The 1153433-nt window shown below is 41.5% G+C and overlaps 2 protein-coding genes, 1 long non-coding RNA gene and 1 other non-coding gene across 7 annotated transcripts; 1 reads left to right on the plus strand and 3 right to left on the minus strand.

The window, feature by feature from the left end:
- The first annotated feature begins 11230 nt into the window (after positions 1–11230).
- Cacna2d3 (calcium voltage-gated channel auxiliary subunit alpha2delta 3) lies at positions 11231–888867 on the plus strand. 2 transcript variants are annotated; one of them, XM_058582154.1, is made up of 38 exons: positions 11231–11476; positions 12160–12241; positions 207737–207853; positions 277604–277663; positions 357326–357488; positions 410610–410741; positions 415734–415794; positions 415882–416032; positions 428555–428629; positions 468728–468817; positions 474820–474933; positions 577858–577936; positions 589690–589823; positions 641123–641140; positions 661460–661531; positions 663026–663106; positions 669035–669109; positions 694794–694877; positions 702110–702181; positions 702463–702524; positions 703991–704058; positions 708818–708863; positions 709002–709099; positions 712108–712201; positions 715471–715566; positions 721697–721818; positions 724361–724441; positions 789172–789233; positions 790822–790866; positions 799915–799977; positions 803146–803216; positions 817003–817078; positions 819669–819721; positions 821367–821422; positions 830366–830477; positions 886258–886370; positions 886881–886963; positions 888458–888867. In XM_058582154.1, the coding sequence occupies exons 1-38, from the start codon at positions 11355–11357 to the stop codon at positions 888545–888547; spliced, it is 3273 nt and encodes a 1090-aa protein (XP_058438137.1). In that variant the 5' UTR covers positions 11231–11354; the 3' UTR covers positions 888548–888867. The 2 variants fall into 2 exon arrangements, with proteins under 2 accessions (XP_058438137.1, XP_046308926.1); XM_046452970.2 differs by lacking the exon at positions 641123–641140.
- Positions 674555–674661, minus strand: LOC124098252 (U6 spliceosomal RNA). Its single transcript, XR_006853523.1, has one exon. It is a non-coding gene; the product is annotated as a U6 spliceosomal RNA (small nuclear RNA).
- Lrtm1 (leucine rich repeats and transmembrane domains 1) lies at positions 743414–752625 on the minus strand. The gene is made up of 3 exons (XM_046452744.1): positions 752619–752625; positions 749457–750080; positions 743414–743847 (listed from the first exon to the last, which is right to left on the minus strand). Exons 1-3 carry the CDS (start codon positions 752623–752625, stop codon positions 743414–743416), a joined length of 1065 nt encoding a protein of 354 aa, XP_046308700.1.
- Positions 871215–943147, minus strand: LOC124098214 (uncharacterized). Of its 3 annotated transcripts, none has more exons than XR_006853503.2 (4): positions 942978–943147; positions 886235–886467; positions 875779–876037; positions 871215–871315 (listed from the first exon to the last, which is right to left on the minus strand). It is a non-coding gene; the product is annotated as an uncharacterized LOC124098214 (long non-coding RNA). The 3 variants fall into 3 exon arrangements; XR_006853501.2 differs by lacking the exon at positions 871215–871315 and adding an exon at positions 872599–875287; XR_006853500.2 differs by lacking the exon at positions 871215–871315 and having other exon boundaries at positions 872599–876037.
- Between the last annotated feature and the right edge of the window lie 210286 nt (positions 943148–1153433).

Raw genomic sequence — 1153433 nt, forward strand, 5'->3', positions numbered from 1 at the left:
ATATATTTTGCCAAATGTTAATATTTGAAATAGAGAAAGTGTAGAAGGGAGGGTAAATACACAATTTGAATGTCTTCTTTCACTTAAGTCCAAGAATACTTGCTAGCACAGCATAGAATGAAGCTGATAAATCCACTGGCCTGTGATCTCCAGGAGGGTAGGAATTTTACTTCACAAGCCTTCACACTCTCATGTGCACGGGGGGAGGGCATTATAAGGATGTCTAAGTTGGCCAGGCATGGTGGTGCAAGCCTGTAATCCAGGCAATTTGGGAGACTGAGGCAGGAAGATCATAAGCTCCAGACCAACCTGAGCAATTTAGCAAGACCCGGTCTCAAAATTAAAAATAAAAAGGGCTGGGGATGCAAGTCAGAGGTAGAGAGCCCCTGGGTTCAGTCCCCAGTACTGGAACAAAGGAAGTTCTAAGTTGACGACTAAATAATAAAAAAGCAGAAATTTAAATGTATTATTTAAAGTTACAGTGATAACACACACACACTGTCGCGACCCCTTGCCCGCAAGGAAGACGCAACTCAGGAATCTTCTTTCAGCAGTTTATTCAGGCCCTTGATATTTCTTCTTCTCTCTCTCGGATGCCCCTCCCAGCCTTAATAAATCATCTCAAGCCCCAATGCGAAGCTGCCACGTGGAGCTTTCTCATAGGGTGGTGAAAAACCACGCGCCAACTCTCCCAAATAAGGAGTTGTTTGTCACAGACCACAGCGGAGCCAGCGCCATCTTGTAATGGCGACCATAGTCTGCAGAAACGGCAGAAGCGGCTCACCACAACACACACACACACACACACACACAATACACTAAAACCAGAAATTGTTAACAGTCATTTCTTTTTGGGGAAAAAGGAGACATCTCATCTCTTCTTTTATTTTTCTGTGCTGAATGAACTCTTTTAACAATTATGTTCACATATTACTTCTACAAAAGAAATGGTTGCATGACACAGAAAGTGCTGCAATAATTGAGATGTTTGAGTGATTTTGTGGTTTCTGTGTATTCATTGGTAATAACTATTTTAAAGCATTGGATTGTTATACAAATCTGTATTATATATTAATGAGTTTTTTTTTTGTAATTGTGTTTTTTTTTGTAGTTAAGGTAGCATCAGTATACTTTTTAATAGCATAATATTACCTGAATCAATCAAAATTCACTTAACCAATAACCCATTTTTCAGGTAGGCAATTGTTTTATTATTCTATTATAGATAATATTATGATAAATGTACTTATAGTGAGGCATTTTAGACTCATGATTATTTCCCTGAGATAAAGTTTTAAAATTAACATTTGCAAAGGGTTTGCATAATTTTTATTAACTTATATTGCTGTTTTAATTCATGTAAAAAAGAACAAGTTTGTCAAATTAATTTTAATTGTCCAGGTGAGTCTGGATTAGGCTCCATATTCTTATGATCAAACATATCTCTTAAATATATGCTTGTTAGTACTCTAGAATGTAGAAAAATGGCCACTGTTTATTTTGGCCACTTAGAATATTTGAATAATTTGGCCATGAGGCTCCTCTCCTCACCAACTCATGTAACAGGAAATATACATATATATGTATGTTTATATATGCATATAAGTATTCATGATATATATATATGCAAAATTATTAAAAAGATGCAAAATCATTACAATATGAAATGGTCACACAATGGGGGAACCCCTGTGTTCTCTAAATTAACCAAGGGTTTACATTCCTTTTTTCACCACAGAAAATTGTATATGTTTTTTCCTGTCAATTTATTCTATGCAAAAGAGAGACAGAGAACTATTAATGAGGAGCATTTAAAAACAGAGGCTTGGCACAGACCTATAATCCCCTAGACTTGGAAGGCTGGGGTAGGAAGAACATCACAAGTTCCAGTCCAGCCTGGGCAAATTAGCAAAATCAAAAATAAAATAATAAAAATAAAAATAAAAATAAAAGTAGTGGTACAAGCCTGTAATCCCAGTGGTTCTGGAGGCTGAGACAGGAGGATTGAGAGTTCAAAGCCAGCAAAAGTGAGGCATTAAGCAACTCAGTGAGATCCTAAATAAACTACAAAATAGGGTTGGGTATGTGGCTCAGTGGTCAAGTGCCCCTGAGTTCAATCCCTGGTACCCTGCCCCCAAAAAAGAAAGGACTAGGGATGTAGTGCAGTGGTAAAGCACTCCTGGATTCAATTCCCAGTAAAACACACACACACACACACATGCACACACACATGCACACACACACAATATAAATACATTAAAAAAATGCAACATACGTATACACATCAAAAAAAAAAGAAGGAGAACAAAAAAAGAAACAGTGAGTAGTATCATCTAAACTTATTTTGCTTTTGGAATGTGCATGTGTTTAAATAGATCATTTTCAATCTCAGTTTTTCCAAATGTAGCCTACTGAATGTGTGAAGGGTTGCTGAGTGGCATTGGGGAAAGTGACCTGAAGTAAGCTGAGAATGAAGTTGAGAGTGAATGATTCAAAAATTGACTCCAGAGGAAATATACAATATATATATATATATATATATATATATATATATATATATATATATATATATATATAAATAATTTATATAACAACCATTTCATACATTTTAAATGTATTTATCTTTATACAAAAATAATATAGCAGAAAAATAATGTACTTTTTTGAATATTAATATTCCTGGAGTTAAGATACCCTATGCTACCCCACCAAACACAGCCATTAAAAAGATTTTACTGTGTAATAGATACTTGTAGTATTGAAATTCAGTATTTAAAATATAGTAGTGAAAACCACACAATGAGGGGGAATTCCACAAATGCACCCTTCATAGGGACCCCGGAGCGGGGGGGGGGGGGCTCTCAGGCCACAGTGCCCCATCTAAGCAAGCTAACATGGTCATGCTTCTGAACTGATGTCACATACTGCTTCCTCCTAACAGGACTTCATTCCAGCCCCAAGGAGCAACCTCCTCTTCTCCTGCTCACTTATGACCACTGATGGGTTTCCTTTCCTACCATACCATGTTTTTTTGGTTTGTTTGGTTTTCTTTCTTTCTTTCTTTCTTTTTTGATACTGGGAATTGAACCTGGGGGCACTTAGTCACTGAACCACATTCCCAGCCTTTTTGTATTTTATTTAGAGACAGGGTCTCACTGAGTTTCTTAGGGCCTTGCTAAGTTGCTGAGGCTGGCTTTTGACTCACCATCCTTCTGCTTCAGCCTCACGAGCTGCTGGGATTATAGATGTGCACCACAGAGTCCAGCCCATACCATGGTTTTAGAAAGAGGCAATTACATACAAATCATCCCTTTGGGACATCTCTTTGAATGCTTTGTTTATTAACACCCCCAGATATGCCATCTTCTATTCTACATGCTTTTTGTAAAGATTTAAACAATCCCAGGGTGTTGAAAGTAAAAAGTGAAAGTTTCATTTTGATTTCTCAAACATTTTAGCATGTGACTTTCCAGTTTGCTGCATTTTATCAATTCAGAAGATATTCAGTAGATATTTATACCTATACTTAGCCTATACACATACCCATGATTTTAATATAACCCCAAGTGGGTTTACATTACACATACTGTTTTACAACCCATGGTTTTTCTTTTTAACACTTTCACTTACAGACAGTTTGCCATATGGGCATGTCAATACATAGAAGTTGCTTTTTCTTTTGAACGGCTATATGAAAATTCCATTATATGATAAAGTGGGATTTGTTTAACCAGTTCCCATTTGATGGACATTTGGGAAACTTGACATTTCTTAAAATATTTCCAAAGGAATAGATGTCATCCCAGAAAGATGTTCCCTTTAGTCACTCACCCCCAGAAGGCAGTCTGCTCTCTGAGAAAATAGGCAACTTGGGAGTCAGACAATTAGAAGGTGCACGGTGTGTTAACATGTCCTTCTCTTTCTCCATTTGGCTTGATGTGTTGAATGTGAAACAAAACCAGAATAGTGACATCAGCATACGCTGCTACTGTTCATTTAAGGGCTTCTCATTTCCCAGGAGCTTTCTTCTCTTGAGCAGGGAGGATGGGTGCAGAGCAGTTTCCTCCTTGTGTAGGTGAGCATGGCTATGTGAGGGTGTGGTCACTGTTCAGAGAAGGAGGTGGCAAGCTGAAGTTAGGTTCATGAATTCTCCTCAGTTGAACTCTAGGCCCTGGGACAGACTGCTTTGTGCAGACAGGAAACATCACAACATCCAGTTATCAAACACACATGCACTTATACACAATTACACACTTGAACATAGACATACATACAGATATACTCCCCCATAGTCACGTGCACTTACAGGTACTCACACACAGTCACATATGTGGACTCACATACAGAATCACTTTATTGAAATAAAGGTCAGTGTGCTGATCTGGTGCTGGGGCAGGGGAAGATTGGAGGAGCACATGGCCTGGCAAACTCAGTCCTGCCCTGCATTGGGAGGCAGACCAGCTGGCTCTAACCTCTGGTCAACATCCATGGGCTTGGGTGAGCTGCTCCAGGGCCAGCTTATGCTTCCAAGTCCTTCTTCTGGGGTGGGTATGTGCCTCTGCACCTGGTCAGCTTTTTCAGAGTTGGGACGGTTCCTAAATAGAGGGGTCACTTCTGGTACAAAGTACCTGCGTGTCTATTCATGGCCTTTTCCTGTGTTGTTGATTTGAGGGCTCTCTTCTTTCAATTCAGGGAAGACCCAGCAAATTTGAAAGGATCATCATGTTTGGCTGAATCCAATTGAAGTTGCCTTAATACCTATTCCGTGCAGGGAGCTTTGACACAGTAAACCTGATGCTGTCCTCAGGTCCATATTTTCCTAGAACTGCATTTCAAATGTGGCCACACTGCTCCTCACTGCAGAACCCTCTTCTGCCACCATAGCAGTCACCTTGGCACCTATCTGCACATGTGCTAGCAGCGCCCCTGCTGTGTGGTAAGTAGAATTTTTTTTTTTTTTTTTTTGTATCAGAGGTTGAACTCAGGGGCACTTGACATTCCCAGCCCTATTTTATATTTTATTTAGACAGGGAGGGTCTCACTGAGTTTCTCAGGGTCTTGCAAAGTTGCTGAGGCTGGCTTTGAAATTGCCATCCTCCTGCCTCAGCCACCCAAGCTGCTGGGATTACAAGGGTGCACCAACTCAACCAGCCACAGTGGGAACTTTTGAGAAGAGACTGGACATCAGTGAAAAATAGCTGTGGGGCAATCTGGAGGAAGAGTGATCTGCCAGGAAGCAGGCACAGTGCATGCAAAGGCCCAAGGTGGGAACAAGCTTGGCTTTTTTGTGGGAACTCCAAGGAGATTGGCTAAAGCACAGTGATCTGGGAGAAGGATAGAGAGGGAGACTGGAGTGGGAGCCAGGAACCCGAATGCCTTGGTGAGAAGTGCATTTTATTTTAACATAGAAGCCAGTGAAGGATATGGAACAGGGGAATGCTTATGGTCTGATTTTTGTTTTTAAGGAGATGGCTCTGGCTACTATGGGGAGAAAAGACGTGTTTAAAGTGGCAAAGGTGAAGGGATGACCTAGAAGTAGTGAGTCATATGAGTTTAGGGATGAAACATATGTCTGATCTAGGCAGGGGAGATGGGGATGGAAGGAAAGATTCTAAATGTGCAAAGGTGTGTGTATGTGTTCATGTGTGTGGTGATGGTGAAGCAAGAAGCTGGGCTTCAGTCCAGGGTCCAGTGGCTTTGGTAGGTGAGGTAAAGTGAGAACCAGAGAAGTACCCAGGTGTGGAAGGACTTGCTGGGTTTTCAGGATGAAAGTAGTAACATTATTTGAATATTTAGGTTTATTATCCCATTTCATCCTCCCTGAGTCCTTGCAAAGTTATCTCTGTCATTATCCATCTTTGGGGGTCAAGAAAAGAGCAGTTCAGAGAGGTCAGATGACTTGCCCAAAGTCTCACAGCGAGTAAAGGAGCAAGCCACAGCTTGAACCTAGGTTTGTTTGAACCTGAAGTCCATAATGCCATCAAGCTCAGCACTACCTACCTGTTATGGTTTGGATGAGAGGTGTCCCCCAAAAGCTCACGTGTGAGACAATGCAAGAAGGTTCAGAGGAGAAATGACTGGGTTCTGAGAGTCTTAACCCAATCAATGAATTAATACCCTAGAGGGATACTAGGTATTAATACCAGAATGGTAACTGAAGGTGGGTAAAGTGTGCCTGGAGGAGGTGGGTCATTAGGGGCATGCCTTTGGATGTGCCTTTGTATCTGGCAAGTGGAGTTTCTCTCTGCTTTCTGATCATCCTGTGAGCTGCTTCCCTTTGCAGCTCTTCCACCCTGATGTTCTGCCTTACCTCAAAGCCGGAGGAATGAAGCCTGCTGTCTATAGACTGAGAACTCTGAAACCATGAGCTCCCAAATAAACTTTACCTCCTCTACAATTGTGCTGGTCAGGTCTTTCAGTCACAGCAGCACAAACGCTGACTAAAACACTACCCTTCATGTACGAGAAGCCTAGTGCTCACAAAAAGGGTTACATGGCAACTGGCATCAGAATCCTCTGAGGAGCTTGTTAGAAATACATTTCCCCCTCCACCTCAGGCCCCAGTGTGGGCTTCCTGGATCAGAACTTTAGGGGGGGGGGCGGTTTAAAAGCCACTTTGGGAGGACCATCAAAGATTTTAGTTTTTCTTACATTTCACTCTAACATCTGCATCCTCGGCATCAGCCTAGGCCCCACTATCTGAGCTGCTATAGAAACTACGTGAACCTCGATTCTTGTTGTTTTTAATAAGTAATATGTTCATTTGGCCCCAAACTAAAACGATGCAGACATGATACATATATTGTGAAATGTCACTTTCACTTCTCTTTTCCCGTTAATCTCTGAACAGCTAATAACCAATAGTTGTATCTTATGTATCTTTCATTATTTCTACAAGCAAATACAAATGTATATTCTTGTTTTTCCCATTTCTAACAAAGGTAGCATACCATACACATGACTATATACCTTGCTTTAAAGTAACTTAATATGTTCTAGAGATCTTTTCACACCCATGTGAAAAGCACCCTCTTAAAAAAAAAATAGCTGCATAGTATCCTTTGTATGGCTATACTATTTTCTTAAACCAATCATACTCTGATAGCCAGGTGGGTTGCTTCTTTTGGTGATAATGTGACCATGAATAATTGCATATCTGCATCATTTAGTAAATTGGAAGGTAAATTCCCAGAAAAGGAATTGCTGTGTTAAAGGTTCAAGTGATTGCCATTTTGGTAGTTCAGGGTGAAACAGTTTGCATCACAGGCTTTAAACTGGTGTCCCTTTCTAATCTAGAGCAGTAGATGTTTACTGGTTCATTTTGTCTCTATACCCATTTAAGTATCCTGACAAGGAAATCACAATATACCCTACTCTAAATCAGAATTTTTAAACAAGATCAATATGATGCCTTATCTGGCAATATCAAAGATAAATAAAATAAGAGTAATTTATAATAAAATACTTGGTATTTGACTATGTAAAAATGTTTGTGCAAGATATAACAAAGTCTTATTTGCAGAGTGTGAAGAGCAAACCACAGAGAAAAACCCCAAATGGTGACTCTGGAGCTGTATAACCTTGTACTGTTGGGGGAGGTGACTTTCTCAAATGGAAAAAACAAAAACAATTAAAAAACAAACAAACAAACAAACAAACTAAAAACCCCTCACCACCCAACCAACCAACCAACCAAACAAACAAAACCTCTTGGTAAGGATCTGAGAAAACAACAACAACAACAACAACAACAAAAACTTCTTTATTTACATAGTGTTTTAATTCCTGGAAAATTCAGTGTTTATTTAAACCATGCAAAAACTTCTTTGTATTTATATATAAAATGGATTTAAGTTCTGGATTCAGATAGTTGCAAATGTGTTTTTCTCCTACCTGAATGTGCAATGGGACATTTATAAGTCTTGTGGGGCACATGACAATTCTTCCTTCTTTTGACCGTCCTGCCCCTAACCACTAAATGCCAGTACAATCCCTAGTTGTTATGGCAAACGGAAGCCCCAACTGCTCAATATGCCCCTGGGGCAGGGGCAGTGCTCTTCTTCCCTGAGAATTGCTGGGGGTGGAAGGGGCTCTTCCTGGGGAATCCGTTTCATACCTTGGGACCAGGTGAACATTTTTAAAACATTCACCTGTTTCATCTTTCATTTCTGTTCAAACCCCACCAGCCAGTGTATCATCATTGGCTGGATTGGGAATAGGGTGTACTGGTCAGCCAAAGTTTCATTTGGCTGGATTCAGGTTCTACTGAGAGCTGGGTGTGGGAATATATGCTTCTGGGTGAAGATGGCAAATAGGATCTGATGCATGATGCTGCATTTGGTATACTGGAGGGTGCTCTTGGCTGTGGCTATATGAACCCCCTGACCTGAAATCAGGTGGTCACCTTCTTTAAGCAGCTGTGTGTTTTTGGACTAGCGACTAAATTCCAGCTTCACTGTCCTCTGTTAAATAAGAGTCTAGGACCAGGTAGCTTAGAGATCCCTTTCTACACTGATTTTTGTGATTCTGAAAGAAATGACAGATTATATACAAGTGGTAGGACCCCAAATCTCCGCAACACTTCGAGTTCTGAAAATTTTAGATATCAGATAAATTTTAAAAAATTTGATATAGTAGGAGACATTTTGTGCGATCCATATTAAATGTTATGCAAATCATGTTCTGCCTAAGATGGACTGTGTGTAACCGTTATAAATGCTCAAAATACTAGACTCCTGGAGCTGCAACTCCTGTGCCCAGGCTCCTTTCTCTTACACTTTAGTTGCTCTGAAACAACTTCAGAGTTCCCCTGTTCAGGCTGGCAGAGCATAATGACTTCATTATCAAATGTCATGACCTTGGTGTCCACTGGCCTTCGGTGTACTCCAGCAGTCAGGTGGTTGTTTAAGCATGACTAAGCTGTATCATTTCTCTGTGCCTACATTTTTTTTCATCAGTTAATAGGTATAACAATAGTAAGAGTGTCACTGGCACTTTTTCTTCATGTACACTATTGCTGGTGGCTGGTCAAAGTGTATTATTATGCAGTCATCATTATGCCTTTTGGGGTACAGCCCGTTGCCCTCCTAGTTTGCAACCACCACATCGCCTGATTTGTTCACCTCTAGTTTCCCAGCATGTCCAACCGTGCCTGTCATGTAAAAGATGCTAGGTCATTATTGAGCGGATGAACAACGGGTGAGTGCATGAAGGGCTGTTTATGTAGACACCACAGAGAAACGGATGAAGTCTTACAAATAAGGGCTAGCACGAGTACCCGTTCATTCACTCACACATTCATTTAGAAAGAAGGTTCTTGCATTCTGACAGGAAAATTCATTTTCTTGCAGCCCCCAATTTGAGTGTTAAAGCCTTCCGGACCGCTTGCCCTGGGGTCAGGCCGTGCTTGGCTCGGCTTGGGAAGGACTGGCACGTTTTCCGAGGCGGGAGGTGTGCACAGAAGCGGAGAATTCATTATAACCGGTTAGTCATCCGAAGAGATTGTAGACATTGCCGTGGGCGGAGCGCACCTGGCGTTTCCCCCCGTGCAGCCTGTTCCCTGCGCTGCTCCTCTAGGTGCGAGCGCGACTTGCCAAAGCCCACCAGAGCCCAGGGTCTGCTGACACTTGGAAAAAGCTCCTATGGCCCTCGGTGGTCCTTTGCCCCTTGCAGCCAACTCTGATATCAATCCTAATATCCGCTGGGTTAACTTTTTTCAGGGACTGCTGGGCAGGCAAGCCGGCCTGGATCGTAGCCCAACACCACTCGGAGGAGGCTGGAGCCCACCCTTACTTCCCTGCAACCTGAGGGTGCAGAGGCCAAGGGCAGGTGACAGGGTGGAACGAAAGGGCCCTGCTGCAGAAAAGCAGGCAAATAAGGAGAACCTAGGCAGCTGGAGCGCTGGAAGACTCGGCAACGTCAGGAGCGCGCGGCTTGCCAGGGTCACCCGAGTTGCGCTCGGTCGGGAGAGGATGACTCAGCCTCAATCGGGTCGGTCTTTACCGCCAGCCCGCGCGAGGGCTCCACAAAGTTCCTAGTCACATCCCAGACCTCGAATGGGGACAAGGGGCTCCGAGAGATGGGTCCCGGGGTGGGGGAGGTGATGGGAAGAGCCGCCGGGAAACCTGGTTCGGAGCGCCCAGGGGTTTCCCCCGACTTCCTTTTGCCTCGCCCCCTTCTTCTGCGGGCGGCCACACTGCACCTCAGCCGGCGCTCCGCGGCTCCTGTCCAGAGGGCTGGGGCTGGCGTGAGAAGCCGGTGGGGAATCTTTTTCCCCCCGGAATCAAGGGTGTCCGCGGGTCAGGATGGACTCGGCGCCGCATTTGCTTCCTCTCAGCCCTGACATCCGGCTGCGGGCACTTGCCACAACGGCGCTGACCCCCGGCCTCAGCCGGCGGGTGCGAGGGCAGCTCCGAAACCCCCGGGCCCACGGTAGGGAGCGCCAGGGGCGGCTGCGCTGCGGGCCAACGCCAGAGCCCTGCGCTCGTGCGCCCGCGCCACGGCCGCAGCGCCTCCCTCCGCTCCTTCTCCAGTCGGGCGCCGCGGCCCAGGAGCAGCTGTGGGCGGCCACGCAGCGGTGCCCTAGACAGAGCCCCCAGTCCCATCCCCACCCTGCTCCGCCCCGCGTGCGACCCCCTCCGCCGCCTCGAGGCGGCCCCTTTCTCACACTTCTGCTTCTTTACCCGGAAAATTGAGCGACCTGGGTGGGGGTCGCGTCACCTCTAGGCTCCTCGTACTTCGACCCCGCCGGCCCTAACCTGGCCTGGCCCGGAGGCGGTCGGAGCACGCGGCGCACAGTCCGAGCAGTCACTGGCAAAGTGTGGGGCGCCGGGCCCTGGGCCTCCCTTCTGCGCCCCCACTCCCACCCCTGCTCGGGTCGCCAGGGCCTGAGGCCAGCCCCGGGGCAGTCCGAGAGTCGCGCCCGCGGCGGCGGGCTGCAGAGTTGTAAAGAACTCGCGGCCGCAGTGGGCCGGGCGGGGCAGGGCGCGATCGGCCGCGGCCAAGGACACTGGAGTTTGCGAGTCCCCGCCCGCGAGGCGCCTCACGCCCTCCCGCCGCTGCCCGCCGGACTCCCCGGGGCCGCGGAGGCGGGGCCGGGCGGCAGCCGCTGCGAGAGGCGCGTCTCCCTGCCTCCTCCCGCGCCCGCCTCCCTACCTCTCTCCCTCCCTCCGCCTCTCCGCCCTCCCCCCAACCCCGCTCCTTTTTCTGCTCCCCAAGTGAGCCTGGCGCGCGAGAGGCAGGCGGGGCGGCGCAGAGCAGAGCAGGCAGCCTAGCGCGCTCGCCCACCGCCCGCCCGGCGCAGCTCCCCGAGGCCACTCTAGTCGCCGCCGCCGGCGCGTCGGAGAGAGCCCAGCATGGCCGGGCCGGGCTCACAGCGCCGAGCGTCCCGGGGGGCCTCGGCGCTCCTGGCCGCCGCGCTTCTCTACGCCGCGCTGGGGGATGTGGTGCGCTCGGAGCAGCAGATCCCGCTCTCCGTGTAAGTGCCGGGTGCTGCGCCGCCCGGGGAGGGGACCCCGCCGCCCGCAACCCACTGTGCCCAAGTTTGGGCACCTGCAGGTGCGGCTGGACAGGACCTGCCGGGGGCGCCGGCCTTGCCGGCCTCGCCTCTCGCACCTGCCTTTCAGGATCAGCGTGAGGCGGCGAAGCTGGGGTGGGATCCTCTCAGCCCTTCCTTCGGGTTGGCGAGTGAGACCTGGAGAGGCTCACCTCAAGTGACAGCACCAAGTTTGGAGCCTGTTTACCGACTCCAACTTCCATGGGCCATTTAATTACCTCCTTCTTTGCTACCTTGTCATCTCACTTATTTTGTGGGAAGGGGGATGGGTGGTGGATTTTTTTTCGGACTAGTATGTATGTCCAGCGATGCCCATTTTGGGTGATCAAGTCTTCAGGTAATTGTTCAAATAAAACCCACTGGGCTTTTTGGAGAGCCCGGGAGACTTTGCGCATTCTGAACTATGTGACCCCCCTAGTATCCCCTCCCGCGCTGTGCTCTGCAGTTTGGCACCGGTAGTTTCTGCCAGGGCGCTTTTTCTAGCTTTTCTCCCCTTTTCTTTAATGTTACATTGCTCGGGTTCTTTCAGCCATAGCCCCGTGTGTGCGTGCGTGTCGACTGTGGCACGAGTGTTACATTTCATCCTGTGCCCTTTCTCCCTGTAGGGTGAAGCTGTGGGCCTCCGCTTTTGGTGGAGAGATAAAATCCATCGCTGCTAAGTACTCCGGTTCCCAGCTTCTGCAAAAGGTAAGGTTTCCGTGGTGGCAGGAAGCGATGATTTTTTTTTTTCCAGCACAGAAAATGGAGGCAGATTTAGTTTTCCAAACAAACGTGAGCCCCGAGCTGCATCAGTTATCAGAGGAGTCTCTGATCCCGGTTTCTTGGCATTGTACTGTGCAGTGACTTCTCCCTACCAACCGGTTATTTTTAGATGACACTTGATTCTAAACACAAAGAAAAGCAGGATACTCACTTGCACTGTCCTGGCTGGGGCTTGGAAATTGAGTGTTTTTGCATGGCTTTCCTCTCAGTGTCGGTATTGCTGTTTCAGTGTGAGAGCAGATGCTCCTCGGGCCAAAAAAATGCTAACTTCATCCAAGAGGCAGAACCAGTGCGTTTTATGATGTCTTTCACCTTGCATTGGAGGCTCAGTGGGGTTCAGTGTATCAGAGAAAGATGCTGCACTATTGTTTGTCATCCCTGCAGTTGTACAATCCCATTATTCCCCAATCATCTAGACCCAGGGCTGGGATGCATTACATCATTACAGATAAGGAGAATGAATGTGGTTATCTTTCCACTCAGCTGCACTGCCGAGTAATAACCTATGAGAGTGGTCCACAAACTTAAGAAATTGGTCTGTGTCCATATAATTCTGGAGAGTAATGAGAACGGAGAATTGATTATTAGGCTTTTATCAGAAGCTGCATCAATTTTAATTCAAGCAGGCAGCATTATGCTTAAAATTACATTGTGAGATACATGGTCCTTCGTTCTCCCCTCCAAGAAATACAGAAAAAGAATGGGCCAGGGAAGACAGAATAGAGAGCTTTAAGAGAATTTCAAGTTAGCAAATCAACAAGGATTAATCCACATATTCTCCTGGCAAATAGAAAATAAAATTGGCCTAGAGGGGGATAGTTCTCTGAAAATGGGTACAAACAGCTTAAATTGTTAAGTTAACTTTTAAGCATTTTTAAATGTGTTTTTTGGGCCAACGTACCATATGTGTTGTGCATGCTGCCTGGTAACCAAGTACGTATTTTATTTATGGCATTCCATTTCAGAGAGTAGCATTTTTGGGGACATTATATGAAACAGTTTCTCCCATGAAATCCAAATATCATAATAAAGCATCACCCCACAGTGAGATGACAAGGTATGTGGACTTAAACATTTCCAGTAGCCCATATTCCTTGAAACCGTTGGAAAAAATTGTTTGCTCACCTCTGTAATTTGGGAAGTTCAATAGTCAGCTGATATAAACTTGATTCTATGATATGCCTTTACAGAAGGTGATATTTTATATACCTGTGGTCTTCCTTTCAGGAATTTCCTTTTCCCCTTATATTATTGTCCTTTGGACCAGACCCAGTCTGTACTCTGCTTTGGCTTTTTATCTACTTGTCGGATGTTGTATGTGAAGAGCTCTGAACTGCGACATTGCCTGTGTGTTTTCCTTATGCTTTTAAAGAACAGAACATTTTGTATAACTTTAAAGAAATATTTTTTCACCTGCATGTTTTAGTTGTAGCAACTCTGAAAGAATCCCTTCAGAGCCTCCTCCCCCCCCCCATATTTTCTATCTCACATTTGGTGGTAGCCTATGAAATATGATTTTTTTCCTTTCTGAAGTTAAAAAAAACACAGGCACACACAGATTGCACAAAACCCCATCAACCCTATTATTGGTTATTCTATAATAGCAGATTGGAAACAGCTAAAATGCTTCTCTTACCTTCTCATCAGCATCCTTTCTGATATTGAATTCACTAGCCTTGCTTTGCTTTTGTCATGTTTGCAGCTTGACAATTGTGAAATTATTTCCAGCTGTTTATGGCTTTGTTGTCATTTCTTGCTGCTGCTTGGTATTTTGTGATCTGATGCGAGGGGCAGGTGAGGTGTTGTTCAGCATGAGGTTCCAGAATGGGTATCTGCTTTAGCACTTGATTGGCAATCATCTGCCCTGGGGGGTCCTGAAATGCCCATGGCTTCAGATTGCTTTGCAAGGACTTTCATGAGTGTTAGGAAAGATATGCTAGACAAGTTGGGAAACATTTTTGCAGGTATCTTTTGGCCATCTCAGTCTATCACTTCCCAAATATGATTGTGTTCTTAAAATTAGCAAAGAACGTTGGTATAGAGAGTTCAGGGTATGAAAGGGAAAAGATCTGAGATGCTTGGAGTGTGGGAGGTCTAACATCATTTGAAAAAGCAAGAAAATAGTTGCCTCTCTTGCTTTTTTTTTTTTCCCCAAGTTTTTTGGCCACTCATGCAAGGAATTACTCCTCTAAACCAAAGCTCTATGCATCTATCCATCACTTCACTGAATCCTTACCAATTAAGAGGCTTTCAAAATAAGTTAGCAAACTGGATTAGAAAATGCAACATTGTATTAAGGGAACTCAAAGGTGGCAATAACATGTTCCATAATAGACTGTAATTGCACTTTTAAGGAATGGACATTTAAACTTGATTTTCAGTTAAGAAAGTTGTAATGTACACCCGCTATGTAATTTTATGTATTGTAATTTTACGTATTTTATGTAATTTCTTTAATCGACACTTCATGTTGTGATTCAGGGGAGTATATTCAATTTTAAAATGGGAGTTTAGTAATTTTTGCAGTATGGCCTAAACTTTACAAAGTAACTATTGTAAATAGAAGTTAAATAAGAATTGGCCATCTATTTTAAGGTGTTTGAAGACTTGGAAAACTGCCATGGGTAACATGTTTTCATCAGGTACTATAATTTAAGATGGTAGCATTATTGCTAATTTCATCAGAGTAAACACAAACATTTAGCAATATACTTCATTATCACATTAGAAAGGAGAATTATTTTCTCCTTTGTTTCTGTTTGATACTGTGGGTTTTTTTTTTACTTTATATTACAACAATATATTAGGGTTTCAATGCCAGACTTTCTCATATATTTTTTTTGTCTTAGTTGAGCACAGAAATAGCAACCAATTAATACTATATGAAGGGAGTATTTTTGGTTTTATAAAATGCAGCAAGGCATATTTGTGCAAAGTTGTATATTTTCTGAACACAGTAGAAGATAGTGGGACTCGAATGTTGGTGTGAATCTCAAGAGGTTTCGAGATTGTTAGAGCACAGTAAGCCCAGGAAGGGTAAAAAGTACTGGTGTGCTGCTCTGTGCCTGGCTGGCAGATCCTGCAGGGGTTTCCATTCACTTCAACTTGTAATTAACTTTCTTTTTTTCACACATTCACTCCAGCATTAGGCAACCCCATTCCTTCTCTCCCCATTTCCCCCAATGAATGCTGTTTGTTGGGTTCTTTGGGGGAGGCCTGGTTTCATCACCTCACTATTTTGGGATTCAGTGAGAAACATTCCAGTAGGTCTGTGAACCTGGGTTGTTAAACTTATAGGCTCTGCACCTTTAGCATTCATACTAAAAGACATCTAGCCTGCATGATTCTCATTTCATCCTCCTTAGGGGGATTTTGGTAGGAACTGAGTTTTTCATTCTGTTGAGGCTTACATTTGCAGGAGTGAAAGTTCATGGGGACCAAGAGTTCCCATTACATTTTCCAGAATCGTGATGATAAATACACGACAGAAATATAGGTAATATGCGTCTCTGCCATTAAAGTCAGAGCAGAATTGACATTTGCCTTGGATGCCTCCTGCAGCACTTACCAGGCACACTCTTCTTGGAATGCATAACCAAGATTTTGTGTTATCAACTATTTATTGAGAGATTGGCTTTAATACATAAACTTGATGTCTCTTTCCACAGGACAGAGTCAGCAAAGTAAAAGGTTGATTCCTTAAGCCATTTTTATAATTATGACTTTTCATCAATGTGGAAATCGATGGACTTTTAAATAATTAAAAAGGAATAATTCACGCACTAGGACCTGAGTAGCGGTGCTGTAGCTGCCTGTAGGAAGCCTGACATTACAGATTATGAAGGAGGCTCTATTTTGTGGAACATTTGTGTTGTTGAATAAACACAGTTAGCTCCCATCCCAAAAGAGAAATGCATTTGGCCTATGCTGCCGGTGGCTTAATTCACAGCACCACTTCAAGTGACTCGACTTTTCCCGTGCAGATTATTTTTTAAAGCCTTGAAATTTCTGAAATGACAGTTTTCAATCTTTCTGGACAGTTGATTGGTTTTAGTAGCCCAATCACTAGGATGTGCATTTTAGGCAAATATCCAATTACACTTGCAAACTCACACATGGTTGGTCACTTGGTAAGTTTTTTCATAAACCTCTTTCATTCATTCTTTTTCTTTCTTTCTTTCTTTTTTTTAATCTTTCTTAAAATTCCTTTCCCATCAGATACATTCTACTTCATCTTGCTCAGGTGATTTTACAGATGCTAGTCACAATAAAGGGAAATGAAAATAAAGGCATGATTTTCTTGTTGGAGGCAGACTTCAGATATTTATTCCAATGTGGTTATTTAGATTTGATGTTTTTATATGGTGTTTGAATGCTGTTTTAATTAATTAATTAATTAGTTTGTTCTAATACCAGTTTGATTTTAGGCAAACATGTGAATACCAAACCACCTAACAATTATGAGAACTGTCAGGCATGGGCAAGCACAATTAGAACTTCCAGTTTTTGATGAAGACATAGCTATGTATTAGAATGAACAGAAGTGAAATAACTGTGAAGTGATTACCCCCAATACCTGCAGCTCTTTCAGGTGTTTCGTTTCCTTGCAATTTGAAGTACATACTCACAGGAGGGCTAGGTTGGGATTTTAAGCCTTTTTCAGGTTTTGATTGATCCTCAGTCTGTGTTTAGTGTTCCCATTTAGGATGATCAATGAATGACTTGGTGTGCTGGACTTACCTTTGAGAAGTGCACCTTCTCACATAAGCAGGATCCTTTGTTTCAGGGTTGTCATTAATCCAGATTTGCTATCATAGAAGCCAACAAATAGACTTTTACTTTATCCAAACACACATTGTCTATCAATTGTCTATCAAGCAGTGAGCAGCATTTAGATCTGGATCCCCCCCTCATACCTTTCATAGTCACAGTGCTGGTTGAAAGAGCCTCGGAGCTGAGCCCTCCAGTGTCTTCTAGATGGAAAATGTTAGCAGGTCGTGAGTTCCCCAAGCCATGGTGGTTTGACTTAGGGGTTTTGCAGTGGCCGAGACTGAGAAAGAAATTAAATAGATGTTATAAAATGCCAGTCTATAAATTAGCAGATGAGACCCCCCATTTTAATGTCATTTTTACACAAAGAGACATAATGGCCTGTGTTTCACCTCGAGTGGCTGAAGGGAAGCTTTTGAGTATCATTCAGTGAGAGGAAGAGTTCCTAATGTCAGGCTTTGGTGATCTTCGGCTGTCCTTCTCAGTCCATTAAACAAGACTTAGCCTGTCCTTCAAGACAGGAAGATAAAATGGTGAGGAAGAGGAGGGTGGGATTTCCCTGAATACTTAGTGATGGGCAGATTCCCTTAAGGCAGTTGCTCCTGAATATGAGGCACTGCCAGGACCCTCTCCAGAGGAATCCAACCTGTGTCCCAACCCTGGGTATGTTGGGCATCTGTGAGGCTAACATGTTGTAGGGGGTGTCTGTGTACCTAGCCAGCCCAGCTGCTTTCTAGAATCAAGTTATTTTTTTTTACAACGAAACTCTGTAAAGGGTCTGATATATTTCTACCAAGTGGTAAGCATTTCAATTTTCATCTGCTTTGAACAAGTTCAAATAAAGTGCTACATTTATAAGGAGTATGAAATGTATGTGTTTCATCGCTCCTCAGTTACCCCAAATCAAGATTATGAAAATAAACAACCCACAAGCCAAACGGTTAGTGTGCATTCGAAGGCTGTATTGGGAAAGAGAGCATTATCTCTTGACAAGGAATAGATGGTGGTTGCTTCACTCTGTGCACTTCAGAGTATTTATCTTGGCACCCGTTATTGGAAAACAGTACCCTCCCAAGGTTAAAAGAGCTGTTATCCATGTAAGCAATCTGAACAGGCAAGTTGGGCAGGGCTGTAATGCTGTGGGTTCACCCAAAGGACCTCTGGTTATCCATTTTAGGGCAAGCAACTTCCCATCGATTCTGGGGGTTGAACATGCCATTACCATTATCCTTATTAAGTTTTTTTTCGAGTGCGTGCGCCTGTGCCAATAAAAGTGGAGGCTGCTCATAACAGAATGTGCCAGATGCTGCCTGTTGTTGGAGAAGCCTGTTCTTGTCCTCTTGGTTGTTCTGAGAGAGTGAGCCAGGGTGCTGTGACAGAACCCAGTGACCCAGTCCCCCAGGCTTAGATTTGTCCAGTGTGAGGGATTTCATATGCAGCTGGAATGTGAGAACCTGCTGAGATCAGGACCAGCTGTATAATTCGCACGGCCCATTGCAAAGTGCAGAATTCCATGTTAAAAAATTATTTAGCATCTCAAGATGATGACAGTGGAGCATTAAACCAAGTGTGGGGTCCACCGGGCCCTGGCTAAGCCCCCTGTGGGTTAGGCTGCCTTCAGTTTGGTGCTCTGTTTTTTCCTTCTTTGTAGCTCATCCATTCAGCCCCGTTCAGTCTGTGGAATTCTATGTGGTAATAGATGGAGAGCTTGGGGTATTTCCAGAGATGCCCGTCCTTGGAGATTCAATGTTGTCAGTGAAGGAAAGGCCACTGGCTTAGCAGCTCTGTCTGCTTATCTTTTCCATCTGCATTTCCTAAGTAGCCTTGGGTAAATGGTTGCAGCTAATAGTAAAAGCAGATAGCATTCACTGTGCAGTCTCTCTATTCCAGGTCCTGTGATAAGCCCTTTTCATCTGTTATCTCACTAAATTCTCTCAACAACCTAATGAGGCCGAGAGTGTCATTCATCCCACTTTACAGATTTAGAAGCTGAGGCTTGCAGAAGTGAAGCAGCCTCCCTAAGGTGACTGAGATTCATCTTGAATCTGCATACCTGGCCATGGAGTTGCACTCTCTCATTTTTTGTGTTATCTTTTCCCACCTCAGTTCCTGTTTGGAAAAAAAAAAAAGAAGAAGAATACTCGAGTTTCTCTTTCTCAGGAGTGTTTGGAAGGATTAAGGGAGATAACTTCTGGGAAATTACATCAGAAATAATTAAAGCCTGGGTTAACAGCTGAGAAGACAGTCTTGAAGTTAGATTGACGTGGATTTGAGACTCTGATTTGCCATTTCCTAGTTGGGTCACTTCTAAAAGTGACACTTCTGAATTTGCACATTGAAATGGGAAAGGAGGCCAAAATTGTCTGTCTTTCAGGCTGTGGTGAAGATTGAATGAAATAAAATATGCAAAGCCCTTAGCACAGTACCTGGCACATCAAAGGCTCCGCGGTCAGTGAGTCATGGTCATTATTAGCTGCAGTATAAATACAAGGTCTTCAGGTCATCTTTGCTGAGCAACTGCGGGGCCTGCATATCTGTTGGCTCAATGAGTGAACAAGTGGGTAGATGAGTGAGTGAGGGCTAGGGGTTGGCGTTGTAGCAAGGTGATCACTACCTGGTGCCTGGAAGAGAACCAAGGACCTTAGATTGGAATGGCTGCAGCAGTCACAGCCTCTATCAGGGTGTGTTCTCTGCACTGTGAGGTCAGCACTCTCCTACCTGAGGGAAGGGGGAGATACCCAGAGAAAACTGTCCCTTGCCACCAGGAATTGGATTACTTACCCTCCTGCGTTGCTCCTCCTGCCACGTGGGCAGTGGGTCAGGCTGAGGAAGTGTCCTTTGTCTGCTCCACAGCCCAGAGAGAGGCCCATAAGCCACAGGAGAGTCCAGCACTTCTGGCCATAGACTCTGCCGCACAGATTTTTGCAGAAGCCACTGCAGACATTCCTTAATCCAAGTGTCCTCGTGGCCAGCATGCCAGGCATTTTCTCCTGTGAGAATGGGCTCTGTAAGGCTTTGGAGAACTCAAGTTCCCCAGGAACTTTATGGGGAGTGATGCTGGAGACCATCAGGAGTTTGAGGCATGGCCATCTTCCCTCAGTTCAAGGGGCAGTGAGGTGAAGCCATATGTGGGGACGGCCATCTGTCACCACCCACAGGAGCCACCGAAGGGCATCCTGTGTTCCTTGGCTCTTCCCACTGGTTCTGCCCTTCTCTCTAGAGCTTTCTTGGCAGCTCTGTTGTTGTGTTTTGGCCTTGAGCGTCTGCAGCCCTGTGCTGATCTCCTGAAAGAGATGGAGTGAGTGAAACTGGCCACCCCTCAATGTATAAACTAAGCAACACTTTGAAATCATGGGAGTGGGTTTTTGCTATAGTGGCTGTATAGCTTTTAAAAATTGCTTGTACGTAATGCTATTGTAATTAGCACTGGACATTAGTAAAGTTTCAGTAATGAAAGTAAATCTGCCCAAGCTTTGGTGATTCCACTTAGGCCAGTAGTCAGAAAAGTGCCCCAAGAGCCATTTGTTTCTACAGATTGTCAGATTGACTTACCTGGGGGCTTCCCACAATCTACCAAGTGTGTGCATGGTCATAACCTTCTCAGGTAAGAGAGTGGGTTGGAGCTGGACTTTTTTTTTTTTTTTTTTTTTTTTTTGAGTTTTTCCAATGAGCAAAGCATTCTTTGAATGGAAGTAGCTGATGTACAGAATTTGATCTGGCTCCCTCCCTGGGAGAAGACCTGTGTTAGCTGCCTCCCAGATGGGTCTTGAGTCTTAGGGAGGTGGGACAGCTTGCTCCATGGTGGGGCTGGGACTGAAACCTATTATTATTATTTTTTTTTATAACCCTCAAGCCTCTGAGTTTTCTCTACAGTATGTGCTGCTGGCTTGGCCCATCCCACTGGCACATGACTGGATTCATCTTCAGGACTCACAAAAGATGGGAAGGGCTGGGTGGTTTGGGATGCGGGCACCCTTGCTGTTTTTCCCCCAGATGCTCTGCTCTTAGGTAAGAACCTCCAGACGCGCTCTTCTGGCAGTGAAGACCAGCTTTGTGGGTGGCCGAGCCCTTATGAGGTTGGGTACAATTTCCACTCTGGGCTTGTGCCTGCTATGGGATGTGCGTGATTTCTGATAGAGAATGGAAAGGCTGATTGCTAGGTCCCTAGTTCATAGGGAAAAACGGGGTGTCAGGTAGCCTCCACCACTGTCCTCAGCTTGGAAAGTGGAGCTGCCAGAGAAGAGAATAACCTTGTGGAGCTCCTGACCAGCAGCCAATCTCAGCTGTAACTTGAAGACTCAACTTTTCTGCAAAAACCAGAGAGCATTTTCCCTCATGTTCTCCCTGAAAAGTAGAACCTCCTGTACGTCTGTTTGCTCAGGTTGCTAAGTACATGGTATACTTGGTGACTTATTTTCCTGAAACTTCAATGTCCCTTCAAATGGAATGAAAGGAATAATTGGCAAGTGGAGTTCCCAAATCTATATGACCCCCTTGCTTTAAACTGGACCCTGCAATCCCTTTTTCATTTTTCTGACAACTGCTAACTCTCAGCTGCCAGGAGGGAACAGAGTATCCGGTTTTAGAATGGTCTAGATTTCTATTACAGAGAACCATGCACAGGAGAAGGGAGATTTTTACAAAAGAGCACTTGCTGTGGGGTTGAATTCTGTCCTGCGAATCACTAACAATACTGCCCTGGGCCTTGATTTGCTCATCCTAAAGTGAAACAAATAATAAAACCACCTGTGTCATGGGGCTTTGGAACGGATTAAATAATAGCTTTTTAGAACAGTGTGTGGCACATGAAAAGCCTTAGTTCTCTGGTTACTTTATCACTGATATCATCCTGATTTATTGTTAGTGAAGAACAAGAGAGAATCCTGGAATTTTGTCACTTTGATTGCATGATGAATTCATAAAATGAAGGCAACATATGTCATGCACATTTAATGTGAGCAGGGCACAGTAACAGAGAAAAGTATGTATTATGTCCCCAGGGTGGGAGTTGATTTTTTTTTGCTTGCTTTCCCAAATCCTCCTAATCTCGTTCCTTGCACAGTGAAGGTGGACAGTTGTGGGTTTAAAGTTTGTTCTTGCTGTAACATTGTACAGTAATTTGTAAAGCAAGGTGAAAATCAGAAATATGGGGCAGACATTTGGCTCTTTGTACCTCTTCCACCCGAAATGCTTTTTCCATGGTACTTTGTTAAGGCAGAGGTGGAAAAATATTGTAAAAAGAACAATAGATGTGGGAGGCAGTAAATCCATTGGATGTATGTAGTTTTCAGCCTGGAGTCATAACATACAGCTTTACTCTCCACCTCCTACCGGTTTCCATTATTAGTGAAATGTCTATTAGCACAACACGATCACATCATGTACAAACAGCTCAATGGGCATAGACGCTTGCCCCATGGACATAAATGATAGTCATTTGGCTTCTGGGATGGTAAAACTGAAGTTTGATTCTTTCTTCTGGGCTTTGGCCTGGGCCTCTGTTGGAATGCTATTGTCATTTGCTTTCATGATACAGAATTTGTACACTGACTCCAGTGGCACACTTGAAGCAAATCTCTAACAGGCTACCAATAAAGGGCTTTTGTGTGTTTGTGTGTGTGTGTGTGTGTTTTATGAACATGTGCTGTTTTTCTTTCTTCAAAAACACTCGTAACTAATTTAAAAATCCCAAGGTCTGTGCCCAAGTTCAAGTATTTCAGAATATCTGGAGTCACCTGGTCATACTAAAATAAGATCAATCCTCTCAGGAGAGGGTCATAGCTCACTAATCTTTTGAAAAAAACCAATGATACACATTTCCCAGAACAGGAATTTCAGAATTATCGAGACATAGCTGGATTTTCTACTTGAATAGCAAGATTTTTCCCTTTTTTGTTTTTTTGCTAGAAACAAATGCCTTAATATGGATAGGAAATACACAGAGACTTTGAAAGAAATCAGAGGATTGACTTTTAAAAATCTACTTTTAAGAGAGATGGTTGGTCTTGGGAAGAGAGACCTGTATAGAGTTGAGGGTCTGAATCTGAGCTTAGCCAGTTGGGTCTAACCCCATCTTTGGCACATAGCTGTCTCTTGGGCTTCAGGGTTTTCTTGTGGCATCACCTTCCTGAATCTAGATGCTTCTGCTTATGAGTGACTGAACCTCCGTGGTGTTCTTATCTATCAAATGGACACAGTGGCATTAACTTCTAAGTTGAAAGGCACAAATGAGAAGATGCATACAGGATACTTAGCAATAAGTAGCTTATGGAAAGTGTTTGGAAAAGATGGGCTACTGTCAGAGTGTTTTTCCAGTTGCTTCCACATACTGGGAAGTGTTGGGAGCTAAAGACAGCAGTTTGTCTGCTTGAGGGGGCAGTTAACATATGGCCATTGGAGGCCTCATTTGGAGACCTTCACAAAGCTGCCACGGTGGGGCCCTCTCAGGTCTTCTTTGAAAGCAAGGATACTGATGATGCAGGTGCTTTATTTCTATTTTGTGTCTTGTGCTTATTTATTTCAATATAACCACCCCCAAGGTCTGTTAGCATCTCCATTTCAGAGATGCAGAAACTAAGACAGAGAATGTAATTTTACCCAAGGCTCTAGAGACAAAAGGCAGTTTTTGAGGCTGGGCCATATGAATCCTATCTCAGGGGCCTAGGGTGGTATGGGGTCAGAGGAGAGGCATTTGGGCATCGCCTAAGATCAGCCTCTTGTACCCTGCTTTGGTCTTTGCATGTTATTGACTCATAGGGGCATTTAATGGACACTGCTTCCCTGCCCTTAGTCTTTTCCCCATGGAATTATTTGTCTCCTTGCTTGGGTGCATTGTCATTTGCTTGCATAATGCAGAATGTAAAAGGGGTAAGAGCTGGAAGGAGGGGAGGGCCAGTAAGTCAGTCCTCTAGCTTTCTTTAGTTCTTTCTTTTATTATAATAAAATGATGTTGCTTGACTTTTGGTTTCCTCTGAGGGTCAGCTCTCCCCTCATTAGGTCTGATTCCTGAGAAGTCTTTCCGAGAATCTAATTGGATTTGGTAAAGTTTCCCTTTGTGTATAAGGTAATGGATGGAGAATCAGCTTGGTCTCCGAGGCCCTGGAACCAGACAAGTCTGGCTTTGAGAGCCAGCTTGACACTCAGCCTCATGTCAATGTCTCAGGTTCCTTACCTGTAAAATGAGGTCATGGGAGGACGAGGTACTGAGGCTTATGATGGCCTTAGCCCAGAGTTGGACACTGGGGAAGTGTCCAATTTTATCTCCTCTGTTAGTTTTGTTCCTGTTCTTTGTCTCTCTTTCCTGGATGTTTGTTGGTGCTTATTTTTTTTTCCCCTCTCAGTGAAGCCCCAGTTCTGTTTTTCTGTACAATTGACAGCTAGCTTGAAGGCTTCAGCCCTTTAACCCCTAGGATCAGTTTCATTTTGCATGGAATGAGTCCGGCAGCTCCGTCCATGCCCTTGGCAGGTCTGGGGATGTGTGATATCCTGAGGACCCCTTATCTCCTGCATGGTGGTAGTGGGGGGAAGGGGAGGTAGGAGGGTGGTAAGCTAGACATTAAATTCACCCAGGGCAGGCTTGCTGTTTCTGACTGAGAGAGGACCCTGCTTTGGCACATAGCCGTCTCTGGGGTGGGCTTCAGGGTTTCCTTGTGGCATGCATGAATGTACAGATAAACAAAGAAAAGAATTGCCTGCCCAGCCTTTTCCTTGTCCTCACAAACCGGTGATGCAAATAAGAACACCATGGAGCCCAGGCGAAGAATGAAGTCCTTCCATTCTTTTCTCCATTTATTCTCCCATGTCGGGATTTTACAATCCCCAGCGTTGGTCATGGATGCCGCAAAAACTGGGGATTGCCTTCCAGCTACAGCAATCCAGCTCTGAAGCCCTGCAGGCAGGTCCCTCACCCACAGCCCTGTCAGTGCCAGCAGGGACTGCCAGACAGCAGAGCCAGAGGGTCCTCACTTCTCCCAGCCTGGCGACCCCCTCCTTGCCCCTGGGAGCATCCCTGTCCATCTGGGTCAGCACCCTGCAAACACACTGAGTCTCCTTCAGCAGCATCCAGTCAGGCTGAGGGGTCCCAGAGCCTCTGCAGTGCCAGGCCGAGCAGCTGCCGCGGGAGCACCGCAGTGCCGGGCGGGTGCACCAGGAGCACCAAGCGAGACTGATGGGGCCGCCCGCCGCAGCCGCCACCATCAACCTGGGGGAGGCGACTCGGCAAAGGCAATCAGGAAGCTGCTGCAGCTAATTCCATAAAGCGCTCGAATGCCACATTTCCAGTGACATTAGGGAGAAGTGTGAATTTTAATTTCTGTCCCTTTCACCTTCACAGGGTTGCAGACTTCACCTGGCCTTCTCCGAGGCCCTGCCAGCTTCGAGTTGTGTGCCTGGTGTGTGCTGAGCGTGAATCTCGCCTTCTCAATGAGGGGGGCTTCCTTTCCTCCCTTTGTTGTTTACATCGCTGGGACTAGATTTCTGAGTTTGTGCTTTGCAGGCTGTCCGGAGCTGTATCTGCTCTGCTACCGCGCATACCTGCCACTAGCGTGGAATGCCCCTGGGGTGACCTCACAGCAGTGCCCGCCACACGTGGACTGGGTTTCCCGTTTCTTCAAGCAGGGGAGGAGTCTCATGAGAGGCCCTGAAGCAAGTTTGGGCTATTTTTATTGGCATTTGCTTCCTGCAGGTGCAATTGTCTGTATTCTTCCATAGCCTAGCCTGAGCCGTTCTGAGAGCCCGCACCAAGCGCAGACCCTCTGAGATGGAGGGTGAGCAGCTGGTTGGGACGTGGGAATTAAATTATGTGGATTTAGTGGGGGGCGATTTTGCCAAAAGATGTTTCATTCCAGCCTCTACTTCCCCCAGATATTGGGACTCAATCGACTATTGTGTTTTGAGGCTTTTGGAGGAGTTTTGCATCCATATCCTCTCAGACACAAACACTTCTTTCTGGTGACTGTGATTTCTGCACAGCAGCATGCCCATGTGGCCCTGTAGTCACCAGAATCTGGTGCTCAGCTTCAATCAGTGAGTTGGTCCTGAGCCTGACCAACTCACTGAGAAGGGAATGAGAAGATTTTGGAGTGGGAAACTGGCCACTTGGGAACTGGCCCCTACAGCTATGATTGTACAAGGGTTTGTGACAGGCCCCGGATCTTGCAGGAAATCAGGAATAGTCCAGACCCAGATTGCTGGGTCCTGACACTCCTAGCCCTGGGCACTTGTCTAGTGTCAGAGCAGTCACAGATGGAAGGAAGGGGTCCATGTCACATAGTGGGCTTCTTGGATGACAAAGAGAGGTAGCCCCAAGCCAATGACCTCTATGCTCCTGGCTCTATGGACCCTTCTGAAGCTCCCTGCCTGGCCTTGCCTGGAATTATGCTTTATTTGACTTTGCAAAAGGATATGATTACAACCTGTCCTCAGTTAAATCACATTTAAGTTTGAATTTCACCTGGAGAGAATGTTCTCCCAAGGTACCTCATAACAGCCAAAATATTTGGTCTCCATAGATCATCAGGGAGCAGTCCCCTTGTTAACACTATCTGTATAAGTGAAGCAGCTAGGAGTTAGCACAATGAGTCAAATGTTTATTCAATACTGGTAATCCATCTGGTAACCAGAGGCCTCCAACCTTCTCATTTCCCACAACTGAAGTTCAAATGATCCAGCACTTCTTTTGGGGTAGAATATCATGGTTTATAAAAATCTGTAACTGTCTTAACAGACTCATGAGAATGCATTTGCTTTTTTGGCTAAATGTTGGGAATGTTTTCTTCTTTCCTTCCTGCTTCAGAAAACATCCATTGAATACTCAATGAGGCATGCAGAGCTGTGTTGGGTGCCAGAGTCCCTTTGCTGCTGTGGCCACCTTTCAGTCCTCACCCTGAATGCTTCAGTGACAGTGCCCTGCTCAGATTCCCCAAATGCGTCATGCCTCTGTGTCTTTGACCATACCATCCCCCACCTCCTGCTGACCCTGCTGCCCTTGTCTGACTGCTGAGCCTGATTCTACAGGATGTCTGAGTTTAGCATGCAGCAATATCACTTGGGGATCTTATTAAAGTGCATTATTTCAAGGTCTTACCCAAGAAATTCTGACTCAGTAAGCTTGGTGCAGGGCTGAGCATTCCACATGCTGACAAACATCTCAGCTGATTCTGATATAGTGGTCCATGGATCAGGCTTTGAGGAGCACTGAGTACATTTCACCTAGGGGAAGACTTCTGGGTTCCCCTAAGGGACTCCATTATTCCTCCTTTCTTTTTTGGCCTATGCAAATCTTCCTGCTGAGGTTTGCTTACGTGTGTGTGTGTGTGTGTGTGTGTGTGTGAGAGAGAGAGAGAGAGAGAGAGAGAGAGAGAGAGAGAGAATATGTGTGTGTGTGTGTGTGAGAGAGAGAGAGAATATGTGTGTGTGTGTGTGTGTGTGTGTGTAGTGTGTGTGAGAATGTGTGTGTGTAGTCTGTGTTTCCCTGGGCCAGAGGCTGTGGTGGTGGCTACTCTGTCCTGGAACCAAGGCCAAAGCCAAGGCTGGTGCTGGATCCAGCCATCCTCAGTGTGGATAACACAAATGAAATTTTTCTTTGTAGTAGAAATGAGAGCTTTGGAACAAGTCAGACATCTTTTAAGTCAAAAGGTACCCAGGTGCACGTCTGATTGTTGAAGCAGTTTATTTAGAAATCACCGAGCACAGTTGAAGTAGTCACTCTCCAATTTGTGAGATAGAGAGAAATTTGTTGACCTATCACTGATGGCTTTTCTTCTTACCAAATAGATTATGGGGACCTACAGTTTCCAGCCCTTTAACAGAAAATTGTTTGGTGCACATCAGTGTGAAAGGTGCCATCTGCTTCCCATAAAAGGCTTTTCCTAATCACCCTTGTATATGAATTGCTCCCCTACAGTCCTGTTGGGCCCAAACTGCATTTTTTTTTTTTTTTGAGTCAGTGCCTTTCAGACGTTTTTGACAGTAAGATCTACATGTTTCGCTGGGCGTGGTGGTGCATGCCTGTAATCCCAGCAGCTCAGGAGGCTGAGGCAGGAGAATTGTGAATTCAAAGCCAGCCTCAGCAACTGAGTGGGAGGCCCTAAGCACTCAGCAAGACCTTGTCTCTAAATAAAATATAAAAAGGGCTGGGGAAGAAGGTCAGTGGTTAAGCACACCTGGGTTCAATCCCTTGTAAAAAAAAAAAAAGAAAAAGATACATGTTTCATTGCAACTCATAACACTTAGCCTCAAAAAATGCGTATTTTCTGAAACATCACCGCCTCTGCAGTGCAATCTTGTATTTTATGCTCTATCCTATTTTAATCTGTTCGACTTGATTCTGTTCTGCTTTATTCCACGCTATTCTATTCAATTCTTATTCTGTTTGGACTCATTTTGGAAGGGTGGCTCTGACCATTAAACTGACTTCATAGTTTAATAAATGTGTTAAAAAACAGTGTTTTAAACGTTACCAGGATAAATTATAGGCTAGTTCAATTTTGTTCTGGGAAATGCAGCATTGATCTTTGGGACGAAAGCTGTGTTTTCTCCAATAATAATGATGGGTGGTGACAGCTAACACTCTCAGCCAGGCACAACACTAAGCTCTCCATATAAATTTCATTTCACATTCCCTATAATCCCATGAGATAGGTACTCTGATAGCTAGCAAGGTTTTCTAGAGGAGGAGACTTAAGTTCTGGGAGGTGACGTGACTTACCCAAGATCGTGTGACCGATAGATGGCGTCTTTGATTCTTGAACTGTCTGAATGGTGAGGTCTCTGTGGAAGGTTCCTGACTCACACGTTTTCGACTTCATGATGGTGGGAAAGCATTATCCGTTTCATAGTAACTGTAAGCCCAAGTTTCGAATTTTGGTCTTTTCCTGAGCTAGTGATAGTCCGACTTATCAGGTGTCACCCCATCATGAGCCAATCAGTACTCTCAACATTTGCCTCTTCCTATTTCCAGCAGTTACCTTCATTGACTTAGAACGTCACTACGGGGCTCTGCAATGTGGGAGGCCCAGTTAGAGGTAGTACTGGAGTGAAATGACAAGGGAGGATAGGGGAGAGAAAGAGGGAAAAAGGGAGGAGGGATGGTTGGGAGCACAGCAGGCTGAGCAGTGGTCTTGAGCGCATCTGGTATTTTGCTTCACACCTTATAGGAGTTACCAATCTGTGTTATATTGGCTGCCGCCTCCTCCTCAGACCACCCACTGCATCTGGTATCGTTATTATGCCTGCTGGGCAATTATTTGCACGTATCCTTCTCTGAGCAGAAGTCATCTTTCTGAGGCCAGGAATGATGAACGATGATGCCTGGTCCTTCTGGGCATACCAAGACCTGGTCCCTCAGAGGTGAGTGGCGTCAGCCCAGCTTCAGAGCATGGCAAATCCAGCCTCATTTGCAATCTACTGGCTGTGAGACAGGTGGCACTTGGTTCTGGCTTTTTGTGTGTGTGTGTGTGTGTGGTACCAGGGATTAAACCTAGGGGCACTTAGCCACTAAGCCACATCCCCAGCCCTTTTTTTGTATTTTATTTAGAGATAGGGTCTTGCTGTGTTCCTTAGGGCCTTGCTAAGTTGCTGAGGCTGGTCTTGAACTTGCAATCCTCCTGCCTCAGCCTCCACAGCTGCTGGGATTACAGGCATGTGTCCTATCTGGCTCTTTGCACTTTTTGTTTTGTCCCCGTGTCCGTCGTGCAACATCTGTTGCCCTGCCCTTGACTGTGTGGGCATCTGCTGGGGTGGAGGGAGGCACAGAGATGCTGCGGGCTGTCCCTCCATTTGCATTTTAGCAGGGGCAGCAGACTCACACCAGGACTCAGCTGAAGGGCCAAGAAAAGATGAAAGCGGCATTAATGTCAGAGAAGGCAGAAATGACTTCCCACTTCGGTAAATTCTTCTCTACATTTTTGCTAACATTCTCTCCCAAGAGACCTTGCAGTACAGACTCGTTCTTTGAGTGGTGCATGGAGATGGAATCATCTTTGAATGTAAAAGGCAAAAATAAAAGGGACTAAAATATTTGACATATGATGAAGTTCTGTGATATTTTAGACAGTGAGTAAATTGGTATTTATATAACCTAGTATATTCATTTCCCCTGATCCACCCTCCCTTGAATGTTGACTTAATAACACCCTTGACTAAATGACGTTAATTGCTTTAAACTGCCAAATAAAAAAAAAAAAAGGAAAGAAAGCCAACATTTATTCAACAAGTGAGCTGTGTTCACAACCCAGGCTGGAGCCAGGGAAGGAGAGCTGAGGTCTCTCTGGGGAGGGAAGTCTAAGATGTAAGCTGATTGGTTCAGAGGATGGGGACATATGTACCCCAGGAGCATTCGCTGCCTGGGCCCGTCATGAGTGGTGATATTCCTGGGACTGGAATCTGTGGAATCAAACCTTGGGTCCACCTGCGAGTAGTGTATGGACCTGAGCAGTCTCTCAGTTCTCAATTTTCTATTTTCCTCTTCATGATCCCAGTCTCATCAAATTGTTCTGAAGTTGAAACTAGATCATAAGTATAAAATTTAGCTCAGCGTCTGGCAGTTGTAGGAATTCAATCAATGGCAGCAACCATTATTTTAATTTTTACTATTTTTGAGTCCTGTACCCACCCTCTGAGGTCAGTGGTATTGTCTCAGCCCAAGAATGTGTGCTACCCAGAGCAAGATTTTTATCTGGCTTGTCATCACTATTTTTGGCTTCTGTAATGGTCTCTGTCGGGAAATACTTGTGGAGTAAATGAATGAGTGTGGAGAATGAATGAACTCCACAGACTGAGAAAACCGAGGCTGAGAGAGGCCAGTGAGATTAAAAAGGAGAGGACAGAGGTTCACCCCTGTCTTCAGCTCTGAACTTCAGCTATTTGTGGCTCGTTACCTAAATTCCCACAGAAACATTTTGTCCCTTCTGATCTTCAGGTGAACTGTTTACGTGAGGGCACATGTGACTGCAAATGCATGCTCTGAAGATGTCCCGGATTAGATGTAGCATCCTGATGGTTTAGAAACAAAGGATTTGGTCAGCTCTCATTCTTGGGAGACATGAGACACTGGTAACCCTTTGCTCCTCGAGGGAGAAGCTCCCTAAAAACTCTTAGGTTCTGACCTCACTACCAAGCATCTCTGGGAAATCCAAACCACCTGTACTCATCAAAGCCACTCTTGAGGGGCTTTTTCTGGGACTTGGTAAGGGAAACCTTTCCCTACAGAGTCGCCTATGTATGTATCATCATTCTCTAGGGTTTACAATGGCAATATAAGCCTCCCCACTGGCCCCTCCCAGACCCTCACACTCCCCTTGCAGTGGGCTGTGACACTGCCCTGTTTAGCCTCTTTTGGGTCCTGCCTAGTGGACAACACTTACAATAAGGAGGAGAAGGAGGGGTGGGGGCTGATGTGAAGAGGAGCATTTCCTTTTATTTCTATATTTTTTTTCTGGTGCAAAGGATTGAATCTAGGGCTACTTTACCACTGCGCTACATCCCCGGCCCTTTTTATTTTTGAGACAGGGTCTTGCTAAGTTGCTGAGTCTAGCCTCAAAACATGAGATCCCCCTGCCGCACACAGCCTCTCAAGTCTCTGGGATTAAAGGCGTGCACCACTGTGCCCGGCTTGTTTTGTTCTTTTTAAAAAGTCCTTGAAATCGGCTCTCGAATAGCCCGGTATCATTTTGAGAGATGATGACTATTAGTTCTTTGCTTCTTGTGTAGCAGCTTTTAGTCCAAGATGTCAAAATACATCAATAACACATTCTTTCTTCATTTCTCCTTTTCAGGTATAGGGAGAAGGTGGAGGGTATCCCCAGAGAGAACTTTGCTGCCTTGGACCATGGTTGGTCCCTGGCAGGAGCACGAGAAGAGAGTCTGAACTTGATGGTTTCCTTCGTTCCTTCATTCATGCATGTATTCATCACCAGACAAACATTTTTTGCTTCTTGCTACTCTGTCCCAGGCATCCTGCTGGCTCTGGGATTCTAAGGACAAGCAAAATAAGATGTAGCCTGAACCCTCATGGAGATGACACTCTAGTTCAGGAATCAGGCACTTCTCCAATAATTAGACTGGTGCATAAGAGTCTCCTGCTGGAGCCATGAAGGAATGCTGGCAGCAGGTGACCTGAGGACCTGTTCAATGAGGTCCAATAAGGCTTTGCCAGTGAGGTGGACTTTCACTTAGACCTGAAGGACGGTAGGAATTAATACGGCAGTGAAGTGGACGAGGAGACCCTGGACCATTTCTGTTGCCTCCTTATGCATCTGGCCCAGCTTCATCCTGGGCACTCCACTTTGGCCTGTGCTTCAGCTCCTGGCGTGAGTTTGGGGTCCCAGGAACTTACCCTGCACTTTTTTTTTGTTTTTTTTTTGCTTCTCTTCTTCTTATTGCCTCAAACTCTCACCCTGATCCCTTTAGCAGCTTGTTGAGTTTGAAATCTTCTAGGCTAATTCTTCTTCTTCTTTTTTTTTTGTACCAGGGATTAAACCCAGGGGTGCTTAACCACAGCCCTTTAAAAAAATATTTAGAGACAGGGTCTCATTGAATTGCTTAGGGCCTCACTAAGTTCCTGAGGCTGGCTTTGAACTCACTATCCTCCTGCCTCAGTCTCTTGAGCTGCTGGGATTACAAGTGTGCAACATGGTGCTCAGTTTAGCCTGACTCTTGAGGTTCAGCTTTGAGTTCCTAGGGTGGCTGGGGCTCTGGGTTAGATCCTCAGGTGCTGCTGCCTTGTCTAATCTCCTCCTCTTTGCCTTCTACACCTCACTTGTGGTTACTATAGTTTCCTGTGATTTCTAATTACTGAGAGACTATGCTTAGGTCCTTCCCTCAGCTCCATAAGCTTTTTGAGGTTCTTTTCTCCTTCTCATCTTTGTCTTCCTTGTCGTTGCCTAGGGCAAAATCTGAGTATAACATACTACTCCTTTGAACATTTACTAGGAGCCAAGCAGCATTCAAAAGATCTAATACCTAATTACTCATTTAACCCTCACCTATACTCTGAGCAAGCCACTTCTCCTTATAGGTGCAGGATGGTTAATATGGGGCTTGACACCAGCCTCTGGAACCAGGAATACCTGGGTTCAAGTACTGGCTTTTCTGCTTATTAGCTGTGTGGATTTAAGCAAGTGACTCAGCTTCTCTGAGGTTTACTTTGCTAATGGAAAAGTGATATCCACTTATAGGAGTAATTATGAGGATTAAATGAAATAATACATGTCAAATACTTAGCATAGAACTGAAGAGTCAGTGCTTAGTAATGGCAAATGATATTTTAATTATTTTTATGGCTTAGTCCAAACTTTAGTCTTTAAGACTATAGGAATTTGGATCTTTTTTTTTTTTTTTTAAAAAAAAACCCTAATATTTTTCATACAAATAGAACTTTAGAATATTCTAGAGATCAGTTATATGTTTGTTTTAGCTACTCTCTGTGTGTTTAGAGAGAGGTCTTAAGGTTTCAGACTTTACCTTATATATTCACTTATAAACATCCTATAGTTTGATTTTAGATTGGCTCCTACCCTAAAAGATTGGCTTTAAAAAGATCTCAGAGTTGGGTGGGGGAGAGCAAACTGCCTCCTTTAGCTCCCAAATGCAGTCATTTTAGCCGGCAAATAAATTAAGGGTAACAGTAATAATAGGAATTAACAACAGCTAATTAAAATGAGGTAAGTTGCCAATTATGCAATGGTGTCTGAACTCCAGAGTCAATGGGAGATATTTGCAGATGTGAATTTGAGCTGCACACAGTGTCTGGGGCCCAAGCCATTGCATTTTGGTAATGAAAATACCCTGGCTGCCTCTGTGTGGACTTTTGGAACGTGGCAGATGCCAAACTAGAAAATGTTTACTGATAGCTTGAAAATAGGGGCCTCTAGACCTGTAAATAGTTGCATTTTTTTCTTTTAGAGAAGTGTCCCCTTTATTCATTAAATATTGCTAAGATAAAAGAGAAAGAAACTTAACAGGGAGATTGTTCTCCTTTCTTCCACTGAAGACAAATCGAGGATGCCATCGTTCCCTGGATGGGAACCCTTTTGGAGTACACAGGGAGCTGGAGTCCCTGTTCTCTGCAGAGGAATTTTGAGGAGGAGTGGTGAGAAGACCTGGCCTGACACACTCCTCTGACCAGTTGAAGGGGTGTGGGAGCTTGTGTCCCTCTGCTCTGGCCTCTGTAGACCCTATATTCCAGAGGCATCAGTTTTCAGTTTTCTCTGGGCAGGGTAGTGTGATTTTTTTTTATTAAAGCCTCACTACATCCTTCCGAGATTGTGTGCTCTTATTACACCTGCCTTACAGATGGGGAAATTGAGGCACAAGCTGTTGAATAACTTGCTCCAGGTCCCATAGTCAGTAAAGGGCTCTTGAAGAGAAGGAGGAGACAAGATGAGCTTAATTAGCTTTAACCTGAGATGTGAGCAAGACACGGTAATCGTAATTACAGCGCATGATATCAGAGCCCATTGTGTGGACAGATGCTTCTGAGGACTACAGAAGTAGAGGGAACAGGTACGATAATTCCCAGGTCATTCCCATCATGCAGACCAAAAGCAGTGCTCAGGGAGGCTCCTGGCTGCAGAGCGTGAGGTGTGTACTTGGATCTGCTCAACCCCAAAGGGACCCCTCTCTCTGCTGCTCTGGGTCAATACCAAGACCTTTCCTAGTCCTTGAGGGCTCTGTGCTCTGTGCTCTGAATGCATATAATCAGATTCATCTCATATCCCTGATCCTCTTTAGGCAAGGATGTGGCTTCACTGGAGGGCAACTCCGTGCCACACCTCTGCTTCTAGGTATACTCTTCACTCTTCACTGGGATTGGCAAGGATGTGACAGGGACCATCAATGTCACTGAGGGCTCCATGGCAGGATCTGCACCCAGAAGCCTGCTCGGGAGCCTCGGGGCTGTCCTCACTAAGTGCATGAGGAGCTTGAGTGCCCCAGTGAAGCAGCCAGGCATTTGTGGGGTCATTGTGGTGCATTATTCCTATCTGTCACCCTTTCCTCTTTGGTCCCAACACCCAGCTGGCCATGTGGCTTTCCTATGCGTGGCCAGGATCTGCTTCTCTTGGGGGCAGGGATATGCCCCATCCATGTGGCCTTTCTGAGCTGCCTGTGCTCAGAAAGTGTCAAGGGGAGACTCTGAAGGATTCCTTGGAGTATCAGGGTTGGGGTCTCTCTGTCCCCGCCTTGCTCTTCAGCCTGGTGTTTCCCCACTTGCGATTGCTGCAGTTCGTCACAGGGTGGCAGCAAGAGTCAGATGCGGAGGCTGCGGCTCAGCTCTGTCAGAGCTGTGGACAGAGCCCGGTTGGACGCTCTGGGCCTCTTGTGAAGCTGGGGATGGACATCCCAACCAAGGCCATGGTGGAAGCTCAGTATCATGCTTGGCCTTTTCTTGCCTGTACTGCCGGTTCAGGGAAGAGGGAATTTTTAGTGAACAATGCTAATAATTCTCATAGATTTCTAACTAGCCTTTTCTCCATCAAAACCCAAAGGAAGAGTGCATGGAAACCAAAAAAGTGGAAAATAAATGTCAGAGGAAGAACTGGGGGACAGCATACAGTTGTGACTCACCCAATGCATTATCTCCTAGCTCTGTGACTTGGGCATGTGGCCTTGCCCTTCAGGGTGTAAGTGTCCCCATCTGTACAACAGGGATTTCAGCATCATCCATGCCATGAGGCTGCTATGAGAGGTAAGGAACGTGTGATTTAAGACCATCTCTTGACATAGCTCATCTGCTTCTTTAGAAACCTGTATTTGGTGAACATGGGGTGAGCAGAGAAAAGAAGGCCGAGGAACCCTTGCTTGGAGAGTTCCCTAGTCATTGTTGGTAAAAGGAATGAAAAGAGATGGCCTTCCTTCTTTATCTTTTCCCGCTATTGTCAGTGCTGTCCCATAGTTAGAAAAGATAACAGGCTTTGGACAGGAACCAGCAAATGATGGGGGGGGGGCATGGTTTCTAAACGAACCCGGGTTCAGGTCCTGACTGTTGCATACTCTATGTGCTCCTGGGCAAGTTATATAATCTCTCTGAGCTTCCATTTTCTCACCTGTAAGATGGGGATAATTGTAAGATTTTTCTGTGAGGATTACAGAGTTAATACAGGCTGGGTATCTCTTATCCAAAATCTGTTTCAGATTTTGGAGTTTTTTTGGATTTTGGAAAATTTGCATAGACTTTATAGGATGAGCATCCTTTATCTGCAGATCCCAAATCTGAAATACTCTAAAATCCAAAATTTTTTGAGCATCATGCCCATGCTTAAAACATTTCAGGTTTCAGATTGTTTGGATCAACAGGTTAGGCGTCCTGTCCAGGTACAGTCTGGAACATGGTGATTGCTGTTTCTATGTTCACTTTTATTGTCCTGCTGGACTTTCCGTTTGACAGTCAAGGTGGGCCTTTCTAGAGTTATGATCAGGTGCCTGGGATTGAACCTAGGGGTGCCTAACCCTGAGAAACATCGCCAACCTTTTAAATATTTTATTTACAGACACAGTCTCAACTGAGTTACTTAGGGCCTTGTTAAGCTGCTGAGGCTGGCTTTGAACTCACGATCTTTCTGTGTCAGCCTCACGAGCCACCAGGATTACAGGCCTGCACCACTGCTCTTGCCAATCAGAAGGCTCTTTTCTTGTTGGTTTCTATGACAGTCCAAAGATACTTCTTGGGTGCCCAGTGACTGTCATCTTCAGATGTCCGCTTCTTACTTGCTGTCCCTCTGTGCTGCACATGGTACTGGGACAATGAGGCAAAACTGCAGTCCCTTCCCTGAAAGGCTCATGGTGCAGAGGGACAGTAGACCTAGAATGACAAGATAGAACAGACTGAAACACTTTTCAGTGTGCACTCTGGGTTCAGAGTGAGCAGCCACCTGCTTAAACCTTCCTGGGAGGCTCTGGGCTGCAGGAGACCTCAAAAAGGAGACTGTTGAATTAGAACTTGGTAGCTGGGAATCAACTTGTTAAGTAGAGGGAAGCCTGGACATGTTGATGGGAGCAGTGGGGAAGAGGACGGAGTCTGATGTGGCCTGCTCTTACATATAGGTGCATAGAAAAGGGAAATGGAGCTGTTGGTGTTGGCAGGAACCAGAAGATTATTGGGGTGTGGGGTGGGGGGATGGTTTCAATATTAGGTAAGATGCTTTTATTGTAGGCTGGGTGGAGAAGGAGGGCAGGATCCCACCAGTTCTGTGTTTTAAGATGGCAACTCAAAGCCTGTAATCCCAGCGGCTTCAGAGGCTGAGGCAAGGAGGATTATGAATTCAAAGCCAGCCTCAGCAAAAAGTGAGGCCCCTAAGCAACTCAGTGAGACCTTGTCTCTAAATAAAATACAAAACAGGGCTGGGGATGGGGCTTAGTGATCAAGTGCCCCTGAGTTCAATCCCTGGTACCCCCCCCCCCAAAAAAAAAAAAAAGACAACTCAGGCACCAACCAGTGTAGGTCACAGGAAAAGGTGGGGGTCCAGAGGGAGACAGGACATCTTGTGATGAAGGTTTATACCAGGGCAACGAGAACTGGAGAAGGGCACTCAGGATATGTTTTGGGGGCAGAATCCAGACCTCCCCTTGATGTTTGTGGGCTTGAGGTAGGAACAAAAATTGATTGCCCCTGCCTGATTCCTTTTTCTGCTCATCCTCTTGACTATTATCTGCATGGCGAGGGGTCTTGTGCACATCTGTGGATGGAAACCCTAACCTGAGTGTCTCTGTTTACCTCCATGATGAGCCACCTGTTGGCTGCCTTGGGTCTGGGGTTACCCACATTGTGGTGATGTCACTCTGGAGGACCACGTGGAGAGGCAAGCACAGGCCCTGGAAGGGGTTCAGGGTATCTGGGCTGGGAATTTAAGGATTCCAGGTACCCAATGTGAAATAATAGGAGAGGGACAAGAGTGCGGCCTGGTTGGGCACATCTTCTGGGGCCCACAGACGCCTCTTCCTTCTGGGAGGGCAGGACTGGATGAAGGCTAGGGGGAATGCTCAGGTTAGGACCCAGGGTAGGGTGTTCAGTGGCTGACTGGCCTCAGAGTCAAACAAGGATCACAGGAAGAGTAATAATTTATAGGGTAAGTGTGACCAACTTGATCCTGGACTTACTGAGTTTTTGGCATCTGCAGGACATACTGGTATGTCTCGTGGTGCTCTGGGGTTTACCAGAAGTCCAGTGAAGGGGAAGGTAAATGGCGTCTGGCTCTTGAATGAGTGCTGGACTTCATATTATTTGAATGGCAGAGAGGGTTCTCCCGAAGGAACCAGTCAGAGTCTGTATCTCTGTTTCTCATATAAACATACGTAGAATCAGATTTGGCCTTTTTTGGGGGAAGCTCAGTTTTGGGTGTCTACTTCTCTCCCTAAAGAGTGCGGGGAGGAACTTCTAGTCCCTAGGGATATGAAAACAAGAATAAAAATATGAAAAGCCCCTAGAATTTCAGTGAGGTAAGATGCAGTTTGCCTGCTGGGAACCAAATTTGCCGTTTTCTGCTTTCTCCTTTTCAGTTTCTACTTTAGGTGGTAAAGGTCTAAGCTTTAGGGAAATGCTGTGAAGGTTTTGAAGAACTATAATGACAATGAAAGGCAGGTGAGGGCCATCTTATTCCAGGGACAGGAAGAGAACAGGGATGAATGAGATTCAGATGCTCCTCAGCCCCTGTCCCTTTCCCGAGAACAGAGGGAGGAACTTGGTGGGCCTGGGCACCCCATTCTGGCCCTGCTTCTTCAGCCCAGTGTACCCTTGTAGTTTCAGCTTGGGAAGGTTGCTGGGAGCCATTATGAGGACTCATCCAATAACCTGGGGCATGGTAAATTCTCAATAATGGTAATGTCATGATTGCTTCTGTCATTATAATTACTGTAATTTAATTCCCTTTTATGTTGGAGCCCTGATCAAAGTACCCTTGGAAAGGCATAATTCATATACTAAAATGAAAAATTTAATAAACAAAGTAATTATAATTCAGCCAGGTAGAATGGGAAGTATTCTAAGAGGAGATAAATATTAGAGTAGCTGCAGAATCAATGCTCCATACATGATGGGTAGATGGATGGATGGACGTATGAGTAAATGGATGGTTGAATAGATAGATAGTTGGGTGAATGAATGGATAGATGGGTGAGTGGAGAGATGAACAGGTGAATGGGTGGATGGAAGGGTGAATAGTTAGATAGCTGGGTGAATGGATAGATAAACGAGGAGATGGAGGAGCAAGGGAGGGATGGAATTTCTGAATGTAAATAGATGTTTCCAACAACTTTGTGTTCTCCTATTCTTGGGGTCCTTGGAATTCTTGGCCATTTTCCTGAGCAGTTTTTCTACACTCTCACCCAAGTCCATATGTCTTCTTCCTTTGCCAGTGCTGGGGCAGTGAGTAGGGTCACCCGGGACAGTGGGACCCCTGTTAAGAAGAATGCTTTCTTTCTTGGAAAGGACTTTGTTCTAAGGTGTAACCAGATAGGTGACATTAGCGATGCAGGCAGGAATCTAGGGTCTTTTCTTGAGAGTTCATTGGGTTGTATAAATAGGACACAGGTCCACTTAGACACCAGTCGTTTTTTGTAGGAGAATGGACATGGGTTCCTTTGCATTAAGGACCTACAGAAATTGAAGGGCAGGGGCAGGGGTCATAGACACACTTAGCTCTGTGACTTTTGGCAACTCAAGTCACTGTCCTGGGACTGAGTGTCTACAATCTGTAAAAAGAGGACAGTGTTCTTTCTCCTGGATTGTCTGGAAAGTCCATCACAGCACTTGATGGATCAACAAATCAATGTCTAATGGCCTCCCCTAATCCCTCAGTGGAAGACAGTTAAAGAAAACCATTAGGAAAGAAAAAAATGCTCATGTATTTATTTTGTAGTAAAAGTAAATGTTAACTCATCAATAAAGTTAGTTTCTTTTGACAAGTGGCTCCTGATTGTGCCCAGCCAGACTGCGGCATTTGGTGGCCCGTACGGGGATCGAACCCGCGACCTTGGCGTTATCAGCATTCAAACAGCTACCAGAGTTTTTGGGAATACAGAACAAGCAATGCCATTACTAAAACACCTGGCTTATGAGCAAGCGAATCGTTGGTGCAGAGATATCATTAGACCATGGAAACATGAAGATTTAAACACATATATTAAATTATGTAGAGACATTAATGAACAAGAGCAAGTCGTGGCAGCTGCAGTAAAACAGGCTTTAGATGCCAGAGACATTAATGAACAAGGGCAAATTGTGGCAGCTGCAGTAAAACAGGCTTTCGATGCCAGGCCAAGAACATGCTACAATTGTGAACAAACAGGACATTTTAAAAGGAATTGCCCCATTGGAGGAGGGTTTAACAAAACTAGGTATCAAAGGAGTAGAATACCAGGTATTTGCCCATGATGCCGTAGAGGGAGACATTGGGCTAATGAATGCCGTTCTCAAACCACCATAGAGGGTACTCCATTATCAAAAAACGAACAAGGACCAGGTGTTTATCCACGATATCGTGGAGAAAGGCATCGGGCTCCATTGCCAAAAAATGGACAGGGGGGCCCAATGCTCCAGGGCCCAAAACCACAAATATACGGAGCACTGGAGGAACCCAGCAACCCCATCAGGGTAGTGCCCAGGACACATTGTCCATCAGATCCCTCATCAGACAAACCAGAGGGAGCGCAGGGTTGGACATCTGCGCCTCCGCCAGAGCAGTACTAACTCCAGAGATGGGAGTTCAAATCATTCCCACAGGGGTGAAAGGACCTCTTCCCAAAGGAACAGTAGGCTTATTATTGGGACGCAGCTCTTCTACTCTAAAAGGACTTATGATAAGTCCTGGGGTAATTGATCCCGATTATGAAGGTGAAATAAAAATTATAGCCAGTTCTCCAAAGGGTATATCAGTAATTTCACCAGGAGATAGAATAGCACAGTTACTAATAATACCCAGCCTACATGATAAATTTTCCAGTCGTACTGTAGAAAGAGGTTCCAAGGGATTAGGCTCCACAGGTGTAGATTGGGCTATGCTTTCTTTAAATTTAGATTCTCGCTCCATGCTAAAACTAAATATTCAAGGACATGAATTTAATGGGCTACTGGATACAGGTGCAGACCTTAGCATCATCTCTCGTCAAGAATGGCCAAAACATTGGCCATTACAACAAGCCACTCAAACGCTTTGAGGCCTAGGAGTGGCAACTAATCCTCATAGAAGTGCAATGGTATTAGATTGGAAGGATCCTGAAGGATGTGAAGGAACTATACAGCCATATGTATTGGATCATCTTCCTGTAAATTTATGGGGACGAGATGTCCTAGATCAATTAGGTTTGACATTAACAAATAACATCAACCAAAATGCACCCACTATTATGACTAGACAAGGTTTTAGGAAAGGAAAAAGATTAGAAAATCAAGAACAAGGTATAGCAGCACCAATACAAATAGATCAAGGAACAGACAGACATGGGTTGGATTTTCAGAAAGGGCCACTGAGACAATAAAAATTACTTGGAAATCAGAAAGACCAGTATGGGTTCCTCAGTGGCCCCTGACTAAAGAAAAGATACAAGCAGCCCATGACCTGGTCAAACAACAATTAGCAGAAGGACATATACAACCTTCTGTATCTCCCCATAATACTCCCATTTTTGTCATCAAAAAGAAATCTGGTAAATGGAGATTATTGCAAGATTTAAGAGCCATTAATAATGAGATGGTTATTATGGGACCTGCTCAATCAGGGATTCCTCAGTTGTCTGCTTTGCCAAAAACCTGGTATGTTTTAGTTATAGATATTAAAGATTGTTTTTTTTTCAATTCCAATTCATCCTGAGGATAGTCCACGTTTTGCATTTACTATTCCTGCACTGAATCATGAAGGTCCTGATCAGAGATATGAATGGAAAGTACTCCCTCAAGGGATGGCTAACAGCCCAACTATGTGTCAAATTTATGTTAACAAAGTAATCCAGCCACTTAGAAATCAAAATCCTGAACTACAAATATTTCACTATATGGATGATGTATTATTAGCACACAAAGATAAAAACACATTGCTAGAATGTTATGCCACACTTACAAACTTATTAAAAAATTATAATCTAGAGATAGCAATAGATAAAGTACAATTAAATTTTCCAATTAATTATTTAGGAGTTCTATTATCCTCAACCATGGTCCGTCCACCAAAAATTCAAATACGAGTAGATCAACTCAAATCACTTAATGACTTTCAAAAGTTATTAGGAGACATAAATTGGATAAGGCCTTATTTAGGTATACCAACAGGAGAGTTGGGACCTTTATTTGATATCCTAAAAGGTCCATCAGATCCAAATTCACCCCGAATGTTAACGCCTGAAGCAAGAAAGGCATTAAAAATCATTGAAACATATATGGAAAATATGCATTTGGATAGAATTGATATAAGTTTGCCTTTATTATTTATTGTACTACCAACAAAAAATATTCCTACAGGAGTATTTTGGCAAGAAGGTCCATTATTATGGATACATTTATCTTATTCTCCTAACACTATTCTTACATCTGCAACAGAACCAGGATGCTTTTTTCAATATCTATTTTATTATTGCCCTTTGCCATATCATGAAGTTCTATTTTGTTTTTTGAGCTCATACAGACCTAGGTTAATGTTTTGCTGATCAGTTCTATTTTTTGACTATAGAGTTTTTAAACATTGCAATGGAGATTTCACCTGTAAAAAGTTATAAGGCCTTTACTATAATGTTATGTGTTGTATGTATTATATTATGTGTGCACACTTGTGTTTTGTGTTATATGTTTGAATGTATGTATGTCCATATATCATATATGATGAGCACTCATGATAAAATGGATCCAAATATTTTGTTTTTTCACGTGATTTATATGGTTTAATTTAAATTGGGTAAACAACTGTTGAGGATTGTTTTAATATGTAAACAAAAAACGAAGGTTAACAGATCTGTTTGTTTACTTTCACCTTTCCTTTTCATTATATTTAATAATTCTCTTAAAGATAATGTAAATTGTTAAGAAAATTGTTTTCTTTTAGTGCCTTCTGTAATGTTACATAATTTTTTCTTTAGCCATTATTGCCAGAATTCCTATCTTCATCCCAGTGCCGGTGAAGACAATGTAAAATTGTTTTCTTTTAGTGCCTTCTGTAATGTTACATAATTTTTTCTTTAGCCATTATTGCCAGAATTCCTATCTTCATCCCAGTGCTGGTGAAGTCAAAGATAAAACCAATCTACAGCTTCTACAATAGCCATCACTGAACTGCTTGCAGAACTTGCCTGGACACATTGTGAGCTCACCTGTATGCATTGTGAACTATCTGTTGGTGCAGCGACTTGTGGTAGTGTTGGGGTATTTTTGCTGATGATGTCATCGGTGGTACAATTTTTCCAAAAGGAGCCGTCAATTGGCTTGGTGTATCTTCCTCCCTTCTGCTTGTCATGATCGTCCAGCTAAAATTTGGGGGCCAACAGAGGTGAGGCAAAGAACCTCACCCCCCCGCTGGTACAAAGACCTCTCCACAGGTGTGGCTGTATACTGGACCGGTAGTCAGTGACGGGTAAGATCCAATTGCAATGGTACCAACCTAAGGACCATATGTACTATTGGACAACCTAAGGCAGGCACGGTCCCTAAGCCACATGCTTGTTGTTTAAACAGAGAGGGGGAGATGTTGAGAGCCACAGCCAAAGGGGCCCCAGCAAACTTCCAGCTGCCAGCAAACTTCTAGCTGCCGGCTGATGATTGGCTCACAGCGGCCCCAGCAACATCTAGCTGATTGGCTCCTCTGCGGTGATGCTCATTGGGCTATTTCCCTGCCCTTTCAGACCACGGAGCTGCTCATTGGGGGACTTTTTTGGCTCCGCCCACGTGACCCAGCCAATCGGCCTCAAGAGCAGGAGGATTGTGGGAGGTGGAGAGAAGCTTGTGGGGGAGAGAGAGGCTTGTGGAAAGCCGGTGGTGGCAGTTGAGGCTCTGAGGGTTTTTCCTGAGAGGCTGTTTTGTTTGGCGTGTGTGGTTCTAAAAATAAAGTTAGTTTCTTTTGACAAGTGGCTCCTGATTGTGCCCAGCCAGACTGCGGCATTAACTGAGAAATAGAGGGCCCCCTGATTTGTGGGGCTTGTGGAATAAATCGTATCTCATTTATTTGATCATCATGTATTGAGTATCTACCAGGTGTCGGGCACTGTGCTCATGCTGTTGTTTATGAATGACAAACAAGACGAGTGTAGCTTCAAGGAATTCAACTTGGGAGAGGGGCTGGGTGCACAGGTGCCCAGGAAACAAATACATAGAGATTGAAGAATGAAGAGAAACCTAAAAGGGTTTTTTAGTCCATATTTTGAACTTTTTAACATGACCCACAATAAGAAATGTATTTGCATAGCAAGCCAGTGTGTGTGTGTGTGTGTGTGTGTGTGTGTGTGTGTGTGAATTGTTTTTCCTAATATGTGCATTGCACTGATAATTTTTAATCTATTTTTTTAAAAAATGGGAATTCCAACCCACTAAATTAATTTTTATTGTCTAATACTGGGTTGCCACTTGCAGTCTAAAAAACCTCTGCAGAACAATGGAATAATACTTAACCTTTTCTTCTGGGATTTAGCTGCTGCACTTCTCCCAATAAAGTGAAATGCAATATAAAAATCTTTCAGAGCTTCCCTCTTGGGCAGCATGGGCACTCAGCCAGTGAAGAATTAGAGGCTAAGTAATGTGGTAGACTGCAATCAAATACTGAATTCTAGATTTAGTCCTGGCTTTTTAGCTGCAAAATATGGGTGTTTGCCTTCGAATGTGATTGCTGGGGTGAGGATGTGTGTTTTTAGCACCGTAGAGTACATGAACAAAATGAACAATGAAATTCCTAGTTTCTTTCATGCAAATTCAGACAACTTTTGCTAAACTCCTGCTACCCATTACAAAAAGGGAAACCAAAATGTCTAGCATTTGCTTTGTGGTGGACCCTAATCTAAGCAATTAAATGCAACAACTCATTTAATACAGCAATATGATTACTCCTGTCTTACAAATGAGAACCAAGGTTTGTAGAGGTTAACTGATGTACCCAAGATTAAATGGTGGAGTCACATTTGAACCCAGAGCCCTTGGGCTTAGGAACCTATTTTTAAATTGCATGATTTGCTAGCAGTATGTTAAATGGTGTATTTTATGCCCCCAATGCCCCCTGTTCTTTTTTCCCCCCTGAATGATTATTGTTTCCCTTACAACAGGAGCAACATGCCGGTTTCATTTATGTTCCAGGAAGCCTGTCCCCAGACAGCCATCACTGTCTAAGCACCTCTTCTTTGATCCACCCTCTGGGCTTGTTTTACCAGACTTCCCTGTAGAGTCTGGCCAAGTGAGGTTTTGTCCAACCTGACTTTGCGATAACGTGGCCTTATTTCTGCAGCCACATCTTAAAATCCACATTCTCATAGACATACAGTTCAGCCCAGTCAAACAAAAGAGCCTGCCAGCCTGATTGCTTCTCTCTCGGTGAGGTCGATGCTGTTTTCTGCATTTCAGTCATTTGGTTTTACTTTCCTGACATTGCTTGGTCTTTACTGTTTTTCTATAAATTGACTTACTTTTTTTTTAAAAAAAAAATACAGTTATTTAAATGGAAACCTTGTATTGGTATTACAAATAAATAACAAAGCATTATCGCTTGCCATTGTGGAGGTAAACGGCCATGAAAACACTGGTGTTAGATTGTAGCTGGTAATCTTTGCTTAGTGAAGGCTCTTTGCTTGAGGACTATTCTCTTTTTTAGGGACCTTGATTTTCTTGGTCAGGCCAATCTAGGCTGGGCTTCCTGGAATCTCATGACTTAACCTAACAAAGCTTAACCTGTGGCTCATAGAAATTTTGGACAGGTCTCCACCCAGGGCTGTAAGCCACCTCCATTTGGGCTTTCTGCCATGTCACATGGCCCGTCAGATGGCTGCGGAAAAGGAGAGGTTGAGAATGTTCCCTGGCCTCACCTGCCTCAGCTTAGAAGGGACACACATAACTTCCCACATCCATTGGCCAGAACCAGTTATGTGGCATCAGGCTAACATCAGGGAAGGTTAGGAAATAAATAGGAACATAAGGGTATTTATTTGATTAAAGGTAATCTTAAATACAAATTGAGGTTTTATTTTTTTCTTCCTTAATGAACGTGAGCAAAACAAAACTCCCTCGGGGTATGGATGTATGCTATTTGATGTTGGGTCTGTGAACCCTTAGTCATCATCTCTTGTGTCCAGTTTGCTGGAACCCCCCTGCTTTGGCAGATTTGGGCACCCCAAGCAAATGACTGTGGGACAATTGAGGAAGGTCATTTAGGAGATAGCAACTTCCTGGAGCACATATTCAACCTAAATAAGTATTTTTTTGAAACATATAGCTTCCAGAACTTTTATTTACTGTAGTTAAAAAAATACATAGAATGTTTCTTTTATTGTGACCCCACCAATCTTCTATTTGTTCACAAGACCTTGCCAACTGAGGTCTTGCCAAATATAGTATTCTCTTCAGGAACATACTAGTATTGCTGTATGTTTGGCTTTTTGAGGCTATGCAGACTGGTTTCTGTATGTGCATATGTTATGTCTTCCTGGCTAGAAGAAAGTTCTATGAAGACAAGAAATTTCTCAGTCTCCAAATCACTCTGGCTTGGGCGCGCAGCACAGCAGCAAATGCTGAGTTGGTTGAGTTCCAGTAGTTTATTTACAGGGTAAAATCTCACGGTACAAGAGCAGGGAAGTATGGAAGTGATCCAGGGACAAGGAGACAAGCAGCAAAGGGTGTCACCAAGCCAGTTGCCTTTGTGGGCAACCAGAGTAAACTTTTTTGAAGAACTCTGGGAGCCAGTGTATTATACACACCTTGGAATTATCCTCCTCAAGGGGCAAAGGAGCTGGAGCACTTTTACACCAATGCCTATCAGTGGACCTTTGAGGGCTTCTGGAAAGAAGTTCTTCGGAACTTCCTGTTCAGTTGGAAGTTGAGTTGGTATCAATTGCATCTGACACACCCATAGTTCCTAATGGTCAGTCTCTGACTCCCTGGGAGTTAGATTCCAAGATGGCTCCCATCACCTCCAGGTCTTCTTTCTCTTATATTGGCCTCCCCCACTCTGAATCAGGGTTGGCCCTTTCTGGTAGAAGTGATGGTGCATGACTTTACTGGCTTCCCCCTAAGTCTCTCAGGAAGGCAGATACCACTCTATGCAGTTTTAGTCAGAATTTCAACTGCTGTGACTAAAAGACCCAACCAGCACAATTGTCGAGGAGGAAAAGTTTATTTGGGGGCTCACAGTTTCAGAGATCTCAGTCCATGAACAGCAGGCTTCATTCCATGGGGCTTGAGGTGAGGCCGAACATCATGGCGGAAGAGTATGGCAGAGGGAAGCAGCTCACATGAAGATCAAAGCAGAGAGAGAGGTCTCTACTTGCCAGATACAAATATATACCCCAAAGTCATGACCCCCAATACCCACCTCCTCCAGCCACACACTTCCACTAGTTACCACTCAGTTAATCCCTATGAGGGTATTAATTCACTGATTGGGTTAAGGCTGTCATAACCCAATGATTTCTTCTCTGAATCCTCTTGCATTATTTCACATGTGAGCTTCTGGGGACACCTCACATCCAAACCATAACAGAGGCCGTTAGTGGTGAAAAGTTGAAGACTCTGGCCAACACCCAGCACTAATTTGCCAGCCGTGTGAATGAGCCACTTTGGAAGTGGATCCTCCAAACTAGTTTAATCTTCAGAAGATGGCGCACCCTGCTGAGATTTGGTGGCAGCCACACGAGAAGCCATGCCTTCTTGTGGCTCAGCTAAGCCCTTCCTCAGTTCCTGATCCAGAGAAACACTATGTGAGATAACTGTCTTAAGCAACAAAGTTTTGGGGTGACCTGTTATACAGCGAGAGGTAACTAATACATTCTCTGTATCAGTCTGTTTGAACAGCCACAATTGCTGTAGACTGACTGGCTTAAACAACTAGAAATTTTATTTTCCCACAGTTTGGGAAGCCAGAAGTCCAAGTTCAAGGTGCCCTCGTGGTTTGTTTCTGATGCAGACTCTCTCTAGTTGGTAGACAGCTATCTTCTTACGCTATCCTTACATGGCCTTTCCTCTCTGCTTGTAGAAAGAGAGATTTCTCTCTGGTGTCTCTTCCTCTTCTTCTAGGGACATCAGGACTATTGTGTTAAGGCCCCACCCTTATGATTTTATTTAACTGTAACTACTTCCCCAAAGGCCCCATCTCCAGCACTATCACATGGGGGTTAGGGCATCAACATATGAATTTAGGGATAAGGGAAGACACAATTCACTCCATGCATTCCCTGCAGTCTTTCAATGTCCTGCAGACCCCTGCGCTTGGGCGATTTCCTCTTCAAGCAAGGAATAATAATGCCCCCGAACAAAGATGTGACTTTGGTGGGGACAGGAAAAAGAAAGGGGGAGAATTTCTCAGGGCGGCAGACTCTTCTTTGTAGTGAGTGGCTTTCTTGTCATCATTACATTCAGAAGTTCTTAGGGAGGGAGAGAAGCAACATATAATTTTAAAAGGAGCAGCACTGTTTCAGAAGGAAATTGCCACCCAAGGTGGGAGGCACAGCAGCTTCCTGGGGCTAGAAGCACAGAAGATTGCCCATCTCCTGCGTCGTCTGTCATCTCTGGCCTCGGTTCCTGCCGTCTGGCTACTTAGAGCTTTGTGATTCTTTGGCAGGGGCTGGGGAGGTATTAGGAGCCCCTCAGCTAGGTATTTCTGTGGCCTTTTATTTGGCCTCTGTAGGGGGTATATTTTCCAGCAGTAGCTATGAGGTCACCCTGGGTGCAGCCGGATCCCCATACCTGTTAATTTAGCTTCTTTTGTCAGCTATTTTATTTCAGATGCCGTCTGTGGACATTTTGTCCCAGACTGACTGGAAAATGTTTTCAATATCGATTCTCTTTGAACAATATACCCGAGTTCACTGCCTGTCAGAGAAAAGGTGGGATGAAAGGGCCGACCGTGAGCTGTCAGAGTGGCCTGTGGTAGGCTTCCCACATCCAGCCCACCCCTACCAGGTTCACACCAGGTGATAAACCAACTTTTCCTTTTTTACATAAAACCCTCATCTCTTCTATACCAAGAGCAGTGCAGATAGATGCTGGTCTGGCTTCTTGGAAGCAGATGGCTGGCTACCCTCAGTTTTCCAGAATCGGTATTGTTGCTTTGGTGGCTAAGTTCCCACCTGACACCGCTCCCTAAGGTAGTACTGAGAGGGCGCTTCCTCTTGGGGGAATGGTGTTCCTTTGTTCCACCCAAACAAACCTTGACCCTGTGTGGCTTAGAGCTGTCTGTCCGACCCTCCCATTTGCGTACATGCAAGAGAAACAGGCTGCCCTGTGATTTTTTCACTAGTAATGTTCACAAAGATTCTATCTGTCCTATCACTGGGCACATTAAATCACACTTCCTGTCCTGTTGAAATTGAGTGTGGCTGTATGTCGTGCCCTGGCCAGTATAGTACAGTGGAGCCGATGTGGGTCACTTCTGGGAAGAAGCTCCTGCAGTCCCGGGTCTGAACAGGCAGGATTGCAGTTGCTTTTCAGATGATCCAAGCTCTGTCCCCACCTCCGGTTTAAAATCATCACTTTGAACCAATTGTCTCCAAATTGACCTTCTTTGCCTGTGTCATTTATTTCCTGTTGGGATCCTGATTGATCCGGCCATCAAAAAAGCAGTACATAGTCATTCAAGATAATTTGGAAAATAAGGAAATGTAGAAAGAAGAGAAAAAAAATATATATAATCCTTAGTTTTAGACCCAAAAAAGCACTACTGTTGATACGCTGTTGGATTTTTTTTCTCTAGATTTTTTTTTTCTTTGCTCAGTGCAGGTTTTGTTTTAATTTTGTTGCGGTCACTCATTATATACAATTTTAGGTCCTGTCTCTTGAATGTGATGGTGTTCATGGTGTTATTGTAGTCCTCATTCTTTTAGTGACTGTGTAATAAGGAGCTGTGGAATAAGTTTAATATCTTAGAACATATATTCTGCATCATTGGAATATATCCAGTAGTAGAGGAGGGGTAAATGAAGAAAAACACATTGCATAAATCCCTGACCAGTGCATCCTATGTGCCAGGCTAGTGCTGGGTGCCAGATATGGAAGCAAATATAACAGAATTATCAAATTCCCATGGGCTTGATGCTGATAAATGTAGATTCTATGTCTCGTCCTCTAGGGACTAGTATGAGTTTCTTACCCACAAAATTTTTTCCACATCTTATTTGACTAATGACTGTACCTGTAACAACATACACAAATTGCTCTTTTCCCTGGAGAGGACGCAAGCTTATACAATTTGGAGGAGATATACTTTATGAAAAAGAACACAAAATCACGAATAAAAAGAAATCACAACACGTTATTCGATCTAAACATTAAAAGTGCCATTTACATAACAAACATAACCACAGACATTACAAAATCTAGAAAATAACATGGAATTATTATTCTTTTTAAATTTTGTTTTAATTAACTGCCTGACATGCTCTATAATATTATTTCCTCCTTTTTCTTTCTTACAATTCTTGGCTGAATGCTTGTTGATCTGCTCTTCATATAAGGATGATTTTGTAATACTGTTTTCTATGGAGAGAATGGAAAGATGAGTCATCCATTGCTGGCAGGCATTTCCCACATGGCCTGTGTAGTAGAATATTTGGGAACTTTTAGGAATTCTGATGCTAAGGATGCTCCCTGGGCCCACTAAGTCAGAGTCTCTGGGATCCTGGCAGTAGTTTAGAAAGTCATTGGTGAAAACCACAGCTCCAGAATGGATGCTGGAAATTTGATTTTTATTACTGGTAGCTTAGAGAAGTTCCTTTTAGTTGATTGTCTGTTACTGGTTTGTCATACACAGTGTTAAGCTTGTTGTCAAATCTGAAAAACTCATCACATTTCTTTCCTACATGAACCATGAGATTTTAGGGTTATTTCTTCTGTGCAGTAGTTAATCTTAATTTTTTTTTGAAGATGGTCATGAACCAGTTTGCAATTAGTATCCTCCTTTTCCAGGCATTTTGTGAGTTTTATGTTATTTTTAAAAATTGAGGTCAGTGTTTTGTGTCAAAGGACTTCAAAATTATATGGCTTGAAGACATGGGATTAAGTGAGGATATTTTGCACAGAGAGGAGCATGAGCAAAGGTGAAATCTGGCAGGTGAGTCCAGTGTAGTTAAACAGCAATGTGTAGCTGCAGGAGGTGCTGCTAGACAAGTGGGCCTGAGTGCAGGTGGGAGAGTGCCACCTACTGACAAGTGCTGGAGGATGGACACACTGCCACTACCTTAAGGGATTAGTGAGCACATGATAGACACATCATGCAGCATTTAGGTTATTCCCTTCAGACGCCTGCCAAAGCTTTGTGAATCCCAGCTCTGCCAATATTTATTTTATTTTTATTTTTTAGTTGTTGATGTACCTTTATTTTATTTTATTTTATCTATATGTGGTGCTGAGGATCGAACCCAGTGCCTCACACGTGCTAGGCAAGTGCTGTACCACTGAGCCACAAACCCAGCCCCATCTGCCAATATTTCTAACCAGCACTGCCTATACCCAGAAGCAAGGCATACATGTAATCCTAAGGCCCAACCCAACTCTTCCTTCACCAGTTCTCTGCACAGCCAATGGCCACAGGAGTGCCATCTACTACAAAGAGGAGGGTGACAGAGGGCAAGTTGGGAAAAGGGAGATAGGACTGTGAACTAATTGAGGTTAAAATATCTTGCTTTTGTTAATCTTACTAAAATATATGCCATATGAACATGTCCCCATTGGGAGGAATTCATACAAATGAGGGACCCTGAAGCTTGAGTATTTGGGGGGGGGAGTCACAGCTAACCTGCCTTTGCTTTTTTTTGAAGGGGTCCTGGGATTGAACTCAGGGCCACTCAGCACATCCCCAGCCCTCTTTGTATTTATTTAGAGACAGGATCTCACTGAGTTGATTAGTGCCTTGCTTTTGCTGAGGCTGGCTTTGAACTTGAGATCTTCCTGCCTCAGCCTCCCAAGCTGCTAGAATTACAGGTGTGTGCCATCATGCCTGCCCTGTCTTCTGCTTTTTATACACAAATTAGTAACTGACTATGTGTGTGTTGGCAAAATTGAGGCTTAAGGGGGAATGAAAGTTGCTGACGACAACTTCAGCCCAGAGACCTTAGAAAATGGTGCAGACTTTGGTGCCTTTGCTTACATTTTTATGGTATTAGAAATGGTTGTAATCGCCTCACGATCTACACAATATCATGATATGGAAAAACATCCACCTTGGGGCACCATACTGTTTCCATTGCATACTTGACAAGAGTCCTTTAGGAAATACAACAAAGGCTAAGCCTAGTTAGGATTTCTGAATCTTCTCATTACCTGATATTAAGATGATTGCCCCTGGAGAGTGGCCACTGTGTGTTTGTTTGCACGTCTTCCCAGCCATGCTGCAGAGGTTCACAAGCTCATCATCAGGTTCACATTCATAGTCATGGGGATTTCAGGGTTGAATAGAGCTCCAGGAATCCTGGAAGGGATCACTCAGATCATGGGCAGTGCTTCTCTTTAAGACTTGGTAAGAGATGTTTCAGATATATGGACTTACAACAACATACCTCAAAAATTCCTGCCAAAACCCAACCATTTAGTCATGTTCAGGGATTCTGGGGTCAGGAATTTGGACTTGGCAGTGGTGGGCATGTGTTTACTGGAACATCATCTGGGAAGGAAATACTGGGCATAACTGGATAAATAGTGGTTAGAATTACCTGGAGAAAGCTCATTCACATGTGTGGATTGGGACCTTAGTGGAGCTATCTGCTGGAACCTCACATGTAACCTCTCTATACAGTCTCTCTGTCTAGGATGGTTTGAACTTCCTCTTAACCTGACAGTTGGGTTCCAAGAGCAATCATCTTAAGAGAACAAGGGCACTTGAGGATCTGGCTTCACTTGGTATCACTTCCACCATATTGGTTGAGCCATCCAATGAGACAGACTAGTTTGAGAAGTAGTCTGTCTTAAAGGGTCCCATAATCTGCCCCCACAGAGCTTACAACCTAGTGGGGAAGATGGCCATGATTTGAATTAATCAACAAATATCTATTGGAGAGTGGCCACTGTAGTGTGTCAGGTTGTGTCTAAAGGTTCAAAGGAAAAGTAGAACAGATGTACTGTCCAACATGAAGATTTCTGAAGGCAGAAACTGTAAAGAAATAGTTATATGAGCATATCATGTAATGTTAATAGTAAGTAATATGAAGAAAAATATATGGGGTAAAGAGACAGAGAATGATAGGAAGTGCTGTTTCATATGGGGCTGTTAGAGAAGACTTCACTCACTGGATACGTTCTAGGCCTAGGGGAGAACAAGCATGAGGTCCAGAGGCAGAAATATCCTTGTCAGTCAGTAAAACTTGAGGACAATAAATGAAAAGTGATTGAAAATGAGATTGGGGGAGCAGTCAGGTGTCAGAGGAGGTAGAGCCATGTAGGTTGTGGTGATGACTTTGGATTTGATACTGAGTACAATGGAGATTTTAATAGTTAGCTTTTGCTAGGTTATGCTGCAATAACAACCAAATCTCACTAACTAATTGTACAATAACTAATTGCAATAAGAAAAATATCATGGTAGACTTTAAAGAAATGGTTACAGTCCACCTTTCAAACATTTTAATCAAATCATAGATGATGACCTGACCTTTGTGAATAAGTTATGGTTCTGTTCCACCTCCTTTTTATCCCAGGATAAAGAGATTGCTGTCCTGGTGGCAGAAAGAAGAAGCAATGGTGGAATCCATCAAGATGGGGTTATAAAGCACATGTCACTTCTGCTCACATTTCATTGACCAAAATAAGTTATAGGGTTGAAATGGGGATAGAAAACATTTATGAACAAGCAACACACTCTACTTGTGAGCTACAGCTGTTTCTTGAGGAGGTAATAACATGACCTAATTTACTTTTTTAGAAGATCCCCTGAAGTAACAAATGTAACACTGCAATTGAAAGAACAGCTTGAAAGGACAGGGCCGTGGTGCTGGGGTCCCTTGAGTAATGGGAAAATTGCAGGATGAGGTTTCCATACCTCTGGCACATAAGGACATCATCAGGTGCAACATGGGTTGCTTGGACCCTTCCCACACATGGTCTTCTTGGGGACCAGCCAGTTTCAGTACATTGTGGCTGGTTTCTGGGTGGGTTTTCGCTCAGGGGCTGTCAGCTCATGGAAAGGAGACACCTAACCCAATCTGTAAGGTCAGGGAAAGAGATGGCCTCTTGTTCAAGACTGACCATCAAGTAGCAGTTAGCCAGGTAAAGAAGAGATGCTGGAGAGAGAGAGATAGGATGTTCCCTCTGGGCCTGTAATTGCAAAGGTCCTCAGTGAGAAGGATGCCTTCATGTCACCTTTTCTGTGGATTAGTAAAATCAGGGCTGAGGCCCAGGTGTCCCCTGCCTTAATGACTGGACCTGCTTGCACACTCCCCTGCTCTTCTTGCCTCTAGGACCTCTGAGTCTCTGCTTGCATCCCCATTCTACATTCCTTGAATCTGATCTGTGCATCTCAACCTTAAGAATCTTGCCTACCCTGTGGAAGTTGGGACCACCAGTTCCTGGGGTGGCCAGGGCTTCCCCCACAATAACAGCCATGCTCACCCCAAGTCTTGGGCTTTCTACCACACTCTCTCCATCATGGGGATTCAGTTGGAATTGCCTTTGTCATTTGGCTTCCTCAATTCCTGTGTTGTTTGTATTTTATATCTGGCCTTCATCCAGATAGCTGCCAAGCCTTGGGAGAAACTTTTTCTTCTGGGACCAAATTTTAGGTCATGATACAGCTTAGGAGGGGAGGGCAGGATAATTCACTTTGCCAAACCCCGGGAGGAGGGTTATCAATCAATCTATTTATTTATTGTGCATCTATTATTTATTGGGCATCATCATGTTGTCCAGGCTGGCCCTGAACTCCTGGGCTCAAGCCATCCTCCTGTTCAACCTTCTGGGTAGCTGGGAGTACAGGTGACTGCCACATGCCTGGCTAGTATTTTGTGACAAAAGGCGGAGGGAGAGATGGATTGGTGTGTTCTTAACTGTCCCTTTCTCACTGCCCACCATTCCTTGGTGAGGTGTATGCTCAGTGCTGCCCTCTCCTGGGCAGGACCCTCCTCAGTGAGAATTCCTGCCCCTCCCAGACTGTGTGGCCTCTCTCAAAGAGTTTCCTTTACTGTGACTTAGATTCCTCTCAGGGTCCTTGCACAGTTTTAATGAGATACAGTACCCAGAGCACTTAACCTATTGCCTGAGGCACAGGAAGGACTCAAGAAGCAATATTCACCCCTGTTATTGCTACTTCTACCTTTTCTTTTAGTAGAATAGAGAGAAGCAGCCATAAAAACCTGGCTTCCAGCTCTGCCTCCTCATCAGTGGGGTAAACTTGGGCAAGAGGTCACTTTCTCTGAATCTCATTTTTTCTTTTCTATCAAACAAGATAAGTGAATAAGACCAGTCTTTTAGATCAGGAACTTTGATGGAGTTGAGACTGGATAATTTGTGGTGTGGGGCTGTCTACACTAACAGGCAATTCTCCCACCCTGTTATGGTTTAGATATGTTGTCTCTCAAAAGCTCACCTGTGAGACAACGAAAGAAGGTTAGGAGGACAAATGATTGGGTCATTGTCTTAACCTAATCAGTGAGTTGGTCCCTGATGGGATTAATTGCTGGCTGGGGGCAGGTGGGGTGTGGCTGGAGGAAGTGGTTCATTGAGGGCTTGGCTATGAGGTATATAGTTTTTATCTGGAAAGTGGAGCTTCTCTGTCTGCTTCCTGATCATGATGTGAGCTGCTTCCCTCTGCTATACTCTTCCCCTATGATGGAGCTGGCTGTATATGGATTGAGACCTTTGAGACTATGAGCTCTTAAATAAATTCTTCCTCCTCTAAAGTTGTTCTGGTTGGATCTTTTCGTCACAGCAGCAAAAAAGATGCACCCCTAGCTGTTACAACCCCCAAACAGCACCCCCCACACACCACCAATTTTTTCCAAGTGACTCTGTGAGGTGTTGATGGTACTACTCCTGGCTGAGAACCATTGAAAAGCTCTACCTGACCTTCGCTCATGCCTGGCATCATCCTGTGTTGGTGAAAGAGTAGAGGAAGGACCCAGAAGGGCAGCTGGAGGAGGAGCAGTTTATCAGGGCCCCCGAGTGGTTCTGAGATAGCTGCTTTTCCTCTGGCTTAGATGCTTCTTGGCCTCCATGTCCTGAAGAAGGAAAGGGCTTCTAGCCTATGAGCATGAGGAAGCAAAACTGGTTTTGTGCCCAGCATCCCTCTTTCTCTCCTGGTCCCATTCTTGACAGGTGATGTATGATACCCTCCTGGGACAGTGGACAGGTGACCATATAGTCACCAAAAATACATTTGACCTCCAGTAGCGTGACTTGGAATGTGTGCCCCAGAAAAAATGGAGTCCCAGAAGGAGGGGTCTGGAACACTCTGAAAATAGGAGCCAGGCATAGAAAAACTGCAGCTGAGCTACTGAGATCCTTGTGGTCCTGTTTGCCAAGAACCTGGGAGATGGGCAGAGACTTTGTTCAAGCCCTTGAAATGTGCCATGTGGATTGGTATAGAGCTGGCTGCATTTACTTTCAGACTGTCTCAGCATTTCAGAGGAGATCCAAGGTTGGGAGTTTGTATGTGGACCTTTCTTCCCCAGCTGGTGCTTTGTGGTCCTGAGGACCACTGTAGCCCAAGTCCATCATGTCCCTCCACTCATTTATTTGCCCAAGGTCAATAGTTCTAAATTATAATGCTCCTTGCTGCATCCCATTAATCTTAAGCAAGCCATGTACTGCAGGTTATTAGCTGCTCACCTTGAAATCTCGTGAATAGAGAAGAAAATTACCCTACTGTCCAGAGCCCCTTATTAATTGAATACAAGGTAGAAGAATACAGCAGGTGTTATTAATTTCAAGGCATTGGAGTCTGTTGCTCCTTTTGTTTTTATTTTATCCCTGGATATTCATCTAATTAAATTCTTTAAATCTAGGAATTTGGGGGAAGGTTTTTCTTTCCCCCAAAGCATCTTAGTTAAAAAGTTTTTAGTAAAACCGATAACTCTATGATCCTTGATTTAAAGAAGATGAATTTAGAAGAGTTTGTTGTATTTATCAGATAATTTGATGAACATTTTGGAACTTTTTAAGTGAGTTTTTATTAGACTTTCCATGGCAATATTCTGTGTGTCTCTTTAGTGTGGAGAGATGAAGACTGTTGACTTACTGGTCTGAAAAATTATGACATCTTTATTTACATTCTACTGATGATAAATTTTTAGGTCATTTCTCCTATCAAAGATATCCTGATGAAATTTAATATTTTGAGGGAATTTTATGAGCTATAATATTACCTGGATTAAAGTTTTTTTGAATTAAAAAAAAAAAGAAGTCCAATAAAATTGTTTTTGAGGAAAGGATTCTGATTCAGCCCTTGTCTTTGGGGGAGGACGTTCCTCCCATTCCCTATGCAGAATGAGAGTTTCTGCTTACGTGGTGACTGATGGTTCCTCAATTCCCTCTGAATTCGGACTGAGTTTTTCTGTTAAGTTACTGAGTAAGCTCACCATTAAGTTGTAAGCTCTTCCAGGATGTTTAGATGTCCCCAAACCAGGCACAGAGTTGACCCACAGTAGATGGTTCTCAGCAAATGCTTTTTTTTTTTTTAAGTATTTTATTTACATTTTAGTTTTTAGCAGACACAACATCTTTGTTTGTATGTGGTGCTGAGGATCGAACCCGGGTCGCACACATGCCAGGGGAGCGCGCTACTGCTTGAGCCACATCCCCAGCCCCAGCAAATGCTTTTTAAATGGAAAAAACCACACACTTTCCCTGGCCTTGGTAGGGCTCTGATTGGATCTGGTATCCTCCAATTCTGACAATGCATCCCCAGCCTTCCGCCTTCTTCTTATCAAGACATGGCATCTTCCAGTGGGCTCTTTACACTGCTGTGCCATTTGTCGTTGTCATATATAGTGGAGTCCATGGAGACTGTGCAATGACTGAGCTCAGGATTGGGGAGATAATGTATTCAAGTAGGCGGACCCCAGTGGAGTCCTGCTGAGGTCAGAGAGGACCACATTGGGATGAATGGGTCTCTGATTTGGTGTGGAGGTAACTTTTAGAGTTGGAGTGCAGGGGGAATGGAATGGAACCTAGAGCTCATCCTGCTTACCACCTTAATTCCCTTGGGGCATGGAGGAAGCTCATTTGTTGTGACTGTTCTAAGAGACTTGTGTCAAGGCAGTCTGGGGGGATTGGTGCAGAGGACCTCAAAGGGCCCCGTCTAGCTCGTGAATGACTAAGTATGGGGATGGGTTTTGTGTTTATGGATCCTATTCATCTTTGCTTTTGTTTTCGCCACTGTAAAAGGCCGTCCCTTCTCTTTACCAGGTTCCTCTTTTCCTTCTTAATTTTTTCCTTTTTAAAACCAGGGATTGAACCCAGGGGTACTTAACCACTGAGCCACATCCCAGCTGTTTTTATGTTTTTATTTTGAGATGGGGTCTTGCTAAGTTGCTTAGGGGCTTGCTAAATTGCTGAGGCTGGCTTTAAACTTGGGATCCTCCTGCTTCAGCCTCCTGAGTCACTGGGATTTGGGGCGTGTACCATGGCACCCGGCATTCTTCATTTTTTATCTAAACCCCTTCCCATGCTCTGTTCTGCTCTGGTTTTTTATTTATATTTCTCTTCCTAGATTTTGCTTGTTAGTGAGTCCTTCAGTAGAGCAAACACAGGACTGTCATGTATGACTCCTTGGGACTGAAGGAAGAGATCTTGAGGAGAGGAAGAGTAAATTGGTAACAATGAGGTCAGTGGGAGCCACCTGCACAGAGTCTGGGAAGCTGTAGGTTCTCCATAGACACTTGTGGAGTGAATAAACTTGTAACTTCCATTGATTTGAGCTAACATGATTTCGTATTCATGTGATGGTAGGTGGTGGGTTGTGTTTTGTTGATTCATGCAAAATTATCCTTGGAATTTTCTCCCTGATTGGGGCTTATATTTTAAAGTGCGAAGATGAGTGAACAATCTAGCAGTGATGTTGAATAAGCTAGGGTGATTTTGGGGGGAGGGGTTTGTTTGCAGATCTATTTATTTATTTGTTTGGTACTGGGGGTTGAACCTAGGGGCGCTTTACCACTGAGCCACATCCTCAGCCCTTTACATTTTTTTTTTTTTTAATTTTTGAGACAGAATCTCACTAAGTTGCTTGGTACCTTGCTAAATTACTGAAGTTGGGGCTGGGGATGTGGCTCAAGCGGTAGCGTGCTCGCCTGGCATGCGTGCGGCCCGGGTTCGATCCTCAGCACCACATACAAAGATGTGTCCGCTGAAAACTAAAAAATAAATAATAAAATTCTCTCTCCCTCTCTTAAAAAAAAATTGCTGAGGCTGACCTCAAACTTTTGACCCTCCTACCTAGCCTCCAAAATGGCTGGGATTATAGGCACGCATCATCATGCCTGGATGTTTGCAGTTTTAAATGGGTAGCCCAGCTTTGGAGTGCAAGGCTGATTACTTCCTATGGTGCTGCAATGCCAAAAAGTCTCCATATGAAGCTCGGCTTAATTCTGTTTACAATCCCAATGAGATTCCAGGCCTATTTGCCAAGGCCCATAGCCTTTTCAGCTCTCATGCCTGTGTTACTGTGGCTGGCCCAGGAGCCTGTGGTCAGGCAGGCTGTACTTTTAGAGCAGGATCCCTGACTCTCTGGAGTTTGCTTATGCAGATGAATTCACAGATTGACGCAAATGAGAGATGACTGAAGGCTTCTCCAGGTGGTCTCGGCCAGTGCTCCCTCCTTTGTGGAGTGCAAAGCTCATCATGGCAGACAGCAAGGCCTCTCTTACCTTGAGGTTCAGTTCCAGGGAAGTTGATGTTGTGAGTGCTACATCACAAGGGTTTGGCCCTGAGCTCTCACTGTCCCACAAGGGAGTTCTAAACATTGACCTGAGGTTCCCTATGTGGCCCTTTTTAATCTCCCCCCATAAGTTTCATATGTATTGAGTGGTGCCCAAAATGGTGAGATTGAAATGGATGTTTCAGGACAGTCAGGAATATGAAATGTGTCATCAAAACTGACAGAAGGGAAATTGCTAATCATAGGAGATTAGTGATGGGCTGATAATGCATTGTGACAAGAGAGCCCACAGGGGTCACTGATCTTACAAACACAAAACTGCAAAATGAGCTGGGTGTAGTGGCGCATGCCAGTAATCACAGCAGCTGGGGAGGCTGAGGCAGGAAGATCTAGAGTTCAAAGCCAACCTCTGAAACTTAGTGAGGCCCTAAGCAACTCAGCTAGACCCTATCTCTAAATAAAATATAAAAAAGGGCTGGGATGTGGCTCAGTGGTTAAGCAACCCTGGGTTCAATTCCCAGTACACCCTCCCTTTCTCCCAAGAAAACAAAACTGGAAAACCATCATCATCATCATCATCATCATCATCATCATCATCATCATCATAATACAGCAACAGCAAAAAAAAAAAAAAATCAAGCAGTTTTCCAGATTTCAGCAAAATTATCAAGGCTGAAGTAGATTTAGTGGCTGCACGAGGACCTGTAAGGAAATCACAGGCTTTGAGAGCAGGAATTGGGCCCAGCTTAGGGCTGTTCTCAGGCACCTGGAGGCAGGACCACAGGTCTACATAGCCCCAGAAAAGGGACTGTGTGTTTGAGGATGCAGAGCTTTTGCCTGGGCTCCAGATAATAATATATTATCTCATGGTCATGGAAAGGTCTTGGGAACCAAAATAGATTTTGCTCAGTGGGCCACGGACACTCATTTCTGGGTCCATTTCATGCGTTTATTTTATAGTTGATTATTGCAGTTCTATTCTCTGTGCCAAAAGCAGAAAATAAATCAATAATTAAATAATTTGGTGACAAATGCAATTAAAAAAGGGGACTAATGACAGCAGTGTTGGGGGGGGGGCAGTGGTGATGGTGGGTTGAGGGAACATATCTCATATTCTTTTTTTTGGTACATTAACATGCTATTTATTAAAAAAAAAATGCCTGTGAATTTTTAAGCTTCAAAACTTGTGGTCAGGAAAAGATGCAATAATAACTGATCATGAGTTTATTATTTTTTATTCTAATTTGTTACATATGATAACAGAATGTATTATAATTCATATTACACATATAGAGCACAATATTTCATATCTTTGGTTGTACACAAAGTATATTCACACCATTCGTGTCTTCATACGTACTTAGGGTATTGATGTCCATCTCATTCCACCATCGTTTCTACCTCCCTTTCCCTTTCCACTCCTCTGCCCTATCTAGAGTTTGCCTGATCCTCCCATGATCCCCCTCTCAACCCCACTACGAATCAGCCTCCTTATGTCAGAGAAAACATTAAGCATTTGGTTTTTTGGGATTGGCTAACTTCACTTAGCATTATATTCTCCAGCTCCATCCATTTACCTGCAAATGCCATGATCTTATTCTCTTTTATTGATGAGTAATATTCCATGTGTATATATACTACATTTTTTTTTCATTGATTCATCTACTGAAGGGCATCTAGATTGCTTCCACAGTTTAGCTATTGTGAATTGTGCTGTAATAAACATTGATGTGGCTGTGTCCCTGTAGTATGCTGTTTTTAAGTCCTTTGGGTATAAGACTGAGGAGTGGGATAGCTGGGTCAAATGGTGGTTCCATTCCCAGATTTCCAGGGAATCTCCATACTGCTTTCCATATTGGTTGCACCAATTTGCAGTCCCAGCAACAATGTATGAGTGTGCCTTTTCCCCCACATTCTCGTCAACACTTATTGTTGTTTGTCTTCATAATTGCTGCCATTCTGACTGGAGTGAGATGAAGTCTAAGAGTAGTTTTGATTTGCATTTCTGTAATTGCTAGAGATGTTGAACATTTTTTCATATATTTTTTGATTGATTGTATATCATCTTCTGAGAAGTGTCTGTTCAGTTCCTTGGCCCATTTATTGATGGGTTATTTGATTTTTCAGTGTTTAGCTTTTTGAGTTCTTTATATACCCTAGAGATTAGTGCTCCATCTTATGTGCAAGTGGTAAAAATTTTCTCTCAAGCTGTAGGCTTTCTGTTCACCTGATTGTTTCTTTTGTGGAGAAGAAGCTTTTTAGTTTGAATGCATCCCATTTATTAATTCTTGATTTTAATTCTTGTGTTATAGGAGTCTTATTAAGGAAGTAGGGGCCTAATCCAACATGATGAAGATTTGGGCCTGCTTTTTCTTCTATTAGATGCAGGGTCTCTGGTTTAATTCCTAGGTTCTTGATCCACTTTGAGTTGAATTTTGTGCATGGTGAAAGATAGGGGTTTAATTTCATTTTGTTGTCTATGGATTTCCAGTTTTCCCAGCACCATTTGTTGAAAAGGCTATCTTTTCTCCAATGTATGTTTTTGGTGCCTTTGTCTAATATAAGATAACTGCAATTATGTGGGTTAGTCTCTGTGTCCTTAATTCTGTACTGTTGGTCTGCCAGTCTATTTTGGTGCCAATACCATGCTGTTTTTGTTACTGTTGCTCTGTAGTAGAGTTTAAGGTCTGGTATAGTGATGCCACCTGCTTCACTCTTCTTGCTAAGGATTTCTTTAGCCATTCTGGATGAATTTTATTTTTCCAGATGAATTTCATGACTGCTTTTTCTATTTCTATAATGAATGTCATTGAGATTTTGATTAGAATTGCATTAAATCTGTATTATGCTTTTGGTAGTATGATCATTTTGACAATATTAATTCTGCCTGTCCAAGAACAAGGGAGATCTTTCCATCTTCTAAGGTCTTCTTTAATTTTTTTCTTTAGCATTCTGTAGTTTTCATTATAGAGGTCTTTCACCTCTGTTGTTAGGTTTATTCCCAGGTATTTTATTTTATTTTTTGAGGAAGTGTAAATAGGGTTGTTTTTATCATTTCCCTTTCAGAGGATTTGTCACTGATATACAGAAATGCCTTTGATTTATGGGTGTTGATTTTGTATCTTGCTACTTTGCTGAATTCATTTACTAGTTCTAGAAGTTTTCTGCTGGAATTTTTTGGATCTTCTAGGTATAGAATCATATCATCAGCAAATAGTGCTAATTTAATTTCTTCTTTTCCTAGCTATATCCCTTTAGTTTCTTTTATTTGTCTATTGCTCTGGCCAGTGTTTTAAGAACAATGTTAAAAATAGAAGTGGTGAAAGAGAGCATCCCTGTCTTGTTCCAGTTTTCAGAGGGAATGCTTTCAATTTTTCTCCATTTAGAATGATGTTGGCCTGGGGCTAGCATAGATACTCTTTACAATGTTGAGATATGTTCCTGTTATCCCTAGTTTCTCTAGTGTTTTTGACATGAAGAGGTGCTGTATTTTGTCAAATGCTTTTTCTGCATCTATTGAGAAGATCATATGGTTCTTATCATTAAGTCTATTAATGTGATGAATTACACGTATTAATTTCTTTATATTGAACCAACCTTGCATTCCTGGGATGAACCCCATTTGATTGTGGTACACTCTTATTGATATGTTTTTGTATTTAATTTGCCAAATTTTATTGAGAATTTTTGCATCTATGTTCATTAGAGATATTGGTCTAAAGTTTTCTTTTTTGTTGTTTGCTTTTTTAAAAAAATTTAAATTTGTTTTAATTAGTTATACATGATAGTAGGATGCATTTATGCACTTCAATATATTATACATAGATGGGGTATAATTTCTCATTTTTATGAGTGTACATGTTACAGAGTCATATTGGTCATGTAGTCACATATATACATACAGTAATAGTGTCTGTTTCATTCTACTATCTTTTTTCTTTGTTTGATGTGTCTTTTCCTGGTTTTGGAATCAGGGTGATATTGGCCTCATAGAATGGGTTTGGATGTGCTCCCTCTTTTTCTATTTTCTGAAATAAATTGAAGAGTATTGGTATTAGTTCTTCTTTAGACGTCTTGTAGAACTTGGCTGTGTATCTGTCCGGTCCTGAGCTTTTCTTGGTTGGTAGGTTTCTGATGGTGTCTTCTGTTTCATTGCTTGAAATTGATCTGTTTAAATTGTGTATATATCATCCTGATTCAATTTGAGCAAATCATATGACTCTAAAAATTTGTCTATGCCTTTGATACTTTCTATTTTATTGGAGTACAAGTTTTCAAAATAATTTCTAATTATATTCTGTATTTCTGTAGTATCTGTTGTGATATTTCCTTTTTCATCACATATGTTAGTAATTTGGTATTTCTCTCTCCTTCTCTTTGTTACCATGGCTAAGGGTTTGTCAATTTTATTTATTTTTTTCAAAGAACCAACTTTTTGTTTTGTCAATTTTTTTCAATTGTTTCTTTTGTTTCAATTTTATTGATTTAAGCTCTGATTTTAATTACTTCCTGTCTTCTACTGTTTTTGGTGTTGATTTGTTCTTTTTCTAGGGCTTTGAGTTGTAATGTTAAATCATTTATTTGTTGACTTTTTCTTCTTTTAAGGAATGAACTCCATGCAATGAACTTTCCTCTTAGTACTGCCTTCATAATGTCCCAGAGATTTCAATATGTTGTTATCGGTGTTCTCATTCACGTCTAAGAATTTTTTTAATCTCCTTCTTGATGTCTTTTGCAACCCATTGTTCATTTAGTAGCATATTATTTAGACTCCAGGTGTTGGAGTTGCTTTTATTTTTATTTTATCATTGATTTCTAATTTCATTCCATTATGATCTGATAGAATGTAGGGTAGTATCTCTGCTTTTTTGCTAAGAGTTGCTTTGTGGCATAATATATGGTCTATTTTAGAGGAGGATCCATGTGCTGCTGAGAAGAAAGTATATTCATTCATTCAAGGATGAAATATTCTATATATGTCAGTTAAAATCTAAGTTATTGATTGTATTATTGAGTTCTGTAGTTTCTTTGTTTAGCTTTTGTTTGGAAGATCTATTCAGTGGTGAAAGAGGTATGTTAAAGTCACCTAGAATTATTGTGTTGTGGTCTATTTGTCTCTTGAACTTGAGAAGAGTTTGTTTGATGAACGTACATGCTCCATTGTTTGGGGCATATAAATTTATTATTGTTATGTTTTATTGATGAATGTTTCCCTTAAGCAGTATGAAATATCCTTCTTTATCCCTTTTGATTAACTTTGGCTTGAAGTCTACTTTATTTGATATGAGGATGGAAATCCCTGCTTGCTTCCACAATCCATGTGATTGGTATGATTTTTTCCCAACCTTTCATCTTCAGACTGTGGATGTCTTTTCCTATGAGATGAGTCTCTTGAAGGCAGCATATTGTTGGGTCTTTTTTTAAAATCCAATCTGCCAGTCTATGTCTTTTGATTGATAAGTTTAGGCCATTAACATTCAGGGTTATTATTGAAACATGATTTATATTTCTAGCCATTTTTGTTTATTTTTGGTATTTAACTTGACCTAGTTTCTCTTTTGATTAGTTTTTCCTTTGGTGTAATACCTTTATTTGCTGATTTTCATTGTTTTTTAAAATTCCTCTTCATGGAAAAATTTGCCAAGGATATTCTGTAGTGCAGGCTTTTGAGTTGTAAATTCTTGTAATTTTTGTTTATCATGTAAGGTTTTTATTTTATCATCAAATCAGAAGATTCTTGGTTGGCAACCATTTTCTTTCAGGGCTTGATATATGTTGTTCCAAGATCTTCTAGCTTTTGGGGTCTGGATTGGAAAATCTGCGCATAATTTAATTGGTTTCTCCCTATATATAATCTGGTTCCCTTCTCTCTTGGCTTTTAATATTCTCTCCTTATTCTGTATGTTAGGCATTTTCATTATAATATGTCTTTGTATGGATCTGTTGTGATTTTGTACATTTGGTATCCTGTAAGCCTCTTGAATTAGGTTTTCAAAATTATCCTTCATGTTTGGAAAATTTTCTGCTGTTATTTCATTGAATAGATTGCTCATTCCTTTGGTTTAGAATTCTATGCCTTTCTCTATCCCAATAACTCTTAAATTTGGTCTTTTTATGCTACCCTATATTTCTTGAATGTTCTGCTCATGGTTTCTTACCATTTTCAGTGTGTGGTCTACATGCTTTTCAAAATTATATATTTTGTCTTCATTGTCTGAGTTCCTGTCTTTTAAGTGGTCTGATCTGTTGGTGATGTTTTCAACTGAGCTTTTAATTTGGCTTATTGTTTCTTTCATTTCAAGATTTTTTTTAGAACCTCCTTCTCCTTATTGAAGTAATCTTTTCCTTCCTGTATTTGTTTAGGTAGGTCTTTGTCAAAATTATCTTTTGCTGTCTGTATTTGCTCTCATATATCATCATTTAATTCACAGAACATTTTAATTATGTACATGCTGAACTCCTTCTCTGTAATTTCTTTTGCTGTGCTAGCCATGGATTCTAATAATGTAGTATCTTGAATTGTTTGGGGCACTTTCTTCCCTTGTCTTTTCATATTGCTTATGTGTCTTCCCTTCTAGCACTGTGAATCCAAGGCATTACCATTTTTACCCTGTAGGCTTATAGTGCCCCTGTAGGGATCCAACACCTCTCCTTTGAGGTGAAGGACAATGTTATCAGATCCCAATATAAACAATATACCACCTAAAAACAAATGTTTGCTATTAAGATGTTTACAGTTTGGTCACAATGTACAGAAATGGTGAATTCCAATTATTATCTACAATATACTCAGTAGGTTTGTAAAAGGCTTTACAGTTTCTGATGGTGGACAAAGAGCTGGGGTGAGGAATAGGATAATATGCTGAGGAGGTAGGAGGTGAGGATAGAGTTACTATATCTTAAGAAGTGTGAAAGAGAAATCTAAAGAGGAAGATTAGTAGCAGTAGAAGAGAGAGGAAGTAATTTTGAGTAGACAAGTAAGCGGGAAGACAGTAGAATACATAAAACAAACACACATATATATTAAGAAAAATAAAAAAAATATTAAAATAGTAAAAATTGGTGAAAAAAAGAATATGTATACAGTACAACTACAATATACTATTCAGACATCCCAATCTTCAAAATCCTAATTCATGCATAGTACTTGGTTTCACATATGTTGGGGATGTGAGGGCGAGAGAATAGAGAGGGAGAAGTAAAAAAGAATCTTGCAGGAAGAAACAGGGATTATTGGAGATTTGGTTGGAGATCTGTATCTTTTCTGCTTTCCTTGTCATCCAATAAGTGGGGTCATCTATTGTTAGCTGGTATCTCTGCCCTCAGGATGGTGAAGGTAACCAGGGTGGGAGGGTTGGTTCTGGATGGAGGGCACCTGGAAGTGGGGTGTGGGACCCGCCGATCCCTGGAGGGAGACTGCACCTCAAGGATTTCCTTTTGGGCCCACTTGTGTGATGTGAGCACCTGGTCTTTGTCCTTGTCTCACCTGAAGACCTCCTAGTTCCTGGTCTCTTTGTTAGTCTCTAAACTGTATCACACTCACCCTCTCCCTTCACTCCTTCCTAATGAGGGACCTTTCTCTCTGGGGCTCTTGAGCATGGTGCTTTGGGTGTGCTGCACACCTGCCCTGCTGAAGGCTATTTTGTTTTGGACACTCACTGTGCCTGGTTAGCGGCTGCTGGAGAGAGGGGGAGTTCCAAACTGGGAGTTGCCCCCACTGAAGATGGTGTTGAAGGTGACCAAAGATGGAGGTGGTTGCTTTCAGCGATGGGATGTCTGGTCGGGTAGGGGGAGCCAGGTGATGGCATTGGACAATGAGTTCAGAGACAACTCTGTGGTGTACAGTGTGTGGCTGTTGTCTGACTTCAGAGACTGTGTGAAGTTCTTGGGTGCAGGCAGGCTACTGCGTGTAGGGGACTTTCTCCACTGCTGCAAAGTGCCAAGATGGAGGCGACCCGGGAAGCCCCACATTGGTAGATGAGGGTTCACACAGGAGTGGTGGCCGGGATTCCTGTGCATGAGAAATGCCAGGTGTCCTGTGTGGGAGCGGTGTCTGTGATTTATGCTTGGGTGGGTGGCTGAAAGTTCTGTGCTGGTGCCGATGCTGATAGTCTGGGTATCTGGTAGTCCTGCGTGGGCCAGTAGTTGGGAGACCTACTCTGATGCTGAGGCCTGGAGCCCTGGACGGGCACCGTGGCTGTGATTCCTGCGCGGGAGCAGGAAAATCACTCACAGAGAAGCGGTATTCTCACTACTTGAGTCCCAGGTCACAGAGCGACACAGAATGCTGCTTCCCTCTGGTCTGCCATTGTGGATGCCCCCATATCTTAGATTCTTATTGAAGGCAGAAAGGGAAGACCTCGCTCTGACATTTCAGATGAGATCAGAATGATAAGAAGGAATTCTCCAGGTCAAGAGCAAGGGGAACAGGTGCCTTGGAAACAGACAGGTCCAGTGACAAGTACTCAGGTGGCTTTGCTAAAGACCCAGTGAGGATGGGACCAGAATCATTTGCCCCCTGGATCCAATCACCTCTGAGGTTGAGGTTTCCATATCAGATTAAATAGGAACAGAAATTTGCCCATTCCTAGTACAAAGCAGAATTGAATAAAATCCAGAGCACAATTTAAAATATAAGAATGTATATGGTTAAAATACTCCTTATTCAGACAAGTCTTAATGGACAAATTTTGAGCCACTCTGAATGAGTTGGGAATTGTAAGATATTGCTGCTGTGGACCTCATCTGCGTGGACAATTTGCCTTAGGAAAGCCAGAAAATATCTCTCTTCTCTTTCTCCATCCCCTCCTTCCCTCTTCCTTCCTTTCTTCTTCTTTTCCATTCAGAAATATCAACCAGAGACAGATCTTCTGTTGGAATCAATTTTGTTCAGTAAAAGCTTTTTCAATGAAGTCCAATAAGTGTATATTTTAAAGCTTCTGTTTAACAAAACAAATGTTCATCAAACTTGAACTTGGCTGGAAAGATGAACAGATTTTACTATTTTGCCATGTCAGCAGATTTCAGTCTTTCTTTAGGCCTTTTCAAGCGTGTTTAAGCTTAACAAAATATTATAGACCGAGTAATTTTTATGAGAAATGGGAGACTGAATAGCCAGAGTCCTCCTTCTGTGTTAATCAGAGATCAGTCTGGCTGGGGGAGTGGAGGGCCTGGGGATCTTATAAATCTGGAACTTTGAGGATTCCCTATTTTAGGGAATTTTTCATGAGGCATCAATTAATTTTCTTCGCCACCATAATCTCAATCAGTTACTGTGAGAGGAACCCAAGCAACAGCATCGATAATTCTATACTAGAGGTTCTTAATGCTCTGGGGTGAATCCTGGGCCTTGTGCTTTGTGGTCACAATTTCCTGGGTGACAGGGCTCACCCTGGGTTGCAGCTGGAGCTGTCTGAGGTCATCCTGATGTGTAAGTGAATCACTGTTATGGAGAAAGGGCAGGTTGTTTGCAAAACCCCAATTCCAGATATGAAATGTTTTGCGTTTGAGACTATTGAAGAAGTGATGACCAAAATGAATGAATGAATAAATGAATAAATAAATAATAAGATTGATTAAAGAAACTCAGAGAAACTTGTAAGTTTTCTGAGACTTAAAAGCAAAAATGACTAGGTCAAGTCAATCATAGGCTGAAAACATTGGAGCTGCCAGCCAGAATGTGAGGAGGAGCAGAGTTCTCTCTCCTCATTTCCAAATGTTGAGCCAGCCTGGCTGAGGACTGTCATCTGTTCAAAGAATGGCATCTAGGTCCATGGGGTGTTTTTCCATTGATCTTTGGATTGTTTGAGGCTGAAATCCTCCATCTCTTTCTATATCTGTCTGTCTGCTCCTCTCTTTCTGTCTACTTGCTTCTCTCTGTGGTCCTCCTTCCTGTCTGTCTGCTCTCTGACCTTCATTTCTGCCTTTGGCTGTCCTTCCTTCCTTGTCAAAGTCCTAAGATGATCGTTCTCTGTTCTTTCCAATTTCAAGACCTCTAGATATCTCCTTTAAAGCTCAAGGAGAAAGCTCTCTCTCGTTTCCACCAGTGGCCTCTGTTGAGAGCAAGTCCCACTGGCCCATCAAACATTCTCACTGCCAAGTTCATTTACACAGCTGAGGTCTAAAGCAATGTTTGCCCATAGTCTGCCTTTCCAGTGCCTCTCTTCAGGCATCCTCTGCCTCTCCTCTTCCCTTCCAAACCCAGGGATGCTCTTTACTCTCCCTGGGCTGCCAATGTAAATCCCCATTCAAAGGTGTTCATTTGATTTGGCAGGAACCACATTACCCATATTGGACCCGTGTGCTTGTATTTTGCTGAGCCTTTGACATGTCATCTTTGGCAATCCCTGGTCACTATGCACAAGCTGCTTGAGTGTGTCAGAATTGTTGGATGGTGGTGGAGGGGAGATTTCCCTTTGTAACTGTAAAGGCTCACTCTCTGTCCTTTGTGCATTTAAGTTGGTCCACTTTATGAATGACCCACTAAATGTGGGTGGGGGGTGATCTAAAGTGAGTTGGGCAAGGTTTATGGCACCTACCATGGGTTTAGTTACTGATGTAAAATACATGGAGAAGGTGGCTACTCATTCTACTTAACATATTTTGTGCAGTAAAACCTCAGTTTTAGAATAAAAGTATGTGAATTAGGTTGAAGCTTAGAATTTTCAATATTTGGTCATTTCAACCTATACAAAAGGGAATTTCATAAAGTTCATCCTATTATATTGAATGAGCAGAAGGAAGAAGGGACTTTATTTAAAAGGACTCTCTACTTTCTATGTCATTAATTCCAGGTATATCTATTGAGCATGTTTCCTGTGCTCAGCATTTTCATAGATGTTGGGGTTACAAAGAAAGACTAAGTCTGTTTCCTGTTTTCTTACCAGGAAAACCAACACTTGACCAACTCCTATATAAATGTCAGGTGCTCCATGAGAAGCCTCTCAGAAAGTGCTGAGGGCAAGGCAGGGTGACCAACTACCTGAGCTGGCCCAGGATTGTTCTAATTTTTGCACCTGAAGTCCTAGGCATAATGAGACCAGTTCAACCTAGGGAATGGTATGTGGGTGGATAGTTAAGGTTCTCTACCAAGGACTGGAGATGAAGCTCACTCCTCTAACTCAGGAAGAGACAAGAAACACATTAGGCAAGTAAAAGCTCTGTGGAGTCTCAGAGTGGAGAAAGCTGTTTAATTTGTTTAACTATAATTTCTCTAACTTAGTTGACCTTGGAACACATTTTTATGCTTAACATCCTGAGAACATCTTTGGGTTCTCCCCCTCTTTGTCCTTTGGTGAAAAATTGCATCCTTTGCTGTCCTAAAGTGCATATTATTACCTTATATTATTAGTCTTACCCATAATTTGAGCAACAATTAGTATCAAAATAGCCCATCACAAGAAGATTTAATAATAATGTAATTTGGGGATTAAAAGGTTTTCCGGAAAGGTTGCTAATGTGCTATGGAGGGTCGTGAGTTACCGTGAGGCTTTTTTTTTCCCCCTGGTTGACACACAGAGCTGGGTTGGCTGCTCACCTCTTTCTGCAAGTGCAGGATTTTTTTTTTTTTTTTGCATCGAAGGCTGAACCAAGTTGTTATGGAAACAGAAATGGTCTCCTTCTTCTGAGAACTGTGCCTTGCTCATAATTAGAGAGCATGGTTGAGCAAACTTTAGTGGAAATGATTAATCTTTGCAAAGCACAGGTAAGCCTAAAAGATTGAACAGGTGTTGTTTGGCCTTTGCACGTTTTCCAGCTCCTGAAAATCGCCATTTGGAAAGAGTCTAGGAAGCTCAGGTTTTGAATCTTTCCTTAGGGGGGAAAAAAAAAGAAAGAAAGGAAGGAAGGAAGGAAGGAAGGAAGGAAGGAAATCATTTTTCAATACTATAACAAATGGTCTCAAATTAAAAAATTAAAGATATGTCTGAAACCTACAAAGTCTCAGTATGGTTTGTAAACCTCTATGAACATGTTACAATGCAGATTCCTGGTCCTCCCTCCAGAGCCTCTGAGTCAGGCTACAATGTACTGACCCTTCCTCTGGGTTAATGGTGCTGCCCAATTAATGAGACTTCTGCTTTCAAAGGTATTTGTGCAAAAGTCAACCAGCCAGCCAAACACTGCCTTTAGTCCCTCCTGAAGATAGGGGGAAAGGGAAGATGCCTTTGTTGGGGGAAGGAATGATTGAATGGCAAACCGTTCTCCTGGTCACCACACTTGTGAGATGAGTTTCAAATTGGGTTGGGAATCTCCTTGCCACTTGTCTTCATTGTGGAAGAAGTGATTTCCTGGTTTGGGGGCTATCACAATAGTGAGATGATGAGCTTGAATCTTTTTCAAAGAAAAACCTCAGGTTTTCCATGAAGGTTGAGTCGGAGGTTTGATATTGGTGGTGGTGGAGGAGGTATTATTGATTTGCTAGCTACTGTTTCTCTCCCTCTCGCCCCTCTCTCTTTTCCCCTCCATGCACAGCTTTGGGCCTCTTTTTGCTGAATTCTAACCATGTCTCCTGGGCCTGGCCTCAGGAGTCAGGCAATCTTGTCCCCATTTTTGCCCTTGCATTTGTACTTATCGCCCTGACTTCACCAGATGTAGATACTCTTCTTCAAGAGTCCAAATAAGGAGTTTTTCTTGTCTTTTTCAAATGCCATGATAGCACAGCCTCTGTTACTTTCCTCATAGATAATTAATTCATTGCTTTAAAGGTTCTTTTGACCTGGAAGGGGCCCTGTTGTGGGAGCGCTCATGGTAAGTTTCAGAGAATGTGTTACATAGCATGTGTGACAACAAGCCCAGCTTCCTTGGCCCTAACTGTATACATCCCAGTAGATTATTCCAATATTCTGTTTCTCGAAATGGTTTGCTTAGTTTGTTATGTGTTTAGGGGAGACACGCTTCCCCTGGACCACAGCCATGCATGCCCTCACCAATACCGCCTCCAGAATGTGTTTCTGTTCAGGTCCCTGAAGCTTTTTTTCTCTTCCTGTCACAGCAGTCCCTTGCTATTATCTTATTTTCTGATTTCTTGTGAAGGGATAATGATGGTGGCCAATTTGTGCATTTGATAATGTTTTAATTCAGTTGTGCTCTCACGGAAGCATTATCAGAAACCTGATGTCACACGCATCTGAGTCGTTCTCTTTGATTCAGCCTTAAAATCCATTTCCCACATGGTTGGAGTCTGTATTGGGCTGCAGCTTGTATAGCTTTGTGGGGTTATTGTCATTTCACTGTTATTCAATACAAGAATATTTTCATTTCAACATATTTATATCCACTTTCAAAATATTCATTCATTACAAGGTGATGTCAAACCTCCCCTTGTTGATTGTTGCTCATTTTTTAAAAACCTTGCCTTTTGCTGGGTGTAGTGCTGTACTCCTATAATCTTAGCAGCTGAGGAGGCTGAGGTAGTAGGTTTGCATAGTCAAAGGCAGCCTCAGAAACTTAGCAAGGCCCTGAGCAACTTAGTGAGACCTTGTCTCAAAATAAATAAATAAATAAATAAATAAATAAACAAATAAAACAGGCTAGGGATGTGGCTCAGTGATTAAGCACCCCTGAGTTCAATCCCCAATACTAAACAGAACAAAACTAAACCAAACCCAAAACTCACCTTTTGTATGGATTTAAATATGGGCATTTTTGCTTTGCTATTTTTTGGTGTCAGTTTCTTATTTTTTAAAAATATTTTTTTAATTGTTGATAAACCTTTATTTTACTTATTTATATATGGTGCTGAGAATTGAACCCAGTGCCTCACACATACTAGGTAAGTGCACTACCATTGAGCCCCAACCCCAGCCCCCCCCTTTTTTGTTTTTTATAAAATTGTTTCTTTCCAAATTCTTTTTACCATTTATCCAGAAAACACTTGTCTAGTACTTTCAATGGGCGATGCACATCCTCCATTCATTTCCATGGGCTGTTGCTTAGCATGGCCCTGAGAGGTTTTGCTTTCTCCTTCAGTTGGGGTAGAGTGCTCTGGAGGTGTCTATAGTGACTGTTACAGGCACTGTTCCCAGTGATGTGTGGAAGTGGGTCAGAAGGGCCTGAATTTCTAAGTGTAGACCTCAACCCCCAGCTGAGTGACTTGGAGCCTGAAGCCCTAAGCCCTTTCTCTGCAACTCAGGAATGGAATACCTCACTGGGAGGGGGTTTTATGAAAAGCATGTACCTCCCAGAGATTGTAAATAGACCTCCTCTCCTATCTACTTAAGTACAATACCATCTATCTGAATATGCCAGCTCTCACGAGCCTGGTCTATTTTTGACCTGAAATGCTGTGACTTGTTACAATTTCAGCCTGCAAATTCAGGTTCTTAATCCATGTGGCTCACTATTTTCGGTTTTGGACCAATGTTATTTCACAAGGCAGATCTGGCAGGTCATCTTTAGTTTGCTCAATTTCACTTGCAATAACAGAAACAGTAGGTGTGACAGTCACATTCCGTGACCAGACTGTTGCCCGTGGGGGTGGGAGTCTTCTCAATCCTGTTGTACCATGGACTAGCTAGTTTGGGAGAATTCTGTCCCCATGCTTGATCCTTACATGGTGAAGCTTCCATATGAGTTGAGATTTTTTTTTTAATATCTTGATTTTTTTTTGCAGTTAAAAACCATTCGATATGAAGGTTGATGATATTACAAAAGTTGGTCAAGGGCCTGAGACAAATGCTGTGTGATCATTGTGGAATGTTCTACTTTAGGCTCTTGCAATTGCCACCCAGAGGATGTTTCCTTAATTTCACTGTTTTGCTGTGTGGTTGGATTCTTACTTCTTTGTCCTATATATTTATCTTTAACCTCAAGGGAATGTGGCTCCTTTTGTAGCTTATGAGCAATATACACTTTCAAATTCTATCTCTGTGAAAAATTGGTGGAAAATTAGGTAAGGAGAAATTTTTTAAAGGATTACCTCATTTAAAAATATTACCTTATTTCCACGGATCTGTCATCTGTTTCCATGGAAATAGAATTAGGAGATGGTTTCTGACGATCATTTTCAAGGCTCTCTCCTGGTTCCCTCTCCAGTTTCCATAGAGATGGGAGCAAAGCTAGTGGAAGAAGAGGTAAAAGGAGTCCATGTAGTAGTGAGCAGGAGATCTGCCCTGTGGACCAAGTCCATTCCCTTGTCTGGGACTAACCGTGGGGTCTGTTTGGTCATGGACCCTTGGTGATGCTAAGACTTGCTGGGAACTCAGGAGTAAATACTCAGAAAATGGTCCTTGTCCTAAGATGAGAGGATTTGCTGTTTTTCATACATCTTTGTTTTCTAGAATTGGCTTTAGATAACAGCTCGAGTGCTCCTGGATACCTCACTCTGCCTTTTTGTAGAATTGTCTCCAGAGCTGTTGAGACAATCCAGTACTGATTGCCTGGCAGTTTGGGTGTCTCTGGTCTCCAAGGAGGGGAGGAAAAGAGAAGGTGGCCTTTATCTGCCGGTCCAGCCTTCCTGAGTCCATATGCTGGCAGAAACTTTCAGATTTTCTACCTGCTTTGATATCCAGACACATAAACAAAAAGGCCAGGTCGAGTGGCATGGTCACCAATTGAACTGTGATTTGCTATTTCTGAGGACTGTCTTGGTTGTGTGCCTGGAAATTATGAAATTGGCTTTATGCTTTTACTTAAATCCCATCAGTCTGCATCTTTAACAGAACAGTTGGTCAGAAGCTGACTAATTGATACCATTAACAGAAATAATCTGTCAAAATAAAAAACAATGTCCTCTGAAGAAAATAGTTTCAAAATAAACAAGGATGAAATGGGGTGTTTGGGATTTTCCTCCTTACCATCCAGGTCTTTTGGTTCTGTGCTAGCAAAGGACAGAATCTTGGATCCTTATAATTGAAGCTGTGTGTTGAGTGTGTAGTTTATGGAATGTCTAGGTAGCCTCTGTTTGGAAGGTACTTTAGGTGAACTTCAGGTGAAGGTCTTGAAGCTTCATTCACATGGCATACATATGAATTTAGCTCATTAAAATTTAGCTCATTTATAGATTGTAGATGATGGCTGATGAGACTTGGCACGGCCTCTGCCCACCCCGTTGTCCTGTTTGGGAGGGGAGAGGTAGCCGTGCTTGAAGCTGCACCTCTAGATACTGCCCTTGGCTCATCCTGAGATGGTCCTTAGACCATTTGTAAAATTTCATCGCTTCTTTGATCTTGAAAGAGGAAAAAAAGAGAAAAGGGAACAAGAATTAACCAAAAAGCCGTCAAGGGTTAACTCATTTGAGTTACATAAGCTGTTTGAGGGTTAATGCAGCCATTTGCATTTTCTGTCAGCATCTCTGTAGTTGCCTGAGAATTACCTTGCAGATTTTCAGGCAATCTTGCTGTCTTCTGGCTCTCCACCGAAGTCCCTTCTATGGGAATCTGGCTGCTACTGTTGGGCACTTGTCCATCATGTTTCTGCTCTGACCCAGACTGATTCTTGAGTCTCTAGGATATTTCACTGTGACATTCTGAGGCAGCTGTCTACACCTCCACCCCTCTTACCTGATGTAAGAAACCCACACTGACAGGATTTTTTGGGATTCCCTGATATAGACTAAATGCTCACCCCACCCTCCACATACACACCCACCCTGCAATTTGTATGTTGAAGTCTAATCTTTAATGTGATGGTGTTTAGAGGTGAGGCCTTTGGGAGGTGACTATGTCATGAGGGCAGAGCCTTCAAGATGAGATTGGTGTCCTAATAAGAAGAGAGATCTGTGAGGACATAGCAAGGAGGTGGCTGTTTGTAAGCCAGGGGGCAAGCCCTTAGAGGGGACATAATCAGTTGGTACCTTAATCTTGACCTTGGACTTCCAGCCTCCAGAATGTGAGAAACAAATTTCTATTGTTTAAGCCACCCAGTCCATTTTGTTTTGTTTTGTTATAGCAGCAAATTAAGACATCTCCCAGTGTTGTTCAGTTGGCTCTTTGGGTTAAACCTCTCTGTGGCCACGCTGTCTGTATGGAATTTCTTGTCTTAACTAAGGTCCATTTCCCTCAACCCCCACCTTTGGTAGTTTTTACTCTTTATTGTTTTTTAAAAATTTTATTTATTCTAATTTGCTATATATGATGGCAGAATACATTTCAATTCATATTACACATATAGAGCACAATTTTTCGTGTCTCTGGTTGTACACAAAGTAGAGTCACGCCATTCGTGTCTTCATACATGTACTTAGGTTAATGATGTCCATCTCCTTTTCCTTTTCTACCTCTGTGCCTCCTTCCTTGCCCTCCTTCCCTTTTGCCTTATCTAAAGTTCATCTGTTCCGCCCATGCTCCCTCACTACCCATTATCAATCAGCATCCTTATATCAGAGAAACATTTGTTTTTTTGGGATTGGCTTACTTAACTTGGGAGAAGAAAAGGAAAATCTTTCAGATGTGATGAATGGCCTTAGCTTGACGTAATTACCTCATTTCTGAGACCCTTGAACAACAGTGCTAGAGTGAGTAGAGCACCTGAGGCTCTCAGTTTATTAGGTGAGGACCACGCACAGGCCCATTGGCTGTTCACTTGCTTTGTGCCAGGTGTGACAACAAGTGCCTGACCTCTCTTCTTCCTCATGGCAGGCCAAGGAGACAGACCCAGAGTGGGCACACAACAGAGAACTGCTGGCCAAGCAAATGAGCATCACAACCTGCATTTCCCAGAAAGAAAAATGAGACTTGTGACTGACATCTGCCCAACTCTGTGACCCTCAAAACCCAGTCACTGAGACATATAAACTGACTATGGAAGCCAGAGTCCCAGCCAGGATTCCCTTGATTGAATCAGGCCCTGGCCACAGAGCCAGGATCAGGACTCAGGCTTCCGGCCTCTGACTGCCAACTGCTGCTGCTCCAAGCCTCAACCATTGTTAGTAGCTAGATGGGTAGTGACTGCCTGGTCTTTCTTGAGGTCAGGTCACATGTGGCTTTCTTCTTGGAGTCTTTCAAGAACTGAGCCTGCCTCTTGACAGACAGGTCATCCTGGTTGCTCCCTTGCTGATGTCCTAGGATCTCCTTGGTCAGCGACCCTATGACTGGGTATACTGCATGCACTAAGACTTACTTCTCTGCTTAACCAGCCTGCCTTGGAGGTCTTTGAAAGCAAGACCTACAGCTTTCACTGTGCATTCAGTAGGTGCTCAGTAAGCATCAATGGAAGGAGGGCACCAGTAGATACTAACTTTGATACACGTCTCTGAACTGCCCCACTCTGTGGGTGCCCCTGTGGTGAGGAATAACCAAAGCTCCTAGGGCCAGCCCCTCACCACAGATGGCAGGATTCTCCCCTCTTCTCTATGCCAGGTGGATGGTTCTAGCCTAAGTGGAAACAGCAGAACAGCTGACACTTACAATATTCACCCTTCACTTACTGTGAAAAAGGATTTGGTTGTAGCATTGTTAATCAAGCTGTCAGGTAGAACATGAAGGTCCTATTTGTTATATAAGGAGGTACTTTATAAAGAAATTGAGCCATGGTGATGAATAGATTTGGACACCAATTATGTTGCTCCTATTAATCAAGATATTCATATTTAGTGATAACAGAGACCATAAGGGATTGAAAAAATAAATAAACTTCCCCAAAGATGAATTGTAGCATTCAGTGATGAACTTCCCATTAAGAGCACTGAATGTTTACAAAATTAGACTTTTTAAAAAGTTAGCAGTTAACCCTCCTTTTAAACAATAATCCGGCACACCAGCATAAGGAGACATTGCTAATTATTTTCAGTTAATGCCAAATAACTTCTGGGTTTTAAAATGTACGTGCCTACTAAAATATTTTCTAATCTAAACCTCCATTAAATAACTTAAGAACTCTGTGATCCCTGCTGTTAGGGGGAAGAGTCAGGATTTTAAGTCATTACCTATATTTCAAAAAAGTGATTTGGTATTCACTACTTCATTTATTCTTTTTAAAAAATCACTCCTTAGGCTCTCTCTGGAAGAGAATTAATCATTTGCTTTGGGTTATATTGAAATTTTTTAAATTATTGTTGTTATTATTATGTGCAAGCCTGGGGATTGAACCCAGAGCCTCACACATGCTTCATTTGAACCCTGGCCTGAGTCACACTGGCATCTTATTAAATAATTAACATGTCACCTGTTGACATAGGCTTTGGAGTTTGTTCCCTGTTGCCACCCCAGTTTTTTGGTGGTAGGAGCCCCCCATGGTACCACTGTAAGGGAGAAATGAAACCCTGGCACATGTTAGCCTGTCAGAACATATGGACTACTTTTAAAATCATATTTTTAATGGTTTAAAGCAAAATACCTAAATTTGGAAACTGGTTTTAATAATCCGCTGGGCTTGAAATGTCGATATATACGCTCTCCTGGGAATGTGTTTACAGGCAACAATATTTATCAAAGTTAGTCTTTAGATTGCCCCAAAGCTGAAGTTATAAAGTAATTTTAATGCAAATACTTGTGTTTTCTGTGCCAAGACTGATGAAAAATGAGGGTGTTTTGGGTAAGCCACTTAGCAGTTCAACCTTGTCCAGCCTTCACTGAGAGGAACTCATCAGCATGCACAGACCCTGTCAGATGGAAATGTCTATTTGCTTTAAATGAGATTTTGCTTGATTGCTATTTTTATTTTGAAAAATCCAATTTTGTCTCACCTAATAATGAGTTTTTTGATAAATATTGTCACCCTTTATTTTAAGTGGTAAAAAAGAGGTAACAAATGGTTTTCTGCAATGAGATAGTATAATAAATAAAATCTATGCTAGGAGTCACTCATTGGAATAAATAAATGTATTCCTTCCTACTGGGCAGAGGGGAAGAGGCTGTTGATTGTAAGTTTGAAAAAATTTCTTGCTGCCTTTGAAGTTTCATAGAATGACTTTATTTTCATGTCTAACATTTCTTCTGTGGACAGAAACTAAAATCTAAAACCAATGTTGCTACCTTATTTGATGTAAAGCAACTATATCAGTTTGCACTTGTTTGTGGCTCCTGGTGCAATGTGATTTTTTTTGGGGGGGTGTATTCCAGGGATTGAACTCAGGGGGACTCTGAGCCACATCCCCAGCCCTATTTTGTATTATATTTAGAGTCAGGGTCTCACTGAGTTGTGTACTGCCTTGTTGCTGAGGCTGGCTTTGAACTCGCGATCCTCCTGCCTCAGCCTCCGCAGCCTCTGGGATTTCAGGCATGCCTATTTGATAATTGTAACAATTAATCCTGGTTGGGTTTTACTTTTTGGTGGCTGAGATCTACACATGCTGTGATGGGTATTGGCAATGTGGGCACGTGGTAGTCAATTTCTAGATGGGGATTTCCATTAGGATGACAGTAACTGCTTTTTGTGGCATTGTGCAGAGAATAAATCTTGGAAACATAGCTCAAGTGACAACTCAAAAATAGCAATCAGAGTGGTAAATAGAAGTTGAGGTCCAAATTCAGTTAACAAGCAGAGGAACTAATCTGTCGAGCACTGGATGGAAACCTATTTCTGAGTTTATTTCATAGCACATTATGACAACATTTCTTTAAATCACAATTCATCTCCATTTAAAAGATATAATCTACATAGTGTCATGGGAAATAATCAGAGACAAACTTTATTTTTCCCTCTGAAATTGACCTTGTCCCTCACTCAAGAACATTTTTGTATACTGTGAAATGTAAATTACTTGACCTCGACCAAATGGGAATGAGAACCATCACAGTTACTGGTGGGTAAGGAAGTAGAATGGAGTTTGGGAGAATCAGGGCTTTAAAAAAATAAATCATTATTTTGCTGTTCAGAAGATACATTGAAAAAGGTGAAGGGAGATCCCATGATTCCATAGCAGTTTGCACTCGTTTGTGGCTCCTGGTGCGATGTGATTGTTAAGAGTGGCGGGAAGTTGTGGAGTTGATGGTGGCCTGTCTCCTTGCTGGCTGAGAGGAGACTGGAGCCTGTGGAGAAAGAGGGCACCTGTTTAGATGAGGTCACCTGTCGAGGGTCGCATGGCTGGTCGGTGGCAAGATTAAATCTGCCTCCAGACCCACACAGTGGGAGACTGCTTGCCAAGGTGACTTCCCCCCCTTTAAAACTTGATTTTCAGGAATCCCATATATTTGTTTAATTATTTTTAATCTCTCAGTCTATTGTGTCCTCTCGATTTCCAGATTCACATTTGCCTGCGCCTAAGAGGAGCCATGAAATAAATGACTGTTCAGCAGGCAGTGACTGATGGGAGCTGCTTTCTTGCCTTGGACTTATTTCCTTTTGATTTAAAGAAACATAGAATTGCCTCCATGGTGGGAATCGCCTGCTTTTTTTTTTTTTTTTTTTTTTTTTCAGGGCATCTGTTCCTGTGCACTTGCAAAGGTCTGTTTAGATGAAACCCAAACATAAGAGGTCAAGCTTCAAGGCAGGGTAGTTGTCTCTTTCTCTGAGTGCAGCAAACAAGTGCTCTTATAGAGCTGGGGAAACAGAGTGCTATAGGCTCAGGCTGCTTGGGGAAAGCCAGAGCACGAAGGATTCTACCTGAACATTTGCTGCACATCTGGCCAACCTTCTAGGGCAGGCTCCTTTTCACTGCTGCGTCCTCTGGCTGTAGTAGGCATTCTTTATATGATTAACTGAACACCAACTACTTCCTGTGATTGTTCTGTGTGTGCCAAGCTCTGTACTAAGGCCTATCAACTGCTCACCCACCCCTAATTTTAGAGGTGTAATAAGTTATAGAGACTCTGGGTCACTTGCCCAAGATCACAAGCCCGGGGTCCCAAAGTCTAGGTTAGAACCCAGGCTGTGCCTAACACCAGCTATAGAAGAACAGGACATTTGTGTCCTGCCCAGGAGCACCTGTAGGTTTTTTTTTTTAATATTTATTTTTAGTTTTCGGTGGACACAACATCTTTATTTTATTTTTATGTGGTGCTGAGGATTGAACCCAGGACCCCGCACATGCCAGGCGAGCGCGTTACCACTTGAGCCACATCCCCAGCCCACCTGTAGGTTTTAGTATAACCCGGGCCTTGTCTTTGCTTTCCCTTACTGTCAGGGCAGATGCTTGCATGAAATGAGCACTTCATGGTTTACCCAGGTTGTTATTGTACCGGATGAAATTGAGTCTGTTTTGGGAGATGAACTTCTCAAGGTCTCTTCCCTTTACAGCCCACAATTCTGTTTTTCTTTTGATTTAGAATAGTCAATGTGGGCAAAGAAGGAGGGAGGTTTTTTCCTCTGGAGCTGGGGTTCCAGAGTTTTCTGGAGCTCATAGCAGAACATTGCAGTTTGTTAGGAACATTCTGAGATGAGAGCTCCAATGGCTTCCAGTTCTGGTGAGGAGGGTGACTTCTGAATCACTGGTAACTTTGGTTAGCTGGAGAAGCCCTAAATGGACAGAATTCATGTGACCTTGTGTCATGGCTCAAGGGCCCCAGGTACAGGCCTGCTGCATTGAAGCAGGAGGGGTTTGTGTATGTTTCCTGTAAGTTTTATTCACAAATACTGGGATGCTTCTGTTGACAAGACAGTAATGAACCCATTGGTTTGAAAGTGAAATGATGGAAAAACCCATTGTGGCACCATGAAGTTGTGATTGTTGTACTTTTCAACTTGTGATTCTTCTAGCTGACTCACAGAATTTGCAGGTTTCCAAGCTCTACTTTCCCCTGAGATATAAACTCTTCAGGATACAAAAAGAAATACTGAAGTAGTTAGAATTGTTTGGTTTTATTGCACAAGAGCAGTTTTTCATGTGAAAGGGGATTTTGGAACAAATAAATTTGGAAAATTCCACTTAATTTTGTCTTCCTGTCAACTGTGTATTTGCACATTTAAGATTCTGAGAAGTCTTTGAGAAATAAACTTGCTTGATTTTACTCTGGAATTTTCCCAAACTTATTTAGCATCCAAAATTTTAATTTGCCCATGGTGTACTTCTAGAAATGGTGCATTAGGTCTGTAGGGGTCAATTACATGAAATCTAAAGATTAGATACCCATTTATGAGCATATTTTTCCATAGATCCAATACCAAATCTTTATAGACCAAGGATCGACAAACTTTTTTTTTTTTAAGGCCAGAAAGCAAATATTTTAGCCTTTGGGGGCTCTGAGGTCTCAAATGAACCACTTAATTCTTTCACCATAGAGTGAAAGCAGCTGTAGACAATATGTACATGATGGACATGGTTGTGTTCTAATAAAACTTTATTTACAAAGCAAGGTGGCAGTTTGGATTTGGTCTATGGGTCATAGTTTGCCAACCCTATGTTAGATTCCCTGCTCTGATGATCACTTTGCTGCATATTTCTTGCTAATTCTTCTGAGTGTAATACATGCCTCCTCCTTTCATTCAGTAACTCCTACTTATCCAAAATTTTGCTTCAGTGTTCCCTCCACCAGAGGCCTTCTTGGACTCCCAGGACCACCTGGGATCCTGCTCTCTAATCTTCCCATCCTCTATCATTGCTCTAAGCAACTGGGCTTCTAGCACTCATTTCCTTCCTTGTTCTTGCCTGAACTGTGAGCTGTCAGAGGCAGAGACGTTATTCCTAGTCTGGATCTCCAGCCCCAAGGATAAGAATAGTGTACCTGGAGCTCACAGGGACCTCTTTGAATGACTCCGACATCATCATTACCTGACACTGTGTTGTGTTATGCTTTGTTGGGGTAAACTCTTAGAGTTAACAGCAAGTATAGTAGGAGGAAATGCATGCTTCAAATAACAATTTCAAATATTTCAAAGACAGGGTTGATTTGGATGATTCTGGAAATGAATTCTACAATCCTCCCAAGATACATTATTCTCCGGTGAAGAAAGGAAGAAATGAGACTACTGTGCACTGTGGTAAATTATGCACGTGGAACAGAAAAGTCAAGTAAAATGATAATTTAGGGGGCAATGGGGAAGTATTTGAAAGATCCAAAGGCATATTTCCCCCCTTCTTTCTCTATGTATTAGAGATTAAATGGTGTAGACCTTTTTCCTCTTTTCACCCAGGCCCTTAAATTTTTTTTTCTGGCAATTTTTCTTCATATTACATGACTACTATAATTACATCTCCAGTTTTAAGATAATAGAACTGCATTTTTAATGTGCCCTCTCCTGTATCTGGATTTATGATATCTCTCCTTCCTTATGCCTTCTGAAAAAAAATTTAACTGAGTTAATATTAAAATAAAGTAGGGGAATTAAAAGAGAATGAACCTTTAAAATCGCCGATCCAACCCATATGCTCATTTACAGCTGCCCTCTCCATCTCTGTAGCCAGGATGTACCTGTTCCTAGGGGCCTGTATCCCTGATGATCCTGACCTCCAGGTATGGCCATGATCCTGTGTTGGCCTAGTAAGGAGAGACAGGAAGGCTGGCCTGTTGTTCCTGAAAGTCTAAACTGTGTTTCTCTAGAAGGGACCCTGAGATGACCTTTTCTGAATCACTGCTTGGAATCTTATAGCCTCTCAGCAATTTGACCCTCTTCTCTTGCTGTCCCTCAGAGCAATGCAGGGCATAGTGACTTTCAAAGCCCTGGCAGGGAGAGCAGGTACTATCTATATGCCACTGCTGATGGATGGGGTGACCTTGAGAGAGTCACTTGATATCTTGGCCTTCAGCCTCCTGATGACTCTCTCCATGTCTGGAGTGATTGATTCGCCCCCTGGGTTGTCTTAGATGTTGGCAAATAAAGTGTCACTTATTAGTTGAATATTAAATACCACCAGGCCTGCCTTTTTTTTTTCTTTTTGCTTTTGTAGGAAGTAGATAGACAGGAACTATAGAGATTTTAAAGTCGTGACAATTACAATAATCGAACACCACATATGTTCTTAATTTTGTTAAAACACATACCCTTCCTTCAGGGAGCACATATCTGGAGAAAGAAAGTGGAAATACAAACACTGAGGTGCAAGGATGGGGGACATAGTGAAGGGGGGCCTACTTGTCTGTCTGTAATGGAGACTTCGGCAGTCAGGAAGGGCTTCCCAGGTGAGGTTGCAATTGACTTGGGCTCTAAAGGATGACCTGGATCTCACCATATAAGAAGGCGGGGTTACAGGCATTCCAAACAAAGAGAATTGAACTCCCAAATAACTGTCAGGGTTAACAGGGTATTTGCTCCCCCAACTAGCTGCTCAGAAGAAAACTTTAGCTGGTGAACATATATGTAAGGAACTCATCAGTGTAGATTTTTAAACATAGGTCATGGTTGTGCTTGTTCCATTTACTCTATTGCCACATTTATTTTATCAAGTTAGAAAAGATGAACTAAGAAAAACTCAAATAGCCAGAGAAGTTGTACAAGAATTACCCTGTAGACACAATGCAGCCAAGAAGAGGTGTTATTGTTCAGCACCACGGACAGCGACCTGCAGGCCTGACCCGCTCCAGGACCTGGTAAATCCTCTATTTCTGCACTGAGGGCTGAATGTGCAAGGAAAGAAGTTCTCTGCAGAGGATGTGTTCACCAAGCTCTCGGGGGCTACACCCAAGCTGAGCTTGGCTGGCTGTCCTGGGTGAGGCCACAGTGACCCTTGCCTGGGAACCACGTGCATGTTCCCTTGTGATAGCCACTTGGGGTTGTGCTCACATTGAAGGATTTCTACTGCTGCTGAATCAAAAGGAGCTGACATTGTTGGGCATCTTGCTGGACAGTTGGTCCAAGGTTCTGGTTTTACTCCTGATTCCTTTGCATATGAGATTTTTTTTTTTCATTTTCCAGGTCACTGGTGATGACCACAAGGACCCCTTCTGTAATAGACCCAAAGACCCCAGAGTTTCAAAATGGCTAGGATTTTTTTCTTTCTTTTATCTTTTCTTTCTTTCTTTTCTTTTTCTTTTTTTTTTTTTTTTGCTGTTGTGGTTTATCATTAGAGTGACATTGGCTGTGATATTAGCTGCCAAATTCAGTAGAATGAGAAGTGTCACTCACTTGATCCTTGGCAAGCCACTCTGATATCATTTGCAGTGTTTGTCCCCCAGCAACTCAGGATGATAGATTTGGCCTTTGACTGGGACAAGTTGATAGAATTTTCCAGCACCCCTTCCACAATATGTTCAGTCTCAGTCTGAAAGGAGGCCATGGTATATATGAGCCACACATGAGACTCTGTGTATTTTATTGCAAACATTAGCTAAAGTAACTGCTGTTCTATGATAATGAAGGCTTAAATTTGTTGAAGGAATTCTTGGATTTGGGGATCATAAATCCTGACCTTTCCATTCTGATTTAGACCAGGGACTGACTGGGAAGGTTTTGTATGTGGACTTTGTTCCCCAAGGGGACCCAGTGGAGATTCATATTTGTTTGTATATTCACAGCCAGAGGATTAAGCAGAGGCTTTCCATGAAGCCAGATCACAGATGCAGTGTGTGGTGTCTCAGGTTCTGAAAGGGCTTAGGCAAAAACAAAACAAAACGAATACAAATATTTGCAAACAAACTCACTAGAGTCACTTGGGCTCATGGACCTTTCTGGGTTGCTACTGGGTTTGGCATAATTACGGTCAGCTTCATAGGTATGTCACTTGCACAATCACATAGGGCTTCATGCTTTGGAGGACCTGCATTTGGATTAATGCTCTTGTTATCTTCATCTTGAAATGCATCTTGAAATTTTTAATAATTTTTGAATTGGCCCCAGATATCTACTCAATGGCACTCAGTTCTGATATTTATGTAGCCATTCTTGGAAATAATTTATTGTGCAAAGAGAATACAAAACAGAGGATAGGAACTTTGTAGAGATTTAAGGCATTCTGCCTGAGTCCATAGAAGGTATGATGACTTTTAGTAGATGTCCTATCCATTAATTAAGGTTGTATAACTTTCCTCTGAACTTGATACTTATCAGAAGGCCAGTTAGGGACAGAACCGAGGTCAAAACCAAAATCAAACACAAAAGCAGAAGGTGGTCTTTTATCTCTCCAAGAAGTCTTATTCCATGCTCTTCCCTGCCCTGCCCCCCACATTGAGACCCCAGGAAGTGACAAGGAGAGTGTCATAGCCCTCATATGTGATGCTAAATGAATGTCTTGAGTGAGGTGGAGCAGGTTGACAGGCCCATTTTTGGCATAAGATCAGCAGGTCACTGGGACCAGGGATGCTTTTTGCTTAGCTTCAGAAGGAGTTTTCTGGAGCTCTGATAGTTTGGAGAGACCTGCTGGAAGCCCTTTTACACCTGGCTGGGAAAAGGGCTGAATCAGGTTGGCCTGAGGCCTGGAGCTAACAGACAGACCCTGCAGGCAGCCCTGCCTTCCCCATTAGCTACAACTCAGCCTTTTGTGTCTTTGCTGTAGATTGTTTACAAAGAGAATGTTTTATTCTCATATAAGTTGATGCATACACACGCTGTTCTTAATCTTCATATGTAACAGCCCACCCTCAGAAATGTTATTTACTCATTTCTCTTAGTCCATTTGGACTGCTCTAACAAAACACCCTAAACTGAGTATGAAAAATCAAAATTTATTTCTCACAGGTCTGGAGGCTGAGAATTCCGAGATCCAGGCACTGGCACATTTGGTGTCTGGTGAAGACCCATTTCCTGGTTCATAGATGGAGCCTTCTAGCCACAGTAGAAGGGGCAAACTAGCTCTCTGGGGTCTCTCTTTTAAGGGTACTAATTCCGGTGCCTCACCTGTCATGGTCCCCACCTCCTAATATCATTACATTGGGGGTGAGGATTTCAATATATGAATTTTGTAGGGAACAAACAGGCAGAGTGTTATGGTTTGGATGTGAGGTGTTCCCCCAAAGTTCACATGTGCAACAATGCTAGTGGGTTCAGAGGGGAAATGCTTAGGTTGGGAGAGCCTTCAACTAATCAGTGAATTAATCCCTGATGTGATTAACTGAGTGGTAGCTAGAGACAGGTGGGGTGTAGCTGGAGGAAGTGGGGCATTGGGGGTGTGGCTTTGGGGTTTATGTATTTGGTGATTAGAGGCTTTCTGATCATCATATGAGCTGTTTCCCTCCATTACACTGTTCTGCCTCACCTTGAGCCCCAGGAATGGAGCCTTCTGTGTGTAGATTGAGAGCTCTGAAACCATGAGCCCCTAAAATCTTTTCCTTCTCTACAGTTGTTTTGGTTGGGTCCTTCAGTCACAGCAGCAAAAAAATCTGACTCAAATACAGACTGTAGCCCCAGTATTACTCATTGGAGGGGGAGTTACTGTAAAGTATCAACCTCAGGCGAGGGGATAAACAGTGGGTGATTCTTAAATCCTCTATCCTGTGTAGGAGGTAGAGAGATAGTGGGAGAATATAAGTTTTAGGACTCACTGATGTTGGCTAACAAACTTTTGTTCCAGGTGTGTGACACCCCACCCCTGTTATCAGCACACATATCACTTCACCTCTTCCCTGAATCTAGAGATTTGGAACCTCACATCATTGTAAACTTTGACTTCTAGCTCCGGCTTAAATCTTTGAGCATGTCACCATCACAGTTTCTATCTGCAGAGACCTTTGAATATGAGCCTTAAAATGCACCTCACAGCGTGCTTTCTTATCTTCTCCTCTTTTCTAGGGACACCATTGCAATAAGCCATGCTGCTTCCAAGGAAAGGAAATCTCTTTCTTTAAACTCCTCTTATGAGATTTTTAAGTAATATTCCAGATACATTGTACCAGCCCCAGTTGTACCTGCAGGAATGTTGAAGTCCTCTGGGCAGAACAGGAGGCTGGAGTCTATGGAGCTGGATTCTTCTCCCAGCTCTGCCATGGTGACCATAGGCTCTTGGACCAAAGACTCCACCTCTTTGGGTATCCATTTTTTTCAACTGTAAAATGGAAAACTCTGTTTAGAAACAAAAAAGAAAAAAAAAAGAAAGGGAAAGAAAGCAAACCCTCCAACAACTGTAGCAAGGATCGAGTGGGATGATTTCACAACCTGGCATTGCATCTAGTGTTGAGATGCTGCTGCTGGTGGAAGTTGAGAAAACGTTGCCTTCATTGAGTTGCATTTGCTTTACTCAGTCATGGCAAACCCACTCATAGAAAGTTTTGAAGGACTTCTATGGGTTTGACACACATTCCTGCTTTGGGGAGTGAAGGAAATTTTCATGCTGCAGGCTTTTCCATCTGCTAAGAGCAGTGAGGATTAAGCAGCCTTCACAAGCAAGGTCAGAGATCTGGGATGCACATGGGCCCTTCAGTGTCTTTTTGTGATGGGAGATCACATCAAATTAATAATAATAATCTTAAAATGGGTATTTTCTGCCTTCTGGCCACAGTGTTCCCATGCCTTTTATTTCCCCCTAAAACAACATCATCATCATCATCATCATCATCATCATCATCATCATCATCCTGAGTTTGGTGTCTGCAGTTTTATAGCCATACTGAGCTGTCCAAATAATTAAATGAACCTTGTAGTCGGGTACATCTCCTTGGAAGGAGATGTTCTCTGTGTTTTCATATAGAACTGACCCAATCAGTATATGAAGCTTGACCTAGTCAGATGACAAAAATCTGAGAATATATGCTCTCTGCTCCTGTGTGTGCCTGGTATCAGGAGTGGGGGTGGGGGTGGCATATATGGTTCCCATGAACAGTCTGGCTGTGAGAAACTTAGCTTAGTAATGGGGGCAGAGTTGGGTTTGGATGTCAGGGACATGCAGTTGGGGCATGTTATGTCAGTTCTCCAGGCCTCTGTTTTCTGATATTTGGAGATAATGATAGATAATAATCTATCTCCATAGAGCTATTGTGAAGAATAAGACAGGGCATAGGTGGAGTCCAGACCAAACGGGCAACCAGAGGATCCATGGACACTTGCTGTTGTTGCTGATAATAATGTATACTAACACCTAACTATTGTGTGTACCCTGAACTTGGATACATTCACATTGAAGGGGTTTGCTTGTAGGAGATTTGAATCCATTTGGGGAATCTGGAAACCTCCTAGCTTGTTTGTGCCCTCCTTAAAGGTTTTCTTTAGAATGTCTTATGCCATCTTTAATGATGTGCCAGGGGCACAGTGTTTTTTTTTTTGTTTTAATTCTGTCAGTTAGCAGTGCAAAGTGATTTAAGAGTAGGTGGCCCTTCTTCCTCCCACTTCCAGAAAGTTCTTTTTTAACACGAATGATATGTTTTGACAATAATGTGTCTCCATGGTGAGTTGATGCTAAAGGGGAAATGCTCGCTGTTACAAACAGTGCTCATTTTGCCTTTTGCAAACATGGCATTGACACCTGAGTTTTGCCTTGCAACCTGTGAACAACAGCTTGTGATTGAGGCAGGGATAGTGAGATACAGAAATTATTCTTTGGTGAAAACATGGAAATCACAGCAGTACCCAAAGAGACTCGTGGAGTGCTTAAAAACCAGAGAACTCAAGGAGCAGGCAGGAGTCCACAAGTGAGCACATGCTTTTGGGTACCGGACCTTCAGGTCCTAGTGCTGCCCCAGTCTTGGACAAATGACTCTTACCAGGTGCATTTCTTTTCTTGTAAAATAGGAAGTGAGCAGGAGAGACATGTGTCATCTTTAGCCCTCACTTGCTCCTCCACCCCCCATCATGCTGGCTGTTCTCTGGGGAATTGATGCTGTCACTGGGTAGCTCAGCCCAACAAAGGGATGAGGGACGAGTGGTGTGCCAACAGCACCCTGTGGTGCTGCAGCTGGTGCAGGGGAAAGCAGCTGCTGCAGAACTGGCATTGCTGCTCAGCCTTCAGAGAACCAGGCTATTGTAAGAGACTACTGTGGTTTAGATATAAGGTTTCCCCCCCGAAGTTCCTGTTAATGCAGAAATATTGAGATAAAATGATTAAATTATGAGAGTTGGAACGTAATCAGTCTATCCTACTTTGAATGGACTAACTGGGTGGTAACTGTAGGCAGATGGGGCATGGCTGGAAGAAGGGGGTTACTGAGGAGATTCCCTGGAAGGGTGCATCTTTCCCATGTCCCCTTCTCTGCACCCCCTCTCTGCTTCCTTGCCATAAATAGGGTAGTACTCCTCCACCACACCCTTCCGCCATGATGCTCTGCCTTACTTTGGGCTTAGAGCATTGGAGTTGGCCTACCATCGACTAAATCTCTGAAACCGTGGACCTCAAATAAACTTTTCCTCTGGTAAGTTGTTCTTGTCAGGTATTTTCCACAATGGAGGAGAGGAATCTAAGAATGACAAGCAATGAAACAATGTCAATTATAGCCCCACTGGACTACATAACTGTCCTTCAACTGTCTGTTCCACTGTGACTGGGATGAGGATGCTGTTTATGATCATAGTTAACATTTATTCAGCATGTGATGTTTGCAAGGTACTCTGCTAAATGGTTCATTTTTTTTTTTTTTTTTTTTTTGTGGTACCGGGGATTGAACTCAGAGGCACTTGACTACTGAGCCACATCCCCAGCCTTATTTTGAATTTTTTTTTTAGAGACAGAGTCTCATTGAGTTGCTTAGGGCCTTGCTTTTGCTGAGGCTGGCTTTGAACTTGCGATCCTCCTGCCTCAGCCTCTCAAGTGGCTGGGATTGCAGGCATGTGCCACCATGCCCAGCTGATTCACATTTAATTCTCACAACCCCCACTTTGAGGAAGAGGCTTCTACTTTTGAACCCCTTTAGAGGTGAAGGCATGAGCTTTGTACAGTGAAGAAACAACTCCCCAAGTAAGTGGCAACTCAGAGCATCGTTTTGTCCCTAGTAGGGGAACTTTGCATCCTTTGTCCTTAGCCTCCATGGTCATGGCTTTGACTATGGGATGCTTTAGGATGCTCTGGGTGACCAGAAACAGAGTCATGCTGAGCCCAGTTACTCAGTGAGAGAAAGCAGGCAGAAGGGCTTTTTGCTCACTTTCTTGCAAATTATATATTGTAGCCAGGGTCTTTTTTTTTTTTTAATTTTTGCCTGGAATTAACCAGGGTTTCTCCCGTGCTCCTGAGTAGCATTAGATCACATAATGATAGTAGATATTTCAACCCTGCTTGCTAGGCACATGTCAAAAGTATTTTCAGATACTATCTCATGTAATTTCACAACAGCCCTAATTAAGCAGGCAGTATTCCCATGTTCGGATGAGGAAACTGAATCACTTGACTGAAGTCTTGGGACCAGTGGTCGGCCATCTAACCTGGACAGCTTGTCTCTAGAACTCCCACTGATAGCCACTTGGCTGTGCCCCTCTTAGGAGGAATTCCCAACCTGGACAAACTTGTCACAAGAAGAATGTTCTCCTTCAAGGCTGAATTAAAGTGGGTTGTCCACATTGGTACCTGGCCTGGGTTCTGATTCCTCCACTTGTGGACCATGTAGCAATGGAAGTAATTGTTTCTCTGTGCCTCAATTTACTCATCTGTAAAATGGAGAGAATACTTTCTACCTCCTTGGGATGTTGAGGCCTCACAGTTGACTCCCTGTTCCATGGAAGCTGTCAATAAATTTACAGTGGAGGAGCAGGGAAGTGATAGAGGAAATGTTTCCTAAAGCCCAAATCAGAAATCCACACCAATTCTCTCTCCTTTCTCCCCATCTTTCCAACATTTTCTCTGGAATATTCTTCTTGATCATCCCTTTCTCTTCACTTAGTCACTATGCAGATGGACATAAGTTAATCCATTTGTGTTGCTATTGCAAAATACTTGAGACTGGGTAACTAATAGAGAGAAATTTATTTCTCACAGCTCTAGGGACTAGGAAGTCTAAGCCAAGATGCTGGCAGGTTCAGTGTCTGGTAAAGGCCAGTTCCTCATAATGGTGCAGGCTGGGTATATTCAAATGGTTAGGAAAAGCTGAAGCCCATTTATTGACAAGGTCCTCATCTCATCTGCCTATGGCTTCATTATCTTTTTAGCACATGAATTTTGGGGGACACATTCTGACACAGCAATGCCATTCGTACTCAAGTCTTCTACAAAAGGGTAGCTGGATTGGCCTCCTGCCTGGCCTTGCTTTCCATACGTTTTCCGCATGGCCACTGGCTTGATTGCCAGCAAAGCCCCTCTGAATGGATCATCCCCATGTTAAAATGGTGACTCCCAGTCACTTATTTCCAGATGCTCTGTAACCTCAGCATCAGAATCATTCATGAGAAGTTGCCTACTATGCACATTCTGGGGCCCCACCCAACAGAAGTCAGAATTGTTGGGTCTGGGTTAGGCCCAGGAATCAGCTGTCTGGCCATCATCCCAGGCCATTCTGATGCATGTGATCTGGGGCAAGACACTGACCCATGAGGATAAAGTCCAAGTTTCTGAGCATGCCTCCCCTCCCTGGTTTATTTCTGCTTCTGTGTTTCCTAGGACACCCATTCTGGCTCAAGGTCATCACTGCCATCTCTGATTCCCTTTCACCTGGCTTCTATGTGTTATGATTTAACTCAAAGAGAGATTGACAATGCAGACTCCATGGTAGACACCCGTGTCATGCTGTCTGGTATTCACTGAAGGCTTATGTGCACTCGTCAGAGCTTTCATGAGTATTATAACCTTGGCTCCCATAACTCTGTGAAGTCAATACATTTGTGGTCCCCACTTTTACAGTTGTGGAAAGTGGGGTGCAAAGAGGTTGAGTACCTTGTCCAAGGTACCGGGACTAGCGAGCCAAAGGGGTTGTTTGAGTGGTCTGGTCCAGGTCTTGGTGTCTGGGTGAAGGCTGGTAGTGGTGGTGCCTTCCCTTGGACTTCTGTGGTGCTGGCTTGGATTATCACATGATTGGTGGGCATTGTTGGCATTCAGTGTGCAGGGCTCAGGCATGACAGGCATCCTTCAGTGTGTTCTTCAGTCCTACTTGTGGAGGAATTGTTCTACCCTCTCAAGACCAGGAGATATCCTACTGAACATTCATGCAGGCTACTTCTTAATCATTTGAACCTAGAATCTAACCTAACTACACATTTTTAAATTTCATGGTTATAATAAATGCCAAGTTTTCCAAAAGCAGGTCTGCTCCTTCAGTTATTCAGTGTATGGAGGAGTCACATCACTGAGGACACTATTAATAACCTTCTGTATGCATTTGTAGCTCTTTGAGATTCTATGTACAGGTATAAGCCTCGGTCTCATTATGCCTTTAGTGCATTAGTCCTAAGCATTTACCTACTGAAATGTTAATTAATTATAAGCTATCTGCTTTTGATTCTGTTTTGTGTTATATGTCAGGCATACTAATATATATAGATATAAAAATATTATAATATTTTATATCATATAAAATGATATTTATTTATATTATATTACTGAGTTTCATTTCAGGATAGTGAAGAAGACATCACAAAATGATGGTTTAGAGAGGTGGTTGCAAGTCTGTCTCATTAGATCAAGAACAACAAACACTGCACAAAATTCCTAAGGGGCAGGAGGGCAGTGAGTTCTCAGAGGGACATCCAATGGGCAGATCTTCCCAGGGAAGTTGTTAAATTAAAACGTGAGTCTGGAACGCCTTGCTAGACCTCAGTTTGCCTCCTGCCCACATGCCATAGCCCTCCCAGTTCTCTTTGAGATGTTAATTTGTTGCTGTGAAAATTATCTTGTCACTGACAAACGGAATCTGGGAGAATCAGCTCTTCTTATAAAGTGGTTCCTATGGTATCTGCAGGGCTTTGTCAGTTTGCAAGTTATGAATATTTATGTCTCAGAGAAATTCCTCATTTAAATTGCATTTTCTGTAATTTCCCACTTAATTTCACATAGAAAATAATGACATTTCCATCCTCTGCCTAGGTGAACGTCTTTGGAGATGGCAGATTTTGCACATGGGCTCAAGGGGCATCAGAATTTACTGAATTCTGAACACAGATGTGATCCTGCTGCCCTGCAATCACTTTTATATAAAATAATGCATGTGCCCGATACATTATCGACGGAGATAAATGCCAGGTGTGATTATGGTAAATTAGACCTTTTGCATTATTTATGAGATCCAACGTAAAACGTGTTTCACTTTTCCCCACTCATGTTTATATAAAAAAAACGTAATAGACCTGTTAGTAAACAATTTTAAAATTTATTTAAGGGCTTGGTTTTAAATAGCATCTCTAGTCTAGATTTTTCTAATCTCCATTCATGAGCTCTGCAGGTAGCTGAGTGGGTCTTTTAAAAATGTTAGGAGGCATATGCCAGTGGGCCTGCAGGTGCCCTGGAGAAGTTGAGGCACGGAATGTCTCCCAGTATTATGGTTTGGATGTGAGGTGTCCCCCCAAACCTCCTGTGAGACAATGCAAGAAGGTTTGGAGGAGTAATGATTGGGCTATAGCCTTAACCTAATCAATGCATTAATCCCTGATGAGATTAACTGAGTGGTAACTGGAGGCAGGTGGGGTGTGGCTGGAGGAAGTGGTTCATTGGCATACCTTTGGGGTATATATTTTGAATCTGGAGAGTGGAGTCTGTCTCTGCTTCCTCCTGATCATCATATGAGCTGCTTCCCTCCACCACACTCTTTCTCCATGATGTTCAGCCTCACCTCAAACCCTGAGGAATGGAGCCAGCTGTCTATGGACTAAGACCCTTGAAATCATGATCATCAAACAAACTTTCCTCCTGTACGATTGTTCTGGTCAGATCTTTTAGTCAAAGTGGTGAAAAGACTGACTCAAACACCTGATGCCAGCCATGGTTAATTAAGTGTCTGCAGGAAGATGTTGCCTTGGACAGCACATCCTTGTCACCTCTCAGATCCCAGGAAAATATGTAAGTCCTGACTCCAATGCAGGTCATTTTTTTTTCCTATATCAAAACATATGAGAAGTGTGTTTTTATGTTTATTTTTATTTTTTCCAGTGTTGTGTTCTTTCTCTGGTTTTGAATTGATTTTTTTTTTTTTTTGAGGGAAGCCAGGAGGCTTTGCATGCAGATAAAATGCCTTTTCTGAGCTGTGTGTGTGTGTGTCGACTTTGCCTGACTGCTCATCAGGGCAGTATTTTATGCCCATTTAGGATCTTCCAGCTTCAGAACTGGAGCAACTCTGAGCCTCTGTTCTAGGAGCTGTTTATAGGCCACGAGGGGCACCAGGTAAAATGGTAGCGGGTCACTAAGTGGATCCTTTGCACCTCTGCTCCTCCTTTTCTTGGTTTTCCGAGCTTTCTTCGGGGGGCTCTGTCTGACAGTCTTCCTTCCCTGTATCCTATCTCCAATCTGAAGTTATAGGTTTCCAGCCTTTGGCTGTTTGCAACTCATCATTGGGAGCTCTCTTCCTGGTAAGGCAGCAGCAGCCTGTGGCCTGGGCTTTGATTTAGGGTAGTGGTATTATTTATTTATTTATTTATTTATTTATTTATTTTTTTATTGTTGGTTGTTCAAAACATTACAAATTTCTTTTTTTTTTTAATTTTTTATTGTTGGCTGTTCAAAACATTACATATTTCTTGATATATCATCTTTCACACTTTGCTTCAAGTGGGTTATGAACTCCCATTTTTAGCCCATATACAGATTGCAGAATGTCTCATTGGACACAGGCAGGATGGAAGCCAGAACAGCAGGGGTAAAGTTACAGGGAAAGAGAGTCACAGGCCAAACTGCTATTTCTTTCTTATCAGATTTTTCTTTTTTTAACCTAAAAGATCTAAAAGATTGGCTCTGTTCTTTACCCGTGCATAACACGGAAGGGATCAGACCCCTGTCTTTGTGTTTCTTGTCTTTGTAATATCTAAAAGTGTTCCTGTCCCAACAGGCTCCTTGCAATCTGAGGACCAGAGACCTGACACAGTGAACCCACCAGGCCCAGAAGGTCTGACTGGTTTGCCAGCTTTGCCTTTCCAAAAGCATTTTAATGTGTCTTGAACCCTCTGCACAGGAGCCAACTAGGGACAACAGGCAGAGCCTCTGGCCCTGGGTATTTCTGCATGCCAGTTGGAGTCTATCGGCCAGGCTACTTCAACAGAAGACTGACGGGCCAGCCGCACAGTGGGGCTCTGTTTGTTAATTTATGCCATTTGTCCACTTTTTATGCTTCAGTTCAGTACGTTTGGACAATGAACTCAGACTGGCCCATTTCTAGCACATTAAGCGGCTTTGTTCTCCTTTTGGCACTGAGCCTCTTGTGGAATTGTTTAAAAGGAAGATGCTCACCTTGGGGGCACAGTGGAATTCAAGGTTTCCTATCTGTCAGTTCAAGGCTGAGGCTGCTGCCCTCAGGCCACAGGCAGTGACTGGCTCCAGGGTGTGCCTCCTGGTGTCAGGTGCAGCCCTAGGTCTTGGCCAGGCCTCCCTGCAGCTAGGCTCCCAGGATAGGTCTGTCACAGGGGCCTCTTGCCAGAGACTTCATTCTGTGGCTGGTTTTTCTGTACTGAGGGCTGCCAGGAGCTTCGAGTGTCTTCTTCCTTGTATTAACTGTGGAACAGAATGCTGTTGGTGTGGTGGAAACATATTCCATTTCTCTTATTCCTACCTCTTTATGTTTTGTTTTTCCTGTCTTCTTCCTTTCTTTCTGGCTGACACTTCTGATTTTCCATCTTCTCTTTCTCCTTGACTTTCCTCCTCCTAAGACTATTGCCTGTATGCTTTATTTTGGTATAATCTTTTTATTTTATTTTATTTTTGCTGCTGTTGACTTTTAAATTATGGATATCTTTAAACATATACAAAACATACAAAGCCTATGCACAGAACACATATCTTGGCACATAAACGGCTGAAGCTTGCAAGATTCCAATCAGATCCAACTTCTTGCTTTGCACCTGATATTGCTAAGAGTCAGGGAAGGGAGGTTATCCCTGGTCATGCAGAGGGTGGGTAGGGTGGGGTGGGAAGTTCATCCTGCAGCCTAGTTCTCCCAGCTCCCATCCCTGGACTTTCTACCCTCTATCCACCACATAACGTCATGCCCCAGACTTTATGCTAACATCTTTAAGTCTTTCTCATAGCTTTAGATCTCACACTGGTAGTTATTCGAGAGCAGAAATAATTTGTAGTTTTAAATAATTTCACACAAAATGCTCCCTGTTAAGTTCCTGTGGCTGATCCCCTTAAATTGTGATGTTGACTAATAGGAAAGTAATTTAACAGAAGAAAGATATTTATAAAGTTGAATTTTTACCACCAAATAGAATAGATACCGAGTCTCCTAACACAGACTGATTTTACTCTGTGATACCAATTCCATCTCGAGCTTTAGTGGTGAGTTTCCAGCTGGGAGGAAAGCATCAAAGTAAAATAAAATGCAAACCATCTCTAGCATATACTTGTGATTTTCTCATTTCAAGATCTATTCCTGCCAGAATAAGAGCAATGCTGCACAGAGAACTATGATATGGTGTTCTCTTTCATGCCATTTGATTGCTTAGAATTGAATAGCCTCAACATTCTATTGACCCATAGACTTTTCTCATGTTTCCCCATTTCCATCACATTTTAGGCAAATACTTGGGGAAATAGGAAGTTTTTGTTTTTTAATTGGTTGAGATTTTAAGATTATACCCCAAATAATCTTCCCATCTATTAAGAAAATAAATGTAAAATAGGAAACGCTTGCAAAGAAGTGTAACCATCCTCTAATGAAATGTGTTTTTGATGTCTGGAATAAATTGTAAAGAAAAAAAAAACAACGGGTTGACAGCAGAAAAATCAAGTTCCATTCCTTAAGAAGAAATCTAATAAAGTTAAAAGTTGAACAAGTCAGGTATTAAAAAAAAACAAAACAGGGAACCCACCTCTGCAATTCCTGACACCTTGAAGAAATAAAGTTCTGGGGGGGAAAAAAGATATTTAATGCATTTCAGAACATTGTGAATTCAAATGGGCTTATTCCTGGCAGTCTTCTGTTCCTTAATAGGGTTGACAGATTTAACAAATTAAACAATAGTGCACCCAGTTAAATTTGAATTTCATATAAACAACAAATAATTTTTAGTAAAAACATATTCCATGTAATACTTTACTAAAAAAATGTTGTTTATCTGAAATGCAAAATTAATTCAGCATCCTGTGTTTTTTCCTTGGCAACTGTAGGCCTAGGAATCCCAGGGAATACGCAGGAGGAAGAATTGGGAGTTATGCAGTCCTGTGACAGCACCTGGTGGAGAAGGAACATGGGGTCCAAGTGCCCTGCAAGCAGGCATTCAGCCAGTTGGCCCCCTTTGAGCCATGCACCTTACTGCAGGCTCCTTGAACACAGGGCACCTCTGTGCCATAAGCCTGTCTAGGATTTTGCAAGATCAGCTGGCTGACATGCTGCAGGCAGGGGACAGACCAGAAGAATCAGCCTTAAGTCCCAGTTACCTTGTCTTCTCATGCCAGCTTCTAACATGCAGTAATCTTCTTGTTGTGGTCCCCTCCCCATCTTCTTGCACTGTGAGTTTATTAACCCACGTTATTCCTTTATTGTCTTTTGAAGCCATTTCAAGGAAAGTAGAAAAATGTGTGCCGTCTGTTTACTGTGATTAATAAGAAGGCAAGCTTCATCAGGACACATATTTTAATTATCCGGTTAACACACAGACACATGTTTGTTGAAAGAAAAAACAGTATGTACAAAGTGAGAGTTCTGCTGATTTCCAGTTCCTGGCAGAAAACCAGGAAATTGGAGATAACAGATAGAGGTAAGAGACTATGTCTCAGGACAGTCCCCAATTTATGCCTGATGTCCTGGCTATTAATAATTATTAATCATAGCTATTATGGTGTCTTTCCTTTACCTGAGACTTTACTCTCCAAAGAGTCTCTGTTTGAAAAGGGAATTATGTGGTCTATCTAGGTTCAGGGGAGGGTGGATGTTAAGTGCAGAGAGGGAGCTCACAGGGTAGAAGGTGAGATGGTTGTTCTTTGAGGACAACAAGCGGCTCCTGGGAAGCTGGCAGGTGACACCTGGGAAAAGCTTCTAGTCACATGTGGTGCTGGGATGGTTCTGTGTGTTGGTTTAACCTGCCACAGGGTACCCATATTAAGAATGATTTCTGAATGTGTCTAGGGAGTTTCTGGATGAGCTTAGCATTGGATCAGGGGATACAGTAGATTGCCCTCCCCAATGAGGGGCATCATCTCATCCTTTGAAGGCTTGAGTAAGACAACAGCAGAGTAAGGATGAATTCACTTCCTTTTGCTGCCTCTTTCCTTAAGCTGGGGCATCTTACAGCATCGTCTCCAGTCGTTGGACCAGCCTGGGTACTATTGGCTCCCCCTGGTTCTCAGGTCTTTAGACTCAGACTGAATTACATCAGTTTTCCCGAGTCTCCAGCTAGCAGATGGCACCCTGTGGAACTTCTCAATCTCTGTAATCACATGAGTCAATCCTTCACTAATGGGGTCTTTCTCTTTTTCTCTTGACACACACACATGTACATGTTAACATGGGTGTGTAAATGTGTGTGTATATGCCTTTGGAGATTTTCTTTGTGTGTGTGTATATGTGTGTGTGCAGTGGGGGACATTCTGATTCATTTCTCTGGAGAACCCTGACTAGTGCAATCCTCTATGAACAGGCATCAAGGTAAGCAGACTTTGAGAAAGACACCAGTGTGAAAGAGCAAAGTCAGAACAACCAGAAAAAGAGGAATTCCAAAGAAAGGGAGACACAGAAGACAAGAAAGCATTTTAAAAACCTGCAGAACTCTCAAAGATAAAAGAATACATTGCAGGGCTGGGGCTGTAGCTCAGTGGCAAAGTGCTTGCCTAGCACGCGTGAGGCACTGGGTTTGATCCTTAGCACCGCATAAAAATGAACAAATACAATAAAGGCATTCTGTCCATCTACAACTACAAAAAATATTTTTTTTAAAAAAGAATACATTGCAGATAAAAAAGAGTATGGATAGATAAAACATGGAAAATAAGAAAAAAAATCCCTAAAAATGAAAAGTGAGACCTAAAATAAGGAATTGAGTAGATGGTTTGGATGATAAAGTTAAGGACATTCCCTATATGTAAAGTAAAATAGTGAAAACATAGAATTGGGTCCAGGAATAAGAAGCCAAGAGTCTGATCTGGGTGGCTGACACCTCTACAATAAAAATGGGTATGGAAATATTTTTTTTTATTTTTTCAAATATTTTTTAGTTGTCAATGGACATTTATTTTATTTTATTTTATTTATATGCAGTGCAGAGAATTGAGCCAAGAGCCTCACCTATGCTAGGCAAGCTCTCTACCACTGCCACAACCGCAGCTACTGTGGAAATTATTGCTGATCTGAAAGGTCAAGATGGATAGGGCTTACCTGGCATAATGGGTGGAGGCATGTGGGGATACCACATACGAAGGCAGGTAGTACTAAGATTCAAAACACTAGGGATAGAAAGATTGTCCTAAGGCTTTCAGGGAAAGGATTAGGAATTGAATCAGCTTTAAAGTTTTCAAGAGTACTGTAGCAGCTAAGAGAAGATCTAGGAGGTATTTCCCAGTCAATATTCTGCCTGACAGAATTAAGTCACTGAAACAGCAGAGCATGAGTGTCTTCTCCTTTTTCTTCTTCTTTAAGAGGGGGACATTGGATCTAGGACACAGGTCGTGCAGCGTGGGCTCCAGGGAGTCCCCAGGATAATAGCTGGGCAGCAGGCTCCATTCCAGCTAGAATGGGAGGGAAGGCAGAAGCAGATGGGGTCTCCAGGAGAAAGGAAATAGAATTGGTTGATTATCTGCTGTATTTGAGCAACGATACTTGCAGGGTTTTGATAGATTTGTTACAGAAGAATCCATGATAGAATATGTACAGTTAGAAAATGAAAATACAAGCCAGGCGTGGTGGCCCATGCCTGTAATTACAGTGGCTTGGGAGGCTAAGGCAGGACAATCACAAGTTTAAAGCCAGCCTCTGCAACTTAGCATGGTCCAGAGCAACTTAGGAAGACCCTGTCTCAAAATTTAAAAAGGCTGAATACATGGCAGAGTCTAACACTAGGGAAAACAAGGGTATACAAGAAAGGAAATACAATGATGGTATGCTCCTTGGCTCAGCAGTGAACATTGAGTTCATGGTCAGTGTTTACATTACTGAATGTTTTAAAGGTTATAGATAGAGGGGAGTTAGAGGGTTGTGATAATAGCTCAGTCTTCATTTACCACAACAAGCAATCAATTGATAATGTCGGCAATGAATTATATGCTATATTTCCATTGTTCATATATAGTGATATGGAGACAAATGCCATAGCTAAGGGCTAAAAGTTGAAAGTGTTTACTTTGGGGGCTTAAATGGGGTTGGCAGGGGCTGTGGGGGCACAGAAATGGAATTAAAAAAGGACAATGGTGGAAGATCTTTTTTTGGTTAAACAGTCAAAATGGTTAGGATGCTTAGTTACATTAGAATTTCAGATAAACATTTTAAAAGTTTGAGTGTGCTCATGCAATATTTGAGATGTACTTACATTAATAATATATTTATTGTTTATCTGAAATTCATAATCTTTTTTTCAAGATGTGGTGGGGGGTCAGGCTAGTCTTAAACTCTTGAACTCTCAGACTCAATCAATTCTTCTGCCTCATTCTCCTATATGCTAGTAACTATAGGTGTGCACCACTGTGACAGAATCCTCTATTCTTCGTTGCTTTATCTGTGTTATGTGTATGTATTTCCTTGAGAGAAATAAATAGAATCTGTAATAATTTAGACATAAAAAGATTTGAAGATGATGCACCTAACTAACACACCTCAGAGGTGTGTCATGGGGAAAGGGAGGTGGTCTCAATTTCTCCTTTTGCATTTGTATATTTGAATGTTTTACAGCAAGCACAAATTAACTGGGGCAGTTAAGAAAGAGTTATGAAAATTCTGGGCCATGGCAGTGCTGACTGGGGCTCAGTGCAGTGACCAGGCCAGTTCTTAGTACAATCAGGAATTTAGAAGGGGCAGTTTTCCCTGGGTGTTTGGAAGGAAGGTCTGAGAGATTAAACTCAAGGAAAGTTTTGAGCTGAACTCAAGAAGGAAGGTCTCATTACTGCTGGCATTTCTCTATTTAGATGGTCATTCTCTCTTATGTGCTCATTTCCCGGAGGCATACTGATTGGCTTTGAAAACCCAAACAGTGAAACTTTGCTATTACCCAGCATCAAAAGGGCAGAACTACTACTAAGCTATAAAGTCACCATGTTGTTCTGGACTATACAGGTTCTGTTTTGGGGTTGGGCTGTTTCTAATAAATGAAGATCCATATGATAGATGAATTAGTAAGGGCAGTTAATGTTCACTGCTAAAAGAAGTAACCCCTACATTTCAGGTGCTTACCATAATACAACTTTCATTCTTACAATCATCTGATGCAGTTCTATTCCAAGGAATGACTGACTTGGGGACTTGTGTTACTCTCATTTGGAAGCTGCACTGCTCCCTAGGGACTTCCTAGAGCTTCTGGCAGGTCTCTCTGTCCCAGTCTGTCATGAAAAACTGATTAGAGTAAGGATGGAAGATCATGTTGGAGGAGCCAGGCATGAACATGGCGGACATTGCCTATGTTTCCATTCACTGGCCATTCACTAGTGCTGTGGAGCCAACTTCACTCCAAGGGATGCTGGGAAATGTAATCTTTTGGGGAACCTGGAAAGAAGAAAAAGTTTCTGGAAGAAGATTGAGCCTCTAGGCAGCATCTATCAGAAGAGTTCATGTGTGCTAAGTGCTCACATTCACCTGTCAACAGACTAAGCCATTTATATGCATAGTATCACTAATCCTGGGAGACTTGTGTTAGGGTTCTCATCTTCCTATCCAGGGAAGTGAAGCTCAGAGAGTACCATTGATCAAAGTTACACAGATAGCTAGTGATAGAGCTGACACCCTGTGTCTTAAGTGGTCCTCTACTTGCATTTTAATAATTTATTTAAGAAAAAGAGCATCATAGCAAATTTAAGGCCAAGTTGAAAAATCTCTCTTGGGCTCATTCTTACAGTGTTCTTTCCATATCACATCTGAAGCTTGGAGCGATGCATTTCTCTGTCTTGCACAAACATGCCCTTAACCTTCCTGGATGAATGGAAGTTGGTCTAAGATTCCTGACAGCAATCTTCCAGGCCATCAGAGAGGGGAAACTTATATTTGTTCGAATTACATTAGGATCGTCAGAGACCACAGCCTGTGCACATTCTACGTTGTGGAAAATGGGCCATGGAGCATGGTCACTAGAGAGTGCTGATGGCATGAGGGGAAGTGACAGATCTCTTCTCTCTGTAGCTTCATCACTGGGACCCTGAGTCTGCCCTGCTTGACAGAAAGCATTTCCACTAGATTACTTTGGATTAGCTTTCCTGGGTACATCTGTTCTCATGACACTTATCCATTATCTAGAAGAGTGATCTACAGCCCAGCTGGCTATGACTGCCTTGGTGTGAACCCTTCCTTTCAAATCCCTGCCACTCTTTCTTTCATTTTGCACAGGCATATCAAGTGCTGATCTAGACAATTTTCCCTTTCTTCTTTTAGAGAATTGCTGTGTAGGTGGCAATTTAAAAACTGAAATTTCTCCCCAATATATTTGGCATGAAGAATGAGGTGGGAAGGGAAATTTTGGTGAATGTTCGGTATACCACCTTGCATCAAGGATTCATGATTTTTAGAGTATTTCAAGATATGCACTAAAAATAATTGGAGACCCCTAAGGATATAACGAGACAAGACTGGGAGGTAATTTGGGCCTTCAAAAGAGTCTTTTAGTAAGGTCAGTTGTTCATCCCGTCCTGCTGTCCTTTTGCTTGCACCTGGTGACCTTGCTGTAGATGGAAGTTCCTACTGGGGTTGGGACCCAAGAGAACTTTCCACAGAACTGTTAACTAATGGAAATAGAGGTCAAAAGTAATTATTCGTGTATCTATTCTGTACTGAGCGAGACGGAAAGGAATTCACCCATTAAATTACATTTTCAGAGTTCTGTTCCAACGTATGCTCTTTTACAACTTTATTTAAAGAAAGCATAATGTGCAAGCCTTTTAACTCTGATGGAAGAAAGACAGGCGCTCTAGTCAGTAATGGTAGAATCTCTCATCTTACCGTCTGCTCCAAGAACAAAGATTTTTTTAAAACCTGGATTCAAGCAGTTCTCTTGGATCATATTAATGGAACATAATCTTAATAGACTCCTCTAGAGGGTGTTCTAAAGTATGCTAACTCTCTCTAAACATCTTTGATCTTAAACTTTTATCATTTTGCCATGCAAATTTTCTGAGCTCTTTTTACCTTTATCACATTATCAAATATCTAGGCAGTTTGTTTTAAAAAAAAATCAAAATCCTTTTAGAGATGAATGTTGCATATGTATCTCTTTTTTTTATAAGGCTTTTTGATAATTGGATTTGGAGAGATGGGTTTAGCAAGTATTGGTTGAGCATCTACTGTATACTAGGCAGATCCCTGGGATCCCTAAGTGAACAGAAGTGGAGATCCATGCACAGATGAGCTTATACTATAGTGGGAGGAAACAGAAAATAAAGCATAAATAATAAAAAAAATTGTTTGAAGGCAGAAAAAAAGTAGAGAGGTAAAAAGTATGTTTGGGTGTTGGGGAAAGAAACTTACTACTCCAGAGGTGGCACCTAGGCCTGACTTGCCCACCTTCAGCATTTCATCATATAAAATCAGGATATTGAGAAATGGACTTTTCAGGATTTTTTTTTTTTTGTTGTTTGTTTGTTTGTCTTTGGTGGTGCTGGGGATCAAACCTAGGAAATCATACATGCTAGGTAAGTGCTTTACCACTGAGGTATACCTCCTGCTCAATGTTTCAGGTTTTAGAAATAGGGCGGATTTTTAGATTTTAATTGTCCTATAAGCTTGACTACACTAGACTATTTAATAATATGCTTATTTGAGGAAAATTAATAAAGCTATTTAAAAATGTAGAAATCCTGCAAAAATATGTACGCCATGGTGTAAGACAGTTCATATTGGCCTAAGGGGGGAGATAGGAAATGTGTGTGTGTGTGTGTGTGTGTGTGTGTAAATCTGGAGTTATATGTGAATTTTGGTTAGTCACTTCTGCAAACTGAGTTTCCTCATCTGTTAGATATGGACTGGGTATTAAAAGAGTAAAAGAGGTAGTGGATATGAAAATCACCTTGTGAAATATAGTTCATGGCATCCTGGAGGGAGGCACTGGGATTTGTGGTGATCCATGCAAGCCCCAGGGAGGATTTAGTAAGCCTCTTGGCATTCAGTAGTGTGGGGCCTTCTGGTGTCCATTGTTCCTGGTACATGCCCATCCCCATGCCCATCCAGGTTTCCTCTCATGCCTCCCAGCCTCTGCTGAGACTGAGTCAGGCTGAGGAGCAAGCTAGTGGGTTCTGGTGGTGCTTCTTGGCAGTGTGTAAGTGACCAGTGTGCTGCATCTTGAGAAAGGGACCTTGGTGCTAATGTTTCAATGGAGGGGTATAGTAACTGAACTGGTTATATAATGACAGAACACATTGAATATTATTTAACTTTTAGCATGAGTATACAGATATGACTCAGACATCAAAAAAGAATCCAAAAGAATAAACTTTATTTCTTACCTCTCTTTTCTATTTTTTTTCAGTTCCTACTCCCCACCCAAATAGGTAATAACTAATATTAGTATTTTTATCCCTCTAGATATATATTCATGCATGCACAAACCACTACTGATATATATTCTTATTTTCCCTCTTTTTCTTCTATGTAAGAGAGCATTGTATATGTTTCTAAAAGTCCTGTTTTTTTTTTCACTTTAGAACACTGTTAGTCAACTTTCCATCTCTGTGACAAAATATCTGAGATAAACAACTTTAAAGGGGGATCTATATATATTGGTTCATGGTTTCAGAGGTTTCAGTCCATGGTCACTTAGCTGTGTTGCTTTGTACATCACAGGAGGAGCATGTGGTAGTGGAAGCTGCTTACTTCATGGTGGCTGGGAAGAAAAAAAAGAGAGAGAGAGAGAGAGAGAGAGAGAGAGAGAGAGAGAGACAAGAAGGGACAGGTGTCCCAATATCCCCTTGAAGGACATACCAGGTGACCTAACTTCTTTCCTCTGTGTCTCACCTTCTAAATGTTCTACCACCTCCCAATAGAACCAAAGACTGGAGACCCATTCTTCAATGCATGGGTCTTTGAGGGTACTTCTAAACAATAGCAAATGCTTTTGGGAAGTCTTTCCTTATCAGAACACAAACACTTGCTTGGTCCCTTCCATAGTTGCACAGTTGGGCATTGTATGAATGATCATAAGAATCCTAACCAAGTACATTGAGGGACCTGTGTTTTGCTATTATCCATAGTGCCACCATCTTGCATACATCATTTCACATGAGGGCATCTTTATTTCAGAACAAATTCCTAGAAGTGGAAATGTGGGCATAAAGGCTGTATGTGTTGGTAATGTGGATGGATCCTACAAAACTGACCCATATAGGGCTTGGACTGATTTCCATTTTACTAGCCATGAATGATGTCACCTGGTTCTCCACAGTCTTGCCAGTATAGCATGCTGGTGAACTTCTCAGTCCACTTGTGCCTGTGGGCCTGCCAGTTTCTCTGCATCCTACCAGAAAAGCAGCCTCCTAGCCCAGGGAAATTTACCCCTGCACAACCCCACAGCCTGCCCTGTGTTCCTTGTATTCCTTACGTTTATCTACAGAACTCAGACTCATGTTATTTTTTTAAAAAAATAATTTTGAATTGTAAAGGGACCCAATAACTTTATTGTATTTATTCATTTTTATGTGATGCTGAGGATTGAACCCAGTGCCTCATGCATTCGAGGCAAGCGCTTTACCACTGAGCCACACCTTCAGCCCCCGCATTATTTTTAATCAATGAAATACTTTCCTCCTACTGTCTAGGTGTTCTTAATTGCTGTCTTAGTTGACAATGACTCAATAGTTTTAATTTTCTCTGTCATTAGCTTCTTTACCAAAGTGGAAAGTCATCTATGAATTAATGCCTAATTAGCACAAGAGAAACTGTTATTTAAAGACACTTAGGAATTGTTTTATAATAAATGTATTTGTAAAACACAGTTTATTTCATTCTTTCCCAAGACTTTTTTTTTAAATATACTTTAGGTTTTTAGGAATTGTGTTTGTTAGAAAATGGAGGGCAAGATGCATAATGAAGCAAAAACAAGATCTCAAGCAGATGTGGTTATTTAGCAGGTGAGATTGCAGGGAAGGCTACAGAATGATAACTTCACCTCCCTCCTTCTCCTCAAGGAATTCCCAGGTACCTGGAGGAAACTTACTTTAAAAACTCAAAGGATGGAAAAAGTTCTCACCAATCGTCAAAAGAAGAAGCTGGTTGTGGAGGAAAGGGAGGCTGGAATATCAGCTTCTAGGCTTCTCTTTTGTCACTTGTGCAGTGAGGATGCTGACATGGGCCTCCAGGTGGTTCTGTGAGGGACGAAGTTAGCACAGCACCAGGGCTCTAGAGACCCTCTAGGGATCCTGATCACCTGTCCTAACATGTTAGCTTGTATGTGTTCATGGTTCTTCCACAATAGCCACTCTCTGTGCACATGATGTGGGCTCCTGAGTTGATAACCCAAGGTCAGAATATCCACCGTGAAGCCTCCAGATGACCCACTTCAGTGGCTAGGAACAGTGCCCAGAACTAGCAAATGCTTCCACACATGGCTCTTGGTCACTGAAACTGGGTCAAATTTGCTTCCTTTAGGAAAATTTCCAGGTTTTGGGCTTCCTAAAAACTTTATTTTTCACCCTTTTGAAAGGCTGTTAGTGGGATAATTTAAATAGGAACAATAAGTTCTCTTTACTTCAGGTCCTCTGGGCTTATATTAATTTGTATATTTCTATAATGTTAAGGCAGCTATTTACCAGCATGGGTTTTAGCTATTAAAGACCCCTCCTCCTGCCCCAGTGCCCAGGAACATCAATACTCTGTGATAGAGTAAAATAGCATGCAATTGTCAGGGTTTCCTCTAGTAATAGAATAGATAGATTTTGGAGGCTCTTGTTAATTATATATGGGCAGTAGGACAGAAGTAAAACTGGAATTAAACAGGGGAGATTTATTTCTCTTGGTGTCCACTTGAATTTCAGGAAGAAAAGGAAAGCTTAAGTTATTGATATCTCTGGCTTTGATTCCCTCTCCAGCACCTGTTGCTACTATAACCCCTTCAATAGGGAAATGCCTGGAGAAGGGGGCCATAGAAGTCAGCTGGATCCTGCCCACTGGGGCCAACCCTGCATTTGTGAGATGGTCTGTGTCTTGGCATTTGTATTATTCAGGTTTTCGTAGTTATAACAAAATACCCAAGGCAGGATGACTTGTGAAGGAAGAAGTTCATTTTGCTCATGGTTTTGAAGACTGAAAGTTCAAGCAGCCTGGTGTGGGCTCTGGTGAGCCCCACCCTGACTTTGGCTGCAACACCTCATGGAAGATTGTGTTGGCAGGAGCATGTGCAGAGGAGCACTCACTGAACAGGAAGTCAGAGAGCAAGGTGAGGCTCAGGCCTTTGTAACAATGCTCTCTTGAGAACTACCAAGGGGGTGCCAGGAGGATGACCTTAATTCAATGACCCGAGATCCTACTACTAGGCTCTACCTCTTAGAAGTTCTATGACCTCTCACATCTCCACACTGAGGACTGAGTTTATAACACAGGAGGCTTGCAGGACAAGTTTCATGCAGACTCTAGCAGCGTTTTAGATAGAAAAACTGGGATGAAAGCATTTGCTGAGCTCCTTCTTGGCCACTGGAGGTCAAGCATAGGTAAAGTGGGGCCCTTGGAGCAACTCATAGTGACTCCTAAAAATTTAAGACACCTGCTAATGTTTGTGTTTAAATGAAGCTGCCTTTTAAACATTCTCATGGGAAAATCTTCATATTTCAGACAACTCTGGCTGAAGTAATCAATTTGTTTGACCCGTCTCTTACCATGCCTCAGACTTCCAGCATTTACATTTTGTCAATTGCAAGTGTTTACATATGCCAATTTATTAATATTCTCTGGATCTGTCTCTTGATTAGTAAACACACAAAGGAGCTCTAAAATTGACCTTTGCATCAGAGAGAGAGAGAGAGAGAGAGAGAGAGAGAGAGAGAAGCAGAGACTCCCTCCTCCCTGGTATTTAAGGGGCAAAATCTGGAGACAAAGGGTAAGAGGACCTGGTTAGTGCACCAAAGTGACAAGGTATATAGGAGAAGTGAATGGATTTGATCTGCTGTGGCCCTCCTCAAGGTTGAACCAGTGCTTTCTGCTGCAGGTTATGTGTGGAGCTCCACATAGCATCTATGTGAGAGCTGAGGGGGGTGCAGCTGATGCTCCTGTTGATTTAAACAGTGCACAGTTAAGTGCTGATGCAGCCTGCCAGAGACTGAAAGGATGCCCTGCCACGGTGAGCAAGGAGCAGCTATGATGTATCCATGTTCCACGTCAGTGTCTAGAGGGGACAACACCACATCAAAATGGCAACACTGGTGTTTTATGTCCTGAAAATCTGAAACTCCAAGGAAAGTGTGAAAAGTGGCCACCCTGGTTCTCATCACTCAATGCTTAGAGGCTGATACCAGCAAGGGCTGAGGCTTAGCACATTGGCCCTTTGTCCTTTGGCTGGAGTCTTTCCAAAAAGCCTGATGAAGCAAGGAAGTTCTGAATCAAACGCAAAATCAAATACAATACAGGTTGAGAGTCTCTTAGCTGAAAGCCCAAATTCTGAAATGGTCCAAAATCTTGAGTGGCACTTTCTGAGTGCTAACATGGTACCACAAGGAGAAAAAAATCCCACATCATGGAACTTTTTCCATACAAAATATGATTGAAAATGTTGTATAAAATTACCTTCAATCTATGTGCACAGGATGTATGTGAAACATAGATAAATTTTGTGTTTAAAGTTGTGTTCTGTCACCAATATTTCTAATTATGTATATGCAGATATTCCCAAATCTCAAAAAAATCCAACATCCAAAACACTTCTCACTCCAAGTGTTTGGATAAGGGATATATGTTAGTCAGCTTTTAATTTCTGTGACCAAAATACCTGGTAAGAACAACTTAGAGAGGAAAAGATTATTTGGGGCTCGCTGTTTCAGAGGTTCAGTCCATGGTTGGCCAACTCCATTGCTCTGGACACGAGGTGAGGCAGAACATCCTGGTGGAAGAGTGTGGTAAAGGAAAATTGTCAGCTCATGACATCCAGGAAGGAGAAAGAGAAAGACAAAGGGAGGGGGCTTACAAGGAGCCAGGGACAAAGTATAACCCCCAAGGGCATGCTCCCAATGACCTACTTCCTCTAGCTATTCCCCACCTGCCTGAAGTTACCATCCAGTAGTCCATTCAGATTACTAATCCATCAATTGGATTAATCCTCCAATGAGGTTATAGCTCTCATAATCTAATCATTTAACCTCTGACATTCCCATATTGACTAACACATGAGCTTTTTACGGGACATTAGTAATCTGAATGGACTAACCCATAACAGTATACTCAACCTGTACCCAGAGGAGGGAGGCTCAGGTATGTCCTTTTCCAAGCAAGAGACAGCAGAGATGTGGATATGACCTCACCATGTCCCCTTGTGGCCCCACTGCCCATGCTGCATCTTCTATCCTCCCTGTCCTCACTTGTAGATGCTGCAAGTTTCTCATGAGAACAGCTATGGGAGCCCAGAGTCACTTTATCTACATTCCAATGCTCTTAGCCCACAGATTTATTAAAGTATAATTGACAAAAATTTATATATATATTTTAATTATTGAGTCGGGATATTAACCTGTTCATCACCTCATACACCTAATGTTTTCAAGGTTGTAAGAACATTTAAGATCTACTCAGCAATTTTCAGTACATAAAAAGCACATAATACAGTTGCTATTTTATACAAAAGATCCCTAGAACTTATTCAACCTAACTGAAGCTTTTTTTGGGGTGATGGTACTGGGGATTGAACTCAGGGACACTTGACCACTGAGCCATCTCCCCAGCCCTATTTTGTATTTTATTTAGAGACAGGGTCTCACTGAATTGCTTAGCGCCTTGCTTTTGCTGAGGCTGGCTTTGAACTCATTGTGGTCCTCCTGTCCCAGCTTCCCAAGCAGCTGGGATTATAGGTGTGCACCACCATGCCTGGCCTAACTGAAGCTTTTTACCTTTTGAGCAATATCTACCAATCTACACTACCTCATGAAAATATTCCTGTGCACTTGCGGGCTTGGTCTTTTGATTTCAGAAGCCAAGGTGTATCTAGTCTCTGTTGTCTGGGTTTGCTAGACATTGCCTGGAGGATGCAGGGGAGCAGTGCATCCTTTTTTTCCCCTCTATCACTCAGCCTTACTACTTAGACCAAGGCTTTCACATGTAATTTCCAAACCCACCAGCTCGCAAACTCACCCTGGTGCCTGTGGGTATGAAATTTATTTCCTCTGGTCTCAGTTGACTGAAGAGAAATAAAACTAATGCAGGGAAGCATTCATACATGTAAATGTATCCCATTCAACAGTTAAGCTTTTGATTCTGAGCTCCCTCTTCTTTTTTTGACTTAAAATATCCTTTCTTTTATCATGATAATAGTGTGTGTGTGTGTGCGTGACTATGTTACAGAGACGTATTCCCTCTTTAATATCCTTGCTTTGTTAAATAAAAATCCAACAGTCTGTGGCTCTTGCCTTTCTCAGTTGCCAACCCTTTGAGAGATGTGGACTATACTCCTATGTGCCACCTGCACTCACTTGTCTGTGAGAGTGTGAGGTGGGGGACAAGGCAGAGGCACAGTTTAAGAAGCCTGACCCTCACTTTTTGCAGAGGATATTTTGCAAACTGAGGGAGCAGAGGCTTTGAGAGCTGGGAGCCTTTGTATTCTGAACTACTAGGCTTTTGAATATCAATCTGCTTGCAATGATATACTTCTTCACATTTCAATGGTTATTAAAAATTCATGTTTTGGTGAATATTCCAAATATATGTGTTCTTTATATAACACTAAACAAAAGCCAATATTTGTATAGTTGTTGAAATAGCCTGCTTTCCTTTAAAATTCGAAAGCATAGGTAGTCAGCCAGCTGTTCCCCCAAGAGTGTTGGGGTGGGCTGTAAGCACTAAAGTGCTAAGCCTACAATCGAACTTCTGGATTAATATCAACATTTTAAACTAATTAGGTAAGGAAAAAGCATTTCAAAGAAAGCATAATGGCTTCTTGCACTTCCAGCTGGAAGGCAGCACAACATAATTGTCTGGTTAGAAAAGCTTTTTAACATCAGTGATTTAACTGAACACGTTTGAAAGGAACCCAGGAATATTGCATTAACTATTTTGTGTTTTTTTTTTCTTTTTTTCAAAAATAAGGCCAGGTGGAAGACAATAGTACCCAGCCAGGATTTAAAATCATCAGAGTAGTGAGAAATCAGTAAACTAGAATTCAGTTGTTACTTCTTTTGTTTTGTTGTAGCAGGTATTTAAACCAGGAATGCGTAACCACTGAACCACGGAGCCACTGAGCCACATCCCCAGCCCATTTTTATTTTTAATTTAGAGACAGGGTCTCATGAAGTTGCTTAGGGCCTCGTGAAGTTGCTGAGGCTAGCTTTGTACTGGCGATCCTCCTGCCTCAGCCTCCCAAGCTGCTGGGATTACAGGTACATGCCACCACACCTGGCTAATTGTTACTTTTTTGAGCATCCACTTGTGTGTGTGCTTTAAGGATGCTGTGAAGACAAGGCTGGTGAAAGTCCTTGTTTTTCTGGAGCCTGCATTTGGTGGAGGGAGACAAGAAAGAACTAAATCGAACAGGAGGAGAAATTCCAAGTTGTGACCAGGGCCACCAGGAAAATGAAAATGAGGAAGGGAGGTCCATTGGATGCAGGAGGGATCCTCTGAGCTCCAGGAAGGAGGAGCCAGCCCCTTGGAGTAAGAGAGGCTGGGGAAGAGGGCTGGAGATGGGGACTGTGTGATGTGAAAGTAACCAGAGACTTCTCAAGAGTGTAGTGACTAATGGGATGGGCAGGGTTTTAGGGTGCAGTGGCCTCCTTGTCCCTGCAGCCTTAGCCCATGGTGGTGTCCCCTCTCATGCTCACACCTTGTCCTGGGCTAGGGATCAAATGGACACTGTAGAAGGTTGAATACTGATTAGTAGTAAACAACAAGTCCTAATCCCTGGAATTTGTCAATGTTACCTTATTTAGAAAAAAATAAAAGGGTCTTTGCAGATGTCATTAAGCATTTTGAGATGAACTTGCCCTGAACTTTCACATCAGGATATTCAATGCCACCACAATTCTCTTAAGAGAGAGACAAAGGCAGATACAGAAGCATGAGGAGAAGGGTATGTGAAGACAGAGGTAGAGACCGGAATGATGTGACCATCAGCCAAGGAGCACAAAGGGATGCCAACAGCCGGCAGATGCCAGAAGAGGCAAGGGATGGAGTCTCCTTTGGAGGGAGCCTTTGGAAGGAGTCTGGCCCTATTGACATCTCAATTTTAGACTTCTGTCCCCTAGAACTATGAGATAGTCAGTTTCTATTATTTTAAGCTACCAGTTTATGGTAATTTGTTACAGTAGCTACAGAAAACTAATATAGGTCCTAGGGAGAAAGGGAGGGATGGAGAGGTGTGCTACCTCCTCTCTTCTGACCTCCCCAATCTCTGCCCTGAGGTGTGGTGGTGGAAGGGGAGGGATGGTTGATGGTGGTGGCAGACACCCTACACTTTGTGAGACTGTCTGCTCAGATCAAATGTGGCTCTCCCACTTGATTGATTGGCCATCCCTGTGGATGAGAGCCATGGGCAGGGAGAAATTATCAACCTAGACTAGCATGTGGCTTGGGCAACTACACCTCCTCTTGGCCGCTGTTGCCTAATGGGATATGGGATATGGGATCAGTGTGGTCAGATGTCTTAATATTCCCATCCAAGACTGAAAAATGCTGATTAGCTTTAAAATATGAGACTTCCTAGTATTAAAAGTTGGTTCAAGTTTTTAAATCCCTGGGTCTGATTTAATCTCAGGGTGAGGTGAACAGTTTTATTCTATAATTTCTGTTTGCAGCTTGTATTATCCCAGATGTTTCCTGAAGAACTTCCATGGTTCATTTTTATGAGAGTCTTGATCAGGGTTTTTTAGTCAGTGTATGTTTCTTATTGCTGCTATAATGAATCCCACAAACATAATGGCTTAAAATAATACAAATATATTATTTTATAGTTCTAGGTGTGAGAAGTCCAAAAAAGATTTTAGATAAAAACTAAAATACAGGTGTTGGTGTTACCAGCTGTCAAGCAGGAAAGCCTGCCTGGATCCAGACTGGTGGAATTGGCTGCCTGGTTGGCTGGAATTGGCTGCCTGCCTGCATAATAAGCAAAGGAAAAAAAAAAGGAAAATGAATTTAATGCATTTTGATCAAACTGGGGAGACCTATCTCAGTTTCAGCTTCCTTGCAGCTCAGACAGCTGGACCAGTGGGTAGTTTCCATTCTCAGCATGAGGAAGTTGGGGATGCAGAAGTGCAGTTATCAGGAAGTTCCTTTTAATTTTAAAGGGGCTCTGCTGCATTGACAGAGCTGGGTTTCTTCTGAGGGCTTTTGGGAGGATCTATTTCTTGCTTTTAAATATATATATATATATATTTAGTTGTTGATAGACCTTTGTTTTATTTATTTATATGCAGTGCTGAGAATCAAACCCATGCCTTACACATGCCAGGCAAGTGTGCTAACTCTGAGCCACAGCCCCGGCCCCCTGTTCCTTGCCTTTTTCTAGCTTCTGGAGCCCCTTTCCAACAGTGGCATTCCTTCATCTCTGCTGCTGTTGTCACGTCTGCTCTCACTGTCCTCCCTTGCTCCCTTAGAAGTACCCCTGTGACTACACTAGCCCACCCAGATAATCCAGGGCAATCTCTCCTCTCACAGTGATCTTTAATCACATCTGCAAAGTCTCCTTTTGCCTGTGGGAAGCTGGGGGATATTTTCTCATTTCTTGCTGGCATCACGATCATCTTTTTTTTTTTTTTTTTTTTGCAAAAAGACCTGACAAGAACAATAAAGAAGAGGAAAAATTTATTTTGGACTCATGGTTTCAAAGGTTTAATCCATGGTTCATTGATTTCATAGCTCTGGTCCCCAGGTGGGCAGGAAGTCATGGTGGAAGGGCACAGCAAAAGAAAGCAGCTCGGGACATGATAGCCAGGAAGGAGAGAGAGAGAGAGAGAGAGAGAGAGAGAGAGCGAGAGCGAGCTCTGCTCACCCATAGACAAAATGTAAACGCCAGAGCCACGCTCCCAGTGACCTACTTTCTGCAGCCATACCCTACCGGCCTAGAGTTACCACCCAGTTAATCCACATAAGTGGATTAATCCACTGATTAGGTTACAATTCTCATCATCTAAACAGTTCACCTCTAAACATTCTTAACATTCTTGCACTGTCTCACCCATGAGCTTTTGGGGATATGAATGTCGACATCTTGTGGAGGGGCACTATAATGCTTTCCACAGTTAGTGACAAATATTTACTTGTAGATCTCTATTCCTTACATATGCAAAGCCCTTGTCTTCTTCCCACTCCTGGCTTGTGCTGAAGCTGGCTCTTAACAGCTCTCAAGAGCTGATTGTGCCTATCTTTTTCCACTGCTGCCTTCAGTGATTTGACTTTGGGAGCTTGAAATTGGCTAGAGTGAGGGTATTTACACATGTAAATCAGCAAATGCTACAGGTCAGTAATTCTTCCCTCTCCCCTACTTTCTGTCCCACAGACCTGTATGTTCAACATTTACCAGGTGCACCACTGACTTCAAGGGGGATTCCTATATTTTGGGACATCCTATCCATTTTTTCCTAGGGACTATCATCCCACATTTGGGGAAGATGGATATTCATCTCAGAAGCATTATGGACATAGTGGTATGGAGACTGTTACTAACATCCATCTGAACTGTATTTGGGTTTGGATAATGAACCATGTACCCTTTAGGTGTTTCCCTTCCTTCAAAGGAAGCTGGGAGAAATTTTCTCATTTCTTGCTGGCATCGCGATCATCCTTTTTACGCATAAGCAACATTAAATATTTGCTGGCTTTAAACAAATGACCTCTGACCTCCATAAATATTTGGGCTTATTTCCTGTGTGTTTCAATGTTGAAGGACCCTCCGTATCCTTCTCCGTATTGGGCCACTGATAGACGTGTGTTGTAGACTTATCTGGCAGCTGCAGTCCTGTTGAAAGCTTGGTGATTATGCTCATTAATAATCCCCAGAGCCTGGTAGAATAAGGCACATTTTGAAGCATGCTAACAAGGTGGTAGCAATTAATTAAGAATTCTTTTTAATAAAAAGAACTATCTTTTCTTACTAGCTGAAAGAGTCTTCTGTATAAAAAATATTCTGTTAAAACTTCAAGCATGTTTTTGCACTTGGCATTTATTGTGCTAACTGTGCCTTTTGAATCTCGAAAATTGTGTTTGCTCTTCCCTTTTTCTAATGGAATTTCAAGCAACGTTTTGATCGAGAACTTCCACACAATGGGCTATCTAAAATATGAAAAAATTGCAGATTTCCCCTTTTATGTCATTAACTGGTTAATTGTTTCTCCGTGGCTGCTCTGAATGTGTCTTCCAACTTTGTTTCAGAGTCTGCTCTGAGAGGACCCGTATTTTCCTCTAACAGATTGTAAGTGCATTTGACACATAATTGCTCTTATCAGTTAGGTTTTCAGAAAAACCATGTTAATTAGGTCACAATGTTTATCTAATATTCCCTGTATAGCGAATGTTTTTTAAATACTTTTTTTTAAAAAATGAAGATTGGCCAAAATATGGATGAATTTACAGAAGATAAAATACTCATATAGAACTTAAAAGAATGACAAAACTGGGAAATGGAAGTGCCCATGGACATGATATTAGGGTCCAAAAGGGCTGCCTTATTGGAGGACAAGGTACAGACAGGGTCCGGGGGCCGCCAATGGCCCTGTTTCAGGGAGCTTTCCTAACCACCATGCCAGTTGTCCTCTCTACCTCTGGTTAAAACCATAATACATTTGGGCTACTTCCTTTTCTGCATCTTGTCCCCAAGATGCAAGGGCTCTCAGTAATGCTGTTGAACCCAGCATAAAGGTTGGCCCCCAGCAGGTTCTCGGGGAACACTGATCGGGGGAGTGGTGGAGTAATTGTCTTTCTCCTTGCTGACCTCGAGGGCTTGGGTGGGAATGGAGGGAATGAAAAAATGGGTGACTGGCTGGAGATGAGGAAGAGTTTCCTATTGGGTCACAGCCACATTCCTCCCACCTGTTCTGGGCCAGGCATTAGTGAGGCACTTGAAGTGCATTTTCTCATTTCATTTTCATAACAACTTGAGAGCTACTTTAACTTATGCTGTAAATATTGCACCTACCACATGGCAGGCATTTTTTCTGGAGATACAGACATCAAAATCAATGACTCCTGGACTTCAAGCAGCACAGACTCTAAAATATTCAAATGGGCTGAGTGTGGTGCCACCCCAGGCCTGTAATCCAAGGGGCTTGGGAGGCTGAGACGGGAGGATTGCCAATTCAAATCCAGCCTCAGCAAAAGCGAGACGCAAAGGAATTCAGTGAGACCTTTTCTCTAAATAATATACAAAATAGGGCTGGGGATGTGGCTCAGTGGTCGAGTGCCCCCGAGTCCAATCCCTGGTACCCCCCCCCCAAATAAAACAATAAATAAAATATTCAAATGGTAGGGGTGAGAGTGTGAGATCTTGAGAATGGTACAGCCATGCCTAAAAATTCCATCAGGCGTGTAGTTTCTATTTCAGATGACCAAGACATCTTATGATTGTAGTTTATTCTCTAGATATTTAAAGTTGCTTAAGTTAGACTCTTTCTCAATTGGATTTTTTTCACTAGGTACTGTCTTAATATTGAATTTCTAATCATGGTTTAATGAGAAATATTAGAGGTTACTTGAAATGTAAAAATTTATATCTACATCTGGATGAGAGTTAATTTAAATTGCAGTTCACTTAAGTATCTTAATTATGGGATTAACATATTATAAATTAGCTGTGTCAGTCAGTTTTCCATCACTATGACAAAATACTTGAGAATATCACCTGAAGGAAGGAAAGACCTGTTTTGGCTCATGGTTTCAGATGTCTCAGTCTGTGGTCACTGGGTTCTGGTGATTCTGGGTCTGTGGTGTTGTGAGACAGAATACTGTGGCAGGAAAAAGGCTGTTCACTTAAGGGCAGCTGGGAAGGGAAGAGGGAGAGGGTGAGGGAGAAAGAGTTGGCAGGGAAGAGAGAAGGAGGGGGGGGAGGGTCCAGGGACCAAATGGACCCATTCAAGTCATGCCTTCAGTGGCCTACCTCTTCCAAATAGGCCCCACCTCCTAAATTTTCTACAACTTCCTAATAACACTACTGGCTGGAGATAAGCCTTGAACACCTGAACATTTGGGTAACATTCCAGGTCCAAACTATACCACTAAGATCTTCTTATATTTGTGAATTTTTCACTAGCAAGGTTTTTGTAAAGCTATGCTATTGACATATTTAACAATTTATAATTCTGGAAGAAAGCATTTTCTCTTATGAATTGGTTCACTTATTCACTCATGCATTTTTTTTTAAATTCCTAGAACAGCCACTTAACCTTTCACAGTCAGCTTAGAGTGAATATTGTACCACTTCCTTTAAAATGTAGAAACCTTGTAACCATATAAATCCTGTTACTTCTTGACCTTTATGTTACAGTTGTCCTGGGTATTGAATTTATGTGCATCAAAACCCCCAGCAGATGATGTTCTCATTTTTACTTTAAATAGTCACACATACTTTAGAATGCTTGGGAGTAGGAAAGGTCGTCTGTTATATTTAACCAACTATTTACCATATCTGTTGTCCTTCCTTCCCGCTTGAAGATTCAAGTTTCCCTCTGTTAGCATTTGCTTTTGGCTTGAAGGACTTTCTTCAGCATTTCTTATACAGTAGGTCTACTGGTGACAAATTCTTTTAGTTTCCTTTCAGCTGTGAATGTCTTAATTTTGCCTTTATCACTGAAGGATAGTTCACTGGACATGCAATTTTGGGAGAGATGTCGTTAAAGATATGCCACTATCTTTTAGTCTCCATAGTTTCTTAAGAGAAATTTGTGATTCTTCAAATTATTGTTTCCCTATATATAAAATTGTTCTTTAGTCTCCACATTTTCTCTAGCATTTATTATTATGTTCTTGATGAATGCCATTCTGAGTGGTGTGAAATGAAATATCAGTGTAGGTTTTTTTGTTTTTGTTTTTGTTTTTGGCGGTGCTGGGGATTGAACTCAGGGCTTTGCGCATGAGGCAAGCACTCTACCAACTGAGCTAGATCCCCAGCCCCATCAGTGTAGTTTTGTTTTGTATTTCCCTGATTGTTAATGATGTCGAACATTTTTTCATGTATTTGTTGTCTGTTTGTATTTCTTCTTTTAAGAAGGAAGAGCAGGAAGAAAAGATTAACATTAAACAGATACATGAGGTGGGATGGAAAGGGAGAGAAAAGGGAAATTGCATGGTAATGGAGGGAGACCCTCATTGTTATACAAAATTACATATAAGAGGTTGTGAGGGGAATGGGAAAATAAACAAGGAGAGATATGAATTACAGTGGATGGGGTAGAGAGAGAAGATGGGAGGGGAGGGAGGGGGATGGAGAGGATAGGAAAGGTAGCAGAATACAACAGTTACTAATAGGGCATTATGTAAAAATGTGGATGTGTAACCGATGTGATTCTGCAATCTGTATTTGGGGTAAAATTGGGAGTTCATAACCAACTTGAATCTAATGTATGAAATATGATATGTCAAGAGCTTTATAATGTTTTGAACAACCAATAAAAAAAATTAAAAAAAAAAAAAAGAAGTGTCTGTTTAATTCATTTGACCATTTATTAATTGGGTTATTTGTTTTTTTTTGGTGTTCTTTATATATTTACTTATATTTATATATATATGTTTGAGTTCTTTATGTATTCTAGATATTAATCCTTTGTCAGAAGTGTAGCTAGCAAAGATTTTCTCCTATTCTGTAGGTTCTCTCTTCACATTCCTAATTGTTTCCTTTGCTGTGCAGAAGCTTTTTAATTTGATGCCCTCCCATTTATTAACTCTTCACATTATTTCCTGAGCTTTAGGGGTCCTATTGAGGAAGTCGTTGCCTGTGCCTGTATACTGGAGTGTTGACCCTATGTTTTCTTCTAGGAGTTGCATAGTGTCTGGTCTAATTCCTAAGTCTCTGGTCCATTTTGAGTTGACTTTTGTGCAGGGTGAGAGGTAAGGATCTAATTTCATTCTTCTACATAAGGATAACTAGTATACCCAGCACCATTTATTGAAAATGGCTGTCTTTTCTCCAACACCTATTATTGGAGTCTTTGTCAAGGATCAGATGACTGCAGATGTGGGTTTGTCTCTGTGTCTTTTATTCTGTACCATTGGTCTGTGTGTCTGTTTTTATTCCAGTACCATGCAGTCTATTTCTGGTGTGCTTTATTCCAAGGGTGTCATTCTTTTTTGGTCCATATTTAAAGCCCGGAGCGTTTACCAGGATTTATTTCTCCAGCACTGGGAGACTGATAATAATTTTAGTAAGCTTTTCTGCCTCCCCTCCCCCACTTGTTTTCTTCCAGTATCAGGGATTGAACCTAGGGCTTCTTGCATGCTAGGCAGGTGCTCTACCCTCAGCTACACCCTCAGCCTTTTCTGCCTTCTGATAGCTGTTTTCTCTTGAGCTTTCCTGCCTCTCTACCCAGGATACTTACCCAGGTTAAGTTTCAAACCCCAGGAAAGGAGAAGTGGCTCAGACTCTCAAGTTATCCTCTCTGCAGTTCTTTTTTTAAGAGGATCTTGGACCCTGGCTTCCTGTTTGTATGGGTAGTTCTGAACTATGATTTCCACCTCCCCAGTCTCTGTAGCCCTACAACCATGCTGAAAGCTGTGTTCATCTTTCGAGTTATCTAATTCCTCAAGAGGGAGAGCAATGCAGAATGTCGGGCTCACCTCAGGGTGTTTCCATTCTTTGTAGAGATTTGGCCTCTCCACTCCTGGCTGCCTTGGTAGGTGTGTAATTCCTCTAAACAAATACTATTTGTACATGATCTCGCTTTTAAAATTGTTCTCCTCTGTAGTGTTTCTGTGCTATAACCCACTTTGTCATTGCAGGGATAAAATTCAGGGATAGATTTAATTTTTGTAGGAGGCAGCTAAATCTGAGAGCTCTGAAGCCAAGTGAAATGTGGAGCTTATTTCCTTTGCTCTGGAGGACCTCCAGGATTCTGTGTGAAGACTAGGGGGCATGATGATATGTAAAATCTGACAGTAAAGTGAGTAGAGCTGTACAAATGTTTTGGAACACACCAAGGTTTTGGAGCATCAATATGTTGCTGTGTAGTGGTGGCTTTGGTCTCTTCTCTAGGGTTCAGGTGTTTGGTACTGGGTACTTGCTGGGTTAGGTTCCTTTATGCATGCTTCTTGGGATAAACTCTTCCTGGGAATGAACTGTTGCATTTACCAACTTCAGACATTATTCATTTTTTCACTTTGCAGTTGCTTCATTTGACCCTGGAGTTGTTGACTTGGGGACACACACAAAGAAAAAGAAAATAACGAAGAAAAGACACATTTTTAGTCTTTTTGACAGATTAAAATTGTGGGTTTTTAGTGATCCTCAGGAGACTGGAGGAGTTTTGTAAGGGGACAAAACAAAGCCAAATCAGGAGGTGAAATCTGCCCTAGGACCTTTTGTTATCTCCCCATTCCTTCTCAGCCAGCTCAACAGGGTTGTTTTTCTGAGTCACCTAAGCTCAGATGAAATGAAATTATTTTGCATCCTCTTGGTCTGAATTTGTTCCAGTAAGTCTTTGGAGGATCTTTTTTTATTTCAATTTAAAATTTAAATGGTGGGGGGGGGGGAGGGGTTGTGCAGGGGTGCAGCTCAGTGGTATGGCACGCGTTTAGCGTGTGTGAGGCCCTGGGTTTAATCCCTGGCATCAACTGAGTAAACGAACAAAATTTATGTGATCAGGTGATACTGTGTGATTTTTTTTTTCCAGTTTTCTGCCTTGTAGTTCTGATACCAGTAGAATCATGGACTTTCAGATCAGGATACAAAGAAATTTTATTCATTCTCTGGTTTTATAAATGAGAAGACTGAGGCCATTTATTCAAAGATCTACACCTCAAGTCTGAATATATCTCTAGTTTAGTTTCCTTAGCAGGATAGTGTAGGAGAGACCTGGGTTCAAACCCTGGCTCTTCCGCTTAATTGACTGGGTTTGATCTTTTTTTGGGAAGGGAATAATCTAAGCTCTCAAATTTTAATTTTATTGCCTGTATGATTGAAATATTACCTGCCTTGCAATGAGAATTAGAGAAAATGTATTTAAATCACCTAGCCTAGGACATCATGGAAGGGTGCTAAATGATTGAACAACTACTTACTGACCCTGGCCAGATGCTCTGTGGGAAGTGTGGGTCCTATCTTTGAGGAGGTGGCCTCAGTCTGGCAATGATCTCTTTAGCAAATTCCCAAGGATTCTAGGCTTTATTTCAAGTCCTTTTATTTCACATTTGAAATTCAGACCTTAAAACCAGAACCCAGAGATCCCCTCCTGGCCTGTTTCTACTGCAACTGCATCTGTCTCTTTGTTGCTGTCAGCACCTCCACCATCTTCCCAAGGTGCTCCTGTGGTAGCATCCCTGCTGTGTGAACTGGGTAGTGCAGACTCACTTTCACCAAAGAGGGATGGAGACGAGTCTGGGTTTTCCTATCTGGATGCAGACACACCAGAGCCAAGTTGATACCCCAACATAGCACCCATTAGGAGCTCACATTTGTTCTCACAGAAGAATCAGTTCTTTCTGGAGGCCAGTTGCACCTGCAGATTTGTGTGGCATGGACACTTCCAAGGCCTTGTCTTTCAGGGCCTTTGTGCTGGGCTGAAAGAGCCAGGAATTAAACTGGCTCCAACCCTGGCATCCGGTACGGGGATATTGGTTTCTCTTTCTTTTGGGGGGTCTTTTGCTCTGAGATAATTGATTTTCCTTTCTTGGTAAAGCCTGAGGGCTAGTGATTTTTCTGCAGAATCTGAAAGATTTTGTTAAGGAAATTTGAAACCTTTATGCATTCCCACTCTTTTTCTTCTTATACTGCTTTGCTCAGAAGGCAGTTACCCAGTTATAAAAATGCTAGTTTTCCCCCTGTGTATCAGTTGCCTTGGCAAGCTTTTTATATAATGCACAAATTTACTGTTCTGGGACCCATTTTATTATATCTTATTCAGAGCAGAAAGGAAAATTTTAATCATCTGGATACTTGCAGATTATAGAGGGCTCTTTCCCTTTCTTATCTCATAATTTCTTTTCCTCCTTTTTAACATATGATACTTCTAAATAACCCAAGATCAGTCATGGTAAAATATGCAAGTGGGAAACTTTGAAAAAGGTAAGTTTAATTTTAAGTGAAAAGAAAAGAAAGAATGAAAATATCCAACCTATTCACAATGCTGACTGTAAGTCGGCTTAATTGTGTGGGTTATTATTTTTTTCTTTTTTACTTTTCTCCCTGTGGCTTAACTATTTTAAGGCTATTAGTGTTTCCAGTTTCTGGTTCTAAAAACAGACACGAATTTTAAAAATCCTATAGTTTCATTATAGGGAAATTTTTCTGGATTTCATTTCCCCCTCCTTCTATCTTGTGGGTGAAGTATTTCCTGGCATCCTCTTTGGCCTTCCCAAAAGATAAAGATCTGAGGGTGTGAAATTCTCTTTCCTGATCTACCTTCCTTAAAATCCAAGAGAATATTTCCCAAATCTTGTAAGAATTCTTTAAGGCAATATATATTTAAACTGGTAAATTGTTATATATTTAAATTGATAAATCGTGAGGGTCATTGATTTCTGAAAAGGTGTGATAATTTTTGTAGATAATTTTGAAGGGTGTAGATTATGGCCTCTGAACCAGAGGCTCATGTTGGCATGTGAATAGTTTCTAAGGCAGAGTTGGGCACAGGGGATTCTGAAGGCAAACTCTGTCCGACTCTGTGGGGAACAGGTTGCAAATGTTGAGCTTCATTAGGCAATGTTATACTTACAGCTCGAGAAACGCGATAAATTTGTATGAGAGATTATTCAGGCCACATGTCACCCCTACAGTCTTATAAAATTCTTCCTATCTTGCCAAGGAATCTAGATTTGACATTTTTATTTCAAGAGTATATTATATAGGTAGATGTAGATACATCTCTTTGCCAAAGGAAAAAAATTATAAATGCTAATTTATTCAACTGAGCTGTAAACGTTTTTCTCTGCTGCTTAATAGGACAAAATACGTAAAGATTAATTAAATGATCCAAAATTTCCAAGCTTCCTTTTAATCACGTAAGTAGAATCTGTTGCCAAAAGATATCTGGCTCTGGTAAACATGATTGATGGTGATGGGCACACATGGTGACTTGGATGGACTCCATTCTGGGTTCTGCTTGAGTGTGCTGGTCACCGGCTGTGGTTTACAAAAAATATCTACTCTGCCAATGTTTAAGCCAGGGCTCAGCAGTCAGCAGTTTCATGTGATGCCTTCAGGGTGCCTGTACATGGAGAGGATCAAGGGCAATGCAGATTATAGAGGGCTCAGTGGCTGGGGCTAGGGTCTCCAGTAAATAGGTGGCTCTGATGTGATAGCTACCCAATATCTGGGTGTTGAGAAGGGTTTCTGTCTGCTGAAATCCAGTGCTATACCTTGCTTGGGTAAAGGAAAGTCTTAATCATGCATTAGGAAGCCTACCCTTCTGGTCTTTATTCTGCCAGCTAACTGCATGTTACCATAGAACCACCATGGGTAAAATGGGAGCAGTGATACTTGTTTTTATCTTATGAGGTAAAAGAAAGAGCTCTTTCAACTTATAAGTTTCTGACTTTTGGATGGTGTGAAAGCCATATGCATTCAGTAGAAACTGTACTTCAGATTTTACATTTTGATCTTTTTCTGGGCTAGCAAGAAGTGTGATGTTAGGCTGCCGCAGTGAGCACAGCTCCCAGTCAGCCCTGGAATCATGAGGAGAAACAGTGGGTGCTGTACCAAGAACCTGTGAGCTGGGATTCTTGGAAGGTGTAGTAACTGCATCTTCAATTTATAGTATTTTCAACTTATAATGGGTTCATTTGGACATAGTCTCATTGTAAGTTGAGTAGCCTTTTATATATAACTAATGTTATCCTTGTAGGGATGTCATCTTCTCAGGATGCTTGCAGATATTGCTAGAAGGTTTTCTTGTAGCTAAAAGGGATTTTTTCCCCTAGTTTGTTCACCCATGCATTTTCAGTGTGTCATAAAGTCCCTGGCATGTACTAGGTGGCTTTAGAAAAATTTGTTGAATGAGTAAATGGTTTCCTCAGACATTATAATTAGCAATAAAGTGACCTTACCCCCATACCCACTTTGAACATATTCCCTAATCCCACCATGCTTCTAATATCTGATTCTTTTTTATCAGCTTAGATATTTCCCTCTGTGTCTCTTCATAAGCCATTTCCTAATATTGGACAGCTTACCTTGGACTGCAGATGTGGAACACAGGCATATTGATTTATGATAGCATAAGGGGCTATAACAAATTTATAGACTTACGTCAATCAATTGTCTTAGAGTTTGATTGATCCTCACTAGGTGGTTTTTTTGGGGGGGGTGAGGAGGTACTGAGGGTTGAACTCAGGGGTGCTCAACCACTGAACTATATCCTCAGCCCTATTTTGTATTTTATTTAGAGACAGGGTCTTACTGAATTGCTTAGTGCCTCACTTTTGCTGAGGCTGGCTTTGAACTTGCGACCCTCCTGCCTCAGCCTCCTGAGCCACTGGGATTACAGGCATGGCCACCATGCCTGGCTTAGGTAGTGGTTTATAGTAAAATGCAATACCGACAAGATAAATCTAACTCATTCCTATTCCCAAGGAATTGCATCTACTCAGGGAGACAGACAGACAGATGGTGAATTATACTCATCACAGTGAATAGGACTAGAAAGATTCATACAGTGGGCTAAGGAGAGGGAGGGTGGTGGGATGTGCTCAGGACAGCTCCTCTGATAAGGAAACACCCACTAGGGGGTCCCCTTTCTCATTCAATCTTCCTCTTAACACCACCATCTGATATTTTTCTGTTCCACCTCCAACCCCATTTCAACTCTGAGAGGACAGGAGCTTAATCTGTTAGCATTCAATCTTGTATGCCCAGGGCCTAGATCAGCCTGGTGCAGTGTGGAACAAATGAATGATGGATGGAGCCATTAACTGGGAGCCAATCTTCCATAGACCATGGACTGCAGATGAGGTTACTGGCTAGACAGGGGTGAGCACCACACAAAGGGTACAGAAGGGCAGTGCATGCCACAGTACAGCTTATCCAAGGCACAAAGCCTTGAGACACCATTGATGGATATGTCCTGAGTATATATTTTTAACTGCTGCCTTGCATTTTCACTCCTCGGGCCTTCTACACCTTTGAAAACATATCCAATAACATAGAAATGAGAAAGACTCACATTGAGTCTTCCCCATTTTCTAAAGAAACTTAGGAACATTCATTCTTAGGGACAGAATTCTTTTTGGGATGGGGGATGGAGTCTCAATATATTGCCTAAGCTGACCTTGAACTCCTGGTCTCAAGTGGTTCCCTTGCTTCAGCCTCCCAAGTAGCTGGGACTACTGGTGCATGCCACCATGCCTGGCATTGGGACAAAATTCTTACAGCATTGGGAAAGTGAGCAATCTGGACATAACAGAATTCTTGACATTGTAATTCAAGAAGGAACTGTCTATAAGTATCAGATCTGAATCCCTTCTCTGCACAAAGAGAAGTTGGGAATCATTGAGCATGGAAAATTTAAGGTCTCTGTTTGATTATTATACAGGTTTTTTGGTCAGTGGTTTTGTAGGCCTGCAGTAGACAAGAATTGATTCTATCTAGAAGACAAATGATGGGCTACTGAGAAAATAAAACCAAGCAGCTTTTCATGAACATTTAAAACGTACTTACTTTACCAGATCTGGATTTCTAATACCATTTTCTGAGAACATAGATCAGGGCTATTTGGAAAAGTGGCTGATTCTAGGACTGGAGTAAGGAATTTATAAGAATAGCCTGGAGCCAGGCAAGGTGAGGCATGCCTATAATCCCAAAGGCTTGGGAGGCTGAAGCAGGAGGATTGTGAGTTCAAAGCCAGCCTCAGCCATTTAGCAAGGCCCCAAGCAATTCAGTGAGACCCTGTCTGTAAATGAAATATAAAAAAGGGTTGGGGATGTGGCTCAGTGGTTAAGCACCCCGTATGAAAAACAAAACAAAACAAAAACCAAAAGATGAGCCTGGAGGTTTTGTGGTGCCACAAAGCAAAGAAGTGCTTAACAAACAATAAAAAACACAATGATAAATGTATGCTAGAGAGACACTGCAGTCAATCTAAACAGCTCCTAATGGTCCAAGCTAGAGCAGTTGGAATGAGAAAAAAAAAATTTTAAAAAGTGGTATTAGATTATAACCTGAAGTATAAAATAAACATTCATGATATATATGAATGGGGGCAAGTAGGCAAATCTCTCACACAGAATTTCAAACAATTTATGTAGCTATTCTGTCCTCAAGGAGGGGGAGCCTACCTCCTACTCAAGTGTTTCCAAAAAGCATGGTGTGGAAGTAGGGGAAGAGAAACTCTATAGTGAAGAAACCTTAACAACTACCATCTCAGCCAGGTGGCCAAAATTCCTATAGCAAGTCACGCTCATATATGCAACCTTGGTAAGTTACCATGAGAAAGGGACTTGGCCTCTGTGGTCCTCTTCCCCCGGACACATAGCCCTAAGCTAATTATGAAAAAAATGGCATTTGAGGAACAATTTATAAAACTACTTGAGTAGTCATCCTCAAAACTGTATTCATCAAAATAAGGGAAATGTAATAGAAGCTGTCACAGGCAAGAGGAGCCTAAGGGGACATGATGATGGAAAACATGTGGTCACCTAGTTGAGATTCTGGAGCAGAGGAAAAAAAAAAAAGACATGAGGTCAAAGCTAAGGAAATCTGAATAAAGTATTGACTTTGGTTAATAATAACTCATGGATATTCGTTCCTGTGTTGTGACAAAGGTATCAGGCTCCTGCAAGTGGATAACAATAGGGGGAAGTGGGCCATGGAATACACTGGAACTCTGTATCATTCTTAGCAATGGTTCTAAAACCAAATTTAAAACTATTCTCAGAGAAGAAATGTATTCAAAAGTGCCTGCTGAACCAAACTCTGAACAGTTGTTGCTTTTGAGAGGATGGAGGGATGCTGAGTCAACATGCCAATATGTGTTCTATGGATGAAGATTGAGGGGTGGCTGAAAGAACTTAGCTCAGCAAATAAAAACTCTGTGCATGATGCTGTCAGGGATGTGGAACATTTTTTTTTTCCCAAGGTCAACTGATGACTCTTTAAATAATGCAGAACTCATTCGAAATACCATTCCATTGTTGTATGTGGGCCAAACAAAAAGGACCATAGGACTTAGTGGCTAAGCCCATTTTCCAAAGTTCAAGTCCAGCCCTGTGGCAGACTCGCCATGAGAGTTTTGTACAAGGGGTTCACATTCTGAGCTTTAGTTTCCTCATCAATGAAATGAGTATCATGGCTTATTTGCACTATTGGCAGTTTCGAGGGTAAGATGACGGTGGTTGTGTTTGGAAAGCATGAACACAGTACTTGGTACGGTTGGCTGTTCCCAAATGGCAGCTGTTCTTGCTGATGAGAACTTCTTTTTTCAGCATGTGAAAGGCCCTTCATGAACACAGGTTTCTGATTCTGCCTCCTGGCAGTGGATGATGCCAATGGCGACTTTGGATTGATTTCAAGGGTAGCAGGACATTCTTTCACTACAAAATGTGTGTTATTGATACCTTGTTATGGTTTTGACATGAGGTCTCCCCCAAAAGCTCATGTATGATGCAAGAATGTTCAAAGGTGAAATGATCAGATCAGGACAATTATAACCTAATCAAGGGGCTGATCCATTTTAATGGATTTACTGGGTGGTAACTTTAGGCAGGTAGGGCGTGGCTGAAGGAGGTAGGTCACTGAGGGCAAGGACATGCCTTTGGGGTTTATATTTTGTCCCTGGGTCTTGGAGCTCTCTATGCTTCCTGGCTGCTATGTCCTGAGCTGCTGTCGTGATCTTCTGCTTCATCTTGGGCCCAGAGCTTTGGAACCAGCCAACCATGGACTGAATGTCTGAAACCCTGAGCCAAAATATAACTTTTCCTCCTCTCCTCTAAGTTGTTCTTGTCAGGTATGTTGGTCAGAATGGCGTAAAGCTAACAAACACATACTTTCAGATCCCCCTAGAAGAATTATGTTAAATAAGTTGTGTTAAATAGTGTCCTATCTTTCTCAATTTGCTCATGTCCCTAGGAGAAATCACAGATCTGGCTTGGAAGGGCTTATGAGGTTTGCCATGGAGCAGTGGGGCACAGAGAGAGAGGGAGAAAGGAGTTCCGAGGGGAGAATGGAAGTGACCTGTTTGCTTCCCCAATCCACCTGATTCTGCCTACAGATGGCCCAGTTGCTGTTTATCTAAGAAGAGTTAGTATTTTATATTCCCTGCTTATCTAAGGCTCCACACAGTGTGCATTTACTTGAACAAACTAAATACAGGTCACAAGCATTTTTTACAGATTTGTATGGTAAAGATTAATCTTTACCAAAGCAGCTGGATCTCTGGAACTTGACTTTTATGAAGAAGAACACCAGCTGACCCACCAAGACTTCATTTAATGTGCTCAACTTCTTCATTGCCCTTTTTTCTGCCTCTAGGAATTATTATATCAACATCACTTACCCGGATTGAAAATCCAAGCATTTCTGGTGGTAATCTGTGCTATATAGCTAAGCATGCTCAGTTGGGCTCAGTTTCCTACTTTGCTGTGTTTTTCCTCTTTCTCCCTATCTTTCACAGGATTTCCCTGCAAAATGGAAAGCTACATGAATGTACCAAATTTGAATAGATGTTAATTAGGTTTAAAAAATGATTCCAAGGGTAAATAAATCTAGGAAATACAAAGCGAAACCAAGTTAAGCAGCCTTCTTTGCTGCAGGACTTTTCAGAGCCTTGATTTGGCTGATGTGTATTGAGTCTCTGAGAATGGGTGTGGTATGGCTCATCTCTGAATTCCCACAAAACCTGTTTTCTCATAGTGGCTCTGGAGCCTGGTGCTGAGGGATTAGTATTCTGAGATGTACATTTGAAACACCCTGTTCTATATTATTTTCCAATTTCTTTGCACACATCAGAGTTGCCTTTCTTGTGTCCACCGATTATCTGCTGCATAATTGACATGTTATTAAATTTTCCCTCCATTATCGTTTCTCCTCACCTCGGCAATATATGTTTGTAATATTTTTAACAGTCGAAACTCTGTAGAACTTTGGGTTTTATTTTAGTCACATAATCTCCTGTATGGGCATTGAGTTATTAGTAGGTTGTCAATCACCTGTGCATATTAAGGAAGCACAAGCAAATTGCTGCTGAACCCAGAGGTAGAGTAAATCACCTCAAATGATTATGCAAAAAAAAATCCAATTTGGGTTCTGTAATTGCTTTCTTATGGCAGTCCCACTGTGTGGGCTAATTTTAATAGAAAAAAACTTGAAAGAATAATTCGCTTGCTGAGATATTTTCCTTCTGTTATCATAGAGCTTCTAAATATTGAGGATACAATAGTTAATCCCAAGTCATCCAGTTTTTATGGTTCAGTTTTTATATAGGATGGTACCCAGTGGAAAAGTGGGCATAATTAAGTAAATACATTCTGTTTTCCCCAAGAAAAGGAAAAATGACACAAAAGGTCATCCCCAATTTCAGTCTAAATAATGGAAAAGAGAGAGAGAGAGAGAGAGAGAGAGAGAGAGAGAGAGAGTGAGTCTTGCAAGAGTTGTTAAGAAGATCCCTAAACTTAAGGGAATACTCTCTCTGGTGCAGTCTAAGTTGCCTATCACAAGGGCCAACTGGACATGGCATAGGATTTAAATCAACCCTCTTTCTGACTGTGGTTCAAGGAAATTAATTTGTACATGCTTCCGAAAGTGATATTTACCGAAAACAGAAACCATAGCACTAATGAACTCATTTGAGGTCTTTAGATCATTTCACATATTTTATTTATTAACAACACACAAACCATCAGATGTGTTTATTGTTGTAAAATGTAAACATACTGTGGATGTGATGTTCATAAATTAGTTATCAGTCATTTTTCCTAATGCTTGTCAAAATATTAATATTTGATATGTAAAAAGGTATGGGTGTCCGGCGCTGTGGCTAAAATACAAGACATCAGATGGCATTGGACAGTAATGATTGCATTAGCTAAATCACCCCTCCAGGTGGCCCTTGGCTTGGAGTGTGGTCAGACTTTTCACAGGCTCTTGAATAATGGGAAAAATCAAGGATTGAATTTTTTAGATTCTTGGCTTTCAATCTTAGGAGGAAGCAAGAATGTAGTTATTGTATTGGTTAAATGCAGAAATTCATCAGATAGTATTTATAGGGTAACTGCTATCATAAGGAAGGGTGTAGAGCCCTGAACCTAAATCTTTGAGCTGTTAGAGATTTTATAATTCAGATGGGGAGGTGAAATAAAAAGTGATGGGCAAAGTCCAGTGCCAATTCAAGAATCAAAGAATGCAAAAGTAGCTTCGGGTAATTGCATCTGAAAAAGACTAGATGTCTATTTGTGATTTCTTTTGCCAAAAGAGGGGTCCAGGCTAAAAGTGTTGGGTCAGAGAAAGGCGGGTCACTGTGTGCTGAAAATATTTGGGAAGGACAAATGTGGCTGGATTGGCTACCATGGTTGAAATCACAACTTTACTTCTGAAAAGCAATCAGTGTAAGTCTTTCTCAAAATATCAACAAAGGAGGTGATAGAATATGGCGGATAAACATCATGGCTTTTGATCAAACATAGATGGACTTTGGGAAAAAATTATCTGAGTCTCATATCCTCACTTCACTAATCATTATAATAGGTCTAGTTAAAATATAATTATAATAATTACCAATCTAGTTTCTCTGAGAATAAAATCAGGTGATATTTTTTACATTAGGCCACTGCACACTAGACTCTTGGTCAAGTCTCACTAAATATCACCTGCCATAATAATTATGGTAAACAACACTCATTGGTGGAATCTTATCTGGGGCCAGGAATAAAGTTTTTGGAGTAGGGAATAGAATCAGATAAAGAACTTTATTTCTCATTCTAAAACATAAAATATACTTTTTTTTGTTATTTATGTCAACATTCCCTAGGGTGGTCCTAGTTGTTAAAGGGACCCTCTAGGTAAGACAGAATTTAGAATATTCAGCCTATTAATAAACTTATCAGAAAAGAACTGGCTGGTGATGGTCACATGAGATGGACATTCTATTCCCTTTTAAGTGAAAACAAACCCAGACGGAGGCTGCGAAAGGGCTGGCAGATGTTGTCGGTAGCTTGTTGGAGGTCAAACACCCAGTGGTTTGGGGTTGAAAGATCAGTGATGATAAGCCACTGAGTTTTGTTCCAACCTGCCCAAGAGAATAGTAATTACCAGATATAATAACGCTTGTCAAAGATGGTTACTAAAAACCCTCTGCTGCTTCAGCATAATCAGAACGGCTGAAGTTTCAGGATGATTTTCCTCGTGAGAGGCACCCACTCGGAATGCTAACTGGGTGAAGTAAAGACAGAAGGGATCTGCAGCCCCACCGAGCGTTTCCTTCTAGTAAGCGCTGAGGAGAAAGAGAAGAGTAGGAGGAAGCATCTGACACCTGCTTCAGGGTCATGATGTGGTTCTCGGTATTGACTCCAGGCTCTTAATTCTTCTCAACTGCTAGATTTGTGAAGATGTGCTTAGAGGGATCACAGGGGAGGGAAGCCTGGCTTTTCCCTTAGAATTTTGGGGCATGGTGTCATTATACTGGGAAATATCATAGCACAAGGAAGCAAATACCCTAAGACCCACTGCCAGTGGGTAAAAATAAAATATGTTCTCATGCAACTCCCTGGGGGGAAAACCACTAAAAATAGATTGGAGTCTTTCTTCTTTTATCCACTTTTGTTTTCTTTTGGTTGACCTCAAAATGGAACTTGAATCCAATGGCAAATGGGCCCGAGACCTAAGAGCTGGCCCCAATGGGGTCACAATGTGTCTTTATTTTTATTTCTGCCAAACATGCCATTGCTAAAAGAAATCCAAACATTTATATGGAACATCTCCATGTCTGTTGTCTGGGTGACCATGACTGAGGGCTTCTGCCTGTTAGGCGCTCTTGAAAGCTCTTTTAGGGCAGAACTGCATAGAGTCCTCATGGTGCACTGAGGGGCGGGTTCTGTCACTAACATGATTACCTATGTGAGAGGTGAGAAAAGCGAGCTCAGGGAGGTGAGTGTATTTCCTGGGCCCATCCAGCTTGTAAGTAGCCCCTGCTCCAGAGTCTGTGGTTTAGGAGTCTTAGGGGCAAAGGGGATTTGGGGTAACTTTGAAATGAAGACATGGCCTACTGAGCAGGGTCTGAGCAAAATGGGCTTTTTGGAGGCCAAGGGAGACATGTCCAACTCAGATGCCATGAAAGTCACTGTTGGCTGGTGTAGGATTTGCATCCTGGCCTCCTTTCTGTTGTCATATGGAGGCGGTGGGGGTGGTGGGAACAAATATGGGGCTGGCAATATCTCAGTAGCTCCTATATCAACAGGTGCCACAGAGGGGGGCAGTGATTAAGAGCTTGGATTCTGGAGCTACATGCACCTGGCTCCAAATGCTGATTTTATTGGCAGTGGTCACTGGTGAATAGTTCCAACACCTGATTCCTATGTGAACTTGGGTAAGTTACTTCAACTTCCAAAGCCTCAGTTTTCCCCTGTAAAATATGATGATGATAAGAATACCCACGATATAAGGTTGCTGTGAAGATTAACTTAAGAGAAAAAAAAATAAAATCTTTAGCTCTTGGCCTAGAACACAGCAAGTTTAATGATGGAGGTGGTTTCTCTTTTTTTGGAGTGGGGGGTGGTACCAGGGATTGAACTCAGGGGCACTCAACCACTGAACCCCATTCCCAGCCCTATTTTGTATTTTATTTAGAGACAGGGTCTCACTGAGTTGCTCAATGCCTCGCTTTTACTGAGGCTGGCTTTGAACTCCCGATTCTTCTGTCTCATCCTCTGGAGCCACTGGGATTTCAAGTGTGAGCCACCGTGCCCACCTGAAGTGCTTTCTTTTGTTTTGTTGTTGATACTCAGACAAGGAGGGAATTTTGAAGATGATAAATAGTGAAGCACTTTTACTAACTGTCAAAATAACAGAAGTGCTGTAGAACATACTCTTTTCCATAGCAGAGCTGTCTAGGGGATTGAGATCTAGGTGCATCGTATAGTTCCCTTGTATCATCAGCCTGAATTCCTGTTTCAGATCAGAGACCGGAAGCTGAATATCTGTTCTCCTCCAAGATTATGTCCTTTGTCCCCAGCTCCCCAGTGATTTCCCTTTATCCCATGTTCTTTCAGAGCCCTGGAAACCTAACTGCTCAGCACTTCTGGAGCAGGATTGCATGTAGCTCCATACCTTACTGAGACAAGGGTTCACTACCCAGAAAGATAGGGGTGCTATGGGAGGTTTGAGATGGAGGGGACTGTCCAATGTTTGGCAAGGCCAGCTGATACGGGAGAGAGTTGGCCAAACAAGGAATGGGTGCTCTTGGTGATATTCAGTATTTAATTTTTTGTAAGATCCTGTCCTTACGTATTCAGCACTCTTTTTGGTCCTTAGCTAGTCATGACTTTCCTGATCTGAAAGGCCAAGTTGTTGACACATCTCCACAGCTTGGAAACCATGTGGGACTAGGACAAAACACGGAAGGCTTGGCTATCATTCCTATGTCTTTGATGATGCAGCACAAACGATAGTGTTTTCTTCAGGATGCTCAGTGTTAAGGCCAGTGAAGCACTGGAGTTATTTCTGAAAAAAGATCAGTTAATAGGGAAACTGAAAGGGGAAAAATCAATTAATCAAATAAAACAAAACAAACATCCCCCAAACAAAGCACCTCCACTTCCCCTCACATAAAGCCCTCAGGAAGGTCAAGGCATGGAATTTGGCCACCCGGTTACCTGATTCCAAGCTCTAGACTTACAGTAGCTGAGCAGGAAGAACTGACTGTCAACCTCAGCTTGGGCACTTGGGAACAGTGTGACTTTGGGTGAGTCACCAATGCCTCTAGGTTTCATTTTTCTTAGCTCTGAATGTGACATGATCCCTGCCTTGCTTTTCCTGCTGGATTAATAAGGTGATGGAAACTAGGATATATCTGAAGGTTCTTCCCAAGCGGTACCATACTAGTTTGAAGCTTCTGCCCCCGCTCTTTAGGGGATATGGCCATTTCCTGGAAGACATAGGTGACCTAACAAATTGTAGCACCTTCTTCTCCCCAGAGCCCATAATGTCCCTCACTCCTTGTCAACCTGCAGTGCTGTTGGGAGCAATCAGAAGCCCTGTACTCTAAGCATACCTCACTGCCTGCCCGTGCAACAAACTCTAGCTGCTGCATCTCTGCCCGTTGTCTTTGCTTGTTACTGGGGATTGAACCCAGAGGAGTTCTACCTCTGAGTTACATCCTCAGATGTCTTTTAAAAATTTCATTTTGAGACAGAGTCTAGCTAAGTTGCCCAGGCTGGCCTTGAACTTGTGATCTTCCTGCCGCAGCCTCTAGAGTAGCTGGGATTACAGGTGTGTGCTGCTGTGCCCAACCTATCTGTTGCCTTTTGAGAGAAGTGCCTCCCTACAGATGGGCAAAACTGTGGCCTGGAAGAGCAGGTGAGGAATTGCATGCAGCTGGCATTGGAGGTGATCTTGTAAAAAGAACATTTCCCTTTAGACTTCAAAGCACTAGTTGAGTAAGCCTGGATGTGTGAAAACTGTCAACTGTGAAAACAGTATATAATTGTTGTTATTAAACCAAACTGTCAAATGCTTTATTAACTTTTTAAAAAAAATCACACCATCCATGCTGAAGATGCACTGGCTAGTGAGGGGCCAGGGTCCCCAGACGCCTTAGGTCTAGGTCAATGTCTGGCTCATAGTAAGGTTTATTGGTGATTGGCTGAAGGAAAAACAATAACAACAACAAAAAGAAGAAACATTTATTGACTATACCAGCAATTATCAAAAGTTGATGACCAAAATCAACCTCCAGTCTTGAGCAGGATTGCCTGCTCAAGGAGTGGCTAACCAAACATTTTAAAATTTAAATTAATAACAATAGGAAGAACTTTAATTTTGCTGTAAGCAATAATATATTTAAACTTGTGTTCAAAGTGCTACCTATATGTGCATTAAATCCACATTTAAATGTTTAGCTGATAAAATTTTTAAAAGTGCATATTTGTCCACGTAGCTCCTAATATCTTGGTCTCCTTAGAGATCCATTCAAGGATCTGAGAATTATATACCTCTATCTTTTATGTGAAGACCTGAAAAGAATTCTGGGAAGACTTAGATGATATATGAATGGTTTAAGGTGTTTTGGACTGGTCAGATTTAGGGTCATCTTTTGTCCTGAATCACCTTGTCTAGCACAATTATTAATGCCTCTCCTTTTCACTCTCACAGTGTCTTTGGGGGAAAAACATTTTCCCCCCTAAACATTGTGTGAGAGTCAATGTGTGAGAGAAGGATCATTCCCTAGAGATTCCCTGGCTGGACCTCCAGCCTGGCCTGCCCTCCTACCTCCATCCCTAGTCCTGGATATCGGATGGCCTTCCACTCCATTAAGAGGATGTTGGATTAGTGCATGGATTCCACCATTCAACTTTTTAAAAATTTGATTTAACTTAATTTATTTTTTTTCACACAAATGGAGCACACTTTTTCATTTCTCTGGTTGTACATGATGTAGAATTATACCATTCGTGCAATCACACCCATGCATGGGGTAATAATGTCCATATCATTCTACCATTTCCTTCTGTATTCCCCTCCCTCCCCCCTCCTCCCCTCTGTTCAATCTCTACTGTTCGACTTTTGACCTTCCAGAGAATGCAATTGTTGCTTGGTGTGATGGAGGGTTTGAGAAACAGAGAATCTACCCAGAAGGTCACTCAGTCTCCTTGGCCCCTGACTGTGCTGAATGCTGAATATGGAAAACAGCCTCATCTAAACATAAGAAATTGTCACCTCTTATAGAAATGTAGCACAGAAAATGGATACTTTTATCCACTTGGAAAGCTTGGGACTTGTTTTTCTGTTGTCATTATAGCCTGATAATTCCTGACAGGGAATCTTTATCAATAAACCTGATTGCTTTAGGAGTTTAAGTGTTTTTCTTTTTTAAATTTTATTTGTATCCTCCTATAGAACATAAGCTCCATGTAGGCAGAGATATCTCTCTAATTTAATTGCTTCTTGCATTTCTTTGTGATTTGACCACTCAAGTGTGCTTCCCCAAATGCTATAGTTCTTTTCATATAATATGACTTAAGTCTTTCTGAAGTCTGCAGGTTCTTCACCATCCTTCTATACTCCCTTCCCCTTATTATTTATCTGTTAAAAATTCAGGCAAATTAATTTGTAGAGCCCCCTGCAGCCTGCAATTTGCTCATTCGTGGTGCACCCCCCCCCCCCCCGCCCATTCCTCTGTGCTTGGAATGTTCTGCACTCTGGAAGCTGCAACCTGGAGATGAATGGACTCTGATTTGGTTCCTTGGCTGGATGCTGGCAATGCCCCTGTGTTCTTTCACTGGAATCCACCTGGGACCTCCAGCTCCCTGCCTGTCGGTGTGCTTGGCTGCTGTTGATGCTTACCAGTGCCTAAGTCTATTAATTCACTGCAGTGACAAAAGCGGTGAGCTTCTGATTCTTTCATTTGTTGGTTACTTCTGAAAAAGGAAGTTGACTTTGTTTCTTCTCTGGTTTCTTGTTCAGTATGGTCCATAAAAGAGGGACAGGATAAATCTTTGATTTTTTTTGCCTTTGTTCACCAAGTTCAAGGTGGATCTTTTTCCAATCACCCTTTGAAAGTCACTAACAAGTTTTTTTTTCTTCTATACTGTGATGAACAAATGGATTTGCACATATTTTATGTAGTTTCATCAGTTGCCATTATCATCTTTATTAAAGTTCACCCCTTTTTCCTGGGAGAGCCTCTTCATGTGGCTCCATTTCACATGGCCCTATGAGTCTTTGATAGCTTCCCTACTAGATGGTATGGCAAGATTTCCCAGGCTGATGGTGCACATTGCCTACCCCAGAGCTGGAATCTGCCATTTATCAAAGATATTCTAATTTTTTAGTGAGATGTAGTATGCCAAGCCTCACAGTCTGGGTGCTAGGGGTGATCCATGTTCTTGGTTAGTCCACTGGTCCTAGACCTTTATAGGGGACCAAGCTGGAAGCTGGCTGGTATGTGGCCATTAAATGTATCTCTGTGTGTATAAATAAATAATTAAAATGCGTTATGATCTCATATTATGCTAACAGTCTTAATCTCTGCCCTTTAGATATTTTAATTATCTGGAGCTTATTCTCTATTGCTCAGAAATGGCTCAATGGAATAATAGTCTCTGAGTTCTTTCATGTTGCCTGTGTCCTGTGTGCTTGAAAATGATTCAGATTCCTTGGCCTGTGTTTTCTTTCCTTGAGACTCTTAACTAGGTGACTCTATTTTGTTCTACTTCAATTGTAATATATATTTTTTTAAATTTTAATATTACAAAGTAATATTTTTACTTTGCAAGTCACTTCTTCTTTTTGCCCAGATGCTCAAAGAATTTCTTCTCTCTTTTTAAGGTTTAGTAATCTAACTGGACATGGGAGTAGAAAACGAGCCAAGAGATATCTGGGAAAGCAACACTTGTATTTCTTTAGCACTACATGAAAACAACAGGAGAGGGAGCTCTGAAGTTAGAAACGTTGCTGTGAACCACGCTTCCTCCTAAAAATTGAGGAAAATTAATTTCCCCCAAAAAACAAGTGACAAAAAGGAATGGAAGTAAAATCCTACATAAAGACAAAATACATTTAAAATAACAAGAAGCTGAGTAATGTGTCTACAGATAGCACACCAAAACAAAAGCAAGCTCACAAAACACATTATAAATATAGTGTACTATTGTCAAAACAAACTAAAAATTCATTAGGAAAGTGATACAAGATCTGAGAATACAACATCAATCAAAATAGAAAAAGAAAATCTCAGAAAAGAACTTGGCAGAAGCAAGAAAAGCATTGCAAGTAAAAGAAAAAAGTATTTTAGAAATACACATTGGACTTGAAGGAACACAAGAACAAATACACATAGCAGATAATGCCTTGAGAGAAATAGGAGGTGAAACTTAGGAACCTTTTCAATGTAAAAGGTAGAAAAAGGAATTAGACAAGATACTAAAGATGGGCAAAAGAGATCTAACACATGACTAAGAAGAGCCCCTGGAAAAGAAAACTAAAGCAAGGAACAGAACTAACGCTGAATCTCTAATTCAAGAAAAATTGCCTGTAATGAAAAGGATTTGGAATTTTGTATATTGGGACTTCATATCTGAGAATAGTTTCCCACAACAAGCAGTTCCCAAGGTATGCTTTGGTGTTGTCTCAACGCTTCTCATTTTCTGGTCTGCTTTGACAAGTGTAGTACTTGGTCATGAAAGGTATTTCAGCTATTGGCCAAATGTATTAATGTTTGGTGACTAAATAAAGGATGCTCAAAAATGTCTAGACAACACAATAACCTTCTTTTCCTTAACTGTCATTTGCTATATATTACCCTGGAATGCAATAATTCAATATGTCCCTCCCTGGAATTCATAGGTTGAAGCCCTAACGACCACTGTGACTGTATTGAGGGATAGGCCCTTTAAGGAGGTGATTAATATGAAATGCACTTGTAAGAGTGGGGCCCTAATCCACTAGGACTTGTGTCTTGATGATACGATGAACAGACACCAGGGATATTGCATAGAGACACAGAGAAAAGATTATGTAGGGACAACATTGAGATGGTGGCTCTTTGAAAGCCAAGGGGAAAGGCCTCACCCGAAATCAATCCTGCTACAACCTTGATCTCAAACTTCCAACTTCCAGAATTGAGAAAATCAATTTCTGCTATTTAAGCCATCCAGTCTGTGGTATTTTGTTATGGTAGCCCTAGCTGAATAATATAGATCTGAAGGTCTGGGTCATCGTGACCAGCTATGTGTATCAGGCAAAGGGGACACAGAATGCTAGTGGAAGAGGGTGGTTATGGATACCAGACCTGATCAAATGACCAGTTATAGAAAGGAGGACTGTATTTGTTACAAGTAGTTCTTCCTTTCTTTGTGTCACTGTGATCAATATACTAACAAGAACAATGTAGAGGAAAAAAACATCTATTTTGGGTCATGATTTTAGAGGTTCAGTTCAGTCCACAGATGACTGATTCCAAAGCTCTGGGCCTGAGGTGAGGTGGAAAATCATGGTGGAAGGGTGTGGTGGAGGAAAGTAGCTCAGGACCTGATAGTCAGGAAGCAGAGAGAGCTCTGCTCATCAGGGACAAAATATAGACCCAAAGTCATACCCTCAGTGACCTACTTCCTGCAGCCCGACCACACCTGCCTATAATTATTGCCTAATTAATCCATATAAATGGATTAATCCACGGATTAGGTTGAAGTTCTCACAGTGTAATCATTTCACCTTTGAAAATTCTCGAATTTTCTCATGCATCAGCTTTTGGGAGACACCTTATATCTAAGTCATAACATAAAGGTATGTGTGTTTCTGTCGCAAATATCTTATTTTTTTCTCCTCTATTACTCCTTATCTTCTAACACAAGATGTGTTGACTTTACAGCATTGTATTTATGGATCATTGACATACATAATGTTACATAATGGCATTGAAGTCATGGTATATCACGGAGAAAAGTAAACCTCATCTCAAGATTTTGCACCTTCTTTTAGGGAAAGGATTTGTGTGTTTTAATTATGATCTTGTTATTATATTTTTGTGGAGAATAAGCATGGCTTATGGAGATTCGTATGGGCGCCATGTTGGCCAGGACTTATGATGGTTAATTTTGTGTCAGTTTGTAAGGTGTTTTTGGATGAGATTGACATTTGAATTGGTGAACTTTTGAATAAACAGGTTGCCCTCCATAATGTGGGTGGGCCTCACCCAGTTCATAAAAGGCCTGAATAAAACAAAAAGACTGGCTTCCCAGGGCAGGAGGGAGCTCCCCAGCATACTGCCTTCAGACTTTATCAGCACCACCAGCTCTCCTGGGTCTCCAGGTGGCAGCCCACATTTGAACTTGAACTTGTCAAATGTTCATGTTTAGGAGAGCCAATTCCTTAAAATCTCCCTTGGTGTCTGACTCTCTTTCTTTTTTTTTCTCTTTCTTTTCTGCTGTTCTTTTTCTCTGGAGAACACTGATTAATACACAGTCAACATTCCATACCAAAACTCTCTGGATTTTTTTTTTTTTTGTGGGGGGGAATCAGTAGTGGGACTGTTTCTCCTTTTGTCTCAATAATATAAAAGTGATTCACAGGGACTATAAACAAGTAGATGATTCTTTCTGCTTCTTTGTTGTTTGACAAAGAAGCTTTGAAGCTTTTGTTTATCATGGAACCCACTGAGCTCTCAGATGGTGGCGGAACAGTTGGAACATCTCTGGAAATGTTGTGGGCAAATGCATCTGGTAGGGTTTCTCAGAGAAGAGTGTTTCTTGGAATCATTATGTGCTCTTGGGATACAGTGTGTGCGTGAATGTGAAGCAGGAGAGAAGGCAGCTATGGTCAATGAGCTCTCTGAGTGTTATGGTTTGAATATGAGGTGACTTCCCAAAGCTTCTCTTAATGCAGGGTTATTCAGGGGTAAATTATTGGATTATGCAAGCTGTAGCCTAAATAGCACATCCTAGTTTGAGTGGACAGATTAGATGGTGACTCTAGGCAGGTGACGCAAGGCTGAAGGAGGTAGGATAGAATTCCGTTTGCTGTCATCAATGGTTTATAGGTGAGGAATGGAATTATAAATCCAATAATATATTGTGTATTTCAAAATTGCTGAGAGTAGTATTCTTGCCACAGAAGATGAGTGTGTGAGGTAATTGTCTGCTAGATAGCTTGATTCAGCCATTCCTCAGGGTATACATATATCTGAACCTCATGTTGCACACCATACATGCATAAAATTTTTTACTCATCAATTAAAATAAATTTTTAGACAGAACTCTAAATCCATTTTATTTACAAAGGATAAGCATACTATTCCTGGGGGACCTATAGTCTAGTAGCAGTAAGAGAGATAAAAAAATGGAGAAAAGATCAGACAGAGGTAATCGCTCAGCAGAGAAATGGGATATCTGCTGAATAGCAACCAGGTATGATTGGGCTTGAGTGGCCAGGGAAGGCATCTCATCCATGATGAAGATACCATTTAATTTGAAATATAATGACAGAAAATAGTGAAGAGCCTTCTAGGAGGAGACAGCTACTGTGAGTACAGATCATCTTAGCCATAGACTTTAGAGAACAATCACCAGGGGTTGTGCAGGTGACTTAGGGAGGGTCAGATCAGGTAGGGAAGATCAAGTAGGGTTGATCAAGAACATCCCTCTTTAGGAGGAAGTCCAGAGGACTTTGGCCACTGCATGACCAGTATTTAGGGAAGAGGGTGAAGTGGTCTTAGGGGGCAGAAGCAAAGTAAAAGAGTAGTGAAGAAAGAGGTTTCTGCAAGAGCTGAAGGGGAGTCAGCCTCGGGCCACTTTGCCAGGTGGGAGGGGCAGAGCTGGCCTCTCACACAGGAGCAGGGCATTTCTGTCCCTTTCATAAAGTTAGTGGATTTGCATTTCGAAGTTCAGTGGTAGAAAATATATCTGCATAACCATCCTCACTTGAAGGTGATTTAGGATAGCATAAGATGACAAATTCAGGATTCTCTGTGGAAGCATTTTTACTGTCTTCTGGCCCTGTTGGTTGAGAATCTGCAGACTGTGGCGTTGCAGTCAATGAGAGGGAGTGGGAATCTCAAACGTCAACCTCTTGATCCAAAAGGGCTCTCAGAGAGCATTCCCTCTGCACCCACCCCATCTCTTTTAGCTCTTATGTTAATTTCAGAAATGGAATAACTTGACTGCACACCTTCCTCCCCCGCTGGGCTGCCAAACAGTGTTTGTCTTACATCTGCTGTGGCCTTGGAAATCTGTATCTTCTCTCTTGAATCTAAATATGATTCCCAAAGAACATGAACATAGAACTGACAAGGAGCAGGCTCAGTATCAAGTCACCTGGTTCCACCGAGATAGTTAGATAAACCCTCCAAATGATATTGTCATAAAACGATTTCATTTACAAGACAGAACGGTAATGTGAAACTTGAAGGCCTGCTGGGTTAGAGCGAGACCCTGGTGTTTTATTGTTCCAGCCCTCCTGTTGAAATCTGCTGGGTTCTAGTGTTTATGTATTTATGTATTTCTTTTATTCATACAGGAATCTCTTTAGAAATCTTCCTTAATTGGGCTCATGAGATAACCACTATGTTAAATACCTGGATCTAGGTGGTTTGATTTACCTTTTTACAGAGCTGCCTGTTGGCTATAGTACTCTCTCTCTTTCTTAAATTCCCTTTTTCATGTTCTCTAGAGGACAGGGAAAACCCCTGTTTTCTTGCAGGATGATCTGGTGATGAGATTGTCAGAAGATTAGATTTAGATCTAGGTTGGACTTCTTGTATTGCATTTTACACCACAAATTATTTGAGAATAACTTAATTCTACTGCGGATATACATTGACTTACTAGTTGGTGATGTCAGCCCTCCTTATTACATTGCTGTGATAGAGGATCAGTTGTGTCTCATTTCTGTGGTCAAGGACATTCGACTGACTATATATGTCTTTGTACTACCATATCCTCTAGGTTTTCTTTTTACTCTTTTTTTTCTTTGTTTTAGTGTTTTTTTTTTTTTTAAAGACTTGAATTGGCTAGTGACTGTCCAATTCCTTAAAATGAGACTTGGCACATTCTGCACGAAGAGTTTTACTGCCTGTGTTCTGTCTCTGGCCTCTCTTTGTAGGCTGCCCACCATGGCACAGAAAACTGCTTTTGTTCTCTGCTCTCTGGGCTGTCCTCACCAGGGACCAGAGCTTCCCTGTGGCCCACTGTGACCCCCAGCTCATTTGTCCTGGGACATCTGAGTGAATGCATAGGGGTGATACCTTTTGGAAGACTCTAAGGGTGACAAGAAGAAATTAGATGAGGCTTTATGGTGGGCTCAGAAATAATGACTTTCCAATCTCCCTCGATCACATGAGAATCTTTGCTCTAAGGAAGGATGCCTTTTCATCAAATGAGAGGTTTGGGTTTGACTAGGGCTTGTGTGATCCCTGGAGGGTCATTTTCCATATCCAAGGAGGGCACTGGGAGAAAAGAGGCTTGTTATCTCACAATCCATTGCTTCTTCCCCACCCTTCCATTTCTCCTTTTGGGAGACAGAGAGTAGCTCAGGGACCAGTGGGAACTCAGTCAATTAGTTTCTTATAAACTCTTGTTGTATTTTGGAAAAAATGACATTTTTACTCTATAGGTGGGCCATGAGGTATCCCCCAAATGCAAACTTCTGGTAGCTTCTTTTTTTTATTATAACATTGTTATTTTAATTTTTATTCTAATTAGTTATACATGACAGTAGAATGCATTTGGACACATTGTACACAAATGGAGCACTTCTCATTCCTGTGGCTGTATATGGTGCAGAGTCACACTGGTAGTGTAATCATACATGTATATAGGGTAATAATGTCTCATTCCACCATCCTTCCCACCTCCAAACTCCCTCCCCTCCCCTCCTCTCACACCCCTCTGCCCAATCCAAAGTTCCTTCTTTCTTCCTTCCACTCCCTCACCCCCCATTATGGATCAGCATCTGCTTATCAGAGAAAACTTTAGGCCTTTGTTTTGGGGGATTTTTTTCTTAAATACTGTTTTTAAAAGACCTTCTTTTTGGTCAATATTTACTGAATATAAGTTTAGGTAATTTGAGACTTTACAGAGAAACTTCACCAGAGTATACTAAAGTTCACTGAATTCTACAGGAATATCAGTGAATCAAGGGAGATAAAATGAAGTAGTGGGCAGACTAAAAACTTTAAAGACAACAGATTTGTATTTTCATTTTAGCTTTGCACATTCTAACTGTGTGCCCTTGGAAAAATTTCCACATCTCTCAACTTCAGTTGTCTCATCCACAAAATGTGAAACTCTCTGCCAAGTGGCCTGACATATCGGAAGCACTCAGTAAATGGTGGTCCTAGTATTACATTCAGCATAGTACAGGATACTGTCTGAGGAGGATACAGAGGGACCCAAACTTGGTTGAGGGAAGTCTTCCTTGAGGAGGTTATGTTTACATGAAAAACCAAAGAATAAGTGGAAAATTTCATGAAAACTCAGAAAATGGAATGTTCCAGGCAGAGGGAGCAACATGTCCAAAGCTCTGAAGGTAAAGAAAAAATTAAAAAAATAAGTTATGTTTGAGGTACTGAAAAAATCGCAGTGTGGCTAGAGTGGGGAGAGTGGTTAAAAAATGACATTGAAGAGGTGGGCAGGCAAAGTAGGGAAGGGGCAAGGTGTATGCAAGGAGGTAAATTAGGGTGGTATGTAGCAGCTCAGGAGAGAGATGACAGTAAGGCCAGTGGAAAGATCAAAGATATTTAGGAAATAGTGTAAATAAGGCTTATCTATATTATGTGATTTTTTTTTTTGTAGAATGTAAGCTAGGGAGGGAAATTTCTAGTTTGTTCATCAGCGACTGTTTTTTTTTTTTTGTTGTTGTTGTTGTTGTTTTGCTGCTACTCTCCAAGGAATTCTTCTGTATTTCACTTTAGCATATTCCTAGAACCAGTGACAGGCTGCGTAATTGCTAGACCGGCTTCTTTGGGGTTACACATACACGTCTGTGTGTCTTGATGGACGAAGATGAGACTTAGTTGCTATTAGCACTGTTACTATTGCCACTAACTTGGCTGAATTAAACTTGTCAGAAATTCATAGGAGTGAACAAGGGAGGAAGATAGGAGAAAACACTATACATAGCAGCTTGCATGCTTGAAGGGAGCCGGGTCCATTTCTGGTGCGAAGGCAGTCCTTATCTGCCCAGCAGAGGCTTTATCAACGGAATCTCCTGTGAAGAACATTTATAGGACATCTCCAGGCTCAGCTCAGAGGTACAGCCAAAGGCAGATAAAAGCACTGGAGTAATCTTAGTTTACTACGGTCTGACTTCTTAATCTCACCATCAGTGAAATTAATATTTGGTTGCAGAGGAAAGACAAGCATCTATAACTTTTCCCACGTGGAATGGCTGTTTGGTTTCTAGAGCCCACATTTTTTCTCTGGTTAAAAACTGTTTAAACCCTATTTCCCCCCCTTTAAAAATGGAATCGTGTTTGATTTAATGGTAGTGTTTATAGAGCTGAGGAGAGTTAAGAGCCACTCTGGCGTTAAAACTTGCTAAGCCTTTTAAATAAATATATTGTTGTTATCGTGAAACTTTCCAAACTGAACTTGGAATTCACTCAGGTGTCCTGTGGAGCTTTGATATATCAGAGGAGGGACAAGTAACGATCCTGTAAATTCCTAATAACGCTGCGGCCACTCTTGCAGCTTGCAAATGACGAACGAAATGCTGCACTAGGATTTGCTTTGGCAAATGTCTGCATGGGTATTAATTAACCTGCTGTTTGAAATAATGTCCCAGTTACTGGAGATTCATTTTTGAAAGAATTCGGCATTTTAGCATCCTCTCTCCTCTGAATGATTAACCTCATAACTGTGTCCAAATTACCCACAATTCATGGGCAGCATTTTTGTTTTTGTTTTGGCTATCAGGAATTGATTCCAGGGGTGCTTAACCACTCAGCCAAACCCCCAGTCCTTTTTTATATTTCATCTTGAGGCAGAGTCTCACTTAGTTGCTTAGGGCCTCACCAAGTTGCTGAGGCTGGCTTTGAACTTGTGATCCTCCTGCCTGGCTAGGCTGCATTTTTAAAACAGCATTCTGATCAGCTTCCTCTTTTACTTAGCACAACTCTCTTGCTGCCTGTAATGGAAGCACAGCCTTTGAAGCTTTGTATTTCAGTCCTTTCCTTGTCTGCTTCCCGCCTTGCTGTGGCAACCGGTGTTCCTCAGCCCTTTCAGTCAAGGCTGACTTCAGATTCTTGCCTCTGGGCCTTCACTTATGCTGTTCGCTCTGCCAGAGAGCTCCCTCCTCACCTCCACAGCCAAGTTTACTCCAGGGATCTCTTTTGGGATGTCATCTGAGTCATCCCCAGTGGCTGTGGAGGCTGAGGCAGGAGGATCTCATGCATTGAAGTGGAAATGGATACACGAAGGTACACAGAAGGTGACACTCATGAACTGTCGCAGTCGGGGTGGGTGATGAAACAACAGAATTCACTAGAATGCAACGGGAGTGTCATTGTGAAGTTCTGGGACAAAACATAGGCTTTTCGAGCATTCACCATTGGATTGTATCCTGAAAGAAGTTTGTATACATGGAGTCTTGGGAAAGGAAGACTCTTGGGTGTCATGAGGGAGGTGTGAAGTCAAAATTTTCGTGCCAGCCAGGTATTGTCACTATTGGAAGATAGACAGCCACCCTTTCTCTGACTGTGCTGAGCAAGGGACTGATGGGCAACTTCTAGGTCTTCTTGTGTCTCTTGGAGGCTCCTCAGATATGATAGAGACTGCTTATAATTCAAGAGGCCTTTGAGTGAGGAAAGAGGAAAGTAGGTTTATTGGGCTTGCATATTTTGTGGATCTACCCACGTTTACGCTACTCCCCAGACAATCTGGATTTTTCTGTATGAGCTAGAATGAGGTGAATGACACACATGTGAGAATTTCTCATTAAGGGCATTGTGCTCTCTTGCTGATGTCATTAACACTGAAATAAGTGATATTTTTTTCTCTTTTGTTAGTGACTACTGTTAAGAACAGCCTCCACAAAACATGCAGTCTTCTTCTTAGCCCCTGCTTCTCTCTGTAGGAAAAAAATAATGAGCTTCTCAGATTAACAGCACACAATAAAATTATTGTAGATAGTTTTCAGTATTATTTGTTCCACTAGTTTTTTTTTTTTCTTCTTTTTAGCCAATGCCCGGCACTTTATAAATTTTGTGTCTGACCCCTCCCTTCCTCCACTTGGACTGACTTTCAGGCTACAGTAAGCAGGGTCTAGTTATGACCACTGAAGCAGAAATGCAGATTCAATGAGTAATTATTAAGAACTTTCCAGAATATTAGCTGTTTCAGTTGCTGCAGTGGCTAGTGATGGAATAGTCCATTAGACATTTCTGTTCCCAGCAACTCTGGAGAATTGATTCCAATCTGAAGCAGCCAACCGCTTTGATCAATACCATAATTACTCTTATTGATGGATTGTTTTACAATGGTAGCCATCAAGGCAGTCTGTCAGCTCAGGAGGCACCAGAACTGTCCCCTGCAAGCTGTAATGTACCGCAAATATCTGATTCAAATCAACTTACTATTGAGGCCAGGATGACAAGCGTGAAATTAATTGTTCCACTTCATGTAAGACCTGCATTGTTCTTTTGAGAGAGTAATTGGTTGCCGCATGTAGCGTGAGTGCTGGGGGAGCTTTGCCTCTCTGCAATGTTTATGGACTTATTTTCCCCCCCACCAGCTATTTTTTTCCCCTACTCTTTTAGGTGTCAGCAGTGTTGTACAGATGCTGTTTTTGCTGTTGTTTCTTTTTTTTTTTTTTCAGTGGGTCTTGTCATGTCAGAGAGAATGGTTTCCTTCTAGCAAGGTTGATTGCAGCTGGAGTACACTTCTCATCTGAAAAGCTTATTCATAAAAGGAGGTTTGTGGGCCAACATTAAAGCAAAAAGACCTCAATAATGTTTGAATGAATGGAAAAGAGAGAGAGAGAGAAGAAAAAAAAAATCAGGCAAATGGTGTTGGGCCTGTGGTTCTTCCATCGTTGCCATAGGCTGCTTCAAAAAGTACAATCCTCTTGTTCTTGCACACAGTGGGCTTCAGAGGCACATTGATGGAGAAACACTCAGGGCAACCCAGGTAGGATATCAAGAAGAACAGCTGAAGAAGCTAGAAAGTGGGCATTCAGTTCTCATCAACAACCTAATCGTTAGGTTGGAGGAAAAAAAAAATCAAGACCTCAGTCAAACTTGAAAGAGGTGTTGTGAAATATTTTTATAAGAAAGGCAGGTGCACAGGTTCACATCTGGTGCAGGAAGGGTAAAAGGCTATGGAGACAGAGGGACATCAAAGCACAGTGACCTTCATGGCTGTAAGGGTTTTTTAAAATTCTTGGCTGGATGGCTATCACATCAGAGTTGGGAATTTGTAGATTCTAGGAATAAGCCAGAAGTCAGTGCTCTAGTGCTTCTAGGCATGCCAGTACTTTTTAATTTAAAAGTTGTTTATGATAACACTTCCCAGTTGGCTCTTATGAGCATTGACTTTGGAGAAAAGAAGTGATTCTATGGACGGTTAATCCTATAGCCAACCAGGATTGATTGAGCACCTGCTATGTGTAAGCACAGGGGAGACCCAGGTAAATGAGACCTTGGACTTCTGAAGTTTACTTTCTTGCGGGAAGCTTAGGAAGACAGACAACAGCTTTATGCCCAAATATGTAAGACAGGGTCCGAAAGCATTAGGGATGACAGATTGCAGAAGATGGCAATGTTGGCTAGTGTTGGAAAATGAAGACCAGGAAAGAGTGGGGAAGGTAGGCCTGACTCCAATCCCGTTTATGGGCCTGAAGCCACCTTCTGCATCCAGCTTGGTTTGCCTTTGAGATGTTCTAGTAGCACAGCTCTTGCGTTATGCTTTGAAAGGATGAGATAATGATGCCATCAGCCTTCAGGGCAGAGAAAAAGCCCGCATAAAATATCCAACTGAGAATATTGGGGATGGTTTTAGAGGTAAGCGATTCTGATTCTGCTCAGTCATGTAAGTGTTTGAAAGTATTGATTGAATTCTTGTGTAACACCTGAAGGGATCAGAAGTGATTAATAATTAATGACCTATGGTAGCAAAACTGGAGAGAGTTTGGAAGCCCCAGGTGATACTGGCTAGGGAGGAAGAGCTACATTACTCAGTCACATGATTAGATGCAGCTTGTAACCACATTAACTCATATCTCCACAAGAGTAGACTGAGATAGCTAATGTATTAACCTGACCATCAGGCTTTCCTACCTCCCATTTTCTGGGTTCTTTGGGGATTTCCCCCTTCTTCGGCTTGATGCTGGGGTCCTTTGAGCTCCTGTCCACACTGGGTCCACTGCCTTGACCTACCAAGGTCTCAGATCCTCTGGGCATAGAATTGGCTCAGAAATGAGCTTATGGGGCTGTGGTTGTAGCTCAGTGGTAGAGCACTTGTCTAGTGCATATGAGGCACTGGATTTGATCTTAGTACCATAGAAAAATAAATAAGTAAACTAAAGGTATTGTGTCCATGTACAACTAATATATGTATATGCATATGTATATGTATATGTATATGTACATACATGAAATGGGCTTGTGACTCAGGCCAAGTCAACCAGAATCTTTCCTGAATTTCCATCCTGAAGCTAAGATATTCTTAGCAGGGTGCCAGAGTGACATCCACCTAACTGGTCCCTGGAATGGCCTGGCTTGTGACCTGAAGTCAGGGAGATCTGAGAATTGTGGTGAGGTAGAAGAGAATTCTTCTGGGGAAAAGGGTGGAGTGGGGACCCAGGTCACGAGGGGTCATGCCATCACCTCTGGAAGCACTCATCCCGACTGGAGGAGTCCCCTTCAGTACGTTTTATGATGGCAGTATCATAAATATATATCCTGAAGCCTTTATGTGAAGGAAACATACAAAATGAAAAGCGCGTTCAGTTGAAACAGAAGCCTGCGAATACATTTATGTAGCTGCAAAACAGAGACTTCTGCGAAGAGGGACAAAAGTCTGCAGCTGCGGTAGCAGAGCCCTGCATTCTAGCTGCTCAGCTTTTGCAGTCCTCAGGAATTTTCACTTGTGTTTATGGACCAGCTGCTCGGCTAAGATTGGGTAATATATGGGTAGAGGAGTCTTGAATAAACATGCTTCCTCCTCCTGCTCCTTGGGAATCCAGGATCTTCAGCTTTCTAGTTTTTTCTAACAACCGAACCCAGTAACGTTGGGTGTTGGTAAATGTGGAGTCAGCAATTTATTTAGCTACTTGGGCCATTTATTATATGGAATAGGATATGACACATTTTTTCTGCTTTCTGAACAGATATTGTATTTATTGTACTGTGTGGAGATGTCACTCTTTGCAACCTCCCTTATTGATCTCTTTTTTCCTCTGGGGACCAGACCTCTAGATTGAGTGCCTCAGATTCCTTCCTTGGCTTACAAGTTTCCTGTTTTTCTCTGTGGTGTTCAACAAGGCTGAACCCTACTGGTCCTCTTTGTCTTTCTTGAACTTGACTCTTTCTACTCAGGACCTTGACTTTTATGCTCCCTCTGCCTTGAATGCCCTCCACCCCTGGCTTCTTGGGACTCCAGGCTTATCTCTAAGCCTCAGTTCATATCATGTCCTTAGAGGAGCTGGCACCAACCAGGCAATCTAAACCCTCTGCCCAATAACTCCATATTATGCAACCCAGCCTCATTTTCTCCCTAATAACTTTGTCTGAAATCTGAATTCATTGTCCGCTACTTTTTAATTTTTTCTTCCCTCTGGAATATAAGTGTCAGAAAAGTAAGGGCATTATCTGTCTTAGTCCCTGTTGTATTTTTGGCATCTGTGTCCAGATACATAGTAGATGCCCTGTTATAATTTCTAGTAAGAATAAACAGCTAAGTAGCCTACCCATTGTTCTGAGAATGACTGCATTCAAATGAGTTAAGCAGTTTATCTTAGTATCACTCTTAAGCTTCTCCAAAATGGAAAGGGAAGTGGAATGGGATAGTCACGTTAAACTGGATGCTTTGGTTCTCATTTGATCCTTGTGAAAACTTTAGCTATCAATGGTACTTTAAGTTTTAGGCATCCTGATTTCTCTTGACACTTGCACCAAGGAGATGAACTGAATTCATGATGGCGGCTTTATTAATTACCTTATTCCTCTGCCAGACCTTTAAACTTGGTCTTAGGGCTGCTTTAATCATTGCCAAATGCTCCTGGCTGATTGAGTGTTTGGTTGATTGTGGATGCCAGTCATAAGGATTGAGAGGCTCCCAGCGGCACCACTCACTCTGTCTGGTCTGGACACAGGGTTTTGCAAACTCACAGTGTCCCTATCTGAGGGAATAGGTGCTACATCATGACTGGAAGAACCTTACAATTCCTTGTTTTTTGGTGAGGATCAAGAGAGACGAAAAATCTGTCTCCTCTTCTGCAAAGGCAGCCCGAGTACAAGAAGATCTAGAGTCGTCTGTGTTTGGTGATGCTGTCTTAGATTCTACCCCACCCTACTCAGATTTGAGGAGAGGGAAAGTATTTGGTCCAGCATATAGAAATGTGCTTTGAGGGCTGACATGGAAAACAGTGAATGCATGGTTCCCATACTCCCTCCATGAACAAATCCCTCCATGGTGCTTGATAAGCCGTTAAGGCAGCAGCTCTTTGCAGCCCACATGGTTCTCCTGCATAAGGAGTCCGTGAACCCATTTGGGAAGTGGTGTGCTGAAAGGAGGGAGCTTTTGTTTCGATTTTTTTTTCCGCTGCTACTCTCCAAGGAATTCTTCTGTATTTCACTTTAGCATATTCCTAGAACCCGTGACAGGCTGTGTAATTGCTGGACCGACATAAATCTATAGCAGCGATGGGTAGAATTTGCTGACGTGTTTGCATCGGCTGCAGGACTCCGTAGAGCATGTCTGCATATCATATCACAGGCTGCGGTGGGACCTGGGAAGGAAAGCTCTTGTGTCTCCAAGGTCATGATGTGAGAAGGGGGAGTCATAATAAAAGAAGCACCCTGTAAGCAGAGAGAATTACCCAAAGTGAAGAAAGAGGGAGATGAAAGGGCATTTCCTCCCGTGGTGGACCTATAATGAGTCGGCTTATGTCCTCACTCCCCAGCACCACAAATGTCTACAATGTAAACATAGTGGCTAAAACTCATCAGGACTCTTTTTCATAGTCTGAAAGTTAAATTATTCAATGTATGTAGACTTTCAAGGAATATTGAAAAATGAGTGTCCTTACCAAATTCCTTAAAGAATTTTAGATCTTTTTTTCTTTTTTGATACAGGGGGGTTGAACTCAAGTGCACTTAACCACTGAGTTATATCCCCAGCCTTTAAAAAATTTTTTTAAAAATTTTCTTCTATTGAGATAGGGCTTCTCTAAGTTGCTGAGGCTGGCTTTGAACTAGTGATCCTTCTGCCTCAGCCTCCTGAGCACCTGTGGTTACAGGTGTGCTCCACCATGCCCGGCTAGATTTCTTTTTTATTTTTTTTTCAATCCACTTATTTAGTTAAAGATATTTGCTAAGCACACACTGTGTGTCACATCCTGTGAGAAGCATTGTGATGGAGGTGGGGATGCAGGAGTAGTGCAAAGGCAGGCAGTTTCCTTGCCAGAAGGACCTGTGGTCCAGATAGAAGGAAGCTTATCATCTATTTATGTGCAGGTGGTCCTGACTTACGATGGGACCACGTCCTGATAAACACATCCTTATATGTTGAAAATGTTGTGAATTGAAGATTCACTTGCTGCACCTGATCTCCCAGACATGAGCTTAGCAACACAATACTCTGGAGTGTAAATTTCTTCCCCTCTTGATCTAGTGGCTGGCGGGAAGTGGGGACTCGCTGCTACTACCCAGCCTGGGGAAAGAAGGTTATATCACATGTGATGTCTCCAGGAAAAAGATCAAGCTTCACAATTTGAAGTGTAGATTCTACTTAATGAATGTTGTTTTTTATACTATTGTAAAAAGGGAACTAAATCTTAAGTTGAGGACCATCTATCCTTACAGTTTCCTCTTTTAGTAGCTGCATGGTTGAAATCCCATCCAGTCCTGGGAGCAAAGAAAATGTTCCTTTTTTGTTTCCTTTTCCTTTTTGCTATATCTTTTTAATGTTGGTTTAAATTTTTTCAACTATAATTTAGGGTAAATACTTCTGGAATCCACTTACTTTATAATTAGAACATTACAGTCAAAGCTTAAGCTCTGCCCTCCTCCTTGTCCCACAGCCACCATCCCAGGTCAATACTCTGACAGGTTTACAGTGTGACTTTTGCAAAGAATTTTTAAAATTATACTTCCGCATGGCTGTGGTGTGTGCACACAGCTATAGAAAACTCCTACTATGTATGGTTCTAACACAAATGCAATACATGCTATGCATGTATCATTGTGCAACTTGCTTATTTTATTCTCTAGTGTATTTTCACATCAATTCATACCCATACCTATTAAGGTAGTTGGTTAATTGTAATTATTAAAAGTTATGCTTACTGTTAATTCTCCTTGGAAGCTTGTAACTTGGTGACTGTCTACTGACCCAGAATAGTAAAGGTAGTAGGTAGGAATAGTTGGCTATAATAGTTGTATCCAGTGCTCACAGCCTGCCATATGCCATTTTTAGTCTCTCACATGAATCGTCCTATTAAGTCAGGAGAACATCTCAGTGGGGTTAGTGTTGCCTCAATCATCACTTCACAGATAAGGGAATCTGAGGCACTGAGAGATAAGATAATTTGCACAAAGTCACAGAGAAAGGAAGTGATGCAAGATTTGAAGCCAGATGGCAGTACAATGCCAGTGCCCAAAGTTTGTTGGTTCTTTGGAGCCTCTCTGATATAGAAGGTGTGTGTGGGGGGGCTTCATATGCTAAATACAATCAATGAGGCAGCATGAGACAGAAAAGTACCTGATTCTCTAAGGAGCTCATTTGTGCATCTGTCAATTCATTGATTCAGCAAACACCTATTGAGCACCTTTGGTGTTCCAGGTTCTCTGTTGGTCCCCAGTGGCACAGCAATGATGTGGAATAGAACTCACGGTGAGAGAGGGAGGGTGGTGCTGAGTGACCACCTCTGTAACACATGCATGAGGTTTGTAACCTGGGAGAGCAGGAATTGTGTGTTTTCCTTCATTTTCTTGCATGCGGGATGGCATTGGCTAAACTGCATTATAAACATGAGTCCATCAGCACAGTCAGAGGATAAACTGTTCTGTATGACAGTGTTGCCATCTATGTTATGTCTGTACAGGCGGAAGGAAGCCACCCAGCAGCATGTACTCAATGCCGGTGTTTTATCCCCACTTGCTGCCCAGTCACAATATGACAGATTTGCTATTCATCCAGCTCAATCATCATTAGCATAATCGTCTCTGGTGCCCACCCAGATGTGGTGGGTGGTGTCCTTGGCTGATTACAAAGATTGCAGCCCAGCATTTCAGGAAACTGCTCTTACTTCCTGTCCTCATCTCACTTCTGTGGGCTGATTTTGCTGCTCTTGTATTAAGAAATGAAGTCATGGAAAGGTTCTCTTGTATTTAATGTATCTTGTATAGTGATGAAAGATAATCACAGTGTCTGTGATTTTTTTTTTCTTTGAAAATCAGGAGAATGGTTAAGGACAGAAGGAAATGTTAGTCACTTGGCTTTGAACTCTTAAGATTTGTTAGTTGTCCTGAAGGCTCAGATGAAAGGGGTGTGCTCAGCCATTCTCCTCATTTGGGCTCACAATCATCTTTTATCTTAGGACTGCAAAATGTTTGATGTCTCTTTTTTTTTTCCTTAAATTTTTTTTTCTAGATATCATCTATGAAGAGGGAACCCATGGGGGGTGATATTGACCAGAATTCTTATCCAGTATTTTAGTTTCTGATGGTCTCAATGTGGCTACTGGCTTTATATAAGCTGCTGTAGCGGTACGTGGTTATGTGTTTATTTATTCATGACCCAACACTTGAGTAAATTAAATTATGACTTTACTTTTTAGTTAGTTGAACCGAAAACTACTGAGCTTTTTTCCACTGCTTAAAGACCACATTTCAACAGAGATATCATCCTTTTAAATAGCATCTTTCTCCTTTTGGTATGCATAAGAAGAAATAATTTTAAAAAAAAGTTTAAAAGAGGAAAACATTTTTTTTTTTCTCTTAGGTTAGAATCTACTTGTACTTTGAGGAGAGTTAAATTTCAGACTGACCTAACATCTTTTGAGGTTCGAGTTTAGTGTGCTCTTAGCAAAAAAATGCAGCTTCCTAGTTCAAAGAGGGAGGGAAAATTTAAAGACTTATAAAATGCTCAAAAGCCTTCTTGGATATCAAATAGCTCTCAGAGAAAGCATTTGATGAATGAAGGACACAGGAATTAGAAAAATATGGGCCAATTTTTCCTTACATATAATCATACTTAAAAGCAGTGGAAAAGTTCTTAGGCCTAGGAAATCAGTAACTTGGAAGTTTTTGGTTGTTGCCAAACAGAAAATGGCCCCTTTTGGCCCAAGCCTTGTAGAAGTAAAAAAGTCCTTTTGTGATGTCTATTATTTATGAAACAACCCAAGAGATTTTACAGCATGGATCTTGGTGATGCTTCTGATAACTGGAATAGGGTAGTGTGCTCACTGCTGTCAATAATAAGTTTACTACTATTTTTCTGGCTATTATTCCAGATAACTGAAATGGAAAAAAAAAAAAAGGTTAAGAGAAATGAGATGGTTTATCAGAGCTCTCTAAACTCTGCAAGAGGGCCAATTTCCTGCATCATTCCCATGTTTTGCATTTTGGAGTTTAATGTTCCCTGAAATTACCTCTGCCCTTCAGAAGAGAATGAGGTTGACTGAAGTTTATAGAGAAGAGAGGGATCCCTGTACATTGCCCACTCTTCAGGAACACACTCCTTACTCTTGTGGCTCATAGGGCCTTGCAACCAGGTAGCTGGCATTGGGAATCTCCATTTTCACACAGAAATCTTTCATCTACTCATGAAATTTGCTGATGAGCAAATGAAGGATCACAGTAACTGTCTAGTCCATGCTTGAAGAGCAGAGTTCAAGGTGAGACATGGAGCCATGTTGGCAGTCAGTGCATGGCCCTCCTTACCTTAGATTCCAACTGGGAAGGGATGCCACTGGCCAAAAGATGAGGTGATGATAGCTTGCTTCTCCCACCTTTCTGTTACTGTGGGTCTATGATTGGCATACTCCACAGTTACTTAGGTGACTGCTGGCATCTAGTAACCCAATATGCAGAAACTTGGGCACATAAAGGATGGTAGCAAGCCTCATAATGTAGTGCATAGAGGCAGCAGCTTCTTCCTTAGCAAAGTTTCTCAGTTCCTTTACATACTTTAATTTTGCCCTGAACCCCTAGGGACCACAGACACTTCAGTTCCAATAGTTTGTACATATGATTAGGTATAGTATAGGGCATTCAGCTGCACAACTGTGGTGTGAGAGTTGTTGGGGCTTAAGGAGGAGGCTCAGAAGAAAATGTGAGTTTATTAAAAAACAAATATTGCAGGTGACGTTCAACTCAGTGCCACTCAAAAATAGAAGCTTGGGAATCCCTCCCTCAGCACACAGCTCAGTGAATTCTCACTTGTTACAGTTTCCAGCTTGGGTCTTGCAAAGTGCTATATTAGGTACGGATGTATACCTAGCTCCTTAAATAACCCATCATAACTGCTCTATGGTGACAATGGCTTGCTGAAGTCACAAAGAAGGCAATGACCAACCAGAACTTCCTCTTGTGTGTTATGCCTTCCAATTTAAATACCTGGTTTTAAAGCCTTTCTTTAGTTCTCCATTGGAGATACAGGGTAGATTCTATCTTTCAGTCACTGGGATGAGAGCTCAGCAAGTTTTAGATTCATGGTTAGCATGCAGTAAATACCAATACTTCATCATTTTCTTTTTCTTTTTTTTTTTTTTAAGAATGAATGGAAAGGCAAAGTGGATTATGGGTGCGGATCCATAATGGGAGGGGTGCATGGGAACAATGAAGGAACTCTGATTAGGCAAAGGGAAGGGAAAAGTGGGGAGGGGGCATGGGGGCAGGAAAGATGGTGGAATGAGATAGACATCATTACCTTAGGATCATGTATGACTGCATATGTGGTGCAACGGTACATCGAGTACAACCACACAAATGAAGTTTCATTGTAATTGTGTACAATGAATCAAAATGCATTCTGCTGTAATATATACCTAATTAAAATTAATTAATTAATTAAATAAAAGAATGAATGGAATCCTATGAAGTGGTGCATGCCTGTCTCCCAGTGGCTCGGGAGACTGAGGCAGGAGGATCACGATTTCAAAGCTAGCCTCACCAATTTAGCAAGGTCTTAAGCAACTTAGCAAGACCCTATCTCTGAATAAAGTATTTTTTTAAAAAGGGCGGGGGATATAGCTCAGTGGTTAAGTAACTAACAAACAAACAAAAAAGTATTCTTTTTTAATCAGACAGAACTTAGCTGCTATTTTTCACATCCAAGGTTGGATGTGAGTCCAAAACCATTTGATGCTTTTTGATGAAGATTGATGCTATAGGGAAAAGGGCACCCAATCCCTCCTAGTTTTAAGCTTTTCTTGTGCTCTATATGACTGAAAAGTGAATATAAAATATACTGTAAGTGAAATATAGAAAATTAGGTACCTGTAATGTTTTGGTGGCAATGAGACAGGATGTGGTGAATGATTTTTTTTTTCAGAGTCCACTGCTCTGAGTTATTTTTTCCATCCTGAACACATAATTTTCAGGGGTTTGCAATTCATCCATGTAACGATTTCTGGGCTTATGCTAATGGCACACAAAGATTTCAGCCCAGAAGCAAGGGATGTTTGGGGGATGTTTTTATGGTATTTAAAAATATAAATCCCTTTGATTGCTCCAAGTTAGAAATGATAAAAAGAAGAAATAGGAAAGAAGTTAATGGTCTGAAACCTAGGATTGATATTTGTTTATATTCAGAATCAGAGCTGTATTCTGGCTTTGGCAATGAGGAAATATTAATATTCTGAGCTGTGGCATGGAAATTTGACAAAGAAAGGAAAAACTTCATGTGAAAAATTTTTAATGGGAAATCAACTGTAGCTGAGTGTAAGGACGACTGCTTCTGTGTTCTGGGCAGTATGGTCTTCAAGCAGTGGCCATCAGGGGGTCATCCCAGCTCTGGAGACATCATGGCCAGCAGCTTTCATAGCTGAGGTGTTATCACCTTCTGACCTCCACGCTGATGGGTCTGCTCAATCTCCCTTTGCCATCCCCATGTCCCTATGAATTAGAGATAATAATGGTCACCATTTCAGTGATGAAAAAACTGAGGTCTGGGGAGGAACAGGATCTGCTCAAGGTCACCCAGCTAGTGAATGGCCATGTTGGGACTTGAACCAATGTAGTGAGACGTAGGAAGCAAAGCACTTGGGAGCAGTCACCTAGGAGGCAGTGGTTCTGCAAACTTAATACGCAGAGAATCTTCCAGAAGTACGTAGCCTCGGAAAGAAAATCAGTGGATGGAGAAACCTATGGAGTGAGTTTAGATCTCTCCTTATTTTCAGACCAGGCTAGAGTTACTGTGGCTTGGTTGGGTTCCTCACCTCTGATAGATTCCACATTGGGCTCCTTCAGAAACGGAGTGGTGATTTGAGCAGCCAGACCTGAATGTGAGGGATCCTGATAGGTGCAGATGAAAGAGGCCTCACCTGGATTGGAACACCATGAGGGGAGCCTTCTGTATTTCAGGGCCACTGTTCCATCTTGCTTTTCTGCATTTGTCAGAGGAGGAGATACTGTGGGATCTCTGAGCTCTTTGTATGGGGGTCCCTCTTGGATATTAGGATTTGCTATCTCTCCATCTCTTACAGCCTTTTCCATCCTTTCCTCTTATTTTCTCCACTTTCCACTTCTTTACTGCTTCCCTGTGTTCTGTGTTATGGAGAAGAGTAAGATTAGAAAAACATAAAAAGGTTACCTTTTATGTCTTACCTCCAGGAGCTGGAGATATAAAGGCTCATTACTGCCCTCCCACCCCTTGAGAGGACACATTCCAGGAAAGAAGACAGAGGTGTCCACACTTGACTGATGTAGGTGGTATGCTAGGGCCAGCCACCAATGCTTTGCAAAGCCCAGAAAGAAAGTCCAGGAAGGAGTGGGGGCGGGGAGTGCAGACAGTGACCAGGCAAGATGTAGGGCAATTGCTGTCTGTGCTACACTCAGAGATGAACAAAGTTGCTCTGGCAGGAAAGGATCTGTGGGTGTTAGTTTAGGCAGACACTTTAGGGATAGACTATAACAGCCTTTAACTTTATATTTTACTTTTTTCGTGAATATTGGTGAGAGACCCTTAAAACTACATATAGTACTTTAGAAAGTCATGGACCCCTGAGGAAACTTCAGTACATCGTCTCTGTTGTGTTGTCATCATTTAATAATAATAATAATAATAATAATAATAACGATGATGATGATGATCACCATCATCATCAGATTTTTGGGCCTAAAGAACTGACAAATAAAAGCTTCCCTTGGCTCATTGTATCAGAACCTGAAGCTTCAAGTCTGAGTTTGAGGATGGACATAGCCATGAGTGGACACCATTTAATTCAGATCTTGGGATGTTTGAGCTTGAAAGCATTTTTTTTTAAATTGCTTTATTCTCTCTGCATTTAGCTCACTCGATTGTTAAATTGTTAAAGCAGGCAAACTTATCTATGTGCTGAGTTTGCAAATGCGAGTGAAAGTTTCTTTTTTTCTGTTTTGTTTAACAGACAAAACTGTTGAATAATCTCCATTCTGGAGATTATTTAGCTTTTGTTGTTCTAAGCAGGCAAACCTTGCTTGATTTAAATACAGGACAAAAATACTGTAGAGTGAGAATTGAAAGAAATTATGGACCTGGCCCACCCATTCACTTGCCACTTTCCTTCAGTTGGCCACATCAGTAAGTGACATCTTGGTGACAGTTCTAAACATGTCTTTGTCAACCATCCACAGGAGACACATTGCTCAACCATCCACAGGAGACACATTTCAGCTGCCATTGGCTATGCTGGCTTTCTAACCTAACCAGAAATCTAGTGGCTTAAAACAGTACTCACTTTTTTTTTTTTTTTTTGTACCACGGATTGAATCTAAGGATGTTTAACCACTGAGCCACATCCCCAGCCTCTTCTTTTTAACATATTTTATTTAGAGACAGGGTCTAGCTGAGTTGCTTATGGCCTCACTAAGTTGCTGAGGCTGGGTTTGAACTTGCGATCCTCCTTGCCTCAGCCTCCTGAGCCGCTGGAATTACAAGTGTGCGCCACAGTGCCGACAGCACTCACTGATTATCTCCCAGTTCTGTAGCTCAGAAATCCAAGAGATCTCTGTTGGCTTTATGCTCATGGTATCGTAAGGATGAACTCAAGGTATCACTAGGTTAGCTCTTATCTGGAGTCTGGAGAATGCTCTTCCATGCTCTTTCAGGTTGCTGGTTGAGCTCTGCTTCTTACAGCTGTAGAATCAAAGTCTCTTTCTTCCCCGTTTATGGAGAGAATCTCAGCCCCCTTTCTTCTCCCATAGCCTCCTCCTCTTCAAAACCAGCAATAGGGCATCGAGTCCCTCTCAAGGTTCAAATGTCTCTGCCTTACCCTTTTGTTACCAGAGAAAAATTCTCTGCTTTTAAGAGATTATTTAGTTGTATGTATTGCTTCTCTATAAAATCAGGAACTGCAAGCTACTGAGAGACAGAGAGGCAGGAAGGCTGCAGCTCATTTGCATTTGTAGAAGTAATTATTTCTCAGTGACAGCTGGTAGTCACAGATCCACAGCGAACTAGAATGGAGAGACGAGGGTTCAAGTCCTGATTCTGGGGACCAAGCATCTGGGGAGCTTTAGGCATGTTTTCTGGGCCTTGATTTCGCTACCTATAAAACGAGACAGCTGGGCTCTTGGGTCAGCTTCTTTTTCTTTCCTCTTCCCCCCCCCCCTATGTGCTCTCATTCTGCCTTCCCCTGGCAGACCTCGCTAATCAGCCACCCACTCTTCCCCACTGTGCCTGGACGCGGTCCTAGAATCCTTTTGACACGGCCCTCCAGGAAGTCGCCACCAAGCCACTGGAGTTGGCACTGGAGATGAAACTTGTGTGTTATCCCAGCACTTGGAGGTCTCATTTCATCCTGAAATGCAACGACTCTCTCAAATGAGAAATTATCACCTCCCTTGGCCAAATTGCCCATAGCCAGAGCAGAGCCAGTTGGCCTTTGCTTTGCTTTGCTTCCCCAGACATCTGGGGAACAGGCTCAGTTTTCAAGCCACAAATTGAGGTGTGCAGGAAAAGTCAACTTTCTTTCTCTTTAATTGCACTTAATTTCTAGGTTGAGCCCCTGGCTCTCAGATCATTAAAATGGAATCCCAGTTAGCTTGTGGTGCTCCCTTCGGCTCTCCCTGGGGTGGATCCAAGTTCAAGATCACACGCAGAGTCAAGGCATGGTGGTGAGGTCCTCTTGTACTCTACTGTCACCTGTCTGTGGTGACATCCTTGTTTCTAGTTGTCTTTGGCTTATTAAGGAGGATCTAGACTGTCCTCCATAAAAGCTCAAACAGTATATAGTTCCTTTCTTGCTTAGGCCTGGGGTTGGTAATTCTCCAGGGATTCTCTCATCTCTACAGTGATCAGGAAGCCAGTGTTTCTATCTTTTTTTTTTTTTTTTAGCAGAAAGTTTCTAGTCATGAAGGAAGGTAAGAGAGAGCTGGAAGGTCATTTGGTGGCTCTTAAGTGCATGGGTCTTGGTGGGCTACAGGCCTTCCCATATCTATGGGCCAGAGCTGGATGCATGGCTCCATCCAGCCGTAAGTATGTTGGTCAGCTTGTGCATCACCTTGACCAAAATATCCAACAAGAACAACTTAGGGGAGGAAAAGTTTATTTTGGCTCACATTTTCAGAGATTCGGTCCACTGATTTGCTGCATCCATTGCTGTGGGCCTGAGTTAAGGCAGAACACCATGGCAGAAGGGCATCATGGATGGAAGCAGCCCAGATCCTAGTGACCAGGAGGCAGAGACAGATAAAGACCTCCTTCACAAGGGACAAAAAGTATAAACCCCACAGAACGCCCTCAGTGACCTACTCCAGCCCCACCCTACCTGCCCACAGTTACCACCCAGTTAATCCATATCACTGAATTAATCTGTATCCATTAAAGGGTTAAAGCTCTCATGATCTAATCATTTCACCTCTGAAAATTCTTGCATTGTCTCACACATGAGCTTTTGGCGGACACCTCATATCTAAACCACAATAACAAGGAAGCTGGAAAATGTGTAGGAAGTGAAACTGGATGTTAGCTGAGCATTACCAGTCACTGCCACAGTTGTTGATTCATTTTGAGTTGCTCCTGCATTTTCTTATCCTGCCTGTAAGGCTTGAGCAGGTGTGCCAGCTCTCTGTGCTTGGCTCAGGCTGCTCCTAGCCAGTGAGGGAAACTTCTGTTCTATTTTTAGCTCTCTGAGATTGGGGAGGGCATGAGGCTGTCTATGGGTCTTCAACCCACCTCTACCTGACATGTGTTTAGCTGTTCTCTTAGACTGTTTGTGCTGCTATAACAAAATACCCGAGACTGGTAATGTATAAGGAACAGAAATTAATTTCTTACAGTTCTGGAAGCTGGGAACTCCCAGATCAAGATATTGACATCGGTGTCTGGTGAGGGGTGTTTTCTGCTTCCAAGATGGCACTGTGTTGCTGAGTCATCACCTGGCAGAAGGTAGAAGGAAAAGAGAACATTCCCTACAACCTTGAGATCTTCTTCAGGGGTGCCAATTTCATTCATGAAAGCAGAGCCCTCATGACTCGATCATTTCTCAAAGACCACACCTCTTAATATGATTGCATTGGAGATTATGTTTCATCATGAATTTTGGAGGACACACATTCAAACTGTAGCAGCATCTAGTGGACTGGTGGTGGAGCAATGTGGGTCCCCACTGGTTTTCTGCTCTGCTTTGGAAACAGAAGGTATAGGTGCTGGTTCCTTAAAAACCTATTTTTGTTGTTGTTGTTGCTCCTGTTTCCATCTCTGGACTTAGAAGGGAGAGGTGGTGAGGACTAAGGGTTCCTTCCCATAGGCCCTTCTTAAGGTCACATGTGGGTCTGGCTCCTTGGTTCCTCTGAGCACTCTCTAGCATTTCTCAGGAGACTGGCTCCGACCAAATGCCCCTGGTGAGGAGGGTGAGCGAGAGGGCGTGGCTTTCAGACCTCTGACCCTCCTCATCTTCCCAGGCCTGGTTTATCCCTTGAGCCCCATACTTGAGAAATTTAAGAGCCAAGCCTTGGACCCTTCTGTTCCAGGTCCATGAGAACAGCCAACTGCTCTTCTTGGTGAATAGATTAAAATGTTACTTGGCTTCCTCTGTATTTTCAGTTCTTATCCTCTCTCACTCATGGTAAACATGTCGCTTGAAAAGAGAGAGCAGATTTTTGTGGTTCCACATGCCCAACACAGGGATATCATTTGGGAAGGAAACTTGTTGTGGAGTTTTGTGAAGGCCCCAGACTTGTTCTTTCCTCTCCTCCAGCTGTGCTTATTGGCTGGGAAGAAGGGTTTTGGATTCATCTCATTACTCTTGGCTGCCGGGCCCTTCTTATTTTTTTTTTTTGTCAGTTGGAAAGGAAAACTGTTCTCCCTCTGCCTCTCTCTCTCTGTGTCTGTCTGTCTCTCCCTGTTTCTCCCATGCCTCTCTACCCCTTGGTCTCACGAGTGTCCCTGATTTATATCCCAGTGTTTTCTTTAACTCTCAGCTATCCAGCTATGTTAGGCCATCCTCTGCTCCTTCTCTGTTCTCCTGCAGAGTGTCCATGAGGACTCCTGGGTGGTCCTAGTGGACCATTCCCCAGGGGGCAACACTTACCCTTCAGTCCAATTCACATTAAAAGTGAATCCTAGGTGCTGTTCCATGTTCAGACTGTTTATTTGGGCAGTGCTCTTACAAGATGTACAGCAAGAGGAGGCTGGTAGCATGGGCCAGAAACAGTCAGGGGTTAGAAGACTGACTGCTGGAGACAGTCTCTGTCTAGAGACCTCTCTTATTTGGGGGATTTCTTCTACCTGTATTCAGTCTGGGCCAGTTTACCAGGTATTTCTTTCATCAAGGGAGTTTAAGCTAGTACCAGGGATTGAACCCAGGGGCGCTTAATCACTGAGCCACATTCCCAGCCCATTTTTGTATTTTATTTAGGGACAGGGTCTCACTGAGTTACTAAGGCTCTCACTAAGTTGCTGAGGCTGGTTTTGAACTTGTGATCCTCCTGTCTAAGCATTCCGAGCTGTTAGGATTACAGGTGTGCACCACCACTCTTGGCTAAGCTATTCTTGAAAGGATAAGCTTTGTTTTCAGGTTCATGAAAGTTGTATCTGGGCTGAGGTGGCCCTGTCTCTAGGGCCATGTTTTTTAGGTCCTGTGGTCTTAGAGACCCAGTAATCCTTGAACTAGGGTTGGAATTACCCAGGCCAGGTAGCATCATATTGCTGAATGTATTAGTCAACTTTCTATTACTATAACATATACCTGAGGTAATCAACCTTATAGAGAGGAAAGGGTTATTTTGGCTCACAGTTTTATAGGTGATCAAGCATGGATGGGTGGTCCCATTGCTTTTGGGTCACATGATATGAGGCAGCATATCATGGAGGGAGTGTATGGTGGAACAAAGCTGCTCACTCATGGATGCGGAGCAAAAGGAGACCCAGGAAAAGGAATCCCATAATTCCCTTCAAGGACACACCCCCAAAGTCCTAAGGACTTCCCACTAGGCCCCGCTTCCTAAAGTTTCATCACTTCTCCATAGTGGTAGGCCAGGGACCAAATCCTTACCAGGTGGACCTTTGCGGGGACACCTAACATACACACTGTAGCATTCCACCCCTAACCCTCAAAGGCTCATGTACCTCTCACAATGTGAAATGCATTCATTCCATCCTCAGGGCTTCAAAGTCTTAGCTGTTTCAGCATTGCTCAAAAGCCCGAGTCCAGGTCTTTTCTGAGATTCAAGGCATACTTAGCTATAAAAACATTAAAAAAAAAGTTATATAATTTCCAGATACACTGGTGGGGCAGACCCAGGGTAAAGACTCCTATTCCAAAAGAAAGGAGTAGAGTGATAATGAGGCATTAACCAAAGCAACACTGAAACCCAGCAGGGAAAACATTAAATCTTATAGCTCCATGTCTAGCATCTGGGGCACACTGCGACAAGATTGGGCTCCCAAGGGCTTGGCCAGCCCCACTCCTATGGCCTCTGGCCTCTCTCAGGCAGGTTTTGCACACTGCCTGCAGCTTCCCTTGGCAATCATCCCAGGTTCCTGGCATCTCTTCCTTCCTGGGGTCTCCACTGCAGCTTTGGCTTCATTGTCACTGCTCCGTGCATTGCTCTTCATGGGCTGTTTGCCGAGACTCTAGCCACTCAGTGCCCTGCCTGGCTTCCTGGACTTTCCTCTGAAGTCTCCATGAAGCCTCCATGACCACATAACTCTTGCATTCTGAATGTCCCCAGCATCACAGGGATGAGGCCAAGGTCTTCTACCAATCCTAGCTGTACCTGGGTCCACTAGTACCAGCAGCCTCTGAATGCCTTTCAGGCAAGGTTCCCTAGACATTCTTGGACAGCACGGTGCCCTGGAGAGACTCTCTTCTCCAAAGGCTCTGCCCTGGAAAGTCTTTGAAACAAATTTGCATTTTTATACCTTTGAATCTGGGGTAAGTGAATTGGCCTTGTAGTTTCCTAAGGTGCCCTTGAGACATCAACCTTCCTATTGTCCTGGTACAAAGCATTTGGATTCAATTTATGCGGGCTAATGATAGCACTCTCCAAGGCTGTGCCCTCCTTGGCAGCACCTTTAAACATGCTCCTTTTTCTGGCCCAACTGCAAGTTTTTCAAATCTTCCCATTATGCACCCTTTTTGCCTCTGATTCTCATTATAAATTTGACTCTAAGCAGCCAGTCTTAGTGCTTTGCTACCATGAAATTTCCTCCACCAGGTAAACTAATCCATCACTCTTAAGCTCCCATGTGGAGTCTCAGAATGTGGAGAAAATGCATCCAAATTCTTTGCCATGGTAAAATGTTGGTGGCCTCTAGTTTAGATCCGAATTCAGTCCTTATTTTCAACTGAAACTCATGAGCATAACCTTTACTGTATTCCTATTGCCTTCTGAGTTTCTACCATTATTTTATATTAAGCAGGCTTTCTCTGGCCGGTTTCTCCAAACCTTCCCATGATTTTCTATAAACTAATTCCCAAGGCCTCTCCATATCATCTCAGTTATAACAACAATTGCCCCACTTCTTGGAACCAATTTTCTGTGAGTCAGTTTTCCATGGTATAACAAATACCTGAGTCAATCATCTCATGAAGGGAAAGGGTTTATTTTGGCTCACAGTTTTGGAGGTTTCCTACTATGGCTGGTTGGCTGTGTTGCTTTTGGGCCTCTGACAAGGCAGCATGTCATGGCAGGAATGTGTGGCCAGGTGGAACTGCTGGCCCCATGGCTGGGATATAAAAGAGAAAGAGAAAGGAACTGAGGTCCCACAATACCCTCAAGGGCACACCCTCAGTGACCAGAGACTTCCCGGTAGGCGCTATATCTTAAGGTTTTTACCACTCCCAAATAGTGCCACACCAAATAGATCAAACCTTTATCTATGGACCTTTGGGAGACACTTAGGATCCAAACAGCAGCACTGAGTGACACATCGTGTCAGCTCTGTGCAATGTCTGAGAGTGGGCCTCATGGCCACCACCAATCGTGCAGCCACCGGATGTTTCTGTAGAACACTGTCCTCTCTTCCTTTGTGTTATTCAGTCTGCTGGAAATGACCATCTTGTATGACCCCCAAGTCTAAAATCTACTCCATTCCTTTTCTTAAAAAAAAAAAAACAAAAAAAACTTTTATAAAGCAGTGTCTATAAACAGTAGAAAATATACTGTTTTAGTCAGTTTTTTTGTTTGTTTGTTTGTTTTCTGCTAAAAGACCCAACCAGAACAACTGTAGAGGAGGAAAAGTTTATTTAGAGGGCTCACAGTTTCAGAGGTCTCAGTCCATAGACAGCAGGCTCCATTCTTCGGGGTTCAAGGTGAGGCTGAATATCATGGTGGAAGAGTGTGGCAGAGGGAAGCAGCTCACATGATGATCAGGAAGCAGAGAGAGAGACTAAGCTCAGCTCACCAAATATATACCCCAAAGGCACACCCCAATGACCTACCTTTTTCAGCCACACCCCACCTGCCTTCAGCTATCACCCAGTTAATCCTATCAGGGTATTAATTCACCAACTGGGTTAAGACTCTCATAACCCAATCATTTCACCTTCTTGCATTGTCTCACACATGAGCTTTTGGGGGACACCTCACATTCAAACCATAACATATACAAACACATATTTCAATAGAAACACACAGGAAATCCAGGAATGTATGAGGCAGAAAACACAAACATGTAAGTTTATCATCTGCCTATCACCATTTTTATGATTCTTTATATTCTTCCTCTCCATCCTCTCCTCCTCTTCCTCTTCTCTTGTCCCGCTCCACCTCCTCCTTTTGCAACTCTCCAATGACTCTGTTGTGTGATACTTATTTCTTGAGGCCCACCTTAAGTTCAAGCCTCCTCAGACACTTCCAGAGAAGGTGTTCTCCTTTGCTCTCCCAGAACACTGGTGCTTTTGCTCACCATCCTGTGCTCCTGGTCATTGTATCAGTTATCTATTCTTGTTTCACAAAATACTCCAAAATGCAGTATCTGAGCACAGCAGACATTGATTATTCCTACTTTGGGGGATCCAGGAGCAGGAGCACCACTTATCAAGGTCCTCTGACTAGATTTCCTTAAGGATGCAGTCAAGGCATTGGCTGGGCTGTGGGCTCATCTGAGGGCTCATCTGAGGGCTTCTCTGTGGAAGGACCTGCTTCTGTGCTCATTCATGTGCTGTTGGACTGAGGGCTTTAGTTCCTTGCTGGCTCCCTGAGATCCCTGCCATATGAGCCTCACCATGGAGCATCTCTCAGAGAGGTAGGAGGAGCCAGTGAGAGAGTAAGATACAAGTCAGGGTCCTTTTCTAACTTAATCTTGGAAGGCACATTGCTTCATTTCTGTCATAGTCTATTCACAAGAAATAAGTCACCCGGCCTAATCCATACCCAAGGGAAGAGGTTACACAAAGGCATGACTATCAGGGGGCAGGGGCCAGTGCAGGGGCTTCCTAGGACGTGTTACCACAGAAAGCTTGCTGAGGAGCCTGTTAGCACTCTGTATGGAACTGTGTGGTATCTTGGGAAGAGCCCTGCCTGGTTCAATGTTACACTCTCCCCTCTGAAGCTGAGTTGGATGCGTTGTCATGCCTCTGCAAGTGTTCAGAAACCTTGTACCCACTTTGGGCTTTCATAGCATGTGCCCACTTAGCAGCCTCTACCCTCACCCACCTCTGTACCTTTGCTGGATAATGCTTCTGAGCCCTTCAGGACTTGTGTATGGACCCTTCTTCCAAGCAGAGGGTTCTTAACTTCTTTTATACCATCATCTACTTCTCGGACTCCTTAGGCGAAAAACATTTTCAAATACATAAAAACCGCATAGAATGATAAATGCATTTAATTATAATTGGGTTTCCTTGTCAATATATAAAAAAACCCTCAAATTTATGATCTAGTAATATACATATGCTTCTTCACTTACACCTTAAATAGCTAAACCAGCAGAAGGCTTCTTTTCAAAATAGCCTTGAAAGTAACTGCTATTTCGAGGTACTAGCAGCAACTACATGTGATAGGAAAATATCTGATTTCAATTGGTGATAGACTTGCAGGTTCTTCTAATACGTTTTGTATTTGTTTACTTTTAAAATTCAAGGGAATACTAAAATTTACTAAGAGGTTAGTGAAAGTCAAGGTCTAATCTTTTTTTTTTTTTTGGCACCGTGAACCCCTGATTAAGGACCCCTATTGCTGGGCATGGTAGCTCATGCCTGTAATCTCAGAGGCTCAGGAGGCTGAGGCAGGAGGCTCTCCAGTCCTAAGTCAGCCTCAGCAACTTAGCAAGGCCCTAAACAACTCAGTGAGACCCCATCTCTAAATGAAATACAAAAAAGGAATGGGGATGTGGCTTAGTGGTAAAGTGCCTCTGGGTTCAATTCCTAGTACAAAAGAAGAAGAAAAAGAAGAAAAGAATCCCTGTTCAAGGGCCAGCTACCCTGTGTGCCCATCAGCCCCCTCTTCTTCCCCAGGGCGTCTCACCATTCCCAGGTGAGTGAGTTTTTGTCTGATCTCTTGTGGCACTAGAATGACCAGTACAGCTCACACTGGACAGATGTGGTTGACGTAACAGAAAATCAAGAACAGTTTGATAAGCAAATAAAAAAAGGACAAGCCATAGGGAATCCATGTTGATTGTGTAGTGAGCCTTTGGTGTTTTGAGGTAGGGCTTCTATGTGAGAGAGAGATGGGGACACACAATATTAAAGAAGTTTTCCTCTGGGAGATTGAGGTAAAAATTCAGATTTGTTTATTTTATAGCTACCCAACTATTGCGTCTTTACATCGGAGTCTAGGTCAGAACCAGACCATGAAGTGGCTTTCCTTGATGGACTTGCTCACTGACAACCCTGTACTGTCATTAGTTATGTGGATGGAGACCCAGTCCAGCCTGCCGCCTGGTGGTGGACAGCTCATTTACACATTTGGGGTCTGATTCTTTTATCAAGATTGTGTTACCTGGGCTCTGCTCCATGGCATGGAGGTGGTACATAAAGACCCAGTATGCCATCCCTGTCCACATGCCATGCCCTGAAAGCCCTGGTCCAGGAGAAGCACCCTGCCCTGCAGGACTATACTCCTGCCATTAAAAAAAAAAAAAAAAAAACTTCTGCCCTTTTTTTACCTTTTAAAAACCCACTGGCATCGACAGCCCAGCTACCAAGCCGACAAGAATCAAATTAGCATTCTTTAATGTACACGGATCCTGCAAAGATATCCAATTCACAGCTATAAATGGACTTGTTTCCTCGTTCCCCAAAGCCCTGCCCCTCCTTTCCTAGATTCCCTGGATGAAGAGATTGGCTGTGTCACTTTGATGACTCATTTAATTCCCAGTTACACGAGTGGAATGCACAAGCCCAAGCCAGGGTAGGTGCTGATTCAAATGTGTTGGAACACTCAGGGCTGTGTCAGGGACACCACTTTGACACCCACGACCACAGGCAGCTGGGTGGGGATGACCTTCGCTATGTGTGCAGGAGTGTGGACCGAAAGGGATGGGCTGTTATGCATACACACGGGCGGCTGAGTAATTTCCCCAGGGACGGAGGATTCAGTAAATATTGGAATCCTGACAAGCTTTCTCCCTGCTGCTCTCTCTCCAGTGTGATGCCCTGTCCAGGGATGACCTTGGCTATGCTGAGACGGCACTTAGCTTGTACTTTGCAAATGGGGCTTTCACACATTTCAAACATAGGCTTTGTCTTCACGTGGTATGAGGAGGCTGGATTTTCAAGAACTTTCCTTCTCTGCACCCCCTGACTTTACCACAGGAGAGTAGAGGGTAGTGTCCGTCGCTCTCTCCTACAGGCCTGAGTATCTGAGTTGAACCTTGGTTCTTTCCTAACAATTAAAACTCTTTTAGGTGCTAGCATCTTGTGCACAGAATGAGGACTTAGGATTCTGGTGAGGGGGACCCACACTTTGAGTAGCTGACACTTCCTTGTCTGGCCAGTAGGCTCTGCTGGGGTGTGGCTGAGGGGCTGTTGGTGGGTGGCTCTGGTCCATGTAGCATCCATGTTTCTGTTCCCTAAACTACATTTTATACCTGGACTTTTCAGTCACAGAAGCAAGCCAAAGCCAGCTCTGTCTGTAAAGAATTTCAAGCATGGTTTCTTTAATGCAGCAGCTCAGCCTAAGTGAGACCAACCAAGATGATGGTTTCTTGTGTGACTTGTGTGTCTGGGACCAGATTCACTGCTTGTTGGTGTTCAATGGAGGGAAAAACTCAAAAAATTCTTGTGTTCCATGGAAGTTCTAATCTAGTGGAAGGGGGTCAGGTGTAAATGGTTAGTTATAGAGGATGAGATGCTACGAATACTGCACTAAGAGAGAGTTGGGGGAGGGAGTCCAGAGAGGCCTCAGCAAGGAAATAGCCTGGATTCCCACCACAGACTGAATTGTGCCTGCCTCACAGGACAGCTTCCCCAGGAGATCAGCAGTGACAGGCTCCCAGACTCCCTTCTCTCTTGTGCTCTTCCATGTCTGGCCTTTTACCATTTGTGCTCTGCCTCTTGTCCACCATCCCCTCATTCCCTTGCACCCTCTGCTTTCTTAGCTGATGGCTTCTCAGCTTTCTTTCTTTCTTTTGGTACCCAGGATTGAACTCAGGGCCACTCAACCCCTGAGCCCCATCACCAGCCCTATCTTGTATTTTATTTGGAGACCAGAGTCTCACTGAGTTGCTTAGGGCCTCACCGTTGCTGAGGCTGGCTTGGAACTCATGATCCTCCCATCTCACCCTCCTGAGCCCCCAGGATTATAGGCATGCACCACCGCGCCCGGCAGCTTCTCCGCCTTCTAGACTCAACTGAGGCATTTTTCTCCAGAAAGCACTTTGGGAACCTCAGATCTGGGATGGGTGCCACTCCCAGAAATTGCCCATGCATCCCTTGCTTCTCTTATCAAGATACTGAGCTCACTCTTTTCTTCCTTTATGAGAATGTGAACTCCCAGAAGCCAAGGGTTGTGGATCTCCCATTCATTTCTCTATCTTCAGCATCTACCCTAGAGACTGCCTCGCTTTCCAGTGTTTATTAAATGTACACTCTGCACGAATGAGCGCTGGCTGGGGCTGGCTCCTGAATAACAGAGCAGAGAGGAGGAAGGTGCCACCTTGGGGGCTACAGGAAGTCTGACGATGTGTGCAGATAATCCACTACTCTCAGTGAGGAATAAAGTTCCATAGAGGAAAAACTGCATCAAAAAATCTGCTCCTCGCCCTGGTGGGGTTTTAAGCCACGATTTAGGAAACAAGAAGGGCATCACTGTGTTTTGATGTAAACTAACACACATTTTGTGATTCATGATCTTTCCTGTTGTGCATCTAGGTAGCCAGAATATACAGGGTTCCCAAGCTGTGTTGGAGCAGGAGGCTGCTGGGTGTGGGAAGGCCTGGTACTCCTGCCCCTCTACCTCCCAGGGTCACAGTGGGCCACCAGGGGAGGAGAGACCAGCCTCCTGGGGGAAGGCAGACCCTGGAGCGCACTCAAACGTGGCAGCTCTGTAATGAGGTGATTCTTCATTCCTCAAACTGCTGAGCAAGAACAGCACGCACAGATGTGTGCCCGTGGTGGTCACATGGGGGCCTTGCAGACCGCAGAGGACGCATGAAAAGTCCTGTCAGCACACTTATGTTTTATTGATGGCTGCCTCTCATGCAGATTCTTGGTGGGAATTAATGAATGACATTTCGTTGAGTGGAATTAAAGCTGCAAGTGAGGAGCATGAGTTCTGTTTGCAGCCTGTTAGGAGGGAAGCCAGGTGGAATCAATAACATCTCCTGGCAGTTAGGAATGGGTTCCAGTCCTAGAGGGGTTCATGTGACCCTTTCCAGGGTGCTTTGTACCATGTTATCCTGAAGTGAGTTGATTCTGCTTAGCCAACACCATGGAGTGGAGGCCTCCTTACAGGTTTTAAGTAAATTAGTCATGGCTGTCTCTCTTGACTTTTATAATATTAAAAGGATAGTGTTAGCTGGGCACGTTGGAGCATGCAATCCCAGCACCTTGGGAGGCTAAGGCAGGAGGATTGTGAGTTCAAAGCCAGCCTCAGCAAATTAGAGAGGCCCTAAGCAACTCAGCAAGACCTTGTCTCTAAATGAAATATAAAAGAGGGGCCAGGGATGTGGCTCTGTGGTTAAGTGCCCCTGGGTTCAATCCCTGGTACCAAAGAAAGAAGAAAAAAAGGTAGAGTTTATTACCAGAGTGGCCTCAGAGAATCAAAATAACATAAAGCAATGGTGACAGCAGATATTTATTGACATAGAAAGCTTCTCATCACATAATATGTAAAAAGTACTTTGTAAAGTGGCATAATATATGGTATAATTCCAGTTTGTTCAAATGGATGTTTACCTAGAGAAAAAAATGCAGGCTACACACCCAAATGTTAGGTTGTATTTATTGTTATTGCTGTTATTGGGAATGGTGGATTGGTGGAATTATTCCTGAATTTTCTGCTTTGAATATGTGTTATTTTCTTTTCAATGAACATTTACTAGTTTCATAATGAACTAGCATAGGTGTAGAGAGTTAGGCTTTGTAGTTGAGTAAATATGAGCTCTTGAAGCCATTTAATAAGACAAAGTTGACATGCTAATAGCCCCTCTGGATAGTAGCCATGAGTTAAATAACAAACCATTTGGTGTGCAGAACAGTTGTGTCAACATGGAAATGCAAGAGTCCTCAGTGGATCATTCTGGGGCTCAGATGCCCTCACAATAAGTGGTCATACCTGTCCCAGAGTTGAGGAAGCCAAGGTGTCTTTATGTTCATGTCATGTACATTTTTTTCTTTATATCTTTTTTTAAAAATTAGGTATTGAACTGAGGGGTGCTCTATCGCTAAGCTACATCCCAGCTCTTTTTCTTTTTGAGACAGAGTTTTGCTAAGCTTCCCAGGCTGGCCTCAAATTTATAATCCTCCTGCCTCAGCCTCCTGAGTCTCTGGAGTAATAGACATGCACCATTGCACCTGGAAATCTCATGTGCATTTCTAGACATCTAGAGTGATCTAGGAGAAGAGGTCCCTGTACTGAGAGCTGTTACTGTCCACATGATTCTCAAGTTGCCAGTCCGGGTGCTGCATCCTGGGTGTGCAGTGGTCATTTATATCCCTGGGCACTTACAGTGTAATGGGATGGAAGACATTAAACAAATATGTGACTATATTACAAATTGTGCTAAGTGTTATGGGGGGAAAAAGAGTAACACCAGGGTTGCAATGTGAGAGAATAAAAGGTATCACTTTTTCTATAAATTAGTCCTCTAAGATGAGCTCAAACTTTCAGTTTGGGATTTTTTTTTTTTTTTTTTGGTCATTAAATACTGTCATTATTATTTCGATTGCAAACTTTATTGTGGTAGTTAACATTGTTGGTGCTGTGGATTAAAACCTTTTATCAAACAGTGGAAAGCAATATAAAGGAGAAATATGTCTTTATTTCTGAGGGTAAATTTACCTTGTGATGAAGCAGTTTTGCAGTGAAGAATGTGGCTTTACATGATGCTAAAGTCATTTTTATCTAAAAAAAAAGGAGATTGATTTGGGTTTTGATCTAGCAGGACTTTGAAGTGTGATTATAATTACAGGATACAAATTGTAAAATCTGAGAAGTCATCTTGCCCACAGAGAATCGGTGGGGCTGGTGGAGAGGTGTTCTAGAAAAGATGCCTGTCCAGGTGTTCTGCATCTGGGTTCCAGTCCTGGGAGGGACACCAGCTGTTGTTGGCTGCCCAGAGTAAAACCCTTCTCTTCTCTAGGGTCAGAATACTCTGTCTACACTGGAGAGGTAGACATTAAGGGTCTTCCCTGAGCTGGTAGGTAGCCCATGATACTGGTTAGTGTTTTTAGTCACAGAATATAAGATGAAAGTTGGGATTCTGGGCTCTTGTATCCACATACTAATGGATCAGTATTTTGAGTTAGATGCATAAACAATAAGAGTAGATTAAGTTCTTCAGGAAGTGTCCTTAGCACAGGGTGGGGGCTGCTTAGGTGCCTGCTTATGTAGCTGCTTTGGGTTGGGGACGGTACCTTGCATCAGTACTCCCAAAAGGCAAGTGTAGCATAGCTAGTGATTCCACTAGCAGGACTGTGTCTCTGGTAAGTCTCACTCCCTTTGTACACTGCAAAAAACTGGTAATGAGTGTTGTTCTTGATCTTCTGACACCAGAGGGATTTCTATATGTAGCTACATTCCTAGAGGAAGAGGCTGCCCATATTTTTGTGATGTTTATGAAACTATTCTGAAGTATGTATCTATATACATGTCTGCTACAGGAAAACACTTTCCTTTTTTCTTCTTAAGTTGTTAAAACTTAAATGTTGTACCCATGTTAATTTTTTAGTACACAGCAGCTTATGCGATTAACTTTAGGGGAAGTTGGCTCTATGGAAATGCTATTCCCTTGAAACTTTTCTGTAAATGTAAAATTATTTCAGAAGAGAACAAAAAGGGAAAATTTTATAAATCTTTTTTTTCTTTTTTTGGTACTGGGGATTGAACCCAGGAGCACTTAACCACTGACCAAATCTCCAGCCTTCCCTCTACTACTTTTTGTATTTTATTTAGGGACAGGATTCAGTGAGTTGCTTAGGACCTCGTTAAGTTGCTGAGGCATGCTTTTAACTTGTACTCCTCCTGCTTCAGCCTCCCAAGCCGCTGGGATTACAGGCATGCACCACCATGCCCAGCAAAATGTCTTAATTCTAAAGTCGATATCTAATGTGCCCTAAGCAGTAAACATCTCTGTCTTGGTGCACAACTTCAGGTGAGAATGAATTGTGAAAGGCACTTCTTAATAGAAATGGTCATCAGGTTGCCTCTGCATTAGTTTTCCTGATTTCAGAATCAGAGGAGGATGTTCTTTGCAGCGTTATTTATAGGAATAAAGGATGTTCTGAAAGAAGGGATTGGTTAAATAAATAACAGCCCTTCAATCTCCTGGAATGCTATACATTAACAACAATGATGGTGCCCAATATATTTGACATTAATAGAGTTCTTGATATGGGGAAAAAATAAGTCACAAACACGTACCTACATAAATAGGAAGATAGAAAACATCGTAAATACAAATTGAACTAGTTTGTGGCTTATGAATGATTTGTTTTTTTTTTTTGTACCACAGATTGCATCCAGGGTCACTTAGCCACTGAACCATATCCCCAGCTCTTTATGTATTTTATTTAGAGACAGGGTCTCACCGAGTTGCTAGGGGCCTCACTAAGTTACTGAGGCTGGCTTTGAACTTGTCATCCTCAGCCTCCTGAGCTGCTGGGGTTACAGGCATGCACAACTCCCAGCTTATGAAAATGATTCTTATTTTTGTTTTGCTTATGTCAATGTCCTACTTTACCTGCCATGAATGTGTAATTCTTGTTTCATAAAGAAAAAATAGTGTCCCTACCATCACCATGCAAATTTAAAGAACAGTTACAGAAATGATTCATATTCCTTTTATCAGTCAGGTTAAAATAGCCTGTCCATACATTGACATTGTTTGAATATTTTCCCTTAAAAATAATCCTCCAGATTCCATTTTCTTGAAACATATCATTTGTTTGTCTGTTCCTTTGACTTTCATTCTAAAAGTTCAAATCACAGTTGATAGAGCCTCCTGTCATTTTTGCCACTGGTGTTTTGTGTTACTAAGTTATCTGAGTCTGTAATCTTTTAAAATAAATGGTTAACAGTAATGACTGTGGACTATGCCCATCTCCCCATTGGCACTGAGCAGAACCTGACCAGAGCAGTTGGTTTCTTAAAAATTCTTACTCTTAATATATTCTGTCTCCTTGATAAGGTGTAGTGGTAGGTTTCTGACCTTTCTAAAACTGATATTGTGAACTGTCCCTAGAACATGGGGTGTTTGGTGTAGATGGCTAAAGGGAATGAGAAGGTTGGACAGATTCATAATGATGTCTAGGGAAGGCACACTTGCCTTCATTCATTCAGACATGTATTTATTCAGCCATTGAGTAAGTTCCTGATATGTGCAGGACATTGTACTAAAAACTGTGCTTATAGTCATTTGACTTCAGGAAAATATAAATCAAAACCACAATGAGAAGCCACTTCACATAAACTAGGGTAACAATAACCGATCCAACAGATAATAAGTGTTTGCAAGGATATGGAGAAATCAGAACCCTCATGTACTGCTGGTAGGAAACAGTTTGGTAATTCCCCCCAAAAGTAAAACATAGAATTATGAAGTGACCCAGCAGTTTTCCTCCTAGGTATGTACCCAAAAGAATTCAAAGAAGGGATCCAAACAGATACTGGCACAACAGTGTTATGAGCAACATTATTCACAACAGCCCAAAGGTGGAAACAACCCAAATATCCATCAACAGATGGAGGGATAAACAAAATATGGTGTATAAATATACAATGGAATATTATTGTCTTGAAAAAGAGGTGACATTTTGATTCATGCTACAATGTGGACGAACCTTGAAGCATTATGCTGTACGAAATAAACCAGATAGAGAAGGACAATTACCAAATATTACACTTACATGAAGTACCTAAAATAGATGAGTTTATAGAGACACAAGTTAGACCAGGTGCCAGGCAGAGGGGAGATGAGATGCTATTATCAAATGATATGGAGTTTCAATGTGAGTTGATGGAAATTTTCTGGAAATCCAGGTGATGGTTATACAATATTGTGCAATACTCAGTGCCACCAATAGTATGCTAAAGGTGGCTAAAAAAGAAAATTCTAGGGGCTGGGTTGTGGCTCAGTGGTAAATTGCTTGCCTAGCATGCGTGAGGCACTGGGTTCAATCCTCAGCACCACATAAAAATAAAATAAAGATATTGTGTCCACCTAAAAAACTAAAAAATAAATATTAAAAAAATAAAATTCTATGTTATGCATATTTGACCACAGTGAAAGAATAATATATAAATAACTCTCTTAAGATGAGGAAGGCTTATGTTTCCCAAGACAAAATTTTGATCCAATTTCTTTCATTTTGCTTAATATGTTTAATCTATTGGCAATGATTTTTTCATTATTTTTAATTTCTAACAAAACACAAAGGCACTGTTGATATTATTGTGCTAACACTAAAAAAAATTTAAAGCTCCCCCCATCCCCAGATGCATTCAAATGGGGATGAAAAAATGATACTGAAATGTAAAGTAAAGGAAACTCAAACTTCACACCTTATATAAAAACCAAATTGAAATGTTCATCCACTAAACATAAAAGGTAAAACTGTCAAACTTCTAAGACAAAATATCATAAGACGAAATCTTTGTGATCACAGATTAGATACCAAGGTTTTAAGACATAACATCAGAAACCAGGTGTGATGGTGCACACCTGTAATCCCAGTGACATAGGAGGCTGAGGCAGAAGGTTTGCAAAGTTCAAAGCCAGTCTCAGCACCTTAGCGAGGCCCTAAGCAACTTGGTGAGACCCTGTCTCTAAATAAAATATAAAAGAGGAGTTGGGAATGTGCCTCGGTAGTTAAGCACCCCTGGGTTCAATCACTAGTACCAATTTATATGTGTTTTTTTTTTTGTGTGTGTGTATACATGTGTGTACATGTGTATATATACATATATATGACATAACAAAAAACATGATCTATTTAAAAAGTCTGAGTTTATAACTCATCAAAAATGTAAAAGTTGGCTTTGTGAAAGACAGTTAAAAAATTGAAAAAACGTTATTACCTTATGTGCATATATGATTACACAGCCAGTATGATTCTATATCATGTACAACCAGGAGAATAAGAAATTATACTTCATTTATGTAGGATGTATCAGAATGCATTCCACTGATATGTATAACTAATTAGAACAAATTTTTAAAAAATGATTAAGTGAAGACCAACCACAAACTAGAACAAATACTTGCTATGCCTGTGTCAGAGGCCACAGATCTAGAATATATAAAGAACTTTCAAAACCCAAGAAGAGGAAAATGAAGAACCCAATAAAGTTGAGCAAGATTCGAACAGACATTTTACCAGATAAAATATGTACGTGGCATGCAAGCCTTTGAAGAGGTGCCTAACATCACTATTAAAAAAACACAGGCTAATAAACACAGTGAGACCCTACTACAGACCTAAGTAAATGTCTAACATCCTTCCTCTCTCTGCCACAAACAAACCCCCAAACTCTGAAAATACCACTGAGCAATGTTAGTGAGGATGCAAAGTGGATGGGACTATCACATATTGTTGGTGGGACTGTGAAATGGTGCAACCACTTTGAAAAATAGTTTCTTATGAGTTAAATGTACACCTGTCATAGGATCTAGTCATTTCACTCTTGGATATTTACTCAAGAGAAATGAGAACTTAGGTTCACACGAAGACCTATACCCAGCTGGCATCATAGCTATATAATAGGCTGAAACTGGGAACAATTCAAATGCCCTTCAACAGACAAACTAGTACCTTCAAGCAATGGAATACTATTTACTAATAAAAAAAAAGAATAGGCCATTGGCTTTTATTAGCAACGTGATTGACTCTCAGATGCAGGATACTTGGGGCCAGATCCAAAAGTCCACATATTTTATTTTATATATGGCGTTCTGGAATGGGCATAGCTTTAGGGACAGAAAATAAACCTATGGTTGCCAGAAGTTTGGATGGGGGGAGAGTTAACAGCCAAGTATTTTTGAGTGACAGAATTTTCTGCATCTGGATGACGGCTGTGGTTATGCAACTCTGTACATCTATCAAAACTCATAAAACATTGGACACTCTGAAGAGCATATGGCTAAAATAAATTTAAATGCATGCTTGAGGTAGGGGGAAGACCAGAAAAACATTGCCCCACAAAAAGCCGGGGTAGGAGGACTAATGCCTATTTTTAAAATTAGATGTTATAAAAATCTGTTTACATCATGATGAAGCGGATGCCACAATTCCAACCCACCATGAAAGAAGGGAGTGAGGAAGTTGAGCTTTATTTTTTAACTTAGTAACAAGGGAAACCAAGGAAGTCTTCATGGCTTTGGGAATTGATGAGTTAAAGGGAAAGAGCAACAATGAACAACTAAACAACCATCTGCCCCACACGGATAACCTCTGCCACTTGTGCTTTTATTTTGGATGCCATTTGTTGGGACAGACTTGGGACAGACTTACACTTAGTCCCACTCAGGAACTGATGAAAATATTCTGCAGACTTCCAAAGCAGCCTTGTGCAATCGTGGCTGTGCAAGAAGACGATCCATTAGCATAGATTCTATGTAGGCCCTGCCGTGACAACCAGGAGACTTCTGTGCCCTTGCCTGCCCACCAGCCTGTCCCTCTTCTTTGGGTCATTGCTCATCCTTTGGTTTCCATTCTCTGCTGCAGCCACTGTGGGAGGGGAGAGAACCAAAAAGGCAAAGAAAAAGTGTCAGGAGAGGGAAACCTTGCTTTGTGCATGAAGACAGTGGGATGGGGACGTGTGAACTTGTCCCCCATGTTTTCTCCAGGTCCTGGGATCAGTTTAAAAAAAACATCACCAATAGGATGATCCAGGGTTGGGCCACTTCACATGCTTTCTGCTCCCGAGTTCCTTTTCTGCAAGTCAAGCTCCTTGGATTTCCAGGGCAGGGAGGTCCTAGTTTAGGGAAACACCAAATCCAGCCAGTGGGTAGAGCTGGATGGCAGCAGGTCTGCCAAGGATCGTGGAGTCCTGGTGGCCTTTGCATTCTTGTTTTGAAGAGAGAAGTCGGGGGTTTTAAATTTGGGGGAGCCTGCGGCTTCTTCTTCCACCTTGACTGAGAGCAAGGTCATTGCCTGGCTTCCAGTGTTTGTTTTTCCCCTGTTGAATTCATTCTTATCCATGTGGAGCATCTTTAAAAGAAATCAATCTATTGTGCCTGATTGAGTGTTGGGTGGGTGATGAAGGCGAATGAGATGCTACAGAGAAGAGGTGCACTTTGGAGGAAGACAATTATCAATCCCTGGCAGGGGGCAAGGACCATGATGGGAGAAGTTGTTGGGGTCCCCTAGTTGCCCAGGAGGCTTTTGGGAAGGAAGAGGGTAGACCTGGCCCGTAGGAGACAGGTAGATGATGTGGACTGTGCAGCATGGGGAGTTTTCCAGCTGCAGTGGACCCTGCCACACCTCCATCCTTGACTTCAAGAAGTGACCAGGCCTTGGTGGGGAGGTGGGTAGAGGAGTTCAGTGGGGCTGGAACTATGTGAGGCTATGATGGGCAACATCATAAAGGCGGAAGAGGGTGCCTCTTCCTCTGTCCAGCCTTGGAAGGTCACTCAATTTCCAGTGCACATTAAAATGGTTACGTGGAGCAAGGATTGGTTATGGCAGTGCTAGTAATTCATTGCCTAGGGCATTAGGATGAGGGTGTGAATTGAACCTCGCAGTCAGAATGGATAGAAGTCAATAGATTTCAGAAATCCAGGGAGTAGAACCAGACAGAACTTTCCCAGAGGATTTCTCTTGCTTTCTTCCTCTCCCTCCTCTTCCTTTTCTCTCTTCCCAGATACCCTGATGCCTAGGTAGGTACGCTTGGGCTTGCCACCTCCTCCTGTCTGCCCTTGGCCCAGTCACATAGACCCAGGTCTGCTAGGGAGGGAACCTTACCCACATAAGATGAATGGTTTGGCCACAGGGAGTTCTGCATTTCCCAGGACAACATTTGTCTTTATTTTAAATCATCAAAACAGCATTTAAGCGAGAGCAGGGATCCATGCAGGCTTTTATTCACCGTGTTTTCCAATTGCTCACATTATCCTCTAATAACGGGATGTGTACCCGATATGATATAGAGGCCACTGGGCTGCAGAGCAGTCATTAGCTTTCCCTCAAAAATAAAAAGAGAGGCTGCCGTTTGAATAATGATCCCTGACTGTTTTCTTTGTACACGGGCCATTTCCTTAATTAGGTTTCAAGCTTCATCTCTCTTGTTTTTAACTAAAAAGCCAACTGAGAGAAGAGAGACAAATTGTATTGTGGGGAAGAAAAGGAGAGAAATGTGTTCCATGCAAACTAAAGGGGCGAAGAAGTAAAACGGGTGATTAGTGGACGCCCCGATGCTCCAGCCGACTTCGCTAGGGCTGGGCTGGTGTCCGCGATGAATTCTGCATCTTTGGAGGTCAGGGAGACCTTTTTGCAGACTCTGGGGAGTATCCTTTCCCAGATAGAGATTTTGACCCAGGTCGAAGAATTTGTTCCTCGGTACACCTTCCCATTCACTCTACCTTGAAATGACCTTAGTAGCCTATCCGTTGGAGTCAAGACAGCCTGAGTTCAAATCCTGTCCTGCCATGAGCCAGCTGTGTGATCTGGGCTAACCAGAGCATGCCTTGTCAACCCGGGTTTGTTCTTTGGTAAAACAGAGGTGATGGTAGTGGCTACTCCATGGGGCTGTTGCGGGATTATGCGTGGGGCAGGCAGGGTGAGCTCAGGTTGCTGCAGGACCTCTGGTTTTTATTGTTCCTATCATTAGCCCCTGAGGGAGAGTCCTGGTGGAGTGTTTAGGGACAGATGCAGTATTGTGATTTCATAACCGAGTCCACAGTGAAGGGAAGCAAGTCGTGGTGTTGGAGCCATAAATTACAGAGAACACTGACAACCTCATTTATTTTCCCCAGGAATGTTGTGTTTTCTCACCTGTTGTTGTGAACTTCTGAGCTCCTTGACATGCTGAAGATGGTTTCCTAGTTCAAGTGTGCTGAGTGCCCTGGGACATAGCTTTGAATTTAGACAGAGGCTTTGGTTTATGACTGGGGACACTTTTTCAAAACAGGGGCTTTGTGTTTTAATGTTGGATATTTTTAAAAGTGTGTGTGTGTGTGTGTGTATAAATAGAAGTACCACTCAGCAGCTTTCCTAACCAACCTAGGCAGGAATTAATCTTCTTTGTTCCCTAACCCTAACCCTACCCCTCCTTTCTAATTGCCCTGTGTATGGGAAATATGGAGATGAAACTATAGTTGGTCTCTCTCTCTCTCTCTCTCTCTCTCTCTCTCTCTCTCTCCTCCTCCTCCTCCCTCTGTCTCTCTCTCTGTTTTTTTCCCCACATTTTTTACAGGAGCATTATAGTTGTACATAATGGTGGGATTTATTAGTTATTCATACATGCACACAATATAACAATTTGACTAAAACCATTCCACAGTATTTGCCTTTTCTCTGCTCCCCTCCCTGGTCTCTTTCTTCTGTTCTTCTGATCTCCTTTTGATTTTCATGAGATATCCCCCCACCACCCATTTTTTTTTCTCTGTAGCTTCCACATATGAGAGAAAACATCTGATCCCTTGATCTTCTGAGTTTGGCTTATTTGGCTTCACTTAATGGTCTCAAGTTCCATCCATCTTCCAGCAAATGACATCATTTAGTTTTTCTTTATGACTGAATAAAGACCACATTTTCTTTATCCATTCTTCTGTTGGTGGACACCTAGGCTGGTTCCATAGTTTGGCTATTGTGATTTATGCTCCTGTACACATAGGTATGCATGTATGACTATAGTATGCTGATTTTAACTCCTTTGGATATATACCCAGGAGTGGGATAGCTGGGTCATGTGGTGATCCCATATCTAGTCTTTGAAGACTCTGCATACTGATTTCCATAGTGGATGTACTAATTTATAATCCCACCAACAGTGTAAAAGTGTTCCTTTTTCTCCACATCCTCCCCAACATTTATCATTGTTCATATTCTCTCTTTTTAAACTCAAATTGTGGTCCACGGGAGTGTGTTAGAAATTTCCAATCTCCAGCCCTCAGAATCTGCATTTTATTTATTTGTTTATTTTCAAGGGTATAGACCAAGGTTTATTGAGGAAAGTGACTACATATTTAAAGGGAGCAATCACCAGAGAGACCCATTTGGGGTAGTAAGGAAAACACATTTAAGGGAAAATGTAGGCTATCTCCAGAGGGAGAGGCAGCCCCCAATCTGCATTTTAACAAAACCCCTCATTGATATGCACATTAAAATATGTCAAGCTATGTGATATTTCATTCTCAGTGGGATGATGGAATAATTCATAGAGTAAATACCAGTGAGAGAGCCCAAATTCTCACTCTAGGGAATAATAGGACTTCCTGTAGACATTGACTCTTGACCTAGGTATTGACACAGGAGTAGGAATTGTCTGGGAAGGGGTGGAGTGAAGCAAGTAGAGAGAAGGACGTCTAAAAGAAAAAAAAAAAGATGGACGAACAAAGCTAATCATGGCAAATTAATTTGACTTGCTTTTATTTTTCTTAGTGTTTATGATTTCCAGGGACCAATAGCATCAGTATTACCTAAGAACTTGTTAGAAATGCTGAATCTCCAGCTACATCTCAGATCTGAAGCAGAATCTTCATTTTTAACAAAACTCCTCATTTATATGCAGATTAAAATATGTCAAGCCCTGTGATGTTTCATGTGCTGGATCATGTGAAATAATTTTTGAATAACTCAGACGGATTTTGTTTCAAACAAGTCTGGTATGTGAAACATGGATTCATAAGATCGATAAGAGGCATTACTATTGTGCAATGAGTTCACAGAACTTTGAGATTAATTCCTTGGGAATAAGAAGGAAAGATTACGGATGGACTTTTGAAGTTCTTCCTCTGGGCCTGAACCTATTCTCTGCCATTTGCAAGAAGAACATGGGTTTGTTAGCAGCCTCTGGGATTTCCTGTGGCTTTATTGGTGACATGTAACTTTTGATACTTCACTGGCTTGTTGGGAAATCTTGGTTGGTTTGTAATGAGACCTGTGAAATTCATGCCTCTTTATCTCATGGTGGCGGGTTCCATACTTTTCAAAATCAGTGCTTTATGGCCGAATTGAAACATAACAGGGTTTGGGAGAAGGGCACAGGCCTCCACAGCACCTTCCTGGGGCAGAACTGTGGACAGTAGTATCACAGCTTCTGGGGTACTCCAGCCCTATTCCCAGGTAGAGTGATACCCTCTCTGTTTGCAAGGAGAGTATGTACCCAAGCTCCTTACCTCACCGTGTTGCATACATCACATTTTTTAAAGTTAATTTTCACATTCTGTTTTTGGTTGATGTTTCCATTTTATTTCCCTTTTGACTTCTTCTTTTTCTTCTTTTTTTAACCTTTTATAGTCCACTGCTGTGTTTAATGAAAGATGAATGGATTAAAGGAAGCATGCTGATAACAAGGGAAAAGTTAAAAAAAAAAAGCATCCAATTAATGAAAGAGCCCATGGAACACAGAACAAATGCAGAGAAAGGCAGATAAATCTGATGCCTGTTTATTAAGTACAATTCACCTTGAATTCAGAAAAGGGAACTTTTTCAGTCAAGGATTAGTGACAAGATTTGAAAAGAGTCGCCCAGGGAAAGAGGATTAACAAAAGGAGATATTATAGAATGAAATAGAAGTGAATTAACAAATCGATTTTCTGTAAGGGTTAGAAGACACAAGATTTATTTGGAAGATAAATATTTGGTAATTGAAACCGTAAGTGTTTTGTTGCTGGTTTTCTCACAGCAAAGCTCAGCTGGTGTGGTGAGAATCTCAGAGCTGAGACCACAGGATGGTGCAGACCCTACTCAAAGGCTATGGGCCTTTTACTCTCTCAACATTGAATGCTCAGTTTCCATGACTTCCCACTTTAGTAATTCAAAGGATTTTTTTACTCTAAGTAAAGAGGTTACTTTAAACTTAATGAGAATAATTTGGAGCCAGAAGCTAAAATCACTTCTTTTATATGGGGGACTTTTTTTATTTTTTAAATAGGAGCACCCTATTAGATTTTTGCTCATTTCACATTCTACATTTCTGTGCTTCACCTGCATTTTGGAAGACATGTCCTAGGACTCATCTTGTCTGTGGACAGCATAATGGGGCATTTTACCTGGCGGAAGCTTTATAGGCTGTGATGTCCTGTCACCAGGTGACGCTCTTGATGTTGAAGTGCCACAGGCGATCTCTGCCACTGGTCTGTTCTCTGAAATGACCCTGTGCCTGGCTTCCCCTATCGGACCCTTCCAAGGATGTTGGGTTGGGTTTGACTCATTAATTCACAAAGGTTTATTGATTTTCTGATGATCTATTGGTTTCTTTGGCTCCAGGTAATGGTCTGTGCCCCAAAGAATGGAGAGAGGAAAGAAATTATTCACCCCTCACATAACTAATCCCTCCCTTATTCTTTTTTTCTTTTTTTGTATTGGGCATTGAATCCAGAAGTGTGTAACCACTGAGCCACATCCCCAGTCCTTTTTATATTTTATTTAGAGACAGGGCCTCGCTAAGTTGCTGAGGCTGGGTTCGAACTTGGGATCCTCCTGCCTCAGCCTCCTGAGCCACTAGGATTACAGGCCTGTGCCACCATTCCCACGTTATTTTTCTATTCAATTTTCTTTCACCCTCTTTCCATCCATTCTTAAGATAAGTGGGTTTTATAAAACGGATGTTTGTACATTTGGCTTTTGACTATGTTGCTTTCTGGGAATAATATGACCAATATAATATGTCATTGTCCACCTTATATTTATTTATTGGGTGGTGCTAGGCAAGCTCTCTACCAATTGAAGTGTATCCCTAACCCACAGACCTATTCTTATTTTTGATGGTCCATTGGATGACTGGGTCTCTTTAAAATAAGTCATACTTATTTTCAAAGATAGGATAAAAGGGAAAGGCAAATATGTTTAACAAACAGATAATAACTTTATTAGGAAATAATTCATTACCATTAAAATTTTAAAGGTACTGCCATTATTAATTAGGGATTTCCAAATAAAATTTGATCATTTAAACCATTGAATTAGTCCTTAATGTCCTGTGCTTGTTGTAGTTTTCCTTGTTCCCAGGATTCATCTCTTTCTACCCCATGACACAAAGCATGCTCACATGAATGGACACACACACACACACACTTTCCGCATTTCTTTGCAGGGGGTAGGAATAATGAGAAGAGATAATTCCCTTGGAGCTATGTGGCTTTTGGATCAACCCATGTTTGGAAAAGATGAATCATATGACTTAGGCAGACATATGTCTCCCACCTGACTATTGTTTAAGATTCCTTATGTAGATTTGAGATACATTCCAGAATATGTAATTTAAGAGAAGAAAATAAAATAAAATGCTTCTCTGTAATCGAACCACAAAAACCTATAGATCAAATACGCAGGCAACTCTACACAGTTCTTGCCTGTCCTTGTCACTTCTTTGCTTCCCCATCTAGCATCTACAAGTTAGCCTGGGCCTCTTCCAGCCCCAAGACCAGATTTATTAAAAGCTCTTAGTATTGTCTTTGATTTTATACCAAAGCCAGGTACTTGAACAACATATTCTTCTCTTCCTAGTAAAACCTTTCAGTCAAGGCTTCTATCCTTCTTATTTCTCCTCTGAGGGTGATTCTACCAACTCTCAAGTGCAATAACACTGTGTGTGGCCTCTGGGGTGCTTTGTATCTGCCAGAGGTAAGGGTGGGAGGTTTGGAAGTGGCTTCCGTCTTCCCCTCTTCTTTTTACAGACTCAGGAGTCTGCTTTAAAAACCCCTTCTGGGGCTGGGGTTGTGGCTCAGTGGTGGAGCACTTGCCTAGCAGGAGTGAGGCACTGGGTTTGATCCTCAGCACCACATATACAAATACATAAAATAAAGTTATTATTTAAAAAAAATAAAACACCTCCTGTTTGTGGAGAGGACTTTCCACCTTGTTTTCCAGGCATTTGAAGGCAGGGTTTGCAGCTGAATGCATCTTTCTGCACATTACCAAATTCCCATGGAAGAATTTGGAAGGACCCCAAGGATAAAAGAGAAAGAGTATTTGGTGGGCCTTCTTCTCATTCTTGATCTTGTGTTTGTTTTGTCCGGGCTGTTTGCCAGAAGCATCCCTGCAGCTCAGCATGCCTCTTCCCCTCACTCGCCCGTCTTCTCATTGTCTCTGAATAATTTAAAATTCTCAGAAGGAGACTACTTGGTGCAAAGTCTAATTAGATACGTGGAATGTATGACCATGGCCCAGTGAATGAATGAAGGGTGGGTTGACTTTGGAAGCTCATCTGTCTGACTTCATCTCCTCCTGTCCATTCCTCTTTCATTGGTTTCTTTCCTTTTTCTTCTCCACCGAGTTTAATCCTGGGTTGCCTTTTCTCTCCTTCTGCTGTTCTCATCTTCTTCTTTTGCCTCCTTCCCTCTGTTATCATGGGTGATCTCACTCATTCCCATGTTGCTTTTTCTCCCTGATCATCCTAAGTCTTGCATTGTCTTCCCTTCTGTATTCCCCTCTTCTCTTTACTCATGTTTTGAGTCTCTGATGTCACAGCAGTTCTTCAGAGAGGGCTCTGGGTCTCCATTGAGGAGTCACAGCATTTGGTGCTATTTGTCACATTGTATACTGATGCAAATGTCTGTTCTTTTATTTGTTTAATGTTTCCCCAGAAGAACCTCAACTCTTATGCATGAAGATGTATATTATCTGTGCTTTCTGGAGGAGTCCTGTCACTCAGTACAGGATCTGGTACACAGTAGGTATTTAATAAGTAAATTCTTGAGTGAGACCCTCAGGGGTTGACTTGATTCTCTAGGCTTGTTGGCACTGTCAGGCCCTGGTTAAAAGAGAAGATTTTGTTTTCATTGTCAGTGAAGGTTGTTTTTGTTGGTTCATGTACTGAGGAGAAATCAATTCTGGAGAATTTACTGTTCTGCTGAATGAATCAGGTATGCAATCTCTCATCGGGGCCATCTTTGGAAGCCTAATTTTCATGGCGGAGTGTATTCACGTATAGGCAATGTGCTATGAAATATCCTGCTGGAGTCTCTGCTGTTTGGTGGTGGTTTTTAAAATCCCAAAGCATGATACTCAAACCAGGGATCTTAGCTCTGTGAGGTTCAGGTCTTCTCTCCTGTCAAGATAGTGTCAATCTCTAGCTCCATCGTGAGAAGGCAGTGATGCAAGAAAGCACTTAGCAGGAGACCTGTCTCAGAGGACATGCTCCATTGTTATTAGCTGTTATCATGATTGATTAGGTGATTGATTGGGCACTCATCTGCTGTGACTTCACATTCTCTGCTCCAGGGATCCTTTGGTCCCACCATTCATCGGTCTCTTTGAAGGGAAGTTTCCTGTAAGAAGCCTTGAACTAATAACTTACTTGTCACTGGAGGTATCTTGAATCCTTGTTCTCAGCAGTTCACCTATTTCCTATATTCCCTCTCTTTGCTATCATGGAGTCATAAAGGGAAGGAGGCCAACTCTTTGGTGGGACCAACAGTGGCTCCAGACCTGCACCAGGGGTTGCTGAAAGGTTTTCATTGAGGAGCACCAAGACACAGCAGCTGCATCGGGCCTCATGGTAATCAAACCAAATCAGAGAAATGTGATTGGAAGATGCAGCAACAGGGACAAACAGGGTGTTCCTGTTTGAGTTTATATCATATGAAGGTCCAGAGGGAAGAATTGGGAATTTTTTAACCGGAAAAAAATGATGACCAGTGTAATAGATGGCACCAGGTACCTCATTAAGCACTTTAGACAGAGAAAATCATACAATCTGTAGAGCAATCCCATAAGGTAATTGTAATTATTACCCTCATTTTTTTCAGGTGAGAAAACGTAAGCAGAGGATGTCTGGGACAGTTTCTCCAAAGAGTCAAGGAGAGCCAGTTTTAGGGTTGGGATCACATTTAGCCTATGTGCACCATGACCTGCCCCACCCCCCCATCTCTCTCTTAAAATATGTAAGGTAGAGTGAGATTGGGTGACATAGCTGCATTCTAAGGGCAGATGTTACAGCAAAGCAGAGAGTTCAGATGAGAATGTTTTCCATGCTCAGTGTTACCCAGCGATGGGATGGGCTCCCTCATGAGGCTGCAATAGCCTCTCCATAGAAAAGCCCAGGGGTTGTTTGTGGAGATGCCTTAGGCAGTTTTGAAGGAGCACTGGGCTCAAGGACCAGAAACATCTGTGTTATATGTATTCAGTATTGAAAATGATTCTCTATCCCAGGTTTTCTCAATCCCTGCACTATTGGCATATTTGGTCAGGTGATTTTGTATTGTGGGAGGCTGCCCTGCCCTTTGTAGGATCTTTGGCGCTTCCCTTGACCTTTACCCACTAGATTCAGCTCCCGCCAAGAGAGAAGACCCCTAATGTCTCTACACACTGCCAGGTGTCCCTGCTGGACCAAATAGTTCCTAGCTAAGTATGGCTGACTGCTGTGAATGTACCCTGCTTCTTGACCATGTCCACTCCAGGGTCCCAGTGTATTTATGTGAGGACCCTGGGTTGTCCACCCTTTTAGATTCATTTTCTTCATTTTGGTGGTCTGAAGGACAAAACACTTTGTTCTTGAGCTTCCTGAAGAAATATTTTGAAAATACTTCATATTGGCATGTATAAGGCAGTCTCACCTTGATTGTGCAGAAATAATTACATTTACAACCTTACATTTAAAAAAAAATCTGTAAGAAAATAAACCAAGAAGTAAAATGTGATACTGGGCATATAATTAAGGTCCCCCCGCTTCTATTTGTTTATCTATACCTTTTGATTATTCTCCTTATAATGAGCCAATTTTGCTTTGCTTTTATTTTTTTAATTTGCAAAATTTGCTTTTCTAGTAAGGAAAAAAAAAAATCTCATCTTATCACCAAGTACTGTAGGAGGTTTATTAGCAGAGGTCAGGACATGAGCTCTGGAGCCAACCTGCCTGGATTTAAGTCTTGCCCTTACTTATTTATCTAAACTTAGACTTTACTTTTCCCATTTGAAAAACAATATCCCATGACAAATTTAGAAAACAGAAAATTCATCTAAAAATCTGCTGCCATGCCCATCCAGCCCGATGAATGGAATTTTGTTGTGGTGTTTCTCAGCATCTGAGGCTTTCTCTTTTTATGTGGATTTATTTTAAACATGTTGTACTATATAACATGCATCTTGGCATTATTTCAAGAGCAATATCTCTAATTGTACACAGTTGCGTAGACATTGGACGAGATGCTTTCTGACATAGTAATGTAGTAGCTGTGGACGAAGGCCAGGCTTGTTCAGTGGGGTATTTAATTCATGTCTGGAGCAGACACCTGAACCAGTCACGCTCTTCTTCGTACATCCTGAGACGTTTATCATAGTTTTCTATCAGTGATTACTAAATTTCTTTGAATGTGACACTTCATACATTTTTAATCACACAAATAATGCATGAACACGTGCTCTTTGTGAACAATTCCAATAACCCAGTGGTATATACTGAAAGAAGAATTGTATTTCTTTTAATTCTGCTCTATGACCCTGACCTGAGATAACATTCTTTCTGGTTTAGTGTTCACCCTTCCCTGATCAATTAGAAAAACCATCATTTATTGACAGAACACTCAGAAAACTTCACATTACAATTTACCCACACATAGACAGCAGAGCCATCTGGGAGAAGAATTAATTGTTTTAGGAAATGCCCCAAGCTTGATGTATATGCTTAATAGGATACAGAGACCTTAAATCATATCATAAATAGATGCTAATGATCAGACGTTATGCATGACGTATTGACACAGGCCAGCCATCAACAGTGGATTGATGCCCTGTCACTATTCAAAAGGGGACCTTTTCTGGGTCTCTTGGTATTCTTGGGTAGCTTAACATATAGTTTAACTTGTGTCCATAAGCCTTGGAAGGAATTCAGGGGACTGTGAACTTAGACTGGGAAAATAATGACATCTTTTATTTTCACTAACCGCAAGCCAAAACTTATTACTTTCTTATCTTACAAATGTAGGTGACAGGCCATAATAGTGCCTATGACTTTGTCATCAACAGGAATCACAGATATTTCTGTGTCAAGGCCTAGCTGATGCAGAAGTCTCCTTGCTATTGCTCATCCTGTAACCTGCTGATGATGGTGACCGTAGACGCCACTAGATCTTGTCATTGAATGCATGAAGACACACCCATATTTCCACATCACAAATTTATATTTTAACTATTTTGAAAATGGAATTTTAGTATAATCGATACCTCACATTTTGGGGGTTGTCAGTCATGAAAATGAGACCCTGAAGTTCAGGAATCACGGCAAGTTAAGTGAGGTCCATACTTTACTCTTGAAGTAGGGTGGTTTGGAGAATTCTAGACTACTGGGAAATTTAACTATGTTTCTCTTCCTCTTACACACACGCGTGCGCGCGCACACACACACACACACATAAAATCACTATGCTACCAATATTTTTTCCTCTTATGTGTTCTTTTTTATTTTCATTTTTTTAAATGATTGTAGAAGGACATAATGCTATTTATTTATTTATTAATTTATGTGGTATTGAGGAGCAAATCCAGTGCCTCATACATGCTAGGAAAGCACTCTACCACTGAGTTACAACCCCAGAATCTTTTTATGGGTTCTTATTGTTTTGAGAAGGGGCCCATAGACTGCATGTATACGGGAGAAGCCTGTGGCATGCCATCCCCTTAAAATTCCTATCTTAAAGGCATAGTAAGAATGATGGGATGAATTGGTTCATTTCCTTCTGTTTTCCTAAATGCCCCTTAGGAGGAAAAAATATTGGTAGCATAGTGATTGTGTGTGTGTGTGTGTGTGTAAGAGGAAAAGAGACATAGTTAAATTTCCCAGTAGTCTAGAATTCTCCAAACCACCCTACTTCAAGAGTAAAGTATGGACCTCACTTAACTTGCCCTGATTCCTAAACTTCAGGGTCTCATTTTCATAACTGACAACCCCCAAAATGTGAGGTATCCAGTGCTTTGGTAAAAGGGTCTGTAGAGGCAGGTGGCCTCCCATTCTGAGTCCCTGTATGGCTGAGGAGCTATGCATAGTGAGAAAGAAGGACCCTGGTTCTGTCCTCCTGGGCTGGGATCTTGGTAATCCTGTACCTGTTCTTCACGGGCCTGGGTTGCCTGCTGCCCCCTGGGTACAGTCATCCTCCTAGTGTGCCTGAAAGCAGTCAGCACACTGCCTAAGACATTGACTACTATACCAGCTTCTGAGACACACATGAATGTGTTATTCTGTGTCTTGTGTCTTGATTTCTTCACATGAAGATGATTGAGGAAGATGTTCAGAGACATTTTTGCATCTGAGCCCCAGTATGTTAAAATAAAAAAAAAAGCTCAGTGGAAGGTTTAACTAAAAAACACAGATTTCAGGCTCATCTTAACAAATTAAGTAACCATGGTGTGCTTCCCTCGCCCCCAAACACAAAGATCAGAAGAAGCCATGTACGACCGATGTCTTAGGATGGGACAGAAGCTCTGCTATTTGCTGCATATTTCAATGTAGCTCAATTCCCTTCCCTCATATGGCCAGTCTGGCCTCTGGAGGTTTTGCATTAATGGCTCTGAAATGGATTCCTTTACATTCTAACACCATGATTGTAAAGATACTAGGAAAAGGTCCTTTGTGTTGGGCTTGGTGAAGTCTGTCAGAAAAAATCATTTGATTCTGAAGTTGGTGACACCTAAATTTTTAGAGGATTTAGATGATGATTTTGCATCTCAGCATAAGGGAGACTCTGATGTAGTACCCTCTTTTGGGGGGTCTGTGAGTAAAATTGAAGGGTTTCCTGCTGCAAACTCCCAGAGGACCTGAGGATTCTGTGGACAATATGAAGCAAGGAGATGTTTTAATGATGGATGCTGATGCCATGGACCATTTTCTTGGCTTATGATATCGCAGTAGGGGATTCTATATCAGAATCTCCCAGCGTTTTCACAGGATTGGCTTCCCAGTATGAGCAGACAGTTTCAGTTATCACCTCTTCTTTTCAATAGGAGGGAGCATGGATTGATAATCGTTTATGAAGCATACCTCTCCATGACTCCGTATAATCACAGTGGGAAGCTAGGGTCCAGCCCTGACATCCATTGGAGTCTCTGGATTCATTCTGGAGTTGATGGAGTTAAAGATTCATTCAGATGCAGGGTCCTAACACTCATTCTGGCTTTTGGCTCTGTAACTACAGAAACCACTTGAGCAGCTGCAAATAGTATTAGCTCTAAGCTTGTTATGGACCTTGTGGACTCATTCATTGATTGCCTTCGATTTCCAGGACATCTTGGATATAGAATTAAAAAGACTTTAGTTAAGCCAATTAACTTTCGTGGCGCCTGGGCAACTAATATCGTGTGCTCGAGAAGGTCATTGATGTTATTCAAATAGCAGTTTTATTTGTGCTGGGATTAAGGAAATCAGAACAAAAGGTCTAAGATTTTGTTTATACCGTGTTCCTTTCCGTGTTGCAGTATCTTGGCCTTTCACATCTGAGTCTGACCATAATTACACATACAAGTGATTGGGTCACGTTATTCCTTCTGTAGATTGTGACTTGATTGCACCCGCTCTCAAGTATCCATCACACAAATTGGTTCCAGGAAAGTTTTAACTCAAGGTTTTATCTAGCTATGGTTTATCAAGCTTTCAAGCTGAAGTGTGCCGGTTAAGAGCCTGGGCTTTGGGACCATGCTGCTTGGGTTCAAATTCCAGCTCCTGCATGGATTATACGCCCATTTCCAGGGTATTGACTGAGGGCTAACGACGGTTCCCAGCCATGACTCAGGCCCAGTTATGTGCTCTTGGGTCATGTGTCTACTTACAGTTTCTCCTCTAAACCTTGCGTTGTCTCACACATGAGCTTTTGGGGGACACCTCACATCCAAACCACAACAGTATCACTTCCAAGCTAAGGAATTCAAGAAGCAGGTCGAGCAGAGCTGAATGATGGGAGGATCACGTGCCCCTGAATCACTGTGTGGAAGAAGTCTAATGACCAGGAACTCCTTTACCAGGAACTCCCTTACGGGATGGGTTCGTGAATAAGAAATATATTTCTGACTGTGCACGGTGTCACATGCCTATCATCTCAGAGGCTTGAGAGGCTAAGGTAGGAAAGAAGGATCATGAGTTCAAAGCCAGCCTCAGCAACTTAGCAAAGACAGTGAGACCCTGTCTCTAAATAAAATACAAAAGAGGGCTGGGGATATGGCTCAGTGGTTATGTGCCCCTGATTTTAATCCCCAGTACAAAAAAAAAGGAAGAAAAAAATGAAAAAGGTAAAAAGAAAATAAAAAAGAGAAAAAAGAAATATATTGCTGTTGTTCTAAGCCACTGAGATATTGTAATATTTTTATTATAGCAGCTAATGTTCCTTTAAATAACAGCTAGTGGTGTCACCCATTGGGGAATTTACTTGATCTCTCTGTGCCTCAGTTCCCTCACCTGTAAAAATAGGGAAAATAATATCAACCTGATCCAGGATAAGTGCTCAGTAGATGCTGGTTGCTCTTATTAATAATAAGTCATTGTTGTTGTTATTCCCTCTGGTCCTCAGGGAACAGAAAAGATGAATTGTTTTCAATTGGAATATCAGAAAATGTGTTTGGAAGAAGTAGGCTGCAGAAAGCAATCCGTATCAAGCAGTGCAGGCTGTGCAAAGTGATATTTTACCATTTGCTCTTTGGCTATAGTTAAATTTGTTGGTGGACATAAAAGCCACTCATAAATATTAAGAGGAGGTGAAATTTCTGTTCTCTGACACACACAGGCCTGTAATCATTGCTCTGACTTGTGGGGTTGTGAGGTGTTTGTTCAGCATAAATATTCTCATTTCGAAGCCTTGGATCCCCATGCAGTAATCCTGAAAACACCCAGGAAATGGAGTTTTTAAATAACCATTTGAAGCCATTTGATCTTATTCAGGAGATAGATGAAGTCCCCAATTGTAAAGCACCATGGTATACCTTCACACCAGGACAAGGCTGGTTCTGTCAACGGCTCAGTGGGTGGTGGCCTCTGACTTAATTTCCCTTATATAAAACAGGAGAGAATTCAACATTCACACTCCGTTTTAATCCCAGAACCACCATTTATCAGTGGCATTTGTCTGGTTGATTGTGTTGAGCAGTAAAAGCTTTATGAGACTTATCAAGATGAAAAAAAAAGGGGGGGGGAACATAGACATTAAAACAGGGAGAAAAGGAGAGAGATAGCCATCTTTTAATTCAGGAGCTGACAGTCTGGAGGTGGCAGACATCTATCAGAGATCACTCACTGCACAGCCAGTGCTCTGAGGGCCAGTCTCCCCAGAACTCTGTGACTATTAAGTACTCCAGGCAACCAGCTGGGAGCATGAGGTCCTGGGCTCTAGAGCAGAGGACCCTGGTGATTTTTGTGACAGTGCTTTCTTGAGATGCGCACCAGAAAGCACCTTGAGAAGTCATTGAGATCATACAGCAATTTCTTCCTAGCTGGGAGCTCTTAAACGCCTGCCAAGGAGGACTTAGGATGTGGCTCAGGATAGAGCACTTGCCTGGCATGTGTGAGGCTCTGGGTTCCATCCCTAGTACCAGAATTAATAAAACAGAACAAAACAAAAAACCAACATGCCAAGGAGACCCTACTGCCCTCACCGCTGATCCAGTTCCATGCTGTTCTTCTGGCACAGGTATTGTTCACAGGTGATGGTCCATCTGTCCAGCCCTGCAGAACTGGGAGCCAAGCTCCTTCTTGACTTCCCTCTGCTTGCTCTTTGGATTGCAAGTCAGTGCCTTGTCTCCCTCTCTCCTCTTCATTCCACACAGGCTCTTTTGTTCTGATGCATTGCCTCTTGTTCTAGTAGCTTTGACAGAGAAAAATTGCATTCCTCAAGGATTTTCCTCAAACTTCACTGGATCTGAAAGAGGGCAAGGTTAATAGCGGCTGCTTTTTTTTTTTTTTTTTTAAACCTTGGTGACACTTGATTGGTGTACCTGTAGGAAACAGAATTATTCATCTAAATATGGCATTTTCCACGTTTAACAGAAAGATGTTCTTCGGTGACTGAGAGTCCCACGAAGTCAGTCATTTCTGTTGTTGTTACAGTTAAGAGGCAGTGTTCCTAACATCAGTTTAAAAGATTTGGAAGTGTGTTTACTTGGAAACATAATTGCTTAGAAGTGTTGTGTGTTGAAGTGGCACTTCTGTATGCAATAATTGAGTTTGAGAGGAATACTACGTACATTTATGTCATAATAAGAAAATGATGCTGCCTATAAGCAGAGACTCAAAAATTGTGGATGAGTTTTTATGGCAACATCTTCAGTAACATATCTGAAAACTGTCATTCCCTATACAAATATAGACTTTGAGCAACCAATTTCTGCCAGAAGAGAGCCATCCCCCAAAGAGTTACTTTTGTAGACCCATGAGAGCCTCGTGAATACATCCAGAGGATGCCCACTGTCCAGAGTAGCATTTGGAGCTGGTTGGTCTGGTAGGTTCTGAATGTTGCTTGGCAGATTATTCTTGTTGAAGAAAGAGAATGGCCATTTTTAGAAGTTTCAGAGCAAGTGTTGGGATTTATTTCCCCCTCTGTTATTGCTCCCATCATATTTTTGGTATTTTACGCTCTGTCCAGCTTTCTGCTGGGTATTGCACATGCCTCCTCTCACCTGATTATTCCAAGAACAGTATGGTATGTGTATCCACTTGACTGTGAAGAAAGGGAGTCTTGTGGAAGCCAGGAAATGTGTCACAGAGAAAGTAAGTTGTGCCACAAGTACTTGAACTTGGTACATCTGGCTGTGTTAGCATCAAACCAGGTGGTCCAGCAAGCATACAGTGATGGTCTTCCTCTGATTGGAACTCTGGACAATGATTCTAAGCAAGTGGGATCCTGCTTTTAGGCCCCAGATCATTATCACTGCAGCAAAATTGGCACATATCCTTTACTAACCAACCTCACAATCAACTGTCTTCCCTGGGAATAATGGAAAAGACAGAGCAGGAGCTGCATTCCTCTGTCCCACTGTAAGGACATAAGCTTACAGCTTTGCATGCAGCCTAAAGGGACCATCTCCTTCCTCTGTTTTTACCTCCTGCATCTCACCTTGTTTCCCTGCCAATCAAGTCATGGCTCTGCTTACCAGCTGTCTTGTGATGGCTCCTGACTGTCTCATTACATTTATAGGGTCCTTTATGGACTACCTCTCCCAGGAATTAGATATGCTGTACAACCAATCCCTTTTCTGCAAGCTTTGGCTAATTCATCATTTTACAATCCTCCCTGGGACCCCTTTTCTACCTGGGGGCTGTGATAACCAGTTTTTCCTGATCAGAATATCCTCCCACATCCAACGGTAGTGACAAACTGCACTGCAAACAGGTGAGACCCAAGTTTTGAGATGAAACTTGATTTCCACTTCTGCTGCTGGCATGTGGGGTCTGCATAATGTTGCAGGCCTTTGCAACAGAGAAGTGTTCAGCATTTAGTGGAGGCCCTACCCTCCAGTGTTGCAGGAGACCCCAATAGCTCACCATCAATTTCTTCTTCGTTCTGGGTTCTTATCTTGTGAATTGGAAGAATGAAATCCATAGACCAGGGTGAGTGAGTGTAAGAGAAGGATTTATTGAAGAACAGAAAAAGGAACAACTCTTGCTGGAAAGACGGGACCCTGTAGCAGGTTTTCTCCTTCTGAGAATGCTAGTCTAGGGGATTATATAGCACAAGGGCCAGTGCTGTTGGTCCAAACTTATGCTATTAAGGTTTGGAAGAAGTACCAATGCTATTGGTTCAAACTTATGCTAATTAGGGTTTGGAAACATACTAACACTATTGGTCAATTCTTGAGTCCCAATTTCCCGACTTCAGGTCTGCCCCATTTCCATTTTCTTGCTACAAGTCAGGAAGGAGGTTGAAGTTGCCAGATGGGGCTACAGCTCTCCATGGAGTGGGCTTCTGCAGCAGCCATCCACACCATGCCCAGGTGTGGCCACCAAAGGATAATAGGTTGGAGTACCTTAGCTTACTTGCTGGTTCACCAGTCTTGGACCTGCTGCACCTGTATGGTGGGCTCCATGTGGCCATGGGGCCACAGGCCATGTTGCCACCACGCTCCAACCTACCTAGACTGCCGTTCCGCCACGCCATTCCACCAGTTTTCTGCAGCTTCTCTGTCAGGCCCAGTAGGCTGGCTGCCTGGCTTGACATCTGAGGAGCCATGTCAGGTATGTGACTGGAGGAGACATATAGAGACGGCTATGTGGGATGTGAAGGTGTAGGTTCAGGTGGAAATTGTTACTGTCTAGGGGTGCCAGATTCATTGTCTCCCTTCAGCAAAGAACTGAAGAACAGGACATAGAGATAGCAAGCAAGAAGTAGCAAAAGAGAGAAAGACTTCACCAAAGAGAAGGGGCACCAGAGCTTGGAATCTGGAATTTTCTACTTTCCTTATCTCCTCCCCTGTCCATGTGCTTCTCACCATTATTGATTGGCATCCCCTCTGTCCACACATCTGTTTTAGCTTTTTTTTTTTTTAAATCATATTCCCTCTTATGAGCAAGTATCTGTCTGATTGGGTCCCTGCTTTGTCCATGAGCACTTTTGTCAAGCCAGAAGTTGACCTTAGTTCTGGCCCTGCCTGGGACCTCCTCACTCGCTTCCTGTCCTGGCAGTGTAAGCCTTTTTACATCTCCCTCAAAATGACCCATGCTCTGTTCCAACTTATATTTTGCTTATTTTTAAACAAAATGCACCAAAAATAATCCATGTCATAACTAGAGGGACTCACATGTATTTGCCAAGGTAACCCATCTGTCCCCACACCCTGCAGACTGACACGTGGTAGACTATTTGTAAATATTTGTTTAATGAATGAAAATAATAATTTCATTAAGCTCCTTCTCCTTTTTTTTTATTTGGTGGGGTAATCCTTACTTAAGTGATTGGCTTAATGAATTTCTGTCTTATATTGTGGCTTTTTTAGAGCTTGAAGGAATGAGAGTAAGACAAAAGATTGAGCCTCAACATGGGAACACAAGGCTCTTTCACTTTTACATAGCAAACCACTTTTAAGGATTCTGGACTTGGGTTGTCTCTAGGTTGCTGTCCCAGTGACAGGATTTCCAAGGGCATTTGGGTTTGGGGGATTTCAAGGGAAGTGCCAAGACTTGGGTGAGGGCTATTGAAGCAGACCTATTGCTGTCAAGTCATGGGCTTGAGGGCACACTCCCCAGATTCTCAGTTGCGGGTAGGAAGGTCCTTGCAATATCCTCTACTCCCCTGGACCTTCTGTCAATCATCATGCCATGACTTTAATGATGGCCACTCCAAAGATGTAATTTTAGTTTTGATGAGAAAATTTAGCCAAGAGAACATGTTAAAATGCACCCGTGGCTTTGGCTCATGATACTCTCTGTGTCTGTTCTCTGTGTTTTTTCCTGGTACTGAGCACATCCAAAACCCCTCTTCTGTGTTCAGCTTTTATCCCAATTACTTGTGATTGGTCAGAAGTCTCCTGACTTGAGCTCCCTCTCTGGGGGCAGTTCCAGGTGACTCACTCTTAGATATGCAGTTATCATGTAGGGAAAAAAAAAATGACCCAAATGTATGAGCAACATTAAGTGTCCTGACAGTGAAGTAGTGCTTTTCTCTTCCTGGTGTTTGTGTGAAATGATCTGGCAAAATAGATGCTGCAGAAATAATGCGTTTCTGTGTCTCCCTTCTCAAGTGATAAATGTTCTTGGCTCATCATGGGATTTCTTGCCAAATGCTGATTCTGCTAACAGAAGAAACAAAAGCCTTTGGGTGTTCTTGTGCGACAGGGGAATGCAAAGTTTCTCAGGCTTGCCTTCCTTCTGTGTCATGAATGCTAAGAGGTAATTTGCCAAGGGCTGTGTCCTGCCTAGACCCTTGGCTAAAGTCACAGGCTCCCTTGCTCAGGCATCTGTAGCTCCTGCAGGGAGCCAGGGGAGGGCGGAACTAGGAGCACAAGCACCATCAGCCACCTTGTTGCCATTTGTTTCTCAAAGAGCTTCATTTCAAGAAGGCAGAATGTGACAACCCCTCACAGCACCTACTAGAACCTTCTGCAGCAGAAGTGCCAAGAGGGAAGAGCAAGGGAGCAGTAGGATTTGGGGTGGAGTAGGCATTGTGCTGGGGCACTTTCACAGATGTCCTCCTGGTGAGATTACTGTCCCTGGCATTCTGACTGAGGCCTAGAAGGTCAAACAACATTCTTAAAGTGACACAGCCAGCCAGTCCATAATGCTGCTGTGTCTGACCACCAGCCCTTTTTCTGACTCCCAGAGAACTTTGCCTGTACTTTCTCTGCATCTTTAGTCTCTCCCCATGGCCTGAATCCTGGCCACTCCCCTCAGATGTGCCTCCCTCCTCTCTATTCTGTACATTGAGGTTTTTCAAAACATAAATGACTTAACCCTTTCAATGGCTTCAGTCGTCACAGCTCTCCATACCCCCTACCAATCTGCCCAAGAATGGGTAAGGTCCAAACTCTTAATCATAGCACTTTTTTTTTGTTGTTTCTGTCATACCAGGGATTGAACCCAAGGGCACTTAACCACTGAGCCACATCCCCAGCCCATTTTTATGTTTCATTTAGAGATAGGGTCTCACTGAGTTGCTTAGGAGCCTCCTGTCTCTGGACCTTTCTACTTGCTGTTCATCCTTTACTGAGTCTCCCACATTTCCAGCCTTGTCATCTCTAAAGGGTCTAGCAAGATGGGAGTCCCTTCCTTGACTGCCCCCATGTGTCTTTGCCCCTTTGCCCCTCAGGATGTGTTGACCAGGACTTCCTCCAACGTTGCTGTACTACTCCTTCTGTGTGTGATGTCTAGCACCCCGCCTGGCACTCCAGAGACACAAAATACAGTCTGTGGAACAAATAGAAAGAATGCTGGAGACAGGATCCCAAGGCCGAATGACTCTAGTCTTTATTCTGGGGGCATGGCCGGCTCTTCCATTGGTGACCCCTTCTTGTGTCTTCTTTTTGTGTGAACACACCGACCTGTTCATACTTTCCTAACTCCTTTTTCCAATTGAAGGAAGACTGATTTACATGAAACAAGCAATTTATAGTGCAGTCCTTGAAGCTAGAGCAAATAAAAAGCTCTTCTCCTGTGCAGCTGTGGGGGAGGTCTGCTGGAGTGGAGGAGTGCCAGACTTTCCTCCAGATTGTGGCGGCTTGGAGGACGGAAGCCATGTTGTGGCCCATATAGGACCTTGGAGTGGACTTCTCACAGAGGCTCCAGGGCCACCTTCCAGACACGTTTTCTCTGCTCCCTGCAGGTATTGGTACTGTCCAGAGCTGTATGTACGCCTTTGTGGCCCTGCTCCAAGCTCTCCTTCAGTGGCCCTGTGGGGGAGCAGAGGCGACGGCTAGACCTCAGCTGTGCCCTGGCTTCGAGGCTTTTGCTTTCTCCAAGCAGCTGCAGCCCTTGTCAACTGGCCATGTCTCCACTTCTCGGGATTTGACTCTCTTGGAGAGTCTGAGCCACTATTGGCTACAAATTCAAAGAAACAGTTTTTTTTTTTTTTTTTTTAATGGTAGCAAGAAGTGCCTTAGGAAAAAAAGTTTGCAAATATTTGGGCTGTCAGTCTTCTATCCCTCTACCCTCAACGTTCAAAACCCTGAGCAGTGGGAATTCTGGCCTCTCCAGGGTTTAAACTTGTCTCTGAACATTTGACTCTCTCCAGCTGACTGTAGCTCTCTATGCCTCAGCTCCCCACCTGCAGGGCAGGGATCATACCACCCCTCAGGAGAGTTGTGGGGATTGGACAAAATTAATGTACGAGAAGTTTCTAGCACTGTGCTGTGTAGGACTAATTTTACTGACTTCCTTAGACTCTGCCAGTGAGGACACGTTGACTAATTGTATAGATTCTGATGGGGACTACATTCCCCAAAGGAATCTGTTTAGTAGGGGGCCATATTCTATTCTAAATATAACCACAACTTTCATATTTCCCGTCTTCTAAAATAGCATATTTGTGGTAAACGTTAGAAAAAACAGGTGAGCAAAAAGATGAAAGAAAAAAAATCATTTGTAATTGCATAGCTAACTGTGAACACTTGGCCTACATCCTCTAAGTCGTGCATGTGTATGCAAATGAGTGATTTAAAAGAAAAAAGCCATCAATTACTATCTAGTGTATATTGTAACATACTGTGCATGTTTCCTGCATTGATTGACAGTTTGGGATGGCTGCATGGAATTCTGTTATATCATTGTAACTCACTCTGTCAAGTTGGCGGTCAAATGGCTTGGTTTCCTGCTATAGGTACCTTTTTAATGGCTCTGATCTGTATTACCATTCTGAGCCACCAAGAATTTGTGATTGATTAATGAGTTTCATTGGGTTACTTTCTGCGTTCTTCAAAATCTTTTGATTCCAGCAAAGTGAAACATTTCTTGGAAAGACTAAGGCATCATGTTGTTCTGACCTGATTTCAGCCTATGATAGCATATCTTGAAAAGGCAGAGTATTATCTAGGTATGGGATAACTTCCCCAGGAGGTAGGACAGTAATGGATACTTGGCCTGTTAGCAGAGAAGACCTGTTGGCACCTCCTGAAGGAAAGGACTGAGGCTTAGAAGAGGAATGGAACCAGGAAACTGCTGAGTTTGCCCCCGATCTGGAATCCTCTGTTTGGCAGACAGTTTCATATTGAGATTTGTCACTAAGACATAGGCATAAGTAGTCCTGGGAGACTAACCCACTCTGTGAGGTCAGCGGCTCCTTTTCACAAAGCAGACTCAGAGGACAGATGTGGGAAGATTGCATTGAAAAGTTGGCGGAAAGTTAGAGTTAAATTGATTCCTTCCAGAAATGTACTGGAAGAGAATCACATGCAAATACCATATACAATCAGAATACGGGGGCCCAATATAAAAGCCAAAAAAGTCAAGTATGGGTTCACTGTGAAAACCATTTTATGTATCTTTCTTTTAAGCCTCCATCTAGATCACCTGAAGTCACAGAGTCACTGAAGACAGATATTTTATTTCACTGATTGTAAATATGAGGCTGACATTAGTTTTGTTTTTGTATTTTGGGGTAGTGAATCAGCCCTGGGTATAAGCTGGCCCCTGCTGTGGGCTTTTGGAGCACATCTGGCAGTCAGCAGGGAACCCCCGGGATTTTTGGCACCAAATAGATTGGCTTATGTTCGAACTTAGGGAAAGTTTCCAGTGACTGTCATTGAAGTTTTATCCAGACACCAGAGGACGCTGTTAGCTTGAGCCAGGACTGGGCTGGCCAGTATTCCACATCCCAGGACAATCCAGTCACTGCCTGGGGGCTTGGAGAGGCCGCCCTATAGAGCCCCAGGACAATGCACCTGCCTCACCTGCCTCTTCTTTATATATCACCGTATTAACAAACTTCATCCAGAGAAATCTTGCAAGTGTCTTCTGTGGGTGGGGTGATGATTACGAAGGTCTGTCCTTGCCTTCTGGGCCACACCAACTATAATACCAGGGGAGATGAGCACAGAGTTCTTTGGGCCCTGGAATAGAATGTGCTGCCTCCTTGTTTTGGGGAACCAGGACAGCATTGGTGGGGAAGGAGAAAAAGGTTAGAAGAAAGAATAATGATTTGCAGGTGAGATGAAAGAGAGAGGCTTTCCAGAAAAACCCATATGATTTTTATGAATGTTCTCAGATAGAAGTAGGAAACTATACAGCTCCTGGGACATTATGGGACCACGCAGAACAGTTCAGAATCCACTAAATAATAGCAGATGTTTATCTTGGTTTAGACTCAGGTGGTGCAGTAACAGCACTTAGTTTATTTCTACAGGATCAACTTAATTCTGAAAAACTCCCAGCCCTTGGGCCTGGTATTCAGGTCAGAAACTCCAATGTCCAGTCCAAGGGTCCCTTCCACCCTTCCTTCTCTGCCAGTGTCTGGTGATGGGGGATGAGAACTCCATGTCTAGGGTCCCACCTGCTTGTACCAGTGTGAAGGGGATCTTGTGGCTCCTAGAACCCAAAGCCCTATCTCCCAGCTTCCCAGCTGAGCTCTAAAAGATTTTCCTTTTAGTCTTAGGGATCTGAGGAATTCTCCCTTCACTTTTCTTCCCTTCCTTAAGTCTGTCCTTCTGTCCACAAACTCTAATCTTCTCCTTTTGGAATACCCAGTATTATTGCTTCAAATGATTTGGAAATATGAACTGGGAAGGGATGTATATATCCCTTTCCAAGCTGAGTCTTGGGTGTAAAATGGCCTCTGCTGACCAGGAAAACAGAGAGCCTTTCCAGTTTACATTTTTGAAGTTAAAGGTAGGGAGAATAAGGAGAAAATATAAATGTATATGTCAAAAATTATTCAGCTGTTAAAGAATTGTTAATATTCTCCACTTTTAAAAAATACTCTAGACATCCTAGAGCCAAGATGAGATGTGAACCCCTATTTTTTCTATGCAGGAGTTTGGGGTGAGAGGCAAGTAACTAATTCACAATTTCACCACAAATTAAATATATAACCCCAGAATATTTTTAGTTCTACAGTCTTTTAAAAACTTCATAAATATAATGGATTTATATTGATGGGAAAAGCATTTTGAGCTCCATTTGGAAGATTCCTATTAAGAAACATTCTTTTTTCCCAGTGGGAACAAAATCTAAAATCTAACTAAAATCTTTAACAAGAGTTAAACCAACTCTTTGGTCTCAGGACCACTTTCCATTCTTACAAAATAGTCAAAACCCCCCATGAGCTGCTGTTTATGTGGGTGGTTAGATTTTCTTCCATTCTATAGGCTCTCTGTTGATGTGCTTGATTATTTCCTTTTCTATGAAGAAGCTTTTTAGTTTGATGCCATCCCATTTATTGATTCTTGATTTTACTTCTTGTGCTTTAGGGGTCTTATTGAGGAAGTCTGTTTCTGAGCTGATATGATGAAGTGTTGAGCGTACTTTTTCTTCTAGTACGCACAGGGTTTCTGGTCTAATGCCTAGGAACTTGACCCACTTACAGTTGAGTTTTGTGCAGGGTGAGAGATAGCAACACAATTTCAATCTACTTACTACATATGAATTTCCAGTTTTCTCAGCACCATTTGTTGAAGAGCTGGTTTAAATAGATAAATTGCTGGAGTGTATGATAGGTTTTAAATGAAAAAATTTGCCTTTAATTGGGAAAGTGTGGGGACTATGGGTCAAACCTTGTTATAAACAGACAGATTATATTTGGTTTAAGGGCTATGTAACATTTCAGTTTATTCCTATCCTAGGTACCAGTTGAGTTTCCAAGAGGAACCAGAGTTCATTTTCTTGTTTTCCCATAGTTTGTTTAATAATAAAAAATCATAGTTCAATATCCCCAAATCCAACAGAAACAGTGATATTAAGGTTTTAGATATTTTAAAATTCTCATTGTTAGAGGCACAGAGTTTTAGTATCATGTGCTTTTAATGTTGCCCTTCCTCCTTACAGAAATACAAAGAGTACGAGAAAGATGTGGCCATAGAAGAAATCGACGGCCTCCAATTGGTGAAAAAGTTGGCGAAGAACATGGAGGAGATGTTTCACAAAAAGTCCGAAGCAGTGCGGGTAAGTCTCCTAATTTCTGCTCTGTGTTGCTGTGTCTCTCAGCTTGAGGGCCTTCTGATGAGCCCAACTCGCAAAGATAAAAGTTGTCTCTTCCATGAGCACTTTTATTTCTTCATTCTGGTTAACCAGGAAAAGCAGTAACTAGGGACTTTACAGGTTGGGTTTCTGGACCAGTTTTCTTCTTAGGATTTTATGCCTCAGCGGAGATGCCACTAACTATACAGCTGTAGAGGATGGGCCTCCACCTGTGTGACACACCCACTAATTATCTAGAATTATTCAAGGGTACATGGTGCTTCAATTAAGCAAGTATAAAAATGTAAGCCATGCTTGTCTAAATGTGGAATTGAAAAATCTCAATGGGGTAAATGAGGATTAGAAGAAGTTGGAGGTTTTCCTGATCTTTGTTAGAACATTACTATAATCAAAGTGTTTGGTTGACCAAGTAACAGCTCCATAAGTTTCATACTATCAGCTGAATGAATGGAAATGCAGTCCACAGGTGTATTATTTTGGGTTTCCAAGATGGCTTCAGACTTCATTGCTTGTTATCAAACAAGGTCTCATACATTTTTGGTGTAGGACAGGTGAATGCACAGTCCTATACTAATGTTATAATGGCCCACGACTATAGGAGAAATTATAATCTGAAGAGTTCTTTATTTCTAATGTACAGTTTGCTTACCCTCTGGTCTTAATAATTTTCTCCAGAATCTTTTTGTTATAAAAGACCACTTTCTGCTTTAGCTCTTCTTACCTGGTTTGCCAAACCAAATTTCCTCAAGTTATTTCTGCCTTAGACCTGGTAAGCCCACACCTTTGCTTGTCTTTAAAACATTTTTTGTACTATTCTGATTCAGGGCAGGAGAGCATTGTCAATTAAGCTTTTATCTCCAGTGAAACAGTCTTTATGAATCCCAGCTTGTTTATCTGTAAAATGGGAAAAAGTCAGGCCAGGGGTGTAGAGATCAGACACCTTGTTATGATTTTTGAGCCAATAGAGCAGATGCTGCACATGACCAGTGCTAATGAATTGGAGCTGCTGCACAACTATGATTATTGTTTAAATAAGATGAGACTTCTTTGAGGGAACCATGGAAGAAAAAATGCACCTTTATCTTCTGCAAAAATAGTGTGCTGATTGCTGGCGTGGAAGGTGCAAGGTGGCTTCTGCCACATCCTTGTTTCACTTCCTTGAAGCAGATTGTCTCCCTCACAAACATGGAAGCCCAGTGGATGTTCAAATCTCAAGAACAGAGCCCTGAAGTTAAAAAAAAAAATTATAAATTTTAAAAAGCCCCTTGTCGTTGCCATTTTGTGCTTATAAAATGGACACTTCTTTCATGGAACTTTTAGAATATATCAAAAAATATCAAGTGTGGGGGAGCATCTCTTAAAATTCTCACTACCTGGCTGAAAACTATAGCTTGTGCTCTTCTGTGTTTCTTTCCTTCCAGCCTTTTCTGTTTGCATTGCTATATGTGTACTTGTGTGCATTTTCCTTATTTCATATTTGCAATTATGGTACCTATTTACTTTTTTATAACATTTTTATTTTTTAGTAGTAGGTGGACACAACACCTTTATTTTTTATTTTTATTTTTTTATGTAGTGCTGAGAATCAAACTCAGTGCCTCATACATGCTAGGAGAGTGCTCTTCCTCTGAGCCACAACCCCAGCCTCCCATTTACTTTTATACCCAACTTCTTTTTTTTTTTTTAAGAGAGAGAGAGAGAATTTTTAATATTTATTTTTTAGTTTTTTGGCGGACACAACATATTTATTTTGTATGTGGTGCTGAGGATCCAATCCAGGCCACACGCACGCCAGGCGAGCGCGCTACCTCTTGAGCCACATCCCCAGTCCCTATACTCAACTTTTTATTGCATCTTTCTAGCCTTCAAGTGTATTTTCCTGGGCCACTGTATTTTGTGATTTTCTTCAATGGCTGTGTAACATTTCAGTCTATGAGTGTGTCATCATTAATCCTGCTGCTCCTAGATATTTGGGTGTTTAGGTTATTTGCAAGTTTTGAAGTAGATATTGCTACATTGAATCTTCTGGTACATCAATAAATCAAATAACAGAGCACCTACTACATGTCGGGTGTTCTTTTGAGGATTTTGTATGTCCCCGCTTCTTTTGTCCTTGTATCAGTCCCATGATGGAGGTTTGCCACAGTCTGGCTGGGCACAATTCAGGAGCCACTTGTCAAAAGAAACGAACTTTATTTTTAGAACAAACACACCACACCACACAGCTCCTCAGGAAAAACCCTCAGAGCCCAACTGCCACCACCGGCTTCCCACAAGCCTCTCAACCTCCCCCACTCCTCCTGCTCTTGAGGCTGATTGGCTGGGTCACGTGGGCGGAGCCAAAAAAGTCCCCCAATGAGCAGCTCTGTGGTCTGAAAGGGCGGGGAAACAGCCCAATGAGCATCACCGCAGAGGAGCCAATCAGTTGGCAGCTAGAAGTTTGCTGGGGCCGCTGTGAGCCAATCATCAGCTGGCAGCTGGAAGTTTGCTGGGGCCCCTTTGGCTGTGGCTCTCAACATCTCCCCCTCTCTGTTTAAACAACAAGCATGTGGCTTAGGGACCGTGCCTGCCTTAGGTTGTCCAATAGTACATATGGTCCTTACCCGTTATCGGATGAACTGACCTCAAGGCATCAGCCTCCTGTCTTAGGTTGGTACCATTGCAATTGGATCTTACCCATCACTGACTACCGGTCCAGCATACAGCCACACCTGTGGATAGGTCTTCGTACCAGCAGGGGGGGGGTGAGGTTCTTTGCCTCACCTCTGTTGGCCCCCAAATTTTAGCTGAACGACCATGACAAGCAAAAGGGAGGAAGATACACCAAGCCAATTGACGGGACTGATGATACCATCAGCAAAAATACCCCAACACTACCACAAGTCGCTGTACCAACAGATAGTTCACAATGCATACAAGTGAGTTCACAATGCATACAAGTGATACATAGTCCAGGCAAGTTCTGCAAGCAGTTCAGTGATGGCTATTGCAGAAGCTGTAGATTGGTTTTATCTTTGTCTTCACCGGTACTGGGATGAAGACAGGAATTCTGGCAATAATGGCTAAAGAAAAAATTATGTAACATTCCAGAAGGCACTAAAAGAAAACAATTTTCTTAACAATTTACATTATCTTAAACAGAATTATTAAATATAATGAAAAGGAAAGGTGAAAGTAAACAAACAGATCTGTTAACCTCCTTTTTTGTTCACATATTAAAACAATCCTCAACAGCTGTTTACCCAATTTAAATTAAACCATTTAAATCACGTGAATAAAAAAAAAATATTTGGATCCATTTTTTCATGAGCGCTCATCATATATGATGTATGGACATACGTACATACAAACATACAACACAAAACACAAGTGTGCACACATAATATAATACATACAACACATAATAGTAAAGGCCTTATAACTTTTTACAGGTGAAATCTCCATTGCAATGTTTAAAAACTCCACAGTCAAAAAATAGAACTGATCAACAAAACATTAACCTAGGTCTGTATGAGCTCAAAAAAAACAAAAAAAAATAGAACTTTATGATGTGGGAAATGGCAATAATAAAATAGATATTGAAAAAAGCGTCCTGGTTCTGTCCAAGATGTAAGGGTAGCCAAACTGGAGCTCTGGATATCAGCTGTTATGGATTTGAGCCAAATCATCTTCTTTTTGGTCTGTACAAATCGCTTTATTTAATCTCTCTGGAATCCAAATCGGCTGCTGTTCTCCCTGTGGAAACATACAAACAGACCCCCGACTCCAGACAATCACTGGGTCAGGACCTTAGTTAATCTCTCTGGAATCCAAATCAGCTGCTGTTCTCCCTGTGGAAACATACAAACAGACCCCCGACTCCAGACAATCACTGGGTCAGGACCTTAGTTAATCTCTCTGGAATCCAAATCGGCTGCTGTTCTCCCTGTGGAAACACACAAACAGAACCCCGACTCCAGACAATCACTGGGTCAGGACCTTTCCATTGTCCTGTTAGAATATCCTTCCAAAGTACCTTAGGCTTATGTACATTTTTTGGACACATATGCCTTTCCACAGCACTAAGCCCTGATGAATCCAAATTTTAAAAGTTTAGAGTAAAAAGGGTTATTTTAAGTTTATCTTTGGGGGATATATACCCCTTTCCAATTTCCTCTTTTTGCTTTAATAAGTACATTTTAATAGTTTGATGAGCTCTTTCAACTATGCCTTGTCCCTGTGGATTGTATGGAATTCCTGTTATGTGAGTAATGCCAAATGATGAGCAAAATTGTTTAAAAGAGGTAGAAGTATAACCAGGGGCATTATCTGTTTTTAACTGTTTTGGAACGCCCACAGTGGCAAAATTTTGTAAGCAATGAGCTATAACATCTTTAATTTTTTTCTCCAGCATGAAGGGAGCCCATCAAAAATCCGGAAGAAGTATCAACTGTAACATGCAAATATTTTAATTTTCCAAATTCTGGCAAGTGTGTGACGTCCATCTGCCAAATATGGTTAGGTATCAGTCCTCTAGGATTGACTCCAAGATTAACTTGTGGTAAAAAGGTCACACAATTTTGACATTGTCTTATTATTTGTCTAGCTTGTTCCTTAGTTATTTAAAAACGCTTTTGCAAAGTATTTTCTGCTCTAAACTTTCTTCCTCTGTCTGACTAGCTCGAGAGACCTTCTCTTTTACTTGAATCAATATGTCTTCTCCTTCCTCTACCATTGTCTGAACTGAAGGCTTTGGACTAAGCAAACAAGATACCAACGTCCACAATGGCAATGTGCCAACTGGCAGAGTTGCTGGGCTTTTCTTTTCCTTTTCCCTTAAATCTTCACCATGATGGTTCCATTGTGATATATTTAACAACTCCTCCTTAAAAAGCCATGGGCTACATTTTTGTATTGTATCAACGTATGCCCTGACTGCTCTTGATTTTACTGGGATGCCTCCTTCCTCTAACAATTTACTTAACATTTTTTCGGTTTGTTTTTTACTAATTTTTAATTCCATATTTCCATGACAAAGATACCCCTCACTAAGATAATGCAAAACAAAACCGAGACAAAATGAAACAAAAATGGAACAACAAAGAATCATTATATCAGCCTTTCTATCCTCCTGAAATGTCCATCCGTCCTTTCTCCCTATCTGTTCCTCAGATGTGAGCGGTTTTTCTTTCATCTTACACATCTCCAGGGACAGGCAACTTAAAACAAAAGTGAAGCAAAACAAAAGAATAATCTTAAAATGGCTACCCATCCTCTTGCCCTGCCCTCAGGGGTGAGCAGTTTATTTACCTTATCACTTACCCTCAGTCGTTCCCGTGTGGCCCACCAAATGCTGCAGTCTGGCTGGGCACAATTCAGGAGCCACTTGTCAAAAGAAATGAACTTTATTTTTAGAACACACACACCACACCACACAGCTCCTCAGGAAAAACCCTCAGAGCCCAACTGCCTCCACCGGCTTCCCACAAGCCACTCAACCTCCCCCACTCCTCCTGCTCGTGAGGCTGATTGGCTGGGTCGTGTGGGTGGAGCCCAAAAAAGTCCCCCAATGAGCAGCTCCGTGGTCTGAAAGGGCGGGGAAACAGCCCAATGAGCATCACCGCAGAGGAGCCAATCAGCTGACAGCTGGAAGTTTGCTGGCAGCTGGAAGTTTGGTGGGGCCCCTTCGGCTGTGGCTCTCAACAGAGGTTACTCTCATCATTCCTGTTCTACAAAGAGGAGATGGAAAGACTGTGGTTAGGTAGCTTCTTTGAGGAGGTCACGTGAGAAGCAAGAAATAGGTTCCTTGGAGTCCACGTTCTTCACTGCTCTGACAGCCCAGCATCCTGAGAACACTTTAGACTCCTTAATATGAATTTCAATACCTGGAGAACAGCTCAGAGTCTCTAACCAATTTTGAAGCTTCCTCATGCTTATGAAAACATTTCTGCCTGATAAGCTTGTGCCAGTTCATAACCCTGTTAGCAGGAATGGGATGTGGATGCTCGTTGCCCTCATACAAAACCAAAACAAATATATTTATGTTAATAATAAAAAGCCCACTGTAATTGCTACTTTCTATTTATAAAAATGAGCACTTCTTTGATTAAACGCTCACAATATTTTGAAAAATATCAAGCAGGAAGAAGAAAAAAAAATCCCCTAAAATCCCCACCATCTGGCAGAAAACTATGGCTTGTGTTCCTGTGTTTCTTATCTTCCAGTCTTTAATCTTCATCTTAATTTGTGACAACATAGTCAATTTGAGAGGGTTAAATATTGTTTTAACTTGCATGTCTTTGTGAATGACACAGTGAGAAGAGCAAATAAATATCCTTTGATTCTACTTTTGCAACAGATAGGCAAGAAGCCTTGATGCTATAACTTGGGAGTGCCTAGAGGGACATGGGTGCAGCATGTCACTGTGACACAAAGGCCCAGCCAGCACCAGATCTTAGATCTTGTGCCTTTGAGGCAGTAGTGCCTCAGGATGACTGGCATGGGCTCTAGAAGTACTGTTCCAGATCTCAGTTTTACCCAAAGGTAGGAGGACAGGGAGGACAGCTGAGTGACCTCTGCGGATCTATTTTTCCTCATTTATCTCCCTGATGTATTAGGAAGAGTCAGTGGCTTCATATGTGCTTATGATTTGTTGAGTTAGTGATGTGCTGGTAGATCATCTCATCTAATTCTAACATCACTCCTAGGAGTTGTCAGGCTTGGTAGAATGAAGTCACTTGCCTAGACAGGGGCAGGGCTGAGTGGAGTATGTCTGTGCACCCTGAGGGTAAGAATGCAGTGCCTCTGTGTGTATCTATCTGTGCAAAGTGCTCAATACCGAGCCTGGCAAACCAAAGACGTTCAGTGAACATTGGCTGTTACTTCCAGTTAAGAGTCCTTCCATCTTTTATGCATTCCATAGTGAAGGAAGGAGTCTTGCAGATTCAGCAAGCACCTGGATAATGATAAAAGGAACACGAACTAGGTTCTACCTCTTCTTATTGCCTAATTTTGAAACCCCTTTGCTTTGAATTGGTGAGGTTAAAAAAAAAAGACTATTTGATATGGTTAGTGTGGTTCCTTTGAGAAAGAAAAAATGCAATTGCTCTTTTTAAATTGAAATGCTCCCAGAATCAAGGCAGCCAGGGTCCTTCAAAGTGTATTTTAAAATAGAGGTGCAGGGCCTGTGTGAGCACACTGGGTACTCGGACATCCAGGGAGTACATCCAGTGTTATGTGTCTTGGTAACAAGTTGGAGTTTTGTTGGAGACAGTTGAGATGGTCCTGGCCCCATGGTGAGCCAGGCAGCTCCATTGAAAGCAGTCAGGAGCCATGTGGCATTTGGAATGAAATGTTGGTTTATACCCAAGCCAGGGGAGTGGTGACTGTGACTCTTTTCATATTATAATGACACCTCACTTCTCCAGCAGGAAAGGTTGCTGTTTGCCTGTGGGATTTGTGAGCCTTGGAAGAGCAAAGACCTCTAGTCCAAGTTGGCCCGTGGCCTGCGGCGGAGTCATTAGTTGTGGCATTGCACTAGAATGCACTGCTATGAAATGGGCAGGTCCCTTTCCTGTGCCATCCACCCAGCAGCCCATGACCCAGGAACAGCACAGGTTTTAGGTTTGGTTCTGCTGACCTGATGTACCACTCTACTCCAAGCCTCCATCCGTGTCCCCTGCAATCGAGTCAGGTCAGAGGTTGGGGGCCCTTGACTCCTGCCTTCCCAGTGCCCAGTGCCCACCAATCTTGTGTGGCTTATGAGTGTGCCTCAAGAACACATGCTCTCAGGGGCTCTGGAGGCTGAGGCAGCGGGATCACGAATTTAAAGCCAGCCTCAGCAACAGCGAGGCCCTAAGCAACTCCATGAGACCCTATCTCTAAATAAAATACTAAATAGGGCTGGGGATGTGGCTCAGTGGTCGAGCACCACTGAGTTCAATACTGGATACCCCCCTACACACACGCGCACACACACAAAAGAACATATGCATGAGAAACCTGGCTCACAAACAATGCTGATGATTTAAATCTCCATTGATACGTATAAAATATCCATGAGACCGGCAATAGCAATTTAGAAAACCACAATAACAACATCTTTTATCTGTGAAGGTGGATTCAGCTCATGCTGGGGAGAAGAAAATGTAAGTACTGTGGTAACCCAGCTCTTTAATGCAGCCTGTCATCTCTTGGCTGTTAAACAATGTTGATCTTTTTCTCTGTCTCTTCTGGCTTGATTTCATCATTTTCCTCCATCACTTTTCCCAGTGATTAGTTGAATCAGAGTGATTTTATCATGCTCATCCCTATTTGAATTACTCTCCACTATGCAATTATCCTATCAGAGAAAGTCCTCTTTTCTCCCCGTCAGATGTCTGAGGTAAATGTGAAACCTAAAGTGGCCTGCCCATTACATAACCTCTGTCATCGGGTTGGTAATGGACTACATGTAACTCTTTTTTTTTTTTTCAGAATAGCAAATTATAAATAACCTCAGCTTCCATAATTGCTATTAACATAATGGTGCCATCATATGGCAGAATTTCTTAACTGTATTTTCTAGCACTTTTTAATGCCATGGATGGTTTAATTTTTTTCAGATCTACTCAGAGGCTGGGTCTAGGTTGTTTGATAAAGCAATGCTGCCACTTGCTTTCATGCATAGTAATTGTGCCCAAGGCACCATCTCCCAACTTCTTTATTCAAACACAGTCATACTACCAAGCCCTCAATTAGTATTGTTGAGCCGTTATCGAGTTTTAAGTTCCTTTGAAGGGAACAAGGCATGGAGTCCATTTGCTTTTAGTTCATTGACATTTTCAGGGAGGTATTTCACAAGGCTAGATGTGAAGAAGATATGGACCCGTTTTCTGCCAATGGCGGACTCCCCTTGGGCCATTCCTGAGTGATATCTGGAGACACTTATCTGTGATGTGAGTCAAAGCCCATCTGCGATAGTGACAGAAGGCAAATTTGGCACAGTTCCCCTTTATCCCGAGTTGCTGATGTTGAAAAATGTGCCCTGATTTGAGGGGAGGAAACAGCAATGGATGTTCATTACATGGTCTTGGATATGTGGACAGCCTGCCCTCATATTGTCTTCAAACACTAAGCCTTCATTAGGAATAGTATAGACTCAATCACCTGAAAGCATCAATTGCAATTCGAGGGAACCCCTAGCAGGCGCAGCCAAATACACAGGTGGAGTAGAGTCTGTAGGAAGTAACTCCGAATAACCATGGACATCTCTGGTTAAGGGGGATCTATTTTTTTTAGGACAGACTCAAGCACAGACAGGGGGATGTCATGATCCTGTGATCTAGAGATGGTCCCTTTAACTGACCAGGAACTGCACCATCTGAGAAAAATAGATAAATTGAAAAATGACAAAAAGAAGGACAGTATTTTTCCAGGCTGATTTCCTATGGTTTCTGCCCTTGGTTTTGTGGATCTAGTCTGGGCGAAGGGGTAACACCTTTGCCACAAGGTTTGGGCAGACTTGTAGACTCCCCCTATCTTCCCAGGGGTTTCTGATTTCAGCAGTAGGCACTGATGCATGTGTGTTTAAATGCTGAGCTGTGCAGAGCTCAGACCTCCACAAATTGAACCATATCTGGGGAGAGATGGGAATGGGGGAAGCTCTTAACGTAGTATCTGTTTTGGTAGCATAGCAAACAAAGAATTAAGTGTTTATTTTATTTGCTATTCAAAATTTCCCCCAAAGCAATTAATTTGAAGTGTCTAGAAATTTCAGTGGAGACTAGGAAGAGACATGAACAACAAGTTGTAGCTAAACTTCACGAAGAGTTTGCTGTTTTCAACCTTAGATAAGATATTTAATAAAATTTCAAAAACACTCTGAAGCTTTTACCTGTAAATAAACTTAATCCCATTTCACTTCTTTTTTGATTTATACTGATAAAAATGATAAATCAGGCACTTGGAAAAGTGTTTTGCTTAAAAATAAGTACTCTTACTTCTTGGGAAGAGCTAAGAGAGACTAGATTTTGCATTAAGTTTTTCCCTTTCCTATAGCTACCTGCTGTTCATTGCGGAACTGATTCCCATTATAGCTGTACCATGGAAAGTAATTGCTGTTGTACAGTAATTCAATTTCAGTGCATTCACGCGTCAGTTCACCGATAGGGGCTTATCTGGAGAAACCTGGGACTTGAAAGCTTTTTATCGAGAAATTCCACATGCAGCGAGACATTTTTCCTAGGTAACAAATATCAGTATTTGCATTTAATAAACATTTACCTTCTCAGAAAAAATGTTTTTTTTTTCCCTGTGCAGAGATTTATGCCAATCTTCCAAAAAGCTAGAGGGTACTATTAAAGCAACTTTCTTTTGCTGTTTTTTTGACTGTTGCATGTCTACATGTGTATGACTACAAAACACATCTGTGTTCCTATGTAAATATATACACTGAGGCACACAGAGCAGGATGCACCAAGGTTAAACAGACTATGCCGAAAAGAGAAGCTAGATGAGGAATTATTGGCTATGGGACCAGATGAATACTTCTGGTTTAAAAAAATGAACTGATCAGGGATGGGGATAGGAAAGACAGTAGAATGAATCAGACATAACGTTCCTATGTTCAAATAAGAATATATGACCAGTGTAACTCCACATCTCAGACAACCACAAGAAAGGGAAGTTATACTCCATGTTTGCATGATATGTCAAAATTACATTCTATTGTCATGCATAACTAAAAAGAACAAATTTTTTTTAAAAAAGAGTTCTACTGGAAAAAAAAACTGAACTAATCTCTGTAGACATTGTGAGGATTATTGGTAAATCCTTACTCCTCAATGGCTATCCATTAAAGTGGAAATGAAATTAACAATTTTGCTTAGAAATTTCCAAATTAAGAAAAGGGATTTGTGGTGGTGGTTGTTTGATTGATTTTGTAGTACAGGATTGAGTGCGGAGCCTTGTATGAGCCAGGCAAGTGTTCTACCACAGAGCTACGCCAGCAGTTCCCAGGAGACGTTCTTAGGTGATTCCCTTCTTTAGCCATTAAGTCCAAAATGAGCTACAGTGATTCTCAGGAGCTGAATGTAATCAAACATTACTAAAATCACCTGTAGTCCTCATGCAATAGATGCAGTTGAGTGGATCTAACAGATTTTTGTTTTCTTCCCCTTTTTGGGGGGGGCAGTGGGAGGTAGGGCGCTAAGGATTGATCCTGGGCCCTGTGTATATACTAAGCACACAGTTTACCACCAAGCAATACCCCTTTCATTTCTGATGTCATGTCAAAAATTTAAAACTTGTTTCTTGAAAGAGGAGTTAATTTATTTCAGAAAAAATAATTTTCTTTTGGCTTGGGTCACAGGATGATTTTTTTTTATGTTGATGAATCTTATTTTTTTTTCTCAAACTGGGTTCTGCATCCATAGATTCAACCAACTGTGGATAGAAAACACTGGAAAAGAAAATTTTGTCAATGCTGTTTTGTGGGTGTGCAGGATTTTTTTCTTATCATGATTCCCTAAATAGTACCATATTGACATTACATTTCCATTGTCTTAGGTATTATAAGTAATCTGGAGAGCTTTAAAGTATATGGGAGGATGTGGGTAGGTTACATGCAGATAGCTACACCATTCTTATGAGACTTGAATATCTGCCGATTTTGGAAACTGAGGGCAGTCCTGGAGCCAATCACCTCTGGATACCAAGGAATGATTGCTTCCAAACTCTAAGAGTTCATAAGAAAATTTGGACAAGAAACCTCATACCACAAGAAATTTAAAAACTAGCATCAATTTGCATTGCATTTGCCAATTTTGATGAGGCCAACAAACCATCCTTGGTTAGTAGTTCAGGGCAAAAAAAAAACCCAAAACTACTAGAATCCCAGTGCCATGAAGGTGGGACCCTGACAGTTATATCCCCTTTATCTCCCCAGGACCAAGGTAGGTGCTTAGTGTATGTGAATGAATGAACTTGCCACCCAAGTCATGCCATGGGTGTGAGCACTCCATGCTGGGGAAGATTGTCTGGTCTCCCGACAGAAGACTGGGTACTATCCTCAGCATTTCCTATGTGTTTATGCCCACTCTGTCCCCTCCTCCCCACCCAAGTGGATTTTGGATTTGGTTTCTGTTATGAAACAACAACAGAAGTTCCCTTTGCATTCAAAGTGAAATGTCATATAAAATCGTATTTTTTCCACTTTGATTGCTTATTTTTTTTCTCTCCATTTATAAAATTCTGCTTTCAAAGATTCCTGGTGGCTTTGATCAAGACCCAGGTGGACCAAGCAGCCTGGGAAACAGAGGCTTTTGACCATGGAGGCCCCATGTGAAATTATACCACTAGTTCCCATCATTAGCCAGAGTAGTCACTGCTCTACAGGAAGGCCCTGTGGCTGCCTGGCTGATGTCACCAGGAGAGTCAGGGTCTGGTCTGCAGGTAGAGTGTCTGCATGGTGCCTCATCTGAGCAGAGGGATGGGGTGGGTGGGCTGGGGCTGACATGACAATACTGTACCAAGGGGCTTGTCCCAGTTCTGGTTTTTCAGATTATTATGTGGTTGTTTCAACACATTGGGCCAGGTAGAAAATAATGCCACTTAATTTATACTCAGCCGAGGTGAAAGAAATTTTAAAAGGTTTGTGAGTGGGAGGAAATTATGGTGCATCACTGAGGTGTCACCATCAACAGAGCCAAATGACAGAATAAAGCCATAATCACAATAATAATAATAATGATAATAAAAGACCACTGGCTGTAATTGTATAAATTACTAGCAAGAAATTAACAGTTTCGGATATATTTCAAATGCATACTTAATATGTGTAACAAGGGATGTTTGGTGACGTCAGTTTTAGCTTTCTGGTCTTTACTCGGTTTCCATTTGGAGGTGAGGAGCAACTGGGCCTGCAAACATAGTGAAATTATTTATGTTTTCTAAATTAGGTTATGAGGGGAAAATGAAAAGGTAGTTAGGAATTCATTGGTGTTTTATTTACTCTGCATTCAGCAGTGAGAGATGACATCCCTTGTGAGTAATCAGAGTCTTTGTTAATAATCAGCTGGGATATCATTTCTTGCACATCTCAGGCTCGATTGCTATTTGACTAGACAACACATAATGCTTTGTACTATCAGGGGTGAATGTGGATTTTTTTCTCTTATGCTTTTTAATTGATTTGTGTGTGTGCGTGTGTATGTGTGTGTGTGTGTGTGTGTGTGTGTGTGTGTGTCTATTGGGGAGGCAAATCAGATCCTGGGAAATATACTTACACAGATTCTCCCCTGGCACCCAGTGACTCTGGAGCATTCCATTTGGTTGTCTGTTGGGTTCCTTTGAGAGAAACCTCTCCTGGACTTCCTAGAAGTCCCAGATGAATGTCAGAAAGCAGAACTCCTCATCTAGGTCACAATGGCAATTGCTTGTGAACAATTGTCACACCAGCCAATGAAGAGGAATCTATTACCTCAAGCAGGTGTCTGTAGAAGCTTCAGGCTGAGCAAAGATACTTTTACCAAAAGAAAATTGGCTGAGTACCAGCTGCAGAGTCAGACTTCTAGGGGAGCAGAGCATGCAGGCAGCTCTTGGCCAGCTGGATGGTGGCCTCTACTGGGTACTCCTTCCCGTGCTCTGAGGGCAGTTTTTCATTGTAATCATGGTAGACATGGTCTTGGGACAGTGCACAAAGCTTGTGGTCCACAAGGAACATCAGAGTTGGCTTCTGGCCAGATATGGTAGAGATTATTTAATTCTAGGGAAGAATGTTCAACCATCATTTGGAGAAAATGAACATAGAATGGAGTCCATGGTCATTGTCTTAAAGCCGTGTGTGTGGGAGAGGGTGCATGCATGCACATGTGTGTAATCCTCAGGGCAGGGGTTCACTCTCACAGGGACTGCTTTAGTAGAGGGGGGATGCACAAAAAAAAGTAAATGCCAGAATTGTACACCTGTAGCCCCCCACCCTGGTCCTGTGCAGCATCATGTTTTACTTGGTCTGCATGGGCTTTAAGGGAAAAAAAGGAGCCATATATAAAAATATGAAGTGATATAAAAATATCATATTTAAAACTTGAGAAATGGAGAAGTGTATCCATCTGGGACCACCATTCCCACATAGCAACATTTAGCATGAACTACCCAGTTTGTTAATGTCCATGCAACTTCCTGGGGATTTATGTTGCTATTCCAGCCTCAGAGAATATTGAGTTTGCATTGAGACCTTATATTGCAGGACACTTAGGGATTTCATATTTCCTCCTGTGGAAAGTAAGCTGGAGGCATCATCATTATTGTGATCTTTATAGTTGTCATAGACATCGACATCATGACCCTCATGTTACTGAGCGCTTCTCATTTGCCAAAATGCTGGGCTATGCTTTACAACATGTTTTATCTCATCTAAACGATACAACCCTAGCCAGGTGCAGTGATACACACCTGTGATCTCAGAGACTCAGGAGACTGAGGCAGGAGGATTTCAGGTTCAAAGCTAGTCTCAGAAACTTAGTGAGACACTCAGCAACTTAATGAGATCCTGATTCAAAATAAAATATAAAAAGGGCTGGGAAGGTAGCTCAGAGGTAAAGCACCCCTGGATTCAATCCCTAGTACCAAAAAAAAAAAAAAGAAAAGCTATATCCCTGTGAAATTAGATTTAAGGGCTTCTTAGGTGGGGGTGGGGAACAAGGTCATATAATGGATTAGGATAAGAAAGCATGATAAAGGGATATGGGGTATTTCTTTAAGTTTGTGAACTACTGGTATTGTTCAGCTATTGTGCTGGTGGGATCAAACAGCCTTACAAGAACAATTCCAGAGGAGGAAAAATTTATTTGGTTCTCAGGGTTTCAGAGGTCTCAGTCCATGGCCAGCCAACTTCATTGCTTAGCTCCCAAGATGAGGCAGAACATCAGGGTGAAAGGAGATGGAGGAGAAAAGCAGTTCAGCACATGGCAATCAGGAAGCCGAGAGAGCTCCACTCACCAGGGACAAAATATAAACCCCAAAGGCAGACCCCCAGTGACCCACCTCTTCCAGCCACACCCTACCTGCCTACCATTATCCCCAGTTAATCCCTGTCAGTGGATCCATGCACTGATTAGGTTAAGGCTCTCATAACCCAATCATTTCACTGCTGGACTTTCTTGCATTGAATCACATATGAGCTTTTGGGGGACACCCCATATCTAAACCATAACAACTGGATTGTATTTTTTTTTCCTTGAGATTTTCTTCACCTTTCACATTCTAGAATTTTAGTCTTTACTTTTGGCTCTTAGCCCCCGCCCCCTTTTAGATTCCTCTTTGTTTTGTTGTCTCTTTTCTCTAGATCTCAAAGAGGTCCTGATTCATGTAACTAATTCCAAGTCTGGGGTCATTCACAGACTCGGGAAACAAAAGCCAGAGAGAGATACCCCGTCTCCCTCCCCAGCCACACTTTTCCTCTAGAATGATGACTGAGGCCATATCTCTCACGTGGAGAAGGAAATGAAAAATGCACCAAGTGGCTACATTTGAATATGTGGCACTTATCTCTCTGTGCAGGCACCTTATAGAAAAAAATAATTCATCAAACTTGGTTGTAGAAAAGAAGAGCATTAAGCCTTCATCAACAACAACATAAAGAGCTCACCATGGCAGGAATGTGGCAATAAAGGAGTTATTTTAGCTGAATTAAACAGGAAGAAATTAGCCCCATGTATCCTTCCTTTTTATCACAGTGTGGTGCATTTACATATTTTGAAATTTCACATTTGCATAGTCAATGACTTTAAATTGGATTCTCACATCTCCTCTCTGATGTTTGTCATGTGTGTAACTTGTCTTAATAACTGAGTTGTTAGCATTTAAAAAACAGTTATCTAATCATTGGCCCAACCCCGAAAACACTCTTGCAATTTTTTCAGCAGCTTTACTAAAAGATAATTCACGCACGTAGAAGACACATGGGTGTGCACGTGGATCTACTTATGCTGCTGCTTTACAACACAGCCTGACGTGTACGTCAAGTTCAGGTTCTCTGATTTATCTGGTAACCACAGCTGGGAATTGGATGGTCCAGGAATGCTTTGAACCAAGGCCTATTGGGAGTGAGGTGAAGTGCATGGTCCTTTGAGACTTCCTGTCATTTCAAGAGGAGAGAAGTAAAACCTGAAGAGAAAAGGAGCAATTCATCTTTCTTCCTGACCTAAGCTACCTCTGTCCATGGAGTGCCTGCGTGTGTTCAGGGTGGGGAGGGGCGGATGCTCATGTTACCTGCCTGCCCTGCCTTTCCTTGACCAAGTCACCTAAGCAGTGGCCTGTTAGCTCTCTTAGTCTGGGACTACTGCTATGTGATAGTCAGAAGGAAGAAGTGCTGGCTCCTCCCCATATGGAGCTTACAGGCCACTGGGGAGACAGATCCTGAGTCTGGATTAGAGGGGCGGGGAAGGCTATGATACAGGGAATGGTGTTCCCTGTGAGGTGCCTACCCGGGGGACCTGGAGGAAGGGTGAGCATGCACCAGGGCCTGGCAGATGGCAAAGCAAAGGGAGTGCCTCCTGTTAGATGCTGGAACGGGGCAGAGTGGGGCAAGTGGAGGGAGTAGAAAGGAAGATGGAGTGGGGTGGGGGGGCTTGGTTTAGTCAGCTTTTTCACTGCCCCGACTAAAAGACTCAACCAGAATAACTGTTAGAGGAGGAAAAGTTTATTTGAGGGCTCACGGTTTCAGAGGTTTCAGTCCATGGACAGATGGCTCCATTTATCAGGGCTCAAGGTGAGTCAGGACTAAATGGTGGACAAATGTGGTGGAGGGAAGCAGCTCACATGATGATCAGAAAGCAGAGACTCCACTGGCCATATACAAATCTATACCCATAGCCACGCCCCCAATCTAATCATTTCTCCTCTAAACCTCCTTGCATTGGCTCACACATGAGCTTTGGGGGGACACCTCATATCTAAACCGTAACAGGGGTCTTGTAAACTAGATGGGGACTCACAGGGAAGAGAAGTGGAGCATTTGTGTGTGCACTGTTTCCCTCAGTCCCCCAGGACAGCATTTTACTCCTCACATTAGCTTCTGTACCTCACACCCACTGCCTGGCTTGTCAGACAGTGGGTACTCACAGGCGTTTGGGGGTATCAGCTAGAGGAGGCAGGAAGCAGCCAGAGGAGGGTCTCATTGGTTGCCTCTTTTCCCCCTGGTGTCCAGGATAACACTGCCATGTTCCCTGCCTTTCTCTGGGTATTTGATTCATATTCCACCTGTCACTCTCCTCAGAAAAGCCTGTTGCCCTCTCAGTAATCAGAGGCAGCAGCTATGAGATGGCTGCTCCAAATCTCAGTGGGGGTCCTGGCGGGTTTTTGTGTGTGTGTGTGTGTGGCCCATCCCTGGCTCCCTGCTGACTGACTGGAGAGAACAAATCCTTAGTGGATCCTTAGTGGATCTGTTCTGTGGAGCCCCAGGCCACACTCAGAAGGAAGGTCACAGCAGCCTCCATTGTGCTGGGAGACACCCCCAGAAGTCTGTTTTCAGTGGACACAAAAGGGTCTTATTTTATTTTCAGTTACATTTAGCAGATGGACCAGTTCAGGATTGTCCTACTTGGGAGGAGTCTCCTATTTTAAGTGGGTGGAGGTAACCTACTAAGGGCCAACCTAAGAGGGGCAGTCACCCGTTAATTCCAGAGCTTGCGTCCCTTTTGGGTCTCGCCTCTCTGAAGACAGTTACAAGGAGACAGCATGTAATTTGCTGGCTTTTAGCAATGGCTCCTTTACGCATTATCCCTTAGTCTGTCTCAGTGTTCCTGGCGATTTAAGGAGGCCAACCTTTCACACAAGGCCTTTGCCCACACCATTTGTTTTGCTTGTAGAGATTTTTTTTCCTTTCTTTTTTTTTTTTGAAAATTACTGGATGGGGTTGGGGATGTGGCTCAAGTGGTAGCTTGCTTGCCTGGCATGCATGAAGCACTGGGTTTGATCCTCAGCACCACATAAAAATAAAATAAAGATATTAAAAAAAACATTACTGGAGATTGGTCTCAGGGACTCACACATGCTGCTTGTGGAGTTTTGATGCACTTTAATATCCAATAAGCTCTTGGGAAAATGGTTCATCTCTTTTTTGTGAGAAAGTATATATGACTGGAGACCACGGAGACCTGAGGTTAGCCATCCTGACTGTTAGACCTTAGCCACATTCTCAGTTTTCTGCTTTATAAAATGGACATAATAACATGGTGGGCATTATGACCCTCAGGACCAGAGTTGGACAGGTTTGGGGGCTGGATCACTTAGACCCTGGACCCTGAGCCAGGCCACCGCTTCTTCCTTTAGACAGAATGAGTCATACAGCCAACTCTCATTGCCCTTGCTTATTTAAGGGAAGGCAGAGCTGCAAATCAAGGAATATTTAGATAAGGAAACTAGATTGAAAACCTGGGCTCATGGGCCTAGCCCTTCAGTTAGCACAGCATGCTTTCCAATGTGGATAAGCATCAGGCCATCCTCTAATGGGGTGAAGTACATGGGGAGCCCAGGGACTATACAGCTGTAACTGCCAGGCAATTTTAATAGTTATATATGCATTTTAATCCACATTAGAAGAAATTTAGCTACTCTTTAAAACAAATTTAAGTTATGTGAGTTGTTTTGAAGAAAAAAGAAATATGGTAAATACAGAAGATGTGAGGAGACCAGCTGCTATATAATGCTATATGATGTGCCTGGAGACTCCCTAGAACACCTTCATTAGGGAAAAGCAGATCAAATGTGCTAGATGAGGCCACAAGAAGCAATGAACTAGAAGCACATGTAATAACCATGTTGATTCTGAGTGAAATAATGCATGAAAAATAGGGTTTATAGCCCAGCTTCTATATAAATTAAAAAGCAAATCAAACAACGATGCATTTTGTAACAGCACATGCATAGTTAAGAAAGTCCATCAAATCCATTAGAGAAAATGCCAGCGAGGAAGGGGGATCGTGACGAAGGTCAGTCTGAAAGTGTGTTAGCTAGCTTTTCATCACTGTGACAAAAAGACCTGAAAAGGACAATGTAGAGGAGCAAATGTTTATTTTGGCTCCACAGTTTCAGAGCTCCAGGCCCTTGTTGGCTGACTCCAATTGCTCTGGACCCAAGGTGATGGCAGAAGGGTACGGTGAGGGAGTGACGCTTCACTCATGGTAGCCAGGAAGCAGAGACGGAAAGGGGAAGGGGCCACAGGGAAGATGCACCCAGTGACCCACCCTCTCCAGGACACCCCACCTGTCTCTAGTTACCACCCAGTCAGTCCATTCTAACTAGAATGGACTGATTAGGTTACAGATCTCATGATCCAGTCATTTCACCTCTGAATATTCCTTTTAACCCAGGAGCTTGGAGGAGACACATCAGATCCAAACCATAATAGAAGGGGAAAATATCCATCAACTGGGGCCTTGCATGGACCGGGGATGATAATGTACTAATTCGCTAAGAGTTGGAATTATTTAACCTTCTGTATATACACTGAGTGAGAGATAGATAGACCCCTGCCGGTGGCAGGCTGACACAGTGAATGGTAATGTTGGTATCCAAGCGTCTGAAGTTTTAGCCAGAATGCGAAGGTAGAACAATAACGTTTATAATGAACTTCTCTTAAGTACATTCCTCATACCTGGCCTCTGGCTTTGAGCTATACACATATTATGAGATCCCATTTTTTCAACCACCCTTAGGAAGGTGGCAGTTTTCCTGGTGTCTGTTTTGTGCTGCTTTAACATAATTCCTGAGGCTGGGTAATTTGCAAAGGACATGAATGTAGTCTCTCATAGTTCTTGAACTCAAGGTCAAGGCACTGGCATCTGGTGAGGGCCTTCAAACTGCATCCTCTCATGCAGCAGGTGGAAGAGCAAGAGAATCAACTCCCTCTGTGAAGCCCCTGGATAAGGGAGAAGGTCTGTGATCCCATGCACAAGGGAGGAGCCCTCCTGGCCTAATCCCTTCCTAAGGTCCCTGTTCATAGTATCACATTGGAGAGACCCCTGACTTGCAGAGGGGGTACATTCACACCATAGCAGTGATATCATCACCCCTTTGACAGAGGAGGACTCCAGGGTCAAGGCAAGACAAAGCAGATACAGACCCATCTGATTCCAAAGACCATGTCCATCCTACATTGCTGTAAACTTCCTTTAGCTTAAGGATTCCTTTAAAATGGATGCACTTTTTTTAAAAAAATGAATCTTTTTTATATACATTTTATTTTATTTATTTCTTTTTCATGCAGTGCTGAAGAGTAAATGCAATGCTTCACACAGGCTAACCAAGCTGTCTACCCTGAGTTACAACCCCAGCCCTGGGTGCACTTTTAGCACACTGGCTCACCCTGGCTAATCCCTACATCACTTAAGTTTTGCTGTCTTTACCTTAGCTGAAAACTGAGTCTTCCCATCATAGCTGAAGGTCCTGTTGGGAAGAATAGATGGTACCTTTTTGGGTGGATGCAGCCCTTTTTCCCTTCTTGATGCTTGATTTCATGTCTCTCAAGTCCCACGTCTTCTCTTTTTTCCTTCCTTTGTTATTTTGCAGTATTGCCTCAGTGCCACTTCCTCCCCTCCTCCTTTCAGGAGCCAGTCAATCAAATAGCTTTCTTATGAAAAATGGGCTTCCGCGTGTGTCTTCAAAATGACTTATCAAGAAGATGCACAGCTCTGTGATGGACAGCTGGGTCACTGGAGTGCTTTATGGTTTATTTCACGGTCCACGCTGGATCAAGCCCTGGACCCTAACTGATCATTAAAATGTCCCTTGGCATCCAAAACTTTTGGGTGACTTAAGTAAATGCCTTGTCTGGCTATGGGAAGGGCTGTGCAGGTGCTTCCCCAGGGCAGACAACACCAGTAAATCGTAATCACAATGGAGCTTGATAGAAGAAGCAAACAGTTCTGAAACTGTGCTATGAATTGTCATCCAGTGATGATTCTCTTTTATTATGGAGGTTAAATTACAGCAATCACTGGTGGTGCACAAAGGCTGTGCAGTCAGAAAACATTCAGGAACGATTTTTTTTTTCCCCTAAGGCTTGGGTGATGGGTACTCAGGAATAAAACATTGCAAGGTGTTTACCTTGGGCCAAAAAAGAAAATAGGTGCTACAGTCCACTCTGACATGTGTTCTCAGTTTTAAGAGCCGTTTGTGAGCATGTTGCTATTGTCACAGGAAAACTTCCAGCTATGTTCTTCCTCTTCCTGTATCTTCTCTCCATCTCCCCTCCTCCCATCTTTTTGTTTATATCTACTTGGGCCAGAAAGAGCTAGAGAAGGTGAAGCAGAGAATATCTGTACCCAGTGATGACCAGCTTTCAGATATCATCTCCCTGAAGTTTCCCATTGTGCTATTTGAAGGGCTTGTCCAGTGATGGGCTGCTTGGTTCAGTGGTGAAGAAGATGGGCTTTGGAATCCTCTGGGTCCAGGTTCAAGTCCTGACTCTTCCTCTTGTGAGCTGTGTGGCTAAGAGAAAGTCATTTCTTTCTCTGAGCCTCAGGATAGTCAACTGTCAAACGAGGGCCATGACTTAGCTGACTCACAGGGCCAGAGGACTAAATGGCCCCTCACACAGGTGTGTACATTCTGCACATACACTAAGTGCTCATTAATTGACCTTTCTAGTTACCATTGTGTGAGCTGTTAGTGCATCCCCACAGATACCCCAGCATCATCCCCCAGCTATGTGACTTTCACTGACCTTGTAGTTATTGGTCAAAGTTTTTAGATTTTATACTTAAAAATGAGACGTTCTATTCCAGAAGCTTAGTCTGTTATTGTAGGAAGCTTATTGCCCTCCATCATTTCTCATTTCATTTACAGTGTAACCAAAACTCATTGGCAAGTCAATTGCATGACTCTGCACCCCCTCTCCGCCTCTCCCAGCCCCTCCACTGCTGCTGAGCTCCATGTGAACTTCTCTCTAGCTCCTTAAATGTACAGACCTTTCTTTGATGCCCTTGCATGGGGTACTCTCTGAGTACAATTGTTGTCTCTAAAATTTGGTCCCTCTGATATTCAGGATTCTTTTTTGGGGGGACAGCCTTCCTTGGTCAATTTGCCTAAGATAGAGCTCCTCCTACTCTTCCCTCAAACATGACCACCACTCCTCCATATTTCTCACCACACCCTTGCCCATCATTTTTCTCTCATGTTACCTTATTTATGCCTTATATATTTTTTTTATCATAGAACTCATCACTATCTAAAATTATCTTTTGTGTTAGTCAACTTTCTGCTACTATAACAAATGCCTGAGATAAATAAACCTATAAAGAGAAAAGGTTTCTTTTGGCTCACGGTTTTGAAAGTTCATTCCATGTTCAGTTGGTCCCAATGCTTTTGGGACTGTGGAGAGGCAGAACTACTTCTTTCATAGCCAGGATATGAAAGAAAGAGAGAGAGAGAGAGAGAGAGAGAGAGAGAGAGAGAGAGAAACAGTGATAGCCTCACACAATCCTCTTTAGTGGCAAACTCCCAGTGATCTACAGACCTCCCACAAAGCTCCACCTCCTAAAGTGTCTACCATCCCCCAATAATGCCATGCTGGGGATCAAGCCTTTAATTCACACATGGGTGTTTGAGGGACATTCCCAGTTCCAGCTGTGGCACCTTTTAATGTATTTGGTTTAGTTTCCTCTCCCACTAGAATTTGAACCTCATAAGGAGAAAGACTGTGTCTCTGGGTCACTCAGCCCTAAAATTATTCAAAATAATAGCCCCAAAATGTGTAAATGATCAAACGTTCTTCTGGTGTGTTAGGGATTTGATCAGAATATCTTATCTACAAAAAAAATATGGGAAGGCTGGTCACGGTTGCACATGCATGTAATCCCAGCGGCTCAGGAGGCTGAGGCAGGAGGATCGAGAGTTCAAAGCCAGCCTCAGCAAAAGCAAGGTGCTAAGCAACTCAGTGAGACCCCATCTCTAAATAAAATACAAAATAGGGCTTGGGATGGGGCTCAGTGGTTGAGTGCCCCTGTGTTCAATCCCCAGTACTACCCCGTCCCCATTGGAAACTCAATTGATAAAGATAAATTCTCATAAATTTTCAGTGTAACAAGTTTGTTCTTTGCAGGAGAGTCGTAAGATGTACTCTAGTAGTTGGAATGACAGCTCCTAATCTGGACCCCATCAGCACCTGTTCTTTGAACAGGATGGAAGGTGACACTGAATGTGATTCTCTTAAACCCTAATTTCCTTGTGCTGCTGAAGAGTATAATGACTGATAACCTGTAAATGTTTATGGAATAATTAATTATGATTTTTACATGTGTTTATTTAATTATGCTGGAGGGATGTTCTTTGGAGGAAAAAAATTCTCCAAAGGTTCTGAGTCACAGTGATCTCACTTTCAAGAGTAACAAAGGGCAAGGAAAAGTGACAGTATTAAGAGAGAAATGATTTTAGAAAACTCAGGTTGTAGGCATGTTAATCCTATTAGTTATTTAAAAAAAACTTTAAAAATATCATTTCCACTGATATTAACTTATTTAGGCTTCAGATGATAATGTTCTATCCTCCTATCACTTTATCATGAAAATGTTCAAACAGGTAAATTGAAACAGTCTTACTACAGATATCATTACTCATTTGTACGAATGATATTAAATATACTCTTTCATCACATCTCTGCTCATCTATCCCTCTAGCCATCCATTAATACATCTTATTTTTGGTGCATTTCAAATAAATTGCAGATTTGTTGGTATTTTTCTTTTCTTTTCTTAGGGTTTGCTATGTTGCCCAGCCCTGAATTCCTGGGCTCCAGCAATCCTCCTGCCTCAGCCTCCCAAGGAGCAGGACTAAGCCTGGAGAGACCACAGTAACAATTCATTAGTAATAAAATTGTTAATAACGATTTTGATAGTATCAATTCCTTTGTCATTGAAAAAAAAACAGATGCTTTGTAAAAGTCAGGCTAATCTATATGTCTAATGTATTTGAAAAGAAATCAGTATAAAATAACCTGAAAAGCATATTTCTTAATAGATTTCATAAGAATTGCAAGAGGGAAAGTGCATGGATGTTTTAGTGCTGGATGGTATCCTGATGCATGGATGCAGCATCCTTTATCCATTCGTCAGCTGATGGACATCCAATTCTAATATGTTGAGGAACTGCAGCTTTTCAATGGAGAAATTCTGCAATAGAAATAAGCTTTCAGATTTCTGTTTTTCTGGTGATAGGTGCTGTGGCATTTCCCCTCTGTACAGAGAATCCATTACTCTACTTTCTGACTTTCCATGAGGTGCTGTCCCTGGTCCACTGGGTGTGGATGAAGCAGGCACCAGGTGTGAGCATATCTGGTCTTTGGTCTCCAGCTGCTTACCATGGGGTACAAGGTCCGAGCTGCTCTGGCCCTATCACCAATCAGAACTTGCCTCTTGCCCTCTTCTCCTTTACTGATTCTTCTCCCTGTCCCTACTTCTGAACCTAGGTACATGCTCTTCCTTTATCTGGAACGCTTGTCCCCCAGATAGCCATGCAGTTTGCCTTATACTTGATTCTGATCTCTATACAAGTGTAATTTTTCAAAGAGACTTTCCCTGGCCGTCCTAAGATAGCATCCCAGGTGGGTTCTGCCCTGTGAGCTAGCACAGTCCCTGTTTCATGAGTACCTTTGAGTTACATTGCTGTTCCTAACTGCTAAAGAAGTTCAGATGAAATGCGGCACTTGCTCAAGCTGCTGTCTTAGTTTGTTCTGGCTGTCCTCCAAGTTTCCCAGGACTCATACTCCACCAGTGGCTAATTGGCTGTCCAGGCAGTAGAGCCTCCCAGGATAGATTCCTTGACCTAGTCCCTGAGTTCTGAGCTGTAGTGCCCATATTTACTCCCAGATGGGTAACTTGATGGTAATGTAGTGGGAGATTATGTGCAGACATGTTGGGACCTGGAGGCACTGAAAAATTCAGAGTAGCAGCACCCCTGCCTTCTCACCAAGGCCAGGAAATTTGGTTTACCTGTCATCTGGCACAATGAGTGGTGTTATAGTCAGATTTTTCATCACTGTGAAAAAGTGATGAAATGCCTCTTCCTACTTAGAGGAAGAGAAGTTTAAAAGGTTCAGCCCATGGCTGTCCGACTTCACAGTTCTGGGCCTAAGGTGAGGGAGAATATCATGGTGGAAGGGTGTGGTGGAGCAAAGCAGCTCAGGACTTGTCTAGAGGAAACAGAGAGCTCTGCTCCCAAAGGCAGCCCCCCAGTGACCTACATCCTCCAGTCACACCCTACTTGCCTAAGATGCCACTCAGTTAATCTAAATCAGTGGATTAATCTTTTAATTAGGTTACAAGTCTAATAATTTAATCATTTCACCTCTGAAATTCTTGCATTGTCTCACATATAAGCTTTTGGGGGATACCTCATATTTAAACCATAACAGATAGGTTGGTATTACACAGGGAATTTAAAGCCTGGGAATGAAAGTTAGGCGTTACTACCACTAGCCTCCTGTTCTGTAGGAGCCCCAATTCCTGAGAGGCTGGCAAGAGTTAGTAGCATCTGCAGCAATGGATATCTCCTAGGTATTGAGAATTTTCTCCATCCAGCCACTGGCTGACCCTTTTGGTTCATTTCAGTACTATGGTACTTGCCTAGTGTATGCAGTTAACTCTACTCCTTCTAACTCCTGAGCTAAAATGAGGCTTTTTCATTTTATTTATTCATTCATTCATTTATATTCTAGGTACCTAACATAATGCCTGGGTCAATTATGATAGTCAATCATTGTCAAATTAATAGCATAACAGATAACATTTATTAAGTATTTCCATTGGCCTGGCATGGTTCTAATCCTATTACATGTATACGTTTATTTAATCTTCACAGTGATATTAAGGGGCAGATGTTTCTATTTTCCTTTCTTGTAGAAGAGGAAACTGACTCATAGAGCTAAGTTTCTTGCCAAAGATCACCCAGCTGGCAAGTGGGTGAACTTGGACTTGAGCCCATCGATATCTATATAATATTTATTTTCATAATGTGTAAGAATAATACAGGAGTGGTTTCATGTTCCTGTGTCACCTACAGGTATATTAGGATGTTAACACTAGAATGCCCTAATATTCACGAACCCTTCATTGAACCCTGTTTGTATAAGGCATGGTAGGCATTAGAGGAATTTAAGATGGAGAAAGAGCACTTCAAGATCAGGGAAATGTATAGTCTAGAGTTAGTGCTGAAATCCACACACAGCTCTGAATCCACAGAACTGTGTGTGGATTTCACCTCGAGGTGATGGGAATGAGTACTATTAGAAAGACATAATATTCTGTTGAAATATATAGGAGAGGGGCTGGGGATGTGGCTTAAGCGGTAGCATGCTCGCTTGGCATGCGTGCGGCCCGGGTTCGATCCTCAGCACCACATACAAAAACAAAGATGTTGTATCCGCCGATAACTAAAAAAAATAAATAAATATTAAAATTCTCTCTCTATATATATCTCTCTCTCTCTCCTCTCTCACTCTCTCTTTGAAAAAAAAAAGAAATATATAGGAGATGGGGATTGATACTGGTCTGTGTGCAGGCGGGTTTCTGAGATGAGCTAACTGTATAGGGGTGTTACCAAAAGCTCAGTCCTTGTCCCTGATGCCAATCCAATAACGAGGACATGGTTTTGAGAGAGGAAAAAAAAAAAAAGAGAGAAGCTGTTTTATTGCTTTGCTAGCAAAGGAGAAACACAGGGGACTCCTGTCCCAGAACTTTGATTCTGCCCATCAGCAGGAATAGGGGACTTTTAAGAGATGATTCAAAGCTACATTCCATGTGTTCTCTTTTGGTGTTGTAATTCACTTATTAATTTGGGAGATAGTCTTTTCTGAGATCTTCTGATGCCATTCCCAAAGTCTGGATTACTTTGTTCCTGTGGTGGGTGTATACTCAAGGACATATAAATCTGCCTAAAATGCAGAAGAAAGGTAATTCTGTGTCCCCTGCAATTAGAGAGAGGGAGAGATTAGGGAGGAACAGGGAGAGAGGAAGAGAAAGAATCATGTCCAATTTAAAAATCAGTTGCAGTAGCAAAGTAGCAAGGGCTACATTCAACGCATAAAGTGGACCACTGTTATAGAGGTAGCCTGGCTAGAGTGTCCCAGAAGGTGGAAATTGTGGAGTGGGAAAGGGGGAACATGGCTTCAGGAACAGTACAACCCAGATTTAGAAGCCAGACATGTCACTGATGCTTCATTACCTGAAGCCTGCGTTTTCTCCAGACCAATAGATTCAAAGATAAAGCACTGAGAAGAACGGTGCTGAAAGAATTATTGACCAGCTTAAGCTCTGAAAACATCACCTGGGGCCCAAGAGACAAACCTAACGTCAACAAAGAGAAATGTGTAAGGTGGTGGACCTGGATTAGTTTGAAGTTGAAGTTTGCATGTGGGCAAACTACTGCCAGCAGAGGTGTGGAGGTGCTGTGTTAAGTCTGATCTGGGAGGGGATCTACCCTTGGGTAGCTCTCTGGCTGTCTGAGTTTGAGAGGTGGCCTTCTCTTTGCAGAACCTGCTGCCTCCGTCTGTCTCCCTGTGTAGCCACAAAGAGTTTGCATGTTTTTGTGAGTGGAAAGACATCCCCACACAGCACCTCATTCTTGCTGCTCAGGAGGTCTCTTGGATAGTGAGCAGTTGAAGCCAATTTATGGCAGAAAGGAAGTTCTTAAACTTTTTTTTTTTTTCTTCCTGGGAAAATTTAATCCAGAAAAGAGCTTTTAGACCTTCAGTGAGCTTAAAGCTCCCCTGAGGAGACTGTTAAATGCAAATTTGCAGGTCCAACCCTGGAGAGTTGATTCAGTAAACTTGGAGGACTTTAGAGCTGTTTTAAGCCCCACCCCCAGGGCCCCTGCAGATTCCAGTCCCCATCTTATGTTGAGAAGACTTGAGCTACACTACTAATTTCTAAAGAAAGGTATGTATATAGGATGCTCCTAAGCAGTTCAGAGAGGAAATATTGGGATGCCTCTTTTAAGGTATCAATTTTTGTTTCTGTTTGATGATGTATATACTAGTAGAGCAATGCTACATTATGATAATGTCCATAACAGTGGGATACAAGTATAAATGTACCTGTTTATAGGCACATGCATCCTTTTATTTTGTTGATGGGAATATACATTTTAAAAAATTTAAAGGAAGTTTTTAGGATTTATCTTGCCAAAATAGTGTGGGCTTACAAATAATTAGAGGACTTAGCAATAGACTATTACACTTTATTTTTGCATGGTTTATTTATTTATTTATTTATTTATTTATTTATTTATTTATTTTTGGTGCCAGGGATGGACGTGAGGGAACACTTTACCACTGAACTGACATCTCCAGCCCCTTTGCATTTTTTTTTTTTTTTTTTACTTTAAGACAAGGTCTTGCTAAGTTGCTGAGGCTGGTTTTGAACTTGAGATACTCCTCCCTTGACCTCTCAGATCCCTGGGATTGTAGGCATGTGCCACCACCCCCAGCACACTTTACTTATTATTGGTGACTGACAGGCGTTATTTTTAAGAGGGCTGCTGAATTATGTCATAATCTCTCTCTTTCTCTCTTGCGCTCTCTCTCTCTCTCTCTCTCTTTCCCTGCCCTCCCGTGCTCCCTTCTCTGACTCCAGGGCTGCTGGCTTGTCTCCCTGGAGTTGCAGCAACTAGTGAGTACTTCCTTACCCAGTGTCTGCAAGTCTGATTGGATCACAGATTCCTGAGGGTGGGCCAGCTCCTCTTTAGGCAGCCTTGCATCTTGTCCTGCCCCACAGTGCCTATCTCCCCAAATGCTTGGTGACTAAATGAGGGAATCTGGGAGGAAAGCGAACTCTATTCATTGCTTTCCGTCATTGTTCTTGGCATGCTGGGACCCATAAAGGAAAACAAATTATGTTTTGGCAATGATAAATCATTTACAGTTATTTTCTGTTTAATGTATCCTTCGGCCAGAAGGCTTATATTCCTCAGGGAACTTCTCTTTGGAAGGAGTCAGACTCACAGGGTCTCGTTGGGGGTCAACTCAGGTGCTTATTCTCACTCTGACCAAAATTTGCTTCCCCTCTGGTGGCAGAGGGGGAGGGTATGTCTCAGTTTCCCCAAGAGTAAAATAAGTGAGTTGGAGTGACCCAAATTCCAGCCATTTTAGTTTTTTCTTCATAATTGTTGCCTTATTATCTGAGTACCTATAGAAAGGGCTATCTGTATTGATACGTGGTGATGGAGTGCTGCTTTCATCAGTTGGCTCTGTGGCTGAAAGAGCTGTGATCCAGGATTCGTTGTGACATTTTAACCAGGAGATAAAATAATTTTTAGTTGACAGACCCTCCCTGCTCAAGTCAAAATGGGTAATTTTCTGGTAATTTTATTGCTGATGCTCTGATATCTACAATATTATGTTTTAGTTAGAGAACGCTTGATTCTATAAACTCAGAGAGACATTTATTTCTTTTTAAATGGAAATTTCAAGGCACATTATCAGACATCTCTTGTTCTCAGAAGAAATACTGCTATTTCTTTGCCAATAACTCAAGTTTTTTCTCATTCTGGGGATTATTGCAAATGGCACTAAAATTATTTGCTCATCTTTCTCTTCTGTCAGGAAGAGACTCTTGTGTTAGAAACACACCTAATTGCAATGGTTGCTTTTCCGATCATCAGATCAGCATCCTGCAGTCAGGAAGTGAGAGGCCCCTGGCTCTATCCTAGGGAGGGAGGGAGAGAGGGGGATCCTGGTGAGGGTGAGATTGGTAGAGAACCCCCCAGTGAAAGACATTTGGGGAATAGGGGTGCTGAGTTTCTGAGCTGGTCTTGCAGATGCAGCTCCTAGCTCCACAATCACACTGCAGGACTCCAGAAGAGGGACTTAGGAGGATGCAGGAAGCAAAGCAAGAGGCGCCCACACACCCCACGCATGCTGAGACTGTGGATTGAATCTTCCCAGGGCCCAGCCTCCCATGACCATTCGTTCTTTCTCGTTGGCTTTCTCATTAGGAATCTCTCATTAGGAGACGCTCCTAAGAGGCAGCTCCTTTTAGGAATTGGGAAGTGAAGACTTCACAGAGCCCATCCACAGCACCAGCCCCATCTGTCACTCCTCCTCCCCTGGGCCCCTAATGTCTCCCCTGACTCCACGCCAAGCTGTTTGCTCCTTGTCTTCTTGGAGCATGGCTATGTTTATCTTCATTTCGTTCTGCTCCTTTGATTTTTGTCTGTCTAACTTTTCATTATTTGCTTCCTTATCTATAAAATCACCAATGAGCTGCTTTTTTTTTCTTTTTAATTAGATTTAAGCTGGCTTTGTCCAAGGAGCTTTCTGAACAATCACACCCTTCAGGTACCCGTCACATCTCCCGTGACCCAACCCATTGGGCCTTGGCTTTTTTAGGGATGTCCTGCTTTGTCCGACTCTGACTTCTTGAGAGTCTAACCTCAATGTCCAACCTCTGTGCTACCCTATATCTAAGCATCACCGAGGTCTGTCATTTAACTGGTTGTCCAGAGCAGTTCCTTTCCTTCTGCAAAGTGTCTGTAAATGCAAGTTCTCTTTAACACACTCCTTGGACAAAGAATCCTTGGGTTTAGATGTTGTCTAGGCACCTCTCTTGTGTTTTAGCTATCGCTGCCTCTTTTAACATTTAATGACCAAAGTAGCTCTTGGCTGCTCATTAAGACTGATTGAGCTGATCTACATGATAGATGGTATCCCTTCCCCTTCCCAGTCCAGTTTCTGTCCCTTCTGAACTTGTTTTGGGAGGGCATAAAGAGAAAGACTTCTCACCAGGGAGTGCACGTCTTTCCCTGCTTTTATATTAATGGCTGTTCAAATGTCTGTACTCTCTTCCTAGAAACCTCGACTGGGTTCCCTTTTGCACAGTGTGACTTCAGTTCTTATTGTTGTTTCAGTGGAGGGTCGTGTTTTCCTAATTAAGGCTTATTACATTTTAATTCTTTTTTTAATCAGACCTTTATTAAGCATCCATTATATTTTTGGTTCTGTGCCAGGACCCAAGACAGAGAAGTGAGCAGGACAGGCATGGTCTTTCTGTTGCTGATTTTAAGGTGTGGGTGCCAGGACAAGGTGCGGGGGACCATTGGCTGCATCAGGATTAACATTCAAAGGTTCTACTGCAGAGGTGTGTCCTATTTTACATTCTTCTAAGCTAATTGCAAAATAGTTCGCACCACCACATTTTGTGCATGCTTTATTGGAGCGAAGTCAGAAACATCTAGAGGTTCCTGGATGATTAGCCCAACCGTTCCATTATTAATGCTAGCATATTTTATTCTCTCATTCCACGAAAGAGTGCTTTCCAGATACTTAAAGTATCAACCTTGTAAAATGTTGTGAATTTGGTGGGGCATGTGTCTTCCCTGTATTCTCTACCTGTCTGCCAACACAAATGGTATTATAATTTAACATTTCCTTTGTGGCCTTTCTTATCACATTTAACAACCATTTGTGATACAGTTATTTAATAAATAGAATACAGGAGCTGTTTGCCGCTGGGTCAGATGTTTCCAGACTACTATAGATTTTGAATCCCTGAGTCTGAGCTTTAAACATTTTCTCTCTTCATTTTTTCTTGTCAGGTGGCTATGAGTGGCTTTTGGCTCCTGTTGACTCATTTTTTTCCCCCACCCCTCGCAGTTTTCTTGCTTCTAAATTCATTGTGACTTGAAGTTCTATAAACAAGACTATTAGAATGGTGTTCTAACTAAGAGTCAAAGGTCTTTGCAGCCCGGTGTGGTCATTCCAGTGGCTCTGGAGGCTGAGGCAAGAGGATCATGGGTTCAAAGCCAGCCTCAGCAAAAGCGAGGTGCTAAGCAACTCAGTGAGACCCTGTATCTTAGAAAACAAAATACAAAAAATAGGGCTGGGGATGTGGCTCAGTGGTTGAGTGCCCCTGAGTTCGATCCCTGGTACCTGTCCCCCCCGAAAAAAAAAAGGTCTTTGCATACCTGTGTTCCCTGCTCAAAGGCCAGTGTCTCACTCTGTCATTCTCAGGTGTGTCTCCAGGTTTGGAGGTTTTAGGTAATTGAGCCTGGCTGTAGTATCATCATTTTAAAGAGGGATTAATCTCAACAGTTTGTATGGTTCTACCTCCTCTTATAAGGTGAGAAACTCTCTTAACAGGCCAGTTGGTAGCCTCCTTGTTGGTGACCAGCTGCCGTCACCACGCACATTACTATCCTTTGTCAAGATGGTTCTCAGAACCTCTGCGCTGGCCCCTCTGTCTACCACTCCATGGTCAAGGCTGTGCCCTGTTGCCAGGTGACTTTCCTAAAGCACATTCAAGTCATATCATCCCTTGCTCAGCTCTCAGCTTCTTAGTGCCATATGAGTAAATGCAGATGCCTCATTTTACTATTCAAAGATCTCTACACAGTGGCCCCAAGCTACTCCTCTGATTCATCTTAACTCATCTTGAACAAGTTCTCTTCAAAGTCTGCTTCCCTAGTATCTGTACTTCTGCCTGAGCCTGCAGTTGAGTGTCCCTCCTTGTCTCGATCACACTTGGTGCTTTGCATTTGGTGACCTGTTTTACATGGATAGATGGACACATGTGCTTGTCTTATTTCCCCAGTTGGTGACAGGTGCTTCATGAGTCTGGGAATAACCCACAAATGTTTTTTTTTAGTTGTACATGGACACAATACCTTTGTTTTATTTACTTATTTTTATGTGGTGCTGAGGATTGAACCCAGTGCCTCACATGTGCTAAGCAAGCGTTCTACCACTGAGCTACAACCCCAGCCCAGGGCATTCTTATTTGTTCTTATAATCCTCTAGCACTTGGCACAGTGAAAAGTCAGAAAGCAAAAGGGTCAGAGCATAGCAGGTGTACCTGAATTCCAGTTCTGGCTCTGCCCCTCTGCCCTTTGCTGTGCAAACTACTTTATCTCTATGAGCCTCTAATGAGTCATTTACAAAATAATAGTGTAGTAGCATCTACTTCATAGGACTGTGGTAAAGATAGTGTTCTAGGGTCCAGTACAATTAAAGACAATGGCATGGTATCACCATATATAGTAATAATAATAACATTACTATATTATAAGATATTCAACAAATACTTGTTAAAGTAATTTGAACAAATTGGTCATAGATACATATCTGGAGAAAGTTGATGATAACGCGCGAGTCACCAATGAATAGGCCAGAACATGGGAAAGCCTCAAACAGAAAAGCAGCAACTTCTAAGGTTTGCAAAGGCTCCTCCCACCTGGATTCCTTGTCTCTGGGGCAACAGTGATATCCATGCTTGATGGCACACAGCTCCAGCAATTTGGGGTTCTTCCAGAAGTTACAGCATGACCTCCAAATATGCCACCTTCAAGTGTGAGTGAGCAGGCAGTTGTATTTATTTTACTCTAGGGAATAATCCCAAATGTTAGAAATAGTCACTTAGAGAAGTTTTGAGATACAGCTGTGGTAGTAAATCCTGATATGTTCTGGCCAATAAATTTGGTGGGTTTTTTTTTTTTTTTTGGTTGCCTGATTTAAGTCATGCAGTCAACTTACGGATATAACCACTTCCTCAAAGTCAGAAACAGCAAAATGATTAGCAGGGGCCGACTTTTTGTGCAGCTCTACAAGAAACAGAGATGAAAGCTTGGAATTCTTGGGAAAAGTCAGTAATCTTTCATTGTCCCCAGACCAGTGCAAAGTCCCTGGGCCAGACCAAGTCCGGTTTGGATCTCACCTCTGCCCCCTACCTGCAGTGTGGTCCTGGTTAAGCAGATGTAGTCATAGGAAGATTCTGGAATTGTGTTTTTATAAAGCCACCACTCCCCCTCCTCCCCATGTCCCAGGTGGTTTGACTGTCATAGAACTTGGGGAACCCCAGCTCTGAATTAAGGTAGCATGAAGTCCAGGGCATTTTGATGATCCATTTAGCAACCTCTCTCCTCTGCTCCCTCCCTGTCCTGTCCTGTATGAGCACGCCAGACTTAACTCCAACTCCAGGTCCTGAAGTGACCTCGTAAGAAACATTTCCTTCTCCCCTGGCAGGCCTCAGCGAGGGCAGTGGAGTGGGGAGACGAGATGCCAGGGTAGTTGGCCAAACCACCTCCCTGCAGACTTGGGCTTCTTGCCATCCTGTCCTGGTGTGCAAGTCAGGTCATTCGGCCTTGCTCTAGGCGAGGTGGGGGAACATTAGGAAGGACCCCCGGGGTGGTAGTTGGTCCTGGACTAAAGGAGAACTATTCTTCCATCCACAAGGTCTTTTTGCCAGGACTGTTTTTTTTAACGTGTTTGCCCAAGATTCCCATTACCCCTAATTGCCTTCTTCTTATAGCTTTGGCTGTTATTTTCTTTCCCCTTTGGTGTTTACTCTGTCAAATATTTAAGGGCAGTTATCATGTCTCCCTAGCCAAGCTATACACATTCAAGGTCTTTTCATCTTTGCACATAAATCTCAGCCTTCCAGCCCCTCAACACCTACCCATACATGCTGTGCAGTGTTTGCTTTGGATCAGATCTTCGAAGCAGAGGAATTTTTCTCCTTAGAATTATTGGCATCAGTGTGCACTTTATAAGTCGGCCACAGACACACTTACACAGGGAATTAAGGGGACATGATTCAGTTTACTATTGTTTTAAGCACAGCCCAGGGCCTTTTAGCCCCCCTGATGATATCTCTTTAAAATTGAATTTGAGGCATGGGCAAAAGTCAACAATGACTAGCATTTCCATTACTTTAAAGCTTATAAAGTCTGAAGGGTTTTTTTTTTTTTTAAAGGCTAAAACCAAAAAAAGACACACACACACACACACAAATGCAAGTATAATAAAAAATGACAAACAGTGCTGTGGTAAATGCAAGTTAAATGGGGTTGCAGTGGTTTCCATCGGAGGCCCCCCAGAGTGTCTTTGAGTCTCGTTATTGTACCTTCAGGGTTTTCTGCCAATGCTTTTACTTCTCAGCAAAGCCCATTTAACTAATGCAAAATCAGTCAAAAGAAAAAAAAAGTAGGCAAAACTATTTAAATATTAAATTTAATTCTAGTAGATGGAGCTTGCATCTAAGAACTGGGTTCTTGGGCTGCTTGGCTCTAGTGTGTATCTCTCAAAGCTTGAGTAGGATTCCGGTATTTACTGATAAATATCTTTTATACAACATGGTCCTTATAAAAGTAAGCCAACAAAGGCATCTTTTCATCAATCATAACAAAGACCCAAAATCATTTGCAATACCAGATGGGAAAATGACTGCTGGACTTACTGAGTGATGGCTAATTTGTTTTCTTTCCTTTCACCAAATATTTAGGAAGGCCCTTCTCTGTCCTGCGTATATTTCTGGATGCTGGAGATACCACTGTAAACAAAGTTTGTAGTTGTGTGTGTGTGTTTGTGTGTGTGTGCGTGTGTATGCACGGTGGTATAAAAATGTGTTGATACATGTACTTAAGAGAATAAAAGTAAGAAGTTATGAGGGAGGGATTGGCTGGTGGCCTCTTCCGAGTGGGGACCACTAGCCTCTTTTGAGGCTACAGCTGGGAACATAGATCTTACAGTATAACTAAAGACCTTTAAAGTGTTTCAAGCAGCAAGAGATATAATCCAGTTTTGCTTTGGTCACTGTGTCTGCTGCTTGGAGACTGGCCTGCAGGGGTGAGGGTGGGAATGGAGGCCAGTGAAGGGTCTCTTGCATTTACCTTGAAGACATCTGTGGAGATGGAGAAAAGTATGATCTGGGTGGTTTTTTGTTTTGTTTTGTTTTTATTTCTTTACTTTTGTTATTGGGGATTGAGCCCTTTTTTTCATATTTTATTTAGAGACAGGATCTCACTGAGTTGCCTAGGCCCTCCCTAAGTTGCTGAGGCTGGCTTTGAACTCGTGATCCTCCTGCCTCAACCTCCTGAGCTGCTGGGATTACAGATGGTGCACTACCAAGCCCCTCAGTCTGGGTATGTTGGAAGTCAGAGTTATCAGGAATTGCTCCTAGATAGGCCATGAGTATGTGCGGGGGAGGGTTCAGGGAAAAACCTTGGTCTGTAGTCTCCAGCTCTCTGGGCGTGTTAAGAGGAGGTGTCTAGTGCACATTAAGTGGAGATGTAAAAGACACCATTGGCTCCATGATGCTTAAACCTGGGGCAAGAGACAAGGTAGGAGATGGAGAGTTGGGAGGATTGACATAAGGGTCTTAAATCATGAAGTCATATTCCTGGGAAGAGTTTACAGACAGGGAAGAGACAAAAAGAGCCTAGGTGAACTACTTAACTGTTTTCACCTAAGCCAATCCTGTTCATCAGGAAATCGTTGTACAAATGATTAAACAGACTGCTTTGAAGACTAAGGCCAGTGACTGTAGAATTGGTAAATTCTTGGTTGATGGGGTATTTGGAGGTCCACAAGTACTGCCTGCATCAACTACATCCTAGTTTTATTTCCTTACAAGTTGCTGGGTCATCTACCAACATGCTCTGTAATGAGATCCCCAGTGTCCAGATCTGGGGGGCAGCTCCCCCGTTGGAATCTGGACAACATTTTTTTTTTATTTGCAAGGCTAGGGTCAGCAGTGTAGGTCAGTTATCATTCCCCAGAGAGAACTTGGGAAGGAATGAGCTAAGATAGAAGGTTGTGATAGTCCTTAAAGTCGTTTTAGTTTCCCTGTTTGATAACCACTGTGTGTGAGGATTGCTATTCTCTGTCTTTACCATGTTGTATGTGAGTTGGAAGCTGTCTTTTCACCTCGCTTTTCCCCTCCGCTGAGAACTTCCAGAGCTCTGTGCCAACGGGAGGGCTCAGGTCACTGCAAAGACACTGCTGATTCAGGTTTTTGTACCTAATGAATCTTTATTGGCATGGAGGTCTAACCTTGACACAGCGGGGTGAGTTATACCTTGGCAAACACTCACAGGCACTACATTCCTGTTCCTGTGAAACCCTTAGTAAATAATGTGGGCTGGCTCAGAGGTGCTGCTGGCGCACCCCAGCCTACAAGTAGTTTGGAGGAGGAATGAGGGGTAGATGGGATGATGACCTTAAAAATATAAGGAGTGTCTAGTGTTAAACATTGATGAATAGTTCCTCACAAATGTTGAGCAATTTTTATTAGTGTACTTTATTGGAAATGGGCCATATGAACTGATAAAGTCTGTAACAGTGGTATTCATTTTAAAAAATCTGCATTCCTGCATCATTAGTGGTTGTCTGAAGCATGATGAGGGTTGAGAAATAGGCTTAATTCAGAAACTTTACCATTATTGTAGCTTCTGTGTCATTTCGTTCTCCCAGAGATTTCTGAAGGACCAGCTCTTCCTGGTAGTCTGGCAAAAGCAGAGTTGCAGAAAGTATAGGGCCTTTGTTTTGCCATCGTAGGTATATATGTAGGACCCTTTGCGCACATTTGGCCCCTCCCTTAACTTAGTTTCTCCCTGATATGACATGACCATGAATTTCCACATGGTGATCTATGCCACACTGGGAACTCTGTGGGTGCCAGGACCATGAGTCTTGCTCACAACTCTGTCTTGGATGCCAACATGTTGTCCAGTGCAGAGGAGGGGCTCAATGAATGAGGCATGATCTGTGAGAACAGTTAACCCTGTAGAAACTTTTAATAGGCAAATTACTATTGCATGGATTTGAGTATATTGAATGTTGGATCTTTCCCCTTGGTATGCAACAGATGGAATTCATAAAAACTGTCATGAATTGAGGTGGCAATTAATTGCTGTAGTTGTCACCTCAATTGAAGGAAGAATAGAAGTACTTTGGATTAGACAAAGGAGAATGAAGGGAAGGGAGGGGGGATGGGAATAGGAAAGACAGTAGAATTAATTGGTCATAAATTTCCTAGTTGCTGTTGTGGATGCAAAATGGCACAGCCAATTTGGAGGTCATCCTGGCAGTCTCTTACAAAACAATATATATTCTTATCATATGATGCAGCAATTTAACTCCTTGGTATTTACCCAAATAAATGTAAGGCTTATGTCCAGAACCTGCACACAGATGTTTATAGCAGCCTTGTCCCCAGCTGCTAAAACTAAGAAGTAACCAAGACAATGGGATAGACAAACTGTGGTATATCCATATAATGGAATATGATTCAGTGGTAAAAAAGACACAAGCTGTCAAACTATGGAAAAACAGGAAGGACATTAAATGCCTGTTACCAAGTCAAAGTGGCAAATCTGAAAAGCCTACAGGTTGTGTGACTCCAGCTCTGTGCTGTTCTGGAGGAAGCCAAACTGTGAAGGCAGCAAAAAGATCAGTGTTGCAGGAGGCTTAGGGGTAGGAGGACTGAATGAGTCAAAGGATATTTAGGGCCGTGAACTATTTTGTATGCTGCTGTGATGATGGATGCATGTCCTTATATATTTGCCCAAACTCAGAGACTGTACAACATCAAGAATTAGCTCTAACGTAAACTAGGAAGTTTAGTTAATAATGACATCTGGCTCAGCAACTCAAGCATGTGTATCATATAATGCCAGGTGTTAAATAGTGGAAATTGTGAGTTAGTATCTGTATATCAGAGACAACATTCAGCCTTTGGCTTTTTGGCATTGACTTATTTCACTTAGCATGATTACAATAACCGGGGAGGGGAAGGAAGAATATAAGTACTTTGGATTAGACAAAGGGGAATGAAGGGAAGGGAGGGGAAATGGGAATAGGAAAGACAGTAGAATTAATTGGTCATAAACTTCCTAGCCTGTATTTGTATATACAACCAGGGTAACTCCACATCATGTACAACCAGAAGAATGGGAAGTTGTTCTCCATATATGTATAATATGTCAAAATACATTCTATTGTCATGTGTAACTAATAAAAACAAATTTTAAAAAGTGGAAATTGTGTGCAAGGAGGCTCAGATGGGAGTATGCCATAGCATATGAGAGTTCTGTGTATTTCATCTCAGTTTTCTGTTATAATTACCCTAAAAAATAAATGTCAATTAAAAAAGAAGGCAAGAGCTCTGCTGTGGAAATATATGGAATTGATGGCAAAGAAGGAATTAATCTTGTCTTTTTGCTGTTGCATTTATATAAAAAAAGAATTCATTATATTGTCATCCAGAATTCATAAAGTTGTGTGTTGGTAAAGATGAATATGTGGTGGTTTAATTTAAGGAAAAGAAGGATTATCTCTCTGACTGCGAAGAGGATGGGTTGTGACATCTCGGCATTAGCATTCAGAGTTGGAGTGAGCCTCTTGGGCAGGCCACTCAATTTCTGCATGCCCTGGTTTCATCATCTGTAAAATTAGGATGATAATGCCTGGGAATACTTACAATCAGAGGCCTGTGGAAGGACAAGAGGGGCGTCTCACAGCCCTTAAGCTGCTGGCCCATGGTGCTTTATCTGAAAAATTATCATGTTGTTCCCTTCAGCTTGGGGGTTCTGTAATTCCTATTCTGGTGCTTAGTGTGTAAAATTGCCTATGAATCAACAACAAAGCAAATTGGGTATCAACCAGAAGCAAGCTAAAAGACCAGTATTCAGCTATTAAAAGTCAAAATATAAAGGGAAAGTGTATGGGAAGCAAATACAATAATCAATTTTAATAGTTGATGCTTGGTGTTTGTTGGACATGGTCTGGGATCCTTTCCTTCTCTCCCACCCTTCTTTATTTCCTTCCATAAACACTTCCCAAATCCTTCCACTCATCAATCCTTTCACGTGGGCTCAGGAGTCCCCAAGAAATAATATGGGGCAAGGGGAGAGATGAGGCCATATATTTAGGATATTCATAACATAGGCATTACGTGAGACATCGCCTCTTAGGAAACCGAATATATTGCACTGTCTTAGAGGAGTGGGAAGCAGGTTCAGATTCAGGGTCTGTTTTCAAATTAGGTCCATCCAAGGTCATAAATTCCAAAGTGAAGTAGCACCTCTCGCAGGAATTCTTTATATGGTAATCCAGAATTCATAAAGTTGTGTGTTGTTTGCCATCATGTTAGAAATAAATCAAATTGTATGAGATCATTGAGATGCCCTTTCAAATATTTTCTGAACACAAAGGCTTGTAGAAGAACGTTTGGGAGAGACTGCTTAAACGTTGATCTGACCCCGGTGGCATGACTTTGTCAAACAGGGTGGAGGCCTCAGCAGGTGCTGGTACCGAGGGAGAAGAGTTGTCTATGCACAACTCAAATGGGTGAGGCAGTGAGCATGACACTGAGAACTAGGAGGAGTTTACGGGCAATTTATGTGTGGTAAGGAATGTATCATATTGGGGAATTCCCCAAGATAGTTCTCTTCGGACATCATTTCTAAATGATTTTTTTTTGGGGGGGGGCAGAAATCAAGAGTCCATGGTCATCCATGTTTGAGAAATGATTCTTGTTCCTTCTCTATAGCTACCTGATGCCATTAGCCTATAGTCCTCAGATTCCCTGAAGTAAAGAAATTTGCCAGACTGGGGTTGTGGCTCAGTGGTGGAGCACTTGCCTAGCATGTGTGAGGCACTGGGTTCAATCCTCAGCACCACATAAAAATAAATAAATAAAATAAAATTATATTTAAAAATCCTTTAAAAAGAAAAGGGGAATTTGCTTAATTTTATGCCAAAATGGAAGCTGACATTTCCCAAACACATGGAATTTGAAGGTGGTGTAACATTGTCAAACAGGGTGGAGGCCTCAGCAGGTGTATCATGTAAATCGCTCATGATCATCTGAGTTAATGAGTCTCTCTGAAGTAGATTTAGGGAAACTACTCTTGGTCACTGTGGACTCATCTAAGATTCAACAGGAAAGGAATGTGCTCAGACCACTGTCATAGATCTGGTGCCAGATGGAGGATGGAGTGGGGAAGGACATGTATTGGAATGCAGTTAGAAGAATCAAGGAGCTGGGAGCCGTGGTACACACCTATAATCCCAGCAGCTCTGGAGGCTGAGGCAGAAGGATGGTGAGTTCAAAGCCAGCATCAGCAATATTGAGGTGCTAAGCAACTCAGTGAGACCCTGTCTCTAAATAAAGTATAAGATAGGGCTGGGGATGTGGCTCAGTGGTCAAGTGCCCCTGGGCTCGATCCCCAGTACCAAAAACAATAAATAAATAAAAAGAAAATCAAAGGTTGTGGAAACTAATGATCAGGTCCTGGGCTTGTTTCCAGAGGCAAAGGTCAGCAGACAGCAAACTATGATGGCCTTGAGCCATCCGTTACCTCTTTTTGCAATAGAGTTTATTGGAACTCAGCTATACTCATTCCTTTATGTATTATCTTTATTTTCAAACAGCAGAGTTGAGTAGTCTCAACAGAGCATATGGCCAGCGAAGCCAAAAATATTTACCATCTGGCCTTTTATAGAAACATTGCCCGACCCCTGATGTAGCTGGTTGGTTGGATAGATTTCCAACCCAGCAGCTAAGGTAAGAGAATCATCTGTGTTTTCAACTCCAGTTTCTTCAAACAGATGAATGAAAAAATAAATACACAAGCAAAATCCCAAATGCCACATTCTAGGAATCAGCCTTGACTTGAACTTTTTTTTAATTTTTATTTTTTTAGTTGTAGATGGGCAGATTATCTCTCTCTCTCTCTCTATCTATCTATCTATCTATCTATCTATTTCTATGTAATGCTGAGAATCGAACCCAGTGCCTCACATGTGCTAGGCAAGTACTTTACTACTGAGCCACAACTCCAGTCCCCCCGACTTGAATTTTTAATAAAAGTGACAGAAACTGGTATTGTCACCTGGTTTTTCAGCTCTGGATGCTAGAGGAAACTGAAAACCTCTTTCATTTCTTGTTTCTCCCAGTGGTGGGACCCTGGCTGTGAGGGCATTGAGAGGCCACTCGGGTCCTGAATCAATCATTATCTTTGGCAGGGCCTTGGGCTATGTCACAGCCTCCTGGGGATCTGACTGTGGTTCCTGGTTCCTCTGAACTCAGTTTCCTCTACACACTGTTGATACTGGAAGATATTTTCTGTTCTCTCCATTGGAGAGTAACTTTCTGCCCGTATGTCCTAGGTCACATATATTTATATACCAGTTATACTACAAAATCTTACGGGGATAAAGTATGCGGTTGCCCCACAAGGTAGAGTGGAACCATTTAACTCCATTACTCCCAGAAGATGAATTTATGTGGTCCATTCAGGACCTGGGCTACCCTGTATCAGAATGTGTTTTACTTTTATTTTTATTTTTGTCATCCATATGGGTTTTCAAACATTTAAAAAAATGTATTATTCTATGGTATTAATGTGTTTGAAAGTCTAGGAAATTTAGTTTTTAAAAAAAGTGGACCTATACAAATTGCTAATATTTATCACTTTATTTTTGGTAGCAATTAAAAAATGTTTCAGATAGCTGTGCACAAAACATAAAAATGTAATGTTTCTTAGCTGTGAAACCCGCCAATGGAAATGTTCACCAGCCAATCATGATTTGAATTTCTATTCATGCAAAGTCCAGTACCAACAACAACAACAAAAATCCCATGGCTTATAAAATAGATAGTCCAAAGTGAAATCTAAAAGTTACTTTGGAGACTGAGAAGAAAACATGACATATCTGACCAAAAGTTCTGAAAATTGCGTCCAGGTCTAGATATGTCCAGAGCAGATCTGGACAGCACATATCCTCAGCACTCATGGCCTGGTTTTAAATTCTTATTGCAAAAGGCAGTGTCTAAGAATGATGGATTTTATGCCCAGTTGTTTCCAAGATTTTTGCCTGTAGGAATATTCACTTTCTTTATTTTTTTTTCATTTGAGAGTTAGAAAATACTGTTGATTTCAGGATAGGAAGAGACCTGCATTGCAATCAATGACATCCATGATGTTCACCGTAAAATTTATTTTTTTAAAACTGCATGAGGTAGTTTATTGCAGCTAAAGAAAGCTTTATATTTAAAAAAATGAGGGTACTGTGGATTTATTTTTAAAAGACAAAGCTTGTCATGGGCTGGTTCTGCCATGAGCAAACTGGCTTATGTGACCTTGACTGGGGTCTGAGCCTCAGATTTTTCTTTGGTATGATGGGAATGGTAGTAATTCTTTTTTAATCCACTTCCTAGACTGTTTTATCAAAAGACAAATATGAGAGGGATCTAAGAAATTTAAGCCAGTTTTTGAAAATGATAGATTGCTCTCCATAGGAGGGCCCATGAACCTGGTGGAATTTTATGTGTGTATGAACACATGTGTTTGTACATGCACACACTTTACTTAACATGCAAATAGGCCTGTGTGGGTTATGAAAACTACTTATCAACAAGGACATAAAAGCTACTGTGAACTGAGTGATTCTGGAGGATATGCACAGCACTTCCCATTAATAATTTCAAATCCTTGCAACAACCTCACTGTTAGTAGGTATGGCACCCCATGCCACTTTTCGGTTGTTGCATAACAAATTACCACAAATTTAGCAGCATAAAACAACACCCATTTATGATTAGTATCTATAGATCAGAGATCCAACACAGCATAGCTAGGTTCCCTGCTCAATGTCTGACAAGGGGAGAACCACCCTGTTGGCCAGGGACATAATCTTGTCTGATGTCCAGGGTCCTCTTCCCAGAACTAAATCCCTTCAGCTTACAGGTCTAGGGTTCCTGTTTTCTTAAAGGCTGTCAGCTGGGGATTTATCTCTGTTCCTGGAAGCTGTTTTCAGGTCCTAGCCATGTGGTTGTCTTACTGTACAGAAGCTTCTTAAAAGTCTGCTGGGTCTGCACATAGTGGTACACATCTATAATCCCAGTGGAAGGCTGAAGCAGGAGAATCGTGAGTTCAAAGCCAGCCTCAGCAACTTAGTGAGGCCCTAAACAACTCGGGGAGACCCTGTCTTTAAATAAAATACAAAAAAGGGGTGGGAATGTGGCTCAGTGATTAAGTGCCCCTGGGTTCAATCCCTGGTACAAAAAAAAAAAAAAAAAAAAAAGTCAGCAGGGAGTCAGTGGCTGTCATTTTTGCTTATATAGTATATTGTGTGTCCTAATCAGGGGACTAGTTATCTCAAATTCACAGGCCCTAGCCACTTTCTAGAGGAGGAAGATTATACAGAGTGTATTGACTAGGCATGGAGAACTTATGGAACCATCTTAGAATTCTGTCTACTGTGACCCCTTCTGTAGATGGGATAGGGTCCTCAGGGAGATACTTTCCTAAGCCACAGGCAGGGATTTGATTACTATCCGCTGTCTAGACATTGTACACCTTCATTTTATACTGGTGGTGTATTTCAGATAGTTCTGGGTGAAAAGCCATGCACATTAAGCCTTGAGATGATTGCAGTGTAGACCTGAGCTCCCCCATGTTGGCCACGGACAGGTGTCAGCTAGGAACTGTTTGTTAGGCAATGGCATAAGAACAGGAAGGGAGATTGTGTATTTAGAAATAACAATAACACTGTGACATTGCTGTGACAATCAAGCACATTATACTTTCTGGGCTTTACAAAAGAATTAGACTCCAGGGGACTGGGAAATACACACACAACAGAACAAACAAAGAAAAAAACAAAACCCACAAGCTGGCTTTTCACCATTTATTTTGCGTAGAGCACAGTTGGTTAGCATTGAGGTCATAAATAGGGTTCCGTGCCACATAGTGTAGAGCTGGACGTGGACTCCCCCTGGGCAGTATCGCCGCATTGGCCTCCTGAGTTAAAATAGTAGCTGAGGCCTTTGACAACTTTGTCTGCTGAGTTGATCTTGCACACTTTTTTTTTGGCTAGTCCAAGCTTGAAAATACTTTCACAAAATTTCCTAAGGCTTTTGGACGCTTTCTCAATCAGAATATTCATACATTCCCAAGAGACATTCTTGTGTCATTGTTTTTAGAGCTTATAGAGAAGCTGTCTGCCTGGCTTGCCAAGAGGTCGAGGTTGGTTGACAAAGTTGTCTCGAGGTTCTTTTGGTGGCGAGTCACCCAGACTCATAGCATTAGTGGCGATTTAGAGGATTTGGTGGTGAAGCAGCATGTGTGTGTTTGATGGAGCCTGTTGGAGTGAGCTTGGGCCTCGGCAGCTCCACGCTATGAGGAAGGTGCCCTCTGTTCAGTACCCCTTCTGTTCTCCACCTGGCTTCCTTCTCTCAGCACCCTGGCTTTCTCTGGGTCTCCTGCACCATTGCCAGTGATGGCTGCCACCCCTCTCTCAGGTTCAAAGGCCCTCACTTAAAATATCCCCACAGAGACGGATGAACAGCTCCAACTTCCAATTCTAAATCCTTAAGCAACAGTATTTCAGGATCTCAGCTTGGTCAGCTCTTGAGAACAGGATGGATGAGGACAATTTGGTGTCTGGGTCTCTTCCAGTGGGTTTTCAGCTCGTTCTCAGAGAGAGGGCCCAGTGAGCTGGGCAGGTGCTCCAGGATGTCTATTCAACTATCCTGTGTGTTGCTCTCAAGAGCACACATTAGCATTCTTGTCATGTAAGGCATGTTGATTAGCTTCCTAAAAAAAGAATAATAATAATTAGTGCAGACCTTTCTGACACTGTCTAGCTCAATCATTGCCTGAAACATAGTTCTGTTTTCATTAAGACCAGATATCGAAACAACAGGGACACACAATTTTATCTTCCTGAAAAATCTATCCCTTCAGAATAGAAGGACCTCAAGCAACATCTGATTATTCCCGTGCCTCTTAATTTGATAGCTTGAAAAATGTTTTGTAGTCTTTAAGAATGTCTGTGGAAATTTCCTGTCCCTGCCACAGATCAAATTGTTTAAATGATGGACGGTGATTTTATATTGAACTGTGATAATAGTGTCTCATTTGCTGCTACTTAAGTGATTTTTTTTTCCCTCTTAACACATGTAGGTCAAGTTACTCCTTTAGTCTAAAAAATCATGAATAAAAAACGATGGCAAATGGAGGAAAGCCAATTAGACAGCAATTGTAGACTTTTGAAGTAAGACCTTTGCATTTCCCAATATTGATTACTTTTTGCTGGATTATAGTGGCTCTCTTCTGCTGTTTATTACAATATAGATCATAACTAATAAACAGCGCTTGTTCTAAACTAAAAATAAGTGCAAGCAAGCGGAATGAGAAAAGAGGTAAATGAACAATGGAATCTTTGACATCCATGAAGAACATCAAGTAAACAATCATATTTACTCTTTTCTAAGCATTGGTTTGACTAATTACATATTGAACTGCTCCTGTAGGAGAAACTTAGATTTCTTCATATGTGCTGCAACATGCATTCTCCCCTTATTTTTCATAATAGGTTAAAGATAAATTTTGTGTTATTTCTATCTGATAGGAGAGAAATGGGGAAATGAAATGGCTGGCAGAAACTGCTGAGTTCTGTGATCTGGAATTGGATAGTAAAACTGGTGTTCCTCAACCCTGGGTCGATTTAACCTTTGATGTAACTCACAAATTATACCTTCCTCTTTGAACGAGTGGGGGCACCTCTGACACCCTACAATTCTAATATTGAGTCAACAGACATGTCAGTGATTTCGGGGCTGATGCTGCTCTGCTATGTGCCCTGGACAATCAAGGAGGTTCTGGGAGCTGGGAGTATAGCTCAGTGGTAGAGTGCTTGCCTAGCATGTGTGAGGCACTGAGTTCAATCCTCAGCACCACATAAAAATAAATAAAATAAAGGTATTGTGTCATCTACAACTAAAAAAAATATTAAAAAACAGTTCAGTACCCCAGAAGGTTTCTATTCCTGCAGCAGTGTCTATACATCTCTGGAATCCAAGACAGAAAATGTGGAGTGATGTGAGAGAGAAGCAGATAACGAAGTGAACCATTAATTCATCCATGCGTTCAATGCCTGATGGAGACTAGGAACTGTCTATTTTTCTTTCTTGTTTTGTTCTATCATTTACTCACACAGTCAGCCTATTCTCACCAAGTAATTACTCTGAATCAGAGGTTGGAAAAATCCAAGCTGGATAAGGCAGACTGCCACCACAGATTTTAGCCTTACAGAAGAGGGAGGGACCAGAAAAAGATAGAAAGGGACCTTGATTGTCAAAGAGACACAGAGCACCACTAGGAGGGGATTCTCACTTGAATCCACAATTTCCAAGGACAGAAGCAGTGAAGGATTTGTTCTGCAGTCATTTACAATGAATACAGATGAACTACCTCTCTCAGCTCAACACAGATTTGTCAAATGTTACAGTTTCTAAGAGGGGTCGCCAATCTAAGGAGGCATTCATTGTGCTTTGTGACGTTAAGCAAAAGTTTCATAGAACAGGGGATATTTGTTTCGGGTGTTGAAGGAGGAGTAAGAGCTTGCTGGACAGGGATGGAATGAGTTCTGGATAGAAGGGCCACATGTGCAAAAGAGACTTCTGCCTGTTGTTGGTTTGGATGACTAACACGCCGTGTTCGATGATGAGGGCATGGGGCTTAATTTTCTCATTATGCTTCATGTAGAAAAGCTCTCAAAATGAAAGAGATGTGAAGCTTTCCTTTGGAGAATTAACAACCCTAGGGCTGGAAAATAGTTTGCTCTGAGACTTGGAAAGCAAATGGAAAATACATTTTACCCCTGGTTAGAAAATGTTTAAACCCATTAGGATGCAAAGATTAGGGGCTCAAATTGGAATCACAGGAGATGTGCCAGCTCCACATATGTACTAGATTATTGTCTAGAAATGATGTAGGCACGGTGCCCATGAAGTAGAGTAAGATTTCTTTATAATGAAAAATCAGTAGAGAAATCTTTGAGAAGGGCCTAAGCATTTCCCTTTGCAAACCACTAGCTTTCGTATTCAGTCAACATGATTCCTGGGTTTGGGAATCAGTTTGTCTTAGTTTTCCTTCTTTTTCCTCCTTTTCCCCAATGCCTCTTGATAAGAAAAGGATAACTGTGTGCTTAACTCTGTGCTGTTTTGCATTTTTCATTTTTTTTTAAACTGGGGATTGAACCCAGGAGGGGAAACTCCACCACAGAGCTACATCTTCAGCGCTTTTAAAAAAGAATTATTTCAAATTTTGAGATAGGGCCTTGCTATGTTGCTGAGGTTGGCCTTGAACTTGCAATCCTCCTGCTTCAGCCTCTGGGGTCACTGTGGTTACAGGTGTGCACTGCTGTGCCTGGCTTTCTATTCATATTCACATGATCCCAGTGATTTTACACTGGTGGTTAAGATTTTTAGGAGAGGGTACACTGCTTCTAAAAAGGAAAATCACCCCAAAAGAAAAGGGTGCTATGAATTCAAAGCAGAGAGCCTCTCCAAAATAGGAGAGACCATGCAAACATATTTTGCAAGTAAACGTTGTGGCGGGAATCCAGGCACCTGCCAGGTGGAGGTTGTTAGGAGTGATAAAATGCGTATTGACTTAGAATGCATCCATCCTCACCTGCTCACGTTTGATGAACTGCCAAGTCTAATTCTCTTAGTACCAACTTACCTTTTCTAATAGCTTTCTATTCCCACATCTGTCCTGTCACGTTGTTTAAAGTTGTTTTTTTTTTTTGTATTTTGTTCTAACTATAGGATTAACCAGTGTTTCAGTGCAAAATCCGTTCGATGGATTTACTTACTTGATCCTCCACTAAGGACGATCTTTCTCAAAACTGATTAAATCACAAAATGCAGAACACTCCGGTGAATGCTCCCAACTCCTTGAGGGCATTGGGGATGCCCTGACCAGGTCTCAAATGCCCTCTCCTTTGAGGTGCTTCCCAACTTATTGTCTCCAGGGAGCTTGTTCCCAGCCTCCTTCTGAGCCACCAGTTAGAGAGGGAAGCAGAAGAGCATTCAGACCACCTGTCATTTAATCTCAAGAAACAGTTGTAAAATGTTCTGAGTTCAGGGTGAACACAGTTCAGGGGTCTGGGGAATGCAGTCATGAGAGCATGGTGAGAATAGCCAGGGAGGAGCACAGGTGGACGGAGCATGGAAGAGGCCTAGCTATTGCCTCTGTCCCTTAACTTGGTGCTCTGCAGAGCTCAACCCAGGCTTTTGGTAGTTCTTCTCCAAGATTCTTTAACTTGTGTTCCCGCATGACTGTGTGTTAATGGGGCTAGGACCTTGCCTGAGCATCCCAAGGTTTCCTAGGCTCTGTTCCCACCAGCCCTTTGAATTTTAGTTTATTTTTTAATTGGTACTGGGATTGAATGCAGGGGCACTTACCATGGAGCCACATCTCCAGCCTTTTTAATTTATTTTTCTTTTTTGAAGGGGTGCTAGGGATTGAACTCAGGAACACTCAACCTCTGAGCCACATCCCCAGCCCTATTTTATATTTTATTTAGAGACAGGGTCTCACTGAGTTGCTTAGAGCCTCACCATTGCTGAGGCTGGCTTCGAACTTATGATTCTCCTGCCTCAGCCTCCCCCGTCACTGGGATTACAAGTATGCACTATCATGCCTGGCCCCCTTGGACTTTTTGATATTCCTTTGCTCTTTCCTGGTCTCTCTGACCTTATAAAACATTACCTACCATTTGCATGGCTTAGATGCTTTCCCACCTTGACTTCTAGTATTGGTCTGTCCTGGGATTCACCACCCATTCTCTGTCTGTTGCTTATAATGCTAGTCATCAGCAAATTGAAGCAAAGCAGAGTGCACTGATGGTTTTGAGTACCTGTATGTTGAAAACCGTAACTGTTAAAGAATATAATGAAGTGATTTGTTCTGGTGACATATTGGTAACTGTGGATTATTATATAAGGAGTAAGATTTTATTAGACAGAATGCCTGGGCAGATGTTAATGTTCTTGTTTTGGCTATTTTATTGACAGTTGTTATCTGAATACTTATGATTCTCACATCTGAGTTACCTATAACATGCATCAGATCAACTACTACTTATTTGATTACATATTTACTCCATTCCTATTTTGTGCAATCCTTGAAGGGAGGACTATGTCCCATTAGTCTTTGCTTAGCAAATTAACAGTTGAACTTAATTTCTTTTGAGAGAGAGAAAGAGACACAGAGAGACACAGAGACAGAGAAGGAGAAGAAAATCCCAGGTAAGTCACTGATCCCATCTGGTTCATATAAACTTTGATTTATGGCATACAACCAGCATAGGTGGTAAAATCATCTTAATAATCAGCATATGTGTCTTAGATGAGCTAATATTTGGGGGTGGGGTTCCCTTATACTTTTTACCATGTTCATCACCTTATTTATAATCCCCACAAATAGAGAAACAATTAGCATTATAGAAATAATCACAGGTATGTACACGTATAACAGATCACTAACTCAGTGTTATGGTGGGTCTGTGAAAGGGTGGTTGTGTGTGTGTGTGTGTGTGTAGTTATGTGTGTGTGTGTGTGTGTGTTTCAGGCTTGAGACTTTACAAAGGATCCCTGTTCTTAAAAAAAAAAAAAAAAAAACTAGTAAAATGAGCTGAGTGCTGTGGCTCATGTCTGTAATGCCAATAATTCAGGAGGCTGAGGTAGGAGGATCACAAGTTCAAGGCCAGCCTCAACAATTTGGTGAGACCCTAAACAATTTAGCGAAACTCTGTCTCAAAATAAAAAGGAGGTTAGCTGGGGATGTGGCTCAGTGGTTAAGCATTCCTGAGTTCAATACCCAGTACTGGAAAAACAAAAAGAATAAAATGACAAAATAACACAATTTTTTTTGATAGTGGTGAATAATAGGACTAAGTTCATTTTCTAGGTGGGTGTGATGAGCCTTCACAGACAGGCAGCCATGGAGGTACTTGGGAACACTTGTGCTCAGTAACCTATGAACCACAATGAATGTCTGGTAGTGGAATTGAGGAAATGACCAAGTCAAGGCCAGTACCTTCTCCTTCTCTCTTTCCCACCATGCAGCCTCCATGCCCAGTGGACTCCGCCTCTCACAACTGTCTAGAGTGGCACCCCTCCCTGCCTATTTTTACTGAATTTATTGTCTTTGGGGTCAGACAACTTTGCCTTAGCATAATGCTTTCAAGATTTATCTATATTCTGGTATGTATCAGCCCTTCAATCTTTTTTTAACTACTGAATAATATTCAACTACGTGGCTATACCACATTTTGTTTATTCATTTATTAGTCGGTGGATATTTGGGTTGCTTCCACTTTTTGGCTCTAATTATTTATGCTGCTATGAACATTTGTGTTTAAGTTTTTGTTTGAACAAAGCCATTCATTTTTCTCAGGAACATACTCAGGAGCAGGACTTTTGGGTCATACAGTTACTGTGTTCAGTGACCTTTTGAGAAACCTTCCAATGTGGCTGCACCCTTTCACATCCCTTAGACACTTTTACTATAAGAAGATAGGATCACACCATAGAGAAGTGCATTTCTAATTTGAAAATATTACATTAAATCACATTTCTCCCAGTAATGTTTTTCTAACTTTATTGAGATATAATTTATGTATAATACAATTCCTCCATTTCAAGTGTACAATTCAATTATTTTGGTAGACATATCAAGTTGTGCACACATCACCATAATGTGGCAGTAGGTAAACTTTATGTTGTGTGTGTTTTTTCCTCTCTCTCGCAAGATCTCGCAAGATCCTCCTCTTCCCACCATTTATTTAATCTGTCCTTATTCATTGAATGTGGTGATTCATTAGCTCAAGCAGCAGTGGAGTCAAAGGGCTGAGAAAACTTTGTGGTCAGCAAGCACAAGATTGAGAAACTTCATCACTTTAATTTTTTTTTTTCATGTCTCAAGAGATTCAGAGTCCCATTCCTTGGATTCTGAAATAGGGAATAATAAAAAAAAATTGAGTTTTTTCTTAACTCATTTGGTAGAAAAACCTGATTGAAATAACTGTGGATATGACTAATATTTATTTGTTCTACTGAACGTGAATGATCATACATCTACTATAGAAATATTAATATTTGTTTATGGAGATTATTGAGTGCTGCCTCCAGCCTCATGAGGGATGGTAACATGTGTCATTTTACCTTTCTCAAATTCAAACAGTCCTGAGCTAAGGTAGCACACCTGGCCTCAAGGGATCTAGACCAGTGTCTGGTTTTAGAAGCCAGCATCTCAGAGCCTTTGCACCTGCTGTTCTTCTTTCTAGAAAGCTCTTCCTAGGTGTCCTCTGGGCTCCTTGTTCTTTCTCAGGAATTGGCTTTTTAGAGATCCCCTATCTTTTTTTTTTTTTGTATTGGGTATTGAATCCAGGGGCACTTTGCCACTGAGCCACATCCCCAGCTCTTTTCTTTTCTTTTTTCTTTGAGACAAGTGTTTCACTAAGTTGCTTAGGGTCTTGCTAAGTTGCTGAGGCTGGCTTTGAACTTGAGATCCTCCTGCCTCAGCCTCTCTGAGTTGCTGAGATTACAGGCATGTGCCAGGAATCCCTTTTGTGACCACCTAAAACATTCATGTCCCTGTCACTCCCTACTATGTCCCCTTGTTTTATGATCCTCATGGCACTTATATTCATCAGCTGTGATCTAAACAATTTGCTCCTTTGCTTGTTGTCTCTGTCTTGTCCACGTGAGCTCTAAGACGCTGGGAATCCTGGCTGATGGGGTGGCTGAGGAGCTGTTCCCCAGACAGTGGGCAGCGTGAAGACCTTACCTCCTAGAGGCGGCAACCTGCCCCTGCTCTCTCTCCCTGGCTTCTGAGTTGACTGTTCTTGGCTCTCATATGGCATCCAGCTGGCCTTGACCTCCAGAATGCTGCCAGGACGAGTTTCTATCAGACCCCTCCAGTGCACCAAAAACTAGAGGTTTGCCCTTGACCCTGTGTCCACCTCTCATCACTGTGGATATAGAGACAGAAAGTTCTCTAAGTTGTCACCAGACCCAAGAGGGAGGATTGCTTGGCAGTGAAAGATATTAGACAATCAAGACTTGGGATCATTCTCTCTTTTTTTTTTCTCACAGATTAATTTTCATGCATGTTCTTCAGATGGGAAGTAAGTGGTGACCAGAAAATCCATTTCTTTTCTCCCTTCAGGTGACAAGTGGGCAGCCAGTTTTTCTTACCTCCTGCAAAAGATAACAGAGTTCTCTTGTCCCTCTGCCTACACTTGGTTTCACACATGTAATATTCATGACAGAAGGGCTCCAATCAAGATATCTTGGCCTAGTTGATTGGCTTGTGAGATTTTGCAGGTCTTGACTGACTAGTCAGATGAGGCAGCTGCTGGTAGCCAGACTCCACAGTCCTGTGTCACCCCAGAGGGTGTTCACATTGACATGGCCCTAGTCTTCATAACGGTCTAACCAAGGGAGAGTATACTCAATTCCATTCTTAACACCACCATTCACTTGCTGTATTGGTTTGTGTTGTAGTCAAAGTTTTCTCTGTGACCAGAAAATCTGACAAAAGCAACGTAGAGGAGGAAAAGTTTATTGGGGACTCATGGTTTCAAAGTTTTCATCTATGGAAGACAGACTCCATGGCTCAGGTCCTGAGATACGATGGAAAATCGTGGTGGAAGGGCATGGCAGAGGAGACCTACTCAGTACATGACGACCAGGATTCAGAGAGAGCATGCTCTGCTCCACAGTGACCTACTTTGTCTATCCACAGCCTACCACCCAGTTCATCCATATTGATAGATTAATCCACTGATAAGGCTACAATTCTCATAATCTCATCATTTCACCTCTGAACATTCTTATATTGTCTCATACATGAGCTTTTGGGGGACACTTCATATCCAAACCATAACATCTTGGAAAGACCCTTTACCACTGAGGCTGTTTCTCATTTGTGTATTAAGCATGTGGTAGCTCCCCAAAGGCCCATTGGGATGGATGTCTGTATAGTGCTAGGCGTGAAGAAGGGCCTTGACCATGGTCATTCCCATCCTCTACATTTTCCTAGGACTCTTAATGTGCTCATATCTCTTCATATCCTTGGGGATGTAAAAGGGACATTTGAAAACCAGTGAAGTCTAAATACATTTCATGAATTAACTCAAATATGTGGAGTTGCTAATATTTAACAGCTTTGAAATTGCAAAGTGGGAGTTTTGTGTGGTTGGACTTACTATGTCTCCATGTGTCTATTTCACAGTAAAGGAGGAGGGTGGGCAACAGAAAGATGAACATGGAATGTCGTGCTGAAACGAGGCTCCATTCTGATCAGTCACATAAAAGCCCTGGAGAGTTGTAAGAGTCCAAGTCATGGAGTGGGTAGGGGGAGGTGGGAAGGAGAATGTGGGGGAAAAACAGGATGAATTTCAGGAGCAGGCATGGGGTACAGATGAGGAATTTAAGTTTTTGATCACAGTTAACTTTTGCATAAAATGGACTTAGTCTATCCTTCATGAACTCTTGTCTTTTCCTCATTAAAAGAAAAATCTTCAAATCTTTGATCACTAGCATTTATTCAAATATCTGCTTATTTCTTTGTCATTTTGATATAAAGTAATAATTAAGAGTTGACAAAGGAAAAAGGAGTCGAGGCTCGGAGGGTCGAGTGCATGAATAACTCTCCATAAAAATTCAAGCCTTGCATGTCATTTCAGTTCATTACCTGGGCATTAAAAGAGGGAGAGCCGGCTTATCCTTTAAGCTACCTTCTTATCCTTGGAAATTTAAAAATGCTAAATCTGGTTCCAGAGGGTGAAAATGTCATTTCTTGAAAGCAAGAAGCACATTTGAGAATTACAAGGGAAAAAATAACAAAGAGTGAGTTTAGACACACACACACACACACACACACACACACACATACACACACATCCAATTCATGCAGAGACCAGGCCCTTGGTTTCCCCAGTTCCCACCAGACCCCAAAACTCATGCATGTCTCCTTGTGCCACAGCCCTGCTCCCCTCATTTCCTCCAGTTTCAATTTGGAGCACTCATCTTCCTGACAGTGTTAGACAAGGTTCAGAGTGTTGGCCTCAGGGTTTGTACTTTGGGGAACAAAGGTAATTTCTGAAGATCCTGAAGTCACCAGTTGTGGTATTAAGCAAGGGAATTGTGTAAACTATTTGGGGACCAAGGTAATGAAAATAGTCTTTTATTTTTCACTATGCATTCTTGATTTCATTTAAAATAAGCTCACATTTAAGTATATATGGTAGACTTACCTTAGAGAGTAAAAGCCAGTTTGGCTCTATAACCAAGGGCCCTTCAAAACTCAAGAGTGACTTTTACAGTGACACACGCTTGTAATCCCAGGGAGGCTTGGGAGGCTGAGGCAGGAGGATCATGAGTTCAAAGCTAGCCTTAGAAACTTAGTGAGGTTCTGAGCAACTCAGTGAGACCCTGTCTCTAAATAAAATATTTTTTTTTAAAAAAAGGTTTGGGATTGGCTCAGTTGTTAAGTGCCACTGAGTTCAATCCTCAGTACCAAAAAAAAAAAAAAAAAAGTTGAGAGTGAAACAGGCTATTATTTTTTTCAAGCCAATGAAGAAATGATAAAGCTTAGTTGAAAATTGTGATCAATGTTAAATATTTTCATTTAACAAATTAGTGCTTTTTAATAAAGAATGCCTATACAAAAAAGTTGGACACTTCCCAAGAACATAAAAGGATATAGTAAAAAGGAATTATAGTATTGCATAGGCAGTGAGGCCCAGGAAAGAGATTCAGCTTTCAACCATATCACCTCTAATATTGCCGTGGAATTTCTGTGACTTACCTGTAATCTCTTTAGGAGACAATGTGGAAACTCTTCCAAGGTTAAGACTTTATGAATTGGAGAGCTGGACTCAATGGCTGTCTGACCCCTGGAAAGGATCATAGAGTTACCCTGAGCTGGGTCTTCAAGGAGCTTCCCAGAACAGTTATTATTGCTTTTAAGGTCAAGGGCATGTTTTCATTTTAAAACATTCCCTCCCCCTGCATTTTCTTCCTCCTAGGAGCCCCAATTTTTCTCTCCCTTTCCCTCCTATAATTTTTCCTTTCATTTCTTCCTTTCTTGCTCTCTCTTTCTCTCTCTCTCTCTCTCTTGCTCTCTCACCTGTTCCGTCTTCTCCCCTTTCTTTCTCCCTCTCCCCATTCTCCCTCCTTTCTTCCCTTCCTGTTACCGGGGTCTGGATCTCTTGTCCCAAATTTCCACCCCTCCTCCCACTTTAACAGCTCTCTACATGCTGACCCCTCCCCCTACCTCTGCCACCGAATGGTTCTTATAATTATCCCCTGGCCCTCTCAGTCAAGTTTGATCAGAAAACCAACAACTCTTTATGAATTCCAAGTAAGCAGGGATTTAATGTAGTGGATGAAGACTCCTTTGATGGTTGGAAGAGCTAAGAGAATGAGGGCCAAGGCAAGTGTTGTCTGAGTTCACAGAGTCAGAGTGCTGGAATCATGGGGCCACCACGAAGGGCCCCAGATGTCAGCAGCACAAATATCTCAGTTGATCCTCAGGAGGGTACCTGGATGGATGACATTGGCAGAGCATACCTGCCATCTGCAGGTGCCCACAACTTCATCTGGAGAATGTTGACTTCTTGCCTTTTTAGCTTGCAAATCTCTTAAGAATCTCACCTGGAACCAGGACGTATAGTTGGTAGACTTCTAGCCCTGCCACGGAAGAGCTAGCTTAGATGGTGCTGAGAACCAGCAGGCACTATCTATTCCACACACCATTAATCACCAAATAGAATGCACTTAACGTTCTACTTTTTTTTTTTCTATCCTTGTCTCAGTTGGTCTTACTGTGAAATTTTGCCACATCTGCCAGCCCTTCTGCAAGATGTTCCTCCTGAGTCCTGGCTTCCTTCTGACCATTCCTGGATACCTCCTTGGGGGCAATAATGGATAGTGGTTAAGGGTCCCAAGCTAGTTGACATTACTCGGTTCCTTACCTTATTCTCTATGTCCTGTTGGCCTCTTATGTTCTATAGATTCTCTTCCTAAATAGCTCCCAAATGCCTTCTCTTTAATCTTTCTCTTTATTGCTTTGAGTAATTTTTGATCATTTAAAAAATGTATATGCTTTCCATAATCAGTAATATTCCATAACCAATAATATTTGCTGCTTGAAACTCTCTAACCTCCCTCCCCCTCCACATGCCGCAATGTAATTGCCTGAATAGACCATGCCCCATTTTTCTTAGGAAATACATTTTGCTTAAGGAAATGTCATGTGCATTTCCTTCCTCTGTTTCCTGTTCCAGCTCTTCTCTTTCAGATTCCAATATAGAAGACAAGGCTTTTGTATCACAGATGAGAAGCTTCCTTGAGCCTCTCCACCCAGTCTCATTGATCCTACCTTCTGGAGAATCCCTTGCTTCCTCCTGCTGGAGTCTTCATCTTGTCTGTGTACCTCTCTCTCTCCCAAGACTGTAATGTCCTCCAGGGCAGGAACTGTGTCTTATAAACTTTACATTCTCAGAAGAATACTGCACCTGGCACCCAGTAGAGTGAATTATAGATATTACTTAATTTGTCCAACCACTGTATTCTGAGCATCGGCCACATGCTCAATGCTGGTTGGAGTACAGTGGGCTGGGGATCATACCTTTGAGAAGTCATTTGAGCTACAGATGATGGAGGAAGAGAAGGCAAACACAGAAAGGAAGATCCTCAGCAGGGAGAAGAGCTAGGATGATGGAGACAAGTTTGTGATTGTCTGGGGTCAGAAGTATGATTGGGAATATGAGCAGCTGAGGGTGCTGGACCTGATCATGAAGGACTCATGGTGATGGGCATGATCAACTCAGGGGTGTTGGACAGGAGCAATGCCCTTGTAATTATTCTTACAAGCCTCCATCTGGTAACTGTGTAGAGAATGGACTGTAGAGTACCGAGTAGAAGCTGGAGACTTGTTAGGACACCAGGGCTCTCCAGGGAAGAGAGGGTTGTGGCTTTTATGGTTTGGATATAAAGTGTCCCCAAAAGCTCATGTGTAAGACAATGCAAGAAGATTCCGAGAAACAAATAATTGAGTTATGATAGTCTTAACCCAATCAGTGAATTAACCCCCTGACAGGATTAACTGAGTGGTAACTTTGAAGTGTAGTAGGATGTGGCTGGAGGAGGTGGGTCACCAGGGGCGTGACTTTGGGGTATATATTTGTCTCTGGAGAGTGGAGTCTCTCTCTGCTTCCTGATCACCATGTGAGCTGCTTCCCTCCACCACATTCTTCCTCCATGATGTCCTGCCTCCCCTCAAGCCCTGTTGAATGGAGCCTGCTGTCTGTGGACTGAGACCTCTGCAAATGTGAGCCTTCAAATAAACTTTTCCTCCTCTAAATTTGTTCTGGTTAGTCTTTTAATCACAGCAGGAAAAGTTGACTAAAACAGTGGCTCTCATGAGGGATTATAGAGGGGAGATAAAGACAGTAGCAGAGCAACAGGAGGCGTATTTAGGAGGAAGAGCCCACGGGAATAATCACTAATGGACCGAGATATCTGTGGAATAAAAGGCATTAAAGGAAGTGGACTCTCTACTTCATTATCTTTCTTTCAGGACTGATACCAGATTCACTTCAAAGATGAACGGAAGTTCAGGTTTGATCACCATGCTCTTATACCCAGTGGGCCCTCTGGTTGGGCACAGGCCGTGTGCTCTCTAGCTTGGCTCACCCTCACCTGAACCCCCTTCCCTGCCTTTCCTGCACCCTTCTCCACCTGCTCTTCCTCCCATCCAACCCTGCTGCTCTGCAGACACAGTGGGCTCCTACCTTGGAGCCTTTGCCACCGAATCCCCATCTTGGCTCCCTGGTTGACTTCACTCATCCTTAACTCTAGCTCCATACCACATTATTTACAAAGCCCTCCCACACTGGCATGCTGATTTAGTCAGCTTTTTCACTGCTGTGACAGAAAGACCCAACCAGAACAATTGTAGAGGAAGAAAAGTTTATTTGAGGACTCACAGTTTCAGTGGTCTCAACCCATAAACAGCTAGCTCCATTCCTCAGGGCTCGAGGTGAGGCGGGACATCATGGCAGGAGGGTGTGGCAGAGGGAGGCAGCTCACATGGTGATCAGGATGGAGGGAGGGAGAGGGAGAGGGAGAGGGAGAGGGAGAGGGAGAGGGAGAGGGAGAGGGAGAGGGAGAGGGAGAGGGAGAGGGAGAGGGAGAGGGAGAGGGAGAGGGAGAGGGAGAGGGAGAGGGAGGGAGAGGGAGAGAGAGAGAGAGAGAGAGGGAGAGAGAGAGAGAGAGAGAGAGAGAGTGTCCACGCTCCAGATACAAAATATATACCCCCAAAGCCACACCCCTAATGCCTACCTTTTCCAGTTACACCCCACGTGCCTCCAGTTACCACTCAGTTAATTCCTACCCAGGGATTAATTCACTGATTGGATTAAGACTCTCATAACCCAATCATTTCTCATCTCAATCTTCTTGCATTGTTTCCCCGAGTGAGCTTTTGGGGGACACCTCCCACCCAAACCATAACATGTGCCACCCCGTTGAGCTCTCTGCTTCCTGCTTTGAGTTTTAACATTACTTAAACCTCTCTGCACTTGGTTTTCCTCTGTGTAAAATTGGGATGGTAAAGCAGTTTGGTGCATGGATAGGGTGTTCTCACCTTATGTGGCCCTCCTGTCATCAGCCATGCCACCGTGTCTGCTTGCTTCTCCTCCCAACTGAAGTATGATCATGCCAACGTCCTCAGAGCCTAAGCCCTCCGCACGATTCTCCCCACATAATTCATCATCGTCATCATTGTCAGCAGCAGTGGCCTCAATAACAGCTGACATAAATGAGCATTAACTCTGTGCCAGAAATTTTGGCTCAGAATACTATCATCAAGTTGCTAGAGCCAGGATTCAAACTCAGGTTGCCTTGACCCCAAGAGCCTGCACTCTGGGCCAACACATGTTCAATCCCAAACTGAAGTTGTCCCGGTAAACATTTGGATGGATGGATAGGAGGAAAGAACTAAAAGGAACAGGTTTTTCGCCCACATCACATGCATCTCAAAATCCATCTGTGTCAAGGTAAAGTCTGAGTGGACATGGATGTTGTTCTGCATTATTCCATTTTCAAGGAGAGAGGAAATTTCCCTTCCCTGGCCATGCTTGGAGCCCAGGGGCTAGGAGCTGCTCGTCCATTGTCTCACAGGTGCCATCCGTCAAAGGAGCTTGCTTTGGCAAACAGCTTAATTTCTGTGTTTGTGCCATTCCGAGGACACCAGTCAAAGCTTTCAATAAAGGCCTTTGCCTCATTCCATTTTCAGCTTCACTGATCCCAGATTTCACCAGTGAAGCTGAAAAAGGGAGCGGTGGGTTCTGAAAAGCAGTTCTTAAGGAGCAGGTGCACAGCCTTGTGTTTTTCTGAACGTGAGGTTTGCAGTCCTTTCCCTGGCAGCAGAATTAACTTTCACATAACCTCCACGTGACTGTGAACTTGGGGAGCTGCTCCAGGTTCTCCATATGTGAGAGCCAAGTGTGGGAGGCACAGACTCTGTGAAGGTTCCCAGTTCCAGTCAAGCTGTTTTATGCTGGAAAGTCTTGTCTCTTGCTCTGCCTCATCTTCATGGCATCTTAGGCTTGAGTGGACTATGTGGAGAGCAGGCTGTGTCTTTCAGGTCTCAGACTGGGCTTAGCCCTGAGTTACTCCATTTCATAAAGCAGCAACTGGACAAGAGTTACTCCACTTTGAGTAAGACAGTGGCATGCAGCACACACCAGCCGGTGATCAGACCATCCAGTGAATGTGCTATGAAGTCCAGAGGCTAGGAAGCTCCTGCCTCTGTCTCTGGGGCTGCAACTCAGCTCAATCTCCCTCTTTTATGTGGCCCACTTTGAAACTGCCTGAGTGGGGAACTTGGCCTGTAAGCTTTGCACCCTGAACGAGTTCTTCACCTGGTTGGAAAACTTGTTTGACCACCAGCAGTGACTATATTTCTATCTGTTCTCTACTTTTTTGCTCTGGAAGCCTCTTGAAACCCTAAGGCCACCTTAAACCTCCCTTAGCCTGTGTATCATTGTGTAAAGTGTGAAGTGTGACTTTAGCATTATAGATACTAATCATTAAGGTGGGAATGGAATGTGCGATTGCCTCAGTCATGACACCAAGTGAACCATGAGTGTTTTGGGTGAATGAAAGCCAATGAAAGTGATGTAGCTTATGGAATTTATTATCATTCAATAAGTTATTGTTATTCTGACATTGTGGAGAGACACAGACATGTCCAGTCTATGTTAATGGCATAGCTTGCCTACAACAGCATCCTTTAGGAAATGTTCTAAATGTACATTCTAATGTACATTATCAGGTTCTCATGCTGAGGGACAGACCAAAGATAGGATTTAGTTCATCAGAGAAGAAAGACAAGGCTCAGAAACAATGAAAATTTGCCTAGTGCCAAGCAGCCAGTGGGTAGGAAGACTTGGAATTCTAACTTTTATATATCAGTCAGCTTTTCATTGCTGTGACCAAAATATCTGACCAGAACAACTCACAGGAGGAAAAGTTTATCTGGACACACAGTTTAGAGGTTCAATTCATGCTGTGGGCCTGAGGCGATGCAGAACATCATGGTGGAAAGATGTGGTGGAGGAAAGCTGCTCAGCTCACGACAGACAGATGGGAAACAGAGAGAGAAAGAGAGAGATGAGGGGCCAGGGACAAAAGAGAAACCCCAGAGACACACCCCCAGAGACACGCCCCCAGTGACCTACTTCCTCCATACCCTACCTACCTGCATTTACTATCCAGTACAGTTAGTCCTTTCAATTTATAAATCTATCAAACGGATCAATCCACTGATGAGTTTACAGTTCTCATCATCTAATCATTTCGTCTCTCCTCATTGCTACATTGACTCCTGAGGTTTAGGGGGACATCTCATCTTCGAACCGTAATACTTTGTCCTTTTGGGTTCTGAGTCCTGTGAACAAAATCTTTGAAATTGGAAACTAAATCACCTATTTCTTGGGGTCCCTAATAGGTCCTGATGACCTAGTAGGTTCTCAACGAATACTTGCTAAACTAAATCGAACAGAAGTGATGGAAAAAAGAAGGTCACTACCAGGAAAGAACACTGTCCAACAGGGCTCTTACCAACTCTAATACCCGGGCCAGGACTTACCTCATCTGGGACTGACGTTCCTGTCTTGCTTGGCTTGTTGGGCAGTATCTTCAATGCTCTGCCATCCTGGGTTCCATTCTGCCTTCTGAGTAAACCCAGGAAAGGTTGTAATGAAGGGCTGGAATAGAATTTTGTTTACCATTGTCAGAACAATTAGGGAAGGGCGGTTTCCATCCCTTGTGCAAAACAAATGTTCGTCCTGAAAGTCATGTAATGTTATAGTCCCTGTTCATTCTCTCAGGAAGTTAAAGACAGTTCTATTATCCACAAAGGAAATAGGTCAGTTACCCCCTGAACTGAAATGTACTGAGGGGACCTTTCAAGTTTTGTCGATAAATAGCCTTGATTTTGATAATCAACCCTAAAAACCTTCCCAGGGCGGGTATAAGTAGAGGGCATTCTTTAAAAGTGCTGTATTATTTTGAAAATTGCTTAGGCTGAAATATAAAGCAGACTGGCTCTCCTCTTCCTAAGCCTGCTCCCCTCGCTGCCTGGGCCCTTGAGCAGCCCTTTTAAGCAAAGTTTGGCTGGTTCCATTTTCAACACCTTTGCAAAAAGCTCCATTTTGGCACAGGGAGCCTTCGATTATAGAATGAGATGACTTTAGTTTGGAAATTGGCCATCCACGTTGATAACAGGTATTAATTTAATCAGCCTCAAATTGATAACAGGCATCTCCTGTGGAAACAAAGATAATTTATTATTGATTGTGATTGTGTCTCCTGATGTAAACCACAGGCTTATTTTGTCTTGTAAAAGGCCGGTGTAGCTTTCTAGGATCTGAAGGAGACAGGAAGCGGGAGGAGGAGGAGGGAAGGAAGGAAAGAGACTGCTCCATACACATGAGGTGTGTTTGTTCTTTTGTTCGGTTACCTGCTTTCTCTGGAAACCTTATAGATTAGCTTTTATAATCCACTTTGAAAATGTTTTTGCCGTTTTTAAAGCAGAAGCAATCTTTGCAGCTTTCAGGCAGAAGGTCATTTTACACAAAATGTTCATTCGTGTGCAACAAAGCTCATTTCTTTTACAGGAACAAAGAAATAATGAGGCCTCTTTAAAAGCTGTTTTTCTCTAAAGAAATGATCATCTTGATAGTAGGTGATTTACATGTGCCACTTCTATGGGAATTGAAAAGTAAAAACATTTGTATCAATAAGGATCACGGAATATAATCAAGCTCTCAGATATGATTCTGACTGAGTGGCAGCCTTGCAGAGTGGGAGGGGCCAATTGCTCCTTGTCTGACTGCATCCATCTCTCCAGGTTCTTCCTTTTGTCCTGCTTTATGGCCTGATGTCCTTGACATGGCCTTTGTGTAGGTCTCTGAGTGCTAGCTGTTTCCAGAACATTTCTCTAATTGCTGCTTGCAGAACATTTTCTTACCTCCAAAAGTAAGTGTGAAATGTTCTCATATTGGTTGGAACATTCTTTCAGCACCTGGATGTCTTTCTCCTAGGTGTTTTCTTTTCTCCTTCAGAGCTCAGCTAAATGTCACTCGTTCCTGGAAGCTTCCTTGGTCTCCTGGCAGTATTCTTTTTTCATTTACCCCTTTATATTAAAATAGCTATTTTTCCTTGTGTAGGTCCCTCCCTCTCCTATAAACCACCTCACAATGCTTCTGGGTCTCTAGTGAAACAGTCCCACATTTTGGGAAATAATCTTCTAATGATTCTAGCTACAAAAACAGCAAAATCTGGGGGGGTGGGGGCACAAGCCTGTAATCCCAGCGACTCTGGAGGCTGAGGCAGGAGGATCGAGAGTTTAAAGTCAGCTTCAGCAAATTAGTGAGGCCCTAAGCAACTCAGTGAGACCCTAATAAAATATAACAACTCAGTGAGTCTCTAATAAAATATAAAAGTCTCTGGGGATATGGCGTGGTGGTTAAGCACCCCTGTGTGCAATCCCAGGAACAAAAAAAAATAAAAGTAGCAAAGATTCATCTACACCGTTCCAGGGTAATGAAAACTGTATGCCAAGAAAAGCAACACAAGTAGGAATGAAAATGTAAATGTGAACATCTTACTTTATGTCTCCAGTGTAATGGTTCTGGAAGGGGATAGCTTCTGACCCTGGACACACGATAGAAGTGTTTGGAATTATAGGAACAAAGCAATCTCATTTTGTTTGGGTTCCTAGAGACATCTTTTGATGACCCTTACTGAGCATAGAGATGTTTCATTTAGTTTCTGGTATCTATTGATTTTGAAGTTGGTGAGGAGAGGACCTGGGTCTCCTCTGTCCTCACTCATGGACTATAGGCATGTCCTTGTCCAGCCCTGCCATGTCATGTGAGAGTGGGTAGCATTCGTCCTAGGTACACATTCTAATTGATGGACAAAAGCTATGATTCTTTTTCCATCAAACTCATGTCCTTAATACAAAAGCCACATGCACTGTGGCGCATGCTTGTAATCCCACCAGTTTAAGAGGCTGAGTCAGGAGGATGGTGAGTTCAAAGCCAGCCTCAGCAACTTAATGAAGCCCTAAGCAAGACCCTGTGTCTAAATAAAATATAAAAAGGGCTGGGGATGTGGCTCAGTGGTTAAGCACCCTTCAGTTCTATCCCTAGTACCAAAAGAAAAAGAAAAGAGAGAGAGAGAGAGAGAGAGAGAGAGAGAGAGAGAGAAAGAAAGAAAGAAAAATTCAAAACGCCACCAAATCTAGGGTAAGGAAAATATGAACCATGCCACACTGAGTACTGTTGCACACAGTAATCAAAGCATAGCATCAACTACTGTGTTTGCTTGTTTTAGTCCTTGTTGACATGAAGGCAGGGTCATGTAATACCTAGCTCTGATATTAATGACAATTCATTAACTAGCTCCAAATTCATCATCGATGCAGCCCAAATCTAATGACTATAGATTTTCTTTAAAGTTTCCCCACTTGAACTTAATTCTTATTTGGGAAAGAATAATGTATTCATTCCAGAAAAAAAAATGGCAATAAAAACCCTGGTATGAGTATTATATGTGTTGTTGCAGAATGCTGAATGAAAACCACTAAACATATTAAGTGCTTTGAAATCTTTGTTATATTCAGACAGTTCATTGAAACAGCTTTTACAAGCCAAAGCTTTTGAGCTTTAACAGGAGAAATAAAAATAACTTTTTACTTTGCTTTTCCATATGGTTTTTATAGTATTGTTTTGCTTTAAGGATTTTCATCTGTAATTATCCCTCCCACTGTTTTAGGATTTTTTTTTTATTAACTTTTTATTTTCATTGGGCCCCAATTTGTTCATTCTGATGGAATCGGTAGGAGTTCAGTAGTAAGTTCCTTCGGGTGGATATCATATTTTCCATTTTCTTTCCCACATCTCAATGCATGTTTCTTTCTTTTCTCCCATTGTTAAGTCAAAAATGACCAGGAAAAGAAAATGCAAGCAGAACACACACACACACACACACACACACACACACGAAGAAGGAGAAGGAGAAGGAGAGAAGGAGAGAAGGAAGGAAGGAAGGAAGGAAGGAAGGAAGGAAAGAAAGAAAGAAAGAAAGAAAGAAAGAAAGAAAGAAAGATCATTTTCTTTTTTTGATGCAATCTTGGTCTGATTTTTCCTTCTTCTAGACCATGACCAAGTTTGACCTCTCCAGTGGCTTTAACCCTACTGTTGATTTAAGTGTTTGGGGAGGAAGTGGGAGGCTGTGCATTCCAAGTGTTCTTCAGATATACATGGGGTCATTGTCACAAGAAGTAAGATGTGATTTTCAATGAAATGCTTTAATATCCCCTCTGTTCCCCTTAGCAGCTTCGCCTTCACCACAGCTGTAAATACTTTCCGTGGTCCATGGAGTCTTGTGTTTCTTATTTATAAAGATAGCTCTTGTTTGTATTTATTTCCCAAAAAGGGAAGAGTTATGTAGAAATAGAAAAAGTCAGTGAAATGTGCATCAACTCTTGAATTACAACCTTTTAGCTGGTGGGTACTCTGTACAAAGGATTTATATTTTACTATATTGTTATCCTTTTTACTGAGTAAGGAAATGCTTTGGCATTAAAGAAGGAAAAAAAAAAAATCCGTGAACAAAACTGCTGTTTTCTAGTACCTCAGAGCTCAGTCTGAAGACTGGAGACTTCAAAGCAATTTTTATTTCCAGTGTTCAATTTTAATTAAAAACCACATTCACAATTCTGTAATCCCATCTGCAGATTCAAAAAGGGAATTCATATAAGAGAAAATTAACTTATTATTATTAAAATACATTGCCTTTCTAATAGATATAATAGAATAATCATTTTCCCCAGGCTCTGTGGTGATTCCTCACATAATCACTAAAATATTAGAAATTTTAATGGATTTTTCTTGCCTGGCAATGATAATCAAACTTATTTTTTAAAACATTCTTTTGACGAAGTTGATAAGGATATTTGCTCAGGGAAGAGAAGTTATGGGCTGTTATTTTCTACTGGCCAGTGTCAGAATTTGAAGCTGAATGGCCTTGATTTTGTTAGATGAGGATTCAGTTTATTTTTTATTTGATAATGGTAGGAACTTTGGTCCCCAGGAGTCTATTTTAGGTAAATTTATGGCACATGGTTTTCTTCTCAAAGAACATTTCTTTTAAGAAAGGTCAACTATCCTTTATTGCTCCTACAGGGTGTGGAGTTCTTCATGTGCCCCTTGTGCACAGTAAGAGTGCATCCTGGGAGATTTCCCCTGTATCCTTCCAGAAAGTGTAGGCCCGTCTCCCATCGGCCTCTGCCAGTGGTTGGCCATGTCTAGCAATATCCTAGCAGAGAGCCCTGTTCCAAAGTACTTAGTTGCTTCATACGAGGTAACTATTACATGTAGCTGCCAGTCAACTATCTTCTCTTGAATCATATTTCCTAAAGCTCTGGAGTGAACATGATGGGAAAATAACCTTCATGGAAATAAGATTTGTGAGTGAAATTAAGTTTAAGACAGGTGTGCAGCAAATTTAACTTGAACATGTGGTGGTGCATGCCTGTAATCCAGTGACTTGGGAGGTAAGGAGGATCACAAGTTCAAGGCCAGCCTCAGCAACTTAGTGAGGCCCTGCCTCAAAATTAAAAAAAATAGATAAAAGAAATTGGGCATTTAGCTCATTGGCAAAGCATCCCTGGGTTCAATCGCCAACACCAAAAAACAAAACAAAACAAAAATCCAACAAAACTGGTCAGCAGTATCAGAAGTCAGAGTCTGGTGTCCTCTGTGCTCAGCACGGAAGGCAGTGTCTTGGCTGCTCTGAGCAGAGAAGGCAGTATTACTGAATTATTTCCAGTGTATTCCTTCTGTGTCCTGTCCCTTGTGTTGTGGTGTTTGTGGTTGAAATACATTTTGTATGGTGTTATCCAGGAATATGTTAAAGAGTATGTATGATTATATGATGTGCATAGACATATAAACATATACATACACATGTGTAAAGGAAATGTTATATATGAAACACAGTCCCTTGTAATCTTTGCATAACTTCAACTCACCTATTATTTTCATTTTGTTAGTAAGAAACAAGATTGTCGTTCCCTCTCTCTCTCTCTCTCTCTCTCTCTCTCTCTCTCTCTCTCTCTCTCTCTCTCCCCCCAATATTATCTGTCTTGGACCTTGTGAAGTTTTATTTTGCTCTTATCTTTTGATCAATTGGCTGTTTCATTGATGTTTTTATTTCTCCCCCTGGACTCTCAGAATCCATTGAAAAACTTTTTAAGGTGTTTAAGTAAACAAATACTCAAAATGCATGAAATTGTTTTGATAATGTAAGTGTTCAGACATGCATAATATTTATACACACTCTATAAAGCTCAATATGTAACGATTTCATAATCCATGCAGAGAAATTCTAAATCTGTTACAAAGATTAAGAGAATAAGCTCTCAGGAACATAGATTTCTTCTATTGCTGCCTGTCACTCATCTGTCAGGATTCATATCAATACCTTTGCAGATTGCACCATGTGATCCTGGAAGCCTGCCAAACTTCATTGACTAGGATGATTCCAAGATAAGCCAGTGAAAGCGTGGGGCCAACAGTCTCCACACACAGTATCTGCTCCTATTTTTCTCTTTTTTCTGCTTCTCACCATCATGTCTCTTTTCTGTAAATAATTCAATGTCTTAAAATTAAAGTATATATGCAAACAGGTTTTAAAAAGACAAATAAGAATTAAAAAACCTTGAAGGGTTGGTGAGACCCATTCATCAAAGCATCTGGGTGAGGAAGGGCATGGGGTGAATGCCATCTTCAGTGGCCCTCAAACTTTAGCAACATCTGAACCACATGGAGGACGGGCTTAACCTGGGGCCACCCCCAGACCTGTTGCTTTGGCAGGTCAAGGATGCAGTCTGAGAGTTTGCATTTCTAGCCAGTTTCCAGGTGAAACCCATACTGCAGAAGGGGACTATTCTTTGAGAACCCCTACTCTACAGTCACCTCTTCATGTGGTTCAGATGAAGAAAATGAGGCCCAGAAAGGGAAAGGGGTTGCCCCAGGATCTTACAACTGGGCTTGTCCCAAGATTCCTCGCAAGAGGGTTGGCATCTGGGCTAGAGTAAAGAATGGGTCTTCTGGATCTGGCTCTGGAATATCTTCTGGGGTCTGTTCTCTGTCTGATCAGGGAAAAAGAGGCCCTTCCTGACCTGTCTGTGGAATCACTATCTCTGCTGGCCCTTCTCTTTGTAAGTCCCATGGAGAAAGAGGGCTTTGGTGCTCTTTACTGCTGTCTGAAGTTACCCTTTTCAAACACCCAGGTACTCCTGGGACATTTATCTGTTTATTCATGACCCTTTAGAGCTTAAAACTACTGTCACCATCTTTCAAACATGGCCTATTAAACTCAGGTCTGTGTTATGACAAGAAAAAGTAAAGTCAAGACAGCGTAGGCAGCCGGGAGCAGTTACGCATGCCTGTAATCTCAGCGGCTTGGGAGGCTGAAGCAGAAGGATCACGAGTTCAAAGCCAGCCTCAGCAACTTAGTGAGGCCCTAAACAATTCATCAAGACCCTGTCTCTAAATAAAATATAAAAAAAGGGCTGGGGATGTGACTCCAAGGACTCCTGGTTTCAATCCCTGATACCAAAAATAAAAATAATAAAATAAAAAATAAAGACAGCATAAGCTACAAGAGTAACCATGGAAAAAATAAAAGTGGCTGAATTTTTACTTAGTTCTAAAGGTTTCATTTTTCAAGTCTTTGAAATTTTAGTGAAATATTATTTCACTAAATGAGTTTTCTGCAATATCCTCCAGTCTGTATTTTCATGATGGGAAATATCTTTTGGTTGGTGAATTCAAATTAAAGTAAAACTGACTTTGGTAGTTGACAGATTTTCTTTAAATAAGGACAAGTCATGAAATTGTTTTGGTAAGAATATGAATTTGTTGAATTTACTTGGATAAGACAAATACTAAGTACGGTGTTCTCATGGGTCCTGTGTATTGATTTAGTTTCAGTGATTATATTATTGGGATGCAGATTGCTAAAATGGCATTTGTGTACCATAAAATGCAAATAACTATCACCTGATAATTGTATAGTAGAACTGGGTGCCAAAAGAATTGACCTTGAATGGGGAAATTAAAAGAAGTGCTGTTTTCCAAACCAGAAGGGAAGAACGTTAGCTCACATAGAGTTGGACTCAGTTCAACTCAATAAATCTTGACTAAGGGCCTTCTATACCTACAGAATGTACTGTTCTAGGTAGGTGTTGGATCCGAATTGGGTCTTAAGAGCCAGTATCTTTGAATTTTTATGAAAATGAATGCAGAACACATGTGTATTTGTAGGTATAAATAATGATAAGTGTTTAGTGGAGAAGTTATAGTTGAATGATGGAAGCAGAGGTTAAATTTGGCCAATGGCATAATTATCTCCAGTTTCCCAGGAGCAAAGCCTCCAGATCTCCATGCATATCCTGAAACTCAGACTTTCCATGTTGTACAAATGGAGTCTAGGCTGCAATTCTAATCTTGAATGTCACTTTCTGTCTTCACAGCGTCTCGTGGAGGCTGCGGAAGAGGCACACCTGAAACATGAATTTGACGCAGACTTACAGGTAACTGACTATAGTTGGAGTTATGTGGCTTTGTGGGTTTCAACAATTGGAAGAGGCTTTGGGGAGGATGGTGTGGAGTCAGAATGAATGTGCCTCTGTCTTGGCAGGATAAGATAGCAATCCTCAACCACCTTCCACCAATGACAGTTACAGTGGGTGACGCCACACACTCACATGTATGTAAACAGATTGCCATGTGTAGGGAGTTAGGTCCATCAACTGACCGGAGTTCTCAATGATAAATTGATAAAATAGGGCAATATATCTAAATCCCACTTCCAGGTCTGCATTTTGGAATATAAGTGACTGAAAATGTTGTAATGGATCTGACTTAGTATTGGTTGTTAAAACTGAACATCACGTGTCAAAAGTTAAAGACTTTGTATACTTGGGACTTAAACATCTATTTAATAAATTTCTTGCAGGAGATCTTGTATATGATCATGGAACACCTGTGTTTGGTTGAGAAGGATTTAGATGTTGATGTGTGTAGAAAACATGGTAAAAGGCAGCAAGTGATTGGATTGAAACTTAGAATTTTGTGGGGGTCCCTTCTGGAGGAACATTTTATCTGAATTGTCATTTTGAGTTTTATAGTCTTTTCTCTCTTCTTGAAAAACAGAAGGAACAAATCATAATCTTCTACTCTGCTATTTGCTAGGATATATCGTTTTTGTGGCATGTGGTCACAATTAGGAAATAGTATTTATTTTGCTATGTTTTCATTAATATGGAAAATATAAAGCCAGACATAAAATTTTAAGCACAACAAGATGGCAATCCAAGGCTGGCTCTTTCCCATGGATGCATCTCTTGTGTTATCACTTCCATCCATATTTTTTTCCTTATGGGTAAAAGAGTGCACACTCAAATGGGGGTAGTTGAGGAAAGTTTAATAGGAGGAATATTTACAGATGTGTGGTCAGGTTGAGAGAAACAAGCAAATGATGGTATTGAGAGAAAGGAACAGGGATGGTGCCATACTCCAAAGCTCACCATACTTCTATGGAAGTAAAGGGAGAAAGTAAGTGGTTTCCAGAACCCAGAGAATGTAGCTATAAGGCAAGGGTATTTGATAGAGGAGTATAGCTATTCATGGTGATCAGGCAGGGGTAGAATTTGTAGAGAAGAGACCCCAATAACCCTCTCCTGCTTTCTTATCTTTTGCCCAACATGGCAGAATCCAACTGATGTTGGAGTTGAGTCATTAAACTGGGTGGAGAAGTTGAAGAATAGGGCCCAACATTTTTCAACCTCACAATCTGGGGTCATTTTCAGTCACAACATCCAACACAGGAAAGAAATACAGCCAGAAGTGCAGACAGGCATACAAGGTTGTAGGGGGATATGAAGAAGCCCCAAGGACTGTTGGCAACATTGAGAGAAAAGTAAGAAGCAAGTGCAGCTCTTTGAGCAAAGATATAAGAGAAGGGGCAGAGGACAGAACGGAGAACGTAACAAGAACCTGGTCTTCCTCCCTCTATCCTCACATAGTGTCCCCATGAAGACCTGGTGGCTGTTTGCTGGCCACCTCTTGACATTACTGAGTTGGGGACCAAGACATCACTATATGAGTGGGACATTCTTGATGGAAACCATAATGGAGACAAAGCGACTCTGAATATCTCCAGATGTGATGATCTGGAAATACACAATGTCACGTATATGGAATTCTTGCCCCAAATATGTAGCCTGAATATCATCACGATAAAACATCAGATAACTCCAGATGGAGGAACACTCTGCTAAGTAACTGGCTCCACTCATCTTTAAAAATGTCAAGGTTGAGAGAGTCATCATTGAGGTTTCGTTCCAAATGAAGGGATGTACAGTGCGTGACCACTGAGTGCAGCATGGGATCCCGGGCTGGATCTTGAGCCAAAAAGGAAGATTTGAATATGTTCCGGCCTTAGATAATAATTTTGTGTTCATGTTGAATTGCCTGATTTTGGACCTTGTACTGAGATTAATGTGTTAGAGTATATCATGGTCCTTTTTTTTTTTTTTTTTTTGACCAAGTGTTTGAATCCATTGATCCAATAGGAAGAAAAGAATTTACAGGAGCAAGAAATATTGCTGAAATCAAGACTGTTTTTTTAAAATCTGATATTTATGGCTCTGGTCTTTATAGTCAGTTTTACTCTGAAATCAATTTTCTACTAAGTATAGCAGAGTTTGGCCTAGGCGGGTCGTGTGACTGGCTTGATTGACTTTAGGGGATTATTTATCCTTTAGCAGAAGAAAAATGTCCAAGGGTTTAGTTCAGCTACTATAAAGATATCATTTTTTGTCCATCTGAAGCTATTATTATTATCATTATTATTTATTTTTGGTATTGGGGATTGAATGCAGGGATGCTTGACCACTGAGCCACATCCCCAGCTCTTTTTTATTTTTTTATTTTGAGGCAGGGCCTCACCAAGTTGCTTAGGGCCTTATTAAGTTGCTGAGTCTGGCCTCAGACTTGTGATCCTCTGGCCTCAGCCTCCCAAGTTGCTGGGATTTCAGGCATGTGCCACCACTCCTTGCTTGAAGCTATCACTATTTATAGGAATGTTCTGGTTTCCTACTATGGAAACTTTACAATAAAATTCTGGCATTACATAGCTGATTCCCCTTATCAAGTGTGGTACTATAACACAAATGCAGCTTTGGGGTCTTTCTCTCAAGGAAAAAAAAAATGATACCAAGAACACAATTCTTTAGTTTTTGTTCTCCTGTGAACAGGAAGGGGTAGTCTGATATGTCCTCCTCAGTCACCCTTTCTGTACTTGAGCAGAAGAATATTGGAGGGTACCACTGTGATCTGAACACAAGAGTAGATGTTGAAATAACCCATCATATTACAGAGCATCGCTCATTATCTAGACCTCAGACCTAGGTGACATCTCTGGGTTGGAGTCCACACTGTGCACTTTGCAGGAAACCTATAAAAGAGAGGCCCTTCTTTGATAAGACAGATGTGCATGGAAGATCCCATCCCTGCTTAGATGAAGGCTCCGAAGCTGCTGAAGCTTCTATGCTATTAAGTGCAAGTCTGTTAACAGCCAGGGTGTGAGGCCGGCTGCCATTACTGAGGTAGCAGGCTTGAGCTCCGGCTCTGCCTTTATTGCTATGATGGTCCATTAGAGCTGATCAATTGTTAATCTGGGCTCTGCTGACCTCTCAGCAACCTCTGCCAGAGGACTGTTTTTATCAAAAAATTTCAGACTACCATCTGCTCACCGTGAAATATTGCTGAGGAGGACCCTGCTCTGTGAGCTGGGGAAGAATAGAGGGAGCTGGAGGTCTGTTTTCCTACAGGGAGAGAAAAAAAAAAAAAAAAAAAGAAGGGTTTTTGTGAAATGTCCTAAACCAAATAGCTAAAAGTTCCAGAGGTCTTAGTTTCCTTGTGCTCCAAACAGATAAGACATGATGTATCTGTACCTTCTCTTGCTGTAGATCAAAATCTTCACATAATTCCAATGTTCATGTGCTTTAAAAATGAAGAATTTGTTTTCTATCTGTATAATCATCAAAAGCTATCCAACCCTCAAAGTTATGCCTCCTTTATTCTGAGGATTTTATTTTACATTTAAATGCCTCTCACAGTCTTTTCAGAGATTTCTCTTTTCACCATGGGCTTTTGGCCTTGACATCTGCAGTCCCTCTCTAAGGCCCTTAATTATGGCATTTGATTGTTCTTTTTAAAAACTATATTGGGACAAGGGGCAAAGTGCAGTCTCTGATAGGTAATATATAAAGAAACCAAAATGTTAGTCCTCTATAGAAACCAGGTCTGCCTTGTCTTCAATGGCTGGGTAACTTCCTTGTGGACATCAGTGTCCGTTTGGCCCTTTGGCTTGTCCCTATTTGTGGTGGCCTATGAGTTCTAAATTGGCCTTCTCTTACTTTCGATTTTATTCCCTGCTTTAGTTTTTATTTAAGGGGACAATTTTCAGTCATGACTGACTGATGTTCAGAGGCCTTGTTAAAACAACGCTTCCCTTTTTCAAATTTTTATCCTGTGAATTAATATAGGTTTTTATTAAAAGACTGATAATTATAATGAAAATAGTTTTTAAAAAACGATCTTGTTACCATATGTGATTATTTTAGTGTTTTTACCTTCATTATTTAGATAGAAAAATCCCTTTCAGGAGAGGAGTGAGGGGGGGCCTTGCCTTGAATACCTCACCTATTGATAATTCTCTGAAAACTAGATTTATACATCTAGAAAATTCAGAAAGCATGTCTTCCTCCACTTACAGTTTCTTTCTGAGTTTTTCTACTGGCAAGCGAAGGAGAAGAAAAAAAAGTCCTTTTGACAGTTTACTAAAAACCTGCTTATCTTTGAACCACAAACATATTTTTTTTGAAAGCTGTCTCAAATAAGTGCCAATTGCACAGAGCTGGTGCACAGAGGGAAAAAAATGTGGTTTAGAATTGTGTATCTTGCAGAAGCTTTTTCCATTACCAAGTTTTCTATAATAATTTTTCTTTGTTGTTTTGTAAGTAATAGGAAAAAAATAATAAAAAAGCCTGGTGATATTCAGAGGGATGACAAGCATGAGAGTCACAAAGACCCGAGGTGGGGACACAATACAGTGTCCTGCAGTCCCCTCCTGTCCTTACCACGCTGCAGGGGCCTGTCTTATAGACTCAGTGGTCTGATTTCAAACTGGGGGTGAGGGGTTTGGAGTGGAAGGGATGCAGAGACCCTGAGATAGCACAACAACTAATCACTGCCTGTGGCCCTGGGAACTCTGGGTGAAGGAGACCCAGGCAAGGAGAAAAGGGGTGGCTTAGGAGTCCAGCATCCACTTTAGAACTTCCAACATCATCCACTGGGTGTGTGTGGGAGGGTGGGGGTAGAGATTGGAGGAAAGGATTAGAAAGGACAGTGGAACAGCAAACAGAAGAGCAGGGTCCATCCCTCATCCTGACAGGACAGCGGTTTCCCTGCTGCAAAGTGAAGTTCTTGCCCTGGGGAAAAACTGTATGTCATAAACAAGAGGGAAGGAAGGCTTCAGCAGAAGTGCTTCCTGAGCAGAGGAAATAACTGCCCTCTAGGGGGTTTCCCTGTGTGCTGGCCAAGCCTGGATTCATCATTCCTTTCCACTTCGACTGAGCAAGGATTGAGCTCTTTGCTGGGGTGCAGGGTGGGAAAAGGGCCAAGGAAGACCCAGGCCCAGAATAGAAATGGTGTTTTTCATCCAGGTAGCTAATTGGCTTCTGTGCAGTCATCTAGAAAGATAGAGAGGTCCTGTGCCCTGGTTTAAAAAAAAAAAAAGAAATGGGAACTTCACAATCCAAATTAAAATCAGCCCAGTTCGCCCACCCTGATCTGATGAAAGCATGTCCATTGTTTTGTTTTTTGTTTTTTCTTTTTTTCTTTTTATCAGCTTAGCAGGGAGTCACAGTTAATCTTCAGCACTTTGAGATCTTCCATTAGGTGTTTCTTAGTCAGGACTTGCCCCACGTCTTCAATTCACAAGTCTGATATGTAAGCAGTTCCCAAGAAATCTTTAAGTGTGAGCATTTTAAAATCAGTCATTTCTCAGTTGTTACCCACACACACACACCCTAGGGAAATATGCACACGCACGCACACACACACACACACACTGTTGGTTTTGTGTATTTGACGTGGACTGTCACCTGGAACAAGGCCAGTGTTGTGAGTTTAAGCCTTGTGTTCATCAGTTCTTTGGTGTTCCCATGTTGTGTTCCTGACCCTCAGTGCTCATCATAGGCAAGTAGGAGAAAGGGCACTGGGTGGAACCTCAGCTTGATTGAACAGAGACGGCTTTGGTCTGGAAATCTGGAAATTTAGGCTCTAGTAGTTCCAATCCCAGCTGCAACATTTATGTGTTCGAGGATCTTCTGCTGGGGCTTCTTTGCTCATCCATAAAAGGATATGCTTCTAATATCTAGATGATACCTAATTCCTCATCTATATCACAGATGCTGAGATTCATTTGATCAACAGTTATCAGCTGCCTCCTGCTCATCAGGCTCTGTGCCATGGTCAAGGCCATGAGCTAGACACTGCCTTTGCTCTCATGGAACTTATCATCTAATGAGAATGCCAGATGCTGAAGACATGATGACATATTGTTAAATTTCAATCATGATAAGTGACATGAAAGAGAAATAAGGGGATTATCATAGTGCAGGACGAGGAGACCTCACCTGGTCTGGGAGTTCAGAACACCTTGGAGCAAATCTCCAAAGTGGAGATTTGAGTGGAAAGTCTAGGTTTACCTCCAAAATAGCTAGAAGAAATCTCTCCAAACATAAAGAACCCATAATGTCTTTCTTTTCCACAAATAAAAACCTAATATTTTTAAAAATCTGTTTTCCACAAAATGATATTTCTTATTTCTGAACTCTTTTTTAAAAAATTATGTGAGGTCATGGTTTGGGGAGCTCCTGTACTAGGTCTGAACAGACCAGACCAAACCAAAATGGAGTCACTCATGCTATATGCTATATGCTCAAACTGTAGCATTAAGGAAGCAGAGAGATCCAAAAGCAGACCACTTTTTCAAAACAAACAAACAAAAAACCCCATGAGATTCCAGCCTGCTTGAGTTCTTGAGTTCTTATTATCAGGAAACTCTTTTGCTTTAATCCTTACAAAAATATGTCTGTAGGAACCTGATGTTAACCAATCAGATTTCCCTTCCTATTGTTCTGTTTCCTGTTTCTCGTCATACAAACCCCCAGTTACCCTTTCCCCATAGAAGCTTTCATTTTGTTTTGTAGAACAGAGGCTGCTTCAATTCATGAATTGCAAATAAAAACCAATTAGCTTGATAACTAAATTTATTGTAATTTTGTCTTTTGACAACTCTAATGACACTTTCTTTTTGCCTCTTTAACGATGCTTATCACTTCCTATCCTGTTAATTTTATTCATATAAGTGTGCATTTGTTGCTTAATTTAACATTTATGCAGAACTCAGGGTATGGTAAGTCCTGTTCTAAGTTATGAGACTCTCACGAACTAAGAGGCAGGTTGACAGACAGCTACCATAAAATAAGGAGAGGAGCCAGCCAGTTAAAATACAGTGTGAAGGCCAGGTGCAGTGGCACATGCCTGTAATCCCAGTGGCCCAGCAGGCAAGGAAGGAGGATTGTAAATTCAAAGCCAGCCTCAGCAATTTAGCAAGATCCTAAGCAACATAGCAAGGCCCTGTTTCTAAATAAAATGTAAAAAAGGGCTGCGGGGACGTGGCTCAGTGGTAAAGTGCCTGTAGGTTCAATCCCCAGTACCAGAAGAAAAAAAGAAAGAAAGAAAGAAACAAACAAACAAACAAAATCCCACAAAAAACATACTGAGTTTAGCTAGTGTAGGACTGAGTGTTCAATACTTATTCATTCATTTATTTTCCCAACAAATGTTCATGGAACACTTTCTATTCCAGCTATTGTGTTAATTATGGGATAGAAGAATCCAAATGCAACAGAAAACAAAAAGAGCCAGGAATTTAGCCCTTATTGACATATAATTACCCAGACTATTGCCTGGTGACAATTGTGATGAGCCCTATTTTTAATTTTATTATGCAAAATTTGCATGTGGTGCAATGCATACATCTTAAAACTTCCTAATTTTGACTTTATGTGGCAAGTTTCTTTCTTCCCCCTTTACAGTGGTTTCAGTCAGTTTTCTTTTACTGCTGTGACCAAAAGACCTGACAAGAACGATTTTGAGCAGGTAAAGTTTATTTGGGGCTCATAGTTTTAGAGGTCTCAGTCTATAGATGGTCAACTTCACTCCTTGTGGCGGAACATCACGGTGGAAGGTGTAATGGGAGAAAGCAGCTCAGGACATTGAACCAGGAAGCAGAGAGTATGAGAGAACTCCCCTCAATGCAGACAAAATACAAACCCTAGAGGCTCACCCTCAGTGACCCACCTCCTCCAGCCACATCCTACCTGCCTACAGTTACCAACCAGTTAGTCCACTAATCCCCTATCAGGAAATTAATGCACTGATAAAGTTAAGACTCTCCTATCCCAATCATTTCACCTATAAACCTTCTTGCATTGTCTCACACATGAGCTTTTGGGGGACACTTCCTATCTAGACCATAACAGCATTTAACTGCCATCTGCCTCTACAGGAGATAACCGTTCTAATTTTTTTTACGTTAGATCACTTATATATATATTCTTGAACTTTATTTAAAAAGATAGCAATATAGGACATATTCTTTTGGGTTTGGTTTCTTTCCTTGAACACAATGTCTGACATTTGTCCACAACATTGCATGTATTTCTTCTTCTTTTTTAATACAAACTTTGCATATTGTTTGTCTCCCTTTGAATAGTATTTTCCCTTCATTCCTCTTACCTCCAATTTTAATATATTCTGCCTTCATTGTCTTTCACTTCAGAGGATTTTCTAATGGAAGCCTCTTTAACAGGTGATGTTAAAATCTCCAAATTGTGAATTAGCTTCTTTCTTTCTTTAGTTCTGATGGATTTTTGTTCACATGCTTTGAAGCTCTCTATTGTAATACATTTAGGATTGTTTTGTCTTCTTGGTGAAAGGAACATCTTTAAAAATATTCTTATTTATGTTATTATTCTTTGTTATATAGCACATCTGCTTTTTTAATTTTGTTACTTTATTTTTTATTTATTTTCTTTATATGGTACTAAGGATCAAACCCAGTGGCTCACACATACGAGGCAAGTGCTCTACCACCTGCACACCAGCTTTTTACATAGTTTATTTTTTTTTCTTGTACATTTAATATCTTTGTCTTTAAGTCACAGTGGTGTAGAATATATTTGGCTTTTGCTTTTTTTGTTTTATTATCAGTCCAACAACCTCTGCCTGAGATTTGTCCACAACATTGCATGGATTTCTTTTTCATTTTTAATGCAAACTTTGCATATTGTTTGTCTCCCTTTGAATAATATTTTCCCTGCATTCCTCTCCCCTCCAATTTTGAATGGTTTAGTTGGTTTATATTTGATATAATATTTGATGTAATTGTGTTTGTCTTATTATTTTTTTCTCTCTGCCTTTTGTTCCTTTTCTTCCCTATCTTCTTTTGGGTTAATTGAATATATTTTTGTGTATCATTTAGTTTCTCTGTTGGCTTTTTTTAAAAAATATTCTTTTTCTTAATACATTTTATTTTTCTATTTATTTTTATGTGGTGCTGAGGATCGAACCCAGGGCCTCACACATACGAGGCGAGCACTATACCACTGAGCCACAACCCCAGCCCCTCTCTGTTGGCTTTTAATCTACATTAATTTTTTTTTTTTTTTTTTACTGCTTGCTTTGCTTTAGAGGTTACATTCAGCATTCTTAAGTGTAGAGTGTTTCTAGAGTTAATTAAGTAGGTGAGCTAGCACTTTTCTAAAATGTGAGACCTTTACAACAGTGTAATTCCACCTACTACCATCCTTTGTGGCATTATCAGTGGATTTTACTGATACAGTAAAATACATTATCAGTGTATTTTTATATGTGTTATATATCTCAGAAGAAAATAGCATTGTTGGGTTTTTTTGTGTGTGTATGTGTATATGTGTGTTTTGTTTTAAACAGCTGTCTTCTAATGAAATTAATGTCAGAAGAAAAGATGGTAATGTGCTCACTTTCTTGCTCTTTCTGGTACTTTTCATTCCTTTCTATGAATTTGAATTTCCATCTGTTATCATTCTCTTTAGCCTGAAGAACCTCTTAGTGTTTTCTGTTTGTCTTGTCTTATTTTACATTGCAGGTCTGATTGCATAATCTTATTTCAGCTTTTGTTTATCTAAAGTATCTTTATTTTTATTCTGTGTTTGAAGGATAATCTTACTGGACATGGAATTTTGAGTTGACAGCTTAAATTTTCTTACAACACTTTAAAGAGATAGTTCCATTCTCTTCTGATCTTCAATGCTTCTGATGAAATTTTGGCAAGCATTAGTATCTTTGTTCCTTTGCATACAGTGAGTCATTTTTCTCTGCTGCTTTTAAGATTTGATTTTCAGTATACTACACTGCGTGGTGCATCAAGGACATTCCTAGATGTATTGGTCTTTGTATTTATTCTGCTTAGAGTTTGCAGAATAATCTGACTATATTATTTATTTAGAATTTTACCTCCCTTGTTTCCTTTACTTTTTCAACTTAAATACCATCTTTGTTAGACTGCTTAACATGATCATCATAACTTTTTGTTGTTATTTCCAACCTATAATTTATATATAAACTTATTTTCTCTTTTGTAGTCTCTACCTTGCCAATAAACGTTCCCAGTGAATATTTTATTTCATATATGAGATGTTTAGCTTCAGGATTTTTGTTGTTGTTGTTGTTGTTATTGTTAAATTCTTTTTTTTAAAGTTTCCATTTCTCTGCTAAAATTCCCATCGATTTACTAATTATTTTCTATGTTTTTTTTTTTTCTGGTACTGTGAATTGAACCAAAATGCACTTAACCACTGAACCACATCCTCAGCCCTTTTTATTTTTATTTTTTTGATTTTGAGACAGGGTTTCACTTTTCCATGGTTTAAGTTTTTGAAAATATCTACAATAGCTATTTTGAATTCTTTCTCTGATAATTCCATATGGGCCATTTATATTTCTTTTGGCTCTTTTTTTTCTTTTTAAGTTAACTTTTTTTTTTTTGCCTCTTCACACATCTAGTAATTTCTTATTATCTGCTGGGCATTGTGATGATGTGTTTCTCTGGTTTTTACAAACATCCTTCTTGCAGCTTAATATCATTCCATCCATATAGGAGGTGTTCTAAATATATTGAACCTGGAGGAAGGATAGCATCTTCAACAAATGGTGCTGGGAAAACTGGAAATCCATATGCAACAAAATGAAACTGAATCCCTTTCTCTCGCCATGCACAAAAGTGAATTCAAAATGGATCAAGGAACTTGATATCAAATCAGAGACGCGCCGTCTGATAGAAGAAAAAGTTGGCTACGATCTACATACTGTGGGGTCGGGCTCCAAATTCCTCAATAGGACACCCATAGCACAAAAGTTAATAACTAGAATCAACAAATGGGACTTACTCAAACTAAGAAGTTTTTTCTCAGCAAAAGAAACAATAAGAGAGGTAAATAGGGAGCCTACATCCTGGGAACAAATCTTTACTCCTCACACTTCAGATAGAGCCCTAATATCCAGAGTATACAAAGAACTCAAAAAATTAGACAATAAGAGAACAAACAACCCAATCAACAAATGGGCCAAGGACCTGAACAGACACTTCACAGAGGAGGACATACAGTCAATCAACAAGTACATGAAAAAATGCTCAACATCTCTAGCTGTCAGAGAAATGCAAATCAAAACCACCCTAAGATACCATCTCACTCCAGTAAGATTGGCAGCCATTAGGAAGTCAAACAACAACAAGTGCTGGCGAGGATGTGGGGAAAAGGGTACACTTGTACATTGCTGGTGGGACTGCAGATTGGTGCAGCCAATTTGGAAAGCAGTATGGAGATTTCTTGGAAAGCTGGGAATGGAGCCACCATTTGACCCTGCTATTCCCCTTCTTGGTCTATTCCCTAAAGACCTAAAAAGAGCATGCTACAGGGACACTGCTACATCGATGTTCATAGCAGCACAGTTCACAATAGCAAGACTGTGGAACCAACCTAGATGCCCTTCAATAGACGAATGGATAAAAAAAATGTGGCATTTATACACAATGGAGTATTACTCTGCATTAAAAAATGACAAAATCATAGAATTTACAGGGAAATGGATGGCATTAGAGCAGATTATGCTAAGTGAAGCTAGCCAATCCCTAAAAAACAAATGCCAAATGTCTTCTTTGATATAAGGAAAGTAACTAAGAACAGAGTAGGGACGAAGAACAGGAGAAGAAGATTAACATTTAACAGGGATGAGAGGTGGGAGGGAAAGGGAGAGAGAAGGTAAATTGCACGGTAATGGAAGGAGACCCTCAGGGTTATACAGTGGAGGGGGTAGAGAGAGAGGAGGGGAGGGGAGGGGAGAGGTGGGGAGGGGGGAGGGTGGATGATGGGAAAGGCAGCGGAGCACAACAGACACTAGTATGGCAATTTGTAAATCAATGGATGTGTAACTGATGTGAATCTGCAATCTGTGTATGGGGTGAAGGTGGGAGTTCATAACCCACTAGAATCAAAGTGTGGAATATGATATGTCAAGAAATTTGTAATGTTTTGAACAACCCACAATAAAAAATTAAAAAAAAAAAAAATTATATATATGAACTTGAAATTAATTCCAGATATTCTTCCTATCAAGTGCTAAACAGAAGCTAATAAAGCTAGTGAAAAGCTGGTCAAAGGCTTTCTTTCTTTTTTTTTTTTTTAATTTTTTTTTATTGGTTGTTCAAAACATTATAAAGCTCTTGACATATCATATTTCATACATTAGATTCAAGTTGGTTATGAACTCCCAATTTTACCCCAAATACAAGCTTTCTATCTAGAAACTCCAAGAAAGTCTGCAAGCAGATAAGGAGACATGAGGTTTCTTTACAGGATTGATGACCACTGGGTCAGTAACAGAATCAATGAAGAAGTTCAATAATGAGAAAATCATGGACTTTGGCATTAGGCATACGTGGTGTTTAATTTCCTGCTTTACAATTTATATCCTGAGGAAAATTAGGAAAGTGCATTAATTTTTTGTGGTGCCTCATTTTTTCTCATCTGTAAAATGGATATAAAAAGTCTACTACATATTAAGTAAATAGTTAAATAAAAACTCAGTGATTATGCTATAATGCTTAAAAACTCAAAAAAAAAAAAAAATAAATAAATATATTGAACCAATTTAATTTGTATGAGGAAATGGTTATTAAAGAGTTGAAAAGCAGAGAGTGATATGCCGTACCAGCAGAGCAGCCTCCCATGATTTGATGTTTTACATTCTAACATTATATAACCAGTGAGAAACAACCTTGTCTGCTTTGTTCTTAAGAACTACAGAAGGCCAGCTTCCATTAAAAAAAAAAAAAAAGGAAAAGGAAAAGTGAATTTTAGAATGTGATAGACTCTTGCTTATCAAAAACCTACAATTTGTACCATTTAATTATGTTAGTACCTCTTCCTATTCTAAATTTAGATAAAGATGTTATATTGACAAGTTTAAAGACAGAAAGTGAAACTTTGAAGCTGTGACACTTGATCTGGTTTTGTTCAAACAATCATTTTATCATTCAGAGGGAAATTTGCTCCTTTCAAACTTACCTTTAATTTGCTTGTGCAATGTTTCCGCATCAGTGAACCTCTTTTTATTTTGCTACTCATGTGTTTAGAAATCATGGGTCTTTTTATTATTATTTAAATCTCTAACTGCATCAATAATGAACCATCTGAGCTGGGCATGGTGGCACACACCTGTAATCTCAGCAATTCAAGAGGCTGAGGTAGGAGGATAGTGAGTTCAAAGCCAGCTTCAGCAACTTATTGAGGCCCTAAGTAACTCAGTGAGACCCTGTCTGTAAATAAAATATATTTTTTCAAAAAAGGGCTAGGGTGTGACTCAGTGGTTAAGCACCCCTGAGTTCAATCCCCAGTACCAAAAAGAAAAAAAAAAAAAAAAGAATGAACAACCTGGTAAAACTCCATTGTCCTGATCTTATGCAAACATTCTTTTTTCTATCATGACTGTGCATGCCTTAATTTGTGGGTTACAGTGATAATGGCCTGAGAAAGCATCTTTCCTTCCAGAGTATTTGGTTCTTTTGTAATTCCTTTTTGCTCTTAGGCTTTCTCAGTTGGACCTTCTCAATCCTGGGGATGTTTATTTTTTAAACAAATATTTGTTTAAAGCTCATTTGTTTGAAATCATGTATTTTAAACACAAGAATACATCACCAGTTCAAACTTTATTAAACATTCAAATTCTTTTAAAGTTCAGTTTTATTGCTTCCACATTCACAGTGTGATTGTGATGTTTCAGATATCAGGCAGCATGTAAGGGGGACATTTGGGGATACCAGGGCCTTCTTGGCATATCTCTCACCAGTGAGAGAAATACTTTGTAGTTCTGCTCATCATAATTCAGAGTCTCTTAGAACATTTCCAGAAACTTTAGTGTCTCTCATTAAGATGGCTGACAGCAGAGGTCCTTGGCAGACCTCCCCAAATTACCTCACAATCTTTCTCCAGCAAATTCTTTGGCATTAACAGGAATGCCCTTAGGTTGCTGATTTTTCACCCAGGATCTTGTGGTCCTAGGACTTGCCAACTGCTTTTGAATTTTTAAAGTAAATCTTGAATCTGGTGGCAGTCCAGAAGGTAGAAAACTTAGAAGAAATTTTTCCAGTCCCAGTAAAGTCTGTGATTAAAACAGTCACCTATACACAGATAAATTCATTCTCATCTTTTATACTTTCAGATTACTTTGTGATGGAGGGTTTCATAATTTACATAGCTCCAAGCATAGGCATTTGTTATGGTAATCCTAATTTATTCATATTAAAAATCTTCTATGACTAATGACTTAAGATTATTTCTCTTTGTTGGTTCATACTAATGGAATACAGTAACCATGATAAGAGTAATAGACACCCTTATCAGAAATATCTCAAGTACAGGCAGTGGCATAATAATAAGAGATTATTTCATTAATCATATTCCCTGTAAGCCTTATGAGATAGGAATTCTCTATTTTACTTATGGAGAAACTGAAGATTGAGAAGCCAACTGATGGACTGCGGTTATATAACAATAGGTAGAAAAGGCAAAATTCACACCCAAGCCTGTTTGGCTCCAAAGACTGATATGATACATTGCTTCATAGGAGCACAGGTTGTAACATTTTGTCCTTAACTTGCACTAGACAACATTTTACAAGGAAATAAATTTAAGACAAATTTTATCATGGATTATTTGAACGATCTATTGAATGGTACTATCTCATTCCCTTCTCTTCATGGAACCTCCGATAAGATTTTTTTTTTTTCCATTTGTTTTCTGTCTCCTCCAGCAAAATTCAAGTTCCATGAGAACGGGCACCTGGAGTCTATAGGATGTCCACAAATATTTGTTAGAATTAGTTGCCATCCATCATGGTGATACAATTACTAAAGGTCACAGCTGATTGGTCATCACCAGAGATGTGAATTGTTGTTACTTCATGAACTTGTCATCTGTTTATTTCAATTAGAAAAAAGGCAATTATTCAAAGTCAGCCTCAGCAAATTAGCCGAGGCCCCATGAAATTTGGCAAAAAAAAAAAAAAAGACCCTGTCTCAAGATAAAAAATAAAAAGGGCTGGGGATGTGGCTCAGTGGTTAAGTGCCCCTGGGTTCAATCTGCAGTCACTCCCCCACCCCGTCCCCCGCCAAAGAAAGAAAGAATGAAAAGGATAATTCTTTCTTAAAATTACTACTCATGGCTTAACCAGAGGTGATTGATTCAATTATTGCTGAAAGATTCAAATACATTTTCATATACTAATGGCAGCCTTTTAATGAAACAAGTTTTTTGTTACTTTAATAAATTCATGTGTTGGTTAATATTTCTCATCCAAATGATACTTATCTGTCACTTGATATGCAGTTACAAACATTGACTATACTAATTAATTGTAAGCAAGATAATTAATATTTAATGAATATTATATTAACTGCATATTTATCAGGTTATTTTACTAAACAGTTCTGTGCTTATAGAGAAAACATTTTTAAAAATTGAAGGGAAAACTTGGTGTTACAACTCAGGGCTCCTCTGCTGGGCAGGTTCCCACCCACCATCCAGAGCTACAGACATAGTATGTTTGGGGCAGATACTCGGGGGAGACACAATCAACTTTGCAGGACAGATGTTTCACAGGGAAAATATGTGATTTGAGATCATGCCGGAATTTTTCTGTCTACAAGAAAGTGACCATTTAACATTATCATCTTCTTACTATACCTTTAAATACCTTTAAATAAATAAATACCATGAGCCGCCTATCATGGAAACTCCCAGAGCTGAAATTTCACTTGTCCATTGCAAAATAAAACAACAACAAAACTTGGGAGTAGGGATAATAGAATAAAATAGCCTTCCTCATGCTGGTAGTCATTAATGAAGGGGAAAAAATTAATTTTCTCCCTAAAGGTATTCGTACTGGGGGGCCCTGAAGTTCTGTCAATCTACTATGTGAACTTGGGCAAGTCATATGTCCTTTCTGTTGAGAAAAGTATAAACGGCAGCCATACCCCAGAGAAAAAACCCCAACATGGCGCCTAAGCACCTCTTCTTCCTACCTTCTTCTTTTCTGCAGTGGCGCGAAAAGTTCCCGCCCGTGTGAACTCTCCCGCCGGCACCAATTTCAAACCTCGCTGGCGGGGAACCTTAGCCCCAATGAGAACTAATTCCTGGGCTCCAGAGCTGATAGCTGAAAGAACTTGCCAATAAACGGGTTGCCTGCCATTTATCTAAACCCTACCATCTCCTCCTTAGTTCTATATAAGCACACTGCTTTTTGCAATAAAATTGGAATTCTCCCGGCGAAGTGTCTTTGCGTGGGGAATTCTTTCACTTTCAAACTCACTTTATCCTAGGTAAAGAGGGGTTTGGGACTCATTTGATTTTCCTTCTTGATCTAAAATTAAATTTGTAAAGTTGTGATTTTTTTTTTTTAATATGAAAAGAAGAGCAACTGTTTTTCTCTAGGGTGTGAGTTTATTCTTTCAGGAAATTCAGCAACTTCTAGAGATGTAGAGTTATCCTAAAGGATAATCTCTGAGAAAAGATTCCTCTCTCTAGTCTCCCACCCACACAAATAGATACAGATTTCCTATTTTAAAACAGAAACAGGAATTTCAAGGAATGTTTACTTGATTAGGCCATACGCAGCCGCCTTATAAATAATTTTATTTTATATTTAAAAGGGTTCTTCTAAGTGATTTTAAAAAACACTTTTGGGGGTATTTATCAGAACTTAACTGGAACTGAAATGACTTGTTCTATTCTATACCTTAGTTTGCTGTACAGCTGGATATTCAAAACCAAATTAACCTTTGCTTTGACTTGTTTGGAAATGATTATGCTGTGTATATGAATGTCTTCATAATTTATACTTCCTCCTCAAAGGCATCAGTGGCTGAGAACTTACACAATCCGCATGAAAAAAAAAGATTTTTTTTTCCCTAGAATTTAAAGCCTTTCGTCATCTCATTTATGCTTGGGATTGGTGGAAATGTAACGGTCACTCTGATTGAGAGGAGGAAGACTAGGGAGGGGGAGAGATGACAGCTTCATAGCAATATTTTCTGAAATCCGGGCCAAGAGCAACCATGAGCCACAAACAGCTTTTGTCTGGTTAAAATGTTTCTTTGATCATAAGAAAATAAAAGAGGATACATTGTGTGTGCTTATGTTCGCTGGTTAACATTCTGGATGAAGCAGTTATTACTGTTGGTAGAAGGTCTTCTGAAGACAAAAAAACATAGATTTGAATCCTGTTTTTTCTTTTCTTCTCTTCCCAGCAGGGAGCCCCATGGCATGTTTTGTAGCTTCATGGCATCTTAAATTTCTCCATTAGTATAATTAGGGTGATGCTTTTCTCCCGATAGGGTGTTAGGCTTCTTGGGGCTCGTTGATATGCATAATGTCTGGTGCAGAAGATGATCCCAGTTTGGGGGAACTGTTCTAATTATTCTGATGATTATTCTGACCAAGATCCTTGAAATGCAAAGAAGTTGATTGCATTTATAATGGTGTGTGTCTTCTCTCCCTCCTTTGTGTTCTGTGATCTCTGTAAGACAGGGACCACATCTGTTCTCCAGCCCTGCCATCCTAGCGTAGGCATAGAGCTGGCACTCAATGAAAACTTAAAGAAGGGCACAGTTGACTGAAGGAAATGAAGGGTCTTCTCAAGAGTCAGATACCTATTAGGAAGAGGGTTAAAAACACTCTTTGCTGAAGATAAAACATTGATGATGCTCGTAGCAGAAATTGGCAGTGACTTCTGCAGCAAGAGGGCTGCCCAGGCTCAGAGGCAGAGCCACTTGAAGCCCTTCTGGGACAATGGTGGATCACAGGATCAGGTGTCTTTTATCTACAGAAGTACTGTGTTCAAATTATTGTTGGCCATACCTGTACCCTCCTGGGCGTGTGTGACAGGTGGCAAAAGGCCCCAAGAGATGAAGGCAGATATAGCAAAGACCTGGAACCATTTCCATCAGCCAGTTTGGAAGCATCAGGGTAGCTAGTCCTTTTGTTACAGAGCTGAGGCCTTCTGAGAAACTGAGGCACCACAAAGACCCCCCTCTTCAAATCCTGATTCTTGTCACCAAGTCAGAAAGATTTCAGACATGTCACTTAGAGTAATAGGAATGAGTTTATTGAAGGGTTAGGAAAAAGGGAAAGGGATGCTGTCAAGGAAGAGAGTGGGTGTGCTCAGAGAGGAGAGGGACAATGTGACTCTCCTGCACTCCAGTTTGATTGGGGATCCCAGAGAAGTTTCCGGAGAGTCCTGCCCAGGTCTACCTCTTGACTTTTGACTGACAGCAGCATGACATCAGATTTTCAAGTCTCCACTGTCATGGCAACTTTAAGTCACCTTGGCCCATGCTGACTGGTTCTAATTGGAATCTTAACTGTACATTCATACAGATTTTATGGTTAGGAGAAATTATTCTTATCTCCCAGAGTTTCAAGATCTGGCCATAAAAGTCTCCTCCTTCAGGCTAATGTTGGTTCCTCCTATCAATATTATTTTGGGCCTGCATCTCTCCTTCAGTGAACAAGTAAGTGGTTTGCTGAGGAATGTGACATATCCTGTTTGCTGAGGCCAGGCAGGGCTGCAGGTAAATTGCTTCTTGGAAAAGAAAGCACGTGGGGGTCAGCACCATGGGCCCATTTGATAGAACTACTCTCTTAACCTCATGTTCCCACCATTTAGATTTGTCTATTCCCAAGCACTTCTACTTTGTTTGCTTCATGTTATAAACAGGCTTCTTTATATATCAGAAGAGAAACATGAACGAGAGAATGTTTCTAGTACATATTTTATATTCCCTTTCCAAAGTCACTAGTGCCTTTAAGGGAAATCTCTCCTGTAATTGCTTAAGTATTCTGTCTTCAGTATTAAATATTAGCCATTTATTATATTCTAGACTTCTTTTTGGCTCTGCATGCCAAAGTTTTCTGGGAATTTCTGAATTAAAAGTGACACTTAGCTGTAGGGCAGGTGGTCTGGGAACCTGCTTTCTTGTTTAAATTTCTGGAAGCACCTCCGTTCTCTTAGAAATATCTGAGCAGATACAGATGTCCAGAGCCTAGGACTTTATTCATTCAGTTTTCAAAGATGACCTTAACTATCAAATTCCAATCAGAAAACTTCTCCTTAGATTGGAGGCATATTGGGCTTTAGAGGTCTCATGTGCTCCAACCCCAACTTTGGGTTTTGACCTCGAATGTCAGTCACATCCTTAGCAGCAGGTGCACATGTTTGGTTCTTCCTCAGAGAAGAGTTAGAGGACCTTTGAGTAAGAATCATGAGGTGTGCCTTATGCCTTATCTTCAGACTATCCAGTGAGGTGGCATTTGAAGACTATGATCATTGAATTTAATCCTCATGCCAACCTGGAAGGATAGGTACTCTTATTACCCTTACTTTATGAATGATGAAACTGACGTGATCCAGAGTCACTTGGGAAGAAGTGGCAGAACTTTCTTAGTTTTCATTCTAGGAATGGGGATTGACTAGGGCTTTCCAGGAAGCAACTTCTGATTGTGAATAAATATTAACTTATCAGGTGATTCTTTGATCTGGTGTTGATTAGTGATTGGAAGTTGTATTGAATTCAGAAAACAAAGATAGAAAAGATTGACATTGAATTCAATTGAGTCTTATGGGTGGGGTTTCTATATTTTTGCTCTGCTGGGTTACAGCATATCTCCCATAGTAGTTTGATGCTGTTGTTCCCATTTCCTGAAGCCACCCTTTGCAATATGCTAATTGACGAGGTGCAGTAACTTCTTTGTGGATTGTGGGAACAAACATATCTATAATTGGCTGCTTTTCTAACCCAAGAGTTCTGGGTGCTTCCTATTACAGAAGACCAATTTTTCTGTAGGCAAACTGGTCTCTGTTTACTTGGATCTACCTGCAAAGGAAAGGTTCTAGAATATCTCCACTGACACTTTAGAAGCAGCTAGGGAGCCTACAACAACTGGAGATTTCAGGTGCAGTGAATCAGACACATGGTGCTCTCTCTCTCTCTCTCTCTCTCTCTCTCTCTCTCTCCTTTATTTTTCCTTCATCTATTATCTTTAAATATAATTGACTAAAAAGAAGAGGCAGGGCAGGGGGACACCTGCACCTGAGCAGAAAAGTTCTGAAGGGTCACTTAAGAGTTATCTGCTGATGGGACCAGTTGTTGGTGTATACCCTTCCAATGTGACAGCCCTGGATTTGAAAGGTTCACCAAGACTCCTTGGGGTGATGTTGCTGAACAGCTGTGGGCCTATTTGCAGTGAAGTAACCGGTGCCTGCCGCCTGGTTATCTTGTTGAGGGTTGGGAACCAAAGTGCACTGGTGATAAGGATTTAATGAATACATATGAGAAGTGGAGATGCAAGCCACTGAGCAGCATAGCGCCCTGGGCCACTTCCCTTTTCAGGATGGAGAGATATTTAAGAGAGTAAATTTCAGACCATCATGGATGAAAAGACTGCAAGGGGCTTTGGGAGGAGAGCTGTGTCCTTACTGGGTTTCCAACAGCAGGAGGGCGTTCCGCCCCACTGAGAGCCTTAGGAATTGCCTCTCGGGTTTTGTCCATTGTCTTTGTTTCTGTAATTCACTTATCGCCTTAAAAAATATGATTAGGCCTGCCCTGTGCTCATGATTGCACGCGGTAGATAGGACGTGCTTCTAATTTATTCTTTCCTTCTAATTGTAGTGTGTGCATGTCAGGGTTCACTGGCTAGACAGAGAACCGAGCCCTGCTTTTGTAAAGCAGTTAATTGAACCTGGTAACGATTATTGTCAGCAATCCCCTGGGGCTGTGCTGATCCCTGTGCATCATCCCTTGTGGTCCTTTCCAGCATTTAGTGTGCTGAGACAATGACAGTTTTTCAAAAGGCAATGGCAACAGCAAATTGGAGTTCCCGGTACTGCAGACCCCAATTGCAGTAATGTCAGTAATCTTTTCTGCATTCCTACCCATCTCTGGCACTAGGGACTTTTGAAAAGAATGTTTCTAGTTTGAAAATATTGAAGAATTTTATTTAATTCATTATTTGTTTATTTCTTTATTTATTTTGCAGTATGGGCATCAGACAAGGACTAGTACTTATAATACAGAAAGAACCCTTCCATATTCAAAACTAATATATTGAAATAAAAACTCCTCAGGATAAATCTACTGCAAAATCAATAGAAAAATAGATAAAAGATACGAAACAAACAGTCACTGGGCAGATGTAGAATTATGTGGATAAATAAAAAAATGCTTAATCACACTAGAAATCAGGGAAAAGTAAATTAAAGCTGCAAGATACCATTTTTACCAATCAGCTGGAAATATAATAATGATGATGAGGATGACAATAATAGTAAATGGAAGTAAGGATCAGGGGGAATGGGAGTCTTACTGGAACAGCCACACTGCAGGTCAGTTTTGTAGAAGCTTGTAAAGCTGAAAAGTGCACAGCTGTCACGAATCAGCAGCTCCACATCTTGAAGTCTGCTTACAGAAACCCTAGCCCATGTACCTCAGAATGCAGCACTGTTTGATTTAGCAAAAATCAAACACTAGGCGCCTACTTGAGTGGGAAAGATCAAAGAGTTTATGGCATATCCATGAAAGGAGATTCTAATCAGGAGCCCAAAGGAATGAAGCAGATTCACAGGTAATAGCAAGGACAGTGCCCAGCACATATAATTTTCAAAAGGAGCATTTATAATTAGTTGTACTATATGATATAATTCAAGTTTAAAAATGAAAATGAAGCTGGGTGTGGTGGCATATGCTTGTAATCTCACTGGCTTGGGAGGCTGAGGCAGGAGGATCTCAAGTTCAAAGCCAGCCTCAGCAACTTAGCGAGGCCCTAAGCAACTCAGCAAGACCCTGTCACTAAATAAAACATAAGAAGGGCTGGGGATGTGGCTCAGTGGTTGACTGTCCTTTGGTTCAACCACTAGTACCAAAATAATTTTTTAAAAATGAAACAATTCTACTATTTTTTGTGAGTATATTTTTCTATTATTACAAAGGAAAAAAATAAGCTGTGGTGACATCTGGGGAGGGCTGGGGTTAGCAGCGGTGTCTAAAGGATATGAACCTTACCTGACATGCTTAGATTTCTAGAAGGAAATTAGTTGGAGGAATTAAATTAAATTATAAAAAAATAAAAAGTAATGAATTAGAAGGTAATTAATTATTCATTAGTGTCTGCAACTTGCTTGCTTCAGAGGGAAGGCAGAGATCAGAGCGCCTGGCAGAGGGGCTGGTGAACACTCCTTTCCATTCTCTTATTCAGTCTCAGGGTCCTACCTGCTCCAGGACTTCTGGGGGAAGATCGAGTGAGATCCTGTGTGCCCTCAGCCCAAGCACAGTGCCTGGCATAGAGCTGGTACCTGTAAAAATGTACGCTGAATTGGCACTGAACTTGGAGGTCACATGGCTAGTTTGTGACATTGGCTGTGGCTGTGTAAGTGGTGTACAATCATCATCTGCCTGTGATCAGAGGTGCCCTCTGGCTTTTGCTTCTGGAGAATGGACTCTCTTCATAGCCCAGGATTTTAAATAAACCTCGGTTTGTCTTTCTACATGGAAAGTTGCTCAGCCTGTATGGAGCGGGGGCTTCCCATGCCCCAGCCTGTGGCTTTTCTCTGGAAAAACCTGGAGCATTAGGACCAGAATGTATCACCAATATATGCAGATGCCTGGGCCCCACAGGCAGAAGGTCCCATGCTTGGTTTAAGACTGTGCTGTTACCATATTCAAATTCTTAATAATGTTTGAAAACGAGGCTCTAGTAAATTTCCATTTGCTAGACCCTATTGATTATGTAACTGGTCTTGGTTAGAGTGATTGGTGGGGCCTGCCCTGGGCCAGGCTGTGAGAGAGAGCCAAAGGCCCCTGGATCCTGGCTAGAGGAGGCGCCTCTGGCTCTACAAGAAGCAGAGGGATCTGAAGTGGACGTAATCCAAGGAGCTCTCTAGGACACCCAGGGCTTTCGTGTTTCTCAGAGGAGCCTGGGCAATCTGTTTGTGTTTTTGCCCTGAGGGCAGCAACCACTTCTTCCTGTTCATGGCTGTACATTAGCCGCATCTCCTGATGGGCTGTCTCTGTGAAGGAAGGCTTTACAACCTGGTTGCATGACTCTGGGAGATGAGGAGCCTTTCCTTCTATGGCTGGATGATCCTGGGCTGCATTTCTGTAAGAAATACAGAAGGATCCAGGACCTGGGGTGCTCCACACCCTGAGGGTAGAGAGAGTGGCTGGGAGGCAGTGTCTACCACATCCCCGCAGCTTCTGGTCCACCACGCTCCATACTACTTGGATTTCTTCATGTTGCCTCTGCAGACCAATCCATCCTCTGCTCACATCCCTGAATCTCTGCATCTTCGTGACCCTGCATCCCCTTTTGTGCATTCCCCCATCCCTCACATCTCCATGTCCCTGCATCCCCTGTATCCCTTGCAGCACCTGTATCCCGTATCCTGGTATCTCTGCATCCCTGCATCTCCATCTCTGCATCCCATCTGTCTTGCTCACAGAGATGGCCTTAAGGGTACAGGAAGAGGAAGAGAGGAACAACCCACAGCTGCTTCTTCTCCTCCTTCAAGTAGCCCCAGCCAACAACGAAACCTGGATTTAGAAGTTAGAAGGATCTAATTTCAAAGCCCAGGTGGTCATTTAACAGCTGGACAAATTCTTAGGCAAGTTCCTTAACTCCTCTGATCCATAGGTTAAGGACTGAATGAGAAAGACATTCAAAGCACCCATCTCCAAATTGTTTATGCACCTTTTCACTCTGCTGTTCCTCCCTCTGAATTTTCCACAGTATTGTGGTCATCCGCTTGCCCCCCACAGAACAGCCCTCATGAAAAAGCTCTGAGTGTATCCAAAGTGACTCAGGCAGAGGGGGTTGGGGTTTTTCCTCCGAAATGTAGGTAAATGAATGTACTTACCTCTCCTTTGACTTCACTTCTGTGGGGTGGGGCAGGATCCCCAGATATTTCACTGAACTAACCTGGAGCTCTGAGCACCCTGAAGCACAGGTCCTTGGGACAGGGGGCAGTGGGAGGTGCCAGTCCCCTGTCCTTGATAAGCTCCTGTGTGTTAACCAACAGGAAGGGTCCCCTCAGTCAAGTTTTTGGGAGACCTCTTCAATGGGGGGAATCTTGTTGCTTTTCTGCAGACCTAGATGTGATGGGACAGCTGGGGTCTTTAGCAGTTCAGATTTTATCAGCACAATTAGAATTAGCATATTCTGCTGGGTAGGGTGGTATAAGTCTGTAATCCCAGTGATTTGGGAGGCTGAGGCAGGAGGAGCACAAGTTCAAAGCCAGCCTCAGCCACTTAGCAAGGCCCTAAGAAATTTAGGGAGACCCTGTCTTTAAATAAAATATAAATAAGGGCTACGGATGTGGCTTAGTGGAATAAATAAATTTGTCAACTGTCAAATTGGAATTCTTAAGCACCCCTGGGTTCAATACCTGATTTAAAAAAAAAATAGCCTATCCCTAGCCTAGAAGACAGAAATTAGTCACATGCAAGATACTTTAGAAATTGGGTGGTTTAATGAGTTGAGTGATTACTTCTGGTTGGATCTCTACACGTAAATCCTGCATGCTTTTTCAGAAAGATGTTGATCTCTGATTTATTGTAGGTAGGAGAAGAGGTGAGGGGCAACAGGAGATTGCTGGTAGATACATTTTTGTTTGTATTCTAAAGTTACAGGATGTTTGCAAAGTTTACTTCATATGCCAAACTCTTAATTAAAAGTGTGTTTATTTTTTAAGGCTGCCATAAGATATCAATAGTTCTAAAAGTTTCAAATTATTTTGGCGTTCTTCATCTTCACATCTTTGTTATAAACTGCACTTTACGGATCTGTCACAATATTTGCCTTTCACTCCTTTTAATGGGTTGAGATGTTTTGGAATCAATTACACAGTGCTTTTGTTTCTCACATTAAATGTTCCATGGTTTCTTCCCTTAAATATTTTGAATATTGAAAATAATTTCTTAGGTGACGTTAATTACGAGGCACCTCCCCGCTGAGCCATTCTTCCCTGGTGATATTAATGATAGTGTTTCAGCATTCCTGACTGGCTCTGTCATTAACCCATCATAAATACCAGCCCCAATTAGTGTGCAGAGTGAAATCGGTTGAGGAATGAAATCTATGTGCCGCCAGTGGAGAATGGGTGCTGTGTCTTTTCTTGAAGAATAAATAAATTTGTCAACTGTCAAATCAGAATTCTTAATAGTTTTCTGTATGTGAAAGTGCATGCTTTGATTTTTCTTTTCCATTTTACAAAATAATCTGTAACCACCTTTGATGGTGATGTCAGTTTGCAAAATCTTATTCTCTGATTTCTTTCCATTCTGGTACATCAGAAAATCCTTTCTAGAATCAAAGATATTATGTTGCATGGCTTCCTGTTAATGGGTCTCCTTGGATCGTGTCTACATTTATTCTTTCTTTACTGTGTTTTCTCTTCTTCTCCTTCTTTCCTGCCCTCTCTCTTCCTCACCATTTCTTCCTTTCATTTTAATCTGCGTCCCCTCTCCATGGGTGACACAGATTAAAAATCAGATGGAACTTGTTTATTTGGGTCTATGTTGTACCTAGCCCAGGATGAACTGGAAATACTTTCTGTGTGGTCATGTGGCATTTTGGAGTGCAAGAAAACCCTACAGATGCAGATGGTCAGTACATAGTTGTTGACTAATAAAATTATTCATAAAATAGGATTTTCAAAGTAGGTTAATAGAAAACAGTTTTTAAATTAGCAGACATCTTAGACACATGTACTTCCCCTTGAGCCTACCATCCAGAAAATAGCTATTCATTTGGATGTATATTGAAGGTTTCTTACATGCTGGGCATCATACATGTCGTGGGCTCCAAAATCATCATGGGACTCATGATTATTTATCTTCAAATCAAGATATGTTTAAAAGCAAAAGAGAAGCTCTTGATAATTTTTCTTGGACGGGAGCAGTTAGCCAGGACTACCCTAGTCAAATAGTAGAAATGCCAGATAAAATAGAAGACATCCAGTCAAATTAGAAATTTAAATCTGCCTCTGCATCCTGTGTCTTTATTTGCTGAATCTGGCAACCCTGTTTGTAGTCCTAAACACAGGAGGCCAAGCTCCCTGCTAGCCAGGAGCTTAAGATCTAGGGACTTGTCTCCAGGTTACTGCTCAAGGCTAATTATTTAACACATCACACCGATCAGGGAAGTAGGTGGTGCTTTTGCAAGTCACAATGGAAGATTAAAAGGTTAATAACCTCTCCCAGGCTAGACAGCTGGGACATGGGTGGGGGCAGAGAGAGTCAGAACCAGGATCCTAAACCCTTCTGCTTGCAAAGCCCTGGCTGTCACCCTCCACCCAACTGGCATTGTGGCAGCCAGGAGCTTCTTCTGCAGGTTTTTAAAAGATCCTTAACATTACTTCTCCACTGCTGGATTTTCCAGGCAGCAGGAGGCAACCAGCTGTTTTCACTGTATCAAACCCAAAACATGTCATGCAGAAAAAAAAAATGTCAAGTCATTTTGAAAAATGAAGCACAATGTGCTTGACAGGAGTGAAATAGCGTTGGCCATAGTCACGTAATTACTACCTGGGTGTTTGTTTACCGAGCAGCCCTTTCTTCTTCCACTAGAATTAAATCAATCTGAGCAACAACGCGACTTCATACAGCCTGGGTCTCAGCCCCTGCACCGCTTAAACTTTTCTCTGGCCCTCTTTTAAGCGCCAACGTTGTCAGGTTGGCTAAGCGACTTCACGGTTTCTTCCATGATCATATCTTCAGACGAAAGTCAGCCGACTTGCTGAATTAATGTCAATGAAGGTCACCTCGTTTTTTTTCTGCCAACTATTAAGATTAAGATTGGGTGAGACCCGGAGGTCCCAGATCAGATTTGAATTGAAGCCATAATCTCTCCTTCCACTAGATGTCGCTGGTGATTCACACCAGTGCAGCCGGGAGCCCCTTTGTGGAAGTTTGAAAACGTCCTTAAAAATGTCAGGCAACTTAAAAATCTGGGACTTCCACGTACTTCTTCTTTTTTATACCTTTTACATTTTAATATCTTCTTTGTGTTCATCCAGAGAGGCCTTGTTTCTCCTCTTGCTGGTATCTTTCTAAATTAACAAAGAACAGGGACGGAACGTAACAAAGTCTTATTCAAACCATCTTACTCTTTGTGCGACTGTTTTCCCCAATATTTTGTGAAATTCCTCAGACTTCATTTCCTTGAAGAATTTTGTTAGTCTAGTTAATATTACTTATCTAGTTGGTGTAGATTTTATATATCCAGTAAAGTTTGATTTTCCTTTTTACAGATTTAAGGTTGGCTTACTTTGAGAAAGGGGAAAAAAAAATCTGTTTTTACCCTTTTACCTTTAACAATAGGAGGGATCAGATGCCTGTTGTGGTCCAAGCCACATTGGCTTAAAGACTCAACCTGGTGGGATGCTCTTGCAGGAAGATTGGATGGTGCAGTGTGGGGTTTCGAAGCCAGTCCTCTGCTGTGTACAGAATAAATTCTCACCAGGCTACGGCAACCAAATCAGAAAGACTGGCAGCTGCTATAGATTTCCACTTCTAATGAGCTACATTTTTTCCCCCAGAGCATGGCTAATATGGGATGGGATCCTCAAATTTAAAAAGGAATGTTAAAAGGGAGTAAGGTTAGCTTTAATCAACTAAAAAAAAAACATAAAACTAATTTTCAGACAAGCTTGAGACCCACAGAAAGTAACGGCAAGCGATTTTTCCCTTCTTTCCTTCCTTCTTTTCTCCACCCCTTCCCTTCTTTCTTTTTTCCTTGTGAAAAAGAAGTCTTTTAGTTTTCAAAGAACAAGCCACCTGATTGGCACAGGGGTTTGGAAGAGCGTGGACAAGGGTCTCTGTATCAGGGGAGCCCTGAACAGCAGTGCTTCTGTAAGCGTGGTCTGTTCCACTGCAGTTGAGATTTCAGTAAGGGATGAGAGAATCATGGTTTTCCTTGGAGCTCCCATCACGTAGTCACCTGTATGGTGAGTGGCACTTTGCCAGACTCCACTCAGCTCCCATGCCTACCCTTGTCACCTTGCAATACAGAGCCCCTAAAATATAAAGTAACTGTCCTCACCATGGATTTTTTTTTTCCTTGGGTATGGATAGCACATTGGCTTGAGATAATTTTTAAGTAGTCTTCTATGGATTTCATGATATTGTAGAAAATTTAACTTCCCATGAAATAAGGATAATGTAATCACAAGAGGGTTGGCTTTCTTTCCCAGTCTTTGGGGGGTGGGGGGGGGGTGGGGAGGCCCACATTCCTGATTGTAATCTGTGTCAGGGGATAAATACCTTCTAAATATCTGTTTCACAGTACTATGGATGGAGATAGGAGAAAAAGAAGCTGCAATGCAGCATGAAAACACAAAACACTTCCTGAGTTTCCCCACAGTGTGCATTCATCATATTTAATACTAATTATGTTCTTGCTACACCACGAATTCCTGTATAAATTGTGGGAAAATGTGAAAACATTTCCAAGCCCGAAGCACATTGCACAATGAGCATGTGTATGTGAATCTGTGATGATTTGCTAGGTATCTCTTTTAATTTGAATTATTCTTTGTAGATGTACCAAAATGTAGTTTTTTTTTTTCTTTTAGAAAAAGTACTGATATTTTCCCTCTTCTTCAATCAAAATGTTGAAAATATTTGGGTTGGGTCAATAGTATGACTTCCATAGGGTTGTTGGGTTCTTCAGAATTTTTTGTACAGATATTATTAAGAATCTCAAACTGGGCACAGGCAGGAGGATTGCGAGTTCAAAGCCAGCCTCAGCAACTTAGTGAGTCCCTAAGCAACTCAGTGAGATCCTCTCTCTAAATAAAATAGTTTTAAAAAGGTCTGGGGATGTGGCTCAGTGGTTAAGTACCCTTGCCAGGAGGTACACCCTCCAAAAAAAAAAAAAAAAGAAAAGAAAAAGAAAAAAGAATATCTCAGTGTATTATCTGTGATTTATAATTCTCTCCAGAGCTGACATTTGGAATTTACACAATCAAGAAATCATGTTTCATATCTTTGATTAAAGCTTCATCTCAACATATGAAGAAGTTGGCTCAGTCCTAGATGTAGTTTGGTTTCTTGATGGATGTTGAGTATTCTGGGTCCCTCTAATACACCCAGGGCGCACCCTGCAATAAGTTCCCAAATCAGTTTCACCCTAGGCTTGTGATGAATTTGGCAAGATCAGCATTTTCAGTCTTATATCTATGGAGACCCTGTCCATGGAGGGTTTCTCTACATTTATTTGATTATTGTTATGGAAATTTGCTTGACAACTAATTCTTTAGTGTAATAACTAACATATTTTTTAAAGTTTATTGTTCTGAAAATACAGCTTAATTTGTATAGTTATTTCAAACTATGAGCTCGTAGTTTTGTCAAAGTATGAACTCATAAAATATATTGATTAAAGTACATTGTTTAAACCTAATCCATCCACGGGGGCCCCGTAGATAAATTCCAGCTACAAAAACTGAGTTTACCTGTGTTCATTAATGTGGAAAAAAGGCTATGCTACATTCTCAGGCAAACCAAAATAAAATAAAAACTGCAAAATGCTTTCTATTCTTGTGATCTCAGCTTTATAAAGTGTATACTCATAGACATGCATCTAAAGACTGCGGATCACTAGAATGATAGAAATATTGCTATTTTAAAAATTTTATCCTTCTGTGCCTTCTAATTTTTATGAATAAATTATATTATTTTTATTAACTGAAAATAAATAAGGATGCCCTTTTCTGTTTGGAACTGATTTTTTTTTTTCATTTCAGCTCTGTCAACCCAGAAAACCCTGTTCTCGGGTGTTATCAAAATATAACTAGATCAAAAAAATGCAGATGAATTTCTTTTTAAAAATTTTTTTATTTGTTCTCATTAGTTATACATGACAATAGAATGCCTTTTGACATGTCATACATAAACGGAGTATAAATTCTCCTTTTTCTGGTTGTACATGATGTAGATTCACACTGGTTGTGTAGTTACATATGCACATGGGGTGGTAATGTCTGATTCATTCTACTGTCCTTCCTACCTCCACACTGAATTTCTATAGGGAAGTGAACTTTGGACTACTATGTCATTCTCCAAAATACTGTAATTCATTTGAAAGAGGAGGATGGTAGAAGCACACTCTCTCCCTATTTGTGAGTTTTACTCTAAAAGCAAAAGCACTAAAATCACATTCTATGGGTGTTCAGTGCCAGCAGACCCATTTGATGTGTTTTTTTCCCACTTGGCCTTGGTTAAGATTCTGTTAAGTTTTTATGGAAACACTCCAAATGTGTAAGGAATGTGGGGCTTCATTTGCATATCACTACTGCTATTTATAGGTGCTTTTTTTCTTTTTTCTTTTTCTAAATCGCTTTAGGCATTAATTTTAAGAAAAGTTGCTTGGATTCAATTTATTTTAATTAAAATATAAAATGAGAATGGAGTGAAGGTTGACATGTTGGGGAAGTTTCCCTCACGTGCTGTCTGTATCCTATCTTCTGAGTTTTGGTTTTCATGAAGGATTTAAATAAAGTCCAAGGGTTATGGGTCTTGCTTGATGTCATGACCTTTTTTTTTTTTTGAGGTGGGGTGGGGGGTACCAGGCATTGAATTCAGGGATACTCAGCCATTGAGCCACATCCCCAGACCCTGAGGTCTCACTGAGTTGCTTAGCACCTTGCTTGCTGAGGCTGGCTTTGAACTTGTGATCCTCCTGCCTCTGTCTCCCAAGGGGCTGGGATGACAGGTGTGCACCACTGCGCTCAGCTAATGTCACGGACTTTTACACCATGGGTCAAAATAACTTAAGTGGTGGAGTCTTTTAAAAGATAACCAAAGCTTTCAATTTCGATAGGTTAACACATTTTAATCAGAACATTATGGAAATGATTATTTTAATTGAAACCAAAAGAATGAACATAAATCCATTTGTGAAATGAAGATTGAAATGACTCTCCTTAAGTGTAATTTGACCTTGGAGACAGGAAGGAGGAGGAACAAATACAGCTCATAGGGACTTGCTTATTGCCATTGTAACTAGCTGGGTATTTATGTAATTGTTCATTGTCTATCTCTTTTTCTCTGAGGATAGAGACAGCATCAGTTGTTTCTTTGTGGTTTTAACTTTAGGGTCTTGCCCCGTGCCTGCAGCTAAGTAGACAATCAGTACATAAATATCAAATGAATGAGAATATTCTGGAAAAGGTTAAAAAAAATGTGGTCACCTTCAGATATTTCTGTTAGGTGGTAGTTTTTTCTTTACCAAATATTCTTTCGGCTTTAGTAAAATTAAAATTGATATTGTACAACATAATACCTGAGTTTACTTTCCTAGAGAAACATTGCAACATTATGGATATTTCCATTTCAAGCAAAGATAGAGTTACACCAAAGTCCTTCCTGTTACCACTAAAAAGCTCTAGATATCACATAACTAATGAGTATAGGAAGACTTTGAATGGTGGAAAGATGAAGACAGATGGCCTGAGGACCTTTGGACATGAGGAACAACATGGCTGTAGGTCCCCTGAGTTTCCTCATTACTTCTCATACATCATTAACAGAGTGTTCCAGAAGCCTCCCACCTGGTTCTCCAACAGGCACACATTGCAGGAAAAGCCTGTCTGCTTTAGACAAAGGACTGGGGAAAAGGCAGCCTAATAGCAGAAAACCTTTTTGGTCAATATTCACCCTACACCAGCCAAATGCCAATGGAAAAACAACTCCTCACCCCTGCGTGTCTTCAGCAGAGCTAAAGCAGAGAGCTGATTTTCCACCCCTTACCCACGGCCAGCAGAAGGAGGCAGCTGTGCTTTGGAATCCCCACTGATGGTGTCCACAGAACTGAGCTAGGAGCTAACCTTGCAATCCCTGCCTGTTTGAAGCAGGTACTCTCAGATTCTCCCACCAAGCAGGGACCTGGTCTTCCATCTCCCACTTGGTGGGAGCAAGACAGTGCTCCTTTTCCCTTGTCAGGGTACTACTGTCAGCGAGGTCCACTAGTGAGGTGAACCTCCACCCTTGCCCAACCAGAAGGGACAAGGCAATGAAAGTTGGGAATTGTCAACACTCATTTTCTCCTGGCCAGTGGTGAGCTGAGCTCTCACTCCTACTCAGTAACAAGATTAAACAGAGCAGTGCAGCTGGGGACTCTCAGCATCCTACTTTCTCCCACCACGGTGGAGACCTCCATATACCCAGCAGCAATGAGACTAAATGGATGTTATAAGGAGAGCTTTGCTGTGCTGGCTTCAGCCCACATCCCCATCAGAGCCAGTGGGGTCCCATCTGGTGTCAGTGAGACTGATCAGTATTGTGGGTTGGGGCTCTTGGATGGTCTCAGTTGAGCACTTTCCCCAGGGGTGACTTTTCCCCTTTGGTTCAGTTTGCATTCATGGCAAGTCCCGGGCACTATCTGATGTTCATGCAGTTTATTCTCACAGACAGCATCACAAGATAGGCAGCAGGGGCAGGTGGTGGCATGGGGCAGATCTGGGTAGGAGTCAGATGACTGATGGACTGGGAGGGATTCTGCCTGGAGACCATCTCAGAGTCTGGGGGGTTCTGTCCCTCTCATATCTGGATTCAGTTTGAGTCAATTACCAAGCATTTCTTTCTTAAGGGAGTTTAAGCTAGTCTTATAAGGGTTTCTGTTCTCTCTCTCTCTCTCTCTCTCCCTCCCTCCCTCCCTCCCTCCTCTCTCCCTTCTTCTCAGCGTCTCATACATGCTAGGGAATCTTTGTAATAATGAGCTTATTATTACAAAGATTATGTTTGTTTTTTGGTAATTATGTTTCTCAGTCCTTAACCCCCAGACCTTAATCTTTATTTTAAGGTTCATGAAAGTTGCATCTGTGCTGAGGTGGCCTTATCTCTAGAGCAACCAGAGGTTTTAGGTCCTATGGTCTTAGAGACCCAGTAATCCCCAGAGTAGGATTGGAAATCCCAGCTCACATTTCATCATATTTTAAGTAATACATAGTGCCAGACTTGTGAAATGTTTGAGTGGTCCCTGTGACCTTCATTCTTCTTATAGACATGCTATGTCCCCTGCAGTATACCACAAAGGTGGTGTGAGGTGGGCTAGTCTGAATCTAGTCTCTCTAGCCCCAGCATGAGTGGGGCTGAACCTTCACATCTTTCTACATTATCAGTGCAGGGCAAGGTGGTGGGAACTTCCAAGGTGCTGCCCTCTCCCTTGGGTCAGTAGGAGTCAGCTGGGTTGTACTTCTGTAGGAAAAGGAAGAGTTCCATATTTATTCTGCAGCAAAAGACGAATGTGTCATTTCTCCAGCCCCACACCACTAGTGACATGGGATGCAGTGAAGAGCTAGCCTTACACTTCCATTCCCAGGCACAAGTTGATATGTTAAAGTCCCTTTTCACTGGGAAGATGTCAGCAAGGCCAAGGAGAACTGAACTTCCTCTGTAAGTGAATGCAGCAGGGCAGTGTGACCCAGTCCTTCACTGTGCTGAGATAGTGTTGAGAGCCCAGTGGGAAGCTAACGGACACACCCACTTGACTTCCCTGCCACACCTTAGCAGGGGGAATGCCTTATAAATCAGTCTATTTGTCCAGGAACAAATAGAAATTCTTTTCAAAGAACCAAGTGCAAATTATGGAACTGAGAAACATAATTACCAAAAAAAAACACCAAACATGGACTATGGTAAATTATGCACATATAATTTATTACCAAACATACAAAGAAACAAACAAAAATTACTGGATGTACTCAATAATAAGAGTGGAGATATTAGAATGTAGAATCAGTGAACTTGAGGACTCGAAATTATCTGAAAAAGTTACCCAGTCTGAGAAACTGATTCAAAGAGAAAAACAAAAATACAAAAGCAAAAAAACGAACAAATGGATACCTATGAGGGTTTGTGGGGGCAATAACAAAAACAAAACACAAAATGAAATAAGACCAAAAAAAAAATTCCAAAATACTAACATTCATATCATCAGAGATCAGAGATAGTGAGACTGACAAAGCATTCAAAGAAATAATGGTTGACAGCTTGTAAAATTTGGTGAAATATGTAAACCTCCAGATTCAAAACAGTAAATCAACTTCAGATAGGATTCACCCAAAGTAATTGATGTGGAGGCATGTCAAAATTCAACTTTTGAAAATTAGAGGCAAAGAAAAATACCTTAAAAACAGCCAGAGAGACACACTGTCTTATTAATTACGGGTAACACCTATTCTGCAGCAAAAGACGAATGTGTCATTTCTCCAGCCCTCTTGTCCTCTGAAACTATGGTGGGTAGAGAAAGTGGTACATCTTTTTGTTGTTGTTATTGTGATTGTTTTCTTTTTTTGAATTTTTTTTAGTTGTCAATGGGCCTTTATTTTTATTTGTTTATATGAGGTGCTAAGAATTGAACCCAGTGCCTCACACATGCTAGGCAAGCGCTCTATCACGGAGCCACAACCCCAGCCCAAGTACTGAAAAAAAAGTATGGTCAATTGCAATGAGAAGATCCTCCAGGAACAAGTGGAGGGAACATGAAGATATTCTCAGACTATGGGATACTAAGATAATTTGTTATTATCTGGTCTAGCTTTGTAGATTTGCTCCTTGAACAGAAAGGGAATGATAGCAGGAGAAGGCTTGGAAGTTCAGAAAGGAGAGACCGTCAGGATGGGTAGAAATAAGGGGTGTATATAATGGATTACCTTCATGAGTTTCTTAAATCATGATTGATGGTTGTGATAAAAATTATAAAACCTACTAAAGTGGTATTCAAAGTATGTAGAAGAAATATGACAATTATACATAAAAAGTGAAGAGGATAAAAGGTCCCAAATGTAGGTAAGGTTTATATGCTTTACTAGAAATAGTAGATGTTATCTGTGGACTATGGTAAATTATGCACATATAATTTATTACCTACAGCAACCACTATTTCCAATTGCCATTTCTCCTTCCTGGCACTTTTCAAAGCATGATGGTGATACACCTAAGTACAGATGAATATATGCATATGCATTGCAAAGTGCAGAGTGTTGGCTAGTGAGGACTTCCCATAAATGGTTATACACCGTACATGGCATTCTGAACTTTGCTTTTTTATCCAGTGTGTTTTGACAATGATTCCTCTTAATTACGGTTAGAAGTGAATGCACCTCTTTCTTGTTCCTTTATTGAGAGATGTTTTTTCCAAGACATTTTCCCACACTTTAGCCATTGCGAGCAATGCATAATGTATATGCTTTTTAGAGGGTCCTTGAGAGGGAGAGAGATAGTGTGGGTGTGTGGGTGTGTGTGGGTGTGTGTGGGTGTGTGTGGGTGTGTGTGGGTGTGTGTGGGTGTGTGCACGCACATGCACGTTTGTTTAAATTTTTCTAATTAAAATAAACTCCCTTGGGTATTTTCCCCCATATTGTTTCCTTGGTTCATTCTAACCCATCTGTTAAGTCAGATTTTTGCAGACCCCATTTAGCAGGGGATAGCTTTCTTGGAAATGAAGACCCTAATAGAGGCAGAAGATGTCTGCACCACAGTAGGCCTTCAACCAAGGGATCCAGATGGTGCCAAGTCATTTCTCATAGACCACAAGGATGTTCAAGAAATGTTTTTCATGATGTCAGGATCCCTGATTACCTTCTGATCTTTTTCTTCTAGGCCACTAGAAAAACAGACTTTTACCATCCTTCCTTTATTCCTTTCTTGATTCTTTCCAGTACGTCTGGATATGAACACTTGGCATGAATTCTGGTCAGCCAAGATGGTTCACCATATCTAGTCAGGAAATCAAATGAATGGTGGCCAGAAGTGGCACCACTGGGTTCAGTTAGCAAGGCAGAGAGGTGCTTCTTGGTGGAGAGGGTGGTCCACCTTCACTCTTGACTGGGAGAGGACAGACCTTATGGATGCTCTGCAGGTCCTTGGTGGGATGAGGGATGGCACAATCATTATGTGTGATTCTTGCACACACTGTCTACATGAGTTCTGCAGAGGACTGTTTTAAGGAAAATACTAGAGACAAAAAGAGAGTTATAAAAATTAATGATGATTGAATGACTAACATTTCTCTGCAAAATAATGGTTTTGTTAACTACATGGGAAGGGTTATAGAAGGGGAGAGTCACCCCTGAATTCCTATGATTCTCTTTGCTTGAGAAAAATTTGTTGGTTTCTAAGTGAAACTTTTCTTAAACTTCCTTGTGGATTACTTCCTAAATATGAAATAATTTATTTAAAAATAACGTCTAAAGTTTTATATACATATACAGACATACATAATATATAATTAGAGAGTAAGATAATTTGAAAGCGGTTGTGTATAGGGTTTTAGTTGCTCATTTGTGTTTCATGGCTATCTTTAAGGTGCGTGATTTACATTTATCAGTTTCCAAATAAGGACCATGAAGACTTTTACAAATAATTATCAGTTTGAAAACTTTCCTGAGAAAACCATTGCTTTGGGAAATGAGGATGACCTCTCTTTGTATTTTTAGAGCAACTCCCTGAGAGATGGAAAAGCTCTTCGAGAAATCAAAATAGAATTAATGCACATTTCTTTGTTTCAAAGAAAGACTGAGTTGAATTATTATTAAAAGCATGGAAGGTGACCTGTCTTTTGTAGCAAGGGCATTTAGATGGCTAAATTATGATAAAGAGAGTATTGTGTTTGTCAGCTATTATCATTCTACATTTGCATAAAAGTAATCATAATAGTTAGAGACATTAAGTGCATTAATTATCCATTAAAGGGGTAATTTAACAATCATTAAGGGAGGCCCTAATAGATTGGTGATCATCTGTACAAATGATGTACTTGATCTAAGCTTTACATAACACCAAAGAGATTAATCTGTCATTTTTACTTTGGTGGACTATACATTTTGTTTTATTGGTAGCTTCTGTTAAGAATTGAATATTGGAATGAATGAACCAGCCTACATTTGGTGCTTGTCCTCTGACTTTGCACAAGATTCATGGGCATGCCTGTGTCAGTCTGATGAGCAGGTGGAATGGTGTGGCATGGTCACCTTGGCTTGGCCATTGACTTAGGATCAGCAGCTATGACAATGGATCCTGCAGCACTTGGGGTGCCCCACCTCCCATCTTCTGGATACCACGCTATTCTCCTAGGGTCACCTCATGCTTTATTTTGCAGTGTCCTGTTTCCCTTGTGGTTTCTGTGTTTGCAGATGAAAGAAACCACCCAGACTTGCCTGCGGAATGGAAATCAGGCTGATTAACTCATGGACCCAAGGATATCAGAATAACTATCCTTTTCCTGAGGGCCAGGGGGCAGGAAGGCAGAGGGTTCACAGCAACCAAGGTCCCCATCTCCTGCACTAGCACTTCATGCTTTCCTCTCTCCCTCTGGCATTGCAAACCTGGTGTCTCTGATTTTCCAGGAAGACGGTCCCTTTCTGGGGTCAGTGCTGGCCGTTAATGGCCTGAAGGGTTGAGTGCCAATCCCAGATTCGTAATGGGGAGAAACAGTGGCTGTGTTTTCACTGTGCACTTGGTAAAACAAGCCTTGGCCTGGTTTGTGCCGTAAGCCATGTCAAAGGGGAGGCAGTGGCAGAGGAGCCTGGTGTCCAGCTAATTCCCTGAGGTCCATGTGCCCTTTACCTCCAGGATGGACCCTTGGCTCACCGTGGGAGACCCATGGAAAGGCAGAACCAGCTCTCATCATTTTCTTCCCATCTCATCTACCCCTCCCCCATTCCAGGTCACATGACTGAAATGTTTCTCCAATGCCACAATTTACTCAGCTGGGGTCTCTCTGACACCCTGAGACCTGCACACCCAGCCTCCTCCTTGCCTTCCTAGGTCTCTCTGACTGTCTGCTAGTTTCATTTGCACTCTCCTGGGGACCAGCAGGGTGGCTGGTGTCCTGACCTTTTGCTTACCAGCTCTTGTCCTCTCCCCATCTGGAGCACCCACCCCTCCTCTCTGCTCTCTAGGAACAGATTTTCACTCAGTTGGGAGGAACTGGGCTTCACCCTTTGAAGGGGAAAGAGTCACACGTTCCTGGAGGCATTCCTAGGGAAACCAGCCAGCTCTGACCTTCCCAGCTGGGCTGACAGGTGGGGAGGGTTGCCAGCATCACATCAGCAGGTGTCCATTCATATGGACCCAGTGGAGCCTCTGCCCCTGCCCCCAGGAAGCTCAGCTTCACCAGGCAGCTCTTTCCTACCTTCCCCCTGCCTTTGTCTCAGTGCCCCTGTTCAGCAGCACTGCTCTGTCAGAAGCACTGGCTTTCCTGAGCTCCCTCCCTGGATTGCAGACTCCTGCAGGGCAGGAATGGTACCTTCTATTCCTTTTACATCCATGGCTCTCAACGCTCAGGAAACACATTTCTCTTTCATTATTAGACAAATGGGATCCTGCTCAATAAGCATTTCTAAGTTCGTTTTGTGTGCCAGATATCATTCATTGGAAAGATTATCCTTGACCCCACAAGGGCCTGGGGGTGAATAAATGATGAAGAATGATGTATTTGATTGGCATAGTAAAGGCACAGAAACCTTTACTTTCAAATCTCTAATTATGCATGGTTTTGTACTGGCTCTTGAACAAAGAAAACCACAAAGATCTGTTCCCTTTGCTCAAATATGCTTAAGCTATTGACATGGTCTAAAATAATGAACCCAGGATGTTGCCTCTCTAGGATAGTTCAAATGCCTCTTCCACACCCCATCTTGCTTCCCTTGATTTCTCAGCCTCCCTTGCATCTCTGAATGCCCAGGTGACCTTGTTCTGACCAATAGGGCATTGGCAGATGCTCCTAGAGAAGTCTCTCATCACCTTCTTCTTGCCTGGAACACAAATGCTATGAATGAAAATGCAGCAGTCATTCTGCCACCATGAAGACAAAAGCCCCAGACTAAGAATGAATGATGCCTACTTTTGGACATTATTATTCATTAGAAAAGTCAAAGACTTATTTATTTAAATTGTTATTGGGCAGCTTTTCTGTTTCTTGTAGCTGAAGGCAATATCAATGGACTGGCACCAAATCTTAACTGAAGACTGGCCATTCATGCTGTTTGGTTCACATAGCTTAATTTGGTTGCTCCCAAAGTCAGCATTTAATCATCCATTCATCCATCCATAAATCCCTTCAACCATCTATGTGTGTCCATTCAGCATTGTTAATAGGGCAAGAACTCACTGAATGTACAGCTTTGGATCAGGTCCTCTGAGACACATGGTCCTGTCCTCCCTGTAGCCAGTCAGTTTCTGAGCTGCAGTTGAGAAGACAACTGAAAAGAGCTCCGGCCTTTTGGTTGTGAAACCTGTCTTCCCATTTGGTAGCTTCTTGGGAATGTGAATGTGACCCACCTCTCTCTGAGTTGGCCTTGTCTGAAGAAAGGTTGATTAGTATCTACCTGCAGGAAAGGCCTGGATGGAGCATTGAGAGAAGTAATATATATCACACTCCTTGTACATAGTAGGTGCTAAATAAAAGTATGGAAGGTGACCAAGGGAAACTATTGCTGAAGGACAACGCTATGAATAAAACTCTCATTTCATTGGTGAAAGAGACTACATTTGGACCAAATGATAGGGGCCATAGGTCGCCTCTGGGGAGTTCAGACTAGACCAGGAGTTCTTCCATAAGACCAGCCACCTGCTTTCCCCTATAATTGTTTGGGTTTGTCCCATAAAGCATGTGCATCTGTGTGTGGCGGGGAGGTAGGGAAAGGCTGTGGGCACATAGTGATACACACTTCACTTTGGGCAGCATGTTGTTAGATTGAGACAAATCTGTTGCAAAATTGGCAGGTTCTAGTTTCTGTATCTTGGATCCCCATGTAAGGTGACCTTTGTCTGTGGCTGTTCATTCTTTGAGGATTCTTTCCCAGGAGGATCAGGAAGTTGGGGAGTGGGCAGCAGAAGATCTCCTGGGTGAGGATGGATGCTTGTCCACTCACCAGACATGTCTGCCCTGGAGGACCAGTGACAGATTCACACTGGTGCAGACCTGCTGCTGGCGAGGACTTGGCCTTCTCCAACGCCCCCGCCAGCACCTCCACAGGGTCAACCACACTGTGTTCAGCCTTTCCATTTGTCTTTTGCCCCATCTTGTCTTTAATTCAGACAGGTAGGAAAGGCAGGGAAGGGGAATGACTTTCACAGTTTCTTTCTTTGATCTGAGTCATGGGTCGCAGATCAAAGTGCCCACAAAGTCATCTTTGCAAAATATGTTGTATTGCAAAACATGCCACTGTTTTGTGTCAAAAACAGCAGGATAAAGATTTGGTTTGATTTCTTCTGATCCTCTTTACTTCTGGAATTCCTCACCATGATGCCCAGGGGATCCCAGCAAGACGAGGAAACTGTGGTCCCAAGCCACATGACATCACAAAGGTAATGCGTAGGGCACTCCCTTTTTCTATTCCCATCTTCTTTTGAATACTTGCCCATAAATTTCTTTGACTGGAAACACTAATCAAGGTGCTCAGCTTCCTCTTAGCTTAATCCAAACCTGAGTTGTCGCTTTTCCCTAGGACTTTATTTGAAGCAGAATATCCCAGACATTATTTATCAACCCTTAGAAATCTAGTTTCTTCTTTCTCCAGTCTCCTCCTCCTCCTCCTCCTCCTCCTCCTCCTCCTCCTCCTCCTTCTTTTGATTCTGGGAGATCCCCTGTATGCTTTCAAAAAAAAAAAAAAATCCAGAGAGAGTATCTTTTGCATGTGACCATAGAATTCTGCCAGACTCAGTGGCCTTTTTCATAAACAAGACAATTTTTTCTCTCACATTTTTCTGTCTCATTTTGTCCATGGGCAACTATCTCCTGATCTGGTTCCAAATCAAGGAGACCAAGCAATGTGAGTCGGGGGCCTGCCGTGCTCTCTCTTTCTCTCCAAGACATGCCAGCAGCTTGGCACTCTTGTTCCTGTTGGGTTTGGTCAATGGCTGGCCTGCCTGGATTTTGAAGTCCCCAGAGCTATCTGCTTCTGAATAACGTGTCCATAGAGTGAATGAGTCCCTACTCAGAGCTCGGCTTATCACTCAGTGCTACTCCTATGATTTTCTTATTAGAAATTAGCAAATCCCTTTTACCACTGCTTTAGAGATATTTTTCTTGGGGAAGAGGCTACCTCTCCTAGTGCAACTCACATTCTGTATTCTCCATGAAACCATGGTCTCCTCATTCCTTCCTCTCCCTATACCTCCTTCAGCAGAATGCTCTGCCTACCATGAAGGAGACTCTCTCAGAACTAAAGGTACCAGAAAATGTTGGCTCCAGAATCCACCACCTGAGCCAGGCAGATAGCAGATGCCAGTCAAGTTGAGCTGGTGTCAGGTGGTAATGACAGTGATTCCGAGACATAGGTCAAGGTATAATGGCAACCCCACTCTAAAAGGGCCACCACTGCTCTGAGGGGGCTGCCATTCCTCTAAGGGGGTCGCCATTCCTGCGGTGCAAAAGGTAGTCTCACCATGGTCACAGATGGAAAATCATTTTTTGATGTGAGCCATCCAATTAAACAAATGCTGGCAACTAATTAAAATTCAAAACACTGTGCCTTCAGCTCACAACTCAGGCCAAACAAAACATGCCTGTACACTGAATTTAGCCCAGGATTTTAAGAATATTTGACCTCTGATTCTCTTAGAATATTAGGACTGAGTGGGGCATGGTGGTGCATGTCTATAATCCCAGTGGCTCAGGAGGATGAGGCAGAAGAATCTTGAGTTCAAAGCCTGTCTCAGCGAGACCCTGTTTCTAAATAAAATATTTTAAAAAGGTGCTGAGGATGTGGCTCAGTGTTTAAAAAAAAAAACCTAAAAAGAAAACCAAGTCTGAGCTATGTTAATTCACAGGGGGAAAAAATTCACAGAGAGCATTTGTAGAACAAATGTATGTATGTATGCATATATCTGTATGTGTATATATTTATTTTATGCATATTCCTTATTTCTAAGTGTGTGTATATATATATGTGTGTGTATATTTATAAATACCCACATATTTTATGAATGGGGAGAAAATAAAACACAGAATCCACATCATTATTGCCAGTAATTATATCTAGCAATGGAGGAAGTGGAGAGTGTTGAGGGACTTTCAATTTTTTGCATTTTATTTCTGTAATGTATAAGTCTTTAGTTACAAACATGTGTTATTTTGGCAGTCAGGAAAAAACAAAAATGATACAACTGAAATGGGTGGAGAAGGGCCCAGTAGTGCCGTGTCTGCCAGTCACCCCCTGGTTTGATGGAGGTATGTTTAGGAGCCCCCTCACCTGTGCGTCTCAGAGCTCTCTAAGAGCAGAGCCACCTTATCTTTGTTGTATCCCCTGTACTTACCACAGAAGCTGTCTCAGGCATGGAGGTGACCATCCTGACCACTGTGTGGACTGAACAAATGAGTGAGGTAGGTGGACAGAGTAGCTATGGCAACAGGAGCAGGTAGGAACTGCTTGTGTTCATTGTAGTCGTCTGGACTAGGCATTTCATCTGCCCACGTTCACAGAGGAGGAGACAACCCCATGTCTTGCTAGAAGATATCTTTGCCCACCTGCAGTTTCACAGAGACTTTAAGTTCGACACTCTCCAACGTCTCCCAGTGGCTCTGCTGCCTGCCTTCTTTAACATCCTCCCATGAATTCAATATTTATTTAACATCCTCCAATATCAATATCCTCACCTGTTCAGGGTCTTGGTTCCCCAGCTTTGGCCAATTTGATCCAGAACTTTCATGGGGGAAAAAAGGATTCACAGAGCATAGAGAAGAAACAACTTTTTTCTGCACAGATGAGACCACTGGGCCCTTGAGAGAGACTTGCTTAGACAAGACTCTGTGGGTGGAAAGGGGCAGAGAGAAGGCAAAGAGCCATGTGTATGGACCTAAGATCCAGATCAGACTCCTTCCCATACCATGCTGTTGCCCTTTTTTTTGAGGGGGGGCATGTGCCGGGGGGTTTGAACTCAGGGGCACTTGATTACTGAGCCACCCCCAGCCCTATTTTGTATTTTATTTAGAGACAGGGGTCTCACTGAGTTGCTTCGTGCCTGCTTTTGCTGAGGCTGGCTTTGAACTCATGATTCTCCTGCCTCAGCCTCCCAAGCCCCTGGGATTACAGGCGTGAGCCACCAAGCCCAGCTTCTGCTATTACCTTTTCTTTTAAAGTGTTCAGAAAGGGACAATGAGTACTCTAACAAACACCAAGATTGCCTCCCAGAATTGATTGAAGTTTGCCACTTGTCACTTCTGTGTTTTTGTATGTCCCTGTGTGTCCTGTCCTTCAGGAGTCCTGCCTCTTCTTTGATCAGATCATTTTGTGGTGAGGTTCTAATGATGGGATTTCTAAATGGTGATATTTGAAGCACTGAGACAGTGGAGTCTTAGCCTTCTCAGAATCCAGCCTGAGGATGACATTTTCCATCCTGCCCGCAGTGCCAGGGGAGCTTGCAGGGCATGGGATCTGACATATCTGCCCTCGGGTGCCCTCCCCAGCACCTACCTGGTCTGAGAGTTCTGTGTGTCTATGGCCCTCCTGGAATCCACAAGGCAGTTGGCATATGGGGCACTCTGAGCTCTTGGACCCATGAGGCCTCTTCCAGTTGAGATCAAGGTGGAAGGGACCCCAGGAAGAATGTGTTCTATTAAGCCGAGCATTGGCATCTTCATTAATGACACAACAGGCACCCTTTTTATTTGACCTCGTTTCCAACAAGACTGTCCTTGTTTTAAAATGTGAACCACGCATTTCCGAGCTTTGATCCCTGTTACATGACCTTTCTGGGCACTAATTGGTTCCAATTCAAAATAGATGAAAACCACCACACGAATGGCAGCTGCAGGTTTTCCTTAAAACTTATTTAAAGGAAAGAAAATCTGATAAATTGCATTGTGATGGGTGAATGTATGAACAATAAAATTGGGAAAATACGAAAAGAAAAAGGAGAGAGAGAGAGAGAGACATCTTGGAAAAGTGAGTTGTCTGAAGAGAAACATCAATCATTTCAAGGCTATTTCAGGACTGGTTCAATTCTAAGAACCTCAAATGGCTGTGAGAGGAAGTTTCCAGAAAAAAGGAACTATTTCCAGTGTTTTGTTTTTGTGTCAAATGTCACATACGCAGGGATTGTAGGCCAGACCACAGACATGGCCTCTCATGTGGTGTGGAGGGGCCTCTGTGGCCTGGGAGCTGTACAGAGCTTTGGCTTATTTAGTTTCTGGTTGGCCTTGAATGATGACAGGAGGACATTGTCTGTCGCTCTTGCTCGACACTCAAGCAACAGACACGCTGCTTGGTTCGTACTAAGCCACACTGGTCCGTCAGAGCAAATAGAAGCCAGAGAGCCTGACTTCCCAGTGCTTTTGCAAGTGAATGGTTTGGTGGTAGGGAAAGAATGCTCTGAGGATTTATCTTTCTTATAATGGCACATAGTACTGGGAACCAACCTTTGGCTCTTTTAGATGATATTTCTGGTTGTTCCAGGATGGTTCATTCTAATCTTGGCCCTGGAGTTTTGGTCATGGATCCAAGTCATTCAGTGTTCCATCTGCAAGAGGGTTTTCAGAAAGAATTAGCTCAGGCCTTGTTTGATATTAATATCAGTTTTGGTTCCGAATGACAGAAAATGCCACACCAAGCTGCATAACCACAAGGATTTTTCTTTTCTTTTCTTTTGTAGATGGACAGCATGCCTTATTTTATCCATTTATTTTTATGTGGTGCTGAGGATCAAACCCAGTGCCTCACACATGCTCTACCGCCGAGCCCCAGCCCACCATAGGGGATTTTGAAGAGGCTCAAGGAGAGATCTGTCTTCAACCAAGGTTGAATCCAGGGCTCACATGAGGTCATAAGAACACAGAACCCTGATTCCCCATGCCGTAGTTCAATGCTTGGCTGTCCATTCTCAAGCAGGCTGAGGTGCCAGAGCACCTGCCTCACATCCTCCCAGGTCAAGCCCAGCAGAAAAGAAGACCACTTCTTTGGCCGCTCAACAGAAGGGTCTCAGAACGGAGGCTCGTTTGCCTTTGGACAGCCTGACAAATTTTGCTTCCATTGTGGGCCCAGTTCTGAGCTAATCACTGAGTGTTGCTGGCCAAGACGTGGATCAGGAGCCCTCTCCTGGAGCAGGGAGAGGAGACATCTCCTATAGATTCATGTCTTACACCCATTTGGTCCAGCAATTTGAGCAGTATCCTTAGGATCTGTCCACTCTCTCTTTCTCCTCTCTCAATTTTTTCTTCCCCTGTGTGGTCTTCACTTTCAGATAAACTATGCCCTTCTCCAGGTCCCCAAATGAAAGTAGGAGAGGCCTGCTTCCACCCAAACCAATGGAAAATGAAACAAGTAGGGCCAAGAATACAGAAAGGCTCAAATGTACAAATGTCCCTCCCAGAAAAGTGCCAGTGAATGAACAAGTAGAAAATGGGCAGGCAGTCCTCATGTTCTCCTTAGTGTGATCCACTTTTACTCTTTATGTTTTTGCAGGGGTGGGGGTCCCAGGGATTGAACTCAGGGGCACTCAGCCACTGAGCCACATCCCCAGCCCTATTTTGTATTTTATTTAGAGATAGGTTCTTACTGATTTGCTTAGTGCCTTGCTTTTGCTGAGGCTGGCTTTGAATTCATGATCCCCCTGCCTCAACCTCCCTAGCCATTGGGATTATAGGCATGTGCCACTGCACCCTGCTGACTTTACTTTTTTAATTACCAATGAACCATGGATCAAACCACTTGAAACCCCTGTGGTGTGTGAGAACCAGCAGGTGCTTCTAAGGTCCAGAACTTGGTTCTCATGATAGGTTCTTCACTTCTACATCGTTTCTTCATTACTGCATCTTATTCTTTTCAACCATGAGGCAAGTTGCAGAGGCACATTTGGTAGAGGAGTATAATTCATTTATGCAGAGTTTGGTTCATTTTGTGTAATTTCGTGTCTCTGCACATCTCAGCCTGACTCAGGATGAATTCAGTGATGAGTACTCTGGAACCCTATGAGACATTGTTTTGAATTTATTTATTTTAGGGTGGTCAATAGTATTCCATCAACCTCTTGGTGGAAGACAAGAAATAACAAACTACTTTTTAATGTCACAGTTAAACTGCAGTTTTGAATCTTTGAGTTGCGCATGTCAGTCTGGAATAACAGGACCGGGAAGCGGGATGTATGATTCAGTGTGGGTTCTCTTATTAATCACACTTGGTTAATACCTCTTATATTAAGTGCAAAACACAGGAGACTGAGTGCTGGCTTCTTTTGATAGAAACAGTATCAAAGAAGAGAATTGCTCTTGATGACAAATATTGAGGAATTGGCTAAGTGCAGGAATTCATCTCCATGTGTTGCTGAACATTTAGGGCAAGGCAAATTTTGTTCTACTTAAGGAATATAGTGTGTTTGCTTTGTTTTCAATGAAAAGGATTTGCTAATTTGGTATTTCAAGTTTTCTTTCAAATTCATTTTTCTTTATGTGAAGGACCGTAAGAACCTCGGTGCCAATTTTATGTCATTCTGTATCTAAATAAGTATATATGTACAACTCTATGATTTTTCTTCTCTCTTGGGCATTTTATCTATCATTGCAATAATTGGAACCACTCATTGTTTGTGAAAGAAATAGTTATTATAATATTTACCTATGTGATTTCTTTCTCCCTTTTTATGGGATGAATCATACAAATCAGATTTTCAGTTCACAGAATGCCACCAATTGGCTTTGCAGAGCTGTGTAAGGCTTTTCCTATATTAGTTTTTTAGGGCTTTCATAACAGAGAACCATGATAGAACAAAAATGTTTTATCTCATAGTTCTAGAGAATCAAAGTCATATTCAGAGGTCCCCAGGGTTAGTATGCTAATATCAGTCCATTCAATCAGCCCATACCAGTCTGCCCCTTCTCTCCTGAAGTCATCTTTTTCTCATGTGCAAAATACATTCAACCCCTTCTTGACCTTCCCCCCAAACCCTAACCCATTCTGGTATCCAGTGTAAGTACAGAATCTCATCTGAATATAGTCAAATTTGAAAGATCCCAATTTCATTTTCTAAATCATTTAAGCAGACTGGGTGAGACTTGGGATATGTAGTATATCCTGCAAAAAGAATTATTCTTCATTCAAGGAGCTGAGAATCAAGTTCTCTGTTTCCAAAGTACAATAGTGATACAGACATGGGTTAGACATTCTTATTCCAAACGGGAGAAACTGGAAGGAATAAATGGGTCCTGGTTACCCCTAGTACGGCAAATCCCATTAAGTGTCAAGGGCTGAGCTGGGTGCAGTGGCTCATGCCTTTAATCCTGGTGATTTGGGAGGCTGAGCCAGGATTGCAAGTTCAAAGCCAGCTTCAGCAATTTAGTGAGACCCTAAGCAACTTAACAAGATCCTGTCTCAAAATAAAAAAGCGGGGATGTGGCTCAGAGAATAAGCACCTCTCGGTTCAATCCCTGGTACCACAAAGAAAAAAAAATCAAGGCTGAGAATAATTATCACTCCAGATTCCACCTTTTTGGTATCAGGAGGCAATTCTACTTTCCTGCTCTCATTGCCTTGTCTTCCTTCTGATTCTGTAACTCTGTCCTTAGGGTCATTTTTCCTTCATTTCATTCTGTCTCTGACCCTTCTATTCCAGGCCAACGGTGTTTCTGGTAATATAGTCATTTTTAAAACCTTGCCAGCATTCAAGGGGATCCAAGCCATTAGACAGAAAGGTTCTTCATGGATTCTTCCTTAGTGATCCTATCTTTATCCCTGGTTTCTGCTGAGATGATTGAATGGATTCATGAATCACATGCTAATATCCTCACCTGAAGTTTTTATTGGCACATGCTTCATGTTTTCCCAGGGTGCATGCTTTCTCTCTCTCTCTCTCTTTTTGTATTTTTGTACCCTAAAAATATCTACGTCACCAAATGCTGCTTCCTTTTTGTTTAGCAATCCTATTCTTGATCTATGTCTTTCCTCTTAAATGTTATTATAACAGCAAGGAGAAACTAGGTTGCACCTTGTGTACTTGGCTTTGAGATCTCCTCAGCCAAATATCCAAGTTCATCACATACCGGTTGCATTCTCCACCAAATGGTAGAACATAACTGAGCCAAGGATCTGCCTTTGGAAAACAAGGCGCATAATAACCTCCCTGCCAACTTTATGTCACTCTATATCTAAATAAGTATCTACCTCTGAGCTGTACTATTTCTTCCAGTGTCCTTTTCTCCTGTGCCTTCCAATGTTTAATAACCTTTTCTCCAGTATCAAATACCATGTGACCCTTCCTCCAGAATCCAGAAACATATTCATAATTTCCTTTTAAGGCTTCACCAGAAGTACCTTTAACATTCTATTTCTTACACCATTTTGTAGATGATGATATCTGTATGTATTCTGTAGGATGATAGAGGCTGTTTTTTGTTTTGTTTTGTTTTTGTTGTTGTTGTTCGATTTACAGTTTTCTTTCTGAGCCCTCATTGAAATTTCCTCTAATGTCTATATATCTACTTCTTTAATTCATCTAAGGCTATATGTGTCTTTTTATCATATCTAAAAATTCTTCCTTTCTCTACCAATTACCCAATTCCAAAGCCACGGCCACATTTTGAGGTACATGCTACAGATTCCTGGTATAAAACCTATATTAATTTCCTAGGGCTGCTACAACAAAGTTCCGTTCCACAGGCTGGTGGCTTTAAGCAACAGAATTTATTATCTGGAGGCTAGAAAGCTGAATTGAGACATCCATCTGCAGGGTGAGGCTCTCTCTGAAACCTGTAGAGGAGAATCCTCCTTTGCCTCTTCTAGCTTCTGGTGGCTGCTGACAGTCCGTGGTGTGCCTTTGCTGACAGCAGCCTCATTCCCAACTTCTGCCTCCTTCTGTGTGGGTCTCTGTCTTCTCCTTTCCTTATAAGGACATCAACCATGTTGGATATAGAACCCACCACCATCCAGCATGACCTTATACTAGTTTACCTTATTTTATCTGAAAAGACCCAATTTCCAATAAAAGTCCCAATCACAGGATTAGGGCTGCAGCATATTTTGCTGGGGAAGTGAGCATAATGCAACCCCATGGCACTACCCTTTTTAGATTTTTCAGTTTCCACATGTATACTAACAGGTCACCTAATTGAGTCAGGTCCAACTCAATCGACTAGAGACAAATTCCGTCTGCTAAGTACTTACATCACCACTGGTGTAATCAGGGACAGGAACCTTAGCGGGGCCATTTTAGAATTCTGAGTACCTCAGTAGTTATTGTAAATTTTTTTTAATTGAATCAAGGAGAGAATTGAAAGAAAACATGAGAAATAAGTCTCAAATTGATTGATTATTATATTTTGATACCATTCATTTCAGGATTCTTTCTATATGATGTCATTGCAATGCTATCTATCCAGCTCATTGTTGTAAAGAAAACCATAAGCTAACAGAGGAAAGAAAAAAAAAAACAGTAATTATGCTGATGTTGTTGCCTTTTTTATTTTTGGAAGAAAGGGAAACTCATCAATTGGAGCCAAGTTTTCTCTTCAATGGCTGGTGCTGCTCAGTAACATTACAAATGTTATTCATATATAGTGTTTATTTCTTTGGGGGGGGGGCTAAGCAACAAAGTTATTTATTTCTTTTTAAAGAAAAATAAAAACCTGATTGAAGCATGTGGAAAAATTTAAAAGAAGAAGATTAGTATGGCTGATATAAAATAGTTGTAAAAAAGCAACCCACCTTATTATGATATTGTGATTTCTGGGCTGTGTTGAATACTGCCTAATTATAAGTATAGCTAGAAAAATGGGTGTCCTTAAAAAGTTCGGGATAGTTGGTTGGGATTTTGTAGGCAATCCAGTGTTGAAAGGTTTGCTTCATCATTTTGTGGTGTTATCTTTGGGTTGAGAAACAAGAATCATTTAAAAACAGAAGTTCAGAGTCACGGTGGGTTCCACTATACTGTATGGCTTGTCGCCATTTTGCTGGAAGCATCATAAAGTTCTCAATAGTACAAAAAAAAAGTCAACTTAATTCACTTTTAAGTTTAAAAGCAAATATTTTTTATGTGTCATCTTCGATTGAGAGGACCAGGGCAAGATTCTCTCCATATTAAATAAACAATAGGGGCCTTGGCTTGGAAAACGACATAGACCATTGTTGATCTGTCTCCAGGAAAATGAGTTCAAAGAAAGGCACCAAATGGTGTCTGAATGGGGGTCTAACCCATGGAGACTGGCAAGAGGCACCAATCCTGTGGGCAGTTCTCGACAGCCCACATAGGTTCCTCTGTGCTGTGGACTGTAAAGTGGGACCAGGGAACCAGGGAGAGTCTTGGAAATACATCAGTGCTGCCTTGACCCACTTAGGCTTGTGGAAGGGGAAAAGGAAGAGGCAGAAGAGAGGATGAAGCTCTGTGGTTGATGAGTAATAATTATGGAGTCAGCCCTACTGGGTTTCCAGCCTTCATTTGAATGAGACTGGGGCAAGTTGTAAGACTTTGAGCAAGACACTAGCTCCCTGAGCCTAGTGTTCTCATCTGCAAAATGGAGATGAGGATAATAATAAAAGTACCACTTATTTTGATAGCTTATATAAAGTGGTACATGAAAAGCATTTGGCAGGACATGTGGCAAGCAAGTCCTTGGCAAATGTTAGTTACAGTTGATGAAAAATGCTCATAAAAAAGGGAAGAAGGAAAGAGTAAGAGAGAGAAATGAGAGATGGAAGAAAGTGTTTGTGTGTGTGTGTGTGTCTCTGTGTGTGTGCGGGGGGGGGGGGAGAATATGAGGCTAGAAATAAGACAAAAGGCAGGTAGTCTAGGTCACTAGGAGTCCATGCACTTAGAAGAATAATTTAAGCCCTGAAGTGAATGATGAAGACTGTCTTGCCTACATTCCTTTGAGATGCTGATTTTCTCTGTTCTTTGATTGAGACTCTAAGAGCCCAGCCAAGGTAGCTTCAAGAATCAAGCACATTCCTATACATCAGCCATGAATCCACTGAAAGAGAAATTAGGAAAACTACTCCATTCACAATGCCCTCAAAAAAACCAAAACCAAAAACAAAACCCTGGGAATCAATCTAACAAAAGAGGTGGAAGACCTCTACAATGAAACTACAGAACACTAAAGAAAGAAATTGAAGAAAACCTCAGAAGATGGAAAGATCTCCCATGTTCTTGGATAGACAGAATTAATATTGTCAAATGGCCATACTACCAAAAGACTTATACAGATTTAATGCAATTCCTATTAAAATCCCAATGACATTCTTCATAGAATTAGAAAAAGCAATCATGAAATTTATTTGGAAAAATAAGAGACCCAGAATAGCTAAAGGAATCCTTAGCAAGAAAAGTGAAGCAGGAGGCATCACAATACCCGACCTTAAACTATACTACAGAGCTATAGTAGCAAAAACAGCATGGTATTGGCACCAAAATAGACTTGTAGACCAATGGTACAGAATAGAGGACACAGAGAAAAAACCCACATAAATACGGTTATCTCATATTAGACAGGGGTGCCAAAAACATTCACTGGAGAAATGATAGCCTATTCAACAAATGGTGCTGGCAAAACTGGAAATCCATATGTAGGAAAATGAAATTAAACCTCGATCTCTCACCCTGCACAAAAATCAACTCAAAGTGGCTCAAAGACTTAGGCACTAGAACAGAGATCCTGTGTCTAATAGAAGAAAAAATAGGCCCAAATCTGTACCACCTCAGCCTGGGATCTGACTTCCTTAACAAGACTCCTAAAGCATAAGAAGTAAAATCAAGAATCAATAAATGGGATGGATTCAAACTAAAAAGCTTCTTCTCAGCAAAGGAAACAATCAATAACATGAGGAGAGAGCCTAGATATTGGGAGAAAATCTTTACCACATGCACCTCCAATAAAGCATTAATCTCTAGTATATATAAGGAACTCAATAAACTTAACGTCAAAAAAACAAATAACCCAATCGATAAATGGGCTAAGGAACTGAACAGACACTTCAAAGAAGAAGAAATACAATTGATCAACAAATATATGAAAAAGTGTTCAACATCTCTAGGAATAAGAGAAATGCAAATCAAAACCACTCTAAGAATTCATCTCACTTCTGTCAGAATGGCAATCATCAAGAATATAGGCAACAATAAATGTTGGTGAGAATGTGGTGAAAAAGGGACACTCATAAATTGTTGGTGGCACTGCAAATTAGTGCAACCAGTATGGAAAGCAGTATGGAGATTCCTCAGAAAACTGGGAATGGAACGACCATTTGACCCAGCTATTCCATTCCTTGGTTTTTACACAAAGGACTTAAAATCAGCATACTATAGTGACACAGCCACATCAATGTTTATAGCAGTTCAATTCACAATAGGTAGCCTATGGAAACAATCTAGGTGTCTCTCAAAAGACAAATGGATAAAGAAAATGTGGTATGGAGGGTGGCTGGGGTTGTGGCTCAGCAGTGGAGCGCTCGCCCAGCATGTGCAAGGCCCTGGGTTCCATCCTCAGCACCACATTAAAAAAATAAAGGTATTGTGTTCAACTACAACTAAAAAATAAATATTTTAAAAAGAAAGAAAATGTGGTATATATACACAATGGAATATTATTCAGCTTTAAAGCAGAGTGAAATTATGGCATTTGCCAATACATGGTTGGAGTTGGAGAATATCATGCTAAGCAAAATAAGCCAATCCCACAAAAGCCGAATGTTTTCTCTAATATGTGGATGCTAATTCACAATAAGGCGGAGGGGGGCACTAGGGAAGAATAGCATTATCTTAGATTAGGTAGAGGGAAGTGAAGGGAGGGCAGGGGAGAGAATGTGGGGATAGGAAAGATAGTAGAATGAAACAGACATTACTTTATGTATATATGTGACTACATGACCAATATGATTCTGCAACATGTAAACTCAGAAAAATGAGTAATTATATCCCATCTATGTATGATATATCAACGTGAATAAATGTATTCTACTGTCATGTATAACTAATTAAAACAAACAAACAAACAAAGAATGCCTCTGTAATGCAGTGGAGCAGGAGAAGTCATTGTACAGCCGCTGGCCTTTCTATTTACAAATTTAATCTAAAGATGTTGGCACAAACATTTCTTCCAGACTGAACATAGGCTTTTGGTAAACAAAATATTAGCTTAAACAGTGAAGCAACTCAAGGATGAATGAAGCAACTCAGGACATGGAGATTATCCTGGCAGAACCTGAGACCAAGACTTAGAATGTGCTTCTCTCCCAGCACCGAGTTTCTCTCATGAACTCTATACCACGGCAGCCATTCCCCATTCCACCTTTTTTTTTTTTTAGTTGCAAAGGAAAGAACATTCTCTCTGTGCAGCAGAAAGTCCTGATTTAATCTGGGGCAGAAAAATCTCCAAGGTTTGCTAGTGATCTACTTTTTTGGAGAAGAAAGTAATTGAATTACCTCCCTGGGCAAAATTGCAAATGGCGTGGAAAGTCTCAGTTGCAGCAAGGGGGAAAAACAAGAATAAAGGGCTATTTTGCTTTGAGTTTTGGGTACTGAATTCCATTCATTCAGAACAAATGAAGAAATCTCCTTTTAAGAAAGAAAGATGCCAACATCCTTGTGAGGCCCCATCAGTTTCCTGGGATCTTCTTGGGGTCATGGGAGGGTTTGAGATCCCTTTATCAAATATTAATCTCTATACCTATAACTCAGTCTCCAGGTGAACTTTGCTTTAAGAATCAAACCAAATGAAAAGAGGGATTCTTAGTTTATAAATACACTCTTTGCTTACATTTTTTCCCCCACACCTAGATTTACTTAGGTGTGACTGACAAACCAAAGCTGGTCTATGCTGTGATGTTTTGACATTCATATGCATTGTGAAATGATTACTACAATTAAGCTCACTTACATACCCATCATCTCACATAGTCACCATGTTTTGTGTGTGTGTGTGTGTGTGTGTGTGTGTGGTGAGAACACTTGAAATCAACAGTTTTTGAGTATGTCAGGGTCATACACTATTAAGTACAATCTCTGTGCTGTAATAGTAGTTCTCCAGAAATTATGCAGCTTATAATGGAAGTTTGTAGCCTCTGCTATATCTTCAGGGCATGAAAATGTGTCCCTAAGATACTGATTTCACTTTGTTTGTATATAAACCCAGTAGCAGGATTGCTGGATCGTTTTATAGTTCTGTTGTTAATTATTTGAGGAACCTCATATTGTTTTCCATGATGGCTATCATAATCCTTATCCCACCAACATTATATAAGGGTTCCCTTTTCCCCACGTTTGACTACATTATTTATATTTTGTGGGACAATATCTCACAAGTGGTTTTAATTTGAATTTCCCTTATAATTAGTGATGTTGAGTAGCTTTTCATATATCTGTGGGCTATTTTATATATTCTTGGGGAAAATTTCTATACAGTCACTTTATCCATTTTAATATCAGGTTATGTTTTCTTCTTATGGAGTTGTATGAGTTCCTTATACATTTTGGATGTTAATCCTTTATTGGTTATATGGCCTAGATTTGAAGGCACTTTCACATTTTTATTTTTTTAAGCATTAGTTACTTTTTGTCTCTCTTAAAGATCTGAGGCGGGTGGTTAGAGAGGAACCTGGACCCTCCAAGTCTGGTTGTTCAGAAGTAGTAGACACCATGGCAGTTTAGTGGTTGGATACCCTCATCAGGGAGTAACAAGGGGAGGCTGGGGTCTGTTGGGGAAGGTCAGCAGAGACCAGTCTAGAGCCTTGCTTATCTCAGTCATCATGGGGATATCTGCTGACCAGCATATATTCTCAAGGGATTTGGGCTTCTAGGAATGATACCAGTAGCTAATACCCCTGGCTTATTAGCTCCCCTGTACAGTGACTAGATAGGTAGCTGGCATAGAGTACTTATATACTAGGAGAAAAGAACTATTCTTAATTTTTAAGATGGGGAAACTGAGACCTAGAATGGATTAGTGGCTCCACCATGGACATCACAATAATAAACAATACCCAGGAGGTGACCAAGCAGGGCTTTGAAGCCTGACTCTAGAGCATCTGAGTTTACCTACCATGCCAGACCGCTTCCCATCATGCCTTGATTAAACCCAATAGTTTTCCCTTCCTCTTTCCCAGCCTGTTTCTCATCTTGTACTTTCCCTCTCTGAGAACACCCCCACCATCATTTGTTTATACAAGCTAGAGACGGGGGCTCCTCCCTGTCTTTGTTTCCCCTGTGGTTTACCCTCTCATGCACTTATGGGTGGTACAGAGGCCTTTCCCTCCACACACTCCAGAATCTGAATTGGGTGGAACGTTCACAGGGACATTGAACCAGCAGAGAGAGAGCTGCTCCCTTTCAATCAGTCCCTTTGACAACCTCCAAAAAAAGTCTCAGTTCAGTATTTGAATGTCTCCAGCATCTTTCTAATTTGGGCTTGTCTCCATTTTTAACCCAGACAGTGAAAACAGCTGTGGTTAGCTAGAATTTAATACCATTGTTTATTTTTTATTGCATTTTAATGATTTCTTTCTACTTTGTGGCTCACAATACCAGTCTTCCCCTTTCTGGTTGTGATACAGAGTTCTCCTTTAAAAAGCTTATCTTTAAATTTTAAAACAACAGCATTCTACAATTATTAATTAATGAACAAAGCAGGTACTCTAAAAGCTCATGGCACAAGGAAAAGTAGAATTTGGGAAATGCTATGAGAGTTCATCCTGGAACTTGTAGTTCCTTCATTGTAAATTGCTTGAGGTCCTGAAGAGTGCTGTCACCGTCACCCTTGTCTCCCTGGCTTTTCAGAGACATCAGAACCTGATAGAAAAGAAGATGCCCATGAGACCTGCTACCACAGTGCTGTCATTGACAAACACTGTATTTTACTAAACATTTTCATTGAAAGAAGAAATTGTTTGAGCACTGTTATTAAACATGTGGTCAAACATTTGAATGCAAATGATGGCATGATATACTTAAAGATTTTATAGTCATGCAGGCTCAGTAGGCAGCTGTTAGGCAAGATTTTTACAGTTATTTGTTCCATCAAACATTGTACCATCTTCAGAAACTGGGAAATCCAACTCTGCTTAGCATAGCAGGTGTTTTAGTCAGCTTTTCCCTGCTGTGACTTAAAGACCCAACCAGAACAATCGTAGAGGAGAAAAACAAATGCCAAATGTCATCTTTGATATAAGGAGAGCAACTAAGAACAGAATAGGGAGGAAGAACATGAGAAGAAGATCACCATTAAACAGGGTCGAGAGGGGGGAGGGAAAGAGAGAGAGAAGGGAAATTGCATGGTAAAGGAAGGAGACCCTCATTGTTATACAAAATTACATATAAGAGGGAGTGAGGGGAAAGGGGAAAAAAAACAAGAGAGAGAAATGAATTACAGTAGATGGGGTAGAGAGAGAAGATGGGAGGGGAGGGGAGGGGAGGGGGGATAGTAGAGGATAGAAAGGGCAGCAGAATACAACAGACACTGGTATGGCAGTATGTAAAAAAGTGGATGTGGAACCAATGTGAATCTGCAATCTGTATACGGGGTAAAAATGGGAGTTCATAATCTGCTTGAATCAAATGTATGAAATATGATATGTCAAGAGCTTTGTAATGTTTTGAACAACTAATAATCAAAAAAAATTTAAAAAGAGTGTATTTGGGAGCTCATGGTTTCCGAGGTTTCAGTCCACAGAGAGCAGGCTCCACTGTGGCCGAAAGTGAGGCAGAGCATCATGGTGGAAGGGCGTGGCAGAGGGAAGAAGCTCATATGGTGATAAGAGAGGAGAGAGACTCCACTTGCCAGATACAAAATATATACCCCGTAGCCACACCCTCAATAAACCACTTCTTCCATCCATACCCCACCTGCCTTCAGTTACCACCCAGTTAATCCCATCAGGAATTAATCCATTCATTAAGTTAAGGCTATAACCTAGTCATTTTTCCTTCAAACCTTCTTGCATTCTCTCACACATGAGCTTTTGGGAAATACCTCACATCCAAACCACAACAGCAGGAAATCCAGGAGAATTGCTTCTTCCTTTAATCGTTAGCCAGAATATGAGGACAGCAGAGTGCTCATTCCTGAATATCATATACCTGCACAAACCCACACAAGGGATTGACACTGCCTCCTAATCCTAAAGTCCCAGTACTCCTTCTAAAACAATTACACTGAGATTGCTGACCCTCAGAATGTATTTATTTGATTTTCCTTCATGCCTCTTCTCTGGGTTTTGCAAAGTACATGCCTTAGCTGAGATTGTTGCTTGGTACCAGAGCAGTGCCTGCGTCTGCACCCCACAATCAAAAGCATCTTGGCTTCTTAGATTACCTCATCATGCTTTCTTATCACATTTCAATGCCTTAGCCCTCCACTGGTGTTATCTCCAGTTCCTAGGTGGTATTAAACATGTTTCAGTTGCTGAAATGAGACTCTTACAGTAAGAAAACCCATAAAAGCAGGAATCACACACACACACACACACACACATAAAAAAAGAATGCAAAACGTGCATGAAATTTTTAATCTGAAACATGAACTTTTTGGTAATTTAATGATTGTGGCTGGCCAACTTGAGCTGCCTCCTGATTTGGAAGGATACTTCACTTTCTTCTTCATTTCTGCTTTGGTAGAAAACGTGAATGTGTACTGGGATATACCAGAGTGATGAATGATGTTCATTGTCAGAAAAGCCTGGGAACACATCCCAGAATCTGAAACACGGAGGCTGAGAAGGAACCTTGAGGGTCATCTGGTGGAGATCCCTTGCTGACAATTGGGAAAACCGAGGCCAAGAAAGTGGCAGAGGGCTGGGGTTGTGGCTCAGTGGTAGAGCACTTGCCTAGCATGTGTGAGGCACTGGGTTCAATTCTCAACACCACATAAAAATAAATAAATAAAAACAAAGGTATTGTGTCCATCTACAACTAAAAACAAACAAACAAACAAATACATAAATAAGAAAGTTGCAGATTTGTTCTGGGAAAGAAACAATCCTTGCAAGAATGTCCAAGTCTTCTGTCTTGTGGGCCCGACATTCTTCTTCTCTGTGATGAGCACAAGGTTCCTGGGTAGGATTACTTTCTCATTCTGTGTTCCCTGGTTGTCTTTTCTGGGGAGAATGAGCAATATTCTAGAGATGCTCACTTCCGGATGGCCTCCTGGACTGTGCCCTGGGGACAGACAGCACTTTGGCTTTTGTTTCCAGGAAGGAAAGCTAGAGGTCAAACATGAAAGAGTGGCCTTTGTCTGGGCTGCCTTTGGGTTAATGAAACAGAAAGGACATGAGACAAAAAGCCACACATGCATTTGACTTCCAGAGCAAAACTTCACTTCCTTCTGATGGTTTATTTGCACATCCAAAGCAGAGTTGTGTTTCCTGTGTGTTCCTAGGATGCCTTCAGCATGTCTTGGGTGAGTTGTGGGGTCTCTATTCCTACCCTCAGGAAAGCCTGTGGCTCATACTCCACCATGGCCCAGGAATCTAGGGTGGTTCTCACTGACCTGGCTTCCAAGACTTTTTAGGGACAGATCAAAACTTGAGACCATCAGTACTGTGCTCAGTGCTTCCACAGCTATTTGTTCTTGCAAGTCCAGGTTTTACATCTTTTTCAAAAAAAAAAAAAATATGTACATGGCATTTATTCTCCAGAGTGGTTGGAAAGCGAATAGGTATTCTCATTTCATTCCACCCCCGACTACAGGCAACTCTATTGCTAGATGGGTTTTCTGAATTCGATTTGCTTAGACCTTATGAAGTGAATAAATTTGAATTAATGTGCAGCTTTCGGAGGAAGAGGAAGTTATGCTTTGGGGAGTTAAGTGATGTCTGTGTTAGTTTCTATAAGTGGATCTTTATGAGTGCAAATGTACTCACACCACATTGCCGCAGAGGTTCTATTAGTTTATACAAAATTGTCATTAAATGGTGCTACAAAACGCATATGGGGATCTATAAAGCAAGTTTTTTTTTTCCCTCTTGAACACTGAGATATTTATGTTCCTTTGGATTGCATTGGCAGATCAACATATTTTCCCTTTTTAGGGTAACACTTGGAAGAAATATGTATTGATAAGTATGTACCTAACAATTCAAATTCCCAATAAATTCTATTCGATAACTCTGTAAGAGTGCTCCTTCCTGTAATAATTAGACCAGAACTGAGATGTCAGAAATGAAACTGATACTCCAGACTCACCTGTGGAGGGAAGAGGGTGTGAGCAGCATTTGGAGTCTCTCTAAGCTGAAATTTTTATTATTGTATTTTTAATCTCTAAATGATTATAAATGGAGCTGCAGTAAGTAAACTGGTGACTGTTAATGTGGCTACAGCTTTTCTCTCACATAACACTTAGTTATTCTGTTCTTTATCACACTTTTATAGATGTTGATGGTTCAACAACTGGAGCTTTTAAACTAATGGAAGGCTTTTAACCAAGTAGAATGCCTTCATTACTAGCAAGCAGGGAGATGTGAATTGAGGTAGTTTCAACCAATCTAAGAAAACAGTTTTATAAAAAAGACTAATACCCATAATTTATGTTTATTTTCAGTTTTCTTTGATGTGAATAAATTAGGGCAGAGATTTATACTGTTTGTCTTCTTTTCACACATCTAGCCCAGTTTGCAACTGCATGAACAGGGTAGCTCTGAAACCTCAGAGAATTATCAAGTAGAAGCTTATTCTTTGCTTGTGGAAGTACCACTCTGGATTTGGTAACTCTCCAGGGCAGTTCCCTTCCAGTGGGTGACTCAGGGATCTATGAACCTTCTATTATACAGCCATGGCAACTGGGAAATATAGCCCCTGGAATTGCTTCAAGAGAAAGAGCCAGTGTGGGAACTCATAGCCACACATCACTTCTACTCATAACTTATTGGTCAAACCATTCACATGCCCCACACCAGTTACAAAGGATGCTGGGAAATGTAGGAGACTGCATGATATCTGTAGTGAGTGCTACCACTTCTGCCACTCAACACAGGTGCCCAGTAAATGCTAAATGAGAGAGTGAATGAATGAATGGTGACTCCTTTAAAAGAGCCTGGTATTCAGTACTATTTTTAAATTGATAAAAAAGAAGTTAAAAGTAGCTAGTAGAATATTAACCTTAAAGGTTTTTTTGTGTGTATATGCACCGTCATCAGATCTGTAAGGTCCTGTTGCTGGCTTAAGGTAGATGCTACAAAAGTGATTATCTTTTTCCTCCAAGATTCTGACACATAGAGCCTGAAAAGAAATTCGTTCTCTGATCCTAAAGGCTCCTAGAGCAAATAGCATTTCACAGTGTCTTAGGTGGAAGTGCTTCTGAGCCTTTGAAAGAAAGGTTGCATAGTGGGAGTGGAACTTGTTGAGGCTACACAGAACGTAACCTCCATTGACAAGACAAAATTGCTATCATTTTCTCTCACCACAGAGCAGTTCTCTTTTGTCAGCACAGAAAGAGTCATCCATTTTCTCCAGAGCATTTTCTCAAATGAGGTGTCAAGGCACTAAATGGATTTGCGTTCTCTTATTATTTTTTATTTTGTTGTTTAGTTTTTTCTATCCTGCTTATTTATTATCATTTGAAGTTAAAATAACAACCCCCAAAATAAATAGGGAGGGCCAAGCCTGGAAAATATAGTTTCATGATAGTCTTCTACCTGAATAGTTGTTGCTAAATCCATAACTTATGTCATTGTATGATAATTTCTTGTTTTTGTTTTCTTGAATCCTGACATCTCATTTCTATATTATATATTACAGATAATATCATTATTATGATTCAGAAAATAGGGCAATTCATTCAAACATATTCAGTGAACCCACTAAATACGACAATATATGATGTCAGTATGTTTTAATAGATGACCACCTTTCTAAAAAATATTGTTAAGTTGCAATCCTGGAAAGCAGCCCAGAGCAATCAAGATGGAGTGAGCACTAGAGTTGTTCATATTAGATTCAAGTGTAAATTCTGTCACCTCCTAGCTATAGGACATTCAGTTACTCATTCATGCTGAGCTGCAATTTCTTCATAGGCTGAGATGTGTAGGAGGGTTTCAGTTAGGTCCTCAGCAATGAAACATAATACTCCAGCATATCACCCTCATGATAACTTCGGCATTAGCATTTTTTAAAAATGACACAAAACTTACTGTGTGTTGAAAATTAGATAATATTTTTCTAGATTTTGCAAAAAAAATAAATATTTTGGTGTGTTATTCTGTTTTCTGTTATTGTAACAAAATACCTGACTGAATCAATTGAAAAGGAGGAAAGATTTAGTTTTTCAGGTTTCAGTCTGTGGCCAGTTGGCCCTATTTCTTTTGGGCCTATGATGTAGCAGCACCTCATGGCAGGAACATGTGGTAGAGGTAGCTGCTCACCTCATGGCAGCCAGGAAGCAAAGAGAGGGAGAGAGAGAGAGAGGAAGGGGCACCAATATGCCCTTCAATGACACGTTCCCAGTGACCTAACTTATTCTCACTAGGTACCCCCTCTCAGAACTTCTGCCATCTCCCAGTAGCACCATAGGGTGGAGACCAAGTCTTTAACACTTGACTCTTGGGGGATACTTATCAAACCTCAGTGTCTTGGCATTTCTAAACAAGCTCATATTTTCAATTCTTCTCCCACCCCATCTCAAACTATATTCATTATAGCCTTTTGGAAATCCAGCACTCCTTAGGTATACCAGTGGTAATTACGTTTGTTGAGTTATCACTTTTTTTGTTTTGTTTTAATTAGAGAGGCAGTTCTGTGTTTAAGATGCTGGGGAGTGATAGAAAAGACATTAGTATAATTTGTTACCTTGGTAACCGGAGATGGACGTCATGTTCTTTTGCTATATGCATGCTGTGGCCTTGGTTGTCTCTTTCCCTAATTAGCATCCTGTGAGAAATGCTGGAATAAATCACCAGAGCAACTGGACCACTACGATATTAAGTGCTAGAACTTTCTAAATTGCAATAATAATCATGATAATGAGGCCACATATTCTGTGTCTATCTTTTAATTGCTTCTTAACTCTTCTAAGTGAGAATGGCAAAGTTATTATGATGTGGAAACTAGGGGTTGATTTATTCTTACTTAAATTGCACTTTGTGAAGAAACCCTTTTTTAATCGATTGGAAATTGTGAGAGTTCCTTTGAAGAAAAACAATTTAGGTAGATAATTTTAAATAGAGTTATTACTGCTAATGTGCAGCACCCCAAATATGGATTTGCCTTATGGTTAGAGTGTTATTGTCATGCATGAAGCATTATGCTCTAACTAGACAAAGGGAAGGGAGAGGGAATGGGAAATACAGTAGAATATATGGGAAAGACAGTAGAATGAATCGGACATAACTTTCTTATTTTCATATATGAATACGCAACTAGTGTAGCTCCACACTGTGTATAACCACACAAATGGGAAGTTATACTCCATGTACGTATGCTATGTCAAAATACATTCTACAGTCATGTATATCTAAGAAGGAAAAAAATAAAAACAAACAAGCAAATAAGAACACACCAGGGCTCTTTCAAGTATATTTAACTCATAAACTTACCAAAACAAAACCCCCCAAACAGGTATACTAGTCAAGTCCTATTCATCTTGCTATTCAGTTATTGGAATAAAATTCACAGAATTTTTTTTTGACTTGCAGTCAGGAACCTAAAGGTGCTCATTATAGAATAGTTACTTTTGTAGCCTGGTTTTGTGACTTGTACATTGAAGCCACATGTTTAGATTCAGCTTGTGGTTCTTGAGTATAAGTCATGTTGCAATCAGTTTATTCTTACTGATGATTTCTTATATGTTGTGTTTGCTCAGAAAGTCCTTATCAGAACCCAATATAAGCTGGGCACAGTGCTGTATGTTTGTAATCACAGTGGCTCAGGAGGCTGAGACAGGAGGATTGCTAGTTCAAAGCCAGCCTCAGCAACTTAGTGAGGCTCTAAGGAACTCAGTGAGCCCCTGTCTCTAAATAAAATATAAAAAGGGCTGGGGATGTGGCTCAGTGATCCAGTGCCCCTGAGTTCAATCCCTGGTACCAAAACAAACAAACAAACAAACACCCCCCCCCAAAAAAAAAAACACACCTATACATATGGCATAGTAGATACTTTTTGCGGTCTCTGATGACTAACAGTGATAACCCCCAGTAGCCCCTTCATTTATTAGGCTCCCGAGAACCACATTTGTGCAGCTTGACCCCATTGCTTCCCATCTGTTTCTACCCATAATCCTCACCCTCTCCCAGGATTTAAGAATTGGTTAATAAAACTTAATCAGACTGCACTGGTCTCTGAACAGAAAGATGTAAATATGGGGAAGCTGCATTTCTTTTTTGCTCTGTGAACTCATGGGCCAAGAAAGGCAGTCTGCAGAGAGGAAACCAGGGCAAACTCCTAGAGCAAGGAAGAGTGGGAAAATGTTCCCCAGGATCCTGATGGTTTTCTTGATTCAGCTTCCAGAACCTTTCTGAGGTCAGCTTCATTCAGCCCTTTAAAATTCCATCCATCACTCCCACCTTTTAGGATGAATTCCATCAAAGAAACAACTAACACAAGTATGTGTTGATGTCCTGCTTTCATGGGTGAAGAAAATTGAGGTTCAGGGAGCTAAACCTTATTGCATGTGTTTCAGGATGCTCCCTCAGGACTCCAGAAACTCACATCAAATTAGAGTTAGAAACCAAAAGGGAATTGTTGCCTACTGTTATGATCTGGATGTGAGGTGTCCCCCAAAAGCTCATGTGTGAGACAGTACAAGGAGGTTCTGAGGAGAAAGGATTGGGTTGTAAGGGTCTTAACCCAATCAGTGAATTAATCTCCCCTGGTAGGGATAAACTGAGTGGTAACTGAAGTGGTAGAGTGTGGATGGAAGAGGTGGGTACTGGGGTGTTGGTTTGGGGTATATATTTGTATCTGGCAAGTGGAGACCTCTCTTTCTGCTTTCTGATCACCATGTGAGCTGCTGTCACACTCTTCCTCCATGATGTCCTGCCTCACCTTGAGCCCCGAGGAATAGAGTCTGATATTTATGGATTGAGACCTCTGAAACCCTCTAATAAACATTTCCTCCTCTACAGTTTTTCTTGTCAGGTCTTAAAGTCACAACAGTGAAAAAGCTGCCTAAAATACCTACTTACCTGGGCCTTCCCAGGTGTGGCTCCATCTTTTAACACGACCAGTTAAGGATCTGGCCAGAGCCATGCTATCGCATTTTACTTTTTTTTTTTTTTTTTTTTTACTAGCTCTTAGCTCTGTTTGCTTCTGCTTGACTTTGTTAGTGGAAGCATGATCTTCATGTGAGGAGCAAGAGGGCCATAGCCAGCCCAAGCAACAACACCACATCTTGGGTCCCTTGATATAGAGTGTAGGCACCTCTGTCTCCCAGCATTCCCTGAACAAGGCCTCTGATTGGCCAGCTTGGGTCACGTGCGGCTCATGGGAGCCCTTGATTGAAAGTAGTGGAGAATCTGGGTGTTGGTACTGAAACAAGCAAGAAGATGCAAAAGCCACCTATCCACAGCATCTGCTGAAAGTGACAGATGATGCTTACATATGTGACATACTCCCGTATGCATTGGTGTCCTCAGGTACTTGCCACCCCCTTTTCCTTTCTCTTGAGAAAATAAAATGATACAATCAAGCACAAGCTTATTATTCAGGTAACCTTAAACCCACCTGATTTAGAAAAGAGAGTCCCTTGCAAATGTGAGTATTTGTACCAGTAGAAGTGACATGTATGGGCTGGGGCTGTAGCTCAGTGGCAGAGGGCTTGCCTAGCACACATGAGACATGGGATTCAATCCTTAGCACTGCATAAAAATAAATAAATTAATAAAACAAAGCCATGCTGTCCACCTATGCATACCAAAATAAAAAATAAAAAGAGGTGACATGTATGGTACATGTCACAATTGCTTGGGCGCACAAGTCCTCTGCCCATGGATGGATGTAATGAAGATAATTGTGTCAACACGGTTTTTGACAGAAGCCTACTTATTGAAATCACATTCAACTGCTTCCCGACAGCCACATGTTGGAGTCCCAGCTATGAACAAGACAGCAAATTTCTCTGTATTCACATGGAGCTCAAGTTTCTGATGGGGAGATATACAGGCAACTTTTGAATCAATTAATTAAAAAATCAATTAAAATAAACAAAATAAAACTGGGTAGTGGGTCTGTCATCGCCCAATATTATACCCATGAATCATTTGTGGATATTTAAAGCTAAATTGAAATGAATCAAAATGAAATATAATTTAAAAATTAGTTCTTCAGTCGCACAAGTGACATTTCATGTGCTCAATAGCCATACTATTGAACACATGAAATGTCACTATTGTGGCTGGTGGCTACATTTGTATGGACACAGAACATGCCCATCATCACATGAAATCCTGTTGGATGGTACTGGGCATAGCATCAGCTGGACACATATCCTAGGGGGTTTTAGAGAAGGTCTTATTGTGAATCTGGCATTTTTGTTAAGATACAAAGCCACCCATGTGAAGATTTGGTGGGGAACAGCATCCCTGGGCAGAACAAATAGCAAATGCAAAGATCCTGGGGTGGAAATGAGCTGTACCTGTTTGAAGATCCAAAGATGGCCAGTGTGTCTGATTGACTTGGAGAGGCAGCAAAGAGCTAGATTAAGTATGACCTTGAGTTTTGTTCCACGTTAGTGGAAAATTGTTGTTTAAGCAAAGCAGCAACAGCTTTGATTTTAAAAGGCTCATTCTGGCTGCTGGGGCACAAGGACTGAAGCCACATATTGAAGGCCTTTAGAAACCACTTGATAAACAAAAGAATGAATGGAAAGCCCAGCCAGGCTGGTGTATCCATTAGTCTTGAGTCTCCTTGCGAGGGATTTTAGGGCCCTGACTGGAGCACCTGGAGGGTTTTCTAGCTGCTTTGTGAAGTTACCCATCATGGCATTAGACTGAACAGCAGCCTTAAGGGCCCAGACTCTCGAACTCTGTTCAGTTCCTATCTCTTTAAGTCAGAGATTGGCTCATCATTGACTGCCCTTAGTCACTCTGAGCTCCTGCTATGCTCTGGGGACCAATGTGGGGCAGCGATGCTAGAGGACCTTCACTCCCCTCTTCCTCCAAACTCCTTCTGTAATTTTGACTGAATTCTTGCTCAGCACCACATAGTGTCTGAACTACTCCAGTTGCAGTGTCAGAGGAAGGAACTGTGCTGTGGTTCCTGCACACTTATACCTCACCCTTTAGAGAAGAGGCCCTGTCAGCTCAAATAATAGCTCACATGAGTGGACAGTGACCCCTAGGATAAGTACTATGTAGGGCAGGCTTGTGAAGCTGTAAGAGTATCCAACAGTGATTCCCAGTCAGGGAGGGCAGAGGTGGCTGTCCCAAGGACATGGGTCTGAGGAGAAATGAGGACTGTGTAAATAGAAGCTGGAGAATATATTCTGGACAGGGGCAGCAGCCTGGACAAAGGATCATAAGCACTGATGACCAGCAGAGACCAGGGTGGCTGGATGGAGGGTGGAGAGGGAGGTAGTGCTAGGTGTGGCTGCCAGGAGGGCAGGGCCTCCTCAGCATGAGCTAGTAAGGCTCTTGTGTCCTAGGAGCAGTGGGAAGTCCCTGAAGGACTGCATGCAGGTGGTGGCCTACTCACTCAGGAAGCTTAGTCTCCTGTTAGAGAGGACCCGGGTGTGGAAGATGATACCATCCTCATCTTACCTGTTCAGACATTTCCCTCCACCTTCTGCCTGCCTGTCAGCACCACCGCAATAGAAACTGCTCTCATTTATTGAAACCCTAGTAGGTGGAACCATATGAAATTACCAATATACAACCTTTCTGACACATAAGAAAGTCAATTTTAGTCAGATGTGTTAGTGTGCACTTGTAATCCTAGCTATTTGGGAGGCCAAAGAGGATCACAAGTTCAAGGCCAGCCTGGGAACTTTAGTGAGACCCTGTCCCAAAATGAAGTAAAAAGGACTGGGGTGTAGCTCAGTGGTAGAGTACTTGCCTGGCATGCTTGAAGTCCTTGGATCAACCCTCAGCACCACACACACACATATACAAAAAGGCAGTGTTTTGTACTATTGAACCTGGTACTATGTGTTAAGTACCTGACCAAGTGTGTTTTAACCTATAACCATCTTTTTTTTTTTTTTTTTTTGGTACCAGGGATTGAACTCAGGGGCACTTAGCCCCTGAGACACATCCCCAGCCTTTTTTTTATATTTTATTTTGAGACAGGGTTTCACTGAGTTGCTTATGGCCTTGCTAAGTTGCTAAGGCTGGCTTTGAACTTGGGATCCTCCTGCCTCAGCTTCCAGAGCAACTGTGATTGTGGGTGAATGCCACCACGCCTGGCAACCATCTATTCTCCAAGACAACTTCACAATAATATGGGCAGTTGTGAACCCATTTTAGGGATGAGATAGCAGCTTCTGGCTCAGCAGAGGAGCTGGGATTTGAACCCAGCATGCTGAAGTTAAACACTCCACTCTGAGGCTCTTAAAATGAAATGCCAAGTGGCCAGCTCGCCTGCAGAAGGCAGCCGTCCAAGGCCTGCCTAAGTGGCTTGTTAAGGAGGCTGTTAGTACTTGGACTTGAGGACTCTCAGAGGCTAGAGATTCCAGATGGCTGGGAAAGGGATATTCATTATCTGCTTTTTTTAAAAGGAACTGTGACACTTGGGGAATTATAAGTGAGTTAATGTAATGTTAATACCTAGAAATATTCTGGAACAGATAATTTAAAAATCAATTTTCACATATAAAGAGAAAATGAGATTATTGAGCAGTAACCAGACGGCACTAGACCTTGGGAGAGGGGCTTGTGTGAGTAGCTAGTACATGTCACTTCCGTGCAGGATACACATGCATGGGGAGTTGGATATTTGCTTGGCTCATTTGGAACTAATATTCCTGTTAATTTTTATTTTCTAATCTAAGTTGTAAAAAGCTGGCCATCATCCCAGAGCAGGAGTGGCGGGGGGAGCACTAAAGAAGAGAGAACCAAAATCCATTAAGAGCCTGCTGTGGGCACTTTGCCCACTACATTTGTGCATTTTCTGCCATTCCATCCTCAGAAAGCCCTGAAGAGGTAGGTGTTACCACTCCCACTTCGGGTCAGAAGGATGCTAGGTGTTTTAGGATGCAAACATGGTGCCGTCCCTGAAGTCCCTGAAATCATGGCCAGACCAGGGTGGTGTCTGACTTCATGACGGACTATGGAGTGAAATCCAGGCAGAGAGAGAGGCTCTGGATGAGAAGGAGGTTTCTCAGATTCCTCTCTTGACTGGGAACTAATTTGCAGAGAGGGACATGTCTTCCTGGCTGACAGTGAAACATAAAAATGTTTCCTAAGTGGTACAGAAAAATAGTGTCCCTCTAGTTATTCATCCCATTGCCTTTGACTGACAGCCTCTAGGCCCTGGGCTCCGTGACAGAGACCAGTGTTTCTGGGAAGGACAGATGCTCCAGGAGACCAGGAACCCAAGGTTTCTGCCTGCTCTTAGAGGTTCACCATACAAAACACACCCTCTGAGGATTTCCAGTGGGGTGAATAGGAAAGGGCCAAAGAATCCATTGAGAAGGGGAAGGGCTTCTGGGGGAGTGGGCAAGTCCAAGCCTTGTAGGCCAATGGAGCTACTCAGCATGGATGCCTGAGTTCTTACCTATATCATGTTGGATGCTGATTACAGTGGTGGAGTTCCCAGTTACTGCATTTTACAGATGAGAAGACTGAGGTACTCTAAGGAAAATACAAATATCTGATTATCCTAGATATGAATATCTTATTATCTGTCTCTCAATCATCTCTCCTGTTTCTCTGGAGGACCCTGGCTAATGCAACCACTTACTGAGTGGTCACATGATTTGCTGCTGACTGTGGATCCTGGATCCAGTTCCAGGCTGGATTCTGTGATGTTGTCAGGTACAGTAGTGAGTGAGCCTGAGGAGAAGCACAGATCCTCCTCTCAGGGAGTTCACGGTAGGTTGTCTCTGCAGCAAGCGCACACAGGAAGTAATTAGAGAACTTTCAATGCAGAATTCAATTTCCAAGCCAAAACATGCGGAACAGATACTTTTTCTCCATGAAGCAGGTTCTTTGCAACCATGTCTTGGAGCTCTGTGATGTGGCTTACCCAGCAGGAAGGGGAAACAGTGGCCACCCTTGGAATCACTGTCCCAGCCTAGGCCACACACTGATATCAATTGGGGAGACCAAAAGAATCCTGATGCTGGGTCCCACCCAGAGATTCAGATTTAACTGTACTGATGTTTGGCCAGAGTTGAGAAGCATTGCCTTAGGACATATTGATGTACGAGATTAGGTGCATGTCACATGGAAAGAGTGAAGAGGGAACCGGGGCAAGGTTCAGGAACAACTAGGCTCTCTTCTGCCAGCTGCCTTGTTTGTGTAAATAAAGTTTTATTGGAACACAGCCACACCCATTTGTTTATGTATTGCAATGGGGTTGCTTTCGGTAAAACAGCCAAATTGAATGTTGCAACGGAGACTGTCTGGCCTGCAAAACCTAAAATATTTATTATCTGGCTCTTTATAGAAAAAGTTTGCCAACCCCCAAACTGGGGAGTGATGAGTTTTCAAGGATGTGGGTGGTGTGGGAAAAACTGGGCCACCAGTCAGAGGATGGCATGCTTTCCTGGGGCTGAGATACTGCCTCAGAAGCCTTCTTAACACATACAGGCTGTCACCGCCAGCCCAGCAGAGAAGGCACACAAACGGAACCTTCTCACCATCTAGTGAATCTACTGAGTCTGAAGCTGGACCTACTGGCACCCCTGTCAGAAGTGAAAGTTGGGGCTGGGGATATAGCTCAGTTGGTAGAATGCTTGCCTTGCACGCACAAGGCCCTGGGTTCAATCCTCAGCACCACAGGGGGGAAAAAAAGTGAAAATTGCTACCTTCTGTGACAATTCATTGAAAGGGTGGCCAGTAGGATGCCCAGGTGGCCCTTGGGGAAGCCACAGGTTTGGCCTTGTTCTCTTTATCTTATGAGGTCAGCACAGCCCAGCAGTTCTGGTCCCTTCTCAATTCACCTTTGCCCCACTTCTTTGGACCCACCCCTCTTTCCATATTTGTGACAGAGGCCGTGCATCTGTGTGAGTTCGTCCCCTACAACTTTCACTTTCCTGAGTCCATGGGAATCACTGCCTACAGTGTGGCTCTTCCTAACCTGCCCGGTCACTTTTCTGGGCATCACAGAGCCAGGAGTTGACTGTGAAGATGGGTCCATGGAATGCAGATCCTGTGATAGACCTGGACCAAATGGATTTGGACATGGTCATTTGGTCAGTCAACCAACATATGATTATCAGATGTCTCCATGCCAGGGCCTGGGGATACAAAAGTGAGTGAACATGGGCACAACTGTGGTTGTACAACTGGTCTCTTATGGGGGGAACTGTGTGTGACTAAAACTGTCAAACAAGTATATGTAAATGAGCCCCATGTTACTTCATGGACAGCTACATGTCAGTTAAATCTGGGGAATTCTGCCTACAATATTCCCCACCAAACTTAAAGTGTACAGTGTTTATTCTCAGAATGAGTTGAAGGCTCTGAGAAGTTCTGCAGTGAAGGAACTCTCTGTGTTTTCCCTTAAACTCAGCTCTCCCTGTGTTTCCCAAACTTTGCTGCTTTCAAAAATGTTTCCTTGTCAGCGTTCTGTGGAGCAGCTCAGAGTTTCACAGATCATAATTTGTAGTCATCGCTCTGGGACACCAGCAGAGAAGTGCCACTCCTCATGCTGCGCAGAGGGAGCCACTGGAATCCCGAAAGAGAGGGTGCCACTCTAATTTGCTCTTTACTCTGATATCTTCTCTGAGGTCCTCCTGCCTGTCCCCTCCCTGCCTGACTGCTCCCAGACCTTTATTTCTGCTCTCTCTCCTGATCTTATTGGCACCCCATCTGCCAAGGCTTGGTCCTGGTGCATCTTTGCTGAAGATCCTTTTACCCAGAGAAATTGTTATTGTTGTTTTAAATTTCTGCTTCTCACATATCCCATAGCACTCTGCAGGGAAATGGCCAGCTCTATCCCAAAGGCCTAATATTTTGTAAATTTCTGATACTTGAAGCTTTGCTGCAACAGCCAGAGTTGTTCTTTGGGTGCCGTCTATGGCTGCTCTCAAGCTGTGATGGCAGAATTGAATCATTGCCATGAATACCCTATAATCCACTCCATAGCCTGAAATATTTACTGTCTGACCCTTGCCAGAAAAGTTTCGCCCAGCCCTGCCCTGTTGAATGACTCCAGCCATTTCTTCACGGAACCAGCTTATTCTGAGCATGATATGGGTCAGGTTCTGTGAACGGCACACTGGCCACGTTGCCCCTGGTATTTTATGTGCCATATTTTATCCTCTGGATTAGTTTCCTTTGTGTCCTCTTCCCATTTAGTAGGTCATCAGATATACTCACAAAAGGATTAATGTATTCTGATCCCATATCAGGCAAGGATTCAGAAATACCAAGGTGACTTGGCTAAACACACCCTTTCCTCCACCTGATCCTAGGGACAAAGCCACTTTGACCCTCTTCGGGACACCAGTGCATTCCAAAGCCTGCCAAAGATTCTTCTAGTTTTTAATGGAATCAGCCTTTTCAAAATCAATACAGACAAACAAATGGATTTGGGGAGGAGAAATAGAACACAAAGTTCCAGCAGAATATAACAGCTGTCCCCAGTAAAGGATGACAGCCAGTAAACCAAATCCTGCTCCCCTACCTTTCTGTTCTCACTTCATTTGCATTCTGGTCTGTGGGGATTATTCAATTAAAAGACAATTTAGAAGCTGCCTCCAGAGAGCCCTGGGTGAACCATGGTTTCATTGTCCTTTTCCCAGCAGGCCAAAGCTTTGTTTTGTTAATGCAACTCCCAGTTCTAAGAGAGGAGGGAGGTGACGATTTGGGAAAGTGCTGATAATCTGTGCAGAGCTTCTATGGAAAATGAAGACTTCACTTAACACAGTGCTTGGGGGAGAAGCCTGCTGCAGTGATTCCTAGAAAGCAGATTTCTGGAAGGCGCAGCCCTCACTACTGTCTCCTTGGCCTTGGGCGCTTCTGGAGTTGGTCAGGGTATTGCTGCATTTCAAGGTGCTCCCTTGGGTTGGTGTTTCAGTAGGAAGACCACTAGGCTTTCTCTTGTTTCTGGATGCTATAATATGGTTAATTCTGCTTTACAGAATGGTTAAAGTTGGAATTCATTCACTTGATTTCCATCTCTATAAAGTTCTTTTATATTTTTAAGTTATAGATGGACACAATACCTTTACTTTATCTATTTTTACGTGGTGCTGAAGATTGAATCCAGCGCCTCACGTGTGCCAGGCAAGCGCTCTACCACTGAGCCACAACCCCAGCCCTCTGTAAAGTTCTTAATAATTCAGAAAGAATTGAAAGGTTGTTTTGTGACTTCCATTTTTTTTAATTGAGGCATTAATTTGTAAAGTAAAATAGAATATTTTCTAGCATAAAATCCACTGAGTACTGGTAAATGGATATACCCAATAACAAGGCTTCATAAAGACACAATATTTACTACGCTCCAGAGCTCTCTTGTAACTCCCAGGAGACCCTCACCTGCCACCCAGAAGCTACCAGATGACCATCACAATTGCCTGCTCTGGAACTTGGTACACATGGTCTCACATATGCATACTCTATTGTCTCTGGTTTCTTTCACTTACAATATTTGTGAGATTCATTCCTATTTTGAGTGTGTCAGTAATTTGTCTCTGAATAATAGTCCATTGTTTGGATATCATAGATTCCTTTATCCCTTCACCTGTTTATGGATATTGGGGTTATTTCATATTTTGGCTATCATGAATGGGCCTTTCATGAATATTCACATAAATATTTTTGTGGACATATGTTTTCATTTCTCTTGGGTAAATACCTAGGAGTGCAATTGCTGGGTCAAGGGGTACTAAACGCTTTATAAGAAGCTGCAAAATGTTCTTCCAGAGTGTTCATAGACATTTTATATTTTCATAAGCAGTATATGAGATTTCTGGTTACTCTACATCATAGGCAACATTTAACATCGTAAGGATTTTTAATTTTAGCTATTTTGTGGGTATGACATGGCATCTGATTGGGGTTTTGGGGGGCGTTATTTTGCATTTCCCTGTTGATTAATGATGTGGAACACAGTTCAGTCTGCATATTGGCTGTTAATATACCTTCCTTTGTAACATGTGCCCATATTATGGTTTACATTTTAAGATACATTGTGAGAGTTCAGTACACATTCTGAGGGCAAGGCATTTGTCAGACTATTGTATTATAAATACTTTTTCCTTAGCAGTGGCTTTTCTTTTTGTTTTATTAATGGTAAATGTAATGATCAGAAGTTCTGAATTTTCCTAAAGTCCAAATTATAAATTTTAAAAATTGTGAGTGCTTTTGTATCCTAAGAAATCAATGTCTACCTAAAGGTCACATGGGTATTTTTCACTTTTTTTCTAGAAAATGAGTCGTATCATCCACCTTGAATTAATATGCATATGATGTGACTTAGGAGTTGAGGATGTTGTTCTCATATGTTTAGTCATTTGTTTCAGTACAATTTGCTGAAAATAATTCCCCCACTGCTGGGAGTTGTGACGCCTACCTGTCTATAATCCCAGGAGCTCTGAAGGCCAAGGCAGGAGGATCCTGAGTCAAAGCCAGTCTCAGCAATTTAGCAAGGCCCTAAGAAACTTAGCAAGATCGTGTCTCAAATAAAAATAAAGTATGAAAAGGGGTGGGGATGTGGCTCAGTGGTTATGCACCCTTGAGTTCCATCCCTGGTACAAAAAAAAAAACAAAAAACAAACCCAAAATACAAAATACCCAAAACTTTCCCCATTCAATTATCTAAGCACCTTTATTGAAAATCAATTGACTAAATATGTGTTGCTTTATTTGTGGACTTTCTTTCATTCCAATGATTAGTCTATTTTAATGCCAATACTACATTGTTTTGATTAATTAGACTAAGAATTAGTCAGGGATGTGAGGCCTAGCGTTTTTTATTCTTTTTAAAAGTTTTTTTTTTTTTTTTTTATTTAGCTACCTTTTGTTTTCATATAAAATTTAAAATCAGTTTGGCAATTTTCTATAAAGAGTTTTTTGCTATTTTGATTGGGATTTTATTGAATTTATAGGTCCCTTTGGGAATAATTGTCATCTTCATAAAGCATTTTCCGATTCTTCAGCAAAGTCTCTCTCTCAATTTATTTCAATTTTCTTTAATTTCTCACAGACATATTCTATATTTTTCAGGCATTTCACAGATTTAAAAAATTTATTCCTAAGTATTTTATGTTTCCATGCTATTGTAAATGCTATTGTTTTCAATTTCAGTTTCCAATTGTTCTTTTTTTAAAAAAATATATATATTTTTAGGTGTTGATGGACCTTTATTTTATTCCTTTATTTATATGTGGTGCTGAGAATCGAACCCAGTGCCTCACACATGCTAGGGAAGTGCTCTACCACTGAGTTACAACCCCAGCCCCTCCAATTGTTCTTTATTAAAATATTGACATAATATATGTGCTTTGCCCAGTTGTTAGGTGTGGAGTTGAATAAATATCAACTAGGTGAAGTTGGCAAATAGTGTTGTTACCTGATCAACCCCCAATGAAATATCCCGAGCACTGAGTCTCTGATGAGCATCCCTGGTAGAGACCATTGTGAAGGGGTTGTTGAAGTCCTTAATGGAAGAATTGAGTGCTAATTATGGGACTGCACTGGGGCCAGGCTTTTGGAAACTTGGAGCAGTTTTCCTCTGGACTTTATCTAATGTACTCTTTCCTTTGCTGATTTTTGCTTTGTTTCTTTTTTAGTGCAATAAACCTTTTAACAGAATCAACATTTGGTTTCATTGATGTTCTCTATTGCTTTCCTATACTCAATTTTATTGATTTCAGTTCTGAGAATTAAAAAACAAACAAACAAACAAAAACCCCCACACATTATTTCTTTATTTCCGGCTTACTTTGGATTTAGTACAATCTTTTTTAGTTTCCTAAACCAGAAACTTAGATGATGGATTGCAGGGTTTTTTTCCTAATACATATATACTCAGTGCTACAAATTTCCCTTTAAGCATTGATTTTGCTTCATCCCATAAATTTTGATCAGTTGTATTTTCATTTCCGAATTTCTCATGAGACTTCTTTTTTGATCCATGTGTTATTTAGAAGTCTGTGGTTCAATCTCTAGTATTTGGGGGCTTTTTGTTATTGATTTCTAGTAGAGAGCAGACTTTGTATCACTTCCATTTTTTTTAAACTCCTGAAGTTATGTTTTATGGCCTCAAATGTGGCCAGTCTTGGTGAGTGTTCCAAGCAGGATCTTCACGTGCTTGAGAAGAAAGTGTATTCTATACTTGTTAGGTGAATATTCTATAAATGTCAATTAGATCCAATTGATAGTACTGTTCATTTTGACTATATTCTTGCCATTTTTTGCCTACTAAATCTGTCACTAACTGATAAGGGGGTGTTGAAAACTTCAGAGTAATAGTGAATTTATTCATTTATCCTTGCAGTTCTATTGATCTTTGCTTCATGTATTTTAATGGTCTGTTGTTGCCTGCACACATTTTTAAGGGTAGTTGTATCTTCTTGGGGGATTTACCTCTTTATGATTAGTTGTGCCCATCTTTCCCCCTGATAATTCTCGTTGGTTTAAAATCTTCTCTGTCTGGAATTAATGTAGCATCTCCAGCTTTTTGATTAGTGTTTGCATAGTGTATCTTTTTGTATCCCTTTGATTTTAATCCAACTGTTTTTATGTGCAAATTTCTTTAAGATAAAATATAGTGGGGTCTTGTTTTGGGTGTTTTTTTTTTAAAATCTATTATGACAATCACTTTCTTTTAAATTGTGTTGTTAGGCCTGGTTCAGTGGCTCATACTTGTAACTCCAGAGACTTAGGAGACAGAGGCAGGAGGGTCATAAGTTTGCAACTCAGTGAGACCCTGTCTCAAAATAATAATAATAATAATAATAATAATAATAATAATAATAATAATGGACTGGGAAAGTCACTTGGTAGTGAACAAGCCTTGAGTTTAATCCCCAGTGCCAATAAATAAGTGAATAAATATACAGACTATTAACATTTAAAGTACTTATTGGTATAGTAGGGTTAATATGAACCACATTTGTAACTTTTCCATTCGCTGCCTTTATTCTTTTTGTTTTGTTTTGTTTTGTTTGTCTTTTATTATTTTTCTGCCTTCTCTAGTTTTAACTGAGCATCCCTATGTAATTTAATTTGCTCTCCTCTTTTGGCACATAAATTATACTTCATTTAAAAATTATTTTGGTAGTTTCTCTGGAGTTTTTAATATACATTTACAGTTTTCAGTTTTAATTTTAAGACTTTATTGTAATTTAATTTCCTTTTTAAATATATTTTATGGTACATTATAACTATATATAATAGTGGGATTCATTGTGACATATTTGTACATGCACGTAATATAATTTGCTATATTTCATTTTCCACTACCTCCCCTTTCATTCTCTTCTCCCTCCCCTGGTTTCCTTCCTCTACTCCACTGATCCATTTTCTAATTTCATGAGATTTTTCCCTTCCCCACATTTTTATTTTCCATTTTCCTCTCTAGCTTTCACATCTGAGAGAAAACATATGACCCTTAATTTTCTGAGCTCTGGCGTATTTTGCTTAACATAGTGCTCTCAAGTTCCATTCATTTTCCAGCAAATGACATATTTCATTCTGTGGCTGAATAAAATTCCATTGTGTATGGATGCCACATTTTCTTTATCCGTTTATCTATTGATGAACATCTAGGCTGGTTCCATAGTTTGGCTATTGTAAATTGTGTTTCTATAAACACGGGTATGCATGTATCACTATATTTATGCTGACTTTAATTCTTGAGGAGAAATACTGAGAAGTGGTATAGCTGGGTCATATGGTGGTTCCAATCCTATTCTTTGGAAGAACCTCTGTACTGATTTCCATAGTAGTTGTACTAACTTACCATCTTGTTGTTGAGTTCACTTTCAAGTAATCCTCTACCACTTCATGAATAGTACCTTTAAACTCATGAAGTTATGTTTTATGGCCCCAAATGTGACTAGTCTTGGTGAGTGTTCCAAACTGGATCTTCATGTGCTTGAAGAAAATGTATTCTACTCTTGTTAGGTGAATATTCTATAAATGTCAATTAGATCCAATTGATAGTACTTTTCATTTTGACTATACTCTTGCCATTTTTTTTTTTTTTTGCCTACTAATTCTGTCACTAACTGATAAGGGGGTGTTGAAAACTTCAGTGTAATATCGAATTTATTCCTTTATCCTTGCAGTTCTATTGATTTTTGTTTTAACTCATTTGTACTGCTTCAGCAGAATTCAGATATTGAGGGTAACAGATATTGAGTAATTTATAAAGAACAGAAATTCATGTTCTCATAGTTCTGGAAGCTAGGAAGTCCAAGTTCAAGATGCTAGCAGGTTCAGTATCTGGAGAGGACTACTGTTTTCCCAAGATGACACCTTGATGTTGCATCCTCCAGAGGGGAGAAACACTGTATCTTTATATGATTAGAAAGCAAAAGAGCAAAAGGAGATGAACTGTCTTTATCAAACCCTTTTAGAAGGACATATGATTCTATTCACAAGGAAGGGACCTTCATGATCAAATCACTTCTTAGTAGCCCCATTGCTTAATACTATCACTTTGCCAACACCTAAATTTTGGAAGGGACACATTTAAACCATGGCACAGAATATTCCCCTTTTCTCCTTCTGGTCTTTTATTCATTTAACTTACCATAAACTCTATAATAATCACTCTACTCTCTTTTTGTTTGCACAGTTTCTGAAGTGAAGTCTGATGTGATGTTTATCCTTATTTTTCTCTAGGTAATATTTTTCTCCCCTCTAGCTTCTTTCAAAAATTTATCTTTGAGCTGGGCAAGGTGTCTTATAGCTGTAATCCCAATAACTCTGGAGGATGAGGCAGGAGGATTGAAAAATCAAAGCCAACCTCAGGACCTAAGCAACTTAGTGAGATCCTGTCTCAGAATAAAAAATAAAAAGGGCTGAGGATGTGACTCAGTGGTTAAGTGCCCATGGATCCAATTTCATGAACCCTCCTCAAAAAAAATTGATTTTTGCAACTTGACTGTGATATGCATAGGTGTAGATTTTTGAATTATTCATTGTGCTTGGTGTTCTCTGAGCTTCCTGGAACGTGGTTTAGTGTTTGTCATTAATTTTGGAAAACTCTCAGCCGTTATTACTTCAAATATTTTTTTGATTTCCTTTCTTTTTTCTCCTTTTGGTATTCTAATTACTTATTTTACTCCTTTTATAATTGTTACAATTCTTTGATATTTGATTCCTTGTTTTCCCTTTTGTTCTTCTATTTGAGATGCTTCTATTGACATGTTTTTGATCTCACTGGTTCCTCAGCTGTGTCCAATCTCCTGATGAGCCATCCAGGGCAGTTTTGATTTCTGTTACGGTATTTTTTATTTTTTAGCATTTGATATTGCTTTGTTGAATATCCATCTCTCTGCTTATATTATCTATGTGTTTTTGCATATTGTCCACTTTTTCCATCAATGGCCTCATCATATTAATCATATAATCATAGCCTGATCTGTTAATTCCAGCTGTGCCTGTAGTTGACTCTCTTTCAATAATGCCATAGAACATAAGAACACGAATTCTGGATACAGCTCTTCTGTGTTTGAATTCTGGCTCTGCTTATCAGTTGTGTAATCTTTGGCAAGGTGCATCAATTCTCTGTACCTCAGTGGCCTCATTTGTGAACTGAGGAATCTCATAAAAAAATCTTTGAGCTGGGCAAGAAGAACCAAAGCTTAGAATAACTTTCAGCACCAAGTGGACATTTTATGTAGGTTAGATCATGATGACACAGCCATTTGTAAAAGGTACCCTAACACTCCCATGTGAGGGCCTTTTTCTTCTTGCTCTCTTTGGGATGCTTCTTCTAGGTGCCCAGCCAACTGGCTTCCTCCCTGTGCAGATGTCACCATGGTAGCATGCCACACGTAAAAGCACAGTCTTTCCACAGTCCTTCTGCTCTTCCCCTTACTGCTTTGTTATTTTTCCATAGCAAACAGGGATGATCTAATGTAGATATACCTATTATTTTTTTAATTGATTTTTTTAAGACTCTTTCAACTTAGATGTAGGCTGCATTAGGGCAGGATTTATCTCGCAAATTAAAGAATTAAAATATTTTAGGGTAATTTTCTCTATTTTCACATAAGAAAGTACCATGCAGCCCCTTAAATTCATGTTCTTTCAAGAATATCTAATGATTTTGGCAAATATTTATATAGTGCTATCACACCTGTGCCTACAAAGCCACAGACGGTCTCTAAGACTTGAAGAGATTACAGGAGTAGAGTAGGGCACATGACCCATGCCCTGGCTTGTCTGAGTTCACAGTCTTCCTCCCTGAGCTGCGTGTAACATTTTCTGACTTTTTCTTTCAGTATGAATACTTCAATGCCGTACTGATCAATGAAAGGGACAAAGACGGAAATTTTTTGGAACTGGGGAAGGAATTCATCTTAGCCCCCAATGACCATTTTAATAATTTGCCTGTGAACATCAGTCTGAGTGACGTTCAAGTGCCAACCAACATGTACAACAAAGGTAAGAGCCCCTGCTACTGTTCCTTTTAGAGGTGGAGTCGGGGGCTTGAGAGGCAAGGATTTGGGATATAATGTTGTTGTTGTTCTTCTTCTTTCTTTTTTGAAAAATATAATTATAAGCCAAGTATGTCAAGCAGCAACTGGGTAGGTAAAGCCCTGTGCCTGTTCTTCTTGGAGAAGCAGGACTGCTGTTTCCAACAAACCCCTCACATAAAGTCTAGAGATTGGTAGACTTTTTCTACTGAAGGCTCTGCAGGTCATATATTGTCTGTTGCAACTGCTCAACTCTGCTGTTCCTGCACAAAAGCAACCCTAGACAATAGGTAAGTCAGCTGGCATGGCTGTGTTCCAGGACAACTTTTTATCTGCAAGTAGGCATGACTGGATTTCACCTGCAGGCTCTGATTGACTGAGCCCTGCGTTAACCTTGCTCTGATCCCTGAAATGGTACGTCAGGGCAGGGCCCCAGAGCTTCAGGGGTTGCGATTGGATCAGCTGCAGTATTTCCTTAGACCACAATACGGCACAGACTGTAGCAGAGGTCCTTGTCTCCAGGGTTGTGACTCCTTGCCTCAAGTCTTCACACAGACCCCTCGAGTTCTTTTCCAGAAATTCTCATCTACCCACTCAATTTGGGATTTTAGTGGCTGAGGACTGGACTGTGGCATCTTACGGCCTCTGGCGGGGGTTGGGGGGACCTTGCCTTCTACCTGTTTCTGGCTGTGACCTAGGGGTCACAGTTTCCTCTCTATGATGTGAGTGATAATAGTGTCTGCCTCCTGAGGCGTTTGGGAAGCCCAAGTGAGATGACATTTACCCAGGGCTCAAATTATTCTCAACATTTCCACCCTCACCATTCTTCGTTTGAATTTTGCTCTACTTTGTCATATCTGGAGTCTCCTAAACAAATGTTTGTCCTGAGATAAGCAAGTCAGAAAGTCATGATGTCTTTAGAGGAAAAATCTACCCAGTTGTCTGCCATCAAGTTTTCAAAGATATCAGCAGCAGTTTTTATCACAGCATCCCATTTCAGAATTCTAAGTGTGCAGTAGTTGAGAGCAAGGGCTATTGATTTGGACCCTGTTCTTCCTTGTATGGGCTCTGTGATCCTGTGTGCTTTGTCTCCCTGAGCCTAAGGATTCCAGCTCCCTCAGAGGGTTGTTGAGAGGCGTGTATAGCCCTTAGCGCAGCAGTAGCTCACAGAAAGTACTCAGTGCATTTTACCTATCATTGTTATTATTGGGAAATAACATGACTATTAATCAAGCTTCTGACTTGTTCTAGGTCACTGTTTAAGGGTCTCAATCAATAATGAAAGGGCTTCCAACTCACTGTTTCTGAAGCATTTCTTTTGTGCCTGCTCTTTATGGCTGGATCTCTGGATCCTTACTGTCTCCCTTTCCTGCTTTACCTGTTACCCATCCTTAAGATTCAGGGAAATAAGTCCCTCCTCTCATTTATTGTTCCAACAGTTATTGTCATATAGTGTCAGTGGTAAGCTAGACACAGCTCTTCCCTCAAGGGGTTCACAGTTGAATTGGGAACAAACAGGTAATGAGATCATTAGAACACCAGGTGTCATATCCTGGCTACAGTAAAGGAAAGCCAGGGGACAGTGGAAAAATTAAGGAGGGGACCTGCCACTTGCTCATGAGAGTGGGGCCACGATAGACCTTTTTTTCCCCCTCTCCCTTTGGAGAATTGATATTAGTCTGAATAGCCATCAGAGGACTCTGGATAGGGCAATGTCCTCTGCCCTAATCTTTACTTTGGTCTCTTCCTTAAGGCACAAAGGGAAGTGAATCTCAGAAGGCTGAGCTCAGCTTTGTTCAGTGAGGCTTAGTCCTTCAAGGCAATCTTGTCAGCTGATGAAGACCTAAATGAAACTGTCCCTTTCTGTGCACTGTGGCTGGAAGCAAGCCATCTTCTTAGCATTAAATACATTCTCATCAGAAGATGAAAAATTAACAAGATTTTACAGAGCAATTTTACGCATAAAACCATTCACAATGATCTTTTAAAAAACGACAGCTGCTTCAAGGTTGCTTGAGCCATTAGCACCATTATAGAGATTTAATTGCACCCTGAGATTTAAAGGCATAATTGTACCTGTCAATGTTAGCAATACGCAAGGGACCTGAGCCAGCATTGATCACACAGGCTGTTGAGTTGTGTTTGTGAGGATCACGAGGCAGAGTCCTAAAGTTCCAGTCTCTTGAGCAATGGGAGGTAGGGAATGACATTTAATGTCCTCCTTTGTAGCCTGCATGGGACCTGTCCATCATCTTCTACCCAGATTCCATCACCACCCATTCAGGCTGTAAGGCAAGGACCAGGGTCAGCCAGGTACTCTATCTTCTCTCAGCTGCCCAAGGGAGAGGGAAGGGAACTTCAGAAAATTCTTGTCTTCACTCTATCTAATTCAAACCAGCCCCGCAGCCTTTTCTCTTTTCAAACTGAAGAAATGCATTTCATGTTTAGAAAGCCCTCCAGCACAGATCTAGTTATTGATGACGTGTACTCAAAACACATGCTCCAAGCTTGGTTCCTGGAGATCCTGACCATTAACGAAGGAAACCAATACAAGGTCATTCTTTCCTAGCAGCCGGGACCCTGTGGGCACAGAGTTATGTTCTTGGGCATAATTTCAGTTCTAGATGGAACTGGCTGGTAAACTCCTGTTTTCTCCCATGTTCTGCTTCCTTGGCTGCTAGGTCACTGCCTGCCTCTGTGGTTGCTTTTGTCTTAGACACTGAAAAGACTTACGGCTTCAAAGGTGGTGGCTCCTGGGCAAGCCCTGCTGTTGCCCTGGACATTCAAAGAACTACAGTCCTAGGGTCTTTAGAAATGCATTTTAAAGGGTTCTCAAGTGCCCAGTTGATAGATGCAGCAACTTATTTACAACAGATGCTCTTTGTGGGAGACTTTTCTTTCTTTCTTTTTTTGGTGCCAGAGATTGGACCCAGGGGCACATAACAACTGAGCCACATCCCCAGCCCTTTTTTATGTTTGATTTAGAGACAATGTCTTGCTAAGTTGCTTAGGACCTCACCAAGATGCTGAGGTTGGCTTTGAACTTGTGATTCTCCTGCCTCAGCCTTCTAAGCCACTGGTGATACAGGCATGTGCCACTGTGCCTGGCTCCCAGGGGATACTTTGAAGACTGAGGGCTGATACCTTCAAAGCTGTGTGTGACTCCATATCTTCCACGAGGAGACACAGGAGGCTTCTGTGAGAACTGCTAAGATCTGGCAGAGGATGCACATAAAGCCAACCCCCCCCCTCCCTTTTTAAAGTCCTTTCTGGGCTGAAGTTGTGTAAAATTCACACACACACACACACACACTTACATGCATATTATATGTTATCTGTATCTGTGTGTGCTCATGTTTGTATGTGTGTGTGTGTGTGTGTGTGTGAGAGAGAGAGAGAGAGAGAAATAGATGGGCTCTACTCTCAGTCAAACCTCTTCTCACTTTCCACCTGTGTTCACTCAGGTGAAATCCCTTCTGTTCATGGAACGTTCATTCCTATTGTCCCTTCTTATCCAAATGTCCATTCTTAAGACGCAGATCAACTGGGCGAGGTGGCGCATGCCTGTAATCTCAGGGGCTCAGGAGGCTGGGGCAGGAGGACCGCCAATTCAAAGCCAGCCTCAGCAACTTAGCAAGGCCCTGAGCAACTCCGGAAGACCCTGTCAATAAATCAAATATAAAAAAGGCCTGGGGATGTGGCTCGGTGGTTAAGTGCCCCCTGATTCAATCTTTGGTTAAAAAAAAAAGAAAGAAGCAGCTCAGAAGCCTTCATTCCTTCAGCCTGTGGTTACTGAGTGGCTTTTCTCTGTGCCTTTGTTCTGGCACTGCTTTCTTCTCCACTTGGAGTTCTCTGAGGGTGGGGAGCCTACTGATTCAGCCCTGCGCCTCCTTTTTCCCTGGGCTTTCTGTTCTTTAGGTAGTGTGTTTTCCACCATGATGTCTGTGCCTCCCAGGCTGGGAAGGGTCAGCCAGAGCCCTTGCCTTCCCATTGATGTTTGCAAATGACAAAATCATACCCTGGCTAATTGAAGTGAAAAGACATTGGGTGGTTCACAGACTCTTCAAGAAAGAAGAAGAAGACGACTTGGAAGATGGCTGGGAGGGAGGATACTTGGGGCCCAGAGTCTCCCTCATATCCAGCCTAGTGAGGACCAGCCTGGAGAGGACCCCCAAGCCTTGCCCTACCAATATATCTGTGACTGCATAAAATGTTTGTGCCTCATTGTCTTCACTCATAAATTGGAGCTGCCAATCATGGTGGCCTGTCTGGGGTGGCGTTGAGAATTAAGCATGTAGAATGATGCCTGGACATAATGGTGACCCAGTGTGCAAGTGCTTTGATTTGAATGTGTGTTTCTCTCCACAATGCGTCTGTTGAAACCTAATCATACAGGGCCTGGTGTTAGAAAGCAGGATTAGGTGATTAGGTGCTGGGGCTCCAAGCCTGAGAAGCGTCTTGCTGGGGATGGGGGATTGTGGAGCAGGTGGTGTGGGCTGGACCCCAGCAGCAGCATGGATAGCCATTGCTCTATGGGGACTCAGAAAAGTAGCCATGAAGCCTGGGAGGGCTGGTTGAGCAGTGGGAGGTTGTGAAAACAATCAGGAGATCCTGGAAACCAAGCGGATAGGCAGAGTATGTTGACAGCTTTGCTGAAGAGAGACTTGGGCATTAGAACCCAGGGACCCCCATCACGTTGAAGAAGAGGGAGGAGGAGCCCAGAGGAGAGGCATGTGCATGGCTGAGGCCTGGGACCCCAGAGAATAAGGCCTAGTAAAGAATATTGGTTTCATGAGGGCAGGAGCCCCAGCATAATACCCCTTATACAGTAGGTACAAAATGGATACCCACTGTAGGGTGAGTAAGTGAATAAATACTGCAGATTTTTTTGTTTTTTAATTTTTCCACTTTGTTCTCAAACAAAAAGGCACAGGCCAGGCATGGGGGGTGCATACCTGTGATCCCAGAGGCTCAGGAGACTGAGACAGGAGAATTGTGAGTTCAAAGCCAGCCTCAGCAACTTAGCGAGGCCCTAAGCAACTCAGCCAAGACCCTGTCTCTAAATAAAATATTAAAAAAGAGGCTGGGGATGTGGCTCAAGGGTTCAGCGCCCCTGGGTTCAATCCCCAATACCAACAACAACAACAACAACAAAGACACCGGAAGTAACCTAATCTTGTTTCCTCTTCCTTCCTTTGAGGGGCAGTGGAAGGCCTCTGGGAGAAGTAGAGTGTCCAGCAAAGGAAAGGGGGACATGTGCCTTGCAGGCTTAGCCCAGACCATTGCTTCATCTGCTGGACTCCCCAGCAGGGTGGCCAGGAATGCGCTGGGAGTCTCTGCTGTGCTGGGGGCCGCCCCAGAAAATGAAAACAGCATGGGGAAAAGGAAGGCTGATAACCCCTGTGGCAGAGCCCAAGGAATCACTCTATCTGTTAGGACCCAACGTGTTCTTCTAGAAAGCCCAGGGAAGGAGCGAGGGTCCCATGAGGTGGAATTGGGTCCCCTGCCTAGAAGCCGCCTGCTCGTGCTGTGGAGGACAGGCAGGATCGCTGGGTTTGGATTTGTTAGATGTCTCAACCTATTTTTCATATGTTGGGTTTGATAAAACACACAAAATGTGTTTTGCCAAGCACTTTTCTCCTTAATTACATGTGTATATTTTAAGGGAAATTTAATCCATATGTTTCTGATTCGTCTACACAGAAATCATTAAAATGTTGTTTTCTAAGAGCCATTTGATGTGCAAGAAGCTGCACAAACCTTTTAGAAAGCTGTGTAATTTTTTTTGCTTTATTTTTCCTTTGCATGTGTGTGTGTGTGTGTGTGTGTGTGTGTGAGAGAGAGAGAGAGAGAGAGAGAGAATGCACAAGAAAGAATGACTGACTCGAGGGAGTCAAAAACAAATTCCAACTCAAAATGACTTCCTTCTCATTGGGACTCTGAACTGAATCATTTGTAGGCTTGAAGCTTGCTCTCTGGTCTATTCCAGCCCTACCTGAATGTAAATATGACATGGCCCAAAATTGGAACTGGGAGGCCAGGTCAGAAACTCCAGGTGAGGACACTGTGCTTTGGTTCTAGACAAAAACCGTCAAAAACCTCCACCCCATGGCTTTTTGTGTGACCACAGTCCTCACTAAGTCCCAGTGCACCTTCCTAAGCCACGGTTTGCTTTTCCAGGAGCCCCTAGTCTATCAACATGAGCACAGAGGACTAAGGTCTGTGGTAAGACGCATGTAAGATAGAGCCACTGAAGTGACAGCACATTTGTCATCCTCAAGTTCCCGCAGTCTTTCTCTTCTGGTTTGGAAATGATATTGTATTTATTTATTTATTTAAAATTTGTTCTGATTAGCTATACATGTCAGTAGAATGCATTCTGACACATCATACATGAATGGAGAATAACTTCTCTTTCTTTAGTTGTACATGATGTAGGATCACACCAGTCATATAATCATATTATTAATGTCTGATTCATTCTACTATCATTTTTATCTCCAAACCCCCTACTGTCCCTTCCTTCACTCCCCTCTCTCTAATCCAAAGTACCTCTATTCTAATTCACTTATTGTGAATTAGCATCCACATATCAGAGAAAATACTGGGCTTTGGTTTTTTGAGATTGGCTTATTTTGCTTAGTGCGATATTCTCCAGCTCCATTCATTTACTGGCGAATGCCATCATTTCATTCTTCTTTAAAGCTGAGTAATATTCCATTGTGTATGTATACCATATTTTCTTTATCCATTCATGTGTTGAAGGGCACCTAGGTTGTTTCCATAGTTTAGCCATTGTGAATCAAGCTGCTATAAATATTGATGTGGCTGCATCACTGTAATATGCTGATTTTTAAATCCTTTGGGTATAAACCTAGGAGTGAGATAACTGGGTCAAATGGTTGTTCCATTCCAGGTCTTCTGAGGAATCTCCATACGGCTTTCCAAAGTGGCCACACCAATTTATAGTCCCACCAGCAATGTATGAATGAAACTTTTCTCCCACATTCTTGCCAACATTTATTGTTGCTTGTATTCTTGAAAATTGCCATTCTGACTGTAGTGAGATGGAATTTTAGAGATTTTTTTATTTGTATTTTTCTAATTGCTATAAATGTTGAACATTTTTTCATATGTTTGTTGATCGATTGAATTTCTTCTTTGGTGAAATGTTGGTTCAGTTCCTTAACCCATTTATGGGTTGGGTCATTTTATATCACAGAGTAAAAATTCACAGTTTGAGGGGACTGGTTCAAGTTCTAATGGCATTTCTTTCACTTCCGAATGTGTGCATTCTGGCACACAGGTGTAGGTCTGCATGAAGGTGTATGTATAAATGCATCCGTTTGTGCCAGTATTTACTTAAACTTGCTGTTAGTAAAAGATGGGTTTCAAGTGACCCTTCATGCCCATCAACTCCAAGTTTAGTCTAGAAATTGCACCTGAATGGCTGGATGGATAATGAGCAGATGGATGAGTGAATTACTTACCTAGAGCCATGCTCATGAACTTTGCTGTGAGGTGCAGGGTGTAGGCAGTAGTGGAGACCACCCTCCTTCACATCTGCACCCAACACCAGCACATCCTCTGTACTGGTTCCAGGTCTAGAGAGGTGACATGGAGCAAGTTTCAAAGTATCACTTTTCCTGCTAGTTAATTGTTCCCCAAAATACAAGTGGAAAGGGCATTTGGATTCCTACACAAAGACCTCTGAAACACTGTTCCTGTCCCCTTGGTCCCTTTTTATTTAAGCCACTGCTCTGAGCACCTCATTGTCTCCATCCTAGTCTGTTGTGGGACTCTTCAGAGGCATCTGGGACTCTTTGGAGAGCAGCAGGTGGGGACTGGCACCAGTTCTGTGTATGAGTACCAGATTGGAGGGCTGGGGAAAGCAGTTCACTCTCTGAGTCTGTTTCCTCACCTGCAAGTATAAAGTGTCATGTTGAGCTTTAGAAGAGGGGAAGGCACAGCACCCAGCACCATGCCCCCGACACAGAGAGCAAGATGCTCATGGGCCCCCCACCCCCACCTTCCACACCAGCTTCCAGGCACCTGTAAACCTCAAGGTTTCCCAGCATTGCCCTGCCCAAACCTGCAAGGGATGCTCACTCACACCCAGAATCCCCCGCTTCAGCAATGCTTGTAGGATAAAGCACAGACACCCTTGCAGACTGGCTCCAGCAAACCCACGTCCTAACTTGTTCCTCTTCTTCCTGCTCCTGATTGATCCCAGGTCCCCAGACTTCCTGTCCTGATGTCTCTGACCTCCATCCAAGGATGCTTTCTTCTCTTTCTTCACCCTATTCTTTCCTGAAGCCCAGCTTCAGCATTGCCTTGGATTCCTCTCTCATCTCAGTCTTGCTCTCCAGAGCTGCACTCTGCCCTGGCATTTATGTCCCCACCATGTTTTGACCTGTGCTCTGTTAGAGTATTCATCCTATTGTAGAGCAGTTTCTTCTTCATTGGTTTCTCTTCCCTTGACCTTGGGGTTCAGGGATGGTGTCTTTTCATTCCTTTGGGGACCTCTCAGAGGACCTGGAATAGCAAACACCTACACAGATTTCTGTTGGATTGAACTGTATGGGTGATGGTTTTGTCTGCTTGTTACTTATTTATTTTTCTGCTGATCTATGTTCGAATTTTGCTTTTGTTGGTTTGACTGTTTATTTAACTCTGAAGATAGTAATTTTAGATGTCTGCCTAAGGTAAGACCATTTTCAGGATCTTTGAATTCCTAATTTTATTTTTATCCCCACACCCTTTTTTAATTTGTTCTTTTTAGACATGCATGACAGTAGAGTGTATTTTGACATATGTTATACACACATGGAGTCTAACTTCCCATTCTTGTGGTTGTCCATGATATGGAGTTACACTGGTCGTGTATTCATATATGAACATAAGAAAGTGAAGTCCAATTCATTCTATGTCTTTCCTGTTCCTATCCCTCAGCCCTTCCCTTCATTCCCATTTCTAATCTACCAAAGTTTTGATTTTAATATATCTCTGTCTTTTTCCAAAGGAATGAAAATCAAGATGGAGTTTTGCAGTTGGAGGGAGCGGAGCACAGGCAATAGAAATTAAAAAAGAAGTGGTCAGGGCAGAAAAATACAGCAGGAGAGCAAGAGAGAGTGCTAACAGTATTTTATTTCACCTGGTGCCTAGACATTTGTAAAACATCACAGTAATAGTAAGAAAGGCAGAGACTATAGGTGGTTCGCATTTAAAATTTTTTGAATGACTTAGGATTCAAGGTCACGCCTACAATAACATCTCTCTTAGGCATTTTCTGGTCTGAGTTTTGAATGAGAGGGAGAGGTGGAACCACTTCGAGCACTCTGGAAATTGTACCAGTGAGTGTTGTAGCTTGGGATGACAGTCGGGTGTGCCCCAGTGGGGAAAATAAATTAAGAGCCACTGTTCCTGGACTGATTCAACCAGTCATATGAGCCACAGGTCTTCCCTGCCCCCTGCAAAAGGGACTGCTTTGCTGAGGAAATTCAGATGGGCCCTAGAGATTTAAGCAGCACAGTGGACATAGGGAGATGGCCATACCAGTGGCCCCCAGGCCTCCTGGGCAGCACTGTCGGAGGTGATCAGCCCTGGACTGGCTCAGGGCATGCAGTTTAAGTGTGATAAACCCTGTTGCTCAGTGCCAAGCCTTTCCCACAAAAGGCTCATACAGGATGCTTGTTCACCTCTGTGGGAGGCATTGTGATAGCAGCTGGCTCATGGGGTTTGTGAGGAGTAAATGACAGGATACATGTGAAGCATTTTGCACTGTGACTGCTGTGGTAAGAGCTTGCCAACAATCATGATTGTTGGTATTGTTGTAAGAATGACAATAGCGAAGCCCACGGTGGCATGGCTTATGCCCAGGAATATCAATGATCCTAAGCTGGGTGACATTCTTTTCTCCCCTGTCCCTTGGAAGCCCTTTGATCACTTTCAGATGTGTTTGAGGAACTTCAGGAAATGACCAATCATGTGGAGAGCCAGAGCTGCAGATGTTGGAGGGCGATGAGCCCCTTCCTCAAGTGGCCTTGTCCCCATTCCTGCCTCTGTTCTGCATTTGCTTATCCTGCTGGGACATGGGGAAGCTCTGAGTTCAGGCCCTACTGCTGGGGCCACAGGGCTGCTGAGACCCTTGGTGTCATTGTCAGTTACATGCTCAGGGCCTCAGGTAGCACATTACTCTCCTTTGTCTGGGACCTTTCGGTGGCACTTGACTTGGCAGAAACATTATATATATATATATATAAATTGTTTTCACTTTTTGCATTCTTTTACTCTACCAAGCTAATGGAAACTGCTGTTTAGAACATATCTGCCTGTTGTCCATGGAGACACTCACCTGTGTCCACTGATACCATAGCATTTACTATGTGCTACCTGCAGTATGATTGAATACAGAGCAATCCTATGCATGACTCTGAAGTAGGAGCCATTATTCTCATTTTACAGATGAATAAGGCTTAGAGACTTGCTCAGAGTTACTCAGCCAAGTAAGCCAATCAGCATGAAGAAGATCCAACACTGTGACTTCAGAACCACCAGGGTCCACCTCCTCTCGCTCTGTGTCCTACTGCCACCATACCCAGCGACCCATGGCCGCAATCAAACTGTTCAGCCAGCTGGGTCCTATCCATTGACATGCATGCTCTGTACGTATGTGTGGCAATGAGTTGGCCCCGTTTTTTGTCAAATTGTGTTATTTTTCCCCCTCAGCATGTGAAAATCCATCGTAAGTGAAAACTAGTCATATTTTACATAAATACTTTCAATCTCTTCCCTTCATCAAAATCATGTTGCAGCAGAAAGTCTTTTAAAAAGTAAAGCAAAGTCTGCATCAGCATATCAATGGGCACCAACCGCTCACATGTTGGGGATATTTCTGTCGGAGATAAGATTCAGTTCTGCATTTAATCTTGCCAACCCCAAAATATGCACAAGAAAGTTCCAGGAGGTAAGGATTCACAATGCAAAAAGGCACTTTGCCTCCCCGAAAGTTCACTGCAGTGTATTTAGGAAGAATGAATTCCTCCATTGTAGCAACTGGACCGGTTTCAGGGCTGGAATCTGCAGGGTGCTCCGAGGTGCATGGGTTGAAGCAGCCTGATGGGGGAGGGAAAGGAGGTGCTCACTCCATGCTTCTGGGGAGCTCAGAGGTGAGGGGGGGCCAGATAGGAGTAACCACATATTGGAGACTCCAGAGTACCCAGAAAGGTATACGGAGGAGGAAGGAGTCATGGCACAGTGAGGGCACATCCCAGAGAAACAGCCCTGGCTGAATGAGAGGTGGGGTTGGCCATGGTCAGAAGACATTTTCGAGAGGAAGTTGAAACTCAGTCACTGTCCAAAGGATTTAGGTAACGGCTGGGGCCTGCTTAAGGGGGCCAAGTATTGCAGTGAGAGAAAACACATGACACGAGAGGTTCGTGCATGGTCCTCGAAAATATGTTTTGAGATGAAGTAAGGAAGGGAGATGCCATATCAGATCTGCCAGTTTTGGTGATCTACTCTGTGTGTGAATATCAATTTCTTTCTTTCTTATTTCTTTTCTTTTCTTTTTTGGTACTGGTGATTGAAATCAGGGGCACTCGACCACTGAGCCCCATCCCCAGGCCTATTTTGTATTTTATTTAGAGACAGGGTCTCACTGAGTTGCTTAGTGCCTCACTTTTGCTGAGGCTGTCTTTGAACTCGCGATCCTCCTGCCTCTCAGCCTCCAAAGCTGCTGGGATTACAGGTGTGCACCATTGTGCCTGGCTGGAATACCAATTTTTTACTGCAAAGAAAACCATTTAATTGCATGAATCATTCTCTGATTATTTGAATATGGTGTCCTTTTATCACATGAGCAGCTACGGACTCTGTGGAAAGCATGGGTGTCCCACTGGGACCAGGAGACTGCTGAACTGAAGCTCCCAGCACTCAGGGGAGATGTCCCCAAGGTGCACCAATAAGGAACAAAGATGCAGAAGAAAAGCTATAGAAGAAAATGCATAGTAAAATCCTTGTGTGTTTTGTGTGTGTGTGTGTGTGTGTGTGTGTGTGTGTGTGAAGGATATAAATGATTGAATATACAGAGAATTTCTGGAGGGAATTACTAGTGCTTACTTTTTACTTTGCCCTTCTGTTCAGTTTGAGTGTTTTACCATGAACATGTTTTTTTTTTTTTTTTTTTAGTAATTATAAAGAAAGGCACAAAAGAACTTAAAGCTGCACATCTACAAGAATTTTTTCAGGGGACACATTTATCCACATGTTCAAATAAATTGTTAATGGCTTCCCATATGTGGTGGAAATGTTTGATGATGGTTTGAGGCAGGAGAACCATCTAGGAAGTTTTTTGTGGAAGACTCAGTGTGGACTCTGCCTTCACAGGAGATTGTATGAAGTGTCATATTATGTCCTTAGGGTGGAAATAGTTATTTTAGGACAAATGATGTTGGCCTAGAAAAAGAGAAATGGTTTTCTCTAAAATGATTCTCTGATGCTTCTGCTGATGAGTGCTGCAGACACGGGGATGCCTTGCCTCAACTAGAAAGAACATTTTCCATTCGTAATGAACTATGTTAGGCATTCCAAGGATCAGACAGGAAGCTGAAATCAGAATCAGATGTGGGGCTTTCTAGTTTCAAGAAGCGACTGTGTCCAGTATTCTCCTTGGCATTGTGTCAGGTAACTTGCAAGAGGTTTTTCTGAAGCACCTGATCTGACCCCTAATGGACTCTCTAGTGGGGACCGAGGTGCCTGATGTAGGCCTAGGGCAAATGTGGCCAAGGATTTGCACAGCCCATCCTTTCTGCTTGACCCCACTGTTTTGGACCACATCCTGGAGCCTGGACTGCATTAGGGACAAGTGTCACAGGAGACCTGGGCCAGAGGTTCCAAGAAAGCCCTCTTCCCTACCTGAAGAATGATTGACATCAACACAGGTGGGGCTGGGGGCTAGGATGCCCACTTGCAAGTACATTCTCTGCTTGGGACCACCAGATTCTCAAGATAGCTTTCAAAAGTCCATGTCTTAGATAATCTTGGGTGAATTTCTAGTATCAAAGACTTGGTGGCCTTCCTATTTCTCATGACATCATAAGATGCACACAGTGGATATCTCCACTTTCTAATCTGCAAAGAACCATCATCTCACATTCCACCTCCATTCTGAAGTGGAAGAATTATTTTTGGACATCTTTGATCTTGTTCTCTTATTCTGCTCACTGGACGACCGTAGAACAATTCCTGAGTGGTTTCCACCTCAGCAAATCTGCTGTGCTGTTTCATGCTCACATGTGTAGACATTTGCATATCTCTAAGTGCATAAAAGTACCACATGCTGTTATTTTATCTTTGAGCAGTGGATTAATCCACATCATAGAGGTAAATAAAATAGAAGGCACCTAGCACTGCATGGTGAAACTTAGACTGGAGTTGAGTCTTGGCTCCAAATATCTGGTTTCCCACTCGAGCTTTGAAGTAGAGCATCCCCACAGCCAATTCTTTGCTCTTGTCTCCTTAATTCAAATTAATCCTTAATTCAGGGCTGACTGTGGAGGATGTTGGACTGGACATGACTTTCATAGACTATTCTGGAGTGGATTTTCATGTTCTTTACTCCTTCTTTCAAAGGCTGAGGGGGGGTGGCTGGGGCTGGGGCTCAGCAGGAGAGTGCTTGCCTGGCATGCATGAGGCACTGGGTTCAATCCTCAGCATGACATAAAAATAAAATAAAGGTATTGTGTCCACCTACAACTAAAAAAAAACATTAAAAAAAGGCTGAGTGGAGGGGAACCCAGATGAAGAGGTGATAAAGGGCTCCTCCCAGCTCAAGACCACTCAGGATGCTTGTGATGGACCAACGCTAGGGCAATAGTAGCTCCCCATTCTTGAGCAATGGCCAGATCTGGTTGTGCTTATTTAATGCTCACACAAAATTGTGCATGATGACTTGCTTTTTCAGACCGGACTCCACAGTGTCTGCAGGCTGGCTGCTTGATTACTGGGTTTTTGTGGTTTTCCTGGAACATTCCTTTGGTGTCAAGAACAGACTCCATACTCTGTTCTTATCTGTTGAGTTTTGTCTTTCCCATGGGCAGTACTTGTCTCAGGGTCATTTTTACCCTTCACTCATTGGGAGTGGAATATCTGCCTTCTGTAGTATCTGTGTGTCTCAGTGAGTCAACTAAAATAAGGGCATTATTCTCTTATTTACTGGTTTGCTCTCCATTATGAAATGATTTATGTCCACCTCAAAATTCATTTGTTGAAGCAAAAAAAAAAAAAACCAAATAGCGCAATCAATTAATGGGCTAAGGAACTAAACAGATGATTCACAGAAGAAGAAATGCAATTGATCAAGAAACATATGAAAAGTGTTCAACATCTCTAGCAACTAGAGAAATGCAAATCAAAATTACTCGAAGATTCCGTCTCACTCCGGTCAGAATGGCAATCATGAAGAATATAAGCAACAATAAATGTTGAATGAGGATGTGGGGAAAAGGTACACTCATGCATTGCTGGTGGGACTGCAAGTTGGTGCAAGTACTCTGGAACACAGTATGGAGATTTTTCAGAAAACTTGGAATGGAACCATCATTTGATCCAGTCATCTCTCTCCTAGGTTTATACCCCCAAAGACTTAAAATCAGCATACTACAGTGATGTAGCCATATCAATGTTTATAGCAGCTTGATTTACAATAACTAAGCTATGGAACCAACCTAGGTGCCCTTCAGCAGATGAATGGATAAAAAGAAACTATTATATATATATATATATATATATATATATATATATATATATATATATATATATGTAATGGAATATTACTCAGTCTTAAAGTTAAGAATGAAATGATGGCATTTTCCTGTAAATGGATGGAACTAGAGTCTATCATGCTAAGCAAAATAAGACAATCCCAAAGAACCAAAGGCCAGATGTTTTCTCTGGTATGTGGATGCTAATTGACAATAAGATTGGGGGGTGGATAGAGGTATTTTGGACTAGACAGAGGGGAGTGAAGGGAAGGGAGTTGATATGAATAATAGAATGAATCAGACATTATTATCCTATGTGCATATATGATTACGTGACCTTGTAATTCTACACCATGTACAACTAGGCAAATTAGAAGTTATACTCCATTTATGTATAAGGTGTCAGAATGCATTCTACTGTCATGAATAGCTAATTAGAACAAATAAAAAATATATTAAAAAATTCATTTGTTGACTCCCTAGAACCTCAGAGTATAATCTTAGTTGGGAATAAAATTTTTGAAGAGATATTAAATAAAACTGAGGCCCTTAAGGTGAGGCTCTAATCTGATATGACTTCCATCTTATAAGAGGAGAACAAAAGACAATGCATAAGACATGAGAAATGACCACATAAGCACACAGTAGAAGGTGGCCTTCTACAAGACAAGGAGTGAGACTTAGGAGAAACCAAACCTGTGAACACCTTGATCTTGAACTTCCAGTCTCCAGAACTATGAGGAAATGATTTTCTATTGTTGAAGTCATCAGTGTGTGCTATTTTGTTGTGGCAGCTTGAGCTAACTCATACACACTCCTTCCACAAAGGGTTAGAGGCATGTCTGCCTGTTGTCCTAGCCAGCAAGCTTTAGCGCTCACCAAGAGCCTCCCCAAAAGAGGTATCTTGGGAGAAGCCCAGCACCAACAAAGCTCCTCACTCTGACAACGAGGGAAGGTTTTCCTGAGTCACTAGGTCAGAACTATATTGGAGTATTATCATGACTGGTTCTCAATGACAGTTCCTGCAGTCAGAGCTGACTTCAACCAGGAAGCATCAGGTGGATATGCTGATGGTTCTAATATTGACACAAAATGTATGATGAGTTAACAGACACAGATCCAGCATCCTTCCCAGTGTGCTGTCCACCCTGATCCTCTCCATAGCTGGGAGATATCAATATAGGCTAAGGCTTATGTCCATTGTAATTGGTCAGCACCTTCTACATAGGCTGGGAGCCCTGAGCATTGCCAGGATGTAGCATTGCTGACTTCCTTCAGCTACAATTTAACATGGCTCATTGACAGTGACCTCAGCAGAGGATAAATATGTGTCTTCTTCCTCTGCTCCCTCACAGGGGCTTTAATTCATGTCAGCACGGAATCCTGAGCCACACACAAGGTCTAGCCTCTGCCTTGTCTCTCCTGATGCACCCTTGCCTGCCTGGCCTTGGTCTCCTGTTCCAGCAGCTCTGCCCTACTCAGCCCACACACCCTCGGAGCTGGCTGAGGAAGCTTCTGGAGCTTTCACATAGCCAGTGGATGCAGAATTTGGAGGTGTCACTCTGAGACTGGATCTTCCTGGTTCCCTTCTAATGAAGCATGGTGGGATCTCAGAATTGTCTTTTCCAAGGGTAACCAGGTCTGCAGAAGCTTCTTCATTTTAAAGTGGAGCACAGTGGAATCATTTGCTACTAAGTGGAGAGCCAGGCCCAACACTGCTACATAGCAGGGTGGTGCAGGGCAGTTCATCTCTGTGAGTTAGTGAATTATATAAGGCCTGGGAACCTGGTAGCAAAATGAGAAGTTACTTGAGGAATGCACTAGGATTTGGGAGGGCTGACATGGGGACACCTGGATGTCCCCCTGTGTCAAAGAAACCAATGCTATAAGAAGTGCTGATGTGACCTGGAATTTTCATGAAGCGGACACCTGTGGGACCAGGACCTCTGTGGTCTGGGACCAGCTTTATCTGTATTCATACCTGGCTCCTCTTCATTTTAGCCACTGGGTTAGTAATTTTTTTTTTTTTTGTGGCTGGTGTTATTGGTAACCTGACCCCAGAACTGCTCCCTGCTTGGAATTGTGGATTTTGTTTCTCCTTTGCTTATTCTGAGGAGTTAGCCAAAGAAGATGCAGCTGGAAGTTGTTTCAAGTGTCAAGATATAAAATATCTTTTGATACTTTCAACTTTTTCTCTCCCTCCTAAGTCTCAGTCAAGTAAATAAAAAAAGGAGGGAAGACTGGTGGTTATTTTTTACTCATACAGAAAAAGCCATCTTTGTGCTTTAAATGTGGATTCTGCATAAACTATCTGAGAATGACATTTATTAGCTAATGTTAGAAATTAACAAGAACTTTGTCACTTGAGCAAAAAAAATAGACTTGGGGGATGAAGATGGAAGCTTAAGGACCTCGTGGGGTGTGGGGTCCAGGGTGCCACCTGAGCATGGAAGGCATGGTGACAAGGGGGCTCAATGAACTGTGTCTGCTGGGAGGTGCCACTGCACAGGTGCAAGCCAGTGTCATCAGGTGACAGATGGGTGCCATTGGGTGAAATCCACAGCATGACAGTCTTTTCCCACTTGCTGAGTGTTTTTGTGAGAAAGATACCTCCCAGGGGCCAGGTATAAGCTTGCAGGTCAGTCTCTTGCTATGAACAGTAATGACTCTTGCCAAGACAGGAGAGGTGACTGGGCTTGGACTGCCTTCCAGCCCTGCTGCAGGCCAGTGGATGCTTCTTTTTATCCTCCATGATCTCATGCAACTTTTGGCAATACCAAGAAGGCAGGGAGGGTCTCTCCAGGGAATCAAAACCTGGCAACTAACAGACCCACACCAGTGTGAATCGGAGACAAAGTCAGACTTCTGAGCAGTGTGGTAGGGAGTGTGTTCCAAGCCCTGCCCCTTTTCGGACAGGGAGCAGCAAGGATAATATGCTTTCCCCATTTCGAGCAGACCCTTTTCCTAATAAATAGCTTATTCATAAGAGATAAGTCATATACTTTCAGGTTGTGCCAGGAAGAGCCTTATCTCTCATTTCCAGGCCTGTGGCGTCTTTTTCTATATAAAGGATGGCCAAGTTAGGAGGGGTCGTTTCAGAGACACTCTGTCTCTGTATGGATATGGTTTACATTAGCACAAATGACAGAACTCTAAGTCAAGTGTCCTGGTGACAAAGGATAGAGACCAAGATCAGATTTTGAATGGTTAGTGCTCTCGTTCACTTGGAAGATGAGAAGCACAACTGTATACTGGCACTGAATGGCTCAAGTCATGGCCACTGGGGCCACAGCGAGGCCTGTCATGAAATGAAGCAAAGAGTTTGAACACATCTGCTGTGTCTTGGCATGTTCTGGGTTAGACCAGAAAACACGAAAGCAGATTGCAATATTATGGAAGCTGCAATGGCTAGCTGTGAGGAGGTTCACATTAAATTCATGGTGGTTCCAGTGTCCTCTGCATAGACATTTAAGAGGACTGAACTTCATTCCAGGTGCAACAGGTGAATTTTACAAGTGTTCAGTGCAGTTCTTCCCAGGCTTTCTCACGATCTCTATGCAGGGGTACCAAGAAGAGGCAACCCAGGCAGTGCTGGCCTGGACCATCTCCCATCCTGACACCTGAGGGTCTGTATCTTGGCCCAGAGGTGGGGAGGCTGTCTTTCTGTGTCCTCTTAGAAGCAGAAGAGACTGGGTTAGTACACAGCAATTTGTCAGTATCTTTGTCCCAAACGTGATCAGTTCACAAAACCTAGACCTGACTCAGCATCCGGAACGGATAACGATTTGTGCTGTAGAGACATGGCCTGGGAGGACTGGGCACCACGGCTGGGCCATGGTTCTCCCGGCAGTCCACTCTCTGATCTAAATCACTCAGCTTCTTCATGATTTTTAGCAGCTTTATGGAGAGACATGGTTCCCATACCGTACATCTTGTCTATTGAAAGCGTCTAATTCAATGGCTTTTAATGCTCTCAGACATGTGAAGTCATCACCACAGTTGAATTTAGAACATTTTCATCATCTCAAAAAAGAAACAGCTAGGCGCAGTGGCACATGCCAGCAGTACCAGTGGCTCGGGAGGTGAAAGCTGGAGGATCATGAGTTCAAAGCCAGCCTCAGCAAAAGCGAGGTGCTAAGCAACTCAGTGAGACCCTGTCTCTAAATAAAATATGAAATAGGGCTGGGATTTGGCTCAGTGGTAGAGTGCCCCTGAGTTCAGTTCCTCATATGCAAAAAAAAAAAAAAGAAATAAAAAAAAAGAAATGCTGTACCTCTTAACTGTGGCCCCAGTCTTGATTCCCTTAACCACTGATATATCTCTCTCTCTCTCTTTCTCTCTCTAGATCTGCTTTTCCTGGATATAAATATAAATGGAATCATAATACAAAGTATTTTTTTGTATCTAGGTTTCTTTCTCCCTCCGTCCCTCCCTCCCTCTCTTTCTTTCCTTCCTTCTTTCTTTCTTTCTTTCTTTCCTTCTTTCTTTCTTTCTTCAGTTAATTTTTAGTTATACAAGACAGTAGAATCCATTATGATATAATTATACAAGCATGGAATATATCTTATTCTAGGACCCCATTTTGTGGGTGTACATCCAGATTTTTTTTTTCTTTTGGTGTGGACATATATTTTCATTTTTCTTGGTTATCTATGTAGGAGTAGAATTGCCTGATTATATTGCAACTCAATGATTAACCATTTGAGGAAGTGCTAGAGAATTTTCCAAAGCGATTGGACTGTTTCCCATTTCCCATCAGTAATTTAGGAGAGTTCTATTTCTTCCACCTCCTTGCTCCTATTATTATCTGACTTTCTGTCAGAGATGTAAGAAGTGGTATTTCACTGTGGTTTGATTTACATTTCTCTGATGACTGATAATTTCAAGCGTCTTTTTATGTTTATTGGCCATTCATCTATAACCTATGGGAAAAAATGTGTATTTAGATCCTTTGTGCTTTTATAATTAGGTTGTCTTTTTAATTTTTGTATTATCAATTTTTTAAAAAAGAATTTAGGGGTAGATGGACAAAATGCCTTCATTTTAATTTATCTATTTTTATGCAGTGTTAAGGATCAAATCCAGTGCCTCACATGTGCTAGGCAAGTGCTCAGCCACTGAGCAACAGCCTCAGCCCTTTATTATTAATTTTGAAGAGTTATTTGTGTGTTCAAGACAAAGTTCTTTATCATAAATTAGCCTGCAAATATTTTCTCCCATTCTATGGATAATTTTTTTTTCTTTCTTGATGCTATCCTTTGACAAATGAAAGATTTTAATTATGGTGATGTCAAACTTCCTAAATTTTTCATTTTGTGGCTGTGATTTTTTGGCATTGGAGCCTAAGAGCCCAATGCCAAACTCAAGGCCATAAAGATTTAGCGCTCTATTTTCTTGTAAGATTTTAAAAGTTTTTGCTCCTATATTTAGGGTTTAATTCATTTTTTAGTGGCTTTTGTATATGGTGTGAGGCAAGAGTCCAGCTTCATTCTTTTGCATGTGCATATTTCATCCTGCTGTCCCAGCTATGTTTGTGGAAAAGACTATTCTTTCCTCTATGGCTAGCCAAAATACCCTCCTTGAAAAACAGTTCATGATAGATACCCAGCTTATTTTCAAAATCTCAGTTCTATTGCATTGATCTATATGTCTACCATTCAGTCTTGATTGTTGAAGCTTTGTAACAAGTTTTGAAACTGGCAAGTGTAAGTCCTCCAACTTTATTCTCATTTTTCAAGTGTTTTGACTACTCTTAGTGCCTTGAAACTTTAAATGAATTTTTGAATCGGCTTGTCAGTTTCTACAAAGAGGTCAGCTAGGGCTGTGATAGATATTGCATTCACACTGTAGATTGCTTCAGAGAGTATTGCTGTCTAAACAATATCAAGTTTTCAAACCCACAAGCATGAGATAGTTTCCAATTGACTGGATCTTTAATTTTTTTCAGCAATGTTTTGTAGATTTCAAAGTAAGCCTAGCTTTTACGCTTCTTTTTTAAAGGTATTTATTCTTTTTGATGCCATTATAAATGAAATTGTTTGCTTAATTTAATTTTCAGGTTTATTGCAGATATAGAAATACCATTGATTTTTATATATTGATCTTGTTTTTTGCAACCTTGATGAACTTATTAGTTGCATTAGATTTTCAGTGGATTTAATATTTCTTGTAAGGAGGGTGTGCTGTCCCCAAATTCAGTTTTTTTAAAAGTATATCAATATCTTTATTTTGTCTTCATTTTCAAAAGATAGCTTTGCTGCATATAGAATCCATGATTGACAGTTTCGTTCTTTGACTACTTTGAATATGTTACGCCACTGCCTTATGCCTCTGTTGTTTCTACTGAGAACTCAGCTTTGAATGACATACAGCTTCATTTGTAATACTTTTAAGTGACCAGTCATTTTTTATCTTGCAGCTTTCAATACTTTTTCCTGTCTTTGGCCTTTAGAATATTTTTTCCCTCTTTTTGTGGATCTGTTTACACTTATACTAGTTGGAGTTTCCTGAACTTCCTGGATGTGAAGGTTATTTTATTTAAAAAAATTTTTGGTTTTAATTTAGGTTTATTATTTTTTCAAAATAAATTTGGAAAGTTTTCATCCTTTATATCTTAACATAGTTTTTCTGCCCCTTCTCTCTTTTTTCTCTACTGGTGTTGCTCTTACACCTACGTTATACATGGATGTACTTAACGATGCCTGACCTTTATCTGAGGCCGTGCTTATTTTCTGTCATTCTTTTTTTCCAGTTTGCTTTTTGGATGACATAATCTCTATCAACATGTTTTCAAATTCTTCTTCCTCCAGTTCAGATATGCTCTTGAGGTCATCTAGTGAATTTTTATTTTGGTTATCATATTTTCAAGTCGAGCATTGTTTATCAGTGCTTCTTAATTATACAGAATAGTGGGTTTCACTGTGGCATGTTTGCACATACATATAACATATTTTGATCATATGGGTCCCCCTTACCCTTCCTCTCTGTTCCCAATCCCTGAATATTTTTTTTTTCTATTTTCTCCTAGATTCCACATAGGAGAGAAAAACATGCGATACTGAGTCTGACTTCTTTTCATTTCCATTTGGTTCTTTTTAAATAATTTTTGTGTCTTTGAAGTTCTCTATTTGATGTGACATTGCCATTGTATCTTGTTTTACTTCTTTGGTTTTGGTTTCCTTTAGTATTTTGAGCATGTTTATTATAGCTACTGTGGAGTCTTTCTCTGTCGAACAAAGATACATTTCTGCACACTCTCATATACATTTTTTCTTACCTTCTTTTAAAAATCTTGTAATACCTCATAGTTTTCTATTTATTTTCATGTCTTAATGTTTTGCTTTGTTGGAAGCTAAACATTTTTAGATAATATATTGTAGCAACATGGATCTTATCATTTGATTTTTAGTGACTTGCTGGATTATTTTGAAGTCTCTACTCTCTCTCCAAACCAGTGTGATACCCTTATACCCTTGTTGATGCTTTGGGTATCCCTAAAGACTTCCTTGAGATGATAGTGATTTGGACAGGACTGCCTGTGACTGCCTTTCTGTCTTTCCCTGGCCGTGGATACACCAGTGGTTGGCATCCAGTAAATGCTGGTTAATCTCTTTATTTTACACACACACACACACACACACACGTATGCATGCCCCTGGGGCATAAATTGCTCTAATCCCATCATTTTTTTTCTCTTTCTGTCTCTCTCCCTCTCTCTCTCTGTCTCCCTCATACACACTTTTGGTATAAGGGATTGAATCCAGAATCACTTAACTACTGAGCCACATCGGAGCCCTTTTTATTTATTTTATTTTATTTTGAGACAGAGTCTCTCTAAGTTGCATAGGGCCTCGCTAAATTGCTGAGGCTGGCTTTGAACTTGGGATCCTCCTGCCTCAGCCTCCTGAGCTTCTGGGATTACAGATATGCGCCACTGTGCCCTATGGTTTAACTCTGTGTCTTTTGAAGGGATAGTTCCCTGACTAATTGTTTGAGATTTGCTCTCTTCCCAGCTGCCTCTTGCTATGGTTCTCTCTACCCACCTGCCAGCCAGGAGTTTGGCTCATGTCTCCTCTAGTTGTCTCTCACCACAACTGCCTGAAGTTGATTTGGGGTGAACTTCCCCACACCCAGTTGCAAATGAAAAGTCAGATCTCTGGGAACATATTTTTGAACTCACTGCTGTAAGGTCTATTTCCTCCCGTGCTCGCCTGAGCAAATTCTCTGAGCCATAGCTTTGGGGCCAGAGGTAGGGACAATGACACTATTCTAAGTGACACATGTTTAGGAGCTGAATGCATCAGTTCCTCTCAGCTTGCATCTGCCAGGATGGATCTTCACCGTCAGGCAAGAGCCATCAGGGTCCTCGTCATTTCAGTGTGCCCTGACCAAGGGGGGGCTTTCATCCTGGGAATGCAGGGTTGGTGGAGAAAGGGAGCCCTCCCCCTTCAGCTTTGTTCACCCATAACATGGCCTCTGCAGTGGGCAGCTGGTGGCAGGATAAGAAATGCTGGTGTCCTCCTGGTAAATTAACTTGAAGAGAAAAATGTTAACATCTGCCAAGGAGAAAACCGGGCTGCTTTGTACAGTGATCACCTCTGATACGTTTCAGGTCTCACAAGAGATCCAAAATTAATGTTAACCAGTGCCTGGAAATATTTGATAAACTTGGATTAAAACTCTTGTATGTGCACAAAGTGCATATGAAGTGGCATAGACATAACAATATGTATTTTACTAGGGAGGTGATATTTTTCTCTGTCATAAGATGTCCCAAACCTATGCATGCCTGAGTCTGATATTTTAATAAAATATTTTCCTTTCTTTTAGTATGTGGTGGTGTACACACAAAAATAAATAAATAAATAAATAAAAAAGAAATGCTGGTGTGATACCCCTCCTGGGATAAATGCCTTTTGACCATGAGCTTTGGGGAGGGACAGCCCTGTGTTCTTGGTTCCCATCTGGAGTGGAGTTTGTATTCTGTTGAGCTTGGAAAGAGCAGTTCTTGGTTCAGACACCCCAGTCTCTTCCTGTTTTCACTGGTTCTCATTTATGTCATAAATGTGTCTTCCTTTGTTGTGTGCTCTTATGACCATCCCCAGAAACTTGAAATGGATGATTTAAAAAAAATAATAATAATTTTCACTAGTTTCACTGGGGAGCAGGTCAGTGGAGCCTCTGTGTTTTCATGTCAGAAGGAGAATTTCTTAGGAGCATTCTTAGATATCCAGATGCTCAGGTCCTTCTGCAAAACCACTGAGCCCCAGATGTGGATAAGACTAGGAAAGACCCAGGAGGTTTAGGTGTGCAGCCAGGTTAGAGTCACTATTATAATGTGAGTTCATTGCTTCAAATGTGAGTCATAGCCCCAATGTCCAACAGTTTGAAGTTTTGGACACAGAATCATCTATGAATCAAGACATTGAGAGTACCAAATACCTGTAATTCCAGCAATTCAGGAGTCTGAGGCAGGAGGATTGCAAGTAGGTGGCTAGCCATGGCAATTTAGTAAAGCCCTGTCTGGAAAAAAAGAAATAAAAGAAAGGGTTAAGGATGTAGCTCCATGGTAAAGTGCCCTGGGTTTAATATCAGTATAAAACAAAACAAAAACAACGACAACAAGAAAAAAAAAAAAAAGAAGGAAATTGAGATTGAGAATGGTTCAATTCTCTCATTCAATTCTCACCTTTCACCCCCAACTGTTCCTCACTTTCATGGTTTCATTATACAAACATAGCAAAAAAATCTCTAAAGGAAAATCCAGCCAGCACAGTGACAGAACTCAGTCCTGAAATGCCAGCACAGGGGTGCTGTCAGGATGACCATGCTCCCTCTTCTAAGCTCCTTCCAGGGTTTCCAAATCATAGACATTCATTTTTTCCCAACAGAAGTTGGCTCATGTGGTATGCATACTTTATAAATAATTGGTATTCATGTTAGTGGACTTCAACTTTTTACTCTTTTTTTTTTTTTTTTTTTGGTACTGGGGATTGAACTCAGGGACACTGGACCACTGAGCCATATCCCCAGTCCTGTTGTTTATTTTACTTAGAGACAGGGTCTCATTGAGTTGCTTAGCACCTCACCATTGCTGAGGCTGGCTTTGAACTTGCTATCTTCCTGCCTCAGCCTCCCAAACCACTGGAATTACATGAGTGGGCCACCATGCCTGGCTTTCTTACTTTCTTTATATTGCCAGGTAGTGGCAAGGGTGTAGTACCTGGATGCAGACAGGCTCTGGGTGGAGTGCTGTACCTGTCACTCATAGCCTGTGTACCTTGGATAAGTCATTCTGGCTCCCTCAGCTGTTAGGACAAGGATCGTGAGGCACCATGTTGCATCTGTTAGAAGCAGAGCTTTGGGACCCAAAAGACTGGTTGTGACCCCCTAGCATGTTTCTATCAGCCAGATGGCCTGGGAAATGCATCTCACATCTGGCCTTCCTCTTCCTTACGTGTGAAGTGGGTACAGTGTTGTGAGTTTTCAAGTATTTGTGGACAGGGATCTTGCACCTGAGGGGTTTGCAGGTGAACTGCCTAGGCTAGCCCAGTCACTTATTACATACACTTAGTCTTTGGATTTGGTAAATTTTAAGGAAAAAAGAAATAAGGACCTTAGCTGGGTGCAGTGGCGGTGGTTCGGGCCTGTAATCCCAGTGGCTCAGGAGGCTGAGGCAGGAGGATTAGTAGTTCAAAGCTAGCCTCAGCAACTCAGTGAAGCCCTAAGCAACTCAGGGTTACCCTATCTTTAAATAAAATATATATAAAAAATGCTGGGATGTGGCTCAGTGATTAAATGCCCCAGGTTCTAGCCCTGGTACCAAAAAAAAAAAAAAAAAAAAAAGAACCTATTTCTATAATGAATTATTTTCCTTAGTTTGTGACTCTTTTTTTTTCTTTACTAATGGAATTTCAGTGATATATTTTTTAAAAAATTATTTTACTTTGGATATTTTAACTTCACAAGCAGCCATTAGGAATTTTAGAAGTGTATATTTGGGCAAATAAAGCAAGAAATGGGCAGGTGGCTGGCTTCTGTGGCTATAGGAATCTCTGTGTTGGACAAAAAGGAAAGTGGCTGCCAGGCTCCCTCTGCTGTCTTGTCTAGACCTGGCCTCCCAAGCCTAGGGTAAGGTCCTAGTTTCTGAGCAGCCTCCAGGGAGGGCCTGACCGTGCCCAGGTCAACACCCTGGGGAATGAGACGTTCTCAGGCAGCAGTTTCCTTGCTGGTCACCTGATCAGGAGTTGCTTTCTGATCACACACATGAGACTTTGTGTCCTACAGATGCTGGATGAGTGCCTTATGCTGTCACTTCTGGGGCTGTCTCTTCCACCATCTCTTCTGCAGGGTGAGCCTTCTGAGCTTTGCTCTCGGTGATGCTCCTTAGTTGGAGGCGGAAAGATACAGGGAGTGTGATGAACCCCTGGAAAAGGCTGATTCTCCTTTACACATGTGATTAGTTTCAAGGGAGTAAGTATCATTCTCCACCCTGGAGGACACTGAGCCTGCTTGTGTGGGGAGTGAATCAGAAGCAAATCCAGGGACATCCTTCCTCGACTCCACCAAGTATCCCAGACTGGGCCTCATGTGTCTTCAATGTAAGATAGGAAAATTGGACTCAAGTAACGTTTTTGAAGCAATGACTATTGCCAGGATCTGGGCTGCATATTTTAAAATATATGATTTCCTTTAATCATTGCTGCAGGCTTCTGAAGATCAGCTCTGTTTTATTATTCCCATATTATGAATGAAGAAGGGAGCTCAGAGACATTGAGTAACATGCTGAAGGTCACACAGCCAAGTCATCTATTCAATCATATGCAATATTGCCTGATTGTGAAATGCTCTGAAGGAAATGAATATTTGGAAGATTTGCTGTATTGGCTGACCTGAGTAAAGAAGAGGTGTATCCCCTTACAGACTCTCCCGCAGACACACACTCCAGACCATTAAGACTAGTCAGCTCATTTTTCCAGTGCCCAGGTGAACTGAACAGGTAGAAAATACTTTGCTTCTATGCTGTAGTCTTAAGAAGATGGGTCCCCTTTGATTTAAATGACACAGAGTTCAGGACACCAGCATGAAAGACCTTTGAGAGGCTATGGTACTATAGGCGAGCACCTGCCGTGGCATTTAAAATGCATCAAGGATGGATTACCAGAAGCTATGTGAACAGATGACAAGGGTGAGCAGCCATTCTGATTCTTGTTTCTGCATTTGCTGCCATACGGAAGAGGATTTTTACACACCTACTGGCTGTAGATTATCATTTGCACACATCCGCCAGGGTTTCCCTGGGGCTGAGACTTCTGGTGCTTCAGAATTGTAGGTGCTCTTGGCCGGGTTGCCTTTGGATGAGGTTGATAGGACGTATGACAGGAGGATATTCACAGCTCCTTTTAGTGGCAAATTGAAAAACCCTACTTAATCAAAAAAATGGCTGTGGTTCATCACATTTCAATCTCGTTTTGAGCTGCCTCTATACCCTCAGAAGATTTTTTTTTCCCCTTGTGCAAGCAGAACTTTTCATTACAGTCTGCATTTATCTATTCACAGTGAATGTGCTTCTCTTAGAGCCTTCCAGTGAGAGTCTGGCCACGGAAATGTCATTCTGATGAGGGTGACATCCCTCGGTGTGCTGTCGAGTTCAGGAGAAGCAAAGCTAAGTTGGTTTCGGTGACATCCAAGGTGGGGATGTCAGATGTCATCATTCAAGGTTGGAAGGAGGGGGCTGTTGCCTGGGTGGCGCCCTCCTCAGGAGGACTTTGAAGCATAGAATATAATTTTAGAATTTTGCAATGTTAGCACAGTTGTACAGGAAGGGGATTTTGGTCCTCTTGTTTGCCTGATTGTCATTGCACTCGCCATGGCTTGTTTCCTGTTCAAAACTCATACTTCCTTCCAAGGGTGATCAGAGTGGCCAGAACTAGCAGAGCCAGCAGAGCCAGTCCCCTTTCTAAGTCCATGCTTGGCTGGAAGCTAGCACCTTCCCTCTTTGCAGTCCTGCACTTTGACCTCCTTCTGTACTCTCTGCCATCATATAAGGTGGCCTGCTGCTTCTCATTTTCATATGCTACACCCATCCTCTCCTTGGACTTTATGCAGACTTATCCATCTGCCTACCCGGAGTCCCATCCATCCTTTCCTCTGCATGCACATCCTGTCCACTTTCAAAATCACCATCCTCATTCCAGGCTCTGCCACATGCCCAGAAGCCTCTCGAATACTAAATTCAGGGTTTCCTGACTTGCTTGGAGTTCAGAGGAGCAAGCGTGCTACTTCCTAGCTGGGTCACACCAGGAGCTGACACAATCTCCATTGATTCCAGTGTTACACCCTCTCAAAAGAAGCGCTGCATTAATACACCTGGATCTTCCCGGCTTGAACATTGCTGGCACTGAGGTGTGTGGGGGAAGTGCCATGATGTGTATGTGTGGCTTGTCCCCAAGTGGTTTAGAAAAGAAGTGTGTGTGTGTGTGTGAAAGAGAGAGAATATAAGTGCTAAAGCAATATAAATGTCTTTCTTTCTGAATAGTCTTTTCTCTGCAAAACAAGGTGTTCTTGTGCTATTTTTATTCAAGAATAGTTTCAATGTGTGTGGTGGCTCATGCCTGTAATCCCAGCAGCTGAGAGGCTGAGGCAGGAGGATTGCAAGTTCAAGGCCAGCCTCAGCAACTTAGCAAAGTCCTAAGCAATTTAATGAGACCCTGTAACTAAAAACAAAACAAAAACAAAAAAAAAGGGCTGGGGATGTGGCTCAGTGCTTTAGCACCCCTTGGTTCAATCCCTAGTATCAAAAAAAAAGGAATAATTTCAAATAAACAATTTTATCTTAATAAGAACATGTTTATTAAACACTGCATTTGTCCTGGAGCCCTCTCTACCCTTACACCCACATACTGTGCCCCTTGGCTGCCTCTGAGCCCCCTCTACAGAGCATCTTCTGTGTCTGCCCCTCTTTGCCCTCTTTACCCACAACCACCCTGGCCTATGCTGCCATCTTCTCTCCCTAATCAGCCACGATGGTCTCCTGACTGACGGTTCTTCTTGCTTCTGTCTTTCTCTCTGAATAGTCTTTTCTCTGCAAATTAAAACAGCAGGGGTGGTCTCTTTTTAAAACACAAACCAGCTCACATCACTTCTCTGCCTGTCACCTTGACCTTCCACTAGGAAGTGTGTCTCCCTCCTGGCTTCTTGGCACCGGCTCCTCCCCTGCTCTCTGCTCTACTTAGACTGGTCCTGCTGCTCCTGATGCTGGGAGCTCCGGACCCCTTGGGTGCTTCTCTTTGCCTGGAACTCTCTCCATTTGGTTCTGAATGGCTTCCTCTCTTCCTCTTTACTCACGTACTTCATTCAATTACCACCCCAGAAATGCCTCCTCCAAATGTCTTCTTGTAAAACATGATCCCTGTTTCCTCCATCATCCTCAGTTCTCTTCTGAATGCAGTTTTCGGAGAAAGAACAAATTTACCACAACTGAAATTGTTTTAGACTTTATTATTGTCACTGCAATCCAATGCAGACTCCATGGGAGAAGGGTTTGGATCCATTTTCTGCTGGACTTTCATAGCCTAGAGAAGTGGTTCATATCGTGTTTCCCACAGCATCAGACTGAGTAATGTCTGGGAACTCCTTAGAAATGGTCATTCTTGCGAGGCACAGTGGTTCACACCTGTAATCCCAGAGACTTGGGAGGCCGAGGCAAGAGGATCGTAAGTTCAAGGCCAGCCTCAGCATGCAGCCAGGCATGGTGGTGCACGCTTATAATCCCAGCGGCTGTAGAGGCTGAGGCAGGAGGATCTCAAGTTCAAAGCCAGCCTCAGCAAAAGTGAGGCACTAAGCAACTTAGAGAGAGCCTGTCTCTAAATAAAATACAAAATAGGGCTGGGGATGTGGCTCAGTGGTTGAGTGTTTCTGAGTTCAATCCCAATCAATCAATCAATCAATCAACCAAATAAGAAAGTACAAAGATGTGGAGATGAAGCTCAGTGTTGGAATGCCCCTGGGTTCCATCCCCAGTACCGCAAAAAGAAAGAAAGACAGGACAATTCTTGTGTGCTCAGATTAGTGAGTCAGGTCCCCTGGAGGGAGGCCCAGTAATCTGTGTCTAAGTCCTTCAGTTGATTCTGGTGCATTTTAAAATTTGAGAACCACTGCTTTCAAATAGTGCCTTGCAGAAGGCAAATTCTAAGAAATATTTAAATGAATAAGCAAATATTTATGTCCTTCTGTGTTATAATATTCATTTTTTCTTGGCTTCTTGATTCAGATCCTTAGAATTCCATTCCACAAAAAGTAAGATTTTCATTGGGACGTTTATGCTTCAGTTTTGGACTCTGTGAGAACTCAAGGTTAAAATATGACTTCTATTTTTTTCTTTCTGTCTCTGTCACCTGTTTTGTCTTATAGGGGTGCTAAGCCCTTATCTCCTCTCATCATTTACACTTATGATAGTGGCTGTTATTGGGGCAGAGAAAATATTGATTGTTCCAAATTATGAATAATTATAGAAGTACCACTTACTTTGTGCTGCCAAATGTCCACTGAAAAAATATGATGTCCACTGTGTCCTGAGCTGGTGAAATAACCCAAGTTGGGCTTCATATCAGCTCCACTGCACAGCTAAAAGTAGAAGCTCCACGCTGGACAGGTCACCCGTCAGGATGCTGAGTAATGTCTGGGGTGACCAGAGCTTCTGCTGGTCAATTTGTCAGTGTCAGCCCTGAACTCATTTTTGTCTGGAGAAGATGAAGTGGCCACCAGGTGGAACAGCCCAGAATAAAAGAGGCTAAAAGGTTATTTGATGGAAAATTGGAAGTTTCAACTTATAAAGGACCTCTCGGCGATTTCACTGCTAAAAGCTATTTGGACCTGAGTGTTTGCGGTTGTACTTTATGTAATCCATTGAAAAATGTGGGCTTTCCACTTGAATCACTATAGAGCAGAAAAAGAAAGTTATTAAAAGCATTCAGTGTTCAGCCTCTACCTCACTAGCTAGGGAAAATTGTCAAGCCCATGTTGGTATGTACCAAATGGGTCCTTACGTGTGGTGGTGGTTAGGGGACTATAGGAAGACAGGCATCTATCAGCATTAAAGATCAGCATCCTGAATCTTTGGATTGGTTGTATTTTTTTTCTTTTTTCTTCCTTGTCCTTTTCTGTACTCTCTAAATCCTCTACTTTGAACCTTTGTAAAAAACTTGTGAATGTGTTTGGAATATTAACCGTTAGACTGGGCCACTTTCTGTGTGTTTATGCACAAAGAAATGCTCATGAACAACAGGATGATCTCAGGCTAGCTGGGACCCACTTTCTGAGGCTCTTCTGATGGAAACCTCTATAAATCAGCCTTGCGGGCTGGGGGTGTGGCTCAGCGGTAGAGCGCTGCCTAGCACATGCAAGGTCCTGGGTTCGATCCGCAGCACCATATAAAAATAAATAAAATAAAGGTATTGTGTCCAACTACAACTATAAAAGAAAAAAAGAAAAAAAAATCAGCCATGCTCTGACCCATAATGAACAAATGTGCTCTCCACAGGGTGACCATACATCCTGATGTCACTCTTATTTTGCATGGCTTGCTTTGCAGCTGCTCTGTGAGCCAGCTTTGAGTAGGTGGCCAGTGTGCAGGCTGGCCCTAGGTCATGGCTAACAGCCCCCCAAATTACAGAATGCCATGTTCAGAGATCAAGATCCTGGCCAAGAGTAGGATGAGATGAGGACCTTGGGTGTACTTGGGAAGGACCTTTCCTCTGTCTCTTTTTCTCTCCGTCTCTTTTCTTTTGCTCTGATAGACTAGAAGACTACTATATTATTAATTTTTAAAAATTTGTTCTAATTGATTATACATGACAATAGAATGCATTCTGACACATCCTACATAAATAGAGTATAATTTCTCATTCTTCTGATTGTACATGATGTAGGATCACACTGGTTGTGTAGTGATATATATATACACAGGATAATAATGTCCGATTCATTCCACTATCCTTCCTACCCCATACCCACTCCCTTCCCTTTACTCCCCTCTGTTGAATCCAAAGTACCTCTATTCTTCTCTTGCCCCATACCTTTTTTGTGAATTAGCATCCACATATTAGAGAAAATATTTGGCCTTTGGTTCTTTGGGATTGGCTTCTTTCCTTAGTATAATATGCTCCAGTTCCATCCATTTACCAGCAAATGCCATTATTTCATTCTTGTTTAAGGCTGAGTAATATTCTATTGTGTATCTATACCCCATTTTCTTCATCAGTTCATCTGTTGAAGGGCACCTAGGTTGGCTCCATAGATTAGCTATTGTGAATTGAGCTACTTTAAACACTGATGTGGCTACATCACTGTAGTATTCTGATATTAAGTCCTTTGACTATAAACCAAGGAGAGGGATAGCTAGGTCAAATGGTGGTTCCATCCCAAGTTTTCTGAGGAATCTCTATACTGCTTTCTATAATGGTTGTATCACTTTGCAGTCCCACCAGTAATATATGAGTGTATCTTTTCCCCCACATCCTCACCAACATTTATTGTTACTTGTATTCTTGATAATTGCCATTCTGACTGGTGTGATATGAAGAATCAATAAATGGGATGGATTCAAAGTAAAGTTTCTTCTCAGCAAAAGAAACAATAATGTGAAGAGAGAGCCTACAGAATGGGAGAAAATCTTTACCACACTCACCTCCAATAGAGTATCTCTATATATCTCTATCTATCTCTCTCTCTCTCTCTCTCTCTCTCTATATATATATATATATATATATATATATATATATATATATAACTCAAAAAACTTAACACACACACACACACAAAAAAAAAACCCAAATAACCCAATCAATAAGGGGCAAAGAAACTGAACAGGTACTTCACAGAAGAAGAAACAGTTAGATAAATACAAATTAAAATTGATCTATTATTAATTTTTATTATAAGAAAGCTGAGATGCCTTGAGTGTTCATAGGTGCCCAGCACCATGTTGGCTTTGGAGAAATCCCTCATGGGCTCTCTCCTGTGAGATGGGGCTGTCAGCGCCTCACCTCAGTGTGGGAGCAGTAACACAGGTGCCCAACAGTCTAACATGTAGGAATAAATGCTCAGGAAACTCGTGTGACCCCTGTTAATAACAGAGGTCTTCCCCTTATCCTATCAGCATCGTTATTCTCATTTTACAGGCAAGGACATTGGGACAGAGACAGGGAGAGAAAGACTCAGAGAAAGGGAGGGGTGGAGTGGTGGACAGAAACAGACACAAACAGCAGAGGCTGCTGTCACATGCTGACGAGTTCCTGCACTGCCCATTGGAGGGACCAGCATAACTTGTCCTGGAACAGATGCACTTGGCCACGAGGGCAGAGGCCCATCCTGCGGTGGTGAAGGAAGAAGGTCCTGTTACTCGAGGGTGTGGCTCCATCTTTGCTCTCTCGTTCCCTTGCTGTAGGCCCTTCGTACATCTCATCCCTCACCTGTCTCTCTGTACAGCAGGGCTGTTAACAGCCCCACCTAATCAGAGTCACTTACTGAAGGAACATCTGGAATGAACATCTGCTGCTCACTTAACTGTCTTCCATGCACTTGCTGGGGAACAGCTCTGTCATGGTTGTATCCACACAGAATAATAGTGGTGTCTTAGTGAGCTTTTTCACTGCTGTGACTAAAAGACCTGACAAGAACAATCCTACAGGAGGAAGAGTTTATTTGAGGGCTCGTGGTTTCAGAGGTCTCAGTCCATAGACAGCAGGCTCTACTCCTCAGGGTTGGAGATGAGACAGGACATCATGGCAGAAGAGTGTGGCAGAGGGAAGCAGCTCACATGATGATCAGGAAGCAGAGAGAGACTCCAATGCCAGATACAAAATAAATACCCCATAATCATGCCACCAATGATCCACCTCCTCCAGCCACACTCTAGCCAACTTCTGTACTCAGTTAATCCCATCAGGGGATTAATTCACTGATTAGGTTGAGGCTCTTGTAACCCAATCATTTCTCCTCTGAATCTTCTCGCTTTGTCTCACACATGAGCTTTTTGGGGGACACCTCATATCCAAACCATACAAGTGGCAAATATGCTTTGAGTGCCTGCTGTCTGCCAGGCCCTGTGCTAACCACTCTTCCTACTGAGTTGCCCCTGGTCCTCCTGACTAGGTGGAAAGAAGACATGATGTGTCACATTTCAGGAGCTCAGAGGGTCTGTGCCTGCTCACAGGCAATCAAGCACAGTCAAGTGGGATTTTGAACTTGTCTGTTTGGCTCAAGGCCCTGCTCCCTGTGGCTAGGTAGCACCTATACAGCTTTGAGACAGCACTTGCCCCTGACTCTTGCAGTTCCAATCTGAACTGGGCACCAGCGTCACTGGGAGGCCCTGTCTCAGCCTTTGTTTCTATCCTGGATCAGTAGCTGGCCATGGAATCCTCATTGGTTACTTTTATCCACTTTTGCAGAAGCCTGTGAGAAAGGACATCCTTCCTAGGACCAGGCCTGGGACCCTGGCCACATGCTTCTCTGTCACTATCATTTCTTGGTGGCTCGATTTAGGTGACCATCCTGTGTCCACCTGGGGAAGGGAACGCTGAAGGAAATCTGGATTCTGGTCTCAGACCTACTGAATATGGCTTTGGACAAGTCATATCACCTCCCTGGACCTTGCAGGTTATTTAACTACCTGCCAACTCTGCCAACTCTCCACCCCATGGGCTGCTCCCCAGCACCCTGAGGATCCTTGATGGAGAGCAACTGGAAGATGCAGATGCTAATCTCATTTCATGGACCAGCGACTCAAATACCTCCACACTTCGGTGCACTCCCAGGGTACTCAGCAGTGGGCTGGGTTTGGTGTGGTTTCCTCGGTCTCTCTTCTCTCCCCTCTCTCAGCTTCCCTTCATGGAGACCTCATTTGTGCATGGAGGTAGCGGAATGAAGACATGCTCTTATGGCTAAGGAGAGAAAGACCCTTCACAGCCTCTTCCCCCGGCCTTCTCTGCTGTCATCCCCCTCTGAAAACACAATGGGGATTTGAGGATTTAGGGGAGCAGGGACAGAGGATGCTAACTTTCCTGTGTTCATCGCTGCGGCCTCAAGGGAGGACTGACTTTGTCCTTGAAGGCTTATCTGGCTTTCCACACTGCTTTGTTTTACTTTCCCTTGGCCATTGTGCAGAGATGTGCAGAATTCTTGGGGACCTCCATCTTGTTCTGTTCCTTACACACCCACGTGTGGGGGTGATCTCAGGCCCACCTCTCTTAAGGCTGCAGGACTTGAAGGCTCCATGTTTTCTATGTATTAATTTATTTTTAGTTATGAACTTCAGGGAATGTGGCCCCAGGAATTTATTTGCTTTTGCATTGGTTCTTATCAATACAACAGGGTCAAGAGGCTCTACCTAATAATCGATCTGCTACTAACTAGGCATGTTACCAGGGCAGCTCACTCTCAGCTGACCCATCTATAAAATAGGGATTATAGCCAAATGTGGTGGTTCACACCTGCAGTCCCAGAGACTCAGGACACTGAGGAAGAAGGATTACAAGACTGATGCCAGCCTCTGCAACTTAGTGAGAGCCTGTCTCAAAAAACTAAAAAGGGCTGGAGATGTAGCTCAGTGGTAAAGGGCTCCTGGGTTCAATTTTTACTGACAAAAACAAAAGGTGGGGGTTACATTAATGTTCACCCTACAGTTAAATTTAATTAAATGTGGTACTATTCATAAGTGTCTTAGAATAGCCCCTGGTGCATTGTGAGTGGCCTGTATGTGTTCATGTTCCCCTACCTTCTAATACTGTTGCCTTGGGCCAATTTCATAAGCCCACTGTGGCCTCAGCTTCTTCATTTGTAATTCTGCATAGTAGGACCTATGCGTTGGAGGATTAAGGGGACCATAGCAGGAGCAGTGCTCAGCTGAGTGAATGGCGGGGGCTGCTTGCATGGCCAGAGTTAGTACTTCTAGGGAGACGTGCTTTTGAAATAGAGCCAATTTTCTGTTCTCTTGTGTTATTTCTTATTCAGATAAAGCCTAGTGAACTGCTTATGGCATCTCATCTGTGACCCTCCATACTGCTTACGTTCTTTTTTAATATTTTTAAGTTGTAGAAGGACACAATACCTTTTTTAATTTTTATGTGGTGTTAAAGATTGAACCCAGTGCCTCAAATGTGCAAGGCGCACACTCTACCTCTGAGCCACAACCCCAGCCCCCAAACTGCTTACGTTTTAATATTGCATTTTAAAAAAATTTTTTTTAGTTGTTGATGGAACTTTATTTATTTATTGGTGCTGGGTATTGAACCCAGGGCCTTGTGCATGCAAGGCAAGTGCTCTACCAACTGAGCTATATCCCCAGTCTGAAATATTGTGTTTTGATGGTATACTTGTGTATTGCCGTTGGGGTGTCTATGCAGTACATACCCTTGTTTCCATCTGAAGACCTGTACCTCTTTGTCTTCCTATGTTTTTCCTTCCTTCACCAAGGACTTTGCAATTCAAGTTACCCTCTTCATGGTCACATTTGACAATGCTTACATGGGTTAAGAGCGTGTGTGTGTGAGTGCGTGTGTGTGTGTGTGTGTGTGTGTTGAACATCTCTTTTCCAAGCTTTATATTTTCAAAATTGGTAAACTCAAGGCTGGTACAGGCAGCTTATATATTATGTGCATGAAAGGCTTCTCTGGTCAAGTAAGGAAATTTGCAAAGAAATGCATTAAACTATTAGACTGGTAAAGTATGTCAAAGAACATGCTCAGGGTTGAAGCAGTCCAATCAATGTCTGGCATCTAAGAACTGGTTTTGCAAACCTGCAAACAGCAGACTCTGCTGTTGCAATGGAGGAGAAGAGCCACCACCCAATTTACTCAGAAGGAGGGAAAAAGGTAAGCCTGAGAAGTCTGCAGAGGGAAATACTCACCAACTCAATTTGCAGTTGCCCGGGGAAGGACAAGCTGCTGTTTCTCCCTGGGAGAATTTCTGCAAAGAACAAACCCTACCAAGCGAACCTCATCTCCTCCTCTAATCAAGTGTTGGCTGGGCTATTGAACATGATGATTGTCCCAATTATCCTTTTCACTTGGCCTGTGAGGCAGAGCTAGAGTCTTGGTGGTTCTTGGAAATAATGACCTCTTACAAAAACATCACATTCAGAAGCAACCTCAAACCTCTGATGCCTTTCTGGGCAAAAGCATTTCTTCCCTGGTCAACAGACTGATTTCTTATAATTTTCAACTAGAATAAAAACTAGAGTGAACTGGAAAGATGCTACTGAGTACTTTTTTTTTTAAATAATAGAAATGCCAACTATAAAACTAAATATAATTTGTCATTACCCTCCCCAAGATACCATGGGGTTTTTGAATTTGATGCTGTTTTTTTTTTTTTCAGATTAAAAAGATCATTTCTCACCTACTTATGCTGTATTAAATTAATGCAAGAAATTGTCTAATAAGATTTATAACCTAGGTTTTGTCCAGTAATGTACAGTTTAAAATCACTGAATTGGGAGGGCATTTTAATGGGTTGAATAATGTTCCCCACAAAATTACACATGTTCTCAGAACCTTAGACTGTGACTGTCTTCATGTGCTTTAGCTTCTATAACAAATATACCATAGTCTGGGTGGCTTAAAAATCAGAAATTTATTTCTCACAGTTTTGGAGGCTGAAAAGTCCAAGATCGGGGACCAGCATAATTGGGTCCTGGTGAGGGTGCACTTTGTGGTTTACAGATGACTGTCTTTTTGCTCTTGTCTGCACATGGCAGAGATCACAGAAGTAAGTTCTCATCTCTCTCTTTTTTCTTGGTATCAGGGATTGAATTGAGGGGTGCTTGACCACTGAGCTACATCCCCAGCCCTTTTTTAAGCTACCCAGTTGTGGTTGCTTGTTATGACAATCCTAGGAAACAAATAGGACTTTATATAAAATGACTAGTCAGAGTTCTTCTCAGGTGACTTGATCTGAGACTTGAGAAAGGAGTGGAGAGCTATAAAGAAAGACTGAGGAAGCTGTCCTGAATCAGAGCAGCCTAGGGACACAGGACAACTAATGTCACATCTGATTCTGCATTGGATCCATGCTCAGACCAAAGCAATGGATGTGGCCACTGATGAAATTTAGATAAAGTTTGAAGGCCAGGCAAGGCTATTATATCAGTGTTAGTGTTGTGGTTTTGCCGATTGATTATTGGACTGTGGGTAGAGAAGAGGTGAACATTTTGGAAAGTTCATTGAAGGGTATATGGGACTTTTAAAAAATATTTTTTGCAAATTTTTTGAAGTCTGAAATTGTTTTATAATGCAAATTTAAAATAATGATACTATTTATTTATAGGAGAAAAATGGTGGAGAAAGAGGTGCGGTTTTTTTTTGGGGGGGGGGGTAGGTTTGTCTTGGACATATTGCAAATGACCTAGTAGCTCATGTGACCTTCTTTGAAGTCACAGACTTTTGTCTCTCTGTTCACCAGTTCTTTTCTTCCTTATACCTGTAAATAAGTTATAATTATTTATTTATGTAAAGACAGATTCCTTTAAATATCCTGAGTACTAAAAAAATGAAAGCAACCGCTTTATTTCCTTCCTCCTTGAAATGGCATGCCACACTGCTATGATAGGTCTGAGAGATACATAGGTTATTTGGAAAATTTGATACGTGGAACAAAAAGAAGGAGCTTAGGTTGTAAATGAGATTATTGCCCACAGAATTATCCACGTTCATCCAAACACCACTGTCTTTCCATAAATGGAGGTGTTTACACCAGGATATTAACAGTGGTTCTCAATTAGATTAGGGTGACTTTAATTTCCTTTCTGATCTTTTGATTTTTAAAAAATACATAGAGAGAATATTTTTGTTAATTAAATAAGGTGTTTTTAATGGGAAAAATAAAGCTATCTTTAGAGGTGATTTCTACTCCCTGCTCCCTGTTCCCCCACAAAGAGCTCCATGTTTAGTTTAAGATTTAAAAAAAAAAAACCCAAGTGGAAACTTACTGCAGAATTCATTTAACAATCCACCCTTCCTCTACTTCGGGACCAAGGTTTGGCCTCTGTTGCTGTTCTTGGAGGTGGCCAGTGGGAGAGCACAGCCTATATTTTGGTGGTCTAGTCAGTCTGAAGTAGCCAACGAGGAATAGTCTCTGGTTTAAGATGTCAAGTTGGGTTTTTTTTCCCCCTTAATACTGTCTGCATTTTGTTTATCAAAAGGTCTTTCTTGTGTTTCTCTTAGGCACAATTAAATAGATTTTAGAATTTGCAGTTGTGGGTCCTTAATATATTCATCTTGAGATGCCTTTGTGCATCTGTTATGTATTTCCATATTGTTTTTCCTAATAGTTTTGGAGAGATTTTAAACATTTTTTTGCCCTTGCTTTAAAGACAATGTCTGGAGAAAGTTAAGGACTTAGAAAGTTATTAATTTTTTTGTACTCCCTCATCGTGCCAAAGTCAGTTGCTTTCAAGACAAAAACTCCCCCCACCCCATAGTTTTCTCTTGTCTTTCTTCTCTTTTCCTTTTCTTCTTAAATAACATTTGAGTTATCCTAGAGGGTTGGGTCAAACCTCTGGTATGATTTTTACGGATCCCATATGCTAATTAACTATGTCTTATCCATAATTCAATTTTAAGAGATAAGATCTCTCTATATATACCTGGTAAATGCAGACTGTGTTTTAGAGAACTAATATTGAACAACTTAAATTAGATTAAATATCTACTTTAAGTGACATTTGCTTTTAAATAGTTTTACCTTTTATGATGGGCTATTGTTTTGATACAGGATTTTGTTTAATCTTTTCATCTTTTGCTATTTTTTGTTTCTCCCCTTTTCCTCTTTTCTGATTTCATAGTGACCAAGCAAAGCTTTTTAATTTTGGCCTTTAACCTTCAATTTGGTATCACGGATAGCTCTTACTGTAGGACAACTTTGGAGTAACATTGCTTTCAGTTCTTACCTAAGTTTATTATACTTTTATTTTGTGTGTATGTGTGTTTAGCACATGGTCAACCACTGAACTACACCCTCAGCCCCAAATTCCTTATATTCTAATCATATAAATACTACTTAAATAGCAACAACTTTATTTAAATTTATATATCCTTATTTCACATTCAAAATAAAACTACACTGTTTATCACTAAACAAATGGACCAAAGGGCAAATTCAAGGAAGATTAAATTAAAACGGCTTCATAAACAGCATGTCTTATTTCTAGTTAGCCTGTATAAAAAAAAAAATTGCTCATCAAATGTGTTAGGGCTCCAAAATGTGACCAGAGGTTTCATTTACCCTGTGCTTCTAGCAGTTTGAAATATGTTCCAAACTAATGAAATTGATTAAGCAGGTCAACATCATGATTTAAACGTTTAGCATCTGTTTTGCTAAGAGACCTTCTTGAATCATTTTTTTTCTATCCATATAAAAATAATAAAGTTTGGACTACTCCATATTTTGAGAAACTGTTTCCAAGACCTTGAATTACAAGCATGTTCTTGTTCAAACCATGCCAGTCACATGTGCAAGGGGCTCTGTCCTTGAAGATTTTTGGAGCACCACTTCCATTTCCGAAGGCCTGTTTTTGTCATACATCATTTTTGTAGCAGCTGGCTTCTGCCTGTCTTCATGCAGTTGCTATTAAATATGGATGGTCCCATTAGTTTAATTTTCACAGCAATAACATAGTCGTCTTCTTCTTTTTCTTTTTTTAATAGCGGGAATTGAACCCAGGGGCGCTTAACTGCTGAGTCACATCACCAGTTCTCTTTCTTCAAAAAATATTTTATTTATTGACAGGATCTTGCTGAGTTGCTTAGGGCCTCACTAGGTTGCTGAGGCTGGCTTTGAACTTGTGATCCTCCTAAGTCAGCCTCCCAAGTTGCTGGGATTATAGGTATGCACCACTGCACCTGGCAATATTCTGTTTCAATGTTATTTGTAGCAGGTAATCTGCTGGATTTGCAGCATGATTTCCCACAGAGCCTTTCTTTCTCTCTTCATTTTCTTTGTATCCCAAAAGGTCTGTGTTTTCACATTGAACTTCCCTTCCTGGCGATTGATGAAGTTCCTTCTATTTGCTACACAATTTTGAAAGGCTTAACCAATTACTTGTAAACTAATATGGTAAGGAAATGCTCATTTGGGAAATAATATGCCAAATTTCAATTCTTTAACTGAATTAGTGGCATGCTGAAGTCTTAGGTCACTTGAATTATGTGGCCTCCGAGATAACTCTTTGGATATTTGGGGCTATACTAGACACCTGGAGATGTTTATGGTTTGATGTCAGTGTCTTTTATTCCTGCTAGTGGCATCCTGAATTGCTTTCAGGAATTCATCTTTCATGGTGGCTGGGCCTGGTTCAGATTAGCCTACCCTAGCTCCTTTCTGTGCTAACTACTCCAGGGTTGGGAGTACACTGGTGAAAGTCAATGAAAAGTGAGGAGCAATCTGAAGATCTCACATTCTGCCCCTGGGGAATTATGGGATGCTGGTGAGTCCTCTAGCAATTCTATTGTCCTATGAGGAGAAAGGCTGGAGATGCCAGGTCACAGGGTCTAGGATGTATGAAAGGAAAGGCGTGAGGATGGAGCCAGCCCTGAAGATACAAAATGGAAAGAAAGATAGAAACCAGGCCTTTTGTGGGCAGTCTCTAGATTATCCCACCCCTTCAAGCATTCCTGTCCCTCATCTGTTTATTTCTATGGGCTAATAGTTTTTAAGGGTATTACGGGTTTTCTAGATTGGAAAGATTCCCAGCTTGAAGCAATTGGGAGTGCATTGACGTAATCACAGGAAAACGTCTCTAAGAAACCTTGGCTTAAGCAACTTAGTGGATTAATTAGTGAACTGCATTTCTTACCTCATCAGCAAAATACCTTGGGTGGTATTTAGAGTGTACTGAATGCCCACAGCTAGAAAACAATCCCCAGTAGCCAAAAGGCCATGGTCCTACCTATGAAGATTAGCCAGCCAAGTGTCAAGAAGAAGGTGTTTAATGTGTTATTATAAAAGTATTTCCTTATTCTAATTCTGTTTGGTTAGCCAGCCAATTGTATCTAAGAATCTCTCTCTCCCTCTCCCCCCCCCCCCGCATACACACACACACACACACACACAGAGTCAATTATTTCCATTCTCTATGTGAAAGCGGTGGATTATACAAACAGGGTGCCCATCTATCTTGGTTAGTCTGGGATAGACCTGATTTATACTAGTTTGTTTTTATGTACCAATAAAAAGACCCTCTTTTCCTCCCAGTGATCCAGTGTGGATGATAAATTTATGATCATTCTGGTTACGGAATCACTTGACAGAATTAAACTTACTTTTTTTTTTGACTTTTCACAGGCCATTTATATGTTAAGAGGAGGGGACCTTCGAGCACCTGTCCCTGCTGCTTAGGAATTAGTGTACATGTGCTCCGGAAGGTCCATAAACAGAATTGTTGGGACTCATTTAATTTGGCTCGACTGCTGCTGTTCCACAAGCCAAAGAAATAGCTGATAAAAAGAATTTTTAGGGTGAATAAGGTCCAGTGGAAAAACAGCTGGAGTCTTCTTATAAATGGTTCTTGGCCAACATTGCTGGAAGCTGGCATTGCTCCTAGCGCACATCATGGTCTTTGGAAGCAGTTTACACTTGCAGTGGTACAGTTCAGGGGGTTTACAGCCTGTAGATCCTCACATGAAACTGGGCACCAGAAGCAAATACTTGTAATGTTCTAGCCATGCGAACCCAGATCCTGGCGCCAAGTCCATCAAAACCACCTCCGCCCAAAATTGGCTTTCACCCTGGAGCTGTGTGTGTGTGTGTGTGTGTGTGTGTGTTGGGGCGGGGGGTGTGGGGGGGTCTTTCCTGAGATTTGCTCACAAAAAGATGTTGTCTACTTCTTGGAACATCTTTCCAAAGTATCCCAGGACTACTTCTTACGCCTTTTATGTGACCACATCTACATTTTCATGTTCTTGGGGCTTGGTATCTAGCAGTTTGTCAGTTTCAGAGCAGGAAGACATAAAGATGTCTTTACATTTTTATTTTTAAAAGACTATTGTGTATATATATGGAGTATATTTATTATTTGCCATCCCACATCATTGTTCTGGATACTGTTAAGGTTTGCAGTGGAGTTACTGAGAAGGACACCGTGGGAGGAGCTGATGACACTGGAGTTGCATTTCCCCAGCCCCAGGTGTTCCTTGGCCATAGTCATGACTTCATCCATTGCTGCCCCAACACCTGTGTGGTTACTGCCAGCTTTTCCCGTTTTTTTAGGCTAGTACCACTGTGACAGCTGTTAAAAGGATGCGTAATCCAAACTGCAATTATACCTCAATAAAAGTGTTAAAACAAACAAATGCATTCCTTTCCCCTGCCCCCATGTCCCCCACCCTGATCTCTCTTAAAAAGCCAGACTCAGAGTTGCACGTTCCCTCTCCATTATAAATCTTCTACGGGAGCAGGAGAGTCAGGCCTTTGGGTGTTGACAACAAGCAGCAAACTTAAACTTGGCCCCGTTTCCTTTTGTAAATGTCCATAATCCACTTATGTCCCTGCCTGGGCTTTCTGGGCCTGAGGGGGCTCAGGCTGCAGTGGTGACAGGAAGTTCTATTGCCTGGTTCCTGAGGTGGCCCTGTGTTCCATGCATTGCCCACCCCCCCACCCCCGCTCGGCACTAGCCAGCCTTTGTCCAGCCTGCAACTCTATATCTTTGCACCAGCCATATCCCTGACAGCTTCTTAATTGCTACATGCATTTGTACAGTTCCCTGGCAATTATATTTCAGACCCTGTCAGGGTACCTGCTAGCCTCGGGGCTGTGTTTATATTAAATATCAATAAAAGGCTGATAACATCAGCCCGAATGGCAGGCTCACGAAATCATATTTTACTGGGAGCCAGGCCTGTCTGGAAGATGGAAGGAAGGTCTGAATTTCTTTTTCTCTTCCAAAAGGTTAAATAAAATGAGAGGAGACTTTCTGAGTGAATATCAGAAATGGGTTCTTACTAAATGATGACAGCTATGTACACTCTAACTGGATGTTGTCCAGAACATCAATTCTTTCTGCGGTTGTTTCTTTTGTACCCTCCCTCCACTGCCCTTGGGATGTAGGACAGGGCTTCAAATACTATAGATATTTTTTAAGCCCTTGTTGACTGAATGGGTAAAAGTTTATTTGGCTTTACTTTGGGGAGGAAGGATAGGACAGAGGTCAAGGGTTAAATGGCTTGAAGCCCCACCCTATCCTCCATCCCTGTCTCCCACATGGTCCTCCATTGAAGGGAACATGAAAGGAGAGCCCAAGTTCCTCACAGGCTGTGTGGCAATGCCCTTTCCAGAATTTCCCTCATTCTTTCTTTTTTTCTTCTTTTTGCTTATTTGTTCTTTCTATATATACATGACAGTATAATTTGACATATTATACATACGAGAATTAGTCTAACTTATTCTAATTAGGACCCCATTCTTGTGGTCATAGATGATGTAGAGTTTCACTGGTTGTGCATTCATATATGAACATAGGAAAGTTATGTCCAATTCTTTCTACCGTCTTTACTATTCCCATTCCCCCTCCCTTCCCGTCATTCCCCTTTGTCTAATCCAATGAACTTCTAATCTTCCCTCCCTTGTTATGGATTAGTATCCACCTAGCAGAGAATGAGATATGCCTTTGGTTTTTTGGCACTGGCTTATTTCACTAAGCATTATATTCTCCAGTTCCATCCACCTAGTGGCATTCTTAGAAACGGTACAGGTCTTCCCAGGATCTGTGAGAGCATGGTGGCTACAGGTTAGGGCAGCCCATGTCCTGTGAGCACATAGGGGCACCCACCCAGAGAGGCTCCATGAGGGGTTCCCATGCCCCAGTGTGGGTGGTCTAGGCTTCCTTATCGTTCCCATTCTTTCATGATGCTTATGATTAACTTATGCCAATTGGAGAAGCCCTAGAAGAGTGGCTTGCTCTACATTCCTAGGACTGTTCTCACAGAGAAATCAGTTTTAGTCTGAAAAATCTGTGACAGTCCAGCTGTTTGGGAACAAAGTCACCCTGGCCACAGTCAATAGAATTTCCCATTTGTTTGTGATCTAGGGAGCATGCCAGTTCCCTGGGCCTTTTCCCACAGTGTAGCTCCTCTGCAGTATGGTGACGTAAGCCTTCCCACTCCTGGGTACTTCCTGCTTGGATCCTGGGATGAGCCAGCAGAGCTCTTCAACTGCTGGACCAGCATGTGTTCAATGAGCATGTCCTCTCTGGACTGGCTTCTCTGATTCGGCAGCCCCAGTGCAGGAGCTTCTAAGCACTCCCCTGCACCCCCACACACCTGTTCAAGCTTGCTTACTCCCGAATGGCAAAGGTGAGAACCTACCTTCCCTCCAAACACTCCAGGGGCCTTCGCTGCTTTGAGATGTGACCAGACTGCAGGTTGGAATCTTCAAAGCCCCTTTGGCTCCCCTCCCCACTTCCTACCCCAGTCTCCTAAATTCTAGGCACTTAAACTTGCTTTGGCTCTGCCAGGAACACTCTGCATCCTCACCCCTCACCATCAAGTACCTGTTCATATTGCAGACTCCAATTCCCCCACTAGACTGTGTCTCTGCTGCTTTAAAGATTATGTCAGGTTTTGCCCACCACTTTATCCCCCAATCCTAGCACATGTTGGCATGCAGTAGGCATTCAAGTGTTTGTTCAATCCAGGAACCTAGTAGTTTGTACAAGTAACTAACTACCTCTGCCAATTTCTACCTTGGGTAATGGAATGTACTGGGGCAATGGACTTCAAACCTTGGAGGATCCTTTTCCTCATGTGTAAAATGGGGCTAGGAAGGGTAGGAAAGATGTTTATGTCCATAGTGTGTGGCACGTGGTGAGTGGTCTGTGAATGCCCCTCTCTGCTGCTAGCATCCTCATCGTCATCAACATCACCATCATTTTGATTTCTATCCTGCAATCTTTCTTAATATCTCTGACAAAGTCTTATGAATGGCTTATGCCCAGAGAAGACGGGGAGGGAATACAAGCTTCTCCACAAAATGGAAAATATGTTAATAGAGGAAAAAACAGAAATCTAATCATTGAAATGAATTCTCCTTGAGGAAGTATCCTTGAAGTGCAGCACAGGCAGGCAGCAGGCACAGAGAATCTGGAGACTTCTCTGGGATTAGCCAAGCGATTTGCTTCTCACCTCCATCCAGACTGGCTCCGCATTGGGCCACAAGCATCTTCCTGTCCCTCTGGTCCCAGGACTGCCAGAAATTAGCTCCATTTTTTTTTTTTTTTGTGTGTGTGTGTGTGAAAAGCAACCTGCATTTAATATTGAGCGTATTTCTAGTTTCAAGGGAGGGTAAATGTTTGGCAAATAAACCTATTTTATAATTCATCACACATTAAGTTGTGTTCTCCAATAGATATAAGTGCTTGATGATTAGCATCGAAACTCTCCATTATTTAATCTGTGATCTATTTAGAATGAATGGAGGAGATGTCATTTACTTGCTGAAATGGGAGACAGGAAAACTCTCCAGCTGTTCTCAATCTCGTCCAGCACGTGGCTCTGAAGAGATCCTGAGTGTGGACTCCACAGGGCCCCGCCCTTTCACATCTGGGAGGTTCACAGCCTTGGAGACCTTCAGGAAAGCCTGAGCTCCTCCCTGCAGTCCTGATCAAGGCAGGAAATACCTTCTTCCTTGTACTTCCACACTTTAAACAACCCGTGCGTGGAGTCTGAGCTCAGGCCTTTCCCTTCCAACAATGGTTTTTGGGGAATGGTAATTTGTAATTCTATATGAACTTATAATTGTTCATATCCACTCACATTCCCAAGAAATGGACGCAAATTCTGTGGAAGAAAATGGAAAGTTTAGATTAATCCAGTCCCACTCATTCACTGGAGAATAAACGATATTGAAACAACAACAAAAAATTGAGTGTGTCAGATAACTTTGAGGCCTGGAGAGGAAACTCAAGTCCTAAGACAGCCATAAGGAGTCTGATAACTTGTTCCAGGAAGAGGAAGTTGCTGTGCTTGCTACAGATTGCATAAAAGAAATTAGATTTTGGAACCATGCATAAAGGTATGATGGGCCTTGGCGCCAGTAGAGTACAGGTCTGGTCCATCAGAAAAACGCATGCTTGGCAGGGAACTGCTGATCTGCTAAAGTCCTTACCGGACTCTGCCTACCCCTCCAGCCTCATCAGGTACCTCCCTCTCCCCTCACTAGCCCCAACAACCCCTGCTTCCTTGGAGTCACTGAGACATTGTTTCTTGGCAGCTCAGGGCTTTTGAACTTGCTGCTTCTTCCCCTGTGAAGCTTTTGCTGGCTTAGGTGATTGGGGGTCTCCCAGAGGTGGGACACTCTCTGACCACCCAAATTAAGAAACTCCCTTCCCCCTTATACCGTAACTTTCTGATGAATCCCATTTTTCTTTTCGATACTGGGAATTGAATTTAGGGGCACTCAACCACTGAGCCACATCCCCAGCCCTATTTTGTGTTTTATTTAGAAACAGGGTTTCACTGAGTTGCTTAGTGCTTCACTTTTGCTGAGGCTGGCTTTGAACTCACGATCCTCCTGCTTCAGCCTCCCCAGCCAGTGGGATTACTGGCATGGGTCACCTCATCCGACTTTCACTTTTTTTAAAAAAAATCACACTATTTCTATTGGGAATTCTCAATCAATCGTCCCTTGTTACTCTCCTCCTCAGACTGAAATGCCTGGCTCATTGTCTGGTTCACTGTTGAATGCCGGATAGAGTAAGTGCTCAATAAATAAATACCTGTTGAATGAACAAATGAATGAGAGTCATCAGTGTCTTGCACTGCTAATTTAAGGAAGGGAGAAAGAGACCTTGTTAAAGTCTTACCTGGATAGTCTAAGGACAGCCCAACTCCTCCGGGTGGGGAATTGTGGACTCACTGCAGTACAGACACTACTGATGTACCTGAGTGATGTCTGGCGTTCTCCCCCAGCCTTTGGGGAAGGACTTCTCTCATCTCTCTTCCACAGATGAAGAGGCCATGTCTTTGGGATGTTAAGTCACAAATCCAAGACTAACAAGCGCCAAGTGAGATCTCTACCTGGGACCCTACACCGAAGCCCGAGTTCTAGACTCTTCCACTGGGCTACCCAACAACACTCCATGCAGACAATAGGGGTGAACACTGGGAGCTTTTCTTGGACCTTATTTATTTATTCTTCTCATGGTCAGAGTAAGTAACAGCCAATATTCATGAATCCTTTTGTGATTCCCAATTGGTGTGCTAAGTGCTTTATGTCCGTTATTTGGCTGGGACCCAAGGAGGCTGACCTTCTGAGGCAGGATTCAGGAGGATGGAACTCATAATTGAAAGATGGTGTTAACTGGGGCCATCATTCAAAGATGTGGAACTAAAGTGAAAAGGTGGGCAAGAGTGTGTAGCCACCTGTCACACAGGAGACCCATGTAGCAGAATGCAAATCTGAGGATAAAGCTTGGGAGAGAGCAGTTATTTGAATGGAAATGAAAGGATGGGGATGACAAAAGCTATTTGTTCTTGGATTATGTGATATGTTACAAAGAGAGCTCAGGGATGTACAAATGCTCTTTGGATACAAATTGTGAATTTATCACAATAGTGGTGTGGGACTTTTATTCTCTAAACATCTGCTAGTGGTCTGTTTTAGTTAAAGCTAAATTATCTGATAAATTCTTGACTGGTATTGGGGTAATGGCTCAGAAGATAGAGGGAACAGGTCCATTGCTATTTCTGGACTTCTTAGGAACTAATACGGATACTCAGTTAATGTGGATTACATAGGAACAGTGGGGAAATGACCATGTTGTCTGGGAGTTGATTTTATTGACCACAGGCTGGGATTGACACACTAGATATTGAGAAAATAATTTTAATCCATTATAGTGCCTTACAGGCAGATCTCAATGACAGAATATATCATATGCATATTCTCTATGACAGAATATGCAGATTCTTATCTGAATTCTTCCTATAAAGAAGAAAAGCTTGAAGACTTTTAAAGCTCCTTCATGAGGGAAAAGTCCTGTACTTATCAAACTTTAAAAGAATATGTACAAGGGCCCAGAATATAGCTCAGTTTGATAGAGTGCTTGCCTTGTAAAAGTCCAAGGTCCTGGGTTCAATCCCCCAGCATCACCAAAACAAAACAAAAGAATATGTACAAACCATGAAATATGAGTATACTATATCAGAATAATTAAGACTGTATGTGTACTGGGTTGACTACTGGCCCCAAGAAAATATGTGGGAACCCTAATCTCCAGTACCTGAAAATGTGACCTTATTTGGAAATAGGGTCTTTAAGGACCTTAGACAAGGTCATCTTGCATCTAGGGTGGACCCTAAATCCAACTACTGTTGTTCTTAGGAGAGAAAATAGAGGGAGATCTGGTGCAGAGAAACATAGAAAGGAAGGTCATGCGAAGATGGAGGCAGAGATTGAAGTCAGGAGTCTCCAAGCCATGAAATGACAAGGGTTGCCAGAAAGCACCAGAAAGTAGGGGAGAGGCATGGAATGGTCTTTCCCTCAGAGCCTCCAGAACGAATCAGCCCTGATGACACCTGAATATGGAATTTTGGCCTCCAAGACTGTGAGAGCATCAATTTCTGTTGCTTAGACCACCCAGTTTGTGGTAATTTGTCATAGCACTCACAGGAGGCAAATATAGTACATGAAGACTGTAAAAAGATCAGAGGTGGAGATGGAAGCCCAAACTAGCTTAAATGAAACAAAGGGAGCTTTTTTTTTTTCTTATTTTTATTTGTTCTTTTTTAGATATACAAAAGTAGAGTGTATTTTGACATATTATACATACATGGAGTATCACTTATTCTAATTAGAATAACCCATTATATTATAACCCATTCTGTGGTTAGACGTGATGTGGAATTTTACTGGTGGTGTATTCGTATATGCACATAGGAAAGTTATGCCGATTCATCCTACTGTCTTTCCTATTCCCAGTCCCCATCCCTTCTCTTCATTTCACTTTGTCTAGTCGAAGAACTTATCCAAGAACTTCTGTTCTCCCCTGCCCCCACCTCCTATTGTGTATTAGCGTCTGCATATCAGACAGAACATTCAGCCTTTGGTTTGGGGGGATTGGCTTATTTCACTTAGCATGATAGTCTTGAGTTCCATCCATTTACCTGCAAATGCCATTATTTCATTCTTCTATATGGCTGAGTAATATTCTATTGTGTATATATAGAACATTTTCTTTATCCATTCATCTGTCTAAGGGCACCTAGGTTGGTTTCATAGCTTAGCTATTGTGATTTGAGCTGCTATAAATATTGACGTAGCTGAGTCATTTTAATATGCTGTTTTGAATTCCATTGGTTATATACCAAGGAGGGGGATAATTGGGTTAAATGGTGGTTCCATTTTAAGTTTTCTGAGAAATTGCCATACTACTTTTTGGAGTGGTTGTGTCAATTTTCAGTCAAAGGGAGCTTTGAAACTATTTTTGAAAGAAAGTACAAACAAGAAAAGGCTAGACTTGCTGCTTGGCAGGATGCTGTCATTTTTTCAGGTGATTGTGAGGAATCACTACTGTAGAGGAAGCAGCCAGCTGTTGTGACGGTTCAGCCTCAGCATGGTGTTGCCTCCTCCTATTTGGATGGTGGAAGGGGCTTGAGTCCTGGGTGAGTAGGGAGATAGGAAGTGTTCTCTCTGATATGCAGATGCTAATACACAATAGGAGGTGGGGGAGGGAAGAACAGAAGTTCATTCACCTTTTGCGTATTTGACTTCTAGCATCTGTCGATAATGTTGGGAAACCATTTTTAACTTAATACCTTTTTTTTACTTAGATGAATGCCCATGTAATTTTCCTATCTTTTTCTGTCTCTTAAATGACGATAACAATAGGCTGCCATTCAAGATTTTTCCCTTCCATTAAATGTGCTTGCTAAGCAAGCTTGTGAAATCAATACACTGTGATTATTTTACAAGTCAGGGGAAGTGTTATTTCAAATATTTGATCCAATGGGTGTGTGGAACACAGCAGCAGATTGTATCTTTTAGTGATGAGCTTCTCTCTGTTCACCATGACCTTGGAAAACTGAAAACCTCCTTTTTGTGAAGAAGCTTAATATCAGATTTGGAGTCCAGGTAAAGTGGGTGAAAATGTCCTCAGACCACACGGTTCCTTTTGTGTTTCTGAAGGAGCTCACAGTTCCACAGGATAAATCTTTGGATTTTAGGATCCTCTAGAAGGATGGACAGCTTTATTTATTTATTTATTTATTTATTTATTTATTTATTTATTTATTTTTGCTCCCAAAGGAATCAGAATTGTCTAACTGGACCAATCCCAGTAACCACACTGAATAAAAAAGAATAATCTAATTGAAAACCCCTGGATTCTTTAGCATGTTGAGGCAATGACCTAGTAAAATGGAATTTTCTCCTCTCATCATGGAAGGTTTTTATATGAGGCCAACATAATAAGGCCTCAAAGGAGGCCAAGAACCATGGATTTTTCATCGTCATTATTGTATTTGCATCTTTGTGGATTTATTTAAGTGGCTTTGCAGGTAGGAGTGAGTCACAATAATAATTACTGTCAAACTTGGACAAGAACAATCAAGGATTCCATTTTTCCAGGATTGGGAGGATAAGGTCTTTCTCAGAATTACTCTGCGGTACAAGGTTGAATTGGTCATTTTCACTCTCCCGGGCTATGATGTGGTTGATTATAGTTGACAAGAGTTAGAGTATTTACCCTTGAGATGGAAGTCAGAATCCCAATGGCCTAAGTAATCTAAAAAAAAATAAATAAATAAGGCAGGATGTCAGACAAGACCCATGTCCAACAGCTGGGTCAGGTGCCATTTGGTGGGCATCAGGAGGTGAAATCAGGAGGGCGGCCGTCTGTCAGAGGGGAGGACAAGTTTGTAGTGAGGCATGGAGGGACCAATAGTTTTCTTGTCTGCACACCTGCTTTTCTGGGCATTTCTAGTGTTGTTTTTTCTCTTTTGATTGACAATGCAACTTGAGGGTTCGAGTGACGGAATCTGTCCTCGTGCTCCCTGTGTGTGTAGTACTGAAGGGTCTGAGCACCAGACCAACGGAATGCCTCCTTCACTGGCTCTGTGGATGCCTTTTGCTGGTAACTCTTTCCTATTGAATTTGTTGAACTTTCCACGTATATCTGTAGAGCGAGTCTTTTAATCCTTCTTTTGCACATAAGCGAAGTACCATCAGAGACTTTGCCTCTCGCTCTCTGGTTGGGTGCTCTGAGGACAGGTGTTCTGTTATAAGTGACAGGAAAAGAAGTGAGTAGGGTGCCCCCACTGCAGGAGGGCTCAATGAGGGTCTCTGCCTTCTCTTCCAGATGATTAATATGCTCATCCTGCTGTCATTTTCACCCCTGTCATCTTGGGACTTGACACTTTTCTGCCCTCTTAGAACAGAATATGGCTAAATGTGGCATCAGTTTGAAGCAGGGTCTTCAGAGGTAAAAATAAACCAATAAAAGGTGGATGGTCATGGAGCATCCTCAGCGATCACCTTGCTTCTGCCAGTATGCCAGAAATATTGATTCTCTCTCTCTCTCTCTTTTTGTCTTTATTATTATTTTTTTAAAATCCATGAACAAAAGATAAAGTGTTATCTCTAAGCTGCCAAGGGTGAGGAAAAGAGGTTTGCTAATGGGATCAGAATGCAGAAGAGAAAATGATTGTCTGGTTTCTGGAGACCTGACTTTTCTTTGTGCATCCCTCCATCCCGCCCTCCATCCAGCCATACAAATTTTGGGATTTCTGCCATGTGCTGGTCCAAAAGTACAGAAGATGATCGTTAGAGGTGGTCTCTGCCTGGGTGGAGCGTACTCTCCACTGAATAAGTGTGGAGAGGTTCAGTTACATCATTCCAATTCACTTATTTATATAGAGCAAACTTCCACATTAGAAGCAGAGAGAATGAGGACAGGGCTGTGTTGGCTGAGGTTGTTACCGTGAGAGAAAACACATTTTTCCTGTTTTTAATGCTAAAAGTTCTGGGTGAAAAGCAAGAAAGATTGCTAAGAAGGTTTTTTTTTTTTTTTTTTTTTGTATTTTTAAGAGCAATGGTTTATATGAAATTGGAAGTTAGAAATAAAGGGACATACATTTCCAGCAAGCAGCTAGGAGTACAGCTCAGAGCTCACTCAGGAGGAGAAACCTGATAGTCCGGGATCCCCAGGACCTAAGTCTCTCAGGGGACTGGACTTTCTTTGCAGCCACCAGCAAGTGGGCCTGTGAGCTGCTGCCGCGGGACCTGGGATGCCAGGGGTTCTTCCTCACTGTGGTTGCTAATACGCCTCTCTGTTTTCTTTTCAGATCCTGCCATTGTCAATGGGGTTTACTGGTCGGAGTCCCTAAACAAAGTGTTTGTCGATAACTTTGACCGTGACCCATCTCTCATATGGCAGTACTTTGGAAGTGCAAAGGGCTTTTTTAGACAATATCCCGGTGAGTATTGCTGTGATAATTATGATTTCCGATGAATGATCCTGTAATACTTTTTTTTTTTCAACCTGGGTTAAAATTTCTCTCCCTCCCCTAAAAGAAAATGAAAAAGTTAAGTTCTGTTGTCAGGGTTTGGGATAGGAATGATAAGGTGACTTCAGTGGGTGTAGGTGGCTTTAGCATCTTTCTGAACAGAGTAATTCATAGAATTGCCACCAGGGCTTGGGGGTGTGACTCAGTGGTACAGCCCTGGCCTGGTAGGCATGCAGATTTGGGTTTCATCCCTAGTATGGCAACAAAACAAAACAGACAAAACTTCAAGTCACAGAGATGGGGGGTGAAATGTACCATGTTTAATCATCCTGAGCAAGTGTTTAGGGCAAATATGATGTTAATTGTTATTAAGGGAAAGAGCAAGTCATTTCTGGGCAGAATTGAATTCTGAGTAAAAGGTGTCAGAGATTGAACTTGAACTTGGCTTTCCCCACCCCAGAGCTGGTTCCCTTGGAAGAAGAGGTTGAAATGGTCAAAGCACCACAGATGGCTGCAACCCCTCCCAGAAGGCCCCCCAATGACACCCCCGAGCAGTGCGTGTGTGAGCATTTGTCCCTCATGCCTGTGTAACAGGTGTACCTTCCGGGGGTTCTCCCAGGCTTCTGCTTTGCAATAGGATTTTTAATTCTGGCTTGGTTTGAATTTTAATTAAAATGGAAAGTTTTAATTTTGCTTACAAGTTGTGAAAGCAGGACTCGGGGCTGCAATTGTGCCAACATCACAGCTGTAGAAATTAACAAGCTCAACCTAAAAGAAGGAAGGAAAGAAAGAAAAAAAAAGAAATAGAAAAAAACACCCTGCATAATCTTGGAGCAATTAAGTGGAGTCTTTTATGTTTTCATTAAGTAAGACTAGGCACCTGATGGCTTCCCACTCTGTGGCACAGAGATGATCAGCCTTCGCCGCCAGGAGCTGTTTGCCCTGCACATAGCATCTGTGCCCCAAGACTTGCCTGCCGGGGCGTCTGCTTTGCCAGATTAGTCGACATTTCCTGAGAGCTGTGTTCAGCAGGGAATACACACTTCCTCCTGAAACGTGTGGAAATTTAAGCAATAAGCATCCTATTAAAGATAACATTATAATAAACAGTGGACTATTAAAGTTTCAGTGTTGGCAAATTGCAATCTGCCTTGATGCACTCAACAGAGAGCAAATTTGATGCAAATCTTGTGAGACTGGTGCATGAAGGGGAGGCTGGCCTGCCCAGCAAGCCAATGGACACATAGCCATCTGACCCTGTGGCATTTGGCTGAGGGGGAAACAGACCGTAGCAACTACAAATCATGTGTTCCCTCCACCCGCAAAAAGTCTTTAAAGAATTGTCAGGAAGACATTGGAAAACAAAAGGATTCCTTTGTTTATGTAACTTGGTTTATGTTATGGGAGAGATTAATTTATGTATAAGGATGTTATCAGAGCAGTTGAGTCAAAAATACTTGTAGTTTTTTTTTTTATGAACTTTTTGGCAAGATTTTGACTTTGCATCTTTACTGTATTAGTCAGCACAGGGCACAGTCTTCCAAAGGTATTCTGTTGCCATGATAAATGTCAGGTGGTTACTCAACTCTGTGCTTCATTCTAAACACAGAGCACACCTCCTCAACATAACATGCTTAGAAAGAGTGACCATGAATATGTTTTACTATGAATTCTTCCTTCCTTCCTGCATTTCTTTCTTTCTTTTTTTGTTTTGGAACCAGAGATTAAACCCAGTGACACTTAACCACTGACCCACATCCATACATCCATATCTCTTTTTATTTAGAGACAGGGTCTCACTAAATTGATTAGGACTTCGCCAAGTTGCTGAGGCTGGCCTTGAACTTGCCATCCTGCTGCTTCAGCCTCCCAAGTAGCTGGGATTACTGGCAGGCACCACCACCCTCGTCAAGATTTTTTTTTTTTTTAAATCAGGATGCTTCTTTTCATTTTTAGAGTAGTATAATAGTATGAATTGGTGGTAGGTCCACATGTCTGTAAGCAGAATGAATCTCAGATCTAGTTCCTAGGTCTCTGTCCTTGGGAAGCCAAATAAAGATAAATACACTTATCATGGATTCTGGTTGCAAGTGAAAGAAACCCAGTGCCAGTTAGTTCCAGCAAGAAACACGTGTATTGGCTCATGGGACTTGAAATTCAGTGCTGTTTTGGAGCACTGCTACATTTCACTAGGGATGGGAGGGAACACTGGCTGTAGACTTGCAGGATTTCTCAATGAGTGTCCCAGGAGAAGACAGAGCACATGTTCCAATAGTTTGGACTAAAGTCCAAGGATTTGCCTGGTATGGGTGACATGCCCACCACTGAAGCCATGGAAATGGATAATGGATAGGTTGAGCCATCTAAAACCATGGAGACCTGTCAGGATGATGTGGCCTTGTCTAGAGTGGATCCTCAAAGAAGGGGTCATATTGGCCACCATCGGGAGATAAGAGAGATGAATAGATCATCACGGTGCAGTGTGTTTCATACTAAGATGCAGAAATAAAAGGTACTAGAGGAGTACTGAGAAGAGCACCAATCCCAGCTTCTGGGGTTGGAGGCAAAAGAATTCTGGCATTGGAATTGAAAGATTGGCTTAGAATTTGACGGAGGGCAGGGATTCACATGTAGGCTTCAACAAGTCCATATGGACATATGATAACTCTTATGCTGTCTCAAAGAAATTTATGTGATGGTGGAAATGTTCTTTGTTGATGCTGCCACCAATGTCCCTGTCATGGAGATTCAGAATGCACTTGAGCGATGATGGAAGGTCCTCAGATGACCGCCCCATGAAGCGGAAACCAGTTTTGCTTTTATCCACTGAACTCATGCAGAACTTCTCATGGAACACACCTAATGGAAGTGCTGATGTCAGGAAGAGAATGATGGCATTGGAGTGAGGTGACCAGGTCTTGTCCTATCTGAACACATTAGGAAAACTGGAAGATTTCAGCTCAAATGTCAGGTTTGGATAGGGTGACCCAATGGGACTCAGCCAGCCCTGATTTGAGGTTACGGCATGATGTTAACTGTTACAGTGAGGGTAGCTGTGCCTGGAACTGCCTGGAGGTACTGTCTTCACTTACACTTCATGCATACCTCATGTCCTGATGGCAGGAGGCCTGGGTCTTGTGCTTTTTCTGCTGCACATCTCTTCTCTGGCATGGACTTTCTCTAAGCACAGTCATGCCAGTATTCCTTCTGTTCCTTGAACACTGCTTGTTCTTCTCAGCCTCAGGACTTATACACATCTGTGCTTCCCTCCTGGGATGTTCCTCTCTATGGCGTTTTCACCCCCCATTCTTGCTTAAGAGGTCCTACCTATACGTGGTGGTTGAATAGTGTCCCTCCTCATTCAGGTCAACCTGGAGCCTCCAAAGGTGACCTTTCTTGGAAATGGAGTCTTAGCAATGGAAATTAGTTAAATCAAGATAAGATCAACATTTGATTAGGTTGGTCCTGAATCCAATATCATTGGTGTCTTTGTAAGAAGAGGAGAGGATACCTCAACTCAGAGGGAAGATGACCATGTGAAGATGGAGGCAGACTCCATCTCAAGTCAAGGGCACTGATAATTGTTGGGATTCCACAGGAAGCTAGGAAAGAGGCAAGGAAAGAGTTTTCCTTAGAGCCTTTAATGGAGGCATAACCCCATGGACAACCTGATTTGGGATATTTCACCTCAAGAACTGTGAGAAATACTTTTCTGTCAAGAAGTGCACACCCAACAAGTGCAGTGGCATTTGCCTATATTCCTAGTGTCTTGGGAAGCTGAAGCAGGAGGATCCCAAGTTCAAAGCCAGCCTCAGCAACTTAGCAAGGCCCTACAAACTTAGCGAGACCCTGTCTCTGGCTATTTTTAAAAAGGGCTGGAGGTGTGGTTCAGTGGTTAAGCATCCCTGGGTTCATTTTCTGGTACTAAAAACAAAACAAAAACAAGCAAACAAAAATCAAGAGGTGCACACCACCCAGTTCATCGTCTGTTATTGTGGCAGCAAAGTAGCTCACCATCATTCTGTCATGGCTCCAGGATGCCTCCTCCCATCAGGAATTAGACTCACCTTTTAAACACTAACATAGCATCCAGCACTTCTTGTTTATGACCCCTCTAGTGCTTGTGTCTGTTTCCTGCTAGATGTGAGGCCCCCCAAAGGCAGGCAGGACCCAGGTCCATCTTTCTCTGTCACTGCTGTGTGCCCACTGTCCGGCAGAGTGTTCGCTGAAGCAAATGCCTCCTTTTTAAATGAACTTCTATTTTGAAAAAAAAAAAAGTTGCAAATAAAGAATGCTGTCACCCTTGGATACATCCTGAGCTGGTTGCAAACCACAAGACTAAGGATGTTGGATCTGGTTTTACTCATGGAGAAAATTCCTTAGGCTTCAGGACCTGAAATTCAAACTCTATGATGTGGCATAATTAGAGCCATTTTATTTCATTTCAGGGTGGAAAGTCAGGCCAACATTCTTGATTTTAAAAACAGGAATAAGGAGGGGAACAGACCTGCATATATTCTAAGATGGAAACATTGTATCGTATGATTTCTACCCCTGTGCTATAGACATTACCTCACCTATGTCCAGGGATGGGGAACAGACTTGCCTAGGGATCTATGAATGATGCCATTAGCTCCAACAACTTGCTAGACAGTGAGAAATGATCTTGAGTACAATTATCAAGGTCGCATCTGGAGTCACATCCTCGGCCATGATGGACAGCATGGCAGTAAAGATGTCTCCACTCTCCAGCAGGTTTGTGTAGCAACTGAACTTGGATTGTGTCTCTATAAGGTCTCAGGCAAAGGGTGGGGGGCTCTCCCAAAGTTGATTGTGTGGCATAGGATGAACCCCAGTGTTGGTCTTTGCCTGTGATTTTTTCACCCTGTCCATTCACACAGTAAAGCCAGAGAAATACAAAGAATAAATCTGAAGTTTCTGATGACCCCGTTTTTCTTCTAGGGATTAAATGGGAACCAGATGAAAATGGCGTCATTGCCTTTGACTGCAGGAACCGAAAATGGTAGGCATCGGTCAATCTCTTATTGTTTTAGAGGAACACTTGTAGAGAAGTCAGGATTAATTGGTCCTTAATTTTTCCCTGCCCTAGGTACATCCAGGCGGCAACTTCTCCAAAAGACGTGGTCATCTTGGTTGATGTCAGTGGCAGCATGAAAGGACTCCGTCTCACAATCGCAAAGCAAACGGTTTCATCCATCTTGGATACTCTGGGGGATGATGACTTCTTCAACATCATTGCTGTGAGTTGTTTTTTTTGTTTGTTTGTTTTTGGTATGTGGATTGAATCCAGGGGCACTTAACAACTGAGCCACATCCCAGACCTTTTTGTATATTTTATTTAGAGACGGGTCTCACTAAGTTGCTTAGGGCCTCCCTAAGTTGCTGAGGATGGCTTTGAACCAGTGATCCTCCTGCCTCAGCCTCCCATGCCCCTGGGATTTTAGGCATGTACCACTGCACCCAGCTGTTTTATATTTTCTTTGCAGTTGGGGTTCACCTGCTTTTGTGTGTGTGTGTGTGTGTGTGTGTGTGTGTGTGTGGTGCTGGGCATTGAACCCAGGACCTTGTGCATGCGAGGCAAGCACTCTACCAACTGAGCTATATCCTCAGCCCTCACCTGCTCTTTTATCAGCAAGAAAGTGACCTCATTATCCCTGTTGTATATACAATGCCTCAGAGGTTAGAAAATGAGGGCTGGTTAGTCCTCTGTGCACTGGCTGAATCACGGACAGAGTGACTTTCAGAGACAGAGAATGAAGTTGAGCACATCCCCTGTTCCAGCCCAGTATTCATCTCAGATCGGGTGCTCCTGAGGAGCCAGCCTTTCCAGAACCTTGGGGAAGGGACCTAGCAAGATCTTTCTTGCACTGCTAGAAGTTCTTTCATGGAAATGAGCTTTAAGCCGGATTAGCCTGATGACAATGAGAGTAATAAAATCGAGGAAGAATTTACTAGAATGTGGAGAGCGGTTTCCAGCTCCAAAGCACTTTATCTCAGCTTGTGAAACAAAGGTGGCATTTATGAAGTGCCTGCTTGTGCCTTCCTCTTATAGTTGCATTGTCTTCGCTCCCCTCCCCAACGCTGGGAGGGAGGGGCTGCGTTTGACACATTCTCAAATAGAGATGCTGAGATGGAGCGGGGTTGGTACCTTGTCTCTGGTCCCAGTGCTGGGAAATCAAAGATCCAGGAAGCAAACCAAGGCCAAACAGTAACACCAGCCTGGGAAGGAGCTCTTACCTAGACTGACATTCACAGCTCTGTTTTCTTCTTCTCGCCCATTATTTGGTGCTATTCTTGTCATGTCCCTTATGTCCCTCCCTCTCTCTATCCAGTGAGCTTTATTCTTTTCCTTCTGTACCTAACTGGGTGTTCATGTGTGGCTGGTGCTTGTGCTTTGTCATGGCCTGTTTGGGACATGGAGTGGTGGCAGGAGGTAATGGAGGCATCATGGTGAGGGGTACAGAGCTTTGCTTTGGAGTCAAAGCTGAGTTTGGAAGGCAGATCTGCTGTATACAGCTGTGTGTTTCTGGGCAGACAGCTTTAGTTTGAGCATGCGCTCCTCCCCTGTGAAGTGAGTGTACTTACATTGCCCCCGGGGTGGGGTTGGGGGTGCTGTCAGGATTGCCTGAGCCTGTGTGCCTGTATCAGACTGCTGCAAAGGACTTTCTGCCAACTGTAGGATAGGAGGGATGGGGTGTTCTGGGAACATTGCTCCTATAGTCTATATGGTAGACCCTTGTGTCATCATAGAACCAATGTCAGGACAGCTTCCTGCATGGGCATAACACCCATCTGTATTCTCTAGGTAGAAGGCTCAAGTATTGAAGTGACATTAAAGTTGTAGAGGAGTTGCTTCAATGCCCTGCCTACATTTCTCTTCTAATAAGACTCTCAGAACAAAAGGGCACAATCACAGGACAGCAGGATATACAGCTTCAGGTTTATTATATTTTATTTTTTTAGGTACTGAGGATTGAACCCAGGGTTGCTCAACCACTGAACCATATCCCCAGACCTTTTAATGGTTTATTTGGAGATAGAGTCTCCCTAAGTTGCTGAGGCTGGCTTTGAACTTGCGATCCTCCTGCCTCAGCCTCCTGAGCCTCTGGGGCTACAGGAGTACCCACTGCCACTGGTTCAGCTTTAGATTTTAAAAAACCCTCAGGAGGAAATGGAAAAGAAAGAGAATATTGTACTCCTTGGGTGTAGAGGTTAGTCTTGTTCACTAGTGGATGTACTTCTAGCACGTAGAAGGTGCCTGGTGAACAGTTTTTAGGAGTCTCCATATTTGTAGATTAAATAATAGTAGGTGCCTTCCCCAGAGTGTCCACTGTGCAAAGCCTGTTGTCAAGTGTCCTCTGTAGTTTTTTTAATTGAATCTTCACCCAACTATGTCTGCATGGCATGGACACAGAGGCATGAAGAAGCAGAGAAGACTGTCTCGAGGTCACACAGCCAGAAAAAGTAGCATAGTTAAGCCTTGGCTTTATGGGGTACTGCCTCATGTGCAGAAGTAAAAGGATGTGGCTGGTCCTTGTGGGCATCTTACTAGGAAGGGATATGTCCCAGGAAATAGTTTCTGCGAAGAAGATTTTCAGGTAGTGAGAATATTGGGTTTTCTAATCAGGAAAAGTGACTTTATTTGCCAGCCTGGCGAATATGCAAATGTGGTCTGATTCCCACACATCCTGAAGCATTTACTGATAAGAAGCAGCTAATTTGAAACTATCTTTCTTATTAATCTTTAATTACTCATTACAGAAATATCAGAAATTCATGTAATAAGAAGAGCTAACTAATTACATTGGGCACCCTTTATCAGTCAAGATTTATTATTCCGTTAACAAAACCAATCGATTGAAATAATCTATGTAAGTTCATTAAGATATACAAACAGTGTCAACTCAATAATGAAGAGAGGGTGATTAAGATAATTAAAAGTAGACATGCCAGTCATTTGCTAACACTTAAGAAATTTTTTATTTTATTTTTTTTACTCTACCCCGAATTGTCCTTTAAAGAAAGAAACTCTTTGGAGGTCCCATTAACCTTCACAGTGCATCTGTTGATTTTCAACATAAGTAATCAATTTAAGACTGTTTGCATAATTATTGTGACAACCAAAAGACACTCTGAACTCTTTTATTTGAAGCATCACTAGTAGAATCATAAACATTGTCCTCTAATGTGAAAGGAAAAGGACCAGATAATCTTAGTGAATTTAGATTAGAAGGCCAAGGTCATAAAGGAACCATTAATTCATAGTAACTTTTCACATTGTTGGCTTTTTGATGTAAGTAACATACATAAAAAAGGGACACTTAACCACTGAGCCACATCCCTGGTCCTTTTTTTTTTAATTTAATTTTATTTAGGGATAGGGCCTCACTAAATTACTTAGGGCCTGGCTAAGTTGCTAAGGCTGGCTTTGAAGTCATGATCCTCCTGCCTCAGCCTCCCCAGCCGCTGGGATTACAGGCTCCATTGTGCCCCGCCATATGTAAAAAATTTTAAACAAATCAGAAATGTTTTTAATTCCCTTCCATTTGGCACAGCTTCTTCCCAATTTTTCTCTATATATAAACCCACATTTTTCTTCAAAAATTGATTTATACTTTAGGGAATATGCTGCAAATTGCCTCTATACTCTTACAGCAATTAAATGTGTCCGAAACAGCAAGGCATTCCATCACATATACTGGGCATCATATGACTAACCAGCCTGCCTTTGCTGACCATTGTGCTGTAATAGATCTATTTTCTAAGCAAGGGAGCTGCAGTACACAGATTTTTCATTATTTGAATGCACTGAATGGAATGTGTGTGTGTGTGTGTGTGTGTGTGTATATATATATATATATATATACTTTTTTTTTCCTTTTTGGTACCAGGGATTGAACTCAGGAGCACTCCATCACTGAGCCACATCCCCAGTCCTGTTTGATATTTTATTTAGATACAGGGTCTCACTGAGTTGTTTAACACTTCACTAAGTTGCTGAGGCTAGCTTTGAACTTCTGATCCTCCTGCCTCAGCCTCCTGAGCAACTGGGATTATAAGCCTGCGTCACCACACCTGGCCCCCTGGAATGCATATATTTTTGAGGGTTCTTCTATGGAATAAACTCTAGAAGTGACATTGCTGCATCAAAGGGTATGCCCTGAAGTTTACCAGAATGTCCATCAGCAAGGTGTAATGCCTACACACTTACCAGCAGTTACAGGGTCCTAAATAAGAGTAGATTCCTACTTAGCAAGTTTTCATTTATATTCCCTCCTATTATCTCCCCCAACCCTCAGTGCCTCTCACCCCTTTTTCCTTCTATTATTTTCCTCCCCTTCTTGCTCTTGTTTCTACCATGCATAACCACTCTCAGAATGGTATGTAATCCCAGCAGCTGGGGAGGCTGAGACAGGAGGATCATGACTTCCATCTGCTTAACATGGTCACCCACTTCCTGTCCAAAGCTTGACCCCGCTGCAGGTTCTTGCAGGCGCTCAAGGATGGAACATTTGCAGTTTCATCCCAAATGCCCTGCAAATCTCTTTGAGTGCATTGTTCTTGTGGGCTGGGTTCCATTCACAGGAGGGGACATCATCACTTCACTTTTCATTATCCCTTCAATCTTCCCTTGCTTGCTGGTAGAGGTTTGAGGAGACATTTCAGTGTTTTAGGATAAAAGTAAAGACAGCAATCAAGTTTCAGTGTCACTGAAAGCCCCCGTGCACTGTAGATTTTTGTTTGTACAAATCAAATTTGTCATTGTCATTTGATATTTATTGTCATAATGCAGGAGGCCAGAGGGAGATTTAAATAGCGGGAAAAGACTTTCAGTTTTGCATTTTGTTAAGTTCATCGTGAAGCCCCTCTTATATATTACACCGAAAATCTTCTGATCCAGATCTTTCTAGAGAATAAACATAAAAAGGATAATATTAAAAATTGTTTTAGTTTTGATGGGCAGGGTATTACAAAAATCCATCTAAAGCTATTGAACTGACTGAATATTGAACTTGCAAAAGAATAGGTGAAATATGAGAGCGATTTTGTCCGAAGTTAAAATTTCAGGTCAAACCACTGGTGCATGAAAAGAGATGTCTCTGACAAGAGAAAAAGCATATTTTTCTGATTCACTTTGAAGTCCAACTCCAAGCCATGCATTAAATGAACAATATTATCATAAAAATGAGGGTGCTAATTCTGATACTGACACTTGGAAAATGATTTCATAGAAGCCTAAGCCGTGCATTAAATGAACACAGTATTAACTGGGCTGATATCGTGAAATCAATTGAAATGCCTCCTGCAGCCCGCGCCTGTGCAGAGTGGAAGAGAGAAGAGCATGATTTGTTAGTTCATCCTGGAACTTTCTGGTGCCCTGGTTTTAATTTGCAGAATTTTCTTTAGAACTGTTTCTCCAGTGCTTAGCCTGCTGTGGATTTGCCTTTTAAAGTAATCGATTCCGTATTGAAAGTATGCGGATGGTATTTTCTTTCAGTGCTCATTTGTTCTACTAATTACGTCCAGTCATGTTTCAAATTACATAAGAAGCTTTTGTAATGCAAAAAGATCCCCAGCATGCCTTGTGTTGGTGAACATGGTGTGGGCTCATCTGCTTCATTACATAATCCCTACACATTTTCCTTCTAAAGGTTATTTAATCAAAAGTGCACCAGTAAAACCATAAAAATATTTAATGGAGTCCCAGCAATTTTGCATCAGTTTCTTACATTACACGAGCATGCCAGCATTTTAAGAACATGGGGTTTTTGTGGATCTTTGGATTCTCTATAACTTACCTACTTTCTTCTTGTTTATTTATCTGTTTTTTGAAAGGGGTAGAGATTCTCATCTTATTTTTTGTCTCTGTGCCAACTTTTTTTTTTTTCCTGGCTTTGTTCCTAGTCTTTCCCATTAGTGATCTTCTCTACAATTGTCCCCTTTCGTTTCTGTTTTTTTTTTTTTTTGGTATCTGGGATTGAACTCAGGGGCACTTGACCATTGAGCTGCATCTCCAGCCCTATTTTGTATTTTATTTAGAGACAGGGTCTCATGGAATTGCTTAGTGCCTCACTTTTGCTGAAGCTGGCTTTGAACTTGTGATCCTCCTGCCTTGGCTTCCTGAGCCACCCTTTTGTTTCTTTAGTCTAATTGAATCATTCAACAAATACTGTTGAGTAGCTGGTGTGAAGTGTTCTGGGGCTGCCCTTGTAAATGGTGAAGCTGGGTTGACTCTCCTGGCCCTTGGGGATTTATTGTGGGGGGCGGGTATCAGGTGCTATTGCAGCCAGGCCAGGAAGCAGGTGCTCATGGAGATGCAGTGTGGCCAGTGCAGTCTCTGAGAGAGGATGGAAGGGGACAGAGAGGCAGAGCATGCAACCAGCTGGGAACTCAACAATGAGTTTTTGGAAGAAGTGTTGACCAAATGGACACTTCAAGCTAAATAGGTATTAGGCCTGTTCGATGACCTAGGTCAGGAAGGGAAGCAGAAAGTGTCAAGGACTGAGGAGCCAGAGGCCATTTGCAGGTTGTAGGAACCTCCATCCCCACTTCCTTTTGAAGAAGTGTCTTGTGTCTGGAGCACATTGGGGTAGAGGTGAATGTGGATGGGGTAGGGGGTCCTAGAGGTAATGGTGAAAAAAGTGAGACTGGACTGAGAGTCAGGTTATCAGACAAGTCTGGTCCACCACAAGGAGGAACTGGGGCACCATCTGGAGTCCATGGAGGCACATGGAGGCATCAGCTTCAGGGTGATGTGTTAAGACCCTCCTGGTGGTCTCTCCTTCCTAGCTGGGTCTTTCTAGGGGACTGATGATTTTCTGTTCAGCCTGAAAGCTGAATTGTTTTCACCCATCAAGTCCAGCATGTGACATTATGCAGGGTTCAGATTCCTCAATAGCATCCAGAACCCAACATCTCCTGTCCTTCACTGTCCTGTCTTTGGGCTCCAGTGTGCATGAGCCCAGATGATGCGATCCTGGACTACTGAGGAACGTTGGTGGGAGGGTCCTGCTCATTGACTGGGTTTTCAGATTCTTCTCCAGAATGTTCTGGCTAGTCATTGAATGAAAGTTAAAACTTGCTGTTGTCCTTTTAAATCATCCTTAACCTCCTCACTGAGGATTTTGCTGTGTTCATAAAAGAGGAGATGCAGGGACTGTTTGAAGACATGGGCAGGAGGGGGGAAAAGGAATCTGGAGATGGGTCCCTTGTGATCATAAAGTTCGATAGTTGATGGGAGGAGAGTGATAGTTCCCTAAAGAAGAGGGTCGTGGGTTGTAATCTAAAACCCAGGAACACCATGGGTTTGTATCAAGCCTGGTTTTACTCCTCAGTAGATATCCTAGATAAGCCCTTTTTTATCATGAAAAGAAAAAGCAGATATTACCTTCAGATGCAATGAGCATATTGATTTGTTAATGAAAGTTAGAAAAAATTGGTTTATAATCACTCCATGATGAGGATCATGAGCAAAGTTAGCCAGTGTTTTTCTTCCCTAGTACATAGTAGGTGATTCGTTAATATTCAGTGAATAGATAAAGGCGTGAAGGATTTCCTGGCAGATTCCTTCCTGGGAGGGGGGTTTGGAAGCAAACCCTCTGCTAGAGACCTGATCCCTGGGAAGGACCCTGTGCCCCAGGCACCCTGGGTTCCTGCCTTAGGCATTTAGACTGTCACTTGTGCCCAATAGAGCAGCACCTTGTCTCTTCCTCCAGAGGAGGCATGTGACCCCATGTTCCCCAAAGTGGGTCACTTTACCACTATCCACCCCTCCTGCTTCTTCCTTAGCATTGGAGGGTGTCATCTATCAGCCTTTCTCTCTTTACACACATGGCTCACATATCCACCTTGTCTCTTTTCTGTGCACCCTGTGTGCACAGTTGGTGGCCTTCTTTCTCTTCCCTACAGGTGGGTCCTATGCTGACCATCAAATGATCTCATTTCATCCTCACTTGACACAGGAACAATGAGAATCCATGTTTCCCCAGCACAAAAACATTGATGTGCAAAGAGCTGAGATGCTTTGACCCTGGTCACCCAGCCAGTGGGTGGCAGGCAACACCAGGGCTGGAACCGGGCCTGTCTGCCTCAGTTGCTTTAGCTCAACTGTGCTACCCTTGTGTGAGTCAGAAGAGGAAATCCAACCGGGGCTTGGGGGTAGAAAGCTGACCCCAGGCCCAGGCCTTGTGTGTCAGGTGGCAGTTCCCAAGCTCTGTAAGTGGTGGAAGCTCATTGTTTATACCCTCAGCACGTGGCTGGCGCGTTGGGCTGGACCTTCTCCAGGGCTGTCTGGGCCCTCTCCTGTCCTGACTGCCAAAAGACTTTCCCTATTTCCCAGAAATATGCAGGAAGGACTAACTACTTTGGTGGGGGTGGGAGGAGAAGGTTGAGTGCTTCTTTAGGTTCAGTGGGAGGGAAGTAGAAGAAAATCACAGGAAGAAAGTGCATCTAGCCAGTGGGGATGTCCACTGGGGCTTCTTCTTCCTGAGACTACTAATATCAGATTACTTAAGTAGGAATGAAAGAGTCGTGTTTAGAAGGCCTATGTGTCTTTGGGCTAGAGGTGAGCCCTCTTTAGTTGTATATTGAGATAGCCATCTTGTATCAGTATTTCACCAAATAGAAATCTGGGGGAACATTCATCAAAATGGACAAGCTCAAAGGTTTCCAAATGGTGAGTGGCTAGGGATCTGGAAGCAGCTTCACCTGCAGGGCATTCTTGGTGTCCCTTAGGGAGGGGCAGCATGATGTGCATGCTCAGCCGGCCTCTGAGATGCAGCTGCCTGGTGCTCAGGGCTCCCTTCTACCCATGGCGGAGCCCTGCTCCCTTTGCTGAAACAGACCAGATTGCTCGGCATAGCTTTCTCCCCATGCAGTCCAGGGAAATTAGTGAAACTGCAAGCTTCGATGGTGCCACTAACAAGCTGGCTGGGGTTCAGAAGAGCAGATTCCTCTCCTGTGGCCATGGTGTGCTCAGTGACAGCAAGCCTGGTTTTGATTACCTCACATGTACTTCCCTGATGAGGGCAAGAACCTCTCAGTCCTCTTTGCTTCTAACCCCCTTCTGTGATTCCCCCACATATACAGACATCTGCATTAGCAAAGTCCTTTCAGATCTGATGTCTCCATGGATCCCTGCAGGGGCCCCAAGGGGCTAAACAGAAAATGACTTGACATCTTCTCAGGGATCAGAGAGGTTTAGTGACTCCCCCAAGGCCACATGGCTGGGGAAGGACTTGGACCCAGGTATCCTAAGCCCCCAACTCAGAGTGTACAACTGCACAGGTCAACTTTGAGAGTGTGGACTAGATAGACTATGATGAGGTTTTTAAATTTATCTGGAAAAAATGGAAGAATAAGAGGAGGGAGAATCAAGGAGGAAATCTCCATTAAGAAAGTTACGGCACTAAGGTACAGAGCAGCTGGACAGAGTTTGCTTCAGCATGCGAGCATCTAATAATCTCTTGTAAGGAGCCTGGAGGAAGCAATTTCAGTCTTGGTACAGTGGTTCGGTGGTGTCATCAAGGACTCCTGCTGGCTCCACCTTCTGGCTTCCTCCCTGGGCTTTAATTTTCATTCTTGCCACCTCATTTTGCTAAATGGCTGCTGCAATTTCACAATAGTGAAATAGGAGGAAAGAAGGGGCAGGAATATATAAAAGAGTTTTGCTTTAACAGTAGGATAAAATTTGATTGAAAGCACCCAGAAAATTTCCCCTGATGTCTCACTGGCTGGGATCCTGTCGCCTGAATACCCCTGCTTCAGACTGGCTGTGAAAGTGAGTAGCCAACACTTGGATAGATAGCTGGTGATGTCCAGGTCCAAGTCTAGGCAGCCTGACTGACAGACAGTCAATTGGCTGAATCAGTTGATGCTTCAGGCCTTTAGGAAAGGGCGTACCATTATCCTGAACCAAATCAGTCAGCAAAAGAGATGGAGGACAGGGGAATGGTTGGTTCTTCATAACTCCCAATGTATGTCTAATATGGATAAGAACTGTGGAGAAGTTCTCCTTCATGTTGATCTGCACAAATGCTTCTGGGAACCTGCGATGACATTCCATTTATTGGACAACTCTCACTTCTCAATGGCAAACTTCAGAATTCATAAATATATTTTATGGGGTGGGGGTACTGAGAATTGAACCCAAGATACTTTTATCACTGACCTACAGCCCCAGTATTTTTTTTATATATATTAGGGATGAAACTGATACCACAGTTTACTGGTGACAAGTTCTGCTCCCTCACATGTTGAAGTATAACATTAGAGAAGCATGACAAGGGAAGCATATAAAGCACTTTAGCAGTTTATTTGAAAAGAGGTAACAGACTTTTCCCAGGAGAGAGAAAGGGGCCATAGCTGGTATCCTGGTATCCCAAGAAGTGAAAGTCTTCTGCCTCTTTTATAAGTCCTAGATTTTCTTTGTTCTCCTCCTCTCTTCCCCCTCATCTCTCTTGTTTCTGCATATATTAGATCAGGAGATGTTCAGATGGGATGGCTAAAAGTCTAGAAGCAGATGGTCAGGGGTAAAAGCTGGATGCAGCAGCCCAGGACACATTAATTAACAACTTTTATAACTCTCTGTAGGGAGGGACAATTCCTGGGCAGGTTACCTTAGCAACAGGTTGGAGCAGGGTCAGGTTATCTTGTTAAGGGTGGAGAAAGGGCTTTGAAGGAATTTCAATCCCTCAGGAACAGTCTCCAACTTCCTCATATTGGCCTCCTTGATCCAACCTGACTGGATTTACCTATGTATACTGACTCCCTATCTAATTCTGGCTTTAGAACCCTGGCGCACTCAACCACTGAGCCATATCCCCAGACCTTTTTTAATTTTATTTAGAGACAGGGACTCGCTAAGTTGCTGAGGCAGGCTTTGAACTCACGATCCTCCTGTCTCGGCCTCCCAAGCTGCTGGGATTACAGGCATGCACCATGGCATCTGGCTACAGTCTTTTTATTTATTTATTTTTTTTGAGTCGGGGTCTCACTAAGTTGCCCAGACTTGACTCGAACTTGGAATCTTCCTGTCTCTGCCTCACAAGTGGCTAGGATTAAAGGTGTGTGCTACCACACTCAGCTGCATAAATACATGTTTTTCCTCTATGCTTCATAAGAGGATACTTAAGCCCTAAGACTTAGATGAAAATTTTAAATTGCTTTCATATAACCAGAAACAAAAATTAGAAAGGGTGTAAAAAATCAAATGGATGGGGAAATACAGAGACCTGAGGGATAAAGGGGAATGTGGGGCTTTGAGATCCTATAGTCAGACTGCCTGGACTTGCACCTGGACTTAAATTTGGACTCTACCCTTTCCTTATTCCCTATGCTGTCCCTGCTCCTATTGGCTTAGGAATCCTCTGTACGTGAAGCCAATGCATCCCAGCGGCTGTTGCAATCAAATTTGTCTGTCATGTCACCCAAGCTCACCCTTTATTTTACAAACTCCTATTTACAGCCCCACCATGATCCTTGCTGACCATAGTCCAAAAAGCCAAGTTCCTTAGCCAGACTTAGTTCAAGAGCTGGGCCTATGAGAGATGGTTTGGCCTCTTCCTTCAGGCCCTCTGGGTTCTGTTAGCCCATAAAGTAGAAATGCTGTGATATTGTCATTAAACAAATGGTCTGTGGGCTCCTCCTGTGGGACCAGCCCTCTCTGTGCCACAGGGGACACACCAAGGGACCAAATATGGACCCTCAGGATGTGGTACCACCTTTTGGTAGGGAATGCAGGCAACAAGAAATTTGAATTTATAAGGAGTATATAGGAGAAGGGCCTGACCCAGTGTCTGACCAGAGGAGGTGAGAATAAGCTGACCCAGAGAATGACCAGGAGTTAGCCAGAGAGGAATGATGTCACAGGGCTCCAAGCAGAGAAGCCTGTGGTGGAAGGTCAGAAGGAAAGGATAGGACATGTCATAGGATAGGAAGGGAATTAGGGCTGACCAGAATATGTTTTGGGGAGAGCTAAGGAATAAAGATGCTATAATGATCTTCAAGGCCCTAGGAAGATTCATCTGCAGAGTAAGGGGAAGCTATGAATGGTTTTGACAAGAGGTGACATGAGCAGATCCATCTATCAGAAGGACCAGCTTAGCTACAGTGCAGAGAATGAAGCTTGATTAAAGAAATAAAGATAAGAACACTTCAATTTCTGCCTCCCAGTTGTAATGTTTGGACAGAAATAAAGGATTCATATTCTAGGGAGTCCAGAGTCAAAAAAGCTGGGAAGGCAGGTTGGCAAGGCAGGGTAGGGGGCGCCACTGTTCAAAAGCAATGCCATGACCAATGCTTTCATGCTCTTCTAGAGCAACAGGAGAACTTCACGGCCTCTCCTTTCCTCTATTCTGTCCCCACTTATGTGTGACCCACGCATGTGTCCTTTTGTTCCATGAAGCCAAAGATAGGAGTTAGAGCTATATTAGTCAGCTTTGGAGTGGTCTTCAGATCCCACCTGTCAGCCATGCCCAGGGAACTTCCAGGGTCTGGGGCCACCCTAGGAAGATGGTCAGTTTAACAGTGTATATCCCGAACCTCCCATACTCTTGCATGGGCTCTAGAAGCTTCTCCTCAAATAAGCAAAGAAAGATGTTTGTTTTGAGCCCGTAAGTTACATGGGGTGCCCATGGGAAAGTCATTTTATGTGAATAAATTGTGCTGCTCTTTTTTGGTGATGGTGTGTCCTTCAATTATTAACTGGGACCCTTTGATTCCTTAATTGAATGTTTTCTCTTGGCTGTTTCTTTCCTTTGCAGTATAACAAGGAGCTTCACTACGTGGAACCTTGCCTGAATGGAACTTTGGTGCAAGCCGACAGGACAAACAAGGAGGTAGGGGCTGCTACTGGGCAGGAGCATCAGGGGACCGAACACCCCTGTCTCCTTATTGGAAACAACAGGGATTGTTTCCAATAGATCTGGCTTAATTTAGAAATCTCATCAATGTGTTACCCAATCATTGTGGCCTTTGGAGCTCTAGGATGTAGAGTATTTACTAAAAAAAAAATAATGGTGCTAAAATAATTACATTGAGTTCAGACCTTTGCTAGTTTGGGAACAATTGCACTTATATATTTGCTCTTGCTCCAGGCACATGCTATGTCTCCTTGACACCTATGATGACACCCTTGAAAAAGTATAATTCTTGCTAAGGTTTCAAAGAAAATCAAACTTACTTGTTATTTCCATGGTTGTACTTGTTACAATTGATTAAGTCATCATTGGGCTAGTTGTTGGAGTAACGCACCTTGATTGGAGGGGAGGGGTAAGCTTTACAAGAAAAAGGATGGTACTACTAGTGTCCTCAGTGAATCCTGTGTTCCATAAATATGTGGTACAAAAGCAAGATATGTTAGAAGAGAACCTTAAGAAATGGGATAGGAGTTTCTCTTCCCGTTAAGAGCATTCCAGAAAAAATTACTAACATCCATTTCTATGAAATGAATCCTTTTTCCCTTCAACCACATTTAAATCTACCAGTACAGCAATTACAGCCCCACTGAACCACCTCTACAGGGCCAACTGAGTTTGGGTGGGGTGTATAGTTGTGGCTGTAACCTGTGAGACTTCATGGAACTCACTTCTGCCATTACCTTTATTATTTCACTGGAATTTACACATAGAGGTTTTTTTTCTCCCTATTCATGTGGGGGCTAAGGGCATTGACCAAGGTAGGCTTCTGTGGGGCACTGGAGAGAACCCCTGGCTTAATTGCGGAATAGCATTGGTGCTATCTCAGCTGTAAGCTCTTATTTTGGGCATCTCTTAAGGAAGTGAACGAAGGAGAATTAGGAGAAATTCATTTTAGTTTGGACACAGAGAGTCAACATCTGAGCTTCAATTTTTTTTTTGGGGGGGGGAACACCTGAAAATTTTACTTTTAGGAGGCAGAAACAAGGGCATAGTTGTTCAAAGAACAAGCATATCCTGGGAATGTTGATTTGTAGTTTTTTCTAGATTTAGGTAGGAAAAATCAGGTTTCCCAGAGACTTTTCTGTTATTTGGCCATTGCCTGGGTAAGGACCCGTTTTTCCAATGTTTTAAACACTGTTTTCAAAATTAAACGGAAAAGATACTTAATTGACCCAAGCCTTCTTCAGGGAGCTTCCTCAAAGAACTAAAGGCAGTGTGATATTTGGTGGTATGAAGTGTTATTAATTTAAGCAATTTGTTAGAAGAAGTGAGAAGATTTTATTTAAAATCTTCTTTGAGTTTTTAGTTATTGTGCACTTGAGTACTGAATGTAAAAACTAATCCAGAGTTTTGCTTCTGCCAATGTGGGACAGCCATATGTCAATCAGGTCCTTCCCTTTATAACAATAAAACCCTGGGCATAATGCCACAAACAAGTAAGGAAAGACTCCGAAAGATGGAAAAGAGAAGATGACCTATCTAGGGGCCTTGGGACTTAAAAACATGCAAGTGAGTTCCCTGATTTCCTTATTGACCTCCACATATCCTAAATAGAACATTCTAGAGACCCCACCCCCCATGTGGATCAATACCAGGCATAGTCAAAAACAAAACAAAAAACAAAAACCTCCAAGAAAATCCTGTTTCCCCTAGCTAAAGGACCACAAAAATCTTTGTGACAATACCTTCCACACTCTAGCCAAATACCAGTTAACAACCATAGATCAACTCTCCTTGGTTTCTGTGGGACTGAACAGCAAATGGATCTTTGGCTCACCTGCACACACACACACACACACACACACACACACACACACACACATGCTTGGTCCTTGGTCCTTGTGCTATACCTCAACAGATTGACTAAGAAACAATACTCAGTAGGATCCAGAGTTCCATAGTACATAATCCATAATGCCCAGAAACACAAAAGAGAAGGAGGAGGAGGAGGAGGAGGAGGAGGATTGCTAGTCATCCCAAGAACCAGGAAAATCATGACATAAATGAGAAAAGAGAATTGTAACAGAAGCCCATATCAACATGAATCAGATGTTGGGATTATAAAATTACTTCAAGACCAATTACGAATTCTCTTGAAACAAATGAAAATACAGAATATCTAAGCAATATAAAACTAAATGAATATTATTGAATGGAAAGTTTAATCACCAACATAAAAAAAACTCCTGGATCAGCTCAATAGTAGTGAAGATGACAGTAGACAGAATCAATGAACTTCACGAAAGATCAGTGGGAATCATCCAAACTGAACAACAGAAAGGAAATAGACTGGGACAAAATGAACAGTCTCAGAGACATGTGAGACAATAACAAAATAGTTAGCCTTCATAATATCAGAGTCCTTAGAGGTTAGAGAACAGGACGGAGTAAGAATTTAAAGATATATTAGCTGAAAACTCCCCCAAATTGGTGAAAGGCATAAATATACATATTCAAGAGGTTAAGCAAACTCCATGTAGGATAAACCCAGGTAAATCCATGCCAACACACATCATAAATATAATTAGACAAAAAGTCTTGAAAGTAGCCAGACAGGAAGGACACATTGTTTATATGAAACACCAATTTGAATAGCAGCAGATTTCTTATATGAAATCATGAAGATCAGAAAGAAGAAGTGTAGTATTTTTCAAGTTCCAAAAGAAAAGAATGACCAATCCAGGTTTCTGTACAAGTGGCACTATCTGTCACTGGGTAATAACAAATTAATTAATAAAATTAAATACTTAATAACAAGTTAATTAAAGAATGAATTGATTCTTAGCTGTCTTTCAAATTAATTATTTAATTCTTCTTCAGAAATGAAGGCGAGTTAAAACTATCTTCAAACCAAGGAAAACTATGAGAATTTGTTGCCTACAGATTTACCTTTAAAAAAATGTCTAGAGTGAGTACTTGAAACAGAAAGAAAATAACTGAAGAAGGCTTGGAACTTTAGAAAGAATAGTAGAATAAGAAAAAAAAAAAAACAAGGAAACTTAAAATAGAGAATGATAAGTCTCAGGAGATTCTCCAACCACATTTGATTGTTGAAGCAAATAACACTGATATGGTGCCAATCTCTGTTGGGGAAATAATTCAGACAGTTATATTTTAAAAGAGTGGGGTTAAAGGGAACAAAATAAAAGTGAGGTTTCTACATGTAAATGGAAATAGAAAATGCTGACAACAGTATGCTAAGAGAAATTGCATATTTATATTGTAATACCTAGAGCAATCACTAAGAAACAATACAAAGAGGTATATTTAAATATTAATTTATAGGAATGTCAGAAAAGAGAAACAGAGGAATAAGAAACAGGATAAATAGGAAAAAAAGGAAGATTTAAATCTTAATACATCATTAATTTCCTTAAATGTGAATCGTCTAAATACACTAATGAAAAGGCAGAGTGAGATTTATTGAGTGGTTTAGAAAAAATGCAAACAAATAAACATGATCCAATCATATGCTGAACTACAAGAAACTCACTTGAAATACAGTAACATAGTATGTTGAAAGTAAAAGGAAGAGAAAATGTACCATATAAACATTAATTATTTAAAAAGCAGGAGTAATTATGTTAACACCAGTTAGTCTTCAGAGCAAAGAAATTTGCTATTGACAAAGAGGAGCAATCCATAATGATAAGAGGATCAATTCCTTATGAAAACACAACAAACCTAAATGTGCTTGAATCAAAATACAGGGTTGCAAACCACAGGAAGCAAAAACTAATAGAGTTGAGGGTAGAAATGGACAAATGTATGTTATAATTGGTGACTTGTGAATTCCACAGCCAGCATTTGGTAAACTACCTGACAGAAAGTCATCAAGGATATAGGAAATCTGAACACCATCAACCAATAAGATCCAATGACATTTTGAAGAATACCTTCCCCCAAAGCAGAAGAACTCATACTCCTTTCCAGCACCCATGGAGTTAACCAAGACAAGAAATATCCTGGATCATAATACAAACCTCTAACACTTAAAAGATTTGTAATTGTACACTGTATCTATTCTAATAATAGTGAAATCAAACTAAAAGTCCACACCAAAGACAGCAGAAAAATCTCCACTTAGAAATTAAACAATAAACTAATAAATAATTTAAGGGTCAAAGAGGAAGTTTAAAAAGTATAAAGCTGAATGATAAACAAAAGACCACATATTAGAAATCTGGAACATAGCCGAGTGTGGTGGCACATGATTTAATCACAGGAACTCGGGTGCCTGAGGCAGGAGAATCATGAGATCAAAGCCAGACTGAGCAACAGTGAGGCACTAAGCAACTCAGTGAGACCCTGTCTCTCTCAAAAAAAAAAAAAAAAAAAAAAAGGCTGGGGATGTGGCTCAGTGGTTGAATGCCCCTGAGTCCAATCCTCCCCCCGCCCCCAAAAAATTGTGGAGCAAAGCTATAGCAATGTTGAGGGATAAATTCATAGCATTAAATACTTACATTAAAAAGAAAAAGGTTCTAAAATTAATAACCTAAGTTCCTACCTCAAGAAATTAGGAAAGGGAGAGCAAAATAAAACCAAGGCAAACAGAAGGAAAATCATAATAAAGAGCAGAAATAAATTAATTTCAAAACCAGAAAAATGATAGAGGAAAGATTAATAACACCAAAAACTGCTCCCTAAAAAATAATTAATAAACTGATAAACCTCAAGCAAGACTGACAAAAATAAAAAGAAGACAACTAATATCAGAAAAGAAACGAGGATCAATATAGTCCTAAGGATCAATATAGTCTTGCAGCCAGGAACAAGATAATAAGGGGATATTATAAACAACTTTATATTCATGAATTCAGTAACTTAGAAGAAATGAACCATTTCTTCAAAGACCACAAGCTACCAAAATCAAACCAAGATGAAATAGATAACTGAAATAGTTTTATAACTATTAAAATAAGTTTAATTCATAATTTTAAAGCTCCCCTGCAACCCCCCCCCCCCCACCACCAAATTTCTAGGCCCAGATGGTGTCATGGAAAATTTTTACCAAGCATTTAAAAAAAAAAATTAATACCACTCTTGTATGTGTCTTCCGGGAAAATAGAAGATGGAATTCTCTCCCCCACATGCATCCTTTTATAAGGCTAGTGTTTTTCTGATAAAACCAAAGACAGTACAGAAAAAGAAAACTAGTGACCAATATTCCTCATGAACTTACATGCAAGAATCCATAACAGAATTTTAGCACATAAAATCCCACGATGTATATAAAGAGTAATTCACCATCACCAGTATGGCATATTCCAAGGCCAGTTTAATAGCAGTGGCAAGTCAATCAATCAATGTAATTAACTGTATCAACAGGCTAAAGATGAAAAATTATATGATCATGTCATTGATTCAGAAAAAAATTCATAAAAATTCTAGTATACACTCATGCATTTATGATTTAAAAAAAAATCTCTAAGTAGGAATTGACAGAAACTTCCTGAAATTGATAAATACCTACAAAAACCTACATCTGATATCAAACTTGGTGAAAGTTTGAAAGCTTTTTCTCTTAAGACTGGGAACAGGTAAGGTTATTTGCACTCATACTCTCATTCAATATGCAAGTTTTAGCTGTTCTAAGAAAAGAAATAGAAGGCATGCAGTTCAGAAAAGAAGAATTAAAATTATCTATATTTTCAGGCAATGTGATGTATATATGGAAAATTTCAAACAGTCTACACACACACACACACACACACACATCTCCTAAGAACTGATAAGTTCAGCAAAGTCTTATATAGAAGGTTAATACAGAAAATCCAATCACATTTCCATATATAGGTCAAATATCTCTTATCTGAAATAATTGGGACTGAAGTATTGCAGATTTTGTACTTTTTTAGATTTTAAAATATTTACATAAGTTTGTTGATTGAGCATCTCTAAATTGAAGATTCAAAATCCTAAATGCTCCAAAATCTCAAAAAAAAAGTCCAATTTTGAAGAATTCTGAATTTCACATTTTTGCATTAGGAACACTCAACCTGTTCTAACAGTGAACACATGGAAACCAAAATTTAAAATGCAATACTATTTACTGTCACTATAATGTAATAGACAAAACATGAGTAGGCTGTGTATTCTGAAAATTACAAAATGCTCATGAAAGCAATCAAAGACCTAAATAAATAGACAGACCATGTTCATGGATGGGAGCACTCATTATTGTAAAGACATCAGTTCTCTTCAAATTAATCTGTGAGCTTAATGCAATTGCTGTCAAAATCCCAGAATTTTCTGTAGACATGGAAAATAACATTTTAAAATTGGCATAGAAAGGTATAGACCCTAGAAAGTAAAATTATCTAGAAAAGAAAAATAAAGAAGTAAAAAAAAACACTCAATGATAAGGCCTATTATATAATCACAGTAACCAAGTTAATGTGCATTAGTGGAGGAATATAGGTGTAGATCAATGGACTAGAATAGAGAATACAGACCCAACATTCACACAAATATGCCCAATGGATTTTTGACAAATGTGCAAAAACAATTAAAGGGAGGAAGGATATCCTTTCCAACAAAAGTCAATGGAGCAATTGAACATACACAGATGAAAACAAATCAACAAAAATAAAAAGTAACATTGATCTAAATCTTACAATTTGAACAAAATTTAACTCAAATGGATTAGAGACCTAAATGAAATGTAAAAAGTATATATGTTTACACACATGCACACACACACACACACACAACTATTACACTCTCTGGAAAAACAAAGAATATTTTCAGGATCTAGTGGTAGGCAAAGAATGCTTAGGCCTGATACCAAACTTTCAACTCATAAAAGGAAAATTTGAAAAAGATTGTTTAAAAAATTAAAACTTTTGGCCTGTGAAACACTTTGCTACGAGGATGAAAAAACAAGCTATTGATTGCGGCAAAATATCTGCAAACCACATATCTGGTAAAGAACAAATTTATAATATAGAAGCTAGTCTCAAAAATCAACTGTAAAAATAAACAACCCAATTGGAAAATGGACAAAAACCACAAAGAAAAATTTTACCGAAGAGGATATGCTGATGGAAATTAAGTACATGAGAAGATATTCAACATCCCTAGGGATATGCAAATTAAATCCACGATGAACACTTAACAGAATGGCTGTAATTGAATATAAAATGAATAAAACAGTAAACACCAAATAATGATAAAGTAATGGAAAAATGGAATCATTCTTACGTTGCTGGTGGAAATGTAAAATGGACAGCCCTTCTGGAAAATAGTCTAGCCATTTCTTTCAAAATTAAGTATGCAATTGTCATATGATTCAGCAATTGCAATCTTGGACATTTATCTCAGAGAAATTAAAACTTATTGGTACATTTGTGAACATTTATTTTCAACGTTTCATGGACCTTCTATTGAAATAAAGGACAAAAAAACATTTTTTCAACCATAATCCTCTTCCAGATTCCTATATATGAAAATGTTCATAGCAGTTTTACCATAATAGCTCCCCAAAACTAGAAACAGTTGAGTTATCCTTCAGTGGGTGAATAGTTAAACAAACTATGTTATATCCATACCATGGAATGTGACTTGCCAATTTAAAAAAGAACAAACTATTGATACACCCTACTTTGAGTGAAGCTTTGGGGAGTTTTGTGAGTGAAAAAAGCCAATCCTAAAAATATGCTGTATGATTCCATTCATACAACTTTTTTTGAGTGACAGAATTATAGAAATAGAGAACAGATTAGTGGTTGTTAGGGTCGGGGAGAGGGTAAGGACAGGTTAGTGTGGCTATAAAAGAGCAACTGCTTTGTATCTTGACCATATCAATGCTGATACACAGGTTATGACATTGTACTATAGTTTGCAACATGCCATTAGAAAATACCATGTAAAGTCTAGGTGGCATCTCTCTTCATTATTTCTCACAATTACATGTGAATCTATAATCACTTCCAAATACAAAGTATAATTAAAAAATAATCAGAAGTATGAGAAGAACTCTTTTAAAAGAAATTATATCAAATTAAAGTGAACAGTTGTGTAATATGTGTTAGTTGTAATTTAAAGGTATTGATTGTATTTTGTTTCCCAATGGCAACAAGTTTCTATGTTTGAACTTGTGGGTATCTTTATTTGCAGAAAAATCTCAGCACACTAAGCACTTATTTTTCTTTGGTGTCTCAGAGCCATTTTAAAATAAAGGTGAGCTCCATTGGTTAATCTGAACTGATTTCCATTTTTATCAACAATTTGATGGTAGGGAATATATATTCAGCACTTACTCGGTGGAACATAACAGAGATTTTCAAATCCATAAAAAGAAAAATTCAGATTTAGATATACTTTCCTAACTGCAGATTCCTGGTGGAGAAGACCCATACCTAGGGCCTCTGACCTAATGTCAGGAATTGTTCCTTTTCCCAAGTGTCTTTCCTATGTGTCTGCCATAAATTCTGATTCTGCTAAGGCAGGTGCCTCATTGTGTGAGGAGTAGGGCAGCCCAGTCAGCAGCCTGCCTTTCCATGCCTTTCCAGCTGTCTGTGCCTGTACCTAGGAGACAGGCCTGTATTGGCAGACTACATGGTTATCCAGAAGGAAAAGATTGTGTGCAACCAGGCCAGGGCTTCTGAGGTAGATGGTCCATAGGAACACCAATGAATGGCCATCTGAGAGAGGGTTATAGTTGGAAAAAAAAGTTTCCTTTATTTCATTTCAATAAAAGATCCACAAAACATTGAAAATGAATGCATGAAACCCAACACATTTTAATATAATCAAGACAATTTGAATGAGATTGTGGGTGAAATTATCTGGTTACAGGGTTGGCAGTCTTCTCTGGTCTATTTCTGGCCAATTACCCTAAATGACAGTTTTTGAGGCCACTTTTTTTGCATTCGTGTGATGGGGATGGAGGATTATGAAATTCTGTAGAAACTGATATAGAACTGACCATGTGACGGTAGGTGTTAGCCTTCCATCCTCTGAGTGAAGTAATTTTGATTAAAATGTGCCAAATCCTTCCGGATGTTTCACTCTTTAATCAAAACTTTAATGTGTGACCTGAAACGTTCTAATGGCAGTCAATATAAAAGATTCTTTCCACCCATAATTTTTATCTTTTAATTGCTGGCCCTGTACAGTTTTTTCGAGTTACTTGAAGGGGAATTGTTTCAGCCAGCTTTTCTGCTGATGTGACTAGAAGATCTGACCAGAACAATTTTAGGAGGAAAAGTTTATTTGAGGGCTCAAGGTTTCAGAGGTCTCCATTCCTTAGGGGTTGAGGTGAGGCAGAACATCATGGAGGAAGAGTGTGGCAGAGGGAAGCAGCTCACATGATGATCAGAAAGCAGAGAGAGAGAGAGACTTCACTCTCCAGATCAAAATACATACTCCAAAGCCATGGCCCCAATGCCCACCTCCTCCAGCCACACCCCACCTGCCTCTAGTTATCATTCAGTTAATCCCATTAGGGGATTAATCCACTGATTAGGTTAAGACTGTCACAACCCAATCATTTCTTCTCTGATCTTTCTTGCATTGTCTCATTTGTGAGCTTTTGGGGGCACCACATCTAAACCATAACAGGTGTGAAAGGGACTTTGAGAAAGGGAGATCTGAGACGATTATGTTGTGTACTTTTGGACAAGTGACATCCATCTCTGGTTTCACCAATCTTTCAGGTAACCCCTGAAAGACTGAAGCTAGGTCATATTAATTAAAACAACATTCTATAAAATTCGTTTTCAAAACGTGGAAAGGGAGTGAGAGGATCTCAGTGTAACATAGAAGTCAAGGTGAGACTAAAATGGTGGTCTTGGTCAAATTGGGTTGTGCTGGGTTACAGGTTCCCTGTTACTTATCTTGAAATGGCCCACAGCAACTCGTCCCTGAACAAAGGATCCTTTGGTTCTATGAAGTTTTGGGTTTTGTCTTTTCAAGATATTGTTTACTGTCTGGAGAGAATTTTGCTTTGCTGATTTATATACCAAACAACCGACTTTCTTTTCTTTAAGGAAAAAAGAAACCATGACAAATTGGGTGAGCCTGGAGTTCAAATATAGAATTCAAATGAGTAAACTCTCCTTGTAATCTACTTCAGACCTTCTGAACCATTCATCAGACCTTAAAATGAACCTCCTGTGGTCTCTCTGCAGGGAGCAGAGTGGGGAAGGGGGAGGAAAGAGAGTGATATGGTTTTTCTCTGGTTTTGTAATGAAGATGTTCTGAAATCCACTGAATTTCCTGGCTCTGTTTAGGATTCATTTGCGAATATTTGTTGCCAACCCTGCCGATCCTAGAGACCCATGTAACTCTCATTTTCCTTGGTAGTTTTGATCTTTTCCTGTGAGACCAGGAGACGCGGAAGTTCATGGACTAACAAAAGTACATCAGAGTTCCTGGATTTTCCCCAGTATTGTTTCTTTCAGCCTGAGTTTGTCAGAGGAGGCAATCGAGGTTGTAAAAGGTCTGCCTTATATATCCATAAGGACATAAATGTGGTTTGCCAACAATAAAGGGGTGTTTTATGAGCCATAAGCAGAAAGTAGGCCTTCTGCATAGCAGGAAGCATTTTGGGTTCCAAGAGCAGGGGAGAAAAAGTATGTGGTGGGATCAAATACTAACCCACTTTATTCAATTCAAAACTAATAAACTGTAGTAAAAATTGCATTGCTTTTTAAATGTTGTGTAAGAAATAAATTACACAGAGAAAAGTGAAGAAAAACCAAAATAAATTCTAGATCTGAAATAATTTAAATAATTTAACATAATATAGCTCTAAGTAAAAATAAGGAAATGAAGTGTGTGTGTATGTGTTTACATACACATATATACATATTTGTCTCTATGAAAGAGTAACAATGGTGTTTAGTTGGGTTAGAATAAAACTAAATTGCAATTAGTATTCTTTGTAGTTTCTATTTTACTTGCTTTAAGATAGAAGGAAAGAAAAAGAAAGGGGAGAGGACAGGAAAGAGGAGGGAAGGAATGAAGATGACAACTCACTAGGTACACCTGATATATTTCTGCATTCTTAGAATGTCTGCTCTGAGCCCAAAATCCGTTTGCAATGGGAAATAAAATATTGAATAATTAGTTCTTATTACTGAAAACCAAAACAAATATTTAAAATAAAGTATTTCTTTTTTTCACTTTTTAAAATTTATTCTATTTAGATGTAACATGACCGTATCATGTATTTTGATATATTATACATACATGGAGTCTAAGTTATTCTAATTAGGATCCCATTCTTGTGGTCATACATGATGTAGAGTTTCACTGGTCGTGTATTCATATATGAACATAGGAAAGTTATGTCCAGTTCATTCTATTGTCTTTCCCATATCCATTCCCCTTCCCTTCCCTTCATTCTCCTTTGTCTAATCCTATGAGCTTCTATTTTTACCTTCCCAACTCCCTTACTGTATGTGAGCATCTGCATATCAGAGAGAATGTAGTATGAGTAGGTTGGTTTGAGGGGATTGGCTTATTTCACTTGGCATGATAGTCTTTAGTTCCATCCATTCACCATATTATGGCAAATGCCATAATAAAATAAGCTTTTTCTGTAGGACTGTAAACATAAACCCAGTGGTTTCTCTGTGATATGGAGGGTGTCCTTTCTGCTAATTTTGAGATAGGTTTTTCCATTTGCAAAACAGCTGATTTCTGCTTAAAAAGGTTAAGAGAGATGGCCACATTTTAAATCCATTTCATCCGTGGGCTTAAATTAATTAAACTGCTACTACCTTATAGTGATTTGAATGACACACAATGCAAAATATTTGCTAATTCCTGAAGGATAGCTTTGCTGAGTTTAAGTTATCAAAATGATTGTTTGGGGGATTGTTTCTATGAGAGATATGTCCCAGGAACTCTGTTCACTTACTGCCTTCTTTATATTGTATTATCTATTTATACTCACTTGATAAACTTCACTTATTGGACCATAGCCAAGCTACTATTGGAGAACTATCTAGATTAGCCAGTAGATTAGCCAGTATGTGCCAATGTATAGTTTGTATTAAAACCATCAATATGGTGCAGATTCTTTTTTTTTTTTAAATCTCCAGTTCACTTTAGTGTGATAAGTGTGATTCCTTCTCTGAGTCTAGACTTGATGTCAGCAAACTTTTTTGTTGAAAATCAGGTAGTAAATACTTTAGACTTGTGGGCCATGAAGTCTCTGATGTAACTGCTCAATTTATAATAATAGCCAGACAGCAGCCATAGACAGCACGTCAATGAATGGTCATGTCTATCCTCCCATAAAACTTTATTCACAAAAACAGGCAGTGGGCCAAAAATGGCCCATGAGCCACAGTTTGCCAATCATTTCAGGAAAGACTAGAAGTCTGTTACTAAATAAAGTATTTACATTAGCCTCTGGTTACCATCTTTCAGAAAAGTGCACACAGAAATCAGTATTTGAGAGTATGACTAGGTTGGGTAATATTCCTTAACTCTTTTAACTACTGGCAAATGAAGATTTGGGTTGGACTTTGACCTTGGATTTGAATTTCTATCTATCTGTAATAAATTTACCAGTTAATTGATTTATGATTTCTCTGTTCATCTGAATTTAACTGGCAGGCAAGAAGACATGGATATGTGTTGTCAATAGAAGTAGATATGAGAAATAATGTCAGTAATAAAGATAGCATTTTACAATTGAGAAAATACCTCTTGATTCGATGCTCATGATTACCAGTATGATTTCTAACTTATACATTTGAAGTCCTGGTCTCAGCTAATCGGCAGATGAATGGATACATGGAAATGCTTAAATGATCTATGCAAGTAAAAATAATCAGTAGGTGTCGAACTACATCCCTAACACTAATCTTAAGATTCCAAATACTCTCCTATTGGCCTCGCCCTCTGAGCAAGCAGCATTTTCTTTCTGACATGGTTCGATACTCTCCCAGTCTTCTAAAGTTATGCCCCATTGAGTAAACCCTAATTCAAATTTATGTGTTAAAAGAGTAACATTCAAATAGGATGTGACGGGGGTATTTATGTGTTACAGTATCTTTATACAACCTTAATAGAACAATTGTCGTTTGTATGAAGCTTAAAGTGAAGAATAACATAGAACTTTGATCATTATGCATTTCCACTTGTATGAGAATTTATTGAGATTTTTTGAACTTGGACTTCTCTAGGTCTGCACATGGACAGATCTCTGGCAAGTTCTCTCTCTCTCCTTCTCTCTCTCTCTCTCTCTTTTTCTGTGTGTGTGTGTGTGTGTGTGTGTGTGTGTGTGGTTGTGGATGTGGGTGGGTATGGGGTCCTCCTTGGTTCTACCACTCAGCAAAAGCGGAGACTTCTCAAGCAAAAATCTATCTTAGAATTGCCTGGCTGAAATCTGATGTACTCTTGCCATTTTCCTGTTCCAAGCCTCCGGTCCCCATGCTTCCAGTGACCATGCTTTGGTGTGTCCTGGGACAGCTGCTTGCCCGAGCTTCACCTCGGCATCTGATCAAACACACAAACTGCCCTCTTCCCAGGGTTTCTGCCCTGTCTTGATGTCTCAATGTCTGTGGCATGTTGGGGCAGCACTGATGGAACTGCTCAGAACTTGAGACCCCAGGGAGTAGTTATTTTCCCAGAGACACTCACATTCCTTGTAAACGCTGATGCCTCTTTACCCAGAGCTCATGCCGCCATTCACTGCCTGGACTACAATGGGCGAGCAAAGCTATTTACTCGAGATGGGGCCCTTGAACCCTCCCTCGGTGAGGATTACTCTTACCTGATACATGATTTTAACCAATTTGGCTATTAACTATGATGGGAGAGCAACTGGGTGGAGAGTGGGGGTGGGGGGCAATAAGTACTACAAAGAGATATCTTTTCAGCACTGTCATCCCAAGAATGGTGCTTCCACTTACCTAGATACCCAAAACCTAAACCTGCATGCTGTCTTGGGTCTCTCCCTCAGTGTCCAGGTCCCACTGATTTTTCCTCCTCCATGGTCTCTGATCTCTCCTCTCATTTCGGCTCCAGCTGTCCCCTCCCCATTTCCCATCATGGTGGTCTTCCTCTGCATCTCTGGGGAAGTGGCCTTCCAGCAGAGATGCCTACATTCCTGACCTCCAGGTAGACAGACAGCACTGACTGCATAGGTGAGTGAATGGGCTTCTTATCCTGCTACTGTTTAAAGTGTTCTTGAAGATCAAAGGAAGAACAAGAGGTTGGCAAGCTGGGAGCTAAGAGAATGGGGGCTGGTAGCCTCATGTTTGAGGTTGGGAGAGGAAAAAATGTTTAGATAAAATTACCAAGAAAACTCAGAGCCCTAGAGCCTGCATTTCTAGGCTTTTGAGTTAAGTTATAGTGGGACATATGTGTATCCCATTGGAGTTCCAGTTCAGCCTGACAATTTTGAGTCTTTAGGGATGAATTTAAATTCTCATCAGTAGGTCCTATTTTGGAAGGAGGAGGTGAGTAATTTTAGAAGTGAAAGTGCCTACCATCAGGTTAGTGTAGCTTGGAGTCTTGGCTATGGTGAGCAGATCTGCGGCAAGTAGTATGCCACTCTGAGCCTCTGCAAGCCTTTCCCATCCACAGGATGAAGATCGGTACACCTCACATTTATATCCATCACACAGGGGTTCTGGGGAATCATGAGATATCAGCTTTAGAAGTGTTTTTCACAGTTCCTTGCAACTTAATGAATTCCAGGGATCAGTTATAAACTTAAGTCATAATGATTATTAGTGCCTTCTTTTTTTATATACCTTTATTTCACTTATTTATTTTTATGTGGTGCTGAGGATCAAACCCAGGGTCTCACAAGTGCGAGGCAAGCGCTCTACTGCTGAGCCCCAACCCCAGACCTATTAGTGCCTTCTTAAAAGGTATTTTTTTACCCCAAAATGGCTAAGGTATAGAAAGAGAAAATGTATAAAAAAACAAGCTGCAGGGGCTGTAGATATAGCTCAGTTGGTAGAGTGCTTGCCTTGCGTGCGTGCGTAAGGCCCTAGGTTTACCGCACAAGCAAACAAGCTGCAGTTTCCCAGACAAGCACTTCCGAGGGCGTCCTTCCCATGGAGACGAGTCGTCTACCTTTTGACAGATATAATGGAAACATCCATTCTACTAGGCAACACAGGCTTTTCATGATTTCCCAAATACTTAGCTAAGGATAAAGTGGTTCTTTACCTTAGAAAGTGGCACAGAAATAGCTCAGCACTTTGATTCACAAATATGCCCTCAGCCATCAGTAAACAGACCCATCTCTGAGCAGAATGTGGCTGCAGGATGCACAGCACCCATCCCCCTCCACAGATCACTCCAGGGACTTGTAGCAGAACAGGGGCTGCCACTGTGGTCAGGAGGCTCTGGGTTTTAGTGGCCAGCATCCAATGTCAGAAACTCTGCTCTTGTATGTTAGCTATCTGGCAGCTGTCATTGATAGGAAGACATCAAGGAAAGTGCCATCGGCAAGAGGTGCCCTCCCGTGCATTTTGAAATCTGCCCCATGGAGTTAACTTTGCAGGTGCAGCTGCCTTGGCTGTTCTATTTATAACCATCCAGAACATTGAGATTGCGATGAGGATAACAGGAGTACACGCGTGCCATCCCCTTACACTTGGGGTGCAGCTCCTTCCTTGCTTTCCAAAGCCTCTTCTTATCTCTCCTTTCATTTGTTCATCACAGACTCTGTGGGAGAGGAAATCAGACCCTTGGAGCTCATATTTGATAATGGATGAAATGAATCCAGGGTGACTTGCTCAGAATACAAAGGTGTTAGGAGGGAGCATATGAAATTACTATTTTTGTAGATCCCAGAATGGTCAAATGTCAGCAATTTCATGTGAGAGCAGCCTGCAAGTTCACGGTTTCTATTTGATGTGGCTATGGCTACTCTATATCATGGGAGGTGATATCATGTGGAACACAATTGGATTGATTGTGCTGTGGATTCCATTAGTAGGGAGCTGTATGTGCATGTACATGAGTCTTTTTTTTTTTTCCTTCCTGGGGCTTCAAGTAAATAAAGTAACTTGTTAATAAGAAAAAAAGAAGTTGGCAGCCCAAACAATAGGCTTTCATATGCAGATTATTCCGTCAAGGCTGAAAAACAACCTTGTGACCTGTCTTCTAATTTGATAATTATTTCTGCAGAATTAAGCCTGTTGCCAATCCTGCTTGAAATGAGCTATGAGAAATCACTGAAGCTTTTAGTGCTGAGTGATTTCACTCTGTGCTTATCCTCAGGTCTGGGTCAGGTCCTCAGGTCTGGTTCATCCTCCCATCTTGGCCCCCCAGTCACATGGCGGAGCCTGTGGGTAGGAGGGGCACTGCCAGGGTCTCTGCCTCAGCTGTGATCACTGAACCTGGGGAAGACTATCCAGATGCCAGCCTCAGACCCTATGCTCTGCTGGCCAGAGGCCCTATCTATGAAGCCAGCCGGCACAAGCTGTGCATGGCCCCCAAATGGTCAGTCACATAGCTGCCTGAAGCACTTTAGAAGCCGAAGTTGGCCCTGAAAGCATTTCCCAGGAAGGAGCTGTTTTCTCGCCAATAAGGTGCCAGTGATGCTGCCTGTCACCTCCTGGGGTAGGGCCATGGAACAAAATGACTTGACTCGGTAAAGGCTTAAAGATAATGGAAAAGACCACCTGGGAGTTTGCTCTCTCTCTCCTAAACCCTCCGAGCATCCATCCCTGGCTCTGTGTTTGGGCCAGGCTGCTAATTCAGGAGCCTCTTCTCCATTAAACATGCCCGCTGCACAAACAGAAGGTATTTCCACTTGGGTAGCTGTCTTTCTTATCTTTAGAGAGAGATGTTCTTCTGTTGGTAATACTTAAAAGATTTGTCGGAAGTCTAGCAGCTTTCATGGGTATTTACTTCAAACTCTTGCCGGATCGAGCTGGATTGACCTCATTTAGCAGCCAGCTGGGTCTTGAAGGGGCGCATCCTACACACATCAGCTCGCCCTGGTTGGAGCTGGTTTCTCATTATCATTCCACAGCAGGGGTCAGAAGCCCCAAACCCAGCTTTTCTGAAAGGACCAGTTTTGGGATCTGCCAATTGCAGAGTAACCAAGATGATGTGGTGTGCTGTGAGGCACCAAGGGAGCTGACTTATAAATCCAGCCTCCTGCTGTCCTTGTTTTTGGCTTCTCTTCATTCCCAGTTGTGAAGAGCCCCCTACGTTGGGCTTCATTGTGTGTGTGTCTAATGAGCTGAGAGTGGAAGATGTGGATATTTGATGGAGCAGTTCCCCGGAGTACAGCCTGGACTTGAAGACTGGAGCCTCCCTGTCATTACGCTCCCTGAACCTGAGCTTCATCTCCCTGCCCAGAGATTTCTTCACTTCTGATGTATTTTCATAGAAATCCATTTGTGTGTGTGTGTGTGTGTGTGTTTGTGTATGTGCGCGCATGTGGCACGTGCACATGTGCGCCATCTGTATCGTGTGTCCAAAGTCTTGCACAAGGAATTGCATGATCTTAAGTGATTGCCCAAGACTGCACACTTACCTCATTTTCACTGTAGACATGTCATGCAGCATGAGACTTGGGCACATTTGATTATCTCCATCTGGACTTGGGTATTATCTGAATTCCCATTCTAATGACCAATACTTGCCTGGGCCTGAGAATTCCATGAACAGCATTTTAAAACAATATAGATGTTTGATTCACATGAAGCTCACTAGATCAGAGCCCCTCAGCCTGGAGCCCTCTGATGTTTTTTTTTAGCTTCTAGAAAGTCTTGTGGCAGTCTGTTCATCAGCCTACTGTTAGCCACCACTCTGGTCCAGCACAACTCCAAATCAAAGACTCAAGAGACTCTACAAGAAACTCTAGCATCCTTCCTTGGGTTTGTTTGAATGCAGAAGTTCCATGCATTTCTGGTCTCTTATTATTACTATCAGTCAAATTGAAATGTCTGACTCACTTAGGGAGTTAAAATATTAAGCACACTTCCAAGCAAAATGGTACATGCCTATAATCCCAGCAACTCCAGAGACTGAAGCAGGAGGATCACAAGTTCTAAGCCAGCCTCGGCAACTTCATGAGACCCTGTCTCAAAATAAAAAGGGCTGGGAATGTAGCTCCGTGGTTGAGCACCCCTGGGTTCAATCCCCAGTATCAAAAAGTTTTAAAAAATAAATAAATATGTTTCATGGTTAGGAGTTGCCTTCTAAATATATTCATTTCTGCCTGTTCTTTAACACTGGCTAGTTTTAAATTGTTGGCATATTAATCTAACAAATGTGAAGATTTCTTTGCCCAGTAACCAGCTAAGAAAAGAAAAATACTCTTTCTTCATTTTAGCCTTTTAGGACACTAGTAAATAAAACTGGGTATGGATGACCACTGGTAGGCATTTGTGTAGAGACAAAAAAAAAAAAAAACAACTATGAATGGAGCAGTCCTCTGCTGAGGTGCCTAGTTCCTGTCCCTGTCTACCCTAAGCCCCAGTACCATCAGGAGTGCCCAAAACCATGCTATGATTGGAATATATTTTTTTCTCCATTAAAATTCCACTTTGAGGTTTGGCCCCAGGGTGATGGTGTTGAGAGGTGACAGGGCCTTTTGAGAAGGTTTGGTGTCCTTATAGAAAGACTGGATAAATGAATAGGAATTGACTAGTTCTTGAGAGAGCAGGCCATTACAGTGAGCTGGCACATCCCCTCTTTTACATGTGCCTCTGGTCTGCACATGCCTGCCTGCTTGCTTTTCCAACACGCACGGAGCCATTCCAATTCCTTACCAGAAGCTGAACAGATACCAGCACTATGTGCTTGGACTTCCAGAACTATGAGTCCAAATACACTCCTTTACTTTATAAGTTACCTAGCTGCAGGTATTTTGTTAGAGCAACAGAAAACAGACAAAGAAAAGAACCCAATATAAACTAAAATATAAAACTTCTTGTTCAACAACTTTTAAGAATATCAGCAGAGCAAGAGCAGGCCATGAATTCAATGAGGTGCCCTTCTGAGCACAGGGTGCCTGTTACTACACAAGTCACATTGCCATGGTGCCAACCCTGGGTTTGGACTCAATTTTAGTAGCTCTGATAATAAATTATTTCTTCTTTCCTACCTGTTTAAGAGGAGCCTTTGAAATAATAGTTAAATAATAATGGGAGAAGAGAGTTTTAAATTATATTAAATTTTTAAATTTTTTGTTTTAAGGTAAAGAGACTGAGGTTTAAGGTGCCCAATTTTTATTATTTTTTTATTTTAAATTAATTGATTAATTAATTAATTTAGAGATAGGATCTCACTAAGTTGCTGAGGGCCTCACTAAGTTGCTGAGGTTGGCTTGAACTCAAGATTATCCTGCCTCAGCCTCTTGAGCTGCTGGGATTGCAAGGGTGAGCCACCATGCCCAGTGTTGATAATTTAAAAATAGTCATTTTAAAAACCAGTGTTTGGTTTGTTGTACTTCATTCATGATGATGTAAAACTTTATCTGACCCCGAGAGGAGACAACTTCTTTCCGTGCACCCTACAAGGGGACTGAAGGGGGACCCTTCAAAAAACACCATTCCCTATGAACAATAATTATGCACCAATAAAAAGAGGGGAAAAACACACCATCCTCATAACCTGGGATTTAAAACTCACTTGAAGCAGTGCAGTGGGTCGGGTTCTTCAGGCAGCCCTGGTGTTTGAAGTGCAAGGTGGTACCCCCACTGTTTGGTGTCACTGTCAACACATGTGTAGAAAGAAGAAATACCTGGAGATGTGGGTGAGATTCAGTCAATTCTGTCCTAATTGGTGAGTCGGTTGCATTTGTAGCTCTGGCAGAATCAATCAGGGAGCTGAGCTGGGAGACAGCCCTGGCCCTGCCCACCCCTGTGCTCCCCAGCTCTGATAACTCGTGCGGTTTGGCTTCAGGGGAGAGGGAGAGGAGCTGTCCTGCTTGCTTCCTCCTCAGTCAGGGCCCAGGGCTGGGCAATTCTCCAAGCAGTGCCTCCCAACTGTGTTCAGTTCTTGTTATTTCCCAGGAGATCTCCTCCCTGCCAGGCTCTCTCCATCCATCCAACCCTTTCCTTGCTTTCAAGGGCCACGCCTCTGAGGTATCTTGGAGGTCTTTTTGGCTCCCAGAAGACAAATTCTAACTACAACTCTAAGGCTGTGTCCTGAGCATCAGTTTGGCTTCCTGGAAGGCAAGGGCCATTTCTTCATCCCCTGTCCCCACACTGCTCTTGGTCCAGGGGCGGGCATCCAATGGGCAATTCTGTCCATCAGACCAAGATGGCACTGCTGCCACATTGGAAAGCAGCACTGAGAATGTGATTCCACAATATGAGACACTTCCACAAACACAGACATGCTGGGAAGAGGGGGCTCAGCCACAGCAAGGAGGCTGTCTGTGTAATGATGCTTTCACAGTAAAAAAAAAAAGAAAAGAAAAGAATATCCACAAAATAGCCAAGAATAAAAGAATATGGACAAGCAAAAGGAATAGAATTGTACATTACATGTAGTTCTATGATGAAAATGAACCAACTACAATATTTCTGTGTTTATTTGGAAGGTCATAATATATGATGCTCTTGTGCTTTAAAAAGGAAAAGTTGAATTGTAACTTACATAGGTGCCTTTTAAAAGTAACAGGAAGTTATGATCACCTTTATAGACCTGGAACATTCTGTAACATTTTAGATGACTGCACCTCATTCCCACCTCCTTATTGTTGAAGAGGTAGCTTACTTTCAACTGGGTTTGCTTTTATAAACAGTGACTGGGATGAGCATCTTTATGTACATATTTTTTTGATGAATTCTTCAGGATAGATGTATGGAATTAAAATTGGGCCAAATGAAATTTAGCTTTTGTACAAATGTAAGTCTTACCCCTGCCCATTGCCTCCTGCTCACGGGGCTGCCGCCATGCTGCCTTCCATCCATCCTTTGAAACCACAGGATTTGCCCCAGTCCAGGTTCTTGGCACTTGGGTTCCTTCTGCGTGGAGGGATCTGGCTCTCTCACTACCTTAGGTCTCTCTGACCAAATGCCACCACCTCAGAGGTGCTGTCACTGAGCTTTCCGTTGAAAACTGTAGCCTCTCCATCCTCTCCCTCTGTGACATTTATCTCATATGCTTATCACGCTGAGTGATGTCCTGTCCTCTGTCATTTATTAGCTTCCTCACTTGTTGGAATATGACCTCCAGGAGGGCTCCTAACAGGTACTCAGTAAATGCTTGTTGAGGGAATCCAACAGATTGGAAGAAAGAGCCGAGTTTTTAAAGAGTAAAACTGAGTTTAGTTGGCAGAGAGCAACTTGGTGGGGCGGGTTGACTGTTCGAGAAGACATCTTTGAGCAGGTGCCAGATGGAAGGAGACCTGCATGAGGCAAGCTTGCCTTGTGCAGGGCCTGGTCAGAGGTGGGCCGAGGGCACATCTTGGGCTATTCTGAAGAGGTCATGCATGCTCTATGTGAAAAACTTTTTAAAGCCATCAGAATACCTCATATTGAGGATTGGCATAATGTGATTTGCATTAAAAAAATCCTTTGAGTGCTACGAGGAGAATGGAGCACATAAGGTAAGATTAGAAGCTGTGACCATAGATCAAGATCCTTCTCAGAGTCCAGGTGCAAGAGAGAATGGCGGCTTGGGCTAGGATGTACAATGGAGATGGCTAACAGTGAATGGGTCTAGGGCATGTCTGGAAATAGACATGGTAGGTCTTGATGGTGCATTGAATTTGGATAATGAGGGAAAGAAATTATGTACTCTTCAGAGGGACAAGTGCTGATTCAGTGGTGGCATGTGTGAGTGCCCATGCCCATGTGTGTATCCTGCATGGATAGACACTACACAGCACACATATGCTACATGAGGATATGCTATAGATGCAAGGTACCATGTGACTACATACTGACTAATGTCATAGTAAGTAGATTAGCCTGGGAACTTGGCTGCTCTTAATGGGGTCCTGGTTTCTTCCCAGGAAGTCTAGTCAGGTAGGTTCTGAAGTGGTCTAAGGTATCCACTTTAAGCAACAAGGGAAGTTCCTGGGAGTAGAGGAGCAATCAGGAGAGACCTGAAAACAAGGCGAGTCTCCCACAGAAGGACTCATAATATTTGTTCAGAAGAAGAGAAGAGATGGGATGTTGAAGGTCTAGGATGGAGTCAGGAGAGGGCAATCTTAAGAATATGTTTTACTCAGTTGAGTTTTGAATTTTAAGAATAAGGCTGGGCATGGTGGGACATTCCTGCAATCCCAGCAACTTGTGAGACTGAAGCAGGAGGATTGTGAGTTCAAAACTAGTTTCAGCTGTAATCCCAGCAGCTCAGGAAGCTGAAGCAAGAGGATCGTGAATGTAAAGCCAGCCTCAGCAACTCAATAAGACCCTGTCTCTAAGTCAAACATCAAAGGGGTGGGGGCACTGGGCACTGGGCATGTGGATCAGTGTTAAGCACCTCTAGGTGCCAAAAAAAAAATGGCATTGTCAGAGTCTGTTGTTATATAGAGCCACCAGCCACAGGGACTCAATCTTTCACATGGCTTGTGTTATAGTGTCTCAGTTTGCATCTTGTTTGCTTATGAATGCTGGGCTGACCTACATCCATCTCTGTCTTTTATTGCTAGTAGCACCTTTACTACTAACAATCTCGATGGGACCATTAGTTGATAAATCAAGGTCCCCTGTGCCCCTCACAAAAATGGTCAGCGAAGACTGTCTGTTGAGGACTCTGAGAGTCCAAGACAGGGAAGAGCTGCGAGAGGCCTGTTTATTCCAGTTATGGCACCTGCCTGCAGCTGGTGCCCTGAATCTTGCCATTGACTTGAAAACTCATCGGATGGCAAGCTACACTGCATTTTTACTGCTTGTAACCAAAGAAATGCTGATGCCTGGGCAAATGAGTGTTTTCATAAGTTAGAAATCTGCAAGGTTTTCAGTAAGAGTGTGGCTCTTATCTGCATGGCTTCTTGGAGGGGAGAGAGATGGGCTCTGGCTCCTTGCCCAGAATCCTTATTGGGTTCATGAATGTGAGGTTCCTGGATAATAAGGGTGACCTGTGCCTCTCATGGTCTAAACTCTAGGAGATGACTGCTAAGGAACGTGACAGGGTTGTTGCAAACTGTGATTTTCGAAGTCCCAGGGAAGTCTAAGCCAGTGGTGTTGGCAGAATTCACCAAAACCTTGAAAACTGTGCAGCCTGAGCCATGCTGGGGATGCTACAGTAATGTCCTATAGACTGGGTGGCAGAAGACAGCAGAAATACATTGTCTCACAGCATTAGAGGCTAGAATTCTGAAAATTGAGATGTTCACTAGGGTCTGCTTCCCCTGAAAATGTCTAGGAGGAACTTTCCTCTGTTCCCTCTAGGTTCTGATGGCTTGCCACCAACCTTAGTGTCCCTTAGCTTATAGATGTACCACTCCAATCCTGTGGTGGTGTCTCTCTTCCCCTGGTGGTCTGCTTGTAAGGAAATCAGTCCTATTAGATTAGAGGTCCACCGTACTCCAGTAGGATTTCATCTTACTTCCAATAATTACATCTACAAGAACCCTTCAAAACAAGGATACCTTCTGAGGTCAGAGGGTAAGGGCTTCAGTACATCCTTTTCCTAGGCCACAATTCAACCTATATCACAGGTCAAAACCTACTTGCTTATGATGGTTATGAGAACGTTCTGGTTTCTTGCCATGCACGAGTGAGGTGGCCATTGTCCTGTTGTGGACTCACCTTCTAACCCCATTGCAAGCCAGCCTCTGTTGTTCAGAGGGACACGGGCCACAGTTTCAGATACACAATGGTCCTTCCAGTCCTAGTACTTGCTCCTTTATGCCTTGAATACTCACATTTTAGTGACCATCCAACCAAGGGACCCCAGGCTCTCTATATCACTCTTTTTCACCAAACCCATTATCCAGAGCACTTGCTACAAGCTCCTGAACCTTCAACATTTATTTATTATCTTGCCCCTCAACTGCCCCACCCCCTTCCCAATAGGAAATAAGTTCTATGAGGCCTGAGACCTTGTTTGTTTCTCCCACTGCCTGTCCAGATGCTCATAAATGTATGTGAGGATCTCAGAACAGTGCCACCAGTGAATCCCAGCCCATCAGAATTAGAAATGTGAGTTGTGCAGTAGAAGCCATTTTATATGCATTGGGTGAGACTTTATTGTAGCTCAATTTGAGTGACCCTGTCTTTCATAGTGACTTTAGATGCAGAATCCTCTCCTAGCAGAATAAAATGCATCTAAATTCTAAAATGAGATGAGACCTGAGTCTGGTCCAGGTCTCTAGCTGAAGTCACCTAGTCCTCTTTGCATGTATGTATATGTGTATGTATTGCTATTTGGGATTGAACCCAGAGGTGTTTAGCCACTGAGCCACATCCCCAGCCCTTTTTATGTTTTATTTAGAGACAGGGTCTCACTGAGTTGCCTAGGACCTCACAAAGTTGCTGAGGCTGGCTTTGAACTTGTGATCCTCCTGCCTCAGCCTCCCTAGTTGCTGGGATTACAGGCATGCACCCCTGCACCCAGCCACTCCTTATCTTTATTTGAAGGCAAAATCACAGCACAAATTGTGAGAAGGGGTTTATCAAGTTGTCTAAGGATCAGCTGCTATTCTTACTTGTCCATGTCCTGTAGCTCCCACCCTTCCTTCTCTTTTCTTTATTTCATTTTATATTTTCCATTCATTGGCCGCATAACAACAACCGGCACATTCCTCTTATGAGCTTCTTCTTCTTTTTTTGTTTTTCTGGCACCTGGGATTGAACCTAGGGGCACTTATCCACTGAGTCACATACCCAGCCCCTTTTACTATTTTATTTAGACACAGGGTCTTGCTGAGTTGCTTTGGGCCTTGCTAAATTGCTGAGGCTGGGTTTGAACTTGCGATCCTCCTGCCTCAGCCTCCCAAGCCTTTGGGATTACAGATGTGCACTATCTTACCTGCTCTTGTGAGCTTCTTGTTTTACGCTTTGGGGAACCAAAGAGCAGCCTTATTCAGGCTGATCAAGTCAGCCTTGTTACAACAGGAGTCTGGAATGGTTAGTGGAGAATGTCTCTTTCAGCTTCTGGATTCTCAGGTGCACGAAGAGGGCTGAAGCCAGAGGCTTCCCAGGTCCCATCCCACTGCCTTCGTGGCCCTGCATTTGTAGCCCTGGCCTGCACTCATGGGAACTTGGATGCCTGGAGCTGGACCACTGCAAGATAGGGCCTGAACTCCTCTCACCACCTCCCCAATCCCACTTCTCACCAGCTCTGAATATAAAAGGCTAAACTAGCATTAGAGCAAAATGCCCCTGTGCCCACATCCCACGATGTAGATGCCAGCTTCACGCTTACCTGAATATTGCTCTGATATTATTTAGACCCTCTTTATTTATTCATATGAGTTTTTGAAGAGTCATTTGTTGTTGTTGTTGTTTTAAGTTTGCTTTGGAAGTAAACTTGAAAATCTTCCCCATGTGTAGTCCTTGGAGCCAGAGGAGCAGTTACTGGACAAAAATTCAATTTTAAGGTTTTCACTGAAGTAGTCTTATACTATTGTCACCAAGAATGAGCACCATTGGGAAAATCCTAAGGCAGAGGCATTGGGGCTGTGCAGAGAGAGGACGTGCTTTCTGAACCTTCATAGAAAGTTTTAAAAATTCCCTTAATAGCAGCCAGTAATTTCTAGATATTTATTAGTTTCCGTCTCTTTGCTCATTACCATACATCTGTGATCCTAGTGGGCTAAACTGGCAGCCCTGGTGTGTTTTGTTTTCCCTATTTTATTGATGAGAAAACTTTACCAATAAAGAGTCTCAGGGCTAGAACTGGAACACAGGTGGCCGGGCTCCAGAATTTGTAAACCACATGACTAGAGGTAGACTACATGCCTGGAGGTTACCTCCGTACTTCTGACAGATGTGGCTTCTGCCTTTGGGGCTCCTGCTGTGATTGCTGTGGCTTTTGGAGCTTTGAGTGTCTTATAGCTCAAATATCTTTTCACAAGAAAGTACTAAGGACGTGTATTATGCCGGGAGGCTGAGGCAGGAGGATCTCAAGTTCAAAACCAGCCTCAGCAACTTAGCGAGGCCCTAAGCAACTCAGTGAGACTCTGTCTCAAAATAAAACATAAAAAGGGCTGGAGATGTGGCTCAGTGGTTAAGCACCCCTGAGTTCAACCCCTAGTACCAAAAAAAGAACGCAGAATCTATTGTGGAAGTGTGTTGTTAGAGTCCTGCTTGCCAAGGAAGGGACTAGTTGGGCATGGGGTCTAAGAAGTGAAGGGATCCTCCCGTGACACTGAGGTTGTTGAGGGCCTGGGCTCTGGTATTTGCTGGTGACCTTGAGCAACTTACTTAACATCTTTGGTCTGTTTTCTGACCTACAAAACAAGGGCTTAGGCCCTCTGAGAGTTGGGAAGGTATTATGGACTAAATTGTGTCCTTCCATATTAATATGTTTAAGGACATATTAATGTATGAGGGCAGCTAATGTGATTGTATTCGAAGATAGTGTCTTTAAAGTGATAATTAAGGTTTATTGAGGTCATAGGGTGGGGCCCTGATCCAATATGACTGTTGTCCTTAGGAGAAGAAGAAGAGACATCAAGAACACATGTTGACAGAGGAAAAGCTGAGATGACATGTCAATGAGCCAAGGAAAGAGCCCTCAGGAAAGAACAAACCTGCCCACACCTTGATCTTCCAGCCTCTAGGACTGTAAAATATACATTTTTGTTTTTTAAGCTGCCTGGTTGGTGGTTTTTGTTACAGCAGCCATAAGCTGACTAATACAGAGGATAACTCAGGTAGGAGGTGAAGGTGTTAGAAAAGTCTTAATTCCCACTGGCACATCATCTGTCAAGGGTGGCTGTGGAAATCAGGCATCCGACCATGTTTTCTACAAAGAATGTCTATACCATGCTTCTCTGTTTTGATTGGACACACTGGAGTTTCTCCAAAAGGCTTAGTTCAAGGATGAGATGTTATTAAGTGAGTTGATGGGGAGCAGGAAGAGGAGATTTTGTGGCTCCACAAAGCTTAGAAAGGACAGATTTCACAAATTTTAAAATTTTTGCTGCAGAACTTCTCAGAACCTGAAAAAAAGCTCACATACGTTGTGAGTCTCCAAAGGAATTAAATAATTTCTTTCCAAATTTTTTTCTAATCAAGTAAGTTTTGTGGGTGACAGTTTGGGAAATGCTGTTGTGTTAGTTTCCTTGGACTGCCTTAATAAGGTACCATAAAATGGGTGGCTTAAAATAATTCAAATTTCTCATCTCTTGAGTCCTGGAGGTCAACAGTCTGAAATCAAGGTGTGGGTTGGCCATGCTTCTTCTGAGGCCTGTAGGGAGGTTTTTCATGTCTCTCTTAGCTTCTGGTGGTAGCTGGAGTTCTGTGGCATTCCTTGGTTTCTGGACATATCTCCCCAGTCTCTGCCTCCAACTTCATGTAGCTGTCTGTTCCCTGGGTATGTCCACACCTGTGTCTCCTATAAGGACACAATCATCCTAGATTAGGCGCCCAGCCTCATGACCTCATATTGACTTAACTAATTACATCCGCAATGGCCTTTTTCCAAATAAGATCACATTCTAAGATATTGGATGTTAGGACTTCAACATATCTTTTTGGGGGACATAGGGAAAAGACACAATTGAACACATAATACCTGATATAAGTACTTGGCAGCTATTGGAATAAATGCTCCAAGAATCTTAGTTTATTACCTTTCATTTGTTTGTTTCTGGATAAACTGCTCATTTTAATTTTGTGTTTCTTTTTTTAAAAAATTTTGTTCTAATTAGTTATATACATGGCAGTAGAATGCATTTTGACACATCGTACATAAATGGAGTATAATTTCTCCTTCTTCTGGTTGTAAATGATGTAGAATCACACAGTCATGTAGTCATATATGCACAAAGGATAATAATATCAGATTCATTCTACTATCCTTCCTACCACCATACCCTCTCCCCTCCCTTCACTCCCCTCTGCCTAATCTAAAGTAACTCTATTCTTCCCTAGCAGCCCCTCAATTCCTTATTGTGAATTAGAATCCAAATATCAGAAAAAACATTTGGACCTTGGTTTTTTGGAATTGGATTATTTCACTTAGCATGATATTCTTCAGCTCTGTCCATTTACCTGCAAATTTCATTCTTCTTTAAGACTGAGTAATATTCCATTTCTTATATATACCACATTTTCATTATGTATATGTACATGTACCACGTTTTCTTTATCCATTCATCTATTGAAGGACACCTAGGTTGGCTCCATAGTTTAGCTATTGTGAGTTGAGCTGCTTATTGAGTTTCTTAAGGCAGAAGATTTTAATCAACAGTGCACAGAGGAATCACATGTAACCCTTTTTTCTTTTTTTAATAGTACTGGGAATTGAACCCAGGGGCATTTTACCACTGAGCTACATCCTCAGTCCTTTTTATTTTCATTTTTTATTTTGAGGCAAGGTCTTGCTAAGTTCTGAGGCTGGCCTCGAGCTTGTCATCCTCCTGCCTCAGCCTCCTGAGTTGCAGAGATTACAGGTGTGTGTCACCATGCCTGGCCCATGTCATACTTTTTTCAAAACTCTCCATTTCCATTCCTTGTCCATCCCAAGATTCTGATCAGTGGGAGCTGACAGATGGATATTAATGCAGATTTGTTTCAAAATCACAACATTTGAGGGACTAGATGTGACTCTCATTGGCTTCCATATTCCAGAGCTTTCCATGTTTTAGATCCAACACCTCTTTTCCTCCTGGCTTTCTCCTTCACCACACAGTGGCCATGCCATCTTTGTGAGGATGTGGTTAAGCACTCATGCCCTGGCATTGACTTAGAATCCAGGGAAGGATGTGTAGGGGAAGGTTGGGTGGGGGGTGGTGTCCTAAATGTGTGGCTGGGTTTTCAAGTCACATGATGTTTCTAATTGTCAATCATTTCTCAAACCCTATTTCTGCTTCAGGTACTTTTACGAAAATTCTTTTGCTAAGTGTATTTCAAATGATTCTCAATTCTCCACATTTCAATTTATGTCCCACCTCCTAAGACTGCAGGGGACTTTCTCGCCCCAGAGGGCATCGTCCCGGTCAGCTGGTCTTTTTATATTTGTCCTCAAGATCCCCATGATTTGAGTCATTCAGCAGTGGAGTCCTTTTCCCTCTCAAATGCTGTTTTGTGAATTCAGTGTGCTTGTTCTGTGCTCATGACCAATTTTTTCAACCCGAAAAAGCAGGGGGCACAGGGCCTTCCAGTCCCTTCCCTGACGGGACATTAGAAAAGGGATGGAGAATGGAGCAGAATCTTCTCAAACGTGGACAAGAGTACCTCTCTTGGTGCAAGTCATACTTAATACATGGTACTACCTTGAAAGTTCTATTCAGGTTTTGCTGGGATGTGGAAGGAGAAGAGGAGGAAAAGAAAAAAAAAGAGTTGGTCCCTAGTATTATTGGAGTCACCAGCATTTTTGTTTTAAAAATAAACGAATTCAGTGCCCATAATGTTAAAGCAGTGTTTACCTTTTTAAAAAAGATTGCGTATCATATTAACTTACCCTTTGGAGGATATGGAAAAATAGACCCCAGGGCACTTCCCTTATCTACAACTGTTCCCCTTACCCACCCCCCTGCCATGTCTGTGGTAAGTTGGAGCCTTAGTCATTGCAGCGGGATAAAACAGAAGCCCAGGCCTCAGCCGGAGGGAAGGCAGGAAGGGAAGATGGGGAGAGTCCAGAAGGGACTCCCACCTGGCCCCCACCTATCACTGGGCTGCCTGTCCCCAGTACTGAGCCCCCATGATCTTTATCCCCACCCTTTGAAAGACATGGAAAATAAAAACCCTCAAGGGGAAGGATAGAAGAATGGCCTCTCAATGTTTTGCAATTTTCCTTCTCTACAACCCTTCCCCTGACTGCCCCAGGTCTCCCTCCAGCTGTAACCAACATGTTTCCTGCTGGGACTCAGCCCCTCTAAATCCTTCAGCACTCAGACCCTATTGTAGCCAGTGGCCAATTTCCCTCTTGAAAACCTGCCCCTCCATTGCTTAATAATAAAGCCTCACTGATCGGTTGAGGTCTCATTCCAATTTTTTTCTTTCCTTCTGTATTCTCTTTCATTTGCTTTCACCCCCAATGTGCTATAACACATTCTCTCAAGGATGCCATTAACAAGGGTGAGACTGAAAGACAGTGTGCAGGTCTGCTCATTGCCGGTGTGTCCCAGGACGTGTGGGATTCACAACAGCGCTATTCATTCTGCCACCATGTGGCTGTCCCAGGGTTGCCTCCTTGAGTTTCCTTAGAGGCTCCTTGGAGGTGAAATGAGGTCCTGCCTTCCGTATCTGGCAGGGCTGGAAGTGGGTTCCATACTGTGTGCCCCCTATTGGAGGAGCGTTTCTTTTTCTTACATGGCCTGATGTTTTGTGGTTAGTTATCTGCTTTAGTCAGCTTTTTTATTGCTGCAACTAAAAGAACTGAGCAGCACAATTGTAGAGGAAGAAAAGTTTATTTGGTCGCTCAGGGTTTCAGAAGTCTTGGTCCACAGACAGCTGGCTCCATTGTTGGGGACTCAAGGTGAGGCAGAACATCATGACCGAAGAGTGTGTCCGAGGGAAGTGGCTCACATGGTGATCAGGAGGCAGAGAGAGACTCCACTCTCCAGATGCAGATATATACCCCAAAGGCAATCTCCCAATTCTCACCTCCTCCAGCCACCCCTTCCCTGCCTTGAGTTACTACTTAGTTGATCCCCACCAGGGGATTAATTTACTGATTGCATTAAGGACCTCATAACCCAGTCATTTCTCCTCTAAACCGTTTTGCATTGTCTCACACATGAGCTTTTGGGGGACACCTTCCATTTAAACCATAACAGTATCATTGACTTAGAAGCCAGCAGGGTCTTTCTCGCGGATTTAACAAGGAAGCACTCTTGTGGAACCTTACCACCCCTAGAACCATTTGTTCTAGAGACTCATCTTCATAGTCCACTGGAATCAGGAGCAGCCCCAGAACCCCGAGTCACAGAGGGAAAAACCAGAGGGCTTTGTGAAGATGAAGTCAGGGATCCCTGAGGAGGGCCTGAACCCCAAATAAAGGATGTACTGCAGCACCTGCATTTTTTATATTTATGAAGATTGTTATACCCATGTTAGAAAATATTTTGCTTTTTTTCTCTGCATGATGGGAATTATGGTTTTCTTTCTGAAGTCCTTTTAACCTCAATTAAGAGTTTAGAAGAGATGTGTTAATTAAACACACGAAACCCCTTCCTTCCGAGCTAAAACGCAGATAACCTCCAGAGCATTGGGAAGATGCCCAAACTCTGGGAAGGGATAAGTCCTGTTTCTTAGTCTGACGTGGCCAGCCTGTTCAGCACCAAGTGAGAACTTGATTTGTGAACCAGCTAAAATGGCCCAATCCACAGTGGCAGACAAGACCGGACCCCTCGTTTCTCCTAATCCCGCCTTGCTGGGATAAGTGATCTGTGTTCAGAGGAGGGGCCCCTGGTCCTGCTGGATCTGAGAGGCAGAGGTCTTAGTGGACCACTGTGAAAATGGACCACCCCCGGGACATGAAGAAGCGCTACATGAACAGCATTCTCAGATGGGCAGAAATTCTAAATGTCATGAGGCTTCCCCACAAAGAGGACCCGTACTGCGAAACTTAGCACAGTGGATATTTAGTTGAGCCGTGAGGCCTCTAGAGGGTATGTTGTATTTATTAATTTATATGTCTACCTGTCAGGTCGACTACATAATTACAACCAGGTGTTTTGCTTTAGAAAAACAACTTGAATATTTAAAAGAACTATAACTTTAATCTTTCAAGAATGAGTTCAAAAGACAGAAATTGTTTTTTTCCTTTATCATCATGTCATAAGATTCCTTCTGGGAGAAATTTTTTCAGTTGTTATTTCCCTCACCAGTGATTAAATCTTAATTTTCTGGAATAGGAGCATGCATGTTGTCTATAAAACTCTTTGTTGATTTCATGTCCTGTGGTTGAATTTCCTGTGGATTACCACTGTTTTGTTTATAGCATGTAAATGGCCCTGTGTTTTGAGGTCCATGTTCCTGTTTAATTTTTGGCCCACCTGCTGCTTATCTGAGGGTCTCTGAGATCAGCACATCTGTCCCATATCATGAACCACACAACCTGATATTCAATCTTTGTTCTGAATCTGAAGGCCTCTTGATCCTTAAACAACCATTCTGGCTCATAATTTATTGAACATGAACTCTAAATGCCTATAAGTTCCAACAGAGTTGTTTCCTTCCTGGATCTCTGAGCCCAGGGTATACCCAGGATACACCAGGGCCTCACACCTGCCAGGCATGCGCTCTACTACGGAGCTACACCCCCAGCCAAGTGATTTGTCAGATAACTAAATAACTCAAGAGGGAAGCTTCTTTTTCTGCAAATTTTTCATCTAATAAATGAGGAGTGGTGGTGGAATTAAAATACCCCACCATGTCACACCCCTAATGCATTAACAAATCTAGGCATCAGGCATCAGTGGCTTCCATCAATGCAGGGAGGCCACCAAATACTTGTCTGAGGAAACATCAGTACCATGAGTGACGTTCAATACCAAATAAATAAATGGCCCAACTGCAACCTGATCAAGCTGCTAAATCTAACAATCTGTTAAATGACACTTCAAGAAAACAATCAGTAAAATAGGGACTCTGGAATATTCTCCATGACCAACAACCTGATTTGTTCAACAACAACAACAAAATCAGAGGAGGAATAATGGAGGAAGTAACCCTAGCATAAGATACCTCTCTGAACTGATCACAATGATATAGACCTCATTTGGATCCTGATTCAAACTATGTGACTCTGATTGACATTATATAACATGTGTATTAAGGTCTTGTTTGTTAAAGTCTTTTTATTTCAGACACATATATTGCAGTGAAATAGTTATAGATGAACTAATATAATGTGTATCAAATTAAACTAGGTGGGGGTGTATTAGTTATCTATTATTGCTCAAAACAATGAACACTTACTATCATATAGTTTCAGGGGTTAGGAGTCCAGGTGTAGCTTACCTGGGTTGTTCTGGCTCAGGGTCTCTCATGAGGTTGCATCAACATGTTGGTGGGGGCTCCAGTCTTCTGAAGTCATAGGTGTCCTACTCATGAGACCTTGCGCTTACTGGGTGCTTGCTATATGCTCACTCTGCATTAAGTACTTTGTATTACCTCAATAAATACCCACAGTACTCTGTATTACTTTATTAAATGCCTACAGTACTTAGCATTAAGTACTTTTTATTACCTTATTAAATGCCACAGTAGCTCTGTGTGTGTGTGTGAGTGTGTGTGTGTTTATAAATGACCCAATCATTTACCTTCTACGAAGTGGCTGAACCACAGTAATGGTTGAAAAAAACAAAATCCTAGGAACCTAAATACTTAGTCAGGGCCTAGGCTAATAAATGTTTTATGTCCCTAAAAAGTACAGTGTCATACAAGCTATTTGTTTATTCTCAGACTTGAATGAGAATGGAAGGAATTGAGAAAATTAAGTTTAATACTCCTATTAAGTTTGACAAAATAGAGGGATCATTGAAACAAACATGTTTTAATTGAATATAAGTTTTGTAAAGCTACACAAATCTACTAAGTTATTATACCCCAAAAGCTTTTAATTTAATTGTCTCCTGGGGTCACTTGTCTATGCCAAAATATGCCCCAGAAATGAATGTTGCCACCGTTCCAGGGGTGAGTGTGGCTCTGCCCTGGGTCTTTGCACCCACCTGCCTGCCTCATTGGGCAGTAGCTCTGAGTTTGGTGCAGAGGGCAGTCAGCATGACAGCACTGGATGGTTTGGTGAGGATGAGCCATTGGCATCCACAGAGCCGCGTCTGCTTCACATGCTCCCTGGATGCTGGCTGTAAACACATTGCTTCAGAGCGGAGGCATCCACGGAGCTGGGCACCATATTTGGAATTAACTGAAACTCTGACTTCTGTCAGCTCTCACACACCAGAGCTGATGAAGGCGTTCTTCCTGAGAAACAAATTCAAATCAAATCAAGGTTTTCACGAAGTTTATGAAGGATGAACTTGGACCTTTGGAAATGTCAAAAAGACGTGCTGTTTACACACACACCACGGTACCTTGCTGAGACAAAGCAGGTGCTGCTGTCCCAGGAAACCTATGGGGTGTGGCTTTCCTCCATCTCTTGAAGGTTCACAGAGCCTGGATCTGAGGTGCTCTTCTAAGTACAGGTGACCTCATAAGGAGGACCATGAGTTCATGAAAGCCTGCAGTCTTGCTCTGGACACCGTCATTAGCATGTCCCTCTTAGCAGTTCCTTGGGAATGTGAACTGCCTAAGTAGGGTACCGTTCTGCTTTGGAGAGTTCCCAGTTGTACAGGATCCCCAATTCTGAGCTCACTACCATCATCTTGCATGGAATAATTAGCACTTTTGCCATTGAAATGAAGTTGGAGCTAATCTGTCTGATGTACCTGGTATGAAATAACATTCATTGTTCACATCCAGGATTTCTATCTTGTCTCTAATTTGGCTCTGCCATTAAGCAGCTGCTCCCTTAAGACACTTCAATTTGTTCTATACAATGGGAAGGAGAAATGGGGAATGGCTTCTACACGGTTCTATCAGTGTCTGTACTTTCTCCCCCAAATTGCAAACAGCTGGTTGGTCCTGCCTCTCTCCTACCAGCTCTCTTTGGACATTCTGTTTTTCAACTTTGAGAAACACCATGACCCCACTGGAATCAAGTGGCAGTCTGATTTACAGGAGCCCGGGCTTGGAGGTGACCAGAGCACGAGATGGTGCCTTTCCTGTACAATGCATTGACTGTGCAGGGCCCTATACCCCAGAAGCAATTGCTAAGAAAAGGCTGCAAAATTCAGCCTCAGGATTTCACAGGCTAAGTGGGAGCATGGGGGAAATCGTGGATAGGGTTGTGGGGTGTTTTGTCAGAAGGAATTACATCAAGACAAAAAGCCCATATTTACATTAAATAATCTCATGGCATTGGTGTCCGAGTCAGATTGGAAGACAGGTGTGGGCACCTTCTGGGTCTCTGATGAGCGGATTTTGCACTTTGCGTTTGGACTGCCGAACTATCAGAAGGCTTACTTGGAAATCTTGCCAAGGAGGTTGGCATGAGAGAGACATGATCATTGGGACACTGCTCATCTACACAGCCTGACCTGACTCATGGAAACCACATCCCTCTTTTAGGAAGGCAGGTGGTACCATGTCTGGTACTGTCTAGCTCTGATAGAGCTGGAAATTGGAGAGGCTATGCAGGGCTCTCTTATAATGCCTTAATTTTAGTTTGTCAATGAATGCATACCTTGAGCCACCTGACAGTCACAGTGCACAGTTATTCACTGGAGTCAAGTGCATTTGAGAAAAAACCTTCCCTAGAGCTGCCCAACAGAAGTCCATGTTTCTGGGACATTAAAAATGCTGTGTGTGAATGGGGCAGTGGGCACTCAGGCGATGTATCTCCATGGATCACATATTTGCTCCATTGTTCCATTGGGCTTACTTACAGACAGCACATTCAAAGGTAAATTTATTAACAGTTTCAAAACAGCAGCAGCAGAGCATGCAACCACGCATGGGGTCCTTCTCAGCATGGGTTCTGGGTCACTGAATAGGTCACATACTCATGGAATCAGCCCTGGACAGGATCATGGTTTTACTGTATGCTTCACTTTTTCATGGAAAGGGACAGCTGTGTCCTGTGTGTGTTAAGGGGCTCTATTGCACAGGGCTGTAGGTATGGGGCTTGGTACTTTGAAACCCACTCAGCTTTATACTTGCTGTGCCATCTTGGGCAAATGATTTCTCCAAACTGAGTCTCCTTTAGCCTATGTATAAAATAGGGCTGTGACCTTGCTTTTAGGGGTGTTAGCAGGATCAGGTGAAATACCGTATTAAAAACACACAGTGCCTGGCATGCAGGTGGTCACAGTGCCAGGGTTGGCTGGTGTTGGAGGACGTGGTGAGGCAATTTCAGAAACCTTCCCATGGCCAAGTGTCCTAATGGGTATGAATTTCATTCCTAAGGTCTGCAGTTCTTGAGCAACCCTGATGGGTATATCACGGATAGGTGGCTATTAGCTCTCATTCCCACTAAATCTGTCTGTACACCACAGCTAGGACCATGGGCCTTCAGGGATCTGGGGACAGAAGGGTTATTTTGTCTCCTGATGTCCACATTGGACTCTACTCCCCCATTTTGGATTGGGAGGACTCAGACATTTATTATAATCACATAGGGAGAAAATATAAGCACTGTTGTCACAGAAAGAGGGATCAGTATAATTCAACTAAATCAAATGCTGGTGGAAGGAGAGGTGACTTCCCCGGGATCCTGCGCTGGCCTGGACGTGGCGACTGTTTGGCAGAGATAAGCGAGCTCTGCGGTGCCCGCTGGCTCCTGGGCACTGGCAGCCATGGCGCGTGCGGGTTCATCTCCCCAGGCGTTAAGCTACTCTAATTGCTTTGGAAGCAAGGCCTTTTCCTGGGCAGCAGCATATGTTGCATGAGTCGCCTGGAGCAAAGATAAAAAGCCACCCTCTTCTTCTGTTATTGAGGTTTCAGAATAAAATGGAACTGTCACCATTTCCAGTAAACTGTTGATTTTAATTCAGAAAGATAGTGAAAACTGGCCACCTTCTGGCGCAGCGTTGTTGATCAGCTCCCCCTTACCAGTCCTGAGCCTTCTGTCCTGGAGCTGGCCTCTTGAGGACACTCGGGGCTTGGAGTCAGTGCAATCAGCCTTGTTCCTATCCACTTGGACAACCTGACCCTTGAAGGGCAAAATAAGTCATTTTCCAGGGTGTGTGAGATTATATAGTTGCAAATCAGGAAGTTGACCTAGATGTTTGAAGAATAAAGCTTTCTAGGATTTTTTTTTTAATATTCAAATACTGAAAACAGTTCCTCCCTCCCTCCTCCTTTTCTTTTGTGGAAGGCTTAAAACTTTTTAACCCACGATGTCTCATCATCCCATACATGGAAGACCTAAAACAACTTGCGCACTGAATACATCATTCATGATAACTTCGAAATACATATTTGTGTTTTTAGAGTTCTATTCTTTTGAGAAAAGGAATAGGTACATGATTAGTGGTAATATTGATTCATATTATTGATAGTATTAATATTAGGAATGATAACAAATTTTAGTAAATTCTAGACGATAACTGCCAACCTATTTTAATGCATATGTATCAATTTCATTGATGGATTTGCAGAATTGAAAACTTGGGGCTTAATGAGTTAGTGAACTTGGAGATACACCTATATGGTATCATGTATGTATAACGGAGTTTGAGGCAATGATACAGGTTGAGACAAAAGCCAGAGAGTGTGGACATGAGATAGTAACAGACTCACAAAGATGTTACCTGGGCAGAGACCCCATCCACAAAACCCTAGTTTTCTTCTAATCACTTCTGCATGTATCAAATGGGACCCTAACTAAGTATCCTTAAGATGACTAGCACCGGCCACTCTCACTTTCCCTGTGGTGACTACTCAGTTGCTGCTCTGACACTGATTTCCTTCTCTGCCATGAACCCTGGGGGGACAGTCTTTTCTTTCAGTGATTGTGAAATGAAAACAGTCTCATCTTTGTCTTTCACTAGAGTTCTCTTGGATGGCGGCTTTTTCCTGCTCCATACCCCTATGCATTAAGAGGGAAATGAGGGTGCAGACAAGGGAGGTGTCTCCTTCAGGCTTTGGAAAGGTAGAGGGGGATTGGGAATCAATTCCTACCTGCAGCTCAGAGGCCTTGGGCTCTTGCTGTTCCACCCCTAAGGTAGTGCTACCCACTCCCACTCCCCAGGGCAATACCCTGGTTGGAGCTCATGCTGCTTGTCACGGGGCACAGCAGGTAGATGGGATAGCCAAGACTAGAACTCAGTTCCTGACTCCTAGCTCGGTTTCTTTATTTTTCTTTTTTCAGACCCCACAGGGTCTTTCTGCCAGTTGCTTATCTACAACAATGATAATGAGATGGCATTAAATGTAATTTTTTTTTTGTACTGGGGATTGGACTCAAGGGCACTTAACCACTGAGCCACATCCCCAGCCCTTTAAAAATGTTTTACCTGTAGACAGGGTCTCACTAAGTTGCTAAGGCTGACTTTGAACTTTCGATCCTCCTACCTCAGCCTACCAAGCTGCTGAAAATACAACAATTTCTGAATCTTACAGTGGCAACAATTGGGAGTAGAGGAGAAGAAATCAGTGGTGTGGTGAGAGATGCAGGGCAGTCAGCAGGTGGCTCTTTTTCATTCCAGACACTGCCCTTCGGGTGCCTGTGGCTAGGATTCACTTTTAGCATCATCACAGATGATTCTTGGCTGTTGGCAGCCAAAGCAGTGGTTGCTAAGCCATTAGGCACGTGAACGCCGAGAGCCTGCTGTGCATGAAGCGCCTTGCTGTGGCTGGCACAGGCCCTCAGTGAGCCACACAGTGCCATGCCACCATGCCAGTGAACAAGAAGAGGAGAAGGGTGCAGAGGTGAGATGAGGAGGATCATTTTTATATGGGAAAGCTCATCAGAGATGGTGTCTCACCATCCAGGATCTTCCTGATGTTTTAGATAACTGTAGGGACCCTTTCAATTAAGAGGCCCAAATCCAGCTAAAATTGGTTAAGCAAAAGGGTAAATTTACTGATTCACTTACCTGCAGAGGAACTGCAGGGATGTTTTCAATTAAGAGGCTCAAATCCACCTAAAACTGGTTAAGCAAAAGAGCAAATTTACTGATTACCTCATCTGAAGAAGCTAGGCCTGGATGGAGGGGCTCAGGTCATGTCATTATAAGATCCCATCTCGGCCCCAGCACTGTGGGCTCTGCCATCCTTGGCTATCACCTTCATCTAGGTGAGCTCTTTCCCTGCAGTGTGAGCAGGTGATTGCAGACACCCCTGCTCCCTCCCTGACTTCTCAGCAATTGAGCTGGAAAGAGAATTTTCTCTCGTATTCCAGGAAAAGTCCAGAGATTGGGTCAGTTTCTTTGTGTGACTGTGACTGGCCCTTAGGTTAGAATTCACAGATCGGACAGGCCTGATAAATGGACCCACCCATTCATCTGGAAGGGAGAAAGATTAAACTCATCCTGACTGTGTAAAGCATGGAGGACAGAAGGAAAATCAGAAGGGGAATGGGTACCAGGCAAGAATCACACATATCCACTTGGTACAGGCCTTAGTCCTTCCTCTGACTCACCATTAGACACTGGCATGAGGAGGAGAAATGACTAATGCATCTATGGGTCAGTGCTCTTCAGGACTTTCTGCAATGATGATAATGGTGGTATTCTTTCATCTGCACTGTCCAGTGCAGTATCCTCTAGTCACATGTGGCCAATGACCACTTGAAATGGGGCCAGTGCTATTGAGAAACAGAATTTTTAATGTAGGGTAATTGTACTGAATTTAAATGCGAATAGCTATAGTTGGCTCATGGCTTCCATTTTGGACAGTGTGGCTCTTGGTGGAAGTCACATCGTGGGAAATAGTTCTCTGGAAGGCAAGAGCTAGTTTTGTATAAGAGTGGGCTGAGGGTTACATGCAGTCCTAAAGACCAGGCTGTTGATTTGGTTCAGGTTGTGGAGGAGGAGCAAAGTACAAGGTGGATCTGCATAGCATGGGGGGAAGTATTCTAAGGGATGAGTAGTCTGGGAATGCCTTCTGGGGCAGGAAGCAGGTGATGACCATACTGAGACCCCAAAAATAGGTTAGAAAGAGCTTGGCAGGGGAGCCAGAGGATGGGCATGTGCCAAGTCCTAAAGTGGTCAGGATGGGTTAAGAGTCCCAGGAGATGAAACTGGAGAGTTAATTTGGAAATTCACGAGACTCCGTGTTTTCCCTAAACTATATTCAAAGCTAAAATGTGAATATTAAAGATAAATGTTATATCCAATGCATTCCTTTGTTTTGAATGTAGAAGGAAAAAAACAGCTCTGATTGTGTGGGTCTAAGTGTCACCGGTCTTGCTGTAACATGTGCCTATCCACTCAAGGCTGGCATTTCATGTGACAGGATGGACACTAATGGCTTTTCTGCCTTATTGTTTCAGCACTTCAGGGAGCATCTGGACAAGCTTTTTGCCAAAGGAATTGGAATGCTGGATATAGCTCTGAATGAGGCCTTCAACATTCTCAGTGATGTAAGCTCCTCTTTGATTTGCTTTTCTCATCTCTGAAAGAGTAACTGTGTATCGCTGTTACTATAAGCCCTGGGGGTGTTCTGAGTATAAACAGGCACACACATGGAGTGACATCCATGGCAGGGATTGAGCTGGAGCTGGAGAACCAGCCAGAGGTTATTCAGGCCCCTTTGCAGCTAGAATCCAGGTAGCTGTGCAGGGAAGGCTGGTGCCATTTTGCAGGTGAGCAAACTGAGGCTCAGGTTGGATGAGTCTCTCATTCAGTGTGTGATAGGTAATTAGTCTGACTTCCAAATTTAGGTTTCTCATATTCCACTTTTCTGACCTCTCAAGCCAAGGATTGGCCCTAATTTCTAGAGTCTTTTTTATCCGAATCTGTTGGCACAAAGAAGGCCAGTTCCACCTCCATCCTGAGCCAGTATGAAGACTACAGAGGAAAAGAGAAAAACTAGAAAGGCAGGGGCCACAGTCAGTCCCCTTAGTATAAACCTAAGGCTGTTCCCTCTTGCCTTCCTCCAAGGTGATTAATATTTATGCATGGGTTTGTATTTGGACATCTCTGGTAAGAGCATATTAGTGGTTTAGAACATAGTTGGACGAGTCAGGGGGCCAGGCTGCCCCTTTAAATTCCCGTTTGAACACTAGGAGAGTGTCTTCTTGGGGTGCTGAGCTCTGAATCTTAGCAGACTCTTCCCACATGATAATGTTGAAAAACCTTATCACAATTTTGAAAGTTCACTCAGTTTTTATCTCAAAAACCTAGTGGGCCAGGACAGGGGGAGTTTACTCTGAGCCGCAGGATCTATTTTTGGAAGTCTGTCCTGCAGTGGGTTTTTGTTTTCCTGCTGTCTGGCCTCAGCGATGGAGGAGTGGGTTGGAGAGTATGTGGGGTTAAGCTTGGGACCTCTGGGGTCAGGCTTGCTGAGCTGAGAGGCAAGGCTTGCTGTGTGACCTTGAGAAAATGATTCTCAGTCTCACCCTTATTTTCCTCAAGTGTTGAATGGGGACAGGATTAGACCCAGCACTGGCCAACAGGAATTGTGAGGCACGGTGTAAAATGAAAACACAGGGACCCTTGTTCACAAAGAGTTTTAAGACAGAATGTCACATCAAATATGGAGCTATGTGGGGCTGTAGCGTGGGCAGTTGTGCTCAATGCGTGCCTGCAAAGCCCATCTTGGGGAGACCCTTTGTGTGTAGGGGGTGAGAGTTCGGTGTGACGATGTCATACCTGGTTGCTTTTAGCAGAGTTGTGTGGTCTGGGTGTGCCATCACAGTGACCACCGAGACAGGGGGCAGCTGCTACTCTCATTGGCTCTAGACACAGAGCCCACCCTAGCCTGATTCTCATTGGCTCTAGACACAGAGCCCACCCCAGCCTGATTCTCATTGGCTCTAGACACAACTGCACCCATCCTCGACTCTCATCCTCGACTCTGCTCTAGAGGCAGCGCCCGCTCCCAGATGCTTTACTCTATACCCATGTCTGTGAATATCTCCTTCCCTAACTCGCCCTCTCACTTTACCCTGCTCTCTTTTCTTTTTCTTTGTCCATTCCTTCCATTCCTCAGTTGTGCTTTTGGACACTCCTAAGCCAGTGACATACCCAGATGAATGCTGATTGGCCAAGATCTCCACCGTGGGGTTTGAGGGCAAGGCAGGAGATGCCTCCCTTGTCTTGGTTAAGGGTGCACTCCCATGTATTAAAGGCCTTGAGAAGTTCTGTAGGGAGCAGACCTTGCAAAAAAGTATTTATACCATTACTCACACATACTGGCTCAGGAACACTTTATATAATTATCATAAACTCAGTTTTAACATCTGGTAGAAGCCATGGCTCACTGGGCACACGTCAGGGTCGGGTATTCTGTGTATCTTCCAAGATGTCATAGTCACACTCCCACAGAGAATACCTAGACCAAAGAAACCACCAATATGGGGTGGATTTTTTTTTCCCCTTGAATCCTTGTGTGGGAAGAAGTGTTTTTGAACAGGGAAACCCTCCACATACCTATCTGCTCTGCCTTCATGTGTAAAAACCTGTGTGGAGTCTGCCAAATCAGAAACCCAGATGGACTGAGGCGTAAATTCTGAACAGCAAGAAACTGAGGCATCAGTAATGGTTATAAAAGGTCCCTCTTGATATAGGTGCCAGCTGGCACCATGTTCTTCTGAGCGCACATTGATCCCAGAGAGAGAAACATTTCCATCCCATCTCTTGCCACTGGGCTTTTAATAGTCAAATTCTTCAACAAACATGGGGATGGTTAATCTCCCATGAAAATGACACTTTATCTATTTTCCACTTCATCAGTGTGACCTTTAAGTGATATAACTCTCTTCCTGTGTATTATGTCTGCCTCTGCAAGCCAGTATGAAATTAAAAAGAAAGAAAGAAAGCTATTTCGCAAAATGTGTGCGTGCGTGCGTGCACACACACACACGCACACGCACAGAATTGCTATTGTGACTGTGGCTGGGGTTTAGAATGGTTCAGAGGTTACGATAATTAAATGGAGTTAATTCTGTCTTACAATTACCTACATTTCAGTTTTGGTATTTGCTCACAAGACTTAAAGGCTTGCAGTTGTTGATACCAGTGGCTTTGAAAGGAGCATTCAAATAAACTTCTAAGCCCCTTCCAGCTATTGATCTCCTCTGCATTCATTAGATGCTGTAAGAACACAGAGCCAGTTTGCTAACAGCAGTTAGCATCTACCTTGTCATGTGACAACTGCAATTATCTTTTTTGGCGATGAATGTGATCTTTGCAGTGATTACCTTTTAAAAAATTTTTCTTAGCCAATTAAATAAAATTCGGTGACATTTCAAAGACTGTTAATCACAACCAAATGCTCTAAATGTCAGGATGCATTGAAATTTTCGCTGCTAACTGATGAATCACTGAGCTAATTGTAGTTCATCATCAGGCCCTTGTCATTGTTATTATTATGGAAAACACTTTCATCACTCTCGCTATTCAATAAAAAAAAAGTTCTAGACAAATATGAAGAGAAGAGATATTACTCATCAAAGCATTTGAATTTAATTGCATTCTTCAAAATTCTCCAGCTACAGATTGCAGCAGAAAATACCAGGGACCAGCCAGAGAGGACAGTAATGTTTTAAAGTAAATAGCTCCTGGCAGCCCCTTTCTTCTATTCTGCATTATTCAGGTACCTTCATTTCTCTCTCTTTCTTTCCCTTTGTTTGGGAAAGTTTTTCCAGAATGTTTTCAAATGAGTTGTATGAACAACAGCTGAAGGGCATCCTGATTTTCATTCCTCCTGAGTGTCTATAACCTGGAGCATACATCACTTATCTTCAGTGACTTGCTGTGGGGCTTATTCCCTGCTGCGAAGGCTGTGTGATGTGAAGCCTCTCCAAACATTTTGCAGAACAACCTGTTCCCAAGGCCAGGTTACAAGGTGGCTTTTTCTTACTGCATTAAGAAATAAAATGCATTACCATGAGAGTCTTCATGGGAAGGAAGGTGGGATATTTATTGACACTTGGACATCTGGTTGAAGGTGGATCTTGCAGTGAGGAGAGAAGGGCAGAGTCTTGATGAGGTTCCAGTAAGAACTGTATTGTTGCCAGGCACAGTGGTGCATGCCTGTAATCCCAGCTGCTTGGGAGGCTGAGGCAGGAGGATTGGAGTTCAAAGCCAGCCTCAGCAATGGCCGAGGCGCTAAGCAACTCAGTGAGACCCTGTCACTAAATAAACTACAAAATAGGGCTGGGAATGTGACTCAGTGGTCAAGTGCCCCTGAGTTCAATCCCTGGTACCCAAAAAATGAAACAAAACAAAAGCCCTGCAATATTATTGTGGAGGATTGGTGGACACACACGGGAAGATTTTGAGTGTAGGGATTCAAGGAGTCTCAGGGTATAAATTTCCTTTGCTGCTTTCTGTCGAAGAGTTGATCCATCTCTCAGGAACTTCCTGGAATAAGCAGGGCAGTTATTTGCAACTTCTATCTTCCAGGGAAGAGCTTTGTGGAATAGTAAGACATGGTGATAAAGACAGTAGAATGGAAATCATTGGCCAACTCTGTCATGTGATGGCTTTGGTTTCCAGGTATTTTTATCTACTAACGTGGTGGCATCATAAGCCTTGTGTGCTGATAATTCAGGGCATATGTTTGGTATAAGTCATAGCAGTGGCTATTATGGCCAGGACTAACGTGAAGCAAGTGCCTAATACATAGAATTTAAGGAGTAGTCACTGACAAGGTTGTAGTCATAGTACTGATACATGACTCTGGAACTCTGGGAAGGATGGAGAGAGGAAGAGGCAGGAGAAAGAAATTAACATTTGTGGAGCCCTACCATGTACACCACATTAGTCTCTTTTTTGTTATTATAACAAAATACCTGAGGCAGGGTAACTTTATATAGAAAAGAGTTTTATTTATCTTACAGTTAGGGAGACCCAAAGTCTAAGATCTAGGGGCCTCATTGGATTGGTCTTTGTTGAAAGTCTAATGAAAGATGATGGCATCATGGCAGAAGTGTGAGAACAAAAGATGGCATCTTGAAACTGGAAGCCAGAGAAAAACTAAAGGTCATGCTCACTCTTATAATTTGTTCTCTTGAGACACTGGTTATACTCCCACTTGATACCTCTGTGCTTAGAGTTTGGCCTCTTTCCTTCCCACTTCTCCCATGTAGGCACTTCCTTTAGGAATTATTCAAATGTCACCTTCTCAGTGAAGTCTTCCCTGACTACTTATTTTTAAAAATTGTTTATATATATATATATATATATATATATATAGTTGATGGACCTTTATTTTATTAATTTATTTACTATGTGATGCTGTGATGCTGAGAATTTAATCCAGTACCTCACACATGCTAGGCAAGTGCTCCACCACTGAGCCACAACCCTAGCTCTTCCCTGACTACTTTTTAAAAAATCTTTCCCTTCCCCTTTCCTATCTCCCTCTGCTTTCCCCCCTTTTACCTCCTTAGTGTCATCATTATCAAACATACAACATGGTTTATTTATTAATCTTGTTTTTTGTATGACTCTCCAAAGAGAATATGAAGCTGCAGGAGAGAAGAGGTGTTTGTGTGTGTTTTATCCCCAGCTCTATGTGGGCACTTAGCAAATCCTTTTAGAACAAATAAATAAAATTTTCAGGTTATAAAGGAGGGCGTTTTACTCCTGAAGGTTTAGGATTTCCTCTGTGTTCCCCAGGCCTCAGCGTTATCATGTAATTGTAGGGTTTTAAAGGACATGGTATTACTTTGAATTGCACCACTAAAAGCATTCATTAAAGGAATTTTTCACCTTGGATTCAAGGGAGGGACACATTACTCAGCCAGCTATGTTTGGTCACTCTGGATCATCTTCAAAAAGATGAGGAACTTTTAAAACACTAGGGAAAGGTGAGTTTTAGGGTTTTGCACACCATTGCACAATCTTAGAATTTCAGCTTCCCATACATACCAATGAGTGAACTCATACAAAATGTTACATGTGAATAACATATATCATTAACAACCCCTTAAATAAGGAATGCTAAAGCTTCTCATGTAAATTGTCCTATTCCTGAATTTATTCTCTATTTGTCCTTGATGTTATTTTATGGCACATTGTCTACCCATCAGACCAACTCTAAAGAGCCTCCTTTAGATTTTGGAAGATATGTTGCCTCTCTGCAGACATCCTGCTGCCCACGGAATATGCCCTTAAATCTCCTTGTGCCAACTCCTTTGGGCTTATTTTCTGAAAAGTGTTCCATGCTTGAAGATATGAGAATTTATCCGGGCTATAATTTTTCAGAAATCTTTCCAGGGTCTGCCTTTAGTTCCAATCTGTCAGAGCAACCATGGTGGTCCGTACCAAAAAGTTTATCCTGTAGGTCCTTCTGGGTGGTGCACAACGAGCTCTTGCACTGAGAGGTTTCCCAAACCCTCCTTGTGCCCCTGAAGTCTTGAAGGTACCCACAACTCTGATGTGTATTTTATTTTGAGCTTATTTCTGTTCGCAGTTCAACCACACGGGACAAGGAAGTATTTGCAGTCAGGCCATCATGCTCATAACTGATGGGGCAGTGGACACCTATGATACCATCTTTGCAAAATACAACTGGCCGGACCGGAAGGTAAGTGGATGCCAGCGCCATCTCCATGGTGGAGTCTTTATCATCACCTTCTGATTGTCTTCAGATGAGTGTCCCATGTAGGCTTAATCTCATAATGACCTCTGGTTTCTCGGCCCTGCGTTTTTTGGTTGACCAATGCAGAATACTATGGCTTTCCTTGTTTTCAAAATGAAACTGTTTTGGAAGAGAGAAGAAACCCATAAAATTATGTTTAACATGTTCAATGAAAAGATTCACTGTGAAGAACGCTTTGTTCATATCAGGCAGCCCTTCTCAAGCAAGCGGAACTGCTTGCTTGACCCTGAACCTACAGAATGGTGACATCAGCCTGATGGTCCTGAAAATGTCTCCTTTATGAATCGTGTTTCTATGGTTCCTTCCTCCACCCCCAGTACCACCTAGATGGAACCTTCTCTCCATCTCTCAAGGCCGCCTCTGCCTCTTTACAAAACTCTTCTGCTGTCTGTTCTAATCTTTCTTTGGTTACCAAGTGGCCATATTTATTTATTTGGGGTAACATGCCATGGTGCCCCCAGATGATATTCATATTTCTGAGTGCCCTAATTCAGAGGTTCCATAAGCTTTCAGCTAGACTGAGCTGCCTGTGGAGATGTCTACCATTATGAGGGTCTGGCTCTTACCCCACACTTGTGGAACTATTATCTCTGGAGATGAGATGCTGTAATCCGTGTTTTTATGAGTTCCACCAGTAGGCACAGGTCAGTCAGTTGGCAATTGGTCATCACTGTTTCACTTAAATGGTGGAATTTTAGCAGAGGGAAGAGACCAGGCAGCATGGGATGTCATTCTGGGGTATCACTAGTGCATTTTTCTGTTCCATGAGATATTACCATTCTCCTGACTATTTCAGTCCAGGTCAAGCATATTCTGCTTTGTCTATTTTGCATATTTATTTTCTGAGAATTGAACTAACCATACACACTTGTCCAAAAAGAAACAGAAGACAAATGATAGCTGTACCCCAGCTGTATCCAGGGAACACATACCCTTGTGGGAACATGAGATGGGAGATGTGGCTCCTTATTCCCTTAGTCATTCTTGATACACATGTTTCTGATAACACAGAACACAAAGGCATAAGTTTGTATCCAATACTATAAGCAAGTCCAGTGATTAAAACTATGTATATTTTGTACAAAATGGTCCCCAAATAGATGCCAGCTCCTTCTCCTGGTGTTTAACTTTGGAAATGGCCAGTGTCTCTGAAGCTGGAGGGAATGTGGCTAGGTTGGGTTTACTGAAACGTCTTCGGGATGTTGACCTGGCATCTGCCCAAAGGACAACCAGGATTAAATGTGGCCCTCCATGAGCACTAAGTTTAGGACACAGACCTTGGATAAGGTGGAGGTTCATTCTTGGACAAGATGATTTTAAACGCTGGCAGCATCTTGAATGATGATCCCCAGGGACAGTCAGAGGTGAGAATTAATTCCTGATAAGCATTTGTGATGTGAAGGGAGAATGATGCTGGGTACACTTGCATTCCTGCACCACATAACACAGTTCCAGGTTTGTGGCAGATTCTAATATGCAGCTTTGTGGGGTGGCCTAGTGACTGAGGAGACTAGGTGAGAGACCCTGATACTAGAAAGCAAAAAGAGGGCTGTGAACATTGTGCAGCCAAAATAGAATGTTCACAGGTAACATGACATCTCACAGCACAGTGAAGGTCTTTTGCATCATTTAGGACTATATGGGGGGGGGGAGGAAACAAGAAGTGAAGAGACCTTTTAATAAGCAATTCATTTAACAACAAATGTGTTACATCACACACAATTCACATACCTATTCCATGAATCTCTCCCATTTGATAATACTGGATGGACAGCAGTCTCCCACAAATGTTAGTCTTTAAACATTCTGTCCTTACTTGTAGAGAGGCATAGACTGGGGGATGCAGAGTTCTAAATCTTTAGATGAAACACAAATTTCAGCAAGTCTTTCCGGATGAACAATATTGACTTTAGGCCAGGTTTGTTCTTGGATTAAGTGGAGCGAGGGTCCTAGAAATGAAGCCATTTCACTGCTTATAAAATATTATGAAGCAGAAATAGGTTTCTTTCTGTAGCAAGAGGTTCTTTTTTTACTATTATTATAAATGGATAGCATGCTTCCTTCCCTTCTGCCCCATCCTGGAGAGTTCCATGACATTCATATACACTTCATTCTCTTCTCTATGAACTTCCCCATGAGGGCATAGGCAATAAATTTGCATAAAAACCCAATATGATTTAGCACTGTGATAAAGTGAGATGATGGGGATTGCCCAGGCAGTCATCTTTCTCCATTACGTTGAATGTTAACAGTTTAGTAGGGGGTCGTGTCTGTCATGCTGTAGTTGGCAATCTCAAGATTGTAAAGTAAAACACAGGAAATGGGTTCAGGGGAGGAAAAAAAGACCTTCTAAGGATGGAATCTGATTCCCATCAGACAGTGGTTCTGAAACTTGAATGAGCCTTGGTATCACCTGGAGGGCTTGTTCCCATACAGCTTCCTGGGTCCCACCCACAAGCTTCTGACTCAGCCAGCCTGGGTGGGGCTGAGAATCTGGGTTCCTAATAAGTCTCTGGGAGACTTCGATGCTGCTGATGGGGGAACCACACTTGGAGAACCACTGCCAGAAGAAACAGCCCAAGGAATCTGGTTTGGTTCTTGCATGGGGTTTGCCATTCTTGCTTCGCTCTGTTAACCATTGCAAAGACCTGTTCCCATGGTCGAACCCAGGGCACTGGTGTGTGTTTCTTGGCCCACACTCTGTTTAGAATACTGTCAATTGCTGGTCGACATTTACAAACCTGAAGATACTATATAAAAATTTAATGTCTTAGTTTCTCTCATAATGGGGTACAGCTGGCACTTTGAGGTTTACATTCCCTAAAGCAACCAGGAACTGGAGCTGAGAAGCAGCTGTTCCCCTTGACAGCCAATGCACACTCTTTGTGGTCCTGATCCTCATGTCTCCCCATCATTTCCTCTCAGCCTATGTCACTCACGTGCTTTCCCTGCCCATAGGTGTGAAGTCCCTGAACACTGCTCTTGATTAACAGGTACTTACTATTTTGCAAGCAGGGCATGTGTTTCTAGGCACCAAAGATTTGCTCCCTTCTCTTACATTGGCCCTGAGTCTTCCCTCTTCTCCTCCTGCCAGAACCTGCCATATTCTTGCCCCAAGCCTCAACTGCAGACTCCCTAGGAATTGCCTTAAGGGAGGTATAATTTTGTATCCAATACTATCAGTGCTTCTGGGACTGACTCTAATGATCATCTTCCCCCTCCTCCTCCTCCTCCTCCTCCTCCTCCTCCTCCTCCTCTTCTTCTTCTTCTCTTCTTCTTCTTCTTCTTCTTCTTCTTCTTCTTCTTCTTCTTCTTCTTCTTCTTCTTCTTCAATCTGTGAAAGGTTCCCTCTTTCTAAACAAGCCCAGCACTTTGCAACACATCCCAGCCCTGCCAAGGAGTGGTGTAGAAAGCCTTGGGAAGATTCATGACTCCTGCCCCGTAGGGTATGTGTCCAGTGTGATCTTTAATCTCATACCCTTGAAAGAGGGGCTGGAGTCTCCCTGAGGACAGACACACTTTCTTTGCTGGTGATGAAGTCACAGTTGTTTGGAGAAGCCCATGTGGCAAGGAGCTAAAGGTAGTCCCAGAATCTGAGGGTGGCCTCCAGCCAACTGCCAGAAAGACAGCTGGGCCCTTAGTCTTCCAGCCACAAGGAAATGAATTCCTCCAACAATCTGAGTGAGCTTGGAGATGGAGTCTTTGCCAGTTGGTCCTCCAGATGAAAAGACACCCCTATCAACACCTAGATTGCAGCCTCCTAAGAATGCAAGCAGAGGGCTCAGCTAAGCTGTGCCCGGATTCATGACCCACAGAAACAGTGCAATAACGAATGTGCATTGTTTTGAAGTACTACCTGTTTGGTAATTTGTTAAATAGCCATAAAAAAAAAAAACTAGTATAAGAAGCAAGGAAAGAAAAAAACTTAGCAATGCTATAAAATATCCCCAATTCACTGGCTTTAAATAATAATAATAATGTATTATTGCTTGTGATTCTCTGGGTTAACTGGGTGGTGGTTCTGGTCCATGAGGCATCACGGGAGGTTGATAGCAAAGCTGTGTTAGGTGGGAGCTTGGCCAGACTGCCTCGCTCTCCTTGGACTGGCCTTTCCTCCATGTGGCCTCTAATTCTTCAGGACAATGCTGTGTCCAGCCCTTAGTACAGTGGCCTGGGTTCCTTATAGTAAGGCAGCTGGGCTCCAGGAAAGGAAAAATAGATGGAAGTCGGGGAATCAGGCCGGAGGAGCACTTATGAGTGTCATTTTTAAAAGCTCCTAACCAGGGCCTTGCTGAAGGCAAATGCTTAATAAAACATTTTATAGTGAGCTGGAAGAGGAAATGCATGATGGGTGACTTAACTACAGGTCTATGAAGGTGGCCTCGTGATTGTGCAATGTGTCCCTTGCCAGCATTTCATTTCTGAGAGCAGAAGTGAGGAGCTCTTTATTCATTTATGGGATGCCATTTACTTTTGCTTAATATCCATTGGTTAGTAGCTTAACAGTAGCTCTTACACATTCGGAATAAAATATGAACTCCTCCATGTGAAAGGCGCTTATTCCAGGATCTGCTCAAGAATGAAAGCTGCATATATTTAAATAAGGAAAATGACTGTACTGCCACCATGCAGTTATTCTTCTAATTTAGAAAGAAGAAAGTCATGGAATTACTTATTACTTATTTCCTCCCCTCTAATGTGCGTAAGAGACATGTGCTGGATAGATAGGTAAGAAAGTGATCAGTTACATGATGTGAAGAAGTGATTTGGGGCCTAGCATGGTGGCATACACCTGTAATCCCAGTGGCTTTGGAGGCTAAGGCAGGAGGATCACAAGTTCAAAGCCAGCCTCAGCAACTTAGAGGCCCTAAGCAACTTATCGAGACCCTGATCCAAAATTAAAAAATAAAAAGAGCTGGAGATGTGGCTCAGTGGTTAAGCACTCTGGATTCAATGTCTGGTACCAAAACAACAAAAACAACAACAAAAAGGTATTGGCAAACCATGGCCTTTGGGCCAAATATGACCCTTACTTGTTTTTGCCACCCATGAAGGATTTGTACATTTTTAAATGGAAAAAAATAAAGAATAATAATATTTCATGACACAAGGAAATTAAGTGAAATTCAAATTTCGGTGTCTGTAAATAATGTTATTTTAGCACGGTTGCACTCATCCATTTGTTTCTGTATTGTCTTGTGGCTAATGGCAGGGCTATGACTGAGCCTGCCTAGCCTGCTAAGCCTGAAATATTTACTATCCCTTTAAGGATATTGCCAACTCCTGTTCTAAAGGGATTGTTGAAGAAGTTTAGACCAACCCGTGTGTGGCTGAAGGTCATTGAATCACCTGCAGTATTTTATGCATCAGCTGAATTTAATGGAAGAGAGCAGTGACAATTTCTGTTTCTCTTTCCATCTCTTCTATGTGATTGAACTGCACTAGCCACAGAGTAAGTGGTGGAGGGGTGGATGCTCCATGGCAAATAGTTCTGTTTATGCTGGGGCTGCTCTCCCCCAAGTGCTTAGTGACTTTTGCTACTTTTCTGTACTGAGTCTTCCCTTCCCCTCTGGTCTCCTTCAGATCCCTCAGGGCTGGGTGATGGGTTTAGGAGAGGAGAGGGCTGCAGGCTACCAGGCCTTGAGCTGGAACCCAGGGTCTGAGATACATGTTAAACTTGATTGCCCTTTGAACTTGATAGTGGCCTAGGTGTATGGCAGAATGTCATAGGCATCAGTCACTGGGCAAACAGAGGGAATACCCTGGAGAGAGTCAGTCAGCTTCTTTGCAAAGACCCAGGAAACGAGAGATTCCCAATCTTAATTTGGGCTGCTATGACAAAAATACCTCTGACTGAGTGGTTTGTTACCAACAGAAATTTTTGCTCATGGTTCTGGAGGCTGGAAGCTTGAGATCAGGGCATCAGCATTGCTGAGTTTTGTTAAGGGTCCACTTCTGGTGTGCACACTGTTGACTTCGTGCATCCTCTCGTGGTGGAAAACAGAAGGGGAAGGCTCTCTTGTGGCTCTGTAAAGGGCACTGATTCCATTTATGAAGACTCCATCTTTATGACATCATCTTATCCTAATCGCCTCCCAGAGGCCCAAACTTCTAATATTGTCACATCGCAGGCTAGGATTTCAGCACGTGGATATGGGGAGGATGCAGACATTCAGTCTATAACACTCCCTGAACACAAATAAATCGAAATCTGTATAATTCCTATTACTCTGAGGGCAGGATCAACTTACCCATGGATTAATAAACTTCATTTTGGTTTGAATTACCCTTCAGGGGGTAAGATTTGACCTGTAACTCTCAATTTAACAGATGGCATATTAACTCGTTTCTACTGTAGGTAAAATGGGGATACACTATCTGATGTGCAGTGTGGATAATGACCCATTTGTACCTCCTAGAGGTCACCACACAATCCAACCTTCATATGGTTCTATGAAGAGCAAGCGAGGCAATTTAGAATGTTCTGTTTACATCCTTTCCATTCTCCTGAACTTGTTCAATAAGATAATATTTTAAGCTTATTGTTAATATTATTATTGGTGCCAGGGATTGAACCCAGGGGCACTTAACCACTGAGCCATATCCTCAGCCCTTTTTAATATTTTATTTACAGACAGAGTCTCACTGAGTTGCTTAGGGCCTCACTAAGTTGCTGAGGCTGGCTTTGAACTTGCCATCCTTCTGCCTCAGTGTCCCAAGCCATTGGAATTACAGGCGTGGGCCACCACACATGGCTTAAGCTTATTTTTTTATATCCTAAATTTATAAAATAGACTAATAACAACTAATTTTGGATGCTGAGAGTCAGGTACTATTTTAAATGCTTTATGTGTATTATTTAATTCTCATAGAAACCACATGAGATGGGAATTATTATTCTCCCTCAGTTTCTTTTTCTCTCTCTTTTCTTTTTACCAGAGGAGGGAACTGAGGCCCCAGGAGTCTTCATATCTGATTCAGAGTTCCACCCTGTGCATTGGGCGGAACGGGGCAAATAGGTCTCCACAGCCAAATGCTGAGCCTGTGTCTTAAAGCAGGATGTGCACATCTTGAGAGTGAAGTGAAATAAAATAATCATAGGTCAGAGTGTCTGTGTGGTATTCATTGCTGCAATAGGTACATTTCCTTGGCCTTCTTGCTCCCAAGTACAGGATGATCAGAGTCTAGGATTCTGTGATCTAGGACCCCATCAATGCTGCAGGCACAGAGCAAGAGGAGAGCAAATTACACGGCCTTAGGACTAGACATGGTGTGATTTCCCTCTTCTGAAAGGACAGGAACTTCAAAGGTGGAAGTTGCTTCAGCTATGTGTGCTGTGTTAAATTATTATCAGTTTTCTGAAGATGATGGTAGCCGAGGGGTCCTTCTAGAGCATGCCAGGGCTAAGGGTTCTTGCAGGATCCTTGGTCACCTGGTGGGGCCTGCAATGAGGGGACAAAAGCAGCTCTTGGTTTGGAAATAAAGGGAAGCCCCGGGTCATAGCATGGTTTGGGGGTTGTGGCTTTGGAGCACTTTTGAAAACCCCATTGGGAATGGTAGAGCTTTGAGTTGATGTCCTGTATATCTCAGAGATGGGCTCTCCTGGGGGTTTGCCCAGGCAGGCTTCTCTCTTAACATAATTGGAAAGATAAAGCCTCAAGGCCAAGGCAGCTCTGGCCCAGTGGCCTTCATGGTGCTGAAAGGTTATCTCTGCCTCAGAGCCTTTGAGGTGGTTTTGCAAAGCCTAGGAATCCCCTTTCCTCATCTTTCCAACTCTGCCATCCTAGAAAGCAGAGTTTCTGAGCTGGATTGGGGCTTATCCTTTTAAGAACCCAATCCTTAAACAATCTTAAGCAATTTGGAAGGGTCCTCTGCCCCTGACCCCAACTACATTGTTCTCTACTCTGACTTTCAGACACTTTCACAAAGCATTTTTTTTTTTTTTTGCTTTCCTTTGAGCAGATTGAGAGGACAAGGGACTAGCCCAAGATCACAGGCAACTTGAGAAGGAGTTAAGATCATGTGTGCTTGTATGTGTGTGTGTATATGTGTGTGTATCTCAAAATGCCCCTCCCATACTCCCCTACTGACTGTGTCTATTGTTCATCACATAGAACCACATGAATATAGAGGATAAAGGTTGGCAGGGGCTGTTGGCTGAGGAAATAGAAGGAAGGGGATCATCATGCAGGTAGTCAAGTCATGCAACAGGGATTTATTGGAGTCTCATTGTGTTTCAGGCTATTGTAACAGAGCCCAGGAGTGTGTGGTTAATAAAACACCTCCAAAGAGACCAAAAAGAAATAACAGAATACTAGTACTTGACAAATGACAAGGCCAGTTAACTAGAAATTACTATAAATCATTTATCTATCTATCTATCTATCTATCTATCTATCTATCTATCTATCTATTATTTTGGGTACTGGATATTGAACCCAGGCTCCAGGGGCAATTCACCACTAATCTACATTCTATGTACATTTAAAATTTTTTTTTAAATTTGAAGACAGTGTCTTGCTGTCTTGATGAGGCTGGCTTCGAACTCACAAACCTCCTGCCTCAGCCTCCTGAGACACTAGGATTACAGGCATGTGCCAGTACACCCTGCTGTGATAAATCTGAACAAGACAGATGTGGGTGTGAATCAGGGAGTGCTGGGAGGGGGCACATGAATGAATGAAGGGACCCCAGTGCAGACAGTGTTCTGGAAGGGAGATGAGGAGAAGTTGGGCGTAAAGGCTGGAGCCTGGGAGATTAGGAGGACAGGCAGGGGCTATCTCCTCTGGGCTTTGGTGGGCACAGTAAAGAGCTGGGATTGTGATCCAGGGGAGGCTCTTGAATGGGGGAGAGATGTGAATTTCAGAAGTTCTTTCTGGCCTTTGTGTAGAGAATCAGCCAGTGAGATTAGGACTGGGCCCTATAGATTTAGTTCTAACCATCTTCCTCTCTCTGACTTCAGGCTGGGTGGTGGCCTAGGTCATAGATTCTTACTTCCTGTCTCCTGGAGCGCTGCTGTTTCTAGCGGCTATTTTATTTCCAGGCTTGGGTGAGTGGGTGCTTTCCTCTGTTCTTGTTTTCCTTCCCTTCCACTCCCTCTTTCCTTCTCCCTGACTGGGAAGCACATTCTGATCTACGAGTTTGGGGTGAGTCCTTGCTGATACTTGATGTTTTTTTTCAAAAGTGATAAATCCTAAAGCCGTCTTAGGGAAAACATGGAGAACATTCATTTCTCGTGGTCAGTCAACAGTGTGACAGGGAGAAGGCATTCTCAGTCGCCGTGAGAAGAGCTCCGGCAGCTGAGGAGAGAGTGGAAATGGTTCATTGTCTCCTGGTTTATTTTTAATTACTTCTGCGGTATTAGACACCCTGTGACTCCAGCAAGAAGAACATGACAAGACAAGTTTAGAAATGAGGCCCACTGAGGCGTGGCCGCTGCCAGCCACTGCAGGATCACATGGAGGCAGGGGCTGGAGACAGATGACTGGCACCTTCCCTGCTGCGACAGCTGCTGTTTCTCTTCCTGGACTTGGTTGCTGGGACCTTGGCCTCCAGCCAGGTGCTGCTGTCTTCAGAAAGCAGGTGATGGAACAGTGCACCTTCCCACCAAGTCACCTCCATCATCGTCCAGAAAATGACTGTGCAAGTAGCCTCCCTGCACTAGGGGAAGAGTCACACCCTCTTAGCTCACAATCCATTATGACTCAACTCCACCCTGTGGGCAGCACTTCCATTGCCATGGCTGCTCCCATGGTACAGGTGAAAGAATGAGCCCCAGAGCCCAGAGCATGAGACCAGGAAGTCTGTGCCCTGTGTTCTCACATTCCACCCATCGGAGCCCCCCCAGGGGTTGGTGATTGGGGGAACTTTCTAAGAATATTTCTTGGGTTCCATTCCTTGCAGTCAGAATCCTGAAATCTGAAATGCTAATAGGTGGCTCCTAAAGTATATTTCCCGAGTTATGCAGGCTGTAGTGTTCCCTCTATGGCTCAGCAAGGAGCATCTGGTCAAGCTGGAGTACCCTGAGAAAGGCCACTGGGAAGTTATGTCAGGCAGGGCCCAGTCAGGGGCAGACAGCCACCGGTTATTTGAGCACAGAGAGTTCAACGTTAGGAATTGTTAAGCAGGTGTTGAGGACTGCCGGGGCACTAGGGGACTCTAGATGTTGTGAAGCAGCAACTTCAGGGAACAGCGCCTGCAGGAAAGATGAAGGGAAGAGGTTATTAAGAACATTTGGATGCCAAGAAAAGATAGCTGTGGTTCTGGGGCACAGACTTCTAAGGAGAGCCTGGTGGCCAGTAAGTGCTGAGGTATCTGACCCTCAGAAGAGGGTCCTTTGAGGCTGAAAAACCTCACTTTTGAGATGAGAGTGCTGGGTCTTTGAGAAGGATGCAATGGGTCTGATTCTGTGCATGTCATGATAACTACCACCTGGTTTCATTCTCTGAGTTTGCTAGAGCAAAGCACTGGGGATAAGGAGCCAACAGGGAGTGCCTTCCTCCATCCATGCAAACCACCCCCCCACACACACACATTGGTCAGACCCTGGGGCAGATCCTAGCCAGAAACAGCTGGCCCAGCAGAAATGTGGTTCATACAACCCTGGCCCCAGCCCCACCTTACAAAGACTTGCTGGAATTGGTGCCAAAACACAATAGCTTATTAGCTGGCACACCCAATAATAGCTAGAGGCTTGCCAAATAAGTTCTGCATTATTTGTGAGCCAATCATATGTCAAGTTCTTATTTCCTGGGTTTTTATTCCTCTTGGACTATTAAGTAGGCTTCTTGCGGTATGGGTGGGGGTGACAGGGCAGTGCTACCTAATGGAAAAAGGGTAGACACATTTCTCCATCTATAAAATGGGGCTGATTATGCACACCTTGCAGATTTGTTAAGATTAAGCAAGACAGGGACTGGAGTTGTGGCTCAGTGGTAGAATGCTTGCCTAGCATCTATGAGGCACTGGGTTCGATCCTCAACACCACATAAAATAATAAATTGATTAAAGGTATTGTGTCTACCTACAACTAAAAAAAATTAAAAAGGAAAGATAAAAGTTTAAAAAAAGATTAAATAAGATGGTGTGTTACCAAGCTCAGTAATAGACACATGATGGACAACATGCAATGGCTATATCGTTCAGTGTTATTACTATGATTTTTAGCTACTTTCATTGCTCAACCCCCCCTCTGTTATAGTTAAAATGCTATTTTACTAGATGAATTCAAGATGGTATAGCAATATTTTTTCAGATGTGGGCAATAGAAAGTACTCTTTTATCCCTGAATATGGATTAATCTTATGTGGTGTCTTGGTTGACTTATAAGAAGATTAAAGTATTCAGCTGCATTTTCAAAACATTTCCAGGCTTTTCCTTATACCTGTTTCATGAATTTAAAAAAAAATACTTGCAGTAACCTTTTTATCTAAACTTCTGGCACCTGGCAAAATATAGTGGGAAATATTTGACTATTCAAGTATTAGGAATTATGATAAATAGTACCTAGTGTTCATCAATTTGGAAGAGTGGTAGGGAAGATGAGCCTTTGGGATTAGTGAAATATAAAAAGGATATGTGACACGAAGTATTGTGTCTGTGTCATTTGTCACTTTTCTAGAGAGGTGGTCAAGGCTCAGATTGCCTGGGTGTCTATCCAAGCTTTACCATTTCTGAGTTTGGGGCATTGGATTAGTGATTTAATCTCCTTGGGCTGAAGTTTCCTCAACGAGAAAGTGGGTTGGGGAGTAAGAACCCTGGCGCTCTCTTAGGGGTCTTGGGGGTGCACATGTACAAGTCCCTAGAGAAGAAGATTATGATCTGCAGGATCCTGGACCAAGATCAGCAGGTACATCTGAGTAAAATTCCTCATCACCTGTGCTGCTGTGGAAACAGAATGTCTTCTGTGCACACTGGGCACAGGAGGTTAGGACATGTGAGTGAGACACTTGGTGAGTTTCAAAACAGGTAACTGGTTTAAGCTGCTTGACACTATTTTCTTACCTCATTTGCTCTGTTGGCAAAGCTCTCCCCTAGGTGGACAGAAAGCCTCACAACTCCCTGATAGTGAGAGATCATGGACTGTAAACTTGCTGGACCCAAGTCAAGGAGATCTGCTCTCACAGAGACTCCTTGCTTTGGGGAGCCAGAAATGAACCAGCAACCACCCAGGAGTGCTGGCAGCCACCTCATTTACGCCATCATTTGTGTTCATGATCTTATCAGTTGACTTGTTGCCCACTTCCTTGGTAGGACAGGATAGAGAGTAGGATGCAAATGAGGGAAGAACCCCTCTCTGCCACACACAGGCTGTCAGGAACATGCCTGGTGTGTGGGGAGGCAGAGGCCCACAGGCCTGGCAGCCGGCTGAGTTTCTCCACCCAGCCACACCCAGCTTATGTTGCAGCCAAACTCCATTCTTGCCCTATTCTCAGATGTGTTTTGCCAGAAGCAGGCACCTCGTGGCCCCTTCCCCACACAGCAGCCAGAGACCTAATTTGGTGTATTTGGGCGTACATATACACTTACATTAATCATGACCACAAACCAGGTGAGAAACGTTCATTTCCACCAAAGTTTCTTGAGACACACCTTCTTGCCAAATTTTAAGTGCACAAAACCTTATTGTTATAACTAGAGAGGCACTACACTGTGCAGGGCATCCCTGAAATGAACTCTTCTTGTGTGACCACAAGTGGTTTAAACTTGTTTAACATTCAAAATGGGTTTAACATTCAAAATTCCCCAGTCACACCCTCCTCCAGCCCCTGGTAACACCCATTTTATTGTCTCCTTCTATACCTTTGACTATTTCAGATGCCACATATAGAAGGAATCTTGCCATCTTTGTTCTTTTGGAACACATCTTTATTTCACTCATGTGTTTTCCTGGTCCTTTGGAGTTGTTGCAAATAGTAGGATTTCCTTCTTTTCAAGGCTGGATAATAATCCCTTGTGTGTATAGATTACATTTTCTTTTTGTCCATTCTTCTGCCTGTGGTTATTTGGGTTGTTTCTGTATCTTGGTTACTGTGAATAATATTGAACCAAACTTGGGAGTGCAGCCATCTCTTAGAAATCCTGATTTCAGCTGGGTGCAGAGGCGTGTACCTGTAATCCAGTAGCTTGGGAGGTTGAGGCAGGAGGATTGCGAATTCAAAGCCAGGCTCAGCAACTTAGCAAGGCCTTAAGCAATTCAGCAAGACCCTGTCTCTAAATAAAAAATATAAAAGTGGCTGGGGATGTGGCTCAGTGGTTAATAACCCCTGGGTTCAATCCCCAGTCTTCCCCACACACACACACAAAAATATCCTGATTTCAATCCCTGTGTATATATACCTAGAAATGGGATTGCTATACTGTTTCTCTATGATGACTGTACTAGTTTACAATCCTACCATCACTGGGCAAGGGTTCTCTTTTCTTGAAAACACCCATTTCCTTTTGTGTTTTAAATAGTAGCTATCCTAACAAGTGTAGGTGACATTTCATTGTGGGATCTGGCATTTTTCTGATGATTAGCAATGTCTACAACTTTCGGCCATTGAATATGTCCTCTTTGGAGAAATGTGTATTCCAGTCCTTTGCCCACTTCTTAATTAAGTTTATTATTATTATTATTATTAATTTTTAAACTTGTTTTAATTAGTTATACATGACTGTAGAATGCATTTATGCACTTTGATATATCATATATATGTATAGGGTATAATTTCTCATTTTTCTGATTGCTTCTATTATTATATTAATAAGAGTATTATTCGATATTGAGTTTTTGGAGTTCATGATAATATTTTGAAAATTAAACCCTTATCAGATATGTGGCTTGTTTGTCATTTAGATATGGTTTGGAGGGGCTGGGGATGTGGCTCAAGTGGTAATGCGCTCGCCTGGCATGCGCAGAGCACTGGGTTCGATCCTCAGCACCACATAAAATAAAGATGTTGTGTCCACCGAAACTAAAAAATATTTTTAAAATTCTCTCTCTCTCTCTCTCTTAAAAAAATAGATATGGTTTGGATTTTCTTAGATATGACACCAAAATTAGAAGCAATAAAAATATAAATAGTAGTACCTGCATAAGTAGTTCTACATCAAACTAAAAAGCTTTTGTTACAACATAGAAAACAGCCGGCCAGGTGCTGGTGCACGTCTGTAATCCCAGTGGCTTGAGAGGCTGAGGCAGGAGGATCATGAGTTCAAAACCAGCCTTAGCAATTTATGGAGGTTCTAAGCAACTTAGCGAGACCCTGTCTCTAAATAACATATAAAAAAGGGCTGGGGATGTGGCTCAGTGGTTAAGCACCCCTGGGTTCAATCCCTGGTACCAAAAAGAAAACAACCAATAAATGGCAAGGCCAGCTATGGACTTGGAGAGAGACCCATTGGAAACTGAAAGCAGATGGTACCAATGAATCCTCCCCTCTCATATCCTGCCCTGGCTCCCCACTCTGTGCTGAGTTCAGGGCAAAGTCCCATCTCTGGTCAACAGGGCCTAGCCCGATGGGTGCTGGTTTATCTGAATTGTCTCTCAGCGGCTGTCCTGCCCTCTGCTTAGCCCGCTGTTGTCATGGCTACTTTGGGGCATTTGCTTTCCTGTTCCTTCTGCCTGGATTTTGTCTCCAGTTTTCTCCATTGACTCACTCCTCACTTCCTTCATGCCCTGGCTCAGATGCTGCCTTTCTAGTGACTTCTTTCCCAACTGACTGATTTAAGGTCCCTCCTGCTCCTGGCCTCAGCTGTCTCCCGGCTTTCCTGTTATTGATGGCCCTTTTCATCTGCAGCATATTAGGTAGAGATCTTAAAGAACTACGTTGTGATTGTCCTCTCATCCACCAGAAGCAGAATCCTGAGAGCAGGGAAGGGTTTCTGCTTTGTCTATTCCTATGACCCAACGGACTAGGGACACAGGGAGCCTCGGAGTCTTCCCGAATGCCAGCTGAGTACTTTGCTGAGCTCAGTGCTAGCATCACCTCATTGATCCTGGAAGCACTTTTATGACTTAAATATTTACAGCCTGTTCCTTTTATAGGCGAGAAAAGGGAGTTGAGAGCAGGTTAATCAACTTGACTCCCAAAGCCCTGGTATTATAGCCTGATCCCCAGCTCCTCTGCTGGTCTGAGACCCTGGGGTGGACAGGACCTGCCTGGGGTTTCCCTGTTGAGCTCTCTTGGGGATGCAGAGTGCCCAGGGATAGGATGACAAGTGCCAAGAAGTGTGTTTTGAGTTCTAAATGGTGGTGGACTAACTTTTAGGACCACTGCCGTGGTTGGACAGAATGACCTTGGACAGTAAAGTCTTCCAGGGAAGGGATTTCCCAGCACCTTGACCATCTCTAATAGCACCGATCGTGGTGGTGACGGATGATTGGTATCATAATCTCTGCAGCGTTTGTCTTCCCTGGTACTCACCAAGATGGGTTCCTGATTTTTTTTCTCCTACAAAACATAATACCTAGCCCTGTGTCTGACACATAGTAGGTGCTTAGTAAACATTTATGGGAGCAAGGAAGAACAAGTAGGTTTGGATCAAGGCAAAGTTTCTGCATCCCTGCTGCAGTGAATGAATGCTATATGCACAGAGAAATAGGATTCATCTTTTGAACTTGATTCCAGCAGCACATCAGGAAGGATTCTCAATCCCAAAGCCTGACCATGAGCCTGTGTCTCTTGGTACTTAATGCTTTTTCCACATTGTGAGATCTTCATCCCAGAGGAGACTTCTACTTCCTCAGCTAACATTTTTGATAGAGAAATCACCTTTATGCCTCATAAATGAAGCTCCTTCTTCTAGTAGATTCTGAGAAATCTGATACCCTCCATAGACTGACCCTTGTATTCCCTCTTGAAACATCTGGGGATAAACCTAAGGCTCATGATGCCAAATATTTTGGCTATCAACCTGTTATGTAGCCGGCTACTCTTACCTCGATCATTTCTATAAAAACTAGGAAGGGAACAGATTTATAGGGCTCTGTGAGTGTGTTCTATTACTGCAGCCCGGCACTCTGCGCCTGGCTCCTTTCAGACCCTTTGCTCAGCCCAGAGCCTCCCACAAGAGCCTTTACGCCCTCTCCTGGGATCTTCACATACAAGTTGAGTTTGGTACATTGTTCACTCTTCCATAACATAAAAATAGATTTTATTCTATTCTCTTCCCTCCTTGGGGATTCCTATCTAGAAAAGAAAACAGCAGAGGGCAGTGACTAATGGGCCTCTTTGGGGGAGACTCTTATGAGCCGCATGTTCACTGTCAGACATGAATTTTGCAGCCTGACGTGCGTATTTGGAAAGAATAGAGGCCCGCGTGGAAATCCGCGCTGGAATGTGAACCTAAAGTGAGCTGTCTAGGGAGGTTTAGCTAATGGCCAGGAAGCCTCCTGGGTGGTGGTGGGGGGGGGGGGGGGCCTCAGAGCCAGGGAACAGATTTTCAAAGTGCCTTCTGATCCAGGGAATGCTAGCCTGGCTGGAGGCCGGCATCTGGAGCCCTTTGGGTCAGAAGCCTGAAGTTTTGGCCCTCTTGACTCTTGCTTCTATGAGTCTGACCCTCGAACTCATGGAAACTGCAAGGCTTTTAAGATTTGGATTGCTTCCGTTTTTTTGCTTTCACGTGATTTTGTTCTGAGCCTCCATAGGACAGAGAGAGAAAGTGATGAATTTAGAATTTCAAAGGACACTGTTCTGCATCAGAACTCAGAACGGAAGGATGTCTGTGTAAGCCAAGGAGACACGAACTGAAATGTGTTTTCTCCCTGCAGAATAATTACCCTAACCGTCTCCTAAAGTATCAGTTCCCTCCCTTCCTCTTGACTTAGGAAAGAGGTTTTTTAAATTTTTTTTAATTTTTATTTATTTATTTTTTTTAATGAGCTCTTCCTTATTAAACAAAAGTTACAGCCCCCTTAAAGAAAAAGAAAAGACAAAAACAATCCAGGGAGTCCCGCGAAGCTAGGGTTTGACAGCTGGATCCCTGAGAGAAGGAGAAAGGAATGGAGTTAAGATTGTAAGGTACAGGTTTCTGCTTCTGCCGTTTGTAGACAGAATTCTTAGAGATCCCTGCACTGGTGCTACAGATTCACTACCACAAGTAAAGAGCCGTCATAGTGGTCCATCCAAGCCTCCAGGACATTCCCAAAGGATCAGCTGTTTGGCTCACAGAGATGTCTCACAGATCAAAGTTTGGACCTGCACAGTATGTTTTTAATATATATTCATATTCACATATCTTTAGAAATATGTATATATTAACATATTCACGTATGTTTAAGATATATGTACATATTCACATATATATTCCCACAATACTAAGATACTTCTAATACATATGTGTATATATGTCATCAGCAAAGTATCCCCTGACCACCGTTTCTCTTCTTGCTATAGACTTTTATCATACCTGCTATTTGTTTCCCCCTGATATGAGGGATGGAATCCAGGGGCAATTTACTACTGAGCTAACTGAGCTACATCCCCACCCACCCCCTTTTTTTAATGTTTTATTTTGAGACAGGGTTTCTCTAAGTTGCTAAGGCTGGCCTCGAACTTGCAATTCCCCCAGCTTAGCCTCCAGAGTGGCTGGGATTATAGGCATGTGCTACCACGCGCCCTGCTCCACCTGCTCTTTTCCTTAAAGACACCATCATTTATGTTTAAAGTCAGATATTCACTTGAAGTTTCGCCCAGTTATTAACTCTTTGTGCACCGTATGCACACATGTCCCTCTCATTCATCAGTATATACCCTGCATTTAGCTGTTAGCACTTAGTAGCTGCTTAATACGAAACTGCATGTCTGCATGTGTGTGTGTGTATGAATGGGTGTGTGTGTCTGTGTGTGCCTGTGTGCATGCACATGCATGTGTGTGTAAATGGATGAATGATGAGTAGGGTGTGGATAAAGGGATGGGGGGATATGGGGATGAGATGATTACTTTAATTCTCTGTACCACTGAATACTGAACACAAAACATGTGCTTTTAGGGTTGAAAAGACTCAAACCATCATGTGTGGGGCCTGACATTCCCTTGATTGGCTCATCTGTGATCCCCAGAGGCTAGGCTTATTGACCAGAACAAAGAAGAATGTAAAGGGAGTCTGCTATTAGCCTAAATGCCATGCATGGTATCCAGCAGGGTTTAGGCACTAAGTGCTTACCTGGAACAGATGTGAAGGGCTTAGGAAGGCCTCTTAGACAGAAAGCTAAGAGTTCCCTTAGGGGTTGGCAGCCCTTTCTGGACTTCATCCTCTAGACACCTCTCCCAGCCATGGCTCAGGCCCTCCTGCACCCTCAGGCTCAGGCCAGCATGGGCACTGCTTCTCTTGCCTTATAGCTTCAAGGCCAGGAGCTTGCCACACTTTCTTCTCTCCTCCATTGCCACAGGACTGATGTCTGTGGCAGAATGTGCAAGAGTATTTAGAAGAGACAGGTCAGAGGAATAATTTCTCATCATTCCTTCCAAAGTGAAAACCTAATAGGAGTAACCAAGAATTAGAGTCTTAAGTTTGAAGGATACAAAAGCAGAGTGTGTTGTGCAATTTAGCCTTCAACTGTATGATCAAGCCACTCCGTCTCTCTAAACTTCTAACTTGTTAAATGGTCTTGCTAATACGTCCTTCCCAGTTCTGTTGCAAGAAAAACAAAAGCATGTGGTAGTACCATTTGATCCACCGACCAGAAAGGGAATGGGAAGAAAATCTTGAGGCAAGAGAACAGGATGAATGAATCAGAATCTCCAGTAACACCCTGAGAATATGAAAATGTTTAAGAGAGACTCTTGAGAACTTTCTGGAAGGATATCTCTCTGTCCTGGCTGTGGCTGGTTTTAAAATTTAAAATTTACAGCCATAGCTGGCCAGGCTTTGTTCTCACATGGCCTCTGGGACCTTCCCATATGTGCAGGAAGCTCTGCAGGCCTTGGTGTCTTGTGGGCCTCTAGTTGGCTTGTTTTAGAGCCCATATGGGACCTCCTGTTATCCTCATCTGGGACCCCCAAGGACCATGTGAACTGAAGTGTCCACCCCTGGCATCCCTGGGCCTCTCAGGGTATCTGCACAGTGACTTGGTCTTCAAGGCACCGAGACTTTGATCAACCTGTGGCAGAAGGCTTGTGTGAAACCCTTCCTGGTTTTCTTTTTTTAAAAAACACAAATGGAATCTGGAATTGATCCCAGATAAGACATCTGCCTCTTAATTTCACTTCAGAGGGGCAGGATGACAAGAAAGGCGATGAAGACAACTAAATGCATTTATGATTTATGCCCCTGGTGATAAATCAATGGATGATTTCTCCCCAAAATGTGGTCACTGCCGGCCTAACTCATACCAGCTGACACATCTGTGAGATGCATAAGGGAACAGGGGCCGAGCCCCTTCCTTGCCATGTGCACACCAGTCCCAGAGCCTTGCGCCCCAAGGATGGGGGTCTGGACAAGTGAGCAAGGGGGTCATCCTCATGCAGCCAGGACGATGGCTTGCCTCCTGACATCCTCTTGTCCTCCTTGAGCCTGTGTTTCACCTTCCTGCGGTTGATGGCGTAGTCACGTTCAGCCTGTCCTTGATTCCCCTGCAGCATTCCTTTCTGTGCTGCCCTTCTGGTGTATGGAGTTGAGATTTTTTCCATTCTCTCAAGATGACTTGAGCCAGCCCCTTTCTCACCAGAATCCCTCCAAGCAAATGGGGAGAGTGGAAAATCGTTATCAACTCTTTCATTACCTCCAGCTGGGCTGCACCCAATCTGAGAAGATAAGGTTTCATCCCAAGGACCAGCTTCAGGCCTCTGGACCTGGCTCTCTGGAGCACTCTCTTGGGAAAGCTTTTGAGGGCCAGTGTAGTTGGAAAACAAACCAGTGAGAGCAGAATCTGCCCTGGCCAGCAAAGCCCGTGGTGGCCCTGGTGCCACAGGTTCATAACCCTCTGTCCCCCTGCAAGGTTTTCTCTTATCCCAAAGGCCTGACCTTATCTTTCTGAACTCAGAAATGCACAGTTACATGGGCCAACATATTCTGTTGCTCAAGGTGTTAAAAAAACCGTTGTACCATTTTCTTGACCACTAGGTAGATAGAGAGCAAGCAGCTGGATTGCTTAGTTCCTCACTGGTTTTCTGAAGCATCATTGGAGGCGCATTCATCCAAGAGTAATTTGGGGTTTGTGAAGGGAATGTCACCATTTGTTTTACAAGTTACCTGTGCACAAAGCTGCCTGGTTGTACCTCTCATTTCCTCTGGATGAAGAATGCCTTTGTTCCTCCATTTCTTTGGTCTTTGTTGGCACACACTGGATAAATTCTTTGGAAAGCACCAAGGCCATTTCCAGGGCACAGACTGGGAGGTGAAACTCACTGGAGATGCAAGGGGCAGAGTGGGAGGGTCCAGAGACTGGTGTTTTCTGCAGGAGGTATGCAAGGTGAAGGAAGCGCCTGGTCTACTTAGAAGTTCTGCAAGGAGGGAGAAGCCCGGAGCCATCGGCGGCTGCAGATGGAGGTGTCCCAGTGAGTTGGAACACCAGGGCTTCAGCTGCAACCTCTGATGTGGGGACCAGGTGACCCTGCTCCACCTAGGCAGGGTCAAGAAGGGACCACAGCCAGGTAGTAAAGGGCCAGTACATTTGCTGCCTCATTGGTTTTTTGCATGATCACTGTCCCATTCAGAAATAATATGCCCACAGCCTTGATTCTAGGGACATCTAATAATATACTGAGATGATCTAAGCTGCCTTTTCTCCAGCTCTAAGGTGATGATCCATACTCTCTCTACCTTTATGTGAGCCAGCGGTTCTAATCGGAAACCATCGCCGTGGAAACCGCTTGTCCATTCGGTCCCCTTTGGGAATCATAAATTAAAAGGGAGCTTGATCGATTCTGTTTAATGCCAAAATGAAATCCTCACATCCTTTGCTGGATATTCCATAATTAGTTGACTTCTCATAGGAGTTCTAATTATGCCTACGGTATCAGCTGGAGGTAATGAAACACATTCATCTCCCTTGTGCTCCGTCTGTCACTTAGCTCGGAGCTCCCAGGCAGTCCTCGGGGGCTCGCCTTCTAGCTCAATGAGCAAAGCTTTATTTACAGCTGCAGAACTTGGAAATGAAATACAAAATTATTTTATGATGTACTTCTTTTTTTGTATTCCCTCTAAGAAAATCGGCTCTCCTGAGCTTCGCATTCTGCATGAATACCCAAGTATAAAGTTAGCTATACTGATCCCAAAATGACCAGATTACCCTCACAATGCATTAGTAAGACCTGCAATACCACAAAACTGCCAGGAATAGAATGAGAGTATGGGCAAAGACCAAAGGGAATGAGTTCTTTGACACTGAATTTCATTAACTGTAACTTTAGTTAGTACTTAGATGGAGGGAGTGATGGATGGATGGATGTGTGGGTGAGTGGATGACTGGATGGGACCGAGGCTGGATATTTGAATGGATGGATGGATATTTAGTCAGGAAAGACTATAGATAGAAGAGATCTAAAACTCAGAAAAATCTACCTTTGATATGTTATTCTGTATTTTATTGCTGGAGAAAATGTTGAGGAAAAGTTCTCTTTTTTTTCCTTTTAATAATTCCTTATTTATTAAAGGGAATTTAAGACTCTTTCAATTTCTCAATAGATAGTGCTGAAAGGTAACTATAAAGGGAGAGGGAAATTTGTGTTAGAGGAACATGTGTCTGAGAAAAACCAGGTCAGAGAGAGTCTTATATTCTAATAGTATAAAATAGAAGATAAAATATATTCTTTATGAATAAGTCATTGGTAACCAAGTAACATCAGAACAAAGCTGAGCTTCTATTTCCCTTAGAAGTAGGTTGTTCCTTAATATATGAGCGAATGGAAGCCAAGCCAAGAAGGAGCTGTTCAGAGTGACATTTATAGAGTGTGGCTGCCTCGATTTCTCTATCCACCAACACAGATGCTCCACGTGAGGGGGAGAGATCCCCACTCTGTTGCTAACACAACAGTTAAGAAAGTCAGGGGTGCCTGCTCATTTCTGTCCTCCTACACAAGGTCTCCTGAATCCCTTCCAATGGCTGCAGGTACTAAAGGCATTTTTTCTGTGATGTTACCTTCTTTCCAAATTTATCCCTTGAAATATATACAACAGGAAAGGGTTTGAAAGGTGTTAAACCAAGTTTCCCAAGACAAAAGGTCAGTCTTGTTTTGTGCCATATGATTCAGGGTGCCTAGAGGATTATCTGGTGGTATGAAGGGAGTCTAGAAATAGCATTATCCCCATGGGGTGGAAATGCCAGGTGCCACCAAACACCTTCTGTCTGGCCCAGTACTTGCAGCAACAGAATCCTTACGAGAACCTGTCTTTGTATTTGGTGGGAGAAATCCAGTGGCGCATCTGCAGGCAATTCTTTGGCTCTAGGGGTGGATTTTCCTCCCATTAAAAGAGCTGTTCACACACTGGATTGATGAAGGGTTAGTTTATTCTTGTTTTTAGCAGAAGCAGCCTACTCTAGTTTCAACTGCCAGATCAGGTCCCCTCCTGTGAGTCACTCATCTGCATTCTGGCTGGTGCACATAATTATTGCATGTGCACTGTTCCCAAAACATCCTAATTAGAAAAGATACAGAAAAGGGACCCTCCCTCGAACTGTTTTTCAAACATAAAGTTGAAATCCTTGAACCTCACGATTTGAAGGTACCTTAAAAGAGTGAAATTATATGAATTGGTCTTTTTGAGACTAGGTTATGAAATCTGCTGGTCACTTTTGTTTTGTGCTGGTCAAATGCATTATCAGTAACCATCATCTAAAACAGAGACTAGAGTGAAGTGGTAATAGAAGCCCTTCAACAGATGAATGGATAAAGAAAATGTGGTATATGTACACAATGGAATATTACTCAGCCTTACAGAAGAATGAAATGATGGCATTTTTTCAGGTAAATGGATGGAGCTGGAGAAAATCATGCTGAGCAAAATAAGCCAATCCCAAAAAACCAAAGGCTGAATGTTTTCTCTGATATGTGGATGCTAATTCACAGTAAAGAGGAGGGGCTAGGGAAGAATAGAGGTACTTTGAATTAGGCAGAGTGGAATGAAGGGAGGGGAGGGGGTATGGGATAGGAAGGATAATAGAATGAATCAGGCATTATTACCCTGTGTACATATGTGATTACACAACCAATGTGATTCTACATCTTGTACAACCGGAAGAATGAGAAGTTATACTCCATTTATGTATGATGTGTCAAAGTGCATTCTACTGTCATATATAGCTGATTAGAACAAATTAAAAGAAGAGGAAGAAGAAAAAGAAGAAGGAGGAGGAAGAGGAGGAGAAGAAGAAGAAGAAGAAGAAGAAGAAGAAGAAGAAGAAGAAGAAGAAGAAGAAGAGGAGGAGGAGGAGGAGGAGGAAGAAGAAGCCATCACTACCGCTGCCAGAGGCCACTTGAGTGGTTAGATGAACATGTAGTGGGAAATGAGGGTCAGGACACCAAGGTCTGGAAGAAACACATTATTAGTGGTGCCATGGCCCAGAGGGATAATTCCTAAAGTCTGAGCCCTAAGCACAGCAGGGCTTTTACTTTTATACATAAGTGAGGTTTAGGTACCTCAAGGCAAGGGAGTTGGTGCAATTCTATTGGAGGTCCATTTCACATTCCTTATATGGGCACAAGCTTGTCAACAGCCTAGGGACCCTTAGGTCCTGCAGCTTAGGGTTTTACTGCTCCAAACCTAAAGGGAGATTGATCTGTCCTGTTGCTTTGTTTCCTACTTCTACTACTGCAGTTAGCTTTTTCAGGTTACCTGTTGGCCACTGCAAGCCTCTATGGCTGAATGTCAGTAAGCAGACCTTCTGTGTGTCAGTGAGCAGAACCCCAGCCTGCCAGCTCCTAAACTGCTAATGTTCCCATTTTGCTTCACCACAAACCTACTTTTAATTTATTTCTACTTACAAACAGCCTCCCTACCATCACATGGACCCCTTTTTGTCTCAGTTACAGGGATGATACAATCATTTGTTGAAAGGTGAGAAAGAGTTGGATCACATGTTAAAAAAGTCAAAATAGACATTTTCAGATTTGAATTTTGCATCAACCTGAGATGGCAAAAAATGATAATAGAATTTTAATTAAAAATTCAGAAGGCTACTTATAACATTGCTGTGTTTAAAGAGAGCTTGTGTTTTAAGAACAAATATCATTGGTAGACCTTAGGAAAGAAATTAAAAAAAAAAAAAAAAACATCAAATGCTCAGAGCAGGGAGACAGTGCCTTAAATATTAGTAATAAATCAGGTCTAATGAAAAGAAGTGGACCAATCAACCATAAAATGCCTTGAAGGCCTTTTATTTTTCCAAACTGTCATTAGCATGTGGCTGAGAGGTGAAAGACCCTAACCTTCTTTCTCCATTTACACAATAACATTTCATCAAGTGCAAGCTGCTTGGCAGAGTCCAGGAGGCCAGGATCTGCCAAGAGAAGGGCAGTCAGGAGGATAGGTCCAGTACTCTGGGGACCAGGAGCCACTCAGTTAATGTGTGAGTGAGGCCCCATCATTGTTCCAAGAAGCCTCCTTGGCCTTTCTCCGTGTTTGATCACAGCGACAGTATCTCCGTCGCTGTTGACACAGGCTTATTGCTCAGGTGTGGAATGCACACAGAGCCCACTCTTGGCATTTGCTTTGCAACACGGGGAATTCTTAGTCTTTTAAATTAAAAACAAATTCATTCTGTTCCTTCTGGTGTTACAGTGTAAATATCTTCCCCAAACCTGCGGTGGATGGCTCCAGTGGTAAATGGGTTTGTGCTTCAGCTGTTTGACTCCTGGAGCCAGGATCCTAGAAGAAGAGCTGTAGGAGGGATAGGGATGTAACTGATAAACCGCGCTTGCTGCAGACATTGCTTCAGGCCTGTAATCCACATGCAGCTGCAAGGCCCTGCAGAATTGTGGCTTCTAGTGCCTTTCATGCTTTGCCTCAAACCCGGGCTTTTTCGGCACCAGGACACTGGCTTTCTTCCCCAGAGGTCATTTGCATAAACTCCACCATCCCTTGCCAGACTCTCCTGGACACACCTTCCCTGCCTGCAGGACACCATCCTCTTTCCTTGGCACAGGTTCATTTGGACCAGTATTCCTTGCCTTTTGAGCATTTACCTCTATTTCTTACATTCTTGTTAACGGTGCAGTCTTATTGCTCGACTCCTTCCTTGAGCTGTAAGCTCCATCAGGGCTGGCATGGTCATGCCACTGGGCAGTTACACAGCTCCACGCTCAGAAAGACTCCATGCTATTGTGGGGAGACCACTCAGAAAACACACCAAGGCCGAATTCGAAACAAAGAATTTTTATTTACCTGTTTTGCCAATGATACCTGGCCAGGGGCTGTGTCTGACAAGAGTCCAAGTGGCTTTCTGAAAGAACAGCAGCCCTTCTCTGAGAGAAAGCTGCTATTTAAGGAGGAAAACCACATCCTGTGGAATTTTTCAGTTATCAAGCAAGCACGTTACAGAAGCGAAAAGGCTGTTAGCTGAGCAACTCAACTGACTGCATCTTGGGTCCCAGCAGGGGTTGGACAACCATCGAGCAGGTGGTTAGCGGAGGTGAGATTCTACTTCAAAGTCATATAGGTGACCAAAACCACCATATCCTGAGTTGAGTAAATTTTGTGGGGTACAAAGTACAGAAGACAATATATTTTTTTGAATTTATCAGAAAACAGTTTTCATTTTGTTTTCTCAGAAATGGGTTCCTGCAGCTATCTTTTCACTAGAGCAGTAACAAAAAAGACTAAGGTAGAATCTAGAACAGCTGAGATGGAGTCACTGTGGCTACACGTGCAGACTATTCCCTTATTCCCTATGACTTATTGCCTATGGCTTAAATCCTATGTCTTTACAATTGCTTATTTCTGTTATCAAAATCTTATTCTTATAGTTCTATAACCTATGCCTATACCTATAACTTATTGATTGTGTTGATCAGTTCATACCATAACAGTGCTTGACATGACGCTCTGCAATTTTCATCTTGAAATCCTTAATACTTTTCACAGTTCCACTTTGCACCACAAATCACGTAGTCCATTCTAGGTTAGGGCACAGCTCTGTTGCTAGTTAGATCTCCAGCATACACAATGTGCTCAAGAGGCCTTGTGGGAACGAATGGTTCAGTCACAAAAGGTAATCTCTTTTCATTAGTGCATGAAGTGGAAAATGGCTAATACGTAATATCAGGTCAAGATGTTATATGTTTTCCTAGCAGTTGACGATTTGTTCTCGTTCTTTTCATGAAGTTTGGCCAACACCACCGAAATCGAATCCGAGAGACATGCATAGTATGATCTAAGAAAAAGAATGTGTTGCGAACTCTAGGAAGTATAAAAATGGACCAGTCTGTTGTTAATTTTTCTGTTCTATATTTAGAACTGAAAGGCAAAAATGTTCATTGTCTCACCAAGACTGTTGTAATGAGTTGGGGTAACCACTGCGTGGGATCCCGAAAATGTCTTTCAAAAGAGAGAGGGAGTTAGATAGTGACTGGGACTTTTCTGAAGTAGTACCAACTCTCTAACCTGTATTCGTTCAAGTCCAAGGGAACACTGAAACGACAAAAAGTCCAGTTTGATCCTCCTGTCACATAACTGGGGACCCTCACTCTCCACCACAGCAAGCACGGCCAAATGCCTGCTGTGGAGCGCGTACAGAAACTTGCAACTTCCACAGTTTTTATGCAGCATGCCCATAAGTTTTCTGCCATTTTTCTGCGTTGGACAGGTTTTCCCACCCTCCCCTGCCCACCGCAAAGGTGACTGCCGCCTGCAGATTGTGAAGTTGGCAGGAGTTTCCAGGCTGTGCCGGCTCAAGCTGTTAATAAATTAGGTGCACAGAAGTGTGATGGCTAGGCGTTTCCTCCTGGAGTTCATAGGCCTTCCAGAACATTTATGTCTCATTACAGCCTGTACAGCAGTTTATGCCCTAATAAATCAGGGAAGCTTTGCAGAGATGGGCTGCATCGTAATGAATCTTTCTGTTGGCATTTTCCCTTTACAGGCGCAAATAATGGAGCAAAACCGCCCCATCTGGCCCCTCTGTGAGGGAGAACTCACAGCAGGAAGCTGTTTTCTCAAGCATCACAGAGGTCATTGTAGGTAGCAGGAATAAGGGGGGCAGCCAGGGCTATGAGTGACAAGGTGGAATGAAGCCATTTATGAGCCTTTATCACTGTGATTATAGGCATTAGTTGGACTGTCAGGGGCTTGTTCTCTCATCCTGTGATGGGCTACGGTCTTTGGTCTTCGGATTTTTCACGTTTAATTTTCAGAACCGTTTGCTGTCTCGCAGCAGTGTGAGCGGACACACGCTCTCGGCATGGGCTGTAAATCTGTTCACTTTGATTTGCACTAGTTTCCATTGCCTTGAGGAGACCCACTCTCAGCTACCTGAGAACAGTTGCTTAGCAGAATGAGAGGGATTCGGTCCATCCACCCCAGATCACCCCTATCTCCCTACCTTCCCTGACCAGAGCAAAAAAAAAAAAAAAAAAAAAAAAAAAGGAAAAATGTATAATGAAAGTCAAATAAATATGGAAATTCTTATTAATGATGTGCTGATGAACAGAAATGAATTACTTTGACTAAGAAACAATTTGTCTCTGGAGCAGATTGACCATTATTTAAAAAAAAAAAAAAAAAGCAGAGGGTGCTTTTTAAAAACAGCACCTAGAGATAATCAAAGAGTTTGTTTTGGGGTGCTTCATGCATTTTTGCCAGAAAGCTCACACCCCGTTTTGAAAGTCAACAGTTATAGATTAGTTTCTTTTTGTTTAGTAGCTGGGTTCTCCTGGCATTGGGGAAAATTTTGCATCTAGTGAGGCTGAGGTGCTAGGTCGTGATTCTGAGATGCTAGGCCTTTTGCAGGCTGGCTGCTCTGTGCTCCTGCCCTTTGCAGGATTATGGGGGCGCTTTGGAGGCGCCTGGACTGCTTGTCTGTGTTCACCCAGAGGTGTGGGGGTGGGGGGCTTGGAAAGTAGATGGGCCTATTTCTTTTGCATAAAATCTTGACTGGTGTCTTGTCCATAATCACTGTGCTGATGGGAAGGCAGAAGAGTGAGGAAGTAAGGGGGTGATCAACTGATGAGGAGTGACAGGGAGAACCGTCCCTCAGTTACCTCCTATTTGCATAGCACCTCTCCTTCCAGTGTTTTCCCCAGCAGATGGCCAGGTGAGCTGCAGGGAAATCCAGCTGCTCCAGCTGATTTGGGAGTCTTTTAGGCTCTGTCCCAGCAGAATTATGCAGGAATCCACGGTGGGAGGGAATAGCCACTTGCTGGTTGAAGCAGCTCTGGAAATGTAGACTCAAAGCCAGTTGCCGCTTGCAAATTGGGAGTTGCTAAGGACCCGGCACCCCAAGATTCCAGGAGAAAGTCACATCCTGGAGGAGTTAGTAATGGACCACAAGTGGATCTGCCTGTCTGCCCCTGCTGTAATGGGGAAGTCAGAGAGACTTGATGGGGTCACCAAGGGACAATAATGTGTTCACTGAGATGATTGTGCTCTGCCAAGGGAAAAATGAGTCTACCCTTCATAGGGACTTTTCAAGTAAACTCAGAAAGTCCTCCTCTTATTGTCCCACATTATCAAGATACCAGAACTAAACGAGACACCTGCCCTGCTTGGAACTTTTGCTCTGGGGTAGAACATGTTAGTGAGTATCTGGAGACCTCATTTGGTACAGGATGTTGAATGCACATGGCTGATTTTTTTAAGGTTTCCATTTGAAACTGGCTGAGCCACAACAGATAATTAGCACCTTTGGAGCCTGAGGTGCTTTTATGGGTTAGAGTTTCTTAATCAGACTGGCGGCTTTGCAGACCTTGGGAGGAGAGTCCAGAGAGGAGCAGGAATGCTGTGTGTCTTAGGGCATGACACCAGTTGAGAAAACAAGCCAAGACTCTGAGTGCTCTCATCCACCCAGGGCTGAGTTCTAACTTTACAGTGCAAGTCCTCACCCCATTTAGGCCTTTCCCTCCCTCTGAGATCCTCCTGGTAGACCTCAGACCTTGTTATTATATCCACATTTCTGTTCTCTAACATGCACTGATGGGAACTCTGGCCTCATCTTATGGGTCATTTCCAGAATAAAACTAAGACAAAATGGGTTTGTTGGAAATAGCCTGTGCTCATGCAGACCTGGGCATGCTGGGTGTTTAACTCAGCATCATGTTGCCATTGCCAACATGTCAGCTAAACTACTTGCAAACTGGGAGACCCTTGGGCAGGATGCAATAGGGACAGCCAGATGAGCTCTCTCAGGATTGTTGCAGGGGTGATAGCAGAATGAATGTCAACCCTTAGCCTGGTGGCTGGCATGAATGCTCAACAAAGGACAGCTGTGAGAGTAATGATAGTGACATTGTCACTTTGGGAACCCATAGTCACAACACGTGGAAGCTAGTTTAGGGATGAAATGTAAAGTTAGACTCACCTGCCAACCTCTCTGGAAGGGATGCTGTATTGAGCAGGATTCTGGACCACATCTGAATACGTGAGAGAGCACTAGTATCAAATGGGGATATCTGCCTTCAGAGAAAGAACCAAAGGTGATGGCACATGTACCATGTGTCTATCATCCCTTTAGTGTTACTTTCCATCCTAAACACTTGCATAATCCAGGATGAATCCACCTATTTATAGAATCTATTTTTTAAAACCCACTAAGTAGGAAAGTTGGGACAGATCCGTTTTCTTAGATGTATTCAGCTGAATCTTTGACATCGTTAGAAGTAGAGGTAGAAGAGATTATTTTAGCTGGGCACAGTTGTACATGCCTCTAATTCTAGCATCTTGGGAGGTTGAGTCAGGAGGATTACAAGTTCAAAGCCAGCCTCAGCAGCTTAGTGAGGCCCTAAGCCACTTAGTGAGACCCTGTCTCAAAATAAAATATAAAAGGGTCTGGAATGTGGCTCACTTGTTAAGTGCACCTGGGTTACAAACACTGGTACAATAACAAACAAACAAACAAAAAAGATGATTTTATGGGATTTAGAAATATAGCAAATAACTTAACAAGTCAAGGCAGGTTTCTTTTGTAAATTTAATTTTCCCACATTCTTTATTGGTGCATTATCATTGGATTTCTTGTTACAAATTCATATGTGCACATGATATAACAATAGAATTTTGCTAATAAGAGGTTTCTTTATTGTAGGACTTTACAGCATGTGTTAATGTGTTTGAAAATTCCATGAGGAAAATGTATCCTTCTTCCCAGACTTGCCTGGTCGCTTGTTTTCAAAGAGCAACTTGTGAGACGAATGCTGCACAGGACTTTGAGAAGTTCGATAATTCCCAAGGTCCATTTTTTTTCCCTCTCTCAATTCTCAAAATCTATGAGTCTCAGAAGCTCAGCTCATTTAGTGAATGCCCCTCCTCACTGTGAACTTTTCACAGCTTATCAAAAATGGAACTCTTTAAAGGTCACACTTAAAATGATGATTCTTCTTTGTTTAGAACAATTTTGAAAACTATGGAAGATAACATTTGGTAAAACATGAATCCTGAGCATTTCTAATAATCCCTTTATTTCACATCCCAGCTTCAGTGGCAGATCATTAATGGTTTGACTCACTCTTTGGGGACAGAGCCTCCTCCTTACTGTCTGCACTTAGGACATATATGATATGTGGGCACTTCACTCTGTCCTCTCCTCCTTAGACTCTACTCACCTGTTAGACTGTCAAAGCTGCTGAAGAGGAAAAGGAAAGCCCAGCTTATCCTTGCACTTGTCCTGCCTCCATCTGTGTGTTCATGGCAGATGAGAAAGAGCAAGAGAAGCAGCAAAGATGGTACTGGAAACCTAAAGGCCTGTGTTGATTTCTCACTTGTGATTAATAGATACCTCTTCACTTGGCTTTTTAGCTGTCACCTCTGAAGCTTGTTGAAACCAGTTTTTTGATAGCAATGATGTCCTAAAATAACTTTAGTAACTGGGATTTTATTTTAACCAGTTTTGAAAGCTTAGAACATGCTTGGAATGTGGATGTGGTCCTCAGTGTTCTTCTTTTTTAATGTGTGATATAAAGCATTTTTTTTTTTTTATCCAAAGAAGTCCTACAGAGCATGGGCCCAACTTACTCATTTTCTCATCAGCAAGTGAGTTAAAGGGAGAAGAGAGTGTTGGAGGTCAGGAGTGAGAAGGGGAAGGATTGGGGAGGTTTGAGGAAAGAAATGGTGTAATTGTTGTCTCAGAAGAGTTGTACAGAAAATTAACTGGGGAAAAGTAAAAGGATGTCCAGCCACGGGAAGGTCGTTGAGGTGGTTACTTGAGAAATTGAATTCTATATTTAAAGTGGGACTGGCCGCTATAGGTGCCATGTTTTCCTTCAGCCATGTATAATACAGTTGATCAGGTATAAGCACAGAGGAAATGGAAATCTGGGTTTAATTAGGGCTGGGAATGAAATTGGATGGAAGGGAGTTAATAGAATTGAGAGTGGATTCAAAGGGAATGAGCCCTGGAGTCTGAGGTAGGTAAGGAAGGAAGTGAGAATTAGAGGGAAGTGACAGTGGAGAAGAATCTCTTCTGAGGTCACAATGGGGGGAAGTGACTGGTGATCTGCTAGTTGATCCACATTTCGCATTCCACATTCCAAGATTTTGTGAGAGCCTAATACAGACAATGACAAAGACCAGGTTGTAACCATGGGAGGAGGTCATTGTTGGAAAGGGTGGTATTAAGGAATTCAGAGGCCAGGATGTCTACATCACCAAAAGTGACAACAAGAAAAAACATGGTGGTGGTGAAGAGTAAGCTCAATGGTACTTATGAATGATTAGGATATCAGTAGATAGCAGCAACATGAAGAAGTGAATGGCATTACCTGACAGGAAGTGCATCAAAGGATATGGGCTTTTTCGAGAGGAAGGAGACATTTTGGGATTTGGTAACAAGTAACCAGGAGGATGCCCTACTAAACTTCTAGGCCTCATGGTATGCAATAAGAGATACAGAGCCATTATTCAGTAGTAGGAGGAAGAAGATTCAGAGAGACAGACAGATGGAGCACCAAGGTAAAGGCAATGTTGAGAGAAGAACTTGAGGACAAGGAGCATTTTGCTGATGTTAGACCAAGAGTTGCAGAAGGCACAGACAAGAAGTTTGGGTAGCCAAGAGTGTAGACTTGACCAAGCAAAGAATGGACAAGGAAACCATGTGGGGTTAAGGATCTGAGCGATGAGGTCTCAGTTGAGGCCTTGGCCTTTCCTGGTGACTGAGAACAGTGATGAGTGGCTCTTTCTTGGGGAAAGGTGGACAGTCACTCCTATTCAGAGAGTATTTTTGAAGTTTGTGGCTTAATGAGTGGTTAGGGGTGAGGCTGGGACTCTGCAAGTGCCTTTAAATTCTGCTCGGTGCAGTCCTGAGGCAGAGGAAGGAGCCCCACAGTATCAAGCCCATGTGTTTCTTATTCCTGGGCACATCCTGCTTGAGATAAAGGTCAAGGAAGTTTAGGAGATGCTGTCTCTAGTGTGCCCCTCTGGTGACTGAAAAAATAAAGACTCTGAGAGTCCCCAGTGGACATACCTATTTAGGTTTGTTTACCTCCACATTTCTCAAACATCTTCTCTTCTCAATCATGTAGTCCATACCCCACTTCAACCACTTAGTCCCATGGTTATAGCTTAGACTTGGGTCGCTTTTCCTTTGTTCTGTAGAACTCTACAGTTATTCAGAGAAATAGCCTTCTCTGGAACATGCTTTTGGAAGCTCTGGGTTTCCATCCATCCCAGTGTGACCACCAGCTGCCCATCCCTTACCTCCCTGAGATTCTGGTTCCTCATCTTTAGTATCATCAGCTGCACAGGTGGTTGTGGGAATTGTATATTAACACATGTGAAAGACGTGACATGATGCTTAGCTTATAGTAGCTCCTCAGTAAACATTAGTCCCCATCCTCTCCTTTCCCCGGCAGCTCCTTGCATATCTGGACATTGAAACTAAAATTGCAAACTCTGTCTGCTGAAGGAACCATGCGTTTTACATATGACAGAACTGATTGAAAGAATGGTAAATGGGCGTCTGGAATGTGGATGTGTTGGTTCATTGTCAGCTTGTATTTGCACAAGACGAGTGATCTCTACCATGTTTGAGTCTTGACAGGACCCTAATATATCCCGACTATGTACTTGAGTACTGTTGGGTTGCTCAAGACAGATATTGCGGAATGGTGTCTAGTCGTGCGTGGGGGGGCACTGATGGGATATTTAAAGATAGAAGGGTTTAGACAGAAGAGTTAGATGGTTGGAAGATGGGAGAAAAATCCCTTCTGCTGCATCTTCTTCCCTAGGTCATCAGGACTATCCTTCCTATGGGCTCATGGGCTGACTGGACTGTCAATGGAGAGAACCAACCTGCTTTCTCCATGGAGCACTCCTGAGGCTGTGAGCCAAGGAGGGTCAGAAGAGGGTTGCAGGATGCCTGCCAGAGAGAGGGAAGAGGGGATTAATGAAACCAAAAGGAAACCTCCATTGGAATTGCTCTTGTAGGAAGAGGGAAGATGGATTGGCCAGGCCTGAGAATTTTGAGGCCGTATTTTTTTTTTTCATTCAACTTTGATCCCTGAAGTGATTGAAACTAGGGATTTTTTTTTTTAAATTTAAATTTTTTTTTTTTTTTAGTACTAGGTAGACAGTGGGACATCCATATTGCTTTAGCACATTTAGGGAATTGGTAATTAGTGCATTTTTCTCCTTTCTGTTTAAACATGAATGAAGTGTGGTATTAGAGAATGAAAACGGAGTTGATATAAACATATCCTTGAGTACAGTTCCCCAGTTAAATAAATAGATATTGTCTTAATAACAACATTTATCTGATTTGCTTTTAACCTTTTGTGGTGTGTGTGTGTGTGTGTGTGTGTGTGTGTGTGTCTTCCCAATGCATAACTTTGCATCTGAAACTTAAAACCATTGTAATATCGTGTGTCTTTAGGTGACAGTACTTGGTATCCTAGGACTTATAGCCACTTCCCAGAAGGTAAACTCAGCCAGCTTGTTTGATGCAAGGAAGTCTATTTTGGTCATTCTAAAAATGAACAGCAGACCTGAACATCTGTGATGCCTTCCAAGTTTGCTTTCTTTTATGACCTAAGAGTTAAAAATGGCAAGATTGTGTTGATATTTGAACAAAGGAAAAAATTAGCTCTCATCACCTGAGTTCGCAAATGGTACTCTTCCATAAAAAGACTCAGCCTCCATTTTAAGACAAGCAGATTGAAATTCTCTTCCAAATAGCTTTGGGATTTGACATAATTTCAAAAACAATGTGTTAATTATGGGTAGTGCAGAGTGAGTAGATGAAAAGTCAACTAATAGTTTAAAACATTTAAATTCATGATATTTAGAGTTGTCTTTCAAGGCCAAAGCATGTTCTCTTTTACTCTTCTGTTCCAGGAATATGTTATAGATCGTGTTTTATTATTATAAAATATTGTGGTTTTTACCTCAGTCTATTCATTATGTAGGTGGGAAAAAAGTCAAATTTCTAAACCAAAGAGAATTTTGGAATCCTCTTATAGAGACCATAGGAGTGCAGTTTGATTGATGAGGCCACAGAAGGAGGAGACAAAGAGAGGAATTTTAGTCTCAAAAACACAATTTCATCAGAGACAGAGAAAGGGCAATGGGCCATGATGCTATTTAGAAGGGAATGTTGAGTTACCTTTGGAACTTAAGTGAGAAATTTGTGATGAGAGAGAAGTAAATTTAGCAAGAGGTGAATATTTCACAGGGCAAAATGCCAATTTTTTTTAAAAAAAGGTACCAAAGGTGGATGGAGGTGGCCATAGATAGATCTCATTTTTGAAAACTTCTGTTGAATATAAGGTTCTGTGTCCATGGGTTCCAGAGAGAGTTCTAGGGACTCAGATTCTAGGGAGGGGTACAGGGAGCTGAGCAAATGCTCACAAAATCTGTCCTAGGTGGGCCTTTCTAGTTCAGCCAGAGGTTTCTAAAGATGAAGTGGTCCAGCCACGGCAGATATCAAGTGTCTTCTGCTCTAAGAATCAGTGACTGTGTGAGTTCAAGTTCGCTGCCCATGTAGAAGAAGGTGCCAAGAAGGGACACATGAATTGAAGAGTGCAAGAAGAGGAAGAAGTTAATTGGAAAAAAGAGGATATACAAGAAGTCCTGAAATTGGAAGATGTTTGGGAGCTTTGAGGCAGAGATTGAGGACTCCAGAACCAGACTTTCTATGGGAATCAGTCCCTGAAGAAACTGGAGAGGAGAGAGGTCCACCCATGGCCATGTCCCTTATAGGTTCTCAGATGTGACATGGCTCCATGACTTTGCTCACTGCCATATCCTCTGCCTAGGATGCTTCCTGGTCTCTCTGTCAGACTCCTGTTCACCCTTCCAAGCCCTGCTCCAGAAGTGCCATTGTCTTTAGTGGTTGCTAACTTAGGAAATGGATTCAGACTTCCCTGCAGACCATACTTTGAAAATAACCCTTTGCATGAGGTCTAAGGTCTACAAAAATGTGAGACCAGATCAGCATTGAATAGGTGAATCGTTTTCAATGGAGAAACCACATCTCACTGTTAAATAAGATGACAGACCTACCATAAAATATCTCCTTTAGTGAATAAAACTACATTTTTTGGCAATTTCCAAATTTGGACTGAAAGTTGGGAACGTTTAAAATGTAAAAGACAATCATTTATTTCTTGTCTGACACTAAACCAGTGTGATAGATCTGAACTTTTTTTTTTTTTTTTTTGGCACTGTTACTTGAACTTCTGAAGTCTATATTTCATGAAAACTAACAGTGGAAAGAGATGCTTTCAGTTCTTTATCTTTCACATAGGAACAAAAGATAATTTCCTCATGCAAATAACTTTTCTAAGAATGAATTATAGAGGTGGTTGGGTGAGGTTGGAATTTTAGAATACTTCCAAATTCATTTAGGGACTAAAAATTTGTTTACTAGGAGGTAAAAAATCACCAACTATGTCCCTGGACCAAAAGTGTAGATACTTCCAAAGATATGTACTAACATAATTGTGGAAAAGGAGAAGCTGATAATCTTGCCCAGCTCAGTATTTACTTTTTATTGAAAACGTTTTGTTCTGTTGGCTTCCCAGATGTTTTTGATTTTTCTGAGTGTGTTTATATGTTTGCAAGTTTCTGAGGCTGTGCTGATGAATGGAGTTTTTATTGAATTTATATGTAGCTTTCAGATAGTAAAAATGTGCTTAAGCTTCTTAACTTGCTCCTACTCCCAGCCTGGGTCTTGTCTAAGGAAACTTACTCTACTTTCTGAGTATCTTCAGGTTTCCCTTATAATAATACTACAATTAAAATATTACAAAAGAGGAAAAGAAAGACATTTGTAAACTGACTGGACCATGAGATGCTGGACTCTTTTGATGGATATTTCCTTCCCTGGCAAGAATTGACCCAGTAGAATCTGCATGCAGTGGTGCAAGCATGTAATCTCAGCTACTTGGGAGGCTGAGACAGGAGGATCACAAGTTGGAGGCCAGCCTGGGAAACTTAGTGAGACCTTGTCTCAAAATAAAATTTTAAAATAGAGTTAGGAGGTTGTGGCTCAGAGGTAAAGTGCTTGCCTAGCATGCGTGAGACCCTGGGTTTGATCCCCGGCACCACATAAAAATAAACAAATAAAATAAAGGTATATCCATTTACAACTAAAAAAATAAATTAAAAAATAGAGGGATATAGCTCAGTGGTAGAGTAATCTTGGGTTCAATCACTAGTACCATAACAAAAGAAAAGAAAATAATTGACTCCGTAGAGGTGGTCCTCCAGGAGCAATACCATCGCACTATCTTTTACAAAGAAAATTTTTTCATTTCCAAATTGACTTTATAACCCTTTGAAACTTGAGAGGTTTTTTGGAGTTACTATTATTTTGTTACATTTTAAACATGGAGCTATGATATACACTATAATAATAGGGAAAGAAGTGACAGCGTTCTTTCTTTGGGCCAATCATTCTCCCAAGCATATAGTGAGTACTCACTGTCATGTGCCTAGTGCTGGCTGACACAGGGGAGGCTGGGGGAGCAGAGTAGCTGATGTTGCATGGGGAGCTGGGGACACCTGATCCATGGAGGGTAGCTTCTAAGTGTGAGAACTCTGCCATCAAGAGAGAGAGAACAGATCTTTAATTATTATCTAATGAATTCTATTTTCTAAAATCTTGTGCTGTATGGAGTTTTTCTATTTTTTAAAGTGTTCCTTTCTATTTTAGTATAAAAAACTATCTAAGGTGGGGGAGGACAGACAAAAAAAGTCCAACTACTAGTGACATGTATGTGAAGTCTATGAGACCATATCATCCTGTGTATGGACAGAAATGTTGATTAAATTACTACACAGAGGTCAAAGCAATGACTATTGGAGAAGATGGAAGGTTGGCTCAGTGGGACAGAGTGTGTGGTTTTTTGTTTTTTTTTTTTTTTAAATATGTTTTAGTTGTAGATGGACCCAATATCTTTATTTTATTTATTTATTTATTTATTTATTTATTTTTAAATGTGGTGCTGAGGATCGAACCCAGGGCCTCACACATGCAAGGCAAGCACTCAACCACTGAGCTACAACCCCAGCCCAGGGACAGAGTGTTTTAACATTTCAATGTCTGTACATTCCAAGCTTTTCTTGTTGAGTAACTTGGGCTCAGAGAACTAATATGTGGGAAACTTGGAATTTAAATCCACACTGGCATGATTGCAAGTCTTAAGGTTTCTACTGTGTCATTTTGTCTCCTATTATGTCTCATTTATACAAAACAAAACATCACACACACACACAAAAAAAAAAAAAACACCCCAACCCTAATACTTTTGGAATAGCAAAGAAGAACGTTTAAACATAAATATCAGAAGGAAATAGAGATGCATAATTAAGCATAGGATCAAAGTTATTCTATTTTATGTTGTTAGGGCATTAATAATGAAATCAATAAGGGATAGAGTTGAGGAAGTTCAAAACATGAGCGTGACCTGTGCTTTCTGAACGTCTTTCAACATAGCCTCTGTTGCAGTCAGCGTTTTCATTGCGGTTTCCAAAGGGCCTGATGAGAACAACAGAGAGGAAGAAAAGTATTTTGGCTCATGGTTTCAGAGGTTCAGTCCTCAGTCAGCCGACTCCATAGCTCTGGGCCCAAGGTGAGGCAGAGCATCATGGTGGAAGGGCAAGGTGGAGGGAAGCAGCTCAGGCTATGCCAGCCAGGAAGCAGTGAGAGAGAAAAGAGAGGGCTGTGTCACCAGGGAGAAAATGTAAACTCTAAAGCCATGCCCAAGTGACCTACCTCCTCCAGCCACAATCAGCCTGCCCATGGTTACCACCCAGTCAATCCGTTCAAGTGGATTAATCCACCTATTAGGTTACAGTAATCATAATCTAATCATTTCGAATCATTTCGCCTCTGACAATTCTTACTTTGTCTCACACATGAGCTTTTGGGGGGTACCTCATATCTAAACCATAATACCCTCTTTTCATAAATATGTCTGGAAGACCTGAAAAATACAGGCTTCCTCTTTTTACAGGTCATCAATGGGGATTCCAGAGCAGCAGGTTCAGCCCGGACACTGCATGGGGAGAGTGGAGGCTAGGCTGAATGTTTCCTTACCACCCCCAAGACCCACCGCCTTCCCTGAAGCTGTTTGAGTCCACCACAATGACATTTTTGAAGCTGAGTTATTAATTTTAGCTTGTGAGTTGATTAAATTTATGACAAAATGGTGCAGTGAAAATGTGAAAAGTAGAAATTGAATTCTGGTTATCTTGCAAGGCGACGAGATAAAGGTTCTTATAAACAAATCCGTATAGATTGTGTCCTCTGGCCTTCACTCATACTCCCTTCATAGTGATTCTCGCTGACAGGAATAAGAAGGGGAGAGAGGGAACTGAAAATTTCTCTGAAATGAAACGTTCAGAATCTCAGGCCTCGAGAGCCTCCTCAGCACCACCTGCCTCGTCCAACCTCAAGTTACTTAGAGAAAACCTGTCCAAGGTGGTGGCTCTAATAACTAGCTCTAAGTCATCTGTCCTCCAAGCTGTTTCTCTGTATGTATTAGCTTGCTAGGTTTTGGGGGGAAAAAAGCATACACACAAAATCCTTCAATATGGGCTCAAATGGTATTAAGCAATGGTTACAAGCATGGATTAGGGGTGCAATGTACCAACCTTTGAATCCAGACCTTGCTATTAATTGGGCCTATGGTCTTGAACAAGCTCCCCTGAAGCAGTTTCTTCAACTATAAAATGGAAATGGAAATTACCAATACTTAAAGATGGTGGGCATTAAAACCACGCACACACAAGCACCTAGCATGGTGCTTGGGGCGTGGAAAGCTATCCCTCTGTGTCTGCCACTGTTCTTCCTCTTTGTCTTATTTGATGACCACCACCCTGGATGCTTTTAGTTTCCTAGGGCTGACCTCAACAGTCCCACAAACTGGGTGGCCTAAAACAATAGACTTATTTTCTCTCATAGCTTGGGAGGCTGGAAGTCTGAAATCCAAGGGTTGGCAGGGCTATGCCCTCTCTGAATGTACTAGAAGATTGGCTTCATGCCATGGTGCTACCTTCTAACAATCCTTGGTGATCTGTGGTTTGTGGCAGTATAACCTCAACATGTACCTCCTTTCATGTGACTGTCTTCCTTCCATGCATCTGTGCCTAACTTTCTGTCTTCTAAGGATGCCAGCCATTGGGTTAGGGGACCACTCTAATCCAGTATAGTCTCATCTTACCTTAATTACATATGCAGAGACTCTGCCTTCAACTAAAGCCACATTCAAAGGTCCTGGGGTTAGGACTTCATCATTTGGTGAGGAGGGGACACAACTCAACTCACAATAAGCACCACCTTTATTCTAGATCAGAGGGAGTCCTGTTCTTAACCTAGATCAGGACCACACCTGGGGTCACCTGCCTTGCCCTGCCATGTCTTCTCTGCACCCCTGCCTGGACATGGCCAACAGTGCTAACATTTGCCTGGTCACTTCACTGGACCTCTCCTGTCTTTGTTTCTGTCCACACAGTTCGTGGTTTGAATAGATATTATAGATATCAGATCAGATGGCAGGAGATCCTCTTACCCTTCTCATTTCGCCCTGAGGCCCAGGAGACGGCACACCAAAATGAAAACCATTACTAAATGTTTGTCATGTTCACAAAAATCTTCTGTGTATTTAGAAACTTACAGCTGATCACAGAACTGGTGAGAGCAACCCATGAGGTCCAGTGTGATGGGGCAAGTGTTGGTAGTGGGAATCTCAGCCAGATAAGGGGAGGAACCACAAAGTCTCCTGGTCCTTCAGGCCCTTCTTTTTGCTTGGTGCAAGCATCCCATTGCTTGGATTGCAGGATTCTGGAGAGACATCTGATTACCTTCAAGTTCAGCAATTCTTGAGAACTCTGACTTTGATGAAATGTCATGTTATAATCTATCAATGCCTGCACGTGCATCTTGGTGGCCAGGCCAAATATGGGAAGTGACAATATTTAAGAGGACAAAGTCCTGAGAAGTGTGTCTCAGAGGACCACTCAGCAGCTTAAGGTGCAGAGGGATGGATTTTTGGAGGCCAGGAGATCATGGACAGGCTCTGAAAAGATCAAAAACAATTGAAAAAAATGAAAAACCCTTTAATTGAATGAACGAATCAGGGTTCGTCCCCCAAATTTTTCTGCAAAGTGCAAGACAAAATGTTTTAGATTCTACAGACCACTGAAGTCTCTGTCTCAGCCAATGAACCCTGCTATTGCAGCATGATAGCAGCCATAGACAATATGTAAACAGGGCCATGTTCCAATAAAACTTTATTGGCAAGAACAGCATGGGGCCAACTTTGGCTTCTGGGCCACCATTTGTTAACTCCTGGAATGAATCACTCAATCTTATTGTTTTTCTTCTGATTTCCTTTTTAAAGAGGCTGAATTGTACATTAATGGCCAGATTCTGGAGCAAGAACATTTGACTTCAAATTCCTCTGCTTCTCTTGACTAGCAACATAACCTTGACCTCTGTTTTCTCACCTGAGAAAATTCCACAATATATTGAAAGTGCTTAGCATGGGGTCCACTCACAGGTACTTACATAACAGCTGTTGGCTGTTAGCTATTACTACAGACAATGGCAGGAAAACTTCTTCATAGAGGCCACTCCTGCTCATTTATTCCATTGGTTTTTGTTTTTTGTTGTTTTTTAAATGCTGTTACCTGATTTCTTCCATGTCTCATCAGGTGAAAGCCATTACTCCCTCTTCTGTGCATTTAAACTATAATTTCTGACCTTTATATGTGCTTCCTTGTAGACTGTGGGGTGCTAATGGGCAAAGGCTGTCCTATGTCTAGATACCCCACCCCATCATCTGCCCCAAATAGTAATCAGTGCCTGCTTGCTAGATTACCTGGCTATTAGGGAAATGCTTTCTAGTGTCATGTTTTGAATTTTCCCGTTTCTTATACAGGACTGTGTCCATTCAAATCATCAAATAGAGCAATCTCCCTAACTAGCTGGACCAGGGTTTGCTAAAGTGTAATCTATGGGCCAAACCCAGCCTGTCACTTGTTCTTCTAAATGAAGTTTTATTGGAACACAGCCATGCTCATTCATTCAACTGTTGTCTATGGCTACTTTCTCAACAAGTGGCTGAGTTGAATAGTTGCCAGAGAGATCATATGGCCCACAAAGCCTAAAATATTTATAGAAAACATTGGTTGTATCCTGTACTAAACTCTTCAATAGTATTCTAACACTGTCATAGCTGCAGATGTTTCATAGCCCATGTAGAAAAGGTATAAAGTTGTCAGTCTGTCCCACGATTCATGGTCAAATGTTAAAGTCATTTTAAGATTGAATCTAGGGCTGGGGCTATAGCTCAGTTGGTAGAGTGCCGTGCATGCACAAGGCCCTGGGTTCTATCCCCAGCACCATCTCCTCCCCCACCCCCCAAAAAAGATTGAATCTACTAGCCAGGCACGATGGCTCATACCTGTAATCCCCCTACCTGAGAGGCTGAAGCAGGAGGATTACAAGTTCAAAGCCAGCCTCAGCAACTTAGTGAGGCCCTAAGCAATTTAGCAAGACCCTGTCTCAAAAATAACATAAAATAAAAGGATGGGGACATGGGTCAGTGGTTAAGTACCCCCAGGTTCAACCCCTTGTGGAAAAAAAAATGAATCCACAAACTTAAAAGAAATAGAGGAAATTTTCTATTAAAGGGTTCAAGTATATGGCTGTAGTTTCCAAACTACACATGGCATCCTAGGGTGTGGCTGCAAAATCATGAGCCCTTTATATCTTTCCTGCATTTAAAATTTCCAACACTGTTTAACAGTGCCTGCAACTCATAGCTTCAGTGGATCAGACTCTTAAGTAACATCACATCTTTTCAAAGATGGGTTTTGGCAGTTGCTTGGATTTAAAAAAACAGATATCCTGTGAAAATCAATGAGGAATAGGAAATGAGGGTTAGTATCCATTCTGATTTCAAGGCTTAAGAACTTGTTCCTGGCCCACCAGGTGTAAATATGGTTGTTTAAGAATGACACATGGTATTAGTTTTTCAGATACCTAAGAAGTTGTTAGGACACAATGACTTAATAAAAGGGGCTGTTTGCTGTTTCTTTTGGTCCAGTGTCATTGTGAGAAAGTCTTGGATGCTCTGGTCTTTGCAGGTGGTGTATCTGAGTGCCAAGAATCACTCAATATATTCTGATGTCCAAATAGGACTTATTTTTATTTTGGGAGTGGGGAGAATTTTTTCCCAAGTTATTTTTTTTAAGGAAATAAAAATTCTGTTAGATGGGAAATGCGTCATCTCAATCCTAGGTGGTTGATACGTGGAGGAGTTTTGGAATGGGGTATCTAAACCAAAAGAAGCCATCGGGTACAGCTACTGCAGTAAATATCAATTAAATGCTGGGTGTATGTTAGAGATAGGACACTGCAAAGAGAGGCTTGGGATTGCAGGAATCACTATGGGAATCCTAGTGACAAAGTGACTTGGCTTTCAAAACCCTTGTACCTGGCTGAGTTTGATTTTTCAGGTTTGCAGTGCAACACTTTGCAAACTGTTCTCTCTGAAAACAACAACAACAACAACAACAAACCACAGTGTGCACGCACATAATTATCAGAATCCCTTTCTTGCTGAGAATGAGTCTTCTAGGTGCAGACCCACTTCAGGTACCCTTTGTCTTGACACCTTGCCAATGGATTTCTTTGTAATCCATGGGAAAAACTGCAAATCGGTTTGCCTCTGCATCACCATTAACCAGAATGTTCATGCTCCATGATCCACATTGATTTCCCTCTCCCAGTATTATTACCGTTCCTGTTGTGCAAGCAACGTCATCTGTTTCCGATTTTATTTAAAAGCCTTGAAAAGCAGAAGAAAAGGATTAGCAGGTGAATCCTTAATGAGTGGTAAATGTGACTCTTGGTCCCCAAGAGCTGGAGTTCGTTTTCCTCCCTTCGTATTAATTGGTCAGATATTCATGAAAAATATCCTGTGTCATCCCAATTACCTGCTGATGTTAGCCCAAATAGAAGCCATTTGTATCCATAAGGAAAACCTGATTTATTTTCTTCCTTTGTCCCTCTTTTCCATATTCATTTTTGATGGGTTTCCTTTTTTCACATTTCTCTTTCCTTCTGTCGACTTTACTATGAATGTCACGGCAGGACAGGAGGGAGGAAGGCAGGGTGCATGGCCGTCAAGAGCAGCTGGGTGGATTCAGTGGGGTTGATGTTTGCATCTGCTTTCTTGTGCTTTGCTGAGTTCACTGTCCTTCTCCAAACCTCAGTTTTCAGCTCTGCTTTATGGAAGACTGTAGAAAGGGCTCCCTGGCTGGTTGTAAAGGTGGAATGTGGTCATATACATAAAGTACTTGACGTACTTCTGATCACAGAGAAGAGCTCAAAAGCCATTGCTGCTGTTATGAATGCCCATGATGACAGAGATGGTTGCTGAATGTAGCAGTGGGCTTGCTTGTTTTAGCAGCAGCATTTGACATAGTTTCTCTCTCTTGCTCTCTCCCCTCCTTGAGGTATTTTCTTTACTTGGCTGCCAGGGTCTTGGTTTTGACTCTCCCTCCACCTTCTCAGTTTCTCCTTCTGGTTGCCTCCCTTTTTGTTGAGCATCTACTGCTGTAGTGCTGGGTGCTGCTCCTCTCCCTCCACTGTCTATACACATTCACTCCCTTGGATGGTGATTTTACCAGGTGCATTTCTTCCAATTTCAATTGCACTCTGATGCCTTCCAAGTATGTATGCATTTCCGTGCTAGACCTTGTTCCTGAAGCTCAGTCTTTTCCACCCACCTGCTCCCCACATCTCTTACCTTCTTGTCTAATGGGCACGTTGGACTTCTCAGAAGCATCCGAGCTCAGCTCCTCATCCCCCCTCCCCAGCCTGCTCCCCATCCCCACCAGGTCTGCTGATAACACCATCCTTCTGGATGCACAAGTAGGAAGCTTGGGGTCAGACTAGATGCCTCCCTAGCTCAGCTCTCCTACCCGTCCTTTAGTCAGCCAGGGAACTCTGAGGCTTCTGCCTTCAGCCATGCTGATTCTCATGCACACACTCCGCCTCCACTGCTACTGCCCTAGCCAGCCTAGCCAGTTACCTGAGCCACTACAGTAGCCTCCTAACTCATCTCTCCACTCCTGTTTACCCTTTCCACTTAATCCAATAGCCAGAGTGATTCTTTTAACATGCCAGTTCCCATTTCTCCTCTGCCCACAGTCTTCTGATGTCCCCCACTTTCTTATAGAAAAAAACAATTCTACATGTAGAAACCTCGTCTCTACTTACCCTGCTTCACTCACCTATTTTATGGCTGACTTCTATCATTTGTTCTTTTGTTCATGTGCCTCCAGACTGAACAACCTCTTTACTTGCCCCCACTGATTGTACCCTCTTCCTGGGATGCTTTTCTCCCAAGCAACTAAGTTTCTTACCTCCCTTCAGTCTTTGCCTAAATGTCACTTTCTCCATAAACCCTGCCATGACCACTTATTTAATATTGTATCTCCATAGTGACTGTATCCGAAAAGCTCTCAAGACCTCTTCATTTGGTTTAGTTAATCCCCATAGTATTTTTTGCTTATTACTTTCTCACATACTTTAGACTTTATTTATTTTTAATGTTAATTGCGTTGCCCTTTGCCATATAATATTAATGTTACAGGGATGAGTATCTTTGTAACTTATTCACTGGTGAATCCTAAATGCCCAGCACGTAATAACTGTTACATAAATATATGTAGAATGAATCACCACCATCTTTATCATCAATAGCAACAGCAGTAGCATCTCACTAATGTGAAGGTTCCTTCTGGCCTAACATTCTATGGAGAATGTTATACAGCTAGTGATATTGATATTGAATGGTCACTATTTTTGGAAAGTTAATTAGACTGAGTAACATTTTTCTTTTTTTTGGTCCTATGATTGGATAGCACAGTTGTATCTGAATGAAGAAGAAATATGAATCAAGGAACTTGGAAAAGTATTATTTCATCAATGTCATTTATTTGTCAAGATACAGTGAATAAATTTTGTGTTAATTTCCTTTATAATCCCCCACACCTCCTCATTTCTACAATGTTTTAGTCAGCTAAAGACCCAAAGACCAAAAGACCCAGCAAGGACAATAGAGAGGAGGAAAAGTTTATTTGGGGCTCCTGGTTTCAGCCTCCATCCATAAATAGCCAGCTCCATTGCCCTGGGTCTCCCTGAGGTGAGGCAGAACATCATGGTGCAAGAGCATGGCAGAGGAAAGCAGCTCAGAACTTAGCCACCAGGAAGAGAAAAAGAGGGCTTCATCACGAGGAATGAAATATAAACTCCAAAGACATGCCCCCAGTGACCCCCTCCAGCCACACCCCACTTGCCTACAGTTACTACTCAATTAATCCATATTGGTGGATTAATTCACTCACTAGGTTAAAGTTCTCAATCTAATCATTTCACCTCTGAATCATCTTCCATGTCTCACAAACAAGCTTTTGAGGTTCTTCTCATATCTAAACCATAACACAGGAGAACATGAAAAAAATCCTTAAACTGGCCCTGGCAGGCAATTTAACTACTCTTCTGGATAAAACTTATCATTCCAGGATAATGTAATGAAGTCCCACTCAATTGAGGATTATGCTTCTTTCTCAATCTATGATTTATTATTCTATTTTATGCTTCGTGGCCTACAAAGAAAGGATAAAGTTTGTCACTTGAGCTTTTCTCCCTCTTTTTTTTTCCCTTATTAGTCATTTTTTTGTCACTATAGCAAAATACCTGACATAATTAACTTATAAAGAGAAAAGGCTTAGCTTGGCTCATGGTTTCAGAGGTTCCAAATCAAGATCAGGCAGATCCATTGCTCTGGGCCTGAGATGAGGTGCAGTCAGGGAACAAGTGGTGGAACAAACTGCTCACCTCACAGTGAGGAACAAGAGAAAGAAAAGGGGCCAGAGTCACACAGTCCTCTCCGAGGGCACAGTACAAGTGACTTAAGCACTTCCGGGTAGGTCCTATCTCAAAAGGTTCCACTACCTCTTAATAGTGCCACCCTGCAGACCAAGTCTTTAACACAGGCTTTTGGAGGACATTCAACATCCAAACTGCAGTTCTTCTCCCTCCCTCCCTGCCTCCCTCCCTCCCTTCCTCCCTTCCTTCCTTTGAATATGTTTGAAGATGTCTTTACTAAGATTTTAGCCCTCTATTCTGATGGGCTTGAGCTTTGTCAGCTCCTAGGAAGAGAACAGAATTCCAGCCAGCATGGCCCCTGGCCCCCTGTGATGCCACAGGGTCACAGAGCATTTGAGATGCTCATGAGTAAATAAATGTCAGACCATAGAAACTAGCTTCCTCCTGGATGACCACATGATCCCACCAGGATCTCCGTTCCTCCTCTGTCCTCCACCCCAGAGTACCCTGACCAGACTCCAGCAGCAGCTGTGCTTTGTGTTTTGCCACCAGGTGGCTTTCCAATGGCTCTCCCACTCCACACCAACAGTCCGATGTGTAGAATCAAAAAGGCAAAGTGTCGAGGGGCCCACCTGATCCACTGCCCGTGTGGAGGAAGCCTGGCCACATTTAGACGGCTCATCCCACCCATCAGAGGTTATCAGAATGCCAAAGAAAGACTTGAAGAGTATTCCCAGCAGTAGGTTTAGGAAGAAAAGTAATTATAGTAATCTCCAACTCAAAGTCTTTAGTTTATTAACATGAAAATGAGCAATTGCTCAATTCCTTCAGACCCAGTGGGGAGGGCCAGCAGGCAGCTCCAGGGCCTGCGTGAGTGGGCATGAGCTGCCCTGTTTTCCTTTAGGACATAATTCTTGAGTTATTTACTGGGTGCTTAATAAGATGTTCACGTTTGCAGGGTTGTGGGTTTTTTTTTTTTTTCTCCTCCCTGCTCAAGAGCTGATTTAGGATTGAAAATCCTAATGGAGGTCTCCATTAATCTTTCTTTATCTTATTCTGACTCTGTGAATAACCCACAAATGACCACAAATGACCACAATACCATTCCTCACACATGGCTGATAACTGGTTAAAGACATTAGGCATTTCAATTCTAGTTGATCCTGTGGTTAGATTTGTTTTTATTTCTTTTTCTTCTCTCCCTCTAAGAATTCCTTTTAAATCAAGCACCTTCCAGCAAGGAGAACATCTTGGAAGGTGTCATCTCATATATCTCTTTTGGCCTGAGTCTGCAACATGGCTGGGACCTGTGCCTACAGAGGGAGCAGGGTCTGCTGGGCATCTGTGCCAGACAGGTGGCCTGTGGGCTCGGCCACAGGCCACAGGCTGACTGCCCATTGCCTTCTTTCTTCTATGTCACAGTCAAAGGACTCTGCAGATAGCAGTTAGAAGGGAGCTTCCTTTTCAGCTCTGGGTTCTACTGTCATTTCTTAGCAACTCCCAAGCCTCCGCTCTGGGGACCCAACCCATCAGCAAACAGGGTGGATTCCAGCCCCACTATGGGTTTCAACTCACCAGGAGCTGCTCCTAGGCTCTGGGTACTTTCTCTCTGCAGGTAGATTTGCATGTCCCCTGCAGCTTTGAAAAGAGTGCTCTTACCCTACAGATGTCTCAGCTGTTCCTCTCAAACCAGTTATCTTTCATCCTCTTCTGAGAATTTACCTAGAAAGGGCCTGAAGAATTAAAAAAAATAAAATAAAAAAATAAATTTAGATTTGCTCCTATTCATGAAATGATGAACTCTTTAATTCAGGCTTATGGATTGTAGAATTGACCATCAGAGAGCTATATTTCATGAACAAGTAAAGATATCTATATCTATATATATATATATATATATATATATATATATATATATTTGCAATAGCAGGAGTTGGCAGGTTTGTAGTTTGCTTACTCAGGATGTTAAGAAAGTCAAACAGAACAACTATAATCCATTATCTTCTCATTTTACAGAAGAGTGGAGATCTTTTTTTTTTCTAATATATCTTTATTTTTATTTATTTATTTTTATGTGGTGCTGAGGATCGAACCTAGGGTCTCACACATGCAAGGTGAGCACGCTACTGCTGAGCCACAACCCCAGGCCTGGACATCTTAACATTAAAATGAAGAAAGATTGCTAAAAGATGATCCTTGGAATAAATACGCTGCACACTCCTGTTGTTGTCCTCATTTCTGCTTGGACTGGTGAGGACATGCTCTTCTAGGTTGACTGTTCTGCCTGATTGCATTTGATGGCCTCTCAACCAGTTAACAAGAGCATTTGGTCCACCCAGCCTACTATTCATATCCAATGATAAGACAGTTGGGGAATGCTTTGTGGTCCACATACTCCAAATACTGAAATTCAAATGGACTAGTTTCCCTTGTCCAGGTGGGATACGTTTCCAGGACCTCTGTAGATGCCTGAAACCACAGATAGCACCAACCCTACATGTACTCTTTTCTCCAATTCATATATGTTAGTTTTTCATTGCTGTGACCAAGATACCTGGTAAGAACTACATAGAGAAGAAAAAAGTTTATTTTGTCTCATAGTTTCAGAGGACTCAGTTTATAGCCAACCATGGCCAGCCAATGCCATTGCTCTGGGCAGAGCATCATGACAGAAGCAATGCAGCTCAGCTCATAGTAGTTGGGAAACAGAATGAGCAAGGCATCAGGGACAAAATATAAACTACAAAGTCCACACACCTAGTGATCTACTTCCTCCAGCCATGCCCTGACTGCCTACAGCTAATCATCCAGTACAGCATCCTTTCAAATTATTAATCCACCAAATGGATTAATCTACTGATGAGGTTACAGCTCTCCTAATCATTTCACCTCTGAACATATTGTAACACTGTCTTCTGAGCTTTTGGGGGGATACCTCATATGCAAACTAGAGCCACATGTGTACCCATAATAAAACTTAATTTAAAAGTCAGGCTCAGTAAGAGATCAATAGCAAGAATTAATAGTAAAAAGAACAATTATAACAATATATTATAACAAAACTTATGTGAATGTGGCCTTTCTCTCAAAATATCTTGTAACAGTCCATGCTGCCCACCTGCTTCTATATCTTCCTTCCTTCCTTCCTTATTTTGTTTTTTTTTTTTTTTAATTTTCTTTTGCTCTGGGAAAATATACAGAGAAAAATAAAAAATAAAACTACCCTGTAAAAGTACCTCTTAAGGGATCCATAGCAAAAATCTTAGCTTTTTTTTTTTTTCTGTGCATGGTTTTTGTGAAATGAGGATCCTACTAAATAATTTTGAATCTTGACACCTCCTCTCTTTCTGTTGTGTCATTACAACTTTGTCATGCCATGAAATATTGTGTGAAAAAAAGCCGTTTCAATGACAGGGTCTCCAGTTGTGTTTAGGAGAAATACTTAGAAGCCCATGACTTCATCTAAAGCAAAGGACATTTAAGGCTGTGCACACCTGTTCCTGCATGACCTGAAAGGGGTACCCCGCCTGAGCCCATCTCCACCAGCTGTGTTGCTAGAGTTAGTGGGAGCCAGACAGGGAGCGGGCTGTTCCCATCTGACTTCTACCAACTCTGTCATTACAACCATTTCCTGTTAGCTGTCCCTGGAGATAAACTTTGCAAAACCTCAGCCCTTGTGATTGCAGAGTGCAGGCACCCTCCTTGAAATTCTTTGATCCCAGGTCAGATTTGGTCATCATTCCTATTTCTTTCTCTGTGAATGAGTATCAAACCCTTTGCTTCTTTTTGTTTTTAAATCCAGGAATACACATTTATCCTTGATTTGTAAAAGATCTTTTTATATGAGGATATTAACTTTTCTTATGGTCCATAAACATTTTACTTTTTTGAGGGGGTGGTCATTTTTTGTTTGTTTTGCCTATTGATTAAAAAAAAATTAAAGTTTTTTTAGATGTAGATGGACACAATATCTTTATTTTACTTATTTATTTTTATGTGTTTGCTGAGGATGGAACCCAGTGCTTCAGATATGCGAGGTGAGCACTCTACCACTGAGTCTCCACCCCAGCCCACGTATTGATTTTTTTTTTTTAATGGTAGTTTTTGACGTGTCAAAATTTTGAAATTTTTATCAAGTCAGATGATCGGTTATATCCTTTCTGGCTTTTGTTCCTGAGAAGGTCTTTGCTTTCATATTTCCCCTTCCTTCTGCACCTCTCTGTCTTTTCTTTCTCCACTTCTCTCCCCACTGTGATCCAAGAGGTAGGGGAAGCACGGCCAAGGTCAGGAAGTGGGATGTGTTCCCATCTATCTTCTACTACCTCTATCATTATAACCAGTTAAAAATCTTCTTAGTAGGTTCAATTATAGCTGCTGACAGCTGTAACTTCACAAATAATTACTGGTGTTATCCCTGCTTTGGGCCAGCGCCTCCCTAAGTCAGCAGCTTGGGGAGGGATCTGCAGCCTTCACATTTCATCTTGAGGTAGCTGACTAGCAGGTCCCCATCCAGCAGCAGTGACATTCCATTTGAATGGAATGTCACTGCTGGAGGAGTGGAGGAGAATGCCACATGGAGGAGTAGAGGAGACTCCTCCTCCACTCCTCCATGTGGCAGGGGAGGAGGAGTCTGCTCCTGATGCACTGGCGTTAAGGAATGATTTTCAAATGTTTGTGAGACATGCTGCTCTCTGCCAGGCAGGTTGTGATCCATGATATTTGTCTTCCTTCCCTAAAAGGCATCCTTAGGAGAGGCTTTGGCATCTTCAATAGGACCCACCTAGTGGGCTCTTGTGCAGGATAGTACCCTCAGAGAGGTGTGCAGAAAGGGAATTTTGGGTTGGCAAGTGACTGGGGCTTAGCTCCACTGTCCCCTCATGCCCTTCTTCTTTCTTATGGCCAGTGGCTGAATATGTACCCATTGTCACAATGTTCCTTAGCAGACCCCCTCTCCCTGCAGCTCCACTTCATCAAAGACCCTATTCTCTGCCCTAGCACTAAACACTCCAGAAGACATTTCAAAGGATGCTAAAATGGGATTTTCTTGTAAATCGGTTGAAAATATGATATCAGAAATGATTCTTTCTTACCTGGCATGGTGGCACAAGCTGTAATCCCAGCAATTTAGGATGCTGAGGCAGGAGGATCACAAGTTTGAGGCCAGCTTTGGTAACATAGCAAGACCCTGTCTCAAAATAAAAAATAAAAAGGCTGGGGATGCATCTCAGTGACAGAGTGCCCCTTGGTTCAATTCCCAGTACTACCCCTCCCCCCGGCTCTCCCCCCACCCACCAACACACAATCACCATTTCTTTCCATGTCTCTTGACCTGCTTCCTGCAGCTCCCAGAATGTGCACAGAGTTCTTGGGTCCAGGGAGGGCAGTGGTGAGAAGCACTGTTTCTAAGGCCATCAGCTCTGGAGACTCCAGGTTTTCACATCAGGTTGCTGACCCCATCCCACAGTTTCTAACTCTGGTTCTGGGATCAGTCCTGGCCATCTGCATGTTAATAGGCACCTGAGGTCATTGTTCACAGCACCATCCTAGACCCCTGCCTTACAGAATCCTCTTTTCTTGGCTAAGCTGCTTTTAGAGGGTGATTTTCATCCTCATTGGCTCACAGTTGGGGACTATGTGGATATTATGGTTTGAATGTGAGGTGTCCCCCAAAAGCTCATGTGTGAGACAATGCACGAACATTCAGAGGTGAAATGATTAGGTTATGAGAGCCTTAACCCAACCAGTGAATTAATCCACTCATAGGGATTAACTGAGTGGTAACGGGAGGCAGGTGGCGTGTGGCTGGAGGAGGTGGGGCATTGGGGGCATGGCTTTGGCATATGTAAGTGGAGTCTCTTTGCTTTCTGATAATCATGTGAGCCACTTCTCTCCACGACACTCTTCCACCATGATGTCCAGATTCACCTCTGGCCCCAAGGAATGAAGCCGACTGTCTATGGACTGAGACCTCTGAAACCATGAGCCCCCAAATAAATGTTTCCTCCTCTACAATTGTTTGGGTCAGGTCTTTTAGTCACTGTAGTAAAAAAGGTAACTGATTAAAACAGTGGGCAAAGACAGGACTCCCCCACCTGAGCCCCCAGTGTCTCCCCCAAACCTCTTCAGACTCAGGAGGTCTCTCTCACTCTGAGGCTTTTGTGTGGCACCACTGCTTCCCAGTTAGAAAGCCCTCTTGGAGAGGATGGGTGGTATATGGCATCCTGGGTGACGAGGGTCTAAAGATATAAGCTCACTAGGGAAGGATGGTTGGGCAGTGTGGTATTTTCTCAGTCTCTAGCTTCTTCCCTTTAGGCTTCTTTTCAGCATTTAGGGTATGTGGAGCAAACTCAAGGGCCAGTTCCCCTCAACTAACTGGTTCAACCTTAATGGCCAGTGCAGTTCTTCATTTTTTAAGGCAGGGAGGTACTGGGGATTGAACTCAGGAACACTGGACTACTCAGCCACATCTCCAACTCTGTTTTGTATTTTATTTAGAGACAGGGTCTCACTGAGTTTCTTAGGGCCTCACTAAATTGCTGAGACTGGATTTGAACTTGAGGTCCTCCTGCCTCAGCCTCCTGAGCCACTGGGATTACAGGCATGCGCCACCCCGCCTGGCTGGCCAGTGAAGTTCTACTCTCACCTTCTCTACGTGAACTGGGCTTAGCCCCAGGGATGAGGGACACAGGTACAGAGATAGCTTCACAGAGAGATGGGCTCTGATTTTAACAAGTACTGAGGTGCCTCACATGGGAGCCCAAATGCCTTGGAATCTTCATGAATCCCTCTCAAGATTCCAAGAGGAATAAGAAATTTCTGTGCTTTCAGGAAACTCATGGCCTCCGTTGAATTTCCTTCTGCCCTGCAGGATTGAGAAGAACACTCTTCTCTCCCCAGGTTCTTGGGGAGCAGTAGCATCATCTACACCTATCCACCAGGTACCAGGGACAAGCAGAAAAGAAAAAGAATTCCTAGTTTGTGGGGAAGGTTCTCTGCCTGGCCATTCTGAATGAGACTTTTCACAGTAATACATGGTCACCACCTTTTGTCGGCCCCTTTTCCATTTCTTTCCTCTCCTGGCTGCTAGGTGCCCCCAATCCTGTGGCCTGGAAGGGAGTGTGCACACTTAACTTATTTTTCATGCATTCCAGAGAGAGGGAGTTGAAGCAAGAGTGCTGTAGGCAGATACTTCCAGTCCTCCCTCACTACCTTCCATGAATTCAAATCACCCATGTTAATAGATGCCAAATCCGCTGCTGGGAAGGGCCGGGGGAGGGAAGAAGCAAGAATCTTTGCTAAATATTTTTAAGATGGAGCAGTTAATTCCATTTTCCCTTAGCCAGACTTTTTTTTTCTTTCTTTCGTCCAGTTTTGCTTTGCCAGTGGGCATGGCAATCTACATGGTTGGCCTGTCATTCAGTCTTATTTTTTAAATTACTCACAACACGTTATCCTAGCGACACTTTCTGCAAACTGAAAATAATCTTCATTGTCCCTTTCTTGAGCTCTCTGCGCTCTCTCTCTCTCTCTCTCTTTTTTTTTTTTTGCAGCTGTCTCTCCTTACTTTCATTTAAAACAACCCACTGCACACAATCCAAATAATATTTTCAAGCTATTGTCAGATCGCAGCGACAATTGATTACTCATGGGTGCTTCCCGGGGAAACTGCCTGTGGATACAGGATTCAATAGCACCCACAGCATCATTGTTACCAAGACACAGTGTCAGGAATGTGGATGGCAAATTTGCAGGGAGTGGGTTTGGACATCAGGATCCGGGGGATGGAGGGACTCAGTGTGGCGTGCAGGGACCGTGTTGTTTGTTTAGAAGAGGAATCCCAGTTGGTGTTCCTTTGAACTCTTTCAAAAGAACTGGCTTCCAGACAAAGGGAAATCGAAGACAGCCTGAGTTGTCTGTTTTCATAAACTTTCCGCTTGCTTTGTTGCCAGTCTTGTTTTTTAAAACTCGCCTTAGCAAACATAAGGCATGTTTAAGATTCGGCTCTGAACAATCTGATATTCATTTTGATAGGTTTTGGGTTCCTTACTGATGTTGAAAATGCTGAACACGAATACTTGACATTCAGGGAGGGCCAGTGGAGGATTCAGACTGGATGCCTCCCACCCGTGACTGTCTTTGAAGAGACGAGAATGTTCTCGTAGGCAGAGTCGTACAGTCAGAAGAAAACATGACGAGGATGTTCACAGAAGAAGATGCGATGTGACCGAGGGAGATGTGAACAACACGGAAATAATAAGTACATTTCCCTGCCACTTTTCATCTCCTGTGACACGTTTTATAAATTGAGGCACAGGCAACGGTCTGCATATATATTTTTCTCCCACCCGAGTGTTTTTCCCCCAAAATATTACCATCGGTAAGAGTATGGGGATTTCTGGGAAAGTGAGAAAAAAATGCTTGTATACATCATGAACAACCACGTAAATGCATGAGACACAACCAGTATTTTAACTAGAGTGGACGATTATTGAAATCGTAGGAGGCATTTAGTTCAGGAGGGTATAATTACAGCTGTTATTTAGCAATTACCGAGGGCTGACAGTATGCTTCATTGGGAACATGGAAGAAGACCCAATAACTTGCCTAAAAGATTAAAGTAAGACATAGGAATCAGGAACGACAAAACTCAGTGGTATAAAAAAGTAACTCTAAGGAGATGGAGATAACTGGTGGCATCTTGAAAACTGCTCTTTGATTGCTTTTTTTTTTTTTTTTTGGTACCGGGATTTGATCCCAGGGGCCCATCACCACTGAGTCACATCCCCAGCCCTTTTATTTATTTATTTGTTTGTTTATTTATTTATTTATTTTCTTTATAGACAGGGTCTCGCTGAGTTGTTTAGTGCCTTGCTAAGTTGCTGAGGCTGGCTTTGAACTCACCCATCTTCCTGCTTCAGCCCCCCAAGCCACTAGGATTATAAGCATGCTCCTCTGTGCCCAGCCCGTTTTTTTGCTTTGAGTTCATGCCAGCCAGTCTCTGATGCGCTGCTTGGTAGAAAGGAGCAGGCAAGAGAGGACCAGAGGGAGGGAGATGCTGGGCAGGATGCTGGAGGAATGAGGGAGACGGGCTGAGGTCTCTCCAGTCTCAGCAGGGGGAGAGCAGGCAAGCTCCTCCTTGAATGGTGCAGAAGAGCGCCCCACATTGTCCTTATTAACCAGCGTCTTTCCCTCCTGTGGAGAGCAAGCTGCTAGCCCCCACAGCCGCTAACAAATTGCTCAGAAGTCAGCATTTCCTTTTGACCACGTCACCTCTCCACTTCACTTTGATGGTGTTTTTCTTCACGTAGGGCTGCCGTGTGTTTAAGTTCCACTCTCCCTTTTCGACTAGTAGCATTTTATTCTCAGGGCATGATCTCTTTCATGTTGCTTTTCTCCGGAGAGCTTTTTCTGATTTGGGACTTGATCAAGCAGGATTTGGGTTCCAGCTCCTGTGCATTCCCTTGGGTGAGCTATTTAGCCACCTAGTGTCTCAGTTTGTCATCTACATAAAATGAGGATAAAAGTATTAACTACATCTTGGGCTGCTATGAGATTAAAGGACAGGGTGTAGGGAAAGTGCTTAGTATGTGCTCAATAATGGGAGTTTAGTTTTTTCTTCATCCCTTTAGATCCCACCACACAGCAAGGGTATTTATTTGACAGTTTATATCTTCATTGAATGAATGACCCAAAATATGCCAACCCAAGCCCCTGATGAACGATGAGCTTAAATTATGTATTTGTGTGGATGCTTGTGTGTTTGTGACCTGCATGTGACTCAGGTGCACACAAGGTGATCACTAATGGTTTCTGTAAGGAGCAGAACCCATTCCTAGCTTCTATTAGTCACAGGCATGACCTAATCAGGGCAACGAAGGCTCAGAGAAGCTAGTGGATTCACCCAGGTTCACACAGACCCGTAAGTGATGGACACAGAATTCAAACTCAGGACAATCTCACTGTTAACTCAATCTCATCTTCAGACCTTTGTACGAAATCTCAAATGTTTGCTGGATGAGGACTGGATAATTGTTCTCATCTATAAATGGCTTTTCTATCAACATCTATTTATTTATTTTCTATCAACATCTATTTATTTACTTTGGCTCTCTAAGTGATTTTCCTCTCACTCCAGGGCTGACTGTGCTGTCCAATATGGTGGCCATAAGCCACATGTGGCCATTCAAATTCACATTTAATTAAAATTAGATAAAATCAAAAATTCCATTCCTCCGTTGTACTGGCTCCATTTCACACATTCCACAGTTCCATTTAGCTTGTGGCTGCCCTACTAACACAAGGATATTCTCATTGTTGCAGAAAGTCCTATTGACCAGGGGTATTCCAGAGAATTCCTAAAATAAGTTAATAGTCAAGATGCTGAGCGCTTATTGTTATACCCTTAGTATTTTATAATGTATGAGACATTGCATAAAGAGTCAGTTGGTAGTAGTTAGTTATATGATTAGTTTTAGCAAATAGTTATACTAGTAAAAACATAAAATAAAATTTTATTTAGAGGACTTTGTCTTATGTGTTGGGCTCCATGAGCTGTCTTCTGTAATTCTCTTAGCCGCCCTGTGGGGTCAGCACTCTCATGAATGACTCATTATTCAGAGTTGGGAAGTCTCTTGCCCATGTGTCAGAAGTGTTCTGTGAAGAAACAAAGACCTAATACCAATGCACTGGACTCCATAGTCATGGCCCTTAGTCACTGTACTTCTTCCCCCAAGAGCCCAGCGTGGTCCCTGAAAGGATGAGCTATCAGTAATTATTCTAAAAACAGAGGCAGCAGAGTTCTCTGTTCTGAATTTGAACGTGATCGGGCCATATTGGATGAAAGAAGTCAGATTCTGTTCTTAGTGCTTGTCACGTGCCTCTGAATCCTAAAAGAAAACAATTTGGCCTCTACTAAAATTTTCTTCTAAGCTTCTAAAAATCATCCCTGGTCCTAAGTTGTCTTAGTTTCTACCAGTTAAGAGGGGCCATCAAAAGAGACATTTAAAGATGCATCAGAAACAATTGGGTGAGGTGGTGCATGTCTGCAATCTCAGAGGTTTGGGAGGCTGAAGCAGAAAGATCATGAGTTCAAATAATAAGCAACTTAGCAAGGCACTAAGCAACTCAGCAAGACCCTGTCTCTAAATAAAATATTTTTTTAAAAAAGCTGGGGATGTGGCTCAGTAATGCCTCTGAGTTCAATCCCTGATACAAAAAGAAAAGGGGAAAAAAAAGCATCAGAAACAAATTATATGAGAAACTAGTTTGTCATTAGAGCTTGGAAAACCAGTGATGCTCATGAAAATCAAATGAGCCCTATTATGTGATGGAAGCCCAGAAGCTACTTGTATAGAATTTCAGGAATTCTATCAGAAGTCTCTCCCCTTGCTCTCTGAATCTGGTATTCCTGGCTCCTGCTCAGAAAGATGTCTTAAAAGATACCAACATCTGTTGTAAATGTTTGTTCCCTATAAAAGTTTTAGGTTGAACAAAGTGCCATGAAGAGGACATTGCTCAAAACCTACATGAGATTCATTTTAGCTATTTGGGACTAGAAGAATTTAAGAATTAACCTATAAGAATTTCACAGGCCCAGCCAGATGTGGTGGTGCATGCCTGATATCCCAGCTACTCGGGGGGACTAAGGCTGATAGATCAACTGAACTCATGAGTTGGAGGCCAGAGTGGACAACATTGCAAGACACCATCACAAAAACCAAAACAAAACGAAACAACAGAAAAAAAAAAAATGTACAGGCATAATCCTACTCAGAAAACTAAATTTAAAAGTAGTTTCCAGATCCTTGGATGCTATCAGATTTTCTTTAGCATAAACAGTGTCCTACTAATTGGATTGGTGGCTAATTTTTGTTTATCAGATGTTCTGTTTTGCACAAAAGTATTCCTGGGTTTAGGATGGTAGCTCAGTGGTAGAGCACTTGCCTAGCACATATGAGGTACCGGGTTCAATCCTCATAACCACATATAAACACACAAACAAATAAATGGCTAAAAAAAGAGAGAGAGAGAGAATGCTTCCAAAAACAAATAGTATTCCTGAGAGCATCTTGTTCCATGCTGGCCATGTAGCAGAAGCTTAATAAACATTTGCTGACATCCTAGCGAGGTGACCTGATGCCCCTCTTTCTCCCATCTTGGCAAAGTATTTTTCCCTGTCAGTGTTTAGGGAGAACATGCTTTGTGAAAAGCCGTCCTTTGTCCCTTGTTCCTGTGTTCTGTAGTGAGTTTCCCCAAAGTGCCAGGCTGGAAACTGTAGTCAGCTCACGGGAGAGCACAAAGAAAAAGTGACAGAGAGACAATGAAACAGGCGACTTGGGATGTAGACCAAAGATATGAACAGAGAGCCTTGTTGGTGTTGTGCCGGTCTTTTAACTACTCGAGGAATCCTGAAGTGACTTAATTCTCATTTCAAACCCCTCCCTCAACCCTCAGGTAATCACAGGAGTGAGGAAAAATACTACATGCTCTTTTTTTTTTTTTTTCCCCTAAGCTCTCTTTAATCTTGATCTTTGAAAAGCAAGTGGTTTTTCTTGTGCAAACAGCTTCATAGAAATGTCAAATCTGGCACCCACAGTCTTCTGCTGAAGGGGGGAGACTTGGTACTAAGGGCTCAATGCTCAGGGCCCCACTTTGAAATGACTCCAGCTATATTGCCAATGCAAATGCGGGGGGGGGGGGGAAATGACTGGAACAAATTGAAAGGTTATTCAGACTGGAATTTAGAATCTCAATAAAAAAGGCTTTTATAAGCCAAAGCCCTCGGAGTAACCGGATCATTTAAAAATACATCTTTTCTGCATTAAATGTAGTGTGACAGCCGCATTAGAAATGCTGCAGTCCAACTATGTTCCTTAAACATTTTTTAACTGACTTTTGTAAGGACAGCTAAAATCTCCCACTGGGGGGACACTGGATTTCCCAGTCCATACATAGTTTCCATTTTCTTTTCTTTTTTTTTTTTTTCTTACTGGCAAATGGAATTTTGCCTTTGCCCCCTGTTGATTACTACAGACTCAGGGACCTGCGAGAGCTGTGTGTCTTGATAAAAATTTGGTGAGCTAATTATTTTCTGTTTTGACGTGGTAGAGAACGGCCTTCTTCATCAGATGTTGGTGATCAGAAGTAGCATGTGGTTGTTCTGGGGCGGAACTCCTTTCACAAGTGACCTTTTAGCTAAGAGACGTAAACAAAACCCACCTCATGTAGGGCAGTGACCCAAATGTGAGACTCCCTTTCTGGGGAGCTGGGACTTGAACCCAGGGCTTCTTTACCTTTTGAAAAGCAGGATGCAAGTCCAGTTATTAATGTGCGTGTGAACAGCAGTTCCCCACCCCTGTACCCTCAGGCCTGTACATTTTTTTCTTCTTTGACCAAAATGAGAAACATCAGTATAGGGAATGGAGAGTGAATTGAAGTGAAACTACAAACATTTCTTGTGGCTTCTTGTGTTCTTTGAGCTCTGTGGGGCACAGGGTCACCAGGGACTCCAAAAGTGCAGTTGGTGGCTGGACGTGGTGGTACACACCTCTAATCCCAGCAGCTAAGGAGGCTGAGGCAGGAGGATCGTGAGTTCAAAGCCAGCCTCAGCAACTTAGCAAGGCCCTAAGCAACTCAGTGAGACTCTGTCTCTAAATAAAATGTAAAAAAGGGCTGGGATGTGGCTCAGTGGGTAAGTGCCTCTAATTTCTATCTCTGTTACCAAAAAAAAAAAAAAAAAAAAGATAGCTGGCTTAGCATATCCTCTGCATGAGCTTTCTTACCTGATTATTTCTAAAAATGGCTCGCTCAATCTCTTAAAGATGAAGCACATTGTTTGTAAGTTTTGGAATATCTCAAGTGTACCAAATACCTACTCTCTGGTATTAGCTAGTATTCACATCTTGTCATATTTATTTCAACTATTTGGCTTTGTTATAAGTTCTTGTTGCTTTTTTCTTTCTCTCGGGGTCACATTATTTTCTTTCCCAAGCAGAATAAGCTCTCCATGTTTCCAAATGCTACTGTTGATCTCTGTGTCTTAGAAGTGATATTATCAAACCACAGTTTAAAGGTAACATATCTATAGACCCCTTTAAAGTCCCCACTTTCTGAGAACACCAACTTGACCTTTTATAAGAGGTTGTCTCCAGGCCCAGTGATATGACTAGCACTACTGCAAAACTCAAGGAAGTCTTTTTTTAATTGTTGTTATTATTGTTTGTTTTGAGTGAGTGCATGGCTCCCTAGTAGAAAAATCAAAGAACTCAAGGGTTTTAAGGAATATTTTGACAGTCTCTTGCTCTCATTGATGACCAATGTTTTTAATGAGTATTTTTGCACAGGATTATACAGTCATTCCATTCAATAGTCTGAGCCCCTCAAACAGCCTTTTCATAACCAAAACCTTTGGATTAACCTCATTTGCATTATTGAATGTATTTATAAAATAATAGAGTATGTTCCTGGTTAGAAGGCTATGTAGTGGCTTCAAATGCTGTTCTGATCCTAACTTAATGAATTTCTATTTGGTATAAAGCTGTGTGTCTCAAGCCTATTCTCGACTACATACCTGAAAATGATCTTGTCCCCAGTAAATTCTTCAGTAATACTAAAGCTCATCTCTTATAAAGTAGTTCTGGAGATGATGTTTGTTCTTATAAAGGGATAGACAAATCTGTTCTGGTTTCTCTGCCTCCTGTGAGATAGCTAGCTCACGCATGTTAGTAATCATCTTGTTCCCACACGATAAAGCCCATCAACTAGAGTCTCATCCCCCACATGGGATTCCACAGACCCAGCATTCCTATGATTAGATGCCTACCCCTAGAAACCCAGAAATGAGCTCTTTTGTCTTATCCAGGTAGCACCAACTTTTAACATAAATAGACACCTTTCTGCATTTTCTTCATCAAGATGGAGTTTGAGAAAGGCCCCATCAATTCTTTTCCTGAAATTTCAACAGAAGTTTAACTAGAGGGTGCTTTTACCCCTGCTGAGGACATTTGGTTTCCAGAGTAGTTCTCTAATGCTGTCTATAACGAAAGAAGCAATGCATGAAGCCAAGAGTTATGCTCCAGTTACTCCTTTCCCTTTGATTTAGGAACATCCTTCGGGATGAATGTGGGTAGGGTCCCATTATTCGCAGTACAATTAGGATCTATATTTATCACAAATGGTATCTACTCTCTGTCTTGGGTGCCTAAACTTTCATGAGTAGCATGTTGCCATCAGCTGTCCTTGAGTGGCAATGCCTCTGTAGATCGTACCTTTCACTGGAGTGCTATGTGTTTGTCTCCCTTCAAAAACATGATCTTGTAACTGGTTGTCAGGGTCTCTGTGGGAACGGATGCTCTCCAGCTTCAGGCCCTCACTCTCAGGGTGAGGAGCAGCGGGAGGCTGTTTGATAACTTTTAAAGCTCACAGAGGGAAACATTTTTGCACTGACTGTGCCAGAATCCCATGCTCTGTGGGCAACATAATGGATTTCATTCGGAGCCCTGCATAGGCCAACTGTCATGATATGGTTGGGAAACTTTCCATCAGCTACTGTGAACTCCGCCACTCTGTTCCCTACCTCTGTTTTTGGCTTCTCTGTTCCTGGACAAATTTTATAAAGCAGCCAACCATCCAGATTGGAATTTCATGCTCTGATGCACTGTTGCCCGAGTTATTTCACTTACAAAGGCCTCCTTTACAAAATCCTTAATCTAAGTAATGCATAGAAGGTGTATTAAGGGGTAGCAAATGAAAGAAAGCAAGAAACAGCAACTTCCTGAAAATTATTGTCATTATAGCACTTCCATGGAGGCCGAACTGTTCATTAGGGTGCATGCAGACAAGAGCTCCATCCCCCAAAACGTATGTGAGGAATTCAGACCTAATTGGCTGTGGTCCAGTCCAGTTCTGAGGGGCGTTCTTGGCATTTTCAAGGTCAGAAGAGAAGTTTGGTTTAAAGCTCGTCGTGTATGTTTCCTGCATGTTCTATTCAAGTGTGTGCATTGCATGCATTGGATATGCCCATTATTTTTTGACTTTTAATTTGGAGACAAAGGTCAGATAAATTGGCCAACTTTGGTTCCTCATGCCATCAGTCCAATGCTTCCATGACAAACGTTATCTATACCCTTGTTCTGATATATGAGAAGGGTTCACAGAGTAACCTAGGTTGTGAATAGAAAAAGGATCCTGAGTGATGGCTTAGGATTGACATTGGTTTTGTTGGTTGGAAGAGGATCCTGACTCTCTGCCTTTCCTCTGTAGAATTTTCTTTGCAGTATTAGCACCATGGGGGGTTGGGGCTAATATCTTCAAATCTTACTGAGAAGCCCACAGCAGGAGAAACCCTATGGAAGGCAGGTGGTCCATAGGATCTTGCTAATGGTTGAATTTCCATGATCTGCCCACTCCAGAATTTCACTGCTGGAGGGATGGGGAGATTATGAAGCACATGCTTGCCTAAAATTTTATTTACTTGCCCAATTCATCAGAGAAATGGAAAGTGAATGGCATCTTCTATTTGTCCATAAGGAGATCTGTTCATCTAGTGGGGAGGATCTTCCAAAACCTGTTTTCATCACCTTTTTCCTATTGGAGCTCAATCATGATTATAATAATCAAGACTTGGATATGTGACTTCATGTCCATGTGCATTCTCAGAGGAGGATATGTGCTGTTGAGATTTTTGAGGTGTTGCCCATGTTGGACAATGGACACAAGGTTATGGGATAACAAGGCTTCTTTATTTAACACCCAAATTCAGAGACATAGATGACATACACCAGATGGGGCAGTTCACACCTATAATCCCAGTGACTCTGGAGGCTGAGGCAGGAAGATTGCAAGTTCAAGGTCAGCCTGGGTAACTTAGCAAGACCCTTCCTCAAATAAAACATAATAAATAAAAGGTCTGGAGATGAAGTTCAGTGGTAAAGCATCCCTGGATTCAATTCCCAGCCCCCCCTTAACCCACCACACACACACAGAAAGAGAAATCCAGGGAATTTATATTCCTGGTCTTTAGTTAAATGAAAAACATATAAAATCATCCAGGGAAACATTTTTGAATTTGTAACTGAATATCCGATTCCTGTTCATGGATTGTAATCTTTTTTTTTTTTTTTTAGTATTAAAGATTGAACCCAGGGGTGCTTTACCACTGAGCTACATCCCTAGCCCTTTTTTCATTTTATTTTGAGACAGGGTCTTGCTGAATTGCTTAGGGTCTTGCTAATTTATGGAGATCTTCTTTGCCTCAGCCTCTTACATTACTGGAATTATAGACACGAGCTACAGCGCCCAGTTCTGATCTTAATTCTGAGAAGGAGAAAGAGCTGGATGGTATCACTTTTTATACCCAACGGTATTATTTAATTTGATTGCAGGCCATCATGGTTTTGCTTCCATATCCTAATAAAGTGTGGATGTTTCCATTCTGTGAGATAAGTTCTGAGGTCCAGATCATGTTTGTCTCACTCTGTAGAGATTCCAAAGACAAAGATATAGAAAAATAACCCAAATACTTCTTTGAAAGGATGGAATTGAACAAGATCCTTTTGATTGGAGATCTTGGGATTACTGCCAAACTGGACATGGAGTTGTTTATAACACATATGTTAATTGAGCAGAGATGCAGAAAGCTAAATCTTAGCACAGAATACTCACACCTTGGCATAAGGATGTGGGAGGTAGAAGACTGGGGCTATTTGGAAAGAAATAACTGGATCTTTTAGAGGAGAATGCTGTTGATGCAGGTTTATAAGTTAAACCATAATTTAAATGCCCCAATCCTAAGAGACCCTAGAATTTCCTCCAGGACATGGGTATGATGAGGTGAGACCAATTTTAAATAACTATTCTTTACATCTGTTCATTAACTCTAAAATCTGACTCTACACCCATCCTGATTTTAAAACTAATTGCAGACTGTTCAAAATCTTATCTTTAAAGAAAAACCCAATGCCTACCACCTGTTTTCTAAGAAGAAAATATGTCTGACTTTCACACACACACACACAAAAGAAAAGAAAGAAAGAATAGAAAAATAGGCAGAGACTTGGGAAACAGAAACACAAGAGGGAATTCATTCATTTTGTAAGCTTCCATTTATTCCTGCAGCAAACAAGGATTTGTGGAGTATCTATTGTGTACCAGGCACTGAATAAGTGTCGATCGATAACATAGGTGAACAGTAGTTATTGGGGAGTCAGGGAATGAATAGGACAACTCCAAATGAAATATTTAATAGCAAATTGTTTTAGTGTGATGAAAGAAAAGTCATTTCCTGAAGAAAGACTTGTATTAATGAGGCTTGGCTGAGCTACATTGCATTAATAGTTACAGTGACAAAGAGCACATTTAATGAATTAACACAAACAAAGGGTTTTTTAAAAAATATGTTCTTTTTAGTTATACATGACAGTCTACTATATTTTGGCATACTTATAAAACAGGAAGTATGTCTTATTCTAATTAAGACCCCAGTCTTGTGGATGTACATGAGATGGAGATTCACTGTCATGTATACATCTGCCTACAAAGGAAAGTCATGTTGGATCCATTCCATTGTATTTTATTTCTTCTTACATCACAAGGTGATGCAGGTGGAGTAGGTCTCTTAGGAGGTGAAGATCCAGCCTCCTTCTGTCCCTGGCAGCCCCAACGTCAAAATGAGTTCTCATAATTGTGTCAAGAAGGAGATTAAACATACCCACATAGTACACATTGGATTTTTAATCATCCTGTGAATAATAATTGCTACTGTTCACTTGGTACTGTGTACATGAGACTGAGCCTTGGCTCAGTAAGTAACAAAGTAATGAGCACCCACAAGAAAGGCCTATCTCTCCAGGAACTAACCTTAAAAGTTTGACATCTGGAGCCAGGCATGGTGGCATATACCTGTAATCTCAGTGGTTCAGGAGACTGAGACAGGAGGATCACAAGTTCACAGCCAGCCTCAGCAACTTAGCAAGGCTCTAAGCAACTTAGCGAGACTCTGTCTCTAAATAAAAAAATAGAAAGAGCTGGGGATGTGGCTCAGTGGTTGAGTTCCTCTGGCATCAATCCCAGATACAAAGGAAAAATAAAGGTTTGTCATCTGGAAACAAAGCAATTCTGCAGCTAGCTATTTCCACAGCTCAGAGGAATCTTTATAGCTGATGTTCTCTCCTCCATTCTCAGCATATAAATAGTGACAGCATCATAGACTTAGGTGGTGGCAGCAGTTTGAGGAGCCACCAACAGACACCTCCTGTATAGTTCTTTTGTGTGTTTGTGTGTGTGTGTGTGTGTGTGTGTTTGTAGACGGACAGAATTACTTTGTTTATTTTTATGCAGTGCTAAGGATCTAACCCAGTGATTCACAATTGCTAGGCAAGCACTGTGCCACTAAGCTATAGCCCCAGCTGTATATACTTGGAATGATACATGTATGCTCCTGCTTATGGCAGCACGGTTCACAATAACCAAGTTATGGATCTGGTCTAGATGTCTACCAATGGATGAATGAATAAAGAAAGCACTGCTGTAGATCTCATTGGCCTGAAACAGGTCACATATTCATTCCAGAGCCAATGACTGGCAAAAGAAATGGAATTCCCATGATTGACTAAGAACAATCATGATTCCTCACTAGAACCTGAGAGGGAACATCTGCTGGCAGCCAGAAGAGATAGGGAAGGATGTCGGGTGGAAAGTCAGAGTCTGGCTCTCTTCACCTGATAGTGCTAATCCACCTAAGCCCTTATGACAGGACTGCCACTTGAGAACTCCCTCAGAGGTGTGTTCAGAGAAATATAAAGCACCTGACTCAGAAAAAGGGTGCTTTATATTTTTTTGTCTCCCTCTCCTCCCTCCCCTTCCAATGCTACAAGTGAATAGTAACTTAGACAATGGAGCCTTTGTTTTAATGAAAGACCTGACAGCAATGAGTATGAGTAGGAATATCTGCCTTCTTAGGAATATATAATAAGAACAAGGGTTCTGGAGAGCATGGTTCAAATTCTGACTCTACCACTTCCTAGTTAGGAGACCTCAGGAAAAGTTTCAGAACTCTCAATACATCCATTTTTCCGTCTTTAAGTTGGAGATCTTCATCTTAATAAAATCTACCTATATTCATTTCCTATTTCTGTTCTGTTTAAGTCACTACATGTGTTCTAACTGCCACACATGTAGTGACTTAAAAGAACTCAGATTTATCCCATTACACTTATACAGATTTGACATCTGCTGTGGATCTCACCGACTTAGAAGCAAGGCATGAGCAGAGCCATAATGCTTCCTGGAGACTCCAGGTGACAATTTGTTTCCTAGCTCTTCCCAACTTCAAGAGGCTACCTGCAGTTCTTGGCTCACGGCCCCATCCATCTGCAGAGCCAGCAGGATGAGACTTTCTCACATGCAATGTTCTGACTCTTAAATCCTCTTCTACTTTATATAACCTATGGTTGCAGTAGAACAGAAGAATTATTGATCCTATTTTAAGATCATCTAATTAACAATCTTAATTCTATCTGCAATCTCAACTCTCCTTTGTCATGAACCATATAATCACAAATTTCTAGGCAGGGCACGGGTTGAGGCGCATTATTTTCACCTACCATACCACCCTGTCGGAATGCCATGAGATAACTTCTATAATGACATTGCCAGTTGCATAAACAAATGCTCAATTAAGTGTCCACCATGGCCCTCTTATGTCTTGCCATTCCATGGGCTTGGTTTGCAGGGGGCCACTGAAAGTTCTGCCTTGAGCAAGAATCTGATGCTAACCTGCTTACTCCTAGAACTGATGATAAAAGGGTCCAGATAAGTCAGAGCCAATTTCTCCTTCCTTTCTAAAGCCAAAGCTCAAGGTCTGAGATGCCTTTGGAATTATCTGATCCTCCACAGCAAACATGTGGTTTGTGCAAAGTATGAGTCACAAGAATGAAACAAACTGGGCAGGATCCAAGCAGATACCATTACCTTCGTGGAAAAAATGGCCAATAGAAAGAAGTTACGAGCCACTCTTCCCTGGATCCCATTTTATGAGTTCGTGTAAGAGAAGGAGTTCAGGGTGTAGAAAAGATAATGGATTCTAGGGCTTGAGTTCCTTCTCTTCTCTTTTCATCAACGGAGTGAACTCAAGTCTTAGTTTCCCCATTTGTCAGGTCTGGATAAACACAGTATCTGTCTCAACGGGAGGTGAGAACTAGATGAGTTAACCCTGCTGAAGTGCTTGGCACAGGGGGGCCTGGCGGGAAGTGCTGGATCAGGGACAGCTCTGGGATGTTTGGTACCCATTAAGGTCCTCATAGAAAATAATTACAGTTGAAGAGAGCCATGCTCCTGCTCCTCTCGGGCCAGAGAGTATGTGCACTCTGAGCATTATCTTCAAATCCTATTCTTGTGTAGTTAAATCTTGGAGTGAATGTTTATTCCATTAAATTTCCCCCCAGGTTGCATCATATGTAATCATAACATGAAAATGTTGGAGAATGCAGCCATTGTTCAAGTCTTACATAAGTGATAATGGGTTCTGAATCTTCTTGGTGAGGAGGAGACTGGATCTGTTGGTTGAGGTGGTTGAGGCTCGTGCACCAAGGGACAGGCAGCGGAGAACTGTGATTTCTTTGTTGGAAAGAAATATGTGGCAGGTCTTGGACTCAGCAGGCGAAATAATCTTGTCTTGGGTTGTTTTCATCCCACAGTGGGAATAACTAGAGATAAAGACAAAGATGATGAAAGACAAGATGATATTTTAATGTTACTGAGTCTGGAAACAAGGGTGCTATTGTTTGCAGACAGCGTTTGTTCATCTGTGGGAGAATAGGAATGGCATTAATTTATTTGAGATTACAGTTCATAAGGAAGTCATGAAAGCAGAAGCTCTTTTGTTTATCAAGCATGTTGTACTGACTCTGAGGTGGTGCGGAGTGGAGCTGTGCTGCATGGTCAAGGCATCCTTCAGAGCCAGCCATCTTCCCAGGAATAACCCTGGCTATTCAACTTTTTCTGCCTTATAGGAACCCTTGGGGTTCCTTCAGGGGTTGATATAACCCAAGATTCTTTAGACTATCCTTAGTGAGAGCAATGGTCATGCTTCGAGAATGGACATTGGTAAGGTCAGTAAGTTTTACCTAGAGTTTTACATAGATGATAATAACTTCTGAATCGTCTTGATGGGGAGGAGCCTGGATTTGTGGGTTGACCAGTGACATCAGTGATGTTTTACCAGTGCCAATCTTGCAAGTCATCTGAGACATTCACACTCTTGGCAAGAATATTATGATCACAGTTTCTCCTTATCTGTGGGTTGTTTGCACACAGTCATAAGGTTAGGGTAGCATTGGGTTAAATAAATCAGATCAGCAGTGTGAAGAGATGCCTGGACTCCTATGTTCATTTAGCTGCTCTATTCATAATAGCAAGATGAGGAAACTACCTAAGTGTCCATCAACAAATGGATGAATGGATAATGATATTGTAGGGTGTGTACTTGTGTGTGTGTGTGTGTGTTTCTGGAATATTATTTAGTCATAAAAAATAAGAGAATCCTGCAATTCATGACAATATGGATGAAGCTGGAGGATGTTATGCTAAACTAGACACAAAATGGCATTGTGAGATCTCTTAGATTTCACTCAGGTGAAATCTAAAAATGTCAGACTCATAGAAGCAAAGAGTGTAATGTTGGTTGCCAGGGAACAGGGAGGTAGGAAAAATGAGGACATGTGAGTCAAAAGGTGGAAACTTTCAGTTATAAGATGAACATGTTCTGGGGAATCTTAATGTATACCATGGGTTATTAGGAATATGTTCATTTGATCACAATACTCATTACACAATATATATGTCTATCAAATCATAAAGTCATCACCTTGTATACTTTGAATATATACAATGTTTGTCAGTTAAATATTTTGAATTAAAAATAAAATTGAAATTGAAATAATTTTAGGCTCACAATAAGAGCAAAAATAATTTAGTGTTCTTTGTAATTTTTCCCAACTTTATCCTAGTGATAGAATATTATATAAGCATAGTTTGTTTACTTTTTAAAATATTTTTGTAGTTGTAGATGGGCACAGTACCTTTATTTTAGTTGTTTATTTCTATGTGGTGCTGAGGATCGAACTCAGTGCCTCACATATGCTAGGCAAGCATTCTACCACTGAGCACAGCCCCAGTCCCGTTAATTTACTTTCTAAAGACCTTTTTTATTGAAAGTTTCACCAATATGTGTGATGATAGGTATGCAAAGCTTAAGTGTATACTTCTATGATTATCATTTTTTTTTTTTTTTTGAGACAGGTTTTTGCTAAGTGGCTTTAGGGCCTTGCTAAATTGCTGAGGCTGGCCTTGAACCTGTGATTCTCCTGCCCCAGCCTCCCAAGTTCCTGGGATTATAAGCATGAGCCACCACACCCAGATAGTATCTGTCATTTTAATTTGCATTTTCACTATGATTAGTATTAATCTGCTTTTTCTATGTCCTTTGGCTATTTGGAAATCCATTTTTGTGAAGTGCAAAGTATTTTGCCCATTGAACATATTTGATGGTATGAGGTTTTTTCGGTTTTTTTTTTATCTTATTGATTTATAATAGTTTTTAAATTAATTATAGATACTAGTCCTTTATTGGATATATATAGTGCAAAAGTCTTCTTCCATCTTGTGGCTTGCCTTTATGTTTTAATTCTATATCTTGATAAACAGAAGACTTTTAATTTTATTGAAGTTCAATGTATTGTTTTTTCTTTATGGATAATACTCTTTTATGTATGGTTCAAGACCTATTTCCGTAGCCAGAGGCAGAATCTCCAACACTGTCTTTTCAAGGCTCTATTATGAAGCTTCACTGTTAAGATTTATTATTAAATCCATCTGGAATTAATTATGGCTTATTTTTTCCTTACATGAATAGTTAGTTGACCCAGCACCACTTATAAAAGGATATACTCTTTCCTCATTGTATTATAATGGTACTTTTTACAAATAAGTGTAGTATTTTTTCCCTCTAGATACTCTGATGTTACACTGTTTGGTGTATTTGTCTATACTGATTACATTGTTTCAATTTCACTGTTTCAATTCTTTGAGTTTTTAAGTCTTGCTATCTGGGATGATACATCCTGCAGCATTATTTTTGTTCTTCAAAATTGTGCTTTTTGCACAATCCTTTGCATTTCCTTAGAAATGTTAGAATCATTTTGTTGATTTCTACAGAATAATCTGCTGGTGCTTTGGAACAGAGTTGAACATAAAAATTGACTGGAGGAGAATTGACATGTCTTTACAAACATGGGTCTTCTAATCCATGAACTGAGTCCATCCCTTAAATTTTTAATTTTCTGTTTGCTAATATATGAAAACTATAGATTTTTTAAAATATTATTAGTTATAGATGGACACAAACCCATTAGTTCATTTATTTATTTATTTGTATGTGGTGCTGAGGATTGAACCCAGTGCCTCACACGTGCTAGGCAAGCGCTCTGCCACTGAGCTACAACCCCAGCCCCCAATACAGACTTTTTATGTTAGGGTTGTGTCCAGGATTTTGCTCAGTTTACTTATAATAACTGTTCACAACATACATATCTGTTTTATTTTTTATGTAAATAATCATATGATGACACTTTTATTTCTTCTTTTCCAATTTGTGTACCCTTTGCTTCTTTTTTTTTTTTTTTCCCCCTTTGTTGAGCCCAGGGCAGTACTGCATGGGAGGGTTTAATAGTTAACTCATTCTTGACCTCAGGATCAAGTCTTTAAGCAGATTTACCATTAAGCCTTGTCCTACTCTATGGTTTTTATGTCTAACACTTTATGCATATCCTTTCTAAAGTTAAGGAAGTGCAATTCTATTCCCAGTATGGAAAGAATGTTGTGGCGTGGGTGTTGGAATTTGATCAACTGCTTTTGCATTTATTAAGATTATCATATAATTTTTCTTTCTTTTATTGCCAGAGATTACATTGTTTCATTTTCAAATGAAATAACCTTGAATTTATGGCACAGATCCCATTTTTTTTTCATAATATATTAAACTTCCATGTTTCACCACATTTAATTTGCTGTGATTTAAAGATCTTTATGTCTATGTCAAAAGAGATATCATGGTCTGAATTTTTCTTTTCTTTTTCTTTTTTTCTTTTTGTAAAGCCTTTTTCAGGCTTTCCATTAGAGTATGCTGGCCTCCAAATGATTTGGGCAGTGTTTCTTCTTTTTACATTCTCTGGATGGATTCATGTAAGATGGATATTTTTTAATTGTATGGAAAAATTCAATGGGGAGGCCACAAGGGACTATAGTTTACTTTGGGAGAAGTCTTTTTATTTTTTTTACTATAAATTCAATTATTCTAATAACGGAAGACTATACTGATTTTACATTTCTTCTTGAATCAGTTTTGGTAAATTATACTTTCTGAGGAATGTGTCCTATTCTTATAAATTCTGATATTTATTGTCCAAAAGTTGTTTTTAAAGTCCCCTTACCTTCTTTTTTATATGTAAAAATTTCTGTAGGGCTGTCCTCTTTTTCATTCCTAAAATGGTTAATTTGTGGTTTCTCTCATTCCCCCCCCCCCCAGATTCATCTTGCTAAGGATTTATCAATTTTATGGATTTTTCAAAAACTAATTTTTGACATTGCACATCTGTTTCCTGTCATTGATTTCTGTTCTTATTTTTTATTTCCCTCCTTTCCTTTCTTTAGGGTTAAGTTTGACATTTTCTGTCTTGTAAAAATTAAACCTCAGATCACTGATTTTCCCCCTTCTGTCTTTTGTATCATATGAGTCAGAAGTACCATTTTCCCTCTAGTTGCTTTTGTGGTAGCTCACATTTAGATATCATACTGTCATTATCATTGAACACCAACTGTTTTAGTCAGCTTTTTTGCCACTGTGACTAAAAGACCCAACTAGCACAACTGTATAGGAGGAAATTTATTTGGGGCCTCACAGTTGTAGAGGTCTCAGTCCATAGACTTTCTGCATTCCTTGGGGCTGGAGGTAGGGCTGGACATCATGGTGGAAGAGTATGGTGGAGGGAAGCAGTACACTTGATGATCAGGAAGCAGAGAGAGAGACTGTACGTGCCAGATACAAAATATATACCCCAAAGGTATGTCCCCAATGCCCACCTCCTCCAGCCACACCCCACCTACTTTCAATTACCACTCAATTAATCCCATTAGGTGAAGGTTCTCACAACCCAATCATTTATCTTCTGGACCTTCTTGCATTGTGTCACATGTTAGCTTTTGGGGGTCACCTCACAACTGAATCCCAACACCAATGGTTTTTGAATTTTCATTGTGGACCTTCCTCCTCTAGCACATTGCTTAAGGTGTGTGATTTAATTGTGAAGCAGTTGAGATTCCAAACTTTCTAGCTCATATTTTATTATGATGTTTAGCGTATTGCACTGTGATAGTGAATATTTTCTGTGCAATCTCCATCCTTCCAGGTACTTGCTTTATAGATGAGCATGGGGTGTGCTTCAGGTAATGATCCTTGAGTACCTGTGAACACAGTGCATTTTGCAGTTGATGAATGAATACAAATCATGTCTCAATAATAACCCTGAATGTTAATGGCCTAAACTTACCAATCAAAAGACACAGATTAGCAGATTAGATTTAAAAAAGCCAACAATATGCTGCCTCCAAGAGACTCATCTCAGAAAAGACATCCACAGACTGAAGGTGAAAGGTTGGGAAAAAACATCATACCACTCACATGGACTACAAAAGCAAGGGGTTTCCATCAAATATCAAATAAAGTAGACTTCAAGCTAAAGATAAAGGGGATAAAGAAGGATACTACATACTGCTCAAGGGAACTGTACACCAATAAGACTTGACAATTATAAATACATATGCCCCAAACACTGGAGCATCTATGTTCATCAAACAAACTCTTCTCAAGTTCAAGAGTCAAATAGACCACAACACAATAATTTCGGGTGACTTTAACACACCTCTTTCATCACTAGATAGATATTCCAAACAAAAGATGAATAAAGAAATTATAGAACTCAACAACACAATCAATAACTTAGACTTAATTGACAGAATATTTCATCCTTCAACAAGTGAGTAGACTTTCTTCTCAGCAGCACATGGGTCCTTCTCAAAAATACACCACATATTATGCCACAAAGCAATTCTTAGCAAATGTTAAAAAGTAGAGATACTAACCTACATTCTATCAGATCATAATGGAATGAAATTAGAAATCAATGATAAAATAAGAAATAAAAGCTACTCCAACACCTGGAGACTAAATAATATGCTACTGAATGAACAATGGGTTGAAGAAGACATCAAGGAGAAGATTAAAAATTTTTTAGAGGTGAATGAGAATACTGATACAACTTTTGAAATCTCTGGGACACTATGAAGGCAGTTCTAAGAGGAAAGTTCATTGCCTGGAGTTCATTCCTTAAGAGAAGAAAAAGTCAACAAATAAATGACTTAACATTACATCTCAAAACCCTAGAAAAAGAAGAACAAATCTACACCAAAAGCAGTAGAAGACAGGAAACAATTAAAATTAGAGCTGAAATCAGTGAAATTGAAACAAAAGAAACAATTGAAAAAATTTTCAGAACAAAAAGTTGGTTGTTTGAAAATATAAATAAAATTGACAGACCCTTAGCCATGCTAATGAAGAGAAGGAGAGAGAAAACTCAAATTACTAACATAAGTGATGAAAAAGGAAATATCACAACAGACATTACAGGAATACAAAAGATATTTAGAAATTATTTTGAAAACTTGTATTCCAATAAAATAGAAAATACTGAAGGCATTGACAAATTTCTAGAGTCATATGATTTGCCCAAATTGAATCTGGATGATATACACAATTTAAACAGATCAATTTCAAGTGACAAAATAGAAGATGTCATCAGAAGCCTACCAACCAAGAAAAGCCCAGGACCAGATGGATACACAGCTGAGTTCAAGACCTTTAAAGAAGAACTAATACTAATACTCTTCAATTTATTTTGGGAAAGAGAAAAAGAGGCAGCACTTCCAAACTCATTCTATGAGGCCAATATCATCCTGATTCCAAAACCAAGCAAAGACACATTAAAAAAAGAAAACTTTAGACCAATACTTCTACTGAACATAGATGCCAAAATTCTGACAAATTGAACACAAAAACATAACAAAAAGATAGTGCACCACTATCAAGTGGGATTCATCCAGTGATATAAGTGTGGTTCAACATATGGAAATTAATAAATGTAATTCATAAAATCAATAGACTTAAAGATAATAATCATATGATTATCTCAATAGATACAGAAAAAGCATTTGACAAAATACAGCACCCCTTTATATTAAAAACACTAGAAAAATTAGGGATAACAGGAACATATCTCAACATCATAAAGTCTATCTATGCTAAGCCCCAGGCCAACATCATTCTAAATGGAGAAAAATTGAAGGCATTCCCTCTAAAAACTGGAACAAGACACAGATGCCCTCTTTCACCACTTCTGTTTAACATAGTTCTTGAAACACTGGCCAGAGCTATTAGACAGATGAAAGAAATTAAAGGGATACACATAGGAAAAGAAGAACTCAAATTGGCACTATTTGCTGATGATATGATTCTGTACCTAGAAGACCCTATGAGTTCCACCAGAAACTTCTAGAACTAGTAAATGAATTCAGCAAAGTAGCATGATATAAAATCAACACCCATAAATCAAAGGCATTTCTGTATATCAGTGACAAATCCTCAGAAAGGGAAATGAGGAAAACTACCCCATTTACAATAGCCTCAATCAATCAATCAATCAATCAATCAATAAAATACTTGGGAATCAACTTAATGAAAGAGGTGAAAGATCTATATAATGAAAATTACAGAACCCTAGTGAAAGAAGTCGAAGAAGACTTTAGAAGATGGAAAGATCTACCTTGCTCTTGGATAGGCAGAATTAATATTATCAAAATGACCATACTTCCAAAAGCACTATAAATATTTAATGCAGTTCCAATCAAAATTCCAATGACATTCTTAATAGAAATAAATAAGCAATCAAGAAATTCATCTGGAAAAATAAGAGACCCATAACAGCAAAAGCAATCCTTAGCAGGAAGAGTGAAGCTGGTGGTATCATTATACCAGAACTTAAACTATACTACAGAGCAATAGTAACAAAAACAGCCTGGTATTGGCACCAGAACAGACTGGTAGACCAATGGTACAGAATAGAGGACACAAAGACTAACCCATAAAATTACAATTATACTAGACAAAGTCACCAAAAACATGCACTGGAGTAATAAATGGTGCTGGGAAAACTGGAAATACATACACAACAAAATGAAATTAAACCCCTATCTCTCACCATGCACAAAACTCAACTCAAAATGGATCAAGGACCTAGGAATTAAACCAGAGACCCTGTGTCTAATAGAAAAAAAAATTAGGCTTTAATCTCCATCATGTGGGATTAGGCCCCAACTTCCTTAATAAGACTCCTGTGGCTCAAGAATTAAAATCAAGAATCAATAAATGGGGTGGACTCAAACTAAAAAGTTTCTTCTCAGCAAAAGAAACAATCTTTGAGGTGAATAGAGAGCCTACATCTAGGCAGCAAATTTTTACCCCTCACACATCAGACTGAACACTAATCTCTAGGGTTTATAAAGAACTCAAAAAGCTAAGCACCAAAAAAAAAAAAAAAAACCCACAAATAACCCAATCAATAAATGGGCCAAGGACCTGAACAGACACTTGTCAGAAGAGGATATACAATCAATCAACAAATATATAAAAAATGTAAAAAATGTTCATCATCTCTAGCAATCAGAGAAATGCAAATCAAAACTACTCTAAGGTATCATCTCACTCCAGTCAGAATGGCAGCTATTATGAAGACAAACAGCAATAAGTGTTGGCGAGGATGTGGAGGAAAAGGTACACTCATACACTGCTGGTGGGACTGCAAATTGGTGCAGTCAATATGGAAAACAGTATGGAGATTCCTTGGAAAACTGGGAATGGAGCCACCATTTGAGCCAGCTATCCCTCTCCTTGGTCTATACCCAAAGAACTTAAAAACAGCATACTACAGGGACACAGCCACATCAATGTTTATAGCAGCACAATTCACAATAGCTAAACTGTGGAACCAATCTAGATGCCCGTCAGTAGATAAATGGATTAAAAAACTGTGGCATTTATACACAATGGAATTTCAGCAATAAAAGAGAATAAAATTGTGTCATTTGCAGGTAAATGGATGGAGTTGGAGAAGATAATGCTAAGTGAAGTTAACCAATCCCAAAAAACCAAATGCCGAATGTTTTCTCTGATATAAGGAGGCTGACTCATAGTGGGGTAGGGAGGGGGAGCATGGGAGAAATAGAGGAACTCTAGATAGGACGGAGGGGTGAGAGGGGAAAGGGGGGTGCATGGGGTTAGAAATGACGGTGGAATGTGATGGTCATTATTATGCAAAGTACATGTATGAAGACACAAATTGGTGTGAATATACTATGTATACAACCAGAGATATGAAAGATTGTGCCCTGTATGTGTAAAATGAATTGTAATGCATTCCTCTGTCACATGTAAATTTAAAAAATAAATTAAAAAAATTAAAAGATACTAATTTGTTAATTACTGGGTATCAAATTCTGTATTGGGACTGATGCTCTTTCAGCCCATGGGTTGCCTCCTGCCTTTTACTATTTCTATTGATAAGTTCAGTCATCAGTGTTATTTTTGCTTGTTAATTAGGCCTATCTTTTTTTAAATTTTGTTGTCTTTAAGAGATTTTTTTCCCTTAGTTTTAGAATTTTTATTATGCTATATGTAGGTGTTTTAAAATGTATTCTATTAGAAGTTTGTATATCTTCTAGAATCTGTGGTTGGATGATTATCATCAGTTATGTAAAAATTTTGGCTCAGTTTCTTCAGATATTGCCCTTGCTCCAATCTTTCCCCTAATTCCTTTGGAATCCCAATCACACACCAGATTTTTTGATTGGATCACATGTTGATTTTTTTTTTCATTTTTTTAGTCTCCATTGTTTCCTCTCTACAGTTAAATCTAAATATTTCCTAATTTCTCCTTCAGTTCATTAATATTTTCTTCTATAGCATTCTCTGTATTCTCTATGCTGACTTCTTAATTGTAGTTCTATTTTCAATTCTACGAATTCCATTCAATTCTTTAACATTAGTTGTGCTTTACTTATTTTCTGTGGTATTGTAATCGTCGTTATTTTAGAGTTCCTGCTGAATTACTGTAATACCTGGATCACCTGTAAATCTGTTGTCACTTCGATTTATTTCCCTCTTGGATTCCCTTCTGTTTCTTGGTGCCTGGAAATTCTTGATCATTTACCTGAGGATCCATATGAAGAATTGTTGAGGATTTGGGTTTTCTTATCTTCTTTGGTGACAGAAGATAGAGTACAAGCAGAGTGTCTTGATCCAATGACAACTTGTTTATAATTTGTCCTTCCTGCTAATGCATAACCATTTCAAGAAATTTTAGTCAAAAGCCCAGTTTCTTTGTTCCCTCCTCTTTGGTGATCCCTTAACTTCAAATTTTGCCTTCAAGCATTTTGTGACTATCAGATTCTCTGTTCAACATTTCATTCTATTATTATTATTATTATTATTATTATTATTATTATTATCATTTATTCTTTTTAGTTATACATAACAGCAGAATGCATTTTGATGTAATTATACAAGCATGGAATATATCTTATTCAAGTTAGAATCCCATTATGATGGACATACCTGATAGTGGGATTCACAACCAACCTAGGTGTCCTTCATCAGATGAATGGATAAGGAAAATATGGTGTATATACACAATGGAGGATTACTCAGCCATAAAGAATAATGATTTTAGAACATTTGCCAGCAAATGGATAGATCTGGAGACTATCTTGCTGAGTGAAATAAGCCAGTTCCTTTTCAATCTCTTAACAGCTGCTTTCTGCACAATTTGATGAAGACTTAACCTAACACAGGCACAACTTGGGCATTACTAAATGCCTTAAGAGAATTGCCTGCAAAATAGGGACTAAGTTCTCTAGATTCCCCCGCCCCCACCACCACTCACACTCTTTTTTTGATGATGTTGTTGGGGGATTAGGTATTTTGATTTTCTCTGTATCCCCAAACCCAGTTTTTGTCTCCCTCCCCTACTAAGACTGCTACCAACTCTATATTACTGTTTTCTTTTTAGTTTTCATATACTGGCAAAGGCTATGATGGGTATAGGTCTTTGCTCCTTGTAATACTCTTCACACTAGGACTTGGTGCCTGTTATTACACTTTGGATGTCAGGTGTCCCTCAAAAGCTCATGTGTGAGACAATGCAAAAAGGTTCAGAGGTGAAATGATGAGATGATGATAGCAGTAGCCTAATTAGTGGATTGATCCCTTGATAGGGATTAACTGGGTGGTAACTCTAGGCAGGTAAGGTGGCTGTAGGAGGTAGATCACTGCGGGGTGTGCCTCTTGCATTTACGTTTTGACCCTTGTGAGCCAGAATTCTCTCTCTGCTTTCTGATTGCCATGTTCTGAGCGGCTTTCATTCTCCACTCCCTTCTACCATGATGTTCTGCCTCAATTGGGCCCAGAGCAATGGAGCTGGCCATCTATGGACTGAGACTTCTGAAACCATGAGCACTAGATAAATGTTTCTTCTAAAATTGCTCTTGGCAGATCTTTTGGTCACAGAAGTGAAAAAAAAAAACTCTCAAAAACAATGCCTTAATTACTGGTTGCCACAGTTATTATCTGACACTGTGTGTGTGTGAGTGTGTGTGTGTGTGTGTGTGTGTGTGTGTGTGTGAGAGAGAGAGAGAGAGAGAGAGAGAGAGAGAGAGAGAGAAATATGTGCATATGTAGTTTATCTAGACTTAATAGGTAATGATGATGGATGTTTTTGATGTTAGGATTCATCTGACCATAGCTAAACCCACTGTATCTAGAATTTCTCCAGGTAGTACTTTTTAACTTTGCTATAAAAGTTGTTTCATTCTGGACTTTGGACTCCATCTGCCATTGCCCTGTGCTGAAGTCACCATGTGGTAATTGGCATCGAGATGTAGCTTTGTTGATAAAATGCATAGCCCAGAAAGGCCAACTCTCCTCCATTCAAGTGTAATCAATAGGAGTACCGCCTCTATCTCAGTACAGTCATGAAGTATTTCTTCCCAGAGTGTGTAGTTCCATAAATGCTAAATTTTAAAGGTGATCTGTGTTTTAAAAATTAGTGTCCATAGAGGCTTTTGATTTCATCTTATTTTTTTTTACTTACATATGTGGGAAGCTTAGAAAGCCTTAGTCTTCATTTCCCCCCCCCCAAAAAAAAAATGAATACTCCACAATATTGCCATATTAAAGACCTAGATCAGTATCTTCCACACGTGTTCAACTTTGCTCTTTAGGTGCTGAGAGCTTAGTGATGAACAAGATAGGAAACATCCTTTGGGGGCACTGAAATTGCCCATGGAATCCACATCAATAACAGCTGTGACCATGCACAGAAAATGTATTTGTGAGACCCTGAGTTAGATTTGTGTGACCCTGAGTTAGATTTGTATCTTTGGAGCCACTGGGTCTTATCTCTGCTTCCAGTGGTCACCGATTGTTCAAAAGGCTAGCTAGACCATGTCGATAGGAGGGCATGCCTAATGGGAGTGGTCCTTATAGAATATTTCCCCTTCTCTTGGGAATACACTAGATTGAAAAAATATACCCCGAGTGAGGCTGACTCTTGGCTGTGCACTGTCACACCTTTTGAAAAGAATCGCTGCATTACCGAAAAAAAAAAATTAATTAAAATTGTCTTGAAACACATCTTTGGGGTTGATTTTCTAAATTTAAACTGTCAAGAGATCAAGTAGTAATGTCATTACAATGAGAGATAGGGAACTATGCTTTAAAGACTGTCAGCCTATTTCATCTACTATACACGGCTAGGTTGGTTATTATCCTAAAAGAATCCAGAGAGTCAGTCAGTGATTGCATGTGACTCTGTCTTTTGATTTTATGTGGTTATTATCTAAGGTAAATATGTGTGTGTGTGTCGGGGGGGGATCTGTATATACTTTTTTTTTTTTTTTTTTTTACATTTCCAGACTAACATTGCTTCTAAAAGATTAGGAAAGATTTGCCATCATGCAAACTCACACCACCTTCTGAAATGGATAGCAGGATTCTTTGATGTTTTATATGCACCATGTAACTATTCTTATTAGAATGGATAATTGGTATTTGATTCTGTGCTTGTTATCCAATAGTTTCTCCTGACCCCACATATTAGTGTTATTTTTTTTAAGACTGTGTAACCCCCAATGCTATTGAAGACCACTTGTGTTTATGTCTCCAATTGTCAAAGGCAAGATAAAATGTGAACATGCTTTTTCCAGGTCATGGTCATTTACATCTTCCACTCTTTGTTCAAGAGCACGTTATACTAATTTTGCTTTTGATCCAGAACCTGCCCATGGCTCCTATTGGTCCTAGAAGATTCAGAAGGGTAATGATGAAAATGATAGGCAAAGATTTGGGAGAATTCTATCTTTCTTGGGACAATAGGACATACCTCTTTGGGAAACACCTACAAATCCCACCTCTTTAAAATTGGGGGTTTTCAGCAGGACCCAGAATTCCAAGATTAGATGTTAAAATATCTGAGTCCTAAGATTTTAAACCAGGCAGCACTGCTGAAAGGGAGCTCAGGTATTTAGACAGACACTTGAATGCAAGCCGAAATGTGGAGGGCAATGGCGTGGATCACCAGCATCACCGTGTAATTGAAACTGACTTTGTACTGGTTTCCTTCAATGTCAAGGTCCCCCTTTTTTTTTTTTTTCATTTTGAGATCAGAGTTTTGCCTCTTATCTTCATTTATGTCTGTACTTCCTTAATCATCTTCAAATGTTTGTGGGTTGATGGTCACACGTCCCCATTCTGTTTTTTAAATCTCATTTGTTGCCATCTTTCTCTTGCTGAGGGAGGAAGTATTCTGTTTAGGCTACGTGTTGAAGGGTGAAAAGTGTTTATAGAGTCGTCATCTGTTTCTCCTGAGCCTGATCTATTGGATGACATCATTCTCTAATTCTGCATGATTTGGACAATGCAGGATGTTCAGGATGGCAAACAAAACAGGTTTTTGTGATTAGCCTGAGAATCCAGGCTATAACTCATGATTTTTTTTTTTTAATTCACGTACAGATCCAGCAAGAAAAGATGGTCCTTGCTGACACTTTCTTTGACTGACTCTGAAATAAGTTTGGTGGTTTCATTTCTTGCATGTGCCTAAGACATGAGTCTAGATGGGAGTTCAGCCTTTGTGTTTTGGGTTAAGAATTTTGATCTGGACAAGGTCGTTGATAAGAATCTGGGATTTCAGAATTATTTGAACAAAATTTCTTAACATTTGGAATTTGGGGAAATTGAAGATCATATTAATTTCATGTTAATGAGTAACTATATTCTTGGACCATTTCCCCCAATGCCTCCTGGCTCTTATTCTTTATTCTCCACACTCTCCATCTGAAGGGTCTATTCAGGGGTCTCCTTAAGAAGCCCCACCAAAGGGCCAAGTGCTTCTGTTTCAGACACCATTCATTGACTGCTGACCTGTAGGGCACCATCTCCTGAGGCTTCCACATCTAAGTTGTCAAGAGTTTTATGCAGACCCTGGAAGAACAAGAGGTCAGGGTCCCTAAGATAGAATCCTGCAGAAGATCCATGTAAGGTCCAACTCCAATCAAACATCCATGTTTCATCTCAGTAAGAATGAAAGCTTCAACTGCCCGATGCTAAGATATCAGTGGAAGTAAAACTGATCAGAAATTTCCAGACTGGGGACCAACTGGTGACCTATCCCCATAGGCTCTCCCACTCTGATGCTTAGGGAGTAGGGAAATGCCACTTTTCTGAGAAGTATCCGAAAGAGCTATTTCATTCGTAGGCTGTTTTTAAAGAGAGGATTTGGTAAAATCCTCATGCTTCTGGCTTACTGTGTGAGACACTTGTGCTTTCAGGGTCTTGGAACACAAAAAGGGTTAACCTGAGTGTTGACTGTTGCTTAACTATCTTGGGACATTTGTTCTGTGTTCATGGATTTAGTAATTTTAATGTAAATAGGAACCTTAGCAGCTGTGTCCCCGTAAGCGGATTTTATTTAGCAGCTGAGTTTCCCACGTCACTTGGCAGTCATAGATTTTCAATTTTTCCTTGTGCCAAGAGGGCAGCTGGAATAATTTGCGTACTCATTAATTTGGGAGAAATCTGAGCTGTGTCAGGCAGACAACGGGAGTCTTCTGTATGGTGTTGTACCAGGATAAGCAGCTCAGGGTAGAAGCAATTTGCCCTATCCCAAAGGGGCCCTAGGATTTTAATAAGCTGGTTATGAAAATTCTATTTCTTTGCAATTCGAAGCATCTAATTAGAGTCTGTAATTTCTCTCCTATAACGAGAGTGGATGAAGGTTAACGTTAGGCCTCCCGGGCCCTTTCACATTCATTTACAGAGAGAAATCAGGTAACAGTTGTAGCTAATTAGAACAGGGTATTAAATATTTAGTCCATCTTGATTTAACTTGGAGAAGACATGTGTGTTGTTGGAGTATGGAGAATGATAAAGGGAAGTTAAATTTAATTTTTAATCAAAGATAAACTTAAAGGCAATGTAATAATTTTAGCACTGACTATCCTAACCCAACCACCAGAGAAGCAATTGCCTGCAGTCATCTGAACTGTCAAGATAAAGGAAGATGATGTCAATTTAATTTCATCAGTGAACACGTTGCCCGAGTTCAAACAGCTGGGATTTATGCAATCTGCATGAAGTACAAAGAACCCCATGATTTTTATCAGAGCAGCGACATAAAAAAAAAAGTGTTACCTTCTGGATGTCTCAGAATTTGGAGTTTGAGTTTGGATGGCACGATTGCTTTTCTGAGAAGTATCCTAAAGAGATATTTCATTCATAGGTTGTTTTAAAGAGAGGATTAATGTCAAACAAAACTGCTCCCTGGAAAGAAATCTCCCCACCAGGAGGCTGGGCTGACTCACTAATAGGTAGCACTACCTCCAACCAAGTCTGCCTTTGCCGTAGACTAATGCTAGACTCCTGCATGCAGAGGACAATAAGTCATTTTTCTCTTGTCATACCCAACTCAAATCATCTTCCTAAAGGGGAATTCAGTTAAGCCAGGACATGCATATCAGAAAAGAAATTCCTCAGATTCAGTCTCCTAAGGGCTCTTCCTTCCGGCTGGGGCCTCACAGAATGAGCAAGGTTACAGTGAAATCTGTTCACAGGAGAGCTCCGGGGACTAGGAGAACTCACCTGAAAGCTGGCTTTTAAGAGCTAGAATAATATAAAAAGCAAGGATGAGGCAAGAAGACGAAAAGTCTTATAAAAATAGGAAGACTCTGCGGGGTAGCTCAAATGAGATTATCAAGGCTCATGAATACCTCAGCACTCCAAGCGTTTCATTTGGGGATGCTCCAAGCATCTTTACAGATCTGTGCAAAGTAAATGGTAACTCTCAGAGACCATCTTACTTTACTACATGGGCTTCCAGTTGCCAGTTACTACGAAATGGTTTCTGAGGGCAATAATCCTTTGAGAATGCCTGTTATTGGGGATAATGGCTGGTTGTCAGAGCATTAACCACCCTCAACTTCACTTTGGGCTATTACATAACAAAAGAAGAAACTCATGATGAGTCTGTCAGGTGTATTGAATTATATCAAGCATTATAGAAGTTCTGTGATGGGGATTAGCATCCAGAAAAGATCAGAGATTGCCAAACTCATTATCTGCTGAGTTGGGAGACTGGCCTCAGGCCTGGGAGGCAAGGCTGGAGTTGAAACCATTAAGTCACTGCCTCCAGTTCCTCTCTGCCTTAGCATGGAGACCTACAGGTAGCACAATGGCATTCTTCTTTGTTCTATCACCTCTGAAGAGGATCAAGATAGACTGCATGAACCAGAGTCTGCATCAAAGTTGTCTTACAATGGGTTTAATCATTTTCTAGATTTTTTAATGGCAGACCAGAATTGGCCTATCTTTTATAAGCATAGAATTTGATGGATCCTTCCAACACTTCCTGTGAGTCTACATTTTGTTCTTTGGCTCTCATAGGACAATAGAGGTGGATGATGACCCTTTGGGAGGTATGGCCACTGAGAAAATCAGTCACAACATCTCAAACATCTGTATTTATTCTTAGGATTGACCCATCACATTGATCTCAGAACATCTTTCAGGCCAGAAGCTTTCCAAAGTAGAGAAGCAGGAAATGAAATGAAGTTTGAAGTCCCATGGAAAAAAGCTTTCAGCAACAAGCATACAGATAATTTGACACTTCTTAATAACCCAGAGTGATCCTCCATGCAGAGCTATTGGCCTAATCCATTGTCAATGAACTATGGGATGGTCCTGCTTCTAATGAATTTTCAGTAGAACATGAGAAGTTGTTATGGTTTGGATGTGAGGTGTTTCCCAAAAGCTCATGTGTGAGACAATGCAAGAAGGTTTCAACGAGAAATGATGGGGTTATGAGAGCCTGAACCCAATCAGTGGATTAATCCCCTGATGGGATTAACTAAGTGGGAATTGAAGGCAGGTGGGGTGTGGCTGGAGGAGGGGAGCATCGGGGGCATGACTTTGGGGTATGTATTTTGTATCTGCCAAGTGGAATCTCTCTGTGTTTCCTGATCATCATGTGAACCACTTCCCTTTGCCCTACTCTTCCACCATAATATTAAGCATTACCTCAAGCCCTGAGGAATGGAGCCAGCTGTCTTTGGACTGAGAGCTCTGAAACTGTGAGCCCCTAAATAAACTTTCTCCTCTGCAATTGTTCTGGTTGGGTCTTTTAGTTGCAGTAGTGAAAAAGCTGACTCAAACACATGTGTTTCATATCATAGCATTTCTATAGTCTGTACTTCTATTCTTAACTATCTATACTTAAGCCCTAAGTGGTGCAACTTCCAATATGCATGTCACTGTGTGGAATCAGTGATTAGGTCACCATTGGATCCCTAATGATTTGCCCAGAGCCTGACACATAGCGATATTCTGGAAATATTTGTTGAGTGGAATTGAATGGGAATTTCTTTTTATTAAAACTATTTTCCTTATAAAAAGTGTATTATATATTAGTTGTAGAAAATTTTAAAAAGTGCAGATCATGGGGAAGAAATCTCACCTTTATCCAGCCTCTGAAGATTATGGCATTGGACACTATTGCATTTATTTTTTCTTTATTTTTCATGCATACAGATATATTTGTTAGTGAGTGGGATCAAGCTGTGTATGGCATTTTGGAACTTATTTTGTTTACTTAGTGATGTCTTTCCAAGTCTTCAAGTGATCAACTTTTCCATTAATTGTAGGGGTTTTATGAAAGTTTGTGAATCAGCGTCATCACCTTCTGTGGTGCATTTAGGTTCTTGTAACTTTTTCTAATATGAAAATTACCGCAACACATATCCTTTAAGTTAAATCTTTGATTCGTTACAGATTGCATCCTTGGGTTGGTTTTGTAGAAGTGGGATTGCTGTCAGAGGCTATCTGCATTTTAAATATTTGCTAGATATGGCCAAGTTATTTTCAGAAAGTTTCTGCCAATTTATATTCCCACCAGCAGAAAAACTATTTCCCAACATTCTCATTGTTATGAAGTCATTTTCAATTTGATAAAAAAAACCCAAACTCTTATTATTTATATTTGTGCTTCAGAGTAATGATGAACACTTTTCTCTCTATTGTTTATTTTTTGTTGCTGTGCATATTTCTTCTTCTGTATTCTGCTGGTTCATGTCCTTTGCCTGTTACAAGTGTTCTCATGTCATAGTTCAGGGATGAAAAATATGAGTTTTGAAATTTCACATGCCTTAAAAGAGTTCAGTAGTTGTCACTTATCTGCTGTGGGACCGACAATAGGTTCCCACTCTTGCCAAACCTCAGTTGGTTCAACTCTTCGCTCCTCAAGGCAATCATATTTGGCATAGGACCAATGCTCAACATCCTTCTAATACTCAGTGCTCATTTAATCCTTCTATTTCTTTTAGCCTGTTTTTACTCCATATATCACAATGTATTATCCCCTCTCAGCCATGTTTATAATTTTAAGTAGTCTGCACTAACCAAATTAGTTTACCTATCTGACAAATAGTTGAAGGTATCTGCCATGGGTCAGGTACTGGATTCAGATTTCGGGAGGAAAAAAACAATGAACAAAACTGATATTATATTTGCATCAGGAAGCTTACATTCTCTGTGTGTGACAAACTCTAAATTTTACCAAATGCTATGCAGAAAGCCAATAGGGACCAAATCAGAAGAAAGGGTGGGGGGCAGATCTAAAAGAAGAGGGCCTTTTGGAAGTAGAAAGTTCTATGATCACACCTAATGGATGAAAAGGAGGTATCCATGGTAACATGTTTCAGTGCAGTGTGAGTAGCATGTACAAAGACCCTGTGGCTGGAGAGAGCTTCAGGTTTTAGAGGGATTAGGAAAGAGCCAGCTGAGAAAGGTAGGATGCAAGTGGGAATTTGGCATTTGGGGTAAGGTAGATGGTACAACTTGAGATGAGATTGTAGAACAGCTCAAGAGTCGGAGCATGGGGAACTTAAGACTTTTATCCTAAAGAAGGGGAAGGCCTTTGAGGAAAGGAAGGATGCTCTCTGACTCCCCTTGTGAAAGGGTCCCTCTGGAGCTGGATAATAATGAAAGTGCTCTAGGTAAGAGACCCAGCTGGTCATACAGGTGAAAAGCTATGGCGGCTTGTCCCATGGTATTGGTGGAGGAGATGAAAATCACCAGAATTATATTTGGCAAGAAGCTTCCAAATAAGTTATTTCCTTCCCTCTCCATGTCATTAGGTAGGATGGCTTTTCCCACATGCTGCCATTAGAAGTCCCCCAGAGTGGGTTTGAAACCGTGCGTTTCCAGGCTGTGGCTAATGCTCTGATTCCTCCCCTCTAGTGCTGTGGGGTACCAGAGACATGTGCTCAAGCTATTCCTCCAAGAAAAGCTCCAATCTCCCAGCAAATGATGTTTCCATTGGGAGAATGTGAACTTCCTGCAACCACTAGGCCCACTGACGTTGACCCATCTCCAGGGTCCCAATGGAGGGAAACATATTTTGAAAAAGTCAGCTCCACTCCAATGCTCAGTAGCCATCTATCCCTTCTCTTTATCACTATAAAAATCCTGACTCTAGAAAAAACTATTATCAAATGAACAAAACCATGAGTGTAAAGAAACAAGAGAGAGACTACCTGTAGACTGTGGAGTGGATTGTAATTTATGTTTTTCCTCTTCTTGGTTTGCATTTCCCCAATCTGTTTGCTGCCTCCCGTGGAATCCTTTTCCACCATCCCTGTGAATTTCATATAAATTCTTCTGCCATAGTTTTTCCACTGGATGCAAGACTCCTGGTGGTCAGGGATGATTTGTTGTTGTATATGACCTCATCTTCCACAGTACTTCTTTGTTACTGTGTGATTTAGTCAGGTTTCTCTCGAGGAACAGAATTATCAGGAGGTATAATTACGAAAGGAGGACTTCTTATTGGTTTACATGACCAGAAGCTGGATAGTCCACAATGACAGTCTGCAGAGTGGAGAGTTGGGAGAACCACTAGCTGCACAGTCCAAGAGGCTGAAGCCCCAGAACAAGAGAGATCAATGGTGCTATCCTAGTCGGAGACCTAAGCCCTCTGGAGAATCACTGTCAGAGTCTGCTTTGGAAAAATGAAGAAGCAAGAATCCGATATCCTCAGGTGATCGCAACAGCAATCAAGAACCTGTTCAAGAAGAATTGAGCTTGCATCTGCTGCTGCTTCTTTGTTCTTCCAACTTTTTATTCCATCCAAGTCCTCATCCTAATTGGTCAATGCTGCCCACACTTAGGGAAGATCTCCATTTCAGTTGGCTATTCCACATGTCAATTATTCCTCATCAACACACCCATAATTTTCTTAATACTTGGCATCTCTTAATCCAATCAATCGATAATATAAATTAACCATTACACTGTGCCTTTTCTACCAACTTATTTATATGACTAATACCACTTAATTTTTTATACTTTTATAATCTTTGGATCAGGGGAGAGGGCATTGAGGAGATCGCCCACAGGACCATTTGGTGGAATAAAGATTTGGGGAAAAGATCAGGAAGTATTCTTTTGTTTTCAAATGTTTGTTGCACAATGCATGAAGCTTTGAGAAGGAAAAGAATGACTTTGCAATTATAGGACTCTGGAGTTGGGGTCATAGAGCCCAAGAATGCATGTGTCATCTATGGGAAACCAAGCTATGTCGTGTGGGTAGTGAATGTAGTGGTGACACAGTTCTAGAAGATGATACTCTGGAGCTCCATCACAGGCTTCTTGAGCCAAGAGAAAACAGGTGCATGTCCCAGTGCAAATGACAAAGTTAGATCTTTCTCTTCTCCCCCCACTCTCTCTATATACTCTCTACCTATATCTTTTATATGTATCTTTTGTATATATCTTTCATATTTATCTTTATATAGAGAGATAGGCATCTCTCTAAATATCTATATCTACATATGGATATATATCTATCTCTCTATATATATCTTGATTTAATATATATAGTGTATATAATATATTTATATATATGTATAATTTTTTATATCACTTTGCCTTTCTCAGACCACATGGGTTGTTCCACCTCAGTGTGTCCCCAGCCTACAGGAAGATGTATGTATGTATGGAGCAGGCATCCAGTTAATACTTGACGGAAGGAAGGGTGGGAGGGTAAGCAGGTGGAAAACATCCAACAGAAATAATAATGCAAATTAGAGGTCAATAGGAAGGACAAGGGGGGGTGGTGGGACCAAAGTCAAGGGAGCCATGAAACACCTGGTCTTTGCGTAGGATGTTTGAGTCTTCTGATTGAGCCACTCTGCCAATACAAGAGGGAACCCTGGACAGCTGTAAGACCCATGGTCTACAGAAGTAAAATATGAATTTCTTAGGATAAAATTTATCTTTGACTGATGGAGGGTAAAAACTAAATTTCCCTGAGATTTCTCAGAATGAAAATCATGCCCCCACTCCAACCTTAGGAGCATTGACCTCTTTCCTGCTCCATCCACCTGAGACCACTGCTCATTGATGTCAAAGTAGCAGCTTTCTACAGTGAGCCATAGTGGGAACTGGGAGTCTTGGAAGACTCTCAGAGGAGGAAAAGGTTAGATAATAAGCATGTATAGCTTGCCAAAACCCCGTGAGCGACTCTGAGACACCAGTTCTCCCTGGCCCCTCCACAAAGAGCTGTGTCCCTACCTGTCCACATTTGGAGTGTCACTGGTAAAATGGCGTGCACACTGTCCTCAGCAATATCCTTGAGATCGTCTGACAAATCCTTGACTTTTCTTACTGACAGTAAGTCCCAGAAGGCCGTAGGTGAGGTGACAGCAGGAATTGCTATTTTAGACTAATTCTTAGTGACAGGAAGGATCAGTTGGGAAAATAGAAATGACAAGAACCTTGGGAGAGAGCAACTGTGCGATCTTAGAATTCACAACAGCTGTTGGTTTTAATGAGTTTGAGAATGATTTGGGAAGAATTCCAGCCTCTTAAATCTTTGACCTGGACCCTGCTGCTGTGCTCATCTCCCAGGGTGGTACAAAAATCCGAATGGAAGGCTCACCAGGATGCCATTTACGCCAACAGTCACATGGGTCTTGGTCCTGTACCCCAATTTGGGAGACAAACACAGGGAAAGAAAAATGTTAGAGAGGAGCTTTCCTCTGAAGTTCAGAGTAATCCACCGAAGTTCAAGACTCACTCCCCAGCCTGGTGAAGTGGTACTTGCCTTTAATCCCACAGTCTCAGGAGGCTGAGGGAGGAGGATGAGGAGTTCAAAGCCAACCTCAGCCACTTAGCAAGGCCCTCAGCAACTCAGTGAGACCTTGTCTCTAAATAAAATACAAAAAGGACTGTAGATGTGGCTCAGTGGTTAAGTACCCCTAGGTATAATACCCAATACCAAAAAAAAAAAAAAAACCAAAAAAACTCCCTTAAGGCATTTCCCAATTTCATTTTTCTCTCTTAGGAGCAGCCTTCAGAGATATTCTCTTAGAAAGAACTATTTCCTTATTGTGACATTAATCCTCCCAACCCCTAACATTTTACTTTATTTGATGAGTTTAACAAAGCTCTTACATTTGAGTTCTATGACATCAAACAATTTTCAGGAAAGGAAAACAAGATGAAGAGAGGTCAAGTCACTTGCCCAAGGCCCCACAGCTCACTAGGGAAAAGTTCTCTGTTCTGAGAATAGGTGCATCCAATTCTCAATCATGTTTTGTAACCCTGCATTCTGCTTACCTATTCACCTTCTCATCCCATGTTCCCATGAAACCGTGACATCTATCTGCTGTTACAAACTATAGGGGCAAAGGGAGAGACTTCCAGTGAAAGTCCCTTGAAATAGCAAGAGTATCATTGAAACTGGAGTTTCTCTACTTCTGCAGGCAGGTGCATCTGCATGAACTGCAGCCCTCTGAATCCAAGAAATGTGTTACAGCTCCTAACGGTGGGCTGTGCCCTTTAGTGTTGCAGCAGACCATAGCAGCTCATTGCCAATTTCTTCTTTCTGAATGCTTAAGAGTGAAATTCACAGATGAGAATGAGTAAGTGGAAGAGTAGGAATTACTCAAGTATGAATAGAAACAGAACTCCCACAGGTGAGAGGTGACCTGGTAGCAGGTTGTTGCTTGAGTGTGCTCATCTATGGGTTTATATAGCACTTGGGTCAATGCTATTGGTATAAATTTATGTTTATGGGATTTGGGATCTCCAGGATTTGGGAGAGTACTAATGCAATTGGTTGACCCTTGAGTCTGAACTTCCATTCAGGTCTGCCCCACTTCTTTTTTCTCAACCTGGCCTGCAATCTCCCATCTTCCCAGGAGATTGAGGTGGACAGACAATGGATGCTTGGGAATTCAGAGCTGCAGTGCTATGTGGAGCTGGCTTCCTATTGGAGCTGGGCCACCATAGTGTGACAGTTTGGTAACCCTGGCTGGCCCCAGCCCTGATTTGCTGCACCTAAAGCTCATGTTTGCATGGCAGGTAATCGCTCTGCAGCTCCAGGACAAGGGCTTGGCTTCGAGTGTAGTGTCTGATCTTTTCTTTACTGGGTAATCCCTGAAAGAAGCAGTTATTTAAAATGTAATTTGCTTCAATCTTTGTATAGCTTCCATCTAGTATCAAGGGAAGACTCTAGGAAGAAATATATTATAAAACTCATCATTCACTGTAGGAGGCCTTGGTTAAGACACCCTTTTTCTGGACTGTTGAGATGAGATAGACAAAAGCAAAGGCCAGATATTTCTTCATATTTATCACTTCCTCTCAGTATTTTTTTAAAAAAAATCCCAGACTGCAGTTGTGGCTCAGTGGTAGAGCACTTGCCTAGCATGTGCGAGACACTGGGTTTGATCCTTGGCACCCCATAAAAATGAATAAATAAAATTAAGGTATAAAAGAAATCTATTTAAAAAATATCCCTAAGGAACCTGAGATGCAGGAAGGTAAAACTAGCTGATTAATAGCAGATCAGCATGGAAAAACAGGAAGGTATTAATTAAATGGAGTTGGTAATGAAGGAAAGAGCTCCAGTGTTTACAAATTCAAGTATGTTCCATGCTGACTTCTTTTAACTTTCCAAGTTTGTAAAAAGAAATGGAGACAATATGCATAATTAATACTTATTAAGAATCTACTACATGCCAAGGGATACTGAGGCAGAAGGATTGCAAGTTCAAAGTCAGCCTCAGCAACATAGTGAGGCCCTAAGCAACTTAGCGAGACCCTCTCTCAAAATAATAATAATAAAAAACATGTAAAAGGCAGAGGATGTGTCTCAGTGGTTAAGTGCCTCTGGGCTCAATCCCTGGTACCCCCCAAAAGGAACCTGCTACATGCTGGGTGCTGAATTGAGCACATGTGCTCCTTCTGCCTGCACCACACCTGTGATTCTGTTGAGAAGGAGACATAGATATAACTCAGATAGTCAAACAAATCATTAAGATAACTTCTAAATATATTGAGTAGAATGAAGGTGAAGGAAACAGAATAGAAGCGAGGAGGATGTGGTGACTGGGATGGAAGAGAGGTGGTCACACACAACTGTAGGCAAAGAACATTCCAGATAGTGGGAAAGGTGACTGCAAAGCAGCAGGTCTGTCATGTTTCTGGGTGTCCCAGAGCATCTCAGCTGTGGTTTGGAAGAAAATAATACAGTATATTCCAAGTGTAATGGGAAAGCAATGGAAGGTTCTAACCAGGAGTGACAGGATCCCATGATGTCTCATGAAGAGAACTGTTGACATCCAAATTTGTGGATTAATGAGTTTCCCTTTTATATAAGGGAACTTTCTGATCTCTTTTGCTTACTTTGATCACTTTGTACTCGCAAGCGTCAGGGGTTTGAATCTGTAAGCCTCTGTGGAAGAAGGGGCATATCTTTGAACAGAGAACTGTTGTCGCTTGATCTTCTGAGGTCTTGGAGAATGAGGAAAGCAGAGAGGAGTTTCCTAGCCATACAGATCCTAGGCCGGTCATGAGTAGCCGATGAAGGTTGGAAATGGAGGATGTTTCCGAACTCCTAGTATCAACAGAAGGAGAATTTGATTGGCTTGTTGAGACATTAACAAGAGTTTGAATGCTGTCTCTGAGCCAAACCCTGTGCTGGATTCTGTGAATTTCAAAAATGAACGAGATGGGAGTCCTGTCCATTCCATCCCTGCTCCATTAATGTGGTCACACAAAGACCCTTTGATGTGATGTACAACCTACAATCATGTTTCAAGGCTCCTGACATCACCTCCTTTTTGAGTACTCATTGCCAATGTGATTTTCATGGATCTGATCATGGGTAGACAATATCTGGTAGTCTCTTAATCATCACAGAATGGTCACATAAATTTAAAAAATGAACTTTTTTCTTAATTCAATGAACACTTTCCATGATAGAGCCCATCTTTTTAAAACTTTTTATTTTTTTATTTGTCCTTTATACTTATACATGTCAGTGGAGTATATTTTGACACGTTATACAAACATGGAGTATGATATCCCATTCTGTGGTTGTATATGATATAGAGTTACATTGGTGGTATATTCATTTATGCATGTAGGGAAGTTATGGCCAATTCATTCTACAGTCTTTTCTATTCCCATTCCTCTTACCTTCCCTTCATTCCCCTTTATCTAATCCAATGAATATTATGTTCTTCCCTCTCCCCCCAGCCCTCCCACTTGCGTGTTAGCATCTGCTTATCAGAGAGAACATTTTGCCTTTGTTTTTGTTGTTGTTTTGGGGTTTTTTTGTTTGTTTGTTTGTTTGTTTTGGGGGGGATTGGCTTATTTCACTTAACATGATAGTCTTAAGTTCCATTCATTTACTAACAAATGCCATAATTTCATTCTTCTTTATGGCTGAGTAATATGTCATTGTGTATATCTATCACATTTTCTGTATCCATTCATCTGTTGAAGGGCACCTAGTTTGGCTCCATAGTTTAGCTATTGTGAATCGATCTGCTTTAAACATTGATGTGGCTGTGTCACTGTAGTATACTGATTTTAAGTCCGTTGGGTATGTGCTAAAGAGTGGAAAAACTTGGTCAAATGGTGGTTCCATTCCAAGTTTCCTGAGAAATCTCAATACTGCTTTCCAGACTGGTTGCACCAATTTGCATTTCCACCAGCAATGTATGAGTGTACCTTTTCCCCTACATCCTAGACAACATTTATTGTTACTTGTATGCTTGATAATTGCCATTCTGACTGGAATAAGATGAAATCTTCAGTGCAGTTTTAATTTACGTTTCTCTAATTGCTAGTGATATTGAACATTTTTTCATGTATTTATTGACCAATCATATTTCTTCTTCTGGAAGTGTCTGCTCAGTTTCTTTGCCCATTTATTGATTGGATTATTTGGTGGGTTTTTTTTTTGGTGTTAAAATTTTGAGTTCTTTATATATCCTGGAAATTAATTCTCTATCTGAAATGCAGGTGGCAAAGATTTTCTCCCATTCTGTAGGGGGAGAGCCCATCTTGATTGTTCAAAGAACACAACTTATTTTTGAGGAATTTATAGTATGATATAAGAGACATAAGGATTCTTAATCTGGGATCCAGAGTTTCTAGAGAATGTAGGGCTGGGCTTTGGTGGAAGAGGACCTCAAACCTCATGAATCATCTGAAATTGTGTGTAACTTTGAGAATTTTCAGAGAGGAAGAAGGGATCTGTAGCTTCAGCCAAAATCTCATTGGATTTTGGGACTCTCCAGAGGTTAATAAAAGTTGTAATCATTATAACGGCAGTGCTACTCTGTGTTAGGAATAATAATAATCCCATTGTCCCTGATAATGGCAAACATCAGTGCTAACCCCTCCTCTTGGGAAAAATCCCCTTCATTGCCTTCAAGAGTCAATTTCCTTTTCAACCATACTTCTGGCTAGAGTGAGAAAGGTGTCTATGGATAGATGACTTTTTGGTTTAGTTTTGCTGCAGCAGGTTGCCTGATACACAGGTGGGATGCCACTAGCTTACTGAAATTCACTGCTCTGACCTGTCCTTTCACCCCTTATATCTTAGTTGCTGTTGATTACAGTGGGTGATCCACATTAGGGGTGCTGAAAGCACAGCTCAAAAGGCTTAAATGACTCTCTCAAGATCACCCAGCAAGTAAATGCAGCATCGGACCCACCTGGAGTCCTGGACTCCTGATTGCTGCTTGTTTCAGGGGTATCTAGAATGCGTTTAATCAGGGCCAATAAAGCACAAAGGACTGTCATAAGGAAGCAGTTTATTATGTTCATAGCTTCCAAGAAGCAGAAGTCAAGTCAGACCATGAAGGGTCATACATGAAGCACAGAGACAAGATGAGTGGGCAGGAAACTAGAGGACTGGTGACTTTATTGTGGTTTCCAAGGGAAGAGAAAGATGAACCAAGGAGAGCAGTTTGAGGATTGGCTTGTCTGAGTAATGTCAGCCCCAGGGTACAGGGGCTGTCTCCTTGTCTGATCCTGGCTCTGGGGTGGTTAGGCAGTGGGTAATGGCCACTACTGTGAGTCTGATGAAATGACTGGTTGGGAGCAGGAATGGTGGAGGATTTAGCCTTTCAAAGGTGCACTTGTAGGCAAGTTGTCTACTCTCTCTGGGAATTAGCTCACTCTGGGAGGAGCATTTCTTTCAAGATCAGCAAGGCCCCAGATATCAGAGCATTAAAAATACAGAAAAATTTTAAAACGGTGAATACTCTGTCTCTGCCCCATGAATGCAATCAATAAAGTGTATCACTCACCTCTGAAGCTGCTCCTGGTGTGACTTCTTACTGATCCATTTTTGTCACATCTATTCACCTTTGTTTCTCTACCAACCCCATGGCATTGCCTCTGGGTGGCCAAGAGACACCTATCTCCTTCAAAAAACCTGACAAAACCCAAAGCCAGGAAACTATAAACTGTCTTCCCCCTGGCCAGAAGATTACAAATGACAATTTTATTTTTTCAGAAATGGGATATTTTCAATACCACACATGAGCTACCAGGCATTTTTGCTTGAGAGGAAAAAGATTCTACAGACTCATAGAGCATCCCCAAAATGACAGTTCATTTTTCATAATGATCTATGATATTCATTGGCTGAAACTTTATTACTTTTGTAATCTAATTCAATTCATCCCAGTTTATTGCTGCTCAGGGCAGTGTTACCTTCGTTGTCTCTCTCATCCTTCTGGATAAGGATGTTTCTTCTTTTATTTTGAGCATGATGGCTGCTAGATTAAAGCAGCCTGCTCAATAAAACAGTTTCCTGTGGAGTCAACCTTCTCTGAGCCCATCTCTGCTCTTCTGGCATTTTCATGAAGATAAGTATTGGCAGGGATTTATGAAGCATTTTGTGTGTGTGTGTGTGTGTGTGTGTGTGTGTGTGTGAGAGAGAGAGAGAGAGAGAGAGAGAGAGAGAGAGAGAGAGAGAGAGAGAATAATCAGGTTCCAGGCCTCCGCTTCTGCTTAGAGATTAAAGATTTTATTCTGCAATGCTTTCCTGCACCAGAAATCATAGAAACAGCCAAATGACGATAGAAGTCCATTAGGAACGTCTTTCGGGGAGATATAGATGAAAAATGTATTCAGTCGCACTGAGTTGACTTTAAGACATAAAGATGTCAGGGGACCTCTTTCTTTCAACCGAAGTCATTCATTGCTTTGAGAAGTCCTAGAGGGATTTTAGGGAATAAATGGAGCTGGAGAGTGAGTCCAAAGACTTGAGCAGGTGAGTAGACCTGAGGGCAATTCCATATGCCTAATGCAGACGCTTCCCCTTCACTGAATTAAACTTTAGAACCCTTGTGTGGGAGCACCCAGGGGTACAAGAGGATTCTTATGGCAAATGTCATTTGCACATATAATCCATATAAACTTCATGTTTTCAAACATGGAAATAATGGATTTGGCGTTAAGTTATGTTTTAAAATAAAAGATTGCTTTTATTTTGGTACTAGGAATTGGATCCAGGGGTACTTAACCACCAAGCCACATCCCCAGCCCTCTTTATGCTTTATTTTGAGACAGGGTCTTGCCAAGTTGCTTAGGGCCTTTCTAAGTTCCCGAGGCTGGCTTTGAAATCACGATCCTTCTGCCTTAGCCTCTTTGAGTCTCTAGGATTACAGGCATGTACCACCACACCCCACTGCCTTCTTTTTTGTATAAAAGCATAGATCACGTATGAAATCTCCTGAGAGTTCTGTCCCTAGAAGTTTCCCCTGCATCTGGGAGAAGGACGGGTTATAGAAATTTTAGGGAGAAACTATAGCTACTGCAGGTGTGAGGACCTAGCTCAGCAGCTGCAGAGTGCTGGGGGTAGATCTGCCCTTTCTTTGGGAAAGAAAAAAGTGCAATTAGCCGACCCTACTTGCCAAATTTGGCTTGTGTCTGATGTTCCTGACTTCTTAGATTGACACAGCTTCTTTAAAAATGTCATCTTGTTCCAGCTCAGCTATTTTTTTTAACCACCCACTAGATTATAAATTTCTTAAAGTTTTGCCTCAATTCTAAGTATCTATAGAAACAGCTTTCTGGGAAATAACTTATGTGATTTTTTTTTTTTTTAATTCTCAGGCCCACTTCCCTTTGTTCAGGACTCATCTTCAAAATGCTGGGCTTAGACCACCTGTGTTCTAAGGTGATCTTAATTGCCCATTCACTATGTAGGCACAATTTAAAAAATGGAGGTGGGGCTAGGGCTGTGGTTCAGTGGTGGAGTGCCTGCCTTGCACATGTGAGGCACTGGGTTCAATCCTCAGCACCACATAATAAATAAATAAATATATTGTGTCCATCTACAACCAAAAAAAATCTTTAAAAAATGGAGGTGAAGTATAAGTGCCTGCACCTACTTATTCTGAATCTCTGGAGGGCTGGTGCCTGGAATTCCATTTACAACCTGTGATTTGAGACTTCTGGTGATTCTGATGCCCAGAGACTCCTCATCCCATTGCTCTGGCCAGGGCCACTGTCCTCTCTTGCCAGGAACACGGCAGTGACCTCCTATTTGGTATCTCTGTTTCAATCCTTGTCTTTCTGACTGCAGTTCTCAAACATGGCAGGCAGCATGGTAGAATCTCCATTGGGAGATTAAAGGTTGAGCCCTGCCTCTAGAAGTTCTGATGGAAATATTCTTGACCAGGACCTAGATGGTCAGAATTATAAAAACATCAGGGAAATCTAGTGGCCTGCTAGCTGAGCACAATTTTCCATGGCCTCTGCCTCCCAGTGCAATTAGAGTGACCCTTTTATGTCATGTGTCAGCCCCTGCCAGGCTCTGCTGAGTCCCTTCTGTGGTTCTACTCCATGCTTTACTAGTGGGCTGCAGACCCTACAGCCTCTCCTAGGTGACCCCTCTCCATTCACAATGGCCTCCTCACTTACTACTTCAAGCATTCCTTTTGTTCCCCTGAAATGTTCTTTCCCAGTATGGTGTATCCCCTCTTCCCTACCCTGCTTCTTTCCAGATCCCTGCTCAAATATCACCTTGTCAGGAAGGCCTTCATTTCCTCTCTTCTAAAAGAGCAGCAACCCCACCCCCAACTCCACCCAGTTTTCATTACCTTTTCTTGCTTTGTTTTCTTCATAAGCTTTTAATCCAACACATAAATATTGAATATGAATTTGCCATTTATTCCTGTTTCACTCCCAAGAAAATATGAACTCCATGAGGATAGAATCTACTTGTCCTCATGGAATGGTCCCTAATGTGGAGGGTGGTAGGCACTCAGAAGTGACATTGGACAGACAGTTGATGGGATGCTCCTCCTTTTCACTGGTGACTTTCCCTGCATTGTGAGTCAATCAGATCCCAGCTTCTCCCTTTCACAGATTTTCCCTTCCTTGTGAAAGGCAGCTACCTGGGCCACAACACCTTTCCATTGGCCAAGCAGTTGCCCTGTTGTAATCCCATTCAAGGCCACTTCCCTCCCCCTATTCTTTTTTTTTTTTTTTTTTGGTACCAGGGATTGAACCCAGGGGCGCTTAACCACTTGAGCCACATCCTCAGCCCCTTTTTTGTATTTTATTTAGATACAAGGATCTCACTGAGTTGCTTAGGGCCTCCCTAAATTGCTGAGGCTGGCTTTGAACTTACCATCCTCCTGTCTCAGCCTCCTGAGCTGCTGGGATTACAGACATGTGCAACACACCCTGCTTCCCTCTGCCTATTCTAATGGCTGCAAAAAGAAGAGACTCTGATTCTTTAACTTGGCAAGCTCATCCTCTCTACTCACTATAGGTTGAGGGGAATGGTGCCCCTCTATGTTTCTGATGGGGACTGCCTCTACTTTAATAAGCAGCATAATCTTCTTTTTGGAGAAAACTGGATCGAGTTTTTTGTTTGTCTCATTTGGGAAATTTTATCCTAAATAGATTAAAGTAAATGACTTTGAACTTTGAAAGTCTACATCCCAACATTTTATTAAGCTTAATTGGGTTTGTAGAACACAGAAAGACCATCCAAACCAAAATGGAAGATCGAAATGAACTAATTAGGTGGATGTAGACATTTTTCATCCCTGACTTTCAGCAGCGTTTAATGAAAGTGGTGCCTTGCGGGGCTGAGGATGAAGAGTACAAAGATCTGGCTGGTTCTTGGGGTACTTTACTGTGTTCCGTGAACTGTGCTGGGGCTCTTGTCCATACTTGTCTGTGCTGTGCACCTTTGTTTTCAGGACTCCCCCAGGTCAGGCTCTGCTAAGCCTCCTTGCCACAGGAGAAAAGCAGTTAGCCTCAAGGCAAACCATTGAAAGTTGGTTTGGTGGCACTTCTTAGGAAAGAAACCTCAATGGTTGGAAATAAAATCCATCAGGTTACAGAATCTGTTAATGAGGGAAACGGGGAGCCATTTGTATTACTCATAGAGGTTTTCTCATTTGCTAGAATAGGAAAGGCCAGGACTTCATCTCTACATCTTCATCTCTTTCTGGGTTTGGTTTTAACTCCTACATGTGTTCTTCCTAGGTCCTTCCTAGGAATTTCCAAATTCAGGAAATTGCAGGGTCATTGCTTTCTTTTCACTTAAAACGAGGTTTCATCATTAAATCAATGCTTATATATTTGTAAGATCAATCTCTCAAATAATACAAAAGATTATAAATAGTGTAAGTCCCCTTTAAAAAAAGAATAAAATTCTCTGCTATACAATATCTTATAACTTTCCTTTTTCCCCTTGCCAATTCATAATGGGGGAAACAGAGGGTTACATGATATTGTACCACCTGAATGCACCTTAAATTTTTAACCAATAAGCTATCAAGAAACACCCTTATACTTTTATCATCTCTTTCTGGATTTGGTTTTAACTCCTACATGTGTTCTTCCTATGTCCTTACAGATTTCTTCATTGTGTATTTGTAAAAATGTTAAAATATGAACTCTAGGGCTTCCAGAAGTCATGCACTTTCCAATACTTGTACCACCTCATGTCATCTTTGACATCGATTAGTCTCTGTTGTCTTTTCATTGTTGTGACCAAAATATCAGACAAGAAAAACTTAGAGGAGAACAAGTTTATTTTGGCTCACAATTTCAGAGGTCTCAGTCCATGGTAGCTGGCTCCAAGGCAGAATTTCATGGCTGAAAGACATGGTGGAGAAAAGCTGCTCACCTCATGGCAGACAGGAAGCAGAGAGAGAAAGAAAGGGGTAAGGGAGAATATAAACCCTTCTAGGGCATGTCTTTGGTGACCTGCTTCCTCCATCTCCCAGTAGTTCATTCAGTTATGGAGTGGATTAATCCACTGATGAGGTCAGAGCCCTCATGATCCAATCATTGTCTAAAAGCTCCACCTCTGAGCATTGGGGACCATGCTTTCAACACAGGGGCTGTTGAGCGTATACTTCAGATCCAAACCATAAGGGTTTTCATAGACTATTTGTAATCCCAGCTACAGATAAATGGCTAGAACTAGAATTTCTGGGTCAAAACTTTAAAAATATAGAATGCTATAGATTTTGTTCAATTGCTCTCCCAAATATTTTCCACTTTGAAGTAAAAAAATCCCTTTTCTTTTGTGGTCAGTTGAAAGGCATTATTGTGGAAAATGCAGGGCACAAATGCAGTTCTGTTTGATTATGTTTATTTTATAGGCAGAGATACAACAAGTCACTTCCACACCATTTCTATTCAGATAAGGAGGTCAGTCCACTGGAAGACTTGGAATGTACATAAATGGAAATATTAAGCATGATCCTGATCTTCCTTCAAATGTAATAAAATGAAACTCAAACCAACAAAATAAACATTAATGCCTATAAATCTCTTAGCCTGGTACCTGACCCATGGGATGGCACTGATTGTGGAAGCCATAATAGTGGTAATAGTAGGGGGTCATGGTGCTGGTTTTCATTATTGTGGGTTTTGTTAGCCCAATTATTCTTGAGCAATCGTGTCTGATCTGAAGTTTGGCGCATTCCTTCTGGTTTTCCAAGTAGGTTGCCATCTTTTAAATCAAGAATTGTAGAAGTTTTGCCAGTGATTCAAAGCATTTTCTGGGGTTTTAACTGTGCCTCCAAGAGAGATCTCAGTTTATACTAAGGCTCCTCATCTGGACAGCAGAGGAGGCTGGCACATACAGCTACCTTTACTCAGAAACAAATGGGCTACTTTATCTTGGGTCTTTGCCTATAGAGATAGACTCTTAATTTCATTTCCTAAGAACTATTTCTTATGCTTTCTTGCTTTGGCTAAGAGCCAGGAGGGATGCAAGTTTTATCAGTCTAGTATTTTTCCCTTTAAAGAGCTTCAATTTGAGATTTTACAAAGAAAGATTTATGAAAAAGTCTGGGCCTGATCTTGAGAGATTGGACTCAGTTCCTGGCTTCTGTGAATGCTGTCCCCAGGGAATTGGAACTGATTCGGATCATCTATACTGAAAGAGCCAGTGTCTCCAGGAGGTTTAGAGGAGGCCCCAACACTATCCTTGGATCTCAGAAAACCTTGGTCTTGAGATCAAACCTTGATGAACCTTAACAAATCACTTTACTAAACTGGGTCTCAGTTTTCCCCTAAGTCAGAGTTGCCCAGCTGAATATAAACAATAGCCAGACAGGGAAAGCGAATAACTCTAGGTAAGGGGGCAGCCTGTGGCAACCAGTTTTGTCTGTATGAGGTGGGATCTTTGCTTTTCCTTGTTTCCAAGACAGGCAGAATCTCCCAAAGACTTCTAGCCTCAGGAGAGAGAGAGAGTTTAGAAAACAAGAGTCCAGGGATTTACACTGTTTCTCTGCTCTTTGGAAACTAAAGGCTAAAGGGACTAAAGAGAATCACCATCCATCTTCTGGCCACAGACTGAGACTCTTGTCCCAGTTAATTACCTTCTAAAATCCTGCCAGGGACCACAGATGGTTGGAGGGTGTCTGCAGTTCGTGCTCCCCATTGAGGGGAAACGTCAAGGGTCTTTCAGTGTCCTCCCTATTCCCAAGAAAGGCACGCCCTGAGTTTCCTACGGGAATGAGGAAAGTGACTGGGGATTTGGTCCAGACCCACATGATCCTTGTCCACATGTGGAGGAAACCCAGATCCGTGACACTGCCTATCTCTCCTCTCAAGTCCTTCTCCTCTGTCGTGAGCTGCATGCAGAAAAAAACAACTACCACCAGTGCCATATGGCTCAAAAGATCAAAGGCCCCAGTTCTGAATATATTTCTAATGGACTGTACTTCAAATGTCTTAAATATGTTCCCACAGATGGGAAGTGTGGAACATTAAAAAGGTGAGCCACATGTGTGTGAGGCGTGCACACGGCCTAAACAGGATGGCGAGAAGCGAATGGCGCTCACCCCTGTGTGTCTGTCTTCCCTTCAGGTTCGGATCTTCACCTACCTCATTGGACGAGAGGCCGCCTTTGCAGACAATCTCAAGTGGATGGCCTGCGCCAACAAAGGTGGGTCTCCCCGCCGCCGGGCCGCGCTCTGAATCACCTCCCCTTGGATGTGCAGAATCAGCAGCATACTTGAGAAAGGAGCGAGTTCTCAGAGAAGGCTGCAATTTTTCAAATTGACAAATAATCTTTGCACATATTTGTGGGGTACAGCGTGCGTTTTGGCATGTGTATGCAACGTGCAGTGATCGAATTGGGGATATTAGCATATCTGTTGCTTCAAACATCTATCATTTCTTTGTGTTGGGGACATTTGAAATCCTGTTTCCTACTGTTTTAAAAGATAAATTAGATTTTTGTTAAGTATAGTCTAATTAACTGACTGTGCTACAGAACACTACAATTTAGTCCGCCAATCTAATTTAACATATATGTATTTGTGTACATGTATATGCATATATATAACATTATTTTTTTTTCTTTCTTTCTTTTTTTTCTTTTTTCTTTTTTTTTCCTTTTTTTTTTTTTTTTTGGTACCAGGGATTGAACCCAGCAGCGCTTAACCACTGAGCCACATCCCGAGCCATTTTTTAATATTTTCTTTAAGGACAGGTCTTCCTAAGTTGCTGAAGTCCTGAATAAATCACTGAGTCTGACTTTGAACTTGCCATCCTCCTCTCTCACCCTCCCAAATCACTGGACTTACAGGTGTGCACCACCGTACCTGGCTTTAATTAGATTTTTGTGCCTGTTAACCAACTTTTTTTGCGTGCCCCTACTCCCCATCTCTATAAAATAGACTATTTCAGCTTCTACTTATGAAATTATATAAGAAGGCAGACTCTAGGATAAGGTCTGGGTGTTTCTGATTATTAATAATGTAGAACAACTTCTCCCAAAATAGTTTATGGATTTTAAAGATAGTTGAGTGGAGTGGTTCAGCCTCCTCACTCACTGTGTTGAGTAACTGTGGGTGAATCACTATAGCAGAGACATTTACTGGGCATCCTGTACCCATGAGTCCTTTCCTCATTCCCAGCCCTGTGAGTTGGGAGCTCAAAACTGGTTCTGGACAATGGGCTGTGAGGGCAACCAACCCAAGCCATTTCTGGTGGAAGGACTTAAGAGCTGGATCAGACTGGATCCCTGAATGATCACATGGAGCAGGTGCCCTTTCCCCCAGCCCTTGCTACCTACCAGAGTACCTTAGACATACAGTATATGTGACAAATGAAACTTTTGTTGAGTCATTCAGATTTATAGTCAGATATATTCTTATGACATAACTGCCTACATGAATAAATTAATTGATTTTAACATGCCTTGGTGTTCTCATACTCGAAATATAAATGTGTTAATAATTTTTCTTAGATTTTTTTGAATTAACAAATAAAAATTGTATGTGCCTGTGGTATACACTCTGGTGTTTTGAAATATGTATAAATTGTGGAGTGGCTAAATCAAAGTGATTAATATATGTATCACCTCACACACATATCCTTTATTTGGGGTGGGGGAACACTTAAAATCTATTCTCGGCTGGGCATAGTAGCACATGCCTGTAATCCCAGTAGCTCAGGAATCTGAGGCAGGAGGATCACAAGTTCAAAGCCAATTTGAGCAACTTAGTGAGGCCCTGTCTCAAAGTAAAAAAAATGAAATGGGTTAGGGATGTGGCTCAGTGGTTAAGCACCCCTGATTCAATCCCTTGTAGCAAACAAGACAAAACAAAACAAACAAAACAAACAAAAACAAATAAACAAAAAATCCTATTCTCAGCAATTTTCAAGTATACAATCCATTTTTATTTTTACTAATTATAATTACTATGTCCTACTATAGATCTCTTAAATATATTCCTTTTGTTTGACTAAAATTTTGTATCCAGTTCTTCTTTTGGTTCTTATTAAATTAACTAAGGGTTAATGAAATGGTACATATTAGGTACCTACTTCAATACAGAGTCATAAGTGCCTAATGACCACTGTTAGAGTTTTATATTTTTGAGTTCCCTATGGTGTGTCAGAAATAATATTTGGGGATTATGGGGAGAATTAACAGGGCTTCATGGTGTAGTAAGGACTTCTTTTCATTTCTTATTTGACCAAGAAGGCAAAGCACAACAGGCTAAATGGCAGTAGAGTCCAGACTCTTGGATTTCAAATATAGCCTCTGCCATCTACCAGATATATATAAGTTGCCAAATATTTCTGTGTGATCTGAATCCTGTCCTATCAATACACATGTTGCAGGCATGAAATCAGACCCTGCAAGTAAAGTGAGTAGGCAATGCTTGGTATCTGTGTGTCCCCAAGTAGTCCCTTGTTTTATAAGATCTGTGGACCTGTCTTCTCTCCCTCTGAGACTACAGGCTCCATGAGAGAAGCCTTTGATTCTAATTTTACCTTGTGTGCTCTGACAGAGCTTGGCCTCATACATTTCTCATAGCAGGTGCTCCTTTGATGTTTGAAAAATAAGTAAATTGATGATTATTACTAATAAAGGTAAATATGTCCTGTGTATTTACATAGTCTTGTATAGGTCTCCTAAACCATCCTTCATGAAAGTTTTAGTGTTGAACTTTAGTAGAAGAAAGAGACTTAGGGGCAAAGAGTTTGCAGATCTAGGCTCCAGATGTGACTTAAGAAAAGGTTATTTTAGTTTCAAGCAACCCAAATTTCTCCCTACAATTAAAAAAAAAAAAGAATATTTTAGAAAGAGAAAGGAGTGGCTCAGAACCCTGAGTGGGAAGGGAAACTCTGGTCTCAGGAAGGACAAGGGGGATGTATTTTGTTTCTCTTTTCCCTCTTGACTTTTCTATATGTATCATGACCTTCTTCTTCTTCTCTGTAGATAAGCCTTGCCTACTTTGATACATAGGCAGCCAGAAATGGTCACCCTATATTGTACATACCCATCCTATATGCAACACACATGGACAGGGCATACTATTAGAAAGGAGAATTGATGTTTCCTTCACTTCAGATTGACCAGAGAATCTAAGTTTTGTCTTCAAGTCTCCTTCTTCACCCTCAAAAATGGTAATATCTCCCAGCCTGGGCCAGTTCTCATCTGGTGAGGGCAGTGGTAAACTCATAGAGAAAAACCTCAGGTGCTTGAGGGGCTCAGCACTATGGATGGGGTGGGTGGGAAGTTCTCAGAAAGCAGGTGCAGAGCCAGGTGAGTAAACCTGTGCCCATCTTGCCTTTTGCTGGGCTTTATCTTTTATTTTCTGCATCTATTTGGAACAGTCTTTTAAGCACGTCTGGATTTCCTCATCTTAAAAACAAAGGACTGTATAGAAGGTTGTTAATGTTTCCCTGAAGCTCTAAGATAACACATTCTACAATTATTTTATTTTATTAGTTGCCTTGCCCCAGGAAAGGTATCAATAATTCTGTTTGTCTCAGAGTAATGTGTTTGGCTTCAGGTCAGGGGGAATTATAGGAGGAGCACAGACAAGGGACGGGGAGACTGGGTAGATCCCAGAGTTCCTTTGAGTGACAAGGCCGTCGTGTGAGTTGGGGAACTTTGGCATTTGAAAACCTTGAGTGAGCTACACTTTCCCCCATACTTTTCCTTGATTCTGTGGTCTTGAAAAAAAAAAAAAAAACAAGTTCCTTTCCATTTTTTTTTAATTTTGAAAAATTTTGTTGTTATTCCTGCCACACCAGATTGCAATCCTTCTCATCAACTGGTTTGCATTTAGTCAGTCATGGGCTGTTGTTTTTACCACTGCCTATGTCAGGCTGATGAGAATTATTCAAATTGAAGTCTTGTCTTAATCAACTAATATTACACCACAATTTAGTTTTAGTCATTGTTTATAAGAACCTTCGATGCATCCTTTTGAAGACGATTTAGCCAACTCAAGGCCTGGCTATAGAATATAGCCTTTAAGATTCATAAGTTCTGAGGACAGCCTTGGAAAATCCAAGGAAGTAATAGTAGCGGCTTAGCTGGATGGGCCATTGAATTCCAACGAGTCCCTTCTTCCAGTCCAAATCCAGTTGATTTCCTGCCCTCCTAGACTCAGTCCCTCTCAATCTTTTCACCTTCCCTACTCTGCTTTTCTTCTAAAGGGCGCTGGGAATAGAATGTCATTGTCTGACTCTCTTCAAAGTAGCACTTGCCGTCCAAATATTCAGTTCCAGTCATCTGTGCCCGTGTAAACACTGGCTTCACGTTGTAACAGTTATGGGGTTTTGTCCACGTAACATCGGTAAGCAAGTATTCGCCTCTGGTCATTAATTGAGTCATTGTTTATAGTCTCAGATTGTCAGAGTACAGAGGCAGCACAACATTTTTCATCTCAAGTGACATGAGGTCCAGAGCCCCACCCCTCGCATAGTTTCACCCTGACTCAGTCATGGTCTTCAGTGAAATGAAGCGTCAGCATTCAGGGACCAGAGCAGAGGCCATGTAGAAACCTGTTGACTGATTGAGCCTCCTGACCACAGAACGACCCTGGGAAGGAGCAGGAATGGTTAGAGCCATTGTGGCATCCCTGGATCAGTGGTCAAGGACCTGCTGTCTGTGCAGAATTTCTTTCTTGGAACTCTGGTAACCATGGAAACATCATTAGCCAGCCAGCGGACTTAGATGCTTTCCTGTAGAAATGGGCATCTGGGGGGCCTTCATACCCCTAACAGGAGTATTCTGCCTCCTCTGATCCGCTAGCAAAATCCAGAGAGGCCTGAAGCTCAACTGTTTGTTTCATTTTATGCATTAAGTAGGCTCTATCTTGAGGGAACCAACCCAAATGAGGCAAAACAGCATGATCTTTTAAATATATTAAAATGATCCCTGTCACTGTAGAATGGCTTGTGGAGTTTAAAGTGCTCATCCATACCATTGCATAAGCTAGGGAACTGGGAAAACAGAAAAGAGGGGCCAACTAGACCAGATATTTCATAAAGCCATGATGACCTTCTCTAATGTTCAGTGTGCCAAGATTTTAAACAAGCCCTGGCTGATCCTCCTTCAAAAATCACAGTTAATAGAGTGTTTTCCAGCTGTGCAAATAAAGAAGGTGCTCTGTGTTTGGGTTCTCAACCAATCAGTCATCATAGGTCCAATGGAAATGGCGCACGAGTCTCTTTTGGTTGTCTGCTGAGCTTATTTATCCCTTTTCGATGGGTTAGAGGTCACTCTGTCCTTATTTGAAAGAGAACTGGTGGTCTGAGCCATCCTTGAAAGTCCAGGTCCCCAACCTTTATATATATATATATTTAATCACACTAAGTGTGACATTTCTTAAAAGATAACTCCAAATTTTTTGAGAACAGAATGGTTGTAGGTGAAGGTAGAAGAAAAGTGGTAGCTATTTCAGAACTGGTGGATGAAGGCAAAAATGGCAGTTATTCAGATACATTTGAGCAGTTCTTTGTCTATGTTCCTTAGAACGTGGGAATTTGAATGGGATGAAGATGGTACTGTTATTGTTGTTAATGGTAACTAAGGATGACAACCTGATTACTAAGTGCCAGACAGGGTACAAAGTACCTTTGTGTCATGTCTCCTTAGGCTTTGTAAAAGCTCTATGAAGTGCACTTTAGAATCATCTCTATATAAAGAGATGGATAGTGAGGCCACGAGAGATTAACCAGTGGACCTCAGTGGACCTCAGTTGCTCCACGAGCAGGGAACAGAGTGAGGATTCAGGCCTAGGCAACCCAAAGCCTCAGCCTGAATTCTTAGCCAGAATGTGAGGCTGCCTCTCCTTGGAGAAAAAGATGTTGTGATTTACAGAGGACTCTTAGGTGATTCCCCTAATTAGGGAAAATCTAGGAAAACAAAACTAGTGGGGGAGAAAGACTTTGACATGCCATAGTTAATAAAGTCAGAGCTGGAATTTATTCCCAGCTGGTGTTTTCTGGAATTGGCATGGCCTCACCTTGCATTGCTGTTGTTCATTCTGAACATTTGACAATTGGAAATATTAAGGTGACGGAGGCACAGCCACAGAGCTACAGGAATAAGCCCACCTTGCTAGCTCCCCAAGCATCTACCTTAGGTTGCTTGTTTCTTCTCCCCACCCCAACCCCTTCTCCTTCTCCACCTCCTTCTTCTATTTTTGAATGTGGAAATTGTACATCCATTGATTATTCTTTAATGCTTGTATATATGTTTTATATAATTAACTTTGATATCAGAAAAATGTATGAAAATGTGTCCATTTTAAGGAGGAAATAGATAAGTTGTGCAATAGAACTTCTCTCTCAAGTATTGACTTTTTCTTTTTATCTTTTAATATAATTTCTACAGTGTAATTAGAGATTATAATGTAATAATTACAATTTAATTATTACAATGTAATAATATTCACAAAGGGAAACACTTGTGCCCAAATCTGAGCTCCAGTTGATTCTGATAGCTTTACTCAGGAGCCCAGTTCTTTCTCCCATGGAGACCACAAGATTCTCTGCCCTAACTATCACTCTCTCCTTGCTTTCTTCTTTCCAACGCCATGGACTTGGGGTCTTTGGCTCCCAAGAGATAACGGCCCCTTTGATTGTTCTTTATGAAGATCAAAAAATATATGGAGGTGGAAAGCTGTTTACAAATAGCCCATCTTTCTAAGTAAAGAAGTGCTTTTCAGTCATAAGTGTGTGTGATGCTAAGAGAGAGAAAGGAGAGGAAAAGGAACACTGGGACAGTCCTTCAAGAGTACTGTAGAGGATACAGACCAGCAAGATCACAGTATTACCTCCACTGTCCCTGTGGATGTCATTTCCATGTTGGGGCCCTGAGGCTGAGATCTGCACACAGGCTCTCTGGTTTTCAGCCTGCCTTGCTCAAGAAGGGGAAAAGTCTCTGCAAGCATTCAAAGGGAGCTCTACCCCTCACACCAGAGGTAGAATGAGGGCCTTGCCATGTGAGTAGACAGCAAGATCTACTCGCTGAGGACAGACAGACTCGGGGAGTCCTCAAATCTGTTGTCATTTCAAAGCAGAGTATCAAACGATGCGTCGACAGGGCATCCCATGCCAAAGCAGCTTTTAGGCAAGGGTCTCAAGAAATGTTGAAGTCAGGGTGGTGAAATCTCAGCCATCAGAGTCTCAGGCTGCATATGGTTTATCACATGGAGTCGTTGTAACCCAGAGTTCACCGAAAGAACTCTGCAAGGGAATAAGGTAAATAAATTGATGTTATGTAGAAAAATGAGTAGACCATTTGTAATAGGTGGCTAATTTCAGCATTAATTACTCCTTGGTAATTACCGAACGATTGCTGATTCTATTTTCTTACATGATATATGATGTCCAAAAAGGCACATTAGAGAAGAGAATAAACATTCAAGAGCTAGTATTTAACAGGAAAAAAAAAAAGAAGAAGAAGAAGGGAAAGAGGAGGAAAGGGGCCAACTCAGAGAACACACAGAGAAAACAAGGGAAGTATATATGGTTACAGCCAAAGATTCCAACCCTTAGCGATTTCCTATTATCCATCATTCGTTAACTACATCCATACATTGGTTAACTAAAACTTATATGAAAACATTTAAAAACAAAAAAAAGGGACTCTTTCAGAAACATTTTACATTTTAATGCATCAGGATCAAATTTGTGTAAGCTTTGCAGCATATGTTATTAATATCATTTTTATAACTTCAGCTTTTCCTACCTTTTGTACGTCTGTACCCATGATCTATGTCCTGGACTTGGAGTAGACCTTTGGTGCTAATTATTGTACCTCACTAAAGAAACCCAGAGAACAATTGTTTTCTCCTATCTATCCTCAACTCTTTCCAGCTGCAGTACACAAATAGCCCACGAGAGGCGCCCTCCTGGGGAAGGAGGCACTCTTAGGTGCCATCTTCTCTCATCATGGGAAGAGGCAGTGCCTTCAGTGGTGGCTCTGGAAGCCAAGAACCTGGGTTCAAATTGAACCTGAGTCACATTACTAACTCACTGAGCTTTTCTTTCCTCCCTTATACATTGAGTACATGAGTTGTGCAGTTATGAGGTCCCAGTGCAAATAGGCGAGGTGAATCCCGGGAAGACCTCAGTGAAGCTTCCTGCATTACTATAGAGCCCCCACTGTACCCACAGCCTCCATTCTGGGAATATAAGAGTAGCACCAGCTGTTCATAACATTTCACGGAGCTAATATTCCAGTGACAGAGAACACAGTAAGCAAGAAAGTCCGAATCTAGCAACAGACGAATAGACATTCTCAAGAAAAAGGAGGCAGGGTGAAGTGAGAAGGAGTGAGCTCAGCCAGGATGGTCAGAGAGCCTCTCTGAATTGCATCCACAATAATAAAAAGAAACCATCCTCGGGGAAAAAAAAAAAACAAAACTGGATAAAGGCTCTTCTGGGTGGCAGGTACCATGAGTGCCAAAACCCTGTGTGGGGAAATGATCTTAGCAAATGAGAGGAACAGAAAACATGGGAAACAAGCTGAAACCATGAATAAGGGGGAGGGAGGGAGGGGCTGAGGCCTCCCAGGTAAGCAGGGGCTCATTGAGGGAGGGTCCTGGAGGTCGGAGCAATACATTTGGATTTTATTCTAACTCTAAATAGAAGCCATGTAGGAGGATAGCCAGAGATAGTGATCTACTTTGTACTCTCAGAGGATCCCTCTCTCGTCTGAGGAGCTTAGACAAGGAAATGGGTTCAGGGAGGGACTATGGCTTTGTGGGGCTCCAGGTGATGCACAGTGGAATCTGAGTAGGGAGAAAGTGGTGGAAAGAGAGGGGGGGAAGTGAGTTTTGGATATGTGTTAGAGTTGGGACCCGAGAAGCATACTGGTCAAGGAGATATGGGGCAGGTTGAGGACATGATGGATATCAAGGTAATTTTTTTATGCTTTTCGTCTATCTGGGCAGTGGTGACATTGCTGAGGTGGGGAAGACGAACTCGGAGAGGGACAGCCTTGAGTTGCTTTTGAATGTGTCAGTCTGAGATTCCTGTGATCCCCGTGGAGGGTCAGGTGTTCGTTTGGTTAAGGGTCTGTAGCTCTGGGAATTCAGCTTTCTGAAACTTTTCAGAACTTTGACTAAGATGAAGAAAGCTTGGTAAGAATGATTTCTCAGATCCATTGCCTTCCAAATGTCTGATTGCTTTGCCTCCCACTGTCTCTCTGTGCCAATGATCTGTCTCTCCCATTCTCCTTCTTATTCCCATCCCCTTTCTTCTCTAGGTCTTGTTTTGGAAAACCTGAATCTGAGAGTTTTACTGTTGGTTTTGAGGATTAGATATAAAAGTAGAGACCATCAAGACAAACATCTAACAGATGCTGCTTTCACGGCACCCTTGGTGTGGAATCCCAAACAGGAATGGGATTCCACCATGTGGAATGTGCCTCCAAGCCCCCTCCTCCAAAACTATCAAACCACCGCCTCCTCTTACCAATTCCCCTCTTAGCTTGTCCTCTGTGTCAAGATTCTTTGCTTAGAGCCCAAGGTTTCCCTACTAAAGAAGAGGCAAAATATTTTCTTTCTTATTCAAATACTAATTGCATCTGTTGTGCATGGAAAGATGACCGCTGTGGGTGTGGCTGGTTACCTCTCCTCCCTTGAAAAACCTTTTCCCCAGGCCTATAAGAGAGACCAGAGAGGGGCACTGTGGGAGCCCCAAGAAAGGCACTCATAGGCCTCACTCTCTCCAGATCTCCAACTAGAACAGGCGCTCAGAGAGTCTTCCTTGGGGGCCTCCTTTTCCTTGCAATGGGCTGGGCTCTGGCCCTGCAGGAGGGTGGGGCGGGAGGAGTGATAATGCATGCTAATGAGCACTGTGCAGAGTTGTCAGCAGGAACCCTGAAGCCACATGGTCCGAACCTGTTTGGGGTTGGCACACTCAATTCGAACCAGCTGGCTTTTGTTTGGAAATACTCCGGGAGGGTCTCGACCCTTCCTGGACAACAGAAGGGCTGGTGTTTCCTTACTCGGGGTCTTGTTTTAGACACAAAGAGATTCTGTAAATGTTGTAGCAAAGTGCGGTGACAGATCTGGCTTCACAAGAGCATGTACTCTTTCTGATTAACTTGGTAAGCAGGAGCAGGTATGGTCCTTATTTAGCAGCATGAGGAGGAAACGTGAATCTGTGTTCATCTGGTGTCCCCAGCTGAAAGTCCTTTCATGATCACTTGCCTTTAGGACACAGTCTCAACTCTTCCCCAAGCTCCGATGTGCCAATCCCTTGCTCATTCTTTGATGTAGAAACAACCTATTTCTGAGCTCTTTTGCCCCAGTTATTCTGAGCTAAAAACAGTTTCCAGAAAGGACCTGACCTCTTGGTTTTGCTCTCCTGGTTTCTCCTTAGTCCCTCTTCTACCTCACTGATCCTCATTCCTCAACTCTCAGCTACACTGACCCTGGCTCAGGGTATCCGAATTCAATGGGCTTTCCCTGCTGTGTGCCTTAGTTTAATGTGGATTGTTCTATTTTGTTACTGCTTAGGCAGATCTGCCAGGCCCCAAGAGGGCAGGGACCTTGCTCATCTTGTTACTCCCCCCTCCTCCAGTGTTAGGCTGGAGAAAATATTCCATAAAAGCTTGAACAAAGGACTCCCTCCCAGGGAACCAGGCCTGTGCTCAATTCTTCCTCTCCTATATAACATCTCCCATCCCACAGCAAAAGCCCATAGAACTCCAAGCTTAAGAGGCCTATAGCAGGGCCCCATCACTCCAGAGCCCAGTGACATTCTCTTCTGCAGGACGAGAACTCTCTTCAGACTTTTTCTGCTGCCTAGAAACCTTGTCTACCCAGCATATTCAAGGGCAAGTCTGACCATCAGGGTTCGAGCAGGAATTTCAGCCTCAAACATACAAGGGGCAAAATTCCTAGAAATAAAAGGTAGAGATGAAGCCACTCTTAGGCCTGTGTTCAACTTTTTGTATTTTGCTGCTTGACGCTGGTGAAACATGGGCCAAAGACATACCCTTTGCCATCTACCGCAGTCATCTTACCTTTATCATGGGCACGGTCATCTCTGCTATGTCATGTCGTCAAGAATAAATGAAGCCGGCAGCGCTGGTGCACACCTGTGATCCCAGTAGCTTGGGAGACTGAGGCAGGAGGATCTCAAGTTCAAAGCCAGCTTCAGCAACTTAATGAGGCGCTAAGCAACTTGGTGAGACTCTGTCTCTAAATAAAATAAAAAATAGGCTGGGGATGTGGTTCACTGGTCGAGTGCCCCTGAGTTCAATCCCCAGTCCACCCCCCCCCAAAAAAATGAAATAAATAAGACAAAGTTTATCAATGAGTGTTTAGCAAATGTTGTGACATTTAGTAAGCACTCAAAAATTTATCATAACTATTTTTGTTAAAATTACAAAAAATGAGATAGTCTTGAATACTTGTGGCTGGGAAATGAGTTCACTAATATGAAGAAAAAAAAAAGGTTACAAAATGGTATTTGGAGAGTGCCCCCACCTCTGAGAGGTGGATTTCTGGTGGATTTATTTTATTCTCTTTGCTTGACTATATATTCCTTTTTTTCTTTTCTTTTTCAGTGCTGGGGTTGGAACCCAGAGGGCCTCTACCACTAAATTACATCCTCAGCTCTTTTTATTTTTTTAATTTTGAGACAGAGTCTTGCTAAACTGCTGAGGCTGGCCTCAAACTTGCAATCCCTCCTGCCTTGGCCTTCCCAGTAGCGAGGATTACAAGTATGTACCACCACACCCAGCTTGATTACACTTTCTAACATGAACATACTACTCCTGAATGGATTGATGGTGGATATGGAGATTTAGCACTTTAAAAAGGAAAAACTTAGCCAGAGACCATGAAGGCACACCATATGCATGCTCCCTGTTGCAGGCTTTCCTATGTGATACTAAATATGTCCTCCCTTGGATTTTGGCAGGATTTTTTACCCAGATCTCCACCTTGGCTGATGTGCAGGAAAATGTCATGGAGTACCTCCATGTGCTCAGCAGGCCCAAAGTCATAGATCAAGAGCATGACGTGGTGTGGACCGAAGCTTACATCGACAGCACCGTGAGTTCTTGGGCCCTGGGAATGAAGCTGGGGTTGACCTTCATCTCACAATTAGAGAGTTTTCCTGTGTTCATTTCAGAGAAGAGCAATTGTATCATTCTTCCTCAATTATGGGGTTTGATGACATCTTCCACGTTTGGATGCACGGTTTGTGTTGTTTGCCTTGGCAAGAAAGGTTGGTGACCAATGTCTTGAGAATGCGACATGTGCTTCTAAAGGTGTCTGATCAGCTCAGACAAATCATTTTTTGGCGTGTGTCCTTTCTTGTTCACCAATCCCCCTCCTTTCTGCAAAGATTCAAAGCACGTTCTTAGATTCAGCCCTCGTTTGTTACATGTGAGGCCCAGGCCTGGCAATGCATCTTTAGGTCTCAATTGGAAGGCGAATGCAGTTGGTTCCAAAAATAAATCAGAGCTACCACAGAGGTTGAAGTCGCATCTTCTTCCTGAGATGAAGCATCGCCGTGTGAGCTCTGATCAGGGGCTCATTCAAAAGCTGAATTCCAGGCAGAAGATGGTGAGGCTAAAGGAGCTTAACGTGAGGGACTTTGCTCCTTGGCCACTCTTCTTGTTATTTCAGGGTGATTTTTTCACAGGGATGATGAGTCAGATGGGAGAGGCGTTTTTCAATTGCTGATTGTAAACCTTCTGGCAGGACCCCTCTGCTGTCATTTTTGTTGGGATTAACATCACATTAATCACTGTAACCCAGACACAGCTGTCCTTGGAGGGATCTTGATGGCTGCCAGGGACGAGCTTTTCTCTCACTGGGATGTTGTGTTCCTGCCATGTTTCTGGTAGTTGCAGACAAATCAAGGGCAGGAACAGTGTATGGAAATCCATGTTGGGGACACCTCGACCCCAGCCAGGCCTCAGCAGCTTAGCTACCTCAGACACACAGTAAGACCTCCGAGCTAAGGGTGTCTCCTGGTCAAGAAGGTGCACCCCTTCCCCAAGGAGAGGCACCTGGCCACAGGTAAATGCAGAGTACCCCTTTGGTAACTGGGGATTCCTTGAACTCTTATCAGTTTGAGAGTCTAATCCTAGTTTGATTTTGAATCATAAAAACAAAATAGCTAAGCTGTCCCATTTGTGGTGGCCCTGTATTACCGATAGTGACAATAACAACAGCAGTGATAGTTTTTCCTCTTGTTTGCTGTGATCAAGTGAGCCATAAAAATCCGGAAGGAAGAGGAGTACAGCTGACTAGTACTGAAGCAACTGAATTGCTCATTGGTTTTTATATGTAAACCCAGTGTCAGATTGGTCATTCTATTTATCAATATAAATATTTTATGTTATAACATGATATAAACAAGCATTTTGGTACTAGGATCTAGAGAGACAGATCAGTAGAATAGAAGGTCCAAACACTGATGAAACTACATACAGGGATTTAGTGTATGATAAAGGCAGCATCTCAGATCAATGGGGCTATGAAGGGCTTTGCAATAAATAAATGTCTTTGTGGAAATTGGGTAGCCATTTAGAGAAAAAGAAAATTAATTCTAATATTCACAGCTTATCCAGGAAAGAAATCCTGAGATAAATGGTAAAAAATTAAACCATACAAGCACCAGAAGAAAACCTGGGTGAATTCCTTTGTGCCCTCAATTTGGGAAAAGGCTTCTATCCAAGATTTCTGAATCTAGAGGCAAGAAGAAGAAGGATTAATTTTGACTACTTAAAACAAAAACAAAACGAAACATAAAAGCAACTTTGCAAGTCAAAACATGCCTTAGGGTATCTAAGCAAAATGAAAAGGGAGAACATATTTGCAACATGGAAGAATTAAAAATCCTATTATATAAAGAACTTTTTAAAATTGATGGGAAACCCCCAATATTACCATAGAAAAAAAATGAGCAAAAGACACAAAAAGATAATTCACAAAAGATAATAAAAATGGTATTTAAACATTTGAAAAACTACATAACTTCATTCACAGTAAGAAAAATAACACTATAGTAAAATACTATTTCTCACCCTTTAGACTGGCAGAAATTAAAAACTTATTGATGCATTGTGTTGGTGAGGCTGTGGGGTAGAGAGGCTTTAGTACATACTATAGCATAGAACGGGGCATTATTGTGGGGAGAATTTTCATTTGCCCTTTGTCCTGGAAAATTCCACTCAGAATTAACCTTGAAGGTGAACCTCTAACAATATAAAACATAGATACAGACAGATTTGTACATTGAAGAATTGCTTGTCATTCCCACATATTGGAAGCTACCTAAATGTTCAAACATAAGATGGATTAGATAAACTGGAAGCTACACCTAGTGGAGTCAATGTTAAAACCAAGAGTGAGAATGGTCTCCATAGGTTCATAAGGAATGATTTCCAGGATACATTGCTAAGTAGATGGAGTAAAATGCCCAAGTAAGTATAGCAGGCTACCTTTCTTATAAGAAAGAGGAGTAAATAAGAAGTTATATATGTATCTGCTTGTTTTCTCAGAAAGATAGGCAGGATAAATCAGAAACCAATAGGATTAGTCACATATAAGATGTGGTAGGGAGCTGGGCATGGTGGTGCACACCTGTAATCCCAGCAACTCAGGAAGCTGAGGCAGGAGGCTTGTGAGTTCAAAGCCTGCCTCAGAAACTCAGGAGACCCTGTCTCCAAATAAAATATTTTAAAAAGAGCTGGGAATGTGGCTCAGTGGTTAAGAACCTCTGCATTCAATCCCTGGGACAAAAAAAAAAAAAAAAAAAAAAAAAGAATAAGAAGGAGTGGGAGGGGTACAGAAGCAAAGGAATTGGGAAAGAATTGACACAGGTCTGAATGACTTTTTCCCATTATTGTGGGGGAATGTAATGGAATTTGAGTCCAGAGGCACTGAACCACTGAGTTAAATTCCTAGTCCTTTTTAAAATTTTGAGAGAGTGTCTCACCAAGTTGCTGAGGTTCTTGCTAAACTGCTGAGACTGGCCTTGAATTTGTGATCTGACTACCTCAATCTCCAGGGTTTCTGGGATTACACATGTGTTCTCCCACCTCTGGCTTAGTTTTGACATTTGAAAGCATGTGTTCTGTGCATTCAAAAATTAAAATTAGATAGCAAGAATAAAGGAAAATCTAAAAATTAAATGCAAATAAGACCACAAATGCCATTGTATTTCAATTGAATAACAAAGTATTCCAGAAAAGGGAGGGAAAAAGGAAAAAAAACAAAAAAAGAAACTAACTTTTGGAATTAATCTTTGATATCTAGTAATATACAATATTAAATTCCAATGTCTCAGACATCTTGAACACAATACATCCACTGTCTACCCCTCAATCAATGGAGGACAAAACAAACTGCAAATAAATTTAAACTTCTTTTGGCTTCGTTTGTAGTAATATGGGTTTAGCAATTCTGAATCCTCTTTCTTGAGCATTTTGAGATTGAACAACTGTGGAAATGAGTAAAGACAAGGCAGATGGTTCCCACGAGATTAGACTGGATTGAAGGTTTTAGAGTGAAATCCCAATTCTGTCCTTTGGAAGGAGCCAGAAGCTATGGCACCCAAGTAGCAATGAACTCATCCGAGACCCAGATTATCCTTCACTAAAGGGAATCAGGATTCTTCAGAGAAACTACTAATGCCAGAGCTTGATTAGGTAAAGTGCAACCTGCCCCCACAAAAAAATAAAAAAGATAAAGACTGGAGGATTTTGCAACAGAAGCTAAGGATATCCTGAAAATAATGTGGTCATGTCAAAAGGACATGGCAGACAGAGGAATCATCATAAAGGGACTCTCTTGATCAAATCTGGGACAAGCTACACCTCATAATGAAGAATGACAACAATGGATTATAACCTGTTGAATAAAACAGAAATGGATGTGCTCTTACTGATAATAGGTAAATAAAACTCAAACAGATGAACTTAATGGAGAACTGGGTGGGCAAGAACACGGTGTGACATGCCATCCAGAGTTAGAAAATCGAGAGTTAGAAAATCACCATTTTGTAACCATTTTAGCAAAATCTAATTTAGGGCAAAGGTTATCAATGGATGGTAAATCTAGGGGGAGTGTTTGATGATGAGCAGGATATTTTGGGGGGTCTCAAAGAGCTTTCCTAGAGATTTTGTGTTAACTGTGGGGGTGTGGGTGTACAGTAGATCCTGTCTACACTGTCTAGCATAGTATATAGTGGGAAAATCCTGACAACATCTTGAGCAGGTCATCAAAATTAGCATCAGTAATGAGAAGCAGATGCCATCCTACACCTGCAGAGAAGGATGTGTCTGTCATTCATATATGATATCCTGGCTAAAGAGATAGGACCTGAGGCTCCTGCTGAACATAAGCTCATAAGGAAGTAAAGCTTCATATTAATTCAGTGTCTTGCTTGAGATTATGTTAATCACTGAACTCAATTATTGTATTGATTTAATTACATACATGCCTGGGTTTATATGGGGGCAATTATTAGAGAGGGAGAAACCACTACTACTCAAGCTTTTCCACTAAACAGTCTCTGACAGCAAGAGTCAAGGCCAATGGTCAGAGCTGTCTCTGAACTCTTGTGTTTTGGTAAACCTTTATTTGAAATTTATAGTCTATGTCATAATCACCTTTACTTACTTTAAGATAAAATAATGTTTTAAGGGGCTCCTTATTGAGTACAGTTGGTAAGCTAAGGAGACAAAGCTCATTTATCTTACCTCTCCAAGAACCCTTTGATGTTCATAAAGGTTAAACCTCAGATTCTGGTTACCCCCAAAATAGCATGGTCGCTGTGCATTCCAAGCATCTGTTGTTGTCTCTTGGCAAATAGAACTGACAGATAAGTCCCTGGGTAGAATTTCCTGAGAGTCTTTCTCATTTCAGTAAAGTTGAGAAGCACATTGGGTTCATGGGGATGTGTGAGGGTCCTTCCTCCTCTGTTCCGAGGAGAAGGCTGCTCCAATGGCTGCTTCTCACCAGGAAGCCACAATCTCTACAAAGTTCCCCTCTGGGCCTAGGTTCTACAGGACCCCTCCACCTATCTGTCATCATCTGGTTTGGGGTCAGAATAGGAGATCAAGACTTGAGCTTGTCACTGTCCTGACTCATACAGGATTGTCCCAAACAATCTTTGCCCTAATGTGACCCATCTTGCAAGAAGAAGAGATTGGAGTGCCTAACATTGAAGCTGGTGGCCAATCTTGTTATGGTTTGGATGTGAGGTTCCTCCCTAAAGGCTCAAGTGTGAGACCATGCAAGAAGGTTTGGAGGAGAAATGATCGGGTTATGAAAGCCTTAACCCATTCAGAGAATTAACCCCCTGATGGGATTAATTGAGTGGTAATTAAAGGCAGGTGGGATGTGGTTGGAGGAGATAGGGCATTGAGGACATTCCTTTGGGGTATATATTTTATATCTAGAGAGTCTAGAGTCTCTCTCTGCTTCTTGATCTTCATGTGAGCTGCTTCCCTCCACCACACTCTTTTGCCATGATGTTCTGCCTCACCTCGAGCCCCTAGGAAAGGAGCCTGCTGTCTATGGACAGAGACCTCTGAAACCGTGAGCCCCCAGATAAACTCTTCCCCCTCTATAATTGTTCCAGTCATTAGGTCTTTTAGTCACAGGAGTGAAAAAGCTGAGTAAAACAAACTTCATTTTAATAATCTGGTGTTATTGGTAACGCTGGATTTTTTTTTTATATTTAGACACATACCTTAGATTGTGAGCTAACAGTACTGACTTTAGAGTTAAAACAAAAGCCTAGGTTTGAGATGCACATCTATTCCGTGTCAGCTCTGTCACCTGAAGCTAGTCACTTCACATCTGTGTCGTTCTCTGCATTATAAAATGGGGATGAAACTTACCTTCCAGAATTGCCTCAAAGAGCTGAACATCTATAAATGGTGATAAAGCAATATATACTACCTATCATTATTTCCTTCTGGAAATCTAGTGTGAATTTATGTTCATGGCTATGGGTAGTTTTTAAACAGACTCTCCTTTTTGGGGGTTAGTATCTGTTTCCTGTCCTGTTGTTTCTTGGTAGCTTCCCAGAGCTCTATGCTCCAGGAGGGAAAATGGTCTTCCCAGACACAAAAATGGAGGGCCACGATTGGGTCTGAGAGTTGTGATTTTTAGCTAGGACCACAGACACACTCACCATCACCAGAGAGCTGTGTTTATTCTCCATGGCCAGTTAATCAGTCGGCCCTGCTCTAGACAACACAGAGTGTTATCTCAAGGGTCTAGAGTCTCAGTATAGATGGCTGAACCTTAGCTAGTGGCTTGCAGGTCGTTACGAGTTGTCTCCTTGTTTTATAGGGAGACCACGCAGAAAACACTCAGAGTCCAAATTTGAAACAAATTAGAGAGCTTTATTTACTTGGCCAGGGACTGTCACCCCTAGAAATTGATGCTCTGTGGGAGAGCAGTATTTCCTGGCTGCATCTTGGTTTTCCTTTTTTTTTTTTTTTTGGTGGTGCTGGGTATTGAACCTAGGGCCTTGTGCATGCGAGGCAAACACTCTACCAACTGAGCTATATCCCCAGCCTCCACATCTTGGGTTTAAGCAGGTGTTACACAACTGTCAAGCAGGTGGTCCGCTGGGGCGAGAATCTACTTCAAAATCATATAGATCACCAAAACCACCATATCCTGGGTTGAGTACATTTTGTGGGGTACAAAGTACAGAAGACAATATATTTTTTTGAATTTAGCTGCAAACAGTTTTCATTTTGTTTTCTCATAAATGGGTCCTGCAGCTGTCTCTTCACGGGAGCAGTAACAGAAAAACTAAGGTGGAGTCTAGAACAGCTGAGATGGAGTCCCTATGACCATACCTGTTTGTTCATGTAGCCATAGTGACTCCATCCTTTCTACTCCAGCAAGGAGGGAACTGTGATCAGGTAGTGTTACCACAGCAATTACTTTACATAACCAGTATTAGTAACTTATTTAATGCTTACTTAAGACTCTAGTTAACTTATGGCCTACACACTCATATTTACCTATCATTTCTGTTATCTCACTTATCAAAATCTTATTCCTATAGTCTATAACCTGTACCTATAACTGATTGTATTGATCAGTTCATACCGCAATACCTGCAGGCTTCCTCTGCAGTACAGAATTCTCTTCCCAGTTCCCTCAGATTGTTGGCAGAATTTAGTTCCCTGAAGTTGAGGACCAAGTTCTCATTTTCTTACTCACTGGGAACCACTTTCAGAGATTGCCTGCATTTCCTTACTGTATGGCCCCTAGACATAGTAATGAAATGCTGTTTGCTTTCTAGACCAGCCAGAGTGTCTCTCTAGGGTGATTCACCTTTTTTTAAAAGTTTCTTCCATCAGGTGAGACCTACCTGGCCTAATCTCTCTTTTCATTAACTTGAAGTCAGCTGATTAGTAATCTAATTATGGGAGCAGTATCCCATGTACACTGAAGGGGAAGGGATTTTATGGGAATGTACCTGTTGGAGCAAAAATTGTGATGGCCATTTTAGAATGCTGCGTACCACAACAGCTTCTGTCCCTGTGCTCTGGTTAAGAGAGATAAGACCAGAAGAAGATGCCCCCATACCTCCTCCTGCAAACTCTCTGTCCAGTTGGATGCAGCAGCAGATCATAAGTTGAAAACCAGCCTCAGCAACTTAGGTCCTAAGCAACATAGCAAGACCCTGTTTCAAAATAAGAAATAATGCCGGGTACAGTGGTGCATGCCTATAATCCCAGTGGCTCAGGAGACTGAGGAAGGAGGATTGCGAGTTCAAAGCCAGCCTCAGCAATTCAGCAAGCTGCTAAGCAACTCAGTAAGACTCCATCTCTAAACAAAATACAAAAAGGGGCTGGGTGATTTGGCTCAGTGGTTAAGTCTCCCTGGCCTCAATCACTGGTACGAAAACCAAACAAAAAGAGAGAAAAAAACACCTCTTTGTTCAGATAAAGTTTTAGAGCATCTGTGTCCATACTAGCTCATAATGTTTCTGCTCATCCCTGATGTTTTCAGAAGTCTGGATCTCTTCCTTACATTATAGTCTGAAATTGTTTTTGATTTCTTCAGAATCAGAAGACCTATGATGCTACTGATTTCTTTCTACCAAATACTAAGGAAGTAGAACACTTGATCCTTTAAGTTTGCTTAATATGATGTTAAGTCTTCATTCTCCTTACTTATCTGAGTAGTTAAGGCAAAAGGGATTCCTGCTTGTTTGACTCATCAGTTATTATCGTTGAATCCAGCAGCAACAAATATAATCATGTAATTGATTTAAGACTTCAATGAATAGATTAAAGGGACCTATTAGTACAGCGCTCTTTTTATTTTTATTAATTATACAATGATTCATACTGTTCTAGGTCTGGACAAGTTCAACAAAAAGCTGAACTGTGAACAGAAGCTGAATTTGGATTCTTGCACATGAGAGTCAAAAGCTGCTTTGGATCAAGCCTGGTTCTAGAATCAGGCAGACAAAACTTCCTTTTAGGGACCATCCTCCTGGCCTATTGCTATCAGTCTGTTAGAATATTCTGTTTCTGGCTTGCCTGTTCTATTCAATTTGCTTTCCTGATGAAGACCAAATAAATGAATTAATGTTAACAACATTAATTATGTTTAATCTAATAAGATCTCATGTATGAATTGACAAAACAGCAAACACCAGAATTCTGAAATTCATAGGCTTCTTATCTGAATACAAGTCATGCACAGTCATTATCTCTTAGGTGCAGAGCAATAGAAATCATTAACAATGGAATTTGTTCCATTTGGTAAGCAAATGACTTGTGCTGTGGCGGTTGGGACTCAATCAGCTTGGGATTGCTACCCCGACTTGCTTTGCAGGATACAAGCACTATCTAACCCAGGAAGCATCCACAGCCTGATCAACCCCCTCCAGAGGAGGTTTGCACAGACCACAGCGACACACAGAAGGGAAGCAAAGAAATCTTTTAGAAACAGTAGGAATGTGACCATTTAAAATAATGAGAATTCATTACCAAGCCCCGCTGCCCCTCCCATTTGCTAGTAATGCATTTCGGGAGGCAATTTGTAGGAACTTCCAAACCAATTTAGTTGCATTTGCAAATTGGACGTGTATTCCCTCCTCCTCACCCCCCACCAAGTCTAAACTTGGAGAAAATGCTTTGCATTTGATAAATGGTACATTTGCTTGGGTTTCCCATCCAGGCATGGCACCTGGGCCATTTAGGAGTCATTTGGGTGATTGTGTTAAGCTACAACCTCATACAGCCTAGAAGCAATTTCTCAGGGGGCTGAAGGCCTGGTAAGCAATGTTGCTGGAGCTTGGAGACTGAATGTACAGTGTTTTCCCTAGACACCGCTGCATATCAAAGAAGTTGCCATCTTCAAAACAAAAAGACACACGTAAAGAGAAACACAAACAGTCCTGCTGGGTTTGGAACAGATAATGCCATCGGCATTACATGGCATTGGTAGAAACTGATTATGTTGGGACCTCTATTTCATAGCAGATGGGTTCATTAAATTTAATAGCCTCCAGAGCCTTTAGAAACCGTGTTAAAAACATGTGGAGCATGCTGTGACACTTCACTTCTGGCCCCACAGTCATTATAACTCTGGCACAGACTATAAATATTACAGTACTTTATTTCCATTGAAACAGATTACTATTATAATTACTTATATTTTGCCAGGAGAGGCTGATGCTAAAAATATGAGTGTCTTCCTGATTTGGGGTACCAGTTACATCCATGCAAATATTTTCCTCTTCCATTTGCTGCTAGATTTCTCTATTAAATGATTTTTTAAAATTCTGAGCTCAACCTTTTTTTTTCTATTCTCCTCAGTGTTAGTGTTACAAAACTACAAACCAATGGTATAAAAATACTAACGTTAGAAACGATGTTCTAACACTCTATATGGATGTCTGTGTACTAGTGCAAAAGCTTAGGGCTAAATATGAAAGAGATTTAGGGATTTGGGGATTGTTGTTTCTGCTTTTGTGTTTCTGTGACTTGCAATGGTCTCTAATGAATTAAAGACCAGATTCTGTTCTCTGCCATAGAGAATTGGGTGAGACCCATAAGCCCGGGATTGTTCAGTATTCTTTGTTTACAAGGGGTAACTCCCAACTCAAAGTAGCAAAAGTCAAAAAGAGTATGTGTTGACTCTTAGAACCAGGATGTCTTTGTAGTTCTCTCTTGAGGCAAGGCTAGACTGAATTCCATACTCCTTATTTTATTGGTACCAAAGATTGAACCCAGGGTGGTTAACCACTTAACCACATCCCCAGCCCTTTTTAAAATAAATTTATTTAGACACCAGATCTCACTAAGTTGCTTAAGGCCTTGCAAAGTTTCTGAGGCTGGTTTTGAACTCGTGATCCTCCTGCCTCAGCCTCCCAAGCCTCTGGGATTACAGCTGTGCACTGCACCCAGCTTGATTCCATATGCTTTTGACTTGTTCCTTGTCACTAGTTGACTTTTATTTCCAGGCAGGCGCTCTTTACATGGTGGGTCTTTACATTGCCTCTACTGTCCCCTGACTTTCATTTATGTTTATAAGCCCTTTCTCTTTCAGCATGTATACCAAGTTGATGATAGAAAGGACTGTTTGGTTCACATCCCCACACTGAGAGGTGAGATGGAGATACTAATTGACGGGCTGATTCTCACTAAGTAGGACAAAACCGGTCCCTAAGGAAATTGATGTAGGGAGAACTGAGAAGTATAGAGTCCTTCACAGAACTTGTCTGTAGAAGCCAAAACCATCCATGACCCAGGGATCACGGGTGGTGTCAGCACAGTGTTCATTTCAAGCAAAGGATCCCGTTTTCTGGTCAAATGTTTCCATGGATCCTTAGTGCATAAAATTCAGAGAAGCAGAACTATTGTGGTAGATACTGGGGAGAGGGATCATGGAATCCCATTTGCTTCACTACCTCCTGAGGGCCCAGGGAGGCTCTGAAGCAATTCTCGGTTCCTTCTTGTCACTGCAGATCCTTGGTGGTATTCCACGTCCTCACAGGTCAATCTCTCTTAATGGCCGTGTGGGAATATGCTACTGGGGATTGTGTGCTGTACCTTTGTGTTTACATCAAGGTTGGGTCCAGTTAGGAAAGATAATTATGGGAGTTGGGAGCTTATGTCATTGGCTGTATTAGAAAGTCAGGTTCAAAAGGCTACTCTAATAATCATATTATTATTATCATTATTATTATTAGGTACCAGGGATTGAACCAATGGGCACTCAACCACTGAGCCACATCCCCAGCCCTTTTTCATATTTTATTTAGAAACAGATTCTCAATGAATTGCTTAAGGCCTCGATAAGTTGCTGAAGCTGGTTTGAACTCTCGATCCTCCTGCCTCAGCCTACCAAACTGCTGGAATTACAAGCATGTGTCACGACGCTTGGCTAAGTTAGTGTTTTATAATATCTCTGCCTTATATTTTGCTATTGCTTTAGGTCATTTAAAATGTACTTATATCACCTCTTAGAAAACACAAGCTCTAGGAAAAGGAACCCACTCAAACTAGGAGAGATTGATTGGGTGGATACAGGGGCACCTCAGCAGGGAGAGGGAGTAAAAGGAGTAGGCAATTGCTAAGAGCAAATGATCCCTCTCTTTGTTTTCTCTTTCTGGAGCCGCACTGTCTCAAGCATCTGCTGTAATTTTTAAATTCTTTACAAAACAGGTCAGTCGTGTGTAAAACATGGTTTCCTAGCCAGGTGCAGTGGCACACACCTGTAATCCCTTGGTGGTATTCAAGAGGCTGAAGCAGAAGGATCACAAGTTCAAAGCCAACCTCAGCAACTCAGTGAAGCCCTCAGCAACTCAGCGAGGCCCTGTCTCTAAATAAAATACAAAAACAGGGCTGGGGATGTGGCTTAGTGGTTAAGCACCCCCTGGGTTCAATCCCTGGTGCAAAAAAAAAAAAAAAATGGTTTCCTCCAGGTCCTGGCCTTTCGTGATGTCTGGTTCAAACCCAACAGAGATGAACTCTATATATCTGAATTTACATTTCTGAGCAAATTGCATCATATACTGTGGCCCATGGTTCCACTGAGGCCTGAAGTCTACTTCTTATCTAATCAGCTGTGTTTCAGGAAGGATCATGTGATAGAAATAGATCAGACAGGAATGTCCATAACAGTTTCTGTAAGAAAGATGTATGGATAAGAGACAATGCTTGAAATCTGAAGGAGCTGGCATTTCTAGACCTTTGTTTTTCTGGGCAAGGTTTTGCAAGTTCCATCCCAAATAGGCTCTAGCATTAATCTTCAGGAGCATATCTTCTCACCTGTGCTCTGAGTCAAAGCCTCTTTTTAGCCCAAGATTTCACAACAAGTGAGCCCCTGACCCCACCCCATTCCTCTACCCGCCTTGACTTTCCTCCATATACCATCCTGGCTGCATGGGTGGTAGGAAACCCTCTCCCTGTGCCTTCAGAAAATTAAGGGAGGTATATTGGCCTCTACAACCAAATCTGTATTGCTTTTTTTCCCTCTTCATGGCCCAGATATTTGGGCAGCTTAGGTTCTCAGAGCTGATTCTCATGCTTTGACATGGTTTTGATGGAAATGAACACATTCCTCTTATTACCAGCATGAAGAACAATTAAAATAATCCCAGAGAATCAGCCTGTGGTTTGATGGAAGCTGCCAGTTTCCCTTCTCTTGTGGTACACAAGATTTTTCTCCATGTGAAATATTCAAGTCTTTTATTCCAAAAGAATTGATGTGCCAAGTATAAGCGTATCATCTCGGAGGCCAAAGCTCAAAGATGTTGTGGACAAGACTGTTTCACCTGCCTTAGGGTCTTAACCTGCTTCTGTTTACAAGTTTCCTTTGCCTGCTCTTGTCTTGGTGGCTTTCAGAGCCACTCGTGAATGGTATGGCAATCGGGGGCGCCTTCCAACCATATTCTGCTGGTGATGTGCACTCCCATTAGATGTCCAAACCAAACATGATGCTCAGTGCCAGTTCCTCAGGGAAAATTCTCTCTTGTTCTGAACAAAAAGAGGAAAAATACGGACAACAGTTTATTCGGGGAAAGGGAACATGTTTTCAAATCAATGTCCATTATGTTTAATGAGAGAACCTGGAATAGCAACATCTTTTCGGTGTTGGAACAGACTATTAAACACTCTTGTCATTGATTGCTTCTCTGAAGGGATCAAATGAAAAGTGACCCGAGGTGAAGCCAGGGTATTCACCTCATAGCCTGCTTCTCTCTGTCTGAGCCCACTGTAAAAGCAGCATTTGCTTCCACATGAAGGGTCCTTCCTTTAAGAAAGACAGGGTTCAAACATACCTTTTATCAATGAATCTCCCCTGGTATTCCAATGGAAGGAATCAAATCAATGGGAAGCACAGTCCTTGCACTTTTTCAGGGCAAGGTCATGGTGATATCAAGTTAGATGATTTTTTTTTCTCTCTGCCTCTGAAAAGCATTAGAAAACCTAGTTTGAAAGAGCTTTATAAACACTTGAACTATTTTTTGGGGAGTGGAGTATTGGGGATTGAACCCAGGGACACTTGATCACTGAGCCATATCCCCAGCCCCTTTTATATATAATTTAGAGACAAAGTCTCACTGAGTTGCTCAGAGCCTCGCTAAGTTGCTGAGGCTGGCTTTGAACTTGTGATCCTCCTGCCTCAGCCTCCCTAGCTACTGGGATTACAGGCATGCACCACTGCTCCCTGCAGTTGAGCTATTTTTAATGTCAACTTATAAATTAGAGGATAATAAAGTATGGTACGATAACCACTGGGTCAAAACCTTCCAGGGGGTCCTAAGTCCCAAGCATTTGAAGAAGTTGATAACCAGACTCCATATAGCTTCTTTCAACGTGGCCTTTCTTCATTCCATGCTCCCATTCAGCTTGGCCCTCGTCACATATTCATGTGGTCTCAAGAACCAACCTGATGTTCTCTCTTACTTAGACCACTGCACATGCTGCTCCTGCTTCGAGAAACAGTGTCTTCCTCTCATCCCATCTGGAAGGCTCTATGCTTATCCTATGCTCTCCATGTCATTATCATCTCCACACAGAGGCTTCCTGACTTCCTCAGATGGACCCCAATCTATAATGGAGCTCTCATACTGCTTCCTAACATTGAGCAGCATCCTAGAACTTCTGTCTTCTATCAAGAAATCTACATGTATGGTTTATACCACGGAACGATAAACTCCTTGAGGAGGATGGTGTCTGGTTAACTGTAGCATCTGCAATACAGAGCCGGGCACCATGGTAGGTGTACATATATACTTGGATGTATGAACTCTCATAGAATTGAGATCTTAACGGTCAAGAGTATCTGAAAATATCTACACTTTGTAGCTGTTGGGTAAGAGTAGCATTGTCTCCAACATATCCCACACATTGCTCAAGGCCATCTTTCTTACATGCACAGTCAGTGGATTCCTCTTCTCCATGTGTCAGTACTATTCTTTCAAGTGCCCATCACCACTAACCTCATGATGCATTGGCTACATCTATTAAGAAGGCCCGAATTCATGTGTCCATGCTTTGAGGAGCTAAATAGTGGCATTCTAAAGAGCAAAGGTGTTTTAATACCATCCATGTCATTGTTAAGATAAAAATTAATCATACTTTTGCCCACTGTTAACTATAGGGGGAATTTTTCAAAGGGTTTGGCACTGTTGGAATCATACCTGGTTTTGGATACATAATGGACATTTAGGGAATCCTTGAAATTAATCTTTATATTGTTTTTTTGCATTTCCTGGCTTTTGATGTACTTTTTTGGTGTATTGCTTCCAAGGGTCTTACCATGGTCAATAGAACCCCACCATCACCATCCAGTCTGCCTTGCTCTCAGAACTTCAGCCATGTTGGTAATTTTTTTTTGAGGGGGAGTAGGTATCCTAGGTATTGGGGATTGAACTCAGGGGGCACTCAGCCACTGAGCCACACCCCCTGCCCTATTTTGTATTTTATTTAGAAACAGGGATTCACTGAGTTGCTTAGCCCCTTGCTTTTGCTGAGGATGGCTTTGAACTTGTGATCTTTCTGCCTCAGCCTCCAGAGCTGCTGGGATTACAGTGCCACCTCACCCCATATCATACTGGTAATTTCTTAGTTGCTTCAACACCCCATACTTTTTCCCTTTCCCTGGGCTCTCTGGGCTCTTCTACAGGCCTTTCCTTCTCAGTTGGAATGACTACTTTGATGCCCTCCTCCTTAATTGGGGAGAGGCTATTGCCCATGTTCTACATCGCAGCTAAAATGCAACCCTTTCTGGGCCCATTGACTTTCTGTCTCAGATCTCTGTGAGTTTCCTTTGCAGGAATCATGATCATTTACCATTATTTTAATTAAGTGCCTTCCCCCTCTTTAAAAATCATTTTCTTGTTTATTTTTTACCAAGAATAATATAAGTTGTTACAATGTAAGGCGAAGTCTTGTTGTAACCCTAGAACCTAGAACTGTGTCCGCCACATGGTTGGTACTTAGTGTGAACTCACAGAAGCTAAGCAAGCAACCCAGACTTCACCTCGCCTTCTGTCTCTATTAGCTACTTTCTAAGGTTTATTTCTCCTGCTCTCCTTTACACTTTTCCTACAATTATACAAGACCCAAGAATCAGAGAAGTAACCAAGAATACTGGCTATGAGGCCAATCATGGCACCAAGAAGAGTGTCCAAAATCTTGTCATGTTTGTCCTTCCTTTTAAAAACTCAGCTGAGTGATCAAGTTCAGGTCTGAAGCAACTGATTTGTATGGTTGCCAGCTTTATCCACTGAGTAGCAGTCACTGATGTTAGATGGAAGAACAGGGAAAACTTCAGGAATGAACCAGATATCTGCAACACACTTTCTCTATGCATTATTTTTATATGCAATATGTTGGGAAATGGTTGATTGCTTAAGGCATATTGTTTATGCTATAGTACTTGGGTCTGATGGAAAAGTTCCTAACAGTGGTTTTCTTGCTAAAGATATGGTTTATGGATGAAGTGTGGAATGTGATTTTTTTCTTTTTCCTGGTAGGGCATCATCGTAATTTACGTAGACTCCAAAGAAACTTGATATTGGGAGAGGCCAGGAAAAATATTTAGATCCATGAAGCTTCTTTAACATTAGCACTCAGTTCTCCACCAAAAAATATAAATGCTATCTGCTTCTAATTACCATCCTTATTCAGGCCAAGCCAATTATGCTGGGTCAGATTGGAAAGGAAAATTCCCATAAAGTCTGATATCATGATAGAATGGTAGTGCATTTCCTGAAGAAGATGCTAAGCAATCCTTAATGAATTAATGTTTTGATTTTTGCAACAGAATACTAAGGGACCCACGCTAGGGTGAAATCATAGAATTTTGGCAGCTGTCTGCCATCTCAGCACTTGACAGTCTGCTTCTTATTTAGTTTTCTGTTATGTAAAGCATAGAATTCTCAAGTTAGGAAATATCGATCACTGCATGACAATGCATAGGAAACAAAACTGTATTGTGTTAAAAAAAACTTGGAAAAATGAGATTACTGACTATTTTGTTATTAAAATGTGTGGGCTTTTTTTTTTAGAAAGAACTGTGGTTTTGTTAAACACAAGTTATTTAAAGGTTAAAATAATCTTAATTTTAGCTATTAATATGATTAAGAACAGATTTTTCAACCAAGAACAACTGAATGCAAACAAGAACAAACTTGGAAAGGAAAATTGGTGGCTGGGAATGCAGAAACACATTGAGAGAGGGCTGTGCCTTGGACACAGTACACACATTCACGGCAGCCTCTGCTATATTGGCAGAGATGTACATTTTTGTAAGGTCTAGTGATTTCCCCAGACTTCAGGGAATCTAGATTGAATTTGTCAATTTCCCATTTCTCTTGCGATGATAAACCAACATAAGGCTGAATGTACGGACTCTGTGGTTCTCTTACGGAGATAGACTATATTCCCTCTCTGCCAGCTGGGCAGCCAACCAGTGTGCCTACTCTTTAGCCATCATTATTTTAGTGGCCTTTGTGGAACCAGATGTAGGATGACCTTGTTATCTATTGACCAGATATCTATTATGCTCAGGATCAGTCCCTATAGTGGGCACTAGGGTGTCATAATTTTTAGTTTTTAAAAATACAGCTTAAGTTCTTGCAGTGATCAATCAAAGCCAATTAGATAATTTATAATTGTTAAGTAATTTGGGGCCATTCTTTGCATCAGCCAGCATTTAGCTACAAGGCTCTAATTATTTCCCTTACAATCTTATTACCAGGCCATCATGAAAGAAGTCCCAGGCCAATTCTGCCATCAATACAGACATGTATGAGCAAGCATACACAAAAGCCACATGCTCTGAAAACTCCCAGATCCCAGTCCTTTCTTCTATTCAGGGTTCTGATGACACCTTGCATCAGAGCAGATGGATTATTGGCAGCAGTGTGTTTACCTTCTATTTGGACTCAGGTGACCTACAGGCCTGAGTCAACAGCTGAAGGCAACATTATTTAAAAATCAGGCTGGGGCACTATTTTCAAAGAGAGAGCTCCCAAAGTCCTTATGTAGGTTCATTCAGAGAAAGGCAAGACCCCTGCAATATATTGAATCCGTATAGATTGGACACCTCCAATTTTACCCATTGGAATTCATTTCTACTGTCTGTTATGGTTGTTAACAACCTCTGGTGTTGGTCAGAAATGAAGCCTTTTGATTAAATAGTAGTCGTAAAGTATATTCCTGATGAGGGCAATGGACCACCTCTGAGATAAAGATTAAAATTAGCACCTACTTTTCTATCACACTGTCTATACTGAAGCATTCTACAATAAATTGCATACCGATATCAGTGCTATTATGCATTCTCAAGATTTCTTTTGTCGTGTGTAAAATGGGAATAATAATGGTGCTGATCTCATTGAGTTGTGAAGATTTAAGAAAGATAATGTTGCTCAGCATCCTGCCCAGCACGTAGCAAGCTCTTGATAAATGCTAATCATTATCATCTAACAATCCGGAATAACAATGTTATTTTGTTGTTTCATACACAGAGTCTTGGGGAAGGAATTCTGCATTTCTTTTATTTTAGACAGGCCAAATTCTGACACTCTCCAAAAGAAAAGGAAAAGGATTGGACCATGTATGTGTCTTTCTTCCCAGCAGAAAGTCATCCAGAGTCACCTTCCCTCTTGGCCCCTGAAGGCCTCTGATCCAGGGGGTGTGTCTACCTTTAGCTGCCTGCAAGTTCCATGCCAGGCTCAGGATTGAAGAAAACCTAAACATCAAACAAAGGTTTAAGGATGTCATCACCCCTTGTTATTTTGGGAGTCATTATGGCTATAGCATTTGGAAATGACTACAGTAAGGAGTAATTACAATGCCAGAATGTATTAGAATGACAGTGGAATGTATTTTGACATATCATACATACATGGAATCTAACTTCCCATTCTTGTGGTTGTACATGATGCAGAGTTTCACTGGTTGTGTATTTATATATGAACATAGGACAATTATGTCCAATTCATTCTACTTTCTTTCCCACTCCCATCCTCCCTTCCTTCCTCCCACTCCTCCCATCCCTTTAATGTGAATCAGCATCTGAATATCAGAGAGAATATTTAGCTTTTGGTTTTGGGGGATTGGCTTATTTCACTTAACACAATAGTCTCTGGTTCTATCTATTTACTGGCAAATGCCGTAATTTCATTCTTCCTTATGGCTCGGTAACATTCCATTGTGTATATATACCATATTTTCTTTATCCATTCATTTATTGAAGGGAAACCTAGGTTGGTTCTATAGTTTATCTATTGTGAGTTGATCTGCTGTAAATATTGTCATGGCTGTGACACTTAGTGTGCTGATTTTAAGTCCTTTGGGTATATGCCAAAGAGTGAGACAACTGGGTCAAATGGTGGTTCCATTCCAAGTTTCCTGAGGAATTTCCATACTGCTTTCCAGAATGGTTGCACCAATCCCATGAGTGATATACGAGTGAACATTTTCCCCCACATCCTTGACAACATTTATTGTTACTTGTATTCTTGATAATTGCCATTAGGATGGGAGTGAGATGAAATCTCAGTGTAGTTTTAATTTTGTGCTCCTAATTTTGGGCTGTGACCAGCAGGTTGGAACCAGGAGGCTTTGGAGGAAAAGCCGAGCTGTGGAAATCGCTGGTGCCCTTCAGAAGCATCCTTCCCCACCAGTGCAGTCAGGTGGGCCTCACCTGAACAGCACTCTTAGGATAACTGGGGTGCTAAGAGCTACCATCATGGACTAGGTAAAGTGCACCCCAGGTGCTTTTGCTCTTTGTCAGGGTGGGTCCTATTAAGTCCACTTTACAAATGATGTAGCAGAAGCTTAGGGAGATTGAGGAATTTGTCCAAGGAGTTGGGGTAATGAGTAGTACGAATGGAACTCAATTCCAGGTCATCTGCATGAGTGTGAGACTCCGTTCTTGGGTTTGATGTCACAAGTAGGCAGGTCTCCCTCATATACAGGTTTACTCTGATACGGAGCAAACCCATACATACACTGCTTACTGGAGGTGCACAGTCTGGAGAATGCCAGATTGTTGGGGGGAGAATAGAAATGTGGTTTCTATTCTCACAAGCCTGAGTGATATCATTTCTACTTAATTTTGAAAAACTCCCACAGTGCCTGCTTTAAGAGATGAAGACACTGGAACCCAACTTGTCCTCAATTATATGTTCCCCATAGCCTTGGCAACCCAAGATAGGAAACGTTAAATTTGGCAGCATGGATCTCTTACATGGAGCATTCTCTGTGTTATATTAAATGACAGAAGGAAAACTCGGCTCATCACACTTGTAAAAGAAACCCCAGCATTCCTGGGTTTTAATCTCAAGTCATAACAATTCTATTTGATGGGCCTTTAAATATCCTGGAATTTGCATTTTGAATGTGTTAGACATCACAAAAGGATTTTGATGGTGTTATCACAGCAAACACTGTAATCACATCCTATAATTTGTATAACTCCAACTGCTGTCACTATGTCAGAAATCATATGCTATTCCTGATACACATAGTTTCTTTCCTGAAGGAAATTGAGGATCCTTAATCTAACTCACTAGGGGCTTTTAAATGACTTTTTATGGTAAGTCTGGCTACCTCCATGAGCAGTCAGACAAGTCAAGCAGGGGGTCAACAAGTTGGTCAAGACTTCAGAGGCTCAGTTGAACAAGCCAAGGTGACCTGAAGGCAGACCAGGACAGGAAGATAAAACCTTGGCCAACCAAATCACCCACTTTAAAAAATGGTTACCAGGCCTATGCAGACATTTCTCAAAATAAGACCGGGTTCATGAAAGAATGCTCAATATCACTAATCATCAGGGACATACAAATCAAAACCATGATGAGATTACACTCTTTAGAGCTAGAATGGCTGTTGTCAAACCATAAAAAGGATTGGCGAAGATATAAAGAAAAGGGAGACTGTGTGTACTGTGCAATCCTACTGCGGGGTAGATATCCAAAGGAAATGAAACCAGTAAGTTGAAGTAATATCTGCACTCCGGTGTTCATTGCAGTACTATTCACAAGAGCCAAGAAATGGAAACAACCCACGTATCTATTAAATGATGAATGAATAAAGAAAATGTGGTATGTCTACATTATGAGATACTATTCAGCCACCAAAAAGAATGAAATCTAGTCGTGAAAAGATGGATGGAACTTGAGATCATCATGTTAAATGAAATAAGACAGGCATACCAAGACAAGTAGCACATAATCTCGCTCATATGGGAAATATAAAAACATTGATCATATAGTAATTGAAGAGTAGCACGGTGGTTACCAGAGGCTGGGAAGAGGACAGTGAGGGGGGAAAGGTTGAGCAATGGGTACTAGGTTATAATTATAGAGGAACAAGAAGTTCTGGTGTGCTGTAGTATAGCAGGGTGACTCAGATAGTGATAAGGTATTGTATATTTCAGAAAGCTAGAAGAAAGGATTTTGAAACTTTTGCAATAAAGAATTGATGAATGTATGAGAAAAAAGTAATGTTTAACCTGATCTAAACATTACATGATAAATACATGTCTCAAATATCATATGGTATTCATTGATATGTACAGTTTTAATGCATAAGTTTAAAATGAATTTAAAAAGTAGTAGTAGTAGTAGTAGTAGTAGTAGTAATAATAATAATAATAATAATAATAATAATAGAAAAACCTCAGAGCTATATCAGGATGAGCAGTCAGGAAATCCTTTGCATCACACATTGAGGCTGGTATCTGGGGCTCACTCATGAAGCCTCCCAGGACATTGTCCAGTTCACCTTGGGGGCACCTTTGCATATGAAATAGGGTCTGTAGGAAATAGTGGCATTCTTAGACATTTCTTAACTGAACTCTGGTTTGTTTATTTTTTTTTTCAGAGAGTACCAGGGATTAAACCCAGGGGCACTTAATCACTTAGCCCCATCCCCAGCCCTGTTTTGTATTTTATTTAGAGACAGGGTTTCACTGGGTTACTTAGGGCCTGACTAAGTTGCTAAGGCTGGGTTTGAACTCACAATCCTCCTGCCTCAGCCTCCTGAGCCACTGGGATTATATGCATGTGCACTGAACCTGGATGAATGACCTCTGTTTTTCCCTCACATTATGAACTTATGTTACCATTGCTCAGAAAAGATGAGAAAATTTAATCTCTTCTCTTGTGCTCAATCATTTTCAAATGTTCATCTCTAAATCAGCCCTGTATTAAAGACTACCCGCTGGAATTCCTCAGGGAAATGATTTGGGGCTGTTAGGATGCAGAACAAGAGAACAGAATGGAATTGCTCTGTGAAGAGTATGGGACCAATAGAAAAATGCAGATCCCCCCCCCCCCCTGAGAGAAGAAGGAACAGTAAACCAAGCAACTAGGGGATGACAATGTGGCAGCACGTTTTCAAGACTCAGCGAGTTCTTATTCAGTTTTTGCTATTTGCTCTGCTACAATGGAAACACCTGCATCTTGCCAAAAGTCCACTACATTTTCCCAAAGTCCTTGAAGAGTGTTTTTTTGGGGGGAAGCCTGGGAAAGCTCTAGTTCTGTACATCTCTGCATTCTTGGGCAGGGAGCTGGAAGTGTGCGTTTTGGATGTTGAAGTCGTTCAGGAGCAGAACAAATTTCAGCAAGAGCAGAACCGAGGCTGGCTGGAGGCCTGAAAGCACCATCCTTCCCCAGAGTCCCCACAGCCACCAGCAGAACCATGGAGCTTCCTTCTGCGTGGGGTGGGTTGATTACAGTTAAGTCTCACTGTCAGAATATCCTGGCCAAAAAAACGTGTTTCTACTAGAAGTGGAATAAATTTTCAAATGTGGAAAAAGCATCAGGAGATGTCACTTTGGGTTTCCTCTTCTACTGTGCTACATAACATCTGCTCCTTGGCTTCTCCCAGTGAAGAATGGAAGGGTTAGTGTAGATGGGGAGATGTACAAGTCTATGAAATGCACCAGCCATGTGTGCATTTCAAGGAGCCTGTGATTTCTCCCATCAAAACTTGATCGTGGTAGAATGAATGGGACAGAACTTTCCTCTGTTCATATATGAATACATGACCAGTGAAACTCCACATCATGTACAACCACAAGAATGGGAATTCAGACTCCATGTATGTGTGATATGTCAAAATACACTCTATTGTCATGTATAACCAAAAAGAGCAAATTTCTTAAGAAGCAGGAAAAAAACAAAGAAAAATTAATAAATGAATTCTATCAAGACCCTTTAGGTGCCTTGGTATCCTTCTTGGAGAGGCAAGGCTCTCTTCCAAGCCTTCAGCCGTTGGTGTAATCCTGTCCCTCTGGTCTGTAGCCAAAATAGGTTCGATGTCAAAAAAAAACTTATACCTTCCAGTCTTCCAATTTTCATTATAAGATACTCCAGCTTTTTAGATCTGATGGACATTTTTACAACTCCTCCTAGCTTCACTGTTGGAGGCTTTTGGAATTTGTCCCACGAGTGGGCCTTTTTTCTGGCTAACATCTGTAATGGATCAATAAATTTGATTTCAGACCAAAAAATAAAAAACAATTGTTTATGCATGAGTATGAATTTCCTTGATAGAGGAGCCTACCATTCCCCAACATATTATAAATGACTGGTTAGATCTCTTAGGTTTAGTCTAGCTTTGTGGGACTGGCTTGTCTTTTTGTTGTGCTGTAAACTGCTTCTCGTCACCTACCTGAATGACAAATAAAACACCTGCATCATTGGCTATCGGAACTTTCAGAAGCAAGCAAGCCCACATGCAGATCCTGCACTGCCTATCTTATTGTACATCAAAGATGTCCTGTGACTTAACAGAAAGACAGGCCCACTGAAGACAGCCATGGTTGGTACCAAGAAAGAGTAGTCCTGAACCCTCCTTGTGAGACACCTGCACCATTGGGTTGGAAACACAAGTCCTATTTATTCCAGTTTCAAAATACATCTCCAGTCTTTTCCCTTCTTGTCATTTGCACTGTACCATCCACCCCCTTTATCAAATTAAAAATCCCCTCCCTGAATCTCCAAATAGAAAAGGATCATCTATCATCCTTTCCTAGAACCATGTCTTGTTCTCCATTACAGCTTATTATCACATATCTCCTGGCCTACTTTTAAAATCATGTTTCTAAGTTTTGCACACCAATGGCCATATTTATTTAAATCATCATATTCCCAACATCGTACACACAACATCGTACACACAAATAGCAGAATGGATGAATGAATGGTAAAACAGTCTCCACTTGGCCAATTATTATTTTATTCTTCTATAGTTGCATTGATTTGCTTAATATTTAGACGGTCCTTCAAGTCTTTTAAGTACTGTCTTCTTTGGGGACCTTCACTGCTTTGCTTCTATGGCCCCGTTATCATATTCAATAATTATCTTTACCCTGTGTCTCTCCAATTTTGTAGCATCCCAGGACAGTCATGACCAAGTCTCTTATGTCTACAACTCTTGCCTAGCCCAGGGGACAATGCTTTAGACATTTAGTAGGTTAAAAAAAAATAGCAAAGAATGATATTACTAGTTCTAATAGGTTTAAAACTGGAAAAATATGAACGCCATGACTTTACCAAGTTGACAGTGTAGAATTTCACATCCATCTGATTCATCCATGATTTAAAAAAAAAAAAAAAAAAAAAAACAACCAATTTTACATGTGGAATTTGGAAAAAGGGAACACATATAGTGACACCTCCCAGGGTCTGTATCTGATTTATCTTTGCATGTGGCCTACATACTCAAGACTCAAATTCATCATATGACTGAGTGAATAAGTTTATGAATGTATGGCTTAAACTTGCTCTCTTTTATTATGTTTGATTTTCACATTTTCCATCGTGGAGATATGGAAGCTACGAAGGACTCCGTAGTGGTTACTCATTAATTTCACTCAGCAACAAAAAAGAAAGATGAAAACAACAAATTTTCCATGCCCACACATTTCAGAACTTCTGTCTTCTGGTGGGTGTTTTCCTGTACACAGAGACTTGAGTGCATTTGCAGTATTCACAACACATTTAATGACAATTGCCTTGAGTTTCCGAGCAATTGAATTCCGAAACAGCTCATTTGAGTTGGATATGGATAACAAGCCATCAAGGTAACAATGCAGACTGATTCTGTTGGTTTAAGCCATCTTATCTGCTCAAACTCATTGCTTCATAAAACCTTTCAAAGCCCTGTCATATATTAACTCAGGGCACTACTAGGATTTTCTTTTCTTTTCTTTCTTTCTTTTTGATTTTTTTTTTAATTTTTATTGTTGGTTGTTCAAAACATTACATAGTTCTTGGTATATCATATTTCACACTTTGATTCAAGTGGGTTATAAACTCCCATTTTTACCCCGTATACAGATTGCAGAATCACATCAGTTACACATCCATTGATTTACATATTGCCATACTAGTGTCTGTTGTATTCTGCTGCCTCTTTCTTTCTTTGTTAATCTAGATCACTAGAAACCTTTCCTTTTCTCTTAAAAATATGAGCCACAGGCACAATTGATTTCTATGCATTAAACTGGAAGGTAGCTATTGTAGTGAAGGAAAAAAAATCATTTCATCTACTCTCTTAGGTTATTAACTGGGGTGTGTGAATTAACTGATTTAAAAAAACTGATTAATAGGGAAAAGGTTTATTTCATATGCATATGGGGGCCTCATAGAAGTGACAGAACAAAGAAAAGGGGGTGATTAATTGTGAAGATGTGAATATATGGGGGAAACTAGTGAGTGACCAGGGCTATTTAGTAAGGTTTGCTATAGAGACCCAAGTCCATGTTGTCTTCAGCTCAAAATAATCCATGGACCAAAGTGATGCATTTAGGGATAGCATATTCTGAACCCTTTTACTTTTTATTTTCTTCCTTTTTTTCTACTGTTGGCTTCTGTTGGCATCCTGCTATATCATGGGACTTCATATTTTCTTCTTTTAACCATCCTTCGTCTGTCAGTCACGACACAGCTGTGGTTTTAAAGTTGCTGTTATTGTTTTGCACCAGTGTTGGACATTGGTGATTTTAAGAAAGGTGGCTTCTCAATTTAGTAATTCATTGTCTACCACTCCTCCACCATCTGTTGAGGTGAACACATTTGACTGCTTTCCCCAGCTGGTTTTGCTTGATATCTCTGGCCTGATTGTTCAGGAAGGTCCCACCATGGCCCAGGTGCTCAGTGACCAAGCATCGGGGAAACCTAACAGGGTAGCCAGACACTTTAGTGTCCTCAAGCCTCCTGTTGTCTCTTGGTGGTAACTGCCTTCTTCTTAGTATCCACTTGGGGAAGCAGTCAGAGGGGGTCCCCAAATATCACATTGTAAACACCCCAAAGGAGAGGAATGGGGATCCTGGGAACACGAAAAGACTGACCTTTGACCTCCTCAAGCGCTGCTTCTCAGTATGGCCCTAGAACTGAATGAACATTGAGAAAGGAAGCTTGAAAATTGTGTTGCATCTCCTTGCTCTGCCCCTTACTAACCATCTACTCTTTTCTAGGCCTCAGTTTCCCTTTCTCATCAGATCAGATACTAAACTGTAATGGACAATACAAATTAAGGCAGTCATATTATAGAGCATTAAAAATACCTGTGTTACAATTACCATGGCAGTCATAACTCATCTGAATTTTCCCAGAGCAGGTATCCCCATCTATTCAGTTCTAAAAGATTTCTCCATCAATTTTCAGCATCTAGTATGCAGGAGACATTAATAGCTTTTCTTGAGTGAAGAAAACATACCTGTCTCTGGGTCCATATTACTAATTAAGTAACTCAAAATAACAATAATAATCACAGTTATTGATTTATTCAATATTTACTATTATCCAGGAACAGTTCCAAACATATTTCTAAGTAAATGTAACATGAACATTTTATTTAAATAGAAAATTAAATTTTCATTAAGTATAAACAGGGCTGGAGTTGTGGCTCAGTGGTAGAGTGCTCGCCTAGCATGCATGAGGCACTGGGTTTGATCCTCAGCACCACATAAATGTAAAATAAAGATATTGTGTCCACCTAAAACTTCAAAATAAATATTTTTTAAAAAGTATAAACAGATAAGTCTTAAGAAATTTGTGCTATTGTTATCCCTGTTTGCAGATGATAAAACTGAGGCATCGAGTAACTCCCCAAATATCCATTTAAGGAATTTGTTTCAAACAAACAAACAATATCTTTTCTGCAGTAAAATATAAATGTTTAAAAATTAAACCAGTGCTGGGCATGGTGGCACATGCCTATAATCCCAGCATCTCGGGAGGCTGAGGGAGGAGGATCACAAGTTCAAAGCCAGCCTTAGCAAAAGCGAGGTGCTAAGCAACTCAGTGAGACCCTGTCTGTAAATAAAATACAAAATAGGTCTGGGGATGCGGCTGACTGAATGAGTGCCCCTGAGTTCAATCCTTGATAAACATTGCCCCTGCACCCCCCAAAAAAAAATCAAACCAGTGAATTATTTCATATTCAGTAAGTCTGCTAGGAAAGTCTATGGGATCAAGGCCAAAATCAGACTCTTTTGCTGAGTGCCCTCTGCCCTCTTAATGGTGGACCCTGTGGTTATTTGGATGCACATTTAATCTGGGCTTCTGATTCATTTGCTCATTACCCATTGAACTGCTTTAGTCCAAGGTGCATGAGCTGTTAAAGTTCTCTCCAAAGCACCTCTAAAGCAGATGTGGATTATGGCAGCATCAGTGAGGCCAGTTCCACTCATATCTAAAGTGAGCCCAAGCTCAAAGTGAGCCGGGGCTTAATAGTACCTCAGGCCAGGTACTGTTAGGCCAAGCAAGTTCAGCTGGCATAGGCAATCTCAGGGGCCAGAGTCCATTTCTCTGTCTTGAGATCCACCTCTTGGTCACCCCCCAAAATTGCAATATGTAAGTTTTAAAGAATCAGAAAGATTTTCTAAATAATGAGGAGTGATTTCTCTTTTCTTCCCATTATGGTGTTTGTACCATTAATGAAGTTGGAAACGATGTCCTGTGCTAGTTAAGAGCACAGGTTCTGGAGTCAGATGGCTTGGGTTTGAATAGTCAATTTGTCAATGAGCAGCTATCCGAGCTGCAACTGCTGGCTTAGCACTCCTGGGCCTCTATTTCATCATATGTGAAAGCGGGAATCATGATAGCTCTGCCTAGCTGGGCTGTTGTCAGAATAACTGATTTAGCATCCTGCCTCCGGGGCCTGCCTTCTCCCCTCTCATCCGCTGGTTCTGTGGCTGCTGAAGTAGGGTAGGGTTGCCAGCTGCTGCTGCCAGGTAACAATCTAGCATCTGCATATTGTTCATCTTCCATGTCAGAGTGAAACGTGTGTAGGCCAGCAGTGCAAATGTGGACGAAGACTGGGTTTGAGAACATAGGGACTGGAGGGGAGGGGAGCTATGGAGATCTCCACCAAGCATGCATGCACTATCTGCTGGGATTCATTACTCTCACTTTACAAACACCTCAAGGCCAAGTGACAGTGCACAGGTATCATCTGCCAAGGGCTGGGGACTCCTTATTCCATGCACAACTTTTCCTTTGCCCCTTCGTGTTCTGTCCTTCTGAATCCTCTTCTATCTTTCTCAAATTATTTATCCCTGTTCACCTCTCTTCCTGTACCTGGGATTTCCAGCAGCTAAAACCATAGCAGTCTCTACTTAGAGCATACCCTTCAGGTTCACTCTCACTGTGACCCTGGGCTCCCAGAGTCACTGAGCTGGCACTGCTTCTGCATGCTCTTGTATCCCTGGCAACAGCCCATCATCTAGAAGGGGCTTCTCCTGTATGGCTGTGCTTGGGGGTATCTCTGTTGCTTTCTTGTGAAAGCAATTGTGGAATTTCAGCTTGAGTCTGTCCTGAAATGCTCCCACCTCCACCATCAGAAATCCTGGCTTTGTGGTGTCTCTTGCTGTCTACCACTAACCAGCCTGCTGGACTAGGCTGCCTGAAGTTTGGCCTGTGTTGTCATGTACGACCTCCTTCGTAGTTTTATTTATCTCCCTGTTACGGACAGTCTGGGGGAAATTCCCTGTTTCAGTGAGCTTTTCTGCTGCTGTGACTAAAATATCAACCAGAACTATTTTAGAGGAAGAAAATTTTACTTGAGGGCTCACCGTTTCAGAGGTCTCAGTCCATAGACGGCAGGCTCCATTCCTCCAGGCTCCAGGTGAGGCAGAACAGCATGGTGAAAGAGTATGATGGAGGGAAGTAGCTCACATGAAGATCAGGAAGCAGAAAGAGACTCCACTTATTAGATACAAAATATATCCCCCAAAGACAGACTAAGGGACTCACCTCCTCTAAATGCACCCTACCTGCCTTCAGTTCTCAGGTGATTAATCCCTTCAGATGATTAATTCACTGATTGGGTGAAGGCTCTCACAACCCAATCATTTCCTCTAGACCTCCTTGTATTATCTTACATATGAGCTTTGGGGGACACCTCACATCCAAACCATAACATTTCCCAATGGGTTTGTTTCTATGAGCTCTGCTTACTCCGCAGAATGCCTGCCCATGGCCTGATTGATGGAATCTGTCTTACTTCCATCGCCAAGAGTTTGCTAACATTCACATGCAATGTGGCATTATTTGGAGACTTAAAAAAAAAACAAACTGTTTATTGTTTTAACTATTTAAGAACTATTTCTTGTTCTTAAAATTAGGGGGGAAAAAGTGTTCAGTAAGAATGAGTGGGGATCATGATGACACTAGGCCAGACCAGGGCAAGTCAGGGCAGATATGGTTTGTATATAGGGTAGGTGCAAAAACAGAAATATGGAGATGAAGTAGCAAGGAAGAGAAATGCAAACTCCGTTCATATGGGATTAGACACTTTCCATTTTTAGCCTCATGGCTTACATTTGCATAAATCTTTTAAAGAGAAAAATTAATTATTTATGACTGTAGCTTTTAACCAAACTGTGCATTTAAAATAATCACTCTGGGTAATTTAAATAAAATCTTTTCTGTAAACAGTTTATGCTCATTAGAATGAGAAAACTGTTGGTTTATTCAATTAAAAGGACATTATTGCCAGTTTGGATTCTCTGTCTTTTTTTTCCACTTCAAAATAGAGGGCAGTCACATTGAGACAGATGGGACTTAATTAACTTGTCGAAAAAGTAACCAGATTTTGCTTTCTTTCTTTTTTTTCCCTCCTAATTTTAAGGAGAATGGACTCCAAACGTCTTTTCAAAAACTAAACCACTATTTTAGAGATTGCAAAGAAGTTCTGACCTTGACTCTGACAGGCAGTTGGTACAGAAATAAGTGTGTTCTCTGGCAGACAGGAACAGTGTGGGACTTCCTCCTGAGCCCATCCCTTAACCAAGAGATGATTCTCAGCCAAAGCAACATGGTACTGTGTTCTATAAAGGATGCAAAGTATTTGCTTCAGTGTGATACTCTTGGAGGTGATACCATTCATGATGTTAAAAAGGTTCTTGGAGTGAGGGAGGCCCACCACATTCTTGGGAAGTTATTGTCTCGGTTACTAGTCTGTTCCCTGAACGTCCATGATTTGTGATGCTATCTAGGGAGTGTGACACCCATGTGTTTTCCTAGAGTACAGCAGGTGTGTATCTCTGCAATGAAGAGCAAGCAGGCAACTGATCCCTGAGGTCCATGTTGGGCCCTCCTGCACAGTGGCTGTGATGGAACTGGGTCAGAGGGCCCACTCAAACTTTGGTTTATCTATGCTACATAATTTTTTTCCTCCAAAGAGCAAAGTCATGAACCACTGGTATAGATAATTGATAATATATTGTCTTGGCAATTCAGTCACCAACAGCTCCAATTCTGCCAATGGAGCCCCTGCTCCTGAAAGAAAAATATTCTCCTTCCTTATGGTTCTGGCTAAACTGTTGGTACTGATACTCTGGGCTTCTACCGCCTGCTCCTCTACTTGAACCAATCTCATTGGCGACAGGATGAAGAATTCTGAGTGGCTAGTGGGAGTCACGTGTCTCCCCTTGGATTAACAGGAGGGCAGAATCATCCCCAGTCCACCCACAAGATCTGGGATGGATTTTTGCCTCAGAGTCTAATCAAAGAGCTATTGCCAAAAGGAGGGACAGCTGTTCTCTACTGCTCCCTTCAAGATATAACAGCCTATGAATCTACACAAATCCTCCCACTTTTCTTCTGTACCTGTGAAGATTTTGTTCAAACCTGGTGGAGGAGGCTTTTACCTCTTAGAGAATAAAACTAAAGTTTGTAAAAAGTGGGGAAAGATTAGGAAGTGAGGGAGAGTAGAGGAGAAGACAACAGAAAAGAGAAAATGCCAAACTATCTCACCATCCCTAGAGGTCGGTCATCTTTCTAGGAAGGGAAGGAATAAATAAATTATGTTTATCCTGGTATCAAAAATACTCATTGGTTCATCACCTGAGAGTTCATGATGCTATAAAATGGGAGCCAAGACAAAATCTCGTTTTATTCCTTGACTTCCCTGATTTTTGTAACTGTTTGGCAACAGTTACTGAAGCTTATGTTTCAACCAACTTTTTTTGTTTGAGTGCCCAGAATTCATGGCCAATTGAACTACGTGAACTTTGTAAATGTAGACATGGGGGATATCTGCATGCTAAAGATTTAATAGTTAAATGGTTTTGACGCTGTGATCCAGGCTTTTTTTTTTTTTTTTAATCTTGGCCTCAAGTGTCTTCTAGAAAGAAATGGAGTAATGGGGCGGGGGGAGTTAGAGCCTGAATCACTCTTGTCAACAATTGGATGGAAGATTCTTACAGCTCTGAGCTAGACCACACCCAGGACTCCCTGTCTATGTCTTTGCAGAGTGAGCTACTGCTTGGCACCCACACCACCTTACACTAGTCATTCTCATGAGCTACAGTTTCCCCCAATGTAAAACAAGGACCATGAGATTTCCCTTTGATTAATATTGCTACTTAATGATTACTATTGCTGCAAAGCATGTGGATGTGAAGCAACCGATTCAGCACATTCATAAATGCTACAGCAGGAATTTAGACAGAGAATATTGAGGATGGCTTGCCTCTGCTCTGCCATGACTGGGGTCCCATGCTAAAGTCTGGGTGACTTGATGGTTGGGTACTGGCATCACCTGGAGGCATTTTGCTTACTCACCTGACAGGCGTTTGATACTTGCTATTTTCAAGGACCTCAGGTGAAATATCATCAGGATGCCCACATTGGCCACGTTTCCATAGTCTTTCTATGTGGGCTAAGTTTTGCTTTGCCCAGCAGTCGGATTCCAAAAACAAGACAGAAGTGCATGACATTTTTGTAATCTGTCCCTGGAAGTCACATGGTACCAATTTCCCCAAATTCTGTAGATTGAGGCAATTACAAAGATGTTCCCAACTTGAAGGGCAGGGGACAGAGACCCCAATACTTTGTAGGAGAGTCAATATTGTGTTGCTAAAACACATGGCATGGGAAATATAATCATGGCCAACTTTGGAAAATGCAGTCCATCCTATGTGGCAAATTGTACCAATTGATATCAATTATAAAATATTATAATAACCCTGCTCTCCTGCAATAAACAGTTTAGGGCCATGATGTATTTTTCTTTTTGACATATTGCTGAATTCCATTTTCAAACATTTTTATTAAGGATTTTTCTTCTCTGCTTCCCAGAGATGTCAGTCTGTACTTTTGTTTCTTGTAATTTGTTTTTCAGGATTTAATATCGTTGGTCTAGTAAAATGAGTTTCTTTTTCCTTTACTTTCTAAAAAGTTTTTTTGTAAGATCTCTGTATTTCTTCTTGATATTTGTTAGAATTCACTAATGAAACCATTTGGGCCTGGAGCATTCTTGATGGGGAAGTTTCTAATTCCAAATTCATTTTCTTTTATAGATATAACTATTTAGATTTTATTTTTCTTCTATCTTTTTTGCTGATTTGTGCATTCAGGAATTTGTCCACTTCATCTTAGCTGTTGAGTTTATTGGTCTAAAGCTGTTCATGATATTCTTTTATTATCCCTTTAATGTTTTTTTGATCTATGGTGATGTTCTTTCTTTCTTTCCTGAGATGGGCAATTTGTGATTCGTCTATTACATTTTTCAATTTTATTGATATTTTCAAAGAACCAGCTTTTGATTTCAGTATTCCGACTCCGTTTGTCTATTTTCTGTTGCACAGCTTTTTCTTAATTTTTAATTCCCTCTGCTTATATTTGGTCCTTTCTCTAACCTCCTAAGGTAAAGTTTTGGCTATTAATATTAAGCCTTTCTCCTTTGCTGTTATAAGCATTTAAAGTCGTGCTTTATTTTCCCCCTTAGGACTGCTTTCTGCTAAACTTTTGATGTTTTCATTTTCATTCCATTCAAAATGTTTTCTAATGTGTGTTATGATTCGACTACTCTGTAACACATAGGTTATTTAGAAGTGTATCATTTTCCAAATATTCGTTGATTTTACTAGGTATTTTGTTGTTACCGACTCTTAATTAGACTCTAGTGTTCAAAATTAAACCTTATATGATTTCAGTCATTTTAAATTTATTGAGAAATGTTTCATGACTCAACATGTGAACTTTCCTGGTAAATATTTCATATGTATTTGAAAAGAATATATATTTTTTAGTTACTGAGTATATTGTTTTATAAATGTCAATTAGTTTAAAATGGGTGATAACATTCAGATCTTTTATATCTTCACGAACTTTTTTGTGTAGGTTTTTCAATTGCTGAGAGAAAACTGTTGACACCAACTAAAATTCTAAATTTATAAATTTCATGTTTTGATTCTTCCAACTTTTATATTATGCATTTTGAAGCCTTGTTAGAACACAGGATTGAAGATCATCCTCTCTTTTTGAACTGATCTTTTTATTTTTGTCACATTTCTTATTTTAAAGTGTATTTTGTCTTGAAGTCTATTTTACTTGATATTAATATAGCCACCCTAACATTTTTATGATTATTCTTCTGCCATATATGTTTTCTATTCTTTTACTTTTAGCCTATTTATATTTTTATTTAAGATGTACTTTTGGGAACAAAATATAGATGAATCTTCTTTTTCTTTCTATTTAGGCTGAGAATCTTTACCACATAGTGTGTTTATTCCATCTACATTTTAATGCAGTTATATTGCTTGGTTTTAAGTCTGTAATACTGTTATAAAAGATTTATGTGGATGTGTATGTGTGTGTTCTGTTCTTTATTTTATCATAGTATTATAGGTAGCTGCATATTCTTATATAAAAATGTATCTATTTATAAATCATGTATATATATCTAGAATAGATTTTACATATGTAATTATTAAATATATATGTATATATAAAATATATCTGTATATACATATACATATCAAATCTAAATATGTATATATACACATATATATTTTGTTCTGTTATTTTTCTTCTTGTTTAAATTTATCATATTGTTACAACTATATATGTGCATATCTGTGTATGTATGTATTTGTACATATATAAATGGTGTGTAAAAGAACCAGTCACATATATATGATCACATACAGATACACAGACTTACACACACACACACACACACACACACACAATCATCTATGTATCCCATTCTTTTATTTTTTCTGCCTTCTTTTGAAATGAAGGATTTTTGTTCCATTTTACCTCCACCCCAGGTCTGTTGGCTCTATCTCTTCTGAGTCTTTCAAGTTCTGTTCTCTTAACTGTGTCCTTAACTTCTCCCCTTTGCCTTCCTCTTATGGAGGGAAAATGCAGCAGGGTACCTGCACATGCCCCTGCCTTTCTGTGTCATTGCTCTCATATCTTTTGCTTCCACATATGTCATAAACCCTACAATATACATTGTTTTTTATTTTGTTTAAAACAGTTAATTCAAAAATGAGAAGAGGTCTTATTTATACACATATTTTCCATTTCTGGTGCTATTTGTTCTTTTGTATAGATTCAGGCTTCCATCTGGAATCATTTTTCTTCGGCATGAAGAACTTCCTTTAATCTTTCCTACAGTGCAGCTCAACTGGCAGAGAGTTGTCGCAAAAAAATAAATAAATAATCTTTTTATTTTGGTCTGAAACATTTTAATTTTGCCTTCCTCTGCAGGGATACTTTTACTGGATACAGAATTCCAGGCTTACTTTTTTTTTTTCCTTTAGAGCAGTTGTTCTATTATCATTTGCCTTGCATTATATCTGATGAGAAGTCAGTGACATTTATCACCCTTGGTCCCCTATATCTATGTGCCTTTATTTCATTGGCTACACTTAAGATTTTTATTGTTATGTTTTTTTCCAGTAATATTATTGTGAGGTGCCTTAGTATTGTGTTGTTTTCATTATTTTGTTTGAGGTTCATCAAGCGTTTGGTTCAAATTTGAATTGTTTAGTCATTTCATCAGATATTTTAACTTCAGATATATTTTCTGAAGAAATCATGTTTCTAGGCTGTTCTGTAATTTCAATCATATATAGATTCATCTGTTTCAAATTATCCTACTAGTTACTGAAATTCTTGTTCAAAATTTTTTTCCCCTCTGTTTGCTTCAATGTGTACTGCTTGTATTGCTCTTAAGTCTTTGGATTCATTAATCACTCCTTCTGCAGTGTCTAATCTGCTGTTAAGTCCATTAAAATTTTCGAGTATCTTATAAATATTTTTTTTAATTCTAGAAGTCATGTTTTGTTTTCTTTTTTATTGAGTTTTGATTTTGGTTTTAGTTATTTATTTCTTTGTTGTGTTCATGCTTTTCTTTAAATCTTTTATTCTGTTCTTTATAGCTATTTTAAAGTCCATGCTTGCTAATTGTATCATTTCTGAGTGTATCTATACCTTAGTAATTTTTTTTTCCCACTGATGAGTTACATTTTCCTGTTTCTATATTTAGTCATTTGTACTACACAATGAGAAAAATGACATGATGTTGGGCATTATAATTTTGAATGTTTTCATTTTCTTTGTTAAGGCGTGCAGAGCTTTGATCTGACAGTCAATTTATCTATTATTAGCTTGCCCTTTCAAAACTTGTTTGTAAGCTTTGATTAGGAAAGTATGATGAATCTTTCACTCCAGAGATAGTTTAGTTCTAAATTAAGGTCTTTCTCGGGTTCATTCTGAATATACCAGGTGGTTAACAAAGTATTCTACTCTGGCTGGTTGAAACTTGTAAATTCAACTGTTTGAGGTCCAACAGTCATTCCTTTTTCTTTCCAGCTTACAGCTTTACTAAATATCCTTCCCTCCTCCCTCTAAAAATTGTGCTTGGCCTGGCCTTATGGAGTTTCACTCTACTCATGCTTATGTTATTATTAAATCAAAAACTTAAGAAGACCTCTTTGTAAATTTTGAGGATCTTTCTCTGTGTGGCTTTTTTTTCTTTGTTATCTACAATGTGAGTTCCAGCTGCCTCAGCTCCTATGAACTCTTATTAATTCTTCCTGAATTCAATATATTCTACCACTGAGCTATACCCCTAGACATATATATATATATATATTATTTTTTTTTGAGACAGGGTCTCACTAAGTTTCCCAGGCTGGCCTGGAACATGTAATCCTCCTGCCACAACCACCTGAGCAACTGAGATTACAGGTGTGCATCATTTCACCCACCAAGGTTTCCCCCTTCTTTTGGGAATCACCATCAGTGCTAATTGTTGGCCAGTGAACTTTTATGTTTTGTATCCCATCTAGTTTAGTATCTGTTTGTTTCCAGAGAGCTAATGTAGTAGTGTTTACTCCACCGTGACCATAAGAAGAAATCTAAAGATTAAAGTCTATCATTATTATTCTTAAAGATGATCTAACCAAATGGTTCCATTTGTTCATTTATGTGCAAGGTAATAGAACACATTGAGTGTAGATTAATTTTATTGGAGAGAAACCCCTCCCATGTTGCCTAACATGTATTTTATTAAAAAAAAAAAAATAAGAGCTTGTTCCTGCTCAATTCCTGGCATTGGAATTCCTCTAGTCCTTCAATGTGAAGTTCAGAAGCAAATCTGCCTGTTTGAGGTTTAGGCCCAAGTGCCACTGATAAGACTTGATTTTCTATATTAAGAGAAAACACTCTTGAAAATGGCAATAAGACATTAGGAAATATAAAAATTTGATAAGAGTCATTCTGTTTCATGATTAAATTAATCATGACCATAAGAAAAATTCCACTGAAAATACACATAGACTTCAGAATTATGGGAACATGTGTTTGGCAAAGGGTGCTTGAGGACGGCCAAACCCCAGCCTTACAGGGAGTAAAATATAGTTTGAGAGAATCAACAGTCCCAGCATATTAACAGACTCCTTTCCAAGCACCACCAAACTAAGCCTCAAGTAATATGGTAGTCAGTGGGTCAGCAGGCCACAGATGACAAAGTTCTCTTCTAGTCTACAGGTAAGCTGACCACTTTGTTTTTATTTTTCCTTTGTAGTCCCTTCATTATCCACTACTAGGTTGCTCTAAAGTTTTTTGGAAAAGACTAGTTGGATCATTTAACTTGTTTGTGCTATCAGGTCAGAAAACAGACTTTGGAGTCAGTCACAGTTTTCTCATGGACATAGTTACAATTGGACTTGGAAAATCTCCCCAAGGCACATGTGTTTAAGGCTTGGTCCCCAGATGGTGGTGCTACTGGGAGGTGGTAGAAATTGTCAGAGGTGGGGCCTTGTTGGAAGAGGTAGGTCACAGGGGGCATGAGCTGCAAGAGTACATCTTGTGTCTGGTCCCTTCCTCCCTTTTCCTCTCTCTACCCCCTTCCTCTCCCTTTTCCTCTCTCTCTCTCTCTTTCTCTCTTCTTCCTGACATGAGGTGAGCTGACTCTTCTACCACACTTTTACCACCATGATGTTCTGTCTCTCCTCAAGCTCAAAGTTATGGAGACAGCTAACCATGGATTAAAACCTCTGAAACTGTGAGACAAAAACAAATCTTTATTCCTTTTAAGCTGTTATCTCAGGTGTTTTGTCATAGTGACCAAAAGCTGACTAACACATGCACATGACAAACATGATTAAATTAATCATGACCATAAGATAACATTTGAACCATAAAAATCTTCTGATAACATTTGAACCATAAAATTGTCTTGGGACTCTCTCTTGAGGATGTATTTAGAACTCATAGCTCCAGGCCTGCCTTGATCCAGTCTTTACTTGGGAAGTTCTTAAATGTAAAAGAGAGCTAACATTATGCAATACATGGTTTTGGTAGATTTTTTCTCCACCAAGTGAACACAAAATATATTCGCTGATGGCCAAAGTAAAAACAACATGTAAGAGAAGGAAATGTTCATAGATTTTTTTTCTTAACATGGAAAATAACTTCTTATACTGTGATCACAGCTTTTTCAAACTAGAATCACCAACATGAGAGTTCCCAGAAAAATTTCCTAATAAAGAACACAAATAGAAGTTTGGCACCCAGAGCTCACACTGCTACCCTCCACTGTCTGAATAATGTGTTCACATATGGCAGATACAGGCTTGGGAGGAAGTGATGAAAGAACTTCATAGTCACTTGATTTTATTTATTTATTTTATTAATTTTTTCATAGGAGGCAGGAAGTACAAGAACCATGTTGAACCTTTGGCTTAGAGCTAGAGATAGAGGTAGACAGAACTGGAGGTAGATCCACTCTTCATGGCTAACTTCCTTGCTCAGTGAAAGCATCATTTCATTAGCTCTTTCAAGAGCCTCATAAAAGCCATTCTGGAAACGCTCTTCCAGAGGCGTCTTCTGAATTTACCCCAAAGTATTCTGTGGTCTAGCACCAGGCTTCTAACATGGGTTTCGTTAAAGCCATCTTTCTGATGACCTTAGGAGATGGACTATTGTCATCTGCCCCCTCAAACACTGCTAAATGATACTATCATGAAAGCAGCCCTTGGAGTCATACCGAAATTAGCTAAAGTGCTTTGCTTCTTTGGCTTCTAGGGGGAAAGTCCTAGAACAATATGAGACATAAGGAAGTCTTTTTTTTTCCCCGTTTTTTTTTTTTTTTTTATGTACTAGCACAGTGTTTCCCAGGAATGTATCTCTCTGTATCTAGGAATGTTGTAACAGTGATTCTGTGACCAAGGGAAGAACACAGTGATGAACCTGGCATTTACCCCTGCTGTGTCTGGCCTCTATTGTGCTCTGTCAGTAGGTAGTAGAAGACTATGTCACTGTGATTGACTGTCTTCAGAGAATCCTCTCAAGGCCACTATTTTTAAGAAGCTTACAGTTGTGGTTTGGATGTGAGGTGTCTCCTAAAAGATCCTGTTAATGCAAGTCTATGGAGAGGTGAGATGATTAAATCATGAGTGCTATCATATCATCAGTTCATCCTAGTTTGGATGGACTGTCTGGTGGTGAATGTAGGCAGGTGGGACATGGCAGGAAAAAATGCCACTGGGGGCATGCCCTAAAAGGGTGCATCTTCCCTGAAGCCCCTTCCCCACCCCTCTCTCTCTCCTTCTTGATTCCACCATAGCTGAGCAGCTTTCCTCCCCTGGACCCTTCCTCCATGAGGTGCTGCCTCACCTTGGGCCCAGAGCCATGGAGTTCACCCTCTCTGGACTGAGACCTCTGAAACCACAAGCTACAAATAAACTTTCACTCCTCTGAGTTGTTCCTGGTGTGTGTTTTGGTCACAGTGACCAAAAAAGCTAATTAAAATGCTTTAATTCAGTCATTATCTGATAATAGCATTCAGAATTGTTGGAAAATAGGAAACATCAAAAGCGTTTTTGAGCTTTCTTATTAAGAAACAAAAATGAATAATGAATAACCCAAATAAGGATGCAAACATAGACTCCCATAGGTTGTTTGAGAAATCTGGAAGGTCTGCTTTTTAAACCAGCAGCTCTGAGCATCCAACAGGAAGCAGTCACAATGCTGAAAAGTGACACTGGTCTGGTGGGAGTTCAGGACACGGTCTGGATGGGTTTGCATCCTGTTTGGATTATTCCAAACTGAAAGCTGCAGAAAGGAGCTTTCTTCCCTACCAGACCCTTCTCTGTCCACACTACTGTCTTCCACTGAAGTCTTCTTGCCTCCTCACCCCTAGACTGCTGTGTAGACCTAGTTCACTCTGTCAGTTCCCAAACATTTGCAAGGTGCCTCCCAACTTTGAAAATTTCATGAAATATGACAATAATATCTTAAATAATATTGCTCACTTCAAATGCTATATAATAAAGTTATCAAGTGTTAAGACCTAGTATTTCTAGTTAAGTTGCTACACAGACTTCTCTGTGATTCAACAATTGGGCAGATCCTTGCACCATCTCTCTTAAAGACAACTATTGAGCGAAACAATGATTTCAGGGCCGACTCTTGAGTTTTCATTGATTTTCCTCCAAGCAAAGGCACCGATGTTGTGTCCCAGCCTTTGAGACTGAGTGGTTTTTCCCTTAACTTCTAGCCCCTTTGACTTTTGTTCTGTGACAAATACTGTCTTCTGTATCCTTCCCACTGTGAACATGGAAGATGATGGGAGATTCATTCACCTTACAATGAACAGAGTGGATGAGTTGGGGTAGGGGTGTCTTTCTGGTCACCTTTCTTAAGGAGCCAATATTTCTAGTTAAGTTGCTACACAGACTTCACTGTGGTTCAACAGTTGGGAAGATCTCTGCACCGTCTCTCTTGAGGACTTCTGTTGAGCAAAGAAATGATTTTGGTGCAGACTCTTGAGTTTTTATTGATTTTCCTCTGAGAGTTTTTTATGTGTGTGTGTGTGTGTGTGTGTGTGTGAGTGTGAGAGAGGGAGGGAGGAAGGGAACCCATTCATCTATTTTGCAGGGTTTCAAGTTTTTTGGCTCCCCTATACCTTGGTTAGTCTTTCCTTGGGGAGCCATTCTGGCTATTGCTGACCCTTCTGCTTCTCCATGTATACATGGCCTGCCAAATGGGCTCTCTGCTTTCAGACAACAAAGCGCATGTCTTTCCCAGGTGGCTGCAGATCCCAGTGACAGGAGGCTGAAAGAAAGTATCAGTGCCTTCCTCGGCTGCGCCCATGTTGGTTCTTGTCTTCCTCCACACGGTTCCTCCCCTAACCTTCTTGCACAGTGTCTCCTTATATGGCCCTGAGTTGGCTCCAGGTTCATCATCTCGGAGGAATTACATGACATGCATAAATTATGAGACATTTTTGCAAATTAAGTTTTAATTAAAACCAGCAGCTCTGAGCATCCAACTGGAAGCAGTCACAATGCTGAAAAGTGACACTGGTCGGGTGGGAGTTCAGGACACGGTCTGGATGGGTTTGCATCCTGTTTGGATTATTCCAAACTGAAAGCTGCAGAAAAGAGCTTCCTTCCCTCCCAGACCCTTCTGTATCCATACTGCTGTCTTCTTGCCTACTAACCCCTTGACTGCTGAGTAGACCACTATGATTTCCAAGCGGGAAATGCTAGCATATCATGGTGGTTAGTTTTCTCTGAACTTTGACAAATTTCCATTTGGTTCTATGGACCCTTGTTCCCACAAAGCACTGGCAGGACCTTGAGCTCCCCCGCATTGCCAGACTCGGATTCAGATCACTTTTCAGCAGAATGACTGACCACCCAAAAGAAAGCAGAAGAATGACAATTTTAATTGGAACCTTATTTTCCTGATAAAATGCAGAGTTCAAGCCTGATGAGAAATGATTTCTTATTGTGAGAATTTTCAGAACAATATAATGAGCAAAATGTCTGGGGTTTTCCCCTTGCTGATAGTCCTGGCTAAATGTAATGTGAGAATTTTTCTGGTCTGCCCATTAATAATCCACATTTTCCAGCATCCCTCAAAATGTCTTCAATCAAATTAATAATTTATGCAGTCTTTCCTTTCATCTAGGCGGGACTTCACTCCTAGAACAAAACCCAAAACCCCTAAATCTTTTCATCTGAAATTTGTTTGAAAAAAATCTGACCTTCAGTGATCAGTCCACTTCTTTTCTTCTAAATAAGCAGGTATGGCTTGTTCATGGTGGGCAGCGTGGTCTCCTCTGTAGCCCTCCAGCAGAGCTAGCCAGTTGGCCATTGGGAGTTTGAAAGTTAAATATTCTGTCTTTAACTCATTTGGAACATGAGAAAGACTCCTGAATCTAATCTGTATTTTAAAAATTGCAGGAAGATTTTTAAAGGTGATACATAATATTGACTTGTGGGTGGTGAAAGAGAGAACTTTGGTCATAATGAATCTGGACCACTTTTCTGGTTATCAGTTAGCCTGAAATGTGCATCAGTTCCCCTCCATCAAGAGAACAAGTTTTTGAAAAGTGGAGTGTGTGTAGCAATTTGACTACAAAGATGTTTATTGCAGTGTCATTCATGTCAAACAGCCCAGATAACCAATAATAAGGAAAATATATATATATATATATATATATATATATATATATATATATATATATCTCATACATTGCAATGGACTCATCAAAAATAAGAAAGGAAAAAAGAGAAAAAATAAACGGGAGAAAAAACAATAGTATATTAGTTATTTAAGTAAGTAATTTATTTTATACTTAAGTGATTTAAACACTGTGCAGTCATTTACTATGAAATTGAAATCAACAATGGATGTTGGCATCATCGATGGCTTTAATGGTCTTCTTTTGCCCATCTTTCACACCTTGTTTTCTCCAAGGAACATGCATTGCTTGAGATTCTTACAAAGATACACTCTAAAAAAATCTATATGTAGCTTAGAAGGATCCTTCTGTCCATTTTGTTATTGCTTTTAAACATAGCAGCAGAAAAAGAAATGACATTCCATCTGAGCCCTGAACTGGATGTTGAGAAGTCACTATTAAATTATATATGGTCTGGTAAGATAATACCCAAACTCAGAAAAGCAGGAACATTTGAAGTACATAGTTCCCATTTCCCCCACAAGTCTTTCCAACAGTGTTTGAAGGACTTAGAGATAAGCAGCCAGAAATTGGAATGGAGACTTGAATAATTTTAAAGCATAAGGTTAGCTGTATTTGTTTTCTTCTATGGACCCTATTTTTATTTTTATCTTCACCTATGCAGTGTTATCTGTCTCTGCCACTGATTCCTCTTCCCTCCTCTTCCTCCTTAACACATGACAAGGGGTTACTTGAAGCCATGCAGGGGGAGTCACCTTAATCAGAGTCTGTAGAACCAGCAATGGGCTGCCCACAGCTAAGAAGCTAGAGAATGGACATGGGGTAGAGGAAGAAGATGTGAAATCAGAGGAGGAGGAGAGGGTGGCCATTCCAAGCAGCAGAGTGCTCAGAAGGATACCCTTTTGCCTAATGACTTATCCAGAATTATCATAAAAACCAGGATAGCTTCCAGACTTTGGAGAAATATGATGCCCCATGTGTTTGTAAGGAAATTTCATGCATAGCATTGGAAATCTTTTGAGGAAATTACCCCCTGAGTATTTTTGAAGCTGACCAAGAGCTAATGGAAGTATTTTGATGAATCCTTTGATGTGTGCAAGAAAAAACTAACATGATCTGCCATGGTATGTACCTAGAGATGACTAGCTACAAGTTCCTATGGGAAGAACGGGGAAAACAGTTTTCTCAGGTGGCCCTGAGGGCTCAAACTCAGATAGAAGTCCTTAGAAGCTAAGTCCCAGTGGACGGCTGTGAGCTCACATGACATCAGGGGCACTGAGTTCTGTCTGTCTCACTGCTGTACTTTTCAGGTTATTGGCATCCTTCTTAGGCTTGTGTGATTGATCCTCTCACATTCTAGTGGAGAGAAGGAAGGGTTTCCTTCCTCCAAGGGTTTTCATGCTTGGTTACTTAAAAAAAAATTTTTTTATTTGTTCTTTTAGATATTCATGACAGTAGAGTGTATTTTGGCATATTATACATACATGGAGTCTAACTGATTCCAATTAGGATCCTATTCTTGTCATTGTACATGATGCAGAGTTACCCTAGTCGTGTATTCAAATACAAGGAAAGGAAAGTTATCTCTGACTAATTCTACTGCCCTTCCTATTCCCCTCCTCTTCCTTTTCTTTCTTTCCCCTTTGTTGATAGCAGCTCAATTAATAAGAGCCAAGGTATGGAACCAATGTAGGTGCCTTTCAACAGATGAATGGATAAAGAAAATGTGGTATATATACATAATAGAATATATTACTCGGCCATAAAGAAGAATGAAAATATGGCATCTACCTGTCAATGGATGGAACTGGGGAATATTGTGCTAAGTGAAATAAGCCAGTACCAAGAAATCAAAGGCTGGATGTTCTTTCTGTTTTGTGGATGCTAACCCACAACAAGGGCGGGGGGTGAGGAGGGGAAGAATAGAAGTTCATTCTTGGTTATTTCTATAAAAATCCTGATTAGATGACTTCAGGTCACATAGCCACCCAGAGCCAATTGCTGTGGCCAGGAGAAGTTGCTGAGTTGTTTGGGTTAAGCTGGTGGCTTTTCACATCATGGGGCTTGACCTCTTGTCTAGAACATAGGGACATTATGAAAGAAAGGGTTTGGCACAGAGTGACATGTATCCACCATAAGAGTCACCCATTGATGGATGTACCTTGTTCAGGTGTTGTCACTGCTTCACTTAACCCTCTATCAAGAAGTGATGGCCTCGTACGTGATAACCTGGGATGCTGTAGTCCACATGGTCCAGGTCGATGGGATTATCTGAGGTAGAGGGTTACTATGGTAACTTCTCACACACCATCGGGTTGAGACTTTGGGAGGTTAAAGGTCAAAATGCTGTTACAAAATAGCAGCTATTAAGGACCAGTTTCTTTTGTTCAAACTCAGTATGTATTACTCCATTTAATTTTCAAATTCATCCCATGAAACAGTGTTATTACTATGGCCTTATAGATGACAAATCCGGAGCTCAGAGACAACCTATTGTTGCCCAAGATGTTGTGGCTGGCAATCTTTCTTTTTTTATTCATTCTTTTTTTCTTTATTCCTTTCTCTCTCCCTCCCTTCCTACATTTCTTCCTTTGTTTCTCTTCCTTCCTTCTTTTCTTCCTCCCTCTTTCCCACATTTTTTTTCTTTCTATTTTCCTTTGCCCTTTCCTTCCTCCAAGAAAGGAATGCACTGAATCTTCCCCTGGGGCCAGGCACAGGTAGAGTCCCTAATGCTATAAGGATGAAGAGGAGGAAGATGGCCCTTGGATGGATCATGAACCCTTAGGTGCAGAGGTCATCAGAAAGTGAGGGAACAGAAGGCAGTACATGCTAAGGCAAGAGCCAGCAAGTGATGCTCTAGAAGGACACTTGGGGGGAAGATGGGGCATCCTGTCCCAAGTGGGACAGGGAGAACCAAAGACTGACAGAGGGACTGGGGCCACTCAAGCAGGGGTCCAGGAATTGACATGGGCATGGGACACAGCTCAGCCACACTAAGAAAGAGGTACACGAAGACTGTAAGGCATGAACAACAAGCTTACCCAATGCCATACTGATACTTATGGATCATTCTGGATGCAGAGAAGAGATGGGGTTGGGTGTGGGGGCAGGAATGCAGATGAACAGCAGCAGGGGGTTGGCCTGAGTGGAAAGAAGTGGGACAGGACTTCCATCCCTGAATCCTAGCTCCTGGAACACCTTTCCCACCTTGGCCTGGGCTTGGAGTTTGGGCTACAGAACCTTCTCTGTGGAGTGGGGAATCTTTATCCACATTGTTTCATGAAGAATGATGGAAGACTATAAAGGTGAATATCCATAAGGAAATAAAATGAACACAAGGATCCTTTGCAAATAGCAGGGATTTATGGCTCTCCATTCATAAAGCCTGAGGCACAGGGCCAGGTCTACAAATGGGATAAGCATATGTGGGCCAGGCTTTTTGGTTTTGTTTTGTTTTACACAGTTGGCGGGAAAATGCTTTATTTCCTACTTGGGTTTTACATATTTTATAGGGAAATGTGTTGTTTTGATCAATAGATCTTTAATTGGACTTTGATTTTTTTGAAAAATTGGCCACTTGACTCTGGGACTTCATGGAGCTGGAGCAGTGGATGTTCCTTCAGTCACCCCCGTGGCTCTGAGTGAAATGCTGACATAGATATGAAGTCAATGAGGAGAGATTGAACAACTCCCATCCCTTGGGACACAAAGTGTCTCTTTTGAAAACATTCTCATTATTATAGCAGAGGGACTCCGCTTATATCCACTGATTCAGAGGTCCTACTCCCTCCCCTGTGCCCCTCCTCTCACCGAATCCACTTAGTCACGCAGGTCTCTAACTGGTGGACAGCCCTGACATCCAGTCCTCTGCCTATGTGAGGTGACTTCATGCATATGCTGGTGGTGGCCAAGCTCCACACATCCAGCCACCTACCTCTACCTCAGCCTGCAAGTCTGAGAGACATCTTAAACTTTTGGCAATTTGAGACAAAACTGAAGTCCAAGTATTTTTCCTCCAAACTTATCACAGTCATCATCATCTCAGTAAATGGTGGTTCCAGTTTTATATTTATATAGTTCCAAAACTTTGGATGCATTCTTTTTTTAATTTTTTTTTAGTTGTAGATGGACACAATACCTTTATTTATTTATTTTTATGTGGTGCTGAGGATCGAACCCAGTGCCTCACAGGTGCTAGGCAAGTGCTCTACCACTGAGCCACAACCCCAGCCCCTGGATGCATTCTTGATACCTCTCCTTTCATATCATCATCTGTTCATTATCTCTATTCTCCAAGCCACCTTGGGCCAGACCACAGCCTGACATCTTCATCCCTAGCACCCTGGTCCAGACTCAAGCAGCTTTAGATCACGCAGCATCCACCTGGCTGCCCCACCCCCACATCCCACTTCACACGTTCTGCCCTTGCTTCTCTCTGGCTGCGGGACCTCATAGTTTCATCATCTACAAAATCAAGGTAATCATGCCCTTACCTAATACGTTTGCTGTGAGTTTTCAGTAAGTTCACCTAGGTCAGATAGTTTGAGTGGTAGATAACATATCATAGCCATTGTAATCACCCATCATTACTGCTGCCCTGCACATCCTAGCACATGGTTTTCCATCCTCAAGATAACTACAGAGGTCAGAATGCCTGCTGGGGCTCTTCCCATCATGTCTATCTTCCCAGCAGCAGAACAGAGGGAGAAAAACCATCCAAGCACTTCTTGCTGACCATATCTGAATTTGTGTAGCCTTGTCTATCTCTTAGCTAAATCTGGCTAAAGATGGAGTTTGTGTTACTAAAACAGAAGGGCAGAATGCTGGCTAATGCAGCTGACAGCAATGAGGATATGAATGGGAGGTGGTTGGTGTGATGGGGGCATATGGCATGAGAAGTTAGACAAGCCTTCTTGAAGACGGAGACAACTGACTGAAGGAGTAAGTATTTTCCTGGAAAGGAGGGAGGGTCTGAGAAAGAGTTCTAGGATGAGGGGACAGCAAGTACAAATTTTCATGACAGGAGAGAGCATGGAAATACGCATGATGCCCTGGACCTCATATGCCACATGATGAGAAGCATGCTGGTCCAGGTCGAGGCTCTTGTGTAACAAGTGCTGTCAGGATTCCTCACTCCTCTTTTTGCTGATGGGTGATACTCATGTGAATTGGCCCATGAGGTTCCCCAAACCTTCAGGGGCTTGTGTAGGTACTAGTACCACTTCCTCTGCATGAGAAGCAACACTGTGAGCCTAGCTTGAAGTGGACCCTAGTGTTGAAGTGGACATGGGTGACAGAGAGACTTGACTTTGATCTGAACTTGAACACTCCTTGTCTGGGTGACTTGGATGAGACACTTGGCCATTCTAAATATTTTCTTCTTCCTGATCTGGAAACTGAGAATGATATCGACCTCTGACTCAGAGATGCAATATGAGGACTCAAGAGCCACAGATGGCATTTAGCCAAGTACTTGATCCATGGAATGTTCAGTATGCACTAATTATTTCTATTTTTTGCTGTCACCCCATTTTTATCCCTTTCTTCTCCTTTTATCTCTTGAATGACATATTGACACTTTCTTTCTTTTTTTTTTTTTTTTTTTGGGTACTGGGGATTGAGCCCAGGGTACAACCACTGAGCCACATCTCCAGCCCCTTTTTATTTTTTATTTTGAGACAGGGTCTCACTGAATTGCTTAAGGCCTCACTAAGTTTCGGAAGCTGGCCTTGACCTCACAATCCTCCTGTCTCAGCCTATTGAGCCTCTGGTATTACAGGCTACAGGAATGCACCACCATGCCCAGCTCAGTCTTTCTTTATTCAAATATAATGTTTCACATGAAGTGCATCTGCATCCAGATTTTCCCTGGGAATATGCAAGCTCACAGCAAACCACAACTTCTTTCCTTCTTTATCTTTTCTTTAGAAAAATGACTTGAAAATGTCTATACACCGTTGTATTTAGAATCATACAATCTAGGGTGTTAGACCTGGAAGGGACCCAAGGTTGCCCATTGAGACTCTCATGTTGTAGGTGAGGAAATAGATACAGGGAAGTGGCATCTGGCTGACCATGCCTGACAGAGTGACTTTGAAGAAGAAAAGGTCTCCACTGTGTGGGAAGAAAGAGAAGTCACCTCACCTCAGGCCCAGTGATGATGATATGTTAGCTTCTCATTGCTGTGACCAAAATACCTGAGAATAACAACTTGGAAGAGGAAAGATTTATTTTAGCTTATGGTTTCAGAGGCTTCATTCAGTCCATGGTTGGCTGGCTTCAAGTCAGACATATCATGGTGGAGGAAAGCTTCTCAGCTCATGGTAGCCAGGAAGCAGAGGAGAGAGGAGAGAGTGGGAAGGAGGAGCCAGAGGAAAGACAAACCCTTCCAAAGAATGCCCCCTGTTTTCTACTTCCTCCTACCATGCCCTACCGATCTACAGTTACCACCCAGCAGTCCACTCAAATTATTAATCCATCAAATGGATTAATCCACTCTTGAGGTTACATTTCTCATGATCTACTCACTTTCCAAAAGCTCACCTGTAGGCCTTGCTTCACTGAGAACTAAGCCTTTAACACAAGAGCTTTGGGGGGGACATTCCAGGTTCACACTTTAACAGAGGAGAAGCTCCCAGGCTGGATTTTTATGCATATTCACAAGTCAGTGAGATAGTCACACATATACAGAAGTCTATACCTGTCATATGGGAATCCAAGACTTTCATATCTTTCCTACCAGAGATATTTTCCTATTGAAAAACATCAGCTTGGGTTATCTGCATGATGTGTGAAGTGGGGTGGGGAGAATGCAGATTCAAGGCAGTTACCCCAATTATCTTTCCTTGGCCTCAACCTACTACACTCTAGTAATGCGGTTACCTGATTTAACCAGAAAGGCACCAGTACTAGACTAAAAAATGTCAGATATACCTATAAGGCAGAGAACTAATCTGCTCTCATGGAATTTGTAACCTAGTAGAGGAGCGAGAGATTAAGCAAATAAACTACATGGTAATTAGGGATGTGCTCAGAACTACAAATAAAAATAAGACCTTGAGAGATCATCATGTTCAGGGATGTTTTTCCTTATGTTTTAGCCCACAGCAAATGTTGCTAATTGGATATTATATTTTTTTTCTAATGAAGCTCAAGTTAAAACTTTAGAATTCTTATCAACATGGTCTGGGGGCAACCATTGCTAATCAATAAGAGTTGGTTCTCAATTTGAAACCATCCAGGATCTGGCCTATTCTTCAGCTTTCCCTCCACCCTTTCTTTTTATGCATGAGTACAATGAGGCAAAGGCTGGAAGACATGTGACTTAGGACTACATCCAGAGGCTAAGATGGGCTCCATTCACAGGGATAGTCTGGCTTCCAGTTCAGGACTCTGCACACCATTCATAAATACTGAGTGAATGATGTATGGGGAAGCCTACTCCCAAGCAGTAGCATCTGTGACTGCAGATGATCTGATCTAAATTTGTTATGTTCTATTCTGAGGCTCCTTCTCGAGGGCCAACCTGTTTAGAGCACCGTAAGCTGTAATTTACATTATCTCAAAGCTCCAATAAGAAAATTGTTCTTTGTTCTTATGAGTTACTTCTTGAGGAAAGTACATGTTCTGTGGAGAGTTTGAGGCCAGTTTTAAACTGAGGACATCACCACAAAGGCCTAGCCTCTTATTTTCCTGCCTAGAATTTCTTCTTGTGTGCTTAAACGGGGAAGTCTTTTTGAGCCTTCCTGACCAACCAAGATAAAACTTCAAGAAAGAGAGCTTACAGAAGGGCCATGGATGGCTCTCCTTTGACAGTTTGTACAAGGCTTAACTTAGCTATTTACTTTGCAGTTCATCAAATATTTGTAATTCTCAATGGTCCCCTATACATTTCACGTGACCATGCTCAACACAAATACTTTTCTAAGAAAACAGACTTTTTTTTTTTAATTCTACATCATTTGTGTGTCCAGTGTATCTTCTCTGTTGTATGAAAAGATGTTGTATAATTCAGGAACTTTTCTTTAAGTGATTGCTGGGTTCAGGCTCAGTTCCTAACCTCTACATACATTTTTTTTTCTGAACTCTTTGAGCTGCTATCTAGAGGATCTTGTGAAGTTCCATTTTGAATAGTCGTAGCTATAACCAGAAGGAAAGAATCAGAAAAAAATATGCTTGGGCCCTTTCTTTTTAGATGGGGAGACCTCTTTGGGATAAAAATGTTTGGAGTGTGGAGAAGCTGGAATCGCCTTTCATGGACATTCTCAATACCACTTTGGTGATAACTTTGAAATTTAAGACTTTTTATTATTTTGGATTTTCCCTTTTTCTCTCCGGTGGGCTCCATGCACAGGGACCAGGGCTTGAGACAGGCTATGGGAGCCCTGATCTTTGTTCATATGAAAAAGAGCATTCTTCCCACAGGGAAAAGGATGGAAAAGGCAGAAGATTCAACTGGGGGCCCAAGGCTATCTGAATTAGTTGTCTTGCATCTTCTAACTCTTCTGAATTTAGAAGACCTTGAGAAGTAGTGAGAGGGGAGGATGTCTGCAGCCACAATTCCCAAATGTTTGCAGCCTTAATTTCTTAGGAGCTGAGTTGAATCTGCACATCTTAAAGTCAGGTAACCCAGAACTACAACTCATTACCTATGGGCTGTTGTATCATGACTTAACTTCTAAGTTCCATTTTATTTTTCGTCTGTCAAATGGAGTGTACCTAGCATTACGCTTCTGTGATTTAATGGAATATTGCAAATAAAGGACTTTAACCCAGTGGTTACACAGTAGTTACTTTGTCACAGCCTGGTGGCAAGTTCTCCCTTGATAAATGTTAGGTGTTATGATGAGAAATCAGGTCTTCCTAATGACGTAATCCCTAGACTGAGTATTGAATACATGCATAATGTGAAATCCTATCCAGATTAGAAAATACCTTTCAATGCCCTGTGTGTACAATGGCAATGACAGCACAGTGGCATTAAGTATTAGCCTAATAGTCTCAACATAGACAAACAAATATGTCTCATAAATGTTCATCTTTTTCCACCTACATCTTAACTTCAGTTCTTTGTGTGGCATTGGGAAAGCTGTTGTATGGGACATATGTATGTAACATATTGTTGTGGGAGATGTCCTGTGGGTTGTAGGATGTTTTGATGTCAATAGGTTTCTTCCTATCTCCTGCCAGTTGTGACAAGTCTGAGTGCCTCTAGAGTGCCCTCCTCCAGCTGAGAACTGCTGGACTGAAGGAAGAAGGAGCTGGGTCATGGAGCTGTGCTCTAGGGGCCACTGGACAGAAGAACTTCGGGTCCAACTTTGCATGATATTACCAAACTGCTCTGGGCACAGTGATTCCCAAAACACCTGCAAGAAAGCTCTCAGTTTATCTGTAGATACCATAAATTCCAACAGCAGGTTGAATCAGCTGCACTGTAGCTTTATGTAGAAAAATGACTTGGGTTGAATTTTTAGTTCATTCTTTTTCCTCCTTATTCTGGTTTTTGCATTTGCCAATGGCAGCAAAATGAAGTTTTATGGCTAACCTTAACTTCTTATATAATGATTGTTTTTTTCTTTTCTTTCTTTTTTTTTCCTTTTCCCCTTATTATTTTTTTTTTAGCTCCCTCAGGCTCAAAAGGTAAACTCTTATCCATCACATCCCAGTCATTGTCTGAACTTACAATCATGCATGACTCCATGGTGTTGTGCATTTGGCCCCATTCATGACCAGTGAAATGGTTTTCCTCTCACTGTTTCAGAAACTTGAGGTAGGGCAGGAACACAGCAGCCCGTAGACTCAGTGTCTCCTGTCCCCTGCCATGTGAGCGCCATCAGAGAACCCTGTTACGACCAGTGACAGAGGGGCAACTCCCTGCCCAGCCATTTTCCTGAAAATTCTCAAATAACAGATCAAGAGTGAATTTGGCACATTTCTTCACACAAGACATTTCAGGCCTTCCCTGGAATCGTCTCACAGATAATGTGAAGAGCTAGTAAGTCCTAGTGACCATGTTTAAAATCCTGGCTTCCTAATCCAGATCTCTGAAACTCCCCTTTGGTTTCGTAAATTTAAAAGCTAGCAGCTCCTTTGTTTTGTCTTGTCACCCAGACAACCTTAGAGCAGAGTTCTTGCCAACAGCCAGACCCTTTCACTGGTCCTCATTGTCTATCTGAGATGATCTGGCTCCACCATCTAGAATGTTCTCTATACAGAAAGACTCCATGTGGTTGCAATGGCGGCTTTGTTGTGTTGTCCCCATGACATATCATTGTATCCTAAGGGCAGTATGCTTAAAAAAAAAAAAAAGTCACGCTATGCCTCATGTATTATTATCGTATATTTTCCAAACCTAAGCAAGACTTCTGGAATACACCGCAATTTCTGGGGGCCAGATGTGAGTTAGTTTCATTTCAAGAGCAAAGGTAATGATGCCACCCTGAAATTTAAGCAGCATCTCTCTGGCTTTCCACTTCAGGGATGATTTGGTTCCTTCTCGTTAAGAGAGAGAGAGTACAACTGCTCTACAAAAGACAGTCTGTTCATTCCATATGGACAACCAGAGGCCTCAAAATCATTACACAATTACTCAAATATATTTGAGATATTTAAACAAGGCGAGACGCACTAGTCTGTGACTTGGCTTGTGGTAATGTTTGATTACACTTCAATGCCATCACAAAAGGGCTGAACACTTCATTAAAAGTTAAAATATTTGAAGATAGCAACATCGTCCAGGGTAAATATATGGTCAGAATTCCAGATTGTTTGGAAGGTTAGATGTCTTTGATAGGACATACTTTCTTAATTGCCCATGTTTGAAATTTGGGGGGGATTTTTTTTTTTTTTTTTTTGGTGAAGAGACTTAACAAATCGAGTCTCCCACATGGACTGGTTGGGTCTGTAACTTACTGGCATTTATTCATCAAATTTCCACTGATCCATATACAAAAGCATTCCTGTTGTTGAAGATTCTTCATGAATTGGAGGTGCTGTCAGCCATGGAATTTTAAAACAAACTCCAAAACAAACCAAGTCAGAAGATGGGTAAGAACAGATGCTGCTGGGATGTGTGACTCTCCAAAAGCCCTTACCTCATTGCGTTTTTTTCTGTCTATCCTCATGGAGTAGGTTTATGTCACTCGTCCTGCAATGTGGAGCAGGTTCCTATGGTCATATCAAGTCCAGAGTCAAATAGGCATCCTCCGTTGGTTTCCTAATTATTTCCTGGGCTCCAGAAGATGTCTCAAAGTCTAAGGGAGTTAATCTGTAACTCTGTGTAACAAGGAAGAGCTCTGCCTCCAGTTCCTATCATGTCTGCAAGTTTTTTTTTTTCCTATTAAAATAGAGAAGATACTTAACCTTAAAAATATGAAGATCCCCATGTGGTTTCAGAATCCTTTAGGGAGCCAGGTACAGTGGTGCATGCCTGTAATCCCAGTGGCTTGGGAGGCTGAGGCAGGAAGATCAAAAGTTCCAGCCTCAGCAACTTAGCAAGACCCTACCTCCAAAAAAATAAAAAGAGAACGAAATACAAGCCTTTGTGTGTAGCTTCTGGGCAGTTCAGCTCTAGAGAAGGAGTTTGAATGTGAACCTCAGGTATCTGGGCCGAAAAGCAAGGGGCATTGAGGAGAGAGGGACACTGCAGATTGAAGATGACCTCCTCTAGAACTCCAAGTCTCCATTTGGTGATGTGTCAGCATCCCTTCCCCTCACTGTCCTTCCCTCCCTGCCCCTCACTGACACTTGTAGAGGCCTTTGCTAGAAGGATAAGGTTCTCACAAGTCCCAGTTTCCCTCAAGTAGCCTGTCCTGCTGTTCAACAGTGAAGAACCACGCTAGATTCCTTCTTAGCCTTTTTCCTTTTGTGACCATGGGTAAGTCACTTAACCTCTGAGCCTGGAGGGCTTATATTTATTTAATGAGAATAAAAAAAAACTACCTTTCCATTTGTGAGAGTTATTTCTCTGTCCTGTGCCTAGCACAGAGTCTGACATATGCTGGACAGTCTCCAAATGCAGAATTCCACTGAGCATTTGGCTTGGCTGTGCCTCGATGCTCCAGAGCAGATCAAAGGAGCAGTCATGTGGCTGGTGGGGGGGTCCAAAACTTCTGCTCAGTGTTTTGTGGTCTTGACTCAAACCTAACAAATAATTGAGAGATGACCAAAGAGCCTGGCAGGTAGGTGGTACTCCGCCTATTTCTTGAGTCACTCTGCCTTAACTGACCCCACCAGATCCATGATGTCAGAAAGAAGCTGAGCCTGGACTTGAAACCCCAACAAAGCAAAGACTTTGAAGGACAATTGTTTTGAAAGATTTCTTCCCAGTGCCTTTGACATTACCCATGGATTTCGGCCATCCGTGGACATGATTATAATGAGTTCCTTCTAAACCCGAGAGTTTGCTTTTCTGGGGGTAAGAGGGAGGCATCCGCAGCTGCTGTGTCTCTGGCCTACTTTTCACATGAGGTCATGAGCGCATACATTGGACCATATGGTGTCTGCATTTGTGTTTTTGTTGGAATCTCTGTTTGTATCATCTGCAACTGTTTTCTCTATAAATATTTTAAATGGTTATGTCTCTGCAAACATGCTCATTTTAATCTCTTGGCTGATCTACAACTAAAAATGTCCCACTTGGGTGTCCTTCTTATGCGCAGCAGACATTAATGATTGTTGTCTCTAAGTTATGGTTTTCATGATTCTTATATATATATATATATATATATATATATATATATATATATATATATAGAGAGAGAGAGAGAGAGAGAGAGAGAGAGAGAGAGAGAGAGAAAGAGAGAGAGAGAGAGAGAGATAGAGAGAGAGAGAGAGTTTGTTTTTTTGGTAATGCTTAAGCATCTCTGAGATAATCCCTAGGCTCTATTGATTTCAACCCTTGATATAATATTGGTGTGACACTAGCTGCAGTGTCCTGAATTCTTGGCTAAAAAACCACACAGCAACTCAGTCCTCATGCCTTCAAGTCATCACAAACACATTTTTTAATACCTTTATTTAATTTATTTATTTATTTATTTTTATGTGGTGCTGAGGATTGAATCCAGGACCTCACACATGCCAGGCAAGCGATCTACCACTGAGCCCCAACCCCAGCCCACAAGCACATTCTTTTCAGTGGAAATTGAACTGATTTCCGAAGTGGATTGATTGTCCTTGCATTCAAGGAAGTGATGCCCATATGTAAAAAAGGTTTTCTTCTTTTTCTTTTACATGACAGTTCTTGACTTCTATAAAAGAGATTTCATTTTAGAAGGATAAGCCAGCCAAGTTACCCAAAGCCATTTACAAAGGCTGACTATTGAATATAGGAGTCTATGTTTTAGCTGCATTTTTTTCTCACGTAGTTTCTGTTTATAGGAACTAGGCTTCCTTTGTTCACTGTGGGGTTAATTCCATCGATGTAGATTGAATCCATGAGAAGTGAGCCTTGGATATTTAGTCAGGAATACCTTTCGGGGAATTTTAGATCTGACTAGTTGCGTGGGCTACCTTGTGCAGATGCTGGTACTCTATCCCTTCCTTTCTAGCTGTATTCACACAATTGGAATTTGCCGAAGACCCTTTTTTTGACAGTTTCCTCGCTGCTCAATGCCTGGCCTGGCATCCGATTAGTTAAAATCAGCCTGAGCATTCTGAGAAGGCAGAAGCATTTTTCTCAAAACCATAGTTAAAGCAAACCACATCTCTAATCCTGTTTGGAGCAGCAATTGATGCGTTCAGGGTTGCACAGTATGGCAATGATCCCTGTTTAATAGCCCGACCGCGTGTTTTGTTTCCTGTTAGGAATAGCTTAACTTGCCTTCTTGAGCAAACACAGCAGGGTTCAAGATCTGTTGTTCTATGCCTGCTGCGATATGCAGTGCTGCTTAACTTGTATGAGGACTCAGGACCACATAAATTCACTTCTTAAACGGAGGACCACATAAATTCACTTCTTAAACTGAGGTCGATCTTTGGTGTTGCTTGCAGGAGAGACTGTTTTATTCATCTCCCCCTAGCCCAGTGTAAATAGGGTCCTGAATCTATTTGCATTTTCTTTGTTTCATTGTTTATGTTATATTTTAAGGGAATATTGGAAGCATTTCTATATCTGAAGTATATAGAAATGCCCGCCTTCCTTTTCTCCCCCCAACCCCCCCATTTCTTTCTCTTTTTCCATCTTGTTCTTTAGGTACCAACTCGTGCAAGTAGAATTTGGCCTCTCTTATCTCAGTGTAATCAGATATCAGCAATTGTGGGACATCATCTATCATTCTTCACCTCATTTAACTTCCATAGTTTGAACTGTTGGATTAACTGTCATTGAAAAGAGAAAATTGAAAGCCTGCAAAGCTACTGTTTTCCTAGAACTGCAGCTCTAGTGATTTTAGTGTTTCATTATAGTTACATAACCAGCTAAATTGATGCAAATGAACTGAAAGCTGAGAGGTGATAACTATTTACATTTGGTTCTGATTTGTGACTGGTTTGCTTTTACCTCTACCTGCTGTGTATATAAACTATTATTTTTTATTTGGATGTTTTTATCTTTTCCCTATCATTTACTATTTTATAGGAACGTACACAGCCCCCTATCATATGCATCCCCAAGCTAGGGCTGCTAAGATTAATATACTCACAGTATGAAATTTGGTAGCAACACAGTAGATTTAAATTTGAATTATTAAATCTATTTTGTGAGTAAAGCAGGGGACGTAGAAACAAGAACAAGGCCAGCCAGTCACTTCAGTTCTTCCTGTGGCCAGTGTGATGGGCTCCATGGAAATCTGAGTGATGGCGTGTTCCTCAACCATAATGATAGTCACATAACCAAATGTTTTGTTGTCTCCCATAGTTCTGTCTGAGTGTGTTTATGACAGCCAGATAGGCTGTGCTGCTGAGAAAGCAGGTGAATTTAGTATGTTTCATGCCTATGTGAGTCTTGGCTACCTGTTTTCCATGCTTCCATCTCAAAATCCTGTGTTTGAGACCATAAATAAATGAATGCAAGATACTCAGATTCAAAGCGCATGACTTCCTGATGCAGGACCCCCAGCAGAACAGCAGAAGGCGCACCAGCTGAATCCCTATGAGAGCTAACAGGGGACACGGAGCTCTGTTTGGAACCAGGATGCTACCTGCATTTCTTATTGAAAAAAAAATTATTACTTTTAAACAACCTCATAATGTGGGTCTATTTGTGACTTTATCCATTTTTATATTTATTGGAACATTGGAAGTATTAATTTATTATTTTTATAATTGAGAAGCAAAGTAAAAGCAGGAGATGCAATTTAATTATGAAAAAAAAATAAAGTTTTACACTGTAATGCATGAAAATTGTTTCAAACTTTCAAGGAACCATTGCTAGTGCAAATCTCGAACTTTTACACTTGCATGCTTTGACCTGATATCTCTTTTGCAGAATCTAGCTTAAATGAGTCAGTGATTCACAACAACCAAATACTAAGAAATAGAAAAGTGGTTGCAAAAGTCACTAGAATTTCAAAAGACACAATATTAGAAAGTCATTAAAAACTAAGGGCCAAAAGCATACTTAATAATGTAAGAAAATAAAGTAGGTTTAAAAATCAGACTATAACATTCTATGGACATTATACTGTGTATGTGTGTGTGTGTGTGTGTGTGCAAGCATGCACATTTGCATATGTAAATATGTTGGCAAACAGATGTAAAAAATAGTACTAGAGGGGGCTGGAGATATGGCTCAGTGATAGAGCATTTGCCTGGCATGCATGAGGTCCTGAGTTCAAGCCCCAACACTGAAACAAAAAACAAAATAAAACAAAAACAACAACAACAACAACAAAAAAACACTGGAAAGAAGTGAATAGGCATGTTTAATAGTAGAAGGAAAAGTACTTATTTTGTTCTCTCCTTAATACATTTCTGCATCATTCAAATTCTATACAATGATCATATATCATTTTATAGGTAATTAGACTAATGAACTAATTGTATTATCCATAATTGCACTAAATGGAACAGTCTAAAAAGGGTTCCCCTAATAGTTGTTTGCTGAGACTAACTTTCCCCAGAAAAAAAATAAAACAGAAATCCAAACTCAGTTGTGCAAATACATATATAACTGCATTGATTCTTCATACAGATAGCAATACTCAGAAAGGTGAAGATTTATAAATAGCAGATTGTCTTGCACAGGACAAGTCTAAAAGACCTTTGTTTCTGAATAATCTTTATTTCCTACAGCAAGAGAGGCCATTTGTATTTTTAATCAAAGGCCCAGTCCATGTCAGGTTGCTTAGAGTAGCATTGATCTGAGTCTGGGAAATAGACAACATTGATAGGTGTGTGGTTCAACTCTGGGGTCCACTGCCCGTGTGTGTCTCAGTCGGTAAGGGCCGCCTGTCTTACACCTCTGGGTGGAAGGAAGGGCTACCTTGGCCGAAAGGTGAGAAAATAAAACAGGGTGAGGATTGGAATTTGACCAATAAATGAATGCGAGATCCTCAGATTCGAAGTGCATGACTTACTGATGCAGGACTCCCAGCAAGCAGCAGAAGTTTTTCCAGCTCAGTCCCCATGAGGGCTAATGGAGACATGGAGCTCTGTTTGGAACCAGGGTTCTGTTTGGAGAGTGTTAAACTGAATGGTTTAGGAGGGAGGTGTTGTTCCACAGTAGGGGCAAGACAGACAGCCCAGAGGTTGCAAAGATCAACTTCCCATTCAGCTGGAGATAAGAACGGAGGCCCTGTCTTGCCCTTGTCCCCTTGGGTGTAGAGGATCTTTACTCTGGACCCTGTCTTTCTCATTGTCATACTGGAGTGGAAGCATCCTGTACAGGAACTCTGAGGAGACCTGGGGGCAGGGCTTATCCAGAGCATGGCGTACCAGCTATTCTGTTAGTGATCTGTGGCAAGAGCACTGACCTTCCTGATTGCACCTTGTTGAACACAGACAAATTTGATAAAGCAAAGAGAGAAGTGGTTTTTGAAACACTGATATAATCTGATATTCTTTAAAAAAAAAAAAGTAGGCAAAAGAACTAGGTATTTACAAAGCTGTAAACCAAGGATTGACTTTAAAACCTCTAATGTCTCAAGGCTGCCTCGTCCCAGACTTAACTTTTAATGTCTTAGGAATTCAAAAATCTCCTTTCAAAAAAATTCTCATTTATTCAAGATACATGAATGTTTTCTATTTTTTTCTATTTATTTAAATCAAGCCGATTATAAAATATGGCTCTCCTGAGGTGTTGAAACAATTCAGACAACTCATAACATTGCTAAAGAGAAACTGCCTTTCCTTTAGAAAGTCTAAAGAATAAAAACAACAGAATTTTTAAAACTATTTTTATCTCCTTATATCCCAGAGGGATACAAATGCCCTTCTTCTGTATAGAAAAGAAGGAAGAGGATGGAGAAAAATTCCTTCAAAAAGCTCAGTGAATCGGGATGTCATGGTCTTGATGTTAGCATAATCAATATTGAGCTTGGGGACAATATTGAAGGGGACATCTCAGGACACCCAAATTTCTGATTCCCTTGCTTCAAGATGCAGGTCTGTAAGTTATATTTATTGGCCCAAAGATGATCTTGAACTCAAAGCACTGGATTGCCATTTCAAGGTCTTTTTTTGTATTTCATGGTGGACTTAGGACACCTATATCCCTTGCTTGATACACTAGATGTGTTATCTGATAAACAGTTTGCAAGTCTACAATTTTATAATCCTGGCTCTGAAAGATGTGTCTTTTACATGACAATTAAAACACAATATTGCAATGAAACTTTAAAAATCAAATAACCCAAAATACATCGACTTGAGTCAGACATGCATTTTTTAAATTGCGAGAGAGAGAGAGAGAGAGAGAGAGAGAGAGAGAGAGAGAGAGAGAGAACGAACATATAAAGACAGCCATTCCAACACAGGAGCAAATCAAAATCAGTACAATTCAGTGACTAGTTTAAAAATCAAATCTTTTTCCAGAACCAGGCATGGTGGTACATGCCCAGCAGCTCAGAAGGCTGAGGCAGGAAGATCGTGTGTTCAAAGACATCCTCAGCAAATTAGTGAGGCACTAAGCAACTCAGCAAGACCCTGTCTCTAAATAAAATGTTTTCAAAGGGCTGGAGATGTGGCTCAGAGGTTAAATGCCCCTGGGTTCAACCCCAGGATCAAAACAAAACAAAACAAACCTTTGTCCAGATATAAATGTAATCAATCATGTATCAAATTGATGTCAAATCACCATCAGTGATTTTAATCTCACTTTACTGGTCCTCATAGGAAGGGATTTACTGTGTGAGAGATAAAACTGATAAGTGCCCAAAACACCTATGCACTATACACTCATAGGCATCCCTTTCTTTACTTTTTTTGACATAATTTTTTGGGGTACCAGGGGTTGAATCCAGGGGTGCTTAACCACCGAGCCATATCCCCAGCCCTCTTCTTATATTTTATTTAGATACAGGGTCTTTTATTGCTGAGTTCCCTAGGGCCTTGCTAAGTTGCCGAGGCTGGCTTTGAACTTGTCTCAGTCTCCCAAGTGGCTGGGATTACAGGTGTGGCACCACCACACCCAGCAACAAAATTTTTTTGATACACAACAAGGCTCATTTTCATTGACAGAATTTATCTGCCTAAATGGTTTCTGCACATTAACATGGGAGAATTCATCATTTTAACGAAACAACCACCTTTCAGTTTTTAATTGCTAAATTGAGTCATATACTTATTGGTCTGGTCCTAGTTCCAGCTGCCTGGTCCTTTTTTCTTTCATCCTATTCACATAATAGACCCCCCCACACACACTAGATGTACTTTAGTTAGTGGGTATATGTTCATGGAAAACCTCCATGTGCCCCAGGTCCCTGAGAACTGAAGCGATGGCTCTGTGAGCTACCAGATGTGATCTTGCCACAGGATTCAACTGAAATGACCCTCTGGGGTAAACTGGAGCAGTTGTGTAATCCTGTATGGCGATGCTGCGAAGAAGTTCAAAAACAGAAAGTTAGATGTTTATCCCTTCTAATTAACTAGAGGGATTTTGGAAAACCCAACTAAGTTTCATGAGGTAGAAAAATGTCAGGCAAGGCCTAATGCCATGGTATGGATTTTCTTTTTTTCCAGAAATGACTCATAGAAGTGAACCACTTGCTGAATCATGAGCTCTGGGTGCTTGGATTGGACCAGTCCCTACTAGCCCAGGCCTGGAACCCATTAGGTGATTTGGAGACTGGGTACTTCTGAAGCTTCTCTCCCTTCTTCCTGATTCTCTTCCTCTATAACAACTTCCTTTGCTATATGCCCCCGGCCTCCTTTAATAAGATGCTTCAGTTATGATTAACTATCCTGATTGTTTTCTAAAACACATTTGTGAAGACCACAATGGTCTCTTATAGGACGAAGGAGAAATATTTTTATGTTTATATGAGTCAGATGGAGGGACTGATGAACTTCAAACTTGGTAATGAGTGGACCGGAAAGAAGCCCAGGGGACCATACCTTATTCTGGAACCATCCCTATGAGATTGATTGCCTCTCTCAGATTTTCCAGGCACTATATGAGGTATTTTTCCCAATAATTCCACTTGTTGCAAGTACTCTTGGGGGTATTCCTTTTTTTTTCTTGTAACCCAGGATTCACCAAGGGGCACTTAACCACTGAGCCACATCCCCAGCCCCTTTTTTGTATATTTTACTTAGAGACAGGGTCTTGCTAAGTTGGTGAGGCTGAACTTGAATTTACAATCCTCCTGCCTCAGCCTCCCGAGCCACTGGGATTACAGGCATTCACCACCACACCTGACAGGGCTATTCTTAATTTAAGGATGATTTACTTTGTTTCCTCTTGGATTGCACGCTAAGCTACCTAAGGCAGAAAGTGACATATGTCCTTGCATTCCAAGACAGGAGACTGAAAACAGAATGATTTGCGCACAGGCTGTGGCATTAGGTAGGCTGAGGCTCAAATTTCCATGTTACTGCCTTCTGTGACCTAGAGCGAGGTACTTTGCCCCTTTATCTTTAATCCTTTTACCTGTTAAGTGGACAAAGACCATTCACAAGGTCTGTGCCAGGGTTAGATACAAGGCTACATAAATGTGAAACATTTCAAGCATTGTTGGGTAATAGCAAAGCATGCTTGGCAGTGGATATGCATAGTAGATACAGAGCTGAGTAGATGGAAGGAAGGATGGATGGAAGGAAGGGTGGATGGATGAATAAAAACAACTAACCAAGTTTGTTGAATCTGCTGAGATGTTAATTTGGGTCTGTTTGCTGGAAGTCACAGCGTTCAACTGAGCTGTTAAAAAGACAGTCAGTCCTTCTTCCTTATCGCTGTGACATTGGCTGGACATCATGAACCTTGTCCCCCTATTAGCAACAGAAGCACGTAGCCACTAGCTTCTCAGAAATTCCTTCCAGTCTCAGGCTAACCACACTGATGGAGGCACGATATGCAAGGGCATGAAGAGAAGGAGCTCCGGAGTCTTGTCTGAGTTCTGGTACCAATTCTCTGCCACTCCTTTCTTCTCTGGGCCTCCTTCATAAAATAAATAAAAGGACGGTGTTGGAGTAAAATCATTCTAGGATCATTTACTGGGCACTTCCCATGGACCAGGCTCTGTGCTAAATGCTCTGGATTAAAAAGAGGACTCATTCTTAGATTCTGCCCTTGGAGTTTACAGGCTCGGCCCAATTTCCAGCATTTCTTCCAGCCGCAGTGTTCAGTGACTTTGCTGCATTAACAGTTTGCACAAATTTGGGCCTAGATGGTATCTTTGGTTGTAGAGTAAATATGATTATCTTTGTAGTGAAGTTTGAGAACATCTGGTTCCCATTTCCACTTAGTTAGGGAAGGTTTTGTGGAGGAAGCAGCATTTCAGGGGGTCTTTAAACAAGGGGAAGGTTTTTGTCCCAAGGCCCCCGAAGCTCCGGCTCTGACAATTGGCTGTGTTTTCAGGCACCTCTTTGGGAGGTGTTTAAACCATGTTTGTGAAAATATGAATGTTCGGCCACAACAGGGGGTCATATGTGACAGAGCTCATCGTGAGTATTGGTCCAAATCCAGCGTCTCCTGGTAATTCTCATTGTGATTATTACTGGGCATTCTTAAAATGTAGGTTTTACCGTAATCAACAAAGCAGGTGGTACATTAATAAACAAAGCACTTCCAAGATGGGTTTCTGATATGTTAATCAGAAATATTATGTTTATTAGTAATATTCTCTTGACCTTGGATTTATGTGCATATGTGTTCCTAGTCAAAGACATTTCTCCCACTCTAGAGAGATGTTTACCCATCAACTCTGTTCCTTGCTTAATGACTTATATCTTAGAATCACTGGAAAAAAGGGAAACATTAACGTTTTCCTAAATAATAACTGTTTTATTAGAAGAAAGCTGTTTTTAGATTTTCATATAGATGTTCCAACTTGAGCCAGCATTATCATTCACCAAGTTGTCTTCAGGTTGTTAAAAAGAGAAAACAAACAAATTCAACAATCCAGTTCTGCACGACGCAGTTAAAGTTCAAAGAGGAAACTGTCTGCTTTTCTATGTAAACAACTTAAAATGCAGAAAAAGGCTCATAAGAATTCAGGATTTCCAAATCTCAGATGCAAGTAATAAGGATTCTGTATGAATAAGAGAAAATGGCTTGTTCAAAAGCAAAATATCATTTATGTAGCGTTCTCTTGGATTGAGTGACTATACTTTATCAGGATGATCAAAGGCACAATAAGAGCAAACATTTCTTAAAAGGAGTATTTATTCTTACTTCTTATTCTCATGATCCACTGCCATTTTCTTGGAGACTTATATTATTTAGATTTCAGGCACCTTGAAAAATGTTGAAAAATTCCAGTGCACAATACACATCCAAACAATGATTGGTGTTAAATTAGCCTAGATTTTTAAAAGGAAGCATTTCATCTCAACAGTGTCATGAAAGATCATTCCTGTTGCTTTCATGAAAGAATCAGCTTTTCAGTTAAAAATAATGCCTGTTCTTTCTAAATTCTTCACTATGAAGAACACCCCAAATACTGATATTCAAATATGTGTAACTCAGAATGTAAAAATTTTACTCTGGTAGGATTTGCAATGTCTAAGTATTACCAGGGCTCTCCACCCCCATCTTTTATTGGTGCATTATAGGTGTATAAAATAGTGGGATTTTTTTTTGTTAAATATTAGTGCATGACCATGGTTTTTTCAAAGGACTATTTTATCTATACGTAAAAAGGGATATTTAAAATGTATAATTATTGGGGCTGGTTTGTGTCTCGGTGTTAGCATGCTTGCCTAGCATGCATGAGGCACTGGGTTCAATTCTCAGCACCACATACAAATGTAAAATAAAGGTCCATTATATTTTTAAAGAAAACTTTTTAAAAAATGTATAATTATTATTGTGGTCATTTTTACATTTATTTTTGATTTCAAGCATTTGTCTTCATTGCAAGTGTCTGCTATTAGGTGGTTTTATTTATAACATGCTTTCTATAGATGAGAATTTATGGAGACAGTCTTCTTTTTAAGTTTCAGTTATATAGAAAAGAAACCAAAAAAAAAAAAAACCCATACACCTATCATCCAGATTTAAGTAATATAAATATTTTATCATATGTACTTCAGGTTTTTTCAAATGATTTTTTTTATGAAGTGAAACACTGCACATTTTGCATTTTGACGGGGCTGTGTGGGCTGATTGTCATCCCATGGGAGTTGACTGCTGTCAGCAGGTGGTGCATAACTGCTCCTTGTTCCCCACTGCTGTGTAGGAGTACTGCCCCTATTCCTAGGACCCGGGCACTGCACTGCTCTTTGGGGATGTAGTGGGGTGGGTAAATTGCTTGCATCTTTGCAAATAATCCCCTAATTAAACTTTCCTCAGATCACTCATGTTGAGCATATTGTTTGATTAACATGGGAACCTGATAGCTAAGAGTTTGTATCCCGTGTTAATGAAATTTTACAAACAGGTGTATGTACCTATACCCACCAGACAACATTGTTTTCTGTTTGTTTGTTTAAATTTTTCCATAAAGAACTTCACCCTACATGTGTACATCTGCAACTTGCTTCATTTTCTCCAAATGTTGAGATTTACTCATGTTGTCATGTGAAGATCAAGTCAGTAAGGGGTGTGTCTGTCGTGAAATCAGCCTGCTGCTCATACCCCAGTGTACCCTTACTAGAATCTTCCCCTGATATCTCTGCTTAGTACTAAGGGTCATGGATGTTCTGGTGTGAAAAGGAGGGCTATTTTGGAGGGTAGATGGCCATTGAAAAAGGTTAGGTACAGATGGTTTGTTTGGTGGGAGGTGAGAGGGAACCTTTAAGGGATTTAGGGTCTAAAGTATCTCCACATAGCCATGTATTCTGCTCAGGTTCCTTTTTTCTGGATCTGTGTTTTCCTCTTACTGCTTTTCTAACTAATTTATACAGAGGGTTACTCCAGTACCACCTTGCTCTTCCCTTGACACAGAGTATCACACGGAGGACATGGGTGATATGTGCTTCCTGTCCCCAGTACTCTTTATTGTGGCCTTTGGGAATTCTGAGGTCATTCGTAGACTTCATGGGCAGAGGAGGGGATGCCAAGGATCTGGCTTCTTTCGGTTCAAGCAGCACTTAAGAAAGTGAGTTTGAAAGGACATCATCCTTCATGTACTCTCCAATCACATTTCCAGATCCCATACATCATAAAGAGTCAATGGTTCTCCTTTCAAAATGTCTCATCTGTTATTCTATGTTCGTCTACCTTTTAGTATGATTCATTTTTCTGTCAAGGCAAAGGTTATTGACAGAACTAATAGTTGAGACAGCTTGTGCTTCAAATGGTTACGTATCTAAGTGACATTGGCTGCCATCTAAATACATTTTTACTGAAAAAACACTTAGTCAAGAAAATGACTTTTTAATCTCCCAGGACATTGTGCCTGCAATTCACCCTGACTTCCACCAGATGGCGATAGTGCCATTCTGTGGAGTGCAGGTTGAAGTTCTTTGCAGGCTTGAAAGGAAAACACAACGGAAATGCAGCTGCATACTTACCGATTATATACACAGAGAGGCTATTTTATATGCTGTAGCATTATACATTGATATTATGTACTCCATTAATATAGTCAATATGGTGATCAACTTTAGTAAGAAAAGAAAAACATACAAACATAAGAAGAGCAAAGTATAGCAGAAAAACGATATTTGAGGAGCGGTAGTGAATTAGCCTTTGTTCTTGGATCACAGCCAGTCTTCCCCAGCAGAGTTCACCATTTGTGCACAACCTTCCCTTTGAGCCCAAGCCTCCAGGGCTGAGCAGATCTGGCAGCAGACTCTACTGAAAACCACCTGGCAGCCCTCTAATGGTTTGCCAAGCGTGCTGCCCTTAATTCGCTTGAATGCCTTCTCTGGGCCAGGCCCAGCTTGCCTCCTTTCTCTGGGACTTGGCATTCACCCCCCAGGGCTCCCAGCTGCAGGAGAAACAGTGGATCCTGCCGCTAGCCCTGGCAAGCTTCCTCTGAATGGAGATGTGAAGAAGGCAAGTAAAACAGATGTCCTTCCAAAGTGGAGCCTATCCAGGCAGCACGGTAGCCATCACTATTCCCAGTCCAAGGCGCCCCGTGGAGGACTGGCATGTGCCTTCCACCTGTCTCCAGGCCTGTCCTCTTTACCTGTGGGTGTTCACATCTCTATCCCGGTAAGGCCAAAAGTTGACACTGATTCCACAACTTCTCACACAGACTCCTTTTTCAAAGCAGGCAAACTTTTGTTATTTCATTATAAAGATTTTTTCAAAAAGTCCCAATGATAACAGAATTTTTACAGCATCCTAAGAAATGGTCATTTTCCCAAATTCTGCCTTCTACCACTCATTATTTGGCTACTTTGGGAGTACCTAAATTTCTTCCCTTGTGGGAAAGACAGACAACCATCCCTCTTGAGAATGTTGGGACCATTTTCCCTTTGACTTTCCTAGCCAAAGAAATTCCTCTCTCTGGGTTGTATGTGGCACTTGGGGTCACTTCGATAGGCATCTAGAGCTGCTTAAATCATTTATGGACCAATCACCTGTGTGATTCAGGACTTGTCCGAGTGATGCAAATCCTATTCATGCTCATTTGGGCGAAAAAAAAGAAAGAGAGAGAGAGAGAGAGAGAGAACTTATTGGTTGGAGTAACCCAATAATGAAAAAAAAGTATTGTTGGAGTTGACATCAGGGGTGAAGGCATCCAGAGCCTGGTCCCTCCCTTCCTCTCCCTACCTCTTCATTTCCCCTTCAACACACACACACATACACACACACACACACCCCTCAGCTTGTGTTTCTATGACCATCAAGATTATAGTCTAGGCTTGGGATATAGCCCAGTTGGTAGAGTGCTTGCCTTGCATATACAAGGCCCTGGGTACAATCCCCAGCAACACACACACACACACACATGATTATGTTCTTATAACCATCCTCAAAGTGGGGGAGGAGGGGGAATCTTTGCTATCAGCTCCAGAAATAAACAAATCCCAGATAATCTAGCTTGAATCATGTGCCAAAATTAATAAACCAATCAGTGTGGCCGAGAGGAGGTGTGCATCTGTGCATGTGAGTGTGAAGCCCTCTGGTAGGTACAGCCTGGGTTGGATATCTAGTCACACATTCAAGATGGGGGAAGTTAGCTGCTAGGAAAACCTTATGATTGGAGGAGATGATGAGGATTTCTGTGAAGGAAGGGACTGTTGTTTGCAGAAGAAGAAAAGGAAAGACACTGGGCATTTAAAAAAAAAAAAAAAGTCTACCTTTACATGGTTTCATTTGTAAATATCTTCACTATAAAGCTAACAGCATGAAGCAGTGAACTTCTTCCTGGTTGTAAAAATTGCTTGTCGGAGCATTCTGAATCTGTCATTTGATGACTGACAGCTATCAACAAATGCCAGACATCTTTACTTTAGTTCAAGTTAGACCTGAAGAAAGTGGCTTCTGTGCTTCCAGATGAGAGCCAGTGTACCAGCCCCCGCCATCTGTTGTTTCTATACTATCTGGGGCCACACCTAAGGGCCGGCTGCATTGCCCACCAGTGCCATCAGTGGGAAACTGATCCAGCATTAAGAGTGAAGGCCCGAGGTGACTGCACAAGCCTCACACATGAGTCCGAATGCATATTCATATAAGCCCCCATGCGTGATTAACTCGGGGAGCTGACAGGAAGCAGTCGATCTGTTGAGCAAGTTTGTGTTTTATAAACCAGATGTTCAGTATTATTATTCATCATTTCCTTTGATACCAGAACGGTCCCCATTATGTAGCATAGGAAATGAAGGATATGGAATAATATACACTTATTATACAACAGAACACCACAACCAAGCCTTTCAGAGGCCTGTTCAAAGCCCGAGCAAGTGTAATTGAACAGCCATTCATTTTAACGTTCCCACTTGGACGTAAGTTAATGGGATTTTGCCCAGATGGACCATGGTGACCCCCATCTCCTGCTTCTACCCTTTGGAAAATGAATGTTGACTCTATGTCTGCATTTTTCTTGGAAGCCACATGCATGAATCAATCCTAAGTGGTGCTCTTGCCTCAGAAGCAGCTATAGGTTGGGGACCACAGAAAAGCAGGGGGTCCCCTAGTGTGTGAGGGGACAGAGAGCGTCTGGCCATGGTTGGCTGCATGACTTCTGCTTGGTAGTCTGGGAAAAAAACCCTTGCCACTGGCTGCTATTTCCTATGGCAGGAGTACAGAATGCCTTTTGATCATAAAGTGCTTACGGTGCAAATGAACTTTCAAATTGATTTCCTTCTCCATGAAATGTTTAAGATTCATAGAGTACAGACCTGTGGAGAGTGGGGATGATGGAGCTGGTGGGTGCAGATGAGGGTATTAATGTTGTACAAGTGCTGTTTCTGGGCTCTTGCCAGCCCTTATGGCCGTGTGATGAGCTGGTATATGTGGGAAACCTGCAGGTTAAGGTTCTGGCCAAGCCCGTTCCAATATGGGCCAGAACTGCCCCTAGGAGAGGACTACGTGAGATTATAGTTCCGTATGTGAACTCTGGCCCAACTGGACTCACTGCATTTCCTTTGTTTACCTGGGGCTGGTTACAAATGAATGGTTTCAGTACAAATGCAATATTATAGGAATTCTTTTTTAAGTAATGATGTAGTAATTACATTTGGAATTAGCCCCTCAGTGAAGTTGATACTATATTCTGGCTTAATATTTGGAAGTTCATTTCCCATGATCTTGCATTTGTGCCAGGACAATTACTAGTGATTTATAACTGATTTTTACTGGTTGCAGGAAAAAAGCTTCATTTCTCATTATTGTCAATGGTATGTTTTGATTTCATCCATGATACATGTTGGCATTGGTTGAAATTTTGATTTAGTTTGCAAAGTGGAAGTTGTCCAGGGTTATGGATCAGCTCAAATCAGTTTTCTGTATAGCATTAAGGATTAATCAAGGAGTCAGAATATAGGAAGACTTTTAATTCTAAGAGAGCTGTTTATTATGAGTTGACTCTGCCTTTGAAAAACAGCCTTTCCTACCTCCAATGGTGGCCATAGTATACTTTATGTATTTTTAGCAAGATGTTGGAACTGTGTCTCCATAAACTGATATTTACTATAGATATTGGTTTCTAGCAACAATAACAATAACATTCTCTCCTAGTTAACATTCTTGATGAGGTAATATTTGATAATATTGATAAGGTAAACTTCTTTATCTGGTCTAATAATTATTGTAATCATGTATATGATTATTGTGTATATAATCAGGATTATCCAGAGAAAGCATGTGTGTGTGTGTGTGTGTGTGTGTGTGTGTGTGTGAGAGAGAGAGAGAGAGAGAGAGAGAGACAGGGAGAGAAACATATGTATGCATATGTATATATGTATGTAGAGCCTCTGTATTATGTGTATATATGTACATGTATGTCTGTGCATATGCACTTATATGTGTATATATATTTATAGGGAGAAACAGACAGATGGACTTATATTCAAGAATTGGCTTTTGTGATTATGGAGTCTGACAATTCTGAAATCTGTAAGGCAGGCTCGCAAGCTGTAAACCCCAGCAAGAGTTGATGTTGCCATTTTTAGTTTGAAAGCAAACTAGAGGAAGAATTCCTCTTTCTTTGGGCCCTGTCTTTTCTCTGAAGAACTTCAACTGACTGGGTGAGACCCACCTGCATTATTTTACTTGAAGTGTGCTAATTTAAATCTCTGTAATATTAAAAAAAAATACCTTCCCAGCAACTACCTAGCATGGTGGTTGATCAGATGAGTAAGCACCATGAACTATCCCAGATAAGCATAGAATTAACCATGACTCCTTGAGTTCCTGGTCTTTAGGGACAATGAGATTTCCCTCATCTTACTTTTCACAAAGGAGGGTAGACCCATCTAAATATTAATGTGTAATAAAATAAAACAAGATTCCTTCCTTTCTTATTGGGATGTTTTCCCCCCAACACCTATTATCTTTTCTTTAGCTATCACGATTACTGATAGGGATGAAGTAGAAATGATTGCCCTAAAACAATGCTTCTTAAACTTTAATAGGCATGCTAAAAATAATGATTCACATTCAGAGGGTATAGAATGGGGGCTGGGATTATGCATTCTTAACAAGCACTCAGGTATTGCTGTCCCATGCACCACACTGCAAGTGATGATGTCCTGTAACTTCAAGAATGCATTAGAAGAACATGGGAGAAAATGAGCAGAGTCTAATGACTTTTACTTAAGAAACCAGCCCATCCAGGCAGGATCAATCATTTAGATTTCAGGATCTATTATTTATGATACCTCTTCCCAAGAAGTTTGAGAGAGCAATACCTGGTTATCCCATGGTACTATAGTTATGGAAGAATAGAGAAGCATCAGAAACTCTCTAGACTAAAGATGATGGATTTACTTCATGGAGTGCTTCACTTTGGGGGCTTGGGCAGGCTGTTGAAACCAGAAAGCATTTCTCTCCTATTGGACTTACCAGGCCAGTCTCTACCTGTGAGCAGTGACTTTGCCACTTACTAATTGTGTGACCTTGAAGGCAGGGAAAGGAGAACAGTACTTGTGAGCACCTCCATATGCCAGGTACCCTGCTGGGTGGCTTTGTGTTTTATCTTCAGGAGGATGATGCTGGGGAATCATGAGCATTATTCCATGAGGCTTAGCTAGTGCATTTAAGAAAAGTTCAAAGCTGAGAATTAGAACCACGTTTGTCTTATTGTTCCAGGACTCCATTTCCCTATTTGTTACTGGGGCATAGGAGGTGTTCTTCCCTCCCTGCCTCCCAACACTGTGTGAAAAGTACACAGGATGACAGACACATATCATGTGCAGTATCTCATGGGTCATCCATCCAGGTGTGTTTAGCTTCTTAGTCATGAGTGTCAGGGTTGTATGATAAAGTCATCTTTTTATTTTGTTTGTTTTCCATCTGGGACTGGGACTCTGTAGAGATAAAAGGACATTGACTTGCCTACCTTGGAGAGAATTAATGCTTACAGAATCTGTGGTTTCCAGCAAGGGCAGCTTATAAGACCCTTTCAGCTTGTGATTTCTGATCCTTGATTTTTAGATTAAAAAGAAGCATTGTTGACACACATATTGAACATAAACATCTGGGAAGTAAAACAGTAAAATCAATCTGTTGTAACAAAACAGATCACTGTGATTCAGACAAGGCTTTGTTTGAACCAAAATGGCGGAACTCAAAGAACAACAGATCGGCTGGAGTGACTGACGCCATGCCCCAGGTGGGGGCCAGCCTCTTATCTGCAAATCAGGCAGGAAGATGCTGTCCTCTCTCTCTATTTAAGACTCAGGTGGGCGCTGGCCCGTTCTCAACAGCCTCTGGTCAGGGCAGGATGTGATGGTCACAGGATGGCCTCCAACACTGAGGTTTCCAGAACATTCTCAGTAACCGCCTTTTCTCTCTCCATCCAGCTTGCTGATGATCAGGGCCTCGTCCTGATGACCACAGTGGCCATGCCCGTGTTTAGTAAGCAGAATGAAACCGTGAGTATGGTGGCCCTCCTTTCCGCTTGCTGCTAAGAAGGTTGACTTCTCAGTCAAGCTCTGGTGATTTTTCCCCTCTAAGGATAGAGGGTATACAACTGTTTCTTAATGTTTCATCCTACCCGGAGAACTTCTAAATCCAACATCCCTGAGAGGAATTGGAGTAGGTATCAGCTTAGTGTTGGTAGCATCTCAGCCCCTTCTCAAAATGTGTTAAAAGACCAGAGGAGGAGAAGCCCAGAAGGACCCTGGATTATGATGGACTGACTTCTCTTTGATGTATAGTCAACAACTTCGTATTAATTTCCTAGGGCTGTGGAAATGAAGTGCCACTAACTGGGGTGGTATACAGAATAGAAATTTATTCTCACACAGTTCTGGACTCTAGAAATCTGAAATCAGGTGTTAGCAGGGCCATGTTATCCCGAAGGTTCTAGGGAAACCTGTTTCCTCGTGTCTTCCCGCTCCTGGGTCCTGGTGCCCCTTAGCTTGTGGTAGCTTCTTTCCACTCTGCCTGTTTTCGGGTGGCCATCTTTCATGTGTCTCTGTCTCCTCTCTCCTATAAAGAGACCAGTTACCCAGGTATGAGATTGAGGACCCACCCTAAATCCTGGATGATTTCATCTTGAGATCCTTAACTGTTACATCTGCAAATGACCCATTTCCAAATAGCATTCCATTCTGAAGTTCTAAGAGAGGCAGAACTTATGGGGGCACTCTTCAAATCACTTCAACCCTTAGAAGAAAGAATTGGCCAGGCGTGGTGGCGCACGCCTCTAATCCCAGCAGCCTGGGAAGCTGAGACAGGAGGATCGCCAGTTCAAAGCCAGCCTTAGCAACTAATTGAGGCCCTACGCCATTCAGCGAGAATAGGCAACAGCAATTTACTTATTCTTCCTGATGGCTCTTCCGACATTGGACATTCCAGCAAATCACTCGCAGCTCCCTGCCTTCCAAGCTAGGACCCTGGAGGCCTATTCCTTCACCTCAGTCCTCCTCGGTTTCAACTTACTGATAAAATCTTTGGGGTTATTATATCTCTCCCAGGCCCTTGAGCATCTTTCTCCGAGGCACCAGATGGCAGTGTAAATTGAAAAAGCAGTTACCACCATCATGTCTGTGTTATAAAAAGCTTTCGTAAGAGAAACCAGTTAGTGATGAGAGTTTCTAACCGATGATCCCGGGGTGCCTCTTGATATCAACTTCTAATTTTCAGGAGGGAGGAAAGGGAGGGGACAGAGCATCTTGGTATGAGTGTGTGTTGGGGTGGCCATGGTTGATGTTTGATCTGAGATGCTGCCCTTCTTGGCTAGAAACATTGTGGGTGGAGAATAGAGGATAGGAGAAGTCCTTCTTGGAGATCTGGGTGAGTCCTCAGTCTCTATCAGTTTGAAGGAGTTGCTGGACAGCGATCCATGGCAAGGGTCTCGTCACAAGGTCCTTTTTCTCTTGCCAAGTTAACTTGCTGTTATTGTTGTTCCATGTTTTCCACAGAGATCCAAGGGCATTCTTCTGGGTGTGGTTGGCACAGATGTCCCAGTGAAAGAGCTGCTGAAGACCATCCCCAAATACAAGGTAATACATGACCTAACTAAGGAAATCAGAGCCACAAGGGGCCAGGAGCCTCCTGTCCACAGAAGTAAGGCTCCAAACATCCCTTTAGAGCATGTTCTTGCCACCATCATCACCAATTGCCTTGACCTTGGACCATCTGCAAAGTTACTAACCAGTATTTTTTTTTTAATTCAAATTGCCCCTATTTTTCCTTATTATCCCCTTTAACCTCGTATTAACAAATCAATGTGAAATCATAAAATGTTGCTAGCCAAGAAGGGCAGCATCTCAGATCAAACATCAACCATGGCCACCCCAGCACACACTCTTGTGTTTTTCTTGCATACACATGGTATTGACGTGACTGGTGTGTTTTGCAAAAAGACAGCACAGAGTTCCTGGATCCCATGCAGAGAACTCTGTCAATTCCTTAATGGAGAGGGAAGCCGATCAACAAGCGGGAAGGAGGGTCCACTTAAGGTGGAATCCAGGCACTTAGGACTGCCTTAGGGCCCTCTAAGTATAGGGGTGTGAGAGGGGTCAGAGCACCACCCCCTGTGCTCATGGGCTGAGGTGGCACTGACTCAGGGACACCAGTTGAAAGCACATGTATTCCCTCCTCCCCCAGCACCAAGATGACCGCTGGCCCATCTGGGGCCCACTCATAGATTAGTGAGAGTTCCTTTTGCCTCCATTTGGAGAACGGCCAGGAATCTGGGATTGTTGGCTGCCAGGAGCTCCTTCCTAAGCCATCTTGCCTTATTTGCTGAGACCTGATTTCATCTCAGTAGTGAGGCCCATCAGCCTTTCTGGGCTTCAGGTAGAGGAAGACAGTGGCAACTCTGGAGATTTCCCAGATTTATTGTAGATGCAGTGGTAGGGACAACTCCCACAAACTCTTTGTTTTCCTTCTGTCAAACAGTGACAGCCAGTTTCATCTACCGAGACTTTTAAAGTTGGAGTTAAGTTTCCAGATGCATGTAAGACTTCTGGTTGATCAAAACCTACATAATCCAGTGTTAGAAACAGTAGGTACCCAGAAACTAAAAGCCAGGGGTGGGAGGAGGGGAGATTCAGTTACCTTTAAAGAGTGCAGACTCAACTTGTTTTGTGCCTGATAAATCAAGGAAGAATAAATATAATATGGGAACATTAACAATTACTTTATGGGTCAGTTTCTCAAAGCTTCCAGTACCAGGCAATGTGCTAAGCTCTTTATAGCATTAGGTCTTCATAATAGGTAGATATTATTTTGCCTCCATTTTACAGCTAAAGAAACTAAGGCATAGAAATCTTCAACACCTTGCCAAGTTTTGTAGCTTGCAGGTGGAAAAGCCATGCATGATTTTAGCCTCTAAAAACTCCGGTGCCACTAAGAAAAGTAAGAACATTAATAATCATGATGGTTAGAACAATAGTTAAAAAGTTAAAATAAAATTATAGCAATAAGTAAAATACAATAGAACATTTATTGAACTTCTTTCTGCAAAGTGGGGTGTTATCCAAAGTACTTTCTATGAATTATTCCCATTTGAATCCTTATTCCACTTCCATGAAGTGGGTACCATTTGGTCTCCTTTTTATTTGAAGATACTTGAAATAACTTTTTTTTTTAATATTGCCCACCTAGTAAAAGATGAATGAAACAAAGCATACCAAGAGAATAGGGGAAGGATCGCTACAGGAAATTAACCGGCAGGGTTTGAAATGCCAAGCACTTGAGTTTTACGCTTTCCCAAGGGCCAGGCTCAAAATCAGACCCAGAAATAGCATGCATGGACCTAAGACATCCTTCCCTCCTCTGGTTACCGTGGTGAGCCTTGGGAAAGGTGTGCATGTCCACCAGGGATAACCAGGAGAGGAGAGCTCCAGGGAGCAGGGTTCGGTCTGGACCTTGCCCTTCTCATTAACACCTTGTAAAGATGAGTCAGTTCTTGGCTCTTGGGGTTTTCCCAGAAGATAGAATTCTTTCTTTCTCCCTCAACTTCATAGATTTTCCCACAAGCGATCAGACTTCCTGTAATTTTTATTAAGAATTCCAGACACCCCAGCAATAATTTCCAGACACCACGGCCTCTGTTACCATAACGAGCCATTTTATAATTGGGTTCACTTCATTAGCCCAAAGGCCCTCCTCTTGGAAGGGAAATGCTCCTTTCCTCGGGCTGGGGTCTGGGCGGCTCCCGGCCTCCAGGGGAGCGGGCTTCAGGTCCAGGGCCCATTTGGCAGCCCCCTGTGCTGGAAGGCCTTGTATCCAATCTGTTCTCTATTACTCCACGGGACTGCACATGAGAATGGACAGGAAGACTGGCTCTATTTTGGATGAAACATCAGTTTGGGATTTCATCAACGTATTGATTTGTGGCCAAACCCGAGGGTTGGCCATTGTCATATTATGAGCTTTTGATTCTGGGACAGATTCATGCACAGAATGCATACAGAGGTTTGCAGAGTTTCTCTTCTTAACACCTACATCAGATAACACCTAAGTGCCACCAACCCACAGACAGAACATTCTGATGCCATTTTCTCAGAATGTTCTGGGAAGGATTTTAACTGGATGGTTTTAAATGTCAGCAAGACTCTCAGGTACAAGGTGGAGAAGGTCTGGCTCTGCATGTGCCAGAGCAGATCAGCTTCCTTGGCTTCCTTTTGAATGCTAACTTCCAGTTTGAACTTTCCAAAATGAAAGAGATAAGATTTGACTAAAGTGATAAATGTCTACAATACATGCAGACTTTAACTGAGCACCTGCCACGTGCTTGCCATTGTGTTAGGGGCTGTAGACATCCAAGATGAAAGAAGTGGCTTACTTTTACAAAGAAGAGGGTTGTCCTTGGGTGCTTTTTAGAAACAAGCCAGAGGAAGGAAGGAGAACTAGCTAGGGTTGGGAGGCAAGAAAGAAAGTCCATCATTTTTATACATCAGGGTAAAGGTAGTAATGAGAATTTGTTCAGGGTTTTATGGGAACAAGGTATAGAAAGAAGAGAGCCAAGAGGGTCAGGAGAGACTTTTCATGGAAGATGAGTTGGGGGCTAAGCATGTGGCATGGATGAGAATGTGGGCAGCTGTGAGAACAGGTCTTGGTGGGAGAAGTAACTGCAGGTGGTGTCACTGCTGTGTGCCCTGAGAGGCAGTAGGGAGAGGCAGGCAGTTTGGTTACCGAGGTAAGGGACAGACTCCAGGGATACCCGATAGACAGACCCACAGAGACTACCTGACATACAAAAGAGACTTTTGTGGGCTTTGCCCAGGTGAGCCTCATGGTCAGTTACTTAGTCTTTGCGGCAGGAAGAGGAGTGAGACCTATTGTAGAAATCAATTGAATTAATATTGTGGTGCCAGGGTCAGGGAGCAGGAGTGAATCTGAAGAATATCTAGAAGGAAAAAGTAGAAACATTCAGTGGTTATTTGGAATAAGGGGTTGGAGATGAAAGAGCAAAAAGAGGCTAAGCACGATGCTCTCTAGTTTTTCACCTGGGGAATCTGGGTGGGTGGTAGGGCCAGCGACCGGACCAGAAGGGGAAGGAGCCTCTGTCCTTCTGGGTAAGCCCAGGTGCCCAAGGGATGGCCAGGAACAGAGCTCCAACACCCAGCAGGAGACAAGGAAGGCAGAAGAGATCAGGAGGTAGCAGCCTATGGGTGACGGGAGCTTACAGAGGGAGTACAGAGTAAGGCAGAGGAAAGCCCTGGGGACAGAAACTGAGGGAGAATGAGTTTCAGGAAGGGACAGAGAAGATCCTACAAGAGGAGAAGGGTGGGGCTGGAAGCTCAGGGAACAGTGTCAGGGAGGAAGATTCTGGAAAAATGTGCTGCAGGGTTAGACGGTTAGGAGGCCCCTGGCCACTGTAGAGAGAGGAGTTTGGGTGGCATCTTGAGGGATGGCAGGGGGGCAAAGGCAGAGTGTAGAAGCTTGAAGCCTGAAAGGGTGATGAGGAAGCAGAGATGGAATTTAGACAGCGAGTGAAGCATGAGGCAGGAAGGTCAGCTCTTCTGCACTCCAGAGAGGGAACAGTGAATCGGTGCTACGTTTTTTTCTTTCTTTTCTCCTTGTTCTTTTTCCTATTCCACTTCCCTCCATCCCAACCACTCCCCCATATATATTAAAATATATATTTTTAACCACATGGTAAGACCTTGCCCTCATGGAACTTGTCTTCTGGCAGAAGAAGGCGGGTATTAAGCCATTGAAGACCTTGACTGATGCCTTGATTACTTAAGATCAACCTCACGAATAATGGATTATTATCATTCTGATAAATGCTATATGAGAAAAGTACAGATCATGGGTGAGGATTCCACCTTCTCTTGAGACCCACCAGCAAAACAAGAGCCAAAGTCGCGAACAGGAGGACACACGGAATACTATAAGCTGACTGTAAAATACCATTTGTTTGGTCTGATGTTGAGGTTTGAATTTCCAATCAAGTACCACCTTTACCTTGAATGGAAAAAGCCAAACTCTCAAAGAGTCCTTTTTGACCCTCCCAGCTCATATTAAACTAGAATATAATCATGGTAATTAATGCAGTGTTGACTGTGTCTGACATTTTTCCAAGAGACAAGATGAAAAGAGACGATATACATCTCAAAGGATAGGAAATCTCTAGTTTATCTTTCACAGCATAATGAAATATACTTTTATCATTAGAGTCAAGTAGAATCTTATTAAGACTTGCCGTGCAAGGTAACTCCAGGAGAAAAACGTCTGTCGCCCTTGACAACCACGTGCATGTTTGCTTTATGTAATGCAACGGAAACTTTTAATTGCCAGTGTTAAATTCTCTGAAGTTAATTTCACATCACCTTGACGTTAAGCTAACAAGCAGACAGGGTCATTCCTGGCTTTTAAACTCTGTTGTCTGGATCATTTAAATAGTATCATATCCAAGAATATGAGTGGCAGAGAATTTAAAGCAAAATAATAGTGAGGGCTCAGATTTACTCCTTGGGGGAGAAAAAGAGAGAGAGAGAGAGAGAGAGAGAGAGAAATTTTTATTTTCCTCTCCCTTTAAACTGCTCTGGAAAAAGTGGGTTACGTTTTCTTTTATTGGAGAGAGAGATATCAGTATGGGTTTTATGCCAGAGGCCATTTTAATACATGAATGATTTGTAGGTAAATTTATTGTAGCCAATGGGTGCAGTCAACTGTGTAATAGAAATATTGTCAAAAAGCCGGGATTATTATTTAAATAAGTGCAGTGTTAAATTTGATTACATACTTTTTTAAGCTAATAAAACATTTCATTGCTCACAAACTATTTCCCATAGTCCCATTTAGTCAGAAAACATAAATTAAGTGAGGCTCTGCATAGAAAATTACCCAGGCTTTGTGAGGGTAAAAGCATGCAAGAAAGAGTTGGCAGTCACACAATTTAAAGACTAAAGGATATAAAGGGGTTGGCAGGCTCCTATAGAGGCTGGTGGGGACACTTTTATCCTTGAAGAATTAGGGAAAATGACAGCCCAGGGGAGAGTGTGTTTGAGATGGCTCCTAAGGGTCTGGGATTTTAGGAAACCTAAAAGTGAGGCAGGGTGAGGACCCCTTCTTTATTTTTATGTAGAGAAAAAATGCTGGATTGAAAAAGGCGCTGTTCACTTTGGACCTAAGGTCTTTCCAGAAACATTAGCCAGTTGGTTGTTAACAAAAAAAAAAAAAAAAGTAATTGTTTTTGTTTTAAATAAATCAAAATCAAGCCCTCGGATGCCAACGTGGGACTGTGACATTTTAAATTGTGCAATTTACGGAGCTTATCCTGTGACAGGTCTTCATTTCCACCAAATGTCAAGGATCAGTGCCTTGCATTCATTTTAATGAAATATTGTGCTGATAAGGGTTATGAATGCCAAGTTTAAGCTGTAAATTACTAAATGTCGGGCTGCTTTCTGCTTTGTGAATTCGCCAGGGAGGAAGCTAATGAAGGTTTCTCTCTCGCTTCCTCTTTACAGTTGGGGATTCACGGTTATGCCTTTGCAATCACAAATAATGGATATATCCTGACACATCCAGAACTCAGGCCTCTGGTAAGAGAAATACTCATGTCTGCATTTCTCCCTTTTGTGATTTTACGAGACTTTCTTCAAGTTCTACGATGATGGTGCTTTACGGCAATTTTCCCTTTAAAACTACACGATTCATAATATTGTAAAGGTTAATAGTTTATAACTAGTATTTTGACACATGTCAATAACGTAGGATAAGTATTTTCCCTATTATGTTTTTATCTATAAAGCCACATCTATCTAAGTGCATTTATGTATTTATTTCAATAATGATCTGTGAACATCTGGAAATTTTTGTTTAACCCTAGACAGCTTGAAATCCATTATTATAGTACTTTTTATACAATAAATAGACTCTCATAATCAAGCCTCAGACTCACTATTATAAGTCACACTTACTACAACAAATTGAACCTCAGGATTCCTAAAAGTTCATTCCAAATTACATTGTTTAAACCCAATGCCTCATTCATAGAAGGTATTTACACCTTTTGTGTTGAAAGCAAGATGTTCTCCATTTCCTACCTGAGTTATCATGCCCAGTAGCATTGTTTGGTGACCTGGTATATAAACCACTTTCTTTCTCTCACATCTTTTTCAGTTTCTTTGAGAGCAGGGTTAGGCCAAATCTAGGTTAGCCCATGGCCAGCAACCCTGGCCCCTGGATAGAGGCTCCCTAGATCCCTGAATTGAAGACAGTAGAGTGTCAGACAGTAGCTCAGCTTGTAGGGGAGGGGCCAGATCCACTGGCAGGATCTCCTCTGGACTCTGGAGGGACATTGGCAGCAAGGGTGCCATCGGCTTGCCATCCTGGGACTAGGTACAATATGTTGCAAAAAGGACATCTCTCTGGTTTTGTGTATGTGTATTTAATTTTAAAGAAGATCTAAAAGTATGAAGAGTAATACAGTGAACAGTTATTTAAAGAAGGTGTAAGTCATTTTCTTTAGCAAAGACACATACACGCATGTTCATAAATGCACACATACTGTTCATCCCACATCTTTCCCCCTTTCATCAGAATTAGAAAATAGCAGCAGAGCCTGCTATGCAAATATCTGTTGGCAAAGTGTTCTGGGGACCAATGCGCTTCACGCTTGCGTCATTGTTTAGAAACAGTTCATGTGAGAGCTCCATCATCATCCAACTTTGCTCTAATTGCGCTGGTATTAATGGAGTCATGACCACATCATGTGGATCCCATATGCATGCTTCCCGACGGGTCTTATGGTAACATTTAATTGCAACAGTCTTTTTTTTTTATCAGAAAAAGACTGAATTAACTCGTTAGCTCATTTCAAATATAACTTAGAATTATTAAAAAGTCTGATGGAAAGGACCGACGATTTTTGAATCACATTTAAATCTAAAGACATATTTGTATCTAAACATCTTGGTACATGACCCATGTCTAGGCTGCCTTTTTGGGGTTGTTTAGGAGTTACGTGTTTGGTAGCTAAGCATGGGCTCCCAGGCTTTTAAACTCCAAGTTGGAATGAAACCGAGTTAAAGAAATAATCAAACCTGAAGCTTCTCCAGTGAAGAATTGACTTCCTATTTATTGTCTTTTAAAGAGGGAATGAAATGGAACCAGATGTCAGAAGTCACCCAGGTAGCTCCCTCTCTCTGCAGCAATGGAAATGGTCAGCTGCCCCCTGCACGGCCTATTCACACTGTCTGTCTAGTCTTTGTATCTCCATCTTCTGGTCATGAAGCAAATGGCTTTTTATAGCTAGACCAGCTGGTTTGCTTTCCAGAGTTGTGACGACTAAGCGGGTACTGAAAGGTCCCTTAAAAAGCAGGCCATTCAACTGACACTATTCATCTCTTGATAGTAGAAATGCCCATTCAAGTCATTTCAGTTCTTATCACTGTTCAAACACTGACCTGAGTGTGGCTTCACCAAAAATGATACCCAGGGTCAAGGTGCCATATATGGGGAGGGGAGGCCCAAGAAAATGCCCCACATCTCACTAGTGAGATGACAGGATGAACCTGTTGCAGTTGATCCATGAGAAGAACATAAGGAATGGGCAGCCCAATAGACCATCTGTCCCATTCATCTGGACCCTCTCTACTCTGAGCCACCAGATGTTTAGGGAGAGGTATCAGCCACAGGGGTTACATGAATTAGCCCACTTGAACATGATCAATAAGTGTAATTTGACTCTGTTCCAAGTTTTGCATCTTCCTCTTAAGCAAAAGACTTTAGCAAAGTGGAAGGAACTCAACTTTAGTGTCACATTGGTCATCCTTAATTTCTAGTTCTGATATATCCCCGCTCTATGACTTCAGGCAAGTTACACAGCCTCTCTGAGCATCATTTGTCCCTGATAAACCTGCCATAATCAGAATGTGTGTTTCATTGCTTGGTTGTTAGAATAAATGGAATAATGCAAGCCAAGAATCTGGGGTAGCAAAGCAGACCCCAAGACACCTTGGGGTCAGTGGTGGTTATTCCGGCACCTTATGTGTGTGTTATCCTGGTTGTATTGAACTCTATTCAGTCACTCTAAAGCTTGGGAGGACGTGGTGGTGAAGGATGCTTAGGGGACCTCTAAAGGACACATTTGGATTATTCAGTTGGTGTAGAGTGCTATAATAAGCATTGGCAAGGGCCTTATGGGTATGTGTGCATATACAACGTGTGTAGATACAGAGTCTCTAGAGTCACATGGTTTGCCCTAAGCAAATAATCTTGGTCTCTTGTGACTTTGTCTAAGCCTGGCTTTCCCATATCTCTGTCTCAGGTGTGGTTCTATAATAATCTTGGCCCACTCTGGTCCACTAATAGACATCTGTACTATGAAGCTCCATGGGAGCCTTGCTAAGTGAAGAAAGAACTGGGTTTTTTGTTTATTGGTTTGTTTTAGAATAATTAGAAGCCATAGAAACTGAAGAATGATGTTGATCTTAAAATTCAGTTTGCATTGGGCCCAGTGACCCATGCCTATAATCCCAGTGCCTCAGGAGGCTGAGGCAAGAGGATTGCAAGTTCAAAGCCAGCCTCAGAAAAAGCAAGGCACTAAGCACCTCTGTGAGGCCCTGTCTCTAAATAAAATACCAAATAGGGCTGGTGATGTGGCTCAGTGGTGGAGTGCCCCTGAGTTCAATCCCCTGTAGCCAAAAAAAAAAAAAAAAGACTTAGTTTGCATGGATACTCCAGGGCCTGGCATGGACGGACATGCTGCTAATTTGTACCTGTATTCATCACTTATTTCTACTTTTCCCCTCTTCCCTTTCTGCTAATCCACTCAGCACCTGTTAGGGACTCAGAAGATAAATGATTGAAGAGCTCCCTCAGATTCGCTGTTTTCACTGTGTTATGGTTTGGATATGAGGAGTCCCCCAAAAGCTCATGTATGAGACAATGCAAGAAGGGTTAGAGGAGAAATGATTGGGTTATGAAAGCTTTAACTCAATCAGTGAAATAATCACTTGATGGGATTAATTGAGTTGTCATTGAAGGCAGGTGGGGTATGGCTGGAGGAGGTGGGGCATTGGAGGCGTGGCTTTGGGGTATATATTTGTATTTGGCTAGTAGAGATATCTCTCTCTGCTTTCTGATCACCATGTGAGCTGCTTCCCTCTGCCACATTCTTCCGCCATGTTGTTCAGCCTCACCTGGAGACCTGAGGAAGAAAGCCAACTGTCTATGGACTGAGACCTCTGAAACTATAAGCCCTTAAATAAACCTTTCCTCCTCTACAATTGTGCTGGTCATGTCCTTTAGTCACAGCAGCGAAAAAACTGACTAAAACACACTATCACTTTGGGTTCTTCTGGAGGATGGTAGTGCCTTCTGGGCTTCCTCTAGCGGATGGTATCTACAAGGGACATAAATCCACTTGGCCAAACTCTGGAGCTCAGCTGCAAACAACCAACTTCAGGCAGCTTCCCTGACTGGTCCAAGCAGGGAGTCTTCATTCAAGTCCCGCTTGCCTCTTCCATAACCCAGCCATATAATTGAGTCCTTACTATCAATGGACGTTCCCCTTGGTTCTGGCCAAGGCTGCCAGATTAGCACGGTGGGTGTGAGCATGGGGTTGCGGCCAGCCTGGGGAGGATGGAGCAAGCTCACTTCAAACAACTCCTGTTCCCTCTCCATCTGCCACTGAAGTTGTTTCTGCCCCTGCAGCCAGAGGAAAGAAGTGGGTTTCTCTGAAGCACAATACCAATATTTTTCTAATTTGTCCAATAAAAATCTTTCCCCAAAACTTAATGTTTGGCTTGATTTCATCCAGTATTTTCTTTCGTCTTGTATGATTTGGGTGTGAATCATGAAGTGTCTCCAAAAACAGCTCAGACATGAGAACCTTACTCAGCAGACCCACTCTGGTTTAAACCGCAAAGTTGCTCAAGGACCACTTTCCTGGGGTAAGCGGCCTCTGCATAGTCCTGCTCCAACTCTTTCCCAATCACTCTGTCCTTGCCACCAGTTTCTGACTTTCTGATAGATCCACCCGTGTCCATTCAATGAGCTATTGTTCTTGATGTGAGCAGTTCTGCGTTAGACTCAGGGCTGAGGCAGCTGAGCCCTTCTCTGGTGGGCTAGGAAGCCCTTCCATGGATGGGGGCTGGTGCTTTTTCTCTGGATGGGGAGTGGAACCTTAGCATAGCAAGTGGGATCAAAGTTACATCTCGAGGAAAGCTTCTTGTTTAGTTGTTTTGGTCAGATTTTTTTTAAAATTTGTTATGTATGACAGCATAATGGATTACAATTCATAGTACACATATAGTGCATAATTTTTCATTTCTCTGGGTGTTCACAAACTAGAGTCATACCATTCATGTCTTCATACATGTACTTAGGGGAATGATGTCCATCTCATTCCACCGTCTTTCCTACCCCCATTTCTCCTCCCTTCCCCTCCTCCCCCTTTCCCCTTTGCCCTATCTAGAGTTCATCTAATCCTCCCATGCCCCCCGCACCACCACATTATGAATCAGCATCCTTAAATCAGAGAGAACATTTGGCATTTGGTTTTTTAGGATTGGCTAACTTCACCTAGCATGATATTCTCGAACTCCATCCATTTACCTGCAAATGCCATGATTTTATTCTCTTTTCATGCCGAATAATATTCCATTGTGTATATATGCCAGAGTTTCCCTATCCATTCATCCACTGAAGGGCATCTAGGTTGGTTCCATAGTTTAGCTATTGTGAATTGTGCTGCTATAAACATTGATGTGGCTGTGTCCCTGTAGTAAGCTGTTTTTAAGTCCTTTGGGTATAGACTGAGAAGTGGGATAGCTGGGTCAAAGGGTGGTTCCATTCCCAGTTTTCCAAGGATTCTCCATACTGCTTTCCATACTGGCTGCACCAATTTGCAGTCCCACCAGCAATATGAGTGTGCCTTTTCCCCCCACATCCTCGCCAACACTTATTATTGTTTGTAGTCTTAATAGCTGCATTCTGACTGGAGTGAGATGAAATCTTAGAGTAGTTTTAATCTGTATTTCAAAAGTATGGAAGGCTTCAGGAATTTGCGTGTCATCCTTGTGAAGGGGCCATGCTAATTTTCTCTGTAGCGTTCAAATTTTAGTGTGTGTGCTGCTGAATCGAGCACTTAGCTTTTTTGCTACTGTGACTAACAGGATCTGACCAGCACAATTACAGAGGAGAAAAGGTTCATTTGAGGGCTCACAATTTCAGGGGTTTTAGACCATAGAAGGCCAGTTCCATTCCTCAGGGCTCTTGAGGGGAGGCTGAACATTATGGCAGGACAGTGTGATGGAGGGTGGCAGCTCACATCATGATCAGGAAGCAGAGAGAGAGACTCCACTTGCTAGATAACAAATACATACCCCAAAGCCATGCCCCAATTCCCACCTCCTCCAGCCACACCCTACTACTTCAGTTACCCCTTAGTTAATTCCTATTAAGGGATTAAATCACTGATTGGGTTAAGACTCTTACCGCCCAATCATTTCTTCTCTGAACCTTCTTGCATTGTCTCACACATGAGCTTTTGGGGGACACCTCACATCCAAACCATTAACAGTAGTTATGACGCACCTGGAAATTTTTTCTTCATCTGTACCATTCTCTAACAGTCAGGCTAAAGATATTTCAGAGTATGGTGACTGTGTATATCTCATTTCTTGGTCTTTGTTTATCCTTCATCTTTTGGAGCATTATGAATTTTTCAAAGGAGCCCTGAATGTGTCTTTTTCTTTTGCCCAACAGGGCATGGGGTAGTGGTGGAGAGGACTGGGAAGGTGCCACCTTTAGCATGACCTACATTTTTGTTTGTTGGATGTTCTATCTGCCCCTCCCTTTTACAACAAAAAGACATCTACATTGAGGTCTTTCCCAACAAGGAGGCCAGAAATGTGGACCTGGTCAAACTCCCCAGGAGAATACAAAGCAGATTCCCTTCCAGCTGTCACAGGGTTCCACTAGGATCCTTGGACAGTCAAAATCTAGGACTCATTTCCACAAAGCCCACATTGAAATCTGCCCAAAGCTGTCTTCTCTGTGCCTGCAAGCCCAGGAGACAGGGAAAGATGCTGGAGGGATTCCATTTGAAATGAAAGTCTGACAGTCACATGGGCATTGTGTGATGAGGTGGGAGGTGGCAATGATGGCCAGGGGATTTACAGTCCTTCCTTTGACATTCATTGAATGTTCACTTTGCTCTGGGCCTGGGCAGGCTGCCCACAGAAGTTATATAGATGTGCCCCCAAAGAAGTCAAAAACGAAAGGAATGCATAAGATAAGAGTTTAAGAGTTTAAGGAGATGCAGTTTTTTTTTTTTTCTCTCTTCACTGTTGTGGATCTTGGTGTGTTTTTCAAACTTTCCTTGACCCCTTTTCATGGGACAGCCACTGAGTATTGTCCATATTTTAATGCTTTGTGTCATTAGCTAATGGAAACCTAGGTTGCAGGTGCCTCAGAAAAGTCCAGAGGCTCAGGGAAGGACAGAAGGAAGGGAGGCATGGGAGGAGCCCCATCTAGGAGGCAGCTCAGATAACTGTGAGTGCCAAGCTAAGGACCTGGGGTGCTCCAAGCAAGGTCAGTATGTTACAGACAGGAAGCCGAAGCACAGAATGAATATGTGACCTCTATAAATCACACAGCTGTAAAATACCAGAACCAGGAGCCCTCACCCAGATCAGTTGAGACGTCTTAAATTCACTTTGCTATGCTGGCTCTTTAGAAAGTGGGAGGGAGAGTGGTGGAAGGGTGGGGGCCACCCAGATGCCTGCTCTGTGCAGCCATATGGCTGAGGACCAGGACAATCCTGGGATGGTTATAGTTAGAATCTGTCTAGACTTAACACTGCCCAGTGAGAACACAGTGGAAGCCACAAACTTGAGCTGCCTGTGTAATTTAAAAATTTCCTAGTAGCCACATCTAAAAGAGTAAAAAAAAAACCAGGTGAAATTGAGTTTAAGAATATATTTTATTTAACCCAACTGTACAAAATATTGGTGCTTCAAAATATAATCAATATACAAATTATTAATATGATATTTTACTCTTTTTTGTGTGAGTACCAAATATTGAACCCAGAGACATTTAACCAGTAAACTACATCTCCAGACCTTTTTCATAGTTTATTTAGAGATGGTGTCTCCCCAAGTTGCTAAGGCTGGCTTTGAACTCACAATCCTCCTGCCTCAGCCTCCCGAGCTACTGGGATTAAGGTGTGCACCATGCCTGACTGATATTTTGAATTCTTTCATACCAGTCTTTGAAGTCTGGTGGAAATACAACACATCAACTCAGACTAGTGTTTTAGGTTCTCAGGTGCCACATGTGGCTGTGCTCTATGTAAGGGACAACACAGGTCTAGAGTGTGACCAGACACTTTGGATCTTTCTAGATAAAATAGATGACAGGACCTCTTGTTCCTTAAAGTGGAGTAGGATAAACTCTACCAACACCACTGCTGCCCCATCACTTATGTTATCCCGGAAGTCTGTACTAATAGTCTGTGGCCAGTCAACCTCCTCCTCTGTGGCTACTGCCCCCTGCCATGCTGTGGCCTCTCCAGCCCCAAGGGATAGAATGAGAGGTTGTCTCCAATTGAAGTGAAACTGGTTTCATGACCAAGGCAGATGGGCTTCCAAGTTTGACTGGGAAGCTCGGGCCACTTCAGTCATGTGGGTTCACTTATAAAGCAGATCCATCTTTTTTTTTTTTTTGTACAGGGGATTGAACCCAGGGATGTTTAACCACTGAGCCATATCCCCAACTCTTTTTTGCATTTTTATGTAGAGACAGGGTCTCCCTGAATCGCTTAGGGCTTTGCTAAGTTGTTAAGGCTGGCTTTGTAATTGTGATCCTCCTGCCTCAGCCTCTGAAGCCTCTGGGATTACAGGCGTGCACCACCACTCCTGTCCAGGTTCAACTCCTAAACAAACTGTACCTCAGAGGCCAACAGGTGGGAAACATTAGCCAGGGGAAGCCTGAGTTCTCAGGTCCCGTAGATCAGGATCCTCAGGCATCAAAGCCATGTCTGACATTTTGGAAAACTCAGGCTAACTCTCTAACAAGGCCAAATTCTGCAGATAATGGTGTCATCTTCCTAACCCATTGGAGCATCTACCTATGCTTCTGGAACTCAGTACTGCTGTTCCAGCCACCACTGACCCTTCTCTACATCACTCCTTGATTGCCCCTATATGTTAATTCTGCTTCTTTGTTCTTTTACATATCTTTGATCTTTGTTTTTCTGTGCCCTGTTTGCTACATTGGTTATAGATGGACCCTCTAGAAGATTATCAAATACATTGATTGACACATGGACAGGCTAATCAATGGAAATACACTCATACCATGCTTTAGTCCTCTCATGTGGTACTAAGTTCACATTCCCATGGGTCTATGCAAATATATGTTGAATCATAATCAGAGAGTGCTTGTCAAACACCAGTAGGAATTTAAAAGGTAGGGGTACTGTCTGAATTCTTGCCTAATCAAGGTGACTTAATTTGAACAGTGGGTCATGTGAACAGATTCTATAGAATTCAAAAAAAAATTTTTTTTTAGACTTGAGGTCTGAATGGGATCTTTATATAATTATGATATCCTCCACGGTGGCCCTTTTGTCCCCTTTCTCAGCTGTCTCCTGCTTCAAATACTTGTGCTGGCTCTCCTCTAGCAGATGCACCGTGACTGCATTTTGCTTGTCTTTTCCCAGCTCAATTGTCACCTCAGAGTAGCGATGCTCTATCCTCATCACTCTCTGGCATGTCCCCTGCTGTAGTTTCCTTGGGTCACTCATCCCTCCTAGGTGCTTAACTTCTCCCTGTTACACGCTGTGGGTCTTCACTATGCAAAGCGGGTAGTCAGTAAATACTAGAATTATTTCAATGGTGTTTCCTGGACCTGACGATTAGAGCCTGGGTGCCAAGTTCCTCCCATACATAAGAGGTGCAGGTGCCACACATTCTTTCATCGAAGATATATGGAGCTCTTGCTATGTCAGGGGCGCCTTTCTTTCTGTCCCCCTCGCCGCCTGCCACCCTCCTGCTTGCCTGCAAACATTCATCAGGTGGTTCTTGCCTCAAGCACGGTACTAGCTAATGGAGACCTACAGGCAGGTAGAGGAAGTCTCTGTTTAAAAGAAGCTCATTGCACAAAGCCAGCCTCCACGCCCTCAGCTCTCAGGTTGCTAATGAACTGAAGGAAACTGCCCAGTAGGTGGCGCACAGGTACCGCCACGCGCGGGTTCCAGGAAGCCAGCCAGCGACTGGCCAGACCTCATGCAGCCTCAGAACTGCCCAGGTGACCCTGCCTAGGCCTGATCTGAATCCATCCCGTTGTTTAAAAGAATTAAGTGATATTTAATAAGTGTATCTGCTCAGGGGAGTGTGTTCTCTGAGGAAAAATAAATAAGATGGTGCGACCCCATTGGAGCGAGCCTGTAACTTTTAAAATACATCATTTAGCAAAGAGCCCTGAATGCAGCCTTCTTGCTGAAATTGTTGACAGCACTGTGTGAACTGCCCAGTTTGGACCCTTGAGTGACAGCATGTCAGCTCTGGGAAGGGAAGTGACACCTCCTGTTCTTGAGGACTAGGGAAGTCAGTAGGTGCTTAGAATTCTGTCAGCAGTATGTATGTTGGGTTCTGCAAACCTCAGAAACCCATGGCCTCTATGTTTTGTGAGGAAATGTGCTTGGACACTCTGGGAATAATAGATGGACTAGGAGAGCCAGTTACATACATTCAGTGTACTTTACTGATATCCTCTGGATGCTGGACATGGTGTACAAGGGATCAGCAATAATGTATTTGCTACCTATGGTGTTAAGGGACTGGCTCTGTGCTGAGCACCCTACCTTGCTATGTTTTGTATGTTTATGTTGTCATAGCATCCTGTACATGAGTGCTTATTTGGTCCATAGACAATATGAGTTTTAATTAAATTAAATAGGTAAATGTATAAAGGAAGGGGGAGAAAAGGTCCCTGATGCTTTAGTCAATGAATGTGTTTGTCATAGATGTGGGCCATTCTTCACAGAAAGAAAGGAAGGAAGGAAGGAAGGCATTGACAAAGTGGTTTTTCATGTAATTTAACTTATTAACTTATGCAGTGGAAAGAAGTTGCCCCAGTTCTGAGTTCTCAGGCTCCCCAAGGACGTGCCTCTGAGTGGGGGCCTCCCTCAGCCTCTGCAAACCTCTCCCCTTGCTCCTGGATCCTGATCTGCATGCAACATGGGGTGCAGTTCCTCAATCTGACTGTGGGCGGGGTTTGTGGGGACACACACAAGAAGTGGAGAGAGGATGAGGGTTAGGACATGTGTTCATCCTCGTGTCCTCGGGGACAGGCTGCTCCCAACCTAAAGTCACATAAGCCTGCCTGTGTCTGTGGCCTTCTTGCTCTGGTTCACGCATCTGCTCCTCCTCTGTCTCTTCCTGCAGAGTGGGAGAAAAGGTCCCCACTGTGTCCAGCTTCGGGGAACTGCACCATTTTTGTAGTTTTCTACATCCTACCCATAACTTCACGTTGGCTTCTTTATTAAATCCTCCTCAATTAACCAGCTTGACAGTGAGTGCCATGAACTTCCTGCTGGGGTCCTGACTAAAACCAAGGTAGGAGGAGATGGGAGGTTTATTTCTCTTAAGTCATTACTCTGCCAGGAAAGGAAGAGAGCACGAAGAAAGAAAGAAGGACGGATGGAAGGAAAAGGGAAGTGGAAAGAGGGAATTCCTTTGCTTATTTATTTAATAATTCATTTATTTGCAGCCATTGTATGAACAGTGGAGAATTTCCATATACCCTTCCAATACATTCCTCTTTTGTTCAGTGATTAAGAGTTGGTATCTATGGCTTACAACCAAAACAACCTGACAGATTCAGCAACAGAATCCCACAGTCTGGGAACCACTGCTGGGCATGACTGTGGTCCCTCCACTCAGGAAGCTCACAGCCTCACATCCCCAACCCACTCCTTTTCTGCAAAAATCTCTTCCCCTTAATCCCCTGCCTGGCCCTACATCAGCCCCAGAGAAATATGCTCCTGTCCCACTAGGCTTCTCACTCCAGCCTTTGAATTTGGGCTCCCTAGTACATTGCAGAACTATCGTGACACATCTGGTCTTTCCCCGTGCTGCAAGGAACCTGTAGATGCAGGTCAGATTGCATTTTGCTCACCCTTGCATATCCAGGGCCTGGTTCAAAGGAGATACAATGACAGATGAATGGGGAGAGAAGACCCACTTATAAGAAATTGAGTGCACCATGAAATACCATGTTATCAGGCTCCATGGGTGGAAGTACTGGCAAGAAGTAGAATTTATAAAAGCACTTGGTGTCTAACTGTGTACCACGTGGCTTGGGAACCCTGCTGCATGCTGGTTTACCTCCTATAAGCCTGAGGTCATGACTTCTGACACAGTCTAGCATACTTGGGAATACAGACGGGGACCTGGATGAGTAAATTGCTCATTTCCTTTTTTTTTTAGTGTCAGGGATTGAACTCAGGGACACTTTAGCACTGAGCCACATCCCCAGCCCTTTTTTGTATTTTATTTTGAGACAGGGTCTCACTGAGTTGCTTAGTGCCTCACTGTTGCTGAGGCTGCCTTTGAACTCATGATCCTCCTGCCCCAGCCATCTGAGCCACTGGGATTACAGGTGTGCGCCACTGCACCTGTTATGTTATTTTTTTTTAAGTTCATAAATAAATGGATAAATAAAAAGCATGACATACTGTGGATACGCTCTCCAAAAGGATATGAGAAAACAAAAATTAAGAAGTGACACTTCCTGTAGTTGAATGTTCAGGGAGAGCCCTTTCGAGGAGTGGTGGTTTAAACTGAGCCCTGAAGGATGAGAAGAAAAAAAAAATCTCTGTGCAGATTATGGAGACTGGTCCAGGCTGGGGGAACAGTTTGTGCAAAGACCCTGAGGCATGAAGATGTTCACTATGCCAAGCACGGGAATCTTCCCGTAGATTTAAGACAAGACCTTCAAAGAAGGATTTTTATTGACAAGCCTCTGCTCATACTGCACTTAGCAAAGCAGTCACTGCTGATGCTCGCTCTCCTCTCCTCTCAGCCCCCACCATCCCTGCAAGTGCAGCCTGGTTCAAAGCTGCCAGCCCCTGGCGCAGGCTCTGGAGTCCCTCTTCCCAGGCATGCAGCGACCAGATGCGCCAAGGAATTAGCATCCCTCCACCAAGGACTGAAGAGTGCTGCCACCTCTCAGGTGGGCTATTTCCCAGGCATGTGACCTTCTCTGGGAGCTTTCCCGGTGGGTTGAAGCTCCAGTTGCCTGCAGTGGCAGTATGCATGATGATGCGTCCTCTCTTCTCTGCCTTCCCATCCCTGGGATGCCATGTGTCTGCAAGTGTGTCCTGGGAACCCCTCTCTGATAAAAACCTTGCACAGGCATCCGGGTCATGGGACCTGCTTCTGAGAGAACTGGACTACTATTTCTCTGCAAAATGATTTGCTCTAGACTAGGCTTTCAAACAATCTTGAGTGCACCCACATAGACATTGACTTTAACATGATGGCATCAGGTTCACTTTCCCTTCAGTTTCCGGCCCCTGCGTGTGCATCTCTGTCACACTGGGCTGCTCGGAGAATCCACATCTGTATTGAGGACCACCGGGAAGCATGGCTTTCTGCAGTTCTTGATCCAGAGTAGGCGTTGCAAGGATGTTTGGTTTAGAGATAGGAATACTCTGTCGCTTTATTGTTTGGCGAAAGGATTGGATGAGAACAGCTTTCCTTTTCTCTGGACCCACTCTGACCCCTTGTTTTACTAGATTAATTTCATATCTAGAATGCCCCATCTTGGATGATGAATTAGCAATAAAAAGCTCATCAAAATGTAATTACAGGCAATGTGTTGAATAATGATCTCTTAAAAATTCCTATAGATTTGTCGGCACCTCCCCTCCCTCCCCGCTTCGGGGAAATGAGCCTCAGCTGCTAGCTACTAGCCTGGGCTCAAGAATGCAAACCCTAACCATACTGCGAGGCTGAGCCATGAGTGCTGGCTTCTGTCATTGCCCAGTGTCATCTCATTGATCAATTGTTTTTCTCCATGCGATGCACATCTTTATATAATTTAAAGGGCCATCTCGACGGGAGTGGGAATACACAGGAAGTGGAAGCTCAAGGCAGAATGAGACTCTTCACCTCCTCCATCTGCAGCAGGCTTTTGGGGGAGAGTTATTAATTAGAATGTTAACTACCCAGACGATAACAAGCAGACCAACAAGAGAAAATCCGAGAAGCAAGCACTGAGGTGTCTGTAACTGCAAATTCCAAGAAACTTTGCTCCTCCTTAAAATAGGAGCCAGGTGGGGTGGTGCACTCCTGTCATCCCAGCAGCTTGGGAGGCTGAGAGGGGAGGATCTCGAGTTCAAAGCCAACCTCAGCAAAAGTGAGGCGCTAAGCAACTCAGTGAGACCCTATCTATAAATAAAATACAAAGTAGGGCTGGGGATGTGGCTCAGTGGTTGAGTGCCCCTGAGTTCAATCCCTGGTACCAAAAAAAAAAAAGAAAAAGAAAGAAAGAAAGAAAAAATATAGGAAATGGAGCCATAGGTCTCTAAGAGGATCTTGCTTCTGTCTAGGGAGGTGAACTTGTACTAGGAGATAACCAAGGGGTCCTGTGAAATCCTACAGCTGGGACTCACAGCACAATATTCAAATATCCCAACTGTGTGAATGCCCACACTCATTTAAATAACTGAAGAATTCAATCATTTGAATGCCAATGATTAGTCTTCTGAGTTTACATTTTTGAAAGACCTTGCATCTGAATCCCCATGAGAGCATTAAATTGCTATCTAATTAGCAGTACCAAATTATATATATTTAAAAGATAATGAAGGGTTTGAAGGCTGTTGGAATAACTGGTTATACATTTAAATGAATCACTAGAAATTTGTTAGTAATGTGTGGAGTTTCTTTTATTTCTTGCTTCCCTCTTTGAAGTTCAGGAGACCCAACCCTCGCAGGGTTAAGTCTGGTAGCGGTAAGATAAAGGCAGATGTTTTTAATTATTGCAGCTCAAACCCCCAAATAATTATAAGCAGCTGTCATTTTTACATAATCCTGAATGATAAGACCTGAAGAATGCAAATAAAAATGTCAAGACCATGGGCTTTTGGGGCAGAATAATTTGATTCCCATCATACTACAGGACTGACCACCACACCTCTTTGAGTTCTTGCTATTATGCTTTATTCTCAGCTTCTATTAATTCGTGATAAGCAAATATATTTCCAAACACACGTCTCAGGTGCCATTTCCACATTATGTATGGATGTTTGCCAAATCATTTAGATTATTGAGGTAAGAGAGCAGTTTGGCCACACCAGGCAGAGGGTTTGCTGAAAGTTGTTCTTGGAATGGAGTCTGCCCCTATCCTTGTCCCAGTGACCCCCTTCCTCCATTAGGTGGCATGATAGGATTATACCTGGTGGCATTTCTTTGGCCTGTAGCTATAGATTTCATTGGATTGCTTACATCTGTGCACCATCTGTCCAATGACAAAAATCTCAAATGAACTGGACTGCCAGCTCCAACCCTGGAGGCTCTGGGTTTGGGTCCCAAATCCAGTGCTTTCTGTGCCTGTTTCTCCCTGGAAGGGTGAGGGGAGGCTGAGGAGCAAGCCAAGGGGACAGTTAGCATAGTCACACAGCTTTTTCCACTTGGACCTCATGATGACCAAACTAAAGTTCATCTCAAGGGACACAATTCAGAGCAGGATGAGCTGAATCCCACTCAGCAAGTACTAAATGTAGAATATCAGCTGGAAGGAAGGCTCTCTCTCTCTCTCTCTCTCTCTCTCTCTCTCTCTCTCTCTCTCTCTCACACACACACACACACACACACACACAATTCCAAATTACATCAAAAGCCCAGGAACCCCTCTGCTAAAGAATGTTCAAGGCAGATTTAAATTGAGGCAGGACCTGCCTTGGCAGAACTGTGCCCGAACAGAGAGGATTGCCCAATGAACTCAGCTTAATTCTTCAGGGATGAGAAGTATAAATAGATAAAAAGAAGAGAGAGATCAGACCAGAGTATTTATTTAAAACACAAAACCGTCAGCAAATATCACTATCTCTCCCCATCAGAAAAATGTAGGGATTTCAGAAATGTCTTCTGAATATATCAGAATCAGTTAAGCTATTGGAATTCTCCCTGGAGGGCTCTCCTGGAGCCTCAGACTTGTTAGTGACACCCCAGAAAGAGGATTTGGAGGTGATAGGGAGATGTGACAGCATTGTCTGACACCCAGAGCTGCAGCAGGTTTGATACTCATGAGGCCTGGAGACTCCTTACATGGAGTCCATGCTCACCGACACTCAAATATAAATGTATTATGTTCTTATATATTTAAGGGAAAGGTTCCTTTGAGAGTTGATCATTTGAAACTCAACCCTGCTCAATTCTAGGGCTATGACAGATGGCCATATGGCACACTGCCATTATGTCCTTCCTATGGCCTCAGGACACACCACAGGCAGGCACCTGGCAGTTCCAGAACAGTTTAACTACCTGAGATGTGTTTCACTCTCAGAGCTGACTCTGAGGCCTCAGAGATGTCTGGGGTCAAACCTCAGCTCAGCCACTATAAACTGTGTGATCTCAGACAAATTACTGAATCTCCCTGGCCTTGCTTTCCCTCCACCGAACAAAGGACAAAAAATGGTGGGGCCTTACTGCAGGGGACTTTGATAAGGACTAAATGAGTAAATGCTCACAGGATGCCAAACCAAGTCAGGCACATAGTTCCTATTTTTGGTGCATTTCGATGAAATGAATGTGTATGCTAATTGGTTCATTACTTATTCATGAGGAACAGACTCTTTGGCCAGGCACTATCCTGGGCTCGGCAGGTCTGATGAGAAACAAGAAATAGCTTCTTTCTCCAAGATGCTCAGGAGCTAGTGTAAAAAGCAGTCAAGAAAGCCACGAATATGCACTGCTGTGGGGAGATGAAGCCACCAGGAGAGACTGAGGAGAAGGGGCCCTGGGCTGGCCCGACCTGGAAAGGCCAGAGCAGCCGATGTCTCAGCTGAGTGTAGAGGGATTAGAGGGATTGGCCTCTTGACCTTGAGATGAGGAGAAGGATGTTTAGAGCAGTTGAGGTGGCCTGTGCAGAGAGTCCCAACAACAAGAATGAAGATGACATTTTTAGCAGCCAGCTCAGTTTATCTGGAGAGAGCAGTAATAGACAGGAAGTGGTGAGAGAGAGGTCAGAACAGCAAGCAGAGGCCGAGAGATGGGACTTGTGGAATTCTGGCCATCTTCCTAGAGTGCATGAAGAACCACGAGGACTTCAGGCCAAGGGGTGATTGTGGTCTGATCTGGGTTGTAGAAGAATCTCTCTGGCCGGATCTAGGACAGTGGGCTGGAGGTTGTAGAGTCCAGGTGGGAAGCTGGGGAGACTGCTTACCAGGGCACAGGTATCATGGGGAGTGACACCAAGCTAGTGGCAAGACTGATGCGACTCAATTTCGAGACAGTTAGAAATAGAAGCAATCAATAGATGGGGCAGTTTGCTGGGCCCCGGTTGCTCTGCTGGCTCACTGGCCCTTTCTCTGGTCATATTCACCCATTACAGCCCTTGCCCACATTTCCATGGCCACAGAAACAATCAGACTAAGAGAACTCAGTCAACCTTACAGGGGTCCTTGGGTTTTCCCGTGAGTCATGGATCACCTCAAAAGTCTCTTGGGGTTATATTCAGACCACCGTGCATGTAGAAACATTTTTTTAAAAGATACATCGCTCTAATTGGAAATCACACACACACACACACACACACACCAAAAAACAAAAAAACACACCATACTAAATATTTCACTGGGTCACCAATCCAGTGGACTGCATGGACCAGGGATGGATAAATAAAATCATACAGGCAGCTGGGCACTGTGGCACATGCCTGAAATCCCAGCAGCTAGGGAGGCTGAGGCAGGAGGATTGTGAATTCAAAGCCAGCTTCAGTAAAATCAAGGTGCCAAGTAACTCAGCAATACCCTGTCTCTAAAACAAATACAAAAAAGGGCTGGGGATGTGGCTCAGTGGTTAAATGCCACTAGGTTCAATCCCCAGTGTCAACAACAACAACAAAAATCACACAAGCACACATATGTCTACATATGTATACATTTGACAGAGGCTCAGCATGCTGATGTAGGCTGTAGGTATCAGGTGAGGTGGCTGGTCTGAAAGGAGGGATTCCTTTCTGTCTTTTCAGCAGCCCTCTGTTTCTTCTCTGGAAGGTTTATTGCCTTCCCTGCCATGCTGAGATGCTAAGACTAGAATCCTCTTCCCAGTGAAGGAGCTGGGAAAAAGGCTTTGGGAATGGGGGTGACAGGGTATGATCACAGGAGGGAAACCAACAGCACAGAGATCTGACTTTCCGCAGACAGAGGGCTCATAGCAACCTCTTTTGACAGCTAGCACATTTTGCTGTAGTGTGGATTGATACTGTTTTCAGATTCACTTGAATGAATAAGGAAACCCATTGTCTGTGCAGCTTCAAAACCAGAATCAATTTGTCATGCCTGATTGTACCCCCTATTTAAAAGGGTCTGTCGGTGGCATGTATCCTCGGGTCGCCTGGTCCAGTTAATTGAGCAATGCAATAATGCCAAATAAAGTTCTGTAAATTTAAAGGAAAAAAAAAAAACAGGTTGCTTGGCAGATATCTCTGATAAACTTTTAAATTACAGAGGCTTTCTTTTATCTGAGATATTATCTCCTCATGACACGGTGGTATCTAGACCTTGTATGAAATTGGCTTTGGGAGATGAAGCAGGTATCCATGCCCAGGAACTTAGGGCAACTCTATTTGAAGTTTTTTGAAATTCATTCTGAAGACTGCATTGTATCTAACTTTTGTCCAGGGGACTTTGGACTGGGTTTTGTCTCCAGGCTTCTAACTTATGGGAATGGGGTCCAAGTGCATCTCTCTTTGGGATGCTACCCTTGTGCGGTCCTGTTTTCCCCCCACTGAACACCAATCTTTTCTCAGCTCTGTCCTCTACCTGGTCAGCAGACCTGGCATTGCTGCTGTCCCTGCTGCCTACGTCCCCAGTCCCTTTGCTAGAATAAAAGGCTCCTCCTGTCCCCAGCCATTCGGCATGATTTTAACTTCTATGACTAACTGGCTATTACAAAACAGACCGGCATCTTGACAATCAGAGTTTAAAGCCAGCTCTGGTGTCCCAGGCCACAATTGACCTACTAAAACGATGATAGGGCCAGGCCACCTCCCCCCCACACACACACACAGTTTGTGACTCACAGCTCCTCAGAGGACACTAATGAAGATAAAGGTCATTTGGGTTCTCAAAGTGGCCTGTTAATTGTTGTTTTTTTGTGTATGTGTGTGTTTTTTAAGATCCAAGCTGTTTGACTTTGACAGCGATCAAAAGGATTTTGTAATCATACCAGGAAAGCCCATAGAACTTTTCATCTCTGAGACACTTTAAAAACATTAATTAATAAGAGCAGGATACCTTTTAGAAAAAAGGAAAAAGCAGGTTGTCTCGACATGCCCCGCTGTTCCTCTCCCATCTTCTTGCTGGTTTGGGGCACACCCCCGTGGCCCTGTTTTCCTGCGGTGTATCTGAGCTTCTCATCTTCTCATGACATGTGGGATTTCTTCTCGAACACAGACTCATCGGAATTTTTCTCTGGGCGTTTTGTCAGTGTCACCCAGGCATGAGTCTTTTCTAGAAGAGTCTGGGTGGCTGTGGAATCACAGCCAAGAAGAGCCAAGCACAATTTTGGTGGAAATAGGCTGTCGCACACTGGTCCTGGGGCATCATCCTTAGCCTTCCGCCATGCCCCCATGGTCTGCGGTCTGAATAGTGGATCCTAACCTCAAACTGATTCTCCCATCCTTAGCTGTCAGGGTCAGTTTCAGGACAGCCCCAAAGAGTTTTGTTAGCAAAACATGACTGGTTTCTGGATGTGACTACCAGCATGGTTCTGCAACCACCATGAATAGGCCCGCTATGTACAGCCCCACTGTGTCCAAGTCCAGTTCGTTTCTTGTCATCTGAACGGAGGGCCCTAGTTAGAGAAGAGACCACTTCAAGGCAGCTCAGAAAGCAGGCAGAGTGGGCCTGGATCTCGGTTCCATTGCTCATTAGCCATGTCACCCCAGGACCTACATCTCTGGGCTTTGCATGTGCCCATCCTTGAAAACTTCTCCCTCACTTGGAGCTGTGAGAATCCAACAAGGTGCATCCAGTGCTTAGCAAGGAACACTGAAGCATGGAAAGAGGTAAGTGGGAAGCTGGCCAGCAAGGGGGAAAAAAATGTGCTTTATTTCATTTATATTCTCCCTAAAGGCAGTCATTTGGAAAACAGAGCAGATCAGTTGCTATGTTTTATAAATTCCTTGGTGGAGGAGGAAGGAACTTTGAAAACTGGAAGCGGTAATTGCTTCAAAGTACTTTTACTTTGAGAAAGACAGCCGAGTGTCAGGCGGTGATCGCTGTATGGTGGTAGTGACAGCAATATCCTTTTCATTTTTTGTGCTTTTTATCACTTTCCAGATTTTCTACATGAATAATCGGGGGGGCGGGGATTCAGAAAAAAATGACCAAAGTCGTTTTGATTGTGATACTTATAGCCCCTGCTGCTGATCAGCAGGAGAGCAGGGGCTGATTGGAGTCTAAGGGACACCCTTCCCCCCAAGGGCCACCTCCTCTGGATCTGTCACAGAGACCTTTAATTACCACTGGCAAAATGGAATCCAACTTTCAGATTTTAGTGTCAGGAGCACCATCCTTCTATGAGTTTGGCTGCTTTAAAGGAAGAAGACTATTCATAAAGGGCAATGCTATTCAGAATCATTTTATCCTGTGAACATAATTTATCCCTGATGATGAGTTCTGAGAGGCAGGTGTGGCCACATTTCATATCTTGGGGACTGTATCAGCAGTCATTAGAACTGGCCGAGTGGGCAGATTCTCTGGCCGTGTTTTTTAGGACTTACGAGTTGCTGGACTCTAAACTCAACCATGTTTATTCCTATTTACTTCTCCTCTGAGCTGAGCACTGTTACCTCCAACTGAAGAGGAAAATAAAAATCAAAGAAATACAAAGCAAGCCCTGAAGCACCCAGCACATAAACCTGATTAGAATCTGGGCCCTACATTTGAATCATCCTCTTATTTGGCCTCCCCTGAGCCAGCCTTGAATCACTGATAGTAAATCGCCATCAGGGCCTTGAGGACTGGGAGATAATCTTTCCGGAGTGGATTCTCCATGCCTTTGCCAAAGCTTGCCTGGGCCTGGTGCAGGGTCTGAAAAGTATTTAGTGTCCAGTAAGATTTGGGGATGCACAAATGAGCAGGGAATGAGTAGATGAGTGACTGAAGGAATGAAGGGCTAGTAGCTCTCAGGTCCTATCTCCTGAGTCTACAGGAGAGAAGACCTCGTATGTCCCATCTGAAATGGTCCCTCAAGCTCAGAGAGAAGAGGAGACCAGGGCCTTGGAGGAGGCCCATGGCTACCTGGGAAGAAAAGCATCTTCCCAGACCATCCTGGGCCTGGGCTTCAGCCTCCCCTCCTCCAGATGGCGCTACCATGAGTGAGGTTTCTTCCTCTCTAGCCATGCCCTCCATCCCCACCATCTCCTTCCTTCCTGTTGGTGGCATGTGTGCAGATGACACCACCACCCTGGCCTTTCTGACAGAACACAGGGGAAGCAAGGGCTTTGTTGTTTTCTTAAAGTCAATGTGACCATCACCTTGGTTCATCTCCATTGTCCTCCTAAAGTCCATCTGCAGGTGACACCGAAGTGTACATGTATTCAGACCATTAAATACTGCTAAGAATGTTCTGGCATATCGGGCAAGCCCTTGGGGGGTTCCAGCTTGGGTGCCTTCTCTTCTCCATCCTGCTAGGCCACAGGCTTGTTTGTGTGTTCGCCACATCTGGCCTTTATTTGAAACTCCACCTCCCAGTATTTCATAGCACAGAATATCTTTCCTTATTAAATTCTCCTCTACATATTTTTTTCATAAAAACAGGCCCCCAAAACTACAAACCCTACCTGTGGCTCTCAAAGTCTGTTTATAAACCTTTGGAAACCGTTTGCAATTCGTTAATCACATTTTCAAAGGAAGTTACAGATTATAGATACACTAACAATTGCCATACACAATGCCTCAACCCCATAACGAGCTCCTTACGCAGAAGACGTGGGAGTCGTGGAGTTAGGGGACCTGGGATTTGTCCCAGGCCAAAGCTGCCTGGGAGAGAGGAGAGTTGAGAGTTGAGTTAGTTCTTTTTCTTGGCACTTGGGGGTGGGAAGGACGTAGAGGAGATCAGCTCAGCTCAGACACAGTAGTGTATCCTGGGGAGCCGAGGGTGTTTTATAAATCACATGTTCCCAAATAATCATTAAAATACCCAAGTTTGTGAATACTGCACATAAAATGGACTTTAAGAGCAGTTTATTTAAAAAGAAAATCAATAGAGGAATTAAATATATACAAGTTGGAACTCTGTTGAGTTCTTAATGCTTAAAACACAAGCCAGCTTGTGTGTATGTGTGTGGTGCTGGGTATTGAACCTAGGCCTCATCCATGCTAGGCAAGCACTCTACCACTGAGCCATATTCCCAGCCCCACCTCCCTTTAAAAAATATATTTTAAAAAGAGAAGAGGATAACATGGGGAGGATGTATTGATACATGTAATATCCATGGGTATAAAGATTTCAGGTCAGGCATAGCTTGAGCCAGGTGTGCACACCTTATTTTCAGGATTCTTTTCATATCTTTGCTTTGCTTTCTCTATGCTGGCTTCATTTTTGGAAACACTATATCCAAGTTGTGATAGCAATGGCCATAAAGTGTTCCAAGCTCACATACAACTACCTTAGCTGGGCCTATGGATGGAGAACCCCTTTACCCCAGATCAGTCCAGCAAAGCATCCCAGGTTGTATCTTGAGTCTCATTGGAATTGGCTTGGGTTAGGTCTCCTCCTCCTCCTCCTCCTCCTCTATGCAGAAAAGATCTAAGCAGATCCAGGCTCAGTATGCTATGTTACAGGGGAAATGATTTAGGCAGATCCAGGCTCAGTATGCTATGCTATAGGGAAAATGATCTAGGCAGATCTAGACTCAGAATGCTACAGTCTGCTCACAGGCCTTGGTCTGTTTTATCTATACAATAGTCCACTGAATTTTCTTCTCTCCCCAAATTAATCACTCTGCTTCATTAATGTGTATAGTCTAAAGGAGCACAGCTGTTAATTAAGACCCAGATGGAAAGTGTTTCAGACCCATTGTGCATACTGGTTAAACAGACAGTGTGGAAGGTCAGTGAAATGAAATTACAGAAACTTGCAGGAGTGTGGTGGCTTCTGGACAAGAGAGCTGGGAAATGTTTTATTCCATCCCTCTCTAATCACCTCAAGTTTCTAGACTAACTTTTTGGTGTAATGTATTGCATTTCTTAAATGGTTATAAAAAATAAATAAATACAGACATTTAGGAATGGTCAGAAGTCAAGATTCTGCAACCGGCTTTTGCCAAATGCCATCTAAAAGGTGCTGGGTGCTTTAGCACAGTCCGGATTTCTGCCAGGAGAGTCTTAAGTCTCAACCTGTAATATATACACCAGGAGGACACAGATGATTGTGATTGCCCAACACATCCTCTCCTACAAACATCTCTTGCCTGCCTGTTTTGCAGAAGAGTGGCCTGCAGAATTAGCAAATGGCCTCCCCCTTCCACGGAAATGTAATCTTAGCCATGACTCTGCAAGGAGCCTGTGTCTTCCCAAGAAGTGCCTGGTTCTCACCAATCATGCTAGCCACATGTTAAGAGTTTATTTTGTCCCTGGGAACGCGTTGCCATTTTACACACAATATCTCATTTCACCCTCACGTTCCTATTTTTGCTGTGGAGGTCCTGTTATTTTTCCCCACTTTGCAACTGAGGAAGGGAGCTTAGATGAGCTTGGCACCTTGCTTAGGGTCCCACACCCAGTGTGACATGGGCGATGTGAAGTGGTAGGGCCCCCGTGCTCTTTTCTTCTCACAAAAACTTGTCTGTGCTTTCTCTGAGGACAAAGGCACACTTGGTGTTCTGGATCTTGGAGTGTTTTTAAATTTCTGAAACCATGGTTAGAATAACCTGAGGCTTGGACATGAAAATTTAGCCAGGGGCTGGCGATGGGCGAGGTGTCTTCCTCCATACTGGCTATAGGATCTTATTTAACTTGCTAGATCCCTTTTTCCCATATGAATAATGGGCAAGAACAGAGGCAAAATTAAGGATGATAAACTGCAAATAAGCCCTTGGGAAAGAGCGGAGCACTTGTTAATTGACTTTATAGGCTTAGTGCCTAGCACTTTGAGCTTTCCAATAAATGTGTATTGAACAAAGGAGCACTTTGAAATGGTCAAAGGGAGAACTCTCCACCAAAATGAATGAATAAATGAACATTGGAGATCCAGCAATTGGCTACCCAAGGAATCGTGAAAGTTCTGCCTTCAAAGTTCAAGATATGGGCTGCAGGCGCTTCTGAGGTGCCCAATAGCTGTCAGGAATGCTTCTGACTACATGGGAAATTGGGAGGCATCGGCACAGGTGACAGAAGAGGTCCAGAATGACTGACTGACTCTAGCTGCTCTCCGTCATCATTCCCACCCAGGCCAGCTCCTCTCAGTGATCTCCCATTCCTCCTCAGAGAGGGAAAGCAAGCCTAGCTCTGTGATGGCCAGGGCTTCCATTCACACCAGAACTTTCCATAACAGGATCTACTGCTGTTATCATTTACAGTGAAGCCATTTCCCTTCCTCTTCATCTGGAGTGGATCTGATGTCATTATGGTGACCATAAACATGTGTTCATTGGACACCTTAAAGAGGGGACTGGAAGTGTAGTTGCTGGGGTGGTGAGAGCCCTACCAGGCAGGTAGGACAACCCCTTTCTGACCCTCCAAAGATGGCTCAGAGTTCCTGAAATGCAGTGACAGGGAAGAAGAATGTGTGAAAACATTTGGCCCTGTTAGTGCTACAGTGTCTCGAGAGCCCCCTCTCTGGCCACTGTCCCTTACATTCCACTCTGGGCCGGGTTAGACTTGTTCAGTTCTATATATTGGCGATGCTTTCCCCTTCCTGCTTGGGTGCCTTCAGCAACTGTATCCACAGTAGCCAATCAGTGTCCAAAATCAGGCAGCCTGTGGCTTTGGGGTCCTAAAATACTTAGACTAACCCTGCACCTCAGAGTGTTGCCATTCAATCAAAAGATGACCAATCTGGAGACAGAAACAAGAACAAAAAGGAAAACAGTATCCCCACCAAAAAAAAAATGATTATATGTTTTTTCCAGTACACCATTAGTCCTACCATCTGAACTTGTAAAGGGGTTGCTTATACATAGCCTGCAGCAGAGGGCAGACTTTGCTACCTTATAATCACCCTAACAACCAACATTAAAGGCCTCGAGACAGCATGAAGGTCCAGACACAAGCATGTCCGGTCGATAAAATGGTAGGCTGGCAGGGTGACTAACACCAGTGATTTAGCAGGGGGAGACAAAAACCACTTCCCCGGTTATTAATGCACTCATCAGGTTTTCCAGAGAAATTCCCTAATGACCATTAAATCTGGCAGCGATTCCCAATACCCACATCTATTCCAGGCAAAGTAGCCACGCTTAGTTCAGCACCGTGGTGGCCTGGGTGATAGCAAATGGAAGGTTTGGTGTGTCTGCAAAGGATCACCAGGATGCGGAGTCCAACTCCAGCTGTGAGGATTGGTGTCTTTTCTTCCCACCCAGGGAGTTTGGAGATAGGTTTGAGACTGTAGGATTATAAAGCATAAGGGGTAGCACTAGGTTTTGGATAGATGTTTGTAAGTCCTTTCCTGGGTAATTTTATAAGCTTTGGAATAGAGGGAAAGTGTCTCTCCATTCCCTACATACCCCATCCAAGGAGGGATGAACTTTCCTTTGCCTCTGGTATTTTGGAAACAAAGGAGTCTGCTAGGTAGATTCATATCAAAGAATTGGCTTTTGTATTCCCTGGCTTGGAGGAAATATTCAGTCATCTGGGCTTGGCATTCTGGCCATTACAACCTTGAAGACTGTCACCCTGAGGGGTTTCTCTGTGACACCTGTTCATTCATAGTCCCCATCTGGGCAACAGGGCTTGGAAGATAAAGTTTGCCCTGGCTAATGGTTTCATGGAAATTTTTTTTCTTTTCTTTTTTCTCTTCTTCCCAATGCTAGTATGAAGAAGGCAAAAAGCGAAGGAAACCTAATTACAGTAGTGTGGACCTCTCTGAGGTGGAGTGGGAAGACCGAGATGATGTGGTAAGTGATCTGTTTTGAAGCCACCTGGGGAGGGAGCTCTGTTGACTTGAGGCTGTCCCAGAAGCTGGACAAGAGACTCACCAGAGGGATACCTGGCCATCAGAGAGATGTGGAGACAATGGATCCTTTTATCATGTTTGGGGTCTTAGAACTTTCCTGCTGGTTCGCCAGACCAACTGCAGACAGGTCAGCCACCCACCTGCTTGAGCAGTCTGCTGACACTGTTTCATGCTGGACTCTGTTCCTTTCTGCTGCTGATAAATCCAGTCTTCTGCCCAGGACACTTGATGGCACCTGCCATCTCAGGCAAGGCCTGGCTGAGCAACAGGAGACCTTGCCCACTACAAAATCAGGGTGCTTACGGCCAAGCAGGCAGGCTCCTAGGCCGCCAGAATCCATCTGTCAGGACTTCATGGGTTCAGTCCTTCTCTTTGAAGAGCAGCCCACGGTTTTGCAGGCCTGCTTTCCTCCTGCGTGGTTGCCCCCCCTTTTCCCAAGCCTCCCTGGCCTCTCTCCCTGCTCCCAGCAGATACACTGCAATAGCACACAGTGCTTCCTCCCCACACACAGACAGCCTGGTACTGGATCAAAAGTTTTCCTTATGCCTCTGCCTTAACCCCGTCAAGTCTTCTTGTTACTTTCTCAATAAATCAGATGTGCTAGACGCAGCTGCCTTGGTGTGAATCCAGGCTGACTCTCTTTAATTCAATCATCATCTCCCAGGTGTCACCATCTGAAGCCTTCCCCCCTTCCCTGTTTCAAATGGTGTCTCTTTTCTGTGTCCTACCATCCCAGATTTGTGTGGGGTCCTTCCTTAAGTCTCATCATTGACTTAGCATCCAGTCCTTCTCCCACTCTGCCCTGCCTTCCATTGCAATGTGGAGGAGAACCCTTTGAAATCCCAGGCGGGGTTCTTACGCTGCCTAGAAGCCGGGCCAGCCTCACATCTCTCTTGCTGTGGCTCTCCTTCTTTTCACATCCTCTGTTGCCTAAACCACCTCAGCTAGTGTGGATGTCCAATTTTCTTTCTCCCCTCTAGAATGTAAGTTGTGTCTGTTTTAGAAATTTAACCCATTTTCTTCTCCATCTATACTAAATCTAGTTTCCACGTTCAGACAGAGTAACATGCCAGGGCTCTGACATCATGTCAGTTCAGAGACCTGGTAGAGTTTGAGATCTTCTTGTTTCTTAAACATGGTTACCAGGAAGCCGGCGGGTTCTCTGGATCATACTGCATCCAGTGTGCACACCCCGCTTCAGCAGTGCGGAGGATGCAGGCTGCCAGGGGTCTGCTCACCTCTACTGCTGTTTGTCTCCAGTGAGTGACTATGACCTCGGCCCTTCAGGGTTATTCTTGTTCATTGTGGAATTTTCCCCAAGAAAATGAGATGATGATGATAATCCCTACTACCATTTTGGAAGATATAAATGTGCTTACCCTGCTACATGGACAGGTGAGCATTCTGAGCAGCCGCCATGGTTGGTAATATCCTCATCCTGTTCATTAACCCTCTTGTGGCCCTCTCATGAATCACTGTTCTATGGACTTTCACTTCCTAACTTCGTGTCTCATGAGTCTTTGAAGAATACTGTCCATTGTGTGTGTGTGTGTGTGTGTGTGTGTTTTTCCTTCTATCTTTCCTTTTGCCTTTGCTTTAGTTTGGGTTTGTTTTGACCTCAGTGGATCCTTTTGCTTTCTTTCCCAGGAGGCTTGAATCTTATCAGCTGCCCCATCCTGTCTTCTTTTCCATTTTAGTCAATAAGGAAGGCAAACTTGATTATTCTCATGCTTGCTTCAGAGTCCCACACTTGACTGGGCTTGCTGTAATCACCTACATACATACCCCAGAAAAATGTCAGTGAGCTAATATCTCCCTTCTCTAATCACGGTTCAGAGTGCTTTCAATCTCCTCATTCCAATTTCCTTTCTCACTGGAACTGCAAGCATCAATTTCTCAAATGCCTGTTCTCAGAGTGCCCACACCTCAAGCCAGCCCAGGGTTTTCTTTCTGCATAAACGGATCTTTAGTTAACTCTTCAGTTCAGGCCTTGTGTCTTGTCATCTTGGGAACATGGTACATTTGTAATGTGAATCCCTTTGTTCTCAGAAAGTTTGACTTGGAGCCTTCTCCTCCTCCTCTCCAGTCAACCCACATTTCTTCTTACCATGATGACTCCCATGGAAAGTTCCCCAGAGGCTTCTTTTCCCTTGGGGATTTGTACCCTGATGATTGGGGAAATTCGGAATCTATATGAAGCATCTTTGGGAAGTCTTCACAGTATCCCTCATGTGTCTGCTGGTCTAGATCTGGAAAAGGCATATAAGCAGAGCCCACTGAGGAAGAAGCAGCAGAGACTGCCCAGCTGCAGAGAACTTGGAAGGAGAATTATACTCCTCTTGGACAACTAGGCGCTTGTTGAGTTTAATGACCACATTTAAAGCATAGACCCTGCATACTTCCAAAAATGATGTAAGATCACATGTACTGTTAAGCATGTGCAAAATAGACTGGCTAAAATTAAAATAATAAAAGAAGAGAAAAAAGAAAAGCCCATGCAGAATGGTATGAATGGGACTTCTGTCCCAGTTCACAGGATGAGTTAGGTGCTGGGTTAACAATACAGTAAGTAGGACAGATCTTTGGGGGACCCAATGAGTCAGCAGGGGACCTTGAGACATGCATGTTCCAGTATGAATCACCAGTGCAGATCACCTCTGGAAAGAAAAATTATCTTTGGTGTTTATCCTTGGTTATAAATTCCCAGACATGGATGAAGAAATTAAGGATGGGTTTGGTGTCCCCACTTCCCTGCATTACATTTTAGTCATTACCAACATTTCCACAGTGAACATGATTATTTCTATAAATAGAGAATACTCATATAAGTAGTAATAGCTACCATATATAGCTACGGGCCAGTGGTGTTCTAAGTACCATGGATGCACGAACACATGAATTTCTCATAGCAATTCTAGGAAGTAGGTGTTTTTGCTATCTCCATCTGACAGGTAAGGAACCCGAGACAGACAATTGGTGCAGTGGTCCCAGGGGACCTGACATGGATTCCAGCTCAGGCAGTTCAGCCCTCAAAGTTGTGCTGTTGACATGATTGCACCATAGACAGAGCCCTTGAGTCTTGAGTCTTTGTGTTTCAGTACCTCATGGCAGATGGGTTTTTGTCCCCTGATTAATGCAGAGAATATGGGACCTTGCACATTGTGGCTGTCAGACAATGTTTGTCCGCATGGTATTGTGAATCCTGCCCCACGGATTCTGCCTGAAGTCCCTTCAGTTGAGTCATAAGCCTTTTCCTCCTACTCCCCAGTCAACCCACATTTCTTCTTACCATGATGGCTCTCATGGAAAGTTTTTTTCTTTTCCCCAAAGTCCCTTAAACCTCTTCTCTTGGGGCATATTTCCGAGATTTTCAGCCACATATTGCATTTATCTACACACTTTCTCCAGTGTCTCTGCGGTTCATGTTTGAGCCCTAGACCCCCAAACCAAAGCCCACCCTAAGAACCCAGGTTGATACATAATGGGGCAATTCTGTGGTTGAGGCGTCCCATGCCCATCCATGTATGTGTCCATGTGCTGGCTGAATACTTGCTTGAGAATGACAGAGCTATTTATCCACTGCATCTCCCTTCCCTTTAATCTCTCAGCCTGGCCAGGTGGCATGTCATTAGGGGTTTGGAAGTGCAGGCTGCCTGTGCACTGGGAAGGGTGAGGCTCCTGTTCTAATGTGGACAAGGAGCCACCATTAGGAAAAGGGGCTATCATTATGTAATTACACACACAACCTAAGGTGGCCATTGGCTCTCCAAGGGAAGCTCCCCTAATGAGCTCTGCCTGGGAGGTAAGGGCAGCAGGCTCTCACTGGAACCCGAGTGCAGCCTGCATCTGTAACGTGCTGTCAGGAAAAATGGGTGCTGTGATGGGTTTGGAGTCTGATGGAGACGAAGTTTCCCCGGGGGCTCTAGAGAAGGACATCAGAACTGGATAACAAAGGTGGGGGTCCCAGACTGAGGAAGCTGACCATGCAGGCAATTTATCATTCTGGAGGAGGTTTCAACGGTGACCACACTGTGGCAAAATATGCTTCAACATCCACTGTGTCATCACACTTGTAAGTGATTGATGCCTGACAGGGAAAAATGAAGCTACCTGGTATCACTGACGCCCTCATTTGCCTTTTTTTGACTATGTGTGAAGTTGAACATTGGTGCATGTGATTTTTAATGACTGTATAGTATGCTAACATGGACACACCAAAATTCGTTTGGCAATTTTCTTCTGCCAGGACATTTGATTTTTTTCAGTTGTGCCCTGTTGAAGATCTGGGTAGTGGAAAGTTCAAAGGATATTCAGACAACCCTGAGTAGCACCATTAATCATGCTTTTCTTTCCTTTAGTGAGGATGGACTGTGTTGCTGTTCTCCATCACTCTTGCCTGCCCCCTGGGTGCCAGAGCCCTCTGGGAATACAGGGATGACACTGACTGACCATGTAATTCTGGGCCAACTGGTCCTCTTCTCAAGCCCCAGCATCCTCAGATAGAAAAGGGACATTTCTAGAATGTTCCAATCTCACAATGCTGTATTGTCACAGGCAGTCTATTGAAAAATCTGCCAACCCCGCTTTCCTCCTCTGGCAATAAGGAAAGAAAAGCACTTTTCCAACAGTCCTGGATCCACAGGACTTGGAGCATATGGAAGAGCCTACTGGAAGTTAAAACCACAGACTCTGGAATGGTCAATTTTGAAAACTTTTCTTTGATTAAAAAAAAAAATCTAGGAATAATAAGATACTTTTTATATTGATGCCAAAATATGTAATTTTTCCCAAGTACTTTTTCTCCCGATTTGAGAAGCAGAGGTTATGAGTTTGGGCTCAAAGTTTGGGCCAAGTTTCTTAACCCAAGTCTCAGGTTCCCCCCATGTCAAATAGGGATAATAATTAAGACAATTTTGCAAGTTTTAAAAATGGAACCCAACACATAGATCTCAGGAAATAGTCTCTATCAGTAACATGTGCTCCATGAGAATCTGATGACCACAGCTTTTAACAGAACCCTAGGATCCCTGTGGTCTGGGAATCTTCGCTCAGGGACACCTTTGACAGAATGAAGGATAGCTGAAGAAATTGAGCCATAGAGAGGTCAGAGGACAGCTGGGATGTGTCAGTGGCAAAACCTGAACCTTGCTATTCTGGGTTGGCTCTCTCCTTCTCAGTCTGGGTCAACTTGCAGGTGGCCAAGAGCAGCCGTTTTCAACCTGGGGAGTTAGGGATGAGGTCACCAAATACATTTAGTGGTTACTGAGCAGCAGCAGAGAAAAACAATGGAAACTACTGAAACAGGAGATGCAGAGGGCATCGTGGATGTATTTCTTATAGGGTTATGTCACAAAAGTTTAAAAAGCATTGGGTTAGAGCTTGGGTGTCTGTGCCAATCAAAAAGGTGCTTGAATCCTATTCTTTAAGCTATGGCAAGGTGTTTAACACCACACCGGGAGAGTGAGGAGGATGATAACTTAAAGGAAGATGCCAAAGATATCTGCTGGTGATGGTGGTGATGATGATAGAGAGTAGTTAATATCTATTGATCACTTAGCACAATACCAACCCATCTAATCCTCCCTATAACGTTATGGGATGGGTGCTGTCATTGTGTTCCATTTTTCAGAAGGGGAAACTGAGGCACGGACAAGGTAAGTAATTTGCCCAAGATCATAAAGTTCCGGCTGCACGGTCTATTTCTAAGCTACAGTGCAATCGTGTCTCACAACTACATATTCAATAAGGATAACCTGCTTTCATGATTGTTTTTACAAAAGTAGGACTGTGACCCTGACCTTGGGCCCTCCCAGGCCGCCTGCCAATTGTTCTGTGCTACTAGGAGTGGGGGGTGGGGCTGTACAGAGAGAGGGGCTTACCTAATCTCTAACTCGCCTGGGGAACTTTGAGAGAAGGTCCCAAATGGCTTTAGGCAGGCACCAAGAAAGAGAAGAAATGAAAACCATGTTAAAGATAAATCGAGGCATTCTTAAAAAGTTAGAAAGTAGACTTAATTAGGACCAGCTCTCCCCATCCAAAACCACAAAAAGTTAAAAATGGGAAAATATTTCCAGAAATGCCCATTATGTGTTGTTAAAAAAAAATATCTAGAGTCAAATATATGTTTTATTTTATACATGCCTCCAGCGAAAAATTATGCTTTTACTCTTTCACACAGAAGATGGGGGGAATGTGAACCCAAATCTAGACAGCCCCACATCCAATTTAGGTGTCTTGCAAACGTCGCAGTTTTCTATCGGCCAGATCTTAACTCAAGCTCCTCAAAGGAGAAAAGAGGGGAAAAGGATAAAGGACTGAGACTTGTGCTAGGAAAGAGGTTTTCCTGACGGGCTGTGGCTTGTCAGTTTTTGCTCCTGTCCCATTAAATGGCCTTGCCTGTCGGGTCCCGTTGGTGCCCACGACGGCACATCTTTCATCCCGGCGTCTGCTGTCCTCCTCTGAACTCCTAGAAGGGCCACACGTAATTAGGTGAGGTCAGCCAGGGGTGGGGGAGGACAACCTGGCTCTCTGTTCCTAGATGGGACCTCCAAAAATCAGAGACGGGGTTGCCCCCCCACCCCCATTCACTGCGCTGTCTGCAAGGCCATTAATTGACTGGGATTTCTCAGCCAGCGTTTGAACATGATTCATGCTATAAAAAGCTAATCCCTGTCTTCCAAATGATGGGTCTTTTGTTTTTATTTTTCCCTTAAACTACTGGGTAGGAAAATGTCTTTAACTTGATTATCTTTGGGAAAAAAAATGATTTCTTCGTGACTATTCAGTACCCTTTGTGAAAATGGGACTTGTCCCCAGAGATGCTCTTGCATGAGTGTTTTAGCGGATTGCTGGGAGTTCATTCTTTGGCTCTCTTGGGATGAACCTGCCTGGCAGGGGCTGTTTTGTCCCTATCCTGAGGTTCCCTCCAGGACCCCAAATTGAAGTTGAAAGTCATTTATTCGTTGATGTTGGCCTCTCTCTGGCTGTACAAGGGTGTTTGTCTTGTTTTAAAGATCGGCCGACAATATGCTGCCCAACCCGCAGAAGCACCCCAGATTGAGTGGGAATCTCATCTCTGTTTTGCACAAGCCATCAAAAGCGTTCAAACTAAGGATTCGAGGTGTGCACAACCCAGGGAAGAACTAACACCCAGATTTCCTTTTATCCTCTTAGTTAAGAAACGCCATGGTGAATCGAAAGACGGGCAAGTTTTCCATGGAGGTGAAGAAGACAGTGGACAAAGGGGTACATTTTTCTCAAACATTCTTGCTGCTTAATTTAAAACAAACCACTGTGGAAAAAAAAATAGCTTTGAAAGCTCTATCTGGAATAAATATCTTTCGCCGAGATCATTTTTCTCTTGTCTTTACTTATCTCAGATGAGATTCATGTAGTACCGTTAACCTGATCATAGCGTGTCCATTTATTTTTATTGATTTCTGAAAAAAAAAAAAACCGTCACCTAGCCGACTAACCGTGTTTTTCTTTTCTCTACGACTTTTTTTTTTTGTTTTCTTTCAATCTAGAAACGGGTTTTGGTGATGACAAATGACTACTATTATACAGACATCAAGGGTACCCCTTTCAGGTAGAGCTGACCATAATACATGGACATTCCATCAGACCCATCAGTGTGTTTGTACAAAACCTGCTGACGCTCTCAGAGCTCATCATCTGAAGATAACAAACACCCTGCCGAAAGGCTGGAAAGAGTGAGGAAGGGGCTTTTCCCAGGCTGCTTGGTCTTTATGTTCCAGAAGGGGGAAGATGGTTCAGGCTCACCCAGGAGAGCTCATTCGATTGGTCATGGCTTTGCATTTCATTACTGAGCAAGAAAAAAAAAAGTAAAAAAGCTTTGGGGTTTTCCATGAAGGGTGGAGACCAGTTCAGAGGGGTTATCAACGTCCTCCACCATCTAACTCGCTGCCTCCTGGGTCCAATTTTGCCTTCCATTCTCATGACTCAAAGATAATCCTTCAAACCCAGAGGTAGCATCTCATCTGTACATGTTGTGCTTCTGTTTTGACTTCTCTGAACTGTCCCCCTGTTGCTCGTCTACCTTTGATTCCTGTTGTCCCTCTGTAACAGTCCTGAAAAAAAAGAAAAATTGGTTTTGCCTCATTGCCTGCTTTCAGATGCATATGTAAGCCTTCTAAAGTCGTCCGCCACTATTAACTTGGTGTTGTGACATAGTTCGTAAAAAGAAAAAAAAAAAATCATTTCACCCGTGCTCTTTCCTTTTTCCTGCACTGGTATCTGGCAGAGCTAAGGAGAGAAAAGAGTTTACTGACTCTATAGAGTAATCAGAAAAGTAAGTTCCAGCATCACTGTCGCAGGCTGCCAAGGATCAAGGGCGGGTTCCATGTGGAACCAGAGCAATCAGGGAACTCATGAGCGGCTAAGCGAGTGTGCCAAAGGAAGAGACTGTGTTTCTAAAACAGAGTCTCTGACTTTAGGCAAAAAACAGAAAGTTGCTTAAATCCAGCCAGGGAGAGTGTGGAAAGCTTATGGCCCAGAGAGAGGCCTGGGAACAGAAGCCCACAACCCAATCATGTGGCTGCCCATTAGCAATAACGAGGACTTTTCTTTTCATCCTTGAGAAAGGGTCGATCATCTCTAGTCCCAAACTTTCAGGTCCTGGAAAGACCCATCTCTGGATGCATGTAGGGCCTTGGAGTATAAGGTGGTAGCAAGGAGCAGGGTACGTGGCCCTTGCATGGCCCTTGGGAGGACATCCCAGAGAAGGACTTGCCCCAGGGGTGAGCTGCTGGCCACACGTTTTGAAAATACCAGGGCGGCCAATGGCTGCTGGCATTTCCAATCAGAAATGTCTTTGAAGCAGTTGCTCCAATCTAAGAAAAACCAACACCCACTATAATCAGTGAGGTTTTTGAAAGTAAACTGTTGGAAAAAATTGTTTACAGAACATGAAATGGAAACGTGAAAATGGAAAATTTAAAAAATTAAAAAAGAGAGAGAAAAAAAAATGTTAGCCCACAAGTCTATTCCAGTCGATGCCATGGACTTCAAGGTCTGCTTTGTTTCTCTGCACAGTTTAGGTGTGGCGCTCTCCAGAGGCCATGGGAAGTATTTCTTTCGGGGGAACGTGACCATCGAGGAAGGTAATGTGCTACTGCCTTGGCTGGCCTTATTCCGTGGTGTGGGAGGGAGGGTCGGGAGCCAGCTACAAGTTAGCTGAGGAACTTGTACATGGTTCAAACCTCTGCCTCATCCCTTATGCATTTGACTCAAACCTTTGCTCACTGGTTGCTCTGCCGTTGTTGTCAAAATCACCTAGATTTCAGAATGGGCGGGAACCCCATAGGGAGGTGGCCTTCCTGATGACTGAACTGATCAAAGTTCTATTTGAATTCACAAAGTTGTGAGGGCAACTCATAGGGATTGTTCACCAGCTGTATTTTACCTAAAGATCAGTGCCAGGAGCAATAGAAATCAATGCAAAAACTCAAGTCCTGGTTGGCGGGTGTGGGGGCATGAGAACAGAGGTGTATGCAGTTAAGCCACAGATTTTACTTGAGTTTCATGGCAGCCCTGGCCCAAAGGCCAATGTGACCATTGGAATGATTTACAGATGCAGAAAGAGGAAGTAGCACCTTGTGGTTCTCTGAGCTTCCCGTCTCCATAAAGCCTCAGTGCACAGTGACTCCGGTAAACAGTAGCAGCTGTCGCTTCTCTGTAAACTGTAAAATCGCTGCCACGCACATACTGTCCTTTTCATCTCCCAACAACCCACGAGTTCAAAGAAACTTTTCCTTCCCATGATCATGAGCAAGTGGGGAGGGCTGGACATGGGCTTTGGAGGACTCTGCTCCCTGAGGGACCCTGAGTGAGTCACTTGCCCAGCCTGGGCATTAGATCTTGAATCTTCATGGAGAAGGATTCGGATTAGATCAATAAGGTTTCTGGGGGTTCCAGGGAAGGCTAGAATAGGAAGGTCAGGTCCAAGCCAGGTTTTCATTGGTTAGAACTGCATACAAATGAATGCAGTAAATTTCTCATTCAGACGATGGATGGAGCTGGGAGTGGGGAATGTGAGGGTCCCAAAGACACCAAATTCCATAGGCTTTCTGGTTTCCTGCCGATTGTCCCTGAAACATCCCCAGGTGTTGGGTTTTGTCTCCCTGGTGATCATGAGATCTTACAGAATGAAAAGACCAGAGTAGAGGAGCTCACTGGGCAGAACCCAGTTTGTGCCCACCACAGAGATAATTATGTGGCCTCTTGTTTTAGTCAGCTTTTTCACCACTGTGTGTAACAGAACTGACTAGCACCATTGTAGAGGAGGAAAAGTTTATTTGGGGCCTCACTGTTTTAGAGGTCTCAGTCCATAGGCAGCCGTCTCCATTCCTTGGGACTTGAGGTGAGGCTGAACATCATGGCGGAAGAGTGTGGTGGAGGGAAGCAGTTCACAGGATGATCAGAAGCAGAGAGAGACTCCACTCACCAGCTACAAACATATCCTAAAGCCATGCCTCCCATGACCCACCTCCTTTAGCCACACCCTACTTGCCTTCAGCTACCACTCAGTTAATCCCATCAGGGGATTAACTCACTGAATTAAGGATCTCATAACCCAGTCATTTTCCCTCTAAGCCTTCTTGCATTGTCTCACACATGAGCTTTTTGGGAACACCTCACATCCAAACCATATCACCTCTCTTCCCAGAGACTCCCAAGAAGAAACAGGCAACTTTGTCATTTGGGCAAGATACCCTATAGGAAGCGTTCTTGGAGAGTATATTTTAACATCTAGAATTTTCTGGCTTTATGAGCTGTGTGGCTCTGTGGACATTCACTGCCCAATAAACACAAAAATTCATATCTGAGCCATCTGAGGTAAAGCAGAGAGAACTCTCAGTCAGAACTACAGGAGAGGTTGCTAATAGATGACGTGGATCTTATATGTCCTCTTAGTCACTCTGTTTTCTCTCCCTCCCTCTCCAGTCCTCTCCCCATCTCTCATCCTCTCTCTCCTTCCCCATGCCCCCCCACAGTTGTTTTGCATTGTCTTTTGGATCATTTGGGGGGGTCACTATCTTGTTCCTATATGTTCCACGGCTGTTCAGCTATGTGGACACATAGAGAGGATTTCAGAGCTAACTCTAACCACCATGCAAGAAATTAGTGCATGAATGCTCCTCAGCAAGGGGGAGAGTGGTTATCCACACAAATGAGGACAGATCTTCCTCTCTCTGTTGGTCCTCTGTAAATACAGGACACACAACCCTGCCAACTTGGCTGAGTAACAGACTCCAAGAGAGCTGCTTCCCCTCAGGCTAACTAGGAGAGGGTCTCATAATCTCCAAGAGCCATGGCATGACCAGTGTTCTCTTCTATTCTTGGAAAGGGAAGGAGTTCTCTGGACATGGCGACCACAGTGGAATAGGTTCTTCCATAAGGAACGCTTCCCTGTAGAACGTAAGAATTTTCCATATGCCTTGCCAAGGCCAGATTCTACCAAGATGGTGCCTTGGTGGACTTGGCTCAAAAGTCTGTGGGGTCATGACCGTGCCTGAAGCTGTGCACTGGGATCCACCTGTGGTAACAGTGTCTCTTCTGGATCTCCTTGAACACTTTTTAAAAAATCTTTTATGTGCATTATACACAAAAAGTGTTTTTAACAAATTACAGCTTATGCCGTTACAGTTGATAGTAGCAATCATCAGCAGATATGATGATGTCAGAAGGACTGAAGCCAGAAGTGAGGGAATTAGAGAACAATTACATTTCTTTGGTGCCTAGGAACTCAGAGGAAAAGCAATAAAATAAAGTGTTCCTGAGTTGAATCCCTGGTACCAAAAGAAAAAGAAAAGAAAGAAAAAGAAATATTCCAGGAAGGAATAGATCCACCTCAGGGCCTTTGCACCTGTTATTCATTTAAGAAGCATTCTTCTTGTCTTCTTGCTGTCTGCATGTGTCTTTCTCTCTCCTTCTTCAGATTTTGCTTGAAAGTCACTTTCTCTGGGAAGCCTTCCATGGTCACCACAATAAAAAAAGGAACTCACTCTCTCTTAACCTTGTCAACCTGTGGCCCTTCTTATCTTATCCCATACACTCTTTTCCTTCATATCCCTGACTCTACCAGCTGACATGCTGTATATTTTAATTTCAATTTTATCTACTTATCTTTTTTCTGTCACTAAGTATTAAATATCATTAAGGTTGTGATTTTTGTTTCATTCCATGATATATATTCTCAGGGCCTAGAATAGTATCTGGTGTAGAGTGGCTTCTTAGTAAAAAATATTGAAGGAAAGAATTAAGAAAGAAAAAGAGGGAGGGAGAAAAATGAGGAAAGAAAAGTTCTGGTTGGCTGGATTGTCCTCGGGATCCACTACTGTCCCATTCAACTATCTTGTGGAGTTCATGAGTTATGTGGTATTACCTGTGACGTGTAGTTGATATAAATCAGGGTTGATATGACATTTCCAAGGTTTGTGTAGAGCATGGTGTTCCATCTTATTATTATCCACTTCCTTAAAATCAAGTGGGAAATAATTGACAATTAATTTGTAAAAACAGAAAATTTAAAATAAAAAAAAAGCAAATCTCAAAAATATCAAGTGGGATTATGCAGTGATAGGTCAAGTATTTCACTATTTATTTTCTACATATATATTTGAGAAGGAAATTGGAGATCTGAGTGCGGTGAGATACTATTGGTCACTTGGGAAACTGGCTTCCTCAAACAGGCTATAAGCATCATAGAAGTGCCTAAGGGTGTCACTCAGAAGTACAAGTCTGCTGATAGCCCATTGAAATCAAGGCACATGAAGATGCAAATAAAACCAGGGACTTCACAAATGTGTCGTAGCCCATTTCATGTTGCTATAACAGAATACCTGAGGCTGGGTGCTCTTTTTGAAGTAACAAGTTTTATTAGCTCACCATTTGGGAGACTGAAAGTCCAAGATTGGGTGGCCTTCTTTGATGAGGGCCTTCTGGCTGTGAAATAACATGGCCGAGTAGCAGAAAGGGGAATCACACATGCAGTCAGGGCACCTGTGCACTTGAAGAAGCAAGATAAGGAGGAGGGATCAAACTCAGTCTTTGCTCCTGTGGGAACTAACCCAGTCCTTCAAGAACTACATTATAATCCCTCTGAGGGTGTGTTCCAATGATCTAATCACATTCCATGAGGCCCCACCTCTCAATATCAGTGCACTGGGGACCAAGTTTCCAGCACATGCACCTTCCGGGGAGAAACCATAGCACAGAGTTAAGGTGGTCTGGAACATTCTATAAAACCTTCCAGATTCCCTGAAAACCCCTACACCCCTAACTACCTTCCTAGACATATGACTCACTTCTACTTAGGATTCTGTAACAACTAGCAATTTTTGCTGGTCAAAAGCAGTTGAGTAGTGACCATTTCATATGGTTCAACCTATAATTTCACCCTCACAAGTAGCCATCAGTTAGGGACTATTATCATTCCTGTTTTGCACATGATGAAACAAACATTTACTGAAATACAGTAACCTGCTAACATCACAGAGGAATGAAGTGGTGGAAGCCAGTTCCCATCTCGGACTCTCTGGGACTCCAGAGTTGGTGTCTCTAAGCTGGTGCGTCAAGCTTCCCTCCTGGGACTCACTTTAAGGCCTTAAGGTTTCCCTGGGGTGTGTGGCCAGGGAAGGTGGCAGTACTGGCAGAGCAATGTGGAGACTGGGAGAGAGAGTTGCCTGGACAAGTTCTCTAACTTGACCCCTTTGTCTGGAATCCCCATTCCCAGACACCTTTGGGAGTTAATGTCTACCCTTGACCCACCCCACAGCCTTACCCTTAAAATATTTAAAGCACACAGGAGGATGAGAGGGGACTTTGCTTGTTCATTAGCCCTTTCTCCTTGACTTCCAGGCCTTCATGACTTGGAACACCCCGATGTGTCCTTGGCAGATGAATGGTAAGAATTCAACAATCCTTCCTCTTCTTTGGGCAACTGTTATCTGTTGCTTTTTTTTCTTTTCCTAGTTTTTTTGTCCTGGTTCAGAGGCAAAGGAAGAAGCAGTGACTATTCCTTTGTGCTTGTGCATGTTCTCAGGTCCTACTGCAACACAGACCTGCACCAGGAGCACCGCCATCTGTCTCAACTAGAAGCTATCAAGCTCTACCTCAAAGGCAAAGAGCCGCTGCTGCAATGTGAGTGCGCATTCAAAACGCCCGCTATGCGCATGCGTGGGCACGAGGGGGTTGAGGTCTGAATTCAAAACCATGGCTTGCCTCAGTTCTCAGCAAAGCTGTGCTTTGGCGTGGACTCCCAGTCACATCAAACCCAGCCAAGTATCTGCTTTCTGTAGGAGCAGGAGGAAAAATATAGTTTAATGAAGGTGGCATAGTTCCTAATCCTGGTTTGACTCTTTGCATTAGGTTTGTCTCCACAATTGAATGGGATGGAAATGTCACACCTGGGAGGGGACGATCAGATCAGCTCAGCTGCCCGGGCGCGATGGTGCACGCCTGTAATCCCAGGGGCTCAGGAGGCTGAGGCAGGAGGATCGCGAGTTCAAAGCCAGCCTCAGCAAGTTAGCTAGCTGCTAAGCAACTCAGTGAGACCCTGTCTCTAAATAAAATACAAAAAAAAAAAAAAAAGGAGCTGAGGATGTGGCTCAGTGGTTGAGCGCCCCTGAGTTAAACACTGGGTACCATAGAGAGACAGACAGACAGACAGGAGGGGTGGGGTTGGGGTGCTCAGCCACTTGCCTTATTTTACAAATGAGAAACCAAGGCGGGAAATAGGTTTATTTCCTGTAAATCCATAATCTAGGTCTCCTGGCTCTCCTGAGAGGGCAGCTACAACCCACCCGTGTTGCTTGTCATGACGGCTAGACACTCTCCTTCCTCTCCTCCACCAGGTGTCCTCTGGGGAGCTCGGTGGGTAAGAGGTGGCCAATGGCTGTGCCCAGAGGCAGAAGGGAGCAGCAGCAAGTCTGGATGCTTCCCCAAGACAGGAGTAGACCCTGTACAATCACAAGATAGCCCCAGCAGCTGCAATGTGGGTGGAGAAGCCACCCCCACCCAGCCCCAAATAAGCATGGCACCTGCTCCCCTCTCACAAACATCCTTTATTCAGTAATGTGAAAAGTGCATGATGTGTCATCTTAGGCGATCCCCACAGCAGTTCCAGACACTAAACCACATGGGATGGAATGGGTTTATTTGGGGGGATGTGCTCTGGGAGGGAAAGGACCAGATGGACCTGGGTAAGTTCAGTTTTTCATTTCATTTTAATTTTTAATGATATATTCTTCAAAACCAAAAGCATTGAGATAATGTGAAAAGTACAATTTTTAGTTGCCAGTCATTTTCTTAATAATTTGCGATATTTGCTTGATGTACTTTTTTTAAAGGATTTTTAAAATTTTTTCCTTTTTTAGATGACATGACAGTCAATGTATTTTGACATATTATACAAACATGGAGTCTAACTTCCTATTCTTGTGGTTGTACATGATGTGGAGATACACTTGTCATGTATTCATATATGAACACAGGAAAGTTGAGATACTTCAGGAATGAAACATCACCAATTATTGAAGCCCCTGTATAACCCTTCCCTGCCCTGTCCCGTTTCCCTCCCAGAAAGAATGGCTTTTCCATACCTGTTCGTCATTTTCATGTACTTTATGCTATTAGTACACAGAAAAATATTCATAAGTAATATATGCTATTTTCAATATTTTTCACATTAAACATTTATACAGATCTAAAATCCCAAATGCTCTAAACCTGAAACTTTTCGAGCACCCATGTGATGCGCCACAAGTGGAAAATAATGTTGTGAAACTTGGTTTCATTCCCAAGTTTGTTAAAGATGTGACATAAAATTATATCCAGATTATTTGTATGTGGTACACATGAAAGGTAAATGAATTTTATGTTTCCACTTGTGTTCTGTTCCCCAGATATATCATTATGTACACACAAATATTTCAAAAATCTCCCCAAATCTGGAATCTGAAACACTTCTGGTGCCAATCATTTCAGATAAGTGATATTTCGTCTGTATCTATAATATATGGTATGATATTCTATGAATCACTACACACAGTTATAATACATATATTTGCTTCTATGCATCATGTTTTTTAAATTTATTCATGTTGCTCTTTTATCTCTATTCTGTTTTTTTTTTTAATTATTGTGTGGAAATCCATTACATAACTGTACAATTTATCCATTGTCTTTTAGATGATGATTGAAGTTGATTCCAATTTTTGTTTTAAAGCAGAGCTCCTTTATCTTTTTGGCTCCCAGCCTTGACGAAGACTGCCGGCCCCCTGAGATTATTGGGTGCTGTCCTTTGCAGAGGGATCAGAGAGTTCTAGAACATCCCCCATCCCAGACTCATGATCTCCCTTTATTCCTTGACCTCTTTCCCAGAGCTCTACCAAGACTTCCTTTGGAAGGGGATAGACAGCCTCCTTTAACATTCTTAAATGGATGGAGTTAAAAAAAATAGAGTCCCTTTAGCTTGAAGTCATGGTATTCTTTTCCCATCTTCCAATTGTCTGAGAGCAGGATGCTCAAAAATGGCAGGTTGTCATAGAAGACAGATTAGGGATGACAAGAGCCAACTTTCCAAGGAGCACCAGCTTCTGGTCTCCAAGTCTGGGAGTCAGCATGCAGGTCCATGGCATGAACTCTGAGATGGGGAGAGACAGTAGAACCTGCAGTGTGAGACAACCCAGCCTCTCAACTTAAAAAACATCTAGTCCAAATGTTTCATGGGCCCCCATATTTCTGGCTTATCAGGTGTCTGAACTATTATATTTTCAGCTGGTAGGAAGTTAACTCGTAAAGCAATGTACCCACAGTGTGAGTACTAAAAAGTAGCTATGGAGACTGCAAAATGAGCTATTGAGTCAGGCACAGTGGCACACACCAGGAATCTCAGCAGCTCAAGAGGCTGAGGCAGAAGCATCACAAGTTCAAAGCCAGCCTCAGCAAAAGCAAGACGCTAAGCAACTCAGTGAGACCTTGTCTCTAAATAAAATAGAAAATAGGGCTGGGGATGTGGCTGAGTGGTCAAGGGCCCCTGAATTCAATTTATGCTACCAAAACAAACAAACAAAAAGAGCTATTGAGCACCCTCTGTGCCCCTCTTGGGGACCTAGCCAAATCCATCTTCTCTTCCATCCCTCCTACAGGTGATAAAGAATTGATCCAAGAAGTCCTTTTTGATGCAGTGGTGAGTGCCCCTATTGAAGCCTACTGGACCAGCCTGGCCCTCAACAAATCTGAGTAAGTGGCTGCACGTGTCCCCCTTTCATGGCCATTTCCTCACCCGATGTCTCCAAAATATGGTTATGGTTTAAAGAACTAAACTGTTTTAGGAGCCTGGTGTTAAAGTTCTTTAATTTTCCCCAAAGCTCCAAACCACAAGAGCTAGAGGAGATTAGTGGCAGGGGCTTGGACAGCAAGCTCCTGGGTTTGATGTGTAATTTGTTTGAGTCTTAACATTACATGAAATTCGGTATGCTGAGGTAGGGTGACACTTCCGAGGAGGCGGGGGTGAAAGGGGCATCCGTTTCCTGCCTTGCCTGGGCTCCCTCAACTTCACAGACTTGAGAGAACTTGGGATCTGAGCCAGGCTAGGTTGTGAGTTGGACAGGGAAAGGAGGGCTCTATTTCAGTGGGGTGTCAGATATAACCCGGTGGTTTTATGTTTGAAGTGGAGGATGGGGAAAGGGTGGGAGGGAAGTCAATGGTAGTTGACATCAAAGACTGGGGTGAGAACTGCGTTAGCAGCTTCTTATTATTTTCTTAAATTTTTACTATTATTTTAAATAGCCCACTAAAGATTAGAAATAAGAGGAAAAGTCTCTCCTTTTTCCTATCCCATCTGTCATTCATTCTGTTCTCATATTCATTCCTTCCTTCAATCATTCATTATCAGGTATGGAGTGTGCACCTATGGTGTGCACTGAACCAGGTATCAGAGAAGTGGAGGTGACCAGATAGGAACATTTGCCATCATAGTACCTAGGTGTCTATGGTGCGCTGTATGATTAAGAACTGCAATAACTGCTTTGAAGGAAAAGTAAATCTATGTAGATAGTAACAAGACCTAGAGTTAGGGAAATGCATACTAGTTCATGAATTGGTGTGCATTCCAAGAGGTGCAAAGGCCCTGAAGTGAGAGAATATTCCATAGAGTTAAGGAATTTAAGGAAGGTCAACAGAGTTAAAATGTGGAGGGTACGAGGGACGATGTTAAAGGATGAGGCTGCAGAAAGACCAGGTCCTTCAGGACCTCCGGGATGGGGGACAGTTCAGGATTGTGGATTTTATATTCCGAGTCTTGGAAAAATCACTGAAGGGATTTAAGAAAGGGAAGAATAGGATCAGAAATGCATTTTTTTTTTTTAAAAAGGGTTCTCTCAGCTGGGCACAGTGGGGCACGCCTGCAATTTGCAATGATTGTGATTTCAAAGCCAGCCTCAGCAACTTGGCGAAGCCCTATTTCTAAATTTTATATATATATAAATATATATATATATATATATATATATATATATATATATATATATATTTTAAAGATTAGGGATGTGGCTCTGTCGTTAAGTGCCCCTGGGTTCAATCCCCTGTACCCAAAATCAGTCAATCAATCTCTCACTGCTATACAGAGACCAGTGCATAATGGGCTAAGGACCATAGTACTATAGGTTCCTATAAGAGTCCCAGGGATTTACCACTTGGATCAGAGCAGTGGACACAGACAGAAGAGGGCCACCTGTGGCCTGCCTCAGAAGGAGGACCCCAAGGACATGATGGTGGGTTTGTTGTTTGAAAGGAGGAAAGCTGAGCCTTCAAGTTCATTCCTAGGTCTACATCCCCAGTGCCTGGGAAGATGGTGCTGTTGCTGGAACAGAAGACACTGAGGGAGGAGCAGGCTTGGGCTTCCTGTGTCCAGGGTCCTTTCTAGGCATGAACATTCAAGATGGCTGGAAGTGTCCCAAGCAGAGATGTCAGGCAGGAAGTTTAACACGTGAGTCTGGATCTCCAAGGACAGACAGCCATTTCCATTGTATTTTGGAATGTCTTGCTTACCTGCATGGATCCTGGAGGTTTGGAAGAAAATGAAAATTTCCTAAAATATTTGTTCCCCCTCTAGCTAATGTGAAAGGGCTTCTTTCAGGCTTTCATGAAACTTAAAATCTTGAGTAAAGACGGCTGATTCATTTCTAACACATGCTAAAGATTTCTAAAATGGTAGCTCACTCTGTAGTCCACATCTGTGTCTGGTTGGACAGCCCAGCTTTCCAAATTAAAGTAGGCTATAGGCAGAAACAAATGTACTGTGTTGGTTTTTATTCACCCCTTAGATACCTAAAGGTACTGGCCACCTCGACTACTCCCAAGTGACCAAATGATCTCATACTAAAGACAACATGGATAGTGCTCTGTATCAAATTGCTACCCGCAGCTAGGACAGAGAAGCAAACTCAAAGATTGGCATTTTCTTCACACTTTGAGTGTAGGATAAAATTCTACAGTTGGTATAGAAAAGCCATTTGCTTTTTTTCCATTGGAAAAATGAACATTGCAAATCTCCTGAAGACCCTGCTCAACATCAAGTTGACCTTGGAAGTTGAAACATTGTGTTCAGCACATTTTCAAGTTACTTTTCCTTGTTGAAGCTATATAGCACCCCACAAGGCTATTGGAAGAAGTCATTCTTTTATTTATCATTTCGGGGTTGGTGGCAAGAAGAAGACCCATGCTCTGGTAGAAGTTATAAGTCGGTGCTGCCAAAATTCCGCAGAAGTCAAAGCCTATTCTACCATGTAGGATTTCCAGCTGTGGGACGCTGCAAACTTGGTTCGGTGGCTCTATTAATTGTTAATTCTCTCTCATGGCAGATTCCACTAATGGTCTCGAGATCACGAATACACTTGGTAGCATTGAGGCAACAAATCTATCCCTCAACATTTTTTTCTTTCCTTAAAGTCTTTCTCACCGTCAGGCTTCTCTTTCTGAACCTGGACCCAGAACTTTTCTTTTGGAGGGGGTGGGAATCAGGGATTGAACTCAGGTGCACTTGACCACTGAGCCACACTCCCCATCCCTATTTTGTATTTTATTTAGAGACAGAGTCTCACTGAGTTGCTTAGCACCTTCATTTTGCTGAGGCTGACTTTGAACTTTGATCCTCCTGCCTCAGCCTCCTGAGCTTCTGAGATTACAAGTGTACACCCAGCACTTGGCTTGGACCCAGAACTTTGTGTTTATGAACAGAAGCACATTTTTTCTTAGGCCCCTTATGTTGACAGGAAGTTCTTCATTTATCCTGCAGGTATCACCATGAAGGCTTTTGTAAGGGATCATAGATCGCATTCTGTACTTGGTACATGTATGTGGGCACGCCTATGTGTGAGTCTATTAGTTCTTTGAAAGTTCAGGTTTCAGAGCTGCTATTTTGTAAAACATTCTGTGAGTCTTGAAATGCAAAAGCCATTATCTCCTCACTATCCAGAAGCAACTCTCTAACTTCCGCTGTTCTCTTTCAGGAATTCCGACAAGGGCGTAGAGGTAGCTTTCCTAGGCACCCGCACGGGCCTCTCAAGAATCAACCTGTTCGTTGGGGCTGAGCAGCTCACCAATCAGTAAGTAGGAAGACTCCTTTGCAGATGCCCAGTGAGCTCCTGAAATGCAAAATTCAAGGGGTAGCTTCTTTCGATTCTTGCTTCTACCACTGATAGAAACAAAGTTCAGGCCCCACTGTGCCTGCTACTATTTCTCCTCTCTACCATGGGGGCCTCAGTGCATGTGTTCACCTGCCGGCTGGCCCTTCTACGATACTTTGTTCCTCGTGCTTGTTGGCTTCTGTCCACCATCTACAGTTCTCTCCTGCCTGGTGAGTCATTTTAGAAAATGTGAGATGCTGCTGCTGCGCTGTAGGAATTAGCTAGAGGAGGGAAGCACTGGTCTCCTCAGGAATGGCTCCTGGGCCTTCGGCTGTTTTGCAGAGATGGGGAGGAATTCCTGTCTGTACCTCAAATCTGTTGTTTGTTGGTTGGTTTATGTTTTAAGAAACCTCTGAGCCTCTGTGCTTAGCATGAGGGTCTGCAGAGCTCCACAGCAGGCGGTGGACTTTCTAGAGGCACTGGGGTTGACAATGTCTCCTTGCACTTCTAAGAAGATCCCAAGGGACAGTGGATTGAGAGTGGCTGAGTCCACTCTTCAGCCCCTGTGTCTTCAGAGAGCCAAGGGCCCGTCACTCACCAAATGGGCGTTCTACCAGAGCCAGTAGATAATCTGACATCAATTTTGATCCCATTAATAAATTCTTCCACTGTCTTTTCTCCATAGAAGAGACATTATTAGGCCAGGGACAAATGGAGCCTAAGATTCGGAAAGGTGGAGTATCTATGCAAATAAGTGTGTGAGCTCAGAGGTTGCCAAGAAACCCCACACACCCTGACTGTTGAGAAGGGTTGACCCATCAGGGGCCCAAGGAGGAGATGCTCTCTACCCCTCCAGCCCCACTTCAACAGCACTGAACGCACCTCTGTTAGATGAGACCCTGACACCAACCAGAGAATCTTACTTATAGTACTAAATCTGGTAAAATAGCAGACGGATCAATTTTTAAATGTTTTGGAAAGCCACCTTTGAACATTCCCAATCCAAGGATTTTTCTCTCTCAGTATCTGATGTTTATTATTTATGAGGTTCACTATCATTGTGACTTGATTTTTTTAAATGCCTCTTTAGCTTGTTTTACCCCTGCACAAGTCTTTTTCCAGAGGATCGGTTTCTAAAAACGACTAAAAGGCAGAGGGAGCCACATATCGTATTGTTAGGATCCAGAGAGCAAAGGGAGTCGCAGGACCAGATTGTCTAGTGCTCACAAGGCTCTTTCTGATACCGAGATGACAACAAGTTTATAAGAAAAACAGTAACAGCCAGGTGTGGTGGCACACGCCTGTAATCCCAGTGACTCGGGAGGCTGAGGCAACTTAGTTTAGCAACTTAGCCAGGCACTTAGCATCTCAGCAAGACCCTGTCTCTAAATAAAATATAAAAAAATGGTTAGGTATGTGGCTCAGTGGTTAAGCACTGGTTTAATCCCCATTACCAAAAAAAAAAAAAACAAAAAAACACCAGTAGCAGAAACAAAACGTGGTACCTCATAGGTCTGATAGCTGCACTCTTTTGCTGGATTTGAAAGATGGCAGGATCACACTTGGGAATCTGGATTGTGCATCTGACCCATTTTGCTTCTTGTGCTTTCTTTCTGAAAAGTGAGGTTATGATCTCCTATGATTATTGTGAAGATTAAAAAAAAAAGTTGTGGCTGGACCCCCAGCATAGTGCTGCATGCCTGTAATCCCAGCAGCTCAGGAGGCTGAGACAGGAGGATGGCAAGTTCAAGATCAGCCACAGCAATTAACTGAAACCCTTTCTCAAAATAAAAAATAAAAAGGGCTGGGCATGTAGCTCAGTGATAAAGCACTCCTGAATTCAATCCCAGTGCCAAAAGCAAGAAGGAAGGAAGGAAGGAAGAAAGGAAGGAAGGAAGGAAGGAAGGAAGGAAGGAAGGGAGGGAGGGAGGGAGGGAGGGAGGGAGGGCAGGCAGACGGACTATGGCTGGACAACTGCTTCAGGAAGTGAACAGTACTTACAACTATAAGGTCTATTCTCTGTGGCATGGCTGGGACCCAGAATGTGAGCTCAGCGATTGTCTGGGTGGGTGAATGACTCTTCTGTCTTCAAGAAACTCATCACTGTTTCATATGGAGGCACCTTGACATCTATTGTCTTAGGGTCTTTTACCTGCCTGTCCCTCCCCATCCAATGGTATTCACTGAGATTCAGTGACTTGGATATATTCTCTAAACCATGGCTAGAAAGATTTTAGAATTTCTGAGTTTTGTTTGTGCTTTTGACAAGGGCGTGAAAGAAAGTACTTGAAGTGTTCAGCAGAGGACTGGATCTTACAAAGTTCCCAGCCTGGAATTAACTTGGACCATTATCAGTCGGTGCACTAAGACCACAACTCCTGGCCCCGCCTCCTACGTTTGGAAGTGGGTTCGTTATGTTAGTGGCCTCTGTGACCCGGCCATAAACCCTAACATTAACAGTATATTCTGTGCTTCCAGATGACCTCTCATATCACCAAGCACACAGCATCTCATGACGTTCGCCTTCGTGGTGTAGTTATCATTCTCCTCCACAGCCTGAAGTCCTCTGTTGGACTGCTTCACACTTTCCACTTGAACCACAGAGGAAAAAAGGAACCCTTGGGTTTTAAGAACTCCATACATTCTCTGAGCTCATTTCCAGGTCCTAGCCCTTTCATTCATGGCATTCACGCTGTACTGTCAGTGTCCTGGAAAGCGGAGCGTCACTATCATTCCCATTCTGTAAATGAATAAACAAAGGCTTAGAGATCAGTTACTCATCACCCAAAGTCACTGGGCTCTGCCTAGAACTAGACCTGCCTTACACAGCACCACAATCGCCCCTGGAATCCAGGAGGAGGCTTTCCCTTTACTTGGAAGGATATTTCCTTCTGAAGAATAATGGTGGGATTCTGCAGAATCAAATCTCTGCTTCCTGCTTCCTCTTGAATCACTGCTGGGAGTTGGACAGCACCTCCCAGATTTCCCAAGAAACACCAGAGCTGGCTGAGACCTCTGGGCTCTGCTTGCTGAGCTGGGTACAGCTTTCCAGACCTGTCTCCTTGCCTCCCCAAAGGCTGACTGTCACCATCACACCTTCTAACCATGCTTTTATCCCATCTCCCATGACTCTGGAAAAAAGGTCCCACTGCTGCATGAAAAGGGCACCTGCCATCTGTGGCGATGTGCATTTCACCATCACACAGGCCTGGGGTGAGTGAACACACTTTCTGCTCAGCCGTGGCTGTGCCCTTAGTCTGATGTGGATGGCAGCTGTTGGACCTGCTGTGGGCTGGACAACAGAAGCTCCTCCCTCCAGTCATCCAAGTCAGGTTCATGAAGAATCTCATGTCTAAGGAAGAAATAAAAGGGGTGAAATGTCAATATTTGTTAAACCTGATGATTTTACCACTGAATGAAGCAGTGCCTGGAAGGGTTCATCTATTACGCTGAGCCTGGAAGTCTGTATATACAGCATTCTGCACAGCACGGGGATCTAAGCACCTTCTCAGTCTTGCTTGGGACTCCAAAATTGGTCTTCTAAATAAGAGGAGAGCACCTTTACCAAATTTAAAAAAAAGGTTCCAGTTTCCTCTGGAGAGGAAGCTTGCTAGGGAGGGCCATGAATGAACGGGAGAAGCTCTGGTCTATCCTACCATTTTTGGTTTGCTACCATCAGCTCTAATAGCATAAAATTTTGTGGCATTATTAACACAGAAGACCATTTACATAGAAAGGTGGCCAGGCTGCTGAGGGGATTTGGAAAAAAAAATAGAAACTATTATACAGAAGAGATACAGGAGATTGTCTCGAATGTTTGAGGAGCTCTTATCTAGATCTTAAGTTTTATGTATCCTGTGATCACTCAACATATATTGAGTGCCTTACCCCAAGGAGAAGAATAAAGTTTTTGCCCTTAGGAAAGAATTAGGCAAGTTACTAGTGTAACTTGCAAGGTGACAGACTTCAGAGCTCTCTGAGAATTTTGAGGGTGAACTCCAAAGACATAGGCTTCCTCTTGTAGAAGTGAGTTCTACTTCTTTGGTCAAGGTCCAGATAACACCCTAAAACTACAGAATGCTATTCTAAATTAGGAGCCAAGTTTATGAAACCAACTAGCTGTAACTTGGTTTTAAATTTCTCTCCCTGGTCTGCGTGATCCAACTCCATGCTGAAAACTGCTGTGTCGAAAGTCGTCCCATTTCTGGTCCAACTGAGGGCCTTTTTCCTATCTACACATTGTTTCCTGATTGGTCTCCTTTTCTGAAAGTTCCCTGTACAGGCTGGAATAACCAGGCAGTCATTTCCTCCCCTTAAATTGTGCCTTATCAACCAAGATAAGGCTGCTGGGGAGTAAATGTGGCTCTCTGGAGGTGAGTCACATCAGAAAACACTCATCGGGACTTCGGTATGTCAGTCCTCCTGGTACTGAGGGGATACGTCCTAGACCCTCAGTGTATGCCTGAAACCGTGGAGAATACCAAGCCCTATATACTATTTTTTTATGCATACATCTGTGTGCTAAAGTTTAATTTATGAAACACACAGAGTAGGAGATTAACAATAATATTAAACAGAACAATCATAACAACACATTACAATATAAATTACATGAATGTGCTTTCTCTCTCAAAATATCTTATTGTACCACACACGCCATTCTTTTTGTGGTGTTGTGAGATGACACAATGCCTTGATGGTGAGATGAAGTGAAGCGAATGCATAGGCATGGGGACAAAGCATTAGATTGCTGTGTAAGGGCCACTTGGACACAAGCACTGCAGCACCACCCCAGTGGAGCTGAAAACTGAGTGACTACTGAGCGCCTAACGGGCAGGTAACATAGATAGTATGGATACGCTGACAAAGGATGATTCACATCCTAAGAGGGCTGGCAGGATGCTGCAAGAGATTTCATCACCATACTCAGAGCAGCACACAATTTCAAACATAATTTTTTTTCCTGCAATTTTTCATTCAGTGTTTTGGGGCTGTGGTTGACTACCAGATTCTGAACCATAGAAAGCAAAACTACAGATAAGGAAAGACTCCTGTGTGTTTAAGGCTCCATGGAGGGATGCACAATGTGAGCAAAGCTGCTGTCCACAGAGATCTTGAGAGGCTTGGGGAAGGGACATGACCATTGTGTGGATAAGGCCTAGGAAAAGGAGGCTGTGTGACAGTGAGGGAGTGTGGGGACCTGGGGTGGGGTGAGAGCTTGTACTTGCTGTGGATTCATAAGGTGGGTGGTATGTGGATGAGCACTTTGTATTGTGTTGTATATTTCAAAATTGTTAAACGAATAGTTTGTTTGTTTGTTTGGTACCCAGGAGTCTAAATTACTGAGCCATACCCCAGCTCCTTTTGTATGTTTTATTTAGAGACAGGGTCTCACTGAGCTGCTCACTGACTTGCTTAGGGCCTCAGTGGAGAGGAAAATGCAGGGGGGATCTCTGGTTAAAGTGTAGACTGTGGACAGGAGGCAGGGAGGCCAGGAGGGGAGGGATCCAGAATGTGGTGGGCAGTCCCTGGTCTGTCTGAAGACCAGGTGAGGGAAGGAGGATGCAGAGTCCTGATATGGGCCCATGTTTACTCCCCACTTTTCCTAAGAAGAGTGACTTACCTCCTTTACGCTTGTCTGATTAGTTCGATGGATATACTAGGAAAAATTATTTGCCCTCTTTTAATATGACTGTCGGAGCACTGCAAGAATTTTTTCTTTTTAGTACTGGGGATTGAACTCAGAGGTGCTTAACCACTGAGCCACATCCCCAGCCCTTTTTAAAAATATTTTATTTAGAAAGAGACAGGGTCTCACTGAGTTGCATAGGGCCTTGCTAAGTTGCTGAGGTTGGCTTTGAACTTGCAATCCTCCTGCCCCAGCCCTCCTGAGCCTCTGGGATTACAGACAAGCACCACTGCATCCAGCCCTACAAGATATTTTTGAGTGATGTGGGGTGCACAGCGTTGACTCGGGACCCCTTTGTACTCAAGATGACAAGTGAGGATTCTAAAGGCTAATCCTGGTTTTGCCTGATAAAGGTCGGTGGATATACCATGTTCTTCTGGACCTAGCTGAGTGGGTGTTGTTCTTCTTATTCCTCTTCAGGGACTTCCTGAAAGCTGGAGACAAAGAGAACATTTTTAATGCAGACCATTTCCCTCTCTGGTACCGAAGAGCTGCTGAGCAGATTCCAGGGAGTTTTGTCTACTCCATCCCGTTCAGCACAGGTGGGTGAATCTGTTGGAGGGAGGTGGGGCTCTGTCTGTTCCTGCTGGCCAGAGCATTGGGCAGACAGTGTAGGGGAGCTAGCTGCCTGAATGCTGAGGGGAGCCAACTTCAACCTGCAGAGCCCAAGCAGATGACCAGGCCAGCCCCGAACCAGTGACCTGCTCCATAAGAGAAATAGCCCCAAATAAAATGAAGGCTTTACTTAATCAGTGTCCAAAGGACATTTCAGGAAGCAGACCTGGTATCTTGCACTCTGTGGAACTTGAGTGCGGATTTCTTTCTTGATTCGTTTTTAATGTCACTGTGGCCCCATTTTAAAGAAAGTTCAGACAAACTTCTCCAGAACCTTCAATGAGTCATATCACTTCAAAGGTTCCCTCTCAGAACTGAACTGATCTAAACTGATATGCAAAAGCAAGAACCAAGACATTGTATAGCTGAGGCTTTCCCGACTTAGGCCTGCAGTGACCAACGAGAGGCCTGTTGCTGATGGTTTTTACCAGTCCTGACATGTTAGGATATTATGGGGGGCAGAAAGTCACTTCTCCCCAGAAACAATGGAAAGCTGTTTTAGAAACAAGACATGCTGAAATGCTTTTAAGTTATTTCCTGCATCCATTGTCTTTTGATGCTCATTGAGGAAGGCTCTATATGGAATGTTCTAGAAGCTTCGGAGATGAATGAGACTTAGTTCTACACTTGCATTGCTCTGGAAAGTTCAATGGATAGTTATGTTTTACATCAGGCCCTTTTATGTTAATCCTTTCCAAGCATTCCTAACTCCACCCTAAGGGAAACTCTCCTTCCTGAGATTCTCTCCCTGGGTGAGACTTCAGGCTACATCATCTGTTAGGTTCCTTTCCTGTCTGAGATTATTTGAATCTGTGCCCTTTGGCTTAAGTCCTCTGTGGACAGATGTTCCTATGCATGCTTCCCCATATATAAACTTTCAAGTGTCTGAAGTTCTGTATCAACTAAGACACAGTGAACTTTCTCATCTTGCTACACACCTAGCAACAATAACATCATTTTCTCTCTCAGGAGACTTCCTTTTTCACAGTCCCAAAAAAGAAAAAAGTAGAACTGAGCTTGCTGTTCTGACCATGGAGTGCATTCTGTGACAGAGTGGCTTTTGCTTGACACTGTACAGGGAGGGGCTGTAGGGTTGTTCACTGGTTTCTGGACACATACACTTGGCTGTGATAGACACTAGTGCCAGTTTGCTTTGTAATTCACTGTTTGTCCTAAAAGAATCATGTGTGAGATAAACAAACTGAGCCTGGCACAATGGCACACACCTTTCATCCCAGAGGCTCAGGAGGCTGAGGCAGGAGGATTGCAAGTTCAAACCAGCCTCAGCAATTTAGCCATTCCTTACACAACTCAGTGAGACCCTGACTCTAAATAAAATACAAAATAGGGCTGAGGATGTGGCTCAGTAGTTGAGTGCCACTTGGTTCAATCCCCGGTACCCAAATGAACAAACAAACAAAAATATGGATTAATTAAAACTGTTGTGGCATTGGACTTTGTAAACTACAGTTTTCCCTGAACTTTTAACATAAATTGTCTAATGAAAAGGAATTTAATGTGTTTGTGGCTTCTGTAGATACAAGGGAAATCTTTAAAATAATGACCAAGCACAAGTCATTATGGCCAAGTACTGTCTTTCTCCTCATTTCTTCGGTGTGTTGAATACTGAAAAGAAGCTGGTTTTGTTGTTGTTGTTGTTTTGATTTTGTTTTGTTTTTTTATCACTGCTTGGGCTGGGTCAGGAAGAAAACTCATAATTGCTTTGGTCATGAGTGTATTCAAGTTCAGGTTTGCCTTCCCAGCTTCTGGATTCAACTGGATTCCATTCAATGCACACACATTGAGCACCTTTCCTGAGGGGGGCGCTAGACTAACAGTTATTAACTATGGGTGCTCCACATCTTTGAATTCATTAGTATTGGAACCACCCTTAGGAATAGAAAACCTCCTAATACTAATGCCGTGTTGTTACGGCACTAATAAAGGGTTTGGAGTATAGATATCATTCCTGTTCTATCTCTATTTAGAATGGTTCTGCTCAGAAACACCGAGATTAAAATTAGAATCTTGTAGATCAGTTAAGATTTATCTAATGAATCAGAGCTACAGTTGCCAACTTATTGTAAAATAATTCCAAAATTCGGTTTCATGTATCTCTGCATGGCTCTGTTCAGAGAGGTGGTATAAATATGACCATGGACACAAGTAAACATTGCAATTAGTAACCACAGATGACTTAAACATGTGGTCCCTCCGTGGTGGCCATTGATTTTGATGTGAAGAGCTGGCCATTCACCAGTGCAGGTGCTCAGGGCTCAGTATATTGATTACGGCACAAATGGCCTGACAGAACAGGCGGAGTGTCCACAGCCCAGAGGACTCTGGATTCTGGGAACAGAGCCCCAGAATCATTTGCAGAATTGGTGGCTATGGGCCAATATGATTATTCTCTGAATGTGCACACTCTAACTATCTCCATTTTTCTTCTGGTGGTTTTTCTTTGCACAGGGACAGTCAACAAAAGCAATGTAGTGACAGCAAGTACCTCCATCCAGCTCCTGGATGAGCGGAAATCCCCTGTGGTGGCAGGTAAACAATGGATTTTGGTGACTATGGCATCCATTCACCTGGCTGGTCAACTGCTTCTGTGTGGCATTTTTTTCTCCAAAAAGTAGGTTTCCAAAGGAGGAAAAAAAAAATGGAAAATTACTTATTCCTCAGCTTGGTTTCATTTCCTCCAAATTAAGACTAATAGCAGGTGGTGTTTGATGCAAAAACAGAAAGCTTTCTCAAGGGTTTCTATTAAACTCTGAGCCAGGAAGACATCTTTGGTATGTGTCATGGAGAATGTCTTGACAGCAGGTAGCAAGCTCATTTAAAGTAAATTCCACACCTCTGATTTTTATATCATTAGGATAACAATGGGCACACAAGAAAATTATAGGTCTGTTTTAGGCAAACACCAGCTGAAATGTGCCCTTCTCCAGAGACACTGGGATTTTCATCGCCCTAATCCCCCTGGGGAATTAGAGTTAGCTATATCTGCAGGTGCTGGGTTTGGGTCCAGGGGAAAGCCAAAGCATTTTACAACAGTGAGTCTTGAATTGTCCAAAAAAGCCCCGTCTCTAGCTTTCCCCATTTCTCTCATCTCTCACAAGTGTGAGTAGATGACGATAGCTGGCTGGGGGCTTCATTAGTGGCTGAAAGGCTTGGAAACTGCCACAAGTCCTCCTTGGAGGATGGCTGTTGACAAAAGCAGGGTCTGAGAGCATGTCTGGCATATAGTCTATTTCTGATATATAATTATTGGATCCATTGGTTGATGGATGGGTGATATACTCAAGCTCTATCCTGATACTGGCTAGGTTTACCAAAGGGAGTCATTTGTTTTTGGGCGGCCTCCCTCATTAAGTTGTACTTTAGGGTGACTTTGAACGTCAACATCTTTGCACACTGTGATAATTTGTGGAAAGGAATGCAAATGTAGCAGATGGAGCGGACCCCTTTGAAGTGGTTGTTCTTTGGCTGGGAAATCCTGTCTTTCCCTCCACTTTTATTTCTGACTCAGCCTGTGAATCATAACTGTGTCAGTAGGGACTGAAAGATCTGGGGATAGTCACTCTAGTGATTCTTGGGGTATTGGATATGACAAAGAAGACAGTCTTATGTGTCTGACCTGCAGCTTATCTTAAACTAGGCAGACCTATAATTAATCAGCCAGGCGATACGGGCTCTAAGGACTCACAGTTGCTGTCTTCAAATTTGGTCACTTAGTGTCTCCCCCGTTCCTTGAGGAAAGCGGGAGACAGGATCATTTAACTCAGCAAGATTTATTTTTGCTTAAAGGAGGTCAGGCTTGCTTACCTCCAGGCTGTCCCAGCCAGCTAATTCCGGAGGCATGTTATATCTCCCAGGAGCTGGGGCCACATGCAACAGCTGTCAAGGACAGATCAGGCCAAAGCTGTCTATTGGATACAGAATTTCTCTTTAAAACCCTTTCCATGGGTGTTTCATTCAGTCATCATAAAGGATGCTCTGGGTATACCCCAAAGTTACTGTGTTTACCTCAACGACCTTTGTACAAGTTTACAAACGATGCTCAAATGTTGCCAAATGCCTTCTACTTCATAAATGTCTATTTGGCTGAGCACCAGCGAAACGTGGAGTCAGCCAGAGCACTGGGTGTCCAGCCTAGAGCAGAATGTGCGTTGTCCAAATGACTTGCTGGTCTATTACTAAGTTACATAGCTGGCCATAGACCTCAGGCAGGTCATGAGACATGATGGTTTGGCTCACGTTGAGTGTGTAAGACAGGCTCCTCCTATTTGTTGCTTCTAAGACTGTGTCCACTACTGGCCCCCAACTTCAGAAGGTAATTATGGAGCAAGACCAAGAGGCAAAGTCATCAAGCATCTGTCTTGAGGTTGAACCCTTCTTCTTCCAACTGCATCTGGTAGACATGAGATAAAACAGAATTTCTTGGCTTTGAACTTGAAGGCTGCCATGGATGCAGCCCCATGAAGGCAGTGACCGCAAGAGGACCTGTCTCTCTCCCAGAGCACAGCAGCCTCCTCAGCATGTCCCCCAGGTGTCATTGACTGACTCAACTCTCATGTTATGGTGTGATTAGGTTGGGTTACATTCCTCGGTGTCTTTTCCTCAAACTAAGTAGACATTGTTTACGGCTCTGAAATTCAAAAGGCCATTTTAATTGGGGAAGAAGCCTTGTTTTGGCAGATGAAGATGAGTGTGTGAGCGGGCTTGTTCCTCAGACAGCAGATGGGACACAGCTGACGGGCAGTAATTTGGGGTCGCAATGAAATCCTTGTGTTAAAGGGAAACATGTCTGAAAGAAAAGGTGTACAGCTTTGCAAATCATTCTCAAGGATTCCCTTGAGAGGCCTGTCCCACTCCCTGGCCTAATCTGGGATTCTCATATTCATTGACTGTGTGCATCTATTTGGGGTAGTTGTTGTTATTATCATTATTATTGCTGCCATTTTTATTCTCTTCTTTTTCTTGTTTTCCTTTTTTAAAAAAAAACAAAAAACACTTATATGCTAATCTGTCAATGACACCTTTGGCCAGTCAAAGGTGGTCAGCCACAGTGCATAAACAGGTTCCATCCATCTTGGGCACCCAGTCCTCTTAGGGAGTCACCCTGCCAGCTCTTAGTGGCCACCAGCATACTGCATTTTCTCAACTTCTTTTCCATTGAGGGAAGAGGGAGACAAGATCATTTAACTCAGCAAGATTTATTTTTGCTTAAATTTATTTTTGCTTCCACTGCCAAGGAAGAAGTGGCAGGACTTTCCCTACCCAACCTCTCCAGATCCCTGGAACCTTCTATGTGTACGAGGTTCCTGATCCTTTTTTTTTCCCCTATTATTATTGAAAATGCAAACCTGATCTGTAAAACCCAAATAGATTTTCTGCTTATGTGTGGTTGGGGTGTCTCCAGGTCCACCTAAATAGGGGTGAGATTATTAGCTTCCTTGCCTGTGTCAACTCAGAGATAATAGAAGAGAACAGGAAACACCAGTATAGAAAGAAATACAAAAATGCTAGGATTTAGGGGTAACCCACTTTTATCTTCAAGTTGGATTCATTCATTCATGCATTCAGCAAATAGTCCATGAGCTCTCCCTTTTCCCAGGTACTCTAGGAAGTACCTGGAAAAATGAATAAATAACCAGGATCAGAAACTGATATCCTTTCCTTCCCCACACAGGTCTCTAACATAGCTATCTTTAAAGCTGTGTTTCTAAAGCACCAGTGAATTAAAGAGCTGAATGACTGTCTGGAAGGTCCTTAAGGTCAAGGATCTTGCTCATTTTACCTTCTGCCCCTCATAGCGTAGTCAGTTCTATGTGTGGACTCTGGTGAATTGACCTTCAATAAGATTTTTACAAATCGAATGGAACTCATGGAAACCGACTTACCTTCTAGATTCCCTCTTATTCACACAAGATACCTTATCTCAACTTCTGTTAAAAAAAAAGTTCAGTCTTCTGAATTTTTAAAATGATACATATTAGTGGCATTGGCTTTAAAATGAACATTTTAACATATCAGAATCTAAAATGGCAACTAATGATGTTCCAATTTGATTTTAAATACTTGTAAATAACTCCATGGTCAAGAACTCTCTCCATTATCCTTTAATACCCAGTGCAAGTACAAGGGCTAATGCATGGTGAGTATGAATGAAATATCATTTAAATGACTGATTCAGGGTGGATTGGCTTCATTGTGACTTGCTATATACAGGGACAGAAGCTCACAAAATTCGCTGACCCAATCATAGAAATACTGTACTTGACTAAAACTCTGAGATGTGCTCAGCAGCTTAACTTCAGCCCATAACATAATAATATGGGGGGTATTTCAAGGAATAAAATAATTTTTAATATTACATTCCAATGGCAACTGTGTTGAACCAGGCATTATCTCTGTCGTTAAAAGTCATTTCTGAGTTCAGAACATCTAATGTTATGCTTGGAATAGCTAATCTGATCATCCTCAGGGGGGGAAGAAAGATTATGGACATGAGAGCATTAGTTTCTTATAGAAACAGCTCTTTTTCCAACAGCCTTACAGAACTGTGATTGACATGCCAAAAATTCACTGATTTTAAATCATTATGACTTTTTGTGAAATTTTGGTGTAGGGGTTCCTGATCTGTCTACTTGCTTCTTTGCAAAGCACACAGATCATATTGGATCCATTCAGGGGGGAAATTTGAAAATGTGAGTTATGTGCTCTTGTTTGCATAACTTCAGGCAGTATAATGAAGGAGAAGATTTCATTTTAACCAGCTAATTAGGAAAGTGATTAATTAACATCATTGACCGTACATTGTCAGGTACGTGCTATTTCAACTAAGTGTAGTGTTTAACATGGGCCCTGCCTTTGAGTTCAGTGGCTAATGTTGACAAAGTGTTACAGGAAGGCATTCAGCTTGATGACATTCCTTTGGTCAGATCACACATATTTGGTATACATGTGTCAGGAATTATGTGTCAAGTCTGCATGGATAAACATCTAGTTTGTTAAATCTGAGTCAAGGAACTATTTTATCTTTACAAAAATTACTGCTTATGAACTAAATGAGTGGTTTCCAACCAGAGACAGTTTTGCCCTTTGGAGATATTTGGCAATATCTGGAAACATTTTTGATTGTCACCACTGGTTAGGAGGACTGCTACTGGCATCTAGTGGGTAGAGATCAGGACAGTGCCACACAATCTGCAGGTCATAGAACAGACCCCATGACAAAGAATTATCTAGTTCAAGATGTCAGCAGTTGCGAGGTTGAGAGACCCTGGGTTAAACTCACAGGCAAATTTTAGTTCTTGGCATTTTCCAATTCATTGTTGCCACTTTTAGGCTAATAGCAAAAACAACTTTGCATCATCATTAACCATTCAATTAATATATATTTCATGGATAGTACATACCTAAGGCTGGCCATACAGCACTGAACAAGTACCCCAGAAGGCACTGTGGAGTGTGTTAAGGGGGTTGTTGGTTGATGTCAAGATGAGGGTGCTGTTGCCATCCAAAGCCCAGAGGCTGGAGTGACAGCTGCCCAAGGAAGAATCCTTCCACTCAGCTGATGCTGCACCACTGAGAACTCTGAGCATGGCCAACCTGCTGCCAATAGGGAGCCTCCATTTGTTCTAGAGATCCAGACAACTCCAAGTTTGGCATGAATGGGAGGAAGGAAGGCATTTCAGTAGTGGTTAATGCTCCCTAGAACACAGAGCAAGATGAAGAGATGAAGTGTGGTTAGCAAGGGAGACAGGAAAGATGGACTCTCAGTCCCTACATGTGTGCATGGGTTTGTGGCAGGGCAACACCTTTCCAAGTTGGGTGGTGCATGGGGAAGGCCTCCCTAATGGAGTGGAATGAGTTGAAACCGAAGGGATGAGATGGATCCACCTCATGCATATCTGGGGGAATATCATTCCAGGAAGAGGGAACTAGCTTTTCTAAAACTTTGAATGAATCTGGAATGGGATTCCTCATACATGTGTTCATGTACCAGATGAGTACTCCGAGACCTGAATGTGAGTCTCTTGGGTTCGGGGAACATTTACCAGGATCTAAAAGCAGAGCTGATGGGCCATAGATAGGTGACACAGGGGAAAGTGTGGAATCCAAATCAAGTCTTTGCCTTAAATGATCAGCTGTGAGAGGAAGCTTTTTGTGTTTGACTTTTTTTTTTTTAATGGATAAAAGGGTATAATGTTGAGACCAGAGCAGATCTAAACCAAAAGAACTAACAACAGGAAATGTTTTGAAAATGGATTCGTAATGTAGTTACCCATGAGGCTGTATTTAATATCTGTAACAGAAATCAAGGGTTAGAACTGGCCATTAACACAGCTGCTATGCAAGTCACAGTAGCCAGTGACCAGGGAATGTGGAGGATTACTGCTCCAGGAATAAAAATAGCCCAGAGTTTTGAGAAACTGGATCCTCTATGATAGCTCTCCAGGGCCACTCATTCCAAAGAGTCACCATTCCCATTATTAAACCTCATCAGAAGCCACAGCACATCCTGCAGTCCAAAATCTGTAGCGGAATTTCAGGGCTACAGGTTCTCCTACCACATGGCTTGCAGTCTCTGAACTGACAAGTCGAGCCACCTTTTTTGAGGTCGTTGTGGGATTTGGACATGAAAGTCAATGTGAACTAAGTATTTAAAGTGAGCACAGGGCCTGTCCCTCTCCTGACCCCACCTAGACCTTAACTTTCACATTCGTAAATCAAGGCGGTCTGGTATTGAAGTTGGTTTTCTAACAGCCTAGTGTTTTGAAGATGGAAATTAATTTCATCACCCCAGAAAAGGAATGGTATTAACCAGTATGGGAGCATCTCTGACACCCAAATTCAGTCTGTTTGGGGGGGATTCCACTGATAACTGTTGAGAAGAATACTCATCAATTCCAAAGGACAGGGCTGGTATAGATGGTGCTCGGTAAATGCTTGCAGTCAAGTGGCTCAATAATCCCTAGCTGGTAAGAAATTTTTAGTAATAACTATAGGTCACACTCATCTCCACTCATGTGCCAGTGCTTTTCCCAATTCTTTGTTCTATATAAAACTTTATATGTGGCAGTATCATTATAGTATCCTGACATGCTTCATATAGTATCCTTTCGTGTTTCATAAAAAACTTCTTCTTTTTTTAACCAGGGATTGAACCCATGGGCACTTAACCACTGAGCCACATCCCCAGCCCTGTTTTGTATTTTATTTTAGACAGGGTCTTGCTGAGTTGCTTAGGGCCTCGCTAAGTTGCTGAGGCTGGCTTTGAACTCACAATCCTCCTGTGTCAGCCTCCCTAGCTGCTGGGATTATAGGCATGAGCCACTGCACCTGGCTCATATTAAAACTACACACTACATTTTCATGTACCAATGCCTGAGAACAGAGTTTAGAAAACTACAGTCCACAGGACCAAATCTAGCCTGCCACCTTTTCTTCCCCCCATAGTTTTATTAAGATGTATTTCATATCCAATAAAATTCAACAATTTAAAGCACATAGTTCATTGGCTTCTAGTATAGTGTGTTAGAGTTGGACAACCGTCGCCACAATCTAATTTTAGAACTATTTCAACTTTCCCAAAAGAACCCGTGATATACATTCTCCCTTCCCATTCTTGAGACCTCACCCTGGCCCCAGGACCACAAATCTACTTTCTCAATGTATTTGCCCAGATTTAATATAATCAGATAAATGGTTTGAATCATATACTGTGTGGCCCTTCATGACCAAATTCTTTCACTTAATATAATATTTTCAAGGATCATCCATGTAACATGGATCTCTACTTTTTTTTTCTATTGCCAAATAAAATTCCATTTTATAGATATACACTTTGTTTAACCAAATGATAGGCATTTGGTTGTTCCTACTTTGAACTATTATTAATAATGTTGACATGAACATTCATGTACTAGTTGTTGTGTGGTCATGTTTTCACTTTGAGGGGATAGATCCCTAGGAGTGGAATTGTAGTTTCTTATACTATCTTTGCGTTTGATATTTTGAAGACTGCAAAACTGTTGTCCAACATGTTGTGCCATTTTACAATCCACCTGCAATGTATGAAGATTCCAATTCTTCCACACCCTTGCCAAAATTTATTATTATCTGCCTTTTTAATTTTAGCATGTTTGTGGATATGAGATGATTTGTATTTCCCTGATGAATTACTGTGCAGTGCATCTTATTATGCACTCACTTGCAATTTGTATAAGATCTCTAGAGAAATATCTGTCCAGATCCTTTGCCATATTTAAGTTAGGTTATCTGTCTTATTGTTGATTTGTGAGAGTTCTTTTTTTTTTTTTTGTCAGAAAGTAAATGTGTGCTTGTTTTTTTTTTTTTCAATTTTTTATTGTGGGTTGTTCAAAACATTACAAATTTCTTGACATATCATATTCCACACTTTGATTCAAGTGGGTTATGAACTCCCACCTTCACCCCATACACAGATTGCAGAATCACATCAGTTACACATCCATTGATTTACAAATTGCCATACTAGTGTCTGTTGTGCTCCGCTGCCTTTCCATCCTCCACCCTCCCCCTCCCCACCTCTCCCCTCCCCTCCCCTCCTCTCTCTCTACCTCCTCCACTGTATAACCCTGAGGGTCTCCTTCCATTACCATGCAATTTCCCTTCTCTCTCCCTTTCCCTCCCACCTCTCATCCCTGTTAAATGTTAATCTTCTTCTCCTGCTCTTCGTCCCTACTCTGTTCTTAGTTACTCTCCTTATATCAAAGAAGACATTTGGCATTTGTTTTTTAGGGATTGGCTAGCTTCACTTAGCATAATCTGCTCTAATGCCATCCATTTCCCTGTAAATTCTATGATTTTGTCATTTTTTAATGCAGAGTAATACTCCATTGTGTATAAATGCCACATTTATTTATCCATTCGTCTATTGAAGGGCATATAGGTTGGTTCCACAGTCTTGCTATTGTGAACTGTGCTGCTATGAACATCGATGTAGCAGTGTCCCTGTAGCATGCTCTTTTTAGGTCTTTAGGGAATAGACCAAGAAGGGGAATAGCTGGGTCAAATGGTGGCTCCATTCCCAGCTTTCCAAGAAATCTCCATACTGCTTTCCAAATTGGCTGCACCAATCTGCAGTCCCACCAGCAATGTACAAGTGTACCCTTTTCCCCACATCCTCGCCAGCACTTGTTGTTGTTTGACTTCATAATGGCTGCCAATCTTACTGGAGTGAGATGGTATCTTAGGGTGGTTTTGATTTGCATTTCTCTGACAGCTAGAGATGTTGAGCATTTTTTCATGTACTTGTTGATTGACTGTATGTCCTCCTCTGTGAAGTGTCTGTTCAGGTCCTTGGCCCATTTGTTGATTGGGTTGTTTGTTCTCTTATTGTCTAATTTTTTGAGTTCTTTGTATACTCTGGATAAAGAGAGAAATAGAAGAAGATCTTAGAAGATGGAAAAATATACCCTGTTCATGGATAGGCAGAACTAACATCATCAAAATGGCGATATTACCAAAAGTTCTCTATAGGTTTAATGCAATGCCAATCAAAATCCCAACGGCATTTCTTGTAGAAATAGAGAAAGCAATCATGAAATTCATATGGAAAAATAAAAGACCCAGAATAGCAAAAACAATGCTAAGCAAGAAGTGTGAATCAGGCGGTATAGCGATACCAGACTTCAAACTATACTACAGAGCAATAGTAACAAAAACAGCATGGTACTGGTACCAAGAGAGTTCTTTATATATTCTAGAAATAAGTACCTTGTTGGATCTCTGCTGCCTTGGAATGCAGTGATACCCATATTGTCCAACTATTAGTTCTGCCTTCCTGCTAAAATGGCAAACTAAGTAACTGGATCGAAACCGTATAGAGTACAGTGCAAAAATATTTACTACCTTGCCCTTTACAGAAAGATTTAGATAAATATATGTCACTCTGTGTATTTAAAACAGAAAAAAATACCATGGATTTGTTCACTTACCTGATTTGTTCTTATAAAACTAAAATACATATTTAAATCAGAGGTTATGCAAATGGATGTGGAAGAGAGTTTCCTGTATCACAACTTGTGCATCAATTGTGCCTAACATTTTCATATGTGTGGTTACACAGAAACCCCAATCAAAGATCCTAAGCTTTCTAAAAATACACGTTCTCATTGTCAGTCAAGACAGCGATTTACTTAATCTTCCCTCTAGTTTATAAACCTCTGAACAGTGTAATCAGCGTAATGCTTGGTACAGTGTTGGAAATGCCCTCACATGCTTTGGTGGAAAACAGTTTATGGGATTTTAGTTTTCCAACATGGCTCATAAGAGATTTGGGGATTTATTTAACTGCCTTTATCCAAATAAATCTCCTAGTGACCTCGTTGGGATTTTGATCTCAGTTGAGATGGAAATACGTATGAGTCATTCTAAGTAAAGGGTGTGCAGAGGATTAATGGCGGATGTTAATTTCACCTCCCTGGGAAAAGGGGACATATGCGAGTGGAGTTTGTGGTAGGAGCGTCAGTGCTTTGACTCTGAATTCCTGGACACAGTTGCCCATGCAACATGCTTTGGCCAGGTTATGGTGGGACCAGGAAGGTGCTGATCAAAGGCTTTTTACTCCCATTGCGTCACCAAGAGCTCCTGGGATCTATTCTGGGTGAACGGATCTGAATGGGATTGATGTCTGAATGTCATTCCCACTGCAAGGCCAGTTGATTCGCCCAGCTCGGGCAGGGGTGAATGGGCAATCAGTTACAAATAAAAAGAAATTTTGGAATGAAAATATAGTGCATGATCATTTTGTATATTTTCTTCTGTGTCCTTCTTCTGTCAGCCTCCAGATTTTAACTAGTTAGGTCTGTAAGACAAAATTATTTTATGATTGCATTATTTTATTTAGGTTCTTTATCATTATTTTATGCTGTATGCTTCTCTCCCATCCCCTCTTCCATTCTCTCTGAAACCCACTGCCATCCCGTTTCATCCACAGTGAAACATCTTTCAACAAGGTCAGCAATAATTTCTACACTAATGAATCCAGAGTTGAACTTCATGCGCTCATTTTATCTTGGTCCACCAGCAAGGCTTGACCATGGTGATTGCTTTCTTGGTTCTTTGCCTATTTTGATGCCCACCCTTCCTGGGGGTCCTTTGGTGATTTCACTCATCTCCTAGGGAAAAGGGCTGAGGATGTGGCTCAGTGGTTAAGCACCCTGGGGTTCAATCCCTGGTACCAAAAATTAATTAATTAATTAATTAAAAAGACCAGTAATGGCGTGTCTTTCCTCCATTAGATCTTTCTACTGACTTCCCAATTTTCTCAGAGTTAAAAGCTAAAATTCTCACACCATATGTTATCTGCCAATGCATAACAAGTTATGCCAACAGCCAATGGTGTAAGGCTGTAAGCTTTCTCTATCCCACAGCTTCTAGGAGCCAGGGAGTGTGGGTGTACCTTAGCTGGGTACACAGGCTCACAAAGGCCACAATCAAGGTTTGGCCCAGGATGGCCTGTGAGTCTTTGGTGGAGGTGGGGCCAAAGGCTCAGCAGACAAAGGAAGTGCATTCAAAGGCATGCAGATTACCAGCGGGGTTCAGATCCCTGTGTTGTTGGGTTGAAGATCTCCATTCCTCCCTGGATACTGGCCAGAGATTCCTCTTGGGATCTTGTCACATGGGTTTCTCCACTGGGCAGTTCACAGTGTGCTAGTTGACTTCCATTGGAATGAGCAAGACAGGGTGTGCAAGATAAAAAGCCACAGCTTTTTGTACCTTAACCTTGGAAGTAATATGTTCTATCAGTTTTGCTATATTTTGTTAGAAGCAATTCACCGGATCCACTCTGCCACCAAGCAGAGGCAATTAAACAAGGGAATCATTGCAAGTCATTTTAAAAGCTACCTCTTACAACCTGTAGGATCCCAGATGATATGACTCCTAGACACTCTCTAATCTCATCTCCTTCCACTTCCCTCTTTGCCCACTCAGCCACAGCAACTGCCTCCTGGTTGTTCTTTAAACACACTATACCTGCTGGTACCTCGGGGCCTTTGCATCTGCTATGTCTTTTCTTTGGGTCACTTTCCTGCCAGCATCTTCACCACTGGATCCACCATTTCCTTCAGGTCTCTGTTCGAATGTTTTCTCAGGGAAGCCTTTCCTATCACCAAATACAAAATAGGAATTCTTCCTCCACCCTATCCCCAGCACTCTCTATCACTACTGCTTTTGTACCATCTGATATACTTTTTATTCCTCTGTCTTCTCCCTCGGCTAGATGTTCCGTTTCGTGGGGTATGTGCTTCATTTTTCACTCTTTTATCTTTGATATTTAGAAAATATTGCAGCAAGTGTTTAGAAATTTGTTAAATGGTCAACTGCATGGTTTTGTAACCATGTTAGCCAAACCATTGAGACTTAACTCTGACTTTAGCTGATTCTATGGCTGATCACCGATATCTTTATGCCATCACCACATTCTTCTGCTCCTTGCCTTCTCTCCTGCATTTTAAGCCATTCCTCGGTCAATGAATGTCTTGAGTTTTCCTCAAAAGGAATTTATAGGGGTCTCTGAGTCTTTACGCATCCTCCTGTCTCAACCTCCTGAGCCGCTTGGATTCCAAGTGTGCACCACTGTGCCCAGCTCGTTACTTTTTATTATTTGTAATTATTCACTCTTTTAGTCCCTATAAGGGATTGCATGTCCTCGCCCATGGCCAGGCCACCCACAGTGCCATCCTACCAGAGCTGTGTGCCTCCTCAGTAACTCTGAACTTGGCCATGTGACATGATTTTGCCAGTGAAATGTATGTTAAGATATACACATACGCACACCAAACATACGGCACGTGAAATTCCACCAGAAACTTTAAAAATTGTTTTAGGACATGTTATAGTATTTACTTTCATGTTTCCTCTGCATCTTGAGAGCAGGTCTGCCTTCTTTTTTTTTTTAACACTCTTGTAGGGGATGCCAAGTTTTCTCTCCAGTTTAATCGTTCTTAAAATATAGGGGATTTGCCCAGGAGAAGGGTAGATGGCTTCCTCTATAGGATCTCTTGGAGGGATTAAGGTGGCGGGTTAGTTGATATGTACAGCCACTAATCAAGTGTCCAATGATCAGATGGCTTCCATCAGTGCAGTACTACAGGATGGGTTTGGGGTCGCTACCTCCTGTTGCTGTGTTGTCTGATGACTCAGATGAATCAAAATAGTCTGTTGTTTTCATTTCTTGGAAGCAACAGCAGGTGCTATGAAATGGCTATTGTGTGTCCCCAGAGTTCATGTGTGGGAAGCTTGGTCCCCAGGGTGGTGCTGCTGGGAGGTGGGTGGGACCTTTTACAGGGAACCCTACTGGGAGGATTTTAGGTCACTCGAATCGTGCCATCAGAAGAGATTAAGGCACTTCTCATAGGACCCGTTTTTTTTTTTTTAATTTGTTCTTTTTACATATACATGAGAGTATATTTTGACATACATATACAGAGTATAACTTATTCTAATATAATTTATTTGGAGACTGGTTTATTTCACTTAGCATAATAGTTTCCAACTCTATCCATCTACCAGCAAATGCCACAATTTCATTCTTCTTTATGGTTGAATAATATTCCATTGTGTACATATACCATATTTTCTTTATTCATTCATCTGTTGAAAGGTACCTGGGACCTGGTTATTTTCACAAGAGGATTGTTCCCAAAGCCTGAGCCTGCTCCCCATCCCCACCCAGGCTCTATGGCTTCCTGTCTTGCTCACACACACCCTCCCAACATTTCCATCCACTGTGAGGTGGTGCAGCCAGAGGGAGACCCTCACTAGAGCCTGTGCCATGGTATTTGGACTTCCAGCCTCTAAAATTGTGAGTCTAGTGAAACTATTTTCTTTGTAAAGTTGCCTGTCTAAGGCATTTCATTATATTAAAAGCAATGAAAACTCCTACTAATTGGCTAGCATCTTCATCTGAAGTCTAATTTTGTCATTTTCTCAAATAACACAAGAGAGTTTGGGTCTCTTCTCTTCCCTTCTAAGAGTGTCTCTTCCAGCCCATCCAAGTCACAGGCGGTGAAAGGCCCAGTTTTCCATTTTGCCTTGACCCCTTTGGCTGTCCTCCTATTAATGGTGGAACCAGAGTTGATGGCAGTGACATACTGGTTGGTGGCCAGGTTCCTTTTCTCTGCCATGTTTTGTGGTAAGCGTTGGCAGTGCCAGGAAAGGATCCTCACTCTGAGTTCTTCAGACATCCTGAAAAGTGTCCAGGTTTTGGACCTGGGAAGACCGGAATCCAAATTCCTACTCTACCATTTACTGGTGGTGTGACTTTAGGTAAATGACCCGAGCTTTCTGACCATGTCCTTTCTCCTGTAACATGGCAGTAAAATACCCACAAGTCTTGGCCAACATCAGGCCAACAGAAAATCAATTATTATGCTTAGAAAACACCTGGCACAAAATTGGGTGCTGATAAAGGTTGAAGGTTATGCTGCAATTGTCATTATCCTAATAATTAGCATAATAATGTCATAGTCTAGATAATTGCAGTTCTCCACGGAATGAATGAAGGATGGTGGGCATCAGGTTGTGTTAGGGTTTGGATGTGAGGTGTCCCCCAGAAGCTCATGTGTGAGACAATGCAGGAGGGTATGGAGGAGAAATGATTGGGTTATGAGAACCTGAACCCAATGAGTGAATTAAATGCCAGTGGGATTAACTGAATGGTAACTGGAGGCAGGTGGGGTGTGGCTGGAGGAGATGGATCTTTGGGGGCGTGGCTTTGGGATATATATATTTTTATATAAAGATTGGAGTCTCTCTGTCTCTCTCTGCTTTCTGATCACCATGTGGGCCTCTCCTCTCCACCACACTCTCCGCCATGATGTTCTGCCTCACCTCGAGCCCTGAAGAATGGAGCTGGCTGTCTATGGACTGAGACCTCTGAGACCATGAGCCCTCAAATAAACTTTTCCTCCTTTACAATTTTTCTAGTTGCATTTTTTTGTTGTAGCAGCAGAAAAGCTGGCTAAGGCAGGTTGTATCATTCATGCTAAACCCCATGCTTCTGCAACTGAGTTTATCAGGCATACAATTAATTTATGTGTGTGACTTTTGAAAAGTTCCTTTCCTTTTTCCTGCTTCTATTTCCTATCTGTAAAATAAGGGCACTGGACTGTATTGGGGTAGCAAATAGGTTTAATCTCTCATGTCAACCCCAGCTGATGGGTCGTGGGTTCCTGGAAAACAGATTTTAAAGGATTCTGAGGCCTTATTGAGGCTCAGCAGATAAGTTTGCCATGATCTATTAGCAATGCCTGTAATGGAGAGAGAGAGAGTCTGGTGGCTGCTATTTTGAAATTTTCCAGGCCTGGGCTCAATGTTCTTTAATGCTTTTCTTTGCTTCTAAATCCTTTGATTTCCCCCCACCCCCTCAGGTCTTCTTGATTTGAGTTTTGTGGGCTGGACATCTTATCCATCTAAATGTATATTCAATATCATTAGAGTGAAAGTAGGTGTGCCCAGTCCAGTCAAGGATGCAAAAAGAGGGTGATAGGTTATGGATAGGTTATCTTCTCTGAATGGGACAAGGGTTTCTTTGAGGCCTCATTGCAATTTGCCCATTAAAAAAATAAATAAAGCATTTCCATCAAAAGGGAAAACAGACCAGCAATGCCAGGTGGGTTTGGAATATGAGTTTTTGGTAGACTTCAGTCAATAACATTTAGCAGTGAACACACGGATGGGTTTTACCAAACTGGAAACAGTAATTTCCTGACCTACAATAGAAAGTTATAGGTTTCTAGCAGCTGTTGTATAATTATATGAATGTGTGCTGCAGACAGATTATTTTGGAAATTGATTTAGCTACTTCTTTGGATATTTAAGGTCTAAGACAAAGGTGTCTGTTTTTCATGGGTACTTGGTTGATTTAAGCAATGAGATTTGAGGTTTCATCAAGCTTCAGGAACAAACCCACGAATGAATCATTTTTTGGTCTGACATTTTTTTTTTGTAAGGAAAAATAAGACCTTCAGTCACCCACTGGCATTTTATGAACAGAAGCACGAGATTCTTCCTGCAGGGTCAGGGCAATTGGCCTTCATTATAAAAGCTTTTCAGATACGGATTTGATGTTAGATCTTTTGCTCCAGAGTCTCTCTGGCAGCTTGCCTCCCTGCCACCCTCCCTCTATGCATCACTGCGGACAGCTATAATATCTGTTTATGAATTTTTGATCTCCGGCAAAGCAAAAAAATAACCTGTCTATAGTCATGCTGTTCTACTAAATATGATGAAAAATGATATTTTATGTGGCTTTCTCGGAAATAACCAACAAGAATTATGAATTTTGTCCTCAATGTACCTTCAGCATGGCCCTATGATGGACAGACATTTTTATAGGGGAATCTATGAATAGGACAGCAGCAATAAACAGCTGAAAATAATCTATGAGGCGTTTGCAAATTACCCCTCATGAGCTACAGTGGTTGTGAAAGATAATTTGTGGTTCTTTCAGAATACCCTGCAAATTGGGTCTTTCATCTGCAATGATTTTTACAGTTAAAACATTTCATTTCTCATATTAACAAATGATAACTCTGCATTTGTTAATCTAAACAATTTGATTTATATTTTTTTCTGTGCTGAGAAGCTGTTGACATTTCAGGGTAAGTAATTATTTTCCTTGCCAACTGCTGTTTGTGGTGATGGTAGGCAAAAGATAGAAATCAGAATGTACATCCTTTTTTTTTTTTTCCTTAAAGACTATCTGTAAAGCTGGAAGTCAGCTTGCCTGAGTTATCATCTGTACTTAGAAACTGAATAGAATAGGGGTGTTGACATGTGAGGATGCTAGCTATGTTTAGGGTTTTCTGCAGAAGTTCTCTGTGAGGGAGGGGATAGGCAGTGTCACCAAACCTTGGGCAGGGCACAGTATGCTTCCAGTCTTCAGTCACCACAGTTAGAAGAAGCACACATTATTGGCCTCAGTAGTTCCAGCTTGTGTGGTATCTATTCGAGTATCTCATAGAGTGGGTGTCAGGATTCCATATAGAATGTTGACAAGAACCACTTTACACCATGCCTGATATGCAGCATTAGCTCTTATAACATTGGTAAGAATTGGAATGAGGAATAAAAAGATCTTCTAAACTTCCTTTCTCAGATTGGCTAAGAATTCACAGTCCAGGACAATGAAAAGACAGTCTTTTTGTTGTTTTTCTTTTTTTCTTTACCTGGAAAGAAGTTGCTGTATGCTTACAGCAGGGTGCTCAGTCTTGCCCACTGGAATGGCTGGCATATGGCAAAGTGGAGAGGAGATGCCACAACGTGGGATAGAGCCCGGGCAACAGCAGGTCTTCCCTGCTGGTGAGATTGAACCCAGGGGCACTTAATCATTGAGCCACATCCCCAGCCCTTTTTATTTTTTATTTTGAGACAGGGTCTCGCAAGGTTTATCTTAATATTCAGATAAAGAAAAAAAAATATAAAAACCCTTACCATTCCAGTTTAAAAGTTTTCTACCAGCAAAATCGCTGCTTCAAAAGATGGCCCATCTTTAGCTTGAGGGTAAGCAGGGCTCATACTAGATAGAGCACACCAGGGGCAGTTGTAGATTGCCTCTGAGTTGATTACAGATTCATCCCGTGACCCCTGCACATATGATACGGTAGGTTCATCCATCTGTTTCCCTGTCTTCTTGGCACTGTCCGGCAAGACTGGGGCTATATCTGTCTGTCCATCCTGCTCATATGCAAATCTTCCATCACATTCCAGCTAAGGAATGGACTGTGGACTTAGGATCCAAACTAATTTTTACATGGCCTTAAGGAGTGAATGTAGAGCCAGTATTCTGAATGGCAAATGTGCTTTATCCTTTGAACCAATTCCAATTGATTAGTTCTGGTTGCCTACAGTGCTGTCTTAAGAAACCATCTGTGGCGCATTGGGGCTCAGCTGGGAGGAGTGCTGGGATTGATTATCAATGTCTGTCATGGCCTCTGCAGGGACTGCTTGCCATATATATATATGCCGTTTTCTGCCTTTAACATGTCCCTAATTCCTCTGCACTCTTTTCCCTGTGTAAAATAAACTTACTCCTAAAAAGTGACTCTAAGTAGGAGCTGAGAGAGAACAGGTACATTTCACTTTAAGAAAACCTAGCATGGAGAAAATGCAAATATACAAAAGGCATAAATCTGGAGCCAATTATTTCCATTACAGAAAGATTCCATGAAAGTTTCCTTTAAATAGCGAGGTCCCCTACTGCATTAAAATGATGATTCAATTTACAAAAATTCACATTGCATGCAGTTCTTCAGGACCACTTCTGTGAGCTAAGCCAGCCTTATACCTGATTTTATTTTATTTTATTTTTGAAGCCACGGCCTAAATAATGTTCAGGGTGGCTGCCACCACTTATCTGGAGCCTCTTGGAAATTCCCACTCTCTTCAAGACTTCCTTCTGACTTCCTATCCCAGAGTGTTGAGAGACAATCTGGGTGGTGATCAAGAGCTGCTGGCTCCCACCCTGACGGGGGGGGGGGGGGGGGGGCTGCATTTCATTAGGGGGGGAAGAGATGCATTCGCGTCCTGTCTGTGCACGGGTGTGGTTGTGCAAGCCTGTGCCCTCCATGCACCATGCAGGCAGATGCAGATACACAAAAGTCACTGCCCTCGCTTTCTGACTAACCTAAATTCATTCCTGCTGTGAGAGTTATAAATGGAAGCTTCTAGTCTCCTGGTGGATAGGGCCTTCTGGTAATCTCTGCCCTGAATTTGCTTATGTGTTCTTTACCTTTGCATCCAAAAAAAAAAAGAAAAGAAACTTCCCCAGACTCTGGGCCTGCGTCGCATTACCCAGATGTGGAACCCTCCTCTTCCTCTGCATCTCCCTACAAAGCCCCAAATGGTTTTCTGATTTAGAAAATTAAATATAATCTGACTCTTGTGGCAAGCTACGAAATTCGCAACCAACAGACGCTCCCATTAAATGTATAACATACACAACATCTAAAAGTATCCGCCGATCTAGCATGAACTTGAATTATAGAGGCATTCAGTGCCCCTCGGGTAGGATCACCAGCCTCGTCCCAAGCACTCAGACTTGGGCAGTTCTCCAGTGGACCCTAAAGCTCCTAGGAATGCTGACTGGCTCACATGTTGGAATTTTTTTTTTTTTTTTTTTGCTCTGCAAAAGCAACTTAATCCAGGGAAGGGCACCTGAAAGAGATGGTATCTTCCCTTTCTGTGTGCATGGTCTTCCAATGCCTAGAATCACCGTCATAACTTTGCAGACACAGAGTACAAGTATCATCTCTATTTCATCTATGGTATTTTTAAAATTTCCAACCTAAATTTCTTCCCAGGAATATATATATATATATATATATATATATATACATATATTTTTTTTTCAAACACATCTTACTGTTTCTGTTGGAAAAAGTAAAATCAGACCATAACAGTGAACACATCGGCTCACTCGGACACCTGGTCTACAGGGATCAATCCTCTTTGAGATGAAAGCTCTCAAGCCAGTGTGTGGTCAAATACCTCTTTTCCTCCCATCTTCCCAGAGTCACTGGTTTGAGCCAAGGGGCCCCGATGGCCCTGGGCTGTAATAGCCGCATAGGTGCAGCCATAGATGGCAGCCACCAACATCATGAGACACACGATTCCACATACAACCCCCGTGATGACAACGGTGGCCACGGCGTGGCGCAGGTTGGTGGGCCTTGGCTTGGGTTTGACCTCACACGTCACAGGGTCTCGCTCCCCAGAGATCCGGTTCTCAGGAGGCTTGGGGACCTCCCGGTGGGCAGTGCCATGCTGCTGACCCTGTGAGGGCACCAGATGTGGAACAGGAAGAGGACAGGGCTGGTACAGCTCGTGAGGAATCCTAAGGAGATCCTTCCCCTTCCACATATCAGGTGACCCGCAGATGACACCATCCATTACTCCCCCTTTAAAAAACAAAAGCAGAGAATGATAACAGAACCCAGATACAACTGTGGTCCAAAATCTTTAGCTTAAAAAAAAAAAAAAAAGGTAGGCAGATGGAATTTATAAAGTATCTTTATAAACTTTTTTTTCCCCAAAGTCAAAGATTTTAACAATCATACTTTATGATTTTAGGATTTCTAAATTAGCTAAATGCTAACAATGCCACACACTAAATTGGCAATTACATATGACCCAGAACTCATCAGAAGCCAAGTCACCTTTACATCATATAAATGCTGACGGGGAAAGACAATTCCAAGGCTGACAAGAAGGGACTCCCAGGGCCGACACCAAGGGTGCCATAGCCCTCGGCATTCCTGCGGCCAAGCCCCTAACGAGCCCCGAGCCCTGCCACACAAGAAATCTTTTGTGCCAGATTCCTATTATAAACCTAAAAAAAAAAAAAAAAACACAGAACAAATGTGCATTGTTATGATGCTGTGTGTTGATCACTGAGATGCCAGGTGTCTCCCAACTGTCCTCAGTGATGCCAAGGGCAGTGGTGGCAAGGTCCTTGCAGTGCTTTGTGTATCTCGGAATTTGCCAATACGATTGGTTTCGTTCCTGGGATTAAGTATAATTAACCTGTCTCCTCAGGCCTCGAAACAGTTTACTACTTTGAGTACCGGATCTTCCAAAGGGTTATTAAGTGCACTTTCCATTCCCCACGAGGCAGTTGATTTCCTCGGGTGTGTAGACTTCTGACTTTGAGGGCGGGGGCGGGGTTCCATTGCTCAGGAATTCTCTAGAGAGAGTGCTGGGTTCACACACTTCCTTCTGGACGAGGTTGATCACTGATTTACTGAAAAAGAACTTTTTTGACGAAATTCTCTGCCGTAAAAGCATCAGATTTGTATCCGACTTGTTAGTTTACAAAGCACAGATGGGTCCTTACGCTCCGCTAGGAGAGGAAATTCTTAAGCAAACTCATGCAGGTCCTGAGCAGACCAATCAACATCTAAACTCAGTCCTTGCCCATCATTCTCAAGTTTCCCCCACCCCTCTCACTGTCCTGCTCTACTTCCTCCTCTCTGGAGAATCGTGAGGCCAGGGCAGTGGGCAGGAGAATCCTCATAAAGTCCTTGGACAGGGAAAAACTCTCCTGTGATCTGTGACTCAGTTCTCCCAGCCTGCTATAAACACCTCTCCCGGGAGGACTCTCTTAGCCAAATTAGATGGAAGATTCTTCGCACAGATGGTTGGTGGATTGTGAAATTATGGCAGACCTACACACATGGAGGTCATTACTTCAACTTATTAGCACCTGCCATCACACAGCCCTTCAGAGTTTGGGAATGCTTTCCTATCCATCCTACCTAAGCCTTTTAATGCAAGCCCTAAGTGGCCCTGTAAGTACATAGGACCACTCCACAGTGCAAGAGTTGTCACGTGGCCCAGGCACATCAGGGTGGGTGGCAATGGCAAAATTCAGCCTGTGCCCTTTCTGCTGCCATTGCTTAAACCTGAATCACCTACTGCCAGGATGTCTCTAGCCCCGCCCCCCTGGCTTCTTCTGTGATCCCTTGAGGCAAGAGTTGAGACTCTAAAGCTAAAAAGGTAAAAGAGGAATTTCTTCTTTTTACAAGCTGTTGGTTCTCGGGAGGCCAGAGGTACGGGGTAGCCGCCCAAGGTGTCATCCAGCTGCACTGTCATTAAAGTCTTGCCATATAGATCATTGCATTTCTGTGCACCTGGCCATTAGAGTCTCTCCCTGGGAGTTTGTTGCGAGGAAGAAGGCCAGAGAGAGAAATGAAGAGCAGGGCTCTGAGAAGTACTAAGTACATTTAACCTGGCCAAAGAGCACTGATACTTCCACCAGGGGACGAAGGTCTCCTGCCAAGAGCAATTCCATCAGCTAACCTATACCTAGACCAAGGTGATTTATTTAATGATTCCACAACTGGCTTTCTCTAGCTTCAGTCTTCTCAATGTTCAGTGTTAGAATGGGATCCACATCTTGGGACACAGAGGCAAGGGAATACATAGACTAGAGCCTAGGACTGTGGAAGGAGCCGTGACTCCCAACAGCTACATGGCCTCCTGTGCAGCTATATCCCCATCCAGGATCTCCCTCGCACCCTGCCACCCCTATCTCAGAGGCCATGACATCAGAGACAACTCTGCTGACTACAGCACGAGGAGCTTACCCGCTTCTAGATTTATATAAGTTGACAATGCAAGAAGCTCCAGCTTGCCGTGAGCACACTGTCCCCCACCTGACCACTAGTGGCTCTCAACCTCTGTCTTGGAAAAAATTGGATTCAGATCTCAAATCTGCACATGACTTAGTTATACAACCCCAAAAGGTCTTTGACCATACCGTGCCTCCACCTGTGCTTCTGAAAAGTGAGAGACGGGGAGAATAATGAAATTCGCTTCCCATGATTGCTCTGTGGGTTCAGTTGGATAAACCATGTCAAGTATTTTGCACCATACCTAGTCTAGAGTCAGTGTTTAATAAAGTTAGTGATAAGCATCAAGATGGTTTGCTTACTCGTAAATAAAGAGGAATAGTCAATGTAGAATCTATGTGCACGTTTTTGTGGAAGAGATATGGTTAAGTATTCACCAACATACCTCTTTTGCCCTTAGGCCCGTACTCTTTGGGGTCATTTTGGGGCCAAGTGACTGAGTTCCACCTAATGGAACCCATGAATGCCATTTCCAGGAGATGACATCTCCAGCATGGTCTTACGTGGGTTTTGTCCCCTTTAGGTGGTGGTGTTGGAGATTGTGTGGTGAAGTTGGCCACATCGCAACCTAAGAGGGGCTTATATCCCTGAACAATGCATGGAAGGCAGACCCTGTCCCCAGTTCTCTTGAACCCTAAAATGAGTGAGCAACAGACATTTTCTTGTATAAATGACTGAAGTTTGGGGATGTCTGTTAAATCAATTAACACCTCTGGGATTGCTTTGGTTTATAAGGATATTGATTAATATCTATTCCTTTATTTTGCCTTTATTCAATGCATTCATTATATGACTTTCATATTTAGTATCAATATGGATTTTTTTCTAGTTATTTTGGGACATCCAGATTTCCGGTGCCCCCAAATGATTTTTCCTTCCTCTGACACAAGGCTGATATCTATAATCCTGTGCTCTGTCACGAGGGAGGGTGAACTGCCTCACTGCTTCTGAGGATCATCATGGGCCTTGATACTATCACTTTTCATCTGGTGACACTGAGCACTAGGGAACAATATTAATTTTCCCAAAGACCACCAGCAAGTTTTGTGGTTGAGTAAGGAGAACTTCATCCCATCCCACATTGCTTCTAACATCCCTGGCCTGGGAACTCTGGTCTAATCAAGAAATATTCTTCTTTGATGAAAAGTCTTTTGTGTGATGGTCTGGTATATGCCTACGATTTAATCCAGAATACAATAGCTCAAGCTCCTTACCCCCAGCTGTAATTAGTTGCATTTGAAACATCCTATCAGAAGGAGATTGGCACATGCTATAGCTCCTGTTGTCAGTTAACTGGAATGTTGGCTGGTGACTGAGATGTGATTTGTTATTTTACTGTTGAGATGCTTCTTAATTCGGTATTGTATATTTGAACTCGAGCTGTTTTCTAAGTTGCCTTCATCTGTGCAATCCAGATGCTATTGATTCTTTAATTCATGTCATATTTTCTTGAGCAATGGGCTCAAATCTACAACCCCTGACCCAGCTCCCCTTGGATTTGGAATGGGTGTCTCCAACATGCCCCAAAACCAACTCTTGACTCTATGCCTCCCCCTTCCTCACTTCCCCCACTCCCAATTTGCTAAAGGCATCACCATTTCTTTGGCTATCCCTGCACAACAAATGAAATAGAATTTCCCATCCTTAGACTCTTTTCTTCATCTGCCACTCCTCCTCATTAGCCATTGCTAGCAGTTTAATATTCCAGGTGTCTCCCAAAGCCTTGCCTTCTTACCACTCTGTTTGGGGTCACTATCATCCTCTCCCTGGCTAACATGATTCATCTTCTCTTTTAAATCTCTCTGGCTCTTCTTCTGCAGCTTTTGGATTGCTTTTACTAGACTCACCAGAGTAACCTTTTAAGTTGTAATCAGATCATATTGTTCCCCTGAATAAAATGCAAGGGCTTTCCATCTGACCTAAAATAAAATCCCAGGCCCGAGGTCTGCTCTCCACAGTCCTGCATGACATGGTCTCTGAGGACATGCGTTGCCTCCTCTCTGTCCCCTCTGCCACAGCCTGCCTCTGTTCTAGCAACTCTCTGGTTCTCCTTTTGTCACCAAACTTGATGTCCTTCGCCTAGTCATCTCCTGGCTCATTCCTCCTTGTTTTGATTCTTTTCACCCATGTCACCTCCTTGGAAAGGACTTCCCTGCCCATTCAGTCTAAAAGGGGGCCCCCTCCCCTCTTGCTCCCTCTGCTTCCCCTGCCTCATTGTCGTCTTAGCACTGCCACCTGAGCATGCATCGTTACTCATGGTCTTAATTAACATCCATTCATACTACTCTACATACTCTAGATACTAGAGTGACACTGAGCACTAGGGAACAATATTCTTGTTCACGGCCCTTTTCTCAGAGCCCAGAATGGTGCCTGGGATATAAAAAGCATTCAAGTGTGGGAATCAATGAATGATGTTCAGAGACGCACTATGGGGTACAGGAAAGAATGTAGGGCCAAGAACCAAAGTCAGGCTTTCTGTTTTCCTCTGTGCTTCTGCTCTGTGATCTTGGGCAAATCACGGAACCTCTCTGGGCCTCTGTTTCCCATTGATAACAGGGATTTGCCAAACTTCTATTAAGAGCCAGATAATAAATATCAGCTTTACCAAACAGTCTGTCATGACCACTTAAACTTGCCCTTAGAGTGCAAAACAGCTGCTCAGTATGTGATGAATAGACATGGATGTTGGCTGACAAAACTGCATTTACACAAAGAGAAGAGGGACTGGATCTGGCCTTAGGGCTGTGGTTTGCTAACCCTTGGGTCATTTCCATAGCAGCGCCCCCCCCCCCCCGCCCATCTTTAATATTCTGGGATCTCTTGCTTTGCTTTTTGACATAATGAATAACTTTAGAAAGAGGTCATATTGCACCCAAGTTTAATAACAGTAGTACTTACTAAAGCAGAAAGAGATTCTTTTAGGGAATATTTTCACCTGTCAAATGGGCAGAAGCAAACAAAGAGGGGAAAATATCCCAAAGAGTGATAACCCTGTCCCCAGTTGGATCATACTTGAAAATAAGAGTTTAGTGCCACTTTGGGGTGAAGCAGTCACTCAGGTGGCAATTGAAGTCCCTCCTTCCTATGGACATACCTGCCAGAGAAGTAATTTCATGTTATATTAATCAGACAAGTAGAAAGTTGTCTCTGTGCATTATATTTGTAGATGAATATAAATAACCTGAATTTAAATACCCTCTAATGACTCACCTACCTTTTTGCCAAACCATGAAATGACATCAATGTGAAAAAAAAAAAAAGCTTAAAACTGTCCCTTGCACTCTCCTCAATGTATCTGCTAATGCAGAGAACAGATGAGGTTCATCCCAGGCTGGTGACACACAGCTGGGGCTTTCCAAACAGACGTTACTGACCTGCATAGATAAATTTCTCCAGCCAGAGTTTAAGACCCAGCAAGTGGCAATTGCATTTCCAGAGGTTGTCCTTGAGAAATAACAGCCTCAGGCTGGGCATGGATTCTAGGAGCCTGCGATCGAGATAGTGGAGCTGGTTCTGTCGCACTTCGAACAAGGTTAGGTTCTCCCAAGGCTCAGCCAGGGAGGTGGGAAGATGGCTGATGTTGTTGAATGACACATCGAGCTCCCTCAGCTGCGGGAGGGAATGGAAAAGTCTGCTTTCCAGGGAAAGCAGGAAGTTGTGAGTTAGGTTTAAAACGTGCAAGTGCCTAAGTCCATGGAAAACTTCAGGGGCCAGATGTGAGAGAGAATTGTTGGACAAGTTTAAGGTCATGAGCCGAGGAACTGACCTAAACGCATGAGTGGGAAGATGGTGTAGCTGGTTATCTTGCAAGAGCAGCGTTAGAGTCTGAGGAGGCAGATCAGGAGGGATTTCAGCCAGACCCCGGTGACTACAGTCTACAGAGTTTGAAGATGAGTGACAGATGCACTTCTCTGGGCAGCCGTACACACCCTGGCATGGGAAAATCACACTCAAAAGCAGTAGCAGCTCACCTAGGACAAACAGAAAGAAAGTGGGTTCTGGGCTAGTGTTAGGAGAGAGATCTGCATGTATGTCCCTTTTTTAATTCACAGGTAATGTGATTCTGAGCCAGATAACACCTCCTGCAACCTAGATGACAGGCTGTGTCACTCACCTTTTGAGTAGGGTTGGGACAGACTGAGTACATCCTATTTCACACCTTGCTAATTATTGTCAGCAGCCTTGGGAAAGATACTTTCCAAGTGCTTCAGTACCCAAATGGTGGAAAAATAGAAAGGTGAAAAAGAATCTTTTGGTTACACATGCCTTTTGTAGGACACAGCTGCATCATGTGGGGCCAGACATGGAGAAGAGTGACAGGCCACTGCATCCAAGGAACTGAATATCATTTTTATTTCATTTTAATTAATTTTTAAATTGTACCCTGTAGCTAGTAGTTACTATATTGGGTAGGGCAGGTCTAAAGCATTCTTCCAGATTGACGTTCGTCATGGCAAGTGTAATCCTGAATGATCATCTCTGCTCTTTTTGTATTCAGGAGATTTTCAAAATACAGAGAAGCATTAAGAATAATATCATAATCAGGCCGAGCGCGATGGTACACGCCTGTAATCCCAGCAGCTCAGGAGGCTGAGACGGGAGGATCATGAGTTCAAAGCCAGCCTCAACAATGTCGTGAGGCCTTATGCAACTCAGTGAGATCCTGTCTATAAATAAAATAAAATAGGGTTGGGGATGTGACTCAGTGGTTAAGCACCCCTGGGTTCAATCCCTGGTACCCACCCCTCCCCTTGCACCAAAAAAAAAATAATAGTATCATAAACATCCATGTTCCCGTAACAGTTGTGCCTGTCATTTAGATTTTCATACTTACTTTATCCTTCCCCCACCATAACTGATATATCCCTCCAGGTATGTTAAAAAACAATATTTAATAATTAATAAATATTTAATATTAATATTTAACAATGGCACATATCTGGGACCAACCATCATTCCATATGCTTTATATACATCAATTCGTTCCTATAACATCGTTAAGTATGGTTGTACTAATTTCATCATTTTAAAGGTGAGGAAACTGAGGCACAGAGACACCAAATCTCGTACCCAGGATCACACAGATAGTAAGTAATGGAGCCATGATTTGAACCCAGACAATCTGCCTGCAAAGTGTGAGGGTTCTTATCTGCTCCACTCCAGTGCCTGTCAAATACTTTTTCATGCACACACACTCATTTGCATTGTGGTTTCTAAATATTCACATAAATGGAATCATCAGTCTGACTCATACTAAAGTCTGTCGTCTTCCTCCATGCTGATCTAGCCACTTGGATACCTAGAGAGATAATTCATTCCTTTTAACTGCTATCGAGTATTCCATGGTGAGATCGTTTCAAATTCAATATTTACTCATCCCTTTTCTGAGGGGCAATTGAGCGGCTGCAATATTTTTTTTCCCCCTTTCATTACAAACAATGCTGCAAAAAGCATCCTTGCCTCAGCACTCTTTGGCTATATGGGAATGTGAGAGAGTGTCCTTTGAAGGGGAGAGAGGATGCCAGTTTATATTCTTAGATTCTCTTAGATTCTTCTACAAAGTTGCTGTAACACTTCTTGGGTTTTTTTTTGTTTTTTTGTTATTTTTTTGAGACTCAAATTTCAAAATATGGCAAACATCTGTCAAGGGCATTTTGTCAAATTGGTAGAGGAATTCACAAGGCCATATGATGATATTCGAAACTTAAAAAGAGTGATCTACTCCTGTTGAAAGTTCTTGATGGAGGTTGTTTGTTTGTTTGAAGGCTTAACTAAGGAAATATACAATGTGGCCTTCCCAGGCTCTGCAGCCTGCTCCCTTGTTCTGAATTCTCTCTCTGGAGCTAACAGTGCTGAAGGTTCATAGGAAGGAGGCCCCGGAGCCTTCTGAAAGAGAAGCTGCTCTGTTTAACTTAATTCAAGAGAGGTAGGACGTCACCATCCTCTTCCCCTTTCCCAAACATAAAAGCACAAAACCCTTGTTCTCCTTTCACCAATTTTGCAGGTAAACGAAATGACTCCTTTCCAAGCCAAAATATCTTCCCATGAGAAACAAACCCACACCCCTCCCTTGAACTGTGGGCCTCAAACATGACTTAGCTGCAGGAAATCAATTCTTAAATAAGAGAATATGTTTTCCACGGAATCTGCTGAGCCGTTAATGAAGGGCTTGTCTTTCTGAGATTGGAGCCAGTTGGTTCATTCTTCCTTTGGCTCCAACCCTCTCCCCCAAAGGGAATAATATATGAACTCAAACTGCCCGCGCCATGTTTTCTGTGAAATGACCCATGGCATGCCCAGCGCACACTCACATTATGGCCTCATAATTTTGTCTCCAGTCCCTTCCTCTGCACCCAACGTGGTGAAAACATAAATCTTCCCCTTCGGAGATATTTTTTGCATATGTCCGATCTTTTAAGGAAGACGACTTGAAAATAGATTTCACTGGACACCTTTCTGAGGGGATCCACTCCCTCCCTCCCTCCATTGGAAAACTCCTCCAAGCGGGGTGACAGCACTCATCCATCACGGCTCACCTCTCATGGCTGCGCCTCCACGGGGCCAGGGTCCTTGCCGATCACGCAGCCCACCCTTATTAATTTGCAGATCCACAAGCGGAGGGCATGGCAGGACTCGGAGTTTTCATTCACTTCTTCTGAATCCTGCTTGGGCTTTTTCTTCGATGCTGAGAACAGTTGTCGCTTTCACAAGACCACTTCTTTAAGCAGCCTGTCCCCTTGTCTCCATCTGGCTGGGATCGGTTTCCATAAAAGGATCTTTTGATTGTGTCCCCTTCTTCTTTCTTAAAGTGTCGACCTCCCCGAGATCATCCCTGCCTTTCCCATTCAGACCGAGAGCCGCGCGTAAAGAATGTTTGTCAAATCTCGGTGAACAGCTGTAGCATTCAAACATGACCCCAATGGCTCGGCCTTTTTGATTATTTAATCTGCTTGGAGTCCAGGGCACCAAAATAAAAACGGCCTCCTTAATCCGGTCTTGGCTTCTGAATTCTGTTGACTTATTAACCATGCTGTGTCCACCTCATCGGGTTGGCAGTGGGGGGAACGCTCGATCTGGGGGTCTAGCAACAGAGCCAGCAGAGTGTGTAATATGAGGACAAATTGGCCTGCTGGAGGCTGACATGGTATCCACAGTGCGTTTCTTTGGTCATCAGAGGCTTATTCAGCCAACATCCGTAGGGATTAGCTGTGTTGACAGGATCTTGATGCCCTGAAATTCATAGCCATGGTTTCCTTGCGTGGACATCGCAACCTCTTCCCCCACCCCTCCGATGCCACAAATACTTCTCAGCTGCCTGCCAGCTCCCTCGCCCCCGCCCCCCCACCCCAGCCCCGGTTGAATTGACCTGTGGGTTAGCATGACTTTGGAAATCTCAATCTTTCATCGTTTCCCTGATGCCAAGGGTCTGGCCCTTTCCTCATTTTTCACATGTGAAACAATAAAGCCGCCTGTGCGCATCGGACATCAATGAACTGTGACGTTCTCTAACTGAAGCTGCTGGGAACTTTCCCACCAGGGACAGGAACTCTTGTCTCTGAATGTGCAACTCCCCTGCCATTTGTTGAGGTGGGGTTTTGATGCTCGAGGTTGCTCTCCTACAACACCCCAACATGTTATGAGTGCGCTCGGGGACGCCTTTCATGGAGGCCATAAGAACTGGGATCTCTGGCCCCAGGCTGTGAAGTGGAGCCTTTGCATGTGAATTTGGGAATCAGATGGGCCAGGATTTGACTAGTCCGCTCAGGACCTCATCTCTAACATGGGGATAATGGTAGTTTTTATTTCACAAGATTGTAATTAGAATTACCTAAAGCAATACATGTCACAGCCTAGAGTGTGCTCATGAGTATTGATCAGTACCCATAAGAGTGCTTTGCAGCACTTCCCAGCTCCTGGTCTTGACAGGGATCGGCCCTGAAGCCTGCCTGGTGCTACAAAGGCAGGAGGCTCCCTCTGAACAGGATTGGATAGTGACTATTCTTAATAGCCTGTTCCTTGGGGACTATTGTCTCCAAGCCCCTTCCCACAACCATGCTATGTGGCTAAATAAGGATGCCCATTTTGGGGGTTGAGGGTACCAAGATTGAACTCAGGGGAACTCAACCACTGAGCCACATCCCAGCCCTATTTTGTATTTTATTTAGAGATAGAGTCTTACTGAGTTGCTTAGGGCCTTGCCATTGCTGAGGCTGGCTTTGAACTCGTGATCCTCCTGCCTCAGCCCCCCAAACTGCTGAGATTACAGGCATATGCCACCATGCCTGGCTAGTAATAACTTTTCCATGATACATGACCATCAGTGGCTCACCTGTAACATAGTCATTAATTCATAAGAGCATAAAAAAAACACCTATAAACTTAATGTTCCCTTTAAGAACTTGGAAGTTACCCCTCTACCTATGTGACTCTCTCTTTCCTTGGGGTCCAAAAACATTTTCGTGGAGGGTCAGGCAGTAAATATGTTAGACACTGAGGGCCCTCTGGTCTCTGGTGCAAGCTTACGTTCTGCTGTCGTAATACAAAAATAGCCAGAGATGATCCTTAATGGATATGTGTGCCTGTGCTCCAATATGACTTTATTTACAAAAACAGGTAAAGGGCCTGATAAGCCGGTGGGCTATGGTTTGCAAACCCTGCTCTATCTCACCCTCTAGCCACTGCTGTCACCTCACCACCTGTCATCCACCCCCAACTCCCACCTCCCAACCAGGCATATCCATTTATTGTCCTATCTCCTCTTCCATAAAGTATAGGATGATCTTTAGGGCTTGCTTATGTCTAAAACCTTGTCACGCTGGTCAAAAATCAGGAGTGAGCTTCAAAGGCACTGTACTCACCAACTTTAGGGATGTGTTGGACTGAAAATTTGAGCGTGTATCTCTTTGGGTTATAGTGGAGCTATTTAGCCATGTCTTGCAGAACCCAAATAGGATCTGAATCTCTTGGACTCAGAGGCCTGAGAAAGATGAATCCACTGAGAGCATGATTGGGCACGGGAGGCCAGGACACTTGCAGGGAACTTCAGAGGACCAAGAACACCTCCAGTTACAATTAGGCTGTGTGGCTTAATGAGGATGTCCATTTTTATGTTGCATTGATCCTAATGCTGTGTAGTCTTGGACAAATCACAACCTTTCTGAGTATTGCTTTGCATCTGTAGAGTATGGATAGTACCTACCTCCTAGGGGACAGGACAGATGAAGTGCTATTTGTTCAGTACATAACACAGATCTGGTCAATCAACAGCAGTATCTCCTCTTAGCAGTGCGTGTTCTCAGACCTCAGAAGAGTCTGAGCTGGCTGTTCCCATCTAAACTGGGAACACACAGAGAATCCCACAGAGGATAGATTCCCAGGAGCAGCTGCTTGCTGCCCCAGGAGGCTCTTGGTTCTATTTGTTCCTGCTGACTCCAACAGGTCATTAAAAGATGGGCAGTGCACACATGGATAGAAGGCTCCAGGACACGCTGAAGGACTTTGGATGTGGAGGCTGATTGATTTATTCCATCCGACCTTAGCCAAGAGAACAAAGAGAGGGTGCGTGACCTGCATGCTAATGCCACAGCTCCTCCCTTCCCTCCCTCCGTGAGCCAGCTTTAAGAGGTGGCAACAACTGTGCATGCGGAGTCACCAAGGAGAGATGTCACACATCAGCACAGGCCAAATGCACTCCTTAGAGGGGAGGTTTCCCCGGACCAAGACCCAGCCGGACTCCAGCTTCCTGCATAGAATCGAATTGCAGATTCACCCTTGGAATGATATTGGGGTTATTGTCATGCTAAGGTTTCAAGAATCCCCCACCTTCTGAGAGACCCACTCTGTGGCCCAATTTAAGTCAGAATGGTTTATAAATAAATAGGTCAAGTTACCATTTCAACATTCTTCTGAAAAAAACAACATCCACAACAAAAATCAACAGCCATTATTAACCCTAAAGTTGATGCTTTAAAATCCAGCATGTAATAACTTTCTTCCAAGGAATATTATCTACATCTCTTAAAGAAAATAAATGAGCACTAAATAAGTCCATCTCAGAAAAGATTCATAATAAGTTGTTAAGTGAAGTAAAGCAATTTGAATAGGAATGTATGTTATATAATTTTATTTGTGTTTTAAAAAAGTAAAGGCCAACACAGTGGCACATGCCTGGAATCCCAGCGGCTTGGGAGGCTGAGACAGGAGGATTGTGACTTCAAAGCCAGTCTTGGCAATTTGGTGAGGCCCTAAGCAATTTAATGAGACCCCATTTCAAAATAAAAATTAAAAAGGGCTGGGAATGTGGCTCAGTGATCAAGTGCCCCTGAGTTCAATCCCTATACCTCCATCTAAAAAAAATATTGAAAGTGCTAAACAGGTGGCTCAGTAAAATACCCCTGGGTTCAATCCTCAAGGCTGAGGGGAAAAAAAAAAAAGTTAAAGGTGGAGAAATAAACCCTGTAGTGTGTATTGTTGTATCTAAAGATGCAAGAAGCTTGAAAGGGCAGGCACCAAACTGGTAATACTGATTATTTGACAGGACAGGGGTCTAGTTTAAGAAGAGAGGGAGCTTAACTTTTTCTGTCATACCTCTTTTTCTTTATACCTTTGCATATATTTAACTTGCTACAACAAACATGTATCACGTCTGTAATTAAAAAGTTGCAAAGGAAAAGAGCTGACATTTTTGTCCAGTAGGTGCACTCAAGGCACATTCCATTTACTGGACTATCCAGATGGCAAGATCTCTAGGGACTGAGTTGTAAGTGTACATCCAGCATGCCTTGCCAGTTACCTCCTCTCACTCCGAGAGGATCAGCCCCAGAGGACTCATCTGTGTTTCTGTGCCCAGGGGTCTCTGCCTGTGACAAGACCTTATAACGTGAGCATTTCTCCCGGTTTTAACGTCTGCTTCGGTAAATCATGGCAAAGCTCTCCTCCCTTCCTGTCAACAGGAGCCCCATCCAGAGTACATGCCTTGGTGATCTGACGCTGGGGGACAGCAGCCAGGTCCAGGGACAGCTGCAGCCCAGAATGGGAAGGAGGCCCTTGGTACCACATATCCATGCAGCAATTTCATTTGGCTATGGAGGCAACTTGGTATCTGGAGGCGTGTGGATAATAGTGAAAATATTTCCCTAGGAATTGTGGATGACCAAACGCACTAAAGTAGAAAGTTTACCCAGAGCTTCAGTATTGCTTGCTGGATTCCTTCCTCCTGCCCTTCCTCCTTTCCTTCCTTTATTCCTTCCTTCCTCCTTCCCGATTTTCTGTGTATATGTGTATGTGTTTGTGTACCCCTCTCTCTTTGGATTTAGTCTCTAAGGCATATGGCAAGGGAACTAGGAATATATTTCTAAATGACAAGCCTATCAGTCATGTATTTAGTGCTCACAGTGGACCAGACAGTGCTACAGATTTGTATTAAAGACATGCTAGCTGCTATGACAAATAGACCCCCAACTCTTGGTGGCTTAACAGAACAACTTATCTTTTTGCATTTATTATAGTTTAATTCAGATTGATAGAGTCCATGCAGTCCTTCATATACCCAGGCTTCTTCCATCTAGTGGCTGTACCCTCCTCTTGGTTCTGAGAGTCCTCTCCATCAGTTTGGCTGATGGGGGAAGAAAATGAAGATGTGGGCCAGGCTTGGAAAAGGTACTTACCACATCTATTCATATTCCATTGGCCAGGATGAAATCATGTGCCCATATCTAGCAGCAAGGGAATCTGGGAAATGTAGTCTAGCTGTGTGCTTTTGAAGAAGAGGAGACATCACTGTTGGAGGTCATTAGCAGCAATCTGTACCCCCACTCCACCCCCATTTTGTTTGCATCATCTCACTTAAAGGTGACCACAGATCACTGGTCTCTTAAGCTTCAGATGACTCTTTCCTTCTGTCCTTTGTTTCTACAATACCCACACATAAGTTCATTATAAAAATTCTGAATGAATGAATGAATGTTACTATTACTTTCATTATTGATGAGAAAACTAAGGCACAGAAAAATTAACTCATTTGCTCAGGGTCTCTAATATATTTATGGCAATCACATGGACTATGAGTACCCACATCTGGTCCAATATTTATAGAATCAATAATTTTCTTCCTTATATATCTTAAGTCTTTGGGGGTACCACACACTCTTTTGGTAGTAAGTTGCAGATTTAATTAACTTGCAAAATTCTGAGTCAGAGGATGAGAACACAGTTACTTTTGAGCTGTTCAGGGGAGAATCAAGGCTGCCACATGGTTTTTCTAGTGAGAAGGTGGAAGGAGATGTTCACCCACTGTTTTTTTTTTCTTGCTCTTTTGACAAGTTGAAGATTTAGACTCAAGAAATACTAAGATTCATTCAGTTTCCTTCATAGGAATATCTATAGAGTTTAAGCCCCCTTTAGCAGACCTGGAGCTGTCTGATAAAATAGCATATTAGTGGACCTGAAAAAAAAATCATTGGAGTCCTGCGTGTGAAATGCATACCTCTATTCTCCCTCAAGCTAAGGAAAGCAGTGTCTGTAATGTTGGTCAGTGGTTACTTTTCAACATCCACCTGTCCCCAGGGTCCCAGGTGGAGCTAAAGTGCTGCGGGGTCTAGGAAAGACATAGTAACCTGGCTCTGGGCCTTCAGAGTGCTTACCAGTGTGTGCTATTTAGCAATGCTTAGTCATTTCATGAGAGTTGATACTGATCTCCTCACCTTGTTTGTACCTGCTACCCACAGGAAGACTGCTTATAATTTCGTTGATATGTACAACTCTTTTTAAAATTTTTTTATTGTTATTTTTAGTTATAATGACAGTGGAATGTATTTTGACATATTATACATACATGGAGTATAACTTCCCATTCTTGTGGTTGTCCATGATGTGGAGTTTCACTGGTTGTGTGTTCATATATGAACACGGGAAAGTTCTGTCCCATTCATTCCACTGTCTTTCCAATTCCCATCCCTCCTCCCTTCCCTTCATTCCCCTTTGTCTAATCCAGTGAACTTCTATTCTTCTCTCCTCCCCTTTTACTATGCGTTAGCATCCCTATATCAGAGAGACCTTTAATTTTTTGGGGGGGATTGGCTTATTTCACTTACCATGATAGTCTAATTCCAGCCATTGACCAGCAAATGCCATGATTTCTTTCTTCTTGAGGGCTGAGTAATACGGAATGTCCAACTCTTAAGAGACCCACCTCTCCTAAGCCCTTCCTGGGGATCCTAAGATGGTAGCCGAGGTCAAACTAAATGCATTATTGGAGGTGGGGGGAGCTCATCTTCCCTGCACTGTCAGGGTTAGAGAAAACACAGACTTTCCATCCCAAGATCTTCCCAACCACAGCCTTCCAGCACTTTTCCTGTACACAAGACGTCTGTGAAGGTAAAGATGCATTTCAGATAAGTATGATTAAAGGTAATTAGTGAGCTCATGTGGCTGGTACAGTAAACATAGACAGATGCCTGTGGACGTAAAGCTAATGAAAGAAACGAGAAGATCAAGAAACGCAGCAGCTTAGGAAGCCTGGCCAAGGCCTCACATTGACACGTTGTTTTACTTAGATCTTTTGACTGGCTACTCTTGTCCCTGCCCCAGGAATATAAATTGGAATCAAGTTCATGTTCACGTCTGATTGTTTACTCATGTTACACATAAAATGAGTGTTTTATGCAACTCTTCTTGGTGCATTTTTATTGTCTTTGGTGCTTTTTTTTAAATAACATGATAGTTCAGTTTCTGTAATAGATTATGACGTGTGTTTCATATTTTTAAGTCAGAGCTTAGTGTATGTACATTGTGATACTCTCATGAATCCGTGTCTTGCTTTTTCCTCTTTGAAATTTTACTCTCTGTTAGGTCTTTGATACCCAGAGCTGGAACATGTTCCAGAAAGCACAGTTGTCTCAAGGAGGATTTATGTTGTAACCCATCAATGACACATCCTGAACTTTTGGTGTCCCTTGTGATGACCCAGCTTCATCTGTCTTACTATTTCATTTCAGAAGAGGGTCCCTGTTATAAACATGGAATCTGGAGAGAGACCATGTAGATTTAAACGCTAGTCTGACATTAACTGGATGTGTGACTCTGAGTTATTTAACCTCTCTGATCTTCAGTCTCATCACCTGGACCCACCTCACAGATTTGTAGGGAACATTTAAGTATTATTTATTTATTTTTATTTTTGCAGTACTGGGGAGTGAATCCTACTGCCTCAGCCTTCTAAGTCATTGGTGTTACATGCATGTGCCATCACACCCAGCACAAATTAATCGTGTGTGTGTGTGTGTGTGTGTGTGTATAGTACTGGGGATTGAACCCCTGGTCTCATGCATGCTAGGCAGGGCCTTTACCACTGAGCTACCTTCCCTAAATAAATTTTTAATATAAGACTCTTAACAAAATACACCTTCGCATTTGGTAATATAGATTATCTAGTATCTTTATTATTGAGTCTGTATGACACGTACCAACTCTGCACTTGGGCTATGTCTGCCTGACTAATCTGCTTAGAATAAAAGCAAGTTTGGTGCAAAGGAGCATTTGCCTGGGAAGAGATTGTAAAGCACATGCATACTTGTGTTTGCCTAGAATCAGTTGCAGACTTGGTGCATTTGTGTCCTACATCTCTCTGCCTGTCATCGTAATAGCCCCACAAAGGAAAGCAGGTTGTTGGTATCTTGCAACTACCACCAGCATGATCTTCATGCAGAATGTGTGTGTGCGTGCGTGCATGCTGGGGACTTGTGTGGGACTTTTGCTGGCAAAACTAAGGACCTGCCTTGACTTGGCTACAGCCACCTTCATCGGGCTTCCTGTTCTGATGCAGTAGTAACATTCTTGTCCTTGCGCTTAATTTGAGAATCCCATTTTGGGCCACCTCCTCTGTGCTCACACTGTTATTTGTTAAAGTTTCCCTGCTGATCTCTCCAGCAGTGGATCCTGGGTTCGGAGAGGCCCTTTTTCCCATCCTTGTGTAATTAGAGGACGCATGTAGTCATCTCCCCAGGGCTGTTGAGCTTTCATCGTGAAGCATGACTATCAGAGTTTGGAGGTTGATAGGAGTGGAAACATTTGTGTTCGACAAGCAGGCTCCTTCATATGTTGTCAACATTTCATTTGTGATTCTAATGAGGGCTGAGGAGAAAATAAACTCATGTACAGCTCTTGCTGCTCCAGCTGATGTTTATAAGTTTCTACTCGTGGCCTTCAGTTACTTCTACCAAGGAGACATTTGAAATGCAGCCTGTGCACCCTGCTATGTGAGGAAGAGCTGAGATAGACCTACAGAGACATTTTTGAGCACAAGCAACATAGGTGCTTACCTCTCAGAGACTGTTCATGAGTGTCTTGCATTTCTGCTGAAGGTGAAAACACCCTTATATTCAAATCAAGTGCACCAAGGGGGCTTGGATTCTGGACCTTTTATTGTATGCTATTTCTTCATTAAAGAGGCATCTCTTGAGAGCTCCTAGCCTGTTAAGCTCTGTGTTTGAGAGAAAATAAATAGACTTACAGTCCAGATGACCAATAGAGTGTGGAACAGAAACAGATATTTGTTACGCAGCCATTAAACCTGCTAGGGAGAGGGGTTAAGTGGTACTGTAAGAATGCAACCATGTCCCAGGGGCTCAGAAGGTTGAGGCAGAGGAGGATCAGGAGTTCAAAGCCAGCCTGAGCAACTTAGCGAGCCCCTAAGTAACTCAGTGAGACCCAGGCTCTAAATAAAATATAAAAAGGGCTGGGGATATGACTCAGTGGTTAAGTACCCCTGAGTTCACTTACCAGTACCCTCCTCACATACACCAAAAAAAGAATGCAGCCATGGAATTTAATAAGGGAAGTGGGGAAAGCATTTCTATGGATGTTCTGTATGGACTAGAATTTAGTAGAGAGAGCAGGAGGGAAAAGGGCCCCTCCATGTAAAGATATTGTGTGTGTGAGGCCGAAGGGCCAAAAAGAAGGTACTATGTCCTAGGGGCTGCCAGAAGACCATTGTGGTCCCTGTGCACAGGGCAAGGGAAATGGTTGGACAACTGGATGCTGAGAAGAATTGTAAGAGCTAGTCGTGAGCTGCCCCCTCCGTCTTGCATTGCAGTTAATACTGAAAAGCTTTGTCTCTCATGCACATGTCTGCAAGGCTATGTGGTGTTTGGGTCAGGCTTAGAGTCCCATAAGTTACCTTAGGGGTGCTGTGACTTCACCGATGGTGTCCTTTGGCAGTTCTACAACAGCTTGCCGTCTTCTAAACACTTCTTGGTGGGGGTAGAGCAGATGATGACTTTGCCTTAGGGGAATCTCAGTACCTGATTATCAGATTCCAAGATTTGACCTACAGTTTGCAGTTGTGGGCACTGAACAAAGGAGCTGCTCACCTAGGCACATGGGTATTGAAGTCCCTTGGGCTTTGTTGGTCCCCGAGGCTACCCTGGTGGAATGGAACTTTTCCTCCCGGGAGTTCCTGCCTATGTTATTGCAGAAGTGATTCCCAGAGGTCCCGTGTCACACAGCTACCTGCTGCGTGGATTCATCAAAGCCTCACTCAGGAGCCCCATGAGGCCAACCATGCATGGCTTTGAAGTCCCTCCAGTTAGTGGCTGAGGCAGACAATATCAGACAGCCATGGGTACTATGCTAACAATGCTAGGGGCCATTACTGAACTCCATCCTTACCATTTGCGAGCTTGACTCTACATTTCCCTAGAGTCCATTATACAAAGCTAACTGCCATGTTGCTGAGGGGATAATTGGAATCAAGCCCTTGGAAGCAACTGATCTAGGTCACTTGCCCCCACCCCACTTTCTACATGGAGCTGTAAATTTGCTGCTTTGTCCTTGTCCTTTGGAGGAAAAAAAATTTTTTTTAATTCTTTATTTTTCAAAATGGCCTTCAATCCAGAGCATGTTGAAAAATAAGTATGGTCCATGGATTGGCACTTGCACTAGAAATATGATTACAGAAAGCCCAGGTATGGCCCAGGCATGCTGTGCTTTTGAGTTTGGGTTATGAGGACAATCCCTGTGTTTAGCCAGGGGGTTGCGGAGGGTGACAAATCAGCTGTGAGTCTCATCTGTGCTGCCTCTCCTAACACTACATGGCCCTCAGCCTGAGAAATGAAGTGCCCAGAGCAGAGGAAGCTGATCCAAAGGGGTAACAAATGGTAAATAGGGAGCTGGCACCAAAAGCACCCGGCAGACTTGCTCCCGTGTTAGGCCACGGGACTCTGTTAATAGCAGCTGATTCTTTGGTGAGTTCTTCTCTTTAGAAGTTCACTCTGCTTTGACACTGTGAGTCCTTCAATCCTTCAATTCTCAGGGTTAAATCACAACATCTAAGATTTACAGAGAAATCAGGTCTTAGACTGGATACAGAGGGCTTTACTCTAAGCCCAACCAGTCACTCCTCTGTGATGCCATAGAGAAACCATGGTCTTGGTCTTCTGTATCTTATTCTTTCTTTCTTTTTCTTTTTTTTTTTTTTTGGTACTGAGGATTGAACCCAGTGGTGCTTAACCACAGAGCCACACCCCCAGCCCTTTTATTTTGAGACACAGTCTCACTAAGTTGCTTAGGGCCCTGCTAACTTTCTTGCTGATGCTAGCCTCGAACTTGCAATCCTCCTGCCTCAGCCTCCAGAGCTACTGGGATTACAGGTGTGTGCCACTGTGCTTGTCTATCTTCTGCAACTTACTACTTACTGAAGGAAAAAAAGGATTCTAGGTGAGGTTGATTCCCCTCCAGATTGCAATTTTGTATATGGCAGTGCTGGGATTTGAACCTACATCTGCCTCACCTCCAAGCCTTTGAACTATTATGTTCTTTTCTCTCACATTATTTCCCCCAAATCTTCCCCTTGCATTTGGGGGAAAGCAAAAACAGCCCTAAAAGAAAAATTTGACCCAGGCAAAGAGAACTTGGTGGAATAACCCCCGCACATGTCTCCCAGAGGACATCCACCCTTATATTCTTGCAGAATCTCTTGCTTCCCTGACAAAGAACCACAGGGAGAAGAGGAGAGCTGCTGTCTGTCTGCTGTGGCCATGGGTTGGGAAGAGCATTTTGGGACCGGAGGTAAAGAAAGCATGGGCCTTTGCTGGAGAGCATTAGCACTAATCTAGTCCATTCCCCAGAATGGTGCTATCAGTCAGATCTCGGACGTATTGGTCATGGCTGCTCCCCTGTTCAGAAGCTGCCCCCACAGGCCCACCCTCTCTTCATTGCTAGGCAGGAAGGAGAGAGCTCCCTTTGATCTGTAGACCAGTAGCAGGAGAAGCAGGGCATTCCGTGGACCTCCATCTGCCCCTCCACCCAGATGATTGTTTGAAGAACCACTGGAACAAAGCCCATTGGCCAAATTTGCTTTAGAGCATGCAGGTTCTTAAACAGAGCATGCCCAGAAGACAGGAGAAAAGCGCTGTCCCCTCCACCCTGATGAATTCCAGGTCCCCATGCAGAGGGAAGGATGCCGGGACTCAGATCTGAGCACAATTTTAAGACAATCATCTTAAAATTAGGGACAGAAGATGCAGAGGATGAAACTGGCCTTATAACATCCCTGCTGGATGGCACAGAAAATGGCCACACCTGAGCTAGTGGCCACATATAGCTTTCCTGTCTGCATCCACCTCCCTGTTCCCCTAGTAAAAAGACACTGCCTGGAAACAGATGAACTCACTTTTGAGATATGTGCATAGTTTAAAAAGTAAGACAGGTAGCTCCGGGGAGACTGGGACTGTTTTTGACTTATCCTCCGTCGGAAAGGAAGGATTTTGAGTCAAGTAGTTCTGAATAGGGAGTGTATGTCTTTTAAAAATATATTCGGCTTCCCTGTAGTATAGTATACTTTGATGTATTAAAATACAGCTCGGCCCACTCAAATTACTGCCTCGGTGCCTAATGCTGTAAAATTAAACTATTCCTTGCCGATATTTTATTAAGCTCCACCAGCATTTCAGACACAGACATCTCACAGAGCTTCGGGCCATATGTTTTATATGCTGTCAGGGTGAACTCTGACATCAGTCCGTAAAACCCCAACCCCCATGTCTTTCTATAGCGCAGCATTTTCAAAAAGTTTGTTTCAGGCTACTTCCAAATTGCGGAGTCTTGGAAATACACGTCTCTGGTGTGTGGGTGTGAATCTCTAAAAAGATAAATAAACAAAAATGTTGTCCTAGGAAAAGTTGGTTCCCTGGACACCCCTTTTACATTTGTGTGTGTGTGTGTATGTGTGTGTGTGTGTGTTTGATATTTGAGGGATTTCTTTTTTATAGGGGGGGATAATTGGGGTTCTTTATTTTGGTGGAATCCCTCTGAAACCCCTGTGCAAAAAAAAAGCATTTATCTCTGGCACAGGAGTCAAAGGTACTTATCTATTTGCATTTTGAGAGATAAATGGATACAGCCGTCCATACCGATCCTCTTAACAAGACTAACTTTGTCATTTAATAAGGGAGATTATTTCATCAACTTAAAACCAGTTAACACATTTAAAACTTGATAAGACAAGGCAATCCTCGTACGTTTCCTGTCCAGTGATTAAAGCAAATCGAACGCCGGACTGGGGAGGTTTTCCATGGTATGGGTAATGCCATGAATGTTTCTCCTGGTAATGCAATTAGGAAATATTGGCCCCAGTTAATGTAACTTAAACAAAACATGTTGTCCTCGTCAAACTTGTTCAAGTTGTTAAACAGGCAAAGCCTTGTCCAAAAACTTAAAAAACAGGGCATATAGTGTTTCCATGGAAACTCTGTTAAAACACTGATTTGTGGATATGATCATAATCAGCCCCATAATCTAATATGACTGAATTAAATGAAAAAGAATCTCAGTTATGAAGTGAGCCCCCTGTGTAAGAGTATTCTTGCACATGCAGAAAACATATGGATCCTGATGGACGCTATTTTCAAACTACTTATTGGCACAGGGATGGAGCTTTGAGACTCCGGATTTGTCTGTTTTTTTTTTTTCTTCCCCCCTTCATTCATTGTTCCTCATTTTTTTTATAATGCTGGGATTATGCGGGTGAGCAGTAAATATAGTCTTGATGACATTTCAGTTTTCCAGTATCTATCATCGCTCCCCACACAACACCCCATATTGTTTTCATTGCCTTTGGCGACAAGAGAAGAGAAACCATAATATTTAATGGCCGGTGGGACCTTACATGGGTACGTTTTATTCAGGTCATCATGTCTTCCTGCTAATGGGATTCTAACCATGGAACACCTCTGACCTCTAGAGAAAAGGACACTAAGCCAAGGGTGGGCTGGGTGTCCCTCAGCTCTGGGACAAGAGGCTTCAGGGATATGCACTGGTCTCCTCCCTTCACCTGGTTCTGAGCTCGGTTTGCACCTGTCTGGGTGGTAGTAAAAATGGGAACTGCTCACCATGGGATAAACTTTAGCCTGATGAATGGCAAAGACAGCTGTCTTCCAGGAAACTTTCTTCATTTATTTGGAAGTCATCCACCCAGGGATGATCACAGGTGGTACTCACAGTACCAGTTTCCTTAAAAAAAAAAAAAAGTATTAAGTGATTATTCACCCAAGCCAGACCATCATTTTACCTTTGTCCTGGCATCTTAGAGCATCAGTAGATTGACTTCATACCAGCTTTATACCTGCAGGTATGTCTGTACTTCTCATACCATCCTGTGGTACCCTGAAGGACAGAGTGTAGCTCAGTCCCACTTTCTGGACAAGTAGAGTCAGACAAAGCTCAGAGAGCCAAAATCTGATTCAAGAAGTAGGAACTGATGTCCCCGCCAACTCCATGGTCTCCTGTCTGTCTCCTATGGGGACTGCACCCTCCAGATAGGCCCACCTGCTAACTCGGTGTAAGAGGAATATGCAAAGAGAGAAACAGGTTCAGACCAGACTTGGTGAACAGGACTTGAATCTGCTGAGTGTTTGCTCCTCTGAATAACCCTTTCTATATGAATTGGTTTCATAGTAAAGTAATATATGATCATGGTTTTTAAAAAGGAATGCTAAATAAAATTATAAACAAACATGCAAAAAAAAAAAAAAAGCAAGTCAACTGCTTCCAATTCTCTTAGCATCTCTGTTTCCCATTGGCAAGTTGAAATTGTTACTTTTAGACGTTACTTATTTACTTTCTTTAATACATGATGCTTTGGGCATTCTACAGTAGTTGTCCTCTCCCTCCTCCACCAGCCCAGCTGTATGCCCATTTCATAGTTTTGACTAATTAGACTGAGATTACTTGATAAGGCAATTCGACTTGTATCCCCTACTGTGTTAAATAGTCTGCTATTTTGTATTTCCTTTTTTTATGCTATTCTTCTCCTGGAATGAAACGTCCCATTGTTCTTTTATTTGCATACTTCTTCTTCTACTCATCCCTAACTGTCCCCCCAGTGTGTTTCATCAGGTATCTTGAAAGTCTACTATGATTTTCTAAGTGCTCAATATTTCTACCCACTTCTTCATGCTGTGGAGACGACTCTGTCCTGCCCCCTGTGTGGTCCTGTTTCATCTGGATGGTTGGTCTCTAGCCTGCTGGGCAGCTGGGCTCCTAAGATTTCCTTCATCCTTTCCCTCCATCATATCCCACTTTCTCCTAATTCCAAACCCATCTTTGTCCTACTTTCTTGTTTCTCTGAAAACTGTTTTCCTGTAGTTTTCTCAGAAAGAGAGAGAAAAATTGTCCAATTCTTGCAGCTCTGAAAATGTCGTGATTCTACTCTTTGACTTGGTGATCATTTGGCAGGATTTTAGCCTGGAAATCAGTTTCCCTTAGACTTTTGAAGGCATGGCTACATTTTGTCTTCCAGTATTGTTGCTCAAAAGTCTGATAGTATTCTATTTTCACATCCTTTGAAATGATCCTACATTCTAAAAAGCTTTCAGGGTATGTTCATTGTCTCTAGTGTTTAGAAATTCCAGCTTGTTATGGGTCTTCTTCATTTATAATGCTGAGTGTTTTTTAAAAATATTTTTTAGCTGTCGATGGAGACAATGTCTTTATTTTTTATTTTTATATTGTGCTGAGGATCTAATCCAGTGCCTCATACATGCAAGGCAAGCGCTCTACCACTGAGCCACAACCCCAGCCCCTATAATGCTGAGTATTTTGATGAAAGAAAAATGCATGTCTTCCAGTTCTAGAACATTTTCTTTAAAAAAAATTCAGATATTTTGTTTTATAAGATACACATTTAAATGTGTATCTTTTTACTCTTAAAATTATTTGTTTTGACTCTTTTATTTTAAATTTCCAGGATTCTTTTTCTACAGCAGTCTGTTCTTGTTTCAAGGATACAATGTATTCCTGAGTATATTGATCATAGAGATTTCTTGTGCTGTCTGTACCAATAACTAACTAATTTTTGGTTAGTTTTTGTCTTTTTCTTTTATGTTGAAGTCTCTCTGAAAAGATGTGCTGCCTTGTTCTATTTAAGAATGAGGCACTAAGAGACTTTAGCATTTTTCAGGAATATCTCAGCTACTATTTGTGACATGTGCAGCAGAATCCATGATGTTTGTGGCTACTAGTCCTGTGCCCTTTAACCTAGCCATGACAGTAATTAGAATTATCTGTGAATCTGGCTCTCTAAACATCATTCTGTGGAATCTTGATCTTGAAAATGGCCACATGGGGCCAATTGTCCCTGTCTCCTAACATCTTCTCTTTTTGATCCCTTTATCATGTGCCAGTTCAGGACTATCCTCTTTCTCCTGGGTGCTTGTGAGTGTCTCAGAGCATAAACTGTGTCTTTTGGGTATGCAGTGATTGAAACAGAGTCTTTAACGAGGCCCAGAGTCCAGTCCAGGCTCTCCCACTTAATAGCACTGTGACCAGAGGCAAATTATTTAACATCTCCAAACTTCAGTGTTGCTCTTAGCCCAGTGCAATAGAACCTTATTTTAGTCATCTCTATGTTGTTGTGAACCAAAGGACCCGACAAGAAAAACTTAGCGGAGGGAAAGTTTATTTTGACTCATGGTTTCAGAGGTTCAGTCCACCATTGGTTAACCCTATTTCTCTGGGCATGAGATGAAGCAGAACATCATGGCAGAGGAAAGCAGCTCAGGAGATGGCATCCTTCAGGAAGCAAAGAGAGAGAGAAAGAGTGAGGTGCCAGGGACAAAATATGGGCCCCAAAAGTACAGCCCCAGTGAGCTACTTCCCAGTTACCACTCAAATAATCCATTCAAATGGATTAATCCATTGATTGAGTTACATCTCTGATAATCTAATCTCTACCTCTTAACATTCTTCATTGTCTCACACATGAGCTCTTAGGAGATACCATATATCCAAAACCACAGCAGAGCTCAAGTTCTTCCAGGATGCTCACCTCCCATCTCCACCACCAACTGCAGGTGTGAAATGCAGTTGTATCACTAACAGAGAGGGAGGCTTCTTAGAAATGACCCCTCCACTGGGTAGGAAAAATCGAAAGACTGATCTAACAAAGAGGAAAAGGAGGTTCACTTGCCCCCCCCCATGCCTTGTTCTAGAATGCTAAATAATGGCTGGGATGGTGTGCCTTCATGGGAGCTGGCTCCGAGCCTGCCGGGAACAAATGTTTTGCCCAACATGGATAAAGCATGCTGCTTTGCTTTCTTCTCCTCTGAATGAGATGAACCCAGTCATTTCTTAAATACTTGAAGCAGAGGAAGAAATTTAAAAAGTAGGAAGTGCACCATTGGAAGTAGATGCAGTTTATTTTTAAAATCCCTGAGAACCAACGATCCCAGCCCTTGACTCAGATTTCTCTAAAACACAGATCTAGCATGAGTGACCTTTATCAGTGATGATAACACTGTGTCGCTAAAAATTAATCTTCATTGCAAAAAAATTAAACTGCCTATGTCCATCGTGTGTTTAAGATGGTTAAAGTTGCCTGCAAATCATGAGGCAGGAGATTGGCTACTCTTTGCTGTTGACAGCCATGAGCAGACGTTAAGAGAAAGCAAGTTGAACCAACCTAGCTACAGAGCTGTAACTACACAGGTATTGTTCTAAGAGGATCTTTCTGTTGAGAACATGTCATTGGGGTGGGAAAAGGAAACTGAGTAATTCCTGGCTGGCAGAGGGCCATCATTAGTTAATTTGTTTTTATTTGTTTTTTGCACTTCGGATTGAAACCAGGGGTGCTTAACCACTGAGCCACATCCCAGCCCTTTTCTTTATTGATTTTTTTTTTTTTATTTAGAGAAAGGGACTTGCCAAGTTGCTTAGGGTCTCACTAAGTTGCTGAGCCTGCCCTCCAACTTGGGATTCTCCTGCCTCAGCCTCCTGAGACACTGGTGTGTGCACCAACATGCCCAGCTTGTCATTATTATTATGTTTTTTTTTTCCTGGAACTCTGTAAAGAAAGTGACCTTCAATTCCAGGAAAATACTATAATATCCAAGATAACAATTATTGAGCTTTAATTGTGTGCACACACTCAGCTTGATCTAACTTTATCATCATAGCTTTAAAATTGAGCCTCAGGAGATTAAATAATTTGCCAAAATTTCTTCTGTGGCAGGTGAGTGGGAGCACTGGATGCTTATCCAAAGCCTATGGCCTAGCAGCACAGATCCAGAACATTCCAAGTACAAGGTTCCCCCACCACCCCCGCCTGGTGCCTGGACTAGGCTGGCCTACAGTTGGACATAGCTGAGACTTAGAAACAAGCAAAGGACATCTTTGCCTTGGCTGTACCCTTAAGAGGTCCTGGTTCTATCAGTTAGGACTTGGTCCTGGGAAAAGAAGCTTGTCTATACTCCACATAGGAAAGGCTTGGGGAAATAGGAACTTGGACTGTCATTGAAGGGTGAGTTAGGAAGCATCTATGCAAACAATTCTTAATAACGCACTTGGGAGTTGCCTAAAACCCCAGCTCTACCAATACATCCACTTGCAACTGTCTCCAAAGCAACACAGCTTCTGTCTCTTTGCTGCCTTCTATGTTTAGCACCGGCCCTTCCCTGGCCAGCTCTAACCTGCAGGCCTGGATTCTCCTCTTCAGTGCCAGGCAGAACTCCCATGGAGGACGTGGTCCTGCCAAGTTGAATACCACCCATCAAGTGCCCTAGACCCTCCTGTGACCTGAGGCCACAATGGCATTCTCTTCCTCCTCATCCACTACCTGGTTGTCTTGGCTAGAGAATTAGATAGAAAACTTTCGTGCCTAGAAAAGTTGGGGTGTGGTGTGACCCATGTTCCATGTAAAGTGGCCTCTTGAGAGCCCATCAAACTAAGTGATTCCTCACAGCATCATCTCACTCCTTATGTCGGTCAAAATGGGAAGATTCCCAAGATGATTGTCTCTGGGAAGAAATAAAAATACTCCCAGCAACCAGGCCCTTCATGAGGATGTCCATGTTTGCTTTCTTGTCCAGAACTTAGTTGCTTAGAACAGTGAAGGAGCCCATGTGTGTATCTCCCTGAGCACAACTATGTGGTCAGCTAACTGGGTGCCAAGGACACAGCCACAGTTGCCTGGTGTCCTGTGTTGGGAGGATGGTGAGGTCCCCTAGGAAGAAGTACCAAGATTCATCAGTGACACTTGATATGAGGAAGGAAAGGGCACAGAGCTGCCCCCCCACACACACACCAGTGCTGCTGTCAGCCACCATATTGGACAGAGAGGAAGTGCTTTTGGGGTGGAACTCTGTACAGAAAGATAAGGAAGAAGCCACCTACCACATTTGCATCTGTCAGGATGCCGGGATGCCCTCCATTGCGGGCAACACAAATCAAAACTCAAATTAGTTTCAGCAAAGTCAGTCAAGGAAAGGAAGCTAATTATTGAATTGTTTGAGGCAAGTGGAAACTGTCTCATGTAACTAAAAAGTCCAGTGTCATCTCTGGCTTCAGGTACAGTTGGATCTAGATCTCAGCTGAAATCACCAAGGTTCTCTTGTTTTACTTTTCTTTCTTTCTTATTTTTTATAATGTTGTTGTATTTTTTATACCTCTATTATTTATTTATGTATTTATATGTGGTGCTGAGAATCAAACCCAATGCCTCACACAACTACTGAGCTATAGCCCCAGCCCCTTATCTTACTTTTCTTGGTGACAGGCCTGTTATTAAGCAAACCCTCTTCATCCAGCGGGAAGGGTTCCTGTCCTTCCATTTCATCTCCCAAAGTTTCAATTAAAAGTTCTGGGGCTTGTTCCTATGATAGCTTAAGTCAGTTCCTGTCACTATGACGGGAGATGGGAGGATGCATCCCTGATCCTGGGAGGAGTGTGGGAGCTGGGCAGTTAGCCCTATGCAAATCATATGGACTGAAACTTGAGGTAGGACAGCTCCCTAAAGGGGGTATGGGTAAGAGAAGAGACTCTCCTCACCCATAAAGGAGACATGATTGCCTCACTGGCAAAGTTAACATCTGTGCAGGATTCCCACAGCTGGAGTTAGATTGGTCCAGGCCATCTGGGCATCATCCCAAACCCATTGGGACTTCTAGTTACAGGCTCCTGAAGTGCACAGGTTGGGTTCCCTGGTCCACTCTGCCATCTCCGTTCTCCCCACCCATGGTACAACCAAACCCACTGGCCTAGCATCAAATTCGCAGCAAGCAGAGGTGAACTTATTTTCGACCTAGCTGTGCTGCAAAGTAGCGGACAGCAGCCTAACAAACTTCCCAACATTCTTAGTCCAGGTCTCTGAAAATTTCAGGGCTGCTTTTGAAGGGGCGTGCATGCTCCACAGCCCTGAGCATGGGCCCTGCCCCACCCTGTTGGATCCCGGATGGAAGATTTCATCTGCCTGCCATTCTCTTGCAAACAAGCCCCCACTTCCACCCCCCAAACTCATGCCATGTGTGTGCTCTGGATAGAAGTAATTATTTTTACGAGGTATTATTCATGTCTAGTCTACCTAAGGGCCACCCCAAATAATGTTTCTCCAACTATTAAAGGCTTTATCAGGCCTACAGAGTCTCTAGCAGTTTCCTTTAGGGGAAAAGAAAAAGATTCCTCTTGAAGTCTTACCACCTCCAAGGGCAATTTGCTGCCCATTCCAGGGCCGTCAAAGTGCTTGGCACCTGAAAAAAGGGCAATATCTTTTTTTCTTTCAAGTGCAGCCGGAAAATGGGAGTCGTGGCAAAAGTGGGGAACCGGGAGAAGTATTTCCATGCGGCTGAGGTGGCTTTCTTGTTCTGTTGTGAAGCTGGCAAACTCCAACATGCTCCAGCAAGGTTTTGTCAAATTTCTGAAATGCTGAATGTGGCACCGGCCCAAATGAATGTAGATGTTATTTTAGTGCTAGGGGAGATTTATTTTAATGTACAGATGCAGCCACTACAAAGGCCCCTTTTAATCTATTGGGGGCTCTGTTTCTTGCTCCTTTACTCTGGTCTCCCCGCCTCCTAGTTTCAGGGGAACTGGTGTATGCTGTGAAACTGCAAAGTATTCCCTCCTTCCCATTTCATCTCCCAAGGCAATGACCTAAGTGCTGACGATAATTATAATGAAGATGCTTGGTACAGGAAAAAGCAGTTTGCAGGGCTCCATAGCCTTTCCCAGCCTGCCCCTGCAATTCAGAGACAGCCCCACTCAATAGGAGAAAAGAACAGCACCCTGACCTGCACAGCACCGCACCGCGAAGCAGCCCCAGCAAAGCGGTTCCTTATGCACACCTGGGTTCTCTTCGCACAAAAGGATCCCGTTCCTTCACGGCCCAGCTCTGAGATGGGAAATCCATCAGTTGAACTGAGACTCAGATACCAATAGCTTGCACCTTGATCGGGGCCAAAACAAACGGGAAGGGAAGCGCAGAGGAAGCCATGGCGACATGCGAGGTTGGCCTGAGCCAAATCAATGTTTTCAAGGCAGGAGCCACAGACAAGAGGGAGGTGAGAGGAGAAAGAGGAGGATGCCGGCTGAATCTCAGGCCTGGAGCATACTCAGTTCTATCTCATGCAAGGTCCCTTTTTAAATAATAGTTTGTAACATCTCCTTTATCATCTCAAAATGAAATTCATGGAAAATATAGCCTGTTTTCCTATGTGCTGCCCCCAAGATTCTAAGGAAAGCTACTATAACATCAATAAATAAGAATAAACCAGGTACGGTGGTACACGCCTGTAATCCCAGTGGCCTGGGATGCTGAGGCAGGAGGATCAAGTTCAAAGCCAGCCTCAGGAAAAGTGAGACCCTAGGCAACTCAGTGAGATCCTGTGTCTAAATAAAATGCAAAATAGGGCTGGAGATGTGGCTCAGTGGTCCAGTGAGAGTTCAGTTCCCAGTACCCTCCCCCCCCAAAAAAAAAAGAAATAAGAGTAGTTTATGACAGGATAATGGGCGTCTTCATATGTAAATGTCTTGAGTGGAACTACAGGAGAAGTCAGAATGAGGTCTCCAGAAGCCTGTGCTTCACTTGGAGCATAGACTCTGGCTGCCCTCTGAATGCTGCATCCATGAATCCAGCCACCTCGATGGTGAGGACAAAGACAAAACAAAATATATTCGCCTCTGTCACTCTCCCAGGACCATAGTTGCATTTCTAGAGAATTCCATGTGCAAGACATATTTTGTATCTAGATGTGAAGTAGATATGGATTTGGATCGTGTTTCCAAGCACATCCATCCCAGGAAGAGGGCTTGAAGCAGTGAGGCACATGGAATTGCTTATTGTCGAGGGCTGGCTGGCCCAGGAATTGTAGGACATTCAGTTATTGTCACAATCAGAACATCACTGTAAACCTCTCAAACAACTCCCTGGGGGGATTGGGGTGGGGGGAGGGGGGCGGTGATGCAGCCCCACTGAGAACCATGGGAACTGGAGCCAAGGGGCAACAGGCGTGGGAATTGCATTTACAGGCCAAAACCCCAGCCCCGCCAAGTCTCTGGGACGACCAAACTAGCTTGCACCTTTTCCTTAAAACGGAGAAAAATCTTCTCCCTTACGGGATTGCTGATAGGTTGAATGATATAATTAATGCAGGTCAGTGTGCCCAGCCCATGGTAGGTCCTCAATTATTGCTGCTTCCTGTCATCAGGGTGTGCAAGATTCCTACACCCATTGTGCAGATGAGGAAACCCACCCTGAAGGTATGCAGCTTATATTTCAGATGGGCAGAACTCAGACCCATGCTCAATTGATGTTTTCCAGTTTGGACCTAACTACAAGGAAACAGACACAGATGGTAACAAAGACACTGATCAAGTTATGGGGCCTGATAACATTGTGAAGGCTTCTCACTTGAAGAAGAATTAGGACTCATCAAATTCCCCATCCCTAGAACACTCAAGTTGTACCAATATCACAGGAGATAGTTGAAGACTCAGCACATAGTGGTCAGATGATCCAAGCTATAAGTAGAGAAAAAGCACCAGTCATTACAATGGGTCCCTCAGAAGGTCCCATTCTTACAAAGCCAGATTTGGACATCTGTTATGGTTTGAATTTTAAATATTTCCCAAAGGCTCATGTGTTAAAGGCTTGGTCCCCAGCTGGTGTGGAAGAAGAAGGCCATTGGAAGCATGCCCTTGAAATGTCTATTGGAAGCACAGCCCTCCCTCCCCTACCTACCCACCCCCCTTGCTTCCTGGCTACCATAAAGTGAACAGCTTTCTTCTACTACATACTTCTGCCATGATGTTCTGCCTCACCACAAATCCAGAAACAACTGAGCCAAGTGAACACGGACTGAACCCTCTGAACTTGTAAGCCCAAATAAATTTTCCTCTTTAAAATTGTTTATGTCAGGCATCTTGTCACAGGGATGGAAAACTGACTAACATAGACATCCAGGATTCTTTCTATTTGAAGCCTTTTGTAAATGTCAAAAGGTCCAGTTTCTACAAAAGCAGCAGCCAAAGGAAGCAAGAGTGAAGCTGTTAGATCAGTTGTTCTCCTTGCCTATGGACTCTTGGGCCAGCCTCAGGGACCTGCCTGTATTACCACCAGTGCAGGAGTCCTCTGCACCAATGTGAGTCACTTTTTGGTGGGAACTGGAACTCAGGTTTCACTGCCTGGGATCTTTTTCAGAATGACTCTTGAGTGGACATGGGAAAGGCCCAGGAGAGGCCTTTGCCTGAGGATGCTCCTGGGGCCATTAAAATCATTAAATGCTACATTGTTTATGTTCTTGGGTCATAAACAAGTAAAGGCCACAAATTTCAGTCCTAATGTAACAGTGGTCCATGTTATGCTTTGAATATGGCCCTTGCTGCTCTGACATTGCAACTGATTTTTAAAATGGACATGTTTCTCTTCCTCTCTCCCTGATCCTCCTTAATCTCTCCGTCCCTAATCTCAGGGGAAACAGGTTTATCTGTCCTTGAGTGCACGCCCACCATAGGAACCAAGTAATCCAGACTTTGAGGATGGCATCAAAAGATCTCAGAAATGACTGTCTCCCAAATTAACAAGTGAATTATGACTTCAACAGAGAACTGTGGAATGTAGCCTTTGAATGACATCTTTAAAAGTCCCCTATTCCTCCAGATGGTAGAATCACAGCCTTTGGGACAGGAGGCCCCTGTGTTTATCTTTTGCTAGCAAAGCAATAAACCTCCTTTCTCCTTGTTCTCAAAACCATGTCCTTGTTATTGGATTGGTATTGGGGACAAGAACTGAGCTTTGGGCCACACTCACATTTCCAATGTGGGATCAGTGCAGCTTTATTTGAAACTGAATCAGGAGCCTCCATTGTCTAGATGGGTGTGAACTTTCAATGAATTTATTAGCTTCTCTCTTTGCTTTCTTCCAGGGTTTATCTAAGGCTGAAGAGGGGGAGGGGTGGCATTTAATCATGTAATCATGCAGGCATTTCCTGAGTCACCCAGGCCCATCTGGTCTTCTGTCATCAGTCCTTACACAGGTCAGTGCCATGCCCTCCTCATTCCAAAGGAAGGTCACCTTAGAGTCAGTTGGAAGCTCCCGGGGCCTAGCCCTGACAAGCTAGAGGCTCCTCCTGCTCAGTTACGGTGTCTCTGGCCTCTGGGAGGATAGAGGAGGAGAACCCAGGGTCCCCACACTCTCCAGTGCTAGTAGAGATAGGTGTAAGGTCATCTGTTCTGGGAGCCCTACCCAACCCTTAGGACCAACCCAGGAGGTGACCCCTGCCCAGCCATCATGACGCATGTCCTTCCCTCAGAGCTGCCAATACCTTGGCTTGCCTTAGGAGTCTCTTCCTTTTCCAATCCAGATCATCTTCCCCTGTGATCTGATTAGGGGCCTGGAGATAAAGTAGAGGAAAATAAACTAACCCAGAAAGTTCCCCTATTTCCTTTCCTGCCCTGACATTTCTTAGGGCTCCAGCTTTAGAAACTCAAAAATCCAGATTTTACCCCTTTGTTCTCTGAATTCCTCTGTGTCCTCCCTTCCCTGAGGCTGTAAGCCTGGAATGCTTTAGTTTAGGGAATGGAGAAGAGCCAGGGGGTGCCAGGAAACTCTGGGAAGAAGAATGTTGGTAACAACTGTGTTTCAAACTTATCCTCCAAAGAAAGCTGGAGAGACAGCTGATTAACTGCCTAGTGTCTGGAGTACAGTGCATGTGCTTGTCCCTTGAACCATGCGGTTTTTATTTAACACCACTCCTGGGCACCAAGAATGCTTAGGGGATCCTTATGGAATGGGGGAGGCTCTGAGTTGAGGCACATTGAGACCTGGCAGCTGCTCATCACTGAAGCCTCTGTCTGCTGCATGGGCTCCTGGGCATGAGTCCTGCTGAGAAGGACCTGAACTTGCATGCCAAATCAAAAAAGAAGGGCCTGTCCTGTCCCATGGTCCACCCTTGGGAGATCTGACCAGCCTGTTCTGGAACCCAGATGAGAGTCTTAGGTACTGCCAAGCATATGTTTGAGACAATCACGTAATGACAGAAGATGGCTTTTCCAAGCCTGGGCATCTGCCTGATTAAACTCTGGGACAAAACTGGTATCCTTCACTCCAGGGCTGATTCCCAAATATTCCAAGGTACTGAGATTCCAGGAGGTTGGAAAAAAACAATGTGCTTGATTGCTCCAGAGCGCTGTCTGCCCCTCTCTCGTTAATTCTTCCCTGTTCCCTGCTCCTTCCCCGCTCATAATCACCTTGTGTACAGATGTTCTACAGCTGGACACATCTGCCATCCAGGTGTTTCGCTTTGGAGTATCTGGATGGCCAGAGGGAACAGGCCCAGTTCATAAGTGTATGTTCTTCCCTTGGCTCTTTCTGACAGTCACCCTTGCCATGTTCAATGTGATGGTTAAAGACAGGAAAGGGGGGGTCTCATTGACCCACCTCGAGAGGGCAGTTTGCTCTTGGTGTGGTGAGCATCCTCCAGAGTGATCACTGAAGGGAAAATGAGGAATGAGAGGTGGGTAAGGGAGAAATGAAAGAGGAGACCAGGCAGAGATACACATGAGAGTTCTGTCAGAGCTGACAAATCAAGGCCATCTCTCCATAGGAGAGAGAGGCAAGACAGGCTTGAGTTCTGGGACTTTTTATGGGGAAGGCTCAGGAATCAGAGCTGGGCAGGTCCTAATGTGGGTGGTTAAGGGTTGGGTTGGTATGTGAGCCTTTCTCAGAAAGGCCCTTGGGCTGGAAAGTGAAACTTTTTCCTTAAAATGGCATCTATCACTTAAGATGGCTGCCCAGATGCTAATAAGGACCTTATAATCACCAGTTTCAATTAACTTACTTGTGAAGTCCTGGTCCTTATCTTATAAAGAGTGGGGAAGTTCAGTTTTCTTACTTATATATCCGCCACACTGATGTTCTAGAAGTTCTCAGTCTCTTTAAACGCATCTCCAGCCTGGGATTTACACATGGACTAATATACTCTCTCAACCCAGTCTCTTTGCCTCTTTCTGATCATGAATTCCTTCTCATCTTACATGTCCTATCTCTTTAATGAAGAGTTCCCTAAGTGTACCTCCTGGTTAGATGAGCAGTTCTTGGAATCATCTTAAGGTAACTAGGGTCACCTAAGTCAATCAGTCCACATTATCTGGAAAAGACAGACCAAAATGAAATATTCAGATAATCAGAGACAATATTCTGGATTGTTTGGATGGAGAATGGCTGATGATTTATCCTTCGACCTCAAGTGTGCACTTTATCTCGGCAATAAAGTACTGAGCGCATGCTCAGACTCAGTTCTGAAAGCCTCTTGATTTGGCTGTGTAGGTTGAAATCAAGAGTGAAGATCATTTCCAAACAGGAGGTGTGATCCACAGCAGACACCTGTGATCCTTGATCTCTTCAGATATCAAGTGTGGCTGGGAGTGGTAAGGATTAGCAGTAAAGTATCTGAAGCCTCTAGTGGATACCTGGCACATAGTAGGAGCTTTATAAATGGTATTAATGATTGTCATAAGTCCTGCCATTATTTTTACATGACGTCATTTCTACCATCCAATTTATAAAATAATTTTCCTTATGGACTAGGTCTTATATAATGTGGAGACATGTCTATTGATCAAGGAAAAACATTTTATGAATTAATTTATTTGAAAGTAAAAGCATGATGAATTCCCATGCTAGAATGACAAAGTCTTTGAGGTTGGTGTGTGTGCTGGGGTGGGGTGGGGGAGGGGATGTGTCTGTCCCAAAGTCCATGAGCTGGACATGCTGTGGCAAAATTCAGAAGTTCCCATCTGCCTTCCATCAGGATGGGTCAGAAACAGGATCTAACCTTTGCAGCAGCTCGTACCCAGTGGGCTGGCTGCTCTCCACTCCTGCCCAGTTCCCCTTATATGGACCCTGTGGATGCCACCTAGGCATTTCCAAAGCACAGATCTGTTCATATCGTGAGATATGAACACCCTTCCTTCCCCTGACAGAGAATGTTTTCCTAGCTCTCCATTGCCCTCAAGATAAGGTCCATACCACCTCAGTGGAAAAAATAGTTCTCCAGAGAGAAATAATTGATATCATAGTGAGCACAGCATCAGACTGCAGTGACTCACTCAGTGTGCATCCCCATAAGAGGACTCCAGGCAAGTCAAGTATTCATAGGGCCTTGGTGTACCGGTGGTCTTACAATGTGGGGATAATTGGAATTGGGCTCCTTTAAGACTGGTGGACTTGTCTTGAATCTAGGCTGAACATTGATTATTTAATAGGCGGTTTCCCTATTTGATCCATTTTATCCTAATAAGGAGAATTATTTGATCAGACCTGTTCAGAAATATCGATGTTTGGAATAAATTTCTCATGAACTATTTTTACTGACATTATCTTTCTGGAACAGATTGTGAAGTCATAACAGAAAAGTTGATGGAGGTGGCCTTGGTTCCCAGCCTGAATTAAGCTACAGATGCAGACTTTAGCCCTCCCAGGGCTGAGTGTGCAGCAGAGGTCCCTCTGGGTCATGGTGCACTGTGACCCGCAGCCAGAGGTTGCCTCATTTAACTAATCAAAAATATTTTCTCTGGCAATCCTATAAATTTTTTCAATTGAATTTTCTTTTTTTTTTTTTAAATATTTTTTAGTTGTCAATGGACCTTTATTTTTCTTTCCTTTTTTAAAATTTTTTAATTTATTTATTTTCCAATGAACCTTTATTTCATTTATTTATATGCAGTGCTGAGAATGGGACCCAATGCCTCACACATGCTAGGCTCTACCCCTGAGCCACCACCCTAGCTCCTCCATTGAATTTTCTATATATTATTGTCTAGATTTCTGCTTCTGTTGCAGTGTCAAATAACTTGGAGTATCCAGATCATATTCTAGCTGGCACTGGACTTGGGGGGTCCTAGATTCACCACCATTGCCTCCCAGCTCTGGAGGGAATTTGAGTCTGGCAGCTTTGAAATGAACTCAGGGTCCCTCCAGTGAGCTGGGTGCGCTTGGTCAAGTCCCTTTTTGTCACGGTGCCCAATAGTATGAGCCTAAGGATTGGGGGGCGTCCCTCTGCTCTATGAGTGACCAGCCCACGAAAATATTTTACTGCTATTTGGTATTAAATACACACAAACATCCAGCTCAGAGGTGCTTGGCAAATTCATGTGGCCATTCTACTATGGGTTTCGAAACCTTTAGACATGTGACCCCCAGTTTGGTTATAATCTCTTTGGTAAATGTTATTAGCTAGTGACCTCATAAGAAATTATTAACTAGGGAGCTATGATCGGAAAGCTTATAATTTTCTTAATGGACATTGATTTGTACAGCCCTGATTAAAATACAATGAAACCCAAGGCTTAAGTGTTTTATTCTGAAAAGTTGAAAGGGTGGGAATGGACTTTTAAAATGTATTGGCTTGAAAATTTATTGAAATAATATTATTTGAAGAGTTTTGTGAGCATAAAATGATCTGACAAAAACTATTCTCTGCCAGCTGCAGCGGCCTGAGAAGCCGGGGGACTATAGGTTTCTTCAGATGAGGTCTAGAAAACAGTTTCCAAAATACCTCAGAGGCCCAAAGAAAATTATTATTCCATTCTGCAGCTCTGCTCCTTCTTTTTAACATTGATCCAGTCAAGTAATTAGAACCCCAAATGGAGGAAACAGGTCTAATTGTCATTGATTGGACTTTACCCAAGGTGACTGTTCCCAAGAAACTCTGACGGGACAGGACGTAGCTGAAGTGAACCTGAGAGAAATCTGTGAGCAAATGGCTCAGGTCTTCCTCCACATTGTCCGCAGAAGCCAGGCACAGAAAATAGGTAGGGATGCTTCCAGATTAAAATAGGCCTCCAGAGTTATGCATCTTCAAGGAAAATCCCCCGCTAGGGCTTTGTCAATTCAGTGATCATGGGAGCCCTGCTTCTCCACCCTCCCTCTCACCACAGCATACATCATGTAGCTCTTTGTTATTAAAAGCGTGTACATATAAGAAAGATTACCACTACCACCCCTACCACAGGGAACACTTCAGAAGCAAAATATGCAACAGTTTTTGCGGGGGTGGGGGTTATATTTAAAATATCTGTTCCCTTTTTATCATCAGAATTCTTCTCTCAGCATCAGTTAAATTATGAGGTGTGCCTGCTGCTGTGAGCATTGGCCCCCCCCTCCCCCACTCCAATTTCTGGAATAATACCATACCCATCCCATCCAGGCTTTATCAAGATTATAACAAACACGTATGTCTTTTTTATTTTAGGGGTACTAGGGATTGAACTCAGGAGGACTTGACCACTGAGTCACATCCCCAGCCCTATTTTGTATTTTATTTAGAGACAGGGTCTCAATGAGTTGCTTAGTGCCTCCCTGTTGCTGAGGCTGGCTTTGAACTCACAAGACTCCTGCCTCAGCCTCCTGAGCTGCTTACAGGGATTACAGGCGTATGCCACTGCACTTGGCACAGATATGTATTTCTTTGTTCTGAATATCTTTCTAGAGGTTGTCCCTGCTTGATTTCTCTCCATTTATCCTCTTTTAAGAAAGCTTTTGGTTTTGCCAGCCTGACACCCAGGGGGGACAGGAAGACAACTGCCTTTTCTCCCCCACTCATCTTTGTGAGGATCCTCTGTTCTCAGTTTCACCCAAATTAGTCCCAGGATTTCAGTTGCCTTTTTTTGGGTCCAACATTCCATCATTGCAATTCATTAAAAATCTCCACATGAAATATTTAACAGATGAGTTATGTCATAATTCACATGACGGGTTTAAATCGTTATTCACGTGGTAAGTCCTTTTCTCCCGGACATCAGCAGATCTCTGGGATGGGCTCACATTGGATGTGAGGAGAGGTGAAGGGATCTTTCCTTCAACACTCCAGAACCGTGACTTGGTTCCAAATCCGGGGTTAATTGTAAAACAGTCCAAAGAAGTGACATTCAGATGTGTTGTTAGTTCTACTTAACAATTAAGTATTTTGAAAACAAACAGAAGAAAATATTTCAACAAATGTGGCTTGGCAAACAGCTATTATGGTTGACTGTTAATTGAGGCAAGTTGGAAACCAAATGTGCCACATTTTGTTATGCTCATTTTTTGCCATTGTGCACCAAGAAATAAAAATTCAGAGAGACCATCTCTAAGAGACTCAGTGTGAGATATTTACCTTGCTCTGTAAAAATAACTACTAGCCTGCTTCAGAAATATGACCAGCCAGCGGCCTTTCTCTGAAGAAGAAAACCCAGATGGGCATTTATTCACAGAATTTGGATTTGAAAGAATGTTCTACTCCTAAGAAAGCAAATGCATGAGAAATCCTCAGCGGGTATTGCATTTATTATTAACTTACAGTAGTTTTGTTTTCCCTAATAAAGGGATAGTTTTCTACTGTAGGCTCTATCAATGGGATGGAATCTACTAGAAGGAAACTCTCCTGTTTGTGGTCAAGTCAGTGCAGAGAGACTCCGGGAAGTGACTTTCTGCCTTTGCACCAGAAACAAATGGTCTTTGTCCACATTCTGCCTGCGAGTGCCTGGCCATGGAACCACACTTTGTGGCCAAGGAGATGTGGACCTGATAGCTCCAGTGTTAGGGACAGTATTCTTCCACTCTGCACCCTGGCATGTCTAGCCCTGTCCTGAGAGTGCAAAAATGATCACAATTCCAGAGGGGGAGAGTTTCAATGGTGGAGCACCCCTTTCATTAATTCTGAAGGGAATAGATTCATTTTAAGAGCTTGCTAGTTGACATCATGATTTTATAAAGCATTTACTTACTGATATCTCCTACCCTAAAGAACATTTCCAGCTGTGAACCGTTTGGATCTATCATGGATGTATTTTCTGCTTGGTCTTAACACATTGGCATGAAAGGTGTATTGGCTGTGAACTACAAGAATAGGAAGTTCTAGAAGCAAATCATAATGTGAATGATTTGCACATCATGGTCATTAGTCTTATGGATCCTTGTTTCACAAAAATTCTGTTCAGAAGCCAGAGCTTGTGGGACTCTCTTTGGGAAGACAAACTAGTGATAGATTGCATATCGGCAATAATGGGGACAGGATTCACAGCCTGGTGTCCCAGTTTAAAAAAAAAAAATCTGGTTAGAATTCCTTCATGGTGGCAAGATTGATTTTCTCCATCCCGAATGAGCTCTCCTTGCAAATCTGAATGTGTTGTAGGACTGGAGGACTAGGCAAGATTGGAAGTAGGGGTGTTATTGTGAGCTTGCGTGCCAGGCATAGTGAGGGCTATTTTACAAACCGGATTTGTGCTCCTAAGGGTATGTTGCAAGTTGAGGCCAAGCCCACAGAAAATTATTTCTAAATGAATACAATATGAAAAAGTTATTCTATTTCTAATTTTACATGTAACATTGTTATTTCGTGAGTTTCGGATTACACTTGAAGGCATGTCTATTAACATGATATGAGATGCATGCATGATTTCATCTTGAATGCATTTGAATATAATAGCACTGGAAATGTAATTTGTATTCTCAAATTTTATAAAGCAAAATAAATAAATCTTGGGGGGCGGTAGCCACATGGAGCATACTGGATTGATTTCTTTGGGGTTCTCTCAAACTAGCGACTTTCCTTTGCAGAGACAAATTGTCTCACACTGTGGCAGTTCAATCTAATCTAAGCTCTCCAAACCCTTGATATTAGGGTCAGCCTCATTCCATCCACCTCTAGGAGTGATGGTACTGTTGATCTGTAAAAAGCCTTACTTTCATTCCTTCAAGGACTGTTCCTTCAGTTGTTTTCTGGGATCCCTCCTGTGATTACTGACCACTATCCAATAGAACTCTGCAGTGAAGGAAATGGTCTAGGTTGGCATGGTCCAGATCAGTAGCCTCTATCTTTGTGTGGCCATTGAACTCTTGAAATGTGATTAGTGCAACTAAAGAACTAAACTGTGAATTTTATTGAATGTTACCTTTCGTAGCCACATGGAGCTAATGGCCACCAATTTGGACAGCCCCAATTCAGAGCATTGGAGGTCTCAGCATTATGCACCTTGATCTGAGTGAAAATCAAATAGTCTGTATGTTTTAGGCTTGGCCAGTGCCCTGTGATGTCCTCTCAGTCTGAGAATGCCGAAGTGTGACTCCCTGTAGCAGCTGACCTGCCCTCCCCAGGCTCTAGCCCCTGGCTCTTGTGTCACTCTGTCTTGGTCACTGAAACATACCACCTGGCACTGGGGTTCCAATGAATCTGGGGAAAAGGGATGGAACAAGAGAAGAAAAAGATACAAAGTTAGAAGGTTGGGAAAAGAGGATATCTGAAGACACTCCCTTGAAGTTCTGTGAAATGTGTTCCTTCTTGGCATATTGACATGAGTTGCAAGAATAGTCACCTAGATAATTTAAACCCTAAGAGAAATTGGGTCAGTGAAATTCTCATTTATTTTTATTTATTTATTTATTTATTTGTAGTTGTCGATGGACAGAATGCCTTTATTTTATTTGTTTATTTTTATGTGGTGCTGAGGATCGAACTCAGCACCTCACACATTCTAGGCAAGTGCTATACCATTGAGCTACAGCCCCAGCCCCCAGTAAAATTCTCTTAACAATGGCAATTCTCTTAACAGTGATTCTGCTCTTTTGCTGACTTCCAAAGGCCATCCCAGTATCTTGGCGAGGGGTGTGTGTGTGTGTGGGGGGGGTGTCATTGGTCTGGGAGACTCTTCCTTTATAGTCAAACATTGGGAAGGAACCTATGGAATCATTTCATTGAGGTCTGTTCAGCTCCTAGGAGGTGATAAGGTTCCACCAAATACTGTTATGAGAAGGAGACTCGGTCTCTGCCCTGTGGTAGAGGTTCCCCACAGGGAGCCCTGGAGCTTTCATAATGGAAGTGAAGAGTACCACAGACTCCTGGGGGCGGAAAATATGTGGATGATTTTCTGGACTGTCTAAAAAATTTCAAACCCCAGGAATGGCGTTTTTATTTTCTGCCCTCTCCTTGGGACTTGGGTTTCACTAAAGCATTTTCTGTCCTTGTTTTCCTTATTAAATTCGCAAGACTGACTTGAAGCAGAATACAGTGTTATGGCCTGAAATGTTGTTGAAAGGACAGAACAGCCTGGCATGACAAATAGCTCAGGTTCCATTTAGGTTGTGGGGGAGGGGCAAGGAGGGGCACTCACTGATGTTAAAATGTGTTCTCTGATAAAGGTTAAAAACAGAAACAAAAACCATGTGGAACCAAATAAAGGAAAATAGTGATGTTTGAGATGGGATTTTGTTCTTAATTTTATTGTTTTGTTTTGTTTTATTGTAGTTTAAATCATTTTCATGCTTAAGAAATAACAAGCCCAATGCCTGCACCAGTGGCAAACACATTTCATTCTCTGTCTCCCACTGTCCGGGCCCTTTGCCTAGAACTTCCTCTGTAAGCTTTCAGACTGGACGTTCTAAAATAAAAAATCTGAACTGGGCACAGTGGCACATACAGTCAGCCACTAGGGAGGCTGAGGAAGGAGGATCACAATTTCAAGGCCAGCCTGGGAAATTTAACAAGACCCTGTCTGGAAATCAGAAGGGCTTGGGATGGAGCTCAGGGCTTGCCTAGCGTGCATAATGCTCCAGGTTCAATCCCTAGGACTTCAGAAGCAAACGAAGTGGAAATCGTATTCTACTACTTCTGTAAAGTAGATTTCAGCTTATTTTTTTCTCTAAAGGCCAGATAGTAAATGGGTTCAGATTTTGTGAACCATTCTGTCTCTGTTGCAACGACTCAATTTTGTCATTGTAGCCACAGGCAGTATGTAAACTAAAGGTCGTGACTGTGTTTCAATGAAACTTTATAAAAGTAGGCTGGATTTAGCCAGAGAAAATAGGTTAATCCCTGGCTTGCTGCATCTTCTTCAGATGCTTTGGCCAGACATCTAAGACCACTTACCATTTGACCTCAGCTTACACAAATAGATCCCCATTCTTCTCAGGCCCCAGAATACACAGTTCCTCCTGTGGGGTCACCATCTTCTTGTTCTTAATGTTGCTATGAGTTGGAGCTCTGTGTTCTACCTTCCACAAAGATCTCATCAGCTCCACGAGGCCAAGTCAGCCTGTCTATACTCCACAGTTCTATGCTTATGCCTCTAATATAGATTTTATCATTTAGTTCCTTCTGAACTAGACTTCAAGGGATTGTGTGGTCTCCTTTCCATTAGTACCCAGAAGACAGTTTAGCCCAGAGAAGGCCACTGACCCACCAATGGAACTGTGAGTCTCTTAATCACAAAAAAAGTATGTTAACTTTTAGGTGAAAATCTTGCAAACCCCAATGCATGCTGGGAAGCCAGGGCCACTGTTGCTGGAGGAGGCCTGGGGTCAGCCAACAGGAACACAGCCAGGTGGAAATGGAACAGACCAGTTGCAGTCAGATCTACGTGGGAGCCCTGGCTCAGCAACCCCATGGCCCAGACAGGGAGTGAATGAAAAGTGGGGGAAGTGGTGTCTAGGTTAGGGCATCAGAATCAGGGAGAGGATGCAGCCTACTGGAGAAAGATCAGAGAGACCTGGCCTGAATGATTAATGGCATAGAGGACTGACTCATGAGGAAAGATTACCGCACCCTGAGGAGCTGGGGTACAGGACCAACAGGGGCAGATGATAGCAGGCTCCAAGTATGTGAGATGGATAAACACCCTGGAGCAAGCAGCTAGCTTCATTAGGGAGGTGAAAATAAGGGCCCCGTCAAAGAATGGGAAGGGCGCTCAGAAAGGGCCTGGGAAACTAATGGAAGAACTTCAGAGGTAAGAGGTTAGCCAGGGGCAGCTGTGGACTGTCAGAGCTGGAAACACCAGGGAAAGACTACTGTGGAGTGACTCTCTCAGGGAACCATTGTCAGCCCCCTGAGGAGCTGATGTTAAGGTATATGCCATCATGCCCAACTCCCTCCCTGTCTTTTTTTTTTTTTTAAATCAGAGCTTCTTGTTCCAAGCCCTTCTTCAGCACAGGGCACTCACCTCTGTTGTTGGTGCCTTTAAGGAAATCCCAGCCTGCACCCTGGTTCTCACCTTGTTATCTGGTCCGACATAATGGAGACCAGCTTTATTGGAAGCACCATACACAGCCCTCATACTCCCAAATCCTTCAGGTATTCATGGAAATTTTCTTCAAGCCTGGAAGAACAGCTCAAGATGTATTCAGACCAGGTGGCTCACATCGTGCCTAGTAGGTCTATGGCAGACAATTTACAGAGCAACCAACCTTGACCTCCTCAACCCTTACTGAACAGTAGACTCACCTAGGGACCTTTAAGAAACACCAGACCGAGACCCTCACTCCTGGAAATTCTGGCTTAAATGGATTTGGGGGGTGATGACGTATGATGAGCTTGTTCAGGTTTGAGTTCTGAAGTTCCCCTGCATTCCTTCCACCTCCCAGGGTTTCAGATCACTTGTGGTATCTTTCAATCACAAGAGTGGCTATGCACCATTGCTTTAGGAAGCTTTTCACAGACAAGGAGTTATATAATCTCACCAGAGTTCCTGGGGAGAGAAGAGTATTGAGATGTGGACACTAGGGGACTCCCTGCTAAATACCAACCTGGTGTTAAGTGCTTTTCAAATGTCATATCTCAAAAGGGCAGGCAAAATGCATGTTTTAGATATCCAAAGCCATAGAGCGTGTCATAGCTGAAAGTGGACCTGAAGAAGTACTGATCTTTTTCAAAATGTTTTTATTAGTGCATTACAGCTGTTCATAATAGTGGGGTTCCTTTTGACATAATCATACATACATGCAATATAATTTGCTCCATTTCAATCCCTAGTACTTCTTCTTTCCCTCCCCTCCTCCCTCCTCTGTTCCTCTTTCTCTATTTTACTGGTCTTCCTTCTATTCATTTATTGTTTTTTTAATCTTTGCTTTATAGATTCATTGTGGTATATTCATATACATACATATACACACACACACACACACACACACATATATATATATAATTGCATAATTTGATCAATTTCCTTCTGTACTTATCTTTAGAATATGCTTTTTTTAAAAAAAATCTAATTACAGCTTGTGTTTGGAGGATTTTTATAGCAAGTATATGAATAAATTTTAGAAACATTAAAGTAACGTTTCTCCAAAGAGTCATCTGCATTGTATTCTATTTGTTCTTAGCAAGAGTTCTGTATGTAGAGGTAACCTTGAGAATTTCTTATCTGGAAGAATAAGTTGTGTGCATCCCTGTAAATTTTTTTTTTTTTTCGGATATGCTTGTATCAGCATCTTGCCCTGATGGGTAATTTTCAGGGATAATCTTAAATAATTATGTAAAGGGATCTCTGATGCTCTGTCTTATTTATAATTTGTTCCAGCTGTAGGCATTCAGATGAAACTTGAGTTTTTCCAAAGGAAGTTCTGGACTGCCAGCAGACAGGTAAGGTATAATCACCATCTTGAAGCATTAGCGACACTGTTATTATACAGGTGTTCACATTTGGGTACCCGGAGACTAAAAGTGCCAGTTTACTGATGAATGTAAAATAAACTGTCAGCTGCTCAGATATCCATTCATTTCACTGCAAAATAAAGGGCTGCCAACATGTTAGACACCACGTGCTGAGCAAAGTAGGGAATTTGCTCTTAGGAACAGTTTGAATTATAAGGTCAAGATACCAACTTTCTGTAAGGAGTTTTTCTTTTACTATTGGGAACTTTTAATATTAGGCTTTCATAGTGACTTCCTCCTAATCTTGTTGTGATGCCTGGTTAGTTGAGAGTTCTTTATTGCAATTAAGAAGACCCTCACATGGGGGCTGGGGAGGTGGCTCAAGCGGTACCGTCCTCACCTGGCATGCGCAGGGCGCTGGGTTCGATCCTCAGCACCACATAAAAAGTAAAATAAAGATGTTGTGTCCACCGAAAACTAAAAAATATTTAAAAGTTCTCTCTCTCTCTCTCTCTCTCTCTCTCTCTCTCTTTAAAAAAAAAAAAGGAGAAGACCCTCACATGACTCGTTTTTACTGGGGATTGAACTCAGGGGCACTCGACCACTGAGCCACATTTTGTATTTTATTTAGAGACAGGGTCTCACTGAGTTGCTTAGGGCCTCGCTTTTGTTGAGGCTGGCTTTGAACTTGTGATCCTCCTGCCCCAGCTTCCCCAGCCACTGGAATAACAGGCATGCACCACTGTGCCCAATTTGTTTTGTTTTCTTTCTTTCTTCCTTCTTTTCTCTCTCTCTCTCTCTCTCTCTCTCTCTCTCTCTCTCTCTCTCTCTCTCTCTTTCTTCTTCTTCTTCTTTTTAATGTATCTGCCTATTTTGGTCAATGGACTTCTGTGAGCTATTCTGCTTAGAGAATCTGGGTACATTCTTTCCCCTCTTTTTGCTAAGGATTCTTAGTGATATTTGCTTAGAGCACAAATAGCAAGTGATATACTGATAAACTGCCTCTGCCCACTCAATTCTACATGTTGAAAGTATATATCTGAAGGAAATGATATCAGCATATCTAAGAGACACCTTCAGTCCCATATTCCTTGGGTGTTATCACAGAGCTAAGATGTGGAATCCAACTAGATGTTCCTCAACAGATGAATGGATAAGAAGATGGTATGGTATATCATTTCTTAAGTTAAAATACTTTAAAAACTGCAATGCTAAGAACACAGACAAGAATTTTGGTAAGTCATAGGAAACTGATTTAAAATTAAATAATTACATAATTACGTCTTGTTACCAAAAGATTTGATATCTTTAAAAGATATCATCCATATTGAATGACAACATAAAATAGATGGAAAAAAGCCAGCCCTCCCCAGATTGCTTTATATGTCTCTTTTATGACTGTTTGGAGTTGATATTGATTCTGGAGAGGGGAGCCAAAGTCTCATCTTGAAGCCTTCTCTTTGGATGAAATTTGGTGATTTGCATCACAGGCTTTGACTTTAATAGCTAAGTGGCAGCCACAGCAGATGCAGGGACATCCCAGTAACACAGTCTCCCTTGTTCTTGCCCCATACAGTGTGCCTCTCTGGATGGCAAATGCTCCATTAGCTGCGATGATGAGGTAAGATGCACCCCTGGCCTTCTCTTGTTTCTGGCCAAGCAAAGGTGATAGATGGCACTTTCTAACAGAGAGAATGCCACTATCAACAAAGCCAGTTCTGACATGTCACTTTGGAGCAATCTCAAGCAAAAGGAGGGGCGGGGGGGCAGATATTTTCTTTTTTTTTTTTCTTTCTATTTTCCCCCTCCAATCAGATAGTTTTTTTTTTTTATATAAGGACTGGGGGAATGAACTTTAAATATACCATGGACAGCACTGTTAGAATTTGGACATTTTATTTGTAGGAAATAATATCCATTAGGACTACTCTGTGAAGCTCATATTACCGTTCTCAAGATTTTCCCCTCAGACCTCTCTTCTTTCCATTCTCATAACTGCTCAGTGAAATAAGTAGGAATTATGGACCCCTTTTGCAGAAGAGAAAACCAAAGATCAAGAAAGTTAAGTGATTCAGTTAATTTCATGCAATAAGCAAACCCAAAATCTGGATTTGAAAACTCTGAAACTCAGAATTTTTCTTTCCAGAATAGTGCTTTTTGTCTTCAAGTCCTCTTCCTCTCCCTCTCCTTCTTTTGGAAGGAAGAATTTAAATCCCACCCATCAGATATGAAAGAAAAAAAGTGCCGCTGCCCTGAGCCTATCCATCAAATTTACATTTTTTACAGAATCCACTCAGTACACCCTCCAGCCCATGCTTTAGAGCAAGGAGAATCATAGTGGCCTCCTGCTTACACTTAGGTAGCTTCTTCTTTCCTGTATTAGCTAAACATTATCAATACATAAACTAAACTTTACAAATAATCATGTTCATTTTCCTTCTGGTTACCACAAGGACATAAGAAATCCTAACCAAACATAATTTCAACCCAGAAAACATAGATTAGAAGTGGACTTCAAAAAAGTATTCAAGGCTGGGCACGATGGCACATGCCTGTAATCCCAGTTGTTTGGGGAGCTGAGGCAGGAGGATCGTGAGTTCAAAGCCAGCCTCAGCAATTGAGTGAGGCCTTAAGCAACTCAGTGAGACCCTGACTCTAAGTAAAATACTAAAACATTTTTAAAAAAGGCTGGGGATGTGGCTTAGTAGTGCAGTGCCCCTGGGTTCAATCCCCGGTACCAAAAAGAAAAGAAATAAATAAATAAAGGATGAAATTAAAACAGTACACTTTGTCCCCAAGGGTCTAGCTGCAACTTTAAATGAAAATTCTTTTTAAATTTTTTATTATTTTAGTACTGGATTTTAAACCCAGGGGCCCTTAACCACTTAGCCACATCCCCAACCCTTTTTATATTTTATTTAGAGAAAGGGTCTCACTGAGTTGATTTGGGTCTTGGTTGTGCCACTTGGTTGCTGAGGCTGCCTTTGAACTCGTGATCCTCCTGTCTCAGCCTCCCAAGTCACTGGGATTACTAGCCTGGGCCACCACACCCAGCACCTCAAAATTCTTAATCATAATCACAAACATTGTTCAAGTTTCAGTATGCAGAGTAAAAGCCAATCCATCAGGTTTTCAGTGGAAGCCCAAGTTTTTCTGATCATTAGATCACAAGTAGTTTCCTTTAGGAAAGAGCACTCTATGAAGTTTGTTGATCAATGCCCTTTCAGTAAGTCCAGGGATAACTTCCACAGGACAGCCACAGAGGCCTCAAACCTGCCCTCTGTCTTTAAGACATGCATTGCCACAATGGAAAGCTGTACTTACATGCAACTCAAGGATGATGTCAATCGATCAGCATCATGAGGCTCTGAGTTAAGCTCTTTCCTTAGTAATTGAGGGTACTATTACTAATCTCAATTTATAGTAATGGAGGATGGTTGGTTGGTTGATTAGTTGGCTGGTGAGATGGATGATGGTTTGGGTAGTGGATTGGTTGATTAATTAGTTGGTCAGTTAATGGTTGCTTGGTTGGTTAGATGGTTGTTTAGTTGGTTGATTAGTGAGGTAGATGGATAAGTGCTTAAATAATTTAATGAGTAAAGGCCAGAGGGAGTAACTGTCCTACAATCTTCCTCACAGTGCCTTGGTGCATCCTCACATAAAAACATAAAAATGGATCCCCACGTAGAGTGTACCTTGCTCAGTGACTGATTTCACAGGTGGTATAGCAAGTGACTAAAGGCACAAGCTATGCAGTTAGATTGACCAGCTTCAGACTGTGACTCTGACAATAATAAGATGAGTAATCTTGGACAATTTTCTGAGCCTCGCTGTGCCTCTGTTTCCTCAACTATACAATGGAAAGAGAAACATCCACCTCATGGAGGAAGAAGAACGAATGAGAAGAGGTATGAAGAAATCCATGGCGTGGCTTCCGCCAAATGATAAATATAAAATATAAATATAAAATATAAACCAACAATGTCAGGACTTTTTCTTTCCTCAGTAGCAGTTCTGGGTCTGAAACTTCAGATGACAATGGCATGTCCACTGGGGCATTGTAAGCTCAGTGGTCCCCTCCTCTCTCCAGGGATCCTTCTTCAGCAGCCATTGGGATGAACCCCATTTAAATGTCATTTAAAGGTTCCTACTTTGAAAATTAAGATTTGAAGTGGCCCTGATTTTTGAACTTGCAATGATGCTCAAATGTGCTCAATTTGCAATTTGAAACTATCATCCCCTTTCCTTTTTGACCCTTAAATTTTGGTGCGTAGTTGAATTGTTTTATTGTTGTTGTTTGGTTTGGGTTTTGGGTTTTTTTTGTAGCACTAGAGATTGAACCCAGTAGTCCTGTACCACTGAGCCTCATCCCCAGCCCTTTTCTGTTTGTTTTAAGACAGGGTCTCATCAAGTTGCACAGGCAGGACTTGAACTTGCAATCCTTCTGCTTCAGCCTCCCCAGTAGCTGGGCATGTGCCACTGCTTCTGGCTTGACATTTTAAATGGAATAAGTCAGCCCTGATTCCCTACCCATGCACATTGCCAGTCTTTCAGCAGGCTTCTTTCCATGTGTCATTCTCCTGTGAGACCATGTCCTTCCTCTTCCCCAGCTGCCCTCAAATGATCAGGTCCCCATTCACAAACAGCTGTGGGGGCCGATTAAGTTCAGTGCTTCTGGATTCTCCACAGCCCTAAAGAGCTGGCCTAGCCTCTCAGACTGATGGAAGAAGCTTTGCCTTAGGTCCCCTCTTGCCCCTTTGTCTCCCCGACTGGGCATTGGCAGGAGTGCCCTGGCCAGTGGGTGGGATCAGTGAGGCAGGATGCCCTCCCATCTTGCAGGAGAACATCCAAGTCAGGGCCTCCATCTACCATGTGGGTTGAAGATCCTGGCCATGAGGCTGACTGAAGATTTTTAAGGAGCTCTGTTTGTCCCCAAGGCAAATGTCAACTTCATGACCCATGAGCTAACAGTTCATACACTCAGATATTCCTTCCAGATATGTTTACTGAGCCTTCTTAGGTGCCTAGCTGACCACAAGGGACCAAGTGGGAAGGAGAGTTAGAAATGGCCCCGGCACTCCTGGAGCTCACTAGGTGGCTCAGGAGATCAGCAGATCTAATCAACTGTGACAAGTGCTGTGGAGTAACTAACATGCAGGCCAGGGATGACTTCTCTGAGGAGAATGGAAGTCAATGGAAGATGGAGATGGAAATGACATTGCAGACAATGCCTGGAGCATGGGAAGCGCATTATTGGCAGAGAACACCACTCTGGACAAGGAAGGGAAGAAGGAAGGCCATGCCTACCTCTGATCTCAGCCTGACCCAGCTGTCCTTTCCTCTATCCCCACTCACCTGCCTGGCAACCACCATATCCTGTTGAGACTGCCACCATTGCAAAGACCGTGGAAGATGAGGGGGTGGTCCCCTACTGAGGCATTGGAGGAAGCAGAAGGATCAAAAACTTCATAACAGATTCAGGATTCAGTTTGGCTCTCTCTTGTTCTAAAGAAATAGAGATGACCAATAGCTAATAATCTCTAAGACATTTGAGTCCCTGTAGTTATTTCCTTCAGCATATGAAAGACTCCTTCAATTATGACAGGGCAAGGAGCCGGTGGGGACCTCCATGTTTGGAAGCACCGAGCCCAGCCAGTGGGTAGGTTGAAGGGTCATTTGAATGCCACTGTGGGAGGGACACATATGACTCCTACCAAGCACATCTTTCCAAAGTGATTCCTCTGCAATGCATACTTTCAAATAAATAAATAAATAAACTAATATTTTGATATGACCGTTGATGTGTCTTGAAAAGATAGAGCAATTGATGTGCAGGAAGAATCACTCTGCTCCATAATTATTATATTAGGGATCGGGTTGGAAGACCTGGAGAAAAAAAATATATAGTAAGAAGTGTCACTTTCATGTTCCTGAGATGTGTCATACCCCATTGAAAGAACCCAGCAACCTCGGTCTCTCTCATCAAAATGAAGACAATGTTCAGCAAAATACTGAATTCTTAAGTGAGTTGTTTCATCCATCAAAACAAACAAAAGTCACCCCCTAAAATACAAGGCAAGACAAAAAGCAACAAAGCTCAGACAGTGGACCTCCGAGATTTCCTGTTAAGAGATACATACCAATTTCCCTTTCTGAGAAACTATAAAGTTTTAGCATTAAGATGCTTATAAAAATGACATCAGAGATGAACGTTGGCTTTGCAGATGTTGACTGAGCTGGTGTTCTTTGGGGACTTATGGGGCACTGGGTGCAAGTGCTCAGCTATCATGTCCACCCTCCCTTTGAATGTTCTCAGTAACCCTGTGAACAGCCCTTGCTATCTCCACCCTTCCAATGTGGAAACTGAGACTCAAGAATGCCCAAGACTTTGCTCAAGGCCACAAAGGCTACACTGATAGCAAAATCAGAGTTTCCATTCTAAAGCGGGTAGCTCATTTGCCCCCTAGTCAACACCAGTGTAGGCCCTGTGACTTCTCACTCCCAAGCACCTTCTTCTGCACTAAGTGACTACCCAGTTCCAAGGCCTGACTTTGGACTTTAATTTCAGGAATCTACCTTTTTGAACCAGAATGAGACTTCCCTAAGCAAAAACTTGAGCTATGAAATCATTGCAGAAAGATTTCTTTCTTTCTTTCTTTCTTTTTTATAGTCAACTTCTTTGTACCTCTCTCCATTGCTTCTCTCTGCATTTTTTTTTTTTTGTACCAGGGATTGAACCCAGGGGTGCTTAACAATGGAGCCACATCTCTAGGCTTTTTAAAATATATTTTACTTAGAGACAAGGTCTAACTAAGTTGCTTAGGGTCTTGCTAACTTGCTGACACTCGCTTTGAACTCATGATCCTCCTGCCTCAGCCTCAGGAGCCACTGGGATTACAGGTGTGTGCCACCACACCCAGTTTATCTCTGCATTTGAAGAACAACCTCAACCTGAGATGATTTGCCAAGGGTGGCTGTGGAATAGGCACTTAAGAGTATGTCATGAAGCTGTTTATTTCTTCAAGCCCTTCAGCCTGTTAGAGCACCTGTTGGAGTAGGGGTCTTTCAAGATGCTGGGCTTCATTGGGGTGGGGGTGGGGATAGCACAGGGAAGAAAAGCTGGGGAAATCTCTCCTTTTACATTTTGAGGGAATCTAAGAATATTACTGGAATATTACATATTGTCAAGTGACACAGAGAAAGCATTTGGTCAGACTGGATGCTGGCTAATTCTGTCCTGACTGTGCACCAGCTCTCTGTCCCCTAATCTAGCAGACTTCCTCCTTGGCACTTGTCAGCAATCATTTAATCCAAGGGGTTGGTGATAGCGACGTGTGTTTAGGAAGTCATCTGGCCACGACATGTGCCTTTCGGTGTTTTCAGGTAGGCGATACGGTATTTCCCATGAAAACTCAATGACACCTTTCAGATTCAGTGACCTGTGATCTACATCCATGACAGGGACACCCTGCTTTTGACCTATGACTATCTCAGTGATTTGTCAATCCCGATGTCGTCACTACTTGTTACTTGTTTGCTTATTAAGGTGACTGAATCTTTTTATGCTCAGCATAACCTTGAAATTCAAATATAGCCACAAAGAGCTGCGTAGCAAGGCCTCTTCTCAGCAACCTGTTCCTGTCCTGGAATCGAAACAGAAGGGGGAGAAGGTGAAGTTTGGAAATACTAACTAGATGCATGGTCCGAGAAATCAATGCCAGTAGAAGAAACGAATGCTGTTCCCGGCTCACCCATGATGCCCATCCCTGGGGGGAGTGGAAGCCTAGGCACATTTGTCCCTGTGACCCTTGGCAGCCCTTTTTATTTCTGTTTCCATCACCATCCAGTTAGGATGTAGAGGAATCAGACCAAAATAAGCGGCTCATCCAGGGCAGCCTTAACTTCAAGTCTTTACTAGCCTTATTGTTTTCTTCTTTGCTGCATGTTGGATACATAGAACCCCCACAAGTGACATCTGATGAAGTCTCTTAGCTTCATATATTAGCTTAAGAAATTTTTATGCTCAGGGAAGCCAGAAACCTATACTTGGGGTCAGTAGTATCTGGCCAGACTGCCCCCAAATACTAGTTACTCTGAGTTTGCTTTTTTTTTTTTTTTTTTTTTTTTGGCTTGTTTCTAGCCATATAGAGAATACCTGGCACAACTGGTGAATTGACCAGTCTGGGTGGCTTTCTGCTATTCATTGTAGTATCTTTTGGTAACATGTGGCTACAGCTTCTATCCTTAGTTTTCTAAGGGTTAAGAGTTTGCTTTTTTCTTTTCTTTCTTTCTTTTTTTTTTTTTTTTTTGGTACCAGGAATTAAACTCAGGGGCACTCAATTACTGAGCCACATCCCTTTTTTATATTTTATTTAGAGACAGGGTCCAACTGAGTTACTTAGGGCCTCGCTAAATTGCTGAGGCTGTTTTTGAACTTGCAATCCTCCTACCCCATCCTCCCAAGCCATTGGGTTACAGGCATGTGCCACAGCGCACAGATCCTATACTATAAATTTCCAACAAGGGAAAGTGGGATTCGGGGGCTAGGAATTCTACTTCTAATAAAATTAAATATAGCACAATACAGAATCCTTTACATTTTATTTTCTCAGAGTGATCACAAAGAGTGTCAAATAGAGTAAAAGTTCTGTTTGATTTTCCCAGGGGCTTGTCTCCATCCTGTGCTTTGAAATCAGTCTCTTTGGAAACACTTCTGTCTGATCTGTGGCTATTTTTTTCCTTCTTTAGACATCTACTGCTAACTGATTTTAATGTGCCAATGGCTTCCTGTGTGATTGGAGCTGTCTTCTACTATCACTTTTTTGGATTTCATAAATCTTACCTTTCTCAAGATTTTCATTTTCCCTGTTCCTTCATTGAATTGCCCAATACTTACATCAGATAAATAGCTGTTGACCAAAAACATAGGTCTCATTGCAAGAGTATACTAATTGATTAGGTGTGTTTGCATAGGAACTAATTTTAAAATTAGGAATTTGAGGAGGAGGCTTTGAGGGCTCTTGAATCCCTATGCAACAGGGAACAATAAGATGGTCAATATCTGAATATGGAGGACCCCTCCAATACTCAACATGTCTCTATTGATTGAACAGAGGGCAAGAGCTTTGCCTTAGTGTCTGTATCTACAAAATGAACATCATGACATTCAAATCAGCAAGGATACAGATCTACCTAATTTGACCCAAGGTGATCTTCCTAATGTAGACTCTTTGGAGTCCTAGTGTAATCAAAGACATTGCTGTCCAAAAATGTCTTTCTGCCACCATGAATGTGTCCAAAAGCCTATCCTTTACCCGGGATAGATGTGGTGACCTTGAGATGGCATGTGGAACCCAGGGACTGAATTTTTAGTTGTCTTTCATTCTAATCAAGTTAAAATTAGATATAAATCTACATACAGCCAGTGGCTACCATATTGAAAGCATAGCTCTGCAAGATCACTTCCATAATGCTGTCTCTTGAAGATGCAAGAAGTCCATTAAGACTCCCCTTAGGACCCAAGTAGTGTCCCTGAAGCCAAGAGCTTCTCCAAACAGCAAGAGCAAGAACAGGTTTCCTAAGTCATTCATCTGTCCCCTCTGAATCACTGAGACAGCTCTGTTATAATATTACTGAGTAGCTCTGAGGCAACTACTCTTCTATAAAAAGTGCCAACCAGGCTTTTAATTTTCTGTCGATTCCATACTATCACTGTCTAGAAATAAAGGTCAGACCTTTCTGACCAAGGCACTGCTGTCCTTTTGTACCCGACTAAAACCAACCCCATGCAGAGGCCAGTGTCCCAGAAACCACCAGCCCTGCGGTGGCCTGGAGCAATGTGGAATTTAGCTCAGGGTAAAGATATGTTACAAATTAAATGTTTCAGTCGGTATGTAAAGCTGCAATAAATAGAAACTGAGTTACATCAAGGACAGAATTAAGCCTTAAGTTTAAACTCCACAGCACTGTAATTAAAACTTAGCCTGTAGCAAATCATTCACTTGAGATTAAAGGAGGGTGGAGAAGCAGAGGTTGGGGTTTACCTTGCTTTCTGCAATTTATAAGTCTGAGCTACCAAAAGCTAACAGCCCTGCCCCCAAGTGCAGCTCCCAATTAAAAACACAGTTTGAAAACCTTTAGGAGGCCTGAGGGGCCCCTTTAACAGAAGGCTGCCCCTTCCCCCCTGCCTCAGTCTATGAACAAATTAAAAATATTACCTGGTCCCCTGATGGTCCTCGGAGCTGACACCGTGTTTTCATTAATACATCATTAGAGTAATGACATTGTGCTGGCGTTTCTCTTTCAAAACAGCCAGCACTTTGGCCACCAAAAAAAAAAAAAAAAAAAAAAAAAAAAAAATATATATATATATATATATATATATATATATATATATAGGCTTGGGGACCTCTGAGCACTTTGTTCCTGGGAAATATTCAGGCCTCATAAAGAAAACAAAACAAAACAAATCCAATCAAGAAAACAAGACTAACTGTAACTCATCGCTTTTTAACACATACTCTTTTTTTTGTCCCAATCCCCTGAATTCAACTCCCCACCCCCCAAAATGGGTTTCCCTCAGGATGAAGTCACGTCATTCGATATAAAAGCAGTCTGAGGACCCAAAGTTGAAATTGTGCCTTTTTTCCCCCCACCTTTTATTTTCTAGACTGTGAACTGTTACCTCATAGACAATAACGGGTTTATTCTGGTGTCTGAAGACTACATGCAGGTAAGTGAAAAATTCCAATCAACTCAAAATGAGCAGCTTAGAATGAATCGGGTCAGGGCGAACAAATTATGGTGTTAAAACTTAGCAATGGTGATCTCTAAGTAAGAGGTAATAGCAGGAGATTATAAAACCTGATTTCCATCCCTTGAAGAATGTCACAGTCTACTTCCCAGCAGGCCCCAAAGAGTCTTTGCCTCCCGATGGGGCCGGGTGGGTGTGGGGGTGCAGAGAGCCCAGGGTCTGTTCTCTTACTCATAAAATGTTCAATTTATAGAACTCAGCCGAGGAGTTGTCTGAGCCTCTGAAAGAATTTTTGCCTCAAGGGTGGAAGTACCTTAAAGGGTTTGGGCAACTTTATGGATATTTTAGTTATACACACACGCACACACATACACACACTCCTGCATAGTGGTTGGATATGGCTTTTGATCTGGGTGTTGCTGTCGAAAAATCAGTCATCTAAGTTCAAAGATAAAATAACTTGAGCTCTCAACTCTGAGAGAAAAGGATCCAGAGATAGAAAAAAAAATGTATTGTTTATTTGATAAAGCCTTTGCGCAGTGTGAGAGCAGGAGGAAGAGGGACAGACGGTAGGTAGGCAAGCTGTGAGTTTGAGCACTGCATTTGGAAATCAGAATGAGAGTTAAAGTCAACAGCACTGTAATAGAGGAACAGGGGTTTCCATTCAAACTTTCTGCCTTCAAATTTGTCCTGCAATTAAAAATCCAGTTAGCATATTAAAATCAGGTCCAGTGCAGACAAGTGTAGTGGTACTCCATGATAAATTAATATTAAGATGGGTACTGTGGTGCATGCTTGTAATCCCAGGGATTGGGGAGGCTGAAGCAGGAGGATTGCAAGTTTGAGGCCAGCCTCATCAAATTAGGCCCTAAGCAATTTAGCAAGATCCTGTCTCTAAACAAAATACAAAAAAAGGGAAAAAGGGGTAGGGATTGTGGCTCAGTGATTAAGCACCCCTGGGTCCAATCCCCAGTACCTCCCAGCACCCCCCACCCCCAAAATTAATATTAGCAGGAGAGGCAAATTATTTTTCTGGTGCTAGTTGTCTTCCTTTAACTAGTTTTGGGATCAGCAACACATTATTTAACCTGCATGAGCCTCCAGATAGGCTCTATAAAATGAGCATTGTTCAAAGTGTTTCTTATAACTCTATATTTGAGGATGAAAATATTTTAAAAAAATGAACTCTTTTAAATAATTTCAAGTCCTTTAGGAGTCATTAATATGATAGGTCCATTAATGTTTAATAAATAAGTTAAATATTCTTAAGTGTGGCTCTTTAAGATCTGAGCTGAATGGTTGGTTACTTAGTACATAGTGAATTCGGGAAACTTGAGGAATTTGTGCTTCCACTTCTCCTCTTATCCATGAGAATGTGGCAGGATTTTAACTGTACCTTTAAGTCTCAAAAGGCCCCCACACCATCTCCTCCAATGCTAGACATGACTGCGTATTGGAAAGTTGGTGGACATGAGATAGGAGTCCCTGAAACAAGGCCAGTCTCCAAGGCAACAGAAAGGGTCATCAGCCTACGGTAATATGCCCAGTTGGTTTGAAAGAGAAACACTGAGAAATAGAAGAATCTATGGAGATTAATGTTCTGGGAGGTGGGGCTCTGTCCTTCTGCCATACCCACAAATGACTGAGATAGGACCCTGACCTTGGGGGTGCAGTAAAGACAGAGTGGATATTTTCCAGGATCGAGAACAGGAATAACCAACAAATCACTGGACAGGAGCTAGATCCTCTAACAGAACCACGGCCTGCAGGCGCCCTGCTGTATCTCTGGCTGTACAGGCCTGCAGCATTGCCCAAGGAGCCTGCCAGCCCCGCTCGGCCTGGGCTTGTTTGATGTCGTGTGGCCTCCTGCACCCCAATTAGGATAATTCTTCTTCATCTAACAACCACTTCCATTGACACTGGTATATTTACACACACAAAATACAAATGTCCTTCTTGCTCCTAGCAGCAGCACATGCCCACCCACAGATGTTGCAGAAGTTTCCTTCTAGTGAAAAAGGAAGTGCTTGACATTCAGTCAGAGAAACTTTGTTTCCTTTTTCTTCCCCTTTGTCCTGACTTTTTTTGAAGAAGGCTTGCTCCATGCCTTCTCCCTGCCTTGACAACTCAGGAGTGGGGTTGAGGTCACTCAGCAGGTCACCAGAGAATTGGGGTTGAGTTAAAACAATGCCTAAGGAAACTGTGTCACTTAGACTCTTGTTGTAATGGCCTCTACCCCATCCCGGTCCCCTCCCAAGCTATAAGTCCCCAGAGTACCCAGAGTCCAGATGCCGGTTCTCTTATGATCATCCCAGGGTGTTGGCAGAAGGTGGCTGTTGTCACAAGCTTTGTTCCTCTGCAGTTACATACACCCTGCCCCGTGGGACCTCTCCATCATAGTAGTTTTGGAGAGCACGCAGGAGGATATCTGTCCTGCATTCCACCATGCAAAGTTTGGAAATCTCAGCCAGCAGCCAGTACTAGACTTGCAAAAGCTTCTTCCCAGCCATGACCTGAAGACAGCTGAGAGGCAGGGATAGGCCATAAAACGTTTGATTGGCCCTTCAGTCTCCACAAGGGGCTGGGCCGTCTTATTCTCCGTCAACACATTAACAACCTATGGACAAAATGAAAGGGTTCCCCAGAAAGTGATCTGGAGAAAGGATAGGTTCTCGACTGCTGGAAATCTTCAGGGCCAAGGAAGAGCATAGCTATATTTTTCTAAATAGGTCACCTAGGAATTATAGACATTTCTTTTCATTATTGCTTAAGAAGCCCTTTTGCAGCCTCATTCTGTCTGTATGAAGTAGCATTTTAATCACAAGGGATTACATGTAGATTAATGCCTGCGTATCCAAGGGTAATGGTGTGTGAGTGTGTGTGTGTGTGTGTGTGTTTTCATTTCTGCAATCAGCATGTGTTATGCAGACCCTCCCCCTCTGTATTGTGAAGATATTCCTATTTGCTCACTGTAACCCCTATAATGCCTAGTAATGACTCTCACTTTTATGTAACTGTGGTCCTGAAAACCTACCTTTGGTTCCTGTCATTTTTCATTCCTTCTGTTTTCTGTTTTCATTCCTTCTCTGCTCTGTGGCTACCTTATGGATCTACTCTTCCTAGTTTGTCTTCTTTTCTTCCCCACAGACTGGAGACTTTTTTGGCGAGGTGGAGGGGGCCGTGATGAACAAATTGTTAACAATGGGCTCCTTTAAAAGGTAAGGATTTTATGGCCCCCCAGGGTCCCCCCAGAAGAAGTTTACCTAAATAAAATAAAACAAACCAAGGTCAAATAAAGCAAGCCCAGACTTGACCCCAAAGCTGGTTTCCACTTGTGTTCATGCTCCGGAAGATCTTGCTGAAATTCGATGCCTCGCGCATGAGTGTTAAGAGTCTTAGAGACTCAGCTCACAATGAGTTTCCTGTTTGCCCAGCGTGGAATGGATTGGAGGCCAATATTGATGTAGGAGTCTGCAGCTCACAGGATTCTCTCAGGCCTATGCAAAAGTCTCTGGGAAGAAGGAGGAAAAGTTTCCACCTAGTCCAGAAGGAGGAAGGAATTATTTGATCTCACTGACAAAGCAGGGAAGCTTTCTAGGACTCTGGAACTCAGGCATGGAAGATATTAGGAACTTATTGATGTTAACTTAGAAAATCAAGGAAAAGTTCTTCAAAGTTTCTCCGGGTGGAGATAAATGGAAGTCACTATTGGAAGGAAACTCAGATGCTACCAAATTTCCTAGGCAGCAGGCACTGTTTACCTGCTTGTGAGAACTGCCCTGGACCCTAAATAAAGCTCCTGGAGGGCCACTTCCTCCTGGTCCCCATCCCTACCGGGCAGGCCAGCCTTGCTCTTAGAAACACCAAAGCCCGTAGGAAAAGCCATCACCCCCTGAAATCAGGGTGTCAGTAGGTCTCCCAGGAAGGTCAGTGCTGTCTCCCTTCCCTTGGCCTCCCAGGAAGAATGGCAGCCTTTGAAATGGAGCTTTAATGGGCACATTTGATGTTGTTAAATATATAGGAGCAGGAAATGCAAGGATGGACCTCCAGCTTGCCTGTGAGAGGCCTTGCACATCCGCTGCAGGGGAAAGGCAGGCCCCCGGGTTTATTACTCCCCTGCAGCTGAATGGCTAGGAAGTGTGAGCTCAGGAAATCAGACTTTTAAGCCAGTCAACAAGACCAACTGAGTGCTGTGCTGAAAGCAGGGAATTAAAAAATGATGACCCAGTTTTTGAAATTCCATAGCTTGTTTGTGCCAGAAAGAGGAGAGAGAGGGAGGGGATGGGGGGGAGAGAGGAGGCGGGTAGGGGGAAGGGAGGGAGGGAGATATGATATAAAAAACTGGCATGAGGCCATCCCTTCTGCAATTTCTGACACCCAGGCTTACTCTCAGGCCAGCCTGTAGCAGATTATTTACCCTGCCCCTTCCCTTTTAAAAATCCAAGTACAGTTTTCTTCTCTGCCAGGAACCCTTGTTCTCACACTTGAGAACCCTGCTTGGACCTGGCCTTGGGCTACCCTGGGGTTGACTTTGACTTCTTCAAGCTTCCCACAGCAACTCCCGGAGGGTCTGCCAGCCAGGGCACCATTGACTTTTCCTATCTTAAGGTGGATGTGTACATTTGTACCGTGTTAACTTGTTTTCAACAAGGTGGGGGGAGGAGACAAAAGATGTAGAATCATCACACACATGTTTCTCATTCGAAAGTGTATTTTTCAACCACCTTTAACAAACCCATTTTTTTCCCCATTCCCTCTTGGATACTGTTTTTGAACTGTATGGTAGAAAGAAGAAAGAGGTTGCGTTATAATGGAATTTTAGACTTCTAGTCTCTCTTTCATTTGGGTAAAGTATGGTTGGCATGAATCTAGAACTTTCTTTTATGACAAAACAAGCCAACATATTTGAGAATAGGAAAAGACCAGGGGCTTTACTTAATTATCTCAGAAATTGCCATCATGCAGGGGCTAGTAGACAAGCCTCCTGGGTTTCTTTGAAGGGTCCCCTCACTGGACCCAGAAAAGCAATGTGGATTGAAGTTTGGGAGTCAGATAGAGAACAAGTCCAGGCTCCAACGTTTACTAGCAGAATGACTTAGAATAAGTCACGTTACCTCCCCAAGCTTTGTTCTTATGTGCAAAATGAAGATGATTCTAATAACGACAACCTCTGAAGATTGCTGTTACAGGTAATGAGATAATAACATGCATACATTTCTTAGCACAGTGCCTGGCATACATTGGGAGCTCAATAATTGCTAGCTGCTGCTGTGAATTTTGTCATGGATCTATGCTCAATCATGGTTTTGTTTTCTGCTTAGCACCAAGTGAGGCTTCTTCTGTGTTCTCATACCCATGACAATCTGGTGATAGGTCTCCAGTGTTGAAGGACTGTAGTTGTGGAGAGGGGGCACACATGCCTTACCCTGTCACTCATGCCTTACCCTGTCACACATGCAGTGTTGCAGAGAGCACAAGGTTGACAGTCTGTCCCTTCTGAGATGTATTTCAGAAACACTGAAAAGATGTAGCTGGAAGTAACTGCACTCTGGGACAGAAGCCACCTGCCATATTAAAATGAACCACATCCCCAAACACAGGGTACCTGGAGGCTGAGCTGCTTTGGAGATGCGGTTAGCCCAGGTAGCTTGGGATCAGTTCACTGAGCTGACATCTCAGCATCTAGGACCGTGCCGACTACCATCTTATGTCTTCATTTGATCATCTTATAATCTGTCTTAAAGAAACAAGTTTCATGTGAAAGTGTCCTAGAGTCATCTTAGCAAAAAAAAAAAAAAGAGGTCAAAAAAGAGAGCAGCATCTCCCTCCATTAAGCTCCCAACAGTCTGTCTTCACCTGCTCTGTCTTTGCTGTCCTCTCTGCAGGGAAGTGAGGGACACTTGCCTATGTGGCAGTGGACCTTTTCCATGATTGTTCTGACCACTCAGTGGCCTGATGGCTGTTCTACCAGGCAGTGCCATCGGAGGGAAAGAGCATCCACTTCCAGGTCTGCAGTGTCAGGTGGGAGGAAATCACTGAATCTTGTGAACAAAGAAGCAAGTCAGGAGAGTTTTGAGAAAGTCCTCCAGCAGCACGTAAAACTGCATAAGAGGCAAAGCAGGCCACTCTTTGACAGTTAAGCTGAGCTGGGCCTGGCTCTGTCCACCCAGCTTACTTATAGCCTGGTGTCCAGGAGCCAAATAAAGAGCAGGAGCTTCAGCAATGGGAAAATAAAGACCAGGCCACCTCCCGTGAGCTTCCCCTGACCACATGCCAGGCGGCTGAATTGCAGGACCCAAGGAGGTGAGCACAGGCCTACTCTTATAGGTATACCAACAACCTTGAGACTCTCTTTGCTCAGAGAGTCTCAAAAATTCCAAAACACTGACAGCAGAACATTAAACCAACAGGGGCTCTTTTAAGTATAGGCCACACCCTCCAAAGCCAGTCTTGGGTATGAACAGACTACATAAATGTACCCATTTTGCAAACAGAAATAATAAGGCTTAGAAAGATCTTGCCCTAAATCTCTGCATAGCAGAACTGGACTCCAGTATCCTGCAGTTGGAACATGGAAGTTTGCAACTCCTGCCCTTTTCTAGTGTGATGTACAGTTAAGCCCTGGATGTGGAGAGATCCTTCAGCTGTGTGTGACAGGTGACAGAGGGCTGAGGAAGGTGTTGGTTCAGCAGCATCTGATCTGGGTAGCAGAATTTCCAGAAGGGAGGCCCACCGAGTGAGAAGATTGCTCAGATTTTCTTTTCCTTAAAGTTGACAAATTATTAACCAACATCACCACCCCCACGCCCCGGCCCCCAACTTCACTTCTTTTCTCATTTGGTCAACTTTGTGTGTACTAAATAAAGAATCTTCTTCATTTTTATCACTGAAAGCAGATTCCCTGAGTAGTGACTCACTAAGGGTTTTTCCTACTAACTACTTTCCTTTTTCACTCCTGTTCATGTCTAGGAAAATTCTTGAATTTATTTATTTACTTATTACTTATTTTTATTTTCAGAATCCACACTCTATGATATTGAATGTGACATTGTCTCTCTTGAAGATCTGGAAAGAAAATCCTATTTCCAAATCCTTTTATTAGGATCCATTTGTTCCCCAACCTTAACTCCCCATGATGCAAAGTCAGTATCATCAGACACCCCGAGGAGAAGAGGAAACAATTGCAGCCAGTCACAGGGAAGTGATGGAGGTTCCTGCTGGGCCTCTGTCCTACTCTGGTTTTGAAATAAAAGTCAGGTTAAGCATCAGATTTGCAACCATATGGGTTCAGACAGATTTCTCAGCCTCTCTAATTCCAAGTTACTTCTTCACTGAAATAGAGACCTGAGAATTGTCTATAAAATATGTAAAAATTATTTTCAAATTGAGAAATTATTGTAAACAGGAGATAAGATTTGTGGATAAAGATTATAGATGTCTGAGACCTTTTGGTTCCCTTTCCCCCCTGTTTTATCACTAATGATCCAGAAAATGGTTACGGCCCCAAAGTTACAGCATTACCATCTGGATTGACAAGTGGGTCTGGACTCTACTGGGCATCTGCATTGGCATCTCCTAGAGGGGGATTAAAATACATATGTGCGGTGCTGCATCCCTGTAATGCCAGCTACTCGGGAGTCTTTAAACAGGAGGATTACAAGTTCAAGTCCAGCCTGGGCAACTTAGCTAGACCTTACCTCAAAATAAAAATTAAAAAGGGCTGGGGATGTCGCTCAGTGGTAGAGCTCTCATGGTTTCAATTCCCAGTACCGCATGCCCACCTACTAAATATATTAATTAAATAAAACACACCTGTGCTCAGGCTGTACCCCAGGAAGATTTAAATGGGTGTGGGGATGGAGCCCAGGCATTGGTACACTTTAAAAGCTTCCATGTCATTCTCAAATGCAGCCAGCATCAAGAAAAAGTAAGTTAAAAGCACTTTAGGTTCCAGTCTAGCTGCTGTCCCCTTAGGAGTTACTGGGGCAACTTCAACTCACTATCTTTTAATTTTTTCTATAGCAAAATAAGACCAAAATATATTCATGTACTTGGCAAGTACGGGTCAGATGGAAGCATATGTATCTTTGGTGTCCCCATCTTGGGGGTACATGCATGCTGTGGCCTCTCCTCCTAAGCACGAGGAGGGTACCTCCAAGTGTGAGCACAGGGGAGAATCTTTGCAAGACACAATCAGCTGACATGCTGGGTCAAAAACTGGGGGCTCATGCATGACAAGTCTCTGACCCTGGACGTCTACCTCCTTCTGTTTCCTCTGTTCTCCATCTTCTTTTTAGACTTTCAAGCAGACAAAATTGACCTGATCCCCTTCAAGTCAGAAGGGCCCCCAGCCCATCCTGCTGAGATTTGCATTTTGGATTATCTTCCAGCACTTGCCTCCTCCCTTAGGAGATGGTGGGAGGGGAACCACCCCTGGGAGATGGTTTACCTTCCTGGAGACCCAGGGGCATTCTCTGGCACCACCTATATTAGAACACAACAGGTTTATAAACAGCGAGAACAGTTCTCACTTTCTGTCTCAGGAAGGGTATCCTGCTAGAGCACAGTGCTCAGCAGACTTCTGGAAAACCAGTGGATCTCCCACCCTCTTCCTACATCATCTCTACCCTTCCCACCTTTAAGCAACAGGACACCACCTGAGTGCCACTGAGTCAGGCTCCCAGTTTGGATAGAAAGTTCCAGTTGTTAGATGAGAAGGGCAAGCATGGCTTTTAGGACCTCTGAGCCAAGTTGATAGAACTTGGAAATGAGTTCAATATGGCACCCAACAAAGGTCAACGGCCTTCAGAAAACAGGCAAAGAAATAAATCCTCACAAAGGATCAAAGAATGCTATTGCTTTTATCAAATACCCAGAACTTGAGGGTTTGCCCTGGGTTGTTCTTGTGGTTTCTGGGAAGGCCAAAGGGTCTTCCTTTATTCTTTTGTATAATTAATTATGCATGAGGACAGAAAGACCAACCGAGCACACCTGGCCAATGTGGGTTGCAGGGAAATGGACTGATCGCTAAAAATTTGTTTTTGCTCTGGGGCTATGAACAGTACCTCTGTCTTTTGGCTATTGTCCCCTTCCCCCCCACCCCCGCCCTGTAATTGTCACTTGTGCCCATGTGTGTTTTGGTTTTGAGCTTTGCTTTGAGTTGGTGCAACATGCCTGGTCTTTCACCCCTCCAAGGCCATCCATATTTTCCCTGAGGGGCCTGGAAAATGTCCTCGTCACCCTGCCCCACATGTTCATTAATAGGGCTGGCTTGTGTGAAGTTCCTTGTGGCACATCCTTCTGCTGCTTACATTACCTTTCTCAAAGGTGACACATCCAGGTAGAATTCAAGACTTGGACCATTTCTACCCTGGTCTCTGTGGTGGGACTGGGAGCTTTCCTGTCTTGAGTAATCACATTACATTTCAGCAAATGCCCTGGCCTTGGAGTCTAGAGAGTGTTAAAGGAGAAGCCTGTTATGTTTGGAGGGCTGCTCTCCTTTAATGCCGACCGCCCCACCCCAGTCTAATACCCAGCAGCTCATGTAATGACTGTAATGGCTTCCTGTTGACCTGACTGTTTCTACAGAAGTATGCTTTGTCAGAGGTGGTGTTGAAGGGAACAAGGAGACGGATTGGCTTGGACAAGTATGTTTCGGGGCCAAACTTTCTGGAATGCAGAGACACGGAGATTCCAATGGAACACTCAGTAAAACCCTAAAGCTCCTGCTGGAGAATTCTGATTACAGCCATCCCAAAGGCTGCCCTCCTCTCCATCATGATGGCAGGGCTGTTCATTTATTCAATACTAACCACAGGGAAGGCCTGATTCCAGGCAGCTACCATGCATTACCCTAATGAATCCCCACAACCACTCTATGAAGTAACTATTATCATTATTTCCATTTGGCAAAACAGGAACTGAACTGGGGGGCTCCAAGCATTTTGATACCCTGTCAGGGTCCCTCCACAGGACTGAGTAAGGAGGGTGGAATTTGGAACTCGTGTCTCTTGGATTCCGGAGCATATTCTCCTTATCACCACGGATCTGTTTCCATGGTTGGAGCAGACAAAAATATTTTCTTCCAGGTGTGCGCCTGTAATCCCAGCCACTTGGGAGCCTGAGGCAGGAGGATCACGAGCTCAAAACCAGCCTCAGCAACAGCCAGGTGCTAAGCAACTCAGTGAGACCCTGTATCTAAATACAAAATAGGGCTGGGGGTGTGGTTCAGTGCTCCAGTGCCTCTGAGTGCAATCCCTCGTACCACCCTCCCCCCCAAAACAAATTTTCTGTAGAGGTATTTCTTCACATTCAAGCATGTACTGCCTCAAGAGAGAATCTTTCGATCAAATTTGGAGTCTGATATATCAGGAATTGTTTCTGCTATGAGCAAAAAAAAAAAAAAAAATCCAAAATAACAAGAGCTTCAAGAATATAGGAGTCCTATTCTTATGAGAAAGAAGTTTGAAAATACTAACTTGGGGGATTTCTCTTAATCCTCACAGACCCAGGGCCACAACTTTTTTTTCCTCCTATCTTCCTCCAAGCGGGCTTTTAAACTCAAGGTTACTTAATAGTCCAAGGTAGCTACTGGGCTAGAGCCATCATCTCTGCAATCCTGGCTGGCAGAAGGAGGATTCAAAGAGATCCAAAAGACTAAACATCAAATTTATTGATGAAAATTTATTTTAATAAATTTGTAAATTTATTAAATAGACTCTTAAAATCCTTATGTTTAATCACTGCTTCATCTCCTACAAAGAAACCCAAGCAAGGTACATATTTAAAAGCCAGGATTCTGCTTGCCAGAAGAGAAGAACAGATATTGGGAGGCTGCTAGAGTCTCTACAACATCCTGCCTGCCCCACTCTCCTCTAAATATCAAACCTGCTTTCTTGTGATACCCATTTCAGAAATCCTCAAGAGATGGGGCTGTGTTCACAGCTTCTAGTCTCCCCGACAACCTGCATACCCACTGCAGTCTCGAACACAAATGGTTATAGATACCATCTAAGTCACTTGTCCAAGTGCTGCCTGAGCTCAGGAGCACCACCATGCCCACTGAGAAACACCAACACTCCCAGGCACTGATGATTACTACCCCTCAGTGACGTGCCTGAAGTGTGCTAAAGACAGCACATAATTGTGGTGTAGTTGTCATGAAGTATAGATGTGGCTTCATGAATGTGGCTGAGCCCAAGGATGCTTCCCTAGCATCCCCATTCCCCATTTCCTGAGTTTCCCATTAACTCATTCCCAAAGCAGAATTCAGCTATTTTCTTCTGCTTCCTTCTATTGCCTAGTTAAAGAGGCAAAGGAAAATTGATATTTTCTCTGTGGGATTAACTGTGATTCCATTTTCCCCTTCAGTTTCAAGAGGAAAGGTAAATTTCAATGGAAGAGCCAGGTGAAGAGGCACATGAGCCAACATTTAGGTTCACAGTTTTTCTGGACACCAATGAATGTGATCCAGAGGGAAGCAGATAAGGAGGCCAGCAGAGTGCTTTGAGTGGGACAGGGACTGTTGTGATACTGGCAGGTGACTAGACTCTCAGGGTCATGTTCCTTCTGATGATTCACTCTGGGTTCTGGAGCACTCAACACTTGTTTACCAAATCAGGGCTGCTCTCTGGGATGATGGAAAGCTCCACCCATCCTCGAGGTCTTCAGGTGGCACCCATCTGTTTGATGGGTCAAAGAATTGCTCCTAAATATGTCCAAACCTTTCTAGTTAAAGAGGGAGGGAAGAAACCTACCCACGAGGAAATGCCAGCGGAGGGCACCACACTCTAAAATCCAGGGTTCCAGCCCTGCTTGTCATTAGCATTCTTTGAGCAACTGAAAAAACTAATCAGTACCAGGTCTTCAGCCCCGAGCAGTGAAATCCTGGGAGGGACAGGTGATGCCCCAGTATATATTTTACTTTTTCTCCCTGTGATTCTACAGGGCAGCCATGATTGAGAACCACTGTTTTAAACAAACGCCAACCTGCATACTCACAAACGGCCTTAGGAATTGAGACTAGGAATGCCTAGGAATAGCCTAGGAATGTTCCAGATTCTTCTGATGAGGCCCCATCCCCATGAGATCTTTCAGGAGCATAATAACTCTCAGGAATCCACAGCTGGGAAGCAGTTTAGATGTGCAGCTTTAAAAGTATGGGAGGGACCAGGGGTGTAGTTCGGTGGTACAGCACTTGTCTAGCATATGTGAGGCCCTGAGTTTGATCCCCAGCACTAAAAAAAAAAAAAAAATTAATTAAATGAGGGTACCAGAGACCAGGGTTGACAACCTAGCCTCTCTACCGTCTAGAATCGCAATAACCTTGAGCCATGATCTCACCTTACTGAGTCTTAGTTTCTTCTCCTATTAATGTCACCATGCCCCTGACATTGGAGATAACGTCAACATTTCTGACATAAAAGAATCATTTCTCTTTTTTTCTGGTTTTTTTTTTTTTGTGTGTGTGTGTATCATGACTGTACCTAATGGTGGGATTTGTTATTTATTCATACATGTACAAAATGTTACACAATAAAATTTGGCCCAAATCACTCCCAGGTATTTCCCTTCCCCTCACCTCCTCCCTCCCCCTGGTTCCTTTCCTTTGTTTGCTCTAGATCTCCTTTTGGTAGAACATAATCCTTTGTTTCTGTTGACATTCTTGTTGTCTGGGTGAGATGTTGATGTGACCAGCAACTACAGCTTTGTTTCTTATTGATTCATCAGCATTTGTCAATTTGAAGACCTTGTTGCTTGTTGCTGATAGGCTCTCTGCTTGGCCTAGGCACCCAGATGAAGCTTATTCCCTAGTAATGAAGGGTGATAGGGGCTCATCAACTAAACTAGTTTTTACTGATTTCCATTGAAAAGAATCAAAGGCACCTGGGCCAGGATGCTATAAATTCCCCGCCTGGGCCATACTGGCTGATCTGAGAGGACAGTGCTTTCTTGGGTGGGGTTGTTTGCTATGGGAGGAAATATCGACCAAGACAAGCGCAAGAGATGCTGTCCTCTGTTCGAAGTGGTGCTTTCCAGAGTTTTGGCTTTCTGAGATGTAAGTAAGAGTTAGGACTTCCCATGGCGACTATCCTTTGTTAAGAATTTCCTGTGTTCCTTCTGTAGGCCCTTATATTTTTCCAGTTAAAGATGCCCCCGGAGAACATATTTTATAGCTCCTCAAAGAATACATATTTTTACATGCTACCTCAGTGAGTCATTTGGCTTCTCAGGCTTTTAGATTCACAATTGCTTAATTATGTCCCAAGGGTGGGTCTTTATGTCAAATGCCTCCCTTGTCCTGCTTCTGGGTGTGTATTTGCAAATATGAAACTGTTTTAAGATTGGCTTTAGGCTAATCATTTGTTAAAGTGAGATTATCCAATGAGTCATTACAGGTAAATGACCCGGCCTCATGGCACACAGTAGGTATTTAATAAATATGGGTCCCCACAGTTGCTAACCTGCTTAAATGGTTGAGCTTAGGCCTTTAAAACTCAGCCTAATTTGGGGGGAAAAAAGTGACTTTTGTCTAGTTGGGGAAAAAATAGTATCAGCAAAATGATTATAAACAAGTCCCAATATCATGAACTTGTGGCCCAAAGTTCTCCCCAACACAGGGGCATATAGGGTTGTCCAGGCTTTGTTTGTATGGCGCACGGCTGCTGCTTCAGAGACCAAATCTGCCTTCTGTCAAGGTTTCAAAGAAATCTGTCTGGGGAACACAGCGATGCTAATGATAAGGTTTCCCGAGCAGACCGACCACAGTTGAAGTGGCCTGGTGGTGATGTCATGGGGATTAAGACATGCTATCTGTAATGAGAATAAATTCCTACTGCACGACACTAGGGCTGGGCATGATTCTCGGGGCTTATTTTAGAGCCAAATGAAAGCAGGTAATTATCATGTTCTTTAACTATAATCAGCTGAACAGGATACAGGTAGCCACAAAATGGAGTTATTTAAAACTAACAAAATCACTTCGCAAAGGGTAATAATCTGGAAGTCTCTTTCTGCAACATCTAGTTAAACCTGTCTAGTGGGGAGACAACCGTGGGGGCTTGCTTTGTAACCTCCTTGGTGGCAATAGTGTCAGAAAACCTCTTTTGGAAATGAAAGATGGAAACTCTGCCCTGGGACTGCCCCAGAGCAATTTAGTTCTTTTTGGAAATGATCCAAGGAGAATCCTGGGTTTCCGGACATCTTCTGTCAGGTGGTTACCATGGCAACGTGCACACAACAATCCTGGCAGGGTGGTCTTGTGTTTAGCCTGACAGGAGCACCCAGCAGCCTCTTTGCTTGAGTTATAAGTTGTGAGCCCTTCCTTCTCTGAGGCAGAATTTCCTGTAACATTCCAATTCGTACCTTAGAATAGGGCACAGGTCTGGATAAGAATTTGTAAGAATCTTCCAGAGCCAAATTCTGAATAGAAAGCAGGTGAGGCAGATTCAGCTTGGTCCCAAGTACTTCTGGCTCTCCCCCTGGTTAACTATGTGTACCTGGCCATGTTAGTTTGACTAGCTGAGACTTGGTTTGCCTGTCTGTAAAATGAGGATGATTTGAAATTTATCTTGTAAGGGTGTTCTCAGAAGACTTTGCTTACATATATCAGTTGGTTTTAATCATGGTCTTTGACTAAGAAGCCCACAGACAGAAGTTCCTGCACATTTCCGAGTGAACCTTTGCAGCTTCTGAGGGTGCTTCGTAGAGACAAATCTGAATTTTGCTCTGTTGCATTTGCTGATGAGCAAAGAAAATAGACTTTTCCATCCCTCAGTTAGCTGGGTAAAACCTGGGTTGGTTCCCATTGTGTTAAATATCATCCCATGAATTCATCGCAACAATGAAAACCTTAGTAATGATAGTAATTGCAATCTGCCTTTTGTTTATTTATTTTTATTTAATTTGGGTACCAGGGATTAAACTCGGGAGCATATCACCACCAAGCCACATCCCCAGCCCTAGTTTGTATTTTAGAGACAGGGTCTCACTGAGTTGCTTGCACCTCGCCACTGCTGAGGCAGGCTTTGAACTCACGATCCTTCTGTCTCAGCCTCCCCAGCCCTTGGTATTACAGACGTGCGCCCCCGCGCCCCGCCAGCCTGCCTTTTATTAAATGCATCCTCTGTACCAGGCACAGGACTAAATGTAGCACCGATAACTTCCTTGAGTTCTCATGACCACCATTATTCTCACCATTTCCCAGATGGGAAATGGAGGAACCCCCGAGGGTCACAAAACAATGAAGGGTTAGGATTTGAGCACAGGGTGTTACTTCAGATTTTGCGTTTTAAATGTGGCTTCTCCTGGGCCTTTGCAAACAATGAAACTTTAAGATCCCAAACTGAGGAGGAATGACATCAAGCTTTTTGCAGTATCTTACTGAGGTCAGCATACTTCACAGCCTGGTATTTAGAATTCTCTGACTCATCTGACAAGTGAGAAAAGTGAAACCACAGAAGAGGATAAGCAACCTACCTGCTCAGCATTGCACCCCTAGAACATGGCAGCAGTATCAACTTCTAACTGCAACACCATCCTGCATCTATAACTGCTGGCTCCCAGTGCACGGTCCTCTCAGCCCCATGCTCCTCTCACCTGGCTTTGGCTGAAGAAAGAGTTGGGTGGCCCTTGCAGAGGCACCTCTAAGGAGTCCCCCTGGGTGACCATCAGAATGGTGGCAGAGGGGCTCAATCAGGGACCACTTAAGTTGCTCACTCTGTCCACAGTTGATTCTGTGGCCCATCTAGCAACTGGAGAGTGTTAAGGCTGTGACAGTGATGGGCATTGCTGTTGTTTTTATGGGGATGAGACTAATTGCTTGTCTGGTTTGGTCTGTTTCCATAAGCAAAGTTACTTTCTTGATCCGCATCAGGAAAACAAACCAGACATGGGAAGAAATTTTTTGATTAAGGAGAGGCCTTGGGGCCTTGAAGGGAGATTGTTTCTGGTGCACCCTTGGGCTTTGCTGCCCAAGGAATTCTGGTGAGGAGCTGCCTCTTATCACAGTTTGGTCAAATGTGACCAGTTTTTCTACTTGGTGCCTGTAGATGGCTCTTGTATCTACGATGTCCCTTAACTTATTGTCTGGATAAGAAAGTCTTCCTGTTGTGCTTTACAGTCGACCACTTCTGTCTCAGTTATATATCATCTACTCAAGATTTGTGTAACAGGTTGATCATTCATGCATTCACTTTGAAAACCGAGTTTCCTCTCCATGCTGGGTGCTATACTAGATCCTGGAAATGTCCACTTCATTAAAAAAAAAAAATCGAAAGTAAGAATAAACTCACTATTATGGTGGTGGCTGCAGTTCTAGGGGCAGGTATGAAGGTGACATTCAATGTGCATCTGGTTCCTCACAAATTGCCAATGAGCAGGACTTGTCTTGGTCCAGGCCTATTTCCTGATGCTGGAGAAAGACCAATGGTTCTGCTATTTCTTTTCTTTTCTTTTTTCTTGTTTAAAATATATATTTTTAGTTGTGGTTGTCAACTGTCCTTGTATGTGGTGCTGAGAATTGAACCTAGTGCCTCACACAAGCTAGGCAAGTGCTCTACCCCTGAGCTACCCTGGTTCTGCCATTTCTTAGATGAGATCAGGAAGGTCCCCTTCATTTGTCAAGTAGATTCCATCCAGTACCCTAAATAAGTTCAGAACAGCAAATTCCTTTTGGGATGCATTGGTCCACACAAACCATCCTAATAATAATAAGAATAATAAGATGATGAGAACCCAAATAGGAGAACCCAAATATGAGGGTTCTCATCTTCTCTGCCCTTCCCAATACCTTCTTTCCCCTTGATCTGCAAGTTACAAGAGGTAACACGACTTTCTCCAATAAATGACTCTGCTATGCTCCTCAATTTTTCACTCTCTATTAGGCACCCATTGATTATGATGGTCACAATTGACAGTAATGACGGCTCACCTTGCTATTAGACAGCATCATTGGGCTCCCACATTTTTGTTAACAACTAAGTGCCTTTCCATTCTTTACTGTAGAATCACGCTTTATGACTACCAAGCCATGTGTAGAGCCAACAAGGAGAGCAGCGATGGAGCCCATGGCCTCCTGGATGTAAGTCCAATGTGATCCCTTGGAACAGCTGCACGTTTTTTATGTCTCTGAGCACATATCTCCATCTTTGGAGTAATCGAGTCGATCTCTCCTCAAAACCATAGATGTTTAAAGCTATTTCCTGACTTGATGCATTATTTAAAACAAAAAAAATCCCTGCTCAAACCCAAATCCAGTGATATGAATGAGAAACTGGTCCAGAGTCTTTGGATGAATGCAGTAGCACCTTTTTTTGATAGCAAAGGGGAGCTGTCTGGCTGATTCTCATTTTTACAGAAAAGATTTGGTCTTGCTCAACAAAAATTTTCTCTTTGGTTTGCAAATAAAATTCAGATGTTAATGGCAGGTCATCTCTCCTGGTCATGCTGCTGCTGATCCCCCCACCCCCAAGTATTGTCTTACTATTGTCTTCCCTGGGGTTGGTTCAGCTGGGGATGTCACAACTGCAGATCAGTCAACCCAATACTAATACAGCCAGATATGAACTGTTATAGTTTACTCTGTTTAAAAATGTAATTTTACAATGTGTGGACAATGTAAGTTTGGACATTAACTACTAAAAACACACAAGAGTCTACCTCTGTATAAGTCCACCTACATGTATCAATGTTATCCTTACAATGTGGTGATTTTCTAAGTACCAAGAATTAATGCAAAATTTGGTCTGAAATACAAGATTTTAAGGCTGTCTTAAAATAGGCACACCTTCTCCTCTTCAAGACCTAAGTTCTTACAAGGGGATTATGTACAAAAACAAACATTTAACACAATTCTCTCTACTGAGGGAGCAAGAAATGATGCAGAACTGGAAAATTTCTGAGGGGCAACTAGAAATTGGACTTTCAGGGGGAGCAAAAAAGGTTGCTCTTTAGTGTGAGACTCTCTCTAAACCCAACTTCCCTAGCCTTAACAGGAATATTTTTAGACATAAAGTCTTCCCTAGGTATGGTTTCCTAGGCTTAAAACTGCCATGGTGTTATCCTTTTGAGTGATAATGTGCATTTAAATGTTATAATCCCATATTTGCATAATCCCTTTGTTGACTCCTATTGAGCCAGTGCCTGAATGTTTGAGGGCCTGTCCCCTGGCCTCTGGGTGACTGGCCCCTGTGCCAAACCTCCAAGGTTTCCTAATCCCTTTATTCAGCCTCTCCCCTCTGAAACACTCAGCCCATCCCAGCAGGGACAAAGATACAGAATTGTCCCAGGGTCTGACCATCTGGATCTTTTTGAAAGAAAGATGATTGCACACTGCCCCCACCCCCCAGCCATAATATGTAATAACAAAACATGAAGCTACAAGGTTGCATTTGGTTTTAGGAAATAGTTAAAAGTACATATCTGACCCCAATCCTGAGGTCTCAGAGGCCCTCTATTTCGGGAATGATGTTGAAGCACTCAGTCAAATCAAAGCAAGAGATGCACAAAAGTCTGAAATATGGATGGGCTGGGAATAACTTCAATGGGATGGTGGTTTGGTGTGTGTGTGTGTAGGCTGGGGGTGGTGTTTTGTTTAGTTTTGTTCTCATTTACATTCTGGCCTGGTATAGGAAAGTTTCAACAATAGTTAGAGGAGTAAAACTGTGTTGTGTTCTTGTTTAAAATTGGATAATTCCCCTAGTCCCAGTTCTAGTTCTTCTAATTAAAGTGCTCAGAAAGTAGGATTAAGTAGCAATCACCTCAGAAACCAAGATTTGGCAGGCACTTTAATTCTGTGATACCTACAGACAACCACAAAAGGTTCTGAGATTTTTCTGGACCTGACATCTGGGGCCCGGGCTTTGCCAATGTCACTGCCTGTCTCTCAAGTTCACCCACCACTCGCATATGCATATCTAGCATACCTAGGTACAAAGAACCAACTGAGGGGGAGACTTGGTATTTTCCAGAATTCAGGAAATTGAATTATCCACATAGGAAATATCACAGAGTAAACAATCCGACTGCTTTTTTTAATTAAAATATTCTGAAATAAAGATTAGGCTGTCAATGCCTTCTTTTATAAAGTGACAGGAATTTTCTGCAAGGATAAAAATCACATGTTTATATGGTTATCATGTTTTTTTCCAAGTCCAAATATGTAAGTGTGAGAAAAGGCAGCTCAAATCCTACAGAATTCATGGAAGGCATTAAAATCAATTGTGTGCAATTTGTGCTGATTTCAATGAATGACGGACAGTGATGGAGAACAGGGAGAGGCACCTTCCCAAAAGGGAGGTCTGTGAATTACCATTTAAAATTAGTTATGATTCCAGCCCTCAGCCCCTTAGCATTAGGCTGCGAAATATTAGCCTCCAGAGGGTAAAGATTTAAGCATCCTTTCCTGAACTTCCTCTTTCCTCCCAGTGATAACCCTTGTATTCCCTGTTTGTTTTACTTGTAAATCACATCTCGCTACAGGGGAGTTCAAAGTTTTAGCATGTTAGTTTTGGGATATAGTATCCAACCATTTTCTTGCTTTAGCTAGAACATCACTGTTTAACACCATATCAATCTCTCTGGAAGAATAACATTGTCTTTATGTAAAGCCTGAAGTTAAACGCCAAACTTTGTGATATATTGTTTTAAATGGACCGAATTCTTCCTTTCAGCCTTATCATGCTTTCCTCTCTGCTGTGAAATGGATAATGACTGAACTTGTCTTGTAAGTACAATGTGCTGAATTTGGAGAAAAGTATTATTTGGGGGGTTTATGAAGTGCATTCATTGGATTTTCACTTTCAATAATTAGATTCACGAAACTGACATAGCTTCATCAAACATTTCAAAATATTGAATATCAAGACCTCCCCCAAATCACCTTTCATTAAGTTATACATGATCACTCCTTTTGCCCCTTATGTCATTGTTTAGCAGAGTAACAGCTTGCAGTACACAAACTGAATTTATTTATTGTGGTTACTGTTAAATTTAACATGGATGTCTGGCTGTTTTTAATGCAGCCTGGGTGGGCTGTGGTCAGAACACAGTGCTGTGGCTGTCCACTGCTACTCGGGTGTCTCCATTCATGTGGGAGTGGGGGCTGGTGTGGGCGTCAACCAGGGCTGGGGCTTTTCTCAGGTGTGATTTAATTGTTTATCTTGCCAAATTATGATCCTCTTTGGAGGATGCTTTTGTGACTTTAGTCAGTCTTGAAATGGTATGAAGATGAAGGACTTGACTTCCAGACCTGATATTGGACACATTACTGGAACACTATCACACATACAGGAAGAATTTCATGGATAAGCATGTCAACCAGATCGACTGTTACACCAACTCCTCTTTTCCCCAGCCCAAGGTTTTGATTCTGTGAGGCTAAGGTAGATTCCTTGTGATTGAATAAGTAGACCTTTCTTTTTTTTTTTTTTTTGCTTTAATGTAACCTATATTAATTTAACAAAGCTTATAAATTAAAATAGGCAATATGTTCTCTATATTGATAAGAGACAGAAAGCACACGAACAGCTAATAGGATTTTGAATGGAAGCTGGAAGAGATGTTAGCCATGAACCTGAAAAATAACTGGATTTGATCCATCTCTATTCATTTGGAGGAAGATTGATATTTTTCCATTCGTTAATACCAGTCCAAGTTTTGTTTTTTTTTCTAAAGTTGGACTGTGGCATAGTTTCAAGAAGGACCCCAGCCCCCATACCCAGGCATTGGTTACACAAGTTCGAGTTGCTGTATAAATATTGAAAGCATCCTTCATTACTGCAGACCATAGTCAGGGTAGAGAATATTTATATTTCTGAATCTAGACAGGATAGACCTTTTAAAAATTGACTGTTTATTGTGGAATCAAACTAGGTGGTGAAAATCAAAGGAAGATCAATCAGTACAATAGAGAAAAGGAATCACGGAAGGGAAGAGAAAGGGGAAATACTAAGTAGTAATACCAAATTATATTGGTATACTGTGTGCATGCAAAATGAACAAGTCCCACCATTTATGTACAACTATAATGCACCAATAAAAATGTGGAAAGAAAAGTGAATAATAAGTTGATAATAACCAGACAAATATTGCTGTCCACACAGCAGGATTTCTCAATTAGAAGGTCTTGTGTCTAGGTAAACCTGCCTCAGGGTTGGGCTGGCACTGAGGATAAAGTAGCCTTTCATAGTAAGAGCCAGGTGGAAATGCAGTGGGCATTCCATCAGCCCTGTATGTCTCCCAAGTGTGGTGGTATTCTTTCAAATGAGGTAAGCAATGTTATATATAAGCAATGACAACACCAGAATGTCACTGTTGTAATCAGAGGACCAGTGACCAAGTAACACTGGGCTTTTCCTCCATCTGCCTAGGTTTCTGGTGGAATTTAACCTCTGCAGTTGGTGGCATTCGGATATGACAGCTAAAGGTAAGCCACAGGTGGTTTCTATTTCCTGGGCAGAGTGATAAACCCTGGATTCACTGGTTACTTTTCATCAGGGACAGGCTGGCTCATATGAAACTACCTGGGACAAAGTGATAATTTTTTCAGCTGGCAGCAAAAAACCATTCTTTGTGCTCGATGCTGCACTGTCCATTTGGACACAAAATTCCACAGGCTTCATGCTGCCTGGGCTTGGACCTTTCCAAGTCACACATTGCACAGGTAAAATTTTCAGAAAGCTTGTAGATGGGACCAAAATCCAAGGGAGATAGATCCATCGCCTGTGTCCCAGCCTGAATGAATTGATAACCATACATTGCAATATTCTCCCTGCTTAAAAAAAAAAAAAAGCCTTTGATTTGGGTAGTAGTCAATAGAGACCTTCTGAAGGCATGCCCTGTAGAGTTAGGCTTGCAAAGGTAGAGGCTGGCCTTTGGCAAATTACCTGATCTCAAGGCTCAATGGGAAGAATAACATTGATTTTGGGGGAACATGCAAATTGTGTATTTAATAAGTGGTATATATGTGTATTAAGAATTGTAATGCAAAATAAACAAAGTACATGTATAAAGGCATGAATTGGAGTGAACATACTTTATATACATAGATATGAAAATTGTGCTCTATATGTGTAATAAGAATTGTAATGCATTCCACTATTGTGTATTTAAAAAAAAATAAAATCAATGAAAGATGAAGGAAAAAATCATGTAGGTAGACCACAGTAACTGGAATATAATATGATAGTTGCAATTTCTGATAGATGATTATCTATAAAACCAGCACTCTGCAACAAGCTGTGCATAGTGGGTACTTAATCTTTGCTATTAAAGACCCTCACATCTTTTTTGTGCCAGGGATGACCCTCGAAGTCCCTTGCCTCTCCCTGCTGGGCTGGTGCCAGTTTGAAAGCAGTAAGTTCCCATAATCCCACTCCTAGGAATTTAGTCTAAGGAAATGGGTTAGTAACCAACATTCCTATGATAGGATGATCAACAACAGGAAATTTGATTGCAAGTGATGGTAATTCTTTGTTTTTAAAATATATATATATTTTTTAGTTGTTGATGGACCTTTATTTGTATGTGGTGCTGAGAATCAAACTCAGTACTTCACGCATGCTGGGCAAGCACGTTAACATTGAGCCACAACCCCAGCCCCTAATTCTTTAAAATTTAACAGTAAGGGTATTTTAAAATAAATTACAGTCCATCCACAGAAAGACACATTGTGCCATTTCTGCAAACTTCTTTTTTTTTGGGGGGGGGTGGGGCAGGGGGAGAAAACCCAGGGGTGCTTAACCACTGAGCTACATCCCTAGGCCCTTTTTTTTCCCCCTTTTGTATTTTGAGATAAGGCCTTGCTAAGTTGCTTAGGGCCTCACTAAGTTGCTGAGGCTGGCTTTGAACTTGGGATCCTCCTGTCTCAGTCTCCCCAGCTGCTGGGATAACAGGTGTGTGCCACTGCACCCAGGCTACAAACTTCTTTTAAGTAAAATGCTTATGTAGCTAGGCACCATAATGCTCACCTGTAGTCCCGGATAATTAGGAGACTGAGGCAAGTGGATGATTTGAACACAGAATTTCAAGGCCAACCTGGATAAAATAAGACCCTGTTCCCCTGTACCTTTCCCCCAAAAGTCACAAAATTAAGTAATACAACAAAAACCAAGGATTAAAACTGTGTATACATCAAAAAGTTGTCTAATGGTGGTAGGAAGGAGAATGTGATGTTAAAATGGGGTCAGTCATTAGTTTAGCAAATACGGAGAGTCCAAATGAGTTAGGATGATTCCCATTTCTCGAATTTTTACCTATAGTATGAATGTGCCTTTGTTTAAAATTGCCCATAATTTGGGGGAAAAAAGATGAGAGAGGTGGTGTTAAGAGGAATAATGGGATGTTTTAGTTCTTCTTTTTTTTCTATCTTTGGGAAACTTTTAAATAAGACCCTTAACAGATCATCTTACTTCACTACCAGACCATGAGACCTTCTTCCCATAGACTAGAAAGACCTTATCTAGTAATGACATGACTGTCACATGGGATACAGAGTGCATGAGCCTTTCCAGAGCTGGCAATACCTTTCAAATTTCCTTCAGACCCCTTCAACATACCTGAGATGTGGACACTGCTGGAATTTATCACCAAACCTTTCTGAAACACCTAAGTTATACAGATGAATACATAAATGACAGATACCTAGGGGACTGGGACCTAAGCCAACCCTGCAACCTGGATAATGAGAGTCACATCTTCCCTCCTTTGAGCCCAGGGATGAGCCAAGTACTGCACATGATTTGACTCTTCAGTCCCATAGACCTCTGCTAGGCACAAATATCAGTTTATCCATCTGCAAGGCTGCTATCAGAATATCTTATTCAAAGTAGACATAAATCCTAAACCCAGTGTAGGGAGAGGTTTCAGGCACACTAACGATATTGGATATTGACTTGCATGATTTCTTCCTTCTAAATTCCCCATTCTTTCACTAGATAAAGACCCCGAGCTGAGACATACATCTTTGCCTTCGCTAAAAATAGAATCCATGATTATACTGTTTATCTGCTTCATTTCCTTAATGAAGGGGACTGTGGAAGCACATTTCTGCTTGATTATCACAAAGGTATCATTTGGGTGAAGTTGTACAAAGAATGGGGCTTGCTGGCACCCAGTTATGAATGTCGATGCATTCACAGAGACAAAAGAAGAGGAAGGCTTATTCAAATGGCAAATCTATTCATTCCCAATTGTGGGCTCATAATTACTTCGAACCCGAGTCAGTTGTTCTCATCGGGGGACATTTGTTGCTAAGGGAAAATTAAAGAGATTCAATTGTGTGGATGTTCTATTGGATGCTTCAGTGGGAGTGAGTAGTAGGTCATCTTTAGATACATAGCCATACAGGGGTGGGAGACAGAGGAGTGTGATGGCAAAGAGTTGGCTCTAGGAGTTGACGGCTCAGGCTTATAGCTGGAGTCTGCCATGCAAGGCATTGTGACTTTGGTGAGCACCTTAATTTCTCTGAGCTTGAATTTTTTTCATCTGCAAAATGGGATAGCAGCACTTCCTCACTCTGTAGTGATGAGGATTCATTCATACAAATGGGCTAGCATAGTCTTTGGCGTGTAGTAAGTGCTTAGTGAGTAATGGCTGTTGAAGGCATTGGCAGTTAAGTAAATGGTGGTGGATTGGGGGTGTAGCTCAGTGGTAGAGCCTTAACCTAGCATGCGTGAGGCCCTGGGTTCCATCCCCAGCACTGAGAAGAAAAATGTTAAATGATGATCATGGTGAGTTGCTCTCTGGGACTTGAAATAGGCTGTGTGTGGTTTCCAAACCTCAGTGGACCATTCTGGGAAAAGAAGTAACTACCCTCTCTGAGCACTGTGATCCTTAGGTATGAGTTTTCAATGCAGAGAGTGAAAATGGTACCCAATAGATGGCTGGCAGCCTTGGTTATTGGTTTGAAATTCCACAGATGAATAAGCTGTAGTGCCTGGCAAAGAGGTGTTGTGTTTTCCATAGTACTCTAGGCAAAAAGAGGTTTGTGTTATTTAGATTAAATGTGGGCATGGTTTTATATGATAACTTGCACAGTTCCAAAAGCACATTCAAATAATTGTTAGCCAATCTGTAGTCCATGCTGCAAACGGATTCAACAGTTTATCACCACATCAGTATGGGTACCCTACAATTGTCAAAGGACAAAATTTAATCTCCAAAAAGAATTGGAGACAAATAGGCTTTGCCACTGAGTGTGTTGGAATCATTCCATTGTAACTGGGCCCAGACAATTAGGATGAGAGATAGTGAAATTACCAGGCTTATTTAAATCATGTATGCTGCCTATCTCTGCCTGCCCCCAAGGTCCTTTCTTTCACTGGCTTCACAAAGCAGTGCAAGGAGTACGTGCTGCAGCCAGACTAAGTTTAAGTTCTAGCTCTGCCACATACTTACTGGGTAAACTTGGGCAATTTAGTCTAGTTGTCTTGCCTCCATTTACAATCTATAAGCAGAGATAAAAATTGTTGAACTCAGTTTATTTTTTAAATTTTGCCATGTTTTACTATTTAATTAATTAATACATACAAAGCAGAACAATATCCAGCACAGAGCAACTTTAGAATAAATTTAAGATATTATGAGGTGTTTCTATGCCATTGGCATACGGGTGCCGTGTGCACTTGTAATTTATTTTATGGTGTACTTAATCTTCACTTCATTTTTTTCCCATATTATGTTTAAATTCATTCTAATTATACATAGAATGCATTTTGACACATCATACATAAATGGAGTATAATTTCTTATTCTTCATGTAGAATCACCTCGGTCATGTAGTCATATGATAACACCCCTTCCCTCCCATTATTTTAACTAAAGTTAAAATACTTTAAATTTTTAGAAATATCAAAGACTTTAAAAAGGAAGCACCCTAAATTAAAAGTCAGAATATTTTGACAGAGAAGTTCATATTTAGAATGAACTGAAAAGAAAATATTATCCAATCATAGACAAATATTATGAAGTTGGTATTTGGCTTCCCTTAATTGGAAGGTGAGGAGAATAAATAAAAGAAAGAAATGAAAGTTAAAGGTGGTCTTAAGAAAGAAGGTGGGGGGAACCCTAGTATCCAGCGATGGCACTCTCCATGAAATGGGGGCATTGAAGAAAGAACTGAGGAAAAAATGAGGTTCCCACCTAGAACTTCTGTGTGGTGACATGGACCTGGGCTGCAGAAAGTCCCATCACTTTTCATCTGAAAGGCAGGCTGCTTGTCACAGGGGACTGATATTCTTACATTTTCTTTGTCCATTTTATGGCTTGAAAAAGCCCATTCAGGAAAATCATCAGCATGTTCAGCAAGCATTTAAAGACATTTCAGTGGGCCAGCTCTGCAAGGGCACAGGGAGACTTGTCTGGGACTTGTTACCCTCAGAAGAGTAGCAGCCACCAGAACTGTACCCCCAATGGAATGGGGAGGCACCACCTGCTTGAAATGTCTAACCATAAAGGGGGCTCAGAAAGGTTGGAACCAAAATTTTGACTAGCTTGAGTATAAGAAATAATAAGCTAATAAAACCTTTTAAGAAAGGTGTCAACCATCAAAAGGACTGTTTCACTTAACCATTTTCACAGACCTGTTTGCATGCATACCAGGCTTTGAGTCCCCCACCATTCTAAAGGGCATTTGCAGTTATTAGTTTTGCTTTAGGAGCATGTTTCCATGAAGCACATACTCTTTTTTTTTAATTTTTATTGTTGGTTGTTCAAAACATTACATAGTTCTTGATATCATATTTCACACTTTGATTCAAGTGGGTTATGAACTCCCATTTTTACCCCGTATACAGATTGCAGAATCACATCAGTTACACATCCACTGATTTACATATTGCCATACTAGTGTCTGTTGTATTCTGCTGCCTTTCCTATCCTCTGCTATCCCCCCACCCCTCCCCTCCCCTCCCCTCCCCTCTTCTCTCTCTACCCCCTCTACTGTCATTCATTTCTCCCCCTTGTATTATTTTTCCCTTTCCCCTCACTTCCTCTTGTATGTACTTTTGTATAACCCTGAGGGTCTCCTTCCATTTCCATGCAATTTCCCTTCACTCTCCCTTTCCCTCCCACCTCTCATCCCTGTTTAATGCTAATCTTCTTCTCATGCTCTTTGTCCCTACTCTGTTCTTAGTTACTCTCCTTATATCAAAGAAGACATTTGGCATTTGTTTTTTAGGGATTGGCTAGCTTCACTTAGCATAATCTGCTCTAATGCCATCCATTTCCCTGCAAATTCTATGATTTTGTCATTTTTTAATGCAGAGTAATACTCCATTGTGTATAAATGCCACATTTTTTTATCCATTCATCCATTGAAGGGCATCTAGGTTGGTTCCACAGTCTAGCTATTGTGAATTGTGCTGCTATGAACATCGATGTAGCAGTGTCCCTGTAGCATGCTCTTTTTAGGTCTTTAGGGAATAGACCGAGAAGGGGAATAGCTGGGTCAAATGGTGGCTCCATTCCCAGCTTTCTAAGAAATCTCCATACTGCTTTCCAAATTGGCTGCACCAATTTGCAGTCCCACCAGCAATGTACAAGTGTACCCTTTTCCCCACATCCTCGCCAGCACTTGTTGTTTGACTTCATAATGGCTGCCAATCTAACTGGAGTGAGATGGTATCTTAGGGTGGTTTTGATTTGCATTTCTCTGACTGCTAGAGATGGTGAGCATTTTTTCATGTACTTGTTGATTGATTGTATGTCCTCCTCTGAGAAGTGTCTGTTCAGGTCCTTGGCCCATTTGTTGATTGGGTTATTTGTTATTGTCTAGTTTTTTGAGTTCTTTGTATAATCTGGATATTAGGGCTCTATCTGAAGTGTGAGGAGTAAATATTCCCAGGATGTAGGCTCCCTATTTACCTCTTATTGTTTCTTTTGCTGAGAAAAAACTTTTTAGTTTGAGTAAGTCCCATTTGTTGATTCTAGTTATTAACTCTTGTGCTATGGGTGTCCTATTGAGGAATTTGGAGCCCGACCCCACAGTATGTAGATCGGAGCCAACTTTTTCTTCTATCAGACGCCGTGTCTCTGATTTGATATCAAGCTCCTTGATCCATTTTGAGTTAACTTGTGTGCATGGCGAGAGAAAGGGATTCAGTTTCATTTTGTTGCATATGGATTTCCAGTTTTCCCTGCACCATTTGTTGAAGATGCTATCCTTCCTCCATTGCATGCTTTTAGCCCCTTTATCAAATATAAGATAGTTGTAGTTTTGTGGATTGGTTTCTGTGTCCTCTATTCTGTACCATTGGTCCACCCGCCTGTTTTGTTACTATTGCTCTGTAGTATAGTTTGAAGTCTGGTATCGCTATAATAGCATTTGTGATGTGCTATCTGCTTTCCCTGTATTCTCTGGTTTGCAAACAATCGTGTTAATAAATGCTCTTATTCCCATTTTATAGATGATGGCACTAAGGTATAGAAAGTTTTAAAAACTCTGCTTGGGGGGGCTGGGGTTGTGGCTTAGTGGTAGTGCACTCGTCTGGCATGCGTGAGGCACTAGGTTTGATCCTCAGCACCACATAAAATAAATAAAATGTATTGTTTCCATCTACAAAAAAAATCTGCTTGGTGCTGCACAGCAGTGGCAGGATTCACAACCCCTGGAGTCTGTGCCCTTAGCTACTACACAATTATCCCAGCTTCTGGCATGGAGAGGGTAATACTTGCTAATGACTAGCATTTCAAGAAGGCTGTGTGTCAAAGTGGGTGAGTCTCATTTTATAAGAATGATACATACTTATTCCTTAGAATGAGCCTGTAAGGTTGCTATAGGCATCTCCTTTTCATGTTGGTGATCGGCTCCTGAAATCACACATCTTGGACAAAGCAGCTGAATAAGTCTACTTCTCTTGCGAAAAATTACAATGTACGGTGCGTGAGCTCCAAACAATTTCCTTACATTAAGCAAAGCTCTGTGAAAAAAGCCTATTGTAAGAAACAATCCTGTGAGGATGTTCAGCAAGCATTTAGTGACCCTTCACTGGGCCAGCACTGCAGGGCATAGGGAAATGGTATCTGGGACTTGTTGTCTTCAGGATAGTAGCAGTCACCAGCACCATACACTCAATAGAACAAGGAGGCGGAACAGTTTCCTGATCAACCAGTTATCTAATTGGTGGTGACTAGTGGTTTTACAGGTCATCACATGGTTGGCTCTGAGTCTGTAGCAGCCCAAGTGGACAGTCTACAGTGGTTCTGACATCCACCAGGTGCACTTGGAATATAACTTGAGATGTTGTATTCTGCATACTGCTTTGTTAAAATCATATTGAGATCTGGAATTGCAAATAAATCCTTTTTCTGTGTATGCACCAGCCAAAAACTTTGTACAAAGATTGGTTATTGGAGACCTACAAGAATTCTATTTGGAAAAATGCTGATGGCTAGACCTCCAATGACGTTTCCAGACACTAGCATCCCCATTTTACAGATGAGAATACTGAAGATTTCCTAAAAAGCAGCAGAGCAGGGATTTGTTCTCATAACCTTTTATGCAAGAGCTATCACTCTTAACCACTATGCTATCGTATCAATTGACATTGTTTGAATGTCACAATGGCTTCATTAGAATGCGTATCTTTGTCTTGTTATTATCATGACATTTACTTAGCACTTAAGTTCAAGGTGCTGTATTACAAACTTAACATGTATTGTTTGATTTACTTCTGACCTCAGCCTCAGAGAGAATTTTATTATCTCCAGTTTACAAATAAGAAAACCAAGACTTAAGAGTTTGGATCTTGTCCACTGGATATAATTTGTCTAAATAATTCAATCAGCCATCAAACCTTTATAGAACACCTCCTATGTGCTCATCCATGTACCAGGGCTATTTAGTACTTTAAAATTGACATGGTATATTATTGGACGGGGGACTTCATAATAGTAGGATTTGGTTCGTGGCTGCGCTTCAAAGACATTACGTATTTTACTATTTCATATTTCAATTTTCTTTCTATAGTAAAGCCATGCAATTGTATCATGACCTTTGTCTCACCCTAAATAATATGGTATAACTTACATTTTATATATTTGTTCAGATCTGCATATGTGGTGTTGCTAAGTTTGAGTCTGAGGTCAGAGACCCAGGGAGTGATGCTGTCCCAGTAAGTAGAATTCTTGGGATGCATAAATGATAGCTGATCAAGCCAACACAACGGCTTGAGGAATTATAGCTTATAGAGTTGCTTGGCAGATGAAATCGCCTGACTAATTAGAAAATAATGCATTATGCTGTGCCTAGAAAAATCACAGAGCAGCAGAGACGGAACTGCCTTCTGAATTGCTGTGGGCTGCCAGTCACAATATTGAGTCTGTTCATTGCATTCTTAATTTTGTTTTCCGTTCCCCTTCTCCTTTACAGCCCAGAAATTAAAACAGACCTTGGAGCCTTGTGATACTGAATATCCAGCATTTGTCTCTGAGCGAACTATCAAGGAGACTACTGGGAATATTGTTTGTGAAGACTGCTCCAAGTAAGCTATACCCAGCTCTACTTCTCCTCCTCTGCACCCCTTTCCCTATCTACTGTAAGTGTCTAGGACTTTCCAGGATGGGCCAATGAGATGCACAGATCCAGTTACACTGAGCAGGCAACATGGCTGCTCTCTTCTCTGAGGGATGTATTTCTATCAGCTTGGAAGAAATGCCATTCGGTTTTGTTAGATCATTTTGAGGTTGAGACACATTCAAAGTGTGTGACAAAACATCCTGGAATATGGGAGATTTTTTTAGTCCAGTTTGTTGATGTTGGGAGAAAGTCCTAATTGACGTTTTCTCAAAGGAGAGTTGGCAATTTCGGCTGTTAGTTGGAGGAATGATCTTGGGTGCCTTTATTGAAGGCTCCAGGCTCTGAGATAGACCACATCTGTGATGAAAATGTTTTTTTAGGGTTTAGTGTGCATTTTCATCTGCTAATGAAATTGGGTGTCTTTTAACAGTTTTATTGGTCATTTAGGAGTTTTGACCTTCTCATTCATGTTGAGTTCCCTACTGGGTGGTTGGATCCATTCTTAATGATTTGGGTGCTTCCTATGTAGCAGATACCATTTCTTTACGGTTATGTACCTTGTACATGTGTCTTTCCTATTCCTTGGTCTGACTCATCACTTTTATAAAACTTATTGGTTCCTCTTATTTATACATGACAATAGAAATTATTTGAAATCATACAAGCATAGGATATCTTATTCTAATTAGGATTCCATTCTTGTGGGTGGGCACCATGATGGGGTGCTATGAATGAATGTCTTTTGATGTGTTTTTTTGTATTATAATACTAATTTATTCTATGATTTGTGCATTTCATGCCCTAAATTTTTCTCTGCTCTAATATCAAAATTACATTCTTATATTTTTATTCTTAGGACTTGAATGTGATGCTTTTTCACATGAACTTTAGTCCCTCTGGAATTCCGTGTGTGGCATGAGAAAGGGTTTTGATTCATTTTTTTTTGTCATGTAATCCACCTGTTAACCTGCATTGTGTGTGTGCCCGTGCACATGTTGCTAAACATTGAGCCCAGCAGCTCCTACATATTATGAAAGTATTCTTTTAACTTGCACTTTTTGTTGAATAGTCTTTATTTTCCCTTCAGTTTGTAATGACATCTATGTCCCTTCTATATACATGTGTTTCCAGATTTTATGGTTTCCCAATACTATGTACATATAACTTCTTAATTATTAGGCTTTATAAGGGAATACATACCCTTTCCTTATTCCTCTTCTAGTCTTGGCCATTCTTGGTTCTTTATTCTTCCATATTAGTTTTAGAATCGGCTTGCAAATTTCCTTGAATTCTTGCTAGGGTTTTCATTAAAACTGCTATAGCTTATAGACAAAATTAAAGACAATCGCTACTTTTATTATACTGGAATTTCCCATTCATAAACTAAGCACATTTATCTTTTTCTGTGCCTTTTAGTACACTTATAAATCTAATATAAATAAAATTTTAAATCTAGTTTTAGATTTTGTGTATAATGCTCGTCTCTGAGAACATCATTGATTTCTGTGCATTGAATATGTTGCCAACAGATTGCAAAATGCACTGTAGATCCAGTAGTTTGTGTGGATTCCGTTGGGCTTTTAACATAAACAGAAATATTTGTAAAAAGTTTCCTGTATAATCTTTTTTCCAAACGTAATAGTATTTTTTAATTTTTTAAAATTATACATGACAGCGGAATGCATTACAATTCTTATTACACATATCTTGATGTTAATTATTACTTGGTGTTTTACTGCACTAGACTTATGATATATTGTTGCATAGAAGCAATCAGAGTAGGTGACTATGACTCATTCCAAATGTAAAGGAATTGCTTCTAATAAGTTCTGTTAGGTATGATGTTTCCTAGTTTTTTTAAATGATGGTGAAATATAAAAGAAATTACTCTTTTAACTGTTTTTAAGTGTACAATGCAGGTGCATCTGTGTAACCCTAGCTATTATCCCTTTCTAGAACTGCTATGGCTTTTGGTAGTTAGCCATTTTGGGGGGGTTAAAAAAACCTTTTATCAGACTTTTTATTGTTACGGTTATTGCTTGAAGCCCAATTGGATGTTGAATTTTATAAAATGTTTTCTACATTCATTTTTTTTTGGGGGGGAAGGGGCAGGTACAAGGGATTGAACCCAGAGGTGCTTAACCACTGAAGTACCTCTCCAGCCCTCTTTTTATGTATTTTATTTAGAAACAGGATCTCGCTGAGTTGTGGAGGCTGGCTCTGAACTCACAATCCTCCTACCTCAGCCTCCTGAACCACTGGAATTATATGCATGCTCCATGCACCTGGTCTACATTCACTTTTATTTTATTGTGGTGCTAGAGATTGAACTGAGGGCCTTGATTATGCTGGGCAAGTGCTCTCACTGAACTGCATCCCCAGCCCTCTATATCCATTATTAAAATAATGTCTTCTAATATTTCAATGTATTGAGTTACATTGATGAAATTAAAATTTTTAGCACAAAATGTGTGCATGTCATGATTAAAATAAGCTGCATATAACACATTTATGCAGTCATGTGCTGCATAATGACACTGTAGTTGATGCACCAACTATACGATGATATAACTATCTTAGTTAAGAGTTTTTCGATGTTCACATAAAGAAATCACCTGATATAATTCTCAGAATATTTTATTTTTTATTTTCATTTTTTGGGGTACCAGGGATTGAACCTGGGGTGCTTTTAACTACTGAGCCACATCCCCAGTGTTTTTTTAATATATATTTTGAGGAGGGGTCTTGCTGAGTTGCTTAGGGTCTCACTAAGTTGCTGGGGTTGGCTTTGAACTCATGACCCTCCTGCTCAGCCTTGAGCTGCTGGGACTATAGGTGTGCATGACTGTGCCCAGGCTTCTCAGAACATCTTCTAATATGTGTGTTAAAAAATGCATGACCGTGTGTGTGTGTGTGCACATGCTATGAGTACCTTTGATAGTAGACAGGTTACCAAATGTGAAAACATAGTTGCTTTTCCAGGATGAAACTGACATTGTCATGATTACTAGAGAATAGCAAAATCATGTCACTAAATTTGTTTTGTTCATATTCATATTGTACTGTGAACTTTTGTATCCATGGTCAAATAGAAGAGTGGCTATATTTTTTCTTATGTTACCATTTGACTTTATTGCTAAGGCATTTTATTTTCATGAAATTACTTGGGGAGTTTCCCTTATTCTCTGATATCTGCGACATTTCTTGTAAGATAGAATATTAGTTTCTTGTAGGTTTGATAAGACCTGTAAAACTACCAGTGATTGATAGGATTTGTGTATGTGTAAATTTACAACTGCCAAATTAGTTTCTTTTGCAGTTGTATATCTCTGGGTTTTGTTTCTTTTTAAAATGATTTTTTTGGTATGTGATAATATTTCTTAGTACATTGTCTACATCATCCTCCTTTCCAAGTTTATTGCATACCATTATACATGGTGTTTACTTTTGTTTTAAAATGCTAGCATTTTTGTGACTTTTATCCTTTTTTAAAAAATTTGTAAACGATACATAAAAATTGTAAATATTTAGGGCCTATCCTGTGATGTTTTAATACATGCATAAATTGTATAATGTTCAAATTAGGATAAACATATCTATCTCCTCAAATATTTATCATTTCTTTGTGGTAAAAACATTAAAAATCCTTCTAGTCTTTTCGAGAAAAAAAAATATACAGTACATTGCCCTTTTTAAGTTTGCAATTTTTTTTAATCATTTCTTTCTGTCTTCTTCCCTCCCTTCCCACTGTCCCTCTCAGGAATGCCAAAGAGATTTGTTTTGTCTGTCTCCTATGTTTTGAGTTTACTGGGTTTTTGCATTTTGTTTGATGTTTAGCTTTTGTGTGTGTGTGTGTATGCACACATGCACGTTTCTCTCTGCATTCCAGCCTATCTCCTTCAATTTAACATGCAGGTTTTCATTGTTAATGCTTAATAGTTTTCTAATTTTCGCCACTTTTTTGATCTGTAAATGTTAAAGTGTTCTCAATTTCTTAACATGGATTTTGAGAACACCTCTCTGCCATCCACCCAATACAGGGATTTGAACCCAGGAGGCACTTTCCCCCTAAACCCTTTTTTGTTTTGAGACAAGGCCTTGCTAAGTTGTTGAGGCTGGCTGTGAACTTGTGATCTCCCTGTCTCAGTTTTCCCAGTAGCTGGGATTATAGGCATGTGTGTGCTATTGTACCCACTGAGATTATCTTTTTTAAACTTATTGATGTCTAATTAAATGGCATTATGACGAGTATAACACGTGCTTTTTAGTATTTGCAGAAAATAACTTTTTATTATAGTATTTATCCGTGTGTTTTTAAGCGCAAGTTCCATTCTCTAATAGGCGGGTAGAACTCCCTATCGTTCCATTGGGTCAGTGTATTGATAGTGTTCCAGACCTCCCCTTTCCATCATCTTTTTGGTCTATTTTAGATGTCAGTTTCTCTCTTACTAAAAATATGGATTTTTTTCAACTACCTCACGACTCAATTCATTTTGCTTCCCATATTTTGAAATTATGTTACCAAGGACATCCCTGTGAAGACTAATATAGATTCCGAATAAATCTTTCCTTTAATCACAAGGTAATAACCCTCTTTATACATGAAAGTGCTTTATGCTCTAGCATCTGTTTCGATTGCTAATCACATAGGTACAGCAGCTCTTCTTTGGTAATAGTTTCCTTTGTTTTGTTTTTAACTCCTTTCTGTCATTTTTTGCATTAGGATTTTGCTTTATAAATAGTAAAAATTTCAAATCCAATTATGTTCTATCTCCATCATCTGCTAGTCTTTTAAAATTTAGTGTATTTGAGCCAGACATGGTGGCTCATGCCTTTAATCCCAGTGACTTGGGAGGTGGAAGCAGGAAGATCACAAGTTCACAGCCAGCCTCACCAACTTAGTGAGGCCCTAAGCAACTTAATGAGACCCTGTCTCAAAATAGTAGAAGGGGGTGTGGATTGGCTCCGTGGTTAAGCACCCACCTGGGTTTAATCCCTTATAACAGATACTAAAATTTTACTGTTGAATATAGTAAATCACATATGTATCTCCACTATCATATTTGCTTACCATTGCTTTGAAAAAACATTATGGTATTTTAGAAGTTTCCTTAGGAATAACCTAGGAGTTGCAGATGTTCTTGTTCTTTGTCTAAAATGTCTTATTTGATGTACTATGAACTCTGCATCAGTGACTTCACAGAATCTCACCTGGAATATTGTGAAGGTATTAATTATTCCACTGTCAACTGAGATTCAGCTCTATGCCTCTGTAGGTAGCTTGGCTTTCCCCTTCTCTGATGGCTTTTACCATATTCACTTTCTAAGGTTCTGAAGTTTCACTAAAGCGATCCTAGATATAAATTTATTTTTATTATGCGCTGCATTCTGTGTAACACCTTTAAACTCACTGTAGTTTACTCATGGACATTTTACTGTATCACCTACCACTTTAAAAAAATCCACTGGGTTTTTTGGGGGGTGGAGGGGTGGGTGCCGAGGATTAAACTCAGGGTCACTAGACCACTAAGCCACACCCCCAGTCCTATTTTGTGTTTTGTTTGGAGACAGGGTCTCACTTTCACTGAGGCTGGCTTTGAACTCTCGATCCTCCTGCTTCAGCCTCCCAAGCTGCTGGGTTACAGGCAGGCCTGTGCCACCACACCCAGCTGAATTGGGTTTTAATGATGAATGACTTTCATTCTGCAAGTTTTATTTGATTCTTTGAAAGAATATACAGATTTTTTTTAAATACAGAGGCTTCTTAGGCTCTGTATTAATTATAAAGGCCTTTTGAGATTGTTCTAGTTTAAATTGGGGAGGGTGCCAATCATCTTTTTCATCTTCTTTCTTTCATGATAGATTATTAATGTTAATTTTCCTTTTATCCAAAAACTAATCTTTTCTATTAATATTTCTGTAGAAACAGACTAGAGCTTGAGTTTCTCTTCACAGTAGATTTGCATTGGGGTTTCTCTCATGTATCCTTATTGTATTGACTCCCTGAGAATAATTGTTACGTAAGTTTTTATATTTAGGGGTTTTTGCACCATATAATTATAGTAAATATTTTCTCTAAGCAGCATGTAGTTTAGGCTTAAAGTTGGATTTCTCATGGGCAATATTGTTTTTCCTGGTCAGAGCCTCAGAAAGTGCCAAATTATCAGCTTTTTATACTTGGCTGTAAATGTCCAAGTTGGCTTTTAGTGTTTCTTTTTTTTTTTTTTTTCCCTTGTAAGCTCTCTTGTATTTAAACATGTTTGTTTTATTTTTCTGTTTCATCCAGCATGTCTGACTGTTTAGAGCAGGATGGCTTTCATGTTTGCCCAATATGTCATGTCATAGTTTACTCTTCTGACTGGGGACATCTTAGGGTCACCACAACAAAGCACTAAAAAAATAGAGGCTTAGTGGGGTGGGGGCGTTGGAAGTATATAGTGAGTCCCGATTTATTAATTACTGGACTGGGTGAGAAATTTAACTCTCTGAAGTTCAGCTTCTTTCTGGGTTATTTGGGGGCTAGTAATAGTATCATGGGGCTATTGTAAAAATTAAACGAGACGATTTGTGCTGTGAATTTAGCACAAGGCCTGGAACAAAGTAAATACTCAGCAAACAGCCACATTTAATGCATGCAGGATGCTGTGGTCAGAATGTTTGTGTCTTCCTACCCCTTACCCCTAATTCCTATGTCAGAACTTCATGCCCAATGTGATAGATGGTCTTAATAGAGGAGGTGGTGATTAGGTCATGAAAGTTAGGCCCCCCCCCATAGTGGGATCAGCACCCTTACAAAGAAGCTTGAGGTTGTCTGTGCCTGACATCATGTGTGGACCAAGTTAAGGGGACATTTTGGCCACAGGGAGTAGCCCCCTGAAGATACTGACTCTGGTGCCATCTTGATCTGACTCCCAGCCTCCAAAACTATGAGCAACAAATTTCTCTTGTTTATACATGACCCAGTCTGAGGAATTCAGTTAAGCGGCCCAAATGAACTGAGATACATAATACCACGTTTCCAAAGCATTAACCCATTCAAATTGGGTCAAAATTCAGATTTTTACTTTTCATAGTCTAGTATCACTTCACTTCTGTACCATTTCCCATGGAGAGAAGAATGATACACAAGAAGATCACCCATCGTGTATGACTTAGAAGTTGCTGACCATTCATAGCTCTGTGGGTTGTGTGAAATGGACACCACCAATTTCAAAATGACTTGAGAAATCTTTTTTTGGCCCCTGGGTTACCATACACTCCATCATCATGACTACAAACTCCGTGACCAATATCTCGTAGCAAATGATGGGTGATCATAGGTAGGTAGGGTAAGATTGGGGACCGCTAGGTCAAGCTGGATTTTTTTCCCTGACTGACTTGTAATTAGGAACCAAGGATGCAGTTTAGTTAAATGACCTGAAGATTTCAAAGCAAAGACGTGACTGCCTTTCACTCAAGAGAAAGAGAAGGTCATTGATTTTTTTTTTTTTTTTTTTTTTTTTTTTTTTTTTTTTCCCCTGCTTTGGTTCAGAAGCTATGCTAATGCTTCAGGGAATCCAAAGATGGATGAGATGGATACAGAGCCAAAGCTGAAGGTGTCCCCAGAAGTCAAGGGTCCCCAGTAGTCATCTGTTTCAGATCTTGAATAGGTTGCAAACTCGGATTTGGGGAATTGAGATCTTCAGAATTTGCTGGCAGCAGGGAAAAGATACTCCAAGCTTTAGAAGATATATATTTTTTCCTTTCAAAGCTTTCTTTCAAGAGCACCATCCAGCCACTCAGTGACACACAGCAGAGGTAAAAAAACAAAGACTTGGAGTTCTGAGTGGCCGAGGAACTAAAACTTGTGATTTTTTTCCTTTCATTTTTAGTAACCTTTTTTTTTTTTTTTTCAGGAGGTTGGTATCAGGGATTGAACTTGGGGGCACTCAACCACTGAGCCCCAGCCCTATTCTGTATTTTATTTAGAGAGAGGGTCTCCCTGAGTTGCTTAGCACCTCAATTTTGCTGAGGCTGGCTTTGAACTTGCGATCCTCCTGCCTCACCCTCCCAAGCCACTGGAATTATAGGCATATGCCACCGTACCTGGATTGTTTTAGGAAACTTTTGTTCGACATGTAGCACATGAAGAAAAGCATCCAGACTAAAAGTTTGCAGCTTAATTAATTTTTATAGCATGAACACATTTGTGTAGCCAGCATTCAAGTTAAGAAATGAGAGAACATCTCAAACTGTTCCGTAGCCCCTGGCCTACCCTCCGCATACCATAAGGTAGACACTGTCTCAATTTCTATCATTCTGGACTTGTTTGGCCTGTGTTACATCTTTGGGAGATGGCAATTAATAAGGTGTGAAGACTGATATATAAATGACATTGGAGCAGATTTTTAAGGAGTTAGCTCTAAAATAGGGACTTTGGAACATATTAAATGAGAGCTCAAGGTTTTAGCAATATTCCTCGGTTGTGTGTTATATCCTAGATAACAGGTTACATTTTCAGGAGACGGCCATGAATGTGGCTCGCATGATTCCTGCCTTTTGTGGGGGGGTTTGCAGACAACTAACCAGCGGTTTCAATGCTCAGTGGTTGGAACCTTGGTTAGAGAGTGGAGGATACCTGGGAGTACAGCTTGGACAAGCAAGGCCCCCTGGGGAAAAGTGGCACATAAAGCAAGACCACCAGGAGAGAAAGCTAGGCAGAAGGGGGAGCATTGAGAGGAGAGAGACTGCAGTTACTTCAACAAATCGTTGGAAGTTCAGGGAAGATGGAACGTAGGATTAGGGGTGAGGAGAGACTACATAGAAAATGAGGAATGAGCAGGGGTCAAATCCTTTTGTCTCGTGGACCTTGTCAAGGAGAGCTAGTCTTCAAAGGACTTCAGATGCTGACCTGATACCAAAGATCCAAATGATGGGAGATGTGACAGTAGTGGCAGTGATATTGCTGAGCTCTAGAAAGAAAAACCCCTGATATGGACAGGATACTTCCCCCACCCCTGTCCCCTGCAACCCCAGCACGCACTAGTGCACAAAACCCTTTTGTTTCTCATCCCCATCTTTTTAGGGATTAGAATCAAGATTGCTAGATAACTAGTTGAATGAGAAATCAATTCATGACTACTACTTACACAAAATTCTTTGTGATGCTTTGTTATAAAAAAATGATAGCAAAATGCTGTTGGGCGTGTTTCAATGTTCTGTGGTTAGAGGGTGGAGGATATACAGCCTGGACGAGCACACCTATAATTCCCGGTGGCTCAGGAGGCTGAGACAGGAGGTTCACAAGTTCAAAGCCAGCCTCAGCAATGGTGAGGGGCTAAGCAACTCAGTGAGACCCTGTCTCTAAATAAAATACAAGATATAGCTGGGAATGTGGCTCAGTGGCTGAGTGCCCCCAATTTCAATTCCTGGTAACCCCCCCCCCCCAAAAAAAAAAGCAAAAATGCTTATACAAAATAAAAGTGGAGTTAAATGGTCTTTTTGGATGCTTTTGATGAACTGAAATCTTTTATTCTCTGCATATTCTTTTCTCTGTCCTTCTTGTTCTGTTCTATGAAATAGACTTTAACAGGATATAGATCTGAGTCATTATCAAAATATTAACAATTGTCATTTCACATATGTGTGAGCATTAATGCAATACATTAAGGAGGAAAATGATGCTATTTGATTTTTTTTGTGATCTTTCCTTTCTTGATGGTCCATAGGTAGTTCAATACAATGACCAACATTGTTGATAGCAAATGGAAGGCTGAATTTGCTCCTAGGCTTTATATCTAATTAACATAGGACTGTATCAACCTTTGGAAAGAAACTTTTTTTAGGTCTACTTCTCTAAGATAATTACTAATTTTTGACCAGCTTTCTAGGTAACTTCAGGTCAGGAGTAATGACATTCAAAAATAACACAATTCTACAGCCTTTGGCCAGGAGTGAGCTGGAAACTGAGTTTGGTGAAAATTATAGTATTTCAGAAATTATGCACTAAGATCTTTTTCATAGAAAAACATCTCGCCTTCCGCAATGGAACATACAAATCTGTGTCCATTATAAACCAGTCTGAAGGCAGAAGTTATTCTTCCATAAGCAATAGCAAACTGTAGAGAGCAATCTCAAAGAACTGTGGCCTTCCCATGGGAACTTGCTTCAGCTGCCATTTGCCCTGGGACTGTGATTAATGATCTGTCATCTCTTAGATCAGATGACCTGGTTATATAAACATTTTGACCTGGGAAGCCATGTCAGGTAGCTCTAGCTATAGAGTAGTGGTCTTCTTGGTCTTCGCTGATCTCTGAAGATGGGGTTGCTCCTGATTGCATTTCTGAGTTTTGTTTGTAGAAACACTTAGATGGTGTTATAAGGAAAATTCACCCAGTGGTGGGTGACTCAGTTGCTCTAAATAGAACCTTTGAATTGGTAACTCCAAAAGTGGACATTTATCTGCCTATAGTGTAGACAGATATATTATATATTATAGCATAGAGGGACAGTATGCAGTGTTTAAAAAAGGATTTTCAAAAATATAGGGTTTATTAAGAATGCAGGAGCCTAAAAGAAAATAAGAATTTACATAAGAATGTCATTAGGGTTAGAGGTTTGGCGGTTCTAACCGATAATTTTTGTCATTCAATATCCCACTGATTATTAAATTAATCTGTTATTCAAACAGTGATCGAAAACAACTCAGCCCATATTTTCTGGGCATTTATGACTGTCAACAAGTTTACAAAAGCAAATGCCTAAAGAGAATGTAATGTTTCCCTATTTTCCAGTAGGTTTCTTGACCTCTTGATAACCTCTCCCTCCCTCTTTTGCTGAGAAATGGATCCACAAAGATATCCTTGGTAGATGAATCGGTTGCAAACTTAAGTACCTATAGCCAGTTAAAAATAATTCATCAAAAGTAAAATTTTAAAAAAACAGGTAATGTGCATGGCCAGAGCTTTAAGATTTTGTCATATTTCACTATTGTCAAGATAGTAATTTTTTTTCTTTTTGGTACAGGGATTGAACCTGGGGGTACTTTAATCACTAAGCCACATCCTAGCCCATTTTAATTTTTTTGGAAGGATACTGGGGATTGAACCAGGGGGCACTCGGCCACTGAGCCACATCCCTAGCCTGATTTTGTATTTTATTTAGAGACGGGGTCTCACTGAGTTGCTGAGGCTGTCTTTGAATTCATGATCCTCCTGCCTCAGCCTTCTAAACTGCTGGGATTACAGGCATGTGACACCACATCTGGCTAAGATGGTAACTTCTAAGGTGAATTAGGCTTTGTTTATATATATTTTTTTGCTTTTTCTTTTTGGTAGTGTCACTTTTCATAAAAATCATGTTGCCATCAATTTCACTTTGGGATTGGTATTCAAGGTCTGCTCATCTTCCTGGAAGCCCCCCAGACCTGTGGCTATACTGGTCTTCTCATTTTTCCCCCACATACCTTTTCTTTATCCACTAAATTGAAAGAAATTGGGCTCAAAGCCATATTGATATGTTTCATGGGTGACAGTTCAGAAAACCATAGTTCAGGGGTTCCATTTTCTTGCAAAGGACTTCAATGGGTGAGGTCTCATGGTGAATGGGCAAATATTTCTTGGCACCAGACTGTTCTGAGAACCCTGAAGGTGATCCTACCAAGCATGGCATCTAGAAACCTATAAATAGATCCATCTCACAATGGGGACCTGACATTTTCCTTCAATGAAGGGCTGAGAGGGTGGGCTCTGGGACCAAACTATCGTCTGGGCCACCACATTTGATAGTGCAGAGATCTAATCAGTTAGCCAGATATTTCAGGATGTGGTTTGTTCATCTCCATGGTGGGGGGGGGGCGCATAACATCTTACTCTTGAAATGTGTGTGTGGATTTACAAAAAAATTTTTTAAAAATTACTACCCTCATACCTAGCATTGAGCAAATGCTTTATACATGGGAGATCTTTTTATAGAGCACAATCCACCAAATGTCTGTTGAGAGGGATGCAGGAAAACCAGAGAACTCCAGTCAGGTTGTGGTTCCAGCTTTCTCAGCCCAGAAGGTAAAATAGTTTCAATCAGGAAAAGTAGATGGTGAGGGTTTTGCTCTGAGATTGTCCTATCACTCTATCTAGAGTGACTCTTGGATTTTTGCCCCTTCCTGAGCTCTTGGTTTATTAAAAAAAAAAAAAAAATTGGAAATTTGAGACTATGCATATTCAGTGTAGTGATCAGATACTTCATTACCCAAATTAGATTCAGACTTTGCCAGTGGGAGTACATTAGTGTCATGAATAATATGATTTGTAGGCGTTAAAGTGTAACAGTTTTTAACCACTTAATTTGCAAGCATCTGCTAATTTGTTGAAATATTTTGGTATCTTCTGCCCTCTAGATTCTTGCCAAACTACTGTACTCAGATCTTGTTGAAACCGAATAAATCAATGTGACTCAATTTCCCATGCAATTGAAGTGGCCTTTTCAAACGGGCTGACTTTAATTTCTAGACGAGTTCACTCCCACTCTGCAGGGGGAGTAGTACCAGCAGTCAGATTCTTCCCTATGGGGACCAAGGCATAGATATCTTAGTCTCCCCTATATTAACCCTGAGTGCTGTTGGCTCCCTTATATCTTCCCATGTTGAGTGGTAATGTGCAGAGCAGTCGGGACCCAAATAAAACTTTTCCCCCTTTCTGAATTTTATACTATCACACCCATTTGGTAGAGAAGCAGCCACCTCCTTGTTCTCCATCTTATTTCTGTTCTGCATCTCAGAAATATGGTAGGAGTAACTTCTTGATCTTAAAAGACGATGGCTTTGCTGAGTACAGTAGTGCATGCCTGTAATCCCAGCGGCTCAGGAGGCTAAGATAGGTTGGCGAGTTCAAAGTCAGCCTTGGAAACTTAGTGTGAGGCCTAAGCAGCTTAGTGAGACCCTGTCTCTAAATAAAATATAACAAAAGACTGAGGATGTGGCTCAGTGGTCGAGTGCCCCTGGGTCCAATCCTTGGTTTTAAAAAAAAAAAGATGGCTTTTCATCATAAGATTAAAAAACACAACTCTATCAAATCCAAAACTTTTCAACAATTTGTCAGATAATATTGAGGCTGTGCCACTCAACCCTGAATAAAAGCCTGCCTTCATTTTATATTATGGGATTGGGGCCAAGTTTGAATAAGTCAACGCCAGCTCTTACAATGAAAAACTTAATTAGTGCTGTATGCTTGTGGTTGCTAAAAACATCTTGGCTTTAAACTTTCAGAAAAGGGAGGAGGAGGTAAATGCTGATCTTGGGAACTTTATTTTGAATTGTTGAAATATTGCCATAAGAAGAAAATGAGGTCCAAAGGTATTCTAAAACTTGGGATTCAAACTTCTGGTCAATTTTTTTTTTTCCCTACCAGTCCTGCTGACTTTCAGTTCAGTGAAGCATGTAACCGGGGACAGGGCTTCACTGATTATCCTTCTCAGATGCTCAAAGGTGTGTGTGTGTGGGGGGGAGAAACCCGCCCTGTTTTCAGATGATTACAACTTTGTAGATCCAGATAGTACAGACGTTGTTGTGTAGGTGTCACTATCTTTACTTGCTCTTTGATAAGTTGTGTTTGGAGAGGTTTTAGTACAGGAAACGTAGTAAATTACTGTTTTCCCTCCCGAGTTCATGATGCAAAATAAGAGGGGCACATGGCTATAATGACTAGGCAGGTCTCTACCTGACATGAATTAGTCTCACAATTTCCCATTTGTGCATTTCTTAATGTGTGGGAAAGAGGGGTGGGAGCACATGGAAGTTTGGCTGGGCTTACAAGACAGGGAGGTTTTACCCTTCCATGCCGGAGGGTAGAAGGCCAGCAGAGCCAAGGAATATTTTTAGAATGTTTATTTGCATGTGGAATGGAGGAACTGTATTTCTGCATTGTCTCTGTCCTGGTGGTAGTTTGTGCTGTGATTCCTGCCGTCCCCACCTCAAAGAGCGGTCTGTGTTCCCACCTCAGTCTGCCCAGTACTGCACCTGAAGTGGCTTAGCACGTTGCCAAAACCCTATAGATGTGTGTTTATGGACTCTTCCAGCTTGCCCTCCGTTTGTTTAGCTTGGAAAGAGTTTATATATTCCTATGGGTATTAAAAACGCATCTGATGTATTAAAGGAGCTCAAAGGATCAAAGCAGAAATGTTGCTTGAAATGCAGTGCGTTGAATATAGACACATAATTTCTAGACACAAACCACTTTTTCAAGGGATGTTCTGTAATACCCGGGAAGGGAGTTTATTTTTTTTATTTTATTTTTTTTAATGATCAATCTTCCTTTGGGATATGGAATTTTCCCTTTTCTTCACGTGACCTCCACTCTGACCTTTTTGAGGACCTCACTAGATTTTGACAAGACCTCTTGGCAAGCGAGGGTAGAGGAAAGCATTGATTTCAATATGTTTGTCATACCTAGGAAGATGTAGTTCAAGAACCTTAATGAATACTTCAGTTACTGGCTAGTGATCAAATGCATTTGGGAGAAAATGGGTGGAGAGGGTACCAGATGAGGATCAGACTCCCCATGATCTGGAATAATTAGAGGTGTAGATCACAGACAGAAGGAGATGGGAGAAATTACTGGGTTAGAATTATCAGATGCTTCTCAAACAAAATACTTTTACACTGACTTTTAGAAAATAAAGTCTGTAATTCACAAATAATTTCTTTCTTGGATTAAAAATTGTTTTTTAAAATTTTTATTCTTTTTACACATGACAGTAGAGTGTATTTTGACATATTATACATACGTGGAGTATAACTTCCATTTCTTATGATTGTACATGATGTGGAGTTCCACTGGTTGTGAATTCATACATGAACATAGGAAAGTTATGTCTGATTCAAGTTCCTTTTGTATTAAAATGTCCGTGGAATCCTGGGTTATATCAGTAGATCTAAGCATCTGAGAATTCATGATTACGAAGTTTGGGTCCATTTCCACATTTATTTTTTCTATTCTTTTAAATTTATCTTTTAGGTGTAGTTGGACACGATGGCTTTATTATATTTTTGTATGTGGTGCTGAGGATGGAACCCAGGGCCTCGCACATGCCAGGCCAGCGCTCTACCACTGAGCTACAATCCCAGCCCCTCTTTCTATTTTTTCATTTGATCAATATTTCTCCAAGAGGGACCTGAGAGCTCAGTGTTGGAGTTGACTTAGGCCTGCTCTAATGGCCTCTGGAGGTTGACAGAGAATTCCCATGGACTTCCAGGTGAATGCCTCTGTCATGGTGCATGGTCATCTATGTAGTCACATGTAGGATTGAGTTCATCTCAACAGCAGAGTTTGCCCTGGTAACTGACAATCCTGTGAGTCACAACTTCTATGGAAGAAACTTATAAACACTCACTTGACAAGAACCCTACTCTTCTGGATGCCATTTTCTTGTAAATCTCTATTAGACATACCTGAGGGGTTTGCACAGTGCTCACAGTATTGCTGTTTAATCAGCTCTGTCTTCCTTCTTACCAAACTGAGGCGGGGGGGATGGATGTCATGAAAACTTAGGTCTTTTTTTTTTTTAATTCTTTTTACTTATACATATCGGTAGGATGTATTTTGACATACACACAGGGGGTTTAACTTCTCATTTTTGTGGTTATATGTGATGTAGGGTTACATTGGTTGTATATTCCTATGTGTATATGAACACAGGAAAGTTTTATTCAATTTATTCTGTCTTTTCTATTCCCATCCCCTAGCCCTTTCCTTCATTCTCTTTTCTATAATCCAGTGAATTTAAATTATACCCTCCCCCTTACTGTATGTTAGCATTTGCATATCAGAATGTTCAGCTTTTGGTTTTTTGGGATTGGCTTATTTCTCTTAGCATGTGAAAGTCTCTAGTTTCATCCATTTGCTTCCCAATGCCATCATTTCACTCTTCTTATAGCTGAGTAAGATTCTGTTGTGTGTATATAGCACATTTTCTTTATCCATTCCTTTGTTGAAGGACACCTAGGTTGGTTCCATAGCTTAGCTATTGTGAATTGAACTGATATAAACAATGATGTGGCTGCATCACTGTAGTATGTTGATTTTAAGTCCTTTGGGTATATGCCAAGGAGTGGGATAACTGGGTCAAATTGTGGTTCCATTCCAAGTTTTCTGAGAAATCTCCATACTGCTTTCCAGAGTGGTTGCACCGATTTGTAGTCCCACCAGCTATATATGAGTATACCTTTTTTCCTCTGAATCCTCACCAATATTTACTGTTACTTTATTCTTGATAATTGCCATTCTGACTGGAGTGAGATGAAATTTTGGTGTAGTTTTGATTTGCATTTCTCTAATTGCTAAAGATGTTGAGCATTTTTCATCTATCTGTTGCTTAGGCCTGTTTTTTTAATGCCATAATTTCCTAAGTGGGTGATCTCTGTCAGCAAGCAACTTATCCCCTTCTGCTTATATGTGAAATGAGGATACTAATGTGCTTCCAGTGGGTTGGTGGGACTATTACAAGGTATAATTATATAAATTGCTTCAGCTATCCTGGCATTTAATTGGTGTTCCATAGCTGGAAGGTCTTACACTGAATTCACTAGAAATGTGGAATTGTCATGGTGATTCCTAGATTTATAGCACTTGGCATAGGACCTTGCATATACACTATTATCCAGAAAACCATTGGTGGAAACTAATTTTCTCCAAAGACTAGTCCTGTGAAGCATGACCAATGGGGATGGGAGTGAAGGGGGGGTTGAGTGTAAAGTCTAGTAGCTGAGACACCTGTTATTTTATTTGATATTCAAAAACAAGTATCTGTTTTGAAAACAGCTAGAAGCTCAGATACCTAAGAACTGAAAGAGCTTTATGATTTCGTTAGTAGTGGATGAAGGTGGTCCAGAGAAGGGAGGAGGCTGCCTGAGCTCCTATGAAGAGGAGCCTCTAGGATGCCGCCCAGAAGCCCTGTCTCCAGCCCACCCTCAGGAAATCTTTCTTTATATTCTTGCTGCTTTTGCATCGCTGATCACTTTCAAGTAACTGAATACATAATTTTAAAAAAGTGGGACCTGCAATCAAGTTCAGGAATCAAAATAGAACATAGGGACATGCAGTGAGAGTGAAGTCTCTCAACCCTATGAGTTCTCCCCCCCCCCCTTAGAGAAATAGCCACTGGTCCTAGGTCCCCCCTCTGTCCTGGAGTGGCTCATAGAAATACAGCACAAATGTCCATTGTATGTCTCAAACTCTTTTTTGCCCTGATGTGATCTCATACAATACTACTGTTTTTCATTTGCTATTATCTGAAACTATCATCATTATTTAGATTTTTTTTTTAATGATTACCTGAAATTCAGTTTTGGTGGAAGTTTTTATTTAACTTGAATTGGATGTTGGGGCTGTTCCAAAACTATGACTATTTAAACAAAATAAAACACTATTTTTGTGTAATTCGTAATTTATCTCTGATTAATAACTCTAGGAATTGATGGGTTGAAGGGTATGCATATTTATAATTTTGATAGATTCTGAAACAATGCACCTAGAGATGTTAAATCCTTATTTCTCTCAATTTATAATATGTGAATTATACTATTATCAACATGCGTGTGTTTTTCAAGATGGTTTACCTTTTGCCAATCGGAGAGGCAAAAAATGGAATATCGTCTGAACTTTTTTGACCAATGTTGAGTACATGTGATGTTTTAAAGTCACTTATATTTCCCTTTTTGCATTCACTTTAATTGTCCTTACCTCATTTTCTCAACTTCAGTTGTTAGTCTTACATTATTAGTCTTTTCTTTGAAGGTGTAAGACTACCTTTTTTTGTACTTTCATTTAGCTTATGTAGTAAAAATATTAACTATTTTCCTACGTACTGCATTAAAACATAGCTTATTATAATTATTTTATCATTACAAAACAGCAATGTAGGGCATTTTCCATAGTTTCAGCATCCGAAAGTAAAATGGACAAAGCTTTGTCATACTTCTATTCATTTTTTTGTTATTTTCCCCCCAGAAATAGAATGATATTGCAAATACTATTTGATAACATACTTTTTCAAAAAACTTATAAAGTCTATTTCTTTGCCTTCAAATATTTCTGCAACTTAATTAAACACAGTTTGTGGATTTACTAGCTTCTTTAACCAACACTATGTTGGCTGTGTTTAATGTTTTGCTACATAAGCAATGCCATCATAAATGAATGTCTTTTTGTATAACTGTGCAATAATTCCATCTACCATCAAGTTTTAGAAGTAAAATAGTTTAGAACTATTCTTGGTTAAGATAAATCTAAACAAATTAGTTATGTGGTATAGATCTTAGCATCTTATGATTCTTCTGATTCCTTTCCCTGTTGCCGATCTGGGGAGATGAGATGTGACTTTTATGATAGATATTAGGTTGAAATAATTTTTCAAAAATTGAGTGCCAGCTAAGAGTGGAATCTAAGTGATATAAACTATATCAGGGGACAGAAGAAGCCTGTTTGTAATTCCGCTGAAGGCAGTAAGAAAACAGAAAATACAGTAGTGACAGACAGGTTTATATATTTAATGTTTTTGTTGGTAATTATTTATAAACCTCCTCCTATTGTTTAAAAAAAAAAAAAGTCCAAAGTTAACAGAAGGGGTTGGCTTCTAGTAGGGTGCCAAGTTAATTATTTCAACTTAATAATAAGCAACATTGAGCTGACATTACACAGGCTTGTTGAGGGGTTGTAGAAAAATGAGCTTCAGAAACACGTTTTGAATGTGTGAGCACAGTTATAAGTACAGCTAATCGGGAAAATTAAAGCAATGTGAAAAACTGTTGAGATAAATGAACTCTGATTAAAACAGGATAAAGTGCCCAGGGTGTTGAAAGTCTCACAGTTCCAAGCAAGCCTGCGTGCTCCAGAGCAGTTATTTCAGTTAGCCAATAAATCTCTCAAATGAATTATGCTAATACTATTGGTTCCACCCATTTCCTGACTGGCCTACACATTTATTCTTATGCCACTTCTCTGTTGTAAAGGATTTGGATTCCAAAGGTGTGCCTACCACGCTCTAAAAATTGAATTGGTTTTTAATAAAGGAAAGAGAGATAATATACAACCTTGTTTCTTTTTTAAAGTTATTTTTGGAGTTGTAGGTGAACAGAATGCCTTTATTTTTATGTGGTGCTGAGGATCGAACCCAGTGTCTCTCACATGCTAGGCAAGCACCCTACCACTGAGCCACATCCCTAGCCCACAACCTTGTTTCTTGAGTTCAGAAACTCTGAACAGACTAGAAGACAAAGTGTTGAATGCTCCAGGCATTTAGGATATGTCTAATAATAATTTGTGTGTACACGTTATATGAAGTAGTGATTTTGCACAATCGTCTGATAATTCATGGATGACTGTGGGGGTTAAATTATATTTGCCCTAGTAATCAAGATGATGAAAAAGGTCTTGAATGCACTTGAACTTGAGTTCCCTTCACTTTGCTGTGTAGATAGCATTGATCACATCACGTATTTCCCAAACAGTGGCCTGAAGTCATTTTGAAAAATAAAACTGACAAGGTAAAAGTAATAGCAGTTCTTTCCCTGTAGATGGTTTCATTAAAGCACTTGGCACTGGTTGTTAGCATGGCTAGCTGGCTAATTACATGGTTGAGATTCACATCTCATAGTACGAGAATACCCTTGTGTTTTTTATTTTTTTTAATTTATGTATTTATTTTCTTTCTGGTACTGGGGATTGCACTCAGGGGCACTCAACCACTGAGCCACATCCCCAGCCCTATTTTGAATTTTATTTAGATACAGGGTCTCACTGAGTTGCTTAGTGCCTTGCTTTTTTGCTGAGGCTGGCTTTGAACTTGTGATCCTCCTGCCTCAGCCTCCTGAGCCACTGAGATTCAGGTGTGCACCACTGCACCTAGCTTGTTTTTTATTTTTAAGATACTATGAGCAAAACAATTTTTTTCACTTTTTAAAATGCCATCGATCTATTTTTTTCCAGAATATGTACTAGTAGTTCCCAAATTTCTCCTCAGACTAATAGTAGGCCCATCAGAATTATCTTGGGTACTTGTAAAGATGTGTACTCCTGGGCCTCAATCTCGGGCAGCAGCAGGTGTGGCAGAGAATTTGCACCTTGGCCATTCTTGCGATGACTCTGATGGACAGCCATACTAGGAATTGTCCAGAATCTCCCAGGACATGACTTGGCTTTCCTGAATATCACTATCAAAAGCTAGTTTCTCTTTATTTTTCCTTTTTTAAGTATAGATAGACCAAAAATAGTTTCATTTGCTCCTCACCCTCCCCAAAGACTCAGAAGGCACTCATAGTGATGCTTCCCTGCTGTGTATCCAGGAGCACAAGTGGGCTGAGAAAGATGGCTGACCACCTGGCATTGAAAACTGAGTTCATGCAAAATGAGTGGCATTTAAAAAGGGATGCATAATGCTAACAGAACTGCAAATTGGGGCTTTGGGGAATATCTGAACAGACTCCTGACATCACTGGCACTTTTGGAAGCAGGGATTTCATATCTGGTATTCCAGGGCTTAGAGAGAACAAGTAAGACCTGGTGAGCTCTAGTATAACTGAAGCCAGAATGCAGTAAGCCAGTCCTTGCTATCAAGTTAGACAAGGAATAAAGCAAACAGGACTGGATTTCTCCAGATTACCATCTCAGTGATTTTTTTTTTTTTTTTTAAAGGAGTCATTAACAGCATTAACAATATTCTTAAAGCAACATTTCCATGGTACAACTCTGCTGGTTTTAGATGAAAGTAAATATATTTATTCATTATATCCATTTATGTAATTATCTATTCTCTGTACACATGAGACAGGCAGTCATAATCATCAGTGATTACAAATTAGATTAACTGGCTTCTTGTTCTGGAGTTTGTGATCTAGTTCTAAGGCCTTCCTGGAAGCATCCCTCTACCAATTTATTTCCTCCAAAATCTAGGACTCTCCTGTCCTCTCAGATCTATGATAAAGCGGTTGCTTCTAGATGTTGTTCTACATTATCCAAAAAGACACGAAAACCTCAAGAAACCAATTTCCATTATGGTTGGAAAATTTGGCCATGGTATCTGGAACAAACATTCAAATTTATACTAAGGTCCACGAGTGTGCCAATTTTCTTTTAGACCTTTTATTCCCCTCCTGCTTAGATTATTAATGTTCCACACCAGTTACCCTTCTTTGATATCACAATTTTTATATCAAAAACCTAGATTGGGTTCTCGAGGTGTTGTGTGTTTGAATATTTTTTAATGGATCAGTAATTCTGCAAAATGTCCCGCATAAGTAGGGCAAAGAGCCATTCACATTTAAGAAGTGTTCAAAGTCCATATATTCACCATGCAGTCACAGGTAGGACAGGAAATGCTGTGTGTGCACATTTGACTATGCATTGACAGGTATGAAAAGTGCTCCACATGTGTTTTTGTATTATTAAATATGCATTTATCCAATTACTTTTCCCTGTGCAATATGAAAACAGACATTGTAGACAGCACCAGGGATTACAAAATAAGATAAAGTTGGTGTATCTATATAGATATGTACATATCTTTATCTACATATACACATAGGTGTACCAAATATAGATATGTACAGTTATATTAATATCTATTTTTTCCAATATGTACAGTTATATTAATATCTCTATTTTTCCTACATCAATTTTAGTGTGATTAGAAATCATTTCTGCATATTTTCTGTTTATTTAGGTCCATTGTACTGCTGAGTATATTGCTTTTTTGATAAACATTCAAATATGCACTTCAAAAGAATGTGCATTTGGCAATTATGATTAGGGTGTTCTGTCAACGTCAGTTGGGTCAAGACATTGTGTTTTTGAAATCTTCTATATCCTGGTTGATTTGTGGTCTAATCGTGGTATTCAGTACTGAGAGAAGTTTGTTGATATCTCCCACTGTGATTGTGGATTCATGTAACTCTCCTTTGGTTTGTAAATTTTATTTCATTTTGAGATTCTGTTCCCAGGTGCATGCACAGTAAGGGTCTTTAAATGATCTTGGTTAGCTGCCTTATTTTTGTGAATAGAAAGTGGCCATCTTTACTTCTGGTTACTGTCCTTGTCCTTGATATTAGTGTAGTCAACCTACATTTATTTTCGGCATTCATTCACATGGTGCATAGTTTCTTTTTTTTAATTCATTTTTCAGTACTCTATAGATATACATAATAGTGAGGCTCATTTTCATATATTCATACGTGCATATAAGACATCTTTCTCCATATCAATCCTCAATACTATCCCTTTCCTCCCCTCCTTCTGCCTGCTGATTTTCTTCCTCTAATATTTTAACCCCCTACTTCTTTGCTTTTTAGTGTCTAAAGTGTGCTCTTGGAAAAAGGATATGCTTTAGTCTTGCTTTTAAGTTGTTGTTGCTTTGAGTATATACTCTATTTTTGTTCACATTTTAAATTGACTTATAAAGTTTGCTCTTTGACTTCTGAGAGTTTGGACAAATCCTTATGCTTGTATGTTTAATGCTACTATCCACATAGAGTATTTTAGGGAAACTTATTTTAACAAGAAACGTTCTTTCTTGTTAACATTATTTTGATTATTAGTATTATTAAATAGCATCCCCTTGTAGGGATGTATCATGGCTGTTTATTCATTTTCTAATTGAGAGACCTAGTTTCTAATTGAGAAACTAGGAATTGTGAATAAACCACTCTAAACAGTCACATGACAGTTGTTCATGTAAGCAGAAGTTGTCATTTCACTTGAAGGAATACCTGACAGAGGGATAGCTGGATTAAATGTCATGTTTTCAATTGTATAAAAAACTGCCAGCTGCTTTACTTGGAGCCTGGACCATTTTGCCTTCCTGTCAGCATAGAGAAGTCCAGTTGTTCTTCAGCTATTAATATTGCCATTTATATTTGTTGTTATCTTAGCCATTCAAAGAGTGCATCTCGTTGTGGTTTTGTGTTTCTGTGTTTCTGTAACAATGATTTTAGGTTTCTTTTTAGGTGCTGATTTGCCATCCACATATTAGAAAATGAAATGTCTGTTCAAATGTTTTGGGTTACCTTTTAGATTGGGAAATTTGCAAAACATCACCACAAATATGTTGTGTCAGATAAATTATTTTTTAAACTGAGTTTTATTTGTACTGAGCATTTTGAGTATTGAATTTTTTTGGTATATTGTAGACATAAGTGTTTTTGTACAAATAGGTGATTTGAAGATATTTCTTTTTCTGGCCTCTGGCTTGCCTTTTTATTTTCTTAGGACTAGCTTTCACAAAGCAGAAAGAAGTTTATCAAAATCATATTGGCTGGCTTTTTAACAGATTGTATCTAAGAAATCTTTGCCAAACCAGAGATCACAAAGATCTTCCCCTATACATTTCCTCTAAAAACTTTATTCTCTTTAGCTTTACATTTAGATCTGTGATTTATTTTGAATTTTATATATGATGTAAGGTACAACTTGAGATTCTTATTTATTATTTACATATGGATATCCAACTATTTATTTTAAAAAACCAAACTTTTCCTCTACTGAATTGCCTCTGTATTTTGTAGGAATTAAAATAATTTTATGTGTATGGTTGGACTCCTTACCAGTTAGTTGGTCTATGTTTATCATTTCTCTAATTTAAAGCTATCTTGTTTGTTGAGGCATTGTATTAAGTATTGAAACTGGGTAACAAGAATCATTTATTTTTATTTATCAAATGCCTTTGGTTATTCTAATACATTTGCCTTTCCTTATGAATTTTGAAAGGTTGTAATTTTTTATTTTTAAAAACATGCTGCAATTTTGTTTGAATTAGGTTGCTATACAGCTTAGCTTGGAAAGAGTTGATGTCTTAACATTGTTGAGTCTTCAACCCATAAACATGGTCTGTTTTTCCACTTATTTGGGCCTTTTGATTTCTTTCCTCATTGTAGCATATAGATTTCTCAAATATTTTGGCAGAATTATACCTTCATGTTTGCTGTTTCTTTGGTGCTATTATAAATGATACTTTCTCATGTCAATTACCAATTGTTCATTGCTAGTATGTAGAAATGATTTTTTTTTGGGGGGGGGGACATTGATCTTATATCCAGGGAGCTTGCTAAAGCAATTTATTCTTTTGTTTTTTTGTAGCTTTCTTAGGATTTTCTTTGTATACCAATCATATTGTGTGTGAATTGAGATAATATTTCATTTTCAATGTTTTATGGTTTTCCTGACTTATTTCACTGATGAGGACCTCCAGATTGATTATGGATAGGAAAGTGCAAACAGATTCTTGTCATATTCCCAATGATAAAGTCATAAGGAAAGCTTTTAGAATTTTTTTTTTTTATTAGGTAACATATTAACTTAAAGTTGGTCAGGTAATAGAAGTTCCTCTGTATACCTAATTTTTTAAGATTTTATTTTATCATTAAAGGGCATTAAAGTTGATGAAATTTTTATTTAAAATAACTGTATGGTTTTCCTACTATAATCTTTTGATATGGCATATTACATCAAAATTTAATTTTTTAAAGATTGTTTTTCAGTGCTGTGAATTGAAAACATGGCCTTGAATATTCTAGGCAAGTGCAATCCCACTAAGCTAAATTCCCAGCCCCTAATATTTTGAATGTTGAGCCATCCTCACATACATGCATCAACTTGATCATGATTTGTTCTTTTTATACATTGCTGACCTTTCATCTTTTGTGTCCAATCTGACATACCATTCAATGAATTTCTGGTATCAAAGAATTTCAGACCTCTGTTTTAGGATTTGCCTTTGTTTCTTTTATATGATTTCCATATTTCTGATGAAATTCCCATTACTCTTAGCTCAATGTGTTTTTGGGCTCAGTAACATAAATATTTAATATATACTTATCTATTCATTGTAACATCTGGATATATGTTGGTCTGTTTTTAGTGACTAATTTTTCTCTTGACTACTTTGTCATATTGTACTGTTTCTTCACATGTGCACTAATTTTCGTACACTGACTATTGTGAATAGTTTATCATAGATTTCCAGGACTCTTGTTATATTCCTCTGGAGAATGTTACATTTTATTATAGTAGCCATCTGAATTATCAGTGAGTCATTTTGCACTTTTGGCAGCTTGATTTTTAGGGTTTGGAAAGAAAATTTAATTTTTGTCTCTGGGATGTAGGACTTAAAATCCTTAAAACTTCTGTGCTTGACCATTTATAGAATTTCTCTGCACTAGCTCTCAATGGTATGTGTTGCCTTAGGTTCATTTATCGTTCATGAAATTTTGAATCTTAACTTTCAGAGTCTAAACAATTCTTTTTTTGTTGTTGTTGTTAATATGTGAAAAATGATGAATAATGAGGGTTGGCAATGGAGGGATCTGAAGAAAAGAGAAGCCAATATACACCTACCTCTTAGCCTGGAGAAATTTGAGAATTTTGTGTGAGGAAGTGGTGATGAAAAACCCAAGCATTTTCAGATGTTATGTTGAGAAGGGACCTGAGAAATCACTGAACAAGGGGAAACTAAGGCTGTGAGAGAGAATAGGACGCTTCTCAAAGTTTTGCCCAATCGTTTCCCACTGGGGGCTTGATTCAACTCCATCTGACTTCTGGTGCAGTTTGCTAAGAACCTCTCTTTTCTCCCACCTCCTGTCTTATTCTTCCCCTTTAATCTATATTCATAGTATCTCTGCAGATAAAATACCTACAGAATGGGAGAAGAGTTCTGGTACTTGTTGGTTTCCCCCCGCCCCATGTTGGAGTATATTTCCAGTTCTCACAAAAACCTGAGAACCCTAACTTGAAAAATCTGAAATGTTGCCTTTCATTCCCGGGTCTCTGGAATACGTCTTTCTCTTGAAATTTTGCCATAGCTGTCTCTGTCTTAATCTCGGTACTTACGCTAGTCAAAGTGAGTGATCTTTCCCTTATGTGATAAGGGACTGTTAAATAGGGGTGGGAACTGTAAGCAGCATTGGTTTCAGAAGTTGGATCCACAAACACAGCAAACCATGTGATTATCCTGACTCTTTCCCTGGGTCATCAATTCCGAGGAACACGAAAGATATTCAGGAAGCTTAGAATCAAAGTAGGAAGTAAAACATTTCGTTTTTCTTTCAAACAGCAAAATCGTGTTGAGCTCCGACTGGGCAGTGCTGCAGCTTTCTATTATAGGAAGTCTCAGAGAGGGACCTTCCAGGAGGACTCACTTAAAGGATATGCAGTCAAATTGAGCACTTGGAAGACCTTTAAGGAAGTACTTCCAGTTTTTTCCATGAATGATCTAGCTTTCTAAATCTATATGTATAAAATACAAAAAACCAGGAGTGAATTATTCCATGATTCTTATTAATATGTAATTCCTGCTCACTGTAGGAAACTGAAAAATAGGTTTGAAGAATGAAGTAAAAACCATGCCATCAATCAGAAGTAAGAGGCAGAAAAAGTTACATGTTCAAGCTCGATAGCCTGATGGCCTAGGTTGGACATTCAGCTCAATGTCTTATTCTCTAACTTTGGACGAGTTACCTAGTTTCTGTAAATGGGGATAATAGAAGTATTTAAATTCTGTTCTAGTTCTAATTTCTTTTTTTTTCCTCTCTGAAAAATCTGGCCTCATACTTAGCCCAATAGTTTTCTTGCCTTTAATACATTATACTGGGGGAAAAAATTGCTTTCTTCATGTACTATGAGATGTATTGATGACCAGAATTTGATTTGACTTGTGTCAGATCACTTAAAAGTAGATGCTTAACTTCCCAGTGATTTTTTTTTTTTAATTTATTTTTTTGGTACCAGGCATTGAATCTCTGAGCCACATCCCCAGCCTTTTAAAATTTTTTGTCAAGACAGGGTCTCAGTTACAGTTACATAGGAACTCACTAAGTTGCTAAGGCTGGCTTTGAACTTGGGATCCTCCTGCCTCAGCCTCCTAAGCCATGGGAATTATAGGTTGTGTGCCCCTACTTTCTACTTTTGAGTGTACATAGGCTTCCTACCTCCTGGTTCAGTGTGATACTATTTTGTTTTACTAAATAAATTCAGCCATCTACTTGGAGACTGCAGAAGATGATCTAAACCTAGAGAGTACAACTGAGTCCCAGACAATGCCACCTTGCCCCTTTGATCTAGGCGCAGATTCTCTGGTCTCAGCTTATCAGAGAGTCATTAGTATTGCTATCTCCTACCCAAGTTTTCTCCTGAGATTTTGCTGAATGATGGGTAAGATGTAGGCTCTAAAGTCTGACTGCTTGGATCAATCCTGATACCTGTTACCTGTGTTAAACCAAGCTAAGGCCTAATTCATCAACTTCTTTCAACCTCAGGTACCTCTTCTGTAACCTAGGAATAACATTTCCTGCCCCATTGAGTTGTGAGATGAGTCAGTTTTAGGTAAAAAGACTGGCCCATGATGCCTGCATAGGGTGACTGCTCAGTGAGTGACAGATGAGAGTGACAGGGATGGTGGTCTGGTGGTGGTGGTGTTGATGGTGATTAGAGATTATCAAGGGCAGTCGCTGAAACAAAGGTTTAGAGTCGAGCAGGCCTGGCTTTGTATTCTTGCCTCAAAACTTGACTTTTTTTTTTTAATTTTGGAAAGTTGTTTAGCTTTTCAAAGCTTAAATGTTTTCATCTGTAAATTATGGAGATAATGATATTTCTTTGAGTTGGTGTGAAGATTAAAGGAAAACTTCTTATAAAAGTGCTTGGCACTAAGTAAACACTCCATAAATGTTAGCTATTATTGTCATTATTTATAAGAAAAGACGCTAATAGCACCAGTGAAAATATTTAACAAATTCCTCACCCTTCTTAAGGGATTAGAAGAAAATGATTCATATCATAATTAAGAGGATTTACCAACGACCCTAGTACTAAAGGGGGAGGGAATGAAAGGGGAGGGAGGAATTTTGGAAAACTAAAATAATAGCCAAGTTTTGAAAATATCTTTTTCTTGTCAACTCTTCTGGGGTATTCCTTTCCTCTGGAATGAGAAAAGAAAGCTGGATCCCTCTTTCCATTCTAGGGGGCTTTCCCCCATATTTCAAACACACAATACCATTCCTCACTCCCAGCCTAGGGCTGATAATGCCAAAGACCTTCATGCCCAAGTTATTTCCAAGCTCTGGGTGAGCACCATAAATCTCAAATTCTTGGTGGGCCTTGAATGAGTGAATGGAAGTCATTCTGATGGTTCTTTCCCCCTCCGGTACTGGGGGATTGAACCCAGGGCCTCCTGCATGTAAGTCAGGCACTCTACCACTGAGCTATACCCTCAGCCCACGATGGCTTTCATTTGTGTGTTTTGTGTGCAGTATAAACACAACCACGGGACACTGCCATACAGAAAGAGCATCATTCTGGATTTTTTTTGTTTCCTTTTTTTGTCAGCAAATGGAATGCCATAATACCACCAGTGTACACAATTTTTAATAAGTATATCAAAGAGAATATATTGGTTCTATTTAATCGTAGGCCATATTTTCAGTTAAGTACTATCTCCCATCCCAGGGAAATGGAGAAGGAGAGGCCTGTACCTGGCTGTTTCTTAGCAGACTATCCAAGCTACTCCTGGGAGGATCCGTGCTTGTGGTTCCTAGCTTCCTAGGACTTAAGTTTTTCAACTGCAGGGTGATTAGCAGGCAATGCAGTGGCCATCATGTGGAATTAAGGAGCATATCACCTAGTACCCTTTCATTTACAAATGACAAAAGTTTCAACTCAGTCAAGCTTAAGCAATGAAGGGAAGAGTTGAGAGGTATCCTTCAGATAAGGCTTACTCCAGCTTCCAAGAAGTCAGAACCAAGCAAGGCCCACGTTTTCTCCTTGCTTTGCTCAGCAAGCATCCTATTCTTGAGCACAGAGTGGCTTCTGGTGTCTCGAATCTTCCTCATTCTTCTTTGTGGTAGTAGAGATGAGTCCTAAGTTTAAGTCTGATTGCAGTAACTTAGGTTTAGTTTAGTGTAGCCCACCTCTGAACCCATAGCTTTTTCCAGGAGAAGGAATTGTGCTTCTCGGGTTAGGCCCAGATGACATGCCTGGACAGGGCCAGCTCCTGAGAGCACCGGGGCTGCCTGAAGGAAAGGTAGATTCCTGCACAAAAAGTAGGATATTGGTACCAAAAGATAGGAGATAGAATCCCAATGGGGAACTCTCTAGACGGGACCTCGTTTTTGGAAGTCAACCAGGAGCAAAGAGGTTTTTAGATCTGGAAAATTTGTGATAATAATGAAAAATTCTGGGCTGCTTAAATCTCGTACTGTATTCTATAAAACTCATTTGCTAGAGAACTCATGTTGGTTTGAATTATATACATGTTTTTGGAGGTGGGGGTACCAGGGATTGAACACGGGGGCACTTGACCCCTGAGCCACCTCCCCGGCCCTATTCTGTATTTTATTTGGAGACAGGGTCTCCCCAAGTTGCTTAGGGCCTCACTTTTGCTGAGGCTGGCTTTGAACTTGCAATCCTCCTGCCTCAGCATCCCATACCGCTGGGATTATAGGTGTGTGCCACTGGGCCTGGGTTTTAATTTTTATTTTTTCCATTGCTCTTCGATAAGCTTTAGTACTGAGCTGATGCATTGAAAACAAAAATAAGGGAAGTCTGTGCCATGTTCTTGGACCTGAATTTCAGAAGTCGAGGAGACAAAATTACTCCCCCACCCATTAAAAAAAAAAAAAAAAAAAGTCATGTCTGGGGGCTGGGGTTGTGGCTCAGTGGCAGAGTGCTTTCCTAGCATGTGTGAGGTACTGGGTTCGATTATCAGCACCACATATAAATAACCAATGCCGGTCCATTGACGGTCAGGCTTGACTTTTTTTTTTTTTTTAGTTATCTATGGAAAGGTGACGGGAGGGAAGAGGCTGTCTTATCAACTGTATTATGCTATTAAATAAGTCAAGTCCTAATGCCACACACCTGCAGAGTAAGCCACATAGGCTCAGGGGGAGCTGCATGGCGGCCTCTGAGCTCCTCTGCCCTCCTGACTGTTGATTGGCGCTCCTACGTGGACAAGCACTGTTACTGGTTTTCTTTGGTTGATGGCTTCTTAATATATGTGATCTGTGCTGTTTCCCATCTGACACCCACAGAGGATTCTTGTTAAACCCCACTTTGGGCTGCTCTTCCAATGCTCCCCAGGATTTTCAAAAAAATTTCCTAGCTTATCTGAAGCTTAGTTTTTAGACCATCCTCGAGGTGGCTTGTGGTGTTGGTATCTGTCCTTCTAGCCACTTGCAGTGTAGTGGTATAATGAGAGTAAAACAGCCCCGAGTGTTGGATTCCACATGCACCTGAAAATGTGTATAATTTTTGTAGGTAACACAGGTACACACTTAAACTGTCATCAGACCCAGGCGTGGTGGTGCACGCCTGTGATCTCAGTGGCTCAGGAGTCTGAGGCCAGCCTCAGCAAGTTAGTGAGGCCCTGTCTCAAAATATAACAAGGGCTGGGGATGTGGTTCAGTGGTGAAGCACCCCTGGGTTCAATCCTTGGCACCTAAATAAATAAATAGCCATAGGACATACCCTTCTCTGGGGGAGAGTTGCATGGAGAGAGCAATATTTAATAAGTGTCTAAGAACTGAATTGGGCTTATCCAAGGGCATGGGAAGGAGATGCTCTCCAAACTTGGAACCTTGCTGGTCCCTGAGACAGCAGCATCAGAATTACTTGGAGCGGGGTAGACGGGCCGAACAAAACTTATTGTTAAACATGTCAAGTTTGAGACTCACTGGTCTCTGTCTAGGCAGCGTGTTGCAATCACTCAACAACCTTCATTTTATTTATTTATCTATTTATTGGTACTGGGGATTGAACTTGGGGGACCTTAACCACTGAGCCACATCCCTAGACCTTTATCTTTTATTTAGAGATGGGGTTTCACTGAGTTGCTTAGGGCCTCACTAAGTAGCTGAGACTGGCTTTGAACTCATGGTCCTCCTCCCTCAGCCTCCTGAGCTATTGGGATTACAGGCATGCACCAGCACACCTGGCTACTCAACAACCTTTAAAAAATTTTATGCCTTGGTTCTTTTCCCAGGTATTCCAAAGTAATTTGTTTTAGGTATGGCCCAGATATCCATTGGAAGAAAAAAGGGAAAAAAAAAAAGGCAAAACAATTCAAAAATTTCCCAAGTGACTTTAATGAGAAGTCTAAGAAACAGAGTCCTGGCACTGTGGGAGAAGCATAGTGCATTCTGGGACTCATCCCTGGATATTATATAGGAAAAGGGCTTATGGGTTCAGATGTACCATTGGAAGAAGGACCAGGTGGATCATAAAGAGCTTCCTTTGTTTCCTTCAAGTATAGACAACTGGGCAGATGTTAAGGGCTGTGGGAAAGTATTAAAAAAGGGATGTGCTTGGGATGCTCTATACCACCTCAAGATGGGCCATGGCAGGGAGACCAGCTGGAAGGCATGTCAAAGATGAGGTCAGTTAGCACAGCAGACTATGATGTCATTTTTTTAGACCTGGTAAAAAATGAAAATGTGAGCTGCATGCTCAAAAGGCAAGAGGAGGAAGGCGTATCATTAGAAGAATTACCAAGGAAACTTTACCCCTACTTTTTGTAATCATCTTCTTTCTCATGATTTTGTAATTTGCTATTTGGTACTGTGTTCTCTTGTACGCAGGATACTCACTGGTTAGGTACTGACCCTTGCTCATCTCCCAGGGTCCTGCACAGTTACTCGGTGGGTTGTTTGGTTCACCAGCTGCTGGTTTCTCCTTCCTGCTAGTCACTGGAGAGGGAGGTGCTAGTATCCTGGCTGGGGGTGGGGACTTGATCTTCCCTTCCCAGGAACTCACTGCCCATACTTATGGTGGAGAGCTAATCCCCTAGGAATTTCAGCCTTTGTACGAGGAAATATTTGGTACTTGCTATACACATAAAAATCAAGATGACTGCACTTTGTTCAAGAGAGCAGAATTTCTTTGTGATCCTCAGACACAAGTTCTCAATCTTTAACTTCAGGATAAAGAATGCTGTTTGGAAACAAACGTGCTTGTAAGATCCCAGATTGGGACAGTTTGCACCCATGGGATTCCTAATGATTTGCTGTCTCAGAAAACTTAGTGCTTACAGATGAGCCCCTGGAGATGGCTCCTGGCAACCAAGCATGGGTAGCTGAATGTAGAAGCAGACCTTCAGCACCATCTAAATTTGCTCAAAACATCTTGAGTAACTAACAAAGCCAATCAAAAATGGTTCACAAGTTACTTTACTCCATTGTTTCCCTTTAAAAATCTTCCTTCCTCTGATGGAACACTTGTTTGGTTTTTAACTGAACTTGTGCTCCATGATTTGCAAATCTATTCTGTACCCAAGTGAAAACTGTCTTTTATTTTAACATCATTTATGATTTCTGGGTTTATACTGGATTGGATTTGGCAAGAGGTTCAATGCTAAGTCAGCCACCAAATGTGCAGTGGTACTTGCCAGCCACCACCAAGCCTGTACTGTCCCCATACTCTGCCAGGAGAGGTAGTAGGGGGTGGGACTGCTCATGAAATGAGGTTCTGACTAACCGCTCCTCACCTCTGTGCCTGCTCCACCGTCCTGTGGATTTCGCTTATAAAACGTAATTTTGTGTATGGTACTGGGGATAAAACCTGGAGGCACTCTACCACTGAGACCTTTATTTTAATACAGGGTCTCGCATCACCAAGCCCAGCCAAAACATAAGTTTTAAAGATAAAATAAAATAAAAATTTCAAGCAGTAAAATCTAAATGAAAAACTTTTGAGTGCCAATCTCTGTGTAAATATGCAGGTCATGTGCCCCTAAGACTGGCCCTAGGAGTGTGGGTTTGAGAAATAGAGCAGATGATCAAATATCAGGGACTGGTTATGTTCAGAGATGAGTCTTAAGAATTATGTCATCATCTCTGGCTGCATGACAGGATAAATGGTAATATCATTAAGAGATTCAGTAGTGTCTCCTTACCTATGCTTTGACTTTCTACAATTTCTTAGCTGTGGTCAATAATAGTTTGAAAATATTAAAGTGAAATGTCCAGAAACAGTTCGTAAATTTTAGGTTGTGTGCCGTTCTGGGTTGTATGCCAGATCTTATGCCATTCCGTTCTGTTCCTCCTGGAATGTAAATCCTCCCTTTGTCTAGTGTATCCACTCTGTATATACTACCTGCCCATTAGTCACTTTATGGCCAGCTCGGTTACCAGATCAACTATAATGGCATCCTAGTCCTTGTAGGTAAGGTTTGGTACTATTTTCAGTTTCAGGCATCCACTTGGTGTCTTAGAATATATCCCACATAGATAAGGGGGAAGTACTATATAGAAAAATCTGGGGGTTGGGGACTGGGGCAGGTTTCAGATATTGTGAATAGTTTCTTTATTCCAATCTTTAATCATCCTTTTTTTTCTGGTTTAATTGCATAGGCTGGAACTTTCAGAACAAGAATAAAAGAGGAGGGAATAAGTCTCTTTGCCTTCTTACAACTGCTGAGTGTTTTATGCTGAAGCATGATGTTAAATTTAATTCACACACTATTTCTCTTCTTTTAAGGATTGTTTTTAGAGATGGGATTTCTGTCAAATGTCTTTTAGACACCATATGAGCAGATCCCACAGCACGGGCTCTTTTCCAATGCTGTGCAGTGTATCTTACAAGAATAAATTTACTGGGAGGATACAAACTGGATGTCAAGTGGGGAATTTTCCTGTAGTCCCAGATTTAGGAGAGAACACAGTGGCACTGAACATCATGGGTTAGGAAAAGGACAGCCATTTATCTGGCCCTAATTTAGAGTTGGAAGCCCTCCCCAGCCCCACCCACAAGCTTAGTTGAGTCCCTCTAGTGTATCATGCAAAGACAGATAAGGACCCTACGAGAACATCAGTGCTCATAAGAAAGCATCCAGGAGATGCTTTTTCCTGCTGGAATCCTGATGGGCTATGGGGGAATGCCCCCAAGAGATCCCTTGGGGTGTACTTGGCGAGAAGTCCAGAACTGGTGGGATGCCTGCTGGGCAGTAGATGCACAGATATATTCGGATGCCTCTCCAGGCTGGGGAAAGAGGAGTGGAGGAAGAGGACAAGACTTGAGGAGGTACTGCACCAGTGCAGTTAGTCTGGGTCAGCCACAGATGCATGTGCTTACCGGGGACCATATAGAAGATAGCTGACCCCATACCATCTTGCTTAAACCCAACAAGAGGGCTGCTTTCAGGTAAAGGCCACTCCAATGTCTAAGAGAAGGGAGAGTAACTTCTCATGATAGGAGCTTCATGGGTGTCAAATCAGGGTCATGGTGAGCAGCTCCAGGTTATCCCTGAGAACAACACAAAAGAGCCTTCATTGTGTGCTGGGCCGGACAGCAGGCACCAAAGGCCAGTTGGTACAAACAAGCAAGTCATGGGGAGAGAATGACCCTTGATCCAATGAGTAGAAAATGCTTGCCATTTTGCTACTGTTTGTCTGATCCCAAGCTACAGAAGAAGCTAGAACCTAGAAGCTGGGAAGAAGAACAGCAGAGAGCCTTGTGCTAGTCATGAAATGGTATCGAAATGGACTTTAACTCATTTTATGTACTTAAAGTAGTCAGAAGGTTATGGAATTTCTATGAAATTCTCATTAGACACGAGAAAGCAGGAATTCAAAAGAGTGGAGCTGAACACAAAGGGAATAATGTTAGCTGATTTGCATGTCTAATTAATCCTCTGGGGAATTCTGTATTACTCTTTCAATGTCCTGCTGCAGCATAGTTACTGCATTTTATTTAAGACCAACATATCAGTAATCAGAAGGAGAGTTTATTCATAGTTTGGGGGGATACAATCTTGGTTAGGTCTTATATCTGTTCCTCATAAAAGGAATCTAAGGCATTTCCTTTTCATTGTGCTCTGAAAGAGTTTAAATATTTTAGAATGACCTGTGCCTTGACATGCTAAGATGATTCAACAATAAAATTATGGGGCTCCCCACTTTTGGGGTAATCATGAAAGTAACTGCTCTCTGTTCTGTACTTTGGGCTGAGTTTAGAGAGGTGCTGGCTTTTCCTTTTCCCACTCCCCTCTTCCCAACATTCTCTACACAGTGACTATAGAGGTATTCCAGAACATGTCTGCCATGTTTAATTTTTAGCTTGAACTTTAGAGGTCAACAAATGTTTGCTCTCTACTACTTACTGGCCTGGGTCGGTGGGAGGCATTTTGCTGCATGCTGGGGGTTGGGGTTGGGGGCACAGGTAGAGGAGAATAGGAACTGGTATGAAATCCAGAGTTAACATATCCAGCCCAACTGAAAGTAGTACAACATAGACGAGGACCTGTGCCAGATCCAAAGAGTTCCCTGTGACTTACTCATCGTCTAGATTTTATCCACCAAGAAGATGAAAGACGGTCTATAAAGGGTAACAATCTACAAAGGGCAAAAGACTTTTGTAGGAGTGTTTGAAACATTTTAAGAGTCTATCAATTCTTAAGCCCTGGTTCTGAACCCATTTAATGAAAAGCAAGCTGTTGGGGCTCTCCAAATGTGCAATCCTGTGCTGCTCTGGGAATCTTATCCCTGGGTTCCTCCCCGTCCTGCATGTCTGTTCAAGGCAAGAAGCATCGTGATTCCCTTCGTCACTTGGTCAGCAAAGCCCCTCTTAGAAGATGGTGTGAGGCAGACGGTTCTCTGAGGCGGTCTTGAAATTGTATCATCTTTTCCCTGCAGTTCTGTCTCGGCCTGCAGTGAGTGGGAAAAGAGGGGACTGGGTTGTTTCAGTTCCAGCAATGGACATATCAAAATTGCTTCTCTCTTCCCAACTCCCTCTCCCTTGAGGACCTAATTTATTTCACGCATCTTGGCCTATCTCTGCTTAGAACCCTCCCTGTGATTGTCTATTGAAGCATTTCCCTCTTCAGCTTTTCTGGCTCCCCCCCAGAGTCACCAGGCCGCAGCTCCTCTGCACTATGATGTCAGCCTGGACGCTGGGCCCAGCTGGATGGAGGTGTTCTTTATGCAGCTCAACCCTGCACCCTGGGCCATAAATACACGTTGTACACATAAATGTACAGTTAACATTGCCCAGGCCCCTCCAAGGCACCATGTTAATAAGCAGACAGTAAGTCTTTAAAATATGGAAAAGTAGTTAATCTTTCCGCTAGCAAAGCCTTTGTAGGGGGTGGTTTTCCTCTACTTCAATGTAGCTGTGTGCAGGCTTTTCATCTCCTAGGATGTGGGAAAGGAAGAGGGGAATTTGCTATAGGGCTTCCCAGGAACTGTGTTAAAGACACCGATATCTTGCATTTGCTGTCATTAAGTGTCTGTATTGGGTGATCTCACTGGATCTGCCCCCAAGTTGCCTGAGCCCTACTAATACCGTAACCCAAGACAGAAAATTTGCTGCCCCCAGTAGTATAGTATTGCCACACAAGCCTGAAAGATCTGCAGCTCTAGTTTTGATTTATATATGCATTATCAGCTCAGCCTCAGTTACTCTGGGAAGTTACTTAGCCTCTTGTTTACCTGTCTCTAAAATGGGCATGATTTTATCTTATTCATGCTATTACTATAAGGTGTAAGAGGTGACATATCTTCTTGAATTCATTATCCCTTGTGAAAATGAGAGAATCAGTACTCGCTGCTCCCCTGAGTAACATCCCATCTTATAAACATTTTAAGAATGCATGAATACATTTTCCTTATAAAGATCCTCAATGTAAGATCAAGTAGATGACTCACGGCAATTGTTCCTTGATCCTCCTTCCCCATCCTCTTCCTCCTTTCTCGAGGTAGCCACTGTGGTTGGTTTGGTGATTACTCTTCTTGATTTTTTTATTTTGTACTATTGCATCTCTTAGAGGAAGAAAGTAGGGAAATGTATCTCATTTTGGGCTCACTTCATGCTAAGTACTTACCAGGAAAGTCACCCTAGACTTTACAGAGACAAGAGGCCCACCCCGGGTGGCTTTGTCTAATTCATGTAAAGGATATGGCGAGAAGCGAGAGGAAAGGGGGGACTCCATTCTTATCATTGTTAGGCTGCAATGTTCATGTGATCTCTGCTCTTGCCCATCTCCTCTTTCCTTCCTTCATTTTGGTTCCCCCACCCTCTCCCCATCTCCCACTGATGGTGTGCTGAAGAGTACCAGACTTGAGGGCTGGGAATCGGGGCTCAGCAGGCAGAAAGTGCCTGCAATGCACTGTGGGAGGCCAACCTTACCGGTGACTGAGTTACACTCCCCAGCTGGGTGCTGAGGCGCTCAGTCACAGAAATGGGTGTGTCTTGCTACAGCCCCATGGGTGAAGCTATGCTCACCTGTTCCTTTGTAATATAACCCCTTGCCCTGTTTAGGATAGAATCTTCCATGGAAGTGCCTTGTGTGTGTCCCCTCCTCTTACTGTGCCCTTGGGTGTGGCCTACCCAGGTGTCAGTCAACCTGCTGACAGTGGACATCATGAAGATAGACTCAGCCCCCTGAAACCTGACCCCTTGCCTCATTTGAATAGCTTCTCCTCAATAAAAGGGGTCAGCGCGTGCTCTCTCTCTCTTTCTGCGGACCCTTAAGGTCAGAGGAGCCGTCACAGCAACCCCAAAGAAAAAGGTATTTGTGTCTCTTGTGTGGTTATTTCGTGCAGCCCAGTTAGCCCAGTTTAACTAGAGTGACCCCTGAGCCTTTTAGTCGTGAGAACAGAAACCCGGCAATGCACACTTGCTTGATTGGAGAAATGCAAGGGCAAGTTTGATGGTCCGTAACCTGCTGAGCAGCCCTGGTGTTGATCTGTGCATCCCAGGCAGAAAATGGGCATTACCAGTGGGTTGACTTAAGAATGAGATGGGTGAGATCTATGGGTCCAGAAATGACAGTCTGTGCCTTGGGAACAACTTTACTTGGTCTTCCCATTCCTTCTTATCTGTTAGAATGTACATGAAACTTATTTTTTTTTTTAAGTCCACATATGCTCTACTTTAGTCTGTTCCTTCTATGTCTAACATAAATCGTGAATCACATATTTGCCATGTAAATACATCTGGTATTTTACCCATCCCATTTATTTTTCTTGTTCTCTATGGCAGAATCAACTATTAAGTGAATATTCGTAAATATGCTTGCTCATTCTTTGTGTAGGGTTTGAAGTGTTATTTTCCCACTCCTGTGTCTCAGAATATCCTTTTGTAACAGTAACTTCAGCCCTTTTCATTTCACCTGGTGACCAAGTAAACCACAGAATGGACACACTGGTATTTAATCATTCCCCTATTGGTATGTATTCTGGTAGATTCTGTTTTTCTTCTTTGAGTAAACAATGCTACCCAAAGCATCTTTACATATGATTTAGGGTTTTCTAAATAAGTTTTTCTTAAGAAGTTAGGGGAGAGGAAGGATCTAAATTACTTCCACTATAATGATAATAAAGTATCCTCAGAGTGGATATAAAGTCACTTTCCCACCAGGTATAGAGTGGTAAACATTTCTTTAGACTTTCTGCATCATTAGTATTTCTAAAGATTTTATTTTTTTCCAGTTGGCTAATGAAAAGTGCATTTCATTATCTTCGTTTCCTTCTAATTTCTAATTTTCTGATTTTTAGCAAGACTGAGCCCCTTGTATCTGAATTCATCTGTGCTTCCTCTTCTATGAATAGTTTCATGGGTTTTGATATTGGATAGGGCAAGAATTTTCCCTTTTTATAAAACTTGTTTTTTCCCACAATTGTCCAAACTGTTCTGTATTCTGAGAGTCCCTTAGAAAAATTGTTTCAAAATTTTTTTGAAAGAGCAGATTTCTTGTTAATGTGATACAAGTTATTGATAATAACAACTTGTAGCTCAGATATGCTACAACCTCATGAAAAATCAACAAACTGGGTAACTAGGTTATCAGTTTGATGTATATAATATATATATATATATATATATATATAAAAATAATATTGAGCAAGATAACTACAAATTATCTTACAACGTTAGAGCTTACTCATCAAACTTCATAATAATCCCTCAAATTTTTATGACATTTCCCAAAAGCGTCAAATGTGATTTTAACTTTTCTTTATCACTCGTTCTTAGTTATACATGGCAGTGGAATCCATTTTGATAAAATTATAGTATTACTTTGAATTCCAAGTTTAAGGGGAAGGTGACACCTTTGAAATACAAGTGTTATTTCGACAGCCATTGTTCTTCCCTCCAATTTCTAGTTTGTCTTTTTAATATTTTTTTCAGTTGAGTGTGATCTTTTGCATAAAAGGCTCATGCTTTACTAGACTTGTTCTTGGGCATTTTATAGTGATTACTGACACTATCAATGGCCCCTTATTCCACAAATGGTTTTTAATTGGTTATTGACAGTGTTAGACTATGGTGTTATATGCTGATTATATAACCAGTCAGCTTGCTGAGTTCTTTCATTAGTTCTAATAGTTGGTCAGTGGGTTTTCTATGAACACAGCCATATCTGTTCTTGGGGTGATTTGGTAGTATTCACCTGGGGGTAGATTCTCAATGAATATTTCAGTTTTGTTTATGGCAGTTGGTCTGCATATATATAATTTTTTAAATAGCTTGTCCAAACATAGAGAAAACGTACCTTCCCAAATAAGTATAAAATATCTAAGTTTTCAAATCATTTGCAGTGGTATATATAATAGTCAATGAAGATGCTTAAAATGCCTCTGTTTTGGGTTTTTAAGTTACCTTATCACTTCTTTCCTGATCTGGAGTGCCAGAAGTTGATTCTATCAATATTCTTTTAAATCTGCCGCTAGTCTTAACTGTTTTATTTACATTTTAGCCTTCTGCTTTTATTAAAAATTCTGCCATTGAGTTGACAAATATTTACTGGGAATCTGCACCATTCCAGGCACAGCCCCATGCTGGAGATAAGGGGGAATGTGGCTGTCAGATGCAGCCTGTTCCCATGGAAACTGCAGTCTGCAGCAGATGGTGAGCCAGCCAGGAAGAAGGGGAGGCAAGTAACAGAGCTGAGCTCTTTAGTCCCAGGCAGGTCCTGATCCAGTTAGAGCAGTAAGGACTACAGTATTCTTGGGGTGCACTTGTGAAAAGGGGGGAGGCATGAGGAAAGAGGGAGAGAGAATTAATACGTATTTTTAGGAGTTACACTACAGGAGACGGTAGCTGCAGGTAAGCCCAAGGAGAGTTGTTTTTCCTGACACAGGAGATGTGACAGCATATCTCTCAACTGAAGGGAAGGGTTGCTAGAGGAGTCAAACTATTTCTGCAGTGTTCATCTGTGTCTTCTCTTCCATCAGTCGCCTCCCTGCAGGAAGCAGAGGGATGGGCTTTAGAGAGGGGCACGGATGCTCCATCCTGTAATAAGGGGAAAGACCACCATAGGGCCATAGGTGTAGGTTCCTGTTCACTTCTCCAGCTTCTTGCTTTGAAAACCTGGGTCAATTACTGGAAAACCTTTTTCTTTGGTTTTTAGGGTTGTCCCCCCCACCTCCACTCCCACCCCTCCATTCAAAATGTTGAATGTCACACTGCACAAATTTGAGCCTGGGCTGTTGTCAAATTCTTAAGAATTGAAGAAATGTGGATTTTTAAATCCTTACCATTTACATATTTTTGCTATTAATTTGTACTCTACTATGAAAGAACATGTAATTGATGCTTTCTGCTCTTAGGAATGCATTGCAGTCTCATGTGTTTGAAAATATATTGTGAATTTTTCAGGTCGGAAGAGTTTCCATTCCATTTTTTAATAGATCTTGTGCTAACCAGTCCTTTTTGGTATTTGTTTATTATGATCATTAGATGCATAAAAAATCATGTTGGGGCTGGGATTGTGGCTCAGTGGTACAGCGCTCACCTAGCACAGGCGGGACCCGGGTTCAATTCTCAGCACCATATAAAAAATAAAGGCATTTGTTGTGTCCATCTACAAAAAAAAAAAAATTCTCTCTCAAAAAAATCATGTCATATCTTCTTAGCACCTTATACTATTTTTCCAGTATGAACTATTTTATTACACTTTCCTCTGCCTATTTGAGTAATATTACTAGCCCTCTTTTTTGTTAGCATTTTTTCTCATGTATTTTTTTTCCTCCTCCCGAGTTATCCTGCTTTCGGAGTGCCAGTGGCAAATAATTTAATGCTAGTACTTTCCTAACCCCATTGAAGAGTTTCTGCCTTTTGATATGTGAATCTAGCAACCTCACATTTATAGTGAATGTAAATAATTTTAAGTTTATAGTGGTATCCATGTGTCTGCTTAATTTATCATGGTCTCTTGTGTTGATTGGGTTATCATTTTTTCAGTAATTATTCCTACATTTTTAAAACCTAATTTTCCGTTTAATGTTTATAGCTGCACAGTGTCTATTTTTCTACAGACACTGCTATGCCTTTGCCTTCCTTATGTCCATTTCCTCAAAACTTTGTTGCTCTGTTTCTCTATCCTCACTACTTGGGTTGAGAAGTTGGTTTCATTGTCATTCTTTTTAAAGTCCTTTACTTCTAGAGAAGTCTTTAGGATTGATCTATATTTTGATAGCCTCAAGTTTCACTCAAGCTTGACTGTGCCCTTTCAATGAAGAAGTGTTTTAATTCCAAAAATATTTTCTCCCTTAAGTTCTTCTATGCTTTTCTTTATCATGCAGCTGGTAGATTCAACCATTTGTTTTTCAGAAAGTTTATGTGGTCTTGGTTTTTGACATTTTTTTCCTTCTCAGACTGTCGACCAACAGTGATCTTGGGGTGGGGGGTATTTTTATGCTGGTAAACATGGTCCAATACAAAGAGACTAATAGGTACAGCAATGTTCTGGCCTAGATGAGATTGGATCTAGTGCTAAAGGGAGGAGGTCAAGCAAAGAGAATTTTATAAAATGGCTTGTTTTTTCTGAACTAAGGATTAGTTCTGGAGAAGAGATTGGTGTTCCAAAATACGTGATCATAGTTCTGGCAACAAGGAAATCTTTGAGCAGTGGCATGCCTGGTCCCCTGTTACAGCCAACAAATATGCCCTTTTTCCTCATCCACATCTAATGAGTGGGCATTTGTAGAAAGGAGGTCAGTTGTATTGCAATATCAGAGATATAGTTGGATAATTCAACATAAGAGGTGATAACAGATAGAAAGAAATGATTTTTTTTAACTTTTTAATTGCCCAAAAAGCAGAAGAATTTGTCGATGTATAAATTTAATTCACCATGGTAACACATTCTGCAGAATAAACAAATTTATTACAAGAAATGTGAATTAATGTAAAACTTATGGAGAAATTGACAATTTGGTCAGGCTAAATTCTATTTCATTCCAGTAACTGGATTTAATGAAACTGTTACTTCACTGGATTGGGTAATAACATTAGTGATATAAATTAAAAACTCTGTTTGAAGAAAATTGGAAAATAATTTATTCTTAACCAATAGGGTGACCATAGCCCAGGAATATGAATTCAAGTTAACCCTGACTGACTGGTTCCTCCACAGAAGAGGTCTCATGAACTTTCATAGTCGGAGAACAAAAGAAAGTTGTAAGTGGGTTTTAGATATGATTTTTATGGTATTCTTAGCTTTAGGGTTGGTAGAGGTTAGAGGTCTACTAAGATTAGCGTCACATTCCAAGAAGTTTCCCTACTAGTTAACAAAAATGTTAAGTCACATACGAAAGTTAACGTAAATGACTAGTTGATGGGCCTAAGATGGCCCCTGAGAATTTTGGTGCTCAATCTACAATGCTGACTCTCTCCTCAAACAATCTGCAGAACCTTCAATAACAGTGTGGCTTCTTCAGAGAACTTCAATTCCTGGTTCCCCCATTGGCCAAGCACCATGTTCTGTGTGTTCAGAAGCTAAATGTTTTGTGTCTTATGGAGCTAGGAAGGCTCATTCTCACAAGCTCGTGAAGAGGAGGCTGACTATGTAAGAAGGTAGTCTTTAGAAGAGGGCACGAGTTATCAAAGCCATTAAGGAAGAAGTCATGAGGCTATATTAGTGTCAGTAATCATCATGAACTCATTTTGAGTGTGCTTCTTTTTCCCTCCTTTGTATCGGATATAAAAGTTACGTGTGACATATCACTTTTATACTTGAAGTTAAAAGAACCAAGAGCATAGTATGGCCTTGTTACTGGTAAGGCGTCCAGAACAAAGAATTGAGCAAGACACTCAGAAGTGACAAAGCACAGATGTAGTAAAGGAGAAAATAAGTCATTGAAGTAGAACAAGTATGCTCCATTAAGTGGAGCAGACTGAGAGAAAGGGTCCAGGCCTCGTTGTTGGGTGATTCTTAAAGTTGTGAGGTGTTTCCCTCCACCCTCTGGACCTGATTGAAGACCCTGCCTCATTTTTTCCACTGGTAACTTTGATACCTAATTATAATATTGCCCACTTCGCTCCTATTGGTTACTTTATGGTACCTAATTAGAACACCCAACCTGTGGTAGGAGTTGCCATGGTAGTGGGACGTAAAGCAAAGAGGATTGTGACTACTTGACTCCTGTCCTGAACCCCACCTCCATCATCCTACCAAGCTGAAGGAGAAAAGATAGTAATGAGGGAACTAGGTGTCCCAACTAAGGAAAAAAAAAGTCTTCTGCATGCATCATACCTTTAGTGATAATAAGGTCTTCCCCCTGTGTACTTTATGAAATATCAATTCAAATTTTTCTGGACAGTTTGACCCCATAGATTTACCTTGTGTGGAATAGCTAATTCAAAGAAAGATTGGTCCTCAATGTCAGATTGTTGCAACTCTTACTTTTTTGCAAATAATTTGATTTGTCATATTGGTGAAATCCACGGGCAGTCACATTATAGCAGAAGTCAGGAAATTTTATTTGCTTCTCAACAAAACTGTTCCTTTCCCATGTAACAAATATTTTAGTAATAGTAGGGACAAAAGGCCAGACTTGTGAGCATAAGCAACCTCATTTCTTAGATCTCAGTCAGAAAGGGAAATGGAATTCTAATAAGTGTCATTTTGAAATATTACCTATCTACTTCCCATTGGTAGAATATGGTATGGTTTAACATTTTTCCAGTGCTAGCTAACTGTACTATGGGATATTTTAAAGACTCATGGAACATGAGCTTTTAAGGTAGTGTTAGGTTATAAATCCTGTTATTTTCCATAATTGATCCTTTGTACAATATTTCCATAAATCATTAACCCTAACCTTTGCACTGACAGGTGTTGACCATTTTCTCATAGCTGCTTTAGATTCCACCTCTACTAACATTGTCAATAACCCTGTTGAAGCATAGGCTCTTTCTCATCTTTGGGTTCAGGAACAGTCCTGTATAAATGGCTTACTATTTTTTGTACCTTTTTTGTAATACATACTTTTCTTTTAAAAATTTCCAATTCTTTTCACACTACATGTAGTATTATCTTGAAAGCATATTCTCTTCTAAAGAATGTCTTTGTTTATAGCCAGTTTAGCTTGCCCTTAAATTTTTGGTCAAGTACCTACATCACCAGTGAGGTGTCTGGCCAATTTTGATCAATCCACCATGACTATTATTGTCATTGGAAACAAATCACTTTTGTACAATTTGGATATGAAGAGTCAAACCAAAATTTTTGACATCCTATATAAGGGTCAGCAGCATAGAAGTGACTCCAAAGTAGGTAGAATTCTAAATAGTCTTCTGGGCCTGGTAGGAACATTTATGTCGTCTGAATTCATGGAGATCATATGGTAGGGTTAGGTCCCAGCCACACTCACAGAGCAGATGTTTGTCAGAATAGCTGCAACAAATTGACCCATATATCCAGGAATTTGAAAAATCTTATTGTCTCCACTATCAGTAGCAAATATAGTAATCCACCTGGTTGGACTCGGGTTAATATTCTTCCTTTATCCCTTGTAGGAACCTCTGTTGTTTTGGCTACAGGGGTTTGGATCTGAAATAAAAGTAAGTTTCTTCAGTAGGTTTAAAATCAGACTCTTCCAATCTGGAGTTTTTCTTAGGTACAATTTAGGTAAAGAATAAGAGAATTATTTTCTGGGGGCAGTGTAAAATCTGAAGGAGGATTCAGTTTGGATCAAGGTCTGGATAAGCAGTCATCATAGCAAAAATGATTAATGAGAGGACATAATCTCATCATTCTTAGTTTTACTAAAATCAAGTTTGGCATTACTTTCTTTTAAGAAGAAACATCAAGCAAATTCTAAATATCTCAATTTCTAAGAGATCTCTCTAAACATACTTAGGTCGATAGAAAATGTTCTATAATGATTCAGTAAAAGAGTGGGGGTTCCTTTACTTGGTGGGTTCTCAATCGTCAACATGGGGGAAGGCAAGTATCACCCAGTTTTTATGAACTCTAAGTGGTATGTCATCAGCAGGAGCTGGTACCCAGTTGAGGTGAGAGATGTGATAGCAAGCATTTACCGTCTGAAGTCTTGGGTGACATGAGGTCATTGTTCCTGATGGGATGCTTTTCATTGAGGCTGAAGACAGTCCTTGATGTAGTGTCTCTTCCAGTAGAAAAAGTCGCCAGGCTGTAGCTCCTAGTCATCTGTTCTTTCTTTCCTGGAAGCTCACTGCAGAGAAAATGTGGATCTGTAGTTCAGTTCAATTTTATCTGTTCTGGATGCAATGGGTGTCATCCTAAAGCACGAGGCCGGCATTGTTGTTAGGAGTTGTACTTCTGAGGAAATATAAAACAAAGTCAACAATAACAAAGCAAATCCAGTTTTATCATAGTTTTGAACCAAGAAATAGTTTTTTTATAGTAAAACCAGTTACCAGGGAAAATCAAAGAAAAACCAGTTTGTTTGCAAAAGAAATTTAGTTTTATCAGAAAACTGTATTTAAGAGAACAGTGGTTTCTGGCAGGGGCACTGTAGCACACGCCTGTAATCCCAGTGGCTCGGGAGGCTGAGGTGGCAAGATTGCTAGTTCAAAGCCAGCCTCAACAAAAGCGAGTTACTAAACGACTCGGTGAGACCCTATCTCTAAATGCAAAATAGGCCTGGGGATGTGGCTCTAGGGGTCGAGTACCCCTGAGTTCAATCTCTGGTTCCTCCCCCTAACCAAAAAAAGAACAGAGGAATCCAAAAGACTGAGAATTGCCAAGGTTAAAGACCTAATGATCATTCACAAAGTAATTTGGTTGGTTGTATTTAACATTAGAACTCTGATAACAAATATCAAGATGTATCAGGTTTCTAGGAATATTAAATAACTGAAACATTAATAATTCATTTATATAAATGTAAGTAAAAATATGTCCCTTGGCCTTCTCAAGGCCCTCTTAAAATCTCAAAGTTTTTGTAATGGTGACCGATATACCTGATGAGAACAAGGTAGACCAGGAAAAGTACTATGGCTCATGGTTTCAGGGGGTCAGTCCATATTTAGTCCATTTTGTAGCTCTGAGCCCTGTGTGAGGGAGAACATTATGGCAGAAGTACATGGTAGAGGAAGGGAGGAGTTCATAATGATAATCATGTTATCATAATTGTAAAGTTAAATGGTAACTGGAAGCAGAAGGAGAGATCTACTCACCAAGTACAAAATAAAAACCCTGAAGGCAGCTAGGCAGTGGTGGAAGCCTGTAATCCAAGGGGCGCAGGGGGCAGAGGCAGGAGTTTTTGGGACATGAGGTCATTACAGCCAGCCTCAGCAATTTCGTGAGGCCCTAAGGAACTTAGCAAGACCCTGTCTCTAAATAAATTAAAAAAAAAAAAAAAAGGTTGGGGATGTCTGTAGTGCGTTTCTATGCCCGGGTCAGTGGTCAAGTGCCCTGGGGTTCAATCCCTGGGTTTAAAAACAACAACAAAAACCCCAAACCCAAAGGCACAACCCCAGTGACCTACTTCATCTAGATATAGGAGTTGTACTTCTGTAGAAATGTAAAAGTCAATAATAACAAAGCAAATCCAGTTTTATCATGGTTTTGAACCAAGAAGTATTTTTTTTTTTTGTAGTAAAACCAGTTACCAGAGAAAATCCTGCCTGTAGGTACAGCCCAGTTAATCCATAACCGTGGATTAATCCACCATCAGGATACAAGTCACATAATGTAATCATTTCATCTCTGAAGATTCTTGCATTGTCTCCCACATGAACTTTTGGGAGATACCTCCTGTCTATTATCATAACAGTTCTCTACCAGAAAGACTTAATTTTACAATTTCTCAAGTGTATAAAAAACTTAATTAAATGGGTCATAATGAAATGAAACCAAGGTGATAGATTTATTAAATTGATATGACATAACAGTGCAAATGTTTTAAGTATGCTATTTGATAATGTTGACATATGTAAACATGCATAAGCCACAATAAAAATAATAAACATGCTGAGCGTGGTGGCGCGTGCCTATAATCCCAGCAACTCAGGAGGTTGAGGCAGGGGGATCCAGGGGTTCAAAGCCAGCCTCAGTACTTAGGCCCTAAATAACTTAATGAGACTGTCTTAAAATATAAAGAGGGGCTGAGGATGTAGCTCAGTGTTTAAATGCCCCTGGGTTTAATCCTTGGTACCAAGAATAATAATAAGCATATCTGTCACTCTTGAGAGTCTGTGCCCTTTTGCCAACACTTCCCTCATTGCCCTCCTAGTTTCTTGCCTTTCCTACAAAATCTTGCTTTATTTTCTATGCCAACAGACTAAATTTGCATTTTTAAGAATTTTTACATAAATAGAATCATGAAATATATATGAATGTGCGCTTTGTCTAGCTTGCATCACTAGGGTGTTTTGAGAGTCATCTGTTTTGCAGTGTGCATTGTTACTTCATTTTATCAGAGTAGTGTGCTCTCTGATAAATCACAATGTATTTACACTCTTCACTTATTGAGACATAATATTTATACATCTTTGTGGGGTACATTATGATAATTCAATGCATGTATACAATGTGTAATAATCAAATCTGGCAAATAATCCTTTCCATCTCATCAAAACATTCTTTATTTTAAATAGTTTTTTTTGGTTGTTGTATAGAACATTAATCATTTTTATGTGTTGGAAATTTGAAATACATCATCAATTGTTTAAACCAATAATTCCCTTGCTGTGCTATAGAAAAAAAAAAAAAGACTTAATCCCTCTCCTGTGTTTTGGTGCCCCTTGTTGAACTTCTTTCCATCTTCCTGGTCTCTAGTGAGTATTATTCAATTTCCTGTCCTTCTATGATGTTGACTTTTTAACTCCCACAAATGAGTGAGAACATGTGGTATTTGTCTTTCTGTGTCTTGCTTATTTAACTTAACATGGTGGCCTGAGGTTACATCCATATTGCTGCAAATGATTTTATTCTTTGTATGGCTGAGTAATATTCCACTGTGCATATACATCCTGTTTTCTCCATTCATTCACTGAAGGGCATCTGGGTTATTTCCGTATTTTAACTACTGTGAAAAGTACTGAAGTAAACATGGAAATATAAGTATGCTTCTAGTGTGATTTCCTTTGGATATAGATAGAACTACCACATGATTCAGAATTCATCAATCTATTTTTAATGTGTTAAGGACTTTCCACATTGGTTTCCATAATGGCTGTACTAATTCACATTCCTGCCAAGATTTCATAATAGTTATCCTTTCTACACATTAGCACCAGAATTTTTGCTGAAAGCCATTCTAAGTGAGGTGAGATGGTATCTCACCATGATTTTGATTTCCATTTTCCTGATAATGGCGCATTTTTGTCATACCTTTTGGACAGTTGTATGCCTTCTTCTGTCTCGTTAGTTCTTGACACCATTTTAAAACTGGATTATTGCTTATTTATGTTTGGCTTTAATCCCTAATATAGGGTGGATATTAATCCTTGTTAGATGAATAGTTTGCAAATATGTTCTCATTCTGTATTTTTGGCGATTATTTATTTCCTTTGATGTATTTTCCTTGGTTTTATATAATTCTATTTGTCTATTTTCACTATTGTCTGTTCCTTTCAGGTCCTATCTGAAAAAAATCATTGCCAACACTAGTGTCTTGATACGTTTCCTTTGTTATAGTAATTAATTCACTCAGGTTTAACATTTAGTTTTTTGATCAATGTTAAGTTGGGGTGTACAGTATCTTCTACATATGTATACCCAATTTTGCAAGCACAATTTTTTGAGGAGACTGTCATGACTTTGCTATATGTTCTTGGTGCCTTAGTCAAAAGTCCGTTGGTTGTATGAATGTGAATTCATTTCTGGGTTCTCTCTTCTGTTCCATTGATCGCTGTAGTGCGCTTCTATGCCAGGGCCATGATGTTTTAGTTACTATAGCTTTATAGTATAATTTAAGATCAGGCATTATGTGGACTCTTAATGCTCATGATTGCTTTGTCTATTCTGGATCTTTTTCTCTGAAGAGTGTCACTTGTGTTTAATGGGGATTGCATTGAATCTGTAAACTACTTTTGGTGATATGGCCATTTTGAAAATATTCTATGTATTCAATGGAGGTCCTTCCCTCCCTTAGTTGGGAATAAATCTAAGTGTTATGGCCTGGATATGAGGCATCTCCCCAGAGCTCCTATTAAGTAAGAATATTTGAATGGTGGTTTCATTTTCTTGACTAAAGCTCTGGCCAGAGTTTCAAGAGCTATATTGAATGAGTGGTGAGAGTGGACATCCTGATTTCAGAAGAAATGCTTTCATTTTTCTTTTGTTTGTCATAGATTTTATAATGTTTGAGGTAAGTTCCTTTTATCTTCATGGGTGTTGGATTTTGTTGAAGGCTTCTTCATCTATTGAGAATCATTTTTTTTTGTCCTTGATTCATTTCATGTATACAGTTGGATTCATCCTGGAGATGCAGGATTGAATTAAATTATCATGGTGCACAATCATATAAATGTACCTTTGAATGCAACTTGCTAATATTTTATTAAGTATTTTGGGCATCTAACTTCTTCAGTGATATTGGTCTGTAATTTTCTTTTGGTTATCAGGGTTGTAACTGGCTTCACGGAATGGCAGTGTTTTCCTCCCTTTGTATTTCACAGAATAATTTGAGGAGGATTGGTGTTAGCAGAGTTCCACTAAACCTTTAAAAAAAAAAAAAAAAAAGCTTTTTGGTACCAGGGATTGCACTTGGGGGCACTGAGTCACATCCCTATTTCGTATTTTATTTAGAGACAGGGTCTTACTGAGTTTTAGTGCCTTGCTGAGGCTGGCTTTGAACTTGCAATCCCCTGTCTCAACTTCCTGAGCCACTGAAAGGCACTTTTTTGTTTGTCATACATGGCAGTAGAATGCATTTATGCACTTTGATAGAAATTATATCCCAGCTATGTACGATATGAGTGTATATGTTGCAGAATCATATTGGTCATGTAGTCACACATTTTATTAATGCTTCAATCTCATTTCTTTATTCTGTTTGGGTTTTCTATATCCTCCTGGTTCAATTTGGGTAGGTCATATGTGTCTAGAAATTTGTTCATTTCTTCTAGATTTTCAAATTTTTTGGACTATTTAAAATCTTCTGGACTTCAGCAACATCTGGTGATATCTCCTTTTATTTCCAACTTCATTATTTTGGTTAATTTGGCTAAGAACGTATCTGAACAATCTTTTCAATTCCATTAATTTCAGGTCTGATCTTAATTATTTCCTGTCTTCTACTAGTTTTGGAATTAGTCCTGCTTTTTGAGGACCTTGAGAGATAGATTTCAAATAAACAATCTAATGCTGTTTTTTTTAATGTAGACACTTAAACTTTCCTCATTTTTAGATATATTCCTCATTGAAAGAGAATTGTTCAATTTCCATGTATTAAAGGGTTTTATATTTCTTATTAATTTCATTAGAAATTGGTTTTTGTTGATTCATCTACTTATAAGATAGGGTTTATCTGGGACTTAATGTCAAGAAGTGAATTGTTTATGTAATTAGTAAATATTTATTCCCCAAATGTAAGTATACAGGTAATCTTCCTTGTCAATTTTTGCTTCAAATATGCTTTGTCCGATATAAGAATAGCTACTCCTGCTTGATTTGATCTCCATTTGCATCTTATAGGCATAGCCATCTACAGTCTAAGTCTCTTGCAGACAGCATATGGTTGAGAGTCTTGTTTTTTAATCCATTCTGCCAATGTACATATTTTAAATGGAGATTTGATGACCATTTACATTGTTATCGAGAGATCCATGAGCTTCCAGACCAAAGGGAAAACACATTATACTTTCTTCCATCTCCCCAACGTGAATGCCCCAGGGTAGAATTCTATCTGCACGTGTCAATCATGCCCATCCAAGAACACTCTAGGTCCTAAGGCAGCACTTCCTGGGAAAGTCTGCTAATGCTTGTTATGAACTCCCAGGCTCTTGCAGCAGAAAGCTGCTTCAAGTAGCACCCTACCTCTGCTCTCCATTTGCCAGCTGAGAAACAAGGAGGGCCTTTCAAATTCCACCTTCTTAAGAGTGTCTTTCTGTTCGACAGGTTCTCCCATGCTTCTTTATTACCCTCTGAGGTAACCTGGTGCCTCTGGTCAGACTCCAATGCATTCTTTGTTGTCCTATGTTCAAAGTACCCAAAATTTCCTTCTCTATAGTTCCCTTAAGTCTGATATTGAATTTCATTGAATTCCTCATTACCCATCTTGCTGAGAAAATGGACTTCTGCTTGATTCCTGAGCCATGGAGCAATTATAAAACATACCCTTCTTCTAATCTGCCATCTTTCCTCCTCTCCCTCTTTGTTTTTGATTGACGTACACATAGACATTGCTGACATCAATCCAGATTGATGCAGAAGTTCAGGAAAGTAGTTGTAAAAATTGGCACTGGACATAGACTTCCAAAGGTACACAGAATTGAGCCCTGATGGTACTGGACTTATGGTGATAGCTGCAATAATCTCAGTGGTATAGAAAAGACTGTCCCTAGCTCCCTCAGAGCAAGCATAAGTGACACCAGTAACTGGATTCAAGATTTTGGAACACAAATAGTCACCCCAAAGGACCTAGGAGAGGTCCTGTCATTGCTTCTGAGGACTGTTGGCCACTTGTGTAGAACAGAGACCCAGATGTTCCTTCTCCAAGGTTTGGGCTCCAACAGTTATGATCTATGGAGATGTTACCAGCGTATGTCCCACAAGACCTCTAGAACATGTGGGTTTGTGACCCTGGTGGTATAGGGCATTGGTGATAATGTCCCGAGGTCTCACAGGGCAAGATGTGGTGGTGATGAGGCTTAAGTAGTTCTGGTGTTGGAAAGGAGATCCCCCTGAAGGTGAATCTTGGATTTAGCAACAGTAGCTGTATTTGAAAGTTTGTGGGCTGGAGAGCAGAACTTAGCCCTCGAGGGTATCACTTCTGTGGCTTTGGCAGGGCACCTGCTGGTCCTGAGGCTGCAGAGAGGGCTGTTTTCAGTCAAGCACAAGCTTCCACCCAAAGTAAGTACTATATTTGGAGCTTAGGTCTTATGGGGTGGTACTGAGGCTTATGACTTTTATATCTGTGATCCAGGATCACTTTTGAACCAGTCAGCTCCCAAAATTGCACTGAAACTACCATAGAACCATGGCCTGCTGATGTGAAAGTGTCAGTAACCCTGATCATATTTATCCTTGTGCTTGCAAGATCAGTTCCCTGGACCAGGCTATGAGTTGTTTTCCTACTGACTGTCCTTTAGGGTTCCTGTCACTTCTGTTTGATAATTTCAGTCCCCCAAAAGGTTTATGGAGGACCTAAAGCACAAGAAGTAATAGAATATGCAATTTTTGGTTTTGTTGTGAAGGCAGTTGAGTAGCCTCTCACCATTTGCTACTAAGAACACATCAGTGCTTCAGGAAAACTCTGCCATTTAACTATAGGGAATCGTACTTTAGCCTTTGCACCAACATACCTTTTGCCACCCTCTAGAAAAACCTATAAATAATTTTTGTCAACCTGACCATGCATAAAATCGTCCACAGTTCCAGTCATTCTCAAAACCCTTTTACAACTTTCTCACCATGTTCAAACCACACCCATTTACCTTTTTCCCTGAGCAGATTCTATATTTTTTTAGTCATTTCCCTTGTTTAGTGTTGGTTATCAGTTCTTAGGTCCTGCATAGATAATTACTAAAACAATTTTTTAAAGCTAACTAACCTTTTTTTATAACAAGGGGACCTGTTAAGCAAGAGCTCTATAAAGTAAAAGCCACGGGTAGTTTGTTGATCAGAAGACACAGCTGCCTTTTATTACATCTACACTATTAAGTTGTAACTGCTTAAGATTTTGTCAAGTCATCTAAACCTTAAAAAGTATTTGGGTTCATCTTATTTAATTTGCAAGTACTACATATATTTCTAAGTCGGACATAACACCTAACATATTAAAATGTACTCAGAAAATAAAGATTTTATAGCTTCATCACTTTCCAAAAGATTTTTTTTCCCCTTTATTGATCCAATTATCTCCTCCATCACCCAAGGAGGCTATCGTACACTGCTGGAACTGAAAAGAGTAGCCAGATGTCTGCCCACATTAGTAAGGAGAAAAGATCTCTTGTGACTCCTCGGAGCATACTAAGGAAGATTCAAGGAGCTCTGGGGTGGCAGGAGAGCGTCAAGACAGACCAAGATGGTGATAGGTTTATCAGGCATTCTATCAGGGATAAAATGGAGTGAGTCATATGGGTAAGCTAAGAAACTTTTTTTTTTTTCAGGCAAAACAGGTTCCATATAAACTGTTTGGTTTAAAGCCTTTTTTCCTAATTCAAATGGATCTGGGGCCTCTAGATTTAGATGTTTGCCTCTTAGCTGGGACAGGCTGATAGCAACATAAAGATGACTTCTCTTACTTTTGTTCTAACTTGAGGATAATTCTTAAATGCTGACTAGAGATATTCACAAGAAGAGTTCATGATAACATCTTTTGACCTTAACTACCTTAAAAAGAGTACAGGAGAAATCCTTGCCAAGCAAGTCGGGCAGCTCACCTTGAGTTATCAATTCCGCCAGTGATGTCTCTAGGACCCATTTTACATCCAAGAAAATCTTTTTTTCTCATGAACTTATAGCTAAAAGTTTACAGATTGTAGAAAAAGTAACCTAATTGACTGTCCTTGGAGATAGAATGAGCATTTTCCATTGTGCTACTTAGTTCATTGCAGCTAGAACCAGATTTTGAAACCTTTTCTCTCTGGCAGGAAAACCAAGTATACTCCATTGAGGGGGAAATGTAAATACAACTCATCCTTAAACTTTCCTATTTTTCGAAATACTTGCAAGTTGAGATGTCATAATTATCACAGAGGCTTCTCCCCAAAATTGCAACCATCGATGCTGACTGATGGGATTTGTGTTTTGGATCTAACCTGATCCTGTGCTTCTATTGGATAGCTTCCTCAGTTTCTACCCCAAGCTCAATTCTTCTCCATCTTGGGTTTATCTTACATGATTATGGAACATGCGGGAGCCCAAAACACTGGGTAATTACCCCTGATGTGTGTCTTCCTACATGAGCCAATAAAGATCCTTCTGACCCAGGAACAAAGTTCGGACTTAACCACATCCTGGGGACGCCCCTGACATCTCTATAAGAGATTATTTTTTTTGCAGCCTGGGGGGGAATAAGTATCTCTCTTCTGTGGCATCTTTATGACTTAGTGCTTGTAGAATTCCTATATTGGGCAAGGTTGCACTGGTCAAGGAAAAAGGCAGGAGTACCAGCAAACCCAAGTTCTAATAAGTGTTCTGCAACACTGAGAGGCTATTAAAATACAGCAACCAGCTCAAAGGGCTGTTGACCAAAAGAAAAACATTTCATGAAAAACTCGCCAACATCCAGTCAAGGAAGCATCATGGTGGGAGAGGAGGGCAGTGCTATACCTGGCACTGAGCAGAGCAGCTCCTTCCGTGAAAGTGGATCATCTCTGGGGCCCCACATTGTGTGCCAAAACTGTCTACATAAAACAATGACTATGCTTTAAAAGAAATTAGAAAATAATTTTCTGAGTCAAATATCAATCACTATGTCCTTGAAACAAGGATTCAAATTAACCTGAATGACTTCTTCTATCCTGGAAGAGGTTACAAAAACTTTGATAGACATATATCAAGTAGGTGGGCTACAGTAAAGCAAAGATATTTTACTATAGACAGGTTTCAGATATTAACATTCTTAACTTTAGGGTTGGAGAAAACTTGCTCTGCTAAGCTTAGTGTCACACTCTGAGTAGTTTCCCTACGAATCTCATTAGGTCAAATACAAAAGGTAAGGGGCCTCCAGATGATTCTGGTTCTCAACCTATAACATTCCACAATTGTGATGTGCTAGTCAGCTTGGGTCAAGCAGTCTGCAGGATCTTTAATATGGCTTCTTTAAGACCTTCAAGTTACGAGATGGTAACAGCATCAAGTTTACTTTGACCTTCTAAATCTGTCAGTACAACCAGAGCTGCTGTACAATCTTGGTTCTATCAAGAACTTGGGATCTGAAGTGGATGGAACTTCCCTAATGCCTAGCATAGATTTCATTCAAACCATCTTTCCTCTGTTCTGGGCACATCAATTTGCAAAGTGACTCAGGGACAGGTCAAGGAAGTCCCTTACATCTTTTGCTCTCTGTAGGCTAGTTTTAGTTTCTTTGAGGAAGAAAATTGTATCTCAAGGGGACATCAAATGCAACCTGGGAGAAGCAGGAAATCCTAACCTTCTAAACCTTACAAACTGAGGTGACCTAACGAACTGTATTGTGTACATATAACATACAACTCGCTTTGGAGAGAGTGGGATTACCTGCATGAAGTTGTTATTGTATTAGTAAGGCAAAAGCCTCAGAGAATGTGGCATCTTGACTCATAAAGCAGTTTCTGAATCTTGTTTTATAAAGTAGTATTAGTTGGGCCCCTGGAAGAAAAGGTTTTCTCTTAGTTCCTCAACTGAGGGATGGTACATTACCTTTCATTGTCTTGTCTCAACAGATCCTTTGTCATCCAGCAAATCCCAAGCAGCAATCTGTTCATGGTGGTGGTAGACAGCAGCTGCCTGTGTGAGTCTGTGGCCCCCATTACCATGGCGCCCATTGAAATCAGGTATATCCTTTTATGTATGGGTCCAGCCACTACTGCTGAAACGGGTAAGAGGGATCAACCGTAGTTGAGCCGGGTTTTTCATTGCTGTGACCAAAAGATCTGCAAGAACAATGCAGAGGAAGACAAGTTATTTTGGCTCATGGTTTCAGAGGTTCAGGCAGCCAACTGGGCCCAAGGGGCAGCAGAAGGGCTCTCCTCACCAAACTATAACTTCTAAAGGCAAGAGTCAGTGACCTACTTCCTTCCACCCTACCACCCAGTTTGAGAATTATAATCCAATGGGTGAATTAATCATTTCTCCTCTGAACACACTTGCCTTGTCTCCCATGAGCTTTTGTTGATATATCCCATCTAAATGTAGTAAGGACACGTGGGGGAGAAGTATCAGGAAGGTTAGTTACTTCCAACTGTTGGAGAGAGGGAAGTGGTTAACGGTGTCTAATGCCAAGTTTGGACCTCTGAAATTCAGTAGGAGAGGTCAGTCTTGGAAACCTGCCTTAACTACAGTCAACATAATGAATCCCTGAAGTGTGAACGGCTAAAGGCTCAGAAGATTAGAAGGCGTCCGGAATCTTGCCATGGCTTCCACCCTGAGGTAAGTCTGAGAATTGTTCCTGTTTTCCTTTGACCGTTTTGAGATTCTTATTGTGACTGAGGGCAAAGAACTATACAGCTGAACATTTTACTTGTGAGAAAAAGAAAACCCTTTCAGAAAACTAAAAAAGGCTAATGGCCCTGGATGTTCGTTCAGATTTTTAAAAACTTTTTACTATCTGATCTATTACACATGTATTTATTTTAAATTGATGTCCCCTGTATAGTGTTAGCCTTTTAATGCTCCAGCCACCTGAAGTCACTCTACTTATACCCAAGGGACTGGAAAAATAACCTTAATCCTGAAAAGGTAAATTTATCACAGATACAAGTAAGAGTATCTCCTGCAATGCTGTAGGCAAAAAAAAAAAAAGTTTAACCTAGAAAATGGACACCTACTCCCCCCCCCCCCCCGAGGAAAATTACTATATAGGAAGTATATCTACTCTTCAAAATGTCACTGTAGCCAATTCCACATTCACTTCACCTTTAAATAGCAAATAACTTGGAATTTAACCAAGTTCTTATTGTATTAAGAATGCTTGCTTCTGTATTCAAAGGATAATTTAGCAGCAGTATGCTAAATAGGCACAACCTCAAAAGACATATATAAAAAATGCAAATACAGACAATAGTCCAAGATCATGAAACTTCTTCACTTAAAACCAGGAACTACATACTTAGACAATCAAGTCATTAGAGTAAAAACTACTGCAGTTAATAAGATGATTTGCTTGGGTAATTGGATATAAGATAAACATACAAAAATCGGTAGTTTTGTTTCTAGAATAGTTAAATGAGGTCAATGGAACAGAATAAAAAATTTACTACAAAGGTTCAATTCAAAGAGAATGTAGATTAGTCTTACATGGTAAAATAATAGTCTCTCTAGGGATGAGAGAGGCCTCTAAGACCTGAATGGTATGGAAGAAAACAGATCCATTTAACTACACAAAACTTGTAACTCATCTATGAGAGAACTTAGTCAATAGCTAATTTATAGAACTTGAAAAAACATCAATTTAAAAGAGCTCTTTTAAATTGATAACTTAAGCAACCATGAATAAAAATAAACCAAGGACTAATAGGAAATGACAAGCCATCCGGGGCAAAGACCACTGACTGATAAGGACTTTCATTGAGCATTCTTTGCAGCAGAAAAGAACACAAAATGAATGCCCATCAATAAGGAAAGAACTAGAATCATGGTGCGATTCACATCAGTTAATAGATTTCTAGAAAAAAGTAAATAAAATTAGTTTGGTAAAATAGGGTCTCTCCTTCCCCACCTCTGAAGAAAAGACACCCACAACCCCTATGGCTGATTGTCTGAAATAATCAGACCCCTTCAATAGTGATCATTTACTTACATTCTTGAAGAGTAATGAACGTATTCTCAGTGAGGATCAGATTCTTCTTACTTGATGAAATTTCAAGTGAATCCAGGTCCCAGAATGCATTTCTTGGTCTAACCAACCCCCTCTTTTCCCCATAGGAGAATGCAAGGGAGTGTGGGGGTGCACCGAGTCTCCAGGCCCAGACAGCCCTCCTGCTCCCTCTGCTTTCGATACACTTCTTGAGGTGACACTGAGATGTTCTCTTGGCATGCTAAAATCATGGATAAACTGTGAACCCAAATATGGTGCGACATAGGAGACATAATATAGTCCAACCATCAGCATATCATGATTTTAAACTGTGCGTGATATAAACTCAAAGATACGTTGACAAAAAAAAATTCTTTTTACTTTACCAGTCATGCCAATGTGAGTTTGCCCCACAATAATCATCCTTCATCAGAAATGGGACTGCAAGTGGTAGGCAGGCACTGTCCCTTCTGCTTGAAACCCATTGAAACCAATTTAAAACTGTGTACTTTTTAAATAAAGTATATTAAAATCATAATCTCCTTGTTTGGATTTTATTGCTGAGACTTTAAAAAAATGCATGGGGAAAAGTCACCCATTCCAGAAACAAAAATGGTTGTTAGTGGAGAGTGTTCTACAGCAGATAGATTCTAGACAATTATTAAATATTTGCCAAGATAGTCCATTCAGTTTTAAAAATATTTATACAAGTAAATCAAAATATCTGCATGGGGAGAGTTTATTACATGGAATCCTGGAACTTCAATAGAAATCATAATTTGGACGAGAACACAAGCATGCATGATATTCAAGTGCGGAACTATTTAAGAGTAGAAATAAAGCAGTCATAAATCCTAGGAATTTATTCTGAAAGACTTGAAGGAGGACGAGAAGAAAGACTTTCAGGCATATTGCTGGAGCATTTGGCTTCCCCCATAAATAAGAGATGAAATCAGATCTCAAAAATTACAAAATGTGAAACTCCCCAGACCTGTAAACATTCCAAAAAGGCCAGATCCTGAACCAAATACAGATTCCATTGGCTCGTGGTTACCAAATAAAATGGAATCATTTCCATGCTTAAGTGGAGAAGGCCTCACTTCCGGAAGTCGCTAGTGAATGGCACTTAAGCTCTAAAAAGGGGCAAATTATCCTGTCAATGTTTCAGTGATTGGGTAGTGGGACGATTTTTCTGAATTTCCGTATTTATAGGATCACAATACTACATGTTTCACTTTTACTAAACCTCCAGTGCTGTTCTCCACATAACCATCCTTTCACATGCTAAAGGGTCAGATTTTTAATAACCAGGGGGTTCTAGAACTGCTATTCACATCTGAACACTCGGTACATGAATAAAATGTGCTTGTTACACAAGCAAAAAGAAAGCATTACATTTACACTGAGCAGTGGTGATTTTTTTTTTAAACAAAAATATAATGGAGAAATGATGGGTCATGTGATAATTCTAAAGAACTGAAAATAAGTATATTCCATTAAATGGCCCATAATCAAATGCAAAATATACAATGTCCTTATCCCATTCTGGACAGTGGAATGGCACCCTTTTTATTGCATTATGATGGAGATCACAGGTGAGAGTCACACAGTAAGTATCTCATTGCCTTCCTGTGAATGACGCACCAGGGACCTCATATTCTCAGTACCAAGATGACGCCAGGCAACTGGCCATACCACGTAGCTCCAGGATGGTGAATCATTTTCTCCAACTTAACGGATTTTAAGTAGACTGTCTACCCACCTTTCAACAAACCCTTTGCTTCCCACTCACTTTCCCCCTCAGCCCTCCACACACCAAACCTGACCATCACTTCTCACCATCCCCTCACTACGGCCATCTACTTTCAAACCATTCTCACAATCCAGCCCAGACCACATCCTCAGTAGTCACTTCCACTGTCAGTGACACCTCCACGCTCCACGCAGCAGCCATAGCAATTTTTCTAAAGCATCCAGTCATACCCTAGCACAAGACAAGCAGAAAACACATAGGCCACTTTGGTGGTTTCTCAAAGTCTTCTGTTAATCATCTTGGGAGCTTTCAAAAATCTTGAGTGTCTAGGGCCAGGACCCAGACATTTGTACATTTTTCAAACCTTCTGGGTGACACTGTTGGGAAGCCCAGTTTGAGAACCAAGGACCTCTGTGGGCTTTTGCTCCCTTTCCCATCCCGCTGTGTGCTGATCTGATCCGGGGTCCTTGCACTGCTCTTCTGTCCCTTGAAAATGCCAGTTGCACACCCTAGGGCCTTGCTTCTTCCTACGCCCTCAGACCGAAAGGCCCCAGATCCTTCAAATGGCTACTCCTTCAAGCCACCATTGGACTCCACTCAAAAATCCCTTCCTCAGGGGTAGCCTGGGAACAGCCCTTCCCCCACAGCTCCACTACTCTGGCTTGATTTTTCCCTTATCCCAATATCTGGAATGATTTCATTTTCAGGTGGGACTACTGTCCTGCAACTCCATGACAGCAAGGACTTCTCTGACACCTTTTGTGCCTTTATCACCAGCTCCTCGAACGGCACACAGAATACAAATAAAACCACCACCAAGGACAAACCTAGCAGGTGATCCTTGCTGAGTTGGCTGCCTGCTTCTATAGGCAGTACCTTCCTTCCTCATCCAACCCATGTGATCCTCCTCAGAGAGAGAAGATGTGAGAAGTATCTCTACTGCACAGATGCAGAAATGCAGGCACAGAGGGAAAACTCCTATTCCCAAGGTCATATGGCTAGAAAGTGGCAGAGCTGGAATTTGAAGTCAGGCCATTTGCCACTATTGCAAATCACATACTTCAGAGCACTACAAAAGCAAGACTTGAATAAGTGTGAGGCGACAGGGCAAAAATTTTAAGAAGTGTCGATTTTCTAAATGCTTTTGGGAAAATACAAAATCATAATGAATGAATCGATTTGACCATGACCTACAAGGCCCTATACAACCTACTCTCTCCTCGTCCCTTCTCTGACTCTATCACGTGCTCCTCCTTGCACTCAGCTACATGAGCTACCTATTCCTCAAATATTGTAGGTGGGTGCCCAAGTGCAGGGCCTTTGCACCTGCCATTCTCTGCCTGGGCCAGTCTTTCTCCACACACCCATGTGCCTCATTCCCTCACCCACTTCCAGTCCTCTGTTCCCAAGTGGCTCCCTAAATCCTTTTTTACAAATGCAATTTCCACACTCCTTCACCCTCTGCCCTGATGGGTCTCACTGCACAGCAGTTATTTTGGAATTATTTACTATTTCTCTCTCCTCAGTCAAATAGAAGCACAGAGAAGAGAAGGACTTTGGTTCTATCCCTCCTCTCTTTCCAGCTGTGAGAGGAGTCTTAGAGCAGACCCTCAATAAACATTGAAGTAGTAGGAAGAGCCGCACTGCCAGCTACCATGGAGCACATGCATCTAGCCTGTGGTGTACTGCAGGAATCACCCCGGATGCCGAGCGCAAAGGACATTCCATATTATACTGTCTTTGCTAGAATTTGAAGTAGATTTCTGTTGGCAATGTTAACATGATCGATACAACTACACCTAAAGGGATCCCATTAGACAGGCCTTTAACAGGTATAGCTTATCGCTAATTAACAAACTATAACTATGATGTCATTTAGTATATCATATAGCACAATTAGATACTAAAATCCACATGTTGTGACCTACAATCCGATCACTAACGACTTTAGAAGGCACCTGTAGCTCATCACAGTGTACATTACAGCAATTTTTCTCCCTAAAATGTAGAATACCTAATATGTATCTATATACACATATTTATATAAAATTCATTTTACCTATAGATCTGAATCAAAGTTTACAAAAATATACAACTGCAGTATTTACTGAGGTTAGAATAGCAAGCACACCATAAACAACATGATGTGATACCTTTATTTGTCCTAAATTTAAAGACTGCAAAGCTCCATGTGCTATATTTTCTTATCAGCATTGAATGGGAACATAGTAGTAGAACAACATAGTATGCTAAAATATAATGGTAACAAAACTCTATTTACTCTGTAAAGTAGTGGAGGGTGAGGAAATGTAGCATTATTATTTAAATTATGAGTACAGCCCTGCAGAGGATAATATGGCTCTTGTTATAGAAAACTATAGTTTAGGAATATATTAAAATTACGGGCAGAAGGGTACAGTTATATTACCATCACTACTGGAGGTCATAATAATTTAACAGACCCTTGAGAGCCATCTGCAGTGTCTGCAATTTGGGAGCCTTGTGGAGATGCCTCTAATTGGCACAGATATGCTCTGTTGGTGGCATTCCCACCAGCATGACTTCATCATAGACATCCAGTTCATAGCAAATAAAATTCCTGCAGGGGGCTGTGCAGGCACCATTTCCTCTAACCCAGTAGTTACAAATTCTGGACAACTTTGCCCCACAGGAAACACTTGGCAGTGGATGGTGACATTTTTGATTGTCACAATTTCATGGGAGAGACAGTGTTACTGGCATGGAATGGGCAGAGGCCAGGTATGCTGACGACATCTTACAAAGCCTCAGATAGCTTCTCCTGCCACAAGAATCGATGAGCCAAAAGTTTCCATAATGACAAATTAAGAAACCCTGCTCTAATATTTTAGTAATCATTACAGATTTTGTCTCCTGAATTAATAGTAGATGCCACAAACCTTCGCCTCATAGCATCTAACTTGTAGTAGATGCTATGTAGAGTTTGTAACCCCTGGGTTAAAGGAAAATGGTGCCTGCAAAGCCCCCTGTAGGAATTTTGTAGACTGCAATGACACTAGAGATCCCTTACCTAGTGTAAGTTGCTGAATTAAAATGGTCACAGTGGTGCACGCCTGTAATCCTAGTAGCTCAGGAGGCTGAGGCAGGAGGACCCAAAGTTCAAGACCAGCCTCAACAACTTAGTGAGGTCCTAAGCAACTTGGTGAGGCCCTCTTTCAAAATACAAGTAAAATTGGCTGGGGATGTGGCTCAGTGGTTAAGCACCCTGGGTTCAATCTCTGGTACAAAAACAACAACAAGAAAAAAAAAAAAACAAAAAGAAAGATAGTGAACTACAATTTCAATACAACAGCAGCCATACATTATACCCTATAATACTCAGATGGCAGCCTAATTCGTCTCATCAGGCCTCAGTCTTCCACTAACACCCAGGATTACCCTTTCACTGCCTGCTGTTTGATTCAGACCATGACACTGATAATAAGAAAATGTCAGATTCTTAACTATCAGAGTCCCCTCCTTACATCCTTACTGGTAGGTCTCTGTCCATGTTTGCTGCCATACCTCTAGTGCTTGGAATAGCTCCCCAATGTCAATGACACCTAGGAAGTGCTTACTGAACAATGAATGAATAAGACACCCCACAATGCCATTTACCAAAGCCTCCTACTTGCAAGGGATGTTCAGAACACTGTATATCATCATTTCACATTAATCTTGAGACTACCTGTGATCCACCTCCTATCTATCATTCCCATTTACCAGATGAGGAGCTTGAGGCTCGCAGACTAGGTTACCCAAAGGTGCTATGCTGAGCATGAAACAGCGCCTAACTCCACCCCTTTCCCCCTTGGCTGTTATAATGTGTGGCTACAGTCCATAGTTCCACAACACAGCAGACACCAGTCCCTTCTGCTAAGCAGTAAGTCAAGATGACAATACTTTCTAGCTTAGGATGTTATAATTCAGCAGCACTCACACTCATCAAAGGCTATATGCAACAGCAGATTACAGAGATACTTTTGTTAGCTATGATTAGACACAGCATGTTGTAATGTGGCCCAGTGCCGACATTTTTCCTACATTCAAAAGAGAGTTCTTGGCTTTCTCTGCCTTCTAGAGATGGCCCACAGTCTGCCTTGAATGTGCCTCTGCTTTCCTAAATAAATCTTTGTGTCTCTGAAAGACACAAACAGCAGTCCTGTCTACTTATATACACGACAGGCAATGCTGGGTGGTTTATACTACAGGTCAGCCAACTTCCTATAAAGATCCAGAGTACCCAGTTCAGACTCTGCAGGCCTTATAGTCTCTGTTAAGCTGATTCTGCTGTTGTCTCCCACAAGCAGTTGTGTTCCAATAACACTTTAAGGACAATGAAATTTGAACTTCACATATTTTCACATGTCAAAAAATATTCTTCTCCCTTCCCCCAAACATTTAAAAATATCAACACCACTCTTAGCCTACCAAGTGTGCAGGACAGGCAGCAGGCCAGATGGGACGTGTGAGCCCTAGTCTCAACTCCCTCATTTTGAATGTTGTTGCTGCCAATTTTTGAAGCTCTCATATTATGATGAATTAGGAATATCCTAGCGACATTATACACACACTAGAATAGTGTTGGTGCTGTGGGTATGGCAGCTTCTACAGTATAAGTGTGGTTGCCCGATTTTTCCTTTAACAGTCTACAAACTAGTATCATTTCAAACTCTGTAAGTACCTTAGTATAACCTAATGTTCTTATATCCACATAACTACAGATATAAAGAACACAATTCATTTCAGCATGCTAGCCTTGAGTTGCAAGGCATGTAAACAGGCTGATACGATGCACTTCAGAACAGTATATCATCATTTCTTTCCCCTCAATTATATGTAATAAATTGAGGCATGCAATCACAGTGTTGCTGCCAGAACTGGCAAACTCAAAGCACAATTGCTCCTCTCAGCCTGTGCTGTGCCACGCGGCCCTCCACTCTAATACCATGTGTCGTATCATTGCTATATGCCACCAAGTGAGGCCGTAAGAATCTTAACAAATCCACAAGATCTTACCCTAGACACCATATTTTAATTATCCTAGTTGCAAGTGGTTAATAAATTAGTCAAGAGCAAGAAGTATTTAAGGGGCATCTCTCATTCAGTGGTCTCAATAGTCTTCCTGTCCTAGTTATCAACGTCTTGATATTAGAAAGTGCACTATTCAGCGAGGCCAACACAAATCTTCAGACTGGAGCCAGCATCATGGGCTAGGGATGGGACATTGATTGATTGTCAGCTTTTTCACTGCTCTGATTAAAAGACACAGAACATAACAATTATAGGGGAGGAAAGGTTTATTTGGGGGCTCACAGTTTCAGAGGTCTTAGTTCATGGATAGTGGACTTCATTCCTCAGGACTTGAATTAAGGCAGGACACCATGGCACAAGAGTGTCGCAGAGGAAAGTGACTCATGTGCTGATCAGGAAGCAGAGACAGATTCTACTCACCAGATATAAAATATATACCCCAAAAGCTTGTCCCCAATGACCCACTTCCTCCAGCCACACCCTACCTGCCTCCAGCCATCATTCAGTTAATCCCATCAGGGGATTGATCCACTGATTGGGTTAAGGTTCTCATAATCCGATCATTCTCCTCTAAGCTTCCTTGCATTGTCTCACACATGAGCTGTTGGGGGCACCTCACATCTAAACCATAACACTGGCTGTGGAAAGCACTTCACAGCAGCATCTTTACCTATTCCTCACAATAAGAGCAGGCAGGAGCCACGAGAAGGCACATGTCAATGACTGGTCCAAGATTCAGAGAGATTGTAGGACCTGGCCAAGTCACAGACAGTGATGGATGAAGCCAGCTGAATGGACCCCAGAGCCCATGTTCTGTTCAATTTGCCACCATGTCAGATTCCACCATGTCACTTTCTTTCCATGCACATACTGTTATTTAGACTCAGGGAAGAGCCATTCCACTCAGACGTACTGGATGTACTGTTCAGTCTAACTGCTGGCACCAGCCCTCCAACTCTGGCATTCCATATCCTGGTTTCACAGAGCCCTGTGACGTTGCTCACACACAGCCTGATACACCAATGCCGTCCGCTCATCAAGTTGGGTAGCGACAGTCTCATTACACTTCATGTGATTTTTCTAACACTCATGCTGCCCTCTCTACCCACAACCCTACTTTACTCCTTGATGAGAACAACACAGCCACGAAGCCTCCCACTGTTCCCATAGCAACAATAAAAGCGCTAATACGGAGCCCGATGGTCTAGGTCACAGTCCATCCTATGCTTGAGAAACCACATTTGTGACTGGAGTGTCACTGTGACATAAAGAATCATTGCTGTTCAAAAGCAATGTGAACTATGACTATGGACTATGACTCTTTATTGTCACATATTTTATTTATTTATTTATTTAGGTACAGAGGATTGAATCCAGGAGCGCTTATCCACTGAGCCACATATCCAGCCTTTCTTTTGTATTTTATTTAGAGACAGGGTCTCACCGAGTTTCTTAGGGCTTTGCTAAATTGCTGAGGCTGGCTTTGAACTTGCAATCCTCCTGCCTCAGACTGCTGAGCTGCTGGGATTACAGGCATGTGGCACTGTGCCTGTCTTATGCTGTATATTATAGAGCAAGTAGTCACCATTCAAATATGTATTGTATTGACATGCCATGATAGTTTTTACTTTAGTGTAGCAATTCTGACTGACTTCACATATTAGAAAAGTCCCAACATTTGGAATTTATAAATTTACCTGTATCATATACTATATACCATCAATCAAATTTTTTACTATATATGGTGTGTGTGTGTGTGTGTGTATATATATATATATATATATATATGTGTGTGTGTGTGTGTGTGTGTGTATGTATATACACACATACATACACACATATATATAATATCATGCAAAAGGTTATGTAGTTCATAATGACTACAATACATGAATAGCACATTGGGCTAAGATGGCAACATCATTTACATTATTAGGAAGAACATTATAAAGCTCCACTAGAACATATTTCCTCTAGTACCAAGGTAAACCATAATATGTACTATGCTTTCTTTGATTGCTGTAATTTTAGAAACAATGATACCACAATAAATTGCTGTCTCCAAAATGAACAGCAACAATTATATTCAGTGGAGCTATATAATTTTTTAGCATTATTTGGTTCCCAAACAATATACACTAAATATAACACAGAACTTTCCTTAACTTGTAGCAGTAATAATTGTTGCGTTATTTCATTTCTCATTAGTATCATTTTAGTTTGGTATTGCTATTCTATAGTATGTTACATTTTATGTATTATTCTGACACTACCAAAAGGAATATAATGAATATTATATGATGCAAGGTTCTTTGAAGGCAGATTACATTGGTTTGAATCACAGCTTTAAGACTTACTCCTTGTATGATTTTGTCAAAGCCTAATGGTTTCAAGCCTCATTTTTCTCATCCATATGATGCAATTCATAATGGAACCGATTTCACAGGGTTGCCAAGGTAGAAATAAGAAGGTATATCTGTTTTAATCGGTTTGGCCTCCCTGTGATCAAAAGACCTAACAGTAACAATGTAGGGAAGAAAAAGTTTATTTGGATCATGGTTTCAGAGGTCTCAGTCCACAGGCAGCTGACTTCATAGCTCCGTACCAACATCATGGAGGAAGAAAGCAGCTCGGGACAAGGCAGAGGGGGTGGGAGAGAGAAAACTCCACTAACCAGTGATAACATGAAAACCCCAAGGACACACCTCCAGTGACCTAACTCCTCCAGCCACATGCTATCTGCCTCCAGGTACCAGGAGTTAATCCATAGCTGTGGATCAATGCACTAAATTAGGTTAAGGCTCTCACCACTCCCGAAAATTCTTGCTTCACACATGAGCTTTCAGGGATACTTCGTATCTAAATCATAATATCTTCTAAATCTCAGGTTGCACAGGATGTTGTGCACAGGATGCTGTGTATGGTAAGCTCAATAATTATTGACTGGCACTGTGTTAATTATTTTGGCTATCATGTTAATACCTCATTCTCATTCTGGTAACAATGATACCTATATGACCAAACTACTTATAAATGCTAACACTATACAATATGCTACTAGTTACTTAAACCAATTTTGTAAAAGCAAAGATACTGTATCATCACATGATGCACTGACTTCCCCCACCCTCTTCTGCTTTAATGCAATCAAAGTTTCTGTAAAGTTGGAGAACAAGTGACTTTCAACAAGTGTTCTTAACCCTCTTGGGGTAGAGCACCGTGTGAAGAGTTTCATGAAAGCTGTAGCTCTCCAGAAACACATTATATTTTTTGCACCAGAACTTCAAGAACATCTGTACAACCTTCTAAGAAAACGCATTTCTCAGCCTCACCCCCAATCTACTGAATCACACCGCCCCAGGGCTGAGTGAGTCTCATTCGGCTAAGAGTTTAGTGGGTAAGAGGTGACACAGCCACAATCAACCAGGGGAAGTCAAGGAAGAAGTAGGCGTGGTTTATAAAGTTAATCCACAACACTGAGGGCAGAGGACAGACAGAGGTCCCCTTTTCCTTTTACAACTATCAAGGTATTTAAGACACTTATTTTCTTTTATCATAGGTACCCTTGATCTGGCATATGGTTTTAATTTTTCCATGTTTTCTTGAATGATGGAGAGATGAATCAAATTAATGCATATGTGCAAATATTTTAGGTAAAACAATATTTCTGTAATAAAGGGAAATCGTACTTCCTAGATAGGTGGGCATTTCCTTAAGACCACATAATATCCATCACTTCTGTTGGCCATCAGGAGTCTCGCTCTCCATGTGAAATCAAAAGAGTTCTCCCAATGAATTTAGGATCCTGCAATTACTTCACCTCACAGATAACAAAAAACAAAAACAAACACTGGGGCTCAAGGGGTTAAGCAACCTGGGAAAAAGGCACAGCTTATGATCCAGAAGCCAAGCGGGCCCTTCAGGTCACCTCTGGAATGTGTGGACCTCACGAAGTTCCTCCCTGAAATCATATCTTGACAATACCTGACTGCAGATAGCTACGACAGGAAAGCACATATCCCAGCAATGGAAAAACAAAGCAGGAAAATGCAAAAGTGAGAAGGGAGGGAGGGAGGGAAAGAGAAGGAAAAGAAGATGGCTGAGGCACAACACTAGGCATACACAAGGCTGAGGTTGAATTGAAGGCAAAATGCATGAAGACCAAAACGGGCACAAGTTATTAGCCAACAAATCCGTAAACATTGAGCTAAAGAGACACAATCAGTTGTAAAGACTGCAGAGGGGAAGCTGCGATTCACCTCTTAGAACACCAGCAGCTTCAACTCTTAGAACACCACGTCAAAGCCGGGCATGGTGGCCCACGCCTGGAGTCCCAGCAGCTCAGGAGGCTGAGGCAGGAGGATCACAAGTTCAAACCCCACCTCAGCAAGTTAGCAAGACCCATCTCTACATAAAATATAAAAAGGCTTGGGGATGTGACTCACTGGTTAAGTGCCCCTGCGTTCAATCCTCAGTACCAAAAGCACACCACTTGGAGTGGACTGAACGAAGGGTAGGTTTGGTCTTAGCACAGTGAATAATATATATCTCATTACCATATATCACAACTACATTCTGAAAGTGTTCCCTGGGGGTGCCGCCACGGGCCTCCCTTTCCATATTTGGACACCTATCCTGTGAAGGGTAAGGAGAGAACCTGGCATGGACATTGAGGAGACCCTCTTCCTTCATCTTTGTGGCTGCCACAACAAATACCAAAGACTAGGTGGCTTCAACAATAGAAATTAATTTACTCCCAGTTCTGGCTAAGAACCCTGGGTTAAGGCCCAGCAGTATGGGTTCTGGGAAGGACCCTCTCCAGGCTTGCAGAAGACCATGCTCTCATTGCATCTTTATGTGCAGAGAGACGGCAATCTCTGATGTTTCTTTCTCTTGTCTCAGGACACCAGTTCTATCAGATCAGAGCACCAACCTTATGACCCTATTTGATTTTAATCTCCTCCTCAAAGGCCCTATCTCCAAGATTATCACACAGGGGCATAGGGATTCCACCTATGAATGCTGTGAGGAGGGAGACAGAGACATTCAGCCCATGACACCTTTTATCACCAAGAGCTGTTCTTCATCTGAGGATTCTCCTTTATCTCTACACACTTAAGAAATCTTCCCAAACTCTGTTTGGTAAGGTCAGTCCCCTTGGACAATTTGTTTTCCCAATATAATCGTGTCTGTGCATCTGTCAATTATATCAGAGTTACTTTGATGCTAGTGTACTATCAATTCAATGATAATCAAAATAATATCAGTGATGATAAAGAGGAGGGGAGACAACACTATAGAGAGGTTAATACTGGCTAAAGACAAGTGCTAAGTCAATGCACCTAATTATTGCAACCCTTTCCTAGAAGACACTACTATTATCTCAATTGCACAAAGGATAAGACTTTTGCCTTTATTTTGTCCAATTATTTGCGATCCAAAGGCCAGACCTGGACCATATGATGTCAGGGTTCTTGATCGAATGTCTGTATCTCATACCATACTTAACTCATCCCTCCATGCTGAGCAGATTAATTCCAATTTTGCAAAGGAAAAAACATAAATAATCCATCAATCCAACAGGCTTCTCACACAATTAGCAATTAAAATGGCATCGCATCCTTCAAATGCCAAACAGTATTTCAGCGCACTACTAGAAGGATGTGCACATTCTGCGGCTTTCCTATTCAGAGGGTGCAAAATCCCAAGGAGCCTGTGGCAATCACGTGGAGAGCTGGGAAGCTGCCATGATCTTAATAACAGTGTCACACTTCTCCTAAATAGGAGGTGATGCCTTTCCTACCATGTAGGTGGGCTGGATTGACCCTTCCTACCAGTCTTAGCAACAGAGGGGAAAGGAACTTTCTGGATCTGCTTGGACAAAATGGTTTGGGAGGATTTCCAAGTGTCCATTCACAGGGAAGAATGACAATCTGTAAGGATCAGGCCTCCCATGTGGCTTGCCCAACACATGTACCAGCAATACAAGGAAGGGAAGCCCCAGCTCTGCTTAAGTCTCTTTTGTGAGAGCCACTTGTCAACTAGGATCACACAGGGGCGTATCTTCCGCTGTCCCTTGCTAACTATATTAAATCATGCACAAACTCCCTTCTTGCCTTTCATCATACTCACATGAGTAAGCCTCAGCTTTTGGGTAGACGTGGATCTGAGTTTACTCTCTGCCTTTCTCCAAACAACTGAACAAAACACACAACCAATTCACCAGTTCCATTTCAAAATTCATGACAACATAATGGCACTGCCCATGACACGATGACCTCCATATACCCCAACCGGGCGCTGCATTTTCTGGTCTCTAAAATACCCCACACAACTTCCTAGCTCATATGCTCAGCTCTCTAGAGGAACAGCCCAAGCACCAAATGGGGATGCTGCCATCTTCCCACCCAACAGCCCCACCCCCCTGCTGGGTATTCTCTCTGCCCCTTCCTCAGAGGCCATCACAAAGGGTCCCAGTATTATCAAAGGCAGTCCTTCTACGCCTGCCCACATCCCACCCTCTCTCACCTGCTCTAGGACTTTGCTCCTGAGTTTACATCTCCCTCTCTTGAGGCAACAGTGCCTTCCTGTCCTCAGGGGGTCATACCCAGGCACAACGCCAGCCTCCACACTCCTAAAAGACCCTCTTCCTGTTCCTCCAATCAGGCCCCATTTCTGTTCTTCTGTACAGTGAAATCTCTATAATTACCATTTAGGACTTCCCATCTCTGATTTCTGGTGACATTTCCTTATCATATGCCAGGTGACTTCATTCTCCTCACCTGAGATAGTTCTTCTTGGGGCACCAGGACCTCATGGCTTCAGTGGAGGTCCAGTGTCCTCTTGCCCATTACCATCTTGCTCATCCTCTCAGCCAGGAGTTCTCATGGCCTCATGGCCCTTTCTTTGCTCCGCTCCCCTGGCACCTGCCTTTCCTGGGTTCCTCTTCCCCATCAGGTTCTCTTCCTCTTTCTGTAGCTGGTTGTTGCTCTTCTTCACCAAGTACACCTAGCACATTGGCATGTCCCAGCACTTGCTCCTGAGATCCCGGCTCCTCCCCATTTACCCTCCCCTCCCTAGGTACTTTCATTCCATTTTTCAGCCACCTACATGCTCATGACACCCAGGTTCACCTCTCTAACCAAACTCCTCCGCTGAGTGCCAGGTGCACAGACTCAGTTGTTTCCTGATTTACCCACTCAGATGTCTTCGAGTATTCAATTTTATTATGCCCCAAAGAGATATCTATTTTATCTCTGACCCTGCTTTGTCTTTTCTCATCCCAGTAAACAGCCTCACCAACCCTAGTACCATCATGGAGTGGCATAAGCCAGCTGCACACATAGTCAGCACTCATTGACTCAGGAGGCTGAGGCAGGAGGATCACAGGCTCAAGGCCAGACTCAGCCACTTAGTGAGGACCTAAGCAACTTAATAAGACTGTCCCGAAATTTAAAAAGCAAACAAACAAACAAGGGCTGGAGATGTAGCTCAGTGGTAAAGTTCCTCTATGTTCAATTCCCAGTACAAAACAACAACAAAAAAACCATAAACAAAAACAAAACAAAAAACACAAATCTTTTTAGCATACTTAAAGAAAAAAAAATTCAAGCGCTTTCCTTGGGCTCTGAAAATCCATGTCTTCTACCTTCCCATCCACCTACTTCTGCCTACCCCTCAAGGGCTTCCCTCTGTCTTCAGCACACAGGCCTTGTTCCTGCCCCAGGACCTTGAGGCTGCTATTCTGCCTGGGATGCCCTTCCCCAGGATCTTCTCCTGCCTGGCACCCTTGTGTTGCTTGGGGCTTGGCTGATATGTGACCACACCTTTCTGGGCCACTCTAAGTCACTTCCTATCACATGACCCTGTTTCATAGACACCAAGGCCCTGGCCGCCACTGGCATTGTCCTGACTTCTTCATTGTCTATTATCACCAACGAGAAGGAATGTTTTGTAAAAAACAGGAATTGGAGTTTCAAACTCCATATCATGTACAACCACAAGAATGGGATCCTCATTAGAATAAGTTGTACTCCGTGTATGTATAATATGTCAAAATATGCTCTACTGTCATGTTTCTAAAAAGAACAAATAAAAAAAGAAATGCATTGGGATAAACGCATATATATATTTCTAGATAGGACTCTCAGAAAACGTAAACTGTGTGATGATCTATTTGTTAATAGTTCTAGGGATCTTGAATTGTCAGGAAGGAAAAAATCTTGAAGAGTTCCACAAGAAGAATGGAAGTTACTATCATTTACTGAAAAAATCTGATATTTGAATTTTTCTTAAATAAAAATGAATCATTCTAGATTGTTCTATACACAAACAACAGCTAACAAAAAATAGGAATTGGGTTTCTCTTCCTCTTGGGCTCCAGCACTTGTCACACACCTGTGAATCAATAACTGCCACAAGAGTCACCAAGGTGAGATAAGTAGGGACATTCTCATCTGACACAAGCAGCTTAGCCTCCCGTCTCCACCTCCTTGCTCCTTCACAAGGCTGTCCACATCTAATAGCTACATCATGACTGAGCCACTGCAGGGCTTGCATTCACAACTGCTTATCTTCACCATTTCCATTGGTTCCACACTGATGATACTCCAGGCACCATGCCAGTGTCTACCACCTTAGCCTCAAAAGGCCCCAGTGAGGTTAGTTTTATTCCCATTTTCTTGAAGAGAAATAGTAAGGCATATGGAAGTGCAGTCAGAGCCTGAGGTCCCCCAGCCAGTCAGCAGCAGAGCCTGCTCTGCTTTATCCTTAGTCTAGAGGGCCCCTTCCTCACTCAGCCACCAACTGTGCTGTGTTGTCAGCATGGAAGAGTGCAAGAGATGTGCTAGGCACAGGTGAGCGCTCTGCCTCCTTCCTCCTAGGTTTTATTTGCATATCCTGGTCCCCACCGTTGGCCTTGCCTGGCTAGTTTACTCCTTTCTTAGAATCACGCCTGGTATGGTTTTTTAACCCATCTATACAATCCATACTATGAAGGCTCAGGAAACATGGAAACATCCAAAACAACTTCCCTGTGTCTCTAAGGTAATGATTGAAAGGAAGTCTCTTCCCTACCAGGATCCAGTGCTTCTGAAAGTTTGGGAAGACAGCTTGGAATCAAGACCAATGAAAAGCAGACCTGCCCAGACCAGTGAGGATTAAGGGTGACAGGAGTCATTAGAATAACACCAAGTGACGAAATCTCTTGGGTGTTACGATGTGCCTGAGATGTCATTAAACACACTGACGGTTTGCAATGGCTGATAACAGTGGGAAGGGCAGGGCATGAAGCAGTTGGTCTCACTTCAAAACCCACCATCAGGGGAGCTGGGTTGTGGCTCAGGGGTAGAGCGCTCGCCTAGCACACGTGAGGCACTGGGTTTGAGCCTCAGCACATCAGAAAACTAAATAAATAAAGGTACTCTATGGGTCTACAACTGAAAACAAAAAACAAACAAACAAACAAACAAAAACACCATCTACCCACCTCCACACTGAGTCTCAAGAGGAAATCTGACTCACCCTTTCAGTTTTTTATCATCACCCCCAGCCATTTCGGGGAGCATGAAGAGAATGCAGCACTGATATTGTCTGATTATGCTAGACAGGAAGTCCCGGAGGGCAGGCAAAGACCCCCAGTATTCCTATGGCTCTGATGGTGGCTAGACAGAAAGACCCCAGGGGCCCTTAGCCCATCACCCAGCCCTGTCCCTCCCTCCCCTGACCCCTCAGATACCATCTATGTCTGTTCCCAGCCTTCGTGGCTTACTGCTGGAGGGACAGCTCCTGGTCAGGTGAGCGCACAGTCCTCCGGGATAGGAAGGGTGTTGGGGTACATCTTAGTGTTAGGATGGATGGGAATTTGAGCCCTGGCTGTGCAGTGTATTAACTGAGAAGTTTTGGGTCCACTCCTTACCATATCTGAAGTGCGTTCTTCACCCGTCTACAGGGGCAACAAAAGGTCTCCTTACAGGATGACCATAGGCAGTAAATGAGGTCACAGGGTCAAGAATAAGGCTGTGGCCTGGCACACTGTAAGTGTTTACAAATAAAACCCACTATTTGAAGTCCTGTTGTAGGTCCCTATGATTGAAAGGAATTGACTAATGGACCGTCTTGGGGGATTCCACTTTTCTCTTTGGCCACCTCGAGGTCTCTTTGTCCACCAAATGAAGCTCCAAAACCTTGGCTCGAGGTCACGCCAGAGCACCTCTCCGGGGGGTTCCCGCCGTGCCGACTCTCAGGCTTCCCGTCAGTGCTGCCCACGCTCTGGAGTGAGAGCAGAGAGGTCCTCCCTGGAGCCTCGCATTGCTTCTTCCAGATCTCAAATAGAAATTCCCAACCACATGGTGGGCATGTTAAGTGGATGCAGGCCATCGCCCCACAGACTTCAGTGGAACATGACCAACACCATGGACTGCTCCTAAAGAATCGCAGTTTGGAGCTGGGACTGCCTTTCGGTTTTTTAAAGAATGAAATTCCCTGACAACAACCAGGGAACTGGCGCGGGGAAGGTGATAGGTGTCAGCGATTACCATTGAAAGGACAGGGCCTTTGGGAGAAAACTTGAAAACCCACTGGAATTACAGTGCAACCTTTATTTGTAAACTCCTAAGATTGGGGTTTTAGAATTAATTTGAATTGAGTGCTTTCCAGTTAACAGTAACCCAACGCTTGGATCTCTTATGCAATCATGACTCAGTAACTCCTTCAGAACCCCACTTTCAAACACGAGGGGAATTAAAGGACAGATTTTGTAAATATTTGAAATTGCTAGTTTAACATTGATTTAAATCAGTTTGCTTGCTGGTTGCCAGTGACTTTGGGGAGTTGGAGGTTTTCCTGTAATCATATATACCAACTCATGCGGTTTTATTTATTTATTCATTTATTTGGTACTGGGGATTGAACCCAGGGATGCTCAACCACTGAGCCACATCCCAGCCCCTTTAAAAAATATTTTATTTAAAACAGGGTTTCACCAAGTTGCATTGGGCCTCACTAAGTTGTGGAGGCTGGCTTTGAACTCACGATCCTCCTCCTTCAGCCTCTGGAGCTGCTGGGATTATAGACACACTCCACCTATGTCTTCATAATTCATTTGAAAAAAATATAGGGTAGAACTCAGTATAATCCATTGCTGAAAACATTGGTGGTAAGTGATAATACAGATGGGGGACAAAAAAGGGTGAAAATAAAGTTTGTTCTTAATGTATTCAATATCCAAGTCTACACACCATAATTGAGTTATAGATGCAGGCTGCTAAACGTGGTTCTATTATACCTTGTTGATTTTTATAAGCAGCTCAACTGAGATATAATTCACACACCATTCAATTCACTCACTCAAAATCTATTTCAATAGCTTCTTCTGTATATTCTTAGAGTTGAGAAATGCTCACCACAATCTAATTCCAGACCATTATCACCACCCAAAAAAGAAACACTGTACCCATTAGCAGTCATTTCAAATGTCCCATTTCACCCCTGCACTCATCTCCAGTCCCCAGCCCCAGGCACCCCCCCAATCTACTTTCCATCTCTATAGATTCGCTTATTCTGAACATTTCATATAAATGAAATCACAAAATATATGGTCTTTTATGCCTGGTTTCTATAACTTACCATAATGTTTCCATGTTTCATTCATACTGTGTCTTTATCAGTACTTCTTTCCTTTTTATTGCTAAATAATACTCCATCGTATGACAACTACATTTAGCGGGTCATGCACATTTGATTTATTGCCGCTTCCTGACTATCATGAATGATCCTTCTATGAACATCATGAGCAAGATTTGTGTGTGGAAAGATGTTTTCAATTCTCTTGGGTAGACACCTAGGGAAGATCTTACAGGTACACCATAATTAATACTCTGAGGAAATATGAAACGGTTTTCTAAAGTGGAAAGCATTCCCACCTGCACTGTGTGTATATTGAAGTTTCTCCACATCCTTGCCAAAATCTGTGGTTACCTTTCCTTTTCATTATAGCCACACTAGTGGGCATGAACTAATATTTCATTGTGACTTTGATATGCATTCCCCTAATGACTCAAGATGTTGAGCTTCTCATCACATGCTTGCTTGATCATGTGTACATTGTCTTTGGAGAAATGTCTGGCCATATTCTTTGGCCATTTAAAAATATTTACTTGCCTTTGTTGTTGAACCATAGCAGTTCCTTACATACCCTAGTTACGAGCCCCTTCTTAGATTTGTAATTTACAAATACTTAATCCCACTCTGGTGGGATTTCTGGATTTTTTTTTTAATGGTTAAACTTTGTTGCTTCCTCCTAGTATTCCCAGCATCTCCCTAATGTTTCTCTGTGGATATTTCCAAGAAATCTGGACCCCTCTATAACTGGCCTTCCCATCGTCCTTCCACTATGCCAGATCTGCCTCTCCATAAATCTTTCCTACTTGGCCCATTGGTCCACCAAGGCAGCAATGAACTCCTCCTATTTCTGTGTTCTCAGTGCCTTCTGTGCCCAGGCTCCGTCAGGCACTGAGGAATGATCTGTTCTACCTGCATTCAGGTCTTTGATGTTGCGCCACTCCAGAAAAGCCTAGGCCGTGTCTTCCTCCTCTCTTCTGAAATCATGCAACAGCCCAACTTGTGCCCTTGCTTCTGTGAATACAAACCCAGTAATGGCACCCCAGGGGACGCTGAAGGTTACAAGCCCTGGTACTGAAACTATATACTTCCTTAGCTCGGTCTTGGCTCCGCCACTTAGCCTCCTTCTCAACTTCCTGTTTTAAAAGCGGGGATGAACTTTTTAGGGGCTGTGTGGGGATTAAACAAATTATCACATGAAAAGTGATGCGAATTGTGCCGGGCAGAAGATAAACACTCAGTAAATGTTAGCTCATATTAGTAGAGTTATTTTTTAGAACTAATTAAAAACTTTTCCAAGGACTTTTTTTTTTTTCTTCAATCCTATGAAATCAAGTGGAAATGGATGGCTTGGTACGTAAGTTACGCCATGATCTTCAATGTAAGTTGAAAAGATGCTACTGTGACCACAAAATCCTTGCAGCAGTTATATGGCTTTACATTTCCAAATGGTAACAGTGACTTCAGAAGTGTCAGGTATGACTTCGGTCCACACACTGTTGCTACACTGCCACTGCCCATACGCATCCTGGGCTTACTCTTGACCGTCAGGGGTGAGCACTTTGTATGCACTGCTGACCCTTATTCTTGCAACTGCCTTAGAAGGGGATTAATGTTGCTATTCTCCCACTTCATAGTTGAGATAAATGAGAGGGTAAGTCTATTGTCCAAGATCACATAATTAGGCAGAGGAGAAACCTGGACACGGTCCCAAATCTCTTGGACACAGAGTCCTAAGCTCTTGGCTCTGCCTCTAGAAGTTTCTGAAGAGGTGTCCACAGACAGACATCCTCAAAGTCAGTCTGGGAAGGAATTTCAAGTGCTTATTTCATGTTTATAATTCCTGAACAGATACATCTTCCATCTGGGAAGTCCTCACATTGTTACTCAAACCACTGAAAGTTCCTGGGACTAGGAAATTTTGAATATAGTTTCTGAAGGGTCTTGCTCAGCAGAAATAACTCTCCTTAGGGGATAAGTCCTTTTTGTCCCTTTGCAGGAGGGACAATGGCCTCTTAATCCATGCAGTTTAAGGCTTTATTCCTTTCCTAGACAGCCCCTCACACATAGTAAGGGACCAGGCAGAGAGTGCTCCCTACAATCACCTCCCTCATTGAGAAGAAGCTAGGGGCCCGCATGGGCGACTCTGGACTCCCATCTTCACAGGCAGAGAAGGCTCAGGCCTCAGAGTGAACACAGGAGGTCTTCATTATCCTAAGATACTTGGTGCTGAAAAAATGCTACTTAACACGAATCCATCAACAATAGGGACATTTTCAAAATAAGCTGTTAACAAATAATAATAATAATAATAATAACAACAACAACCACCACCAAACCCAGTGACTTGGAGCTTTAACTTTTAAAAAATCAAGGCTGGCAAATATGAAAAGCAGTTTATTTTACTTCATATTTAACCAATACAGGGATCCATTAAAACGTTGCCCTGTTAGAAACTACATGACATGAATTATTTCTGTTTTGACAAAATTAAATAGCAAAATTCGATTTCTCTTGAACTTTTGCAGCACGATCATGAAGTCTGACTCTTCCTCGACATTATTCAAGGATTTCACAAATGTTCCCGAGTCCTCTCTAAATCTTTGCTATTCAAATCATTCCCTTTTAGAGCTCTCATTCCATCCTCAATCCAGTTGATTTGCTCTTTTTGGTTTAACCCTGTCCTAACCTCCCTGGGTCATGGCTTTGATCTTGTTAACTTGATTCTTCAACTTTCAGGGACCTTCAAGAGCTCTGACACCCTTTGCAGAGTTTGCAATTTCATTTGCAGTGGGCCTGCCATTTGTGTTGTGCAGTCTGATGCTGACATTGCACAATCACCATGAGACAGAACAACAAAGATATTCACCGGTTGGGTTGGGATAGCAAATGATGCTAATCAAAGACGGCCACACGAGAGAAGATGATTTTAACGGTGATGATCTTTATGCTAGGTCTTCCTTATGCAAACTCACAGTTAGGTATTTCTCATGATGTGAATCTCCTTTTATTGGCATAAGACTTCCTGAATGCCAGGCACCATGATCCACTCCAAACTCAGGTTACACTGAAGGCTTTCCTTTACATAGTTTGCTGAAATTCAAACTTTTTCCATGACCAATAAGGCCCTGCAGGCTCTCACCTGCTGGTAGCTCTGCCATTCTTTATATTCACTCTCCCTCTCCTCTCCTTGCTCACTCTGCTTCATCCATACTGGTCTTCTGTATTCCCTGCCAAACCCTTCCTGGCTTCTGGAATTCCATCCTTGCTCTTCCTTCTATCCTGAATGCCATTCTCATCGCCAATTCTCACCTTTCCGGAGTTAGTTTGGCACCAGGTTCTTGAAGAGATCTCTGCTGAGCACTCCACCTCAAGAGCAAACCCCCACTTCAGTCACTCCTTGACCCATCTTTCTGTTTGTCTCCACTTTCTTATTTCTGCCTCTGAGTCCAGGACACAATATTTCCAAAGGATAAGATTCTCCTTTAAACATGTAAAGTATGCAGGGCGCGCAGACACACACCTGGAATCTCAGCTAGTCAGGAGGCTGAGGCAGGAGAATCCCAAATTGGAGGCCAGCCTCAGCAATTTAACAAGGCCCTCAGCAACTTAGACCCTGTCTCTAAATAAAAAATAAATGGGACTAGGAGGTGGCTCAGTGGTAACGTGCCTCTGCGTTCAATCCCCAGTTCCAGTAAAATACCAGGCAAAATCTGTCCTAGTCAAAGCTACAATTTGCAAAAGAACATTTATTCACTTGCCCTGATGGAGAGAATTCCATGAAATCTCTTCCTCAGGACCACTGAAAGAATCTTTGCTTCCCTAAGATATAGCAGCTGAGACATTTTATAGCATCAGAAAGATTTCATCGGGAATTTTTTTAGGATTAAGGATTAGAGACGAAGGAAATGTCCATCTCTCCCAACTATGATTTTTTGACTCATCTTCGTTACCTGTTCATCTTGCTAAAGGGGAAGAGGAAGGAAGAAGTGGGACAGGGACTCATTTGGTCATGATTTCTGTCAGCTTCTACTCCGGGGGACTCCAAGATTTACTGAAAAAAAATCTCCCCATCTTTTCTTAACTGGAAATAAAATTGGGGGAAATATCATAAGTAAAAATGTTTCCCTGCAGCTCCTGAGCCACACTGCGTGGTCCAGAGTAGGTTCTGGTGAGTGCCAAAGACAGAGAGCCCCCTAAGTCCTTGGAACAAAGGAGCGGGAAAGCCAAACAAGATAGAGAAAGATCAGGAATCCGTGTTTTCCATTGCTAAGACCTCAGAAACCCATAAAAGCGCTTGTTTTATGGGAACACTAAGCAAAGCACTGCCCAAGTCCATTTGAAAGGCCTGAAATTCTTTGCCATATGGTAATCATTTGGTGTGCTCAGCTGTCTATCTTGCACAACTCTTTCTTCTTCCCTCCCCTAAGCAAAGCATTTTCCGAGGCCCTCCATTTACCGTATTTTACAAGAATCGCTGAGCAGCGAGCAAGGTCCAGAAGCAGTCTCGGGGAGGAGAACCCCGGCCAAGAGCTTCAGGAGCACCAAAGCATTTTGTCTCAAGATGGACGCCTCGAGGCGGGGACTGTTTCACATTAGAAGGGGCACACATTCCTCCTCGGAGTTTTGCTTTAGAAAAAAACTTTAATGACTCACATGTTCTAAGCTGCTAAGGAGAACACATTGTCTTGCTTTGGCCTTTTACAAAATAATACAGGAGATTCCACGAGCCCCCTGGGCCTGTGGGGATGTGTTGGGGTTTCCTAAAGACCAGGTAATGGAAGGAACAGAAAAATGAGACCAGATGAACTTTCTGTAGGTCTCTGGGGTTCCCTGCGTTTCAAAGGCACGAGCCTGCTCAAGAGATGGTGAAGAGCAAGCAGGTGGACAATCTCTATGCCACCCACCTCCTCCATCCTAATGGTGGGAACAGATGGCAGGACATATCATACTGTATCTAGAAACTTCCCCTATGCCGCTATAATGCGGTTCTCCCCAGGAAAATTATCCCAAACGTCCCAAGGAAATAAAAATTAGTTGAATGCAACTGACTAAAAGTGGTGTCACCCAGACTCGGCTCAACTATGGAAACCATAATATGTTCTTGACAGTCCATCTTGATCTTGGCCCAAACTAAGATAGGCAAGACGCACCAGAAACATCTGAGGCCCCACTTCAGAATTTGCCATCTGTCTATGAAGTCCATCCTCCACACCGAAATCCCTGGGAAGAAATTCACATGGACATTTGTTTTCCCCAAACATTAACAGCTTCTTCTAGAAGAGCATACATAGCATCTTTAATTCTTTGCTTGTGGAAGTATAAATTTCTACGCTTTCTGGTTGTCACAATAACTTTGGAAAGGTGCAAGTTTTTTGAATTGATCATTTAACTCCTAAAGCATTTTCTAAGAATATCTAAAAGAGGTCTGGGGAGGGCTTCTCTCATCACTTTCCTCATCTCCTGTTAAAATCGGGATTCTAAAAGAAAACCACATCCAACTCCAAAATCTATTGGATTGTGATGTGTTGCTTTTCTGGGACTCCGTGGAGAAATGGCACAGAGGGACTGCTCCCGGTCATATACAGCAAAACTACCCATGAATTTTCCTTAGGGATAAGTCTCACGCCCACATCTCTCTCCCCACACCCTTGTGTCTCCATTTTTCAGGTGGAGGAAAAAATTATGAATGCTTTACAGAATGTATGCCTGACATTCACAGTTTAAAAAAAAAAAAAAGACACATAAAGGCTGGGTGCAGTGGTGCACGCCTGTAATCCCAAGGGCTCCAGAGGCAGAGGCAGGAAGATCGAGAGTTCAAAGCCAGCTTCAGCAATGGTGAGGTGCTAAGCAACTCAGTGAGACCCTGTCTCTAAATAAAATACAAAAATAGGGCCGGGGATGTGGCTGAGAGGTCGAGTGCCCCTGAGTTGAATCCCCAGTAGCTCCCAAAAATAAAAATTAAAAGACACAAAGATTTAGGAGGTATATGTTCTTTGCAGCATCATGTATAATAGTGAAAAGTCAGAAACAAACTAAATGCCTCTCAATCAAGGATTGTTTGAATAAATTATACTAAATCCTTTACACAGTTGTTAAAAATTGTGTTTTCATATTTTTTTTAAATTGAGAATTTGGTATGGTATATTAAGTGGAGAAATAAAAGCAAGATTCAATCCAACTAAACATATTTTCCAATTGTGAAGAACTATATGTATCTTTATAGAGGAAGCAAACAAGAAAGGAACTATACTGACATTTTAACTAATTATTTCTTGACTATGGGACTCTGAACACATTTTGGTATATTGTTGTTTTTTTTTTTTGTCCTCTGTCTTTGTTTCATAATTTTTTCCCATCATTTTTATTTAAGGCCTACATGACAATGACACCATAGGGTCATAGACAAGCTGGATGCAGCCCACGCCCTTTGGGGTAAAGCAGTTTTTAATGCAGTGAAGTCTTGGAGTGTGGCAATATATACCTAGGTTTAGGGTCTCACCTAGCTCCTGTTCACCCATCTTCTACGCAAACAGCATCCTAACGTCTCCTGTCTCCTTCAGAAGCCATTTCCTTCCCACTGTCAACTGGGTAGTCTGACCTTGGGCACTGTGAAGGTCTGAATGTCCCCATCTCCCCCTCCCCAGAGTCTCATGTTGAAACCCTGTCCCTGATGGGACAGAATCAAGTAGGAGGCCTCTGGGAGGTGACTCCCTTTCCACCCTGTGGGGACACAGGGAGAAGGCACCATCTATAAACCAGAGGTAGGAACCTCATCACGTACTGAATCTGCCAGAACCTTGATCTTGGACTTCCCAGCCTCTAGAACTGTGAGAAATAAACTTCTGTGATGTAAAAGCTACCTGGTCTGGTGTATTTAGTCCTAGCAGCCTGAAAAGCCTTGACTGGCGTAAGCCATCAATCTCCTGCACTCATGGTAGTCCTAATGATAGACTGAAGGACAAGCATGTACTTTAACAATGCAAAGAGTGTCTCCAGGATATGGAGGAGCTAGGCTCAAAGACAATGTCTATTCCTCAGGACTTCAAGGTATAATGACAAGAGGTCAGGAATTATTTGCAGCCACATGAGGACTCTCTAGAAATGGCTCAGAGGGCCACTGTGGCTTATAAAAATATAAAGGAAGTGAGATCCTAGAGAATGACATTCTTTGGCACCTGGATTAAGCCTTGCCTGAAGCTATACTTTGGACTTTTCCATTACCTGAGCCAATAAATTCCTTTTATTGTTTAATCCAATTTAAGTTAGTTTTCTGTTGATTATAGCCTAAAGAAATGTAACTGACAGAGCTAGTTAAAGCCAACTGCTAGGTAGAGTGACAAATACCCTGGTTTAAAGGCCCTGGTCTTTCCTTAAATGGAAGCATTAGTTTAAGTCCTTCTCCACTCTGAATCCCGCATCTGGAAAATGAAGTAGCTGAAGCAGAACAGGATTTTTCCAAACTCTAGTCAGGCAGACCACCGTGGTCAACAAATACACATCTATCAGTCCTCAATTCTGAAAGAAAAATAAGGCCCTTGTCATATTTTCATAAAGTCCAATTTATTTTATTTAAAGGACCACCCTTCGTGAGATGACAAAGCTGTAGGGATACCAGCTGATTTGTTCTTGTATTTTTGCTCTTAATTGGCAAAATTAACACTTGCAAACTTTCTGTAGCTCCCCCTTCCACTTAAATTGCCAAATTATTTCTCATCCATGAAATCTTAAAATCTGGGGATCCATAGACCAAATAATCTTTTACAGAAACATCCAAACATGTGTGTTAAGTTTGCTATTTTACGGGGATATGCACTCAATGAATATAAATAATTTAACATGATTAATGCCATTTTTAAATTATTTATAAAAATGCCTAAAGTTAGCAATAGTTATCAGGAGGGTGAAGTTGAAAATGTCAGAACACATCTCTTCCTGACTGTTGTTTTTAACTTACAGAGGGAAGCAATTAATTGTGCTTTTCTTTTTCAATTAGGGATAGCCAGCTCATAAATATTGTTCAAAATTCTCTTTGTAACTTTTGAAAATCCACAATTATCAAAAGACTGAGCATATAATTCTCACATTTATACAGATGTCCCAAGACAATTATTATTTTCCTTCCCATAGGAAATCCTCTCCAAGTCTACAAAGTCAGAATCTCTCTCTCCAGGGCTTTTAGTCCACATTCCTGGAGTGAGTTATGATTGGTTTAGAAAGCTACAAATTTTTTTTTTCTTTTGGCCTAAATGTTACTATTGAACAATACGTGTTCTTGGCCTTTTTCCTGTGGAATGTAATCCTCATTTTGACTTCTTGTAGAATTTCTTTTCTAGATTTTATCTTACCTTGGACATAAGTCGAGTTCTTTTTTATTAATAAGGTAAAAATCATAGAAAAATGGCAAGTAGGTGCTCCTGCAGTGACCATCCTCCATCAAAAACCAAGTCAAAACAGCCCAGCCCTACGTAAAGGGGAAAGACCACTGAGACTCCAGTCAGTGAGTTTAAGATTCAGCTTGCTTTGGGATCTGAGGAAATGAGAACTACATTATTTATTTATTTACTTATTTATTTTTGGTGGTAACTGGGGATTGAACCTGGGGCACTCAACCACTGAGCCACATCCCCAGCCCTTTTCATTTTTTTTCTTATTTTTAGACAGGCTCTCACTAAGTTGCTGCGGCTGGCTTCTATCAAACCTGTGATCCTCCCGCCTCAGCCTCCTAATTTTGAATTCTAAGTTGAATAAGACTTACAAATAAGGTACAGCAAAGTGTGTCCCCTGAACCAGGTGAGAGAATGTTGCCAACCTCATGTCCCATTGCTCTGTGGCATCTTTCCTACAATCGAGGTTGTTTTCCTATATTGCCACAATAAAGCCACCCAAAGCAGGAGATTAACAAGGATAAACCACTACCATTCAATCTTCAGATCCCACTTGAGTTTCACCAATGGCCCCAATGATGACATTGAAGACAAGCCGATGCATTTCAGGATTACTGTAGATTTAATGCAGACTTAAGCATCATGAGTTAATTTAATTATCTGGAAACCTGCTCAATCTTTCAGTCTTCATGACCCTGATACTTTTGAAGATCACAGGCCAGTCACATTGTAAAACATCCTCAATGTGGGTCTGTCAGGATCAGATTCAGGTCACACATCTTTGGCAGGAGATTCCAAGAAATGATGCTACGTTCTTCATCCATCCTATCAGATGGCACACAATTTCTATTTGTCTTGTTTTCAGTATACACAATGGAATATTATTCAGCCATAAAGAAGAATGACTTTATGATTTTTGCCAGTAAATTGATGGGTCTGGAGACTACCATGCTAAGTGAGATAAGCCAGTCCCAAAAACCAATGGCCAAATGTTCTCTTTGATACGTGGATGCCAACCCACAATAAGCAGGTGAGGGAAGAATGGAAGTTCAGTGGGTTAGACCAAGGGAAATGAAGGAGGAGGAGGAGAGACAGGAATGGGAAAGACTGTAGGATGAATCCGACATAACTTTCCTATATACATATATGAATACACCACAGTGAATCTCAACATTTTGTACATCCACAAGACAAGGATCTTAATTGGAATAAGATTCCATGTTTATACAAACATATCAAAACAGATTCTACTCTCATGTATAACTAAAAGAACAAAAAGGTTTTAAAAAGTTCACATTGATTACTTGATTAAGGTAACAATTAATCCATTATATTCTCCCATCCATAATTAATAAATATTTTCTAAGAGGGTATAGTACAATTGTGTAAAGAGCCTAATTCTCAACAAATTTTGAATACATTCATTTATTTTTATCAGCATGGAATAATGGCCTCTTATTTAACATCATGGGTTATAATTAGTAATGATTACTTATTTTCACATACAAATTGCCTAAACGTTGTCTAGTTCAAGTTTGGTTCAGCTTCCATTTGGCCTTCTCCATCTTTCTTTTTTTTAAACTTTTTGGCCTAATGAAATGACCAAATGTCATCTTAAATTTTCTTGGACCAGACCCATGAATTGATCATTTTTCCAAGGATCTCTTTTCTTTTTAGGGGACAAGGGTATGTAGAAGCCAAGATCTATGGGCAAGGTGTGCTCGTTGGGATGTCGCTGTCAGGACCTCTCAGTGGACAGAGCTAAGGACTAAATGCAGGCATATGAATGTATGTGTACACATTTATGTACGGGCACATATGTGTACACTTGTGCACATGCATGATTTACACATGCTTGAATACACATATGCATACAAAGCATGTGTGTGTTGTTTTTCTTCTGTATCTACCTCTTTATGTTGGAATTTATAAATTGATACTTCTCGTATCTTCAGTTACAACCTACTATCTCAGGGTTCATGGTTCTAGAAACGTAGAGTTCTCTCCCCTCCTCATTTCTAACTTCCTTTGACAGAGACCCCCTTCTCTGGTTTAATCCCTAGTGGAGCCAATGTCCCATGTCTCCTGCCTCCTACCTCTCCTACTTGATGTGCTTGCTCTCCTCACCCCATCTGGGCTCTGCCCCAAGCTGACCCATGAGGACACCCTCCTCACTTGCTCAGGCATGAACACCAGAATCAAGCTGTCCTTCCATGTGAAGGCCTTTCTCAGAAGCCCATGCTCTCATGTGCCATGCTAGACAATCCCCTGACCACGCAGATGTCAGGTGCTAGCAGCTCACACCATGCCAGCCTCTGTGCAGATGTCCTCTGCATCAAAGCCGCATGCTGACCTCTCTCTACAGACAGCCCCAACATGAAGACACCATCCTCACCTTGCTCAGCTCTGACCCTCTATGTCTGGAGAGAATGTTTGAAGTCAGTCATTCCCATCTCCAATGTGTTATGGTTTAGATATTGGGTGTCTCCCGAAAGCTCATGTGAGAGTCAATGCAAGAAAGTTTAGAGGAGAGATGATTGTGTTATGAGAGCCTTAACCCAATCAGTGAATTAATCCTCTGATGGGATTAACTGTGATGGCTGAAGTCGGGTGGGGTGTCACTAGAGGAGGTGGGTCCCTGGGTGTGTACCTTTAGGGTATATATTTTGTATCTGCCAAGTGAAGTCTCTCTCTGCTTCCTAATCATCATGAGAGCCATTTTCCTCCACCATTCTCTTCCGCCATGATGTTCTGCCTCACCTCCGACCCTGAGGAATGGAGCCAGCCAGTCTTCAATGAACTGAGACCTCGGAATCCATGAGCCCCTAAATAAACTTTTCCTCCCCTAAAATTGTTCTTGTCAGGTCTTTTAGTCACAGCAGTGAAAAAGCTGACTAAAATAGTACATGCATTTAACTCAGTAGTTAACACAGATTCCAAGAACTGAGCCAAATTAGAGAAATATATGTCCATATTCAGAGCAAAATCGCTTCACACATGTGAAATTAAATGAGGTGTAAAAGCTTTGGTTAATTGTGTTCAGCAAACCCCTCACTTGCCTTTCTATTTTTCTCCGTATATTTGGAGCCACTATCCCTACAGAGAATGGATGGAGTACTCTTCCAAATGAGAGAGTGTCTTCTACCCAAAGTCCCAAGATGGTGCTCTATCCCATTCAAAATAAAATGGAAATGCCTGATGGTAGACCAGAGGACCATGATGCAGCCTCTCTGCTCACTTTTCCAAATACATGTCTTCCCACTGGGTCCTGCTACAGATCATCTATCCTGTCCTGGTTCTTTGCCTACACTAACTGGACTTTCTCTCGAGAAGTGACATGGCTCTGTTCTCATTATTGAAAGGCCATGGTTCATCGTCGGAGATTAAAATGCACACACAGATAGCAGTGACAAAGATGAAGCACTTTACTGTAAACTGGTGCTAGTTTATATAGAAAGTGAGAGTCAGTTATCTTAAACCAGGAAGCTCCTGGGGCCAATCATAGTAAAGGTCAGATCATCACCTACGGTATACGCACGTCCACCCTGCATAAGATTCATGGGGGGCACGAACTGTCCACGAGCGTGGAAGACAGGAGGACCAATTAGAAAATTTTCAAAACAACTTGTTATCTGATCACTGGCAACTTGCCTGCCGCCATGTTGCATTAGGGGCTCCTTATCTGAAAGGCCCAGGGAGTTCTAGCCGCCCACTGGCAATTTGCCTACTTCCATGTTTGAAAGGCCCGGGGAGTTCTCAGGGAGTCTCCCAACATTCCCCCTTTTTTGTTATTGTATGGAAAGGGACATCGATTCGCTCTGGCTACTTCCTGCTGAGTGGGGGCATCGCCGGGGAAGGGGTCTGAAGGAGGGAAGTTAGGAGTCCCCGTAAGAGAGCTGCAAAGATTGGTATAAGGTCAGATGTGACATCACAAAATGTTCCCTATAGCCAAAGGTCCATTATCACTTCAGTCCAGTTGGTACAAGTCTCTACAGTGGGTACAAGCCAGGCGTCATCAGATATCGCTCTCAAGAAGGTATCCCAGGAACCTTTGAAGGGTTTTTCAGCATTGTGAGGGATGTTCTCTGGAGAAGGCGGTTGATTCTCTGTGGCCAGAAGCTGATAATTTTTAAGTAGAAGCTGGTTAAAAGTTTGGTTAGAGATTTTACCTACTTGAGTTTGAATAAACTTTATAATATATGGTAAAAATAGACACATTCAAAAGATTACACATAGGGGTCCAAGGATAGGCCATACTCATGCCAGAAGGTGAGTGGACATTAAGGAAGAGAAAGGGTATTGACTTGTTGAGGTCCTTAAGGTGGCTGCCAGGTCAGGGAGCTTAACAACATTGTCTTCTACAAGACCTGATTCATTGATATAATAACAGCATTCTTCCCTAAGGAAAAGACAGGTTCCGCCCTTTTTGGCAGTGAGTAAATCTAGGGCCCTGCGATTCTGAAGGTGACTTGTGCCAATGAGGTGACCTGTTTTTGTAAGGATGTTAGAGATTCTGCTGTGGAAGTGCTCCTTCAAGTTTTGAATTAATGTCCTTGACAGCCTATAGAGAATGACTTAAGGTTCCCCCCAGATAACCCTGCACTTGCCGCTGAGGGCGTTAATGAAATGCCTATCACTAATGGAGGGAATGCAGCCCGTTTTCCACATTTTAGAGGGTTAAGGATGGATTTTACTTCAGAGCTGCTATAGAGAGTGAGCTGTGGAACTATGGTGACTAACAAACATGGGCTAGACATGTTGGAGAGTATAATGGCGGTGAGAGTGCCATTGCACCACAAGAAGAGACCTGGTGGGGAATAAGTGGTGTGGTTGATGGTTAGGTTACCGTGGCAAAAATCTGTCAGAAGGATAGGGAGTCACAGATCTCAGAAGGCAAACCCGAGGAATTATGGTGTGGTTATTTTCCTCGGGTTCCCATAAAGGAACATTCTGCAGGGGTTTAATAGGATCCTTTTTGTAGGATGAGTTGGGCAAGCTGGAAACATCCACACTGGAAACTTTTATTGGAACTGCGGCAAGTAAGAGCCATGCTAGGGAAGCGCACAGAAAGAAATTTGTTGGACTTGCAGCAGGGAAAGTTTGGTTTAGGTAGGACAATGTGTCAGTGATGATCTGTAACCAGGTATAGATCGGTGAAGCCTGAGAATCAGAAGTGTGTTGGCTTTCTAGGGATGCGAGCAGCCATTGTTCTGAGTGTTTTGTGTTGGTTGAGACAAGAGAGACTGGGGGCTCTATGGAAACATATTTCTGGGTAATGGATAAGGAACCACAGGGAGTGGAAGCATACCCACCGCAATAAAAGGAAGCTTTTACTCCTGCTGCCCAGCGTGGGTTCCCAGGGTCTGGGATGGTCAGCTTGTATTGGTGGGAGGCAGACTCAAGTTTAAATCTTCCTACATTTAATTGCCCTGAATATGCATCATGAATTCTGCATGACCAATAGGGGCAGCCTCTGTAGGTTTCCAGCCACTGTTTGCAGTAATCCTTATTTTGGTCATATAAAAAACATAAGTAAGGGCAGCTGGCTTGCTTAATGAGCTCAGAGGAAGAGAGTACAATATAGATGGCTGAGGGCTGAGGGGACAGTCAGAAGTGGTAGCCAAGTGGGTGGTCCCGGTGTTTTTTGTGTGTATATTTCTCTCACCTTGAATCTCCACACATACGATGGTGAAGGCGTTACCCTTGGGGTGAGGATGAGGCTGAGGATTAGAAAGTTAAGGTACATTTTTGGATATGTTCTCAGCTATAGGTGTAAGGGCAGAAACACGAGACAGATGAATTTTTAAAGGGTCAGTAGGGTGGGGAGAGCAAGAGTATGTAGGTGTGGATTCTTGCGAGTCCTCTGGTCTGATGTTGCCAGAATCAGTTTCCCGGATGCATGGTTTGAGCCTGGAAATGTGAATCCTTGGAGTTAATTGATTATTTGTGAGTATCTGAGTTCTGCTGCCGAGGGAGTGCACAATGATAACCGAGGTGGGGCCCTCCCATTGGGGTGCAGTTGGGGTCTTTCACCTGGGGGGCAGTAATATACCTGTTGGCCGGGTGTTAGGGTGAGGGGGTTTTGAGTAATGGTTGGGTCAGGTGAAAGCCAGTCCTGGTATTTCCAAAGCTCAGAGTGTAGATGGAAAAGGAAAGGTAGAGCATAGGAATCAGGTATAAGTAATGAATGGCCGTACATAACCTCAAATGGGGAAAGGTTGGATGGTTTCTTTGATAAAGCCCTGAGACGCAACAGGGCCAAGGGGAAGACCTTAGTCCAGTCTAAGCTTAATTTCACGGTGAATTTGGTGAGAGTTTCTTTGAGAGACCGATTAGTTCTTTTAACTTTCCTGGAAGCTTGGGGACGGTAAGGGCAATGGAAATGCCAAGGGAGTGATAGTGCGCTAGCTAGCCCCTGAGTTATCTGCGAGATAAATCCTGGGCCATTATCCAATTGGATGGAAGTGGGCATCCCGAAACGAGGGATTATGTCAGATATCAACAGATCCACAACCATGGATGCCCGCTTGTTGGATGTGGGAAATGCCTCTATCCACCCTGAGAACGTGTCCACCAGTACTAAGGGATATTGATGTTTTTTAACCTGGGCATGTTTGTGAAATCAATTTGCCAGTCAGCTCCTGGGGTGTGACCACAGACCTGACGAGAAGGATAGGGTCTGGATTTTAAGGGGGAGTTGGTATTGGTCCTCTGGCAGATCTGGCTTGTGGATGTAACCTGTTACAGAAAGGTCCAATCGTTGGAGGAAAGAGGGAAAAAAGATTGAAGGAAAGTCGATAAGCTCTGGGGGCTAGAATGGAACAGTGAATGGAGAAATCTAATGAGCTGGTGAGGGTCAGGAGGTCATTCCCCAGAGGAAAGGGGGAGTAATGAGGAAGAGGATGGGGCCTGTAGGCTTTAGAGTTGCCCACTGGCAGGAGAAGAGTTGGTCTGATGGGCTTTACAGTGGACTATTCCCGGCTGTAAAGGCAGCGTGGAAGCTTGTAGCAGATTAGAAATAAGGCTGCATTTACAATAGAAGTTCCTTTAGCAGTTAGGAGTCACCCAGTTGAAGAGAGTCCAATTCAGTTTGTGGTTGTGCTGGGATTGAGGCAATGAAGGGCGCAGGAAGGCACCGGTCTGCGTGTTCCCTTAGGAGTTTGTGTAGAAGTGTGAGATAGGGCAGGTAGGACACAGGGGGAGGAAGAGTGATTGAAAAGCTTTGGGTGGTTAAGAAAGGGCACCCATAGAGTTGCTCAAAGGGGCTAAGGCCTGAGGGGGCCCTTGGGGTTGCCTGAATTCAGGTGAGGGCCAACAGCAGGAGATTGGGCCAGAAGAGCCTAAGTTCAATAGTGAGTTTAGTGAGATGATCCTTGAGAATGCCGTTAGGCCTCTCAACCTTACCCAAGGATTGGGGTTGGTAGGAGATGTGGAGCCTCCAAGTGATGTTGAGGCCTTTGGAGACTAGCTGAACAACCTGAGAAGTGAAGGCCAGACTGTTGTCTGACTGGATGGAGGCGGGAAGTTCGAATCGGGGGATGATCTGCTCAATGAGGATGGAGGCAACAGTGTCAGCAGTTTCCCTGGATGTAGGGAAGGCTTCTATCCAACCTGAAAAAGTATCAACCAAAATAAGTAGGTAGCAAAGCTTTTTGTGCCTAGGCACATGAGTGAAGTTGATCTACCAGTCTGAAAGGCCAAAGTTCGTTGTCGGAGATTAAAATGCACACACACAGATAGCAGTGACAAAGATGAAGCACTTTACTGTAAACTGGTGCTAGTTTATATAGAAAGTGAGAGTCAGTTATCTTAAACCAGGAAGCTCCCGGGGCCAATCATAGTAAAGGTCAGATCATCACCTATGGTGCACGCACGTCCGCCCTGCATAAGATTCATGGGGGGCACGAACTGTCCAGGAGCGCGGAAGACAGGAGGACCAATTAGAAAATTTCCAAAACAACTTGTTATCCGCCCACTGGCAACTTGCCTGCCGCCATGTTACATTAGGGGCTCCTTAACTGAAAGGCCCGGGGAATTCTAGCCGCTCACTGGCAATTTGCCCGCCACCATGTTTGAAAGGCCCGGGGAGTTCTCCGGAAGACTCCCAACAACTATTCTGTCTTGGGCATAGGTATCCTTGATCCCCTCACCTGACACCCACAAAAGAAGCTGCTCTACTTCATCATTCTTTTCTATCAAATCACCTTATTATAGGAGCTTTGATATCCAGACCACCAAATGAAATGTATATGAATCTGTCTGCCCGTTCATTTCTGCAGGAATTGACCTCTTATGTTCAGTGCTTTCCGCCTAGGATGTGGGTGTATGCTGGTCATAGAACACACAGTGGATGTTAACTGACTGAATAAATGAACAACCTAACAATGTTTGAAAGCAGTGTAGGTCACGAGGCTCTGTCCTTCTGGCACTATAGTCTCTGGCTGTACATCCTTAGGCAAGCTTCTTCACTTTTATGGGCTTTAGGTTCCTCAAAGTGGGAAAAAAGAATTCCCACACATGGGGTGGCTGTGAAATTTACAGATCTGCATCACACAGGGTGGCTTGGTAGGAAGACAATAAATCTGCCCTCAACGTGGGAGTTAGAACACTAGGGTCAATACTGGGTGTTTCAGAGACCCCGACATCCCAGGCTTTACTGTCTTAGTGGTTCAGGAACATTTGGGTTTCCGAATATGGTATGAACAGTGAGCCCATAGCTGACCACTGCTTTTGAGCAAATCTTGTGTTTACATTTGAGAGCCCTTAAGCACCTCCACTGATGGAAATTTAAAAAAAAATATGTTCTTTGGGCCATGCCACATGAAAAATAGCAACAAGATGAATTATAAAGTAAATTGTGCTCCTTGGCCTGGGTTTGGAAGATCATCTCAGGGCCAAGAGAGGTGCCTCCGTTGGAGCTGTAAATGGTCTCATTGACCCAGCCAGAGCAGAAATTATAGCACAAGAGAGCAGAAAAAAGGAAAGAGAAGGAAATCCCAAAGTTGGCCCGTCACTCCTGGAAGAAAGGCTATTTTATCTGTGAATATACAGCCTGTGGTGAGACCCCTGGTTAGCTGGATGTCAAGGCTGCAGACATGGAGGATGACCTCACCGGAAAACAAAACGGCAACCCTCCCTTGGCTTGGGGAATCTGTGCACTAGACAAATGATCTGCATTCAGCTCAGCCAACTCACATATGATAGAAGCCCAATCAACTGCCCATTTTTCATGCAAAGAGATGCAGTCAGCCAGGGGAAGGGAGGCGGGCAGGGGTGGCTGCTGGCCACAGTCCCTTCAGAGGATCCCATTAAGCCAACAGAATCTCTCTGCAAAGTATTCCCCGTCCCAGAGAACAGCCAGATTTTGTGAACTTAAGCAACAGTCGTCACAACAAAACTCTATAGGTTATTAACAAGGCACACAGTTTATAGGAGCTTTAGAAACCGATTCCAAACAACAGACTCGCAAGGTACTCCAAGATGCTTCTCAAGGGCTTCCAGCCTGCCATCTGGGCACCTCTGTGACTCGCCCATTGGCCACTCTTCCAGACTCTCCTACTGAAAACTTGACTGATACATTAACTATGCACATTGGCCTACAGGATGTGAGGTTTATGTCATCAAAATTTTCTTTTAAAGAATCAAATCCCCACTATCATCTGAAGTCTCAGAAATGGATGAAACAATGATGAAAGTTCTCCTGGTTTAGGAGTCAAATGCTGGGTCCCTGGAGCAAGCCCACTGGGAACGTGGGGGCCCATCCATTGCCACCTATTCTTGACTCCACGGAAGCAACCACGGCATGACTTCTGCTTAAACTTCAAAGGGGGAAGATGAGATCTTCTGGTAAAACGGAAATCTACCGGGAGACACCAGCCAGGTTATGCAATTATCCTCACACCACTTTGTTGCTGGAATTACCTACTCTTCTTTGAGGTGAAACCTCCTGCCTGTTGGCGAGACCCCCCAGGCAGTACCTTCAACACACTCATTATCATACGGGAAAGATGCGTGTTTGTTTAAAAAGTCAGGTCCTTTAACGTCTAGGGCTCTTATGACTTCCTGAAGACCCCCGGGCTCTGCTGAGCTGAAGCACCAAATTAGGCTTAATACGATCTAATGTAAAGGTCTGAATTATGCCTTGAGTATACTTTCTGGGAGATGAAAGGACCAATATGCTTATAAAGTTCTATTACTCTTTTTTTAAAAAAGACTTTTAAAATGTTGGAAGTACCTCCTGGCTAAGGAAAGGATTAGATGCTCTGCTTTCAGTTCATTACTCCTAATATAAACACCCAGTATTCCCAGAGTTCCGCATCAGCTGACTGTCTTTATACAAACTAAACAGATGCAAAGCCTTGGGCCTTTGTCTCTGAAGTCAGTTTAATGATTAGGGCAAAGTGAGATGTTTTGTCTGATTAAAGACTCTGCTCTTCAAAGCCCTACCTTCTTCCATTTTGGAAATGACAATGTTTATGGTGCCCGTGACCATTGATGGATAGATGGAGTGGGTGTAAGTAAATCTCTGTCTTAAAATACCAGTCCCCTGGTTTAAAAAGAGAAAAGGAGGTCCAAGTGATCCATATGCTGGGTGAATCACTTGTGACTCTTGTAAAACAAGCAGTATTTTATACAATCATGTATAATTTATATGGCCATATATAAATTCTTATTGAATGTTCCCTATGGGACACAGGCATCAGATGCATAAGGGCTGGCCATGCTGCTAACATTTTTAAAATACATATGATTTTAAAAAGAAACATCATTATGGAAATTTGTAAACAAAGGGAAAGCAAAACCAAGAAAAGTTGCCCATGATCCTGGCAATCCAGAAACCAACATATTATCTGTGTTCATCATTCTTTAGGTATTTAGTACAAGCATATTTTTAAAAACTTGAGATTTTATAGATTTTGTAGCTTCTTGTATTTCACTTGTCATATTATATTGTTAACATATTTCTAAATCAATGGATTTAGATCTGTATGGTGATTTTCCTGATCTAAGTCATGACTTAGATCTAAATGATGGTTTTTCATAATTCTATCATGTAGATATGTAATCTATTATAGTTTAATCAATGTGCAATTATTGGATACTTTTCATTTTATAGTATTTTCAAGGACTAAGATTTAAAAAAAAATACCCCCAGGTAGGAATCTGAGTATTTTCTCAGAATAAACTTCTACAGGTAGAAAGTAGGATATAAAGGAACGCACATTTCTGATGTTGACATTTACTGTGAAATCTCTAGGCATATTTGGTAGCAGGAATATTTCTGGGTGCTTTTTCCTTTGCATTTTGTTAACCCATAAGCTATCACTTTAATGTATTTTAAAAACCAGTTATGGGCAAATGGTAACTACATGGTGTTATTCTAATGGGCTTATCCAGTCCCCATGGAGATGAACATATTTTGTGGATTGGCCATCAATAGCCTCCTTTAAAGTAATTCCTTTTTCAAGTCTTTTCCTTATTTTCTATTGGTAAAATAACTGGTTGCATGGAAAGTTATCTTCACTGGTCACATGTCTGTCTTTGTCACTTGCTTCTGCTTATAGTGGTTTTTAATGTACCAATTTATTATACATATCTTTTTGAAACTGATTAGGTATACAGTTGTCTTCATGATTTGTGTATCCCCCCTCTAAGTTGCAGAAGTCCCTCAGCCCAAAGTCAAATCACCTTTATTTCTTCCAAATGTTTTTATAGTTGTTTTTTTTTTTTACATTTCATACTTTAATTCATTCATCTGGATCTTATTTTGCCATTAATATTTTCTAAAAGTACAAAGAAACTTTATAATTCTATGGAATTATGGGTCAAAAAAGGCATTACAAAGTCCAATTCTCTATTTCTCTGATAGCAGAAAGAGAAACTATCATGATGATAGTAGAAAAGAGACCAGAAGGAACATGTTATCTCCCTATGATGCTAAGAGTTTGTGCTCTTTATAAATTAACATTTTAAAAAAAATATTTATTCTTAAGTTTTAGGTGGACACAATATCTTCATTTTACATTTACTGGGTGCTGAGGATCAAACCCAGTGTGCCTCATGCATGCTAGGCGAGCACTGTACCACTGAGCCACAACCCCAACCCCTATAAATTAACTTTTAATCAACTACTTTTGTCAAAAATCTGTTTAATAAGGGCGACTGATATAGTTCCATGTATCAGCAAGAAAGTACTCCCCATAGTCAGATCACTTTTGCACCCCTGAGCAACTTGGGCATCTTTCTGAGACAAAACAGGCCAGAGAGAAAGTTGTATCTTTGTGGCAACAGGCTTCTCTGTGTGAGACACGTCATGAGGCAAAGTCAGACATTCTGAGAGAAGGGGTCTTGAGCTGAAGTTGGAAGGTAGATTGTACCAGAAAGACCAAAGGGAAAAGGACTTAAGGAAGGGGAACCTTTGCAAGCGAGGGTTCAGAAAGAGAAGAGGGCCTTCCATGACTAAGTCCAGGATTCTGCAAGCCATTTACATTTCACTAAGTGCTTAGGGACATCATGACATCTCAGCTTCTCATCTGTAAATGTGGATAATATAGGAAGAATTTCCTTTAAAAGTATTTAGCTGGGAGTGTGATACAGAGGATATAGGGCGGGAAGATGGTGGAATAGAGGAAGTCCTGTTTCTGGCTGCTCTGTGGCATGAAACCAAGAAAGCAGACAGGCAGCTTGTCCACAAGGTCTCACCTAGATGGAAGACAACATCTCAGAGAATGTGAGAAGACTCCAATACAGTGGATTTTCACAGAAATCACCAGTGTTGTGACCACCTGCGCAGAAATCAGAGCCTCTGGGATAGAGTAAGTCTCTGGACTCTGGACCCAAAGCCTGCAGTTCTAGCTCACACACAGCTCACAAGTGGCTTAGTAGAACCACCTATCAGCACCTCTGCAGAGCTCCAGACTGCACCAAGCTCCCCCGCAGGCCACTCGGCTGCTACCTATCCATGGCACAAGGCCATTTCCCAGCTCCCCCCATCTCACCAGACACCATGGCACTGGAAGGAGACCGACTCCATTTTGGAAAACCTTCCTCACCATTTTATGGTGGGCATGGCAATCAGATTGGATCGCCATTTGAGCCGCATATGTTCCTAAACCTGACCCCTGTTCATTGTCTACCACCAGAAACTGTAAACCTTTTTATGAAACTACTGATTATATTTTAAATAATAATTGAATCCAACATTTCTGGACATTGAGACTAAACTGTAAATGTCTTAATAACAATTTATTCATAGGTGATGTACTGTTGATATTAGGATCTGTTAACATTGTCCTTCCCCACAAAGGAGACATCTTGAAACCCTATAAGAGCACTACAAATCTATAGGGTATAAACAATACCAGATCCACAGAGTTGGAAAGGAAGATACATGAGCAACATGAAAAGACAAGGGAAGAAACTGCCACAAACAAATAAAGACAACACATCATTAGAAGCACTGGCAGCTACAGCAGAAAAACGACAGAGAAAGATTTCAGGATATACATGGTTAAAATGTTTTGGGATCTCAAAGAAGTCATAGGAGAACAAATACAGGCAGTGAAAGATCACTTTGACAATGAGCTAATCCAAGAAGCAAAAGATCACCTCATCGGGGAGACAGAGATTCTTAAAAAAAAAGAAAGAAATCCTTGAAATGAAAGAAATAAAAAACCAAATTAAAAACTGACATGAAAACATCACCAACAAAGTAGACCACTTAGAAGATAGGACATCAGACAATGAATATAAAATAAATCATCTTGAAAAGAACATAGACCACACAGTAAAAATAATAAGAAACCATGAGCAGAACATTCAAGAAATAGAAAGACATAGGCTAGCAGATTGGATTTAAAAAAAAAACAGACCCAACAATATGCTGCCTCCATGAGACTCATGTAATAGGTAAAGACATACACAGACTGAAGGTGAAAGGTTGGGAAAAATCAAGGGAACCATATACCAACACGACATAACAATCATAAATATATATGCCCCGAACAATGGTGTAGCTATGTTCAAACAAACAAACTCTTCTCAAGTTCAAGAACCAAATTGACCACAACACAATAAACATGGGTGACTTTAACACACCTCTCTCACCACTGGATAGATCTTCCAAACAAAACTTGAATAAAGAAACTATAGAACACAATCAATAACCTAGATTTACCTGACATATATAGAATATTTCAAACCACATCAAGTGGATACACTTTCTTCTCAGCAGCACATGGATCCTTCTCTAAAACAGACCACATACTATGCCACAAAGCAACTCTTAGCAAATACAAAAAAGTAGAGCTACTACCATCCATTTTATCAGATCATAATGGAATGATATTGGAAATCAATGACAAAATAAGAAATAGAATTTCTCCATCACCTAGAGACTAAACAATATGCTACTGAATGAACAATGGGTCACCGAAGACATCAAGGAGAGATTAAAAAATTCTTAGAGGTAAATGAGAACATAGACACAACATATCAAAATCTCTGGGACACTATAAAAGCAGTACTAAGAGGAAAATTCATTGTATGTAGTTCATTCCTTAAAAGGAGGAAAAAGTCAACAAATGAATGACCTCACAGTACATCTCAAAGCCCTAGAAAAAGAAGAACAAACCAGCAGCAAAAGCAGTAGAAAGCAAGAAATTAAAACTAGATCTGAAATCAATGAAATCGAAATAAAAGAAACAAATGAAAAAATTGACAAAACAAAAAGTTGGTTCTTTGAAAAAATAAATAAAATTAACAGACCCTTAGCCACGCTAATGAAGAGAAGGAGAGAGAACTCAAATTACTAGCATATGTGATGAAAAAATGTAATATCACAACAGAAACTACAGAAATACAGAGGATAATTAGAAATTATTTTATTTGAAATCTTATACTCCAATAAATAGAAGACATTGAAGGCATTGACAAATTTCTTAAGTCATACAATTTGCCCAGATTGAGTCAGGAAGATACACACAATTTAAAAAGACCAATATCAAGTGAGGAAATAGAAGAAGCCATCAAAAGCTTACCAACCAAGAAAAGCCCAGGACCTGATGGATACACATCTGAGTTCTACAAGACCTTTAAAGAAGAACTAATACCAATACTCTTCAATTTATTTCAGGAAATAGAAAAAGAGGCAGTAATTTCAAACTCATTCTATGCAGCCAATATCACCCTAATCCCAAAACCAAGCAAAGACACATCAAAGAAAGAAAACTTCAGACCAATATCTCTAATAACATAGATGCAAAAATTCTCAATGAAATTCTGGCAAATCGAATACAAAAACATATCAAAAAGATTGTGCACCATGACCAAGTGGGATTCATCCCAGGGATGCAAGGTTAGTTCAACATACAGAAATCAATAAATGTAATTCATCACATCAATAAACTTAAAGATAAGAATCATATGATCATCTCAATAGATGCAGAAAAAGCATTTGATAAAATACAGCACCCCTTTATGTTCAAAACACTAGAAAAACTAGGGATAACAGGAACATATCTCAACATCATAAAGGCTATCTATACTTAGCCTCAGGCCAACATCATTCTAAATGGAGAAAAATTGAAGGCATTCCCTCTAAAAACTGGAACAAGACAGGGATGCCCTCTCTCACCACTTTTATTCAACATAATTCTGGAAACACTGGCCAGAGCAATTAGATGAAAGAAATCAAAGGGATATGTATAGGAAAAGAAAAACTTAAATTAGCACTATTTGCTGACGATATGATTCTATACCTAGAAGACCAAAAAAACCCACAAGAAAACTTCTAAAACTAGTAAACGAATCCAGCAAAGTAGCAGGATATAAAATCAACACCCATAAATCAAAGGCATTTGTGTATATTAGTGACAAAGCCACTGAGAAGGAAATGAGGAAAACTACCACATTCACAATAACCTCAAAAAAAAAAATATATATATATATATACACACACACACACACACACACATACATACATACTTTGGAATCAACTTAATGAAAGAGGTGAAAGATCAATACAACAAAAACTACAGAACCCTAAAGACAGAAATCAAAGAAGACCTTAGAAGATGGAAAAATCTACCTTTCTCTTGGATAGGCAGAATTAATATTATCAAAATGACTACACTACCAAAAGCACTATACAGATTTAATTCAATTCTGATCAAAATCCCAATGGCATTCCTCATAGAAATAGAAAAAGCAATCATGAAATTCATCTGGAAAAATGAGAGACCCAGAATAGCTAAAGTAATCCTTAACAGGAAGAGAGAAGCAGGTGGCATTGCTATGGCAGACCTTAAACTATACTACAGAGCAATAGTAACAAAAACAGCATGGTATTGGCACCAAAAAAGACTGGTAGACCAATGGTACAGAATAGAGGAAACAGAGACTAACCCACAAAATTACAATTATCTTATATTAGACAAAGATGACAAAAACATGCACTGGAGAAAAGATAGCATCTTCAACAAATGGTGCTGGGAAAACTGGAAATCCATATGCAACAAAATGAAATTAAACCCCTATCTCTCACTATGCACAAAACTTAACTCTATCAAGGACCTAGGAATTAAACCAAAGACTCTGCGTCTAATAGAATAAAAAGTAGGCCCTAATCTTCATCATGTGGGATTAGGCTCCAACTTCCTTAATGAGACTCCTATAGCACAAGAATTAAAACCAAGAATCAATAAATGGGATGGACTCGAACTAAAAAGTTACTTCTCAGCAAAAGAAACAATCTGTGAGTGAATAGAGAGCCTACATCCTAGGAGCAAATTTTTACCCTTCACATATCAGATAGAGCACTGATCTCTAGGATACATAAAGAACTCAAAAACCTTACACCAAAAAAAAAAAAAAAAATTACCCAATCAACAAATGGGCCAAGGACCTGAACAGACACTTCTCAGAAGATGATATACAATCAATCAACAAATATATGAAAAAATGCTCAGCATCTCTAGCAATCAGAGAAATGCAAATCAAAACTACTCCAAGATATCACCTCACTCCAATCAGAATGGCAGCTATTATGGAGACAAACAACAATAAGTGTTGGTGAGGATATGGGGAAAAAGGTATGCTCATACACTGCTGGTGGGACTGCAAATTGGTGCAGCCAATATGGAAAGCAGTATGGAGATTCCTTGGAAATCTGGGAATGGAACCACAATTTGACCCAACTATCCCTATCCTCGAACTATACCCAAAGGACTTAAAAACAGCATACTACAGGGACACAGCCACATCAATGTTTATAGCAGCACAGTTCACAATAGGTAAACTGTGGAGCCAACCTAGATGCCCTTCAGTGGATGAATGGATAAAAAACATGTGGTATATATACACAATGAAATTTTACTCAACAATAAAAGAGAATAAAATCATGGCATTTGTAGGTAAACAGATGGCATTGGAGAAGATAATGCTAAGTGAAGTTAGCCAATCCCAAAAAACAAATGCCAAAGGTTTTCTCTGATATAAGGAGGCTGACTCAAAGTGGGGTAGGGATGGGGAACATGGGAGGAATAGATAAATTCTAGATAGGGAAGAGGGGTGGGAGGGAAAAGGAGGGTCAGGGGATTAGCAAGGATGGTGGAATGTGATCGACATCATTATCCAAAGTACATGTATGAAGACATGAATTGGGTGTCAGCCTATCTATATACAAAGTCATGAAAAATTGTGGTATATATGTGAAATAAGAATTGTAATGCAAAAAAAAGTTCAGGTATAAAGACATGAATTGGTGTGAACATACTTTATATGCAAAGATATGAAAAATTGTGCTCTATACGTGTAATAAGAATTGTAATGCATTCCACTGTCATGTATTTAAAAAATAAAATCAATTAAATTTTTAAAAAGTATTTAGCTGGAACCGCTTAACTGAAAATGGGCATTTGGTTGGTTAAGTGATAGAACAATCCAGGTATAGCCTTCAGGAGTGGCATAATCCAGGAACCTGGTACTACCCATCTTCAGGTTCTCTGTCATCTCAGTTAACTTTGTGTCAGGTTCCACATGATGACTCCCTACAGGTCCCTTCTGTGCTCAACTTCAGGCATCATTCTAATTATATTTGATCACAAACCTGTCTACAAATAAATCCATCAGGGTGATCGAAATCCTGATTGGTCAGACCTAGATCATATGCTCTATGTCTGCAACCATGAATGGAGGCCAACCTGAAACCATAGTCTAAGTGTCAAGGGGTAGTTTTTCCAAAGAAAGGATGGGCTGTTGTTCCCCAGAGAAGATGGAATGGACACTGGTCTGGCTAAGGCAGCACTCCTTTAGACCAAGAACCTTCCTTCATCGTCTGCGATTATGTACCTCATCCTTCCCTACTTTGCAGATAACAAAATGAAGCTTCAGAAAAATTAATTAATAGGTCACACTTGTTTTTTTCTACTCTAAAGCCAAGCCTCAGTGAAAAAAGTATTTCAGTCAAGGTTGCTTTCCATCTTGCACAGACTTCCTTAGGATCAAGCCTGGACCAGGCTGCTACTCTGTCATCTTCTGACTGCTCTACTGGGCCACACAGTGGCATCTTTCCTCTGTCCTTACTTTATCCTATGAACAAAGTGCATGAAGAGCCAGTTCTGTGTATAGTGGAGGTCTGTAGAGGTGAATGACCCTGAGAAAATGGCCTGCCAGGTGTGGAAGAGAAATTCCTAAATGTTAACCACTACCAGCCATGTGCTATCATTTGGGAGTCTAGAAGAAGAAAGAGATGATAAATTGACCATTTTCTGCCACTGTGCCCAAAAGTAATAGATCTGATTTATCTCTCAGCTGGTATTGCCTAGTAAAAACAAAGCCAAGCATTTCAATGGCTTGTGTTGGAAGACCAGCAACAGTGCAACTCTCTCATGTCCCATAAAGGTCCAAGTCACCCTAAGCATGATGTGAAAATGCCTGCTGTGTGTGTTACCAAACAGAACCCATGTGGATCTGGGTTCATCAATATAGAGAGCAAGAGCACTGATTTTACAATCAGACAGATAATAAAGATGGTTGGTGACAGCTCTGCTATCTCCCTGAACTTTCATTTTATCATCTGAAAAATGGAAATAGGTAGTAGAACCTTTATAATATAACTGGCTATGCAGCTCTATTTTTCACTCCATTAATATTTATTATACACACAGCCCATGCCAAGCACTGATCTAGGAGAGGGGACACAGGATAGGCAACCTAGTCCAGTCTCTGCTTTCTTATGCCTTACAACTTATTAAGGATGCTGTTAATGTATGAGATGATGCTGAAGATGCATATTAACCAATGACTCACCCACAAAAATCTACAGTTTGTAATGGAGATAAAAGTGCTACAAGGAAGATACAGATGGGAACATGAGAGTGGATAATAGGGACCCAGTCATAACACTGTGAAAATTAACCAAATCAAGAGGTAGACTGATTTTCCCTTTCCTGTACCCTTTCTCATTATAAGGTGACTACATTCTTTCCATCAAGCAATAGACTCTAGTTCTCCACATCATGAATCAGGGCTGGTGTTGGGACTTGCTCTGTCTATCCAGGCAGGGAACAGGATAGTAAAAATAAAAGCCAAGAGAAGCATTAGACCATAGAAAGAAATCCAGAGAGCATTAGGGAAAGGGATTCCCAGACACAGTCTTGCTCAAGATGGTAATGCTGGAAATTTCAGTGGAAAATAGGCAATTATAAAATAGAGATAAATGAACCAGAGACCAAGTAAAAAGAGGAGTTTGATAGCATCTTAGACACAACTGAAAAGTGAGGTGGAAGTTAGGCTCCCTGAGATAGTTAGCATGATACTGAAAGAAATTGAAAAAGAGAATGAAAACTATTAGAATGCTTCATAACTCACAGAACAGGACAGAATAATTTTAGTATCAACACTAAAAAGAGCATTACAGAAAAGAAAATTACAGGCCAGTCTCTCTAATGAACATAAACATAAGAATCCCAAGTAAAGCATTACTAAAGCAGAGCTACTGATTTATGTGCAGTAGAACATTCACAGCCAACCTTGGTTTATTCCAAGAATTCTTAGCTGTCTTAGCATTTGAAAATCAGTCAATTACAGTTATTGTATTAACTGAATAAATAAAGGGAAAAAATGAGTATTGTATATATGTAGGAAAAAATGCTGAATAAATTTCAATGTTCATTCATGAATTTTTAGAAATCTAGAAATAAAATGTAATTTATGGCCAGGCATGGTGGCACACACCTGTAATCTCAAGTGACTCAGAAGGCTGAGGAAGGAGGTTTATGAGTTCAATGCCAGCCTCAGCAACTTAGCAAGACCCTAAGCAGACTGGAGACCCAGTCTCAAAAATACTCAAAAAAAAAAAAAAAAAAAAAAGTGAAGATGTGGCTCAGTGGTTAAGTACCCTTGGGTCCAATCCTCAGTACAAAAAAAAAAAGTAATTTCTTTCCTCTAATCAAAGTATTTACATAAAACATATAAAGTATATTATCATCAATAGCAAATTATTAAAAGATTTTCCTCTGAGAAGAAGATTGGGATACCCATTAGTACTGTTCTCGTCTACACTTTTTTTGTGTGTGTATCATGGAAAATGCACAGTCACAAGATAAAGGATGAAAATTTGAGTGGAAGAGAGAAAGCTATTTTTATTTTTAGGTAAAATAAATATGCATGCATAGAATCCATAGTATATATATATATATATGCATTTGGGAACCAAATTAGAAATATATTTTTGAATATGCAGCAAGAAGATATAACAATTATGTGTGTGTGTATGTGTCTCCAACACAAGACTATCAAAATATATAAATATTTTCAACTATAAAGGGAGGGACAGACTCCAATAAGATAATATTCGAGGTCTTCAACACTCCACTTTCCAAAATGAACAGCTCATTCAGATAGAAGTTCAACAAAGAAATATCTGAGTTGAACTATAGTGTAGAAAAACAGAACTAAAAAATATTTACAAAATATTTCATCCAACAGCAGCACAGTACACATTCTTCACATTAGCACACGAACATTCTCCAGTATAAATCATGTCATAGGCCACAAATCAAGTCTCAATGAATTTCTAAAAATCATATCATGCACCTTCTTAGACCATGATGGAGTAAAACTATAAATCAACAAGAAGAATGGAAATTCTAAAAATACATAGAAATTGAAAAACATGCTCCTAAATGACCAATGAGTAATTGAGTAAATTAAAGGAAAAATTAAAATTTTTTTTCTAGAAGCAAATGAAAATGACAACGAATCAAAATCCATGGGCTTCACCAAAAGCAGTATCAAGAGGGAAATTTATTGCAATAAATGCATATATTTAAAAATATCTCAATCTACAACGTCTCTCAAGAATTTTAAAAAGGAGGATCAAACCAAACCCCAAATTAGTAGAAACAAAAAAGTAATGAAGATCAGAGCAGAAATAAATAAAATCAAAACTAAAAAAAAAAAAAAATACAAAAGGTCAATGAAAGAAAGAGCTGGTCTTGTAAAAGAAAAAGCAAAACTGACAGGCACTTTGCTAGACTAACCAAGGGAAAAAAAATGGCTGAAATAAATAAAATCAGATGTGATTTTTCAAGATGGTGAAATAGAGAAGGTCGCTTTCCTGGCAGCTCCATGGTGTAAGACCAAGAATAAGAAAGAATAAAATAAGAAATCCCCAGTATGACCATTGCTGCTGCAGCCAGAGTGGTCAATCCATGAGCACAGTGGAAGGATAAGGGAATTAAAGGAACCCACATTTTTAGGAGGCCTGAGGTGTGTCTGGTATGGAGAGATCAAAGACACTGCCCAACTAAACTAAAAAATAAACTACACATTATCTTTATGTGGGAAACAAACCCCATCTCTCCAGGTTGTATGCAGAGGACAGAGGAAAGAACCATTTCACAGACGTGGCACAGGGGCTGGCAGCAGGCAGAGCTAATTCTTGTGAAACCTGAGTTTGGCCCCCAGTACAGGCTTGGTAAACCCACACTGCATGACATAGAGGGTGCCTAAGTGACCAAGGGAAAAATCAAATGTGGAGAGGGGTTTATACAGGGAAACACCAGTCACGGAAATTCACACAGCTTTTCCTCTCCCCCCAAAATCTGGCCATTTGTAGGACCAGCTGGGAGAGATGAAACTGGCTAGGAATTTGAAAGGGCAGGAGCAGGAGAGATTGAGTTTGGAGACTGACTTAACCTAAAAGACGAGGAAACATAGGGTCTGCAGGTGGGAGGGAACTAAGAATCGGCTCCTCCACCGTATGAGTGGAACCCAGGGGAGATCCCTAGGGTCCAGTCTCCAGGGTGGACCAGCAACTGCTGGGCCCTGGAGGTGCACTGATATAAACTCTTCAAACCAATCACCATTCAAGGAAAAACCTAGACACTACCTAAGCCTAAACCCTGCCTCCAGGAGTTCTGCCTATCAGATTTCCTCTTACACTCCAGCAATCCCCAGCCTGAGGGTGGAGCAGGCATCACACTCCAGGCCACACAACCTGATACTGTTAAGAAGAGAAGCTGAGAATCATTTGAACTCCAACAGAAACAATTCTTTAACTTTTCATCTATCTATCTATCTATCTATCTATACACACACACACAGATATAGATATAGATACATGTAGATACATTTAGATACATATAGATATAGAGATAGATATATAGATATATCTATATATTTTTAATTTTTCCTTTTTCATTTCTCTGTTTAACTATGATCTGAATGTTTCATGGACATGTAGACATATTCACATTGTTTTTCTCATTTCCAGCATTTTTGAAGCCAGTTATTTTTCAGAGACCAGCATTGTAAGAACTGGGATGTTTGATTAGTATATTTCTATTTTGTTTTGCATTCTTTTATTTTTAATTTAAAATTTTTTTTCTGTATATATTTTTCTCACACTTAACTGTTTCCCTTTTTTCTCTTCTGCTAACAGGCAATCTATTGTGCTGTCTTTCATGTTTTAATTTTTTATTTCTATTTTTTCTCTCCTCCTCCCTCATAATCATCATGTCCTACATCATTTTTATTCTCTCCCTGCCCACTATTTGAAATTACAAGCCCTTTTGCAAGATTACTGATACTACTGTGGGCCATAACTGATCACATCATTTCTGTTTATTGTGACAATTAACATGTAGATGCCATAGTAGGAGACATTTGGCTTAATGCTGCATATTGTTTGAATTGCTTATTGTTATTATTTGTCTCCCCCTAACTGGTGACATACTGGAAATCTTCAGGGACACTCTAAGTCTACAGGGTAGAAACTCGACTGCCTCAGATCCAAACTGTTAGATGGGTAGTCACACAAACAATATGAAAAATCAAGGGAACAAATCACTCCAAATAAACCAAGATGCTTCAATAACAGAATCCACTGAAACCACCAGTGCAAGAAATGTCAGAGAAGGAGTTTAGAATGTTCATAGTTAAACTAATCTGTAGGTAAAGGATGATGTAAGGAATGAAATCAGAGAAACAATACAGGAAGTGAAAGATCACTTTCAGAAAGAGAAAGATTCTGGGGCAGGGGAGACTCAAGCAGAAATCCTCAAAATGAAGGCATCAATGAACCAAATTTAAAAATTTAATGGAAAGCATCATCAGCAGACTTGCTTAGGGCCTTGATAAGTTTCTGAGGCCAGCATTGAACTGAGACCCTCCTGCCTCAGCCTGCTGAGTTGCTGGCATTACAAGTGTGTACCACCACATCTGGCTTCCAGCTGATTTTTCACAAAGGTACCAGGAACATACAGTGGAGAAAAGACAATCTCTTCAATAAATGGTGCTTACAAAATTGGATACACAAAAGCAGAAAAATGAAATCAGATCTCTTCTTGCCATACACAAAATCAACTCAATATGGGTAAAAGACCTAAATATTAAAACTGAAACTATGAATCACTACAAGAAAACATAGGAGATGCACTTGACAATTTTGGTGTAGGTATTGATTTTTTTTTTTTTTTTTTGAGACAAAAACTCAAAGGCACATGGCACAAAAGTAACAATAAACAAATAGGATTATATCACGTTAAGAAGCTTCTGAACAGCATAGGAAATAATCAACAGAGTTAAAGAGTCCACCTACCAAATTGGAGAAGATACCCGCAAGCTCTTCATCTAACCAGGGATTGATATTTAGCATATGTATATATGTAAGTAAATGCAGAAGCTGTACACTTAAGAAAAAGATAATAATCCAATTGAAAAATAGGCTAAAGAGGAAAGTAGACATGTCTCAATGGGAGAAATAATAAATGGCCAACAAGCAACAAGTACATGAAAAAATGCAGTCTAACTGGGCGTGGTGACACATGCCTACAATCCCAGAGGCTCAGGAGAATGAGGCAGGAGGATCGCAGGTTCAAGGTCAACCTCAGCAACAGCAAGGCTGCTAAGCAACTCAGTGAGACCCTGTCTCTAAATAAAATACAAAATAGGGCTGGGGATGTGGCTTAGTGGTTAAGTACCTCTGAGTTCAATCCCTGGTACATACCCACCCCCCAAATAAAAAACCATCTCACTAATCACCAGAGAAAATGAAAATCAAACCTACAGTGAGATAGCATCTCAACCCAGTTAGAATGGATATCATCAAAGACAAAATATGGACCCAGCACAGTGGTGCATGCCTATAATCCCAGTGGCTAGGGAAGTTGAGGCAAGAGGATTCCAAGTTCAAAGCCAGCCTCAGCAATTTAGCAAGGTGCTAAGCAACTCAGTGAGACCCTTTTTATAAATAAAATACAAAAAAGGGCTGCTGATGTGGCTCAGTGGTTAAGTGCCCTGAGTTCAATCCCTGGTACAAAAAAAAAAAAATCCCACAAAAAATAACAAGTGCTGATGAGGAGGTGAAGAAAGGGGAACCATTATATATTGTGCTAAAAATATGAATTAGTATAGCTCTTATGGAAAACAGTACAGATATTTCTCAGAAACTTAAAAATGGAACTACCATATGACCTAGCAATTCTACTATGGGGTATATATAGACAAAGGAGAAAAAATCATTCCAAAAAGATACTTGCACTGTATATTTTTTGTAGCACCATATTCACAATAGCTAAAATATAAGACCAACCTGGATGCCCATCAAGATGGGCATGAATGGTTAAAGAAAACAAGGTATATATATATACAGAGTATTATTCAGCCACAAAAGAGTAAAATCTTGTCATTTTTACCAACATGGATGGGACTGGAGGTTACCACATTAATAAATAAGCCAGACTCAGAAAGACAAACAGTACATGTTCTTGCTCATATGTGGAAGCCAAAAAACTATCTAATAGAAGAATGTAAAGTAATAGTCATCACTAGAGATTAGCAGGCAAAGGGAGGAAGGTGGGAAGCAGTTCCATGAGAGGCATCAAAAATAGGAGGGGTTCATTTCACTTTTTCTATAGCACGGCGGGGTGATCATCAGTTAAAACAACCTGTAATGTATTTCTAATGTCTAGAAGAGTATAAAACTCCCAACACATAAAAATGATTAATGATTGAAGAGATGGAAATATTTATTACCCTGATTTATTACATATTGTATACATGTACTGAATTACCATAATGCATTCCATAAAGATGTACAAATATTTTGTCTCAATTAAAAAAAGGGTTTTCAATAGAAGTACAATTTAAATGAGTATAAGGGGGGAAACTATTTTTATTCCCAATTAAAATAAACATGCATGTATACAGTCCTTGGCACACACGGCTTTGGATACCAAACAGGAAGTATAATTTTTTTGTGATTTCTATTTCCATAAATGTAGACACACATTCTGTTTCTAAGTAGGTGGAGCATTATGAAGTGTCCTCCTGTGCCTGTAACATTAATTTCATCCCATTTTAATATTGAACCTCAGTAATTTTAGATGCAATTGTTGGGATCCGTCTGTCCTTCTAACTAATACATATAGGTGATGAACAAATATTTGTTGAATCAAATTGACCTGTATGTATAGATCATTGAGTTTAGTACTATTGATTTCTCAAAATGGTCCATTTTGGGAACGTTTTTCTTGAGAGTTAAAGGACCCATAAAAACATACAAGGAACAATAATTTTTTAATCTAATTGAGAATAAAGGTTTTTATGGATATACCAAAGCACTAAAACATTAACGGACCAAGAACTGATAGAGAACAAATTAACCCACCTAATAGAAAGCTAAAGGACGTGGTTAAATCATAGAAGATGCAGTACAAATAGCCAAACTCATGTGACAAAGGGATCTTTTCATATTAAATGAGATGTGAATTCAATCAGCAATAGGCCATTTTTATCCACCAGATTGGAGATAAATAAGAAAAATTAGATTATTCCACACAGACATGCTTATGGCATTTTCTATTAGGCATGGACCTTGTACTGTTGATGGGATACAAATTAGCTCCAATATTTAATTTTTTTAATCTTTGTTTTATTTTTTTATGTGGTGCTGAGAATTGAAACTAGAGTCTCACACGTGCTAGGCAAGTGCTCTACCACTGGGCCACAATCCCAGTCCTGCTCCAATATTTAGAAGAGCCATTCACAAATAGGGTTCCAAAGCCTTAAAGTGGTCAAACCTTTTGATTGAGCCAGTGAACTTTTAACCTGCGGAAACAACCAGGTCAGTATAAACGAATCAGCACAGGAATGCTGATGATCACCAGTACTCCCTGGGGCCTCCTGCTCTAGAGGTCCCTTCCAGGCCCCCCTCCAGCTAGGTTTTCCCTTTTTGTCAGTGAGTCTCACACCAAAGGGGTGCTATAACCTGCAGCCCTTCCTCTGGCTCTTACTCCTGGTGCATAGCACCTGCAAGTGGCTCTGAGCTCCCAGGTCCATATCCTGAGGGCAACCCGCAATGGCAGTGTACCTATTTATAGGTCTGAGAGGTAGCTTCTGGCAGGTGGTATAGACAGAATGTGAGCACATAGGCTGGAAACTTCCCACCTGTGCATGAGAAGCCCCTTATTTAGCAGAAAGTGCTAAAGATGGGAAGAGGCGTACTGAGGCCAGGTCACCTTGTATCACCATGTTCTAGCATGACACTCAAGGGACTCAAGGAGTCTAAATTTGAGCCTGATTCTCTAAGTTGTAATAAAGTCATATTTATCATGATTCGATGAAAATATATGTATCATTTAACATTATATAGGCAGCTTTATAACTTTAAAATATTTAGACATATGCTATATCAACCTTCATTTGTACTCTTAAACCAAGCGTCAGGTCCACAAACATTCCTTCTAATTTCATATGAATGAAAATTAGAAGAAAACTATACTGAATGACATGGAGAGACATTCTAAGCTATATTAAAGAAACAAAGATCTGAAAGTTGTGATTCAATTTGTGTGCAAAGAGGGGTGTGGGGGTGCATGTGTGTGTGTTGTGGATGTGTCTTTCCTGCCCACTTAAAAACGAAGAGATATAAAAGACATTCAACAGTATGCTGGAAGAGGTTATCCGCGAGACAGTGGCACCTGAGGTTAGTATTCATGTACTTTGTTAATTGGAGCTTCCTAATTTTCCATAGTGAACATTATTCGTGAAATAGAGTCAATACAAATATAAACACATAAAATAGAAATAAAGTTAATTTAAATGTATAAATAAGTGAAAAGAAAGAAATTTTAAAAATAAGCCTCAGGAGTTGTCTCCAAAGAGGTTCTTCTAAGGTGGCTTCAGGGTATCTTCCTTGGGCAAAGGAAGTCTTCCTGGGTTTCCACCAGGTTGAGTTAAATTGAGGGGTAAAGTGATTTGCCCCAAAATCACAAAATCAGGAGTGTCACTGAAACAACAGCAATCCAGAAGGCATTTGTGACCATACCTCACCTTTCAGGGGACATCATTGACTTTCAGAAGCTATCATTGAAAAGGATGTCTCTCCTCTCCTGCACATGTCCCCTGGGCTGCCTACTGGAAGTGGCCATGGGCTTCTCATGTTCTTCTTGCTCTCACTTGGACTTCAGTTCCTGGGTCAGAGGCAGGAGAGGCTCAGAATGCTCCTTGGGATTCTCAAGGGTGAGAGGCATACCTGGGCCAAGGGCCCATTCCACCCTGGTGCTACTGCTGGCTTACCATTTAATTTATGCCTGCTCATGCCTTGACCCATCACTGGGGCAGAACTTCTCTCAACAGAGCCAGGGGGACATTGGCACATGTGAAAATAACCCAAGATACTTTAATTAAGTTCTCCTGGGTCACGGGGTCTCTTAGAGTGAAGGGGAATGAATCCCATCAGGCTGTTTTCTTTCCTGGGTGCTCACAGCCTCAGTAATAGTGTGGTTTTTACTTTACTTACTCAGTAAAGTTTAAAAAAAAAGTAGACTTAGTTAATTTATGTCCACTTCCTGTTCATTGTTTAATACATTAACTATTTCTTTAACTTATTGGGTGGTTTTGAAGACTAGCCCAGAAGTATTTTGTCTAGTTGACACTTTAGCTTTTTATTACCAGTTCTACTTTGAAAAAGAAAAAAAAATTACAATATTAAAATAATCAAAGATGAAATCTTTTATGAGTAGGAAAGAACCCGTGGAACATCTCGAGTTTGCTGCACCCATGGGCTGGATATTGCCAATGTTCATTGTACATGAATGACTGGGATTAGGGTCTCTAAAGTGATCTCAGAACGTATTGCATTCTGTGAAATTCTGAGTCCTGAGAAACAGTAGCACATGAGTTCTCTGGCTAATGCAATAGATAAAATTGAAAGAGCAGGTACCTTGGAGTTATCTGGCTTTGTATCCTTAGCTGAGAAGTAGGATATCCAGCAAGACTACTGGGAGGAATAAAAAAAAAACAAACATTCCTATGAATTTCAAAGTGGAAGGTGGGCATTGAGGTCAGGACTGGATGAGAGGGAAATGACTGCCTTAATCCACTGTCAGTTGTAAATGCTTTGTGCACTGCTATTTTTTCAATGTACCCAGGTATGACACTGGCCACAGGTACTTGAGCACAGTGATCTTGAGCACATCACTTTGTTCTATCTTTCTAACTTTCCCATCTTCAAAATGGGCACAATGATAACACCAACACCCCACAGGACTACTGTGAAGCAAAAGAAAGAAAAACACTGTAAATGCAACATGTGTACATAAGACCAAGGCATAGCCTTCCATTAGTACAAACTCTTTTCACTCTTATTAGCAATGAATAGAATTGGTCTAAAGCCAAGTGTATTTGAGTTCTAAGTACAGATAAAACACAGCCTAATTCAGTTGCAGATTAGATTAGTAGGTGCTAAACACTATTGAGTATGTATTGTTAATTCTTTACTAAAGTATGTATTTTCTATATTATGCCGAAAGTTCCTATTAAAGAAACTGTTCAGATTATAGTTAGGCCCTGGGCAGATGGCTAAGTAGATCATGCTGTTGGCAAACACTGAGTGTGCTCTCACCACGCAGTAATGATTGATCTGTCCCTTGGAAACGGTCGGGCCCAACGATGCTACACAATGCAGAACCCCGGTTGATGAATGATGGACCGAGGACCATGAAGGGACCAATGATTAATCTTTATCGTTTTCATTGACGATAAGAACATTGCTAATTCAGTTGGAAAAGACTACTGCAAAAGGGTGTGAAACCTTGAAACAGAGACAAATGTTCCTCATCCAGAAGCCAGCTTTCATCAGCAATAGGAACATATTCATCATAGGACGACTGTCACCTAAAGAGAAAGCCTCCAAAGTAAAGGTTAAGAGAAAACTAGCTTTCTCACATGTTTATGCAGCCACCCCCAAAGGGACAATGCAGGCAACACTGTTCTATGAAAAGGGAGGACCAAGAATTAATGAGACTTGGCTAGGGTCAATGGGTCAAAAATGACATAGGGAATCATGGCAGTTAACTGACAGTAAAAATGTCTAAAAAAAAGCAGCCTTGGAATTACCATGAAATAGTCAAGAGGAAAGAGTAAACAGAAAGGATGACTCAGGTCCAGATTTGGGAACATCATGAAAACTGGGGGATAGGAGGAAAAAAAAATTCTATTTATTGTGCTAAGGACAAGAGTGAGCAGGAGAGCTGACAGTGGAGTCATCTGCCTGGAACAAATGCCCACAGATTTAGAGATGCTCATTTTTTCACAGTTGGAGATGATCAGAGCCTCTTGATCATTTGTTCAAAACACAGTGACTATATAATGTGAGGACAGGGGACTGGGCTTGTGGCTCAGTGGTAGAGCGCTTGCCTAGCACATGTGAGGCACTGGGTTCGATCCGCAGCACCACATAAAAATAAATAAGTAAAATGTGAGGTCAGTAATATACTGGTGTCTGGTATCAGTTCTGAGGAAGGGTAATGCATTTATTTTCACTAAGTATTTACTAAGCCATTTCTTGCATTTGTGTAAATTTTTATACAAAGAACAATGCAACTGTAGCAACAAAGGACAAAAAATCTGAAGTCAATTTATTTGAGTTTTATATTGCCCCCAAATATTCATTCCTATTGTAATTTCTAGTGCACATTATCCATATACCACTCAGCAAACATTATAAATTGTTCGAATTATAAAACGTTCATTTGCCATCTCTTCACCATAGAGACTTGAAGAATTTCCAAGTCTGATCCTGACACATGCTCCTCTGATTTGAAATGTATGTTTTGGATTATATCAATTATTTTAGAATCATTAAGATTTATTAAAGCCTTTGCAGAGCTTAACAAAAATCAAGTAATCCAATTAAATGATGGAAAAATGATTTTAAGCACTTCTGAAAAGAAGGCATACAAATGGCCCACAAATACATTAGCCACTAGGGAAATGCACATCAACTACAAGGACCACAAGGAGATACCATCTCATTCCAATTACAGTAGTAATTATCAATAAAGCAAAAAATAACAAATACTGGTGAGATTCGGTGAAAAAGGAATTATCCTATACTGCTGGTGAGAATGTAAATTAGAATAGCCATTATGGAGAAAAGTAGGGAATTTTCTCAGAAAACTTAAAAATATATCTACCATATAATCCAGTTGCCCCACTTCTGAGTATATAATCCAAAGGAAACGAAATCAATATACAAAAGAGATACCTGCATGCCCATATTTCTTATGGTAGTATTCAAAATAGCTAAGATATAAGACTCCTTTGTGCAAGAATTAAAATCAAGAATCAAAACAATCTGTGAGGTGAACAGAGAGCATCTTGAGAGCAAATCTTTACACCCCAAACATCAGATAGAGCACTAATCCCCAGGGTATATAAAGAACTCAAAAAGCTAAACACCAAAAAAAAAAAAAAAAAAAAAATAACCCAATCAATAAATGGGCCAAGGACCTGAATAGACACTTCTCAAAAGAGTATATACAATCAATCAACAAATATATGAAAAAATGCTCAGCATCTCTAGCAATCAGAGAAATGCAAATCAAAACTACTCTAAGATGTCATCTCATTCCAGTCAGAATGGTAGCTATTATGAAGACAACAATAAGTGTTGGCGAGGATATAAGGAAAAAGCTACACTCATACACTGCTAGTGGGACTGCAAATTGGTGCAGCCAATATGGAAAGTAGTATGGAGATTCTTTAGAAAATTGGGACTGGAACTACCATTTGACCCAGCTATCCCTCTCCTCAGACTATACCCAAAGGACTTAAAAACAGCATACTACAGGGACACAGCCACATTAATGTTTATAGCAGCACAATTCACAATAGCTAAACTGTGGGACCAACCTACATGCCTTTCAATGGATGAATGGATAAAAACAATGTGGCATATATACACAATGGAATATTACTCAGCAATAAAAGAAAATAAAATCATGGCATTTGCAAGTAAATGGATGGAGTAAGAGAAGATAATGTTAAGTGAAGTTAGCCAATACCAAAAAAACAAATGCCAAATGTTTTCTCATACGGAGGCCGATTCATAGAGGTCTATGGAGGGGGAGCATGGGAGGTATAGACAAACTCTAGATAGGGCAGAGGGGTAGGAAGGGAAGGGAGGGGGCATAGGGTTAGAAATGGTGGGGGAATGTGATGGACATTATTATCCAAAGTACATGTATGAAGACAAAAATTGGTGTGAATATACTTTGTATACAACCAGAAATATTATACATATAGAGCACAATTTTTCATAAGAATTGTAATGAGCAATAGTAACAAAAACAGCATGATATTGGCACCAAAAAAGACTGATAGACCAATGGTACAGAATAGAGGACACAGAGACTAACCCACAAAATTATAATTATCTTATATTAGACAAAGGTGCCAAAAACATGCACTGGAGAAAAGATAGCATCTTCAACAAATGGTGCTGGGAAAACTGGAAATCCATATGCAACAAAATGAAATTAAACCCCTATCTCTCACCATGCACAAAACTTAACTTGAAATGGATCAATGAACTAGGAATTAAACCAGAGTCTTCATCTAATAGAAGAAAAAGTAGGTCCTAATCTTTATCATGTGGGACTAGGCCCCAACTTCCTTAATAAGACTCCTATAGTGCAAGAATTAAAACCAAGACTCAATAAATGGGATGGAATCAAAATAAAAAGTTTCTTCTCAGCAAAAGAAACAATCTGTGAGGTGAACAGAGAGCCTATATCCTGCGAGCAAATTTTTACCCCTCACACATCAGATAGAGCACTAATCTCTGAGGTATATAAAGAATTCAAAAAGCTAAGCACTAAAAAAACAAATAACCCAATTAACAAATGGGCCAAGGACCTGAATAGACACTTCTCAGAAGAGGACATGCAATCAATCAACAAATATATGAAAAAATGCTCAGTATCTCTAGCAATCAGAGAAATGCAAATCAAAACTACTCTAAGATGTCATCTCATTCCAGTCAGAATGGCAGCTAACAAACAACAATAAGTGTTGGTGAGGATGTGGGGAAAAAGGTACACTCATACACTGCTGATGGGACTGCAAATTGGTGCAGCCAATATGGAAAGCAGTATGGAGATTCCTTGGAAAATTGGGACTGGAACTACCATTTGACCCAGCTATCCCTCTCCTCAGACTATACCCAAAGGACTTAAAAACAGCATACTACAGGGACACAGCCAATCAATGTTTATAGCAGCACAATTCACAATAGCTAAACTGTGGGACCAACCTAGATGCCTTTCAGTGGATGAATGGATAAAAACAATGTGGCATATATATACAATGGAATATTCCTCAGCAATAAAAGAAAATAAAATCATGGTATTTGCAGGTAAATGGATGGCGTTGGAGAAGATAATGCTAAGTAAAGTTAGCCAATCCCAAAAAAACAAATGCCAAATGTTTTCTCTGATATAAGGAGGCTGACTCATGGTGGGGTAGGGAGGGGAAGCATGGGAAGAATAGATGAATTCTAGATAGGGAAGAGGGGTGGGAGGGAAAGGGAAGAGGCAGGTGATTAGCAAGGATGGGGGAGTGTGATGGACATCATTATCCAAAATACATGTATGAAGATGTGAATTGAGTGTCAACATATTTTATATTCAGAGATATGGAAAATTTTAGTGTATATGTGTAATAAGAATTGTAATACAAAAAAGAGTACATGTATGAAGATGTGAATTGGCATGAACATACTTTATATACAAAGATATGAAAAATTGTGCTCTATATGTGTAATAAGAATTGTAATGCATTCTGCTGTTGTGTATTTAAAAAATAAAATCAATTAAAAAAAGAAATACCAGAGAATGAAATGGAGCAAATTTTACTGTTTCCATGTTTGAATAGGTCACAATTAAACCAATTATTTTATGTAGTTACAATAAAGTAATAAAACACCCACAAAAAGACAAGAATTATAATGCATTCCGTTGTCATAAATTTAAAAAAAATTTAAAAAGTATCAAAAAAATAAAATTAGTGTTCTCATAAAAAACAAACTATAGCTAAGATATGAAATCAACCTATATTTGCACCAATGAATGGATAATCAAAATGTGGTATATATACAAAATGGAATATCATTCAGCCATAAGAATGGGCAAAATCCTATCATTTGTGGCAACATGAAAAGAACTGGGGGACACTAGAAAAGGCAGACGCAGAGGGACAAGTACCACATGTTCTCTCTTATGTGTGGAAGCTAAAGTAAATCACCCTGAATGTAGAATAGTGATAACTAGAGGTTGAGAAGGGTGGAGGGGCATGGGTGAATGAAGGGAGGCTAGATTTGATTAGCACATTCTGTATATACAAGTATGGAAATATCATATTGAACTCATTAATATATACAATCAATACATATCATTTAAAGCCATGTCCTGAAAAATGGGTCTGACAGAATCTTAAACCATTGAAACAATCAAAGTCAGATGCTTTAGATGCCTGAATGAGATACTCCAACACATTATCACTGCTACTCCAACATCCTTAACTGCCAAAGATAACTTTGACAATCACTCAAGGACTTTAAGTGAAATTCCACCAGTATAAATCAACCAAGCAAACTTCTGATCCAAGATGAAAAAGTGCCTGGACTCCCTTTGCATTTAAAACAGCTATAGATTCTGAGGAAAGATACTTCCTACTCTCACTGGAATATTCAGAAGACTTAGGACGGTGCAGATACTGGGAGGTAAAGAGCAAATACTTCATCAAGGTTATGAAAATACAGAGTTCTTTCATGGAATACTTGGGCTAATTAGACCTTCATCAACAAAAATAATTGGAGCAAAAAATATCTGCATGATGGAAAGAATTGCATGTATGGATGTGTATATGTACTGACTCATAAACATACAGATGAATATTATGTGACTACTCACATATACATACATGTATACATGTATAGATTTGAAAACACAATGGGGAAATATATATGTAAAATATATGTATATGAATATATAAATATGTGCATGCATATGATATACATATATACATATCACACATATATTTATATATTCATATACATTCACATATTCATATATATGAATAATATGTATTCACATATATTTCATATATATTCACACATTTTCATATAAATTTCATATATATATTTCATATGTATTTTTTTTTAGAGAGAGAGAGAGAGAATTTTAACATTTATTTTAGTTTTCGGCAGACACAACATCTTTGTTGGTATGTGGTGCTGAGGATCGAACCCTGGCCACAAGCATGCCAGGCGAGCGCGCTACCGCTTGAGCCACATCCCCAGCCCTTTCATATGTATTTTTATTTGGCTTTGGAACTTGAAAATTTGTCACACACATTAAAGATCTTGGAAAGAGCATCTACTGCCAAATTTAACATGAGTACACAGGTAAAGCACACCAATCTTCATGGATGAATTTTCATTCAAAAAATCTGAGGGCTCAAAAATCATACACAATATTTCCTCATGCATTCATATCATGATGTGTTTAAAATGAACTATAAAGAACAAACCTCAAAGCAGCGAATTGTCTTGTTTGTTAAAAACTGCTGGATTCTATTAAGAATATGTATAATAAGCTGAAGATTAAAGACTCAAAATCCAAATCACCTGGTGGCTTCCACCTGGGACTAGTCATTTTGGCAAGGAGCTAGAACACATGGTTCTTCTACTGTCTCATCTATAGCGATACCAGCTAACTCTTTTCCTGAAGTGTCCATTGGAGCTACTGGTAGTATCTCTGACACAATTAACTTCAAATGCATTTTCTTAGAATCAAGGGGAAAATAAACCACAATAAGTGTTACTCCTTAAAGGAAGAAGTTTTGAGAAAACCCGAGAAAAACCTTTGTACATACTCTCTGTGTGTAAAAAAGGTTTTGAGTAAGTACTGAAGAAATTGGGTAACTTGCCTTGTTTTTTCCCCGATTTTCTGCAAATGTTGGTTACTTCTAAATATCCATACACTGGTTACCATTTCATTAGAGTTTGACAATAACCTAATAAAGGATCCAGCTGAAATATTTTTCTAGGTCCTTTATGGAGTAGGAAAGAAGAGCACATCAAGGGTAAGTGGCTTGTTGTGGCCTCAAGTCAGAGGAATAAAAAATTAAGTAAAAGAATCAGTTCTTCCTTATGATACTGGCCCAGAAAGAGCCTATAAGACTCCCAGATTATCTATAGTGGGACCACAGCAAGAACTTAACTCTCTCAGTCTCCTGTGGCTACTTTCAGAAAAGCATAGAGAGGTATCCAGGGAGCCTGGAAGCCGTTTGTTTTCTGGTTGTTCTCTGAACATCACCATAGATGCACGCTCTCTGGTGTCACAGAAGAGGCCTTTGACAATTGGTAACCCCATAGATGCCTCTCTAAACAAACTTTTTAAAATTCTACATATTTTAAATAAATTGTTCTAAAAAAAGAGCTTATAGTTTTTAGATTTAGACTCACATAGGAATTTTACAAGGCTTTTTGATGTGGTTAATTTTTTTTTTTTTAATCAACAGAATATTTGTCTTGGAGATAGAAGGCATAAAACATATCAGGCCCTAGTATTTTTTTAGAACTTACAAATGTGTAAGAATTGATGTGCAAAATATAGTGTACACAAGACTGACTCCAGTCCCCGACCCCATCCAGCTTGCCTTATAGACCAACACAGGACAATAGAAATAGATTGCCGGCCACAAATGCAAGCTACGTATTCAACACTGAATTTTATAAGGTGAGAAGAAACTGATGAAATTCATTTTAACAGTATCTTTTATTACTCCCAAATATCCAAAATATTATGATTTCAGTATGTCATCAGTATAAGAATTTTTAATGTGGCATACTGTAGTATGTGTTATTAACTATTCAAAATTCATTGTGTATTTCACATTGGTATTACATCCTATTCTGGACCAGTCACATTTCCACATGAAAGCCATTTCCACAAGAGCCACATGGGACTGGTGGTGACCATATTGGACAACGCAGGTCTAGAGGGGACATGAACAAAAAGGAAACCGTCAAAGCAAATGCAGATAGTGAGGAGGGTGGTCACCAGCTGCAAGGAGCCCCATGGGGACACAGTTTAGATAGAGAGGAGAGGTCATCCTTTCCAGGTAATATTTAGGCTGGGATGAGAACAAGAAAAAAAAAAAAAGTCAGGCAAAGAGAGTAGAAGAGCACAGGAGGCAGAGGAGAGCCTGGGACTTAAAGTGACAATATAAATAATTCAGCCAGGGTAGTGAGGCAAGGAGACAAGTCAGGAGTCATTCAGGGTCTCAGGGGCACAAGCAGCTTAGGGGCCATGTAAACACAAAAGGAAGCCCTGATACAACTGAAGGTTTTGAAAGATGTTTCTGGAGACAAGATACCTCAGAGGTTTTCAATCCTGAGAGATTTTTTTTTTTTTTTTTTTTTTTTTTTTGGATGTCGCTGGAAATCTGGAGATAAACCCAGGGCCTTATGGATGCTAGGCAAGCTCTTTACCCCCGAGCTACACATCAACCCCTCCAGGTTTTCTTTGTTTTTTTTTTTTTTTTAAAGCAATTTCCAGGTGATTCTCCTTTACAGCCTAAGCCACTGAGAAAAACCTGATCTCTTGCAGCACGGGGCCTGGGTTAGTCAGGGCTAACTGACTAACTAGCATGGGCTCCATTTAATACAAAGGAAAAGGATTAACTTTACACTTCTCACACTGATGTGGGTGTTCCATTTATTTTCAGGAACTCCACCACAAACATTCTTTTTCTTTTTTAATATTTATTTTTTAGTTTTGGATGGACACAATATTTTTATTTGTTTATGTGGTGCTGAGGATCAAACCCAGTGCCTCACGCATGCTAGGCAAGCACTCTACCACTGAGCCCCACCCCAGCCCAACACCACAAACATTCTAATCAATAGCCGAAAATATTAACACTTGAGTTTGATGAAAGTGGAAGCAGGTAAAAGCCGAAGTCCTAGAAGCAGCTTGTGATCTTAATTACACATCAGCCAAAAATAACAGCGTTCAGTATCCACACCTCCACTGTGTGCTCTTGGTTGGAAATATGTCATTTGCTATGTACACATCAAAATATTCCCACTAAAGCACTATTAGGAACTATTTGGGGCCATGTGGAATCAGTTAAGCCACGATGCTGTTAACTACTGTGCCACGGAGCTGCATGAGCTGTTCTCCAACTAATGAACCATATCATTAATTACAGACACCTCAAATAAGAATGCCTAACAAGGCAGGCTTGATATATACAATAAATAAAAAGGTTGTGATTTGTAAAGTGGTCAGCTCATTCCCAACCAATTGTCTCCTGTTTTCCTGGGCTGTAATTGGAGACGTTAATTTGATTTATCACACTGAGCTGGGGAAAGACCTGGCAGTTTGCAGAGATTAGAGAGTTGTGAAATCTGCGACCCCCAAAGTGCTTTCCACCAAGTGCGGACAGACGGACGATGCATTTCAGCTGGGGTTTATTATGGAAGTGACTAGGTACCCAAGAGAGAGAGACACATGGTAGAGAAGAACATTACCTACCCATCTCCCCCCCCCCAATTTTTTTCCCTCCATTTTTCAAAATGACACTTTTGGTTTTAGAGGGAAGAATTAATGAAGCGGCCTCAATGTGTTAGATGGCTTTCAGTTGCTGTGACAAAATAACTTAAGATATACAACTTACAGGAGGAAAGACTTCTTTTGACTCACGGTTTCAGAGGTTTCAGTTCATCAATGCTTTCCTTGTTGCTTTGGGCCTGTGGTGGCATGTGACAGAGCCCACGGGGGCGAAAGACAGGGTAGCTGAGGAGCCACCCAACTCGAGAGGGCCAGGTCGTAGAGAGAGGAAGGGGCCAGAGTTCAAATATTCCCTCCAAGGGCCCACCCCCAGTGACATGCTTCCTCCAAGGAGGCTCCACCTTCTAAAGGTACCACCACCTCCCAAAGCACCATAGGCTGACTGGCCCGCTAGGCCTTGAGCATATGTGTCTTTGGGGGACATTTAAGATCTAAACCACAGGAGCTGGGGGATATAGTTTAGTGGTCCAGTCCTTGCCCACCATAAGCAAGGCCCTGGGTTCAATTCCTAGTACCACCAAAACAATAAACCCAAGACACCCTGTTGACTATTAACAAAATCAAATTAAATCTATGAATTAAATCCATGATACTAATTGTTAAGACCTTGAATGGTAATGTTCAATAAGAAAAACTGACTGCAGCCCATGGTGGTGGTGATGACTATAATCCCAGTGGTTTCAGGAGCCTGAGGCAGGAGGTTAGCTAGTTCAAAGCCAGTCTCAGGGACTTAGCAAGACCCTGTCTCCAAATAAGAAAATAAAAAGGGCTGGGGATGTAGTTCAGTGGTTAAGCACCCCTGGGTTCAATCCCCCTTACCAAAAACAAACAAAAAAATAACAAAACAGACTTAACTGTTAATATTATTCAGGCAAAATATGTTTGTGTATTTATCCTTTAATCTATTATTTGTATGTGTGTGAGTGTGTGTTAGTAGACTTTTTGGATAATACATAGTATATTCATATACAATTCCAAACAATAAACTAACAGATATTCCTTATTTCCTAATTATCTATCTAAATATTGATAGGACAGAAATCAATCTATTAAATGCATTATTTTAGCAAAAGCAAAAGTCATATTTGTAATTCTCCAACATCGGCAATTAACTATTATTTATTTGTTGCAAAAAAAAATATTAATCCAGTCTAAAGTAAAGAGTCAGTCTGTGCTCATATTAGAAATGGATAATATTAACAATGACCATTCTGAAGGAGCTACCATGTGCTGGCGGCTTGGCATCCAGCAGTTCCTCTGAAGCATCTCTTTTTAGCTCTGCACCAATCCACACCTGGAGTTCTAGGAGGGCAGATTCTAACACCTCCTCTGCTCACAAATTTCCCCCAGGCTTGGCATATCATAGGCTTGATAATATTGGTCGACTGGAGAAGTATCTTGGGTCCAGGGTTTTCCAGAGATTGAGAGCAACCTGAAATGTTTTCATTTTTCAGACTCCTTGTGTAGATTGAGGAAGTGTGTCGAGGTACCTAAGGACTTCTCATCCAGCTTGCACCCACCTCCCCTCCCCCGAAGTTGTATTTGAGTATGGTGGTAGCAAAGCTCTAAACCTGAGTCTTTGTAATTATGAGGCCTGAGCTGATGTCCTCATTCTCCTCTGTGCCCCACTGTCCCTTACCTATCACACGACGGATGTTGGGGACACCGATTTGAACTCTACCATAGGGAGTTTCAGAGCAGGATAACCTATGGAACAGTCTTCCCTGAACCTTGCATATGATTCAAGTCCTGAGACTGATTTACCTGCAAGATTTTATGATTTGATAATTTGGAGTGTTACCACGATTTTTAAGACAGCTTTAGCCAAAAAGACATGCTCTGTGTTTGCTAGAAAGTCCCACTAAGCAGATAGATTGGGAGAAGAATGGTGTTTGGCAAATTGCAGAGGTGGTAGGGGGAACCTTTGGCCAGAAGAGCAGAATAGGGACTATAAATAGAGAGACCATCCTGGGGAGGACCCTTTTGAGAGTAAAAGGAGGCGTTATTCATACAGGATGCAGGGTAAGGGCTACCATCTGAGGAGGTCATATAGCAGGGTGTATTTTGCTTTTTAGTTCTTTTTCACTTGATGTGTCTTTCTGTGCCTTCCCGAGCACTGAAAATCACATTAGTTTGCTGGGTCACAGACCTCTTTAAGGATCTGGTGAAAGTCACAACCCTTCTCTCCACTAAAACGCACAAGAGCAAACACCCACAAAACAGTGCTTATGATGTTTAGGGGCTTGTGAGCCATCGGACCCCCCTTCATAGTCCTGAAAGCAAAGATGCCCAGGAACCTTGATGTATCCCTAATGATTTTCAAAACAAGTCTTTTACACGGAAGTTTTGGCATTCCATTTTCCTTCCCTATATTTTTTTCTTGCCTTTGCTAAACCACAATGTTACCTTTGCAGACAGAACATCAGACCAACACGCTGAGCCAAAGGAGGCCAAGCCAGTGGTTTTCCAGAGGAAGGAGCCACATGAAAGCCCCCTGAACTGCATCCTCTGTATTTGTGGCTGTTTAGTGGTTGGCAGATTGGTGAAAATAACAGCCAATAGGTATCCAATCTAAATTTACAGAGGGGATAAAAGCAACCAAAATGATAAAACATCTCCACTCTTGGAAATGAACAAATGCTTGCCTCCACCAAGGAACCCAATTATTTTCATTTGGGTTTTATTAGAGGATTGTACAATTTCCAAATGTACAAGGAAAGTTTAAAAAAAACAGTAAAAGAAAAAAGAAAGATTGGGGAAAGAGTATAATCTCAGGGTGTTCTCTCAAGAATGTGGGGAACTCTTCCACCAAGCTGAATTGGAATCAATAATTGCCTAGAAAATGGCTCCTGGAAACACAGTGGTATTTAATTAACAGAGTCTCCATTCACAGGGAGAGTGCTGGGCATCTCTCCCAAGAGCCTTCCTCAGGAAGGAGGAGGTAGCCACCTCTCCAGGGCACAGAGGATATTATGAACCACTCATCAGTTCAGTTTTCTTTGCCTTTCCCTGGAAATATTTTCAGTTGCCATAAGAATTCTCTGATGAACCAAATGGGGACTTTCTGCCTCACTTGTAACCTAAGGACCATGTGAATCTCCTACCTACCACTGCTCCTCGGCTGGGTGATCCCCATAAAATAAACAGGAGATGGGCAATTGACTACCCTCGTGACAGGGCCATGGGTGTGAGAGGGGGCCTCATGGGGCCCCATGCTTCCTGCCACCTTGGATACCTTCTGCTCTTGGAAGCTGGCTTCACGCCTACAACTCTGTCAATGATTGACAGACAAGCTCAGTTGTTGGCTATGTATGCGTGTGCCTATGCATGGGCTATAAGAAAGGACAGGAGGCCTGGCAACCTTGAACATTCCCCTTCCAGACAACACCCAGAGAAGCAGGACTAGAAGCAAGAAAAATGGGGGACAGTAGATTAGTTAGTTCCCCAAGCAAAATAATTGATAAATCCCATGACATGAGCCATCTCTGGATCAAATTTTGCCACCCTTATGAAATAGTCCTATACAAATAAAGGTAAAAAATGGATAAAAAATAATAGTGTATATAAAAAAATCTTCAGACGTAACTAAATACACATGTGGTGTCACTTTATTATCCTACAGACACCTGCTGCTCTTAAAAGAATAACCTATTGCTGTCATTATCTAAAGTAGAAATCCATCTTGACATATGTCACCATGGGGGTCACCAAACATGACATGTCCCTGAAGAGGATGCAGTAGGAAGTATCTGGCATCACTTACAAACTATTTCTATCAAATGCACTTAGGGATTCTAAGAAAACCTTTAGATATAACCTTCAGTTTAGAGGAAATAGGAGAGAAGCCCAGAGGAACAAGTCTATTAACCACACAAGGAACCAATTAAACAAATCCAGGAGGTGTGACAGTCTATAAGACAATAGCATTCTGGTCTTCTTAATGAGTTTGAACATCTTGGAAGAGTGAAGTAAGGGTGGTAGTGAGGGCCCAGGACATCGAAAGAAACTCAAGAGAAACAATAATTAATAAACACGCAACTTTAATTGAATCCAGTACACATGCATGCACACACACACACACACATACTCTAAAGGTATAAACATATAGAATATTTTTGAATTTCTGAATAGAATCTCAAGAAATATTTTTAAATTGTTTTATTTGGAGAGAAATACTTAGAGAGCTAAGAAAATAGCTTTCATTTTTTTCAGTTTATCTTTTTCTGCTCATGCTGTTTGGAATATATATATATATATATATATATATATATATATATATATATAAAATCTCTGTTTTAAAAATCTCTGTGTATAGATTTTGTATATTATTGAGTTGTTTGATTATTTCTTTGTGTTTAAAAAGTCAAAAGATTTTCTATTCTAAAAATGGTATGTTAGTCAGGCACAATGGTGCACACCTGTAATCCTAGTGGCCCAGGAAGCTGAGGCAGTAGGATTACAACTTCAAAGCCAGCCTCAGCAATTTAGAGAGACCCTGTCTCAAAATAAAAAATTAAAAGGGGCAAAGGATGTGGCTAGGTGGATAAGTGCCCCTGGGTTCAATCCCTGGTACTTCCCCTTCCTCCCCACAAAATGATATGATAAATCAGTGAAATAAAAACCCAAATGCAATAGAATAAACAAATTCTAAGAAATTTCCTCAAGATGATGAAAAAAATTGGTAAATCCTTACCAAGAAGAAATTTTTAAACAAGGAAAGAAAAAAGGGGAAACTAATAGGAAAGGGATTTTTTTTTTGCTATAAATCCTACAGATGGTAAAAAGCCAAAAGTGTGATATCAAACAGCTGTAGCCAACGCACTTGGAGATGTGAATGACATAAATATGTATAATGTAGTATATGTTATGGAAACAGAAAAAAGAAGAAATAAAATCTGAACTATTTAGTTTCTATTAAGGGAATTGAATTCATTATTTAAAACTCCATAAACAAAATTCCAAGCACAGTTAAATTTACTGGTGAATTTCTTCCAAAAATTTGGGGAAATATAAACCAATCTTATAGAGATGCTTCTATAAAAAGAAAAAAAATAGAGAATCCGGCCTAAACCTTTTTTGTGAGGCCAGCATAAGCTTGTTCTAAAATCTATGGATTGACAAGAAGGAAAACATATAGAACAACCTCTCTCATGTGCATAAGTGTGAAAATTTTATAAAATTTTAACAAATAGAATCCAGTAGTATGTGAAAAGGATAAGGTAGCATGACCAAGTGGGGTGTATTTTAAGTGTGCAAGACTGTTTTGACATTTGAAAATAAATCAATGTTATTCAGTATATAAACAAAAGCAAAGAACTAACTAAATCATCTCAATAGATGCATGAAAAAAAGTATTTGTCTATTCATGTTAAAAACTCATTGCAAACTAAAAAGAGAAGGCAAATTCCTTAACTGAATTTTTAAAAATCTAGGAATACCAGTGGGAGACATGCTATTAACTGCTCCATATTGGAAACATTTCTCCTGATATTGGGAAACAGATTAGGGAGGTAGATTCCTGATTATTAAGGGAGTAAAATTTATACATGCTGACATGGAAAAGTCTCCAAAGATATTAATTTTAAAAAAGCTAACCTGTTATATGTAAACTAAACCCATGCAAAACAGAAAAACAAATGGGTAATTATTTGACTTAACTGAAAACATTCTAGAAGGATATGTTCCAAACTACTAACAGCAATTATTTCCTGAGAAGAAAGGAAATTCATGTTTTTATATATGGAGAACAATAGAGTGTGAAGAAAGTCTCAATTGTGTATTATATGTGCTTGCATCAATTGATACAATGTTTAATGCCATTGTAACAACAAAAACACACACTATCATGTCCTGATGTAAAAGAATATACCAACTTATGGGGTTTCCAGGAACTTACTACTTCTGTGATCCACAGAAATGTTTCTACCTGGGTCTTTGACCTTGGGGGGTGGATCTGAGAAACCACCTGTTTATTTATGCAAATTGCATAAACAAAACCATGGTAATAATGTTTTTCTAGACACCTCCCCTTCTCTGGGTATATAGAATATGCAGATAGCTACTTACCTGTGATGGTTTTTTAATTTAATTTATTATATTTTAACCAACAAGTGCTATAAATCTCAAGTTAGGCAGCAAAGAGACTATGAAAGCCAGAGCACTGCATGCTTAGAATCAGGTGTTTAGGACATATCAAACCAAATAATCCAGCTCTTTGGAATTATAGTCCAGGAACATAGTATAGGAACAAAAGCCTTTTTTTCTCCTTGCAGGTGCAGCTGAAGTCCATCAGATTGGAAAGGAAAACAGACCCTAGTCTTTAAAGAATGGGGCTGTAGATGTTCATCTCTGGTTCCATTTGCCTTCAGAGGCCAGGCCAACGACATGACCTTCTGCAGTCTGTGTCCAGGAATAGAATTCTCCAGGATCTTGGTACTGGGGCACTGGGACCCAGAGGTGTACGGGATGCTGGCTATTTATCTTTACATAAAGAAGTCACATTTGTGACCCCCCCCCCTTTCCAGATAGGTTCCATCTTCCACAGAGACCTGCTCCACAAACAAATCTCTCTCCTTTCCTCTTCAGCAATTTCTAAATACAACTCCAAGTCCTTTTGGACCTGTATCGATTCATCATGTGATTGGCAGGGTAGGGCAGACAAAGATTAGGGAACACCTTTCATAGGCAAAGTTATGTTTGAACATTTCATGTAACTTACCTGTGCCTGGGGTGTCTTCTGAATGGTGTGAAAAGATTATAAACAAGGCTTCTCAGGATCTTAGGTCCAGAGTTGGCCTTGGGAGACCAACTGCTCCTCAAATATATTCTTCTAATAGAACAAGGTTAGGTCAAAATACCCCACTGAAGATTCAATTTACATGCTTTCCCCAATGGGCATCAATCTGAGTAATGGAAATAATTATCCAGGTAATTTGACAAGAAGTTAATTTTACTCCTTATGGGCTGTGTAGACACGGGTGTTACAGTACCCCTCCCGTCCTAACTTAATGACTTCAGCCTGTAAATCATGAGAGTTTCCCACTTGCTCTGAAGCAGCCCTGATGAAACTCAGGAGGGTGAGAACCAAGGGGAAAAAAAAAAAATCTCACAGATCAAAATCCACCTTCCATAGTCAAAATCCACCTCTTCCTAGATTTAGTATCTCCGTGTATTTCTGTGGCTTTCACAGGATGCACGCAAACCTGCCCCGGCATGGGACTGGGTTTTGGCAGAAGCACTGGGGGTCAAGTGATACATCCAAGAGCCTTCCTAAGGTTAAGTGCTTTAAATAACAAGGACCAGCAGAGGACGTGGGGTGGGTCTTCCTGGGCGCGAGTCAGCTTTGTGGTGATCTAATTGGTGTTCCTGGGGGTATGAGGCCGTCTGACAAAATTGATCTCGACAGTCTTTTCCCCCTGGCAGCAGTGCAGACACTAGATGACATAATTCACAGTATAGGAAATGAGGAGCAGATAGGAAACGCACACAAGGCTACTGTATTTCTTCCAAAGGGAATGCACATATTGAAGAGATTACCAAGGAGGATCCTCCAAGTTGGCAAAAACCAATGCGTTCAGGAGATAGCAGCCGAGTGCTGGAGAAGATGAAGGCCAGGGCAGAAAGGCCAGGGGCTCGAGGAATAGCATAGGACCAGGGATCATTTGGTCATCTCGTTCCTAGAACTTGTGTCACTCCTGTGAATTTGGCAATTCCATGATTCAATGCGGACACGTAGGCTAATGGGGCTTTGCTGTCTGAATATCCAACACTGGGCTAATGTCTTAATTATTTTCCATTGCCTATGACAGACCTCCCCCTCCCCTGTAAATTTGAATGAAAGAAATTAAGTTGAAGCAAATTACTTGTAACCACTCAGAAATTTGGGCTTCTGGAAACACTTTAGAGCACAGCAGTAAGTGTAGATTTCATTCTTTCCTATCAAGTCCAGCACTTCCCCTGTGAATGGAGTACAGAACTGTTCCTCTCCTCCTTGAACAAGTTAAAAAAAAATACATATATTTGGAGCATTTCATGCCTACACCAAACTGGCCAAAATTTACTCAGCTGTTCACAGGCGGCTATGTCTTTCAACATATCTTCTTCTCCCTTCTCTGAGAAAATGTTGCAAAAATGACAGATAGCCTTGTAATACAATTTTTTTCTTGAAATTAAGGATGACAAATGTAGTTTTTTTTTTTTTTGTACTAGGGATTGAACCCAGAGGCGCTTTACCACTGAGCCACATCCCCAGCTCTTTTTTTATATATCTTATTTAGAAACAGAGTCTTGCTGAGTTGCTTAGGGTCTCGCTAAATTGCTGACTCTGGCTTTGAACTCTAGATCCTCCTGCCTCAGCCTCCTGAGCCACTGGGATTACAGGTGAGCACCACCACACCTGGCCCTGTCGTATTTCTTCAGCCACCCCATGCTAATGGAAGACAAAGTGAGAATGACATCTATTGTACTTCTGGCATTGCCAACTCTTTAATTTCCCACAGGGACCCATTCACTGCTTGCTGCTGGTGTGGCTGAAATACAAGGAAAGCATGATTAAAAAATCCTGAGAGATGGGCCCTCTTTGAGATTAGCTCAAGTGCATGTGCCATGGGAACTTACCCTGATGTACAGGGGTGAAAACTGCTGCTGGGGACCCTTTTCCTCTGTGGTGCTGTTCCCAAGATGTGCATAACCATAAAGAGGAGAAGGAAATACACTTATGATTTCCAGGCTGTTTCATTTATTCAACAAGCCATGTTGGGATGATTGTAGTTGCTCTGTGAGTCCTTTCTTGCTTCCTGAAATGTTTCCAGAACATGGTATGGAGGAGTGGATTGTGGCTTGGGTCTAGTATGGTAAACTACCAAAATGTGGTTCTGAACAATAGACTGATTTTGGCTCTTTTTGAGACAGAACCAGGAAGGCTGTATTCACTGGACACAGCAGAAGGGAGAAGAGTGTGACAGAGCAGGGACTCTGCCATTGTATTCTCTTGGAGCCTTGACCTTAGTATTGCTTAATGGTTAAAAATGTGCTAGAGTCAAACCAACCACGAGTCTTATGTGTTCAGGAAAAATAGAACAAATACTTAATCATTCCAAGATCAATTGCCTATTCATTAAATGAGGCTATTAACTACTTCATTGGATTGTTCTTGAACATTAAAAAGTAATTCTTGATTACCCAGTCCATTACCTGGAGCATAGTAAAGTCTTAAAATTACTCTTGGTCCTCACCAAGCTAAAAACCTGATGTAGCAACTGAGCTTTGTAATAAGCAACTCTTGACATTGCTCACACCTATGAGAATCAAACGTTTTGAACCCAAGAGGGATGCCCATAGAGAATTCTGACACTGGGAAAGTTTCTGACATCTAAATGATCTGTCCACAGTGCATCCCATAAAGAGAGTCTAAGGTTTGGAGGCATGCGGTGCACAAGTCCCTGGTACTATTTCTCAAAGGAAGACGTGGTGCCATCCAGGATGTGATTTGTAGCCTGTCAGTTGTAAGGAGCTGCAGGCCTCCTGAGTGGAGTCTCTGATAAGAGTGCAGTTCCAGACTCACATGATTAAGCACCTTCTACTATTCTCAATAGAGACTTAATTAAATACAGCCTATATTTTCTCGACAGCCTTTGCCAACGCTGCAGAGATTCTGAATTGTTATTACTGCAATTATTAACACGAATAAATGACTCTAGGAATGATGTTAGGAATTACAATAATGACAGTGTTCAGAAGTGAAAAGAAAACAATTATCACATAGACAATATTAGTCTTTCTCCCTTCCTCCTAAATTGGAAGCTGGCTATTAATAACTGAATCTTCAACTGTAAAAAAAATTCTCTCTCTTCTTTCAACTCTGTAATCAAAAGGGATCATCCCACACCTATAACTCTGGAATGATTCCAAGAGAATAAATAGCATCGTGTGAACAGTGAGGATGTGGGATTCAGGCAACGATTATGTTCTTCTTTGTTCATTTCTGTTTCAAATTCTCTGCCACATACAGATCTCAAGACATTTGTTGGGAGAAGCTCTGGATTTCCAACGATGTGTATCTAAATCCTGCTGGTGCTATATTTTGTTACTTCACATTGGGGTCTCCGTTTTTCCATTTGTGCAATGGAGGAAATGACCGTCTGAGCTTCTGAGGATGATGGGAGACCACAAAGGCGCAGAAAGTGTATGGCACAACAATGTCTGTTGTGTGGGAAAGTGGCCAGTAACTGATCATTATTGTGTTCTGGCGTGTTATCATTTTATCACCTTTAGTAGTATGATTTTACTTAAAGAAACATCCGAATCAAGATAAATAAGAATATGAATTGTCTTTAAAAAGTCAAAATAAGAATCCATTAGGGCTGGGCGGGTGGCACATGCCTGTAATCCCAGTAGCTCAGGAGGCTGAGGCAGAAGGATCGCAAGTTCCAAGCCAGCTTCAGCACCTTAGCAAGTCCCTAAGCAACTCAATGAGACCCTATCTCTAAATAAAATATATTTAAAAAGGGATGGGGATATGGCTCAGTGGTTAAGCACTCCTGGGTTCAATCCCAAGTATAGATAGATAGATAGATAGATATGCATTAGGAGATAAAAAGAGAAAACATTTGATTCCCTGAAAGGTAAATGACACTCAGCATATTTCTTAAGGAGAGTTTCATTCCTTTACGATGATGGACTATTAAACCCAGCCTTTCCCAAGAGACAAGCACATCTGATCCGCCCCAGGGGAAGAGATCTGAGTGGGCATTGCCTTTGCACTCTGGATGGAAAGAAACTAAGCCCAGAAAGGCCAAATGTAGTTCTGAAATTAGAGTGGAAACTACAATCCAATGCCTTTCCCCCAGACCTTTCCCTCAGAATGCTGCTGGGCAGGTGGGGTCAGTTATGAAATTCACACTCTATAGCCGAGGGTTGGGCTGAAGCCCAGCACCTGGGTAGGCTGTATTTCCTGCCAGTCCCAGACTCCTTTTCTTAGCAGCCTTTTCAAATATCAAGCTATGAATTCAAAGAGCTGTATCCACCCGGAGGGGGCGCCTTTTGCTAATTCAAACTGAGGAGCACCATTGACTCCCTTGGCCCTCAGCAAGGTGGCACCCCACACTTCATCTCTATGGTTCCTCTTGTGAAGAGAGGATGGAATTTACTTTTTTTTTTTTAACCAGCAATACAACTTTCTTTCCCATTTGCTTTTCTTCTTTTCCCTCTGGGTACAGAATGGTGGTGCAGGTTTTGTGATTATATTTGTATATACATATGTAACTTTTATATCCTGTCTTTAAATCTTTTTATTGGGTTTTATCTAATATGAAATGCTTTTCCTATCAATTAGAGAGGGCATTTAACAGGTTTACTTTGCATCCACATGGCTCTTCATTATTTACAATTCTCTGTGACTCGAGTTTATTTGAAAACTTGGATATCTCACTTCTCAGACCAACATCCAAGTTGTTTCTATAAATAAAAAGCCTGGAGCCACTTAACTTAATTTCAAAGACTGCTCTACATGAAGTTAAATGGAATAGTCTGGAGTTTTCTGGTATTAATCTAGGATTTTATTTTAAATGGTAGTATTATGTTGCCATCTTATTTTATTGTAATTTTTAAAAATGTTCCAGGATCCCTCTTGAAATGAACAAGGTTATGATAATAAATGATAACTCTCCAGAATGCTCAGACTTCTCTGATTTCTGCTTATTTTTATGAACACTCAGGACAATATTGTTTGGTTTTCTAACCTTATCATTTTGGACCAGCTGAAGCTGCAATAGGCTATTTGTGATCCTGAGCAATGAGGATATCCTGGAGCCTGGTGGGTCTTGACTTGGCCAGGAATGGGATCACTCTGCACTGGGCTTTTCTTGTGATGAAGGATGTGGATGATGTGAGTCAGACTTCTCTTAGAAAAGTCTTGAGGTTGTGTCCCTGCTCTGCAAATACACTTCCTCATTCAAGGATCTGAGAGTCTGGCAGGAGTGTTTCATTGTTAGAGTGCATTTCACAAGAAAGGGTTTATGAACACTGAAAGAGGCTGGGCGGGATCTTACTCAACATCGAGCTTCTCTGTCCTGCTCTGCACTGAACTTGGCAATAGTAAGAACTCAGTGAATGTGTTCTGAATTGAGTTAAAATAGCTACTTAACCCCAAAAGAACATAATAACCAAATGCTATAAGGAGAAGGAAGGAACAGAACATCAATTTTAGGGGATGACATCATTTGTCCATCTGTTCATGGATTCATTCATCTCTTGCCTTGTATCTGAAGTATTTTAAGGCAATGACGTAGGAAGACTTGGAGGAGGCAGTGTGCCAGCTAGTATCTGCAGTAAGATTTGGGGTACAGAGATAAGGAAGGAAGGGCAGGAGAATTAGCATTTGCAAGAGCTATATACAGGTTGGATTTTGAAGGCTGAACTTTGGGGATGAGAGATGTGTCTTATAGGTGAGCTTAGGGGCCATGGAAGCAGCTGCACAGAATCTGGAAAAGGAGCCTGAAGCCCAGTCATGATGGCCTTGTTCATAGTCCCACCCCAAGGGACAATGAACAAAAGGCACAGTCCACCAGAGAAATCCAGACTTTGCAGTTAGGTAGTCCTGGGTACAAATAGCAGCTCTTGACATATACCTTCACTTCTCTGACTCCTTAGGCATTTCTAAAATAAGGGCATAATAATGGTGCAGTTTAGAGTTGTCTGGCATAGAATCGAGAAGCATACAAGGAATGCTTGTTAAGAGCAGGTTTCTCTTTGCCCCCTATCCAAAGCAATATAGATCATCAATAAGATTGTATTTGGACAAAGTATAAGTTTAAAATAAAATCTCAGATACGTTTCCTAATGGAAAGATATCTGATTTAATTTTTACCATGCACAAGATTTAGTCACTTCCAGAGCATTCTGGTTATTTGTTGATTGGTGAGGTCATGTTTCTCTATTTTTAGCAAATTTCTTGCCTTTCTAATATGTTTTCATGTTTACCTCTTCTGAAATTCATCAGTCTGATCCACCTGTGTCCACTTTTCCTGATGTCCTCTCTGTGGCTTCCCTGAACATTTAGAAACTTTAATGCACACCTGAGATGCATTGTAAATTCAACTGCTTGTGCCTTCATGCTGAAAGGTTACAGGTCACTTCTGTGAAGTGGTAACAAGCAGTTATTTTCCACATGCATTTGGAACTAAGAGCAAAAGCAAGGAGAAATTCTTTTGTTGCATGGTTACCTTTTCATGATACTTAAAAAAATATTCACTTTTTCAGAAAAGTGAAACTCAGATTCAATGCAAGTTTTATTTGCAATGATAAAACTTTTCATTTTGGGGCTTCCTGTACCTGTGGTAAACCATGACCGTAAAATATTAAATAAAATATTCCATAAATAAATAATTTATAAGTTTTGAACAACTATTATTACAATACATTGTTATAATTGTTCTATTTTGTTATTATTTTGGTTAATCTCTTATTGTGCCTAATTTATATATTAAACTTTATCATAGGTATGTATGTGTGGGAGAGTGTATATATATAGGATATATATATGGGCATCCACTGGGGAGGTCTTAGAATGTATCCCCTGTGAATTGGGGAGGGGGACCTGCTGTACTCATTTTTGTGTTTCCCTGTATTTAGATTTGGATTGCTAAATGGAAGGCAATTACTCTATTGGCCACATAGCAATGGAACAAGTTCAAAATATATTATGAGTATTTAACAATCTTTATAATTTTAACTAACAGCTGTGATCACGATGTTGTTACCAATATTTTGATGATCCCAATTCCAGACACATGTCAAGACTGAACTTCCCCACCTCATGGAGGAAGTGGGACAGCCAGAGAACTTGCTTTGGCCAATTTTCATTGGTGAACAGAGGTAATGTGTATCAATTTCAGGTAGAAGCCTACAACAGTGAGAGAGCAATTTGCCAAGTCCCCTTTCCTTGATGAGGGAACTGGTGACATTCTAGATATGGAGGCTGAGAGCCTGTGTGACCTATATGGAGGAATAGAATCTCTAGTCATACTAAAGGAGACAGTCGCACAAGTGAGAATGTAAGTTTCCATTTCTGAGATAAATGCCCAGAAGTGCAATTGCTGGGACATATGGTAAGCACACATTTAGTTTTTAAGAAACTACCTTGCTGTACCGTTCTACATTCCCAACAGAACCTTTATTGTTCTCAGCCATAAAATTTTGGGGTTGTTTGTTACTGTAACATAACTTAGCCTAGTATATTACTATGGAAGTTCCCTCTTCCTTATCTGCAGTTTCGCTTTCCATGATTTCAGTTACATTACCCCTGATCAACCATGGTTTCGATATTCATAGAAAAATTTCAGAAATAAATAATGCCTAAGTTTTACATCGCTCCCCATTCTGAGCAGTATATTGAAAAAACTTACAACTTCCTACTCCTTCCTGCCTGAGACATAAACCATCTCCTTTATACAGCATATCCAAGCTGTATACATTACCCTCCCATTAGTCATTTAGTTGCTGTCTTAGTTATCAGATCTATTGTCATGGTGTGGCAGTGCTTATGTTCAAGTAACCCTCACCTAGTGGCCTAATACTAAATCTCTATGCCTATAAATTCACCTCACTTCATCTCCTCATGTAGGTATTATGTCATCTCACATCAGCACAAGGAAGGTGAGCACAGTATATAATATATTTTGAGATATACTTTATTCACACAGCTTGTATTATAGTATAGTGTTATAATTTTTCTATCAGTTATTGTTAATATATTCAATATTAGTTATTGTTAATATCTTCCTGTGCCTAATTTATGAGTTAAAACATATATTACAGATATGTATTTATAGGTAAAAACATAGTATATATAGGGTTTTGTAATATCTCAGGTTTTAGCCATTAACTGGGGATTTTAAGTATGAAGTATGTCCCCTATGGGTAAGGGAAGACTATTATAGATTATTTGCTCATTTGTAAGGTCATTGCTGATCACATTTAACTTAAATTATGAAATAAGACATAACTTAGTGAGATTTTTGCTTATTCATTCACCCGTTTATTAATTCATTTGTTCAGTAGTTATTATTAAGCACCTACTAGTATGTTCTTAGGGACAGCCTAGGTGCTGAGGATATAACAGTGGAAAAAAACACTTGTTACAGCTCAGCATCTACAGGGAAAAGAAGAATGTAAAACAGTGTAGAAAGCATTGCTTCAAGGGAGCAGGGCCTGACAGCAAGATGGTACCCAATCAGGCAATGCCTTCGTAGTGGGTGGGGAAAGTGGGGTCTCAGTGGGTGAAGGAGTCCGCGAGAAGGTGATGCCTAAGTTGAAATATTAAGATGAGTCAGCTAGGTAAGGATGTAGAAAAGAAGGATGAAGACAGAGAGAATTAGACAGGTCAAGTTCCTAGCAAAGGCCTTGTGGGGTCCACAGCATGGATTCTTCATGAATCTAAAAATGAAGGTGGCGAGCATTTGTGAAATCAGGTGTCAGGCCAGAGCCATGGAGGATGCACCAGATATATTAACCTTGAGGATTGGAACAGTGGGCATCTTTAAAGAGTTTTAAGCAATGGGGGTGACATAAGCATAGCCAAATTTGAAAATGTTATTCTGGTTATTGTGTGCAGATGAGACATATAGGAGGCCAGCATTGAGGTGTAGAGGTGGTAAGTACCCTAAAATTAAAGGGTGCTGTAGAGATAGAAGAGAATTTTGTATGCAATTCCCTCATGCTTCCTCTCCCCTAAATAATTCCCACCCTCCAAAAACATAATAAAATATGTGTGCTGTATCATTTTTTTAAATATAGTCAAGGAAGAGACAAAGATGCCTTATAGAATAAATCTAAGTTTCTAGCCAGTGGTCTATGTATGGGAAGAAGGAGGAGGAGGAGGAGAAGAAGAGAAAGAGGAAGAAGAAGTACTGGTAGTGGTGGAGAAGGAGGAGGAGGAAGAAGTGGGAGAGAGAAAGTGGGGATGTAAAGTACGATTGCAACAAACAACTTGCTTTTAGGTAGAAAAGTGATTTAATGGAACCAATATTTATCCCATACCCTGTAGAGCTGGGCTGCTACCAAGTGGAACACACGAGTGTCATTGACTGAATGCTGTGTCCCCTCCTCAAAGTCATACATTGAAAACCTATTCCCTAGTGTAATGGCACTAATAGGCAGGGTCTTTGGGAAGTGCAGAGGATTAGAGGTAGCACCCTTATGAGCAGGATTCCTGCCTTTATGGGAGTCCTCAGAGGACTTGCTTCTTTCCTGGTGTAAGAAAGCACCATTTGTGAACCAGAAACAGGGTCTTCACCAGGCATGGAATCCAATCTGCCAGTGCCTTGATCTTGGAGTTCCCAGTCTCTAGAACTGTGAGAAATAAATTTCTGTTGTTTAAAAGCTACCCAGTCTATGGTATTTTGTTATAACGGCCCAGGAGAACTAATAAAATAAGTGAATATGAAGAAATAAAAAATATGGACATCCGGGTATGTGTATATGGGAAAGATGCTCAACCTTAGGCCCTCCTGGTGCCATGAACTCACTTTGTCAATTCATTCGTCCTTGGAGTTCCTGATAAAAGTGTCAAGGATCAGGTCTACTCTCCTCAGGGTTCTGTGGTACTTCTTCTTAAGGATACTTACTAAGCAAGTCTCTTCTGTCAAAGTTCAGGAAAGATATTGGGGTGATAACGGCAGCTGCTCAGGTGGGAGTAGGGGGAGGAGCCGAGAGTTTGCCATTTGCACCCTGGCACTTCTTTAATCTTGAAATTCAGATGCTAATTTCACTCGTTGACAGGGGAAATTTACCAGAAGACTGATCCTGAAGAAATTTAAAATCTTTAAGTCGAGTTCATATTACTTATCACAGATCTCTATGAAAGACCATGGCCAATTAATGAAGATGTACTTAATGAATCAGGAAGCAGTGCCTGTCCTGACAAAAACAAAACACTCCCATTTACCCCCCAAATAAGCCTCCTGTTTTCATCGATGTCCTTGCAATTTTGACAGTCCACGCCCAGCCTCCTCCTCAGAGAGCATCAAGGGCAGGAGGGAAAAATCGCTCCACGGGAGCAGTGACAGGCTGTAATTCTCTCCCGAAGGGACAGGTTACCAGGAGAGCTGCCAGTGCTGGCTGTATTTTATAAGCTTCCTCCCACCAAGCAGCTTTAAGTGACAAAGAAGTCTCCCATCTGTAATTTGGTCTGTCTGGGGATAACCGTGATGTCCCGTCACTCTCTGCAGACAGCGCAATTTCTCAAGGCAAAGGTCATAGCTGTCGAAATGGGACTTAAAGGACAGGGGCTGGGGAGTGGGGTGGGGTGGACAGAGTCTGAAATGGAGCATGGGGACTGTGAGAATGTGCTGACACTTGGGGTGTTAAGGGCACTTGGATCTCTGAGACCTGGAGCCTGAGGACCTTGATTCCAAGGGGCATCTGTTACTTCTTAAGCACTCCTTCAGCAATGTTTACTGAGTGCCTACGATGGGAGCCAGACCCACTTCCCAGCCAAAGAGATAAGGATTGAACTCTCCTGTAGCTTGCATTATTCAAAAGAAAGAAAGATAACCAAATAATATACCAGTAATTTTAATTATATATATATATATATATATATATATATATATATATATATATATGCGCCTGGGAATAGGTAAGAATGGCTGAATTCAGGATCTATCTTTCAGAGAAAGGCAGCAGAATTTCCTATAGGTCTGATGTGGGATATGAGAGGGAAGGAGTAGAATTTAGAAGATTCCAAGATTTTGGTTTCAGCCACTGAAAGCACAGAATTGGCACTGACTGAGTCGGGGAGGCCGGCAGGTATGGCAGCTTTTTAAGGCAGATAGGAGTGAGTTTTGGACAGAATGAATTTGTCATATCTGTTAGACATCCAGGTGGAAGACATGGGTATGGGTTTGGTGTTTGGAGAGGTCTTGTCTGATGAAACTGGGGGATGGTGGCATATAGATCACATGGGATCACCAAGAGGAACAGAGATGGAGAAGAGATGGAGAACAAGGACTGAGCCCAGGGTTCTCCATTGTGAAGAATCAGACAGGATGATACATGACCAAGCACAGGTTGCACAACTATGACACCTAACAGGTGTTTAATGATCATTATTTAGGATGACTATCATTATATATTTGTAATATTCATATAGATTTGGTTTTGAATTCATCCAAATTAAAAAGCAATGACCATGACTTTAAATATTATATATATTTATATACATATATGTATTTTTTTTCCTGAGCCCCCAAGAGTGACAATTCAGTTCCCAAAAGGTCCTTGTTGTGGTCTGAAGGATACTTGTTAAAATAAGGAGGATGTTGAAGAATATTTGTAATGATCACTAACTACTTATTAAACTTTTCAAGCACAGAAGGATCTGTGCTGGCCTGAGGAATTCCTGTTATGTTTCTGCCCTCAGGGAGTGTATAATCTGGTGCAAGAGGTGCTGATATATTAAGTATCATGAGAGATAAACAAAGTCCTTTCAGATTAAAAGGAAAGAAAGTTAAGTTCAAGGCTTAAGATAAGAAGGTTGGTAAGTGTGGTTGGACATGTGCATTTATTCATAGGATAGATCAGTCCATCTGTATATTCACTTGCTTTGGGACATGTATATGTGGTAAGAAATTTGAGCATCAAATGATTGAATTAATCAGCAGCTGAATAGGGGTTGTGGAGACCAGGGTGGGAGCGGAGGGGCAAGTTCAATGATGTGTCAGACTGAAAAAGGTTGGAAACAATGGAAAAGAGTTTTCAAGGAGAGGGCTCAGGTCCACCCAAATGTCCTTTGATCTTCTGCCAGCTTCTTTCAGAATCCCACACTCATTCACTTTGACCTGAACCTCTGGCTTTCACCAGCATGAGGAAAATACTTTGATCTGCTTAAAAATGGGGTCTTGGAAAGGTGATGAGGTTCCAAGGGGATTCTTGGCAGACATTCCTTGTAGAATGCCAACCTCAAAGGCTATTTGGGGTCCTTCTGCTATTGGCTCCAACGACAGCACGTCAGTGAGGTCTGGAGAAATTTCTGCATTATTTTTAAATCTCAAATCAAAGAGAACCTTAGATCTCTGGGTAGAAGGACAAGTTCCCATTGGAAACTCTGATGTCACCATCAAATGCGCTACTGTTCACAGTTGGGTTCCCCACTTGACAGCTGAAGCTTGAAACAGAATCCCTTTTGAAATCCGGAAAAAAAAAAAAAAGGAACACGTTGAACTGGATTTCAGGAAATGTCCCAGTGATGAAATCTGGGAAATGTCAAACATGCATCACAAGGGAAGTGGTGGCATCCCCAAGCCTGAATCACTCAAAACCATGCTGGAGACGTCATTGGAAAAAAAGTTGGGGGGAAAAGGGACCTGTCTTAGTGGAAAGTCCATGTCCCACCCCCCTGCAATGCTGTAGTGGCACATTTTTCAGAGTACTTGACGAGGACTGGCTTCCAGATATGCCATGCTTTCCGCTGCACACGCACTTAGGGCCCTAGGAAGGAGTACCACAAGCTTTCCATTTTGCTCCTGCACCAGGCATCATTATCTCTTCAAATCACGAACACATTCCCCCAAAAACAGTCTCGAGAGCAAAATGAGATAAATGTGATCAATTAAAACAACAAACTAGTGGATTCCAGGTCAGTGTGACAAAGAGAGACATGTGTGTCATCTCCTTTGAAGCCCAGTCTGTCCTCTAAGTGAACAATCTCCTTTTGCAGGTTAGACTGCTGAGTTTTAGTGATGTAGGTCTGCCCTGGATGGCTAATGTCAAATCGACTCTTGTGAAGTTATCCCTGCTCTACCACTACTCAGTCTTGACTCAAGAGAATTAACAGAACAAAATCCCACTCCATGCTTTAAAAAAAAATCCTATCATGAAATCTTTAAATGAAAATCTATCATTTTTTTTTTTAGAAAATAAAGGCACACCAACATGAATTCCATCAACCACCCAAATAATTATTCTTTGAATTAAAGCTTTTCTTCCTTCCTCTGAAATCCATGTGAGATGTGGTTCTTGGTTGCTCTAAAATCAGCATCCCTCTGAGGCCATATTTCACACGCCTCCTTGCTCTCCTTAGGTCAAAAATAACTTTTTTTCCTCTCATGCGTCTTTAATTTTTCTCCAGTGGATATTCTTCTACTCTACAAAGTGTTCACATAGTTTCCACCCAAAACACACTTCTGCCTTGTGCCAGATGTGTTTTAACTTCCTTGGAAAAACTCTCTCTTAAATTCAACTTCTGAACTACAAATGAAACACACATATCACAATCTCCCAGTTATTTTCTCCTTAATGCCTTAGAATCTCTCTACCTCTCTGTTTTTCTGAGATGCTCATGGAAAACATCATTGCGTTACACCCCATCCCTGTCTGCTAAGCTGACCCCCGTGGCCTGTTGGAAAAGCCATCATTTGACGCCTGTAACACAATAACTACCTGGTTCTGCTCTTTCCCTTATCCTGTCCTCTCTTACAAATGGAAATTTTGTAATGTCCATTTCCCAGCAAAGTTATTTCTCTTACAAACCCTTTCAGGATCACCTACTTCCAAAGGTTTGACTTTTATATATACATCCATGAGCCTCTAATTTAAACTTTCTTTCTTAAAAATTTTACTAAAAGTTTAACCTTTGCCTTTGAATTCACAGGTCAACTCCACCTTTGATTCAGTACACCTCAAACTGAGGTCATTCTCCATGATCCCACCTTGGTAACACCTTCTCAGACTCCTAGTCTCCTGGGATCCAAAGCATAAACTATTGTTGACACTCCTTTCTCACTTCTCTTACCCAGTAGGCTGTTAACTGCCCAGTCCAGCATTTGAAAGGCACACAGATCCCTTCCTTTTGCTTTGCAGTGTCCTGGTCCAGGTGCTCATCATTTTTCCCTAAGGGCTGATGATAATAACGATAGCTGAACTTTTATGAGTCTACTGTCTTGGGCTAAGTGCTGAGCAGTCTGCACGTCCCTGGCCCTGAGTTAGTCACTGCGGTGATCCCCACATAGAGTGAGAAGAGTGAGGTTGTCTTCCAAGGTCACACCATGTGCACAAAGTAGAGCCATGACTCAAATTCACGTCAGTGTCGACGCCTGAGCTCCCAATGCAGCTTGCCTCCCAACATAAATAACACAATCCGAATCTTTCAGCCTGACTGTCAAAACTATAAAATATGGTCTTCTCCCACTTTTAGTATCTTTATTTTCCAATGTATCCCTCCCTTGCACTTTAGACTACTGCTTTTGCAAAAGATGACCCCTTTATCTCCCCTGTTCCCTCCTTCACATTCACTTTGGAGGCCCATGTCAAAACAAGCACTCCCCAAGAGCACTTCCCAGAGAGCCCCTTCTCTTCCAATGTAGCTTGCTTGTAGTTTTTCTCAGCACTGGAGCAATGACGTGTCTGCCTTTTTAAATTGAAGGTACATGTGTCTGTCTCATCATGGAGAAAAGAGCCGTGATGTTTTGCTCCTCTCTGCTCTATTCCCCACCCTCCACACTGGTGCCTAGTTTTATACGTAGCATGTGACAAGCCTTCAATTAGCTTTAGTAGAGTTGAACAGCAGGCTTGTGTGTGATGGGGTTTCGATGATTAATAAGGGTACCAGGTGAAAAGGCCAATGCATCCCCTGGTCAGTCCACTTTTGAGGTACAAAGGGTCTTCCGGCTTCCTAATCCACAGAATGCTACATATATTAGCATCAAAGCTTTCTTCCAACTTGTAACTGGAGTCCAGTGTTCAATTTCTGCAAAGGATCTACTCTCTGATGGGCACGAATCCCCTTAGAGATAATTTCCCCAGTTCTTTAGCTCTTACTCACCTAAACTTGATCATCAGTGATAGTAAAACCAATAAGAATCGAAACTAACATTCACCAAACTTTACATTTATAATCTTCCTTTGATCTTTAGAATCTACCTGATAGGATAGATTCCACTATTATTTCCTCTTTCTGGCTGAGAATATTTAGGCTCAAAGAGGCTAAATAATTTCCCAAGATCACTCAGTGAGTGGCAGCCCAGATGCAATCCGACACATACACTCCTCACCACTGAGCTGTGCCATCTCTCGAGAGGCCTGAAGTTAATAAATATTAGTTTCCTTTCCTCCTCCCCACACAGCCAGCAGACTTAAGACCCAGAAGCATTGGCTTGAGTGACTGATGATTCCTGATCCCCTGCTTTGTCCTGGCATGCCTGTCTCAGCCAGTTTTACAGCCAGGCTGCTCTTGGGAAGATGTCTACTCACATCCTGGTTATCGTTAATCCTCTCACTAAGCTCCTTGAGGAGGAAGTAGTGGGAAGGGCCACGGTTCTGCACAGGTTGGGCTCCATTGCAGATGGGACGTGAAATCTTGGCACGCCATTGGCCATGAGTCATTGGAAGCCCGAGCTGCGTACCAGAGAGGACAGCAGGAAACCACAGGTCCTGGTTTCACTCTTGCGGTGACAATCTTTTGGGAGCCTGGGTGACTGTGGTGGTTCAGCTGTTCCCTGATGGCTGCCTCTCCGTCAGCACTGGGCTGTGTTTGTCTTGGCCAGTCAGGATGTGGAACCCTTCCTGGCTCCGTCAGTGCTACTGAGGGAGACACATCCACTTCCTGAACCTCCGGCCCCTGCTCTGGCTACCAGGGCCATTCTGTGCGGCTCCTTCCTGCTGTTTGGAGATATGTTTATGGGCAGTTGGGACATAGGGGCTCTTCACCTTGGCAACAGTTTCCCACTCCACCAACAAATGGTCTCTTTTGAAGTGGTCTCAATTTGAGAGTGAAGAGAACATCAATCCTCCAGCAACAAGTACTCTTTGTCTGGTTCCCAGGGTCACAGAATCTTTAATATAAGATGATGCCTTCAACCACAAGCACAGCCAGGAATCGTTCACTCTTGTGTGGACATTCTCTTCTCTTGATTCATTTCTGTGTGATTCCATGCACGGATCACACTCACCTTCTAAAAACCTCAATATTAGTCCTTTACATTAAAAAAAAAAAGGTAATCATCAACCTATTTGACTGTTGGTATATACATGGTGCTTTATGATGCCCACAGAAGGGTACAACACAATCCTGGTCATCAAGAACCCAGGGAATACTTGAATACAAGTAAATTCTGGGGAGTACTGCATGGTGGCAAGAATAAATGTGGAGTTTCATATATATATCAGGGATTGAATCCAGGGGCGTTTTTACCAGTGAGCCACATCCCAGCTTTTTAAAAATATATTTTATTTTATTTAGAGACAGGGTCTCACTAAGTTTCTTAGGGCCTTGCTAAATTGCTGAGGCTGGCTTTGAACTCACAATCCTTCTGCCTCAGCCTCCCAAGCCTCTGGGATTATAGAGGCACCACCATGCCAGGCTTGGAGTTTGGTTTTAAAGCAAGGCTTGAGGGGAAGTCTTGTTTCTGCTGTTGAATAACTGGCTAAGTTTCTTTATTCCCATCCATGAAACTGATAAGCAAGTACCTCTGCTCTCAAGTCCTTGTGAGGATTAAATGAGACAAGGTCATCTGTCAGGCACTTGGCAGAATCTCTCACATAATTAACATTCTGTAACTGGAAGTAATGATTATTTCTCAAACTAGCCTAATTTATTAAGTCTCTTCTTTTACATGAAACTGAAGAAAATCAAGGTAGAAAGCAAGGGGATACTCTTAGGACCAGAATATTTATTGATATGTTCACAGGGGTTGCTAAATTTAGATTGTGGGATTCTTCATAAGACTTGGTCTGAACTTAGCACCTCTAGGGTTGAAGACAGATGTCAGCAGCAGCTAATGAATCCAGCTTCCAACCCTCACCCCTGAATGCTTCCCATCAGGCAAGTGGTCAGACTCCAAAGCAAGAACAAACTGAGGCAGAGCACTGAACTGCTCTCCTGTCAAAGACCAGACAGGAATCAACTTATAGCTAGTCATGGCTGCCCCATAGAAGCTCTGGAAACAATGCTGCTTCAAAGCATTGGGGCTTTGCAGACCAAGAGACTATATTCGAATATGTCACTGTCACTTCTGATTTGTCCTCTGTGCCTGCTGGAAATTCAGGCATTTGTCTCTCAGGTGGCACCTATACACTTTGCATACACTGATTAGCAACTGCCCTAACCCATATGCTCTGGGAGGAGGCCTGTGCTCTGGCCAGTCCAGTTTGAATCTTGAACCACAAATACTGATTTCTCAACCTCTATTTAGTAACTTATATATTTTTGCCTGAAGCTAAGTTCCATCCTCATGTTTTTTCTAGATATGTTTTAGCATCCTTAATAAGCAATTTGTTATAGAAAGCAAGTTGATGTAGTCTAAATATCTGAATTTGTAGCAGCTGCAAGCTTATTTGAAGTCCATGAATGCAAGTTCTTTAGGGAGGACATAGCATAGGTAAAGTACCCAACATGAGAAGGTAGTTTTTGAATGTTTTGTTTTCAAGCAAGAAGATTGAGCTCAGAAAGCATAATATCTTCATTTTTAAAAGGTTATGACCAGGACCAGATGTTCCTGCTTTGTCCAACATTTTTAGGCTCCTCATCTCTGGCCATAGGAGTATAGGCTTGACATTCTTTTGAATTTCCTGCTATTAATAAGTCAATATAAAATATGTATTGGATAACGAGTTACATTTTTCAAGCAGCATTAGAATTCTATTTGGAATACCATATTTGGTGCACTTGAAGAGGCTAGCTCGTTTTATAGTGTGCACTTTAAAGAAGCAGATATTTCTTCTTTGATTTCTTCCTTTCATCCATTCATCCATCCATATATTTCTCCATTCAGCACATTTATTTGCATTTATGTTAAGCAGCTATCATGCCCTAAGCAGTGTGCTAAATATCAGAGATGAAAAAGAGAATAACACACAATTGGAATTTTAATTTAAATAGGGTAGGAGAGATATAGAGTTAAATCAGGAAAATAAGACAAACAAAGCCTAACAAAGGGAACTAGGAGAGTCAGTATGGAGCCTGGGGGAAGAACTTCCTTCTAGAATCAGATGGGCCTGAACATGAAAGTAGCTTTCCCACTAACTGCTGTGTGACCTTGGGCGAGTTACTAAACTCTGGTGAACCTTCGTTTCATCATAAAATAAGGCTCATAATAGTATCTACTTCATAGGATTATAGTGAGGATTAAGGGAATGAAATGAGACAATCATGAAGAGCTTTGGGCACAGTGCTCAACTTTTCTATCATTAAAATCAGTGATAATGTCTGGGAAAGTCTCACAGATGAGTTAACATTGGCCTTGATCTTGGAGAATGGGTAGGGATTTGAAAAGGGAGGTGGGGAGGAACAGCGTGTCTCAACTTGGAGTCATGCATGTGTGTGACGTTAGGCAGCAAATGATGGTCAGTGTGGTCACAGCAGTTATGCATCATGTTGCAATGGGAATATATATGTTCTGAGAAACGCACTGAGGCAACTTTGTCCTTGTGCAACCGTAGAGTGTACTTATACAATCAAGATGGCCACTGCGTCACCAGGCAATATTGTCTTAGGGGAGCCTCTGTTGCATATGAGGTCCATGTTTTAGTCAGCTGTTTTGCTGCTGCGACTAAAAGACCAGACCAGGACAACAGTAAATGAGGAAAAGTTTATTGAAGGACTCACGGTTTCAGAGGTCTTAGTCCATAGAGAGCTGGCTCCATTCCTCAGGGCTCAAGGTGAGGCAGAACATCATGGAGGAAGAGTGTGGCAGAGGCAAGCAGCTCACATGAGACTCAGGAACAGAGAGAGAAAGAGAGACTCCACTCTCCATATACAAAATATATACCCCACAGCCATGCCCCCAATGAACCACTTCCTCCAACCATACCCCACCTGCTTTCATTCAGTTACCACTCAGTTAATTCCATTGGAGATCAATTCACTGATTAGATTAAAGCTATAGCCCAATCATTTCTCCTCCAAACCTTCTTGCATTGTTTCACACAGGAGCTTTTGGAGGGCACTCACATCCAAATCATAACAGTCCATCATTAATTTAAGCATAATTAGGGGGCAGATGATACATGGGGTGAGAGTTGAGACTGAATAAGTAGGGTAGGGCAGTTGGGAAAGGATCATCTTTTCAGGGTGAACTCCATGCCTCATACAGGAAACAATGTAATGCAATATGGCGGACTCAATCCTGAAATGAAGGGGTAGGTCCTGGAGGGAGAGGGATAAGAAGGTGTTTCTTAGCTGTCTATTGACTTCCTGAGAGTTCACAGGAAGCTTGAAGTTCTGTTGTTCATCCAGCAAATCCTCAAATATTTTCCATTTTAGGCCAACGTGTTTGGCACAAGATGCAGTAGATCTCCCTGCCTTTCTTCTCTCTCTGCCATGTGGATGCCCTCTTGGTTCAATCTCATGGAAAACAGTGAAGGGTTGAGACCTGGGAATTCTGGAGACTTCTTTTTGAATCATCACATGCATGTCTAATGGTTAAACATAATGGTCTCCAGCATTACCTCCAGTTCTAAGTCATTATTCCAACTTGCAAGGATTCACCAACTGCACAAGTTAAAACAGGCCCAAGGGTCACACAACAAGGGAACAGCAAAGTCAGAATTTGAACCCAAGCTGTCTGGCCCTAGACTCTGTGCCTTTAGATTTTTATCCTAATCTGTCTCTAGGCTGTGCTCAACTCATTTGCCCAGGACAATGATGACATTTCCCTGCTTGCTGTCATTTATATTTTAAGAACAGCAGTTGTTCTCAGATTCAGACTCAGAATTCAACTTGGGAGCTAGTGGGTTTTGTGGTCTTTTTAATTAAAATTCTAGAACATAGAGTCCTCCGCAGAGGCCTTGCTCTGGAAGACATCCTGGGGGTTGAACCCCATTCAAAGCATGGGAGTGTTTATAGCAAATTTTTCCCTGTCCTGTGGGCTGGCCTGTAGGCAGGAGGCCCCCCTAGAGAGGAAATTCATTAGCCTTGTTGCTCAGAAATTTCTGGCACACTTTGGGTGGCCAGATTCCATTACTTTGCAGCCAGATGAAGATAAGGGAAAGGGTAAGGGGGAGAGAGAGAGAGAGAGAGAGAGAGAGAGAGAGAGAGAGAGACTGTGTGTGTGTGTGTGTGTGTGTGTGTGTGTGTGTGTGTTAGGGGTCTTGCGGGGTTGTCTGACTGTAATGAAATGCATCATCTTCAAGCAAAGGTTCCTTTGCTTTCGGTCAGCTCAACGTGTGGAGGTGACACATCTTGTTTTACATTGTGGCTGGAATTTTAAAGGCTTTAAAACATCCCTTGTTATCAAAGGGCAGAAGGGACGGGCTTACAGGTAATAACACTTTATTGACTCGAAGGCACCTCACTGGCTTTTCAAATGCTTACCTGGGAGGGAATTTAAATGCTATTGGCTTTGAACTCAACCGGGAACTATGCAAAGCCTTGTCATTCCTTTGACTGCCAAAGGTTCCCAAGCCCCCTCCTTCAGCTGTGTCTTGCTGAGAGGCCACACTGCCAGAGACCATCAGCCGTCTGTAAAAGCTGACAGCCTGAGTGAGGAAATCCAAATCTGTTTCTTATTGAGTAGCCAAGATGTTGGGGTGACTCCATAGCCAGCTGTAGATCAATTTTATGGACAGCAAGGGATGTGTCATCTCAGTAGCATCTGTACAAAGTATCTTCTTGGATGACTCCTGGCTGAGGAAGGTCCAGGTGTGACGGTGCGTTTTTGTAAACCCCTCACAGGGGAGCAAAGCCCATCCGCCACTCAGCCTGGCCTTGATTTTTCTAGCATCTCTTTGTGCCATGAACTTGACATCTCTTGATTTTTTTTCTTTATTATTTCTTCAAATTCAGGAATCAACCAAACAGATAACTTTTCTGGTACCAGGCACGTTTCCCTCCTTCTAATGCTGAATTTACTTCATTATCCAAGCCCTTTGGTCTCTGACTTACAGTAAATAATTGTCCCCAGCTGTTGTTGCAAGTTGGTTTATCCTCCAATAAAGGTCAGGATGGCTGACTAGACATCAGAGGAAAAACTTCTAAAATTTGGTGTTTAGACTAACTTACATCTATGTTTATCTCTTTTGTGTTTGTTGTAACTAAATAGGCAAGTGTGGGTTGTGGTTAAAGCATGACCAGCCAACCTGGATGTCATGGTTTTCTTCCTTACGTCTTTCATTCTGACGCATGTGGAATCCTCTCCATCCTCCTTTACCTCAGTTTCCCCAGCTGTCACACATAAGTTGATATTCAACGGTTTCCTTGGCTGCTCAGGGGCATGGTGGTTAATGCAAATCTACTTGTCCATAAATCTATGAAACTAAATACTGGAAGCCAGTTTCCTTTGCAAGAGGACCAGTCCATCCTCGGTGCTTGTCCCACTTTACCCAAACCCAAAATATTCACAGACTAAAAGTCAGCTGGAACATACTGTAAAGATAAAGCTTCTCCACATAGAAGTTTACCTACAAACCCCTAGAGGCCAGAGAAACAAAAGAGATCTGACTTGCCCCCCAGCAGGAAGCAGGACCCGTTTGTGCATTTCCCTTCACCAGGGGAACTGGGAGGAGAGGCAAGACTTCTGCCACGCACATTTCCAGATGGTCTTTGCAGGCTTGGCTCATGGTGGGGCCCACACAAGCTCTCCAGCTGTGTCCAGGGAGCTCAAGAGGGGAGGCCTAACAGCAGGATGAGGCGGGAGACGTCCTCCCTGGAATAAAAATTTATTAGGTTAAAACCTAATACAAACACAATCCTCTCTAGAAACACAACACGAGGAGTAGAAGGATAAGCAAAGATGAGTCCAAAGAAAATGCAGGCGATTGCGATTAATGGTTAGGGAGGAAGGGAGGGAGACGAAGAAACTATAGTCCAGGAACAAGGAACGAGGCACATCTGAAGCTTGCTACAAAGGAAGCTCGTGACCCCCTTGTTTGAAGCCATGATCATTTCAGGCCTAGAATTCTCCTGGGGCTGCCAAATGGGCCTCCGTGACCTCAGTCTGTATTGCTGAATAATTCACTCCCATCACCACGTTAGTTTGGATATAGAGTAGAAGCATGGCTTAAAACACAGACTTCTGGAGTCAGGCCTACTTGGAGCAGTAGGAGCTGTTTAACCTTATTGGGTCTCTGTTTCTCACCTATGGGATGGGGGTGAGAACACACCTACCTTGTAGGCCCTCCTCCTTTTTTTTTTTTTTCCTATAAATTGAAACCTGGTCCAAGTTGCCAAAGCTGATTTTGAACTTGAGATCCTCCTGTCTCAGCCCCCCGAGAAGCTGAAATTATAAGCATGTGGCACCACATCTGGCTTCTTGTAGGCTTTTTATATGAGATCATATTGTGAAGTATTTGCATACTACCTGATATATCAAAAACCCCTCAAAAATGGTAATTATTACTACTCTCAGGACTATCCTTCAATCACACCATTTCAGCTTTTTTTTTTTTAAGCCAGGGATTGAACCTAGGGGCACTCAACTACTGAGCCACATCCCCAGCCCTTTTTTAAAAAATATTTTATTTAGAGACAGGGTCTCACTGGAGTTGCTTAGGGCTTCGATAAGTTGCTGAGGCTGGCTTTGAACTTGCAATTCTCCTACCTCAGCCTCCCAAGCAGAGGATTACAGACGTGCACCACTGTGCCCAGCCCATTTCAACTCTTATAACCCTTTCATGATCTATGGCATAAAGCCTGAGGAAACTTTTTTACAGACCATGGCTGTGTCTTGCTTGCCAGACCAGAGCTGTCCAAATGAACTTTTTGCAATAATGGAAATGGTCTCTATTTGTACTATCCAGTATGTAACCATTGGCTACAGGTAGCTATTGAGCACTTGAAAAGTGAATGGGGGCTGGGGATGTGGCTCAGTGATAGAGTGCTTGCCTAGCATGTGTGAGGCACTGGGTTCGATCCTCAACACTGCATAAAAGTAAATAAGTAAAATAAAGGTATGCTGTCCATCTACAACTAAATCATTTTTTTAAAAGTGAGTAGGATGATTGACAAAAAAATCTTATTGTGTTTAACTTTAATTCATTTAAATTTAAATAGCCTTGTGAGGTTAGTGGTTACATTTCCCTTCAAAGGCATCAACTCTAGCCAAATAGATTTTTTCAATTTTTTTTTCCTCTAGGCCTGTGCTCCTGTGGGATGCTGCATCTAGGTGTGATTTGTATGCCAAAATGGCCAGACGAGGGTTAAAGTTGAAGCTGAAGTTGAGCCAGCACTTGGCTCCCCAACTTCTGTGTCCTGGTGTGAGTCTGCCTCCTTGGGGAGCAATGGCTGACTTTTTCTAATTCACCCACTCAGAAGGGGAGCCTTGAAAGGTGCCTTCATGTAAGGAGTGTCCCCGTGCACCTGCCCTCCTTCTTACTCTTCATTCTAGACAAAGCCATCTTGTCTTTTGGGATAAGCCTAAACTCCTCTTTTCTTACAAAGTTTCTCCTTCCTTGGAACTCCCAGAACTTTCTTTCCTCTGTGAGATTTGGCAGAGGTCAGGAGTTTGGAGTAGGGAATTTGAAGTCATGTGCCCAGCTGGAATTCAAGCTCTATTACTTACCTGGCCTGGAACCTTAGACATATTATTTCATCTCTTTAAGCCTCAGTGTACCCAACTATTACATGGGGCAGCAGCAACAGCACCTCTCTTAGAGAGAGGAACTAAAGAGTTCCAAGGAGTGAAAGAAAAGGGGGTTAGGTTCCTAGCACAGTGCCTGGCTCAAAGTGAGTGTGAATTACATGTTAATATCCTTTTTCTTTCTTTCAATAAATTTTTACTGAGCATTTACCATATACCAGATACTTTGTTGAGCTCTGGAGAGGCAAGGATGACTAAACAGAGATAAAATCCCTGACCATCTTGCGGCCATGGGGGATACAGGTGAGATTTCTAATGATGACCTAATAATTGGAGAACTACAACTGGAAAAAAACCAAACGGAAAGATCTTCAGTGCTATGAGAGTCTAAGGTAGGTTTTATCCTACTAAGGGAAGTGAGAAAAGGCATTTCTGAGGATAGGGTGCTGGAGGAGAGATTAGGAGGATAAGGAGGTGTTGAATAGTTAACAGAGGAGAAGGTGTTCCAGGAAGGGGAACAGCACACGCAAAGGCTTTGGCTGGGTAGGACCAACACTTTTCCAAAGAGAAAGAACAAAAAGAAGAGGATGGGACACAGCCATGAGATCAGCCCAAGCAGTGTTGGCCCAAGCAGGGAGGATGAGCAGAGGAGTGGCATAGTCAGCTTTGCTTCTTCACCAAATTTCCTTAGTTTTAGTGTGGTGACAGTAGGCAGGGCAGCAGCAGATAGACCTGGAAGCATTTCAGTCCTCAGGTAAAAAGAAGATGATGGCAGAAGGGACAAAAACAATGTTTGGATTTGGGAATTGTTAGTATGTTCCTTTCATCCAAGAATGAATGGCATGCTACTTTTAGATGGTGAGCACAGTTTTGATTATTTTCTATTTGTTCAAGTCTCTATCACTATTGAATATGCTGCACCCTGTCATTCCAACTAGAGGATACGATCTCTATGGGCAAGAGTCATTTCATATTTCTTTGTATAACTTGGGTGGCACTCTGCTTATAGTAACTGCAAAAGGAAAGTTTGCTAAGGTGGTTTCTAAATTTTATGGACTCGAGAGAGTGACAATGGTCTGACTGATGGCTGAAAACATGAGAAGACTAAGGAGAACATGGTAAAAAAAAAAACATGAGAAGACTAAGGAGAACATGGCAAAAAAAAAACCTCTTTTTCTCTGTGTTGCCAGAGGAACCCAGGCAAAAACCAACAAGGGGAAGAAAAATATTCACTCTAACTAGACAGGAAGAGGATTTCTTTTCTAGATGGGCAATGTGCACCTGAAGAAGGTGAATGAAAACCATCAGGGCAGCCCTTGTCTCCCTGGGGTGCAGGCACATCTGAGAGTGATGTCTGGGTGACTCCTGTCCCTTAATGAAACAGCACAAGACCACCATGTGACCTTCTTCTGTCTTTCTTATTGCTCTTCTTAGCTTCAAATTTTACTTTAGCTTTTTGTTTTTATGGGAAAGTGATAGAAATTCCAACTCTAGATATTTAAACCACAAGGAAATTACTCTTTTACAGAGCAGGAAAGGAATCTGGTCCAGAATCTGGGTGCTCTCTGGGAATGTGCAGGAGCTCAACAATGTCATTAAGGAGAGGATTCTTTCCTGCTGTCTGTTTTGTACAGCACCAGCCTCACACCAAAGCTGGTTCCCCTTAAAACCATCAGGTTAAGTGGGAGCAGCCCAGGTGGGATCTTGTCAGCATGGAGGGCGAAAGCCCTGGAGCAGAAAGGGTGGTGCCATGCTTTCTTGCCTACCTCCCTAGGAATAAGCTGAAAGTATCTCTCCCAGCCAGGAACTCATCTAAATCTGATTGGACCATCTGAGATTCCATACCTCTTCCCAGGCCAATCATAATCACCATGAAAAAATGCCAAGTTCTGATTGGCTTGGACTAAGTAAGATTTACCCCTGGGACTGAGGATAGAGAAGTTTCCTGACTAAAATTGGGCATGCATGCAGAAATAGAAATGGGAGAGAGGTAATATGAAAGACAAGTGCACGGTTCAAGCAGTGAGTTCTTTTCTAGAAAAATGAGATGACTTTATAACTCGCCCAAGTTCCACTTCATTCATCCGTCCATTCACTCACTCACTCACTCAACGAATATTTATTGGGTGCTTATTCTGCTTCAGGATCACAGGCAGCTTATTGAGGCACCTCAGGAATTTTTCAAATACCTCTGCACATATTTTTCATTCATTTGCCACAGATGGAGGCAAGTAGCCATAGAAAGAGACAGATGTATTCATGTGGCACATTTTTAAAAACCCATGTGCCTAACACTCAGTTCTCACATTCAGATCTTCATAAATCTGGATTCCATGGGGACCAGGTCACGATATCATTTTGGGCCACTGTCAAGGAGGATTTACGATGGTTGTTTGCATGACCCAACCATATGCTCTGGCTGGGGGAAATGCTCTGGTTAGCCTGCTTTGACATATGTATTGATGACAAAGAAAGTTACACCACACCACAGGAATAAAGCAACGTGAAAATACTCCCCAATTTGTCAGTGTAGAAATAATGTAGAAATAATGACCTTCATGGTCAAATCAAGATGATTAAAAAGAATTAACAGATACTTCTCAGAAAAGATGTAACAATCACAGGACCTGGAGGCCAGCTGTCCTAACATTTCTAGAGAACAAGGTACATTTTATTGGCTCCAGGAAACACATGCTTTTAGCCCCACAGTAAAAGGCTAGGAAAGGCAGATGTGCCCCAGAGATAATCCTAGTTTTCTGTTCCATCCTTTCAGCAAAGAGCCCAATTCTTGGGAAATAAGGTGTGAGAACTGAGTCGATCTCTTTATGAGCACAAACTGACAAACTTGAACATCTTGTGTTGGCCATCTTTTCATTACTGTGACCAAAAGATCTGACAGGAATGACTTAGAGTGAAAAAGTTTATTTTGGTTCATGGTTTCAGAGGTTCAGTCTATGGTCTGCTAATTCCATAATGCTGGGCCCAAGATGAGGCAGAACATCATGGCAGAAAGATGTGTTGAAGGAAAGCAGCTCAGCTCTTGGTGGCCAAAAGCAGAGAGGGAGCTTGAATGCAAGGAGGCAAGAATACTACAATCCCCCAGTGCATGTCCCCAGTGACCCACTTCCTCCAGCCATGATGCTGTAGCTATCAGCTGTGTCACTGTCATTTCCTCTAGGAAGCATTCCTGGTAGGCTTCTTCCTGGGACCAGGTCCACTCCCTTTACAGTGCTCCTTAGGACTTCTCTTCCACCTCCACCTCTGCTTACCTGCCTAATACTTCCACAGACTGTGAGTTGGTAAGGGTCTTGCTTGCTATTATATCCCAGCATTCAGGCAGTGCTGGGACCATCACAGGGAACTGAGAATTTTTTTTTTTTTAGTTAGACTGATACATGGTGGATGGATGATGGAGAGGCTGTATGTGAAGAACAAATAAGACCCACTGTAACTTCTCAACTCTGTCAGGTTTCCTAATGCTGATAAGTTACAGCAGCCAACTTGAGCAGGCTTAAGTTAAAGAGAAGATTTACTCACAGGACACAAAAGAGCTATGGAACTTGAAAATCTTATGTAAGACTGGTTATGGGCTGCATCAGAAACCAGAAGGAGCAACTGGATGGAGAGATGTTGGAAATCCAGGTGAACTTTTTCTCCATCTCTAATCTCCATTTTTTTTTTCTGTAGATCAACTTTATTTTCTCAGTTGCACATGCACATATTGGGAAAAAGTCACCCAACGATGGTTATCTTCTCATCCTTGAAAGGAAGTAGCCCAGAATAACTATCGATTCCATGTAAGATCCCGGGAGGCAGAATTTGATTGCTTGACTTTGGGATGGGTCTCTACCTGCTCCCCAGTCAGCTCTGGTCAGGATGTGGGGTCCCCAGCACATGCTGCCAGAATCTACCCAGTTCTTGGAGAACGAGTGATGTTTGGGAGTTGAGCATACACTTGAATTAGTGAATACTCCTTTGGCAGACAGAATCAGAAGGTTATCTCCACAGTCTTCATCTACTGGTGTTCATGGCCTGTGATGAGGAAAGTGATTTGCTTTTAACCAATATAATATGGCAAAGAGAACATGATAGGTATGGTTATATAATGTAAGATATAGCATCCATCTTGTTGGAGTCTCTCTTGTTTGCTTTGAGGTGGCAGGTGATCTTGTTGGGAGACTCTACATACCAAGGAACTCAGGGTAGCCTCTGGCCAGCAACCATCAAAGACCTGAAATCCTCAGTCCTACAGCTGCAAGAAACTGAATTCTATCAACAACTTGAATAAGCTAGGAAACAGATTCTTCCCCTGTCAAGCCTCAGAAGAGACCACAACCCCAGTCCAAATCCCTGCCTACAGCCTTGTGGAATCCTAGACAGAAAATCCAGCTAAGTTATGTCTATACTTGTGACCCAAAGAAATCTCAAGACAGTAAATGTGTGCTGTTTTGATCTGCTAGGTTTGCAGTAAAATGCTACACAGCAATAGAAAATGATTAAAATCACACAATAATTTTCAATTAAAAATACAAAGAAGAGTCCCAGGTTCTCGGCACACACCTGGAAGGTAATGTCTGAATGAAGGTCACATTTTTCTAGGTGGCCAAAGAACGGTACAGTAGCCATGCCTGATAGACAGTTAAAGGGAAGTCCAGAGACCTAGGCAGGGAATCCCCATTCACTCTGTGTAGAAGGCCTAACTCTGATCCTCTAGCCCCTCCCAGAATACTAAGATGTTTTGTTGGGAAATTTTTGCCCCCAGAATATCTGGGGGCGAGCTCACCTGGGGACTTTGAGAGATCCTATCCCAAACTCAGAAGTTCAAAAGGTTAGTGAGTCCAGAAGCAGCAGGTGGGTGGTTCAGAGAAAGAGGTGAGAGAGGGCAAACTGGAAATTTCTGCCCTAGATCCATATCTGTAGCATGACTTTGCTTTGCCTGAACTAACTGTGGCCTCAAAGATACTAATTTCTGATGCTGCTCAATTGGTATTGGAGAGGAGATCTCTCTCCAGCTGCTTCAGAGGAGCCTTCAACTCTCATCCTTAACTTTGGTTAACAAGTGGCCAGCACACCAGCCATGAATGACACTTGGCATCTTCTCCTACATGGAGTAGGGTGCAACTGCAAAGCTGGAAACATCTAGAAGCATTGTCCAGTCTTGACTGAGAAAAATCATATGCAATGCTTGTTAGAAATCCAGATTTCCAGATCCTTCCCCTGAAATTTCGGCTTCAGTAAGTCCAGGATCAGTGCTTCCTCATTAGTGCTTGGGTTATATGTTAATATTTCTAGAGTGTGTCGCCTAGGATATCAACAGTTCTTACTACATGTTGGCCACCATGATCCAAGACTGAAGAAGGAAGCATGTGTGTAACACAGTGAAAGCTCACAGGATCCCTACAACAAAGGAGCTGTGGATGCACAAACAACCTGGTGGCTGAACACCCCAAGACTGAACCAAGTTTGGAACTGCATTTGCTATGGGGACATAGCAATGGCAGGTAGAAGCTGCCAGCACCTATTGAATGAATAAGCCTAGCGAATTTTAAGTGTTCCTTACTCCGCAAGACCACATGGCTGGTTGCTCTCCAAGGAGTACAATTTGCACAAACACAATTAGTGACTCAGAGTCATAAGAATGAACTGGAGTTCCTTTGCTCCTGGATTTTGATAGGGAAAAAGATGCTGGTACTTTATCTGCTTCATTCAATCCTATTTCTTTTCTTAGACGTACCCTAGATAATGCAGCCACACTGAACCCCTCAGTCCCCAATACACTCACATCCAGTCCACTCAAGAAAACATATTCATGCACATGTACATACACGCCCCACTGTGTTCTGATGATGGATGGCCTTTTTCTCTCTCCTAATTCCTTTTACTTGGTGTTCTATTAGAGAATTGGCAGTCATTTCCAACCTGTAAGTCAGATTTGGTCCTCCACAGATACTGAGTGCCTAAGGAATAGATACAGAGCATCTGCTCATGAGATTCTCTCCACTCAGCTGGGGAAGGAGATGGTTGGGTGAATGTCCCACAATCCATTTATCCCCTTACACAAGCTATTATTATAGGCAGGCAAGAAATCATGTCCGATTGTGCTTCACTTCATGATGTGGATTTGGTCTGAGAAATGCATTGCTAGGACATTTCATCCTATGGGCTGGTGGTTGTTGATCCAAAAGTCATTATGTGGTGCATAACTGTGTGTTGAGCTGCTTAAAGATAGAACATTCTGATCTCCTGGACAAGAGAAAACTAAAATGGCTCCTCTTGTCCCCACTGGACTGTGCACTCCATGGTAGGTGCTCTCCCCTGCATCTAAATCATGCCTCACAGTTGATACCCAGTCTTCTGGAAGGGTCATTTATTTGGTAGTTACTATGTATAAGTGTGTAGTTAGTTGATGCACATTAATCTTTGTCCCAATCCCTATCACTGAAGTGTACAAGTTCTAATATAATTATAACAGCATATTTAAATACTGACCTAGTTCTTACCAAGAAATGTTCTGAGTTTTTACAAATATTGACTTGTTTAATATTTGCAGCAATGTTGTGAGCCAGATTCCATTATTATCACCCATTTATGGTGATAATGTAAAGCACAGAGTCTTCATAGCTTGGTAAGCTTGTATAACCTGCAGTAATGAAGGCCTGAAGGGGACCCAGAAAGGCTGTGTCTCTCTTTCTCTCATGTGTTGTAGGTTGGAGAATATTCTCTTGTATGGATATTTTGATCTGAAATTTGGCCTTGTACTATCTGGCTGGAAGGCTGGAGCCACTTAACCCATCCAATTTCACTTTTCTCAACTGGACAAAGAAGAGAAGAGTGATTTTTAGACAAAAAAAAATTATTTCTACAACAATGCCAAGCTCTACTACATCCTTCATAAATATAACTGTTATTTTTATTAGGCTTATTTTGAGTTGAGACAAACAGGACTAGAGAGTTTAGGTCCCTTGTCCTAGGTTACATAGTTCATCATTGGTAGATACAAAGTCCAGGTTGGTCTGCCTTTTCTCCTGTGGATGATAGACAGTTTGAAGCTCCAAGTGTGAAAGCACAGCAAACTAGTTTCACAGTTCATTTCTTTGAAGCAAGTACCACTCCTAAGTAGAGCCAGTTCCCAATGGCATTGACCCTATAGGAAATATGTTCCCAAATCCACAAATCATGAGCAGAATTAAATCTAAATGTCAGATTACATCCTGTCTGATACTTGGCCTTCACTACACACACATAAAATTAGAATCTGTGCCCGCTACATTGCCATTTCTAAAGCATTTTCCAGATTCTTCCTTCCATCCTGCCTTTGGCATCCTGCATTAAGCCTCCTCTGTCAAGGGCAGCTTGGCGTGGGCTATGGCTCAGCACGTGTGTCTTCAGCTCACTGTTGAGGACAGGGTCCTGCAGGCATTCTCTGTGACATACAAATCCCCAGGGGACTGAAACTCAAGTTTGGCAAATCAAGGGTCTGGAGATGTGTCCCCAAACTCCAGATTACACAACTAGGAACTGTAGGGAGGTCAGATGAGCCTAAATGAGAGGAAACCCTATTTTTAATTTTGGGGAATAAATTCATCTAACTCTTACCTCCCTAAAACTGATACTCCAAATTGAACTATAAATTGCTTCAAGGCTATATCTTATAAATAAGTAATTCATTGTGTAATATGTAGAATGCAAGAGATACTAAAAAAAATCAAGCTAATATCTTTATATATTTTGGTCTTTTTTGATTGATGTCCAAAAGAAAACCCATATTTTTTTAAAAAAATTATCTGACCTTATTTTTGGCAAAAGTTTTCTGGCTCAAAGAATTGTTTTCTCATCAAATAAAATTTCAGAGATGGTCTTTTGCATAAATTTTATAAATATCATCTAATTTTAAAATAAAAAATGCTATTGTTAATAATCAGAATATTTTATTCTGATAAGACATATTATGTGTGAAAAGTCTGAAGACTGACAATACATGTATATAATTTCTGCACTCAGAAAAGATAGTCTCCACAAGCTCCAAAGCATAATTTTTATTAATATTTCCTAAGTTTTGGGGATAGAAAGCAAGTACAACTATGCATACAAACTGTATTACATTGATTTAAAATATTGCTAACTTATAGAAATTTTTAAAATAAAACAAAATAAAAAATGAATAAATTTTACTGTCAGCAATGAATTTTACATTATTTTTATTATTTGACTTTTTTTTAAACAAAGTATCTTAAATTACTGGTACTATTAGGATATCCTTTTAAATCCCTAAATATTATCTGGGAGGTTTCAGATGTATGAACATGAGGCTCTTTAATTTTATGATTCAAGAATACTGGGCTGGGGATGTGGCTCAAGCGGTAGCGTGCTCGCCTGGCATGCGTGCAGCCCGGGTTCGATCCTCAGCACCACATATAAACTAAGATGTTGTGTCCACCGAAAAAACTAAAAAAATAAATATTAAAAATTTTTAAAAAAAGAATACTAAATAAAATCTTTTTTCCCTAAAACCAAAAAGGGCAAACTTTAAAAAAATTAAAATACAAGGATGTAGGTAAGATATTGCATTTTAAATCAGCTCATGGGAAATCTGTCCATGATGTCAATAATCAGTTCCTGATGTATCGGGGTTTTGTTTATTTTTTAACTCATCTCCTTGTATATAAAAGAAGCTTAATAAGGGAAATAGACATTCTTCTTAAGCTAGTCCACTTCAGCCATTTTGGATACATCTTTTGTCAAATATTATCTTTTTGTATCTTTGATAGTTAGATCTATTGAAATTGCCTTCATTGAGAGAAAACTCTCTATGTTCCAATCATTGTTCTATTGAAGTTCAGTGTTACACTTTGGATTTGTGGGTGTCCCCCAAAAGCTCATATATGAGACAATGCAAGAATGTTCAGAGTTGAAGTGATTATATTATGAGAGCCATAACCTAATCAGTCCCTCCTAGTTTGAATGGACTGATGGGGTGGTAACTGTAGGCAGATGGGGCATGGCTAGAGTCCAGGGGTATGCTGTGGATGAGTTGTTCTTCCTGTGACTGCTTTCTCTCTCTTTCTATATCTCCTTCTTTCATTCTCTCTCTCTCCTTTCTGAGTTCCCCATGAGCAGAGCAGCTTTCCCTTGCTAGGCCTTTCCACCATGATGTTTTGCCTCCCCTTGGGCCCAGAATCATGGACTTGGCTGTCTGTGGACTCAGACCTCCCAAGTAAAAATTTTTTTTTTTTTTTAATCTAAGTTGTTCTTTTCAGGAACTTTGGTCACAGTGACATGAGATGATTAAAACACCCAGTGTTAGTTGAAGACAGATAAGAATTTTTGAAGCTCTTCCTGGCTTGTTCCCTGTGATTGGGCTTTTGTTCTTCTATTTACTAGGACCCAGAGAAGCCAGAACCATCACTGAATCCCATCAGCTGCCCACTTCTCAGAGGCAGAGGGCAGTGACACTGCTGGTACATACTGTCCCATTCCAACCAAACCAAATCAAAAGATCCTTGGACATACCCCAACACTTGGTCCTTTTTAACAGTTCTTATCAGCCAAGCCAAGAGATTTGAGGAATGTAGGCACTTGACATGGAAGGAGCAGAGGAAGGAAGCTGGGGCATCTCCCCACCACAATCCTTAAGAGGATGGCCTTATTCAGCCACCATTGCTAAGAGATCTTAAGGAAAACAAAGCATGAGACATCACTTACAATAGGAGACCAATTTTATTGTTTGAAAGAAAAAGCAACCCCAGACCATTTGCTCCTTTAGGGATCTATCTCTGAATACAGATGCCCTAGGAAAGCAGCTATGAAAGAAAATAAGTAGGTAAGTCAAATTTGCATAGTTTATGAAACCAAAGTGGAGATGCACAAAATGACTCTTAAAACCAAAGTCATGGAGACAACAAAACATTGGCGACACTTCTCAAATGCACCATATTGTAAATATGTGCTCTAGAAGATGGTATAAATTGGCAGAATTCACCCTCATGAGCATAAATGCAGAATCAGAGCCATTTGGAAGAGCTGCTTATTCTATTTAAAACCAAATCTTAAAGGAACACATATCTGTCAGGGAATGCCCATGGACTCACCAAATTCATGCTCAGCAGTTGTATAAAGAAGGCAGGAGCTGACCCCAGGCTTCCTGATTATAAATCCTGTACCTTACCTTCTGAATCTCCACCTCTCATGACTTCCATCCTGGTACCACTCAGGAATCTGCCCAATAACCTCCTCGATACCATCCACAGCCTGGCACCCATGGTCCGGCTCACCTTGCATCTTGCTGTCTCTCCTAGGGCTGCTACCCTAGCTGCTTTCCAGCTATAGCCCATAACTAAGCACAGCACCAAAGGAGATGGCAAATGCTCAATAAAGGTTTGCTGTCGCTGCTGATGCCAACTGTTATATATAAATATACATAAATGTCTTTTAAATTTATATTTACTTATACGTTAAAAAATCTTTAATCGATATTTATTTCTTCTAAAACCCATTTTCTCATTTTTAGAATCTCCACCATGACACAACTGGCTCTCAGTGCTAGCACACTTTGACAGCTGCTGTCCAAAGAGACAAGCATGAGCTCCAGATTTTCCCTCCAAGATGAATCAGTGCACTCACTGGATTAAGTTAAATTCCTTATTCCTCTATATGGGCACTAAAACAAGAGTTCTTAAAAAGTAGATAAAACAACTGTTATTTGAGCTAAAAAACAAACCCCCAAATATTAGAAGTTGATTTTTAAAAAAAAAAAATTAAAAAGATCTGCTCCGTGAAGAAGAAAAAAAAATCCATCTATAGTTTCATATTATCTGAATAACCAGATGACAGGATTTTTGTCCATTCCTAACCACCTAGTTCTATGTGTGTGATACAAAATATTGGGGTCTATCTTTATAGTTGGTTATTAATCACTTTCCCTGTCATTTATAAAAATGGCCCCATACGAAGGCCCCCTAGTGGCCAGTGACCAATAACTTCCCTGGTTTTCTTGTTAGAACAAGACTGTCTTCTCTGCCTGTCTGTTTCTACTTGGTCTATTTTAAGGCTTTTTTTTTTCCTAACCATTTTCCCCCAACAACACCCCCGCCCCAAGAACCTGTTATTATATATTACAGCACATTTGGCACGGGAACGTCTTTATTATCCATTTTCTCCCTGTTTGATTTATTCTCACTGGAATGGTACCATAGCTTTGGGTTGATCCATTTAGAAATGACTTATGCTAAATATAGGTTTATTGAAAAGAATAACGGACTTCATTTTCAGAACCATGAAAATAGTATTTGAGTGTTGTTGGGATGAGTAACCTGACACTATAATACCAAAAGAAGTTGTTTCTCAAATCTTATAAACAAAGCAACAGTGATTCAATTTATACATTTTAAAAAAGCTTTTTCATTTTTCATTCAGGAATATGATGTCAAATTTTATATACTTTCAATATCTTTTATGTTGAGTCTTTTCAAATCCATTTTCTTAAAAATAAAATGTAGTATCTGAAGGCTTTTTCTGTAATGATAGAATATTAAGTTTTCTACATTATGGAAACATTTTTATGATCCTTTTAAAGGAGAAATTAAAATCAACACACACAATCCTCAGTCAGCTTCAGCTTTGTGTGAAGTAAATTTTCTTTCACGAGTTACATTTCACTTAGCACTGCATAAAAAGAATTAAATAAAGGTATTTAAAAAATAAGACTGTGAGTTTAAATTTTAAAAAAAAGATTCACACCTCAACTACAGACTGAAATAACTTTGTGGCACACGAAAAGTAATTGATGGATGCGTTTTGTTTTGTGACTCTAATACTCTGAGCCCAGTTTATAGGGTTTATTTTACTGATCCTTGTTATCTCATTTCATTGTAATCCTTTCAATAGATGAGAGACTTTGATCATTTTTTTGAAAATGAAAACACACATACACCATATGCACTCTTCTTTTCCCAAACTCTTTTGTAAAAAACTATGAAAAATTAAAAAAAAAAGAGGATACATTTTCTCTTTCCAAAACATAGCTTGTATTTCATTGCTAAATTGCTATATGTCGCCATCTCTAGATGTTTCTTCTTATGTTATGAGTAGTTCCGTAATCATGTAAATGATTATTAGGGAGACTATTCTTGTACACACACACACAAAAAAAAAAAACAAAAAGACTTCTCATTCAGGAGTTTCAGTTATTTTCCAAGTCATGATGGATATTATGCACTTTAAGTGGGGACAATGTAGATATCATTTGTGGCCTGATTAAGGCCCAAACCAAAAATATCTCCAAATGTTCTTTGAACTCAATTAGATGGTGTCCCTTTATCACCCTTCTTCTCCCTTCTGGGCATTTATAAGACACAACATATTAATATGAAATATTACTGCTTTATTTTGACAACTTTATTTTGGGCTTTTGCTGTAGAGGAGGTGGAAATTTTTAAGCATTTTAACCAAGTGGATTAGAGGGCTCACCTCTGTGCTTGCTTTGTGTGGGATAAAAGGTCGGCCCTCATGGACCCCTGATCTCCAGCCTTTCCCTGGCCCGCCAACAGTCACTGTGCCCTGCTGCACGTCTTGATGTCTTTTCTGTTAAAATATATAATCACCCTGTGCTGGAAAGTGGAAAATGGGAGCCTCTGATCAAAAGCTTGTAAAAGGCAATCTCAGCGACACAGTGGTGGGCTGAGTAAATACAGAAAGGATTTATTTTGAAGTTCTGTAGTGATGCTGGCACCCACAGCAAATATTGGGCAGTCTTCTATCACCAAAATCCAGGAACCAGTGCAAACATCGAACCTCTGTGTTCTCATGGATAGCAGTGAGAGCAGTTTATCATTGGCTGGCATGGCCACAAAAGACACATACTGGCATGTCTAGGGACATAAATGATAGATCTGCTGCTCAGAGTTTATAATTACTTAATCAAACCCAGACTGCAAGACCTGGAGAGACATCGCGTATCCTCCTCAAAGTGGGAAAGACAGAACTCAAACACTGACAGAATCCAGGAAGACTTCCAGGGGTAAGGGGGTGTGGAGGTGTGAGCTTTCCCTGGCCCAGCCAGGACCCATCCCAGGCCTACGGAAGGACCACCTCTCCTGGGCTGCATCATGCCTCCAGCAGGGGTCACCAGAAGTGAGTGACCAGTCGTCTTCTTGATCCTCTTGATGTACTCAGAGAGTGGAACCAATTGTATTTCCTTTCATGGAGTAAAACTTAGGTCTTGCTCTGGACAGGACTCATTGGATCTCTTTCCTCTCTCTCTCTCTCTCTCTCTCTCTCTCTCTCTCTCTCTCTCTCTCTCTCACACACACACACACACACACACACCCCTTGCTTCACGTGTGTATATATATATATATATATATATATATATATATATATATATATACATGTATGTGTGTATGTGTGTGTGTGTGTGTGTATTAGAAACTCCACCCCATTCCACTTCCACTTTCCACATTTGGAAGCTAAAATGACAGAGATGCTTTGATCCTGAACCAATCCTGCATGGGATGTATGGAGCCCAGGGTCTGGGATGCAAACTGGACTTTATTCTTCAAATCAGCTTCTAATTCTGCCCAAAAGAAAGCTAGGGATGGGTGGGCTGGTGGGATTGAGACTTATTAAGCAATGATTGTGGGTTTCGATGGAAAGAGAGCAAATTATTTCAGGTGCTTTCTTGAATTTAATTGTTATATGAAATGTTAAGTTTCTATTGGAAAACCCCAAGAAATGATACAAAGACTGATTATGTCATGAGGGCAGTTTTGTTTTGTTTTGTTTTAAGTATGTTAAGGTAAAGCCAACTGGAATTAGGAAAACTGAATTCAATGTGATTGATATAAGGAATCAAACTGTTAATTTCTAAAACTTTTCTCAATAGAAGCCTTTCATTCTGTGTATCGAATTCTATCAAATTCTTCATTTTGGGGGCTGGGTTGTGGCTCAGTGGTAGAGCGCTTGCCTAGCATGTGCAGGGCCCTGGGTTCGATCCTCAGCACCATATAAAGAAAATAAAGGTATCATGTCCAACTACAACTAAAAAATAAATATTTTTTTAAAATTCTTCATTTTCCCCTTTCCCCTATTTGCCAGAAGAACACATAATAATTCCTCCCTATTCCTTCCCCAGGCAATCCTACTTGCAAAGTTCAAACTAGCAATACTATCGAACTTTAAAAACTAACCAAATGGATATTTTTCTCTAAATGAATATTTTCTTTAATTAAGTACATATAAAAGTTTTACAAACAACACAGGAGTTCACTTTTATTGTTAAAAAAATGGAGAAAAATGAAATGTGTGCCCCCCCGCAACCCCAGCCCCACGCCAAGGTCCTATATCCTAACCCCAGAGGGAACCTTTGGTAATAGATTGGGTGTGTAAATTTCTTTCCCCCATATGCTTGCTCTTTGTAAGGAACAAATTTCAGAAACAAAGTATGGAAAATATTTAACCTTCTGCCACGATTATTAGGTTTTGATGTTTAAGAGGGAAAAATGCCCAAACACATAAAAGCGGAAAATCCCCAAACGATTTGGTAAGATACGCATTGTAGGTTTCTTCCATCTGAAAAAGTCCTCTAAAGGTTTGACAGACATACTTTCAAACATATGTAAAGACATCTCTGGTTTTAGAAAATAAACTAAACATGAGATCAATTTTTTTTAAAAAAAATTAAATCTTTTATCAGTTTCCAAAGGGGAAAAGAGTCAGAAGGAAAAAAAAATTAAACCATATTTCAACTGCTCATGTCTTATGTTCAACCAGTTTGATTTTGTTCTTTCTACAACACACAGGGCCTCATTCTTAAAAAACATTCATGTGTTTCAGAGTTTTAAACCCACTTTCTTACTGTGATATGAATGTGCATTTAAAAAATTGTTGTTTGTTTTTAGTTGACATTTTAACAAGATCATAATATTTTTTTTATTCTTCCTTTGTATACCTTCGGTAATGCTAAAATAGTTTATATAGAATTGATAATGAAACAAAGATGTAGACTTCTTTTACAGGTTGCAGTCAGCCCTCTAATTTTCTTTTATAAATTAATTAAGAGGACTTCAAGCTAGCAGGAGAGGTTGGGGTGATGGTGATGAACAGTCTGCTTATGTATAAAATGACCAGGCAAAGATGGTAACGAAATTATCCAGAGCATCCTGAGCTGTTCCTTTCATGCCCTGAGAAGACCCATGGGGAATTTCCAAGTTCAATGTTGCAAACAGCTCCCCTGACTAATAACCAATGGTTTACAGTTGCTCGCCTGGGCTGAATTTCTTTAAGGGCATTAATTATCAAGGATACCATTTTCTATTGCCTGTCTTGAGTAAGCTCAGAAACAGGACGACACTTAAGTACACCTTGAGGCTATGCTCTGTCTTCACATGATGCTAAATTCAGAGAACAAAAGGCAAACCAAACTGAAAAACCACTAAGTCATTTGCCTGGCACCACGCAGTCAACCCAGCCAAAGCACTGAATATTCACATTTTATTTGCTTTCGAATTGAGACCTTTGTGCAGAGAGAGTTGGTGGGGAGCGGGTGGGGGCAAGAAATCCATAGCAAGGAGACTTGGGGTCTTGCTCCTGGGGAGGTGCGGTGGGTGAAATGAAGCACTTGGTTCCTGACTTTGAGGAACACACAACCTGGTCCAGAAAATGAGACAAATGCATAAGACGAAAGGATGATTTTTGACCAAGGATGACAGAATCAGCTCCATCCAGTAACTTTCCAAAGGAACATGTCATAAAGAAGAATTTCTGTGTTTATTTCTTGTCTTTTCTGTGTTGTGCTCTTTGTCCTTCTTTTATAGGGAAATGGAATTGAGTGATAATTTGATGATCTTCAGTTTTATTTTTTCCTCCTATATAAGATTTTCTCTAAATAGCTTCATTCAGATCATTTACCCAGTAAGAATTTATTAAGCAAGTATAATGTACTAGCAATACACTGTGGATAGAATTGCAACCATTACATCCATCCACAGCAGGGGCTCTTTTTAAGGAAGAGCACAGAAGGGCTCACACAGAGGGCTCACACACTGGGTTTATGGGAGAGAGGGTAACAGAGGAGATGATTTGCACATGGTAGCATGTACAGCCACTCTATGATGTACAAGATTCTGCAAGGAGAAGTGAGGAGGGCAGGAGTCAAGCTAGACTATGTAGAGCAAGTTCAATGTCACATCAGTGAAAAATAGAATTGGAGCAGGGTTATCATTTTGTTCACTGAAACAGCATCAAAACCAGCCTTCTTTTCCGGTTCCTGGAAATCCTGAATGTGAATGTCTCTTGCAGCATGTATTCACAGGGTGGAGAGAAGTTCTTGGTGGACTGAGACTTTTCAAGGGTGAATCACTGCAAGGACTCCAGAACACACAGCAGCATCTGGTCTGAGTGGTGTCAATAAATATGGATGTCAGAGTTCATGCTATCAAAACATAATTCCTGTTAGTTTGACTTAATGGTTGTTAAGTTTGCCAAAGTAAAAGGAAACAATTCTCTAGAATCTTCTATTCCTGGTGTCATAGAAAGTGACTTAAAAAAAAAAAAACACTCTATCTGGGGAAATATCTCATTTTGACCTTGATCATGTTGTGGGATCTGAAAAGGATTTGGCTTTATGGAGAATTTCAGAGACAATAAGATTTAACAGTGACTGTGTCAGCACTGTTGGGACCCCTGATTTGAGGGTTTTGAATACATCTATGTTGGTATCGTGGCTCCTTAATATCACTGGGTCTTTCTACATATGGAGGTAAAATTTTGGAAAAGATAAGAAAACTTTTGGTAAACTTTTCCCAAATGTGGCACCTTGCATTGTTAGACACCTGGTAGTTTCACATCATAGGAGAGAACTTCTCTGCTGCCCACCCTAAATGTTTTAGAGTTACAGTGGTGTTCACAGGTTCTCGATCAACCTCATAAAATTGTACCTGAGCCCTGATCAGGTCCTTAGCCTTCACCAGTGATTGAACTGGACATTGAGCTGAATCATGTTAAGCATTAAAGGCGATCCAGGTGGATCATGCAAATACAAAAATGTCTCAGACTTTGGCTCAAACTCTGTCCTATCTAGTTTCTGAAGGCTTCTAAAACAACAGAAAAAAATTCAACTTCTACAATAGAGGCTGTCCCCCACCCCAGGGCTTCTAGTAGAAGTTCAGTAAATACAAGCCATAAAGAAGAAGGAGAAGGTAACTATACGATTAACTGAGGGGAAGAAAATTGACACTGCTTGTCTTAGACCAATACAATATTAAATTGCTATAGAAATAATACCTTCTCATGAAAGGGATCTCCTGAGTTAATACTTGCATATTAAAATTAGGCTCATACTACATTAGACTAATAAGATACTGCACTAATCCAGGATGTGAATGAACTCAGATGTGCATATTAGTACTTTGGTGAATTAATGCATACCGTAGCCAAATAAATGCTCCACCAACCATGAACCCCAATGTTCAAACACTTTCCTCATCAGATTCTCCTACCTTCGTAGTCCCTCGGTGGCAGGTCATCATGTTGTTCCCTTAAACCTGTTTGCAGACTGAAATTTGAGCACATTTCTCAGTATGTGAAAATTGAGCACATTTCATTACTCTGATGCTCCAGAAGGGAATATCTTCATGGCATTCAGACAACTGTAGTAGACCACCAGTCCACGTGGCCATCTCGTTATCTCCTGTACAGATGTTGTGTCTGATAGAAGGTTCATGTGTCTGCATCTCGCTAGCCTGACTTGGGAGCTCAGTGTGGAGTCAAAGGGATGCTTTCCCAATGAGCGGGCAAAGGATTGTGAGCAGGGCTACAGTAACTATACCTTTCTCACCCTCTCACTCGCACATGTACCTATCCAACCTCTACATCCTCCACAATCTATCCTACGGAAGGGGTCTTTGTAGGACAAGGACATAATCCTAAAGTCTGTCAGTCTTCATGGTAAGTGGATTCTTGCATGTTTGTGCCTATGTTTATTTTTAAGCAAATGTATGTGTGTCCTAAGAACATTCAAAGACAGGGAGAATACTCAAGGGGTCATTGCATGCATTTGGGATGAATGAAAAAGATAAGAGAGTTTGGGGTTGGCTATTTCTTGGATGAGAGAGTTTCTTGGAGGAACTAGCAAGTTGTCCAGATAGACTGAGAGTCTAGGTCTGGTTAGAATGGTCCTACTAGCTGTGATCAGATACAGGATTCTTTGACTCAAACAGTCCCATTCAAAGTGAGGCCTGTGGGCCACCAGCATCAGAATCAACAAGGATTGGGTTAAAAATGCAATCTCTCTGGCTGCTGAATTAGAGTCTGCAGGTATTGGGACTAGGGATCTGTGTTTTCCCATTGGTCTAGGATGTGGGATATGCTGAACTTCCAAATTATAGCTAAAATCAAGTCTGCCCATTGACTTGGTAGAGACATGATCCCATGAAAACCTCTGGAAACTTGGCTTTGAGTGGAACCCAAGTTCACATCCTGTCTCAGCCCTCTGACAGTTGTTTACAGCTGCTGGGATATTTTGATGTTATTGATTTCAAAGACAGGGCTAGAAAAGGGATATGGAGTTAAACCTAAATATACCCTATGTTCAAACTCTAACAAGAGCCATGAATGTGCAGAAAATGACTAACATTTGATCAAGCATCTTATACATTTTGATAAGCTGTTTTAAAAACATTTCCAAAGCCCTATATGAGACATCATCTCATTTTCTCTGCTTGCATACTTGGTGGAGTAAAAGGCAGAGTTAAGATTTTTACTATTATTTGATAGATAAGGAATATGAGGCCCGTTGGAATATGTTCTGAGAATAACACTATTAACCTGGAAGTCTCCCTATGCTTTATCATGTTTCTAAACATTTCTGGTGCACAATGCAAGATCCACAGTCAGGAGGAAGATCTGTGTGTTGAATCAGCCTGGTCTTTCCTGGGGCATTCCATCTCTGGGAACGTTCAACCCCACAGGAAGTGGAGTCCAATTCCCACCCAGCAACACAAGTGACACAGGGGTACATTCCTCATTTGCTGGAGTTCCACCAGGCCCAGGACCATCCGCCGATGGGTAGATGACCTCATCCCCAGCAGAGGCCCGGTGGTGTTTTCTTTTTAATGACTCCTAAACTGAAGATGTCCTACTTAACCAAGGCTGGGCAACGACTTAGCAACTAGCTAATACTTAGACTATTTAGTCATTTGAAACAATGCAATTAAGGATGAATCATAGTACAGTAACCTAAACAAAATCAAATTAATGAATGGAGGCACTCCCTTTGGTCTGGGAGGCTAATTCATAACCTCCCACCTAGAAGTTTCTTGAAGTTTTTGCAGATGTCAATGCACCCAGAGTTTGAATTGCTTCCCATTTTAATACAGATCTAGTAGAAGCCCATGCACAGAGATGACCACTAAAAAGGGCACTTTGAAGGGGCTTGCCATCAGAGAACCTCTGAGCACTGACATTATAGGGGAGTGAGTATGAGTCTAGCCCGAGTTCCAGCTTCACCCCTTACTAGCTAAGTGACTTTGGGCAGGTATTTAATCCATTTCTCTACTAAATAAGGATATAAGAATAGTATCTTATGCGGAGCATGGTGGCACATGCCCAGTGGCTTGGGACGCTGAGGCAGGAGGACTGCAAATTCAAAGTCAACCTCAGCAACTCATAGAGTTGCTTACAACTCAGTGAGACTCTGTATCAAAATAAAAAAAGGCTGGGGATGTGGCTCAGTGATTAAGTGCCCCTGGGTTTAATCCCTGGTACCAACGCCCCCCCCCCCCAAATCAAAACAAAACAAAACCCAAAAAAAAAATATCTTGTGTGTATCTATAAATAAGTATATGTATGAATATGTTATATATTTGTATGTTTATTTGTGTGTAAGTGCATACAGATGTTCCTCAACTTCTGATGATATTGCATCCTAATAAATTCATCACTGGTTGAAAATATCTAATTGGAAGACATATTTAGCACACTTAATTCTCTGAACATGATAGTGTGGCCTAGTCTACTTTACATGTGCTGAGAACACACATCAGCCTTCAGTTAGTCAAGATCATTTAAAACAAAGCCTATTTTGTAATTAAGTACTATTTAATCTCACATAATTGAATACTGTACTGAATGGGAAAAACAAATGATCGTATGGATACACTCTCACACCATGGTAAAATGAAAAAAAATCATAAATCAATACATTATAAATTGGGGGCCATCTACACATACACTCTCACATACTTACATCTTATTTAGCTTTTGAATCAAATATATAAACTTAATTAGCTTTTGAATCAAATATATAATGTTATCAAAGTAGCCCCACTCATAACCAGACAATTTTGCTCTATTACATACTAAATTCCAATTTTCCTCTTCATATATATCTATGATGATTAATATCTTTGCAACTCTGAAGATGTTAGTGGGATCATAGAATGGGTGAAAGAATTCTGTCCAGTTTCTCTGAACCATGAAAACGTAATGATTTTCCCAAGGTCATGCCATTTGGGATAAAAAAAAATAAATGGTGTCTGTCCCCAGCCAGTGGTCAAGTTCTCTCTAAGACAAAGAGAAGCTAGATGTCCTCATCTAAAAAGTAAGATGTGTTCTCTTCAACAATACTACTAAGTAGAAATATAATGTTGTTCACCATCATTAGTTTCAAGTTTCCCAATAGTCACATTTTAAAAAGGAAGGAGGAATAGGCAGAAATTAATTTTAATAATATCTTTCATTCCCCCAATATATCAAAACTCTTTCAACATGGAATCAATATAAAAATTTATTAATAACATTGCACATTTTTCCTTTTGTATTATCTTCAAAATCCAGGGTATATCCTTACTCCTAAGGACATTTCAATTCAGATGCTAAATTTTTATCAAACATAATTGATCTATACTTAGATTTTATAAAATTTATAGACAAGAGTATATTCTCAAATCCTAGTTTATATATATATATATATATATATATATATATATATATATATATATATAATTTCCTGTATCTGAATTTAGTATCAGCTTTTAAACTAAAGTCAATTTTTAAATAAAATTCAAAATTCAGTGCATCAGTTATACTAGCCATACAGCCATGGTTCAAGGGTGAGTGGTCACATGTGGCTAGTTGTCACTGTATTGAACTGCACAGCTCTAGGCCCTGCTAGCCTTAGAATTCTAAGTCTCAAGAGACAGGGCCATTATCTCCTACATAAAGATGAAATAAAGACTGAGGATTGAGCAGCTTGCCTAGAGAGATGACAGATTCCTGGTTAAGAGAATGGGCGCAGGTTCAAATGTTCTTGCTTGGGTGAACTTGAACAATGATTCAACCTACCTGAATTCCAGTGTGCTCACAGATGACGTGGGCATTATAACACTTACTTCATAAAGCTATCAGATTGGGGCACCCCAACAGTGAATATGATATCCAGGACAGGAATATCAAGTCCAGATAAAATGCAGTCCAGAAACTTTCAAACAGGTAACCCCAACCTTCCTGTTATCTCCATTTGGCAAACATAAATGTTTCACAAAAAGCTTGCTTTGATTGTGGAGCCCCTGCAATGGTGGAACGGTCAGTGTTCCTGTGGGACCCTTGGAAAAAAAATCCCACCAGCATTCCTGCAGTTAGCACCAGTCGCCACTAGGTGACATAGTGAGGCTGGAGGGTCTTCCTGGATGCCAAGCTTTTACATATGTTGTTCCCTTTTTCTGTAATGTCCTTTCCGATGTTCTTTTTATCCATTTTTAAAAAAACCTAGCTCAGGGATCCCCTTGGGTGTTTCAGAAAGAATTATTCAAATCTTCCAAGCATTTTCTGTTGTTCTCATAGGAATGTAATGACTATTAAGAGCCTAGGTGAGGCCAGCAATGCCTCCTTCCTAGGTGAGTTCGTAAGTGGCTGTTTCAGAATCAGATAATTTACTTCAATGAAAAATGCAGCTTTCAGAGGGAGGTGGATAGGAAGAGAAGCATCAGTAAATAACAATAATGATTTCTATTAACATCTGATCTTTTTGCATTGGTTAGTTTACTCCCAAGAACAGCCCTATGAGAGAGGTTATATGATTCCCCTTTAGAAATGAAGGAACCTGGCTGGGTCAGCCCAGTTTTAGAGCCTTGCCCTCAATGACCATGCAGTACCGAGTTGCTATTTTGGACAATATGGTAAACATTGCTATTGGTTTCCCCAAATCTACCCTCCTTTTCTCAGCAAAGGAATCCCAGATTTGCTTGAGGTCTATGTGAGTCTAGTTAAAAACACTAATTTTCCCAGACTCCCTTGCAGCTAAGGGTAGCCAAGAGACCCTCTTTAATCCAAGGAAATGCAAGTGAAAAGTCTGCTGTATAAGCCTCCTTGGTCAGATATCTCTGGCAAGGCCCTTTCTGTTTTGCTTCTCTTCCTTGTTTGAGTCTGAAGTCTCTATTTCTGGGAAGGAGTCATCTTGTGACTATGAAAGCATGAGCTACACTCTATGGATCACAGGACAGGAAGCTAGGAGAAGCCAAGTTCTTTGAAACCTTGACCAACTACCAACCTCTTGCTATATATAGACGGCCCATTAGGACACTAATATTAAATCCCAATTTGATTCAGCTTCTCTATTTGGATTTGGGCTACAAGCAGCCAAATGCAATCCCAGTTAATAGAATTTAGAGCCATTCAGAAAACCCAGCAAGCTACATGTGATTTCTTCCTCCTTACAAACTGCTACTTGTTATAACCTGTTCTAATGTGCCATTTGCTGTGGGAACTAATCTTCATCATTTCAACTGACTGGGCAAGTTTCCTTTCCTTTTCCCGCAAACTGACTTTGTCACCACCAAGACATTTCTCAAGAGGACAAATTTTCTTGGCTGACTGGAGTCATTCTTCCTGGACACCTGCAGAGTTTCCCACAAATAGCCCAGAGATCCATCTGGCAAAACTAAAAGTCAGATGATCATAGTGCCAGGGATTTCTGTCTATCTGTCAGACGCAACGCCAAGAAGCATGGATACCAGGAGTTCGGAGTTCCCAAAGCCAACAGTCATCTCCAAGTGAAATCCTAGACAGGAGTTGGCAACTTACCACCTGAAGGCCAAAGTCAGCTCCTAGCCTGTTTTCATAAATAAAGCTCTTTGAAACACAAACATCACCTTTGTTTATATGTTCCCTATGATGTCTCTGCACTGTGACAGCAGTGTTGAGTCATTTCTAAAGAAACTATATGACCCATAAAACCTCAATTCTTTACTGTCAAGGATATCCACAGAAAAAGTTAGCTGACCTATCCCCCCATCTCCAGAGCAACTAGCTATGGAAGAAAGACATGACAGAGATGAATAATAAGAAACAACAACTCCAGTCCCCTTTTATCCTGGACTGACCATGGTTTCAATCACAGATCAATCATTAGGCTATATTCCTTGTCCTAAGCTTAATTTGATCTCTATGCCAACACTGAGGGTGAATGCAGAGAGCATTAAATTAGAAAGTATCAATTTACTTAGTTTAGAGAGGTCCAGAACACAGAAGGACATGTGTCCCAAAAGAGGCAGAAAGAAAGGAGATAGGGATTCAATATCACCACGAGACCTTTAAAGGAAGGAGGATCTATTGCCAAATAATGATGCCAATTCAGTGGGAAGTCTCTGGGCTCTGAGTCATAGACTTAGAAGTCCTCCTCACCTCGGCTCTGCAAGTTATCAGTGACTTTGTTAGGAGTGAGACATGATGTCATTCTTGAAGAAAGAGATGTAGATGGCAGATGTTTAGGCAGAGGATCTGTACTGAGGCCTGGGGATTTGCAGCATCTATTTAGCCTGCTCAGGTCATGCCATAGAGGGTGTTTTGAGATTCTATGTTAGTTCTAATTTATTCATATGGTTGCCTTCTTTGAGGAGGATATTTCTGATAGGACAGGAGTTCCAATGGTGACATGCATCATGCATATAAAGAGGATTATCAGAAAGATGTAAACTTAAACCTTACTCTCACACTCAGTAGCTGAGGGATCTTGAGTAATCTTTCTAACTTCTGTGAATATCTGTTCCTCATTTGCAAAATGAGGCAATGAAAAATATGAGTGTCAACCTCAAAAAGTTGCTGCAAGGATTAAATTAAATACTGTACATAAATAAGTGTTCAATAAATGGGAGCATAGGATGAGTAAGGAAAAATTCTGTGCCTCACCATAACCCAATGAACGAGGTCAGTGGTTCTCAAATTTAGGTATGCATGTCCATTAGCATCAGCATCAGCACCACCAGCAGCATCTACTGCAAGTTTGATACAGCACAAGTTGCTAAGCCCTACCCAGGAGTCTCTGATTCAGTAGGTCTGAGGTGGGACCTGAGAATTCTCACAGGATGTTGAAGTTGCTGGTCTGGGGCCCACACTTTGAGAACGATGGAATCATTTCCATATCAGCAAATTTTTCTCTCCTCTGGCCGACAGAATTTAACTTACTTTGTCGGTTTTTCAGGAATTAAACCCAGAATAACCCTATTCTTGTACAATTTCCTTTATGGGCCTAAAGCTTGATAGAGAGATGTTCCCCTTCCCTACAGGTGCATTAGTTTGTGAGATACAGGAACAGGGAACATTCCAGGTGGGAAGAGGACCACACCATACTACATCATGAGAGTCCTCTGGTACAGATGCTCCAACTCAAAAACCAACTCCATTTATCTTCCAGGCCTGGCTTCCCTCCTGTAGAAGCAATTAAACTTTGCTTCCATTTTTTTTTTTTTTTTTTAATGCAGCCTGAAGTCTCTCTGGAGGATTTTTCTCCTCACTGGAAGCTCCTAAAAAGTCAAGTCCATTTCTTTGGCTTTGGCTTGTCTCCATTTTTCTCGAGGGTTTATACATTGATTATTTTTTAATACCCACACTTTCTTCTTGTATTCAAAGTGGTTTTGCAAGTTCTGACACTTTTCCTGGTACCATGTTGAAGACCTAAGCTGAGTAGATGATGATCTGAGGGGAAACAATATTTATGAACTATGATATTTTATAAACACCTGGCATTTATATAAACAAGGGAACTGGGATTTTTAATCAGGTAACCTCTCCCAAGTTTTGGCATTCAAATGAAAAACATGCTTATTGTGTTTTTCCTCTATGTAGGGAATCTTATTGAAAGTACCTGGCACCCAGACAATATTTTCGTAAACAGCAATTTGAGTCTATGGTGAATTCTAAATCAGACACAACATATGTGATATTGTAATATTTAATAATTTCCTCCTGTTTACTTTTGATTAAGAAGGGATGCACAGAAATGTCATGGTTATATTAAGTCACCTTAAAGGACTGTGCTGTGACCATTGTAACACTGAGCCTGGAGGAGCCACGTGTAATTCCCAAAGCACACTGCGGGGAGCAGGCTCCTCGCCATGGGCATGCCCTTTGCCCACCCCCTCCAGGCTTCATTACCATCCACAGCAGCCCCTGAGTCTCCAACAAAATGTTAACATTTCTCCTTTTACATACAACATCAGTTTGCTGAGAGGCCTAATATGAATGGCTTCTACTCTTAAATCTCAAAAAGGAAGAGCTAGAAGAACTAACTTGAACTCATCCAGGGCCAAAAGGACTGCCAGAGAGGTCACAGACCAACTGTATGTAACCAAGGCATGTTGTTTAGACTTTCCACCTTTATTTTCTCATCTGTAAAATGGACAGAGGTTGCAGTGGGGATGCTCAGGGAGAAGAGCTTTCCGCCAGATCTCTCAAGAGAGTGAAATGAGATGCCACTGGTGATGTATCCCGGACCCAGTAGAAGCTCAAAAAAAAAAAAAAAAGTAACTTCTTCCTTTGGCATTTCATCTGGATCTCATTATTTCCTTACCATCTTCTCATATACTCCTAAATCATGGCCAGAGTTTTCATAAATGATTTTGCCCCTATTCTTTAGGAATAGCTTCTTTTCCAAGCTCTGAAGTTCCCAGGAGACGTACAATGCTATAGCCAAGCTCACTCACTAAGACTCATCCATGTGAGTCATGGATTTTCTCTCTGCGACCCGTGCATGCTGAGTTCATTTCAACATCTTCCTAATCCCACATCACTAACGACAGTAGACTCAATGAAACCCACGTGTGATGAGAGACCACAAAAATCTCTTTACCTGTTTGGATCAGGCAAGCACCTACCCTGTTGGCGCTCTCATTAAACTTCTGGGAAAACACTTCCCACACCTGGAAATATGAACTGGAAATCTCATCATGAAAGATTTTCCCCGACAAATCCCAGGCTTCACTCTATTGTGATTCTCGGGAAATTTTAACTCTGCTTTGTTTGGATCTGGACTAGTGTCAAAAGCCTCCCTTAAATGAAAAATCATTTTCAGAAGGGCTCAAAATGTAGGGGCATGCATTTCAATTGCCACTGGATCCTTTTCATTCAGCTAGCCTCATTATCCATAACATTACAAAAAAAAAAAAAAATCAATGTCTCATTTACTTGAGGCCAAGTTGGTTAACTATGGGAAAAGTCAGTGTGAAAGAAGAGGTTACAGTCACTGAGAGCTTACAAAGAGCGTAGGAACTGAGAAAGAGGAGATGCCTGGAAATTATGCTTGTCTACTTTTTTTAAAGACCGGATGGAATAAGTTTTCCAGATTCTTGAGTTTAATTAAAGTCAAAGGAACATCTCAAAGGCAAGGGGAAAAAAAAAAAAAAAAAAGAACAGGCAGGCATTTGGGGTGGCTGGAATAAGAGACCGTGGAGAATGTTAGGAAAAGACAAAGCCAAAAATTAAAAAAAAAAAAAAAAGTACAGAAAGAAGTGGAGAAGAAGGGGAAGGCAGGAGAGAGGATGGAAGAGGATGAGTAGAGCAGGGAGAAGAGAGAGGACCAGAGGAAATCTGGGAGATGAATTTGTTTTTTCACCAGCACAAAACAGCTCTTCCTGAAGGCACTGCTACTCTTCCTAACTTCCACATGGTCACTGAGACTAGAGATGAAATCTGTCTCATCTGAGGTCCCTTGCTGGCAAATGGCAGAGCCAAGACCAAACCCTATCCACCATATCTGATCCCAAAGCCCATGTTCTTTCCAGTCCGTCCCCGCTGCCTTGAATGACCATTTATGGATTTCAATTGTTCGGGGTAGAAGGAGTCAAAAATAACTTTATTTCTATTTCTCCCTACATGGGCAAGGCATGCTCACAGGAGAAAAATCAAATCATACATAAGTTGGTGCAAATGAGAACAATAGATCTTACAATGACGGTGCTCTTACTCCATCAGCATCTGGGCAGCATGAACTGCAGGCCTGGTTTCATTTCGTCCTACAACTTCATGCAGTCATTAAAGACCTCCTTACATACGAGGACACTGAGGCTTACCCAGGCCAAGTGACATGCCTGAGACCAGGCAGTTTGAGAGGAGGATCCGGACAAGGAAGCCTGCACAAACTTCTCTGCTTTTCTCAATCATTGCCCCATCTCAGGTGGCCTTACCTGGAAGATATTAGAAGACCACTTTGGGAATCTCTGGCAGCAGTTATTTATTTTTTAAAATAGATATTGACTGGTTAATTATTTAACCCACTTTTTTTCAATTTTTACTTTTATCTTCAACCATAATACAATACACAGCAAGCTAAATACACATTGAGATAAATTCAGAGTGATGAAATACAAATTTAAAATATTCATCTGTGCACCATGTAAAAGCAACTTTCAGGTTCTGCCAATAAGGAAGAATATGCTACTCTGTCACCACCCTTGGTAATGAGATACAAAATTATCTGAACCCACCTGTACTTCTGAGTGGCGAAGCAAGAGGCAGGACTAGAAATCAGGACTCAGGCCTCCAACTCTGTCTCCTCCTTACATGCTTCTCTCTTTGTGTTCCCTGAAGCCTTAGGAAACTGCAGGGGAGTTCAGAAATCTTAACATACAGCTGACTGTCCCTTGACTTAAAAATGTTGATATTTTGTTCATTGCAGATATTTTTGCATAAATCTTTATTCCTTCAAAATAGTGCATTAAAATATTATTAATTTTGGCTGGGCGCTGAGGCACATGCCTGTGATTCCAGTGGCTCAGAGGCCAGGCTGAGGCAGGAAGATCATGAGTTCAAAGCCAGTCTCAGTAAAATCAAAGCACTAAGCAGCTCAGTGAGACCCTGTCTCTAAATAAAGTACAAAAATAGGGCTGGAGATGTGGCTCAGTGGTCAAGTCCTCTGAGTTCAATCCCTGGTACCAAAAGGAAAAAAATTATTAATTTTGATGGCTGGATTGATTAAAATGTTTTCATATATAATGTTAAATCCTAATAAAATATAAATTTGAATTTTTTTTAATGGACAACAGGATCAGAAAGATCCTGGTGCTGCCGTTATTTAAGCTAATTATTTCCTACCTCAATATGGCCCACTCCATGTTCTTCCTCCTTAGGACCAGGGGCCCCATGAGAGGCCAAATACCATCAATAAGCCAGCCCTACAGCAGTTCGGAGCACTTGGCCTTCCAACTGAAGAAAACTTGCATGCATTTTAAAAGCTTTGCATTAGTGAACAATGTCTCTGAAATTTTATATAATATACTTAAATTTACCCTTTACTTACAGATGCTTATAACCCTCTTGTAAAGCTCCTCAACTTCTCTCTCTGGGGCACATTAGACTCCAACCTTTTATCCCTGATAAATTAACCGTTATAATCAAACTATCTTGCCTAAGCATTTTTGGTTGTTGCCTTCTTTTTTAAAAGGGGAGGGGGACCAACCAACAAACCAGATGTGGTCGTCTCCAGTTTCAATGCTTCATGTACAATAAGTTGCAGGTTTCTTATAGTTCCTCGGGGGTAAATCGCAAACAAGAATTAGCACATCACCAGCCCAACTTCCTCTTCCCAGCATGTCTGTTTAAAGTTAAAGTGAATGCCAGACTCAAATATCAAAGGCATATTGCCTCTAAATGAGCCAATCAGCTCCAAATACAGCTGAAACAAGAGCAGGGGATAATGTTTTTCAATCAGTGGGCAACCCTTTGAAAGTTTAATTATAAATGGTAACCGTTTATTTCAAGCTAAATGAATTTTGCCACTTCTAGGTTGGCAATAGACAGTACATGTCACCCAGCCTAATCTTCCCCTCTTGAAACTAGCAAGAGGGGTGTAAGAATTACAAAGGTCCCCATTCTCTACTCTTTGTATCATTCTTTTAGGGGAGTTGTTTAAGAAATCAATTTTCTGAGCAACCATTTTAGTAAGAAATTGGTCTGGGTTGAGCTGGCGAGATAGATTAGAATCAGTGTCCTTGGAATTGACAATCTCGTTACCCATCAGTAAGACCTGTTTTGTTTTTTGTTTTTTGTTTTCTGGTCAGAGGCAGGAAGGGGTAGGCATTTGGAGATTGGTTTCAGGTGTCACATCCAGGAAGCAACGGCTTTGTTATCTGTTCATGTCAAGGAGATGATAACCTGAGTTCCTTGGTTCATGGCTCTACAGAGAATTGCAATGAATTATTGCCCCAGAAGTGAAGCTTCTGCTTGGGTTTACTGCAGTCTTTCTCAGTCATTCCCCAGCTGATATGTCACTTCTCTTTTGCTAGGAAGATGGAGTGGACAGATGTGGATTTCTCTCCCTCCTGGAGCATCACCACCCTTAGGAGACTCCTCTTCTCATGTTTCCCCCTCCTCCCTTGGGGGAGAACTGGTCCCATCAATTTCTTTTTATAAAAAATTTGCTCTAATTAGTTTTACATGACGGTAGAATGCATTTTGACACATCATACATAAATGGAGTATAACTTCTCATTCTTCTAGTTTTCATGATGTAGAATCACACCAGTCATGTAATCATAAATGCACATCGGGTAATAATGTCCAATTCATTCTACTATCCTTCCTACCTCCATACCCCCTCCCCTCCCTTCACTTCCCTCTACCTTATCTGTCAACTTTTAAGTGGGATTTAAGGTGTGTGATGCCCATACTTCTGCAGAATATCCATGTTCTTTAATATTAAGCCCAGGATCGGAACAGTCAGGGATGATAAAACGGGGTTATATGTGTGTCTAACTTCCAAATGACTACAATCAGAATTGCCAGTGGTCTGGCCCAGGGTATCAGTTCTACCCTCCAAAATATCTTTAAGTTTTTCTAAATTTCCTGACTGCTCTCTCTCATGGGTTCACAAAATGATCTGACTATTTTGAATTGATCTCCCCAGCCCTTCAAAGTTAACTTTTACTTGCAGGAACTCAAAATGTGGTAGTGTGGTTGAGAAAATCTTGCCATTAGATTTAATAGCCAATTGTTATCATGCAAAAGGGGTCACTTGATCGTAGAGATAAAGACAGAACACTCAGGGGTACTGGTAACCCATACCTGTCCCATTGTCCAGGAGCAAGACTCCAAAACAAACACTGCATTAAAAGGGCCTCACACTTATACCTGCAAAATGGGTTTGAAACAATGAAGAATTGGTAGGAGACCCATGGTGCTAAGTTAAAAGGTAGGCTGGGTAGGCACCCAAAGAAGATCTAGCACATTTCACATAGCCTTCTTTTTCCAGCTGCAAATGGTTGCTCTGTATAAATGCTCCTGAAAGTTTCTCAACTCCAATGGAGAATCTCAGATGTCAAGATCTCACCAGTATACCTTTTTTTTTTTTTTTTTTTTTTTTTTTTTTTTTTAATTTTTTATTGTTGGCTGTTCAAAACATTACATAGTTCTTGATATATCATATTTCACAATTTGATTCAAGTGGGTTATGAGCTCCCATTTTTACCCCATATACAGATTGCAGAATCACATCAGTTACACATCCATTGATTTACATATTGCCATACTAGTGTCTGTTGTATTCTGCTGCCTTTCCTATCCTCTACTATCCCCCCTCCCCTCCCCTCCCCTCCCCTCCCCTCCCCTCTTCTCTCTCTGCTCCCTCTACTGACATTCGTTTGTCCCCCTTATATTATTTTTCCCCTTCCCCTCACTTCCTCTTGTATGTACTTTTGTATAACTCTGAGGGTCTCCTTCCATTTCCATGCATTTTCCCTTCTCTCTCCCTTTCCCTCCCACCTCTCATCCCTGTTTAATGTTAATCTTCTTCTCATGCTCTTCGACCCTACTCTGTTCTTAGTTACTCTCCTTATATCAAAGAAGACATTTGGCATTTGTTTTTTAGGGATTGGCTAGCTTCACTTAGCATAATCTGCTCTAATGCCATCCATTTCCCTGTAAATTCTATGATTTTGTCATTTTTTAATGCAGAGTAATACTCCATTGTGTATAAATGCCACATTTTTTTTATCCATTCCATTCATCCATTTCACCAGTATACCTTTTGATGAGTTATTACTGTTTTCATATTTTTCCTCTTCATTTTATTAGTCTTTCATATCCTTGACTTATTAAACTAATGGTTTTCTGTACTTGTACTTGATTGAAGATGGCATGACTTGCCATTTCAAATTGATAAGACTGAATTATGTCGGCTTCCTTAATTCCCTTAAGAGGGTTAGACTGAGTCATAATGGGGCAGAGGTCTCATTCAGAATGCTTTCCAGTCTGAGTGACTAGATGAGGACTCTTACAACTGAGCCAATAGGTTGGAGCAGGTTGGAGCATAAATCCTCTTGGATTTATGAATTATATTTACAAAAAAGGAAAAATTCTAACACCATCCAATGTGATTCTAAGTATATGTTTAGGATTGTTTAAAATAATTATATTAAGATGATTATAAACAGGAGAGGTAAAAAATTTATATATATATATATATATATATATATATATATTCTCTTTAATACATTCAAATTTATTAATCTATCAATAGATGAATCCACTGATTAGATTACAGATATTATAATCGTTTCACCTCTGAACATTGTTGCACTGTCTCACACATGAGCTTTTGGAGGAAACCTCGTATCCTAACCATAAAAATTGTTTTTGCTTGTTGTAGAATTATAGGTTGACAACCTTTGCTTTCTGCACTTGGAGTATGTTGTACTACTTTTCTATATCCTCCATGAATGCTGATGAGGAATTTATAGTCATAAGAATGGTTTTTATATCAATGGTAAAGTGTTTTGTTGTTGCTGTTGTTTGTGGCTTTAAAGATTTTGTCTTAGTTTTTAGAACTTTCATGTGTCTAGTGTGAATTTCTTTTTTCTTTTATTTATTTTTATTTTTTGTCATTCTTTTAGTTTCTTGAACCTATAGGCCTATGTCTTATGCCAAATTTAGGAAGCTATTGGTCATTATTTCTTTGAGTACTTCTTCGGCACTGTTCTATTCTTCTTTTGATATTCTTTTTTTTTTTTTTTTTTTTTTTTTTAATTTTTTATTGTTGGCTGTTCAAAACATTACATAGTTCTTGATATATCATATTTCACAATTTGATTCAAGTGGGTTATGAGCTCCCATTTTTACCCCATATACAGATTGCAGAATCACATCAGTTACACATCCATTGATTTACATATTGCCATACTAGTGTCTGTTGTATTCTGCTGCCTTTCCTATCCTCTACTATCCCCCCTCCCCTCCCCTCCCCTCCCCTCCCCTCCCCTCCCCTCCCCTCTTCTCTCTCTGCTCCCTCTACTGACATTCGTTTGTCCCCCTTATATTATTTTTCCCCTTCCCCTCACTTCCTCTTGTATGTACTTTTGTATAACTCTGAGGGTCTCCTTCCATTTCCATGCATTTTCCCTTCTCTCTCCCTTTCCCTCCCACCTCTCATCCCTGTTTAATGTTAATCTTCTTCTCCTGCTCTTCGACCCTACTCTGTTCTTAGTTACTCTCCTTATATCAAAGAAGACATTTGGCATTTGTTTTTTAGGGATTGGCTAGCTTCACTTAGCATAATCTGCTCTAATGCCATCCATTTCCCTGTAAATTCTATGATTTTGTCATTTTTTAATGCAGAGTAATACTCCATTGTGTATAAATGCCACATTTTTTTTATCCATTCATCCATTGAAGGGCATCTAGGTTGGTTCCACAGTCTAGCTATTGTGAATTGTGCTGCTATGAACATAGATGTAGCAGTGTCCCTGTAGCATGCTCTTTTTAGGTCTTTAGGGAATAGACCAAGAAGGGGAATAGCTGGGTCAAATGGTGGCTCCATTCCCAGCTTTCCAAGAAATCTCCATACTGCTTTCCAAATTGGCTGCACCAATTTGCAGTCCCACCAGCAATGTACAAGTGTACCCTTTTCCCCACATCCTCGCCAGCACTTGTTGTTGTTTGACTTCATAATGGCTGCCAATCTAACTGGAGTGAGATGGTATCTTAGGGTGGTTTTGATTTGCATTTCTCTGACTGCTAGAGATGGTGAGCATTTTTTCATGTACTTGTTGATTGATTGTATGTCCTCCTCTGAGAAGTGTCTGTTCAGGTCCTTGGCCCATTTGTTGATTGGGTTGTTTGTTCTCTTATTGTCTAATTTTTTGAGTTCTTTGTATACTCTGGATATTAGGGCTCTATCTGAAGTGTGAGGAGTAAAGATTTGTTCCCAGGATGTAGGCTCTCTATTTACCTCTCTTATTGTTTCTTTTGCTGAGAAAAAACTTTTTAGTTTGAGTAAGTCCCATTTGTTGATTCTAGTTATTAACTTTTGTGCTATGGGTGTCCTATTGAGGAATTTGGAGCCCGACCCCACAGTATGTAGATCGTAGCCAACTTTTTCTTCTATCAGACGGCGTGTCTCTGATTTGATATCAAGCTCCTTGATCCATTTTGAATTCACTTTTGTGCATGGCGAGAGAAAGGGATTCAGTTTCATTTTGTTGCATATGGATTTCCAGTTTTCCCAGCACCATTTGTTGAAGATGCTATCCTTCCTCCATTGCATGCTTTTAGCCCCTTTATCAAATATAAGGTAGTTGTAGTTTTGTGGATTGGTTTCTGTGTCCTCTATTCTGTACCATTGGTCCACCCGCCTGTTTTGGTACCAGTACCATGCTGTTTTTGTTACTATTGCTCTGTAGTATAGTTTGAAGTCTGGTATCGCTATACCGCCTGATTCACCCTTCCTGCTTAGCATTGTTTTTGCTATTCTGGGTCTTTTGTTTTTCCATATGAATTTCATGATTGCTTTCTCTATTTCTACAAGAAATGCCGTTGGGATTTTGATTGGCATTGCATTAAACCTGTAGAGAACTTTTGGTAATATCGCCATTTTGATGATGTTAGTTCTGCCTATCCATGAACAGGGTATATTTTTCCATCTTCTAAGATCTTCTTCTATTTCTCTCTTTAGGGTTCTGTAGTTTTCATTGTATAAGTCTTTCACCTCTTTTGTTAGGTTGATTCCCAAGTATTTTATTTTTTTTGAAGATATTGTGAATGGAGTGGTTGTCCTCATTTCCATTTCAGAGGATTTGTCGCTGATATACAGGAATGCCTTTGATTTATGCGTGTTGATTTTATATCCTGCCACTTTGCTGAATTCATTTATTAGCTCTAATAGTTTCTTTGTAGACCCTTTTGGGTCTGCTAGGTATAGAATCATGTCATCTGCAAATAGTGATAATTTAAGTTCTTCTTTTCCTATTTTGATGCCTTTAATTTCTTTCGTCTGTCTAATTGCTCTGGCCAGTGTTTCAAGAACTATGTTGAACAGAAGTGGAGAGAGAGGGCATCCCTGTCTTGTTCCAGATTTTAGAGGGAATGCCTTCAATTTTTCTCCATTCAGAATGATGCTAGCCTGAGGCTTAGCATAGATTGCTTTTACAATATTGAGGTATGTTCCTGTTATCCCTAGTTTTTCTAGAGTTTTGAACATAAAGGGATGCTGTACTTTGTCAAATGCTTTTTCCGCATCTATCGAGATGATCATATGATTCTTATTTTTAAGTCTAGTGATGTGGTGAATAATAGTTATTGATTTCCGTATATTGAACCAGCCTTGCATCCCAGGGATGAATCCTACTTGATCATGGTGCACAATTTTTTTGATAAGTTTTTGTATCCGAGTGGCCAGAATTTTATTGAGGATTTTTGCATCTAGGTTCATTAGAGATATTGGTCTGTAGTTTTCTTTCTTTGAAGTGTCTTTGTCTGGTTTAGGTATCAGGGTGATGTTGGCCTCGTAGAATGAATTTGGAAGTTCTCCCTCTTTTTCTATTTCCCGAAGTAGCTTGAAAAGTATTGGTATTAGTTCCTCTTTAAAGGTTTTGTAAAACTCTGCTGTATACCCATCTGGTCCTGGGCTTTTCTTAGTTGGTAGTCTTTTGATGGTTTCTTCTATTTCCTCAATTGATATTGGTCTGTTTAGGTTGTCTATATCCTCCTGACTCAATCTGGGCAGATCATATGACTTAAGAAATTTATCTATGCCTTCACTATCTTCTAATTTATTGGAGTATAAGGATTCAAAATAATTTTTGATTATCTTCTGTATTTCTGAAGTGTCTGTTGTGATATTGCCTCTTTCATCCCGTATGTTAGTAATTTGAGTTCTCTCTCTTCTTCTCTTCGCTAGCATGGCTAAGGGTCTGTCGATTTTGTTTATTTTTTCAAAGAACCAACTTTTAGTTTTGTCAATTTTTTCAATTGTTTCTTTTGTTTCGATTTCATTAATTTCAGCTCTGATTTTAATTATTTCTTGCCTTCTACTTCTTTTGCTGTTGTTTTGCTCTTCTTTTTCTAGGATTTTGAGATGAAGTATGAGATCATTTATTTGTTGGTTTTTTCTTTTTTTAAGGAATGAACTCCAAGCAATGAATTTTCCTCTTAGAACTGCTTTCAATGTGTCCCATAGATTCCGATATGTTGTGTCTGTGTTTTCATTAATCTCTAAGAATTTTTTAATTTCTTCCTTGATGTCTTCTATAACCCATTGATCATTCAGTAACCTATTGTTCATTCTCCAAGTGATGTATTCTTTTCCCTTCCTTCTTTTATCGTTGATTTTCAGTTCCATTCCATTATGATCAGATAGGATGCATGGTATTATCTCTACTCCTTTATATTGTCTAAGAGTTTCCCTGTGACATAATATATGATCTATTTTTGAGAAGGATCCATGTGCTGCTGAGAAAAAAGTGTAACTGCTTGATGTTGGGTGGTATACTCTATATATGTCAATTAAGTCTAGGTTATTAATTGTGTTATTGAGTTCTATAGTTTCCTTATTCAACTTTTGTTTGGAAGATCTGTCCAGTGGTGATAGAGGTGTGTTGAAGTCTCCCATGATTATTGTATGGTGGTCTATTAGACTCTTGAACTTGAGAAGAGTTTGTTTGATGAACATAGCTGCACCATTGTTTGGGGCATATATATTTATGATTGTTATGTCTTGTTGGTGTATGGTTCCCTTGAGCAGTATGTAGTATCCCTCTTTATCCCTTTTGATTAACTTTGGCTTGAAATCTATTTTATTTGATATGAGTATGGATACTCCTGCTTGTTTCCGAAGTCCATATGAGTGATATGATTTTTCCCAACCTTTCACCTTCAGCCTATGTATGTCTTTTCCTATCAAATGCGTCTCCTGTAGGCAGCATATTGTTGGGTCTTGTTTTGTGACCCATTCTACTAGCCTGTGTCTCTTGATTGGTGAGTTTAAGCCATTAACATTTAGGGTTATTATTGAGATATGGGTTGTTCTTCCAGCCATATTTGTTTATTTATGTTACTAAACATGGTTTGTTTTCCTCTTTGATTATTTTCCCCCCTTTAGTGTCCTACCTCCCACTGTTGGTTTTCATTGTTATTTTCCATTTCCTCTTCCTGTAATGTTTTGCCAAGGATGTTTTGAAGAGATGGTTTTCTAGCTGCAAATTCTTTTAACTTTTGTTTATCGTGGAAGGTTTTAATTTCATCTTCCATCCTGAAGCTTAATTTCGCTGGAAACACAATTCTTGGTTGGAACCCATTTTCTTTCAGTGTTTGAAATATGTTATTCCAGGATCTTCTAGCTTTCAGAGTCTGTGTTGAAAGATCAGCTGTTATCCTGATTGGCTTACCCCTAAATGTGATCTGCTTCCTTTCTCTTGTAGCTTTTAAAATTCTCTCCTTATTCTGTATGTTGGGCATCTTCATTATAATGTGTCTAGGTGTGGGTCTCTTATGATTTTGCACATTCGGCGTCCTGTAGGCTTCTAGGATTTGGGGTTCTGTCTCATTCTTCAAGTCTGGGAAGTTTTCTCGTATTATTTCATTGAATAGATTGCTCAATCCTTTGGTTTGAAACTCTGTCCCTTCCTGTATCCCAATGACTCTTAAATTTGGTCTCTTGATGTTATCCCATATTTCTTGGATGTTCTGCTCATGGTTTCTTAACAGTCTTGCTGAGCTGTCTATGTTCTTTTCAAGTTGAAATACTTTATCTTCATTGTCTGATGTTCTGTCTTCTAAGTGTTCTACTCTGCTGGTAGTATTCTCAATTGAGTTTTTAAGCTGGCTTATTGCTTCCTGCATTTCTAGGATTTCTGTTTGTTTGTTTTTTATAACCTCTATTTCCCTGTGTAGTTGATCTTTTGCTTCTTGGATTTGTTTATGTAATTCATTGTTGAAGTGATCTTTCATTGTCTGATTTTGCTGTCTGATGTCTTCCTTGAGACTCCAGATCATCTGAAGCATGTATATCCTGAATTCTTTATCTGACATTCCATCTGCTGCAGCTATTACCTCTTCTAATGTTGAGTTGACCTGCATTGCTTGTGGTCCTTTCTTTCCTTGTCTCTTCATACTGTTTGCGTTCCTTTCTACTTAGTGAAACTGTTGTGTTATTGAATTTTCCCCCTATATATTTATATTGGTCTTGTATAGTTGCAAAGTCTCCCTCGCAGGCGCGGGCGGCGGCTCTGTCCCACTGCGGGCCGCTAGGCTTGTTCTGTGGGTGGTCACAGTTCTGTCTACTTTGCAGGTGCAGGCAGCGGCACTGCCCCTCTGCAGGCCTCTGGGGCTGTACTGCCAGTGGGTCGCAGGTCCGCCTACCTTGCAGGTGCGGGGGGGAGGGGGGGCGGCTCTACCCTTCCTCAGGCCACTGGGCCTGTTCTGTCTCTCGGTTGCAGGTCTGGCCTGTTCTGATGGTGGTCACAGTTCCACCTACCTGGCAGGCGCGGGGGGTGGGGGGCGGCTCTGCCCCCCAGCAGGCCCCTGGGCCTGCTCTGTGCGTGGTCACAGTTCCCTCTACCTTGCCGGTGCAGGGGGAGGGGGCGGCTCTGCCTCCCAGCAGGCCGCTGCTCCTCTTCTGCCAGTGGGTCGCAGGCCCGCCTCCCTTGCAGGAGTGATTGGCAGCTCTGTCCTGCCGCGGGCCACTCGGCCTTTTTCTGGCGGTGGTCACAGTTCCACCTACCTGGCAGGCGCGGGGGGTGGGGGGTGGCTCTGCCCCTCAGCAGGCCGCTGGGCCTGCTCTGTGCGTGGTCACAGTTCCCTCTACCTTGCCGGTGCAGGGGGAGGGGGCGGCTCTGCCTCTCAGCAGGCCGCTGCTCCTCTTCTGCCAGTGGGTCGCAGGCCCGCCTACCTTGCAGGAGTGATTGGAAGCTCTGTCCCGCCGCGGGCCACTGGGCCTTTTCTGTCGGTGGTCACCTGGCAGGGGCGGGGGGTGGTGGGTGGCTCTGCCCCTCAGCAGGCCGCTGGGCCTGCTCTGTGCGTGGTCACAGTTCCTTCTACCTTGCCGGTGCAGGGGGAGGGGGCGGCTCTGCCTCTCAGCAGGTCGCTGCTCCTCTTCTGCAGGTGGGTCGCAGGCCCGCCTACCTTGCAGGAGTGATTGGAAGCTCTGTCCCGCCGCGGGCCACTGGGCCTTTTCTGTCCGTGGTCACAGTTCCCCTACCTGGCAGGCGCGAGGGGTGGGGGGCGGCTCTGCCCCTCAGCAGGCCGCTGGGCCTGCTCTGTGCGTGGTCACAGTTCCCTCTACCTTGCCGGTGCAGGGGGAGGGGGCGGATCTGCCTCTCAGCAGGCCGCTGCTCCTCTTCTGCAGGTGGGTCGCAGGCCTGCCTACCTTGCAGGAGTGATTGGAAGCTCTGTCCCACCGCGGGCCACTGGGCCTTTTCTGTCGGTGGTCACCTGGCAGGGGCGTGGGGTGGGGGGTGGCTCTGCCCCTCAGCAGGCCGCTGGGCCTGCTCTGTCCGTGGTCACAGTTCCCCTACCTGGCAGGCGCGAGGGGTGGGGGGCGGCTCTGACCCTCAGCAGGCCGCTGGGCCTGCTCTGTGCGTGGTCACAGTTCCCTCTACCTTGCCGGTGCAGGGGGAGGGGGCGGCTCTGCCTCTCAGCAGGTCGCTGCTCCTCTTCTGCCAGTGGGTCGCAGGCCCGCCTACCTTGCAGGAGTGATTGGAAGCTCTGTCCTGCCGCGGGACACTCGGCCTTTTCTGTCGGTGGTCACCTGGCAGGGGCGGGGGATGGGGGGTGGCTCTGCCCCTCAGCAGGCCGCTGGGCCTGCTCTGTGCGTGGTCACAGTTCCCTCTACTTTGCCGGCGCAGGGGGAGGGGGCGACTCTGCCTCTCAGCAGGTCGCTGCTCCTCCTCTGCCGGTGGGTCGCAGGCCCGCCTACCTTGCAGGAGTGATTGGAAGCTCTGTCCCGCCGCGGGCCACTGGGCCTTTTCTGTCCGTGGTCACAGTTCCCCTACCTGGCAGGCGCGGGGGGTGGGGGGCGGCTCTGCCCCTCAGCAGGCCGCTGGGCCTGCTCTGTGCGTGGTCACAGTTCCCTCTACTTTGCCGGCGCAGGGGGAGGGGGCGGCTCTGCCTCTCAGCAGGTCGCTGCTCCTCTTCTGCAGGTGGGTCGCAGGCCCGCCCACCTTGTAGGAGTGATTGGAAGCTCTGTCCCACCGCGGGCCACTGGGCCTTTTCTCTCGGTGGTCACCTGGCAGGGGCGGGGGGTGGGGGGTGGCTCTGCCCCTCAGCAGGCCGCTGGGCCTGCTCTGTTCGTGGTCACAGTTCCCTCTACCTTGCCGGTGCAGGGGGAGGGGGCGGCTCTGCCTCTCAGCAGGTCGCTGCTCCTCTTCTGCAGGTGGGTCGCAGGCCCGCCTACCTTGCAGGAGTGATTGGAAGCTCTGTCCCGCCGCGGGCCACTGGGCCTTTTCTGTCCGTGGTCACAGTTCCCCTACCTGGCAGGCGCGAGGGGTGGGGGGCGGCTCTGCCCCTCAGCAGGCCGCTGGGCCTGCTCTGTGCGTGGTCACAGTTCCCTCTACCTTGCCGGTGCAGGGGGAGGGGGCGGCTCTGCCTCTCAGCAGGTCGCTGCTCCTCCTCTGCTGGTGGGTCGCAGGTCCGCCTACCTTGCAGGAGTGATTGGAAGCTCTGTCCCGCCGCGGGCCACTGGGCCTTTTCTGTCGGTGGTCACCTGGCAGGGGCGGGGGGTGGTGGGTGGCTCTGCCCCTCAGCAGGCCGCTGGGCCTGCTCTGTGCGTGGTCACAGTTCCTTCTACCTTGCAGGTGCAGGGGGAGGGGGCGGCTCTGCCTCTCAGCAGGTCGCTGCTCCTCTTCTGCAGGTGGGTCGCAGGCCCGCCTACCTTGCAGGAGTGATTGGAAGCTCTGTCCCGCCGCGGGCCACTGGGCCTTTTCTGTCCGTGGTCACAGTTCCCCTACCTGGCAGGCGCGAGGGGTGGGGGGCGGCTCTGCCCCTCAGCAGGCCGCTGGGCCTGCTCTGTGCGTGGTCACAGTTCCCTCTACCTTGCCGGTGCAGGGGGAGGGGGCGGATCTGCCTCTCAGCAGGCCGCTGCTCCTCTTCTGCAGGTGGGTCGCAGGCCTGCCTACCTTGCAGGAGTGATTGGAAGCTCTGTCCCACCGCGGGCCACTGGGCCTTTTCTGTCGGTGGTCACCTGGCAGGGGCGTGGGGTGGGGGGTGGCTCTGCCCCTCAGCAGGCCGCTGGGCCTGCTCTGTCTGTGGTCACAGTTCCCCTACCTGGCAGGCGCGAGGGGTGGGGGGCGGCTCTGACCCTCAGCAGGCCGCTGGGCCTGCTCTGTGCGTGGTCACAGTTCCCTCTACCTTGCCGGTGCAGGGGGAGGGGGCGGCTCTGCCTCTCAGCAGGTCGCTGCTCCTCTTCTGCCAGTGGGTCGCAGGCCCGCCTACCTTGCAGGAGTGATTGGAAGCTCTGTCCTGCCGCGGGACACTCGGCCTTTTCTGTCGGTGGTCACCTGGCAGGGGCGGGGGATGGGGGGTGGCTCTGCCCCTCAGCAGGCCGCTGGGCCTGCTCTGTGCGTGGTCACAGTTCCCTCTACTTTGCCGGCGCAGGGGGAGGGGGCGACTCTGCCTCTCAGCAGGTCGCTGCTCCTCCTCTGCCGGTGGGTCGCAGGCCCGCCTACCTTGCAGGAGTGATTGGAAGCTCTGTCCCGCCGCGGGCCACTGGGCCTTTTCTGTCCGTGGTCACAGTTCCCCTACCTGGCAGGCGCGGGGGGTGGGGGGCGGCTCTGCCCCTCAGCAGGCCGCTGGGCCTGCTCTGTGCGTGGTCACAGTTCCCTCTACCTTGCCGGTGCAGGGGGAGGGGGCGGCTCTGCCTCTCAGCAGGTCGCTGCTCCTCTTCTGCCAGTGGGTCGCAGGCCCGCCTACCTTGCAGGAGTGATTGGAAGCTCTGTCCTGCCGCGGGACACTCGGCCTTTTCTGTCGGTGGTCACCTGGCAGGGGCGGGGGATGGGGGGTGGCTCTGCCCCTCAGCAGGCCGCTGGGCCTGCTCTGTGCGTGGTCACAGTTCCCTCTACTTTGCCGGCGCAGGGGGAGGGGGCGACTCTGCCTCTCAGCAGGTCGTTGCTCCTCCTCTGCCGGTGGGTCGCAGGCCCGCCTACCTTGCAGGAGTGATTGGAAGCTCTGTCCCGCCGCGGGCCACTGGGCCTTTTCTGTCCGTGGTCACAGTTCCCCTACCTGGCAGGCGCGGGGGGTGGGGGGCGGCTCTGCCCCTCAGCAGGCCGCTGGGCCTGCTCTGTGCGTGGTCACAGTTCCCTCTACCTTGCCGGTGCAGGGGGAGGGGGCGGCTCTGCCTCTCAGCAGGTCGCTGCTCCTCTTCTGCCAGTGGGTCGCAGGCCCGCCTACCTTGCAGGAGTGATTGGAAGCTCTGTCCTGCCGCGGGACACTCGGCCTTTTCTGTCGGTGGTCACCTGGCAGGGGCGGGGGATGGGGGGTGGCTCTGCCCCTCAGCAGGCCGCTGGGCCTGCTCTGTGCGTGGTCACAGTTCCCTCTCTTCTTTTGATATTCTGATGGCACTAATGTTAGATCTTTTATTATAATCCCACAGATTCCTGAAGTCTGACTCCTCTGTTTTAAGCGTATTTTCTCTCAACTCTCCAGAATGGGCAATTTCTATTCTTCCATTGTCATGTTGGTTGGTTCTTCCAACTGTGTCCTCAATTCTGCCATTGAGCCCATTCATTGAGTTGTTCTTTAAAAATCTCAGGTAAAACATTTTTCAGTTCTAAAAGCCCTATTTCATTCTTTATATTTTGAATTTCTTTTCTGAGACTTTCTTTGTTGAAAATTTGTTTCAAGAGTATTTGTTACTACTCTTTGAAGCATTTTTATGATGGCTGCTTTAAAACCTTTGTCAGATAATCCCAACATCTTTTCTAACATCTCAGTCAGATCTACAGTGGTATCTATTGATTGTCTTTTCAAGTTGGGATATTTTGGGTTCTTGGTATATGAATAAGTTTTTATTGAAACCAGGTTATTGGGTTATTACATTATGTGACTTTCAATATTATTTACACTTCCTATTTTAGCTGGTTTTCAGCAACACCACTCCTATAGAAGTAGGGGCACTGCCTTGTTAGTGTCAGCTGAGAGTGGAAATCTAAAATTCCTACTTGGCCTCTGTTGACACCTGAGGAAGGGATATGATCCTCATTACTGCAAGGGGTATAAGGTAGTCTTGGTTCCCCATTAGGTCTCTGCTGATAGTACCTGGGTGGGAGAAGCAGAAGGATGTCACCACTGCTCACCATGCAGTGTTTGCTGACATCAGGGACCAGTGGCCTCATTACTGTTGAGCAGTGATGAGCATCTGGCTCTCTAGGAGGCCTCCTCTTACATGACTCTAGTAGTAAGGGGTAATGGTGCCTCAGTGTATGGTTTCTTCTGATAGCAAGAGAAATCAGCACAAGTTCTGGCTCTCTACTTAGGATTCTTTGATAGCATCCAGCAGGAATTTTGAGGTATCTTGTTATGCCCTATAAGCATTTATGGGAATTACCCAGTCTTTGCTGGAATGAATGGGCTTGGGTCACCTCTCTCTGCCCCTGTGTTGTTTGGCTAGAGCAGTTATTGTCTAAAAATGTTTTGTCTTACTAGGTTAGCTGTCACTTTCACTGCATTTTGTCTTGAAAAAGCAAGCATTTGTTTAGGACTTTATTCAAAATCTGTGCCTATTGATGTTTCCAGGGTTCTTATTCTTTAGCTTCAACTATGGGATATATAAGCAAAAGGATAACTCAGGGGAAACAGTATCCTGTCATTCCTTGGATTCCTAGCTGCTTTTTTGGGGGAGGATATTATTTTTTATTTTTCACCTTATATTAACTTTATACATAATGTTTAGAGTTCTTATTTGTACTCAATGGAAGAAATAATAAAAAGATCATTATATTCTCTTTTTTTTGGAATTATAAGCCCTGCTTTTGTTTTAAGAGACATATTTGCTTTACCAAATAGATGGGTCATTTCAACAGAGATGTTCAAACTAAGTTGGATAAAACTAGAGGAAAAAAAGAAAATTGAGTTGAAAGAAAACTCACCTGTCAGATGATTTTGTAAGCTTAAATATTCTCGGCCTATTTTTGCAAATAGGCAGAAAAAATGGGCGGAGAACTGAAACTATCACTATTTGTTGATGACATGATTCTATATCAAGAAGATCCAAAAAATTCCACCAGAAAATGTCTAGAACTAAATAAATGAATTCAGCAAAGTAGCAAGATATAAAATCAACACCCATAAATCAAATGCATTCCTATACATCAGCGATGAATCCACTGAAAAGAAATTGGGAAAATTACTCCATTCACAATAGCCTTAAAAAAAAAAACTGGGAATCAATCTGACAAAAGATATGAAAGAACTCTACAATGAAAACAATAGAACACTAAAGAAAGAAATTGAAGAAAACTTCAGTAGATGGATAGGTCTCCCATGCCCCTGGATAGGCAGAATTAACATTGTCAAAATGGCCATCCTACCAAAAGCTTTATACAGATTTAATGCAATTCCTATTAAAATCTCAATGACATTCTTCATAGAAATATAAAAAGCAATCATGAAATTTATTTGAAAAAATAAGAGACCCAGAATAGCTAAAGCAATCCTTAGCAAGAAAAGTGAAGCAGGAGGTATCACAATACCAGACCTTAAACTATACTACAGAGCTATACTAACAAAAACGGCATGGTATTGGCACCAAAATAGACTTGTAGATCAATGATACAGAATAGAGGACACAGAGACAAAAACAAATACGGTTATCTCATACTAGACAAAGGTGCCAAAAACATTCATTGAAGAAAAGGTAGCCTATTCAACAAATGGCGCTGGGAAACTGGAAATCCATATGCAGCAAAATGAAATTAAACCTCTATCTCTCACCATGCACAAAAATCAACTCAAAGCAGATCAAAGACTTAGGCAATAGAACAGAGACTATGTGGCTAATAGAAGAAAAAAATAGGCCCAAGTCTGCACCACGTCAGCCTAGGATCTGACTTCCTTACCAAGACTCCTGAAGCACAAGATGTAAAATCAAGAATCACTAAATGGGATGGATTCCAATTAAAAAGCTTCTTCTCAGCAAAGGAACAATAATGTGAAGAGAGAGCTTACAGACTGGGAGAATATCTTTACCACATGCACCTCTAATAAAGCATTAATCTCTAGGATATATAAAGAACTCAAAATAATTTAACACCAAAAAAACAAATAACCCAATCAATTAATGGGACAAGGAACTGAAGAGACACTTCACAGAAGAAGAAATACAATTGATCATCTGGCTCTCTAGGAGGCCTCCTCTGACATGACTCTAGTAGTAAGAGGTAATGGTGTCTCAGTGTATGGTTTCTTCTGATAGCAAGAGGAATCAGCACAAGTTCTGGCTCTCTACTTAGGATTCTCTGACCTCATCCAGCAGGAATTTTGAGGTGTCTTATTATGCCCTATAAGCATTTAGGGAAATTACTCAGTCTTTGCTGGCATGAATGGGCTTGGGTCACCTCTGTCTGCCCCTGTGATGTTTGGCTAGAGCAGTTATTGTCTAGAAGTGGTCTGTCTTGCTAAGCTGGCTGTCACTTTTACTGCATTTTGTCTTTCATATATTTATATGAAAAAGTGTTCAACATCTCTGGCAATTAGAGAAATGCAAATCAAAACTCCTCTAAGATTTCATCTCACTCCAGTCAGAATGGCAATCACCAAGAATATAGGTAACAATAAATGTTGGTGAGGATGTGGGGGAAAAGATACACTCATACATTGCTGGTGGGACTGCAAATTGGTACAACCACTCTGGAAAGCAGTATGGAGATTCCTCAGAAAACTGGGAAAACCATTTGACCCAGCTACCCAACTCCTTGGTTTATACCCAAAGAACTTAAAATCAGCATACTTTAGTGATGTAGCCACATCAATGTTTATAGTAGCATAATACACAATAGCTAGTCTATGGAACCAACCTAGGTGTCCCTCAATAGATGAATGAATAAAGAAAATGTGGAATATATATTCAATGGAATATTACTCAGCTTTAAAGAAGAGAGAAATTATGGCATTTGCCAGTAAATGGTTGGAGTTGGAGAACATCATGCTAAATGAAATATGCGAATTCCACAAAACCAAAGTCTGAATCTTTTCTCTAATATGCAGATGCTAATTCACAATAAGGTAGCAGGCACTAGGGAAGAATAGCATTACCTTAGATTAGATAGAGAGAAGTGATGGGAGGAGAGGGAGGGGATGTGGGGATAAGAAAGATAGTAGAATGAAACAGATATTATTACTGTATGTTTATATGTGATTACATGACCAATATGATTCTGTAACATATACACTCAGAAAAATGAGAAATTATATCCCATATATGTATGATACATCAAAGAGCATAAATGCATTCTACTGTCATGTATAACTAACCAAAACAAATACATTTTTTTTTAAAGGGAGTCACTATTTAGAACTTTGTTTCTGAGTCCTGATAGCTAATTGTAAAAGGGCAGTTTTTAGTTCTGAGATGTGAATTGCATCCTGGGATTTATGTAGCTGGGTTCTGGTGCTTTTCTTTCATTTGAATATTTCTTCCTCCAAAAAGGATGTAGGTGAGACTGTGTTAGCTTCTAGTAGAAGAGGACACGAATATGGCTGTGTATGTGGCTCGGTGGTACAGCAATTATCTAGCATGCACAAGGCCTTGGGTTCAAACTCCTGCATGGCAATAATTTTATTAAAAAGATATAAATATTCACAACCTGAAAGCATAAGAAAAAATAAGCAAAAACATGAACCTGAAATGTTTGAGGCATACCAGTAGAAAAAGATAAAAGCAGAATTAATAATTTAACAAACTTGTTAATGAAAAATAGAAAATGATCACAGAATATAGGGATAGTAAATTTAAAATTAACAATCTTAAGTGCCAGCAATATACCTCAATTTACTCAACATTTTAATGAATATAAATAGAATAAATCAAACACAATCAAAAGACAGAGACTCAAAAATAAAATAAAAGAAAATCAAAACCCCAAATGAGACTCTACAACATAATCTTTGAAAAAGATAAAATTCAAGGAAAATAAAGAACAGAAGAAGATATATTGAAAAACTAAAAGTCAGAAGATAATTGGATATATGTAAGATTAAAAAATCATAGGAAATAAAGAGATATTGAATTTAGATTTAAAAAATAAGAATCCATAAGCAATCACAATCCTAAAAGCAAAATACATAAAGCAAGTGATGATAGAAATGAAAGGAAGGGAAAAGCAAAAAGATTTGGAGATTTTAAATCATTGCTCTTAGAAATTGATTTACTAAATTGAGTAAAGATAAATTTGACTATATGTGCCACAGTCCGGCTGCAGCAAAATAACCGGGGGGTGACGAACAACTTGTGTAGATTGATACAGCAGGAGCGGGAGCCGTTTATTGTAGGACAGGAGGGGTATATATACATTCCACACAGCTTATCTTAATTAGCATAAACTAGATACAGCAGTCAACCAATAAAGGAATCTCCACACTTAATGGCTCACTGGCATTACTTCATAAACCACTCCCTCTGGCAAAATGCCAGGCGCCATCTTGACTTGTTTACAGACCCTAACGTATATGGAAGATGGCAATGCAATAATTAATGTTATACATGCAAATTTATATAAAATTTTGCATATAAGCATACAATATGCACTTTTTTCCCTAGAAGAACATTCGTCAGTCACAAAAACAGATCATACATTAGAGATGTGAAGAAACTATTAACACATTTCTAAGTTTCAACATTAGACAATATTTCCTGACTTCAATATAATAAAATCTAAAATTAGTAAAATTGAGTTTAGCTAGAAAAAATTCATATATCTACAAACTAAGAAAACAAAATAAAACAAAATCTACTACTACCAGGTAGACCTTGGGCAAAATAGAAAAAAGGTGAGAGGGGAAATTACAGTTTAATTAATTTTATTCTTCAGCTTAAGGACAATGAAAGCATTTCTTTTCAGCATTTGCTGGATGTAGATAACTCTGTACCTTGAGAATGATGTGTAGCTTCAAATACATTCTAAAAATAAAGAAGACTAAAAATAAATGAGGTAAATGGTTGTATAAAGATGGTAGGAATATGATGATAGGGGAAAGACAAATATACAAGAAACATGGTGATATGAAAATAAAGTCATAAGTCAATGAAATAGAGAAAAACATAATAACAATAAAATAAGGATGCTTGACAAAATAAAAATTGTTATTTATTTATTTACTTACTTATTTATTTTTGGTACCAGGGATTGAACCCAAAGGTGCTTCACCACTGATCTACATCCCCAGCCATTTCTTTTCTTTTCTTTTTTTTTTATTTTGAGATAGAGTCTCACTAAGTTGCTGAGGTTCCCACTAAGTTGTTGAGGGTCGCTTTGAACTTGTGATCCTCCTGCCTCAGACTCCTGAGTTGCTAGATTATAGGTGTGCGCCACAGTGCCCAGCTAAAAATCATATTTTTAAGAAGACTAAAAAATAATTATCTCTGGTAATATGTAAAACAAGAAGATGAAAAAAATAAAATTTAAAAAAATGGGAACAAATTAAAAACTATCAATCATATGCCAATATATTTGAAAAATGAATGTTTATAGAAAAAAGTAAAAAATGTGCATAAATCTGTATACTTTAAAGAAACTAAAATGACAATCACTTGCTCCTACCCCTAATATGACAGGCATAGACGGTTTTATAGAGAAAGCAAGGAATGTGCAATTCATATCTTGTACATGTTGTCCTAAAAAGTCCAAAGTGAGGGAATCCTGGGCAGCTCATTTTGTAAGGCTGATATAATTTAAAAACTAAACCACAAGGAAATAGTATATAACATGACAAAAAATAATAGTATATTAAGTTAAATTCTGAACTTAATTTTTAAAGTTTAAAATGAGATATTATATATGTATTTCCTATTTATGGTTCAACATAGGAAAACCTAGTGATATGATTGAACTCTTAAAACTAAAAGATTTCAGGGTCCTAATAGAAATAGAGCATATGATAAAGTTCAACATCCATTTCTAGGTTGGGGGCAGTGAACTTCTTAGAAAATTAGTTAATGTAAGACATTTTTCTTTATCTTATAAAATATTTTAGAAGTGTTTTCTGTAAGGTCAGAATTAAGGCAACAATCACCCCTATAACACTATTTGGAATATTTAGAAAAGCAATAAGATGAGAAAAGTGAAGAAAAAAATATTGAACTGGAACGGAATTTATAAAATATTCATTATGCAGAAATCCAGAAGAAGGGAAACTTTTAGCTTTTTTTTTTTTTTTTTTTTTTTTGGTACTGGGATCGAACTTAGGAGCACTCAACCACTGAGCCACATCCCCAGATCTATTTTTTATTTTATTTATAGACAGGTTCTTGCTGAGTTGCTTAGCACTCGCCATTGCTGAGGCTGGCTTTGAACTTGCAATCCTCTTGCCTCAGCCTCCCAAGCTGCTGGGATTACAAGCATGCTCCATCATGCCCAGCTGAAGGGAAACCTTTAGAAATAGAGAACTCAGCAAGCCTACCACAAAGAATCATGAGTCTTAAAAATCAACAATAATTTTCTACTAAAGCAAATTTCTATTAGAAAGTATATTAAGAAAATGAGAAAAATTATAATAGCAATGAATATTATGGGTTTTATTAGGTAATTTAATAAAGACTTTACAGGATATTGACAGAAGTTTTTAAAAAAATTTTTTTCTAGGACATGAAAGAAGATTTACATATATGTCATGCCCAAGATTGGGGGCAATTTAACCTCAAAATAATATCAATATGCCCCAATTAAGTTAACAATGAATGCAATTCCAATTAAAATTCAAGCATAATTTTCCTATTGGAAATGGATCCAAAAATACATATAAATGAATGAAGGCCCATGGATAGCAAAGAATACTTTGAAAGAGAAGGACTCGGAGATTCTTCTTACTAGTGTGAAGACATTAAATAGCAATAGGAATTAAGACAATGTGGAAGGAGAAGGACAATGAACAACAGAAGCCGAAGAGACTCCTGGGTGCCTCTGGGAACTTGGCATACTATAGAGAAGACACCACTAATCACTGGGAAAAGAGCTGACTAATTGGTAAATAGATTCATGCTATGGAAAATTAAAATTAAATTGCTAACTCACACCAAATAAAAATGCAGATGGTCCCTGACTTAGGATGGTTCAACTTATACTTTTTAGACCTTACAATAGTGGGAAAGCAACATCCATTCAATAGACACTGTGCTTTAGATTTTGATCTTTTCCTGGGATAGCAATATGTAGAACAATACTCTCTGATGATGCTTAATTGGAGGCTAATATAAATGTTCTAGCACAATATTAGGTGTTCAGTAGGATAGATGTATTTTGTACATTTTTTGATTTGCAATATTCAGTTTACTATGCATTTATCAGGACATTATCCCAGGGTAAGTCAAGTTATGTTTAGTTAACTCCATATGAAATAAAAGTAAAATGTCAAGTTTAAAGTATGGAATTAATGAAGAAAACATGGACAATGTCTTTTTGACTTTGGGATGGGAATCTTAATCATATTCTACAACATAAAGTCTAAAGAGAAAAATTGGTGGCTCAGCTCAGGTATGAAATTAAGCATCAGCTCTCAAAAGTACACCAAACACAAAGTTAACAAGCAAAGACTGATTTCCTCTTGGTGTGCAATGACTGATTAAATCACATGTTAATTGAGCAGTTATTATGCCATAGGCCCTGTTGCAAATACTCGATGTCCATTGACTCGATGTCCACTCCTCACCTCCAGCCCAGGGGTAAGTGATATTGATACCTCACTTTACAGATGAGGATCCTGAGGTTCATTAACTTGTCTAAAGTCACACAGCAGGCAAGGGGCAGAACTGGGGTGGAAACATTGATAACCTGGATGAAGTCAGTTTTTCCCCTTAATGTTAGCTATAAAGCCCTCCAGGATTTTTCTTGCTTATGCCAAGGGAAGAGTGTCCATTAAGGACAAACGGTCCAGTACGTCAAACTCTACAAAGGTGGTAAGGAGAGGCTAGTGGATTTAGCACCCCTGTGATTTCTGAAAACACCATTTCAGGGAAGGTGCTAAGACAGAAGCCTGCAGAATAGTGACCAGCCAGTGAGAAGGCTCTGTCATTTTTAAACTTTAGCCCTAGAAAGTCTGAAAAGGATTGCTCCTTCTTAAGACTAGCCACTTCAGCATTTTGTGGTTTGCATTTTAACTATATTTTTTGAAAATTCTTTGGATAATGCTGCTGATTAGGAATAACATGACAGCTATAAAATTCATGGTCCTTATTCTCCAGAACAGACTCTCCACAAATTCAGGGTGTCTGGCGAGTTATGACCAAAGCCATTCTAAACAAATTGGTTTTCAAACCAGCATCTCCGACTAATATTTTCCACAACACGCAAACCCCATTCTTGTTTGCAGTAAAGCGCTGGAATGAAACCGTACTCTGTTCTCCAGCTCACATTATGACCTGCTATAAAAAGAATTAATATTCATAAATCTTTTTTACTGCACTTTTTTAAAGTGGCGATTACCACCTGACATGGGGGCAGGCCAAAGAGTAAAGGAATCTTCAGAGAATACAAAATCCTATTCCCATGTGAAAGTTCGAAGAGGAAAAGGTTCACATGTTGCAACTGGGCATAAACACGAACACTTGGAGAAGGCTCTCCATAAGGACTCCAGATACTTTGGGGTAAAAAAAAAAATGCCCTAAAATAAATAAATAAATAAATAACTTTTTAAAAAAAATTTTTTTTGAAGAGCATCCGGGAACACGAGCAGAGTGTTAAGCATGGGTTATGTAATAACGTGGGACGTACCACATGGCCAACCTTTTTTGAGATTTTCCAGATGGAACCCACAGTTTGAAAGGCTTAGAAAACGTCTCCCATGATGTCCATGTTTTCCATAATTAAAGATCCCTGAGGCTCTGACAGCTGAGCAGTGGATGGGCGCCAACTATCCACATTCAAAGCTACTGAGAAGTCATCATGCTACCTGAGGAAGGGTGGACCTTAAAACTCTCCGGCAGGAATCTCTGAACATACTGCAAAGCAAGAATTCAATGGCACCTCTCTCCAGCAGAGGAACTGGAGGAGACAGAGACAGACACACAGCTGAGGAGGATCCCACCCAAAGAGCAAGGGAGCCGGGTAGCTAAACACCAACTACCTTCAGACATTGGTTAAAAGTTGCTCCCGGAATATTCCCCGGGCCAGGGAATGCAGGTGCGGACCACTGGAAGTTAGATCTGTGCATTTTGAGTGATGAAGATGAGGGAGTGTGGATGGAGCTCAACATTCACAAATTTCCCTGCGGCCCTTTCAACAAAATGTTTTAAACACTGCATTTCCAGGAGCATTAGGACTGATGAAAGGACAGTGGAGAGAACACAGTGAGAACAAGCCCAGGCTCTGGACCACAGAGACGTAAGTCTAAGCCATCTTTTCCATGAGCTCATTCCTCAACTTCTAACCGTTGAGCCTGATGGTACCACAGGGCAGCCCCTCCTTGGTGCTGGGTCCTAGCTTAGCTTCTTTTAAAGCAGAGCTCTGGTCTATAGCTTCAGCCACCAAGGTGTCTTGACTGATCTACAGGCTCAGAGAGCTTCTGCCTAGTGACAGGTTTATTTACCTGTTCCTCCTGAGTTTCACACAGAAAAGGCCCCAAACTAGGATTGCCTTTCACCATCAACTACTTTTCCACCTTCCCAAACCAGCGCATGTCATCGGCATCCACTCATTTGTCCAAATGGGAGACATAGCTGGGCCTCCCCACTGTCCCCTGCTTCCGCTTCCATATCCAACATGCCATCAAATAGCTCTCAGATTCGCCTCATGGACACTCTTCATCTTGCTTGTGCCTCTCAACTGAAAGACTCCACTCAACCCAACTCCAGCCTGTCCTCCCCCAGGCCCTTCTTGTACCCCTTCCTCCAATCCACTCCACCAGAAACATGAAGAAAATCTGGAACCTTCAGAGAGTGTGCACATATGACTCAGGGCACCATGGGGCAGCTTTCCTGATGGCTCTGGGGGACTGGGAAATCCCTGAGCTGCTGGCAGGAGGCTTATGTCAGGAGGTTGGTTTGCAGAAGAAAGGCCATTACCATGGGACATGTAGTCAAGATAGGTCCAGGAAGGAAAGGCCCAAGGGAGTTGGGCAAACTCATTCTTTGAATGCTTTAAACTAGGTTTTCTTTTATTACAGAAGGCTTTTTTTTTTTTTTAAGAATGTCACAGGATAGGAATATCACGATGCTGTGAATACCATAGTCAGTGCCCTGTCTAGTCAGGGGCACTCAACAACTAAGCCACCTCCCCAGCCCCCCTTTGTGTGTGTGTGTGTGTGTGTATTTTATTTAGATACAGAGTCTCACTGAGTTGCTTAGCACCTCACCGTTGCTGAGGTTGGCTTTGAACTTGAGATCCTCCTGCCTCAGCCTCCCAAGTTGCTGGGATTATAGGTATGTACCACCATGCCTGGCCCCATTGAGCATTTCTTGCATACAGTTCCTAGTGTTTGAACTACCATAGCTGAGTTACCATCAGCCTGAACCTAAGTCTCCATTTGCAGAAGTCCTCAGCCTTCCGGAACCTACCATGCCTGAATGCACTAAGCCCCAAGGGGTCTACATACTTCCTTTGAGATATGTCCATATTGTTTCCAGGCTTCCTCTGGGAGATTTCGCCAGAGTTACCCTTGGTGTAACCTGCTTGTTGTCCTGGCTTAGCTTCTTTCCCTTTCCTCTGGCTTTTCCTGGGATTCCCTCCCAATAAATCATTTTCACATGAATCCTGTTCTCAGGTTCTGCTTGGGCAGAACCAAACTCTCTACCAGGCGTAGACTAAGCATTGCTTCCTTTAATCTTCAAAGCAAACACATGGGGCCCACCAGGAAGTGTCCCCATTTCACTGATGATGAAACAGAGGTGTCAGACACATTTGGTAACACTTTTATCATGGGAGTTCATTTTGGGGAGTAGTCTTAGGAAAGAGTGAGGGGTGTGACAGGGAGAGAGGGTGTGTGCACAGGAGGGCTCCGTTCCATCTAGACAGACCTTCCTTCTTAGGAGCCCTACAGAACGCACCTCAGAATTCTCTGCCTGAGCCCAGCACAATGGTGCATGCCTGTATTCCCAGCAGCTCAGGAGCCTGAGGCAGGAGGATCACTAGTTCATAGCGGCCTCAGCAAATTAGTGAGGTCCTAAAGCAACTCAGTGAGACCCTGTCTCTAATAAAATATTTAAAAGGACTGAGGATGTGACTCCGTGGTTAAGCAACCCTGGGTTCAATTCCTGGTACCTAAAAAAAAAATAAAAGAAATAAATTGCCTGAAGTACAGAAGAGGAGTAGGTATCCCCCAGCTCTGTTCCCTACTGGTAAGAGTCACCCATAGGTTTTTTTCTATTTCCCATCTCTCCCACTCCAAAGTTCATGAAGGGCATTTACAAAAGCTCCCCCACCCACCCCACCCCTTATCTCAGAAGATCCAGGGCCGAATGGGAGAGGTTCTGGGATATGCCTATGTTGAATAACTGCTCCAGAAAAACATACTCAAGAGAATTCAAAATAGGACACCAAGGGTTTACAGAATATACTTCCTTATGCCATCTGACACAATCAATGCTTCTTTTTCTTTTCTTTACTTTTTCTTTTTCTTTCTTTCTTTCTTTCGTTTTTTTTTTTTTTTTTTTTTTTTTGTACCAGGGATTAAACTCAGGAGCATTCAACCACTGAGCCACATCCCCAGTCCTATTTTTTATTTAGAGACAGGGTCTCACTGAGTTGCTTAGCACCTCACCATTGCTGAGGCTCACTTTGAACTTGTAATCCTCCTGCCTCAGCCTCCCGAGCCACTGGGATTCAAGGCTTCTTAATAAAAACCAACAATTGTTGGGCATGCTGCATACCAGGCCCTGGGCTAATTCCATGCTATGTACCAGTTGGTAAGGTCCTCATTGTACATTTGTGTAAACCGAATTTCAGAGCACTGGGGAGGATTCACTGGTGGTGTGTGACATGGACTTATCCTGCCTGTTCCCAGTTCCTTTTCTTACCCACCACTCCCTGCCACTCTGCACAAATGGTGGGCAGCCAGTCTCTCAAGTTGTGGCAGTATTCATGGGCTGGGCAGGTCCCAGCTCCAGGCCTGGTTCTTATGAAAATATCACCAGAAATCCAGCCAGGGACTGGATGGTGTCTTATAATATCCCTGTATTCCCTGAGCTGCTTAGCATGAAATAAATATACTGATTGATTGACTCGTGAGCTTTGCTTCCAAGCTTCCTTGTGGGCCCCTTCTCCTGGAGGCCTGGCCCCTATTTCCACCAGCTCCTGAAGACTGAATTTAGCAGCAGAGGGAGTTTGTGTTTGCAGAGATATGAGCTGGTGACAGAGGGGCTTGGTGGTCAGGGTGGGTGGGCAGTTGAGCTGGGAGAGGATTCTTGACATTCCTTGTCCCAAAGACCTCAAAGCAAACTAAAATTATAAAGAAAAAGTGCATTGAGAACTCTGAGGTAATATTCTTGGGAGACCACATGATATAGTGGTTAAACATGCAAGCTTCCAGACCAGGTGTCTTGGATTCAAATCCTGGCTCCCACCATCCCTTTACTTCTCTGTGCCTCCGCATCTTCATCTGTAAGTTGGGATCCTAGGAATCACATTGTGGGTTTGTCACCTAGCTGGGGAAAGTGGTCCATTGGTTACTATTATTATAGTTACTGTTGCTATGTTGCCAGTGTTTATAACCCCACAAAGTCAACCTGTCACTCTCATCCTACCGATGGGCATATACGGTTCAGAAAAGACAACTGTTGTGTGCAAGAACCAGATTAAATTCAAATGCAAGTCAGTCTGATTCCTATGTCCCTGTGTTTCTTCTACATCCCATTTATAGCTTTTAATCATCTAACAATTGGTTATTATTCCAGTATTTAAAAAATGACTTATGATTACTGTCCCTCATGGTCTGAAAACATCCATCAGGAGAAAGTTTTTGGAAGGGAAACAGAATTAAGAACCAGGCAATGAAGCAGAAGCTCTGCTCTTGTCCTTTCTGACCTCCAATGGATTGGCATGACACTTGAGTCCCATGGCTCAAAGTAAACTCACATGAAATCAGATAGAACTCGGGGCCGGTAACAATCTGTTCAGATGTTTCAGGGTAGACAGTCCATAAACTCGCAGCATTTGGTACTGACTGTAAAAATCTCATTCATCACAGTAAAATGATTTTGAATTTCCATCAGCATATTTGAATTCCTGTTTGAGATTTAGTTAAGAGGTATGACTAGGGGGAAAGTAGCCTCCCCATCCTCCATAAGGCACTGGCCAGAAAGATGGTCAACTTCAAGATGGCACCTGGACATGGGTAGTCATAAGAAGCATAGGAGGGAGCCTGTGGTACTGCCAATACTCCACCTACCACTATTCCTACTCTTTCATGTTCAAAGAACACCCACTATTTGCCAAAGTTGTTACTTGTTGCATCTTCAAAGCCATTCTATGAAGTAGGGAAACATTACTATTTTATACAGCAGGATACATGAAATAATTTTCCTATGACCACCCAGACAGTTGAGTAGTACAGTCCCTCCAAGAAATCCAACTCCACTTTTGTTTCCTTGGCAACGACCCTCCACAATATTATTCAAACTGAGCTTAAAAATGGCCCACCCTATGGTCTCCACCAGCCCAGTGGAGGTTACTCAGAGGACAGGTGTCCAACAGTGGGGTTTAAAAAATGTGAGGAAGGAAGGAAGGAGGAGATGAGTACAGGATGGTATAGATTTAACTCTGTTCCTAGCGCATACTCGGTTATTTCCAACTCATGTGACCTTTATAACTGTCCAGTAAAATAGGAACAGTGTGTGTTCAGGGAAGTGGAAATTTAACATTAGCAAGATCCAAAGTTTTGGCCATGTGGACTACATTCCTTGACCTCCAACTTCAGGGATACCAGAACTGCTTTGAGTCTCAAAAGGAAGGTTATTTTTTTTAATTCCGCCTATTTTAAAATATAGGTTTTATCATCATTGGTATTGTGAGACCAACAGATCAGGAGTCAGTCACCATTGAAAAGATGGTTTGTTATTTGAAGATCTTAAGAGAAGGGACCACACCAAGCTGCATGAGGCCACATGGTAAGGCGCCAGAGTTTGTCAGGAGACAGGAGTGAGGGGACAGTGTGGGCAGGAACTTTTATTGTGGCTTTCACAAGAAGGAATGGGTGAAGTGGGAATAGGTGAACAGGCTAAGCAGGACTTGGGTTGGCTAGTTTGAATCATTTCAGTGGGCTCTGGGATGACAGAAGTATCTATCCCTTAGTTGTCTGGTACCCAGCTCTGAAGTGATTGGGTGAGAGGATAATGACCTCACATATGAACCTGATAAAGAAGTTAGTTAAGGCACAATTTCCTATTCTTGGCTTGCATTTCCAGAGGGAGATTTTTGTTATCTGAGAATTAGCTAATTCCAGGAGTCCTTTCCCATGTCAGCAAGACCCCAAGAGGTCAGTGCATCAAAATACAGCACATGCTGGACACACCAGCCTTCAAGATAATAGAAGTATGGTGTTCTTCCAAGGAGAAACTAAGAAAAACAGTACACAACTAGGATTAATGATGATGGACAGGTGATGATGGACAGATGGATGATGGATGGATGGATGGATAGATGGATCAGTCGATGAACATATAAACCTTATTCTCCCAGATGTAGCTAGTACAACTCTAACAAGTATGGTTGCTTCAATGGAAGATTCTCTATTTCAAGACAGGGACAAAGCATTCACAAAGCAGCATTCATGGGACTCTAGACAGACTATTTCTCCCATTGCTTCAAAATGAAGATCTTGCTAAATGATGTGCAGGGAGAGTTGCAAGCATGCAGCTGGCCATCTGGGATTTCCCATTAGTTGTTTTTCTCCATAACTCTGCCGCTCCGACATCAGAGGGTGGCTGGTTGCAAACATGAAGTCAGCTCTCTTCCAAAATCAATAAGAAGCCTTTGACCAGCCTATCCACATCAACTCAGAGAGAAGAATAAGGATGCAAACTGAAGCTAGAAAAGAAAAAAAAAAATCTCTGAATGGCTGCTTTCATTGGTTTGTTGGCAAGAAACGCATCCAAGGAAACCAGGTTGGTTCTCAATTCCTGTTTTAATAAATTAAAAATAGCTTCTTCTGATTCTTAAACATGTGGATCCCAAAAGGCCCAGATAATCCATTTGCTCAGCTGGAGAAAGCACATTGCTGCCTCGATACATTGGACTCATCTTGCTGTGACCCCCAAGTTCATCACCACCCTGGAAAGAGGGCTGTGTTTAAGCTAAATTCAGAATTTGACTCTCCCTGAACCTCTGCCATTGGTGGTTTTCATCATGGGGAAATTCTCTAGCAACTCATCCCTATGACTAGCTATTAATTGAAGGTTTATTTATCCTATAAGTTTGATAATCAATCATCAGATTTCAGCACTTGTATTGTGGGATTCCATTTCATCACTTGTTACAGTATATATTATTATTCATTATATAAGTTTGTTAACGGTGTATTTATTTGAGTGAGTCTCCCTCTAAATAAAGGGGCCTTATAAAGTTTTTTTTTTTAAATAAAAGGTTTATTTTTACACCAGCTATTTGCTTTCCTATGCTAACCCTCTGCTGAAGGCTCTGAGCAGCACACAAACCAAATTCCTGTGTTTCAGGCCAGGATGGGGCTATGGGAAGGGTGATAAAGACAGCTGCGACCCGGCCTTCTGCAGATTGGGTATTTTCAGCCCTGTCAGTCACTTTCCCTTTGAGGAAGAGAAGCAGGACGGCTGGTAGAGATTAGGAATGGTAATGTAAAAGTTTCTACCTACTGCATAAAATACTTTCAAATTAATGCAGACATTCAATTGTCAATGATTTTTCACATAAAGCAGATATTAAACTGTTCATGCCCGCTGGTATTGGTACAAAGTTTTGTCAACATTTTTGGCACATGGTATCTGAGCCTTGGGGTCCAAAAATGTTTCTTAACCCAATTTTGTTGTTTCAGTTGCTTTTTTTACACTCGTGTGTTATAACTCCAACGTGGATTCTTTTCCCAAAAAATGAAATTTGGCAGGCCATTAGTCCGTCATGTGGTCTAATGCCTTTGGGTATTTTTTAAACATGTAAATGGCCAAGATATTTAGGTTTTTGAGGTTGAAAAACTGTGCACGCACTTTTAACAACTTCTTTTTCAGCTGTATTTAGTATGCATATTTATTGCACATGTGTATTCTGTGGCATGCTGATTAAACTCAAGATTAGTTGGGAAAATATACAAATGCCTTTTCACAGGGAGGGGGATGCCTCGCAATGTCAACATAGGAGCTGATAGGTCTCCTCATCTGTACTGGGGAGCTTGTACTGGGGAGTGAGGGTGAGTAAGGCCCAGAGGCCAGTGAAAGAAGCAGTCCCAACCTGTTTTCACTTCTCCTTGCCCCAGAAAACATGGAAACCAACAGCCACGTCTGAGCCTGCTGCCCACCTCCACGGCAGAGCCATCTCCCATATCAGTGGGGAGACAGGAATAGCCAGGCAGCTTGTACCTAGGTCCCATCTCCTGCCTCATCATCTTAACCTGCACTGGTGCCCTGCGGACACTCATGCTGGGCTCTTCCCAGCACCCAAAGACCCTGAGACAGAATCTGCAGCAAGTACTTTGAGTATAAAGAAAACACATTTTAATCCACTGTCCAGATCATTGAAAGCTAACAGTTATTACCTCATTTGAAAGTCATTTTTAACAATTAGCTTAGAAAAGTATTTTATGATTTTTTTTGCTAGCCTTACACAAACTAAAAAATTTTCATGTAATCAATTAAATCTGGCAGCATAGCATCAGGCACTCATTAGGCTGGGCTGCTTGAAATTCATGTACAATTTCTTCCTTATGGGGATCTGCAGGAACTTTTAAACTTGCGCTGGGATGCTGGCAACATCCCCCAAACATCTCAGACACATTGTCTCTCTGAACCTGAACTTTTTTTAATGGTGGTTAAACATGTTGTCTGCTTTAGTTTCCTGTCTATCTTCATCATGAGCCAGCACCTGTTTCCAATAAATTATACGCAGAACTGTATCAGCAACACCTTGGCAACAGCTGCCACCCTTAAAAGCAGAGTGCCCTTGAGGACAATACACCTGTGAACACACAGAGTGTTTATTTAGCTGAAAGCCAAAACTCTAAGTTACATAAAGCAATTATCTAAAGCCTAATGTATGCCCATTATTAACACAATAACCCTGTTCTTAAAAACCAATAAAAATCTATTTAAAGGATTTTTCCAAATCCCACTGAAATTTGTACTCAACTAGAGACCTGGTCTTAACCTGGGACTTAAAATTCTAATAGTGGGCAAGGCAGAGGTTTGTGTGTGTTATAATATTCTTAGCTCATGCTTGGAATCCAGGGCATTCATATACATGGGAGGCATGGCCCAAGCTTTAGTCTTTGCACAAGAACATGTGTATTTCAAATAATTTTTGTTATGAGCCACTTTAAAAAAATTTGACTGTGGTCTACAGGTTTACAAAAGGAATAAATTGTTTCAATTTGTATTTAAATGTAGGATGGTTCTTCTAGATAGCTTGCTTTATTTGTACAACCCACCTTCAACTTATGGTTCATTACTTAATAGCATTACCCTTAGCTAATGGGGTTAGAATCATACTCATGAAAATGGTACCAGCATCCGGTAAAAACCTTCAGATGTCCATCCTGCCACATGAAATGCATTAACGAGGAAAATCCCAGCCGAGTACAGTATCTACTGCACAAAGTTCAGTTTTCAGAGTGTATGACTTGTGACCCTTTCAAGAAATGAGACCATTTCTCATATCCTGTTGAACAATATGTAAGAACAGAGTACAGATGTGCCTCAACTTACAATGGGACTACACCATGATAAAGTAAGTTGGAAATATCATAAGTGGAAAATTATTGATTCATTTAGTAATTTTAATACATCCAACCTCTGAACACCATAGCTTAGTCCAGCCTACTTAGGCATGCTCAGACTTCTTACATAAGCCCACAGTGGGGTGAAATCTAACAGAGACCTCACTTTATAAAAGTATTGAATCTTATGTAAAATGTTGACTACTGCACTGAAAGCAAAAAACAAAATCTGGTTGCGTACATACACTTTTGTCCCATCGTACAGTCAAAAAAATCAGAAGTCAATCCATCATAAGTCAGGAACTATCTATATAGCTGTTGTCTCTTCCATCATAAAGCCTCAAGAAATCTGAACGATTTTTGGCTTAGAGTTGGTAATACGTTAATCCCTATCTGATACTTCCTATTGACATTAAACCGATGGACCCATGGTCATTTAGGTGCAAATGTGTTTTAGCACTTCTGTTTGGCTGAATGCAAATGCTGTCCAAGTACTGCTAATGAGAATTACAGCTTCCAGCTCCGTCCATGTCACTCTTGGTTCACATGTAGTACACATGAATGAACAGACCCCTAAGCCTGAGAATTGGACTCCATGGAAGGAAGTCTAGAAACAGCAGGCCTGTCTCTGGTGACAAAGTCCACAACACTTCATGCTTTTCTGAAACTGGCCATGTGGGTGGAGAGGGTTGGAATGCTATAGACTGAGGCGAAAACTAAGACTGTGGCACACTAAGATCATGACCAGTTAATTTTCCTTTTTTCAATTTGCTGGGGCTTCCATTTCCTTAGCAACTGTTTTCTGAGCACCTATCCCAGACTAGGAGCTGGAGATACCAAGATGAATTAAACAGATGGTTGTTCTTTCTTGCTGGATTCCCAAGGCCTCTTGTGTGTGTTCAAAGCATCTGTGATGAAAGATCAAGGTCTTCACTGTGATTCTCACACCACTGGTATAGTGGGGCTATAACAAGTCACTCGCTTGCTTTCTGTCAGTGTCTCCCCTTGTAAAACATGGAGAACAAATCCTGGGGCATCTATATCAGAGAATTGACAAGAAACTCAAATAAACAACTGCAAATGCATTCTGCAAATGTCAAGCTCTGACCCATTTTTGAGGGTGCTTTGCTTATTGAGCATTGCTAGCCCAAAGGTATTTCCTTAGGTGACTGAGTTTGTTGCAACTTCAAACTCACAAAATACAGCCACAGCCGTGGTTTCATTATCAAAACTCCAACAAGCATTCCAGCCAGACTAATTCCCCACAGGATTCACTTAATGTGTAAGAAGATCTTTTAGCCAGACTTGGTTAGGGGGGAAAAATTATAATGAAAGAAGAAGAAAATCAGGAAAAATGTGCTTTCCTTTTCTAACCAGTACAGCATTATGCTAATTTCAAGTTCTCTATACACTGTTATAAAACTTCCTTCTTTGATTTATTTTCTCGATTAGCAGCCCTCACATACAACAGCATGTAAATGTGAGAGGCACCCAGTTTGATCCCAGGCCAGAAGAAATCCAGGACTGTATTTAAAAAGGAGAGCTGGCTCCCATCTCCCTGGAGAATTTATTTTTATTAAAGGTCAGTAAATTCAGAGCATGTTTTGCTCATCTACCAAGTGCATAGGAAATAAGTCGAGAGTACAAGTTTATACAGAAGATAAGATTTGCTGTTTTGGATATACTGGGTTTTGAATAGGAAAGGGTAATTCAAAAAACATTTAAAAATCCTATTGGTTTTTCTGCTTGTCAGGTTTCCTATTGGTGATGAAACTCTGCCAAGTGCAGATTTAGTGCTAGTCATGAAATGAGACCTGGGCTTGCGGTTACTTGATAATAACTGTGATAATAAATTCATCCATTAATTTCTTTCCTGTTTCCCTACATGGGTAACATTAGACCAAGATGCTATGCTATTAGATGAAAAGAATTGTTTTCATTCATGCACACATCTGTGCGTGCATGTGTGTGTGTGTGTGTGTGTGTATACACTCACATCCTCTTTGGAAACCCTATTATGTTGCTAATTTCCAAAGACTATATCTATTCTTTCAAAAGTAGAAAATGGGGTCTCCTGTGACAGAGGCTCTTAGAGAGAGTGGCAGGCTCCATGGTCATGGGCAAATACTTTAAAACTGCATTTGTAGCCGGGCGCCTGCTAAGGAATTCTTAATAATAATCCCAACTGCTCAGGAGGCTGAGGCAGGAGGATCACAAGTGCAAAGTCAGCCTCAGCAACTTAGTGAGGCCCTAACACCTTAGGAAGACACTATCTCAAAATAAAAAAATAAAATAAAAAGGGCTGGGGATGTGGCACAATGGTGAAGTGCCCGTGGATTCGATCCCCAGTATTACAAACAAAAAAATTAAAAAAATAAATAAATAAATAAATAAATAAATAACCAAACAACATCATCAACAAAACCCCCTGCATTTGTAATTCAGATCAACACACAGTATCCTGTATATAAGTAAGGCAAGCTCATCTTCAATCCATCCCATAGATAAATGGAGCTGGGGCCACTTCTAAACTATTACTAGTTTTTTTGTTTGCATGTGCTTTGTTTCTTTTTAAAGTCAGGCCCACATTCAAGAGGAAAAAAAATAGATCTTTATAAAATACATTTGGCCTGAGAGATCCTGTGCATTTTAGAGTGGGCACACATTTTTCCTTCAGGAGGGGATAATGTGCTCCTGTGTGACATTTGATCAGATTGAAGATCACACTTCAGATTTCATTCTGTCCTACCCATAGCGATGAGATAAGCCTTTCCACTCACAGGCCTTGAAACAAACTAATGAACCCACAGTGATATGTTTCCTCCTCCTTTTCTCCCTTTCTTTGCCTGAAAGGAAGTAAAGGGTCAAGAGGAACCAGAGTGATTTTTAATTGCCATCCCTTTGTGTGAGGGTGATTTATCGAATGCCTTTTCATTCAACACAAAGCAAAGAGGGGAGACAACAAGCAAGATCTTGATGTGTGTAAAATCATGCATGCTTGGTTGGGGGGGGGGGCGGGATTGGTTCAAACCCGTTTCAAACTATCAGTGCATTGTTTAAAAATGCACACCTGCAGAGAAACAGTAGTGGTCAAAAAGTTTTTTGCCAAAAGAATGTTGGTCAGTTCCTGGAAATCCTATATAAAGAACCATCTTGGTTTTTTTTAGGAGTAAGATTCTCCTTGAGTTACCAAAACCCAGCCTAACATCCTGCTTTACCAAGGAGGTTTGGAGTAGAAATAAATCCAGATGGGAAAAGGGTCCAGGAAAATACCCAGGAACATGGAAACAGGTCCTAGCCCATACTCCGATGCAATGCAGGGAAAGTTCTGAATGTTCTCCCCAGTCATGAGAAATAATTTCTGAGGTACAAGGAGATAATGGATGGGAAATGGTTTTTTATTTTTATTTTTTTTAGTTGTAGTTGGACAATATCTAGCACGGCCTCGCATGTGCTAGAAGACCACTCTACCGCTGAGCCACAACTCCAGCCAATGGGTTTTTAAAGTGGCCAACACTTCATGAATAAGTTCAGGCATTTTTGTTTTTCTTCACTTGATAAGTAAAAAGGGGGGAAATTGGTCTTTTTTAGAGCTCAGGCTGGATCCCTTCTAAGTCCAGAGACAGCAGGAATAAATTCATCTTTATCTGGGTCAGGAGGGGAGGTACACAATTGTTTAAAAGGCATTTAGGTTCTGCAACAGAAGCCTGAGCCCCACTTCTGATGTGAGATGTTTGGAGTCTCTCTGGAGAGACAGGGCTCTGGATCAAAATGCAATTCTTTCCTTGGAGTCACAGTGGTAGATTAGGCTTCCTTTCCAGAGAAGATTTTGTGTTAGGTTGGCTTGATCTAGGTATCAAGGAACGGGCCCAGGGTAGATGTGCCTACTAGGGGGTTCCCAATAGTTGAGATGAGCCAGCCCCTTCAGCACAGTAGCTTGGAGAAGTCAGCGTAAGAAATCTATGGAGGGGCTCTAGTGAATGCACTCTAATCCCCTCTAGGGACTTTAATAATCTCTTGTTAAGCCTCATGGTCTGGTCTTAGCTGTGTTTTGGGGAAGTGAGAGATGGGCCTTAGACCACATTTGTAGGAAGGCAGTAGCTTGGGACAGGAGAGGCGACCTGGATAAGGTTGTTGCCATGTGAAGAGGGATTCTGAGAGAAGTGTGTCTCTCACATAGAATCTGGAAGGAGGTGAGAATCCCTAAAGTTAAGTAAGATCCTTAAAATGTCAATAATGCTGAAGGGAAATAGGATCCCTGACTCAGGGTGTTTATGAGGCAGGAGAGAGTCAAGCAGTAGCTAGAAGCACAGAGTACAAGCAGATATTCTGGATCCCACCTTGACCTTGCTGCTTCCTAACTGTGTGGCTGTGGGCAAGTTACTTAACCACTCTGCACTTTAGCTTCTGCACCTGTTAACATAGAGATAATGAAAGTATCTGCCCTGAGGGGCTGAAATGAGGATTAAATGAGATAATAGACATTCAGGAGGCAAAGCTGTTGGCATAGTGTCAGGAATATCATAAGTGCTCAACAAATATCTTTAACTATTTCATATACTAGAATATAAATCTTAACATGGCAATAAAAATAGGACTAACTATGAGATTGGGAGGGGAATCAGGGAGGACTGAGTTCCAGGGGCTAAGGATCCCTGCTCTGTACACAATGCCTGACACAGAGTAGCTGCTCAATAATTTTTTTTCAAGTGATGACTCACTCAGAATATAGAAGGATCTGAGCTAAGACTCAACTTCACTTACTAAGTTATTTTTCAACTTTTTTCTGAAATACCCAATATAAATAGTAAAGTTATGCTACTAGGTTTGTTAGGCTAAGAAACACCAACAGACATTCAGGAATACAGGATATAATCATGTCAGTTCTACATTGTCACTAAATGTCCCTCTATACTGTGTATCCTGACCTGTGACCTCTCCCAGAACTCCTACAGTATGTTCTCTGGATTGGCCTGTGGATGTCAGAGGGGATGACTTTGGCACAAGAGGATAAATGATAGTCACTATAGATGTAACTAGGGAGAGGGTAGCTGGTTTCTTTGCCAGTTGCCATGTGAACATGATAGGGTGGCAAAGTCCAGAGAAAGATGGAGAGATTAAAGCATAAACACAGGCAATGATGCCACCATGCTCTCTCTACTTCATCCCCTAATGGTGGCATGGGACAGATAGCAGAGGTAAAGCAAGCGATGCTCCTTAGAAGACTATGCAGTTAAATCAACATGTCAATCAATATCACAAAGAAAAGAAGGAAGGAAAGGAGGAAGAATAACTTACCTTCGCAAAGCCAGACTATCACTAAAGTATTTATGTGACACCTGTTGTATGTCCCACACACTCAACTGTCTGGAAGGCACCGTTGCCTCACTCCAAGTGGATGAGGAAATGGAGATCATACAATAATCTCTTAGTCCATAGAAGAAAAAGTCAGAAACAGGCTGGGGAGGACAGTGTTAAAAATGAAGTAGTGAATGTTATCAAAGGCAAATGTGTCACTGGGGTGTGTATATATTGTGATTAAGCGCTGAAAAACAATATCCTTATATTAGGACCCCTTCCCCCCACACACATCAGAATGAAGCATTTCATGCATGAAATTTGAAACTACACAAATTCTATGATGTAGCAGTTCTACTTTGCATTTAAGTAATGACTGTATGGTATTTATGGTATAGAAAATTTTATAAATGATCACAAAAAAGTATATCCACAGATGTTCGTTGTACCATGTTTTTACAAAGCAAAGCTAAACTAAATTAATCAACCTAACAAAAACCCCTAAAGCCTTGTCAGTTAATAGAAATGAGAGAAAAAAAATTTCAAACAATAACAAGAACAATTTCTTAGGTGTGTAGGCAATGAGTTTTCAGACTGACAGGGACACCAAGTGTCCAGCAAAATGAATACAAAATGATGTCAGGATACACAGTATCCAGGGACAGTTAGTGACAATGTAGAATCGACATGATTATATCCTGTATTCCTGAATGTCTGTCGGTGTTTCTTAGGTACATCTCCATGATGTTTCAGAACGCTACAACAAAGAAAGCATCCTAAAATTACGTAGAGAAGAAAAGTTTTCAATAAAAAATCAGTAGTAAGAATGGCATTGGTTTTCTAAAAGCAGAAAGGAGGACTAGACTACAATTTAGCATTGTTAAATTGCATGAGTATGTTGAAAGAAAGTAAATACTTCTCTTGAAAAGTTTTAAGAATAAATTATTGCTAGTTGAATAAAAATCTAAAAATAGGAAAAAGTGGGGTGAGCATCAACTCCAGGAAAACCAAAAAGTTGCATAAAATCATCATATAATCACATATAGTCATCAATGAACAGCATTTACAACTATAATAATAAAAATTTATTAAACCATATTTATATTACTATATTGGAGTGTTGGAAAGAGGAAAAATTACATACATAGTATAGAGTAAGAAGGGAAGGAGAATCACTGATTTCATTCTAGAAAGTTAATCAATATTATATAAAACATAAAAATCAAGAAATATCACTATATTGATATTATTTAGAACACCAGAAGAAATAGTTTTTATTAGAAGTCAGATTCAAGGAAGAAAAAGAGAACTGTAGGAAACTGCTGCCTTTAACTTAAAGCTTTGTGATGCCATTTAATTTTATAAACTATGCAACTATGATTTTGACTAAAAAAATTAAAGTGCAAAACTATTGCATGCTTATTGAAAACATTTGGAGAATACAGTGTAAAATGATAACAAAATTACCTACAACTTATTATCAGATATTACCACTGTTAGTACTCAAATATAATCTTCTAGTTTTTTTATTTTTAAATAAACTTTTAAAAAATTTATTTATTTATTCCAGTTTGTTATACATACAGCAGAATGCGTTTCCATTCATAGTACACATATAGAGTACATTTTTTCATATCTCTGATTGTACACAAACTAGAGTCACACCATTCGTGTTTTCATACATGTACTTAGGATAATGATGTCCATCTCATTCCACCATCTTTCCTACCCCCCTATCCCCTCACGGACACTCCCTCCCCTTTGCCCTATGTAAAGTTCTTCCATTCCTCCCATGCTTCCCCCTCTACCCCCACTATGGATCAGCATAAACATATCAGAGAAAATATTCAGTCTTTGGTTTTTTGAGATTGGCTTACTTCCATTAGCATGATATTCTCCAACTCCATCCGTTTCCCTGTGAATGCCATGATTTTATTCTCTTTTAATGTTGAGTAATATTCCATTGTGGGGCTGGGGATGTGGCTCAAGCAGTAGCGTGCTCGCCTGGCATGCGTGCCGCCCGGGTTCGATCCTCAGCACCACATACAAACAAAGATGTTGTGTCCGCCGAAAACTAAATAATAAATATTAAAAAATTCTCTCTCTCAAAAAAAAATATTCCATTGTGTATATATACCACAGATTATTCATTCATTAATTTATTGAAGGGCATCTAGGTTGGTTCCTCAATTTAGCTCTTGTGAATTGTGCTGCTAAAAACATTGATATTGCTGAATTAATTTATTAGTTCTAGAAGTTTTCTGGTGGAATTTACTGGATCCTTTAGTTATAGAATCATGTCATTGGCAAATAGTGATAGTTTGAATTCTTCTTTTCCTATCCATGTACCTTTAATTTCTTTCATCTAATTGTCTGGCTAGTTACAAGAACTATGTTAAGTAGAAGTGATAAAAGAGGGCATCCTTGTCTTTTTACAGTTTTTAGAAGGAATGCTTTCAAGTTTTCTCCATTTAGAATGATGGTGGCCTTGGGCTTAGCATAGATACCTTTTACAATATTGAGATATGTGATCCCTAGTTTTTTTAGTGTTTTGGACATGAAGGTGTGGTATATTTTGTTGAATGCTTTTTCTGCATCTATTGAGATGATCATATGATTCTTATCTTTAAGTCTATTGATGTGATGAATTACATTTATTGATTTCCATATGCTGAACCAAACTTGTATCCCTGGGATGAACCCCATTTGATCATGGTGCACTATTTTTTTGATATGTTTTTCTATTTGATTTGCTAGAATTTTATTGAGAATTTTTGCATTTATATTCATTAGAAATATTGATCTGAAGTTTTCTTTCTTTGATGTGTTTTTGCCTGGTTTTAAAATCAGGGTGATACTGGCCTCATAGAATGAGTTTGGAAGTGTTCCCTCTTTTTCTATTTCATGGAATAATTTGAGGAGTATTGGTATTAGTTCTTCCTTGAAAGTCTTGTAGAACTCAGCTTATATCCATCTGGTCCTGGGCTTTTCTTGGTTGGTAGGCTTCTGATGGTGTCTTCTATTTCATTGCTTGTGTATATTATCCTGATTCAGTTTGAGCAAATCATTTGACTCTAGAAATTTGCTAATTCCTTCCAAATATTTTCTATTTTATTGGAGTATAGATTTTCAAATAATTTCTAATTATCTTCTGTATTTCTGTAGTGTCCATCATGATATTTCCTTCTTCATCATGGATGTTAGTGATTTGAATTTTCTCTCTCCTTCTCTTCATTAGTATGGCTAAGGTTAATCAATTTTGTTTATTTTTTTTAAAGAACCAAACTTTTTGTTTTATCAATTGTTTCCATTGTTTCTTTTGTTTCAATTTCATTGAGTTCAACTCCAATTTTAATTATTTCCTGTCTTCTACTGCTTTTGGTGTTAATCTGTTATTTTTCTAGGGCTTTGAGATGTAATGTAAGGTCATTTATTTGTTGACATTTTCTTCTTTTAAGGAATAAACTCCATTCAATGAACTTTCCTCTTAATACCGCCTTCATAGTGTCACAGATATTTTAGTATGTTGTATCAGTGTTCTCATTTACCTCTAAGAGTTTTTTAATCTCCTCTTTAATGTTTTCTGTAATCCATTGTTCATTCATTAGCATATTATTTGGTCTACACTAAGTGTTAGTGTAGCTTCTATTCCTTATTTTATCATTGATTTCTAACTTCATTCCATTATGATCTGATAGAATGCAGGGTAGTATCTCTATTTTTTTGAATGTCCTAAGAATTGCTTTGTGGCATAATATATGGTTTATTTTAGAGAAGAATACATGTGCTACTGAGAAGAAAGTATATTCACTAGGTGATGGATGAAATATTCTATATATGTCTGTTAAGTCTAAGTTATTGATTGTGTTATTGAGTTCCTTACTTCTTTTGTTCAGCTTTTGTTTGGAAGATCTATCCAGTGGTGAAAGTCACCCAGAATTATTGTGTTGTAGTCTGTTTGACGCTTGAACTTGAGAAGAGTTTGTTTGATGAACATAGATGCCCCATTATACATTTATAATTGTTATGCCTTGTTGATATATAGTTCCCTTAAGCAGTATGTAATATCCTTTTTTATCCCTTTTGATTAACTTTGGCTTAAAGTCTACTTTATTTGATGGAGATAGAAACCCCTGCTTGTTTTTGCAGTCCATGTGAATAGTATGCTTTCTCCCAACCTTTCACCTTCAGTCTGTGAATGTCTTTTCCTATGAGTCTCTAAAGACAGCATATTATTGGGTCTTTTTTGTTTTTAGTCCAATCTTCCAGTCTATGTCTTTTGATTGCTGGTTTAGGCCATTAACATTCAGAGTTTTTATTGAGACATGATTTGTATTCCCATTTTTGTTTATTTTTGGTAATTTAACTTGACTTGATTTCTCCTTTGATTGGTTTTTCTGATTTTTCATTTCCTCCTTATGGAATATTTTGCCAAGGATGTCCTGTAGTGAAGGCTTTCAAATTGTAAATTCTTTTAACTTTTGTTTATCATGTTTTAATTTTGTCCTCAAATCTAAGGTTTAATTTTGCTGGATATAAGATTCTTGGTTGGAATCCATTTTCTTTCAGAGCTTGGTGTACATTGTTCCAGTATCTTCTAGCTTTCAGGGTCTGGGTTGAAAAATCTGTAGAGATCCTAATTGGTTTCCTCCTATATCTAAGCTGATTTCTTTCTCTTGTGGCTTTTAAAATTCTCTTCTTATTCTGTATGCTTGGCATTTTCATTATAATGTGCCTTTGTATAGATCTGTTGTGATTTTGTACAATTGGTGTCTTGTAAGCCTCTTGATTTGATTTTCCAATTCATTCTTCATGTTTGAAAAATTTTCTGATATTATTTCATTGAATAGATTGTTTATTCCTTTGGTTTATACCTTTATACCTTCCTCTATCCAAATAATTCTTAAATTTGGTCTTTTTATGTTATCCCATAATTCTTGAATGTTCTGCTCATGATTTCTTATCATCTTCACTCTGTGGTCAACTTTATTTTCAAGATTAAAAATTTTGTCTTCATTGTCTAAGGTTCTGTCTCCCAAGTGATCTAAACTGTTGGTAATGCTGAATATTGAGTTTTTAATTTGGTTTATAATTTCCTTCATTTCAAGGATTTCTGTTTTTTTTTCAGAACCTCTATATCCTTATTGATTTAATAAACCTGATGAAATCAAAAAGCTTTCAAGTCATTCAGTTTCTTTTAATATTTAACATTATATTATACACTTTCCCATATATTAAAACAAATCTTAAAGATACCAGTTTCAGTAGCTTGGCAATGTTCTAATTTTGTAGTTGCTTAATTATTTAATGATTAATTTATTTGTTGGACATTTGCATTGCTTTAATATTTCATCATAATAAATAATGCTATGAAAGGTATACTTATGCATAAATTTTTGATGCCTTCATAATTATTTCCTCAGGATAAACTCCCAAAGTTTCACAGGGACCCTAAAATCAGAATTTTATTTATTTATCTTTTTCATTATTATTTTTAATTTTCCCAAAGGCTCTTAAATTCTGAATGAGAAAGGAAGAGGTTTTCCATTTTTTTTTTTTTTTTTGGTGGAAGTACATCATTATTTCATTAAGGAACACATTATGCTACATTCTCATGGAGAAGCCTAATATTTATTTAAACGGGCTAATATTAAATTAATTAACTCAGACTGCAATGACAGAAAGCATAGGAAATTCTGGGGACTGTTCTTGGTTACTTTTTTATGCAGGTTCTAGAAATATTTCTTAGATATATTTATAGAAATCTGCAAATAAATGCACAAAAAAATTTTAAAGGTTAAAAAAAATCTTACAACTCTCTGGCCACATTGTTTACCTCTGTGGAAGGGCTAGGACTGCAAATAGTTGTCAAGAGAACTGTAAATTTCTCTAGAGAATCTGAGAAAGATTGAATTGAATTGAATTTCTATATTTTTAGGTAGATTAAAATATTCCTTCCTTTACATAGAAGTCTTTTTTGTTTGTTTGTTTTTTGGTATTGGGGGTTAAACGCAGGGGCACTTAAACATCAAGCCACATCCCCAAACATTTTTTAATATTTTATTTAGACACAGGATCTCACTAAGTTGCTGAGGCTGGCTTTGAACTTGCAATCCTCCTGCCTCAGCCTTCAAGCCACTGGGATTACAGGTGTGCACCACCGTGCCCAAGTAATAAATTATATTCCATCTGGTCTCTAAACATGGAAATAACTTTAGTACTTGTATTCTGAAAGTGATTTATAGAGTTTACAAAAACTTTCAGTTACCTTATTATTTATCCCCAAACCCCCAAAGCCAGGCATTATTATCTTTTAATCTGTAAAGCAGGTATACATCTTAGATAATGCATGTCAGATAGAATAGGACAAATCCTCAAAGTTCCTCCTGGCTCAGAATCTGTTATTGGAGACGACAGCCCAGGCTTTGCTCCTCAAACACCTTCCCTGCTTTGTTATCACATAACTTACTTTCTCCCTCCCTCCCTCTCTTTCTCTCTCTCTACCCAAATCTCCTCTTCTCCCTTTTCCACTCTCTCTCTCCCTTTTTCCCTCCTATTTTTCTGAAACATTAACAATGTTCCCATCCCTAAGCTACAAAATGAAAATGTTACATGTTTGAGACAAGTGCCCCACTGTCATGTAGCCTTCTAGTTAGAAACAGACAAGAAAAGTTATAAACATTAACAGCATGAGGCAGAAGTTCAAGGGCGAATATAAACCAGAGTGATCTGCTATAAAGTGAGTGTTGGAAAGGGGTCTGACTTTAGGTGGCAGTCAGGGAAGTCCTTGTGAGGAAGGGCCATTTGAAAAGAGACTGCAGGATGAAGCAGCAGTGACCCCCAGGACTAAAGTGGAGGCGGGGGTTGCAATACATATGGGTTCAAACAACCAGGAGAAAAGCAAAGTAGTGACAATTAATTGTACACAAGTTTACTTCTTGTATACAATTATATCTGAGTTCACTATTTTCCTTGAAATAATTTTAACGTGGGCAACAGCCAAGAACGGGCATTAGGCACCTACTCTTGGCTTCCCTATTGTACAACCCTGAAGGAGACCACCCACATTCCACTGCATGTGAATGAGGCTTCCTATGACTTGGTTCACATGGGCACATTGCTGAGCCTTCTGATAAGCACTTAACATGGATCTTCTCATGTGATCTTTATAGCAATCTGGGGTAGAGGTATGATCAGTACACGTATTTTAAACAGAAACTAAGATTTGGTGAGCTTAGCTAACTTTCCCAAAGTTCTGTAATGATTATGCAATAGAACCACATTTAAAATTTTTTTTTCTGCTACATAATAGTGGGGTTCATTGTAATATATTCATACATGCACATAGCATAAATTGATCTATTAAATTCTCCTGTGCCTCTCCTTTCTCTTCTCTCTACTTGACTGGTCTCCCTTCTGTTTTTATGGAATCCCTTTTTTCCCTTCCTCTGGTGTCCATATGGAAAACATTTGACCCTTGACTTTCTGTCTGATGCTCTCCAGTTCCATCTATTTTCCTGCAAATGGCACAATTTTGTTCTTCGTTATGGCTGAGAAATATTCCCTTATGTACATATATTTTCTTTATCTATTCATCTGTTGATGGACACCTAGGTAGATGCTAGAACTTGATTATGGTGAATAGTATTGCTGTAAACATGAGTATATAAGCACCACTGTAGTAGGTTGACTTTATTCTTTGAACAGATACCAAGGAGTGGTATAGTTAGGTCACATGATGGTTCCATTTCTAGTGTTTTTCAGGAACCCCAGATTAATCTCCATAGTGGTTGTTTAGTCAGCTTTTTTGCCACTTTATTAAAGGACCTGATGAGAACAATTTTAGATAAGGAAAAGTTTATTTTGGGCTCACAGTAATAGAGGTCTCAGCTCATAGATGGTAATTCTGTTGTTTTGGGACCAAGATGAGACAGAACATAATGGCAGAAAACTGTAGAGGAGAAAAGCAGCTCTGGACATAGAAACCTGTAAGGAGAGACAGACTGCTCCCCTCAGCATGAACAAAATATAGACCCAAGGGCACATGCCCAGTGACCCACCTCCTCCAGCCACATCCTACCTGCCTGCAGTTACCACCCAGTTAATCCCTATCATGGGATTAATACACTGATTAGGTTAAGACTCTCATAACCCAATCATTTAAACCTTCTTGCATTGTCTCATACATGCACTTTTGAAAAACAACTCATACCTAAACCATAACAGTAGTTGCACTAATTTACATTTTTAACCTAGGCAGCCTGACTCCAGAGCCTACTATGCTTTACGGACCCCCATATGCCATTGTGTTATATTTCATCAAACTCAGTTAAGCTCTCTAAAGGCCACAAGCATGCATTTTCCTTTTGGAAAATGCCACATATTTAACAGAGTGCTTTATACCTAATATAGGCTCAGTATTGCTTATTGACTGATTATGTGGACAAAAATTAAGTATCAGGTCACTCGTAAAGGGGCAAAAATCCCAAGAAAGCAGAAGTCCTGTGACACTGTGTGTACTGGTGATCTTTTTGCTATATCCTTTTGGGAACTCAACAGGAAATCCAGGATCACTTACCAACTCCCTTCCTTAGGAAAAGACTCTAGGTCTGACACCTAGTTACCTTAAAGTGAACTTGAGCATATGGAATAGATAAAATGTCTCAATTATGTGGGCAAAGACCTACACCTCAAGGTCTGCATTTTGTTTCATTAGGTCAATGTTGAGTGAAGCATTTGAGAAGAAGGTATTTGTACTGTGTTGGAAAGAAGAAGTTGATAAGACTTTAATCTATCTTCAAAATCTTTAGGCCACGTCTAGGAAAGTTCTAGCATGTGTTGATCTTCTTCTTCATCATCTTTTTAATAATAATGATAAGAATAAAGAAGAAACATGGGGCTGGGGATGTGGCTCAAGTGGTAGCGCGCTTGCCTGGCACGTTTGGGCACTGGGTTCGATCCTCAGCACCACATAAAAAATAAAATAAAGATGTTGTGTCCACCGAAAACTAAAAAATAAATATTAAAAAAATTATCTCTCTCTTTAAAAAAAAGAAGAAATATGTTCATTTATGTGACAAATAGACTCTTGTAGCAGCACCCCCATCCTTGACTCTGAGTAGGACTTGTGATTTGCTTCTATGGCAAGGGTGACAGGATGAACGTCACTAGGTGTGCATGATTGTGTGATTAAGTGACATTAGATAGTAGCACTTGTCTTTCTCTCTTTCTCTGTCTCTCCTTTCCTCCATTTATTCCTATCTCTGAGTAATCAAGAGGCCATTCTGGGGAACTCCGTGTGGCAAGGATCTATAGGGCACCCTATAGAAGCAGGTGACACCCCAGACTGACAACCAGCAGAAAGCCCCCATCCTACAATTTAAAGGAACTGACCTGTAATCCCAGTGGAGGCTGAGGCAGGAGAATCATGATTTCAAAAGCCATCCTCAGCAATTTATCGAGGCTCTAAGCAACTCAGTGAGACCCTGCAAAATGCTATGGATGTGTTTCAGTGCTTAAGTACCCCTGAGTTCAATCCCTGGTACCCCCAAAAAAAGCAACTTAACACTGAACATTGCCAACAATCAACTAATCTTCCAATTGGATCCTTACCCACTCAATTATCAGCTGAGACCACAGCCTCCCCTTCATTCCCCGAGACTCTACAGCTGATTCATGCCTGAACTCTTAACCCACAAAACAGGGAGATGCTATGTTTGTGATGTTTTAAGCTGCTAAGTTTGTGTAATTGCACTACATAAGAGTAGAAAAGCTAATACATCATTCCATTGGGGAAATACAAAACTTGAGGTGTATCTTTGGGAATAGGCTTTTGTTTGGGAAAGTATAAAATCAGAGCACTTGCAAGCATATGGCTCATGTTGGAGATGAAGGTCAAGGTAAGCCATGTACCAGACCCTGTAGGGCAGCCCTGACCTTTCTGAACCAGGATCCTTTTCCTTTAACTCCGTGGAAGTGCTGAAATGTCAGCTGTGTTCGCATGTGTGAAGGGATCTTGCACAGAGGGCTCAGGTCTCAGAACATGCACGTGGTGTTTTTACAACAAAAATAATGTTGGTTTGCAGGACCTACGTATGTAGGATTTTACTAGGGCAGAGAGGCCTTGGATAAACCTCCCAAACCAACAAGCATGTGTTTTCTTTTCAAAGAAATACCAACCAAGCTTAATTTAAATCAATAGAGAAGGTAAAGGTGAAAAAAGGGGGATGGGGATTACATAAGCACAAGATAACAAAATAGAAAGTGGCAGACAACATCTGTGAAACTGGGGGAGAGAAAATTCAACTAGAATCTAAAGAGAATTATGCATTTCTCTCCCATGTATGTGGCCAACCTCCCTCCCTATTAGAAGGACACCTTGTGACTGAAAGGATGGCAGGGACCTTGCACCCGTCACTTGCTTTCCTATTAAAGGTTACTGTTCTCTTCCTCACACCTGTGGAAAAAAACTGGGAAATGCTGGTTAGAAGGGGGAACAAAAAGAAAAAAAATAGAAGAAAAGTAATTTAAAGGATAAGCTGTCAGAGAAGATGAGAACAATTTTTAATGATCCAAAGGGAGACAAAGAAGGCAGAGAGGAAATGTGAATGCAGACCTTCTGTCTGGGAAGAGATGGAAAAACAAAATTACCCTAATGGGTGATTCAAAAGCAATCATGAACACAGCAAAAGCTAAATAGACACTACTGCATTAAGCAACAGTTGAGAATAATTCATGAACATATTTTGATTTCTTCACTAGGTTATATTTTTATTCATTGAACCACTATGAGAATATACTAGCTTTTATATTTCTCCATAAATCTAAGAGGTAAATAATGTTGCAAATTCCCATTTTTACAGACATGTAAGAGACTTGCCCAAATGCATCTGGCCCAATGGCAGCTTGTTCAAATTGGTCTGATGTGGGGACCTGGGGTCTGACTTTTAACAAGAGAAAAGACTGAGGATTTTATGTTTGTTTGGTTGGTTTTTGTGTTTTTGTTTGTTTTGGCCTTTTGTGTGTGTGTGTGCCAGGAACTGAACCCAGGGGCACTTAACTACTGAGCCATATCCTCAGCCTTTTTAAATATTTTATTTAGAGACAGGGTCTCACCAAGTTGCTCTAGGGCCTCACTAAGTTGCTGAAGCTGGCCTTGAACTTGTGATTCTTCTGTCTCAACCTCTTGAGCCTCTGGGATTACAGGCATGCAACATCATGCCCTGTGAAGATCTGAGTTTTGAAGTCAGAACTTTCTGTTCCTACTTTTCTTCAGCTTAATATAAGAAATTCCAAGTGCTATGGTATAACAGAAACATTATGCAGGGCACAGTGTCTGTTAAATGTTCATGTGCAGGTGGAGGAAAGGCCATGAGTTTTTCCTGGGGTCTGAGGAGAGTAGTGATTGCACAAAAAACATCAACAAAGGATGAGTAGAACACAGGCACCCAAGAGAGGCAGGTGCGAGATGCTTTTGGAACCAAATAGAATAATGGAAAATGAATTCCTTGTTCTTTGATTGGAAAGTCACCAACCACCATGCCTAGGTTCCAGAGTGAATCATGGACTTGGTGCATCAGAATCACCTGGGAATCTTGTTAGAAGTCAGACCCCAGGGCCCCACATCAGACCATTATGAACAGGTCACCATTGGGCCAGATGCACAGTAGAGAAGATTCTGTTCAGGATCATAGTAATGGATCAGAGTAAGATTCTGTTCAGTTGCTCACATGTGGCCATGGCTGTGGTAGATGGAGGCTTAGCTCACTGGGGAACCTAGGTATCACATTTACCTGGCCTAGATGCATGGCACAGTTAAGGAGGTAGGAGAAGTAGTAGAGGACAAGGAGAAGGAGGAGGAAGAGAAACACTAACAAGAACAACAACAACAACAATGTAATATCTCCTGTCCTTTCAATCCTACCCTAAACAAGTGAATGAACTAATGAAGAAGACATTGTGTTAGCTGACAGCATGGGCTCCTGGGCTGGTCTCCCTGGAGGAAGCTGTAGAACCATGTAGACATGGTGGAGCCTGAACCATCACCAGTGAATGAGCCAAAGGAAAGTCTGGATGGGCTGTATGTCAATTGAAGGAATTTCTATAATGATGCCAGAAATTTGAGAATTTATATGATAAGATTTCTATGTTAGATATTTCAATGATATGTTTTATTTTATTCGTATGATGTGTTTCATTACACAGGTGGCTTCTGGTGCAGGGTAACAGTCACAGGCTGCTTGGGGGGGGGGTGGGGGTGGCGGCTGTGGTCTCTGCCCTCTGCACTTCACCTAGCAAGGATGTGGAACACTGTGTTTTACCTTCTTTATTTTTTTTTTGGCATTTTCAAAGTTTTTTTTTTTTATTTTTTATTGTTGGTTGTTCAAAACATTACATAATTCTTGATATATCATATTTCACACTTTGATTCAAGTGGGTTATGAACTCCCATTTTTACCCAATATACAGATTGCAGAATCACATCAGTTACACATCCATTGATTTACATATTGCCATAATAGTGTCTGTTGTATTCTACTGCCTTTCCTATCCTCTACTATCCCCCCACCCCTCCCCTCCCCTCCCCTCTTCTCTCTCTACCCCCTCTACTGTCATTCATTTCTCCCCCTTGTATTATTTTCCCCTTTCCCCTCACTTCCTCTTGTATGTACTTTTGTATAACCCTGAGGGTCTCCTTCCATTTCCATGCAATTTCCCTTCTCTCTCCCTTTCCCTCCCACCTCTCATCCCTGTTTAATGTTAATCTTCTTCTCATGCTCTTCGTCCCTACTCTGTTCTTAGTTACTCTCCTTATATCAAAGAAGACATTTGGCATTTGTTTTTGAGGGATTGGCTAGCTTCATTTAGCATAATCTGCTCTAATGCCATCCATTTCCCTGCAAATTCTATGATTTTGTCATTTTTTAATGCAGAGTAATACTCCATTGTGTATAAATGCCACATTTTTTTATCCATTCGTCTATTGAAGGGCATCTAGGTTGGTTCCACAGTCTTGCTATTGTGAATTGTGCTGCTATGAACATCGATGTAGCAGTGTCCCTGTAGCATGCTCTTTTTAGGTCTTTAGGGAATAGACCGAGAAGGGGAATAGCTGGGTCAAATGGTGGTTCCATTCCCAGCTTTCCAAGAAATCTCCATACTGCTTTCCAAATTGGCTGCACCAATTTGCAGTCCCACCAGCAATGTACAAGTGTACCCTTTTCCCCACATCCTCGCCAGCACTTGTTGTTGTTTGACTTCATAATGGCTGCCAATCTAACTGGAGTGAGATGGTATCTTAGGGTGGTTTTGATTTGCATTTCTCTGACTGCTAGAGATGGTGAGCATTTTTTCATGTACTTGTTGATTGATTGTATGTCCTCCTCTGAGAAGTGTCTGTTCAGGTCTTTGGCCCATTTGTTGATTGGGTTGTTTGTTATCTTATTGTCTAGTTTTTTGAGTTCTTTGTATAATCTGGATATTAGGGCTCTATCTGAAGTGTGAGGAGTAAATATTCCCAGGATGTAGGCTCCCTATTTACCTCTCTTATTGTTTCTTTTGCTGAGAAAAAACTTTTTAGTTTGAGTAAGTCCCATTTGTTGATTCTAGTTATTAACTCTTGTGCTATGGGTGTCCTATTGAGGAATTTGGAGCCCGACCCCACAGTATGTAGATCGGAGCCAACTTTTTCTTCTATCAGACGGCATGTCTCTGATTTGATATCAAGCTCCTTGATCCATTTTGAGTTCACTTTTGTGCATGGCGAGAGAAAGGGATTCAGTTTCATTTTGTTGCATATGGATTTCCAGTTTTCCCAGCACCATTTGTTGAAGATGCTATCCTTCCTCCATTGCATGCTTTTAGCCCCTTTATCAAATATAAGATAGTTGTAGTTTTGTGGATTGGTTTCTGTGTCCTCTATTCTGTACCATTGGTCCACCTGCCTGTTTTGGTACCAGTACCATGCTGTTTTTGTTACTATTGCTCTGTAGTATAGTTTGAAGTCTGGTATCGCTATACCGCCTTATTCACACTTCCTGCTTAGCATTGTTTTTGCTATTCTGGGTCTTTTATTTTTCCATATGAATTTCATGATTGCTTTCTCTATTTCTACAAGAAATGCCATTGGGATTTTGATTGGCATTGCATTAAACATATAGAGAACTTTTGGTAATATCGCCATTTTGATGATGTTAGTTCTGCCTATCCATGAACAGGGTATATTTTTCCATCTTCTAAGATCTTCTTCTATTTCTCTCTTTAGGGTTCTGTAGTTTTCATTGTATAAGTCTTTTACCTCTTTTGTTAGGTTGATTCCCAAGTATTTTATTTTTTTTGAAGATATTGTGAATGGAGTGGTTGTCCTCATTTCCATTTCAGAGGATTTGTCGCTGATATACAGGAATGCCTTTGATTTATGCATGTTGATTTTATATCCTGCCACTTTGCTGAATTCATTTATTAGCTCTAATAGTTTCTTTGTAGACCCTTTTGGGTCTGCTAGGTATAGAATCATGTCACCTGAAAATAGTGATAATTTAAGTTCTTCTTTTCCTATTTTTATGCCTTTAATTTCTTTTGTCTGTCTAATTGCTCTGGCCAGTGTTTAGAGAACTATGTTGAACAGAAGTGGTGAGAGAGGGCATCCCTGTCTTGTTCCAGATTTTAGAGGGAATGCCTTCAATTTTTCTCCATTCAGAATGATGCTAGCCTGAGGCTTAGCATAGATTGCTTTTACAATATTGAGGTATGTTCCTGTTATCCCTAGTTTTTCTAGAGTTTTGAACATAAAGGGATGCTGTACTTTGTCAAATGCTTTTTCCGAATCTATCGAGATGATCATATGGTTCTTATTTTTAAGTCTATCGATGTGGTGAATAACATTTATTGATTTCCGTATATTGAACAAGCCTTGCATCCCAGGGATGAATCCTACTTGATCATGGTGCACAAATTTTTTTGATATGTTTTTGTATCCGATTCGCCAGAATTTTATTGAGGATTTTTGCATCTAGGTTCATTAGAGATATTGGTCTGTAGTTTTCTTTCTTTGAAGTGTCTTTGTCTGGTTTAGGTATCAGGGTGATGTTGGCCTCGTAGAATGAATTTGGAAGTTCTCCCTCTTTTTCTATTTCCCGAAGTAGCTTGAAAAGTATTGGTATTAGTTCCTCTTTAAAGGTTTTGTAAAACTCTGCTGTATACCCATCCGGTCCTGGGCTTTTCTTAGTTGGTAGTCTTTTGATGGTTTCTTCTATTTCCTCAATTGGTACTGGTCTGTTTAGGTTGTCTATATCCTCCTGACTCAATCTGGGCAGATCATATGACTTAAGAAATTTATCGATGCCTTCACTATCTTTTAATTTATTGGAGTATAAGGATTCAAAATAATTTCTGATTATCTTCTGTATTTCTGAAGTGTGTGTTGTGATATTGCCTTTTTCATCCTGTATGCTAGTAATTTGAGTTCTCTCTCTTCTTCTCTTCGCTAGCATGGCTAAGGGTCTGTCGATTTTATTTATTTTTTCAAAGAACCAACTTTTAGTTTTGTCAATTTTTTTCAATTGTTTCTTTTGTTTCGATTTCATTAATTTCAGCTCTGATTTTAATTATTTCTTGCCTTCTACTTCTTTTGCTGTTGTTTTGCTCTTCTTTTTCTAGGATTTTGAGATGAAGTATGAGATCATTTATTTGTTGGTTTTTTCTTTTTTTAAGGAATGAACTCCAAGCAATGAATTTTCCTCTTAGAACTGCTTTCAATGTGTCCCATAGATTCCGATATGTTGTGTCTGTGTTTTCATTTATCTCTAAGAATTTTTTAATTTCCTCCTTGATGTCTTCTATAACCCATTGATCATTCAGTAACCTATTGTTCATTCTCCAAGTGATGCATGCTTTTTCCTTCCTTCTTTTATCGTTGATTTTCAGTTTCATTCCATTATGATCAGATAAGATGCATGGTATTATCTCTACTCCTTTATATTGTCTAAGTGTTGCCCTGTGACATAATATATGATCTATTTTTGAGAAGGATCCATGTGCTGCTGAGAAAAAAGTGTAACAGCTTGATGTTGGGTGGTATATTCTATATATGTCAATTAAGTCTAGGTTATTAATTGTGTTATTGAGTTCTATGGTTTCATTATTCAACTTTTGTTTGGAAGATCTGTCCAGTGGCGAGAGAGGTGTGTTGAAGTCTCCCATGATTATTGTATGGTGGTCTATTAGACTCTTGAACTTGAGAAGAGTTTGTTTGATGAACATAGCTGCACCATTGTTTGGGGCATATATATTTATGATTGTTATGTCTTGTTGGTGTATGGTTCCCTTAAGCAGTATGTAGTGTCCCTCTTTATCCCTTTTGATTAACTTTGGCTTGAAATCTATTTTATTTGATATGAGTATGGACACTCCTGCTTGTTTCCGAAGTCCATATGAGTGATATGATTTTTCCCAACCTTTCACCTTCAGCCTATGTATGTCTTTTCCTATCAAATGCGTCTCCTGTAGGCAGCATATTGTTGGGTCTTGTTTTGTGATCCATTCTACTAGCCTGTGTCTCTTAATTGGTGAGTTTAAGCCATTAACATTTAGGGTTATTATTGAGATATGGGTTGTTCTTCCAGCCATATATATTTATTTCTGTTACTAAACATGGTTTGTTTTCCTCTTTGATTATTTCCCCCCCCCTTTACTGTCCTACCTCCCACTGTTGGTTTTCATTGTTATTTTCCATTTCCTCTTCCTGTAATGCTTTGGCGAGGATGTTTTGAACAGATGGTTTTCTAGCTGCGAATTCTTTAAACTTATGTTTATCGTGGAAGGTTTTAATTTCATCTTCCATCCTGAAGCTTAATTTCGCTGGATACACAATTCTCGGTTGGAACCCATTTTCTTTCAGTGTTTGAAATATGTTATTCCAGGATCTTCTAGCTTTCAGAGTCTGTGTTGAAAGATCAGCTGTTATCCTGATTGGCTTACCCCTCAATGTAATCTGCTTCCTTTCTCTTGTAGCTTTTAAAATTCTCTCCTTATTCTGTATGTTGGGCATCTTCATTATAATGTGTCTAGGTGTGGATCTCTTATGATTTTGCACATTCGGCATCCTGTAGGCTTCTAGGGTTTGGGATTCTGTCTCATTCTTCAAGTCTGGGAAGTTTCCTCATATTATTTCATTGAATAGATTGCTCATTCCTTTGGTTTGGAGCTCTATACCTTCCTGTATCCCAATGACTCTTAAGTTTGGTCTCTTTATGTTATCCCATATTTCTTGGATGTTCTGCTCATGGTTTCTTAACAGTCTTGCTGAGCTGTCTGTGTTCTTTTCAAGTTGAAATACTTTGTCTTCATTGTCTGATGTTCTATCTTCTAAGTGTTCTACTCTGCTGGTAGTATTCTCCATTGAGTTTTTAAGTTGGTTTATTGCTTCCTGCATTTCTAGGATTTCTGTTTGTTTGTTTGCTTTTTATAACCTCTATCTCCCTGTATAGTTGATCTTTTGCTTCCTGGATTTGTTTGTGTAATTCATTGTCGTAGTGATCTTTCATTGTCTGATTTTGCTGTCTAATGTCTTCCTTGATACTCCAGATCATCTGAAGCATGTATATCCTGAATTCTTTATCTGACATTCCATCTGCTGCAGCTGTTACCTCTTCTAAAGTTGAGTTGACCTGCATTGCTTGTGGTCCTTTCTTTCCTTGTCTTTTCATACTGCTTGTGTTTCTTTCTGCTTGGTGAAACTGTTGTGTTTTTGAAAATTTTTCCCCCTATATATTTATATTGCTCTTGTATAGTTGAAGTCTCCCTTGCAGGCGCAGGCGGCGGCTCTGCTCTGCCCCTCCTCCAATTGGTGTGAGGTGTCTACCATGCCCGCGGACCCCTAGGCCTGTTCTGCCGGTCGGTCGCAGTTCTGCCTACCTTGGAGGCGCAGGCGGCGGCTCTGCTCTGCCCTTACTCCAATTGGGGTGACGTGACTACCGTGCCGGCGGGCCGCTGGGCCTGTCCCGGGTGCAGGCGAAAGCTCTGCTCTGCCTCTACTCCAATTGGGGTGACATGTGTACCACACCGGCAGGCCACCGGGCCTGATCCGCGGGTCGGTTGCAGGTCTGCCAACCTTGCAGGTGCGGGCAGCAGCTCTGCTCTGCCCTTCCTCCAATTGGTGTGACTTGTCTACCACACCCGCGGACCACTGGGCCTGTCCTGTGCGCGGGCAAAGGCTCTGCTCTGCTCCTACTCCAACTTGGGTGATGTGCCTACCACCCCGGCCGGCCACTGGGCCTGTTCCACCAGTCAGTCTGCCTACCTTGCGGGCACGGGCGGCGGCTCTGCTCTGCCCCTACTCCAAATGGGGTGATGTGTCTGTTGCGCTGGCAGGATACTGGGCCTGTTTCGCTGGTCGGTCGCAGGTCTGCCCACCTTTAGGGCATGGGTGGCGGCTCTGTTCTGCCCCTACTCCAATTGGGGTGTTGTGACTACCACGCCGGCAGGTCGTTGGGCCTGTTCCGGGCGCTGGCGGTGGCTCTGCTCTGCCCCTACTCCAAGTGGGGTGATGTGTGTACCATGCCAGCAGGCCGCTGGGCCTGATCCGCCGGTCTGTCTCAGGTCTGCCTACCTTGCAGGCGCGGGCGGCAGCTCTGCCTTGCCCCTCCTACCACACCCGCGGACCACTGGGCCTGTTCTGCCGGTCGGTCGCAGGTCTGCCCACCTTGCGGGCGCGGGTGGTGGCTCCGCTCCACCCCCACTCCAATTGGGGTCACGCGACCACCACGCCCGGGAGCCGCTGGGCCTGCTCCAGGTGCAGGCGGCTGCCCCGCTCCTCCCCTCTGGCTCGACGACAAAGCGAGACAGACTCGGGTGTCTGTGATTCACCCTCCCTATCAGGAGACCCACTGTTTCTGTCGCCGCTGGTATTCATGAAGTTCTCTCCTCTGCCGCTTTCTGATGACATCAGATCTCTGCCATGTTGGTATCCCATGCGAATGGCAGCATTTCGTTCCCTTTGCCGGGTGACCAAAGCAACGGGTGAGTCCTGACCGGCCCTCACAGGCCCCGTCTCAGTCCCGTTGCCACTGCCCACGAAGGCTCGGTTGGTATTTACCTCCACAGTACTCAGCAGGACCCGGACCGAGAAGCAGTTTCCGCGGGCTCCTTAGCCCTGGGCCAGAGCAGTTCCAGGAGCCGAAACTCAGCCGCTCCGTGCTCGGTGCATGCTCTATTAAGAGCAGGCTCCAAGAAGCAGTTTCCGCGGGTTATTTAGCACTGAGCCTGAGTAATTTGTCTGCAAGCCGCAGGCGAATGGCAGCCTGAAATTACCTGTTCTATGGCTGAATGAGCTGCGATCAGTTGAAAACAGGGATGGTGACGTCAGCTCTCCAAGATGGTGGCCGCTGGCCTCCTCTGTGGTCTGACCGGTGTGGAGAACCGAACTGGACCACTTCCTTCCCCCGTCTCAAACCCAGAATTCAGCACTGAGTACGGTGCTTGCACGGCTGGCAGAAGCCCGCAGAAACTGCAGCGCTTTATCCCTGCGTCGCTATCTCCTCGTTTCCGGGCGCGCCCCGCAGACTCTAGCCACGGGGCGATTTACCGAACAAGTAGCGTGACCCTCCGTGCGGACAAATCTCTCGCATTTGAGCCCCCGTAGCTGATCCTCGTGCGATGGAAATCCTTCCTCCAGGTTCCGGAGCACCCCACTTTTGCTGGAAATTCCTAACAAGATAGCCTTTAGCCATCCTGACTCGTCATTCTCCCACACAGTGACCTGGCACACGGGGGCAATGCACTCCCCTCACCGCCATCTTCTCCCTCCCCCTACCTTCTTTATTTTTATACTTCTTGGCAAAGTGGCAAAAAGTAGAAGCAGATGACCCAAGAGATGACTCTTGATGGAATCTAATGGGCCTTTCCCTTCCTACCAGCTCTGTAGAAATGTATGTTATCCCAGCAACTCAAAAATCTCTCTTAATACATGACTATTGCCAGACTCAGTCCCCAGGGGCATCCCTTGGGCTTTGAAAGGTGTTCCTGCAGCACATTTACTTAGATTACTCTTCCTAATAGGCATGAAACCAAGATGATATTTCTAAAACTAAAATGGCTCCCCACTTGGGCTACCTGTTCCAGAACCACACCAGCTCCTGCATCAGATCCAAAGATGCCCATTCATAGCAACTCCCTTATGTCCAGGTTGATTTTCAAAGCACTTGACAAGCCCCATCCCAGCATGCTTCAAACCTACTTAATAGAACTTCCTGGGAAAAAAAAAAGTAGCGATGGAAAAACTCTTAATGATCAACAAACTGAATTAAGTTCTAATGCCAGTCACAGAAGTTAAGACAAGTTGAAAGGCACAGAAGAGTGAGCACAGGTAGGATTTTCAGATGAGACTGGAGAGGAAGTAGGCTATTAATGAGAAACAGATACTAAGGGGCTTTCCCAGACATTAGATGCCCAGGAGAAGGAGGCTGTTCTGGGAATATCTTGCAACCAGGAGGTACTCTGGCATTGGCAATTAGTTAATTTTTTAATGAAAATATCCCATCCATGGAAATCCACTGTAGAATCAATCATCTTTGCACCTGCATTTGCCCCGGGGGCCCCAAGATCTCATCTGGGCACCCACTGTCCCAGGGCTACTGAATGCACATCTCGTTTCTGCATCTCCATTCTCTTGAGCGCAGTCTAATGCTGTCAGATCAAACGCACTGGCTCTAGATCACCACTCCGTCCTTCAGGCTTGGGGCTTCTCAGAGCCATGACGTTAGATGAGCTCTAGTGGGCTAACGGTGTGATGGTTTCCATTAAGTACTGAATCTTGCCCTGTAGGGATGGAGCTAAAAAAAAATGCATAAATTATTTAATGTAAGGGTTTTGCTGATGACTGATAAAATCAAATTAGCTGCTTTGGGCTAAGGATGAATTTGAAACAGAATTTCCTCCTTTGAAGAGACAGTGACAAATCTATTTGATAGGTCTGCACGTTGAATTTTTTTGGTAAGAAATTTAACAGAATCCTTTGTTAGGCAAAGTGAATGAGACTGACTTAGGTTATGAACTGGTTTCTTTATTTCCCCCCAAATATTTAGTTTTTATAACATTATTAAAACCATACCCATCCATACAAATTTTATTTTAGAAACAGGAGGAAAAATACCTCATCCATAATTCTAACAGTTCAGTAAAAGCTGTCGTTTGGAAATATTCTTTCCATCCTTTTTCTACGTATGACTCTGCATAATTTCACAAAGTGGAATTCCTATTTTATATATGTTCACATATATATACACATATACATATACATATGTCGATATTTACTTATCTTACATGTTTATTAAAATCTGATTTTAATGACTATATAATATTCCATATCATGTCATCATTATTCCTTTAGATAATTACTGTACCATACATATGGCTTTAGATTATTAAACAGAGCATTTTCCAAAAAATTCTGAATCAATTTATAATCCTACCTGTAATGTATAGGCTTTAAACAGTTTCTGGTCAGGCATTAAAAACATGCAACAGAATTTATCACATGCCAATATTTTCCAAGATGTTTGCTAATTTGTTAGGTTAAAATAGTACCTCATTGTTTTTTAATTGACTGACAAAATATGTCACTTTTTAGGCTTTCAAATTACTTCCTATTTTTGGTGATGTAGTTGTGCATTCCTATAATCCCCGTGGCTCAGGAGGCTGAGGCATGAGGATTGTGAGTTCAAAGCTGGACTCAGTGAGGTCCTAAGCAACTCAAGAAGACCCTGTCTCTAAATAAAACATTAAAAAGGGCTGGGGATGTGGCTCAGTGGTTAAGTGCTCTTGGGTTCCATCCCCAGTAACCACTTTCTATTTTTTAAAATCAAGATAGTGCAAGAAGAGTTTTGCTCCGTTCTATTTCTCCCTGAATATATCACTAAGTGATATTCAATATATTTACTAATTCACTATGTGAGTAATTAGGACTGCTCTGACCCAGAGTGCATTTTTTTTTTTAATTTTTTATTGTGGGTTGTTCAAAACATTACAAATTTCTTGACATATCATATTCCACACTTTGATTCAAGTGGTTTATGAACTCCCACCTTCACCCCATACACAGATTGCAGATTCACACCAGTTACACATCCATTGATTTACAAATTGCCATACTAGTGTCTGTTGTGCTCCGCTGCCTTTCCCATCATCCACCCTCCCCCCTCCCCACCTCTCCCCTCCCCTCCCCTCCTCTCTCTCTACCCCCTCCACTGTATAACCCTGAGGGTCTCCTTCCATTACCATGCAATTTCCCTTCTCTCTCCCTTTCCCTCCCACCTCTCATCCCTGTTAAATGTTAATCTTCTTCTCCTGTTCTTCGTCCCTACTCTGTTCTTAGTTACTTTCCTTATATCAAAGAAGACATTTGGCATTTGTTTTTTAGGGATTGGCTAGCTTCACTTAGCATAATCTGCTCTAATGCCATCCATTTCCCTGTAAATTCTATGATTTTGTCATTTTTTAATGCAGAGTAATACTCCATTGTGTATAAATGCCACATTTTTTTTATCCATTCGTCTATTGAAGGGCATCTAGGTTGGTTCCACAGTCTTGCTATTGTGAACTGTGCTGCTATGAACATCGATGTAGCAGTGTCCCTGTAGCATGCTCTTTTTAGGTCTTTAGGGAATAGACCAAGAAGGGGAATAGCTGGGTCAAATGGTGGCTCCATTCCCAGCTTTCCAAGAAATCTCCATACTGCTTTCCAAATTGGCTGCACCAATCTGCAGTCCCACCAGCAATGTACAAGTGTACCCTTTTCCCCACATCCTCGCCAGCACTTGTTGTTGTTTGACTTCCTAATGGCGGCCAATCTTACTGGAGTGAGATGGTATCTTAGGGTGGTTTTGATTTGCATTTCTCTGACAGCTAGAGATGTTGAGCATTTTTTCATGTACTTGTTGATTGACTGTATGTCCTCCTCTGAGAAGTGTCTGTTCAGGTCCTTGGCCCATTTGTTGATTGGGTTGTTTGTTATCTTATTGTCTAATTTTTGGAGTTCTTTGTATACTCTGGATATTAGGGCTCTATCTGAAGTGTGAGGAGTAAAGATTTGTTCCCAGGATGTAGGCTCCCTATTTACCTCTCTTATTGTTTCTTTTGCTGAGAAAAAACTTTTTAGTTTGAGTAAGTCCCATTTGTTGATTCTAGTTATTAACTTTTGTGCTATGGGTGTCCTATTGAGGAATTTGGAGCCTAACCCCACCGAATGTAGATCGTAGCCAACTTTTTCTTCTATCAGACGGCGCGTCTCTGATTTGATATCAAGCTCCTTGATCCATTTTGAATTCACTTTTGTGCATGGCGAGAGAAAGGGATTCAGTTTCATTTTGTTGCATATGGATTTCCAGTTTTCCCAGCACCATTTGTTGAAGATGCTATCCTTCCTCCATTGCATGCTTTTAGCCCCTTTATCAAATATAAGATAGTTGTAGTTTTGTGGATTGGTTTCTGTGTCCTCTATTCTGTACCATTGGTCCACCCGCCTGTTTTGGTACCAGTACCATGCTGTTTTTGTTACTATTGCTCTGTAGTATAGTTTGAAGTCTGGTATCGCTATACCGCCTGATTCACACTTCTTGCTTAGCATTGTTTTTGCTATTCTGGGTCTTTTATTTTTCCATATGAATTTCATGATTACTTTCTCTATTTCTACAAGAAATGCCATTGGGATTTTGATTGGCATTGCATTAAACCTATAGAGAACTTTTGGTAATATCGCCATTTTGATGATGTTAGTTCTGCCTATCCATGAACAGGGTATATTTTTCCATCTTCTAAGATCTTCTTCTATTTCTCTCTTTAGGGTTCTGTAGTTTTCATTGTATAAGTCTTTCACCTCTTTTGTTAGGTTGATTCCCAAGTATTTTATTTTTTTTGAAGATATTTTGAATGGAGTGGTTGTCCTCATTTCCATTTCAGAGGATTTGTCGCTGATATACAGGAATGCCTTTGATTTATGCGTGTTGATTTTAAATCCTGCCACTTTGCTGAATTCATTTATTAGCTCTAATAGTTTCTTTGTAGAGCCTTTTGGGTCTGCTAGATATAGAATCATATCATCTGCAAATAGTGATAATTTAATTTCTTCTTTTCCTATTTTTATGCCTTTAATTTCTTTCGTCTATCTAATTGCTCTGGCCAGTGTTTCGAGAACTATGTTGAAGAGAAGTGGAGAGAGAGGGCATCCCTGTCTTGTTCCAGATTTTAGAGGGAATGCCTTCAGTTTTTCTCCATTCAGAATGATGCTAGCCTGAGGCTTAGCATAGATTGCTTTTACAATATTGAGGTATGTTCCTGTTATCCCTAGATTTTCTAGAGTTTTGAACATAAAGGGATGCTGTACTTTGTCGAATGCTTTTTCCGCATCTATCGAGATGATCATATGGTTCTTATTTTTAAGTTTATTGATGTGGTGAATAACATTTATTGATTTCCGTATATTGAACCAGCCTTGCATCCCAGGGATGAATCCTACTTGATCATGGTGTACAATTTTTTTGATATGTTTTTGTATCCAATTCGCCAGAATTTTATTGAGGATTTTTGCATCTAGGTTCATTAGAGATATTGGTCTGTAGTTTTCTTTCTTTGAAGTGTCTTTGTCTGGTTTAGGTATCAGGGTGATGTTGGCCTCATAGAATGAATTTGGAAGTTCTCCCTCCTTTTCTATTTCCTGAAGTAGCTTGAAAAGTATTGGTATTAGTTCTTCTTTAAAGGTTTTGTAAAATTCTGCTGTATACCCATCCGGACCTGGGCTTTTCTTAGTTGGTAGTCTTTTTATGGTTTCTTCTATTTCCTCAATTGATATTGGTCTGTTTAGGTTTTCTATATCCTCCTGACTCAATCTGGGCAGATCATATGACTTAAGAAATTTATCGATGCCTTCACTATCTTCTAATTTATTGGAGTATAAGGATTCAAAATAGTTTTTGATTATCTTCTGTATTTCTGAAGTGTCTGTTGTGATATTGCCTTTTTCATCCTGTATGCTAGTAATTTGAGTTCTCTCTCTTCTTCTCTTCGCTAGCATCGCTAAGGGTCTGTCGATTTTGTTTATTTTTTCAAAGAACCAACTTTTAGTTTTGTCAATTTTTTCAATTGTTTCTTTTGTTTCGATTTCATTAATTTCAGCTCTGATTTTAATTATTTCTTGCCTTCTACTTCTTTTGCTGTTGTTTTGCTCTTCTTTTTCTAGGATTTTGAGATGAAGTATGAGATCATTTATTTGTTGGTTTTTTCTTTTTTTAAGGAATGAACTCCAAGCAATGAATTTTCCTCTTAGAACTGCTTTCAATGTGTCCCATAGATTCCGATATGTTGTGTCTGTGTTTTCATTTATCTCTAAGAATTTTTTAATTTCCTCCTTGATGTCTTCTATAACCCATTGATCATTCAGTAACCTATTGTTCATTCTCCAATTGATGTATGCTTTTTCCTTCCTTCTTTTATCGTTGATTTTCAGTTTCATTCCATTATGATCAGATAAGATGCATGGTATTATCTCTACTCCTTTATATTGTCTAAGAGTTGCCCTGTGACATAATATATGATCTATTTTTGAGAAGGATCCATGTGCTGCTGAGAAAAAAGTGTAACTGCTTGATGTTGGATGGTATACTCTATATATGTCAATTAGGTCTAGGTTATTAATAGTGTTATTGAGTTCTATAGTTTCCTTATTCAACTTTTGTTTGGAAGATCTGTCCAGTGGCGAGAGAGGTGTGTTGAAGTCTCCCATGATTATGGTGTGGTGGTCTATTAGACTCTTGAACTTGAGAAGAGTTTGTTTGACGAACATAGCTGCACCATTGTTTGGGGCATAAATATTTATGATTGTTATGTCTTGTTGGTGTATGGTTCCCTTAAGCAGTATGTAGTTTCCCTCTTTATCTCTTTTGATTAACTTTGGCTTGAAATCTATTTTATTTGATATGAGTATGGACACTCCTGCTTGTTTCCGAAGTCCATATGAGTGATATGATTTTTCCCAACCTTTCACCTTCAGCCTATGTATGTCTTTTCCTATCAAATGCGTCTCCTGTAGGCAGCATATTGTTGGGTCTTGTTTTGTGATCCATTCTACTAGCCTGTGTCTCTTAATTGGTGAGTTTAAGCCATTAACATTTAGGGTTATTATTGAGATATGGGTTGTTCTTCCAGCCATATTTGTTTATTTCTGTTACTAAACATGGTTTGTTTTCCTCTTTGATTATTCCCCCCCCCCCTTTACTGTCCTACCTCCCACTGTTGGTTTTCATTGTTATTTTCCATTTCCTCTTCCTGTAATGCTTTGGCGAGGATGTTTTGAAGAGATGGTTTTCTAGCTGCGAATTCTTTAAACTTTTGTTTATCGTGGAAGGTTTTAATTTCATTCTCCATCCTGAAGCTTAATTTCGCTGGATACACAATTCTTGGTTGGAACCCATTTTCTTTCAGTGTTTGAAATATGTTATTCCAGGATCTTCTAGCTTTCAGAGTCTGTGTTGAAAGATCAGCTGTTATCCTGATTGGCTTACCCCTAAATGTAATCTGCTTCCTTTCTCTTGTAGCTTTTAAAATTCTCTCCTTATTCTGTATGTTGGGCATCTTCATTATAATGTGTCTAGGTGTGGATCTCTTATGATTTTGCACATTCGGCGTCCTGTAGGCTTCTAGGATTTGGGATTCTGTCTCATTCTTCAAGTCTGGGAAGTTTTCTTGTATTATTTCATTGAATAGACTGCTCATTCCTTTGGTTTGGAGCTCTGTACCTTCCTGTATCCCAATGACTCTTAAGTTTGGTCTCTTTATGTTATCCCATATTTCTTGGATGTTCTGCTCATGGTTTCTTAACAGTCTTGCTGAGCTGTCTATGTTCTTTTCCAGTTGAAATACTTTGTCTTCATTGTCTGATGTTCTATCTTCTAAGTGTTCTACTCTGTTGGTAGTATTCTCCATTGAGTTTTTAAGTTGGTTTATTGCTTCCTGCATTTCTAGGATTTCTGATTGCTTGTTTTTTATAACCTCTATCTCCCTGTATAGTTGATCCTTTGCTTCCTGGATTTGTTTGCGTAATTCATTGTCGAAGTGATCTTTCATTGTCTGATTTTGCTGTTTAATGTCTTCCTTGATACTCCAGATCATCTGAAGCATGTATATCCTGAATTCTTTATCTGACATTCCATCTGCTGCAGCTGTTACCTCTTCTAAAGTTGCGTTGACCTGCATTGCTTGTGGTCCTTTCTTTCCTTGTCTTTTCATACTGCTTGCGTATCTTTCCTGCAGGTGCGGGCGGCGGCTCTGCTCTCTCCTTATTCCAATTGGGGTGTCGTGGCTACCACGCCGGCAGGTCACTGGGCCTGTTCTGGGAGCTGGTGGCGGCTCTGTTCTGCCCCTACTCCAATTGGGGTGACGAGTGTACCACGCCGGCAGGCCACCGGGCCTGATCCGCCGGTCGGTTGCAGGTTTGCCTACCCTGCAGGCGCGGGCGGCAGCTCTACTCTGCCCCTACTCCAAATGGGGTGACGTGTCTGTCGTACCAGCAGGCCACTGGGCCTGTCCCGCTGGTCGGTCGCAGATCTGCCCACCTTTCGGGCACGGGTGGAGGCTCTGCTCTGCCCCTACTCCAATTGGGGTGTCGTGACTACCCCGCCTGCAGGACGCTGGGTCTGTTCCTGGCAAGGGAGGCGACTCTGCTCTGTCACTACTCCAATTAGGGTGGTGTTTGTACCACGCCGGCAGGCTCCTGGGCCTGATCCGCCGGTCTGTTGTAGGTCTGCCTACCTTGAAGGCGCGGGCGGCGGATCTGCCCTGCCCCTCCTACCACGCCTGCGGACCCCTGGGCCTGATCTGCAGGTTGATCACTGGTCTGCTCACCCTGCGGGCATGGGTGGCGGTTCTGCTCCGCCCCCACTCCAATTGGGGTCCCGTGACCACCACACCGGCAGGGCCTGATCCGGGCGTGGGAGAAGGATCTGCTCTGCCCCTACTCGAGTTGGGGTGACGTGTGTACCACACTGGCAGGCCACTGGGCCTGACCCGCCAGGCTGTCACAGGTCTGTTTACCTTGCAAGCGCGAAGGGCGGCTCTGCCCTGCCCCTCCTACCACGCCCATGTACTACTGGGTCGTGGGTCTGCCCACCTGGCGGGTGTGGGTGGCGGCTCCGCTCCGCCCCCTCTCCAATTGGGGTCACGCGGTCACCACGCTGGCGAGCCGCTGGGCCTGCTCTGGGGGCTGGCGGCGGCCCGGCTCCTTCCCTCTGGCTCAAGGACAAATTGAGGAGACTCGGGTGACTGAGCCTCACCCCCCTTACCAGGAGACCAACTGCTTATGTCACCGCTGGTATTGATGAAAATCTCTCCTCCACCGCTTTCTGCTGACATCAGATCTCTGCCATGTTGGTATCCTATGCGAATGGCAGCATTTCGTTCCCCTTGCCGGGCAACCCAAGCAACGGGTGAGTCCTGACTGGCCCTCAGCAGGACCCGGACCGAGCCGCAGTTTCCGCGGGCTCCTAGCCCCGGTCCAGGGAAATTCCGGGAGCCGGAACTCGGCCGCTCCGTGCTCGGTGTAAGCTCCTATAAGTGTAAGCTCCAAGAAGCAGCCCCCGCGGGCTCAGTTCCGGGAGCCGGAATTCGGCTTCTTAGTGCTTGGTGTATGCTCTGATAGTAGCAGGGTCCAAGAAGCAGCCTCCGTGGGCTCCGCAGCCCTGAGCCCCCAGAGTGCATTTTGAAGAAGAAATAGATCACTTGTGACCTAGATAATTCCTTGGTCACACACAACGTGGTACTAGTGTGTTTCTCATTTCAACAAATGTAGCAACAGGAGCCACGATTAATAGTGGCTTTAAAAACATATGTTTAACTTTACTTGTCTCTTAAAAGAGTCTGTTTTAAAGACCCAATGTGAATCCATGCTATTACTTTTAAAAATTCCCCTGCTTCTTCTATTCCTTTTTACTTCTGGCCTTTCAAAAGCTGCTTTCTCTAGTCTCTATTGAACCTGCATCCAACAACCCACTCAGCCCATCCACTTAGTCCTGGCCTTGTGAATTACACCCCACTCCCCATCTTATTTTTCTGTACTCATACTCAGGATCTCCAAAACCTATAAGCAGTCAGCCAAAGAATGAACTGTGCTTGATAAAATAAATAAGACAAACATACAAGTGCACATGGATATATTTTTTATTCACACTGGCTTTTTTTTTGTACTGGGGATTGAACTTGGGGGTGTTTAACCACTGAGCCACATCCCCACCCCTATTTTGTATTTTATTTATAGACAAGGTCTCACTGAGGTGCTTAGGGCCTCTCTTAGTTGCTGAGGTTGGCTTTGAACTAGTGATCCTCCAGCTTCAGCAACCAAGCCACTGGGATGACAGGTATGTGCCACCATGCCCTGCCACTCTGGCTTTTTGAAACCTCTCAGCTGTCAGAAAATGGGCTTTGTGTCATATCATTCTTCTTTTGCATAATATAGTCCCAACCAAACTGAATTAGCACTTTTTAATGTTAGAAGAAGAAATCTGAAGTCATTATTAAGTGCCCACTATCATGCCATATACTCAAGAAGCAGAAAATGTTGCAAAGATGAAGAATAACTTCATCTCTGTGTGTTGAGGTAGAAAAAAGAAAACCATAAACATAGAGAGAGGGGGGAAAAACCTATTACCAAAATAAAATGTAATAAGGATGCAATTCAAGAGAAATACATTAGAAAAATAATAGTCACAAAACTAGTACAGTAAAATTGCAATATGTATTCCCCCAATTTCTTTCTTCAGACAGAATACATTCATCCAGCATGAAGGAATGGCAGCAAGATCTCCAACGTCCAGGTTTTCAATGTGGTCTGGCTCAGAGGACATGCTCCCAAAGTTTGGATTCTCCAAATATGGTCTTGGTGTCCTTAGTGGAGTTGAAGTACTTGTTCCATCCACTGTCCGCTGGGTGTCTATTTTGTGCAGGTCACCCTGTCACTCACAGGGGGTTTCTCTATGCACTAGAGGAATGGCCTTTGTTTTCCAACAGTATCCAGGGGACTTTATTTTACAAACCAGACACAATTTTGTCTTTAGTTATCTTGGTGTTCCCTTTGCCCTTCATTTTCTTGCTCATTTGTACATCTTTTTTTCTCCCTGTATTATATGCTTCTTTATAAGATGACACAAATTCCTAACGCAAAGCTTGAAATACACAGTGAAAGAATGGTTCTAGTCAGTCTGGTGCCAGCGTCTCTTGCCTTGAACTTGATTAGCTACTGCTAATCAAGAGGAGAGGCGCTCTGTCTCCTTTGTTAGATCATGGTATTTATCTTTGCTCTTGTCTTACTATTCAGCACAGGATGTGGTACAGTTAGTTCTCAATAAATATTTGTAGATACAATTTTTCCCATTAAAATAGTCTCCATGAGCACTATACTTGAATAAAATAACAGTTTTTCAATGGCCAGGGAAAGAGATAACAAAATATCCAAAATAAAATGTTTGCCCTGAAAATATAATGGGTTTAAAAAATATCTGCTGAATCATGGATAGGAGGTACCCAAACCATATCATAACTTGACTTTCAAGGAAAAAAAAAAAGACCTGGGCATGGTGGCACACATCCCTAATCCCAGCAACTTGGGAGGCTGAGGCAGGAGGATCATGAGTTCAGAGCCAGTCTCAGCAACTTAGCAAGGCCTAAGCAACTTAGTGAGACCCTGTCTCAAAATTTAAAAAATTAAAAGGGCTGGGTATGTGGCTCAGTGATTGAGTGTCCATGGGTTCAATCCCTGGTATTCACCCCCCACACACACACACCCCCAAAAAAAAGAAAGAAGAAGAAAAAAGAGTTGATCAGCAATTCATTATTATCCCTGGGGATTGACATGAAAATTGATTCCCTCCAAGAAGATATTTTACAGTCTCTAAGTGAAGTTAAGAATCAAGATTAAAAAAATAGGGCAATTGTAGAAGTAAACTGAATGATTAGATCTTGTTCCATTTCCTCTTGACACCCAAATAGAAGAAAATTAGAAATGAAAACTTTTTTTTTTTAAATGATCCTTTCCTGATTTGACTTACCCTGGAGTGCTCCTGTTGCGTGAAGTGATTCCAAGGGAAAAATGCAGGCCACTGACCCAAGGTTTGATCCACACAGCACCCAGTCAGTCAGATTCAGTGAGCACTTGTCTTACTGCTGTGTGCACTGTACTACCACAGGTAGACTGGAAATGTGAGGGAGACAGAAGAACAAGGAGGAGGCAAAAATGAACAGAGACACAAGAGAAAAGAATTCTGACCACAGGTAGAAAGAACCATGTGGAAGAACCCATGGAGAAGGCCATGGAGGATGATGGGCGAGTCAGCCAGCCAGGCAGAAATGGAGGTATGGAGATGATTGAAGGAGGGGGAAATCAAGAGTACCAACACAGAGTGATGGAAAATGCACCCTCCATTGGGTGAGGCAGGTTGTGTGGTTGGACCATGGCAGGGATGTCACAATACTGACACGTCAAATATTTGAGACACATGGGTGTTTTAACTGCATATTCTGACTCCACCTTGGAGTCGCTACAGCCAGATCTAAACCAGGGAACTTCATCTCGTGCATTTCTTGTGGGTCCTGAGGGAAACAAACACTGTTATCTCATTCATGTGGATCAGTGGCTCTGAAGATGGGTTCAAAGAAATTCTAAGATTTTTTAAAGAATACCTCTGGGTCCCCCTGGGATGCAGAGGAGAATAAAGTAGATAGCGGGTGGGATCACATCCCCCTATCTTCAAAGTCCTCAGCATAAGATTTTCTTTGGGGGAAAAAAAAAGATTCCACACCACTTCAAACAGTAACAGATTTGCATATCTGAATAGGGGTAGGGTTCGGGTAAAAATCAGAGCACACTTGTGAGGTTAAGGAACTAGAAGAGAGGAATGAAGAGTCTAGGAGAGACCAGGAAGGAGGATGTGAAAAGCCAGGCACTGAGATTAGTGACCAGAAATAACTGCTTTGGTAAATATAAGGAATGGATCTGAATGTCCATGGGCAGGGGAGGGATGTCCTAAATATATAGAAAAATAGAACTTAGAATTTTAAGATGTTTCCCTTTCTGAAAGAAAAGGAAGACTCCACTGCATTAGAAAGGAGAGAGAAGATAAATTTGTCTTGGCTTGGCCAAGCTCTACATAGATAGGTTTCAGTCAGAATACCTATCGTTTACTGAGGTAGTTATCATTTTACTCTAAATGTCTTTTTTTAATATATAGCTTTTAGTTATACATGGACACAGTATATTGTTTATTCATTTTTTTATGTGGTGCTGAGGATCAAACCCAGTGCCTCACATGTACAAGGCAAGCGCTCTGCCACTGAGCCACAACCCCAGCCCTCTAAATGTCTTTTAAGTAAGGCAAGGAGACTTATAAAATTAGGTGACCTCTCTCAAATCTCAGAGTGGATAATAATTAATAACAAGGGTAATTAATGAAATAGCAATGACTACATAGTGACTATTAACATGTTTCCATTTCCTGTAAGTTAAATTTCAAGGGCAAACACTGGCTGTGGGACCCAAGATCAGTTGATTATATTGAAAAACTCTACAGGAAAAATTTCATCCACCCACTATGGCTACTGTAATCTTTGTTTTATGACTCTTTTTTATCTCCTCTCTCTTTTTTCCTTGGACTGTAAACAGAGTTTTTGAAGTAACTAGATGGATGAGATACGCCAAGCTTTTACATGCAAAATATGTGGTTTATGGGGGTTATAATTATAGCTTAATTGTTACCAAATTTTTTCTTTCTCAATGGCATTCATCCTCAAAGCTTCAAATAAATGTATCATAATTGTTATCTTATAAATGCTTATAGCTAATAAAATGCTGTAGATCATCCAGGATCAATATCTACTTAATTATCTATTCAATTCTTTTCTATCCCTAATCTCTCAGGCTTTATTAAAATTCATTGATAAAACAGACATATCAGGCCCATCATGAAGAATGGGGTGACAATAAGGATATCTCTGAGATGTCTCCTTAGGGTCTGGACCGTGGTCAGTGCCAGTGTTGTAGTTATTGATAATAATATGAATGTACTTATATTACTCCTTTCCTTGATCAAAAAGTCTCTGGATGGAACATTGTCTGAGTTAATAAATTATTTCACTGGACTGGAGTTGTTACTTTATAAGTAACTGAAGTTTGATTATCTAGGATTTAAGTCTTCAGCCATTTCTTTTTAAAATTTTTTTGTTGTCTTTTTCAGATATACATGACAATAGAGTGTATTTTGACATATTATACATACATAGAGTATAACTTATTCTAATCAGGATCCCATTCTTGTGGTTGTGCATGTTGTGGAGTTTTATATTATGAACAGAGGAAAGTTATGTCTGATTCATTCTACTGTCTTTCCTAGTCCCAACCCCTTCCCTTCCCTTCCCTTCATTCACTTTGTCTAATCCAATGAACTTCTATTCTTCCCTCCATGCCCCTTATTGTGTGATTAGCATCTGCATATAAGAGAGAATATTTGGCTTTTGGGTTTTGTGATTGGTTTATTTCATTTAGCATGATAGTCTCCAGTTCCATCCATTTTCTTTATCCATTCATCTGTTAAACAGTGGTTGGTTCCATAGCTTAGCTATTGTGAATGGAGCTACTGTAAACATTGATATGGCTGTGTCACTGTAGTATGCTCATTTTAAGTCCTTTGGGTGTATGCCAAAGAGTGGGATAACTGGGTCAAATTCAAAGTTTTCTGAGGAATCTCCACACTGTTTCCCAGAGTTGTTGTACCAATATGCAGTCCAACCTGCAATGCATGAGTGTACATTTCCCCAACATTCTTGCCAACATTTATTGTTACTTGTATTCTTGATAATTGCCATTGTGATGGGAAGGACATGGAAACTCAATATAGTTTTAGTTTGCATTTCTCTAATTGCTAGAGACATTGAATGTTTTTTTCATATATTTGTTAACCATTCATATTATTACTTCTGTAATAATATGAATGGTTAACAAATCAGTTCCTTAGCCCACTTATTGATTGGGTTGTTTGTTTTTTTGGTGTTAAGTTTTTTGAGTTCTTTATATATTCTGGAGATTAGCGCTCTGAGTTGCAGGTGTAAAAGCCTTCCTTATGCTAGCTGCTTTACACAGTGGTTCAGTTAGAGAAGAATTGAATGAAGCATGCATCTCAGGGATGGTTTGGAAGTCACCTTCTACCTCCAAAGGACCACATGAAACTGGTCTGCTAAGCCAGGAACTCTCCTTAGGTTTGTGAGAGCGAAACCTCAGTGGCCTGGAGCTGCAGTATAATAGAATCCCTGGGTGTGATCGTGGAGCACATGGCAGCAAGAAAGGTGGGAAGAGAGCTGAGCTGTTTGTTGGTAGCCTACACACTCCTCATGTACAATGCCTATGCCACCTGTCTGCCTTACACCACACCCCCAGCATAGGGACCACTCAGGTCACTGCCCTTGTTGCCATACAGTACCTAAGTGCCCTATGATGTGACAATGTCTGAGACTTGGCAACATCTAAACAAAGCATAGGATGTAAACCAACCTGGCCTGCACCTGCTTTACACCTGGGTTGGGGGTAGAAGTGGGGACACATGACTTGGAGCCTGAAAATTGTAACCATAGCAACAGAGATAGTTTTAAAGACCCAGGGTCATCCGTCACATAGGAAATTGAGTCCAAAAAGGGCCTTTGAGCTGATCACTGTTAAGTTCTCAGTCTTTAAGGAATACTTCCCTAGAGCTACACTGTTTAGGAAATTGTCTAGCACAGAGTTTTTCAAACTTTGTCCTATTGATATGTGGGGCCAGATAATGCTTTGTTGTAGGAACTGTCCTATGTATTATATTTAATATCTAATGGCACTTAGTATCCAAAGGTATTCAGTATCTCATATTCTGCCTTACCACATCATCACTCAGCATCATCACTACTAAAGATACAGGTCACTCTATCGTAAGACATTTAGTATACTCTAAAGATTCTAAGTATCTTATCATTCTACCTGCCAGTAGCACCCCCACCCCCTGGTGGGGATAACCAAAAATATATCCAGATATCATTAAACGTTCAAAAGTGTCCCTATATGAGAACCCCTGGTCATGTCCAGCTATGAAATGAAACCTAGAGTAAAAGTTGACCCAAGGTAGTCAGAGCCGCCCTGATTATTGCCAATCTAGTTGTGCTTTCAAAAGACTCTGAATCTGTTAACACTTTTCCCTGGTGCGGGCTCACCAAATCCTTCTAAATTATTTCTGAGGCTCCAACAGATCCAATGACCTTCTGGGAGCAAAGTTGACATACATGAGAATGCCTTTGTCAGGCTCATTCATGAAGTCAACAAAATGTTTATCAAACAATATGGGATTAAAGGGGTTTGGAAAAGATTGACCTGAAGCATCTCAGAAACAAAGTCCCTTTTCCTGTCTCAAGAGAAGGAAAAATGTTAACAATATTTTTTAACTGCCCAAACCTTAACTCTTCTATACTGTTTCTGGGCAATTTGGTCAACTCTTCTTGGGCTCAGATCACCTGTTTGTCTGTTCAGGGTTTTGATTTCTCATCTCTGTGTCAACAGGAGCTCAACTTGACATTCATTGACAGCCTTTGCCCACAGAGCTCGATCGCCTGGAGAGCCAGGAGCAGGGGAAAACTATCCATTGAATGCCTATGCTTGGCCAGGTTCTCCTCCATGCATCTCACGTAAGCCAACCACAAAGCTGATCAAAAGTCTATATTAACAACTTCATCAGCAAGGAAGCTGCAAATGTCATCATGAGAAATAAGGAAAAAATACACAAAAAATGTGACTACTACCTGGGATAGCAGAGGAATGTTAAGAAGTCAAGATCCAGCAGATAAAATATTTTGCACACATACCTACAACTTAGGGTGGCAGTATAAATTAATAATCGATGAAGTAGTCCTTTTTGCTCTAAGTTACCTTCTCCTCTTTCTGCCTACTTATCACCATGCTCCTTCTCTAGTGCAGGGATCATCCTAGAACTTTGGTTAGAAGTCTACCATGACCTTTAAACAGGCTGCCATTCCCGCTCATGGGCTTCCTTCAGATTTTTCTTCCCTACCAGTCAAAAGCTTAACTTCAATTCTTTGCATATCACTGACACCTGGAAAAGAGCTTCATCCATTCAACCAGTAAGGAAGGCCCCTCAGAATCTTCGTGATTCCTCCACTGAAGATGTTGGACTCCGCTGGGCTAACATCTTACACAGGGATGCTTCCTGAGCCACTCTCTCCAAGATGGTAAACCAGTGTCCTGGAGGGGACAAAACCAGAATATCCAGGCCTGATTGTTACTTCCTAGTTCTGGGGCAGTATTACCTCCTACAGGGGCTTCACTTTAGTACACTTCTTAAAAGCAGGAGTGTGACTGGGAGTTAGAGGACACTCAAGAGGTCCTCAGAGAAAGATGATAAATATAGTGATAGACAGAAGACAGAATGCTCACACCTGGCCCAGGCCCTGGTCCGGTTAATATCCTGCTTCGTCTTTCACACCATGCTCCATACTCCCCAAAGAAACATGAAACAGCATATGAGGGAAAATATCTTGGGTAAAATAAAACAGCACAGATGAAAAGCCCTCGTGTGTGTAGACCTACTCTTCTCTGCGTCTTGGCTGCAAATCCAAATTATAGCACCTGCGTTTTTTCCTGTGCAAAAGGAAGTTGTGAAGGTCAAGAATAAACTTCAGGGTTCTGACCTCAGAGGCACTTGCTACTTGGATTATTATTGTGTTGCCAATATAGTCAACAGTTATGTTTCAGCAGATGCTCTTTGTGGAGTGGTAGGTAGGCACTATGGGTAACATGCAGATTACCCTTGAGGGTTATCTTTCACCCTTGAGGGGCTGTTAGTGATGCTGCTTAAGAGGGGCTTCAGGGACTGTGCCTGGTGTGTGGGTTGTTTAAGGCTCATCCACAATGAGAAAATTGGAGGTAAGCATTTAGAAACTTGAACCACAAGAATGTTACATGGGTTGAATCGAAAATTTCAGTTTTGCATTTTATGTCCTGTTTACACTTAATTTTCTACAAATTTAATACTTAATGTACTTTATAAAGGTAAGGGCCTACAATGGATTAGAAATGAAAGTAACAACAACTTATCCTTAACCATAGACAGTTTGAGCATCCTTCGTCTAATATGCATATGTCCAAAATACAAGGCAGTCAAAAATAAAGCTAAAAAGGGTAAATGCTATAGAAGGGGAAAAAGAGTCTAAGGAAAACAGGAGGAGAGGTACAAGATACTCTAGGAAGTTGCAAAATTTCCCTTTCCCAAGCTTCATACAATTTAACTAGAAGAAGTAAAATTAACAAAGAAAGGGCTGGGGTCGTGGCTCACCAATAGAGCGCTCACCTAGTCAAGAGCTTAACTTCAATTCTTTGCATATACCTTTATGTTATTTTTATGTGGTTATTTTTATGTGGTGAGGCGCTGGGTTCAATCCTTAGCACCACATAAAAATAAATAACATAAAGGTATTGTGTCCATCTACAACTAAAAAAAATATTTTAAAAAATTAACAAAGAAATTCTCATTCACACTAATAGTAGAAATGGTCCCAATATGATGCTATACATATTCTAATATAACTTTTAGGTGTGAAACTACCAGGACAAAATGTAAGAAAGATTCTGGAAATAAGAACAGAGTTTTCTTATGGAAGGAATAAATGGAATGGTGAGAAACAAGCAAGAAAATTGAAAAAAAAAACCTATGAATGATTGGGACTGGGAATAGGGAAGGTTTCACGGTGAGCTATTCAATGTGCCTTCTGTAGATCCTTTTTTTTAATTTTTTTTTTTATTGGTTGTTCAAAACATTACAAAGCTCATGACATATCATCTTTCATACATTTGATTCAGGTGAGTTATGAATTCCCATTTTTACCCCAAATACAAATTGCAGAATCACATCAGTTACACATTCACAATTTTTACATAATGCCATATTAGTGACTGTTGTATTCTGCTGCCTTTCCTATCCCCTACTATCCCCCCTCCCCTCCCCTCCCATCTTCCCTCTCTACCTCATCTGCTGTTGTTCAATTCTCTCCCTTGTTTCCCCCCCTTTCCCCTCACAACCTCTTATATGTAATTGTGTGTTACATTGAGGGTCTCCTACCATTTCCATATGCTTTCCCTTCCTTCTCTCTCCCTTTCTCTCCCCCCACTCATCTCTGTTTAATGTTAATCTTTTCCTCATGCTCTTCCTCCCTGTTCTGTTCTTAGTTGCTCTCTTTATATCAATGAAGACATTTGGCATTTTTTTTTTAAGGATTGGCTAGCTTCGATTAGCATAATCTGTTCTAATGCCATCCATTTCCCTGCAAATTCTATGATTTTATCATTTTTTAGTGCTGCATAATACTCCATTGTGTATAGATGCCACATTTTTTTTTATCCATTCATCTATTGAAGGGCATCTGGGTTGGTTCCACAGTCTAGCTATTGTGAATTGTGCCACTATGATCATTGATGTGGCAGTATCCCTATAGTACGCTCTTTTAAGATCCTCAGGGAATAGTCCAAGAAGGGCGATAGCTGGGTCAAATGGTGGATCCATTCCCAGCTTTCCCAGGAATCTCCATACTGCTTTCCAAATTGGCATCACCAATTTGCAGTCCCACCAGCAATGTACAAGTGTACCCTTTTCCCCACATCCTCGCCAACACTTATTGTTGTTTGACTTCATAATGGCTGCCAATCTTACTGGAGTGAGATGGTATCTTAGGGTGGTTTTGATTTGCATTTCTCTGACAGCTAGAGATGGTGAGCATTTTTTCATGTGCTTGTTGATTGATTGTATGTCCTCCTCTGTGAAGTGTCTGTTCAGGTCCTTGGCCCATTTGTTGATTGGGTTATTTGTTATCTTATTGTTTAATTTTTTGAGTTCTTTGTATATTCTGGATATTAGGGCTCTATCTGAAGTGTGAGGGGTAAAAATTTGTTCCCAGGATGTAGGCTCTCTATTTACCTCTCTTATTGTTTCTCTTGCTGAGAAAAAACTTTTTAGTTTAAGTAAGTCCCATTTGTTTATTCTTGTTATTAACTCTTGGGCTATGGGCATCCTATTAAGGAATTTGGAGCCCGACCCCACAGTATGTAGATCGTAGCCAACTTTTTCTTCTATCAGATGCAGTGTCTCTGATTTGATATCTAGGTCCTTGATCCATTTTGAGTTGACTTTTGTGCATGGCGAGAGAAAGGGATTCAGTTTCATTTTGTTGCATATGGATTTCCAATTTTCCCAGCACCATTTGTTGAAGATGCTATCCTTCCTCCATTGCATGCTTTTAACCCCTTTATCAAATATAAGAAAGTTGTACTTTTGTGGGTTGGTTTCTGTGTCCTCTATTCTGTACCATTGGTCCACCTGCCTGTTCTGGTACCAGTACCATGTTGTTTTTGTTACTATTGCTCTGTAGTACAGTTTGAACTCTGGTATCGCTATACCTCCAGATTCACACTTCCTACTTAGATTCTGTAGATCCTTTACTCACACTATAAACAATATTGAAATTTACCCAATTTTACTGTCCTTGTATGCCATAAGAAATTTTATATATATATATGTAAGTACATATATAATATGTATTATATGTATATTTAATACAGATATATAATGCACTGATTAATAATAATAATAGACAGGAGATCAATAGAGCCAGTAAATTAAGAGGAGGGGGCAGAGAGGGGAAAGAAAGATACTGGGGAAGGAGACTGAGCAAATTATGTTATGTGCATGTATGAATGTGGCCTCATGAATCCCATCATTATGTATGATTATAATGCACCAATAAAAAAAATTCTGAGGCCTCAGGGGTGGAGCTACAGGAGTAGGTAAACTCTGTAATGGTCTGTGAGGTGGAAGAAGCCAATAACATCTTAGCTGCAAGAGTTTCCACCAAGGCCTGGCAGCAAAGGGAAATTTTAAGAAGAGAACAAAGCCCATGACTACACCAAATCAAATGCCTAATAGCTACAGGTTTCCTCTGAAACTCAAACTCCGTAAAGGAGCCCACACACATCATAGGGGGGAAAATGTGAAATGACTGGAATGCCCACTCCATGGGGGGAATCCCATCCTCCTCAGGGAGGGCCTTCCTGGTGCAGGAGTTTCAGCAAGACCAGGGATGAATCAAAGGAATCAAGGTCACCCATAGCACCGGCCACCTTTTCTGGGAAGCTGATGAACTACCAATATATAGCTCCAAATTTCATATCATAAAAGAAGGGTTCACACATTTGAAGGGGACATTATTTGGGGGGCAAAATGGAGAGACTATTTGCCATTCTAAAGATTAAAAGGAAAATAATGAAAGAAAAGAGAAAACTGGTCCTGTTCCCTACCTAAGAAAGATATGTCTCTTAGTCTATCTCCCCCTCTCCAAAAAGAAGTAAAAGAATATAGCAGCATAAAGAGGCAGAAGGATTACCATAGGAGACTTTCAAATGAAAATGAAAAATAAATGATGACAAGCCTGAATCCACAAATAAATGTTTAAGTCCATGGATGAAATAAATGGCCAAAATGTGGTCATTTCGAATATAATATTTCTTTAAATAAATAAAATAATATAAGATGATGAATTATAACTTGGCAGAGCTTGGGAAAGACACTGAGGAGAAAAGTCATGCTTTTATAGGACATAAACTTGCTTTCCATCAAAGCAGGAAGCGTAACTATTGCCATAGGGAAGAGGTTTTGAAAAATATGTGAAATGCAGCATAAAAGGACAAATAAATGTAAAAGTTTTAAAGGAAAAAAGGTAGATTTTGAGGCAAAGAAAACACATACATATGCACATACAAATATTCTGTATATTAGGTATATATTACATATTTAATATATTAACTGGAATTTGTACATTGAAAGGACTCATAAGCCTTGGAAAAAGTGATCAATATTGAATTAGTTAGGTTTCTACTATTAGAACAAATAACTTGGATAATCAAAACTTATGAAGCTAAAAGGCTTACTTTTTTGTTCTTTTTAGTTATAGATGACAAAAGAGTCTATTTCGACATATTTATACAAGCGTGTTGTATATCTTATTCCAGTTAGGATCCCAGGCTTGTGGCTGTACAGGATGTGGAGTTACACTGGTCATGTATTCATACATGAACATAGGGAAGTGATGTCTGATTCATTCTACTGCTTTCCCTATTCCCATCCTCCCTCCCTTCCCTTCATTTCCCTTTGTCTAATACAATAAACTTTTATTCTTCCCTCCTATCCCCTTATTGTCAGTCAGCATCTGCATATCAAAGAGAACATTCTGCCTTTGCTTTTTTGGGATTGGCTTATTCACTTAGAAGATAGTCTCTAGATCCATTCATTTATCAGCAAACACCATAATTTCATTCTCCTTTATGGCTGAGTAATACTTCATTGTGTATATATACCACATTTTCTTTATCCATTCATCTATTGAAGGGCACCTAGGTTGGTTCCATAGCTTAGCGATTGTGAATTGAGTATTCATGTGGCTTAGTCATTGTAGAATGTTGACTTTAACTCTTTCAGATATACACTGAGGAGAAAAAGCTTACTTTGGATCACTGTTTCAGAGATTGCTTCTAGGACTGGGTGGAACTATTGCTTTTAGGCAGGATGGGAGTGCACAGCATGTCATGGTAGGAGTAAATGGTAGAGCAGAAACTGCTCACTTCATGGACAGGGAAATGAAAACAAGAGAGAAGGAGGGACTGCAGTTCCCCCATCCCCTTCAAGAGTACACCCTCATGACACAAAGCCCTCCTACTAGGCCCCACCTCTTAAAGGTCCCACCACATCCCATTGGTGCCCCCTTAGAGAGCAAGCCTTCAGCACAGCCCTTTGAGGACGATCTAAGATCCAAATTAGAGCAGACAACAGTTGATGTTGAGAAACTAAAATAAACAAAACCATGTGCTTACATGATAAAGAATTACTCAAAAAAAATGTGTAGACCAGACAAGTTGCTTCAGAAACAAAAAGAGGCCAGGATAGATCTCTAGTAAGAATCAGCCATGGGAAAAAAATGACATGTGAATGCTAAGGACCAGGCCTCTGGGCTGCCTACTCACTTACCACGTGATTGTGCATGAATGCAGGTGACCTGAACATGCTGCTTCTTGGGTTCCCCATGTGAAATCAAGCATGAGTGTCATAAAATCAGCCACCACAGACTTTCCAGCTCCAGAGAAGTCAGGAACAGGAACAAGACAGAATACTAGTCAAAGACATAGCCATATCAATGTTCATAGCAGCTCAATTCACAATAGCTAAACTATGGAATCAACCTAAGTGCCTTTCAACAGATGAATGGATAAAGAAAATGTGGTATATATACACAATGGAATATTATTCAGTCATAAAGAAGAATGAAATTATGGCATTTGGTAGTAAATGAATAGAGCTGGAGAATATGCTAAATAAAATAAGCCAATCCCAAAGAACCAAAGATGGAATGTCTTCTCTGATATGCGGATGCTAATTCACAAAAAGGGGGGGGGGGGTGGCTAGAGAAGAATAGAGGTATGTTAGGGTCTGTAAACAAGTCAAGATGGCGCCTGGCATTTTGCAGAGGGAGTGGTTTGTGAAGTAAGGCCAGCGAGCCATTAAGTGTGGAGATTCCTTATTGGTTGACTGCTGTATCTAGTTTATGTTAATTAAGATAAGCTGCGTGTAATGTATGTATACCCCTCCGGTCCTACAATAAACGGCTCCTACTCCTGCTGTATCAATCTACACAAGTTGCTCGTCACCCCCTGGCTATTTTGCTGCAGCCGGACTGTGGCAGAGGTACTTTGGATTAAGCAGAGTGGAGAGCATGGGGGTAGGAATGATAGTGGAATGAATGGGATATTATTACCTATATGCATGTATGATTACATGACCTGTGTAACTCTGCATCATGTACCACCAGAAGACTAAGAATTTGTACTCCATCTATGTATGTGTCAAAATGCATTCCACTGTCATGTATACTAATTAGAACAAGTTAAAAATCTTTTTAAAAGTACAGTCAAGGACATCAGCCTTGAGGCATCAAAACAACAGAATACAAACTGCCGGAAATAGGAGGCAAAACTAAAATATCACAGGGAGAGTGTCTTGAATGTATCTTTCTTGTATTTGTCAGGTCAAGCAGAAAACAAGTGGATAAGGCAGATGTGGATTGAAAAGGTGTAACCAAGAGATTTTTCATACACACTCTCTCTATATTATATATACATGCTTATATATATAATTTTCTATATATAAATCCAGAATTTTCATATATACTATTGGATTTACATATATTTATACATATAAATATATATAAACACATTCATATATATATTTGTATGTATCATGTTTATATATATTTGTATTTATACATATAAATCCAATAGTCTATATGAAAAATCTCTTGGCTATACTAATTCAATACACACACACATATAAAGAGTTATATATATATAAATATTTGTATATATTATACATATTGTTATATATTATATTATTATATTTTATATATTATACAGTTATATATCATTAATGGCCATATATTATGCATATATATCTATGTATTATTTATTTATATATAGTATTAGTATATTATGTATTATGCTTATTAAGAGTTTCATTTCACATATATAGATATAAAACCAAGATATCCATCTATATATCTGTTTCTCTTTCTATTGTTTATACTATGCCCCCAATGAAGAATATACACTGGTGAACTCAAAATAATTTCTAAAGTATTTGAAATTACATTTTAAAAATTCCAAAACTGAAATATAGTACAGGTCACAGTTTTTATCACATGAAACAAAATACAAAATATACAAAAGAACAAATTATACCAACAACAAACCCCTGCCCGACAAATGCAAGTTAAAAAACTGAATCTCTACATCTCTAAATTAAAGAGAACATCAATACCACAAGTACAAAGCCTATGGAAAACAAAATAAGAACATTTCTGCCAAAATTCTATAGGCAATTGCAAAACCTAATAAGGGAAAAATTCATCCTCTGCCGCAGTCTGGCTGCAGCAAAATAACTGGGGGTGGGGGTGGGGGGGGGTGACGAACAACTTGTGTAGATTGATACAGCAGGAGTGGAAGCCATTTATTGCAGGACAGGAGCAGTATTTATACATTCCACACAGCTTATCTTAATTAGCATAAACTAGATACATCAGTCAACCAATAAGAAATCTCCACACTTAATGGCTTGCTGGTGTTACTTCACAAACCACTCCCTCTGGCAATATGCCAGGCGCCATCCAGACTTGTTTACAGACTAACATTCCCCTGGCAAAATGCCAGGCGCCATCCTGACTTGTTTACAGACTCTTAACAATCCTCACACACATTTGTTAATAAAATGAAACTGTAAAAATAGCAAGATAAGAATTCCCTCAAATATATAGGAATCATAAAAATAAATAAAGACATATAATAGAGGGATTAATAAAGGTAAACCAAATTGATAGCATAGAAAAACAGAAAACTATGAAAGATATGCATGACTTTAGAACCCATTATTTATAAACCCATAAAAATATATCAGCCGATAGCCAACCAGTCAATGAGCAAAGGAGAACTAACTCAATACTCAAAATCAAGAAAGAGAAATAGAAACATAACACAAATTTAAACTATTAAAACTAATAATCTGGGTATGATGGTACACACCTATAATCTCAGTGGTTTAGGAGGCTGAGGCATGAGGATCACGAGTTCAAAGCCAGCCTCAGCAAAAGAGAGGGCCTAAGTAACTCAGTGAGACCCTGTCTGTAAATAAAATACAAAATGGGGCTGGGGATGTGGCTCAGTAGCCCAGTGCCCCTGAGTTCAATCCCCGGTACTCCCCCCACCCCCCAAAAAACAAGAAAACTCAAACCAACATTGAGATAATATTTTAGCCACAAAATGGGCAACAACATTGTCACTATCCAGGTAGGGAGAATGAGAAGCCATGAGCCTTCTCTTGAATTCATGGTGAAAATGAAAATCAGTAAAGACTTTCGAGAGGGCAGTTGATGTCAAACTTCTATCAGACTTCTGAGTGTGTGTGATCTGTGACCTAATAACTGCACTCATGAGGAGAGGTTCTAAGAAGATACAACACACTCATGTAGTATACACAGCAAAACTTAATATTTAATAAAATATGTGCCACTTATAAATTATGTAAATTTACACTTATTGACTTGAAAAGATGTCCAGAGGCATGTACAATGTGAAATTGTAAATCCAAAACCAAGTATTTGAATATGTATGTGCCAGACACCCATCCAGGCCCCGCAGGAAGTAGGGATAAACCAGAGAAAGAAAGTTCCTGCCCTCAAAGAGGCTAGAAGCAAAGCATCAAGCAAAGGCATCAGGTAACACACGCCTAGGGTGATGGGTGCCAGGTATGAACTGTGGTTCTCTGTACTTAATAGGATCTGGGGTCATTCTATTTTCTTCATCATCCCTCTTCTTACTGTTTTAAAGTTTTTTAAAATGTACATATTTAATTTTTGAATTATGCAAAAGGTATTGAGAGGTATAGAAATTATTTGTGGTAGAGGGCATGGTGAATTTGTATTTGAGAGGTGCTAGAAAAGAAAGACTTTGCATTTATTCAGATTGAAGTATTTCCTATTATTATTCATATCATTATTAATCATTATTAATCAAATTTATTATTGTGATTAATAAAATTTTAAATAAGAGCAATATGTTTTTCCATATAAACACACAATGAAGTCTCACACACAAAAAAATGATCATGTCAGGATGCAGCAGATCCGGAAGGCACCTGAATCACTGTTATACAATGACAAATAAAAACAATCAATTGACTGCAGCTCTAATGAGGCATAAAATAGTCAAAGTTTCTCTGAATGAGATTAAAGAGTCAACAGCAAAATCCTGTGTGACTTCGGATGTTGATAGGTCCTCCAGGATACTGGCAAGTTCCTAGAAAAGTTCCCTATTTCCATTTGAAAAAGCAGTAAAATATTTGAAAAAGGAAAGAATGTATGCTTTAGGTCAACTTATTTTTCATGTTTGACTTTAATTCTGGAAATACCCACTCAGAATTTTGATACCGACATCTGTTTTATGTTTTGATTATTCATAAATGTGTACTTCAGTTGATGTGAACTCCTCAACTTTGGGGTGATGTCTGTCATACCAGCCGCAAAACTGTCTGCGGCTTTCCCAGAAGCCCATTATGGGAATACTGGGGTTCACTGCCTTCCTCAGCACCACATTCATTTGTCTTCTTTATAAGGGTGACCTTGGTGTTACAGTGCCCTGCCTATTACTGTCTTCTGGAAGTGGCCTGGGTCAGGGGTTTACCACAGGGCACAAGTTTTGCACCAGTATCCGAACTCCTGTGTCTCATCAGAGGACCTCTATTCTAACCTTTGAGACAAAAGAGCTGTTTGTCAAGTCTCAGGAGAGGCCTTTCTCTACTCAACTTTAGAAATAAAAAGGGATGCATCTTGTAGATGCTCTAGAGTAAAACTAGAAAGAGGATTGAGGATGCAAGTTTTGAAAATAATGAACTGTCATCTTTTACCATAGTTCAGCCTGGAAAAAAAAAAAGAGCTTAAACAAGATAGACATTTTATTTTCAAACCAGTAAGATACTGGACAGAGAGAGTCTAGGCAGACAAGTCGGCACCATCAATTTCCTCACTGCTGAGCAGGACCCTCATGATACAAGATGGATGCCAAAGTTCAAGACATCTCCTTAGCATTCCAGACAGCACAATGAAGGAAGGAGCAGAAGAAGACCACCTTTCCCTTTTCCCTTAAATTCTGCACAATACTTCTGTCTAAATCTCCATTCAGTTAGTTGATTGAATCTAGTTACAAGATAGGTTAGGGAAAGCAATTGTTTTAACCAAGTGGTAAGGTGCTGAGTAAAAATCAGGGTCCTTATTTAAGAGTAAAAATGGAGAATGGATATTAGGAGACCACAGGTAGATAGATCCACACCAGCACGGGTATACACAATGTTAGCAATGTTACCAAAATTCTCCTTAGGGAAGAGACTCACTGCTAAGATAAGGTACCCCTGGAGTATAAAAAGAGGCACTGGGTCAGGATCAGGAGAAACAGAGTGGGTGTAGAAGAGAGCTGTATTTCAGGTAGGAAGAATCTTGAGTTTTGTTGTGCCCAATAAAGAGCTGAGATGCTCAATCTACTTAAGTATTACATATTAATTCCTTGTCTGATGTATAATTTGTAAATGTTTTCTCTTACTTCATAGGTTATTTCTTTACTCCATTGGATCCTTGGCTGTGCCGAAGCTTCTTGATGGGATGTAACCCTGTGCATCTATTTTTATTTTTGCTGCCTATACTTTGGGATTCCTATAAAAAAAGTCATTGCCCAGACCAAAGGCATGGAGCTTCCCCTCTTTTTCTTCCTATAGTGTTACAGTTTCAGTGCTTATGGTTAGTCTTTAACCCACTTTGAGTTCATTTTTTAAAAAATATTTTATTAGTGCATTATAGTTATATATAATAGTGGGGTTCATTTTGACATACTCATACATGCATGAAATTTAATTGGTTCCATTTCAGTGTCTAGTATTTCCTATTTCCCTCCCCTCCTCCTTCTCCTCTTCTACTCTACTGGGCTTTCTACTATGTAGTTTTTTAAAAAAATTGATGTTTTATAGATATAAATATAAAGGTGACATTCACTGTGGCATATTCAGATACGCACATAGCATAATTTGCTCAATTTCATCTGGCAGATCATCCCTTTTCCAGTCTCTCATCCCTCCTCCTCTATCTCCTTCCTCTTTTCCACTGGTCTCCCTTCCCCCTTCCATTTTGTGGGATTCTCCCTCCAACACCCAGTTTTATCTTATTTTTCCTCTAACTTCTGCATATGAGAGAAAACATTCAGTCCTTGACTTTCTGAGTCTGACTTAAATCACTTTGCAGTTCCACCCATTTACTGGCAAAAGCCATAATTTTATTCTTCTTTATGGCTGAGTAAAACTTCATTATGTGTACATATCATGTTTTATTTATCCATTCTTCTATTGAAGGCCACCTGGGCTGGTTCTATAGTTTAGCTATTATGAATTCTGCTATAAACATTTATGTGCCTGTATCACAAAGGTATGCTGATTTTAGGTCTTTTGGATAAATATTGAGGAGTGGAATAGCTGGGTCATATAGTGGTTCCATTTCTAGTCTTTTGAGGAGTCTACACATCACTTTCCAAATTGGTTTTACTAATATGCAGTCCTATCAATAATGGATGAGGGTACCTTTCCTGCCCCATCCTTGCCAGCATTTATTATGATCTGTGTTCTTAATGATTATCACTCTCACTAGAATGAGATTATATCTCAGTGTAGTTTTGAGTTTTATTTCCTTATTGCTAGAGATGTTGAATATTTTTTGATATATTTGTTGGCCATTTGCATATCTTCTTTTGAGAAATGTCTGTTTAGCTCTTTTGCCCATTTATTGACTGGATTTGGTTTTGAGGGTTTTTTTTTTTTGACTGTGTCTGGTCTTGGCAGAAAAATTGGCCTGATTGATTAGTAATGTCTGCTTTATGTTTTAGATGTGCGGGCATTAGCCGATATTCAGATCTGTTGCCCCCTTTTCACAGGATGCCACTCTAATCACTGAGATATATGATAATACCATCAGATATAATAAGCATGACAGGCAGTGTGCTGTTTATACTTTCAACAAACATTTCTGACATCAAATGACAGGCATTTGTTCCTCCTGACACAATTTCAGAATTCTCTGCAGGCACCAACTGGGTGCTCAAAAATTCCACTCATGTGGGTTTATCTTTGTGTCTTCAATTCTGTACCATTAGTCTTCATGTCTGTTATGATGCCAGTATCATGCTGTTTTTGTTACTACCGTTCTGTAGTATAAATACAGTTATCTCATTCTAGACAAAGGCACCATAAACATATATTGGACAAAAGATAGCCTCTTCAGCAAATGGTGCTGGGTAAACTGGAAATCCTTGTGTAGCAAAATTAAATTAAACCCCTATCTCTCACCCTGCACAAACTCAACTCAGAGTGGATTGAGGACCCAGGCATTAGACCAGAAACCCTGTGCCCACTAGAGAAAAAGTCAGCCCAACTCTCCATCATGTCAGCTTAGGACCTGACTTTCTCAACTAGATTCCTAAAGCACAAGAAGTAAAATCAAGAATCAATAAATGGGATGGTATCGAACTAAAGAGCTTCTTCACAGCAAAGGAAACAATCAAGAGCATGAAAAGGGAGTCTAGAGAATGGGAGGAAATCTTTGCCACCTGCACCTCAGATACAGCATTCATCTCCAGGATACATAAAGAACTCAAAAACCTTAACACTAAAATAATAATAATAATAATAATAATAATAATAATAATAATAAAATAACCCAGCCAATAAATGGGCAAAGGAACTGAACAGGCACTTCATAGAAGAAGAAATATGATTGGTCAACAAATATATGAAAAATGTTCAACATCTCTAGCAATTACAGAAATGCAATTTAAAACTACACTGAGATTCAATCTCATTCCAGTCAGAATGGCAATTATTAGGAATACAAGTAACAATAAACATTGGCAAGGATGTGGTGGAGGTTACACTCACACATTGCTGGTGGGACTACAAATTGGAAAGCAATATGGAGATTCCTCAGAAAGCTTGGAATGGAAAAACCATTTGACCCAGTTATTCCACTCCTTACTTTACACCCAAAGGACTTTAAGTCAGCATACTACAGTGACACAACTGCATCAATGTTTAGAGCAGCTCAATTCACAATAGCTAAGCTGTGGAACCAATATAGATGCCCTGCAACTAATGAATGAATAAAGAAAATGTGGTATATATACACAACAGAATATTATGCAGGCAAAAATAAGAAAGAAAATAGGGCATTTGCCAGTAAATGGATGGAATTGGAGACTATCATGCTAAGTGAAATAGCCAATCCCAAAAAAGCAAAGGTTGAATGTTCTGACATGTGGATGCTAACACAAAATAAGGTGAGGGGAAGGAAGAATACAAGTTCATTGGATTAGACAAAAAAGAATGAAAGGAAGGGGAAAGGGATGGGAATAGGAAAGACAGTAGAGTGAATGGGATATAACTTTCCTATGTTCATATATGAATACATGACCAGTGTAACTTCACATCATGTGGAACCACAAGAATGGGAAGTTACACTACATATATGTATAATATGTCAAAAATACACTTCAGTGTCATGTTTAGCTAAAAAGAACATTTAAAATTTTTAAAAGAAAAATTTAAAAATTCAATTCAAATTTGACTCTACTCACAGTTAGCAAATACCTGAGACGTTAAGTGCTCAGACCCACAGGACTACCCCCACTCCAGATGCCAATTCCAAGCCCCAGGTCACCCAACCTTCTGAGTGATTCAGACCCAGCCTTACTTGAATGGCTCACAGAATTCAAAAAGACTCCCTACTTACATTTACTCATTTATTATAAAAGAGAAAACTCAGGACCAGAGAAGAAGAGTTTCACGGGACAAGGTATAGATGGATGGGCCAGTTGGAGCATCTGTGACTTTCCAGGAGTGCCCTGCTTCCAGTACCTCACTGGGTTCACCAGCCCAGCAATCTGTACCCACCATTTAGAAACTTCATGCTCCATTCTATGGGCATGACTAAGGGAATCATTGGTCATTGGTGACTGAACTCAGTATCCAGGTCCCTCTTCCATCCCTGGAGAGTTGGGAGACTGGTGGTACTGAAAGTTCCAATACTGTGATCAGGTAGTTTAGTCTTTCTGTCAATCAGTTCTTGTCCTGAAGCTATCCAGCCACCACCAGCCACCAGTCATTCATCAGCATACAAAACACACCCATCTGCCAGCAAGGTGGTGCAGGCCTGTAGTCCCAGAGCTCAGGAGGCTGAGGCAGGAGGATCAGAAGTTCAAAGCCAGCCTCAGAAACTTGGAGGGCCCTAAGCAACTTAGTGAGACCCTGTCTCAAAACAAAACAAAAAAAATAAAAGGGGCTGGGGATGTGATTCATCAGTTAAGCACTCCTGGGTTCAATCCCTGGCATCAAACAACAGAAACAAAAGCAAAAAGATGCACTCCCTTTGGGAATCCCAAGGAATTCATGATCTACAATGCCAGGAACCAGGGACAAAGACCAAATATTTATTTTTATTATACCATAGTTCACGATTGTTCAGATGTACTAGGAGAAGAAAATTTTACATTGCCTAATTTTCAGCAAAACCCTTTGTAAAGTGGGACAGAAAGTCAGAGATACGTAAAGGACATAGATTCGATGCAATGATGATATCCTAGTCTGTCTAGTTTGACCTATTATGTGATATTTTAATCTCGTCTATAACCTTCTCTATATATTCAGCCATCCTCAGCCTTTCTATGGTACTAGAATAATAACAAATATGGCAACATTCAATAATATGAGTTAAGGTCCTACTATGTGCTCATGTCATGCTTAATACTTCGCAAACTATTACCTAATGCATTATCTAAGAGTTTCACAGGACAAGATATGAGGATTGGGTCAGATGGAGCTTCTTTGGGAAGAGCCACCATCATGATCACCATTTTCTAAATGAGAAACCTGATATCAGAGGATAAGAGTCTTACCAAAGTCTCACAGCTGGTAGGTGTTGGGGACTAGGATTCCAGCCAGGAGGCCTCTACCATGGATGATGATGGCAACCCATATCTTGCAGTCTTTAGGAATGAACAAGCAGAGCCTCCTACTTCACAGGAACAAGAAGAGATTTTGATTGCTTGTCTGAGTCCAGGGGCTTTATCAGTGTGGGGTAGACTCCAATCAGTAGATATATATAAAGGCCAGCGTTGGGGTGGATGGGGCAAAGAGAAATGCTCATTCTCAGACTTCTCATTGATTTGTTTCCTACTAAAATGGAAATGCCATAACTAAAATGTGGAAGAACAAATATATTTTTAAAAAATATCTTTTTGAAAATGTGTCCTTCCCCACAGAATTTTTTTCTTATCCAATGTCCTTAGCCTAGAGTTGAATTGTAGCTAAAGGTCCCCAAATGAACAGTCCTGTCCCCTTCTTATCCAGGGACAAATGAGGCAGGATTGATTTTTGTTCTCATCAGAATCAGTCAATGGAGCACCATTTTGTCACCTACATTCTAGAGGAGACGTGACAGGGTGATTAATGATGACAAATTCACAGACCACAATTAATCATGGGAGGTGACTGTTCTCGAGAGAGAGGAGACACAAAGTCTCAGGGTCCATTTCACACATACCCAGGGTGTAAGGACTTGAGGGAACCAGCCATCTACTCTCTGCCACCATTCACTCCTTCACCCACTTCTCCTCTCCCTCATGGTTAGAGTGTATGGTTCAGGCCAAATCCTGCTGCAGGCATGCAGGAGACAATGACAGCACAGCTGGACATGGCTCCTCCTGCCCTTACTGTATTTGCAGGCTTTCTGGGGCAGACAGATGAGAAACACTGACCAGTTTAACGAAAAATAATTCCAGATGGTGAAATGTCCAAGAGACTAAGAAGGATTCTCAGAGGAGCAGAGTGCGCCTTTAAAACAATCTGTATTCCCAACCAGAACATTCCTTAAGAATAAGCTCCAATAGGCCACATCAAGCCCATAAACAAAGAGATATGACCATCTTCCTCTTAAAAGTGCTTCAGGGACCAGAGGTGGAGCTCCGTGGTAGACTATGTCTTGGCATGGATGAGGACCCAGATTTGACCCTCAGCACTACAAAATGAATATATATAAACTCTCACATATGTATATATGTGTATACATATATGTATATAAATCTAAAAAGCACTTCACAGAATAAAACCATCCATGATTTCACACAATCTTTTCCACCCATGACCCAAAAAGAAGAAAGCTTCCATCTGGCCCAGCATTTTTTTTTAAAACGATGGAGTCATGAAGAATGAGAAGAGAAAAAAATAATAATAAATTCCAGAGCTTGCCTTAAGAATAATGTTTAACCAACAGGATGTGTCATAAATACAAAATGGCAAAGAAAGATGTTCCAGGATTTGTCCTTTGTCCTCTGTTAGCCAGACAGATAATGAGTTCCCATCAGGGAATTTTATTTTTTCTTATTCAAACATGGACTACATATAACTTCCATACTTCTGCAAAAAGAGAACCCATAAATCACAAGTTATTGTTTCCTAGAAACTGGGATTGTATGAGGGAGAGCCGAACAAAATCCTTTGTTCCCTGAGTTTACAATTTTTTAATTAAATACTGCTTTAAATTTACACATACATAAGCCAAACGTTCCCAATGCGTTCGGCTTTACAGCATAGTGCCCAAGCTCCCTTTCTTTGGTTGCTGCTATGGTAAAAGAAAAATTCCATTCTTTTTCCCTAAATTTTTTTTCCTCTATCAATTTAGCTGAAACTATATACAGAGATCACAGAACAGGGACCAGACCTTAGCAATTACTTGAAGGCTTTTTGACCAAAGAGCAGACAAGATAGACCATACACAGATCAGAAAAGATTTAGGGAGGGGAGGAAGAAGGAAGGAAGACAGAGAAGCAAGAAATTAAAAAGATAAATAAAAGGAGGGAAGAAGCACAGAAGGAGGGAGAAGACACCTGAGACAGGGACATGTATAGCTAAGACCTTGTTTCTTTCATCTTTGGCATGTTTCTAAAGTGCATTTCCAAGCCCCCTCACACATAAGCAAGGACATGTGACTTATATTGCTCTCAGAAAGTTATTGCTACAGGAATGACCCCGAAAATCTCCAGCTCCACCCCTCCACTGCTGGCTAGATACAAGGGATCCAGCAGAGGTCTCAAGACTTTGAAAGATGGTAAAGCCACACCAGGAAGGTGCCTGGGTCCCTGAATGACTTCATGGATCGCAGTGCTGCCCCCAGGTGGACTGTGATATGAGCCAGAAAAAGAGCATCGTTTCTAGTTAACCAGCCCTAAACCACACAACCTTCTGCCCCATTATCCATCATAATAGGTGACTCTAATAAATACCTTGCAGATAAAATTCTCCCTACTTTATTCATCAACATTTATGTCATGGCTCAACAATTCTACCTTCACCATCTCTAAGGACCTCAGGGATCTTTTCCAAGGACTTTATGTACTAAATAAAGATCTGTAGTCATTTGTAATTTAGCTTCACTACACTTCCTACTTTTAAAAACCTTGAAGAACAAACCCATGTTCCCAGTCAACATGAGAAATCGTCTCAAAATCAGGGGTCGGGGCATTTTTCTCTAAAGGTCAATAAAGCAAATATTTTAGGCTTCGTGGGTGCCTCAGTCTCTATCTCAACCTAGTCAGCCCTGTGGACAATACATAAATGAACAAACATGGTGGCTCCATTGAGCTATATTTTACAGAAATAGGTGGCAGACCAGGTTTGGCCTGTGGGCCATAGTTTGCTGACCCTTGCTCTAAATCATTCCCACATTTTCACCGAACACATTGAGATACGGAGGCCACATGTAAATTCCAGCTCCATTTCAATCCCTGTGACATGGGTTTATATGTATCTGTTTGTTTGTTTGAAACCTCATGCCTTCTCTCGAGGGGTGCCAGATATGACAAATGAGGTTGTCAGCAATATTTAATTCTCCTTTCTGCCCCTCAGCCCTGCACTGTGCCTTGGCACAAGATAAAATGCAATAAATTTTAATTCCTTTCTACTTCCCTTGAAGCTTGCCTTTGAAGGTTAGACTTGCAATCAGACCTGCACTGAAGTTCCATTTATTAGTCTGTGTCTCTGGTCAATCACCTTTGCTTTGTAAGCCTTGGTTTCCAAATCTGCAAAATGAGGATAATAATGTCTAATTCACAGGATATGGGGCGGTGGGAGGGGTGGGGGGTTAGGGAGTCAGAGAAGCACATTGAATAATGGATATGCTTTGTGAAATGTAAATCCCAGCACAGAGGTAAGAGACTATTATTATAAGCTGCCTCTCCCTTCCTGGATTCTGAATTTACTTTCTTCCCACTGGAAATGTGATTTTTTTTTCCCTGACAAATCCCAAGGAGGTCCACTAAATCCCTATTTAGCCTAGGCCAAGAGGCTGTTGGGGTCCACAGGCCGCCTCCACCTGTGTTCTGATTGACTGCCAGAAACCTGAGCCTCCTTTATAGCCACTAACTGGATCCAGAGAAGGCCGTTCCAGCTGCCAAAAAAATGTTGCTGCTTTAAAAAGATAAAAATGCAATAAAGACATGTTTGTAATGGGCATTCTCGGTATGGTGTGACCGGCCAATGACACACGGCGCTTGGCGTTGGACCTAGTGCTATTGGTAATGAACTCTGGAACTGAGGTCCTCTTCCCATTCAAAGAGTCTCAGCCTTAGCAGTCCAAAGCTAAAACCTTCAAAGTGCTAAACCCATGACTCCTTTTAGTCAAGTATTAAAATAGTAAAAAAGATTTGTGGATAGAATTTTTATCCCATGGTTGAGAATTCTCACGGTTATTCCTTTCTACTGAAAGTCGTTCGAGTGGGCCTGAGCCTTCCCACCCAGGGATGGTGGTATCATCACCACACACCGCATACTTACCCTCTGAAACAAACCCAAGACTCTGATGCTTATACTAAAACCTGAAGGAAATCTTTCAATTAGCTTTTGTTAATGAGTCTCTCAACACACCCTGACAGGGTCTAGAATAATGTGTGGCAAGAGAAAGCCTTGATGCAAAATTCATTAACACACCAAGTTCTAGATCCAGGCACTCTCCTACATCTGCTAGGGCAGGGATAGCAAATTCCCAGCATGGGCTTCATCTTCCTCCATCCTCAGCTCAGGGCAGTTTCTCCTGCTATCTTACTTAGTTCATCTTAGTTAACTGATCCACATGTTCACCTAAGACCTCAAACTAAAAACCCAGCAGCATCCTTGACTCATCATCTAGCATCTCATCAATCAACAAATCCTACTAACTATAATACCCCAAATACATTTTGAATTGCTTCTCTTCAGTTCCACTATTATGGCCTGGGCATCTTTGGTCTCAACTATTCAGAAAACTTCTTATGTGCTACTCTGCTTCCACACCAGTCCCTAAGGTGGTTCCTCAAGCAACCAACAAGGGCTGATGCTGAGACAGATCACATGGGTGACTTGCTGATGGTCTACAATTGCTGCCAGCAATTGTAGCTGCACTGACCTTGCTATTCTCAGAAAACAACCAGCTTCTGACACCACTTAGGGCTTTTGCACATTTTCTTATTTACCCTGTGACTTCCTCAGCTCAATTCTGATTCTGCAGGTAACAACCAAAATGCCCTGTTGAAGTCTTGAATTACTCACTCAGTCTCCTTCTTCTGTAGCAGCCCGAGGCCCCAATCACTGACTTTCCCCTTTCTCTGGGACTTTGGCTTACTCGGGGGTTCTCCACATGTGAAGGATACAATGCTCAATAAAATAGACAATACCCATGGAAACAGTACCCTGGCCATTTCTAGGTATACATATTTTGCAATGTTATGTTGAGTTTTTTGGTGTTTGTTTTATTTTGCTTTGGTTTTATGCCTCTTAGCCAATGTGTGGGAATCTCTATTTAGAATAGAAAAAAGAAAATGATTTTTTAAAAAATCCCTTCATTCTGTACAGTAAGAAATTCTAAGTCATATGCATAGACACCTTTTAGGAAATGTGTCTCACCAGGAAAAAAAAATGCCCTTCCCCAGGAAACTTGCATTCAGGATAAAGCCTTTGTATAAAGGTACACAGAATGTCTGAGTTTCCACCTTGGGGATGCTGGCCCACCTTAATGTCTGAGTTGGTTATTTGTCATCAGTGGTCTTATTCAAGACATCTTGAGGGCAGGTATCCCATTAGAGTTGCCCACTTTTTAGTTCAGCAACTGAAACTGAAGGCAGCTCCATAATCTTGCTTGAATCCATTACAAAAGAAGAAGAAAAGAAAGAAAACAGAGCCAGTTAGAATCTAAGCCTTGTTTATTGGGTGGCCTGGGTTGGGCAAGGATGCAGAAATCTATTAAGGGGACACCCAGAAAGATGAAACCATATCCCTTAATTCCTGTTCATTCAATAATTCCATAATAATTTCTAATAAAATTAGAAACAAAGGGCAATTGTGCAGAGTTTTTGTCTGTCTGTCCCCCTCCTCGGGGAGCCTCCAGGAGTAGTTTACAGAGCCTTGGATGAGGTTTGGCTCATGGAAATTCCATTGTTTGTGGTTCCACTAGAAGAGTCTGTCTCCCTTCCCCCTGGCCCCTTTGAAAATGGCCCTCGATGGAAGGTGCAGGAACTTTTCCTCTTAGAGGAAAGTTCCAGATGGCAGATCATAAATTTAGAAGGCCCTGGTCTCAGAAGATACTCAGTAATTTCAACAAAGTAAAAAAAAAGGAGGGGGGGGTGGATACTAGTTTTAAAAAGTTCTACCAAAGAGTTCAGAAAAAGGAGAGAGGTAGGAATATAGGCCAATTTACCTGTTAAAACACTATATATTTTCGGGTAGCCTAAATCACACATTCCTTTGCATTAGTAGAGATGTTACTACTTACCCACCCACTTGATACATGAGAAAACTGGTTTTTGCTGAGTGTGATGCTGGAAGGGGGCCTTTAGAAGAGATGCCCAACAATCTAGGTTCCCCCTGTCTGAAGGTCCCTTCTTTCTCTTCACACTTAGAAATTGGCCATGACATAAAAAATGCTCAGTTTGACAAATAGAGATCTCTTGTGCATGTATTGGAAAAAGTAGGTGGCCTTCAGAGTGAGAACAGGTTAAGACCACCATAGAGAGAGAAATAGGGAGGTAGGTAGTTTGTGTAATTTGCATGAGCCCTGCTCCTTTTGACATTGGCATCAATCAATTCAATACTGTAGGTCAAGATTTGAGCTAATTTCCTTTGAAATTTGGGGATGGTTGAAATCATCTTTACTTGTTAGACTTTCTTCCTCTTTGTGAACAGGGGCTTCATTTTGTACCCCCATTCTATTTTCAGCCTTTAGGACAATGCTTGGCATGTTGTAGATACTCACCAAATATTTGTTGCTAGTAACAAGGATGCTCGAGTTATTACTTTACTTTGGCTTCAGACATTTTCTTACTTTCTGGGACTCAGAGCACAAATCTAATAGGTGATTCTCTTCCTTAGCAGTAAACAGACCATTATTTCAACCATAAAAGGAAGACATTATGAGACCACGATTAATCACAACTTCAAGGCATCCCTTGGTCTCTCTGAGGTGTGTGGTGTAGAGATAGGACGTCATGAGTCTCCCCCACACCAGGTCCAAAGGATGAAGGTACAAACAGCTGAGTATACAATTCCTGGACCAGAGCCCAGTGAAGTCACTACTTTGGGGGCCCAGGACTGTCATCACTGTCCTCACAAGTCCATGCTTCTGGACTCTTGTGGTGGACTCCATGCACCTGCAGCATCTGGCTTTTGGTTGAACGCTTTGACTACAACAGACCGGATCCAAATACAGCTTGACTTGTGTCCATGGGCAGGATAATGAACTTCTCTGGGGCTCAGTCTCTTTGACTGTGAAATGGGAGAAGAATAAACTACCTCTGAATGCATCAGATGGAAAACTTGATGTGCACACGAATCGCCTGGGAATGACATTACTTTCATTGAAGGCTCAGTCTCCACAGGCCTGAGACCTGCCATCTTACTAAGCTCCCAGGTGATCCTATGGTCTGGGGAACCTCACAGGGAGCAGCAAGATCAGAAGTCAGTAAATGAGATAACAATATGAATAAAAGGAGAATATATTATAAAGCAAACGATTAATAATTATCATCAGTAGTAGCATTTTTTTAAAAAACCCATGAAATTACCACCAGCCAGATTTGAATTAGACTGCTTCTGGCCCTGAGTCCCTGTGTGTTAAGTTTTGTGATTCCATCCGAAACCTCCTTCGACCTTCCCGTGAGCCCTCATGTAACGACAGAAGTCAAGGGCACAGTGAGAAGATATTTTATTACCCATGTATTTATGTATGGGTTTTGGGGGTTTTAAAACTGGCAATTAAAACCTTGTAAATTTGTATTATCAACAAAATAAATGTAGACGGGTTAGTTACTCATTGCTAATAAATTTGATCATTCATTTATAAAACGAATGTTCGCCCAAGAATCACAGAGCACTCTATAAATATCGCTTCACTAAGCCACAAACCACCTCAACCAGGAAGGCACACAGCACCCCTGAGGGGTTAAACAAACCCTCCCGGGCTTGGGGGATGGGGAGCAAGGCCTGAATTCCACCCTTCTTGTCCCTTTCCTCAGTAGGGTTCAGGTTCTGCCCAGGGGCCGACTCTTTGAAGCATGATATCCATTTGGAAGCATTTCAGATCAGCAGCCTGGAGGCCCCCTTCTCAGATAGCCCCAGGAACCTGTCTGCTGGAGCAGGAGAAAATCATCTTTCTCTGGCTTGATGGAGAAGGACTCTACTCCCCACCCCCATCCTTCTTCTCTTTCTTCCATGCACTGGGGCTGCTGAGTTACTGGTGAACAGCTCACTTTCAAACCCACCGCCCAGCTAGGCAACTCAGGCCTGGAAGAGAAAAAACAAAGCAAGGTTGCTTGGCCACTAGTTTCCGGCCAGGGTAACCCCCCACTTCAAGATCCTCTTCTCTCCTCCTCTACAAATGATCTCAATAAAGTCATTTATCCTTGGGTCCTGGTTCCGAGAAGGAAGCAAGGCTTTGGTGGCTCGAGGGGACCATAGACCTCCTGCCCCTTAGCTGTGAGTTAGAATTACTACAGCCAAACCTCATCCAGAGCCTGTGACAAAGTTCAGAGAGAATGTGTGAAAGCAATGGAATTTACCACTGTAAGTGGTAGTACCTCGAGTCATGATGGTAATCACAGAGAAGCACCAATGCAGGGCATCAGGCAAGACTGTGACTTGAGCAACTTGAGCAGTAAAGGTATACCATGCTCTATGACCCTTATGTGCACACGCATGAGTGCGCGCATGCACACACACATACACACACACACACACTCTGACAGATACATTTGCAACATGTATGCACACATGCCTACACATACCTGCAAATACCTATGCACATGCCAACACACACATGACCACACACACCTGTGTGCTCACACACCCATCCACATGCATTATGTGATATGCTCACGCCCAGATGTCTAACTCCCACCCAAATACTCGCCCACAGACACAGACACCCACACACCTATGAGCACAACCTCCATATCTGTATATACACGTGTGGAAAGAAATCCATAGTACCCAAACTTACATTACACTCAAATTTAAATATCATTTTCTAATATCAAAATTCTAGATAAGTATCCAAAACCTGAGTCAATCTCTATTGTCTCCTCCCTGAGTCCCCCTCTCTGTTTTCTGTGGGAGGGGCATAGGATGGTTGGTTCCCTAAGCAGAACTCAGGCTTCAGCTTAACTCTATAGTGCCTCTTATTCCTTTTCAAATTCTTGGCTGGTCAAGAATTTCCTGAAATACCTTCCTGGCCCCTGCCTCTGACCAGAGAAACTAAAATCTCTACTCTCACAAAAAATGACAGAGAGAGGCATTATGACTGTCCCCAGCCTTTGTCTACTGAGTGCCCCCGCTCCCTTGATTCTGCCTTTGTCTGGGCACCTGAGCACCCACAAACTCTTCTGTTTGCACAGGTTTGAAGGATCTGCAGGTTTGAAGTTTATCATTGTTAAATATTAGATTATCATCATTAGCTTAGATTTCAGTTCCTGCAAGCTTCTTAAAATTTAAAATAATGACCCCATTCTCTCTTGATTTAGCCTCTGAAGGGGCAGGACTCATCTTTACCTACTGAGCTTTCTGCAGTTCTATGGAAAGGTAAGAAAGCAATGAGATTTTAAAACTTCCCATTCCTCAATTAAAGGCGTTTAGTTGATCAACATAAAGCATCCTAGAATTTTTGGGCACAGACTCAAAAAGTAGAAAATGAATAGGATATTCAGCTTTCTGAGACATCTTTAGAGGAGAAAGACCCACAAACCTATTGACATATCTTCCTATACTAGGACTGCTGTCCTGCCCTGGACTTAGAATGAATTGTTTCCACTTAAGTTTTTCAGTGGTGCACACCTGTAATCCCAGCTGCTTGGGGGGGCTGAGGCAGGAGGATTGCAAGTTCAAAGCCAGCCTCAGCAACTTAGAAAGACCCTAGGCAACTCAGGGAGACTCTGTCTCTAGATAAAATACAAAATGGGGCTGGGGATGTGGCTCAGTGGTTGAGTGGCCCTGAGGTCACTCCCCAATACACAAAAACATAAAAGCAAACAAATAACCCATCACCACTCAGCTACCTGCCCTGTGTAGGTTCATTTTTGAGGGCAAATGTCTTCCATGAGAAGTGCCATGGTGCCTCCTTATGGGGCTGAGCTTTTCTGGCCTGTGACCGCCCTGAATCAGACATCTAACCAAAGAGGAAGACATCTTTCTTTCAGTCAGATGATTACCAGAAATGTATGTGCTGATATTAAATTGTTTTTCTGCAGTTGAAGTTTTAAAAGTGTTACTAGCAAGTGCAGGTCCATTTTAAATTTCTTAATGGAAGTCTTTATAGATACAGTTTGCTTGAAAGAGTAAAGATCACCTGCCAGCATTTCTTACAAAGTAAATTGCTGTTAAGTCTCTTGGATTTTGTCCTTTGACTTCCAATATAAAATCAGCTAAAAGATAGTCCATCTATGAGTGTTTTGGTTAAGTGTGGCTTTAAAATGCAATATGTTTTCTTTATTTAATTCAATGAATGATGGAGGGCGGGGTTGGTCAATGTTTTCCATTCATGCCTTTTCACTTCTGAAGATTTGCTCACATGGTTCCTCTCATGTAGAATATCATTGTTCCTTGTGTGCCTTAGTCACCTTCATTGTTTATTTTTACTTTATTTGTTCTTTTTAGATATACATTGACAGTAGAGTATATTTTGACATATTATGCATACTTGGAGTACAACATCCTGATTAGGATCCCGTTCTTGTGGTTGAACATGATGTAGAGTCTCAGTGGTAGTGTATTCGTACATGAATATAGAAAAGTTATGCTCAATTCATTCTATTGTCTTTCCTATACCTGTCTCTCCTCCTTTCCCTTCAATTCCCTTTGTCTAATACAATGAACTTCTATTCTTCCATCCCTCTCCCCTTATTGTGTGTTAACATCACATACCAGAGAGAACATTCAACATTTGTTTTTTTGGGATTGTCTTATTTCACTTAGCTTGATAGTCTCCAGTTCCATTCATTTACCAGCAAATGCCATCATTTCATTACTTTTTATGGCTGAGTAATATGTATATACAACATTTTCTTTATCCATTCATCTGTTTAAGGGCACTTAGATTGGTTCCATAGCTTAGTTATTGTGAATTGAGCTGCTATAAACATTGATATGGCCGTGTCACTATAGTATGCTCATTTTAAGTCCTTTGCTTTATAAACCTTGCAGTGGGATGATGGGGTCAAATTGTGGTCTCATTTCAAGTTTTCTGAGTAATATCCATACTGCTATCCATAGTGGTTGCACCAATTTGCAGTCCCACAAGCAATGTATGAATGTGCCTTTTCCCCCACACCCTTGCCAACATTTATTGTTACTTTATTCTTGATGTTTGTCATACTTACTGGAGTGAAATGAAATCACAGTGTAGTTTTGATCTTTATTCTGTAATTGCTAGAGATGTTGCAATTTTTTTTCATATATTTGTTGATCAATTATATTTCTTCTTCTGTGAAATGTCTATTCAGTTCTTAGTTCCTTTGCCCATTTAATGATTGGGTTGTTTTATTCTGATGTTAAGTTTTTTTTAGTTCTTTGTATAACCTGAAATTAATGCTTTATCTGAGGTGCAGGTGGTAAAGATTTTCTCCCATTCTCTAAGCTCTCTCTTTACATTCGTGATTTGTTTCCTTTTGCTGTGAAGAAGCTTTTTAGTTTGATACCATCCCATTTGTTTTGTTTTTGTTTGTTTGTTTGTTTTTTTTTTTTTTACTTCTTGCACTTTAGGAATCTCCTTGAGGAAGTCAGTTCCTAAGCTGACATGATGGAGAGTTGGGCCTACATTTTCTTCTAGTAGGAGCAGGTTGATTTCATTTTTAACGCACATTCCATGGCCATCAACCTTCACTGATTTCCCCCCTGGAGGTCTTCTCCCCCAGGTACCCACACTTGCACATGGGACATAGCAAATTTCAGATATTCCTTCACCCGGTTTGTAAAAGTAGAGCATCCTGAAATGAAACTTCTGTTTTTTTGTATTATCTTTATTGAGTTTTAATTCACATACCATAAAAGTTTGCCCAAAGTGAACAATTCAGTGGTTTTTAATGTATTCAGAGTTGTCTAGCCATCACCATAATCTAATTCTACAACATTTCCATTACCCCACAGAGAAGCCCCATACGGAGTACTCATTATCAGTCACTTCCATACCACCCACCCCAAATCCTAGGCAACCACCAATCTACTTTCGATCTCTGTGGATTTTTTCTTTTCTGAACATTTTCCCTATATAGAATTACAGAATGTGTTGCATTTTGGGATGGGCTTCTTTCACTTAGCATAATGTTTTCAAGGTTCACCCATTTTTAAATATGTATCAGTATTTCATCCTGTCTTATACATTGTATGGGTACAATACCTTTTTATCTGTTTATCAGCAGATGGGCATTTGTTTGTACTTATGAGTGATGCTGCAGAGGAAATTCATGTACAAGTTTTTAGATGGACATGTGTTTTTAGTTGTCATGGGTAGATACTTATAAGAGAATTGCTGGGTCACATAGTGAGTTTAAGATCATGAGGGACTGCTAAACTGCTTTCCAAAGCTGCTACACCATTATACATTCCCACCAGCAAGGAAAGAGGGTTTAAGTTTCTGCACATCCTCATTAACATCTGTCCTTGACTGCTTTTCGTAATTCTTAGTCTGAAGCTTTGTTTCAAGACACAAATTTGAAGGAAGGAATGGAACCTGGAAAAATTACTTCAAGACTCTTTTTCCTCCTAATCCCCTCATTAAACCCCTGACTCTGGAAAAGGCCAGGTACATCAGAAGAAAAGAGCTGCTGAGCCTCAGCTCAGGCCCAGTGGTCTCCATGTCAGTGCCCTGCATTGCAAATGGTCCCCTTCAGTGTCACCTGTCCAACTTGGGGCTCTCATGGGTATTTCCATTTTCAGAAATACCATTCTTCTCAATGGTATTTCCATTTTTTATTACTACCCAACAGGACATGTTTGTGAACATATCTAGAAATTCATATGGAACACTCTGGGCACTCCAGAAAGTTATTTCTGAATGATTCTCCTGCAGTCCTGTAGCTCTGGTGCAGGGCCCCTAGGTGCACCACCAGAGGAAAAGGAGGTCTCGGTGAATCTCTGTAGTTATTCTACCTGTGTGACAAGAATGAGTGTTCTTTGTTGAGCACAAAGAATTTATACAACCACACACTCATGAAGTGAGTTCATTGTGTAAGTCAAATCCAATTTCTCTTTATGTATCGTGTGATCTCCTCGACTGGTTGGTTTCTGAGGAGGCTGAGCACAGTTTGCCACACTATTCATGCATCTCTTTTTCTTTGTGTTTCTTGTCATACCTTTATAACAGCACTCCCCAGTGAGTTCCATCCCAAGTGCTCTGCTTATTCCCAAGTCCTCTAATGCCTCATGGTGCTTTCCCAACATCTTGATGAATAGGTAGGCTAGTCAGATTAACAAAAAAAATAGGCAGACAATTAAAGGGGTGAGATTGCAAAGAGGCTTCTCTCCGTAAGATGGAAAGTACAGTCTGCTCCAAAAAATGGATTGCTTTGCAGAAACATTATAAACATCCCAACTGACTCCTTTATCCTAGAAAGGCAAAAAAAAAAAAAAAAAAAAAAGCTCCTTTGTGCCAGACAGGTTAGCGAAAGAAAAATAGGACAGACCTGAGTAAAGAGTATGGACAATTTCAAACTCAACCACTAAGGGGCACAAACAATCAAAATGTCTCATTCCTGACCAATAGCCTTGGCATTTTCCTAATACCTGTTTAACATAAATGTTGAGCAGTGCCCCTTCCCGGCAACCACATAAACCCTGGAGTAGGACACTTGCATGGCAACCTGCTATGAGGATCCCTTTCGCTCAGTGACTGTCCTTGACTGCTTTTTGTAATTATTAGTCTAAAGCTTTGTTTCAGGACACAAATTTGAAGGAAGGAATGAAATAAGGAATTCTTCTCACTTGAATAAATCCCACTCTTTTGCACTCGTTCTCTGTCTTCCATGGCTTTAATTCCTCGAGTTCATGAGACAAGACCCTAGAAAAGAACTACTGTGATCTACTAAGCTGCAACCCTAGCAGGTGTTGCTGGCTTTGGAACCAAGAGGAACTGTAACCCAAAAAGATCTAGCCCACTACAATTCTAAGAGTAGACAACCTAGCAGTTCTAGCAGGCATTGCCTGCCATGGAGCTGAAGGAGCCCTGTGACATGGGGCTGGGGATAGAGCTCAGTTGGTAGAGTGCTTGCCTCACATGCACAAGGCCTTGGGTTCAATTCCCAGCACCACACACCCACACAAAAGTGCTGTAATACAAATGGGCTCTGCCTACCATGATTGCAACAGTAGAAACTCTGGTCTCAGAGCAAAGTGATGTGGTGTCAAGGACTAGGAACAACAGGGTATGGCTTCAGAGACACTTAGATCCAAGTACAAATGTCAGCAGCATCATTTCCCAGTTCGTGAACTTGGGCAGGCAACTGAACCTCTCTGAGCCTCAGAGTTCCTGTCTGTAAACTGGGAAGATTAAGAGTAGCTACCAAAGTGGGTAGATTCAACAAGATAATGGACATCAAGTATGTAGCACATATCTGGGAACGGGAAGTTGGCAAGGTTTGAGAAAACACCAACCTCCCTGGATAGAGAGACAACATGAACTTCAGCAGCAGCTGCTAATCTTCCTGAAGTGCTTACTGTGTGCTGGGCACTAAGCCAAGTACTTCATTTGTATCAGCTCATTAATCCTTGCAGCCAACCTATAACAGTGATATGACAATCATCACCATTCTGCAGAACACAGAGGGAGGAGGCAGCCCACCCGAAGTCACCAGCGGGCAGTGGCTCTTGAAGTACGCCTCCACTGTGGGAATCTGGGCTCATTTTCTGATGATAAAGTAGGTCACGAAACTAACAAAAAGACACACCACAAAAAGGACCATTTGTCCCACATCCCTTCCTGTGGCCTCCCAGAAGTGCCCCACAGCACAAGATTCACTCTGGGTGGCTACTGTGGTTCTTCTTGTGTGTCTGGGAAAGGGGGGTGTTCGATAGTATCCAGCTGCCAGCTCCCTGCAGCCCAAGTCTGAGACAACAGAGCCCTTATTGGTCTCCTTGCTCCAAATCTAGTTGGAAACATCTGAGATAAAGCTGAGACAGAAGACCAAGCAAACCTGTAGCATCTGCACAATGAATGGGCACTGTCGGGACACATTTATGGATAGCAGGTGATATTTTTGAAATCTAACACTGTTGGATCCAAGTCCCACCTTCCCAGTTTCAGTTGTTTTTAGAATAAAAAATATAGTACACAAACATATTTCCACTATTTAAAAAAATAATCCATATGAAGAATAGAATGAGAAAGGTGCTCATCATTCCCCACCTCTAGTCGAAATCCACATCTCCTTCTAGGGGTAACTGGGATCAAAGTAGTGGACAGGTCTCCTCCCAATCTTTCTCCTTTGCATTAAATGCATATATATGTGCACATAAACATGGTTCATTCAGAAAACTCTTTTGTTTCCACACAAATGGTGTCACAATGTGTGCATTGTTTGCAAAATACTTTGCTTGCTTTATTCAGCTAACAATAGATTTAGAGGGCTGGGGTTGTGGCTCAGTGGTAGAGCACTTGCCTCACATGTGTGAGGCACATGTGAGAGGCTGCTCTTACTTTCTTGCCACATGGAGAATGGGCTCAATTCTCAGCACCACATGTAAATGAATAAAATACAGGTCCATCAGCAAGTAAAAAAATATTTATTAAAAAAACAATAGATTTATAAAATCTGGCCAAGTCTGGAATACATATATTGACATCATTTTTTAAAATTAACCACGGAAGAAATTTCTATGCTGTGATGCTACCAAAATCTATTTAACCTTGTTCTTTTGATGCACATTTGGTTTGTGGGGTGGTGGTGGGAGTGCAGATTCTAAGATAGCCACCAGTGATACCTTCCTGATATTGTAATTCCCTCCCTGAGTGTGGGCTGGTTTAGTGACTTGCTTCTAATCAATAAAGCAAAGACAATGAGATGTCACTTCTGAGACCAGGTTGCAAAAGATCAGAACTTGCCTCTTGTTAGCAGATCCTCACTTGCTAGTTTATAGAAAGGTCCATGTGGCAAAAAAGTAAGAGCAGCCTCTGCCTCACTGTCTACAAGCAACCAAATCCTGCCAAAACCATGTGAATTTGGAAGTATATCCCTCCCTATCAGCATTGAAGATGAGTCCTGAGTCCTGGCCAATACCTTGATGGCAGCCCTGAGAGATTCTGAAGTGGAGGACCCAGAGGACCTACGCCTAGATTTCCAGCCATGAAAATTGAGATGCTAAATATGTATTGTTTTAAGCTCCTAAGTTTGTGGAAATTTAATAAGTAACAACAGATGACTGACTCAGCTGTCAACTGCTTCCTATCAGGAGCAACACTGGAACCACTGTATATGATCAGGGAGGTATTCTAGGATCAACTCCTATTACTCAGAGCAAGAGCCAGGATATTTAACATAAATTACACTAACTTTGCCCTCTAAAATTATTTAGCAGGTTACAATCATGCAAACAGTATGGGAGTCTGAAGTTCCTCCTTCTCTCCTTTGCCCTTGCAAAATGAAAGTAGAATGAGAAATTTAATAATTTAATCAATTTGACTCTAAGAAAAATTTAAATGAGTCTTAGAAAAATCAATGCCACCTTGCTTGGATTGCATTTTCCTGATTACTAGGGTGAGCTTTTAAAAAATAAATCAACAAACAAACCCATTGATCATATTTTTCTTCTGCTGCTGAGACCTGTCTCTTGATAAACTTTTGTTTTAGTCAGCTTTCTCACCTCTGTGATTAAAAGATCCAACCAGAACAATCATAGAGTAGGAAATGTTTATTTGGGGGCTCATGGTTTCAGAGGTCTCAGTCCACAGACAGCAGGCTCTATTCCTCAGGGTTCAAGGTCAGGCAGAACATCATGGCAAAAAAGTGTATCAGAGAGAAGCAGCTCTCATGAAGTTCAGGAAGCAGAGAGAGACTCCATTCACCAGATACAAATATAGATCCCAAGCCATGCCACCAATGAACCACTTCCTCCAGCCACACCCCACCTACTTCCAGCCCCCACTGAGTTAATCCCATCAGGGATCAGTTCACTGATTAGATTAAGGCTGTGCCCCCCCCCAGAGCATTTCTCCTCCAAACCATACAAACCATAACACTTTCTTTCATTTCTATTCCAAATCAACAGCTGAAATGATAAATCTGGGTATTATTTCCAAAGGCTCAGGATGGCCATCTTCCCCATTGGTTACCCTAATATCAGTCACTCCAAGGGTTATCCAGTTTCTCAACTGTGCATTTACTGTTTTCTCCCTTATAAATTCTAAGCAATTCATGGGAATACTCTTTGAGATCATTAAAATATCCACTCATTAAAATTTAGCATCCTTTGATAATTCTTACTCAAATAAAACTTCATGATAGATGAAAAATGATAATATTTGAATTCCAGCATGCCCTCTCCATTTACCAGTCCATATGCAGCCTTATCTGTAGATAAAATCGTCTCTTATTCCCTCATTTATTTATTATTTGTATGGACTCACAGTTTCCTAGATTTCTCAATGTCCGAAACTCATTACTGAATGGTTAACAATTTACTAATTATATACAATATACTAACTAATTAAATAATTAATATGATTCATCATTTTGGTGCACAAATTTTCTGAGATTTGACAGAAAAAAACTCATCCAAGTTGGCTATTATTTCCTTGTGATGTGCCTGCCTTTCTCTTTCCCTCTCTTCTTCTCTTCTTTCCCTTCCTTCCCTCTTTCTTTTATCACTTCTTTATTTTCTAGAACAACAAAATGCTCCAGGCTCACCTTAAACCCACTTGCCCATTTCTCTGTGGAGCCTGGTTCTTTATTACAGGTGAAAGCATTAGAGACACAGATCTGGGCACCAGATGTGATCATTAAAATGGGCCCATTTTAAGTGTGGTTTAGTGAGTTTGGATGAACTCTAATAACTACCACCACAATCAAGACTACCCTTTCCTCCATCCCTCAAAGTCTCCTTATCTTGCTTTATGTAATTTTCTCATCCAAAATTCCCTTTATTTCCTGCTTGCTTCCCACCCTACCATTCTGCAAAATCCTGATAGAATATTTGTTCCTTTTTAGAACTCTTTTCATTTTCCTCAACAAAAGGCAATGGTTTCTTCTTATTTTTTCTCTAGACAAGGAGCATTTTAGTCAGCTGTGACTAAAAGATCTGAACAAAGCAATTTCAGAAGAAGAAAAGTTTATTAGGAGGCTCATGGTTTCAGAGGTCTCAGTTCATAGACAGCTGGCTCCATTCCTCAGGGATCCAGGTGAGGCAGAACATCATGGCAGAAGAGTGTGGCAGAAGGAAGAAACCCATATGACCATCAGAAAGCAGAGAGAGTCCACTTGCCAGACACAAAATATATACCTCAAAGGCACACCCCCAATGCCCACCTCCTACAGCCATAGCCTACCCTCCTTTAGTTACCACTCAGTTAATCCCACCAGGGGATAAATTCACTGATTAGGTTAAGATTCTCAAAACCCAATCATTTCTTCTCTAAACCTTCCTGCATTGTCTTATACACGAGTTTTGGGGGACACCTCACATCCAAACCATAACAGGAAGTAAAAATACTTGATCAGCAGTTCAAGGGCTCTAATGAAGAATGATTCTCTTACCAGCTGTGTATCCTTGGGAGAGTTAATCAACCTCTCTGTCTGTTGACTTCTAACCTGTAAAATGTTCCAGTTTCCCCATATGCAAATGTGTTAATTTAACTCTCCCAAGTATCTCTCAGATCTTCCCTTATGGACATCTTCACAGCCAACACTCATGTATCTCTCCTGGAGAACCATCTAGTTTTCCAGATTCTACCTTCATGCTCTTTGTCATGCACTTTCAACAACATAGGCAAAGTTATTTCAAGAAATGCCAGTCAACACTGGCGCTGCCAGCTGCTGCACACTCAGTGGCTCCTGGGTGGCTTGGTGAGGACAGCTTCCTCCCACATGGCTTATAAGGAAAGGTCCTTGTGGGCCTGACTGTCCTTTCTAGTCTCACACTGCACTCCCCTGACTTGCTTAGTGAGTTCATTTAACTCCACCCACCATCTTGCTCTGGGGATCCTTTCCCCAGCTCACCTGCTGAACTCCTCTTCATCTGACATGCATTTACAGCTACAGAAGCTTCCTGACTTTTCTGGTGAGTTTGAATCCCCCACACCCTCCTTTAGCTCCATGTCATTTCTTTAATAGCACTTACCATTGTACCATCTCACTGGTATTTTGTGATTTTTTTTTCTTGATAAATTTCAGTATCCCTGAAAGAATCTAATCTCAAAACTGTGGTCACAGTGCTGGTCCTAGTACTAACAGTTGACATTAGTTATAAGAATGAATACCCCATGGAACCAGTGTTGGGATAAAATGAGATCATGCATGAGGTGGCTGTGGCACAGTACAAGGCACTTGATGCTAATGGTTCATGGCAGGAGTCCCCTCCTATCCTCAGGGGATACATCCTAGGAACCTGAAACCTTGCATACAACTGAACCTTGTTCGAACTAAGTTTTATCCTATATGTGTGTGTGTAAAATAAAGTTTAATTTGTACATTAGGTAATAGATTAGCAATGATAATGTAATAAAATAGAACAATTATAACAATTATACTGTAATAAAACTTACGTGAATGTAAGTTTTATTGTACTATAGATCTTAGCAAACTCATTATACAATTGTTTTTTTTAAGTGGAGAACTTTCATGTTTTCATCTACAAGGAGTACTTTGTAGCTCTTCTTTGGCATATATGAATTTCCAATGTCACTATTCTTGCATAGTGGAGTTATTCAGTAAAATAATGGTTAACTGAACACAAGCACCAAGGTGCCATGACAGTCAATTTGATAATAAGAATGATTACGGAGTAAATAACAGGGAGATGGCATATGTAGTGTGGATATGCTGGACAAAGAGATGCTTCAAGTGCCAGGCAGGATGGTACACGGTGTCTAGACATTTATCACGCTACTGGGAATAACACAATATTTAAAATTTGATGAATATTCTGAAAATTTTCATTCAATATTTTCAGACTGGTTGACTGTGGGTAACTGAAACCATGAAAACTTAAAAGTGAGGATAAGAGTGGAATTTTTCTAAAGTTTTATCCCTCTTTTACCATTTCCTGTTATGAGTTCTTTAGATGTCTGACATCTCTACCATTCCAAAAATACCCCAAATAGAGAGACTAAGTCCAGCTCCTCAACTCCTGTTGTTTCTCCAGCTCCTTGTATGAGATCTGTGCTTCATAATGTCATGGGGTGAATCAACAAATATTTAAATGAATGAATGAAGTTATTTAAAACCTGCATGCTTCTGTTTCCTTATCTGTGGAAAGCAAAAATATGAATACCTAACTCATAGACTAGTCTTGAGGTGGCTCACTAATTGGAAAGTGCTTGGGTCAGCATCTGGGAAATTGCTATGGTTTAGATATGTGGTGTCCCCCAAAAGCTCACATTTGAGACAATGTAAGAATGTTCAAAGGTGAAGTGACTGGATTAAAAGAATTTTAACCTAGTTAGTGGATGAATCCACTGGAAGGCATTAACTGGGTGGTAACTGTAGGCAGCAGGGTATGGCTGAAGGAAGTAGATCACTGGGGCCATAATTTTTGGATTTATATTTTGTCCTTGGTGAGCAGAGCTCTTTCTGCTTCCCGGATGCCATGTATTGAGCAGCTTTCCTCCACCATGCCCTTCCACCATGATGTTTCTGCCTCATCAGAGCTATGGAGTTGTCTGACCATGGACTGAACCTCTAAAAATGTGAGTCAAAATAAACTTTTCTTTCCCTAAGTTGTTCTTGTTGGGAATATTGGTCACAGGGACACAGAGCTGACTAAAATACCACACTTGCCCAAGAAACCCAATGATTGGCATTTAAATAATTAGTCACACTAGTCATTTAGCACTGTGACAACCAGAGCAGCTGAGTCACTTGCATTCAAGCGGTTTGCTATGAATGTACAATGCTCTTACATGAGTCAGGTATTAACAGTGAGACCCCAATCAGGAACTTTCTGCTTGGTGTAATCCTCTCGGTTCTGATTCAGAAATTCAAACATGGAAACTGTCTATTTAGCTCTCAGCTCATAGCTAGGAGATTGTTGGCATTTTCCATTTCAGTTTTATTAGTGTGAATCTTGTCTAGGAAATTGAATCATGCTTTCAATTCCTTACATCCCAGAACATAATCCTTTTTCTCCATGAGTAAATAGGGCAGTGTTTTGGGCTTTTTCTGAATGTCTCATCAAAGTCAAAAAACCTTTTCTTTAGGGCTGGCATTCATCATTTGTGCCTTTCTTTTACTCTGACTGAAAAAGAAAATGATCCAGTCACCCAACTGGCTATTCTCTGGTTGCCTTAATTCATGGGAAGCCAAAAGGGAAAAATTGGTAGGTTCAACACTGTTGGACAAGGATAAGCAGAATCATATCACATTAACTGTAATTTACAGCATTTCAACACATCCCTGCTTCTGCCAAAGTCTGCAAAAATTAGCCCCCATTGGAAAAAGTGGAGAATGGGGTGGAGCTGGCAGAGGGGGCAGAACAGAGAACTGAATTTCTATTTTCTAAGCTAGAGTTTGAGAATTAGAGCCCCCATCAGCACTTTCTTGAATGTTTTGCTCATTGATGCTATAAAAATAAATATCATACAATATTTTCTGGACTAGGCCTAGTCTGTTGCTGAAACTAAAGTCAGGCTGCTTCCAAAGAGACTCACTGAGGCTCATTTCACAAGCATGGACATTTCCAGGCTGGCAGGCAGCCACCAGAAGAGTTATTGAAATTCAATTCAAAATGATGAAGTCTGTATGGAAATGCCCGTTTATGAGCATTCAGAAAGGATGAAGAATTTCACAGGAAGATGACAGCAATGACAAGTTCTAGGGCGGACCAGTGTCGCCTGGGGATGATTACTCCCCAAACACACACGCTCAGAGAGCTTTGTTGGAGAGTCTTCTAAAGGCTGGGACTGTTTGTATTCAGAAGGAATCTCTATGGATGAAGCTATTTATTATGGGCTGAGAAAACAAATAGATGCAACAGGGGGCTGGATGCATTTCTAACTAAAATACCCATGGCTGGGTCTATGTCATGGATCCTAACCACCAGGCTTAGATCAGAGCCCCCAGGGTTGAAGACCATTTTCTAGCCCAAGGGCTCCTTGACACACTCAGGAGTGGAACATTTGGAAGTTTTGTTTTCTCTGCAGAACCCCAGGAAATTCTGATAACATTTTTTTTCTCCCAGCACATGACCTAGCAACAACTTTTATAGCTAAAACTATGGCTCTTTTATGAGTATGTAAGTCAATAACTCAATTGTAAATACTATACTTTTTTAAAAAATATCTTTTACTCCCACAAGATTAAAACAATCTTTACGAGGACTAGGGCTGGGTCTTATTCACTGCTTCTTCCCAGGGCCTGAATAAATATCCTCAGAAGCAACATATGGCCAAAACGGTGTACCAGGTCATTTCAGAGTTCTTTCAGTGAATTCGTTAGTTACTATTGAATCTGCTTGTGAGGTAGACAGTATTGCAGATTTTACAAGGAAATTATGGGCAAAGGGGACACTCAGTAGTTTTTAAAAAGTCTTTTCTGCATTACCATTTGATCATGTACTTTGGGAGAAGACCACCACTATACAATTTTAGAGATGGCAATTTATTAGTATTTCTTAGGTCCATTTGTATTCAATACCAGCAATGGACAGAAGCAAGGTTTGGGAATTATTGGCCTCACCTATTTTGACATTGTTGAGAATTTATGCTTAGAATGCAAATCAAATTAGGGGACCTCCTCCTCAGCTTGACCAACAAAGACCAATTAATGACCACAGCATGAAGGTATAACAAGAAGTGATCCCACATCATGTGCAATATCCCAAAGTCAAGGACCTCCACTTTCCATCTCTCAGAGGGAGTCAGTGTAACCTTGCCTCTGGGGATGGGAGCATAATTCATTCACTTGATAACAGTCATCTAGGCCTTTCTTATTTGCCAGGTACTGCTTAGCAAATAAGACCCAGTTTCTGCTCTCAGGGCCATTATTTCACTCTTGCGGAAAAGAAAGTTGTTGTTTTTTTTTTTTTTAATGTATTAAGAGATCAGTTAGGGATTCTACCTTTTGGGTCCCCTTTTTCCTCGGGGAGAAGTCTTTTCTGCTGTCCTTTAATAAAGCTTCTACTTTCCACTCTAACAAGAGAGAGAGAGAGAGAGAGAGAGAGAGAGAGAGAGAGAGAGAGAGAGAGAGATCAGTTAGTGATAAGAGACATGAAGGCAAACAAAGTAAGGTGAGAAAATAAATAAAGCCCACCAAGGGAAGGGTTTTCAGGAAGGCTTCTCTGTGGGGAAACATTGGAACAAACAAATTAAGAGCTGTGTGGTGATAGGGGCCAGGAACATCTGAGGAGCCTCTGAAGAGCTTTCTGGTCTGAAGCAGCATCACACAGTGACACAGAAACCACCAGGCAAGATCGGTTGATTGCACAACTATATGAGAATGCTGAAAATAACTGGAAAAGTCCTATTTCTTCCACTGGGCTGGCAAGAATTTAGTGAGGTACACAGAAAACCAGGAGGCATAGGACTTACGAAGGGGGGAAATTCTGAAACATCTACACCTGCCTGGTTATAACAAGTAGCTGTGGGTAAGTTATTACGTAAGACCCCAAAATCCTTTGCCCTTAACTGTCATCTTAGTCTATTTGGGATGCTGTAACACAAATACCATAAATTAAGTGACTTTAGATAACAAAAAAAAAAATTATTTCTGATACTTCCAGAGGCTGAGAAGTCTAAGATCAAGTCTCTGGTAGATTTGGTGACCACTGAGAACCCACCTCCTGGATCACTGATGGCTGTCTTCTCACTGTATCATTACTGGAGTCCCTTTTATAAGGGCACTTATCATCTGTGAGGGCTACACTTCATGACCTGTTCACATCCAAAAGGCCCAATCTCTAAATATCATCCCATTAATGATAAGGATTCAACATGGGTTTTAGAGGGATATGCACATTCGGTCTATGAGAACATGTGAATATTATTTATTGAATTAATTTTTATAGAACATAAAAAGAGAGCAGTATGTGTTCCAGTAGGAAGATGCATCAACTTTGAGGACAGGGAGATGACAGGCAAAGTCTTGACTCTGTGGTATCCCAGCCATTTATCTGGTATTTCCTGTCTCTTGAGTGCCAGTTTCCACCTTTGGAAAATGGAAATGGCCATGTCTGGTTAGAAGGATTGTGGTGAAATTATTAATGATAATGTTTATAAAGGCCTAGCCCATCTCATTGGTGACAAGAGGTAGTTATATACATATATATAGTATAGTGTTATATGAAGAATCAAAAAGATATAATACTTCTGCTAAAAAGCAAAACCAAAATAGTATGTAAGGATAATTTCCCTTAATCTTTCCCAGAATTATCTCTAACTCCTAATCCATCAGTACCAAATGGCCACAGTTCAGTCTACTCAGAGATTGGTTATATATGCTATAGATCTTTTCAGGAGTCTCTATCATATATAATTCTATTTCAAAATGAATGCCTGAATATGTGGTCTCTTGAAACCTTGAGGCTTCTGCATTGGTAAAGATGATCTACTCAAAATCATTGATGACAACCTCAATTTGAATTAGTAACATTATAATCTGGACTATTTTAAGAAGTTTGGCCTTATGCTGTGTAACCAAACTTTCAAATTAAAACAAGGATAACATATTGCTACCTAGAAAAGGATGAGTTTGATTGATACATACAAATTGCTGTAAAACAATTAATTTTTAAGCTAAATATGCATCTTCTGTTTATCCATCTATACATCTATCCAACCACCAGACTGAAAGCCATCTGCCAGTTGCTGGTTCACATGGTTGGGATCTAACCCCAAACCAAACAAAATTGTTATTGACCTCATAGAATGTTATTCTAGTTTAGAAGATAAACACAAATAAACAAATGAATTTTTAAATAACTTGAAGTGCAACAAGTATTATGAAGAAATTTTATCCAGGATAAGTGGAGAAGAGGCGATAACTCAGGAAATAGGGTGATAATTCAGGAGATGAAAGTGTGATCAGGATCTTCCTGTCTAAGGAGGTTATGTGCCAGTCAAGATACAGATGAAACAAAACAAAGTTGTACAAATATCTGGGGTAAGAACATTCTAGAAAGGGGAACAGCAAGTGCCAGGGCTCTGAGGTGAGAGTGAGCTAGCCATTGTCTAGGAATAGCAAGGGGCCATCCCAATTGGAGCAAGAGGGACAGTGGTGGAAAATGAGATTGAAGAGAGAGGTAGAACCAGACCACCTAGGGCTTCATGGGCCATAATAAGAATTTTATAGTTTATTCCAAGTGTGATGAGAAGCCTTTGAGTTTTATGCATTTGTTTATTTTTTAGTAATGAGTGATGAGTTCTGAGTTTTTTCTTTGTTTGCTCATTTGTTCATCTGCAGTGGTGGAGATGAATCCCAAAGGCCCTTGTGTGCTAGGTAACTGCTCTGGTTTTCTTTTAAAAGATGATCTTAATAGTTATGGGAGAAATGGAACTGTGTGCCTCCAGGGTTTCAGGAGATGGAGGGTCTGGACATGAAAAGTGAGAGGAGAAAGAAACCAAGGTTTCTTTATAGGAAGTTACTATAATAGCAACCTTGATAGAAACTGCAGGGGTTTTGACCAGGGCAGAAGTAGGGGGATTGGGAGCAGTTAGACTAGGTTTTATATATTTTTTAATTTTTTATTTGTTTTAATTAGTCATACATGACAGTAGAATGCATTTATGCCCTTTGATATATCATACATAGATGGAATATAATTTCTCATTTTTCTGAGTGTACATGTTGCAGAATCATATTGGTCATGTAGTCACATATGTACATACAGTATATATATAAACTAATGTCTGTTTTATTCTACTATCTTTCCTATCCCCACATCCCCTCCCCTCCCCTCCCATCACTTCCCTCTGCCTAATCTAAGGTAATACTATTCTTCCCTAGTGCCCCCTGCCTTATTGTGAATTAGCATCCTCATATTAGAGAAAACATTCGGCCTTTGGTTTTGTGGGATTGGCGTATTTCATTTAGCATGATATTCTCCAACTCCAACCATTTACTGGCAAATAAATCTGACTAATATTCCATTGAGTATTTATACCACATTTTCTTTATCCTTTCATCTATTGAGGGGCACCTAGGTTGGTTCCATGTTCTAGCTATTGTGAATTGAGCTACTATAAACATTGATGTGGCTGTGTCACTATATATTAAGGAAGAAGAAACAAACTCCCTAAAAGAGAAAATGTGAAATGAGGGAAAGAAAATTGGGGCATTCCTTCTGTTTTTAGCTTGGGCACCTTGAGTTCACTTACTGGACCTACCAAGAAAGAAGTAGATCTGAAAGGAAGGTGAGGAGCTCCACTGGGGGTATGTTCATTTGAAATGCTCATTAACCATTTAGTCAGAGATTCTGGGTAGTCAGGTGGAAGCAGATACCATGACTTAAAACTGAAGGGTTTGTTGTCAAATTTCCAGGAGTCAACACTCAGAAGTGTGACTCTTCCCTTACCCATGGGACTTTGGAAAATACTCATTTTCTCTTAATTTAACTAATGGAACATATTTAGAATCCTAAGGGCCATAATGAGCAAACACACATTCATTTAAATACATCTATGGAACATTTACCATATGTTGGAACAAATGGCAAATCTCATCAAATTTCAAAGGAATTTTTTTTTAGTTTCAGTGAAATTAAACTAGAAATCATTCATAGAAAGATAACTAGAAAATCTCTAAATATTTAGAAATTAAGTAATCTATATAACCTATGAGTTGAAGAATAATTAAAATGGAAATTAGAAACACTCTGAACTGATAAGATAATAATAAAAATAAGACATCAAAATGTACGGAAGACAGTTCAAGGGGTATTTAGAGGCAAACGTGTAGCTTTCACTACATATATTAGCAAAGAAGAAAGAGTAAAAATGATTGACCTATGCTTCCATCTCAATAAACTCCCAACAGATGGACAAATTAAACTCAAAGAAAATTAAAAGCAGATAACATAGAGTAGAGCAGAAGCAAAAAAGAAAAAAACAAAGATTGAAACAGAAATTCAACGAGGAAACCTCAGTGAAAATAAGAGCTGGCTCTTTGAAAAGATGAGTAAGTTGATAAACCCCTAACAAAACTGATCAAGAGAACTGGGAATGTGGTTCAGTGATAGAGTGCTTGCCTAGCATGGGCTTGATCTCCAGTGCCATAACAGGTAGGGGGAGCATCATTATTAGGATCTAAAGAGGCTCCACCACTACAGTTCATATTGACATTAAAAGGATTATAATGGCTGGGTGCAGTGGGGCACACCTATAATCCCAGCAGTGCATGAGGCTGAGGCAGAATAATTGCAAGTTCAAAGCCCAGCCTCAGCAACTTAGTGAGGCCCTAAGCAACTTAGTGAGACCCTGTCCCTAAATAAAACAAAATAGGGCTGGGGATACGACTCAGTGGTTGAATGCCCCTGAATTCAATCCCTGGTACCCCCTTCCCCCAAAAAAAGGAATTATAATGGCACATTTTGAATAACATTTTGCCAACAAATTCAACAATTTAGATGAAATGGATAAATCCCTGGTTAAAAAAGAAAAGAACAATTTACCAAAACAATGACAAGAAGAAATAAGAAATCTGTTAAAGAAATCAAAATTTTAATTAGAAACGTTCCCACAAAGAAAACTCTAGGCCCAGATGGTTTCATGAGTGAAGTTTTCCAAACATTGAAGAAGAAATCATAGCCATCTTATATAAACTCTTTCAGAGTTTAAAGAAAAGCAACATTTTTAAGCTCATTTTATGAGGTCAGCATAACCCTGACAACAAAACATGATAAAACTATTACCAGCAAACTACAAAACAGTTTCTCTCATAAACAAACTAAAAGGAATAATAATTTCTTGAAAAAAAACCCAAATATTTCTTAAGATATTCCTTTGCTTGAGTCTATTTTGTTCAGTTTAGTTAAAATGTAAGCACATGTGAGACCCCTTTGATGATTATTCAAAGAAAACTTTCAGGAAAGGAGATTTTTTTTTCAAATCAAAAATCTTTCATTAAAACATTTTTTTTTAATTCATGCATGAAAGATAAGGTACCTATGGTTCTCCAGATACCCCCAAAGAATATGTTGGTGTCTCTAGAACAAAATTAACTCTAATTCCTTTTTTGTTCAAACCCATATTTCAGTCCATTTAAAGAAAACAATTAAAATTTAGAGAGTAAAATGACCTCAGCCCATTTACCGCAACTTGTGTGCATGGCAAATATCTGTTAACATAACTGATGACAACGTTGAGATCATTCTTTATTGTATTTTTGTGATGAGTTGCAAGTGAAAATATGTCCACAATCACATGTTAGGACATATGTGTATACAAAAGATTTGTGTAACCTTTTGGCACCAAATCTTGATGAAGAAATGTGATTCCATTAAACAACAAATCACAACATACCATCTCAAGTTATTTTCATGTAACGAACAATTACATAAAAAGATAGTCACTTAATGACTATCTATTTTCTTTTATATGAAAATGTCCAAATATCTTTACATGCCATTTTATAAATCTTAGTACTCTTGAACTATGACTACCTGGTGTGGCCATTTGGGAACATACACTGGTTAGGCCAAACTATAAGCAACAGAACCAGGTAATCAAATTGGCTGGTTTGTTTTATAGAATTGGCTAAATTGTTCAAGTGTATTTGCAAAGCAGTCAGCTGCAGGTGCCACAGAGCAACAATTCTCAACATATAGCACCCAGACCAGCAGCATGGATTTCTCCATACTTGGAGATACAATTTCTCTAAACCCGGTTCAGTCCCATTATCTCAGCAACCAAATCAGAAACACAGCAATGCTTGCTTTAATTTGTTCCCCAGAAGGTACTGGTAAAATCACCAGTGAGAATCACCGAGAAGAGTACTGAGGATCAATTTTTACCTAGCTATCCATCTATCTATTCATCCATTCATAACCTATCTTTTTTCCACATTTTTATTGATTGATTATGATTGTACATGATGATAGAATTTGTTGTTGCATATTCATACATGTACACAATATAACTATATAACTTTATATATCATTCCCCAGACTCATCCTCTCCTGCCACCCCCTAGGTCCTTTCTTCTACCAGTGGATCTCCCTTTGATTCGTGAGATCCCTAACCCCCAATTTTCTTTTCCTTTTTCCTCCATAGCTTCCAAATATGAGAGAAAACATGTGACCCTTTCCTTCTGAGTTTGGCTTATTTCGTTTAAAATAATGGTCTTTAGTTCCATCCATTTTCATGCAAATGTCTTAATTTCTCTATCTTCTTGGAATATATATGCTACACAGTGCTCACATACACAATACTTTCACCTAAGACAGTTTCAAAGAATTGAAAGCAAAAAGTTATGGGGAAATAAAAGGTTACAATAATCTTAAATCTCTAACTATTGAAAGCATGTCAGAAAAGTCACTTTGGGTAGCAACATAGAAAAAAAACCTTACAGACTTAGACCTAATTTTCACACACATGAATTTCAGCTCCTCCCCTTTCTCACTGGAGGATGCTTATCAGAAACTTCAGTGGACTGGAGTGATGACTGTCCCTCATTGTGATTTGCACATAGGCTGTAGAGGTTACTTAAAAGAATGCACTTTTGCCCTGGAGTTGAAATCTGTTTTCTCCTTATTAGCTGTTGAGACCTTGGGCAAGTCTCTTAACATTTTTTGTGCCTCAATTTCTTCATAATTACTCCTACCTTATGGGGTTTTGAGGATTCAATAAAAAAAAGAAACACACACATAAATACACACACACACACACACACACACACACAAATCTTAGGATAGGGCTTAGAACATAATAAACCCTAAATAAGTGTTAGCAGCTACTATTACTAGATTTGATACTATTGGGTCAACAAACCTAACTCATTCACAAATTTCATTTTGGCATTGAAGGACCAGACTGAGCTCATGTGAATAGCAAGAGAAGGAAACTCAGAGATAGCTTAGCAAAAAGCGAGAATTAACTGGTCTGCCTAACCAAATTGTGGAAACAGTGGCCTGAGTTGTTTTCAAGAATGATGTCAGCCAGGAATCCAAACACACCCAGGACCTCTCTGTCTCTCCCCTGTCTGCTCTTCTTTATGTCACCTTCATTCCCTCAGACAACCAGGATTGGCTCCTTTCATAGGCAGGGTATGTGGTCACCAAGTGTGTCTAGTTTTACAGAATCACTTCATCATGACAGGAGAAGATGATCCCATTAAAACATTCAAGGAATAGCCGTAGCTCACCCTGGGTCACTGGTCTTCTCAGGACCAATTTCTCTGGCTGGGGAAGGGCTCCTTCCTATTCCCACACCAACAGAGGCAGCCACACTCATCTGCCAGGGGTTTGGCTGAGGACCTGTCTTCCTTTCAGGAAAGCCCTGGGCAGCCTTCCTAAGCCACCTGCCTCAGGAAAAGTAACCAACCATTCTACCTGTGCTTCCTGTTGTTGGCTGCCACTTGGACCATTTCACAATCTTGTTCTTAATGAGTGTCTCCTGTTTTGTGGCTTTTGTTGAGTTTGACCCCAGGCTGAAAATGGGACATGTGTTTATTTTACCTGAGAAAGTACCCATGGCAGAGTAGTGTGGAGTGCTTGAGTACTATACTTTCTCCCCCTCCAGATGGGGCTGTAATTATAATTTAACTGTCTGGGCCCAACTTAAGGTGAGGAAAAGATATATTAAGTTTGCACACATGTTATTCACCAACCCCCCACCCGCAGCCCTTTGGCTGCCCACATTTCACATGCAACCACCCTCTGTGGGAGGGGCATGTGAGTGTGCGCATGCACACGTGTGTGTACACACAGTCGTGTTACAATTCTCATTTCACAGAGTTTATGCAAAAACCAAACACCTGGGTTCAGAGTTTCCTAAAGGAGTCATCTGAAGTAGGTACTTTTATGCCAAAATGTCACAAAGATTTATGGGCTTTCATTTGTGCATTAAATTGAGGACAGGTGGGAGAATGCTCAAGCCCTAGACAAACTGATAGTTCTTTTCTCCCTGAGAAGAGAGATGGCTGTTATGACTACTGCTGGTTTAGATAAAATAGATACAGACCTTGTTAAAAAGAGAGGAGGTGGGGGGAGGGGAGGCTCAAGTTTGAAAAGTAATGTTTCAGCAGGCAAATAATTACCTCTGCGATCATGTTTCTCACAAATAGGAACCCTGGACTTGAATCCCAAGGTGAGTCCTGCCCCCAATTCAAACAGAACACTACCCAGTCCAAACGGCCATGAAAATGACTGGGTGTCCCTTCATGCTCACAGCGAGCAGGTCCCTGGAATGGAGGCAAAAGGCCGCCTCCACACATTCCAATGTAATGGCTTGCGATGGAGTCGGTTACACATGTGTAACCACTCATTTTTTAATTTGATTCTTGTTTCAAACACCTTTTCAGGGCCCAATACATCTAAAAATTGTCATCACTTGATAGGTCGCTACTCTATGCCTGGCCTTGAAACAAGCCATTTGATGCGCTGAGTCTTCACCTGGATTTGAAATAAGAGTGTGAATTTGCATTTCAGAAAGGGAATACTATTTGGAGCACACAGTCATGCCAGGTTTATCACAAAGAGAAAGGGGAGCTGCATTTGGAAAGCCTACTGGTCAGCCTCCTCTTCCCGTCCTTCCGATGACCTGGAGGCCTCTTGGATCAATCAAAACTATTCTGTACACTTGATCCCTTTGAGGTTCAAACTGAGCTTCTGAATCAAGTATTTATGAAACCATTGAGTGATTTCTGAAGCAAGAATTTTCTATTTGGAAACCAGAGCTATGTTCACACTGAGGGGCAAAGGACATACAATTAGTCCCTGTTTTTGTATGACTTCACTCAATTGCATGCGTACAAATGAAATTTGAAACCTTCTAATGATTTCTGATCTTTTCTTGTGTAGGCAATTACTCGAATTCTCGTGATCTGTTTGTCATTTAAAACAACCACTAAATGTAATAATCAGAGAGTAAGAAATGTTCAAATAGCAATGGGGAAAGCTTGCAGATAAAATGACCCTTAATTCCCAGACATTTTTGTACATGTTGATTCAGCAGTTCAGCTTTAGATATGTATGTGTTTGTGGAGGTGATAACTAGGACTGTAGAAGGGAGGTAGATAAAGGAAGATATTTTATGGATTGGTGCTAATAGTTGAATAAGATAAATGTGTGCTTTGTAAAGATGAATTCCATAAGAAATTGCAACACAGAAACTGACAATGATTGTTTTTATGCCAAGAAAAAAAATATGCTATCTTGTACCCAGATTGGAGAGCAACGTATAATAGCCTGAATAATACTGGAATGGTACTTATCTAATTTTTAAAATAAGAATATAGACTTTTTGTTGTTTTTAGTACTGGGGATTGAACTCTGGGGCACTTAACCACTGAACCACATCCCCATCCCTTTTTATTTTTATTATTATTGTTATTTTTAATTTTGAAACAGGGTATCACTAAATTTTTTAGGACATCACTAAGTTGCTAAAGTTGGCTTTAAATTTGCAATCCTCCTGCCTCAGCCTCCCACATCACTGGGATTACAGGCATGCATCACCATATCAGCTATACATTTTTTTTTTGGTATTATTATATTTTAGCTAGAATTTTGATTAAAATACCACTGCTTGGTGAGAATAAGTCAAGGTTATTTTGCCATTTGAAAACAAACAAAAAGAATTCTGTTCACTATGCTTAAAAGAATGCCTCCAAAGGCAGCCTTACCTTAAATTTACAGAGTTCCTTATAAAAAAAAGTTTTTAATTATTTTTAAGATAATCAACCCAAATATACAAATAATTGCTTACAAATTTCAGTGGATCCATGGACCATCTAATACCAATTCCTAGACGCTGTACAGGGTTATAGAGTCAGGTTATCTATCTACCCTAGTTCTGGGTCCCTGAAATCACCTCCCCAGATAGAATTCATAAGTTCAACTATGTCTTACTTGGTAGATTGACAGAGCTATGTTTTAAATACATTTTTCCCCCAGAAGGAAATGGCCAGGGCTATTTAGGTTTCTGAATTTTTTTTTTTTTTTTTGGTAGTTGTAAACAGACAGAATGCCTTTATTTGTTTATTTTTATGTGGTGCTGGGAATCAAACCCAGTGCCTCACACATGCTAGGTAAGCACTCTGCCACTGAGCTACAGCCCCAACTCTAGGTTCCTGATTTTTATTACTATAATGCTGATGGGTGGAAAGGGTTAGCACCTTACCTCTACATGTTACAACATCTTCTTGGGAAAATTCACTGATTCTTTTAGGGTGAATCTTTTCTTGCTATAGTGGTTCCAGAAACACTCTGCCCAGAACCTCTGGGGCAAATAGCTCCCCTATTTGCCTATCATTGGCAGTGAATGCCACCAGGACTTATAAAACCAATAAAACCAAGAACTCACAGTTAGCATGGGCTCTGTACCAGCAGCATTTCGAGCACTTCACACATACTGATATTTAATCCTTACATCAATCCTATTAGGTAAGTGCCACTATTCCACTGTATTCACTAACGAGGAAACTGGGACACAGAGTGTTTTTTTTCCCCCTCTTAGTGTGCTTATGATCATACCGCCAGTAAAGTTTGGAACCAGGGTTCACATCTCACTCCTGAGTCTAAACTCTGACCATTTGACTCTATTCAACAATGAACAAAGAAAACAAACACACTTGTGAATACTCAAACATACATACTGTATAAGAGATCTTGACTGACATTTGCATTTCTTTTACTAATACCTGACCCAGGTGATGGGATGCAGAATTTGAGAGGAAGCTATAAGGTACAGAGGTTAAGAGAACAAGAGGCTGCTGTGAACCTGGCCTGAAAAGGCCATGAAAGGTCAATTTCTCTTCTTTGTCCACCACCAGCATTAGGGTCACATAAGGTCACATAAGGAAGAAGATCTGGGTGGAGATAAAGAGATGGTCTAAGGTGGTAAGGAGTGAGGAGACAAATGGGAGATGCTGTGTAATTGCACCCAGCTATAGCTGGAAAGTCCAAGATTATGCACAATCAATGTGTCCACTGGGGGCACATAAATTGCAGACTGTTCTAGTATATATTCATGATCCATTGTTATTTTACCTGCATGCCTGTGTCAGACTGCGCAGTCAAGCTCAAATTGGAGGAGTGTGGCTCTAAAGTCAACAAGGCAAAACTTGCTAAGAGTTGAACTTTTCCTAAAAAAATCCCTGAAACTGTCCATGAAGTAGAGTATAGAGACACACCTTCATCCACAAGTGTCACACAGCAAATTCTTCCACCAGTAAGAAAAGAGATCCCTGTTCCTTCAGTGGAGTACCTGAGGAAGTTCCTGGTTTGAATATATTAGGCATATTTTCCAAACACCATAATTTCCTTAATTTGTTTTTGTCATGCTGGGGATCAAACCCAGGGTCTCATACATGCTAGGCAAGCACTCTACCACAGAGTCACATCCCCAGCCCTAAACACTAAAATTTTAAGTAGCAGAATTGCCCTCAACTTAGGCAGATGCTTACACTAGGAGATGTACTAGGAAATGAGGACAGAAGAAGGAAACATCACATTCCCATTTCTCCTCTCATGCCAAAGCATAACCCAATTGAAGGGAATGAGTTTTAAAATTGATCCATGTGGGCTTGGCTCCATTTAGCCAGGCTCAGCATGCAGAAGAGAGATTGTACTCTTAACCACATAGGTAGAACTGGGGCTCAGTCATTACACATCAGTATGCTAGACTAGCCAGTGAAAGCTCTACTTGGTCACTGACCAGAGTATATTTGGTGTCCTATTTTTAAAGTGTTGACTATCACCCTCCCTGAAAGCATGCATGGACCTGAGTACATAGAGTTACACATACACACATCTCCATCTCCATCATGGCAGCATAGGCATCCGGTCTGGTTGAAGAGTGGATTTATTTATTATTTATTATTATCCAAAGTTCATGTATGAAGACACACCAATTTGTGTCTTCATACATGAACTTTGGATAATAATGACCATCACATTCCACCATTACTTCTAATCCCATGCCCCCTCCATTCCCCTCCAACCCCTCTGCCCTATCTAGAGTCCATCTATTCCTCCCATGCTCCCTCTCCTTATCCCACTATGAATCAGCCTCCTTATATCAGAGAAAGTATTCTGCATTTGGTTTTTTGGGATTGACTAACTTCCCTTAGCATTATCTTCTCTCCTCTAACTCCATCCATTTACCTGCAAGTGCCATGATTTTATTCTCTTTTATTACTGAGTAATATTTCATTGTGTATATATGCCACATATTTTTATCCATTCATCTATTGAAGGGAATCTAGGTTGGTTCCACAGTTTAGCTATTGTGAATTCTGCTGCTATAAACATTGATGTGGCTGTGTCCCTGTAGTATGCTGTTTCTTACACTCTCCTTTCATCATGGCTGACTGGAGATCTGATGTCTCATCAAGGAGGTGAACTCATGAATTCTTAGTGGCTCCTTTGTCAAGAATATTAGAAGGTTGCCTTTTATGCAGTCAGTAGTCAAGAAATGTTTCCTAGAAAATAAAATGACTACTGAATAATAAATGAGACATGAAAACATATTCATTTATGTTGACCAGAGAGAATCATGAAAAAAATAGAGTGAACTAAAGGTGAAAACACTATTTGTTTTAGCAAAAAAAAAAATGAATTATTGTATGATAAATAATGAACAAATCACTTTCATCTGTGTCCCCTTAATCTTTCCTTCTAAATCCCTAATCCCAACCTCAACCATTGGAAAGGTAGAATAGGAAACCACTGAGTGTCAAAGAAACTGTGAAACTTAGAACTTGGAATGTAGTCTGGTAGAGATGCAAGGTGTTGAGTCAAGAAAGCCTCTACCTTGGGCTGGGGTTGTGGCCCAGTGGTACAATGCTCACCTAGCACATGTAAGACACTGGGTTTGATCCTTCGCACCACATAAAAAATAAATAAAATAATAAAAGTATCCAAAAAAAATTTAAAAAAGAAAGACTGTACCTATGAGTATTTGTCTTTCCAATAAAGACTTCATACAAAAGATCTCCTCCATCTGTCCTTTATTCTCATTCTTTTACTTTCTCTGCTATAGTTTGAATATGGCTATTATATACACCAGGGGTTCATTTTGATTGAAGGCTTGGTCTTTAGATTGGCACTGTTAGGAGGTGGTGGAGCCTTTGGGGGGGCGGAGCCCAGTGAGAGGCCTGTAGGTCATTGGGGATGCAAGGTATTTTTCATACGACTCCTTGCGTTATCTACAGAGGACTGGTATAAAAGGAGCCACCCTGCCTCACACCCAATCCTCTTTCTCAAGGATGTGGCCTCAAAATGTGACTACGTGCACTCATATGCTCTTGTTGGGATGTTCCACCATCCACTGCCCTCACCAGAGGCTAAACCAATGGGGCTTCCCAATCTTGGTCTGAGATCCTTCAAAACTGAGCTCAATAAACCCATTCCTGTATAAGGTAACTGCCTCTGGTAATTCATTGTAGTAACACTAGCTGAGTAATTCTTAACTTCCCACCCCTGCCTACTTATTCATTTTCTTCCAGTTTTTAAAATTTCCTAATTACTCTGGTATCATACCAGAAAGTAACATCTTTTCAGATGCCATTTTGAATAGCCTTGGAAGGAATCCAATTCCTGTAACAATTCCTGTAACTTTCTCTGTGACAGAGCTAGAACTTGACCTGTCTTTCACAGATGCAGTATTAACAGAGCAGGGCTCTACCCTGGGACTTTGGTCTTAGTGCTCAAGGGCAAGAGATCAGATTCCCAAGCAGCAGCAATGCTGTATGATGAGTCTGGCCTGGGCTATTGGCTTTGCTTCCCTGCCCTTCCTCCTCTTGTCTTCCTGGCTCTCACACTGGCCACTTTTCCAGCCTCCCCTTCCTCCCTCTGGGAGATCTCCTAAATAGCCTCCTAATGAATTTCCCAACACTTCAGTTAGCCCAAATCAGTTTCTCTTGCTAGCAGGCAATACTTCAACCAAGAGGTACTTCAGGGAGAAAAGATCTCTGCATGCTCCAGTTCCACTTTCACTGACATGGTTCCAATCACTGCAAGCAAGAGCATGAAGCTGGGAACTAACCCAGTCAGTAGTGAAAACCCAACTCCTTTGGGTGCACAGTTGTGCCTTCTGGGGAAACACAACCTCCTGCCAGATGGTATCTAACTGTGCCTCCATGTCACCTGCCTAGTTCGTGGGATGTTTCCATACAAACAGTTTAAAAGCTGACTCACATGAAAACATTTCTACATAAACATTTGAGAGCTACTTCTGCTGTTTTGTCAAATACAAGAAGGTTTTCACATCATGTTGTCATGAACCAACCCATTCATTAAAGATAACTAGTTTGTTTCCTTAATGAACCTTACTCTTTCCCTCAAGCCCCTTGGTAAAGCTCCTTTTACGATTACTTAACTACCTTTTGGTGGATATTGAAAATGACTCCATTCAATTGGCTCTAACTGGTTAAAGTAGCCAAATCAAAGCTTCAGAGTTCCAACCCAAATATTTCTTTTTTTAGTTCTTATACACATAATTACATATGATTTACAGTGACGCACAAAATTTCCGGAAATAAAAACAGGAATCTTTGTTCAAAATTTTTATTCAATCCAGAAAAAATATAACCAGGCAACAGGAGACAGATGTCACGAACATGGGACATGTGAGGTTGGAAAATGTTTGCTAAGCAAGTCCATCTTCTCTATCCCCTGAAATCTCATAAAGGGCAGGAAAGCAAGCAAGTTCCCAGTGTTTTCTAGGGAAGGAAATGAAGTTCTTGGGGATCTGAAAGCTTGTCTGTTGTTATCCTAATGATCCAGTGATTAGATATATTCCCCCATAGTATGAAGCTCTGCTTCAGAGCAATCCAGGTGGAGACTAAACCATGTAAGATCTTAGAGAAATACTAATGGTAACCAGTGTTGTGGAAGGAATAGGGCAGGTATTTGGTGGAGCTGGAATTACCACATAAATGTCCTGAGGCCAAGAGATTTTCAGCCCAGGACATGGCTGCTAGGGGAGGTTGGAAGACAAGAGTGTCATGTTGGCTGGATCATGAGGGACCCAAACATTAAACTGCTTATATGAGCTGCACTTATAAATTGCTAATATTTCCTCATTCCGGGTAATAATATCTGCCCACAATTATCAGTTCTAAATAACAAGCTTTCATGGGGTTTTGTGAGGATTTATGGGCAATATCAGCTTCATTCAGATGACCCTAAGACATAGTCTCCCTTAATATCACCCTTCTGAAAGGGAATATGCCCCTTCCAACCACAGGTGGACAGACTGCCTTCTTGGGGAACCCCTGCTCTAGAAGGAGGAGACCATACCCATGTCCCAATCAAAATAGACAGATGAGAGGCTTCTGTCTTTGATGTAAGACCTATAAAACCCCTGGGGCTCTTATATACCTTTTGCATCCATTTTACACCTCTTTTTCTCCAACACCTTTAAGACAACAGTTTTTGTTTACTCTTTAAAACTCATTCTCAGTCCCACCTCAGGATCTTGGTGCCTACGATTCCTCTGTCTGAAATGTATTCCATGGCCAATTTCTCTTCCTTTAGCTCTCTACTTAAATACCAATCTCCACAGAAAACACATCCTTAGGGATTATCTTGTGCTCTTCTCATCTTGTTATTTTCTAGAATGGGGATTGGCTAATTATGACCCAAGTGTCAAATCTGGCAGGGTTCCTGATTTTATAAATAAAGTTTTATTAGAACACAGCCATGTCACTTCATTTACACCGACTGTGGTGGCTTTCATCCTCCAATGAGAGTTGAATAGTTGTGACAGAGACCCTACGATGATCTGCAAAGCCAAAAATATTTACTCTCTGACCCTTTACTAAAAAGAATCTGCTGAGCCCTATGCCATAGATTTAACACATTTTATAATTCTTTTTTCTTTGCTTACTTGTTTTACCTACTCTCAAACACATAAGTCCAGGTATTCAGGGATTTCCCAGAATAAAGACAACACACAACACAAAGCTGAAAATATTCCCAAGAGAGAAAATGTATCTGTGCTAGAGAGGTCTTGCTGGCAGTGGGCTGCTATTCTTTTTGCTCCAGTTTTCTGAATGACCTTTATCCAGATTGGTTGGTTGAGACTCTCTCTCCATTAGGATATAAGCTGCAAGAGGCCAGCCACCATTTTTCTCTGTCTTGCTCACCATGGTGTCAGCTTCTTGAATAGTACCTGGCTCTTAATAGGGGCTCAATAAATGGGTTGAGTGAATAGGTGATGGATGTCCATGCTTCTACAGGCAGCTTCTGATGCTGCCTAGAGTGCACTCTACACACAACTAATATTGTAAGAAACCAGCATATATACTGCTTCTTAACACTATGTGGTCATTGTCCAATTATTCATGTAAACAGAGGGGAGACCTGGCTCTCAGAATCCTGAATGCACCTGGTCCAAGCACCCATTCTCCTTGGATAAAAAAAAAATACTGCCTCCTCTTCTGTAGCTGTGATCAATGAACATTCCTTGTGGGAGCTTCATTTTAACATATCAGTCCCTTCTCCCCAATAGTAGAGGGAAAAATATTACTAAGTACTGTGAATTTCAGACCCAGGCTTGACTCTCTCATTTATGGGTTATATGACTTGAGAATAAGTTCACTTACTCCCCAAGTCTCACTGTGCCTATCCATTACATAGGAACACAAATATCATCCTTCCTGAGAAGTTTTGAGACCAGCATGAGATAATGGTGTGTCAGAAATAGAGTACAAAGCATGGTAGCTCCATGAGAACTGTTCTTTTCATTTTTAGCATCATTGTTAATAAATTTTGAACAGAGTTAGGTTTCAAATAACCAGTATGATAAAGAACTATAGTGTAGAATTGTAGTTAAGGGTGTGAAATCTGGAGCTACACTACCTAAGTACATATCTCATCTCTACCATTCACCAGCTACGTTAGGTAAATTGTTGCTGCTATTATTTGGGGGGTTATTTTACCTCTCAAAACTCCACGAGAGCTTTCTCTTTAAATTCTAGGCATCATTTCATAGCTGAAATTGGTTGGGAAGCTACTAGGAATTAAAGATGGAAAAGACTCCTAATAAATATCTCAGGACTTTCTCAAGCATCCTCAAGCTGAAGCAGGTTCTCTATATCACATGTTTCAAACCAGTGCCTTTCAATAATTGTTAGGCCTTGACCAAGATGTAGGAAAAGAACTTAAGTACAAAAAAATGAGCTGGAAACATTAGCTGTTACCCTGTAAGATGCACAGAGAAGGTAATCTAGGAGTGGAACTTTTTATTAAAGTGTCAGTGTCCAACAGTTCCTGGCCAAGATCCCACCTCATCCCCCAAAATTATACTGGAAGTTAAAACCAGACTGAGCCTCAATTGAGCAGGAAAATTGATCTTAACATTGCTCTTTGAGGAACCTCTTTCTTCCCATCTGTAGAAAGGCCAAGACCAGGGACCAGACTGTCTTAAGGTGTAGACTCCAGTTCTGAGACTCTCTTGTCTAAGTTTCTATCAAGACAAGGATATGCCTCTCGTATCAATGTAATCATGTGTCTTTGATCAACCACACCAGCAAAATTCTGGGCAGAGTGTATTGACCTTATGGATTTTTCTCCATTCTTCTGGGATCCACGTACATTCCTTTGGCTTCAGTGATATTCCTGGCAACTTTTCATGAATGGCAGAGGAAAAAAATGTGCTTGGATCATGTGCCTAATCAGAAAATATATATATTTTCATTTATGTTGCCATAAGCCTTTTTTATTAATATATTTAGTCAGCATGAGAATTATTATTAGATATTCTTGTTTCTAAAACTTCATCCTAAGGCTAAGTCAAGCAGGAATTTGCTTCAAAAGCAACTTACTGTTGCTACTTTTTAATAATTGAAGGTTTTAGTACAGTAATTTCTCCTTAAGCTTCTTGATAATCCCAGCAAAATCCACGTGGCAGAAAATGGAAAGCAGCCCTCCTGCACAGCCGTGTATCCATGACCCGGTGCTGATGGAGTCTTGCTAAACTGAAGACCATTTCAAAACAAGAGAACAAGATGTGGGTAAACCAAGGATCCCACACAAATCCTTCTGGGGAACCAGGAAATGAGCATCTAGTTGAAGAATGTGCCTGTTTTTCTGCCTCCGTGCCCCTTCCTACCATGTCAATGTCATGGGAAGACTTAGCCCTACATAACTGAAGCACGGGATAGAGCCACAAACCCTAGGCAGCAACAAATCTTTACCAGAGGGTACCCAGGAAGCTGATTCCCTTTAATGCTGATGTGAGCACCCTTTTTGTCACCAATCCCTCATACCCTGACAAAGATGGGAGCATGAGAATTATAAAAGAAAATAAAGACCCCTCTGGGGTATAAAAAGTCAGAAACACCAGGCACTTCTGGTGCAGGCAGGCTGGGAGAGGCAGTGTGCGCTTTCTCATTGTTTTGGTGGAGCAGTGCTCTCGCAGCCAGTTAGAAGGTAGCCATCCATTGCCAGAAACCATTCATCAGACTGCAGAGAAGGCTGTCAGCTCGGCCTCCAGGCCTCCAGCCAGCCTGTCAGGGTCCAGGCAAGCAGCCAGAGTGTCAGGGGCTGTGGCTGGTAGCCAACCAGGACTTTGATGTCTAAGGGTTGGCCAGCTGGTATGTGAGGGTGGCCCATGGGCTCCAAAAACCAAATACCGGGCTTAGAGGTTGGAGGTTCTGAAAGCAAACTGGCCCTTAGAGTATCTGTAATAAAGATGGAGGAGGTAGACATTTTATATTGTTAAAAAGTTGTTCGAATTATTTCAGTATTTGTTTTGATTTAAATTTCCATTACACATGCTTCTCATTATGCAACTCAATTAGTATAGAGAAGATATTTTTTTCCTGCTCAAAATGTTTAAATGAACATAACTGTTCAATTTGGAAAGATTACAATGCTTTTATTTAATTAACACTGCAATAAATACATCACTCTGTAATGAACCCCATACTTTTAGACCATTAACCATTCAATAACTTTGCAATATGGAAGGTTCTTTATGGGAGAAGAAGATAAATAAAGCTATTTCAATGCATGTGCGACAGCTATGATGCTAAGCAGCAAATTATAGCTTTTTGCCTCTCATCCACTAGTTGTACCTTGATTACAAACAGATGCAAGTGCAATAAACAGCATACATTTCAATTACTATTTTGAACGTGAGCTACACTGGATGTTGAAGAAAAATTTTGGAGCACTGATAGTTAGCTTGTCTCCATGGCATCTTCCCAATGAGAAGGTCTTTCAGAATTTGTTCAGAAGGTTCATCTGCTTTATCAAATCAGGCCTTCTGTGACAAAAATCAACATGCAGCAGCCAGCCTCTCAGCATCAGCTGGATCTACTATAGGTCAAGGAATAAAAACTATGCCCCTTGCACAATACTTTCTGATGCAGGACCCTTTGTGACAGATCTCACAGCAGCCAGCAGCATGCCTGCCCTGGAAAAGAGCATGCGACCCTGCCTTCCACTGCCCTAGCTCCCTGACACGTCAATTGGATGTGAAATAATGCACTCTCCTTTCATGGTTTCGTCTGCCCTCATCCAACATGTTCAGCTCCTTCCAACATCGAGCCCCACAGGATGGCACACATAGCTGGTACCCAGATTTCAGATGAGGCTTAGAGAGGTTAAGTATTGGCACATTGAATCCCAGAGAGATGAGAATATAATTTTGTCTCCTGCGTTGTGTATTCTATTAACATTCAACCACCCACAGAGAGCAAAGCAAAATGAATCAATCCTACTAGCTGGAAGCTTTGGTTTCCAAACCCAAAACAAAGTCATAGGGAGTTAAGGGAGTTAGTCTGAGCTCTGGGAAACCACCTTTTCTCTATCAGGGCTGCCCAGAATGGGGTAGCAGTCATTCTACTAGAATGGCTACAACCAGGTACTAATGTTGGTATTTCATTGTAAGGAAAGAAAGAGCACAGGTACCAGCAACAGAGGACAGGGGGGCCAAATGAGACTGTGTGTGGACAATAGCATGTCAATCAACTGGGCGCACATGCGTGGGTGCTGGTGAAGGCTGGGAGAACTCCTTTCCAACCAGCCCTAAGCCTGGTCAATGGCAACACCCACAGCAGCCATTGGGTGCTTCCCTACCATGGATAGACCAATCACTCCCCAGAGAATCCAACAGGCTTCCTTCCTGGTGGGAAGGTGCTGGAAAACAGCAAGCTTTGGAATTGGGGGCTGACATCTAGCCTCTTAAGGTATTCCAGTTTGCACCCTAGTTTAGGTAACTGAACTCCACCTGGTCACACACTGTGGGGGGTGGGGGTGGAACAAAGCAGCTGGACACGTGGTCAGTGTAAAACGGACCCTTGTTAGAGTCAAGTGAATAGGGCTGGCCCAAGGTGAAGAGGACTGAGAGGATGTTAGGTGCATACCTCTGTGTGTATCACGCAAGTCTCTGCCCCTAATGAAAATGCCATCACTTATGAACAGGTTCCTGGAAGGAACTCTGTTTTTGAGCAAGACCACTCTTGCTCTAGGAAGGCTCAATGAGATGCAGCTGTGATAAACTTTATAGCGATGAAGCAAAGAGATTTAAAGCAATCCACTGGAAAATAACAAGTTTATTTTAGGGAGGGAGAGACAGTAAGAAACCCATAGAATCAGAAGGAAAAGAGAAGAAGGCTGGAAAGAAGGAGGGTTAGAATTTCAAATTAGGATGATCTAGTGCTTAGTCCCAGAGCCAAGAGGAGACAGTACTTTTGTCTTCTACCTCATGCACTTTATGAATATTGGCTGCTACGATTTTAGTAGTATCAGTAGCCAAAACACTGTGCGAACATTGAAAAGAAGGGCCGATGTTGAGTGATCATTATTTACCAGGGATATTGTACTGCATTTTATGGATGAGGAAACTAATGTTTAAATGTGTGGGGAGCTCGGCCCAAGGAAGAAAATGTTAGAGCCAGGAGTCAGAAACTCCCAGAAGTTTTTCTTCAGATATTCCTGGGAAAGTCCTCCAAAGTACTTGCTTTGGCTAACTTGTCCTCTGAAACTCATTTTCTTATAAGCAGGGAAGATCTCTCATGGATTGGGAGTAGAATATTCTTTGTTCTCTTTCATATTCTATTCCTAAGTTTTGTGCCTCTTTAGGGAAATCTTAGAAGGATCACAAATGAAAATTCCTTGTTAACTTTTTTCTCTATATACATCAGTAAGTATGGGGACGCACATACGATGGGAACCTCCCTTGGTATTCATTCATGTGTTGTCTACATAGCAAAGGGGTTTCAGGGACAGGAGGCAAAGTACATGGTGGGTGTGGAGTGAGACAGTCCTGATGGAATTCCCACCTCTGCTATGTACTATCCGTGTATATTTGATCAGATTATTCATCCTCTCTGTGATTCAAGGAAGATGAGTAAAATATAAATGTAAACAATAATACTTCCTACCTTCATATAGTTATTATAAGATATAAATTAGATAACCACATTTATCTATCTACATTATCTAACCAAATTTATCTAAATTAACTTAATATGTAGTATATTGTAAATGCATCATACCTAGCAAATGATAAAGGTTTAGTAAAGGACCATGGATTCCACAATATGGTCTTAGAGAAAAATCTAAATTATCCAACTGATCCTTCAACAAATATTTATTGAGCATCATTATCTGGATGCTACTCCAGATATTTAAGATAGATGGATGAAGTTTCTGTTCCTGTTCCCATACTACTTTATACTATGTGTATGCGTAGGGAAGACCATAAAATAAACAAGTAGGCAAAAATTATTTCATATTTCAAATTATGAAAAAAATAGGAGAAAGTGGAAGATTTGATGATGAGAATGCAGTGAGGGGCTCTTCGAGGAGGTGACATTGGGACAAAGGCCTGACTTTTGGTGGTGCTTGAGACATGGCAGGAAGTCACCAAACAGAGATTTAAGCATGGACTGTCCAGCTCACCACCTCCAGTCTATGGCCAGATTTGTTCATGTCAGTGTACAAACATTTCCAGTGACTTGCCATGTACTAGGCACTAAGAGAGACATTGAAATTGCCTTTCCATTCAAGTTAGTTATAGTCATGCATTGTGATGCTGGTGTTAAAGGCCAATATGGTGGCCTTTTCTAGACTCTGGAACATTCCAGTACCTGGATTTCTCTTCTGAGAAGATGGACCTAGGTATAAAAAAGAGAAGAAAGACCATAATGGAGCTAGGTAATGGGTTAGCAAAGGACGGCTATCCGGAGGCAGAATCCTGGTGTGGTCACTTAGCAAGAGGAAATATTGCTTATGGAGAGTCCACAGATGAGTAAGTTAAAAAAAAATCCGAATTCAAGCTCCCCTCCTCTGCCCCTTAACATCATTGTGAACTTCTTGCTAAGTTTTTACTTCCTGATGACTAAATGAGTAGTTTCTACCTCATAACAAATCATTGTGATGATTTAAAATGGCACATGTAACATAAATGGATAACGTAAACAAAGTCACTCTCACCAGTTGTTTATTCTTGGTGGTAAGTAAATAATGATTACTGTATTATGTTTTCAACACTTCTATACAATTTTAAGTTTCCCTTAAAAAAACTTAGAAACAATATTAAGAAAAACGATGCATGTAAAATATCTGGGATGGAGGAGGCATCGGATAAATTGTAGTTATTTGCTTATTCAGAAATTAATTCTCAATTCCCACATGGAACTGAGATGAAAAGGATACTCTCCTGGTACCTGTCATGAAGTAGGCACTAAGAGAGATCATGAAATTGCCTTTGAGAAGTTCATAGTCTCTCAGACTGTCAACTGTTACCATTCTAACTAAGTATCTTCACATTATACTTGGATCTGATTCCCTATTTTTACTTTATTTTATCCTCATTTCCTTGTGTGTGTTTATATCTTAATCCACAAATAATTTAAAGTACCATCCAGGTATAACTGAATAAATGGGAGGAGAGATGGAGGGATGGACCACTCATCTTTGGAAAATCTTAGTCTCTACTCAAAAACCCAAGTCCTTGGCCAATTAAAAACAAAGCACAGGGGGCTGGGGCTGGGGCTCAGTGTTAGAGCAATTGCCTGGCACATATGAGGCACTGGGTTCAATCCTCAGCACCACATAAAAATAAAATAAAGGTATTGTGTCCACCTACAACTAAAAAAATATATTTTAAAAAAGCAGAATAGTTCAGAATGGCTGAGTCAAGATTCTCTTCCTTTTCTAAAATGTATTTTCAGTGTCCTCTAAGACTCATTTTCTTATAAGCAGGGAAGGTCTCTCATGGATTAGGAGTAGAACATTATCCATCAGATCTTTTATGGAAGGCTTCTATCCCCTGGTAAAAACCAGGCACTTTGTGCCTGTTTAAAGTTTTCAAAGGGCATTTGTGCATGTAAGACCATTTAAATGGCAGCTGTATGTGATGGACAGGATAGTTATTTTAGTGATTCTTATGCATATGAGTAAACCAATGGAAAGACTTTCTGGAGTCTAGTCATAGAAATTAGATTGGAGAAATTAGGCAACCAGAACCAAAATACTTCATCAAGGAATTCAGAGTAATGGGACTTAGGCATTTTCTACTGATATCTCTCTCTCTCTCTCTCTCCCCCCCCCCCACCTCCATATCTCTTATCCGTTTTCTCTTCAACTATTTTCTCTTCTCTCCCATTCTCGTACCTCACTTTCTATTTGTTTTTCCCCTTTTCCTTCACTGTCCTCCCTTCCTACTTTCTTCTCTCTGGCTTTACCATGAATCCATCACTCTCTACTGCAGACTAAACTTCTTTAGGATCCTCCAGGGTCCTATGCCTGCATTTCCTCACTTGCAGCATGTAGGCATGGAACATATTCATAAGCCCCCTCCCAACATCCACCTGTAGTGGAAACCTATCATTTCCGTTCCTGGCATCTATTATCCCTTTTCTGGAAAAACCATGCCAATTTTCCTTAGGAGAGTTATCTCTCCCCATGCTTCCATTTATCCCTGCCCTTCTCAGGCTCCATGGATTTGCACACATCTGGCCAATAACAGCATTCTATCACCAGGCTGTGAGAATTGGTTCACAGGCGCATGGGTCAAACCAGGCCAATGAGATAATCCCAGGAAACTTTTTCTGTTGAGTTCTGAAGTTGACAGGGTTAGTCTAGAATTGTTTGAGGTTATCTTTGCTACCATTCAGTACAAATTGCTTGAGAAAGGAACCATCACAATGATAAACAGAGTTGAGGGATTATGACACTTGATTTGAGTACCTGTGTCTAATCACAGCTGAAGCTAGACTACTTTTAGTCTTCTGAATTACATAAACCAATAAATGATCATGAAAAATTAATCCAGTCTAAAGTATTGTAATATATCACTCCATTACTGCCTCTAATTTCATTTTTCTTCTTTTATCTGCATATTTTTGCCTTGAGAATTTGGAGGATTTGCAGTTTCCCAAACTGATCAAACAGAATACATTCCCCTATCCCTTAACTCTGGGCAGGCTTATAAATTGCTTTAGCTATTAGGGTGTTATCATGCAAAAAAGGAGACTTGAAATGTGCTTATATAATAGAACTTGATCACTCTTAGACTTCTTGTAGTGCCATGGAACATGCTGGAGATAGCATGCTAGAGAATGAGATACAGAAGACCTAGTTGCCAGTGTGGCCTTAGTCAATATCTAGCTGACCACAAGTGATGTAAATGAATCCTGTCAAGACCAGAAGAACCACCTAGCCAAGCCCTATATAAATTTCTGATCCATGGTCTCATGAACTAAATACATGTTTATTATCTTAAGTCATTAAATTTTGGAGTGGTTTGTTATACACCATTACTGTGTCAAAAAATAGCTCTTAGTTGTTGTTTTTTCCATCATTTGTAGCCAAATGAGTCTAAATACAAGAGTATCTCCCCCAAGCTCCCATAGTTTGTGGTAATGCTGTCATTATTGCACTTAATATACTCTTTTGCAAATGGAAGAGAAAATGGTAATCAGAGAACCCTCAATACCAAAGCAGTTCCCCAAGACTGAATTAAGACAAAAGTTCTCTGGCAGCATACTGAGGTAGGAAGACAGGGAGAATGCTGTTTGGCAACTTAGAGAACTAGTAACCAGGTGAAAATGAAAAATATTGACTTCTAAAATGAAGAGAATTAATAAAAGGAATAGACAGCAGATGGTACACTGTGACTCAGTGAAAGAGGAAGCTCCTCTCCAAAGAGCCAAGAGAGATCCTCCCATTAACTTTAAGATAAACAGGTGCCACAGTCCAAGAAATCCACAATCTGAGCAGAGAACAACAGTGAACTGAGCCAGTGTGAGAGAAAGACCTGGCAGTCTCTAGTAGAGATAGTGAAAGAAGGGAAGCAGTGACAGCTTAAAAATATACATTGTTCAGACTTCTGAGCAGGAGCCTAGAAATCCCTGAAATTTATCTTTATTTTTCATATTTTGATCACTGTTTTTCTCCCCCTCCATTTTCTCACCTTCCCTTTCTCCTCTTCCTCCTCCTCCTCCTTCTTTCCGTCTACCTCTTCTCTCTCTCTGTCTCTCTCTCTCTGTCTCTCTATCTCTATCTCTTTCTCTGTCTTGTCCTTGGTATACTTGGCTTTTCAAACACCCAAGGTCAAACTGTCACTTAGGCTTTACTTTTTACTGGCTTGCTGGGTGCCCATTCCATGAGTCAGCATGGGCATAGGAGTAAAACTCTAACACAGACTGGGGAGAAGCTGAGGGTGGCAACTGAAACTATGACAGCCAATCACTCCATATGCAGAGCAGAAAAGAGAAAAGGGTATTTTTCATTTGAAATTGGTGGTCTGGTCTTCAGAGACCAGATAAGGAGCATAGCAGACATGGAGTGGAACTGGGATGGATCAGTGAATAAAGGTGATTCAACAAGGCTCTGTACCACCTCCACAACACCCCAAAAGTCTGGAAGCAGCTAGACTGTGATGTCCTATACACCTCCTCCCAGCACACAGATTGAAGCCCTAAAGACATGGAGCATAACACAATCCAGATCAGTCTACTGACAGTGCTAGTTAAAAGGCTGGTTATCAGCCTGTAAGACTTAACACTACCACTCCCAAAAACAAAGCCATTTTTAGATTGAAATCTGCACTGAATCAGACAATGCTCCATCTCAACAGGTATTCAAATATAATACCTCAGAAAACTTAAGAAAACAAACCAACAAGATGCTTCTAAAAGTTCAGAATCCCCAATAACCAAATCCATAGATACTGAAATAAATTAATTTTCAAGATTTAAAAACATTGATAGTCAAAATGATCAATGAGTTAAAAGAAAATCTAAGGAATGAACTAAGAGAAAAAATATAGGATGTGAAAGAGAGATTCTGAAAGAAAACCAAAAAGAATTCTTGAAAATTAATGACTCCATAATTCAAATAAAAAATATTCAGTTGACAATCTCACCAATAGATTACAGCAAGTAGAAGATAGTAAAATAATAACAGAAAAATTTCCAAATCTCAGAAATGAGATGGATATCCAAATACAGGACGCATTCAGAACCTCAAATATGAAAAAATATAAAAGGACTTTTCCATGACACATTATAATTAAAATGTCAAATATATAGAATAAGAATAGAATTTTTAAAGCCTCAACAGAAAAATGCCATGTTAAATTTAGAGGTAAACTGATCAGAATAACATTTGATTTCTTAACAGAAACCCTAAAATCCAGGTGGGCTTGAAATAATGTGTTTCAAGCCCAAATAAAGTAATTGCCAGCCAAGATTGCTAAATCCAGCAAAGCCATCTTTCAGAAATGAAGAAGAAATAAAAATCTTCCAAGATAAGCATGAACTAAAATAATTTACAACTACTAAGTCAGCATTACAGAAAGTAATTAAAGAATTATAGAGGATTAAAAACAAATTCCAGAGCTTGGAAAAGGTGACTCTCACTAGAAGAATATTTAAGCAAATGAGAATTAGGACCAAATTGAAGATTAAAAATAAACTAAAATGGCAGGAAATAATAAATACCTCTCTAAAAAAAAAAAAACACTGAATGTAAACTGTCTCAATTCTCCATTTAAAAGACATAGGCTGGCACAGTGGATTTAAAAACAAGACCCAACTACATATTGTCTGCAAGAGATCCACTTCTTAGGTGAAACATCTACAGACTAAAGTTGAAAGGATGAAAAAATGATATTTTATGCAAATGGAGCCAAAAAGCAACAGGAACAGTAACTCTAATATCCAATGAAGCAGAATTCAAGCCAAAATAAATGATAAGAGATAAGGTCACTTCATCTGGTAAAGACAACAACTCACAACAAGATATAAAATAGTTAATATTTATGCCCCAATATTGATACATATAATTATATCAAACAATACTAATCAACATAATGGCTCAGATAGACTATAATACACAACAATGGGTGATTTCAATGCACCTCACTTACCAATAGATAGGTCATACTGACATTAAATTAATAAAAACACTTCAGGCCTAAAAGTTATTGTAAGCCAAATATGTCTAACAGGTATCTATATACTATTTCAGGAAAAACATCTAAATTCACCTTGTTCTCTGCTGTTCATGGAACTTTCTCCAAAATAGACTATGTGTTTAGATCACAAAATAAGTCTTAGCAAATACAAAAAAAAAAAAAACTGATGAAATTCCTTGCATTGTATCAGATCACAATGGATTGAAATTAGAAATCCATAGCAAGAAAAATATAGATACTGTATAAACACATGAAACTTTAACAATATACTTTCAAACAATGAATGGATCAGAGAAGAAATCAGAAGAGAAATTTAAAAATTCCTAGAATTAAACAAGAATAGAGAAAAAACATACAAAAAATCCTGGTGATATTATGAAGGCAGTTCAAAGAGAAAAGTCTATATCTAGTGTCTAATAAAAAAAATCAGAAAGTTCCCAGGTAAAGAACCTAATGATGCATTTCAAGTACTAGAAAAGCAAGAACAATTCCAAAACCCGTAAAAGAAAGAAAATAATAATCAGAGCCAAAATTAATACAATAGAGAATTTAAAAAACAACATAAAATGTCCATGAGATAGAGTTGGTTCTTTGAAAAGATAAACAAGACTGATAAACCTTAGCCAAACTCACCAAAATAAAATGAGAGAATACCCAAATTTAAAAATTAGACATGAAAAAGGAGCTATTACCATAGACATCACTGAAATCCGCAGAACTGTTATCAACTTATAGTTCAATAAACGGGAAGATCTAAAAGAAATGGACAAATTTCTAGACACATGCAACCTATCCAAAATGAACCAAAAGGATTTTGAAAACCTAAACGACCAATACAAGCAATGAGATTAAAGCAGTAATAAAAAGCTTTTCAACAAAGAAAAACCTGGGACCAGATGGATTCTCATATGAATTCTACCACACCTTTAAAGAACTAATTTCAATACTCCTCAAATTATTCCATGAAATAGAAAGAAGTGGAACACTTTCAAATTCATTCCATGAAGCCAGAATCACTCTGATAATAAAACCAGATAAGGACATGTAAAGGAAAGAAAACTATAGACCTATAGCCCCAATGAACAGAGATGCAAAAACTCTTAATAAAATGTTAACAAAATGTACCCAGAAGTGTATTAACAGGATTACGCATCATGATATCACGATCAAGTTAGTTTTATTCCATGGAAGCAAGGCTGGTTAGACATACATATGCAAATCAGTAAATGTAATTCATCACATAAATAAAACTAAGAGCAAAAAATATCACATGATCATCTCAATAGATGTAGAAAAAAGCCTTTTCAAAATTCACAACCCATATATGATAAAACACACTGAAGAAATGAAGGATTGAAGGAATTTACCTCAATATTATACAAGCTATAAATGACAAACCTCATATAGAATAGGGAAAACTCAAAACATTTCTTCTAACATCAAGAACAAGACAAAGAAAGCCACTTTTC

Source organism: Marmota monax, unplaced genomic scaffold (assembly GCF_021218885.2).
Source record: "Marmota monax isolate L192 unplaced genomic scaffold, Marmota_monax_Labrador192_F-V1.1 WCK01_AAM20220418_F8-fsc00042, whole genome shotgun sequence".
NCBI classification, from domain to species: Eukaryota; Metazoa; Chordata; class Mammalia; order Rodentia; family Sciuridae; genus Marmota; species Marmota monax.

Bases quoted from the DNA above. Each gene is read 5' to 3' on its own strand.
- Lrtm1 (XM_046452744.1), bottom strand. The intron at 743,848-749,456 runs GTCAGTAACGTC...TGTTTTTTAAAG, and splicing joins GGAGAAATTTATCTATGCAG to GGGGAGTAATGGATGGTGTC.
- Cacna2d3 (XM_058582154.1), top strand. From the start codon at position 11,355: ATGGCCGGGCCGGGCTCACAGCGCCGAGCGTCCCGGGGGGCCTCGGCG. The intron at 702,182-702,462 runs GTACATTTTTCT...CTTTCAATCTAG, and splicing joins AGAAGACAGTGGACAAAGGG to AAACGGGTTTTGGTGATGAC. The intron at 819,722-821,366 runs GTAAGTACAATG...CCATCTGCCTAG, and splicing joins ATAATGACTGAACTTGTCTT to GTTTCTGGTGGAATTTAACC.